The 858,305-nt window shown below is 36.8% G+C and overlaps 1 protein-coding gene, 2 long non-coding RNA genes, 3 other non-coding genes and 3 pseudogenes across 15 annotated transcripts; 5 read left to right on the top strand and 4 right to left on the bottom strand.

The window, feature by feature from the left end:
- Positions 1–3,836: 3,836 nt before the first annotated feature.
- ARHGAP24 (Rho GTPase activating protein 24) lies at positions 3,837–738,258 on the bottom strand. Of its 9 annotated transcripts, none has more exons than XM_025425632.3 (10): positions 738,213–738,258; positions 419,822–420,021; positions 278,055–278,142; positions 81,696–81,818; positions 60,248–60,455; positions 31,707–31,839; positions 28,349–28,422; positions 17,440–17,561; positions 7,824–8,901; positions 3,837–4,588 (listed from the first exon to the last, which is right to left on the bottom strand). In XM_025425632.3, exons 2-10 carry the CDS (start codon positions 419,999–420,001, stop codon positions 4,345–4,347), a joined length of 2,250 nt encoding a protein of 749 aa, XP_025281417.1. In that variant the 5' UTR covers positions 420,002–420,021; positions 738,213–738,258; the 3' UTR covers positions 3,837–4,344. The 9 variants fall into 9 exon arrangements, with proteins under 9 accessions (XP_025281417.1, XP_048960977.1, XP_025281409.1 ...); XM_049105020.1 differs by lacking the exon at positions 738,213–738,258 and adding an exon at positions 507,580–507,695; XM_025425624.3 differs by lacking the exon at positions 738,213–738,258 and adding an exon at positions 506,880–507,034.
- Positions 71,917–87,176, top strand: LOC112646019 (uncharacterized). 2 transcript variants are annotated; one of them, XR_003127434.3, is made up of 3 exons: positions 71,917–73,491; positions 79,842–79,973; positions 87,021–87,176. It is a non-coding gene; the product is annotated as an uncharacterized LOC112646019 (long non-coding RNA). The 2 variants fall into 2 exon arrangements; XR_003127440.3 differs by having other exon boundaries at positions 79,761–79,973.
- Positions 428,479–428,583, bottom strand: LOC112647476 (U6 spliceosomal RNA). Its single transcript, XR_003128340.1, has one exon. It is a non-coding gene; the product is annotated as a U6 spliceosomal RNA (small nuclear RNA).
- Positions 431,186–435,740, top strand: LOC112644314 (developmentally-regulated GTP-binding protein 1-like; annotated as a pseudogene).
- On the bottom strand, positions 480,584–480,690 carry LOC112647429 (U6 spliceosomal RNA). Its single transcript, XR_003128321.1, has one exon. It is a non-coding gene; the product is annotated as a U6 spliceosomal RNA (small nuclear RNA).
- On the top strand, positions 601,715–604,639 carry LOC112644322 (NADH dehydrogenase [ubiquinone] 1 alpha subcomplex subunit 1-like; annotated as a pseudogene).
- A 24,405-nt stretch (positions 738,259–762,663) lies between the features above and the next one.
- LOC118353106 (uncharacterized) lies at positions 762,664–813,825 on the bottom strand. The gene is made up of 4 exons (XR_004811363.1): positions 813,737–813,825; positions 802,727–802,791; positions 788,536–788,631; positions 762,664–763,061 (listed from the first exon to the last, which is right to left on the bottom strand). It is a non-coding gene; the product is annotated as an uncharacterized LOC118353106 (long non-coding RNA).
- LOC112647415 (U4 spliceosomal RNA) lies at positions 777,722–777,859 on the top strand. Its single transcript, XR_003128312.1, has one exon. It is a non-coding gene; the product is annotated as a U4 spliceosomal RNA (small nuclear RNA).
- Positions 788,842–789,280, top strand: LOC112647315 (60S ribosomal protein L32-like; annotated as a pseudogene).
- Positions 813,826–858,305: the final 44,480 nt, after the last annotated feature.

The following is an 858,305-nucleotide window of genomic DNA, read 5'->3' as shown; positions in this document are numbered from 1 at the left end:
GCTGGTGAACATGCTGGCCAAATTCTTGAGGCCAGAATTCTATTTTCTGGAAGCTGGAACACCCTTTGAACACTCAATAGAAACAGAATAGAAATAGAAATAGAAACGTTTGAGTGCTGACAGCTACCATTTACTGAACACTTACAATATATATTGTGCTAGTCACTTAACTTAGTCATTTCTCAAGACAAAATAAAACAAAAACCCAATGAGGAAAAGTATTATCCTACTTTACAGAAAAACAGATTGAGTCTTACAAACGTCATGTAACTTTTCTTAAATTCTTATAGCTACAAAGTGGTAGAACTGAGATTTGAATCTAGCTCTCTTTCCAAAAGCTTATGCATCATCATTTTCTGTGATGCTATTCTAAGTAGGATGCAGTTCTGCAGTGAAAGGAACACTGAGGTTTTTGGCTGGTACCACAGTCTTCAAATTCTCCTGGATTTCCAAGGGGAGATAATTATATTGATGATTTAAAGTATCCTACCTGGAAATGCCCTAATTTTTTTTTTTCATTTAGGGCTTAGCTTGTGAATAAATAAAAATAAATAGGAATGACATTATTTAAGTTTCCCTTCAAATTTTTAGTCATTTAATAACAAAATGACATATAGAAACTACATTTAAAAAGCATAGACTTCAGGGATCCCTAGGTGGCTCAGCAGTTAAGTGTCTGCCTTCAGCTCAGGGCGTGATCCTGGGGTCCCAGGATCAAGTCCCACATCTGGCTCCCTGCATGGAGCCTGTTTCTGCCTCTGCCTGTGCCTCTGCCTCTCTCTATCTCTGTGTCTCTCATGAATAAATAAATAAAATATTTTTTAAAAAGTATAGACTTCAATTGGCCTACTGTCATTCACAATTCTATTTTAAATGTTCTCTGAAGGATACCCAGCCATATGGCTTGGCTAGTGAAACCAACATTATAGACTCAACACTTGGAAGCAAATCCTTTCTCCTGAATGCATAGTTTAAGAATCATTCTAGTTACCTAAATAGTTTTATTTCTATTTATTTTTTTAAAGATTTTATTTATTCATGAGAGACACACACACAGAGAGAGAGAGGCAGAGACACAGGCAGAGGGAGAAGCAGGCTCCATGCAGGGAGCCTGACGTGGGACTGGATCCTGGGTCTCCAGAATCACACCCTGGGCTGAAGGCAGGGGCTAAACCTCTGAGTCATCTGGGCTGCCCTACCTAAATAGTTTTAAAGAAGCCTATAAGGATGTAGCAAATGAACTCTTGGTACTATCTACTTATTTCCAATTTGTTTTTATGTCAATTTGCAGTTGATATTTTCTAGGCATTTGGCGGATTAATAGAAGAACTAATAGAAACCCAGATGGACAAGCTACTCATGGTATCCATTGATCAAATGTTATCAACACTGAGATTGATAATTAAAATTAACGGCAGCATCCCTCATAAATCAAAGGCCAGATTTATGGCTAACTCTCCATGCTGGCACTCTATGGAATAAAAGGTAGAGATGGAGGGATTTGAGAACAATAGGACAACAATTCTACTCTCTTAGGTTTGGAAGCTCCATTTATTAATAGAGCTGTCAGTGGAGCTAAGTGATGGTCCCTGGGATAGTCACATTACATATCACTTTTAAGTATTACAAAATTCCTAATTGGTAGGAGTTATTACCTCCACTTTACAGAGGGAAAAACAAGATGCTCAGAGAAGTTAAGTGACTTGTCGTTGCTGTGCATCTTGCCTAAGGTATGTCGAGATGCATAGCTAGGTCTGTTTGGCTCTCTGTTTCCTGCTATTTCTATTCTACCATGCTGCTTCAAAAATGTTTCTTATTTTGGTGAAGAAAATAATCAGACGTGGAAAAGACTAAAAGCAATACACAAATTGGGAGCACAAGGTACTTAATTCTTAGTTGAGATCCTAGAAGCTTTATAGGGGAACTGATGTTTGATTTAGCTCTTAAAAAAATGGTAGGACTGTGCCAGATAGAAGGAAGGTAGTCAAGATGGACATGACAATAAAAGGTGGAAAGTTTCACAGGCATGAAATGGCACAGCAGGGGTGAGGGAAGTGGTAGGAGGTGAAAATAAAACTGTAGGTCACAGCCTTATCCACCGTGTTAAGGGCATATCCTGTGGGCAAGTGAGATTCTTCACATGATGGTAGTAAGGCCATGATATGGTCAGATGGGCAGCCTGGAAGGAATATCCTGCCAAAGGAGAGATGCTTTCCTCAAAGATGAAGAGCAACCGATCAAAGAGAATAGATTCAAAAGGCAAGGGTGAGTGGACTAGATATTACTTGCTGAGTGAATTTCAGAGTGAAGAAGAGTGGAGAGAAAACAAGAATGAACGTTTAGGGCATCCTTTTTGTACATTCGGGGCTGTGCTCAGCTCTCACACAATCTACACCTCAATGAACCTACATTAACAAGTCCATGAGAGGAGCATCTGTGTTAGTCCCAGTCTACATCAAAAAAAGTGATGCCTAGAAGTCTGAGCCACAGCTAGTGAATTGTGGAAAAATTGAATGCAGGCAAGTTGACTGTATGGCCTTCGATTTTTACTATTGCATCCTTCAACTTGGGATGAGTCCCAAGGTTTTCACTCACTAGGACAGGGACTGGAGAGAGATGGAAATGTATAAAGACCCATTGAGATCAACATTGCACATTTGAGTTTGACTTTTCTATTTGATACTCAGGTGGAAGTATCTGGTTAAAGAATCAGAAGAGAGTGAGAACAGGAAACTAAAGGTAAAGAAGGTATCATTATTACAGATAGTGGTTAAAACCCAGGGACCATGAACACAAGTGAATGGTGACAAGGCTGGATGTGGTAAAGACTATTCTCCTCTTTGAAATAAGACATAGAACCTTCTAAACACAATCCTATAAACTCAAGAAGTCTTTATTTCTAATCATGCCTTTTGTGACTTTTTTGTTCTAGTGTGAGAAGTATTTATTTGCCTGGCTTCTGAAGATCACTTGGAGTGTGAAGAGTTGTTATCCCCAAATTCCAGCTCCAGAGAGCCCTGGGTTCCTCTAGAAGGTCACAATTACTAATAGTCATACATTTGTCAAAACTGGACCTTTACACCTTCAAGTCTTAAAATTATTGTGAACAAATACATTTGCAACTGGGAAGAACAATATTGTAAAAATTAGAAGCAAAGTAGTTGTTCTTTCCAAACATGTCTCCTTCTCCTTCTGGTCTATCTGCTCCATCCCCTCCTCTTGCTACACTATCTTTGCCCACTGTCCTGTAGACAGAATCCCAGGTGCCAAACCAACAGAGGCCTGAGTGAGAGAAAAATGTCACTACTTGGCACATACTCTAGCTGTTTAACTGAGAGGGTTACGGTCTCACCAGATCACTGCCTGCATTGTAAAGTGTGTTCGCTGGGGGCATGGAGGAATGGTCTGAGCAGACTAGAGGTGTTCCTGTGGCACAGCATAACAAGTGGTGTTTTTCAACCTCCCAAGAGTGGGAAGAAGTTTTCTTGAAACCACCTAGCAGTTACAGGGACTAGATCCAGAAGGTCAGAGTAATTCATGGCATGACTCATTTTATGCTTTTACCACTTCCCCACCACCCCAAAGTGCATCCTGCACGGGAGACATGCATCTGTGCAACGGACCAGGCAGACAATAGGCTTTGAGAAGGGGGTTTTACAAAATCCAAAATTCTCTGTGTCCAGGCACCTCACAAAGAAAACCGAGCAGTGTCGAGGGAAAAACTTAAAGAGCAAATCAAAGGTTCCTGGTGATTCAATTGTATTTTATAAAACTATTTACATTTCTCTTTTTGGTCAATGGCGAGGTCTATTGGCACAAACAGCACAGCCACAAAGTATTGTTTTGATTTTAATAACTCATCTGATATATATTTATATATATTTATATATCTGCTTATCTTCGTTTCCTCAGCAAAAGGGGAAATAAAAATATTGATCTATAAAATAAGCTGATGATAACACAATGCCAAAAATAGCTTATGTTAAGTGCAAGGGGTGAAGCTTGGAAGCAAGCTAAATTGCAACAACATATTGATTTAACATTTTAAATACAAGACTTGCAATAAAATAATTCTTGAGATATGCTTCTCATTTTTTTAGCTTACTTTTTAAAAACTACTCTCTATACACATATCCAGTTGTAACACTTGACAGTAGCATTATGGGGCATGATATAACTTTGGTACACATTGCAGATATGGATGGATAATGTCTGTAAATGGTATTCCTTCACCAGTTAGAGCACTGTACAGCAGGTGACCAGCCACCTGATCCCATGTAATGTTTCCACCGGAACCCCAGAGCCCTTCCCAGATCCATTGGGAGACAACGGGAGGAAGCAGGCTCACTGGATCCATATTGTGTTTCCTCTCTCGGTTCTCCTAGGTTCCACTGTCAGCTCCCCAAACGTGGAAAAAAACTGCTCCATTTCTTTCTGAAGCATGTCATTTCTTTTCTCTGCATCTTCTTTTGCTCGCTCAGCGTTTCGCATTTTGATTTCTATCATTGTGAACTTTTTCCTTTCTTGATCCAGTTCATCGTGGAGGGTCATCATTTCTGTTTCCAAAGTCAAGTTTCGCTGTTCCAAGCTAGATGGGAGGGAGGGAATAAAAAAGAAAGTGATTTTATTCACTTGAAATGTGACAGGGACACAGATTTTCTGAACTCTGTCTCCACAATAGTTAGGAAATTGTAACGGGCCCTTTGGAACCAGTGAAGCAAGGTCTAATGGTTTAAAAGATGTATTTTTATTCATTCATTCATTGTATATGCTAGGATGATTTACTATCATTTTAACAAGAAGACCCCAAGACCTCACTTGGAAGCACTTAGATGGTATCTGATTGTGAATAAATGAATGTCAGCACAGAGAAGCCGGAGATTGATTATCAGGATGCACAGAATGGCAGATGTAGGAGGCAACCCAAAGCACAGGGCTTCCTGGACTCATTTCATGTGAAGCTGGCACCTGAAATGTGAAGCTTTATTAAAAGAAAGGGGAAAAGAAAGGGGAAAGTCTGGTAAAATGGGAAGGAAAGAGGACATCATATTTGCTATCAATCAAGGGAAAAATAATGATAGTGAAAATGTCATTGCTAGGTATTTCACAAGTCTCTTCTGCCAGAAAGTCACGAATCAAAAGTGGCAGAGCAATATTAGTATCCGGAAAAAGTAGGTTTCTGGCAAAAAAGTGATTATAATTAAAGATGACCATTACTTAATGACAAGAGGACTAGTTCATCAGGGAGATATAAACAATACTTTATTTTTATTTACCTAGTAGTCTAGCCTCAAAGTATTCAACATAAAATTTAACACAATTATAAGGAGAAATTGATAAATCTATAATAACATTAGGAGATTTTTCTTTCTCAGAAATTATAGATCTATCTGATAGAAATTAGGGGAAATGTAAAAGACTTGAACAACGTGATTAACAGACTTGATCTATTAGTCATATATAGAATCTCAAACCAGTAAAAAGAGAATAGTTTTAACCAGGCTAAATAATTGATATCATAGAAACAATTATTTCTGAGCACAAACAGTAAAGTTAGAAACTAATTTTGAGAGAGTAAAAGAACATGAAACTTACATGTTTAAAAGCTAAACAACATATATCAGTGATTGATAACTAAACAAAGTAAAATATTATCTATCACCTACCTATATCATCTATCTATGAATTTGTCTCTAACTTTAATATTTATGGGATGGAGTTTAAAAGAAATTGAAAGAGAAATGTATGCCTATAATTAGGAATGACCAAAATTTACTAGAACAAACAACCTCTCCTATTTCTGTGGTTTGGGCATGGGGCAGCTCCTCTGCCCCACTCTGCTGTGTATCTCCTCCTCTGGTGGTCAGGCAGGTAAGAACACTACAGTAAAAGGGCCCATTGAGATGACATTCTCCTGGGAAGTTCAATTATTTTATCAAGGTCTCTGAAATGTGCCACAGATTACAGAACATAAATAGGCCACCAATGTTCTCAGAAGTGAGTGTGTCCACCAGCAGCCATTCAGAACAGCTTTTTCCCCTCTGTTCATACAAGTACTAAGTTGAAAGTGCTATCTCTCGCTTGCCAGTGCTAAGTGCTAAGTTATCATCATGCATTGGCAGAAACTCCAGAGTTCTGGTAGCCAGTGGTTCCAAAAACCACACTTAGAAACAGAGTTACCTTATAAGCAGAGGACATTTCTTTTCTTCCATAAACCTCCTGTCACTTGGCATTATATAGAAAAATTCAAGCCAAGTGTCTGCTCAGGAAGGTTTACAAAAATGACTTTCTAAGAAAGTAATTTTTCAACCTAATGTATAAGTAGTACTTCAGTTTACTTGACCAAAGTTCTTGGAATATGTATCGTTTAGCCTGATAATTGACAAATGGGTGGGACACATAGTAAAATACGTTGGAGCCAACTTTATGTATAAGGAAGGAGCCCCGTGGCGTCTGGAGCCATGGCAGCAATTGAAGTAGGACAAAGAATGATGTCCTGTACTGTGAGGACCCTAGAACACCCATGAAGGAGGAGGGCCACCAAGTCACACAGCCTGACCCTGGCCGCTCCATGCTGAACTGAGCCTCGGGACGTCTCCTCCTGGAGAGTTAGTGTCCTTTCCCCTACACTAAGCTGAAGGGAGAACATAAAGACCATAGGTTTTAGAATTTCTGTAACCACGGTGAAAACGCGGGGGTGGGACTTCTGGTTTCTGGCCCAGGGTCCTGTTTGTGAGCCTTGGGCTCATTCTCCATATTCCCACCTCTCAAGTCCATGGGACATCTGAGAGTCAGGGCTGTGAACACAGGCCACCCGGCAAACACCCCTTATCCAGCCTAGGCAGCCTCCCTAGAGAAGCTGCTAAGCATACTTCCACCTTGGTCACCCTATGAGAAGATGTAAACTGATATAAATTAGGTTTTGGCATAATTCTTCCTTACAAATCACAGTTTTTGCTCCTTGTTTAGCCTACAGTTTCCCTTGTCCATATGAACACACGTCATGTTCACACCTTTCTCAAAACCTCCACGGACTCCAATCTCAGATAAAAGCCAGATTTACAATGATCCTCAAGGTCCTCTGTCACCTCGCTCTGTTCCCTCTCGGGGCCCCCCGCCCATCCCATCTCATGGCATTTCCACTTGCTCCTCTCCAGGTATCGCTCAGCTTCCTCTGTGACCACACGTGAATTTAGACCTCACCAAGGCATCTGACTCCACTTCCCTGCATTAGTCTTCTACTTAGCATCCGATCTACTTTACTTATTGCTCTGGTTCCATGAGGGCTGAGTTTTGGTCTGTTTTATTCACTGCTTGAACCCTCAAGGCCTGCAGCTGAGCTCAGCAGGCAGCAGACACCCTCTTAGCATTCAAAGATTAAAAGAATGAGAAAAAAAGATCTGGGGTTTTTTTTGACACCTTTTCTTCACCCTCATTTCATCCTCTTCGCACCAGTGAAAACAGGATCCTTACTTTCCATTTATCCCTGCCACTCTCTTTCCAGGCCTTAACAGAAACCCACATATCTAATTACAGAAGATAGCATTATTGAGCACTGATTCTGTGCCAGGGACAATGCTTAAGGATTTCTCACATGCTTTTAAGGTAACAACTACTCATATTTAAGATTTTCACAGTAAGAATCCAAAGCTCATAGAGAGCCTCCCCCATATCCCACAGCTTACAACTAAAGAGTGAATCCTGGACTTGAACTCGGGTCTGTGACTCTGGAGCCAGTTCGTTTAACCTCCTGTGCAGACGTGTCCCACAACAGGGGGTTGTTGCACCCTTTCTGGTAGTTAGGAGCTCCAGATTTTCCTCACCTTTTTATCCGGGACTCATACTCTATCTTCTGCTTGGTCATCTCCTGTTTTAGGCTGGACACTAAGCTGTGCAGTGCACTGTGGTTGCTGGTGTTGTTGCCCACAAATGTCTCACTGTTGTCACTGCTGCTGGTGGCACGACTACTCCGGCCTCCCACACTCCTCCGGTCGCTTTTGTTTTCATAGTCCCCAGGGTGGGAGAGGTCATCCTGCGGGGGCCCATCCAAAACAGGGTCCTCAAAATTACCCCCATAAAAGTCTTGCTCTGGGCAGGTGGTGGTGGAGGAACGGCAGGAGTTGGAATTCTCGGGGAGGGAGATTTCACAGGAGGAAGTGGACCAGGTGGCGCTGTCAACACTCTGCTTGTCATCAAGGTTCATCATGGAGAACTGCTGATGGACATTATCATAGGTGGAGAGCCTGTTGTGCTGGCCTGACTCTCCTGCTTGCTCTTTCTGCTTATTATCCCTCAGGGTCACGTAGCCATTAGGCAGCCAGCTCATGCTGCGACCGTTCAAGGGGTTCCCAAGTGTGTCGGGGTTCAAAATGCCCATTCGCACTGTTCCATTCTGTACACTGTGGGTGCCCATTTTGGTACCAGACCCCTTCAGCGAAGAGGTCCTTCTGGCCTGTAAGCTCCCATTGGGAGTGGTTTGGGTCTTCTCCAGACCTTCTGCATTACCGCTGCTGAAGGACCCATTGGTGACTATCCCACTGCCCTTGTTGAAAGCAGGATTCTTTTTGACCATGAGAGGGGGGCTCCTAGAGACATCCAGCTTATGAACGCTGTTCCTTGGGCTGTTGGTTTTACTCCCTGGTAGAGCTGTGGGGGATCCATTATCCACGCTGCTTCTCTGGGGAGACTCGGACTTTTCCCAAGAGCACTGCCTACCAGGACTATCCTTGGTATTATTGTTCTCCTTGTTCTGTAGCTGGCCCATGGTGGCTTTCTTCTGAATTTCATTGTTGTTGTTGCTCACTCCATCTTGGGGTTTGCCTTGTGGTTCTGTATCTTTAGGGAAGAGGCGATCATGTTTGCTAATCATTACTGACATCAACTGCTGGACCACCACAGTGCCTGTAATTGCGAAGAAAACACAGTTGTAGGAGTGAAATAGTTTTATTTCTCATTTTGAAAAAGACTCTTAAAGAACCACATTCAGATGAACATTAAGCATTACTGTCTGTACTGCTGAACTATATTCTTAATGATGACAATAGCAAAGCAAAAGAAGCTAAAAGTGCTTGAGCATTTACCATATATAATGAACTGTACGAAGCACTTTACTTTTGTTGGTTTAGCTGGATTTTAAAACAAATCTATGAATAGGTAGTTTATTATCATTGTATTGCAAATGTTAAATAACTTGACCAAGGTCACAAAGCCATTAAGGAGCAGAATCAGGGCTTGAAACGGGGTGAGCTAGTTCCAGAGAATAGGCTTTTAATCATTATACACCATTTCCTAGAAGTTTGAAATTTAATTGTGAGAAGTCTTAAGAGAAGGTCAATGTTATCTCTCATTTGACAATTGACTCAAACGATCAATATATTTTAGTGGCATTTCTTAGTAAAGCCCTATATGATCTCTGGTGGGTATATGGTCTGTCTTTCTAATGTTGCAAGATAATGAAGTTCCATATGACTTTTGTTCACTATTCAAAAGCTTTGAGGCATTTTAAGTAACATCAGCCAGAATGGTGTAATAAGGATCTCCAAAAATCCTCTTCTCCATAAGAGCAATTCACAAAAGTATTCTGAATCAACATTTGTAGGAATCTGGAAGTTAATTAAAGGCTCGATACAGTCTGGAAAATGTTTATTCAGGAAAAAAGGTTGACTCAGTAAGAACATCAAGCTCTGTGGTATTTTAACTTTGTCCTCATCCTATTCTCCCTAGCTTTGCAATAGCCTTAAAAACTAATATTCCACAATCGCAGTGGGAACTGGCAGCTTGGCAGTCCCTGCAATGGCCAGAACACAGTTGGAATTCCAAAACTCCATTCCCAGAATATTGCCATTGTTTGACCTGTTTGGTGGTTCTCTTGAAGACGCCCTCACAATGCATGTCCTTATTTGATCTGACTAGGAATTTGACCAGTGTGAAGAGCGTTTTTCTCAGGGGCGTTTGTCAGAAATAATGAGGGCTCTTTTGTTTAACACCATGGCTGCCAGAAGCAGCAGAATAACAGTTGGGACAGACAATAGGCTAACCACAAGCTTAAAAGATAAATCTGAGGAATGAGATTTCCATAGGGGGTTTTGAAAAGCTTGGATCTATCCCTGGGAGTTTAGAAGACTACACGCATGTTTAGGGTTACGTACATCCCTGCAGCTGTGTGCATGCTCAGGAAAGAACTAGTAAGTCCCTAGGCTCTCACCTCTGGCTGATTTTGAGGCTCTGTACAAGCAGAAACTGAAGGCTACTGCAGAGTTGCGAACTACCTACATGACTGTCAAAGATTTGCATACAGAGCCCCTTGGCAAAAAAAAAAAAAAAAAAAAAAAAAAAGGAAACTTATGAGCCGAGGCAATAGAAGGAAATCTTTGTCAATAATTAATTGACAACCAAGCAAACCAAGCATAAACTTCAGTGGCCACATTTGGTGAAGAATATAAACTTTATAGAATTAGTTCAGAAAAAGCACTAAACAAACAACAGCAAATCTGAAGAGGGAGAGGACCTGATATCCAAAGCCCTCACAGTATTTTACTACTAAAAATGTCCAGGGATGCCTGGGTGGCTCAGTGGTTTTAGCACCTGCCTTCGGCCCAGGGCACGATCCTGGAGTCCTAGGATCAAGTCCTGCATCGGGCTCCCTGTGTGGAGCCTGCTTCTAACCTCTGCCTATGTCTCTGCCTCTCTCTGTCTGTGTCTCTCATGAATAAATAAATAAAATCTTTTTAAAAATGTCCAGTTTTTCAATGAAAATTATGAGACATACAAAGAATAAAGACCTTATGGCCCATATGTAGGAAAAATACACTCTGAGGAAGCCCAGACAGGGCACTCACTAGATAAAGACTTTAAATTGGTTATTTTGAATGTGTTCTAATAACTAAAGGAAACCATATCTAAAGAGATCAGATGAAAATGAGAATACTGTCTTACCAAATAGAGATTATCAATAAAGATACAGAAAGCATATAAATGAACCAAATATTCTGGAGTTGAAAAGTATAATAACTGAAATGAACAAAAAATCAGGAGAGGGAATTAACAGCAGATATAAGCAGGCAAAAGAAAGAATTGCTATACCTGAAAATGAAAATGCAAAAGGATCTAAACCTAGACCCATCATAGTCAAGCTGTCTTAAACTAAAAAAAAAAAAAAAAAATCTTGAAAGTAGCAAGAGAGAACCAACCCATGTACAAAGGATCCTTAAGAAGATTAATAGCTGATTTCTCATAATTTCTCATTGCCAGAAGGTAATAGGATATGCAAAATGTTGAAAGACTGTCACACAAGAATTCTGTATCCAACAAATCTATATTCAAAATGGAGGGGAAGGGCAGCCCAGGTGGCTCGGTGGTTTAGCACCGCCTTCAGCCCAGGGCCTGATCCTGAAGATCCGGGATCGAGTCCCACATCGGGCTCCCTGCATGGAGAGTGCTTCTCCCTCTGCCTGTGTCTCTGCCTCTTTCTTTCTCTCTGTGTCTCTTATGAATAAATGAATAAAATCTTAAAAAAAAAAAAAAACGGAGGGGAAATAAAGATATTGCTAGATAAACAAAAACTGAGAGAATCTTTTACTACCAAACCTGCTCTATAAGAAACAGCAAAGCATTAGGCAGGGCATTTTAAACAATGAAAAGAACTTTGAGAAACAATAATTATCTTACACAGATGAAAATACTGTAATTTCCATTTGATTCTCATATTTTTTACTATGCACTGTAGAGTATGAATTAGAAATGAATACAAATTTCAGACAGTAAAATTAACAGACCATAATGGATGAAATAGCTGATTTATTATTAAAAGCAATAATTTATTTAAAAAAATCAATGGGTTTATCAATTTCAGCATATTAGCTGAAATCTCAAATATATTTTCACATATTCCTCACTGCCTTAGAAACTGAGTTCCTACCCCTTAAAATTGGCTGTCATTATTAACCAGCCTTCTCAATTAGTTTTCTAACTTGGAGCCCCTCCTCCCTCAATAGCCCAAGAAAATCTTTAAATATTCAGTTATTCATGTACCCATAATAAAACAGTATAGGCTAATACAAACATCAACCATTTTGCTTTGGCTTGAACTATACTGATCTGATGTGTTAACTGGGTTTATATGATCTTGCTAAAAGCTCTTAGGAATAATCTCCAATAAATAGACACAGCAAAACAACTTAAATTCTAGTTAATAAGTGTAGTTTCTATATAAAATACTTAAATTGAGATTTTGTGAACAAAATGATGAGAAGGGCTTTGACAATGCAGGTTTCTACCAAACAGCTACTATTTGAGTAGCTGTCAGAGAATAGAGGCCTGATATGTGGGGAGGTCATTCTTTCGCTTAAAGCAACACTTTGACAAAATCGGACTTGAGTATAATTCAAAATCAAATTTTGAATATGAAAAAATTGTGTTAAATCCATCTATGTCCTGCACACTTCTGTGATCATCCAAAACTTAGAGTATATTTAGATCAAGAATCTTCAGTGTGCCAGGTCTGATGTTGGTCAGTGTTGCTCAAACATTAATATTCATTCAAATTACCTGAATTCTGTTAAAATGTAGGTATTGTGGGGGGGGGGGGCATGAGATTTTACATTTCTAACCAGCTCCTTGATGACACTAGCAGTAACAGAAAAGTAGCATAAATATCACCTGGGAGTTTCAAAATTGCAGAACCTGCTGCAGACCTGAATCAGAGCTTGCATGTTAACAATATCTCCAGGTGATTCCTATGTATATTAGAGTTTGAGAAACACTATGTTAGGTGGAGATGTTTCACTTAAATCTTTTAAATTAAGCTTCTCAAAGGCTATAAGATAGGACTTGAAACTTTCCAGATGAGAAAACTGAGGTTCAGAGAGGGTAAGCTGTTTGCTCAAGGTCACATAGATGATAAATGACCAAGGTGAAATTTCACTTTGTCTTCTTCCTCCAAAGCATGCACTCATCCTATTATGTTTCAGCTGTTGGAATTTTAACTGTAGTAGTAACAAGTAAACTTGGGGTTATTCTAAATAAGAAAATAAATAAAAGACATCTATTTATTTGTGGAAGAAAAAGGACGCAATAAAATTAATGGTCTTATATATCTATCTTTTCTAGCTACCTCTGAATTTGTCATCCTATTTTCAGTGCATGGAGGAGTGAATGATTCTTTTTTTTTTTTTGAGTGAATGATTCTGATGAAAAGATTTTAGTACAGTTAAAATGGCTGTCAACACTCTCATTATGTACTGTTTGAAGACATGTGTACTTAGTCCTATTTTACTATTTGCTCATATGACAGACACACTTTCAAATATTAGCAGCCTCTATTATATATGACAGAGTGTCTAGTACTTTGGGAAAAATGGAGCTTTTCCCCATCACTGGAATATTAACATTTGAAGCATGAAGCATCACTGCTTCTCACTATAGCTGTGAACTATGTAGGGCATTTAATTAATTGAAGAGCGACATTCCCAAGGTCTCTATCATGAGTCTGTGAACAGTCATGCCAGTTACCTGCCATAATTATAGAGTGACTGTCACGGCCCTAGTGATCTAGAAATCTCTTTCTTCTACCTTGGGAGGCTTTGCTTTCATCTAGTTTCCAGAATAATAAATGGCAATAGTTCTTTCCTAGAAAGAAAGAAAGAAAGGGAATTTCTTTCCATTTTTATATCTTTTTAGGACAGACTAGCTTAGTAATGATCAAGTATGTATCACTATATACTCTCTTTTCCTTTTTATTTCCTCCTCTCTGTCATTCTCTTCCTTGGGTTACTAATGAAAAACATGAAGCCCAAATAATGAGGTCAGAATCACCAGCCCATTCTGAAGAGTCCGAGCAGATTCAGGAGTCCCACTGTGCTACATGATCCAGAAATTCTCTCTCGCTTGTACACTTCTATGAAGGTTGAATTTAAACCACATTATAGGCACTTCTTCATAAAAATTGGATAAGAATTCGATTTTGCTTTAAAGGAAAATTATGTAGGCACTTTAAAATACACTTACATATACACATATATGACAGCTCTCTGTGAAATGTAGTTTCAATTTGTATTTTTGCAATGAATAAACTTGTACATGTGTCATTTTGTATATGTGTAGATGTAAGTTATATCATGAATTTTGACAAATGACAGTCCTGGAAACATCTAATCATGATATAGACAATTCCCTTGTGCCTATTTGTAGCCAATTCCCTACCCCCATCTCCCAACCATGACAACCACTGATCTGCTTTCTAACACTATAGTTTTTCTGTTTCTAGAATTTCACATAAATGGAATTATACAATATGAAGTCTTTGTGTCTAGGCAGTATTCATTTAGCATAATACTTATGACATTTACCCATATTATTGGATGTATTAATAGTTCATTCTTTCTATTGCTGAGTAGTATTCCATTTTATGAACGTACCAAAAATTATCTGTTCACTGATTGATGGACACCTGGTCTGTTTTCAGATTGGGGTATTTTGAAATAAAGCTGATATGAACATTTGACTAAAAGTTTTGGGTGAATATTTGAACAGATAAGCAATTTTTCCAGTATCATTTGTTGAAATGACTATCACTTTCCCACCGAACTAACTTGGCACATACGTCAAAAACAAATGATGACATGTGTGGGTTTATTTCTGGATTCTGTTCTATGACATTGATCTATATGTCTATATTCATATCACACTGTCTTGATTACTGGTGACATTATATTGAGTCTTCAAGTAGTATATTTCAACTTTGTTTTTCCTCTTCATATTGTTTTGGCTATTCTACATAATTTTTATTTCCATGTAAGATTTATAATCAGATTGCCAATTTTTACAAATAAAATTTTTTCTGTGATATTTTTGGGAATTACATTGAGACTATAGGTAAACTTTAGGAAAAGTAATAGCTTATTGATTTTGGCTATTCTAATTGATGAACATAGTATATTTCCCTATTTACATAGTTTTTTTCATAAATGTTTAGTAGTTTTCAGGATATATGTCTTATTTATATTTTCTTAAATTTATCCATTTTTTATATTTTTAAGTTGCTCTAAAATTCTATTTTTAGTTCAATTTCTAATTATTCAATGTTAGTGTATAGAAATAAATGAATTTTTATGAATTGACATTATACCATGTGACCTTGATGAGTTCACTTATTAGTTATAGTAGCTTTCCTTGTAGATTCCCTAGAATTTTCTACATAAATTATCATGTTGTCTGTGAATAAACAGAGTTTTACAACTTCCTTTTCTAATCTGTTTGCCTTCAATTCCTTCTTAATATTTTGTTGCACTAGCTAGGATTTTTACTACAGATGAAGGGCCAAAAATAGGCAATCTTACCTTATGCCCAATCTTCGGGGGAAAGCATTCATCTTTCACCATTAAGTATAATATTATAACTACATTTTTTATAGACAACTTTTCTTAGGTTAAGTTCCTTTTATTTCTAATTTGCTAACAGTCTTTATCATGAATGGCATTAGATTTTGTAAAATACTTTTTTGTATCCATGGAGAAGATTTTTAAGAAAAATTTTTTTGTCTGTTAATATGGTGAATTACATTGATTTTTAAATGGCTAGCCAAGTTTTCCTTCCTGGGATTAAAACCCACTGGTGTTGGTTTATTATCCTTTTTATGTTACTGAAGTCAGGATATTAGGGCCAAAGATGTTAAAAAGATATCAAATAAAATAATTGTAAAATTAATATAATGCCCAGGAAATATATTTTATTGATAAAACTACACCGAAATTCAAGGAAGTGATTGATTAAAATGTCTGTGTAGTAAAATAGAATTTTAAGTGAGTGGAGCAGTAAGATGGAGGAACAGGACACAGCAATGGACTTTTGGGATGCCTAAAAAAGTTTTCTTTCTCTACCTAGGTGATGATTTCTAGAGTATTGTCTTCTTTTTTTCTTTTCAAAGATTGTATTTATTTATTTGTGAGAGACACACAGAAAGAGAGGCAGGACACAGGCAGAAGGAGAAGCAGACTCCCCACAGGGAGCCCGATGCAGACTCTATCCCAGGACCCCAGGATCACGCCCTGAACTGAAGGCAGACACTCAACCACTGAGCCACCCAGGCATTCCCTAGAGTATTTGTCTTATATAAATTCACTAAGATTTATATGTGTGCCTGTTATTGGTGGTTTTCCTTATCATATATATTCTAGTTCATAATAAAAGTTTTAGAAAACAATAGACTAAAGTATCTGTATGCTTCATATAGCTTCACATTTTACATTTCCTAATGTCTGCTAAACTCTTCCAAAAGAAATTACGTTTTCTGTACCAACTAACGTACTGCCCAAAATCTGATGTTCGGTTGATATCGCCCTAAATATCTGACAAGGAAATGAAGCTGAGCTGATGTAGGCAGACACTTAAAAAGCTTTCTTTCTGTCTCATATGACATAGAGGAATGAAAATATTAGAATTTTCAAGAAAGGAAGGTATCAGGAGTATATTTTGTTCTAAATAAGCTCAGAGTAAAACTAAAAATCATCTTTCTCTTTCCCCCTTCCTTACTAAATTCTTAAATGTTCAATTAGTCCATTTTTTTAAAAAAAGATTTTATTTATTTATTCATGAGAGACACATAGAGAGAGGCAGAGACATTGGCAGAGGGAGAAGCAGGCTCCCTGTGGGGAGGCCACTGTGGAACTCAATCCCAGGATCCTGGGATCATGCCCTGAGCCAAAGGCAGACAATCACTGAGCCACCCACGTATCCCAATTAGTCCAATTTTTAGAAAACAATGATAGTATTAATGGCCATAGGTAAAAAGGGCACTTAAGCAGTAAGGCCTGCTGGAAACAAATGGAAGTAGAAGTTCATTGTGGAAAAGAATTTGAGGCATTTTCTAATCTAGAAAACAATTCATGTTTCAAAACAGTTTATAAGCAGCATTATCTTACAGAGAACCATTTTTTCTACTTCTTGAAATCAGACAAATAAAACCAAAATTAATAAAAATATATTAGCTTAAAATAGTTACTTTTAAAACTTTCTGAAAATTGCATGAGGCTCAAAACGTGAACTAGATTTTTCTAGTTCTTTCATAGTACTTTACAGCTGATTTACTCTTGTAAGGCTACTGAGGAATCTTTTAGTAAATTATGTTTAGTAAACTCAAAAGAATGCCTGACTCCTAATGAGAAGAGTTTGTACTTAAAGAACTTAGGTCAATAAATGGAGTTACCACACAGATACGTATTTCCCTAGATTCCTCAGAAAAGAATACACTCTGATCAACCAAAAGACAGGTGATTAGGAGTGCCTGGCTGGCTCAGTCAATAGAGCATATGACTCTTGATCTGAAGGTTGTGAATTGGAGACCCACTTTTGGTATAGAGAATATAAATAAATTTTAGAAAAAACAAAACAAACAAAAGAGTTTATTGTTCTCTTCATGAAGGTACAGGTTAATAATTTACTTACCCTCCATGATAGTCAAAGGATCTTCCACTTTGGGGCGTAGGATATTAGGGCCAAAGACAGTGGCCAAGTTCTGCACACTCATTTTGTTAACTCCAGAATAGGACTGTACTTCATCCAAGAACCTGTTGGGTATAATAAGAACATGAACAAACAATGGGATCAAATTTGTCAGTGGAAGAAAGTGATTTATTGGGAAAATTATTAAATAGAATATGTTCAAATCCAATATGGAGACAAAAGTATTTAGAAATTCAAACATCTCTCAGTCACATGTCGGGAAAATATATTGTAAATGATTAAGAATCAGACTTGAGGGGATCATATCAAATATCATCTCTGGCCCTGGCTTAGTTTCACTTCCTGTGTCGATCACAGAAACAGGTGTATTTGGATAATATGAACATGAGATTCAAGAATGTGGATTTTCTTTCAATCCTTAAAACATTAAATTTATATGTACATTCTATTTGAGAACTATAAATAATATCATCTGGTACAACCCTTTATTTCAGAGAGGAGGAATCAACCCACCTTATTGAGTAATTTGTGAACTTCAAATTTATAGCCTATTAAAAAATGAATTCAAACATGGTTTAAATTAAAACCTTAGTTCACTGATAATGAAAAACTGGAACTTTTTTTTCAATTTATCAGGTGTTAAAGAATAAGAGATGTGAAACTGACTCCTCCCCCAAATAATTTTAGTAGGAGGGATTATTTTTATAGTTTTGCTGTCTTTTTTCATTCCCCATCCCCTCTTCATTTCTAGAATTCATGGCTTACTAATTGTACTGATGAGACAAAGAGGAAGTGATGAGAAATAAGAAAGAACTTATTATTTTTTCATTTGGTTTTATTTACTTATTTATTTTTGTTTCAAATTTTTATTTAAATTCTAGTTAGTTAACATACTGGAGTAGGATTTAGTGATTCATCATTTACATATAACACCCATTGCTGATCCCAACAAGTGCCATCCTTAATACCCATCACCATTTAGCCCATTCCCCTCCTCCACCTCCCCTCCATCAACCCTCGGTTTGTTCTCTACAGTTAAGAGTCTTCTATAGTTTGCTTCTCTCTCTCTCTCTCTCTCTCTCTCATTATTCCCCCTCTTCCCCTATGTTCATCTCTTTGACTTCTTAAATTCCACATATGAATGAAAACATATGGTATTTGTCTTTCTCTGACTGACTTATTTCACTTAGCATAGATGAATGGGTAAAGAATATATATATATATTCACATATACATATATTATATGAAGAATATAAATATTGTATAAAGTAAAGAATATATATATTATATTCATATATATAAAGAATATATATTACATTCACATATAACATATGTATATGTGAATATATATATAATGAATATATACATATATAATGGAATATTATTCAGCCATTAAAAAGAATGAAATCTTGCCATCTGCAACAATATGGATGAAGCTAGAGTGTATAATGTGAAGCAAAATGAGAGAACTCATGGTGATTTAAAATAATATATTTTATGTGTTTATATATTTCATTGTTCTAACTTATTAAATTCTCAAAGCAACTGTGTGAGGAAAATACTATGCTTATTTCCACTTTACAGGTAAGACATATGTGGCACCAGAGTGGTTAAGAATATTCTCCAAGGACACAGAGCTGAGATTTGAACCCAGATCATCTGACTCTAGAGTCTGAGTTCTTGACTATTCCCCTGTGACTTTGAAGAAAGGCATCTGTTCCACATATTAATTACTGTTAGATAGACCAAGCTATGATAGAACTGAAGGGCAAAAACTCATACCACCGTAATTTCTTATTTGAAATAGCTGAAACCAAAAGTCTGCTTAAATGTTCAAGAGAAGTAAAGTTCTCCTGTGGAGATAAAGACTATAATACAGTTCTCAAGGAAGTGCCTTCTCCTTTTTAAAGAGGCTATTCCCCTTTTTCATTCAACACAACAGCTTAAATTAGTTTAAAATCTTAGAACAGAACCCTGATGTATTAATGACCCTATGTTATCAGTGAGACTATTTCTTTTCATTTTTAAATTATGAAACCTAAGCTCATATTTGCTTCCTACTATCACCAGAAAAAGTTACAGTAGGAGATTCTTGAATTTCTACTCAATTACGGTTAACAGTGAGATCCACAGTGTCTGGCATAGTTCTCAGTCTGGTGAACATTTATCTAATCATGACACAACACAAAAAAACATATGCACATGATAATACCGTATTGAATTAAAAATTTGAATTACTTAAAAATAAACTGGGAAGCTTTCATTTAAGATATCTTACAGTGACTTACAGTGTCAATCATCATCTCTTTATTTAAATGTAATATGTTTCAATTTTATTTATCTGATGTCTTTATTCTTTAAGTTTTATTTACATTCCAGTTAGCTAATATACAGTGTATTATTAGTTTCAGGTGCACAATATAGTAATTCACCATTTCCATACCACATCCAGTACTCCTCACAACAAGTGTCCTCCTTAACACCTATCACCGATTTCACCCATCCCCTCACCCACCTCTCCTCTAGTAACCATCAGTTTGTTCTCTATAGTTAAGAGTCTGTTTCTTGGTTTGTTTCTCTCCCCCCCCCCATTATTGTTTGTTTTGTTTCTTAAATTCCACATAGAAATAAAATCATATGGTTTCTTAAACAGGTGCACAGACATGGCATATACTATCACAGGGCATAAGATAAATATGGTCATGAGTGAGGGCTCTGCCAGGCACAATTATTGGCCTAACAGAATTGAATAATAATGTCTTTTTAATGAATTGAGATAAGAGAGAAATAAAAAGAAAATAATATTTATCAATTTAAAATACAATTTAAATTTTAAAACAACTGTGTGAAACATGTTTTCAATACTCTTTTATCTGAGAGGACACTTACAGAGGCTAAGAAAATTGCATAAAGACACATAAAAAGTCAGTGATAGAAACTGGACTCCCAATCATTTAAAAATCAGGACAATGGATTATGTGCAAGATGGCAGAGGAGTAGGGGTCCTCAACTCATCCGATCCCACAAACTTATCTAGATAACTTTCAAAACATCCTGAACAGCTACTAATTCAACCTGAGATTTAAAGAGACAACAGCCAGGAACGCTACAGAGAGAAGGGTTTTCACTTCTAACAAGGTAGGAAGGTGAAAAAAAACACAAAAGAATAAAGTGGGAGAGGAGAACCGTGACTAGCAGGGCTGAAGCAGAGCAGCGAAAGCCTCTGAGGCAGGAAAGCCCAGTCCTGGAGAAGTGGAAACTTTACAAATCTGCACAGGAATTTTCCCTGATGGAAAGTGCTTAGCAGGGAAATTGGGCAGAATCACAGGAGGGATAGTGAAGCCTCAAGATTCCTGAAGTCACTATAAGAGGAGGGGCCCCTGGGGGAAAGGTCACTGCAAAATGCGGTCTGAAATTGGTAAAGGGTTGGAGGACAGCAACCCTTTGGGGGCATTTGGGAGAGGCCAGTCAGTTAGGTGGGTAGGCTCCGGAGTGGCCTTTACACTAAAGCCTGGCAATGGATGGAGGTGGCTTGTGCCCCATTCCCTCCAGGAGAGGTGGTCCCTGGGAGCACGGGTCCAGTGGCACAGGGCTCCAGATCCCAGGGCGTCCAAGTGGACAAAGCCAGCCATCCTGCTCTCCCCCTGGGACAGGCGGAAGCGGGGAGGGCACAGGAAAGTAAGAACCCTACTGCTGCTGGATTCCCCCAAGCTGTGCAGATCACCACAGCCACGCTGGCCCCCAGGAGAATCTAGACCAGTGTTGACAGGGAGACTGGCTACTGACTTGACTCCAGAGCTGGAAACCTGGCCGCTGCCAGTGTTGTTGTTCCTCCTTGTTTCACCATGTGCCTAGGAGAGGTGGGGCCACTAGGGAACACAGGCCTCACAAGTAGACACTCCCACCGAGCCCCCACCTGGCAGGAGACGGGGCATCTCTCCCTGGTACAGACACCTGAGAATCAGCACAGCAGACACTTTCCCCAGAAGACCAGCTAGAAGGACAGGGGAAAAGCAAGTTTATTGAAAAAGCAGGACTGGAAAGCTCCAGGACTGAGGGAAAATAGTATATTGAACTAGACGGTCCTTTTTTTTTTCCCATTACGACTCATTTTTATATCAGACTAAAAATTTCCAATATTTTTTTCTTTTCCCACCTTAAATACAATATTTTACCAACTCTTCATTTTTAAGTTTTTTTCCTTTTTGACTTTCATATTTCTACAATTACATACCTTAGATATATTTTTCACTTCTGGATTCTCTTCAATGTATTCAACTTAATTTTGGTAGATATATGAGATATGGGTATTTTGTTTTTGTTTTTGTTTTTCTGCTTCATTTTGTTTTACAATGGTGGAAGTTAGTACCTTCTAACACACAACCAAAATATACCCAGAACCAAGTGGAACACTGTGTTGGTTCGTTCTGTGAGATTATATTCTCTCTTTTCCTTCCCATTCTGTACCCCCTTTCTAATCTTGTTTATGTTTTTGTGGTCAGTGTTGGGGCTTTATATAAGGATTGGTGGTTTGTATAAATTTGGGATTGAGCATCTTCTAACATACAGAACTTAATGCACTCAGAACCAAGAGGATCACCTTGTAGGACCTCTCAAGTAGACTACATTCTCTGTCCACTACTACTTCCTCACCACCACCATCCCCTCCTTTTTTTTCTTTTCTTTAATTTTCTTTCTTTCTTTTTTTTTTTCTTTTTTCTTCTTCTTTGTTTTTGGTTTTTGGCTTTTTATTTTTACTACTTTGTTTTAAAATTTGTTTTTCACTTTAGTGGTCTTTTTGTTTTATTTTGTTCTATTCTTCTTTTCTTTTATTTTCTGATCTCTGACCTCTTCAGAATCATCAAGGGTGTATTTTACTTAGGTCATGGTTGATATTTTTGACTCAGCCTACTCATAGAGCCACTCTGCACTGGATAAAATGACTAGAAGGAAGAACTCACCACAAAAGAAAGAACCGGAAACAGTACTCTCTGCCACAGAGTTACAGAATTTGGATTTCAATACTATGTCAGAAACTCAATTCAGAAGTACAGTTATAAAGCTACTGGTGGCTCTGGAAAAATGCGTAAAGGACTCTAGAGACTTTGTTACTGCAGAATTGAGATCTAATCAGGCTGAAATTAAAAATAGATTAAATGAGATGCAATCCAAACTGGATGTTCTAATGGCAAGGGCTAATGAGGTGGAAGAGAGAGTGAGTGACATAGAAGACAAGTTATGGTAAGGAAGTAAGCTGATGAAAAAATAGAAAAACAATTAAGAGTCCATGAGGAAAGGCTTAGAGAAATAAATGATAGCCTGAGAAGGAAGAATATAATCTAACTGGGATTCCAGAAGAGGCTGAGAGAGAGGGGACCACAAAATATATTTGAAAAAATCAGCTGAGAACTTCCCAAATCTGGGGAAGGAAACAGGTATTCAGATCCAGGAGATAGAGAGGACACCCCAAAAAATCAATGAAAACTGTTCAACACCTCGACATTTCATAGTAAAACTTGCAAATTCCAAAGATAAAGAGAAAATTCTCAAAGCAGCACAAGACAAGAGATTCTTAACTTATATGGGGAGAAATATCAGATTAACAGTAGACCTCTTCACAGAGGCCTGGCAGGCCAGAAAGGGGGGGCATAACATAGTCAGGGTCCTAAATGAGAAGAACATGCAGCCAAGAGTACTTTACCCAGCAAGGCTCTCATTCAGAATAGAAGGAGAGATAAAGGGCTTCCAGGATAGGCAGAAACTGAAAGAATATGTGACCACCAAACTGGCCCTGCAAGAAATATTAAGGGGGACGCTGTAAAAGAAAGAGGGAGCCCAAAGAAATAATCCACAAAACAGGAACTGAATAGGTAATGTGAGGACACTAAATTCATATCTTTCAATAGTTACTTTGAATGTGAATGGGCTAAATGGTACCATCAAAAGACACAGGATATTGGACTGAATAAAAAAGCAAGACCCATCTATTTGCTGTCTATAAGAGACTTATGATAGACCTAAGGACACCGTCAGCCTGAAAATGAAGGGGTGGAGAACCATTTACCATTCAAATGGTTCTCAAAAGAAAGCTGGGGTAGGAATCCTCATATCAGATGAATTAAAGTTTATCCCAAAGACTGTAGTAAGAGATGAAGAGGGACACTATACCTTAAGGGGTCTATCCAACAAGAAGACCTAACAATCATGAATATTTATGCCCCTAGTGTGGGAGCAATCAAGTATATCAATCAATTAATAACTAGAGTAAAGAGATACTTAGGTAATAATACACTAAGAGTAGGAGACTTCAACACGGCACATTCAGCAAATGACAAATATTCTTATCACAACATCACCAAAGAAACAAGAACCTTAAATGATACACTGGACCAGATGGATTTCACAGATATATACAGAACTTTCCATCCTAATGCAACAGAATACACATTCTTCTCAAGTGCAAATGGAACTTTCTCCAGATTGGACCACATACTGGGTCACAAATCAGGTTTCAACCGATTCCCCTGCATAGTTTCAGATCACAATGCTTTGAAACTAGAACTCAATCAAGAAGAAATTTGGAAGAAACTCAAACACATGGAGGTTAAAGAGCATCTTACTAAAAGATGAATGGGTCAACCAGGAAATTAGAGAAGAATTAAAAAGATTCATAGAAACTAATGAAATGAAGATACAATTGTTCAAAATCTTTGGACACAGCAAAAGAAGTCCTAAGAGGGAAATACATCGCAATACAAGCATCTCTCAAAAAATTGGAAAAAAAAACTCAAATACACAAGCTAACCTTGCACCTAAAGGAATTGGAGAAAGAACAGCAAGTAAAGCCTACACCAAGCAGAAGAGAGATAATGATTTGAGCAGAACTCAATGAAATAGAGATCAGAACTGTAGAACAGTTCAACAAAACCAGGAGCTCGTTCTTTGAAAGAATTAATAAGATAGATAAACCCCTAGCCAGTCCTTATTAAAAATAAAGAGAAAGACTCAATAAAATTACGAATGAAAAGGGAGAGATTACAACCAATACCAAGGAAATACAAATGATTTTAAAAACGTATTATGAGCAGCTATATGCCAAAAAAATCAGGCAATCTAGAAGAAATGGATGCATTTCTGGAAACCCACAAATTGTCAAAACTGGAACAGAAAAAAATAGAAAACCTGAACAGGCCAATAACCAGGGAAGAAAGTGAAGCAGTTATCAAAAACCTCCCAAGATGCAAAAGTCCAGGGCCTGATGGCTTTCCAGGGGAATTCTACCAAATGTTTAAAGAAGAAATAATACCTATTTGGGACACTTCGGTGGCTAAGCAGTTTGACGCCTGCCTTCAGCCCAGGGGTGTGGTCCTGGAGTCACAGGATTGAGTCCCATATTGGGGTCCCAGTGTGGATCCTGCTTCTCCCTCTACCTGTGTCTCTGCCTGTGTCTCTCTGTGTCTCTCATGAATAAATAAATAAAATATTTTTTTTAATAATGCCTATTTTACTAAAGCTGTTTTGAAGGATAGAGAGGGAATACTTCCAAACTCGTTTTATGAGGCCAGCATTACCTTGATCCTAAAACCAGACAAAGACACCACCAAAAAAGAGAATTACAGACCAATATTCTTAATAAACATAGATGCAAAAATTCCCACCAAGATACTAGCCAATAGGATCCAACAGTACATTAAGAGGATTATGCACCATGACCAAGTGGGATTTATCCCCAGGATGCAAGGGTGGTTCAACACTGGTAAATAGTCAATGTGATACATCACATCAACAAGAGAAAAAACAAGAACTATATGATCCTCTCAATAGATGCAGAGAAAGCATTTGACAAAATACAGCATCCATTCCTGATCAAAACTCTTCATAGTGTAGGGATAGAGGGCACATTCCTCAATATCTCAAAAGTCATTTATGAAAAGCCCACACCGAATATCATTCTCTTCTTTTTTATTATTATTTTATTTATGATAGTCACACAGAGAGAGAGAGAGAGAGAGGCAGAGACACAGGCAGAGGGAGAAGCAGGCTCCATGCACCGGGAGCCCGATGTGGGATTCGATCCCGGGTCTCCAGGATAGCGCCCTGGGCCAAAGGCAGGTGCTAAACCGCTGCGCCACCCAGGGATACCTCATTCTCTCTCTTTTTTTTTAAAGATTTTATTTATTTATTCATATACACAGAGAGAGAGAGAGAGAGAGGCAGAGACACAGACAGAGGGAGGAGCAGGCTCCATTCAGGGAGCCCGATGTGGGACTCGATCCTGGGTCTCCAGGATCACACCCCAGGCTGCAGGTGGCGCCAAACTGCTGCACCACCAGGGCTGCCCCGAATATCATTCTCAATGGAGGAAAAACTAAAAGCCTTTTCCCTAAGATCAGGAACACGACAGGTATATCCACTCTCACCACTGTTATTCAACATAGTACTAGAAGTCCTAGCCTCAGCAATCAGGCAACAAAAAGCAATAAAAGGCATTCAAAATGGCAAAAAAGCCAAACCCCCACTCTTTGTAGAGGACATGATATTGTATGTAGAAAATCCAAAAGACTCCACCCCAAGATTGCTAGATCTCATACAGCAATTTGGCAGTGTGGCAGGATACAAAATCAACGCACGAAATCAGTGGCATTTCTATACACTAACAGTGATACAGAAGAAGGAGAAATTAAGGAATCAATCCCATTTACAATTGCACCCAAAAGCGTAAGATACCTAGGAATAAACCTAACCAAAGAGGTAAAGGATCTATACCCTAAAAACTACAGAACACTAATGAAAGAAATTGAGGAAGACACAAAGAAATGGAAAACTTTCCATGCTCGTGGATTGGAATGGAAGAATCAATATTATGAAAATGTCTATGCTACCCAGAGCAATGTACATGTTCAATTCAAGCCCTATCAAAATACCATGGACTTTCTTCATAGAGTTGGAACAAATCATCTTAAGATTTTTATGCAATCAGAACAGACCCCGAATAGCTAGAGGAACACTAAAAAGAAAACCAATGCCGGGGGCATCACAATGCTGGATTTCAAGCTGTATTACAGAGCTGTGATCATCAAGATAGTATGATACTGCACAAATAAACAGACACATAGATCAATGGAACAGAATAGAGAACCCAGAAATGGGCCCTCAACTCTATGGTCAACTCATCTTCTACAAAGCAGGAAAGAATATCCACTGGAAAAAGGACAGTTTATTCAATAAATGGTGCTGGGAAAATTGAGACAGCCACGTGCAGAAGAATGAAACTAGACCATTCTCTTAACACCATACACAAAGATCAACTCAAAATGGTTGAAAGATCTAACTGTGAGGCAAGAATCCATCAAAATCCCAGAGGAGAACACAGGCAACACCCTTTTTGAACTTGGCCACAGCAACTTTTTGCAAGATACATCTATAAAAAAAAAAAAAGATACATCTATGAAGGAAAGGGAAATAAAAGCAAAAATGAATTATTGGGACTTCATCAAGATAAGAAGCTTCTGCACAGCAAAAGAAACAGTCAACAAAACTAAAAGACAGCCTACAGAATGGGAGAAGATATTTGCAAATGACATATCAGATAAAGGGCTAGTATCCAAGATCTATAAAGAACTTATCAAACACAACACCCAAGAAACAAAATATCCAATCATGAAATGGGCAGAAGACATGAACAGAAATTTCACCAAAGAAGACATACACATGGCCAACAAGCACATGAGAAAATGTTCTGCATCACTTGTCATCAGGGAAATTCAAATCAAAACCACAATGAGATACCACCTCACAGCAGTGATAATGGGGAAAATTAGCAAGGCAGGAAACAACAAATATTGGAGAGGATGTGGAGAAACCCTTTTTTCCCTCTTGCACTGTTAGTGGGAATGCAAACTGGTGCAGACACTCTGGAAAACAGTGTGGAGGTTCCTCAAAAATTTAAAAGTAGAGCTACCCTATGGCCCAGCAATTGCACTACTGGGTATTTACCCCAAAGATACAGATGCAGTGAAATGCCAGGACACCTGCACCCCAATGTTGATAGCAGGAATGTCTACAATAGCCAAGCTGTGGAAGGAGCTATGATGTCCTTCGACAGATGAATGGATAAAGAAGATGTGGTCTATGTATACAATGGAATATTACTCAGCCATTAGAAAGGACGAATACCCATTATTTGCTTCGACGTGGATGGAACTGGAGGGTATTATTCTGAGTGAAGCAGTCAATCAGAGAAAGACAATCATAAGGTTTCACTTGTACGTGGAATATAAGAAATAGTGAAAAGGATATAATGGAATGGAGGGGAACTGAGTGGGAAAAATTAGAGAGGGAGACAAAGCATGAGAGACTCCTAATTCTGGGAAACAAAGGGTTGCTTGCGGAAGGGGAGATGGGTGGGGCATGGGGTAACTGGGTGATGGGCACTGAGGAGGGCACTTGATGGCATGAGCACTGGGTTATACTATATGTTGGTAAATTGAACTTAAATAAAAACAAACGTAAAAAAATAAAATAAAAATCAGCACATTTTATATAAAAAAGGAAAAAAAAACTATACTCTCATACAGGTCTTTTTCATGCCAAGGTAAATGCTCCTTCTCCAAACAAAGATACATGGCACATGTACAAACAACTTTGATGGAAGTTCAAAGCAACGTATCTTTAATATGTAGAAGTAAGAAAGACTCAGAAGAAACAAATTACAAAATCAAGCAATTTTAGTGCTCAAAGAAACCCTCAGATCATCTTGTCAAATCCTTTAATTTATAGAGGTCAAAACTAGAACTCAGAGCAGTTCAGTGACTTTATTCATTGTCAAAAGTTAGTATCAGGCTAAATATAATCTTGTTCTGTTTGGTTTTGTCTTTAGGGCAATTCTTACCTGCAAATATACTTTAGGAGGTTGTAATTGACCACTGGCAAACTCTTCACCTGCTTTGCTAATTCCTTAACACCCTGAGTAAAAAGAAATAGAGAACAAATGTTATCTAAGTGTTGGCCTTGGAATTAAAGCAAATAAAAAATAGGTATACAGGTTTTTTTTTTTTTTTTCATTAGTTTCACATAACATCAGTGAAGAATCCTGTCCTGAAACCTTGCCACTATTACAGAGGGCATTTCACAAATATTTTCAAAGATTTTTAAAAGTATTTCAAATATTTCCATAAGTACTATTTGTGGAAAAACAGATGTAAGGGAAGCCTTTTTAGCCTTTTTAGTGCTTGCTAACAGTTGATGAAAAGGGAGGATAGCCTCATTTATAATAAGGTTATTTGGGGGAAAAAAAGTAGCCTTAATGTAGTGAAGGTCTTTTCCGTTTCTGGCTGTGCTCAGAACAGACAAACACATGTCTACTGACAAACAGGTCTCTCAAGATGGGCCATGTCTAGGATACACTGGGTGGGATGGAGAATGAAAAGCCTGTTCTTCATGGACATTTTGCAAAGGGATTAATTGCTTGGGTTCTTCTCCTTGTAGACCTTCTAAAATGTAAATGGTCCCAGAAAAACTAATAGATAATGTAATCAAATTTGATTTGTTCTTCTTTCTGAAAAAGGCCAGATGGTAAATATTGCAAGCTTTCTGAGACATATGGTCTCTGTCTCAACTACTCAACTCTCCTGTTGTGGTACAAAAGCAACCACAGACAATATTACATAACAAAGTAAAACTTCATTTTAAAAATAGGCAGCGATTTCAACAAGAGTGCCAAGAAAATCCAGTGGAGGAAACAATAGTCTTTCCAACAAATGGTTCTGAGACAACTGGATAGCCATATGCCACAGGATGAAGTTGGACCTTTCCTCATATCATAAACCAAAATTAACTCAAAATGTATCTTAAAACTTAAATGTAAGAGCTAAAGTCACAAAAGTCTTAGAAGAAAATAAGGGAATAAATCCTGGTGAACTTGGTTAAAGACTTCTTAGATATGACATTAAGAGCATGAGTGACAAAAGAAAAATAGGTAAATTGGATTCACTGCAATTAAAAACTTTTCTGTTTTAAAGGACACCATCCAAAAACTGAAGAGACTTGGAGCACCTGGGTGGTTCAGTTGTTGAGTGTCTGATTCTTGATTTTGGCTCAAGTCATGGTCTCAGAGTCATGGGATCGAGTCCAGCATTGGGTTTTGCACTCAGCAAGGAGTCTGCTAAAAATTCTCTTTCCCCTTCTCTCTGCCCCTCCCCCACATGTGCACATGTGAGCAAGCTCTCTCTCACTATGAGCCAGTAAGTACATGGAAAAATGCTTAACATCATTAACCATCAGGTAAATGCAACTCATGCTCAATGAGATTTCACCTCACATATATTAGGATGCCTGTGGTAAAAAACAGAGATAAAAAGTGTTGGCAAAAATGTGCAGAAGTTGGAATCTGCACACATGGCTGGTGGGAATTTAAAATGACAGAACCTCTTTAGAAAACACAGAGTTACATATGGCTCAGCAATTCTGCCTCCTAGGTATATACTCAGGAGAAATGCAGATATATGTCCATGCCAAACTTTGCACATGGATATTCACAGGAGCATTAGTAATAATAGCCAAACAATGGAAACAAGGCACGGGTGCTACAACTGATAAATGGATGGATGGATGGATGGATGGATAGATAGATAGATAGATAGATAAATAAATAATAAATAAATAAATAAATAAATAAATAAATGGCATGAAATACTGGTATATGTGGAATAGTGTGAATAAACCTAAAAAACAGTGAAAGAAGCCAGTCACAGAAGACAATGTAATGAATGATTCCATTTATATGAAACAGCCAAAATAGGCAAGTCTATAGATCCAGAAAGTAGATTAGTAGCTGCCAAGAGCTGGGAAAGGGTAGGTGGGCCTGGGATATAAGTATGGGATTGGCTATAAGATGATGAAAATGTGCTGAATATTCTAAAATTAGATTTTGGTAGTGGTTGCACAAATCTTGAGAATGCAGTTGACCCTTGAGCAATGTGGGGGCTCGGGATGCCAATCCCCCCCAACTTGAAAATCCATGAATAACTTTTGTCTCCCTCAAAACTTAGTTACTAATAGCCTATCGTTGACTGGAAACCTTACTGATAACATAAACAGTTGATTAACAAATATTTTGTGTGTTTAATGCATTCTTTGCTGTACTCTTACAAAAAGGTAAGCTAGAGAAAAGAAAATATTAAGAAAATCATAGACAATAGCCAAACTGTGGAAGGAGCCTTGGTGTCCATCGAAAGATGAATGGATAAAGATGTGGTTTATGTATACAATGGAATATTACTCAGCCATTAGAAACGACAAATACCCACCACTTGCTTCAACGTGGATGGAACTGGAGGGTATTATGCTGAGTGAAGTAAGTCAACTGGAGAAGGACAAACATTATATGGTCCCTTTCATTTGGGGAATATAAATAATAGTGAAAGGGAACATAAGGGAAGGGAGAAGAAGTGTGTGGGAAATATCAGAAAGGGAGACAGAACATAAAGACTCCTAACTCTGGGAAACGAACTAGGGGTGGTGGAAGGGGAGGTGGGCAGGGGGTGGAGGTGTCTGGGTGACGGGCACTGAGGGGGGCACTTGATGGGATGAGCACTGGGTGTTATTCTGTATGTTGGCAAATTGAACACCAATAAAAAATAAATTTATTATAAAAAAAATAAAAAAATTTAAAAAATTAAAAAAGAAAGAAAATCATAGGGAAGAAAAAAATACATTTATAGTACCATATTGCAAAAAATCTATGTGTAAGTGAATCCATGTAGTTCAAATCCATGTTGTTTACGGGTCAACTATATACTAGACTGCACTCAATGTATACTTTAAATAGGTGATTATATAGTATATGAATTATATCTCAATAAAGCTGTTTTTTTGGTAGTTAAGATTTGGTAGGAGGTAATTTAGGTAATTTAGAGAGGAACACAATGAAAAGAGAATATGAAATAAGGCATTCACTTTGCTCATGGAATGTTTGGCCTAATGCAGCACATAATCGTTTAGAGGAACAAAGTAGGCAAGGAGTGCTCATTTCATTTATTGACCTGCATTTTTCTTTTTGATGAGTAGGGGATCAAAAATGGGACCTGAGCTGTGTGTGTAATATCTAAGTGTGCATAATGTCAATAAATACAATAGTGGAAAACAATCCAAGAATGAGACAAAAGGAAATTTACAAGTTAAAAACTAAGAACAATGACAAAAAAAAACAAATGAAGGCTTTTTTTTTAGAAATAGATGCATCCACTTACAGCTTCTTCTTCTTTGCTGAGCAGTTTGGCACAGGACAAAAAATCTTCATACTTTGCATAAGGAATGACCGGTTCTGGGAGTTCTCGGAGATAGAGTTTAAGAAGTGACGCCACTGTGTGTACATCTGTGTTGCTGTGGAGATAGAAGTGTGAAGATATTCTTCAGAGTAAATTTTATATTATCCTGTTTAGCTTTTCATCGAAAACACATTTAAGAGTCAGAATTCTATACGAACTGGCAATTAAATCAGTAAATTCAGCTTTTAAGAGGCACATACTTTCATTCTGCCTTTGAAATGTTACTACAGGTAGAGAAGAAAGGGATCTGGAAGGACTCTGGGAAGTTTCAGTGTGGTTTGAAATATTCAGAAGTTCAAGCACTTTTCTTTTGTCTGTACTTGATGTTAGGCCAAAGTGGTAACTTTGGAGAACAATGCCAAGATACCAGACTTTAAATGAAATATAATACAATTTACAAAAAATACGGAATCCACCTATGCGTGCATGCATGTATTCAATACGACAATTAATCAGTTCTGAATCCTAGCTTCATTTCTTATCCTTTAGAAGACATTGGTGATTGGTTACAGATATCAGAAACTTTGTACATGTTATAACTTTTTAAGCAGAACTGATTTTGAAGATGATTCTCAGCATGATTTCTCATCTAATATTCTAACATAGTTGGGAATCCTTAGAGTCTTCTAGAAAGAGAAGGAATGTACTACAAAAATAAACTATGAAAATACACCTGTCTTTTGTATAATGTGCAAAATTTATTTTTATTCCCTATTGACTACCAGAGTGACAGGATAATTTCTTCAAATATTAATTTACATTTTGTGCTCTCTATCTCTATGTTAATTCATGAAGATGGCTCACAGTAAAGACTACAAGAAGTGAATTTTGTTTGTTTGCTTATTTATTTAGTTATTATTTTGGGTGAGGAGGATAGAAGTGTGGCAAGGAGGAATTGGTGTGCAGGGAGTGAAAGGCCAATTGACCCTGAGAAGTGGAAGAGTGGTGGTGGACAAGGTCAGGGATACTGCAGGTATTGAGAATGAAAATCCCACTGTGCTGCATATCTCCAGGGAGGTAGACCTTGAGAGAGACAATATAGCTGAATTTTCTGCCTCAGTGAATAGTCTCTTGCCCCAAGGGTGATATGGAAGCAGTGTTGACATCACAAATCTACACAGGCTGGGACAATGGGCATCTTAGTTCTCAATTTTGGACTTAGGTTGATTTCATCAGCTATTTCCCACACGCCTACATCATATTGAACTATAGAAAACACAGTGGCTAGGACCCCAAATGGTTAAAAAAGATTATTGTAGCTGCTTGCAATTTATAATCTAGTGGGACAAGGAATATTAAGTAGATAATAACACACATATTGCAAAGTATGGTGAGTGGTAATAAGAAAAAGTGTTGGATGATACCTAATAACAAGAGAGAACAATTAGGGGTTGGAGGGCTTCTCTTAGGAAATGATGCACAGGCCAAGGTCTGAAGAGGTGTAATAATTAACCGAGTGAGAGCAGAAGCACAAAAGAAGGCATTCCTGATTAAAGCAAGGCAGGTAAACAGAGCCCAAAGTGGGAGGGAACATCCTGTCCTAAAGGAGGAAACAAAAAGCTAACGGAGAGCCAACTTCAGAGTGGGACTGGATGAGGTTTGCCTGTGGGCAGCATTCTCAAGAGCCTGGGACTCCACCCTCCTCCAAATTAGGGCAAAGGCTGAGCTTTTTCATTTCCATGTCAGTCAGTCAGAGCAGATGTTTTGTCAACCATTCTACAGATGTTAAAATGAGGGAGGTGATCTAATAGGGCCTGTCTTCAATTAATTTTGTTCTTTCATAATTATATTTATTCTTTTTTTCTTACAATTCTGAATTGATAGGCAGTATAGAAGTCAACTCAGAGGCTAGTAAGGAAAATAAAAATCACATCTCTGGGACACCTCGAAAACTGTGCCTGAACTCATTAATTCCTCAAATTGCTTTCTTTCTTTCTTTTTTAAGGATTTTATTTATTTATTCATGAGAGACACAGAGAGAGAGACAGAGAAACAGGCAGAGAGAGAAGCAGGCTGCATGCAGGGAGCCCGATGTGGGACTTGATCTTGGGACTCCAGGATCACATCCTGGGCGGAAGGCAGGGGCTCAACCGTTGAGCCACCCAGACGTCCCCTCAAATTACTTTCTACAAAAAATTTTTAAACTGATAGGTCTATCATAGTGTCAATATGTAAGACTAGTTTTTGTTTTGTTTTGTGTTTTGGAAAAAAAACACTGTATTTTATGCATATCAAAGCCCTTCTGTTTCCCTGGCTAAGTAGTGAAGCACCTGACCTTTGAAGGTACAATCATCAGCACTGACAAAACCACAACCCATAACTACGTTGGTTGTATTGTCTTCAAAGACAACGACCATTGTGTTAGAATTATAGTTAGGTATGGAGAATAATATAAAAAATAAAATATAAAATAAGTATAACTTCAAAACATGGAGTGTTGTCTACAATTTGTATGACCATATAGACAGAATATATAAACATATTTGTGAAAGAAGTGTAATAAGTAAATGGGGCAATAATGAGAAATGAGAAATAAGAAATTCAATGAAAAATCTGTTCTAGTGTTTCAATGACTGAAGTTCATCACATTGACTCCCCCTCACCACACTGTTTTTAAGGTAACTTGCTTGCTACACATATTATTTTGTGTTAGTCTTAACGAAGACTAAGGGGTAGTGCTTAGGGCGTGTGAACACTAGATGGCACCATTGCAAAGTTAGAGTAGTCAGAGGGTTCCAACGCTGTGAAGGGTGAAAAGGCTGCAGACTCATTTTTCATCCACCAGCAATTTTCTTAGCACCAGAGCTGCAGCAATGTTCCAAGAATAGAAATATTTGAGCTATGAATCAAGGTAAGAGACGTGGATGGTATGATGATTTTATTCCTTTCCTAAAGTGATACTTTACATTAGCTTTCTAGCATTATAGTACACACCCATACATGGTTAGTTATATAGAAACGATGAAAAAAACGACCAAATACTTTTCTGTGTTTTTTTTTTTTTTCCAAATAACAAAGGCTACTAAATATTTACTTGGAGGCTAAAACTTTTAAAAATACACTACTCTCTTTCTGGGGCTTTATTAAACTTAGGTTATTTGGTAGAAATAGAAACACCTACATTTTCCTGGCATTCTCATTTTTGGCTCTGTCCTTTTCCACTGAATGGAAGAAAACAATTACTTCTGGGAAGACCCCAGCATGTGTGCCAGTTCTTATTCACCTTAAGGCGCTCACAGTCCATCTGCCCTTCTTGCCAGAATGCCACCCTCTACAACGGGAAGTCTGGTGCTTGTCTGAAAAATCTCTTCGTATCCACTGTACAAAATGGGAGCCATCTGCATCACACTGTCCAGCCTATTTCTCACTGAAAACCCATGACTTTGACTAATTAATATTTGCTTACTATGGACAGCCAGATAAATACTAATATTGTATGGTAATTGCCCAATGCGCCTAGGGGAATGTGCCATCTTTGTCTCAGAGAAATATATTGTCAGTCTTTACCAAAGTGAAATGATAGGGTGCCTGGGTGGCTCAGTTAGTTGAGTGTCTGACTCTTGATCTCAGCTCTGGTCTTGATCTCAGGGTCATGAGTTCAAGCTCTGCATTGGGCTCCACATCAGGTATAGAGCCTACTTAAAAAAAAAAAAAGGTGAAATGACTGCATTGTGGCAAGTCAGTATACAATGGAGAATGAATGAATGAATGAATGAATGAATGAATGAAAATAGCAGCAGCAGCACACCTATATGTATCTCACTCTCTTGTCAGGCCCTCACAACAGTCCAGTGAGCAGGTCCTGTTACTAACCCTATTTTGGGTACTTGAACAAGAAACCAACCACCCTGGTATGAAATTCTTTCTGGTTAATCGCTAAGATATGAGTGGCTTTAAAGTCATGCTTTTTGGGTAGAAATTCAAGACTACTTGCAAATGTATAATCAATACACAAACCTCAGGTCTCTTTCACTCATCTGGTGGTAGAACCTGTTTTCAGAAATTAAGGTAAATAATCGTGCACATTCTAACCAGTGATGGCAAAGAGGGAAAGACAGGCCCCGGGATCCTGAGTAAAGGAGCCAGCAGAGCAGGAGATGCTTTGTATCATGTGTCCGTTAACTGATCAGCAGATAGGTTTTGCTTTCTTCTTATATTGCAATTGGACTTTACTTCTGAGTCCTGCTTCCTCATGTATAGTCTTTTTACCAACCTGACAGGGAGGATTTCATGAGCCTTTCGATGATCGACCTAATTTTATAATCTCACAGTGTGTGTCTTTGGTCATTCTGGAATCTTTCTATCAAAAACAGTTCTGGATACTTATGATGGGCTTGGCTTCATGCCACATGCTGGGTGAAACAGAAATGGACAACATAGGTCTTTTTGTCCCCCTTGGGTTTATCTCTAATCACCATCAATACTCTGCCATACCATACCAATACCTCATTTATTCTACTTCTTAACACTTCCTGTAAATTCTGCTATTAAGTCCTTGTCAGATGTGAGATCTTAAGAATGTGCTTTACAGTTCCTGGAAATTGCCTGTCCTACTTATAAACTATGTATAATATAGGCCTCTCACTGATCTGAACAGGGATAAAGAAGTCTGACAACAATCCTTCCTTGTTCATCTGCTATCTCCACCCCCTCCTTCCCTGATAAACAGACTCTCATACATGGATCAGTGCAAATGCCTCAGTAATTACAAGTGTAATAATAACACAGAGGCAAAAACCTTGAAACTTTTAAACCTCAAAATTAGAAATGGGATTTTTTTTTTTACTCTGGATGCTATGCACAGAACACAATATAATCTGTTGATTTCACTGAAGAGAATGAATTTCCAATGCACCCACACTGGAAATTATTAAGGATATTGTGAACTTATTTGCAACACACACACACACACACACAAGCACACACAGAGTAAGATGACCTAAGCTTCATTTGAAATTAAGAAAAAGTCATATCCATCAAACTCTAGGGAGAACATAGATGAGACTTAGGATATTCAGCCACACTACCATGATGCAGACTACTGTCAAACTTTCTTAAATAACATGTTGTTCTTTACACCCAATTCAAAGGCACAGAAAAGCAGATCTGAAGGTAGTACATAGTTCCAAACTAAACTACATGTTTGCAAGAAAAGTCTGGTTCTGTTCAAACTTATTTTTCTTATGTATCTGTCAAAACTGGTACACTTTGAACTGCAACTTGAATCTGGTTCTGTGTTGTTATGTGTCACCACTGGATTATACACAGCAAGAAGACAGTTTTACCTGTCTGGACTACACTGAATTAGTTCTTGTGCCAAATGAAGCTCTTAGTTTAAAGGTAATGAAGGCAGACAACTGCATGATGATCTCTACTATAGCCTGAGTTGTGTCCCCTCTCTCATTCACATGTTGAAGCTCTAACCTCTGATGTGATGGTATTGGGAGATGGAACCTTTGGGAGAGATAATTGGGGTTAGAAGGGCTCATGAGGATAGGACCCTGGTTTGATGAGACTGGTGCCCTTATAAGAAAGACTAGAGGGCTTGCTCCCCAGCCCCTTGCTCCCTTGTATATGCAAGGAGAAAAGGCTGTGTGAGCACAGGGTGAGAAGCCAAAAAGAGAGCCCTTATCAGAACCTGACCAAGCTGGCACCCTGATCTCAGACATCCAGGCTCCAGAGCTGTGAGAAAATAAGTTTCTGTTGGTTAAACCACCCGGTCTGTGGTATTTTGTCATGGCAGCCTGAGGTGACTAATATAAACTCCCAAATCTGTATCTCATGAGCTTACCTACAAAACCATGAATTAGTACTGTTAAAGTACTAGGTAATGAAATGTTAGCAGAAACTTAGAAATGTGCTTTCAGATAATGTGGATTTATGGAAATATTGTCAGATCAATGTGATAGAGAAAAAAGTGATCTTGGTTGCACACTAGAGTCTCATGAAAAGTTTTTCAAAATGCCAATGATTGGGTCCTATATATTCTGATATCATTGGTAGGGGCAGTGAGATTTTTAAAAAGCTCCTCAGATGATTCTTATGATTGAGAAACCTAAGTACAAAACATGTAAGCTCAACTATCACTTTTCTATGATAACTACAAAGTATACCTCTTTACACCAGACCTTTCTTTTTTAAAGTTTATCTATCTATCTATCTATCTATCTATCTATCTATCTATCTATCTATCTATCTATTTATGAGAGACACAGAAGGACAGAGGCAGACACACACACACACACAGAGGCAGAGACATAGGCAGAGAGAGAAGCAGGCTCCATGCAGGGAGCCTGATGTGGGACTCAATCCCAGGATTCCAGGATCATGCCCTGGGCCAAACGAAGGCTGGCGCTCAACCACTGAGCCACCCAGGCATCCCTACACCAGACCTTTCCATTGAATTTGTAGATGTTCTGTACATATTTTGAACTCCATGTAAACAAAGTTGGATAACAACAACAAAAAACCTTGCAATAAAATTATTCCTCCTTTGCCATTTTCTCAACCATGATGGCATCACCATTCACACAAATAAACAAGAAACTCAAGAAGTCAGCTTAAGTTTTGCTTTTCCTGAGACCCTAAATCTTAACAGTGGTTAGCTCAGACTGAGCTGCACATTGGAATCCCCTGGAAAGTTTTTAAAAATACTCATGACTGGATCCCATAAATTGTCATGTAAAACCTGCTCAAATGAAGTTCAAATCACTCACCTCCATTAATGTAATATAATGCTCACTGGTTTTTATGTTGCAAGTCTGTCTTCCTATACTCAGTTCCCTGAACATACACATATAAATGGTAATTGTTAGGAACAAATAAACATAAATGACAAGTAAATACCTTGTTGTATAGCTTTTGAATATTAGATTTGAGTGAAAGGGCAAATGTATAAGCATATGTAGATAAATATACATCACAAAGAAACAATATGCTTACTTTATAAAGTAGTCATTAGAGTTGTCATCCTTTAGTTAGTTTGAGCTAGAGAACATTGATTCACTTTATAAATAGCTAATATGTTGAAGTAAGTTAAAGTAAATCCCTACATTAAAGAAAGAAGATAAAATCTGACTTCCTCTGCTATAGTAACAAGATGAGTTTATTGGAGGGGAAAGGCTAGTGGGATTGACGCATTTATAAGGCTTGATGTAGAATAGTCACAAAAGTTTCCTTAAAGCAGTATTAGATCAATATAACTATTTTAACAGGTTACCTTGTACATTTATATGCATACACTTTCAAAAACAATAACAAAAAACTATAACCTTAAACTTCAGGTAGCAGGTAAATTCTGGAGGTCCAATGCACAGCATATTGAATATAGTCAACAATGCTATTTTATAAACTTCCAAGCTGCTAAGAGCCTTGATGTTAAAGGTTCCACCACAAAAAAAGAAATTATAGAAAAAAATATATAATTATGTGACTTGATAGGGGTGTTAGCTAACACTATGGTGGTGATCATATTGCAATACATAAATGTATCAGACCAACACATCATATACCTTAAACTTACACGATGGTATATGTCAATTATATCTCAATAAAAATAAATAATTTTAAAAGAACCTAAGTGTCATTGTTTACTTAATTAATCAACATGGCTATTAAAATGAATTAATATGTCCCTCCAACTCTGGCGATTTGGGACCTAAGTACCAATATTATATACAAATTTACCTTCGAAGCAATATTCAAATGCAGGTGATACAGTCTTGTACTATAGGTGACACATTAATATTGTCCAAACTCTTAACAGCCAAGTTATAAAAAATTTTTCCTATAGAAATTAAAGCTGAAGTTAATGAAGCCACAAAGATTTTTCTTATTAAACTGAGATCCTACTCATATCAATTATGCATATAATTGCTTAGAAAAAGGATTGACCTAAGAAATTATTTGAAAGTCACTAATGATAAAGAGATTAGGGGTTAGGGATAGTCTTTTTACAAACCACAGAGGTTCTATTTTTAGTGTGTGGGTATCTCTACATCCTATACATACACACATAACACACAGATACTGCATACATATAAATATATATTTCGTTCTTTGGAAATCTAGTAACGCATGAAGAAAACTAAGACTTTTCTTGATTGACTATACATGTTGGACTTTGTTCTCACTAATTAGTGCCAGCAGATCTTCACTGCATTTATGTATAATTGTTTCAGTAAAAAGCTCAAGACTTTAAAGTTCTACAGAGTATCTATAGTTGCCCTTAGATGAAGGAGACAGTTTGCTTGCTCAGCATTTGTAGTAAATATGAGCATTCTTAATCTAGGTTGGTAGTTATGCTGAAGTAATATCTATACATTAGCACTTTCTCTGGCTATTCTATGGAGCATAATTTCCTAAACTCACAAAGTATAAAATAAATGCCAAAATGTAAGAATGATTAAAAAGATTAGATTATTGTTGACTTAGATTACCTATTTTTAGGTGAGTATAAAGAGACTACTCACAGTAACAGATATAAAGAAAATTCACTTAGAGAAAATATAAAATTATACTAAACAAATAGCACTTACTATTTAATGAATTATGTGACTATATGAGGGAGGTGGGATAAGACATCTCTTGCTCACCTCACATTTCCTCTAGGAATGGCTCATAAATAAAAATAACTGGAAGAAATACTTTATATTATCTATTCGGATTTTGTAAGTGGTGAGCTTCCAGTTGTTGCTTAAATGGGATATGCTATCTTTCCCAACATTTGACTCCTGACATACAGACCCTGAGGCATTCTTTCAGAGAGAGTTTACATGACTCTACCAATTTCCATGTCTTTACATTAGTAAATGTATATATCTGAGACTTTATCACATAGCTCTTTCTTGTTTCAATTGTATCAAGGGCTTGAAGTGCTATGGGTTGTAATTTCAGTTTCATATAATCCTCAAGATTTTAGCAAATAGCTAATGAACCTGGCTTAGCTACAGTAGAGAAGTTACAGCTGCATTTAGTTACTTCACAATTTTATACTGTTTTGCTTACATGTTTTTCCCTTTACTAAACTCTGCAGAAGGAATTTCAGGAGAAACAAAAAAAAACGTGATCATCAAAATACATTCAACAATTTATTTTCTTCCTAGAGAGATTTCAGAATATGCAACCAGGGATTTCTCAGAAAAGTATTGTTGAGGTTCTGATTCGAGGGGGTATATTTATGCTAAAAATGTATTTTTAAATTTTCTTATTAGCATATAACACCTACATACATACTTCAATCTTTCTATTTTAAAATAAAAAATAAAACAGAGCCAAATATCACAATAATTTTCTAGCTAACAAAGACTAAATAGCAACTATATATATATATATATATATATATATATATATAATATATGTATATTTATTTATTTATTGGAGACACAGTAACAACACTGACTTTATTGCATATTGCCCATTTCCTTCCATAACTGCCAAACATTTGAAGAATTTTGATTATCTGATTCTGGGATAAACAATAAATCATGAAAAATTCTTTTCCAGAAAACTTATTTTTTTCTAGTAAAGTCAGTAAGGTAGAAAACAAAACCTTTGTGTCTTATAAAGGAGCAGATTAAATATAAGCCTGGTTTTACATAGTTGAATCTCTAACTAATAGTGCTAGAAGGAACTTGAAAGGATTTGCTGATATATCCAGATGAGTCTAATTCCCAAACCATCCAAGTCCATGCAAAACTCATTCCTTCTCTGAACACTTCAACAGTCTTTTGTTATAACACAAAAGCATTCTTAACATATAGGCTAAATGACATCATCCCAGATTATTTTTATGGATACATATATTGAGGGAGAGGACAAAAAGTTTTAAAAAATCCAGCTGCATATTTGTTGTGAGTCTCATATTAAAATCTGTCACACTTTTTGTTGGAAAGGATACTTTGCTCCCACAAACACAGAAATTTATCATATTAGCTCTGTTTTCTACTTGGACCATTTTAGGAGAAGTCAGTGTAAGTGGGAAGTATGGTGCATCCATATTCATGAGAGCATTTCTAGAGTACAAAACAAATAAAGGTACTGGACTTAATTTAGAGCTGTGACCCTTATGAAATTTTAAACCCATTCATGAGATTATGACTCTACATTGACACAGGTGGACATTTTGCTTCAGTGGACAAAAATGATATTCTGACAGAATTTTAGAAGTTGTTTTGAAACATGACAATTTTCAGGCTTCCTAAATTGTAAGCTATGAAAAGAAGCACAGGGTTTGTCTACTTACTGAGATATTAGAAATACTGGCATCCATTCATTCAATAAATATATTCAAATTGTACTTCTTATATCCATTTATTCAACTAAGGTTTGTTGAGCACCTACAGTGTGTCAGACATTTTTCTAGGTGTTAGGGATAAATAAGGTGATCGAGGTTCATAATTCTCCACTTTCTGTAAGATCTTATTCTATATGAGTGCTATTTTATGAATACAAAGTTTTAAATGAATATCCACAGTGACATCCTCATGGGTATGAAGATTCATGCTCTCATAGTATCACAGTTATTTATCTCAATCCTAAATAGATACTCCCAGAACATTATTATTGATTCTTCAGCAATTTTCAACCATTTCCTTATAATAAATTATCAGGATAATCAAAGAAATCAAACGTTTTAAAACCATAGGACTTCTAAAGGGCACATATAAATGATTCATAAGCACATAAAAAGATAAGCATTAGGGAAATGCAAATTAAGACAATGCTACCATTTCACACTCACTAGAATGGCTAGAATAAAATATTGGCACACTCATACATTGCCGGTAGAAATGTGAAATGATGCAGCCGCTTTGGAAAACAGTTTGGTAATTCCCCAAGTGTTAAACATAGCTATGACAAATCTCCTTCTGGGTATATCCCCAAGAGAAGTGAATGTGTATGTCCACACAAAAACTTGTACATGCATGTTCACACATTATTTATAAAAGCCAAAACATGGAAACAACAGAAATATCTGCCAACAGATAGATGGATAAATAAAATGCAGTGCATCCACAATATGAAATTCTATTCCTGAATGAAAAGCAACAAACTACTGATATATGTTACAATATGGACAAACCTCAAGAGCATTATGCTAAGTGAAAGAAGCTGGATACAAAAGACCATATATTGAATAATTCCATGTCCAGAAAATGGAAAATCTATAGAGACAGAAAGTGAAATAGTGGTTGTCTAGGGATGAGGGCTGCTGGAAATACCAAAGGCATAAGCGATGTTATTCAGGTGATGACAATATTCTAAATCTATATGTAGTAATGTCTGCATAACTTGGCAAATTTGTCAAAAATTACTGAATTCTACCCTTGCAGTGTGTCTGTCACATGATATGTAAAATATGACTCAATAAGTTTATTTCAGAAAAACACATCCCTTTAAGGGATGCACTTTCACCAAGCTCAGGCAAGAATATTTACAATCTGGGCAGCCCCGGTGGCCCAGCAGTTTAGTGCCACCTTCAGCCAAGGGCATGATCCTAGAGACCCGGGATCGAGTCCCACATCAGACTCCCTGCATGGAGCCTGCTTCTCCCTCTGCCTGTGTCTCTGCCTCTCTCTCTTTCTCTTATGAATAAATAAATAAATAAAATCTTTTAAAAAAGAATATTTACAATCTGATTTCTAAGACACATGCGAGCATCCATTTTCAGAATGTAAAACCTTGCAGGAATCTTATTTCTTTAAGTCGGAATTGCCATGGAGATTTCAAGACAGAAATGAAGATACCCTAGATTTAAAACACTGAAGACAAGAGTGTAGCGATAGAGGGAACATTCCTCAGCATCTTAAAAGCCATCTAGGAAAAGCCCACAGCAAATATCATTCTCAATGGGGAAACACTGGGAGCCTTTCCCCTAAGATCAGGAACAAGACAGGGATGTCCATTCTCACCACTGCTATTCAACATAGAACTAGAAGTCCTAGCCTCAGCAATCAGACAACAAAAAGAAATAAAAGGCATTCAAATTGGCAAAGAAGAAGTCAAACTCTCCCTCTTCACAGATGACATGATACTCTACATAGAAAACCCAAAAGACTCCACCCCAAGATTGCTAGAACTCACTCATACAGCAGTTTGGCAGTGTGGCAGGATACAAAATCAATGCCCAGAAGTCAGTGGCATTTCTATACACTAACAATGAGACTGAAGAAAGAGAAATTAAGGAGTCAATCCCATTTACAATTGCACCCAAAAGCATAAAATACCTAGGAATAAACCTAACCAAAGAGGTAAAGGATCTATATCCTAAAAACTACAGAACACTAATGAAAGAAATTGAGGAAGACACAAAGAGATGGAAAAATATTCCATCCTCATGGATTGGAAGAATTAATGTTGTGAAAATGTCAATGCTACCCAGGGCAATTTACACATTTAATGCAATCCCTACCAAAATACCATGGACTTTCTTCAGAGAGTTGGAACAAATTATCTTAAGATTTGTGTGGAATCAGAAAAGACCCCAAAAAGCCAGGGGAATATTACAAAAGAAAACCAGAGCTGGGGGCATCACAATGCCAGATTTCAGGTTGTACTATAAAGCTGTGGTCATCAAGACAGTGTGGTACTGGCACAAAAACAGACACATAGATCAATGGAACAGAATAGAGAATCCAGAAGTGGACCCTGAACTTTATGGTCAACTAATATTCGACAAAGGAGGAAAGACAATCCACTGGAAAAAAAGACAGTCTCTTCAATAAATGGTGCTGGGAAAACTGGACATCCACATGCAGAAGAATGAAACTGGACCATTCTCTTACACCATACACGAAGATTAAATGGTTGAAAGATCTAAATGTAAGACAAGAATCCAACAAAATCCTAGAGGAGAACCCTTTATGAACTTGGCCACAGTAACTTCTTGCAAGATACATCTATGAAGGCAAGAAAAACAAAAGCAAAAATGAACTATTGGGACTTAATCAAGATAAAAAGTTTCTGCACGGCAAAAGAAACAGTCAACAAAACTAAAAGACAACCTACAGAATGGGAGAAGATACTTGCAAATGACGTATCAGATAAAGGACTAGTATCCAAGATCTATAAAGAACTTATTAAACTCAACAGCAAAGAAACAAACAATCCAATCATGAAATGGGCAAAGGACATGAACAGACATCTCACAGAGGAAGACGTAGACATGGCCAACATGCACATGAGAAAATGCTCCGCATCACTTGCCATCAGGGAAATACAAATCAAAACCACAATGAGATACCACCTCACCCCAGTGAGAATGGGGAAAATTAACAAGACAGAAACAATAAATGTTGGAGAGGATGTGGAGAAAGGGGAACCCTCTTGCACTGTTGGTGGGAATGTGAATGGTGCAGCCACTCTGGAAAACTGTGTGGAGGTTCCTCAAAGAGTTCAAAATAGACCCAGCAATTGCACTGCTGGGGATTTACTCCAAAGATACAGATGCAATGAAACGCCGGGACACCTGCACCCCGATGTTTCTAGCAGCAATGTCCACAATAGCCAAACTGTGGAAGGAGCCTCGTGTCCATCGAAAGATGAATGGATAAAGATGTGGTTTATGTATACAATGGAATATTACTCAGCCATTAGAAATGACAAATACCCACCATTTGCTTTGACGTGGTTGGAACTGGAGGGTATTATGCTGAGTGAAATAAGTCAATCGGAGAAGGACAATCATTATATGGTCTCATTCATATGGGGAATATAAAAAATAGTGAAAGGGAATAAAGGGGAAAGGAGAAAAAATGAGTGGGAAATATCAGAGAGGGAGACAGAACATGAGAGACTCTGGGAAACGAACAAGGGGTGGTGGAAAGGGAGGTGGGCGGGGGGTTGGGGTGACTGGGTGACGGGCACTGAGGGGGGCACTTGATTGGATGAGCACTGGGTGTTATGGTATATGTTGGCAAATTCAACTCCAATAAAATAAATAAATAAAAATAAATAAAACAATGAAGAGTTGAGGTTCAAGCATATTATTACTTTTGCTTATCATATAAAATGTTAGAATCATCATCATCAACATCATGATACCTATGACAACGGCAATAACTGTGCTAAGTGCCCTCTTCCATTGTATCATTTCTTCTGGTGTTTTTGTTCCATTTTGGTTTATTTATTTGTTTAGTTTGTTTTTTTAATTAAACTTTTTATTTTATTTTAATTCCAGCATAGTTAATATGCATTTTGTTTTATTTTTAAGTGCATTAATACAACAACCCTGTGGGTTAAGCATTATTATTTTCATTTTACACTAGTAAGATGAGTAAACTAGGTGTTTTGAGAAGTAACTAGTCCCAGGTTGTTAACTTCGGTAGTAAATGGTGGGGCTGCCTGAACTCTTACTCTTACACTGCATCCTTGCAAATAAGTATATTAACACCAACTGATATGCCAAATACTGGGAAACTTCTTGTTAATTGACTATTTTTATTCATAACTCAATCTGGTTTCAGTGGAAGTGAGTTCCAAATTTACTCAAAGATAAATTTATTCACAATAATCAAAATGACTAAAATTAATAAGTCGGGAAATGACAGATGTTGGCGAGGATGTGGAGAAAGGGGAACCCTCCTACACTGTTGGTGGGAATGCAAACTGGTACAGCCAATCTGGAAAACAGTATGAAGTTTCCTTAAAAAGTTAAAAATAGAACCACTTAGGACCCAGCAATTGTACTAGTAGGCATTTATCCAAGGATACAAAAATAGCAATTCGAAGAGGTACATGCACCCTAATGTTTATAGCAGCAATGTCCACAATAGCAGAAATATGGAACAAGCCCACATGTCCATCAACTGATGAATGGATAAAGGTGCCTAGGTGGCTCAGTCGGTTAAATGTCTGCCTTCAGCTCAGGTCATGGTCTCAGGGTCCTGGAATCTAGTCCTGTTTTGGTCTCCCTGCTCAGTGGTGAGTCTGCTCTTTCCTCTTCTTCTGCCCCTCACCCCCAATCATGCTCTCTCTCTCTTGCTCTCAAATAAAATAAAATTAAATTAAAAATTAAAAATGTGATATATATATTCCCATATACATATATGTAGGAATATTACTCAGCAATCAAAAAGAATGAAATCTTGTCATTTGTTTTTTTTTTTTTTTTTTTAATTTTTATTTATTTATGATAGTCACACAGAGAGAGAGAGAGAGAGGCAGAGACACAGGCAGAGGGAGAAGCAGGCTCCATGCACCGAGAGCCCGACGTGGGATTTGATCCCGGGTCTCCAGGATCGCGCCCTGGGCCAAAGGCAGGCGCCAAACCGCTGCGCCACCCAGGGATCCAAATCTTGTCATTTGTAATGACATAGATGGAACTAGAAGATATTATGCTAAGTGAAATAAGTAGTCAGAGAAAGACAAATACCATATGATTTCACTCATATGTGGAATTTAAGAAACAAAAGAGAAAAACATAAGGGAAGGGAAGGAAAAATAAAATAAAAACAGAGAGAGAGGCAGACCATAAGAGATTCTTAACTACAGGGAATAAACTGATTGTTGCTAGAGAGGAAGTTGGGGGTGGGATGGACTAAATGGGTGATGGATATTAAGGAGGGCACTTGTGATGAGCCCTAGGTGTTATATGCAAGTGATGAATCACTAAATTCTACCCCTGAAACTAAAAATACACTATATGTTAACTAACTTGAATTTAAATAAAATTTAAAAAAGAGAAGAAGAAGTTAAAGAACAAAGATATATTGAAAGGAAAGTGAAACTCATGTCCTTGCCTTCCAATGCACAGGCTTTTTAGATACATCACCAAGAGAGTAAGCATAATGAAACATGACAGATTTCTAGCTAACAACCTGTACTCCATAAAATATTTAGTAAATATCCATTCATGTGAAGATTTTCCATATAAAAATATTTACCTTTAAAGCTCATTAATTTGTCAGACCCTGGTATGTTTACAAATGGATTTCATGGAACCCTAGTGAGTTACACTCATTGTTCAAATTAGATAAGAAGCCACGTGCTCCCGGAAGCGGGCCTGTCAGTGTTGCTGAAGAGTGATCTGAAGTGTAGGCTATTCCAAGTACAATGCCACACAGACAGAACACTATGTAACATCAAAACACACAACAGGAACGTTAGTCCTTTTCTTATTATCTTTCACCTCTTCTGATTATATCAAGTAGGAAGTACCAGTTGGAAATGAGAGCAGTGTTGAAGTGGTACTAATACTTGCCAATCTCTGTTTTTCTCAAATAAACAGAAGGCCCTAGGGCCGGACTTCGGAAAGCAGCTGATTCAGCTGGCATTTAACATGTCTTGTTGTCATTGCATTTATGATATAGTGACCTTGCAATTTACAATGAGTGGTGCTGGTTTTTCAACGAACAATAATGATATCAAGTTCCTTTTACAACAAGATTGATAAAACAATGAATAAATTTAAAGGAAAATCATGATGGTACTATGGGAATGACAGAAGTTTGGGATGTACTCTAAGGCAATGGTTATCAAATCTGGTCACACCATCATAATACCTAAGAACTGCATCAAAAAATAGGAAAGTTAAAAGTCACCACAGTTAAATAGTTGTTCAGGTCATTGCAGGGCTGACTCCTCTCCTAGCTTCAGAGAATCATGTAAGGTGCTAAAAACAGGTAACCAGTTTACCATCTACACATTCAGGGTTTGCCTTAGGCAAACTTCTGGGAGTCAGTTCTGCGCTTTTCCAACTCTTCACCTATCCGTATGCCCTCAAGCTACCTACCACTTGCTTTTTTCACTTTCCTCCATCAAATCCTACCCGTGGATCCTTTATTCACACTATGATACAGAGGCTCTGTAACCCTATAGGTTGCTACTGAACTCCTCAGTGTTTGATTTTTCACACGGATCAAAGCATAAAGGAGCAGGGAAGTTCTTTTTAGATTGTTCTAAAATTTCAGGCCCATTTCAGCAGGTAGGAAAGAACATATTTTACACATTAACTGTACACCTCAGAAAATAAGTTATTTTTCAGAGTAGCTTAAGACCAGCCTAGCTGAGTCGGAACTAACATGCTACTCTTCAACCTCAGTGAGGTTGATTTTCTCTCATTTCATATATGAGAAAACTGAGGCACGTCACTTCAAATGAGCATTTCTTCTTGCCCCACACTGCTGTACTCTATAGTGTGGCTGGTATTCTCCAAGTAATGATTTGAGAATCATGCACATAAGAATTACTTGAGGATTTGTTTGAAATTCAGATGCCTACGCATCCCCCAACTTTCTAAAATTGCAATGAGAGACAGTGGGGTGTGAGCATCTGAATCTTGAGACACCTTGCTGGGTCATTCTTACACAAACTAATGTTTAAGAATCTCTACTGTCTGTCCTGCTCTCCACTTTCACGTCCACTTTTTATAACTCAGCTCAGTGATATTCAAAGCTATATAGCTACTCAGAAGATAAAAATTGAAATATGTGTCTGGCTTTTCTGCCTTCTAAATTTTAGACTTAAAAAAAAATCTCTGTACAGTTGCAGTTGTTTTGCAATTCTAATTCTGTCACAAAAACAAATAAAAACCAAACAAGATGGTAGAAGAGGAGAAAGAGGGTCAAGGACAAAATGAACAGAGTACGTGGGAAGGTGTCAGGGGTAACTCGGACTATCTTACAGGATTCTTGGACAGAATTTGTAAAATCATTGACTTCTACAGCCTTCTGTCCTTGCCCTTATAAGGGTGTTGTGTTGTAAAGTGCATAGTTTTTTTGTTGCTGACAATGAAAGCTTTGATGGTGACGCCCACATGGTCATTCTTGACCTTGTCTTCCCAGGAATTCCAAAATGTATCTTCTTTAACAGCTGATGCCACCTGGAGCACTTTGGAAATGAAAGAACATTCCGCTTCTAATTTGATTTTACACATTCTGTATTTCATTTTTATCCCCTCAAAGTGGGGAAATTTAATATAAAATGTTATGATTTAATTTGTTTTCATTTCTGAGCAGATATAATAAAGAAAAGAATGGTTAGTAATTATTATATCTGTTGTTTTTTTACAGTTGACATAAATTGATAAAATACAAATTATTTCAGGTCAATGAAAATGTCCTTTCTCACAGAATTCACTTTGGTCGAGGAGTCTGTGGGAATATGTCATCCAACTGTAGGAACAAAAAGTCATGCATACATGAAAGTCTTAAACTTCAACCTCAGAACTAGAAAAATAGCATGAGATAATTAAAGAACAGAAAGTGCATGGTTTAATAAAAGCTAGTACATGTGCCTACCTCTCTAAATTTAAATAATGTATCTTCCAAATTTCTTCTTCTCAAACTATCTTTTTTCTCCCATAGGACAACATACTTCTTCTCATTCAAATATGAAATATTATTTTCCAAATGGACCCATAGCTCCAAAAGCACAGGCCAATTTTTGAATATAGATGGTTGTTAGCATAGGACTGTTGTGTACAAAAGATTGAAAATGACAGATGCAGAATTAGAAAGCAATGCACTGATATGATGATTTATTACACAGTCCTTGAAATTATGTTTGTGAAAGCTACTTAGTGACATGCAAGTTGTTCATGATATAATGTTAAGAACAGGAAAGATGTAAAAACTGTGTGATTCCAATACTTTGTATATATACACATCTGTATTTAGATATATCTGAATGTTTAAGTTTCTACATGTTTACTTTTTTATACATTACATATAGCAATAGCTTCCTAGGTTATCTACTTTTGAAATATTCCTCCTCCCTTCTTCTATTTTTCTATATTCTAAATTGTATACAAAATGTAATAATTTAAAATACGATCTTAATAATATTTAAATTAAATTTTAATAACACTTTATACTGTTATAATTTTAAGTTATTAAGAAAGTTCACTTTAAAAATCTAATTTTAGGGCTTCATATTGGAGCTTTAATAACAGTAGGCCTTAAAATTATAATTAGAGATTATCTTTGCAGAATTATTGTGAGAATTCCTCTCTACATTTTAACATACATGGAGATGAAAGCTACATCTTGTTGACTCTTCAGTGAGATATAAGCATTTTGAGGCTACACAGGAGAATACACTCATTCATTCTCGCTCTGTCTCATATTTCACAATGAAAAATTTCTATACTTTTCTTTACATCCTAATAAATATTGAAAACATCATACACAGTCTATATTTTAAACTTATACCTTTTAAAAATCAGTTTGATGGTGAACGTTGGTGAAACAAACTCTAACCAAATGTTCCAAGACAGTTTGTTTCCACTCCTGAAAACCAAAACCTGAGCTAGCTAGTACTTGGCCACGAGAAATTTCAAACTCAGACAATTAAATGAAAAAGCACATGGAACAGACTACGTGTTCTGAAAATAATCTTACTTTCCTTGGGAAATTATGGCTTATTTATTCTCCTACCAGTGTAGTTAACAATTATATTTTGCCACAAATATGTGACTCTGTTCTTTCTATTTCCCCGTTCATGGATCTGGAAGTCTTTTTTTTTTTTTTTTTTTTAATTTTTAATCAACAGAATTCAGGAATTCACATATGTGCCTCCCTATGACAGGACTCAAGCTTGACAATTTATTTATCAAAACAAGGATATTTAGATTGCCAGAATGTGATATTGTGATACAATAAGAAATATATTTTGTGGTTTTTTTTTTTTTCATGGCTCCTGGTCAGAGCTCCTAAAATCCTTCTAATTTTCTAAATGACAAAAGTAATAGAAATATCTTTTGTTATGGTATTTGGTTTTTATCCCTAGTTTCTGAGGTAGTTCTAGTGATGTAGGTGAAAGAAAAGTTCTCATTATTCTTAACAAACCCCTTTCAATCGCACCTGACTTTATGTTAATGAGGTGACTTTTGGAAAGCCCCTAAAATAGGAGGTGGGTGGTTACCAGAGGAAGGAAGCATGTGATTAGGATGTTGGAACTTTCAGCTTTACCCCTCTAATCTTTGGCGGGGGAGAGGGTACTAGAGATTCAGTTCAGTCACCAATGGCCAAAGATTTAATCAATCATGTTTATACAATGAAACCTCTATAAAAATTCCTAACTGAAGGGATTCCAAAAGCTTCTGGACTAGTGAACATATCCTCCTGCTGGGACGTGGCCTGCCTGGTGAGGTCCTGGAAGCTCTTCACGTTTCCCTATATCTGCCCTATGCATCTATTCCAATTGGTTACTTCTGAATTGTATCCTTTTATAATAAACTTGTAATCTGGTAAGTAAACTGTTTTCTTGAGTTGTGTTAGCTCTTCTAGCAAATTACGAAGCCCGAGGAGTTTCCGATTTATAACTGGTTGGCCAGAAGTATGTGACAACCTGTGACTTGCCATTGATCTCTGCAATTGGGGGGATGGGCAGTCTTGTGGAATCGAGCCCTTAACCTTCAGAGTCTGCACTAACTCTGGACAGTTAGTGTCAGAATTTAATCAAATTGTAGGACATCCATTTGGTGTTCACCAATAATTAGAGAATTGCTTGCTGTGGAAAACCTACACATTTGGTGTCAGAAATATTCTGTGGATAGAATAATAGAAAATATTACTTATCCTTTACAGAGTGACCATTTTTTAACATGTAAATAAAATTATTCCATTTACTTATTAAAAATGTTTCAATGTATCTCCTTTTCACTTAGAAGGAAAGTGAAATTCCTTATCACAATCTATGGGGCTACACAAGATCCATCTCTTCCACCTATCTCCCCAGACTGTACTCATCACTCACTGTATTCCAGCCACAATGTCCTTCTTTATGGTCTTCAAACAAGCTAAGCTGTGCCCATCTCAAGGCCTTTGTAGTTGATATTCTATTTTTAATTTTTTTTATTTATTTATTCATGAGAGACAGAGAGAGAAGAGAGAGAGAGAGGCAGAGACATAGGCAGAGGGAGAAGCAGGCTCCATGCAGGAAGCCCGATGTGGGACTCGATCCTGGGACTCCAGGATCATGCCCTGAGCCAAAGGCAGGTGCCAAACCGCTGAGCCACCCAGGCATCCCTGTACTTGATATTCTATCTACAATGTGCCTCTACCACATCTTAAATATGGCAAGTTTCTTCCCATCATTCAAGCTGAACCTAAAAGATATTCTCAGGGAGGAGATGTGTGTTTTCACCACTTCACTCACTAACATATTAGCATGTCATCCTTATCACTCTTTGAAATTATTTACATATTGACTGTTTATTGTTTATCTGTCTACCACTAGTAATGCAAACCCCAGAAGAGAACTGACCGTCTTTTGAACTTAGAACAGGTGTCTAAGTGTCTGAGACATACTAAACATCTAAAATTATTTGTTGAATGGATAAATGAGACAGATTATCTGCAAAGATGACTGTCAATAATTTCCCATTTGTATATATTCATGTCTCTCCTTCTACCAAGAAGTAGAACCAATTTTTAATCTCTTTTGATCTGAACTGGCCTTATGATTTACTTTGAACCAATAGTATTTAGTGGATATGATATTGTGCCAGTTCTGGGCCTAACCCTTCATAGGCCTTATGGCTTCCAATCTTAGTGTCTTTTGGTCCTGAGATACTGTGTATGAATAATTAGTTAAAGAGAGAAGCCTATAGGACATAAGACCCCAAAGAGAAAGAGACAGGCTCAACCCATCATCAGCCATTTCAGCTGGCCTAGCTTAGGCACCTCCCAAGAGGTAACTCTCTTGGATACATTAGATTATGGCAACTGATAGCAAGTCTTTGCCAAGCACTGTTCAAATGCAGAATCTGAAAGGGTTACTGTTGGTTTGGACTGGTTTACTATGCAGCAAGAGATACCGGAAGCAGTCACTGGAAGCAGAAATTGGGTGCTGCCACAAGAAAGCTCTAATGTATGGTGCTGGCTTTGTCCAGGCAGTGTCTGGACAGTCAGGAGGAGACTATCAGAACTGGAAAAACAATGAGAAAATTGCTATGAAAGCTTGAGAATGGTAAAATCTGATTAAGTAGTGGTTGGAAAAATTTGCAAGATTATAGGCTGCCGTAACTCAGAATATAAAAATGTTCCTGATGAAGCTAATTAGAAGCTGTTCAACTCTGAAGAAGAATTTAGAGAAACTATAGTGCTCCCAGGACATGTCTCCAGTTGGTGAAATCTTCTAAAAGTAAGAAATGGCCCTGGAGCAAACATAAAATCCAGGGTGCTGCCAGTCAAAAATGACCTGAAGGTAAAGACCAAATGATGGTGTGATTTAAGATTCCTCATTAAAACCTCTGAAAGACTTAAGGCAGCACCTTACAGATTCTCTCAGCAATACAAAAGGATTTAGAACGAATTTTAAGGTTGTTCCATAAAATCCTCATAGATCCCATATGGTAGGACCTAATATAAAGGGATTTATGGGTGTGATTTTGTTTCAGCAGGAGGATTATAATTTGACACTTCCAAGGTTTTTAAAGGAACTATGGCAACTTGGAATAAAAGGTACAATACCAGTTCAAAATGAAAAGAGTATTTAAGACCCCAACTTTCTATGAGCAGGAAGCAGACTGAGAAACTACTCAATTAGAAAAATGAGCCATTTCTTGTTGGGGGCAGGGAAGAAGTCTCACGGAGCAAAACAAGAGTCTAGAGAGTAGATCAAAGAGCAGAGAAGTACCAAAGGTTAGAGAACCAAGCCCTAACCTAGGTGTATTACCCAGCCACCTGCCCACCCCCAGAGGAGGGGTCCTGACAACACATATAGCAGGAGTTCAGAATCTATGGATGAGAATCTGTTCACAGTCTTCACAGAGTAACAGGTATTATCTCTTCTATCAAAAATGAGAAAACTAGTCAAAACAACTTTTTTAAAGCTATTGGACAATAGTGCAAAAATGTGACCCTTAAGAGTATGGAATCAAATGAGGTAAATCTTATGCTTTCTCCAGCCTTTGTGAATTGTCACTCACCAGAGTCTGGGACAGGGATCGGAACTCTAAAGAGAGAAGAGCAGTCTCCCCAAGGTAAAGAGACAGAGATTACAGTTTGGAAAGGTTGAAGCAGTTGTCATTTGTGATACAGACTACTAGAGAGGAGGGAGCTTTGCATAAAAGGACTTCTTGAAATCTACACATATGTCTTCTTAAGTCTTCATCTAAATACTAAGATGAGCCTGCAGAGGGAAACATCCTATGCGGCTAAACGCAGAACAGCTACCAGGGAAAGAACAACTATCAGGTTTAACAGAGTATATGAGAAACATGTTTAAAAGAGAGAAAATCAATGACACCAAAACTGGTTCTAAGGCTTAATGAAATTGATAACACATAAATAGACTAAGAAAAAAACGATGAAACATTCCCTAATATCAGAAGAGAAGGAGAGGACTTTCCTAAAAAGTCTACAGATATTACAAAAAAAGAATATTATAAACAACTTCATGATATTAAATTTGAAAAGTTACATGGAACGGGAAAATGTCATGAAAGAGACAAATTATCAAAACCGGCACAAGAAGCATTAGAAAAGCCATCTCCGAAAACTTCCCCATAAAGATAACTTTAGGGTTAAATGACATCACTGGTAAATTTTATCAAAGATTTATGGAGGAAATAGTACAAAATACACATACTCTTTCAGAAAACAAGGATAGACGGGACACTTGCTAACTAATAGGGGGGCCAGAATTTCTCTGATAACAAAACTAGTTGAAGATAGTATAAGAAATCCACAGGTCAGTACCCTTGATGAATGTAGGTCCCCAAATCCTTAAAAAGTTACCTGCAAGTCAAATACAGCAATATATAAAAAGTGTAATGCACCACAAGTCAATGTGGCTTATCCTCGCAAGGTAAAGTTGGTTTAACATTTGAAAATAGATTAATGTAATTCAGGACATTAACATCACAAAAGGGAAGAATCAGATAATTTCTGTAATAAAGTGCAGAAAGAAATGGATTTTATAAAATTTGAATCTCCTTATTAAGAATGTTTGAATCTCTTTATTAAGAATGTCGGCAAACTAGAAATAAAAGGACATTTCCTTATCTCATAAAGGTCATCTACAATAAACCTATAGCTACCTATTAAACCTATAGCTACCATTACACATCATAGTGAAAGACTGAAAAGCTCCCTCTACATACAAGAAAAGTATGTCCACTCACTACTATGATTCTATGGTTACCAAGTTCTTAGCAAGTACAAACAGGCGAAGGAAGGAAGGAAGGAAGGAAGGAAGGAAGGAAGAAGAAGAAGAAGAAGAAGAAGAAGAAGGAAGGAAGAAGAAGAAGAAGAAGAAGAAGAAGAAGAAGAAGAAGAGAAAGAAAGAAAGAAAGAAAGAAAGAAAGAAAGAAAGAAAGAAAGAAAGAAAGGAAGGAAGGAAAGGAAGGAAATGCAAGGCCTACATATTGAAAAGGAAGAGATCAAACTCTTGCTAGGTAAAGTCAACAAGATATGTACAAAGAAAATTCTAAGGGATCTACATAAGTCCTGCTAGCACCAATAAATGAACTTGCCAAGTTGGTAGGACAAAAGATCTATATACTAAAAAATCAATTGTGGGCTCCTGGGTGGCTCAGGAGGTTAAGCATCTACCAGGTCATGATCCCAGGGTCCTGGGATTGAGCCCTGCATTGGGCTCCCTGCTCTGTGGTGAGTCTGCTTCTCCCTCTGCCTCTGTCACTACCCCTCTTCCCCCGCTTGTGTTCTCTCTCTTTCAAATAAATAAATAAAATCTTTTAAAAAATCAATTGCATTTGGATAACCCAGCAGTGAGCAATAGGAAAATTAAATATTAAAAATAATACTATTTACAGGAACATCTATAAATATTAAAGATATTATTTATATGGAGCAAGATCTTAACATTGAAAAACACAAAACCTGATGGAAATGTAGAACGTTCTAATGAAATGGAGAGATGGGCTATGTTCATGAATTAGATTTCATATTTTTGAGATGTCAAAATTTTCTGGATTCAGTGAAATTTCAATCAAAATCCTAACAGACATTTTTGTACAACTTAAGCATATGCTAGATTTCTTCTTTTTTTTTTAATGGAGATGTAAATGACCTAGAATTGGCAAAACAATCTTAAGAACAAAGAGGATTTACTCCACTTGATTTCCAGACTTTAAACCTATAGTGATTTTCTCTAAAAATAGCCTCCTGCAAATCTTCTTTCTCTTTATGCGCTTACCCCTTTTTCCATCAAGTGGCAGAGTTTATTTCCCTTCTCCTCAAATGTAGGCTGGCCTGTCTTGTGACCTGCTTTGACCAATAGACTGCACCAGAATCACACTATAGTCTGGACCTGGCCCTCGTGAGGCTTACAAGCTGTCATTTTCATTTTCTTGGAACCCTGGGGTATCATGTCACCAAGTCTGAGTAATCTGCTAGAGATAAAGGCCATATGAAGAGTCGCTCTATTGGATGTGATATTTACAGAGAAAAAAAGAGAAAAGAGGGCATGAGGGAGGAGGAAGGAGGAGGAAGGAAGTGAGGGAAGGTGAGGGAGGGATGAGGAGGACAGGAGGAGGAGAGAGAGAGAGAAAGAAAGGCCCAAGCAGCCCCCAGCCATGTTAGCCATCTCAGACAAGGCTCTGGACATCTGAGTAAAAGCATCCTGGATCCTTCAGACCTAACTGATCTGGGTGAATCCACATCATGGGCAGGAGGAAGGGGTGCATCCTGGCCAACTCCTACCCAAAGTGCAGAACCACAAGCAATACCGGTTGTTATGACTTATGTCACAAAGTTTTGGGGTGGCATATTACACAAGTGTAGAAACCCTGAAACACTGAATGACTGGGCAAATGTATGACACTCTTTTCCTCGCAGGGTGCTAGCGGCGTTACTGTATTAATAGTGCTAACGCTGAAATACTCTCCGCAACTCTCTTCTATAGGTTTTCTAGTTGACAGGTAGCTTCTGTAATTACTCTTTAGAAATTAAAAGATAAGAAAATCTTTCCAGAGCATAAAATCACCAGGTAATTAAAAGATCTTTCAGAATAAATTTATGATTTTAAAAGTAATGGAATCACAATATGAAAAAAAGAAAGAAAAAATCATTCATCATTCATTATTCATTATCCCACGAAATCCGTGCTTATCTTTTGTTACCTTTCCTTCAGTCTGTGTGTGCATTAAAGTATTTCATACAAAAATAAATACTTCTTTATAAGTGGGATCATATTTTATATAAAGATTGCACAGTATTTTATTGTCAGCTAAGTTATTAAGAGCATGATTTGGAGATAATTGCTTACAGGGCATCTTTTCTTATAGGTATCCTAAAACTTATAAAATATCCTTCCATTCTTCACATCAGTGAGAATCTTGTTATAATAACCAAACTGTAAATACCTATAGCAAAATAATTTTTAATAAATATACTTTTCTATAATGTCATCTGCATATATATTAGGTCATATATAATATAAGAAAAGGCCATTGAAACTTATTAATGTCACATGAAGTTCATTGTAGAAGATGTTGTTTATCTCATTTTATGATATTTTATTATGAGGATCTCCCTGACAAATTTCATTCAATTTTGGAGCCAAAAAATTGCATTTCGTCTAGATAAACCATGTGTATATCCTGTGAATAGGTCTGAATTTTAACTACTTGTTTAAGTTTTCTTCAAAGTATAAAATAAGACATGGGGCTCCCCTGCCAAAGTATATCTGTATTCTTGAAATTTGCTTTCCAACTCTGGTTTTGAATTCATGTTTTTGTCTTCACATTTAATTTTTATCTTTCAGAGATAATTTAGGAATGCCTATAAACTGTTATACTTTCTGTTAACAGGTAGGATGTTAATCAATCAATTGCTCCTGTCTTATTTTTCCATTTATTATTTCTACTTATGACTGTATAATTAGCATATTTCCAAAAGTTTAATAATTGTATAACATTTTACTATATTAATGCACTATTATTTAATTAACATATTCTCCTGCTGGAGATAATAGATTGGTGTTATTTTTATTATTATTAAAATTATAATAAGCAACGTTGCACTTAAATTTTTTTCTACAGATCTGATTTTTTTCTAGGACTAGAATTTCCTGCTAAAACGTTTTTAAAATATATTACCAAATTTCTTTAGAAAGACTAAAATAATTTGCACTCTCACCATCAAGGTACCTAGCCTATATACCTTCTAGCACTGCGTATTACCATTATTCAAGATCTTGTTGATGTAACTAGTAGAAGGACATTAAATAATATAATATGCATTTCTTGGATTATTAGAAGTAGCCCATATTCCCAAAGGTGCTTCCTTTGTCTTATACTATGTATTCAAGTATCTACTTGTCTATCTGTTCCATAGATCTGTGTCTATCTATCTGTGTACTAATAATTCTATGCTTCCAAAGCAAAATGATACTTAGTATATAATTTTCAATTTTCAAGTAGTAAGAGTATTCTTAACCACAACGCTCAATACTGAGAATCTCTCCTGAGGAAATAAACTAAAAGTAGAAAATATTTATGTAAATGGATACCCTCTACAACATTATTTATAGTAGTGATAAAAATGATAACATAAATGTCCAAATTGTTGAAATGGTTATGAACAATATACTTGTAGAGTGTAATATTAGATATGAAAAATTATGCTTACAGAGGGTGCCAACCATCAAGTATTCAGCTAAAATATATTGTAATATTGGGGATATTTCAAATAGTAACATGAAAAATATCACTATGCTAAATTGATAATATCAGGATAAAAAAATTATTATTTTCTACTAAGTTAAAAAGAGTGAAGAGAAGGAGGTAATTTACAAAACATTACCATAAGTGTTTTACTCTTAATTAGCAGAGTTATGGATGCTTTATATGTTCTTCTGAAACTTCCATTATTTCCTGAATTCTATTATGCTATACTTCTCCTTGATTCTTTGTAAATCAATTCTAGATTAAGGTGAAGCTACATATTTAAAAATATAGTGCTTTTATAATTATTATTAAAAACAGTTACTTTAATTACATTGCCAATATCCCAATCTCTGCTTATTAATATTTGTAATATCTCTTAGCTGAAAGAATTAAAAAAAAACTGTGAACAAGAAAAGACTTTTCTGACGCAAAAGTTTAATATAGTGTTAATTTAGGACCAATGGAAAAGAATAAATAATATTTTAAGGGGGACAAAAGTATGGAGAAGAAAGATACCTAAAGTGCTAATTTTTAAAAAGATTTATTTATTTATTCATGAGACACACAGAGAGAGAGGCAGAGACATAGGCAGAGGGAGAAGCAGGCTCCTCACCAGGGAGCCTGATGAGGGACTCCATCTCCTTGATCCCCTGAGCCAAAGGCAGATGCTCAACCACTCAACTTCTGAGCCACCCAGGCGTCCCTAAAGTGTTAATTTTTTGACTCTATAAATTAATAAAAACAAACCATCTTTGTATGGCTTATATGATCCATATTCTAAACCATTATAACATCAGTTAAGGTTATATCATCTTAGTTCACTGCCTTCTTTCCGTTTAGTTTGGATTTCTCAGTGAAGGATGATTAGTAAACTCTTGAAATCTACCTGTCAAATGATGGCTTCTCTCCACAGTCAAAGGCATCCTGGAGCTCCTTCACTAGGTTAGCCTGGCCTGGCAGTCGGAAGAGACCCTCTTCTTTTAGCCCCCTTTGTCGGATAAAGTCCACACACTGCTCCACCAACATTGGAGCCAGACGGTTCCCATATCTCTTCTCATAACGGACAGTGTCTTCCAGTTTCTGTCCAAAAATGCCTGGAGAAATAAAGGATCACAATGAATTTGAGGAATTTATATCACCTCACTTTGTTACTTTTTAAAAAACTCAATATAAAGGAAAAACAAAGATTGAAATGCTGGCAAGTATTTAAGAACTTGTACTTCACATTTTTACAGAATCAAATCCATTGTACACAATTCTTCAAATGAAAAGACTTTGCCTTATACTGCCCTTTCCCCCTATAGTCCATATTCAGCCCCCAAACCAAACAGTAATATGAAGTTGGAGATATCCACTTCGATATAAGAAACACTGCAATAAATAAAATTTTATTTTTGAGTTTTCTTTTTCTTTAATTTTGAGTTTTCTTTTCTTTCTTTCTTTTTTCTTTTTCTTTCTTTTGGGAAAGGAATTGTATTGAGAAGCAGAATATCTGCAGAGAATGGTCAAACTCTACTTTTTGTTACAGCTGTAACTTTAAGTCCAATTTTCATTCAGTATAAATATTGTCCATTTATTTCTTTGTTCACCTTTTGTTTTCAAACAAGTGATGATGCCTTGATTATTTTGTTAATTTTTTATTTTCATTCCAGTGTAGTTAATATACAGTGTAATATTAGTTTCAGGTGTGCAATACAGTGATTCAACACTTCCAGTAACATCCAGTGCTCATCACATGTGCCCTCCTTGCCCTCCTTAATTGCCATCACCTATTTCCCCATTCCCCCACCCACCTTTCCTCTGGTAGCCATCAACTTGTTCTCTATAGTTAAGGGTCTGTTTCTTGGTTTCTCTCTCTCTCTCTTTTTTTCCCCTTTGTTCATTTGTTTTTGCTGATTTCTTCATTGAGTTATTTTCTTATTATTGAGTTTTGAGAGTTCTTTATAAATTCTAGGATCAGATATGATTTGCAAATACCACAAGTCTGTGGTTTGTTTTACCATTTTCTTAATGTCTTGCAAAGGAAAGTTCTAAATTTTGATAAAGATCCATTTATCATATTTTTTTCATGAATTATGCTTTCAGTGTCATATCTAAGAAATCAATCTAAAAAATTTTGCCTAATCCAAGGCCATGGACTTTTACCTACATTTCTTTAAAAAATTTATTCATAAAAAATTTATTCATTTAAGTTTGACATTTAGATCTACAATCCATTTTAAGATAGTTTTTTAATTACTTTTTTTAAACTAATTATTTTTTGTATATTTTTTCATTGGAATTCGATTTGCCAACATATAGCATAACACCCAGTGCTCATCTTGCCAAGTGCCCCACTCAGTGCCTGTCACCCAGTCACCCCATCCCCCTGCCCACCTCCCCTTCCACTAACCTTAGTTCATTTCCCAGTTAGGAGTCTCTCATGTTCTGTCACCCTCCCTGATATTTCCCACTCATTTTCTCTCCTTTCCCCTTTATTCCCTTTCACTATTTTTTATATTCCCCAGATGAATGAGACCATATAATGTTTGTCGTTCTCTGATTGACCTACTTCATTCAGCATAATACCCTCCATTTCCATCCACATCGAAGCAAATGGTGGGCATTTGTCGTTTCTAATGGCTGAGAAATATTCCATTGTATATATAGACCACATCTTCTTTCATCTTTTGATGGACACCGAGGCTCCTTCCACAGCTTGACTATTGTGACACTGCTGCTATAAACATTGAGGTGCAGGTGTCCTGCTGTTTCACTGCATCTGTATCTTTGGCTAAATATCCAGTAGTGCAATTGCTGGGTCATAGGGCAGTTCTATTTTTAACTCTTTTGAGGAACCTCCACACAGTTTTCCAGAGTGGCTGTACCAGTTCACATTCCCACCAACAGTGCAAGAGGGTTTCCCTTTCTCCACATCCTCTCCAACATTTGTGGTTTCCTGTCTTGTTAATTTTCCCCATTCTCACTGGTGTGGGGTGGTATCTCATTGTGGTTTTGATTTGTATTTTCCTAATTGATGCCATGATTATTATTTTTTTTTTTAAACTATGTTTCTTTTTTTTTTATTTTTATTTTTATTTTTTTAATTTTTATTTATTTATGATAGTCACAGAGATAGAGAGAGGCAGAGACATAGGCAGAGGGAGAAGCAGGCTCCATGCACCGGGAGCCTGACGTGGGATTCGATTCCGGGTCTCCAGGATCGCGCCCTGGGCCAAAGGCAGGCGCCAAACCGCTGCGCCACCCAGGGATCCCCGATGCCATGATTATAATCAAGGTGATAAAACCAGGTAAAAATGCCCAGAATTTTCATCAGAAATATTTCAGACAGAAATATTTCACCTTTTAAATTCCTAAACTACTGGGACACCTGGGTGGCTCAGAGGTTGAGCATCTGCCTTCAGCTCAGGGAGTGATCCCAGAGTCCCCGGATCGAGTCCCACATTAGGGTCCCTGCATGGAGCCTGCTTCTCCCTCTGCCTGTGTCTCTGCTATTCTCTCTCTGCGTCTGTCATGAATCAATAAATAAAATCTTTAAAAAAAAAAAAAACAAAAAAAACCTTAAACTACTAATTTATTTGAAAGGGAAAAATCTGAATTATGAAGCAGTGCATACCAAAACTGAGGAGGTGGAATCATGATGGTTTGCCCTGACAGACAGGAGGACATATTTTACCACATGTTGTCTAGAACTGCCAGCATATGATACTAATAAAAAGCAGGCCAATTTTGATCAGTTTTATTAGATTTTAAAATAACCACAAAGGGTAAATTTTTTCCTGTATGCATTTGGGTCTAAACATCCCTACTATTCACCCTTGAGGACCCACTGATTAAGAAACAACTCCTCTAGGCTGTTTGTAGTGGGTGTGACAGCTTCAAGGTTAAATTGTGCAGTTGGAGCACTCGTCATGCAGGCCCTGAGGGCCTGCAGTCACAGTGGAGTCACTGCTGTGCTCTCCGTAGCATCTGGAGCTGATGTTCTACTGATGATGAAGAGATGCCTGGGCTGGAAATGGAGTCCATGGTGGCTGCATGTAAGGGACTGGACCCTTTCAATATGCCAGCCCCAAAGGCAGCTTCAGGTAACAAGGAGGGCCCTAATTTTGTCTCGCCTATCACTAACAAGCAAATAGTGGGGTGTATCTATGAAAAGGACAAGAGTGCTATCATCTGGTTCTGGTTGCACAAACATGAGACCCAGCAGTGCCCTAACTGTGGAGTTCATTAAAAGCCAGTGCCCACCAGTTGGCCCACTGAGCCTTTACACTAACTTACTCAAAATGTGCTGTAAAGTGTCTTCTTTCCAATAAAGAGTAGCCATTGTACTGGCTTCTTCTATCAAGAAAAGAAAGAAAGAAAGAAAGAAAGAAAGAAAGAAAGAAAGAAAGAAAGAAAGAAAGAAAGAAAGAAAGAAAGAAAGAAAGAAAGAAAGAAAGAAAGAAAGAAAGAAAGAAAGAAAAGAAAAGAAGAAGAAAGAAAGGAAGGAAGGAAGGAAGAAGAAAGAGAGAGAGAGAGAGAGAGAGAGAGAGAGAAAGAAAGCAAGCCTCTAAAATATATTAATCAGGTGGTAGCTTGGCAAAAATGATCAACCTATGAGAAAAAAAGGTGGGGAAAGCCAAAGCAAATGTCACTCCAATGTACCCAGATGGGATGAGTATCACTAAATGGTTTTAACGGTATAATGGTTTCATAAAAGGGGATGAAAAATTAGTGTTGCATGTCAAAATTATGTGATACTCCAGAATACTTGGGGAATTATTTCAAAAACATTAGGTTAAGAACTTGACAATAAAAACACATGTTTTATCTCCCTATCTGTAAAATAATTTATGCATGGACTCAGCAATGCAAAACCATCACATTCTAAGCAATAAATATTACTACCAAAGAGAAAATTTTTAGCCTGGTAGAGACAATAAAACAACAACAAACCAAACTATTCAACACCTGATATCAAATCTGACATTAATGGAATTCATATATTTGTTTTGGGAAAAAATATTGAGTGAACTAATATTAATATTCAAATATATAGAAAGCAGCATTAGAAAATGGCATCTTCTAAGGGCAGAAAAATTAATTAATTTAAATTAATGTAGGTAACAGGCTACATTAGGCTTTGGAAGAAGCAGTTTCTCAATGGCATGTCAAACATTGCTGGAAAACTCAACAGACATTCATACCTTGTTTTCTCTTGTCATTTCCATTTTAAGGACTGAAAAATGGTTTATCTGCATTTCTTTCATTTAGAACTCATAGGACTTTATGACGTGGGCACCACTATTTTGCCAAGGAGACTGAAGCATAGAAAGGTTAAGTGACTTGCTGAATGTCACATAGCTAGTGAATGTTGGAGTCAAGATTTGTTGAAGGCTGTTGGATTTCAGAGCCACTCTGTATCTATTACACAATACTGTGTACTGCACACATGTCTGAAAAATGAGTTACTGAGGGAGAAACTTGCTGCCTGCTAGCTTTCTGACCTAATTTCTGCCATCATGCTAGGAGGAGTGATTTCTTCTGAGAAAATGCAAATTTGGAGGAAGGTCAGAAAAGAAAATAGAGAAGGAGAAAACTCTGAATATCTTGTGCCTCCTGTCCAAGGAAATAATTTCCTTTATGTAAAGAGCTATGCTTATTTAGCAATATAATATATAAAAGAGTTAAAGCACATAGACAAAAGATACACATGCTTAGATATTCTTATGGAAAATTAATAGTTTTCTGCTCTAAGTCTGGTCTTGCAAAGATTAGTGATTTTAATAAATGTATACTTTCCATTTTGTGGCATTGGAATAGAATGTCCCAAACATCTCTTACAATGGTAGATGTGAATTAATGTCCTATATGATCATGTTTTTTTGCATGTGAAAAGTTAGGGGAAAATTTTTTTACGCTGTTTTGTTTAGAATTTTGGTTGAGGAAGCAGTGAAACTTCAAATTTTAAGATTAACAAGAAAGAGCAAAGGTCATGAGCCTATTCTGGACTAGCAGCATGGGGAAAAGGACACATTGATTAGTAGATTATTAACAAGAACATACTCTGTGATGTGAGTCATGTAAACAGTTCTAGCTATGTCCATTTAAATTCCCAGGGAGGTTTCACACTCCCTGACAAAACCATCCCTGGAATTTCTGGGTGACAAATGTACATCATGTGTACTTCACCTTAAGTACAAATGTACATGGAAGTACACTGATGATGTCATAAAGCATCACCAAGGAGGTAACTTTTCACTGGATTGAGAAAGTAAATTACACAGGTGATTTTATTATACTTGTGGGAGGCTGTTCCAACGAAAGAGAGAGAGAGAGAGAGAGAGAGAGAGAGAGAGAGATCTAAATCTCCTTCAGGATTTGTGAGGTTCCTCCTTGATGTGTGATTTATACACTCAATAGCTAGAGGCAGACTGTGAAGTTAACTGAGTATGATCAGATAACTATTCATATTCCATTCATCTTAAATATGAATAAGCAAACACAAAACCAAACTGTTTTGGACTTCCTGTTCCTTGCAATTTATTCTTTTTGCTCCTTGGTTCCTGGTTAAGTATGGCTCTGGCTCCATTTCATTACTTTCTATCCTTTTGCCAACCTATTGCAATTTGGACTCTGCTACCGTCATTCTACTAAAAGAACTTTTTCTATAATCATTAACAACTTCCTACTTGACAAATCATTGAAAGCCAAATCTATTTTTTGTATTACTTCATGCCTCATTTCCTTTAAAACTGTCAATGTCCCTCTTCTTGACACTTCTCATGTGTTACATAGTTCTAGCCTTCCAGAATACTCTTATTGATCTCCTTCTTGACTGTGCTACTTACTTACTACACCCTTCTCATGAATTTGTTCGTTCTTAGGGTTCTGTCCTCAGCCCTATTTTTATGTTACTTAACACAATTTCTTTGCTTGACTACATTTAATCTCATTGTCTATCAAGTATTCTAAGATCTGTATCTTAATTTGGGCCACTCTTATGATCCTTGGTATTAGATTTCTAAGTACCCAATAGACCCCTCAACATGAATAGCTCAAAAACATCCTCAAACTCAGAATTTCTAAAACTAAATAATCTTGTCTTTAAAATCTGTTCTACTTCCTGTAATCCTGGATTTGGTTATCAGTTCCTATTATCCCCCTAAACACTGAAGTGCCATCTGAGAGTCAACCTAGATTCTTCCTTCCATCATGACCTTCATTTAGTGACCACATTGGTTCCTTTCAAACTCACTGTCACTATATTAGGCTAGATCCTCAATATTTCTTAAGTGATTTTTTGAAGAGCAGAGTATTTATTTCTAGCAAGTGCTGCCATAGTGATCTTCATAATATTTAAATTGGATCATGACATTCCTTTGCTTTATTTCTTCCAGTTGTGCCCACTGGCCAACTCTTTTTCATGGAATACAGAGTCTCCACAATCTGATCTCTGCCTCTTTATCTGCCATTCAATTGACAAATATTTAGGTGGCACCCACTGTGTCCCAGGCACTGTGTCATATCCACCCTCCTTTCTACTGCTTGCTCACAAACAACATGCTCTGTATCCATGCTGGACTATTAATGGCTTCCTAAATGCAATATGATTTATCCTATCTTCAGGCCTCCTTCAAGAAGGTAGGTTTTGCCATCATGGGTCAGCCTAGGGCAACTTACTCTGCAAGATTCAATTCATATCATCTCCTGTGTAAAGTCTTTACTAACATTCTCTCATCACTCCAGACCCAAAGCTTGATATGTTTCTTCTTTGGTTTCTTAGCATTGCTTTGTAATTATTGCCTATCTACCCTGGACTACTCTCTCTCACCAGTCACAAGATGATTGTACTTTTATAATCACTACAGTAAAATCATTATCTTGCATTTGTTATTATTATAAATGATATGGGATAACACCTGTAAAATATGTGTCTATCCAATAAACGTCAGAGAAGGGTAGGAAAATTTCTCAGGGTGCCACAGATATCAAGACTGAGCTGGAACTTGAGCCAAATATGAAGGACTCCACAGCTCATGCTCCACTCTACCACAGTGCCATGGTTGGAATGTCTGTCCCCCCACCTCCACTTCAACAATTCCTATGTTGAAAACCTAATGCCTAGTGATGGTATTAGGAGTTGGGGCCTTTGAGAGGGTGATGAGGTCATGAGGGTGGTGCCCTCCTGAATGGGATTAGTGCTTTGGTTAAAGGGCTCCAGAGAGCTTTCTCGCTCCTTCCTATTCTGTCACTTGAGAATACAACAGGAAATTGACAGTCTGCAACCCAGAGAAGGGCTCTCACCAGAACCCAACCATACCGGCCTGATCTCAGACTTCCAGCCTCCAGAACTATGAGAAATAAATTTCTGTTGTGTATAAGCTACATGGTCAAAGGTATTTTGTTACAGCAGCTTGAATGCACCAAGACAGAGACACAAACTCTCTTCCTTATGTCCCTGGAACTTAATACCCAAGTGGGTAAGTCTCAAATGCTCCATAAACATTTGTGGAATTAATGTGTGCATTGAAATAAAATGCTATGCTTCCTCAGTTGTGGAAATAAGTGAATAACCCCAATGTTAAATACTCATCGATAATCCCCAGGCTGTGACACTGATTTCTATAAACACTTGAAAACAAAAAAGTCTGTGGTATGCTGATGAAAAGCCAGAAGTTATACTGTTATAACTTCTTATAACAGTTAACTGTTATAAGTATAACCAAAAGTTATACTTTTTGGTTATTATTCAGATTTTCTGCTGTCAGTGATTTCTCGGAGTTCCTGTCCTCTTCCTCCTATAGATAACATGCTAAGCCATATAGAGAATCTGCTTTTACTTATCCTTCTGCTTATTGCACTCCTGCTAGCAGAATAAGTCTTGGTATCTCCAGGATTATAATAATTTTTAATTAAAAATGAACATTCACCCATATAAACTCATAGATTCATATAAACTGACAAATCAAATAAAAGACATTCAGCTTAGTACAGAACTAAGAAACAATGACAGCCAAAGTTTACTTCAATCTGTCACCAATGCTTTCTAAGCAACCAAAAAATCTTATATGAGTAAAAATCTTTTAATCCCAGGAGCTCTGAATCTATATAGCCAGTGAATGTCTGGTAGAATCTTGATTCTTTTTGTAGTCAGAGTGGAGAAGGAGGGAGAAAAAGAAAGTCTTAGATAAACTGAGAAGTGTAATTATGCCAGCATAGTGGTCTAGTGGCCTAGGCCCCAGACCAGCAGACACTATTGATGTTAGGTACCAAGCCATGCAATTTATATGCATTTTCTTATTTGACACAAGCATTCTTCAAGGACGTCTCCCTTCTACAAACTGATTCAGAGATGATAGGTGATCTGAGATCACACATCTAGAAAGTGGCAGATCTGGGATACAAACACTTGTCTATACAATTCTAAAAATCTTCCTTTTCTACTATGTTATATTAATTCAATTCAGACATTTTTTTCATAGGCATGCTGACCACTCTCTTAGGATAATATAGGAGAAAATGTCTAAATCTGATTTCTATCTAAATGATTAAATTTGATTTTACATAGTTCAGATGAATCCAGATAAGACCATAGTCGGTCTTTTGTTCAAGGGCTCCCCAGTTTTCATATATAATTTGTTGTAGTTCTTACCACAGAGTGACTATGTCTCTTTATCCTCAAGGGAATGTGTGAACTCATAGATTCAAGACAACCTATCTTGTTTGGTTATTCATCTCCAGAATCACCTGGTTATGTGTTCCATAAAATTTTGATATAATAATTTAATGAACTACTCATTTATAGCACCATTTAAAATTATATGCATTTGGATAGTAGCATTCTATTGAACAAATCTACTTCCATAAATCTGACTACAAAATACACAACATACAATAAAGAAAATGTTGGTTTTATTCAATCATGTCACAACCATCACAAAGGTAACCTATTTTTTTAAAGATTTTATTTACTCATTCATGACACACACACACACACACACACACACACATACACACAGAGGCAGAGAGAGAGGCAGAGGGAGAAGCAGATTCCATGCAAGAAGCCCGATGTGGGACTCGATCCCAGACCCCGGGATCACGCCTTGAGCCGAAGGCAGACACTCAACCACTGAGCCACCCAGGCGTCCCAAAGGTAATCTATTTTAACTCATTATTGCGTATGGACTAGTAGGAAAAGATATATAATGATACTGTACTTCACTGATTTGCAATAAACTTCGAATCCTTGATTCAATAGACCATTCTTCATCCTGGGAAGAAGTAGACAAATCTCTATCTATCTATCTCTATCTATCTATCTTTCACCACAAATGTATATGAAGTACTTTAAGATGGCTATAAAGATAAGGTGGCCAGGAGGCAGCATATAAGAAATATAAGGACTACACAGAAGGTTTGGGTGAACAGAGAAGACCTGATGAGAAATGAGAACCAATAATGCCTGGAAGGAAGCATAAAGTTTGAACAGAGCAGGGAAAGTGTCATAGAATAGTGGAAAAAAAGCAAAGAGGTGGAGTAGCACACATGTTTAGGGAGAAAGAGTGGGACAGTCTGGGGAACTGGGAGTTTATTCTCTAGTGAATAGATGGAACTGGTTAGAAGGCCTTGATAATTACTTGAAACAGTTAGGACTTCCTCTTGAGAGCAATAGGGACTCATAAAAATGTTTGAGCTGTGGGACACTTGAGAATACTATTTCAGAAATACCCATTGGTCAGTGCTTTACAAATGGCCTGTGTGTTGTAGGACTTTGTGAAGAACATTAGGGTGGAAACAAGTGAGGATGGATGCTGTCTTGAAGAGCTTCTTCTGAGGTTAAAATATGTTGTGCATGAAGCAAAAAAAAAAAAAAAAAAAAAAATTGGCATAGGGAGCTAAGGTGATAGAAACTGCAATGGATGCAATGGAGCTGGAAGTCTATAAAGAAAGAAGAATCAAGAGTGTACAGCTACTAACTGGTTACCATGTAGGGGAAAAGCTCTAGAGAATGAATGATGACTTATCTCTAAGAAGAGAGCAATTCAGAAAAACAAAACAAAACAAAACCCCAAAAAACAAAAAAACAGAAAAATTTTCTTCATTGTGTCCTGTGAGTATAACAACCCGAAATCAGCTAGCTGGCCTATTATGACTGGAAATTAACACTACCATTCAGGAACCTAAATAGTATGCACCTCCAGGTCATCAAAAGGCTGGTTATGCTTCACATATTATATATTAGTCTTACAGAGGTAAAAAAAATTACATATATATAGTTTCAAAATCAACAAGGTAAAAATACATTGTAATCATTCTCTCTCCAAAACATAAATCCAAAGCACTGCCTAAGAAATGTTTCTCAGCTCCTAGATTTTTAAAACTCCTGGGAAAGCATTTTCAGTGATCTGTATTAGCACCCAAACAAAGAAATGGAGCGATGAAAAGGACAGTAAAGGACCAAACGGATCTGGAAGAGAAAGCAACCCTGAGAAGTCATTTAGGGCCTGCTCAGCATGCAGGCTCCATTACCACCAGGCCTCTGGAAACTTTAAGTCAACTCCACACTTCATTCTGAGGGCATTTCTAAAGTGGCAAGTCTCCTCTTCTGTTGGCCTAGCCTTGACAACGGTAAAAAAAAAAGAAAAAAAAATATGTTTTAAATGTGGATCGGGAAAAGCAGATGCGTCAACATTCTTTGCTTCTGGGTGCTTTTCCATGAATCATGCACTCTTCCTTTTGCTTTCATTGAAAATGACTTAAGCCGATGCTCTGCAATAGGCTTGGTTGAGGAAGGCAGAAACGCAGAACCCAGTCCACTTCTTGAACTACTTGAGCACCCGGGAGATTAAACAAGGCACAAAAGAACACTCTCTTCTTAAGGTAGCATGGTTGGGGGGCCCAGGATGGAAAGAAAAGTCCATTCTTTTCAGTGCAGGCCCTTAAATAAAGATGTAAACACTCTGTGAGTCATGCCACAGCGGGCTCCAGCCATTAGGCTGCACACACAGAAGCAGCTTCTCTCCCAGAGCCTCACTGCACAACTGTAGTGTGCAGCCAGGGAATGAGGCAGCCTGGTGTGCCGCCAGCTCTGGCTGGAGGGCCAGAAAACCTACAACAGCTCCATGCTTCTGCTCCTCCTCTCCTTTATGGTTCTGCCAGAAGCCACAATATGGTTTTGTAAATTAGAAATCCGTTCATCCTTGAGTCCCGTGCTGAACATTCCTCAGATTACGAAGACTGCAAAGGACAGGACAAGAGTTTAAAAATAACCCACAGGAGTGATGATAGGTGGAAGCATTCCTGTGGGTGCCATTTGCCAGCCCATGGGAATTCTCCCTGCAGGCGCTGCCTTCCCACCCTGGTATTTAAGGAGAAAGGGAAGAGGGCACCACAAAGAGCAGTGTTAGGCAGGATTCTTGCAGATATGCTATGCTCCACTATTGGAGAGAAGGTGGAAAAGGTCAAAACCACCTTGCTCTGTGGTTCAAAGATACATTAATTGTCCCCAGAATATCTCATGCTACAAATGAGCACCAAAAGCCTGGAAAAGTAGACCTTCTCTGCCTGTTTGGATAAACTTGATTTAGTTGCTGAGGGCTGGAAGAGCTAGAAAGAGAGAAAGTCCTTTAAGCAATTACTCCATAGCTTTTTTCCAATTTCTATTGTTAGCAATTTCCCTGTCAAAGATGCAGGCTTAACAGTAACCACACATGTATCTCTCACTTAATTACCTTTGTGGATGAGAGAGGAATATAAATGAACACCTGTATTCTTTGCTAATAATATATGATAATGACTACAGGTAGATCTTAACTGCTCAGAGGGAAAGACTCAGAAGGAACAACGTTTAGTCTTAAAAAGTTCCTACTATATTTTACTTTATACATGTGGTTTTTTTTCTTTGTTTTCTTCTTTTTCTTTCTTTCTTTTCTTCTTCTTCTTTTTTTTTTTTTTGGTTAGTAAGTAGAAAGGGTTAATGAATAGATAGCAATCAAAAAAAAGGGAGAAAGAACCTTCGATGCTAGTCACATCTGCTCCTGATTAAATTATTAGCTCACTATGCATGACATTAAAATCATAACTACCTAGTTCCAATTTAAATAACCACTTCATTTAATTATCCCCATTTTAAAGCAAAATGACACTTGAAAATATTTTGATGCATACATGTTTTCTAAAAGCATTTTATTTTACCTAGCTGTACCCTTCCACTCCCCTTGCACGAATCAATTCTGAAATGCATAGCTCCTTTTATTGATCATAAATTGCTATATTTTCCCATTCCTTCCTCCTTACAGTTCGTATCTTTGGCCTCCGACAAGGCCACCTTTTGATACATCTGGAAAGTCAAGGTGACTCCTATTTCTAATCAGTGTTAGTCAATATGGTCAAAAGGCTCCTGAAAAGGGGTCACTACAGATAATCTAGTTATTAAAATTTTCTCAGCGGGGGAGGTGAGGCACAGGCAGCCAGAGCAAGACCAATGTGATGGGAATAGAGAACAAGGATTTGAGAGGGGCTGAGTGCAAGAAGCAATAACATGGCTGCTTGATTTGGGTCTGACAGCAGCCCCAGGTGGCGCCCCGGCCCCTCCTCCCCAAGGGCCAGGCCGGCTCGCCCGCTTTCCATCAGTCAAGGTGATCCCCATAGGACTCCCATTCTTTAAGCTCCACCTATCCAGCCCACTCACAGTCATCAACAGATCAATATGAACCTTGGAAAACAAATACAGACCAGCAGAGACACGCACAAATCCCTCCTGTACAGTTCTAAGCTCTTGGTTTTCAAAATCCCATTTTATCTGAACATAAACTGACCTTAAAACATCAGAAAATATATGAATATTCTTTTAGATGGACATTAACAGATCATCCACCTACCTTTCCGAAAACTAAAACACCGTTTGATTCTTCTGTATGTAGTTTTAGGAATGAAAGGAGTTGACGCTAGGGCACCTGAGGGGCGTCCCCCAGTCGTTCGGTCCTCAGGCATCATACAGGCCCCAAGTTCTGAACCAGTTTCAGGCTTCTTTTAAGACCTGCCTCTGCGCGATACCCCACAGCCACTCCTTCTCATGTTGATTTGTTAGGGTTGAAGTGCTGATTCCTAGAACTTGAAGGCTGTTATCCCCCAGCTCCTGGATCAGGGGTAAGTTACCACCTCTCATGGACTTCTTCTTCTTTTTCTTTTTTTTGGCAAAAACTTCCTTTTCTCTCCCCTATTCCAAGGAGTTTTAAGGTTTGGGTGTTTTGTTCTGTAAGTTTCTGCAGACATTCCAAAATGTCACAGCAAAAAAGAACTGCAGCAAGGCAAGCTGCATCTCCCATTCAAACAGCAGGAATTGCTTTAGCTTTCTTTCTTTCTTTCTTTCTTTCTTTCTTTCTTTCTTTCTTTCTTTCCTTCTTTCTTTCTTTCTTCTTTCTTTCTTTCTTTTTCTTTCTTTCTTCTTTCTTTCTTTCTTTCTTCTTTCTTTCTTTCCTTCCTTCTTCTTTCTTTCTTTTCTTTCTTTCTTTCTTTCTTCTTTTTCTTTCTTTCTTTCTTTCTTTTTCTTTCTTTCTTTCTTTTCTTTTTTTTTATTAAGAACGGTCTTCTCAGCTGGAACTGGGGGGTGCGGGGCTGAGATTCCTCTGGAAAGGTCAGCAAACAGCCGTGTGCAAGGGGGAAAAGGAACAATGACACAAGAGGCCCCTGAGGACTGCTTCAGGACCGTCCCTGCCGGCTCCTTTCATCTGAGGAAAGGGGGGAGCCAATAGTGGCACCTTCTCCAGAAAGCACTGCAGTGCATGATAGGTTCTGTTCAAAGGACTCCCCGGTTCCTTCCGAGGCACCCCTCAGCCTCTGATGCTCTCTGCGGGCTTCTCGCTCTTCCCTTCCGTCTTCGAACTCCCTCCCGGGGCTGCCGAGGAAGCTCCAGGTCAGGAGAGTCGGCGCCCGGGCCGCGGGGAGGCCGCTGTGCAGGGAGCCTCTCCTCCCGGTGCGGCCGCTCGGTTCGGCCCCGGTTCCCCAGGGCGGGCTGGGCGGGCGCGGGGGCGGGGGCGGCGGTACCGGCACCGGCACCGGCACCGGCACCGCGCTGGGCTGCTGCTGGCGGCTTCGCTGCCGCCGGGCACACGCAGCAGGTGCAGGCGCCGCAGAGAGCGGGCGCGCAGGGCTCCTCGCGGCTGGCGACCCCCTGCTCCCTCCTCTCACCTTGCGCCCGCCGCCGGCCCTTGTGCGAGCCGCTGCAGAGCTCCAGCAGCACCTACCCGACGCCGAGGGGGTGAACTTTTACCCCCACCCCCACCCCCACCCACTACCATCCCCCCTTCCTGCACGGACTCTCTCCCTATACAAGACTTTGCCCAGAGATCTATCTGGCAGCTCAATCTGTCCGTGGGTGCCGGCTCCAGTGTGCCTATCCCTTACACACGTGTGCCGACTTGTACACACATGTGTGTCTGTGAAGTAGAAAAAATATTCTCAATCTGGTAACAAAGCCCCCGCAGGTACAGCCACCATAAAAGAAGTCAGCTCAACTCACGGGTGTGTACCCATGCGTATTTGTACACATGCACCTAGTTCTCTACATCTCTGCTTACGGTTTGAAAACCAATCCTGTTTTCCACTTTCTCCTCTGCTCTTGCACGCACCCTCATGTCCACCTGCACTCTCGATCCCCCCTCGCTGAACAATTTACTCACTGGGTTAATCATTCATCCACCTGGCTGTTCCATGGGCAGATTCAGAATGCTAGTGCTTTAACCCCATCTGACCTCCAAGGTCTCGGGGTTCCTTCCGAGCGGGAGTGCTACAAAACCGTGAGGAATCCTGCAAGGGTACTCCCTTTCGAAACATCACTTCTCTGATTGGCATGCCCAGATAGGTAACAGTTTGTCACTGAAGGAATCATCAGTAGTGACTTCTGCCCTATGGTTCAAATTTTTGCCTTCACTGTCACAGCATGCTACTAGAAAAAAATAGGGAACCACAAGGTATTACTCATTATAAACAAGACAGTGACAATGCTGGACCCAGAGGCATCAGGCAGCTGAAGACCTTACTGACCTGAGCACTGGGATGGAGGGAACACATGTAATCACAGGACTTTGGAGCCAGAAAGAATCTCCGTTAAAACGGTTTTGTCTAATTTTCTTATTTTACAAACAAGCAAACTGAAAGTCTGGAGAGGGGGTCCTACTCCTTACCCAAGGCCACACAGCTGACTATGTCAGAGGTGAGAGACCACATTACCTCTTAATTAACCCTTGCTTGGCCACATGCCAGGTGTTCATCATGAGAATTATCCACATGAAGTATTTTTACTGCATCGATAGGTCTCTGGCTCAACTCTTTTTGGAAGGAGACAGAAATACAGGAAGAACCGATTTTGTTAGTCATTAAATTTAGGCAAAACGCTCAGATCTAATGAAAACTCTGTGGATTCACACTCTTCCCACACCCTTGGGCTTGGCACTTCCATACACATTGCTTCAAAAACAATTGAAAAGAATTAAAACAAGCAAACAAACAACCCAAACAGTGTAGGGGTGCCTGAGTGGCTCAGCTGGTTAAGCAACCAACTCCTGATTTCAGCTCAAGTCCTGATCTCGATCTCAGGGTCATTGGATCAAGCTCTGTATCAGACTGCCCGCTCAGTGAGGAGTCTGCTGGAGATTCTCTCTTCCTCTCTCCCTTTGCCTCTCCCCCTGCTTGTGCTCTCTCTCTCAAATTAATAAATAAATAAATAAATCTTTAAAAAAAAGTGTAAAAAAAAAAAAAAAGCAAAAATAAGTAAGCAAAACAAAACCACTGAGTTTTTCCAAAGCTAAATAAATGCTTTGACATCCTAAATTTCGGATTTGACTTTTAGACAGAAACCACGCCCCTCTCAACATTTTTTTTTTTAATTTTTATTTATTTATGATAGTCAGAGAGAGAGAGAGAGAGAGGCAGAGACACAGGCAGAGGGAGAAGCAGGCTCCATGCACCGGGAGCCCGACGTGGGATTCGATCCCAGGTCTCCAGGATCGCGCCCTGCGCCAAAGGCAGGCGCCAAACCGCTGTGCCACCCAGGGATCCCCCCTCTCAACATTTTTAATGGGGAAACAGCTGTTTACAAGTGGTTTTAAGCAGATAACACAAAGCTAAAGTATCTAGAGTCAATAGATACTTTTGTTATCAGGCTCGGTTAAGTGAACGCCTACTTCTTCCATTTCTATCGGTTCCCTTCCCTTATCTGATTATCTGTTGTAAGTTTGATTTCTTTAATAAAAAGAAAAAAAAAACAATTCCATAGCTCTACATTTTAAGATTTTCACATTACAGTTTTTCATTCCTAAGAGTTTGAAGAGCTTGGCAAGCTCCTCAGGTGTCTCCTACTTTTCATCAAATTGTTATTGTAATGGTAAAGGGGGAATATTTTACATGCATATGCAACCTGAGCTAGGATAAGCCTAGGTGTCTCATGATAAACTTTACTTTTTCAAAACGCAGGCTATGAAAGTGCAGTAGAGGTCATGAAATGCCCTTTCTGTAATAAACACATTTAAAATATATCCAAAGGTGCTATACAGAAATTATACATTAAGAAATTATACATCAGAGTGATATGCCACCTTCCAAGTGTCTTTGCAAATACCATTTAATCAATAACCACAACAATATTTAGGCACCAGGAAGGAGACTGGAGTCTAAGAGGTCTTTATTTAGGATTAACAGAGTCTTGGGTTCCATAACTAAGATAAAGAGGAGAAATGTATTTTCTTATGAAAGGCAATTACAGCAACTGAGGAATTTTTTTAACAGATTTTTTGAGATATAATTCACATATCATAGAATTCATCCATTTCATGTATATAAGTCAGTGACTTTTAGCATATCACAGATATATACAATCATCATCCTAGTCAATTTTAGAATATTTTCATCACCTCAAAAAGAAATTCAGTAACTTGGATTATCACCTATCCCCTCCAACATTCCCATCCCAACACTAAGTGACTGCTAATCTACTTTCTGTCTCTAGACCTTTCCTTGTTCCATACCATCATATGAACAGAATCATATGCTATGTAGCCTTTTGTGACTGTCTTTTTCCACTTAGCATAATGTTTTCAAGGTTTACTCTCATTGTAGCATGTATGAGTACCTCATTCTTTTTTATGGATGCATAATAATCCCTGGTGTGGATATACCACATCCTATTGACTCATTTGTCTATTGATGGACATTTGGGCATTTCTACTTTTTTGGCTATTAACAATAATGCTGCTATAAATATTCATGCACAAGTTTTTGTGTGGACATATGTTATTTCTCTTGGGTATGTATCTACCTAGGAGTGCAAATGCTGGTCAGATGATAACTCCGTGTTTAATTGATTGAAGAAATATATCAGATTCTTTTCCAAAGCAGCTGCTCCATTTGGCATTGTTTAGCAATGTAGGAGCATTTTGATTTTCCTACATCTCATCAATACTTGCTATTATTGGACTTTCTGACTCTAGCCATCCTAGTGGGTATCAAGTGGTACCTTATTGTGGTTTTGATTTGCATTTTCTGGATGACTAATGAAACTGAGCATTTCTCCATGTGCTTTTTGGCCATTTGCATGTTTTCCTTGGAGAAATATTTATTCAGATTCTTTGTTCATTTATCAGTTGGGTCAAAAAGAGTCAAATTTTTAATTTCCCTTCTATTACTGAATTGTAAGAGTTCATTATAAATTCCAGATACAAGTTCATTACTTAGATATATAATCTGGAAATACCTCTTCCCAATCTGTTGGTTGTAGTTTCACTTCCCACCATTGACAGTGTCAATTCAGGTGTTTTTGAATGATTTGAAAAACCATATTTATTTTAATTAGCATAATTAAAAAATTTTTGTTTTCATATGCTGAAGGATATACTACTAGTAATTGTGGGTTTTTCATTCCCACAGTAGCGGTAATGGATCACATTATTGTGCGAGAAAGTAGGAGGATGTCACAAACCAGAAGCCTTGAGTTTTCTTCCTAGTTCTGTTCCTCACAGTGTGATTGGCAATTGGCAAGTTAATCACCCTCCCTGGGTCTTAATGACCTAATATACAAAATGTGGGATGGAACTAAATCAGAGGTTTTAAAATATTCTTTATCAGTAGAAAGCATATTTTCAATGAAATGTTAAGTGTATTTCTAGTATATAAGATAATTAAAAGGATTTGTAGTTCTATAAATTTGTTTGAAACACAAATTTATAATATTTCTTTAAAATTCAATCAGTGACCAGAGAGGGTCCCAGATTATGGGTGACAATTGTGATCTTCTACAAATGTCAGCATTCAATTTGGTTCTATATTCCACATTTACTTTAAAAAATTGTATGGTTCAGTTGACTCACAAAGGATTTATTGCAAATGGAATATGTAGTTCAAAAGCTTCCCTTGCATTCTCATAATATTCTTTTTTTTTTTTAAATTTTTTAAGGTATTTATTTATTTATTTATTTATGATAGTCACAGAGAGAGAGAGAGGCAGAGACACAGGCAGAGGGAGAAGCAGGCCCCATGCACCGGGAGCCCGACGTGGGATTCGATCCCGGGTCTCCAGGATCGCGCCCTGGGCCAAAGGCAGGCGCCAAACCGCTGCGCCATCCAGGGATCCCTCTCATAATATTCTTTAATTAAATAAAAAGGGCAGAAAAATTTTTATTGGAGCATTGTTTCTATGGTAAGCATCCTAAGCTAAAATATATCTTTTTTAATTACAAGTAAATTTGAATCAAACATTTACAAAATCCCGGAAGCTCATTTCATAGGATAAAGTATAGTAATCCCTTCTTATCCACAGGAAATATGTTCTAAGACCCCCAGTGGATGCCTGAAACTGGGATTCAGTCCTGAATCTTATATATACTGTTTTTTCCTACAGATACACACTTATGATAAAGTTTAATAATAAAGCAAGCGCAGTGAGCAATCAACAAGAACTAATAATAAAATAGAATAATGACAATACACTGTAATAAAAATAATGTGAATGTGGCCTCTTTCTCTCAAAATATCTTGTAGTGTATTCACCCTTCTTGTGATGATGTGAGATGATAAAATGCCTATATGATGAGATGAAGTGAGCTGAATGACACAGGTATCGTGACATAATATTAGGCTTCTATTGACCTTCTGATGATAGGTCAGAAGGAGCATCATCTGCTTCTGGACCATAGTTGATTGTGAGTAACTGAAAACCTGCAGAAAGAGAAACCGCAGATGAGGAGGGACAACTGTACATCAACTTATCAACTAGCAAGGCTCCCTGCTAAGTTCATAAATTTGAAGATTTATATACAGCTCCTGTCTAGTCCCGCTGTGAGAACTTCTGGGACTCCTGGGCTGGTAGGACCTCTGTGCCTACTGATTTGATAGAGCTAATTGGACTTCAGTCATTTTTTTTTCAGAAAAGGACAGATGGAAGAGGAGGAAAGGGAGAAAATAGGACACTTTACGGAAATAATTCTGAACAAAAATACTTCCTTCAGGAGATACTAAGGATCCTCCTAAACTCAGAAGCCACAGAGATTTGGTAATGGGGGAAAGAGAGTCTTTAGAAGACACATCTTCAGACACCCCACAAACCCCTGGCTCTGGAGGTACCAGCAAAACTCCAGCAGGTGAGTATATGTCCCAAGGACAATCATGAGGGGCTCCTGGGTGGCTTAGGGATTGAGTGTCTGCCTTTGACTCAGGTTGTGATCTCAGGGTCCTGGGTTTGAGTCCCATACCAGGATCCTTGAGGAGTACCTGCTTCTCCCTCTGCCTATGTCTCTGCCTCTCTCTCTGGGTCTCTCATGAATAAATAAATAAAATCTTTTAAAAAATAAAAGAACAATCTCGAGCAAACTTTTGCTAATGTTGTAGATGGGATATCAGCCCACAGGCCTTTTCAAATGTTTGTCATAGTCATTTACTAGCCATTTTAGGATATAAATAGGGTCACTGTCTAAGTTGTCACCAAAACTAGGACACCATGAAAGTGAAAAGCAGCACTATGAAAAATTATCATCCTGGGACAGCAGTTTGAGGTGAACCAGACTGTCACCAGGCAAACTGGATGAAGAACCTCCTCCTTCCCCAGCAGAAGGCACTGCTAGAAAACAGACAATTTGCAAACCTGTATCATTTACCTGGTAAAACTTAACCTTCCAGCTTTTAAAGTATACCTTTGAAGTTATTCTAAAATGTAAAATGGTGAGTCAGCCTAGGCAGTATCTAATATATTAGGTGGAAAAAATTCACTTCTGAATTCAGGGTGCTGACAATAGACAAAAGAGAATATAAAGTAAATATTGGAATTATAATTGGTTTGCTAACTATGAATTTGATTTAATACAATTTATTTTAATTACATCAAAATAAAATAATTAGGCTTTACACTGGGAAATATGTGTTGGTTATAGGTAATTTTTTTTTAAGATTTTATTTATTTATTCATAGACACAGAGAGAGAGAGAGAGAGAGAGAGAGAGGCAGAGACACAGACAGAGGGAGAACCAGGATCCATGCAGGGAGCCCGATGTGGGACTCGATCCCGGGTCTCCAGGATCACACCCCAGACTGCAGGCGGCACCAAACCACTGCACCACCGGGGCTGCCCAGTTATAGGTAAATTTTTTGGAGTCCTTATCGTTTCCATTCCACTTACTGAGTTTTTGCTTTATACAATTTGTCTGTTTATGTCATATCTTTTTATTTAATAATCTTTGATAGACAAAGATCATGTTTTTTACCCCTTCTTCCTCCCTTTAGTTCTATTTACAGTGCCATTTAATTTATTTCTCACAGGGTGCATTCTCAAAACTACATTAACTAAGATTTTAAAAAATTTATTGAATCCACAAACACTTGCCTGATCACAAAGCATTTTGTTACTCTAGTCATCATCAGATTCTCATCTAGAGCTTTGCCATTCTTCTTTGATATCACTGATGATCTCAGGGCTAGGTTCCCCTCCAAAGATACTCTTCAAATTTTTTTTTGCCCCATATCCACATGGTCTTCACTAATCTACATTTATAGTACCATTCTTATGACTGACTATTTATTGTCAGTGAAATGGAAAAATCCAAAACAAACAAACAAAAAAAAACCATATCATCCCTTTTTTATAATTCAAGATAGTCATTTAAAAAGTTGGTTATTGATGATATTTGATTTAAATGAAACTTCTGGGAGTTACTCAGATATATGTCTTAATAATAACATAGAATAGTTTGCTATTTATTTTAACAGTCATCCATTTGAAATTAGGAGCTGATACTAACATCGGTTGAGAGGGTCAAGATGAATAGGTTTGGCCTACCTTTCTGTTCTTCCATAATTCTATATATACTCACCTCCTCCAAAAGGTCCCCATATGACTCGGCGGATGGACTTAACCCAGTCTTCCATATCATTCTGGGTGCTCGCCATAAGGAGATAGCTCTCATGGTTTGCTGTCATCCGATCTCGATCGCCTCCTGTAAGAAAGTAACACATGAGTGTGTGCTCAGCTGAAGATTCCCCATCAGCAGTGGGAGTCCCTGAGATGTACAATATGCCTACTCAATCAATTGGAAATATTTACCATGGTTTCAGAATGAAAAAAAATCTGCTTAAAAAGGAAAGGCTCTTATGTTTCCAGGAGAAAACTGGGAACAAATATTATTCCCCAAACAAAGCCTGCCTCTTTGTCCTAGCAACAACCCATAGGTCTGCATTAAGTAATAATCCAATCTATTCACAATGCGCTGCTGAATAAGGAGAAATAACAAAGTGAAATGAAAGGTGGAGAAGTAATCCACAGAGCCTGGATATACATTGGAAGCAAGTGCTGAGCAGTCTGAGTACTGCTTAACAGACACACAGTGGGTCCACCAGGACATCGTGGATGAGCAGCAGAGTTTTGTAAAGGGAAAAGAACCACAAGTAAAACTTTTGGCCCAGAGGTCCTCCTCCATTGCTCTGTCATGGAAGGGAAGCTTCTTCCTCTAGAATACACCTTCAGGGGAGCAAACAAAGAGAAGAGGAGAAGACATAAGCCTGGTCAGCAACAAGGCCAAATCAACGTCCTAGATGGCCCCTGCAACCAAAGCATGAGACTTAGGAAATACCAGCGGTGTCTCCATGCAAAAGCTTGATGGTTTCTCTCATTTTACCACCCTTCCAAAGAAGAACCCCTAAACTTTTAAACTTTTATAATCTCTAATATCAATTTTGAAGTGCTAGACTTCTGGTGCATGTGATTTAATTTCTTAGAAATATTTTATAGCACATTGACATTTCCCTGGTGACTTAAATTTCTCATTTATAAAATAGGCATAACCATATCGAACTTGAAAGAAGTCTTGAGGCATGGTTTTCCTTACTTTCTATTTTATGTCATTTATTTATTTATTTGAAACAGAGAGAGAGAGATGCAAGGGGTTGGGGGTGAGGGAGACATCAGAGGGAAAGGGACAAGCAAACTTCACTCTGACTGTGGAGCCCAACTTGGGGCTCAATCTCATGACCCTGAGATCATGACCTGAACCAAAATCAAGAGTTGGATGTTCAACCCACTGAGCCACCCAGGTGCCTCTGAAAGAGTATTTCTTTTATTATTATTTTTTTAGATTTTTAAAATTTATTCATAGAGACACACAGAGAGGCAGAGACACAGGCAGAGGGAGAAGCAGAAGACACATGCAGGGAGCCTGACATGGGACTCAATCCCAGGACTCCAGGATCACGTGCTGGGCTGAAGGCAGTGCTAAACCATTGAGCCACCCAGGCTTCCCTAAAGGAGTATTTCTGAAGACATGTATCAGCAACTATACTGCTTCAGTCTCTTTGAAAATAATTAGAATGTTGTTCACAAAAGGAATACTTAAGGAAATGAAACATTTAACTGAATTCTGATAATATTTGAATATTATACTAACTTCTGAGGTGCTTAAAATATCTATGAACATTTAAGTGTACACTTGCAGCCTTGGGTTGAATTATTTCATATTCAAGTGTTGTGTTTGAGACATTGTTGTTTGTTTTTAAGTGGATCTGAACACCTTCATAAGGAGCTTGCAGGCTCCAATTCACAACAGGCCCATCACTCACTATTCTTTCCCATCCAACTGAATACACACATAGCTGTGAAAGCTATAGGCATTTGAATCTGTGACCTCTAAATTTTATACAATAGCTCTAGGTTGAGAAATACAACTATCCTACCACTGAAGCAAATTTCTAGATCATGTGAAAGGTCAGAGAAGTGAAATAACTTTAACTCAATAGGATGAACAATTAGAATTGGTATTGTACATTTTAATGTATGAGAGAAGGAGGGGGGCTGAGGAACCACATCAAACTGATTTCTTAATGTTTTCAAAATTCTTGAATAAATAAAGCTAGCCTTCTCACTACTATAAAGAACATCTCACTGTTTGAGAAATAATGATCCCCTTACCCCTTAGGTCTATCCTTGGTCTATCATCACCATTAGCAACTTGTTTCTGAAAAAGCATAGATTCAGGAGTCAGAGAAAACCCAGTTGAAATCTTAATTTTACCTTGTATTAGCTGTTTGAATTCTGGGAAATTACATAATTTTTGGAAACTCAGTGTTTTTATTTTTATTTTTTTTAAAGATTTTATTTATTCATGAGAGACAGAGAGAGAGAGAGAGAGAGAGAGAGAGAGAGGCAGAGGCAGGCTCCATGCAGGGAACCTGACATGGGACTCATCCTAGGTCTCCAGGATCATGTCCTGGGCTGAAGGCAGCACTAAACCGCTGACCCACCCGGGCTGCCCAAACTCAGTGTTTTTAATCATGCTTTAGACATAATACTGATATAGTAAATTTTTGTGAGAATTTGATGAAATAAAGTAAAAATACTAGCCCTGTGTTAGGCTAAAGGAGAAATTCTGCAAATACTGATTCAGTCTCATTTAACTGTTTCCACACTTACAAGTGCAAAAAGAATATATTATATTTATTTTTTAAAATAATATTTTTTATAGAAATGCTACAGTTTATTTTTTAAAGATTTATTTATTTATTTGAGAGAGAGAGAACACTTGAGAGAGCATAGGCAGAGGGAGTGGCAGAGGAAGAGGGAGAAGCAGGCTTCCCCTGATCAGGGAGCCCAAGGCAGGGCTCCATCCCAGGATGCTGGGATCACAACCTGAGCCCAAGGCAGACACCCAATCGACTGAGACACCCAGGCTCCCCATATAATATCTAATTTGATCTCAGAGATATGTCTAGCAAGTGCTTGGGAACAATTAGTCAGTAGTATAGAATATATATATGGATTTATATTACAAATATATTTCTTTGATACTTAACAATGCATATTTAAACTGTATAACGTTTATGTATATAAATACGCCACATATTAATATGCATGAACACGGTCATATTACGTAGAAGTGGCAGAAAGAGCTAAATGACAAAGGAAGACATGCTTCATTTGGTGTAGCACAGTATTAACAATTTACTCTGTATCCTTATCCACTTATACCACAATGCTGGGCCAAAAAGAATTACCATTTTGAAATCAGAATATTTTAATTATTATCTTTGCCTAAGGGATACTTAGCAATTCAGACAGCAATATCCTGCTGTGTCACTCTCAGCCCAGGCAGAGACAGCCCTAGTAATGAGTGAGTGACAGCCGCTAGAGTGTGTTTCTGCCTGAAAGCAGGGAAAAAAAAAAAGAGAATGATAAGCACAACTGGCCATTATCCCCTGACTTTTCATTTGATTCTCTCTCTGCCAGTGGTGCAGTATGTCTGACCCTGAATCTCATTTAGACTGTCAATCACAGATATGAAATCCCATCTGTGAATTTCACCCATGGATATGGATCTTGATTCCTCAGTGTATTAACAAGAGAGAGGGAAATGATTTAAAAAAAAACTACCAGTCTCAGTGGAAATATAGAATCATTGCTATGAATGTGATTGAAACAATCGGAGACATTTATATAAACTTGAACTAGACACTCTACTAGAAACATGTGATTTCCACCTAGAGATGTTATCTGTTCTAATTCACAACCCCTTAGGTTCTGAGAGCTGGTACTTGGAATTGAAGTGGTTCAAAATCTACTAAATGTATGATCTGATAAATAAGTAAACTCATTATTGCCTTTCAACCATGTGAATCAAGTTTCACTCTCTTTGTTAATCCTTTACAGGGCTTAATGTTCCATTTAACTATTAATGGATCTAAAATTTTTTCAAAAGGTGAGATTTTAAAAAGTAGTCTCGAGATATAATTATCACTGGAGTGAGAGTGTTATAGTCATCTTCAATTCCTTTTTTTTTTCATCTTCAATTCCTATATGCATATATATTTGTGTGTATGTAATATATGATAGATATTAAAGCCAGTATATATTTTTCATTGTTAAATTCTGCTTGAAGACTAATACCGGTGCAGCTTTGTTTTTATTTTTTAATACTACTTTAGATTTGCAGGCATTTTTAAAAGACACAATGTTTCAGGAAATTGTATACATCTTTTAAATATTAGCATAGGTTGGTAGCAACGCTTTGGTGCTAGTGTTAATACTAATTAGTGTTAACACTAATAGTGTTAATACTTCACACTGCTAGTGTGACTTTAAGTGAGTAGGTCACATCATTCAATTTTACTTGTTTATGTAGAATTGAAAATATGTGTGCACTTTATTGGGATCTTCTGTATATTTGCATTTGATATAAATTTTTCTTTCCCAGAAATAATGTAGATTCTTAAATAAAATACTTGACACAATTTCTATAAAAATTGAAAGGTAGATTAAGAAAAGCTTAATGAATTTAATAGACTAAGAAAAAGCTTGATCTAAAATTAAAAGGTAGGTTAAAGAAATCTACAATAAAGTAAATGCACAGTTAATTTTAAAATGAGGTGCAATATCCATTAACCATACAGAAAGTTTGACTCCTTTAATAATTATAAAATAATAATTTAAGAGGTAAAAGTTTTGGTGTATAACTTTGCATAGAATTTTTAAAATTTTTATTTTTAAGTAACCTCTACACCTAACGTGGGGCTTGAACTTACAACCCCAAATCAAGAGATGCATGCTCAGCCGACTAGCCAGCCAGGTGTCTCTGCATAGAATTTTCCTAAATTTTAAGAGAAATATTGGAAAAGTTATGCCAAGATATACATGCTCATTGTTTAGAAAAATATGGAAAATGTTCCTTATGATGAAGCCACTAAAATAGGATTTTGAAGGATTACTTATTAATGTAAGTATTAATATGAGTTTTTGTGATACAAAGGAAATAAGCACATTTTTATGTGATATTATCTCAATTTTCATATAGGCAGAAAGATAAATAAGATACTAGATTGAAATACACAATAATGTTAACAATATTTAGATCTGAATGATAGGATTGGGAATTTCTTTGCTCTCCTTTTGTACCTTTCTGTATTTTCCAGATGCTCAACCATGTGTTGTTTCATGTAATATTCCAACATTTTATAATGTATTATTTTATATGGGGAAAAAAGCATTACTGAAAAGAGTAAAATGATTGGAATGATATGGTCATGAAAGCACTAACCCATAAAAAGTCAAGATGAGCTGGAAGATAATTGTCACTAACCTCACTCAGTGATGCTCAAGATTATTCACTTTGAATTCTCATTAATTTACCTATAACTTCACCTCTCTCTTTCCGCAGATACCGATCCCTAACTACATCGCCAAAGGAAGATTTGGGACAGGAGGCCACTCTGCTCAGAGTGCCAACTACATCATGTCACTAGGATTTTCTCAGTAAAAAAGAGACTACTACTACTATGTGCATTACCTTTCTTAATAAATATATTTAAAGAAATATTATTCTGATTTATTGTGTGGAAATTTCCAAAAATAGTTACCAATGTAAATTTTTGTAATTTTTCCCCTAGAAAAAAGGGGGATTTTACAAGTAATTTTACAATTTACTTGTAAATTGCCAAAATTATGAACTAAAAAGCAAAATAATTGCTCCGAATTTAAATGTGTGTCATTTTGAGTAAGTGAACTTTTAAAGATATACAGTAAATTATTTCTTTGCATTTAAATTTTAAAACTAGTTGTTCAAGGAAAACTGTGGTCATAGACATTTGGGTTTATTTCCAAGTACAGTTCATGGTACAGACCTGAGAACATTTCAGTGAATACCTCTGATACTGTTAATAATTTCAAGAGCAAAATGTTTCCTCATTCCTAATTGCAAATCAGGTCAAAACTAAACCTATTGTAGTATTTGTTTTCTATAGCTTACAGAAAAATATTTATATTCTAGTTAGAGTTATTAATTTTCATTCATATAACTGAAGATATTATTTTATTTTTTAAAAGCACTACTTACCTCAAAACTTTGGGTTTGGGTCTTTATTGGTAGTAGAACTCCAATGATAAATTGCAAGATATACAGTAAATTCTGAAGGGTATCAGTGGAAAATTACTGAGGAAAACATTTCCTCCCTTTCATGGAGCCTGATATTTGGAAAACCACCTAAGTTATGTGAAGTGCAAAGTACAGATCACAGGTTTCTATGGATACAACCACGTCTTAATAGATAACAAAAATAATAAAATAGCACATAATTTACAAAATAAGTCCAGAAAACAAATTGGTCTCACAGTCAATACCATATTTAGTTTTTGTTCATATTGTTTTGTATATTATAGAGACATTGTTATCTGAAAATTAAGAGTTTTGGTATGCTTTGGTAATCAAATTTTTTTCCAAGTATTTCTTCCTCAAAGGCTAATTTCAAAAGTATCAGAAGAGCAAAATTTCAATGCATGTTGTCAACAGAAAAGTTGTACAACTCTCTAATGAGATTTTGAATATTTTAAAACCCTATATCAGAAAATGAGAATTAAGGAACTAATAGCAATAATCATCATTTTGTTTGTAGTGTGTAGTCAATACCATACAACAAATACATCACCAATGCTATCCTCCATTATAATAAAATTAATGCTACATTTTCATTTCAAGGGTACTTTATAATACTGTTTTACATATTTCTTTTACCCCTTATGAGGTATAATCTCTTTGTAAGAATCCCCTTGCATTACACAGCTAACATGTTTAAGATGAAAGTAGCTACAAACATATACTTTTTAACCAATTATAGATCGATTGGTATTTATTATTTATGGTAGATTTCTTTTTTTTTTAAGATTTTATTTATTTATTCATGAGAGACAGAGAGAGAGAGAGAGAGGCAGAGACACAGGCAGAGGGAGAAGCAGGCTCCATGCAGGGAGCCAGATGTGGGACTCGATCCCGAGACCCCAGGATCATGCCCTGGGCCAAAGGCAGACGTTCATCTGCTGAGCCACCCAGGCGTCCCTATGGTAGATTTCTAATCATTAAGTTCAGAAATGATTTGCTCGAAGTCTCTCTATTCGGATACAGATATAGAGAGCAATGACATAAATAAACATCTTGAACTGTACAAGTTAGTTCCAACTTGCCTTTCCTCAAATTTCATTATAAAAAATGTCTAAAAAATGTGAATATGAGACCAAAAGTGCTGGCTGGATCAAACTGCAAAAAACAAATAGTACTTACAAGGAAGTACTAAAAACTGGTCAGTGAAGGACAATGAAGTCAGATTCACCAAGTTCAAATCAGTCATTGATTAGCTGTGAGATCCTGCATCTTTAACTGAGAGTGCTAAAAGCACCTGCCTCATGGTGTTATTGTGAATTAACTGAATGAAATACCTTGAATAGTGTTTGGGACATGGTTTGCTATGCTGTCATTTTTATTCCAAGTATAAAAATTTTGATCCTAAATTTTTCAATAATTTATATATAACTTGAACCCTTTAAAATGCAGAGAGCTAGCTTATTTTTGAACACATATTCTGAATACATCTATAAGGAAAAATCCTTTTATAGGAAAGTAACTATTGATTTATTTTTCAAGCAAATACTGATTTTCATATTGGTCATGTATTTATTTTTTGTTTTAAAGATTCTATTTATTCACTTGAGAGAGATAGAGAGAGAACTAGTGGGGGAAGGCAGGGACAGAGGGAGTGGGAGAAACAGGCTCCCCACTAAGCAAGGACCCTGAGTTGGGGCTCAATCCCCCAACTCTGAAATCATGACCTGAGCCAAAGGCAGATGCTTAACCAACTGAGCCACGCTAGCACCCTTTTATTGGTCTTTTTTTTTTTTTAAACTGTGATTTATTTACTTTAAAAAAATTAATGAAAAATTTAAAACCTCAAATAGGCATAGTTACATTTCCACTAATTTTTCACATTCTTGGACTCATTCTTTCAAAATACCTACTATTTGTGCTAGGTACATTAACTACAAAAATTATACAGTTCATCACAATTTGGGTATCTGTTTTCCAGATTTTCCTGAATCTGGAATAGAGTCTGAACTTAAGTCCAACAATGTATTTTGACTTATGTCAGGTCTTAGGAATCTAGGCACTTCCTTCGCAGCATCTAATTAAATTCTCACTGATATTCCCAAGAAATAGATATTTCCTTGGCAGAGCTGAGACATCTAGAGCTTATGTTGTCTTCTAATTTAGCTTGGCTAGTTTGGGAGATCAGTGAATTCAAAACTTTATTGGACCAATGGAGGAGGCAGGCAGGTAAAATAGCTGACATGTACATTTAGATCAGCGCTACTCCAGCAATGATGATACAGAGCAGTCACAAGGGAAAGCAAGTCTCGATGCAATAATCACCGATTTTTAGCAAATGGAATGCCATTTCAAAGAAATGTCAAAGAAGCAAGGCAGAGAGTTTGTCGGCTTGAGTAAAACTAAAATTAAAAGCACTGTTTTATTAGGAGGTCTCTTAATACACACCACAAATTATCTTTTTTTTTAAAGATTTTTATTTATTTATTCATGAGAGAGAGAGAGAGAGAGAGAGAGAGAGAGGCAGAGACACAGGGAGAGGGAGAAGCAGGCTCCATGCAGGGAGCCCGATGTGGGACTCGATCCTGGGTCTCCAGGATCACGCCCTGGGCCATAGGCAGGCACTAAACTGCTGAGCCACTCGGGCTGCCCACAAGTGATCTTTAGAATGTGGAGGAATATTGGAAAGTTTGGGGAAAACATTTTGGAGTCATAATTGAACTTAACAGCCCCCAAGAACATGTAAATAAACCCTCTAGTGTAGTGTTTCTCAAAGTGTGATGAAACTAGAGTGTATATGTCCAGAAAGGTAGGAAGGACTGGGTATTTGTGGGAAATGCAAATTCCTGGGCCCAAGCTCAGATCAATTGAATCAGAGACTGTGGTGGTGGGACCCAGAAATCTGTGCTTTAAGATGCCTGCCAGATGATTCTGATGTATCATAAAGTTTGAGAATCACTACTCTTGTAAGACAATTTTCTTTAATAGGCAGAGGCTATAAATCTTAGAATTCATGTACTTCAGCCACACTCATCCCATTAGCTTGTACCCATATCTTATTCTTTCAGTGACAGCCACTCAGCTCACAAAGTATTATGCTCTAAAGCTATGAATCATATCACTTTTCTAATTGCTTATTTGCATTGTTAATGATTAACACTGTGCAACTAGCCTTGCAAGGACATGTCATTTAAGTTGACATTACTGAATCTAGCAAATTTGTGAGCCTCATACATTAAAGATACCATACTTTTATCAGAGCAAATATTAGAGCATTTCTTTTTGTATCTGAATACAGATTTGTTATATCTCTTTCCCTGAAGTCCAGAGTTTGATGAATGATATAGAACACTGAATTTGGGAAGACATACCACTTTTGAAGATCTAGTTTATAAAGATGAAATCCATTTTAAAAATTCTCTCATATCCCACTCTTTTTATTGTTTTTGAATAATAGAAATCTGCAAGATTATTAACTGCAGGCTGATATACAGTTTGCAAGTTACTTTTATATCCCTTTTTCATTATTTTTTATAATAACCCTGGGAAGTAAAGCAGAGCATTAATTAATTTATCCAACATATATTTATTGAACATTTGTATTGTGCCAGTCACTATTCTAGGTTCTGATGATACAGCAGTGAACGAAACAAAGTTTGCAGTCCAGAGGTAAGGTCCAGAGATGCAGATGTGGAAGTCATCCATGCGACGATATTTAAAAACATGGGACTGAATGATGTACCTAGGGAATACTGTTGCTAGAATAGCGAAAATGAAGTTCAAGTGAGCTCCAATGTTTAGAGATTGAGAAAAGGAAGAGGAACCAGCAAAGGAGATTGAGAAAGTGCAACTAGTAAGGTTGGAAGAGAAACAAGAAAGTATGAGAAGAGAAAGTGATCAGGTGAGTCAAGTGCTATCGAGAGGTTAAAGTAAAATGATGATTGAGTGAGTACAGACCACCAGTTTAGGAAACATGGAGATCATTGAATTAGGCAACATGGGGATTATTGGTGTCCTTGGAGGATGGATCAGACCAGCACAAATAAAATCATCGTCAGAATGCTTTCATAAGATTATGGAAGAGAGAAAACAGAAACAGCCAGTATAACACTTCTATGCATTGTAGTATATAAAGGAGCAGAAAAATGGGGGTAGGGGGGTAGGGGTGAATAGGTAAGGGAGTTATGGGGCTAAGAGGATTTAAGATGAGAAATATTACAGAATACTATATATATTAGGAGTATTAGGGGTAGGAGAGGGAAAATTGATTAAGTAGAAGAGAGGAGGTTTATAGATGCCTCCATATTTCTTTAAAGCAATACTCGATTTTTCTCACTCTTCTCAATATCTTCAGTAAGTGGTGACAATTAATGTAATTGATTTGTCCCCAAAGTTTGCTACTTTAAAAGTATTTGAAACATCTAGAAGAGAATCATTGATAGAAAATGAGCTAGCATTGAGCAGATGTTTCTACACAGCTCTGCCCACAGGCAAAATAGGAAGGAATGGGGTTAAATTCATAAATCATTTTTTAAAGCTAAATTTTACTACCCCTACTTGAATGCAGTGTCTGGTATTTGTTCAATAGGAGATTTAATTTAATTGGGACATTTTCCTTTATACAGTATCTATTAGTTTTAACTGTCACAGATGCTAAGTATTCAATTTTACATAGTAGTTTTATAGAATGGGTTTTGGTATATACAAAAGAACTGGTATTTTAAAATAAAATGCTATGATAGATAGCTCAAAATCAAATTATTCCACTCAACGAGTGACAACTAGTAATCATAGTGTAAAATAATAGTGTAAAATTAAGAAAACTTAATAGTGTAAAATTAAGAAAACTCTTGATTTTGGTTTAAATTTGAATTTTTTTTCTCTTAAGCAACTAAAATTAACTTTATAATCAGGACAGCTTAACTGTCTAGTACTTCGTCTCTCACAGTTTATGTCTGGATTTGCGGGGTTTCATCAACTCTACTGTGTATGTTTGGAAGGGCAGGATGTAAAACTTGCCCTGGGGCTCTGGAATTTGAACCCAGCCTTCTAGCTAGCTTCACAGAGAACACATCTGTATAATGTGCCAAAAATGCTAAGAATTAGCATCTTAATGCTAAGAATGATGTTTCAAAACTATTATCACTTTCACTAGTCAGGATATTGTGAATATTTTCCTAACTTGCTTGATATAAACATTTCACAAACTATGGTTTCCTCAAGTGTAAGCTGTTTGCTCAAGAAATGTTGAAGAGGGATCCCTGGGTGGCGCAGCGGTTTGGCGCCTGCCTTTGGCCCAGGGCGCGATCCTGGAGACCCGGGATCGAATCCCACGTCGGGCTCCCGGTGCATGGAGCTTGCTTCTCCCTCTGCCTGTGTCTCTGCCTGTCTCTCTCACTGTGTGCCTATCATAAGTAAATAAATTAATTTAAAAAAATGTTGAAGAGTCTCTGTTCACTTTGTTAATTTCTCAACCTATGCCTGGAGTTGGGGGTCTCACCTAATTGTCTCATTCTAATTACAAATAATTCCAAGATCCCTACAGAGGGAATAGGGGCCAGAGTCACATGTTGTTCCCAAACTGACTGTGGACGTAGAAATTCCTATAAAGAATACTATGCTTTATCTGCTTCTTAATCCAAAATCCTTGTATACTAATTTAGAATGATTAACACTATCAGGATAAGTGACTTTTTTTTTTTTTTTTTTTTTTTTTAGATCTCATATTGGTGAAATGAACACATTTTAGGATGATTCCTTTTAAAATAAACACATAAATGCACAAACACAACTACACTGGGGCTAATGATAGAATATTTGGCTATTTCTTAAAACATGACTTCTTAAAAAAAACCAACAAACATGATTTCTTATTATAGGCAAGATTTCCTAATTCTGTCAGTCTTATATGTATCTTAAACATTCTTTAAAGAACTGGATTTCCTTCCAAATTTTCTGGAACTCAAAACTTTTACTACTTCTGATGGGTTACTCCATCAATTTTCAATATTATCAACATCACAAGCATACAATCAGGGTGAATGAGTCAGCAAAAATTATTATTAAAGGAGGGTGTAGTATTGCTTTAAATGCAAATTGGTTGGCAAAGAGATGGTTTAAAACCAAACAGGGTATGTGTGTGCAGAATCCAAGTAACACAACTGAGTTTTTGGACTTTTAAAGGAAAAATATTTATGAAATTTAAGTGTTAAGACATAATGGGCTGGTAAATACTCATTGTATGCTTGGGAAGATTTTGGCAGATCTCTATGTCTGCCTTGGAAGTGACAGTTGTACTTAGGAGAATTAAATATATTATTATGGTTTAAAATAGCTCAGGGATGCGACAACATGGATAGACTTAGAAGGTATAATGCTTAGTGAAATAAATCAGATTGAAAAAGACAAACACCATATGATTTCTCTAATATGCGAAATCTAAAAAACAAAATAAACGAATGAATGAACGAAGAAACAAAAAGCAGGATCAGATCTATAAATACAGAGAATAAACGGATGATTACCAGAGGGAAGGGGATGGAGGATGGGCAAAATGGATGAAGGGGAGTGGGAGGTTTCCCATTATGGAATGGGTAAGTCTTGGGAATAAAAGTCACAGCATAAAGAATATAGTCAATGTAATGGTAATAGTTCTGTTTGGTGACAGACAATAGCTACATTTGTGGAGAGCACAGCATAACATATAGAGATGGGGAATCACTGTGTTGTATACCTGAAACTGATGTAACACTGTGTGCCAAATATACCCAAATAAAACAATAAAGAGATAATAGGGTTGCCTGTGGCTCAATTGGTTGAGCATCTGCCTTCAGCTCAGGTCTTGATCCCAGGGATCAAGCCCTGCATCAAGCTGTTTCTTCCTCTCCTTCCTGCTTGTGTTAGAACACACTCTCTTTCACTATCTCTCTCTCTCAAATAAATAAAATCTTTAAAAATGTTAAAAAGAACAATCAATCAATCAATAAATAAATAAATAAAAGCTCAGGGATTTCTATTAGTGCATAAACATATTTAAATATATAGGGAAATCTAATGTGTCAAATTTATAAGCTAATTGAACTTTAACCAAAAACAACTAAAAGTTATTTTGTAATCACAAAATGGAACACGTGACTTTCTGGCACCTATTCCTTCTGTAAAGTCTTGGAGCTATATGTAATTAGAATGGGACAATTAGTTTTGACCTCTAATTCCAGATACAGGTTGAAGAACAATCATCATTATAATGATAATGATCATGATGAAAATTGGAACTGAAATTTAAGGCTCAGAAAACTCTAGCGTTCTATTTCTTTAATTAAAGGAGTATTATTTTAAGTACAAGTAGTATTGAGGAGTGTTTACCTAACAAATAAATCTCCACTTAAATGGTTAAAGAAAAACCCCACAACTTTAATGGACACAATTTTGATGCTCAGAAATACATCAAATTCATTATACTAAACCACTAACTCCTTTCTATTTACTCCAAATTAGAGTCAATCTTGTTAAATATTTCAGAATTATTACAGCAAGGTTTTCTTGGACTTTTTAAAAAGTTAATTTTATAATTTTGGATAATATTATGTAAGCAAATGAATGAAAATGTGAAATTCTCCCTTAAAACTATGACCCTTAATAATTATTTGCAAGCACTTGGAAACATAAATATGGAATCTTATGTATGAAAGTTACTTATAATAAATGAGAAACATCTTAAACATCATTGGGACGCCTGGGTGTCTCAGTGGTTGAGTGTCCATCTGCCTTTGGCTCAGAGTGTGATCTCAGGGTCCTGAGATGGAGTCCCACCTCTCAAAATAATCTTCAACTACTTCTATAATCTTTAAAAAAAAATGGTGACTATCCTTAGCAAAAAAGTATAACATCACTTAGGGCAACAAAAAGAAGTTCAAAGCTCTAACAGTTATCCACATGACAACCAACATGCTTAAAAGAAAAAGTCACCTAGCATTTATATGAATTTTAGGTAACTGAATCCAAATGAGAACTTTTTTAAATTAAAGAAAAACAAAGGCAAGTAAAAGCTCCTAGAAAAAGCTGTCAGATGTTTTACATTGTACTCACTTTTTTGTTATATAGTATCTTTCATATGTACTACAAATATATACTTCTTTAATTCCTAAAGCTCTAGTTTACTAGACACATGCAATAAGTTAAAATTTGATCCTGCCTGCTAACAGATTAATATTATGTGTCTCCTAATTTTAAATTTTAAATCTGCCAGAATCTGCAAGTCAATTCAACCCAGCATATTATCATTAATTAACATTTAATGAATGCCCAAAGATATATGCAGTAGTATTAAAAGTCAGTAAACCAACTGCTGTTTGGGGGCATGTAATATGATTCATACATAATTGCCAAACTAAATCTGGATAAACTCTGAATATAGATTGGCAAATTGATGGACATATTATATTGATAAACTAAAGGCAAGATTCCTAAAAAGCATTCAGTGAGAAATAATAGAATATGAAAAAAATATAATGTAAAAAGGGCACCAAAGAAGTAATGCTGTCTTTCCTGATCTATTCTGTAGGGGTGGGGCTACAGGGCCAGGGGCAATGGCATAAAATAAATGGACTGGCACATAAACGTACATTATATACACCAAGATAGAAAAAGAAAAAGAAAAACATATAAAGCCAGTTATTTACTGAAGAAGAATGTTTTGTAGGTGAAAGCAAGACTAAATCAAGGTCACTGGGTTTCTCTTCAGCAGAGTCCATAAACACCTCCAACTTAGTAAACTTGATAGCTTAGAGAACAGCAAAACCTGACCCTACTCAGAAAATCTGAAGAAAGCAGGAATGAACTAGTTATAATAGTTTTTAAGAGATGTTTCTTGAATAAATGGAGAATTGAAGAATTATATGACTACGTTCATTAAAAGTCATTACTTAGTGCTCTTTAATATGCACACAAGCTGGGCCTGAAATATATTGAAATTCATGTAGGGAAGACCTTTGGATGGTTTACAACATATTACAAAGTAATAAGTGAGCAAAGATGGAAATTATTCGGTACCAATAGTAGAGGCCAACAGAGAACAACCATAAAAGGGAAATAAATGATAGCATTGCTTACTATTATAAGTGATCTCCGTCCAAGATGTAAATTATCATATAACTTCAAGTTGGAAAATTATTTTGTTGATTTGTTTGTTTGCCTTTTTAATCTATAGTTTCTCAGCCTAATAACAAGTTATCACTTTGTAGCTGAAGTGATTATTTGGAAATAGTCTCTGAGTCTAATGAGAATGCTTCTAGGAACTACACATAATTATCGATACTTTTGATATATTATCTCATTTAATCAGTGCAAATAACCTCCGAGGTAGGAATTACTGTTCCTGTTTTAGAAAAGGTAAAACTAAACACCAGAAGTATTTTGTTCATTTCTCAACATGACATAGCTAATAAATGGCAGGGCTGGAGTTTGAACAGGTTTCAGTTTGACTCCAAAAGAAAACTTTTCTTTTTTCATTATTCAGGTTGTTTTTCAGAGTCATGTTATGCTTTATCATGACTCACCCTGTACACCCTGTGCATAACATTTCTGTCTTCCTTTCTTCATTGAGATCTTAAGGATCTTACCCAAAATTAGAAGGCTTGCTGACTCTCCAAGTAAAGTTGGTCCCTCCCTCCTCCCACCACACTCTTTGTGTATCTCTGGTATGGCACATACAACATTACTGGCCATTTAAAGTGGAGTTGCATCATATAGGCATTTGACTTTGTGCATTCAAATATATTATTATTATTATTATTATTATTATTATTATTATTATTATCTAAAAGAAAATAATCCCCATAGTAGTACAAGTTTTTAAGGATCAGGACAGGTTTCAATAAGAGATAATGTGCCAAATATCTTCCATGTTCCCCTTCAAATACACTCTCTGCCCTTCTCTACCCAGCTTCCTGCACAGGGAGACTAACTGGTATGGATGATGGCAGTGGGTTTTTAGCCGACAGCTTCCCATTGTGTTTGGCCAATAGGCAGCCATGGCAGGAGACAGGAGGGAGGAAGAAGTGTAAGATCAGGCTATTTATTTCCTTGATTTCCTAGCTCTGGGGTTGCCTTGAGTTAGTTCTGTATTTTGATCAAAAATCACTACTCCTCCTCCCTGGAAAACTTTTCACATGGTACTCTTTTTTCAGAGTTCTACTAAGACCTTTTTGCCATTGTCCCTTAGACCTCAGACTGGAAAAGCTCCTTCGCTATTACTAAACCCATGTTATTTCACTATTGTTCGGAATCTCCCTACATGCCACCCACACTTGTACAAGTAATACTGTGGTACAGAAACTTTCTTCAAATTACCCTAACTTGAGAGCGTTACTTTTTTCAGTTGGGACTGTAATTAATCCAGTTCAGGGTGGGTAACCGATTCATTTTAAACCCTTTAAATCACAACATTCTCCTCCTTTCTAAAAGTCTGATATGTGGTTAGTTCAGTGTAAAGGAAAAACAAAATAAACTTCCAATTAGTTTAATGCCACACCTACTTACATTTTATATAATTTCAGGACTATGAAGGCACTGTGAGGAGTACAAAAAGAATTTATGATATACTCTCTCCACCAGGGCATTTTGATCTTATTAAGGATACAAAGCATGAAATGAAGAAAATTATAAAGGAAGCCATGAACTGAACAGTCAGGTGCAATCATTTATGATCCAGAGAATAAGAGGTATCATTTATTTATTATGGCTCCCACATACTCTGGACTTCCGCCAGCCTGGATCTAAGCTCTAAGAAACTCCCCGGCCTCCACAAGAGCATTCTCTTTTGGTCCATTTCCCTGAGCCTTTTTTAGCTCTTCTTCTACAGTGCCATATTTTTTCCAGGTTCACTGCAGATAACTGCTCTATTATTAGAAAATCCCCGAGATAAATTTAATAGAAACAAGGCATCATTTTTTGGATGAGTTCATCTTGAGCAGTGCTACATGGCAGGCACCAAACTAGTTAAGAACCGTTGATCCAAAGATGATATAGTTATAATTGTTGTTTATAAGTGGCATGCCACCTGATAGGGGAAATTAACAAGTATATGCATCTCCAATTCCTAATTCCAATAAAAGTCAAAAGACTGTGGGTAAATACAAATGCTTATACTCACACAAACACACACATCTGTACATATAAACACACATACACTTAATATATACACATGTTCACACATGTGCACACCTTTGCTGGTAATTCTTAATCAGCCAGGAATTCATTTCCATATGAGCTTATAGAAAAGAGAAAATATATTATGTTGAAATCATCCAGGAAATCAGTTTCAAAAAGAGTAGAAAGTGTAGGGTCCTTGATAATTATCAAGATAATATTTCTTTTAATTGAATTCATCTGGATATATCTACTTGGGTTTCAGAAAGTGATTCAGGTGAGAAAAATATATTGAATGCTTCAATACATGTAAAATTTTAAATAAAATAAATTAGATATGAGTGGCTATCGATTTTTATGTTGGCTGCTATAGGAATAACAAATGATACAACATTGGCCACTGGGGGGCTTTCCCTTTTTCTTAGAACCTAGAAATATATTAACATTAGCAATATATTAACAACTATAGAGGTGCAAATTTGAAAATCTTTTTCAAAGATTTTGAAAATCTAATAAAGGAACTCAGATTTGGTCAAGGCTGAGTCTTTATTTCATAGTAAGTGTCTGAGCAAGCAAGATTTCTTATATATCAGATTTAATTTTCTATTCATTTTGTTTCTGTATGAAGATGAAAAAGATAAATTCCTTGCATGCATATCCAATCTCCATTTTCACCAATATTTACCCTCCTGTCAGAACTTTTAACCTTCTTCTTACCTAAAATAAAAATAATGAAAATGTCTCCGCAGTTCCTAAAGAATAGAATGAGGGAAATTTGCCTTGGATATGGACTTTGTTTATATATATGTAGGTCACAAATCTTTTTTTTTTTTAATTTTATTTATTTATTCATGAGAGACACAGAGAGAGAGGCAGAAACACAGGCACAGGGAGAAGCAGGCTCCCTGCAGGGAGCCCAATGTGGGACACGACCACTGGATTCTGGGATCACACCCTGAGCCAAAGGCAGACGCTGAGCCACCCCAGGTGTCCCTAGATCACAAATCTTATGTAGCTCAGCCACATCTCCTTTATTCCTCACTTCATGAAATTTAGGCTGTGAATCAATTATTGACTTCTGGTGATGTTGATAACTTTAATGCCCAATATTAAACACGAAAAAAAAATCTCAATGCAGGTAATGGTGAAACTTGAAGTTCTGTTACTTACTTACATGAAATATGGGGTCAGTATGATGATTTTTATTACACTGTAATCTTCCATAGATCTGAGTTTTCAGCTTACGTCAGTTTGTAGAGCCAAGATTAGAATGGCTCGGAATTTAGGCAGCACCAAAATAATCAGTAATCAAGGTAAATGCTATTTTAATAACATATTAAAAAAACAAATTCACATAAAAAATCCATAATAAGCAAAATATCAAAATAAAAACAGGATCACTATTACAGATTTTTTTTTGCAAGTTTCCAACATCACTATTATTGATCCTAGCCCTGTTAGTTTGGATATTGTCAACCCCAACTAGTACTTTCCTTCCAAGCCCCCATATCTGCCAAGTAAGCACATTCCCTGCCTTCCAGATGCCATGGTTGTCACCATTTATCTGTTATGAGAAACAGCAGAGAATGATATAAGCAACTTCCTTATATGAATAATGGGTTTTAGTACGCTGGACAAATCCATAATATGTACTTTGTATGCTACTAGTTGTTGCCATAATTCTGAAGTATTTGTGATAGATTTTCACTATCTTTCTTTTGTATGAAAAATGAAAAAAAAAAAAAACCTCTGTGTATCCTCTTTTTATTATAAGCATCCTGCATATAAAATAGCTTCTGGACTAAGCAATGTCTTTAGTCTTTAGCACTAGGTTAAATACAGCTTAGCAGTGACCTTGGTGTCAAGATGAAATAAGCCGATGACCTCATTTGAGCTTCTTCCTGGCAGATGTCCAAAGTACTAATTGGCACCCAGGTGACAGCATCATGCAACTGACCAAGGTGAATCAAATGTGAGAAGTAATCCATGTACACAATTTCAGATCATCTACATACTTGAAACCAGGCATATTGTTTTATTTTGCTTTGCTCCACTAAATATGAGGAGACTGACTGCTTCTGACAGTCCTGCTATCAATACAATTTAAGGTAAAATGCTCTTTGTATGTATTAAGGAATAAGGTGCAACAAAACACTAATGTACAACATAAGCTCAGGAAGAAGACTAATGTTCAATGGAAACCAAATGGAAGGGAATCTTCTCGCCACACAGAACACATGGAAGCATGGCTCTTCATTTAACATTTTTCAGGGAATTTCACTGAGTGAAGAGCACAGGGGTAATTTCCAAAAAGGAAGAAAGAATTAGAATAAGAGAGGATGGGGCAGACAAAGGAAGAAAATGGAGACAGGGTGGAAAGTGTGAATATAGATGTAGAATGTAAAACTCCATTATAACAACTTCTTTGGTTTTTATTATTCAAAAAAAAAAAAAACAGAAAATCTTTTCTATAAGTATAAAAGAATTTGAAGAAAATTTCTTTTACCCAAATGAAATAATGTTCATAAAGTGTCTAGTTTAGAGACTGGACCACATGATCTGATAAGATGTTGGTTAACAAATTACCCTCCCTCCTCTTCTTTTCTGGAAGGTAAAACTAATGACTCTGCCTTTCTTTTTTGATAATATTTCCCAAAGCTATGGAAGTGCTTCTTTTCTTAGAATTGTGACTGAATCTCTACCTTCAGACCCAGAACCTTTCTAGTATTTTTCCTATGGAAGAAAAATGTGAATTAAATATATTCCAATCCTCTTTGAGCATATTACATGACATGAAAAAAAAAATCAAGTAATCCATTTTCACAAAGTCTCTGTCCCTCCTGAATATAATTTTAGGCTTGGTTCTACAATTAAAGATAATAGTAACAATTAAGCATTTATAATTTCTTTTTTTTACCAGTCTATTTTTAAAGTCATGTGATATGAAAAGATCACTCACCAACAAAATGTATTTGCTTACAAATTTCAATTCAGCAATATGGTGACAAGAGCACTTTTAGTAGTTTAGTTTCAGAAAGCCACTATTCTTTTCAGGGAACTGTCACCTAAACCACTGAAATGAGGCATTTTTCTTTTTTCTTTTTTTAAATTTGCTTTCTTCCCAGTAATTTTATGCAATAAGAAAATAAATCATACAAAAGTAGTATGGATCTTCATGTTAGATGTCATGTTAGGTCATCAAAATATTCCATGTATAGGTCTCAACAAAGGTAAAATAACCCTCAATGGCCTTGAAAGTTGCACATTCTCAAAGCTGTCATAATGACATTGCATTAAAAGCAGCACTAATGTAAATAACAATTTAGATCTTGTCAAACTTCATTTAGTAAAATTACTCAAAAACATACTGGAGAAACTAGGTTTTAAGTTTTAGAAAGAGATAGCATGATGGAAATGTTATCCAGGATCAAATACACTGGAGAAACTACAGGTTAAACTCCATTAGACAAGGATTCTTCTCTGCAGGACTTCTCAGTCTTAAGTATTCAGAAATGCTCTAAAAAACTCCAGTAAAAGATAATAAGCAGAGGATTCTTTTCCAACTTGACTATGGAAACTTTTCTTCGCAAATCATCTCAAGGGATTTGTATTTCATGGGATATAGCTTTGCCTTTTAATGACAGTCACCATATTGTACTGATGTTTGGGGTGCACACAAAATCTGGAGAGAGTTGTAAACAATTGGGGTGCCTGGGCCATATTCAGATCAAGTGAATTAGAATCTCTGGGGATGCAGCCCAGAAATTCATGATTTTAATAAAGCTCCTGAAATAATTTTGATGTTTTAGACACTCTAGTACCATGGCTTGTGTAGGTGTGTGTTTTAAAGAATGCTTCAAACTAAACAGTTTTAAGTCTTGAAGTTGTCCATTGCATTTGTTTCTTCACATTACTAATGGTGGAAATTTTCAAGCGTATCTCTTATGTGGTAAATTTTTAATAACCTTTTGATTTACTGAACTAAGCCATCTAATATCACAACATTCTGGAAAAAAATACACCCAAATATGACTGCTATGCAATATCAGAAGCTTGAGGTGAACGAATTGTGAGATTTGTAATCAAAACAAGAATTAAAAGCCCATTTTAAATCATAGTAGCTCAGCTGCAGTAAAATCAAATTCTACATACATCAGTGCTCTTAACATTGCTACAGCGCCAGCAAAATCCAAAATTTTTATATTTTAGATGCTTTTGACCCAAGATCAAAGTGCTCAGTTAATTAGAAAAAAAAAAAAAAAATCTGACCTTGGGGCTGTCTTTCTCACGTGGAATACAAAAGTGCAAAAAGTTTCTAATTTAAGAAAAAAAATTAAACACAAAGTTTTTGATCTTTGCAATAAATCAGAGGAGATTTATTTTCAATAAAATTTCAATTACATCCTCAGGTGATTATTTCTAAGTATATAGGAAAAAAATCTGTTTACTGGAGAAAACTAACAAACCAACTGGGGTATGGTTTAACTCTTGACCAAAGTCCAGATCAGTTCAACTAAAAAATTTTAAGTTTTTATCAAATTTCAAAACTCTGGTCACATCTGATTGGTTTCGTTTGCATTCCATTCTAGAGAGTACTGAGGGGCTTTTTAAAAACAGATTTGTGAAAAAATAAAAAAAAAATAAAAAAATAAAAAAAAATAAAAAATAAAAACAGATTTGTGACCCAGCCCAAGGGGAGCATGTTACAAATAAAGACAACCCAGATTACCAGACCATGATTGCCAGAACATGGAGGTTTTATTTTCTTTTCTCAACCAACCTTAAAAATGAGTGGTCAGTTAAAGCTGCAAGGTTATCTGAGACAGGGAACTATGGTGTTGTATCAACCTACATTGGAATGTAGAAGTGTGAAGGCACAAACTAGATGCATTCAATGTAACCATTTGGAAATAAAGCTTCCTGGGAAAGAAAATATCATAATCTTTAAGTGAGACAGACCAGTAGGGTTCAGATGTTAACCCTGTGCGCTGTCTGAGTTTACAGAGATTTTAAGTATCTCCAGGAATCTCAACCACAAAATAAGCGTTACACATTAAATAGGTACTGAAGAATAGGGTTCAGTCAGTATAACCCAAAAGCCATTTATCATTTGGTAAATAGATTATCAACAGAATGACCCATCTCTTCTGGTTAGTAAGGCTACAATAAATATTTACTTCTTGTTTGGCAAATAAATTAGCTGTAAGTTGAACATTCTTGAAAGAGCAGAGCTACACTAAAGTTGTTATAGAAACCAGTAAGTTATTTGGCTTAATTACTTTCCCGTATATGTTCTCAAGTTGCTTGCTGAGTAAATGCATCTCTCAGGAAGGCAAACTATCACCTAACAAATGTCATTGATCCTAGTCAAGTTTTCAATATGCTACTATGTTTAGGATTCTAAAACACTATGTAAAAATCTGGTCACCTATCAAATGTTCAATTATGTCTACTATGTCCACTGCAACTAGTCTATTATGTGATAGGTAATTGGAACATGAAGAAGGAGATTTCTTATTGTTTCAAGGTTCTTATCAGCTACTTCTCAATTTTTGCTTCTTGGTTTTTCATAATGGATCCTGACAAGAAACAAATCACCACAGCTTTCTTACTACTTCTTTTTTAACATGAGGGGATAACAGCAAATGAAAGCAAAGGCAGGTCTCTGTGACATTAAAAAACAAAACACAACACGTTTGATTGGTGTGCAACTCGGATTGGTAAATCATTTATTTTTCCTTTTTTTTTTCTAATACATTTCTAGTGCCAAAAACAAATTAGAAAGTAAATTCCTTTGAGTTCAGTAATTTGCCCTGAAAAGATTCCTTTTACTCAAGAGAAAATAAGGTGACTCCACTCAGCAAGTTAAAGTATGCATCAGTAGTGAAAGGTTAACTTTGCCTTTAAGAATGTAGGCCTTGGTTCCAACTGAGAGGACATACTGTGAATGCAAACAAAAGACAAGAGTAATAGCTATTGTACCTTCCCTATATGCCAAGCATTGTGTTTGGCATTTTCACACATTTCATTTAATTCTCACAGTAACACTACAATGTAGATTTTATAAATATCTATTATAGGGATGAGATAACTGAGGTTTATAAATACTGAGTACTTGACTGACATCTGAGAGTCACTTGTCCCTGGGCAAGGCACTGGTATTCACTGTGCTCAACTTTTTCAGTGACAAAATGAGACTATTCTTCTTCATAGCTACATTGCTTTAAATAAGCAACAAGTTTCATGAAAAGGTCCACATAATCTTCATGGTGATGGTAATAATTATTAACAAGAACACACTCCAAGGGAGGTAGAAGCAACTTAATTTTGTTCAGACCAAATTTTACTCTGGCTTCTCTAACTCATCCACTCTGAATGCCATAAAGTCTCGCTTTATAATTCTTGCCCTGTTTGTGACCTTTCCTTCTTCCTTCTTAATCGCAAAAGTATGACCTGCTACCAGCTACTGTACTTCCACTCATAATTCCTCTCTCCTTAGCCAATTGTTTGGATGGTTTAATTTTTCTTGTTCCTAAAAATGTAATAGGTAATCCAGGGGAAAAAAAAGAGTTGCAGATATAGAAAATTTTGGAAATGTGTAATACTGTATCCCCCGCGAGAGATGCTCAATGTCACAATGTACATCAACATATTAAAAAATTGGTGAGGGCGCCTGGCTGGCTCAGTCAGTTAAGTATGTGACTCTAGCTTTTGGCTCAGGTCATGATCTCAGGATTGTGAGTTCGAGCTCAGTGTTAGGCTCTGTACCAGGTGTGAAGCCTGCTTGAGATTCTCTCTCTCTCCCTCTCTCTCTTCCCTCCTCATGCACTCTCTCTCTCTAAAAATAAATAAATAAATAAATAAATTAATTAATTAATTAATGGTATGCACTAGTATTTTCTAAACTTAAATGATCTGAAAACATTTATTGCCCTTTAATTATGGGCAAAGGATCGGAGGAACTCAGTTTCACAAATGCTAATATTCTGTATTATACATATATGAAAGGTTCAGATCTGCTGACACAAAAGAGTCTTACATTTCAGTAAGGCCATAACATATCCTCATGAATGTCACACCAAAACTGTCCACAAATGACTTGGTAGGAAGACATGTGTTTAAGTATTTCAATCATCATATTTTTGTATCAGCAAAACACCCTTGTATAGAAAGTTTAAAGTCATGTAGGAATTATTTTTGCTCCTCTTTTTTGAAGCAAAATTTACTGTACTTTCATAGGGGATAGCAACTTCTGTACCCTGAGTTCTCCCAAGAAGATAAACAATGTCAATGAGGCCAATAGGCTTACTCATGAAAGGTAAAAATGAAGTTATAGACGAAGTATTGCCAAATATGGTGAGAAGAAAAGAATAAGAGAGAGAAAAAAGAAACAGAACAATAAAGAGAAATGAAAGAAAGATAGATTGAATCTTGAGAATGGTTGTATGCCATCCAGAATAGACTAATTCTGAAGTATTTACTTGGAAGTTTATGGGTGAGGAGAATAACATATACCTCAACAAAGAAGTTCTGCAGTCTTGACATAATAAAAATGAATTTAGAAGAGAGTTTTTTTTTCACTAGCTTTTATCTCATCAATGCATTGGATAACAAACTTTTTCAATTTCCCTCTGTAAAACAGTTTATTGTTACTCATGGCACCCTAAATTTTGTGTCTAATTTCTTTCTTTTTCTTAAGATTTTATTTATTTATTCATGAGAGTCACTGAGAGAGACAGAGAAGCAGAGACAAAGGCAGGAGAAATAGGCTCCATACAGGGAGCTCAATGTGGGACTTGATCCCAGGACTCCAGGATCATGCCCTGAGCCAAAGGCAGGCGCGCTAAACCACTGAGCCACCCAGGCGTCCCAATGTCCAATTTTTTTAAATATGTCTGTTCAATTTCTACTTCCACCAGCTTGGTAAGATGTGTTTGTTGCCAAATCCATTTGTGTAAGTTACATTTGTTGCAAATGCCATTAAAAAGTCATTCAGTCAAAAACTTGCATAACTTGCTGTACACTAGCATTTCCTAAACTTATTTGTTCTGAAAACACTTAGAACCTTCCAATACCTATAGACAAATGGTCCAAGGAACCATTTCATAAATATTACCTTGTATACATACAATATTAAACATTCAAATGTCGATAAGGAAACAAAGTGAGATACTTTTATAAAAACTAGTTTAATGCTTTGCAATCAGAACTTATGTAAAATAAAATTACAGTTAAATTAAATGTGGACAAAACAACAATTGTTGATTTTAAAAAATAAAACCTTAGATGTCACTATTTGTAGACGGCATGATACTATATCTAGAAAACCCTAAAGACTGCACCAAAAACTATTAGAACTGAAAAAATAAAACCTATTAGAACTGATAAATGAATTCAGTAAATTTGCAGGATACACAATTGATATACAGAAATCTGTCGTGTTCCTATACACTAATAACAAAGTAATGAAAGAAATATTGAGAAAACAATCTCATTTACAATTGCACTAAAAAGAATAAAATACCTATAAGGTATTTTAGGCCTATACTGTGAAAGGCCTATACTGTGAAAACTATAAGATGTTGATTAAAGAAACTGAAGATGACACAAACAAATGGAAAGATTTACATGTTCATGGATTGGAAGAACTAACTTCGTTAAAATGTCCATACTACCCAAAGCAATTTACGGATTCAGTGAAATCCCTATTAAAATACCAATAGCATTTTTCATAGAACTAGAACAAATAATCCTAAAATTTGTATAGAACCACAAAAATCCTTGAATAGCTAAATCGCTCTTGAGAAAGAAAGCTGGAAGTATCAAAATCCCAGATTTCAAGATATACTCTAAAGCTATATTAATCAAAATAGTATGGTACTGGCACAAATAGATGCATGGAATAGGATAGAGAGCCCAGAAATAAATCTACATGTATATGATCAATTACTCTACAACAAAGGAGGAAATAATATGCGAACAGGGAAAAGACAGTCTTTTTAAATAAATAGTGTTAGGAAAATTGGATAGCTACAGGTAAAAGAATTAAACTGGACTACTTTCTTGCACCATACACAAAAATAAACTCAAAATGGATTAAAGACCTAAATGTGAGACCTGAAATCATAAAACTCCTAAAAGAAAACATAGGCAGTAATTTTTTGGACATCAGTCTTAGCAACATGTTTATGGATATATTGCCTTAGACAAGAGAAACAAAAGCAAAAATAAACTATTGGGACTACATCAAAATGAAAAGCTTTTTCACAGCAAAGGAAACCATCAACAAACCAAAAAGGCAACCTACTGATTGGGGGAAGATATCTGCAAATGATATATCCAATAAGGGGCTAATGTCCAAAATACATAAAAAACTGATATGACTTAACACCACACACACAAAAATACTCTCATTTAAAAAATGGGCAGAGGACCTGAATAGACATTTTTCCAAAGAAGACACACAAGTGGCTCACAGAGACATGGAAAGATGCTCAGCATCACTAATCACTAGAGAAATGAAAATCAAAACCACAATGAGATATTACCTTATGCCAATCAGAATGGTTAGTATCAAAACAACAAGAAATGACAAATACTAGTAAGGAGAAAAGGAAACCTTCACCGCTGATGGTGGGAATGTAAATTGGTACAACCACTATGGAAAGCAGTACAGAGGTTCCTCAAAAATTAAAAATAGAAATACCATATGATCCGGTAACTTCACTACTGGGCATTTACCAAAAGAAAATGAAAACTCTAATGCAGGGCAGCCTTGGTGGCGCAGCGGGTTTAGTACTGCCTGCAGCCTGGGGTGTGATCCTGGAGACCCGGGATCGAGTCCCATGTTGGGCTCCCTGCATGGAGCCTGCTTCTCCCTCTGCCTGTGTCTCTGCCTCTCTCTGTGTGTCTCTCATGAATAAATAAATAAAATCTTTAAAAAAAAACACTAATTAAAAAAGGTATTTGATTTATGTTCATCACAGCATTATTTACAATAGCCAAGTTATGGAAACAACCTGATTGTCCACCAATAAATAAATGCATAAAGATGTGGCATGGATATATACATAATGTAATATTATTCAGTCACAAAAAGGAATGAAATCTTTACCATTTGTGACAACATGGTTGGACCTAGATGGTATCATGCTAAGCGAAATAAATCAGAGAGAGACAAATACCATCTGATTTCATATATATATATATGGAATCTGAAAAACAAAGCAAATGATGGAACAAACTTATAAATATATAGAACAAACTGTTGGCTGCCAGAGGGGAATGGGCAAAATAGATTAAGAGGATTAAAAGGTACAAACTTCTAGTTATAAAATGAATAAGTCCTGGAGATATAAACTACAGTATAGGGAATACAGTCAACATTGTAATGTTATATGGTGACAGATGGTGATCATATATAGACATTCAAAGAACAGAGCTCAACAGATCTGACTTTAAAAACAAATCAAATAATCTAGGAGGATTCTGAGTTTAAGTTACTTTACAAATGTACTTTGTATAAATGAATCTGGAAATTATAAGCGATACATTATAGGTGCAACTTATACAAAGACAAAGAGAATACCAATTATTTGACTTCTATTCAAAAGAAAAGAACTTGATTTCACATCATAATTAACAAATGTGTTTATACTTAAATATTTTAAATTGATTTTTAAAAGTCTGTTTTATATGTATTATTTCACAGCTACCTGCTTTAACCATATTTTTAGGGGGACGAATTAATCGAACATCTACAGTTCAAATGTGGTAAAGGTGGCTGCATTGACATCGTACAAATTTATCTTGTGGGTACCTGTCTTTTTCCTAGAGGAAGCTGTCCTTTTCTGCTATTGCAAAAGAGAAACCAACAATGTGGAGCTCAAATATGAGTGGGATTTGGAAGATTGATTTTGTTCAATATAAAGGAATCAGGTCTGGAAGTCCAGCCTCAGCATTTCTGGGCCCCAGGAGAATCTCATGACTTTGTGGAGCAAAGAACATTCTTTCTTCTGTACAACAAAGGTATAAGCATTAAAAATGATCTGCAGGATAAGGGAAATTTAAATTCCTCACATTACTTAGTTTTGCATATAAGTATACATTAATTATGCTTGCCACAAACTCTATTCCTCCCAGACTTAGTCAGAATGATCAGCCAATGCTGCTGAATCCACCCTGAATAGTTAAGAGAATAAAATACACTGATAGAAAGGTAAACTGTTTATAAATATATCAACCAGCTGGTAGACATCATCAAATGGCCATTATAGACCACTATATTAAGTTTTCCATTCAATAATTTTGATGATTACTCCAGTTTTGCTTTGGACCATAGGTTGACCTGCATTAACATTTTAATATACACATCCTTCTTGTTCTTATAATTTATTATGGCAGCCATTTTAATATTGTAAAACTTAGTGAATATTACTGTGTGATCTTTATGATCTTAGTTATTCTGTGAATATCCTTATTACCTGAGGTTCATCACATTTTCAAAATAACATCTTGATGTATATGGACTACTTTTAAATTGTAATATATATTGCAAATGAAGATACATTCAGAGATGTTTTGCAATTTTGAACAGCATTGAAAGGAAGTTAGACTTTTAATTTACTGTTTGGTTTCAATTTAATTTTACCCAGGAGTTGACCAGATGATATCTCAAAGTATATTTTGTCTCCAGAACTTATTATTTTTGCCACATAATATTATTTTTGTCTTATTTCTTTATCACTGGATATTATCTTAAGAACCCTTCACCTAAAAAAAAAAAAAAAAAAAGAAAAAAAAAGAAAAACAAACCTTTGTATCTTGTTTTATCTTGTTGATTCTGTTCCTGCATAATAGTCAAATAAAAAGTAAAGAAATAGTGACCTCTCTAAGTATGTGAATAAAGCAAAGATAGGAAATGAAAAGTCCTACCAAATGGTGCCTGTAACATAGCCAAAGTCATTTACTGATTAACTGACCTTGTCCCAAATGCAAGGGAAGTAAAAACCTATTTTGGTTACCAATACACATAAAAAGTTTTATTCTTTTCTTATTCACATTCTATAAATGTATGCCAAGCTATCTATCGAATATGGAAATCCTTATTCCCTCTAAAGATTTTTTCTTCACAAAACTGGAGGTTCCCAAAGTGAAGCAAAGATTTTTAACTTTAAATACATTTACTGTATTTAAGAACATTACTTTAAATTACATTACATAACATTACATTACTTTAAAGCTTGTGCTTTAAAGAATTCCTGGAAAAGTTATCTAAATTTTTTAATGCAGGATTCAGCACAGTTACACACTAAGCCATTAAAACACGTATGCACGTATTAAATCCCAATCGTCTAACTAGAGTAACTCTTTTTTTTTTTTTTTTCTAATTTATTTATTTGAGAGAGAGCGAGCAAGAGCGTGTGAGCACAAGCAGGGGGAGCAGCAGGCAGAGGGAGAGGGAGAAGCAGACTCCTTGCTGAGCAGCAAGCCCAGTTCTGAGCTGGATTCCAGAACCCTGGGATCATAACCTGAGCTGAGGGCAGATGCTTAACCAACTGAGCCACCCAGGAGCCCCTTGGAGTAACTCTTTTACATCTTTCTGGATGTTTGTATTTTAAGAGAAGTGGCGAACCAACAACATCCCAACTAAAACATGTGAGTGGTAAATCATGATAGAGGAAATATATTGTATGCTGGCTCCCCCTCAACCGCCACCTCAACTCACAGTGAACACACCACACATAAACAAAACTTCCTTTCCCCCTCCTGAGCATTTCATTTGCTTCCTCGCTTCACTGTCTTGTTCTGCCTAACAATCTGACTGCTTCTTAGGTTGAAATAAAAAGCAGGAAACCTAGAAAAACATAGGAAGAAGAAGTGATGAGGAAATGTCATAAATAAAGAATGAGGAAGATAAATAAGAAAGAACAAACAAAAGAAATGGAGGGTGGGAGAGGAAGATTAAAGGAATAAGAAAGACAGTAAAATGAGAGCCATGGGGAGAGGGAAGAAGGGGAAAGAAAGCTACTTGCTTTAGTGTTAATATTGGTGATAATGTTAGTTTTTATAAAGGGACCCACAAAATGGAGGCCTCCCCAGTGGCCCAGCCTACATCATAAATCTAAACCTAAGTCAGCCTGCACTTACAGGAAATACCTCATGGTGGAGGAAATATGATACTAATCACAATTCTACAACGCAGCTTCAGCTAGCTTCCCTTACCCTAGAAGACCAGACCTGCCAGCCTTAGAGAATCCCTGACCTGGCCAGTTATGCTCTAGTTGCCCTTTGTGGTTTCTACTGTTCTAGAACACCTGCTCTTGCCCCAGATCCCTCAGGAATAATGTTCCACTGCTTGAGAGGCACTGCATTCCACTAATCCATGGATTGCTTGCCCTTGAATTAAAGGCATCAATTTCATTACTAAACTGTTTTAGTTGTTGCATCATTTGACATTTGTTAATCATCCTTTAAATTTCCTGTAAAAATTTTGTCTCCATTCGTTTAGCTATTTATATACTGGTAAGTTGTCTGACTTGTATTATAAAATCAGTCAATCATTTTTAAAATCGGGAAGAATAATAATACATAATTCCTTAACATTGGCCTATAGTCCGATGACTCAACCTGGTAATATCTTGGGGTCACATTTACCACTATGATCAATAATTTATGTTGGTGAAGGTAAGCCAGTACACATATATAGTCCTTAAATACATTCCAAATAGGGCGCCTGGGTGGCTTAGTCTGTTAAGTGTCTGCCTTCACCTCAGGTCATGATCCCAGGGGTCCTGGGATTGAGTCCTGCATCGGGCTCCCTGCTCAGTGAGGGGTCTGCTTATCCTTCTCTGCCTGCTACTCCCCCTGTTTGTGCTCACTCTCTGTCAAATAAATAAATAAAATCTTAAATAGAATAAAATAAATTCCAAATAAAGCATAGATTTAAAAAAAAACTAAACATGCAAAAAATCTATTTGTATGCAATATATAGAGCGACAGTTCCTCATATTTGTTTTTGGAATTAATATTTACTTGAAGTGGGTAGTGCCTTTCCCTGAAAACTGATCAGTGTCCACATTAGCCTTCAGACTGAGAGCCTGGTGGAGCTGGGATTGATTTCATGTGTCAGCTGACATTCTTTCAAGAAAGAATTCATCCTGTGGGAAGACAGATTGAGACAGCCATGTCTGTCCGGGACCATGGGAATGGATAACTGTTAATGGAGAGAAAGGGATCATGCAGTGTAGAGTACAATGCACTCAACTTGCAGTGTCCTCAGTGTGGTACATAAGCAACGCCTAAGGTGAAAGGGATTTGATAAAGACAGAATAAAATCTCCAACAGATTTTTAAACCAAATCTCATGAAAGGTTTTGAGAGTTCAAAGAAGTTCACTGGCCAGCACTCACAGGGTGTATTCATCCCCCCTCAATGGGGCATGTAAGGTCATGAAAAGCAGCAATCCAGACCAATCTATATTTGAGTTGAGAAACAAAAAGACATGGCATTTCAGTGACATTCAAAAGAGACCCTCAAAGCAGAAGCAGACAGTGACAATTACAACATTGGGATCTGAGAGCACAATTGAAAAGTACGAAATGCTGCTGGGCCTCTGAGCATCAGGAGAAGAGGAAGTAGTAAAGGGGCAAGATGTCTCAAGCTAGAGGAGCTTTAGCCCAAGGTGTCCCCAATGAACCAACAAGTAAATGAACGTGTGATGCTTTTTATGCAAATGAAACTTCAAGAAGAACAATCCAACATCCCATTCTGGATATATTCTACAAAGAAATTCTATGACAACACTGTCAGGAGGAGAGGAAACTAGAATTCCCAGCATGCAACTGGAGAAGTGTACAAAACAAATGTTTTCTTGGTAGGAGATGGCCACAAGAGAAATAGATGGAAGTTTCTTCAAGACTGAGGGAGAAAATTATTTTAAAAAGGACAATAACAAGCAAGTAATTAAAAACTAGCAGTAAACCTAAAAAAGGTAGCATTAACCTGACAATTGCATAATGGTGTCATAACCTAATGTCAACAAAATAAACCGTAGTAAATACTTCTGTTATATTTGTATCATTTTGTTAAAACTTACTAATTGGTTTAAATTTCCGTATTGTCAGGCAGGCAGCCTAGAAATAATAGCAAAATGCTAAGAAATAAGGTGCAAATAGTCCAGCTCTAAGCTTTTTGAGGCTGACTTGCTGATTGTTAGTCTTCCATATGCCACATAAGCTAAATTCCCATATAATACTCTTCAACCATACACTCTACCATTTGTATCTAGAATCATCTCTGATTTCAAAAATGGCACAGAGGTCAGGCTGGATAAATATTAGGAAATTATAAATATGAATTCTCCCATAAACACTGATTCAGACATCCCACATCAGTAGTTGCCAAACACACACACACACACACACACACACACACACACACACACCCCTCCCCTACAAAGAATTTTTCCCAGGAAAACAAACAAACAAACAAACAAACAAACAAAAAACCCAGCTGCTCAGAGTGCATGAGTTGAATTTCATGGTCATTTAGATGTCTCTTTCTGAGTGTCCTGCTGGCTGAAGCCCAGGTGATATTCTTTGGGATAAATGCCTTTAACATGAGAAACTAGTCAGAGCATGAATAAATTTCCATGGGCTGTGCCAGTTCTGGTTCTAAACTTGCCAATGTAAAATTCTCCATAGCAAACTATAGAAGCTGGAAGCAATAAATGAATAAATTGTGTCCTATGTTTTCATTCCTTTACCAATTCTGTTTTGTCTCCTGCCTGTAACTATTTTAGTGAATAATGTGGGGTTTGGTCATCAGCTGTCATTAAATCCCTAAGTGATTCAACTTTACCTAGATAAGCAAAATTTCCACTGTCAATCATGCTTTCTGATGTGGATGAACCTTGAGCCCTCAAAGACCAACAGAAGAATGCTGGTCATACAGGAAGAGAAAGAGAAGAGATTGAACTATACACATTTTCCATGAAACCTTTCCCTCACCTTTCTGGCTCTTGTTCCTCATCCTATTCTTTTGGTACATCACCTTCTTCCATCTTCTCTATAAATAGTGACCTCTTCTTGTATGAGTCTCTTTCTGATCTCATACTTAACTCTAAGAACCTGTGACGGTTCTTAATCTTTCATCTCCAACTCTCATGTAGATGAGAGATGTACTATATTGACTCCACACATAGAACATCTCCAAATCTCATTTGGAGATGATCGATATCACCCCAAATTTGCATCTCCTCTTGCCTTTCTTATTTTGTTTCGAAGTTACTCTAGTCCCATTGTATAACTCTTTAGTCTCCCTGCTGAGGTCCCAGACCTAATCAGTCACTTACTCCTGTTATCCTACCTCCAAAATCTCTCTCTAGTTCACCCCCCTCACCAAACAGACGCACCCGGCCCGAGTTCAGTCTGTCATTATCTCTCACCTAGATGACGACAACTGTCTCCTGGTGCTCCTATCTCTGATATCTCTCATCAGCAATTTCCCACCACGCTGACCCCATGCAGTCTTTAGGATAGACATTTGCGGGTGTGTACTTACTGGTGCCTGCCCACTTTGTTACAGGGATTTAGAAGTGAATGAAACAAAATTCCTGCCCTAATGGATTTTATGAGCTATTGTCAGAGATTTGATTTGACAACCTCTCTGATTAAAAAGCTTTGATAGCAATCCATCATCAGAGAATGACGTCCCTGTTCTAAAGGCACACAAAACCCTTAACAATCTGGCTTCAAAGACATTTCCAGTCCTCTTTTTGTTCGTTTGTTTATTTTTAACACCTTTTTTAATTGCATTTTATTTTATTTCATTTCATTTTTTATTTGAGTAGAGCCGACATACAATGTTATATTAGTTCCAGTCCTCTTTTCAACCCCAATCTCACTCTTCTTGCCCTGTGTTTCCAGGCCGACTACTCTAGCTGCCATTGCCTAAGCATGCTTCTATTTGTGTGTTTCCTCCTATGCCTCTTTATTTACTTGCATGACTTGTTAAAGCTTTAAGAGCTAGCTAGAAATTTTCACTTTCAGTGAAGTTTTCTCACTATCCTAGCCAGCCTGAATCGGTGTCTTCTCTGTGACTGTGCTTGTTCATGCCTCTAGCACTGTCCAAATGCACAGAATATTATCATTCTTTGCCACATACCTGTCTTCCCTACCAGGCTGTCAGTCCCTTACCTGCAGGAGAAATGATGTAGTCATCTCTGTACCTTGAGCCCCGACCAAAATTTCTGCCATGTAAAGAACTCAGTAAGGGTTTGTTTAATGACCAAAAGCAAAAACAAAAACAAAAGGGAAGAGGGGAAAAGGAAGAGAACAGTGACCACTGGAAAGTTAGGGGCAGTGAAGTCGTCAGGGAGGAAAGTACTGGTAATAAAATAGTTAACTACTTCTCTTTTGTACTCAGTAAATGCTAAGGATTAGGTGTCATTGTTAACGGATGGCTAAGAGGAAAGACACTGATTGTCCCCAACAGACCTGTCAAGAGTCTAATGGTTCATTCGCTTAGGTTGGCTTTTCATAACAGGGGAGCTCTCCTTTCCTACAACGCTGACACGCAGTGAGGAAGAAATTAGATATACATCATTTACAAGAAAATGAAAACTGTCAGACCCTTTTCAGCTCAGGGATTTAGGAAAGAAAGAAGAAGAAGAAAAGAAAAGGCAATAAAAAATGAATGAAACGGCAATAAAAGTCTTAGAGGGTCAGTACAAGATTCCACCAGGACACAGGTGATTTATATATGAATGAGGCATTTGGGGGGCTTAAGAAATATTGCACTGAGGCCGTTTTTGCTACTATACAGTGAAAAGGATAGAAATATCAGAAAGCATGGCATTATTCATCAAACAGGCCATTTCACTTCATGTGTAAACTTCAGGAGAATTCATGTGCAGTATCTTAACCAATCAGGTACTTTGTGTTTTCTCTTGGCATTCCATCCATTTTGCTCAGTAAACACTAGCAAACAAACAGCTAACTGGCCACTGAAAGAAGGTATGCAGTTATCAAACTACTCTGACATTTCAACCATGGAACCCTTGCATAGTATTCTATGCAGGTGTTTTATTTTCATTTTCATTTCCCATGAAATGAAATAATGATCCCTGGTAAATTACTGAGACTTCTCCTTAAGTACATTATTTCATCTAGAAAAAGCAACGTTAATTACAATTTTGCTAATTAGGAAAGTTTAGAAATTTGTAGTTCATCTGCACTTAGCATAAACAGGTGACACGTTGAATAAATATGATAATTCTGCCTCTTTATCTTGTAGTTTACTACCAGTGTAAACACTTTCTCAGTAGAAATGAGAAACGAATATCCAGCTACAGTATTACTCTATGTCCAGACAGAACTTACTTATTTTTTATTAAATTAAAAAAACTCTGGCATTTTTCTGGATGAATGGTATAAGATATCCATCCTCTTGAAACAATTACCTAGTAAGAAGTTTAAAAGACAGAGCTTTAATTTTTTTTTGATGGCTATAATAATTGCTGCTCAAAGCAATTAACTCAATGCAATAAAAATGCATCTGAAGCTATAAACATCACTTGTAAATATAAAAAATAGAACTCTTAAGTCCAAGTTCACTGAAATACACCCAAAAAAAGCTCAAATGAGGGCCTCAGAAGAAAGACCAAAAAAAGATTTATTTTATTTAGGGAGAGTGATTTTTCAAAAAAAAAAAAAAACATATATCAATTTTTATTTTTTAAAGATTTCTTTCTTTATTTTGGGGAGGAGAGGAAGTGAGAGGCGGAGAGAGAGAAAATCTCCAGCAGACTCCCCACTGAGCATGAAGCTCAAGAGGCCAGGACTCCATATGATGACCCTGAGACCAGGACCTGAGCTAAAATCAAGAGTCAGAGGCTTAATGGACTAAGCCACCCAGGTGCCCCATAAAAGCATATATCAAATTTTAAATTAAGAATAGGATAGATATCTTTTAAAAATATATGAAATCATAACCCATAGACTATCTTGTGTCTATATAAAAAAGAGGGGGTGAAAGGTAAGGGGAAGGAAGGTAGAGCCATACAACATAGGCCATTGGTTTACATGAAGAAGGTAGGGAGGGACTTGATGCTTCCTCTGGGCTCCAGTAAAACTGGTTATAGAGAAGGACTGTATCTCTCATAAAGCACCACTCAGACTTGTCAACGTGCATTATGCAATGCAGAGAAAATTATGATTCATATATGACCCAAGATACCCTCAGGTTATGAGAAAAAAGGTCAACAGTTTATGTATAATAAAACCTGTTACTGTCTCCTCAGTGGCCACCAAAAAAACTCCAGGTGTACAATAGATACACTGCCCATGAGCCACTCTTGTTTAAACATTATCTTACTTCAAAACTTATATGAACTACTGTCTTCATATCTCTGTGAGCATATGGGACTATTTCAACTGTTTTTTTTTAATATCTCTTGGGGAAAAAAATGGATGTGGTCTAGCCTCCATATTTTGGATTCTTTATGACATGATTTCAATTTATAATGTATTTGCCTATTTGGAAGCATGTAATTAATACCTACAAGGCTCTAGGAATATGTATCAATTTTAAAGTGCCATTCAGAAAATAAACCTCAAATTATTGTTTATTATTCCTTCTCCCTCAATCAGTTTGAGAAACATAAACTCAAGACTATCTTTTAGCAATGATTTTAGAAAAGACACACAATCTCAGTCTGGGATAATAGACTTAATATTTGTAGGATCATCTTCTGGGGCACTAATTATTCATCTATAAAGTGCTCACCTTTACATGTCATAAGAATGCTAATCTAGAGTCAGGATGATAACTAAAAATGGAAGTTTTCTTTTCCCTAACCATGGAGCAGTTAGTTCACTGCTGTGTATGAATCAGCTAAGCAACACAAGCTATAATTTCTCTTTTACTTAATAAAAATGTTTTATGATGGTTCTGTGAAACTTACTACATTGTGATGAATTATGTTGTCAGATAATGGGCATTGACAATCATTAAATTTTTGCTAAAAACGGCATTTGCTAAAGAGTATCTTTGGCCCTTAAATAATGAATTACTTAGGAGTTCAGCCACTGCTAAATTAAAAATAAATCTGAATTTAACCCCCTGAAGGTGTTTTGAAATAGCATAAGATGATTCAAAATTCTCTACAGCATTAGAGTAGTGACGCTGTGACTCTGATTAATATTTATCTTTAATTTGTTGGTCAAGTACAACAATGAAATTGATTACAACACCCTATTTCAAATTTCTCCAAGTCAGGGATTCTCGTTCTAGGCAGTGCATCAATTATCCAGCATTTCGCTCTCTTACTTAGGTAGAAAAGACAATTGATAAAATATTAACTGGCATAATTACCCTAACTCTAGCTTTAGACAATTAAAAGAGCACAGAGATTAAGAGAAATGACCACTCTAGTATCCATAACAATGCACCATTGTAGTTTTCTATATGGTTTTACACATGAGAGATTATCAAATATTTGGAAGCATGTGGAAGGGTTAGGAAAAACTACTGTTTCCTAAATATATTAGATAACTTAAAAATACATAAATAGCTATTAAAATTCATAGTACTATTATTTTACAATTTAAGTCATATAGTGTATCTTTTGTTAATATTTCAAATTCTTATATTTTAGAGACACTGAATAACCTAAATAATCATCCAAATGATTATTATAATAACTGAATAATCATCCAAAAAGATGATCTGGAAAATTCTAAAAATCCATTATTGCATTCTCTGAGAAAGTTACTAAAGTCCCCAAACCGGGTAGGAGTTAATAGTTATTTATAGGTTTCTATGGGAGAGGTACCATAAATCAGAATTTGTAAAAAACGGTCCTAAAGAGCACAATTAAAAAGGAGTACAAATAAAAACAAGTATTTTTAAAAACCTATAAATAGACACCAAGTTTGTAGAAGCAAATGTAAGCCTACAGTAGGCTGGCCATGTGGATTACAAAACTAAAGGCCGAGAGAGTTATATAGCACTTAACTTAAAACACTATAATTAAGACCATGTACGTAAAATTAAACTCTACCAAAGGAATCATAATAAATCTAACGTGTACCATAAAGAACCAAATCCTAAACTGTCTTCCTAAAATGTGTTGGCTAATAATGAATAAATCTGAACACTAAAGAAAGGCTATTTGCCTTAAATAAGAAAAGTACCCTCAAGCCTCATTTTTTTCCCTGTTTGCTTCTACATGGTAATTTCAGGCCTACTCTTGGGATTTCTTTGCATTTCTTGACAAACATAAAGAACTTATGTAATTTTACAATTTTCAAACCCATTTTCACTATATTTAATTGTGCACAAAGTAGCACTATTCTAGAGATTATATAAACAATTTATTTGCAATAGCAGTTAGTAGTAAACTGAAATAATAAGACTCTAAATAACAATTTTAGAGGCTGCAACAATCTCTCTCTGCACTCAAAAACTGTCAACTCTGTCCCCAAGATTTATCAAAGCTTCCAAATATTTCTAATAAGGAAAAAAGAAATCAACTGATTTTACCTTCCATATCCTTCTCGAAGAAAGTAAAATACTTCACAACTTGAAAATTTCAAATTCAATCTTCCATCATGATAGGTGTGTTTGTAAAAGTGGGTTAGTCTCTAGACCTCTAGAGAACAGCTAACCCAGACTGGGGGTTTGCTGACTTGACACTCCTCTCCTTTTATCAGCTAAGGGTGAGAGACTAGTGACCACACATAATACTTCTGTAACTCCCCCTTAACAAATGTTTAGAAAGCTTGTCTTGACAGAAACTGATTACAGGGATAAAAATCACACCCCCTTGTCCCCTCACAACAAAGGGTTCAACAATGAGAAGATTAAAAGACAGGCTTTGAAGTGGCTTACTGTCCTAGTGTCTTTAAAGTCAAAATAGGCACAACTGCTTTTTCTCTCATTAACTTTTCAGCATCTTTTTGTTTGAACGGATTGGAATCTTCTACAATCAGATAGTGCTTAAAAGGGATTTGTTTGAGAAAGTTTGAGCAAAATATCTTTGAGGAAGAGGTTACAGAAAATAAACTGGAATTGCCAATTCACTGAGTAATGATTGGAGAAGCTAAGAGTGTTAATAAAATGAATATTCAGTTTTGTGTTTTTATCATTATGACCTAACCTACATGTTGTCACTCAAGATTTAACCACTTTTTACTTTTTGGGAGAACAGGTGCTATAAACAAACCTTTCATATACTTGGCCTCAAAAAAACCCCACAAGTTTTAAGTGGACAAACATTTTCGTTGTTTAAACCTCTATTTTTTAAATAAAGAAATTGAGGCATAGAGTATTTTTCACTAAACATGCATGAAAAACTATAGGTCAACATGGAATAAAAGTAGAAAAAGCAGTTTTAGTATACTTAATAATCATTTAAGATCAAAATGCAGAAGAAAAGAAAGATTGCATGGATTCATAACTTGTGTTATATTTTCCTGATTTCTGTCTATTTTTATGCTTGGGTTTTTCACTGTGGCGATATTATTTCTCTAGAAACTCTTACCATTCTTGGCTCCCAGACCTAATATTGTCTTGGTTTCTTCATTTCTCCTAGTTCAGCTAGTTTCTTTGTCATTGGATCTCTTTGTTCATTTAATGATGTACTATTTCCCTTCACCTATATAACATCCCAACAACTGTACCCTAGAATCTGCACCAGAAAAACTAGGTGACTCTGGCCCATTGAGTAACCTCTGTTCTTTGCCTTTGGGTCTTTGCTCATGGCATTCCCACTAGTTGAAACAATCTTCTATCATAGTGTTATTTCAACCTTACTTGCATATTAGAATCACCAAAAAAGGAGAGAAAACCTACTATAACATATTTCATAAGCAATCCAGATGATCCAGTTGATTCCAATATTCAGACAAAGTTGAAAACCACAAAAGCCTATCAAAATTCTCTCCATCTCTTCAAACCCTGCTTATAAACTCTTAGCCATAGGTGGCCTTTCTGTCTTTTGAGGTTTCTCATCTTGCAAATTTCCAATGATTCTTACCAAGTTTTTGCAGGCAGGGTTCTCCAAGCCCTCAAATTCAACAATAAGTTTATGAAAGGACATGTGACAGTCCCATTCATTGCTTCGTCTTTAAATCTCTTTGTTTCCTATAACTATTCCTGCTGATTTGCTTGACCCAGACTATTTAAACATAGGGCAGATAGTATTTAAACATCCTCAGTGTCTTTCCTCACTAATTTGGGTCAGTCCAGCAAGGTCTTTCTCCCGCCTCCAGATGAGAGCTCCAGTGGGGGGCTTCATCTGCAGTGTGGGGTATCCTGCGCTGTGCAGTCCCAAGCTGTGTTTTGCACAACAGTCTGGGTTCTGGTCTGCTCTGGGCACATCTTGCTTTGGCTCCTGACTGATTCTCATTGGAGACTCTAGTTTTACTCCAGGACCTCATATCAATTGCTGGGATTTGGATAATCACCTACTGATTCTGGCATATCATTTGACTCTGGCATTCGCACTTTATATTCTCTGATGCTACATTTTGGCCATCTATTAGGAGCTCTACATTCTCTTGGAAAATCTTTGTGAAATACTTCCTGAACCCCATGACCATATAGACATTGCACTCTGATGGCCTCACAAAGTGAATGAATAAATCAATATATTAATTACCACAATGATAAAATGCAGTATTTCTAAGAATGTATGCGTACATATTCATCAAACACATTTGGAACATAATTATATTTTGTTAATTCCTCTACAATCCTTATTTAATTGTTTAAATTGTCTATGATTTTATCTTCATACAATGCCTAAATTTATTTTATCAACCTAGGTCCTTGATTTTGAGTCATTAATTTACCTTCTTTTGTAGTTCCCATTTCAACATAGTTCAAACTCATACCTCTCTCTTATTTACACTATTCAATAGTGACTTCAAGATCCAAGGAAATCTTGGATTTAGTATAGACCTCATTAGTAAGTGGGGACTGAGAATCACCATTTTAAAGTTTTACCAAACTTTTATTCATCCTTAGAAAATTGACAAACTAAATTATCATGTACAATTATTTAGATTATCACTTACATAGTACTCAGTAGGGTATTTTGAAAGGCTTCAAGTCTTTACATAAAAATAATTGTATAATTCCTTTGATTTCAGCCTAAAATTAAACTAATACTGCCAAAACTAACTATCCTGAATTATGTTTGAGGGGAAAGAAGTGAGCACTGAATTTTGCAACAATTTATTAAAGGGCCTTAAAATTTGTAGCCTTGGTCCAAGTTTACAACCTTTCATGTTTTCTAAGACTAAAAATAACCAAAGTATTCATGATTGCTAACTATGTTTAGCAGAATGAAGATTTAACTTCCCACTCATTACTGACATTAATGTGGGTTTTGGAGAGCGGTGGTCACTGTTGCAGAAGACCACCACATTTATGTGCTGTGTGCTAACATTTCTCATCACCCAAGTCTGGTTTTCACAGAATTAAAATGTTCAGCAAATTGGTTACATAAAAGAGATTTCAACTTAGCATAATGGTCATAGATGATTAAAAAAGAAACTATCTTGAGGAAGTAGGTGGGGGGGGAAGGGTAAATTAGGTAAAAAAAATTAAAGTACAAACTGCCTGTTATAAAATAAATAAGTCATGTAAATTAAAAGTACAGCATAGGGAATACAGTCAATAATGGAATAACATTGTGTGGTGACATATGGTAACTACATCAATCATGATGAGCACTGAGTAATGTATAGAATTGAATCACTATGTTTTACACCTGAAACGAATATAACATTGTATGTCAACTACATTTTAATACTAAAAATTGCAAAACAAAAAGAAACTGTCTTGTCAATGTTGTTTGTCCTTGGTAAAAAATGTACTATTCTGGTGAATGATGTTGATAATGTGGTAGACTACACATGTGTGGGGGTAGAAGCATAAGGGAAATCTCAACCCTTATGACAGTTTTGTAATATAAAACTGCCTTTAAAAAGTCTTAAAAAAATATATATATATAATTAGATTTTAAATTTAAATTTGTATTTATATTTAATATATATAAATATATATATATATTTATTTATTGACATGTAGGAAAAAATTAAAAGAAAAAAAGAAAAAGAAGCTACCAGGAGTTAGTACATATAGTGAAAGGAGAAATGAAGCTTATACACTAGCTTATAATAAACTGTTTCATATGGAGATTTTTGTGTCTGCCAAATGAGGAGCAAAGGGGCTGCAGTAGAGTGTTGGTTGCTATTGTATCAGCTACATCACAAGCCTGACAGTAGAGTTTCTATTGGAGAACCAGAATCCAGCGCTGCAGAGAAGCCCAGCGTACTTAGGACATTGACAACTATGGGTTTGTTTTCTCTGGTAGTAAGTCTGTGCTTGGTAATTTGAAGCCACAAGCATCATTGATTTGCATAGTTAAATTTGACCAATTTGACAATTCTTTGAAACCAAAATCTGTGAAATAATGTAGACTTAAGGAGATGAAAGAAAACTTATCCCAGAGATTAACATAAATCATGTAAAAATTCCTGGACAATCTGTTCTATGTCTACGGTTTCTTTTTTTCATGAATAAACAGCATGGTGAGGTTAATAATTATAAAGTAAATGAAATACATACAAATCTGCTGCCACAACAAATCATTTAATTTTATCATGCTCTTTTGCTATTTTGTTTACTATCCTCAGCACAGATAATATTGTACGTTATTTTTTCAATTGCCATTGCAATTGTAATTAATATTTATATTTGAAAAATATATTTTTTATTTTTGATGGTTTATAATTTCACAAGAAGGAAAACATAATTTAATCTATGAAATGATAATATGAATTTTAAGAAGATAAAAGCAACGCAAAATAATTACTGCATTGGAAGTCTACATTTTATTTTTACTAGCTGAAACTAGATGATGATTTTCCAATTTGATCTGTAAAGTGACACATAGGTAATACGTTGGTCAGGAATAAATTGTATTTCATTATATTTAATGAAAAAAATCACGAAGAGTAATATTCAGAATTAACATCATACAATTGAAATACACATGGAACATGATTTTACTGATTTTATTGTCTTGGAGAAAATGCATAGAACGAGATTACAATATTAAAATTTTCTGCAAGAAAAGCTAAGTAAAATACTTTCCTTATTTCTAGACACAGTATGTTCTTAAAAATATATACAAGTGCTCTATTTCTTAATGTTTTTTTTTTTTCTCAAGATAAAATTCCAAGACCCTTATTCAGCAACCATCCTTTGTAATACTTCAACAAGCATTGAAACTTTTGGTACTGTATTTGGTTGAATTGTTCAGTGGAGATTGAATGGCATGTCAGTTTTTCATTCCATACTTTTACACAGGGTCTTCAATGTTTTCACAAAAAATGGTATCTTATATCATAAAGCTTGGCCAAAGAAGAAAAACCCAAGGTTGTACAGAAAATGGCAATGCTATATTGGAAATAAGGCGGAGGGGGGGGGGACTTAAAAACTGATTTTTTATTAATCTCTTAAGGTATATAATTGGAGAAGCATCAAGAATAGTAAGATGCTCGATAATAACAAATACTTTGGACTTTTATGATGAAACGAATGGACTATGCAAGATCAGAAATGACAAGGCTTGCATATTTTTTCTAAGGTAAGATTAAAAAGCATAAATGACTTTTTTTTATATAAATAGAGCTTAATGCCACTTCAAAATTGGCTGAAAACATTATCTGAGTCTGGCTTTACTTTCATCTATTTACAAATACTAATTACTATTTATTTATTTTTATTTTTAAAAGATTATTCATTTCTCTGAGAGAGAGAGCACTGTGAGCAGGCCTGTGTGTGGAAGGGGCATGGCAGAGGGAGACAATCCCCAACCAGACTCCCCGCTGAGAGTGGAGCCTGAGGTAGGGCTCCATCCTCTGACCCATGAGCTCAGGACCTGAGCAGAAACCAAGAGTCCTGCACTCAACTGACTGAGCAACCCAGGTACTCCGGATTATTTATTAATAGGAATCTTACGCAGAAGTTTTCTGCTCAGTCTTAAGAGATGATGGAACTAATAGCAATTGATATTAATTATACCTTTAAAAAATTGGCTATCTCTTCTAAAGTATACATAAATGTGGGCTGTACAATTGTTGTGGCTACTTTTTTTTTTTTAAAGATTCTTTTTTTATAAATTTTTTTAAAGATTCTTTTTTTAAAATTTTTTTATTTTTTTTTATTTTTTTTATTTATGATAGTCACAGAGAGAGAGAGAGGCAGAGACACAGGCAGAGGGAGAAGCAGGCTCCATGCACCGGGAGCCCGACGTGGGACTCGATCCCGGGTCTCCAGGATCGCGCCCTGGGCCAAAGGCAGGCGCCAAACCGCTGCTCCACCCAGGGATCCCCTGTGGCTACTTTTTTAGGAATAACTGGACAGTCTTCTGAAATCTTTACCAGGGAGTATTCACCCCATTTTATTGCATACTGTGGTCACTTTTAACTCAGAAAGATGCAATTTGGTCTTTTAAAAAAATGCACAGCATCAAAGACACACATACAATATCTGTCTGTATATATGCATACTTGAAATTAAAGGGATAAAATAAACTTTTCTGAGTTTTTGCAGTCACTTGAAGTCACAGCCTGCTAGATACAGAAATAATCCAGCTAGATAATAAGATGCTATGTTTTCTTTCATTATGAAAGTATCTCATGTTCCATTTAATTTTTTAAAAGATGTTATTTATTAATTTGACAAAGAGAGAGAGAGAGAGAGAGAACACAAGCAGACAGATGGAGAGGGAGGAGCAGGCTCCTCACTGAGCAAGGAGCCCTACAAGGGACTCGATCCCAGGACTCTGGGATCATGACCTGAGCCGACGGCAGATGCTTAATCAACTGAGCCATCCAGGCACCCCATCCATGTTCCATTTTAATTAGCTACAAAACATAAGGCTATTTCTTAACCATTTTAACATCAAATAAAGAGTTTAAAATTCTGAGATATGTAGGGACGCCTGTGTGGCTCAGTCGATTGAGCGGCCGCCGACTCTATGTTTCAGCTCAGGTCATGATCTCAGGGTCGTGGGATTGAGGCACATTAGGCTCTGGATTCAGCACAGAGTCCGTTTAAGATTCTCTCCTTTTCCCCTTAACCCTACCCTTGCTTTCATTCTCTCTCTCTAAAATAAATAAATAAAATCCTTATAAAATAAAATTCTAAGGTACGCATTAATATTTAATTAAGTAATTATCAATTTCTAAAACTGTATTTTCTATATTTTATCTTATTTTCACAATCATGGGCCAAACTTTTACTAGCAAATGTAAATGTATTAAACCCCACATTGTTTGGGGACATTTAAGAAGTTTTCTTAATTTCTTAAACAACAAAATTATCTAACATAAATCTTTGTTAAACATAAAATGTTTTGCATAGTTTGCCTCTATTCCATTTCATTATATTTTAGATAGGATGAAATGTGCTATTATGTTCTTAAATTTTTATTTCAAAACGAATACCAATACTCATTACTCATTTTTACTTTTTCTATACCACCCTGCATTAAATTATATAGTTGGAAGGAAGCATACAAAATAACAACAAAAATCTACCTCAAGCTAACAGACTACAAATATTTCAAACACTTTTTAAAAAGATTTTATTTATTTATTCATGAGAGACACACAGAGAGAGGCAGAGACATAGGCAGAGGGAGAAGCAGGCTCCCTGTGGGGGGACCAATGTAAGACTCGATCCCAGGACCCTGGGATCATGCCCTGAGCTGAAGGCAGACACTCAACCACTGAGCCACCCAGGCATCCCTCAAACATTTTTTAATGAGCTACCATATACTGTAATACAGTTGTGAGAAAACAAAAAGATAGATGATGGAGAATTATAGAGAGCTAGATATAGTTGGAATAGACAAATAGCATCTATAATTAAAGACTTACATAAAAACTGACTCTAATAAGAGTACAGTAGTTGACAACGTATGTCAACTTAAAAAACAGGTCACCTTAGTCTGCTATCTTTTTATAGATGAAAAGAAAGGTCCAGTGAAGAATGATGGAATCAGACTGACCATGAACTGACAAAGACTCTCCTCAAACAAACTTTAGACAGGCTCCTCTGGACTTTCTTTTCAGCTACATCCTACTCTTAAGCTTCTTTGTTCATCTCTGCCTTGTCCAATTTTAGCAAGAATCTTCCTTAGTCAGTTTAGCCAGAATCCCCATCTCTGATAACTGATGGGGTTCTGCACCCTCCACCAACCCCCAGTAATGTCTGATCACCTGACCCGCCTTTATCAAGAATCCTATTAGGTTGGTTTAGCTAAAATTCCCCTTTACTCTTAATGTTTCCTCTTAGTAATTTTCTATCCACCAATCTCCCCTACCTCCACGCCTTCCTTGGCTATGTGTCTACTCTTCCTTGTTGCGTTCAGAATTGAGCCCAACCTCTTTCCCCTACTATAAAACCCCACTGCAGTGTTCTCCATATCTATCAGGATAGTCCCCCCAACTAAAATCTGCCTTACTATTCTTTAACAAGTACTACAAGTAATTTTTTTAACAAAAAACATACAGCTATCGTCTTACATACAGTACTAGAAGAACTTCTATAAACCATGCTTATTATGTATGGTTAAAAAGAAATACACTAACAGGAGGCCCTAGAGGAAATGCCACTGAAGCTCTAGGAACTTCATCACCTTCAAAGCCTATGGGGCTGAACATGGAAGAAAATACTCTAACTTGATTTTATATTATTTCCACAGAAGAAAGTAAAGAGATCTGATATTAGAAATGTTTAAAAAATGATGGACCCTGGCACTTTCACTTAGTGCATGGGTCAGATGGTCACTGAAGATGGAAACTCAGGGAGAGGAAGAGTTTCACAAGGCAAAGGAGCTGAAAGAAAGCAGAGATCTTACAGTTGCATTTGAGCTTTGAGTTTACTGAATACACTATAGCCTACGGGGACATGTTTCAATGAGGTAATGGATTAGAGCACTGATGTTGAGAAACTAATCCTCACGTGGAAATGGACAGGTGGCTTTAAAAGGTTCCTTCCAAGAGACCAAGGATTAAATGCAATGTTGATAATTCAAGCACAAGCCAACCCTATCAGGTAAGTTATAAGATGAAACAATCTAATAAGTCTGATGGGAAGTAGGCAAAAAAACTGTGAAAGTATTGCAAGGTTATTTATAACATAGAGATATACCTGCTCTTTTGGTTGATAAACCTTGCCCTGGGCGTATGTTGATCATAGGCACGTATACTCTGCCTTTGTGAGATAACTTCTGTCATGCTAACGGTCACCAAAACAATCCCTTTCATACAGTGTTAAAGATTATGAAAAACAATGCCACATATTAAATGTATCTCTTTCATTTAAATTATGATTTTTGTATTGTTCACAAATAAAGTTTTATTTTAAAAATACAATCCTCTGCTATATATTTCTTTGACATGAACTTCTTCACATGTGATTGTTAAAGAGAGGAATGATATTGACAGGACATAATGGTTGTTTTGGTTCATATGTGACTTTTCCCCAGAATGTTAGTGTTTTGAAGGAATCAGAGACAAGCTTTCTCACAATCAAAAGGAAAGCCTTGGCAACATTTGAAACCCTTAAGATTGGAGTTGAAAATTGATAGATGTCCCTTCTTCTAGTAGTGGCTTACTCAGGAATGTTAAAAACTGCTCAGTTTTCATTAGTGAAAGCTTCAAGAGCAGTTGCAGAAACTGTGTAAGACATGCCCCCCTCACTTAAAACAACGCATTAATGAGGAAACCTATGGCTGGGATAAGATTTTTAATTTTGATGAAAATGGTCTCTGTTAGAAGCAAGTACCCTTCCTTACATACATTTCAAAGGAAGAAGTACCCATCCAGGATTGAAGGCCGCAAAGAACTGACAAACAGGGGCCAATACTGAGGGTGATTTAATGGTGCTACTATTTGTGTGAAGATTGTTATCATTCTCATTTGTGCTGTTTTAGACTTGCTTCAAGCATTTGAAAGTTTCTCCTGATCTCTTTCTATTTCTATGAGAAAACTCAAGCCTTAATGTTTTTATCAAGCAATTCTGCAGGACACAGAATCTTTCAGGAATGCATACAGAACATAACAGAAGTGCCTAATTTAGTCACCTGATCTTAAAAAATATTTTTATGCAGGGATCCCTGGGTGGCACAGCAGTTTGGCGCCTGCCTTTGGCCCAGGGCGCGATCCTGGAGACCCGGGATCCAATCCCACATCGGGCTCCCGGTGCATGGAGCCTGCTTCTCCCTCTGCCTATGTCTCTGCCTCTCTCTCTCTCTCTGTGACTATCATAAATAAATAAATTTCAAAAAAAGTCATGCTAAAAAATATTTTTATGCATGTTTTATAATAAAAATACATTAATAAAAACATGTAACATAAGCAAACAAGTATATTTACATTGGACTGCATGAGCTGCCTATTTTACTTTATTTAATTGAGAGAGAGCACGATCAAAAATGTTTTGAAGGTGACTGGTCCAATCTATATTACCCTGTTTGGAAAGGAGTGAATCAAAGCAGATATCAGTTTCAGTGTGGAGAATAGAAGTGAGGAACTCTCAAGGAACAGGCCAGGCAACAGAAACACAAGATGGATACACTGAAAATAAAAAATGCATGATAGGATGTCTCATGAAATGTATGCCTGCAAATAAAAGCAAGCAGGCCTTTGTCATGTTGCAGATAAGAGTGGGATCACTCATTCTGAATATTCTGAACACCTGATGGCAACATTTATCACATGGTACTCGGTTAGTTTTTTCTAGCCTACACTCCTGTGTAAGCTCCTGAGATGGCATCATGTCTTATTCAGCTTTGTAAACCTCTGAACTTGGCCAAAGCTGCTACATAACAGATGACTGCATATATTCGCTGAATGAATAAAGTGATTTCTGAATAAAGATATATGCTATCTTGGAAAAAAATAGGGTAAAGATCAAGAAAGAAAGAAGAGAGTTAACATTTATCAAGTGGTCATAATGGGTGAGAAGGAGAGTCAGGTACTTTATTATTCTAAAATATTCTTACAGCTCTCCTATGCAGTACATATTCCCATTTATAAAAGGAAGCTGAAGCTAGGAAGTTAGTTTGTTTGCCCCAGATTGACACAGCTAGTAGGTCATGGGGCCAGAGTTTGCAATATGATCTGATCTGGGAGTCCATACTCTGGGCTCCTTCATATGACCAGGAAGGAGCAGGATCTCTTTTGAGGGTAGCTGCAATAATAAACCACAGCCTTTTCCTGCATAGTACTGTTGCCAGCCACAGGGTTCTTTGAAGTCCAGAATGTGAGCTATATAATGGCTATGACTTTCCAATCAGCAAAGAAAAATTGACCACTTATAATTTATCCCTTCTTTATACAGTAGCCTCCCCCCTTATCCACTGGGAATATGTTTCACAACTCCCAGCAGATGATTTTTTTTTTAAGATTTTATTTATTTACTCATGAGAGACACAGGCAGAGAGAGAAGCAGGCTCCATGCAGGGAGCCTGATGTGGGACTCAATCCGGGGTCTCCAGGATCACGCCCTGGACTGAAGGCAGGCGCTCAACTGCTGAGCCACCCAGGGATCCCATCCCAGCAGATGATTGAATGCAGTAATACTGAGCCCTAGATATACTATGTTTTTTCCTATACATACATAAGATAAAGTAGGACTTATAAATTAGGCACAACAAGAGATTAACAATAAAGAAGAGCAATTATAATAATATACTGCAATAAAATTTATGTGAATGTGGTTTCTCTTGCCCTCTCTCAAAATATCTTATTGTACTGGACTCACCCTTCTTCTTGTGATGCTGTGAAGTGATGTCTACATGATGAGCTGAAGTGAGATGAATGGCATAAGCATTGTGACATAGAATTAAGCTGCTTTTGACCTTGTGACCATACATCAGAAAGAGGATGGGCTTCCAGATCGCACTAAACCCAGGGTGACTAGAACCATGGAAAATAAAATCATGGATGTGGGGGCACTACTATAAGTTAAATACCAGTGGATTCATTTTAGTTTGTCTAAGATGTGTTTTAAGACAGAGTGATTTCTACATTAATGTGTTGATTGATTTTATCTCCATGGTGTAAAATGTAAGACTTAGGAAATTTGAATGCATTTGTGAAAGATGAAAAGTTTCAGAAGTTCAAGGTCACCAGTCTATAATCAAAACATAACCTATTAGATTAAAACAAACACTCATTCAGCTGGTTTGAAGTATGTGAGTCATGTGAGTAAATAATTCATGAATATTTTCACAGTTCTTCCTGTGGATATACTGGCAATTTAGACTTAATAAGTGGTGCACACTAGACCTCAGTTAAATGTCTAGTTTAAAGAGCAAATAAACTTTTTAAAATATTGGCTATAGTCATTATTTTTTAATGAAAACAATTTCTTCTTACCCTTGTCTTAGCATAATAATGTTATCCAATAATTAGGAGTCCTCAAGAGAGTATACCCCATGGATAATATAATGTATCTCTTTGTTGGTGAAAGGAAGGGTCAATGTGCTACCCCTGCTTTGTCCCTCAAGCAGAGGGGAAATAATTAGGAAACAAATGGAGCCTAAGCTTTGAGGACCTTCAACTGCATGGGCTGCTTCCAAGGTCCTGGATGGTCTATATCAATGTGCCTCACAATACCTGAAATTAAAATATTTTAGCTAAAATCTATTAAGTTCCTTCTTTCCATTTCAATTTACCAACTATCACACTTTCTTTTGGGTCAGCCAATGATGGAAGGGCTGACAGCATTTTTGGTGTCTGGAAAAGGGGAAGTTGTGTTGGGGATATAGCCAATTTAGGGTTAGTGGAATATGTATATATACATGTGTATAGTGATATGCAAAGTAGTTTAAAGAAAGGCTGAATTATATCTTTTCATTCTTTCTGTAAAAACTATTTTTTATTTGAAAATAGTTTTCAAATAAAGGGTGATTGATAAAGAGTACTCAGTCAATTAAGGTAGGAAAGAAGGTGGTGTTTGGGGCATTTTATAAATAACAAACTTGTTAGATTTCTGGATTTGTGATGCTTGTGGGCATTTGTCAGCTATCACGAATTTGTATTTTGTTGTGAATTATTTTTCATTCTAAAACAATAGTGGATTTCTTACTCATGATTTTGTATTCTTTGTCCTAAACACTCAGAAGGCATAAGCTTTAGGCTCCTCAAAACCTAGAACCCACCTATACTGTACTAAAGAGTAATGTGAATCATTTGTAGAAATTAAAAATCTAAGTCTGTGTAATAGATTAATACACATTGCCTAGAACAGATGAGAAAATCAGTACCTTTCCTCTCAACCAGGAATTACATAAGAGATTTGTATTCGAAGGAACGAATAAAAGGGAATAGCAAGTCTAATCTCATATCTACTTGATAATTCCTCCTCTTATTTCAACATTACCCTAGGCAGCACACAGAAGTACAATTGTGCCATTTAGTAGGTACTATTCAGTACAAGGAAACTGGAAGTAAACTCATGAAAAGTAAACAATAAAACAGAATATACTATCACCTTTAAAACAAAGCACGTATCACCTTTAAAACAAAGCAAGTATTATTCCTCCCTTGCCTCACCCAATCTCTCCTCCTAGATACATCTGAAAAATATTTTCCCTATACAAACTTAATACCATAAGAAAGGAACATAGTAAACTCATTAAATATTTAAATATCATCATACAATGTAAGTGGGTTTTATTTATTTATTTATTTATTTATTTATTTATTTATTTGTGGGCTTTAAATGAGCCCAGAGTTCTAGGTGAGACCTATAGGCGTCTATCACAATGTACAAAACACCTGCAATCTCTAAGCACTCCTATGTTCTTATCACCGTTAAATAGGTGAGTTCATGGATAAGAAAAATCTATACTAATTAGTAGAATTAAGTTTTGAAAAACTTAACCCCTAAGAGGTGAGGCAATAATGGACAATAAATTGCCATACACAGACAGACACAAATGACACCTTTGACACATGGGTGATGAAAAGTCAGCAAAGAATATTGGACTTACATTTCTTCCCAGAAAGCAGCATCAACAATTAAAATCAGTCTGCTTTACAGCCATACCAAATAAAATGAGTTCTACTGCTTTAATTTTATCTTTGAAAGAAAACACAGACACACACACACACACAGACACACACACAGACACACACACACACACACACACACATAAAAAGCCTTAACAATACAGGCAGGAAGTAGTTTCATATTTCTAAATACAACTGGTTGAGAACATTTAAGGTTAGGAAACAGGAAAACATAAATTATACAAAATAGATGATAACGGAAATAATAACTTTTTATTGCTCTCTTGTAACTAACATTACTGTTAATGATAATAATAACAGCTAACATTTACTAAGTGCTTTCTGTGTGTTGGGAACTTTGAGAAGAGCTCTACATGCATTCGTTTGATTCACACAATATCTTAGGTAACTACTATTGTTGTCATTCCCATTTTTCAGATGGTGAAATCAAGGCACAGAAATATTGAGACACTTGTCAAAGGCACAAAGCCACAGCGCTGGTAGGGCAGAGATTCAAATCCAGGCAATGTGGATGCACAGCCCAAGCTCTTCACTCTTATGCCATATGTATCACGAGCAGACCTTCAGGCCTGTTCTAAAGAATTCTAACTTTAAATATTCTGCCCTGAATCTTTAATAAAATGTTCCTTCAATAAAATGATATATGTCTCAACTGCAGCTTCAGACAACGGCATTCCCACAAATCCAAAGTAATCGTCTCCTTTAACAAGATGCTTCTGCTAATTCATAAAACGATTATGAAATTCATGGGAAAACAAAAGCTTTCCCTTTTCTTTATGCCAGTGTGAAAAATGTGCTTCCTTCTTTAGTTCCTTAGGTAGGTATCAGATTGGGAAGCTGAAAGTTTCTCAGCTGCACATGTTTCTTTCTTTTTTTTTTTTTTTTTTTTGGTCTTGTTGTGGTTTCTTCCCCAGAATAGGACTGTAGTAATTTAGAGAGTTAGATAATTATAGCAGACACCAGTCAAATGCAGCTGGAAGCATCATTGCCTAACAATACCTTGGGGTTAGAGTGAATGTAGGTGAAATGCCAGGAGTCCCCTGCAAAGAGTGACAGAACTAGCACAGTGGCATGATATTCTTGGAATGACAGGTGCTGAAGGCTGGATGTATCAATGATCATTCCCACTCCCATCCCCCACTTCCTTCCTGAGCTTTTCTAGAGACTTAGAAAGTAGAGCCTGGGAAGCCATGTACTAAAAAGAGAAAAAAATTGGCGGTTGTCCTTTTTATCCTCTCTCCCTGCCTTAAGGCTACAATAGCCATTCTGTATCCACAGGGAAAGGCTAGGAGAATCCCAGAGACATCAGTCCAGATGTTAAGGGCCACAGAAGCGCCATTAATAACCACCTACCTCTCATTTTCTTGTTAGTCAGAAATATAAACCCTTATTATTTTCAGCACTGTGGTCAAATGTTGTTTTATTTGCTGACAAATGCAATGCCAACAGACCTTAAGGGAAAGGAGAGATCTGTAGGGACCATTTGGATTGATAAAGGATCAGCCATAGGAGTAGATAGTAGTCAAAATAAAAAATAAGGGCATTTATCATCATAATAAATGAAAAATAAGGGCGTTTATCATCATAATTGTATTTAGAAAAAGTACCCTGGGAACATTTGGAAGATAAACAAAAATGAGAAGTTGCACTCTCTTTTAGAGTGATCAGATTATGTTTGAGTTAAAAAAAAAAACACTTAATTTTAGGATAGTTCAAGATGTACAGAAAAATTAGCACACAGAGTTTCTATATAACTACAACCTCATCCTATTTTCCTATTATTAATATCTTACATTAGTATTACATTAATGATACATTTGTCGTAACTAATGAACCAATATTGATACATTATTATTAACTAAAGCTCATACTTTATTCAGATTTCCTTAGTTTTCACCTGATTTTTTCTGTTCTGGATCCTATCCAGGATACCACATTACATCCAGTCATCCTATCTCTTTGGTCTCTTTTGGCTCATGATAGTTTCTCATACTTTCCTCATTTTTGATAACCTTGAGTTTTGAGATGTATTGGCTAGGTACTTTGTAGAAGGTCCCTCAGAATTTCTTTGATGTTTGAATCTTGATTAAACTGGAAGTATGGATTTTGAGGAGAAAGACCACAGAGGTGAAGTACTTGTCTCATCAAATCATAACAAGGGTATATATTATTAACATGACTCATCCCTGTTGTTGTTAATCTTGGTAAGTTGACTGAGGTAGTGTTTGTCAGGTTTCCCGTTTCTAAATTTATTATTTTTCTTTTTTATTTTAATCTTTCCTTTTCTTGTGTACTCCTTGTAAAGAAGCTACTAATCTTAGCCTATATTTAAGGAGTAGGGAGTTATGCTCCCCTTCCTTGAGGGCAAAGTATCTACATAAATTATTTTGAATTCTCCATCACAGATTTTTGTCTTTTCTCCTCTAATTTACACATGATATGTTCAATCATTTATTTATATCAGTAATAATTCAGATTTTTATATATAGTTTGGATTATAATCCAATACTACTTTCTTTATTTTGTTGTTCTAATTGTTTTAGCTTCATCTACTGGAAGCTCTATCAGTTGGCTGGTTTGTCTCTTTGATGTATCCCCATAATTGTGTTTTCATTTTTGTTTTAAGAGCATTTCCTTACTTTCTGGCACTGCAAAATGTTCTAGGCTCATTTCATAGATCTCCTGCCTGGGTCCCAGAATCAGCCATCTCTCCAAGGAGACCTAGTTCTGTGTTAGAGATAGTGTTAGAAATCAAGATCTGGGTGCTCAATATATGGCTGACTTTTTAAAAAATGTTTTTCAGAGTTTATCATTAAGTTCCTAAAATTAAATGTAAGTTCTTTTCAGCTTTACACAGCTCATATCCCTCACCCATATCTTACTACCTTAGTATCCACCCCAGTTTCACAATATCCTCAAATGATCACTGTATCCTTCTTTACCACAGTCAATGGGGGAAATGTAGATCCCCTAGAGTTCACATTTTCCAATTATAAGGCTAGCAAGATCAAAACATAATCACAACATAGAAACCAGCCTCAGCCTATCCATCTGAATGTTAATCATCATTTCTATGCTCATTCCAGGCTGTACACTTCCAGATTGAATATGACCTCTGGGGAGCGGTTATCTTTTGCTGCTATATATCATAATATCTGTTATATATAGAAAACTTTTAAAGAATTAAATATAGGACTTTTTAGATCACCTAGATCACTACTGCCTGATAATAATAGCACTGAGGACTGAGAGTTGAATATAAAAATAGGATTCTAAAAAAGAAGGGAAGCTGAAACTTCTAGGCACTGTTATGTTTCCATTTTTTTTCCTCTCAAAAAAAGCACAGAATAATTATTGAGTAAGCTAAACAGTCTATGCTATTTTGAGGAAAAGAAGATGTCCCATCAACAAATAAAAATATAAAAAGAAAATCATGTGTTTATTATTGTTTATTCCCAGATCAACTATAGTTCTGTCACCAACTCCCACTCCTGGCTGACTGAAAAGCCAAATATTTTCAACATTAGCTATTTGGCTAATGAACATACATCTGATGTTCTCTTAATTCTGACATTGGTTGTAAATTCAGTAAAGCCCAAGATAATGAAGTCCAAACTGCCATTATATGTGTTAAAGATTGAGCACACAGCATACAAATAGCAATGATATTTTAGAAAAAAATAGAGCTCTTAAATCAGCATTCAGATTTTTTTTAAGTGAAAAATGACTGCTATGTACCAGGTGCTTTACATAAACATAAATTATTTCATTTAATCCCCCCCATTTAGTCCTCCTATATCAATTTAAATTCCATTTAAAAATAAAAGTTAAGAGAGTTGTCCAAGCACCCATGAAGCATGCAGAAGAGTCCAGATTTATTTATTTTTTTTTTATTTTTTTTTAATTTTTATTTATTTATGATAGTCACACACACAGAGAGAGAGAGGCAGAGACACAGGCAGAGGGAGAAGCAGGCTCCATGCACCAGGAGCCTGACGTGGGAATCGATCCCGGGTCTCCAGGATCGCGCCCTGGGCCAAAGGCAGGCGCCAAACCGCTGCGCCACTTCTGACCAAAATTCACATACAGTATGAACCACTCATATGCAGTTATATCAGGATCCCAGCAGGAAACAGTACATGCAGATCAGAGTAGTCCACGGAGGGGTTAATAAAAAGACTATTCTCAAAAGTGTAGTAAGAAAACCACAAGGACACCACCCGAGACCGGGCACTGTAGAGTTGTACCATCTCCTGGAATGCAGCCAGTCAGAGGCAACCCGTCCTTCCTTACCACAATGAAGGAGTCAGACCAATAGACCTTCTCCCCTTATTCTCCTCCTTCAACTCTATACCTGGGTTAGGTCCTTTAGGGGCCAATTCTAACCAAAAGCCGTAGGAAAAGGCAGGTGTGAGGGTGCTCTTCTAGTAGGTCTGCTTACTACAGCAGAGAGCAGGATGGGAATGGTGGGCAGTGCATCAGGAGAGGCAAACAATAGCTCATCAAATACTGAAATTTCTCTATTAGTTTGAGCACAGAAACAACAGCGAATTTGCATGCGTTTAGTATGTTAATTATTTATTCTCTTGAAAATAAATTGAAAAGCAGTAGCAAAGACCTTTGAATTGAATCCTTCTAAAGATTTCTAAATTAGAAATGTACAAGGAATAGGTCATTGATAAATACAAATAATAATGGTTTAGGAACCTTTTAAAATTCAATAATCCATAATCTTTTGAATATATTAGGGATGTCTTCTACAAAAGAATCTAATCGGAAGTATTTTTTAATACAAATCATCTTAATTGAAATGGATAATCCCTTCTATATGTATATATTTTGATTTCAATACTTCAATTTCTAAAGTCAAGTACACAATTCTGAAAAATATACATAAAATATGACATATATTCTGCTCATGGATCGATTTATTAAAAGTGAACAAATGATTTCACCTCACCCGCCAACTCATGAAATCATAAGATTTACTTTGGCCATGATAATTCTTAGAAAACCATGGCAGCTTAAAAACCTTTTTATTCACAGAATGATGCCAAATACATAACACTGCAAAGAGATAAATAAGCATTCTAAAACTCATCCCAACAAGAAGGCCAACAAGGAAAAATGTTCTTCAAGAGCAACCAGCAAACTTCATCAAGTGATGTCTTCATCTATGTCACAGGAAATCTGAAGTGCCTCCTAATGAGTGTTGGATGGGAATTGGGACCATTTGTTCACAGGGCTGTGGCACCACATGAGGGAGGCAGGTATCTGCAGCATGTGGAACTTATTCTCTCAGAATGTCAGAGTTTATTCATTTCAAATGTATGTGCATTCTCAAGATGTTATTAGAAATGATCTATTTGAAGACATTTTATTTAAAATTTTCAGCCACAGCTCTATTCTTCTCATACATAAAAAGAAAATTCAAAGGAGAAAATTGCAAATTTGCCCTAACTGGTTTACATTTCTGTGCACTTCTTACTGCTCTGCTCGTATTCATTGCAAATGAGCCTGCCTCAGTAGATGTACTGCCTCCTTCCTCTTCATCCTCTCATTTACATTCCTTGCCCTCCCACCCCTGCCCAAGGTCATATTTTGTGTTTGTTCATCCAAAAAAATCTAATTTTCCTTCTTTTCAGAAAATTACCTGTTCATCCTAAGTTTGGCCTCAAGGTTTTTGTATAGATGTCTTTGCCAAATTAGAAGAGAATAAGTGTGTTTTTCTTATGATATAATAAATTAAAGATAAATCTCTACCAAGTTTTACATGGATAATTCAATTCCCCTACATAACTGTTCTGTTTTCTTTGGCAAGGCTATATTAAAAGTCTTGCTCAAAGTATCCTGACCATTCAGATTTTTATTCAGTTAGTAATAAGCTATTTCCTAACAATTGTATCCCCCAACCACCACACCGTATATACTTAATTTGACATTTCAGAGTTCCTATTTTGTTAATATTAAGAAAAATTTTTTAAATACATTGAAGTCCAAGTATATGTAAGGATACTTATCTAGAATGTTATAAAGGAAGGAAATATTATAAGGCAAATAATGATAAATAATATCATTAAGGAGTAGATAATAATCTGTGCCCAAAGAGTAACATTCATTCATTTAACTAATACCTACTGAACATCTATTATTGCCAGGTACCGTGCTAAGTGCTAGAAATACAAAGATGAACAGGCAGACCTCATCCTTGACCTCATTGCACTGACATTCCAGTGTTGGTGACAGAGATTTAAAAAAGAAGAAGAAGAAGAAGAAGAAGGAGAAGAGGAAGGAGGAAGGAGGAAGGAGGAAGGAGGAAGGAGGAAGGAGGAAGGAGGAAGGAGGAAGGAAGAAGGAAGAAGAAGAAAGAAGAAGAAGAAGAAGAAGAAGAAGAAGAAGAAGAAGAAGAAGAAGAAGAAGAAGAAGAAGGAGAAAACACTAATATTGTAGTAAGTGCTGTGAAGGACATAAATAGACTTTATGATAGAAAATAATGGGGTGGTAGTCTACATTATTTAGGGTAGTTAATAAAGGCCTCACTGAAATTTAAACTGAAATCAAAGAGAAGGAGCAGCCAGCCAAGAAAAATAGGATTACAGAGAAAAGAGGTGGCTCCAAACATAAAGGACCTAAATTTTAAAAATCCTAGCAGTGCACCTAGGAATCACAGAAGGCCAATGTGGCTAGAACACAATATGTCATGGGGAGAGTGGCCCAAGATGAGATTAGGGATGGACCTTGTCATGCTGAGCCTACAGGTCATGGAGAGGAATGTGGACCACTCCAAGAAGGAGATAGATAAGATATGATGTTGGTTTGTTTGTTGTTTTAATGGTTGTATTACAGGGAACACATCTGAATGGGACAGAGACATTTTAGGAGACTCCTGCAGTACTGCAAGTGATGGTAGCCTGTGATAGCAGCAAATATAAAGAAAAGTTGTAAGATGTGAAATATATTTTGGAAGTAGAACTAGATAGGACTGGAAATGAATTGAATGTGAGAAATGAGGGCAAATGGGACCCTGTCCAATACTAGATAGATGGGATTGCCACTGGCCAGCTAGGAAAGAGTGGGAAAGGAGCTGGTGATGGTAGAGGAGTGCATACAGTGCTGCATTTTGGGAAGTGTGTTTGAGATGCATACCAAACATGAGTTGCTGTCTGAGCTCTGTGTCTGATGGGAGAAGGTTGGGCAGGAATCTAGCAGAGGAGGTCAGCCCTGATGGGAAAGCTGAAGTTCTTGCTGGGTCTATAGAGGGGATGGGGACTTAGAGACTGAAAGAAGAATTATGGGTTAATCTTGCTGTGGAACAATGAATGAAAGGCTTAGCTGTAGCAGGGATTTATTGTTGGAGTACGTTGAAAGAAAAACGGAGAAATAAGAGAGACCTTTTAAATTCAAACTTATGATTTTTTGTTTTGTTTAATTTTAGGGAACCATCAAGGGTAACTGAGTAGAGATGTGGAGTAGGAAGTGTTGTGTGGGAACAGTATATTATTAAAATAACTATGACTATTCACATGTAATTTTTTTTTTATTCACATGTAATTTTTGAGGTTTGGGAAAACCTCAAGTCTGATGTGGGGATCTCTCAGGACATACTTCAGTAACTGTGTGAATGGATGGTTAAGATGGTGGGCACAGAAACAGAAAGGAAGAGAAGGATAAAGCACCGTAAAAAGAAAACATCAAAAATATTTGATGACTGAGACATAGTGTGTGTGTGTGGGGGGGGAGGGTAGTAAGAGGACATAATTTGGTAAATACTGCCTATAATTTTTTTCTTCCTTAACTATCTGGTACACACTGGAAATGTGCCTAAGCAGCTCACACCACGTGGGCTTTGCCTCACGCTTTGTTTCCTCGGGAATGGCAGGCACTCATCTTCAAAGCAATAAAGGGAGGCAACAGGACAAAACTCCTGATTGCTGGCCAAAGAAGTTCCAGCATAGAAAGAAAGACTGATGAAGGATAGGTGTCATGTCTGCAAAATCTGTACTTTGAGTAAGGAAACATGCACATGAAATGTGTTATAAAGCCCTACAGTATAGTGTTTAATCTTTTCCTGTTCTACTCCATATGAGGCCTCTTCTTATATGATGGGAAAGAGATGAGCACCAGTATATAAATATTGCAAAAGCACAAAATAAACAATCAGGGAAATATTGTCACTAGCAAGAGCTAGCTGAACAGCAAGGCCAATTAATAGTCGGTTTTAGGGGCACCTGGGTGGCTCATTGGTTGAGTCAGGGCTGATCAAGTTCAGGGCATGATCCTGGGGTCTGGGAGCGAGTCCTGCATGGTACTCCCCACAGAGAATCTGCTTCTCCCTCTGCCTATGTCTCTGCCTCTCCCTGTGTGTTTCTCATGAGTAAATAAAATCTTTAAAAAAAAATAGTTGGTCTTATGCTTACTTTTGGCATTCTTGTTCTTGTTAGGTTTTTAAGAGCATCTGGCCTTAGGCAATTCTTTCCCATTTTGTCGATGTTTTACCATCTACAAAAGGAAATCATCTAATCTAGTGAAGTGGGAGAGGACTGTATTGGAGTGTGTGTTTGTGTGTGTGTATATGTATATGTATGCAGAATAATATATATTCTTATAAGAGACTGAGGAAATTTAGAGGGATAATGATAGATATTAAATACTGATAAAATAGGTCTGAGCAAAACAATATTAAACCAATGGCTTCCTTCTAAAGCATTTTATTCAAAATATCAGTAAAGAAAGATTTGCTAATAACCAACCTGCTCAGAAAATATGAGTAGGAAGAGCGACTCTTGATTCATTTTAATAACAAATGAAAAGATAAGATGGATGCCAGCAATTGCCCTCCATAATGCCCGTTTTCATTCTCCCAGAGACTAACAAATTATTTTGTATTGCACCCAGGGTACAATATTAAATCCATGCCTAATCATTCATCACTTTATGGTTGTCCTGTCCTCAGGAACTTCAGTTATGTTTAATGCCTCCTTTTCTTTAGTAATTGGTACTTCATTCAAAGTGAAGTCATCTATTCTATGCCAGCCTTGGGTTTTGCAGAGGGGTGTGCAATAAAAGCCTCCAGCCCTTCCAGACTATTACGTTAGTGATTCTACCATAATGGATCCTATGGTCAATGGCTCAAGAGCTGTCCCTAAGAGGGCTGACAGGTTTAATGTTAAATCATAATGAAGAGATGTCACAAAAATATCATACGTGCTTAATATTTGGTCTTTGGTGAGACTGGCTCTGTAAATCGCAGTTCCCTCTTGGCATCTTCTGTGTTTTCTCTGGATCACATATCAATGTGCCCTCATGGGCACCATATTTCAACAAGTCACCCTGCTTCCTTTCACCTCTCTACACACTTGCTTCTTCCATTCCCCATAAATAGCACCTTGTCCTGTAATTCATCCTCCATGCCTCATTCATTCTAAATCTAAGCTTCTTGGCTCTGTTTCTGCCACATTAAAATACTTCCCATGGTGAGCTCATGTTTAAAAGAAAATCAATTGTTCTGATTCATCTGACATGAGCTTCTGGGTGTTTTTATAATTTATTGTTCACTCTCAGGTCAATACCTCTATGATACCATCATTAAATATTAAAGGCTGCTTAAGGGCATTATCCTTATAGAAAGCTTTGCCCCGTTAATATCAGGGAGCATGATACTCTCCTTCCTGGGAGAATGTTTGAATTTGTTTAAATTGCAAGCTTGAAAACTTGGGTTTGTTGCTTTGATATGGTAGTGAAGAACAAGCACTCCACCAGAGACTAAAAGATAACTAAGGGAACTTAAAAAAAAAAAAAAAAAAAAAAAAAGACCATCATTGTTTCTATCTCTTCCTGGTCTTCCTGGCCTGCTGGAAAAAAAAAAAAACAAAACTAACAACAACAACAAAAACTTGCCTCATTAGTGGTCTTAGGACCTTAAATGAAACGGGAAGCTAGAACTCCAGAACATAGTACGCTGGAAGAATCTGTCTGTAAAAACAGTCCAGGGACTGAAATCTATGAATCTACATCTGGAAAGTTCAGAGTATGTACTGCTGGCCCATAAAAACCTTATTTGCTACCACAATCCTAGCTTTTGCACAGGTCTGTGGAGATGGATGCTGGGACCTAGATCTCACATTAAATATCGGGGATCATGACCTGAGCCCAAGGTAGATGCTTAACGGACTGAGCCACCCAGGTGCACCCGGGACTTTTATTTTTTATCTGTCAAGATTCTCCATCAATATATCACCATTTTTCTATCTGTGCTCCCTAACATTCTTTTAGTAAATTTCTTTGAAGTTTTGATGTCAAAAGTTCATGAACTAATATCCAAAGGAATATCCAATCCTTAGTAACTCTGGTTGAAGGGCTGATTGTGTAGTGCATGAAGACCAAGCTGTTCTCAATTACGGCATAAAGCACAGCACATCATGTGTGTGTTGCATGTGTACGTGTGTGTGCATTCAGTGGGTATTAGATCTCCACTTCTCATTCTTTTCTCTTAATGGTAGCATATCAAACTATGTTTTAAGGATCATAAAAGGCCTGTAATAATATGTGAAAGAAAGGAGCTTTCCTTAAGATCTCAAAGCAAGCAGTAGCAGGAGAATATGAATTTTATGAATTGCTCAAATGTACTCGAGGCTCAATCTTTTTGATGTGAAAGCCTCTTCAGAATCTGGCATCTATTTATCCTTCTAGCTTCATTTATCCTTATTTTTACCAGACACACCCTTATTACTTGTTCCAGGTAAAGTGAACTCTTCCAGGTCTTTCCAGGCCCTCAGGTGACTTTGTCACTTCTGTTTCTACAGATGGTCTTCCTTCTGCCTAAAATGCCACCCTTTCTCATTCATTCCTGGTTAATTCCTTCTTTTCTATGGCACTGCTTTTTAGAAACGCCCTGCCCACAGAGGCAAAGTCAATTTGAGGAGCCATAATAGGCCAAATGATGTTTTATTTTAATATTTGCATGAATTACTGTGTTTTAATTTATTGAACACCCTCTGTTTGCATGGACACAGTTTAGTTATGCAAAGCATTTATTCATTTTCAGGCAAATACTACTGCTGTGAAGGGCAAGAAGAAGCAAACACATCACGTTACCATCAGGCACCGTTTATCTTACCTTCTCATTGAAAAAAGTGAGAAATTTCAAAATGAAATGGTAGAAAACATTATTATTATTTATACTGAAATGGCTTAAATGAATAGTGAAGTAGTGGGCAAAATATCTGAAGTTGAAAAAATAAGTTATACAAATGGCCAAAAAGCACATAAACACATAACTCAAAGTTATTAGTCATTAAAGAAATGCAAATTGAAACCATAATGAAATGCCACTAAGCACCCATTAGAATATTTTTTTAAAAAAGACTGACATTACCAAGTGGTGGCAAAGACGTTAAGCAAGTGGAACCTTCATATATACTGGTAGGAATACAAAATGGTATAAATCATTTGGAAAACAGTTGGCCAGTAGCTCATAAAGTTAAAAATACACTTAGAAAATTACTCAACCATTCTACTCCTAAGCTTCACTCAAAAGAAATCTAAACATATGTCCACAAAAAGAACCGAGCATGAATGTTCATAGGGACTTTATTCATAAGAACCCAAAATTCGATCAATGGTATTAAAAACTGATTTTATATGAGGGACAGTATAATCACTTCTAGAGGCAACTCCAAAGCCAGGCTGAGGAATAAGGAACTTCTGAGCATTCTGCTGAGAAACATCATGGGAGTCTCAGACTCTTCATGTAGACTAGTAGACTCCCCTAGACATGCTGATCCGATAGATCACTGTCATTCAAATATGAATCAGCATGTCTAGATTTAATTTCACAGTCTTTTTCTTATGTACCCATCATGTTTGGTTCCAACACTTCAGACTTAAGTTTTACATATTTAGGGAAGGAAAGAGTGCATTTGGAGTCTGAAGAACTTAGTTGGTCTTTTGGCCAAGAGTTTCTCACTTTCTTATGGATACACAGGTCACAGGTATTGGGACAATTTATATTGGAGTAGTAATTTAATACTAACCAACCTGCAGGGTTATTGTGTATTAGGATAGTAATTTAATACTAAACGAACCGTGGAGTTATTTTGACTATTAAATGAGATAATGCAGAGAAAATTTTTTTTTTTTAAATGGACAGAAGTCCATCAAAATTTGATATTAGCTCCTCAGGAGTGATAGTGGTAGGCTTCATCATAGGTCACTCAAAGTAAATGACACTGGTCACCAGGTACTACTTCTATAATAATAAACAAAGACAACATAAATCTAGGACCTTGAAAAGCATAGAAGTCTTATAAATAGTTTCTTGTTCTTAGGACAACTTCAAAACTTCAAAGTTACAAATGCTGTTGTTGCTGTTTTTCTCTTAGAAATGGTCGTGGAACTCATGACAGGCATGGTTTAATATCTAATTCCTATACTGTGAAGTCATCCCTGAAAATACCATTCCAAGTGGCAATACTCCAGGGATCAAGTGCATGCAAGATGTCTGAGCTCACTCACTGTCTCAGCAGGACACCAGTTCCACTTTAGACCTGTCCTGATGTAGCAGTCATTAAGCTGAGAGGCTTCTTGGCTTTCTCAGCTAAAGAAAATAAAAGAAAGAAAAAAGAGCAGGAAAAAAGTGGCTCTATGGAGGTTTAGAACTTGCCAGAAGGTGCTTTAGAGACAATATTTTATAACACCTTTAATTTATAAATATATGGAACAGAAAGGGAATGTTGAGAAAAGGGAAGAAATAACAGTTTTCACAAAACAAGGCTGACCAGTTTGCTACTCTTAGAATTTTGCTTCTCATCACTTTTTTTCCCCAGTGAATTTACAATGGCTAACATCACACCAACACCATTATCTTAAAAGGCTGTTGAGTCTAAATAGTATTTCTAAATCTTTAGTTTATGGGAAATTAATTTTCCAGTTTTTCAATTCTGCAAACTCAAAACCCCATTTGTCAGATATGCTTAAAATACTATTTTCTCTTGTTCCTGTGATCTCAATTCAAAGGGATAGGATTTCTGTAGTGGTCATTATTTCATACAATTGTCTTCCTTTTCCTTTCTTTTAAAGATTTTATTTATTTATTCATGGGAGAGAGAGAGAGAGAGAGATGCAGAGACACAGGCAGAGGGAGAAGCAGGCTCCATGCAGGGAGCCTGATGTGGGACTCGATCCCGGGACTCCAGGATCACGTCCTGGGCCAAAGGCAGGTGCTAAACCACTGAGCCACCCAGGGATCTCCAAATGTCTTCCTTTTCATACAGATAATTTAGAAACATGCACGTAAATATACAATTTGGCTACTTTGTATCTCACATGCAACAAGTTTATAAATCAGAGACAGTTCATGTCAGCCCATGTGTTTCTGATTTGGGAAAGAAATGGGCACAGCTGATTTACCTCACTGGAGATAGTGTGGTGAGCCCAGAGGAAGGTTACACAACACAGATTAGACTACTAGCTCTGCCATTTACAAACTATGCGATCGTGTATAACACAGCTAGACCATTGAGATGTCCTCAACAACAACAACAACTAACAACAAAACATTTTTCTACAGCACTGGGATACATGAAACTACTAAACCTACAGCTAGAAGGCTGGGTGATTTGGGTCCTCGGCAGTGTTACCCTCCAAACACCACCACATCCTGACCCCTGAACTCCAATGCAGTGAGTAAAAAAGATCATTGCATATTTAGCCAGTAAGGACCTACATGTGTACCCTAATCTTTGACCTTGCCTGCCTCTCAAACTTGATCTTACAGTTCCTTCAACAGGCCAGGTGTACTCCCACATCTGAACCCTATCCATCTGTGGTTTCCTCTGCTTGGACTGCTCATTACACAGCAGGCTTCTGCCCACATTTCACTGGAGAGGCTTGTCTTTTCCACCCTACATACAATAGCAGCCTGCTCCACCATTTTTTGGTTATCTCCTTTATTTAGCTCTATATCTTCTTGGATAGCCCTTATAGACTGCCATACTTTACACTTATTTTATTAAGCATTATTTAAACATATCATACATTGTAAATAGAGATCTTCTGTGTCTAGAATGCAAGATTATTGAAGACAAGGAGTCTGTAAGTTTAATTTCATTGCTATATCCCCAGCACTCAGTAGTGTTTATCATATAGTACAGATTAACAAATATTTGTTAAATGAATGAGAAAATAGATTATGTAAATTTTCTAGGGGTTAAAAAACAGGTGATGCTTTAATCCTTCTTAGTAGAAATTCATTGCAGGTCAATAAATAGTAAAATGTAGATACTGAAGTATTATATAGTTGTAGACATGTACTGATTAGATTTTTTTTAAGTGTTAAGTTTAAAAACTGCAGAAAGTTTTGGTAGAAATCTGATATCCAGAAATTCTCAACATAGTTTATAAAATGAATATGTCCTCAAAATTCTCCCTGTGGTTTCTAAAACCGGCTGGCATCCAAGATCTTTCAGAAAAATATATGAACTTAGATGTACTTTGACTGAATTATATTCTAGCCTTTGCAAGAGTTGGGCTATAAACTGGTGGTAAAATTATTGTAAATCTTGCTCTGATATCTTATTCTGCAATATAAATAATGAGATAGTTCTAAAGGCAGGTCTTTAGATTGGAGAGTAACATTCCATTTAACTATGTTTCAGAAATAAATCAAACTGTGCAAATTTGTTTCCTTATAGCTTTTCATAATTAAAAGGCCAGAAATCAATTTTTTCTGATACCCACAGCATGGTGATGAAAACTGTATTGGAATCCTGATAAATTATCTTTATCTAAGATAACAAGGTAGAGTGAAAGTTGGTTAATAGCCACATTGCGATGTTTGCGAATGACCCCATTACCATTAGGTGGAAATTAATTAATCGTTTAATAGTTATTCCAATAAGAAAAGTAGAGTGTTGACTTCAGAAAAGCACTTTCCTAATCCTAACGATTGACAGTAAGGTGATTTATGCTGTTATACCTGACTCATTTTACAGCAGTAGCAAAAGGTAAGATATTAATGTATTATCTCTTAACAAAAAAGCACCATTAATCAAAAATCCTGACATACAACTGTAAAATGCTGAGCTGCCCATCTTCTCACCACACAGACCACAGAGCAGATGGTGAAGACAAAGTGTGGAAAGGTAGATTTTTTTTTTTTATGTATTCTAGCAATGTCTACGACAACGCCATTAAAAATGAAAATAATAAACAGAACAGTGAAGAGATCATATTTTTTACTTTAAAAAGTATCATCATCAATAAATCTTTATATCCCACTTAGTAGCTAAATAAGCTTTTCTAATGACTCCAAAATTTTTGCTATTTAGAAAAAATGAGTCTTCATCTAGCCTTCCCAATACTCATCAATGGCAACTGTTACTCTTCTACTTAACTTTTCTTAACTCTATTAACATAGCCGGGGGCTTCCAATGCATAGTTTGGCATTTATTGTTTATTTAACTTAGAAGTTTGTATTGCTTCTTTTCCCTGAGTGAGATGGGTGCTGATGAGAAACACGGCTCTGTGTCTTAAGGATGTAGAAGCAAATTTGTTGAAAAGAGAGGGGATTTTTTTTTTCTTTTGAGAATAAGAGGGACAAAGAGAGAGAGCGAGAGAGAGAGCTTTGTGCAAGAGACAATGCAAAGGAACAGAGGAAGAGAGAGAATCTTAAGCAGACTCCCTCTGAGCACAGAGCCTGCACATGGGGCTCTATCTCATGACCCTAGGATTAGGATCTGAGCCAAAATCAGGAGTTGGACACCTAACCAACTGAGCCACCCAGGTGCCCCAAAAGGAGAGGGAATATTAAAGGTAGAGAAAAAAACCTGTTGAAGAACCCACTGTATTTAATTTCAAGGTATGTACACAAATATACAGTAATGTATTATATCAATGTATATAGTAATGCTTCCATAGTTTGAGAGTTAGACTTGAGTTAAATTGGGACTCTTCCACTTACTAGCCTTGTGACTTTAGCAAGCTGCTTAATCTCTACTGGTTTTAGTTTCTTAGTCTTTACAATGAAAATAAGACCAACAATCTCTAGGATCGTTGTAAATAAGATCCTCTAAAAATAATAAAAATGAATAAAATAAAATCCTCTAAGACATAACACAAGTATGTTCAAATCTGTGTGTATAATAAAGTTCTTGTATGCATAGTAAAATTTTTATATAGGTTGCATAAATTACACATAATTTAAGTGATATTTAGAATCATAATTATAATTGAAGTTACTTTGAGTGATAAAGATAATTTCTCTAAGAAAGTTAAAATGAAGTTTCCTTTATTGCCCAGATGCTGTTCAAAAAATTTGACTTGCCGAAGGAAAAAAATGTAGTGTTGACAGTGGCATATATTTTTCTCTTGCTGCAAGGTTAAAGTTAGAAGTGATAAATTCTATAAAATATAAAACAATCCAGGTGGAACTAATACAGACTACTATTTTCCAAACTATTAGTTAATGATATGGCTGTCAAGTTGTGACCATGCAACAGAACATTTGAAGGGACAAATTGGCCATTGGTTCCACTAACCCCATTCCAATCTCCAATAACCCCCTCCCACACAGATATCTGTACTCCCCCTAAATTCCTTAAGATTCACTATGGCTACCATCACTTCAACACATTACAATTACCAAAATTGAAATAAAAAAAATTTTTTTTGAGGTACAGCAATTACCTCATTACACTAATAAAACATTTCTAGACCTTGACCCAAGTAAATTATCTAAAACAAATTGCAAACTGTCATTGCAATTTATATGGGACACATTCAAACTAGTATTTAGGAAAAGTATAAAATATCCTTTTATCTACTCCTTTAGATAAATACAGGACTTAACTACTTTTTTAGTTACTAAAAAACTGTGTTTATGGTATGTGTATGTGCGTGTGAATTCCTAACAAGTGACAACACCATGGTATAGAAGGAAGATTAAAAATGTTTTTATCTCATCCCCTAATCTCAAAACATTACCACAAAGAAGCCTAAATTAACACAGTAATTTAGGGAAGATGTTGTATACATCCATTCAATAAATATTCATTAATGGCTTATAATATGATGCTAGGTACAGAGTCGTGGCCTAGAGATGCAATAGTGAACAAGGACAGCCAGGGTCTTTGCCTTTAACTAGCAGATTCTGCTGGAGAGATCTTAGGTCAGTCTTCAACCAGTAACTTTTTCTTTCTTATAAAGTCCTAAGTCCATTTTATAGTTTCCCTATTGTATCATTCTGTATTAACAGCTAGTTAATAATACTAAACTACTACTAATAGCAATGTCAATAAAGATAATGAATAATCTACAATATTCTAGGGAGAGGCTTATGTATTATGCATGTTATCTCATTTATTCTTTATCCAAAGAAAGTAAACAGTTAGGATCCATTTAAATGAAAAACATTTAAATGAAAAATTTAAATGAAAATTAAATGAAAAATTTAAAAATATGTCATCTGATTACTATATTTGAGGGTTCTTTGATTAGTACATTCTATTTAATTATTCTGCACTTAATTAAAATATGTCTGAGTGATAAAAGTTTCCTATATTTGGCTATAAAAAAGACATAGTTCAATGTACATTTTGTATAGACATCAGCTTCTGTATTATATTGTGAAAGAAATCAATAATATATAGTCAATGATTTTAGAATATGGTATTATGTAATCAATGGTCTACATTCCCCCCCAAATTTCTGATTTTTGTTTATTTTTCTATAAACAAATGGGTTTCTCATATATTTATAGTACTCTTTATTTTGGCAAAATTATATTTTTGCCATGGTAAAATATGATTTTATTGTAAATTGAGTAAATCAATAAAGTCAGTAAAATCAACTTATTTGTAATCTCTCAACTTCATACACCAAAGTACCTTCTCACACCCTTCTTAGAGATGAAGCCCTCATTCATTAGGCTTGAGTATAAGTGAAAGTGATTTGAAGACTAAATCTGTAACCGCAATATACTTTTAAGACAAATTAATCCCCCATCTCCATAACACACCTTAATGTGCTAAGGTCAATATATATATGATCTCATAAAATGGAACGTTTTGCTCTTTTTTTTAAAGGCCAGTGTCAATACTCACATCTCTTTGTTCCACCGTGCTCACAAAACATACACACATATGAACACATACATGCTTTCAAGCATATGCACACACGTGAGCACACACACATCTTATTCTCATTCTAGGAACACAAAACGATGCAGAAAAATTTTTATCCTGAGAACAATTAAATTTTACTCTAATTACAGTTGCCTATCTATTCCATCTACTAACACTGTAATAACTTCCATGTCATATTTAATTTGCACTGTTAATTCTACAGAACAAAGCATGCTAAAGAAATTTTCCTTCCAGAAAAAAAAAAAAAAAAAAAAAAAAAAAGAAATTTTCCTTCCAGTATTAATGAAAATCACATGAAAAATGTTGATTCATGAAGAAGGTTTAGCTTTGAATGAACAAACTTTCCATAAAATGTCTATCCATGAATATACACATTTATAGTTGTGAGAAATTATTTTAAAATATAGAGTTATTTTAAAGGAATCTTTTTTTTCTTATTTTTATTACACACCAACCTCTAAATTCAGATTTGTACTATAAGTTGGAATTATCAGTCAAGCATTATTGGTTAAACTTGATTAACTTATTAGCTAAGAAAAATGAGCATTATTTAGAGAACAATTAAAAACCACTATCTGTCTTCTGGTCTGCAATGGATGAGTCAAAAAATTTAAAGTTCAAAATTAGGAATCTACTAACAAATTTTTCTTTTCATGAGTTCTTTTTGCTTTTCCTGTTATTTGCATGTGAATTTGGATATTAGCGCTATCACGTATTAGCTGTTTAATCTGTCCTTACCTGTAAATCATGAATAATGATAGGACATGGAACTAGAACCCAGGTTTCCTGACAAATGGCCCAGTAGTAATTCTATTAATCTATTTTTACAGTATTAGACAGAGAAAATAAAAGAACTATCTGACTAATCCAGCATTTTAGTGGCAGTATCAACCTAAATAGAAAATCTTACTATACCACCATTCTAATCTTTTAAACACTTAGAGGGAGTCATAAAAATTCTGATAGTATCTTGTGTATTTGACTGAATAACAACAAATTTCTCACTTTCCAGGAGTTCATTTCCTATGGATACTTATAGGAAGAAAGTCTACAATACTTGTTAACCCTGTACGTACTAAATTATTTTCATACACTTAAAGTTTCTTACTCAGGTACATAATATTCATCCCATCTACAGTTTCGGAATAAGGAAAAAATATGAAGAGTTATAAAGGGAGAGAATAACAGAAATGAAAGACACAGACACTTTGGGGTAAATTATTGATGGGAAAAAACTAGAGGCCATTTACAGATAAGCATTTGTCGATCATACAATTTTTAAATATCTTAATGTAACACGTGATATTTCTTAATGTGAGATTTTTTTATTTTTAGTGCTAACTCCAACTGGTTAATGGTGAGTATATTCAGCATTATCAAGAGCTGTCAACAGTATGGTCTGGCTGAATTTGGAATCAGAATCCGTTTACTACCTGTGGGTTCTTGGCTGAGCTATTTGCCCTCCCTAAGTCTCAGTCTCCCACATGTGTGTACACCAGGGCTACTGATACCATCTGACCATTAAGTTGGGAGGGTCAAATGAGACAAGTTACACAATGCCCTTGGCACAGATAGAAGCTCAATCAACATGCTGTCCCTTACTCTTCCCCCAATGCCAGCTGGCTGGCAGATCACATTAAACGAAAAAGGAAGCTATGTTCTCCTTTTTCCAGACAGCTGGTAATCCAGACATCACAGGCCTTCTACAAACAATGTTGACTTATTTTTGCCACAGCTGATGTGTATATAATGTGCCTTGCCAGTTCTCCTTGTTGGGTTGAATTCATGACTTGTTTTTCTTTATTGCTCCTCACTTAATGGGACTAGATTAAGGTAAAGTAGCAGTTTTGTAATGTTTTATACATTTCATGGACCTGGAGGACTTCATTTATGTATGGTAATAATAACAATAGAAATGCTTCACATCGTTTAGTCCTCAAGACAGCCAGATGATATGCAAAATATTATTCCTTCCAATCTGTGGATGGGGCCACAGAGACAAAGGTTGAGTTACCTGCTGGGCAGATGATAGCAGAGACAGAACCAGAATTTGAATTCAGATGTCCTGACTCCAGAGCCTATCCTCTAACCTCACAGACGTGAGAGACCGGGATTTGTACCTATAGTGAACATGGACCTTAACTTTCCTCTACGTCCTACTGCACTCAACTGAAGGGCCAGGGTGGGGGGAAAGCACATCAAACACCCGAATAACATTAATTATGCATTTGTTTCAAAGAGAAACCCTGACATTTCCTCTGGAGGGGTACACATGCATCTCCTTTTTAATCACTCAAGTACAGTACGTATAGGATATATGTTCAACAGGCAACACACTTTTACATCTAAAAATATTCTACAGTTTCAGAGGCATATTCTTGCTCTTTTGTCTCTCTTTTACATAAGAGGAAAGGGCCACATAAGCAGGCTTGTGTGTAAAGGCTTAGAATAGTGCCTGGTACCTAGTGAGAACTGTGTTACTTACTGTTTTTGTTACTATTTTAATGTCATTATTATTATTTACAATTCAGAGGCTGCATAGCATAGTGTTTTAAGAGCCCAGATTCAGAAGCCAGATTGCATGGATTCAAGTTGATCTGCACTCTTTATGAGCTGAGACCTTGGGTAAATCATTTGACTTCTTCCATTTCCTCATCTATGACATGAAAATAATAGAACTGATCTCACTGGGTAGCAATAAGAATTACTGAGAACTGTTCCTGCCTTATACAAGCCGCACACATGTGTCAGACATTATGAGCACTATCATTTTCTTTCACTAGAGCAGTAGTTTTGTTTGTTCATTTGTTTTTGTTCGTTTTCAGTAGAAATTTTTCTTCAGATGCAATTGGATGGAGAAGGCTAATATACAAATTTTTGTATAGCATGGCAATATAAGTAAAGACGAATTTGTCTGAAATGCTGGTGAGAATGTCTTCCTCTTGCCCCCGTGCATACCCGAATACAGCACACCTTCAGCAAACGCATTTCATTCAGCAGTGTTATACAGGTCTAGGCACCAGCAGGGGGCTCTTGGGAAGACTATAAAATTGAACTGAGCAGGGTTGATTTAAGAGCTCCTGGCCTCTTGGGTCTCAAGGCCAACTGAGTTTGGGCCCAGACTCTGCTATTTGATAGTCGGGGAAGTAATTCCATCTCTCTAAAACTCAGCTGTTTCCTTTGCTGTAGAGTGGAAAGGATACTATGACCACTCCACAGAGTTGTATTTGGATAAATAAATGTCTAGTGTAATTATTTTTATCATTTCAATCGCATGCAGGCCCCAAAGCATTGATGTCCAAAGAATCCGAAAAGAGAATTCTTCCATCACCATTTCCTCCCTGAAGAGCTGATCTTGAAAAATGTGGAATCATATGAATTATTGTTACAGATGAAAATAACATCCTCGACTTTTGTCCATCTGTTAGAAATAGGAAATTTTGTGATGCACTATATTTGCTTAAAATAGGAGACATGAGTAGTTGATTTCAGAGTTTAAAAGTCTACCCTTACTTCCTCTTTTAAGTAAATAACATCATCTGGACACGTCAGAATTTGTGTTAAAAGGCACAGAGGCATCTTGAAACCTATGTATTTTAACCAACTTTATATCAATGTTGAAAGCGTATATTTATTTCAACAGAATTTAAAACAATAGCTTTAAGGGGCACCTCGCTGGCTCAGTGGTTGAGCCTTTGGCTCGGGTCATGATCCCAGGGTTCTGGGAGCGAGTCCTGCATGGTGCTCCCCGCAGGGAGCCTGCTTCTCCCTCTGCTTATGTTTCTGGGTCTCTCATGAATAAATATATAAAATCTTAAAAAAAAAAACAATAGCTTTTGAATATTTGTTTCCCATTCATATTAACCAGATATCTTTTGTCTTAAAGCTGCCATGAAATCAATTATAATAGAAAGTTCTGCAACACATTCTACTTCAGCAACACGAAGCACAAGGAAATAAAGAGACAAGCTAGAATGAATGAATCACTGGGAAAAAGATGAGAACTTCAAGATTCCTAGTCCCTTTCACATTAGAAACTCATTTCAGTAGCATTTTATAGGTCAAAAAGAAAGTTCCTCTTCATACATTTCATACCATTTTCAGACGCTAGCCCTCAGAGATAAACTTGAATTAGAATGAGTTTAAGCTCTCTTGCCTAATAATATGACCTGAAAGTGTGTTCAATAAGCAAACAAAATGTAAGTATAAGAAGATACTCAGAAAAAGTACAAGTGAGGCTGGTGCAAACAAACAAAAAAACCAGAATCTTATTCAGTTCACTTAATCCTCCTGGGCTGTTAAAAAAAAAAAAAAATTTCAGCAAAAGATCCACCTTTCTCCTAGAAGCTGTATTAATAGGAATCAACCCAACCTATTCCAAGAGCAAGGATTTATGAGTTTCAAGAGACTGCAATGTACTCTGTCTCTCTTTGACCAATTACCAGGAACATCAAATGTGAAAGAAGGTTTCTTTTTTATCTGGTCTTTGACCACAGATGATCCACTAAAAATTTTTAAAATATGTAGCCATTCAAATGAATTGACAGATATCTCCCCTATTCTTACTTCTATAATCGCACTTTCATGAGGGTATTTTTCATTCTAAGACACTAAAAATTTTTAATAGGTGTGTGGGCTCCACTGAACATAGAGAAATAGGTTCAATTGAATGAAAATATTCTCCTGAATAATTATTCTAGATTTAAGAACTATTTATAGGTAGGTCTAAAATGGAACTGAAGGAAATAAAACATATTCTGTGGTTCTTAAGTAGATACAAGGTAGCTACTTTAATGTCACCGTTTATATGGTCTTTGGAACACTTAAAGTGACCAAATCCTAGACACTAAAATCAAATAAAGCACCTAAAATAATCAGAGTTGTGTTAATAAATTGATAAATGCTGTCTAATTGCATAATTAGCATATCTCTCTATCTACTTCTAGCCTTCATCTATGGGACTTTCTAACATGGACAGTCTCCTTTTACCATGGGGACGTGACGACTTCAAAACAACTTAGAGGCCACTACCAAGAAGCTATGTTGCAATATGAAATAAAATTAATATTTAAATTTTGATTTATAAAATCTACATTTCAATAATGTTGGTCCATCACAAGTAGAGTGTTTATTTCTTAAAGATTTCACACTCGGGATCCCTGGGTGGCACAGCGGTTTAGCGCCTGCCTTTGGCCCAGGGTGCGATCCTGGAGACCCGGGATCGAATCCCACGTCAGGCTCCCTGGTGCATGGAGCCTGCTTCTTCCTCTGCCTGTGTCTCTGCCTGTCTCTCTCACTGTGTGCCTATCATAGATAAATAAAAAAAAATAAAAAAAATAAAAAAGATTTCACACTCCGTGGGCCTCCTTTCAATTTACAAAGCCAAAGCTATAACCATCACAGTCAATCCTGTTAAATATTTAAAGCCTTGTGGTGACAACAGTTGTGAATGAGAACATACCATATGAAACAAATAATATGGGATGACACATGGCACCACTGAAACAGGACAGGCCGTTTGCAATGCTACATGCACAGGGCCACTCTTGGGCCACTCTGTCACACCTTGCCTGGCTTCTGGGCTCAGTGTCCACTCTGAAGTATATCTCTTCTTCCTGGCTTTTAATAACATAAGCTCACTGCTTAAAAGAGAGATTTAAAATGCAATCCAGGAAAAATGATCCCTCATGTCCCTTGAGCAATTGTGAATTTGGAAGTTTTCTTTTTTAAGATTTTATTTATTTGAGAGAGAGAAAGAGAGAGAGGGAGAGCAGGGGGAGGGGCAAATGGAGAGGGAGAGTCTCAAGCGGACTCTGTGCTGAGGATGGAGCCCAACGCAGGGCTTAATCTCAGGACCCACAGATTATGTGCTGAACTGAAACCAAGAGTCAGATGCTTAACTGACTGAGCCACTCAGATGCCTCGGCCCTAGTTTTCTTAAATATTGTTTTCAGACTTTACTTGAGTTTATTCTGTCATGTGTTTTTTATTTTTGTTTCGTTCTCTTTTCTCCAACCTAATATAGGTCACTGAATTCTTAGCAGAGATACTTTATAGCTTTTAAGTTAACTCCATTTTACATCTTCTCCATCAACAGAGTGAAAATACTCTATTCTCGAAATTATTTTAGTCTTAAAAATTTTGGAATTATACCTGGACAAATGTAGGTTTAAAGCTCCATCTGCAGAGATAAAGGGATTCTATGTGAACATAAAGGCTGTTATCAGGGATTCAAGTTTGGATAAATAATATCAATTTAAAAAGTATGGACAGCTAGAAAGTTTCTATCCTCTGATATTCAAATTTTAATCAATAATACACTTCCCTCTTTGAGAAAGGTACTTGGAAGTAAGGACTACGTCAAGCAATACATATTTATAAATTGCTATTCTTCATGTGTAAGGTAATCCAAGCAATTATTGTGATTGAGTCTATCATGCTTTATTATGATTTCCCAAAGCAAGAGTAGTAGTTACCATGTTTAGTTCATTGTTGCTGTTATGTTTCCCCTTTCTGCTAGAAGTAAGCAGGAGTCAAACATTTACTACATGCCATTTAAGTTCATTAGTTGTTCATGGGAATGCCATGGACAATGTTCAGGTTGTGGCAACTGACCTATGATTTTATTAGAACTGCACAGAGACCAGAAAGACAACAGCAAATAAAAGTGAGGAGTACAGTTTGGCTGGACCCAAGAAGCAAAGAGAAGAGCAGAAACATCCAAGGTGTGTTTTCATGTGAATACAGGAGGCAACAGTTGCATGGCCAAGCTAAATAGAGTGGGAATCAAAGAAGGAGTGGGGGTAAGGAAAATGCTGATTTGGTTTATAACTCAAAGAAAATGTGCCAAAATATATCACTTGAGGAAGGTTACAATTCCAAAGAAAGAGGGGGACACATCTGCAGTAGTCATTCTTTGTTACAATAAAAGAGATTTTAAAAATACACTTTAAAGTAGTTATTTTGACTTTTTAATGAGATATTCGGAATGATTTACATGTCTCTCTTAAGAGGCAGTATCCACAGTGGGTATGCACAGGGCTCTCAAACTGGATCTGGAATTCTGACTCTAACAACAGTGACATGGCAGTGTCTGTGTGCCTCAATTCCCTCATCTACACAATTTCTTCATCTGCAATTTATAAGATTGTCGTGAGAATTAAATATATTCAAGTACACAAAGCACTCGGGAAAGTTGCTGGCACATAGTAAAAATACATGTTCATTATTCTGTCCTGACATTTTTCAAATTCAATAAAGAATGTTAGCAAAAAAAGACCATGGGGACAATTAAATCACAGCGCTAGTGAATTTTCCAAGTATGACTTTACTACTTAATAAATAGATAGAGCTAACAGATCAGAAATGCCCGTGCTTATCTAGGAATCTAATCAAGTATAGGTCTCAAGAGAAGATGGTACAAATGCTATCAAGAGTTCTCTAATTTTCAGTTGCAAAGGTTCATTCCCATATAGGGAAATTTATCTACAGTATTTTTCAGCATGGAAGTTTGAATGCAATCAGAATATGACTCATGGTGCATACTTACTGATATCCTAGATTTTAGACCAGTAGATTCCTCCAGAGTATATTTTAGTTCTGTGGACAATCATATGTCACCCGAGTCCCCATGCTCATGCTCCATCTTAGGAAGTCATATTTGTTCCCCTGCTATTATACTCATTTGCCCGGACAGTTAACTCTGCCTCCTTTATTTTAAAGTTTTATCTTTCCATTTGTCTTCATGTAACACAGACTCCATGACTACAACGTCTGGCTGAATTACACTTTTAGGGGTGCCAAGGACTATGGGACAGCCACGCAGAAGAAGTAAGTCTGGCAAGACTTTACATGTTTTTGATCACTTGGAAGATGATGCTATAAACTCAAATGTCTTTTTCCCGAGGCTAGGGGATAAAATTTTCTTTTTTTATTATTATTTTTTGCCTCAGTGGGCCTTATTTCAGGATTAAGTTATATGACTCAGGTAGCTGGATCAACTCATATTATAGACCAGTTTGGCAGAAAAGAAGCAATTTACATAAGCAAAATAAGTGTAGGAAAAAAAAAAATAGAGGGGCACCTGGGTGGCTCAGTTGGTTAAGTGTTTATCTTTGGCTCAGCTCATGATCCCAGGGTCCCAGATCAAGCCCCATGTCAGGCTTCCTGCTCAGTGGGGAGTCTGCTCCTCCTTCTCTTTTTGCCTGACCCTCCCCCTGCTTGTGCTCTCCCTCTTTCTCTCTCTGTCAAAGAAATAAATAAAATCTTTAAAAAAAAAAAAAGTAAGAAAGAAAAAGAAATAGAGCTATCCCTTCCTGCATATGATGATCTTCTGAGTTCACTCTCAAGGGATAATCTACAGTAAGAGAAATCAATGATAATTGAAATTTAATTCCTAAAACCAACCCAGATCAAGATTTCCTTTATAAACGAATGCTGTAGCTGTGTTGGAATAATGGCTTATACTTGCTGTGTGTACATACTAATGGGGCCTCTGCACATAAATGCTATTCTTTTTTGGTTTTCTTTCTTGCCATTTGAGAATGAGGCTTTCATTCTATGAGCTTACAACAGCTCTTTTCAAACTGGAATGCACAAACAAAACAGCTGGGGCTATAGGGAAAGATGCAGATTCTGACTTGGTAGGCCTAGGATGGAGCTTGTGGCTTGCATTCCTTGCAGGCTCTGAGGTGATAGTGATGCTGCCAGTCCATTGACCACACTATAAAGAGCACGGAGGTAAAGAAGCAGCCAGCCCTGCACTCTGAATTTTCCTAGGATCACTCTTGATTATCACCTTTCTTGAACCAAGGTTATAAATTGAATTGTGCCCCTCCCCAAAAGAGATAAATTGAAGTGCTACCCTCGAGTGTCTCAGAAGGTGGAAATCGGAAGGGTCTTTATGGGAATAATTAAGTTAAAATGAGATCAATAGAATATGTCCTAATCTAGTATGACTGGTATCCTTATTAAAAGGAGAAATTCGAGATAGAAACTTAACAGAAGGAAGATGTTGAAAAGAAATAGGGAGAAGACAGCTATCTATAAGCTAAGGAACGCCTGGGGCTCCTAGAAGCTAGGAAAGAAGCCTGGAACAGATTACTCCCTAGGGCCTTCAGATGGAGCACTGACCTGCCAACACCTTGATTTTAGACTTCTGGCTTCCAGAACTGTGAGAAAGTACATTTTTGTTGCTGAAACCACCCAGTTTGTGGAATTTTGTTACGACAGCCATAGGAAATTAATACAGCTACTGTATTCATGACTTTTCCCTGACACCTCTTCGGTCTCCTTTTCTCTGACACATACAGAAAATTTCAATGCACCACTAAACATTGTACAATGTGAGGAATGTGAGGCCAGCATCCCACACTCAGACAAGGTAACAGGAAGGGGTAGGTCATGTTTCTCAGCTCTGCCTAAGAGGAAAGTTCGGGCTAGTCCCATAGTTACTGCAGGTGTTAAACTTGAAACAGGTTAAACCCACTATTCATAGTATCTATTGTTTCATCCTCTTAGGAACCAACAAACTGGACTCTGAACACTCTCAAGGAACACATACTGAGATTTTTGTGAAATCTTGAAATTCTCAAATACTTCTATAACATATAATGTTCTTCAGAAAATGCAACGTAACTAAAAACGTGGAGTGGCCCCTTAGTACTTCTGTAAACAGAGACCTACAGTCGATTATAAAGGCACTAAAACAATTTTACAAATCACTTTTTTATTGTTACTGCTGTGTTTTATAGCACATATGGTGAACTCATTTTGACGAAGGTCACCAGTACTGCCAAAGCAGAACTCCATAATTTATCCAAAACCACTCTTGTCTATGAATTCCCACTTAATTCTACCTCTTCGCATCCTTTGCACTTCATTAGCAGCCCTCTCATTGCCTTTCTTTTCAGAGGCATTTTGCACAATGAAACAAAGTCTGTTTGTTTGTTTGTTTGTTTGTTTTGAAAACCGTATTGTGAGAGTTATTAAGCTGGCAAGGAATACAAGTAGAAAAACAGCCCACATAGACTTAAATGCAAAGCTGTAGGCAAGCAGGAGGCAAGCTAATCTCACTCACTAGCTAAGTGATGGGTGCATACAAATCAGTTTTATAACAACCAAGATTCAGATTCCTCAGCAAATTACTACAAGGCATTACAGACCTTGGCTTTTACTTTAAAATAGTAAAACAAAAACAAGCAAACAAAACATGCTTCCAAGATCCTTGAAAGTCAAGAATGTGAAGTTCTCAATTCTGATACTTGGCCGCTTCTGAATAAAATTCATCTTATTTTTTATACTCTTGGTTCCCAACTGGGGTGGTAATGCTATTTTGAGGGGAATTTGGAAAAACATAGGAGTGTATAAGTTTTCACAATAATGGAGAGAGAGTTATTGACATTTAATGGGCAGGGTCTGGGGAAACTAAGTAAAGCAAAGCAAGGAATGATAAATCTTTGCCCCTCAGCAAATGCTAAATGCTCTTCTTGTTGAGGTCCTCAACTCATTTTAACATTTCTTTAAGATTAATGGTCTTTCCAGTTTGGGCTCTGGGTTCACCTTTTGACTTCTATCAGACACCATGCTGACTTCATAGGTTGCTTTCTCTCTGATTTGACAGGTGTGTCATTCCTTTGCGTGTTCAAAGAACACTGGTTTCTCATTCTTTCCACGGTGATAAAGCACATACTATGTAACAAACATACCTGCTCTTGGTTTGTTGGCTCATTTGTTTGAGTATTATAGATAGATCTGACACACAGTGTTCTTCAGATAGAACATCTCAGAGATGTTTCAAAATATTCTTTCATACAACTGTCCATTTCGCTCCACCATTATTGTTTCTGTCTCATTCATCCCTTTAACTGTTCAGTCATCAAACATAAATAAGTGTGCCCTATGAGTAACTTACTGTGTCAGTCTCCATGGAAGGAGGCTACATGCAATGACTATCAGATCCCCTTTTTTGTGATAATCAGTTTTGCCCTGTTTTATCTCATTATTTTTTCCTGGATAAACTCTTCCAATTTTATCCTTCTCCCTAATTTAGAAAAAACTCCCTTCTCCACAAAGTCATGGCAGTCCTACTTGCTGAAATATCTCCATTTACAATCTATACTGATCAGCTTTTTGATGACTTCCTCTACTATCGACAAATCCACATATATAGTTTATCATTTTAACCTCAAAATATGTGATTTATATTAATAGTGCAGATGATGGAGACTTAAAAGGCTGAATAAGTTTCCCATGGTCAAACAACTTGTTCATGGATTTCAAAACCGTTCCAACCGCCCCAGTGCCTATGTTATTAACACATATAAACTATTCCTGGTAATTAAAATCACCTTCCTGTGACTGCCCGTGAACTTTATATGCCCTACTTTTAGATTTTAGCTAGACACATTTGGCCTTCATTCTCAGTCTCTTGACTAAATTCAATATGACTGTTTTAGAAACCTTCCAAGTTTCTATTAAAAATAAACCAAAAAAAAATACTTAAAAATTTTTCTAGATTTCTTAACCAATACATATCCACAAAGTAGAAGTTCCAAATATAACTAAGTAGTCTTCTGTGAATTTTCAATGCCTTCAGGCTTCTGAAGTGCTGTGGATTTGCCTTAATCTGTTGCAAAGGAACAGTGCACATCGCTCCAAATAGCCTGCCAGACTGAGAAACCTAGCGTGAATGACATAAGTGTTTCTTTTATCCAGGTCAGAGGATGGTGTGAGGCGGTATGAGAGGTCATGGAAAGGGAGGAATTACAGGGTAAATAAATAAACTAGAGGAACAGGAAGTGAAAAGGGGGAAAGAATCGACAGGCCCTAATGAGAAAGCTTTCCAGCAGAAGCCCTCCTGCTTCCCACCAAGCACGCACCCCTTCAATCAGTTCCGTCTACTCTGATAACAACTCCGAAGGGCCAGCACACAGCTGACGGTGTGTCATTCCCTTGTCACACCAATGGAAATCATAAATCCCAGAAACCTGCAGATACCAGAGAAAGTGATGCTACTTTGGGATCAAATGCCAGATTTGGGAGTCAGGAGAACTGAGAGTAAGAAATCAGTCTACAGTTTTTTCCTAACACTTGTCTGCCTCCAGGATAAAACATAATACATCAGCTCAGGAATAAAAAAAGAAATCAGATTTACATTTCTCTTTTTTTGTTAAAAGGATTTTATTTATTTATTCATGAGAGACAAGAGACAGAGAGAGAGAGAGAGAGAAAGTGGCACAGACTCAGGCAAAGGGAGAAGCAGGCTCCATGCCGGGAGCCCAACATGGGACTCAATCCTGGAACTGCAGGATCATGCCCTGGGCAGAACACAGGCGCTAAACCGCTGAGCCATCCAGGCATCCCCAGGTTTATATTTTTACCTTTGCTTTCTTTCACCTCAGAAACGGGGGCACCTGAATGACAGAGGATGGGGGGGCAGATGGTACAGAGAAAGGACCATGTTGACGCCTCCCTTTTGCCAAGTAATGACCATGATGGTCCCAAGGGACAGGATGCCCTTTCTACTCCTGCTTACAGCTGCTTAATGACTTGGTCGGTACAGCATCTACTCTGGGCAAGTGAGCACACCAAAGCCTTCTGCACCATACGTAATGCTTCATATTCTGCATCTAAATCTTTGGGTCATCTAGAATTTATTTGGGGGTAAAAGGATAAACATATTTTTCCTAAATGGCTATCTAGTTGCACCAATATTTGTCAATTCACTCATCCTTCCCCACTGTTTTGAAGTCCATATTTATTTCACACTAAATTCCTGTGAGGAATCCCATTAACTAGAATGGAGAAATTAAATAGGGAGTTTTTTTTTTTTTTAAATCAATTTCACTGAAAACACCATACACATGCTTTCTTCTTTCTTAAATGTTTAAAAATGGAAAGGAGAAATAGTGCAAGGGGGAAATGCCATAATTCTGAGGTTTGTCCTTCCTTGATTATGGACTATTTTTAGCACACTATATCTATTCTAATTTGATAAATTAATTATCCTACTCAACTATTAAAAGTTCTTTGATCCCTTTGTACATTGCTGATGACTTGAGGAACAGGGACATCAGGCATTACATTTGCCAGTTCGATTGAACCTGAATTGTTACTTAGTTTATGCATGTTCCACGTCACATTTTATATTTGCTTATACGGGCATGTTTTGTTACAGATGTTTTTAAATGATAGGAGATTCAGATTTTGTTTGAACGAAATAATCAACTATTTACTCCTTTTTTTCTGAATTTCATTATCATGAAAATCAGACTGGAAGCAGTCTAAACGGTTTTTTAAGGGATGTGAAGAACATTCTGCTGATAAGTTTAGTTGATTTAAACATTTAATTGTTCATTTAACAATTTTTATTAACTATTTTGTGCCAGAAGATGATCCCAGCCAAAGGTGAATGGTGAATATTGCAAAGACAAAGTTCTTTTAATGGTTCTAGTGTTAAAAAAAAAAAAAAAAGTTTTACCAGAACCCTAATATGGAAGCATTAATTGTTAGTCTCTAAATCAAATAAGATATAGCTGTGTCTGACAAGTAAAATGTACTTATTCAGTAAAGAGGATTCCGTTATTTTCAACCCTTTTGTTGTTTTAAAGCACGAAATTTAAAAAACAAACACAGTGAAACAAAAACATCTCTGGAATTCACTAGGAGGGTTGCCTGAATCCATAGGGAGCATTTGATGTCAAGAGATTGTTGTCTGCAGTGGACTAACCAGGTAAACACCATACCTGGCAAAATGATATTAAGTGATCTATTCTTGCTTGGGAGGAATTAAGTTGTATTAGTCACGCCTGCCTTTTTATTTTCTATATTTCTGATGCTTTGACATCTGGTGTCCTGCTGACCCTGGAGAGATTGCCCTTCCCATGCTTAGCTAATTTCTAAAGATAGGAAAAAAAGGCTTACCTAGGCACATACCTTTCATATGCAAATAAACCAATCCAGAGTCCAGATCCCAACCCCTTTATTGGCTCTCACAAGGCTGTCCCTCTGGGGCACTATCCATCCACCCTAACCACCTGTCAGGGCCAGGTACCCAGACAACTAGAGATAGTCCCTAATACCCCAAAGTCTGCTGAAAATATTCAAACTAGTCAATTCCAAACCTGCCTACCCTGCCTTGCCTGGTGCTTCCCCAAGTGCCCCTTGCCCCCATCCTGTGGCATGCTACACCTCCTCCTCTTGGGAACTGTGAATCACAAACTATCTATCCTTTCAATGACAATCATCTCCTGATCTATTGGTCTCACTATACATAAATAATAATAAAACCTGCATTTAAAAGCATAGATCTTGGGATGCCTGGGTGGCTCAGCAGTTGAGCATCTGCCTTCCGCTCAGGGTGTGGTCCCGGAGTCCTGGGATTGAGTCCCACATTGGGCTGCCTCGAGGAACCTGCTTCTCCCTCTGCCTATGTCTCTGCCTTTCTGTGTCTCTCATGAATAATTAAATAATATCTTTTTTAAAAAAAGATGTTTAACTTTAAAATTTTTTAAAAAAACATAGTTCTTTCATAAACTTATAAAGAAAACGAGATAGTTCTTATAGATACAAAATAATACCTCTCAACACACTGACGTGCTCTTTTAAGAGTTATCAGTCCAAAAAAAAAGAAAAAAAGAGTTATCAGTCCAGCGAAGCCCCATTCTACAAGAGAATAGGGAAGAGACTTCCTCCAGTGTTTTATAATTTAGCATCAAAATATTCAAGCCAGGTTGACCTTTAAAGTATCCTATCAGAAGAGAGCATATAAAAGTTTTTTTTTTTTATTTATTTTGTTATGTTGGAGTAGAATCTTGAACATTCCCTTAAGATCCAATATATCTGTCATAAGGGGACACCTGGGTGGCTCAGTGGTTACTGCCTTTGGCTCAAGGCATGATCCCGGAAACCAAACCAAACAACAAACAAAACAAACAAACAAACAAACAAACAAACAAAAGGCATGATCCTGGAGTCCCGGGATCGAGTCCCACATCAGGCTCCCTGCATGGAGCCTGCTTCTCCCTGTGCCTGTGTCTCTGCCTCTCTCTCTCTCTCTCTGTGTCTCTCATAAATAAATGAAATCTTTTAAAAAACAAAAACTTAATATGTTTATCATAGGAAACTTTGCAATGATTTCCTGTTGATGGCTTCTTGGCCATTAGAAATATTTGGAAGTTGTAAATACGCTGCTTAAAAGTGATTATTTGAACTACATATTGATGAGAATCATTTGGCTATTAGAATTTGATGAGTTTAACCGGTTATTAGCACTAAAAAATTACTTGGGGTTTATGGTAGAGAGTAGTTAATAGAGGGAATCTGGTAGACATTAGAATCAGATGTGAAGTCTGCCCTGGCAGAAATAATTTAAAGATTTTTAAAAAGCAGAAATTCCATGGCTTGTAAAATATGTACTTGAGATGAGTTACTTTGGAGGGTATTTCCTATGGTGACCAAGGATGACAGGCAGTCACAATTTGAATCCATTTTCTAATAACCAGACTGTACGTATTCTGTTTCCTTTGTAGATCACTGGATTCAAGACAAATAATGAGATTATCTTAAGCAGATTGTAGACAATGTTTATTGTCTCTCTCTCCAATGGAGAATCACTTGCCATATGCTCTTACTCAAGCTGCCAGGATCACAAAGTCTAGTGGCCCACTAAGGAGCTCGGTGACTGTCAGGATATTTTGTGGCCTCAGAGGATAATTATATCAGAGGAATAATCATAACACAAACCCTTCTTTCCAAGTTTTTTTTGTCCCCAAATAATGCAGGCTTACACTAAGGAATCTGGAAGTAAGAGTTACAAGTTGTGTGAGTGCCCATAACTTCATCTGAATGTACACTACCTGGGGAGGAGTTAATAGGCGGAATAGAACTTAATCACCTTAATGGGAAGGTAAAGAGACATTAGAAAAACTACTGATACCACTTTAAGTAAACCCCATGTACGACAAATCCCATTTAATCTCAATTTACCAAGAATCTTTGTGAAAGTGTAACTATGTTGGCACATGTAAAAAATAGTTGATAAAGGTTTCCAAGCCTAGTTACAGACTAGATGGGTAGAAACTAGTTACAGACTCGATGGGTAAGAATAGCTGAAATGCCAGGCACATTCCCTGCCTGGTAGCCATTCGTTCCCAACAACCACCTCATTTTCCTGCTCAGAATGGGCAGTAATCTTTTGATCTCAGGGGAGGTGAGTCTTTCCCCAGTCCCAGAGATAAATCATAATTTCTTTCTTGCCCCAGGTGAGGAGATTGAGTGTAGGTCTAAAGGAAGAAGTTTCAGTGATTAAAGACTTTGTAATTTTAAAGTCTAGAATAAAGTATAAAGCTGAAAGAAGGAAGAGAAAAAACAAGAACTTACTAAGCTAAATTTAAGTTTTTTATATTTTATATAGTTTTTAATGATCTATTTATTTATTCATGAGGGACACAGACAGAGAGAGAGAGAGAGGCAAAGACATAGGTAGGGGGAGAAGCAGGTTCCATGCAGACAGCCTGATGCGGGGCTCGATTCCGGATCCCGGGATCATAACCGGAGCCAAAGGCAAGTGCCCAACCGCTGAGCCACCCAGCCGTTCCTAAATTTAAGTTTTTTAAAGAAGTAAATGTGTTTCAGGGGCACCTGGGTGGCTCAATCGTCTGAAGGTCCGGCTCTTGGTTTCAGCTCAGGTCATGCATGATCTCAGGGTTGTGAGATCGAGGCCTGAGTCGGGCTCTATGCTGGGTGTAGGGACTGCTTCGGATTCTCTCTTTCGCCCTCTACTACCCTACTACCATCACACACACACACACACACACACACACACACACACCCATGCTCACTACTCTCTCTCTCTCTCTCTAAAGAAAAAAGAAGTAAATGTGCTTGACAGACTGGCATGGGCTTTGAGGTCAGTACCTATAATCTCTAAACCTTTTAAATCTCTTTTCATATTGCAGCAAGCTAGTTATCCAAAGAATAAATGCAGACAATATTTAAGGCTTCTTTTTTGGCTGCTTAGATTGATTATGTTTCATCAAATAGATGATGAAGTTTCTAGTCTTTTTGCATGGAAGATGATCATGTGTACACATGGACACCACATTTGAACACATTGGACTGTAATCATCATCGAGATGCAGGTACTGTCATCTTTACAAACCAGTGACAAGAAGCCCTCCATCACATATATTCAGAAATTAAGTCATGTTAAACTCCTAAAGAAGTAGTCAAATTTTAGATTATGGCAGTGGAAAAGCCAGGGTAGTGTAGGCTCTAATATGGAAAGGCCAGTCATCAACCTTCGTACACTTCAAATTCCATATCTGTCAAATGAAACTATCGCTGCTCTTAACTCACATAGGAAGTGTGACAGTGTTAGGTGTTTTCTGCTCACCATCCCACAGTGTCCAACACAGTCTGAAAGCAAGAAACTGACGAGAGCATCCAAAGAACTCAGCAGTCCATGTGCGTGTAACAACAGGTGACGTTCTAGTTTAGAATCCTAACTGACATAATGCAAAAGTGGGACAAATGATTTTGAGAGTGTGTATTAGTAAGCAAAGTGTTTTGCACAACTTTAATATTCATTGTGTTTTAATATAACTTACTATGCTTTATTAGTTTCAAAGAATCTATCCAAATGGAAACCAATCACATAAAATGTTTAAATTTGCATTTATTTTTTTTTTTTAATTCTAACTTTATCAAGCTTGGCAACAGAACTCAAGCGAATTAAGACAGATGAGTACATTCAGAGACAGGTTGACAACATGTTTTACTAAGAACTTTTGCTCTTGGATTCATTTCTGCTGACTCTGAATTTCCTTAAATATGCTATTGTTCTTTCACTAGACATAAAAATGTGAGCAGCTGATGTACTTTTCAGTATCCCCTCATAATTATTCCTTATCTAAATGCGTTATCTTTTCTTTCCTCGTAAAATTTTATAGCTTTTTGAATTTTTTTTGTTATTCTATTTATACAATGCCAAATTCCCATGTTTCCCTTTTCTAGAGCATGTGTTTCATAAATACCAATCTGAGTATTTATTTAGATACAACAATACAGAACATCTCCTTTATATTTTGTATAGGTTCAGTTAAGTAGCTAACATACAAAACAAGTGCAAGATTAAGGCCTGTCAGCTTACCCAGAGCGCATTTTGAATTCCTTTGTATTCCTAGTGAGTACACACTCCATGTCCCCGCATGCCTTCACAAGTGTACACTATAGCTGTACTGTCCCTGTGTACTCAAAACGTAAAGTTCAAAAATTCAAATATGCTGATAATGAAAGCCTTATAAGCTGGCTCGGTTAATTATATGTACATTAAAATATAGCACAGTATTATTTGGGTTTCTCTTGGTTCTCAAGCATTTTTTTTAATCGCACATGTGCACACATATGCACACACACACACACACACACACACGAATGGCCAAGCAAAAGTTTTCATTCTGACAAGCAAAACCCCAGAAACTCCCACGTTACTTTTATCACCAGATCAGAGCCCAAGGCACTCTGCTCACTGCAAAGTTTCAACTACTAAAATGTGGATAAAGCAAAAAATACACCACCGCAAGAACTCCAAAAATAGCAATTCAGATTTATGTCTGAAGCATTTTTCACATGCTCAGATCAGCACGAGAATTCTGTGTATGAACCGCTAGATCACTTGGCAGCAGCAATTAATGAAAAAAGCCAAGAAAACGGCACCAAACTGATCACATTTCAGTGTAAGAACAGCACTATGTCCAATCTGTTGCCACAATTTGGACACTGTGGAGAACTGACTATATAGGGATAGAAAGCAAGGGTATAAACACAACCACACGCAGTCTAGGTCCTAGCTTCGAGGTGATCTAAATATCCCCCAAATTATCAAACCCAATAAACAGCAGTACCTGGCAATTTGTCTCCAAATTAACGAGAAAGCACCCAGCTCTCACCTTGCACAAACATACACTTCAGTGGTCAGTGGCAAATGCAGGCAGCACTTGCAGGCTGGGAGACAGAGCAGCTGCGCTGTCCTGAGCCGCTTACAGCACATTGGAGCCGGCTCTGGCCCTAGTCTCCCCTCCGTTGGGTCGCTGCAGTTTCTCCCATGACTCCATCACCCAGGAATGGAAACCACTGCCCTCTCCCCAGCGCTAGTGGGCTCCCCAGCTACTGAGCTCAGGTGAAAACGCTGAGTCCTGCAAGGTCGCCACAAGGTGAACACGGGCCAAAAGAATATACGGGAATTGGAGGGACCACCAAGGGAAGACCCCAAACTCCAGACACTTTGCCTTTCAAGAGATTCTGAAGTCCATAAATCAGAGCTGCAACAATAGTCGGAGAAGCAGTAAATCTGAAAATCCCCCATTGGCACTGAGCCAATCTGCTAACCCAGCAGTACTCTGCAAACCCTAATCGCTCTCACTCTCTCAAACACACACACACACACACATGCACACGCACATGCACGCGCGCGTGCACACACACACATACAGATTTTAGTGCAGCCATTCTAAATTGCCCAGGCATACTTCTCAGGCCAAAAAGTTGTTGCATATCCTTTCCCGGTAACAAGGCTTAAAGAGGGGTCTTAGAAAATTATTTTCCAAAGTCAAAATAAAATAATTCTGTACAGGGCAAAATCATTTCTGGTCCATAAACAAATTCATTTTGGGGAAGTCTTGCTTTTTGCACACCTACTACAATTATGCAAACAGCCCCATGTGAAAAAAGATGGTAAAGATGTACACATTCAGAGCTGATTGGCAGAATCAATTAAAATTTCTCATAAAAATTCCTACCATCTTTTTCAAGATTAGTCTTGACATATGCACATTTTAATTTGGAGAGGTTTCAAGTAGGTTTTTCTTTCCTAAAATATAATTATTCTGTATGTATATGTTATAGACAGATACAAACATGTTTATAAATGTTTCCCTGGAGAGTCTCTCTGGGTGTCTATTTCTCATATTTTGGTTTTCCTATCAGAAGTGGAGAAGGAACAATTTTAAGCTTGCAAGCACATTTTGAAACATTATCTCGCCTGTGTATTTTTTCTTAGAGGTAAATAAATATTTACTGAAGTTTAGGTTGATTGCATTAACAGAATATAATTCTCCTTTACCACTTTCCTCTTCCGTCTGTCTCCAACCACCACCGTTCACCAGCCATAGGCATGCAAGCCAGCAACTCATTGAACCTCCGAGACATCGGTTTTGTAATCTATAAAATGGGGATCTGTTTCCACCGTTTGCTTTGTCTACCTCCTGGGATGATGTCAGGGTGAAATGGAAGAACGAGCAGGAGCAAGTGCTTTGTAAATCGTAGAGCACTGGGAAAACATGGACTTTCTGCATTTTGCTCCTTTCAATCTCCCATTAGGCCTGGGACTGGGGAATGACTCTCTGTGTCCTCAAGGAGGATTTCTTGGGCTTCATGGGAAAGTGTTTGTTTCAAGTGGTCTAAAAATAGAGTTCAAGATTTTATTGAACTGCTGTCTTACTTGTGGTGGGTCTTGATGGCAGCGACCATATGTCCAGAGTCAGTTAATTGTGAGTAACATGAGCTCCATCTGGTCTTTGAGGCAGAACGGGACCTGCTGAAACTCCGAGAGAAAATCCTCACGTGATGGCTGGTTTCACAGTTCACCTGGTGTCCTGGTGGACTCAACTGTTCAGGCCGGGGGAGGTGTCCAAAGGGATCAAAGAAGGGGAAAGGCTGGGGGGTGCCAGGCCAGACTCACTGCTAAATTCATTCAGGAACAAATGCTTCTGGGCATTCATGCTGATGGTCCACAATTATGTATGAGTTATTTAGAGATTAGGTGGTTGTGGGGTAGGGGGATCTGGGAGGGGAGATGAGTGGGAACCGGAAGGAACCGACAATGTGAGGGCCTGTCTGGAGATACACAGGGCTGCGAAGTTCATGGGTGGTGTCTTAGTTAATCTTCATAGTAATCTACAAGTTAGTCACTATTGTTCCCATTTCGTAGAGGAAATGAAACAGCCCTCAGAGGGGACAGACTGGTGAGTGGTGGAGCTCAAATGACAGTCAAGGTCACAGCATGGCCTGGAGTCCCATATTCAGAGTCAATTTGTTTACTTACAACTTTCTCAGAAAGAGAAAGGAAATAACATTTGGATTTTAAATAGTGGGGGTAGGGAAGGCAAGAATGCAAATTACCAAGAGAACTTCTTGAGGGTGTTTATTAGACAAGTTAACTTTATCATAAAGAGTGCAGAAATGTTTTGAAAAAACGGGGTGCCAGGGTGGCTCAGCAGGTGAAGTGTCTGCCTTCAGCTCAGGTCATGATCTCAGGGTCCTGGGATTGAGCCCCACATCATGGGGCTCCCAGCTCAGTGGGGAGTCTGCCTCTGCCACTCCCCCTGCTTGTTCTCTTTGTCAAGTAGATAAATAAAATCTTAAAATTTTTTTTTTAGAAAAACACATTTTGAGTTTTTAAATGATAAAACTGTCGCAGGATACAAGGAAAAAATTGTTAATATGTACCAATAGTTCTTTTTTTAAAAAAATTGGTTCTTTCGGTCTTCAAATTGACAACTCTCTCTGTAGCAGAATACCTCTCTGTTTTTCAACATACACTCAATGCATTATTGTATTTTAATTTGCTTAAATTACTAGACCCTGAGGAACGCCCACAAGAAAGCAAGGTAATCTCTGACCATTAAGCATAGCAGGAAAGACATTTTTTCAGCTGTAGTTTGGAGTATAGAAGACTCATAATTTTCAGTCTCCTGGGTCTGAGGATGTTAATAAAATGCCAGGTTCTTTCCACCAATTTTATTGGAAAGCCAGCAGCAGAGACTGAACTGCAGCCCTACATGACGTCTGTTTTAAAGTGGCATTCCCAGCTATAAAAGAAACTCTAAAATTGTATGTGCAAGCTAATTCATACCATACCCTCTATTCCTGCCTTCCATCTCTGTTTTCCCTATTTTCAAAATATTTTCTGAGGATGCCAGTGTCTAATTATACCTTGCCCCTGCTTGTAATATTCCCATCTGTGAAGTGCACCTTCCAAAATGCCTTCATAAAACCAGCCTTCTCCTTCTTCCCAAATCCAGCCTTAGGAAAAAAAGGATACATTCGGAAGTCTTGCGGATAGAATTATGTTGTCTTGGGTATTTTTATTAAAGACAGAAATGTAACTGGGCCCCTGACTAAGTTAGTAGTAAGTCAAAATAAATGATGGGGGGGGGGAATAAAAAAATTAATTAAAAACAATACTTTAATCTCAATTTTTCAAGTTCAATTCTGAATGAAAAAACTAAAACACAGCATTCTAAACTACCAGTCGACCCACATAAAAGAAGGCCAGGGACCTTCAGCTATTTGGTGTTCATTTCCTTGCTACTTTTGCCTACAATATATATTTTGGCACTCACCACAACCCACATGTTCTCATGGCATCATATTTAGCTGAAGAGGAAGTGAAATAAAAATAGTGGGTCTATTGGGAAGCTGATAATGACAAATACAACATATAGCAAAATAAAGGCTGTTTTCTCTCATTCCCAAACCCATTTTATTTCTGAATGAAGAAAGATGAACAACCAGTCAGAATTATTTTAAAATGAAAGATGGAAGACAGGAAGGAAAGAAGGAAGGAAGGAAGGAAGGAAGGAAGAAGGAAGGAAGGAAGGAAGGAAGGAAGGAAGGAAGGAAGGAAGGAGGGAAGGAGGGAAGGAAAGAAAGAAACAATTGCATTAAGCTTTCAATTATCTCTCAGGTCAGAAATAATAAAAATGAAAACAGTTTTTGGCACTTTCTTCAAATTATTATACTGCCCCATTAAGTATTTCATGTTTTGAACAATGCAACTAGCGTCTGCCTGGATGGAATTCCACAGCAAGAACTAACAACACACTTGGTCTCAATACTTTCTTTTCTTCTCTTGGATTTTGAGACCCTCGTTCAGAAGCATGTATAGAAAAGAAACGTGCATTGAAGTTCAAATGCATTGAAGAAAATTTTGGAAACATGGGTCACCATTACACAGAGGTGAATAAAGTAAATTAAGATGCTCTGGTTTTGTTTAGTTCTTATTGCCTTCCCTAGTGTAATGACATCATCCTGATGTGTCCAGTGGCAGTGGTCAACTTCATACTCTAGGTCTGGCCTGAAATCCTTAGAACCCTCCCCTTAGGGTGGAACTGGGTTCGTGGGGGAGCAGGATGGAGTTGTTTCTCATCTGCAACCAGAGAGAAAAAGCATTTTTCTAACACATTTTTTCCCTGCTGCTCCCTTCAATTTGATTCCTTTTCTTAGGCTTTTGAAACATCTCCACGTGATAATACTTATCAGCCATGGAGAACAAGTACTGTTAAAACATTAAAGGTCATTCAGGGAAAAATTTAGAGTAATCTGAAAAGTGTAAGTTTTTAGCATTCAAGCAGTTTTTGTGGATGCTTAAAGATAACAGATTTGACATCTCTTACTCCATACATAGTTAAAATCATGAAATTGAACGCTTCCTAAGAAGTCTCAATTTACTATATTTTAAATTTATTTTTATTTTTTCAGAGAGAGAGAGAGAATGTACATATGTGTGTATGCACACACTAATAGGTAGAGAGAGGCAGAAGGGGAGGGACAGAGACCATCTCAAACAGGCTCCACGCCCAGCAAGAGATAAAAAAAACTTATTTTTTATTGGATGGTAATTTTTCCTGGCTGCAAAAAGATGTACCTATTAATGCCTTTCTACTCTAAGATGAGAAGAATCACTGCCCTGGTTTTACTAAAGGCTTTCCTAGATACATTTAAGAGGTTTTTGAAAAAGAAATACTTAAGAGTATGCATAAAGGGGGAAAAATCCTGAATATTATTCCTTTGTGAACATAGGGCAAGGAGCTCCTGAGTGTTTATAGTTACTCTTATTTTTTACTTATACATTATTATTTACTAAATTCCCTCTGCCTTGCTTTTTATCCCTATGACTTAATATATTTTATAACTGAAAGTTTATACGTTTCAATCCTCTTCACCTATTTTGTCTAATCTCCCAGGCCTCTCCCCTCTGGCAACCACCAGTTAGTTCTCTGTATTTAACAATCTGTTTCTGCTTGTTTGTCTGTTTTGTTTTTTAGATTCCACATATAAGTGGAATCATACAGTATTTGTTTATCTCTGACTTGTTTCACTTAGCATTATACACTCTAGATCCATCTGTGCTGTTGCAAATGGCTATGTAATATTTTTTATGTCTATGTAATATCACAGGGTGTGTGTGTGTGTGTGTGTGTGTGTGTGTGTGTGATATAACTTCTTCTCTATCCATTCATTCATCTATTGGTGGATACTCAGGTTGCTTACTGTATCTTGGCTATTGTAAATAATGCTGCAATGAACACAGGGGTTCACGTGCCTTTTTGAATATGTGTTCTCATTTTCTTCAGATAAATACCCAGAAGTAAAATTGCTGAATCATAGAGTAGTTATACTTTTAACTTTCTCAGGAACCTCCATACACTTTTCCATAGTGGCTACTCCATTTTATATTCCCACCAAGAGTGCACACAATTTTCCTTTTCTCCACATCCTTGCTAACGCTTGTTATTTCTAGTCTTTTTTTCTAGCTATTCTGACAGATAATGAGGTGAGGTCTTATTGTGGTTTGATTTGCATTTCCCTGATGATGAGTGATATTGAACATCTTTTCATGTGTCTGTTGGCCATGTGGATGTCTTCTTTGGAAAACTGTCTATTCAGGTCCTCTGCTCATTTTTAATCAGATTGGTTTTTTGGTATTGAGTTGAATGAGTTCTTTATATATTTTGGATATTAACCCTTTCTCAGATACAACATTTGCAAATATTTCCTCCCAATAAATAGGCTGTTGTTTTTTTCATTTGTTGATGATTTCCTTCACTCTGCAGAAGCTTTTTATTTTGATATAGTCCCAATTGTTTATTTTTTCTTTTGTTTCCCTTGCCCAAGGAGAGAGATCCAAATAAATAAATAGATAGAAAAATAAATAAATAAATAAATAAATAAATAAATAAATAAATACTGCTAAGACCATTATCCAAGAGTTTACTGTCTATGTTTTCCTTTAGAAGTTTTGTGGTTTTAAGCTTTACATTTAGGTTTTTAATCCATTTCAGTTTAAGTTTGTGTCTGGTATAAGAAAGTGGTCCAGTTTCATTATTTTGCATATAGATGTCCAGGTTTCCCAATACCATTTATTGAAAAGATTGTCTTTCCCCCACTGTATATTCTCACCTTTGTTGTAGATTAATTGACCATATAAGTATGGGTCTATTTCTGGACAACCAGCCTATTCTATTGATCTATGTGCCTATTTTTGTGCCAGTACTATACTGTTTTGATTACTATAGCTTTATAGTACATCTTTAAATCAGGTATTATGATATTTCCAGCTTTGTTCTTTCTCAACAAATGCCATAGTGGAATAATGACTGAAATTTAGAGCACATTTAGGTAGGAGACTTCAGATATTTTATGTTATATTGGTTGAGTAAAGCATATTAGAAAATAGTGTGTGCAATGTTATCTGAATTTTGTGATATATATTTAATAATATAGAAAAATCTGAAAAAATTGTTTTACAGTGTTAATAGGTTTTATCTCTAGATACTGAGATTTTAGTAAGTTAATTTTCTTCCTGGTCTTCTTCCATTTTCTAATGTTTTACAAGGGCCATTACTACAATGTAGTAGAAAGATGGAAGGAAGGAAGGAAGGAAGGAAGGAAGGAAGGAAGGAAGGAAGGAAGGAAGGAAGACAGAAAGAAAGAAAAATAAAGAAAGAAAGAAAGAAAGAAAGAAAGAAAGAAAGAAAGAAGAAAGAAAGAAAGAAAGAAAGAAAGAAAGAAAGAAAGAAAGAAGAAAGAAAGAAGAAGGAAGGAAGGAAGGAAGGAAGGAAGGAAGGAAGGAAGGAAGGAAGGAAGGAAGGAAGGAAGGAAGGGAGAAAGAAAAAAACAAAGAAAGTTCGGGAATTATTTTTACAAATGTATTTCTGGATAAGGCTAATTCACCATGCTTATAATCTCTGCATGTGGAGATCTTCAATCTCCAGACCTTTTATGACCATTGCTCTCACCACTTGCATTAAACATATTCATGGACACACGGAAAAAAATTCTAGATATTTCAGTATTAAATATTAAAGAAAAATATAGAGCAGTTGGTCTCGCTCATGTTTAAAATAAAAAAGGTGACAGAGGGAAAGACAGGTATGTAAGTAACCTCAAATATAGAGAATGGATGTGGTACAAATATAAGTAGCATGATATAAACATTCATGACAATATAATTATAATTTTGGGGTAGATGCTTATTCAAAAAGCATAATGATGAACTAAGGTATATATACAACCAAAAAAATCTATTGTCTTCTAAGAAATGATTCTGACGTAGCACGTATTTTAGAGAGATCTCTTCTGTAATGTCAATACAAATTTCATTGAGGTGAGCAGGGCACCTGGGGGTTAGATTGCATTGATGATGGTACTTGGGCCTTACTTGCATTTTTGTTTATGTTCCATATATTTTTCTTACTTAGGAGCCAGTTGGTAGAGAACTCAGGATTATAAGAAAACAAACATCAGCCTGCTAATTAAAGGGCAGACTTTGGTCTTCAGTGTGGACAGAAGCCATAAGGCCAGTGAAGAATATTTGAACTTAGCCTAAAATTCATTCATCTGTTATTTGTTTGTGGAAATAACAGTTGAAGAGCTGGAGAAATAGCAAAACCAAATCCACATAAATTGAGCATTTTACCTTCCTTCCTTTCTTTCTTTCTTTCTTTCTTTCTTTCTTTCTTTCTTTCTTTCTTTCTTTCTTTTTCTTTCTTTCTTCTTTCTTTCTTTCTTTCTTTCTTTTTTTTTTTTTTTTTTTTTTTTTTAGCATTTTACTTTTCAATAGCTAAGTCATAGCCATATATTTTCCTTTTTAAATTTTGGTGGTAAGCTTGGCTACTTGCCAACTGAACAACTCTGGACACATCACTTCCCCTCCCTAAATCTAAATTTCCTTACCTGGCAAATGACATCTCAATCAGATACCAGATGCTGAAATGACATGTAAACAGAATCTGAGGAATTGTCATCATATGTTAAGCTGCTCTAAATTTTGCAAATTTGGTGTTATATTGATTTTCATTGAGTTTAAAATGAACTCCATAGCTTTTGCTGCTAGGCAAGTCTAAATAATAGCATAGTATAAAGGGATATTACCATCAGTTAATTCCAATATTTATGTAGAAAGCAAAATATAAAAGAATGATGCTGAAAAACTGATTAATAAGCATTTCCTTTGAAAAGCTGCACAACTTTTCAAACTGGTAAGAGTGGTTCTCAAAATATTTCTTCTGATAACTACTTTCCTCCACAAGTCCCATGACATTTCCCATTAAAACAACAAAAAATAATCTATATAATGCAAACAGTCTGTTGTGAAGAGGGCTATTATGATATCTTGAGAGAGAGGGCAAGTCTAAGAATGAACAAATGAGCACAGACAATGGTGGTGGTAATAAACATCTCTACCCACAACGGGGGACCAATAAATGTTGTTAACTGGCTATACTGAAGAAAACAGAAGACTTAACTGAGGAGGAAGAGGACTCTGCATAGGGAGGGAAGCTAAAAGTGGAGCCTTATTTCCCCTTGATGAAAATATGTATTCTAAGAAAGAGTTTTTACTTCCTTAAGAAAGCTCTGAATGTTATGGTTTCAATAATATTAGAAGCAAGGGGGGGGGGGTGTATTTAAGAGATCTGTTGACACCTAGCTGAAGTTCTTTTGATGGTAAATCCAATTACACCTTGCTGTGATCCTGAATATTAGAAAAATGAAAGTTTAGAGTAGAATCAACCTAGAAATTTGTCATGAATATTGGAGGCAGTGGAGATGGTAGGTGCCCTCCTTGCATAGTAAGTCTCTCTGTATAAGACTGTCTCCATTTATATTCACCAGCTACCAGATATCAAGTTCTGGGATAAACTATACCACTAGGATAAGTAATAATGGAAAAACATCTGCTAACATGAAGAGAAGTTTTAAAATTTGCATCATTTTAAAACTTTCATTAAAAATATTCTATAGCATCTGCAATTCAGCATCTTGGGACATATCTTTTGACCTACACTAGTTATATCTCTAGAGATCACTGCGGATGCTGCCATTTTTAATAGCCAATAAACTTCTCAAGAAAGACATAAAAATCACAGGATCTCAGCATTAGAAAAGATGCCAGTGGCCATGTAGCTTGAAGTCTTATCTTATTATGAGGTTAAATATATTCATGAACTAATATTTTATCCTGTTCACTACAGCAGAGTGTTAATGTGGGAAAAGAAGTATTCCAGGGGATCCCTGGGTGGCGCAGCGGTTTGGCGCCTGCCTTTGGCCCAGGGTGCGATCCTGGGGACCCGGGATCGAATCCCACGTCGGGCTCCTGGTGCATGGAGCCTGCTTCTCCCTCTGCCTGTGCCTCTGCCTCTCTCTCTCTCTGTGTGACTATCATAAATAAATAAAAAAAAAAAAAAAAAAAAAAAAGAAGTATTCCAAACTTTTCATTTAAATTATTAAAATTCTAAGTATTGATTAAGGGATCTTTGTACTCTCTTCTGTGTTAGTAATTTTAATAGCATTTAATTTCTTATGACAATACCTCAAATTTCCAATGAATATTTGCTATAATAATTTTATTGCTCTATAAAAGTAAAAAATGACAGTATAGAAACATTTTGTGTTTGGGGTGAGAGAATGAAATGTTAATGTTTAGCCAGCTTGTGGTCAAACAATTTAATATTTTCATTAGGACTATTTATACATTAAGAAAGTACAGTACCACTAGAATATGAGGCAAAAGAAGTTTGAGAACAAAAGATTTTCTCCGTAATACCTTTGAAAAATTAAATTGTGCAAAAGAAGCCAGAAAATGAAGAAACTAAGGCACACAAGAGCAAAGTTACTTGCCCAGATCAATCAGGTCTAGTAAGCAGGTGAACAAAACAGAAATGCAGGTCATCTGGCCCCAGAGTCCAGGCTGATAAGGACTGTGCAGCATTATGAAGCGTAGTGATGCATATGCCTGTACTTTGCTTTGATTGTGATCAAGAACAAAGTGGATAGCATGCTATTAGCACCATGGTCTTACAGGGCTCTAGTGTTACTCAAGATATTATCCCTGTTATTTCACATGTGAAAAAATTGAATCATATAAAAGGTAAGGTCATTTTTCAAAGTCACAGAGCTATTTTAAGCTGTAAATTAAAGACAAAGAAGATACAGTCTAACAAAGTTGGTAATTCATTTACATGAAAGGCAAAGCTGAAAATTTTAAAAAGAAAATTTCGGTAATAATGCTTACAATTTATTGAGCATTGGTTATATTCCAACTTTACATACATTTTTATTATCCTCCCAATATCCCTGAGGAATAGACTCATTTTATCTCATTTTGTAATCCTCATGTTACAGATGAGGAAAACTGAGTCTCAAAATTTTAAATGGCTTGCCCAAAATTACATACCTGGCAGGTGATGAATCAAGATTTAACTCCAAAGACTATATACTTTCAAAATATTTTTGGAGGACTGGAGTTGATATTTCAATGTCAGGAGTTGAATACAGGAAAATGAGAGAAAGAGAAATCTCATAGCTAGACACACATGTTCCCAGGTCTTTGCAGTCTATCTTTGCCATCTTCTCCTTCTGCCTCCACCCAGAACTAACCCACTTATACCACTTTTCACTCATCTGGTTTAAAAATTCCCAACTTTGTCATTCTATTAAAAGCTTCCTTTATCTTCTAAGACTGCCTCTCCAGGATGTTCTGTGAGCCAGAAACTGAATGCAATAATAAAAGATTTTATTAGAACTGATCATTGGAGGTCCTGTAGTAGATTCTATATTTCAAAAAGGGGGAGAGCTTCTTTAGCAAAGAATGGTTAATAAACTTCTACATGTATAAATATATTCAGTTGCACTGACACATTTTAAAAGTGACTAAGCCTTAAATGAAATAAGGCAATTCTGTCTTGTCTGAAGTACTTAATGAATAACATGAATAATGCATTTACCGACTAGGTCATTAACACCTTGATATATGAATCTCAATATAACTAGCTAGATGTGATTATTTCTTTTCTTAATTTTATATGATATCCTCATTCTCACCTCTATTCAAATGGAAGGGCTCACTTAGCTTTTGAATTTAAACTCCTGTCAACACCTAATACAGAAATCCAAAAAATGTCAATGATGTTTATAATTGGGAGAAGGAAGGAAAATGGTGACAGAGTAGGAGGGCCCTAGGCCCTCATCCCATGAATACAACTAGAACTATCAAATCATCCTAAATATCCTAGAAATTGACCTGAAGACTGGCAGAACAAACTCTACAGATAAAGGTAAGGAAGATGCCACATTGAAGAAGGTAGGAACTGTGAAGATAAGGCTTGAATGAGAAATGGATTGGGCCACTGCAGTAGGGAGGGAGCAACAGTAACCAAGAAGGATGAGAGACAGACTAGCATACCAGAGAGCAGACGGGGAAAAGGAATCCTCATTGAAACTGGCTTGGAAAGCAAGAAGGCCCAAATGTTATGAGTTCTTGCAGTCAGTGGGGCTTAAAGCCTGGAGTTTGAAAGGCCATTTGGTTTGGCTAGCATAGAGTCCATAGGCATTAGGGCTGCTCTTGAAGAAAAGGCAGACAAACAACTTGCAGATATACAGCATAGAAACAGCTATCTGAAGAGTGCCTGAAGCACACAGTGGGGAAGTTAGATGCTCATCTCAGAGTCTGTCCCAGAGAAGCCATGTTCATGGAAAGACACCTCTGGAAACAAAGGTACTAGCAGGTGCCATTTCCATCCTCAATCCCTTAGCATAAGCACAGGATCACTTGTAGGAACCAGCATGGTGCCAATATTTGCTACCCAAGCTGCTTATACAAGACCCACCCCACCCCCCACGCTCTGGTGGAACTACCCTTCCCAGTCATGCTTGCCTCAGTCCTAGTGCAGCAGGCTCCCCTTCCAGAAGACTGGTCATGACCCCTGCCAACATCGCATCTCCTGGTGAGGGGATTTTGCTATGCCTTGGTTCTGGTGGCAGTAGTGACAGGTCTCATGTCACAAGCAGACCAGAACACAACTAATTAAAATGTATCACATTCAGGCCAGGGACCAAACACTGTCCACAAGCAAAGAGAGCCTCTCTAGATGACTGGCCTGAAGGACAAAGCAGCCAGGACACCATGGTAGAGCAAATGCAACACACATTGGAAATACTCCTTGAAGTGGTAGGCCCTGGGAAACAGGGTACACTATACTGCAGGGTACTATAGGACCTCTTCTTCATAAAGGCATTACCCTCAAGAACAGGAGATGAAGCTGACTTTTCTAATACAGAGAAAGAGGCACAGAGACTTAGACAAAATAAGAAGACAGAGGATTTTGTCCCAGATGAAGGAACAGGACAAGGCCACAGTCAGAGATCTAAGTGAAAGAGATATAAGTAACATTCCTGATGGAGAATTGAAAAAAATCATCATAAGAATACTCACTGGACTTGAGTAAAGAGTGGAGGACATCAATAAGACCATTAACATGGAGATAAAGAGTAACATAGCAGAGATAAAGGGCTCAATAAACAAAATGAGAAACATAATTGATGGCATGAAGAGCAGCCTAGAGGAAGTAGAGGAATGAATTGATGCTCTAGAAGACAAAGTAATGAGAAGTAATCAAGCTGAACAAAAGAGAGAAAAAATAATGACAGAAAATGGAAATAGACTTAGAGGATTCAGTGATTCCATCAAACATAGTAGCATTCATACTATTGGAGTTCCAGAAGAAGAAGAAGAGCAAAAAAGAAGCAGAGAATTTATGTGGAGAAATAAAAGCTGAAAACAGATATCCAGATCCAGGAGGCACAGAGAACCCCCTAAAAAACAAGAAAAGCAGATCCACACCAAGATATATTGTAATAAAAATGGAAAAATATGGTGACAAAAAATATTAAAGGCACCAAAACAAAAGAAGACAATTATATTATATTATAGCTCCTAAGGTTATCAGCGGGTTTTTCAGCAAGTTTTCCAAGTCAGAATGGAGTGGATATATTCAAAGTGCTGAGTGGGAGCAACCACAAAAAACAACCACAAAACAAGTAACAAAATGGCAATACATACATACCTATCAAAAATTACTTTGAATGTATATTATCTAAATGCTCCAATCAAAAGATACAGGATAACAATGTAAAAAACAAGTCTCATCCATATGTTGACTATGAGAGACTCATTTCAGACATAAAGGAGAACTGAATGTGAAGGGATGGAGAACCATTTATCATGCAAATGGATGTCAAAGAAAGCTGCAGTGGCAATACTTATATTGAACAAAATAGACTTTAAAACAAAGACTAACAAGAGTCAAAGAAAGGCACTATATAATAACGCAGGGGACAATCCTTTGTTAGGATATAACAATTATAAATATAGCAAGAAGCTATAGCAATTATAAATATTTATGCACCCAATATGGGAGCACCCAAATACATAAGACAGTTAATAATAAACATAAAGAGAATAATTGATATTATAATAAGCATAGGGGACATTAATGCCTCACTTACATCAATGGACAGATCATCTAAATAGAACACCAGAAAGGAAACAATGGCTTTGAATGACACACTGAAACAGATGGATTTAAGATATATTCAGAACATTCCATCCTTAAACAGAAGAATTCTTTTCAAGGTCACATGCAATATTCTCCAGAATAGATCATACATAGGCCACGAAACAAGCTTCAACAATTTGAAAAAGATTGAAGTCATACCATGCATCTTTTTGGACAAAAATGTTATGAGATTATCAGTCAATGACAAGAAAAAAATGTAGAAAGACCACAAATACATGGAGGTTAAAAAACATGCTACTAAACAATGAATGGGTCAACCAAGGATCAAAGAAGAAATTTAAAAATGCATGGAAACAAATGAAAATGAAAACACAATGGTCCAAAATCTTTGGGAAACAACAAAAGCAGTTCTAAGAGGGAAGCATGTAGTAATACAGGCCTACCTCAAGAAGCTAGAAAAATCTCAAATAAACAACCTATGGCAGCCCAGGTGGCTCAGTGGTTTAGTGCCGCCTTTGGCCCAAGGTGTGATCCTGGAGACCCGGGATTGAGTCCCACGTCGGGCTCCCTGCATGGAGCCTGCTTCTCCCTCTGCCTGTCTCTGCCTCTCTCCCTCATGCTCTGTGTCTCTCATGAATAAATAAATAAAATCTTAAAAAAAAAAACAAAAAACCTAACCTGACACCTAAAGGAACTAGAAAGATAATAAACAAAACCTAAAAACAGAAGAAGGAAGGAAGTAATAAAGATGAGAGCATAAATGAAAGATACAGAAACAGATCAATGAAACCAGGAGCTGGTTCTTTGAAAAGGTAAATACAATTGATAAGTCTCTAGGCAGAGTCATCCAAAGAGGAAAGGGAGAGAAAGAGAGAGAGAGAGAGAAAGAGAGAGAGAACCCAAATAAGCAAAATCAAAAATGAAAAAGAGAAATAATAACCAATGCCACAGAAATACAATTGTAAGACAATATACAATTGTAAGAAAATAGTGTGAAAAATTATATGGCAACAAATTGGACAGCCTAGAAGAAATGGATAAATTCCTAGAAACATATAACCTACCAAAACTGAAGCTGGAAGAAATAGAATTTGAACAGATAATTTATCAACAATAAAATTAAATCAGTAATCAAACTCCCAACAAACAAAAGTCCAGGGCCTGACAACTTCGCAGGCTAATTCTACCAAACATTTATTTTATTTATTTATTTTTATTTTTTTAAGATTTTATTTATTTATTCATGAGAGACACAGACTGAGAGAGGCAGAGACACAGGCAGAGGGAGAAGCAGGCTCTACGGAGGGAGCCCGATGTGGGACTCGATCCCAGGTCTCCAGGATCACGCCCTGGGCCGAAGGCAGGCGCTAAATCGCTGAGCCACCCAGGGATCCCCTTATTTTATTTTTCTACCAAACGTTTAAAGAAGAGTTAATACCCATTCTTCTCATATTTCAAAAAAATAGAAGAGGAAGGAAAACTTCCAAATTCATTTTATGAAGCCAGCATTACTCTGGTAGCAAAACCAGATAAGGACACCGCAAAAGAAAGAAAACTAAAGACAATATCTCTGATGAACATAGATAAAAAATCCTCAGCAAAATACTAGCAAACAAAATCTAACAATGCATTAAAAAAAAATCATTCACCACAATCAAGTGGGATTTATACCTAGGATGAAAGGGTGAGTCAATATTCACAAATCAATCAATGTAATAGAATGATAGAAAGGATTAGAACTATAAGGCCATTACGATAGATGCAGAAAAAGCATATGACAAAGTATAACATCCACTCATGATAAAAACTCTCAGCAAAGAGGTTTTAAAGGTAACATACCTCAACATCATAAAGGCTATCTATGGAAAACCCACAGTGAATATCTTCCTAAATGAGGAACAACTGAGAACTTTCCCCCTTAGGTCAGGAATAAGGCAAGGATGTCCACACTTATCACCTTTATTCAACATAGTATTGGACATCCTAACCACAGCAATGAGACAACAAAAAGAAATAAAATGCATCCAAATCAGCAAGGAAGAAGTAAAACTTTCACTATTTGCAAATGACATGACACTATATATAGAAAACCCGAAAGCCTCTATCAAAGAACTGTTAGAACTAATAAATTCAGTAAAGCTGCAGGATGCAAAATCAATGTAAAGAAATATGCTACATTTCTATACACTGATAATGAAACAGTAGAAAGAGAAATCAAGAAAATAGTCCCATTGATAATTGCACCAAAAACAACAAGATACCTAGGAATAAACCTAAACAAAGAGATGAAAGACCTGTACTCTGAAAACTATAAAACACTTATGAAAGAAATTCAAGATGATACAGAGAAATGGAGAGTTATTCAATGCTTATAGACTGGAAGAACACATATTGTTAAAATGTCATACTACCCAAAACAGGCTACACATTGAAATGCAATCCCTAGCAAAATATGAACAGCATTTTTCATAGAACTAGAACAAACAATCCTAAAATATGTATGGACCACAAAGGACCCCCAATAGCCAAAGCAATCTTGAAAAAGCAAAGCAAAGCTGGAGACATCACTATTCCAGACTTAAGTTAGATTACAAAGCTATGGGGATCAAAACAGTATGGTGCTGGCACAAAAATATACATACAGATCTAATAGAACAGAATAGAAGACCCAGTAATGAACTCACAATTATGTTATTTAATCTTTGACAAAGTAGGTAAGAATATCTGATGGGAAAAGAGAGTCTCTTCAACAAATGGTGTTGGGAAAACTGAACAGCAACATGCAAAAGCATGAAAGTGAACCACTTTCTTTTAGCAGACACAGAAATAGACTAAAAAATCTGGCTTTGCTCCTGTTTGTCACTAAATTAATAGAATGTCCTTCTGTCCTAGACCTGTTAATTCTAGCATTGGTATTTCCCCAAAACTGTAACAGAGTTTTTTTTTTTTTTAATGATTTTCCACCCAAGCAGATATGGACATTTAGATTGCAGAACAAGAATGAAAAGTATCATTCAGAATCTCAAAACAAGACTGAGAAAGAGCTGCCTCACCAGGGCCAACTTCCTTTCATTCTAGATTCATAGTTCCCACTGTCAGGATGATTGATCTTGATCTTCCCTCTCTCTGACAACATTTAGGAATAAAACATTATAAACAGCAGCAGAGGGGAAATGGGATGGAGGAAATACCTTAGAATACCTAGAAAGCTAGCTTTCCACCCACCTCCCCCTGGAGAGGCCAAGAAACTCTGGAAACCAACAGCTCACCTTTTTTCCTTTTTTAACCTAAAGAAGCTGGAACTATACCTTCAGCCTGAGCAACTAAATGAGTATCTGAGAAAAGAAGGAGCCAGTGACTGAAGGATTCACAGTGAACCAATAAAGGGTAATGTAGCAGAATGGTTAAAGCAGTTGGAAGGAAGCTCAGAAAACTGCGATCAGAGAGGTGTAGAGTGACTTGCCAAAATACGGAGTTAGAATGGTGAGGCCTGAAAATGCCCATCAATCACCCCTAGGACTTTTTTCAACATTGAGAATCTTGCTTTATATTGATGCCTGCTACATAATGTTTTCAGAAGTATCACACTTAAATAAGCAGCACATTTTTGGAACAGGGAGACAAACACCAGAATGCTGAAACACCTGGTCTCTTATATTACAAGTTGAAACAACTATGTAAAATTGTCAACAAGTAAATAAATATATGTATTAAAGTGAGTTTGTTAGTAAGGAAACACTCTTTGGCTCCCAAAGAGAAAGATGGATCAAATTTGTGGTCATGAAGGCCCATGATGGGGAGGATGTGAAGTTGTTTGGGGGAAGGGTATGCAGTGGTGAGAGATAAAGAACAATGCATAGTGGATTAGAGACCAAAGTTGCTGTCCTCAAGGTCAGAAAAGTTCCTGAAATAGCGGGGCTTGAAGTGTCCCAGGGAGAGAAGAGAACCTGGAGGGGAATGGTGACACGACACAGCTCTGGGCCAGTCCCCAGACCTCTGGGGTTTCAAGGCTGGACAAAGGTGCAAAGCCCTCACTGACCTTGGCACAGAAGTCACAGAACCATCCACCAGCAGGGCACTATGTGGCTTGAGCATTGATCATTTCAGCCTAGTAGGAGTTAAAGACCTGGGTCCCATCTATGAAGTTTTTACACAGCCCCAGTTTAGAGGGTGGGAGAGATGATATGAGGAAGAACAACAATGGCTGAGACTGAATTTTTATTTCTTTCACATCCTGGTGACTTGAATTTCAGAGTTTAATTTAAGATAATTAGAGAAACAGTGTAACTGATTGGCACTGAATCAGTTAAGAAGGCTAACATTACACTGGTACGCCTATTTATACAATTTTACAAAACACAAAAGGATCTCCAACTTGAAGACACTAGTATTAGTTGGAGATATCTTTCTGACACTACGTGCCTTTGATTTTGTTAAAAAGGTAAATACAGTTGTTGTAAAACAATACCATGTAGGTCTTCTGTTAGGTTAAAAAGTGCATCACAAATGGTTTTCTTTACCATCTGAAAAATGCAAGTCATTATCCAGATTGATGTGAAGATGATTAGGATTGGGAAAAAGCCATATGCAGCGAAAGCTACCTATTTTGAGTCAGTCACTACTTTCTCTTAATTACCTAATTCTGGACTTATATCGTATTCCATTTTATACATGAAAAATTAAAACTAGTGATTATCCAAAAGAATTTATGAAAATAATAATAGTTAAATGAGAGATCTGGTGAAAAATCTTTATTTTATGACTCCCATTTGTGTACTTGTCTTATCACATATCAAGGGACTATGTAGCAACCTTATCTTGAATCCCTAACCTAGTCCCAATTAGGAAGAAAAAGTCACTCCCACGGAGAACAATTGTTACACAACTGAATATGTTATTTGCTTCCAGCATGTTAGGACTGTTCCCTAAAGCCTTCTCTCAAGTGTACTTAGAAGCGCAATGTATAATTTTTAGACCAGATAATTCATGATTATCAAACACTGTTGCCAAATACAAAATGGTTTCATTTATGAGCCTGCTACAAATAAGCTGCGGTGAACCTTATCTTTTTTGGGAGAAAACACTGTTTCTTTGCTAAGAAGTACATGAGAGAGTCCCGTGGACACACCTCTGAGAACCTACTTCAAGCCTTACCCTCTACTCCTCACCTTAGATCAGTGGAAGCCAAGACAGGTGACTTGCAACCCATTTAGTTTATCACTTCTTCTGGTCAGTAGTGAAATATATTCAGTTGGGAACCCATTAGACTAAACCAAATTGGAACGTGTTTAATTTTTAAATCCAAAGTTTATGTTTGCTGAGGAATCTTAAAGTCTGGACAAACGAAGCAGTTAAATGAGGTAAGCTGCTGGAATGAAGTGGAGGTGATGCTGCCTAAGAGACAATAAGGGTGCGCCTGAGGAAGAGATATTTAATCTGGGATCCATGGATACACCATGAATGGCCTTCAGAGAGTCTATGAAGCACTCCCTGAAATCATATCCAAAATTCCCTGGTTATGTACAAGTGAATTTTTCTAGGGAGACTATTCTGACTTTATATTAAATGTCCAAACAGGTTTGTTAAGAACATTCCTCAAGTGTTTGGACGCTGCTAGGTTCTGGCTGACCTCTTTTTGAAGCTCAAAGTTGATCAACATGACTCTTTGTGGAGCAAGCAAAATTAATGAGCGCTAATGGAGCATTAACACAAGGCCAAAAGAAAAATCTGAAGTTCAGGAAATTTACATTTTAATGCTGTGGCACACCTGAGGAAAGTATTTTGAATCATAAAGTCTTTGCTACTGACCCTTACACAGCAGGGGAGTCATTTGTGATCAAGACAAATTTAAATATAATCCCTTATCGACAGAGCTGAGAAGAAAATTCCGCATCTTTTTATTCCAGATGGTGCCATTTTATCAGAGCTTCACTCCTTGGTATGCTCAGTTAATTAAAGTCCTTACTGTTTGTTAATGGCAGATTTGTGCAGCAAAAATGACTCTAGAACAGATGTTGGCAAATTTGTCAAAGCAGCTGGATAGTCATCCTGACTGCTCTGAAGGACTATTCCATTTCACCCACAGTGAACTCTTGCAGGACTTAAACAGGACCTTTCCCTTTACTGGTTTTAAAAGAGAGGCCAGGGGAAGAAGGGATGGTGGTGGGAAGGGGAAGAACCACAGCAAGATCCTTGGTCCAATCCACCCATTTTTCAAGGAATGAAGGCATTCCAGCAGACAGTTTTAAATGCAAAAGTATCAGGATGATATATTTTTATGAGACTCTCCCTATTCGTCTCACCACAGGCTCCCTAATTAGCTTGCATTCGTGCTTGCTATAACCCTGCAACTCAAATAAACTTTTATCGTATATCTTTATTCTTATTTGGTCAGCATATATCCTCAACTAAGATGGCAGCCTAGTAAAACCAAAGATAAAAGGAAAGAGAAATGTTGAGAAGCCATTAACACAAAAGAACAACCGAAGCTATGGCAGATACCTTGTTCAGCCTCCAAAGCTCTATGGATCTTTGAACTAAAATTCGTAGAGGAGGAATTTTGAATATTGTCTGTCCTTTGGCAATTTCAGACCACTGTCTATCACTAAGGCCTGCAGGAGAAAAACCTAGAACAGACAGCTTTTATTAGAATAAAATAATAGGATTTGAAAAAATAGAAAGCTCTGCACAGATGTCCCATATTTTTGTAAAAAATTAATTAATTTAGCTTTTTCAGAAATCCATTGATTTGTGATATGATATGTAATAGTGAAACATCTTTCTCCAGCCTAGTAATTTGTTTGTATTTCTGAGCTGCCTACTCCAAATGTGTCTATGTGTCTGTGTCTGTGTGTATGTGTGTTTTAGTGTTTTAAATAAGCTAAATTCACTTAGGCACTGCTGGTAGCTCTCTTAGCTCTCTTAAGAGAGAAGACAATCTCCCTTCAGTTAAATCATAATGTGTTTTTTATTTTTTCATAAAAATCTTATTTTATACAAAATTTTATACCTAAATTCTGCATGGGATATTACATTTGAGTATATATTTATTGCAACTATTGATAGAAGTAGAGAACATTGTATAATACCTGCCATAAAGATGGGGAAGAGCTGCAGCAGAGAAACACTAAATTACTCACCCAAATTGTTGAGGCCAAACAACCAGACTTCCACTTGCTTCCATACCAACCTTTTTTATTATAAATTTCATCATCACAAGCTCTACAAAACTTTAAAGATTTTCCTAAATCTAACAGCATATGTATAGTCCTATTCCATAAAAATCCTATTTAAAGAATTTGTCTACTTATAAAAATAGCTTCTTGCTGTGATTGGAAACGGTGTGCTTATATTCATTGTAAATGAGAATGTTTCAAAACCATGAAGAGCCTCTCACTCTAATAAAGATAAGCAAAGAGCCATGGCACACACCTTTCAAAGTCCTTTTATATAACCCCCTGCCCTATGGTAGGGTGCATAGTAAATCACACAGAAAAGAGGTGTGAACTACCTTTTAAATAACCAATCCAAGTAAATGACAGAAGGGATATTGTGACTATAAATTTTGGAAACACAAGAAAGTCTCAACACTTTAAAAGGTTTGGAGGCAAATTAGGCTTCAAAATCATGAAACATAAGGGAAATATGCAAACACAAAGAGAAGGAGGAGGACAAAGAGGAGGAGGAGGGGGAGAAGGAGGAGGAGGAGTAGGAGAAAAAGGAGGAAGAGGGAGAGGGGAGGAAGAAGTGGAAGACTACAAGAGCAAAATGAGCATCACATCAAAGATATAAAAAAATATTCTAAGGTGTAGGTATCAGTGTTATCCTAGTTCCTTGGTAACCTGGTGCAAACGTCTCCTGACCTTCCTGTTTCACCTCAGCAATGGGGAGGAGGCCCTGCCAAGGACCCATCATAGTCAGCAAACAGTTAAGGAAATGTTACTAGCAGTTACACACACTTTTCTATAACTCTAGTATTTTCTGGTATTTAGAAATCTCTAGTCACAGAAAGCTCAACCTGTAGAAGGGGTAACTGTCTAACTATCCATGTACTCATATAAGCCTCAACCAAGCACGGAAGCAGACCCAGATGTATCACTTTGGTATTCTGAAGTTTACATGAATATAAAGCACAGTGCTGAGGACTACATGTTTCTACTCTGTGTCACACAACTACACCTTAATATATCATTTGTTTTTGCCTTCATCAAGTATTTCTAAATAATTATTATTGCTTTGTCAATGAGGAAACAGAAATTAATGAGTATTAAATAACTCCCATGAGCTTTGCTAAAGAGTCCGGAATTCCACAGCAAGTCAGTCTTAGAATTCCCTGATCCTTTGCATTTCAATACACTGCCTATTGAAAATAGGCATTTACAAATATTGATTTGCAATCAAAGTTACTTTTCAGGGGCACGAGGGTCCCACAGTCATTTAAGCACCTAACTCTTGGGTTTGGCTCAGATCATGATCTCAGAATCATGAGATCAAGCCCCAACTAGCTCAGGCTCAGCACAGAGTCTGCTTTAGACAGTCTCTCCCTCACTCCTTCTTCTTCTGCTCCCCCACCTCAACTTTCTCCCCAGCCCCCAACTCCACTCATGTGCCATTTGTAAGCACACTCTCTCAAATAAATATCCTAAATTCTTTTTTTTAAAGATTTATTTATTTATTTAGGGGGGCAGAGGGAGAGGGAGAAAGACAATCCTCAGGCTGACTCACCACTAAGTGCAGAGCTCCAACATAGGGTTCAGTCCCAGGACCCCCAGTTCATGACCTGAGTCAAAATCAAGAGTAGGCTATCCAACCAAGTGCGCCACCCAGGTGCCCCCCAAATAAATAAATAAATATTTTTAGAAATTACGTTTTAAACCATACATTAACTACTTTAAATCTATTTGTCTTGACTCCTTTCCTTTAATACTAGAGCATTGTTATTCTTTATTCAGCATTCATGCATGTCAATAATCATTAAGTTTGACTATTTCTCTAGACATGCACCTGTTGAACTATTAAGTTAAACTCTTTTCTGTTGTTGGAGAGGAGTCTCTGAAACATCACTTCTTAACTCAAAACTCTTTTTTAAAAAAGATTTTATTTATTCATGAAAGACACAGAGAGGGAGGCAGAGATATAAGCAGAGGGAGCCTGATATGGGACTCAATCCCAGGACCCCAGGATCAAGACCTGAGCCAAAGGCAGATGCTCAACCACTAGCCACCCAGGTTCCCCAACTCAAAACCCTTTCTAGCTTTAAAACTGATACAGGCAGTGGATGTGGAGGGAACTATCTTCTCTGAGACCCATTTACATAGGCAGTACCTATAAATGCTAAATTAATTAGTCTTTGCAACAATCCTTAAGAGAAGGCATTATGCAGTTCTTAGAGGCTAAGTAATTCAGTTAGGTATATGCAGCAACTAGTGCAAACCTTTGGAAACCAAGAAGTCAAATCTATCGATTATCATCCAAACATTGTCCATGAAAGGGGCCTAGTTAATGGATTTCATTTATTTCAATCTACCATCAAGTTCACCCCTATTCTGAATTTGGCTTAGTCTAATTATGACACACTTATGATGTTAAATGTCCATCCTTCATATTCCAGGATCACCAACTCACCTTCCAAACATCATTTGGCTTTTCTTAATTTCATAGAGAAAAGATAATGATTTCACTGATGAGAGTAATTCAGCTCATATAAAAATGGTATTGGAGTTCTGGTCTTCTCCATTCTCTTCAGCTTGGATAATGTGAATATACCAATAATACATGGACACACTAATAATGGGTTCACCGAATCTGGCTAATGTATTGTCAATGCAAATAATGCCTCTCTGATATAGATGACTCATTTCTAGCTGTTGTGTATACAAGCACATGGTTTGGTCTACAGAGAACAGTTATATAATTTTCAAAAATTTTTATAGTACAGAGAAATATAATAGCCCAAAGATACTCTTTGGTTATTCTTATTCTATTTAGAAGATCTCATAAGATACAACAATCTTTTACATGTTCCAAGGAAGACGCTGTAAATGTATTTCAATTTTTACTTGGAAACAAAATCTCCATAGCAGAGCAATTCATCTGCTATGTGGAAGAGAAGACTTACATTATACTTTAATTATATCAAAAATTTTAGATAATATTTAATTAATTATAGCTATACTTGAAACCTTTTGTCACGCTTTTACTTAATATAAAATCACACCAAGTTTGAAATATAATTACCAAAGGAATCTTACTAATCAGGAAGGCATTATAATAGGAATATAAGGAATAAGGAAGATAGGACTCAAGAGTAGAATATAGGTTTAGCAAATTTATCACCCAATTAATTATTTTTTATGGATTTTAAAATTGCTGTCCTTGAACAAAAAAAGGAAACAAAAAATCCCCAAAACCTATAAACCTATAAAACTGTAGATAGTTTAAAATGACTAATCGGGATCCCTGGGTGGCGCAGCAGTTTGGCGCCTGCCTTTGGCCCAGGGCGCGATCCTGGAGACCCGGGATCGAATCCCACATCGGGCTCCCGGTGCATGGAGCCTGCTTCTCCCTCTGCCTCTCTCTCTCTCTCTCTCTCTGTGACTATCATAAATAAATAAAAATTAAAATAAATAAAATAAAATAAAATGACTAATCATCAGTGACTGAGACGTAACCCCCCACAGGTCATCCATGATTCCTGTGTTCATCTTCAAGCTGAATGTTCTTTAGAAGTTTGTGTTATTTAGCACAAATACATTTGAACAACAACAACAAAAGTATACTTCATTTAAATAATTTCTTAATGTGACTTGCCTTTTTCTCTTCCTAAAAAATTTCAACTGAAAATACTAAGTGAACTAGAACTTTTCATCTTGTGAATGTCTAAGAAACAATCTATCTGTGGTATCATTTTCTTGCATAAAATTACAGGCATTAAAGTCTTGTAATTCCTGACACTGAAAGGAATTGAGAAGACCATGTGGTTACAAGCATTGTTTCAATATAACCTGTTTTTGTTGCTATGAAGCAGTAATTGCTCTAGCCTTTTGATGATGCTTCATGAAATAAATAAAATGTATATTCTGATAGTTGTTGCATCATTCAAAATAGTTTCTGTTTGAGCTTTTTTTCTTCTTCTCTTCCTCCTCTTCCTTCTGATCCCTTTCTTTGTCCTATAATGGTTCAAGATATTACTATTTTACCATTTAAGGCCTATTTACTGTGCATACCTGAGCAATGCTACTCCTGTACAGGAGCAAATTGCTGATCGGAGCTCAGTGGTCTGTCACCACTACAGTACTAATCTAGTACCACCTGGTTCCTTCCAAGTCTCCTTTTCCTTATTTGTATGTAGTTTTTGAAGTTGTTTTTGTTGTTTTTGCTTGGTTTGGTTTGCCTGATTTTACTGAAATATCTTTGGTCTTTAAGTAGTTTAAGCCCAGTTTTCTTTTTATTTCTTAAATATCCAAACTAATTATTAATTCTCTTCACAGTGAAGAAATCAGAAATTAAAAGGGAACTTACTTTCTTTTAGATTTTAAAGATTTAATTTATTTATTCATTAGAGACACACAGAGAGAGGCAGAGACACAGGCAGAGGGAGAAGCAGGCTCCAAGCACAGAGCCTGATGACCCCAGGATCATGACCTGAGCCAAAGGCAGATACTTAACCACTGAGCCACCCAGGCATCCAGGAACTTACTTTCAATTTCCTGATTCAGTAACAGAATTCCAGCCTCAATTTACTACTATTTTTAACTATTATTTTTTTAATGATTTATTTATTTCCTTGAGAGAGAGAGAGAACATGGAGGAGGGTAAGGACAGAGGGAGAGGGAGAGAGAGAGAGAAACTCAAACAGACTCCCCACTAAGTGTGGAGCCCGATGTAGGGCTGGATCTCATGACCCTGAAATCATGACCTGAAAACCAAGAGTAGGTCACTTTACTGACTGAGCCACCAGGTGCCCTTTAACTATTATTCCGAAATAACTTTACTTTTGCATAGAGGTTGCAAACAAGCTTCCCCTAAAGAGAACATCTTTGAAAACCATAGTACAATGATCAAAATCAGAAAACTAAGATTTGTACAATATTATGAACTAAACTGTAGACCTTAGTGGCATTTTGTCCATTTTTAGATGCACTCTTTTTGGTGGGAAGTGGTGTATAAAGTTCCATGAAATTTTATAATAGGTATTGATTTGTGGAACCACTATTAATCTGGATACAGACTGTTCCATAACTCCAAAGAAACTCCTTCATGCTATCCTTTTATTGTCACACTCCCTCTGCAACCTCAACTCCAGGCAACTACCCGTCAGTTCTCCATCACTATAATTTTGTCATTTCAAAAGTGTTATATAAAATGGAATCGTGCTGTGGGTAACCTTCTGAGATTGCTTTTTTCACTTACCATAATGCCTTTAGGGTCTACCCCATTTTTGTATACTATATATCAGTAGTTCACTCCTTTATATTGTTGAGTTGTAACAGATGGCATATAGATTCTGCTATTACCAAAAGAATATTTACTTATGTAAATATGGCCTCTCATCTTTTTAAAAAAATTTATATTTTACAGCTTTTTGATTCTGTTTTAACAGAAATCCTGAGTTCAAAATTTAACATTGGCATTGTTTTTTCCTTTAGTAGTAAACTTAGGGGATCTGACCAAAATCAGTCTAAATTTCAAACTCTAGACCCTTGTGAAAATGACTTTTTTTAAAAAATGAAGAAGCTCAAAATCAGTCTAAATTTCAAACTCTAGACCCTTGTGAAAATGACTTTTTTTAAAAAATGAAGAAGCTCAAGAGGACATGAGGCACATGTTTTAAGGCATGAAATAAATTTTGCAGTTTTACTTTCCAGTTATAATACCCCTATTTACTCAGAGCTGTTTTGGTCTGTCCAGCACCATATACCTTAGACCAGTATTACACTCAGATGAGGGTAAGTAGGGAAGCATAATGACAGATAAAGTTGAAAAAAATCACATCCTCAGACACATTGATCTTGGGATGGCATATGGCAAAAACTCAGCCTAATCAGAATCTGAGTCAACAAAATTCAATAATGGGATATTTGTTACAATACCAAGAAGAAAAACTTTTGCTGCTGAAATAATTGTACCACAACATGGAAGCAGTTAGTTTACAATGAAGCCAACTGAGAGAAAAGCAATACTGAGAAATAGGGGAAAAGCAAATCTTGCTGATATCATTTGAATCTTTGGATCTTGCCATATTTGTTCTAAATTAATCTTTTTTTCTATGCCAGCCAGCATCATGTTAAACTTTATCAGTAGAGGGCACCAGAGAAACACTGCAGAAGAAAATGGGCTTGGGGACTGCTGGGTGGCTCAGTGGTTGAGCACCTGCCTTAGGCTCAGGGTGCGATCCTGGAGTTCAGGGATCGAGTCCCACATCGGCCTCCCTGCATGGAGCCTGGTTCTCCCCCTGCCTGTGTCTCTGCCTCTCTCTCTCTCTTTCTGTATCTCTCATGAATAAATAAAATCTTAAAAAAAAAAAAAAAAGAAAGAAAAGAAAGAAAAGAAAAAGAAAATGGGCTTGCCTTCCTGGTTCCTGTGTGTTGGCTCCACAGGTTGCAGTACCTGCAGCTTCTCTAGCACCTGGTTCATTCCAGTGTACAATGGCTTCCTCAGCAACAAGCATGTGCAGTGCACACTGGCTCAAATATTCAGTGTCTCCTGTGAGTGAGTCACCTCTCCATGAATGTTCTCACATCCTAGAGGGCGCATTTCAGGCAAGTTCCATGGGGAGAATTTCCAGAAAGTTCTGCCAGCATAGCACCACAGATGGCTCAGCCATCCAGTGACCTAAGGCCATGCCTTGTTGGAAACAGCAAGGTCTAGTTCTCCATTTGGGGGTGGACTTTTCTGTGGGAACTCAATCGCACCCCTAGAAGTCATAGCTACTTCTTATATCTGCTATGCCTATATTCTTGAGACCTGTTTACTTCTTCCTAGCCAATCCTTGATACTCTAATCCCTTGTGATAATTAATAATACTTTATATTAAACTATCTCTATTTAAATTATTATACAGTTTCTATCTCTACTGATTAGACCCAGATTGATATGCCTGAAGGCTGAGCTACCCTTGGACTTGTCTCTTTTGTGATGTAATAAATTCCACTTTCTGCTGATGTTGGCTATATCTGGGTTTTTAGAACTGGCACTGGAAGAATTCTGATATAAATAAGATCCATAAAATTAATAAGAAGGTTAATAAAGACTAACTGATCTTAGAAAGCCCTATTTTTCTTAGTATTGACACTTCATTAATACTGACTCAAATCTAGGAAACGTTTTCTCAGCTACACAAGAATGATATTATAGCAGTTTTTTGGACTTTGAAATATGCTTTAAATTATTTTTAAAAACCCTATGAATAAGCTTCACAACTTTGAAGCTTTATTTTTGAAAGTCTTTATCTATTTATTTGAGAGAGAGAGAATGAGCAAGGCTGAGGGGCAGAGGGAGAGGGAGAAGCAGACTCCCCACTGAGCAGGGAGCCCACCATGGGACTCAATCTCAGGACCCTGGGATCATGACTTGGGCTGAAGGCAGATGCTTAATGACTGACCCACCCAGGTGCTTTCAATCAGGGCTTTAGTGTAAGGGACCAGTTTCATGCCACTCACCTCGCAACATGCAGTAGAGAACCCTTCTCTCAGGGAATTGATACTAATTACTCTCTGGTGATGATCAAGGTAACCAAGTAACCATTAAGTAAGTAGTGCACTTAAATTGATCCAGAGACTATGTAAGAAGAACATACGTGAATGGTAGAAGTAGATTTAATATAAGATATAGATACAGTAAGCTGAGTGTAGTTAAGCAAAGAAATACTGTAAGTTATTTTTACTTTTGGTTTTGTGTTTTTATTATCTCATGTGTGCACAGAAGTTGGTTCTTAGCTAATTTTTTCCACCATGCTATATTAATTGAAAACAGCTCTCCTATTTTTGGAATAGATGCCAATTGTGTAGTCAAATTAAAAACATAAAAATAGAGGTGCCTGGGCAGCTCAGTGGGTTAAGTATCCGATTCTTGATTTCAGCTCAGGTCATGATCTCAGGGTTGGGAGATCGAGCCCTATGTCAGGATCTGCGCTGGGCATGGAACCTGCTTAAGATCTTAAGATTCTCAATCTCTCTCTGTCTCTCTCTCAAAAAAAAAAAAAAAAAAAAAAAAGAGGAAAGTAACAAAATCTGGACAGTCCCTAAAAATTAAAATTATTCTCTGTGTGAGAAAATAGCATATAAATCCTGTCTGCAGAAATATAGGAAAAACCATAGTGATTTGGATATGAAAAATTAATCATTGTTGCCTATCTACCAGTATCCAATTAAGACAACAACAAATAGAAATATGCTAGTTAGAATTTGTCACTAAAGTCAGATCAAGGAGGCACCTGGGTGGCTCAGTAGTTGACCATCCACTGCCAACAAAAAGTGGGTGGGAGGAATCACCAAACTTTATGGGTCTCAGTCCTAACTTGTGTTTCTCTGACTGCTATCAAAGGGACAAGGACAATTATATGGCCAAAAGTTAATAACCTGTCATCTCCTTCAAAAATGGATATGGATCCAAAAGACTCTAAATTATTTGGATTAGAAGTCTGGCCACTGTAGTTTGGGATAGAACAGGGTTTGGAATATGACACAGATTTGAGGCTTTTGTGGTTAATGGGCAATTTTTAAGAAATGACTTGTGTTATGCCATTAATATCTCTGAGTTTTATAGATATTTTGAAACAATCTATTTTTCTTATCTCAACTTTTTGATGTTTTTAATGAAAGGTTAAATTGATAATTAAAATAAAATCTTGGGTACTTAAAATATGGCCTTTATTAGTCAGAAACTAAAGAATTGGAAACAGATTTCTATTCAATTGAAAACATGTTAACTTAGACTCATCATGATGCATGCAAGAAGAATCTTTTCGTTTCTGCTTCTGTTATTGCATTGTCTGTTTTTTTTTTTTCATCAAAGTCTACTTATACTAACAAGTTATATGAGGGAGATAGAAAAATAAAATGAGAAGTTCCAATAGAATTGGAGCCTGATGGGCACAATGGAAAAGAGACCCAGCCATCACTTACTAGACTTATTCTTTCTACTAGGAACTTTCCATGTGCTATTTCATTAGACTCCAAAACAGCCTTTTAACAATGACATTACTTTACAATAGAGAAAAAAAAGTGAATATCAGAAGAATCCACATTTATGACTCTAGCTCAAGCCCTAATTCATTGGAATCCACAACCCATGGTCTCTCAATAAGTTGTTCTGCCTTTCAGTGGGAGAAAGAGGAAGGGAAGAGGAAATTGAGCCATGATAGAGAACGATGAAGAAAAGCTCATTAGGTTATTTCCATACTTTCATGCTTCTCTGTATGAAATTCTATGTCAATGCATACTTAAATTCAGAGACAGACACCAATTTCAAAAATGTTGAAGTGTGGAAAACTTCAAAAAGCAGAATGGAGAAACATGATAATGAGAGGACACCCTACTGTTTACTTGGTAGGGCTTCCTTGCAAGTGGATGTTGTGTACTACCCATGAAAAAAGATCTGGCTAAGTATGTGATGTGAAATTCCTCTCCCCTGGTCCTTAGATCTCTCAGTATGCTCTCTGAGGGGGCTAACCCCACTGGTGCATTAGGGGAGACTCTATTTTATCAGTTGCAGAACAACATTTCACTAAGCCACTGGTGAAATGAAACAGAGGATCATACATAGTAATAGGCTCAGTGTTAATCACTTAAAAGATCACATTAAATAATATTTTTTATGATAGTCAAGATAATGTTTAAGTTAAAAAAATCTTCAATAAGATGTTGAAGATCCAACATTTTAAAAGCATAATTACACTTGGGTATTATTTTTTTCTCCCTTTGTACTTTATTCATTATGCCACTGGCTTCCTAACTAATACTATTTAAAAAAATACTGAAAATACCAGCAAAATAATCTTTAGTGGCATATGGTATCTCTTTTTCACTCTACCACTTTATTATTTCAATGGAATTCAGACAGCCTCCTGATAGATGTATATCACATTACAAAAGACTTACACAGCTACCTTCAGTAGACTCCAACAACTCCAAAAACAACAGAAATAGTAACAGGAAATTGATATTTCTGTTGAAAATAAAGAAAAAAGAATGATTTTCCCCTAAAGTTTGAAGAATGTATGGTTTTATTCCCTCTCTCTGATACACATTTAGATTATTTAATTAAACTGATAGACGTGCCTTTCCCCTTCAGCATGAGGAATGCTGTTCCCTAAAGAAAATGGCAAGAGCAATACGGTACCTCTTCTTACTCGTTACCTCATGCTGCTAAATAAATCACATTTTCTTCTCAGGTGAAGTCTCAATAAATGTCCTTCAAAATCTTATTATTTATACCCCTATCATGTTGCTATTCCTTTCCCTGTATTCGACATGCTTACAGTGGCTCATATACTCTTATAAAGAAGGCAAGGCACTGCTTCTTGAGTGTGTGTTTTGGGCAATACCTAGTGCAGCATGGACAGTGGATTAATATGGAAGAAAACACACTTAGACACTGTTCATTTCTTCTTTTCAAAGTATTCACAAGAGCATTCTATTTTTATGACAGGAAATAGCCTAATCTCATTCTATCACATATTTAATTTGAGATTAAAAAGAGTATATACAAACTAAGGGTCATAGCTTCAGAAGCCAAAACTTGTTTAAAAATAGATGTGATAGAAAAGAGCTTGCCAGGTACCATAAACAGAACTAAAAGAGAAAGGCCTACCTTATCTTTTATTTTGCAGGAAATAAGGTTTCAAACTTCTACTAATCCCATTTTCATTTATCTGGGCAATGTTTTGCAGGCTTGGGATCCTCACAGCCCTAGCATTTAAAAACCATGTCCCTGGGCCACCTGGGTGGCTCAGTTGGTTAAGCATCTGACTCTTGATTTTAGCGCAGGTCATGATCTCAGGTGGTGAGATGGAGCCCCGCATCAGGCTCCATGTTGGGAGAATGGAATCTGCTTAAGATTCTCTCTCTCCCTTTCCCTCTGCCCCTTGTCTGCCCACCCCATAAAAAAATAATAATAAATAAAACCATGTTCCTAAACCAAAGCACACATCTATCTCTAAGAAGCAATACTCTCAAGATCTAGGGATATAATACATGCTCAACTTGGTTTCCTTAAGAATTCCTCATCCTAGAAACTTATGGTAAACCAGCCATTAGAATGAATGCTGGCAGTTTCTTGATGTATACATTTCAGAAACACTTATAGTCAAACAATTGCATCAAACTTATTATCTAGACACAAAGTGCATATATGCTGTCCTACTTCATGTTCATTCAAGCAGAGAGTGCAGTGAATTGTGTATGCTACAACATTTAAGACCTCATACTAACACAAAATTTCATTCTTTAAAAATTTATCGGTGTTATATAACTGGGAACTAACTGCTTCTTTTATATCTGTCAACTCTCTATTTATCTTACCATCTCTAATTTATGGGGCGAGGAAAAATATTCCTCTATTTCTACAAGAATTTCTTTAACACAGAAAAACAATGAGTTTTCTCCTACTGTGATATTTTTTAGCCTAATTAAATAATGACAGAATTAAACAAATCCAAGTATTAGTTGATGGATGCAATTTGTTGATGTACTTCAGAGGTGCATAACAATGAGATCTGACAGGATGTCATACTGTACTATAATAAATCAACTTGATGATCTTGGATTTCTGACACAAGAAATACAGTAGCTCTTTGAGATCAGATATTTCCTAAGAAAATAAAGATAAACGGGGATGATGTTGGGAGGGAAGACATACCAGAAATGTCTCCTAGGTGCATAGCATTTTGGAATATAATCCATAAATTGTCATAATATCCCTCAAAATACTATTAAGCTGTGCACCCCACAGAGGGCTGGGCCAGAGTATATGATTTATCCTTTAATTAGTTCTAGCTTCTTTTAAGGGGAAAACCACAATTTTTATTTTTAAAAAGAGGCCTGTCTATATAGAAAATGTAACCAATGGCATACTCCCACAGATAAGCAAAGAGTAGTTTCTTGAAAGCTCATCTCTCATAACTGTGTCAAACATAGGGAAAAAAAAGAAAATATATAATTTTTTCACACCGTATCTCTTTTTTGATTGCTACAGAGCATTTTGTCCTTTTTTTTTTTTTTTTTTTTTTTACTCCAAAGAACATTTAGAGTCTGCTCCATTCTTGCCTTTGGTTTTATAGAATCCGGATAACAGGTAGAGAAAACTGAGAAAAATGAAGAAGAGAAACTGCTTGAAGTAGGAAGAGAGGATTTAAAAAAAGAGGAAAAGGAAAAGGAGGCACCATGGCTGAATTTCAGGGGGAAAAAAGGTTTTTAGAGGATTCAGACAAGTTTTGGGGGACAACTGAATGAAGAGAATTTTAAAATAATGTAATGAATCAGGAATCGGAATGTACTCTAACATACTCATACTACATTAGATTTTTTTTTTAATTACAATTATTGGGCAATGTATCTTTAAAGCAATCTATGCTACAAGTAGACCATTTGTGCCTTGGCTTTTATATAGGTCATGTATGATACTCTATTTTTCTTCCAAGTCCTTGATTTTAGGAGGATCTTCAGGACCAGTATATTCTGAATTCTCTTCATACTAATCACTATGCTTTATCTAAAAAATTGCTAAAAATTTAGATTTTTATTGGAGTATGGTATTTAATTTTCTCATATTTCTATTTTTAAATAAAAATTGTTTCAGGATCATTTGATTTAAAAAGTTTGAACTATTAAAAGGAAAAGCAGAATATACCATTCACTCCCATTTTCAATGTTCAGGTGTCATCATTGCCAGTTTTGTTGTATGTTGCTGTTATATATAACCATGAACATAATTTTAAATATATTTTTATTTCCTTAGTCTTCAGACCTGACTCTACAATTAAGCAAACACAGTTTTTTCCATCATGCTCACTCTAGAGCTCCCTTAAATTATATAATGCACAATCATATATTATTGACAACCTCCATCTCGGTAAATCCCCATATACTGTCAAAACACTTGAGGTGTTTCTTGCGTCTGTGTCTATATGTGTACTAGTCAGGAGAGACTAAATGTTGCTGCACTGATAATCAATTCCATAACACATTTTTTTTTTTTTCTGACTCATACTGTTGTCCACTCTGAGTCAGCAGGGGCCCCAGCTTGTCCAAGGACCTAATAATGTGCTTCCACCATCCCAGAGCAGTAGGAAGGGCATGTGATGATCTGGACAGTGGCACCTATAACTTTTACCTAGAAAAGAGAAACATCACTTTTGTTCATTTTTCACTGGTCAAAGTAAGTTATATGGCTATGACTAACTTCAGAAGAGGGGAATAATATAATTCCATTAAGTAACTAGAAAGTAGACAGCTGAAAATATTTGCTAAACATAATTCATGACTCAGGATTTTAACACATGTAATTTCTTTTCTGGGGTCACCTCTCAAATCCTAACCACTTCTGGTAGAGAGCAATATTTTATATTTTCGTCTTCTATCTTTACCATCAAATATGCCTTAATACTCGACATGTGTGTTACAGAGGCAGAATTTATAAAGCTAAAAAAAAGGCCATTATCAAAAAATTTTAAGAAGACTGCACAGATTCCCAAAATATGGACATTTAGTTTAGTTCTAATTCTGTTTGCTTTTTTTTTTTTTTAAAGACAATTTGCTTTATTCACTATTTCATAGAGTTCCTTCATTTCTGTGACTCCTTATTTCTTTGTTGGGTTAAAAAGTTAAGCACACAACAGAACAGGCTTAATATGCAGCACTAGGCTTGCTATTTGGTTCTTACAGACTTTAGCAATGACAAATGTTTACTGATTAGTAGTTAAATGCTTGATATATTTATTTTTAGAACAGGTTTTCATTTTTTCCAATCTAGTTCATGAAGAGCAAAATCATATGTGAAAAAGTCATACTAAACTTGGCTGAAAAGAAAAGGCTCTGACTACAGTGCCTGGAAGAATGCTTATTCATTATTCCCTAGCCCAGCATATTTCTCCATAGAGACAAGAGCATATACTGTGGCCATGGAAAATCTGGGGAAATACCATTTATGCTACATCAAACTTGATCCCACTCAGGCAACATAAATCTTTCCCATATGTGATGACTATTTGTTGCCCAGCCTCCAATACTAAAAGAGACACTGTAAATATCTCAAATACTTTTTAATTTCTACCAAGAGTCTGCAGCTGTCTGTATGCTTGCAGTCGAAAGAATGGTTCTCTAATAAACTAGAAAGAGAAATAATTCACTCTGGGAAGAGTAAAGAGATACAATCACATTTCAGGTATAAATTGGAGCAATTTTCATATCACAGAATAGATATAAATTTCAATAAAAATAAATTGTCCTTTAAAGTGTAGATTCAATAAAATTAAAGACAGTCAAAACACAATCTATCTTGAATTTGGCGTTATACTCTAAAACTTTCAATGTTTTGGCCCAGGATATTATTATAAGAACCATTTTCATAATGTGAAATCAAGGTATGTGGTGTGATTAGGAATAATTTGTACTGCTACATGGAGAGCTAAAGGCAGTTTGAGAGATGGCCAATGAACTGTTAGATTTCCTGAGACATTTAGATAACTTAAAGTAGGATTTCTCAAAATGTGGCTCATAGATAACTTGCATCATAATCACCTGGAATTTTTGTTAAAATACATATTCCAGGGGATCTCTGGTGGCTCAGCAGTTTGACACCTGCCTTTAGCCCGGGCATGATCCTGGAGTCCCGGGATCGAGTCCCAGGATCGAGTCCCACGTCGGGCTCCCTGCATGGAGCCTGTTTCTCCCTCTGCCTGTGTCTCTGCCTCTCTCTCACTGTGTCCCTCATGAATGGATAAATAAAATCTATAAAAAAAAAAACATATTCCAGGGCCCCATAACAGGTTCACTGAATCAGACAGTCTAAACATTGGCCCAGAAGTCTGCATTTTAACTTCTTCAAGTGATTTTTGTAACTGCTAAAAACATCTAAGTTCCTCAGATTTATTGAGGGAAAACCAGAAAAAAGAATGCTTAAAATCAGAACATGGGAAGACAATGAAATATCCTAACTTAGATCTTTTTTTTAATTAATTATTTATTTATTTATGATAGTCATACAGAGAGAGAGAGAGAGAGAGAGGCAGAGACACAGGCAGAGGGAGAAGCAGGCTCCATGCACCGGGAGCCTGACGTGGGATTCGATCCCGGGTCCCCAGGATCGCGCCCTGGGCCAAAGGCAGGCGCCAAACCGCTGCGCCACCCAGGGATCCCCCTAACTTAGATCTTAAAGCAAGGAGATGTGCAAACCTAGTGGTCTTTAGAAGAGAAAATATCACAACTGATGGCTTAATAGGACTTCTCAAGGTGATTTTAAAGAATCCTCCACATTGCATCTCAAGGAAGGGCAAACATAATCCTAATTCCCAGTTGACAGTCTCTATAGGAAATGAATTAAAATGGCTGGCACTAACTTCCCCACCCCTAAGACCTTTTGGTAGTTCACCATGGATATCAGAATAGGTCCAGAATTGGCATAGTCCTGCAGAATATCTAGCTTTCTATTATTGCTAATATTTGTAATTTGCTTCCCTCTACTGCTATTTGACTCTCAATACTAGCTTAGCCCTGCCCACACTTTCTAGGATTAGATTTTGGGTTCTTCTACTATAACCTGAGTTTTTGCCTCTTTGGTGTCTAAGTTCCGATCTAGTGTCTAATACCCAGTTGTGCAATAAGCCTGCATTTTGTTTTCCATTTCACTCTTAAAAAGGGTTTTATCCCTGAACTGCCACCAACCTGCTGACTGATTTCCCTGGGGACAAAAGCGTGTTTGACCTTCTTTGATTGCCTGACATCTCTCTGGCTGGCTGGATCTCATTTGCCACCTGATAGTACCCCTGATATGACTGATTCCCCAAATTACACCTCAATGTTGTTATGCCTGTGGGATGCCATGCGTGCCCTCCCAGAAAAGATTTTTGTTCAGAGCCTGCATTTGTATTTGCATGGAGTAACAATCTCTTGCCCCACTCATGTATACAAGTCAATTTCTGCATACCATCCCCTCTCTGTCTGCACACTGGGTAATAGGAAACTGGGCCATCCACAAGCAGTTGTCAAGGTTTGGCCAAGAGATTCCATAGATGTCCCAGAAGACCAGTGAAAACTTAAAGAGGCCATACTTTGGAAAATTCTCAAATCAGTCAGTGGAATTAAGAACTTTTCAGAACTTAGATTTTCATAAGGAAGTTCTTGGTGTGTCCAATTTTATAGCCTTTACTCTGAGTAAACTATAATTCCCTCAGAAAGCCAGTAAGTGATTTTTTTTTTTCCCTTTCTGTCCTTGATCTGTATGGAGCTCATAGACTTGGAGTAGATGTTACTTCTTGGGCAGCTTAGCTGTGCTTTAAGAATTTGGGTAAGGATCACTCATTACCAGTATAGGCTCACTTTATAAGGCACTTTTAGGATGGAAACAATCCTTCTGAGCAATTTACCAGTTTCTGTGTGTCACTTAAGGTAACATTGATTGGTAAGGGATCGTTTTATTTTGCTGTTTTTGTTGCTGTTGTTATAATTTAAACTTTAGATCCTGAAGATTAATGGAGTTAACTCTTTGAAACTCAAAAACTAGGGACACCTGGTGGCTCAGCGCTTAAGGTCTGCCTTTGGCTCAGGGTGTGATCCCAGACCCAGGATAGAGTCCTGCATTGGGCTCCCTGAAAGGAGCCTGCTTCTCCCTCTACCTATGTCTCTGCCTCTCTCTCTCTGTGTCTCTCATGAATAAATAAATAAGATCTTAAAAAAAAAAAGAAACTCAAAAACTGTTGCAAACAAAAATCTCTAAAGCGTTTTTCTTAATTATCCTTTTTCTGAAGCAGTATTTGTCCTAAAATTAATGAGATTTGAGAAAATGTTAAGGGGACAGACTGTGAATGAATTTCAAAATATTTCTTGAATTTCAGCACTGAATCCAAGCCTCCTCCATCATATATAGGGACTGCAGAAACTCTAATGGTGAAGAAGCTAAGACAAACACAGTTTCATAAAATACCTGAATGGTGAAATAAGTAAAGGTGTTCAAAAATAATAAAATAAGCACTCGAGTGACCATCTGCTTTAACATGAAATCTGAGTAAATATGAAGTAAATACCTAGGTAGAGCAAAAACCTGGAATATTTTAGCTGGGGTGGGGGGGAGGAAAAACTCCTTGCTCTTGCCTGTATTCTTATACTTTCCATTCCACTAACTAGATGGCTGGTGTGACAGGCTGGCTAATCCTTTAACATACCCTTGTGTGAGAACACCTCACACAGGATTTATGCCCCCTTGTAATAACAAAACTAGACAATATTGAGACCCTAAATTTGTCATCCAGTGTCAGGCATTGTGTTAAGTGCCAGTCATACAAACCTATAAGACAAAGTCTTTGTCCCAGTAGGTGATGGTGCAGCTGAGCTAGGGAAGTGGGCCAGGAGGCACAAAGTTCAAGCGCAAAGCCATCAGAGCCATAGAAGTCAGGGGATGGAAGTAAGGGTAGGGATGGAGTCAGGGAGAGCATCTCAAAAGAACTAATAACCTCTAAAAAAGACAAGACAAAGGAACACTCTAGTCTGAAAGGCCATCACGAGTGGCAAATGATACAAAGGTGAGACTGAAAAAAGGCAGAAGCCAGTGTTACATATGAGAAAGTGATAAACCTGCATGAAGGGAGGAGAACGTTCACTCTCAAAACCGTAGTTATCCCAAGCCACTTCCCCAATCTGTGTGTGTGTGTTCATAGAAATATTGTATTTCATATTTTAAAACTGCCACAAGCATAATGTTTACATATATGTGTATATATATACACATATATACATATTTATATATTTTTTTAAATGTACAAATATGTCTCTGACACAGAGATTTACTTTGCTTCAGAGAACACTGTGGAGCACTGGGAGTTGCACTTTCAGGATGATTCATAAATATTTCATTATTTTATTTGTGACACATGTCAGTAAATCCCATTTCAGAGCTGAGAAAGTTTAAAGTCAAACAGCATCTGGAAGGCTTTCTCCACCAAAAAGCAGCTCCTGAGAATGAAAAAGAGGGTGGATCTTTAATATACCCACTGGATTCCAACCATTCCTGCCTGACACTAAAAGATGGAGGGAGAAGGAAAGAGAACACTCAGATTTATTTCTATTGTGATTTTTAGACTATTCAATGCACTTAATATTCCAAGAAGTTGCCAGTATAACTGCAACGTACACATTCTTATAGAGGAAGCACCCTCTAGACTTGTTCTATGATCATTGATATGTCTCTTAGCCTAGTTTGGCCTGCTTTGGTCAGGCTTCATTACAATATCCTTAAGACCCCTTCCAACTCCCCTATTGTATAATTTAGGCAACTTCCATTCATACATAATTACTGAGTAGATTAAGGAAATGAAATAAACCACAGAACCTTTGATGCTAAGACAGAGCCAAAGTCCTCTGACAGAAATAGCTTAGTCTCTGGGGGAAAGCACTAGCGAAGACACTAGCAATAGCTTTAAAAAAAAACTGGTACTGGAGACAAGGGAAAATGGTCAGCGTATCTACCCAAAGTGGAAGGCATGTGTCGATTTGGAAAAACCTAAATCAATCTATTACTCCAGGAGAAAACTATAGTGAAATAATATTCCTGACAAACACCTGAATCCCCTTAGTCATTACTCTGAAGTATTTCCACTTAAATTTGATTATGTCATTGCAGGAATTCTTAAATTCATAGAAAGAGAAGCAATCTGCAAATGAGGCAGAGAGCCTGTTGTCAAAAACCTGGGACAGATTCCTGGCTACTCCACTTGTTTATTTTGTGACCATAAGGTTGTATCATAAAGAATAAAGAAAATCATATAGAATGTGATTTGAATCACATGTGTTTGATTCATGTATTTGAATGAAGAAAAATGTTCATTTGCATCAGGTAGTTTGCAGTTACAAAAAAAAAAGTTTTCGTTTTCTTGCTACTCTTTCTTTTTTGTTGTTTTTTGTTTTTTGTTTTTTTTCCTTCCAAGATTTTATTTAAATTCAAGTTAGTTAACATATAGTGCACAATTAGTTTTAGGAAGAGAATTTAGTGATTCATCACTTACATGTAACACTTAGTGCTCTTCATAAATGGCCTCCTTAATGCTCATCACCCATTTAGCCCATCCTCCCATCCACCTCCCCTCCAGCAAGAGAAAAGAATGGGCCAGAAGATGCCTTTGTCTCCAATTGAAATAAAACATCTACTTACTGTTTTACCATCATTTGCAATTGGGCTAAGGTAACTGGTATTATCTGGGTTAACTTTAGAGTAGCTTTCTTAAAAGAAAAAAATTTTGAACTCATAAAGAATAAATCAGTCTCTTTAAGATCAACTGGATTGCATTCTTAAGGCATATTTAGTATAAATCTAATAAAATGTACTCTTGTGAGTACTGGATAAAGGAATGCATGGAAAGAACACAGAGCACTCTAGTGCATATATGGGTTGGATATGTGTTAACCATTATTGGTACACTTCTTACACTTCTTTTAAGTGAGAAAACAGAGGTTTAGAAATGTTAAGTAACCTGCAAAGGATGATACATGTAAAATATGCCAGAGCTGAGCTATATATATATATATACACACACATATATTTCTTTAAATTGCCAACAGTGTAGAAGATGGACTGGAGTGGCAAAGGATTGGAGAGAGAGAAACCAGGATCAGGAAGAAGACAATGGGTTAAGAAGAGATAATTTAATTCTGAGCAAGATGGTCATGGAGATGAAAAACCAAACAAAACAAAGACTATAGTTTTTAAAATTCTATAATAACTGTCACCTGGTTGCACAGGAAGTGAGGAAGGAGATAAAAGATGAAGGGCCGTCTGGAGTGAGGGAATGATATGGAGTCTGAAGCACTAGAGTATCTGAAGCAGCCTGGTATGGGGCACTCTGACAAGCAGGGCAACCAAGGAAGGTTGTGTAGTCAAGCTGGGCCTGAAATCTAGCCCACTTACCCATCAAGCCAAAGCTCCTAATACAAGTGCTGTGCATCCAGAGAAAGGAAACCAGTATTATAACTTGTGCTAATTGTGAGTTACAAGAGGTCTTGCCTACCAGATCTCTAAACGGGGCTTTCAGCAAAAGCCTTGGTGTTAGATGCAATCTTCTGAGGGAAAAACTATAAAGGAAAGGGAATAAAACAAACCCAGACACCCAGAGCAAGGGGGTGGGAAGAAGACAGGGGCCCTCTAAAGAGAGTGAAGAAAAGAAAGGTGGAGCCATAGGCTAGTACAAGATCCTTAACACTAAAAGGTGGAAATATTTCAAGGACAGCATGGCAGTAAATGGTAAAAATGGCAAAAAGAGCAGAGCTGAGCAATGGCTAAAAAGCTCTGGCTTAACAGTTAATTCGGCCATCATTAGCAACCTCTGAGAGCTAATTTCAGTATTGTAGTCGAAATAAATGCCAACTGCAAAGAGTTTTAGAGTCAGAGGGAGGTGGGAAAGCAAAACAAAAAAAAAGAAGAAATTTTTCTTGGCATCAGGAAGAGAGCGCTTGGTTGAGAAAGTTGAGTGTTTGTTTGTTTAGTGTAGCAGAGGCCTGAACATGGGATGTGCACCGAGGAGAAGTTAAGGTGCAAGTAAAAGGACGTAATTTATAAAACAAGTTCTGGTTTCATCCTTATAAATATTTTGTTTAAAAGTTCCATAAACACTAGTGGCCCAGGAAATGCTTTAGCAAATACTCATTAACAAAGTGACAGCTATTTAAAAATGTTCCCATAGTTATTATATGTTTATCACCCCTTGTGTAATAAAGCCTTCTGGCCCGGAATCTGGAGTTCTTCCTTTAGTATGAGAACCCTTCTGTTCCCTGGAGATCTTCAGAGGATAGGGTACATGGTTGACCTCTTACTCAGACAGACGGAAATTATGTTTTCACCTTTAGCCCCAGAGTAAATGTATCATCCAGTCATTACTTCTGGATGATCACTGAAATTAGACTGAAAGCTGGAAGCCTGGGTTCTACATGAGCAATCTTTCTGCACTTCATTCCCCTATACTGCAGAGAGGATTTGAACTTGCAAATTTCTAAGTTATTACAATCCTAAAATAACCCAATGAGCAAAGGTCACATGTAAACGAATGCTTATTCTTACTTCATGTACAACAGAACACCCCAAAACAACATAGGTCCCCAACAACGGGGGAGCACATTCTGTTACATATAGTGTTGCCGTAGGATAGAATAGAATATCACGTTATTTTTTTTCCAAAGCATTCTGAATAATACAGAAAAAGTTCCTCATAAAATGTTACATGAAGAAAGGTGGAATGCAAATGTACAGTTTTAAGCTGATTTTGTAAAAGGAAAACCAAACAAAATATTGATGATATGTTATGTACACAGATATGGAAAGAAATCTAACAATAGGAATGAATCCACTGGAGAGTGGAATTGGTAATAAGAATTTATTTCTCCTTTTATATTGTCACTCTCTTCATAATCCTTACAATTGTTAGCTTTCTGGTGAGTTAGGGAGGACTTTCTATACCTCCAGGTTGCAGGAAGTTTGCTTTCCTTTCTATTGTTTTCGACTCTATTTATACTGTTTTCATGTGAGGAGATGGAGGACCTATGGATGCTGTCTTCCCTGCTGGACTCGCGCTGCGCTTCAGAGAAGGGCCACAGAACACATCTTTGTATTAGACACATTGAAAAGCAAGCAGGTTGGAGGGAGAAGCTAAAGCAAAATGGAAATTGCTCCTTAGAATCACTATTATTATTTTTGTTAGTTTGGAAAGGTATCATTATTTGCCTAGACTTACATAATCTTCTATTATTATTATTATTATTTTTAAAGATTTTATTTATTTATTTGAGAGAGAGAGAGAGAGAGAGAGAGGGAGAGCACAAATGGGGTGAGGGGAAGAGTGAGAAGCAGACCTCCTCCTGAGCAGGAAGCCCAATCCAGGGCTCAATCCTGATCCAGACACTTAACTGACTGAGTCACCCAGGTACCCCTACAACTTTCATAATCTTTAAAAACTACTTTTTTAAAATTTTAAGACCAAAATAATATTTGGCCTGCAAAACTGTCTTAGACTCAGCCACATTTATCTGTTCTTCTAATATCCTTCTATTTTCCCACTAATAATAATAATCACATAATATTAACAAAATTATATTAACATAATAATATTAAGTTTAAAAAGCAGCATCTGCTTGTAACAAATGTATTATAAATTCCACAATACCTTCAGCAAAATAAACAAAGAGTAGAGGAAAAAGGCTGACACCTTCATGTATTCCAACTCTGCTTTTTAAATTATCATTGGCTTTAGGCACCTATAGCAATTCATAGTTCTTTTTTTTTTTTTTTTTTAAGATTTTATTTATTTATCCATGAGAGACACAGCTAGAGAGAGAGGCAGAGACACAGGCAGAGGGAGAAACAGGCTCCGTGCAGGGAGCCTGACCTGGGACCTGATCCCGAGTCTCCAGGATCACGCCCTGGGCTGAAGGTGGCGCTAAACTGCTGAGCCACCCGGGCTGCCCGCAATTCATAGTTCTTAAATTACTGTTGGCTAACAGCAATTTTATAACTTATTATGAACTATGAAGTTTTTATGTTTTAGCATAACCCAACAGGAAACTACAGAACAAATATTCCAATAATAAAACATGAATTAAAATATAATGGTTTTAGTACTATTTTTTTTTTTTTTTTGCCAATTTAAGGATTGGAAGTTATATTCATTCAACAGACATTTTTTGCACGACTAAAATGAACAAAAAAGGATCTTAGTCTTTGACCACATCACCTCTTAAATTGTCCATGAGTACCAATTTAGGACATTAAGCAAAGGCCAACATATAAGAACATTTTTGCATCAGTTTGAGAGTCTTTCCTGGGATGTTGAAATTGAAAATGAACTAAATTCTGATTTTGATGAGAAGAAAGCAATTACCTCTTTCTCTGTTCAACAACTAAGGCAATTTTGATAGCTTCTCTCTCTTGTTCACAATCTACAGCATTGGACTTGACAGTTCCTTGTAATATGTACATTTGCTCACTGAATTTTAGTTCATGAGGGGCTATGTTCTGAGGCTTCTGGAGCAGTCTCACAAGGCTGTGTCAAGAAAGACCCTTAAAAAGCATCATCGGTGAACACTAACAGGCTTCTCTTTCCAGTTTTATAAAGCTCTTTTTAAATGGAAGTCTTCATTAGGGTATATTTATCACAGCACTGAGTTTTCAGGAATTTTAGGTTAGGTCTTGTGATAGTATAGTTCTCCTTGTAAAATACATATCCTTTCATATGTTAGATTTCCTCATTAGGTAAGCCTGTGAAAATTACACTTAGATTAAACTGAAAGAATCAATGAAATAAAAAAAAGTGGGGGAATCAATGAAATAAAAAAAAAGTGACACCTGGGTGGCTCAGAGATTGAGTGCTTGCCTTCGGCTCAGGGCGTGATCCCAGGGCCCTAGGATCAAGTCCGCATTGGACTCACCACAGGGAGCCTGCTTCTCCCTCTGCCTATGTCTCTGATTCTCTGTGTCTGTCATGAATAAATAAATAAAATCTTAAAAAAAAAAAAAAAAGTTTTACTGTATTGACTTAAATAACATATTTTCAATTTTAAAGAGTTATGTCTCAATTGGAATAACATTTTATTTTACAATAACTCATGTCATTTAACTGAAAGAGTGAGGGAGCAAAAAATAACTAAAATCTCTAGCTTTTAGACAATGCTTCTGAACTTAAGTGGACCCTAAATTCAATGTTGAAGGCAAAAGGCAGTCTGTTAACTCATTGTTTCAAACATAAAGAGTTTGTTATTTACACCACAAGATGTTTTAAGACCCAATAACAATTTCTACAGTGACTAGATGAAACTTGTATTTAAAAATTAGCATTAAGTAAAAAAGGCCTCTAAGACAAAAGTCCTCACACAGAATTTTAGGTAAAGCTCTATGGTCAGGTCATTAGCAATGGACTGCTTAAGGAATTTAGAATTGCCATGGACTCAGTTTATCACTTCGTGCTTTTGTCTAATACATCCAGTTTTAATTTTTTTCACGGGGTAAAGTGGGATTAGTTATCAAAATCACTGAGAAACCAGTGATTCATTTTGCCCTGCAATGTACAACATAAAAATACTGAAAGGTAAGAAAACATATATTCTGCTATACAATTCAGTGCTTCATAGTATTTTCAACTTAAACTGTAAGTGAGGATACAGTTAAACAAATCAAGACATTATTGACACAACTGAAAAATACATCTTTTCTCCTTAAAGCACAATCTCCACACAGAATAACTGCATGGACTAGATGATGAATGTATTCTTTTTCCTTTTCCACAACTCTTTCCTACAAAGCATGATTATGCTGTTTCCCAGCCATGCATGCATGTGAACATTTTATGTGTGAATGGAACTAAAATAAAATACTTTGTACTTAATATTAAATCTGCCCCTTGAGATGTGGTTAGTCACTGATTCCTTGACACACACCTCCAGTAACTTTATAAAAAGAAGAACAAACAACACTTTCTGTATCTGATGCAGTAATGCCTTACTTATCCCAGAGCCACTTCCATGGCAACTTCTACTACAGACCATAAGTAAGAACTTGGACACAAACCAAAAGTCTCCTGAGTACCTAAAATAGATGTCACCGTGTCTATGCACTTTGGCACGTGCACTTCGCTCACAAGAGAATCACTTGGGCCTTCAAATAAAGTTATTGCTTCTCATTCCTTCCACAATTTTTATAAGCGTTTTTTCCTTCTGGTTTTCTTGTGCACAGCATAAAAGAAATAAGATTATAAAAATGTGGCTGAGGTTGAAGGGCATTGTGAGAAGAACACAAAACGTCCACACCCATAAGAAGTCACAGTTCCATATGCACGCTGGACAGAGGAGGCAAAAAGTCCTATAAAAATAATATAATTTAAAAGAGCATAGTGATTATGTGACCTTATGACAGAAGAAGTAATAGCCTTACATACCACAGAATAGGCCCCCAATGTATCATTACATGATAGAATAATTCTATAGTCTATATCCATGATGAGAAGGCTGGGTAGTTCAGAGAATTTTAAATTGAATTTAGTTCCCTCCAGAGAGATATCAAAATATATACTGGATCTCAGAAAGTTAACTATCCAAAACTAAATTCTTTCTAAAATTTCTGGAGTTTTCAGTGGTAAACTTGTAAGCTTCACTTTTTAGGAAGTTCATAAATGTAGAGCTCCTTAGTTGTCTCATTACTTGTTTATCGACCAGCTATTAATATTATATATTAGCCAGCCAGGCCTCTGGGGAAAGAATGACAATTCAGATAATAGTGGTTCATTTCAGTCCACTCCACTGCCATTTTGGGCTATTCCCCTTCTGCTCTGAGAGCCTCCACAATTCAGTGATTGGAGATCTTGGAAATGTCCATTTAAGGTGGATGAGCTTAAAGAAGATAAACTTTATTAAGATACATATATATTTTTTTAATGAAAAAAATAAAATGTTTATTCTGCTATATGTTTTTATAGCAGAATAAAATATATATATATATTTAATGAAAAAAAAATATATTTTTAAAGGCTTGGGGCACCTGGGGTGGCTCAGTGGTTAAGAGTCTGCCTTTGGCTCAGGGTGTGATCCCAGGGTCTGGGATCAAGTCCCACATCAGGTTCCCCCAGGGAGCCTGCTTCTCCCTCTGCCTATGTCTCTTCTTCTCTCTCTCTCTGTCTCTAATGAATAAATAAATTAATATCTTAAAAAAAAAAGGCTTGCCAGAATTTTTAAAAATAAATGGAAATGAAGGGAAGGATTGGTTAAAATGAACAATTAACTGTAGAAGTAGATTAGAAGTAAAATCCTGATTCAAAATTGTGTGTTTTCCAGGTCAGATCTACCAAGCTGTGCTGAGGTCAAGGAGCCTTTCCCGAGTCAGTTTCAAGTGCCTGCAGTGGCCCGGTCTTGGTCCTCCGATCTGATTGGCTCTATAGTGGTTCTATACTTCAAATGGAAGACGAATAACCTATCCCTCCCCCTCATTCCAGAGCAGTCTGTACATTCCTTAATATTAAAGCATATCTTTCTTTATCCGACATGAACAACAAAACATAAAACCCACTCAAGACAAGATGCAACAAAGGACAAAGCTAAACTAAGCTTCAAAATAAAATAACAGCAACAATCATTAGGTTCCTCAAAACAAAACAAAACAAAACAAAACCAAACAAAATCCTAGTAACTTCAAATATCAACAGCCACAAACAATACAGCTAAAAACCTAAGGTATTTTAAAGAGTGTCTTTTCTCTCAATAGAGACAAGGTAGGGGGAAAGGTCAAATGACCACGAAATACTTGTGCCCGAAGCAAGGAAACCCTGAAGGAGATTTCACGAGTAAAAAACAGTACCTTATAAGTAACTGGGCTTGTCTACTCACAGCTGTTTCCAGTGCCGACTCTTGTTTAACTGTCTACTGCGTTCAGTTTAAAGTTAATTCTGTTGGCAAAAAAGTACAGAGCTTGTCTGGAAAATGCTGTTTGGACATAAACCATTCCTTTCAAAGCTGTAGTAGCTATATTTAAGTTTTCCTGTAGAGTGGGATATAAACCTTTCCTGCAGCTAATTTTCTTCCTCCTCCAGCCCCTCAGACTTAGTCAGTGTCCTCCTAGCCCATATATTGAAGAAAGAGACAGAGAGGGGAGGGGAGAAAAAAAAAAAAAAAAAAAAAAAAAACCAGGAACTATACCTTAAATAATGTAGTAGTTGAGCATTCAGAAAAAGACAAAAGAAGAAGAAGAAGAAGAAGAAGAAGAAGGAGGAGGAGGAGGAGGAGGAGGAGGAGGAGGAGGAGGAGGAGAAGAAGAGAACCACAGAAAGCGTATCAGGATCTTAAATATAATTTAAACCAATGCCCTCGTTTTATAGATGAGGAAACTGATACCCAGAGAAAATATGATTTGTACGAGGTGATTCACATAGCTAATTAATGCTGCAGCTAAGAATAGTTACCAGGTTGCACAACTCCGGATTCAATGCTCTTTCTACTACTCTAGTGTACCAGAAGGGAAATGATTTACCTTTTTCCTGTGTGTCTTTGGATAATACCAATATGAGTTGGCAAGGAACAAACAGTAACACAATTACAATGTGAGAACCATCTGTTCTCAGAGCAAAAATTTCACTCCACTTTAAAATCCTTAATACTAAGAGTTTGTCTATGATGCCCAGTTTCATGTATACCTAGGGAAGAATCTTATCCTTTGTTGATTTTCCATAGTAATTTTATGTCTCAGGAGTCACTAATTTTCAAGGGATGCTAACATCCCTGAGTCCTTATAGATGACTATGAGGGATGGTGTTGTGACTGGTGTTAGTCTTTAATATTTCTACCCAATATCAGTGATATTGAACTAGAAACACACGCACACACACACACACACACACACACAAAAGAACTAGAAACACACTACTATTACGACAGGTCCCTATTTCCAATATGTCAAGATTTATTTTTACCATATGTGTGAGTTTTTTTTTGTTATTAATACAAGAATACATACTGATGTAGTACATATTGATTACATATTTTGTCAGATAAAAGAGAAGCAGCGTAATAATTTTTATTTGGTGTCCTTCATGTAACATTTCCTACTTATATATAAAGAAATTATTTTTCCCTACTGAAGGAGTGATATTCTTATTATAATATTTTTTAAATTTTCCTAAAATGTATTCATTCATCCATTCATACACTTATTTAACAAATATTAATCGAACATTTATAAACCTACCTCATCCTTCTCTTGTGGAATGTAGTAACAAACAATAACTTTTTTAGATAAGTGTGTAAGTGTCAAAATCAAAGGGCTCACTTAAAAAATAAGGCCAATTTTCTATAACTACCTTTTTATCCATTCTGGAGTTTTCAGTGGTAAACTTGTAAGCTTCACTTTTTAGGAAGTTCATAAATGTAGAGCTCCTTAGTTGTCTCATTACTTGTTTATCGACCAGCTATAAATATTATATATTAGCCAGCCAGGCCACATTATAAGCATGTGCCCAAAATTAATTTACATTCTCTCCATTGAGTTGCCCACTCTCAACAACATTCATCCTAGGGTCAAATAAGTCAAAATATGAAATGGCCCAAATCAAAGTTTCTCTGGCCACTATTAATCTTTCTATGTGATCTGACTCCTAAAATACTAAAGGCAAATCTCCATTCCATGCTACAATTTAATGACACAATTAACAAATGCTCAGACCATTCAAAACCCATTTTCAAACTGTGACACATTCTTTCATTCAGAAATTCAGTTTGGTTTTGATATTGCCCATCTACTTTTAAAATGTTGCTGTATGTACTCTTGCCCTGGTCTTTGGAAGAAAATAGTGTAACTGTGACTAAATAATTATAAAAATGTATTTTTTTAAGTTACAATTCATTTTTCGAAAGATATTTTCCAAAATGTCGAGCAATTAATAGGTACTAAATCAATTTTCCAACCATGACAAATAAGTGACTGATTCAAAATACACCATAGTTGAGAAAGCAATCTTAAAAACCTTACTTTATACTTTTTGACACGATGGCAGGATCTGGTTCTCCTTCCATTCTCAGTTAATTTGGCCTAAGCTCTGCACAAATATAAATCCCAAAGACATCAACACTACATTTATATATAACGCTAATATGTCAAATATGATTAGAGCCTGACAGTCTGATACATGTTACTTGAGGTTACTAAAAGTATTCCTTATTTTTCTTTTACTTCTTTACTTTTAATTTGAACATTTTGCCTTTTGTCTGTTAGAAGGAACAGGAAGGAAATCTGAGTAAGCCTTGAAAGAGAGGTAAGGCTGTGAGGAGAGACACAGAGATTTAGATGGAATAAGTCAGGGTGATCCTGGGCTGTGGACTGGACTGCACAGAGGAAGGTGTAAGGAGAAGTCACATACAAGCAGGTTGTTTGGAACAGAGTGGGCTGAGCCACAGACAATAAATTATAGCTATCAAATGCAAAAACCAAAGTTTCTCAAAATAGGTTAAGCAAAGAGGGAACTAGCAATTTTGGTAACCAGTGCCAGCAACAGGAAATTGGTCCTCGAACTTACTTTGTAGTTCATGACACGGTTTGTTACTATCCATTGGAAGGGAAGCATGTGCTGTCAATGTGTGAATCCAATGCAATCTAAAATAACACAGTGACATAGAACCATTAAAAAAAAATGGCCCTCTATATTTAGGTCCCTTGGACATACTCCAGGTTGCCCTACTCTGGGCATGCTCTGGATTTTAGAATCCTAGCATAGTTTAGTGGAGACTAGTTACTGTGTTATGAAGCCTGGATGTGTGGAGTTGAATTTCACTGATGGGAGAGGTACTTACAGCAGAGGTGAAATCCAGGGCAGACTGTATTAACACAGGCAAGATAGTCGGAGTTCTCTTAACTCTTGATCTCCTCTCAGTTTTCAGGTTTACAGTAACACTAGAGGAAGGCTTTTATTAAAGAATCCCAGAGAGCTCTTTTGTGATAGCAATGAAGGGAAGTGACTGCATGAACAGCTACTGGATTATAATATTCTATGCTTGGGAGGAGATATCATACATGGGCATTTTTAATAGTCCCGGAGAACTCTGCACATAAAAATCTCAAGCATCAATTCTCTTCAATTGGAGCTCATGCTTACTTTGTTGCCCATCTCCTCTCAAAAGCCATTTTCCTCACACCAGCTAGGATAATTATTTCCTCGTTATACCATCTGACAATATCCCATGATTCTTCTGCTTCACACCTCCTAATGCTTTCTCATTATCCCATTTCATGCCCTCTAAATGTTTCCCATCATTCCCCTGCTTCATCCCTGCAATGGTTTCCCACCGCATGCAGTATAAACCCAAATGCCTAACGATGGCTTCCTAGGCCTCACATTCTTTCACCCCAGCTTATCTTTCCTACTGCTTTCCTAACCTGCTGTTTCAACTGCCCAGGATATTTTCCCCTCACATCTTTGCAGGATCACTGCTTAATCAGAACTCAAGACTCATTTCAAATGCTACTTCCCCAGATAAAAGATTTCCTGACCACTCTAGCTAATCATCTCCCCTGTCCCCTTATATACACACACTCTTTACCTCATTTTTTCTATTTTAATTTTTCTTCAAAGCATTTGCCACTCTCTAAAATTATCTTGGATTCCTTTTGTATTTATTTATTCATTCAGTTAGTTTAAATGTTTACTGTATATCCTCTAGAATGAGTTTTATAAACCAGAAATGTGTTGGAAGTCATAAGTAAGATCAGAAATATAATACTTAGGCTTTTTAAACTACATTTTCCCCAGCATTCAGAACAGCATCTACCAGAGTATGCATTTGACTAATATTTCTTGAATGAATAATTTTATTTGTTGCCTGGGTTACTATTCTTCAGTCAACAAGCATCTAACAGAAGTCCACAAGCATGAAGGCAAAGACTAATCTATTCCCTCAATTGACTGAACTCTTCAAGTCTCCCTGTGGCTCAAGCAACCAGGCATCTCAGGAAATAAGGAAAGAGCCCCTGCTGGGCTCTAGGAGGCTGCATCCACACGCAGCACCTCGAAACCCTTGAATTTTGTTAACACAAAGGCCAGCAAATACCCTTGAGCTGCTGGTAGGTCCGAAGAGCTTCCGGACATTTCTGTTTCCTGAACTCCACAGTAGTGGCCCTTATTGGAATAGCAGATATCCTAAAGCTAATTCTATCCTTTCCAGGTGGTTTTAAGAAACTGCTCCCAGCTGCCAACTCTTCAGAAGCAGGAGCTAAATCCTTGCATTCACAGCATATGTTTTCTAAATGAAAAAAAGAGACAGACTAAATAATTTTAGAGGAGTGAGCTCACAGATAATTTAATCTTCCATCTTGGTTCTCCTCCATGCTGATTCAGAGCTCTCCAGCGAGCTGTAAATTAGATTTCCTCTCCCATCTCATGTCCTACTGCTTCCTAATTACCTGTTCTAGTGAGTCAGCCTCTGTGGGTCCTGTGGCTCAGACATACTGTGGGGTAATATAACTAGGTCCAGACATATCAAAAAGGTGGCTATGTGACGGCAGGCAATGAGAGGGTGAATTTTTGTTTGGAAAAAAATGACTTTCCCCAAACACCACCTCAGGTGTCCCCCCTCCCAGAACACACCAAGGTAGAGGAATCTCTTGTCTGAACACTACTACAGCTTGATAGCAAATAACATCATTTAAAATATTTTTTGAAAAAAGTGCCCTTTCCTATGGTACTGATTACATATTAATCTAAGTACACTGTGGCATTCAGTTAGTAAATGAAAGCTACAAATATTGAATGATTGTCTTCTAGGGACAAGGCTCCATGCTAGGTAATGAGGTTTGTGTAATTATTCCCTGTGATCTTAGGTGGTAATATTTCTTTATCCAGAATACAAACTTCTCCTGGAAAATAAAGTGAAATTTCTTCTTTCTTCCCTTCTTTTCTTCCTTCCTTTCCTTCCTTCAATCTACCAAAGGCCATATTTATTGAGTCCAAATAATGTGCTGTGTTTTGGTATAAAGACAAAGACAAAATTCCATGTCAGGAAGCTTGCCCTTTGCAGGTGAGAGAAGTTTACAGACTGTTGGGAAGACTGGCACAACATCACAGGAGACCACGTCACAGCAGCGTGGAGTTGAGATGGGAAGTGAGCAAAGAAAGCATTTGTAAGAAGATGAAACCAAGGCACATTCTGAGTGCAGGAGAGGGAGAGGATTAAGATTCCAGGCAGGAGACAGTGTACACCAGGGTCCCTTCAAGTATTTCTATGGAGCTGGAGTGTAGAATGAAGGACATAGACTAACAGATGAAATATGCAGAAGAAAATATAGGCAAAAGGTTCTGGAATTTGTTTTGATCCTGAAGGCAATGAAGAACTGCTGAAAATTTTTAAACAGGTGATACTTTGTTTTAGGAATTCTAAGTGGAGAAAGAATTTAGGGATAGGTGGTCTTAAGGACTACTTAAGAGGACTACCTAAGAGGTTGTTTCTTTGTTCAAGGAAGACATTGTGATGGTCTGAAACTAGGCAATAGGGACAGAGAGATCCCAAAGAGAGGCACCAAGAGATATTTACATTTTCTCACAGGTAGGAAGATGTGGTAAAGCCAACATCACTTCTAAAACCTCTATGAAATCATTACAGAAAAATGTATCCAGTATTAGAACTGCATGGAAACGTAGTGGGTTCTCATTATCTAAGTAAGTGCTCCCCATTCACAGATGAGGAAATGGAAGGATCAAACTGGAAAGAATGATAGCAACATTTGAACTCATGTCCATCTGACTACAAAACCCATATTCTCTATATTAAGTTGGCTGGCCCTTTGAGATCATAAATTCTGGCCACCTCAAAGACTTAAAGAAGTTGTTTGGAATATAATCGGGCAGTATCTTAAGAGATTCCTTAGGCAAGACTGTTTGGGTTTTCCAGGTATGAACATGTTCTAATTGGAGATCCAACATGCAAACAATTGGATTTGTGTTGTTTCTATGGAACAATACATTTAGCTATCCTGCAAAGCACAAATCCTTCATCAAAGTCTTCTTGATGATTTAATTATTTTAAGCCAGGAAGATTTATTCACACTCTATATTAGGAGAGCCGGTTGAAACCAAAACGAAAGTGGACTTGGCAGACACTAATTCAATCAAGTCAAATACTGAGTTTTGAGTAGAATGGTGTTTGAAAGATAAATCAGTTTCAATGAATCTAGGAAGGCAGGAGCTACAACTCTTAAACTGAAACAGGAAGGGGCAGACATAGCTCAAACAGGAGCAATGTTAAGATTCGCCTTAAAGTTGGCATAGGAAAGTTCCTTCTCTAGCATATTCTACATTCACAATGGGTAATTATACAATTTAGCATCCAAACCTTGACTCTTTGAGATTAAAAGGAGACACTATTATTAATTGCAACAGGAGAGCAGATAAAAATCACGACTCTTATAGACAAACACAGATGTACATCACCTTACCTAGAGATTGGCATTAAACTTGACCTTTAGAAGATGATAGTATTAAAAATGAGGACATAAGTTTTAGAGTAACTGGCCCCTACAGGGAGGCAAGACAAGTAAAGTCAAGAATTCTTACTCAGGGACACCTAGGTAGCTCAGTGGTTCTCCCTCTGCCAACACCTCTGCCTCTCTCTCTGTCTATCATGAGTAAATACAATCTTAAAAAAATAATAATTCTTATACAAGGTGTTTGATAGATATACAGAGGTCAGGTCAATGGAACCATTTGGGATGTATTAATTAATTTAGTTCCATAGTTTATTTTATTAGAAAATGATACATAAAAATGAAAAATGACACTTCATTATAAGATAGTCACAGATAACAGGTATACAGTGTTTAGTTTCCTATATAACGTATTCACAGACATATCCCATAGAATATAAGTATGTTGGTCTAGATGAGTGCTCCTAGCTATTTTGGTTATTTAAAAATAAGCACAGACTTTATTTTTTCAATGTATTAACCATCAGTGAGTCAATACTAATAAACACCAAACTGAGTCAAATCTCAGTCCACTCTCCCGCCCCACTCCTGAATTCTTTCCGGAGTTGAGGACATCCTTCCTTACATGGCATGATTCCTTCCTAGGCTAGACAAAGGGAAGGATGGGCATAGCGTGGGAAGCAAACATTCCCAGGGACAGACAGGAGACATCAGCCAAAAGTAATTAGGATTTCAACCTTGGTTTTGTCAGCAACTAGTTGTGTGACCTTAGACAAAATACTTGACTCCACTGAGGCTTGGTTTTCTCCTATATAAAATGAAAGGATTTAGGAAGTTCTTTTGGATATGAAAGTTGACTATTCTCTGAGATAATTACGTTCCATATGTTTTAAATTTGCTTAATGTTTACTTATCTGTGAGGTCTGGGAAGATAACTGTGGCATCATAAAGAAATTAAAACAACTAGTTATCGATGAACCAATTGCAATGGTAGCAATAATAATGTCTTTTAAAGACTTCCAATATAAACATAGGCAGTGGGGAGACATTTCATTTTTTAGCATATAATAGGATGACTATTAAAAAATCTTGGAGGAAAAGTCATGAGATATAAAATGCCGAACTGCATTGTGCTCAAAAAAATTTTTTTATGATTTATTCATTTATTTATTTATCTATTTATTCATGAAAAACACAGCGAGAGAAGCAGAGACATAGACAGAGGGAGAAGCAGGCTCCTCACAGGAAGCCCGATGCGGGACTCGATCCCCGGACCTGGAATCACGCCCTGAGCCGAAGGCAGACGCTCAACTGCTGAGCCACCAAGGCATCCCATGCTTGATAATTTTTTAAATAATAAGTTTATTTGGGCTCCCAAAACACACAAAGGATCAAGCTTTCTGAGTTCATACCAAAAAAATTATTTCTCCCAGAAGTGTAAAGTGGCTTCCATACACTGTCATTTTTCACAAAATGAATGAATGAATCCACATTTACTATACAAGACTGTTGAAAATGAATAGATGAGGCACCTCCCTGGTCTGTAATCTTTGACAGGTCCCTAGATACAGAGATATGGTTCAGAAGATAATGAAAACAAATTGCCTATCAATCCTCTGCTGATAGACCTCTAACTTTAAAGCAACCAAATACAAGGAAACCAGACTTTTTCCTCATATTATTTTGATTATTTTTAAATGCAGAAAGTAATATACATTTCTTTATTAAAAAAAAAACCATAAGCAAAAAAAAAAGTCTGTAATGTAAAATTTTGGATTCTGACCCACTCAACCGTCTCCAATACTATTCTTTTTTTTCTTTTAAAGGAACACTTTTTTTTTAAGATTTTATTTATTTATTTATTCATACACACACACACACACACACACACAGAGGCAGAGACACAGGCAGAGGGAGAAGCAGGCTCCATGCAGGGAGCCTGACATGGGACTTGATCCTGGGTCTCCAGGATCACACCCCAGGCTGTAGGCAGCGCTAAACCGCTGCACCACAGGGGCTGCCCTCCAATACTATTAAGTATTAACCACTATCAACAATTCACTCTGCATCTATTCAGATTATCTCCCTCTCTCCACATACATGCATAATCTACACACATGTATATCCACAAATCTGGTTTTGAAAACCATTCTTCCTTTACTCCAATATTTGACACAGTTATTAAATTTATCTTTAAATAAGCAAGCAAGTATAAAAGTACAATGATAAATGTGTCTTCTTTTCCCATCATAAATTCTCTCATTTTCATCCTTAAGACTTATCTGTACAATATATCAGGTGCCTGAGAAAAGTAAGTGCAGTGATATCTTACTGGCAGTCAAGATGCTTATAGCAAAATGAGTACCTTATAAATGTTTACTGATTTGAATGAATGGATGAATCACACCAAAGACCATAATTCACCAATGTGGGAGAAGCTACCAGGACATAACCACATGTGAAGTGACATTAGCAATCTCCATTCCTCTTCGTATCAGGTGTCCAGAATTGCTTTTTTGAATGTCTTTTAATCATCGCTTTTGTGTGAGGATGCGTCTGTTTCAGACTTGAATACTGGATTTTTCATCATCGCTATATGGTCACAAAGCCATAAAAAAGTCTGACTTGAATAGATCCCCTCCTTCTTCATAAAGTGGTTTCTGCAGTATCTCCTTCATTATTTTAATCAACACTTTATTGGGTCCATTAATATCAATTGGTTTGTTGCATATACAGTGTCTGAGGTTAAGAGATGCCAGCATTTTTCCCATAGCCTTTCCAGAAACAAACAAACAAACAAACAAACAACTCCACTACTACAGGCAGCTTTTAGCTAGCACCAATTGAACTGTTAGGATAGTTACTGGCAGTTTTAGTTTATCCATAAGAATCCTTTTATTTTTCTTAGAAATTTTAGTCAATATAATGTTTATGTTTTCAGCCTGGAAACTACATGGATAATTCCCTGGTCTTGCAATGAACTTCAATTCTGATTTTTTTTTTTCACAATGAATCTATCATCAGCTATTTTAGAACTATCTTCCCTCGAGAGGCTGTGTACTTCATTTACACTGAATTTGCTGTGGAATGTTAGAGTGTTTCTACTCTTTAAACTTCATTTGTTATTGACAGGTAGGTGACATTTAAAGATATAAAAACAGATTAGATTGCCAGAAGAGAGAGTATAGTTAGAAAAGATGAACAAAGACAGGGATCTGTGTTCCCAATGAAAAGTTAGGAGGACTAGTAGTGTGTTTATAGTTTATAGTTTATTAGTTTATAAATATGTGAGTGAAACATACATGCCTTAGGTTATGCTGTTCAGTGAAAAATTTGGAGATGCTTGCTTTCACTCGGATGGATGCACACACAGAAATGATGGTGTAAAGATGGAAAGGCTATCATAAAGGCATGAGCCATCATTATGTTTTTGTAACTTTGTATTTGGCATGATTTCAAACTTACAGAAAGATTATGAGACTACCACAAACACAGTTCATATGCCCTCTACCTAGGTTTACCCACCTCCACCTATTAACCTATGTATATATACATGGTTTTTTTTCTGAATCACTGAGAATAAGGTGGAGACAGTGTATACCTTTATTAGCACACAGTTTTACTTCTCAGGAGTAAGGAGAGTTTCTTTTATAGCTTCAGTGTAATTCTCAAAATTATTAAATTTAACACTGATACAGTATTATTCATCTAACCAATCCACAGTCCATATTCAAATTTCTGAGTTGTCCCACTGTCCTTCGTAGCTATTATTTCTCCATTTCAGGATTGAATCCATAGTCACACATTGCATTTAGTGTCATTTTTCTATATTCTCTTTTAATCTGGAACATTTTCTCCATCTTTCTTTGTCTTTATTGATCTGAACTTTTTTGAGGATACAAGTAAATCATTTTTAGACTGTCTCCAGTTTAGATTTGCCTAATATTTCCTCATGACTAGATTTGAGTTATGCATTTTTAGCAGAAATGCCAAAGAAGTGATGCTATGTCCTCACTGCATCATATCTGGAGGCACACGATGTGAGACTGCCCTGATATTAATAAAGTTAACATGGATCCACTTTTTTTTATCATACTCTCACCTAGTAATGTTAGCATCCATGCAATTTTCTTTTTTTAAAATTTTTTTAAAGATTTTATTTATTTATTCATGATAGACATAGAGAGAGAGAGAGGCAGAGACACAGGCAGAGGGAGAGGCAGGCTCCATGACGGGAACCCGACGTGGGACTCGATCCCGGGACTCCAGGATCACGCCCTGGGCCAAAGGCAGGCGCTAAACCACTGAGCCACCCAGGGATCCCCTCCACGCAACTTTCTAACTCTTTCATTCCTCCTATATTTATTAGTTGGCATTCTATTGTAAGAAAGAGCTTTCCTATCACATCCATTTATTTATTTAGATTAATAAGTAATCCATGGATTTTTATTTTAATAAAGTAGTTTATTAAATTGCTTATTTATTATGTACTTCAATACTCAAGTAATTTCAAATTTGGTCAGTGGGAACTTTGCAGACTGGCTTCTCAGTCCTTTTGTTATGTCACCATCATTCTTTGAACACTTCCTTATTTCTGGTGCAGTAAGCTGTGTCAGGCTTCCCTAACTCAGACTTAAATCAGTCTTTCCACCTTGATTTATTTTAATGGAGAAAGGCATTTAGAAACCAAGTGTTGAACATTCATGACTGCTTCCAGACTCCCTTACCATGCAGATATAGGAAAACATATTTTTAAAATATATATGCACATATGCACATACACACAGAGACTCTTTTATTTTTCTGATCCTAAGTTTGGAGCTTTCACAGTGTGACTGGATTCTCCGGTCTAAAAATATGGGAGATTATCATTTATATTTCCTCCCATTTCCTTCCCATCTTCTCTTACAGTTTTATTATATATTAATACTCACAAAATAAGAATAAAGTTATATCTACTTTCTGTTCTATAACCCTATCTTTACCAGTTGTGTCATCTTAGTCCTAGTCCTATAGTTAAATTAATATAATGTCACTGTGAGAATTTTATCACACATTCTCATTCTCAAGTTTTTTATTTTGATTTATTTTTGGTTTTATTAAGTTCACATTTGAGTAATTTTTTTCAAGAAGGCATAGGATAACTGACAATATCCTCTTATTGCTACTTGCCTAGGTACATTATTATTCATATCCCTTTATTATCCTCACAACTTCCAGTTGTCTTCTGGCATTCAAAATTGCTGTGAAGAAATCTGAGATAGTCCTATTTTGTATTGTTTTCCCTTGTACGTAACTTGATTTTATCATCTTCATACCAGCAGAATTTTTCCTTTTCCCTTGATGCTAGGTAACAAACATATGATCAGATATCTTAATGTTTTACGTCAATTTGACGTGTACATTAAACCTGCAGATTCAGGTACTCTTTATTCTGCAGATTCGGGTACTCCTTTTATTCTACTTTTTTCTTTCATTATGTCTTTAAATATTTTTCCTAATCCATTTATTGGTTTTTGCACTTCAGGAATACTGATTATCTCCTCCTGTTTGTCACCTTTTTACTAATCATCCTTATTTCTGTATCTCTCCTCTGCTTTCACAATTATTTCAAGTATTTCTTTCCTTAATGCCAATGATCTCATCTACAGTTCTCTTTCTATCTTTCTTGATTCTAAGTTACTTATTCTAACTTACTTAAATTTTAAAGGTCTTTTCAAGTCCTCAACTGTCCTCCTCCACTCAGAAGCATTTTTTTGTTGTTGTCGATTATTTTGTTTTAGAGTTCATAACTATAGAATTCATGGTTGCTTTACGTAATGCATTTTTTTATAGCACTGAGAACTTATGGAGGGCTATAAATTTCTACCTTATCTTTATCTTATCATTAGATTTTTTTTCAATCTTTATTTGGCATGTTATTCTGATTTGTTTGTGTCTTTCTCTTTTTTTTTTTAAATTATTTTGTTCCTTTTGGTTATGATTTCACTATATAGCATGTTGCAGGTTGTCGTGCCAATTCATTTCACTTTGCAGAGAGTTAAGATAGCAGCCACAGCAAAACAGTCTTCCTTCTCTGAGACTGTGATGGTGAATCCCTTTGACACCCTCCCCACCTTGTAAGAACAGTTTATCTTTCCTTCAGAGCAAAGACAATGCTTCAAGAGTCGGTACATTTCTTTGGCTGTACTCTCAGAGTATCTCAAGACTTTCAAGTTCAGAGCAATTCCTCTCCTCAACAGGTACCTCCAAAGGCCACACTGTAAACAAACGTTAAAAATGTAAGCAGCAGGTGACTATCAAAAATAAATTTAAAAAAAAAATTAAAAAAAAAATGTAAGCAGCATAACATTGTATATACAAACATGCACTATGCTCTCCAATTCACACATCAGAGAAGCATCTGCCAGATAAAAACAATGATAACAATTTAACTCCTACCAAGAATCTCATAGTTTGGCAAGAACCTCTCTTTCTCTCTATAATCACATTTGGCATTTGTTAAAAATATCAGCTAGAAATAATTTACTGCTCCCTGGAATAAAATACAATACTGAAATTTGAGAAAAAAAAATTTTCTCTCTCATTGAATAACTTGCTCCTTTATAGCAATCTATATGCCAAAGAGCAGTTGTCATTTTTCTTCCTCCATCCCAGGCACTCAGATTGGTTTTGTTATTATTGTTGTTGAGGTGCTCTGTTCAAATATCCAGTCCTTTTGGTATATACAGAAAAGCCTTCTCCTTCTTCCACAGGAATGCCAGACACTGCTGTGGTCCCTGAACATGTAATAAAGGTGACGAAGCATTCACATGTGAATGTGGCGTGTGTATGTGTGTGTGTGTGTGTGTGTGTGTGTGTGTGCATCATGGCCACAAAACACACGTATAAAAATTCGTAAAAAAACACATATCCATATGGAAATGGAAAGTTGGAAGCACTGCAACCTGAAGAAACACAGAAATTCATTCAAAATCAAAACAATGAAATATTATTACCTAAAGACTTGATCTAGGAAGGCTAAACACACCATTTAGAACTATTTGTTAAACATTAAAATTGTGAGGAAGTCTTTGAATTTGAGAAGTAGGGGTGCCTGAGTGGCTCAGTCAGTTAAGCATCTGCCTTTGGGCTCAGGTCATGATCCCAGGGTCTTGGGATTGAGCCTCACATGGGGCTCCTTGCTCAGCAGGGACTCTACTTTTTCCTCTCTCTCTCTGTCTGCTGCTTCCCCTGCTTGTGCTCTTCCTCTCTCTCTCTCTCTTTCTCTCTCTCAAATAAATAAAATCTTAAAAATAAAAGAATTTGAGAAACAGAAAAAGGCAAGTGGACTCAGTGAAGTTTGCTTTGCATAAGTTAGAGCTAATGAATGCCATTAGCAATTTCTTGTCTGGTGGGAAGTGCTTGGTGTAAGTGGAGAATTTTGTAGTTCCTTTTATTTATGCTTTCATCCTGGGAGATTTTTGTTCTATTTTTCACATGCTGTGTTTCTTTGTTTGTGATCCTTGGTTACACAGAAACAAGTGCATATTCTGCAAGTAGACACAGGGCCATATATTGCCGTGCTTCTCTGTCTCTAACAAACATAAGATCACATGGGGATCTGCTTAAAAGTACAGATTCTGATTCTGGCCCTGGGGTGCAGATGAGGACCTGAGAAGTTGATTTTCTAACAAGTTCCCAGTTGGCTGCTGGTCTGAGGGTTATACTTTTGAGTGGCAAGGATCTGCACATTACTAATTTTGAAAGACTAGTTCATTTTAAGGACCTAGAGATACTGCAGGGGCCAAGGAGTAACAAGATCTTTCTTGTGTTAAAATGTATTGAAGAACTTGATGCCAATACAATAAATTCCAAACTCATCTTCCAATATTTTTATTATTATTCTCCCCTTCCCTATCTTTTTTCTTTTTTCTTTTCTTTTCTTTTTTTTCTTTTCTTTTCTTTTCTTTTCTTTTCTTTTCTTTTCCTTTTTTCTTTTTTCTTTCTTTTCTTTTCTTTCTTTCTTCTTTCTTTTTCTTTTATCTCTCTTTTTCTTCTTTTTCTTTCTTTCTCTTCCTTCCTTCCTTCCTTCCTTCCTTCCTTCCTTCCTTCCTTCCTTCCCTTCCCTTCCCTTCCCTTCCCTTCCTTTCCTTCCTTCCCTCCATCCCTCCCTCCTCCCTCGTCCTCTCTCTCTCTCTCTCTCTCTCTCTCTCTGTCTTTCTCTTTTTTTTTGGTCTCCACTAACTGCTCTGAGTCCCAGCCCCCACCCCTCTCTCTACTTCCTTCTTCTATATATAAAAGGATAGCTGAATCACAATATCCAGGATTAGGAAACAGGGATGTTATTTTGGTGATTTTTCCCTTCAAGGCTTTAAGAATTTTGCTTTTGCATTACCATTGTTGATGTTATGTTAGGCTGAAAATAGATTGCAAAGTACAAGAAATCTAATTCTTTTTTTTTTTTTTTTTTTTTTTAGAAATCTAATTCTTAATAGTAAAGAACAACAGATCAACATCTTTAATGTTTACACAAACTATAATCTGTAATTCACAAGGGTAGGAAAAAAAACCAGATTCATGGTAGCAAACAAACAAGGAAAAACAACTTCATGGTATTAGGTGTAAATTTATTTCTGCTCTGTTCTCAACTTTTCACTACCAAAAGAGCATGCTGTACATGAGATTTCATGTTTTTTAAGAGAATGGCCACTTATTTTTTAAAAAGCATATTTTCCATCTGAAAAAGCTGGTCCCTGTCTTTGAAATCTAAAACTGGACAAGTTTTTATGACAGACTTTCAATTTTTATGGTGAACAACCACATCATTCTTACTACCTATTCCCACTATCTTCCATAGTTATTTTTTTTTAATTTCTTTCCCTCTGAAATGGCAAACACATAAGTTTTTTACTTAATTATATTTTCTAAATATACCAGAAGCTTGCTAATAAAAAGAAAAAGCAGGTGCCCACAGTTCCTTATTTAAACTACTTTTGTGGTCAGGGCGCTAAGGAAATATGGGAACACTTCTCTAAGAATTTTATAACTCCTCCCCACCAAAAATCTTTTTATACATGTACCTTAGTAAATCTTTTAACCCATTTTTTTCTAACACTTATTTGCTAAATATTAATTATTCATTCTGAACCCACTTATGGGCTCTGAACTTAGTCCATGAATCAATCAAAACAAAAACTTCATAATTCCACTCACAAACTCACAAGCGTGTTCTAATACTCCACTCACTATACAATCCCATTCATACATCAAAACCAGAATTATTCTCAATTCAGTCTCACCAAATTAAGTTAAAAAGCACAGCTTTAAGCAATAGCTATCTTTCACTAAACTCTTCTTTACCCAGAATGTGTAAGATACTCAACTTAAGAATTGACTTTCATTTAAACATTAGCCCAGGGAATTACAACCTAAGGTTTGAGTCCTACATGAAGTCATTCCTTAAAAGGCTAAACAAACATTTCATTTGTACTGCAAGAAAGCAGATACAGATTAGACCTTTCAAAGATAACCAGCTATTTGGGCCGACAGGCAAAGATCTCCACGTCTTCCCTATGATAACATAGGTCTTTCACAGGGCAACAAATAAACGTACTTGGTTTATTTTGACACAAACACAAATAGAAGTAATAAAGCTTTCTGAATTGGAAACTACTGAACTGTGGAGCTCCATAATGAGAGATTCTTCAGAATTACAGTAACAGAAAAGGGGATGGACTCATGCTGTACCGAAATTGCTAATATGAAATGCCTTCATCTTTGTGAGCATTCAGAAAGTGTCCTCTCACTTAAAAAGCTTTGTGTTCATAGAAACAGAACAAAAATAAGAAAATGTCCCTGATTTCTCCTCTCTGTCAGCTGCTGGTACAAAACAATAACTTCGGGGCTAGAGAAAAGGAGAGGAATGTCCCTCTTGTTTCTATAAACAGCTTGACACTAACAAAATCTCAGATCTTGCTTCTCAATCAATACTCAGCTCCATGGTTAAAAGAGTTGCATCACACCACCATTTTGTCTGGTTAATGATATCAATAAAGGTTATCTCTACACAGAATGAAAAGGTCACTAATCAAATTGCAGTGACCCCATCACATTATTTTTGCTTGGGAATATGTTTCATTGATTGTTTAAGAATCTCTGCATAGATTCTCCTCCCTTCTGACGCACTGAGTATTGCAGAGGAGAATAACAATAAAATCTTGCCTCAGGGATGCCTGGGTGGCTCAGCAGTTTAGCACCTGCCTTCAGCCCAGGGTGTGATCCTGGAGACCTGGGATCGAGTCCCATGTCGGGCTCCCTGCATGGAGCCTGCTTCTCCCTCTGCCTGCGTCTCTGCCTCTCTCTCTCTCTGTGTCTCTCATGAATAAATAAAGTCTTAAAAAAAAATCTTGCCTCAGAAGAGCCCTCATTAGTTAGAAAAGTAGATCTCTTCAGCATCTCTCTTTATGATAACACATCTAAAATAATGTACGAGGAGGCACAGATTAAAGAAAAGCTGGACAAAAAGAAAATTCGGTGTAGAATATTTTTGGTGGTTAAAAAGAAAAGAAAAACTGTCAATAGATTTTTTCAAGAAACCACCAATGTTGTTAGTCAACTCCATGACATTCTGCCTGCCATATGACACTGAGTTCTATACTTTAAAAAACTTTTTTCTGCAAATCTATTTCCTCATGGATCTTAACATTTATTAGGAGAGACAGAAAATAAACACTTAGAAAATAAAGTATGGTATATACTCCGATACAAAAACTATAGGATGTTGACTTACGAATTTTACACACTATGGTAATGTAAATATCGATCCTGTTTATTGTTGCTTTTGCATTTTGTAAAGGCCCTGAGTGTGGAAGGCCTGGTAAGTTTGTGATGGCTTAGATGGTAATTTATTCATGTGTCACAGACTCCTGCCAATTTAGAGTGTCACCCGTTCAGCAGTATTTCAGGAGGGCAAAAGAGAAGTATTTAATACACGCTTTCACTTTAAAATAAAGAAATAAATGAACAAACAAACCAAGACTAAGTGATTAAATAATCCGGCTCCTCCTTCTGTCCCTTGAAGATGCTGGCCTCCTCTCTCTTCTTCCTGGATGATGGGTAGTTAGATATTGACCTCTCATCCCGGCCTCCTCCTTAGCTCCTCTCCTCCTCTCCCTGTTTGTGGGTGCACCCTGCCTAAGGGGCTCAGTTATCCCTGTGGCTCTTGGATGGATTTAATGGCTTTTCTGTAAGTTGCCAAACCAAAAAGTTTTAGCACCTGGAAAGTACATGAAACAGCTGTTTATGTAAGTGCCTCAGGCACCACAGTTAATCATTCTTGCAAATAATATTACATGGGATATAATTCTGCTTTCCTGCATGCAGTGTTTTTCCTAACATAAGAAAATGATGGCCTGACCCCACGGCAGAATGTCAGTGATTTATCACAAACAAGTACTACGCTGGATACTTATTCAGAGCTATAAGTGCATCAAATCATTCCACTTGGAATATTAGCTTCCTGCAACTATAAAATATCAGAATCTAGCAGTGTAAATATATTCAAAATACTAATAAAATGTCTGCCAGGTTCAAAATTGATACTTCAAAAATATTTTATTTTTTAAAAGATTTTATTTATTAGAGAGAGAAAACGAGACAGAGAGAGCATGAGTGGGGGAAGGGGCAGAGAAGCAGACTCCCCGCTGAGCAGGGAGCTCGAAGTGAGGCTGGACACCAGGACCTTGACCTGAGCCAAAGGCAGATGCTTAATGAACTGAGCCACTCAGGTGCCCTCAAAATATTGTATTTTAAATATTAGTAGGAAAACCAGTCATCCATGGGAAGATTTATGCTATTAGGTGATTAAATTTTAAACATACACTTTGAAAAAAAAATCCTCCCTACTCCATGTTTTATACCATGTCATCTTGGTTTGCCTTTTTTTTTTTTAAAAGCATTTTGGAATTTCCTGATCTTCACAGTTACAACCAATGATATGAAATCAATCTCTATTTTCGGCACATGGGAATTCTTCACCTAAGTGTAATAGGAATCGCTTCCCTCTCTTTTGGTGGGCCCACTATTGGCAGAGCTGGCTCTAATGGAAGCAGTAGAGCCTAAGTGGTAAAGTGTTGGCTTTGGGGTCAGACAGAACTGGACCCATCCCAGCTCATTTAGTCACGGGTTACATGACCCTTGGCTTTTTTTTTTTTTTTTTAACCTTTTGGCTCCCCTTACTTTTCTAATTCATAAAATAGACATAATAATCTATCCCACAGATTTGTTTGCAGGAATAGTTCAGATAAAATACATAAAGTACTTAGTATTGTTACCTACAAAAACCATAGCTTTATTAATAATAATATTTGCTAGTATATATCAGGCTTGGTACAGAGAAGGTTGAAAAAAGTGGAAGGCTGGCCAGAGGGCATCGTATTTTCTCTTTCAGATGCTATCCTATCCTTTCCTTCTCCCTCCCATAGAAAGAGAACCATGATTTTCTGGACATGAGACAAATGTTCACAGTCAAATATTAATGCATAAATTTAATTGCATACAATAGTTTTATATAAAAATAGGATCAACTTTCATAATGATATTGATAACTGCTCTATGCTGTCACTTGATATCTGACACTATTTTGAACAAATCATCCTTTCTTAAATAGTATTCTTTATTCATCCATAACCATATGGCATTTCAAATAGGAAACGGAGCTAAACAGAATACTGAAAGATGTGTCCACTGATGGGGTGTATTTATACTCACTAGCAATGCAATTTTACCATGGCCATTGGCCAACTGGCTCAGTTCTTGAAAAGACAATATAAAGGCTCTGAGACATAAACAGGAACTCTGGGGAAGAAACAAAATAGCACTGTTGATCATAATACAGCCGTTACTATGGACTCAGTTTTTCCTCTGCTACAAACACCTTAAATTAATTTGATGGTTCACTAAAAGTTACGCCCCTTCCAAGAAAAAGAGCCAGCATCCTGCAGGTTAAAACCTCTGGAATGCCGAAGTGAAAGAAGCCATCTCTGCTGCCTGCTTTTTTGGGTGTCTTCTGCTTCTGACACTCTCACCTTTATCATTTCTCACAGAGGGAACTCATGCCATCCGTGTGAGGCATATTTTTTGCCTAATCTGAAACTCTACCCGTTTCTCAGACCATATGCATTCTTTGTTTGACCCATGCATCGGGATCACATTGTTTTCTCTTCCTTGAAAAAAAATCCTCTGTCAGTCTACTCAGGTTTCTAAATATAATTTCTATTGGCCCACTTTTAACTCCTTTCTCTCAGTTTTATCTTTCCCCTTCTCATGATTGTAACTTCCAGCTTGGAGGAACAAAAAAAAAAAAAAAAGAGAGAGAGAGAGAATTCACTCATATAGACAAGAGGCCAACGGGGGGGAAAAAAAAAAAAAAGGCCAATGAAGATGGGCACAATGCTCCCAGGGAGGGATGCAGGTGATTGCTGAGGAGTTTTGGTGCAGATGAGATCAAAGAGGAGAACATTCTCAGCTACTCAGAGGTGTCAGTACACTGTGAGGCTAAAGAGAAATCATCACAAGGCTTGAAGAAATAACTCTAGAACTATCTTGGTGGCGGGGATAAGATTTGGTCTCCTGTTTCTTTAACGTTGCTAAAGCATGGAATAACAAGAGAGAATCAGATTAGCAAGAACTCCAGCTCTCTCTGAGCTGTTTGTGGTCTGAAGCCCTATTTGGGGAGGTAATTTCAGCTTCCACACACACCACCATGGAAGAACGAGAACTCATCCCTCCAAAAGTAATTAGACTAATGTTTCCCTCATTACCATGTCTTCATTTTTTCTGTTGACAGTGCCATGCCCACCGAGATCTCATTACTGTTGTTTTCATTTTTGTTCTAAATTATTGATAAGCTGTAGTAATGCTGATCCATGACTGAAATCAGGGATCAGGCACAGTCAGGGAGCTGAGAAATATTTTTTCAGAGAGCACCTGGAACATAAGATACACATTTGTCAAAACTGGAGAGCAGAAAAGGTACATAAAACATAGTTGGGCTGTTCAATTTGTGAATTACTTGGGGCCAGTCAGATCTCTTCTGAGTACAGTTTGTAAGAATCACTAATGTGATGGGTCTCCAACTCTTCCAAGCTCCGTCCTCCTTGGCTCTGGGGCCCTCTGCTCTTCCTGCATCTCATTCCAAGAGCAATTAGAGTCCAAACAATATCATGTGGCAATGATTTAATTGGCTTCAAATCTTGCTCCAAAGGTAAGTGTCGCAGGCATTTGGTCCTATTCCCTGTTTTTCCTGTTTGGAAGCAGATTACTCAAATAGCAAAAAGAAAATGTCATCTTTGTTGCCATATGGAGAGCTCAATGCTGCAGTTAAAGAAAAACTCAAACAGAAAATCCCAAGTTTCTTAGAAACCTGCATGCAAGGTCTCATTACAATATAAAAGAAAGTTACTTTCTATGAGTGAAACATTTACCAATAAGAAGTATAAAAACAAAATTCATAATTCAGTCATAAAATATTTTCAAAACTTTGATATATAATATGACAGCGATCGCAGGTTTAATTATCTCATTGTGACTGCTGAATTATATTTTATCAGTGTTACTGAATATTAAAAGAATGCAACTCTGAACCACTTAAATTTGACTTGACTTCAATTATCCCAAGGTTTAAGTGTGTTCATTGTTATTTAGGATTAAAATCAGATGTCTCCTCCTAAAAATAATCTTGTTATAAATAATTTAACAAATAAATTGAATTAATCATAGTAACATGTAACTCAGTAAATTCACTTTCTCCTCCTCCCCCAGAAAAAGGAAGAAGAAAAGTTTATTTTCCTTTAGCCGAATGAAGCCCCAGGCCCACAGCTCTCTGTAATGCTTTGGAACTCTCATTTTCCTCTTGTCTTTACCTCTTCATTGTCTTGCTCTCCAAGTCAACTGCTGAGCCTTGACAATGGAATTGGACTGTCTTTGGCTACATCCCAACTGATCCATGATTGTAACACACAGTTTTGGAGACAAAGCTCCTTCCTAATTCCAAGAACTGATGAAGCACATGTTAAAAGTCTCATGTTAATAACCAACTTCTTCCCTCCCTAATATCTGTCTCACTTAGCCCTTCGTCCCACTGTCACTAATACTGGCCCATGGCCCACAGACTCACTTCCTCGGATCTGGGCAATTTCACCTACTTCCTAACATGCCTTTGCCTTCGTCTTTGCCCCAGCCCTGCAGATAGAGAAACTGTCCTCAAGCCCAATTCTGATCATGGCAGATAACTGCCAAACTGATCAGAGAATAAATTTCAAACTTCTTAACATTCTGCGTGGAACATGTTATAAGCTGGGTTCAACCTCTATTGCAATATTACAGCCAGCAGTCCCTCTTTGCTAGCCAAGCAGATATCTACTAGCTATTCTGTTCCTTTTTGCTAGAATGTGATTCCCAGTACTTTGTAAAGATCCTACCTATATTTTGAGAATCTGTTCAAATGCCACTTTCCTCATCAAATCTTCCCTGATTCTTTGATTCTTTTGGCAGAAAGTACATTTCCCCCTTCTTTACAAAGTTCCCCTAACATTTGGTTATATCTTTTTCCTACAGTCCATATTAAATTCTTCCTCCTGAAATTGTTAGGGTGTAATTATCAATTGACCCTGTGAGACTGTAATGCAAGGTGTCCCCAGATGACACAGAAAACCTGGGATGGGGACTGATACCTCCTCAATAACATCCAGGTTAAAAGTAACATTCTACAACAGTATGTTATATTTATCCTCACTGAACAGCGGATAGAGAAATTTGGGGATTGACGTGCAATCTTTTTCGGTTAATTGTGATCTAAGTTGTGCAGTTCATGCCATCCTGTGGGATACCTTGAGAAGAGTATGGTCATAATAAAAAGGATAATAATAACTTTTATATTCAAGCCTCACTAGCAAAATTATGACAACTTCTGTACCCCAACCCTCTCCTTTCCTCAGAAGGGTCCTGGGGTGGCTCGTGCATCACTTTCCCTGACAGCCCTTAATGTTCTCTTCCTCAGACAGTAGTCTCTGCATTTCAGGCACACTGCGGTACCAATGACTCAAATCATCCTTCCCTTTTGTCTCCTGCTTGTCCTTGCCACCTTCCACAAAGATGCTGCTCCTCATGACATCTCATAAAATCATTCATTCCCCTTGTCAACCTGCTCACTTCCCTTCCTCCCTTGTGCCACATGCTCTGAGATGCTGGGCTCCCCACTCACAGCATAGAACCGCAAAACGGGATGTTCACAACCTTGTCCCAGTGTCCTCAGGGGACTGTCTTCAAAGACAGTGCGAAAGATATTCCTTTTTGCAAGCACACCACCCAGATGGAGCAGGGGACTTGGGCTCTTTATCCGCTGGTGAGAATACTTCCTCACCTGGCATCCCATGTTTCTGTGTCATCCCAGCTTGTTAGAGAGACCTAGTCATTGACTTTTATTTCTCACTGCAGGACTTGGGGCCTCCTCCCTCAACATCCACTCAGTTGTGGCTTGATTCTCAACATGGACACAGAGAGCAGTGCCCGTTAGGGACCCACCCTCTCCTGGGTACACAGCTGTCCCCAGGAGCATCGCTGAGGAACGTCCTGGAGCTGACAGATTTGTTCATTATAATAGCCAAGTTGTATTCCTCTTGTATTCAAGTTTTTGTGAGATAAACACACCCATATGAATAGGTTACTGGTGCCATACTATTTTTTTTTTTTTAACAGAAGTAACTATTCATTCCTTATTTAAAAAATGGTCAGGGGGCAGCCCCGGTGGCTCAGCGGTTTAGCGCTGCCTTCAGTCCAGGGTGTGATCCTGGAGACCAGGGATCGAGTCCCACATCGGGCTCCCTGCATGGAGCCTGCTTCTCCCTCTGCCTGTGTCTCTGCCTCTCTCTCTCTCCCTCTGTGTCTCTCATGAATAAATAAATAAATAATAAAATCTTTAAAAAAAAAAACGGTCAGGCTTTTTTTCAAAGTAGTACATAAAACAATCTAGCAAATGCCTTAAGAACTGGTTCCACTGACCCCTTGCTGCCCTCTAGTGAGTGTCTGGCATATCCCCCTGGGTTCCAATCCAGCTGAGTGTAAATCTGGAGGAGAGAGGTAGTCCCACCCAGATGTGCTATAATTGATTCATTCCAGGCTCAGAAAGGTCACCTGGCCTCCAGAGAAGAGCTGGATTCCAGGAAGCTTGTGCTACTCTTCTCACAAGACAAATAAATAAGAAAACACACAAAAATAACCTTGGGCATGCTGAAGATTACTCAAGGTCCCAGTAATACTCTGAAATGAATTTATCCCTGCGTCACTGCTATAGACTTAGAGCCAGTACAACTACTGAGGGATTCCTCCCTTCCCAGTTGTAATTCAAACCCCCTGGTCAACAAAATATTTTGGAACCATACTGCAATCCGGTAAACAGGTAGTGAGTTCTGGAGGTCAGCAAAATACAGTCAACTGCAGAAAATAAAATGCCTTGCCACAGCAAGCAAACAAACAAACCAACAAAAGGTGGCAAAGGGGTTGGCACTATCTGAAGTATGATTTATAAGAAATTTCTCTCCAAAAAGTATGAAGACATTCTGGACACAAAAGTTATTGAAGTCCTTGAAAAGTTTCAAGTCACTAGGACACCTGGGTGGGTCAGTGGTTGAGCACCTGCCTTTGCCCAGGGTGTGATCCTGGAGCCCCAGAATTGAGTTCCCTCCCTGCGGGGAGCCTGCTTCTCCCTCTGCCTATGTCTCTGCCTTTCTCTCTATATGTCTCATGAATAAATAAATAAAATATTTTTAAAAAGTTTCAAGTCACTGAAGAAAGAAAAGATACTAAGAAAAGAGCTTGTTCAGTACCTAGAAATATTTGTACAAGCTCCGCCCCCCTTCATTTTACTGAGAAACTCTGATTCTTATAATTTTTGGAAATGAGGAACTAGGCTCTGTAAGTCCTCTTCCAATGAGTATAAGTGAATACTAGTTACTAATATCCAAAATTCAATAATAAAAAAGTTTTGAGGGATCCCTGGGTGGCGCAGCGGTTTGGCGCCTGCCTTTGGCCCAGGGCGCGATCCTGGAGACCCGGGATCGAATCCCACATCGGGCTTCCGGTGCATGGAGCCTGCTTCTCCCTCTGCCTGTGTCTCTGCCTCTCTCTCTTTCTCTCTCTGTGACTATCATAAATAAATAAAAATTAAAAAAAAAAAAGTAAAAATCCATTCATAATTTCCTTAAAAAAAAAAAGTTTTGAAATTTCAACATTGTGGAGTCAGGCATAAAATATGAAAGCTTTAATTTTTAGAAGGTAAATTAGGTGTGGGTCATAATGTCCAATTCCTAAAAATACATCTTTTTCAATTAAACATACCCAGCTTTAAAACTTGCAACTATTTTTCATGGGACTTTTAGTTTAATTAGTTCATTTATTAACTTCCCAAGAAATAATTTCATGGCTATGGATATATTGTATCATCTCTTGGCTCCTGTCAACTCAAACAGCTCTGCATTCCTTAGTGTCTTAGCTTCTGCTTGAAGGAGCTATGAACAATACTCTACTCAGTGTTGACCAGTCATAACTGATACAAAATAATGGAAGCTTCCCAGAGCACTGGGTGTTCCGCCCCATAGGTCAGCAGCTAACATAGTGATGACACATGAAGGAATATGTTTACTTTCCCATTAAAGAAGGAAGAAAACATGCTACTCAATCGTTGAGGAATTCATGGTTGTGAAACCAACGTGTTGGTGTTATTATCTCATACGCTGTAACACTCAATACCACACAAGCTTTGGCGTGTCTACGTTAGGATGTCTGACATCATACGCGCTTAGAAATGCATTGCACTGAGATAAGGAATGGCCCTCTCCTGCACAATAAACTCTCACCCACCAAATTTAAAGGCTCTCACACGAGGTAAGCCAGTTAGTTAGCATAAAGTGAGAACTATCTCCATAAGTATGCTGAGATGGCAAAGCAGAAAAAAAAAAAAAAAAGGTTTTATTTCATGAGTCTAAGAAAATGCAAATCAATCTCACAGAAAACCGTAGTGGGAGAGTTGCCTCCCTGTGTTTTTCTGCCCAAATTTATGTCACACATTCCTTCATTCATTCGTTCCCGGCCTGCAGAGTGTTCGTGACCCAAAGACACGGTCTTTGTCCTCAAGAAACACACGGGACTTAAAATAGAGGCAATCCATACCAAGGCCTAACAACCAAATAGCATTTTATAGCTGTACACCTCCTTCTTGGGAGGTAGACAGAACAGGAATGATCACCCCAACTTTACAGACTTGTAAACAGAGGAACAAAAAAATTAAGTGGCTTGCTCAGTGTCACACGATTCACAAATGTTATGAGCCGGGACTAAATTCAGTCCTTCTGTTCTAAATTCAGCACTCTTTCCAGTATTTCTGGCTGCCTTCAGTAATTAACAGATTTAGAGCCTCTTACTAATTGCTCTTCCTTGTTTTTCTAAATTCTCGAGTCAAACCTAGACAGGTTCTTGCTCATGAGAACTGAAAATTCAATGTCTACCCAACTATGAAGTATTGAATTCTTTATTAATTAACAGAATTTAGAATGGGACCTTTATAATTGTATTGATTATATATATATATATATATATATATATATCTATATCTCCTTGGAGGACTTTTTCGATCTGAGCCTTTCTAGGAAATATGACGAAAATCTAAATATCACTGAAGTTATTCTGGTAAGGATAATCCATAAGGAAAATCTACTGTTTAAGATCGATGGAAGTTATAATTTAAAATTATAAGTCATAATGTTAATGAGAAACTCTCATTTTCTCATAAAATTAAGTGAAAGATATTGCTTAATAAGAAAGATATTGCTAAATAAGCATATTTCTAGGAAAACTATTGTTTGTTCAGAAGAATGATTGCTGATCTAAAATGAGCCAGAGAAGGGAACATTTCTCTTTTCAAAACCAATTTAAAAGACAAGTATTTGAGGAAGCCAACAGCTAATACATAGAGGGTTATTGTGGGAACCACAAATTGCCCTATTAAAATGTTGGCTTCCAAATATTATTCTGAAATGTATCAATTCAGAGGCTAGGATGACACCCTGACATTAAGAGAAAGGTTTTTTTTTTTTTTTTTTTTTAGTTTTTGAAGCAAAGGCAGGTTTTATTACAATTTGGTATGTGCATGAGGCTTTGAAATGAAAGCCCCATAAAATGACTACTTTACTATCTGAGAACCTTATGTAAGTATATATGTAAGCCACCCACCCCCCCCACAACTACCTTGTTGAAATCCTGTGGAAAATAGAGACATTCATAATGGTATCAAGCCTACTATGCCCATGAGCCAGAATAAAAAGAAAAACAGAAGAACAAAATAAAACCCTACAACTATCAGAACATTTTCCTACAATTAGAACAACTCAAATCTGTGTTTTTCATTCACGTTAACAAATATTCCACAAACAGAGTGCTTGGTATATGTTTTATTCTTGAGAAAAAAAAAAATCTGTGTTCTTCATTTTATTAAGGGCTTTCCAATCATTTGAACAAGAGCTTCAAAAAGACATCTTTCTCCTTACACCAGTGAGAAACAAGTGGAGGAAGATCCCTCATCTGTCCATTCTCCTGTCCTCTTATACCCACTTTTCCCAAATTAAACATCTACCAAATAACTGGAAAATCTCAGTTTTTAATCCTGAGAAGAATATTTTAATCAGTGCTGCCAAAATTTGCACTGTCTTATGCATAGCAATGTAATTTCTCTGCAATCCCAACATTCTGTCAGTGTTTTGTGCAAGTATCTCTCATGGCAGATCGATATTGAGAATTGTAAATCAAACGTAACAATTCTTTTTTTTTTTTAAGATTCTATCATCTATCTATCTATCTATCTATCTATCTATCTATCTATCTATCATCTATTTATTTATGAGAGAGAGAGAGAATGCACGAGTGGGGTGAGGGGCAGAGGGAGAAGCAGACTCCCCGCTGAGCAGGGAGCCTGATGTGGGGCTTGATCCTGAGACTCTGGGATCACGATCTGAGCTGAAGTCAGACGCTCAGTCAACTGAGCCACCCAGGCGCCCCAAAGGTAACAATTCTTTAGGGCTTCCTTGTGCTATGTGAGGTCTCAGACATGTTACATACATTTTCTTAACTAACACAGAAGAAACACTAGTTTTAGTGAGAGCTATTAACCCCATTTTACAGAAAAGTGATGCTTAGAGAAATGAAGCACTTTGATACTGAGTGCTAGTGTAAGGTTTTAAACTTGGACCTGGGCATGTGGGTGGCTCAGTGGTTGAGTGTCTGCCTTCAGCTCAGGTCATGATCCCAGGGTTCTGGGATCGAGTCCTGCATCAGCCTCCCGGTGGGGAGCCTGCTTCTCCCTATGCCTATGTCCCTGCCTCTGTGTGTGTGTGTCTCATGAATAAAGAAATAACATTTTAAAAATAAAAATAAAATAAATAAACTTGGGCCTGTGTTCCTCCAATTCCCACAGTGTCCACCATTCCAAAACATGTAAATACAGCGTCTCTCTTTTCTCATCTGTAAAAAAGTGATGGCCTTAATATTTAATACCAACTGATTACCACTGAATGCAAACCCGGTCAGAATCTGGAACAGTATTTGAATTTATTTGAATTTCTTGAGTTAACAAAGACAAGAACCACTGTGGCAGTTCAACATACGGAAATGATGCTATGTCAGAAAAACATGCCTCATGGGGTTGTGGTTGTTTTAGGAAAACATGCCCTGAGAAAAGATTGTGAAACAGGAGAGTCAAGCTTCTTGGTGGGCCAAACAAAGAGTGTTTTGCAAATGGTGGAGAGTAATGTGTGTTAGTCCTCTGTTCCCCAGTAACTGCACACACAGATTGGGCCTGAATGAGAACTTATCCAGACCCTGTGCTGCCCGACTTTGAGAGCGCTGTCTATGCCATGGAACACCTACTGGATGACTAAAACAGCTCAGTGCCTATCTCTGGGATGGATGTGGTTTCCAGATGCACGCTGATGCTTGTATGGTTACAGAGAGGAGCTCTCTCTTCCTTGCTATGTCTTTGCAGTATGGACTTACAGATAACTGAAATGAAGGAGGGAGGGAGAGGGGGAAGAAGAGAGAGATGAAGGAAGGAGGGTTTTGATTTATTAATCTAGGAAGAGCCACAGGGATGATTTCATTTATTTTTTAAGGTAGATATTATCTGTATTCATTATTTTAATCAAGTTAGAAAGGTTAAATGTCATCCTAGACCTAACCTGGAGTCCTAGGTCTATTTTCTTCTCTCCATTATTCAGCTAACTAATTCCTGCAACTCTAAAGGACTCTGGCTTTGGCACTAGAAAGAATCAAAAGGCAGTCTCCCAGGAACATTCCCAAATGGAAATGTGGGTCTAGTTAATAGGAAACAATGATTTTGTAGTGATAACAATCCATATGGTTTTCTCACATTATCCAGCAGAGCTTAGCATCCAAGATATTTTTCTCTGTTTCAACAGCTGTTAGAAATTAAAAACAAACAAAGTTGGGCTAAGAACCTTACTCTAGAAAGAGGGTGAGCAAGAGCCATTTTGGGACTAGATATCTCTGATGGTGCAAGGTAACGAGTGTCTCTCAATCTCCTGGGTCCCTAACCCTCCTGCTGGAGCACCTTGTCCTGCCTCTAGAACCACAGCTGCTGGATTAAAATTTCTTTGCCCAACTATGAAGACTTCCCAGTCATTCCATATAACAATAGTCTGATTTAGTTTATTAAAAACAAAAAAACAACAAAAAACTAGCACTTGTCATTACTTGATACTTCTACATTAACTGATACTTTTTATTTGTATTTTTTTAACTTTTCTTTTTGTTTTCTCCTACACAAAACAAGTTCTGGAAGAGTTGACACCTTAGCTTGTTTGATACAGTCTCCCTTGAGTCTAGAACAGGGCCAGGCACAGTACATGGAGGGATCGATGGATGGGTGTATGTCTGCGTGCATAAAAATGAGTGGGAATTCTAGCTATTGCTGCCAAGATCACAGACAGGAAGCTCTGACCTTATTTTTCTTAAAAAGAACACTATATTATGCTATGGTTAAAACTATATTTGTGGGGAACAGCTTTCAAACAACAATAAAAAAGGTGCATAGTTTGACAATCTGACAAGATTATATGAAAGTAGAACAGTCTTGAAAAAATCTTTGGTGTCTGGTGTCTATGACTTCTATAGTAATTAGCAATAATTTTTCAGACACAGTGAGTGAATCAGTTTTTATTTGCAACTTTTTCCTTTGGGCAAAGGATGGATTCCTCTGAGGCTATTAACAATGTTGTATAACAGAGTTGGCACAGGAAATGTTTTCTGAATTCCAAACAACTAGCAGGCAATGTTTGAATGAAAGCTTGGTAAACCAAAGACTGCTCATACAGCAAGAATTAAAGGAATTCCTAAATTTGATGTTTAAAAAATGACATAATGACAACCCGTTAGGTCTATATTGCTGCTATAAGTCACTCACCTGATGACCCTAGCTGGTGAGCTACAATCGAGCGTCTCATCCACTTTGGGCTAGAGTCCCATGCCCAGGAATTTGGATAGGAGCTGAGAAAAAGATATTTGATATCTCTGTGTGACTAGAGGTATAACCACATCTTTAAAGCTGTGGGGACCATATTCTGCTACATCGAAGGAGAGAAAGTCAGCCTGATATGAGAGAGAGGAATGATCTAGATGTGAGAACAGGACCAGAGAAAACTACTGCCTGGAAACTTTCAAGTTAAGTGTTTTTATTTATCCTGAGACTTAGTAGTAATTTTTCCCTTGAGTTCTTTAAAATAACCACTGAATTTTTATAATATTACCCTCCCTTTTATTTCAAGTAATATGAGTTGCATTCTGCTACTTTATAATTAATACCCTAATAGAGGCAGAAGTTGAACCCCCAGTCTCCCCATGGCCTACATATGCTCATAAACAAACTTATACAAATACTTAACTCTGAAAATAGTAATATAATAACAGTGAATACTATTCAGTTCTTATATAGTTACCATATAATTTCACAACTGAGGCATATGGAGTTTTGGCAACCTTCCCAAGCTCCCACAGTATGTGACAACACTGAGATTTGAACCCATCCTAATTCTGCTCTTATATACCAGGAAACATTGTCTTTCTGCAACCACATTTGCAGAATGTAAATGGTAAAACATATTTCTTTCTCTACAGATTTTGATTTCCATGTATGTCTTTTTGCAAAGCTTTCATATATTATGTCATATGACCACCAGTTTCTTACTGTCTCTCATATGCATTTACAATGAAAAAGATACCAACATTTCAGGGTGCCTAGGTGGCACAGTTGGCTGAGTTGTCTGACTATTTCAGCTCAGGTCATGCTCTCAGGGTTGTGAGTTGAGCCCCAAGTTGCGCTCTGTGCTGGCTGGGAGTCTTGAGATTCTCAGTCTCCCTCTCTCTCTTCCCCTTTCCCCATTCGTGTGCCTTCTCTAAGTAAATAAATAAAACTTTTAAAAGAAAAAAGTACCAACATTTCATTTAAACTCCAAAATGTTTGGCCTTGAAGCTTGTTTTGATCACATATTCTTCCTACTGTTTAGTTTTCATTATCAGGGACAACTGAGTTTAATGCTTCCTCTACTACAAGTAAAAAAATATGACCGTACAGCAGCTTCGCTGTTTTCAGTCATAAACACTTTTCCCAGGCCTTATATATTCCACTGTCCTTCTGGCATATCAGGCTACTTTCTTAATTCCAGCATGGCATCTGTATGTGAAAAGGAGATATGTATTGCTAACTGGACCACAGAATGAAAATGTTTCAAGAAATGCTGATACCATATTCATAGAAACAAGGATCGTGTAGCTCTTCCAGAGTATCTGACTTCTATAGGCAATCATCACACACAGAGGTAGCAGGTGGCCCAGGTTGCTTACTGCTATGACATACATCAAAGCCAAGTGCATTTGACCTCTTTGATCTAAGTTAGGGCTCATTTAAAACCAACTAGTCACTTACACACTTGGAGACAAGTGACTGTCTTTCAGGAGAACTGTAGAGGGCAGTATTGTTGTGTATTTTGTACATATTAGGAAACTATTTCCACACAGCCAAACACAGGCCCAAACAAAGATAAAGCTCTAGCTTAAGACTTTAATCAATTTTTTAATGATACGGGGCTTATAACTCTTATTTTAAAGTCACTCAAAAATTTCACATTAGAAGATCTACTCATTCATCCCCAAATCCTTATCATTCATTCACAGCTTCATTTTTTATCAACTCCCCTGTCTTAACGATTATATTTTTAAAAAATTAAATATTACTCTGTTTCACACTCTGAATATAAATGATAGTTGTTCATTTCGGGTCTATTTTAATGTCATGGTCTAGAGGGTTTTTGTTTTTGTTTCTTTGTTTGTTTTGTGCTTAGTACTTCTTTTTGCTCTACAGAAGTTCAAGTAATATCCCCCCAAGATTACCTTTCAAACAAGATTTTTTAAAAAGCTATGCTAGATATTTTATACTATGGAAATATTTTAATATTTAATATTGATGCTAAGAGAAAAGAGAAGCCAAAAAAATGAAAGAGCTTATATTAAAAAAGAGATTTACTCATGTTGCTCGAGGCATGTCTTTTAAAAGTGGAAAAAACTGTTCTTTATAATGCTGTTCATAATGATTTTAAGTGAAAGAAAGAAGTAGTTATTCTCAAGATATATTGGTACTGACTGGCATTGGGGTCCAAGCAATGATTTGGTCACACACAAATAAGGACTCTGATGTCCAGTCAAACAATCTTAGTGCCAATCCAATCCAAGCATGTTGCTAAGAGACACACACAGATACAAAATACAGCTCCTGCCCCCATCTGTTTGAATGGTTAGGGTATAAGATAAATGTAAAACAAAAACAAAAAAACAGGGCTCCCTGGGTGGCGCAGCGGTTTAGCGCCTGCCTTTGGCCCAGGGCGCAATCCTGGAGACCCGGGATCAAATCCCACGTCGGGCTCCCGGTGCATGGAGCCTGCTTCTCCCTCTGCCTATGTCTCTGCCTCTCTCTCTCTCTCTCTCTCTCTGTGACTATCATAAATAAATAAAAATTCAAAAAAAAAAACAAAAAAGAAAATTATGCAAAAGAGATATAACAATCCAATACAAGAAATATAGCAAAAAAATAATGTACCCTCTGTGATTCAGTGGTTCAAGGATTAGTTATTGTGAAGTTTACTAGAAGAAGATGTGGCCCAAAGAATGGGTAAGTTTATAGAGAAAAAAAAAACCGAGATGTACAACACCACATGGAGAGTCAGCTGTGTACTAAAATGGGAGGACAGCATATCGCAATTTCAGAATGAGTCCTTACATGACCATCCTTGACCAAATAGCATATTGCCAACCTAGAGTCTTCATTCCTGGAAATCAGGTCACCACATCACCTGTGAGTGAATTTTTTATTCTTTAGTTTACCCTCTCTTTCCCTCCTAAGAAAAAAACACAGTGGGATCATCACCTACATTTGCTATTTCTCACTACCACCCCTTCCCCATCCCAAGGAAGTCTGTCAACGTAGGAGAACAAAATCAAACAAACAAAATTACTCTTGATTTTAATTAAGTTAAATCAAAAGTACTCTTTACACGTAATGATGGTCATTTGCTGACATGCCTGTTTTCTTAGTCTCTTGGACTGGTAGTCTTCAAGGGAAGGGACTAGGATATGGAATCTAGTACCCAGCACTAAGCCGAGCCACCAGATAGAGCATTAGCATAACCTGCAGAGCTTGAAAACAGACCATTCCAGCCTCCAATCCATTAGTCCAATTGATGGCGACTCTCCCTTCAGTGGGCTCTTCCAGTGCTTTCTTTTGCACAAAGAACATTTTTCTAGTTACACACCTACTTCGGTACTCTGCAGCGAATCAGATTATAAATATCTTGAGTTTATGCCATTAAATGTTTTATCTATTTTTTTTTATATCTTCCATACTGTGTGGTAAATAAGCAAAACATGATAAATACTTGCCGGATTTATAGGATTCTCCTCCTTTCACCTCTCCCAGGCACCAACTTACCCATATATTAACAATGATAGCCTCTTTGAAAATAAAAGCACCTTGCTTTAACCTCACATCTATATTTGACATTGTTAAGAGTTAATAATGGAGGGTATTGAGAATAGATTAAGGACCAGGAGGCTTTTGAAAACGGAGGGCGTATTTAGACTTGTCTGGCTGTGTAATGGAGCCTTCCATATGGCATTCTGTACCACCTGGCTAATTCCCTCTAATGACTCAAATACCTATTAAGAATTCTCTGAAATAAGAGCTTAACGAAGGGCATTTACAGGAATACATTTATTTTTTAGGACTCAAGAACCATTACAAAAAAAGCCAAACTACATAATGGAAAATATCCCTGAACCAATATGAAAGATGATTCAACACAATCATGTCCCTTTTGTTACAAAGTTGTTCTGGAATCCTATCAGTCAGAAATGTCATAGCTACAAGCAACTAACTACATATAGAGGGCTTACTAGAATCTTGGTCAATCTGCTTCTCAGCCTCAGATGATCAGCCTTGAACTGTGCAGTAGTATTTAATAACTGCTAAGGGGATATTCTCATTAAATTTTCACACAAGGTACTAGTTTTTCACTCTCATTTAGGAAATTCTGTTCAGTAATTCGGTGATTTGGGCCTTATATCTTTCTCACACATATAAAGATGTGACAGAGATTAAAAACAGAATTCTAAGAATTCATAGATTCAGGGACCACGGGATTTGAAGTCAAACAAATAACCATTCCAGAAAACACAAGCCAGGCTCTCTCTGCCTCTCTGGGGTTGAAGCTTAATACCAAACATGTTTGAATTGTGGTGTTACCATAAAGTACTCTGGGGTCTTAGAAAATGAAAAGCATTTTTCAAGTGGAAAATGGCTTCTATTTTTTTCTATGAATATTTGGGAAAGGCTGACTTCATATATGATAATGAAAACCAACACAACAGAAACACTAGAAAAAAACACATTTACAAATGTATAGTTTCCTTAAAAAAGATGCTTTTAAAAAAAGCAAATAAATAAGATACTGAGGGTAAGGATGAAAATTAGTCACTGAGCAGTGATTCAGTAACTCTTAGGGCCAGCTATCACTAATAGTAGGATTCAAGAGCTAGAAAAAGCGCAAACATTTAAATAATCAAGCAGTTTTCAGCCTGGTTGTCATATTGCTGTGTTGTGAGCTATGCTGCAACCCAGCGGTAGCTAATGATAAAGTAGTGGCATTTTAAGAAATTTGCTCATTTATAATTAAAGTTGAATTAAGGTTACTTTCACTTGAATTTTGAGGTGCTTCCTCGAATGATAAAGCAAGAGGACGGATGATAGTCATTGCACTCTTGTGCTACCTCATGGACTGGTCAAATGGCCTGTGAGTCTTAGTGGAAAAAGAAGAAACTGAGAGCTGTTACTCCAGTGCAACACTAATGGTTTTCTTCTCCACGTGCTTGGTTTCCTTGACTCTTTCAAATACCTGAGTCCCTCCATCTTCGACTCGATTTCACCTCCAAAGTTCTAGACTTCTCTAGTCTCCTAAATGTCTTCTTAATGATGGTGACGTGTTCTACCTTCCATCTAGATTTGTGATTTTTTTCTACCCAAGTAACTATATACAGTCATTTAAAAACATGGTTTTCCTTTTGTTTTCAGTTTCTTCCCAGTGAATCTGAATTTCAGAAACATCTGTGATTACTCAGAGATTCAGATTCTCTCACTTGAACTCAGATCATGGGCCTTGATGACGCACCGAGGCTTCACAAAAGCCACAATTATTCAAGACTTTAGTCTCTTGGTCTCATGTAAACCATGAGGTTTACAACATTTTAAATCATTCCAGTGCCCTGAATAAAATTTCAAATATACTTAGCCAGGAAATATCTACATTCTAACAAGTTTAAACAATATTCTAAAGGTCACAAAAATGATTCTTTGTTGCCCATAAACTATCTGCAAAATGGCACTGAGATATAACAAAAGTTCAGATGTTGTCTTTGTGCCATAAGAAATGCATAAATTACCTCATGATATAAAAAAATAAAAACAATAATAGAAAATAAACATTAGATAACAGTGCATGCTTTAGAGTCATACAAATAGAAAACTGAACCTTGTCACAAAACTCAGTATCCACATCTATAAACTGTACCTAACCAATTGGTATGATTATGAAATTTATGTAACACTTAATTGCCGAGGTTAGACATCACAGTAATTCAATATACATTTCTATCTATACCTACATAGATTTATGTGTACGCACACACACTTTTCATTCTCTTTTTTTCTCCTACACTTACAGTGGCTTGGTAATTCTGGTATTTATTCAAGTCAGAAATTCTGGTTGCCTGTTCCACTAGTGAGCAAAATCAATCTCAAGCTTAGCTAGACAGACAGGCAGAGTTCATCAGTATTCCTTTTCTTTATTTTCTTCCTCCTTATACTCTCCTGGGCCCTCCCTCATTTTCTATCAGTTTCATGTTGCTCAACATGAGGGAGGCACCATCACTGTCTCAGCTCAATGACTGCCTCTCTCTCCTAGGAGAAAGCAGACTTTTGGGTCAGCTGCCAGCTTCCGCCTCAAAAGTCGAGGACAATTGCCCACTCTGTGCCTTGGTGATCACGTCCTGCCAAATGGTGGCAGATGGTGTCTTCCTTGTCTTCCATGGCCAGTCTGCTCCACTTCACTCGACTTTTCCACTCCCTCCCCCACTTCGGCAAACAGAACATAGACTTTTAAACCCAGTCATTTTTTCCATAATCCCCTTCAATGGAAAAGAGCTTTTAAAGGGCAGATTTTTTTTTTATTTGGGTTTGGTCTCTGAATTACATAATCAAACCACGTGGTGTTGTGTCTGCCGCCGTTTTAACATTCAACTACCACATAAAACATGAAGGAAGAGCACCAGGGCCTGAAGAAGAAGTTATCTCCTGGGGACCTTTCTTTTCTATCCACACTCGTGAAATGGTGCTGTAATTTTGTAAAACTATGCTTTGAAACAAATTCAGCTTCCCTCTCAACGTTTAGTCAGTTTCAATATTATTGCCTTTCCTCCAATCGTAAGGGAGGAAAAAAATAGCCCACATCTGGATAACTGAGGTAGTCCTTTACCACAATGCTGCTAACCACCTACCAGCTCGACATTCCTGCCTGTCTCTGAGACATGCACATGCCTAATTGAACCAAACTGAATCTATCTATCATCTATCATCTATCTATCCATCTACCTATACACACACATATATGTACACACAATAGACAATATATAAATAATAAACAAATATATATATATATATTTATTGAACCAAACTGAAAAAAAATATATAAAAGTCATAGTGAAAGAGTAAGGAGTTTAATGACATCCCTTTCAAACCATTTGCATTCAGAAGTATTTCTGAAAATGAAAACAAAATCCTGTGAATTTTCTAAACTCTCCGTTTTCTTTGAGTTATTTAATAAGAAATCATTATGGACCTTTTCAAGATGTCCCCATTTATTTCTAACAAAAACCACTCAAGCACCATCTTCAATATATTTGTGATATTGTTTCCTGTATTCTCTTGTGCCTAGAAGGATACCTATCCATCAGTCTGGTGTTGAAGGGACAACAATCTCCTATCCGAGTCTTGTCTTCTCAGCTTCTTCTGAAAGAATCACAAAGTGGGTTATGTGAAAGGTACCCGGGTTCTGTCATTTGAATACATGGTGACCTTGGGCAAGTGACTTCACCTTGAAGCTTAGTTCCTCTGTGAAATGAAGATATTAGCGGCAACTACCTTACAGCATGTTAATCGAAGATCCAGCATAATGAGCAGAATAAACACTTTCAAAAGTTAGTATTATTCTTTTATTCATAGGGAATCTGTGTTTCTGGGATAGGGTAGGGCTGGTAAGGGGCAATTTTAAGATAGTATTATATTTGAAAATATCTAACAGAAGATAATGGGAGGTGAGGTGGGGACCTGTTGCATAATAAACTAAGCCATGGGTAAAAAATATGCAAAGAATGAGATATTATTTTACCTAAGTGAAAGAAATAAGCACAAAGAAGGGAAAGATGATGAGAAAATACTCCTTCATATTTGATTGTTCGTTGAGTATGAACTATGAGCTGAGCACATAGAATATAATGGTGAATAAAACAGGTGAAAAAAGGGGTGCCTGGGTGATTTAATGGTTGAGTGTCTGCCTTTGGCTCAGGGCATGATCCTGGGGTCCTGGGATTGAGTCTCACATCGGACTCCCTGCAAGGAGCCTGCTTCTCCCTCTGCCTATGTCTCTGCCTCTCTTTTTGTGTCTCTCATGAATAAATAAATAAAATATTTTTTAAAATACAGGTAAAAAAAAAAGTTAAACATGTCATTAAATTCAGAACATAAAGTCCCGTGTCAGATATGAACAAGAGGACTAATCAAGAAATCGGATTGGAGATAACTACGTTTAATACGTGGGCTCCTCTGTGGAGAAGGCATTCAAATTGAGATCTGAATTAGAAGATATAGCCAGAAAAAAAAAAAAAAAAAAAAACATGAAGGCAAGGACATAAGGAGGGAGTCTAACATGCACACAAAAAGTCTTACATCTGACAAATCTGGGGGCTTTCATGAACTGTAAGGCAAGCCAGCATGGCTGGAGTGTGGTGAGCAAGGAGTTGCAGGTGGGAAGGGGAACCTGTAGGGCTGTAAGGCTGCACGTGGAGTCTGGATGATGTGTTAAATGTGATAGGAAGCCGTTGAAGCTTCGTATAGCCAGTGCCTTGGTTTAGCTAATTTTAAAATGATCTTTCTGGAATTCTGGAGGAAAATAGAGTCCAGAAATCCAGGAGGGAAATTATATGGCCTAGAACAAAAATGAGAACATGTTTATGGAGAGAAGAGGACAGAGTGGAGATATATTTTGGAAGCATCGTCAGCACCACTGGCTGATGGACTAGACTGTAAGGGAGAGGAAGACAGGGGATTGAAGGATCATTCCCTGAGTTATGGCAAGACCTGAGTTTTCCATTCAATTAAAATGCATATTTGCAACCTGGAGAAGGAAATATTGGAAGAGGTCTGGAGACACTCAGATTATTGAGACCCAGGGTGCAGGAGCAGGGGTAGGCAGGAGGGAAGAAGGGAGGGCAGAGCATAGCAGTTCTGGCCTGAAGCTAAGAAGGGGCAGTGGCCATATGAAGAAAAGCAGTCAACAGAGTAAGCCAGGTGAGGCATAGTCTCTAAATGCTCCTTTTATTTTCAACTTTTTAATAACATCAAAAGGCAATCCATGGTGATCCCAGGCTAGAGCTTGGGCATCTTCCCTGAGGCTAAAGTAGACAGCAGGCAGCAGAAAAGAGAATGACTGAAAATTAAAGAATGAGGCTTTTTAAGAAACATGCATGATCTTGTACTATCTGCAGCTGACTAAACCAGAAGGAGAAAACCTCATAACTTAAAAAAAAAAAGTGCCAAGACAATTGAATATTTGAAAAAGTACTCTTTTCAACATATGGTGCTAGAAGAATGGGATATCCACATTAAAAAAAAAAACTCAAAATGAATCATATACCTAAATGTAAGAGCTGAACTATAAAAAAAACAGAGGAATAAAATTTAATGATCATGGTCTGGGCAAAGTATTCTTAGACATGACACAAAGTCACCAAAGGAAAACTCAGATAAATTGGACTTCATAGAAATTGAAAACTTTTGTGCCTTAAAGATATCATCAAGAAAGTAAAAAATAAAAATAAACAAAAAAAGAAACAAAAAACCCCACATGGAATAGGAGAAAATACTTAGAAGTCATATGTCCAATAAGGAACTTGTATCCAGACCTCATAAAGAACTCTTACAACTCAACAACAAAAACAAATAACTCCATTGAGAAATAGGCAAAAGATTTGAACATTTATTTCTCCAAAGAAGATACATAAATGACCAAAAGTGCATAAAAAATACTCAATATGATTAGCCATTAGGGAAACAAATCAACCACAATGACATACCATTTCATCTCCACTAGGATGACTATAATAAAAAGGTAATAGCATTGGTGAGGATATGGAGAAGTAGAAACCCTTAAATATTGCTGATGGGAAGAAAGCATGCAGTCACTTTGGAAAACTGTTTGGCAGTCCCTCAAAATGTTAAACATATAATTATAATATTACCTAGCAATTCCACTCTTAGGTATATACCCAAAAGAATTGAAAATACATGTCCACACAAAATCTTGTACGTGAATCCCCATAGCAACATTATTCAAAATAGTCAGGAAGAGGGGAAAAAAATACCAAATGCCCACCAACAGAGGAAGAAATACATAAAAAAGTGATATGTTCATAAAATGTAATATTATTCATCCATAAAAAGGAATGAATGTACAATTCATGCTACCACATGGATAAATGTTAAAAAGGGCTAAGTGAAAGACCACATATCACATCACTCCATTTATATGAAATATCCAGAATAAGCATGTCAATATAGACAGTAGATTGACAGTTGTCTAATGCTTGGGGCTTGGAAGAAACGGGAAGTGAATGCTAATAGCCAGGAGATTTCTTTCTTGGGGTAATAAATGTGTTCTGAAATTGATTGTCATGATGGTTGCACAACTTTATGAATATATTAAAACCACTGAATTGTGCACTTCAAATGGATGAAGCATATGGTACGTGAATTATACCTGAATAAAGTTAATTTTATGTTGTTAAAACATAAAATCAATTTGTTCTTACAGAACAGTTAGGAAACCAGATGTTAAATAATGATATGTTTGCCCACACTGAAGCTAATATAACATAATACACTGCCTTTTAAGCAAGTCTTCAATTTTGTCACTTTACACTAATTTGCCCACTGTCAACGTGAATATATATTCAAGAAATATCATCTTCCATACTGAAATCTTCTCAGCAAGAGATGGTTGGCATAACAGTTTGGCACAACATCACGCTGTTGGATAAACACAATATCCTCATATTTCCTTCTTCCATATGGTATTTTAACTGCTTTTGGTCAGTTTCTTGAAATAACATTCCATCAAATTATTTATCAATGCATTTTTAATATTTATGTACAAGGCCTTAACAAATTACTGAAAAAAGGGCAAGGTTTCACCTGTACCTGTGCATCCTGCCTCCACATTGACACAGAAGAGCATCTTGGCAACTTGTGTATGTAGAGAGGATCAGGAAAGGAGGGTACCTAAACTTCTGTCTCCTGGGGACGCAGATGGAACCACTACAGTAATGGCCACTCAACAGGTGTGCCAGGGTGAGGCCCACAGCCTCTACAGTAGATGAGTAAGAGACAAAAACAATAAATAAACCCACTCAAATACTGCTGTGTAGGGTAAGCATTCCATCAAAGTCTAGCACAAACATCAAGCATTAATTTAGCAAGAAAAATTCGGAGATCAAATATGAAAATGATTACCTATGAACACAATTCTTAAAAGGATAGAAAATGTTCATCATTAAAATATAATTATAGTTAACCATAGATATCATGTTCCAGAGACCTAATAAGATCTCATAAATATTTTTACTAGAGGACAGAATTTAAATTTCTCTGATCATTTTCTAATTCTCATCTTAAATTAACTAACTTATTTGGATCTGAACTCTGTGTCATTCACTTGCTGGTTTTGTGATCTTGGAAAGTTCCTTAAACTTTGGAACCTAACTTTCTCATGTAAAAAAATATTTAACTCCTGAGAGTGGCAAGAATCAAATCAAATAATTCATATGAAGGACTTAATATTATAGTTAGCACATAGTAGTACAACAAATATTAATTATTGCTATGATTATTACATTGTCATTACTATACTACCCAATTCCAGTGGACTAGGATAACAGCAGTCTTGCTACTTAATTTCAGACTCACACTGATTTCTTTTTTTTTCTTTTTAAGATTTCATTTATTTATTCATGAAAGACACAGAGAGAGAGAGGCAGAGACACAGGCAGAGGGAGAAGCAGGCTCCATGCAGGGAGCTCGATGTGGGACTCGATCCTGGGACTCTAGGATCACGCCCTGGGCCAAAGGCAGGCGCTAAACCACTGAGTCCCTCAGGGATTCCCTCACCCTGATTTCTTTAAACATCAATTCATATCTAGAACAGAGCACTGGAGACAATAATTGCAAATCACACAAACAAACATGATAGAACATATCTTTTAATGGATTTAAATCTAAAATTTTAGGAATAGATGAAAGCTACCCACCACCCATCCCTTGGTTATAAAAAAACACTCTTAAATAGTCTGGAGCCTGCACGAATGGACAAAATCTGTGAAGCCTCAAAAAGCAAAATATTTTATGTGATCCACATTCTAGACCTCTAAATGTGGAAATAATGTGCTAGTTCTCCTACTGCAGTTCTAATCTCATCTAAAAATACAGACATTCACCTCTTGCTGAGGATTTTTTGTAATTTTTCCCATGTGAGATGGTGTCTATATAACGTATGCGACAGATATTGAGAAATGCCAAAAAGCGACAGCTTCATTGTTATTTTTATAAACTAGAAAATAATAACTTGATTTTGGAACATATTTTGAGTTCAAAAAGCCTTTATGAAAGTGGAGTATATTATTCATATTGTCTTTTTTTAAGATTTTATTTATTTATTCATGAGAGACACAGAGAGAGACAAAGAGAGACACAGGCAGAGGGAGAAGCAGGCTCCATGCAGGGAGCCCGACGTGGGACTCGATCCCGGGTCTCCAGGATCACGCCCTGGGCCGAAGGCGGCGCTAAACTGCTGAGCCACCTGGGCTGTCCATATTATTCATATTGTAAGGAGGCTTATTTATTTTAAATTTTGTTGAGATTCTAAGGGAAAAAAATTATTCCTTCCTTTGGTTTTGATTTTGCTGTTAAAGATAAAAATCTAATTTTATTAGGTAAATCTTAGGGTCCTATTTAAAAGTAATTTTCGATATTTATTTGGCCAAGGAATCCTAAAGATCCACGTTTTGCTGCAAGGGTATGACTCTAATTGCTAATTGCTTAGCAATAATCAAAGATATACTGTGCTTGCTAGAGATCCAGCCCAACTTGGCAGACAATTTATTCACACAGGGATCATCGTCCTGTGTAACAGAAGCCAAGCTGTTAAGTGTGAGCCATATTCTTTCTTTTTACTGTGAACCTTTTATTCCTACTCTTTCAGTTCGGTTTCTTTATATTGGTGGTGGTTGTCAAGATTCTGTGTTGTTTCATATTTTTAAATAAGTAACCTGAAGGTGAATATGAATTTGCAAATGCCATGGAAGCAAGAGGTGTAAAAGATCCAAATTCAAGTATTTGAAAAAGAGACCTCCTAATTATTTTGAGGAGCAAGGAGGTGGTAATACTGCACTTTGAAGGTGATAGTGTTTTCAGCTCCTGTTAACACTCTGGAGCCATTGTGCCTGGCTGCTTCCATGTAATTACACCAGTAACCAATAGAGGGAGCATACAACTCATCTGCTGCCTGGAGTTCCTATGCATGAGTAGCCCATCACCAGCTGTTCCATCCATAGCATCATTTATGCCCTTGAGGCTTTGTGTTCCTGACAACCAATGAAGAGGCACTGCGGGTTGCCAGCAAGTGCATGAGGAGGCACTCATTTCAAAGGAAGCAGCGATCAAATCCACTGGGGTTCACAGGTTAACAGCAATGGGCTGAGCCGAGTGGGTGAATTTAATGTTAAGGTCCCAGCTCATACTGACTGAGGAGAGGGTTCGTTTATGGCTCAGATCTGGCCTTTCAGCATTTAGAGAAGGGAGGGAATGCAACGGTGTAGGATAAATCCATTTTTTTTATACTAGCACTACAGATCATCCCATTCTTTTTCCACTGAGTCCTGTTACATGATTTAATTTTCACACATCACATCAGCTATGGGAGAAAATGATGGAGAATAATGTTAACTAACACTCATTTTGGATTCTAACATATTAGAAAGAAAGAGATGATCCTGAAAGAGAGCTGGGTTGATGACAGGTTAGACACATTGTGATGGTAGACCAGTGGAACTCATTTATATGGGCCTCCATGTTCACTTAAGTGACATTCATTTGCAGACATTCACATACATCGTCTCATCTGTTAGTTTCAAGATGTAATGTTCATTTCACTGATGAGGAAATAGATGCCATAGGAATTAGAGAACCTGCCTAAGAGATACAGTATGATCAGGATCCCATCTGCCCACCTGCTAGTTCTGTAAGTGCTGGGCTGCTTTATAAATGGACTTGATTCATGTTTCCATGTGTTCAGTGGAACTCCACTTCCAAGGAATGTTCACTGGGATGACAAACCATAGCTCCTCAAAAATGGAACCTTGGCATATAATATCTACCTCAGAGCTGATTCTTACTAAATGTTTAATAAACCAAATCAATCACTGAGTTTGAATTAGGTTATAGAATAAGTTTAACACTCAGGGCTTCTGATTTTCACCCCCAGTATCTACCCATTTCTAGATCACAGTAACTTCCTATGTCTCTCTCTCTACCTCTTCTTTCTCATGCTTCCTTCTTTACTTCCTCTCACCCTCCCTCCCTCCCTTCCTTCCGTCAACAAATATTTATTAAATGACTATGACATGTCAGGCACTTTGCAATGTGCTAGAAGTAAAAGGATGAGCAAAAGCAGAGTTCTAGCTGTCACTGCACTTTGCAATGTGCTAGAAGTAACAGGATGAGCAAAAGCAGAGTTCTAGCTGTCACTGAACTTACATTCTTGTGAGAGAGACAGACATTATTTATAAAAGAAAAATGCCAAGAAATATAGGTCATGGACCTTCAGTAGTCGGTTAAGATATAGGCTGGGAGGGAGAATCAAGTGTAGGTTTCTTTGAAGAGACAACACTTGAGGTACTGAGAGATGAGTAGGAGTTATCTTATGAATCTTGGAATGATGGAAAGGAATCTTTTTTTTTTTTAAAGAACGACATATATAAAGATTCTATAGCTAAAGTGTGGCACATTTGAAAAACTGAAAGAAAGCAAGTGTGGTTACAGTTCAGAGAGCAAGGGGGAGAAGAAAACACATTGGAACATTGGGTAGTCTATCTGGGGCCAGTAAGCTGTGATACGATTTTTTTAAACAGGAAGTGACTTGACTGAATTTCAATATCAAAAATGTACTCCATATACAGGAACTCTCTGCACTTTCTGCACATTTTCTCCAAAAACCTAAAACTGCTCTAAGAAATAAAGCCTCTTAAAAAATGTGTAGAATAGAGGGAGAGGCAGAATAAAGTCTGAGGACAAGCTAGGAAAATATCAGTTCTCCAAGACAAAGAGAACCAGGGACTGAACCAGGGACTGAACTCAAAGATGCCCAGAGGTTAAGGAGCTGAGGAGGAACAAGCTATGGTGACCAGAAGACGTGAGCAGTGAAGTAAGAAGGAAACCAAGAAAATGTAGTATCCTTGAAGCCCAGTGAAGAAGGTATATCAGGAAAGAGGAAGTGATCAGTGTGTGAAATGGCTTGGCTGGGCAATTATTATGAGGCCTGAAACAATCATTTAGAAAAATTAGAGGCCATTGATGACATAATATAAGGAAAAGTTTGGTGGAGCTAGGGGGGGTGGTGCATAAGTGGACTGAGGCAAAGACAAGAATTGGGGAGAGTATAGCATGGAGTATAGAACAGTTTTGTTGCAAAAAGAAGCAAAACATACAAATTAATGGATAATGAAAAGTTTGGTTAGGATGATTTTTTAAATCAGAGAATAATAACATGATTGTGTGGTCATATTTTTCAAAGTTTAGCATGCATAAGATTAATTTGCTTTTGTAAAAAAAATGTCAATTCCAAGGCTACTGCTTTAAGTGTATGGGCATGAAAAATATGGAAGACAAAACTACAAACAAGATGGAAACAGTACAATCAATAGATGATGGCTCTCTAAAAGGTTAGACTGGACGTAATTCTAAGACAGATGAAGGACAGGACTTAGGAAGGAAAAGGACAGTTCCTCTATTATAATATAGGGAAAGAGGATCAAATGCAGAAGTAACTGGTTTTGTATATAATTGATCCGTGAACAATGCGTGTTTCAACTGCATGGGTCCAGTTGTACGTTCTTTTTTTTTTCCATAAATATAGTACTGTAAATTTATTTTCTTTCTGATTTTCTTAGTAATATTTTATTTTCTCTAGTTTACTTTATCATATTCCTTTAACATACAAACTGTGTGTTACTCAAGTGTTTATGTTATTGGTAAGGCAGGTTTGGTCAACAATAGGCTATTAACAGTTAAGTTTGGGGGGAGTCAAAAGTTGTATGTGGATTTTTGGCTGCATGGGAGTCAGTGCCTCAAGCCCCAAGTTATTCAAAGGTCAACTGTATTTGATATCAGGAAATTGGGGGTGATTTCCATAAAATTAAGTTGGCAATAGGTTATCCATGGGAGAGAACAGCTGATCAAAAATAAAATACAAAATAAATAAACTCTTCAAATGATAATTGAAATGTATCAGTTATAACCGTATCAGAATGAGTTATTTGTCTTTCAAAGAGCCCATTATGACACATCATAGCCCCTAGATTAGAGTCAAGTAACCCTAAGTACAGATCTATCATTATCTCTGTGATTCCTGTAAGCAAGTGACACATCAGAAATAATGAGTCATGAGAAAGACAATGTGATTGGTGCTGAAAGAATGAACCCTATACCATGTCATGCCCCTGCACTAATTGTTTTCCAGAAGCCTTAATTGCCTGTCTGGGTACTCTTTGCTCCTCAACACCCTGAATGACAAGTTGGTAATTCACTACTGAAGACTTGAACAACTTGATAAGATCTATCAAGCACTCCTTTTGGCTTCCTCCTCCTGACTAGACACATTGCAGTAGTATTTAACACATTAGTACACCACTGTTAGAAAGGACTTATTCTCAAAGAAAATAAGCCTGACTTAAAAAACAAAAGATAATAGCAACACAGGGGAGCATGTCTAGTCTATTTATTTCATGCAAAATCCTAAAAACAAACCTAGAAGCAAAATTAAGAATTTTAATTTTTTTTTAGAGATTTATTTGGTCATGAAAGACAAGAGAGAGAGAGACAGAGACAGAGACAGAGGCACAGGCAGAGGGAGAAGCAGGCTCCAAGCAGGGACTCGATCCCAGGTCTCCAGGATCACGCCCTGGGCTGAAGGTGGCGCTAAACCACTGAGCCACCAGGGCTGCCCAAAATTAAGAATTTTAAATTCAAGGATAACTTATAGGAAAGTGTAGTTAGATATAAAATATTTGTTCTTTCTCTGAACAGCCTCCATTTCTATATCACTTGTTCTTAGCTAATACTTTGGTTGCTATATCACTCAGGATTTCCATTATTTATGAAAGGATTAAGTAGAATTCTGGATTGTGGCTTGATGTATAGCAATGTCTGAATTTTTGCTTCTTTCTTTGAGTAATGGGATGGGACTCAAGTAGTCTGTAATAAATATAACAAGAATTTGCCTCACAAAAGGAGAAGCTTCTGGAAGAACAGCAATGTTTTTCTTCTTCTTGTCCCTATTCTATTTTTATTTTTTATTTTTTTATTTATTCATGAGAGACACAGAAAGAGAGAGCAAGAGGCAGAGACACAGGCAGAGGGAGAAGCAGGCTCCATGCCAGGGAGCCAGACGTGGGACTCAATCCTGGGTCTCCAGGATCACGCCCTGGGCTGAAGATGGCACTAAACCACTAAGCCATCTGGGTTGCCCTCTTCTTGACCCTATTATGCACTGAGTTGTATTTCCCCAAAATTCATATGTTGAAGTCCCAAGCCCTAGTACCTCAGAGTCTGACCCTGTTTGGGGATGGGGTCTTATAGAGGCAAATAAATTAAAATGAGATCATGAGAGTAGACCCTAGTTCAAACTGACTACTGTCTTTATAGGAAAGGGAAATTTTAAGACACAGATGGATCCAGAGGAAAGACTCTGAGAAGATACAGGAAGAAGGCAGACAACTGATGCTTCAGAAGAAACCCACTTCTGCTAACACCTTCATCTTGGATATCTAGCCTCCATAGCTGTAAGAAAATAAATTTCTGTTGTTTAAGCCACCTAGTCTATGGTACTTTGTTAGACGGTCTCTGAAAACTAATAAGCACTTTTTCCTACCCACTCCTCTTTCTTGTCATAGACACAAAATGTTATTTTAAAAGCATGCTGATCAAGTAGGAGTTCATGGGAAACCTTTTTGTATGGGATCAGGGGATCCTTAAACCAATGCTACTTCGTAACAGTCTAGTGACTGTCCTCTAAAGTTGGTGAGGGCCATTAGACTCATAGCTGGTTGATGCACTTTGAATTAATGTAAAAGTTCAAATTTAGGTTTATTACTCTGATGTTTGAAATATAAGCACTTGATTAGCATTGAGTTCTATATTTTCACAAAATTAGCTGAATGCCTGTGTGAGGATAGCCTGGTATCTGAATGCTGCTAAGCTCCCTAAGAATCAGGACTTCTTTGAATTGGCACTGCAAACGAAACAGCCAAGTGGGTAGGTAGCTCCCCAGGACAGCCTGGATCAGTAGGACACACACATGAATCACACTGCATGTCCCCAGTACATCCCCTCTCTCTATTCCACAAGTACCCCTTTCTGGTCTCAAAACTTCCTTTATGCTTTGCCAATATTTCTTCAGCCTGAAATTCCTAACCCCAGAGTCATCTAATCAAAATCCTGTCATTTCTTTAAATTCTAACTGCAGACTCACCATATATCTAAAGCAAACAGTTTGGTATTTAGCAAAACAGTTAGCAAAGTGCCTGGAATGAACTGGGGTTTTATAATTCCTAGGTGGTTCTTCTGCTAAATTGCCAGTTTTCTTATTTAGGCTGTAGGGATGTCAGCAGGTTAGACCAGTATATTTCTGCAAGATCCAGGATATCTCAGGATTGCCATTTGGGCCCTTCTAGGCCTGATGTAATGGGGCTGTAAAGAAGAACAATTTTTAAGAAAGGCAGCATTTGAATAATGAACCAGGCAAATGAACCTAAAGATGAATAGACAAAGATAACATTTGTTTCAAAGCCAGGAAGTCCAACAGGCTCAAGGGTGCATGACTGGGTTGCAGATGATTCTTGAGATTTCACTTTTTGAAACATTCAGAACTACTTCAGCTCAGTTTTCTGTTAAGAAGAAGGAAGAGAAGGAGAAGAAGGGGGAGGAAGAAGAAGAGGAAGAGGGGAAGAAGAGGAGGGGGAGAAAAGGAAAGGAAAGGAAAAAGAAAAGAGAAAAGAAACAAAAAAAAAAAAAGAAGGAAAAGGAAAGTAAAAGAAAAGAATGAAAGAGCCTTCCCTGGTTTGCTGAGAGTTGGCACAGGGCATAGTGATATGCCAGTTTTACCCTCGCTGCAAGCTTAGTTCCCATCCCAAATTATCAGCAGATGTCTGCTGCACACTCATTTTCCTTCTGCTACACTCCTTTTCCTGTGAAGTATGTTTTCTCTTTCTCATTCCCATATCATTTCTAACATATTGGTTGTTCTATTGACTGGCCACTGGACTCACTCAGACACTCTTTCCCCAGCTAAGATACAGCTCCAAGAGGCCCTACCACAGGAAAAAAACAACCTGGAGAAACTCTCTTTTCATAGTAACAGGCACTGACACTTGTTAAGCACTTCACTACTTTCTTAACATGACTGGATTTCAAAGCCCTCTTCAATTATTGGATAAAAAAAGACAGGTAAACATACACAGCCCATGAATGCATAACTAAAACAATGTCACAAAGGAAAAGGAGGGAGGAAAATCACCTTTATGCCAGCTTGTTAATAAACAGCTGCTGCCACCCAAATACTAAAAGACACTATTGGTTTTAGTGTTAATGAAGGATGCAGTGCAAACTACTTTTCTTTTAAAGAGTACAAGTCTGTGAAATTCATGAACTTCTCTGGTCTCCAGTATCCTTCAGTGTAGAGAAAGCTATGATCAAGTTGAATAATTCAGAGCTGCAAGGCTTTTAAAATTTTGATTAATACAGTGCCATCATTCCATAGATAATAAAACTGAAGTCTAGTTTATTCATTAACTCAACAGACCTGCGTTGAGTATATACTATAGGACAACAGCCACTCTGCCAGGCACCAGCGATAGAATTCAAGAGCTTCAAATCTAATGAGGAAGAAAGAGAATACAGACAACATAAGATAAGAAATGTGAGTCCCAAGGAGAGATGAAGAAAATGCAGAGTACATTAACTGTTTAAACCTTTAATCTCATTTATTTGTCCTCTTTATTTTTCTCAACTCCTAGATATTTGGCTTCTATGGGATCTAGAAAATAAACCTATCCATATTCTTGTCCTGAATTGGTATAAGAAAGCTGTAGACTGTGGTGGTTTTGTGGACTCAGATGGATGTGAAACCTGGTTTCAGCATTTATTAGAAATGTGAATATACACTACTGCTTACCAGAAAGGAAATTGGTATCAATCACAAATGTGGTCACGTATTAAATGAGTCATTGTATATAAAGCCTGGCATGTTTCATATAAGGCCAGACACCTATTTCAGTAAACCTTAGCTGTAAATATGATAGCAGTGTTTCTCATTGCTGATGTTAAAGGAAACTTGGTGGGTTAGGGGTAGAGAGATGTTAATAAATGAGTGGTAAGAAAAATAAGCTACCCCTCTGAGAAAACGAGCTCATTAGTTCTCCCAGTAAGCAAAGTAGTGTCATTTTCCTTAAGATATTAAATTTTTAAGATGCTAGCGTACATTGTAAAACTGTGAGTTTAGAAGCCACTTTGAACTTGTTTGATCTTGCAAGGGATGCCTCCATTTTAGAATACTTATATCTCCCTGCACTTGTACAGACTAAACAAAACATGGTTTGGTTTGGTTTGGTTTGGTTTGGTTTGTGTTTGTTTTCATGCTAAGCATACCCATCTCCTATTATTGATATTCATTTCTTAAAAGTTACATAACAGAGTTCAGCTCTGGGCAGAATCTGGAGTTCTAAATGAGCTAAGACAGGGTTTAAACAGAGAATTTTGGTTTGGTCACTAAAAGTTTTTAGATTCATCATGATTGGGGGAGGGGAAGGTATTATTAAAAGATGACGCTTCTAAATAAAACTGTTGGCAAACCGCTCCTGAATCATGATTTTGAGGCTGTGGGTGATGCTATGGCCTGGGGAGACAGGCTGTCTCAGAGTTCTAATTCTGGCTCTGGTGGCACCAGTGGGGATTAGTGATTTATATTAGTATCTTCAGCTTCTTTTTCATAGGTTTGCTTTTTTTATCTAGCTACAGGATCCATAAGCTATGGCCCATGGGCCAAATCTGGTCTATCTATTTTTTATATGTTTTTAAGTGGTTGGAAAAAAATCAAAAGAAAAGTAATATTTCTTGCTATTTGAGCATTATATAAAATCCAAAATTTTGGTGTTCATTAATAAAGTTTTATTGGAACACAGTCAATACCCATTTGTTTACACTAGAATGGCAGAGTTGAGTAGTTACAATAGAGATGATCTGGCCTGCAAAACCTAAAATATTTATTCCCTGGTCCTTTCCAGAAAATCTTTGCTGACCTCTGATGTGGCATACAGAATGAATACTAGAATTAAATGGGGGATGGATGAACATTCTACCAATTCTGTAAAAGAGCACTCTTCAATAAACACTCTTCACAAGTGTGATCATAAGATCACACTCCAAATCGGTTCACAAATGTGCCAAATGCCTTCTGGTTGACATGGCAGCCACTAGAATTTCAAGGGATTACAAACATTTCAAAATGCCCTTTGTATCATTTTAATAGCCTCTTTCAAATGTATATTTTAAGGCATTTTAAGTAGGAAGGGAATTTTGAAGCAAATTTTTTTTAAATAAAAGAATACATAGTAGCAAAAACATGCTGATTTTCAAGGCATTTATTTAATTCATGTTCAGAATTACTGTGTATATATAATTATGTTTTCATACCATAAACAACTCCTACTCACATTCTCTAAATGATTTCCACACATTAACTAAGAAAAAAAATACAAGCTTCAAGGCTGCCTACAGACTTAGGCAGACAAAAAAAAAGAGACTGTCCTAGTTGCCTTTGGGTAACAAATATAATTGCATGGATTTCGCCTTACTGTACTAACACAAAAGGGGGGGGGGAGTTAAGATAAAGAGAGTGGCATAAATTAAATGCCTTAGCAGCATATTTAACTAATGATTAAGAAAATGACCAACTTTTATGCCTGTTTTTTGCTAGAATACTATTAAAATATCTCCACATTTTCACACAAAATAGACATCAAATACTGGTTTACATTTTTAAATGTCATTTAAATGACAGCAAATTAACATAACCAATGACTTTATTCATCCTAAGACGAATTGTAAATATAGACATGGGTGATAAACTATCATTGCAGGGGCCAAATAATTATCTCAAAAATCAAAAACTGGCCAAGCTTTCTTCTTTCTCATAGACACCCAGAGCTATCTCTCAGAACTATCTATTTTCATATGGCCTATTCCATAGTGCAGCTGCACTGACCATCTAAATTGGTTCAAGTTTTGGTAAATTAAAAATTGTACAGTCTCCAGACCCAGGAAATGTTCCGCCTAGAAAGAGTTCTTTTTATAAATGCATGAAATAGGTCTGGAGAGTTACATTATCATAGAACCAGTAGAGAAAACAACTAGACCAGGGGGATAAAAGTAAAAACTGATTAACTGTATACCATGTGATTACAAATAAGAGAAAAAAAATTTTTGTCACATTTATGCATGCATGTATACAGATGGAATAGATAGATGCATAGGAACATAGAGATAAATAGCTAAATATGGAGAAAAAGATAAATTGATAAATAGAAATTAATAAAGTCTCTGGACCCCAAATTTAAGCTATGGATCTTAATCTAGAGTCCACTATTGGGTTTCAGGGAATCTTTGAAATCCCCCAAATTGTTTGCAATTTCGTTAAGTATTTACATTTTTCTGACAAAATGATACACAATGCCGATTTTGGATTAAGTCCCCATGCTCCCTAACTTTTCACTTAGCTCATAAAAATGCTGAAATTTACAGAAGTGATACGCAATTGTCAGAGGGTACTGGAGATAATTAGCATAATAACAGCTAATGGCAGGATAGATGACACCTTCTCCTTTTGTGAAGGGCTTAATTTCATTTCCAGGCAGATGAAAATCACTTTGGATTACCCTTCAAAATTCCTCTCTTTTATTTTTTCATTTCCATAGCTGTCTCTTAATCTTTCATCTCCTTTTCTTCTGTGTTTACTTCCTTTCTTTTCCTGGAGGAGGGATGAAGATAAGAAAACCTCCCAGTTCTAGTTATTATTGATTTGGGGCACTGGGACGACATGGAGCTTTGAGAGTCTGGAATATTGGTAACTACCCTTGAAAATCATAATGAATCTTCCCTTGGAGAATACCTGTGCAGGTCAGTGTACTGCTTTCCAACATACGAGTAATATTAAGTGTGCTTGCTGGTGGCTAGATAGTGAGTGATAACTTGGCTAGCATGTGAAGGGAGTCTGTGAAGAAGCTGAGACAGTTTTAGCAAAGTGAGTTCCATAATAAGGAATGCTGAGCTCCAGCATGAAACAGTTTTCCATAGGAAAAAATTACAGATGCACATTCCTTCTGTGATATAGTTATTCGCATATAAGTAAGGCATCTGCAGGCAAGTGAGTTTTTCTCTCCAGTTTTTTACGACAGGATAGCTGTGACCTTAGAACATACGTTCAAAAGAACTGTAAGTGGGCACCTTTATCTAGTCCTATTTTTATGATAGGCTTAAACATAGAAATAATTGCAAATAAATGAGAAAATGTCTATTCTCACTTCAAGTGCCAAACTCTTAATACAAAAATATCTATTTCCCTTAGTAATAATAAAAATCTGCATGCTCATATTTCAGAAATCAGGCTCCAGCCTCTAACACTTCATATTTTTAAGCCAGAATCTATATAACTTCATTTTGATTTTCTGGAACTTTACCTTTGTAAAGATAAGTCAGTCACACACACACACACACACACACACACACACACACCACACACACACATGCATTCACTGATAGTGTCAGCTATTTGACCGTTGATTGAATTTATTGTGCTTCAGTTTCTTTACCTGGAAATGGAGACAACAGAGCTGGCCTCCTGGAGCTGTGATAATGATCAAATTAAATGATAGATACAAAGAGCCTGGAACATTGCCTGGGATACAGAAAGCTAGATACAAATAAAGCTATAGCTACTCTCATGGATTCCCTACTGCTCTGTCTAGATCCTAGAGGCTGGTATGTTGGCTACTGATGACTCACAGAAGCCTTCATGGAAATTGCTCTCCTTTGCAACAGGGAGCTGCTTCACCGGAGTTTATCTGTCTCCCCTTTCCCCATCACAGCTAGACTAGCTGATGCCAGGAAACCATGTCTGGTTCCTTTTAGAGTAGCTCTGAGGGGGATTCCAGCTCTGGGGCCCCTGCAGCATCAGCTGAGACCTCAATTGCAACTGTGCTGTGGGCCAGCTCCTCCTTATGCCTGATCCTGCTTTCCTTGCTTCTCGCAGATGAAATATCTCCAGAGGGCATTTCCCCCACTACATGGTTTAAAAATCTATCTATCTATCTATCTATCTATCTATCTATCTATCTATCATCTATCTATCCATCCATCTTATGTATCTATCTATCCATCTATCTATCTTCTATCTCCAGTATAATTAACATACAGTGCTATATTAGTTTCAAGTATATGATATAATGATTCAAAATTTTTATGCATGACTCAAGATAAGGTATTTTTAACCTCCTTCCCCTGTTTCACCCATTCCCCCATCCACCTGCACTCTGGCAACCATTTTCTTCTCTGTATTTAAGAGTATGTTTTTTTGTTGTTGTTGTTGTTCATTTGTTTGGCTTCTTTTTTTTGTATATTTTTTTATTGGAGTTTGATTTGCCAACATATAGTATAACACCCAGTGCTCATCCCGTCAAGTGTCCCCCTCAGTGTCCATCACCCAGTCACCCCATCCCTCCACCCTCCTCCCCTTCCACTAACCTTTGTTTGTTTCCCAGAGTTCGGAGTCTCTCACGTTCTGTCTCCCTCTCTGATATTTCCTACTCATTTTCGCTCCTTTCCCCTTTAATCCCTGTCACTACTCTTTATATTCCTCGAATGAATGAAACCGTGTAATGTTTGCCCTTCTCCGATTGACTTACTTCACTCAGCATAATACCCTCCAGTTCTATCCACGTTGAAGCAAACGGTGGGTATTCGTCATTTCTAATGGCTGAATAATATTCTCAAATTCTACATATGAGGGGAATCATATGGTATTTGCATTCCTCTGACAGGCTTGTTTCATTTAACCTTATACCCTCCAGATCCATCCATATTTTTGCAAATGGCAATTTCATTATTTTTTAAAAACAATATAAAATATACATACTATAATATTTTCTTTATCCATTCACCTGTTGATAGATACTTGAGTTGCTTCCACGTCCTGGCTCTTCTAAATAATACTAAATAATGTTGCAATAAACATAGGGATGCATATATCTTTTCAATCCACAATTCACCTTTTAACATCACTATCCATCAGAGAATGTTACTCCAGAATCCAATCAAAGAGCACAGACAAATACAGATAAAAAGTTGTCTTTCCATTACCCTGGAATTGCTGTTAAGATCAAAATCTGAAGAGAAAAACTACTAAAAACTCACCTTCTAAGTTGAAAACCACAATGGAAGTTGTACCTAGCCACTTCCCTTCAGGGCTTACAGAAAATGCATTTCAGAGAAAAAACCCAAACCCCATTTCTCTGCCCCTGACTATGACAAGAGGAAAATTAGGACAGAGAAAGTGCCTCTTGGAGAAAAGTTTTCAAAATAAACCCTATTTTTTTGAAGGGCAGGAAAAGACATTTTCTCAGCCATCAGAACAAGTCAGGAAAGCACAGGAGAGTTGCTGGTAAATTCTGAAGTATGCTAGAACTGTCACTTATACTTTCTCCAAGTTGAAGACTAACATGAATATTTGCAAGTCATTCAATCTGCAGGGCCTGAAGCTCATGCTTCATGGAGAAAAGGGAAAGATGACAGCATTGAAGGAAGCGGTAATAGCGAAAGAGCCTTTGTTATCCTGCCTTAGCAGACCAGGATATATGAGTTTCCTGGTAGCTGGATAAGCATAAAGAAAGCAGCTGGCCTTGGGGCCTTCTGATGGTATCCCATCTAACAGGACCATGACTACATTGGAAAATCCTACTATGTGAAGCAGATTTCCCATTCGAGGGATCCTGAATAATTCACAAATGTACTCTATGAGTGAATCAGCTTTTGGAGAGGGAGGTAATAACCAGTCAGTGTTAAGAGGCTAACCTCAGCAACAGCTTCTATGTAGACACACTTCTATCTTCTTCCATCTTTCTCTTGGTGGCATTATCAGAAAGGAAGGCAGAGAAATGGGACATAAAGAATTTCCCTCCACTTTAGCCACTAGAGCTACAAAGAGCACTTTGCTGCACCAGGGGATGGAGAGATCTTACACAGCAGGAAATAAGAGTTCAATACAACCAAGTTAGGAGTAGCTATCGCCAATAATAAAACCATTTCATATGATTGTGAGTCCTCCATAAACCCAGTAAACATGCACACTTCAATGAGTATTTATCCAGCACCTTGCATTTTACTACACCAGGTGTTAGAGACACCATGATGAAAAGAAAGAGGTAGCTCCTACCTATTATGGAATACACATTTCTTGTCTCCTTTTGCCAGCCTGCAGTCTCTGAATCTCTGTCTTCCCCCTCTGACAGACTATTCTTCAAAGAAAGTTAAGACATCATCATCCATTAATTACTCTGTTTAGTTCTTTTAAGCAGCACAAGGAAAATTTGCCCAGAACACATTTTGAGAAGCAAAGAGACTGACTGCATTTTCTTGAAATAAGTACTATATGTTAAATTCTGCCAACATTCCTTTCTCAACCACATTTCCCCAATGCTTAGCACTTGGCCATAAAAGTTCACTCCAGTCTACAATTTGGCATGCCTGACAGCAAAGTCTTCAAATTTGCCAATTTGGCTAAAATCCCCATTTTGAATAAGAGGTAGAGAAATAGGAAAAAAAAAAAAAACTGGAGCGAAATGCTATAAATCATGGAATTATTTAGAGACAATCCATTTCATGGGATAATAACAAGTCTGAAAGAAGCTAATCCTAAATTATGGTAGATTTGTTTTCAGATAGATTTTTTACAAAAATTTAAAACCTGCATAGAAATATACAAACAAATCTAAGTAATATACAAAGATCTGAGACTTTCAATTCTACTGAGAAATCTTTTTTTGTATTATTTACGCATAGCTAGTACTTAATTTCAGAGGACATTTCAGACTAAAGCAAAACAGAAATGACAACACAAAAACTCCTATCTACATAGCATATATGGATATATATATACACACATATATATAAAATTATAAAGAATTATATACTATAATATAATATCCTATAATACAAAGAATTATAAAGATATACAGCACCTATACCAACAAACTGTGTGTGTGTATATATATATATATATATATATATATGCACAAAGTACATATATATGTACACACTCATACACAAAGGTGTGTGTATATATAAGGTACTAGATTATTTGGCAAAGAGCTTTTGGGAGGCTTTTGTTAGTTTTGTTGAAATCAGTATTGGCAGGTGAGATTAAAGGATTTAATCCTACCCATTGATATACCTTGGGTAGTTGGGTTTGAGGTATTTGTACATAAGGACAAAATCATGTTAGATCTGCAAACATCATTTGTAGGATGAGTTTTCAAATGATTGAGAGAATTCCACAGACAAGGTCTATATAGAATAAGAATGTGTTCTTAGGATCTGCTGCCAGGCAGGACTACAGAAGGTTCTGTACAAGGCACTGACCACATTTCTGCAGTCCTTCCTGTTTACCACACTGTCTGAAAAATGAAAACACTCTTGCAGCTTTCCAGATTCCCTGTGTCAAACTATCACACAACTAGAATAATTAAAAAACATTATCTTATCATTCTCGTTTGCAAAGATGGATCAAGTGTACTTAGTAATCCTAATTTTGCAAAAATTGTCCAGAAATCATGTGATACATATCCCCACATTTTCATACAAGTACAGAAGTATTTGTCTGGAAATTCTATCTTAATGTGAGGTGCACACTAATAAAGACTCGATGACCAAGATTAATGGCACAAACACTGGATTTTCAATGTAGCCAGAGTGTTTTTCCAACTCTCTCTTTAAAGAAGTATTTGGCACAATTCTCTTGCCACTCCTTAAGGTAATTCAGAATTATAAAACCTAATTTGGAAGCTACTATATATTGTATTAATGATTCAGGAGGTATCTTTTCAAAGGAGCTATGGACATAATATGTTTATTTCCAGAATTACTGCAGCAAACCTAAATTTCCTTGAAGATATTTTTTTTTGAAAGGACAACCTTCAGATTTCACATCACACAGTCTTAAACTTCTTAGGCTTTGCTCATCAAAAGCCATTATGTCACATGCCCTGCACATGAAACGCATGCCCTAGAGCAACAATCTTAGAGGGGTAAGTTTGGGGGCTTGCTGGGCTTGAACACACAATTCTTTCTAGAACAATCTTGACAATATCCATCTATGTTATATCAGAACACCTTCACCAAAAGATGTAATCTCAACTCATTTAGCAGAAAGAATGACAGCACAGACCTTTCATATTATTGGAGATAAGGAGTCAAAGCTGTCAGTTTAATACCATGTTCACTGAAAAGCCAATAGGTACTAATGTTGCAAATAAATAGGGAAGGAAATTTCCTCTAGTGATACTTCAAAGACTTTGCAACATCTGGAATTTGGTTCCATACAGGGTATTCCACTAAAAAGTAAGTATAAAAAGATTTTAATAGGGCAAACAAGATTCAGGTTTCTTACAATGTGTTCTCCCTGGGGGAAAACAAATAATACAAGGCATCTGACTAACCTTTCTGCACTTCAGCTGCATTAATTAACATTTAGTCATGGATTCCATCATGAGCCAGATGAACTCAGTGCTACAGCTGTTTCCAGTGAGGGGGGGGAATATGCTTCCACATTTTAGATTCCCAGCATTTATAAATCTGGAAAAACTGTTTTATTGGCTGCCTTTGTGCCAGCATTATTGATATGCTTTACATTTTAGTCACCAAATAAATTCACATACATCCTAGACTGTGATTAAATCAGTGTCAGTATCGCATGAACTGGGTTAGCCAGAGCCAACGCTATAAAAGCCACGTTCCTAATCCTTTTCCGTACATCAAGGATTAAGGAAGGGCTAAAAAACAGATCAAAGAAGTAGATCATGGCCTTGAAAAAAATTATTGTTGAGTGAGTCAAATATTTAAGTGGAGATCAGGTACTTTGAGAGAGAAGGATGCAGATGACTAGGAAAAAAAAAAGGACAGATGTTGAAGAAATTTACCTACAGGATCTCATGGCTTGGCAGAGATGTCCTTCATGCTACAAGCCAAACATGTGGAAGTGGTTGGTTGGGAGCAAAGCTGAGTTACAGAACTGCATAGCTTGGCTAGTCGCTGAAAGAGGATTTTTGTTTTATTTTATTTTTAGAGCAAAGGTTCCTTTAAGATGCAGTCTGTGAAGAACTGTGACAGTGAATCAGCTGGGCAATGCATACCAACTATAGCACCTTGTACAATTTCTTTCTCTTTTTTTGCCAAATTTCATATCACAAGAGAACTATAAAACTGATTTTGTCTCTAATAGTCCCTTATAAATGCTATGTCATGACTCTGGTCAACTCTGGAATCTCATGAGGACAAATGGATATCCAGTAGTCATATGGCCATGTGTCTTTTATGTGTGTGTGTGTTCGATCATTTGTACTGGTGTACAAACCTGGAATAATAACCTTTGTAAATGCTAACCGAACTTGACACTTGCTTTTCCAAATTAATGGTCTTCACCACAACCCAAGAAGAATAAAGGTTGTGTGTCTTCACTTTTACCAACATGGAATGGCATTAAGTTAAACCAGAAAAATATCCTACCTGGAACTACTTCAAAGAGGAATTTTCCTGGGCTCTCTTCATTGCATGGATGTTCAAGGACTTTATTTCCAGGCAGAAAAATAGTACCCTGTGAACACAAATATCCCAAACATCAACATCATCATAAGGCAAATACTGAATATCATCATCATCATCAATGAATATCCGAAGTGTATTTGTCATCCAGGATACAGTAATATGCATCAGACTCATTTATATTCCCAACTAATCAAAAATCATGTAACAGAATCATATTCGTTCAACATTTAATAAGTATTTGTTGAGCAGCTGATGTGTATTACATCTTGGGTTCATTTTAAGCACCGATTTATTAAATGCATTCTGTGTGCCAAAATTTTTACTGAGCATTCTACCAACGTCATATTATATAATTGTTAGAATAGTCTAATGAGCTAGGTATTATTTTCCCCCACTTTACAGCTGTTCTCCAGGTTTTCCTTTTTTTCTGTTCAGTCTCCTCTGCTGGCTCTAAGTGTCCTTTAAATATTAAAGCGTTTTAAAGATGTATCTGTGATTCCTTCTCTTCTGAGTCTATGCTCTCTTCCTCCGAGCTTAATCATGCCTATGACTTCAATAACCAACTATAACCCAAATGAATATCAGATTAATATTTCTAACTCAGTATTCTCTGAGCTTTACACCTTTATATCCAAGAACTTATTGAATTTCCATCTGGATGTCTCAAAAGCATCTTAAAATAAATTTAGTCAAATTAAAAGTGCCCTTAATTTGGTCATATTTATGTATTGCCTGGCTTTGTGACTGGCATCTTCTTCCAATCAGTTGCAAAAGCCAAAAATGTAGGAGTCATTACCTCTAGTATATTTCTACTACCTACCACCACTTCCTAACACTTCCTAGTTCAAGTGACTATTATCTGTAATCTGGTATGGTTTTGCTGTGTTTTTCTATTTTTTTTTAAGATTTTATTCATTTATTTGAGAGAGAGAAAGAGAGAGAGAGAGAGAGAGAGAGAGCATGCACACACGAGTGGGGGAAAGGCAGAGGGAGATGCAGACTCCCCGTTGAGCAGGGAGTCCATCTAGCACAGGGCTCAATCCCAAGACACCCCCAAGATCATGACCTGAGCTGAATGAAGGAAGACACTTAACTGACTGAGCCACCCAGGTACCCCTGTGGTCTGGTATGTTTCAAATTCACTGAATTCCCTATAATACTCAAAAATCTTTCTTTTTTTTTAAAAAAAGATTTTATTTATTTATTCATGAGAGACACACACAGAGAGAGAGAGAGAGAGAGAGGCAGAGACATAGGCAGAGGGAGAAGCCTGCTTCATGCTCCCTGCATTCAGGGAGCCCAATCTGGACTCGATTCCGGAACTCTAGGATCACTACCTGGGCTGAAGGCAGGCACTAAACCGCTGAGCCACCCAGGTGATCCTCAAAATCTTTCAATCCACTTTTTTCCTTAATGTAGTCAAAGTATCTTCAGAAACAGAAATTTCACCTTGCAACTTTGTTGTTTAAAAATCTTCAATGCCTTTCATCTGCCCTAGGATCACCTAGGATCACGTTCTGAATGGTCTACTCCATCCACGTCTATAAGCTCATTTTTCTACTCTTATGCTTTTGATGCTTTCTATGGCTTTCTATAATCAAGCTGATAAATAAATAAATAGCATAAATTCTCTAAGTAGTATCATATTCCCATCTACCATAGGACTACAATCTTTCCTGGATTATTTTATAACCATTGATTGATTGATTAATCCAAAATATACTTGTGTAGCTTCCAGCAAATTTTCCTGCATTGATTTACCATTGTATGCAATTATGTTATTTGTAAAATTATTTTATTAATGTCTATCTCCATCATCAAACTCTAAGAGAGCAAGGATAACATGTGTTTTGCTCCATTGATTTACCACCAATGTCTAGTGTTTTGCCTGCCATAAGATTAATGGTAAAAATTGTTAAGTGAATAAGTACTGTGAATGCAGTAAAGCCAAAATTCAAAACCACGCATGTCAGATTTAAAAGCCCATGTTATTGTAAACCATATTATATAGTCCAGCTTTGCCAGCTTGAAAGCAATATTTAACTCAAGTGATATTGTACTCAATTTTCATCCTACTTGGTTTGGTACAGAAAATTATGATCATCAATTCTGTCCACTTCTAGGCTTAGAGAGATAAAGCATAATACTCCCTAAGTAAAATCCAAGGAATTATAGGTTAGACACACCCCTCTCCCTCCCTGCTTACAAGATGAAGTGTTGGAGGTACTGCTTTTGTTTTCCTCCTCCAGGAAGTATATTTTCCTATTTCTCATCACATCTAGTGTCTCTGGCCTATGGATCACATTTTGTTTTCTTGTATTTTCCAATCATTTAAAAAAAGTATTAAATATCTGAGAATATTCATCATAATTAAGACCTTTTTAATCTATAGGCTTGACATGGTTTCCATATAAAGTGATAGAATTAGTTGTTTCAATTAAAAGTTTATTTTACTTACTGAAATTATTTTGTGAAGTAATTAAAATTGTTCTAACACTTAGCTGAGTGTTAGAACATAGCATCTAACTTTCTAGACAGTTACAATATTCATTTATGCATGCATGTATGCTTGTATACTTGTATGTGTGCATGTATGGCTCCTGTTTACTTCTATGCCTTCAGGCTCTACTTCAGATCTTAATCTGTACATATATTGTAGAAGTTGAATTCAAGCCACCTTCCTGCATAAACAATTCTCCTGCATGAGCCATTCTCCTTCATGAAATCCCAAACTACTTCACTTGGTTATTAAAAAACAAAGTAGTGCTGCCATTTGTTGTCTTTTTCATACATGTGAAATAGCTACTTCTGGCTGAGATTTTTATTTTAATTTTCAAATTTGACATCTTACAGATTTTATATTTTGACTGTTTTCCAAATAAATTGTGAAGTCAGCATAATAGTTTAAATATCAGTAGACAATGGTTAGGGGAGGTTATGCTATAATTGACAAACATTTGCTGTGGTTTATCCTAGAAGTCATTCAGTGAGTAAAATAAAGCATTTAATTGAAACAGCTATCTTGATCACTTTGTATAGAAACCATATAAAGTCTATCACTGAGAGAAGTCTTGATAGTGAGTTATTTTCAAAGTATTCTGTAATTTTATATTGTTAGAAAATGTAGATAAAATTTAAAAGCCTGTAATTTACCCACCGCCATAGATAATTAATATTAGCCCTATACATCCTCCCATATTTGCATATGTTTATATATGTGTCTGCTAACACCTACAGTAATTTTTTAGAAAAGCAATCCAAATGAAGTCTAATTTATTATCTGTTTCAAAACTTAAAAAAATCACATATTGTTATGCCAATTTAGCAATCAACATCATTTTTTAAAAGATTTTATTTATTTGACAAAGAGAAAGAGAGCACACAAGCAGTGGGAGGGCCAGAGGCAGAGGGAGAAGCAGGCTCCAGCTAAGCAGGGAGCCCAACGTGGGGCTCCATCTCAGGCCCCTAGGATCACGCCCTGGAGCCAAAGGCAGAGCTTAACCGACTGGGCCACCCAGGAACCCCATAAAGAACATTTTCATGAATATCCATGAAGCTAAATCTTAGCTCCTCCTTAACCTATTCTGTAGGACAAATCCCTGAGAAACTAGTAGTCAAAAAGTATGCACCATTCATATGGGTTTGGTTACTTCTTCCAGAGCTGCCCTGAATCAACTAAGCAAACAGAGCTAATGAGCAAGTAAAATAAAAGTGCCCATATTACTGAGAGGTAGTTTGTTGAGACACTACCATATGTCAGATATTATTTCTAAAACTACTTCATCAGATGTGAAGCATGCGAAAGAAATAAACTCTTTACTCTCAATGCAAGAATAACATTAACACATGACTATACAAGAAAGGCTTACCTACAAGTATGTAGAAAAGCAAACAGATATAACAAAAGTGTGAGAAGACAGTGTCATTAGGGCAGTCTGACTAGTTAAGAAAAGTGATAAGAAAAACCGGTTTTCAAAGAAAGATTAGATTTTAAGATTTGGTAAGCTTGGGATAATCTTTCAGAATGGAGGAAATAACACATCAGCAAAAGCAAATAATTAGGGCCATGTGCGCAGAGCACGGTAAATAAGAGAATTTTTCCAGGGAGGAAAAATTAGGAAGTAAAGACTATTGGTGATGCTGAGGACACCTCATGGAAAGTCTAACCCTGGGCAAAGGATGCTGCATTTGACCTCTCAGTTAGTAACTGAGGACAAGGGCAAAACAGATGGAGATTTAGGATACCAGCCTCCTAGATGACTGTTACCATGAAGCAATTATTTTGTCATAGATGGCGACATCAAGACTTATAAAAAGGTATTGGCGTCAGAAATGGCATACATTTGCACCAGGGATGCATTACTGGAGACAAGATTTTTGGAAATATAAAAGAAACTGGGCACAGTTTAAGCACAGGGCATGAAGAAGGAAGAGTCAGAGATGACTTTGACTTTTCTGTGTATCTAGAAAGAAGGTGGTGCCTCTCTTATTTGAAATGGGGAATTGGGAAGAATTAAGGTCCATTGAGCCCATGTACTTGAGCCCAAAGTGTGATATTGTTTAATTTTCTGTTAGTAGCTAGGTAGGATGCTCTCTCTGTTTGCCCCGCCCCCTTTTTCCACCCATCACTTTATTCTGTAACTCAGGAGACTAATCTCTATAAATTTCATCAACCAGGCTCTCTTGACCTCTGACTTCAGGTTGGATTTGAGAGGTCATAGCAGAAAATAAGAAGGCCACAAGACAAGCAGACTGAGGTATTTATTAACTTGTCCTCCTCCAAGATAAGCTCCCTAGTTGCATTGGATACCTTAGTCCACATCTCCTAAATTTCAGGCTTCACCAGGTTCCAGTGGAACTAACAGGTCCCAGATATTTTCCCTATCTGTGGGTTTCTATGAACTGTTTCGACACTATAAATGGTTTCTTTATCATACACTCTACAATTACCCCCTTTTAAAGTGGAGCCGTCAATTTCTTGCTGGGATCTTGAGTGACAAAATAGTCCACTGCAAGTGTTCCTAGTTTTCTATGAAATGGCATATATTACCCCATAATGTTCAATATGCTTCACTGGAAATTTGGAGGATCATGGAGAAGAGGCTCAAGTATAAGAAGGAGATGTAACCTTTTATTTTTTTAATATTTATTTATTTTCATGAAAGACACACAGAGAGAGAGAGGCAGAGACACAGGCAGAGGGAGAAGCAGGCTCCCTGCTGGGAGCCTGATATGAGGACTCGATCCCAAGACCCCAGGACCACGACCTGAGCCAAAGGCAGATGCTCAACCACTGAGACACACAAGAGCCCCAAGATGTAACCTTTTGATCCAAGTTCAGTATCTAAGACAATAATTTAATGTCAATAACTAATCAGCACGTTCAGAATAGAATTATGCTTTTTAAAAATCCATTATAGAGAATATCTGTTTCTCAAGAATCTTTAAAACTTTAGAATGAGATAATATTAAACAAAATCTTTTTATAGTTTGAGAGCTAAGAGTCGGTAAAAGAAACATAGTTGAGAACCATGTTAGTGTCTCATTTCCAGCTTAAATTGCTATTAGAAAAGGAGCTCATCTCTAGTTACATTCAAATCACTGAGCCAAAACCATAAGATATTGGGGTAAAAGCAAGATGATGTTGAAAATAAGCACAGTAATCTTATTCTCTGGAATTTGGATTGAAAAAAAATGTACCACGTGTAGTACCTTTGTTAGTTTCTATGAACACAGTAATAAAAATTTTCTTCCAGCACTAACAATGACCATGAACATCAGAAGATACTTGGCAAAGTCTCAGCTTGACAGTATATATATGTATTTGTAATGCAACGAGACAGAGGTTGAAAAATGATATCAAGGGGAAATAACTATTATTCAACAGGTTTTTTTTGAATAACATAGGTTTATTTGATTTTTCTTTCTTTTGTAGCAAGTAATTTCATTAAGCCATTCAACAAATATTTATTAAACAACACTTGACATATAACAGGCCCTCTCCAGGCACAGAAGATATAATGGTGAGAAATTCCAACAATGTCTTTGCACTCCTGAATCTTAGGATCACGCAGGGAAGGTTGAAAATTGAAAAGAAAAAAACAAACACACAAACCTAAAATTGTACCCAGAAGCACTGTGGCCATATAATAATCTACCAATGACAATGAAGTTTCTGGTTAGGTAAATCTGCCCTGCAAGTCAATCTACTTTGTTTCAGATTCCCACACTACCACCAGTTAACTAGATGACTTCAGGCAGGAGAGTTATCCTTCTTTTTCCACAGGTTCTACATTCTTAACATGTGATTAAAAATATAACCTACTTCATAAAGTCACTATGAGCTAATATGGGTAGTTTGTAGAAAAATGTCTGATACATACTACTTTTTTAGCTGTTTTAATATGAAAAAAATATCTTTCTTATATCCCAGAAGCCTCAAAGATATTTTGGGGCCATATTTTGCAAATCCCCAAATAATGAGATAGTTCTAGTAAAAGTTAAATATATATCTGCTAATATTATCATCTAGTCCAGTAAGTAGGGAAGTAAACTAATTGGAATATTTTAAGTCTTTTTTTTTTTTTACTATCATGTTTGTAAGCCTAGAGTAATAAAACAAACAAACCTCTAATTAACAATTAATAGTATATAGCACAGCATAATGAAATTGATAATGATGATCGCTAACATTTCTTACCTATTACTTTGCTAAACTAATATGTACACCACTTATATCATTCATTTGCTCAATGACTGTGTGATGTAGGTATTTCTCATTTTATAGATGAGGACATGAAGCTCAGGGAGGCAAAGGGCCTGAGATGGTAAATTCCTAATACATATTTGAACAAAAAAAATGAATGAATAAATGAATACAAGCTCCTTTAAGGACTTTTTGATTAGTGAGCCCAGTTTATGTTCCTATTTCTAACCAATTACTGCTACTTATAACAGGTTGAAGAAGTTTTATAAAGAGTTTCTTCTTCGCCTCTGAAGTTAGTTACACCAATTCCTGGAATGCTGCTGGGGAGGAAAGTGAAGGAAGACTTGCAAATCCGTACAGTTTTAGAATCTACCAAAATAATTTTGAAATTACTTTGGGGGACACTGACCTAAGTATTATTATAAATTGCCTTATAGAGAAAATAGCACAGTATTCACAAAGCTGTCCACATTGTAGAATGTACTGTTTTTCCTCAAATAGATGTAATATTTCCAAACCATTATTTAAATTAACCATGACAAACATAATAACATGAGACTATTCTGTAGTTACTGAAAAAATAGAAATAAATTCTCTATATAGATGTCTCATGTTGCTACTTTATATTAACAGCAGATTTAGCACTTGAGAAGCATTGTCATTCTGGGTTCATTTTCATTTAAAGCAGCATTTGCATAATATTATTACACATGTTCAGATCCTTGGAGGCTAATTAATTGTGCATTAATTGTGATGGAGAGAAATATGTAATGTAATATGATACAATTCATTTAAAGGCTTTTAACTCTTTCTTCTCAGACACAAGGACCCGTGTGAAAACCCCCTAGGGACCAAGGTACATAAATTTATTCTCCAGTGGAGTCCTCCTGCATGAACATTCACCCTGGGAACATGGCCTTTACCATTCTAGCTACATTTAGATCACTCCTATTTGTCTACATGTTCTTGATTTATTGGAAAATGGAGACATTCCTTGACAACAGGAGGAAAACAGAAATATGGGAAAAGGAAGACATCATTATTCAAAATCAAAATTCCATAATCACACTCTCAAAATTGGTAGAGACCTTAGAAATGACCTCACTCATGTTTATCAAATATATGAATCCCTTTTCAATACTTTGATCGTCCAGAGTTTGGCCGAAATATCTCACTAATTTTCTTGTGGTGTTTCATGCCATTTTTGAAAGATTATAATTAAACGAAAAAAATCCAAATGTTGACACAAAATCCATTTCCTAACAATTTCTACCTGTGGAGTGAAATCCTCTTTTTTTTTTTTTTTCCCTCATCTTGAATCTTGTAGCTAATATCTACTGAGACTTATGTGCCAACATAAGTGCACATTGTAATCTTCTAAAATCCCTATGTGGAAGTACAATAATAACTGTCTATTTCACAGCAAGATTGTTGAGGCATAAATAGACTGAGTAGCATATGCAGTTGGTAAAGTGCAGAGATGCCACTTGACCCACCCTGAGTTCAAGCTCTACTTCCTTCATATGATGGAAAGCTACAATGCAATGTATTGGTTCATTTGCTTATTTGTTTTTTCATCAAATATATATTCAATATGTACTATGTGCTGAGGATCCTAAATGCTTAGGGGGGAGAAATAGAGATGTTAATAGCAGCTATCTTTGACTATTCGGGTCATAGATGATTTTTATTTTGCTCATTTTTTCCTATTTAAAAAATTGTTTAAAAGATTTTGTTTATTTATTCATGAGAGACACACAGAGAGAGAGAGAGAGAGAGAGAGAGAGAGAGAGAGAGAGAGGCAGAAACACAAGCAGAGGGAGAAGCAGACTCCATGCAGGGAGCCAGACTTGGGACTCCATCCTGGGACTCCAGGATCATGCCCTGGGCCAAAAGCATGAAGGCAGATGCTAAACCGCTGAGCCACCCAGGTATCCCAATTTTTTCCTATTTTTAAAATAACTTTAAAACATCGAGCACATTTTACTTCCATACCAATAAAAAAAATACAAGTATATTTTTAAAACAAAGGAAAATGACAGGAGAAGGCAAGGTTGGATAGGGGCATTGGGACCCTCAAGGTTAAATATCTGCTTTGCAGAAAGGACTGTGGAAGACCGTTCAAGAACATGATTAAATATAGTATAGTATTCTGAATATAGGCCACCTGAAGATAGCAAGTTCTACCTCCTGGAACCTGTAAATGTTATTTTATCAGAAAAAAAGGGTCTCTGTAGATGAAATTAAGAATCCTGACAGAGAATTATCCTGGATTATCTGGGTGGGCCTTAAACCCAATCACAAATCTCCTATTAAAAGAGGAAGATGTGATATGCCTGGCTGGTGTAGTCAGCTAAGCCTCAGACTCTTGGTTTCTGCTCAGGTCCTGATCTCAGGGTTATGAGATCGAGCCCAGCCTAGAGCTCAAGCCACTGAGATTGAGTTTGAGATTGAGACTGAGATTCTCACTGCCTTTTCCTCTGCAGCATCCTCCCACCTCTCTCAAATAAATAAACAATTTTTTTAAATAAAAGAGGCAGATATGATAATCACACAGAGGGGGGCAAGCAATGTGGAAATAGATCCAAAGACTGGAAGGACACAGTGACAAACTAAGAAATGCTGATAGTCACCAGAAGCTGGAAGACTCACTCCTAGAGCCTCTGAAAGAAGTCTGGCCCTGCATATTTACCTTGATTTCTAATTTTTTGGCTCCAGAACTGTGAGACAATACATTTCTATTGTTTCAAGACATCACATTTGTGGGAATCTGTTATAGCAAAGGAAACTAATATATATAAATTAATACATATAAAACATACTTTGAAGCAAAGCTTCCAATGATCCCTTCCTTGTAAGGAGCATGTAAAATGTTGAGGTTTTAAAAGAAGTCCACTGCTAATTCTCAAGTGTTGGAAGGGATGTTTAGCTTTTCATGAGCCAGTGATTTTGGGGGCAAGTCCACAGTGTACAAGGTCCTGAAATTAGACAGTAGCCAAAGAAAATCCCTCCTTACCCCACCCTCTATTCTCAATACGAGGAACTGATTAGCACCACATTCATGTCCTTGGAATCCCAGAACAGAGTATCTGTGGCAAGGTTAAGAGCCTTTATTTGGAGAGGACTGAGTTTAATTGCTAACCCTTCTCAATTAATTATTAGGACCTAGTCTTTGTATTTTATGTCCAAAATATATGCCATTTTGCAACGTTTATTATTTCTCAACCAGCAAAAGAAATGTCAACTGTTCAGAAGGTGATAAATGCGAAAGGTTTCAAATGACATCTATGGCAGTAGGAGAAAAAGGAAAGAAAAAAAAAAAGAATTCTTTTAGACTGTATGTCTCTACAAAACAGAAATATGAAGAGTAAAAACATAGCTATATAATATCTATTATGGGAAAATCTGGGACCCCTAAAAAGAAGGGTCCAAAAAGCCATTTTCAATGAACTAGAAAATTGATGGTAATTTCAATAGTCTCATTTAACCTGTTTTCTTGAATAACTAATAAACACGTTGTGTATTTAAAAATAAAGTGGAAAAAAACGTGGTTCAACCTTGCAAGAAACTGTGTAATAGGTAAACCTATAGTCTCAAAATACATTGAGATGCTGAATACAATGATTTTGCTAATTATTTTAACAACCAGGTATAATCGTTTTAAGTTAAATAACTTTCCATACATTTAAATTTTAAAATTGGGAAGTTTAATTGGAAGAAAAATGTCTTTAGTAGGACCAAGGCAACCTAGGATTTAATCAACTTGCTTTTGACACTGAACTTTAAAAAAAAATTCCTTTGATTTGTGGTGCACCTACTTTTCTTGACTTTCCCGTACTTCTTTGAACTACTTCAACATGATCCTTAAAATTTGGTGCTGAAATTGCACATGCAGTGTGATATTTACTTGTGTAAAGATACTATGTTTTTGCAAAATTACAAATGTTTGACAACATTTTCTATTAGTAAAGAAAGCACCACTCTCCAGGCGCCTAGGCGGCTCAGTTGGTGAAGCATCTGCCTTCCATTCAGGTTATGATCTCAGAGTGTCTGCCCTTGGCGTGATACCAGAGTTCGGGATCAAGTCCCTAATCGGGCTCCCCATGGAGAGCCTGCTTCTCCCTCTGCCTAGGTGTCTGCCACTCTCTCTATATCTCTCATGAATAAATAAATAAATAATCTTAAAAAAAATAAATAAAATAAGATGGTATGTTTAAAAGTGCCTGGGTGGCTACTTTAGAATGAATGTTCAAAGAAGTCCTGAGCAGGTATCATTTTAGTTGTGATCTAAATGCTAAGAAAAATTCATCGATGTGAAGATGAGAAGAAGGCGGGGTGCTCAGAACCTGCTTTATAAACTAAGTTTAAATGTTTCTATTTTTATTCTAAGTACAATGAGAAGCCATTGAAGGGTTTTGAGCACAGTATCACCCGATTTTTTTTATTTTTTTTATTGTAATTCTAATATAGTTAACATACAGTAGTTATATTAATTTCAGGTATACAATATAGTGATTCATCACTTCCATACATCACCCAATGCTTAAGATGACAAGCATACTCCTTAATCCCCATCACCTGTTTCTCTGATTTGCATTTTTAAAAGGACACTTTGATTACTGAATAGAAACTATACTGTAGAGATAAAGGAGTGGAAGCAGGAGGCCAGCCTAGTTCAGGATAAAGAAGATTGACAGCCCTTGAAAAGAAGAAAGGTGTTATTATTTAGATTATGTTTTGGGGGTAAACAGGAGTTGATAATGTGTTGGGCATGGGACTCAAGGAAACAGAGGAAACAAGCCTAGAATTGTGTCAATATTGGAGTACTCGGTGATCATGCATACATCTATCTTCCTCATACATATACCATGATGGGGAAGATAAAGTCGGGAAGAAATAGAAGTTGGGGGAAAATCAAGGGTTTGGTATAGGCCACATTAAGCTTGAAGTACCCATTACACATACAAGAAAATGACAAGTAAGAAGTTAGATACATGAGTCTCAAATCCCAGAGACAGATTCAAGCTGAAGATTTACTTTTGAGAGTCCTCTGACTGTAAACTGCATTTGAAGTCACAAAATTAAGTTAGGTAATCCAGGGAGAATATGTAGCCTGGTTAAGGGAGAAGGCCAAGAAAAGATCTCCAGAGCATGCCTAGATCTAGAGGGCCTACACTGGATTGCGGGCCAGGAGAAAGGCTGAGGAGGGGTCAGGGAAGGAGGAAGAGCAGGACAAGGAAAGCTGTGATAAGAAAGCATTTCAAGAAATGGTCATCATCTGTGTTAAATGTGTGCCCCAGTCAAGTGACAGCACAACTAGAACACTGACAAACAGAATTGGTCCAAAAGAAGATCTTGGTGACCTCGGCAGGAGCAATCTCAATGACGTGGTAGGAAAAAAAGCAAGTCTTATTCCAGTGGGCTGAAGAAAGAATCCATGACAGGAAGATGGGGACAGTAATTAGAGAACTTCTCCAAAATTTTCCATGTGACAGGGATCTATCTGATAAATGATTAGTAGCAGGATGAATGCAGGTACCAAGGTGTTTGTGTTTTGTCCTATTTTGTTTTAGGGGAGGATACAATAGAGTGTATTTATTTGCTGCGGCAATGATTCAGTAGAAATGGGAACAATACACCCAGAACCATTTACTGAGAAATCTATTCTTTCCCAACTGATCTTCCTATCTCTGCCAACTCTGTTATTAAATTACTTTTCATACATGTGACAATCTATGTTATTCTGTTCTCTTGGTCAATTTTTCTATCCTTACATGAATAATATACTAATTATTACATGAATTACACACTATATTAATTATTATGGCTCCATATTTGGTAAGGTAAGTCTTGTTTCATTCTCCTTCATCAGATATGTCCTAACTATTCTTGGCCCTGTGCACTTCCATATAAAGTTAAAACCTGTTCGTCAATACCTCCCTCCAAAATATCCTTTTAGGATATTTATTGGCACTGCATTGAATCCATAGATCAATTCTTTTCCTACAATATGAAACCTTTTATAATATTTTTGGAATCTTTACAGAATTAAGACTTCCAATCCATAAACATGTTACGTCTCTCCATTAATATACGTTTTTAAATGTCTCCACAAATAATTATAATGTGAATATTTTTGTATATATATGTGTAAATATACAGATCTATAATTTTATATATGCTATTATATATTATATATGCAGTGTATATATATATTGTATATGTTGATGCTCTTTAAAATGGCATTTAAAAATATGTTTTTGAACTGTTCACTGCTAGGGTATGAAAATGCATATTGTTTTTTTATACATCAATCTTATTAAACTCTTTTCTGTAACATATTTAAGGGTTTTCTAGGCATACATATTGTCTATAAATAATGGCTGTTGTGTATCTTCTTCTCCAATCCATAATTTCTTTCTTTTATCCTAAAGTTTGCTAACAAGCACCAACTAATAAAATGGTGAATTGAAGTAATGATAGCATATCTTAACTAAGTCCAGGTATTAAGAAGAATGCTTTCAATGTGCCATCATTATTAACTGTGATGACTGCTAGAGATTTTTAATAAGATACTCTTTATCACTTAATTTGCTAAGAATTACTTCGTTTTTTCAATATCATGAACAGAAGTTAAATTTTATTAAACATCTATAGAAATAATCAGATTTTTTTTCTCCTGTAACCTGTTACACTATTAATTAATTTTTAAACCTAAGTGAAGCAGGGCTGATACTGTATTTACACAACCATTGCATTTCCCTCCTGAGCACACTGCGAGGTTTAATTTCCCGGTTGCTCTCTTTTCTAGGTACTTTCTGACCAGTAGTAAATAGGCAAAAGTACTCCCAACCTTGGCTCTAAAACACGCTGTGTGACCTTCTCCTTTGTCTCTTCCCATTTGTATGGTTAAAAAATGGTGTCATTAAACTGCAAAGCTACAAATGACAAGTGCTTAATTCTAGACATAACTGTGAGTGGTATGTATGCATGTGTCTGGCTGTCTGTCTGAATCATTCTCTAGGAATATTCTGTCTCTAAAGGTTTGCAGAACACCGTCATCTTATGAGAACTTTGAAACCCTCAGGAAACCATATCAGAATGGGTACTACTTGAATTATTATTATTATTATTATTATTATTATTATTATTATTTGCTTGTTTTAAACTCTAACTTCTATATCTTAAATATACAACTCTGAGAAAACTATTATAAATATTTGTATCTCTGTTTCCTCATTTGTAAAATGGAGCTAAGAAAAGAACTATCCATGGAGGATTGTTTAGAGTTTTAAACAAAACAATACATGTGCAGTGTTTAGCAAAATACCTTATGCATAGTTAGAGGTCAGTAAATATTTGCAATAATTAGGATCATTTTATATCTAAGTCTAGTTAGGTAATTTGGGGGGTAGAGTTTTAACACTCAATAAATGTTATCTATTATTATTATTTATATCTACAACCTAATAGAACAATATATGTTGAAAAGCAATCACACACACAATATTACTCAAAATAGCATATGTTGAAGAATAAATGAAGTCTGAGCAATATACTTTTTGATACATACATGGGTTTTCAGGTAATCTTGCAAGGAGATTTCTTTGGCAAATTAGGAAATGAAAACCAGCAAGCCTCTGACCTAGAACTAAGCAGAATTCTAAACAATTTCCTCAGCTCACTCAGACTATTATGCTACCTATTAACAACAAGTAGATGGAGACTGGGGGGAAAAACCGGTTACTTCCTTTCCATTCTAAAAAAAAATAAAAAAAATTAAGTAATTTCTGACATAAATCAGTTGCTCTGTGTACATTTAGCATTCAGGGTGCAATAGTCATGCTGGCCTCCTTTTCATTCCAGGTTGAGATAATCCACCTTAATTTTTTTGTGCCAGAGACATCACGGACCTTATTTTTGGGTGGGATAATAAATGGTCCAATACTCTACTGTTAATTACGTCTTCTTTTTTTTTTTTCAAGAAAATATAGCTTGTGTGCTGCATATGTGTCCAAAGGGTAGAAACTATTTTTAACTACTTATATTTTTAATGAAAAATAAAAACCTGTAGGGGATCACTGTTGTTCATCCAGTTCTTTCTGAGGAAATCTAAAATCTAAGTATGAAGTCTAGTTGTATTCTATGATTATTATAACTAAGTAGTAATTAAGAATCTTACTGGAAATATTTTTCTCAACATAGAAAAAATAAAAGTTAAGCAGATAACAGTTATCTCTTAGATTGTCAAAGTAAAATATCAATTCCAAAAGCACAAGGAAGAGCTCTAAATTTCTCTGGGGAGAATAATAAAAAAATGCACAAACATCAACTATATTTTTTCATTTTCTTTACCTATAAGCATTGGTTAAAAAAAGTAACTTCTTAGCATAGTTGTATAGCAGTGGTAGGAGGAAATAAATCTGAATTTTAGAAATATAAACAAAAGGAGGTAGTCATATAGCTCAAAAATACATCTTTTTGAAGAGCACATGTTGCAGTGAAATATGTTTCATGTCTACTAGAAATCTGTTTTCACTAAATTTTTAAAATAAATTAATGATTGTTAGTCATAAAGAATATCGAACTAAAAGTGGACCCTATATGACCATTCTTCATTATGACAGATAAATTTTAATAAGATGAAATTTATGTTAGCATTTAACTAGAAGTTTTCACAGTATATTTAGTCATTTTTATTTAAAAATCAAGCAAAATATATTTTGCTAAATTATCTTTAAAATACGCCCAGTTCAACACATACGGTATTTAACAGATTTGGAGTTGAACAAGGAAAGAATTTTTCTAACGGAATTTTGAGAGGTAATCTGCCCCCTCAGCTGATTTTACATCTACATATCACACAATTGTAGAGCTGGGAAGTATTTTAAAGTTACCTAGTTCATTCTTCTACATACCTTGATTCCGTCTTCATTTATCTTCTGTTGAACATTCCAGTGAAAAGGCATTTACTACCTTCAGAGGAAGTTCATTCCATAATAGTAGCCTCTGGTCCTTTTCAAGGGCCACTTCATACTCAGCTGAAATTTGTCTTGGGAATTTCTGCTCCATTTCCACCCTCCTTCAAAATCACTGCCGGATAATGCCCTCCGGCTCTCAACATCTCTGAAGATAGTTACCATGCCCACATTACATCTCTCCTTCCTGTTCATTTTTGATCAACTGTTCAGAATCATAATGTCCAAACACCTCATCATCCAAACAGTCTGCTCTGAATCCAAACTTGTCTGTCACTCTAACTGTTAAAGCATGGTGCCTCAAACCCAGTACCTCACAAGAAATGCCACTGAGTAGAAGTTAAGAGCATGAGTTCTGGAGTTTGACCAACTTTTTTTTTTTTTTTTTTTTTTTGACCAACTTTTACATATAAGCTTGCTTCCTTGTTAGTACAATCTTGGGCAAATTTGTAAACTGCTCTGTGCCTCAGTGTCTCCATCTATAAGACATAGATCATACTAGCAATTGACTCATAGAACTATTGACAGCCTAACACAAAGCCTACCCATGGTAAGTACCTAAAAACCACTAATTTTTAGAAATGCTGCACTATATGCATCTATATCTGGGCAACGTAATTCAATCAAAAAGCTCTAAAATTTTGCCAATAGGTATTCTGAACCATTGTTGTTCCCAGTGAGTACATAACCACTTTTCATATGAATGTCTATATGTATGCAAATAATATATAAGCTTAAATAATTATTAATCTACATGTACAAATGCCTTTTTGTATGTTATACATATTCATATATATTCTTTGTTAAATTTTCTTGTTAGTTTGGGTTAAGAAACTAAATTTTGGGTTAAAGTACAGTATGTGTCATTGTGTAAATTTATATAGTTTACAAAGGATTTTTAAATATATCATCTTATTCATTTTTTCACTCTAATTTTTCCCCACTCAGAGTGAAAAAGAAAAATTAGAGAGAAAGCAAACCATGAGAGACTCCTAATTCTGGGGAAACAAACAAAGGGTTGCAGAAGGGGAGGTGACTGGGGGGATGGGGTAACTGGGTGATGGGCACTAAGGAGGGCACTTGATGGAATGAGCACTGAGTGTTATACTATATATTGGCAAATTGAATTTAAATTTAAAAAAATAAATAATTTTCACTTTTCACATTTAATGTCTTTTCTTTAGGACACATCTTACAGACAACAGGAGACCATAGTTTAAATTGTATTGTTTTATTCTTATGTTTTACATTTGGTGCGGTCTCACATTAATTAAAATATGGTTTAAATGTGAAGAATAGATATAGTCATCATAAGAAGCATCAAAATCTAAAGCAAACTCTTTAGAAAACTTCACTTTCAAAAAAAAAAAAAAGGAAACTTCACTTTCCTAAGTGACTGTAGTTTATTTAGATTAATCCATACATTTCAAACGTTTAACACTTATTGATAACCCCCTTTAATCAATCAAATTACCTCATGATGCTTTCTGACTATTCCTTTTTTAAGTTTTATCTTCTTGTTTAGGCTTTCAAAAATATTAACTAAGCCCTATTGTATGCCAAATATTTTTCTAGGTGTTGAAGATACAGTGCTTAAAAAAGAAATACAAAGTGACAAACACAAAAAGCACATTATTGTCTGTGTGTTTACTTGATAAGAAGGGAGAGACATAAAAATAAGTGGAATATAATGTCAGATATTAATTAAAATCTTGAAAAATACTTTTTCTTTAAAGATTTCATTTGTTCATTTGAGAGAGAGAACATGAAAGAGAGAGAGCATGAGCAAGGGGAGGGAGGGAGGGGGGAAACAGACTCCCTGCTTATCAGGGAGCCCAATGTGGGACCTGATCCCAGGACCCTAGGATCATGGGTCAGTTTAACTGACTGAGCCACCCAGATGCCCCTAAAGAATATTTTTAAACAATTGAGGATAAAGAACTGAGTCCATACATGCCTGTATACATAGTAAATGGACAATACATTCAGTACTTTGTGATGGTCCATTTGGCAAAAGTTACTTTTAATTGTTGCCCAACTTCCCCTATCACTGCTGCATTTTCTCTTATTTTTCTATTGGTCTCCATTCCATAGGTATTTCATAAAAGATCTTTTTCTCACAGCCACCAAAAAAATTTAATTCATAAGTAAAGGGTTAAGGAGCACCTGGGTAGCTCAGTGTTTGAGTGTCTGTCTTTGGCCCAGGTAGTGATCTCAGGGTCCTGAGATCAAATCCTGCATTAGACTCCCCACAGGGAGCCTGCTTCTCACTCTGCCTGTATCTCTTCCTCTTTCTCTTTCATAAATAAATAAATAAAATCTTTAAAAAAATAAGGGGTTTGATATTTACAATTTAACACATTCTCATATGCATTTTTACATGTATGCAAATATATACAATGGATCTACTCATAGTCACCCCCAAACTGGATATAACACAACTGCCCTCAGCAGAGGAATGGAGAAACAAGGGACCATGCCACCTTGCAATTGAGTACCATTCAAGCAATGAAAAGGGAGGGAAACAGAAAACAGAAAACAGCATGGGTGAATTTCAAGTGCATTTTATTTAATGAAAGAAGCCAGGCTCAAAGACCACATGCTGTAGATTGCATTTATATCATATTTGGAAAAGACAAAGTTACAGGGAGAAAAACATTATCAGTTGTTACCAGGGGCTGAGGGTGAGAAAAAAAAAAAAAGATTGAGAAGGGACACAGGGGAATTATTTGTGGGGTTATATAACTATTCTATACTTGATTGTGGTGGTGATTATGTAACTACATGTTAATTATACCTCAATAAACCTGACATTGAACAAATGCAGTGTCACTGCATTCAGTGGGGAGGGGTAGTGGGGATGTTGGAGGGTTTCCCATTGCTGCCAACTCAGTCAACCCCAAATAGTGCTTCATCCACACTCCTGTGTTCTGGCCTATGTGTAATCCACCCTGACCACCTGAAGACCTGGTCTTGAAGTATCCTCTCTACATGTCACTCCAGTCAGACTGATCTAGCCCTGATCCATGAAATAGTTTTGCAAATTTCTATCAGAAATCCCCAATTCCTGTTGTACTACTCGTTTTCTCATCTGAGTAATATGCTCCAAGGCAGGAGTTATGTGCATTATGCATTTTTGCAAGGTTCACAAGTTTTGCACAATCTCTATCACACTCCATGCAGAGAAAACAGTAGTATATTTCAGACAGTAGGTACTCAAAATATTTGTGGATTGAGTAAATTATTGAATAGATTAGTTTTTAAAAAGCACATGAATGAATTTCTTATAGAACTATGGCTCTTGGTGATCAGGCAAGCTTCATATTAATTATTCTATCTTAATTATTCTATACTGCCTTGATAGGATCTGTTTTTAACACAAATGAAAGATAAAATCTCCTTTCCAGCCTGATTTTTGCCAACAATGACCCAAATGTCTCATGTGTAATCTTGGTTGGATCTTTAGTTTGCTTTTACCCATTTTTCTCCTTCATCCCATAATATACAGGTTTCTCTTTTTTCTCCTTTCATGCATGTGACCTTTCCCTTCACATGGGTCTCACTGGCAGACCTGGTCTCACTGGATGGACCTCTGTCCATCCACAATCAACCTTACACAGAGCCAACAAAGGTCTCTTCCCTCACTGTTTTGAACATATCTTGTATTTTTCAGACCCAAATAATGGCCTCCAGGGATTCCTTACAAGAAGTTAAAATTTTGCTTATGCTTACTCACAGGTTAATTATTCAGTTTAAGGAAGCTGGGTGTGTGTGGCACTGAAGATACTAGAATGTCAATACACACATACAAAAACAGTCATATCACAGTAAGCCTCATCTACATTTTCAAAATAACGATATCTGAGGTTCAATGCTCAAAGTTGAGTAGAAATGATGCTGTAAATTAAACATAAACTTAATCTTAACAATCTAGTCGTGTATTCTGAAAACAACCTCAACTATATTATATCAAAATTCACAAACCCACAAGGCAAACAAAACAAACCAAATATAAACATTTATCTTTTTGTTTTTTGCATTACACTGGATAACTATTGATGATTCATGTAAGAAAAAAATTATCAAACTGAAAGACACTAATTATTTTCATTGTGCCTTAAGGATTATCTTTTCCGGGGCACCTGGGTAGGTCAGCGGTTGAGCGTCTGCCTTCGCTCAGGGCTAATCCTGGGGTCCTAGGATTGAGTCCCACATCGGGCTTCCTGCATGGAGCCTACTTCTCCCTCTGCCTATGTCTCTGCTTCTCTCTCTGTGTCGCTCATGAATAAATAACATCTTAAAAAAATTTATCTTTTTCTGTAATAAAGTCTATAAAAACACTAATATGCTAATGGATATTGAAGTGTTTCAGTTAAAAATCCATTTAAGAAATGCATGTCATTAAAATGGATATTAATACATTATTAATTATTAGTAAGGTTGACATATTTACTATGATGCCAAGAAGTAACCTGAAAAAATCATTTAAATGTATGCATTATTCTAATTTTAAGAAAGCTGCATCTGTGTAAATACAATGTGCATCTGTCTCTCTTAGCCAAAAAAAAAAAAAAAGAAAAAGAATAGATTTATTTATTTGTTTTTTAATTTTTTTTAAAGATTTAAAAATAATCTTTACCAGGACCCCGGGACCACACCCTGAGCAAAGGCAGACAGACTTTCAACCACTGAGCAACCCACATGCCCCAGAACAGAATTTTTAAAAAAGACTAGTTTTACTTCTCTCTTTCATTGTGCCTTTTCACCACAACATAAGAGTATACTTCCCTTTTTAATTTCCTTCTCTCCCCTCATCTTATTGATATGCTCTTATATAACAGTCACAAAAAGAGAAGCTTTATTCCATATGGGTGTGTATATTTTATACACGTAGATGCTATAACTAGAAAAAAAAGAGAAAAAGAGACGCACATATTTAAAGGCTTATTAGAGCAGGGTACAGATGAAATAACCTTTCAGAAGGAGGAATATGCACCATGGAGCTGATGGACTTCTTTAGACTGAGGAACTGGATCCAAATCTCTGGTTATTTTGTCCTCTCAGACAAGACATGAAGGATGTGTGATCTGACCACACTGCAGATGGTTTGGATGATCAGCTTTCAAAAGAGAATTTTATTAAATCCACTTACCACGTGTTTTCAGTCAGCTGGAGCCCTCATTTTATTATACAAATACATACACTACCCACATGTGTGTTCATGTCTCTAGATGGTTCTCGATGTCCCACACTCTACAGTTTGTGCTAATGTGAGAGTTTACAAGTTTCCTGAACATCTGTCAGGACCACCCAAGAAATTCTTCATCTTAAAAAGAGAAAAATAGCAATCAACTCAAGTCAGATCAGATAAGATATGAAAAACAAGAACAGACTTTTCCTTATATGATAGCTGTTCCCAATTCTTGATTTATTGATGTTCTTTATTTTACATAGGATGTAGTCAAGCACAAGTATAACTTTTTTGAAAGATTCAAACAACAAAAAGTACCTAGTGGCTATTAGGCAATGAATACAATAGATAGATATTGTGGTCATGAAAATAAAGGGGTTTCAAGTGTAGTGTGGCCATCTACAAGAAGAAATATAAGTAGCTGATGGAGTCAGAATTATCGGAAGTGGTTATTGTCTTAGCTCCTCTTTCTTTAAAACACCTATAATTATGCAAACAAACTAATAAAATATCCAAAAGGTATTCACCTTATTCCTTACAGCGAAATATTTCCTCCTCTTCAAGATCTACTTAATTTCCAGAAGAAGGGTGTAAAAAATTCTCAAGGAATAAATACTGCAAATTAAATGTCCATATAAAACAATTAGGAATAATCTAAAAACCATTTGAAATAATCAGAATGGAATATTTTATTTTTCTTTTGCCTGCTGGAAGAGAAACCATAAAATGGAAATGTTCACACAGGATACTTCTCAAAAACAATGAGACTGACTTTCCATTGTTTTCCTCAGGGATATCTTAAGCATACATGCATAGTTCACTTCAAATCAAACTGACAATAATAGAAGTGAGTTTTGAAATGAAATCAATATAAATTTGCATAAATGTTAAGGATAAAGGCTCAGACTTTTATCTGTAACTTGATATTCACATATTCAAGTACTTACTCTGTCTCCACCTAGATGTTTGACTAATGGACATCTTAAACTCAACATGACCAGAACTGAGCTCCTCATCTTACCCCCACTCACCATTGGCACCATCAACAAACCTGCTCTCCCTGTAATCCTTCCTATCTCAGTTGATGCTGAGTTTTTCTTTTAGTTTGTTCAGCCAAAAATCTTAAAGTTATCCTTTATTTCCCTCTTTCACACCCACACCCAGTACATGAGTAACTCTTGTCTTCAAAATATATCTACTCATTACTTCTACTGTATGATCTCTTAAGAAAGTAGAAATCATTGCTAGATTTGAATTTGTAAATCTTAATTGAATTTACACAATTTGTGTTTTGCTAAAATGATTAATGGTTGATAGATAAATATGTCCTTTTCATCTAGCTAACTTATTAGCTGTGCATTTATTCATTCAGTAATATATATTGAATGCCTACCATAGGCCAGGCACCATCTTAGGTACTTTGAATATATCAGTTAACAAAATAAAGATCTTTGTCCTAATGAATCTTTTTTTTTTTTTTTTGTCCTAATGAATCTTATATTTAGTTACAGGAGACAGACAATCAATAATAGATAAAATAAGCACATTATGTAGTATCTTGGAAGATGGTAATAATATGGAGAAAATTTTAAAAATAGAGTGATATCAGGAGTTACCAAAGTGTAAGATTACAGGATTAATTAGAGTGGTTTGGGTATGTCTCTTGGAAAAGTGAAATTTTCTGTGTCTCTAAAAAGAGGATTAACAAGGAAGTGCCCAGAATGAAGTGATGTATCCTGCCCTAGCCTCAAATTGAAACCTTTTTCCATACCAACCAAAAGATGAGTTAGAAAGGTAGAAAGCAAAAAAAAAGCAAAAAAAAAAAAAAAAAAAAAAAAAAAGAAAGGTAGAAAGCAAGGAATGGGTGAGGTGGGGAATGGAAAGAGGCAAACAAACAAACAAAAAATATTCACTTGTTATGGACTGATTATTTGTGTCCCATCAGAATTCATATGTTGAAACCCTAATCCCCAATGGGAAGGTATTTAGAGATAGGCTTTTGATAGGTAATCAAGTCATGATGGTGGGGCCCTGGTCTGTTGGAATTAGTGTCCTTATAAGAAGAGGCGCTAGAGAACTTGATCGTCCCTATCCATCCTTCCTCTTCTCTCTCTCTCCTTCTCTCTCTCTCTCTCTCTCTCTCTCTCTCTCCCCATGCTCTGAGAAAAGGCCAGTAAGAAGGTCACAGTCTGCAAACCAGGAAGGGAGCCTTACCAGAATCTGATTGTGCTGGTACCTGGATCTAGACTTACAGCCTCCAGAATCATAAGAAAATAAGTGTCAATCACCCAGTCAATGAGATTTTGTTATGGCAGCCCAAGTGAACTAAGATAACTCTACAGTGTTAAGTACTAAAACACTGAGAATGTAAGTCTATGAAGCTAGAAAAGACATTATATAGAGAAGTCACATTCAAGACATTTATAGCACCTTAGAAATGTTGAGACATTTAACATTCAATTAATCCCCAAAAAAACCTATTAATTTTCAAAAACTCTTTGGCATCTGCCTACTTCTCCGTCTTCTTCACATATATCCCTATAAGAGCCTCCTGCATGGTTTCCTAGCTACCCATCTTTCCTTGTCAGGCATCCATAAAGACAGAAATCCTACTAATTCTCTGTGTTCATCTGTTCTTCAAATGATTAAACATGAAGACTTTATCGAAAGAATTCAAGTTCCAGACTGATAAAGATGTTGACATATCTGTAAACCTGAAATAACTGAGTTTTCTTATAAATTGTCATAATGGGCAGAACCATGACAAAGTTTTAGTGAATGTACAGTAATGTAGACACTGCTGGCAACCTTCCCTTTCCACTTTTCTATTCCTCACTCGTACTCCCCTCAAACACATACCTCTTGCTTAATCTTGCTTTAAAAATAATAGTGTATGTTTGATTAAGAAAATATATTAATATTAAGACATAATTTTTTTGAAAGACTTAGCATTTCTACTAAATTGCCCATTCCTTTCACGGCTTCTTTCTCTATCAGCAAGGCGGGGGGGGGGGGTTCACAACAACTTGATAAATATTCTGTTTGACTCATTATTTCTATATGGTGCCCTTTCATATAAGTCAAGCAGGAACTCTGGAAACCCCTGCCTTAGCTTTGAGGATGATTTGCTAGATACTTTACTCACAATAAGCACAATCCAGTAGTGAGTTAAGTTGAAAGAGTTTGTTTGAGAAACAAAGTCCTTGCAGATATGATATCAGTGAACTCTTTCCAGCAAACAAAATTGCCATTTAATGCAAAATGCAAAAATGTATAAAAGGATAGCCAACTTAACTTAAAAATAACACAAAGTCCTATAGGCATTAAAAGTGGAAATGAGTATGTTAGTAACAGGAAGGACATAAACTGTGAATCCAAAATGATTCAGGTAAATCATCTGCTTATCACATTCTAAATAAGATTGATATTTTGGGGCTCCTGAATGGCTCAGTTGGTTAAGCATCTGACTCTTGATTTTTGCCCAGGTCACAATCTCAGCATTGTGAGATCAAGTCCTGAGTTCGACTCTGAACTGGGTATGGAGCCTGCTTAAGATTCTCTCTCTCCCTCTGCTCCCCCAACCCCACTAAAAAAATCAATTAAATAAATAAATAAATAAATAAATAAATAAATATTTCTTTGATATACATCCACCTTTTCCTTATTCTAATGGTAAAATATTATGTAAATTGATTTTCTTCCTATTACTTAGGTTACCAGTCTGAATGTTACACTCTAGTAAAAGCTGATGATGAAGCAGGAAGAAATGAATACATTCAATATGCATACTATTTTAGAAACTTAAATATGTGGCATTTTAGATCTCAGTTCAATAAAAATAAAAAGCTGTCGGTCCCTAAATAAGATCTGTCACTCACAACCTAATTCATATATTCTGAAAATTTAGTCCATCTCCAAATGTTACATTGTCTTTTATCTGTGTATGGTTAAATATAGATGAAGAGGAAACTGACCATTCCTCTGGTTGTCTTAAGTTATTTGTAACTTTGTCAATATATTTCTTTCAGGAAAATCAAGTTCTACTCAATCAGTGTATTTTCTCTATGGATCTGTATTTGCTTTTGAGTACCATATGCATTGGGGATGGGATGTAGGGACTAGCAAACACTGCATAATGTATTACACCAATTAATTTGCTCCCTTTCAGATAAACTGATTAAAGGGAAATTAAATGGATTACTCTAATGAATATTAACTAATAGGAGTTAATTTGAAAACATCAATCTCTAATTTTTTTGACTTCCTACTGTTATTGCCTTGCAAATGACTTAGGTGTGATTTACTTAGCTTCAGAATTTTAACATATTAATTTCAATATTTCAGGATCAATAACAATCAAATAGAGCACAAATCCTTCACTAATAACCACATGTGTTATGACAATGGAGTTTTAGCTCAAAATAGAAGGTTGACAGTTTATAAAGAGATACCTTAGACGAGAATTTTATTTTCCATCTATGGTACAACTGGGTATTCTGATTATACTAAGATAATACTATTCAGTGTTAAACCTCTTTCAAGTGGATAAAAGAACCAGAAAGTACAGAATAAGCTACAAACTACATATATAATATTCTGAGCTCACAGTACAGATAATGTCTGGGGGTCGAATTTTTCTACTAAAATCCCAAATAGAAACCTGTAGTTTGGGCTTAAAATACACCTCAGAGTATTAGGCATATCTTTTTTACTTTCACTTCATTACCTTTTTTACCTTCATTGTTGTTTCCCTAACTGAGGTAAATGTTGTAGTTGTATTTAATTCTTTACTTTTAATACCTTGTATGAAACTCGACCACTCAGTGTATGATAAATGGGGCTATTTCATTACTTGAGGAGATTTACTTAAGAATCATAACTGAATTATAATATTGACATGAAGATCCATCTATATATTAGGAAAGGAAAGACAACTCTAATATTTACACCTACTTGTCTAGCATACTCTTTTTTTGTAGTCTAAAGGCTAAAGCTGGGATCCCTGGGTGGCGCAGCAGTTTAGTGCCTGCCTTTGGCCCAGGGCGCGATCCTGGAGACCTGGGATCGAATCCCACGTCGGGCTCCCGGTGCATGGAGCCTGCTTCTCCCTCTGCCTATGTCTCTGCCTCTCTCTCTCTCTCTCTGTGACTATCATAAATAAATAAAATTTTAAAAAAATAAAAAAAATAAAGGCTAAAGCTAAACTGAAAAATGCATAGTTATGTATATGTAACTGTATTTATGCGTCTAAGTATTTGTTATGTAAAACACACACACAGGCAAGTAAGTACACATAGTGAGAGAGGAAGAAAGAGAAAGTCAGGGACAGATAGTTTCTTAAAGGCCAAGAAAACTTTTTCACCATGTATACAAACAGTACATTTTCTAGTCCTTTACAGATTACAAAAGTCAATACCAGTAGTTCTATCATCTTCAATAGTAATACAAATATTTTCATTCATGGTGAGACAGACAGATGAAGCTCCTGTTCTGCTGGCACTTACATTTGGTTGACAATAGACTCATTGAGGCCACTGTCAGCCTGACTCCAAACCCCCGTCTCCCTGTACCACCTGGTTGATGTCCAAGGCCCTCCTGCATTAACATCGCAGTGAATCTCTCCTGTTTGAGCAATCTTGTAGTTTCCCAAAACTTAAAGAAAAGCCATAGCTATGTATAAATAAACGGATAAATAAATCAATTACTGCATCAATCTAATGTGTTTCCCAAAGTAAGTAACCCCTAGGAAATATCAAAACTTCTTCCTACTAATTACTCCCGAAAAAAATTTTTTTTTTTTTTTTATTGGTGTTCAATTTACTAACATACAGAATAACACCCAGTGCCCGTCACCCATTCACTCCCACCCCCCGCCCTCCTCCCCTTCCACCACCCCCAGTTCGTTTCCCAGAGTTAGCAGTCTTTACGTTCTGTCTCCCTTTCTGATATTTCCCACACATTTCCTCTCCCTTCCCTTATCTTCCCTCTCACCATTATTCATATTCCCCAAATGAATGAGAACATATAATGTTTGTCCTTCTCCGACTGACCCACTTCACTCAGCATAATACCCTCCAGTTCCATCCACGTTGAAGCAAATGGTGGGTATTTGTCATTTCTAATAGCTGAGTAATATTCCATTGTATACATAAACCACATCTTCTTTATCCATTCATCTTTCGTTGGACACCGAGGCTCCTTCCACAGTTTGGCTATAGTGGCCATTGCTGCTAGAAACATCGGGGTGCAGGTGTCCCGGCGTTTCATTGCATTTGTATCTTTGGGGTAAATCCCCAACAGTGCAATTGCTAGGTCGTAGGGCAGGTATATTTTTAACTGTTTGAGGTACCTCCACACAGTTTTCCAGAGTGGCTGCACCAGTTCACATTCCCACCAACAGTGTAGGAGGGTTCCCTTTTCTCCGCATCCTCTCCAACATTTGTTGTTTCCTGCCTTGTTAATTTTCCCCATTCTCACTGGTGTGAGGTGGTATCTCATTGTAGTTTTGATTTGTATTTCCCTGATGGCAAGTGATGCAGAGCATTTTCTCATATGCATGTTGGCCATGTCTATGTCTTCCTCTGTGAGATTTCTGTTCATGTCTTTTGCCCATTTCATGATTGGATTGTTTGTTTTTTTGGTGTTGAGTTTAATAAGTTCTTTATAGATCTTGGAAACTAGCCCTTTATCTGATATGTCATTTGCAAATATCTTCTCCCATTCTGTAGGTTGTCTTTGAGTTTTGTTGACTGTATCCTTTGCTGTGCAAAAGCTTCTTATCTTGATGAAGTCCCAATAGTTCATTTTTGCTTTTGTTTCTTTTGCCTTCGTGGATGTATCTTGCAAGAAGTTACTATGGCCGAGTTCAAAAAGGGTGTTGCCTGTGTTCTTCTCTAGGATTTTGATGGAATCTTGTCTCACATTTAGATCTTTCATCCATTTTGAGTTTATCTTTGTGTATGGTGAAAGAGAGTGGTCTAGTTTCATTCTTCTGCATGTGGATGTCCAATTTTCCCAGCACCATTTATTGAAGAGACTGTCTTTCTTCCAATGGATAGTCTTTCCTCCTTTATCGAATATTAGTTGCCCATAAAATTCAGGGTCCACTTCTGGATTCTCTATTCTGTTCCACTGATCTATGTGTCTGTTTTTGTGCCAGTACCACACTGTCTTGATGACCACAGCTTTGTAGTACAACCTGAAATCTGGCATTGTGATGCCCCCAGATATGGTTTTCTTTTTTAAAATTCCCCTGGCTATTCGGGGTCTTTTCTGATTCCACACAAATCTTAAAATAATTTGTTCTAACTCTCTGAAGAAAGTCCATGGTATTTTGATAGGGATTGCATTAAACGTGTATATTGCCCTGGGTAACATTGACATTTTCACAATATTAATTCTGCCAATCCATGAGCATGGAATATTTTTCCATCTCTTTGTGTCTTCCTCAATTTCTTTCAGAAGTGTTCTATAGTTTTGAGGGTATAGATCCTTTACATCTTTGGTGAGGTTTATTATGAACAGCTATACGCCAATAAATTAGGCAATCTAGAAGAAATGGACGCATTCCTGGAAAGCCACAAACTACCAAAACTGGAACAGGAAGAAATAGAAAACCTGAACAGGCCAATAACCAGGGAGGAAATTGAAGCAGTCATCAAAAACCTCCCAAGACACAAGAGTCCAGGGCCAGATGGCTTCCCAGGAGAATTTTATCAAACGTTTAAAGAAGAAATCATACCTATTCTCCTAAAGCTGTTTGGAAAGATAGAAAGAGATGGAGTACTTCCAAATTCGTTCTATGAAGCCAGCATCACCTTAATTCCAAAGCCAGACAAAGACCCCGCCAAAAAGGAGAATTACAGACCAATATCCCTGATGAACATGGATGCAAAAATTCTCAACAAGATATTGGCCAATAGGATCCAACAGTACATTAAGAAAATTATTCACCATGACCAAGTAGGATTTATCCCTGGGACACAAGGCTGGTTCAACACCCGTAAAACAATCAATGTGATTCATCATATCAGCAAGAGAAAAACCAAGAACCATATGATCCTCTCATTGGATGCAGAGAAAGCATTTGACAAAATACAGCATCCATTCCTGATTAAAACTCTTCAGAGTGTAGGGATAGAGGGAACATTCCTCGACATCTTAAAAGCCATCTATGAAAAGCCCACAGCAAATATCATTCTCAATGGGGAAGCACTGGGAGCCTTTCCCCTAAGATCAGGAACAAGACAGGGATGTCCACTCTCACCACTGCTATTCAACATAGTACTGGAAGTCCTAGCCTCAGCAATCAGACAACAAAAAGACATTAAAGGCATTCAAATTGGCAAAGAAGAAGTCAAACTCTCTCTCTTCGCCGATGACATGATACTCTACATAGAAAACCCAAAAGTCTCCACCCCAAGATTGCTAGAACTCATACAGCAATTCGGTAGCGTGGCAGGATACAAAATCAATGCCCAGAAGTCAGTGGCATTTCTATACACTAACAATGAGACTGAAGAAAGAGAAATTAAGGAGTCAATCCCATTTACAATTGCACCCGAAAAAATTTTTAACTGAAATTATCAAACAATTCATCTATCTATCTGTCTGTCTGTCTTCCATCTAACTGGAGATTGGGAAGTTTTTCTAGGAGCTGATGAATATATGGTCCTTTCCCCCAATCCTATTTCTACATTGACAAAGGGTAACACCCGATAAAGATTCAAAAAAATTAATGGAAAAATTTCTACATCAGCTCAAGGGTTCTTTTGCCTACTTTCCAGTGGGAATCTCTCTGAAAATATTTGCAATGCCCACATCTGTTGGCCAAATGTCTGAAGCGGAGAAGACCAATTGACTAATATAATACAATAATTTTACTGAAAATCTTATCCTCTTCTTTTAAGTTACTCCCCACACCAGTGAAGCCTTATAGTTTAGGATACTGGGGTATAGAGGTACGTTCAAGTTGCTTGCACAAGTATCTTTGTACTTCACAAGTTAGGCCTTCCTTTTCAATAACCAACCAGGCTTTGGGATTTGTTTGATGTATGCAAGGCATTCTTCACAAAGAGAAATAGGAGAGGGCATCTCTCTCATTCATACACACTGCTCTACAGCCTATAAATACTGTTATAAAATATTCTGAGGGGCAGCCCCGGTGGCGCACGGCGGTTTAGCGCCACCTGTAGCCCAGGGCGTGATCCTGGAGACCCTGGATCGAGTCCCATGTCAGGCTCTCTGCGTGGAGCCTGCTTCTCCCTCTGCCTGTATCTCTGCCTCTCTCTGTGTGTGTGTCTCTATGAATAAATAAATAAAATCTTTAAAAAAATATTCTGAGTAAGCTTTCCGATATTAGACCTCTCTAGAAGTTAATTGGGGAGCTTTCATTAAGAATTGCATCAATACAAGCAGTCGTCAAGGGCTCAATCTTCCTGGCAAACAACTCTTTGCCATGACTTACTCCAAAAAAATATAAGTAAAGTTCCTAAGTTTATGTATGTTTGTTACCTAAAAACGGTTTGATAATAGAGCATATTTACTTCACACTCTGATTTTAATAAGTTTTCAGATTATAATCTATTTTTCTTTTTTAAAAATATTTAATTTCAGTTAGTTAATATGCATTGTAATATGTGTTTCCGGTATACAACACAGCCACACAACACCTCCATATAACATATGGTGCTTGTCACAACTGTACTCCTTAATCCCCATCACGTATTTAGCCCATCCCCCCACTCATTTCCCCTCTGGTAACCATCAGTTTGTTCTCTATATTAAGAGTCTGTTTCTTGGTTTGCTTCTCTCTCGCTCTCTTTCTCTTTGTTCTTTTGCTCATTTGTTTTGTTTCTTAAGCCAAATAAGTCAATCAAAGACAAATATCATATGATTTCACTCATATGTGGAATTTAAGAAACAAAACAAACGATAGCATATTTTTATCTACTAGATATTTTCTTTATTTCCTTTATTCCCTACTGACTTATTATTATTCCTTATACCATGTGTGGTATATGAAATATAAGTACAAATTATTTGACATTCTTCCCATCAAGACATGAAGTATTAGGCCTTTCCTTTAAATATAGGTGAGCTCTATGACTACTTTGAATCTGTGTCAATGTCTGTGCACAAGACAGTTTATTGGGACACTTTCTGGGAGCCCTGATCCTCTAGAAAAATCTACAACTACCCTGGGATGGCTCTGCTAGAGAATTCACGTATAGGTGCTCTAATCAACAGCCACAACAGGGCTCCACTGTCTGCACCAAGGTGAGCGAAGCTGTCCCAAACCCATAAACCAGCTCATCGACCAATGAATACTATCTAGTGACCTCAGTTGCTGCCAACTGCAGCAAAAGAATTATTTAGCCAAACTCTGCCCAAATTTCTGACCCATGAAATCATGAGATACAGTAAAATGTTATTTTTAAGCCTCTAAGTTTGGGAATAGTTTACCATATAGTGATAGATAATAGAAACATAAAACAGTACCTGGAATCCAGCTGCAAATATAGCAAAACTAGCATATACAGCATTGACTTTTGGACCAGAAACCAGGGAGAAGCACAAAATGAAATGAGACCTGGGTTTCTCTCAATCTTCTACAGCACAGGAAGCAAGCTGAGAAAGCCATTCAGTTTCAAGCACAATGCCATTTCTCATGTCACAGAATAAATGATTCAGAGAGCATAAATTTTTTTAGATACTACACCATATAGGATTTATTCTCTGAATATAATCAAAATTAAAAAAATAAATGCAATATGTTTTATCACTAATCATCAGGGAAGTAGAAATCACAGCCATAATGAGCTATCACCTCCTATCACCTCATACCTATCTGGATGGCCATTATTTTAAAAAAAGAAAAAATAATAACAAGGGTTAGAAAGGATGTGGAGAAACTGGAACCCTTGTACACTGTTGATAGAAATGAAAATGGCATAGTTACTATAGAAAATAGTGTGCAGGTTCTTAAAAGATTAAAAATAGAACTACCGTATGATCCAGATATCACACAAAAGGGTTTAAAAGAGGATCTCAGAGATATAATTGCACTCATATGTTCACTGAAGCATTAGTTATAATAACCAAGAGGTGAAAACAATCTAAATGTCCTTTGATGAATAAATGGATTTTAAAAATGTGGTACATACACACAATTTGATATTATTCAACCTTAAAAAAGGAGATTCTATCATATGCTACAACATGGATGGATCATGAGGACATTATGGTAAGTGAAATAAGCCAGTCACAGAAGTACAAATACTGTGTGATTCAACCTATATGAGGTATCCAAAGTAATCAAACTCATAGAAGCAGAGAGTAGAATGGTCATTTCCAGAGGTTGTGGGGAGGTGAAATGGGGAGTTGCTATTTAATGTGTATAGAGTTTCAGGCTATGCAAAATGAGAAAGTTCTAGAGATCAACCATACAACATTGTACATATAGTTAACAATAATGTACACTTAAAAACTTGTTGAGAGTAGATCTGATGTTACATGTTTTTTTTTTTTAAATCAAATTAAAATATATTTAACAACATGGGGGGCCTGGATGGCTCAGTGTTTGAGCATCTGTCTTTGGCTCAGTTCCTGATCCCGGGATCCTGGGATTGAGTCCTGCATCAGGCTCCTATGTCTCTGCCTGTCTCTGTGTCTCTCATGAATAAATAAATAAAATCTAAAAAATATGCATATTTAACAATGCAACGTCTTTTAATATTACAAAGTACAACAACTTCAAAATATTTTAAAATAATTCAGGATACCTAATCCAATAGAAGCCAAATTAGCTCAAATGCTTTTTTTTTTTTTTTTAAGTAGTCTCCATACCCAGCATGGAGCCCAACTTGGGGTTTGAAATCATGACCCTTAGATCAAGACCTGAGCTGAGATCAAGAGTTGGATGCTTAACTGATTGAGCCACCCAGGTGCCCCACTCAAATACTTTTTTTAATAAGTAAGTGAGTTAAGAATTAAATGAGCAATTAAAAGATCAAATGATTGAAAGATCATTGTATAGGTTTTGTATAGACCCATCTATAAAATGAGGTTTTAAGAACAGTTTTCTCTGTATCAATAACCTTCATTGGCAGGGATAGAATTTCATCATTCCATAACATTACAATGTGTGGGAGAATCTATGTAAACATGTGTTGACAGATGTGAAAATTTTTCACGGAACTAATATAGGCTCCCTCCCCTGTCATTCTCCTCAACATACCCAAACTTATAAGAACTTTTTATTATTATCAAGACTCATTGCCTCCTATTACCTCAATCTCTCTCTCTTTCTCTTTCTCTCTCTCCCTCTCTCCCTCTGTGTGTGTATGTGTGTGAGACCTCCTCCCGCCCCCCCCCCAAAATTGAGGGAGATAAGAATTGGTAATGAAATCAGGGAAAGTGATAGATTTGGCTCATCCAATCTTTGAACCTTAATCTAAGGATCAGCATAGATACAGAAACCTATAATTTTCCCTCATTTCTTAGAATGTAGCAGGCAGAAAAGGGAGAGAGATGGTTTCTGGCAATGGGATGGAAGATTCATAACCAAATACTCATTATATGTCTTTAAAAGTGCTTAATATATTGGATAAGTCTGAGATGCACTGGTTGCATTGATGACAAACAGGAGTAGGGACACGGCTTCCTGAAGGAGTAGTTTTCGAGGGAGAAAGTTCTCTTTGCCCTGTCTCCTTTGCCCAAAGTCCAATACTGTTAAGATAACGTAGTTTTCATAGTGCCTGCTTCGTAAGGTCTACCAAGAAGAGGTCAATATGCTGTGCAAGCAAGGTTCAAAGAACCACATAAAGTGGTGGGAATATTTTTCTTTTGATTATTCACCTCCACCCCTGAACTTCTGTATTCCTTGAAAGGCAACTTCTTTAATTCTGCTTCTGGAGACCAAACTGATGATTCTGCATTTCCAAAGCATCTCTAGCATCCCTCTTCTTGCTTTTTTCCCAAAATAATGCAGGTCACTCTGCATCATGACCATGTGAGAAAGTCACTGGAGCTTGCAGAGTCAGGATGGCTGCCTTGGATTTTCCTCAGCTTATCCTATACGGTACATAGAATGAAGCCTCATTGCCTCTGCTTAGTGTAAACGCAGAAGTCTGAGGCAATGCAAACCACTCTCTATTTTCATTGAAATTAGATATTAAGCCTTCCGGTAATACAGTAAGTTAGGATGCTGCTTTTTGTAAAGTAGGCTCCATGACCAATGCAGAGCCCAGTGTGTAGCCCAACATCAGGCTTGAACTCACAACCCTAATATCAAAACCTGAGCTGAGATCAAGACTCAGGCCCTCAACCAACCAAGCCACCCAGGCACCCCAGCATACTATTTTATTATTTTCTTTCTTTTTTTTTTTTTTTTTAAGATTTTACTTATCTATTTGATATATAGAAAGAAAGCATAAGCAGGGGGAGTGGGAGAGGGAGAAGTAGTCTCTCTGCTCAGCAGGGAGGGCTGCGGGGGATTGTGGGGGCTAAATCCCAGGACCCCAGGATCATGACCTAAGCTGAAGGCAGATGCCTAACTGACTGAGCCACCCAGGTGCCCCTCCCAGCATACTATTTTCAAATTAAAGCACTATTGGGCTGTGAGGACACACAATATAAAAGTAATCAGGAATACTTGTCTATCTGTGGCTAAATTACATTTATGTCTACTTTTGTTTTTAATGCAGTGGCAGGGGACTGCTGGTATTGGTACTTAGGGGTCACTATCCAACTCAGCTGGGTGACTGCTTCCTAGAACAGATGCTCTTTTAGAGCAGAGTGTATGTAACATGTTGGTTAAGAAAGAGCCCAGATTTTGAGTCACACAGATTGATTTGAATTGGGCTCTATACTATTTCTTGACCTTGGGCAAATGTCTTAACTTTTTCCTAGTTTCTCTATCTAAAAATGAGGATAATAGCAGTACCTACATTCTAGGAGTGCTTTAAGGACTTATAATACATGTTCCATATAAATCATCCTGAACAGCACCCAACACATACTAAGTACTCAATAAATCTTAGCTACAATCTTTAGTTTATTTTTCCCTACCTTTCTATAAGAAAACATTTTGTTATTGAGAGTACCATTTACATGTAAATAAAGGCATGAATGTAAGACACATATTAACAAGGCTGATCTACAACCAACTTCTCCCTACCTTGAACAATTCCATTTCCTCCATGAGGATCATGTAAGGACTGTTACCCTGTTGTTATTTTGCAGAAGAAATATGAATACACAGATTTTTCCGAATTGCTGCGTTTAAGTTTCATACATATAAATTCTTTGGCGTCTTTCCTAGAAAAATTGGGCACTCTCTGGGGTGAGCTTGTGATTTCCAGATGCATTCAGAGAGCTCAATGCAGCTGTTATCTCCTACTGACCAGCCACAACTGGCTCCAATGTTCCAAACAGGATATAGCCCTTGGGAGGGGAGAGGATTGATGAATGTCATATGAGTTAGCAAAGGCTTTCTTGAACTTACATCATGTTTAATTGTATCAAATGCTGTTCATTATGTGGTTAGGTTTGTGGTGTTTCTTGGAGAAAGGAACAAGGAGAAAAATTGTTGGCATCTGAAAGAAAACCAGAAATCTCTGTTCATTGGGGACCTCAAATTAGACTTGAGTCATAGGATTGTCAAGTTGCTCATGCTAGAGTCAGCTGGGCTGAATGGCTTCTTATAGCACAATACACACATTCTTATATAATCTCATTGTTTCATTTTTTTTTTTAATGGGGTTAGATATTCTCAGAAAGCAAGATTTGGGAAGAGTTAGGATAGAATTTAGTTTCAAATCTTAACATTATACTAGGAGTTTTTCTATATATTTGAAGGCTGTCCCATTGAATTTAGAGAAGTTCTGTGGTAACTCTTATATAAAAGGACTGGTGGGGGATCCCTGGGTGGTGCAGCGGTTTGGCGCCTGCTTTTGGCCCAGGGCGTGATCCTGGAGACCCGGGATCGAGTCCCACGTCGGGCTCCCAGTGCATGGAGCCTGCTTCTCCCTCTGCCTGTGTCTCTGCCTCTCTCTCTCTCTCTCTCTCTCTCTGTATGACTATCATAAATAAATTTTTAAAAAATTAAAAAAAAATAAAAGCACTGGTGTATTCCTGCAAGACCCACTCCTGGATGCCAGGATGATCCTTTAAACAAGATATGCTGTAAAAGTCCTCCCTATGGTATTTGCCACCTTATTTTTAGGAAATCATCAGGCAAATATAAAGAGGAAGAAGTATCCTCATTTTTGTTAGAGGAGACTGCTAAGCTTGTGAAATCCAAAATGTAAGCCCTAACTCATGAAATATACAGTCTTATATCCACCCATACAAATGGAGAATAATAATGCAAATGGGCTTGACTTCAGAATACTTCAATTTTTACTTCACCTCTGCCACTTACTACCTGTATAACTCTGGGTTAGTCACTTAACCCATTTGAATATCAGTTCACTCTGAAACATGTAAAAACAACATTTACTTATCAAGTTCAAATACTATTGAGTACATAGGGCTCCCTGCGTTGTGATGCAGAAGCCATAGACCCCATCCCCACGAGCTCACAGTCTCGTACCATCAAACTCTGAATGAGAGAAGATACATAAAACTTCTCTGGTATGTTTTTGACTCTCAGCATTAATTGGTCTCAACTTAGTAATACCTTTCCAAATCTGCAGTTTACTTTGGCAGTATGGCATTTAATGAAAGATTGATTATGTACTGGGTGGTAGGCATAGCTTTTTAACAACCTTTCTGACTGCCTTTCAGTTTCAGCTAATTAGACATTGGGCCTTGGATAGGCATAGAAAGAGAATAGAGGCAGCCATGGGAAGATATATTTCATAACAAAATATTTTTTTAAATGAGAGTTGGGGTGCCTGGGTAGCTCAGTCTGTTATGCACCTGACTCTTGGTTTTGGCTTAGATCATGATCTCAGGGTCATGGGATCGGGCCTCATGGTGGGCTCAGTGCTCAGCATGGAGTCTGCTAGAGGTTTTCTCCCTCTCCTTCCTCCTCTGCTCCTCTCCTAGCTTGTGCAGTCTCTCTAATAAATAAATAAAACTTTTAAAAAATAAAATAAAATTAGAGCTGTTCAAGGATAGAAAGGGCAACTATTAGATGCCAGTTGTTTCTCATCAATGAGTCTGTTTAATCAGTCCAGAGAGTTTAGGTAATGCTCATGTTAATGAGATGTAGTAGTATCAGAGACAGTTGTGACTGGATGATACAGGTATTAATGAGGCACTTTTCCTGAACTTCCTCACTGGCTCATGACCATGCCACATTTGGGCCACTAGGAGGACATTTTCATCTCCTTGGAGAGGAGTAGTGTCAGAGAGGTAAAACTTCAAATGAGTAGTAGTAAAGCACAAAAACCTCCGACCAAAAATATGACAGAAAGTCCAATTGGGCAGAACCAACATATTTCCTCTTATCTGCTCTTTATTCCCCTTTCAGCTACACTTAAACAAAACAAAACAAAGCAGAAGAATAAAAACTAGGACCTCTAATGGGAGAGAAGAATTGAAGGAGAGAAGGAGGGACAGACCCAGTGAGATTCTCAGAGAGCAAGGACCCTGTGTTCTAATATCCTTGTGCTTAGGCTCAAGGTCACTTTTTCTGGAAAGCACGTAATAAGGTTTCACATGCCATCCCAGGATGGTGCATATCTGTTGAGTATGTGACTCCACTGAGTATAGGGAGGAACAGTTAAATATTCATATGTCTCAAAAGGAAGCACTAGGAGTTAGGTGAAAATGGACAGTGCTTGATATGTGGGTGAATAAGAGAAAATCTCTGAACCGAGGGCCAGACACCAGTAAGACCCAGGACAATATCTTAACAGATATAAGTATGCAGAGGGAGTTTTTATAAAGAAATGATTCCTATTGTGGTGGATGCCAACAGGGTCTGGATACCTGTCCAGATGCCATAGTGCTGTGTACTCCCTAGAATATAGTACACATTCTGGAGATAAGAAGGGAAAGAAAAAAATCCTGTCTCAATTGATTGGAAATCTAAAAACAGCTAAGAATTGTGTGAATTATGTTTTGATTATCAGTCAGAATAAGAATTTAGAATTCAGATTAATAGACAAAATCAATTAGGTAAAAATGTAGTTACATTTAATTTTATTCTGAGTTTGTAATCTCAGAAATTTATATGGTCTAATTTTACAATTCTTTTCCACCCTGAATATCTAGAATTACAGACAGAAGCCTAAGCTTTTGTTTTAGTTGTATTTCTCCAACTGCCTTTATTATTTGACTCTTGTTTTAATGTCCTTGTTTGTGCCTTTTATTATATGTCATTTTAAAATTCTTTCTGAAAGTTCTATAAATAAAAATAAAATTGGGCACTGGACCCAAGATCTCTGGCTGATTATGTTGAGCCTGGATATTGGTTTTCACATGAAAATCTTAAAAGATAGCCCACCAAATTAAAAAGCAACATATGATACTAACACATGGTTGGCTCATATTTGTTTTTCTGACATTAGCTAAAAAGTATATTCCTGACTTAAACAGACTGTGTGTACCCATGGCATCACTTGTTGGCTAGTAAACCTGGACTTTATTCCTTTTGAGGGACCACTATTAAAAGAGATGAAAAGAGGGGCACCCTGCTGGCTCGGTGGTTGAGAGTCTGCCTTTGGGGTCCTGGGATCAAGCCCGCATCAGGCTCCCCATGGGGAGGCTGCTTCTCCCTCTGCCTAAGTCTCTGCCTCTCTGTGTGTCTCTCATGAATAAATAAATAAAATCTAAAAAAAAAAAAAGAAATGAAAAGATGAACAGGATTTTATCAGTGAAATATTATCGGAGGACTCACAACAGTTTGTGCTTAAAAACTCACTTCACCATGAACAGCAGCAGTGGCAGGCAGCCGCAGAAGGAATGGATGCATCCTCAGTGACCTGCCAGGTCCAAAAGCTAGCTGGGAAATACATTCTGCATGTGAAATAGGCTAATTAAGTTCATTGTTCACTGGCTGTCACCCTAAGGGACTGCAAGGAGGTACAGGCAGTGTGCCTAACCAGGTTGGGTGGCAAACTTGAAACCCCTCCACCCCTTGAATATGCATATGAAGTGTGGACTGTCCCCCAAGGTCAGGAGTACAAGATAAATCTCTGTGTGCAATCATGCTAACATAAAAATAAAGGATTAAAATCTCATTAAGATGTTGTGAGGGGGATGAAGAGAGAAGACCAGAGCAGAAGGCAACGCAATGCCCTGCATGTGTCTTTTGCTAATGACCTTTATTTCATCAAAGCTCCTTGATTCGAAGATATGGATGCTGCTTATTGTAAAAAGCCTGCACAAAAGCACCATTTTGCCCCCACGTGAGTGCTCTGCTCTGCCTCAGTAAAAGAACTTCCACTCTATGAGGCTGAAGCCTCCCCTCTAACGTCAAGGAGGCAGTGGCTCTCCATGTGTTTCTTCTATGTGCTGCCATTTTTCAAGACCCCCTGGCACCTGCATCTTGTAATGACACTGCATAGGAAATTTGAAAACCCTTTCCTTAGCATAGTATTTTACTTCAAAACAACTACCCCTTTTGACAGAATTAAAGGGCAATATGTTTAGGGAACGAGATGACATTGCTCTGACAGCCTCAGCAAGACTTCTAGAGATAAAGAGGCATGCCTGCCCCGCTCAGGCACTACACCGTCTCATCTTACTCCTAACCCTGCTCTTTGCTCTCCCCACCTCCAGACCTAGTGCATGTGCTGTATGTTCCAACAATGGATCCTCGAGAGCCAAAAGGCCACCAGATAACAGTAGGAGAACCAATGCAAACATTTAGGTTTCTTGACCTCTTGTCCAGTGCTTTTTTTTCCCCACTTCACTGGGTCCTGACACTGTTCATTCAACACTTTTAACTCTGCCTGCAACTCCCAAACTCCAAGCACCAATCAAGCTGCAGATATAAATGTGAATTCTAGGGGAGCTTGCCTAACAGTTGTTGTTGCATTCTAATAAAAAGATCACTATTGCTCCATTTAGAGGATTTTTGCAAAACGATCTCTCAGAGTTCCTGGAATATGAAAGGCAGAAGCAAAGCAAAATGTCAACATTAATTTGATATGGCTTTTTGTTGAATGCAAAATGGTTCATTAAAACCTTAAACAGGTGGCAGGCTTGGCAGCCCACTGTGTGTACGCTATGGACAGATTTATTATGCCTTTCATTTTAAAATATTTATGCAGAAACAGCCTCAGTGAGATAAATTATCTTGTTCACAAGAGCATTCTGTTCGAGGCTGCTATGATAACTGCCATATCAATCAAATTATGCAATGAAAACTTACCATCAATTTTATAATCATCATCAATTATTTGTAACTTAGGAAACTCTTTTCATTACTTCTCCATTTTAATTTTGGGGTCTTCCAGGCACCTTTTATCTAATGGTGGGAGATACAGCCACAACATGGAGACTGTATGCAGGATGTCACTGCAGTTTCTGAGGGTCAGAGTGGGAGGCTGCTATGCATTGCAAAGCAAACATCATTATGTGTGAGTAGCATTGGCTCTACTCATCCTGTATGATGAGTCTGGGTAGACAGGAGCATGTAAACAACAGAGGCATGTTCCAACATTAGGGCGGGTTTGCTTCATCATATGAGGTGAGCCACAAGCCAATTCAAGTTCAGCATAATGTCAAGTGAAGCAGAATATATGCTTCAGACTCATTACTGAGTCCTTCAATAATTGCAATAACTCCATAGGCTCACTGCCATCACTTATCCAGGAGCTGGAAGTTTCTACTAGCAGCATCTGCCATTTGGCAAAGGTTAGTCTCATCAACTTTAAATATTACAGGACATTTTCTCTTGAAGAATATCCAGATATGGTTCTCCCACAATCCTGTCTGTCGTAGAACTTCCTAGATTGTTTCAGTTCATGCGGCGTCTGGAGTTTCACGTGTATTAATGAAGGCAACATTCTGGAAGCTACTTTCTGATCATCCTGACCTGCTAAGGTCGCTTCCCACAACTGCTAGATGCATACCAAATCTCCCTGTAAGCACACTTGCCTACAGAAAACACCCAGAGAGGACCAGTAAGGGGAGGTGATACAACTTGGCATTTCTTACCCAGACTCTCGCCTCACTTCCATTAGGAAAACCCTGATTATATTCACTACTGTCTTAGCTGAGTACTTCAAGGGCAAGGACAGCTTGGTTTTTCAACTGGCCTCTGATGTAGAGTTGCCCTCATCTTTCTGCTCCGTGCAGCTTTTCAGTCTTTACTTCTGCCAAGGAAGGAGGCTTACCAATCTTTCCTTCTTTTCTTTCCCTCACCAGAATTGCTCTCTCCTCCTCTACCGTGAAGCACATCATGTACCTTTTCTCAAAGCAATGCTCAAGAAGAACCTCCATGAAGACTTCTCAGCCTAACTCTCTCATGACAAATTGTTATGACTGCCCTCTTGGCACCTGTGAGTAACCACGCAGTTCTAATTGGCAAGATGCACATTTTTGGATGTGGCTATTTTTGGCTTTTTGTCCCCATCAACTATTAGGAATTCTCAAACAGCAACAAAAAGCCTACCTCAAGGCAGATCCTTCAGGTCAATTTGAGATGGTTATAAGAGTGCTGGAATGTGAGTAATTACTTCAAGGTTTCTGAGATGAATCCTCATTTATCCTGGAGAGCCAATACTCTGCACACTGACACACTTTAAACAACAGTGAGAGGTGCCATTAGCCCATTGATTTTCACTATGAAACTGTCAGAAGAACATGGGGCTTGAAGTCAGAAAAACTGAGTTCTAATCCCTGCCATCTTCTTCCCTTAGGAGTTGTGCAATTGTAAGTCCTCTGTGGTCTTAGATGTGACTCAGCTTTCTCATCTATAAAATGTGCAAAATGGCATTGGCTGTGGCAACCTTCAAGGGAGGCTGACTTACGCAAGGTATATATACATTTGTTTAGTAAAGTAGTATTATTATAAAGCTATAGTATTATTATTACAAGCACATATTTGTCAAAGAGATTTTGTATTATTCTTGGATAAGTGATAAAATGACACAATTCATGTAATCTTCTTTAAGAAGTGAGTACAAATGGTCTGAATTTTAATACTACTAGGTGCTTTCAGCAAGACTAGTTGCATTTGCCTACTTAATCCCTTTTAATTAGGCTGACAGTAAGATTAATGAGATCTACCATTTCTGCTAGAGCATGGTTCATAAAAGTGTGATCACTGTTCCACAGTACCAACAGCATCTAGGAATAGTAAGAGAAATGCACATTTGGGGGCTTTACACTACACCTACTGAATCAGCTTTCCAGACAGTTCTGATGAATGCTAAAGATTGAGAGCCATGGCTTGATCAGTAGACTGGGGTTTTAGTCCAGATGCCGGTAACTTGGTGGGTAGGCTTGGAGCCCAGGATAAGACATCATGAAATTCTGGGCATTCACAATAACAGCAGCAGACCACCTCAGATTTTCAGTCAGTGCAGACTTCTGAATGTTATGATGTTATGATTTCCATTAAATATAAACTGTGCAACAAAGTATAGTTTTTTTTTTCTTTAGAGAGAATGTGAGTAAGGGAGGGAGGGAAGGAGAGAGTGATAATCTTAAGCAGGGTCCATACTGGCAGCCGATGCGGAGCTCGATTCCTGAGATCATGACCTGAACTGAAATCAAGAGTCAGTGCTCGACTGACTGAGCCACCCAGGTGTCCTCAACAAAGTATGATTTTTATAAACCTTTCTAAGTCTTTTCTACATGAGTAAATTAGAATTTTTAAAGTGCATTTCCAGGCCAGGAAACCAGATTTGGGGATTCTAAATATACAGAATATGCAGTTGTAAGGGCAAAGACTCTGACTTTAAGTGACTAAGTGCACTAGACCAAGTTGAGTCATCAATTCCCAGAATGACTCAAGGCAGGTCAGCCTCTCAATGCTTAGACGTCCCCACTGGTAAATGCAATAGTTGTGTTAAAATGTTCTCTAAGCACTTTTCCCGCTCTCCTTTGTCTAACCTGGAGACTACTTCTTTCTCTTTCACACCTATCCTGAAAATCGCATTCTTAGAATAGAACAGGAGGCCAGAGAGAAACACTGGCTGAGAAGCAGAGGAGGGAGAACAAGGACACAGGAAAGTCTCATCTCCCATACCATGAAGTCATTAAAAGAAAATCATAAAAAGTAACTAAAATCCATCTCTAAAATGAATATGAAACAGTACCAAATTTTAAGAATTATACAATAAACTGTGTTCACCCTTTAAAAGGAAGCTGCCTATAGGTGTGTGGGAATGCCTCTAGGGCTTTCTGTACAGTTACAAAGGGGGATGAAGAAATGTCCCAAATAAGGACAGCACATGGGCAAGTCTGCAACAGGGGAATCTTTGAACTCAGGCCACTAACAGGAGGTAGATATGAAACAAAAGGAAGGGCAGAGGGCAACACAGCTGCTACACCCTGCACATGTTCCTTGTATAATAAGCTCATTTTTATCTTAATAGAGGAAAACCTTTTCTCCAGCTTGTTCTGTCAAAATATGCCATGGCCACTGACTAGCTTCCTAAGGGTAAAACTCACACTCCTCTAAGTCCAGAAAGAAGAAGTGAACTGAATGTTTACAAATGCCCTTAGAGAAATGATGACATAAATTCAATGTTTTAGTAAAGATGGCATGCTATTACATCATTATGGTTGCAGAACATCAAACAACCAGACCTAATGAAAATAAACACCCAGCAGGGAAAATATTTAATTATACAAAGAGGAGCAGCTAGCCTCTGAATGCTAGAATTCAGTATTTTCCATTTCCACTTTCCAAATGTTATTAAATAACGTTGTTTATTTTTTTCTCATTCTGATGGACACTGAGCAGCAAATATTTCCTTGCCCTGGAGAAATCCACAAAGCCATTTCTTCCTGGACCATCAGGGCCCAACTGGAACCAGGGGTCTGCCTTTCTCACTTGTTTGACTCCAAAACTCACTGCTACCACGGATGGGTCAGCTGACTCGAGAGCCAAGATTTGCCAGCTGATACAGAGCAATAATCAAGCTGGCCATGGGAAACATTGTACTTGAACTCATTGCCAAAAGCAGTCTCTGCAACTCCAACCATGGGTGGGGTGGGTGGAATGGGTGGGGGAGGATACTCAAAATAGTCCCTCCCATTTGGTGTCTCCGTTGTGACATTTATGTATAAACCATGCCATGACTAAAACAAAGTTATGAAGTCCCAGTTACAAAGTCCCAGCTGAGAAACCATTTGCACACTTCCATAGGAAAGTCAGACTAAAAGGAAGTGCAAGTTAAAAGGAAATTCACAAAGAGAGAGCTTAGTAGCCAGAAATTGAAAGAGCTCATCTTGCCACAATATGGCTTAATTCAACATCTCCTCTCTCTAGTTCATCCCAGGCTCCACTCATATTTATGCCCAGTGATCTTTCTCTTTATGCACTAGGCTAGGTATTTTTAAGAGAAATTCAATCCACATGGTTTCCGATTCATTTATATACATAAAACACATCAGAATAATAGCAGAATGGCTCCTGATGGGCAAAAAGTTTTCTTAGCCTGCTTCCTCATTAGGAATGGAAAACTGTGTTGTGTGCTTATTAACTCGTTCATCTTTCCATAGGTTAAAGTTTTACTACAAAGCTTGGGCACCAAAAGGATGGAATATGTTCCAAGTCGGTAACTCTGCTCCTTAAATGGGGAAAAGCATTTATCTCTGATCCTGGGTCTTTTGAGGTGTCTTGGCTCTTTCTCAAGAGACTTTTCTATATATGTTCAGAGGTAGATTTGCAGCACATTCCCCCTTTTAATAGAGGCAGTAGCAGGTACTCATTTTTTAGCTAGGCAATCCTAGTCTCCAACTATCATTTCCCAACCGTAGAAGTCAATGTAAGAAAAGTTCTACAGAAAGTTCCCCTTTCAATTGCATAAATATACAGTTAACCCTTGAACAATATGGGGGTTCAGGATGCTGATCCCCCATGCAGTAAAAAATCTGCAAATAATTTTTGACTCCCCTAAACTTAACCAGTAATAGCTTACTGTTGATCAGAAGCCTTAGCAACAATGTAAAGCCGATTAACATGTCTTTTGTGTTCTATGTGTTATATACTGTATTCTTACAATAAAGTAAGCTAGAGAAAAGAAATTGTTATTAAGAAAATCATAAAACATATTTATAGTACTGTCCTGTATTTATAAAAAAAAAACCCATATGTAAATGTACCTGTGTGGTTCTAATCCCTGTTGTTCAAGGGTCAACTGTACTAGAGCATGTACAAAGCATTTTGGAGAACTTCAGAAGAAACAGAAGTGCCCTCTTAACAGAAATGGATGCCCTGTACTTCCAGCTCCAACATAAAAGCCTGCAGCAAAAGCCTCTTTATTCATATTCAGTTCCCTCATCCACAAACTTCATTGAATCACTTCTATTCACTTACACATTCATTAGTTTACTCATACTTTGATTTGGCAAATGTTTATTTCACTGCCTACTTAGAGCCAAGTTATTGGAATATGGAATATTGTTTTTGATTTCTTAGGAGAGGCAAACTAATATAATAATTTTTATAATTGACCAATGGACTAAGTATGGTAGGAATACAGGAAACAGATCACTTAATTTTTGCTGAGAAGGGCAGAAAGACTCAGAGAAATCAAAGCTAGAAAGACAGGTAGGATGATTCAAGGAAAGGGCAGTCTCATCAAAGGTAACACCAAGTGCAAAGGCACAAAGGCATAAAAGAAAAATGTGTTCCCCATTCTAAAGGGAGTTCAGAATTGATGAAGCAAAATATAAGTGTCGTCTGAGAATGTCTAAGATGGGAGCTAATAATGAAGGGCTGTGTATGCCATACAAAATAATTTAGATTTTATCTTGTAAAATGATTGTTAATTGAGTATGACCTAGAGATTCTTTTTCCAACACTCACCTGGGCCCTAACCCAAGAGTATCCAATTTTGTCAGTTTGGGATGAAGCCTCTCATCTATATTTTCATAAACATCCATAGATCATGTTGCCTGTTCCTGCTTTAGAACTGCTTTAGGCTCCTAGGAACCACTGAAGAATTGAGAGTATGGAAAAGCCATAATGAGCTTGAGTGCTGGTAGGTCCCTTCCTGAGGAATACGAAGGAAATTCTGCAAGGGAGGGAGTGGCTTCCGAGGCAAAGAGAATTTCAGGCAAGAATGAACGAAGTCCTGAGGACATGGCAGGAAGCAAGGTAAGTAGATTTAAGAGAAATGATGGGCATTAGATTACTAGAAATTGGTGACCTAAAACTACATTCTCCTTGGTGACACCATTCCCCAAGAAAGGAGACATGGGATGGAGGAAAGAAAGTGAATTCGACTTCTCATCTGCTTGGGTTCGGAATGTAAATTAAATAGGAGACCAAGAAGATATTAATTGAATATTTCCTTACTGCTTCTTCTTCTTTTGCAATGCTGGTAATTTGGGAGTGTTTTTTTTTTTTTTTCTTTTTATGAGAAACACAGAGAAAGAGAGAGAGAGACAGAGACAGAGACAGGCAGAGACACAGGCAGAGGGAGAAGCAGGGTCCATCCAGGGAGCCCAACATGGACTTGATTCCAGGTCTCCAGGATCATGCCCTAGGCTGAAGGTGGCACTAAACCGCTGAGCTACCAGGGCCACCCATGGGAGTGGTTTTATTTGAATTGGCTAACATAGCACTTATTAAGAATTCCCAATTCCAAACACCATGGGCAAGTTGCAATTCTAACAACTTATGTCAAATAAACGTCAACTAGAATCACTCTGTCCTCTTCTAAAGATTGGGATTAAATATTAAGGAGGCATCTTCAGATAATTTTCCCCAATCCTCTTCCCTCTCTGCTGGGATCACTTGAGCACTATAGTCTGTATTCAGCTGCTTGATGCAGCCAAACAGAGAAGCTTATTGGAAAAAAAAGGGGGGTGCTGAGTTACAGAATATTCAAGTAGGAGAAATTATTCCTGGGATAGAATCAGAGTTTGCAAGCCTCCCCATCCCAACCCAGATAAAAATTACTTTCCACAGCTTCATATCCATTCTCTTCTCCTACTTTTCCTGGCGCCCCTCCAAGCATCAGTGTTCTGGGGATCTGTCCTGAGGCCCCAATAAAGTATGTTGACATATTTTCCTATACAGTTGAAGAACCTAGTTCACCAAAACATTGAATTTATTTTTCTTGAATTACTGAAGATATCTACATATTTGATTGTTTTTCATTATAATGTCCTCATTTGCAGAAGTAGATGCATTAAAATATTTTTCTATCATTATCTCCTACAGACAGTTTGGGCCACTAAAATACACAATTTGATTGCAACTACTCATGTATTATACAGAAAAACCTGTGTTCTATCTGTTTGAAAGTACAGGGCTAATACAGGTTACTTTTCAAAATCTTTTTAGATTGTATATTTGTATGTTTGCAGTGTTGGTGACTTGCAGTGTTTTTATTTGTATTGGCTAACATAGAATTAAGATTTCACAATTTCAAACACCAAGGGCAAGCTGCAGTTCTAACAATTTATGTCAAGTAAATTACATACATATACACAGGTAAATGCTGATTTTACATACATTATATACAGACAAACATACACACATATATATTTTTTTATTGGTGGTCTTTTCTTTCTTTTCATTTATTATTGGGTTGTCTGTCTTATCAAGTTGTAAAAGTTCCTTATATATTTTGGATATAGAATTGTTTCTCAGATATGTGTCCTGCCAATATTTTGTCCCCATTTATGGTTTGGTTTATTTTCTTAACTGTGATTTTCAAGGAGCAAAGGTTTTTAATTTTGATGGAATCCCACTTTTAAATATTTCATTCTTTGTACTCCTTGTGTACTTTCTTAAAAAAAAAATCTTTGTCTTATCCAGGGTCACAAGATCTCCTGTTTACTTCTACAAGTCTTACAGTTTTGCATTTTGGTGGTCTTTTCTTTTTTATAACAGCACTTCCTCCTGCCAACACTGTCTCTGTAACTTCTCTTTCCAACTTCCTCTTCTCATATAATGTCTAGCAAAAGGTAAAGTGTGATCAGGATGGGTCTGTTCACCTCGAAGCATCCCCCATTCTCCAAATAATGTGTGCTATGAATTTCTAACAAGATGTGTTACTGTAATATGTTGACCCTATGGCCCTAAAACTTAAGTCCAGCTTACAGGGTAGTGAAATATCACATGAGAGCCAGACTTCCTCAATTAAATAAAATCATGTTGTCTCTCTAGATAACCTACCTTGGCAGTGAAGACTGAATTCTGAAGCAATTTCATGCAAGGAAGCAAAAATAACAGGTAGATTTTGAAGGCTTGATGTTCCTGGATTTTGTGCACCCAACCACGAGTAGGAAGCCCAGTCATTGAGCCAATACCTGGGACCACCAAGCATTCCAGAGTAAATCCTGTTACTTGGTGATAAAACGGCAGCTCAGAGAGTCAATGAAAGGCAGAATATACACGGGAATGTTAAAGATTCTACCACTACACGTAAAATCTAAGTTTATCCACCTTCAGCGTTAGTTCAGACCTTAGGTCACATCACCCACAACTTTCCCCTTGATTACTTCACCAGCCTAATTGCCTTCACTTGGTATTTGCCCCTTCTCTCTTTCTTCCAGAACTAGAGCCAGAGTAATCCTTCTGACAGGCCTAGCCAACACTTCAGTTTACAGCTTAAGCCCTCAAACCCAGTTTCTCTGGATCAAGGTCCAACTCTAACATGGATTGGTTCTTGGGCCCATGATGCAGGACCACCTTCCTACGCTCACAGCTTTGTTTCATGAGGCTTTTCCCCCTAAGCAGACACAGCAAGATTTTCAAAATTCCAGGCTCTTTGCAAGGACAGTCATCTCTTCTCTGTTTCCAGGTAACCTCAATTCACCTTTTGATCAGATTAGAGGTTATTTCTTCCGGGAAGATGCCATTAGCCCCTTCTACGTGCTACTACAGTAAACCGTACTTGCCTGTATTTATGTAGCGCTTTGCAAATGCACTATGATTGTCTACCAGCTCCCCCGCTTTCTTTCATTTTCTCCATCAGTTCCTTGTGGGTAGAATATTTTAGTTTCTTAGCAACTCCTGGAGCTAGCTCACTGCCCACACATAGTAAGTTCTCAGTCACTAGTTGTGGAATAGAATGAATGAATGAATGAATGAATGAGTGGTATAAAACTATATACCATGTTCTGTATTGCTTTAGTGGCCTTTGATATGATGAGACAGAAAGTCACAAATTATAATTCTAGTGGAAGTCTGTGAACAAAGAGATTGGTGTAAATTAACTAAAGTACTGAGGAGAAAATGAATCAAGTGTACTTTAATAAGAAATGTATTATACTTTGAATCCTATTTCTTTTTATTATCATGATGTCAAGGAGTGTCACAAAACTGAAGAGACCATCCCAACCATCATTTAAATAATACTTAAGATGTGTAATTTTTTTCTTTTTTTTTCTCCTTATTTTGAGAGAGAGAGAGAGCGCGCGCACGGGGTGGGGATGAAGGGGAGGAGGGAGAGAGAGAATCCTAAACAGGCTCCATGCTTAATGCAGAGCTTAATGTGGGGCTTGATCTCAAAACACTGAGATCATGACCTGAGCCAAAATCAAGAGTCGGATGCTTAACCAACTGAGCCACTCAGGTGCCCCATAATTTTTTTTCATTTTTAAAATAACTTTATGATTTATGTTACTCAACCACTTCAGAAAAGCTTTGCATTAATCTATTTATCTATTTATTTATTATAATTTAAATTCAATTTAATTAACATATAGTGTATTATTAGTTTCAGGGGTAACATTTAGTGATTCATCAGTTGCATATAACACCCAGTGCTCATTACATCAAGTGCCTTCCTTAATGCCCATCACGCAGTTACCCATTCCCCCATTCTCCCACCCACCACCCCTCCAGCAATTCTCAGTTTGTTTCCTAGAGTTCAGCATCTCTTACAGTGTAGCTCCTTCTCAATATTCATCTTATTTTATTTTTCCTTCCTTTCCCCATGTTCATCTATTTTGTGTCTTAAATAACACATGAGTAAAATCATATGGTATTTGTCTTTCTCTGACTGACTTATTTCACTTAGCATAAAACCCTCTAGTTCCATTGAAGTCATTGTAAATAGTAAGATTTCATTTTTTTGTCGGCTAAGTAATATTCCATTGTATATAGATACACATCTTCTTTATCCATTCATCTGTTGATGGACAAGTGGGCTCTTTTCATATTTTGCTATTGTGGACATTGCTGCTATAAACATTGAGGTGCATGTGCCCCTTTGAATCATTATGTTTGTAGAGCAATTGCTGGGTCATAGCTTAGCTCTACTTTCAGCTTTCTGAGGAAACTCTACACTGTTTTCCAGAAGGCTACACCAGTTTGCACTCCCCTTTTGTACTCACAACAGTGTAAGAAGGATCCCCTTTCTCCCTAACCTCACCAACATCTGTTTGGTATCTCACTGTAGTTTTGATTTATATTTCCCTAATGCTGAGTGATGTTGAGTATCTTTTCATGTACTCACTCAAAGTGAGACTTTGACTTCTGTTGGCCATATGGAGGTCTTCTTTGGAAAAATGTTGTTAATGTCTTCTGCCCATTTCTTGACTGGATTTTTTGTTTTGGAGGTGTTGAATTTGATAAGATCTTTATAGATTTTGGATACTAGCCCTTTATGTGATAAGACATTTGCAAATATTTTCTCCCATTCCATAGGTTGCCTTTTAGCTTTGTCAACTATTTCCCTTGCTGTGCAAAAGCTTTTTATCTTAATGAAGTCCCAGTATTTCATTTTAGCTTTTGTTTCCCTGGCCTTTGAAGACATGTCTAGCAAGAAGTTGCTATGGACAAGGTCAAAGAGGCTGCTGCCTGTATTCTTTTTTAAGATTTTGATGGATTCCTGTCTCATATTTAGGTTTTTCATCTATTTTGAATTTATTTTTGTGTATGGTGTAAGAAAGCGGTCCAGTTTTATTCTTCTGCATGTGGCTGTCCAATTTTTCTAACACCATTTGTTGAAGGGACTGTCTTTTTTCCATTGGATAGTCTTTCCCGCTTTGTTGAAGATGAGTTGACCATAGAGTTGAGGGTCCATTTTTGGTCTCCATTCTGTTCCATTGATCTATGTCTGTTTTTGTGCCAGAACCATACTGTCTTGATAATTTCAGCTTGGTAATACAGCTTGAAGTCTGGAATTGTGATGCCACCAGCTTTGGTTTTCTTTTTCAACATTCCTTTGGCTATTTGAGGTCTTTTCTGATTCTATACAAATTTTAGAATTGTTTGTTTCAGCTCTGTGAAAAATGTTGATAGTATTTTGATAGGGATTGCATTGAATGGTCGAGGTAGTATAGAAATATGTTAGTATAGACAATATTTGTTCTTCTAATCCATGAGCATGGAATGTTTGTACATTTCTTTGTGTCTTTTTCAATTTCTTTTGTAAGTGATCTGTAGTTTTTAGAGTACAGATCCTCTACTTACTTGGTTAGGTATTATTTCTAGAATAAACCTATTTTATGGTTTTTGGTGCAATTGTAAATGGGATTGAGTCCCTGATGTCTTTTTCTTCTGCCTCATTGTTGTGTATAGAAATGCAGCTTACTTCTGTGCATTGATTTTATATCCTGGCACTTTGCTGAATTCCTGCGTAAGCTCTAGCAATTTTTGAGTAGAGTCTTTTGGGTTTTCCACATAGGGTATCATGTCATCTATGAAGAGTGAGACTTTGACTTCTTCTTTGCTGATTTGAATGCCTTTTATTTCTTTTTGTTGTCTCACTGCTGAGGCTAGGACTTCCAGTACTATGTTGAACAAGAGTGGCAAAAATGGACCTTCCTGTCATGTTCCTGACCTTAAAGGAAAAGCTCTCAGTGTTTCTCCATTGAGGATGATACTCACTGTGGGTTTTTCATATATGGCTTTTATGATATTGAGGTACATTCCCTCTATCCCTACACTGAAGAGAGTTTTTATCAAGAAAGGATGCTGTATTTTGTCAAACGCTTTTTATGCATCTATTGAGAGGATCATATGGTTCTTGTTCTTTCTTTTATCAATGTGGTGTATCACTTTGATTGATTTGGGAATGCTGAACCACCCCTACAGCCCAGTAATAAATCTCACTTGTCCATAATGAGTAATCCTTTTAATGTACCTTTGCATCCTATTGATTAATATCTTGGTGAGAATTTTTATATCCATGTTCATCTGGGATATTAGCCTATAATTCTCCTTTTTGGTGAGATCTTTGTCTGGTTTTGGGATCAAGGCAACACTGGCCTCATAGAATGAATTTGGAAGTTTTCCTTCCATTCCTATTTTTTGAAACAGCTTCAGAAGAATAGGTATGAATTCTTCTTTAAATATTTGGTAGAATTCTGCTGGGAGGCCATCTAGCTCTGGACTCTTGTTTGTTGGGAGATTTTTGATTACTGCTTTAATTTCTTTGGTGGTTATGGGCCTGTTCAGGTATTCTATTTCTTCCTGTTTCAGTTTTGGTAGTTTATATGTTTCTAAGAATGCATCCATTTCTATTAGATTGCCTAATTTGTTGGCATATAATTGCTCATGATATTCTCTTATAATTGTATTTCCTTGGTGTTAGTTATGATCTCTCCTCTATTATTTTATTTATTTTCTCTTTTCTTTTTGATAAAATCCCTGGCTAGGGGTTAACTGATCTTACTAATTCTTTCAAAGAACCAGCTCCTAGTTTCATGGATCTAGTCTATTGTTTTGTGTTTATATATCATTGATTTCTGCTCTAATCTTTATTATTTCTCTTCTCCTGCTGGACTTAGGCTTTATTTGCTTTGTCCAGTTCCTTTAGGTGTAAAGTTAGGCTGTATATTTGAGACTTTATTTGTTTCTTAAGAAAGGCCTGTATTGCTATATACTTCTCTCTTAGGACCACCTTTGCTGCATCCCAATGGTACCAAATTGTCATGTTTTCATTTGATTTATTTCCATTTTTTTTAATTCTTCTTTAATTTCCTGGTAAACTAATTCATTCTTTAGTAGGATGCTCTTCAACCTCCATGTATTTGTTTCTTCTAAATTTCCTCTTGTGATTGAATTTGTTTTAAAGCATTTTGGTGTGAAAATATGCATGAGATAATCTCCAGTCTTTTTGTACTAATTGAGACCTGATTTGTGAACCAGTATGTAATCTATTCTGGGAAATGTTACATATACACTCAAGAAGAATGTGTGTTCGGTTGCTTTAAGTGAATTGCTCTGAATATATCTCTGAAGTTCATCTGCTCCAGTGTGTCATTTGAAGCCTTTGTTTTGTTGTTAATTTTCTGTGTTGATTCCTGTTTTGTTGTCCATTGCTGTGAGTGGGTGTTAAAGTCCCCCACTACTATTGTATTATTATCAATGTATTTAATTTTGTTATTAATTGGTTTATACATTTGGCTGCTCTCAAGTTAGGGCCATAAATATTTACAATTATTAGATCTTGTTGGATAGACCCATTTATTAAGATATGATGTCCTTTTTCATCTCTTATTACAGTTTTTGGTTTAAAATCTAGTTTTATGTAAGGATTTCTATTTCAGCTTTATTTTGATATCCATTAGCATGTTAATTGTTCTCCAGCCCCTCATTTTTTATCTGGAGGCATCTCTGGGTCTAAAATGAGTCTCTTATAGAGAGCAAATTGATGGATCTTGTTTTTTTTATACAATCTGATACCCTATGTCTTTTGATTGGAGCATTTAGTCCATTTGCATTCAGAGTAATTATTGAAAGAAATGAAGTTAGTCTCATTGTATTACCTATAAAGTCACTGTTCCTATAAATTGTCTTTGTTACTTTCTGGTCCTTGCTACTTTTAGGCTCTCTTTCTGCTCAAAGGATCCCCTTTCATATTTCTCATAGGGCTGTTTAAGTGTTCACATATTCCTTTAGTTTTTATTTGTCCTAGAAACTCTTTATTTCTCTTTCTATTATGAATGACAGCCTTGCCATATAAACTATTCTTAGCTGCATGTTTTTCCCATTTAGCATATTGAATATATCATGCCAGTCCTTTCTGGCTTTCTAGGTCTCTATGGACAGGTCTGCTGCCAGCCTATGTTCCTATCCTTGGTAGGTTAAGGACCTCTTGTCCCAAACTGCTTTCAGGACTTTCTCTTTATCTCTGAAATTTGCAAACTTCACTTTTACATGTCAAGGTATTGACCTATTTTTATTGATTTTGCAAAATGTTCTCTGTGCCTCCTGGACTTGAATGCCTAGTTTCTTCCCCAATTTAGAGAAGTTCTGAGCTATATTTTCTTCAAATAAACCTTTTGCCCCCCCCCCTCACTTCATTTTCTGGGACCCCTATTATCCAGATATTATTTTGCTTTGTGGTATCACTGATTTCTCCAACTCTCCCTTCTTTATCCAGTAGTTGTTTTTCTCTCTTTTTCTAAGCTTCCTTATTTTCTATCATTTTGTATTCCCTATCACTGACTCTATCTTCTGCCTCATTTGTCCTTACTATTGGAGCCTCCACTTTTGACTATCCTGTTGGGATTGTACCTCTCTTAGCAGGAGGCTGGGTTCAGTGTAAGTGACTCCCGATTATACCATGTGATGCTATTTTACCCGCTGAAGGATTTCAACACCAATGGGGGGGATTATAATGGTGGCACCCTGATCTCTAGCCCCAGAGCTGAACATTCACACTCCCTCACTCTTCCGTGAGCGCTTACAGAAAAGCAATCACTCTCATCTCCCTGGTTTCCATCCAAACTTGTATTCATTTTTAAAAAAGATTTTAAAAATTAATTAATTAAAGAGAGAGAGAGTGCACACACACAAGCTGCGGGGGGCACAGAAGAAGAGGGAGAAGCAGACGCCCTGCTGACTGGGAGCCGGACTCAGGGCTAAATCCCAGGACCCTAGGATCATGACTTGAGCCAAAGGCAGACGCTTACCTGATTGAGCCACCCAGAAGCACCATCCCCCCCTCCTTTAAAAAAGATTTTATTTATTTATTAGAGAGGGAGAGAGAGAGTGACTGAGAATTCTTATCTCAGGCTCACAACTCAGTTTCCAGCCTCCAAACTACACATACACCTCTGGTGCAAATCCATGCTGTTCCTCCCAGAGGGAAGGATGGAAGTTTCCCTGCATTTCTGCCTTTTGGCCCCTGCCTGGAGAGCAGTCTCACAACTCTATAGCAGTTCACAATTTATGGCAACACGGAGCAGACAGGTCATGCCTAGAATAGCCTTTTCCAACCGGTTTCCCTGCTCTGATGCCTGGGAACTCTGCCACACTCCAGTGTCCTGGTTGTCCTGTGACCCCAAGGATCCTGAGACCACACTGTCCCACCTGGGATTAAGCCCTGCTTCACCACTTGAACACCTTTAAGCCAGGGACATCTCCCACTGTAGCCAACTTCTAGAAGTTCTGATTTTGCTGCATATAATACTTTGTTGTAGCCTCCTTAAGCAAGCTCCCTCCCCTCTTCCGTATCTTCTGATACACCTCTTACCTTCCAAGAAGTGGTTGCTTTTCTACTTGGAGAATTGTAGCAATTATATTCTCGGATCTCTGATTGATTTCGTAGGTGTTCAGAATGATATGATAACTAGCCTGATTTCAGGGACCAGATGAAATTAGGGTCACCTACTCCTCCGCCATCTTACTCCTCCCTCCTCTGTAGTTCTTAATTTATTTACCCTACAACAGATAATATTTACATGTTCCAAACTCTTCAACTTCAATTTAAGTCTATTTATTTTTCTTTGTTTCTAGACACATATGAGAAAAAAAGAGATTAAACAATGGTTGGAAAACTCAAGAGAATCAGACAGCAAGCCAACAGGTAAGAATCTCTTTCCATCTTTCTAGTAAACTTTTAACTGCCTTTTTATGGTAATTGGAATTTTTTTTTTTTTTTTTTTTTTTTTTTTTTGGTAATTGGATTCTTTAGGACTCTGGATACAGAAACACACAACTAGCTTGCTGATGTGCAATTCAGTAAGATAATTAATGGATGTTAAGGGAAGAATAGAAAATGAATGGCAAATTAGGCAGAATCTGTATATTTAATAAATAAAATCAAACTTTCATGTACCTTGTAGTTTCTGAAAATTTGCAAGTCTAAAGAAATAAAACAAAGGAGGACCATATGATGACTTAATAAGCAAGCTGTAATGGATTAATTAAAGTTATGGGTTATTGTCTTTTGACTACTAGAGAAAAATTTAATCCATAAGAGACTAGAAATTGGGTTGCTCTGCTCTCTCCTTGAATCTTCAGAAAGATTCAGTCTCTACTGAATTTTAGTAAACTATTTCTTTGCTTATTCTTAACTTGTCACAACCTGTATTTTGTATTTTTTATATTACCCACTCGCTATATTCAGTTTTAAAAAGATGTGCTCATGCAACAATTTTGTTATAAAACATGTTTAAAGCAAAATCGGTGCATGTTCTTAAAGGCTTTTCTAGGTTTGTAGCATGCATCAATCATCTTTGTAATGTTTCTGATCAAATGTCTGAGTTTAGGTATTTTAATAAGAAATAAGAAAATAGAAGCCACATGCATCATAGTATTTGTCTATGACCGTTTCTATTTCTGAAGTCTTAAAAAAAGTGGTGTAAGTGAAGATGAACCAAAACTCTCAAAATATCAAATGGACTAGAAACTGAAACTCTATAAATAACACAGAGGATTATGTCTACCAACAGCTTTCTAAAAAGTCCCCATGTACAGATTTGCTTTTCAATAAATTCACTGAGTCTCACCATTTCACAATTTGCAGCCTTGGACATCTGGGTTATTGAAACCAGTAGCTGTGAATTAATCATTCTGGCTGTTTTGTTATGTTTACATGGGGGATGGTGTTTTGAAGCTAATTTAACACAATATTTCAAGAGAAGATTTGACATTTGGAAACAAAAAGTGGGAAATATTGAGCAGTGTTAACTAAAGGGTGAGACTGAATTAAATCACTAGCCTCTACATTTTCCTTGCTTTGTGGCTGGTGGAGAAGGTCTAAGGTATTTACTGATTAGCTTCTTCCCCTAGAAAAAAGAACGCATGTCAGGAAAGAGGGAGATAGACAGTCACAACTTAAAAGCTAATTAAGAAATTCAATTTTAGGTATTCAACTGCAAAGTTGAAAGACTTTCAAATCTTAGATTAAGCATCTTCCATTTTTTCCAGATAACCTATCAAGCTTGGCTGACAAGTAATAAGGCCAACTTCCCCTAGCAACAAGTCATACTGCCCTTGTGGCTGCTTGTTCAGCTGCAAGCATTCTGGGTTTCAGAGGAAAAGGAAGCTATTTTAAAGGACTAATAGGTGAAAAGAAACCAGTTATTTTTGGGGATGGCCTTAAATGGATATCTTCTAAGCTATCAGAAATGCTGCTTGGAGAAATGTGCGGTATTAGCCCCGGATCCAAAATAAAGCCTGTAAAAGGGGGAGGATCCCTTTTTACATAATCTCTCATTTTCCAGTCTCCTTAGAATGAAAATTTCCCCTTCATAAAAATCAGACTGAGCCAAAGGATAGAACTATAATGTATTAAGAAAAACATTAATTATAACTTTTGTACTTTAGCTATAAAATGTTTTTATCAACATGATAACAGAGAATTTTCTAAGATGAGAATTACATTATTTCAAATAGAGTACTAGAACCAGCAGGGAGAAAAGTATATAGCCACTATATTCATGTTTTTCTATACATTTGAAATATTGGAACCTGTGTTCAGCCTTGGAGACATGGGCAGAGCTGGGGCACTATTTCAATGCCACAGGAATTTAATTTAAAAAGGAACCATTTAAATATAATTTAAAAATAGATAAACTATAATCTCATTTTTACTTGATAACATTGTAATACGGAAATTGGTCTCTTGAAAATCTAACAGGTACCTGAAAGAGACAGAATTCCTTGATTTCACTTTCCTAAACTACTCCACTAGCAGCCTCCTGATTCTGTTCCTGGCAAATCCATCTTTCCAGTTGCTCAGGCCAAAAACCTTAGTCCAGTTTCTCAACATTATTGACCTTTGGGCCCAGTAATCTTTTGTTGGAGACAGCGGTCCTGTGCATCACAGGTCAGGTAGCATCTTGCCTCCATCCAGTAGCTACATATAGCATCCTCCCCAGTTGTGACAACCCATTATGTCTCCAGACATGCCATAAAATCATCCCCAGTTGAGAACCATTGCCTTAGAGGCATGACTGACCTGGATCTCTCTCACATCCCACATAAATTTCCTAGCAAATCCTATTGGCTCTGCTTCAAAACGCTGACGATACAGGTACTTCGCACACCTCCACTGACCCTGCCTTGATCCAAAGCTGCCGACATTCAAATCCCAGACTATTTCAAGGGCCTCCTAACCTGTTCCCGTCCTTCCACCCTTGGCCACTTCATTCTATTTTGAACACACTAGGCAGACAAATACTATTAAAATACTATAAACTTCTCTTCCACAAAAACTTCCAATGGTTTTCTACCTCACCAAGAGTAAAAGCCAAAGTCCTTAAAATGGCTTTTCTGATGTCATCTCATTGTATTCCAATCACCTCCTTGTTCTTCCTGCTGTACTTCAGATCAGATTCTGCCTCAGGGCCTTTGTACCTGCTGTATCCTCTGTGGGGTAGACTCACACTCTTGAGTCTTTGTTCCAATGTCATGCCCTCAGTGAGGCATGACAAATGGATTTAAAATGGGACTTCTGTCCAGCCCCCACTCTCCCTTTCCCTGCTTTACTTTTCTCCAAAGTACCTATTATCTCACTATATCATTTATTTATTTTATTGTCTAGTTTTACCCTCTAGGTTGTATGCTCCATGATAAGAGCACTTTCTGTCTACTTTTCACTAATTTATCCTCAGGGCCAAGAACAGTTCCTGGCATATAACTGAAGGGCTCTCAGTCAAAATATATTGAATAAATAGCCTCTCTAGGATAACTATTGGATGTTCTCAAAGGGACTTTCTGGGATTTTCAAAACCATTTATTTACATTTGGTTATTCAATTTGGAGAATTAAAATGTAACAATTTTCTTTGTAATTATTATATTTAAAAATTTTTGAAGCTGTTTTGAGATCTCAGAATAACTTTTCTTACAGTGTTCCTGAATTTGGCAAGCAAGGAGATGACATGAATTATTCCCTTCACACTTACAGAAGTCCGAGGAAATGTTTTTGGGTTTCCTCATGCTTATCGGTTAAAATCAAACAAATCTTCAGCAAAAATTATTTGGTCAAAATTGAACCTTATTATTTCTTAACACAATTTCTAGAGCCACAGAATCCCTTCATTACTTCATTCAATCTACATCAATGTTTAAAACTCAATGATCTATGTGCAAAGAGTAATGCTTGATTTTGCCAAGTAATTCATGTTATAATTTAAGAAATCCAACAACTTCATTTTCTTCTATGAAGCTTTTTCCCTTTTGTTGTCTTGGATGACCTCAGCTGATAGCAATGCTACTGATACTTACCCACCTTGGGACCATTTCTTTTCCTGTTTTTCTTTGGCTAAATCAAAATAACTGCTCAGAAAAAATATCTTCAATTGTTGGAAGGTTGAAAGCACTTGAGAACAGTTCAATTTTTCACGTCGTTTGTTTATGAGGGAATGTATTTATTTTAATTAGTTTTACTCCTAATTTCCCTTAGTGAGTGTCAAATATGAGAGGCTAGAGGGCTTGCATTTCTCTGCTTACCTCAGTGGTAGGGCGAGCCTGTCTTTCCCACGTGTGCTTGCCAACACTATACTCCCTGAGCCTGTTAAAAGGAACTCTAAGACGTGGCCAACTACAGAGAAAAAAATGGCTTCAAAGATTCTCCATGGCCCATATTTATGACTAAACTGTGTGAGAACATGCTAATATTACTATATAGATGGTGCTGGAAAAATTCATCTAAATGTTCTTGTGTTATACCAATTCATTCTCACATTAATGAGATACTTTTACATTCAGACTATCCATGCAATGCAGGTATTTATCCAGTGCTTATCGTGGGCTTAAGTCTGTATCAGAGTGGCACTTCACTATAGTAATTTGGTGTCTAAATAATATTTATAAAAATGCTTCTACTTTCTTTCATGAACAACAGGTGATAACGGGTTTTCACTAGACAGTGACCACTTGAACTGTTTTACTTATCAAAAACGAATTGTATGAACAACTTATACAAGGTAGTGGAGAGGTAAAGAGTGTGCTTCTTATTTTGTCAGTGGCAAAATGAAAGTTTTGACAAATTGACCAATGAGAAAGTGATTATAAATAGAGACCAATTGGAGCTGTGATACTTTGCAAAACCACTTTCATAGTTATCATCTATCCCTGAAGTACTCCTCCTTGGCCCACCAACCAAGAATACAGTCCCTCTTGAAAATGCCTCAAGGGGAAAGTCATTAATTTGTCTAACAAAGGACAGCAGGCTGACAGGAAGTTTTCTAAAGATTTCTCTGCTTTGACCATTTTCCCATATTTCCCATATTTCTTTAGAAACCTATTGAAAATTTCATTGCTGGCTAGATGTTAAAGATTCACTGTTAATTTTCAGCATACAAGTTTTGAGAAGGAAGAGTTAAAAGAGAAAGAAGGCATTTCTCTTTTCCTTGAAGAACTCCTTGAATCTTATGGAATTCAAAAGGGAGAGTGAAGTAGGCCACTTAGAATGCATTACCTTCACTCCAAAGATTTCAGTATGCCTGACAGCACTTTATTAAAATACAATCTTGAATAAGTTCCAAGAAATTCTTCTCTCAATTGTACAGTGGGACATAATTTGAGGCTTGGAAAGATGGAGAAATTTAGCCAGAGCCCAGAAAAAAGATGACAATGTTAAGGAGAAAACAAATTCAGCAATGTTTACATCTAAAAACAAAGAATAAAATAAAAAACAAGACAAAAATTCTTTGTTTTATTCGATAGAAAATTATTCTAAAACACCACTAAATGTTAGATTTATATTATTCAGAGCCTTTTTGATTTTGACCCTATTTTGTACTATTCTACATGACTTGCTGTAAACTTTTTCACCAACCTATATATAATCCAGCCAAGAATAAGTGTTAATGAATTATGAAAGGAGAAAGGCTTTTATAAATATTATTGCTGTTAATTGGCCAGTATTGTGTGAAAGTTGGATGGCAGCTATGGGTAAGTATGGCCATAGGCCATGATTAGCATGTTTGTATTAAAAAAAAAAAAAAAAAAAAAACTGGGGTTTTGCTCAGTTGGTTAAGTGGCCAACTCTCCATTTCCACTCAGATCATGATCTCAGTGTCATGATCTCAGGTCAGTGAGATTGAGCCCAATGACAGGGCCCATGCTTAGTGGGGAGTCTGCTTCAGAGTCTCTCTCCCTCTCCCTTTGCTTCCCACCACTCCAGTGTGCATGCGCTCTCTCTCTCTCTCTCTCAAAATTAAATCTTTTTTAAAAAGCTGATTAGTTAAACATAAGCTTTCTTAAATCATTCATCTGAGACAAACTGATCACAAAATATTGCTGATCTTTCTGTTGTGTTATGTGTTGAAGGATTTTTATGCTACAACATTTCAGGGAAAATGAAAAATTCTCACTTTCTCAAGTGTCATTTAAATTTTTAATTATAGTTTCAAATTCAGTGGTTACACAAATTGTTTCTTGTTCTTATTTCCTAACAGACAGTGTTTTTAAATTCATTTCAGAACTGTCTCTACAGAATATTAAGTAGTTTTGGGTTTATGGTCATCATCTCCTCTTACTCTAGTAAGTAATTCATAAAGTATGCTTTGACCCAAGAATATAGGATTATAACAGTTGATGCAGGTTGTAATAGCTGCAGGCAAATTCTAAAACTGCAATTTGCAACTCAAATTCATCCAGCAGTTATGGAAAGAGCATATTTTTTTTTTCTATTGGAAAGCTACTCAATAATAGGTGACTTCTCATTAGCTGCTGAGTGAAATTGCTTTATTTTATCCTGATAAAAATTTCAAATATTTTTTTCAAGTGCACATTACACTTATTCTTTCAAGGCATTGTCTAACCAACCTTCCATTTTAAAGCTTCGATCTCTAAGATCAAGAGTTATGCATAAGGGGATGCCTGGGTGGCTCAGTGGTTGAGTGTCTGCCTTTGGCTCAGGTCATGATCCTGGGGACCTGGGATCAAGTCCTGCATCGGGTTTCCTGCAAGGGAGCCTGCTTCTCTCTCTGCCTGTGTCTCTGCCTCTCTGTGTCTCTCATGAATAAATAAATTAAATATTTTAAAACAAAAGAGTTATGCATAAGAATTTCCCTTGGCACTTATTAGACTGAATAAGTTATTAAAATAAATACAAATTAAAATGTCATATTTGACTCATGTCATATAAAAGTTACTTTGCTGTATCAAATCCCTAAAGGACATTACTCAATAACAATGCTAAAATAATATGATTGCATAATAAAGCTGATAAAATGTCCATCAGATACAAGAATATTCATGGAAAATACTTTACTAATTGTGAGGGCATTTATCACCCTATGTCCCTGGGCATAGATAGCTCTTGCAATCTGACTGTAAGTAACCTAGTTTTGAATACCATGTTGTAGCAAAGAATGTTCAGAAGCCCACATAGGCCTAAAAAAGCTGCCAGAAAAGTTTTATGTTATTAATGAAAAATAACCAAAATATAAGAAATATTTTAAGAATAATCATTGTTAATTGAATGACAGACTCTTTCATGCCAATAAGTGGCAGAAAAAATTAAAAACAGAGTATCATATGAAACTACAGTTCATCTTCTATATATTCAGCTTAGTTAGTACTTACTCTGTATAAATTATAACATACAAAACCTTCCCTATATTCAAAATTAATGTGTCCTAGTCTTCAGTTACTAATTCTAAAGTAACATACAAAATACATGTATACATGTACCCATTCACATAAACTACAGAATACCTGTTGCCATGAATCTGACTATATAATAATATACATTTTAAAATGTCAATAGCTATGATAAGGATTTTTGGCCACATGCCTCCCTGTCCTCCTACTCCCATTCTGTAGAATATAGATTTCCATCAGCTATGCAAATAGTCTCAGATTTTCTGTTTTCAAAGAAAACATTCAAAAATGTTTATTTTTATTCATGAATCCACTAATTTAAAAAGTATACATAGTATAAAAAAAGTCATAGTATATAGTATGCAAGAGGCCAGGATATAAATCCTATCTCTATTAACTACTAGCTTTTCCATCATGGTCACGGTTTCCTCATACGTAAAGTAGAGTAATAACGTCTACATTATAGGATTATTTTGACTATCCACAAAAAATATATATGTTAAAATACACATTTTCTCACATATAATCTAGTACTAAAATGTTACCTCTACTTCCATATAATTATGAATAACAATAAAATAAAAGCTGAGGGAATGTGTATATATAAATTGCATCTAGGATAGCAGTGTTCAATAGAATGTTTTGTCATGGTGGAAATAGTCTATAATCTCTACTGTTCAATAGAGTAGTCACTAAGCATATGTGGCTATTGAGTATTTGAAATATAGAGAATGCAACTAGAGAAACTGAATTCTTAATTTTCTTTTATTTAAATTATGTTTAAATAACCATCTATAGTTAATAGTTACTGTATTGGACAGTGTAAATCTAGAGCACCTACACTTACTCAAAGTACTTTCATCTTGTTTAGCTTTTCTAAGTTTTTCTACCACATTATACATAAAGGGATTTCTCTAGGCCCCTGCATCAAATTGTCATAATTAATATAGAAAATCCTCCAATGATTCTATCATTATTCGTGTGCAGAAAATATAAAATGACTTTTCAACTGACAACAGTGATGGGTTCCTTGTTTTACTCTTCTGTGTAATCCAAGGCCACACATTTGAACACAGAAATCTTTCATTGTATATTATTATTTTTTGGTTGGAAATTTTATCAGATTCCCCTCTGCCTTTGGATATAATTTAGCCTTGTCTTGAAGTCACAGATTCATCATTATGAATATAATTTTGCAGAAAAACATTTTACTATTATATGTTTATATCTCAAGAGCTCTTAGTATCTTGAGGCAAAATTAATATTCAAAATTAATATTCAAAACAAATCAACATAAAAACAAAAAGTAACAAAGAAAACAAATTTATACCCCAATCTAAAGCAAAAAATAAACAAACAAAAATTCTGGTTACAATCATCACATAAGGACTTTCAAAGTTCCTCCCTCCATTATCCAACCAATCAAGACAGACTAACTTTGCAACAATTGCCTTATGTAATGGAAGTGCACCAAACACACCACCTCTACTTGGCCTTCTCAAAATCTATAGTTTTTGTATCTTCAAACAGTGGCACATCTACTCTTACATTTGTGTTACATTATTGTTTGAAGGAAAGGAAATTTATCCTCCATATCTTAGGAACTGGTGCTAGACTAACACAGCAAGTTCTGACTACAAAACTTAAAAATTTTCCCTCTTCATTTTCATCATCATTAAATACTTCTGCAAATATGAGAATTTTCATTGGGCTTTAAAAAAATGTTTGCCTTGATAAAAAAAATTCTAAACATAAAATGAGAATGCTAATATTAATGACCTTGAAAACCCTAATTTATATTCTAGTGATGGATCAACTTCTCGTGGATTTCTTTAGAAAATACAATTTCATGTTCTGAATTACATCCCATTTGATAGGCTGAATCAATAAAGTAATGTTATGGGATAATAAGATAGTACAACTATCCCTGATTAGTAACTCTGTTCCATTATGTGGAGTACTATCACTATCATTTTTGTTAAATTGACATTTCACTAAAGATATCACAGGGTAAACATGTCAAAAGTCATCTAATCACTTATTATTATTAAATAACAAATAAATGTAGAACACATTGAAAAATCTCTAATATGGGCATTGGTCATTAAATTTTTTCATTGTAGTATAGCATGTAACATAAACCATGTTTTGCTTTAACACTAAAAAAAACTTGTCAAAGTTGAAGTGAGAAAGCAAAACAATAGGCCAGTTTCATCAGCATTTTGAAATTCTCAGATTATAAACTATGCCCAGAAATGAGCTTTTGAGAGAGATATTAAATTGTTCACTATTCAATATTTTTTAACAATTTTCACATCTCTAAGCCCATCTGTTAATACTATGTCTAATTTTGAAAGATCAAAAGCATGTTTTTAAAAATCAGGTCTGGTTTAGTCAATGATATTTTTTATTACTCTTAGAGAAATAACTAATAGTGGAAGATGCTTAATGTAATTAAAGATATGACCTCGAGAGAATATATATGCATGCAGTCACCAAAATTATTAAATTATATAGAGATGATGTAAGACCATTTATGATTTATTAAGTGAAAATACGAAAATTTAAGTATGGGTATACTCTGTTTTCAGTTCTGAAAACTACTTTGGGATAAAGGCTAGAATGGAAAATTTAAAAATGAAAATCTGGTATCAAGAATTTTTCAAACTTTAAACATCATTTTTATAATTATAAAAAATAAACTGAATCACAAATTGCATGCCTTCTTCACGTAGGTGAAGGCAAAGGAAAAATTTGGAAAAACGTAGGTGTTTTCCCGATTCCTCTGTGGCCCTCAAATCTCATCTCTATTTCAGTCCATCAGTAAGTCCTGTCATTCCTACTACAAAAACTTTCACAAAACAGTCCACATTTTCTACCCCTGGACTGATGAATTCGTCACGTTACTTATCTTCTCCTAAGGTGATATTAAGTCTAGCTCACGTGAGAACTCAGAACCTCCAAAGAACCCCCACACTACGACCACCACCAATAGGTATAAGAACTCCAACCCCATGACCACCACCAATGGGTATCTCCTGACTGGGGCCCTTGCTCAGGAGTTCATTTTCCTCAAAACTATAGGCCCTGCACTCAGTGATCTATTTGTTCATGGAAGTCTTCTTTAATAAGAATTACCATTCTCTATATTTAGGCACGCTGTATGTCACTGATACAAGGGAACAGTGTCTGCATTTGCACCATCTTCGAATGTTATTAGTTTTTGTATTGTTTTTAAATCTGTGGACAAAAGAGGATTTTCTTCCTCCTTTCACTCTCTTGGGTTCATGACAGGAAGGGTGATGCTGCTCCATCTGCTTCCACCTCTTTCTGTTCTGTAACCGAGTCTGCTAAAAGCATCAGCTTAATCTGTCACTTACAGCAGGTGAAATTCATTGCAAGGTTCTCATACATCCCCAAATAGGTTAACAAACCTTTGTGTTACAGTGTCTAGTTTGGAATTGCTATATAGTCCCAATGACCATTTCCCAGCATAAAGCTTGAGTAGGGTGAGCTAGGTTTTCAATTGTCACGCTTCAAAGAACCATGTTATTCTAGAACCTTATACTTATTTAGATCCTCTGAGTGAGTTGATAACTTCATAACTATTTGCTAAAGTCCAATTTGCACTTAAGTAAGGAGCTTGATCTAGAAACATGTATGTTGATTAGCAGAAATGGCCTCCTTAAGGTGAACACTTCCAAAGGTTCCTAATTGTTCTCACTGTTCCCCTTCTCAGTTAAAAACCTACTTCCTTCATGGAGTCTTTTCTAACACAGAATTTACCTTCTTAGTTCCATTTTTAGTATTTAGAATGTAGAGACTACCTCTTATTCATTGTTGTATGTCCATAATGCATTGTGTGTATTAACAATAATGATTATCATATTACAGTAGTATGACAATAGCAAAGGCTTATCTAGATAGGGCTTACCATAGGGGCCAGACAGGCACTGTTCTAAGTGTTTGACATACATTAAATCATTGAGTGATGTAAGGATTAGTCAGATCAATCCAATAAGAGAGGCACTCTTTTTTTTCCCCCAAGATAGGCATTCTTATTATCCCCATTTTATACATGAGAAAACTAGAAGCTCAAGATTGTTGGTCAAGTTTTCACCAAGCTGTTGGTGAAACTAGCTGTCAAACACAAGTAGTCTGCTGTTAACAACAATGCTAAATACATAGCCGCTATTGAAAAATACAAGAACCAAATAATTGGTCATTTCTTTGGGTAATGCTTTTGTCTTCTGATGGTTTTACATAAAAATTGCTGAGCCAATTTTTCAAAGTTTGCCTAAGTGCGTCCTAGCTTGCTTTGGTGATGGTGACACTAAATAACCGATAAGTAGTATTTACTATTCTGCTAAATGGTTCACTTCTAAAATCTACCATCTTTTGCTTCATTAATAACAATATATCTCACAGCACAACATTTCAGGAAAAACATGGAATCTTTTATCCCAAATCACTGCTGATAGCATTACAGAAAGACCATATACTTCTAATATTTGCACTATATATCTGAGCAGTATCATGTCATTGATTGTGTAAGAAACATGGGGGTTGGGGAGCCTGGGTGGCTTAGTCAGTTAAGCGTCCACTCTTGGTTTTGACTCGGGTCATGATCTCAGGGTGGTGGATCAAGCCCTGCAATGGGGCGCTGCACTCAGTGTGGAGTCTGCCGGAGATTATCTCCTACTCCCTCTCCCTCTGCTCCTCCCTCTGCTCCTGTGCTCTCACTCTCTCCCCACTGTCTCTCTCTAAAATAAATAAAATCTTAATTCAAGAAAGAAAGAAACATAGGTGTTAGTCCAGTGGAAAGACTATAACATATGGACTTGAAAACTGGATTTTTTTCCTTTTTTCTCCATTTTCTCCATTGTTACTCATATGAACTTCTATGACTGTCTTTCTATCTTTACTCAGTTTTCTTAACTATAAAAAGAGGAAGACAATGCCTAACATTTAAAGACAGCATGAACTCCAAGGAGTATCAAAGAAATATAAGGAAATTATTGATTAAATAATAACATCAGGGCTACTGATCAGGGCAAGACACCACACAGTGCCAGAAGACAGTCCACACATACTCTACAACTTCTCTAATGAATGATGAAGGAAGACAGATAAATAGCTTCTGTCAGGATATTTGCTCTAGTTTTGTTAAACTGGTCTTGTTCATAATTACGGAATATTGAATTTTGAGAATAAGTCTCAATAACCAGCTTTATGGATCAGACATGTCTATGACAGATCATGATGCAAGTCAATGATTTCTTAACTCTGAGTTAAAGCAATCTGGATACCAAGCAAAAAAAGAATACTTTACATTATATTAAATCCCAGGAAGAAAACCAAGTCATAAAGAAAGGAAGCTGTGGCATAATGAAATAAGTCCTAGACTCGGAGTCAGAATAGATCGTTTGATTTCTGGTTGTCTCACTTATAGCTGTGAGAACTTAATCTAAAAACTGAACACCTCTGAGACTGTTTCCTTATCTCTAAAATGCTCCTATAAACCCCCACAGGACTGGGATGAATATTAAATATGATAGTGAATTTTAAAACAAAATACCGTTCATATGCTAACTGAGACCACCAAGACTAGGGGGAACTGGCTGCTGAACTAAGCCATTCTGTGACTACAGAATTTTCTTGTTCTCAAAACAGGTAGGGTGCCATTCATGGGTTAGATATTTAGTAAACACTGTGGAATTAAAGTGTCTCACATAAAAGATTTTTTCCATGATATCTTTCACACAATTACCTAGTTCATTCATAGCCATTTTTAGCATTTTACTTTCAGAAATAAAACATTATCATTTTTTCCATAGCCCAGAGTTCTGAGTGCACAAATGTGATCCAATTGTAAACTCATTTTAGGAAGGTTAATTTCTAATTGGCAATGTTTTTAAATGCAAAATTATAATATGTTCTACTTTAGGACATTTTAACCAACTATATTGTTAAAATACCAACATGCTTTATACAAAGAAATTAAGTGGCAGACATTGGGAAGTTCCCCAAGGACACAATAATTAGGTTCTAAGAGGATAAGGCTGACTACATTTACAGAAAGAAGAAAACTAATTTTTTAAATAATTAAAATATATCAAACCAGCAAAAATTTCATAAGCTGAGACATATATATATTAAATTTTCTAGTTCATAAATCACAAGCTATATCCTGACTGAAAATCTTCCTATGAAAAATTCAGAGGACACAAACACTAGTTTTTATAATGCATTTGGATTCAGGATTTATAATAATAAATGGTAATGTTACATCTTTGGTTTGATTGCTTTAAGGGGTCTACTCTGTCATTGGTTTTGGGTGGGGTGAATCTAATTTATCTATTTGCAAAACTCCAATGTATAACATATATTTAAATATCCCTGTCACCTGTGTTCTCAAAGAATACAAACTGCAATTCTTTTTATCTGTCATTTTTTCCCCATTTGTTCTTAAACTGGTTTAAGTAGCAATATGCCCATGCACCTCAAACTCAGTGCAAAATATATTAAATTCATAAGTATGATTAAATATCAAAGAATAATATGCATTAGACAGTAAGATGCCAGAATAGCAGAGAGAAAGGTACCTCAGCCAGGACTCTTCAGCAGGACCTCTGCAAGACAACTGACAAAACTTTATCTACCCCTTATCTAATATGGCATGGGATCAAGAGCTTCTACCTTTAGAATAACCAGGTTAAGGTTTTATATCTGGAGATAATCTGTAAATGCATACATATCACCTAGGGGTAGGTATGGACAAGTCCCATGAAGCATATTAGCTGACTACATTAGCTGACCTACCGAGGGGCATGTATGCTCTCATTAAATAAAAAAAAATCAGTGATGGTCACTTTTCTTAAGCATTAGTGATAGAGCAGTGAACAAAAATAGAAGAAAATATCTTCCTTCATAGAGTTTACATTTCAGTTAGAGAAAAGAGGTATGAAATAAATAAATAAATAAATAAATAAATAAATAAATAAATAAATAAATAAATAAATAAATAAATAAAATGTATAGTAGGTCAGATGGTGATAAGTCCCATGGACAAATATAAAGCAGAAATGGTCAGAGTGTGGTTTCAGGGAGAGGACTGTAATTTTCAAAAGGCTGGTCTGATCAGGTTCACTGAGAAGATGACATCTGAGCAAAGATCACTGATATTTGAAACCTAGGTCAGGGCATCACCATGACACTACCACCACCGACACGGCAGGGGCAGCACTTTTTCATCATCAACTATGTAGTTATGATTAACACTCAGTTCTACATCCATTATTGCATTTTATTCTTTGAGGTAAGTAGCCTTTCCTATTAATTTCATATGTGAAAATAATAAAGTGACAAGTATTTAAATAACTTGTTCAATATCACTCACTTATGAGTAGTAAAGATTGGATGTCACCTCCAGGTGGTTTGGTTCTCAAATTTGCGCACTTAATTCTATACTATGGTGACTGTGGGGGTGGGTCATCACAGCTGGATGTCTCAGAACTCAAGGCACCAAGCTCAGCTGAGGGAGACCAAAAAATAAAAGGCAGAAAAATAATGGATAATTTTGCTCAATTTGCTGTTTTACTATGATTTCGTCATATTTGGTTTCACAAATGTATCACAGTAACTACGTAGAGCATTATTAAATGTAAATGTATTTCATAAAATGTTAATTATAATAATTAAATCCAATTTTGCTATTTCCTTTTACTCTGCACACCTAACCTTGGGCCCTTGGACTTAACTGGATTGTCAGTCCTCCCACTTTATTTAAAAAATGTCCTGCAAATGTAAACTTGTAGCTGTAATCTTACTATCACATGATTTCTTCCCAATTCCTCATTTTCAGTTAAAATTCATCTCTGTCCCCTTTATACTCTAATCCAACTGTTTGCCTTATCAGATTTTTATCTGATAAGCCAGTCTATCTCTTGATTAAAGTATGAATATTTACATGGCAGGTACAGTGTCTTTCTCAACCTTGTTTGCCACATAAATCTGAATACAAAGCTTTACTAATGGTATATTTCAAACAAATTCAAACAAACATTGACTGAATTGAAATCAAATTACACATAGAACAACCACTCTCATTTCCTCAGCTAGACTCTAAGCTGCACTACACCATAGCCAGATTACTGTCTACTTGATCCCCTTATATTTTTGCAGAAACATAAAGACAGATAAATAAGAGACTTCAAAAAATTCACAATATTTAAAAATTATAAACTAGTCAAATAGTGGCATGTACATACAGTTTATACACTGAATGCTTATGTATACATAGTTATTTAATCCTAAAATAGTGAATCTTTGTAAAAGAACTTTTGAAGTAAAGATAAATATAGATTGTGACTCTAAGTTACACTAGTGTAAGAAATAATGGTACAGACTTCTTTCAAACTAATAGCATCAAAAGGGATGTAAAACTAAACAAAAGGTAGGTATTTGTGGCATAACATTTTCTGACATTTCAATGACTGCATAAGCTAAATGGAAACCTTTAAAAATATCTGTTTAATAAGAGAGAACATTATAGTTTTCTATTATAGAAATAACTAAAAATTAGGACATTCTTCTGTAATACAGATTCATAATGTATTTTGAAATCTCCATAGAATTAAGCTAATAATCTCAAAGCCATTTAAAATCTTATAGAGAGGCTTCAAAAAGCTCTCAGCTGGGTTATCAATTTCTTCTTGTGGACATCAAAATTCACAGTATGAAAAATTCGTATTAAAAATACTTATAAAATTTTTATAAAAATTTTCCCTCCAACTCATGCTTCTTTTTCAGGGTTGAAATGCAGCTTACAAAGTAAGGGCATTTAGTGCAAGACAGCATTATGCAGGGTGATACCCATTTCCCAGGGTAAAGCAGCTAAATACCTGGTTTTTAAAAGTCAGTTTGACCTTACACAAAGACTACATTCATACTCAGAGAGGATTCTCCAGCATTAGGGTAAATATTCATATTTTCTATCTATGGTACAGTTTCTTTATAACCAAAAACTGTTCTCCACTATTTCTCCTGATTATCATACAGACTCTCTCATTCTTTTTGCCCACAAAGTAATAATATAAATATTGCATGCAATCAAGATTTTTAAAAAATCAGAGGGCACCTGGGTGGCTCAGTGGTTGTGTCTGCCTTCTGCTCAGGTCATGATTTTGGGGTCCTGGGATCAAGTCCCACATCATGCTCCCTGCAGGGAGCCTGCTTCTCCCTCTGCCTGTGTCTCTGCCTCTCCCTCCATCTCTCATGAATAAATAAATAATAAATAAATAAATAAAATCTTTAAAAACAAAATCAGAGCCTAAAGAAAAGTAGGACCAAATTCTATTAACCAAATCATCCTATTTTTCCCAGAAGTTTAAGATATAAATTGGTGTTGGAATTAAATGCGCCAATGACCAAAACATGAAAATAATTTTGTTATATAGAGATTGTCTTTAACGTATTTTTAAAAATGATGGACTTACTCTTTGTTATTAAGCTGTCTGGAATTTTTATCTTAAGCTACCAACAGAAAGAAAACATACAAATAAGCATACAAATAAGCAGATGTCTACTGATCATAACCAGAATTTATCCAAGAGAAATCTGCTTAAATGTAACTTATTTTCTAGGCTAGTCTTACTTTCAATGATCAGATTTTTTAAAAAGTAACAGATCACTTTCATGATTATCATTATAAGATCTTATCTTACAAAAAGTGTAGGAAATGAGTAGCTCTTTTCTCTTGCCACCATCTATAGTTTGCAAGCACATGAGTTTCTATTTATCAAACTGAACAGTGACAATTTAATAAGATTCTGCTAGATCTCACAAAGTCCATATATAATTGTCAATGTAGACTAAAATGAATGCCACACACAGGTCTGTGGCATTCCTTTAAAGAAAAGTTAACTACAAAAGAGCAAAAGTAAGTTTTCATATATATTATTCAAACGCTTACCCTGTTTATCTGTGAGATGCCATATACATGTCATCATCATTAATTAGTATTTGTTGAAGTTCCATGTTATCCTTGCAATCCCAACAATTATTTTAATACCAAATAAGGGTTAACATAAGAATAAATTCTATCAGTTTAGTCTCTCTAAATTATCTAGAGAATAAATATCCTACAGAAATGAGTTAGGCATTTCATAAGTATCTGTAAGATAATATGCCATCATCATCATCATTATCAGAGGATTATAGGCTTTTAGAGACAGTAGAGGTCTTAAGTGTAATCTGGTACTATTTTGTTTTCAAATACCGGCAGAGTAATTAAATGATTCTTAACCCCATGACACCAGTTAGTGATGAAGTCAGAAGAAGATTTCAATCTTAAACCTAATATGATATTCTTTCAATTAGGAACAAAGCTACCTCTCCAAGGTAGTAATTTTACTAATATCTGATGATTATATATTGGTTCCTATGTGCCAAGCTCTGTCCTAAGCTTTTTATTGATTTAATCTTCATAAGAGGCCATGAGAGAGGTACTCTTAAGCTTTGCCATGTCATAGATGGGGAAATCAAGATAGCAAAGTTTAAGTCACTTGCCTTTCACATAACTAGTAAGATACTGAGCTGTTTTGTTTGGATCCAGGAATGATGGCTCCAGAGCCCTTGCTCTCAATCAAGATATACTATTGCATGTATTTTATAAATAGACAACATTCTCCTCATGGGCTGCACCAAGAGTAAAGTTGACAAGTATCATCTTTGACTTAGACTAATATCTAACTTCTAATCTACGATTTAAAATTTAATTAAAGGTAGTTAAAGCAGCCTTTCAGCTAAGCTTTCCCAAAATTACTTGGGAGGTTCAAACCCATAGTTGTCATTGCCACTTTGCACATACCCCTACATATAACAATGTGAGTTTACGTTGGTTAATTCATTCACTGTCCTTTCCTACAACAAATATTTACTGAGAGCCTACTATCAACCAGATGCTCTTCTAAGAATAAAATGAAAATCTCTGCTCTTAGAAACTTGTGCTCTTGTGGGAAAGACAGGCCACACAGAGTAACTATGATAAAAGTAAATGCTATCGTATATTAGAAGTTGATAAATACTATAGATGATAACAAGAAAACAAATATATATACATATTAAGGAATGTAGACCTAGGTTAAAAGGTATTTGAGGTGTGAAGGAGAGGGCAGTTTGCAATTTTAAGTAGTGTCATCCAGATAAACCTTTTTGAGAAAGTGATATTTGAGCAAAGACATAATGAAGGAAAAGAATTAATCATGAAACTATCTGGAAGAAAGGCATGTGAGGAAGAAGGAAGAACAACTACAAAAGCCACAGGTATGATTGTGACTGGGGTTTTGGTCCCAGGCTGAGGAGACTGATCAAGGGAGAAAGAAATGGGCCAGAGAGATACCCAAGAGCCAGATGGTGAAGGGTCTTGAGGCCCCTGGAAGGGCTCTGGCTTCTGTTCTAAGTAACACAAAGAGTACTGCAAAGTTTTAAGCAAACGAGTGACATGACCTGACTTATTATGTTTTAGAAAATCACTCTGGCTGTTATGTTAAAAATACACTGTGACAACACAAACAGAAAGAGGGAGATAAGTGAAGGGGATTTGGGAATAATTTAGGTGAGAAATGATAGTGGCTCAGCACAGATAGTAGCGGGCAAAGTTGTAAAAACTTATAAAGTATTGGATATATTTTAAATATATTTAACAGATATAAGAGGATGAGAAGAGCCAAGTGTGACTCCACAAAGTTTTTGGTCTGAACAACCAGAAAAGAAGGAACAGTCATTAACAATATTGAGGAAGGCTGTGGATGAGGCAGATTTAAGGGCAAGTGCAGTAATTCCATTTGGACCATGCTAAGTTTAAGATATATATTAGTCATTGAGTAGACTGTGGGAAGTAGTTGAATAAATGAGTCTAGAAGCTCAGGAGAAAGGAATGGACTAGAAATAGATATTTGGGAGTCATCATCACATCTACAGAAGTAAAATCATGAGCCTAGAATACAGTATATACAGGGAGTAAACAGAGAATAAAAAAGTACTAAAGACTGATTTGGAAGGCTCTCAAGCATTATATAGCTAAGGGGTCAAATAAGGACAAAAAGAATTAGCCAAGAGGACTGAAAAGCTAATGAGATAGAAGGAAACCAAGAGCCTGTGGGACAGAAATGCCAAGTGAAGAAAATTTATCAACTACGTCAAATTCTGCTCTCAGTTTTAGTAATGTGGACAAGTAAAATTGACCCCTGGACTTAGCATCATAGAGAACTGAGCACCTTGATCATTAGTGAAATGACAATAGGTGGAGGTGAGAAAAGCTAGCTTTTAGTACTAAGTATTTTATTCTAATTATTCTCAGTATTGATTTCACTTACATTACTCCTTATAAGTTTGGGGGCTTATGGGGAAGAGGTCATACCTTATTTAGTTTGATATTCTTCAGGATTGATAAACAGTTTCTGAATATCAACTGTTCAAGAATTTTTTGTGTGTCAGTGGATGAATATCTATATGTAAGACATATAAAAATATAGTTCTATTTTTGGTGGAACTTAACTATATAGTTGAAAGGAAAAAAAATCTGGTTAAAACCAAAATTGTTATAAATGTTCAGAGGAAATAGTGCTCATTGGGTATTTACCCCAAAGATACAAATGTAATGATCTGAGAGGGCACTTGAACACCAATGTTTATAGCAGCAATGTCCACAATAACCAAACTATAGAAAGAGTCCAGATGTCCATCGACAGATGAATGAATAAAGAAGATGTTGTATATACACACAATGGAATATTACTCAGCCATTAAAAAATGAAATCTTGCCATTTGCAATGACATGGGTGGCACTAGAAGATATTATGCTAACTGAAATACGTCAATCAGAGAAAGACGGTTATATGATCTCATACGTGGAATTTATTTATTTTTATTATTTTTAAAGATTTTATTTATTTATTCATGAGAGACACAGAGAGAGAGGGGCAGAGACACAGAGAAAGAGAGGCAGAGACACAGGCAGAGGAAGAAGTAGGCTCCATGCAGGGAGCGCGATCTAGAACCCGATCCTGGGACTCCAGGATCACACCCTGAGCCGAAGGCAGATGCTCAACTGCTGAGCCACCCAGGCGCCCCTCATATGTGGAATTTAAGAAAAAAAACAGAGGATCATAGGGGAAGAGAGGAAAAAATAAAACAAGACAAAACCATAAAGGGAAACAAACCTTGCTGAAGGGGCAGGAGGTGAGGGATTGGAGTAACAGGGTGATAGACATTAAGGAGAGCATTTGATGTAATGAGCACTGAATGTTATATAAGACTGATGAATCACTGACCTCTACCTCTGAAACCAATAATACATTATATGTTAATTAATTTAATTTAAATAAAAAATTAAAAACAATAATAGTTTAAAAAAAAAGGAAGGACTGCCCATTGAGTGCTAGGTGACCAATTAAAGAAGTAGTAAGATTTCAGTTGGAGTTTAGAGAAGTGTGTCAATGTGTATATGAGCCCTATTTACTCCCTGAGATGATTTGCATTGTCACTTTGCTTGTAATAGTGATACTTCCCAAAAGAAGAAGAGGAAGAAGGCGGAGGGGGAAGGGGAGTAGAGAAGGAAAGGGGGAGGGGATGGAGAGGAGAAATAGGCATTATCAGCTTATTTTGCTAAAAGTTGGATTCTTTTTATTATTATTATTTGAGAGAGAGAGAGAGAGAGAGCATGAGCAGGAGGGGGGAAAGGGAGAGGAAGAGAGACTCTTAAGCAGAGGCCAGGCCTAATCCCAGGACCCTGAGAGCAAGACCTGAGTAGAAACCAAGAGTCGATGCTTAACCAACATCACCACCCAGGTTCCCCTAAAATTTGGATTCTTAAGTCAAGTGAAATGCAGCCTGGGATATAGCAGGAATCAAAAGCTAAGTAATAACTGACGTTACTTCTTTTAGCTCAACAACGAGTTATGGAATACATTATGAACTGAATTGTGTCCTTCTACCCCCCAAAATTCTTTTTTAAGCCCCAGTACCTCAGAACATGACTGCAGTTGGAAAGAGACTCTTCACAGACTCTTCACAGAGGTTATTCAGTTAAAAGAAGGTGGGTCCTAATCCAGTATGACTGGTATCCTTATACAAATAAGAAATACGCCCATAGATACATACAGAGGGAAACCAGTGTGAAAACACAGGGAGCTGATGACCAGCTACAAGCCAAGGAGAGAGGTCTGGAACAACTTTCTCTCACAAAACCTCAGAAGGAACCAACTCTGTTGACACTTGGATCTCAGACTTTTAGGCTGCTGAACTTTGAGAAAATAAATGAGTGTTGTTTTAGCTGCAGAGTCTGTTGAGCTTTGTTATGGTAGCCCTAGAAAACTAATACAGAATATAAAGCTAAAATGGCACATCTTTTGCATTCATCTGCAAGAGAATGCTGTAAAAATAGAAAGGAAGATTCCCCAAGAGCATGGAATGCAAACCAAGAAATGACTGAGTTTTGTCTGAGTTTGCAGTAACTTCTCCATGTGAGTGCTATGTTCTTGATTTACTTTTTATCTTTCCATATAAGCAAAAATTGTTTCTATAATTCAATCAATATTAAGAATTTTTAAATGATCTCTCAATTCGTATAAGCTACTCTGTGGCACCATTTGTGCCAGATAATCAAATGCTGACTATATTTATGCAAATGAAAAAAGAAATACATTTAAAGAGAGAGTTAATATAAAAGGAGATGACAATTACAATTGTAAATAATCATTACTCTTTTACTGAGCTGAAGAAAGAATTAGTAATAAGTAGATTATAACTTCTCTGAGGACTATGAAACCTTGAATTGTCTTAGAATTAGTACGAGCACAAAAAATGTCTGTTAAATAAACATAAAAGTGTATCATGCAAATCTTACAGTCAACATTAAAATCTTGAGGTAGAATGCTTTAAACTGTAGGTTTTATTACTAATTAGGGATGACAAGGGTTACAGATCAGGAGATGATTGCCATTGAAAAGACATTTTGTTATACTCACAGATCCCAAAGGAAGAGGCATGTCATGCCACCTGTGGGGCTAGGCGGAGATACATGGGGTAGCATCAGTACTAGTCAGAAGGCAGATGGGATGGGATGGGAGGAGTGAGGAGAAATGTGGGCAAAAGCCTCTATTATGGTTTCCATGGTAAGGATTAGGGAAGGCAGGATAAGCAGGCTTAGAATTAGCTAGTTCAAATAATTTTTATGGGCTCTGAGGTATAAAGGCTATCAGCAAGCAGTCCTCGGGTAATTAGGTAAGTGCATAGTGGCTCTCAGAATGTAAGAGTCCAATAGGAGATATGCTCAGGACGGTGATTCTGGATTGGGTTGTTGGCATTTCAAAGGGGTGCTCTAGGGCAAGTCCTCTACTAACTTTAGGAATTGGCTAATCTTAGGAAGAGCTCACCATCCCTCATCAGCAACGTCCCTAATGTCAAAGAATCAAAAGACAGAAAATATAAAAAGATATAGTTAATACATAGGAGTTGCTTTATTTCTTAGTAATTTGCCATTTTGTTAGTAAGAACACACTGAACAATATTTGAGACTTTTTTCAGCCTCTCTTCATAACATATTAGTCCAGTCTTACTTTCGACATTGATGTTAAAACGCAGCTACACACACACACACACACACACACACACACACAAAACGCAGCTACAATTAAATCCCTATAAATCTTGGTAAATCTTTCCTAATTTTACAACTCCTTAATGAAAACAATGGCTATTTTTTTCCTTTTCTTGGAAATTATTTATTTCAGTAAACAGATGTGTAGAAATAATATGACTCCTTTTTAATGAAGGTTATTTTCGTACACAAAAAAAAGTATAAAAAGTCATTACAGAAAGAATGAGTTTCTTAAGGTTATCAATTCTTCATTGATTCAAACGATATAGTAGCAATTGTTTTCCTGAATTATACTATGTAAATGTCTTGGAGCCAACTTTGAGAGTTTCTTATCTCTTTAGGTTTATTGAAAACTGAACACAGTTTAAAAAATCTTATTTTCCTTCTCCATATCCTATTCTCCTCTGGTCTTTGCCTGGATTTAGGGTGGCTGCCTTTGCTTCTATGTCTTCTGGATGACTTTTTTTTGTGTGTCCAATGTAATACTCAGGATAACACTAGCCATATGGAGATAGGCTCTGAAAATGCACTGAGATTCTAGAATATACTGAAGTAAAAACAAAACAAAACAAAACCAACAAACAAAAAAACAGTACTGAATTTTCAGTAGTCAATCTCTCCTAAAGCTGCAGAGTGAGAAATAGGCTATACCCAAGATTGTGATTAAAAATAACAGTGGTTATGTCTGACTCTCAATTCCATAGGATACATTCTCCTTTTCTGGGTGACCTCAGGAGAAGCTTAGGAACATTCAATAAGAACAGAAGTGTATGGCATCGAATCAATCAAATATATCACCATTCCATTAGATATATATTAGAAGCAACTACCTAAAAAATATTTTACCTTCCTTCTTCAGCTTCATGTCCTTACAGAATAACAGAAGGCCATGAGTAAGGAGTAGAAAGGAGATTCTGAAATTTAGCACCATTAGAGTATGTCAGTGACTCAAGTCAATGCCCAGTGAAATGAGCCAACAGCATTAGGTTCTTATCTTAAATTCATTAGTGTTTTTATTATTAGTCTCTCCTTAAGGGAATTACTTATCTTAACAATTTTAATTTTTTTTATTTTTTTTTATTTATGATAGTCACAGAGAGAGAGAGAGGCAGAGACACAGGCAGAGTGAGAAGCAGGCTCCATGCACCGGGAGCCCGATGTGGGATTCGATCCCGGGTCTCCAGGATCGCGCCCTGGGCCAAAGGCAGGCGCCAAACCGCTGCGCCACCCAGGGATCCCAACAATTTTATTTAAAGAAGAGGGGGTCACCTGGGTGGCTTCGTGGTTGAGTGTCTGCCTTTGGCTCAGGGCATGATTCTAGGGTCCTGAGCTCGAGTCCCACATTAGGCTCCCTGCATGGAGCCTGCCTCTTTGTGTATCTCTCATAAATAAATAAATAAATAAAATCTTAAAAAAATTTAAGAAAAAAGAGGGGTTTTAGTTTTTTTTTATAATAATTTTTTTTATTGGTGTTCAATTTGCCAACATACAGAATAACACCCAGTGCTCATCCCGTCAAGTGCCCCCCTCAGTGCCCGTCACCCATTCACCCCCACCCCCCGCCCTCCTCCCCTTCCACCACCCCTAGTTTGTTTCCCAGAGTTAGGAGTCTTTATGTTCTGTCTCCCTTTCTGATATTTCCCACATATTTCTTCTCCCTTCCCTTATATTCCCTTTCACTATTATTTATATTCCCCAAATGAATGAGAACATACAATGTTTGTCCTTCTCCGATTGACTTACTTCACTCAGCCATTAGAAATGACAAATACCCACCATTTGCTTCAACGTGGATGGAACTGGAGGGTATTATGCTGAGTGAAGAAAGAGGGGTTTTAGTAATAAATATCAAATAGGCAGAGGATATCCCATCTGACCATGACACCTACTCTAGTAATGAAATGTAAATTGTTGGGGATCCCTGGGTGGCTCAGCGGTTTAGCCCCTGCCTTTGGCCCAGGGCATGATCCTGGAGTCCCAGAACAAGTCCCACATCAGGCTCCCCGCATGGAGTCTGTTTCTTCCTCTGCCTGTGTCTCTGCTCTCGCTCTCTCTTTCTCTGTGTGTGTGTGTGTGTGTGTGTCATGAATAAATAAAAAAAATCTTTAAAAAAAAGAAAATTGTCATTTAAGTTAAAACTCAAGCTTCAGAAGACTCCTCATTGATCCAGTTTGATGCAGTACCTTACACATTGTGGGAGCACACATGCACATATGCACACACATGCACACATGCTTACACACACAAATGAAATTAAAATTGATGTTATTGCTAGAAGGGAAGAAAAAAGGGCAAGAATGCACAGTCCTGTATTGCCAAATTGAACAGTCTTGGAGTTTTCTTCAGGTTTAAAACAAGCTGCTATTACTTATGGAATTTGTCTTCCCATAACCATGAGAGGGTTTTGGAGAAGTCACATGTCAGTTGAAGAATGCATCCCTTTAGTTTTTCAAGTGGTGCCAAAAGGTGTTAGGAAAGAAGAATATTAAATTGCAACAGGCTCTTCTCTAAATTCGTTGGAACAGCTGAACTAAAACCACTAAGTCGAGCAGAATCTGATTCCTCAGAAGAAGTTGTATCATATAACATGGACGAGTCTAGTAAGGATCATTAAAAGTGGTATTTAGATCTAAAATAAAGTACCAGAAGACTAGCACAAAATTATTCCTCTGGTTAAATCACTCACTGCTGCAGCTCTTCCATCAAGGCTAAGCTTGAGTTCTGAACATACAAGCAAGACCATTAGGACTGATAAGAAGCAGGTGGAGATGAGACAAGTTCCTAGGAAGCTGTGCCATGCTCCTGGCCTGCCCTGGTACTGATTCTTAAGGTAGAGACTGGGACAGCAGTGTGTTGCTACTGAGGTGGTGTGTGGTGTAGGTGAAGCTCCTGCTCAGAAGATGATGCAAAGCCAGTGTAGATTTTAAATATTTTATTAATTTATTTGAGAGAGAAAGAGAGAGCATGAGTGCACACGCCTGAATAGCACAAAGGGGGTCTGAGCAGAGGGGGAGGGAGAGGAACAAACAGACTATGCCCAACGCAGAGCTTGATCCCATGACCCTGAGATCGTGACCTGAGCCCCAAAACCAAGAGTCAGACATTTAACTCACTGCACCACCTAGGTGCCCCAGGGGAGTGTAGATCTTAGATAAAGCCTCATAAGAATGCAAATCACAGTCCTAGGTCTTAGTGTTGGCCCTCTATGTTAATACATGTTCCTATTTTAATGAACAACCTCAAATATCTCTTTGATCTAAATCAGTACTGCCCAATAGAAACATGATGTGACCCAAATATTTAACTTAACATTATCTAGTAGCTACATCAATAAAAGCAACAAGAAACAGGTGAAATCTATTTTAATTGTGCATTTTATTTAATAGATCTAAAATATTCTTGTTTTAACATGAATATGTGTTGAAAGGGTTAATGAGATATTTTACACTCTTTTTTCAATAGAAAGTTTTTGAAATTGAGTGTCTTAGAGCACATCTCAATTCACATTAGCCACATTTCAAGGCCTCAATAGCCACATGTGGTTAGTGGTTACCATGTACAGCTATTGACAACATATACCTAGATGCTGGAGTCTATTATTGAGGGACATTTTGAAGGCTAATGTATGTTTAAAAAGGAAAAATCTGTAAAGCTGAACGATTACTTAGTGGCATATCAATTAACTTAAATCTTTTACTCTTCATGATCCCCAAAATTATTTGTTGCCGAAATTTGGAGTTGTAGAGACTAGAAAGTGGATGTGAAAATCTTGTATTATACTCTTGGCTCTAACCTTAGCTCAGACCAGTTTGTTTGTTAGTGGATCTAAACTATGGTTATAGTTACCCCTCCACTATCCATGGATTTGATCCAGGGAAACCTATTCCACTTTCAAACACCTTATGAGTATGTATTGATACACCCTTAGAACTAAAGAAAAAATACACTGACTTCTAGATAACACTGGCTCTATATGCAACTCAAGCATTCAGTTACCGTAAGCTTGTACATTTTTCTAGTTGAACTGGCTCCAGACTCAATATTGTTTACACATTTATTTATGCAGGAAAACTATTACATGTCCATGAATGTGACATTTTGGGGGCATTCTAAAGAAATTCATTCGTTCATTCAAAAAATTAATTCAAAATACTTACCATGTGTGTAGATAATGAAGCACTGAGGGCAAAACCATAGGGGTTTGGATCATGCCACAAAGACCTTATGCTTTGGTTTGCAGAAAGATGTACATAAATTTAGTGTATATAATTAGTGCAAAAAGTGACATAAGAGGGAGAAATTAATTGGCCTTGATTTATCAGGAGACTTCATGGAGAAATTTAAACTCACAGTGGGTCACAAGGATGCCTGGGTTTGGATCGAAAACTCCAGATTGAGGAAAAAGTTTCAACGGAGGAATGGAATTGAGTAGGTGGGGATAAGAAAAGCCTCATTTAATTGGCAATTTTGTGTGAAGGAATAATAATGATGACTAGTGCTGATTATATAACACTAGTATATATTATATAATATAGAATAATGAGGATGTAAGAATGAGAACACTGAAGCAAAGAGGTTTAATAACTAAGATCTATAGAGCTGGAAGATATATGTTGAGTTTGGGTTGGACACTTTGAAATCAGATTAACAGCAAAACATTCGAGTTTCAGGGCACTGTAGTGTTAGAACATCTATACACGGTTGAGACTGAAATATCTTAGGAATGAAGTTTATGTTATTAATTTACTGTAGGAAAGGATCTAAAGAGATGAATAGTGAAGCTAAGGTCTATTTCCTGGGAAATACCCACAGTTGGAAAAAGAACTTGAGGAAAGAAGAGAGAGAGATGGTCCATGAGAAAACAAGGAAAGTGCAATATGGTGGAAGCCAAAGAAGGAAGAGTGATGAAAAATCACATCAAATGGTATATGAAGATAAAGAGGAATAAAGTCAGAAAAACCCATGGGATTCATTTAGAAGGAAAGAGACATTCAACCAAAGTGGAAGAGGTTCTCAGTGAAATAAAGGAGACATTGAGTATAAGCCCTTAGTCTGACAATTTTGGTCTGGTGCAACAAAGGAGAGAAGTATAACAAAAGGTTAAAATATATCAACACCTCTGAAAGTCTTCATTCACTGACTAGGCCACCAGATAGTTGAGTGGTTGGGATGGATGTGTTAGTAAGGTCTTCTGAGCTACTTCCTTAAGCGTAAAAAGGAGGATGAAATGGATGAAATGGATGAAAAGATAAAAAGCTAGAAATCAGTGAAATCAATGAAAAGAGGAAATTTCATGTTGCCTTTGGAGAAAGCATACTTTTTAAACTAGAGAAATCATCTGCCAAAGTGAAGAACAAATAAGCGGGCTTAGGAATTTAAAGGTGAAGATTACTTGAAAAAGACCTGATAATGTCTGTATGGAACAAATTAAATGAACTAAATGAATAAAATTGTTGTCAAATATTGGGAAAGATTTGGTTGTAGTCTGACACCATGTTTTCTTAATGGGTAAAGTCTTCACCGTTCTCCATTTTCCCCAATAAAATTTTGAACCCAGAGGTATAGATATGGAAGAAGAAACTGGTGATTTATAAGGACCTTGGTTAAAAAGTAGTTCATGAAAAAAAAAAAGAAAAGTAGTTCATGTACTCTAAGACAGTATATGAAAAAAAAATCATATACTGGTCTAGGTAGCAGAAATAAATAGCTAACAACCATAGATGTTTTGAAATATTTATTTTTAAATTAATACAGATGAGATTTCCACCTGATCAGAAGATGAGTTCATTTAAGAATTCAGGCACTTTTTTTTTTTTATCGAGCCTTAGGGATAAATAAGGTTTGAGTTATATTCATTTGAATTGTAAGAGAAGAAAATATCTTTTTCAAGGAGAGTAGACAAGAGTCAAAGGCTAGTAATAATTCTGAGTATCTCAAGGGTCTGTCACTGAAAAGGTCTTTTGGCCAATGCATCCAAGCCTCAGATACAGGACAAAGAGCAATGAAAAAGAATAAAGCTTTGAAGAATTGCCATTAGTGGTAGTTTCTTTGAGGATGTGTGTATCTTATGAATACAGGTCAAGAAATACCCATGGGTATCAGCACATAACAATTATATCTGTTCTAAAAACATATCTTGAACTATTTATTTACAATTGTAATTAAAAGGAAAAAAAATCTAAAGTCTTAATCTAAAATTGCATTCTAATTTCCTGGATCTTAGTGAGAAGGGGAATAAGGTAAAAAGGTAAGATAGCCAAAGGCTGTAAATATCTCTGTTAGAAGAACTTCTTGGTGAGAAATTATATATTTTAGGTAAGGCAAAATAAACTGAGAGGTCAGTTCAAGGAGCAATCTGCATTAAAATTTTAGGATTTGCAGATGCCTAGAGTTATAAGAAAGTGCCCAATTTAAATATATGAAAGCACAGTTCTATCCTAATAGAAAATATTGAATAAACAGTGATTACAGAAAGACTAAATTGCATGCTAATTTGTCAAAGTAATTTATCCTGGGTAACTTTCTAAACATTCCAAAATAATCCAAGAGAGAGCAAAATATCATAGAAAGCATGTCTTTCCTATGTGTGTAATTTATAGTTAGGTTGACAAATAACCAAAAAGATACACATCAAGAGGAAAAGAGACTCACAGAGGCAGCCAAAGAAATGCCAGACAGTGAGAAAAGCAAAGAAAAACAGACAGCCATTCAGATGAGCTGTTAATAGAGAAGTGCCAAGATTTCCATATGGGCAGTGTGGTAACACTATATGTAGACATATACTAAGCATTTTAATAGCCAGGTTTCACTAGGAGCTCAAAACAGTAGAGGCTAGACAACAGTGGGCTCATTATTAATTTTCCCTTGAGCCAAACACACATATAAAAGAAAGCAAAAATGCTATCTATTGGAACAAAACCAAAAGGAAAAATTTTTAATGAGCCCAATATATTATAAGTAAATGATACTGTTCCTAGGGTAATTAGTGTCCTAGAACACCTGTTACCAGGGAAAACAAAATCTAATTTTATCTCCTGATATTCAAAAATATTTATAAATCTGCAAATGACACCCTCAAGCCATGAAGAAATATACAGCACAGGGTAATTGCAATTGCAAAACTAAATGGAGCTTGGAGAGTCAAGCATTTTATCAGACATTGACATTAGACATTAATTTGCTATTAATTAATGCAGACATGGCAGCTGGACTGCATACCTGTTTACAGAAAATCAAATCCTAAATCTTCATTGTATATATGTTATATAAAAGGCTTTAAAACACAATGAGACCACAGGAATATTTCATTTTGTATTTTAACAATCTACCTTAGTTTCTGTTACTATATAAAATTCAGTGAGATGTAATCCTGAGGTCTTCTACTAAGAGGCCACAAGAAAATGCCTCCTGCCCCAAGCAGCTGTATTCTTTCACCAGTTATGTGACATACAGCTTAGGACAAGAAAAAGTTTCTCTCTAGAAGGCCAGCCTTTCTTTACTCGTGGAAAAACTGCTAATCAGTCTCCCAATATGTATTTTCTTATTCTTTTAAACAGTAATATAAGCCAAATTTTTATATGGGCGCATGGCTATACAATAGATCAGAGAGCAGATGGTGAAAAACAAAAATAAATGAATCACAAGCTGATAAAGTTCAGGAAAGAAATGGAAGAAGAAACAAGTTAAGAACACCAGAAAACAAACAAAAAACAAACAAACAAAAAGATTTACCCCAAAGATACAGATGCAATGAAACGCCGGGACACCTGCACCCCAATGTTTATAGCAGCAATGTTCACAATAGCCAAACTGTGGAAGGAGCCTCGGTGTCCATCGAAAGATGAATGGATAAAGATGTGGTTTATGTATACAATGGAATATTCCTCAGCCATTAGAAACGACAAATACCCACCATTTGCTTCAGTGTGGATGGAACTGGAGGGTATTATGCTGAGTGAAGTAAGTCAATCGGAGAAGGACAAATATTATATGTTCTCATTCATTTGGGGAATATAAATAATAGTGAAAGGGAATAGAAGGGAAGGGAGAAGAAATGGGTAGGAAATATCAGAAAGGGAGACAGAACATAAAGACTCCTAACTCTGGGAAACGAACTAGGGGTGGTGGAAGGGGAGGAGGGCAGGGGGTGGTGGTGAATGGGTGACGGGTACTGAGGGGGGCACTTGACGGGATGAGCACTGGGTGTTATTCTGTATGTTGGCAAATTGAATACCAATAAAAAATAAATTTATTATAAAAAAAAAAACACCAGAAAACTAAAGACAAAATTAGAGCAAACTAAATTATAAGACACTGGTACACTGGAAAAGATGAGAAAAAATTTAAAAAGAAAGAGTTAAAATGGGTTTTATAAAACAGATACACTGTATATATACAAAATCAGACGAAGACAGAAAATATTAGAATATAAATTAATTTTTTAGAATAAAAGGAAGAACTGGTTCAATGGGTAAAAAAGACACACTGTATACCAAAACCATTTCACAGTGAGATGTCTGCTAGTTACATTATTGTTAGGTAAAGAAAAAATTCTTTGGGTGGCCACACACTATGATCAAATCACTTTTAAGCAGCTAAAATTCAGTCTGATCTTAGTTTTCTCTACCACAATATTCAGCATTAGAAAGTAGTAGGAAAAAATGGCAGCAAAATCTCAAAGAATAAGGTATGATCCAATAATTTTCCACTCAGTTTTGAACAAGCAAATCTAAGAAATATTGCTATGAGCTCATCTTGAAGAAGTGACATGAGTAATAATTTTTGCCAAACAGGAAAGAATGGGAAACTATAGCAAAATGAATAGAAGTGAATATTGAATCTATTTAACTAAAACACTTGGGGATAAGGGTTATAAAACATTTATAAATGTTATATATCCTGACAATATAATTAACAAAATAGGCAAGAAAAAAATTTAAGACAGAGGTTTGGAAAAAATTTTAAATGTTATTTTTTCTTACAACTAGTTGAAAAGTTGTATTACTTAAATGTGATTAATTAGAGACATTTCAGCTTATTTAATAACACATATAAAGTAAGAAATATAACACTGTCAACTAAATTGAGTGTGGAGAAGGAAGGGTACTGAAAGAAATATGCTAACATAATCATTCCTCTTTCTAGAGAGTAAACAGATATTTGCACAAAATATACACAACAGAGGATTATATACAAATTTCAAGTTTAAAGATATCTTCACATGTAAAAGTAAGAATTTCCATATTATCAGAACACATTCAAAACAAAGGAAACATGAACCCAAAACAAAATATTGAAAAAAAATATCCTATACAAACTAAAAGCATGATGTAAAAGGACACAACAAAATTCTCATATCAATCATACCAACATATTATAAGGCTAAACTCAACTACTATATATATACATATATAAAACTAACAAATTGGAAAACAAAGTGAAACCCAATTATATGTTGAATTCAAAAGATGAAGTTAAAATACACACACACACACACACACAAAATCAACTACATAAGGCCCTCATTATATTCCAGAAAAGTAGAATAAGCATAGATAGAATTTTCTTATAAACATCTAATAAAACTAGAAATGAACAAGACAATGAGAAAGAGGAGCTAAAAAAATGGAAAATCAAAAACAAATTAACTTTACCTTCAAAAACACGAGCCAAAGATAAAACCAAAATGGAAATTTTAGAATATATAGAAAAATATTAGTATTAGAATAATTACTTAGCAAAACTCCTGGGGTGATACCTGGTAGAGCCCAAGAAGAGTATTCCTACTTTAAATATTCCTATTAAGCTACAAAAGCAAATAAACAATTACATATAAAGAACCTTGAAAAAGAACAACAAAAGCTCAGGGAAAGCCAGATTGAGAAAATGATAAAAACACAAGTTGAGATAAATAAAACAGCAAAATAAAAGAATAATGAAAATATTAGAAATCACTATTGAAAACATCAATAAAACAAAAAAAAACATTAACACAATAAAGTTTTTTTAAAAAGATTCATGTTAAGTTATTTAGCTCAACTCTTTGAAAATGCATTTTAAAACCTGGATGAAATTATTAGTATTTTAGATACTATAACTTATTAAATATGACCAGAAAAAATAGAAAATCTAGACAAATCAATTTACATGGAAAATATGAAGGATGCTGTCAGAATGCTACCCTTGTACAAACGGCACATCATGGTTATACAAGTAGTTCTCCCAAGTTGGAGCAGTGGTTCCATCACCTGGAGAGCTTATTAAAACACAGATTAGTGACCCTAACACCCAAGATTCTAATTCAGTATTTCTGGGATGAAGCCATGAATTTGTACTTCAAACAAGCTTCTAGATCAGTGGTTCTCAGCAGGTGGAGCTTTTGCTCACCAGGGGACATCTGTCAATGTTTGGAGACATTTGTTCCTGTAGTCACCATGTAGGAGGGTGCTAATGACAAGGCAGCTAGAAGCCAGGGATGCTGCTATCTTACGTGCACAGCAGAGTCCCCACTGCAAAGAATAACCTGAAATGTTCATGGTCCTGACATTCTAAGTATTGCTAATTCTGTTGGTCTCTAAAACCACACTTCGAGTAGCACTACTCTAGAACAAGAATAGATAAACTTTCTCTAGAGAATCAGATAGCAAATATTTTAGGCATTGTGGTTCTCAGTCTCTGTCACATGTTCCTTATTTTTGTAACCCTTTAAAATATAAAATCTATTCTTAGCTCATAGTCCTTACCAAAACTGATCCTTCTTTTTTTTTTTTTTTTAACTGATCCTTCTGTGAATAACAGGTACACAAATTTTTTGTGGGATATAAATACAGAGAATATAAATTCTTCCATAATGTGAGAAAATACATCTTTCTTAGTCTTAAAAATAATCATCAAAATTAATTATAAATTCTAGCAGGCCATTAACATCAGGCTCACACACACAAAAAAGGATCTTCACTGCCATCACTATGTTTTCACACTTTCTAGTGATGATAGCCCATACAATTATATGAAAGAAATAAATTATTCTTCTAAAGGTCAACAAGCAGAAGTAATAACGGAAACAAGCTGGATGATCACCATATCTGTTGTTTTGCTTTTCTAGGGCACTGTATAAACTAAATCTCCCCAATAGGCAAGTCGTATATTTGAGTTCTACAGGTAGAACATGGACAGAAATGAGGTGGACTCATTCTAAGTCTGTTTAACAAAAACATTTCCAAGTTATCCTGGTTTTTTCTTCGCACATCTGCCAACTGGCTACAGAAAATCCAATGCAGAATTCTGAGGGGTTGGCAAATTATGGTTCATGGGCCAAATCTGGCCTACTGCCTAGGTTGTAAATTCATTTTTATTGCACAGCCATGCTTAAACATTTACGTATTGTCTATGGCTGCTTTCAAGCTACAACTGTTGAGTAGTTGCAAGATAAACCGTATGCTCAGCAAAACTTAAAATATTCACTGTCTGGCCCTAGGTGAAAATAAATTTTGACAACCATTGTATTAAGAAGACAGAAACAGAAGATAGAAGATACCTATATCCCTGAATTACTCTTTGGGTATAGAAGATCACTCCACTTCATCATACTGCATTGGAACATAATGCAAAATAAAATCTTAGTAAGTCACTGAGATTTATTGCTTATTTAGAAGCTAGCTAGTTTTAACTATGTTGGAAAGGTAAAATCATGAGCAGATATGATTGGTTACCTACAATATCCAAGGGAACAAACTGAAAATTTATGGGAAGTGAGAAGGCAGCTGGATGCAAAATTAATTAAAAGAATCCATACTATATATGTGTGTGTGTGTGTGTGTACATATATATACACACATACATACAATCACCAGTAACGGTTTGAAGAACTCTCCTCCATAAACATGCAGCAGAAGCAAGACATACCTACATTAAATTGACCTGAAATGTAGAAAATGTACTTGAATAATGTTTGAAAACATTACTTGGAGATACCAAAAGGAACTAGGACATATCATATCTTGATTAAAATTATAAATATCATATATATATATCTATTTTCACTAAGTTATTTCAAAATATTAACTTATTTCCAATAAAAAAAGTCATGGGATTTTTTTCCCCAACTAGACAAGTTTATTCCATTCCTTATATATACAGAAATAACAACATGCAAAAGTAACTAGGATATAGACATTATAACATACCAAAATATGTGCCAGGTGGATCAATGAAGTTAAAGTGAAAAGTAAAACATAAAAGTACTAGAAGAAACCATGGGAAATTGTTTTAATAATCTCAGAGTGTGGAAGACCTTCCCAAGTATGATGCAAAATCCATAACCTATTCTAAAAGAAGACATGATTGAAAATTTCAGTGCTATAAATTACACCAATATCTGTCTCTTCCTTTCATATATACATGTGGACATACACACACACCCTCATACACATATATAACATCTATATACAATATAACATATATATACATATATAACATATATACATAACATGTAACACACATATATAATATATATGTGTGTATGTGGGAACGTATTTCATATATACATTGGAGATACACACATCCATACACATATACACACATATACACACATATATATACAATATATGTGTGTATATGTGTATGTGGGATAGTATTAGCACTGTCAAATGTAAAGAAATATATTAAAATATTTTCTCACCAATCAGACTACCAAAAATAAAAAAAGAAAGTTTTCGAACACACAATGTTGGAGAGTGTGAATAAAAAAATACTTTTATATATTGCTAGTGGTGGTATCAATTGACAAAATTCCCATAGGTGATGATTTGCAAATATTTACCATAATTAAAAATCACTTTCCATGCTTACGAATCTATCTTATTGAGAAGTTACATATGCCAAATGTTGCGTATTATTTATAATAGCAAAAGGTTGGAAACAATCAAAATGCCCATCAATAGAGGACTGATTAGATAAATTGGAGTATATCCATATAATATAATTCTATGTAGCAGCTATGAAAATGATGAAGTCATTGTATGTGTGTGCATGCATACATATAAACAAACTCAAAGACATATTTTTATCAGAAAGAAAAAAATAAAGACTAAAATCTATAGTTTGCTGCATCTATAATAAAAAAGAGGAAAATTACTTGTGTGTGTCTGTGTGTGCATTAAATATCTCTGGAAAAATATATAAGGAAGTAGTAACTAAGGTTGTCTCTAAGTGGGCAACTGGATGACTGAGGAACACAGAGGAGGGAAATATTTCACCCTATGCTGTTTTGAACATTCAAATTTTTACTTTACAAATGCTAAATATGGGGGGCGCTTGTGTGGCTCAGTTGGTTAAGCATCTGAATCTTAATTTCAGCTCAGGTCATGATCTCAGGGTGGTGAGATCGAGACCCAAGTTGGGCTCCATGCTAGGTGTAGAGCCTCCTTAGGATTCTCTTTTCTCTCCCCTCCCTCCATTCCCCCACCCTGCTCATGCTCTCTCTCTCTGTCTCTGTGTCTCTCTCTCAAAAAAAAAAAAAGTTAAACATATCTGTATATCCATATGTACATATATCTATATAAATTTATATCTGGATATACAGATATACTTAACATTTAGATATATCTAACACATAGCTATACAAAAATATATTTAAAATAAATATAAGTAAATTGCTGTGTTTAACAGAGATATATAAATACATGAAAACTGTTATGCTTTCCCCTGTCTCAATGGTATGTAAATAAAGGCAAAGGTTTACTTCTTTGAATTTGAGATTTAGAGAAAAACACTCAATTTATTTCCAGAAAGGAGTAAAAATACAAATAGGCAAAGGAGGGAGCCTTTGCAAAACTGGAAATAGAGGAAATAATACCCCAAAAAGTGACTGAATGCCTTCTATATCTATTTTTCTAGGCCTTATAATTTATACAAACTCATGACCAAGAAAAGAATTGGAGCTAATAGTACTTAGAGACTTCAAACATTAGAAATATCTAAAATATTATAAATAAAAGACTCATAATAAGAAGTCATGACAAAATGTTAAGATTAATGGTTTCTTTCAAAGGTCAGACATTGCAAAAACAAAAAAAAACTTCCAGCGAAGTAGAATCCACCAATTCTTTGCAACACATATCTTTACATAACTGCCGGTCAGCCATTCTGATCATAATATTAACTGCTTAGAAATTTCAGGAAAGCTGTTGCTAAGAAAACTTCAAATCTTTTATTTGAAATATGCCTCTCAGCTGCTGGATTAATATAGTTTTGTGCCTTTGGTTTCCCTGGAAAATGATATGAGGAACTCAATGATGCAGAAAAGGCATAAAAGTTTCTCTTCCTTTAAAGGTACCAGTTTGTGGTTATTAAAACTCTGAATTCTCCATGAGTCTGATCTGCTTTGAGGCACATAATTTTTTAAAAATATACATCTCTCCAGTATCAGAGAAACACATATACACAAATAAACTAGATTTTGTCCAAAATCAGGCAAGGACATTGTTTTGGAATTGACACTCTAATAATTATTTTTCCAAGATATATAATATAAACAATACTTTCAATGAGCATATATTTTTGTATATTTACATGCATTTTTTTAAAAAAGCTTTTTGGGCCTTTATATTGTAATTTTTTTAAAGATTTTATTTATTCACGACAGACACACACAGAGAGAGAGGCAGAGACACAGGCAGAGGGAGAAGCAGGCTCCATGCAGGGAGCCTGACGTGGGACTCGATCCTGGGTCTCGATTCTTGGTCTCCAGGATCATACCCCAGGCTGAAGGCGGCGCCAAACCGCTGGGCCATCGGGGCTGCCTGCATGTTTACATGAATTAAAAATACTTAGTAACTAATGAAATAGACCTCATCAATTGACTAAAATTTTCACTAATTCATGTGAGATTTCCCACATTAATTATTAATTAGCAATTAATACTAGAAGGTATAATCACATTCTGTTCTCTGCAAGGTTACATTTGCTTAAAAATTTCATAATTACAACATAGTTCATTCTAACCCACATGTTTAATATTCTCAACTAATAATTGTGTTAAAATAACACCTAGTAATTTTAAGAATGATATGAGCAATGGCATATCTCAAGCCAACTCTGAACTTTGGAAAAGATTCAAGATATGCAAACCAAGGAAGCAAAACGGTCCCTGGGGGGCTTTAGTTACTTCTGTTCAGGTAAACTGTATATTAAATTTTGTTTGTCATTGCTGCATATGAAGGAAATCTCTCAGTGACCATTATTTTTTGCACTAACCATTCATAAAATTAATTTTAATCTTCATTTTAAGAAGAGTTTCAATACGGATGAAAAAATATTACAGAGGGACGCCAGGTGGCTCAGTAGTTGAGTGTCTGCCTTCAGCTCAGGGCATGATCCCGGGGTCCTGGGATTGAGTCCCACATCGGGCTCCCCATGGGGAGCCTGCTTCTCCTTCTGCCTATGTCTCTGCCTCTCTCATGAATAAATAAATAAAATCTTTAAAATAAAATATATATATTACAGAGTAAAATCAATAAAAAGCAATAAAACTGAGGGAAACAGGAAATGAGGGAAGAAAAACAAAATGAAATACAAAAAGTTGAGAGTGTTTATAAAACAAATGTACACCTGATATAAAGGATTTTTTTAATGACAGTGAAGAGAAATTTTTTCTATGGGTAATCTTGAGAATAAAATGGAAATACGAAACATAACAACCTTACAATAAATACAATAAGTTCGTTTTCACAGACCTTTATCTTATAATGTTTCTACATATAGGCACAGTACATCAAGTCAAATTACATTTTAATAAAAACAATGCTGAGATAGGGAAGGAGGGCCATCTATTAATCAGTATCTTTGTGACTTTTTGATGGCCTCATTTAATCACAAGATCAATGAGCAATTTTTAATAATGACAGAATTATATAGGATGTTCTCAAAAGAAGTTAATGTGACATTTAAGTGTTTTAAAAAATGGGAAATTCACCCTGGAGCATTACATAATGGAAAGTAATGGATCAAATGTGTATGATTTGTTCTGTGTTTGGCGCTTAGGCTCGGGATCAGTTCACATGCCCTCTGGCTCCCTGTTGGCCCAGAATGGATGGCTCTGAGAAAATGAGGGCTACTCTGGAAGTAATGTAGTTCAGCCTCTTACAGCTGAACAGAATAAAGCTGGTCAACATTGGGTCATGGTTGAGGGAGTATGGATATAAATGGTTTGACTCGGGAACATTACTTAACCTAGAAAGTCCTCATGGCAGTAGTTTGTCCTATAGTTATTGGTCTCCTTATATAAAGTTGTTTGCCTCCTTTTTCAAAAGATAGAATGAAGCATGTTCAGCTGCTCTGCATTTCAATCAATAAAATATGTCTGCCTTTGCAAAATAAATTGGTGAACTGAAGACTGAAACAGACTTTTCCCTAATTTTTTCCTACCTTATCCCACTTCACCCCTGTCTTCCACATATAGGCTTTCATCTTCTCTCTGGTTTCTTTCTTTCTACTTCCATCTATCACACAGTTATGAGGTGGCTTGCATGGAATTTCCTCATTCATTTTTTTCCTCCTTTTTTTTTTTTCCAAAAGAATATGAAGAGATACTCCTCATCATTTCTAGAATTTCTGTTAAGTGTCTCTGATTTTCTGTGTACTTTTCCCCTAAGATTTATCTATTTTAGAGAGAGAGAGAGAGAGCACAAGAGGGAGGGGCAGAGGAAGATGGAGAGAGAATTTCAAGCAGACTCCACTAGAGTGCAGAGCCACTCGACAGGCTCAATCTCAGGATACTGAGATCCTGACCTAATACAAAACCAAGAGTCAGAAGCTTAACCGGCTGTACCACCCTTTCCTGTATACTTCTTTGCTTCCTAGTAAAATATTTCATTGGAGTAAAAATAAATTATGTAATTTTCAAAATCCATAGTGAAAGTGAATACCTTTTTTAAAAATTTCCCAACAATCTTTATTCCCAGTGGCTTTTTAATTTTCCCAAACATCAGAATTTTAATATTGAGTCTGATGTTTTTATATTCAATGGTTACCACAGGAACTAATCCAAAAGTGCGATATAGTTCAGGCCACTTGAGTTTGGATCTCATTTTTTCATGGCAAAAATAGGTATATAGGTATCTTCTGATCATGTACTAGGTTACATAGGATTCATACTGTTCAGAAATACTGTGGCACATGAAATAGATCACAAAGGCCTCTACGTATTACAATATGTTAAATTACCTCCTCCACAAAACAAGTGAAACGATATGCCAATGACCTATACTTGATCTAATCAAACATCTGATTAATTGTGAGTACTCCATGCTCCAGTTCTATTAGCATCTGTACTTGTGCTTCCTTGCTTGTATTATATTTTCTCCCTCTGGAATAACTAAACTTTGCCTTTCCTATCAAAATCATGCCATTCCCCCTCTGAAATTTTGTGATCAAAATATTTGGAGTAATGGCACTCTTTGGAACTACATAGTTTTATCAGCGATTCTTTTACAAGAAATCACAAATGGCCTTCCTTTCTTTTTCTCTGCTTACCTCCATTCTTATTTCCATTATCATATTATAATCCTTTTGAGGAAGGGATTCATTACTAATTCCTGTTTTTCCTAAGAATGCTTAACACCATGCCTATATTATCAGGTCCTTCAATTCTTGGTGAGTGAGTGAAGATTTCCAGTGTCCATATAAATCATGTAACAATTCCAACAAATTATTATTTAACATGGCAAAAATCATTGGGCTGGGCTTGTCACAGTCATTTAGATGCAAACTAATCAATGATAAGAAATATGGTTAAGGATTTAAAATACCACTTTTTTCCAATACCTTTCCTTCCTTTCGGACAAATATTATACGAACAAATATTCATAAAAAATTTAAGAGTCAATAAATATAAAGCTTAAATTAACCATTGCAAAGGAAATCACTTTTCAGGCTGTATAAAAGATACATGGGTATATCTAAGGCAATTCCTCTAAACGTGATCCCAAACTCCCTCCCCTCATAAGCACTGAATATTTATAAATATTTGTTACAATTTAACTTTTACAACTTTAAAAGGTAGGTATCCTTTTCCCTATATTACTGTTAAAGAACTTAAATCCAGAGATATTACATAGATGCCCAAAGTCACATAACTAGTCAGTAGTAGTAGTGAGATGCACCTCCTTAGCTTCCATCGCTTTACTTCAGTAGAATAAAGAAGACATTTGGGGGCCTAAGATTATTTTGTTTTCTTCCAGGAGATTGTATATATTATTGTGTGTGCGCGCGCGCATGTGTGTGTGTGTGTGTGTGAGAGAGAGAGAGAGAGAGAGCGCGCAAAAGTGGGGGATGGAGGGCCAGAAGGAAAGGAAAAGAATCACAAACAGGCTCCATGCCTCACAGAGGCCAATGTGAGGCTCAATCTCACCACCCTGAGATCATGACCTGAGCTGAAACCAAGAGTCAGATGCTAAACCAACTGAGCCACCCAGGCACCTCCTGGAAGACTGTATTTTGAATAAAGATTGCAGAGTTCTTTACCACTTTGCCTCAGTTTCATCAATATAATCTGGTTATACGTTCTGCCACTGAAGTTTTCTAAAGGAAAAAAAAATATATGCTTAGAAACATAAGAAGAAAACAAAAATTCAGACTTCTTATTCTTATTTTAAGTTTGGTCCAGTTGTCTTTTCCATTTTCACTTTTTTTTTTTTTTTTTGCCTCAAATGGATGATGCTGTTTTATCTCCTCTGCTTCTCACAAGAAAGGCAGGATAAAGTGATTCGGAAGAACACACAGAAAATACTGATAATTCCATGGCCATATGTGTCTAAATTTTTACACTGGGATATTCTAATGGAAGTCATATGGTTTGGGGAAGAAAGAGCATATATCTGAAGACCTAATGATCTGGATTCAATTCCTGACTTTGTTACTCTTTAAGTTAATTAGTTTACTCTTCTGAGTCTTAGTTTTCTTGTTGGTGAAATGGAGATAACAATATGCATCTCATGATGGAGACAAGAGAATTATGTGAAGTTTTATATGTAAAGTACCTACTGCAGTATCTAGCCCATAGGAGGCAATTAATAAGTTTTTTCTTACTTCTTGTGAGCAATTACATTATTTTTCTTAATTCTTTACTCTTTTTTCTTTCCCATCCAAGTCTGATTACCCTTCCTGCTTTTTGACCTTAGGATTTAATAATGGGATGTTACAGAAGTGATACAAACAGACACTTGAATTATTGAATTTTCTCTTCTGAAATGACCAAGAAAATGTTAAGCACCAAGTAATCCATAGTCCAGGGAAGAGAAAAGGCATGTGGAGCAAATCTGGATTCCACCTGCAGTTTATAATCCAGCCTAGCCAAACCCAGCCTCAAGCAGCCAGTCTCCAACTGTGAAAATCCAATGTGAAAGTAATGATTAATGACTGTTATCAAACACTGAGCCTCATTATAGTTTGTTATGTATTATTGTGGCAATAGATAAGTGATAAAGAAAGTGGCACCTAGAATTAAGGTACTAATGGGCCAAAAGCCTAGTATATGTAGCACTGACTTTCACATCAGGTGGTGAGTGACAAGAAGCTATAGTAGGAAGCTAGAAAAATAGGGAACCATTTCAGGTAGTAGTAAAATGTTTGGTAAAAATGTCTGTGATAACTTGGAGACAGAAAATATATTTAATACACTCATAAACCTAGGCAAGCAGATTTCCAGCTAGAATATCAAAAGAATGCATGAGCTTCTGGCACATATATTTGCCATGGTGCTTCAAGAAATAGATAAGCTCAGCAAATAGCTGACTGGTTTGCAAACAGAATTGAAAGGACATATAGTGAGCCCAGGAATGCTGGGTTCTGTATAGGACAGGAAAATAAAAGTTTCTCATTTCTACCCTTGTCAGTCAGTAAAACATCATACAATTAAGGTATGACCTGGGGCAAAAATCAAACCAAAAATACATGTGAATATCTATCATAGTACATGACACTTGGAGGCATTCAATAAGTTTAAGATCTCTTAAATTATAACAGGACTGGTTTCATGCACTGGAACATTATAAAGCAGTCAAAATTAATGAACTAAATAGTGAATATATCAACATGGATAAAATTTTAAAATAATAAAGCTGAATGATAAAAACAAGCTATGAAGGGAGGTATGGACTATGATGGGACTTATTAAACTTTTAATATGAACCTAGAGTATGTTTTTATGGATACACATGTATACAAAAATATGCAAAAGCATACATGGATATTAAGCACACTAACTTTAGGAGGATAGTTAAGTCTAACATGAAAAGGAGAGGAAAAGCTAAGGATTTCCCTGTATTGTAACATTTTATTCCTTTACAAAAATGCTGTCTGAAAAAACCTGGCAAAATGTTAATTTTATTAAATGTAGGTGGTGCATACATGGCTATCTTTTAATTTGTCTTACTTTTCTGATATCTGAAATCTTTCATAATTAAAACTAAAAATAATATTCAAATAAAAGTAATAAAAGCATTCATATAAGTATACAGCTCCAAACTAGTTCTTCATACATGAAAAAAATAAGATACTATTTAAAGACTTGCCCATCTTTACTTGGATCGTTTTGCTATATATACCTTGATCTTAAAATGCAATTTTCACAATCCCAGGATAGGGTCTAGAAATTAGCATATTGTCTCTTGCATCGTGTGTATGTGTGTGTGTGTGTGTGTGTGTGCAATGAAAAAGAACTCAATTATCTATATATTTGCCTGAGTAGTCACCAAAGAAAAAATATATAATCCTAATTACTGCACGTTATTTTTTAAGGGTAACTTGCCACTGCATGCAATCAATTATAACACTGATACTATACCAGAACCTGAAGAAAAGTACAGGTCAAGTAGGGGATTATAATTAAATATCGGAATGAAGAGAGAAACAATGTGTCTGACCCACTAAGCCAGCTGAGAGTTTAAAAACAAGCAAGTTGTTGTGTTCACCTGTCTCCTGCATAACTGGTCAAGTTTCAACAAGTGGACACCACATATTTTCATTAAACATTTCATCAGAAATCTCATTCTGCATTTTCTGAGACTCATGCGCCTGCAGTGTTCTCCTGAAGAAAGAACATTTTGAGGAAGAGATCAGATCACAGAAGGAGAGGGAGGTGGCGGGGATGGGGACCACCAGGAAACAGCTCAGGTAATAACCAAGTTTTATAGGGCAAATGAATAAATCCAAACACCTCTATAAATTGAAGAATATGTTTTTAAAAGAGCTGAAAATAATTTATAAAGCCCTAAAAATGCAGTTTTTAAGGCCATTTTCCTTAGGTGGCTAATTGTCCTGGCATCCAGTGGAGATGCATGCTTATTATTACACAAGGACTTTAATCTATCCAACATGACAGCAAGTGTGTTTCATGCATAATAGTTTATGCACACAAGAACTTTAGACAAATTTTCTTTTTATTTGGGAATTTATCTTTCAAGTCCCTACATTTACAAAGTCACAATGAAGAATTTGATTACGTAAAACATTCACTTAGATGGACCTATAAGATTAGTTCCCATTCATTATTATCTCCAGCTTACCATACGGCAGTAGCACATAGCTGCAATTATGATTATTCTACATTAGAAGAGATACTCTTAGTTGTATAACTGTATTTTTAAGTCCTAATAAAATGTATCCACTTAATATTTATTACAAAATTGAGTCCTTTAAAATGGATTCACTTTTTCTATTTCCAATTTTCATTAATAAGGAGCATCCTTTGTCTTAGTATTGTTATAATTTTTAGATGACTAAATTGATGCCAAAAGGCAGTCCTTCTCAATTTTTCTTATACCCACAGAACACCACACCACCAAGTTTGGACAAATCCAGGTCTCACTGGTTTCAAATTTCACGCTTTCACCCACTATGCAGCCTTAAGTCCGCAAGGGAAAATAAGAGCCACCATATTTGAGGCACGGCTATATGGGGCTGTGGAGACAGGGTGACAGAGTCAGTAAAAGAGTCTGGGTGAATGGGAATGGAAACCCTGGGGACTACTAACAAACACAAGACCTTGGAAAATGGGAACATCCGTTCACCATGGTAGCAAGAATCACTACCCATGAGAAAAAAGTACTCCACTTCTTTCCTAAGAGGCTGGAAACCAATTTGAGAGATTGATTTGGATATTGTTTCAATTCAACTTCCCCTGCCTCAGAATCTTTGCATCTGATCTATTTCTGTGGCTGATAATGAGCGAAATCCACTAAAATATATCGGTTTGGCTCAATAATCCCTGGGTGCTTTTTAAGGAATACATGCCTAAGAGCAGAGCATTCTGTTACCCTTCCAATTCAACACACCACTGCAAACTGTTGGACCTGAGCAATAACTTGACTCAGATTTGGTCCTTGCCCTCAAGATGCTCATACAGATAAACAACGTTCATTAAATCGTCTTATGCCCCAACCACTAAGAGGTCTAGAAATATCCATTGTGAAATGGCTAGAAATAGGGTAAGCTACTGCAGATTAGATGCAGTTTGATGACGTTTATATTGAAAGTGTCACAGTGCTAAGCAATGAAGAATCTCTTTTTTCAGTTCACAACCCAATCGTAAACTTGGTCATCCCGCAAAAACAGGTGTTGGGGCACCATCCTCATTGTTGTAACTGGAGTGACAGTGAGAGAAAACACACACCCAACAAGAAGCACTCATGTGAGAAGAGAAGTGAAGACACTCTCAGATTAATTTCTTTTTTTAAGTACGAGTTCATACTTTGTAGAACATGTTAAAAGGGAAATAAAGTTGCTTTAGAAGTTTATGCATATTGAACTAACAGTGAACTTGGGACATTCATAGAAGCAGTGACAAACAGTCTTGAACCAAAGTAATACTCCTGTTACAGAAGATTGTGGGCATAGAGAGGAGGCAGGGTCAACTGGACTGACATAACACAAATGCTCTGGGTTAGAACAGAAATAATGTCATTGTTCCCATTGGCTAATGGTGGTCACAAACTCAGCTGATAGCAGCACCCAGCATATGCTAGTGATTTTATTCAGTCTATGTTTAACAAAACGGAAAATTGTGTAGGGTTTCATTCCAGAGTGAGGACTTCGTCAGTTCCTAATTAAGTAATAGCAAATATTATTCTAGCACTTATTATATGCTAAGCACTTTTCTAAGCATTTTATATGAATGATTTCTTTTCATTTTTACAATATATTTATATTCATAACACCCCACACTGGAACTAAACCAATGATCCGTTATTAAGAGAATGAATAAACATTTTGTGATATATTCTTACAAAATTATTTATAGTCATTATAAATTATTCAGCCCTAAAAACAGAATGAACAGTTCACTCAAATCAAAACATATGGCTCTCAAAGACACTACTTTGAGAAAAAGAGATAGACATCAAAGTAAACATTGTGACTTATTTCATTTTTATGAAGTTCTGCAACTACCCAACTAATGGACATTAATAGAAATTAAAACAGAGGCTACGCTACATGTGGTGAGGTGGATGTATAAATAATTTATTTAATCATCACAACAATCCTTTGCTGTAGGTAATATTATTTTCAGTCTATAGATGGGAAATCTGAACCACAAAAAGGTGAAGTAAGAGGTTGAAGGTCACATGGGTGGTAGGTGGAAGAGCCAGGGTTCCAAGTAAGCAGTAGGGCTCCAGAGTCCATCTAAAGAAGATCCTCAGGTTTGATTATATGAATGAATCCATATCAAAGAATATTTAGTGGGTTCTGTCAACCAGGTGCTATAGTGAGCATATGGCTACAGAGATGAATACTACTGTGTACATGTTTGTATGTAACTAAAAAAACAAAAGAGATCTCACAGATGAGGCTATATACATGACATGAGTGCAGGGCACAAAGGAAGTGGCCAGCACATTATAAACTGTTTGGCTATTGCCCTAACTATAGCACTCAATTTTGTTGCTTCTGTCGACAAAAATAGGGAAATATTAAGCGATTATCATATCTTTAAAAATTCCTTATTAATATGTCTTATCTATGTCCTAAAACATTACACATTACAACAGCCTACCCTACCCTCCCTCCCTCTACTGTTCTCTGCCTTCCTGTCTCCTTCCTTCCTTTCTCTTTTTTTCCTGCCTTTCTTCCTGCTAAAATTCAGTTCATATTTTTTGAGTATACACTAGAACAATGCATTTTCTGCTCATTCATTATTAACAATGCAATAGAATCTGCTAATGACAGAAAAAAAAAGACCTTGTATAGAAGACATCTTTAAATAGAGTTTAGAAATTTTCATCCCATTCTTAGCTTCCCCCCTACCCTGGCACATTTTATAGCTTCCTTTACAGAACTGCAGTCCCATCGACAGTAAGAGGCACACCTGTATAAACAGCAAGCCCCAGAGCTTTGAGTTGGTCTGCAGCCAGCACCAGACATCATGCACTCTCAGATTCCATCTTGCTCGAGCCCCATCAACACCTGAGAGAAAGCACAAGACTGGAGGAGCAAATCCTGAGAAACTTGGCGCAGTGTGGCCACAGCTCCAATACTGGGGCTAAGGAGGAAGTGTCAAAATTAATGTTTGATGGTCTTTGAAAACTTTTTTTTCCTTCCTTGGAATTTAAAATTCATCTCAGAGTGGCTTTATTGTATGTGACTAGAAACAAATCTACAGAGAGATATCTAGGAGAAATTAAAATGAACAAAATTTACTAAAGATCTTAGGGGAGGAATACAGAGACCACACGTGTATGACATTGTTTAGTGATATTTGCTGACCTGAAACCAGTGAACTGTTGGATGGTGTGGATTCTTTTCTCTTTTCCTTTTTTCTTTTCTTTCCTTTTTTTTTTTTTTTGCCATTTCTTACTTTTTTTGGAGAATCTTTGTGAATAAAATGAAGGAGACTTAAAGGTGCTTTGATGCAAAGTATACAGATATCTATTGGGAATGTTGTAATCTGTATTTCATTAGCTCCATTTAGGCAGAATGGAAACTGTCTGACCATTCTGACCCTGACAGAGATTTTATTTTACTCATGCTCATCTATTTATGTCTTCTCCATCTCCAAAAGGAGAATTCCTTTAGGCAGAGGGAAGTGAACTCAGGTCCTCTCTACCAAAGGCAAACAGAACTTCACAGACCAAGCTGCACGCTGTTGAAGATCCCTTTCTGGGGACGCCTGAGTGGCTAAGCGGTTGAGTGTCTGCCTTTGGCTCAGGGCGTGATCCTGGGGTTGTGGGATCAAGTCCCTCATCCGGCTCCCTGCATGGAGCCTGCTTCTCCCTCTGCCTATGCCTCTGCCTCTCTCTCTCTGTGTCTCTCATGAATAAATAAATAAATAAATAATCTTTAAAAAAAAGAAGAAGATCCCCTTCTGTGTTTGTGAAGCACTTTCCCATAGTTTCTCTAACAAACCAAGGAAGGAAACAAGGCATTTAGCATTTCAATCTCTCATATCCTCCAAGACTTTCTCAAATGTCTTATCAGTCTTTCTTTGGCAACTCTTTATAAAAACAGTGATCGTCTTCTTCCACCATTCCCTCTGGCCCTTCCTATCCCCTTGCTGATTTAACTTTTCATTGAAGCATTTAACTCCATCTGGCATTTTACATATTTATGTATTTATAGATTGTCAGTCTCTGTCTACTAGAATGAGAAGAGCGACTTTGTTTTATTCACTGGTCAACCCTAGGGCTTGGAATAGTGCCTGTCAGAATTTGTCAATGTGTGTTGAATGAATGAATGAATGAATGAATGAGTGAATATAAGGGCTCAGAAGAATGTGATTTGCTCAAGTTATAAAATTAATTGGTGGCAGCCTCTGGACTTCACCTTTGATCTTGGAAATCTATATCTTAAGCTCTTTCTGTAGAAATTCTAAGTGCCCATTTGTGGCCTGATGCTATGCTCCAAAGAGTGAAGATATTTAGTACATAGTATGTTCTCAGTAAATTTTGTTGCATCTGAATCTGAATAACTAAGAATGCTACCCACCACAAAAATGTTATGATTTCCCATGTGCCTAAAAATCTTTGAAAGAATTCCAGTGGGAGGAGTAGAAATACAGATGGCTCCTGAGGTGGTTCCAAGGAGAATAAGAAAATGAGGTCAGGATTGTAAATAACTTATTATTCCTGAAGGACTTTATTGAGATCCCCTTAATCACTGGATATCTTTATCCCTATTTCCCCACTAATGTTTTCAGAGTGAAGTGTATTTTTGTTGTTGTTGAACTTATTGCATCCTCTTTGTGGACATTTAGAAATGGACAGAAAAACACAGAAGAATGGATGCATGGATGCAATTTCACTGTTCAGAAATATAACTATAACATCCCCATAAGAATATAAGATCCTCCAGGACACGTGGGTGGCTCAGCGGTTTAGCACCTGCCTTCGGTCCAGGGCATGATCCTGAAGTCCCAGGATCGAGTCCCACATTGGGTTCCCTGCATGGAGCCTGCTTCTCTCTCTGCCTGTGTCTTGGCCTCTCTCTCTGTGGGTCTCTCAGGAATAAATAAATAAAATCTTTTAAAAAAGAAGTAAAAAAATAATATAAGATCCCCATATCTTTTCATTTTCGCCATATGCTATATATTTTTTAAAATTCAGATTTTAATGTACATACTATTCCATACACCCTTTTTAGAAACTTAATAATGAATCATAAGCATATTCCATTTCATTGAGTATTCTTACAACATGTGTTTAAATGACTACATATAGCTTTTTTTTGTATGAATGCAATATAATTTATTTAGCCATTCCCATATTTGTAGATATTTTATTGTTCCTATTTGCTGTTATAAAGCCATGAAAGTAACATGCAAATAAATATTTATAAACTTCTCTGATTAAAAATAAATCCCGGGATCCCTGGGTGGTGCAGCGGTTTGGCTCCTGCCTTTGGCCCAGGGCGTGATCCCGGAGACCCAGGATCGAATCTCACATCGGGCTCCCGGTGCATGGAGCCTGCTTCTCCCTCTGCCTGTGTCTCTGCCTCTCTCTCTCTCTCTCTCTGTGACTATCATAAATAAATAAAAATTAAAAAAAAAATAAATCCCATTTTGTAGAATTGATGGTCAAAGAATACAAACACTTTAAGTTTTTGAGGTATGTTGTGGACTTTACACCTGGGAAGGTTATTTTAGGTTAAACTCGTTTAACAATATATTTCCCGGAAGTTTTGCCAATAGTTGATGACTAAAAATATATTTTCCAATTTGATAGGCAAAAAAATCTCTATATGGCTTTATTTTATGACAAAAATAATATGTGTTCATCATCACAGAAAATATTAAAATCTGGACATAAAAAAGAATAAAATAAAAATCATCCATATCCTAACATGTGCAAACAAACACTGCTAACACTTCAGCATAAATATTTTCAGCTTTGGTTCTTTGTGTGTATGTATGAATGGGCACAGCCATATATCTAAATAAAATCAAAACTTTAAAGTGGGATGACACATATATCTTTATAACTCAAAATGTCATACACATTATCTCCTTCTTATTAGTTATTCACCTATAAGGACATTTTAATGGCTACTTAGTGTTCTAAGATACAAATAGCATTTATCTCACCAAGTCCCCTATTACTGGTTATGAACATTAATTCCAGTCATATCATTTCAAGCTTGTTTAGCATCAATAAAGGTATTTTCATATTTATTAACAATGGGTAATTTGTCAGTGACTTGTCTCATCTGGATCTTTTAAGATTTTTTTTTCAAAAGATACAGCCATAGTTTTCTTTCAAGTATTGGATCGCTGGAAATTTCTATGGCAGGCAAGAGAAACAACAGGCCAAGGATGCACTTCCCACTTTGACATGCAGAAGAGAACATCATTGTTGTCACCCCAGTTCAAAGCATCTCATTCAAGTCTAATGAGTCATCTAAGTCTGCTGGAGGAAAACAGGAAATCTCAAGTCCCAGTCCAATTTTGACATCATCTGCTTTTGTAGTCTAAGGCAACATCTTGTTCTGCAGATAGCATTCTGCCCAATGGATGTGATATTTAATGAGCCGCCTTACCAGGATTTGCAAAGATGCATACCCCTTTTTAGCAGTTCTCAGAATACTGGGAAAGGTGAATGAGTCTCCTTTTTTTGCGCAGGTGGCAACTTAAACAATAGTAAGAGATGCCTGTAAGCTTTGATTTTGAAGATGGAAATTATATGGATACCTAATTGATTCAGAGGGTGTAGTCCATTACCTTCTAGTAACATAACTAATTACCTGACTGCAAAACTTGTCCTGTTGCAATGCTCTGTTTCTCACTGCAGAATCATGAGTCATTTGATCACACTAGCTACAGATCTCCCCTTCATAATCACATACCACCATCTAATCCATCCTCAGATACCCTTAACTTACATTCTTTGCATGACCAGGAGTCAATCCACTTCTTTCATCTCAACTCTTGCCTCTTTGATTTAACCCTCCTCCCACATTTCCAGGCCTCTTCTTGGAATCTTTCTGAATCTTCTCTAGCCTCCTTAGAGACACTTCTCCATCTGTAAGCAGTGTGAGCTTTAGAATATGGAAACCCTACACTTTGTCATGACAGTCTTCCATTATTGTTTTCTAAACTCATCTCACATCATTTTACCCCTCATTCTGTCCCTGCTCTATAGGTTTGCTTCTAGTTACTCCCACCACAACACTTTCTCATATACTATTCCTTCTGCTTGAACAGTCCACCACCATTACAACTGTCCCCCTGCTATCCTATCTTCATAGGTTATATCCTATTCATTAAGACTTGAATCTAAATATCATTTCCTTAATAAAATACATTATTGACTTCTCAGTTTAGGTGATATTCCCTAATTAAGTGTTTTCACAGCCTCAGGAACTTTTCTTTTCCTAGCACAGCTACAATTTTACATGCATTCACTTACATCTATCAGCACATCAAATTAAAAGCCCCATTAGGGCAGACACATTAATGAACATCTAGTGTATTATCATAAATGTATTCCCAGCACATAGCACATGCCAGAACACATGAAGAAATCAAAATCTAAACATGAAATGAAGGAATGAATGAGTGAATAGGTCTTCTTCTCCCTTTACTTATGCTGAGTTTTCTAGCATATGACATCCATACTGTACTACCCATAACTATTTTCATCTAAATTTGATCAGCTATGAAGTGAAAAAACTAATGATATTCTGATGATTTTAAAAGTCTTAACTAATTTCCTTTCTCTTACTTAGAAACACACATAATATGTATGTATTATAAATAAAAATATTCAGTATTCAAATGGACTTAATAAGGGTCCTTTGGAAAACATAAGGAACATTTTTTATACCTAAAATATTTTTAAAAGATAAAGTTAATAAGTTATTATATGGGGGAATATGTCAAGGATGATAAACGAGATGTGCCTATGCTACAATGGTCAGGAGAGGACAGGAGACTGAAAGAACAGTCCCTTACACAGATGCATTTCCAAGGTGGGCAACCATTGCCATATGTTTTTTCAGGCCTTCCAATAAATGGTTTTATCAAAGACACTTTATTATGTGTACTTTATTATTCTACAAATTAATAGAGGACAAAAGACTTTGTTAATTACGTAAAACTTTAACTTTCAGTTTCTTCTGAAAATGGAAAATGATAGTTTGCTTACAATGGTTAAGCAACTTTTTCCCCCACAGTGCCATGAGGTATAACAATATAAGTGCCCTGGTGCATTTAGAAAACAACATCTTTGCTCACAAATGTCACTGATGGTGGGTTTTTATGCGCTTGAGATATAAAATAATTCCTAATATATTAGACATTAAAATAGGGCAACTTGATGCAGTGAGGTAATGATTAATCAAAGATATTTTTTTCAATGTCATTACAAAACACTGTAAGATTTCTCTCTATCTAATATTATGGGACCTAAGATGAAAGTCTCTCTTATCAAGGAGTGAGGAATTTAAAATAGGATTTGAAGAGAAAATCAGAACTTGCCATGACAGGAAGAGAGATAATATCTGATTCCCCAAATCAGCTGAATTAAAAATCCCACTGAGAATTTAGCATGACAACATACAACATAATTTTGTTTTTTTTTTTTTTTGTTTTTTTTTTTACAACATAATTTTGAACTTACTTGGGCATCATTTTTCTATTTGCTATCATTTATAAATTCTTAATTTTTAATAAAGTTAGTAAAATAATTCTAATATAAACAAATATGTAAATTACATGCATTGAAAGATGGTACTGTGATGAACAGGGAAGGGGTAAGAAATATTATTAAATTTTTGTGTGATAATGAGTCTACTGAGCACCAGAAACATATCCACTGCTTCCTTCCAAATAGGATTATGCATTCTTGATTTGTACAGTTGCCTGAATAAAACAAAATAGGTAGTAGAGAAACAATTAATTATGCTATGAGTTTTGAAGTTACTTTCCCCCTACTGCAACCTAAAGTTTCCCTTAAACCTTTGTGTTTTGACAGAAAAGTCAAGCCTCATTATAAACTGTGTGGTCATTTGCTTCATCATATCTTGCCCTGGAAATTGTGTGTGATACAATTTATTTTTTCCTTCAAATGCTATTTCCTTTCTCATGTTCAATGCAGAATTTTATCTGTACCATGGTTTACTCTGATCAATATAAAAGACTATATTCTGGAAATAGGAACGTAAACACTCTACTGAAAGCTCTCTTACACAAAAAAACTCTGGCTATCTTCCCCCACTCTTACTTAGAAATGCTTGGCTTTCCAACCTGAACTATAGATTCAATGCAATCCCAATAAAAATTCCAGTAAGTTATTCAGTGGATGGCTACAAATTCTATGAATATCTACAAAGTGATTCTAAAGAAGTTTATATTGAGGGGCAGAAGGCCCAGGATAGCCAACACAATATTGAAGGAAAGAACAAAGTTGGAAGACTGACACTACATGACTTGAAGACTTACTCTAAAGCTATGGTAATAAAAAAAGTATGGAATTGACAAAAGAATAGACAAATAGATCAATGGAACAGAATACAGAGCGCAGAAATAGACCTCCATGAATATCGTCAACTGATCTTTGACCAAGAACCAAAGGCAATACAATGGATCAACAAATGATGATAGAACAACTGGATATCTACATGGAAAAAACAATAAGAACCTAAACATAGACCTTACAATCGTCACACAAAATAACTCAAAATGGATCAGAGACCTAAATGTAAAAGTCGAAGATCTAAAATTCCTAAAAGATAACATAGAATAAAACCTAGATGACCTTGTGTATGGTGATGTATTTTTAGATATAAACAAGCCCAAGAACATAATCCAAGAAAGAAATAACTGATAAACTAGACTTCACAAAATTAAAAACTTCTGATTTGCAAAAGATAGTGTCAAGAAAATTAGAAGACAAGTCACAGACCAGTAGGAAATATTTACAAAAGACACATGTGATAAAGGACTGCTATCCAAAATATGCAAAGAACTCTAAAAGCTCAACCATAAGAAAATAAACAATCTAATTTAAAAATGGTCCGAAGACCTTAAAAACAGCTCACTAAAGAAGATACATAAATAGCCAACAAACATATGAAAAGATGCTCTCCATCATGTGTTATCAGGGAAATGCAAAGTAAAACAACAATGAGATACCACTGCACACATAGTAAAATGGCCAAAATCTGGAACACTGACAGCACCAAATGCTGGCCAGAGCATAGAACAACAGGAAATAAAAAAAAAAAAAGAACAACAGGAAATCTCATACATTCCTGCTGGGAATGCAAAATGGTGTTCATTTTGGAAGATAGTTGGACATTTTCTTACAAAACTAAAGATACTCTTTTCACATGATCCAGCAATCATTCTCTTTGGTATTTACCCAAAGGGGTTGAAACATGTCCATACAAAAATCTGCACATTATATTTATAGCATCTTTAATCATAATTGCCAAAACTTGGAAGCAACCAAGATGCCCTTCAATCGGTGAGTGGATAAATAAACTATGGTACATGCAGACAATGGAATACTACTCAGCACTAATAACCAAATGCTCCCTGCATGGAGCCTGCTTCTCCCTCTGCCTGTGGCTCTGCCTCTCTCTCTCTCTCCCTCTTTCTCTCTGTGTGTGTGTCTCATGAATAAATAAATAAAATCTTAAAAAAAGAGCTATCAAGCTGTGAAAAAAACATGGAGGAAACTTAAATGTATATTATTAAGTAAAAGCAGTCAATTTGAAAAAGCTACATACTCTATGATATTAATGACATGACTTCTGGAAAAGGTACAACTACAGAGACAGTAGAAAGAGCAGTGGTTACCAGAGTTGGGAGCAGGGAGAGATGAGTAGGCAACACTGAAAGGGGGTTTTAGTGCAGTGAAAATAATCTATATGAAATTATAATGATAGATACACATCATCAAATATTTGTCCAAACCCACAGAATGTACACCAGCAAGAGTGAACACTAAAGTCAACTATGGACTTTGGGTAATAAAGATGTGTCCATTACATTCATCCTTGGTAACAAATTATAATTCTGCTGAGTGATGTTGATCATGGAGGAGGCTATGCATGTGTGGAGGCAAGAGGTATATGAGAAATCTCTACATCTTTCTTTCAATTTTGTTGCCAACCTAAAACTGCTCTAAAAAAATAAAAATTCTTTAAAAAAAAAGAAAGAAAGAAAAGCCCTGGGGCTTTGTAGGGTGCTAACTGAATTCTGTTCTCCCTCCTTCCTATGCAAAAAATAGTTCTGTCCAATCACTGCAGTTGAACCCTTTTTGCTTCCTATGAACTTTCTATGTTCTCATGTTGGGAAATTGAATTCATGTGTTAATATTTTGTTGCCAGCAAAGGAGAGTCTTACTGAAAATGTGTGTTCTTTCTTGATTTCTGTGAATTAGCAGGTTTAAAGGATGTGTAAACCCTTTTAGGAGCTTTTCCAAACGGACACAAGGAAATTATTATTTCCATTTCTATTCTCCTTCTTGATAAAATATTCAATACAAATTAACATGTTCCACATTGAAAAGGCCAGAATTCAGTATTCAACGCCTCAAAACCTAGATACTTTAAACATCACTATTTGCGTGAAAATAAGTCTTTAGGGCTTCTCAACTAAGGGCATTTGACAATGTCTGGGGACATCTTTGGTTGTCACGACTTGGGAGGTGTTACTGACATGTAATTGGCAGAAACCAAGGATGCTCCCAAATACCCTACAATGCACAGAACATTGAATTTGTCCATTGTATGTGACAAAGAATTGTCCAGCCTCTCATGTCAATAGTGCTGAGGTGGGAAACCCTGCTTTAACACAAAGTGAGTTAAAGGAGAGGTTCAAATAGAATAGGTTGCTGCATATAATACTGGGCAAATAGTTATCTACTAAATGGGCTTTTATATACTATAATACTGAAGTTTATTTCCAAGTGGCCATTCAGGCATTTATTTATCTAACAAATATTTATTGAGCATTTGTTATGCATCAATAATTATATGAGTTCCTAGAGATCTAATACTGAACGGAACATAAGAGAATACGATTTCACTTCACCAGAAGTTACATTTCAGTTGAGAAGTAGAATACAAATTAAAAATATAATTGTAATGAATAGCATAAAGGGAAAAAAAACAAAAGAGGTTCTTATAGAACATTTAGAAATAATCAGAAATGAATAGAATAAAAATGCTCAATATGCCATAATATTATTGACTTGTTTGGACAAAATGAATACATTATTTTGTGCTGTAAGAGCCACCACCCTAAGAGCATATTCAGATTTTATCCATTACTTACCAATGATCTTGCTGAGGAAGAAAGCCTGATTTGAGCATCCATTTCTTACACTGTTTTGTAAAAGATGACCAGAATGCAAAACTAGAAAGGATTTTCAAGGCATGCATCAATTTGAATACATTACCCTGGGAATATTTTTTAAAAAGGTTTTGTGGGAGTTGCTAATAGAGTTGACTAAGTATAGCATGCTACATGTCCCTTATATGAAAAGCATATTGAGGGAAGCCACATAATGAAGGTGAAGCAACACAAGTGAGTAGCTCATCACAGAAATGCCTGAATTGTGAAAATATATCATCACATTTGATCTAAAATACTCAGTGGGGTTTTAGCCATCCAAAAGAAAGTAAATGACTTCTTTAAGACAATTTAATGCAAAACTATTCTATACCAAAATTTCAATGTGCTGTGCCTTCTAGACCTTTTTCTTCAGTAGACAAAGGCCCATCTCCTGTCTTCTCCTCTGGAGTACACAATTGCCTTCTTATATTCTTTGTTCCTTTTTTGCTCTTCTGAAACTCATTTTCTACATAGTAGCTACAGTGATTTTTTTTAACATAAATCAGATACCCCTCTTAAACTCTTTAATACATCCTTCCTACATGCTAGAAAAATAAAGGTCCTTAATATTCTTAACAAGGGATTAGATTATATTTTATGGCCCCCGTCTATAGCTCCTGACTCTTCTGTCCCTACTTATCACATGACCCTGCTACAGTCACAGTGATTTCTTTACTGTGTCTGAAACAGATCATGCTTTTCCCAACTCAGGGCCTTTGCACCATTAAGTCCCCTTCTCCTACCCTGGACCTCTCTACCCAAAGGAAATCTGCTACCCTATCCCCTAATTCTCTATTTCATTAAACTGGTTTCTTTTTTCTCTTTATAACACTTAACGCAGTTTATAACTGTGTATTTATTTTTAGTTATATATTTATTATTTGTGTTCCCAAATAAAATATTAGCTTCATGAGGTTGAAGCCATGCTACTTCATCTTCTATTTTAGTGTCAGCATCTAACAGGCTGTTTGGTATACAGTAAGGATTAAATATATATTAGATGAATGAACAAATAGTGTAAAATGAATTCATTTGTTTAAGAAACAGTTACCCTTGCACACCACAATTTTTAAAACATCCACAATTACTATAGTCATAGAGTTTATGAAGGGCACTTTATAAAATACTAAATATAAATAGTAGAGTCATTTTCACATATGCTCAAATTTTACATGTAGGAATTGCATATATATAATACAAACTAAAATTTCACAAATTAATTTCATTTTTCATTGAGTTTTAAAATATTGATTTATTTATTTTAGAGAGAGAGAGCAGAGGAGAAAGGCAGAGGGAGTGGGAGAGAGAGAATCTCCAGCAAACTTCCGACTGAGCCAAGAGCCTGACACAGAACTGGATTCCACAACTCTGAGATCATGACCCGAGCCAAAATCAAGAGTCAGACACCTAGTCAAGTGAACCACCCAGGCATCCCTCAAGCATTAATTTTAAAAGCAATTCATATAAACTCTTAGAGGAAAAAGTTTCCTTTCAATAAAATCACAAGGTGCAAGGTTATTACATCAACATCACCAAAGTGCAGTTATTATAACACATCCATTAGGAGGGGGTCACCTGGGTAAACAAGTCCAGTGGAAGTTTTCTACCCAATAATCCTCTAAGGTGAGGAGACTTCTTTTCTATAGACCTTTTATGTACAGAATGATTTTCTGGCATTATTTACTGATTCTTTTTATTTTTCCAGAGAAGATATACAGTATAGTGGGGAAAGAAGGGGAAGTTTAAGAGCAGCTGAGCTCTGTTTCCAGTTTGGCCATTTCCAAGCTCTTGGGCAGGCTGTTCAACACAATAAGACCCCAACATCCTCACTTGGTAATGAGATGTATACCCTCATATGTTTTAATACCCTATGCCAGCATCCTCTTCTAAACATCTCTCCAGAGTAAGACAGCTAATCACCTCCTCTTTTAATTCCTCCTTCCCATCACTGCTAGCAGCATGTTAGACTGTTTAGACTTGTGTAATCTAATATGGTAGCCATTAGCCATACATGGCTATTGAAAACTTGAAGCATGGCTAGTTAAATTAAGGTGTACTGTGAGTATAAAAGCCACATAAATTTTGAAGATAGTACAAAAAGAAAATGTAAAATATCTCAATGATTTTTATATTCATAACATGTAGAAATTATAACATTTGGATACATTAGGTTAAGTAAAATATATTATGAAATTAATTTCATCTGTTCATTTTATTCCTTTTAATTATGTTCCTAGAAAATTTTAAATTACTTATGCGGCTTGCATTTGTGACCTGCATTATAATTCTACTGAACAGCCTGATAGTTTCTTTAGCTTGTAATTCTTTGCCTTGGGAAATGTTGTAAAAATTTTTTACTAAAATTCCGTCAAACTTGAATATCGAAGTTCTATAAATCTATGATCATATAACCAAATGGGATTATTATTATGGATCATCATTAACACTATATGACATCCAGCACTAACAGTTCAACTCCTTGATTGATACCCTTCATTTTATTCTTTTTAAATAGCAGTTTTAAGCACCAATAATCTCAAGGAATCATCAAACATTAGTATAATGGTGAAATACTGAGAAATATCAAATTATAGTTTGGCAAAGATATTAAATATGCACACACATACACACAAAAATACATTCTCTTATTCTTTTAACTCTGCCATTAAACACCTATGGGGTTTGAGACAAGATATTCACTATTCTGAGCCTCAGGTTTTCTTATAAATGAAGTGATGGATAGCGTTAGGAGAAAGGAAAATTAGTCACCATAATTCTGATATATCTAAAATATAAAATGAATCGTTGAAATGAGTAAAATTATAGAATATGAAGATAGTTCCATATTTGGACCTAATAAATTCACCCTTGTAATATCTTTAGACCTTTTATCCATTTGATAACTGGACAGATCATAGCTCAAATTTTACCTCTTTTAAATAAGAAAATAAATGAATCTCTAAAATTAAAAAATTGGGGTGCCTGGGTGGTTCAGTCAGTTTGGCCTCTGGCTTTTGATTTTGGCCCAGGTCATAATCTCAGGGTTGTGAGATTGAGCTCCAAGTCAGGTTCCAAACTCAATGCAGTCTTATTGTCCCTCTCCCTCTGCTCCTCCCTCTGCTTTACTCTATCTCTCTCTCAAATAAATAAATAAAGTCTTTTTTAAAAATAAAATAAGTAAGATAAAACAGAAAGGGAGACAAAACATAATAGACTTAACTATACGGAACCAACTTAGGGTTGCTGGAGGGGAGATGGGTGGGGAGATAGGGTAACTGGGTGATGGGCATTAAGGAGAGCACTTGATGTAATGAGCACTGGGTGTTATATGAAACTGATGAAGTACTAAATTCTACCCCTGAAACTAATAATACACTATATTTTAACTAAATTGAATTTAAATTAAAAATTTAAAAATAAAAGATTAATTGATATCAAATTCATCTTTAGAGAAGTCATAAAGCTTCTATCATGTTTTCCTTATAATGTGGCTGCACAATAAACAAAAATTCTTGTGATATATAAAACTTTAATATATCCATCCCTTAGGAGAGCTAGAAATCATTCTCCAAGTTAAAATAAAGATGAAAGTTACATTTGATAATCTCCCAGTGTCATTTCTGTCATCACAATACTATCATCTGTCATAACTATGGCTTCACAAGTCTTCAGATATCTTCACTGATATTTTAATTGTGAAATTGCTTAATTTCATGTTACATCCAACTTACTGTAGGCTCAAGGGATAAAATATTCTGAAAGTTGATTTTGTTTATTAAGATTCTCTACTTTTTGGCGCACCTGGGTGGCTCAGTTGGTCAAGCATCCGACTCTTGGTTTCAGCTCAGGTCACGGATCTCAGGGCTATGAGATTCAGCCCAACATCCAGTTCTACACTCAAAGCCTGAAGACTTCCTGAGATTCTTCCCTTCTCTCGCCTTCATCCACTGTTCCTCCCCTAACATGTGCTCTCTCTTTCTCAAATAAATAAATAAAATCTTAAAAAAAAAAAAAAAAAAAGATTCTCTACTTTTCAATCTGTTGAGGCAACCATTCCAAATGGAAATTATCAAGATATTTTTGATAAGTTATTTTATATATATACTTTTATTAAGCAAACATTTACTTAATGTCTCCCATATATCAGTGTCTACACAGAGAAAATATTTAGTCACTGCCCAAAAGAATATAATTTTATAGTTTCAAAGAGACTCCATGTAAAATAGCTTATAAGATCTTAGTGGAAGCCATGTGACTGAAGATAAAGAACCAAAAACACAACAAAATTGGGAAATAGGTAGTTTTTTTTCTTTACTCCTTACCCCTTTGGGCAATCCCCAACTTCTACTGTTTTTACTCTCTCAGTACCACTTCACTGTCCTCCAAGAAGGGCTTGGTTTTCTCAAAACATTTGTTTTTTTTTCAAGTGATTTCTTCATAATTTCTTAACTCATATTACTCTCAATATTAATTAAGTTCTATGTTCTAGGCAGTGGGATCACATAAGTAAGACTCTGACTTCCCTTACAAAGTTCATATTCTAATTAATAACTATATTTAAAGCAAGGAACTCTTAAAGATCAAAGAAGTAAGTACTGAGTTGTGAGCTTTGGGGCATACTGTATGATGTGAGGTGATATTTGATGGAAAGGAAAACCTGTCTTTCTTTTAATGAAGAAAAGAAAATCAACAACGTTGTCTTTTGTTCTGATGACAAATTCATACCAATAAAATCTTGTATCTTAAGACAAAGTTTAAAAAATATTTCCAAAGCATGATTTTTAATATGTAATTTATTCATTAAAGTAACATATCTACAGAAAATAGAAATTCAAATACTAGGGGGTTACAATAAAAAATGAAATTGTTGCTTTAAAAAACAGTATTTTGCAGTTCCAGGGTGAATATACTGTATGAATATGTGGGTCCACTATTAGTTAAATACGTGCATTTTTTTAAAAAAAATGATTATATATATATATTTATTTTATGTATTTTAAAAGTAAATTTATTTCACAAGATACTTGGACTTAAATATTATGATACCTAGTCCGCATCAAAAAATGGACATTTTGAATACTGTTGAATCGTAATGGTTAACATTAAATTACATTCCACACTCCTAATTATAGTTAAAAAAAATTCTAGCTATTAAGCCATAAAATCTCTTTTTTTTTTTTTCTCTTTAGAATCCCTAGGGCTTATGCTAGGTAAGCTGAACTGTTTAATGTATAAACATTATGAGATTCCTATTTCAGTAGAATATTCAAGATTCCAGCCCCTTGGAATTTCCATTTTCTATTTTAGAAAAACTGGTCTTAACATTGAAAGAGAATAAGATTATGAGAAGAAAAGTGCATATAAGATTTTAACTGCCTTTCTCATAGCTACAGCCATCTTTAGTTAAAGCAAAAAAGAATTCCTTGAATCCCTGAAGAAAATTCCATATCTCTTCTCTTTTCTTAGTTCATCTGGCACTTACCTAGACACCACTGGGGAAAACAATATTTTCTATGGAAGACAAAGCAAAAACTGGGAAATGCCCACTCATTAGTTGCTTTTAAATCGCTATACTTTGAGGCTCAGGATCTTGACTGTTGGTCTTTTTCACCACCCACTCTCTATTTGCTATTTGACCTTCAATGCTGACACAAGTCTCGCTCCATTCCCAAAAGCTCAAGACTGCAGGCATAAAAGAATGAGAATCCTTGAGACAAAACTGAACTCATGAGCATGTATCACAGGTTTCTTTAAGGAAAATTTAAGCACATTCCCAGGCATTATTTGGTTTCTACTTGTCATATCCCATTCTTTCTCTACTAGGTTAGCAGTGCTGCCTGAGCAGGGCATTATAAACTATTTCTGTCAATCCTTTTGTCTTACAATTATGAAAACTAAAACCAATATAAGTCACTTATATTTGACTACTCTTTTTCTCACATGCATTTCTAAGAACTGTGGAAAATTTTTTGGAAAAAAATGAGTGTTTATGTTAAATTTTAAGTAATTGTATCTTTAGGTCTATTTAAATGTACATTAGTAATTTTGATAAAAGTTGTAGGGAGTGTCCAGTAGTAAAATGGGGTCTATTGCAAAGTATGTTCTTCTGAAGGGCAAGCATGGCAGATGACAGATACTCAATGAGTGTTTATCTTAATTAAAGAAAGAAGGAAAGAAGAAAGGAGTGGAGGGAGAGAGAGGGGGAGGGAGGGAGGAAGAAAGGGAAGACTGAAGTTTTTCCAAAACAAATTAATATCTCATTTATATTAAACAGTAATTTTCAAAACATTAGCATCCTTGTGCTACCAATTCACACTGCCTGGCAATCAGACATCAAACTTTGCTTTAAGAAAGTATTCTCTTTTCCTTCCTAAAAAGGGGATAATCTAAATTAACATGCAAAATACACATCACTGTAATTTGTATAAAGTATGGCATAGTACGGAAATTTGCAGCAATGGTTCTAAAAATATAAGATTTAATTTCTGGACTTACAAATAAGAGGGAAACATTTGTGAAGTGAAAATCTACATTCTATTTTTTTTTTCGCTCTTGGCTATACTTTGAAAGCATTTTAACATATAGGATTAGTATATAACATGCATATATCTATCAAAATATTTTGACCATAGATGTCTCAAAACTAAAAGCCCTCAAAAAAAGCACTAATTGCAAATTTGCATCTCAAAATTCACACAGTGTTCTTTTCTTTTGCTGTAAGAATAAAGTACCTTTGTTGTAAGTTTAACAAAGGCAACCTGTTGAATTGGTTGCCCTGAAGCATACCCAGCCTCCATTCTAACCAACTAGGTTGCTCCAGCCAAAGATATGTCTCTAACTAAATCCAAAGAGGAATTTTTAGTCTCAAAAGAGAATCAAAGACAATGATTGCTTGATAGGAGAACCGAAGGAACAAAAGATTTATATATCTCTGGCTAGGATTAGTCAGAGGTATAGAAGGTGTTACCAGGAGCCACGTTCACTACCTAGTAAGTCTTCAGACATGCCCAAACTGGCCATTATCATGATTATACAATTAAAAAATGTTGAAATATTAAAGTAAAAAATAAAACTTCCTTTCCCTACTCAAGCTTACCAGTGCTGCAATGCCCTGTCCCCTGGCTTTTGTGTATGCATGCTGTAAGTTGAAAATAATATATGGAATATTAATAAAAGATGTATTTCAAGAGTTATTAAAATTTCAAGCTAGAAGAAATATTAGATATTCTCTAATGCAATTCTTTCTTTCTTTTCTTTCTTTTCTTTCTTTCTTTCTTTCTTTCTTTCTTTCTTTCTTTCTTTCTTTTTAAGATAAGAAAATGAGCCTGTGAAGTCATTAACAGTTCAGATTTTAAGTGGCAGAAGTTAGGACTAAAATATAGGTCCTCTGATCTCTGCTAGACCTTAGTTCCATCTGTTATCAAACATAATTCACCTCCATGCAAATGCCTGTAGAAGTTTTACTCTGCAGAGCTAAAAAGGAGATGGTCGAGTTTATTGACCTCTATCCATCATACACCATTGGTTCTGAGGTCCAATGTGATTTCTTTTATAGAGTAGCTTCTCCTGCAAGCTTCACCTTGCTGGTGACTTATCTCTAAGAATATCACCAGATGTCCTGTGGAGAAGAGAGGACTTATCATGCTTCCTCATTTTAAATCACAATTAAATTAGAAACTTTAAGGGCAGAAAAAGAGATCAAGAATTCAGGGTACAAAGACTTCAGCGATCATTCTCTTTACATTCCCTCCCCTGCATCTTAGAAGTTTTGCCTTAACAATAAAATATAAAGGCTAACATTCTTAAAACTTTAGGCAAAAAAGATATAGTTTATTTTAACCCTCTATAGTTTATCTTAAATTACTAATTTAAAACAATCCCAAGTATAAAAGTAAAGAGTCATCACTTTGAAAAATTGTGTATATGTACTATTCCATACAATTTTTCATAACCATACACTTCAGAGAATCTTATGTTCATGTTGAATGTGAGTTTATGATACTTCTTTAGTTAATAGATGTATTTTGTGCCAGATACTGTGGCTATGTGAGAAGATCTTTGGACTCAAAGGTTAGATAAGAAAGATAATAGCAATCCTCTGTGGCAAATGCTACCAGATACTCAGAGGACTCAGAATTCACAAGAGGAAGCTACTAATTTCCACCTTCATGCCCTGGCAGATAATAATGAAGATGGAAATCATGGACAGGCAGAGTGACATGAAACATGTTTTTATTTTCTCTTAAAAAATAAAAGCTTTTACATTAAAAGATAGCACATGGCATTTAGCAAGCAGGAAGCATTATTAATATAGTATTAAAAAGCAATAGAGAGCTTCTGTGGAGAGTCTGATCATGTGTGTACATAGTCACTGGTCCATGGAGAAAGCCACACTGGTTGGCTGAAACCATCTCCAAGATCAAGGCAGGGACAATGAGAAATCCCTAGCTAATGAAGTTAACAGTACAGGCCTATTTTTGCTGTGTGTGCTCTTCCCTTGGGCCAGAATGTCCTTTCCTCTTCTTCTATGACTGACTCTGATTTTCCACTGCCCTTACCACCACTGCCATGTCATTATTGTCTGTGTAGGTATCTATTCATTTCCTTTATACCACTTTATTATGTTATTACTATGTTTTAAATGGCTGTCTCCCTCATTATAACTTAGCTTCACAAATGCAGTGATTTATTTTATAATCAAGTACCTATAATCCAGGTATACTATTGCATGTATACATCCATTCATGAAATACAGAGGGAAGGAAGGATAGAAAGAAGAAACTGGAAAGGAAATGAAAAGTCCTATCCTAGCAAGTGGATGGATTCAATTGTACTTATTTCATCTGTTAACATGCTGCTTGCTTAGACTATTTGTCAGATTTGACCAATGTATATGTATGTCTAAAGGAAAAACTTTCTCATTGACTCTTAATATAAATATTTTTATGGTATTAAGATAATGTATTAATATATAACTCAAAGAAATATATAAATCTATGCTAAGCAAACTTAAAAAAACTAAGCTAAAACCACTAACATACTTATATAATTAATATAATTTAATTGTGAACATCAGTGTTACCTACTAGATGATGTTATTCTTAAGAATTAATTACCACTCACATGAATTAGGTACTGATTAGCACAGGGAGCATGTGATGCCCCAATCTGCCTACCACTTATCTCTGTCCCAACAACTAAGAAACCTTTCTTAAGACAGCACCACATAGTACCATCATCTGGCCTTCACTTTTAGGGAATGCAACATTCTCTGCATTAAACATATCTCTGTTCTTTTATTGGGTCAATTAAGGAATACTACCTGGAGCCAATGGGATTATAAAAACAGCTATTGAAAACATGAGGCAGCCCTTGATTATATAATAGTTACACAGATTTTTAAAATTATTATGAATATTTTAACAATTCTGTTTGGAAGTTTATCCATTTCCCATTTTAAGAAACAGGCACATCTGAATTATGGTCTAAATCTCTGGCTTTAGTGCTGGCAGCAAAAGACCTAAATTTGAAACTCTGCTCAAAAACATGAGCTATGTAAATCTAAGACATTTTCAGTTCTATTGAGCATGAGAACCCCTATTTACAAAATTGCAATCTTCTCTGATCCTCAGTTTCTTCTTCTTTAAGATGATAAACTTAGAACAGTTGATATTCAAGCACCATTTTGTATGAGACATATGGATTGGCATGCCACTTAAAATGGTATTATGATAGTATTAGGCAGAGATTGTAGAAATATCTGAAACTTTCTTTCAATGAAACATCTGTCACCATGAGACAAAGGCACTGAAGCAAGGCAAAAATATTTTATTATTGGCTCAGGCTTTGGTCCAAAAGTCCTATATAGATCTCTGATAAAATAATGTTGACAAAAGAAGACTCCTTTTCCCTACAGAGGGTGAGTGTAAGTGGTCTTGAACTATGATGTCTTATTTCCTCTCATTTTACTCAAAAGCCCAAATGTAAGTCTTGTCCTGCCACTGGGATGTAATACCTCATCCTAGAAACAGATCTGAAAGAGTGAGAGCAAGAATGAGAGAAAGGTGACTGAGAGACAGAGAGAAAGAAAGAACTAGGTAATGTCCCAAAGCAAGAGGATTTCTACTGAGATCATGAGAGAGGTGCAAAAACCCTAGAACAGTTGTTGGAGGTGGGATGGAGAAAAGGAGTACAAGCAAGGCAGAGAGACTCAGAGATACAAAAAAATGATGCAGAAAATCAAAGAGATTCAGGGAGTCATAAGGTGTTCCTCTAATGAGATCAAGTATTTTATACATTGTCAAGAACAAACCAGCTGCAAGGGTAAAGAGGTAATTGGCCCTTTTTCCTTCTGGATAGTAGTCCCCTGAGAACTAAAGGGGGAATGGGGACTCATGTCTAGGCATGCACCAGATTGGCCTTTTAAACTTGTTATTGTGAACCATTACTATCACAGTGGCCAGTGGAAAAGCCCCCAAGTGTGACCTGTCAAGGTAGAACTTCTCCTTGGAGATGGAGTAAGGATAATGGAAGGAAAGCTGAACATCTTTCATCTACTCAATTCCATTAAATTACAAAAATTAACTTCATTCCTTGCCAGAAATGATTAAATCTATTCTCCAACAACATCCTATCAGCAGGTGTTCAAGTCCCATAGTCTTGGGTCTTCTAAAGTCATAGTCCTGGAATAGATACATAATTTAATAGAGGACCTTTACTGTGAATCCTTCTAAGTTCCTCTCTAGGACTTCAGTCACCAGAGGAACATTCCAGATTTGCTTCCATAGAAATCCATAAAAATGAAAGACAGAAGGTGGGATTGATAGGCCAGCACATGCTATACTCAGTTTCCTGTCACATGTCCAAGAGGATACTCTATAGTGAATTTCCTATTAGCCATTCCCATGCTATGTATAGGAATTCAGTAGATAATCATCAGCCACTGCTATGTATCACGTGTTTCTTGTGTTAGAATGCATCCCATCTGCTTTTTTCAATGAAATCCTCTTCATTGTATGAGTTTGTAAAGAGAGCCAGAGTTAAAGCACAGGTTTATTAGGGGGTATTGATGAATCAGAGCAGTATAATGTGGGAACCGCCTCCAGATGTCTGCAGAGCTAACAGAGATTCATTTCATGAATGACTATGAAAACTTTGTATCAGATGTAGGTACATGGGTTTTAGCAAGCCATGCATCCCATCTTGGATACATGTTATTTGAGCATATCTCCCAAACAACCAAGTATTGCCTACAGAAGGCCAACACTTCCTCTCCTAGGACTTCTCAGACAAAATTATGAGTTATTAACATAATTCTTGAGACTCAGAGTATGCCTCTAAATTGGCATCATTATTTCTTTTTTTAAATATTTATTTATTTATTATTTATTATTTATGATAGATTATAGATTTGTGATAGATTTATGATAGATTTTATATATATATATGATATATATTATGATAGAGAGAGAGAGAGGCAGAGACACAGGAGGAGGGAGAAGCAGGCTTCATGCCAGGAGCCTGACATGGGACTCAATCCCGGGATCATGCCCTGGGCCAAAGGCAGGCGCTAAACCACTAAGCCACACAGAGATACCCTGGCATCATTATTTCAAAAATTACAGGATTCCTCAGCAAAGATCTAGGCAAGTTATATTCCCATTTATTAAAGTAAGTATCCATTTCTTTTTTTTCTCTCTCTCACATTTGAAAAATATGTGTACTCAACAACCTCTAGACACTAGATCCTGCCTACCTCCTCAGACATTTTTTGGCCTTCTTCTACTATTTTCTTCACTGTTCTGCCTGGTTTTGTCAAACAGGAAGTTAAATGACTATCAACTGTGTGTGGAATGCCATATAATGCAACTCCTGATGGACAGGATCACACAACTCCTGTTTCTCAATCTAGACTATGAGAGGAGAAAACTGGTCGGAAACAAAAATGCAATTTTCAGTGAACGTAGCTCATCAGAGACATATAGACCTAAAGAGACAACAAATTTTGCTGCTAAAAATTATTTCTATAATCAAAACAAATTATATGATTAAAAATAACTTAATTAAAATATGTTGAAAGTTTTAATTCAGACTATTACCTGAGATCCATAAGTATTTTGAAGTTTTTAAATTTTCCCCAGGAATATTAAGATGTGTTATAAGAATTGAAAAATTAATCTGATATTTACATTGACCCCATTATAAAGGTTTTGGATAGTGACACAAAGAATTTCACAGACACTACTTTGAAAAATGACTTAATTGATAAAATTTCAAGCAGTAAACAACAGTCTGATGAATGATATATGCATATTTTAAAAATTCAGCCAACTTGTCTATTTCACAAGTTTTACATATCATAATTTCAGAAGAAAAGGGCATCAGAGGGGGCAAACTCATTTGAATCTTAAAAACATTCCCAAGTATGTTTAAAAGTCAAAAAGAGAAACAATATTTTATTTTATTTTTTTTAATATAAATTTTATTTATTTATTCATGAGAGACACACAGAGAGAGGCAGAGACACAGGCAGAGGGAAAAGCAAGCTCCGTGCAGGGAGCCTGACTTGGGACTTGATCCCAGGTCTCCAGGATCATGCCCTAGGCTGAAGACGGCACTAAATCGCTGAGCCACCGGGGCTGCCCAAGAAACAATATTTTAAATAGGTACTATCGCTTTAACACAATTGCATGTGAAATGACACTTTAAAGAGGAAGTTTTAAAAACACTGAGAATTTTAGATAAGTAATTGTGTCACTATCTGTGATGACTAAAACTGCCTTCACCAAAGGTCTTTGCCCAAGTATGCCAAATGCAGACTAAGAGAACATTTGGAACATTTGTGAAATCTTTGTATAGTTTGAAAGTGGAATTCCTGCTTATATCCTCCTAGGATATTCTAAAGATAAATTACCCATTTCCAAAATAACTGTGAATATTACAATGTGTATTTTATAGGCAAATATAATGACTTCAGAAATAATTTAAAATATTAGCTTACTGGAAGAATTATGAGCTTACGTTTTTGTTTTTGTTTTTTTAATGCCCTGGGCCGAAGGCAGCCTCTAAACCACTCAGCCACCCAGAGATTCCCGAGAGTTTACTTTTTAGAAAGCAGTAGCATTTGTGTGGCTAAGCAAAATTTCTAGAAACCCAAAGCTGAGAAGTGACTCTGAAACCATCAGTTTCATGTCTTCCTTTCACAGAGGAAGTATGGGGAAAAGTGATTAATTGAAGGTAACATACCTCACCAATGGAAGAATAAAGTCCATGAGAACCCTGGGGTTTTATAAAAGACAAAAATTGACAAGATGTTGAAAGTCTCCTTTAAAATTCCAGAGAAAATCTAAGTATTAAATCTAAGCATTTAAAACAAAACAAACAAAACAAAACATCTAGGAAAAATATTCAGCATAGATGCAGGAATTTGGCTCTGGAAAGCTGTCTGAAAATGTTTTAGAGTCTTACTGCTGATGTTTCCTGCCTGCCTTTCCCATAGGAGGTTCTGAATGATAAATAACAGAGTTAACTTAGCATTATGTTGTCTTATTTAAATAATCAGTGCATGCTGCAAGCAAGGCAGGGGATTATTGCACATTCAACCCACATACAGGTCAGTGAGCTCACATCTACAGATTCAGTTCTTTATTCTAATAACCTTGTTTCTCAAGACAGGCCACAAAGGACATCAAGTAGTAGGTGTGCATCAATTTATCCAAAACATGGTTTTAACTGCAATGAGGGATGCTATACTATTTAAGCATTGTGACCCTGTACTTAGAAAATATATTTAAGTCAGAACCCAGGTTCACAAAAATTAGCTGAGAATTATGCTAATACATGGATTGGATTCTGTTAATCTCTTCTATGACTATGACACAAACAGGAACAAGGAGTTAGAAGAGAAAAATACTTTATCTTGAGTCAAAATATATGAAGTGCTTATTATGATACATTTTAGTAGTTTAATATGTTAAGATATTAAAAATTATATTTGCCTAGCTAGAAAAATTAGGCATAAAAAGAAATAAGAGGCACTCAAATGGGATAGGAAGAAGTAAAACAATCACTGTATGGAGAGGACATGATACTAAATATAGAAAACCCTAAAGACACACACAAAAAAACTGTTAGAACTAATAAAAAAATCAGTAAAGTTTTAGGATACAAAAGCAATATACTATGTCTCTATATACTAATAATGAAATTTATTATGTTTCTATATAATAATGAAATTATTTGTTATGTTTCTATATACTAATAAATGAAATATCAGAAAGAAAAATTAAGGAAATAATCCTATCAATATATATGACCTCTGTGTTTATTGCAGCATTATTTACAAGAGCCAAATTATAGAAGCAGCCCAAGTGTCCATCGACTGATGGTGGATAAAGATGTGGCATATACACATAATGGAATATTGTTTGGCCATAAAGAAGTATGAAATCTTGCCATTTACAATAACATGGTTGGAGATAGTATAGTGTTAAGCAAAACAAATTAGTCAGAGAAAGATAAATATCATATGATTTCACTCATATGTGGAATTTAAGAAACAAAATATAAGAACAAAGGGGAAGAAAGGGATAAACCAAAATCTACAGTCTTAACTGTAAAGAACAATCAGGTGGCTACCAGAGGGGAAGTGAGTGGGAGGATGAGTGAAATAGATGAAGGGAATTAAGAGTACATGTATTATGATGAGCACTGTGCAATGTGTAGAATTGTTGAATCACGATGTTGTACACCTGAAACTAATAAAACACTGTATGTTAACTAACTGGAATTAGTATTTAAAAATTTAGTAAATAAAAAAATATCAATCCATTTATATTTGTATCAAAAAGAAAAAAACTACCTAGGAATAAATTTAACCAAGGAGGTGAATGACCTGGGAAAACTACAAAGATCCACTCTATTAAACGCAATCTTTATAAAAATTCCAATGACATTTTTCACAGAAATAAAATAAACAATACTTAAAATTTGTGTGGAACCACAAAAGACCCCACATAGTCAATGCAATCCTAGGAAAGAAAAACAAAGCTAGAGGCACCTCAAACCTGATTTCCAACTCTATCACAAACCTATTGTAATCAAAACAGTATGGTACTGGCATAAAAATAACCAGTAGATAAATATCAGACAATAAAGAATTCAGAAATAAACTCACATTTATATGATCAATTAATTTACGACAAAGGAGCCAAGAATACACAATGCGAAAGGCCAGTTTTTTCAATAAATGATGTTGGGAAAACTGGACATGCAAAAGAATGTAACTGGACCATTGTCTCACACCGCTCACAAAAATTAACCCGAAGTGGATTAAAGACTTGAACATGAGACCTGAAATGATAAAACTTCTAGAATAAAGTATAGACAGTAAGCTCTATGACAAAGGTCTTGGATCTGACACCAAAAGCAAAAGCAACAAAAGCAAAAATAACAAGTGAGACTACATCAAACAAAAAAGTTTTTGTACAGCAAAAGAAACAATCAACAAAATGAAAAAGCAACCTACTCAATGGGAGAAAATATCTTAAAATCATATATCTGGGGCAGCCCAAGTGGCTCAGCGGATTGGCACCATCTTCAGCCCAGGGTGTGATCCTGGAGACCCAGGATTGAGTCCCAGGTCGGGCTCCCTGCATGGAGCCTGCTTCTCCCTCTGCCTGCTTCTTCCTCTGCCTGTGTCTCCGCCTCTCTCTCTCTCTCTCTCTCTCTCTGTGTGTCTCATGAATAAATAAACAAAATCTTCAAAAATATATATATATATCTGATAAGGGGTTAATATCCAACATTTATAAAGGATGCATACAACTCAATAATGGAAAGAGAGAGAAACAGAAACAAACAAAAGCCATTCTATCTAAAAAAATGGGTAGAAGGTCTGAATAGACATTTTTCCAAAAACTTACAGAAAACAGATACATGGAAAGATGCTCAACATCATTAATCATCAGTACTTGCAAATCAAAACCACAATTATATATCACCTCACACATGTCAGAATGGCTATTATCAAAAGACAAAAGATAACAAGTGTTGGTGAACATGTAGAGAAAAGGAGACCTTTGTGTACTGTTGGTGGGGATGCAAACTGATGCAGCCGCTCTGAAAAACAGTACAGAGGCTCCCCAACAAATTAAAAATAGAACTACCATGTGATCCAGATATCCACTTCTAGATATTTATCAGAAGAAAACAAAAACATTAACTCAAAAAGATATATGCACCTTCATGTTCATTGCAACAATATTTATAATAGCCAAGACGTGGAAAAAAATCATCAGTGGATGAATGGATAAAGAAAACATGATAGATACAGATAGATAGAGATAGAGATCATGTAAACTCAACAGTGTGTTATTCAGCCATACCAAAAGAATAAAAGTTGGTCATTTGCAACAACATGGATGGATGTCAAAGGTATTATGTTAAGTGAAATAAGTCAGATAGAGACAGAATAACACTGTATGATCTCACTAAAACAACAACAAAAAATAAGCTCATAAATACAAAGACCAGAGTGGTGGCTACCAGAGGTTGGGGGTGGAGGGGTGGAAGAAATGAGTAAAAAGGGTCCAGAGTTACAAACTTCCCCCAAAAAATAATTTTTGTATATGGCAAGGTACTTGACTCATAAATGGAATAGAATATTGTTTCAAGTTCATAATCATAAGAAGCCAGACACATGAAGGATTTTAACTATCTCCAGAATTCTTAATTAATAAGGGAATACTAGTCCCACTTATCTGGGAGGGAAACAAGTACGTACATTTGATTTATTTTTTAAAATTTTTTTTATTATTTATTTATGATAGTCATACAGAGAGAGAGAGAGAGGGGCAGAGACACAGGCAGAGGGAGAAGCAGGCTCCATGCACCGGGAGCCCGATGTGGGATTCGATCCCGGGTCTCCAGGATCATGGCCTGGGCCAAAGGCAGGTGCTAAACAGCCGCGCCACCCAGGGATCCCTATACATTTGATTTATAAGCTGTAACTTAAAAATTGCAAAAATACGATATAGGCTTTTTATAATAGGGTGTTGAGTAGTAATTATCCTGTTGTCCTAGACTGATTTCTGGAACCTAAAACCAAAAATAAAGAGATGCTAAGTGCCTTGATTTTTCTTTTTTCTTTTTTCTTTTTTTTTTTTTTTTTTTTTTAGAGAGAGCGAGAAAACAAGCTGGGGAGAGGCAGAAGGAAGAGGAGAGAGATAATCTTAAGCAGCTCTCACGCTCAGCATGGAGCCCAAGGCAGGGCTAGATTTCATGACCCTGAGATCATGACCTGAGCTAAAATCAAGAGTCAGATGCTTAACCAATAGAGTCACCCAGGAACCCATTAATGCCATTATGTTCTAACAGATAGAATAAGAAAGAAAGAATATAATCTGATCTAATCAGGACACCTGGGTGGCTCAGTCAGTTAAGCATCTGCCTTTGGCTCAGGTCATGATCCTGGAGTCCTGGGGTCAAGCCCCACATGGGCTCCCTGCTCACTGGGAAGCCTGCTTCTCCCTCTCCGTTTGCCTGCTGCTCCCCTTGCTTGTGCGCTCTCTCTCTCTCTCTCTCTCTCTCTCAAATAGTGGTCAGCACCACTACCTGTCTTCTTCCTACTTAAGGAAAGAAGTATGGGGAGGAATGCCATAAACCCCTCAAGGCAAGAGAAAGAACTCCAGGAGAATTTTGAGCAACTGGGGAGGATGGCGGCTTGTTCCTCACTTGTAATGTGCTTAGGCTATTCTGAACCTATCCCTGAGTACAGGGCAAAAGAAATGCAGAGTAGAGAAAATTTTGTGAAAATGTAAGGGAGCCTGCAGTACTAATTTGTCATGTCAGCTATGCTTGAATTTCCAGGAGTTCAAGTTCAACTAGGGAAGGTGGGACACCAGATAATGAGATCCCAGTAGCAAGAAGCTGTGGGCATCCTGCCCACTCTGAGAGCTGGAGGGTGAAAAAGGAGGACAAGATATTGCCCCATCTCCAGCACCGTGGGTAGTCAAGATCTTTATAAAGAACCATGAATTTAGCCAGAGAAACAAGACCAATCACTGCAGTCCCCACAGAACAATAGGTTCTTAGAGATGCATTTGTCTTTGCTCTCCTCTTCCTCTCCCAGTCCTCATACTAGAGGCCTCAGAAAGAAGGAGAGAGTATCCCGTTCACGGCTCTCTCCAAGCATAGACAAACATTCCCTCTCTCTCTGTCTCTCTCCCCTCTTCCACCCATTTCTTGCTGCTGGAGGGAGAAAAGAAGAACACAGGCACACTGTGCTTCCTCCCTACTTGGAGTATACCCTCGAGACTGGTAAATGCTGAGATGGAGTGTGGAGGGAGGCAGATGAGATTAAATCCAAGCCTGAGGCTTCCATTTTAAATTACAATGAAATTTAATCACTGAAAATGATGGGTATAGGGGGGTGCCTGGGAGGCATCTGACTCTTGGTTTTGGCTCGAGTTGTGATTTCAGGATTGTGAGACTGAGCTCCAAATGGGGATCTAAGCTCAATGCAGACTCTCCTTCTCCACCTGCCCCTCCCCTACATGCTCTGTCTCTTTCTAAAATAAATACATTATAAAAAATGATTGGCAAAAGGTTAAACATGAAGTTATCATATAAATCATCAATTTCACTTCTAAGTACATTAACTAAGAGAAATGAAAACATACATTCACACATAAACTTGTACATGAGAATCCACAGCGGCATTATTTATAACAGCCTCAAAGTGGAAACAATCCAAATGTCCATCAATGTATAAGAATGAATAAACAAAATGTGGCATATTGATACAATGGAATATTATTCAGCCATATAAAGAAGTGAAGTATTGGGATCCCTGGGTGGCGCAGCGGTTTGGCGCCTGCCTTTGGCCCAGGGCGCGATCCTGGAGACCCGGGATCGAATCCCACATCGGGCTCCCAGTGCATGGAGCCTGCTTCTCCCTCTGCCTGTGTCTCTGCCTCTCTCTCTCTCTCTCTCTGTAACTATCATAAATAAATAAAAAAAAAAATTAAAAAAAAAAAGAAGTGAAGTATTGATACATGCTAGACATGGATGAACCTTGAAAATATTATGCTAAGGGAAGGAAGCCAAAATTCAGAAAGTACGCATACCAATTCATGTATTGCTTCCTTGTAAAAGCAGTCAAACATTTTGTAAAGTATAATTTATGTAGTTTACAATTGATAAACAGTCACTGAATGAATGAACATATGGTAATAGTGCTAGGAAAATAGAGAGCAGCTGGATCTAGGCAAGATCAAGGTAAAGAAGAAAGGACTGGAAGATTGAGTGCCCAAGAGAAACTTTTTAAAAAATCATTTTAAAAAAAGAAAATCACTAGCAACTGCCTATGAAACACTTCATATCAGGGGAAGGAAAAAGTAACCTTTGAAAATAGATTACTCTAAGCACTAAAAATGTAAATGTTTAAGTCACATTTTCACCTTTCATTTTCCTCCCATAAAGTCTTTTTTCCACTAAATGGATAATGGAAATATGCCTAGGTTCATGCTAATGAGATAATCCATATATAGACTATCTGGTTCCATATATTGAACTGTATCACAAATACAGAAGCCCTCAGTCAAAAATATGATTAAATGTTAGATGCAGAACTCAAGGGATTTAACTCCAGTAATTCTCTTTCAAACTGGTGTTGAGGAATAACTGCTGTACATAAGACAAGAAAACCAGGGCTGCTGCTCTCTGGGGTGGTCCAGTTCTCAAAGAAAATCCTTCAAGTCTCCTTTGCTGTCATCATCATCCTTTTGATAAGCTCTGAAGGAGCCCCATAAGTAATTTAAACAAAAAGAAAAGACTGAAGACAAAGGTGAGCATTGTACTTTAGGAATCTTTTCGTGTGAGTTCAGTAGTTTGATAGCATAGGTCACCAGCAGAAACAAGTTATCTTCTGCTTTGAAGTTAGCATTACTTACTTGGGGAGATCATCTATTATTTTCTTCATTATTCAAGTAATAAGGTATATATTACAGATCCTGACTTCTAAACTGCCATGTCAGGGTATCCTGATAGACAAAGACAATAAAATTGATGATGGTGATGATGATACTAACAACAATACTTAATATTTACTGAGAGCTTAATATATATAGTCAGGTACTGTATAAGTATTCTGGAAATAAACAGTATTCTAGAAACATCATTTCAGGTATGCTAACAACTACTCTGTGAGATAGGTATTCTTACTTACATTTAACTGACGAGTAATTTAATCAAGTAAGTAAAAAGAAATCTACCCAAGGCTTATAGAGAGTGATGGAGTCTAATTTGACCCTACCAAGTCTGACTCAAGAACCTGTATACAAAATAATCGGGTTCAGCTGCTTTCCAGGGAAATGCCCATACTATACAAAAACAATTCTAGAGAAAATTATTAGGATGAAATCTTATAACTGTGTTCCCACTGACTACCATGTCCCACCCATCAATCTCTATGTTGTCTTTGTTTTTTTTTGTTTGTTTGTTTTTGTTTTTTCTAGATCTTATATACTTATTTATTTGAGAGAGAAAGAGACAAGCAGACTCCATGCTGAGTGCACAGCCCACTGCGGGCTTGATCCCAAGACTCTGAGATCATGACCTGAGCCAAAATCAAGAGTTGGATGCTTAACAGATGGAGCCACCTAGGTGCCCCATCAATTTCTACATTTGTGCAAGATATTGTCTGCTGCTCTTCATCCCAGATGCCCTCTCCAGCAGCAACAGATTTTCTCAATTCTTCCTACTGCAGTCAAAAGTGAGCCGATGGGCATGCCCATAATTCATGCTTAAGTACTAATGTATGATAGAAGGTCAAGTATTTAGCTGTAGTATAGTTGCTTTTCCATCATTTTCCCAGAGATTATGTCATAATACAAAATAGCCAATTATAGATGTTCCAGACAGAATCGCAGAGCTTTCAGAGGAAGACTTTCTAGTTATGTGGGTTTTTTGGATTCCTTTACAATGAGCTACACCTAGAATGAGCCTTATGGTCACTGCTTAGCTCTAAAACCAATAAACCAAGGAAAACAGGTACATAAAAGCAGGGAAAACATAAGTTCTTAGGATAAGATCTGCAATCCTTGACACAGCTTCCTTGTCTGTACATACTTCCCCAAATTCATCTCTCCACACTCTTTGCCTTTTCTTAATTGACCATTACATATTTCCCAACAATCTCCCAAAAGGCTATAGCCTACACCTTTTATTATGTCACATTACTACCCCGACAGCTTATTAGCTGTATCACCTTTCTATTCCCAATTAAATATATATTCTTTTGGGATGCCTGAGTGGCTCAATGGTTGAGTGTCTGCTCAGGGTGTGATCCCAGAGTCCTGGAACCAAGTCCTGCATCAGGCTCCCTGTAGGGAGGCTGCTTCTCCCTCTGCTTGTGTCTCTGCCTCTCTCTGAGTGTCTCTCATGAATAAATAAATAAGGAAAAATAAATAGATAGATGATAGATAGATAGATAGATAGATAGATAGATAGATAGATAGATATTCTTTTGAAAAACTCTTCCTGAGTCTTGAAGTGGTGATAGTGTCCCTCTTTTGGTCTCCAATGGCAAAATAGATATTATATTGTTTGGTAACTGAAATAATTTGTAACAGTACTAGAATTTAACACTGGATTCATGATGCTTAGTCTCATTTTATCACCTGTGGCAGAGTCCATTAAGTCTTTCTCAATACCCATGTTGTCCTCTGCTCCCAGGATAAAGCTGGGCTACATGTTCAGCCCCTTTTGCAGTTGGGTTTGGTTCTGTGACTCAGTTCTAGCTAATGAAATGTGAACAGAAGTAGTAAGAGCCACTACCACAGCTGGTCCATCCAAACCTTCTATGCAATACTCCCTTTTACATCCTCCTATTTGATCAGAAAAGGAATGACCGACCCTATGGTGAATTTGGAAGCCAAACGTTAAAATTACAAAATCTCTGGCAGCCTGGGTTTCTAAACATTTGTTTGCAGCAGACGAGAAGATCCCCCTCACTTACCTGGAATTCCTTTGGACTTTCACCTGAGAAAGAAATAAAGCTGCTTCTTTTTAAATTCTTTTTTTTTTTTTTTTTTTTTCCCAGAGAAGGGGGAGTCCATTTGTTATAGAATTGGTTATATCACCTTGATATTTCCTAGAAACTAGCATAATAACTACAGGTGCATTAGAAATTTGTAAGTATGTGCTGAATTTTTAAAAAATCAAATAAATGCATGAGTAGCATGAATATCTTAAATTCTATTTCATCATGCTAATATAAAAACAGCTAACATGCATTTTATGCTTACTAAGTGCCACCGCTAAGATCATTTACATAAATTACTTAACCTAATCCTCTTAACAATGTTATGAGATAGGTACTATTATTATCTCATTGCACAGATTAGTAAATTGAAGTTTAAACCAGCTTACTCACTACTCAATATATCATAATTAGCATCTGGCGGATCAAGATTCAATCCAAACAATCTGACTCAAAGTCTGTATTTTTAACCACTCTGAAATGGCTGTGTAGAAGTAAGCTATCAAAAAAAAAAAAAAAAAACTTCTTCAACTAAAAGCAGAATAAAATAATATTTTAGAGTAATAACACTGCTTCTTGATATAATTATTTCTAGGAATGAGCTAAGATTTCCCCCCAAATTGATGATGATACACAATACCATTTTATGTGTCTTTTTAAAGGCCAAGAGATTTAGTTACCACTCAGAAAGTCAGTTTTAGATTTAAGGAGGAGATCCAAGTTTCAAGGTTCCTAATATTACCTTAAGCATTTAATTGGGGTTTTGTCTTCTTCTAGTTCATATATTTTAACAAACAGCAAATGCCTTAGAGATTTCTTGATTTCATTAACTCACAAGTCTCATTAAATATATAAAATTAGAGCTTACTCTTAAATTAGTAATCAATTTTTGCACAATTAGAGGTAAACCCTCAGGTCATAATTCATTCAAAATCACTTTATTCTTTAAGTTAAGAAAATTCAGTGTTATCTAATATAGTGTCATCTTCATCATGTCCAGAAAAAAATCCTCTCCACACAATCAGATCAATTTCTCTGTTTTAGAAAATCTACACTAGTTTAATTGGGTTGGTATCTGTTTGGATTTTAGTCATTTTATCAGGAGTCTCAGGCTGGTTTCTAAAAATCACTGCTTTCCAGTGTCAAATTCTAGTACCCAAGGTATGTAAATATACAAGTATCATCAAACTTGAAACTTTGCTATTATTTAGGTAATAATATATGTCATGATAGAAGTGAAACAGATGGTTTCAAAAAAGCACTAGAATTTCTCACTGGATTCATTTGCAAAATCTACACAACTACTTTATATTTAGAATAACTATAATGATCATACTTTATCTCTGACTCAGCTGCTTCCCTCATGTTACAATACCCACAGTTAAGGTCACAGTCATTTGTCATGATCATTAATGAAAGACGGCCAAACAGATACTGTCACAACTCAGTGTAAATCTGTTTTAAAACCTCTCTAAATAGCAATTCAAAGGTGCTAGGGGTGTTCAGTGTTGATGGAAGAACTTCTCTTTTTCATAGATTCTTCAAACAGTATAATTTTAACTTTTTTTCCATATATAAGAGGAAGGGAGACAGAACATGAGAGACTCCTAACTCTGGGAAATGAACTAGGGGTGGGGGAAGGGGAGGTGGGCGGGGGGGGGGGTGACTGGGTGACGGGCACTAAGGGAGGCACTTGACGGGATGAGCACTGGGTGTTATTCTATATGTTGGCAAATTGAACACCAACAAAAAATAAATTTACAAAAAAAAAAAACAGATAAAAAAAGAAAAAATATTACCTAAAATCTGGAAAAATATAGTACTTATAACATGTCTATAATAATCATGGGTATATTAATTTATTTTTTAATTGGCTATATGCAACATTTTTTGTGTTTTATTGTTGTTTTTGGAAACAACCAAAATCAACCAAACAACCAAAAATCCTTTATTTTTTAGGAATAACATTTTTGTAAGTAATCTCTACACCCAATGTGGACCAAATGTGCAACCTCAAGATCAAGAGTTGCATGCTCTATTGACTGAGCCATCTCAACTTTATTTTTTAAATCTATTCTGAATAAAATCTGTATTTGCGTAAGTGCAGACACTGTAGAAAATGATCTGGGAGCAAGTTTTGGCCTAAATGAACTAAAGTTTCTTTCATTTTAAAATTACAGGATATAAATAATTTTAGCTTGATTTATTTTAAATGTAAAATTTTAAATATTTTAAGGCATACTTCTAATGTATTGCCCAAGGAACTCTGATTAAGGGCTGAAAGTCTTATTTACAAACCAGGCACTATCTCTAGAGAGAGAAGAACTTATGGGTGTTTTTGCCTTCTGCTCAAAAAGAAAAGAAAAGTGGCAGTGAGACTTTCTAAGATCTCAAACTTGTGCAGGTTGTAGAATATTTAGAAGGCAAGGTGCGATTTGAATAAGAACATCAGACACCAATGGTAGGTTCAAATAATTAAATGTTTAATGCACTAAATTGGATCTATTAAGTTCTAGTAGAGATAAAAGTTGATGGTACAGATAAAAGAAAAATCTAACTGAAAAAAAAATTGTATTCATTAACAGAAGTTTGCAACATATTAGGTATTACAGACTGAATTGTGATTCCCCAAAATTCACATATTGAAGTCCTACCCCTCACCCCCATGTGGAGATAATTCAAGTTAAATGAGGTCTTAAGGGGAGGGCCTGGACCTAATCCATCTCTTGTCCTTACAAGAGAAGAGATATCAGAGCTCTCTTATGCTCCTCTACACAAAGCAGCAGGCATGTGAGGACACAGAGGGAGAGCAGCTGTCTGCAACCCAGGAAGAGAAGCTTCACCAGAGACCAACCTTGATCTTGGGTCTTCCAGCCTCCAGAGCTATGAGGAAATACGTTTTTGTTGTTTAAGCCACCCAGGATATGGCATTTTGTGATGGCAACCCAAGCAGACTTATACATTTTTTTAAAATGGCTGCCATTATTCCTTTCTAATAGATTAATGTAGTTTTGCAACTTGAGTAACTACAGGTGTTCTAGAAATAGCTTCCCATCGTGTACCAGAATAAGTGTCTCAAACAACATATGCATCCCTTCATATTGAGGCCCCACATATCACTTAAACCCCATTTCTTGTCATTTCACTCCCCTCACAAAATGGAGCTATCTATTGATGTCTATTTTACCACTCTCTGGCTTTCCTCTGCTCTCAATTTCTTTCTCAGTTTAACTACCTGGAAAACTGCCTCCAACCTTCAGGGTAAGGTTCATCTCTTGGTTTATGCCACCTTCCGCAACTCTCCTACACAGAATCATCACTCAATCCTTGGCATTAATTGTATCTGTGTTTTTAAAGTGCCCAGTGCTCTCTCTCTCTCTCTCTCTCTCTCTCTCAAATAAATGAATAAAATCTCTAACCAAAAAATAAAAATAAAAATAAAGTGCCCAGTGCTTACATTATTAACTGTCCCAACTATAGTTTTGCTCATTTCTTTCCCCCAACAGATGTGTAGTTTTTAATAACAAGAATAATACAGAGTTTGACTCTCTTTATTGAGTTGAGGAGAAAATCAGTAAAAGTTTTACTAAAATAAATTGAAAACCTTTTTCTAGAACAGGAGAAACACATTTCAAAGGTGTTAATACTCTCCTTTTAGAAATGCCTTCTAAGAGAGAGAAAAACAAATCCAGATTAAGTTTATTGAATATTTTTAGCTGGTTAGGAATACTTAAAAGGGTGATTTTTTCATTTCATTAGTGACTTTCCCTCCAGTAATAATGAAATAGCCTCATCAAAATAAATGAAGGCCAAGGGCATTCTTACGCTTGAAAGCACCAATGCTGAAAATAAATAAGTAAGAAGTAGTTCTGATTGAAAACAAATCTAAAGTTAAGGATTTGTGAGCAAGTGAAAAGCAAAACTGAGGGAACATTGGATCAAGAGCAAGGGAATCTGGCTTTTAGTTTCTCATCTGCCAGTCATTAACAATATCCTATGGCCAGTACACACCTACATTCAACATTCACGCATGTGCATGCGCGCGCACACACACACACACACACACACAAATTCATCTGTAAAAGGAAGGGATTTATAATAACTAAATTTTTTCCAGTTTTAACATTTTTCAAGATGTTCAATTGTTCTTCATTGAGGTGATTCTTTAAAAAGATTTACTTAATGTGATTTAAACTTTGTGGTTATGAAGTAATTATGATTTAATATACCAAGTTATGTTTTCAGTTATGACTTTAATAAATGAGGTTGAGAATAGTCAATACTACTTCCAGCACCTGGTACTGGCCCTGCCCTTCCTGGCTATAGATACCTTCTATTGACTCACTCACTAACTCATGCAAAAATACACTTCAGAACTTACAATGTGCCAGGCATCTACCTACCTTCACTTAAAAAAGCTACTTTTTTTTTTTTTTTTTTAAGTAGACTCCACATCGAGCCTGAAGCACAACGTGGGGCTTAAATTCACGACCCTGAGATCAAGACCTGAGCAGAAATCAAGAGCTGGGCGCTTACCTGACTGAGCCACCCAGATGCCCCAGAAACTACTTTTAAGTAAGGAATTGCCCATTCACAGGCAAATATGTGGTCCTTAAAATTACTAAGTGCCCTCTAAAACAGAAACTGAGTTTTTAATCTGATTCTTTGTGCGTGCATTTGAACGTTAGTGTAAAAGATTAAAGTTAAAAAGCACAATGTTAAGATTCTTGGTGCTTGAACTGCGAAAGACAATATAAGGGACGCCTGGGTGGCTTAGTAGTTGAGCATCTGCCTTTGGCTCAGGTTGTGATCCCAGAATCCTGGGATCAAGTTCGCATTGGGCCCCCCAGGGGGAGCCTGCTTCTCCCTCTGCCTATATCTCTGCCTCTTTCTCTATGTCTCTCATGAATAAATAAATAAAATCTTTTAAAAAAAGATATTATAAAAAATAATAATAATTCAAAGTTATTCAACCTCGATTTTTTAAGGGGAGGAAGGGCAGAGGGAGAGGGAGAGAGAGAATCTTAAGGAGGTTCTATGCCTAATGCAGAGCCCAACACGGGGCTCAATCTCACAATCCTGAGATCAGAACCTGAGCTGATATTAAGAGTCCAACACTTAACTGACTGAGCCACTGAGGTGCCCCTACCCTAAATTTTGACTGCTTCATTAACAAATGATATTTGGAAACTTTTGAAACTTTTGGGGGGGGAAATAACAGCATCCTATCTTTGGTTTAAGAATTAGTAATTTCTTGACAATATAACTCTATTTTGCTAATATTAATTATTATAAGTTTAGAAACACTGGTAATATAATGATATCAAAATACAACTTGTCTTAGAAACATTACTAATTAAAGGGATTTTTATTTTGAGGCAATTTTCACTTGAATTAATCAGAAAATTTTGCATTTTCTTATTTATATGTCAATTTGTTAACAAAATAACTACATTGTAGTTATCTGAAAACCATCTGTAACTATATAAACCTTCTGAGAAACTACACAGAAAAATTACATAGCATAGCCAAGGCCGTATAATAATATTCTCTTTGAACAGCTTAGGGCAGAGTTTCTCAAACTGGGGATTCCTGTGCATATTCTCTGACATCTGCAAGTTTCAGATTTTAGAAACATTGAGCTGGGGCCTGATCCACTCTATCCCACGTTCCTCACTAGAAAATACACTAAGTTCACCAAAGAGTCAGAACATTTGTTTGATCTTCTTTCACATCTTCACTCACTCAGTTCCTGAATCCTCTGCTCTCCTTATCCTCCATTTAGGTCCTAGATCCTACCTAATTAATAATTTAAAATTGTATCCATTCTGGCCAAACGATGCCAGAAGAAGTTTCCATGAGATAAAACACTGGATCTTACTCATACTTCCATTTTATTCCATGTGTTTCTCCATATCAAAGCCCCCATACTGGCTCCTCCATATTCTGTTTTCTCAGAATCCCGATCCCTTTATCTGAGTTTGATAAAAATGATTTTACATTTAAGATAATACCATAATGTAATCTATAGTATAAAATAAGTATAATGAGAAAAGAACCTAGAGCATAGGATAAGAGGCAAAAGATTCTACTGCTTTGCCTCTAATGTCCATAAATCTTTGTCACATTGCTTCTTATCATTAAACCACAATTTCTCCATCTGTAATGCTAATCCCCATCTCAACTGGTTTGCTATGACAAATGCAATAATTGGTATGGACATGCACTATAACTATCATGATACCAACAATATGGGATATTCTCATTAATTTATTTATGAGGTCTTTGGCTAAGGATATATGAGGTCAGACTTATCTGGAAGCAAATCGTGGCACCATTGTCTAATTTGGAGTAATGCATATTATCCCTGAACCTTGGTTTCTTCATGCATACATGAGGATAATCCTACCTCATAGGACTATTTTGAGCATTTCATAAGATAATATATATAAGCTCTTAGTCTAATGCCTGGCTTTGGTAAATAAATGCTTAAAACATAGCAGCAATTTCAAAAAATATTTATAGGATGTGCCTTTGTTGCTATTTTTTTAAATAATTCAACTAGACAAATGAGAACTTTGTGGAATTATAATGTCTGAGAATGTACAATACTAAGCAGAGCCCTGATCTAAATTCTTAATTAAGTTCTTGAACTTTAACACAAGGGAAATAGCCTCAAAAACATACTGTCAGGAATGTTTCTGTCATTTAACCTATAATGTTTCTTCTTTCATTTATATATCCTATGGCTAGAGATGAAGGGAAAACACACAGAGGATACCCCAGGTTGCATCTCCCTCCATCAATTGATGATCACAGCTAAGAAAGCCTGTTGTAGCTACAGGAAGAACTAGAGATTTTTCCTCTCTCTCATTGTAACCTAGAGACTCGTGGCCGAGAAAATGATAAGTAAATAAGCAAATATAAGACCACTGAGGAACGACAAAAGACAAAAAATGATTCCCAGAAGAGTGTATTGTGTCTGCTAGTTGGATGTATCAATGTTGTTCCATTTAGCACTATATCCATATTTTATTATGTGAGTTAAGGTGGAAGGAAGCCCCCAGAGAACTGATGCTGAGGGCGTCTCAAAAATTACTGAAAGCTGTGTTTATAGTTTTCCTTCAAATCTGCTGGCAATGGACTTCTGAGTAAAGGAAAGATGTTTTGGCTATGATATATATCTTCTAGCAGTCGTCCATTAAAATTTCTCGTAAAGCATGCATGCCTGAGGGACTCAGACATTCTGTTCCAGCTTAGTAAAAGTCAAAATTAATATCAGACAAGTATAATTTGCCTCTTGGCCTCAATTAGCAAGTCCATCATCTTGAACCAAAGTAAACAATGAGAAAAAGTGTGAAAGATGCCAATAAGCTGAAGGAGACCAGGGGAATGGAGTCGATCTCAGACTCCATCAGTTTTCTAGCAAACCCTTCTAACTTTTGGATTGCTTGTGACCTTAAGCTTTTTATTTTCTCTAACTTACCAAAGGCTTTGTTTCATCTTCATCTTTGAAATAATAGAGCTGATCACCCTTGAGCACAAACCAGCGAGTATGCCAAGTCTTGACAAAGCCTCCTTGCTTCCTCAGCCACCCACACTTCATGGCATTGTTCCGCCCTTGACCTTGCTGGGGGTAGTCGGTGGAGTCATTGTTCTCCTCCATTATCAAGCTGATGAACTTTCCTATTTAGGAGAGAAGAGGAAAAAAAGAGAGAGAGAGAGAATAAGGTACTCTGGCATATTCAATTCCCTCCTAAATCACTTCTGTCCCTTAAAAAAAGTAGGAAGAGTGAAAAATGCATATCCACTTACTTGCCAAATTTCTAGAGGCAAACCAGAGACCTGACAACAATATGCCTGGAAAAAACTTGGAGAAAGCTTGTTGTGTCTTCCTTTAAGGAGCTAGTCAGCTGGGTGATAATATTCCTTTCTTCCTAAGTAGAACTAAAGAATGGGAAAGTTCTAAAGATAATGTGTTAAGAAGCAATTTTTGAAAATAAACTCAAACCACCAACAAAAACATAATTCTCATGATAAGGGGCCTCTGTCTGCTGGTGTGCACTGACTGGGTCCTGTATGTGCAGGCCTGTGATTATCTGAGCAAACACTAGCCTGACACATGTTAAAGTTTAAAGGGACTATTTTTAAAACCTCAGTGGAAGACATTTGTTTTACATATGTGAAAATTTCTCCAAATGTATCTACTCCCCATTCTCCCAAAGTATTCCTTTTAGAGTTTCTTTGGCTGGTAAGGAATTATTGCAGCTGAAAAAGTCTAGGAAAACAAAAGACCAAAAAAAAAAAAAAAAAAAAAACCCAAACCCAAACCAAAAATGCCCTGCTTGGCCTGGAGTGAGTGGTGCCCTTCAGCTGCTCTAGGAAGAGGATTTCAAGGGTATGTGTGAAGGGGTATAAGTTCATACACACTATACATAGCAAGAAAAGGAGTTTATCATGGAAAAAATATTAATCAACAGGTAAAAAGTTAAAATACCACAGTAACAATAGATGAGGTGGCTTTCCGGAAGAGCCAGGGACCAGTGGGTAAGAATAAAAGATATTTTCCTGTCCCAAAGGCTTCCAGAAAATGCTTGCTAATGTTTTTTTCAGCACTTTTCCAGGAATTGAAAAGTTCAGTCTTTACCCTGTGTCTTGGAGGTCTTGGAGGAGGATATAAGAATACATGTTAATTAACAAGACATAGAATATTCCTGTTTGGCATATTAGTGCACAAAGCTCTGGTTTTTTTTCTGCTTTGATCTCAGAAAACAAGCTGCCCTTATGTCTAGTCTTTATTTTCACCACTATTTTTTCACTTAATTTGTATGTACACAATCTTAGTTATATTCCATGAAATTTCCATTGTCGGCCTCCACATTTCTTCCATAAAGGGAGGTTCGAACCCTCCACTTTGGGCCTCGTTTCTTTGAATGTAGTCCTGCCATTCCATCTGCAGGGATGAAGCAGAACTTTCATTCTAATTCTTCTTATTTGGATCTTTTCAACCATCTTAGTAGTTTTGCCTCTTCTACTGGCATGCATTGCAGGTTTTCTCCATCCCTGCTTTCAGGCTCCAAGTAGGTCACTTGACTACCATCTGTCTCATGCAGTATCCACTTTTCCCTTTCTTGTCCTGAAATATCCTCCTCATTAACAGGCCCTCATCTCTATAAAACATCTCAAAACTTCCTCTGCTCTACAGGGCATTCCCATGAGAGTAGCCACTTAGTGCAGGAAACATTCTCTCATCGTGTGTGTGCATGTGTGTGTACAGACTGGATCATGCCTGTGCTTCAAGTTTGTTATGCCCTTAGGGCAGGCAATTATCAACTTTTGTCTTTCACAGTACTTGACCTAAAGTAAAAAGAGCCAAGTAAATCTCATTCTAAAAGAACAATAAATGCTGTAACATAATTTAGATAATAAGTATGCTTATTCAGAGCCCTCTAAATCATCTTTTTTGGCTTCTTGGTATTTAAATTGTTCAAATCTATACAACTTGAGATGTCACCATTGCTTATTTATTCTTTGACCAAATACTTGAACTTCTAAAGTTGAGTAAGACATTAAAGCAAACATTTCAACATATGCACACACATCCAGACATACACAAAAATCTCTAATTCATTATACAACAACAAATTCCTTCTCTAGGACTCTTCTTTTTTTCTTTCCTCTCACATTAATATTTTTTATTAAATTTGAAAAATCCCCTCCAAAATGCTTCAAGGTAATGGGAAACCTAACCATCAATAATAATAAAAAAAAAAAATACAAGTGCCTAGTTTTGCCTTTGTCTACCATTAATACCTTAGCAAAAAATGTGCACACGAACATGATGCATGATTCTCCTTGTCTATCTTCCAGAAAGCCAGTGAAATCAATGGCAGCTATAATGAACTCCTGGCTATAATGCCTATATTTTCCTGATTCCAGAATATATCAGATAGTATTTTAATAGTACTAGTTGTAAAAATTCAGTAAAACAGGAATGAAAACAGAGTGTATCATATCCCTAAGAGAAAATAATAGTAAAATTAAGTTTTACTAACGTAACCATGATTTTTATAGAGGAGGTTTTTTTAAAATATTTTATTTATTTATTAGAGAGAAAGCATCAGCAGAGGGGAGGGGTAAAAGGAGAGGGGAAGCAGACTCCCTGCTGAGCAGAGAGCCTGATGTAAGTCTGGATCTGGGACCCCTCCCAGGATCCGGGAATCATAATCTGAGCCATAGGCAGCCACTTAACTGACTGAGCCACCCAGATGCCCCCAGAGCAGTTTTGATATTTCTACAGAAATTAGATGGTTCAATTTCTAAATCTTCATCTTTAAAACAAGGATTCTGGGTTGAATCATTTCTAACTACGGACCCAGAAAAATTTTAGCACTCTGAAATCTACCATCTCTGTAATTTCATAAAAATAAAGACCCTAGGTAATATCAACACCTAGGACAATGCTGACATATGGTGAAGCTCAATCAATGTTTGATGAATTCATAAATTTTGTAATAGGTTTGGTGTTAGATATCTAAAAATGAACATAACACTCTCTGAAACCTAATCCTGCCCCAAACCTGATCTTAGTAAATGGTACCATGATATACCCATGGTGGGGGAGGGGGCAGTAGAAAGAAAAGAGAAAAAAAAGAAAAGTGATCATTTTTGATTCCTGACCCTCCTCATACTGATTATCAGAAGATTATATACCTCTCAAAAATATTTCAGATCCATTCAATTGGCTCCATCTCCACCAAGACCCTGTGATCCAAGCCATTGTCTTTGACTGGAGGATGCTAACAGCCCTCTGACTGGTCTCATTCCTTCCATTTTTAACTACAGACACAAACACATGCTCACACATACTTCATTTACCACAAAAAAGCCAAAGTGAGCTTTTAAATTTTTAAATCAGATGATTTCCTACTTTTTACATTTTAATTGGCTCCCATTGTGCTTATTTTAAAAACTTGAGTCTTAACCATGACCTGTAAGACTCTGAATCATCTGGCATCTGTTTACAGGTTAACCTAATCTCATACCACCCCCACCTGATTTCTCCCACTTCAACATACACGTGCATGTGTGTGCAAACACACGCAAACACACACACACACACACACACACACACACGCTCTGATGCAAGCAACCACACCAGCTTCCTTTCAGTTCTGGAAACACCCAAGCCCCAACATGCCTTGAATCTTGTTACTTGCTGATCTCTGTTTAGGCCACCCCGCAATTGCTCTTTAGATACCCAGCCCCTTCTCATTCTTTAAGTCTCAGCCTAAAATCCACTCATTCCAATAAACACTAACTAATCACCTAGTGAATTAGTTCCCCTGTTGCTATTCTCCATCACTGAACTCTGACCTCTGTCTTCCTGAAACTTGACTAAATTGTTATTTCTTTAGCTTTTTACTGCCAATTATCCTTCCAGGAGACCATAAACTTCACAAGGTCAAGGACTTGCTTTTCCTCACTACAGTGTACCCAGTGCTTTTAAGAATGCTTATTTGGTATTCAGGAAATAATTGTTGAATCAGTGAATAGGCTATGTGACAACCACAATAGAATTCCTACAATATCTTGAACTTTTTAAATTGCATTTAATGCCATAAAGAAGATTGTACACTTTAAGAACCTGATCTTTTTCCTTTAACATAAAAGACTTCAATTAGTATGAACATTGTACTTAAACACAATGTCAAAATCATCAAACCTAAATGAACCTGAAACTGCCTTTCAAGAAAAAATACAACACTCAGAATTTACACATTTTAGCCTTGGCAGGAAATACATGTAATCAATTATGGTTTAGCATGAAGAAAAATACAGATTACTCAAATTCTCAGAGAATGATTTAACTGAATTTCCACTGGGAAAGTACTTTCACCATGGTCAGGATATGGCAGCTAGGTAGTACAGGAGATTACAAAATAGAACCATCAACTTAAGTGTTTAGCAAATCAACATAACAATGACAACACAACAATAACATAAATAAATGGTTACTCTAAACTAAAACAAAAACAGAATTGAGAAGTTAACTGGTGTCCTCCTATCAATCTTAGGAAAAAGCCTTAGCAATGACTACTGTGCCATGCTAGGGTTTAAAAAGTTCTCATCATTTGATGGGCTGGTAGCTTTGAATTATTTTCCAGGGGTGGAAACTGGTTCATGTATCCTTCTTGCAATCATATAGGTTTAGGTTAACAGTATTACATGATGCAATAAGAGGTAAATTCATGCTCCTAGCAGAATTTTCTAAAAGTCAAACAGCCACATGCATAAGTATTTATGTACATGACTTCACGTCAACAGGAAATAAATAAGCAACCACAAAAACAAAACAGTTATAGATAGAATGCCATATGCCATAGAGTTGCAATAGGTGTGAATTTACCTACATGACTACAAATGTTCAGCAAACCCAAGAGAAAAATGAAGGATGGAGCTAGAGAGAAAGAGAAGGGAGAGAGAACTTCAATAGCATGACAATTACACCACAAAGCCTCTAGTACATTCAGTGAACACCTAAGTAGGACAAGTGGGAGGTACATTCTTGCAGCCAGGGTTGTTCCCTGGGCCTCTGGAAGCCCTGTGGGAGGAGGGGGGATACAGGGGGCAGGAGTCTCTCACTGTGCAAATATGATCCCAGAGTTCCAGAGTACACATCATTTCACACCACACGACCCCTCAACACAAACAGCTACTCCAGTTGATGGGTCAAAAAACAGTGATTTGTTCTATTGCTAGGGGAGAAAACAAAAATAAAACTGGCAGATTTGGTACAATGCTGCAATCTGGGAGAGACTTATGTAACTTTCAAGAGTAATTTTGTTCACATCAAATCGCCACCTTTGGGGTTGACATTAGAACCTTATTCCTTTGCAAAATGAACGTGATCGCACTGTATACCATATATAACTACAGATAGTCAATATTTATCAAATTCTAACCTTATTTTTTTCAAAAGCTGTTTTGTAGCTGTTGCTAACATGCTGGTTTGTCAAGCAGTAGTATATATTATTGCACTATATGTCTAAATGCCAGCTTATAACCTTTCTATAGCTAACGGTTGACACAACAAAAACATACGCACAGAAAGAAATAGTGCATATAGGAGTGCATGCATATGCACGTGCATGTGTGTGTACGTGTGCATGTATGTGGTGGGTATGGGTATATATGCATGTTGTACATTTTCCCTAGTGAAGAAAATCCTGACAGGCAAAATATTTATTGATATTTTCCCCCTCATTTTTAAAATACTAAGTTCCATGCTACTACAAGACACGTAAGTATATGCCTGCAGATCTGATATTCTTTGCTGAAGCGAAAAAATAAATAAATAAAAGAACTCTGCCACAGGATGCTCACTGAACAATCTGATCATGGAATATGTCGCAGTCAATCTATAAAGCTATAGGTTTATGTTTATTATTTCCCAGAGCATTTCTTCAATAACTGCAATTGCTTACCTGATTTAAAACTTAAGACTCTTTTTAATATTCTGTTAAAGTAATTTCAGACTTGACATTTCTCTCTGTCTTCCTCTGGCTCTGCCTTTTCTCTCCATGAAAAGGCACAAGGAAAGGCTATATGAGCACACAGCAAAAATAAATAAATAAATAAATAAATAAATAAATAAAATAAATAAATAAATAAAATAAAATAAAATAATAAAATAAAATAAAATAAAATAAAATAAAATAAAATAAAATAAATAAGTGGTCTTCTGCAAGCCAAGAAAGAACCTTACCAGAACCTGACCACTCTGGTACCTCTATCTCAGACTTCAGCCTCCAGAATAGGGAGAAAATAAATTTCTGTGTTTAAGCCACCCAGTCTATGGTACTTTTTTATGGCAGCCAGAGCAAATTAAGACAATGTATATTTACAAAAAATATATAAGAAAAACTTTGGGATCTCTGGGTGGCGCAGCAGTTTGGCGCCTGCCTTTGGCCCAGGGCGCGATCCTGGAGACCCAGGATCGAATCCCACATCGGGCTCCCGGTGCATGGAGCCTGCTTCTCCCTCTGCCTGTGTCTCTGCCTCTCTCTCTTTCTCTCTCTGTGACTATCATAAATAAATAAAAATTAAAAAAAAAAAGTTTTAAGAAAAACTTTGAAGAATTAAATCTTAGTAGCTTGTGGTAAGGTAACTGCTAAAAGAGACAACTATTGAGTGAAATATAATTCAATCTCTATCCCTCATTCTCCAGCATACCACCTCCCCCCTCAAAGAATGAATCAAATTGTGGTGCCTACAAGGGAATCAGTATTGTAAGTCCGAGAATGCAGAGGATCTAGTGTAGATAGTTTTAGCTCCAAGAAAAATTCGAGGAACCTAAATCCGTTTTTATAAAGCAATTCCTTCAAGTACTTCAAAAGGACCTTGAATTTTCACAAATGGTAGTTCTCACTGCATGGACTTCATTGTTCACCTTTATTTATCCTTCGGTTTTACAGCCTCTACAAAGGCTTGCCTGGAGCCACTGCCATCCTCAAATGGACATTTCCCTTCCATGAGTCCCCACATTACTGGGAATAATCTTTTTTTTTTTTTTTTTTTTTGGGAATAATCTTTATCACATGTGGGTCATATCCTTCCTACTTTTCAGTCTTTTACATCATAACTCATTGTGGATATGGGCTCCCTGAAACCGCCCCCCTCCCAGACTAATAGCATATCTGAATCCTCAAAGGTTTGTTAAATAAATGTAAATAAATGAAGGAATGTATGAGTGAACAAAAATGTGGGTCTTTGGGGAATAACAGAATTGGCTTCAAGACTCCACAGAGTACAGTGCAAAAATCCTCAAGCAGTTCATGTTACTAAACACCAATACTAAAGACTTGAATCCAAATTCTCCCACCTAACTCTAACCCTTTACTTTTAGTAGTTTAATGCTAACCTGAACTTCAGAAACTATTGAGCAAAGAAAACTTCCATTTGTCTCACCAGATGTTACCCTCAATCATAATTTGAATTAAAAATAAACAGCTCTTCTTAAAACTCAAGAGTTTACATGTGAAGAAAACAGGAATTGAATAAAGTGCAATAGGTTATGAATATGAAGTTTAAAACAGTCACCAGAAGAACACACCTGGGGGAAGTTTAACAGTTATAATTTTATAAATGTGCAGTTATTTTCCTGAGGAAACATGAAATATCTTATTACTTGATTCATTTGAAATTAAATTGCCCAAACATCAGAGAAGAGACTATACTAGGAAAATTATGTATATGCTGGGTTTCAAACAAGAATATCAATCTACATTTTATATTTGAAGCTTCGATATTTCCATAACCGTTTGGTGAGAAATCAAAATGATTTAATAAGATGAACCATTTTAAAAAACCCTTTTAAGTATTTTTTTTTCTTTTGTATGTTTAATGTCTCATTGTTTGGAGAAAGAATCTGCTTACCCTTAAGGAGGTTTTAAATTAGATAGAGAGAAAAGGTTTTTAATACGTACTCAGATGCGTTCCCCACCACTGTTGAGGGATAAGTGAAAAAAAAGAATCATTAGAATTCCCAAAGCTGATAACCTGAGTAGGAACAAATACTTTACTATCAATGGGATTAAGAGAGAAGTGAGAGAGATACATGGCAACCTTACAGATGCTCTTCAGGCTCACAGCAGACATTATTAATTAATCACAGTCCTCTTTCCTGTGGAACCTAAGATTGCCCCCAGATGCCTTCTCAATACAACACTGTAGACAGTCACAACCAATCAATCATTTATGAAAAGGAGAGGGAGACTCTTTGTTACTTCAATTCTATAAATAAACCAAGAACCGAAGGTATTCCTCTAATATAAAATCGAAATTCAGGTGCTTTACAAATGAAAATGATGCTCAAAATGGTAAAAGAAGAAAAAGTCAACTTCTCCATCCTTCCTCCTTTTTTAACTGAAATATCATTGACATAACATTATATTAGTCTTAGGTGTACAATGTAATGATTCAATATTTGTATATACTGCAAAATGACCACACTAAGTCCAGTTAACATCCGTCATCATGCACAGTTACAAAATTTTTTTCTTGTAATAATCCACTGTTCTAGCTATGTTCAAATAGCCAATGCAGTATTATTAACTATGGTCACTGTGCTGCATATTACAGAAAAATATGGAACACGTTATGAACTTGCATGTCTATCTTTGCACAGGAACCATGCTATCCTCTCTGTATTGCTCCAATTTTAGTATATGTACTGCTGAAGCAAACGCTGAAGTCAGCTCTTCTTAAAGGAAGGAAATAAGAGCTCACTGAGAGCTTTTTTTTTTCACTGAGACCTTTAAGACAGCAACTACCATTGTATCATATGGCCACAAAGAAGAAAGAAAACAGATTTTAAGTAGGGAAAACTCCTATTTTTAATAGGAGTTGGATGTTCCTATTTTATAATAATCCAATTTATGACTAGATCCTTAAAAATAGGATCAGAAAAAAGTGGGATCAGAAAGCTGATTTTATAAACATTTTCATTTTTAAGCTTCTGTGTGTCCCTTCCCTCCCTCCCTCATTGCTCATCAGTAAAACTTTGTTTTGAAAAGCTGTGTCAAGGAACAAAGATGTTATCCACACCTAACTCTGAAAAGTAATGGATTTATAATATCCAAAGGATAGAGGAGCAATGGCAGCAATGAAAGAGGGCTTTTGTATACAATGGGAAGAGTGGAGAGAGCCAAGTTGAACAAAGTGGAATGTCAAGCAGGATAGTCAGGGTTGGGGTGGGGGCGTGGCGCAGGGTACCTTTTCAGCTGGGTCCTCTCCACAATAGGGAAATCACCTCCAGGTTTATCATTTACAGAGCTCCTCCATCTCTGTCCCCTGATGGTCATCTTTCTAAGCTTAGATTAAAGCCTATATGAAATACTGCTTTTAATGCAAGTTTCCTTTAGTGAGTCAAACCAAGGAAAATCAGATATCTTGTCAATTACATTATCATTTCAAGGCTCTTTAGGGAGTCAGCTTTTTATTCAACCTCACTTCAAAGAAAATGCTTTACAGGTAGGTAACTTTTACCTCTGAAACTAATAGTGCATTATATGTTAATTAATTGAATTTTTAAAAATTAAAAATTAAAATTAAAATTAAAAAACCAAGTAGGTAACTTTGGCTGAGATAGTTATTCGTCTACAATGAAACCTCAAGTTTTCTTCAAATGGAAGCCTTGAGGTACTTAATGATTTCCAATAAGGACTGCTTCTTCTTTGTCAATTAATCCTGTGTGGTGAACATCATCAACCTTGTTTTATAAGCTCTAGAAAATTACTAGGCACTCTGAGTATATAAATCTTGTTCTAATCACTGAACCACAGTTGCTGTCCCAATGTTTTATTATATTGAGGTACTGACAACACAATTTTTTCATTAGAATTTAAAGAAAGTGGAGGGATGCCACATGAAAAAATATCTAACTGCTACTCTATTCAGAATCATTCATATTATGATAAACTTTGATGTGTTAAACTTTGATCTTGGATGAGGTATAATTATTCTCAGATAATCTGAACACATTTTATTCCTCAAAATATCTAATTAATTTGCACTCTAGTTTTAGATAAGCTGAATTGAAACTCAGCGTTACTGCCTCTGAATATATTTAATTAGCAGTTCAGTGAAAGATAACTAAATTCTAAACATTAAAAAAAGAAAAAAAAAACTTTTTTTTTTCTTTTTTTAATATGAAGCTTGACAAGACATATATGTTATTTGGAATTCCCTGAAACCTGTTTTTGGGAAACTGTCCCTCCCTCATGCCATGTTGTTTCAGTTTATAGTACCATCCCACTGCCATAGGGTAGGCCTGGATGTGATTATGCAGGGTTCTTGAGCTCCTCTCAAAGTGACCAGCCCAGGAAGTGTGCATGTGACTGAAGCAGTGCTGGAGTCTTTCTCCAAGACAAAGGCCCTGGAAGCATGAGCATCAAAGGCTGACAGAGTTCATCTCTCCTGCCCCATTCAGAAAAGCTGTCTGCAAAATGAAGCTATGCAGAGATAAACAGATGTGAGTGAAGAATAGAGAGAGACTAAAAATATCCATCCTAGTTCTAGTTCCTGAAGTCCTGGCCTTTGTGTATTTTCCTTAGGACCAATGAGATATATGTCTTATTCTTCCCAGTAAGGTGAACAAACAAATTCCTCTTTACTTAATATAGTTTGAATTGGATTTATTCATTTGCCACCCAAAAAAGACATTATTAATACCAAGGAAAAACACTTAATGAGAATATTTCTGGGAAAAAAATTATTTAAAATAATAAAAATCAGGTTTGCAACATATAAAGATTTCCCTATAGAGTATCATACAGGAAAATTAATTCAAGATAGATATTAGACCTAAATATAAAACTAAACTTCTAGAAGAAAACATACGTGAATAAATTTACTACCTGGGGAAAGAAAGTGAGTTTTTAAAAAGGATACAGAAAGCAATAACCATAAAAATTTATAATTTTGATTTTATTAAAAGAATAAACATATGCTTGTCAAAAGACATTATTAAGAAAATGAATAGGCAAGCCAGACACCGTCAGAAAATACCTGCAAAACATTGGTCTGTACCGAAAGACCTACATCTCTAATATACAAAGGATTCCTACAATAATAATAATAAAAAGACAAAGAAATTAAAAATGGCAAGAAAATTAAATAGGTATTTCATGAAAGAAGATATACAAATGTTTAATAATGTCATTAAAAAGTCCCAGCACCATTAGGCATCAGAGAAATGTGTATTAAAATCACAATGAGGTACCATTAAACAAGTATTCATATGCTTAAGTTAAAAACAGACTGAACAACACCAAATGTTGGTGAGGATATGGAGCAACTGGAGCAATTTTCATACATTACTGATAAAAAGATAAGTGGTGCAACTACTTTGATAAAAGGTTGGCAATTTCTCATAAAATTACACATAGTGCTATCTCTGACTAAGCAAATCCGATTGTAGATGTTTAACCAAGAGAAATAGAATTCATATGTTCATAAAAATATCTGTAAAAAGCATTCACAGGAATTTTATTTATAAATTTGCCCCAACCAGAAATAACCCAAATGACGCCCATCAACAAACTGTGGATAGCCGCAGTTATAACCACTGCTTAGCAATAACAAGAATCCAACTATACATATACATATCAACATAGATGAATTCCATAGCCATTATAATGAGCGAAAGAGGTCAGATACAAGAAATTACACTTCATGATTCCATTCATAAGAAGCTTTAGAAGAAGCCAAATCAGTCTACAGTGACAGAAATCAGAAAAATGGGTACTCTTGAGGGGGTAGATATTGACAAGGAAGGGGTACAGGGGACTTTCTAAGGTAATGAAAATGTCTTATATCTTGATGAGACATGAGTTACATGGGTGTAGACATTCATCTAAATTCATGAACTGTCACCAGAGATTTGTACATGATTTATGTCATTCTAATAACTTTTATTCAAAAAACTGGAAAATACTGAATTCTAGTTAACAGGTTTGCTTTCTGCTATGGTATGGGTTAGCAATTATGAAATTACCTTCTGTGTATTTCAAGTTGCACAAATAAATATATATGTTGAACATAATGGGAAACCAGATTTCTCACTTTTTGAAGAGAAAGTTACAAATATGGAAATGGGAAGAAAATAATATATCCTGTGGTTTGAAATCAGAATTAAAGATATTAGTATGGACTCACAGTTTTTATTTCTTAATAAAAATTGTATATATTTAGGTGTATAGTATGATGATCTATATACATATACATAGTGAAACGATAACTACAATCAAGCTAATTAACATATCTCCTCACACGGTTACCATTTCTTGTGTGTGATGAGAATATCTTAAATTCACTCTCAGCAAATTTCTAGTTTCTGATAAAATATTATTAACTATAGTCATCATGCTGTACATCAGATCTCTAGGCTTATTCATTGTATGTAACTGCAACTCTGCACCCTTTGACCAGGATCTCATGGTTCTAAATAGATAGATGTAAATATATAGAAATACACAGACATATTTACTGCTGTTTGCTGAGAGGGTCTACAAGTAATAATATACCAATAGCAATGAATGAGTACATTTAGTGTCCAGATCTTGACTTCCAAATGCCATTTACTTTGAAATAAAAAGTTGATTCCAGGGCTTGGCCAAAAAAATAATAAGATGATCCTAGAATAAAATTGCCAGAAAGTAAGAAAATACTCAGGTATGATGGGAAAATGGCAAGAGGACACAGAAGCTAGTTTACAATGGTTTTCACTGGCCAAATATAGGACAATTTAAGCATCAAAATAAGCAATAGTAACAGATGATGCCTGTAGAATAAAACAAGAATACATGGAGGCACCTGGATGGCTCAGTTGGTTGAGTCTGCCTTCATTTCAGGTCATGATCTCAGGGTCCTGGGATTGAGCCCCATATTGGGCTTAGCAGGTAGTCTGTTTCTCCCTCTCCCTCAGTCATTTCCCCCTGCTTGTACTTGCTCTATCTCTTTCTCAAATAAATAATTTAAAAAATCTTGTTTTTTTATAATAAGTTCTATTGATATGATACATAGATGACAGGTAGATAGACATAAAGATAAACAAATAAACAAATAGAAGAAGTGAGAAATCTTTTTATTCAGTGGAATGTCAATAAATATGGAAGCAATAATAAAGTTACAAGTTATCAATGGATGCAAAAGTTACTGGGAAAGTTTGTTGGGGAAGGAACACGACTAACAAAACTAAAAGGCAATTGACAGAATGGGAGGAGATATTTGCAAATGACACATCAGATATAGGACTAGTGTACAGAATCTATAAAGAACTCATCAAAATCGGGACGCCTGGGTGGCTCAGCAGTTGAGCCTCTGCCTTTGGCCCAGGGCGTGATCCTGGAGTCCCAGGATCGAATCTCACATCAGGCTCCCTGCGTGGAACCTGCTTCTCTCTCTGCCTATGTCTCTGCCTCTCTTTTTCTCTCTCTGTCTCTCATGAATAAATAACTAAAATCTTAAAAAAGAAAACTCATCAAAACCCAAAAAATAAATAATCCAGTTAAGAAATGGGCAGAAGACATGAATAGACATTTCTCCAAAGAAGACATACAAATGGTCTCTTCAACTGATGAGTGGATAAATAAGCTGTGGTATATACATACAATGAAATATTATTCAGCCATTTGCAATGAAGAATGAAATCTTGCCATTTGCAATGATGTGGATGGAACTACAAAGTATTAAGCTAAGTGAAATAAGTCAGCCAGAGAAGGAAAAATACTATGTGATTTCACTCCAATGTGGAATTAAAGAAGCAAAACAGATGAACATAGGGGAAGGAAAGGAAAGTAAAATAAGATAAAAATAGGGAAGGAGGCAAACCATGAGAGACACTTAACTACAGAAAACAAACTGAGGCTTGCTGGAGGGGAGGAAGGTGAAGGGATGCAGTAAATAGGTGATGGGCTTTAAGGAGGGCATGTGTTGGGATGAGCACTGGATGTTATATAGATAAGAGATGAATTACTAAATTCTACTCCTGAAACCAATATGACATTGTATGTTAACTAACTTGATTTAAATTAAAAAAAAAAAAAAAAAGAAAGAAAAAGGTAAGAGAGACTGTTCCACATAAAGGTACATTAAAGAGACATGACTAAAAACTAAACACAAGCCTTGACCCTGCCTGGATCCTGACCAGAAAAAAAGATTTTTAGAAAGGGGGCATTATACATTCTCATTAAGAGAATACTGGAAGTTCTGGTCACAACAATGAGACAAGAAAAACAACTGGTAAAGAAGTTAAGCTGTCACTATTTGCAGATGACATGATACTATAAATAGAAAATCCTAAAGTTCCCACTGAAAAACTACTAGAATAAATAAATGAAATTAATAACTACAAATCAGAAATGCTTCTGTGCACTAATAATGAAATAGGAAAAAACAATAATGAAATAGGAGAAAGAGAAATTAAGGTTGGCAAGTCTGCTGACCGTTGTGAGAGGGAAGATAATCTGTGTGGAGGCCACTAGGCCCAATCCATGACTCACCCCCCCCCCGCCCCCCGGGCAGCACATTAGCCAAAACTGCAGAGATTAAAGCCAAAATGGCTCAAATTCAAAAGAATAAGACCACAGGACACCACCTAAGGCTACTTAAGGCTTGCCTTGCTAAGCCACATAGATCCCTGGGTGGAGCAGCGGTTTAGTGCCTGCCTTTGGCCCAGGGCGCAATCCTGGAGACCCGGGATGGAATCCCACGTCAGGCTCCCAGTGCATGGAGCCTGCTTCTCCCTCTGCCTGTGTTTCTGCCTCTCTCTCTCTCTGTCTCTGTGTGTGACTATCGTAAATAAATAAATAAATAAATAAAAATTTAAAAAAAAAAAAAGACACATAGAGAACTCATTACCCCAAAAGGTAGTGGTAGTTGTGAGGCAGGAGAAGGTTTCGATATGGCCAAGAGAGGGGATGCTCGAATTGGGTTTGTGGGTTTTCCATTGGTGGAAGTCAACACTGCTTAGTAACCTGGTGGTGGGGTATATTCTGAAGTGGCAGCCTGACCACTGTGCTCCGTGCCATCAGATACAAAGGTGACAAGACCTAGCTCCTGGATCTTCCAGGTATCATTGAGAGTATCAAGAATGGGAAAGTTAGAGGTCGCTGAGTCACTGCAGTGGCCTGAACATGTAATTTGATCCTGATTGTTCTGGATGTCCTGAAACCCTTGGCATAAAAAGATCATTGAAAATGACCTGGAAGTCTTTGGTATTTGCTTGAACAGTAAATCCTTCAACATTTATCCCCCCAAGAGGAAGGATAAAGGAGGCATTGATCTCACTCACGGCCACTTGCCCCAAGAGTGAGTTGGATACTGAAACTGTGAAGAGCACTCTGGCCTGAATACAAAATTAACAATTCTGACGTGACTCTGAGTAGTGATGGCACAGCAGATGACTTCATTGACATAGTGTAAAGAAATAGAGTTAACAAAAGAAACAGAGTTTATATCCCTTATATCTATGTGTTGAATAAGAATGATTAGATCTCCATCAAGAAATTGGATATCATCTATAATGTGCCTCACTTTGTACCCATTTCTACCCATCACTGTTAGAATTTTGATGACCTATTGGAAAAGATCTGGCACTATCTGAAACTAGTGAGAATTCATACCAAACCCAAAGGCCAGCTGCCAGATTAGACATCCCAGTGGTCTTGCCTTATTCCAGGACCACAAGTGGAGAATTTCTGCATGAAGATTCACAATAATCTTATCAAAAAATTTAAATACACTCTCTAGTCTAGGGTCTGTCTGTGAAACACAATCCTCAAAGAGTGGGTAAAGACCGTATGTTGGAGGACAAGGATGTCATTCAGATTGCAAAGAAGTGAAACCTTTCCCTCTGCCCATCTTCTGGGCCAACTACAGCAGCTTTCTCCATGAGCAAGCACTCAACCTTAACACCCTTCTGGCTTTGGCAGCCAGTAGATAAGGATTCACGGGAGGGAGATGAGGTCACCCAAACGGGAACTTTAGTTGTCTTAACTTGATGTCACCTTATAAATTCAACTTCATAAAGGACTTGGTAGGCCAGTAGGCCAGTCAGCTATGTGTAAAAGAGAGAGAGAGAGAATGGGAGAGAGAGAGAAAAAATTTAAATTCCATTTACAATTAAACCAATAAGAATAAAAAACCTAGGAAGAAACTTAGTCAAAGTGGTGAAATATTTGTACTCTGAAAACTATAAAACAGTGATAAAGAAAATTGAAGATGACACAAACAGATGGAAAGATACTCCATGCTCATGGACTGGAAGAATTAATGTTGTTAAAATGTCCACACTAACCAACATAATCTATAGATTCAAAGCAATCCCTATCAAAGTACCAACAGCATTTTTCACAGAACTAGAAAAAATAATTCTAAAATTTCTATAGAACTACAAAAGACCCCAAATAGTCAAAGCAATCTTGAGAAAAACAAAACAAAACAAAACACCCCAAAGCTTGAGGTATTAAAATTCCAGATTTCGAGATATACTAAAAAAACTATAGTAATCAAAACAGTATGGTACTGGCATGAAAATAGATACATAGATCAATGGAACAGAATAAAGAGTCCAGAAATAAACCCATGCTTACATGGTCAATTAATCTATGACAAAGAAGGCAAGAATATACAATGGAGAAGATGATAGTCTCTTCAATAAACGGTGCCAGTAAAATCAGACAGCTACATGTACAAACATGAAATTGAATCATGTTCTAACTCCATACACAAAAGTAAACTCAAAATGGATTAAAGACCTAAATGTGAGACTTGAAACCATAAAAAACCCCAGAACAGAACACAGGTAGTAATTTCTCTGACATCAGCCATAGCAACATTTTTCTAGATGTATCCTAAGGCAAGGGAAACAAAACTAAAAATAAACCATTGGGACTACATCGAAATAAAAATCTTTTGCATAGCAAAAGAAACCATGAATAAAACAAACAAGCAATCTACTTAATTAAAGAAGATACTTATAAATGATATATCTGATAAAGGGTTAATACCCAAAATATATAAAGAACTTCTACAACTCAACACCAAAAAAAAAAACAATCAAATTTAAAAATGAGCTGAGGACCTAAAAATTGACACTTTTCCAAAGAAGACACATACAGATGGCCAACAGACACATGAAAAAATGATCACCATCGCTAATCATCAAGGAAATGCAAATCAAAACCACAATGAGCAATCACTTCACACCTGTCAGAATGGTTAAGATAAAAAAGACAATAAATATAAGTATTGGTGAAGATGTGGAGAAAAAGAAACCCTCATATACTGTTGATAGGATGTAAATTGGTACAGCCACTGTGAAAGACAGTATGGAATTAAAAATAGAAACACCGTATCATCCAATAATTCCACTACTGGGCATTTACCCAAACAAAACAGAAACACTAATTCAGAAAGATATATTTATGTTTATTGTAGCAGTATTTACAATAGCCATGAGAGGGAAGCAACCTAAGTGTTCATAGATAGACAAATGGGTAAGGTAGATGTAGTATGTATGTATCAATGAATACTATACAGACATTAAAAAGGATGAGAGTGTGCCATTTGCAACAACATGGATGGACCTAATGGGTGTTATGCTAAGTGAATAAGTTATACTGAGAAAGAAATACCATATGATTTCACTCATATGTGGAATCTAAAATTTTTTCTAAAAAAACAGAATCAGACCTATAAACTATAGGGGACAAACTGATGGTTGCCAGAAGGGAAAAGGGTAGTGGGATTGGCAAAATAGAGAAAAGGGCATGAGAGATACAGGCTTCCAGTCATGGAATGAATAAGTCATGGGAATAAAAGGCACAGCATAGAGAATATAGTCAATGATACTGTAATAGTGCTGTATGGTGACAGATGACAGCTACACATAATGGTGAGCACATAACAACATACAGAGACGTTGAATCCCTATGTTGTATCCCTGAAACTAATGTACCACTGTGTGAAAACTATATTCAAATTTTAAAAAATTAAAGAAAGGAAGCACTAATAGAAAAACTGATAAAATTTAAATATTAACTGGATTAGAATATTCTATCAATGTGAAATTTCCTCATTTCAATCATTGATAATTGCAGTTATGAGATAATTGCCGTTTGGTCTTAGGAAATGCACACTCAAGCATTTATAAATTGACAAGATGTCCCAGATTTATTTTCAAAAAATTTAAAAAATCATAGATAGAAATATAGATGGAATGTTAAAGCAAATGGAACAGAATGTGAACAGGTGGTGAATCTGAGTAAAGTGTGTTTAGGAGTTCCTAGTACTATTCTTGTAACTTTTCTACAAGTGCGAAAGCATATCAAAATAAAAATTATACAACATATATAACTTACTATAAGAAGACACAAAGGAGAAGCAAATTCTGTTCTTCACTGGACTACCTCCGGCCAGTTTCAAGTATTGCTATTATAATTGAAAGGGCACTACACTAAAAGTGGTTTTGGAATTAGTTACCTGACCCTGAGAAGGTCATTTGATTTTCTTGGCCTCAGTCCTCTGATCCCCAAGAACACTATTTGATATCTAAAATTTCTGTTAATTCTAAAATATCATGATTCTCCAAAACGGTCTTTTATAACATTGCACTTTCAGAAGTGACAAGATTGTAGAAAAACTTTTCTAGTTCATTTATAGTTAATACTTCTAAAGATAAAAGGGCAAAAAATAGAGGTCCTATTTTATTCCTGGCCCTTTATTGAATTGCTGTGCTATTTTAGCATTGTGTCATTTTATTTGAAAATGCCACACCCTAATTTGAAGCCTATAAAAAACATTAACTATCACTGAAAATCTGTATGTAACATTTCCTTTACTCTTTATTTTTTTTCAAGATTTTATTTATTTATTTGAGAGAGCGCACGTATGCAGTTGTGAGCAGGGAGAGAGGCAAAGGGTGAGAAGAACAAGCAGATTCTTTGCTGGGCACAAAGCAGGATGGGGCAGATGCGCCGGGGCAGGAGTTGGATCTCATAATCCTGAGATCATGACCTGAGCTGAAATCAAGAATAGGCCCCTTAACTGACTGAGCCACACAGGCACCCTACATTCTCTTTGCTTTAAAGAGAAGTATGATTACATGTTTAATAAAGGATATATAGGGTTCACATATGCTCAGATCACTATTTAAGATATATATATATATATATATAAACTTATATATACATTATATATATAAAACTTATATACACACACATATATGTATGTGTAAGTGTGTGTATATGTTTTAATCCTTACAACCCTGTAAAGTAAATACAATTATGATTTTCACTTTACAGATGGGAAAGCTAAGGTATTGGAAGGTACCTACAGTCCTACTGCTGATAAGTGGCTGTTTAAAAACAACCATGCATTTGAACCAGGCAGTGTGGCTGTAGAGACTTCTGTTCTTAACCACCACTCTAAATTGCTTCTCAAATATTACATAATAAATAAATTCAAAAATTCCATGAGAAAAAGTGATCTGAGTAATAAAACTATTCTTTATGCCAAAATCAAATACCTAGAGTCTATCAATCTAGATATGCCTATATGGAGGGATATATCCATGACCACTAAGGACATATGTATATGTATGACTATTAAGGACATATTTTTATGACTACAAATATATATATGTATGTATATATATGTGTATGTATATATATATGTATATATATATGTATGTCTTGGAAAATAAGACTATGTATAATAACACTGACTGATATGTGTGTGTGTGTGTGTGTGTACTACTAATATATTCTTATCTTGATATTTATACACATATATTTCAAGTTTTTACTTTTGAAATTCTAATACTTGGCAGACCCTTCCATGTGAGACTTTTGCCACATTGACTTGCTGCTCTTTCCCCTTCAGCAGCTTGAAAGCAGTCAGGTGGAAGAGCGCAGAAGCTGCTCTTTGTCCATTCTTCACAGAGGCCAGCAAATAAAGCCCCACCGTGCTGCAGCACACTTGATATTCTCAACCCAGGGGAAAAAAAAGAATAAGGCTCATATGCTTAGTCCTTTATGAAGAGAAAATTAGCAGTGAAAGTGACAAATTCCTTTTTGCCTTTTAAAAAGGAACCATAGAGCACAGTGTCACTTTAGTTGGAAAAGTACAAAGTTATTAACTCATAAGAATGTTCTTAGAACCTGACCAACACATATGCTCTCATTCCAGGTGCCAACAGCTGTAGTCACGTGGTTAGCTCAGTTAGGTCTCCCTAGACACTGGAAAATTACTCATGTGAATCCCAAGCTTACCTTTCGTAGGGAGAAAAATGGGGGATTAGGAGAAAAAATAAAGGTGAACAACTGTTAAGCATGCTTTTAGGTGGTAATGGTATTATTTGAGAGGAAGAAAAGATAGGAAGTTATGGCAACCATTAAGAATTGGGTTCCATCATATTTTGACTCTTCTAACATATAACCTTGCAAATAATTATCATCATTAATATTTATACATAGGGCTTTTCATAAATCCCATATAATCCATGCAATTTCATATAATCTTGACAAGCAAAACTCTTAAGAAGTATGGCTGATGTCCTTGCTACATATAGGATCCAAGAGGCTAAGGTGGCTTGCTCAAGCCATAACCTAGTAAGTGTCTGAGCAGTTATTATTTTACTCTGGATTGTGGAGATTTTTTTTGCTTCCCCCCCACACACACATTTAACTATATTGCTGCATACTTACACCATTCACCTTATACAGACCACCACCTTTATTACTAGAATTCCTAAAAAATGAAGCAACAAAGTAGTAACGGAACAAAGTGTAGGTACTTAAATATTTATTATATCATGGCTTAGCATGGTTATAAAAATGCAAAAGGCAGCATTAACAGACCCTTGAGGAAATACTCTAATAGTATTTACTTCTCATAGATCTGCTTTAGGATTTCAAGAATTTAAACATAAAATGAAAACATCACATAAAGGGTCCCATAAAAATTCAAGCATTAGCACAACTTAAATTACAATCTTAGAGCAAAAGAAACATGAAACAAATTGAAGGATTGTAGAAAATTCTGCTCTCCAACATGGTTATGAAATAAAATGTCTAAGTTAATCAAATATGAAGTCCAGTTATATCCTCTTTTTAAATACTATCTTATATAACATGAATAAATGGCCAATTTCCAATTAATGAAGAAAAAATAATCATACTTGTTAATGAAACCATTGTAAATACAAATCTGGCTTGCTTTGAGATGCAGAAGCCATTCTCATAACGCTTTAAGGTCATTTATCAGGATTTTTATCATTAACACAATGCTAAATAATTCAGTCAGTCATCGTTTTCTCTTTCCTGGCTATACCAACAGTTGTGGTATCATTCATCCTTCTCCCCTACTAAAACACTCTTTTTTCCTATCCCCCTCTTTCCCTGTCTCCTAACTAGCTTTGTTCTGCTCTCCCCACCCTGCCTTTGCCTCACATCTAGATGATGACTTCATTCTAACCCCCAATTTCATGCTTCTAAGAGCCCTTCTCTCAGTGTCCCAGCCAAACTGATCACTCCAAATATGTATTTTATATGGTCCACAACCTTCACCATCTGACAACTGCAAAGCACACCTGTTTACATTTAGCTCATTTCATAATAACCTAACTCAGTTTACTTTCCCAATTTATCGTTCATTACTCCCCTCAACAAATGTCCTATGAAGCAGTCCACCCAAAATTGCATACTAAATTTAACCCAAACACACAATGCTTAGTCTTACCTCTTTTGGAACTTACGATAACTAAAATCATCATCATCATTATCGACATCAACAGCCAACACATATATTACTTAGTTTGTACCAATGTCACAGGTGCTTTATACATTTGAACTCACATAATCCTCACAATAACCTTGTGAAGTAGATGCTATTATTACTACCTTCATTTTACTGAAGGTCTAAAGCTGTCAAGTAACACGCAAGGTCACACAGCTAGTAAACAGTAAAGGTGGAATTCAAACCAGGCAGTTTGGTTTCAGATTCTATACTCAACCACTATATGTATGCCTCTCAATTACCAATTAATTCAATGGACTCAGTAACATAATTAGGTATTAACTATTTTACATATGTTACTTTTATCCCTTTAGTAAATTATAAAATCATACTAAATGTTTTATTTCTTTTAGAGGCCCCTTAATATCAGATACACAGTTAGCCTGAAACAAATATTTCTAAGGAAGATCATTTTATTCAAAGAATAAATACTATGAAAGCTAAATATTCAAGAATTATAATTAATTGAAGTATATAGAATTAAGCTTCCTCTCACCAGTCAAAGTCTTCTGAAGCAGGACTTGCCCACAGTAAAAGCACTAAAAAGATGTAGAATAGGATGTGGGCTTGATAGGAGCTGTTTCTATATCAGAGGGGCTGCAGGAGAGCTGTTGGTTTGGGGGACCAATCAGAGATTCAGAGCCTTTGAAGCTATAGTTGCCAAACAAGTACACTTATTTAGATAGTAGACTGTAAATCTATAAAAATAGCAGCATTTCCTAAAGATGATCTTACTATCTGCGTAAGATTGGGAAAACATAAATAACCCATATTAGTTAAATTATTGTTCATTTATTAAGTATGGGGGAGGGTGGACAGTGTCCCCACTAATGCCTCAAAACATTATAGTGCCATTAGAGACTGATCATGCGGATGACCTGAAGAGGAGTTAAGTTTCCAGGATGCTTAAACATAGAAGAGTCACCTCTCTCATTTTCAAACGAAGCACAGAACTTTTTAAAAGAAAAATCTCTTATTCATGGAAGTATATATATAAAATTTCAAGACTAGAAATTTGAATAAACTCTGATTTCTTTTTAACAGGGCACTAGGTCAGGCCTTCTATACTTTAACAAAGAGAAGAGACTCATTCTTCAATGTCCACCTCAAATGTCAACTCATCTGTAGAGTTTTCTTTTGCATAATTAATCACTCCTTCTGTATTGTAAGAGCATTTTATAAATATCTCTATTGGATTACATGGTATAATAACTACTACTTAGAAAATATGCTGATCTTGACTTCTAGACTGTTACCAACCCAAGTGTACATCAACAAGTGACCACAAACCAATTTGAGATAATCATGCCATTAGTACAACTCAGCAATAAAAGGAACTAATTATTAATTTGTGAAACAACATGGATAGTGTTCAAAAACATTCTTTAGCTAAGCTAAAGAAACCAGGTACAAAAGAATATATGCTGTTGTCAAGAATTATGAAAGGCTTGAGATTGCATACAGTGTGTGAGCTTACAAGTTTCATGTTTGCAGGCACAAGACATGAGACTACTGGGTGAGAGACAAATGACTTTATTACTCACAGCAATAGGATTAGCCAGAGTATCACACTTGCACAGTAAGTTGTGTTACAGGAGAAGAATGTGGGAACTTTGGAAATTTGAATCTATTACAATGGGTAGCAAGCCTGCCTGACCTGTGCCCCACAGGGGCACATTATCTTTAGTACACTAGACAATAACAAACATGCCCTTTTCTCAGGAGGGAACGTAACTTCTAGCTTCCAACTTTACACACTATACAAACACCTTAGGGAAAACAGTCCTGAACAAAAGCAGTCATTACCTCTACTAACAGAAATGCAGAATTGTGAGAGTCATGGAGCATTGTCTCCTACTAACTATATGCTTTCATTCATAAAGCATTTCTGAATAGGCAACATTAGTCTATGGTGGGAAAAAAGTCAGAACAGCCATTGTTTGGAGCCAGAGGTGACTATGACTATATAGGATTATAAGGGAAATTTCTAGGGTAAAGGGGATGTTATATATCTTATATAAGGTGATGGTTACTTGGATATATATGTCAAACTCATTAAACTGTACACATAAAAGTATATGTAAACTATATGTAAATTATGTATGTATAGTTTAGGTATCTAAATTATTCCAAAATAAAACTAACATAAAAAGAAAAATATACTGGGACACCTGGGTGGCTCAGCAGTTGGGCATCTGCCTTCGGTTTAGGGTGTGATCCTGGAGTTCTAGGATCAAGTCCTGCATCGGGCTCCCTGCATGGAGCCTGCTTCTCCCTCTGCCTGTGTCTGCCTCTCTCTGTGTCTCTCATAAATAAATAAATAAAATCTTAAAAAAAAAAGAAATATGCTGATCATATCTTCTAGACTGCTATCATCTACAAGGCAAGGACTGTGTCTTATTGATTATTTTGCTGATTACTGAGAAGCAATTAGCCATGTATTCTTAGTAGGTGCTCATAAAATTTGGTTGCATTGAATTATTGGTATTGTTTAAAATGGCCTCAAAGTTATATATAAACCTAATGATAATCAAATATTAAAAACCACTAATAAATATGCAAAGAATAAAGAGAAAGAGATTAAAATATTACTAAAGAAAATCAGCAAAACACAAAAGGGAAAAAGACAAGAAAGGATCAGAGAAAATCTTCAGAAATAACCACAAAACAATAATAAAATGACAATAGTTACACACGAATAAAAAACGACCCACTGGGGAGACTGGATGGCTCAGTGGTTGTGTGTCTGTCTGCCTTTGCCTCAGGGCATGATCCCAGGGTTCAGGGATTGAGTCCCCCACAGGGCTCCCTGTGGGGAGCCTGCTTTTCCCTCTGCCTATGTCTCTCTTTCTCTTTCTCTGTATCTCTCATGAATAAATAAATAAAATCTTAAAAAAAAAAAACCCACAAGATCCATCTATATGCTGCCTATAAGAGACCCATTTAAGACCTAAAGACACATGCAGATTTTAAGTGAAGGGATGGAAAAGCATCTGTTGTGCAAATGCATATCAAAAGAAAGCCAGAGTAGTAATACTTATATTGGACAAAATAGACATTAAAGCAAAGACTATAACCAGAGACAAAGGACACTATATATAAAAAGGGGGATGATCCAACAAGAAGATATAACAAATGTAAATATTTGTGCATCCAACACAGAAGCATCCAAATACATGAAATGGTTAATAACAAACATAAAAAAACTGTTCAATAATGTAATAATTATAGAGGACTTTAACCCCCAACTTAAATCAATGGACTGATCCTCTAAACAGAACATCAAAAGCGAAACAATGGCTTTAAATGAACACTGGAACAGATGGATTTAACAGATATATTCAGCACATTTCATACTAAAACAGAAAAATATTCATTCTCTCAAGTGCACATGGAACATTTTCCATAATAGATTACACAGTAGCCCACAAAATAAACCTCAAATAATTCAAGAAGATCAAAATGATAACTTGCATATTTTTTTTTACCACAACGCTAGGAAACCAGAAGTCAACCACAAGGAAAAACCTGGAAAGACCACAAATACATGGAAGTTAAATAACATGCTACTAAACAATGAATGGGTCAACCAGCAAATCCAAGAAGAAATAAAAAAGGACATGGAAACAAATGAAAATAAAAACATAACATTCCAAAACCTCTAGGATGCAGCAAAAAACTATTCTAAGAGAAAAGTTTATAGCCATACAGGCCTATGTCAAGAAGCAAGAAAAATATCAAATAAACTACTTAACCTTGGACCTAAAGGAGCTAGAAAAAGAACAGTAAGTGAAACCTAAAACCAGAAGAAAAAAGGAATTAATAAAGATTAGAGCAGAAATAAATGATGTAGAAACTAAGAAAAAACAATAAAGTGGATCAATGAAACCAGAAGCTGGTTCTTTGAAAAAAATCAATAAAATTAACAAACCTCTAGCCAGACTTATCAAGAAAAAAGAGAAAGGACTCAAACAAAATCACAAATGAGAGAGGAGAAATAGCAACAAACACCATAGAAATATAAACAATCACAAGAGAATATTATGAAAAACTATATGCCAACAAATTGCACAACTTGGAAGAAATGGCTAAGTTCCTAGAAACATATGAACTACCAAAACTGAAACAGGAATAAACAGAATACTTGAGTAGACCCATAACCAGCAAAGAAATTGAATCAGTAATCAAAAAACTCCCAATAAACAAAAGTGCAGGGCCAGATGGCTTCAGAGGCAAATTCTACCAAGCATTTAAAAAAGAATTAATACCTATTCTCAAAATATTCCAAAAAATAGAAACAGAAGGAAAAATTTCAAATTCATTCTATGAAGCCAGCATTACCCTCATTCCAAACCGAAGACTCCATTGAAAAAGAGAACTACAGGCCGATATCCCTGATGACCATTAAGTGCAAAAATTCTCAATAAACACTAGTAAAACCAAGTCCAAAATACATTTAAAAAAATCATTCACTACAATCAAGTGGGATTTATTGCTGGGTTGCAGGGTGGTTCAATATTTGCAAATCAATCAACATGATACACCACATTAATAACAGACAGCATAAGAACCACATGATCATTTCAATAGATGAAGAAAAAGCATTTGACAAAGTACAATATCCATTCATGATAAAAAAAGAAAACCTTCAACAAAGTAGGGCTAGAGAGAACATATGTCAACATAATAAAGGTCACATACCAAAAACCCATAGCTAATCTCACCTCAATGGGGACAAACTGAGGGCTTTTCTTTAACATTAGGAATAAGGGATGTCAATTCTCAACACTGTTATTTAACATAGTACTGGAATTCCTAGCCACAGTAATCAGACAACATAAAGAAATAAAGGGCATCCAAACTGTCAAAGAAGCGAAGTTTTCACTATTTGCAAATAACATAATATTATACATAGAAAACCCAAAAGACTCCACCAAAAAACTACTAGAACTGATACACAAATTCATAGGATACAAAGTCAACAAACAGAAATCTGTTGCATTTCTACACTCCAATAATGAAGCAGCAGAAAAGGAAATTAAGGAATCAATCCCATTTAAAATTGCACCAAAAACTATAAGATACCTAGGAATAAATGTAACCAAAAAGGTGAAAGCCCCATACTCTGAAAACTATGAAACACCGATGAAAGAAATTGACGATGACACAGAAAAATGGAAAGACATGCCATGCCTATGGATTGGAAGAACATATATTTTAAAAATGTCTATACTACGCAAAACAATCTACACATTTAATGCAATCTGTATCAAAACGCCACTAGCATTTTTCACAGAGCTAGAACAAACAATCCTAAAATTTATATGGAACCACAAAGACCCCAAATAGCCAAAGGAACCTTGAAAAAGAAAAGTAAAGCTAGAGGCATCACAATTTTGGACTTCAAATAATATTACAAAGCTGTATGGATCAAAACAGTATGGGACTGGCACAAAAATAGAAATATAGATCAATAGAAAAGAATAGAAAGTCCGGAAATAAACCCACAACTATATGGCCAATAAATCTTCAACAAAACAGGAAAGAATATCCAATGGGAAAAAAGTCTCTTCAACAAATGATGTTGAGAAAACTTGACAGTGACCTGCAAAAGAATGAAGCTGGACCACTTTCTTAAGCCACACACAAAAATAAATTCAAAATGGATTAATGACCCAAATGTGAGATAGGAAACTATAAAAAATCCTGAAGACACAGGCAGCAACCCCTTTGACATCGGCTATAACAACTTCCTTCTAGCTATGTCTCCTGAGGCAAGGGAAACAAAAGGAAACATAAACTACTGGGACTACATCAAAATAAAAAGCTTCTGCATGGTGAAGGAAACATTCAACAAAACTAAAATGCAACCTGCAGAACAGGAAAAGATATTTGCAATTGATATTTGCAATTGATGTATCCAGTAAAGGGCTAACATCCAAAATATATATGGAACTTCTAAAACTCAACACCAAAAAACAAATAATCCAATTTAAAAATGTCTGAAGTGATGAACGGACAGTTCTCCAAAGAAGACATACAGATAGCCAGCAGGCACACGGAAAGATGTTCATTATCACTTACCATCAGGAAAATGCAAATCAAAATTACAATGAGATATCACTTCACTCCTGCCAAAATGTCTAAAATCAACAACACAAGAAACAAAAGGAGTTGGCAAGGGTGTGGGAAAAAAAGGAATCTTCTTGCACTATTGGTGGGAATGCAAACTAGTATAGCCACTCTGGAAAACAATATAGAGGTTCCTCAAAAAGTTAAAAATAATTTACCTTACAATCCAGTATTTGGGTATTTGCTGGGTATTTGCCCAAAAAAAAAAAAATACCAAAACACTGTATCAAAGGATACATGTACTCCTATGTTTATAGCTGCATTATTTACAATAGCCAAGATATGGAAACAGCCCAACTGTCCATCAACTGATGAATGCATAAAGAAAATGTGGCATATGTACATACAATGGAATATTATTCAGCCTTAAAAAAAATGAGATCTTGCCATTTGAAACAACATAGAGCTAGAGAGGTAATGCTAAGTGAAGTAAGTTAGTCAGAGAAAGACAAATACCATATGATTTCACTCATGTGGAATTTAAGAAACAAAAAAAAACAAAGGGGAAAAATAGGAGACAGACAGACAGATAGACAGACAAAGCAAGAAATAGACTTTTAATTATAGAATACAATCAGATGGTTACCAGAGGGGAAAGGGGGAGGGGGAGGAGTTAAATAGGTGATGAGGGTTAAGGAACACACTTGTGATGAGCACTGGGTGATATACAGAACTGTTAAATCGCTATATTGTATACCTGAAACTAATCCAACACTGTTTGTTAACTAACTGGAATTAGAATAAAAAAAAAAAAAATGGACCTCTAAGCATTCTTTCTTGTCCTTAGTTGATGTAAAATACCATTACACTTGAATTTTAAAAATACCATTTGATTGTTTGTTTATAAATATTTATACATAAGAATATCAAGGAGCCATTACAAATTTGTATTTTAAAAAATACATGCTCTAAATATTACCTTATTTTGATACAGATCAATTTTAATAATGTAGTGAGTTGTTTAAAACCATGAAAATTTGGGGGTGCTGGGTGATTCAGTCGGTTAAGCATCTGACTCTTAATTTTGGCTCAGGTTGTGATCTCAGGATCATGAGACTGAACCCCGTGTCGAGGGGGTGGGGTGGGGGGGGTCTACACTCAGCAGGGAGTCTCCTTAAGATTCTTTCCCTTTTCCTCTGCTCTCCGCTCTACACTGCTCATGCCCAGGCCTCTATCTTTCATATAAATAAATAAATCTTTTTAAAAAATGAAAATTTGTGCTAATCTTAATAAGCTTATTTGAAAAAGCATTATTTTCTAAACCTGGCTGACTAGCTCCTTTAGAAATAAGATACTTTTCACACAAATCCTCAAAATGAATATAATAGAAAATTTTTGGAAATTTGAGAGTTGTAAAGATTCTTTCTTTCACCTAACTAATTTAAGTTTGGTTAAAATATATGATGTCTGTTAGATGGTAATTTAGGCTAGCAAAGCCTGAGGAGCAACAGTTATAGCTGTAGTTTCCATTTATAAAGGAATTTTAAAACCCTTTCTTTTTAGTATATACTTTAAAGTGGTTTTTTCTAATTTATTTTATAAATTATGACTATGTAATTTTTCAAAGAATATTTAATGTTGGTTAAGTAATTCCCTCAACTCACATTAAAATATTCTTTGAGAAAGTAAGAAGATCTAAATAAAGCTATAAAATGGTTTGCCATCATAATATATATTAAATTATAAGTAAAAAAATTTGTCTTCCTTTTACACTTTTATCATGTTACACTTTATTTTTTTCTAGTAAAAGCATGGAAAAAAGGAAAGTAATTCCCACATATACTAAATGAAACATACAGGAAACCATTGTATTTTCATTCCTAACAAAAATACTGTGTTATGTTTGTAGCTCTGATATGTAGATAAACCAAATATTTTTGTTTCAGGTCTTAGAGACTGTGCCAACATCTATATTCAGGGATATTTTCTCATTTTGTAGGTAAATTCTCATATTCCATGCTAAATTTACCATTTATACAACCCTCTAATTATCCACAAATTCAACGATTGTGTAGATTGGGGAAAGTGGAAGCAAAACTCTTTGCAAAAGCCATCAGGATTCAAATCTCATTAATAATGTAAATTAAATTGAAAAGCCAATATTTATAAAATTTATATTTCATCACTGCATAATAAAATCAACTTTCCATTATAAACACAGAGGCTATTTCATGACTATGACTTTGTTTGCTGAAAAAGTAGAATCAGACCTACAAATACAGAGAAAACAACTGATGGTTACCAGAGGGGAGTGGGTGAGAGATGTGTAAATGGGTAAAGGGGAGAAGGAGATACAGATTTCCAGTTATGAAAGAATAAGCACAGGAATAAAAGATGCAGCATAGAGAATATGGTCAGTGATATTGCAATAGCAATGTCTGGTGATAGAAGGTAGCTACACTTGTAAGCACAGCATAATATACAGAATTGAATCCCTGTTGTCACCTGAAGCTAACTGACATGTGTGTCAACTCTACTAAAAAGAATTTTTTTTAATTTGAATATTTCTAACAACTAAATTGGTCTAACCATTTCTGTACTTATGCCATGTTCTCACAAGACTTTGTTCAGTCATGGTAGCTAGGATATCAAGTAATAAACATGACATCTCATGCCATAAATATAATCATCTGCCCCCCAACTCCTTGATTAGGTTGATCCATACCAAATTGCTGATGTTTGATAGATTCAACTGGCAAAAAATGGTAATTTCATCTGACTGAACATAATATAAAGTTAAAAACACTAAAATGAAAATGATCAACATTGAACGCTGTGTACTCAAAATACACTGTTCCTACAGTAGCCTTTTAAAGGCAAGTTTATGTGCTCAGAGGAGATTGCAATTTCCTACTTTCTTTCTTGAGCCCTGATAATAAAACCATTGGGCAAATATTTCAGATCCAAGTGTCTATATTACCTCTGTTTCCTAGCAGAGGTAGGAAGTTCAAGGAAGGAGAAACCCACAAGAATGCTACTGCGTTTGTCCCCCTCAGTTCTTAAGAGTTACCAGGTTAAAACATAAATTGCTTTTTCTGAAAGCAGCACAACTGAGTTTTATTTTTCTTTTGCTCAGATTGCTTAATTTATTTCCCAGGTGTATATCTTCCATAAATTATCATGTCACGTTTCAGACTTGGCACACATATCTATACCTCGAAAGGAGAAGTTAGTGGGAGAAAAAAAAACCCTAATACCAAAATACAAGTGAAATGTTATTAAATGATTTTAGTACTTTTGAATAACTATTTTTAAGCTTCTTAATTCCCCAAAGGTAAATAAATCTCTAGGGGTACAAGTTCAACAATTCAAACATTTTCCCTCAGTGATATGTTGACTACTACTGGCTAGGGAATATCACAATTTGTAGCAAAATATGTTTAGTGACACCAAGAGTTAATTACAATCCTCAAGAAAGTTTTCTACACTAGTAGATGCCAAAAGTAAACATGGGAAAAAGAAGTGTTAAACATTCAAATAAGCAATACTTTTTCTATATACTAGAACCCACCTTACCCTACAGAATACTTTCAATATTTAGCAGGAAGAAGATTATTTTTCCCTACAGGAATCTCTCAGGCCTATATGGATTTTTACACTTGAATTGTTTTTTGCTCACATTCTTTCACACTAAAGTCTTATATTTCCATGACTCAAAATAGACACCTTCTGCCCTAGACCAGAGTTAATAATCAAAAGAGGAAAAGGAAGAATGTTGGAATATGAATAGCACCATGAAGGCACAAGAAGGGAGACCTTGCATCAACAGTCAATGTATTTTTCTCTAATTGTGTTTTAGGTCTGATCCTTATCTTACAAACCAGATGGAAAACTTCTCATGGTTAAGGATTGTATCTTATAATCAATCCCCTCCTGAAAAAAAAAAAAAAATCCCCTCCTGTATAGACAGAACTGAATATGGAGGGGGTTACTCATGTGGTAAGCATGAGTGTGCTTGTCCAATGATTGAAATGTAAATAATAAAGATATTATAAAAATAGCAACGAAATATGGAGTATCTAACATACAATATTACTTGGTAAAAATGATTTTCCTTCTCTGGATTAATTTTTTCTTGAGTAAATTGGAGAAGAAAAATTAGGTTCTTACTCACAAAATATGCTTAGAATATCATAGCCTCCTATATTGAGCATAGTAAGAATGTAGTTAATTCTTTTTTTTTTCAATTTTATTTATTTATTCATGACAGACACAGAGAGAGAGAGAGAGAGAGAGGCAGAGACACAGGCAGAGGGAGAAGCAGGCTCCATCATCGGGCAGGGAGCCCGACGTGGGACTAGATCCCAGGTCTCCAGGATCACACACCAGGCTGAAGGTGGTGCTAAACCGCTGGGCCACTGGTGCTGCCCAATTTTTTTTTTAAGTTTTTATTTATTTATTCATAACAGATACAGAAAGAGAGGCAGAGACATAGGCAGAAGGAGAAACAGACTTCCTGCAGGGAGCTTGATGCGGAACTCAATCCCAGGACCCCAAGATCACGACCTGAGCCAAAGGCAGATGCTCAACTACTGAGCCACCCAGGTGCCCCAGAATGAAGCTAGTTCTTGAATATTCATATTTGATAATTCACTGTATAAAATAGCATATGACCTAAAATGTTCATAAGATATATTTTTACTACAAATTTTTAAATATTTGCACACACATCATTGTATGTCTTGTGGACTTTAAGTTATAAAAAGGCACTATCCTTCAAATCACATCCAAGTTAAGATATTAATTGTAATTTATCATTGACAGTTTTAACAAAAGGCAACTCTTCCTCACTATTCCTCATCTTTCTTTAAGATCTATAGTTAATTTAAGCTCATAAAATTTATCTAAGCTCTTCCATTATAAAGAAATATTGTTTGTCATAGTTGTCATAGATACTATTACTTTTTTAGCAAAATAGCTATAATTGTTGGCATCCAAACACTAAATGTCCTTCTGATCAAAGGCTCCCACATCTTTTGTTTACCAGTTGAATCACTGAAACAGCAATCTGTTATAATTAGGTAGATATGTGAGTAAGTAATAAAAAGGTATTTAGAACAGACTTGAAAACTAAATATGAGGAACCACTCAAAAATAATTGCTATCCTAGAATATTTTCAGTGATCTGTAATTAAATGGAGAAATGAAGCCATAATTTAGAGGTATAGGACTTTTAAACTGCCTAAGGGACTGGAAGACATATTCATGGACACACACACATACATAATATGCACACGCACAAAACACACCCCATCACTGAAGTTTGTGTAAACTCCATCTTGGCATCTTTTTTGAGGAGGAGGTGTGGTGGGAGGTTTGAAGAATCTTATGGACAATAGGAAAAGCTCTGTGATTCAGATGTGAAAACATTTAGCTTTGGAACTGATTATTCACCATAACCAAACGCATCCCTTCTGTGTTCTAATGGGTTCCTTTATTTTAATCATCACTAGAATTGTCAAATTAGGTAATCATGGGACTCATTTCTGTCTCTAAATCTCCTCTGAGCACTTCCTTTCATATCATTGTGCTACTAATAACATGGTAACTGCTAACTTCTACATGCTTTAGTATTTACCATATATCTGATACGCACATTTCAATTAGTGATGTTACATGTATCGAATTGAATGTGCGCTCTTCATACAGAAAACAATATTTTGTGCTTGACTTGCAATAGTTAAGAACGATTTTGGATATGATGATTTTTTTACTTCAGCTTTTTTTTTTTACTTCCTTCTCTTTAACAAAGAGTTATAATTTATTTACCATCTATTAAAAGCTATAATGATATAAATGTATTTTTGCAAATAATGCACCTTTCACCTCTAAACATTACATGAAAAATCAAGCAGTATCCAAATTTGAGGCATTTTATAATTATATTTTGCAACTGAGCTTAAGGAAATTACATATTTGGAATCTGAATTGGACTATGTGTGTTCCACACACTTCAACTCCTTGCCTTTTTTTTTTTTTTTTTTAAGATTTTATTTATTTATTCATGAGAGACACTGAGAGAGAGGCAGAGACACAGGCAGATGGAGAAGCAGGCTCCCTGTGGGGAGCCCAATGCAATGGATCCCAGGATCCCAGGATCACGCCCTGAGCCAAAAAGCTCACCACTGAGCCACCCAGGCATCCCTCAACCCCTTGTCTGGGAGACATTTAGATCCATTTAATTAAAAAACACAGATTTAGGGAGGTTACTATCTTTGACTCATAAATATGGCCAACATAAGCCCAGCAGATTTTAGGTAGATCTGTTTTAGCTGGAGGGAGAGCAATCAAGTCTCCCTATTCAGTCACTTTGATCTACTGCCCTGAGGCCATTGCTAGTGATTTTGATTAGCTTAGAAAAGTAGGGAAGTCAAACAATTGGATCTCACTGATGTTACATATGTCTGAAATTGGTAACTGAAGGCTTTGTACAAATTGTCTTATGCGAAGTTAATCACTGAAATATATGAGGAGTAGCCACTGTACTCTACTTCAGTACTCAGCTGATTTTGGGTTTTAAAACTTGTCACTAATTCTCCCTTACCACCCTTCTTTTAACCCTGACATATTTCCATTCCTTCGTCTTCTCCAAATGCCTTCTCTCTTAAACAATAGGCGAATACCCTCTACCCATAACTAGGCAAATCTGTCATTGCATAGGCTCCTTTAGTTATTTCCAATCACATTCCTTCTGCTAGAGGAGGGGGCAAGAGGGCAGACCTTAATGGTCCCAAAGACAGACCTTGGTAGGAATCCCAGCCCACCCACGTCCTAGTTCTGCAAACTTAAAGAAGTTATTTATTATAGGTTATTATTCAGAACGTTAGGATTAAGCTATTCGTTTTTCATGACTTAAAGAAGTTATCTTTAAAAACCAAATTTGCTGATTATTGTGTGATTTACACGAAACAGGATGTACCAAAAGCTGAATGTATAACAAAGTCACTCAAAAATCCTCACTTTTCTTTTCTCTGGTGTCTTTTTCAAGTTATCCCAAATTATTTACCTTTCACTATGAGTAATGCTTTTCATTTCTATATCTAATTATATATATTATATAAATTATTTATATATGTATACACACACAGTGCCCTGACTTATGATAGTTTGACAACATTAATGCAAATGCAATACACGTTCAGTGGAAACTATACTTTGAATTTTGAATCTTTCCCAGGCTAGCAATATGCAGTACAATACTTTTGTGATGCTGGGCAGCAGCAGTGAGTCTCAGCTCCCATTCAGCCACACAATCATGAGGATGAACCACCAATACACTTACAATGACTGTATCTGTACAATCATTCTGTCTTTCACTTTCAGTATAGTATTCAACAAATTACATGAACTATTCAAAACTTTACTATCAAATAGGCTTTGTGTTAGATAATTTTGCCAACTGTAGCCTAATCTAAGTGTTCTGAGAATGCTTAAGGTAGGCTAGGCTAAGCTATGATGTTCCATAGGTTAGAAGTATTAAATGTATTTTTGGTTTACAATATTTTCAACTTATGATGAGTGTACACACACACACACACACACACACACACATCTCCTATATCTAACCTCCACTGCAGTGTTAGCTGGTTCACATACTTCCTTAGACTAGTTCCACGTGCACCAGATCATTCCATTCCCACATCCCCTGGTTCAGGACTTGCAGATTTCTTATTCCCTAATGATTGAGCTCTCCTGAGCTCTCATGTACATTGTCAGCCAAGCTCGGTGCTATATTGGAAAAAAGTGTCTTAACTAAAGTTCTAATGTTCTGTATGATACATCCTCTGTCTTCTTGGAAGTGAATAACTTAACATTTAAAATCTTTCTAAAAAAATAAAAAAATAAAAAAAAATAAAAAAATAAAATCTTTCTAAGTTTTAAACTAATTATTATCATAATGTATTCTAGTATATTTAGTAGAGTTTTATTGCATTTAAATATGTACTGATGTGATATTTACAATAGTATTTATCATCACATAACAATCATATCCAAAATAACACAGATTTGCTAATAACATCTTTACTAGTTTTTTTTTGTATTGACACCTGAGACAGACGCTGAGAAATATATTTTAGACTATATAAATAGCACCCTAAAATATAAAAGTACATTCCAACTTCAGTTGTGAGGGAGGATACCCTTTCCTCTATGCTGTAAATCATGCAGAATGCTTTAGCCTATAAAGGTGAGTAAATACTACAAACTATATATTCAAAGATATGAAACAGAAAAGAGTTCATTTGAGAGAATATTGCCATTCAAAATTTGATTCTTGAATGCATATAAAATAAAATAAACTATTGATACAATGCAACTTGACTGACAGAATAATATAAATTTAAGGTCAAAAGTAAAAATAATTAAAAGAAAAATGTAGGAAAAACATTAAACGCATTTCACCAAACCATGGTTGGAAACCAGGAATTTCGTTATGGACAAAATTAACAACAAAAAACAGTAACGTGGAAAGGATTAAAATGCCCCCTCCCTCAAGACAGTGCCCAAAAGTATATATGAATTATTTTTTGATTAATAGGAAACATTTCATTTGAAGATGAATATCATAAGCCCCTACAAAAACATAACTAGTAGCTACTTCTCTTTCTAAATTCTCCACTAAATACCCTAGTTGTATATTTTTGTCTCACACTGTCTCCTGGAACATTTTATTTAGGCTTTTGTAATCTGTCATATATGGAAAGCAAAAGACACAGCCATGGCCTTGAAGGTGACTTTGTGCCAAGTGTTGCCCTGTGGTTTTAGCAGAGTTTTCTCTCCCAAGTCAGTGCCTTTTGTTGACAGAATTGGTTTTTGCCTATTGAGAGCTGCCACTGCTCAGTGACCAGAACAAAGTCAGGAACTCAGAAGCTTTCCATCACTGACAGAAAGCCGTGGACAATATAAAAATAGTATCACTATACACTAAGGATTTGTTGAGGCTTCTTAGAAGTGACAGGATTAGAATGGTCATGGCACAAAGTGCATTTTCATGCAACAAGACTGTGAAATAGCAAAACCTCATGGAAAATAATAAGCCACCAGGAATAACTGTTGTCAGATGCTAACTGATGTTCAAGTGTTTATGGTGTAATCACAGAATTCATATTTTCTTCTGTCAAAAATAATAGAATATTATATTTGATATTAAATATTATACAGTCTCACATGAGAGAACTAAATTCTGTAGGGTCAAATTACATATAAAGAATAATGTTTGTATAATACCAAATTTATTCTCCAATTGTACCATGTACTGTCTATCTGAAGAAAGTTATGCAGACATGATTATAATGTTCAAAAATTAATAATACAATCCTCATGATAAGTGTTTGTTTTAATTATTAATCATTTGCCATCCACAGCCCTCACCGCTAGAGGATCATTCCTTGTTTTTCTCTGTCCTGATAAGAAATTCCTTCCTAAAACCCTCTTCATTTCGACCACATCTAGGGTTAATGTTATTTTTCCACAAGGACCCTTAGTAAAACACTATCATTCATAAAGAGACAAAATAAGAACAAATGAAATGTCCTACTACATACTTCTAAATTTTTAGATAACAATTAATTTCACACTATGAGTACCTGAAAACAGTGGTGCCCATCCGTCATCTCCATTATCACCTCATAACTGAGTTGCTACCATAGCATAAACACTTGTGCTCTGCATTTTTACTATACAGACAGCATATCCTAATGAGCTGTGCAAGACTTAGGACTCTGCAGGCCATAAGTGTTAATTACAAAAAGAACTATGAGAATTGCTCACTGATACAGCATGCTGTAGAAGGGGATAAAACTGGAAATAAGAAACCTGGAGATAGAGTCCCAGCATCGGTCTTTTTTAGCTTATACAAGTGATCATGCACAAATCAGCTTACTAAGCTTTTGTTTCTTCACTTGTTAAATGGAGTTAATAAAAACTCATTTTATAGGATTGTTGTGAGGATAAAAACAGGCCTTGAATCTGAGTGTTTTATGAAAAAGCAAAATAATAGGCTTAGCGTAGTAATAAGTTTATCTTATACTTAAAGCAAAGATAGTATAAATCCCGTATCAAGGATTAATAAAGCATAAATAAGTTGTAAGGCCAGTAATAAAATACTAGGTCTTGAGATGCTTCTTTTTTCACACAATAATGATCTTAAAATCAAAATGGTTTGGAGAAGCTGCCAGTTATTCCTGGAAGGTCACTGGTGAGGAATATACTGTTCATCCTTTCAATGCACTCACTCATGTCAGTCAAAGTCCTGTGCTTAGAGAACTTACGTTCTTCTATACTGCTTATTTATTCATTCATTAAACAAATATCCACTGAGGATCTTTTATGTTCCAGCCACTCTTCTTAAGTTTTGGGGATACAGTAGTAAACAATATATACCACTGATGTATCTTGGCAACAACAATGCCAACTCTCAGAATTTGATGTGGATTTCTTTAGTTGAAATATTCCTTTTTGTTCCTGTATTTTTTAACCTGTATGTCAAGCCAACTGCTGGACTATGGGCTTTACTCAGAGAGTCAACACATCAGGTCCCATTGATATGCTCAACATTTATACTATAAAAAAGAACGGGCAGAGTTTTACACAGAAAGTGAAACCAACCATCTGGCCCACATAATTAGTGCTGCTGGAAAATTATGGAATACTACCAAACTACATAAAAGCTATTCTTAAAGCCCCATATCACTTTGATTATGGAATAAAAGCCCTGAACACTGTGCAAATGAAAAAACTAAAACCTAAATTTATTTACTCATTAATTATTTCTTTGGACAAAAATTCTTAAGTGTCTACTCTCTCAGTCTTTAGAATGAGTGTCCTACAGATTCCCGTATAATTAAATACATAAAATAATACCACTCGTGAAGAGAATCTAGACTTGCTGAGTGATTTCTTTTTTTTTTTTAAAGATTTTATGTATTTATTCATGAGAGGCACAGATTGAGAGAGAGAGAGAGACAGAGAGAGAGAGAGAGAGGCAGAGACACAGGCAGAGGGAGAAGCAGGCTCCATGTAGGGAGCCCAAGGTGGGATTTGAGGCCCAGTCTCCAAGATCACACCCTAGGCTGAAGGTGGCGCTAAACCACTGAGCCACTGGGGCTGCCCTGCTGAGTGATTTCTGACTGTTTTCTTATACTAAGGAATGTTAAAGAATGTCTATTTGGGGAACTAAGATATTATACATGGATCGATTAGTAAAGCTGGTATATTTCTCGATAAAGTACTATTGGGGTGCTTACTGGAAAATCACAAACCAGAAATACATTCTAAGTATCTTCTGTCCTACAAAATGAGGGTTTTGAAAAGGTACAGTAGAGAGGGCTGATGTGTTCCTAGAGACTTCCAAAGTGATAAGCCAGCTGAACTAGTGAAGGGGGTAAAGAAGATATTCTTAACGAAAGTTAAGTATCACAGTGAAATAGTCCAGACCCAATATTCACATAGGAGAAGTTCTGATAATAAGGTGGTACTACACTGTAAAGATGAACGGTTTATCATGATTCTCATTCATTTGGAAAATCAAGTATACATTTGTTAGAACTTCATAGGCTTCATACCTAATGCTCTTCTACTATTTTTAGACACACTAGAGCCCTACATTTTTGATAAAAATAAAAAGTGGCTTAGAAATGTTCACTTGTTAGCTAGGCCTGAAAGAGTATATGGCACTTTGTTTTTTAGATTAAGAAACAGTTCACTTTGTAAAACAATTGGAAGGTAATTCTTTCACCATAGATTCATATTTTCACAATAAATAAGAATGAGGTCCATTTTTTTCATACATTCAACAAATATTAATTGAACACAACTCTAGCTGTTAGCATTGTGAATATAATAAGAATAGACTTAAATTAACCAACTCTCAAAAGAAACAAAATAAAGTGGAGATTATTTTTTAAAAAACAGGAAATACAAATCAAAACTATAATGAGATATTACCTCACACCTGCCAGAATGGCTAAAATTAGCAACACAGGAAACAGCAGGTGTTGGCTAGGATGCAGAGAAAGGGAAACCCTCTTACACTGTTGGTGGGAGGGAATACAGACTGGTGCAGTCACTCTGGAAAACAGCATGGAGGTTCCTCAAAAACTTAAAATTAGAATCACACTATAAGCCAGCAATTTCACTACTAGATGTTTACCCAAAGGATACAAAAATACTGATACAAAGGGACATATTCACCCCAATGTTTATAGCAGCATTATCAACAATAGCCAAATTATGGAAAGAGCCCAAATGTCCATTGACTGATGAAAGGATAAAGGAGATGTGATATATACACACACATAGATATTATGTGATATATGATATATTTATACACATATACATACACACACTTCTATATATATATATATACACATATACATAATGGAATATTACTCAGCCATTAAAAAGAATGAAAATTTTCCATTTGCAACGATGTGGGTGGAACTAAAGTATATATTATGCTAAATGAAATAAGTCAGCCAGAGAAAGATAAATACCATATGATTTCACTTATATGTGAAATTTAAGAAAGAAAACAAATGAACATAGGAGTAAAAAAAGAGAGAGACAAAGCCTAAGACAGACTTTTAACTATGAAGAACAAACTGAGAGTTTGTTTGAAGGCAAGGTGGATGGGAGGATGGGCTAAATGGGTGATGGTATTAAGAGGGGCATTTGGGATGAACACTGGGTGTTATATGTAAGTGATGAATCACTAAATTCTACCCCTGAAACTAATACTACACTATATGTTAACTAGCAAATTTAAATAAAACAAATTTAAATAACTAACAAATTTAAATAAAAACTTGAAACAAACAAAAAAATAGCACCAACATTCATAAGACTAACTACAGAAATGAAGAAATTAGCTTCATGGTCCACCAGATGGTACATCAGGTTTTATTTGGCAGAAATTTTCCAAATGTGATACTCAAGATACTAATAAGTCAATAAAATAATTTGGAAGAAAATACTCCTAGCATATCTGCAAGAGATATATGTGTTCCTTGAAGAAGGCTGGTAAAAAACTGATATCATTGAGATGAAACCTGAGCAAACTGATATTTTGGATGCATGACTCAGGAAAATTACTTTTTTAGTGTCTATTAGTCATCATTTAGGACAGTTGTTCTCAATTAGAGTGATCTCCCCCTACTCCACAGAAAATGTTTGAAAACACCAAAAGATGTTTTTGGTTAGCACAACTGGTGATAGAGTATCTATTGTTATCTAGGGGGTAGAGCCCAGAGATACTACTAAACACCCTAGATGTCAGGTCATTGACCTACAGGTCAGCCCCCCATAACAAAGAAATCTCTGACCAAAAATGTCAATAATTCAGAGACTGAGAAACCCTCCTAGAATAAAAATGTTTTAAATTTTTTTTAATTTTTATATATTTATGATAGTCACAGAGAGAGAGAGAGAGAGAGAGAGAGAGAGAGAGGCAGAGAGAGAAGCAGGCTCCATGCACCAGGAGCCCGATGTGGGATTCGATCCCGGGTCTCCAGGATCGCGCCCTGGGCCAAAGGCAGGCGCCAAACCACTGCGCCACCCAGGGATCCCCCCTCCTAGAATACCTAAATGATGATGAAAAGCAAAGAAAGAGTGATCCAAAGAATTTCAAGCCAGATGAACTTGCATACATCCTCTGACAGGTTTCACCTGTATTTTGTTCTGAATCACCAATAATCTTATTTTTAAAATCAAAGTATTAAACCAAGTCAACCGAGGCTTTTCACTTTTCAAAATCCAGTTAAAAACAGGTGTTTCATTTAGTTAGATTTAGTAGTATGCCATAAAATTATTCATCACAAGGTACTTGCCAAAATCTACACTTTGATTTATGACTAGTACGTCTAGAACACTGTAGTTCATGGTCTCTTCTTTTTTTTTTTTTTTTTAAGATTTTATTTATTTATTCATGATAGTCACACAGAGAGAGAGAGAGAGACAGAGAGGCAGAGACACAGGCAGAGGGAGAAGCAGGCTCCATGCAGGGAGCCTGACGTGGGATTCGATCCCGGGTCTCCAGGATCGTGCCCTGGGCCAAAGGCAGGCGCCAAACCGCTGCGCCACCCAGGGATCCCTCATGGTCTCTTCTTAAGAGCAAATTTGAGTTCCAAAAGAATCACTGATGACAACAAAAGTATTTTACACTTATGTGAACACAACCTTTAAAATATGTGTACCTATGATGTACTACAATGACTACTACATGATATGTTCAAGAAGGATTTTGTCATAGCTGAAGACTAGTCAAGTTACTATTATATGTTTGATTCAGAAGATCAAGACTTGTCTCTATCTTTCATAGTATTGAATAGACAAGTATCAATTGAATATTATTACAAGTATAATCAATTCAAATGAACAGTTCTTTATTACTGCCTATATAGAGAGTGTGGCCTAGATACAATTCATGTCCAATTACAATCTAGAACTCATGCATATGCAAAAAAACATACAAACAATATTCATCTGCTTGAATTTTGTTTAACAAACACATAGTCTCACAAGGCACTGTCATAAGAGCTTTGAAAATATTAACTCATTTAATCTTTATGTCAATCCTATAAATTAGATCCTATTATAATTCCTATATTTATAGATGAGGGAACTCAGGTACACAGAGGTTAATTCTAGCACTCGTGCCATCCACATTATTGTTACACTTATCAACTGATCTTCTACTCTGTACCAATCTTTCTCCTTCCAATCCATATCCTACACCGATGCCAGAGCCATTTTTCGGTAACATATCTACTCATTAATTTCTCTGCTTTAAAATCTCCAGGGGCCCCAGATTTCTTATGGGATTGTTATGTTTAAAAATAAGCAATAGTAATTTTAGCAATAATAGCTAATATTTTTTCTGCTTTCTGTGGATAAAGCCCTATATTAAGTACTTTACAGGTATTATCTTGCTCAAACCCAGCTGTTATGGTACAGAATACAGGGTTTGCCACAATCTGACTCATGTGTACACCTTTTTCCATGCTTCACTGCCTTTGTATAGATTGATTCCTTCCCTTAGTGACTGTCTCCTCTTTCTGGCACTGTCCTACTCATCAGCTTCCCCAGAGATAGGCATTCTATTCTCTGTGTTCATAATGCACCTCGAATATACACTGCACTGACCATGTCACATTATAGTCTATTGTTCATACATGTTTTCTTTATCAGTGTTTAAGAAACACATTCCAGATTTATTTATGTTCCTGACATATAACAGGTACTAAACAAACTTATTGAATATATGTCTCAGGAAATCAGAGAAAGAAATTGGGTGTTTATTGTCAATGTTGAGCAGCCAGAAAATCCATATCTACTTCTCTGATCAAATCAAAAGATTTTGTGCATGAGGTGAAATTTCAGGAGTCACTTAAAAGATGGAAGAAAACAGTATTTGGCAGGTTTGAGAGAGAGAGAATTTCTGTTTTCAAAGTGATGCTTGGGAAACAGTATATGAATGAGTGTACAAAAGAAAGTTTTAAGTTATTCTCTCTTAGATTAAAAGAGAACTAAAGTATATGAAGGAATGAGTGAAATAGTTTAACACACTCAGATAAAATTTTCCATATGCAAAACAAAGTTCTCTGATGGAATGGACGATAGAGTAACATTTACAAAGAGTGGCTTCAAGTTGGATATTTACCGTATCTGAACTCTGATAACACTCTTATGTAAAACTTATGGCTCAGAACCTTTAGTTTTGCCTCTTGATTATTAATATGCATTTCTTATCCTCCCAAATAGGAAATAATGCCCTGTTCATCATAATACCCTGCACTCTATCTAGTGCAGTGTTTGCACATAATTAATGTCCAAAATGGGTTTGCTAATTGAATAGAAATCACAAGTGAAGCTAGCAGAAAATATGTTGGAGCTATACTGAATGTCAAAAATACAAAATTACTTTGTATTCTAAATTATAATGAATTATTAATAAGATACGGTCTCAGAAAAGACATTAATGTTCCTTGAAACTATTCTCACTTCAACTTTCCCTATAATAATATAATTTAATATTTCTATCACACTTTTCTCTGGAGTTCCTCAATGCTATTCCATTGGTCTATCCCACATCTCCCGAGAAAATCAAATGTGTTAGATATTGCTGACCTATAATAGACGAAGCAGTGAGTGAACTTCAATCATGAATCAAATTACTATTTGAACTACTAAGAAATAAGTTACATAAAAAATATACAGATCATGTGTAATATTCCTAAAGGTAAAATGTTAACACAACATAATGGGATTGGTCCATAAGTATGTATCTAATATAAATAAGTTACACATTATTTATCTTTTTTTTTTTTAGATTTTATTTATTCATTCATGAGAGACACAGAGAGAGAGAGAGGCAGAGACACAGGCAGAGGGAGAAGCAGGCTCCATGCAGGGAGCCCCTCGTGGGACTTGATCCCAGGTCTCCAGGATCACACCCTGGGCTGAAGGCGGCTCTAAACTACTGAGCCACTCGGGCTGCCCCACATTATTTATCTTTAAAGATGACAAGAGAATATTTTCCCCATGTGTATATTCTCCATAAGACACTCATAAATTTATTACTGACACTCAATTGTGCAATAGGAATAAGAGTGGTATTTGCTTTCAAAATTTCAGTAACCATCTCCAGTAGAATCCTCAGTATTCTCCAGTAGAATCAGATAAAAGTGAGTTCTTAGACAACAATCAGGAAAAATCCCATGAGTTGTCTCCTCTTTTCATATAAGTAGAATCCCTGTGGTCTTCAATAGTGGCTTCAAGACAGTCCCTGTATCACTAATATCTAACACTTAAAAATCATTAAGGTTTTCCCAGGCTCCTTTTTTTTTTTTTTTATCTTAAATCTAATTTTAAGAAAGCTATACTGAGATATGTGTGTGCGGGGGGGAAACTTTTAAAATATATTTCATGCTCTGTCCCTCAATTAGTATCCCTCAATTCATGTCCATCAAAACAAAATCTGAATTCATTAGCTCTATTTCAAAGGAAAGAAATGCAACAAAAGGATTAAAAGCATGCACCTCCAAGAACAGGCATCCTAGTAGGGGAGGGGTAATAAAAGTTCCTACAAAAAAACCCTGATTTTATTTTTCTAAGATAAAAGAGAAGGCAAAATAAAAGGGTGACTCTAAGAAAACAGGAATACAGGGAACATCCACTATCACTCTCTGGGAACTCCAAGCTGTGGCTCATTATAGGCAATCTCCATGGCTTATGCACTAACAGTAAACTATCTGCTGTGATGCTGTTTTCTAAGAATAGTGACAAGTCTGTACTGAAGCAGCCACAGTATATTACCTGTGGATTAGTATGTAATCTCCAAGAGAATAACTATGGTGATTAAATTTAATGAGCCAAAAACTAGCTAAGACCTAAGACAGGACAGGACACACAGCAGGTGCACAATAACAAGTATAGTTTATTTATATAATATTTTTGGCTCAAATAGCAGTATGTGCTAAAGATTTAGCCATGTCTTTTTTTCTGAGAAATTAATGTCTTTCCATACTTACTTTAATTTTTTAAGAAAATTCATCAAAATTGTGTACGCTTTTTTTTTTTTTTTTTAATAGAATGGTTAAAACTGTCCCTGGTTTTCTGAGATGAGTCCTAGTGGAGAGAATAAAGAAAGTTTGAATCAAATATTAAGATATCTATAAGGTGAGGTAGAAGAGGTCTGAAAAGGATTTAAATGCATTACATGAGCCACAAGCATAAGCTGTATGTTTTTTAAAATACTAATAATATATGGACATATAAAACCATTAACAAAAATATAGCTATAGGAAAAAGTCCAGTTAGATCTTGATTATAAATATGAGTGCTGTTTGGTATTAGAAGTCATAATTTGAATTTTAATAAAATAATGGGTATAGTAGAAACCAAGTAGAAACCAAGTTAAACTAGGCTACACTGTAGTTAAAAGGTGGAGATCATTTGGTATCCTCCATCACAAAATAGGAGTGTAAAGCCACTCCATTTCACAAGAAACCCAAAGACAACCAAAATAAATCAACAGCATTGGGCAATCAATAAGCTATCTCCTAATTTTACCTTCTTTTTATGCCTATGACATTTACTGGATTTTAGTCTGCAAGCACAAATTTTGTGTTTATAAGATATTATATCTATATTACAGAAACTTAGAACTTTCTCACTAAAAGCATCATCTATGCCACCACCTATGATGATTCAGGTTCCTCACTACACAGAGGCATGATGAAGAGAGAAAGGGGAGGTGAAATCTACCCCATGTTCTGCGCATGCAACCCAGTATGGGCTATGTCTTTCTGAAGTATGAGAATAACTTTTTCTACTTCATATAAAGGTGCCATATGAATTTGTGGTAGCCCTGTGCATTTCTATGAATTCAAAAATGGGCACTTTGTCATAGTAATTCCATTATATGCTTTGGACTGGGCCATTTTGGGATTTAAATCTGAATATTATCTCTTAGTATAGGTGTGGCCTTATCCAAATTATTCAACCCCTCTAACCCATCTTCTACATGTAAAATAAGAATAGTATCATCTACTGTGCAGGGCTTCTGTGAGAACTGCAGATCTAAAATGTCCAGAAGACATCATTTTATGTTCAGATGCTCAATATATGCTTGACACTACTACTAACTCCACAATTCTGTGATAGAAACTTTATTTAACTAAATTAAATTCCTATCTCTTATGGTTAAATCTACAGTGTGTATTCAATGTTTACTAATAAACATAGTAAACATAGTAAACATTGTCTACTAATGTAGACTAATAGTAGAGGAAACATTAAAGAATAATATTTATGCCAAGATTATGGTTATTAAGTACAGAATGTTTAAGATTAGCCAGGTGTTTGGTAAAAAGATGGCGCATCCCAAGATTCTGATTCAAGGGTCCAGAATGAGGGTCAGGATCCTGCAGTAGAATTTTCCAGGAAAATCTGACATATGTAAACCACACTTTGCAAAACTATGCTACATCTAGAGAAGATTGTTACCTTCAATTTAGTCTGTAATGAGAGAGAAATTATCTAATCTCCAAAAGACTGTCTAGATATACAAATGAAAATCATGGGCACAGAATTGAGTTGTTCACCACCACATCTATATGAAAATGGCCAACCTCTTTAAGTATCAATTCCATCTCAGCACAATTATGTCAAGAGTACAGATTATGGGGGCAACAAAAAATATATTTATTGACTTGACTATTTCTATGAAATTAAATTCCAACATAAGGAAGTAAGTAGAATCAAATTCTTTAAATACTTCATTTCATTTCCTTACCAATAAACTTTCCTCCAGAGAGGAGAAAAATGATCTTTCTTTTTGCCAACTCACTTTTAAGGCATTTACTTATTTGTAAGCTAACTGACCCTTATTGCTAACTATATTTACATATTATGGGTGATAATTCCACTTAGAAATTTAACATGCTCCTTTAAACATGCTAAAAACCTCTCAAATGACATTTTCAACTTTATGCCTTCAAATTGTTCCTAATTACACAATTATCTTTAGCTAAGTGTAAAATTTTGGTAATTATGTCATTTTCCCACCATTGACCCTTAAGGTAAGGAAAAAAGCATTTCTGAAGTGTTTTGTATAATGTTTTTGTAAAGCCAGTTTGGAATCCTAAAAGATAAAGAGAGTACATCTCCTAGACTAGATAGAGAGGAAATAATACTTTGATTTCAGCTTGGCTTGGAAAGTCACCACCTCCGAAGGCAAATTGTGCCGGCAATATTTACCCATACATCATCTCCCATAAATCTCAAATCTGAATACTATTATGACAGTGGCTAAGATAAGGGGTCTTAGGAGGTATCATTCCTTATTCCCAGTCTTCACTTTATTGCTATATTGTATATATTGGACAGGAACTTCACAGACATGAGCTCAGTGAATCCCACAAAGCGTATTGCTGAGAGCCTAAGCACCCATCATGTTACATAATCACAGTAAAGCACAGATCCTAAATTCCTTATATAATGCACACGATCTGGAAAGGCCCTGAATACCTTCATCCCTCAATACCTTCATGTTAACAGCTGCAGAGCAATTAATGACTTAACTAGTAGTGTTGGCCATATTTGCATTATGAATTGAAGAAGGGAAAAGAAAAGAATAAAGTTTAGCATCATTAGGAAAAGTCTCATTATGTTAATGAGGTTATCAATGGTACAAATAACATTTATATTTATTTAAGAAATGCTTATGTTTATTTCCTCCAGAGCGGCTACCTCAGTCATATTTTGATTAAGGCATGTCTAAAATTGATTTACGTTCTTTGAGATATAGCAACGGATGGCAATGAGGAGGTGCTCTGGGGCATATACGGTTGTAGGTCACAACCCTAAATTATTTTTAAATGGGAAATCTGGAGTCCCACACAGTATTCTGTTGAGTGTTTTAGTTCTTGGAAAATTTAAGGGACTTAATACATTATTTTCATTTTAGAGTTAACGGTGGAATTAGATGACACATGGGGAAGTGTTAGACATGTAATAAGCATCCTAAAATAGCAGAGGCCTTCCTTACTGTCAGAGAAAAGAATGTGGTCTCCATTTTTGCATGAGCCTTTGTTCTCAATACTAAATAGCTAACATTATCTGAATACATCAGATACCATTCTACCATGTCAAAGACTGGCAGAGCCACCTGGATGTGAGTCAGTCACCAAAGGGCCAAATGACCAGCCCATCTGGTATGTGGTCATGTGACAAGTAGGCTATTTACATACACACATCAGAAAGATATAAACACAGCCAATTATATGAATATGCAGGGAAAAAGGCAAGCCAGGACAAAGTGAGACAATAGTTCTACAGTGCGTCTAAACTGACCCAAAGGAAAAAGCCAAATTATGCATTTGTACAACTCCCTTACTTTGTATCATGTGGACAAATAGAGACAGGACAACAGGACTGCCCAATGTACTGAAACAGGCAAGAGTTTTGGAGCTAAGAATCTGAATTCAAGTCCTGACTCCACCAAGTTATGAGTTGTAAGACTGTAGGTATATTGCTTAAGCTATTTGAGCAGTCTCTACTCATGAAAAGGTGGAAAAGCATCATCTACCTAGTTAGGTTGTTGGGATGTTTACAGATAATCTTTATGAAATACCCAGAACAGTACCTGACCAAACAAGAATGTGTGCTTACCTGGAAACATAATATAGAAAGAACAGCATAAGTAGCAATAACAACACATTGCCTGTATATATTATCGCCATGACTTTTTTTTTTAATTTTTTATTTATTTATGATAGTCACACACAGAGAGAGAGAGAGAGAGAGGGGCAGAGACACAGGCAGAGGGAGAAGCAGGCTCCATGCACCGAGAGCCCGACGTGGGATTCGATCCCGGGTCTCCAGGATCGCGCCCTGGGCCAAAGGCAGGCGCCAAACCGCTGCGCCACCCAGGGATCCCTCGCCATGACTTTCATTGCTGCTGCTGCTGCTGCTGCTACCACTACTACTACTATCACTAACACTAACACCAACTCCTATACAATATTATGTATGTTGTGAAAATACTGATTTGTAGCATGGTAGGTATTCGCTATCTTGATGTTTCATCAATTGAGTTTGCCACCTAAACCAAAAGACAAAAGCAAAACAATACTCAGAGCTGTGTGATTGAACTGGACTAAATTTACAGCGTTTACTTTATTAATGTGCCGTTTAATTAATGTGCCATTCAGTCTTCATGATGGTCTTGAATAAATCAAAGGTCAATTAAGAACCTTATTTTTCTTTATCAGGCATAGTCTATATTCAGATACTAGTAAGACAGGTGCCTAGCCTTTTTCTGTTCATTTTATGACGTTTTAATTGAATATTTTCCAGAACAATTCACACAAACCATATTTTTCTAGAATCCAAACACAAACTGATTTGAATACCAGCACTGTTATACACTAAGATACATATAGTTTCCTATTTTCTTTAAACTTCTCAGAAAATTCCACGATATAAGGCACCAAACATTTCAATGCTTTAAGAAAGGAGAGCTAAATGACTTGATAGCTTTAGCTTTTCCAGTGACATTCTGATACAAACCATTTCTTCCAAAGAGCAGCTTGCCATTAACCTTGGTTAGTGTCCTTGGTTGTCACTAATACATGATAATTCTATCAGCCTCTTACATGGGTCAGAATGAGATAGTTTCTGTGGAGTTTCTTGTGAGACTCATGAAAAATCATGAATTCATGGAGAAAAATAATCCTAAGAGCATTTTAAATATGTAAAGATTAGTTAAAATGAGTATCAACTAGTTTTATTAACTGAATAGATAGCGTATTAGAATCAACAGTAGGTTGAGATGCTAAAAGAGGGAAAGGAGTGGAAATATCACTAAGAAGAGTATACAATCTGAGGATGAAGCACAACAAGAAGGTGTTGTTGCAAGATTTCCAGTTGGGATGCTGCTTGCATTTCCAAGGGAATGGCGATAGAGGATGTGAAGTAGAGGGTGGTAGTTAGTACATGAGTGTGGCTATTTCAGGATGGAGGGAGTAAAAAGGGGAGGGAGCATTAGATACATACATACAAACATACAAACATACATACTACCATTTCAAGTTGTTCTTAAGACCATCTGCCAGCATCTTGCCCTCCATTTACCTGACACGCACCATCTGCCATCATGTAACTTTCAATGACTTGTCTTCATATTAGAGGCCGCTAAAGGTTAGTACTGAGGAGGGAGATTAAATGAACAGCATTTTTCCTTAAGAGTGAAACAATGTTATTTTGAGAATCAATATATTGAGGCCATTGTTAAAGAGCTTGAGAAAAAGACCATTTAAGCAGGCACGTTATGACCAAATAATATTTAAATTATAATTTGGCATAGTTTTTCTTAGCCAACTTCACTGCCCTCAAATGCTCCTCTAATCCTTGCCCTACTCCTCCAACACACTCTATACTTAAGTAATCATCATCTACCTGAGTGCTTCCTAAGTACACCACACATTTTCACCAACTCCTTGGGCAAATCATTAACCATGCCTAATAGCCTCTCTTCCCCATATTTGCCCATCCAACTCCAATTAATGCTAATTCACATCTGCATCTGCAAGATTTCCTGCAATGTGCATTCTACATGTTCAGCTGATTTTCCTCTGACTTGACACCGGTAGAATCAGGCACTGCATTGATAAGAGAGACATAAATGAGTTCAATACCTTATAGGTAAGAGAAAAGACAAGAGGTATTTTAGTATAAATTAGAAGACAGAATGTGGAGAAATACCTAGGAAAATTTCTCCCCCTCCCTTATCATTGCCTCCATTTGCAAATATTTGTTATTGATTGAGGACCTTGGTACTACATTAGGCATTGTTGAAAACTGTGAGATAGAATTGGTTTTCTTGGAAGGAACATTATCTATGCTCACCCTCTTAGTTATGGAGCTTTCTATGTCAAATGAAATCAAACTAGACAAGGTGACCAGTTTTGACATTTGTTGTATACTCTGAAAAAAGGTACTGTGATCTGAGAAATTCATCAGTGCCTCTAGTGACTTATCCACATCCCTCCTCCAACACCTGGACACTCAGATTTATAAAACATTTGAAAAGTCCCTGACAACCTTTTCACCTTTTGCATCACAAAACTACATAAATCTTGTGTGTTTTCCTACACTGAATGTGGAAATTAAACCTCTTTTTAATATAGTATCTGTCTTGCTTGACTGGTTTATGGTGAGAAAGAAGGCCAAATATGTTTTTGAAGCAATAACTCAACAAGTACAAAGGACAAGTGTGCAAATAGCTTCATCTTACTAAGTAAGCATGTTTTTAAATCCTCATAAAATATAATGTCATACCTCATCAAAGTTGTTAAAAATTGGGGAGGGTGGCAATATTTAGGCGGCTAGAAAAGGTATAAAAGTGACTTGCAAAAGCCATCATCTCCACAAAAACATTTTTGCACGATGGAATGTGGAAAATGATGTAGGAGAACACTCGACAACAAACCACAGACAGGGAAGGCTTTAAAGACAAAGAGCTGTCTTTTATTTCACTTTTATAATCAACAAGACTAAGAGACTGCCAGTCCCAGTGAAGAATTCAGTGCAGGGAAGGGTGACAAAGCACCCAACACATGACCATATATTGCTTTGATCCTGATGTCAACTGATGAGAACTATATTCCTAAAAAAAAAAAAAAGAAAAAAAAAAGAAAAAACAAAACAAAACAAAATTCTTCTAATGCCTAGAAGGATCTAATCATTGCTTTGGAAACCCTTCAGGGCTAACTCAGTTGCTCTGAGAAAGGCAATTAAAATAATGAACTTTAAATTATGATTTGATTGAGATCTGTGTACATCTTATTTCTCCAACAAAATTAGAAACTATGTCACCTACTTCCAACCTCTTGTTAACAATAATTAATAACTAAAATAATTAATTTTCTGATTTACTTGGCAAACAGTAAAAGAAATCTAGGTATGACACTGTATCAGGTGTCATGAGAAAGAAAATAGCCATGTGGGGAGGGTCAGACAGTCCTGGGCTCGAAATCTACCTTGGGTAAAGAGCATAACCTCTCCAAGCTTCTGTTTCCTCCCTGGGAAAGTGGGATAATAAGCAAGTTAAAAAATAAGTTTATAGAACAATGGCACTCAGCTGGCATTCAGTCCCTATTGATAAATGGCACTAAAAGGGAATTGAGTAAATCATGGTACTTATTCCCAAAGAACTTAAAATCTAGGAAGCCATATAAAACAGGTGACAAATAATTTTTATAAAACGTCATCTCACTGGTACCCCTAAGAACAAAGTCATTCTTCACAGCCAATTTTCCTGGTTGGCTAAGGATTTTACACTTCTAAGCATTTTTTTAAAAAATTATTTAAGTTCAAAGTGTTTCTATTAATATCTTATATATTTGTTTGCTTTTCCCCATGATAACCTAAACATCATTTAATTTTCATAACTCTGCAATCACATTATGAACATCAGCGTAGGGCACTTTACTAAGTGGGAACTTTGCTAGGTTTATTTGCTCTATCTTCAATGGCCTTAAATTGTTCTAATTTTGAGGATTTCTGTGTGATATTTTTAGAAAGTCTCTTGTCCTTTCATCAGATGTAACTTCTAAAGCTGTAAGAGTTTGCGTCTATAATATCGCTCTGTCTCCTAATTTACTGCTTCAAATCTACAGTAGTCCAGGGATGGAAATCACTAGCAAGTCAAAACTGCTTTTACATTTTCTATAAACATTATGTATTCATTAAAAATTAAAAATACATATCAACCTTTAAATTTGAAGTTATTTCAGAAGTCACTAAGCAGAGTCATAGGTTTTCAACCCAAAGTTTAAAATATCAGCCTCATAACATACCAAAAAACATTAAAAACGAAATAAACTGAGCACTGCAGTAAACATGATTGATGAAGGATTAATGTCTTTATATACAAGTTCATATAAATCAACAAGAAGACAATGAAATAAAAGGCAATATGTAAAGCAAGTCACAAAGAAGACATGATAATTAGTGAATGTACATACATATGAGAAAATGTCTAACCTTTTTAATGATCTAAGAAGTATATATATCAGCCTCTAGCGACTAAAGTAACAATTTTAAAAAATATTTTAAATGAAAAAATGTTTTTAACTTTGTGAGAGTTGTGCATCTGTGTTCTGTTTTAAAAGGCAATTTGGCAATCAACATAAGGAATCATTAAAAAGTCCACCGTTACATAATATTTGGAAAGGCAAAGATAACATAATAATAACATTTACTGTTAAAATTGGAAGGAAGATACTAGTAGTCCAAAAATAAGGGATAGGTGACAGAAATTACGTTTCTTGAGTTAAATACAGTTATGTGGCGGTGGATTAACTAACCATGTTAAATATACAGGTTTAAATATGCTCTGAAGTCTCCTCTATGTATAAAACAGTGAGATATTGGTATGTATTGACAGACTAACAGAATAAAAGAGAAAATTCAGAAATGGATGCAAGCACCATGGAAACTTATTACATGATAAAAGTGTCATCTCAAATCACTGGAGAAAAGGATGGACTTTTTAAAAAATGAGGTTGAGTAAAGGGTAGCCATCTAGAAAAACACAAAGGGGAATCCTACCTCACACCATATATCACAATTAACTCTAAATGACTTAAACATCTAAATGTTAAACAAAAACAAACAAAAAACATACAAGTACTAGAAGAAAGCACAGATACACAGGAAGCCTTTCTAGTTATGATCCAAATTCAATAAAATTTGATAAATAATATAAAATTATAGAAAAAAGTCACATAACTTTTCAAAAAAGCAAAGTCAAGACTAATGACGAAACATTTGCAATGTGTACCACAAAAAATAAATCTTCAATTTGTCACTTTAATATGTAAAAGCTCTTAGAAATTGAGAAATAAAAAAACAATTTTAAATGCCAATAGAAAAAAACATACAGGGGATCCCTGGGTGGCTCAGCGGTTTAGCGCCTGCCTTCAGCCCAGGGCGTGATCCTGGGGTCTCGGGATCGAGTCCCACATCTGGCTCCTGCATGGAGCCTGCTTCTCCCTCTGCCTGTGTCTCTGCTTCTCTCTCTCTCTCTCTCTCTCTCTCTCTCTCTCTATCCCTATGTCTCTCATGAATAAATAAATCAAATCTTAAAAAAAAGAAAAAAATGTACAAAATATAAAGTTGACCCCCAAAAAAGGTATACAAATTTCCCAGCCCATAAAAATAAAAAAAGATGGAATTCTCAAAGTAGAAAAATTCAAAGTATAACTATACCTACTAGATTTTTTAAAATGTTAATATTTGACAGCATACTCTGTTGGTAAGGCTGAGTAGAAAAAGGTATTGTTACATATTAATGTGAAAGGTACAATATTTTGTAACTTTATGGATAATATAGTAATACCTAAAAAACTATGTGCACTTACTCTTAACCAAGCAATACTACTTCTTGAATTTTACCTTAAAGATCCACCTCTAAAATTAAAAAACAACATACATTCATGGTTTACTTAGAAAAATAATAATTTTGCAATAATGATAATAATTTCAAATGATACTTTTGTAATATAAAAAACAGAAATAGCCTAAATGCTATTGAAAAAACTTCTGATACTTCAACACAATGAAATTATATGAAGCTATAAAATCAAACAAACAAAACAAGGAAAAGTTCTGAGAACTGCTAATAAGGGTGATTTACAGGCAACACTGTCAAGTGAAAACAACAAAATATAGAACAATATATATACCAAGCATTTTGTGTAAAAAAAAAAATAAGGAAGAATAAGAATATACATATCTCAGGGGCACCTAGGTGGCTTAGTCAGTTGAGCATCCTACTCTTGATTTTTGGCTCAAGTCATGATCTCAGGGTCATGAAATCAAGCCCAGCATGGAGACTGCTTGGGATTCTCTCCCTCTCTCTCTCTCTCTCTCTCTCTCTCTCATCTTCTGTCCCTCCTCAACACCCCTCTCTCTCTCCCCCAAAAAAGAAATATACGTATCTTAGTTTACTCATCCCTTTTTGCATAGTTTTGACTTTTAAACTATGTAAAAGATTTACCATTCATAAAACAAAATTAAATTAAAAAGAATTTTAAAAAATAGTGTCCCTCTGCTTAGAGGAGTTCTTGAATCATAAGAGATGCTATGCTTACCCATATAGGGCAAACTGAAAGTTCTGAATTATAAAGCCTTAGGCTGGAGCTTCCTATGGGAGTTAATTCTGAAGAATTTTAGCCCTCTCAGAGGGCCCCACATGACTGGGACCCAGCTGCCCAGAGCCATCACCTTCTCCATAAGCAGCCTTCATTGACTTTTTTCCTCGTGTCTGATTTCACTTCTTTAACATGCTTCCTTGGATCACTTCCCTGAAGTAATTTTTATTCAAATCTTTGTTTCATGTCTGCTCTGGGAACACCCAAACCAAGAAGGGTTATATTACTTTTAATTCGAAAATTTAAGTCACAAGAGTTATCATTTTATCATGAATTTAAAATAATTCCATATATTAATGCAAAGATAACACATGATCCAATGGGCCAACTGATCATTAAGAATTGTGGTCAATAAGACACTGGAAAGGAATTTAGGTAAATTTAATTAGGGCTTCCTTCCTCTACACTGTTAACACTTTTCCCTGCCAGTCCGGATTCAAAGGGTTACCGTATCTGCAAGTGGCTGGAACCTGAGTAGAAATTCCTGTGTGTCTGTGTGTCTGCTTCCCCTGTGGGCTAAGTGAGCCTCATACATAAGCCTGTTCCTCAGAGCCCCAGAAGCTCCAGGAAGGAGAGTCTGAGTTCTCTAGGCCCTTGAGTGTGGAAAACTGAAAGGCAAAGAGAGCAGGGAGCTTTATTCAGGAACATTAGCAGGAGAATAAAAGCCAATTACCTTCCTCCACACTGAGCAGCTGTATAGGGCAAAATCCACTTTCTTGCCTTTTCTCATTTCTAAAGTCTGCCTACATTCCTACGCTCATGATTCTCTTCTGTCTTACAAGCTTGCGATGGCAGGTAGAGTCTTTCTCCTGTCACATCACTCTAATACTCACTCTTCTCCCTTCTTTTTTTCATATTTGAAGGACATTTGTGATGACATTGGAACCTTCTGGATAATCCAAGATAATCCCTTTAATTTAAACCTAATTCCATCTGCAAATTGAATTCCCCTTTGCCAACTAACCTAACCTATCCACAGATTTTAGGGTGAACAGCCAATCGGGAGGTCACTATTCTGCCTACAGTAAATGGTGTGTATTTTTTAACTCTGACATTTTCTAGTTGGTTAATTGCTGATTTCCAGGAATGCTACTATTTTATGTATATTAATCTTGAATCTGAGAACATGCCAAACTCATGTATAAATTGTTCTAATGACATAGCCGATGTCTCTCTTGGATTTTCTACTTAGTTTCATTATTTGTAATTTTTTTCTTAGAAAATTATCTACTTCATCTAAAATTTCAGGTTATTGCTACAATATGGCCATACTACTCTCCTTTGAACTGTAAATCCCTTTTGTATCTGTAGTTTCAAGGTGTTTTCCTTCCAGTGCTATTGATTTGTGCTATCTTCCTTTTTTTCTTACTCACATCTACACATGGCAATTTCTCATGCAGCTGCCTACAGATAGTTTTGTGTCACTGACAAATCCTCCTGTAAGAAAGGAGATTATAAGGTATTTGAGAGAGGAGCGAAAGGTCAAAGCACCTGAATGAGGCTGCTTCTCTTGGTAGACAGAGATGATGCGAGGAACTTAGAAAAGACGAGTGTTTAGTGATTTGAATAAATATCCGCAGAACAGTCTATCAGAATGGCTCTCTATAAGTTAGCCTCTATGAATATGGAAAGAATGCTATAATACCTTTGTTACCCATCTAACTCCATAATTTATCTTGCATTTTCAGACTCTCATAAATATTTAATAAAGTGTTACTGACATGGGAATTGGAGACATATAAATCTATTTATGTAATAGCTCTAAGACTCACTTGTGACTGACACTTTGCATAAGCAAAGCAATAGATAAAATTATATATGATAGTTAATGTACTGCTTGCAAAAGGCAGTCCGACAATCTCATTCTTAAACTCATTAAGAAATAAATGGATTACCTATAACAGAATGGCTGGGGATATGATTAGTAGCTGAATATGGAAAAGGTGAGCGATGTGACAAAGAATTAACACGGGAAAAGAAAAGGTATACCCAATGTGTGCAGTATCATGTGGAAAGGAAGGAATTTGCACCATCACAGAATAAAAGTTGCAGAAATTACATGGAAACAGACTACTCCACAAAGACTGTCAATAAATCTCATGAGGAACTAATTTCCCCAGATAGAAACAGGATTTCAGGTCTTTTATAAGAGAACAGATTGCAGGTAAAGGCAACGTAAACACATTAGAACCTCTGTCACGACAACAAGCAGGTAGAAGAAGTGAAATGAGGACACCACAGCTATGACTTAGATCAAACCTTTCACAAAAATCCCAAAATTATAAACAAATCAGAATTAGGCAGTCTGAAGAGCAGAGAAGAGAACCCATCATAAGGAGGGAAAAAATCCTGGGAAAAAAAACCAAAGCAGCAGGTAAGAAAACATTTCACAACGTCAGATGCATTGAGCACTTATTATTTTAATACCCAAACATCACCTATTCTTTCAAGAAATTCTCCTCCAGCCACGTGGCTCTGGTGTTAGCTGATTATGACTGAGTCCCACCTGGCTGGCTAGACTGTCTGTATTCTACTGAGCAAAGCTAATCAGAGTCTGTTGAGACTGACCAAGTTGGTGCTAGAACTCTCCCATTTGTCTGGCTATAGCAATGTGAACAAGGTCTTCCCACAGAAGGTTTCCTCGCTAGTGGAGAACTCAGAGAAAAAGAGCCTTCATGCTGAGAGGAAAAAGATAAATGTAGAATCCCAACAGTGAGATTCTAGATCTAGTCAGCCCTAATGTGAGCTCTACACCAGCCCCTCCTAACGATTTGCTTATATGAACTGATAAATTCCTCTCTGTTAAAACTATTTCAAATTGGTTTTCTGTCTTCAAAGACTCATGACCAAGAGACCAACTACACACATGCAGTCAAGAAAACACACACACACACACACACAACACACACACACAAAAAAAACCTTTACAAAGAAAAAGGAAGTGAATCTGAGAGTATTTAGGCAGCTGGACAGGAGAACTGAAAACTTGAGCAGAAGAAAGTGTGTCTCCTTAAATGTGGTATGCTACGATTATTTCACATTGCTTTTGTAAGTGGATTAAAAATTATGGTTAGCTGACCAGTAAGGGCATATTAGTAGTCCCAGGGGCCAAAACGAACACTGGAGGAAGAACCTCCATGTGGCTGACACGGTGGCAACAGGGAAAAGATTTATGCTTCCTCTGGAGCCTGATCACACCCAGGCTTATTTCCTCTTCACTTGAAGTGTCCATTTGAGGTTTGGCAGCTCCTTCTGAACTGACAGAACCTAATAAATTTCTTTCCCAACTCTCTTTTGGAATTAGGTGGCAACTTCCTTGTAGAATCACCTCTTGATTGAGACATTCCTGCAAATAAATTAAGGTCTAGTAGCTATTACTTCTACCCTTCTGTTTGTAGAGCAGGAGGTGACACGACAGGACTGAGAGAAGTGCCAAAGATCCACGGGGCACAGACAAAGCCAAATTAATCTAAGGAGCAGGAAATGTAATCTATGGCCAAATATTGGATGAGACGGTCCACACAGCTAACCTGGAAAACACACTCAAACCCTTTTTCAGTACTCTGTCCTCTGGAGTGTGAACAATTGACAGAGTACTGATTCCCCCTACCCTTTTAAAATTGATTTCTAATTAACAGTGTTATCTTAGTTTCAGGTATATAGTATAATGATTGAACATTTCTCTACATTACTCTGGGCTCATCAGAGTAAGTGTACTCTTAATCCCCTTTATATTTTACCCATCCCTTCCATCCACCTTCCCTCTGGCAACCACCAGTTTGTTCCCTGTATTTAAGAGTCTGGTTTTTTGTTTTTTTTTTTTTGTCTCTTTTTTCCTTTGTTTGTTCATTTGCTTTGTTTCTTAAATTCCAAAAGTATGAGTAAAATTATATGGTATTTTTCTTTCTCTAACTTATTTCATTTAGCATTATATCCTCTAGGTCCATCTATGCTGTCCCAAATGTTAAGACCCTATTCTTTTTTATGAATGAGTAATATCCCATTACATAGATGGATGGATGGATAGATTTAAAGACAGATATATAGATATAGATATCTCACAACCTTAAGCATCCATCCATCTATGAATGGACACTTTGGTTGCATCCATATCTCGGTTATTATAAACAATGTTGCAATAAAATAGGGGTGCATATATCTTTTCAAATTAGTGTTTTTGTTTTTTGGGTAAATATCCAGTAGTGGAATTACTGGATGACAGAGTACTGATTTTAATTAGCCTCTAACTCATTTGAACCTCTTTGTGACAACGGAAAGTAATTTAACCTCTCTCTGCCCCTCTTTCTTCTGGATCAAAACATGGCTCGTCATTATCATACAATGTCTAATAATCTTAGCTTTGTATTTGTTACATGTAAATTAAATAGCTTTTTACCTTTTAAAAAAATTATGACAGGTCATAGAGAAATCTGATCAGGATTCAGGTACCTTGGACTTCATTTCATTAGTAATGACCTTGAGTACTAAATTATCCTAGGAATATCCTACATTTCCAAACAATTCCAAAAGACATGGTAAATGAAATAATTCCTTAGAATCCAGGTAGCAAACCTTTACTAAAATATAGTAACCTCGGGACACCTGGGTGGCTCAGCAGCTGAGCATCTGCCTTTGGCCCAGGGCATGATCCGGGGATCCAGGATCGAGTCCCACATCAGGCTCCCCACGGGGAGTCTGCTTCTCCCTCTGCCTGTGTTTCTGTCTCTCTCTCTCGCTGTGTCTCTCAAGAATAAATAAATAAAAATCTTCAAAAATAAAAAAAATATATAGTAACCTCAACCACTCTGTAGTTGAGTATTCTCTTACAGCATTTTCAACATCAGTACACAAATTATAACGGCCCTAAGTGACTGAAATTTAACATGTAATGAGCAACTACAGTGAACCAGGTACTAAGCATGGTGACCCCAGCAATAAAAATAACAACCTATATAATAACTAGGATAATGACTAATATGACTTGTACTTAGTATGTGGCAGGCATTTTACTAAGCATTATTTCTCTCTCTTTAAAAAAAAATATGGAATGCTTCATGAATTTGTGTGTCATCCTTGCACAGATGTCATGCTAATCTTCTCTGTAGCATTCCAATTTTAGTATATGTGCTGCTGAAGCAAGCACTAAGCATTATCTCATTTAACCCTTTTAGCACTATGAGGTAGGATCTATAATTATTTACGTGTTACAATTGAGGCTCAGTGAGGTTAAGTAATTTGCCAAAGGTCACATGGTTAATTGGTGGAGAACTGAGACCAGAACCCACACTTCCTATTCTGGGTGAAACTGCATTCCCCACAAGAAAGATCTTTTGAAGATCTGCCTTGGAATAGACCTTGTTTGGAAAAACAGTTATTGCAGATATAATTAGTTAAGAGAAGGTCTACCTGAAGTAGGGTGGCCCCCAACCCAGTATGACTGGCGTCCTTGTAAGAAAATGAACACGAATACAGAGACACACAGCAAAATGAAAGATAACAATGAAGACAGAGCTTGGAGTGATGTAGCTGCAAACCAAAGAAAGCCAAAGACTTCCAGCAAACTACCAGAAGCAGAAAGATCCAAAGGTGGATTTCCCTACAGGTGTCAGAGGGTGCATGGCCCTGCTGACACCTTGATTTCAGACTTCTAGTCTAGAACTAGGAGAAAATACATTTCTGGGTTTTGCAACTACCTAGTTTGTGGTACTTTGTTACAGCAGCATTAAAAATCTAATAGACTTCTTTGCAGATGACATGATACTGTACATAGAGAACCCAAAAGACTCCACCCCAAGATTGCTAGAACTCATACAGCAATTCGGCAGTGTGGCAGGATACAAAATCAATGCCCAGAAATCAGCAGCATTTCTATACACTAACAATGAGACTGAAGAAAGAGAAATTAAGGAGTCAATCCCATTTACAATTGCACCCAAAAGTAGACCTGCCCTACGATACCTAGGAATAAACCTAACCAAAGAGGTAAAGAATCTATACCCTAAAAACTACAGAACACTAATGAAAGAAATTGAGGAAGACACAAAGAGATGGAAAAATATTCTATCCTCATGGATTGGAAGAATTAATATTGTGAAAATGTCAATGCTACCCAGGGCAATTTACACATTTAATGCAATCCCTATCAAAATACCATGGACTTTCTTCAGAGAGTTGGAGCAAATCATCTTAAGATTTGTGTGGAATCAGAAAAGACCCTGAATAGCCAGGGGAACATTGAGGAAGAAAATCAGAGCCAGGGGCATCACAATGCCAGATTTCAGGTTGTACTACAAAGCTGTGGTCATCAAGACAGTGTGGTACTGGCACAAAAAACAGACACATAGACCAATGGAACAGAATAGAGAATCCAAAAATGGCACCTCAACTCTATAGTCAACTAATATTCAACAAAGCAGGAAAGACTATCCACTGGAAAAAGGACAGTCTCTTCAATGAATGGTGCTGGGAAAATTGGACGGCCACGTGCAGAAGAATGAAACTAAACCATTCTCTTACACCAGACACAAAGATAAACTCAAAATGGATGAAAGATCTAAATGTGAGACAAGAATCCATCAAAATCCTAGAGGAGAACACAGGCAACACCCTTTTTGAACTTGGCCAAAGCAACTTCTTGCAAGATACATCTATGAAGGCAAGGGAAACAAAAGCAAAAATGAATTATTGGGACTTAATCAAGATAAAAAGCTTCTGCACAGCAAAAGAAACAGTCAACAAAACTAACAGACAACCTACAGAATGGGAGAAGATATTTGCAAATGATATATCAGATAAAGGGCTAGTATCGAAGATCTATAAAGAACTTATTAAACTCAACAGCAAAGAGACAACCAATCCAATCATGAAATGAGTAAAAGACATGAACAGAAATCTCACAGAGGAAGACATAGACATGGCCAACAAGCACATGAGAAAATGCTCTGCATCACTTGCCATCAGGGAAATACAAATCAAAACCACAATGAGATACCACCTCACACCAGTGAGAATGGGGAAAATGAACAAGACAGGAAACAAAACATGTTGGAGAAGATGTGGAGAAAGGGGAACCCTCTTGCACTGTTGGTGGGAATGTGAACTGGTGCAGCCACTCTGGAAAACTGTGTGGAGGTTCCTCAAAGAGTTAAAAATAGACCTGCCCTACGACCCAGCAATTGCACTGTCGGGGATTTACCCCAAAGATACAGATGCAAAAAAAAAAATGCAAAAAAAATGCAAAAAAAAAAAAAAAAAGATACAGATGCAGTGAAACGCTGAAACACCTGCACCCCGATGTTTCTAGCAGCAATGTCCACAATAGCCAAACTGTGGAAGGAGCCTCTGTGTCCATCGGAAGATGAATGGATAAAGAAGATGTGGTTTATGTATACAATGGAATATTACTCAGCCATTAGAAACGACAAATACCTACCATTTGCTTTGACATAATAAAACTAGGGGGTATTATGCTGAGTGAAGTAAGTCAATCAGAGTAGGACACACATTATATGGTCTCATTCATTTGGGGAATATAAAAAATAGTGAAAGGGAATAAAGGGGAAAGGAGAAAAAAATGAGTGGGAAATATCAGAAAGGGAGACAGAACGTGAGAGACTCCTAACTCTGAGAAACGAACTAGGGGTGGTAGAAAGGGAGGTGGGCAGGGGTGGGGGTGACTGGATGACGGGCACTGAGGGGGGCACTTGATGGGATGAGCACTGGGTGTTATTCTATATGTTGGCCTATTGGACACCAACAAAAAATAAATTTATTTTAAAAATGAGTGGGAAATATCAGAGAGGGGTGACAGAACATGAGAGATTCCTAACTCTGGGAAACGAACAAGGGGTAGTGGAAAGGAAGGTGGGTGGGGGGTTGGGGTGACTGGATGATGGGCACTGGGGGGCACTTGACAGGATGAGCACTGGGTGGTATGCTATATGTTGGCAAATTGAACTCTAATAAAAAAATTAAAAAAAAATAAATCTCAGGTGGAAAAAAAGAAGACTAATGGAATGCTTAACTCTAATGCCTTCAGCATGCCATGTATTTTTTTTTTTTTTTTTTTAGCATGCCATGTCTTATTACCACATCAGCTTAAAGTCTCTCCTGGATGATAAAAGAAATATTCAATTACATGAAAAATAGATATAATTTTTCAGTTTTATTAAATTCTAATTACACAAAGATCCACATAAGAGATCTTTTTTTTTAAATCAGAGTTCCTATTCTCTGCCTCACCTGTGGTAAACATAATTTTTGTAGTTATTTTAAAATATTTTATAAAATAGCCTTTTAAATGATGGAAATGGCCAACATTTATCCTAAAGCAATTTTCATCTTTAAAAAAGGAGTCATTGTATTTTGTGGGTGGCCATTCAACTGTTTTATTTAAATTACCACACTCTAGGAACTCATCTGGAAGAAACAAACACATAGTAGAAAGGACAAACAAGACAAGCTCACATGATACATGAGCCTATGCAGCCAACAATTTACTAGACCACAGACATGGATTTTGCTGCAAAGGAAAGAACAGGTAGAGAGAATACAGACTCAGGGAATAGAGGAAAGATACAGTGAGGATACCTTATCTTGAAAGTGATAGAGAAAGAAAGACCAGGAAAAGCAGGTTCAGGTGAGCAGAGGAAATAGAATGAAGGTAAAGATAGGAGGGAAAGCCTGTGGAGAACCTGGAAGGAGATTAGATGGGGGGTAGAGGTTGGGGGGAAAGAGAAAGAGGGGAGAAAAGAGATGAGGCAGGAGGGTCAGTAAAGGAGAAAAAAACTATCTGAATTGTGTGAAGGTGTGAGATTCTTTGTCTTTCTGTTTACTGATATGCATGGCAGACATTTTCTTCAGGGTCCCAGTGGCTGCTTCAACAGAATGAAATGAGACATCCCATGACACTTTCTCATAATGGTAAGTAACCATCAAAAACTCAAAGGAGGAAAATACTCTTATAAAGTGTCTTCTTTTTTTTTTTTTTTCAATCTTGGCAAAGTCTGTTTTCTGAAACAAAAGAGCAGTGTATATCCCCATCGTGTTGTTGAAGAGTCCCTTTTAAGAGCCGCCACATCACATGCAATACTTGATCACCATTAAAGCCCAAGTTTTCTAGTGCCAAGAGCCAAGTGTGTTGTGGTTTGATCTTTGAGAAATATTTCTGGATAGTAAAGATCAAGGGCCATAAATTTGGAGGCACATCTTGTCACCATTCTGTTTGTGCTGTTACAACATGATATTTATTAGGAGCAGAGCTTCTCCAGTAAAGGGCATAATTACAACAGCCCATACTACACAAGTAGCATTTTTTAATGTATCTTATTTAATTTTTAAGTATATATAATTATAAATGTATTTATTATGTACCATAAATATAAATATATATATGATATAAAATTACATGAAAAGATAGGGGGTTCAAAGTAAAATTCTCCTTTAATAAATTCAAACCAGGAAAAGCATCGTGAAAAAACGAAAGGAAAGTCAGCAGCATTAAAGTTGCAGATCTTGAAGCAGGTTTTTATTATGCTTTAAGAATAAACATTCTGCTAGTTTAGAGCACATGAGCATTTCCAAATACCTAAATAAAGGAAGAGTATCTCAAAGAGAAAGTGTTCTTCAAGTACTGCTTCAACTTTCAGTGCTAGAAAATGTTTCTATATTTAATATATTGATAAATGTCTCCTCTTTCTGCAACACATCACATATGTTTTTAATGTGTGCATGTCTTTTTATAATCTAGGCATCCCTTTTTTCTCATACTTTGGGGTTTTTAATTCAATTAAGCAATAGCCAGTTAAAACATGCAGATGAAAGCTAATACTAGGAAGTAGAATTTGATAAATGATAAAAATCACTTATATAGCTAGAATTCTCTAACATTGTAGACAATGGGGTGATCACCCATTGCAGGAACAGACTAGAGGAAGGTTTCATGCAAAGATAGGATGGGACCCAGGGCTGACCAGTCTCACCGAAGGAGAGAGGAGGGAATTCCAGGCAGGGAAAGGCCTAGAGAAGGACAGACTATTGGAATGTGGGTGGAGGAAGTGGAAAGACCAGCCTGTGGGGAAGAACACATGGAGAAAGAAAGTTGACTAGGTCAGTTATGACTGGAAAGTCCCCGCAAGAAGTGGCCAGTGGAGCCTCGTGGGAGAGGAAAGATAGGAAGAAAGCAGTGGTTGACTGAACTGGCTCCAATATGAAAAATGAATTTCACTGCAGCAAAAGCAAAATGCAGATATATTAAACCGTTGCGCAAAACAGCAATGACCCAGGCAGCAGATGGTGACAGCCTGGGGAAGACTGACAGTGGTGAAAATGGAAGGAAGGAGTATTACGCAAGATGATTGCTCAGAGCTTGGAGACAGGATGCTGCAGTTTTATCTGTAGGACCTGCATCGTGCTTCTCATTGGCTAGTGGTGACAAAACTCTTCTTAAGCCTTTTAGCCTTAGGTCAGGCAGTGACTCTCAATGCTTAAGAGTCCGGCAGAGAAACGCTCTTTTTCTCCCCCAGCTTTACTGAGGTAAAATTGACAAATAAAATTATAAGATAGAGAAAGTGTACATCACAGAGAAATACTCTTTGAAAGCTATAATTGAAGAATGGAAGATCACTCCTACAGCCTTCAAAACAAACCACTCAATTCTGCAAATATCTCTCTTGAGATGGCATCTTTTTTTTTTAATTAGAATTTTTAATGCATTCTTTTCATAGTAACCTTGCCCTTGCTGCCCTCAAATTATTTTCCTTGGGTATATTTGAATCAGGATTTCAGGAAAGATACTTTATGTTTCCCCAACCCGCTTTGCATAAGCAGAACCACACGAGCAATGTGAAGGTATATTTTAAATGAAATATGCTTTCTATACAGTGGAAAACTCAATCCTGAGGCTATACATCTGGAAACTTCAAAACTCTGAATCAATTCTAATGACCAAAGAATACGTATAAAAAAGTTTTTTTTTTTTTGGGGGGGGGGGTGGCGCCTGGGTGGCTCAGTCAGTTAAGCATCTGCCTTTGGCTCAGGTCATGATCTCAGGGTCCTAGGATACAGCCCCATGTCAGGCTCTCTGCTCATCGTGGAGTCTGCTTCTTCCTCTCCCTCTGCCTCCTGCTCCACCTACTTGTACTCTCTCACTCTCTGTCAAAATAATAAATTATTTTTTTAAACTGTTTTTTAATTAAAAAATAAAAATAGTTTTTTTTAATATTACTGAAAAATCAAAAGAGATTTGAACATATTCATGCACTTATATACATGAACTCTATTCGTAAGCAAAGATGCAAAGCTTCTCAAAGTTTAACCAGGGTTTAAACACTTTTCTAATGAGAGGGCTACCTGCATTCTCAGGTAGGTGGAAAATAGAAATATAGAAGTAGCAAGACTGGGGCCTCCCATTCATTGTTTAATTTGATTAACAAATTGATTCATTTATTAAACAACTATTCATTCATTGACTATCCTTTTCTATGCATTATGACAATTACAAAGATGAATAAGAACCTGTCCCTGGGTGAATAATAGTGAAGTCTAGGATTTAATAGTACATTGCAGTTTACCAAGTCCTTTCTCTTAACATGTGAAGATCTCTTCAGAAGAAGTTGGGAACCACTTCCATTTTTTTAGATCAGAAAGTAGAACCATAATAGTCTTCTGCAACTCATATCTCTTATGCTCATACCCACCACTGTTTCTTGGGCTATTCTCTTTCTTCCAATGAGAATTCTCTCACGTATTCATTCAGACATTAATGCTATTCATAAATATAACTGAATACCCACCATGTGCCAGCCACCAAAGGCTTTGGGATAGGTAAGGTGAAATAAATAGAATCATTGTCTTCAAGGAATTCATATCCCAGTGAGTAAAAAGGCAAGTAAAAGTTATAGGGAAGTGATCAATGGCCCAAAAGAAAGCCCAGTGGGCCAATGAGCAAATCTCCAGGGGCTCTCTCTCGAGGGCCATGCAAATCTGACCATCCAAGTTCAAGAAGCATCTTCACCCTATAGCCTTCACTTTAGAAACCCTCAGTTCACATTTGTTTGGTTTTCCCCTAAATTTCCAAACAATTAGAATCTACAATTTAGTCCTTTAATATATATTTCCTTTTATATCTCCACCTTTTATTTTTTTTTAAGATGTATTTATTTATTTGAGATAGTGTGTGTGTGAATAGGGGGTAGGGCAAAGGGACAAAGTAAGACAGAAACTGAGCCAAATAGCTGCTTAACTAACTGAGCCACACAGGTGCCCTGGTTATTAATCTGTATTCTTAGAGGGTAGTCAAACTATTTTCTAAGGACATAAAATTATTTACTGTCATCACCTAATATATGTTTATTCTCTATTGGAGTCATGGCATTAAAATGAATACCATGGAACACTAGACTTCTCAGTACCTAATACTATGGAAATATGGGACTGTCATCAACATCTGAATCAGTGTTGTCCCACATAAATATAATGAAAGCCATGTATAGAATTTCTACTGTCTACATTTTAGAAGAAAAAGAAAAAGAAACAGGTGACATTAATTTTAATAATGTATTTAAACCCAATGTATCCAAAAATTTATCATTTCAACATGTAAGCAATATTAAAAACATTAGTGAGATATTTTATATTCTTTTTACTAAGTCTTAGAAATCCAGTGTATATTACAGCACATCTCAATTTGCAGGCTGAATTTTTATCAGAAATACGTGATTGGTATTAGGAATGAAATTTAAAATTTACAGTTTAAAAAGTAGATTTCCAGAAACCTAGTTATTCCCCCCAAAATACTTAATTATTAGTTTTTTAAGACGTTATTTATTTATTCATGAGAGACACACAGAGAGAGGCAGACACAGGCAGAGGGAGAAGCAAGCTCCCTGCGGGAAGCCTGATACAGGACTCAATCCCAGGACCCTGTGATCACCACCTGAGCCAAAAGCAGACGTTCAACCACTGAGCCACCCAGGCGTCCCTTAATTATTTTTAGTAATTACAAAAATATGTTTTGAAATTTAACTATAAGTTAATTAAGTGAAATAAAATTGGAAACAAATTAAAAACTCAGTTCCTCAGTTGTACTAGCACCAAAAGCTGTGGCTACCATACTAAACAGCGCAGACCTAGATCAATCTCTATCCACATTTCTTCTTCAACAATGTGTAAAACATATGCTTATTTCTCTTATTTTGGTTTGTACTTTGTTATTTAATGGGACTCTCCTTTAAGAGGTGATAATGGGAGATGATCATAGTAGCTAAGCAAAGGAAGGGCCAATCCTGGGTCCAGTCAAGGGTACAAGCTAAGTGGGAGCTCTCTTCATCTGGACCCCTTGAGAATGCACCTTAACTTTTTGTGTTTTTGTATATTTGACCTTGAGTCTTTACCATAGGCAGGAGGAAAAGAAGGAATGAAAGAATGATAAAGGCTTTCTAGGCTCCCAGGTACTTCTTCCCCACATAAGGCCATGTGACCTCTTAGAGGTCTCTTTCATTTACTCAGAATGTAGATAAGTGCTTATTAGTTATATATGTCTGTACTTTTTTTTCATAAAAGGACCATAGTTAGGGGAAGACATTTTAGCACATATTTTAAAACTTCTGTGTACACAAACTCATGTGAGAAATTTGTTAGAATGTCGAGTCCAAAGCCCTATTTCCAAAGATTCTAATTTTGCCCTAGGCTTTCAAGGAGAAAGACTCTCTCTCTTTGCTCTCTTCATTCTCTTATGGCCAGGATAGTCTATCAGACCTATGGATTTCCCTTCTTGGGGAAGTGGATTCTCATTCCCTAAATGGTTCAGCATGAGGCTCAGCCCAGACACATGGCACAGTTTTCTTCCTTTTCCCATTAGGAAAACTGAAAAATTCAGAATACCAAAGTAAGAAGGTCATAGAGAAAATAACATCACAACCCCTTTGGCTGTTTAGTGTTGGGTTAAAGGAGCAAGGTCGTGTCTGTGAAACCTGAGTGAGACCTGGCCCAGATCACCAGGGTACAAGCCACATGGAAATCTAGTCTGAAAAGCCAAGCCAGGTAGTCAAGATGGCCATTATTTTACTGTGTCCTTAGTTCCCCTGTAGTAGGTATCTGGATGGGATTCAAAATCTTAGTCACCTTTGACACATTAACACTGATTCTTTGCAAACAAGTATTTTGTTTCCTCACAAAAATCTCCTTGTTCCTGTCACCAAAGAAAAGAAAATAAACTATTAGCCTGCCTCATGGCTTATACATTTATTTTACTTGGATAAAAGGAAGTACTGCACACTTTTCATTAACCAACTTAAGAGAAAAAGGAACTCAACCATAACTACTTCTTGTTTAGATTAGAAATTTAAAAGATGGAAAAGGGACTGGAATGCTGGGGGAGACCCAAGTGTATGGCAAAGCTACGATGTGTACAGAGATTGCTACAACAGTATAACTAAAAACTTGGGGACTCAGTATTGCATTGCTTAATTTGACATGGTGGAACTGCTTTTGCAAATACACATTTTTAATGCTGACAATTAATAGCAGTGGACAACAACACATTTTGCATGTATGTAATTATTTCAAAGTGACTTCTCTCTTCCAATTAGTCTTTATAAGATCTCTGAGACATAAATGTTCTTTTCTAGAATTTAATACCCAAAGAAGTTATTTCCCCAAACTTGCTCTTATGACTGACAGAGCTGAGGCACAAAACTGTATTTTTAGGCTTCACGAAAGCACATGATTTCATGCCCTAATCGGGCTATTCAGAAACGGATGGGGCAAAATGAGATGTAGTCACTAACATCTGTGACTAATAAGCTCAGCTGGGTAGGGTCTTTCCAACCTCCTTCTCTCTAACCTCCTTCCATTAATTAGTCACCAAGTTTAGTCCTTTTAACCCTTTCATATCTCTTCACTCCTTTCCTCCTTCTTCATCAGCAGTGTCTAAATTCATCCCAAACTCCTGAACATTTACCAAATGTCTCCTAATATTCTGATCACAGCATTGTTTCTTTGCACATGGGTTTACCTCGGCCTGAGATGACTTCCTTCCTTCCTTGTCCACTTCTGAACTTTAGAAAAGAACTTAATTCCTTCATCGTCTATCCATAAATCTCATCTCTATTTTGTAGGTAAGACTTTTCCCAGAAGGGATAAACTTTCACCAAAGACACTGGTTATAACAATTTCCCTAAAGATTTTCAACTTGTGACCACCAACATATGGGTGGCTAATGTCTATAGCTAGGAATCTGCAAAACTCACAGGAAAATGTGATGAACCATGAAGCACCTAAGGCTGTGCTTTTTTATTATTACAATTAAATATACCCTGGAGCTTAAGTATGCTTGTCTTCACATTGTTGCATGGCCATTTTTATTTATATGTTGTTGAACTTGAAACCTGTCCGATATGACATCAAATACACTTATGGTCAAAAGGTGATCAACAAATCATGCAAAAGATTATAATCTTCTCAAAAGCCAGAGGGGAAATAGACTTCTTTAAGGAAGGAGTTCTTTAGGTTATGAAAAGTAAACAAATAAACATTCCCACCATACCAAAGATTCCCATGCACAAATCAACAGTGGTTGTGATGGTCCTATTTCTGCTGCTTGATGGCCCTGTCACTGGTGATACTCACAAGCTGTTCTTGTTTTACAACTGCCAAGCCAGAAAGGCACATGCAACCAAAAGCTTTCCTAGATTCCTGCAGACAAAAGATGATGATACCGTATCAATGAGTCTCTTATTTACCCTCAGTAAATAAACACCTGTGGTCTCTTCCTTTTCATGGTTCTCAGTAACTTTCAACATGCACACTCCGTTAGCCAGGAAGTTACAAAAATGTTGGCATTTGTATAAAAGAAAACAGAACTCTGTAACCACTGAGTGTGACTAATGGTGGAAAATGCATTCACTAAAACAAAGAGTTCACTATCTATTTAAAATGAAAGATCAAAATCTCACAACAAGAATAACAGTAGCCTAACAACTTCATACGTTCCCCAGGGTTTGGAAGCTACCAAATCAAAACGAGATGCAAATATATATAAAATAAGCAGTACTATTAAAGGATTAAAATTGTCTTTCTCTATCCAAGAGAAATAACGCTGACACTCGTGAATTACAGCTAAGGAGAGAAACCCGAGTACCGAGTCACTATTATTCCTCTATCTGAGCATCCAAAAATGCTTGTAACACCTCTCATGTTATACGGCACTAAATTCAGACACACTATTGAAAATAGACATTCTGATAGAAGTCAATTTGCCCTCATACTTGATAATTCCAGATTATGGAGTTCCAGATTATTAAGTTTATCACAATAAACTTTTTCTGGACTCAACTGCTACTTGATTTGGGCTATTTCTCCTCTTTTTAGCATTTCCCATCAACCCCTCTGGTCCTTCTAGCTCCCTTCCCTCTTCCTGAAGCCCAAAAACAAAGCAGGGAAAGAGACTGTGATACACTGCAATTTCCAAGTCTCATCTTTTGGAAAAACAAAACAGCTTGTCAGGTTGGAGTATCTACTTTTGGCTTAGGTCTCTCCTTATCTTGAGGCTTCTCATGAAACTTTATCTCATCATAGTCAGAAAAGTCTATTTTCTATTGTTTCATTTCATATGTGAGAGACTTAAATCAATATGAAAGATATTAGGATAGTAAAAAGCATATAGTAATGTTGTATCATTTACTCTTTTTTCCTTAAGTTTCTGTTTTCATTACAGTATAGCTAACATACAGTGTTATGTATGTTTCAGGTGTACAACAATGATTTCATTCAATACTCTGGTGCTCACAACAAGAGAACTCCCTAATCCCCAGCATCTATTTCACCCATCCCCTCCACCCACTTCCCCTCTGGTATCCATCAGTTTATTCTCTAGAATACCAGTCTGTTTCTTGGTTTCTCTCTCTCTCTTTTTTTCTTTTAAAGCAAGACATGGAACTTGCAAGAGGTAAGGGATGTTGATACGGGGCTGTCATCTGCTCAATACAATTTTGAATTCATTAGAATTCAGAGCATGAAGCAGCTGAAACTTCTAAGGGAACCTAAGGTTCATTGTTCTGAAATGGCATTATGGATGCTCAGAGGAGTTAAAGGCTGTCATGACAAGACAGAATCTTTGGTCTTCTGGTCAACAATGCACTCTGGCCAGTGTTTTCCTTAAGCCAAGAAGCAAAGGTAGATTTATAACCAAAGTATAGATGAAAAATTTTGCTTCCAAGACCCCAGTAAGACTTAATCCACTCAGAATACCTCTCAGGACCTTTGCCCAGCATCACTGCTCTCTTCAGTCTAGTTTCTAGGCAGCCATGTGGGTGTGAACAGACTCTAGGAGTCCTGGTGATTTCTAGATAACACCTGAACTGAAATAAAGCCTGGTTGACTTATTAATATTAAATGAGGAAGAAAGTCACAGAACAGTAAGTGGTAATTAATAGCAGGAGAGACATGTTTCCATTACCATTTTTTGTAGTCATAATTTATGAATCTGATATTTATAGTTAAACACAAAAAAAATAGAAGAAACAAGAGGAACAGAACTGTTATTTTCCTAAAGTCTTGCTTTGAATGGAAGAAATATACCATACTAATCATCAGTAAGCTAAAAAATAAACAATTATAATCTCAAAAGCCATTAATTATGAAAACATTAGCAACTTAAAATTAGTCTAAGAAAGCATTTTTATGTAATAAAGCCCAAGACATTTAATATCATGCACAATTTAGTCAAAACTTTGAAGAGAATAAAGCAAGATAATAGGATAATTGATCAACCCAGAATACCAAGTCTTGCACTAACTCATAAATACCACTCATAAATGAAAAAATAAAAGTCAATCATGCTTGAATATCAGAAAAGCGTTAAAATAAACAAACCTATTAACAAAAGGTAAACTGCAGTCTGCAGAAAGAAGCATTTGTGTTGGCCTAAAAACATAAAGATTAAAATATCTGAGACTCAAAATTCTATCAGACGGTCTCTACGGGGAAAAAATTCATTAATAAGTTATATAATAATGAGGAATTTTATGATATAATTCATACGAGTTCTGCTTTTAAAAAAAATTGTTTTCAAACAAGCTGTAGACTCGTTTGTGGCCGTTTATTCACCATAAACAGAGGGCTACACTCAGGCCACAGAGGCAAACATACGGTTCTAATAGGAGTTGGGGCTGCCAGGTTAAGAACTCACCCCAAACTGCCAAACATCCTATGAATTGTTTACTACAGTTCTTAATCGTCAAAAAATAATAGGGCTTCCCTGCCTCTGATTAAAATCAACCACCACACAGAATTCAGTCTCTCCGAAAGCAGGCAGGTAGATTCCTATGTGAATGCATTCTACAGAGAATTCTCTGGAAACTGCACAGTGGAATAGCAGGAAGTTGTAAGGTAAGGAACCACCGACTCAAAACAAAAACCCAGCTAATACCTTTGTTTCAAATCAAAGCCAAGATTTAAGATAAAAATTTAATTTGGCCCATTGGAAATAAGTTACCAGGGGCATTTGCTGCTTATCCCCAAGTCTGTAAACACAGCCCTAATTATTCTGGTTACAGTTTATGGGTCAACATTGGTATCAGGGATCAATCTCCAGTCCCTTAAGCAGTCACAGGATCTGTTCCCTGACAACCTTGACAAATGGCAGCACCAGCTCTAATGCAGCATATCCCAGACTCCGAGGAAACATCACCAGCAATTTCAGTCCATTCCCCCTTAGCCTCACATGTGTATTTACTTCTCTCTCTCTCTTTACACCTCTCCTCCATCCCCACCCCCTCCTGGATCAGGGTAATATGACCTTTACATATCATTTACTCTTTCTGAATTATTTTAGCATTTCACGTTAATAATACAGCTCATTAATGGTACCATCCGCTAATTGCTTGGCATTTTCACAAAATAGTTCGATACAATTTTATTTCATAGCTCTAAGACATGAACAAAATCTTTATTGCATCAAACACACAGAAAACAGCAGCATAAAGTATGCCACTATTATTATTCCTATACATCTGTCCAGAGAGGGTTATTTGCTAACCAAACAAGAACTACCCCTCACAAGCCACTAATGTGCTTGAAAATAAATACATCAGAAGCAAAGTCCCAGATGTAATACCACTGAGCCACATGCAGACATGTGAAGGAAGTCTAAGCATGTAGCAGTCTCTCTTTTGAGATACAGCAGTAACCCCCACTTTCCTGAGATCGCATCCTACACTCTTCAGAACTACCTGCAAAGCTGCATGGGGCAGCATGTTCTGGCATCCCATGGCTCCATGGCAAAGATCTCACCTGCTCCCATTGAAAAGGCTGTCTCAACCAGCTGAGCCATGTGCTACACAGCCAACTGGCTCTATTTGTCCTTCCCTGTTTCAGAAAGGAGTCCCTCAGAGCCATCAAGCCCCAGTCCCAGACTCATGTCAGGGAAGCTAAGGATACTCCCTGGAATGTTCCACAAATTAAACAGTAGAGGATGGGACCGCAAACAGAGAGATAATAAAAGCAGGCACAGAAAGAAGGCTCCCTGTTTCTCAGCCTTACACAGCAGTTGCCAGGAACGGAAGCCTCTTCCCCCCACCATTTGCTCACCTTCAGTGATTATTTGACTCTGTAAGGCAGCGCTTAAAGAGATTAACCAGTTTTTGTTGTTGTTGTTAATTCTTGTTTTTGATTTCTGCAGGAAATCCTTTAACTATTTAATATCATCAGGCTTACTTCATGGTTTCTCAAAAATATGAACAGCATAATATAAGAGAAGAATGTATAGCAGTAGTATGGTTTGAAGACTGAATTGAATGAAAATCTACAGTGTGTTGAGAAAACATTCATATTAGGTGGATTCAACATAATTAATATTATTACAATGAATTTGTTTTAAAATGTAACTAAAACCAGAAAATAGTATAAATTACACCTTGATTTTAATATGCTATATTTTTCAGCTGCCTTTAGGGTTAATCTAGGCTCAGCAAAAATACTTTTTAAAATTGTAGTTACAGGGGCACCTGGTGGCTCAAGGGTTGAGTGTCTGCCTTTGGCTCAGGTTATGATCCCGCATCAGGCTCTCCACAGGGAGCCTGTTTGTCCCTTGCCTATGTCTCTGCCTCTCTGTCTCTCGAGAATAAATAAATAAAATTAAAAAAAAAAAAAAAACAAACTGTAGTTACAGATTCACTTGTACTTTTCTCAGCCACAATTCCTCACCTAAACAACCAAACACCAAACACCCATGAGTGACTGTTTTCTCTATTTTGCCAGATGGTACACTAGTAAGTACCCTTCTAGTTGCAGAGAAGAGGAGGTGATTCATTGTATGCATTGGCTGCCTTAGGCTAGCATTTGCAGTTAGTTGTCTCCAGGACCCAAAGTGTGGAAGGCCTCTGAGGAATAGGGCAGTGTGGTAGGAAAATCAGTCACCAAAACTCCAGAGCCTCATCTGCCTTGTCCAGACTGAATTGGGAGGCAAACCACACAAATCACCTACATCACTCTGAACTCACTTTCCATATTGAGTTTGAAGTAAAATGGTTATAGCTATTTTCTAAGTGGGCCTTTGTCCAAAAAATTCATTCTGAGGGGAATGTAACATTAATTGTGGAGGCCTAGCATGGATGATGAACATGAAAGATTACCAAAAAGATTTTTTTTTAATTCTGTAATTTCAACCTTCCCCTGAAGTCTACATTTTTACCAAATTTATAGGAAAAGGGAAGTTACACATTTCAACTTCCCTTCCCTTTCCCTCTTTTCTTACAGGTATTAAGTCCCAGATTCGCCAAAGGGAGGGAAAGTAGGGGTTCCCTTTCATTCCTGGAAAATAACAGGTTGGCTTTGGTTTGCTAGACAACAGTTTTATCCATCCAACATAGTCACAGTTCTAAGAGCTGAATATAAGCAATAGTTTAAAAGTATACAGATCGCATTAAAAAACCAAGGACTTGACAAGCAAAGGAGATAAAATAGATGAAATAATTTTAATAAACTGATCCTGTGATTTAAGTACTTCCAAAGCAAAGTTCACATTAAATTTGAAAACGTTACCAAAGTTCTTGAGGCTGCCCTGGAAAAGTCACTCTTGCTAAATGGATTCCATCCTTAATCTGACCTGGAATATGGCAAAGTCAACCCAACTACAGAAGAAGTCAGACAGGGAACCAGAAGTCCTAATGTCACTCACCAACATATAGAGAACTGTTAGGCAGGTGGTATTTCTCAACATAGAGAATCAAATCTATGCATTTATTGCCTTAATCAGAACATTTATTTGGACAAGAGAAATGTCTACTTATATTGAATGGAAACTTCTATAAGCCATTTCATTAAAAATATGGCTGTCAGGAGGAACTTCACACCCAAAAAACTATTCTTAGTATGTTTTTAAGTTATATTTGCACACCGTACTACAAAGCTGAGGTTTTTCCTGCCTTTCTTACTGCATAGTCAATATATAGTGGAGGGAGCTGGAGGCACTCTTTCCCATGCATCGTAAACACCTGTTGTCATCTAAGAATAGATATTGTTTTGCATTTGTGTTACTGAAACCGCAAAAAGTATACAAAATTTCATTTCCAATTTCCCAGAAGACTTTATAAAATATGGAGTTAAAACTAGTCCTTTAACTTCATTTGCTAGTTCCTAATGGGAACGTTCTTGCAATTCAGGGAGGGAAGCTTCTTTGTAGTGAGGGACTATCACACACATTACAAGACATGTGGCACTTTTGGCCTCTGGGCACTAAATACCAGTTCACTCAACCTTTGTGATGACCAAGAACACCCTCATGCATTTTCAAATGCCACCTAACGAGTGGTATTACCCATGCCCCCAAACCCACAGTTGATGAAAACTAGCCCAGTGGTACATGAAATTTATCAAGGAAAGGTCAAGCTAAACTTTGTCACATAATTTATAAGGCTTCCAATCCTCACTCCTCTATAAAGTCAAACATCTGCTTTTTGGGACCTGTTAATATATGTACACATAGCCATACGTAGCCATATCCTTACCAGAATTGCTCAAAAGGAACACATGACCATATAGTGACAGAAACTTTTTCAAGGCTGGAACAATCTTAGAAAGTATTTATTCCAATCCTCTTATTTTACAGAGAAGGAGACTAAAGTCCAGAAAAGCTACATGATTTGCCTGAGTTCATAGATGCTAATTAATACCAGAAGTAGGATCCAGCCCACAACCTCCCCTCTTTCTTCCGCTCCCACTCTTCTCTAACCACAGAACACAAAGCAGGAAAGGATCTTTGGAAATACTTCTTAAGCTACCATTAAATATGAAATTTCACCTGTGGTGAGCCAGAAAGTAGACTTTCGTTTTCCCTGACACTTTTGTCTCGAAAAATACTTTCACACATCACTAAAAACTTTTTAAATGCTAATAATAGGGACCCACTGAAAAGCTACTTTTTAAAAAATCCAGGGGAAAAAATGTTTAAAGAAATTTTTAAAAATCCAAAGGAATATTTATTTTTTTAATGTCAAAGAAAGTCCTCAAGTCTTTTCTAGTGAATTTGGATGCTGTGTTTCAAAGAGTATATTCTTAAGTCTTACAGTACACACACCCTCCAACCCAAAAGCAAATATAACAGTAAATTACATTAAACACAATAATGAATAAAGACTGGTCAAGCCAATAGCATCCACTCTCTCTTACCAGTAACATGGCATTCAATAAATAAATATCTTAAACTATTTCACTCTTTCCTTTGAGGAGAAAACATTCCAGTATAAAAATTACTATCATTTTCATTTTTACCCAAAGGATTTTTTTATCATCAGTATTAGTTTTACATTAACTAGATTGTCAATGTCTTCTTGTCTGCATGTGCTTTTCAAAATAAATATCTCAATTAGTAAAATATTGAGTGCAGTTTTTTATGAGCTCTTAATTCCTAACTTTGCAGCTGTTCAGGCATCTGGACTATTATCATTAAACTGTTTCAAATTGAACACAACTTAGATATTCAAGGCTCAGGGCTACTCAAAAGAATTTTACCTTTTAATCTTGTAGTGCTAGAAGAAAGTATGGTTATCTAACTACTTAGTGTCCTTCTACATACAAACTAATTGATGTCCGTGGGACTCAGCCACCTACACTGTGAGCAGACAGCATAGAAAAAATTGAGGAAAACAAGTCCTATAACACGGGATGGCATTCTGTGGAAAATTTAAATCCCTAGCCAGTATAATACAACAGGTACTCTTAGCTATTCTTAAATAATTTACATATAGCCTTATCTAATTTTTTCATGAATTCCAAATACCACTTTTGAATACAGAATCATCCTTCATCACCTAGAGGGCTTGTTAAAACACACATGAATGGGCACAGGTGGGGCTCCGTAATTGGCAGTTCTAATAAGTTCCCAGGTGAAACTGATGCTACTGGCTCCCGGGCCACACTTTGAAAAATGCTGCTTTAAAGGATTTTTTACAATACTTTTTTGGCAGTTAGTAAACAGAAATGTATTTTTTTCACTTGTACCCAGTGTGCAAGATGCACCTACACACAACACAAAACAGAAATCAAAACATATGAAACTCTTACTTTTAATTTTTTTTTTTTGAAACTCTACTTATAACGAATCCTGATTTTTCCCCCATTCCATTCCATCCTTTTCTATTCCTTTTCATTTAAAAAGAAACATTGGTCATGAACCACTAATTTGATTTTATGAACACTGATAGATCAAAATCCACAGTTTGAAAAATACTGCTCAGGACTCCCATGTTCATCATTTAATTTGATAATAGCAACTGTTAACATGCATTGATACCAGGTGCCAGATACCCTCCCAGTCTCTTTACAAGTGTTGCTCACTTCATAAATTAAAAACCCATAATAACGTTATTAAGGGGCTATTATTAAATGCCCATATCCATAGAGTGGAAATCTCTGGTTCAAGGAGATGATGCAACCTGCCGAAGCTCACAAAGTTGGTGCGTTTTCAGAGCCATGTTGGAACAGAGAACGAATTCCAGAGCATAATGGCAAAGATCTCTCCTTCAGAGTGAGATATTTTCATTTTGAAACCCAGTTCTACTCTTTAGTTGTGTGATTCTGGTAAGTTCCTAAGCCTCTCCAAGTTTCAGTTTTCCCATCTATAAAAGAGAAATAATAACAGGGCCTCCTCGAGTGGCAGCCGTGAGAATTAAAGGGGATGATGACCTACCACAAGTGGTTGGCATGACTATACATAGTAAGGCTCCAATAATTGTTATCTATTATCAGACAGAGACCACATTCTCAGTTGCCACACCATACAGAGCCTCCCTTCCCTTGGCTTCTAGTCCCAGTGTTGTCTCTGGATTGGCCTTTTCTCTATTCCTTGGCTTCTGAGGATATCAGGTTATCCTAGGACCTTGCTACTGTCCTTCTCCCATCCATCCTCTCTGGCAGCTTCACCTGTTGTGCAAAAGTTCTCAGAACTCCTCATGCACATAATTCCTTGTGGTTTCCACCTGTCTCTAGGAACCAAAAACCAAGGCTCTGCCATGGAATCTGCCACCTTGAACCTAACAGCAAAAATACAGAAAAGTTCTTTTTTTCCGTGATGAAATAAGTTGTTACCAAAAGATGAAGTCTTTAATCAGCAAATCACAATTGTGAGAAGGCTGAGTCCTTTTGGATACCCCGTAGATGCCTTTATATAAAATCATCAACACCGCATTGACTATTTTACAATTACAATTGAATCTTTATGAGGTTTGAATACCAAATGAAACTCTGAAGGTGCTACTCATATGGCTATTTCTAGATTTATGAAATGAAGTTGCAACAAGATAACATCAGGCTCTTTTGACTTCTCTGGCTCATCTTTTCTTTCTAGAAGTTCTTTCATGTGAGAAATTTTTAAACCATCATGTGGGAAACATGTTTGAATGAATGAAACACTAAAAGGTGACCCTTTGGTCTTCTTTGGAGGATGGAGCAGTCTCTTCTGTATCTTCACAAACAGGAGATGCATTTCAACACAGGCCCTGTAGTGAATGTCCCTCCTTGAGAAAGACTGGCTTGGAAATCACTTCCCCTTTGCTCACTTCACTTTTGTGTGACCAGTGAGTACTACCACCACTAACTCAACTTTTCTCCCCTTCTCATTTGCTCCCTCCAAGAAAATCATCCTTTCATGCTGTATTTCAGCTTTCTTAAATTGGGCCTCCAGTCCTCTGACCAAGGACCACTTGCTCCTTCTCATTCCTCCACCTCCACCTCTTGCTCACAGAGTTCCTGGGGTTTATGTCCCACATATGGGAATTAAGTAATAGGGATAGATCAGTGAAACCCCATGGATCATACCTTTTCTATTTACTTCTCACCAGAAAATAGTCTGGTCAGGCTGATCGTAAATTGATTCAGTTACCAGTCTAAAAGGTTTCTGGAATCTCTTTCCTCACAGGAGAACCTTAATAGTGGCAACTCCCCCCAGGGACCTCAACTCATCAGCACAAGATACTGTCACCTGAAAAAGCCATAAGAACGTACCAAGGCGAGTTAATGGAGATCATGTTGAGAACAAGGTCCGTAGTCCGTACTGTACATCAAACTCCTAAAACACACAGACTTTTAATACTTTAAAATTAAGAATAGAAAAGGACAAAGAGGAAGATGATATAGTAAAAATAGCAGGCTATCTGGACTTAGATAGATATGATTTGGGTTCTTGACTCTCTCCCTTCTATGTTCCCTTAGGTGAGCTTCTTTATCTCTCTAAGCCTAAACATTCTCAGGTAATGGGGATAATAATATCTGAAATAAATAGAACAGATATTACTGCTAGAACTACTAATCACTTCTAATTACTTCTAGAACTATAAGTCATATATGTAAAAACAACTCGTGGAGTGTTTGGTACTTAGTAGGTACTTAATTCATTAGAGTGATTATCACTATGAGAGTCTGTGAGACTCAAAGAAAGAAAAAAAATTCAGGACAATTTCCCCCAGGAAGTTGGAAAACTTACTTTGTTTTCTGAAAACCCAATGTGGGGGGCAACCACAATTACATAGGGATAAGCCTCAATTTATTGATAGATTTAATTTGTAACAAAAAGAATGTTTTCTGTTTCTCAGAAATCTCCGAGGGAACTCTTGTATACACTTGTGATACATGTACTGAAGAAACACACATGTATGGCCTTAAATATTGATTTTCAAAATTATTCAGACATGATTCCTCCTCTAAGCTTTTCAAGAAATGTAACATTTGGGGCAAGTCTATTTTATCCAGGGAGTACAAAAACAGTACCTAGAATGTTTCTAGGAACCACGCACACACACATACACACACACACACACACACACACACACAAGATCTGGAAAAATTATTGGCTCTAAAATACTAAACTGAAGTTACAAAATAGAGACTTATAAATACTTAACTACACATCTAAAAAAGGGTGAAACATATACAAAATGAAGGTAATTCAATGTATTTCCATAATGGATTTGAGTTAACTTAGTTAAAAGGTATAGGTATGATAGGTGAATAAAAGAATGCCAACTGTTACTTGTAGCCTTGTCTAGGTCTTCTTGTAAGCATCAAATTTAGTTCTGAGTTTCTTGTGTGACAAATCCAAATGAGAAACATGGTTATTTCTTAGTCTCTTTTCTTTTAACAAAAGAAACAACACTAGTTAATCATAAGAGACACAGTTTTTAAAGTAGTAAAAGCAAAAATGAATTTACAGAGATCTTTATGCAAAGAATATTGAAATACATAACAAAAAGTGCCAAGGTATTTTGCATGCCACCTCTTTTATGTTGACTCGGTAAAATCCAGAGCACTACATTATAGCCTAGCATGATGAAGACAATGTAACAAAAAGGTGTTGTAATATGAGTGGGATAGGTAAGCTTCTGGTCATATAATTTGATAAAAATAGAGAGCATGGAAGATTTAGGAAACTGAGTAGACTATTACTCTTAAATATCAATGCTTGCTCTTCTACTCTTCTCAAAGATATTATATAAGGAACAATTTGAGCTTAAGGTCCCTGACTGGTGACTAAAACACAAGCATTATGCATTCTTAATTGACAAACCATGAGCTAAACAGTACAGGTAGGCAAGTGACAGAGGTATTACTGCCTGAACATGAAACAAGTCCATTTGTATATTGGTTCAATGGAGAATAACCTTCTACATGACAGGCAGCAGAAATAACTGTAGAGTAAGACAAAGTTTTTCAGGAAGAAACTCTGGATTTGCCTAAGTGCTCAAATGAGATGAAAAGTAAATCAATAGGGGCACCTGGGTGGCTCAGTTAGTTAGGCATCTGCCTTCAGCTCAGGTCATGATCCCAGGGTCCTAGGATCAAGCCCCACATTAGCTCCCACTAAGTGAGGAGCCTGCTTATCCCTCTCCCCCTCGCTCATTATTTCTGTCACTATCTCTCTCTCTCTCTCTCTCAAATAAATACATAAAATCTTTTTAAAAATTAATATAATAAAAAATCAGTAACATGAAAACAGATGCCCCTCTGAATTTCCTCCTCTCCATCCACCTCCACATTCTCCTTTAATTAAATCCAACTTCCTCCAAGCACTAGCACTCAAGATAATTATTAAATAGGCAAAATTAGTATTTCTATTTTGTTTGATTAATTAAAATGATTGCCCATCCACAGGCAGCAGAGTCTCCAAATTTAATTCCATTATTACTCCTCACAGCCAAACCCAGGACCTCCCACTGGGATTTGATAAATTAAAGACTTTATAGTATAATATAAAAAACAATTGTGAAAAACGCATATCTATTAAAACTGTTTCCATTATCTTTAAACTCAAGTATATTTTGTGGTTTTTCAAAAGAAAAAGATGATTCCATAGTAGTTTTTTTGCTTTGCTTTTGCTTTATAATTTCAAAAGCACAGATTTTATCTATCATAGGAATTAAACAGGCATGTGTGGGTTGATCTAGGAAGCGAATTATATTTCGTAGCATTGTCACTTTTGGAAAATGAAGTGAATTGCAGTCCACTGGTACTTTATTCATTTATAACTTTACTTGCCCATTTATTAAGGAAACAATTACACGTATCTATTATACGTTTCAGACACTGGGCTGGGCACTAGGATACAGAAGCTCCTCCACCCCCAAGATAACTGTTAAGGAACTCATTGTAGTTGGTTGGTAGTAACATTTAATAATAAAAATTATTAAAAAATAATTATTCAAAGTATGTTCAAAACACCATGGAAACAGACAAGAAGAAATGGTTTATCTTTCCTACATAGAATTGGGTAAATTCTCCCAAAGTTCCAGTTGAAATGGGTCACCAAGAATCAAGTGGGACTTTCCAGGCAAAGGGAATTCCTGGAGAATGGAAATCCATGAGCAAAAATTCTGAAGTGTGAACAATGAGGAGTCCTTGTGCAGGAAGAAGAAACTAAAAAGTAAGGGCTTTGAAAAGCTTCTAGTCACTATACTAAAGAGTTTAGAGTTAATGTTGTGAGTTATTGGGACCCTGGGATCCATCATCAAAGGTTTTAGAACAAGGGATTGACACAATTAGATCTGTCCTTTTTATAAATTGTAGCAATGCCACAGTCCAATGTAGATGCTGCTTAAAAGCTCACATGTACACAATAACTTCTGAAAACTGAACATTCCTTGAATCAGAACAATCCCCCCACTTTCAAATGTGCTTTGCCTTAGCCACTAAAGCCATCATAATCTTATAAAATTTGAGCTCAAGTAACAAAGACAGGCGGGTCACCATTTCAAGACTCAATCTGAGCCTTGAACTCTTCACATGAAGAGCATTAACTTCATGGCAAAGTTGACTATTTACAATTTTATTTTTTAATGCTCTTCTCCAGCTGGGAGAAATGTTAATCCTCTGGCCACTGATTTAAGAGTAAAACAAGCACCTTCGGATTTTAAATCCTGTATGCTTTTCTTCTCAGGAACATGTGACCATTATAGAATACACGCCTCAGGTTCTTGTTATAGTCAACCTCCTCCATACCCACGTGTGAATAATTGAGGGGCTGTGCCTTCCACTGGCTCTATCCACCTTCTCCATATGGTTTTTCCAAAGCACTTACCTTTACCAAAAATTGACACGTGGCAGAAAGAAGGGATCAGTATTATATAAGCTCAACTCATCAGGAAAGAACACTTCACGACTAGCTGAAAAATACCACGGGGAAATAACTACAGGTAGCTAGGTGACCCCACAGCTCTGCAAACCCTAAAAACAGAAACAAAAGGCCTGGTCTGGATTTTGCAGCAGTTCTGCCTGCTTTTAGCCCTATGAAGCCAACCCGGGCATTAATAAGCCAAAAAGAAAACATACTTGAATGGGCCAGAAAGTTACAACAAAACTACTAAGGCACTATTGGTAAACATCAAGTAGGCTTTGGCCAAGACAGCAAAGTAATCAGACTCAAACCACTTATTACCACCTGTTGCACATTCCTTCCCCTTCCTGCCCTTCCCTTACCCCCCCACCCTCCATCCTAGAGAGTTTAGGAGCACACAGTAAATAAAGCTCTGACCAGTAAAAATTCTCAGGGCTTTGGCCATTGCCATACCAAGCAAAATCAGAAAGCAACCCACTGGAGATTAAGCCCAGAATGCTTTTCTCTTTTACACTTAAACCTACACTCTTGTCTAGAAGGGTACAGTGCTATTTGTTTTTTGTTGTTGTTGTTGTTTTGTTTTGTTTTCCTCGAGAACTTAGTTTTTCCTCACTTACTATCAGGTTGTGTTTTCAAATGGTTCAAATTCACCAGCAGAAACAGCACAAAAGAACATTCTTACTCAGAAACCATCCACCTCTCAATTCCAAATCCCTGCGATTAGGTAATAAAACAAAATAATACAGTTGGAAGCCAAAGACAGACTGAGTTTCAACAGCTTTTCAGATGTAGAAAAAAATTACAGGTTCTCCTTCCTTTTTCTCACACTAGTTGTGTATTCCTTACACATACCTCAAACTAAATTCCAAATCTAAAAAACTCCTCGTTTATCCCTTATTCCTACTTAAGGTCTTCCACAAAGTACATACCTCCTTGGAGTGGAAGGGGAATGTTATTTATTTTAAAGTTTTGCCAATATCTCAGTCCTCCAGGATGTCTACAGTGAATTCTCTGACAACACAGTAATGGATCTAAAGAACAGATTCCTTGACTCGCTACCTGAAGGTCAGGCACTCCAGAAATACAAGAAGGGGAATTGTATTGTTGGGCTCCCTTAGAAATTGAAAATGTCCCCCCAGAGAAGAGGAAGTATTAAGAAATATAAAAGGGAGAGCGAGATCTTAGCAAGTCTGATGTGGCTTTATACTTGTCTTCTGGTTTTTTCTAATCTATTAATTCTCTGTGTTTTATGATGCCCAGCTTAATACCAACATCCATTCTTGCCCTTAAGGGTTGGCTTTGAGTTCTAATTAGAATCAGGGGACAGACTGTGCTTAATCGGTCTGTCCATCTTCTTCTCAATAATTGCGTAAATCTCTTAACTGTACTGTAAACATCCCCAGACTTCAATTAATTTGCCTTCCTTAGTAGACACGGTAACACACATTGTTTTACTTACGCGTAAGCAAGCCCCTTACTACTTTTATATCCCAAATACCCAATATGATTTATGCATTTCCTCTTTTTAGAAAGAGATGAAGTGATGATGTCTTGCCAAGGTTTAAAAAAAAAAAAAAAAAAGGAGAGAGTAACAAAAACTATGATGGAAACACAAATACTCTGGAGATTATCTTTTATTTCAAATGAATTAAACAGACACAGACTACACGGGGAGTCCGGGCTCCCTAGTACCAGTGGATACCGAAAACCTAATAGCTGCAAGAAATCTTACTCTTAGAGTAGTATCTCCCCTTCTATTTGAGGACTTAGAAAAGAAACACTGTCCAGACTATTTCTTTTAAGGACAACAAATTACCTATTCATACCCAGGAGAGGATGGATAACGCCTTCAAAAAGTCACTCCTTAAAAAAATCTAAACATGATCTTCAGGGTGGCTCGAAATTCACCAGATTCCCTATCATTTTGCGCTTGCGGTGAAAGAATTCGTCATTGGTACCTACCTCTGCGTGCCTGCTGTCTAGGGGAATCCTCCAAGGCAGTAGCGGCCACAGACAGAGAAGGGGGGTGCGGGGGGGAGGGATGGAATGGAGGTGAGATGACCTGCACACTTTCTATTAATCCATCTACGTTTCGGGCCAGAAGCACGAACTACCGCCCCCGGCCGGGCCCGGGACTCCGGGTGCTCCCCGCAGCTGTGCCGCAGCCCCCGCGCCCCCGCGCCCCCGCGCGCGCCCCCCGCCCCCCGCCCCCCGCGCCCCGCGCCCTCACCTACCCGGGCCCGGGCACACGGGCGCTCCACGGACGCGGGCCGGCGGCTGCTCCGAGCGCAGAGGCTCCCAGGACGAGCCGAGGGAAAAGGAAAAGCAAAGGCGGGGGCAGGGCCGGCCGCTGTACTTCCCGCAACAAGGGGAAGTGTCGCGCCCCGTGCCCCCGGGCGCTCCGCAGCTGTGGCTCGGGGGGAGCGGGGCGGGGGCGGCCGCGGGGCTTTCCCCGCCGCCCTGCGCGCCGCGATCCCCCCGGGGCCTCGGAGACCCTCGGCGCCCCGCCCGCTGCCCCCGGAGCGCGGCCGAGTTGCCACATGCGCTTGAGAAATCCTAGCAGTTGCGCAAAGAGCCGCAGAAGTTAGAGAGAGGGATTGTGCGAACGTGCGAGTGCGCAGCGCAGGAGGCTGGAGCCACTGAGCGGGGCCGACCGCAGGCGCAGCCCGGGTTCAGGATTTCATCTGGCAACTGGCAGCTCCCGAGGACTCGAGCCGCGCTGCTGGGGAGGCGGGAGGAGCCCGCGAGCCGCCGCCGGGGTTCCTCGGAGCCTGGGCCGCAGCTGACATCCCTGGTTCCTTACTCGGGAGCCCCGACCCGGGGCTGTGGGCGCCGAGCAGGAGGGAAGCCTGCACTTCTCCGGCCCACCCGCCCGCACAGGTTGCACTCGCTTCCCGGCTCCCTCTGAATAATCTCGTTCCCCATCAGAATTACCTGGCTCATTAAACCCGCACCCCTAGAGGCGCTTATTTGGATGGATGCCCTCAGCTCCTTAGAGAAATGCAAAGCACACGCACTCCCTTATCACGAGCTTGGAGAGCTCTCAGAATCGCCCGGGACGGAAGAAGGGACAGAGTGGTCACATCTTGGCTGATGCAACCCCCTCTCTTCCCGCCACCACCAAAACCGCCTGTTCCGAATCCAGATCGTACGATCAGTCACCTGGAAAGCCAACTAACTCCATTATTTCAAAGAGCTTTAAGAACATCTCTGCTTTAGATCGCTTTAAAACCATCACTGGATTTTTTTTTTAATTTTTATTTATTTATGATAGTCACACACACAGAGAGAGAGGCAGAGACACAGGCAGAGGGAGAAGCAGGCTCCATGCACTGGGAGCCCGACGTGGGACTTCGATCCCAGGTCTCCAGGATCGCGCCCTGGGCCAAAGGCAGGCGCCAAACCGCTGCGCCACCCAGGGATCCCCATCACTGGATTTCTTTAAGACGCAATATGAGTGTTCTCATTAGGAATCTCCAGTGATATGGAAGAGGAGCACACGTGCAAATTTAGAAACAGCAAAAATAAAAACCCATGTAGACACTTCTTTTTTCCTCTTTTATCTTCTTTCTTGGAGTCTTTCTTCCTGGTCATCCGCACCATCCCAACCCGATGCCCCGCTACAAAGCTGATTTTCTGGCTGAGGAATTCTCAGCCCTTTAATGAATCGAATTAACTTCTGCAGGGGGAATCATCTCTCCTTTGGCATTTCCTTTTTAAAAAGGGGGGGGGGGGGGTTGGAGGGGACGCTGAGTGGCTCAGTGGTTGAGAGTCTGCCTTTGGCTTGGGCCTTGATGCCGGGGTTCCAGGGATCAAGTCCCGAGTTGGGTTCCCATGGGGAGCCTGCTCCTCCCTCTGCCTACGTGCCTACCTCTCTGTCCCTCATGAGTAAAATAATTCAATCCTTAAAACTAAACAAATACAATAAAATGTGTGTGGAATCCCTAACCAGAAGCTTATTTATTTAGTTTATTTTCTAATTGGTAGGACTAAATGACCTTTATCAACCCACATGGCTTTATGTGTTCCAGCTCCACCCTGGCAGGTAAATGCCAACGGGCAGTTTTAAATGAAAGCCAGAAAACAATGAAATTAACCAAAACGAAATCTGCACACATTCGATGCACTCAAAAGCCTCAGGAAGACAAGTGTCAATAAGTATGATTCAAGATGGTGACATTTAAAAAAGGCAAGGAAACGATCACATCAGTAACCTATTTCAGGATCTAACAATTATTACCCCAAGCAATTTAGACTCAAGACAATACGAAATTAAACTCAGGGTGGTTACTGGGTAGTCCCTGATCCAAAGGTTAAGAGATGCCTCTGGACACAGCCTTGTAACCAGACCTTGCCCTTCACATCTCCTGATTTCTGTCCTTACGCTTTCCATTTGATATTGCTTCATTGACATGCGTGATGTATGTGATTGTCTTAAGCTGGACAATACAACTGAAAGATAGGAAGATTTTTCACTTGAGGATTAAGCATGGGGGAGGTATACCTACCAAAGCCCCTGGCTTTCCCTCTCACTTCTCTGCAGAAAGACAAGGATCAACATATTCCTTTTCTAGAAGCCCCTGAGAGACATAGCAGATTTCTTTGTTACAACAGAGTATAACCCGAATTAGAAAATGCTTGGTTGTTCATTAGACTGTTATTCCTCTCTTAGTTCTGGATTAATTGGGACTGGGAGACATGCCTCATACTGCTTGTAGCAACCGTAAAGGAGAAATAAACTCTTAAACAGAGATGTGCAAGACTCTAACCAAAGGAGCATGTTGGTGTTATTGATCCAGACTCCAGGGCAAAGATGGCATCTATCATTCGATTCCCAGAGCATCTAGGGAGAACTTACCCAGGGCATTACGTAAAGCTGAATTTTAGCAGTCAACTCAATACTGAGTTAAAAGCATGCTTGAGATACACTTCACAAAACCTGCAAATGCTTCAGGAGTGCGGGCTAACTTTCCTGAAGATTCCTAAGTCATAGACACCCTCAGAAGAAAGGTTTATGAAAGTTGGTATAAAAGACAGGCAGGGTTGGAGGGACCTTAGATTTACAAGAGAGAAGTTTAGTGCTTCCAAGACTAAGGGGATTTTAGGGACCTAGAAATGCAATAGGAAGGAAAGAAAGAGGAAGAGGAGGAGAGAAAGAAGATAATAGCCTCACTACATTTGGACAAGTTTGAGTATCAGTATTGCCAGAGTCAAGGATAAAAGAGCATCCATAGACAAAGCCCCCTGGATGCTGTTTCTGTCAGGCCACTTTGATTGGAATTTAGTTAAAGGAATCTCAACCAGAATTTGTACAATCGCTTTGTCTAATGTTTCAAGCACCTAAGTCAAAGGAGACTAGTAAACACATGGGGGTGGGAAGGTAACCTAAGAGATGCAAATTTCCAGTTTGAATTTTTTTTAAAAACCACATATATGAAAAAAAATAAAAAATAAAAACCACATATATGAATTAAAAATATGTTTTTCCTGAAAGTGTTCATATTCCTTGCCAGATTCTTTGAAGACCTCAGCATAGAGTAATGTATTGTCATGTTACCCACTTGCCTGTTAATGTCAGATTCTGGGACTCTTTAGTTATGTTTTCTTTTGGGAACACATACATTCCTAAGAGGGCAAAAAACATAGTAACAAAACTGAATAGTCAACAACTGCCAAAATCCTAACATTTCCTTCAGGCTCTCACCAACAATGCAGAATTTGTGTGGGTATACTGGAACATGCCAGGATCTGATTTCAGTATTAAGATAGAGGCTGTGCTTTAAAACACATCTATTTCAAAATGCCTGGTTTAGTTTTGTTCTCTCTTTGTATTTCCTGGAAGAAGTTCCCTTTTGAGAACACCAGCTTTTGTCTTAACTAAGTAAGGAGGGGATATGATTTGAGGGAGTTTCATGCCTACTATTCCCAAAACCATGATTCAGGAAAAGGGGACATATTACTACTATTAAAAAAAAAATCCAGTGAAATCCTTGTAAGAAAGATAATAAAGAAGAGAAAGTATAAAAGAGAGAAGGGCTACTATGGTGTCAGTCCTTCCCGACTCTCTAATTTCATCACAGGCCTGTTGTCAGTCAAGGGCTTTTTTTTTTTTTTTTTTTTTTTTTTTTTTAAGATTTATTTATTTATTTTAGAGAGAAAGAGAGAGAGAGAGTGACAGGGGTGCAAAGGGAGAGTATCTTCAAGCAATCCCTGCTGAGTACGGAGCTGGTGTAGGGCATGGGGCTCCAACCCATGACCTGTGAGGTCATGAAACCATTACTTGAGCCTAAACCAAGAGGCCAACACATAACTGACTGAGCCACCGAGGCGCCCTAGTCAAGGACTTGAAAAATGAAGCATGTTATGTGCCTGTTGAGATTCTGGGGAAGCATAGTATCAACCATCACTATACTCTTATTGAATTAGCATATTTTGGTGGTAGCCTGTGTCACACTCCATCGCCCCCTAGACTCCTGAATTAAATCATACCCCCCCTCAAAAAAAACCCCAAAACCAAAAACCTATGATTAAATTTATTTTCAAGATAGTGTTTGTTGTTTTTTTTTTGCTTAATTACAAAATTAATATATGTTAACTCGTGAAAATATTAACTACAAAGAAGCATAAAAAGAAGAAATTAAAAATTGCCATGATATCACCATTCAGGGATAAGTATTATTAACTTTTTTAATATGTCTAAGTGACTCTTCACCTCTTTGTGCATAACTACCTTATATAATAGTTTGAATCATATTACCAACAAAAGTAAGGCTTTTTTTGCCTGGGCCCCAAATTCATGAGCCTATACTCATGAGTGAGTAGAGAAAGGAGAGAGGGTGTGGTGAGCTGACATGTGAATGACAGGAAAAGATAGGCTACCTTAAAGAAATTGTGAGTCAGCAAGCACAGGGAAACTCTAGAATAGTGAGAGATTTAGAAATGGCCAATGAAAGTATAAAGCAGGAGATTTTTCTGGGAGCTGATGGAGGGGGTGGGATTCTGTATATCTTGGAAGGGACAGTTTAGTTCTCTAACAGAATCCAGTAAACTTCTGAGTCTCGGTCTAAACAGCATCCAAGAAAACCATTTTAATTGGAAACTGAGATTTGAATTTGGGATAATTAGCTCCCCAATATTTGGGAAACTACCAAACAAACTTTCTAGGAAATCAATAAAAATAATGTGATTTTTGGAAGATTCTCAAAATAAACCAGGAGAATATTCCAAGAAGATAATGACCAAAGGGCAGTTCAAGATATGGGCTATTAGGAAAAACACTAATTTGAAAGAACATATGCACCCCTATGTTTATCGCAGCATTATTTACAATAGCCAAGATACAGAAGCAGCCAAGTGTCCAATGATAGATGAATGAAGAAATATGGCATATATATATACATATATATATAATGAGTATTATTCAGCCATAAAAAAGAATGAAATTTTGCCATTTGCAACAACGTGGATGGATCTAGAGAGTATAATACTAAGTGAAATAAGTCAGTCAGAGAAAGACAAATACCATATGATTTCACTCATATGTGGAATATGAGAAACAAAACAAGGCAGCCCAGGTGGCTCAGCAGTTTAGCGCTGCCTTCAGCCCAAGGCCTGATCCTGGAGACCCGGGATCGAGTCCCACGTCAGGCTCCCTGCATGGAGCCTGCTTCTCCCTCTGCCTGTGTCTCTGCCTCTCTCTCTCTCTCTCTCTCTCTCATGAATAAATAAATAAAACCAAAAAAAAAAAAAATAAAGAAAAGAAAAAGAAACAAAACGAATGAACAAAGGGGGGGATAAGAGACAAACTAAGAAATATATTCTTAACTATAGAGAACAAACTGATGGTTACCAGAGGAGAGTTGGGGGGGAGGGGTTGCTGGGTGAAATAGGTGCTGAGGGTTAAAGAGTACACTTGTCATGATGAGCACTCATCACGTATAGAATTGTTGAATCACATATTATATACCTGAAACTAATGTAACACTGTGTGTTAACTACACTGGAATTAAAATGAACATTTCTTAAAGATATGAGCTATTGAGCAGACAAAAAAAGACTATAAAGTTATTATCTTCTCCATTTATTTTCTTGTCTCAAATTTCTCAACTTTTTCAAAGCTTAAAAGCATTAGTAGCAAGCAAGTCTATGAGGGCTTAATTTGCAAGAGCAGAGAAGTTAGGCTGGCAATAAGGTGGTCTAAAGTGGGGTTGAGGCTGAGGAGGACAAATGTGGGGTTTCTGAATGCTGGCTTTCTCCATTCATCATAGATGCTTCAGTGGAGGACTTTCTGCCTGGCTTGCTTTATTCATGAACAGAGAGACCAGTAAAAGAAACTGGCAAGTGGCTCTAGTGGAAATCATCTCATGAAATGTAAATTGAATGCAAGCCTCAACCCAAGATACTGATGCATTTTCAAGGAAGAAGGATGCTTCTGAAAGGGATATCACATGAGTCCCTTCAAAGGTCCTCTGACTCAAACTTGGAGAAAATGGTTCCCAATTCCTCAAAAAAGGGGATTTCAAAACCAAATAAACAATGACAGATAATGTGATCACCCTTTAGGGAGACCAGTAAAATAGTTTTAAGATCAGCTTAGAAAACGCATCTCCTGTCTCATTTGGGAGCAAGGGGTACTCAGCATCTCTACAAGCAATCTGCAGCTACAGCAGGATTAAACCTAACTAGGCCATCCACATCAACTCTGGGGCAGACTAAAGCCACTAGGTAAGAGATTGGCACAGAGATATGTGGTGGGAAGATATCAATACCTCCCAAGCAGAAGATGTAAGATGCCCATATCATATGAGGGGTAGGTAAGAGGCTCAGTGGGGATGGAGACTTCCACTGATTCTACTGGGTGGAAACTCAGAACCTAAAGACTAAAGCCTAGGCCTTAACCAGTACATAAAAGTTCATTATTAATATGAATTTTATTCATATCCCTACCTATGTCCTTTTAAACTGCTGTGTATACTACAGTACTATACAAGGAATTAGAAGTGCAGTGTAGTTAAACACAATTTTGGAAACTTTTTAAGAAAGACAATATTGGGAGAAATGAGCAAATTTGAGGAAGTAGCTAATGGCTATGTACATGGGTGGCTCCTTTACACAGGTCAAAAATATCTGACACCTCCCAAATGTAAGGACTGTGCAAAAGGCAAAGTCAATTCAGGTGTAATCTGTTCCTTCATGAAATTTATATTCAACCACTAAGAATGACTGAATTAAAAAGGTTTAGAGTAAATTTGTCCTTTTCCCTCTAAGGTAATGCAGAAATAATGCTACAATATATAAATTTTCCTCAGTTAATATCTAGCCTCTGAAAGTTGTTGGCATCATCTTCAGAGACAGACAAAAGATTTAACCCTTCATGTGGTAATGTTGTATCATTGCTTTAGACAGATGCTAGCCTTGATTTTAACCAACATGTAAAGACATTTTGACATTTTATCTTTATGCTCATTTGTTTTTTTAAATTTTTAAAATGCATTGCTTTATAGACCAGAAGACAATGAATATATTTAATGTGAAAATTGTCCAGGTACTTACCTTACCACGTGAGTTTTTTTTAGCATACCTTGCACAGAATCTCTGATTTTGAGTTGTATAAAAATAGAAAAAATACTATTTATAAATAAATGACAGAAATTTAGTGATGGTATCAAATTTTCTGAAAATCAGCTTGAAAACACTGAAATATTTTCTGGATTGAGCATTATACTGGGAAAGCCTAAGACATCAACAAAGTCTTTTCATTTTAATCTCTAGCTTTAATTGCTTATGAAGTTCTTATGAAGTGATTCAAAAGTAACTTTTTCTCCCATCTCTCCTCTCCTTTTGGAGGATCACAGTACCAATGTACATTTCATTAAGACTTTTGTAAAAATTAATATTATAAGACAAATATTTAAGAGTAAGCTACTGCCACGTGTAAAATGACTTATTAATTCTTCATGATGTCCCTCATTGTATTTTGGACACAAAGATAATTTTAATTTAGAATTTTTTAGATGAAGGATTTATGTTAACATTTCAATGGAAAGAAGATTATAGCAATATTGTTCTTTAATTTTATTAATGAAAGATGTCAACTTTAGAACTGAAATGCTTATCTAAATTAGCCTTGTCTACATGTAGTTCCTTTTAATAGATGATCATATTCCGAGAGTATTTGGCAGACAAAATGATACATTTTATTTTTACTTTTTAAGGCAAGAGAGAGTGTGAGGGGTTGGCGGGGGGGGCAGAAGGAGAGGGAAAGAGAATCTTAAGCAGGCTCCATGCAGAGCACAGAATATGATGGGCTCAATCTCAGGATCCTGAGATCTTGACCTGAGCTAAAATCAAGAGTCAGTCACTTAACTGACTGAGCCACCCAGATGCCCCATCAAGGAAAATGATTTCTAAACATGATGTCCAATAAGACAAAAATTCTATGCTCTTAATGTGAATGCAATTAATTGATCCATGTTAGACTCATCTTGACATTGTAATCACTACTTACGTTTCTGAAATACACAACTTTGTAATACATATATTATATGAACAAGCCCATTAATAGTAAATTTGCATCGGCTTTTTGTCAAGCTAAGATTAGTGACTTTATGATTGCATTTTTTATTTAATAGACACACAGGGATCACCTACAAAAATAGCCCTTTCCAGGGCAAAATACACTGTGCTCAAATGTAAACTAATAGTCCATGAACACACAGCTTTGTAACAACCTATGCCACCGTGACAAATTTGTATAATAACTTCTTATTAGGCTACTAATGAGCCTTAATAAGTCAACCTATAGATATTTATCAGAACTTTGTGTGGTTTTTGAGCAATCATGAGGCTTTAAAATAAAAAATAAACTATTTAGTTAAAAGGCTGCAATAAGAAGATATCTACATGGAGCAATGTTTACTAACATCATTTGTCACTCTGGAGTCCATAACATCAAGATTTACTTACTCTATAAAGAGCCTTAGTTATTCATAATATGAAGTCTCAATATTCGCAGAATCAGGGGCAAAAAAATCAATATCCAGCCTCATCCTTTCTTTAACTTTATTTTGTTCCAATTACAAAAACAAATCTATAAGGTAGATATTTTTACTATATTCTAAGAAAAACATCCTCATGTAAAGAGCAAATAGGTGTCAGATGTGTTGATATCTACAACATGGTAATTCATTCTCTTTTTTCCCAACTTCCTGCTCATATTGACTTATCAAGGAGTTGCCAAAACATGAGGTCCTACCTTTCTCCAGATTTCTAATACCAACAGCCCAATCCTGAGAGAGGAAAAGGATGAATAAAATACAGTCGTGTTGTCTGAGAATTAAAAAATCATAGACTCAAACAAGAACTCACTAATATTTCCCTTAGGTATGCAGAGTTGTAACTTATAAAATGAAAATTACTACTGAAATCATAGAGTTTCATTATACCTTTGATTAATCAATAGGATACTAAACAACTTCTTATGTGCGAGAAGACTCTTAAATATTTTGACATGAAAAAAGTTCCCAATCATTGAGAAAAGATTGGAGACTTTTGCCTTAGACTCTTCCCTCTCCTTTAGCGTTACTAGTGTTTTTTAAGGGTAGAAGAGCGGTGTAGAGAAGAATAATATACATTGACTATAAATACTCTTCTCAAATAGCACACACAGTTCACCACAAAGCAGTCAGGGCCACAGCTATTTCTAGAGTCCACAGTCTAAATTTCCTGCTACTTACAGTTTTACCAATGGGATATAAAAGAGCTGTGCACAAAAGATTCCATATGAAAACAGTGAGCTGAGTTCAAAATAACTTAATTATTATTGCTACTTTGAAAGGAGCTCATTAAAATGTCTGTCATGAGTCTATCTAGATGGCACCATTATAGTGCAATTTTAATTAACTTGATCATCATTTTTAACAATGTTAATAAACAAGCTGTGCTACAACCTTATCTTAACCTTGGATCTTTCAACATAGAATTCAGAGATTTAAAACCTTTCTTTCTTTTTCTTAATTGCTATTGTGACACTGAACAAATTACAGTATTAAAATTGACTAATTCCTATTAGCATCAATTAGTCCTTCATTAGACATCTTCATTATATTTATGTTCCAAGAGGATTTCAACTGCCCTCCTGCCTGACCATTGGTTTCATATCACAGCACACAAAGGCTCTTGCAAAAACAATGTTTATATTGGTGTTTGTGTATTATAAGTACAGAGGTTCAAACATTTTACAATATACTCATGAACCTGTCAAGCATTTGAGATCCTTTGGAGATAATGAGGGTGTTTAAAATTGGAAGTGCTCAAAGCTCATAGTTCAACATACAATGCAACCTGAATTACTATTAATATTATGATTCCACATATACCAGAATCTAAATAGGTGTTTTACCCAATGAAATTGTAAAGGGTGGGGCAAAGAAGCTGGAACAATATACTGGGAAACTATCATCAATGCTAAACAACTTCTTAGAAACTCCCAACTGGCAAACTGGCACACCTATTCTATAAGAACCATGGATTTTGCCCAGAGATACTCATTTTTTTGTTAGTCTTTGGCACCAGTTGTTTCAATGATCTATTCTTCACTTGACCATTGACATCCTACCATTTTATGTATAGTAATGGATTCTAATAATAGATTCTTTCTTGTTTGGTTCTTGTTAATTGTCATTCTGTTCACCAGAGATTTGTTAGATGTCCCCCCTCTATCTTCTCGTTTATCTCATAGGTGTGTCCTCTCCAGCTGGGAGTTAATAGTGTTATGACAGTATTTCACAGAATTGTTTTGAACACAAAGCGAATTACTGTATATGAACTGAAAACCACAGTGCCTGACACAGGAAACACATTTAACAAATGGAGGCTCTTATTATTCCTACCATTCAGCTTTGGACATCTTCCATCAAGCCTCTACTACATTAACCTACAGGAAACACCCACCTCATTCATTCCCCAAATGCTTTCTGAGACTTTGAGCTTCATGAGTCCCCAATATACAACATTATAGAACCAAAGTGGCCAATACATTCAGTATGAACATTTGTGGCAAATACTGGAAAAAGACAAAGGTTTCAAAAACAAAAATCAGGAAGATGTTCTTCGGAAAGCTGACCAATTGAGTCAGGTATCAGTTATATCTGACCCAAGAAAACATGATGCTGCCCAATTTTCCAATTAGGTAGTTCTTAATATATATACCACTACCTTATGCACAACTTTTTAATTTCAATAGCTGTCTAGCCAAATGGCTAATTGAATTTCTGATCCTATCCTTGGAATTCCTCTACTTTCCTTTTTTATCTTTTTTCCACTACTCATCTCTGTTTTACACAGCAGTCCAAAAATAACCCAGGGTAGGCTTACAGAGCTAAGGAAAGACCGCTGAAAATAAAGAGGAAATGGGAGAGCAGTTCTCTCCCTCACAGGCTTTGCCCTATCTCCTCTTGTGCCTCTCCCAAAGGTGTCCCACCTTCACATTGGAATGCCTATATTGACTTCTGAAACAGAATGTCTGGGATGGATTTTCTTATGAAAACTGACTCTATCTTTTCTCCTAAATGAAGATGAGTCTTCACTCAGCCTATTATGGGCCTCAATTCTGGTGTGAGCGATGGGACAGGATATAATTCCCAACCCAATCATCTAATTTTGGAGGTGGGTCCCACCAATGTAGGTCTAGAGCACAAGTTCTTTCCTGAGAGCAAATGGTGAAAGGACCAGAACCAGACCTGAAAAGGTGATTTTTTTTTCCTTGACTGCTTCCTATTTTTGCTAACAACAACAACAACAACAACAACAACAACAAAACAATAACAAAAATTTATTTACTAACTTCAGAGACAGGGGATAAGGACTCAAATTACAGAGACTCTATTTTATCACAGTCCCTGGGGGAGCAGAGAAATCCTCGCTGAAAGAAAAAGCTACTACCAATTACAAAGAAAAGGAAAATATCAAGATAAAGCAGGAAAATAAGGCAGGAAGCAAGCCTGAATTGAAGAAGTGACCCACTGAAGGTTTTCATCCGCCTCTCTTCTAGGTCCTCCTCATCATCCAGTACAGACACTGGAAGAGATCTCAACTCCCCTACTTAGTAGCCATGTGAATGGGATAACAGGAAGCAATTTACCCTGGTACCACACACTTACAACAGCAGGTAACATGTTCCTAATAACTTTGACTGAAATGTGGATATATTTTTCACCTAAATATTATGCACATGGCAGATCAGAACATATTAGTGTGATAGAATTACACTGATGTGATGAGATACTATCTTTGAAATACTAACCAATGTATTTTTACTTGTAGTATTCTTTTCTCCCCTGTACCTTCAATCTATGAATTCATTTGCCTCAGGCAAGGGATGGCAGAAGGAAAACAATGAAAACAGCACAACCAAAAATAAGTTCAAAAGTATATGACTCAGGTTAATGGTAAAACTCATGTAAATGGCAATAGACCTGGAGAGAATCCATTGTGTTTTAGTGACAGCTTCTTAACTCTAATCTAGAAAGAATTTCCCGGTGTGGAAAACTAGAGACAAAGGAGATGCAGTGAGAGAGAGGGTGAGAGGCAAAGGAATGACACACAGAAACACACAGAGACTTGGCAAAATCATTCTCCTGAAATCTCCAAACATGCACCCAAGTGACCATGTCTACTACTTCCACCCAGATATTGCATGGGAACTGAGGCCATGAGGTCCATTTATACTTCGGTAAACTATGTATATTATGTACTCTGAAAAGCTGTTAGTTTCTCCTTTTGATAGCCCATCACTCTCTATCCATCCAGCAGAAAAACTGGCCATCTGTAGGAGGAAATAGCCTCCAGAACATATACACCATCATGTTTCAGGTATCTTAATGGGTAAAATTATACATTGTGGTCATGCTTAGGAGTTTTATCTCCATTCTGAGTTCCTACTTCATTCTAAGATACTGAAGGGTCAAAGAAAGAAATTAGTGTGACCAAATTTGTATGCAGAGGAGGGGCCATGTAAAGAATGAAGGGTTTGATAAGACAGGATATGGGTTAGTAATATTTATTAAACACATATTTTGGTCTAAGAGTTCATGCTAGACCTTTTGTATATATTGTCTCACTTGATTCTTTAACCAACTGTGTGGAGTCTAGAAGAAATTGACATTCAGAAATATTAAGTGGCATGTCTTAACCTAGAGAGTAGACAAACAGTTCTGGGGCAAGAACCAAAGTCTGTCTAATGCCCAGTTATTTTCCCTCTAATCCATGTTCTTTTCCAACTCCCCAAAACCTAATTTAAGAACAGGCACATCGCAACCTCGTCACAAATAAGGGTTTGGCTGCCAGGGACACCAAACATGCTATACTTCATTTCTATTTTCAAAAGAAATCCCTTAAGCACTATTCTTCATTCCAATAATAATCCAATCAGTAATGTGTTCTTAAATAATAATCAGTCTTCTCATCAAGCACATATCATCTCAAGATTTTTGAAACAGGTATATAAAGACTGAAATAAACATGACGAATCTGATAAAGCACTATAGAGAAAACTAAGCAATGCAGCTACAACCACAGAGAGAGACTGGATTTTACAAGGATATCCTTGAAAAGGACACAACAATTACAGACAATTCTTTTTTTTAATAATAAATTTATTTTTTATTGGTGTTCAATTTGCCAACATACAGAATAACACCCAGTGCTCATCCCATCAAGTGCCCCCCTCAGTGCCCGTCACCCATTCACCCCCACCCCCCGCCCTCCTCCCCTTCCACTACCCCTAGTTCATTTCCCAGAGTTAGGAGTCTTTATGTTCTCAGACAGACAATTCTTAAATCATCAGACAGTCATCTGAAAAGCAGTTTACTCTTTATATTCATAAGTGGCAGCAGATTAAAGACTTCAAGACCAAGAAGTAGTTTCTGTGTGAACAAGAAAGGAAGGCAGCAGGTGAGTCGAAATTCAAGGAGGCAAACATCCAAAACCAGAAGGTGGCAAGAGGCTCAAAGTCCATGCAAACAATAAGCACCCAGGAGATCTTTACAAGTTGACTGGGCAGCTAGATAGGTATAGTCAAAGGACCAAGAAAGGGTCAACAGCCAAGGGGCACTGGACATTGTAGGAGTGAATAATGAGTAGAAAAATAGATGCCCAGCATCTTATGAGGAAAATGCTCTCAGAAAGAGAGAGTTGTCACTTTCACCTTCACTCTGAAATTCTCAGTGTGAGCCTAAAAACGGTTGTCTGGAAATTGAGTCCTTGAGAGTAGAAGACCATTATGGTAGAGATATGTCCTGACCAGAATTGAAGCAATGACCATGCAGCCTATAAGGGAGTATGGCTTAGTAGATATTTTATTGCAAATAGCCAATAAAAGAGTTGTCAGTGAAGGCTAGACTACCTGTCACAATATTCCAGCTTCATTGTCTGCATATGCAAACTTCAATAAATAGACATTAACACTGTACATTGCATATTTGTGTGATTAATTCTAGGATGATCCAAGTCTTTTATTTAAAGTTATTTGAAGAGGCAAGACTGAAAACCTAATCCAGAAGGCAATAAAGTATTACTTAATGCTCACTGCCTTTAAATCAGTTGTGAAGTAGGCAAAATCTATAGAGAAATTTGAAATGCATTTCCCTTTCTGTCATAGACATGCTTAGGAGGCTTAAAGTAAAGAATAGGCTTGATTTCATCAGTTGTCTATTCTTCAATGGAGAATGTTGTTCACTTGTTGAGTTCCAGAATACTGGAAAACAAGATGGTCTCCATGGCCAACAGGTAGGGAGGGAGTCAGAAGGAGAGACAAGTAAAGCTGCATATGGTTCTTGTTCCAACCCCAAGAAAGTTCAATGATCAATGTTGCTCTAGGGTGTGAAAGATTTTGGTTTAGATTATGTCTTTTTTCCTTTTGCTGGCATTCTTAGGATTGGAAGACTACTCTATTGCTGGAGCCCATAAGAGCAAATTTCCTTGAACTGCGATGTGTTATTCATGACTTGCAACTCCCTTGACATGTACTTGTTCTGCAAAACTCCCTGCTTTCTCCTCTTATCATATACCCCACCGCCACTGACAAACCATGCAGTAAGGTGTGAGGTTTTGTTGTTATTGTTTGTTAACATCTTGTTACCTACTACTTAATAATATTTTTCGGAATGAAAAGCTGTATCCACTGTACTAAAGTCAATATGAAGAGATTTTTGTTATACGATTAGCCTGGAGGAAGTGGGGGCATGATACAGAATAAAGTAGCAGAGGCAATACACAAGAAGACAACTCCAACAAGAAAATGTCAGAGTCTGACTGAATTGTAGTCCCCTCTATCAGGGCTTCTCCTCCTGGGATCTTTTCTCTACTCACATGCTGGATCAGAGCAGCATGTGTATTGTACAAAATGGCCAGTCCATTCCCACAAATGTATAACATTTATATCAATGATACTGAATAAATAAGCCCCTTAAGGCCAATAGCACTGACATACATACATGTCCTATAATGTCTGTCCAAATGCCTACCACAGTTACGAACACACAATTGGCTCTAACAATTTTTGGGCTGATTGAATCATGCATGAGTGTATCAGACACTATAAATGGCGAAAAGGGTATACAGTTCTTGTGACACTCCACAAAATAGACGGGACCTAAAAAGTTAATGGCATACCATAGCGGGTAGGGTGGTCAAAAAATGGCAGGACAGAAATGCAGGTAGGACTAGGTCACTAAGTGTTCTAGCTGGTGACCTTTAATAGGAGGGAAGGACCAAAGCTAAACACTCATTTTTTCCTAGGTAATTAAAAGAGTCCTTGCATCCTAGGGCGAAAGGCCATTTGGAACAATACAAGCTTCAAAGTTCAGAAGTCCTGGGCCCAAAAGTTAGATGGTGGAAAAGCCAGGGATGGGTAAAACAACAACACAGGATCACACAGGATAGAAGAGCCAGCTTGAGATCATACTAGGCATGTAAGACTGCTGGAAATTTGGCAAAGCCAGAGCACAAGTTGAGCAATGAGAAGAAAGGAAAGAGTCAGAAGCCAGTAGGGAGTAAACAATGTCAATGAGGCAGAGTGAAATCATTATTTTTGTGAGATCTTAATAATAAATGCAAAGTTTTTGGTGACTAAGATGTTTTGATATGACAATCTAGACATTTTCCTATTTTCTAAGGTGATCATAGATTCCCAGAGACTAGCCTCAAGTTAAGTTTTGACAGTTCCCTAAGAACCATTTCAGCTCTGGTAGAAAACACTTTTGTCCACCTCCTCAGCCCCTATTTCCCTGTGTTTATTCCTGCTGTGTCTCTGCTTTTACATCTAACACCAATGACCAGCCTAGGGAGGGTAGGGGGTGGGAGGCTAGGAATATAACATTCAACTCTTTAGGATTCTGTGTCAAGAAACAGTTACAATCACTTGAAAATCTAGAATCATTCTTTTCCTCAAATGATGGCCTTGAAATTCTGCTATTAGTTTATTGGTTCCTGACTATGTTAAAAACTCATTACTTGAAATACATAGCATGTCCTTAAATTTACTTCATTAAAGTCTATATTATCATGAAAAATATAGAAATTTAGTCCTATCTCCTATTACAAATGAATTATATGTACTTTTCTTTTGTCTTTTTCTTCTTTTTACATGTTCATTCTCTGTTCACATGTTTTTTTCTTTTATGTCAAAAAGCATACACTTCTCTCTCTTTCTCAACCCATTTGCATTACTCTGAACAAGAAATTTTATGGATAAGGGGTGTGGGGAAGAGAAGGCTGCAGAGTTCAAAAACTTAGATAAGGTCACTCTCATCCTAAAATAAAATATATAGGAATACAAAAAAAAAAAAAGTACTACCATCAAAGTAAAGGATCATGGTTGGTAACATCTATTTTAAATAATCAAGCCACAGATATGATTTTCTAAATAATAGAGATTGAAAATTCCACATGTATTCACTCTTTTCCTTATCAGCCATATTGATGAGCATATAAGGCTGGAGCTGTGTGTTCAGTTGCCTGTGAGGAGCAGTGTCTAAATGCAGATCCTCAATCCAGCCTGAACAATTGTTCAGGGCCGCAAAGACCACAACTGATCACATTAAAATGAAACAGAACCAAGTTTCAAAATATATTAATGACAAAATATTCTGGAACAAATATTAAAGATCTAATAAATAAAATTCCAAACACTTAGAAATGCCACATGAAATTAATAAAATGAGGAATTCTAGGTAATCACTGAACTTCATAGCGTTCAGTGTCAGCTAACATGAAAGTTGCTATATAGGAAAGAAAGAATATTTTTTAAAAAAAGTTCTCTTTTAGGAAAACTAATATCAAAAACAGTTTAACACTCCACTTTGAAATTAACTTTTTAGTATCTGGGTAAACAGAGGAGTGGAATATTTGTAATCAGAGAAAAAAGAAATGTATTTCATAAAATCAATACTCTGTGATGGTTGGAATTGACAAAGCCATGATGGCTTTGACTTTGAAATTGATTTAATCTTTCTGCCATTTGTTTCCCACATCCCTTGTTAATAACAGCAAATAGTGAGACTGAGCTGATGCTATTTTGAACTTTCGGGGTTTCTACTACTGTTAGTCAGTCACTCTTGGATTCACTATCATTCACATCTTCCTCCTTTACTTTGCTTACAATCACTATCTGGGAATGCATACATATACAGAGAGTGAGACAGAGAAAGAGTGAAATTTCCTTCCAAGGTGAGAAACCAGTATGTGGAAAACAACCAAAAGCATTCGCTCTGTTTGGAGAACCCTGACGTTTAGAAAGAATAGTGCTTCATTACTTACAAAGAGAGACCTGTGCAGTGGTGTTTCTCTTCTGCCAGAATCCTCTGGTATTTCCATTTACCTGTTCAACAGAGGGAAGGTCTGGGAAGCCAGCATCTCTGAAAAAGTGCTTCTTTCATCTCCTAGATCAAGAGCATTGGACTTCTGAATATATCTCACACTATAGCTCTGAAATGAGTATACCCTGTTCGTTCCTTTCTAAATGGAGCAGTGTACTGATCTGAGGAAAATCACAGAACATGGGAAGCGATCCAAGATTATAAAGTAAGTATGTTTGCAAGAGTGGAATTTCAGTTTTCTCTCAGGCCTATAAGTTAAATACTAGTAATTTGGGGATTCGTTCAAAATACATGGATAGGAACCCTCTTCAACCAAGTGTTATGGGTGAATACTGATACCCTCTCAGTAATGTTAAGTGAGAGAAATGTCCTATTCTCTACTTCCTTGGAGATCTCAAGATCATCACCCAGATTTAAAAAATAAACAGAAAAGGGGCATGAGAGCCTATATTATGTTCTTGATCACTTACTAAGAGCTTTACTAAATATTACTTAACATTCAGTATTTACCTGAATATTTCTCAACCTACAGGAGATTAGAAGTGGCAAGCTCAAATGTGTGACCAAAGGGGAAGGAAGGAGGGATAAATCAATTCAGGAAAGTTTGAGCAAAGCTATTTGGGGGGATGATAAAAAAACAATAGAAACAACATCTCTGGGCCTTACTTTATTATTATGACTAAACAAATAGAACCTATGCTCACTAGTCATACTGTACTGGATATTGTATTTATAATGTTATGAAGATAGACATCCAAAAATATCTAATATTTTCCTTTAAGAAATCAGAAAGCTTTCCTTATAATGGATAAAATAGACAGGAATGGGGAGAAATAAGCCCTCAGTATTTGGAAAATGATCTGATGTTAAGTATAAAATACTGATAAATGGGATATCACTAAATCGCATGAGGGCAATATTTGCTCTGTCATGCCCTCTTTCCTTGTTGAAATCCTGAACAAGCAATATCTCTGTATCTTTGGTTTCCTCATCCTAAAATTATGAAATTAGAATACTCAGTTTCCTTTTAGCTCTTAGACGTTTCAGTGACATCATTTTATTTCTTATAGCAATTTCATTATAAAATTACTTCTTAATGCACTGCAACTTTGAGCAGAACAGATTGGGTAAAGTCTAGGACAAAAACCCACCTAAGCCTTACAGTAATGCTGTTGCTCTGTGGAAGATTCTACTGTTTCTTTTTTTTTTTTTAAGATTTATTTAGTTATTTATTTATTCATGAGATACACAGAGAAAGGGAGAAAGAGGCAGAGACACAGGCAGAGGGAGAAGCAGGCTCCATGCAGGGAGCCTGATGCGGGACTCGATCCAGGGTCTCCAGGATGACGCCCTGGGCTGAAGGCAGGAGCCAAACTGCTGAGCAACCCAAGGATTCCCGCCCCCCTTTTTTAGGATTTATTTATTTATTTATTCATGAGCTACACAGAGAGAGGGAGAGAGAGGCAGAGACACAGGCAGAGGGAGAAGCAGACTCCATGCAGGGAGCCCGACGGATTCTACTGTTTCAACTGGAATTGCTAGTCAAATAATTATCTGTCATGAAATCTATATAAACAGCCTAAAATCACCTCAAAAGATATATATAAGTTTATCAAGGAACGGGACAATAAAAAAAAACAGCTTTTATTATATAAGCCTTAAAAACAACTATTGAACGAGATAGCAGAAAGCAAAACCCATTTTAAGAAAGAAAGAGAGAAATGAAGAAGTTGTGTCTCGGGATTCCATGGTATAACCTAAGTGTTAAGTTCGGGGATCCATTAGTTCTTTTTTCTCAGAAGGAGGAAGAAATGAATGCATTTGTCTGATAAATGAAGTCAGGAGTGGTAAGTTATATAGTTCTTAACAAAGTTCTGTGGCAGAACCAGTTGTTCTTGTGTGCTACTATGACCCCAAAATATTCAGATGATTTTTCTTAAGAATGAAAGTTTGCCCCATCTAGAAGGCTCGAGCTTAAAATTTTAAAACAGCAAGAAGAAAAATCATCCAAGAAAAATGTCAGTGGAGAACTTAAAAATAAAGTGAGTATATTGATATTACTCAGTGAAATAAGGACAATTTTACAAATATGAATGATGTAGGTTAGATCTGAATGACAAGCAGACGTTTTCTCTCAAAAGGTAGTAGAGAGTTGGAATTTGTATAATAAAAGGAACTTTACTTGACAAGAAATACTGAACAGAGCTAAAAAACTTTTAAATATGTTCAAATGATCAGGTTCCATAGACACAAGCAAAAAGGTAGAAGGAAAGTCACCCACTTGAGGACACCCAAAAACCCCATCTACTGCTGGGGTTGATGCAAGAAGATACTTTGGACAGATGTAAAGATATTTGGACAGATGAATATGAAGACAGAAGAAATATGAGAAGAAAATGAAATCCGAGAATCTAAAATTATCATAGATGGAAGAGAAGAGCAGATATAGGAAAATTTGAGTCAAGACAATTGATAAAGAAAGCTCAATTTTAACTATTAAGATGGGTCTCTTGCTTGAGAAGCCAAGTCTCTAAAAGGGGAATCAGAAAAGGAGAGAAAAGTCCTCTGTCTGACTAATACAGAATGTCTGTTATGATTGCCTGAATGATAAAAGGTTGGTCTGGAAGACATTATGTTTTTACAGCTCTGTTCCCAACTCCTTCTGAAAACAATTTTCTGTCTATACTGCTATTAACCCATCTCCTCTCTTTAGCAATAGAAAGGAGATGGAGCACAGCTGTGCAAGGTATTAGGTCCTTCCAGGAACATTTTGGAAGAGGAAGGCTGGGATCTCTCCTCTAATGGATGCTGAACTGTGTATCACAAGATCAGCACACCTGGAGGTGTGTAATGCATTTATAAAACCAGAATGATACACCCCTGTGATGTTTATAGCAAAAATCTGTTCCTACTGAGATCAGGAAAACCCTGACAACTGATTGTTCATGCATCGTGGTCTTTTATATTTCCCCTTTCTAGATGCTGACAGTCACATCTCCAGCCTGCTGCAGCTTCAAATTTTACCCAATGGAACGGGTGTGTCACCACAAGAAACACCAATCCAATGACAGTAAACATTCAAGCTCAAGGTTATGCCAGTTTTTATCAGGATGGATGATGAAATAAAAACAAATAGCAATATATTAAGACTGCAACCTGGAGTGATTCTGACTGCAGGAATAAATATTGGGGGCATGATAAAATTTTAACATGTAATATTGACAGATAAAAGAATGTTAGAGAACTCAAGAAAATTAAGTTATAAGAATGTCATCTGATCTGTATTTCAGAATTCCCAGGCCCTTTGCTCAGCTATCTGCATGCACTATCCAAAGGGCAGTTGTTCAACTATCTGTCAGGGTTCATCCTGAAAAGACACTGGAAAAGTGAGAACATGAGCAGAGGATTTTGTGCAGCACTTTTTTCCTAGATAGATTAGTGAGAAAAAAAAAGGGTTGCTGACTTAGCATTCTCTGGGATTCTAACAATATCCCCTTGATCCTGGAGGCCACATTAGCTCGTTTTGGAATTTACCTAACAAGAAAGCAAATTTTCTTTTCTAAAATAGATGAGGCCAGTAGGCCCGTAGACTCTTTGATCCATGAATTCTTTTGCTCCAGGGAGAGCCCTTAGATTCTTGTTACATTTCCCTATATGACTCCCTGTGCTCTTCTAAACCCAGCTCTACCCCGTACAGCTTGAATCTTGGTTATTTGAACACTCCACTTGCTTGGCCAAGGCATAGTAAACACACCTCAAACTTAACCCTCTCCTGCAAACATCCCCCCACCTCCTGCCCTTCTGCCTTTTAAAAAATTCAAATTGGAGTGTATGTACTGTGTTCCCCTAGGTTTTTTCTCTAAAATTTCTCAGTCTCACAGACAAGTAGATACATGAGAGGTAATCTTTACCAGGCTCCTGGACATGATGAGACATAGCCTAAATATCATGGTAAACAACCCAGTTCAGTCTCCAGCTAAAGCTTCTGCTGCACTTAACATTTTAGTAAAGTTTATGTATTATTTACACAGCATCAGACACATTACTACTTGAAGCCCTGGCCTCAACAAAAATAGGCTACGGTCCAGTTTGGTTGGACTGTACCTCCCAGGAGCTACAGTTATCTTCCAGAATGATAGTAATCTCTCAAAAAACTTACCATTAATTTTAATTTAAATGACTTTTAAAATTTATATATGTTAGGTAACAAAACAGAACTCACGTTGAAACAATATTTTCTTTCTTTCTCAGTGACTGACATTTATTTAGTACATATAGTTTACCAGGCTGTAGGTTGAGCATTTTACCAGATTTTATCATGTAATCCTTCCAACAACACCATGAGGTACCAGTATTATCCCAGAAGATCAGTCTGAGGCTCGGCCTGGTTAAGCTATAAGGTCACTGTTGTTCATTGTAAAAGGTTTAGAAACTCTCACAGGGGAAAAAAAAGAAAAATGGAATTTACCCCAAATCATACCTTCCACACTCAACCGCTGTGAACACTTTGATGTATTTATATGGCTAAAAAATATACATTTATAGGATCAACTTGCCATATAGTTTTTTACTTAATATATTTGGTTCACATCATTTTTACTTACTGGTATTACACTCTATAGCTCCACTATGATATATTTACAGTAGCTTGTTGTTGGATGTTTAGGATATTCATAAAGGTATCAAAGTTCCAAAGAGGAGGAGCCTATGTCCCAGTTCTAAATGTACTTGAAAATGTGTGTCTTTGATAGGAGATTTCCCCGCATAACTCGATGTGGTACCTTGGTCAAGTCATTAAGCCATTTGAAGTCTGTTTTCTCATCTGTAAAAGGAAATGATTACTTACTCCTCTCAATTGTCCAAAGGATTAGAGATAATCCCTAACTGAGTGTCTGACGGAGCCTGTGCTCACCAAGCTGTCCTCATCAGTAACACCATGTGCACTTTCACTGACCTCACCTCTCTGGGGCTGCAAGGGGGTTTAATTAGCTGATCTCTGTGAAATGCTTAGCTTATTACTAGACACTAAGACTGCAATTTTAAGTTCCTGCTCAAAGACTAGAAATCATCTACTCTAGTCTCGTGCTATTGAAGGAAAACTTGGAAAGATTGATCCATGGGGATACAGGCAGAATCAGGTCTTCTAACCCCTCTCTAGCCATGCCCCCACTGATACCGTCCTGCCTCTTGTGGCTGCAGGAATCGGTGGTGAACCGCTGACCACCTTCCGCTAGTGGCCTGCTGATGTATTGGCTTGAGCATCTGCAGGGCTGTGATGCACTGGAGTATGTGTCACAAGTCACATGGTGCCTAAACACTTAAAAGAGCAATATTTTCAAATGAATCATGAATAGTAAGTAATACGGTAAATTAAAGAGTATTCCTCTTGTTAAGATTCCCAATCTTTTATTCCACTATGATATACTTTTTTCATGAGAAGGAAACGAGCTAAACTGTGCACTGGGGTTATAGCTATTCTATGTCACCTGGATGTCCCATCTGTGGGATAGTGCTTGGCATGTTAAACTCATCAGTCACATGAGTCAGGAAGAGGAAAGGTAGATAGCCACTAGGTGGGAGCACTGGACTGAGGCAAACCACATGTTTATCACCAAATAGCTTTATTCTATTCCATGACCAGAGACCTTGCCTATCTGGCCAGTCCCAGCTTTTTTTCAAGACAGCACCAAGGTGACTATGTAGAAACTAGCAACAAACTAACGTAAATCTACTACCCATAAAAGAAATTCCAAGGAGCCTGTGGCTTATCATAGAGTTGTGTTCCTAGATGAAGGGCAGCATATTTATGTCTGTATTTCTGAACTCAAAATATCTTTAGTTAGTTGGCACTTTACTAATTTTTAATTAAACATTTGCTTATGTGAAAACATTTTTAATGGAAAATAGTGCAAACTTCAAATGATTGAGTAGAAGAAGATAATGGTTTTCAGACAGCTGCAAGATGATAGAGAGGAGGAAGTGAAATAAGTAGGTGTTTATTTTTGCAAATTGGGGATCTTTCTGGTATTGAGATTTGAGGATTAAAAAAAATGACCAAATACCACTATTCTCACGATACAGACCAGTCATTTTCATTGGTAAAGATACTTGCTGATGACAGAAAAATGATGGATTTTCCAAACCCTCCTTTGATTAGACAGCAGACTGGAGTTTATAAGGATGGCAGTCTGCAGCATAGAGAAGTGAAAAACACCCTGACTCACACCTGCAGTTTGTTTCGTGTAACCCCGGAAGAAAGTTCCAGCACAATTTAATGAAATCATGTCCCATGCTAGAAGAATGTGTTTGCAAGGCTGATGAAAATCTGATGGGCATTCTGCCTGGAAGATTGTAAGGAAATGAAAAAATGTTTTCCACTAAGATTATCAAATCAACAAGCCTGAGCTTTGGTTCACAGAGGACAAATCTACAGAATATTGACACGATCAGTAATTTGTACATGATCACATTAAATCAATTATCTTTCAGGATAAATAACTCAGAATCACAGTAAACTCTCAATTTTGAAAATAAAGAAGAAAAACACTGTCTTTGTGTGGCACCAGTCTAAACCAAATCCCTACCTCTTGGGTACCTTCTTCTTCCTCTAACTCAAGGATAAACCAGGAATAAACTATATGCTACTAATAGTCCTTCTCTGTCATCATTCCATTACCTGGCGCCATTTATTTATTCATGTTTTTAGTATAGATTTCTTGAATCAATGCTGCAATAGGAATACACAAAAATATTAACATTTTGTACACGTCCTCAAAGTTTGTAGTCTTACCTCCTTAGAAATTACTCCTGCTCTTCAAATATCCTTCTTAAATATATTTTGTTCTCAGACAACCAAGTGTTTCTCTCTAAAGCATCCCTTATTTACATAAGACTATATTTGTGAAGGATGATGGTACATCACAGCTACTAAAACCTAGTAGGATCGCTTCTCAGCCTTTTGGCTAAGATCAAGTGTAAAACCTAGTTAGGTGCTCAATAAATATCTGTCTCTTCTCCTTGATAGCCAAGATGTCAACCTAAAATGTGATCCATTCAAAGGATATTTTCATATTACTAAAGACTCTTAAATACCTAAAGGGATGAAATTATTAACATAAATGGCAAATGAGGAGAATAATACTAGGGTCAGGAGGTCAAATGTTGGATTAATTGCAGTGGGTGTCCTTCCCAGGCCTCTTTTACCACCAGTGCATACACTCCAATCTAACTGTTATGGTGCACAGCTGTCCCTCTTCTCCAGGGAATTGCCTTCATCCCAAATCTGATTGTCATTGGGGTACAAATGGCTGCTCCCCTTGCCTCAGGTAGGACAAACTCTGTGGTGTCGTTGAGGCTTCTGAGCTCCCCATGGTATCACACTGAGGTTGGAGTTCTCTTGAGGATACATCATTGCTTAGCTTCTGGGAAAGCTGCCTTCCCTCATTCCCTTTCTCCTGCTAGCATTCCCTCAATAAATCACATGCATTCAAATTCCTATCTCATATCCTGCTTCCAAGGAACTTGATGCAAGACACTTCCTCAAGTGATCCTTTGTAGCCAGTAACCTACAGGGCATGTTCTTGTTTCTCTAAAATCAGCAAAAACAAAAACAAAAACAAAATAATAATATGCCTAAGTCTTGAGCAAGATCATCAAATTGCTTAACAAATCCAAGATATTCATTGTTAAAATATTTACCTGGTAACCAAAATGTCAACCTCATAATAAAGCAAATTTATGGTGTTTAATGTCTAAATAAATGGTAAAAAGAATCTTTTTTCATATTAGCAGTATCATAAAATTGTTTCCATTACTTAACCTGAGAGAAATAATAAGTAAGCCAGGACTTATTTGAAAAGTAAGTAAAGCAAAAAGTAACAATAGTAGTATAAACCTTTGCTTTATAGACATTATGAAATTTTATGCACCAAAACTAAAACATAGGCAAGGCTTAGCAATGCTTACCAAGGGATATAGAAGTCTTCTGTCATGTTGTCTCATCATCATTAGTTTTATAGACTCAAGTTATTTCCATTGATTTTCACAATGACCACAGGAGATAGAAAATTCAGATACTTTGTAAATCATATGGTGTATTGAAATCCAAATAATCTCAACTCTGGTCACCCATAGGAATCACCAAAAGGAGCTTCTGAAAAAAAATTGGAGGTCTAAACCCCATGCCAAGCTCTTTAAACCCAAGCCTGGGGGAAGGAGGGAACCTCGGGAATCGTATGTTAACGCTTTTGGATGATTCTAAGTGTCACCAAATTGAGAAGTACAAAATTATGTGGCCAAATCTTTTCAGCTACTGAGTCCTGAACCCCAGTTTCTTTAGCCCCATCAGACTTCCTTCCAGTCATTCCATTTCACTGGAAGTTCTGAATTTCAACTGGAATTTAGAGAAAAGAATGTGAAGTAGGACTGTTTGCATTCTACTGGAAGGCAAAAGACAGATGATAGAGAGATCGACAGATCAAAATAAAATCAAAACAGCTTTGGCTTTGAATGGATTTTCACAGAACAGGTTGAGATGGGTAAACTACTTGGGGATGTGTAAATGAGATTTCCTTTTCAAACATAAATGGATTTAGAGAAGCTGCTCAGCGAAGCATAACCAAGGTTTGGTTGTTCCCTCAACTGTTTATGAAACATAATGCTTGAGTTTATTTAGCCTAAAATATGTCCTCATCAACACAAGCTGTGAAGAAGCATTAAAGTCTCAGAAGATAACAGGACAACAGAGAAGAATGTCTAGTAATTGACAAAGAATTATCTCACTGGTAGGATCAACAATTAGATATCTGACCTTTTTTCCTGTAAAATAATATTTTCTTGAAGTTATATTTATATTGAGTTTAGTTTATAGAGACATTTTACTAATCACTTAGAAGTCAATGGTGAGGAATTGGGTGTGTAAAACATGGTTTTTAAAGCTGTTTGTAGAGAGTTGTGCATGTTCTATTAGCCATAGCGAATGTGCGTCTGGTCAGAGAGAGAGAAAATGGAAGAGTCTTAAATTGTACTCTGAGGACTTGAGCAAATACTGAACTCCAGCATCCTATTTGACTTTTACAGGGCCAGTTCCCTCCTAGTAGAACCCGGCTTCATCTCAAGCCTGGTTGAATGGAGTGCTGAGATCCAACTAATGCCTACTACTCAGCAATACTCTAGATCAGGGTTTCTTAAACATTTTGTGTTGTGGACTCCTTGACAGTATGGGAAAGCCTGTAGACTCCTCAGATCCCTCAGGATGGTAAAGAAAACCAATCATACTGAAAAGCCATTCTAGCTCAAAGTTCTCACCATGAAAAATCACTCCTAAAAATATAACCATGGGGTTATTTGGCACTGGAAATCACTGCAGTCTAGATGTTTTCTTAGATTTATGATGCTTTGAGCTCTTTATGTGAACTACTGGAGCTTCAAAGATGTAAGGCAGCCTTCAGGTTGACTCAGATATTTCCTGCCCTGGGTTCCAGAGAACTGCAGATTCTTAGCATATCCCAAAGGCATGCAGCTTCCATGCAGCTAGCCATCAGAGGCTGGGTTGGGTCATACTGTGATTTGCATTCAAGGAATTGATCAATTTAGAGATTTTTTTACTTCAATGATGTGGCTTATATGATAAAGAGGAGGACCAGGCTCTTTGATTTTAAAAAGTTGCATTTAAGACAGAACTTGATACTTCATATTTCCTTTCTCTTATGGATATGGATTTCATTGTTTTGGTGCCTTCTGTCACTATTAAAAAAAACAGGAACAAAAACATTGGTTGTTAATTAGACTGCTAGACCCCTATGATTTAAATCCTCACTTGGCATCATAAATTTTTATTAACATGCTATGTATTTGTCTTTTTTGTTATGTATTGTGCCCAGAAGTCATTCTCACCCAGGCATGTAAACTGTGAAAAAAATTTCTTAAATAATTTTAGGAAAGAGTCGTAAAGGAGAAAGTGCTTTTCACTTTTTGGGGTGAAAAGTATAATTTTATCTTCTCACTGAAGTTCACTGAATATTTAATAATCATCTATTGCACTAATAACACTTTTTCTCAAAACATTAATTGAGCAAATGCTTTTTTGTCAGGAAATGAAATAGCTATAATCTTTTAGAAAGAGAAAGTTCAAGTCTGTAAAACATTTAAGGAAGCAGCTTCTTAAGTTATTTGCCTATTAGTCACTGCCTGTACATTCTCCCCAGCCAACACAAGACCAAAATTACCAGAATAATGCTGCTGAAACTTACCACGAACCAAATGATATAAGGTAAAGGTAGTATTTGCAGTAATGAAAAAGGCTGTGTGCTTTGCAACCACAGTTGATGGTTTATGGCAAGTTTGGGATCTTCATGCTTATGGGAAGAAATTTTAGGCTGTCAAAAAATATCAATAAAAGCCTTCATCTCATCTTTATTAATGGTAATCAAACTTAACCTTAAGGCTTTGTTCCATGAAAACTACTTCTGCCTTGTAAGTTTCTCTTTGATGGGAGCCCTGCTTCTCAGAAAAAGGAAACAGCTGGCCAAGCTGGTAGTCCATGTTCTGACTTTAATTGTGTATTAGATAGGGCAAAGTTTGAGCTCCTATAACAAAGAGACCCCATGGCTTAAAAAAAGGAGATGTTTTAGTCTCTTCCATGGAGCAGTTCATCTGGTCCAGGAATATAGGGCAGCTCCACTCCACAAGGCTCTCTTCAGGAATCCAGACTGGAAAAGCAACTCTGGTATCCTTAACACATAGCTTCCAAGTATAGGATGGCGGTCGTCACCATGCTCAAGATGACTCGAGGTTGGAGGAACTCAGAGGAGTGCAGCTACAGTGTTTTAAGGACAGCCCTGAAAGGGAGCACACTCACTTCTGCTCATATTTCCTTGGGAGACATTGCCATTTGTCCATGCTAAGGGGAGATAAGGAATCTTAAGCTCTAGCTCAGTAAGTGCCCAGCCAAAACTCCATTAATAAGGAAAATAGATGTGCAAGACAAATGTTAGACTACCACCAGCCAGATCTGCATATCTATTTAAATTTTCTGTTCTCACTTTATAAAAGACACACAACTACCTTTTATCAAATATGATAAGTCATCCTGGCAATAGGTCACAATTTTCCCATTTGTAGGATTTAAATGAGGTGGGCATGTATGTAATTTATGTATTTAGTGTTTAGACTCTTGAAAAAAAAAGTCTTCTATTATGGCAATTTATGTGTAAAATATAAGGAGAATTTTAGACTTTTATTTTTGCCATATGTTCATAAATGTTACCACATTTTCAAATTTATATTCTCAATAATTATACAGTTATGAGAAGATTGGGCCTGTAGAATTATATGTATAAAATGTTTTAAATTCTGCAAAAAAAGTATTAACCACAACCATCTATGAAGTCTATACTGCATTCTAGAGTTTGGATTAGGTTCTTTACGTATATTATTAAACTTTAAAAGCTATACCTTAAAAAGCAGGTACAAATCAGTTCATTTAGCAGATCAGAATACTTAGGGGCAGAGAGTTGAAATAATTTGGCCAAGTTCCTCCATAGTAGAGTAGGGATTTGAAACCAGAGCTGTCTGATCCTGAAATACTTTCTATTCATCATCTCACTTAATCCTTATAACAATCCTTTGAAGTAGGAAGCTAGTCCTGCCTCATTTAATACAGTAGATCAGGAAGGTTAAATAACTTGCCAAATAAGACAGTAAGTAATGAAGTAAGAATTTCTAATTCTAAAAATCTATGATCTTGGAACAATTTGGTGAATTAAAGTCACATTGTATTTATAATCAACAGATCTGTCCAATCAACAGAACAGGTATCACCTCCATGTGGGTGATCTTGGACAAGCCACCTAATTTCCTGATATCCCAAGAATGATAATAAATATCTTCAAAGTGCAGTTGTGATAACTAAACATATTTACATTAACTACATACAAGGAACCTAATACAGTAGGTGCTCACTCTTGAATTTTCAGCCCTTTCTCCCTGCATTTGAATTTAGATATGGCTTTAGAAAGACTCTATGTCCACATTTAGAAATAGAAACCCAGAATGGAAAATGGAGCTCTTCAAAGTAATAATATTAATTAATAGGCCTTGGGATTTCATTAAATTATAATGATGAAGGAGTAGTCACTTTGAAGCCAAGTACAAGAAAGCATTTTTTCACATATCAAATTTAGTGGGTGCAAAATATAACTGTCACTTACTTTTGGCTCAAGGAAAAAGCTAGGGACAAATAGAAGCCATCAAACACCACCTCCTGTCCTAATCAGTCTTTTGGCCTCTTTATGATTAATCTTTACATTTAGTAAAACTCAGAAGCTTAAGGAATTCCCTCTCTAATTCCTCTCTTACTTATTAATGCAATTTATATACTAGATTTGCTTATCTCTGAAGTTATTTTCTTTATGCTGTTGAGTCCTAGGATTTCAGGATAACAGTCATTCTAATGTCATACAACGTGAGTGGTGAAGCTAATAATAATGATTAGTGGTCACAGTAGTGGCTATTATTTATTTATTTAACAGTTTTGCTGGTAGATTTTGTCTATTAGTTCTGTAATGTGCAACAACCCTATTAGGTAGGTACCCTTATTATCTCTATTTGCATAAAATGAAAGCATAGGGAGGGGATGCCAGGGTGGCTCAGCAGTAGAGAGTTCCGGAATCAAGTCCCACGTCGGGCTTTCTGCATGGAGCCTGCTTCTCCCTTTGCCTGTGTCTCTGCCTCTCTCTCTGTGTCTCTCATGAATAAATAAATAAAATATTTTTTACAAAAAAGAAAAGAAAGCATAGGGAGATTAACAAATTTGTCCACGGTCCCACTCTTGGTAGGAAGATTTCAGTCCGACACCAATTTACCTGACAACCATTCCACTATTGTGTTCTCTGGGAGCTAAAGTAGTCCTGCTTTTGGAAGAGGAAAAGACTTCAGTGGGTTCCAGTACACTTTTTCAAGTATTCCTTTCTGGTAGAGAATTATCATCACTATATTCTTGTAAAAGTTCTTTGATTGGAGAGTCAAATTGATATATTTGTAAAATCTTCTTTAAGATGTCATAAATATCTGACTTAAATATTTATGTCTAAATACATTTAACTCTCCTCTTTTTTATGATGTAATACAGTTAAAATTGAACTTCATTTCTCTTTGCTGTTGCCAAATCATGACTGTTAAGAATAGCATCTCCCATATGTTATAGTAAACGGGCTTGGCTTGACAGTGATGAATCTATGAATTCTGACAGTTTTAGATAGTAAATATTAATTATTACACAAGCAGTTCCTTGCAACTGATTAACTATAAAGCAATTTAATTTTAATAATGCATAAATAATATGTTTTAGAGAACAAAAACAAAAACCACAGATCAAAGGGTTTTTATTTACCTCCTTTTCTAATCAAAGATATTCATGACTTATAGAAATCATATCAGAATCAGATTTTTAGTTTTCTGATGATTTGCCTTAGGCCTTATGGCAACTCCATCTTCTCTCAGCTGGGCAGCACATTGGTCTCAGATTCAAAAGACAAACAGAGGATCCTGCACCGCTGGCCGGACAGATGGCCTTTCAGACTGGGCTTGCCACACGGTGGAGATGAAAGGGGCACTTCCTTTCCCTATGAGTTCAGGCTTAGTCATTAACACTCTCTGTCTTGTAACCTGAGGCCTCTAAAAGCCCCCACAAGTTTCTAAATCTAGACAACTCTGCTTTGAGTTGTGCCCAAGTCCTACATCCAAAGTCACTTTTACTTTTATGTAAAAGAGAGTGGAAAAATTGGATCAAAAGGCTCCACCTGTACCCTAATACATTTGTGGTCCTGTGTCACTTGAACTTGGAAAATCGTCTCTTAGAGAAGATGACTGCATATGACTTCCCAAATGTCATTGTGAAGGAAGTTTGAAAGTTTCCAGGAGCTCTAAGATGGTATCTTGTCAGTGCCTAATGCCTTCACTGATTGCAACTGCATCGGGAACTTTTTAAATTGATACCATAGTTTGAGGTGTGTATTGGTTTGCAAGTCAAGAGAAGACAGAAATAATTATTTTAGGATATCAAAGTATTTGTCTACCTCCTTAGCTTGCCTTATTTTCTTCATAGCATTCATCACCTGAAATGATGCTAAATAGCAAGTTACTTGCTGTACTGTCTACCTCACCTACGAAGAGGTAAATTACATGATGGCAAGGACTTCATCTGCTTGGTTGACTGCTGTATTCCCAGGGCCCATGGTAGTGTTTCTTGCATGATAGACACCTGGTTAGAATAAATGAATGTGAGTATTCTTCATGTATGAATATGTGCACAGCATCTGCCACACAAATGGTTATTCAACATCCAAGATTAACAGGAATGAGTTGCAAAAACGAAGCATGAATAGTTAAAGAGCTAGGGTCCATAAATTCACTGGGGGATTCAAAGTTGCTGTCATCATGGAGAGAGCTTTGGCTGTGACAGCTGCACCATTAGTGCCCTCAACATCAAACATCAGGAAACTAGAGGAAAATGTTGGCTCCTTGGCCCTGGGCATTGCAGCTCCAGAAGGGCAATATAGTGGTATATCTTAGTCCATATCAGTGGTATATCTGCCACTTTGGGCATCAGTAGTAAGCCCGCATCACCATGATGAGCAAAGCAAGTTAGATAGAAAACAAAAGGCATTGATTCTAAATTTCCAACTCTGACTCGAGATTTCTCTTAGATTAACCTGGAAGGAATCAAGACAATTTAGAGTTCCTTCAGAGCATGTAGGTCAGTGTCATAGGAATATGACTTAGCATTATTACTATTATTATTATTATTATTATTATTATTTTCTATCCTTATAACTGCCAAAAGCACACTGATTATATTTTGTTTTTAAAATGGTGTATGGGGAGAGATATTAAAGGCTGAGTAAGCAGAAATTACTCCAAGGGGAGAAGAGAACCAAGTGCAGCCAAGGAGTAATCTTTCTTTGTAAGAGCAGGTGTCACAATCCAGCAAAAGAGAGAAGAAGAAGGATGGTGACCTTCAGTAAACTGGTACCAGGAGCCACAGCTAAGTATCTATTAGGTAGAGCACAGCTCTGGAATGATCCATGACATTCTCAGGAGGGCACCCAAGTGGCAAAATTTGGCTGCTGTTGCAGAGATCACTGAAAAACTAGGAAGAGGCAGAGAAGTCTCCTGCCAGAATGGAGTAAGGAAAATAAAAAATGAAAGATAAGATCTGAGCAGGTGGGGGGATGCAGATCACATAAAGCCAGAGGATTTTAGACCATTAAAAATTTAGGATTTGGGGATCCCTAGGTGGCTCAGCAGTTTAGCAGCCTGCCTTCAGCCCAGGGCCTGATGTGATCCTGGAGTCCCAGGATCGAGTCCCACATCGAGCTCCCTGCATGGAGCCTACTTCTCCCTCTGCCTGTGGCTCTGCCCTCTCTCTCTATCTCTTCTCTCTCTCTCTCTCTCTCTCTCTCTCTCGCGCACGCGAGCACTCGAATAAATAAAATCTTAAAAAAAATAAAAAATAAAAGAATCACAAAGACTGCCAAGGAGGGGCAAGAGTGAAAGTAGAGAGCAGTAGCAGTCTACAGTGAGAGTTCAATTTCTGAAAATATTTTAAAGATAGAGAAAACAAAACTTGTTAATGTTTTAGTCGTGTAGTGCAAAAGAGATAGTATAGAGCATGACACCAAAGCTTTTGGCCTGAATAACTGGAAGGATGGAGCTGCCATTTGCTGTGACAGGGAAAGGCACAAGAAGAGCAAATTTGGGCATAAAAATGAACAGTTCCTATTTGGCAGGCCTACCCGATATCCAAGCAGAAATGCCAGTTGATACTTGTGACACATGAATCTGAAATTCAAGGAGTGGTCTGAGCTAGAGGGATCACCATATAGCTAGGATTTAAAGCCAAGGACTGGATGAAATCACCTTGGAGGTAAGTGAAGATGAAGAAGTTGCCCCATGACTGAGCCACAAGAATGCTAACATATAGAGGTCAGAAAGATAAGGAATATCCAAAGAAGGCTGAAAAGAAACAGCCAGAAAGTAGAAGGAGAACTTATAATATAATTAGATAAATAATATGTGTTCAAATAAGGAGATAGAAGAAGGAAGGGGAGAAAGAAGGAAGAAGAAAAGAAGGAGGAAGGAAGGAAAAACTAGCTCTTTAGGTAGTAGGACAGTAGGCATTTTCTTTTACTTCCTTGTGTTTTTTAAATTTATATTTCTTTTGTTTTTCAAGCTTCCCATAGATAATTTTTTTAAAAGGATTTTTATTATAAAATTAAAGAATACATTGGTTTGAGGTGCCTGGATGGTGTGGTCGGTTGGGTGCCAGATTCTTGGTTTCCGCTCTGGTCATGGTCTCAGAGTCATGGGGTTGTGGGATAGATGCCCCCATCTGACTCCATGCTCAGCAGGGAATCTTCATAGGATTCGCTCACCTCCTCTGCCCTTCACCCACTCGTGCACTCTCTCTCTCTCCCTCTCTCTTTCCCTCTAAAAATAGATAGATAGATCTTTTTAAAAAAATACATTGGTTTTAAGTATTTTAAGTGCTATAACAGATGAAAATTGGGACTTCTCTTGGCTTGATTGTGATTGTCTCAAACATGTTAAAGTATACATTACATTTCTGGAAAAGAACATGAATGAAGAGACTAAGGGAGAAATCATGGTTCCTTAGAGAAGCACCAAAAGAACTCCCCCAGATAGACAAGGCATGCCTTCCATTCCTTCCACTTAAATCCATTTTCTTACTGGGCTTTTTCACAAACTTGGACTAAACTTCAACTTTCAACAAAACTATAGAAATTTTGCTGGGCTTTTTGTTTAAAATGTTTCACTAGAGACTCCACAAGGTCAATAGGATGAAGGTGTTCAATTTGAGCTGTGGCTCATGGTCAACTAAAGTTAGTCTGTTGTCATTAGCCTGGTCGAAAACAGCTTTTTGTGTTTATGAATTTATTTTGCAAAGGATCAGAAACTATACCCTTTTAAGTTGCCTCAGGGCACAGATAAACATAAAACTCCACTAATTAAAATAGTAAACTACCTAGATAGTAAATAAAGAGCTGGTAATTATACTAATTGTTATATATAGGCAACTAAGAAATCCGAATCTCTGAGCTGACCTGATCAGGACAAAAGTACAAATTTTTAAAATGTTTTACTGTAGCTTCCCAAAGACTGTTTTGGAAGAGGCATGAAAATATGGGAAGAAATAGGAGTGTATTATATGACCAGAGGTTCAATCCATTTCCAGACAGAAATCTGTAGAGTAATGTGGACTCTCTAGACAACAGATACTGTCAGAGTTTCCTTGAACCTGCAAATCCTTGAACTGCCAGAGCAATTCTGGGTAATATGGGATAATAAGTGTGAGGCTTGCTTGAGGGATCTGGGCTACAGATAGATTGAGAATTATCAGACTATAGATGGTATGTGAAACTGGATATTACCTACTAAGTCCGTGGGAAAGATGAGTCTAGAAGACAGGAGGGGGAATAGGTGGGAAATGGGAGGTGCAAAAGAGAGCACAAATGAAAGAATCTCCCAGAAACTAATGGGATTGCTGTAACGAAGATTCAGATGATGTCTGTTCACATTAAACTCCAAAAATAATTAATCAGATTCTCTAAATCAACCTATTTATTTTCAGAATGATAGTACCAAATGTAACAGCATCTTTTAAAAATAATCTGCAGCTTAACTGAATTTATTCTTTACATCACTTTGAATATATCGAAGACCATGTTAATGTTCACAGCAGGCAAAACTCTGAGAAGTTCAAGAAAAATCTTCTGTTCATGTTCCGAATAAACAACACTAATTGCTGAATATATTTGCCTCAAAGACTGGTCCTGGAATATAGCAAAGTTAGTGTTAATTATACATGTAATTTTTCCACTTGGCAAATAAGCTTGTATACTGGCATCCCTATTTTTCCCACCAGAGATCCAAACTCAGTCATTGCTCCCCTCTATGGCTAATAACTAACATTTAGTCTTATGAAGTAAAGCACAAGGGTCAGAACAAGAAATGAATTCTTACATGTTTTTTATTTACTTTTGTAAGTCCTTAGTCAATTTTTGTGTCTTATTTTTATAGTGTTGATAAAACAGAAATCTATGTCTAAAAAACTGTTTGTTCTCCAATGCTGTTTGGGAATTTATTTCCCTGTTGATTTCTCTTTTTCTTTTTTCTCCCACTGGCATTCAATGGCTTACAAATTATTGTCAATTTTAGTTTCAAAACAGCTGCTCTTCATCTTTCTCCTTTTTATCCCCACTGCTTCGACCTTATTTTTTAATGCACTTTTATTTCAGTTGTATAATTCATAAACAATAAAATTCTCAGATCCTAAGTATAAAGCTTGGTGAGTTTTGATATATGTAAACCTCTGAGTAATCTCTACCCAAATCAAAATAGAGCACATTTCTATCATTCCCTCATGCCCCTTTCCAGGTAAACTCAGCCCCAGCCTCATTCTTGAAGCATCCACTATTCTGACTGTCCTTACCATAGCATAGCTTAACCTATGCTGGTACTTCAAATGAATGGAATCATATGGTGTTTATTTCTTTTTGTCTGATTTCTTTCATTTGGCATAATGTTTTGAGGTTCATCCGTTCTGCTAATACTAGAAATTTGTTCCTTTATATTGCTAAATAATGTTCCACTGTATGAATATACCACACTTTGTTTATCTAATCTCCTGTTGGTGAGTATTTAGACTGAATTTGGAGCTATGATAAACAAGTGCTATGAGCATTTCTGTATAAGTCTTTTTGTGGATATGTGTTTTTACTTCTCTTGGGTAAATACCTAGCAGTTAAAGTGCTCATCCATAACCTCATTTAAGTCCTCATCGGTTGCTAATCTGGATCAGAGAAACTCTGTCCTATAGGATGTCCCCATTTCAGTCTTCTGCCACCCTATGGTAGATGGAATAATGGCCTCTTAAAGCTGTCCATATCCTACACCCGTGAATGTGTTTGTTACCTGGAAGGACAAAAGGCACTTTGCAGATGTGATTAAATTGAGTGTCTTGAGATGGGGAGATTATCTTGGATTATCTGGGTGTGTCCAATACAATCATAAGTGTCCTTATGAAAGGGAGGCAGGAGGATCAGAGAGAAAGTAAAACATCTGAAGGTACTACATTGCTGACTTTGAAGATGGAGAAAGAGGCTATGAGTTGAGAAATGCAAGCAGCCTCTAGAAGCTGGAAAATGCATGAGACCCAATTCTCTCCTAGAGCCTCTAGAAGGAATACTGTCCTGTCAACACTTTGACTTTAGGGTTTCTGACTCCAAAACTATAAGGCAATACATTTGTATTGCTTTAAAATTACTAATATCATGGCAATCTGTTACAGCAGCCATGGAAAACGAATTCACATTCCTCAAACCCTTCTTATTTATTTATTATCTCTGCCATCAGAAAGATCATTTTGACTTGAAAACTTGATTTTCTTATTTCCTTGCTTATTTTTTTCTTCAGGATTAAATCAAAACTCTGGCATATTGCATAAAGCTCCTTAGTGTCGGCCCCTACCTCTCTATCCAGATTCACTGACCACCACTTTCTCTAAGATACTCTGCCCCCTATTGAGCATGTTGTTCTTGATTCCACAACATTCTACACTCTGTCCAGAATCTCTGACTTCTGCCCCAATAGTTTTGCCCTTGATTATTTAGCAAACAAAATATTCATTCATAATGTTTTAAATCTATCACTACCTCTTCTGCAAAGCCTTCCTGACTTTTTCATTTAGGGCCTCTCTTTGCAGAGCCCATAGAATCTCTACTATGACATTTTCATAATATATTACAATTGCTTCCTTGAAAAATCTGCCTCCAAGAAGTGTATGAAATAACTAATAAAAAAACCCCACAAAAACAAACAAACAAAAAGAAATATATGAACTTCTTGAGGGCAAGGATCATGTCTTTCCAATGGAATATTCCCACTACCTAGTAAATAGTAAGTATTCAATCAGAGTTAATGAATAAATAAATGACTAAATAATTAAATATCCCTATAATCACAATGCTAATACAATTTTCCAGTTAACATTTATATACATTTTTATCATCTTATATCTTGCCAATATTCTTATTTATCATTTTGTGTTCCTTTAAGAGATTCTTACATATTTAAAGGCAATTTTTATTGTTTTAACAATCAATAAAATGTTCACAAAAGAGATTTCTCTTTTTATGGAAAAAAATGTACATTCTTAAAGTGCTTTGGACTACACACTTAAAATAAAACAATTCTCAAATGAAAAATACACCAATATATGATTATTTTCACAGTACTCTTACACATACACATCTTGTTTCTTAATCTACAAGCTTAATCTAATTTACTCTATAATCACAGATGTTCATTTAACATCCCTCGGGAGTTTGTTCTGAGTGAAGGATACTTCTAGTTCTAATGATAATTTTGATTCCTCACCTGGGGACAAGTAAAACTACATAGCCCCAAAGTTGACATGATGAAACTCTTCAGCCTAAGATAAAGTTCAGACATAGCCCTCCTCTCAAGCCTGGGTTAAGAAATGCCATCTATAAGGGGTAGGCCCATGTATGTCATGCTGAGTATACACACAGCACCAAAATACAGTGCCTGAAACTCAAATATTTGTTGACTTACTAAATGAAAGAATTCTATCAGATGCCTGGAAGCAAGATTGGAAAGAGTTCTGAAGTTACTTAGGCTAGAACTCAAAATGGCACAATGACTAAAATGCTCATTTTTAGGTCTTTACTACCCCATAAACCTCTCTAAGCAGGATTTTCTCCCTGGCAGTCACCACCTTCTATTATTTCTTTATTTCCTGCGTTATATGAAAATCCCAACAAAATTCATTATTTCTATCCACAGTGAATAGCCTCTTTCTATCTTTGCCTCCAAGTACCACTGTGATAGTTAACTCCTGCTATTTTAAAACAAGGATTACAGAAAAATACCAAAAGAAAGTGAAATGGATCAAGGAGAGTGAAAAAGGAAAATATGTCCTCGTTGATTGCCAATCCCAGCTCCCAGTCAGTTGAGCCAAGCAAACAAAGGCTTATTTGGTTCTTCCATCTCCGCCTGCCTGCTCTGATCTCCCACAGACCCAGGCAGTGTAAAGAGGCTCCAGTTGTTCCAAAGTTCTCTCTCTGCCATCTGCAGATCCCAACTGTGTGTTACATAAATGCTCTCGGTGATTTCTCCCAGAGTAATTCCTACTCACTCTGCTGCATGTATCACCTGCTGTTGCTCATGGTTGGCTCTTTCTCTTGGGACTATCCTGTTATTTCTCTATCTGCAGCTGGGCTTCCTCCAAGAATGATGAGTGCCTGGAGAGAAGTTGGGAGGACACCAGGAAAATGGACCCCAGAAAGCAGAATCCTCCCAGTGGCACTTGAAGGCAGAGAACTACAGAGAGAGAGTAGAACTACAGGTTCCCAGACTGACATGTCATTTGGACTTCTCACCACCAAACACCTGAAAGGCCCCCTCATGGAGTTTTGTGTTATTTCTAATAATCCCATGTTGGATATCTCGTGGGAGACCTTGTTATACTCTGCTCTCCTTTTTTGGTGCATACAAAACAATGCATTCCTTTCAGAGCAGTAAATCCTTTTTTAAGTACTTTTAAATCAGTTATTAAGGGATGCACTTGGAAGATATTTAACAAATAACTTCTCAAAGGAGGTAACCAAAACAAAAAAGAGAAAAGACAAAAAAGTGGCACATAGTTTGTAAATTTTAATTAGCACCCAAATGAGCATCTGTTTATGGCTGAGACTCAGCCAAGTCACCTGTTCTAGGCCACGTTTGGCATGGCAAACAGGTTAGGATATCTTAATAGCAGAGGGTACTGACAGCTTTAGTTTATCCTCCACTCTCCACAGTAAATCTCTTAATGTCACAACACAGCATAGAGCACCATATGTACCCCCTCACTGATAAACTGCTTTACCTGAAGGCATTTTAATAAACAATACAAAATGAATGATGATGATTAAAATTCATTAAACAAATAAGGGTGCTGTCTAGAGCTTTACATTTGGCTGAGCATCCCTATGGACTGGGGCTGCACTGGACACCTCAGAACATACCAAAGATACTGCTCCCAACCCTCCAAGATGATTACCTTATAATTCATTATTCCTATAATGAAGAAACAATGGTAGGTTCCTCCCTACCTTTTCCATGGGGACAGGGTTTCATGAATATTAACAAAATAAAATGCATTTCCTTCTTTCTGTGTCAAAAAATAATCCTTAAAATAGAATTTTCTAGGTCACATTTCTCATTTAAACTCTCCCAGTACCTAAGACTTTTGAGAAAGAGATTCCAAAGATTATGCACTTGCCAAATTTGGCTATCTCTAGGTGGCCACAACTTACTCAGTTTCTCAAATCCTGGAATCTTCAGTTTCATGACCCATTTCTCATTTAACCTCTCTGAAATCTGGAAGCCAAAAGCAGACACAGAGCCAGATCTTATTATAAAAGCTTCCTTGCTTTGTCCAAAAAGTTGGAAAAGACTCACATATGAAGAATGTGTTCACAGAGAAAACAACTGCCCTTTGCTCAGGACTACAATCCTCCTACCACCCACATCACTCCAATCCTTCTTCTCTCCTGGCCAGATCTGCAACTGACCAGAGGGAATGAGCCCTGGGCTGCTCCAAGCAGAGTCCTCAGCACCCCAAAAACATAACCTGCCTCAAGCTCTTCTCCCTCATAACCCAACTATCATATTTCTGGCTTACAGAAATTAAAATATATATATATGTTGTTTTTTATTGGATCCATCCCTTTTCTTACTTATAACTTCTTCTGGGAGTGACCCACTTAAAATATAAATCAAAGGATTATTTTGCTTAAAACCAATAGCTTCCAAGTGTATCTAGAATAATATCCAAACTACTTCCCACAGACCATATTAAAGGATCTCTCCCCTTTCTATCTCCAACCACGGCCTCCCTACTAGCTTACATGCACATGTGTACGCACACACCATACATGCACACATGCACACACATAAAGCCCTTATGTCACTGGCTCCTTCCATCTTTCAGATCTTAGCTCCTCAACATCACTACTCAGAGAAAACTATGGTATGCAGAATGATGACCTCCTCCGGAAGATGTCTACATCTAAATCCCTGGTTTAGGTTACACGGTAAAGAAGAAGTAGGACTGTTAGATAGATTAAAATAGATAAAGATTGTTACTTAACTGACTTAAAATAAAGATATTATCCATTAGGGAATTGCAAATCAAAGCCATAATGAAATAGCACCTCACATCACAAGAAATACACATTGTTGGTAAAGATGTGACTAGGGAACCCTTGTGCACTCTTGGTGGGATGTAAATTGATGTAGCCCCTCTGGAAAATAGTATGGAGGTCGCTCAAAAAGTTAAAAATAGAGCTACCATATGATCTAGTCATTACACTACTGGGTATTTTCCCAAAGGAAACAAAAGCACTAGTTTGAAAAGATACATACACCCCTATGTTTTTTGCAGCACTATTTACAACCATGAGTGTCCATTGATAGATGAATGGATAAAGAAGACATGATATATAGATATAGATATAACAGAATATTACTTGGCCATAAAAAAGAACAAAATCTTGCCATTCGCAACAACATGGATGGACCTAGTAGGTATTATGCTAAGTGAAATAAGTTAGAAAAAGGAAAATACCATGTTTTCACTTATATGTGGAATCTAAAAAAGCAAACAAAGAAACAGAAACAGACTCATAAACACAAAGAATAGATTGATAGGGAGGAAGATGGGGAGCCAAGTAGGTAAAGGGGATTAAGAGGTACAAATTCCGATTATAAGATGAATAAGTCAGAGAGACAAAAAATACAGCAGTAAGGAACACGGTCAATAATATTATAATAACACTAATGGTGACAGATGGTAAATACATTCACCATGGCGAACATTGCATAATGTATAAGAACTGCCAAATCGCTGTGTTGTACACCTGAAACTAAAATAATATTGTATTGCTACTGTGCTTCAATAATAAAAAAATTAAGATATTATGCTGAATTATCCTAGTATTCTCAATGTAATCCCATAAGTTTTTAAAAGTGGAAGAGGAAGATAGGACTACAGAGGAGAAAGCAAGAGAGATGGCAATGTAAGAAGGACAAGGCATCTTCAAAGATGGAAGAAAAGGGCCATGAGTCAAGAAATGTTATTGCCTGGAAGTAAAAAACAGCAAGAAAATTTCCCCTAAGGCCTCCAAAAAGAATGCAGCCCTGCTGACACTTTGATTTTAGCTGAGTGAGACTCATTTTATACTTCTGGACAACTGAACTGTAAGGTAATAACTTTGTGGTGTTTTAATTAAGCCTCTATATTTGGGGTCACTTGTTACAGCAGCAGTAAGAAACTGATACATACCCCTCCTCTGAGTATTCCACTAATAAAGCCATTCCCTGTTATTCACTGGATTTATTCAACTAATATTTTATTATTGCAGTTTCTATGTGTCAAATACTGTTTTTGCTTCTGTAGATAGATTTAGTGAACAAAATAGACAGAAATGTCTTCCTTCATTTTGCTTACAATCTAATATATAAGCCCCATATTTTTTTTTATCACAACGTGAGGTTTTCATGTAATATTTTGCATCCTTTTTGGATTTTTACTGTGGGATTTTTTTGATTGAGTTTCCCATGTGAGTTACCATCTCTCATTACTATGCAAATCCAATAGTGTCTGATACATAGTGTTCAATAAATACATTTTTGAATAAATAAGTAAATGACTCAGATAATGAAGGATTTCTGACAGCACATGTTCCCCAGAATTTCCTCTTCTCACTATTTATTTCTTTGGCTTCCTTTTGTTCCTGTGCACTTATTAATCAAAGACCCACGAAACAGCCATGAGAATCCTAGCAGTAACACTGCCTAGGTCAGTTAAGGCTGCTATGTCAAGAATACCATAGACTGGGTGGCTTAAATAATAGAAATTTATTTCCCACAATTCTGGAGGCCAAAAAGTCTAAGGTCAAAACAGCAACAGATCTGATGTTTGGTAAGAGCCCTCTTTCTGGTTGGTAGATGACCCATTTTCTCATTGTATTTTCACATGGCTGAGAAAAAGACAGACGGTCTCTATCCTGTCTCTTCTTTAAGGGCATTAAATGCATTCATAAGGGCTTTACCCTCCTGATTTAGTTATCCCCCAAAGGTCCCACCTCCAAATACTATCACATGGGGGATTTAGGCTTTACAATATGAAATAGGAGGGGGTTATAAACATTCTGTCCATAGCAATGGCTATTTGGTGTGTTTTATCCTCATGCATTAAATGGCTGTGATAAATGCTGTTTCATTCTTTAATCAAGTCTGACATTTCCCTAAACTAATGACTCTGAGAGGGAAGAAACCATATCTTATTCCCTAATTGTCTGTAACATTCTTTACCTGATTGTTAAATGCCTGGAAGATTCTATGTCTGATTGTTAAATGAAGGCATGAACAAAGAATATATCTGTACTTCGGATGACAGATGTTTGTAAATCAAAGCTTTATTTGGGAAATATTTTGGTTTCTCTCTGCTCAGAGGATGCATAGCAAAATATTGACTTGCTATAATTAGCAAGACTGTGCAACAAGGTAAGTAGAGACTTGCCCAGCAGTGATTGGTGATTTTATATTAGAGGTGGGGGGCGGGAGGTGACTGCATGGAGTGTTTTTCCATATTTATGGAAAGGGAACAGTAACTGAGTCAAGTTATTTATTGAGCAGTTAATGCCTTGCCCCCTTTAGGGTGGCAGTATCCTACCATCTAGAAAATAGTTATTTACTGAGTCGATGTCATGGGAAATCTTCTTACTGGTCTGTGGAATATCTCAACACTGGCGCCAGGGACACTTAGGTAGGAAAGGGACTAAAGGCATTCATAGTTAAAGGGGAGGGAACCATGATCAAGGACACAGGCAAAACATTAGCAAAAGACAGAGATGAAACAGGATTGTAATGCCTCTTGGTTTAAAAATCCCTCAAAGAGATCAAAAATAGATTCCTTCTTATAAATGAATGTCATATGAGGATATATTCAAGAATAATTGCTTTAAAATGAAAATCAGTTGTTTTCACACATGGAAAGTATATTTTTAGTCTTTTCAAATCTTTCACATATTTACTTTTCATTTTAAAGACTGGAATAATATAAACATGACTGTAAAGGAAGTTTGAGTATTTAGTGGGTTATTGTTTTCTTTTATGAAACTTCCTCAGTTTATTCCTAGTCTATTTTTAGAAGCTATTCCTTTAGTTTCTCCATTCATTTAGGTTAGAAATTTAAAAAACCTTCAACTTGTAATCATTTTTTTCTCTATTAGAAAACTATTTAAGCTATCTCAGATATTAACATAGGCACACTAATTATAATAAAAATCTTAAATTTATTTTTTTCCATACTCCTTTATCCTAGCACTTGAACTTTCACACCATAATTTGATGATTACAGTAGGATTGCAATGCCTCCTCTGTCAGGTTAAATATACAATACTTTGAAATCTTTAGCCAAAGTAAATAAAACTTAAGGTGCAAAGTAAATTTAATTTTTTAGGAGTGAAGACTATTCTTAGTCTGTGACATGATGGATTAAATACTAGATTCAAGAAGTGTGGCTTTTATTTAGCAGACTTGGTGCTTTGTGTCAATGCCAAATAAAGGATGATAGTTGATGTCTAAAGACACTTATTCTCCAAGATGCTAAACTATGAGGATATCCATTCTCTCTTACCTTACACCATCCCATTTAAGCTCTTGGTTTTGAAGACACTTTGGGCAATAGTTTGGAGATAAATTTAGCTTTAGACTTCTCTATTAAGAAAAATCTGCCATTGCTAAAGAGTGTGGCAGTGAATAGTGGTGATTGCAGGGAACAAAGGGAATGATTACTCAGTATAGCAGGTCATGTTAGTGCTCACATTGCTGAGTGATAAAGAGATGTTTTGACAAAAGAGAATGATAAAGATCCTGTGTGGTCTAGTCACAGATACCTCAGGTACACTGTCTGGAGAATGAATTGATCCAAAGTCCTTCATGTCTAAGAAAGCCCTTCTCAACTTTAAGATCACATTTTTTTAAATGTTATTGCTTTGCTGACTACATATTTACAGGGATATGTGTATAAAAATATTAAATATATATCTTTAATATTTAATTTAAGAATATTAAAATTTTTTTGGCATTTGTGTGTAAGGAATACTAGAATCTGGAAGCTGATGGTTATACAAATCAAAGAGATGCTGTAGGGAATAATGAGTTTATAGTGTACAAGAGCTCAGATGACTAATGCAAGGGATTAATGATGCCAAGGTCGCTGGCCCCACCCCTACAGAGCCATTTAGTGTCACACAGAGGAAGAGTTTGCTAATTAAGGAACCTTGGGCCTGATATTGAAATGTCTGCTGTTAGTCACAAATGAGACAGCATGAACATTTTAATGAGTCCCATAATCCCACTGGAAAAACAATTCAAGTGCATTATTGAAAATCAATAGCATTATTTTTCTGACTGTATACAAAAGAAGAGTCACTGCTTTAAATGGAAAGCATAAACAAGCCAACCAAGCTCACCATATGAGGCAGTAACGAATTTAAATACAAAATTCTTAAAGTGTGGTTTTGAATCTGCTACAACATTATTATTAGCTAGATATCATTGGACAAGATATCTTAGAATTTTCTGTCTTAATTTCTCCATATAATACCCCTGGTCTGACACACACACACACACACACACACACACACACAAAGAGGGGGTTGTCAGGTATAAAGATGCTTTATATAAAAATACTTACCATATAATAGGTTCTCAATTAAAGGAGCCGTGTTGTTGTCACGTCTCCTCCACTAGGCAGAAGTCCATGAGCAAAGAGACCTTTTAATCATCCCTTATTTACCTGTACCAGTCAACCCAGTTCAGTTCAAATCAATGTATGTTTGTTGAGTCCTTATTCTTTTTTTTTTTTTTTGAGTCCTTATTCTAAGGTAAGTTTAGCCTCATGTACTAAGGATATAAAGACAGATATAACAAAAGACAGGAGGCATGCCTCAGGGAGTTCACACTAGCAAATATTCACAGAGTTTATACTAAACACTTGTAAACACTGGTTGAATTAATAGATGAATAATGATAAACAGACAATGAATGACTGTTGTCATGTCATTTCTGCCCATCTAATGATATATCTCTCCTTCTGTACTGAAACACAAACCACAAAATATTTATGTTCTTTGTCATTAATACTTCTAGCTATACAACTAAATTAATCAGCTGGTGAATGCTACTAATGATTTAAGATGCAACATAAATGATCTTTGTTGTGTTTCATCCACTCCAAAATGACCATAATGACAAGTTCATAAACTACGTGAGGAAAGTCAAGACAGGGATTTGCAATGGAGGGAGTTTACTTTGCCCAAAGAATATTGAAAAGTTTTATTTAACCCTTCTATTTCCGACATCAAACTAAAGAAAGAACTAACATGAATTCTGAATTATTGATTTCAAAAGCACACTGAGCAAAGTTTTTTTTGCAACAGATACTATTCTAATAGCTGGATGTGGATCTAATTTTTAATAGATCACTTCATAAGGAAAACAAGCAACAAAAGAATTTTATAAAATCTAGAAAAGTAAGAATAAATTATAATCGCTAAAATGTTTTGCTATTTATCTTTGTTCTTTTCTCCATATTCAGCGACATTTTGTATAATTCTAATCAAATTGCATTTAAAATATGGATTCTGGTTTTTTAAAATGTCATAGTTGTTTTAGATGCTCTATTTTCTTCTGACCACATATTATATATCATCCATCCCATCCCAGTTAAACCTTCAACTTGGTCATTGCAGGAACCATGGTCTTTTCTTGACCTTACTTTAATGGCATGATGGATTGATCCAGAGGAAGGAACCAGAGCTGGATCAAAGGGGTTTTCATGAGAATCTGGATTTGATACCAAAAGAGATAATCAGACTAGTTTCTTTCTGTTGGTTAAAGTTATAGAGTCTTAAAAACCAATCTGAAAAGAATCTGTGACATACATATGTGGGCATATATACACATGTATGCACAGAGAGATCAATTGATAGATACACATACTCATATTCTGATTTTACAACCAAAACAAGATCTCCTCAGAGAAGTTCCACTTGTTTCCCAGGCTCAGCCTTGATCCTGTCCTCAGGCTCCATTTGTTATATCACCTTAGGGTAAATTAAGCTATTTGCTTAATCCAACTTGGGTTCTGTCCCTTGTAATCAAACAAGTTCCACTACAACATTCTATCAGTGCTTTCCTATTTAAAACATGGAAGGATCAAATTTAAGTAAGAAAAAAAATTCAATCATAGAACAGAAGGCTAAATAAAAAATAACTGTCAAAGCAACCAAGACATCCTTCAACAGGTGTAACGATAAACTATGGTACATCCATATGATAGATTATCTGGCAATAAAACTATGAGCTGTTGAACCACAAAAAGACAGAAGGAACCTTAAACGCCTGTTACTAAGTGAAAGAAGTCAATCTGAGAAGGCTCCACACTGTATAATTCCAACTACATGACAACGTAGAAAAGGGAAAGTGATGGACACAGTAAACAGATCAGTGGTTGCCAGGAGTCTGCAAGGGGGAGGGATGAGGGGCAGAACACAGACGACTTTTGGGACAGGGGAAGTACTCTCTGTGAAACTATAATGGTGGACATCTGTCATCACACATTTGTCAAACCCCAGAGAATGTGTAACACAGAGTGAACTCCAATGACTTTATTCATAGTAATGTATCAATATTGGCTCATCAAATATGTAACATATATACCATACCCCACACTAATGCAAGATGTTAATAAGAGGAGAAATTTAGGGTCTGGGTTAGGGGGGTTACAGAAACTCTTCACACCTTGCACTCATTTTTTTTGTAAACTGCTGAAAAAAAAGGTGTTTTTTTTTTTTTCACCTTCAAATCTATGACCCTCTGGGAGCAAATTTTCAAAGACCATTTAATATGTTTCCAACGCCGAAAATTTTCAGTATCGCGCATGGTCAGCTCCTTGAGGACAGGTTAGTGTCTTGCAAAGTTGCATAATTTGCTTATAATCTAAGACAGCATTTATATGTGGGAGGTACCCAATAAATATTTGATAGATAGCAGATGTATGAATGAATATTATACTGTCAATAAGCTGATGCATAACCTTCAATGATTAAAAATTGAAATAAGTTTTCCAATTAACTCTTGGTTTCTCTTCATCTATAAACCATTCACATGGCAAGTATAATATTTCTCATATGTCTAAAAATATAACTCAACTTAAGTTAGCTTTCAAGTTGCAATTATGGTTGAAGAACAAAAAAGCAAAGAAACAAACATAATGTTTCCAATTTGAGAGAGCTCACTTTCTCTTTAATTTAAAATTCAGTCTCCTGGGGCAAATACCCAGTTAAATTCCAGGTTGTCTTTTAATTTCCTTACTCCCTAAGGTAATTTAAATCATTAAGGGCTCACATCCTGTGAGGGAGACTGGGGTCTGGGTGCTGGCCTTTGCCCTCATTGGACTACACTGAGGTTTAGCTGCCCTCACCTCCAGCCATGGCAGCCAGACTGTCCCCTCTGCATTGGCACCACTAGCTTTGGCAGGGCGTCTAACTGGTAAGTGTGTACCACTATGATCTCTTTTCAACCTCAAGCTACCTCCTGGCTAAAAAGCCAGGCCTACCTGCCAGCCTACCTTATACCTTTCTGGCATGCAAAGGAACTTCAGGTGAATTTCTGCTCTTCTTGTAAGGTTTGGGCCCTGTGACATCAACTGCAATTTTATTTTCCATCCCCTTAAGCCCTTAGGCCTAAGACATTTGTGGTGGCTCTTCCCTCTGTCTGGAGTGCTCTTTTCTAAGAAATCCATGTAGCCATTCATCTTTCGATGGACACCGAGGCAAATTGAACATCAATAAAAAATAAATTTATAAAAAAATAGTAATAAAAAGAAAAAGAAAAAAGAAATCCATGTAGCTCTTGTGGTTCTTTTATAAAATCTTGCCTTTCAATAAGCCAATCCTGATCATCCTTTATATTTTTACATACTCCTGCACTCTTGATTCCCCTTACTATTTTTTCACACTATTTTTCACATAGTAGTTGTCACCTTTTAAGATAGTTTCACTATTTGTTAATTGTTATGGTCTCTGTCCACCTCCCATGCCCAGTATAAACTTTATAATAATACAGAATCTTTTTTCCTCTTTCTCTAGGATAGAGCAAATGCTTGATAAATATGTTTTTAATAAATACATTTCTGGCCTTTTATTTTTTATTTTTTTTAAAGATTTTATTTATCTATTCATGAGAGAGAGAGAGAGAGAGAGAGAGAGAGGCAGAGATACAGGCAGAGGGAGAAGCAGGCTCCACGCAGGGAAGCCCGACATGGGACTAGATCCCGGGTCCCCAGGACCGTGCCCTGGGCGGAAGACTGCGCCAAACCACTGAGCCACCTAGGCTGCCCCCATTTCTGGCCTTTTAAGTAAAACTTGTCCTCCATGCAATATAGAATGATTCTGTCAATGCAAACCACATAGAACAATGACTGTCCCCATCATTCACACGTGTTCTATACACTCCACCCTGTCCTACTTCCCTACTCGCCTGTTGTTTCCCTCTTACTTATCCCAACCTCTCTGATCTCAGGCCATATTCTCATGTTCAAGATCCGTCTTTGATCTTCCTTTTTCACTGGGTGACCTCTCTGTACTCACCCCTCCAGTTTATCTGTCTTGCCTTTCCTTAAATTGTTCTTTAAAGTGTCTTAGATGTCTTAGGCATGTTTTTCCGCCAGTTCTCACAATGGAACTTCTTCTACTCTACCTCCTACTCTCCAGCTCCCTGTTCAGACAGGAGAGTTGGCAACTGACACCATGAGATGAACACATTGCTTAGGGAGACATGATAGAATGAGATAAGTTCTGTGTATGGAACCCTGGAAAACACTACTGTTTAAGAGATAGAAAGAGTGGAATAAGTGGGCAGAGACTCTAAATACAAAAAATAGGGACATAAAGAACTCTTGGAAGCAAATGGGAAAAACATTTCATGAAGATAGTGACCATATTAGTACCAAAGCTGAAATACAGTCAGGTAAGTTAGATCTGAAAAACTTCCATTGGTTTGGGAAATTAAGTAGGACATTGGGTTCTCAGTAGGATCGGTTTCTGTGGAATTGAGGAAAGGTGGAGCCTAGGTATAGGCTAGGCTATGAGTTGAGACATAAGGGATAAAGATGCTGTTTCCCCAGCCCCCTACCAGACTTTTATGAGTGAGCCCATCTGAGACCAGAGAACTGCTCAACGAACCCAACCTAGATCACCCACCTACAGACTCAGAAGCTAAATTAATAGTATTATTTTAAGTCACTGAATTTTGAGTGGATTTGCAGCAAAATTGATCTATAAGCAAGGCTTGACCATGTATAAAAATGGATACAAGGTTGTTCAAGAAGAGAAAGAGCCTGCAAATTTGGAAATGAGAAGATAATAAAGTAAGGCACATAAGGGAGTGTGAAAGACTCGGATTCCAAGCAAATGTGGAGGAATAGATATAGATGAAATGAGTTAATAGATGAGAGGACAGGAGACTGAGGTAGAGAATCCAGGGCTTGAAGACTCACACTCATAGCCTAGAGATGAATCAGAGGCTTGAGGGGATTGGTGAAGCTTTGATTGATTCCCTCTTAAATAATGCTGTTACCAAGAGACTCTATGTCCAACAACACTTCTTTAATCACCATACTCTTCCTTCACCATACATTTCTGAGTTAGGGAGCAATGAATACCAAACCTCATTTAAATCACTACTTCCTAGGTAGTTTTGCAACAATTCTGCAAATTCTTTGAAATAAATAAGCAGGGAGATGACATCCATCACTGGAATTCAGACAATTAGGGTACCTCTTCTTATAATAATCAAAGATTAAATAGTCAAAGATTAAACTACATGCCACATGACCATTATTCAAAGTTGAAATAAAATGCTTCAAATGAATCTGATTTAATGAAATACTAAGAAATAAAAATTATTTTTATTTGGAAAAATGAGGTGTATGAACTCAATTACATCTCTCTAAAATTCATATGTTGAAGCCTTAACCCCCAGTACCCCAGAAGGTGACTGTATTTGGAGATAGAAACTTTAAAAGGGTGATTAACTTAAAATAGAGTCATGAGAGTAGTTTGGTCCACTATGACTAATGTCCTTAAAAGAATGGAAGATTAATACAGGCAATACAGACAGAGGGATAAACAGGTAAGGACACAGGGGGAAGGCAGCCATCTGAAAACCAACAAGAGAGGCCTCAGAAGAAACCAGCCAAGCTGACACCTTGATCTTGGACTTCCAGCATCCAGAATTGTGATAAAATAAATTTCTGTTATGTAAGTCACTCAGTCTGTGTTATTGTGTTACGCAAATAACACAATAACACATGTATTAGCAAAGTAATACATGAGGATCTTCTCTATTAAAAGTAGATCAAGGAAACAAAGGTTAGGTTTTATAAACATCCATCAAGAGGAATGTCAGAAATTTTGATTGGTGAGTGAGAGAATGAAGCCATAAACTGGAGAAGATAGACTGGGATGGTGCTAGTAATAACCCATCATGGTAAAGGTCTAACATCCAATGGTAGCAATCAGTAATCCAGTAGGAGATATCTTATGTGTGACCAAAAGACTCACTTTAGTGATAAGAAGGTCCATGAAATGTAGGGAGCCTCAGATTATGGGCAGGGACAAACATGGGATAAAGCTGAGAGTCAGGTGGATGGGGTCCTATTTATGATACTAAATGCATAAAGTGGAGTATATCTCTCTGCAGGTAAGGAGAAGAGTCTAGTTCCTGGGCAAAAGACAATTTGAAAAGCTAGAGAATAACAGAGTTCCAATCAAGCTAACCAGTATGATGGGAGGTAGACAAATCCTATAGCGAAACCAAAAGGCTCAGCCACAAGTTTGATCACTGGGCCAACAGCGTTGTGCCCACTGAAAAGTGGCTATGGGAAGGCAGTCACTTGTGGGCAGAAGAGGGCTGGTTGACCTGGCTGGAGCGTGGCTAACTCTATCGCCCCACCTGGTGGCAGAAGCGGGGAATAGTTAACAAACGGCCTGCGTTTGCCCGGGCTGCCCCAGGAATTGCGTTGAGTGGAGCCTGCCAGTGTCAGATGTCAAAGCCTTTTACTAAAAAGACTGTAATAATGTCTGCTGGAGGGACACAGACACGGCATAAAAGCAGCACGGTGCTCTGAAATGAAGAATTTCATTAGATTCTCCAAATTGTCCTTCTTACATCCTAAAAAAGGATTTAAAATGTTACTCCACATTTCTGCATTCTTAATGCTCAGGTATCTAAAGTAAGAGAACTCAGACTATATTTCCAAATCAATGTGTCAGACACTACTTGGGACTGAATAGACCATTTAATCATTTTGTGTGTGTGAGGACAAAGAAGAGATTGTTCAAATAAAGCTCTCTTGCTTTTTCTCTAAAGCTCATCTCAATATAGGGACACTTATAAAAGACATATAAATCCTATTTCCAGAAGCCTTTTATTGAGATTTTGCAGAGGTAACCTCAACACATCTCTTTATATGTGTTCATTATTATTTATAAACCTCATACAAAACTGAGTTCAAAAAGAAAAATGATATTCTAGATATATTAGCCAGAGTTCTCCTATGAAAATGCTAATACATAATGCCAGAAATCTCAATGGCTAACAGCAGACATTTTTTTTCTCTCTTGTGAGGCTTTAGCTTGATGAGGATGGGGCTGCTTTAGGCTATGGGTCAAGTTCAGTTTTAAGTCTGCTCCACAGGCCTTCTCTTGTCCTGGAACAAGTGGCTTCCCAGAGCACTGTCTTCTCATCTAGGTGGCATAAAGAAAAGAAGCCACACCTATCCATGCAAACATATTTGGAACCTCAGTTTCTGCAACATCTGCTAACATTTCATCAGCCAAAAAGTCACATCACATCACCAAACCCAAAGTCTGTGGGGAGGAGATATATACTCCACCTACTCGACTGGGAGGTAATGCAAAGGCCATAAATGTATGGTCCTACTACAGGATAAGAGTGAGGTTGGCAAACAATAATCCACTCTACCAGAACAGTGTAGTCAGTAGGTGTAGTTGTGGAATCTTCTAGAGTACTGGAGAATAGTAATGATTCTCCTGCCTTGCTGCTCCATGTTTCTGGGAACTTTGGCAATACGTGACTTCTACAAACATAGATTTATACCTGCTAGCTAATTCTGTCTTCATAATGGGGTATATGATTCATCAAGGGGAACATGTCTGAAGTCTTCGTCTTTGAGATGATTGAACTATAATATAAAAGTATTCCTTTGGCTTTTATTAAGAGTTTTTATTGAGTTAATAAAAGTAATCACATATGTCAGCTAGGCAGTTAAAACATCACCAGCTCGCCAACATAACATAACAGAAATTCACAAAACTGTCTTTAAGGACTCTTACCATATGGTAGGTCATAGTGAAATTTTGCTTTGATCATCAAGGAAGAGATCCCAGACATAGAAGTAGTAGCATAGCAAAGACTCTAAGGCTTGGACAGAAGAGACAAGCCTTTGTGCACAGATACAGTGTTGTGCCCTTCCTAGTTTATAACTAGGCTCTGAGTTCCTTCAAAATTAAGGTCCCCCACTAGTTTCAGGAGGAGTGACCACTGAAATTTGTAGAAGAAGTAGGAGATATCAGAGCATGGTGTCTACTCACTTGTTATCATCGCCAGTAGATATTCTTTGCCTCACGAGTTGCTTGGTCTCATTGTTAAGTAATGTGAAAGCACCTTGACTTATGTCTGGATAGTAGTTCTCATTGTCAGTCTTCCCACCCACCTGTACAAATTCCCTAAACCAAGTCATTTGAAACAAGGCTACCTTTCAGTGAGAGATTAACGAAAATTAAGGTAGCAGAATATATTAGGAAAAATAAGGAAAATAAAGACCAAAAAATGCTACAAGCTACTTAAGATTCTAGAGGTTAGGGATTTTTTCCACTGTTTTCATTTGAATACCTAGTAGTATTGTAACAGGACAATAGAGACACTTGCATTCCACAGCAACCTGAGTTTTCCAGTAATCCAAATTCTGATGCTACATAAATGTCAGCTCAATATTACTGATTTCATTCTTCTGAGAATGTGTTACCATTTTTATTTCTTCGTAGTTCTTATAATTGTATAATGTAGAGACGTCGGGATAATTCCATAGAGTTTTAGAACGATAAAATCCTACCTCACTGAAGGCCACTTAACAGATTTATCCATCAAAACATACAGTTGGACAAAAATAAGCAATTCAAAATATCTGTCTTTCCTATTCTCCCTGAGAATCCTGAGTCCTAAGCAGCCTAGACAAACGGGAGTTGAAGTGTAAACATCATTATGACTCTTAGATGTTGACTTTCAGGAATACCAAACTCCACTGTAACTAAGAAACTTCTGAAGACTTACTACATTTACGAAAATACCAGAGAAAAGGACCTCCATTTTTTTTTTCACTCCACATAAATACAGCAGGACCTGCCTAGGGCAGAGGTAGGGAACTCTTGCAGAGGGGCCCCTGACTCCAAGGCCTGAATGAGCCAAACTGTGCAAGAGAGGGGGATGCCTCTTCCTCCCTTTGGATTGCTTTTCCCTCTTCCTTGACATCATTCCCTCTGCACGCAATCTCCATTACCCTACCTGCATTTCTCTTTTCTTCTGCCAGTCCTCTAAGAGCAAGAGTCGGGCCCGCTGAGATTTGTGCAATATGCTCCTGTCTAAGGGGCAGGTGCCTCGATGCTCCATAGTGCAGGGAATAGCATCACAGTGTGAAAGTGGGCTAGGCAGAGGCAGTGACAGTCCCTGAACCATGCATCATGAGCACAGGGCATCTCACAGTAGGCAAAGTCCTCTGCTATTAGAGAGCTTGGCTGGCAGCTGTCTAGCCTTATTTAAGCTTTTAAATCACCTTTGCTGTTGCTGCTGCTGCTGCTGTTCACTTGATTGTTCGGTTTTAATCTCAGAAATTGAGCAGGGCAGGTTTTCTGAAATAAAATTGGAGCTAAAAATATTTCTCGAGTTTCCTTCCATTGCATGGGTTGCACTTTCATATTTTCTACTTCCTATAATCAAAGGGAAGAATAATGATTGCTAACATTTACGGAGGGCTTATTTTGAGGCACTGTCCTTAGTCTATATGTGGACTACCTCATTCTGTTCTCACAAAAGCTGCATAAATTAGATGCCATTATTAGCCATGCATCTAGATTAAACAGCTGGCAACTGGAGGTGGCCAGGATTGCAACCAGGCGTTAGACGCAGGAGCTGGCATCCTTGAGGTATACCCATAAGGAATGGCTACAGCCACTATAGCTATTTCCAATTCAATGGGGAGCTCATCTTTTGAAGCACTTCAAGTTTGATTCCTTGGGCTTCAGAGAAGCAGTGGATCTCTTTTCTGACATCCCAGCACCTACCACGAAACAACACTATAACCCTAGCAACACCTTCTGAATTAAAAACAACCAAGGATGATCCTTTCTGTCATTAGCATCATTAATCTGATCCTGAATTGGCCCAGTAAGTGTACTCAAAATAATGCTCGGCCATTTCTTTCATTGGCAAAGAACAGATTTACCCCTGTGCTCATCACATCGTCATCTGCATTTCCTCTCCCACAGTTGATCTATCAAACAACTCATTTGTAACTTATCCTCATCTAACAGACTAAATTTAGCTGGTCTCAGACAAATGCATAAAATGCTTTCAAGATTTCCAAGTTTCAACAACTGACAAAGAGCTAATGTTTTGGCCATGCAACATGTCCTTACCTAATGCAGAGACCAAGAGCCCTTCCATAGATGTTTTATTGTCATGCATAAAATTTAAAATTCACTAGCCAGCTCTGGCTTTTTAGACTGCATAGTATCTCTTTTTGCAAATTAGGGCTGTGTCCCTTCTAAAAGGAAATCTGTAATTTAGAAATAGAGCCTTTGAAAGTAGTGCCAGGTTAAAAAGAAAAAATCCAAGATAAATAGCAGGTGTTGATGGCTCATGCTGAATAGTCCTTAATTGCAAATAGCACGTGCAAGAGAATAAATCAGTTTAACTCAAGCCATTCTAAACTCAAAATACATAAACAAAATGGAGGAATTTATGCACTTCATTTTTTTTCTAGAATCTGCATTTTGCTTTCTCCCACTGACAATTTTTATTCTTACAAAAAAAGAAAAGGTCACAGAAAAAAAAAATAATACCTTTGCAAAGATAACCCTTCCAGTTGGGAAATTTATCCTATTCCTATCCATCTCCTTTGAGACTCAACTCTTTCAAGTATACCAGTATCTTCTACAATACCTCCTTCTCTACTAGATCCCATTTTTTTCAACTAATTTGAGCATATCTAGATTTCCTCATTTGTTTAAAAAAATAAAACTATTTTACAGTGCTTTCTCTTAAATTTATTAGAAAAGAACTCTATTCTTGGGGCCTCCTCTTCTATTCATTCTTTATTCACTCATTTATTCATCCATTCATCAATCCAATCATTAATTCAATAAATATTTACTAAGCTTCTATTATACATAAAGTATTATGTTAAGTGCTGTTGGAAAACATATACATAATTATATATAATTATGTCTGTGTTTATCCCATCATCTATTTGCCACAAAAAATAAATTAAAACTAAATCAGTATGATTTTCAATCATCAATAGCATGTAACTTCTTCTAGAGATCTGCATTTTTAAAAAATTTTATTTATTTATTTATTCATGAGAGACACAGAGAGCGAGTGAGAGAGAGAGAAAGGCAGAGACACAGGCAGAGACAGAAGCAGGTTCCATGCAGGGAGCCCGACACGGACTCGATCCGGGGTCTCCAGGATCACGCCCTGGGCTGGAGGGAGATCTGCGTGTTTTAAGGCTGTTCAATGCTATGCTCTGACTTCTAATGGTGAAATTTCAGGCACAGGAAAGAAGATCTATCTGGCATTGCTCTAAGTACTTTTTATGGATTAACTCATTTAGTCCTCATAACCAATTATGGGTAGGTAGTAGAGTCCTCTCCACTTCATCAGATAAAAACATATAGGCTAAGAAATGTTAAACAATTTGCTTAGTGTTGAACAACTGGCAAAGGGTAGAGGAAGCCAGGCTCCAGAACCCACAAACTGTCTCACTAAGATTTTCTGAAGTGTTGGTTGATCAGTTGCCCCATTGTTGAAGATATGAAGTTATCAAATAATTAACAAATTATTTTAACAAATAATTTATTTAACAAATTATTTATTTAACAAATAATTCTTAAGTGTCTACGATGTGCCACTTACTATAGATGGAGTGACAAGTAAAAGAGATATCATGCCTGCCCACATGGAACTCATAATGTCAGCCAGTGTGCACAGAAGAAAATCTTGTCAAAGATGTGGATTCCCAGATTCATCCTGGAGAGTCCAGTTTAGTTGGTCTTTAGCAGGGCTCAGGATTCTGCATTTCTAACAAACCCACCAAGTACCTGATACTAATGGTCTGATGCCAACACTTTACAGAGTACTTGGTCAACCACTGGTTTTGTAATGTGTGCTGCTAGGTTGAAATGGGACCACATATGTACATTAAAACTCAATACTACTTATTGGGAATTCAAAATATAGGTCCCATGCTAAACAGTGGACTCATTGAGGGCAGAAGGAGTATTCGAGTAGCACTTAAGAAATACAGTTTATCTACTGGGCATAAACTCCTAAAAAACGACCATTTAGGAGTTGAGAATGATCAAACCCCCTTTCCAGAGCAAATGCCTTGTGCTGTTCCCATAAAAGGTGTCCCCTAGTTAGTCCCTCTCAAGGCCATGCAGGGCAGTGACACACTGTAGAGCAGAATGACTAAGAATCAAGGAAATCTGAGTACAATGAGAGACAAGGAACCCGAAATTCCAGCTCTCAGGGGTAGCTCCCAATTTCATTCTTCACATTTTTGAGCCCCTGCCTGTTCCCTTTGCGTGCATACGGAAAGTGTATGTATCATTCACTGAACAATAAAATCTTAACATATATTTATATTCAACACTACTACACATTACAATTATAATCCTTATGCAGTCTAACATATACACTATCCAACAGAAATATTAAAAATTAATGCCCTGCACTACTAATTACACACTCCTATCAAGAACAGAGCATCCCTAGAAGCATCAGAAGACATGAGTTCTAGGCCTAACTAGCCATACAGCTTCTGAAATTCACTTAATTGTTAGGCTATCCAGTTCTTCTGTAATATGAAAAGCTGGTCAAGGTGACCTATAATAGTACTTTCCAATTTCTGTTCATAACTATAGATGAAATGTTAAATTAATTTAGTGATTCAAGAATAGAAGAGACAATAAGTGCTTCCCTATGGTAAGTATATGTATTATTATTAGTGCGTGTATGTGGGTGCCTAAAACTCTTGTTTCAGATATACCTATGGAGATACTGAGTCATGACATAAAATATCTTTCTTATTGTGGGTTTTTGTCAACACAATTGGAAAGCCACTAATTTAGAAGATCCCCTCTAGCCCCCAAGTTCTCTAATTCTGTGACTTCACCTCACCTGCTAATGACCTTGCAAATCACCACACAATGCTAACTAATCCAAATTTGTCCCTGCTTTGTTTGCTACAGTGTCAAGTACCAGATGTGTCCATTATCAGCATATTTTGAAGAATATTTATGCTTCCAGAACATTACTGCCCAATCTCCTGTGGCCTCCTCTTCTCTTGTGAGCTGATTCTGGTATTTTCCATTGACCAATAGAGCTAAAGTAACTAGATTCCATAGATTACAGCCATATTCTCTAAAATGATAGATATGAAATAATCATTACACCCCCCACTCCTATAGAATGAGAAAAAAAAGCCCACCTGAGACATACCTCAGAAAATTGACAATTATGTAATTAAGCCATGATGCTTGCAGGAGCCAAAAATAGAGAATACAATAAAACTCGTATAAACAAAACCCTGGAGAAGCTATTAACAGAGGTTTCCCATGCTCTTACTCCTCAAATCCTTCACACCCATTCCAAGAATTCTGTTTCACCTATTTTAACTCCTGCTTAAGTGTAATTAAGTAAGGCACATTATTTTATAATTTAAGATGTATTCTATATCCTTTAATGACAGTGATGTTTTGATACTCTCCCCCAATACCCATGCTTCCCTTTCATTTCTTCTTTTAAAAGTGTATCAGAATCACCTGAAGGATGATTTTCAGTTATACCTGTCCCCTACACATTCTAAGAATCAGAGTGTAAATGCTAACTTTTTCATATATAAAGGCCATCCCAGTTGAGTTGGGTAAACTGGAATATTTTAGTTATGTGACATCTTTGCATCATATTCCTCCCGCACCATATCTAATTGTATCAGCTGTTTTGGTGATCACACACAGGTGTTGGGGATCTCCCAAACTGTGATTGCATGTAAACATATCTAGCAAACCGGGGACATAGGCAAAGAGGGACTAGTAGAAGTCAAATTTCAGGTAAGGTCAGTAGGGACTTACAAAAGAATTAATCTTGAGGTGTCTGGGTAGCTCAGTCGGCTGAGAGTCCAACTCTTGATTTCAGCTCAGGTCTTGATCTCAGGATTGTGCATTCAGGCTCTTTGGTTGTTTTGTTTTGTTTTGTTTTGTTTTGTTTGAATTAATCTCAAGGGGAAATATGGAAAGGTTGAGAAGAATTTGCACAGAGTTTGAGAGTCAGTGAGGAGATGTGGTTCCAGATACACACCTAATACTGGAACCTCTCTCCACCTAGATTCTGGGTGGATTTGTATACACCCAAAAAAGAAAAAGGTCAATATTGTTAATTAAGGAAATTCTTCACTAAACTTCTAACATCTTAAGGTCTAAGCTACCTTCCTAAGAAATCCCCATAATCAATCATATTTTAGAGGGAGGATGCCATTCCCATGACCAGTCTGTGGTGGCAGAACTGGAAAAGATGAGAGCACTGTGACCCAGACATCAGCCTGGCTGCCCACGCTGGCAGTGGGTCCTGTGCAGCAGAGGTGAGGGTTACAGCACTGTCTCGCAACCACAGCAGTGAATATTCGCCTCTAGCTCAGATGGTACCAGTGATTACAGATCCCTGGGCTTGGCAATAGAAGCAAGGGTAGTAGTGTTATTGAATCCTAAGTCAGTGGCATATACTGTGTGTCTCTGCATTAGAGACGAACCACAGAATAGGCAGGACTAATTTGGGGGTAGAAGGGAAATGGCTTTGAAGAATCTCAGATATATTTGGGGAGAACTTTGCAGGCCTGCATGCCTGGTATCCAGTGCAAACTCTTATCCAGTAAAATTTAGATTCAACCACTATCAGAGTATTATCACAAACTAGTGAGGGCTATAGGTATTTGTATTATACACAAAGACAAGTAACTTCATTTTAAACAATTCCAACCGAAATCACTAAAGCCATTTCTGAAACAAGAACATTAAACATTCATGGTTATCTCTGCAGGCAAAGTAATTGCAAAGAAACATCACCTTTACTCCCAGAAATAATTATTAAGAACAATAACAGTAGAGTGGCTCATCGGTTAGGTGATATTTACCCATCATTTGCAAGATAGACTGCATCACGCGAAGTGCTGTGAGAGGAACAGAAACTTGCCTGCTAGGTTTGGATGCTCAATATTCTCTCCTGGTCTATCGGAGTTAAATTTCTCCAAGAGTACATAGCACAGAAGTTTGTAGTAAATTCACCAAAAACTGGAATTTTCTCTATGCTTAAAAGAGTTGGAAATAATTACCTCAATAAGCTTTCCTGGGAGCTTTAAAAAAATAAGCAAAACTAGCATTGATTAATCTTGAAACACACTTACCTTGTGAACCTCAAAATGAATTTAATTTCCCGGTTTTTGTAAAATATCAACTCCAGATTTAGCCCTTCTTTCAATGGAATGTATTGAATCCAGCACTGCCTCAGGCATTTGGAAATTGCGCTAAGCATTTCTGTGGATAAAAACAGGGCTGAAAGGCACCACTTAGTTCTCCATGAATATAAGAGTCTGACTGAGAAAGTAAATTATACACAATGAAACAAATCAAGATTATAATTTCCAGAATACTCCTTTGCTCTTTCTGTGGACGATCCATGAGATCCTATAAACACTTCATTTTCACACAGTATCATATGAGTAAGCATTCTCAAAAGAATTATTTTATATACTCAGGAACATAAAAAGGATGAATAGGTGATTGATATAAACAGTGTCTGTGATGGATGGTGAATCTTTTTTGGACAAATCCTTCAACATGTGTTGATTTCCATAGTTCAAATTCTGTAATATGGCCATGATCTTGTTGAAGACCATATAGCATACAAAATAAATGGAGCAAAATTTATTCATAGGAAAAACAAAGAAGTGAGAAATTGGGTAATCTTTATTAAAATAAATCTCAGTACAACTGCTGTAAGTAGCTTGTAAGTAATCAAGCTTGTAAGTAACCAAGAACGGGTGGATAATGTCAGCTTTATATATACTGCTATGGGCAGGGTGTTATAAAACGCAATCTGTTGTCAATTTTTTTAAAGATTTTATTTATTTATTCATGAGAATACACAGAGAGGAGAGAGAGAGAGGCAGAGACACAGACAGAGGGAGAAGCAGGCTCCATGCAGGGAGCTCCACGTGGGACTCGATCCCGGGTCTCCAGGATCACACTCTGGGCTGAGGGTGGCGCTAAACCGCTGAGCCACCCAGGCTGCCCATCAGTTGTCAAATTTAAAAAATAAGGGCACCTGGGTGGCTCAGTGGTTGAGCATCTGCCTTTGGCTCAGGGCATGATCCCAGGGCCCTGGGATCAAGTCTTGCCTCAGGCTCCCCAGAGGAAGCCTGCTTCTCCGTCTGCCTTCCTCTCTGCCTCTCTCTCTGTGTCTCTCATGAATAAATACATAAATAATCTTTAAAAATTAATTAATTACTTAATTAAAAATAAAATAACCTTTTACCAAGTAATTGGTTTGCTTCCCAGGAAATTTCAAACTAGTAGAACCTCTGAATTAGGAGAAAAAATTTAAGTTCTCTATTTTAAACATCTGTCTAAAAATCAAAATCCCTATATACTGTTCTAGCAAATGTTCATCTATTCAGCCTCTGGTGAGATCCCAGTATGGAGAATTTGCTGGTTCCAAGGACATAGGTGGACATGTAGTTGCCTCCTTCCGTTTGTGTGACCATAGGCAATAAGAATACTACTTGTACATATTTATCATCTTTATTTAATTCACTGTTATATTTCACTTAAAGAAGTATTGTATATTTCATCTCATTTATGATAGCATTTGTTATAAGATAGCCTGTAGGTTGTTGTTCATCTTCATCCAAGAGCATTACTAGATGATACTCCTTACACACATAAATAAGATAGTATTTTTTCCCATGTTATCCTTAATATTTGGCTTTTGAAAGATTTCTAGGCATAAAAGATATTGTCTAAAGTGCAGACTACGTATTACCATGACATTAAAGGTATTGCGTCATGCTCATCACAATAAGTGTACTCTTAACCCCCTTTGTGTAACAGGTTATGGAGAAAAAGGAACCCTCGTGCACTGTTGGTGGGAATGTAAACTGGTGCAACTACCGTGGAAAACAATATGGAAGTTCCTTTAAAAATTAAAAATCGAATTGCCATATGATCCAGCAATTCCACTACCGGGTATTTACCCAAAGTATTATATTATTTTTAGGGGCACCTGGGTGGCTCAGTCAGTTAAGCATCTGACTCTTGATTTCAGCTCGGGTCATGATCTCAGGGTTATGAGACTGAGGCTCCATCAGGCTCCACGCTGAGCATGGAGACTGCTTAAGATTCTCTCTCTCCCTCTCCCTCTGCTTCCTACCTCAATTTCTGTCTCTCCCTCTCTCTCTTTCCCTCTCTAAAAAATATAATAGTGAAATAAAAACCATATATATTATTTTTAGATTTAAGCAGGGGGCTGAGCTCCAGGTGCACTAGAGGACAGCAGAGGTACTTCAGGGCCGGATGAGCTAGAGGAGCCCAATGACATCCATTTCTGCAGACATACAGAACTGCTGCCAGATGTGGGGAACCAAGAAACACTGACCAATAACCTGAAGCTCTGAGAGAAGAACAAACTAGTATCAGGATGGCTGAGGTCAAACTGAGGAGCAGAAAGTTGGAGTGAGGAGTACACCAAAGTGCAGAGTAGGTAGGGGTAGATGAGCATATATAAAAAAGCCTTGTGTTAACCGGAGTTTAAGATGAGAAGAATGTTCCTCCAGCTGTAATGTAAGCTTCTTGAGTCTTGAGCATAAAAACTATGCCTGTATGTCTGTATGTCTATAATAAGCATTGCTGTGACATAAATATATATAGAGACACATATATACAGATATAGACATACATATAAACATAGTGAAAGACATATATAATCATTAGCACCCATCAGAATGGTCATTCAATTAATGTTTGACAAAGAACAAATGATTTATAGCAATGGTTTACTTGGGAACAAGACATCGACCTCTAGTCTTCTTCCACTTAATTTTAGTTATGTAGCAAATCCTGTATGCAACCAACATCTCTACTATCTAGAGAACTTCCTTAATGTCCCTTCACCATAGATTATTTTCACCTATTCTAGAACTTCTAGAAGAAACACTGTATTATCTTTTTTAAGAGGCCTCACCTATAGAGAATCCAGCAGGAGACTAGATCTTGAAATATTGTTTCAATATAACAGGTCAATGACCAATCTTTGGTAATAGCTTTTCATAATTTCTGGTCTACCTGGAACATCATGAGAGTTTAATAACTGTGCATGGCTAAATAAGTGAATAAATGATATTTAATGTTTTCCCAGACTCTAAAAACCTGCATCTTCAAGGTCAATGCTTCAACCAAGCATTTCTTTCTCTCTGGAACTTTGTTGGTTTTACAATATTCCTCTTTTAAGGAGAGAAAATCTGGGAAACAAATCAAAAAATAGATTTAACTTGTCCCGTTATGTGTTAAATCACTCTAAATGAGTAAATGTGTAACACATTTGAAAATTTCAGAATGATTACAATTTCTAAAGAACAATTACCTACACATTATTTTAATGGGGGCCAGTAATACCATCACATATATAAAATCAAGCTAGCCAATTTCATTGTATTCCAGATGCACTTCATTCGCCCATTATTTCTGGGATCAAGGTTGACAGGTAATATTAACAGTAATAGTAACAATAAATAGTTTCAGCATCTAACATTTATCAAGCACTTATCATTACCAAGCAATATGCCAAGGGCTTACACATGTTAACAGTGTGACCTTGGGCAAGTGACTCAAGTTCTTTGTTTGAAAATGTACCTTCCCCCTAGGTTTATAATAAGGATTATTGAGGATATCTACATGCGTGCCCGGCACAGAAGGAGAGCTCTGCAAATATTAGCTCCTATTAGCATCAGGTTGTAACTAAAACAACAATGCATGCAGAGACTGATGAACTCTCCAGGGGGGTAACTGCCATTTAAGTGAGGGGATCAGGATTCTAACCTGTCTCTCTGACTCTGAATTCTTACGTTTACTCTAAAAGACTGCTTGCCTGGAATGACAAAACATACCTCACAGGTCAAACAGAAATTCTATGCATTATTTCTCTAAATAGATCAATGAATTGTTCTTTATCAAAATATTTGCCATTTTACAATGGAGCGCTAGGATGGACTCCAAGAGTCTAGTCAAGCAACTTTGTGCATACTTTCCAGCAATCAGTGAACCAAAGATAGCAACATTTTCTTATCTTCTTGCTGGGAAGTACTCCTATGAAACCCAGCTGGAGACTAATTTAGCTGCATGCATGAACCAAGTTAGTCAACAGCTTTATTTGATTCAAAATCTACCAGGAGCTGTCCTTTCCGAGCTGTTTTACATAGCAAGGATATCCAAATGTTTCTGTCCTCTAAATTCTGGAGAGATTTCTTTGGGTATCTCTTTAAATATAGCACAAATTTCACAGATTATTCACCTTTAACTTAGAAAGCTTGAACTTGATAGTATGGAAATTTGTACTGACGGTCTTCTCTTTGCCCCTCACAGCCATTCCCACCTTTTTCCACTCTGGGACGCTGACCTGCATGGGTTGTGCAAGAGACCACTTTGCCCTCTAGCTTCTAGGAAGGCAGCACTAGCATCCGGAGGAGGCAACAGCAGGGTCAAAAGGAGAAAGGAAGAGAACATCAGGCTTCTATGCATTTCTCTCCTTCCAAATGGGTCACTTCAGGTTGGCTGTATCTTTTTCCTTTCACCAGGCAAGTTCTCTCTCTGCAGTTTCCTTAGCCTGGGAGCAGTAATGACTCTCTGATGTCACGACCCCTTTTCCTCACTCTCCCTTGTTCCTTTACATAAGTTGAGTCCACACCTTTGCAAACAGTCCCTTTATTAAACTTTCCTTACTATCGAACCTTGATTGATACAGGTGACTGCATGACACATCTGTATCTGGTCTGTATCAACTACAGCAGAATTTTCCAAAGAATGTTCTTGGGACAGAAATAAAAACTTTCCCAATGCTAAAGTAGACTGGGTTAAGCAAAATTAAAGGGGTTCTCTAGAATCTCACATTTTTTTTATATATAAATGTTCACTGAGATTCTCCAAGAGGAGGAAATTAGGAGCAGCATTTCCTACGTCTAATTGTTTCCCCCAGAGCATCTTCTAAGACTACAAAAACAAGAATCATGACTCTGAAGATCAAAGCAGGACTATAGAAAAGTAGTGGTGAGTAGTAAAGGAGGTGGTGATGCAGAAGGGTTTGCTGGGAGCCGAAGAGGTTGGATGTCCACAGGCTCCTGTCCTGTGCTAGTTGAAGTGCCCCAAGTAGGACACAGGCAAGGTATTAGGGTAGACTGAGCCATGCTTGCCAGCACAGCAAACGACCTCTGGCTGCTGGATTCAGCTAATTGGTATTTCTTCCACCTCCTCCCTAGCGAGGATTTCTGTAACTGGCTGTTACTTCTCATCACAGTCTCTCACGACAATTCATTGCTTTCTTTTCTCTTCTGGTCACATTGCATTTGCAATGAGACTAGACAGTTGTCTTTCTGAGACAAACTAGTGTGTGGATATTTCAAAATATTCTTTCACCAGTCTTTTTCACTGTTTACCCTGTTATTTTTCCAGGGCCTCTGAGCTTTGGTGCCAATAAGCACTGTTATTGTAATTATTAGCCGAAGAAATAATGCTTTTTCCCTGTAGCCATTAAATGTTCCCAAATATATTATAGGCTATTTTCATTGTTTTGGGTTATTAGCCCTTTTGTTTATTTTCATGTCCATTGCTGGTTTGAAGAGTGAATAGTCCCAGATGTCTGAAAAGTCAGATAACCACCCAATTGGACATGCTATTTTTTTTTCTCAGTCTGTTGGACTCATTGAGTTCATATTGCTAGTATACAGCTCTTCTTTAAAGTATGTTTGCACTCCAATTTGTTCTTGAATAGCACTATTCTCTGCATTCAATGGTATATTTCACCATTCTTAGATAAATACATCATTTACAAAGGACATACAACTTTACAGCCTGAAACCTAGACATAGCAAATGACTCCCCTTGATTCTTGCCTCTCATAACTCCCATAGCTACAAAGTCTTAACCTCAAAAAACTGGATTGAATCTACACTTATGATACAGGACTAGTCCTAGACTAAAATGCCAGTGATGCAGCAACAAAGCAGGTTTGCTGACCCCCCACTAATCCTGAACACCCCTTGGCATTTTATTCTTGCCTTATTTCTCCTGAGAGGCTGCCTCCTCCTGTGATTGTGATGACTAAGCCTCTGCCCCACAGACAAGTATAAAGTAATGCCTGACATTGGCGATATGTCTTAGAGTGAGTAGTGACAACTGTGAGGGTTTAAGAGTCCAGTGGCTTGGGATTAAGTCTCTGTTTCCCCTCAAGTGCTAAATTTCTGTGCCCGGTTTCCTCATTTGCCTCACGGAGCTAAGTAATAGTTTCTACCTCACGGGCTTGCAGTGAGGCTTAAATTGACACACCATAATGGCTCATTAAGTGTTTATTATTACCTTAGGTTCTTTGAGACCAGGGTACTACCTTTTTTCTCCAGTTATATCAGTCAAAATCTCAGTAGGAAACAGAATGCAGCTCAAAATATTCAAGAGACTTGAATGAAGTTCAACCACTAGAGGGATGGGCACAGTCAAGAGTATGACCCAGGGATTCTGAGGGACCTGAAAAGTAGTAATAGTGGGAAGCCATTACCATCTGGTCTTGAAACACTGGATTCCATTCAGAACCAGAGTTGTGAAGGAGAAGTTGCTTGAGAGGACCTGGGGCTGTACTTGGCAGAAGGATGGAGTCACTGGCAGAAACATGGCACAAGCAAGGCATGGGAAAGAATCCTCTACCTGGCTCTCTTCCACACCTTTTATCACTACTGGCCTTCCCCAAGGAAAGGCCAGCTGGCAAGGGACTCTCGGTAATTACATCTACAGGCACAGGCCTCTAGTGGCAGATAGTGAGGGTAAAGACAGGAAATGGATCTAAGGGCAAGGCCAGGCAGAAAACAACGTAAGGCAGCTAGTCCTTCAGGTGTTTTTCTTCTAATCCAGTTCTCTAGCCACAAAACGACCACACTCGCTGATGTTCAGCTACTTCTTTCAATTCTATGTTCCAGAACTGGGGCCTGGGATCTCCAGAGCCTGACTATCCTAGTTAGGCTTTCCTCTAGGGGGCTCTTGATCCTCAAGCTTCGGTTCCAATAGAGTATTTCTGCATAACTGTTATTTCTGAGAGTCTTAGTGGCCAGTTTCTGCACAAGTGATCAGGTCAGCTATAAAACAGATCCAAAGTGATTACTGAACCAACAGACTAACCATTTTCCTCTCTGTTGATTCTGGTCATAAGTACAAGGTGATAGTGTGGCCAGGGTACTGGAAAGGGGAGTAAAAGTAGATGCTAAGAAATGAAAAGTAGAAAATTGAGACAATTCTCTCTGAGTCCCCTGCATTTCCATAAGTCTTAAAAATTCTTCCCTGTAGACTATATTTTTAAGGATGTTTGTATAATAAGCAGACTTGGGAGATAGAGATAGTGCTTTCCTCCAAGGCAGAGGGCTGCCTTGGCTGTCAGTCTGTTCCCTAAGGTCAGTGCTCCTCTGTTGTAAGTCAATCCACTGTGTGTATTGCGGTGTCATTGGCCTCTTTACATCTCCTTGTGGGAACTGGGACTCAGGAAACAGCACAAAAATGCTGGTTATCTGTCTGCAAGAACTGGCTGTAACAAACTGTCCTCTCTAAAGTCTTAGACTTTAGTCTAAGTCTAAAAAAAAAATACAAAATATTTTCACTTAAATTGTATAAAATTTCATATGAAATCTATTGAGAAATAATACATCAGCTTTATACACTGCAGCATTTCTGTTAGGTTGAGAGTTATCCCCATCCCTGAAACACACACACGCAGACACATGCACCACCTAAAGCCATATACAACCACATACATAGTCCATGAAACTAGATTTTACCCTGGATTTATTTATTTTAGGATACAATATCTGCTTAAAAGACAAGGTAACCTCAAAGGGTAGCAGCAGTGATAGCATATCTCAGCAAAATTTCCCTAGCTTTGAGAAGCCCTGACTGGAAAGATAAGCTACAAGTGTCAGATGAATGCAGAGAATGGTCTCATTGTATCCAAGAAATGTAATTCTTACTCTGCTACCATTCTTTTATTCTTCCAATTCACATCACCATTTTAGAAGCACTTTTAAGTCAAATCAGCACTCTGTACCTTAAGGAAATATTTACTATTGAAGGGGTTTCTGATTCTTGAACCACAATCAGATTCACCAAAGCTTCATCCTGATTTAGAGTAGTGGTTCCCGTGGGTGTGGCAAGAAAGAAGATCCCCTTAGCTTCAGCTTTCCAGGTAACCCCATTTCCTACCCCCCCCCCCCCCGCCCCCGGCCCCACTCACCCTTTTGTGAAGGAAATTAGTCCAGAGACATGACTGAGTTTTAGGCAAGTCTCCAGTTCCCCCCAAACTGAGCCACCAGCAGAAATTCTGCAATTTATAATTCACTCATTTGCAGTAAGCATTGCCTGCTGCCTATATTCTTTTTATAAAATCACCACAAATGCATAAATGTTTCCATCTCTAAGAAAAATAGCCTAATAACTCTATACATACAACTTTTCCTATGGCTACACAAAAGAGATAGGAGGGAGATTATAAAGATATGAATGTATAAATGAAGAAAAGAAACAAGTGTGCTGAAGACTGAGGCCATCTTTGAAATCCAAATGGCACATTCCTTGCCATTGTCCCCGTGGAGGTCCTAGTCAAGAAAGCAGTGCGATGTAAGGAAAACAGTGAAGGCTTTGGCTCTGGCGTTAGGTGACACCGGCTCCCAATCCTAGTTTTCCTCTTACCAACTGTGTGACCTTAAGATACATACTCCATCTGGGCTCTAGTTTTCTGATCCATAAAAAAGAAATCTTTTTTTTTTTTTAATTACCTGCCATGAAAGATTACTGAAAGCATAAAGTGACATAATATATCACCCACAGAACATAGCATTCTGTGGGTTGATCGCTGTCATTTTTTTTTTTTACCATTATTATCATTAACCATGACATTATATTGGCCAGGAAACAATCAGTAGACATTGGTGTCCCCAAATTAAATCAGATTTAAGTGTTGTGTTTGACTACATAAACAGACATATTGTTTACACATGGGTGTTGATTCTCAAATGGGGAGAAGCAACAATGAAGGAAATTCCTCAGTGTCTATATAGATACTGAAGAGAAGAGGAATGTATGTGCATGTATTTTGCAAAAAGCATGTTAATAAACCTATTATTTGAAATTAAAGTATGACAAAATTCCCAAAAATAAAATAAAAATAAAGCATGACAAAATTATCTTAGAGGTTGACAGCTTGAAGAAGATAAAGAAACTGTAGAAATAGCATAGGTTAGAAATGGTAACTTAGAGAACACATATGAGTCTCAGAAATGGAAATGACAAGAGACTCATTTCCACTATCTTTGTAGATACAAAATTCCCTTCTTTTTCCGTGCTGAATTTCCTCCTTTAACTAAACAACTAGTTCGATTATCCACTCATCAAGCTTAAAGAAAATACACATTTATTAGGTTCAAAATTATATACAATTTCTAGGTGGAGAGGTCACCTCTAGGTCCAACCCTCCTGGAAAATGCTGGTTCATGTCCTCCCATATGGATCCATCACCCAGCCTACTTCATGTAAATTGTTCAGGCCTGACTGTAATTTTTCTCAGGCCACAAATAACCATGAGAGACTGCAAGACTTAATGGAAGACCGTTGTTATGTGTGGGAGAAAAGGTGGTTAATTTCAAAGCCAGACTCACAAGATTTAGGCCAGTTAGTGTCTCAGGAAGGAACTTTTTAGGAAAGAAGATTCTGTTTGTTCTTCTTTATATCATTTAAATGTTAGTATGAATAAAACAGATGTCTTCAAAGCAGTGTCAGCTTAAACATAAATGTGAAATTAGTCATTTGTCAAGCAGATTCAAATATTTCTCTGATGGGCTGCAAGACTGTGATTTTTGAGTACTAATTCCTGTTTTAATACATTTCTAGTGGCTCTCGAATTAGCTTTTCAGCCAAGCATCAGGGACTATTTTTGGATCATTAGACTATTAATTCTAAGCACAAAAAAAATTCCTATGAGAGAATGGATAAAGAATTTGTCCTTTAAGTTACACAAAGAAGCAAAAATTCCCTCCAGGAAATTAATACTCTAATTATAAACTTTCTGGTTGAGAAGGTCTTGAAAAGCTTTGTCTCCTCTATGAAGTCAAAAGTCTTTGGTTTGGCTTCACTTAATTTTTCCCATTCAGAACATATGGGAATATTCCCAAAACATCAGAGCAGCTGGTGCTTTCAAAATCAGAAAAACTCTTCTTTCTAATGCTACTTACATTATAGAAAAAGAAACCCACACTGCTGGCAAAACAGCTGTTCTTATTTCTGAAGGACATGGCAATGGCTAAGGCAACATGTTTTCCTACTTAAATTACAGCTTTGGAAAAGAGAGAGATCAATCATTGTTTATAAATTTAGTTGTAGTAACATCAATTCCCTTCTTTCAGCTTAGCCCACTTAAAATGTTTCCAAATATTGGGAGGATTATCACATAGCCCAAATGCTCACATTTTGACTGACTTTCTCAGTTTACACTTGAAAAAATGATATCTTACAGTAAATACAGTTTTTTCTGGAAGTTACTATGCACTGCATTTTCTCCCAATATCTACAGTTGTACATACAAGGCACCAAGAAACGTTCTCTTGACATTTAGCTTTTCTGCACAAAGTTAACAAACTTTCCTGTGAAAAATGTTCACAATTCAAAATGGGATCTATGGTAGAGTCCTCCCACCTTTTTTTGAGTATAAATATATACTTCTTAACAGAGATGAGTAAAGATTTAAAGGAAAATTGTTTGCCTGGATTAAAAAAAAAGGCATAACAAAAGCTTGACAAATATTTGATTAATGAAATATTTAAAGATTCAAGAACAAAGAATCTATGTGGTAAGTCTCCATCTCTGGCAAGACCAAAGCAACACAAATTAGATGTTGTCATCTAACTGATATGATCTATAGAGCACAAAAAAGTTTGCTGCTGCTTAGTAAGTTCCTAAGTTAGATTTCTTAGTTTTTAGCTTAGCAACAAAATGGAAGTTATTTTCTTTGTTGAGCCAAGTTACCTCGCAGTGAAAATAACTAATGATTTTTAAGCTCTTACTATACACTAGAAATGGAGCTCAATGCTTTCCAGACATGATTAACTTTAACCTTTGTGTTACGCATATGGAGTTGGTAAAATTATTTCATTTTAGAAATGAGAAAGTGAACTTAGAGAGCTTTATACTGTCTCTCTTTTATCTTAAAATTCTTTGGTATGAACAGTGTGATATATATCGTTTTATACATCATTGTATTTTATTCTCTAGAGTAGTTACTCACATCTGAAGTACCTAGTTGGGACAATACTCCAGGGCTGATGAGCACTTTGAAAGACTAATCAAAAACAATAATTCAGAGGCCGGGACTCTAAATTCTTCATTTATCTTTGAACAAAATCTGATATTTGTTAATTAGCATAATAGAAGATACCAACACTTACGAAAGGTTTGAAGAAACCAAATTGGTTTAGGTCCATTCACAAGACTGGTAACACAACTGGCTCAAAATGGCATAACTGGGATTTGAACAAGAGTTTTTCTGATTCAAAGACCCTCACTTTGTTTGAACCACTATTATTAATCCCTCTAACCTTATCTTTCACAAACTTACACAGCATAGCAGTTTAGATGAAAGCTTGGTTGTTACGTGAATGATATACAAGAAAAGTAAGGAGATAAAGGGAAAGGCAAGAATGCACCTCCCACAACTGTCACACCACTGACCTCACTACACAATTCTTTATCGTGGTGAATCAAAGTCCTAGCCCCTTCTCTGTTCTCCTACTGGCATCTGTATTAGTTTGCTAGGGCTGCCATAACAAAATACTGAAGACCCGTGTGGCTTAAACAACAGAAATTTATTTCCTCACAGTTCTGGAGACTGAAAGTGCAAGATCAAGATGTCAGCAGGGCTGGTTTCTCCTGAGGCTTCTCTCTATGATTTGCAGATGGTAACCTTCTCACTGTATGCTCGCATAGCATTTTCTCTGTGACATGCCCCGTGACTCTTGTGTCCTAATATCCTCTGGCTACATAGACACCAGTCATATTGGATTAGAGTCCACTACAAGGGCCCCATTTTAACTTAATTGCCTCTTAAAGGCCCTATATCCAAATATAGTCCCATTCTGAGGTACTAAGGGTTAGGGTTTCCACATAGGAATTTGAGGCAGACACAATTCAGTCCACAATAACATAATAAATCTCTAAGTCCAGGACATCCTGCTCTCCCTCCTTCTCCACTGGCATCATTGTTCCCTTGCTGTAGGTCCTCAACATGTCCTGCCTGCTCAGCATAACAGTCTCTTCTGTCCTGTCTCACATGCATCCAATGTGTTCTTTATACCAGTGCCCTGCTGACAATTCTTGGCCAAGCCTCATTTTTTGAGACTGTGCCTCCAATATATATGTAGATATATGAATATGCTTAAGATTTTCATTGATACATTAAATATTTCTACATTCTAATCTAATTCTTCATTTAACAGAACAATACATGCAATTCTTTTTATTACTTCTCAGCTACAAAGGTTGAGAACCACTGTAAAAGGAAATCTGTACCCAGATCCCACAGAAAACTGCCATGTCACTTATAAGAATGTGCTAAGAGATGGTTAAATCTAATCTTCAAGAATTAGAGATCACTCTCCTCAGTTACAAAAAGCCTGGAATTCATCTGGAGTTTGGAGAGAGTCATGGAGCTCCTCCACCTTCCTGGAGTCTGGTTCCCTGTCTCCCAAGGCAAGTGAGAGGTCCTTAAGGATACCAGTCTAAGAGCTGGTTAGGAGTTGTAGGTGTTAGGAGTTTCAGGAACTTAAGAACTACCATGAGATGCCAAAGTTAGATCACCCCATGGTAGGAGAGAAAAGAAAGAGTGTGTGTATCAATATGTGTGTGTGTGTGTGTGTGTGTTATACAAAGAAGGAGAAAGATAGTGTGTTAGAGTGAGCTGGAGAGAAGGACTGCCCTAAGAGGGTCCTGCATTTCCCTTATGATGGAGGTGACAGTGAATATACAAATGGCCCAGGGCAGAGGAAACTGACCTAAAGATATCCTGAAAGGATCTCCACCCAAAAGCACTAGAGTAACGCAATAAAGGAGTGGATTTCTAGGAGTCTGAAGGGTAAAGGAGAGTAGAGCAAGGGGCCTGCTGAGGGAAAAGAGAGAGGTATTCTTGGGTGGTAGGAATTGCAGTTGTAGGTCCTGAAAGGATGAAACTCCAATAAAACATGAAAAGCACATCATGCCAGTGAGTCTATCTCCCAGCCCCCAAATGCCCAAAGTCAGATCACAAGGGCATTCACCATGCCTCCACCTGTGATCCACTCCAATCCTGGAGATGAAGAGAGGAAAGAAGAGAAGATCAAGGACAGAACAAGAAAGAAGCTTATGCTTTCCAGCTTCCTACCCTGAAGAAGACCCAATCTTGGGGAGAGGAAAGCTTGAACAATGAAGGTATTGTTTTTTTATTATCGTGGGGATTTGGCATTTTAACTGATAAACTGATACTATACTTACCCCTAAAAGTAACCAGAAAAGCAATGAGACCTGTGTAAAATTTCATCCAGTCGCAGGAAAGGAATAGTTCACGCAATGGGTTAAAAGTGAGAGAAAGAATAAAGCTTCTTTCTGATTCATCCCACTAAAATGAGCACATTCTAATGGTTTTATTATTTTGAAGATACATAAAAAGCATAAATATAAGCTTTAGTATTTCCTTCTCAGTTGATCCAACCTCCGAGGCCACTGGCCCACTATGTGGTTGGTTTTCTGGGCTAAGCTGATCAAATTACTGTCCACCTTAAAATCCTAGATGTGTTCCCCTTGCCTGTGGTAAGAATCTGACTTTTTGATGAGACAGAAAGGCTCTGTATGCTTTTCAGGCCTCCCTGCCTACCCAGTTGCTCTTGAGGTTTACCAAAATACATGCAGTTCCATTACACATGACACGAAAGAAGACATCCTTCTGCATCTCTATTCATATCATTCCACTGATTTTCTCTTCTTTTTCTCATTCAATGATCAATTTTTTATTAAAACTTCAGATGGTAGCTTCTCCAGCTTCTCTGCTTACCCTTTGCACACCCACTGTGCTTCATCAGAGTGGTATTTGGTCAAATTTCTCTCATGGTTCTGCATATATCCTTCTTCAATAGCAGATATATAAGTATTATTATTATTATTATTATTATTACTCTTCATTCATCTACCTTCCCCATGAGATTGCAAATTCCTGGCAATAGGATTTGTTCTTGTTCATTGTCACGTCTCCAGATTCATGAGCAGAACCTGGCTTTACTAGATCCCTAACATAACTATTGAATGAAATCTCCAAGGATAAAAATTGGACTATAATCATTTCTCCTTCTACCACAGCTTCTACTACAAAGTTCTTCAGTTTCTATTGCAAAGATAAGCAGTATGGGGTTTTTGGCTTGTTTGTTTGGGTTTTCCCCATTTCATAATTTTTCAAAAGACTGAATAGAGTATTAGTTTTTTGTGGATCTCAATACATGTATGATGATTGTTCTGAATCTAAGTTAATAGAATTCAGTCACTGAAATATACCAAAGAATTATTTATATGATCTAGAAGAGCCAATGTTTTATTGCCTCTGAACTCCTAAATCTAGGCATGTTACACATAAGGTGACTAAACTTTACAAAGGATTTCTTTTTTGATCTTTGTTTCAGTTAATTTTTTTAACTCCTAAGGGAAAAAAAGGCTCCTTTTGATACCTAATTATCAGCACCTTTTAAAACAAATTTTACCCAGGAAGATAGCATTGAGGACAAAGCTTTATTTGGCAAGACACTGTCCTGGGGTGGTTTATTTTAAGCCCTGATATGATATGAACAAGTGGTTATTCATATAAGCATTGATCAATATGCTTTTGCTCCTGACAACACCAAAGCACCAGCTTCCCACCCTTTTCCTCAGCCTCCTTCCACATGCGAGTTCCTGACAACTTATTACAAAGGCCTACTGTGGTATTATTTCAGTCTTTGTACAGATATATTGAGCATGGGCTTTGTTGTTCAATGAATGGAAGTCATATCACTTCAAAGCATTTATAGGTTGTCTTAGCAATTTATTTAGGGTCAGGAGGTCATTTTTAGGCTATCAATGATAAAACTGAAAAGAAAAGTAAATTTTATTAACAAGGACTTGATCAAGTCAAACATCTCATAGGGAAAAGAGTGGGTTGGAATAAATGACCTTAAGATGCTTAACTTCTCTCTAAAGATAGGGGCTCTGGGATATTTCTCATGAGAACCAGATTTCTTTTTCATCAATCAAATACATATCATTAAATGTCAGCTTTCAAAAATTAATAAATTTCATTCATCCTACTACCATCATAAGTAACAAAAAGAGGCATATAATAATATATTACATGTAATATATCATATGTTAATGTGTAATAATTAAATGAGCAAAAAATTTTAATTGTATACTTAATGATTGTCAAAGTATGATGAGAGGATCCTTTTAAAACATAGTTGTCCAAAATAAGAATTTTTTAACATAGTATCAAGGTGGCCAACAGACACATGAAAAGATGCTCAACATCACTCATGAGGAAAATCCAAATCAAAACTACAATAAGATATCACCTTATACAAGTCAGAATGGCTAAAATCAAAAACACAAGAAACAACAAGTGTTGGCAAGGATGTGGAGAAAAAAGAATCACTGTGCACTGTTGGTGGGAATGCAAGCTGGTGCAGCCACTGTAGAAAACACTATGGCATTTCCTCAAAAAATTAAAAATAGAACCCAACTGTATGATCCAGTAATTTCACTACTGGATATTTACCCAAAGTATTTAAGAACACTAATTTTGAAAAGATATATGCATCTCTATGTTTAATGTAGCATTATTTATAATAACCAAATTATGGAAGCAGCTCAGGCATCTATCCATAGATGAATGGATAAAGAAGGTATACATATATATACTATATATCACACCATTCAATTACATATATATATTCCATTTATATTATATTACATATAATACATATTACATATATATTCCATTATATATTACATACACATATATTACATATATAATATATATTTTATATATATACCATTCCATCGTGTATAAAATATATGTGTGTATACATATATATGGAATATATGTATATGTGTGTGTGTTTATATATATATGTATATAAAATGGACAATTACTCAGCCATAGAAACAGATGCCATTTGCAACAACATGGATGGAGCTAGAGAATATAATGCTAAGTGAAATCAGTCAATCAGAGAAAGACAAATACCCTATCATTTCACTCAAATGTGGAATTTAGAAGTGAAACAAATAAAAGAGACAAACCAAGAAACAGACTCTTAAGTATAAAGAACAAACTGATGGTTATCAGTGGGACATGGGTATAAAGTGAAATAAGTAAAGGGGATTAAGAGTACACTCATTATGATAAGCAGTAATGTACAGAATTGTTGAATCATTATATTGTACACCTGAAACTAATATAATACCTTATGTTAACTATACTGGAATTAAATTTTTAATTTTTTTTAAATTTTAAAAACTTAAAATTAAAAAATATATATAAAGCATCAAGAGACTTAGAAATACTGATATTCTTTGACCTAACAATTGCACATATAGAATCTGGGCTAATGGAAAAAATATTTATTTACAACTATGTTCATTACAATGTTATTTACAATATTTTTAAAAATAGAAAGTGATTAAATAAGCTACGGTACAAGCATAGGATATAATATTCAGTTACTAATGTTTTGAAAAGTAATAAACAGGGCACTTGGGTAGCTCAGTTGCTTAAGCATCCTACTCTTGATTTTGGTTCAGGTCATGATCTCAGGGTTGTGAAATCAAACTCCACATCAGGCTCTACACTGGGCGTGGAGGCTGCTTGAAATTCTCTCTCTCTCCCTGTCCCTCGCCGTCTGCCCCTTCTCCCCCACACTCTCTCTCTCTCTAAAATAAATAAGTAAACAAACAAATAAGTAAGTAAGTAATAAACAGGAATAACTCAATGGACACCATATGCCAAGTACCACTTTAAGTGTTTTGCATCTATGGACTTACTTAATCCTTATAACAGCCCTATTAGGTCTGAACCATTGTCATTCCCCATTTTATAGGTTAGTAAACTGAGACAAAGTAAGGTTAGCCAGCCCACAATAACACAGATTGTCAGAGGTAGAGCTGAATTTTAGACTCAGAACTTAGATTTCCTGGCTATATTATCTACACATTTAGCCACCATACCTATATATCAGTTTGCTAGAACTGCCATAAAACAGTACCACAAACTGGATGGCTTAAACAGTAATGCCTTAGAGTACTTGAGACTTGAAGTCCAAAATCAAAATGGTGGCAGAGTTGGTTTCTTCTGATACTGAGGGATAATGTGTCCATATCTCTCCCCTACCTTCTGATGGTTTGCTGCAATATTTGGTATCTCTTGGCTTGTAGAAGCTTCAGCCTGACCCCTGTCTTCATCTTCACATGGCATTCTCTTTAGGTATGTACCTGCCCAAATTCCCTTTTTTATATAAAGACACCAGTCATATTGAATGAGGGGCCCATCCTACTCCTGTATGCCTTCACCTTAACTATACATCTACAAGGACACATTCTATTTCCAAATAAGGTCACATTCTAAGGTTGGTGTGTTGGGGGGATTTAAAACTAAGAATTTGGTAGAATATTGTTCAACCCATAACACCATCATTTCCAATCATATTAATATTCACACAATAAAATGGTAAGTGAATAAAAGTGGGAAATAAGAATCTATATTTACTGTCATCCCAGTTTAAAAATACACATACTAGGAGGAAGGGCATCATAGTTCTTACGTTTTTAATCCTCAATTGTATTCACAAAACGTAATTGATACTATTTAATCATTTAAAATGCAGTAATGACATAAGCACATCAGAAAAGAAGTAGAAATATTTTTCTAAATTTAATAAGTTTATTTATATTGGGTGGCCTTAAAGAGCTATGTTAGTGGTTTAAGTATTCAGGTCAGGACTACATCATGGGCTAAAATATTAACTTCAGTGTCAATCTTCCGTACTCTATATTTTTTAAACACCATGTTTGGGTTCCATGTTCTTCCTCTCATCTTATTTTCTCCACTCTTCAAAGAATAAAAACTTGCTGCTGTGTGGCCTCAGCATATCGTCTGAAAGGACTCTTGAGATATGACTCAAACAATCAAACAGTTTACATCTCTTACACTTGAGATGTAAAAAGTCTCCAAAGTGGGGTGAATGTACCCAAAGTGTTGTGCAAGATGGATGCACCCATTTAGGATGGGAGAACAATATAAAGATTTCTCTTAGTATTTAGGTACTGATATTAATGCTTGGGTTGACACTTTGACCTCATTCAGTTTACATTCAAGTGTGTACAAGTCAGGTATGGTGCTTGGTATCCTCTGTAAAGAGTGGGACAGTCACAGACAGAAGAGTGGGCAATTTGTTTCCTAGGGCTACCATAACAATTACCACAAAGTTGGTGGTTTAAAAGAACAGGAATGTATTCTTTCACAGTTCTGGAGTCCAAAATCAAGATGTCAAGGTATATCCAGGAGAGATTCCTTCCTTACCTCTTTTACCTCCTGGTGGAATTCTTGACGAGAAATTCTTGACATTCTTTGGCTTGTAGACACATTACTCCACTCTGAGCTTCTGACTTCCCGTGGCCTTCTTTCTATCTCTTTTCTGTCTCATAAAATGCCCAATATTGAATTTATGGCTCACCTAATCCAACTTGATCTCAACTCCAGATCCTTATCCTAATTCCACCTACAAAGACCCTTATCTGTGGTTCTGGGTGGACATATATTGGCGGTGGGAGAATCACTATTTAACGCACTATATGGCCTTATATTGCTTCTTACTTTCAGAGTAATGAAACACCTTCCAGCATGCATGTAAATGGTTAGGTGGATTTATAGACAGTTTTAATCAAGCAAATCTTCACAAATTGACAAGTGAGTCAAAATTCTTCAGGTCAAAAAACAACATATTTAACATAGTAAGAATCAGGCAAGCCCAAGAGAAAAACAAGAAAATAGAAAGCCTGATACTTCTTTCATCCTTTACATGAACTATCAGCCCTAGAAACTGCAATGACGTAATCATACCTAACAAGAAATAGACCAAAATCTCTAAAATTTTCAAGAAGTTTATTTGAAATATGGATTTACAGCTACTACTATTAACAATAGTATAACACTCTCATATAGTGTTCTTTGAGATTTTCTCTAATGATGGTATGAAGTTAACACAATTTTTAAGGGATATTAAAATTAAACATTCAGAGCATAAAGACACAGATCCATAATTTTTTCAGTCATGTTTAAAAGTCACCTTTATTCTTTTTACTTGGTAGAAATTAGCTGAATGAACACACACACACACACACACACACACAAGTGTGCTCACAGGCACATGCAATATGAAGACAAAATAATATGCCTTCCTATATGAGTAAATAGTACTTTTGAAAGCTATACAGAACATGCATCTGAAGACTGGAAGAAACAAGAACTAAGACAACAATCTATACATGGTAATATGTTTTCTCTAAAGTTTGATGGAAGTATAGATATTTTTAATATGAGTTAATATACTGTTCTTACTAGATTCTATTTCAAAAATAAAATACATCAAAACTAACCTTTTGAAAAAAACTAACTTTCTGTACACTGTAAAATTACAAATGTATCATAAAAGATATTGTTGACAGAAAGTTCTTTAATTTTTTAAAAAACTAGTGGTTTTCTCCCATTAAATTTACATAACATTAATGAAAACTATTTTGGCTGACATAAAGAAAAGATTATGAGGGAAAATTACAGAGATAGGGTCACATTTTTAATCCATTCACTTCATTTTACACAAGCAAGCAATGCCAGCAAAATAAAAGCAAGAAGTATACAAAGTACTCCAGGAAGTCATTGATGCAATTCATTTGTAAAAAGACCTTTAAAATACAATGGAGTTCTTTAAAAAAATTTTTTACTTAAATTCAATTTAGTTAACATATACTGTATTATTAGTTTGAGGCAGAATTCAATGATTCATCAGTTGCATACAACACCTAGTGCGCATTCCATCAAGTCCCCTCCTTAATGCTCATAATGCAGTTAACCCATCCCCTTCACCCACCTCCCCCCTATCCCCCAGCAAGCCTCGGTTTGTTCCCTAAGTTAAGAGTCTCTTATGGTTTGCCTCCCTCTCTGTTTTCATCTTTTATTTTTCCTTCTCTTCTCCTATGTTCATCTGTTTTGTTTCTTAAATTCCACATACGAGTGAAATCATATGGTATTTGTCTTCCTGTGACTGACTTACTTCGTTAAGCATAATACCCTCTAGTTCCGTCCACATTGTTGCAAATGGCAAGATTTCATTCTTTTTGATGGCTGAGTAATATACCACTGTATAGATGAATGGATAAAGAATATGTGGTATGTGTATACACACACACATATACACACACACACACACACACACACAACGGAGTTCTTACAATACCTCAGCAATGAGATAGGGAGTGAGCAAGAGAATCTGTGGCACAGCACAGAGATATATTTGTTATCTTGCATCAAAGTCTTGAAAGAGTTGTTGAATGAAAGATAGATGGTACATTTTTCTGTTAAAAGAAGACAAAGGTCCTAAATTTGTTAACCTTTCCCATGGACATGTAGCGCTTGGTAGCATGCCACCTAGCAGATAATTTCAGAAAATAATGATAACTATGTATTATCTGTTCCCTCAAGGTAAAGATGAAGTTTTAATAATGAGCAGTAAAAATAGACATTTTGAAGAGGTGTTTAAATAACTGTTTTAAATGTTTCTACATTTATATGCATTTGTTATAAAAGAGTAATATAATGTAACTTGTATGACTTACAAAAATTCATATATGCACACTTTAAAGACTTGGGAACATTCTATAAAATACCTGATCAGTACTCCTCAAATCTGTCAATATCATCAAAACCAAGGAAAGTCTTAAAGAAAAGGAAAATTAAGTGTCACACTCTGGAGAGCCTAAGGAGTCATGTCCTATTTCTGAACAGAAAAGGGACATTAGATAAAAACAAAGGAAATCTAAAGGAAGGGTGAACTGTATATATAATAACACATCAACACTGGTTCATTAGTTGTGACAAATGTACCATATAGTATAAGAATGATAACTATAGGGAAACTGGGAGTGGGCCACATAGGAATTCAGTATATTCTCTTTGCAACATTTCTGTAATCCAAACTCTTCTAAAATTAAAATTGAAGTTTATTTAAAAAAACATAAGAATTTTCTAACCTGTTTATTAGTTTTCTAAAAAAGGGCTACGGTGGATCTTGGACTCCAATGTTAAATATATAAAAATGCAGCATTCCCCACGTAATTTTAGAGAAAGTTTAACAATTCATATCAAGGAATTTACTAACTTGAATAAAAACATTTGCATGACTAGTATCTAGGATGAAAATGAAAGTCATGATTTAGTAAATACAACTAACATGGCATTCCTCCCATTTGCCTCTGGATAGCTCTCTGAGGTATCTCTAACCTATGACAGAAATTAAGAACAAATATTCAAATAAAGTGAACCAGGTCTTTGAATCTGTATGAAAAATTGTAATCCAAAGGTTTAAAAATAATACAATATACACTAAATTATTATGATGTTAGTGAGAGGAAAGGCTCTCTATAATCATTCCCTGAACAAATAGCAGATAAAAAGTTGTATATAATAATCATTATATTTGATTTGCATCACATCCACCTTCATTTCTATCTCTGTATATATTGTAGAATACATATATATTACTGAGCTCCTCCAAAATCACTGATTAAAAAAGCAAAAATTTTATTACTGTGCATACATTATATATTCAGTCTTAATTATTGATTTTTAATAAAAACTAAAATTATTTCATTCTAAGCAAGGCAAAGCACAGGTGAAAAGGCAAATTTGCTCTAAAAAGACCCACTCCTCCGGCAGCCCGGGTGGCTCAGCGGTTTAGCGCCGCCTTCAGCCCAGGGCATGATCCTGGAGACCCGGGATTAAGTCCCATGTCGGGCTCCCTGCATGGAGCCTGCTTCTCCCTCTGCCTGTGTCTCGGCCTCTCTCTCTCTGTGTGTCTCTCGTGAATAAATAAATAAAATCTTAAAAAAAAATAAAAAAACATAAAAAGACCCACTCCAGAGCACAACAGAAATGCTGACAGTGTCTGTGTTCTAGTCTCCCCCAGCATCCACAAGTATCTCCCCCTCTGAGATGTATGACTTCTGAGAAGGAAGACCACATGAGTTTTTATCCTAAGTGAGACACTTTGGAAAGTGTAAGTAGACTCTATTAATAACAATACCTGGATAATAGGTGTAAACTAGGCTTGTCTCAAACAAACTTACTTTGAGCTAAAATGGCTTAGAAGTCACACATGAAGGCTATCAAGTCAGACCCACCAGGATTCAAATTCAAGCTTGATGCTTAACTAATTCTATAACCTTGGCCCACTTAATTCCATGTAACTCAGTTCTATAAAATGGGAATAATACGGATGCCTGGGTGGCTCAGTCAGTTAAGTATCTGACTTGTGATTCTGGCTCAGGTCATGATCTCATGGTTGCTAGACCTCTCTACATTTATAAAATTATTGATGGCAAAAATATTTTATGTAATTATATCTATTAATATGTACTGTGTTAGAAATTAAAATAGAAATTTTTAAAATATTTTTCCATCCAATTAAAGAATAAGACCTATTAAATGTCAACATTACATATTTTGTGTAAAAAATAACTGTTTTCCAAAACAAAACAAACAAAAGAAAATAGAAGCGTGGCATTGTTTTTGCAAATCTCTTTAACAGCTGGCTAAAGAGAAGATTGCTGGATCTCATATCTGCTTCTACATTCAATCTACTGTGATTTTACATGTCATGCAGCTTCTGGCAAACGTTGTATATTCATGAGAGAATGAGAATAAAAAGGAAAGTAACATCTTAGCAATATTATGAAAATAGTTTTTAACCCATGGGCCTGCAGAAAGTGTCTTGGGCACCTTAGCGTCCATTGGACCACACTTTGGAAACAATGGAATGAATGTCTGTGTATGGCTGGATGTAGGACAAAATCAAAATTAAAATCACTGGAGGAGAGAAGTTTAAAAAATAGAGAGTCTGGAGTATTAGAAATTGCCAGTAATTACAGTAGAAATTGTGTGGAGAGAATGGCAGTCTACCAAGAACTAAAAATCTTTAAAGTATGAATGGAGATAAAGCAGAAAAAGGGTAAGCCCTCCTGGATGACAACAGAAATAGGTAGTGACTTGTATTGTCTTCCTTTGGAAGTTATTAAATTTAAACAAACCTACTAAGAGGAAGTGTTCAGCTAAGTAAAAATAAGAAAACTCATTAATTTGACTATTTATGGAGCATTAAATATGACAGTGCCAAAAAAGATCTAAGGATTAAAATGTTTTTGATTCTCTCCTTGCTGTGATTTCTGTGCATTTATATTTAATTGATAGTTATTAATTTCAATGTCTATATTGCTGGCAGAACTAGATAACTCTAGCTAGCCATGGTTTTCATTTTCTTGACACTCTATAAATCTCCTACTATGGTACAACAGGCCAATAAAATAAGCACTGCATTCCTTCAAGAAACAGTCAATAGTTATAAAATCTAGACAGTGATTGACATGTCTGGTTTTATTCTCTGCCAGCTATTAGTAGCAAAGGTCAAAGAAGAACTATAAGTCAACTAAAACTTCAAATGAGCTTACATCTCTCTTTTTCAGACAAATGAGACCCATGCTCCCAGGAATGTGCAGCTCAGAAATCAAAACGACACATTTGGCTGAGCTACAGGAATAGAAAATTGGGAATTTCAAGTAGACCTAAATGCCACACTTAGGAAGGTTTTAAAATAAATCACATCTAAATCCCGAAACCTAAATTAAAAGTCAATTACTCTTCTTCAGTTTTGGCATTTCTTAAAAAAAAAAAAAATTTAGGGCAGAAGAAGGAATAATAGGGGATTAGGTGAAGAGAACAGAATCCAGGGACCTCCTGATTTCACCAACAAAAACTTTATTTAACAGAATAGAAATGATTTGTCAAGGCGACGTTCACATTCCCAGAGTAATTAATTTTCATTCCCATCATTGAGCATGAGGAATTAGAAAGTACATGAAGCACAGTTATAAATGTTCCCAGGTGAAAAATAAGAAGCACTTGACAGTATTGGTATTATTTAACGCTCACTGGGCATGAGAAATGGGCCAGGCATTATCTAGAACAAGGCAGCAATGTGCCATAAAGTCCTGCAAACTGCGATGGTGAGCCGAAGCCCTTCTGTTTGATCAGAGATACTACCTGTCAATCTGGAGTAAATAGCAATTTAAATTCTGGCCACTGTTTGGGAATGCTTTGTTACACTATTTCAATGACTAGCTACTGCCATAAAGCAAACTCAGCAACGGCTTAATTGATTATGCGCCTATTAAGGACACCTTCACTTTGATCCATGATACCTGCATTCTGTGTGCTGAAAGAAGGAGAAGGACTCAAGTCACAATTTACAAATTTATAAGCCAATGTACCACCTCTTCTTCCCTGCCCCAACCTGCAGCATTTTGAAGTAATGTAAAAAAGGTGTTTTATTAAGAGAAGTTGCAGAAAAGGAGGCTGATGCATTAATGTTTGTGGGTGAAGAAAGCAAAGGACATATACCCGTATTCAATTCCCATCCCTTACATTCTTATCTGTACTGCAGAGGTGCCATGAAATCTTGGCTCTTTTTTCCTTGGCAAAATCAAGAATAGCATCTAGAGCATTATGTGCTCCTTGTTTCTGTACAACAAGACTCAGTAAATGGGAGAATGGTGAGGCGTGGCTTAGAGAACTGAGCATAAGGAAAATCAAATGATCAAGCACTAAAACCTTAAAAGAAATAATGGACTTAAATATCACTATAGGGGCTGCCTGGGTGGCTCAGTGGTTGAGTGTCTGCCTTTGGCTCAAGTCATGATCCCGAGGTCCTGGGATCGAGTCCTGCATCAGGATCCCCGCAGAGAGCCTGCTTCTCCCTCTGCCTGTGTCTCTGCCTCTCTCTGCGTGTCTCTCATGAAGAAATAAATAAAATCAAATAAATAAATAAGTAAGCAAATATCACTATAGCCAGTATCATAAATCATAATCTTAATCAAGGAAACAGAGAACAATGGCATCCTCTTCAGATTCCTTTCTAGGATTCCAGAGAAACACAGAGAATGCCAGATGTGTCATTTCTGTATAATCATGGGATCACCAGACAGGAAGCAGAGAATTTTCTTTCACTTCTGATACTTCTTTCCCGAGAACTAACATATTTTATCTACAGCATGGATATGCGGCGCCCTGGCACAATTGAGACACCTTCTAAACAGGGCTCCAAAAGGAGCAAACTGAAAGCCTTGTCCAGTATGCTCTTTTCAGGCTGTAATACATTCTTGATGTAAATGTCTAATATCATTTTCCACTTTATTCCTCTTAAGATGAAGTTTTACAATTAAAGATTCACTCTAAGAAGGTTCTGTACTATTTTGTTAAAATGGCCACCCACTGATAATACATTTACAATGCGGCCCTATTTGCATTACCTTCACCACTGTTTTGATAGGCATCTATGGAACCATTTTCATACGTACATAGATTTTCAGTAATGTTCCATCCCATTTAATGTGTGTTTGTGTCAAATGATCGTTAATGATTGTGCATCCCCAAGGTCAATTTATTTCATTTAAGTCAAGTTCAAAATTATACGGATTCAGTTCAGACTCTGATAAAAAATGATGGTATTTTAGATGATGTTATTAATTAATAACCTAGCCCAACTTTCATTTTTTTTCAGGGAAGTAGATAATATACTATGTCAACATGGACGAAAAAAGTGATGACAAGGGAAGTAATAGAGTGTAGGAAAAGATAAATACCAAAGACAATCACTCCAAGCAAATTCTCTCATCTAGAGAAGTTATCCTGTGTTTAAACAAGTGATGTGTTTTGAAAATGAATTGTTTGATGTTACAGTTAAGAAAGGGGATAAGGCGGAAAGTAATTCAGCTGTAGTCAGCCAGAATGTTTTTGTGTCTGGAAAGCTCTCAACATGGCATCAATAATGAGTTTTGTGGCTTTTTGAAATTTTTTCAAAGTATATTCATATCTATTATGTCATTCTCATCACTACCTTATAAAGTCAGTATAACAAATACATTCATTACATTTGATAAAAGAAATTGAGACCATGATTTGTCTAGAGTTGTACCTAAGTCAAAATCAACTGAGAACTTAGCTTTCCTGATCCCTTGATGTGAGAGTTTGAGGTAAGGTCATTTCCAGACCCCTATCAATGTGAGGAACAATGTGTTCAGTATTCCAAGGCAGGATCTCTCAAATTCAACACTATTGACATTTTGGGCAGGATGATTCCTTATAGGAGATGGAGGGTGCTCTCTTGTGCATTGCAAGATTTACCAGCATTCCTGTCTTCTACCCACTAGATGGGAGTAGCACCTCCCTCCTAGGAGTGACAACCAAAAAAGCTTCCAGGCATTGCCAAATGTCCCCTTGGAGGGGGTGGGGAGCAAAACTATCCCAAGTCAAGAACCACTGATCTAGGGACAACTTCAAAGAAGTCACACACACACACACACACACACACACACACACACACACAAAGTCACATGACTCCCCAGGTCTCAGTAGCCAGGAAGAGAATTGTGAAGACTTTTACCATTTAGAGCTATAAAAAGTGGTCTGCACAATTGCTTTTAGTCATCATGCAGTTTCTAGAGCAGCAATCTTTCATCCTTTTCCGTTGGTGTCAGGAACAAGGAATTCAAGCTCATTACTATAAGGTTGTTGGTACCCTAACAGTCCTCACCCATATGACCTTGTTGGGGAGGGGCATCTTCTTACATCTTGGGAGTGCTGAATGATGGGTCTAGCAAGCTGCACATCAAAACTGGGGCTGTCGTGTGTGATCATAGAGGTTGCACCTTTAACAAGATCACCTCGCTGAGATTGCAGATGAGGACTAAAAAGACAAGTAGTCAGAATCACCTAAATAGGCACAACGTTTTTAATTATTATTGAAAGGATGCGTGTTCCATACAGAGATTTTTAAATGGTCAGTACTTAGTATTATTTCAGAATTCATGTCAGGGTAAGGGGAAGTGGTAGTACTTCTACATAGAATAAGATAACCAACTCTTTAAAAAATTATTATTGAAATTAAAATTATACTCAACCTCAATTTAAAAATAATGACAATTATATATTCCTTTAAAAAATTCCTTCATGTTTTAGGTCTGTGTTTCATTCAATGCTGTAGGTAGAAATCCAGATATTTTTATACATGGTCAATCAAGCCTGATTTTAAAATGTTTTTTCTGGGATGCCTGGGTGGCTCAGCAGTTAAGCGTGTCTGCCTTCGGCCCAGGGCGTGATTCTGGGGTCCCAGGACCGAGTCCCACATCGGGTTCCTTGCATGGAGCCTGCTTCTCCCTCTGCCTCTGCCTATGTTTCTGCCTCTCTCTTTCTGTGTGTCTCATGAATAAAATCTTTTTTAAAAAAGTCTTTCTTAAGGTCTTCTCTGTAGTCAACAAGCAAGAATGAGCTCTCATAAGATGTATGCTCCCTGTTTTTTAACAAGGCAAGACCTTAGGAACCAACTGACAGAAAAACTCATTCCTTAAGCAACATCAGTGGCTCTCTGATTCTTTGTAATACTGCCCAATAAAGTAATTCCTAACAACTGTCTCTGCAACTCAGGATTTTATTCATCTTGCTTCTCCCTGCCACTTCCACCATGAATGGCAGTGTTTGCTATATAGGGGGAAGGGTTCTTCTAATTTCAAGAAAATTCTTGACATCTTCCTAAAAATTTAAGGGAAGATAGAAATCAAGAATCTCTATATTTCTTTTAACTCTTAGTTCATTTGCTTATTTGTAAATGGCCAGAGACAAAGGTATTTACTAATCTGAATGAAAAGAAAACATGCAGGACCTTAGGAGTTCAATCAAAGACTTTGGGGGTATCAACAAAACAATATCTCTGTCTCTGCACAGCCCCCAGAAATACAATCAATCTGCAGATGTCTCCCTTCTCATCGAGGACTTCCAAATGGCTGTTTTTCTGTTTCTTCATGCAGACATTCACCACACTATTTACTTATTTATTCATTTATTCTTATCTGGGTGAAGCAGATTCTGCTAATTGCCCATGCAATATTCACTCTCCACTTTTCCTCAGAAAGAGAATCCCAATTTTGTTTGGTGTGGCTAAAAAAATCAGCTGAAAGACATTTCCCAGCTCCCCTGAAGTAAAAATTACCATATGAATAAGTTCTGGCTAATGAGATCTAATCAAAAGTTGTGGGGTAGGACTTTCAGAAAAGCATTTTAAGACAGAAGAGGGGTCTCCTGCTTCTTAAAGTTCCAATCGCAAACTTGGGCAATCGGTGACCTTGAGGATAGAAGACACTCTTAAGGATAATAGGCAGACACAAAGTTAAAGCCTAGGTTCCTATGCAGAAGAAACCATATCAGTTCCCCACTGCTAAACTTTTATACATTTTCTATTATATGCAGCTAAACCTAATCATAACTAATAGCAAGATATCACCAGGGAAAGAAGGCACACATAACCATAAAGTACGGTTAAAACACAACTACAACTCTTCAAAGATGTCAAAGGCATGAAAAACAAAATAAGACAAAGAAGCCACCACATTTCAAGGAGAGTAAAGAGACCTGGCAATTAATGTAATGTGGCTTCCTGTTTGAACTCTGCAACAGAAAAGGACATTCATGGAGCACCTAGGGGGCTCAGTCAGTTAAATATCTGCCTTCAGCTCAGGTCATGATCTCAGAGTCCTGAGATTGAGCCCTGTGTCGTGTGTGTGTGTGTGTGTGTGTGTGGGGGGGGGGGGGGGCGGCGAGGAGTCCCCTGCTCAGTGAGGAGTCTGCTTTTCCCTTTCCCTCTGCCCCTCCCCACCACGTGTGCTCTCTCCTGCCCCCAGCACTTTTTCTCTCTCAAATAAATAAATAAGATCTTAAAAAAAAAAAAGAAAAGGACATTCATAGGAAAACTAATGAAATCCAAACAAAGTCTATAGTTTAGTTGATAATAGTATTACATCTATATTAATGTTTTAGTTTTGACAAATGTTAGGCAATTGGTCATATGAGATATTAACACTGAGAAGGTTGGATGAAGGATATATGCAAACTCTCTGTATCTATACAACTTTTCTATAAATCTAAAATCATTCCAAAATTAAAAGGTTTTAAAAAACATGTAATTTATAGTCAAGTCTCAATTATGAGAAGTATGTTAGTAGGCTGACAGGCCAAACACAATTTACAAGAGCAATGACAGTGCTGGGAAAAGGAACAATCAAGAAGCTGGATGGCCCTAGTCCAAAGGCGACAGAGTAAAAGTAGGACCTTTACTTATTTAGCATCCTTCTCTATAATCCTCCCTCCCCCGAGCCCAGCCACAAGATTTGCCTGCTTTTCTCCAGAACCAAGAAAACTGCATCCTAGCCCCCTGATTCACCTTGTTTAACATGTGTCTCTTTTCACTAAATTGTACACTTTCTGAGTATAGGATCATTTCTGATTCCATTTTGGCATCCTTAGGTCCTAATTCTTATCCTGACACATTATCAGCACTCCATTGATGTTTATTTATTTATTTTTTAAATTTTTATTTATTTATGATAGTCACAGAGAGAGAGAGAGAGGCAGAGACTCAGGCAGAGGGAGAAGCAGGCTCCATGCACCGGGAGCCCGATGTGGGACTCAATCCCGGGTCTCCAGGATCGCGCCCTGGGCCAAAGGCAGGCACCAAACTGCTGCGCCACTCAGGGATCCCTCCATTGATGTTTAGTGAAAAAAATAAGAGAATGGCTTGTACTTTTCTATTAGATGAGAGAAAGTTAAATCATAGGTTTCTGACTTTGTTTTCCTCTTAATATAGTTTGAACCCTCTGATTTCATCATTATCCTTGAGTTTCTGTTTAGTGAAAAAATAAATAACGGCTTATATTTTTCTATTAGATGAGGAAAAATAGTGACAAGAAGAATTCATTAATTTATATGTTTCTGACTTTGTTTCCCTCTTAATATAGTCTGAACCCTCTGATTTCATCATTTTCCTTGAGTTTCTCTATACCTGTTCTCCTTTTATTGTTCTTTCCCTTACAAACCTCAGCTCTAGACAAATCTAAATATTCAATCTATTTCATATTCATGTTCTTAAGTACTAGTGAGACTATAATTCTACAATGATAAATAGATGATGAACTCAATTTTTGAAGCAATTGTTGCTTAGATGCCTTTTATCAGTAGCAGCAAAACAGATATTCTATTAACTCGTGGCATTCCAACTCCAGTCATTATTAACTATATTTGATATTTCTACCTGGAGTGCCCTTGCACATCTGAGCTTTATCCAGTCTTCTTGGCCTTAGGAGTCAGCATAGCCCTCCCAACCTCAAAGAACTTTGCTTGACTCCTCCATCCTTAAGCGATTTGCCTCTGGATTCTCAGACAGACTATGAATACATTTATCATAACACTTTCCCCAGTGTTCTATAATTTATTTATATTTTAACTTCCACAATAGAATGTAAGGCTCTTGAAGGCAATGATTTTGTATTGCTAATACCTAACACAGTGTCTAGTACATGTGTACTCAATGAATAGTCTTTTCTTTCTTTAAGATTTTGCTTATTTGAGAGAGAGAGAGAGAGCACAAGCAGGATAAGGGGCATGAGGGAGAAGCTAACTTCTTGCTGAGCAGGGAGCCTGACGTGGGACTCGATCGCAGGACCCCAGGATCATGACCTGAGCTGAAGGTAGATGCTTAACCGACTGAGCCACCCAGGTGCCCCTCAATAAATATTCTTAGGAAGATAGAAATATGAAAGGAAAGAATGAAGGGTGAATGGCAAGAAGGAAGTGAGGGAAGGAAGAGGGCATTATGAAGGCACCTGGAAAATTTCTCAGAAGACAGATTCAGACAAACTTTTTTAAAAGCATAGCCCAATCACATCTACCTCTCAATTTGCCTCCAAACTTCCCATCCACACGTGCCCTTCCTGTCACACCACCATTGCTATAGTCCCCATTTCTCCCCTGCTATGCTTCAAAGAACAATGTGCCAAAGGATGTGAATGTGTAGGAAATAAAGAAAATCTAAAATCTAGATGCCTTGTGTGCCTGCTTCCAACACACCTGTAGTGATATGTCATCTTCACTGAACTCTTTTTAGTTTGCCTCACTATGTCTTTCTCTAGGAATCAGGTACTAATTTCCTGGGATGATGCCAGAGGTTAATTTTAGTGATGCTTCATTGCTATGTCTAAAATTATCACTCATTGATCCCCAACCAGAATACACCCCATAGGCTTGAGTGACTTGACTCTTTTCCATCAATTTAATCATGACACCATGAGAGATTTTAAGGAGTGGCTTTTATGATTGTATAACTTATGGGTCTTAGTATAGGATTGGTAGAGGCAAAACCTGCCAGGTTCCAATGTGTCCAGTCTTTCTCTTTCACACAATCTTCCAGTAGTTATATGCAAATAAAGCTCCTGATAACTAGGTCATCAGCTCTTCCAACAACATAGGACAGATGTTCTCAAGCTCAGACCCTTGTCTTCGTGCCCTCATTCTATACAGAGCTTAGGAAGAGGTATAAATTGACAAACACTTTTATAAAGGTTTCCTTGGTAAAGAGGTGCTTGCAGTTTTTATGTCAGAATAAAAGGTGAAAGTAAAAGCCTTTGAATTACTATAGCTACAACTCATTTTAGAGGGTGCAGTTCATTGTTAGCTTATTTATGTTGAAGAAACACACAAATTCATTTTGACTAAAACTCAGTTTGCATGCATTTTGCATTTCCTTATAGGAAAAAAGTTATTGATAGACACAATAATAATACAGTTGGTTATTCAATTAATAGTCATCTTGCTGTGGAAGATTTAACTTTAATCATGATTTAAACTTCTTTTTGTTATGCTATCAATCATATTCTATATTGCCTCCTCATTGAACTTAAGATGATGGTAGACATGCAAGTAAAGTTTTTCTGTTAATAATTGTAATGAAAAATTAGAAAACAGCAAAAGGACATTGCCAGAAAAATGGATTTAGAAGCCTTTTATAGAAGTGATAATTGAGCAAAAGGATTGATTATAAATAGTAGGAGGACAGGGCCTTGAAAACTCGCTATTGACAGAAAAAAAAAAAAAAAAAAAGAGTGAAAAGCCAGGAACAGAGAAAGTCACCACTCATGGAAGATTTCTGGAAAACAAGGCAATTCATTGTTATTGAGGCCAAAAGTGTCTTCTTTTCCAAGTATCCTTAGTGCTTGCCACAATAAGTTCTCTGTAAATGTTATCTATTATTTGTGTGTGTGTGTGTGTGTGTGTGTGTGTGTGTGTGTGTGTAGTTAAGTTCTCTGGAAATATTTGGTGACTGAATAAGCAACAAGATGTTAAATTAGATATTACAGCTGAAACACATTCCAAATTTAAGTACTATTAACCGATAAAAATTAAGATTTATAATGCTAAAACACAATAGTTTACTTCTCCCTTTCATAAAATCTAACGTGTATTCTTGATCAGTTTCTCTCTTCTAAGTGTTGCTCAAGAACTCAAACTCTTTTTATCTCATGGCTCTGCCATCCTCAACATCTGTCTTCCAAGAAGTTGGAACATCTACCTGTGTTTATCTACATAAAGCTTCCAAAATAAGAAATTGGCAGAATTCATCCCCCCTCACATTCTACTCACAAGAACCAATACCCTGAACCCACTTAAATATAAGAGTAGCTGAAAAATATAACCCCTCTTAGACAACTACAGTATAAGAGAGTAAAAGTTTTTTGTGAGATGATTAATCACCTCTGAAATGAGTTAAGAGTTTGGTTGTTTGTACAATCATTCAGGTTAGACAAATTAGCTTGATTTAAAGTATCATCAGAGAGACAAAAGAGATGCTATAGCTTCAAACAAAGACTTGAATGATAACTACATTCTAGGACCAGTCATACCAATTAAATGGCATAAATTAAATAATTCCTAGTCTTATCTTGTTAGTGGAGTAAAAAAAATCTGTGTCTTGACCCTGATAGATATTACCAATAAAAGTGAAATAAATTCTTCATCTTTTGAAGGAGAATTTAGACAACAATTTCAGTTCAGCCTTTAAGCTGCTTTAAGTGGCTGGTGCTTCCAGTTGGGTGGAAATATTTGCCCTGAGGCGGAAGGATGGAGTGAGAAAGAGGTACTTACTTCTACAATTAAAACATACGGCAGAACGAAGTTGTGAGAAATGGAGTACTATAGCATAAGTAATTGGCCTTCAGCTTTTGATTGCTAAGGTATTTATTTCAAAAGTCATTTATTTTGAATAAACATATTTCCAATTGATTGACACAGCTACTAGGAAAACAACCAGATAAAGAACTAGGCTACCCACACCTATGAAATTGCCCTTTCAGAAAACCTTGGACAATCTAGATAAAAAATTATATCAAAACAAAAGAAAATAAAAACACAACATATCAAATATCATGAGATGCAGCAACAACAGTTCTGACAGGAAAATTTATAGCAAAAATGTATGTATTAATAAATTAGAATAACACCAAATAAACAACCTAACTTTACACCACGAGGAACCAGAGAAAGAAGAACAAATTTTTTTTTAAGATTTTATTTATTCATGAGAGACATAGAAAGAGGCAGAGACACAGGCAGAGAGAGAAGCAGGCTCCACGCAGGAAGCCCGATGTGGGACTCGATCCTGGGACTCTAGGATCACGCCCTGGGCCGAAGGCAGGTGCTCAACTGCTGAGCCACCTGGGCATCCCAAGAAGAATAAATTAAACCCAGACTTACCAGGACAAGGAAATAATAAGGATCAAAGTGAATACGACTGAAATAGAGACCAGAAAAACAAGAGAAAAATTAAAGAGCTGGTTTTTTAACAAATTTACCAAATTTTTAAACAAATTTAACAAAATTAAGAGCTGGGTTGTTTTTTTTTTTTTTAAGATAAGCAAAGTTGACAAACATTTAGCTAGACTAAGAAAAAAAAAGAGAAGACTCAAAAAAATTATAAATGAAAAGGAGACATTCCAACTGATACTACAGTAACATATAGCATCATAAGAGAGACTATGAACAAGTTTAAGCCAACAAGTTGGCTTCTACAGAGAAGTAACATGCCTAATAGAGAATTTAAAGGAACAGTCATAAGGATACTAATTGGACTTGAGAAAAGAATAGAAGACATCAGTGAGTCAGTGAGACTCTTACCACAGGGGAAAAAAAGAGATAAAAAATAATCAGAGATGAAGAATGCAACAAACAAAATTTGAAACAGGCTTCATGTAATGAAAACAGGCTGGAAGAATCAGAGGAACAAATTAAAGATAAAAATAATGGAAAGACAAAATAATGGAAAATAATGAAGCTGAACAAAAAAGAAAAGAATTGTGCAATGTAAGAATAGACTTAGGAAACTCAGTGACTCCATCAAGCATAAAAACATTCATATTATAGGAGTCCCAGAAGAAGAAGAGAGAGAAAAGAGGGAAGAAAATTTATTTCAAGAAATAAAAGCAGAAAACTTCCTGCTATCTAATAAGGAAACAGACATTCAGATCCAGGATGTACAGAGAACTCCCATCAAAATCAACAAAAACGGGCAAACACCAAGACATATTATAATTAAATTTGCAAAATACAGCGATAAAGAAAAAAATCTTAAAAACAGCAAGACAAAAGAAGTCCTTAAAGAGGTGCCTGGGTGGCTCAGTCAGTTGGGTGTCTGATTTTTAAGTTTGGCTCAGGTCATGATCTCAGGGTCCAGGGACTGAGCCCCACATTGGGCTCCATGGTCAGCAGGGAATATGTTTCTCTCTCCCTCTGCCCCTTCTCGTGCTTTAGTTCTCTCACTCTCTCTCTCTTTCTCTAAAATAATAATAATAATAATAACAACAACAACAACAACAATAAATACATCTTAACAAAAGAAGAAAAAAGAAATCCTTACAAAGGAAAACCCATGAGGTTAGCTGGAGACTTCTCAACAGAAACTTGGCAAGCCAGAAAGGAGTGGTATAATAAATTCAAAGTGCTTTAGGGGAAAAATCTGCAGCCAAGAATACTCTGACGAAGCTATCATTCAGAATAGAAGGAGAGACAAAGAGTTTCCCAGGCAAACAAAAACTAAAGGAGTTCATGACTAAACCAGCCCAGCAAGAAATATTAAAGGAGACTCTAAGTGCAAAGGAGAGACCAAAACTACAAAGACAAGAAAGGATCAGAGAAAGTCTCCAGATGTAATGACAAAACAAGTAATAAAATGGCAATACATACATATGTATCAATAATTATTTTGAATGTAAATGGACTAAATATTCTAATCAAAAGACACAGAGTGTCAGAATGGATAAAAAGAAATAAGACCCATTTATATTCTGTCTACCAGAGACCCTTTTTAGACCTACAGACACTTGCAGATTGAAAGGGAAGGATTGGAGAAATATTTATCACCCAAATGGACATAAATAAAACCTGGAATAGCAATATTTATGTCAAACAAAGTAGACTTTAAAACAAAGATTGTAAAAAGAACCAAAAAGGGTATTATATAATCATAATGGGGATAATCAAACAAGAAGACATAACAATTGTAAATATTTATACCCATCATGGGAACACCCAAATATATAAAACAATTAACAACAAATATAAATTTGATTGATAATTGATAATAACACAATATTAGTAGGGGACTTTATCATCCCACTTACATCAATGGCAAATCGTCTACACAGAAAATAAACAAGTAAACAATGGCTTTGAATAAGGACCAGTTGGACTTCTCAGCTATATCCAGAACATTCCATTCTAAAACAACAGAATACATATTATTTTCAAAGGCATATGAAACATCCTCCAGAATAGGTCACATATTAGGTCACAAAACTGGTCCCAACAAATACAAAAATATGAATTCAAAGAGATACATGCACCTCCATGTTTATAGCAGCATGATCTACAATAGCCAAATTATGGAAAAAGCTCAAGTATCCAACAACTAAATGAATGGATAAAGAAGAGGTGATATATATATATATATATATATATATATATATATATATTACTCAGCTATAAAAAAGAATTAAATCATGCCATTTGCAATGACATGGATAAAGCTAGAGAGTATTGTACAAAGTGAAATAGGTTAATCAGAGAAAGACAAATATCGTATGACATCACTCATATGTGGAACTTAAGAAGCAAAACAAACCAGCACAAGAAAAAAAGGAAGAGAGAGAGGCAAAACAAGAAACAGATTCTTAACCATAGAGAACAAACTGATGGCTACCAGAGGGGAGGTGGCTGTGATGATGGATTATATACATGATGTTTAAGGAGTGTATTTGTCGTGATGAGCACAGGGTGACGTATGGAAGTGTTATTCCTATATTGTACACCTTAAACTAATCTAACATTGTACATTAACTAACTGGAATTAAAATAAAAACTTTTTAAAAAAAATACAGAAATCAATTACATTCATTTATACTAATGATGAAGCATCTTAAAGAGAAATAAAGAAAACCATCCCGTTCACAATAGCTTCAAAAACAACAAAATACTTATGAATAAATTTAACCAAGGAATGAAAGACCTGTACAAGAAAACTACAAAACTTTGCTGAAAGAAATCAAAAATGACACAAACAAATGGAAACACATCCCATTTCCAAGGATCAGAAGAATTAATATTTTTTAAATGACCATATTATCCAAAGCCATCTACAGATTCGGCACAATACTTATCAAAATACCAAAGGCATTCGTCATAGAAATAAAAGAAACAGTACCAACTGGGTCTCCTTTAGGTCCTGGCAACGGCAGTGTAATATGGTTCAAGATTCTGCCTGAGATCAAAGTCACAGCTGTGTGCTCGGTCATCTCTGGCACAGCCACTGCACACATCCACAGTTCAGCAATGGGGGCAAGAAAAAAACAGTTGCCTATTATCCATATCAGTGGGGTTTGATGCAAAGGGATAGGCCTATCTCTGGAATTAATCATTACTGTGTATCACAGGGGTTAGAGAATATCAATTAAGGAAGCCTTTTTCTGATTGATGAAGAATAACTTCATTATGTTCATCTACCCCTTCTAACAGGTTATGCAGTGTATTAATGTAGCACATAATAAAAACAACAAAGTAGCAAAATAAATAAAGAAGTAATCCTAAAATTTGTGTGAAACCTTAAATCCTGAGAAAAAAAGCACAAAGCCAGAGGTATTATGCTCTCCAGATTCGAACTATACTAGAAAGCCATAGTAATAAAAACAGTAGCACAAAAATAAAAACATTGGCCAATGGAATGGAATAGAGATCCCAGAATTAAACCCTGGCATATATGGTCAACTAATATTCAACAAGAGAGCCAAGAATACCCAATGAGGAAAGGATAGTCTCTTCAACAAATGGTACTGAGAAAACTGGAGAAACACATGCAGAACAATGATTGGACCCCTATCTCACCTCATTCATAAGAATGGATTCAAAATGGATCAAAGACTTAAACATATGACCTACTACCATAAAACTCCTAAAAGAGAACATAAGAAAGAAGATCATCAATACTGATTTTGACAATCATTTTGGGGGGTATGAAACCAGAAACACAAACAACAGAAGAAAAAAATCAACAAGAGAAACTATATCAAGCTCAAAGGGTTGGCAAAGAAAAGCAAAACAAAACAAAACAAAACAAAAACAAAAACCCATACACACGCACACAAAAACAACTAACAAAGTGAAAAGAAACCTACAGACTGGGAGAAAATTTTGCAAACCATGTATCAAGTAAGAGATTTATATCCAAAATATATAAAGAACTCAGTTAATTCAATAACAAAGGAACAGACAACTCAATTAAAAAATGAGCAGAAGAACTAAATATTTCTCTAAAGAGGACGCCAAGGGATCCCTGGGTGGCGCAGCGGTTTGGCGCCTGCCTTTGGCCCAGGGCGCGATCTTGGAGATCCAGGATCGAATCCCACGTCGGGCTCCCAGTGCATGGAGCCTGCTTCTCCCTCTGCCTGTGTCTCTGCCTCTCTCTCTCTCTCTCTCTCTCTGTGACTATCATAAATAAATAAAAAAAATTTTTTTAAATAAAAAAAAATAAAGAGGACACCGAGATGGCCAACAGACACATGAAAAATGCTCAGCATCACTAATCATCAGGGAAACGCAAATCAAAACCACAGTGAGATATCATCTCACACCTGTTAGAATGGCTATCATCAAGAAGACAAGAGATTTGTGCTGGCAAGGATGTAGTGAAGGGGAATAGTTACACATTATTGGTTAAATGTAAATTGCTCCAACCACTATGGAAAACTATATGGAGGTTCCTCAAAAAAACTAAAATAAGAAATGCCATATGATTCAGCAATTCCACACCTGCCTAAAGGAAATAAAAACAAGATTTTGACAAAATATATGCACTTCCATGATCATTGTAGTATTATTCACAATAGCCAAGCTATGGAAACAACCTAAATGCCCATCAATAGAATAATGGATTTAAAAAAAAAGTGCATGGGGTGCCTAGGTGGCTCGTTCAGTTAAGCACCTGCCTTTGGTTCAGATCATGATCTCAGGGTCCTAGGATGCAGCCCCACATGGCTCAGCAGGGAGTCAGCTTCTTCCTACTCCCTTGCCCCCCATCCTGCTCATGCTCTCTCTTGCTCTCTCCCTATCAAATAAATAAATACAATCTTTTTTTAAAATGTGGTATATATGTACAATGGATATTATTCAGCCACGAGAATGGATGATAACCTCCCATTCGCATCAACAGGGATAGGCCTTAAGCACATTATGCTTAGTGAGATAGGCAGATAGAAACATAAGTAGTGTATGATATCACTTACATATGGAATCTTAAAAAGCTACATCTGTGAAAAAACAGAGTAAAATGGCAGGTGGGGGACAAGAGTGATGTGTAAATGTTAAACTTGTAATGAGTAGTAAGTAAAGCATAGAGATCTAATGCACAGTATGATAAATGAGACAATAATATTATGTAATAATTATGTAATGTGATAAATTTCACTACATCAGCAATCATACTACAATATATAAATATATCAAAGTAGGAAAAAAATATCATTGTAAAACCCTCCCTAGCATTCACCTTTTCTAGGTAAATTTCCTAAGCAGTTTCTCTAAATAGAGTTACCCATGGTCATCTGTCTTTATTTTTACATACACAAAATATAAAATATGATCTAATTTACCTTTCATCATAATTTCTGTCTGACAGTGACCAACGTTGCTGGTCAATATTTAAAATCCCAATGCTGGACAGCCCGAGTGGCTCAGTGGTTTAGCACCGCCTTCAGCCCAGGGCCTGATCTTGGAGACCCAGGATCGGGTCCCACATCGGGCTCCCTGCATGGAGCCTGCTTCTCCCTCTGCCTGTGACTCTGCCTCTCTCTCTGTGTGTGTGTCTCTCATGAATAAATAAATAAAATCTTTAAAAAAAGAAAAGAAAAGAAAAGAAAAGAAAAAAGAAATCCCAATGCTGGGACACGTGGGTAGCTAAACATCTGTCTTTGGCTCAGAGCATGATCCCAGGGCTCAGGGGTCGAGTCCTACATCAGGCTCCCTGCAAGGAGTTTGCTTCTCCCTCAACCTGTGTCTCTGCCTCTATCTGTGTGTTTCTCATGAATAAATAAATAAAATCCTTAAAAAAAAAAAGAAAGAAATGAAACCCCAATGCTTAGAGAATATCTTGCTTTCTCTGTGCTGAGAAAAGAACAGAGTGGCTGCTGATTTTACAATTTGCCCTACTAGATTTTTTCAGCTACTGTAATAGATGAGTTAAAATGTAGTTGTATCTTTTTACTCTTTTTATTCATTTGCCCTACTATGCTATAGGGCAATACCTTCTGACTTTTGGATTTCAAAGAGCCCTGAAATTTTCCCCCAAAATTTGCAAAACCAACATTTTTCCAATTTACTTTGGACCAGTGGAACCCTTATTACTGACAGATACTGGTTTCCGTCCAGCACTAGGGGTCACTGTTCCAGGGATCAATGTTAAAACTACAGCTATCCTGAGCATGCGATAAACTTGAAGACATCCTGGGAATAAGGCCTCAGTCTTACTAAAATCAAAAAAAAAAAAAATCCAAAACTGCTCATGAACCCAGAGACTCGATATCCTTTTGAGCCTTTGATCTCAAAAGACAGCTAACATTAACAAACTGGCAAACTGTAAATTTTAGTGCTTCTTATAACTTGTACCATCCTCTCAGCAGGATTCTCTCGTCCTTCAATTCCCAGGAGGCCCCAGACATATTGGTAAAAAAGGAAAATATCAAATAATACTTCGGGGAGACAGATATTCTGGGACATTTGGAAGCCAGAGGCAGACTTATTTTCGAGAGACACTCAGGCATCAACTCCATTTTCCACCCCAGTGAGCATTGCTAGTTCTGAGTTTGTTTCATGAACTAGGAGAACCTGATGTATTTAAATAATTCCTAAACAGGAACACATGGATTATTTGTGTCATTAATGAGATATAAACTTAAACAGAAAAACAATAGGGAAGTAGCAATAATTCAGCCTCTTTCCCCACACTAGCAGGATCCTAACAGTCCAGGAACGTCACAAGTATAAAGATTCTAGGAGCAAGAGAAAATCTTACTAAAAATACTGTTGTTTCTGCTTTGTGTAATTACCTCACTTCCTTTAATTCTATATCCTTGGCAGCAATTAGAGACATAGAGAGATGGAGAGAGAGACAGAGACACACACAGAGAGAGAGAGAGAGAGAGAGAGAGAGAGAGAAAGAAAGAAAGAAAGAGAGATTTCCTTGCCATTCCATAACCCAATTTGCTACACTGCACATAACACCTCTTTAGCTATAAACTGACTGTTACATTTGTTGGCAAGTCACCAAGTTCCACAGCCATTCTCCAAAACACATGGGAAACATAATTTCTACCATTTATGGACCCACCATACAGGTGTTCAGAATGCTGCTTATTTCCAGCAGAAAAATTGATAATGTGGAATTACATCATCTAATTAATTATAATCTAATCTCAACAAACCCATTAATTCCACATGTGCATAACTCCTCACTTCCACTTTAGCCTGAGGGCTGGGAAGAAGTAAAACGAACACTATTGCTGAGCTCAGGTTTCTGTGACCCGACAGCATAATGACAAGAGTCACGTGACTAAATTACCCTGTATCTATACCCCTATACACTATGCAATTTGAACAGAAAATAGCCAGCAAAATATAGTAACTATATTTGCAGATGATAAGAAAATGTAATGTCCTTAACACAATGTCCCTAGTACATGCAATCATTTTAACTATTCTACGTATGAGAAAGCACATTGTATAGAGTTTGTGAAATATAAAATGTGAAGTGTTATGTTTATTTAAATCTGTGACAGTTAAATTAAGCACTCTTGGTTTTGTGGCTCCTTTTAGAAACATTTATTTAAAATGATCCTTTCTTAATTTTTTAGCATAATAGGAATTGGAAGAGTGTCATACAAGGTAATAATGAAAAGGAAGACTCTATGTGGTACAAAATCTGTAAAAGAAACTTGCTGAGTCAAGGGAGATGAAACAATGATGAACAGAAAGGAAGTGGAGTTAAATTACATTGTTGAGCCATGCACCAGGCACTGAACTCAGTGCCTTCTAAGTTTTTTCATTTTATCCTCAAAAATACTATGATTTTCTTATTATCATTCACATTGTCATAGTTGATGAAATGGATTCAAGGAGCCGAAGTCACTTGTCCATGTTCACTCAGTTGGTAAGTGGTAGAGTGGGGTTTTGAAGCCAAATGTTACAGTGCATACTTGCCTTATTCTAGAGAATTCTGGGAATTTGAGAACCACACTCGATATCACTGGATTTCCTCCTTGATTCTATCCAGCTCTCCAAATTGCTTCTGAGTGCATCTGAAGAAACACATCTTGGATAAACATTTCTTTGATGCTCTCAGGCTCCAGTTTTCTCTTCCCTGTGCGAAATACTGTGGTATTTACTCCACCATTTACACATCCTATAGCATATGCTACCTAGTTTGCCAGTCAACTTCTACACATGACTTATCTTCTGGATTAAATTATTTACGCACAGGCAGAGATCATCTATTAAAGATCTTTGAGTTCTGTATTGTGCAGGAATGTATAATAAATGTCCTCCCTCCACCAACTTTGGACAATTAATGGTTGCTGCCTAGAGTGCCATGTTGAAAAATTTGCACAGCCTCTTTCCTGTCTCAGTAAAAAACAATCCTTCGACTGATTAGTGATGGTGCTGTTGAGTATGATTGAAGAATGGGAGAAACAAGCGGTAGAGGAGGGGCAGACTATGATAGCACTTATGCATGTTTGCTAAATCTTCCATAGTACTCCAAAGAGAAATTTGTACATTTTAGATTTCTGATTTCAGTGAAACACTCAGATAAATGAAAATAATTTGTCTAAAATTTATACCAAAATTATAAACCATTAATAAAGTGATTTTTTTAAGTTTGTTTAAACATGCAGAACAAATGATGCTTTTTCAGTTCATTTATAGCAAACTCCTATCCACAAATAATCCCTGTGACTGACTCCCTAGCCAGTGAGGGGAAAAATTAACTAATTCTCCAATCCAGATTCCAGCTACAGACTTAGGATTAAATCCATACCGGGTTTGTTTTCTCTGAATAAAAATTTTCAGTGTTTCCAATATTCTCCCCCTTTCACTAACTTCCCCTCTAAGGAATCTGCATGAGTAAAGAAAAGTAGAGTGTGCAACACAGATGCTTTTGTGGGCATTGTGGTACCCTTGGCATTGGTAGAAATAACTTCATGCTAATCCTTAAACATATGCTCCCTGCTGTCCACTGTTCTAAAGCACTATGGCCTTGGTTGACCTTGCCACTCTGAATCCTGCTGGCCTCTTCTGCTGCAGTTTACAGTTGGTAATTCATGATTCAATTCTTTAGATCTAGAAGCACCCATAGGGAACATCAGCCATCTAACCACCACCCAACCCACTCAATCTGCTTTCAGTTCTTGATGACTACAACTTCTAAGTGCATTGCTCTTGAGTTTCTTAAATTTAACCAGCCCCTGAGTTTAATCCCTACCAAGGCCTCAAAAGGAAATTAGGACACACTCCTAAATGCTTTGATATCTTCTTTTCTTCCCAATCTTCTTCGTGCAAATACCTGGACCACCCTTGTAGAGAAAGATTTCTTTTCTATTTCCCTTATGTCATATATCCTTATATCAGAGAAGGCTTATCATAGAAGGAAGGAGTATCCTTTTTACACTGTTGGAAAAAATTATGAATAGAGTCCTTCAAACCTAGTTTTAATATGCTAACAAGGATATAAAAGAATTTGGAAAACCCTTTTTCAAGGCTATGGTAGAATTTAAAAGCCTAACATGTAACATAACTTTATTTTGCATGTCAAAAGGTTAATTATTAAGTAGGTCTTTCTCTTTGTTATTCTATGTTATCAGTTCCTAATACAGTCCCAGGTGATGTCTACCCCTGAGGAACTAGGGCAAAGGTCTTATATTCAAAAAGGCAGAAGAGAAAAGCACATTAATACTTTTCAAACTATATTCTCATTATACTTCAATGTCAGTAATATACAAAATAACTAGTGGTTGGTGTATCCTGATGAACAGAGGCCAAAGTTAATATTCTGACTCCTTAAAAGACAAATTTACTTCAATAGTTTGATTACAGACTAAAAATCTAACTTCAAGCTAGTCACGAAAGGGAACAGACATATGGGTAAGTTTTACAAGTTGTCATCATAATTAAAATCATAATTGTAAAATATAAGACCTCATAATGTTGATCTTTAGTGTCATCTTTATATTTGATTGAATCAATTTAATATTTGATATTCTGAACCCATTAAAATAATATGGCAGTATTTCTCTTTTGGGGCATACCAGCCTCAGTTCTCCTCCCCACTCCTAACTTAGGCTTACTGCTAAAATTATATAAAATTTAGCTGCATGAATCTAAATACATTGGATATTTTCCTGGTTGTTATTCATGTACTGTTTCAGAAGGTATTCAAATAATCTAACTAGATTAAAACATATATATGAGCCGAAGACTCCTTTATCATCTTATAAATAATATCTGGATCTTAAGTAAACAAATAGCCAGCTTTTAAGAGATCTCACTCATGTTTCTAAGCCTTGTCATTTGACCAAACTGGTTTTGGATTCAGTGAGTGTGCAACTGATGAATGCATGCCTATTTGTGGCCTCTTTCAAATAAGAAGGGACATATTGCCCCTCAACTAGAAAAAATACCCAGTGCTTTATTCATTCATGCAGTGTTTCATTCACTTTATCCAAAGAGTGCAGGATCAGACATTGTATTTAACTCAATTGCTTCTAAACAACAAAAAGTAGGACACTGAATTCTGCCTCTGACCATGATAGAGTAAAAGGAAAAAGACTTATCCCTTCTCAGTAAACAACTAGAAAAATGGACAAAATAGATTCAAAAACTGTGTTCAGACATTAGACAACAGGCATCATATAAAATGTTAATCTTTGCAAAGAGGGAAACAAGTGAGGTGGCCCCTACAATCTTCCCAACTTTGTACCCCCAGGCACTATCCAAGCCATGGTACAGGGAGGAGGATCCTAAGCAAAGCAGAGATGGCTCCCTGAGTTAGGAAGACAGAGATCTGTGTGCAGTGAAGATGAGTAGCTGGAATTTGAAGGGCAGAATTCTAGAGAGGAAAGCGCCACAAAGCTAGAGCTCCAGAAAAACACATAGAGGCTTCCTCTATCCTTGGTGAATACAAAGTCATGAGGATTAACTAGAATCCCACAAGTCAGGACCTGGCAGCTAAGACTTAAACAAGAGCACATATGGGACTAGGCGACATTTGAGTTTTGGCTAGCCAAAGAGTCGTGTCCTTCTTGAATATCTGGGGATTGAGAAAATCTAGAAAGGAAATACTTTAGTAGTAGGTCTAAATTAAGCACAGATTAAAAGCTATTCTAAATTCAAAAGCCAGTACTACTACAATAATTTTTTTTGAAAATACACATTACTAAAAAACTCCAGATTATTACTTCTCATGAACATAGATTAAAACCTCTTAAAATATATGCAAATAAATTATAATAATAAAAACATTAGAAGGATAAAATCATGACTAAATGGAGTTAATCCCAGGAGTTTGGGTTAACATTAGAAAATCAGGGGTGCCTGGGTAGCTCAATCGGTTAAGCATCTACCTTTGGCTCAAGTCATGATCTCAGAGTCCTGGGATTGAACCCCTGTGTCTGGCTCCCTGCTCAGTGGGCCATCTGCTTCTCCCTCTCCCTTTGCCTCCCCACCCCCACATGTGTGTGCTCTCTCTCTCTCTCAAGTAAATAAATAAAATCCAAAAAGAATTGAGAAGAAAAGAAAATCAATCGATGTGACTAAATATATTGACAAGATATATATAGATATAGATAGAGATAGAGATACAACTTAATTGGAAACCAGGCAAATGTAAATGACCAATAAGCATCTGAAAATATGCTCAATATTATGAAATGCCAATTAAAATACAGTAAGATGTCACTACATATTAAAATGACTAACAAAATTTTTGACAATTGCAAATACTGTGAAGGATGTGGAGCAAGTGGAATGCTCACATACTTCTCAATACATAAAATGTTATAATTACTTTAGAAAATAATTTGGCAGTTTCTCTCAATATTAAACAAACACTTACTAGATGATATAACAATTCTACTCATAGATATTCACCCAGGAAAAATGAAATCTTATGTCCACACAAAGAATTATACATGCATATTCACAGCAGGTTTATTTGTAACAGTAAAATTGAAATGATCCAAATATCCATCAATAAGTGAATGGACAAACATTTTTTTGGCATATCCATAAAACTGAATACTACCCAACAATAATAACAAGTTAATGATTCACACACAGGTGAGTCTCAAAAACATGCTTATAAAAGAAGTTAGACAAAAGAGTATGCATTCTATGTTTCCATTTAAAGTTAATTCTAGAAAAGGCAAATCCAATCTATAGTGACTAGTTATCAGTGGTTGACTAAAACTGAAGGTAGGAGTTTGATTGAAAAGGTACATGAGATATGTTATGATGAGCACTGGGTATTACATGTAAGTGATGAACCACTAAATTCTACTTCTGAAACCAGTATTATACTACATGTTAACTAACTAGAGGTTTTTTTTAACTAACTAAAGTTTAAATAACTTTTTTTTAAGTTGTGTGAGAGAATGCTTTAGAGTGATAAAAAAATGTCCTCCATGTTGATTTTGGTAGTGGTTACATAAGTGTATGTATTTTTCAACTCTCCTAACCATGAACTTAAAATTTTATTTTATTTTAGATTAAAATTAGTAGATTTTATTCATATTCAGTATTCAAACCATGAGATATTTGTTCAACCTTGAATATATACCCTCCTAGTCTATAACAGAAGTCTATTCATGGCACTACTATTTTTTTTCAAATCTTTGCTGCGTGAACTCTCTAAGTATTCAGGTGCTATCTTCCAATAGGATCACCAGCTTCTAGACTGCTTTGAAACTGCCTTAGAATAAGTAACATCAAATGAGAGACACAGACAGATTAGAAAAAGACCTGAAATATAGTTATAACCTTTCACTGCATAGCTATGGGAAAAGAACTACTCAGGCTACAATAAAGGACAGTGATTGGCCATAAGTAAAACTCAGAAAAATGGAGACAGAATGAAAATATAAGTCTAACTCCCTACCTACTTACTCTTGAAATAAACCAAACTTATAACTTCATCTTGGAAAAGAAGTTTCTAGGACTCCTATTGACCACAGATTGCTAGGACCAAATGATGCATGTAGAAGTGTTTTAGAAGAGCAGTCACTAGGAAGAAGACAAATTAACATCTCTCTTGCATTAGAGTTCTAAGAGATTTGGTAAGGGTAGATTTAATAGTACTTTCCTCGTCTAGAAAAAGAAAGCAAATATTTTAAAGCTAAAAAGTAGAAAATGTCTTTCAAATGTATCTGAACTTACCTAGCATACCCCCTTTTTTAAGAGAGAGAGAGGAATGGATGCTTAATTGACTGAGCCACGCAAGCACCCCTTAATTAATATGATCTTAAATGAGCTTTTTAAAATCCAATCTGAAAAAAAAAACAACCCTATTATTCTCTTTGGCAATTTAAATATGAGAAACAATGTACTGAAACACGAATGTATATCTTAAATGCCTGAAAGGCATCATAGGGAAAATGACAGTTAATTTTCTATAGCTAGAGTTTTCTTTCCATAACATAAATTCTTATGTGATTAAAAAAAAAAAAAACTTCTGCGATCCTTTCATTGCATATAGGATAAGCTCCCCAAAATCCCTTGTCTGACAATACATGGTCATTTACACCCAACCTCACCCTACCTTACCAGCCACATCTTCAATTACCTTCCCAATCTCTGCCTTCCCTAAAAAGTAAGCTAATCCTCATTTCACAAATATTCAGTGTTCACTCCATCTCTAACCTTTATACATATTCTGCCTTTTTTTTTAACCTATTCTTGACGTACATCATCCTATAAGGTCCAGCTCAAATGCTGTCTCTCCTTGTAAAGCCTAGGTCAGCTCTCTGTTTCTCCGGGTCCTGGTCAGTGATCTTACACAATACATCACAAAACACTGTTAATTTTGTATGCTAGCCTCCCAGACTGTATTAGAAGATACTTTTTCCAGAGTCAGAACTATATATAGTCCTTTAATTCTTGTTAGTTTGCTTGTTAATTATCACATTTTCCATTCCTTGTATGGTCGTTGTAAATAGTGGGAATGATAAAGTCTAATACATCAAATTTTATGGGTCTTCAATTCATTTATGTTTGTTTTGAGTGTAAGTATTGTGTTGTGGTTTCTTTTCCTTCCCTGACCTCAATTATTTCTTCTGAATATGGTGTTTTTCAGGACTGATAAAATACAATTGATTCCTCAGAACTTCTGAGGTAGAAAAACTCCCTTGCTTGCAAAATAGTGATCAAGATTGGTTTATATCATCACTGCTAAGGAAAACTCAAAGTGCGTATACATTTGAGAGAGTGTCAATATAATTTAAAGGCAATGTATTATGTAGGAAAAGCTAAGTATTCAAGATCTCTTAGGCTTTTCCTAATGCCTCACACTTACAGCATATATTTCCCCACAGATTCTGTCCATATCTTCCTAAAAGGTATATTTGTATTTTTATTGTAGATCTAAATGATTATAAATTCCAAAACCCAAAAGTGGAAACCACCACTTCAGAAATTCAAGATGGAATTTAATTTCAAAATCTCTTAAATCTATTTCCAACACTGTTGTTGGACTCATTATAACTTGTTCTCTGATATTAGTTCTCTGCATATTATCCAAATAAACGAAGCTGATTTAGTTACTTGATTTAGTCAAATAATCAAATAATCAGTTAAAAAATAATCACATTAGATATCAGCCCATAAAATCTCTGGCCCCCAAGATATTTAAATTATTATTTCATTGTCAAAGACATATCCTAATGCCTATAGGCCAAACCTTAGCTCTCAGTGACTGCGAAAATGTAAAGCTTGAGCACCATCCATTGAGCCTCTTCTGTGTCAGTTTCTTCTTAGATATAATGATGGGCCTAGAGAACTTTATCCAGGAGATATAACCTGATAGGAGAGAGCTAAGTTACAACCCAAAATCATACCTTGCATTTTAATTCCAAAACTAAAGAAAAAGTCTTTTTAATAGCATGTGGAAGTTGTAGGTCATCACACCCAAGTCTTTTTTCCAATAGAGAAGATTCTCATGGTTCTCTCACTTTATTATTTTATTTATAAATAGCTACATAGCACTAACTATAGGCAATGTTTTAAGTAATTTACAAAGAGGGGATCCCTGGGTGGCTCAGCTGTGTAACAACTGCCTTCGACCCAGGGCATGATCCTGGAGTCCCAGGTTGGAGTCCCGCGTGGAGCCTGCTTCTCCCTCTGCCCGTGTCTCTGCCTCTCTCTCTCTCTGTCTCTCTCTGTCTCTCATGAATAAATAAATAAAATCTTTTTTAAAAAGGTAATTTACAAATATTAACTCATCCACTACTCATGAAAAATCCTGTGAATAGGGACTAGTAGTAGTGCTAATTTACAGATGAATGCAAGGCTAAGTTTGTTACCCAAAAACTTGAAACTAATAAGCGACCGAACCAGGATTTGAATTCAAGCAGTCTGGCTGTATGATCTATAATGTGAACCTTTTTTTCAACTCTGCCTCTGTGTCACAGTTCCCAGACATCTAGGAGCAAAGCCAAGATATCTTGATGGCTCCCTTCACAGTTCCCATGAGTGAGAAGAATTAGCTTACCACTAATGACTATCTATGAGTTGGTAAAAAAGTCAAAATTGATGTTACGTGGCTGCTACACTCTTATAGAAAGGTCTTTTTTTCTTTTAAGTGAGGATACATATCCAGCTTTCTCAATTCTTTATACATTAGAGTAGCCTATAAGAAGACAGTGATAATTTCAATCCCATAAAATTGACACAAACAACTGATTCTTTAAGTTACACTTCTAAGGGGCAGCCCAGGTGGCTCAGCAGTTTAGCACCTGCCTCCAGCCCAGGGCATGATCCTGGAGACCGGGGATTGAGTCCCATGTCGGGCTCCCTGCAGCGAGCCTGCTTCTCCCTCTGCCTGTGTCTCTCCCTCTCTCTGTGTGTGTCTTTCATGAATAAATAAATAAAATCTTAAAAAAAAAAGTTACACTTCTAAGAATGCAAATGTCTTCTCTCAGTAATTTCTTAAGTTTTAAATTCACGGATATTTTGAGCTATCACTGACCTCTATTTCTGATGCAAATGACCTTCTTCCTTTTGAATATTATCACATAAATTATTCAAAAACAATCCTTTTACCTTCCATATATTATTTAACATCAAAGAGTTTAGGAACTAAAACTTCTTAAAAAATTACCTGTCTTAAAAATCAGAGCCACTTGCAGCCTTCTAAAATCCAGAGATGTCTGAAACTTTTAAATGGGTTTAGTACAACAAAATAAGATGGGCAAGGTGGGTGAATGAGAGAAGAGCTGTGCCCAATTTGATGGGGCTGGACTTCCCAAAAATAATCAGTGGTTATTACCTGAGCCTCTGGGAACTGAACTGCCCACATCTATAGGAAGACTTGTAAAGAACCATGCCTTGCAATTTATCTCCAAGCTGCATATTCAGACATTTCTAAAAATAAGTAAAGTCAGTGAGACAATAATGGTGTTGGGTTGCAGTAGTCTTCAGATTCCAAAAAGAAGAACTGATGAGTCAAGAAGTCTCTCAGGACAGGTGAGAAGAGTTAACAGTTTGGTTTCTGGAGGCCAGAAGATTTCAGAGGATTAGGAGAATTTTTATTCTTGATTCCTCTAACTACACCTTGACTCACAGAATGGGGTGGAAACACAAGTGGAAGATTTGGCCAAGGAAAAAAAAGTATTTCTAAGAATAATTATCTAAAATGATATTTGTCTAATAGCATATAGTGGTAACAAAACTTATAAATACAAATATACATGACAAATTTTATGTTTATGTGTACATGGTATTAGAAGTGCATGGGTACACATGTACATACCTGCACACATGTTCATGCAAATGTGACAACATCACATACTCTTGAAAAAAATGATGGCAGCTCTCAAATAGATGGAGGGCTACTAATGGGGGGGATCAGACATGTAGTTCTACAGAGTAGAACTTGCATTCTAGAACTAGCATTCAAGAGTTGGAATTAATGGAAACAAGTCTCGCCCTCTGCAAAGACAAAAAGCTTATAAAATATTGAGCATAATTTCCTCTCCTACAGTTTTCCCTGAAAACTTGCCATTACCTCTACTACAGTTTTCCTTTTTATGGCACGTCTACTAACCTTTTTGTTATTCCTCATGCTTGAACTTCCTAGAAACTAATTTGGCAAAGAGAAAAAGAATTTTTGTTCAGTTTCTACAGCTAACACAAATGTATTATAAATAATAAAGGAGAGTTGAAACAAAGGTCTGATTGATTTTTATAGCATTTTTATAAGGGCATTATATGAAAGTATTTAGTGAATAGTCATCTTTTCCTTCGAGGAAGTATAAAACAATGTATGTCACAAGTATTTAATAAGCTTTCTAATAATGATGTCCTTCATTTTTTGGCAGCCACTACCAAGGTAAGATTTTTGTAAATAACCAAGAATAATGCCTCCAACCAGTCCCCTGAGGAAAGAAACAAGAATATTATAGCTGCCAACAGCCACCTTCTCTAACCATTGAACTATAATAAAAACACAGATAGGCTTACAATAACATGTACAGCCCCACCATTCTGGAGAAGCAAAAAGAGGTAAACATATTTCCAGGTGACAAAAAACTCTAAATAACAGACAGCATCCTTGATCTTCTCTCCTGTATGTTTAGGATACAAATACCTTCTATTACGTGGGAAAACATAATTGCAAAAGCACTGATTTGTATCTGGTTTACCTTAGGTGAAACCAAGGTTTTTTCCTAGGAAATATGTGAAAAGGAATATAAAGAAGACCCACTGACACACTATGTATCACAATTTGAGGCCCCCTGGATTTGATCCAGTTCATCTCAGTGGACCACATTCCCCTCTGTGGCCTGAGAGAGTTATAGTAGCCTTCAAATAAATTTACTTTCATCCCATATGTCTTTCCACACTAGATGAATCAGAGAGCAAAACTTTTGTTTGTCACCTGACTTTCCTTAGACTCTGAAAAAGATTTCCTATTTGAAAGACCAATATTTCAGGTCTCCAGACCCATGGCACAATTGTTTACAGGTATTAAAGCATAGAAACGGGCTGTTCACTTCCTCACAATTAACTGTTACTCATTTCAGGCTGGGTTATCCAGTTAGGCAGAGCAAATGTAAATAGCAGCCACACCAGCATTTCATGAACATAAACCATTTCTGCCCCTCAGCACATGCTTTAATACCTCACAGAACTAATGCTTCATGAAAAACAGCTTGACAAACACTAGTTTAGTCATTACATGCACAGACACATACATCCACACTTGCACACACACACATCTCTAAATAGTACCAATGAAATACCTAATATATGGAAGTCTAATGACATTTTAGGAACACGCAAATCCTTCTAGTAACAGATGCTAAATCATAAAGACAAGGTAGAAAGTTGTAATAAATGTGTGTCAAACCTGAATAATAAATATTTGCTAGAATGGCTTAAAATATTCATACTCCTTGAGCCAGTAAGTCTAAAATTGGCCTTCAGGAGAAAATTCAAAGTTCAGAAAAATATTTATGCCTCTCCAATTTTTTATTGCAGTGCTATTTATATTTCCAAAAAACTAGAAGCAACATAAATATCTAACAATAGGGGAATCAAATAAACTGTGATCTATACATTTATTCAGAGTATAACTCAGTGATAAAAAATTATAATGTGGGAAGATTTTTATGATATAATGTTTGATGAAAGGGCCAGCAGATTCCAGAACTGTTCAGACAGTATAATTTCAATGCATAAGATATATGCCCATAGAAAAAAGCTAAGCAGAAACGTACAAAATATTAAAGTATTTATTTCTAAAGAATGCATGAATGCTATTCTCTTTATACATTCTAGTATCAACAAAATTTCCCACAAATGACATATATTGTTGTGATTCACAGGAAATAATAAATGTCTCTTCCTCATGAAGCTGTCAATAACTATTTCCTGGAGAAATCGCTCTCTACCTTTTTATCTTACAGCATATTGCTTCTCTGGTGACATTTTAACAAAATTTAATTGGTAATTATAGGAATGAGAGAAAAGAAAGTTAAACTGAAGAATGCGACCTCCTCAAACACCTTTCTTCTAAAGGGAGTTTTGATAGTCATGACAACTCTGTGGTAACTTGACCGTTTAGGAGGAGAAATTTTCCCCCAGGGCAGTGAAAGGCAATTCCAGTTTTTATCTCTTGGGATTTTTGGTTTCCTCTCACCTCCTTCAAGATGTCAATCAAGTTCCTGATAAACTTGGTAAAACTGAATCTAAAGCAGACCATTATTTGTTTACCTTGCCAGCTCTGAGAATGTGAGCCTCTCTGGGAATTAAGGGCAAAGTGGTTGCTAGGCACTCAGATGTGTGACTTCATTAACTACACTTTATACAAGGCTAGAAATCAAGCCTAGAAAGGACAAATAAGCATCCAAATCACAGCCTCTCTTCAGTCAGCATAAAAGGGTTTGGGTTTGTTTGTTTTTTCCTCAACTGAGGAGGAGGAGAAAAACTTCCTTACAGCAATTTGGATAAGTATACATTTACAAAAAACACAACAATTAAGACATATGTTGAAGGCTTCCCCAATTGCCACTATTTCTTCTCTCTAATCCTCTCACAAACCAAAATGTGATTGTTGTACGATTGTACGTATGTGTTTGAAATTAAGAATTAAGAACAACCTATTAAAAAGCTCATCTTTTGTGGCTTCTCCAATTCCCAAAATGTTCATTTTATTTATTTTTATTTATTTATGACAGTCACACACACACACACACACAGAAAGAGGGAGAGAGAGGCAGAGACACAGGCAGAGGGAGAAGCAGGCTCCATGCACCGGGAGCCCGACATGGGATTCGATCCCAGGTCTCCAGGATCGCGCCCTGGGCCAAAGGCGGGCGCCAAACCACTGCGCCACCCAGGGATCCCCAAAAATGTTCATTTTAAAAACTGCTTGTGAACGTAGGAAACAGAAAAAAAGATATGTGAGCCATGGATCACACTCACAAATGGGAGAGACAACCAAATTCCTCATTTTGTCAAAGAACAGCACAAGCCTCACTTCTAAATGCGTGTATCTCTCCAGCATCTGCTTCTTCCACGCCTTCTTTCATGCTTTTTCCACTAGATAACTGGTCTTATCAAATGTGAGTGACCAGTGGGCAACTGGTCTTGTTCAAGATGGTGATACAGGAAGACTCTGAACTCAACTCTTCCACCAAATTACACCTATTAATAGAACCATTCCTCCTGAAGAAGAAGTGAGGGCTGACTGAACAGCTACTGAACAACCAAAGGCAGAGAGAATTCCAAGAAACAGCAGGAGAGACAGAGACATGGGAACAAACGAGACCTCCACCCCCCACAGTGCAAACAGCCGTGGGGAGACATAGTAATGAAGGATGAGGAACAGATTCTTCTGTCCTTAGGCTCAGAAAAATGGCCACAGTTTAAGAGAGTAACCAGTATATAAAAGAGAAAACACTAGAACTCTGAGAAGCAGCAGAGGAGCTATGGGAAAGCTCTCCAGGTCAGAGAAACTGGAGAACAGCAGAGTCTATGTTCCCACCCCACCTTAAAAGCCTAGACCAGAGCAGGATCCAGATACCGTGAGAGGTGGGTCGGATCATCCCAGGGAGCTCCTGACTTCAGGGAATCCAAGGTCCTGAAGTTCATACCAGTCTCAGTTGTGCTCAGGAGCTCTTTTCCTATCCACATCAAAAGGCCAGAGCAGAACGGGGTCCAGCTCACAGTGGACTTGCAACCTCAGCAAGCCCAGCATCCACAAACCCACACAAACCACCCTGTGATGCTGGGGCACAGAAAATAAGCCAAGGCTTCTCTGAGGTTTTTGTTTATTTGTTGTTGACTGTTTTATTTTATTTTATTTGACCTTTTAAAATGTATCTTGTCTTGTTTTGCTTTTTTTTCTTTTGGGTTTTGTTATTTTCTTTCTTGTTCTCCTTTTATTCTTTTTCTTCCTTTTTTAAATTTTTTTCCTTTTTATTATTCATTTTTTGTTATTCTCTCTATAAAAACCATAGTAATTTTTTTAAAGATTTCATTTATTTATTCATGAGAGAAACAGAGAGAGAGACAGAGAGGCAGAGACATAGGCAGAGGGAGAAGCAGGCTCCCCACAGGGAGCCCAATGTGGGACTCAATCCCAGGACCCTGGGAACACGACCTGAGCCAAAGGCATATGCTCAACCACTGACCCACTGAGCCGTCCCAAAACCATGGTATAAAGTAGTAATTAGCATATACCCCACAGATCCAGCCAGCTAGCAAAAGTCACAAAGCACACATAGTCTGCATAGGGGTCACCAACATGAGACCACTCCTTCAACTTTAGAAGTAGCCATTTTGCCATTGAAACAAACACAGCCAAGTAAAATGAGGAAATAGAAGAATATCCAAAAGAAATAAAAAGGAAGATAAAAGAAAATAACTTCAGTAAAAAAAATTAAATGAAACAGAAATAAACAGTAAGCCAGATAAAGAATTTAAAGTAACGATCATAAAGATACTCACTGTGCTGGATAAAAGAATGGAAGAATTCAGTGAGACCTTCAATAAAGAGATAGAAAATATTAAAAAGAATCTATGAGAACTGAAGAAAACAATAACTAAAATAAAAACACACTATAGAAAATCAACAGTAGATTAGAGGATGCAGAAAATATATCTGGAGAGCAGGATAATGGAAAGCACACAAGCTGAACAGCAAAATAGAAAAGAATTTTTTTTAATGAAGATAGATTAAGAGATCTCTTAGAAAACATCAAGTGAAAAAATATTCATATTTAAGGCTCTCAGAAAAAGAGAGAAAAGTGTAGAAAATTTATTTGAAAAGATAACTAAAAACTTACCTAACCTAGGGAGGGAAATGGACATCCAAGTCCAAGAAATTCAGAGAGTTCCAAACAAGATGAACCCAAAGAGATCCATACCATGGCACATAATAATTAAGATATCAAAGGTTAAAGATAAAGATAGAATCTTTTTTTAAAAGATTTTAGTTATTTATTTGAGAGTGAGAGAGAGAGAGCATGAGAGAGAGAAAACACAAGCAGGGGGGAAGGGCAGAGGGAAAAGCACACTCCCTGACAAGTAGGGAGCCCAATGTGGGACTCAATCCCAGGACCCCAGGATTATGACCTGAGCTGAAGGCAGAGGCCTGACTGACTGAGTCAGCCAGGCACCCTAAGGAGAGAATCCTAAAAGTAGCAAGACCAGAAGCAATAAGTTACTTACAAGGGAAAACCTATAAGACTAATAGCTGATTTTTCAGTAGAAACTTTGCAACCAGAAGAAAGTGGCATGATATACTCAAAGTCCTGAAAGGAAAAACCTTCAAGCAAAGATTACTCTACTTACTCTACCCAGCAAGGTTATTATTCAGGCTTAATGGAGAGATAATTTCCCAGACAAACAAAAGATAAAGGAGTTTATCACTAATAATTTACTTATAATAATATAATAGTAATATAATATATATATAATATATATAAAGATTTTTTCTCTTTTTCTGTTTTTTTAGAATGTTTGAACAAATGACCATCAAATTAATATGGACTGCTATTTATTTACAGTGTTAAATATGAACCTCATGTAACCAAAATCCCATACCAATGGTAGCTATACAAAAAATAAAACCAAACAAAATACTATATATACTCATCAATCACAAGGAAAGAGAGCAAGAGATGAGCAAAGAACTACAAAAAACAAATAAAAAATAAGTATATATCTATCAATAATTTAAATGTAAATGGCCTAAATGCTCCAATCAAAAGACACAGAGTGGCAAAATGGATAAAAATCTAAGACCCATCAATATGCTGCCTACAAGAGACTCATCTCAGACCAAAAGATATATACAGAATGAAAGTGAAGGGATTGAAAAACATTCACCATACAAATGGAAGTGAAAAAAAAAAAAAAAGCCGGGTAGCAAAACTTATACCAGACAAAATAGACTGTAACAAGAGACAAAGAAGGGCAATATATAATGATATAAGGATCAATCCAACAGGAGGATATAACAATTGTAAATATCTACACATCCAACACTAAAATACCTAAATACATAAAGCAAATATTAACAGGCATAAAGAGAGAAATTGATGGTAATGCAATAATAGTAGGTGACTTTAACACTCCATTTACATCAATGGATAGATAATACAGATAAAATCAATAGGGAAATATTTTTGAAGGACATATTGGACAAGATGGACATAACAGATATATACAGAACATTCCATCAAAAAACAACAGAACACACATTCTTTTTCAAATGCACATGGAACATTCTTCAGAATAGGTAACATATTAGGCCATAAAACAAGCCTTAGTAAATTTAAGATTGAATTCATACCATGCATCTCTTTCTGACTACAACAGTATGATACTAGAAGTAAATCATAAGAAAAAAAATGAAAAAAATAGAGAGATACAAACACATGGAGACTAAACAACATGATGCTAAAAAACCAGTGAGTCAATGAAGCAATCAAAGAAAGAATTAAAAAATACATGGAGACAAATGAAAATGAAGTAATCCAATATTTCACCTAAAGGAATGAGGAAATAGAAGAACAAATAAAGCCCAAGGTGAGTGGAAGAAAGGAAATAATAATGATCGAAGCAGAAATAAATTACATAGAGACTAAAAAGCAACAGAAAAAAAATCAATGAAACCAGGAGCTGGTCTTTGAAAAGATAACCAAAACTGACAAACTCTTAGTTAGACTCATTAAGAAAAATAGAGAAAGAACCCAAATAAATAAAATCACAAATCAGAGAGAAGTAACAACTGATACCACAAAAATAAGAAGAATTATAAGAGTATACTATGAAAAATTATATGTCAACAAACAGGACAACCTAGAAGAAATGGATAAATTCCTAAAACATACAATTTTCCAAAACTAAACCAGGAATAAATAGAAAATCTGAATAGATCAATTACAAGTAATGAAATTTAATCAGTAATCAAAAACTACCAAAAAATAGAAGTCCAGGAACAGATGGATTCACAAGTAAATTCCACCAGACATTTAAAGACTTAATACCTATTCTCCTCAAACTATTCCAAAAAATAGAAGGAAAGCTTCCAAATATATTCTGAAAGGTCAGCATTATGCTGATACCCAAACTAGACAAAGATACAAAACAAACAAACAAACAAAACTATAGGCCTATATCCCTGATGAACATAGATGCAAAAATCCTCAACAAAATATTAGCCAACTGAACACAACAGTATATTTAAAAGATCTTTCAAGGTGATCATGTGGAATATATTCCTGGGATGCAAGGATGGCTTAATATTTTCAAATTAATCAAAGTCATACAGCACATCAACAAAACAATGAGTAAAAATCATATTATCACCTCAACAGAGGGGGAAAAAAAGCATCTGACAAGATTCAACATCCATTCACAATAAAAACCCTCAACAAAACAAGGTGAGAAAGACCATACCTCAACATAATAAAGGCCACATATAAAAACCCACAGTTAATACTATCAGTGAGAGCTTTCCCCCCTAAGGTTAGGAACAAGACAAGAATGTCCACTCTTGCCACCTAGGAATAAATTAACCAAAGAGGTAAAAGATTTGTACACTGAAAACCTCAAACAGTGATGAAAGAAATTGAAGATGACAAACAAATGGAAAAATATTCCATGCTCATGGAATGGAAGAATTAATATTGTCAAAATGTCCATATTTCCCAAAGCAATCTACAGATTCAGTGCAATTCCTATCAAGTACCAACATCATTTTTCACAAAACTAGAATAAATAATACTAAAATTTTATTGGAACAACAGAAGACTGTGGATAGCCAAATCAGTCCTGAAAAAGAAGAGCACAGCTAAAGCTATCACAATCCCAGATTTCAAGATAAACTACAAAGCTATAGAAATCAAAATAGTAGGTACTGACATAAAAGTGGAGACACAGATGAAATGAACAGAATAGGGACCCCATAAATAAACCCTCATTTATAAGGCCAGTTCATCTATGACAAAGGAGGCAAAAATATACAATGGGGAAAAACAGTCTTTTCTTTTTTTTTCTTTTTTTTTTTTCAGAAAACTTCCCTTTATTTATTTATTTATTTATTTTAATTTATTTTTTATTGGTGTTCAATTTACTAACATACTGAATAATCCCCAGTGCCCGTCACCCATTCACTCCCAACCCCCGCCCTCCTCCCCTTCTACCACCCCTAGTTCGTTTCCCAGAGTTAGCAGTCTTTACGTTCTGTCTCCCTTTCTGATATTTCCCACACATTTCTTCTCCCTTCCCTTATATTCCCTTTCACTATTATTTATATTCCCCAAATGAATGAGAACATATAATGTTTGTCCTTCTCCGACTGACTGCATCACTGGCCATCAGGGAAATACAAATCAAAACCACAATGAGATACCACCTCACACCAGTGAGAATGGGGAAAATTAACAAGGCAGGAAACAACACATGTTGGAGAGGATGCGGAGAAAAGGAAACCCTCTTACACTGTTGGTGGGAATGTGAACTGGTGCAGCCACTCTGGAAAACTGTGTGGAGGTTCCTCAAAGAGTTAAAAATAGACCTGCCCTACGACCCAGCAATTGCACTGTTGGGGATTTACCCCAAAGATACAAATGCAATGAAACGCCGGGACACCTGCACCCCGATGTTTATAGCAGCAATGGCCACGATAGAAAACAGTCTTTTCAATAAATGGTGCTAGGAATACTGAAGAGCTACATGCAAAAGAATGAAAATGGGCTACTTTCTTACACCATACACAAACTCAAAGGGATTAAAGACCTAAATGTGAGATCTGAAATCAGAAAAATCCTGGAAGAGAACACAGCCAGTAATTTCTTTGACATCATCCATAGCAACATTTTTCTATATATTTTAACTAAGGCAAGAGAAACAAAATAAAAAAATAAACTATTGGAAATACATCAAAATAAAAAGCTTTTGCACAGCAAAGGAAACCATCAACAGAACATAAAGGCAACCCATTGAATAGGAGAATATATTTGTGAATGACATATCTGATAAGGATTAAAATCCAAAATATTATAAAGAACTCATACAACTCAAGATCAGAAAAAAACAATCTGATTTTTTAATTCTTTTTTTAAGATTTTATTTATTTATTCATGAGAGACACACAGAGAGAGGCAGAGACACAGGCAGAGGCAGAAGCAGTCTCCATGCGGGAAGCCCGATGTGGGACTCGATCCCAGAACTCCAGGATCATGTCCTGAGCCAAAGGCAGACACTCAAATGCTGAGCCACCCAGGTGTCCCAAACAATCTGATTTTTAAAAAATGGACAAAAGCCTTGAACAGACAGTTTTCCAAAGAGTATATATGGATTACCAACAGACACATGAAAAGATGTTGAATTGATCATCAGAGAAATGTCCATCAAAATCACAATGAGATATTGCTTCATATATATTTAAGTGGCTAAAATCAAGAAAACAAGAAACAGTAAATGTTGGCAAGGATGTAGAGGAAAAGGAATCTTTGTGCACTGTTGGTAGGAACATAAATTGGTACAGCCACTGCGGGAAATAGCACAGAGTTTCCTCAAAAAATTAAAAATAGAAATAGCGTATGATGCCACAATTCCACCTTTGGGCATTTACCCAGGGAAAATGAAAATGGTAACTTGAAAAGCTATACACACCCTTATGTCTATAGCAGCATTTATAATATCCAAGACATGAAAGTAACCTAAGCATCCATCAATAGAAAAATGGATAAAGAAAATGTGGTATATATACACTATGGAATATAATACGACCATAAAAAGGGTAAGATCATACCATTTGAAACAATATAGATAGACCTAAGGGGGCATTATGCTAAGTGAAATAAGTCAAACTGAAAAAGAATATATCATATGATTCCACTCATAAATTTGAATCTTAAATAAAATAAATAAACAAAAGGCAGAAGCAGAATTATAAACAGATAATAAACTGATGGTTGCCAGAGGGGTCAAGGGTCAGGCAAAATGGGTGAAGGCTGAATAGAAGATACAGGACTCCAGTTATAGAATAAATAAGTCATAGGAATAAAATACAAAGCATAAGGAATATAGTCAGTGATATTGCAATAGCATTGTATGGCGACAGATGGCAGGTACACTGGTGGTCAGCATGGTATAAGGTAAAACTTGTCAAATCACTAAGCTCTACACCTAAAACTAATGTTACATTGTGTGTCAACTCCACCCAGATTTTTTTAAAAAGTGAGTAATAAACAGGAATTCATCTACGACCTCTATACAAAAGCTTCAAAATTGAAGAGAGACATGAAAAATTCATAGAGATGGAGAGTTTAGACAAACCATTCAGTAATTTTTAAATAATTTAAAGTATTTTAAAATAAAAGTATAAAATCCCTTTAAAATGAAAATTGAGCTGATGGTGCTCAAAAATACGGAAAAAAGAGTTAGGGATGAAAAAGTATCACACACACACACACAAAAATATCACACAAAATAAAATAGCAATTAAAAAGATGATTGATAAGAGAGATAAAGTGATCCGGTGTATAAACAGTGTTCAAATGTACAAACGAAACAAGTAGAATAGAGAAGAAAATTCAAAAGTATCACAGAAGAAAACATTAAAATAAAAATTGAAACTGAATATTGAAATGGCTTACCACATATCAAGAAAAAAAATGTAGACAATACCAAAATTAGGATAGGTCCCTGGGAAATTTGATATAAAAATCTGATGCAGGGACACGTGGGTGGCTCAGGGTTGAGCATCTGCCTTTGGCTCAGGGTGTGACCCTGAGGACCAGGATCGAGACCCACATCAGACTCCCCCACATGAGGAAGCTTGCTTCTCCTTCAGCCTCTGTCTCTGCCTCTCTCTCTGTGTGTGTCTCTCTCTCTGTATCTCTCATGAATAAATAAATAAAATCTTTAAAAATTTTTAATGCCAAATGAGCAACATCATATATTTATATATGATATATTTAGGAAAAGTTTTAAAATTTACAAGGATTAAAAAACAAATCATAAAGGATATTGGAAGAAAGGCAAGGTACACACAAGCCTAAGCAAGAAGAAGAAAATGTGAACTTGCCAATTAATTTCTTCACTTTTATGGTACTATCTAAAGTGGAAACATGTAATTAAGTATCAACAAACAAAAGTATAAATGAGTACCCTTTCTTTTTCTTTAGCTTTAGGGAGATATTTAAAGACCCAATCAATCTCTCTTGTCCTAGAGAAACATTCATCTGAAGCCCTTTGCTTCAGATAATTCAGCAATTCCTTTTTGTTTCAGAGAATTAACTTTGGTTCAGGGTGTTATCCTGGGGTCCCAAGATCGAGTCCCACATCAGCTCCCTGCGTGGAGCCTGCTTCTCCCTCTGCCTCTGTCTCTGCCTCTCTTGTTAAATGTAATTAAAGTTCAATTTAATGCTTAAAAATGGAATGTATAGTGTAATCCATTTATTTTTCTAAAATTATCTCTAAAAATATATCTGCATATATGGATAAAGAGAGGTTTGAAATGATGTTATTAAATTTGGATTTTTTTGGTTGTGACATTTGAGCATTTTTTCTTACTTTACTTTCTTCTTTATACTTTTCTATACAGCTTGAATTTTTAAAGGGAATAATTTTTATGAAAATAACAATTATGTATTAACAAATACATAATAATTTAAAATGCTTTCTCTAGGAAAAATAATTTGCATGAAAAAAATAAAAAATAAAATAAAAAATAAATAATTTGCATGTATTTAATGTGTCCAGCATGAGGGTCCCATCATTCTCTGCTGACAGGTATCATGATTGCAGGCAGTAACTAAACTGAGGACTCTATACCAAGAACATCACTCTAAGAATCACATCAGATGAAAGGCAGCACAGGAAATTCAGGTCTATACCTTTACACCTATCAATGCAAGGATTAAAAACATTACCTACATCAGTGCTTTTTATTTTGACCCTTTTTAGTGACTCATACAATACTTTGAGGTACAATGGATCATTTTTGTTCCTTTAACGATTTCTATTCAGAGAATTAAAGCTGTCCTTGACATTTAACCTATACTTACAGCAAAAGAGTTACAACATAAATTAGAAAATCATGAGTTGTATGAGTTGATTTCTGATGAGTGCCACTATCTTATGGTTACAATTATGGTGCATCAAACAGACATTCTTTTCTTAATCTTTTAGCAATCTTATGGTTGAGAAGCTCACAATTCTAGCTAAGATGGGGGAAGCCTTCTAAATGAGCTCCTGCTTTTCATCCCTATTCTTGTCCCCAAACCCCTAACCCCATTTATCCTTTATGTGTATGCCATTCCAGAATAAGCTTTCTAAAAGTCAATCCTGTTTACCTCCATTAATAAAATTCTTTAATAAATACCCATCACCTTTACTATAAGATCAAAACCTACTATGTCATAGAAGGTTCTGATTCCTGCCTCCTTTTATAAGTGAGTTTTATAGGGGGTGAATGTCTCCAAGTTTTCTTGAGGAAGGATTTTTTTCTTAAGCAGAGGACTAGAATTTCTCCACCTTTTACTCAATCCAGTCCTGTGGAGGTAGAAATCTGATTAATAAATTTTGGAAGAACAAACTAGAATGTACGTGGTAAGCATCATCCTTCCTCTAGGTTGTAAGCTGCACACGAAGAGAATGATTTCTGCTCCTCTTCCAAGTCTCTGTCTGCCCTGGTCCTGTGCTTTTTTCATTAGGCCAGGAAATCTCATCTGTCTGGGCTTCAAAATTATTGAGTACATTTGACTACTAAACTTAAAGCCATTTGCTCAATCTAGCTTCTATCGCTAAAAAAATTAAATAAATAAATAAATAAATAAATAAATAAATAAATAAATAAATAAATAAATAATTTTTAAAAGCCTGTATTTCCTCTACTTTTCTTTCTTTTTACTTTTCAACTTTTTCACAATCCTGGTAGGGGAGTAGAGTACTCTTTACCAAATGCCTCCCCAAAGGCCCCAGTGCAAGCTTGCCTTTCACTGAGGACTTAAACTTGCCAAATACTATACCGGTGCATTCTCTAACATGGGTTATGTCATATAGTCATCACAGTCTCCACCTCTCCACAGCCTCTGCCATGTGGCTCTTGGCTCCTCAACTCTCCTCACCACCCCACATCCTCAAGCTCCATATTATAGGGAAGGAAAGATTCCCTATTCTGATTTGTAAAATAATAGGATGGAAATTTCAAGAAAACCAAGAGATCGAACTGGTAAAGTGTTTCATATATGCTAACTTTCCTATGGAAAGGTAAAGTTCAAACAATACTTGGTTATCGTATACACTCTCTTGAACTTTCTGCCCACTTAAGGGAAATGGTTCTGTGCCCAGAAGCTGTTTCTAGCTTGATGATTAAGGATTAGATGATAAAAAGGACATTTCTATAGCTAAGCTATCTCTGGGGAATTTTTAATCTAGAGTTCCTGTTTCAAACCAAAAGAGCATGTTGAATCTTTTGTTATTTAACCTGGAGTATGATTTTTGTGCCTTGCTAAAAAATGAATTAGATACTCCACCATGATAAAATGCCTCTAGACCTCGACCTGTATGGAAAGATAACATTCTATGTTTCTTTTGAACTGTTTTTGCAAAGGACCTAATCTCTCCCTAAACAAACTGGAGAAACATACTTATCAAAAAGCAAGGCAGTGGGATTCCTAAAGAATTTCATAAAAGGATTTACTTATTGTGTGTTATCCCTTAATGTACATTAGGAGACATATTATAGGAAAGGGAAAAGTTATGTCAGTCTACCTTGTTTAAGAATAATTGCCCTCTTCCATTATTATCCTTTATTCCCATAAAATAAATGTCATTGCATCATTACACAGTCAAGGCCTGAAGGTTCAGTTCTTGGTGGGAATTCTCCAATATCTCATATAACACCATATTGCTGTTTTATCTGATTCTTAGTCCTATTTTTTTTTCTATTCTGTTTCTGATATAGAATTGATGACAAAAAATTACTCCTATTAGTTCTTGGAAACAAATGTCATTAAAGTATTTATAGAGCAATCATCATAGATTCAAGTAAGAATAAAGTTAAAGATGTTTTTTGTCTATTTCATACTTTTAAGCAATATTGAGTATAAACATAAATGATACAGAAAGGAGGAATAAGAAAACCACATATGCATATCTTAACATGTTAAAATTTTTATTAATAATCTAAAATTTTTAGATAAGTGCCAGAATTTTTAAAAATTGAGTAAAAGCTCCAAATAAAAGGCTTATATTTAACGACCCTATTAAATTGTATCACAGACTTGGAACGTTGTATTCTTATTTCATTAATTTTTAAAAAAATATTAGAGAGGAAATTGATAGGTATAGCAGCCAGCTACGTAAGTTCTAACTTGTAATAAGTGAGACAGACCTCTTGCAAGAAAATACAGCTTCAAAATCAGATCAAGGGACACCTGGGTGGCTCAGCGGTTGACTGTGTGCCTTCTGCTCAGGGCATAATCCCTGAGTCCCAGGATCGAGTCCCACGTCAGGCTCCCTGCATGGAGCCTGCTCCCTCTGCCTGTGTCTCTGCCTCTCTCTCTCTCTCTGTGTCTCTCATGAATAAATAAATAAAATCTTTTAAAAAATTAAATCAACATCCCATTTTAGCTAATTTTTTCCATTGAAAATGAAATTAGTAGTGTCAGCCAGCATGTTGTTATTTCATGTTGTTAGTAGTAGACAGTGCTACTTTCTGAAGGTAGAATGTCTGTCAGTAGCACCAAAATGGAGCCTAACCTATTAGGTTAGCCATTGAGTCAGGAACTGAAGAGATCTTTTATTTCTTCAAGAAGAAACTATATCTCTCTAGTAAGTACAATTTATTAGCTAACAAAATTTATTAGCTAACAAATTAGCTAATTTATTAGCTAACAAAAGTAATCAGATACATCTTTCTTAGCTTTAGTCCAATTCCTGGGAAGTTTAATGTAAAACCAAAACTTAGTGTTTAATTACATGCCCACAACCATTGCTTTTGCAGAAATGAGCTTCTACGCTAGACAGAAACAATACATATGAAACATAACCAAACCCATTACCTAAGTCACCTCAATCAATGGCCAGGACTGCAGCAGCAAGCCACAATGGCAGAACTATCAATCTCTCAATGTGGCTGAATAAGCACCAAATAGACCACATCCCAAGCAAAGCAAATCCATGACATTTAGATCAGCACTACACTCAACGGCTGGGCAAAAACAGTGTTTTGATTATACTAACACTTAACCTATTTGGTATGAACTGTAATTTGTGCTAAAACTATGCATGATACTGTGTTGCAAATAACACATCCATATGGTGAATTTAAATTTCTGAGGCTGGAATGAAAAGTTTGAGGTTTCTTTTCATTCTTGGTATTGATCTAATGTCAACCTCCCTGGGTTTATTTCCTGCCAAAATGCGGCAAAATATTGGACAGGTTAGGAAGATGATGTTTTTCAAACATTGAGCTTCACAGAGAAAAGGTTCTATTAAAAAATCCAAGTAACAGTATTGCTGTTTGTAATGCATCATAATACATTCAGGAAATAATATTCCCTGAAATTAAGGGAAGTCTGTCTGAATTGGATCATAAAAATAGTTTACAAAGCATTCTCTAATAAACCCTTGAATGTTTCTGAGTACATTGTCCATAAACAATACCAAAATTTAAAAAATATTAATTTACTCTTACAAGTAATGACTTGTCTTCATAGGCAGTGAATTTATGTTCAGCTTTTTACTCTCATAGGTATGGAAAGAAAAGAACTCAGTTGTCCTGTTCTCATTCTTTAAAAAAAAAAAAAAGACTTTAGTTTTTTATGAGAGAGAGAGAAAGAGCATGAGCAGGAGGGGATGGGTAGAGGCAGAGAGCAAGAAGCAGACTCCCTGCTGAGAAGGGAGCCCAACACAGGGCTCAATCCCAGGACCCCAGAATCATGACCTGAACCAAAGACAGACACTTAACCAAGGCACCCTGTCCTGTTTTTACTTTTGATTCTTTCTGCTTTCATTTTCAAGTTTGAAGAAGAACATCTTCTGCTTAAATGTTAGAGACACATATTTGTATTTCATGACATGCTATTGCAACATTCTAATTCACCCATTTATTTACTCAAAAAACAATTTTTGTTACTGGGCACCTGCTCTTTGCCAGGCAATGCCCTGTTATCTGTAAGGTGTGTTCAAAATGCTTTAGAAACTACAGAATAATCAGATGGGGCAACCAAAACTTCACTGGCAATATGTACGCTTGTACTTTTTTACACATTTCTTTACTTATTGAGTTGAGAAGCACAAATTTCCAGGAAGGGCCAGAAATGCATTTGCACAATGTTGTTAATCAAATACTTCCTTTTTGTGCTTACAGAACTGAATACTTACCTTGGCGATTAAGAAGCCTAAGTGGTAGCCTCTGTAATTCGATTCCAAGGCCCATTCCACATTAAGAATAATACCTTTCTCTCATATGGATAAACAGCTAATTAAACAGCCGGCCTACAAGACATGTCGTATCAAGTACACAAGTACCGTCAACTATAAGCACAATGGCGGAAGGCTTTTGCCTCTAGAAAACAAATCACAGCCAGTATAAGATTATTATAAACTCTATTGGATTGGTTCAACACATTCCCATGTGTCAGCTACTCTTCCAGGGATCATGTATACAACTTTGACCAAAACAAAGGTCTCTGTCCTCATGGAGCCCCAATAATTCCAATAATTGATAGCACAAAAGTAAATTAGAAAGTTGACAGCTGTGTATGAATGTGTAATCTTTCCTTACAACTTATATTAAAAGAATTTTCTCTTGATAGGCAAATACCTTTAGTTTCTATTTGTTTATTCACTTATTCGTTCTACAAAAATTCACCAAATTAAGATCCAGGCACTATGCTGGGATTTACAGTTGAAACATAAACATAGATATAAATTCTAAGAAATTTTTATCCTTTCTAGGTTACCTTGAATTTCCAAATTCAACTGGAGTAATGAAAATCTGATTTGATATTCTATTTCTGGAGTAATTAGGCCTGTCAACCAGTAACAAACTTCTTGGAGGTCCCAAAATATTATTGCCCATTTTTTTCAAAAATCACCTTGAATTTTTTGGAACCACCAAGATGGTAACCAACAATAGTGAATTCCAGGGCAAAAGGCCCCCCATGGGTTTATTTCATAGTGTTCTGGTGGAAATGAAAGACCTACATCTATAAAACAAAACAACAGCAATAAAAACTCTGTTTTTGATATTGCATAATGAAATAAGATATTTTCAAGCTGGAAATTTGGCCCCTCTGACTCTTTGGTGTTGCTCAAGAATGGGCCTTGGACAGAGCCAAATTTTGATTACTGTTTTCCAGCCTTTAGCAATCACTTATTAATCAATTTTTTGAAGCTCTATTCCTTGGGTCTGGCTATTAGGGAAGAATATGTTGATTGAAATTACTGGGCAAGCAATGTAAGAAATGATCTGCTCTATGTGGAATACAGAAGAAAAAAACAGCAGGTGTCAATGTGTATGTGACAGGCTGTTTTCTAAATAAAACATAAAATACTTTTATGGCCATCGCCAAGAGGAGAGAAGTAGCTGATGAAAATCATTTGTTCCAACACAAGGGCCTGGGGAATAATATTCTTTAGATGAAAAACATTGCTGACTTTCTTCCCATTAGCAATGGGAAAATCTTGCTGTAAAGAATACAGCATCAAGAGTCCTGATATGATAAAACACATTTCCAGCTAACGGTTAGAAGTCTAGTAAGGAGGCAAAATACACCAACTTCAAAAATAAATTTTAATTCAGTCTCAATACCTTTTTATTATAGCATTTTATTTCCTGAAATTTTTTTTAAACTTTTATTTATTTATGATAGTCACACAGAGAGAGAGAGAGAGAGAGAGAGAGAGAGAGAGAGAGAGAGAGGCGGAGACATAGGCAGAGGGAGAAGCAGGCTCCATGCACCGGGAGCCCGATATGGGATTCGATCCGGGGTCTCCAGGATCGCGCCCTGGGCCAAAGGCAGGCGCTAAACCGCTGCGCCACCCAGGGATCCCCTGAAATTTAATTCAATAAAGAAACTCTTTATTCACAGAGAAATAATAAAGAAATCTTACATATAGTCACAAATACTGCATTTTCTGATAAAATATATTATTAATAAAATCTGTTTTATTTGTTTCAAAGGATACTTCTTCCTGAGTTGATATTCATGCAAAGTGTGACTGTACATTGGATTGATCCAATCCAATGCCTTCATCGTAAAAGCAAGGAAACAGATAACTGGAAAGGCTAAATATTTTCTCAAAGTCACAAAATGAATTTCTACAACTGAAACTAGAAGGTAAGTCTACAGAACATGAATCCATAGTTTTTACTACTGAAAATAATAAGCTCAAAAGAGGTTTTTTATTTAGTGTTGCTTTGTGCCTATAGCCAGCAGGTGATGGCAACTAATTATAATTTTTACATATTCTAATTTGTACATCATTAACATTAAATTACATTGTAGATATGAACGGTAATTCCAGATATACAAAATAAAATGAATACCAACTCATTAAATCTTCATCCCTACTGTTTTAAATATAATTGCCTACACACCTATGAAAATATGGAATATATCATTTTAACACAAAACAAAAATGTGAGGATCCTGATAATTAATAGTAAGAATGGGATCAGTTACCTACTGTTTATAATTCAGAGACACGAATCTTAGAGGCTTGCATGATGGAATGTAGTCAATATAAATAGTTATAAGCTGTAATCAAGGTTAGAGGAGAAAAATCAATATAACAGTTTCCAAAATTAGGGAAACTAATATTAGTCTTATAACTAAGTCACTTCTATAGCCCAGAAATAAATTATTAGTGAAGTACACAAAACATTTTCAGGGATAAAACTGTGCAGAATGCAATAATAGAACAGAATTTCCTCTGAAGTAGTAGCAACTAATAAAAAATGAAAAGAACAAACTGTAGCTTGAGCAAGTTTGTATGGCACTCAAATCCATTCTCTTTGTTCATAAAAACGTGCTCCCCATGCTTGAGGGTAAATTATTTAGGGAGTTCTTGGTCTATTTGGGGAGACAAATATGTTTGAAATAACAACTAATATTTCCCACTTTTCCAGTATCTCTTACTCTCCCCTCATTTGTGTAATAATTTGATCTCGCAGCATGCAAGGTCAAGAAAAAACAAATTACTATAGAAAAAAATAAATATTTTAAGTTTCAAAAGCCTAACTTCTGAGGGAATTCAGGGCAAAGAAGAAACTAGATGAATTAGACCTAAATTTCCTGCCTCTGTGACAGAATAAAAATGTCTCAGAACTGGAAGAAGAGAAATTAATTAAACAGGAAAGGAGGAAGTACTTATAAGAGAAGATACATTGGTAGAGCCTAAGATAGTGTAACCAGGACTCAAGGGATCTTACTGCAAGAAGAATGAGTACTCAGAGGCCATCTTGCTTCCAGTGCAGTTCCAATTTATGTCATCTTATTCTGTAATATATGTGGTATCCTCAAAGGGCAGCTGCATCCCATTGTGATGGTTTTGAACTTCACAATTCTAAAGAGTTACTATTCACATAGATACTGACATGAATGGCACCCTCTGGAGTCGTGCCACCATATAAAACAACTCTAAGAAGCTTTGTGGAGCCAAGGTAGCCCTTGAAGACTGCCCAGTCCCTATCCATGGTACACGGCTTATGTTGAGAAGTCATGTTATCTATCCTTCCTGCTAGTGTCTGGTGAGCTTCTTTGATGGCTGTCAGCACTTCACGCACTGACCATCAAATAGGCTAGCAGTGCCCTAAATATTTGGTCCACCATCCAACCTCCTCTCCATTCAGTATACGAGGAAACATACAAGTTACAAAATTCTGTAATACCATTCCAGAAAGAAGAACAAAGGCTTGAAATGCCTGTGTTGGTGATGAAGGATCAGGGAGATTTTTAAGAACTGTCATCTAAGTTGAGTTTTGAACCTTGGCGAAGTTTTGCAGCTTGCTGATAGTTTACTACAATAACAGTAACAATAACAATAACAATTATTATGTCTTTTTAAGTGCCAAGCATTGTTCTAAATTCTTTGGAAAATAAGAGTATAGGATAACGAAATATCATTTAAAATAAAAATATGCATATTGATTAAAAATGAAGTCTTTGGGACCAGGTTGCCTGTATCTCAGCATCCACTTTGTAATAGTTCTGAAATCCTGGGCAAATCTCTTATCTTCTATGTGCTTCAGTTTTCTCATCTGTAAAATGTAGCAGCATAAAAAAGATGCAAATCAAACTTCTAGTGATGAAAACTACTATTCTGAGGTGAAAAATACACTAGGTTGGAATAAACAATGAATTGGACATTATATAAGAAAAGAATACTGAACTTGAAGACATAGCACTAGAAACTACCAAAAATGAATCAGAAAGAAAAAAAATACCAAAAACAAATGAACAGAGCATCAGTGAGCTATGAGACAGCCTATGAAGTATATAAACTAATTGCAAGCAGAAGTCTTCAAAGAAGGGTGGGGACAGAAGCTATAAATGAACCAATGACTTAAAAATGTACAAATTTGATAAACATAAGCCCAGAGATCCAAGAATCTCTATTAACCCCAAACACAAGAAACAAACAAAAATATTTTTGAGGCACATCAAAATCACTGAAAATAGTGACAAAGACAAAAATTTTAAAAGCAGAGAAAGAAAGCACCCAACATGTACAAAGGAACAAAAATGAGAATGACTATAGGTTTCTCATTAGAAATAATGCAAGTTAGAAGACCGTGGAATGGTGTCTTTAAAGTACTGTTAAATTGAAATGAAAATATCTTTAAAATTGAAGGGGTGGTGCACCTGGGTGGTTTACCGGTTGAGCATCTGCCTTAGGCTTGGATCCTGATCCTGGGGTCCTGGGATCGAGTCCCACATCGGGCTCCCTGCGGGGAGCCTGCTTCTCCCTCTGCCTATGTCTCTGACTCTCTCTGTGTGTCTCATGAATAAATAAATAAAATCTTTTTAAAAAACTGAAGGGGTAATAAATGTTTCTTCCTTAGGTCAGAAACAGGCAAGCATGACCACTGTCGCTAGTGCTATTGAACTAGTATTGTATTAGAAGTATTTATATTAGAAGTGTTAAGCTGAAGAGAAAAAAAAAAGAAGTGCTAGGCTATGTGATAAGGTGAGAAAAACAAAATCTGAGGACTTAGATTTGGGAGTTTTTTTTTTTAATTTTTATTTATTTATGATAGTCACACAGAGAGAGAGAGAGAGAGAGAGAGAGAGAGAGGCAGAGACACAGGCAGAGGGAGAAGCAGGCTCCATGCAGGGAGCCTGACGTGGGATTCGATCCCGGGTCTCCAGGATCGCGCCCTGGGCCAAAGGCAGGTGCCAAACCGCTGCGCCACCCAGGGATCCCAGATTTGGGAGTTTCAAAAATTGTACAAAGCCACAGTAATCAAGATAGGGTAATAATGGGAACAAAACAATGAACTCTTCTCGTTACTTCACCCACCCTTAAAAATTAACTCAAAAGGTGCTATAGACTTAAATGTAAAACCTAAATTTAAAAAATTCTAGAAGAGGGATCCCTGGGTGGCGCAGTGGTTTAGCGCCTGCCTTTGGCCCAGGGCGTGATCCTGGAGACCCGGGATCGAATCCCACGTCGGGCTCCCAGTGCATGGAGCCTGCTTCTCCCTCTGCCTGTGTCTCTGCCTCTCTCTCTCACTGTGTGCCTATCATAAATAAATAAAATAAAATATTAAAAAAAAAAAAAATTCTAGAAGAAAATATAGGAGATAATACCTGTGACCTTGAATTAAGCAAAGAGTTCTAAGATACAATACTTACAGCACAATCCACAATAATTTTTTTAAAAAAATTGATAAATTAGACCTCATCAAAATTAAAATGTCTGCTCTTTGAAAGATACTATAAAGAGAATGAGAACATAACCACTGACTGAGAAATTATTTGCACATAGAATATACTTGCTAATCACATATCAGATAAAGGACTTGTATCTAGAATATATAAAGACTTCTCAAAGCCCAATACAAAAACAACTTGAATTAATTAATTAATTAAAGCAATAGTTTGAACAGACATGTCACCAAGGAAGAGATACAAATGGCAAATAAGCATATAAAAGGATAGTCAATGTCATGTCATTGGAAAAATTAAAATTAAAAATACAATGAGATACCATGACACACCTATTAAAATTATTAAAACTAAAACACTGAACATATCAGGAGTTGTCAAGATGTGCAACTAGAACTCTCATATACTGCTGGTAGGAATGTAAAATGCTACCATTGCTTAGAATAACAGTTGGCAGCCTCTTAAAAAACTAAATACATACCTATCATTTGACTAATCCATCCTACTGGGGGATCCCTGGGTGGCTCAGGTGGTTTAGTGCCTGCCTCTGGCCCAGGGCATGATGCTGGAGACCCAGGATCGAGTCCCACATCAGGCTGCTGCACGGAGCCTGCTTCTCCCTCTGCCTGTGTCTCTGCCTCTCTCTCTCTCTCTGTGTCTGTCATGATAAATAAATAAAATCTTTAAAAAAAATCCATCCTACTCCTTGTATTTACCCAAGAAAATGAAAGATGTCAGTACGAAGACTTGAAAATAATTGTTCATAGAAAATTTATTTGTAGGAGCTAAAAACTAGAACCCAAACAACTGTAAATAAGTTAATGACCAAATTGTAGTACATTTATACAATGGACTACTTACACAGCAGGAAAAAGTATGAACTGGGACGCCTGGGTGGCTCAGTGGTTAAGCATCTGCCTTCGGCTCAGGGTATGATCCTAGAGTGCCAGGATCAAGTCTCACGTCAGGCTCCCTGCATGGAGCCTGCTTCTCCCTCTGCCTATGTCTCTCCTCTGTGTGTGTGTGTGTGTATGTGTGTGTGTGGATGTGTGATGAATAAATAAAATGTTTAAGAAAAAAAAGGTATGAACCACTGATACATGTGGCAACAGGGATGAACTCTGAAATAATCCTGCTGAGTTAAAGCCACATGAAAAAAATATATACACTGTATGCTCCATTTCTGTATAATTTTTGAAAATGCCAACCAGTTTATAGTGCCAGAAAACAAATTAGCAATCGGGTTTAGACCAGGAAAGACAAAAGGGAGGAAAAACCAAGGGGCTTTAAAGAGACTTCTAGGGATGACAGATGTGCTCATTATCTTGATTGTAGTGATGGTCTCACTGTTTATGTCAAACTTATCAAATTGTGCATTTTAAATATGTGGAACTTATTGTGTGTCAATTATACCTCAGTACAGCAGGTTTCAAAAAGTAAGAATATATAGCACCACCAAGATGACCCAGAAAGGCACAGTAGAGACAGATTTCTGCTTCTCGGGAAACACAATATTTTTTTTCCATTCGTAAACTAGAGGCCCTCAACCATTCTACATACATGGCAACTATGTAAGGAGACACACAAATACACACGATTTTCTTCTTGAATCCCCTAGTTGCCAGTAGGTAATATAATGCTGGGATAAGCATACTGAGCCTTCTTTAAATACAAAGACTTATTCTTTTTTCTCATGTTAGCTCACTGAAAATTCAATACAGGCTACCGGATCTGACCTGTCATTCATTCTGCTGCTATTATGGGAATTCTCAGGCCACTGAGGCTACAGAGGACAAAGATGCCAACCATTTACATATCATATCAAGCATGTGATGACAGAATTGCTGGGCAACTTTAATTTTTCATCCCACATGTACTCCAAAGGTGCAGTTAGAAAAGGAAAGTGCCTTTAATGTGTTCTGTGGGAAATATACATGATGGAACATTCCAGAAATTCCCTAATTTAGAATAAATACATAATCTGGACAGAGAGTCAGAAAAATTATAGTGGTGTTGCCTCTGGGGAACAGAAATGAGAATAAAAGAAAGATTCACATTTGGGTGAACCTTTACATGCCTGGAAGTTGATGCCATGTGTGCAAAATACATTTTCAAGAGAAAAATAAACAATAAAAAATTTTAAATGAAGCACAGCTCTGCCACTGGGATTGCTGTCCCTGGGTCAATCCCAAAGAATGGGTCTGGTACTAGCATTTCCCTCTTCAGATCAATATAGTTCTTTTTTTTTTCATCTTAATTTAAGTTTTTATTATTTTTTTTAAATTTACTGCTGCTTCTACGAATTTTTTTTTTGACATGTTAAATTGGTGTACCACTTGCAAGGATACTTGGGGGATGGTAGCTGATAATCCTCTAATTACAAATGGGGGTGAGATATAAATTATTAATATTCAGTGTGATTCCTCACCCCCAGGCTATAGAAGCTGTGGAAACAAAGGTTAATCCAATAGATTGTTTTTTCATCTATAACTTAAGGGCTGTCTTTATCCTTGTGTGTAGTTGTAGCTAATTTACATTCATTTGGCATCTTTTGAAAATGTTCATTACATACTGCATTAATGTTAACTGCTTTCCATAGAGAAAGAAAATTTGTTATCCATCCTCAGACATGTCACTGAAAGATATTTTTCACTATCACTTAGTAACTTTGCATTCTATTAGAAAAGCTTCCAAAATGTTAGCAGGCATCCATCATCAGATCAAATACCTTTTACTTTCAGTTTTTCATATGTACAACTGAAGAATAGAATAAATGGTCTTTATTCTATTATCTTCCGATAAACTCTACTAGAGAAAAAACTGCTAATACTTAAGAAAACCTAATTAAAGATTTTACACATGTTCAAGCACCCACAGGAAAAGCAACATCTGTCCTTAATCATTTTTTTAAAGAGGAAAGAAAGAAAAAAGAAATTAAAAGAACATAGAAGAAGTATGTATAATTATTCTTTACAAATCTGTATAAACCCAGGTTATACTTAATAATGATATAATCTCCTATACAATATCTGTAAGTGCTTTTAAACAATAATATATTTTTAACAATAATGTATGCTTCTCTTTACTGTATCATCAGAGGAACCTTAGTATAAAAATTAAATGGGTCAACGGCTGAAGTTCTAAGAGCAATTATTGTGCCAAATCTATCACCAATTATTCTCAGACATTTCTGGCTTTAAAACCAGACTTCATCACTGACTAACTCTGTATATTTGAACAAGAAACATCACATCTATATCACTAGCACCTATGAGCTCACTTTTCTCATCTATAAAATAGGACAGTAACCCATGCATTATATAGACTTACTAAAAGGTTTAAATTAGATGATATATGTAAAATGCTTGGTATATGGTAGGTATTCAACTCATGTTCTTATTTTAAGATTAATTAAACTTGAAGTGATATAAACCTCTTAGAATTAGATACTTCTTCTTATCTGTTAAATATACATCATTTTCTTGACAAGAGACTAGTCTTCTCAATTACATAGGTGTTTATTCTTTTTTTTTTTTTTTTTTTTTTTTATGATAGTTACAGAGAGAGAGAGAGGGAGGCAGAGACACAGGCAGAGGGAGAAGCAGGCTCCATGCACCGGGAGCCTGACGTGGGATTCGATCCCGGGTCTACAGGATCCCGCCCTGGGCCAAAGGCAGACGCCAAACCGCTGCGCCACCCAGGGATCCCACATAGGTGTTTATTCTTAAGTGATATTATTATCTGTAATTATTATTCTTATAATGATAACAGAACTAACTTCACACAGTTATGAGAATTTCATGAAGACACGTATGTGAACTTTTTTACATATCAAAAGGTTACCAAATATATTTTATGAAACTAAATATTACATAATATGAATTCTCATAACCCTGAAAAATCATAGGGGGATACAAGTTTATTTTTCTTTCTAAATTATGAGCTTAATGATGAAGAAGTGGATTTAATCAAATAATCTCTAGAATTTAGTACTGTGTCTAGCCCATAATAAATATTCAATCGCAAAGAATGTTTAATTGATTATAAATAAGAAATACTTTTTTTGAGGAATACTTTAAGTGAGATGATTTTCAATACATTTTATGTCATAGAAATATTCTTAAGGGGTATTTATTTAGACTAAGGATCAGCTCATGTTCTTGCCTTACCCTTCAGAATTATGAGCAGCAGACCCAACTCAGCCAGTATTTTAAAAAGTAAAAGAAAGAAATAAAAAAAGAAAGAAAAACTTCTGCTATTGGTTCAATCTTAACAAATGTATTTGGCTTAATGGGTCATTACTAGATCACACATATATGTTTCTATAGATTTGCATTCCATAACTTGGGTCTTACACATTCTATTATTGGAAACAGTGATTTCAGAACATCAACCTCATAAATATATATATTAATATATATTATTTATTATTATTTATATATTATATATAATATATTATTTATATATATAAATACATATATTTCTGAGAAGCAGTTCCATATCAACTACATAATATGATTGTGTATGTTTAAAAACAATCTTTAAGTTATGTTATCACTTAGATATTATAAAACTTCTAAGACCCAGAAAACCACTCACAATCATTTGAACACACTGAGACACTAAAGGAATAATTTCAGAGAATCAGGCTGAAAAGCGGCATGCTGGCCACCCAGAGATCTTAGCATCTTGGTGAAAAAAAGACCCAAAAACCTAACCAAAATACCTTTGTTATAATGATATTCTCCAACCAACTCTACTAAAACATATCCCATAATCAAAAACATACCTTATGAATATTCTACACACACAAAAAGGCATAGATATTCACCAACCTTAAACAATTGTAATTATACCACTTTTGATCCAACAAATTTTTACTAAGTACTTATTAGGTACCAAGCTTTGGAGATCCTAGGTTAGAAAGACGTACCACTGTCCCCCAAAGAATCCACTTCTACTGGCTAAAGCTGTAAGACATGTAAACAGGTCATTGTGGTAGCAAGTGATCTATGCTTTGATGAGGCAGATAGTAGACTGGATAAGAAGGGCACCTGCTCTGTGCATAGGCTTGAGGAAGTCTTTCTCTTTTAAGTTTTTTATTTCAGTTCCAGTAGAGTTAACATACAGTGTTGTATTAGTTTCAGATACACAATATGATGGTTCAACAATTCTATATGTTACTCAGTGCTCATCATGATGAGTGTACTCTTCATCCCCATCACCTATTTCACCCAGCCCCCCATGCACCTCCCCTCTGGTGACTATCAGCTTGTCTCTATAGTTAAGAGTCTTTTTCTTGGTTTCTCTCTCTTTCTCTCTTTTCCCCTTTGTTCCTTTGTTTTGTTTCTGAAATTCCACATATGAGTGAAATCATATGATATTTGTCTTTCTCTGTCTGACTTATTTCACTTAGCATTGTACTCTCTAGCTCCACCTCACACCTGTCAGATGGGCTAAAATCAAAAACACAAGACACAAGTATAAAGTGAGAATGTGGAGAAAAAGGAACCCTAGTGCACTGCTGGTGGGAATGCCAACTCGTGCAGCCACTCTGGAAAACAGTATGAAGGTGCCTCAAAAAGTTAAAAATAGAACTACCTTGTGATCCAGGAATTGCACTACTGGGTATTTACCCCTAAAACACAATTCAAAGGGATATATGCACCCCTATGTTTATTGCAGCATTATTTACAATAAGCATGAGGAAGACCTTAGGGACAAAATAATGTCTCAATTGTGTCTTAAAGGATACGAAGAAAGAGTCATCTAGGCAGACACCCCTAGATCCCCATCTGAATAAAGATCTGGGCACTGGATGAAATGCTAAAAAGCTATTTGAAAATCTGCCTTGTTGATATTAGTAAGGATGCCTTAAAATGAAGCACAATTTCTATGGACTCTGACAGGCTATTCCCTTACCAACTTAAAAGTGTAAATATGAGCTGCTATAATATTGAGTGAAAATGTCACCACATACAATTCAATCTTCATTAATCCAAAATTGTCAGGTAGCATATTTCCAGAAGCTGTATCAGCAACCACCAACAACCAATATAGGCAAGCAAATTAGAAGATTTACTTCATGAAGAGAAAGCTTGGCATGTGTTAACTAAGGAAAGAGTATGCATCCAAATGAACTCATTAACAAGAGCCTAGCAGCTGCCAGATTACTGCTAAGAAATGAAGAGCCTATTGAAATGTAAGCCACAAGAATGTTCCCCCAAAATATTTTAAAACACATCAGTTGGCATTGCTTCATTTAAAAGAATAATACTTCCCTCAATATAGGAACTTCCCATATTAAAACAGAGGTCCAGTCTTATAATTACTGCTTTTTACATTCACTAGGTTGAGCTTTATATATTGTATGTACTAGATGTATTTTAGAGTCAGAGCACCAACCTTGTAAGTGACCAAATTGATCCAAGTGTTTTAACATCCCATAGGCATAGATGCCATGTTTATTAGATAAAGCATCATGTCCTTAGGATAAAATCTGAGGTTTTCCCACATCTCTAATAAATAATCATTGACACTTACTATTGAATTTCAATCTAAAATGATAGATAGATAGATAGATAGATAGATAGATAGATAGATAGATATGCAGTGCTCCCAATTATCAATGAATATTGGAAGATTCTCCTTTACCTAAAAATCATACTCTTTAAAGTGGTCATTTCCTTTTAGACAACCTGATCAATAAACAGATCCTAAAGTCGCCTCGTTATATTTTATAATGTAATATAATTTTAATTATATTCTGAACACTTTTTGCCATAAAATTTGTATGTTTTTCTTCAATCTAAGAGTATTCATTATTTGCTACCATGCAGGAAAATAAATTTAACCACAAAATCCAATATTGCTTTAAGTTTATCATCCCAATATGCTTTCATATTAATTGTTTGAGGTATCATAAAAATAATTTATGTTCACATTGCCCTGCACTGAAGAATATATTATAAACAAAAAATTTCATGGAAAGGTTAGGCATATTGTGAAAAATTAGCCTTTAAGCTAAATTATGTCTGCAAGCTTAAGAGATATATGTTCATCATAGCTTGACATTTTATAGAGCTCAGAACTCACTATCCAAAGATCTCTATAAGTCATGTTTTTGGCCTCTATTATGCCTAGGAACAAAACTTTTAATGACATATTCCTTATGTTAAAAAGAAAGATGTGTTTCTGATTGTGATAGAACCAGGTAAAATATTTCCATTCATGTAATTTATGAGCATTCACTTTGCTGCCTATATCTTCAAATGAATGTATCAAGCTTCCAGATATATATATGCTGCAACAAGACCACAATTTCTCTTTTCTTTGCACCCTGCAGTGCAATGGTGTGCAATTAGCAAATGATCTATAATCATTAAGGGTTTGTTAGCTAAATTTTTCTAATTTAAAAGTAAGCCTATAATCAGTCTCATGAGGTGTCAAATGCTAGGCAGGAATATAATGCACTCAAGAAAGAGTTATCCAGAAGTTACTCTCGTCACCCTTCCAGAACTTCATCTTAATACCTGTATCTCTATTAAATATATAATGGAATAGGGACATTTATGGATTTACCTCTCTGACACAAGGCTATTGGAGGGTTACCGTGAAGGTTCACAGGACCCTGATTTGCAATTTTCCTACAGTACAAATTTAATTTCTCTGAAACTGTTGCAGATGTTCTGAGAGCTGAGCTCTGAATTACAGCTGTTTTATTTTAAGCTAATCATCCTTGAATTACTTTCTTTGGAAGTATTGTGATTTGAGAATTTCAGACAAACCTTAGGATCCATCCCTCATATGTATCTCCGGCCTCATTTCTTGTCACCCTTATATTTCATAAGGGGCACTTTGAAAGGTTAGTTTCCCACTAGGTTTAACCAGGTACCTATCTTCTGTGTTCCATTGTTCCATGAGCATATTTGCTATTTGCCAAAGATTTCGGGGACAAGAAAACCCAGATCCTCAAAGTTCACATCTTTTCCCTCTAGATCTTGAGTATTTTTTTAAAGTAGGTTCCACACCCAGCATGAAACCCAACATGGGGCTTGAACTCACAACCTTGACTGAGAACAAGACCTGAACTGAGATCAAGAGTCAGACACTTAACCAACTGAGCCACCCAGGCACCCCTTCAGCTCTTTTTACTATTTATTCTCTTCAAGATACTCTACCTAAAACTTCATGATCCTAGTAGTTTCGATAACACCAGAAGAAACCTTCTCTTCCAGAAAAATTGAGTAGCAGGGGATGGATTTGGATTTTAAATTTAAATTTAAATTTCTACAAACTTTAAATGGAAAAATATGTGAAATGACAATTCTCAACCTATGAACGTCAGACTATATCTGTTTCATTTAACAGGTGATTTTTAAGAGACGGGAAACACAGTGAGCCCTATGATTGCCTCAGCTTAGTGCCTAGAGACTAGTCCTACAGGTCATGATGATTCAGGCAGGGTGAACATATGCCTGATGATTCATAAGAGATGATACTGGGAATTCAAGGAAGCCAAGGCAACTAGAGTTCAGAGAGAACAGAGCTGCAAAAACAGAGAACCAAGAGCTGAGGAGCATCTTCCTCATGTCTTTGGCTAAATACTGATCAGAGCATAAGTGTGAGGAATCTACCCAAGGCCAAGGAAAGAAACATCCAAAATGATTAAGGGAGCGGGGGGAATGTCAGAGTTCACACAGAGCCACGAAGAGTTCCTGGTCACACGAGACAGAACTGAGAACCTCATAAGTCACAGGGCCTTGATTATAGTATTTAGAAGAGTTTTGCCTTAATGCTGAGCGGGGCGGGGGTGGGGGTGGGTGGGAGGGAATTGCTCCAGAACACATGTTGGTCTCATTCTACCTGACAATTTAAGAGTAAGGCTCAAAAGGAACCAACGGTTTCCAAGTAACTTAACTGTGCCCCAGTAATTTCAGGAATACAAAAATATCCAACGAGAGCAAGGTAAAATTCATAATGCAAGCATCCAATAAAAAATTAGCAAGCATGTAAAGAAACAATTTCACCCATACATAGAAAAAAGTTGATCAGTTGGAATTGACCTAGAAATTATACAAATGATAGAAATAGCAAAGACAATAAAACAGTTTTAACTGCATTCCATATGCTCAAGAAGTTAGAAGAACTTAGCATGTTAATTGGAGACATGGAAGATATAAAAATATACTCAAATCAAACTTCTAGAGATGAAAACTACCATGCTTGCAAAGTATAGAAATCACTTTAATGTAAAGACACATATATATTAAAAATAAAAGGGCCAATAACTTCAGAAGAAATTAACACATTTTTCATTTTTGCAAAATTATTTTGCCCTGGGACACCTGGGTGACTCAGTCAGTTAAGCATCTGACTTCAGCTCAGGTCATAATCTCAGGGTCCTGGAATCAAGTCCCGTATCAGGCTCTGTGCTTAGCAGAGAGCCTGCTTGTCCCTTTGCCTCTCCCCCAAGTAGGGCTCTCCCCTCTCTCTGTCTTTCTCTCTCTCTCTCTCTCTCTCTCTCTCAGATAAATAAAATTGTTAAAAAATTTTTTCGCCCTGCCTGGCCAAAAAATAATTTTGTAAAAAGCATGTATCTCTTCAAAATTTCACCAAATTGTATGTTTTTGCTTTACTATGTCTCATTGATTTTCAAGATTTCAAAAACAAGAAAACAATACAGGCAAATTCATCACCTCTAATCCTAGTTTTCTTTTCTTTGTGATAGATTAGCAAATTAGGCATCTGTTTGCATCCTATGAAAATTTTCTACAAGAGAATTCAATGGAACTAAGAAACCTATTATCTATTCAGAAGTATATACCTAGTGCAACATTTTGGCAGATGCTTTGCAAACTGAATAGACACAAGCAAGTCAATTTCCCTTTATTATCCATAAACATTGTATAAAACTAGGCATTTCAGTGTTTACCTATCTTGATTTATCATTTTTATGCAAATTATACTTATTTGCATAATTCTAAACTACTCAATTACAAATTAAGTAAGCAAAATATTATAAAGAAAAACATAATTAATAATCTTTCCAACAAAAGTATTCAAGCTTATAACAAAGATGTTGTAAGAAAGGAATACTCTATTTTGTCAAATAATGATTTACAAAGATTTAGGATTACAGATAGACATAGTACTATAATTTAGAAGAATAAACATAATTACATACAATTTCTAGACTACTTTAAAATTTGTTTCTTTAGGTTTTTAGCTCTAAACAAAATGCTTTGCAGAGAATAGTTTAAATATTTTCTCACTAAATATCACAATCTTTTTTTTTTAAATATCACAATCTTAAGATGCTCGAAGACTTTAAAATAGAGGAACTAAGATACTAATAGACTAAGCACTTTGTCCAAAGTCCCCTGAAGAATTAGTTCACTCATTCATTCATTCATTCATTTAAACATTTATTAAAGCCTATTGCATACAAGCCACTCTGCTAAGTACTAGAATGACATAATCAAATAAAAAATAATCCTTCCCTTAGATACTGACACCTGCTGTGAACTGAATTTTTATGCCTTCCCAAAATTTATATGTTGAAATCTCATTCCTCATTGTGATAGTACTTGGAAACACCCATTTTACCACCTGTCTCTGAATTTGACTATTTTTTTCTTTTAATTGTAATTCCAGTGTAGTGTACACCTGATATTAAACAACACTGTATGTTAGGTATTTTTCTTTTCTAAGTATTTCATGTAAATGGAATCATGACACATTTCTGCTCCCTTCTCATTTCTTTTTGTGTATAATTGATAGATACTTTCTTTGTGGTTATGACAGGGATTACATATAACATCCTAAAACTATAACAATAATCTTAATAGATAACAATTCAACTTTAATCACATACAAAATCTCTATTTCTATATAGCTCCACTCACTCACCACTTTAGATTATTGGTGCACAAGTTACATGTTCATACATTGTGTATCCATTAACATAGATAATTATTTATGCATTTGTCTTTTAAATCCTGCCGAAAATAAAAAGCAGATTATAAACCAAAATTACTGTAACATTGAGTTTTATGTTTATACATGCAGTAACCCTTTGCTGGAAATCTTTATATCTTCATATGGCTTCAAGTTGCTGTGTAGTGTCCTCTAACATTACTTGTAAGGCATAGCATATCTAGTGGTAATGAATATCCTCAGCTTTTATTTACCTGAGAATCTTTTAGTTTCTCCCTCATTTTTGAAGGATAGCTTTGCCAGACAAAGAATTCTCAGTTGAAATTATTTTCTTTCAGCCTTTGAAGTAAATCCTCTATTTTCTGTCCTGTAAGATTTCTGCTAAGAAATTGACTTTTACTATATTGAGGATCCTTGTGTGTGATGAGTTGCTTCTCTCTTCCTGCCTTAAACATTCTCTCTTTGTCTTTGTCTTTTGACAGTTTGATTATAATGTGTCTCGGTGTGGGTCTCTTTAGGTTTATCCTACCTAGAGGTCATTGTAGATTTGTAGATGCATATCTTTGTCCAATTTGGAAAGTCTGCAGACACTATTTCTCAAATAATCTCTCTGCTCCTTCCTCTCTTTTTCCCTTGATTCAATTAATAGTGTCTCTCTCACAAATCCCTAATGTTCCATTCACTATTCTTCCACCTATTTTCTTTCTGTTCTTCTGACTCAATACTTTCAATTGTCCTGTCTTCAAGTTCACTAATTCTTTCTTCTGCCTACTCAAATATGATGCTGAACCTCTGCATTTAAATTTTTGACTCAATTATACTATTTTTCAGATTCAGAATTTGTTTGGTTCCTTTTCATAACTCCTACTTCTTTGTTGATATTTTATTTTGTTCATATATTGTTTTCCTGATTTCAAGTAGTTCTTTGTCCATGTTTTCTGTTAGCTCTTTGAGCATATTTAAGACAGGTATTTTTAAAGTATCTGTCTAGCACAATGTCATCCTCAGGGATGGTTTCTGCCAATTTATGGTGTTTCTTTAATGAACAGTGTTTTTCTGTTCTTTTGTATGCCTTGCGATTTTTGTTGTTGGAAAGTAGGCTTTTGAAAAAAACAGACACCTCTGTTAGTCTTTGCAAATGGCAGTCTGTGCCAGAGAAGTCCTTCAAGTAGGACTTGCTCTCAGCCTTAAGATCCAGCTCAGGTCTTTTGTAAACATGCATCTTACTTGGGCCTGGGTGTGATATCTCAATTCTCTTGTATTTATGGATGATTTTGAGTTTCTTAATTTCCCAAAGAGCCCAATCCCAGTTGCTCTTCAAGGCCACAGATAGTCTGCTATATGGCCCTACCTATAACCTTTTGTCCCAAGAGTCTGCACATCTGTTGTCTCTTTGCAGCTTTCACTACCCATACCCATGCTGTTTTCCACCTGAGATCCACATTAAGAGAAACAAAGACCAATCCTTCATGCAGCTCTCAAACAGGTAAGGATGTTGCAAATAAGGTTTGCTCTGCTCCCTGCAGTTCAAGATAGGCATCATGGACTGAATATTTATGTTCCTACTAAAAGTTAGAAGTTGAAGACTTAACCCCTCACTGTGATGGCATTTGGAGGTGGGACTTTGGGGAGGTAATTAGAGTTAGATGAGATCATGAAGATGGGGCTTTTACGAAGGGATTAGTGCTCTTATAAGAGACATCAGAGAACTTGCTCTTTCTCTTCTATATGTGGATACAAAAAAAAAAGGCATATATCTGCAAGAAATGAGTCCTTAGTAGAACCTGACCATGCTGCCACATTGGTCTCAGACTTCTAGCCTTCATAACTGTGAGAAAATAAACTTCTGCTGTTGAAGCCACACAATCTATGATATTTTGTCATGGAAGCCTGAACATGTTAACATAACACAACTGGGCTGCCACAGCCTCCAGACCAATTTCATATCATGCCAAGAATGGGCTGGGACAAGGTTGAGTAAAAATGCCACAAAATTTCCTACCATTTTGTGATTTTTATTGATTGGACACTCACTTGGTTTCTATAGACCTCTGACTATGTTCTGAGTCTGGAAATTTCTAGTTGTTTATTGATATTCCCATGAGGGAACAAGGACCAGGAGTTTCCTAGCCTGCCATGCTGCTGACATCCAGCCTCAAATCTTTTTAAATCAAACTTTATTTAATCATCACTATTACTTTATGTAGATAGTCAAAAGATATTCATTAAATTAAATACTTATAATAAGCAGGATACACCATTTTGTTTCTAAATCTTTTATCAGGTCATGATAGCTATTAAATATACCATCTCACTCTTTTGGAAGAGTCATTTACTATTACTAGATTAACTGTTATTAATAAACTTTGTAATTTTATAATTAGTTCTTAACAAGTTCAATTATAAATCACTCAGAGCCATTTGTTTGAAAAATAGAATCAATGCACAATAACTAGCATTCTTATTTCTTTCCCTTTATTTTACGGTCTTGGAATTTTCTGATTTTCTCTCAGAGATTTATAATTACCCTCTGCTAGCAGACTCCCTCTGTTTATTTTGTTGCTTTTTAATGTCCCCCACTGGTATTGCAATTTGAGCCTTATTTTAATTAACTACTATATGTTTCCTAAATTAGGATGTAATTCAACTTGAATAATGGAGATTGTTACCTAGAATCATAAACATATTTATACTGATCATGACTTTAGAGATCATATAGATCAATTCCTTCATTATCCAGATGTGGACATGTCAGACCTGATTAATGTTATTCAGCTAGCTAGTCCTAAAGTCATAACATGACAAGCCCCTTTACTGATAGTTTCATGTACTTTTTATTATTTCAAACTTTCTTTTATCTGTTCTGCCAACTACTCTGATAAAAACTGAATTGAACTATATAGTATGGTCATTTCCAGGGTGATATTAAAAATGTTTAACAACTAGAATGGCTGGGGCAGAGTTCTGAAGAATAGCCTTATGGTTCCAGATCCTAATCCTTCAGATGTACAGGGTAGAGGTGAGCCCAGGGGGTAGGGGAGGGGGAACGAGATGGTGAGGAATAGAGAACACCTATCTGGATCAGAGCAGTGGCTATCTTCCAACTAATATGAATGACAGCAGAACTAGGTCAAACTGGCTTAATGTAAAAATCAGCTCATTCTCTGACTTTATCTTTGTGACTCTGATGCTTCCAGGATAATTTTCCAAACCCTAGAACATATTTGGATAAATCTAATCTTTTCTATAAAACTGTAAAGTGATTTGCCTAGGAACACTTCCTGCTTTATGAAGCTGATGGGCAAACTGGTTGCTAGGCAACAACTAATTTATTCTGGCAACAACAAAAATGAACAGGTCACCTTTTTTTTTTTTTCAACAAAAAACAAAGCCTTAGATCTGTAGAGAACTGACCAAAACCAGGTCTGTAGGGTCTCATTGGAGTCTCTTATGAACACTGCCCATAATTAGATAACTAAGACTCATTCTTATTCAAGGATACAAAGGAAAAACAGCAGGAGAGCTTATCACATCATAAATGATGAGAGAAACAACATTCCAACAAACCTACAAAAGATGGGCAGTTTAAATCACCTTATTTTCCAATACTTTGCATTTCAATAGCTACACATTAGTAATACTATACTATTCAAAATGGGATACAGAGCGCTATACCAAGAGTTATGTTTCCACAGGATAAATAAAACACATATTTCTTAAGCATCAATTATATTTAGTGGTAGGAAAATTCTTAAATTTATTTCTAGATCAGAATAAACATAAATATATCATTGAAGAGAATCCCAAATCACACAATATTTTAAAGCAAACATGAGACATAAATTTTATAATTAGCGATTGGCAGTTTGTATTACACCTCAGCCTTCGACTCTTTAGAGATGGGGGCCTACTCCTTGCCTATTCTCTATCCTGGATTGTTTCAGTTATTTATTGCTATATAAAAACCATGCTAGGGATGCCTGGGTGGCTCAGCGTTTTAGCGCCTGCCTTCCACCCAGGGTGTGATCCTGGAATCCCAGGATAAAGTCCCACATTGGGCTCCCTGCATGGAGCCTGCTCCTCCCTCTGCCTGTGTCTCTGCCCCTCTCTCTCTCTCTTCTCTCTCTGTCTCTCAAGAATAAATAAATAAAATATTTTTTAAAAAAGAACCATGCTAAAATGTAGCAGCTTAAAATAATGACTTATTACTTCTCACAACTCTATGGGTTGTCAATCTCACTAATTCTTTTAGCCTCACTTGTGATCTCTCATGTAGGGGCAGTCATATGATGGCTCAACTGGAGCTAGAGAGAGGGCCCAGAATGGCTTCACTCACACATGGCAGTTGTGTGCTACTTGTCTACTTGGAAGCCTCCATTCTCCTGCAATTTGGCTTCTCATTCCCCAATAGGCTAGTCTAGGGTTCTTCACAGGATGGTGATTTCAATGTCCCAATGAGGTAAAAATAAAAGCTATAAGACCTCTTAGGTTTAAGCTCTAGAACTTGCACTAGGTCACTTGTGCCACATTCTATTAGACAAAGTAAATCACAAGACCAGTGCAGATTCAAGGGGCATAGAAATAGATTCCACATCTTGCTTTAAGGAACAGACAAGTCACAGGCAGAGATATATGGATACTAGAGTTGTGATTTATTGTGGTCACTATTCGAAAATCTACCATGAGGTGTTTTAGTCAATTGGGCAGACTCTAGTGAACTGAGTAATACCCACTTTACAAGTCTTTAGGAAGGCAAATCATTCACTTCAGTGAAAAGAATGCCAATTATTGGCATGAAATATGTCTTAAAGCCTTTCTATATTTTTATTTTGGGAGGTAAGGCCAACAGAAGAAAGGTTTATGTAACCTAATATTATCTTTAATAAAGGCAAAGTCAGAAATAATGCAAGTAGTTGCTAAGCTGCTCCTTGAAGTGAATATAAGTGAAAGTCAGAAGCCCCAAGTCTAATAAATACTAAATCAGAAAGGACCACACCATGACGGGTGGAACTCTCCAAGATTATGAACCATGGAAACCTTCCAATATATGCTATTCTTGTATCCTTTGTTCTCCAAATTAACTAAAAGTATATATGAGTGTGTGTGTGTGTGTGTGTGTGAGAGTGTGTGTGTAGACATATATATCTGTATAGACAGATAGAAATGTGTACATATATTATACAAGTAGGTATGCGTATCCAAAGAGATCACTATCCATTAATAATCAGGCTTATCATTTATCATCTTATGCTCTGGTGCCTCTGTTATCATTCTTCCTCATAATTCTGACTAAAGAAAAGAGAAAAGCACAGACAGTCAGACTGTGCCCTAAAAGGAAACCTATAAGACAAACTTCAATAAGGGCTCGGGGTCAGCTAAAGCTTACTATAGTTTTCCTGCTTTTTTCTCACCAGTTCCCCTTTCCTGCTTCTCAGCAGCAGCTACATCACCACAGAAATCTGATCTAAAGCATTCCAAGGACTAGGTAGTAACTGTGAAAGCTTCATTACTGGCTATTGAATTCAATCTATTAGCTTTAAGGAAAACAAAACAAAACAAAACAAAACCAAAAACAGAATAAACAATGCCAATTGAAAAGGACCAGAGAGAAAGATTTACACAGGAAAATTCATTACTAAGAATATACACATTTAGTGGGGCGCCTGGGTGGCTCAGTTAAGCATCTGCCTTTGGCTCAGATCCTGATCCTGAAGTCCAGGGATTGAGCCCCGTATTGGGCTCCCTGCTCAGTGGAGAATCTGCTTCTCCTGCTTGTGCTTGTATTCTCTCTCTCTCTCTCTCTTTCTCTCTCTCTCTCTCTCTCTCTCTCTTTCTCCCTCTCTCTCAGATAAATAAAATCTTTTGGGGCACCCAGGTGGCCCATACAGTTAAGCGTCTGAATGTCTCAGGTCATGATCACAGGGTCATGGGATCGAGCCCTACATTGGGCTCTGCTCAGTGGGGAGCCTGCTTCTTTCTCTCCTGTTCCCCCTTCTTGTTCTCTCTTTCTCTCTCTCTCAAATAAATATATAAAATCTTAAATAAATAAAACCTTTAAACACACACACACACACACACACACACACACACATACATTTAGCAATATGGATGTCAATGGGAACCATCAACACAAAAAGAACATATCTTTCTAACCCTAAGACCTTACAAGCCTTCATCCCATATACAGTTTAAGACTTTCAAAAAAAAAAAAAGACTTTCCATACTACAGCACTGAAATCTATAAATACAAAATCAGTAGAAGCCCATTTGTTCTCACTATTACTCCAGGAAATCTGGGATATCATGATGTCAGTTTGACTACTTCTTTGTATTTGAGAAACGTGTTTTCCTATTATTCTTCCTATGTAATTAATATGATAAAAGGTGATGAAACAAGAAAAACTACTAACCTCTGAAATAAATCACTTTGTCTTTTGACATTGCAGTTTTATTTAGTCACAACATTTAAGCAACTTGAATATTTCATTGTAATAGCCCTCAAAATGGCATGTGAGAATTGATTGACACAATTAAGTTATACATGGATCATAAAACAGAAAATCACTTAACATGGGAACTGCATACATACATACAGAAAATGAAAGCTAAGAAACAGTTGATACCCCTAAGTAGTTGTCAAAGTCAAACTGGTTCCTAACCTCCACATCCATTCGCCTCTCCCCAGTGTGAATCAACTAATTTCGTCTTATAAAATCAATTCCAACCCCAGTGTCTAAAACCAATTCAAGTGAGAGCCACAGTCCCACGGTTTGGGATAAGCATCATATCTCTCTTGATGAAATACACTAGAATGGTCATAAGGATGCACTTCTTACTCATTCAACCACAGAGAAAGAAAGCAAAGTGACCAAGAGTCTTAGCTGTTGTGCTCTGAAATCCACTGCCACATTGACACCAAGGCCACACTTTCTCACAGGTCCCTCCAAACCAATGCCTGAGCACAGCAGGCATATTGGGGCAGGTACCGTCTTGGGAGAAATAGGAGGTGTCTTATGGTTGACACTGCCTTGAGAATTCCCAAACAGCCTGGTGGAGTCTTCATCAAACTTGAAGGTCTTGCATGGCAGACCAAGGCACTTCTACCCGGCCCTCTCCCCCTTTCCTCTGCAGGGTAAGATTTACATCTAATGGTCACCCCAGACTTTCATTGTTCCCTCCCCCATTGTCTCCCACACAGCCATTTCCTCTAATAAAGTTCTTGAACTTTCAATTATGCTTTGACAACTGTCTCTGAGAGGTCACGAACTAGCACATGCTCCATAGATGTGAAATAGAGTCCTACTTTCTCTCAATTCCTAATTAATTTCCTTTCATAAGTGGTCATATGAATCTCAATTCTTATATTTAAACTTCTGTCTTGGTCTTTTGTTGTGAGTTTGCAGGTGTTAACCCACCATTCAATGTGCCGATAATACCTGGGGCCTTTATGTCCAAGTACAGGCTTTCCAGACACGCTGTTTGCTAGCCTCATCTTCAATCGAAATACAGCTCCCTCTCCACACAACTCCCTCTGATTGAACCAAATCCTCTTCTTACAACAATATGCTACTTCATGTAATATTCCCTCTACCAATCGACTATGACCAGAGATTACTGAAATCCTTGCCTGTTCTGCTTGATCACCAGATTGATTCCTCTAACCAGGGACCCTGATAGATCATCAACTACCTTGGTGCTCATCAAACTTCACTGAGGCGATCTAGTAGTTCTGAATCCTGCTCTACCCACATGTCTCACCAGATCTAAGGATATGACAGTAAATATTCAGCTAACAATCTTAAATTCAGCATTCATTGGCTAAATATAAAACACTTGGGACACCCAGGTGGCTCAGCAGTTAAGCGTCTGCCTTTGGCTCAGGGCGTGATCCTGGAGCCCCCGGATCGAGTCCCACGTCGGTCTCCCTGCATGGAGCCTGCTTCTCTCTCTGCCTGTGTCTCTGCCTCTTTCTCTCTCTCTCTCTGTCTCTCTCATGAATAAATAAATAAAATCTTTTTTAAAAATTTTTAAATAAATAAATATAAAACACTTATCTAAAAATAAACAAGAAGGGGTGCCTGGGTGGCTCAGTCAGTTAAGCATCACTGTCCCAGAGTCCTGGGATGGAGCCCCACATTGGGCTCCCCGCTCAGTGGGGAACCTACTTCTCCTGCTTTGAATGCTTGTGTTCTCTCCCTGCCAAATAATAAAATCTTTTAAAAATATAAAGTTAAACTAAACAAGAAGCATCACAAAACAGAGCGAATATACCTCCTTAGAAGGAAACGTGTGTAAAGAGGAAATCAAAGCTACTGAACATGTGCACTCACTGAATGAAAACAAATGGCTTTAAGGGCCTGAAATATACTATATTTGAGGACATGATTTCTTAGGTTTCCTTCTATCAGTTTGTGTAAGTGTAAAATTTAGATTTACTCATCACAGAGCAATCATTAAAGTAACATGAAATAGGAGTTTGCTTCTTATAAAATATTGGACAGTAACACTCTTTTTACTCAACCATTGCTAAATTGAACTGGATCACATGTGAACAAAACATGACCTATTGACTGATTCTTACCCAGGACATTTTTTTATCCAGTCTTTGGTCCCATCAAGGAAAGCAATGGTGCTTTTGCCTGGGGAAAATATCACATTATTACTAACATTGCCTTTCTGAATCAATGACGGGTTTTCATGTTAATAATAATGCTGCCCAGGGATCCCTGGGTGGCGCAGCAGTTTAGCACCTGCCTTTGGCCCAGGGCGCGATCCTGGGGACCCGGGATCGAATCCCACATCGGGCTCCCAGTGCATGGAGCCTGCTTCTCCCTCTGCCTGTGTCTCTGCCTCTCTCGCTCTCTCTGTGTGACTATCATAAATAAATAAAAATTTAAAAAAAAAGATTAAAAAAAATAATAATAATGCTGCCCATCTGCCACACGGTAGGGCAGGGGAAGGGAATTTGTTGCTTGATGGGCAATTTTATGAAAAAAGTCACACATCTTTGGAAGCTATAATTTAAGAATATGGTGATAGTCTTAAAACCTTAGCTATCCATAAATGTTGGATAAAAACACTCATGAAAGAGAGCTACTTGCTCAAGTTCCCTACCTAGCATATCATGTGTGCGCTGTAATGACTGGCCTATAATATGCCAAATACAAGCAAAGACACGAGGAATCTATGGAAACCATTTTTTAAAAATACTATAGTTCTACTTATAAATATCATCACATGTTTCCTATCATGTTATACTAGCTGGAGTAGTGTAGTGTCTGAGCAGATCTCTGGATGATTTCAAACTGATTAACAACTAAACTTTTACTAGGAGTGGGAATCTATCTCCACACTTAAATTCTTCTTGACAGCTCTTTACAATACTTTTTTGTTCACTATTTTCTGGGGTAGACTTTAACAACTGTCAGCTATTTCTTTATTTTTCCAGGAGACAGCTTTTTTTTTTTTCTCTATGAAGAGAATTTCTTTTGGCCCACAACTTCAAACAGAAGACAGCCTCCCACTATTTCATAGTTGAGCAAAGAATTAAACATTCCTGGGGAGAGAAAAACTGAGCAGGGCTGGGAATGAAATCATGAACACACCACAAAATAAAACAAACTAACTAAAACTACTTTTATCTAAATGATTACAAAAGAACTTGGATCTATATAGAGAGAAAGACTTAAGACACAAAAATAAAGAAAAGATCTTTGAATTTTTGGTAAATAAAAAGCTTGTGGGACAACTAAATATTGTACAAGATAAACTTCATTAGAGAGTCAAGATTATGAAAAACAAGACTACAAAACAGTCATAGACCAGAGGAGGCAAGCAAAACATAACAACTAAGTAGACTGAGACATCCAAATAAACTTTGTGGAGTTCAGTTAATAGTAATAACATACCAATGTTAATCTCCTAGTCTTGACAAATGTACCACAGTTGTGTAAAATACTAACGTTAGAGAAAGCTATGTGAAGGGTGTGTGGGAACTTCTGTGTTATATTTGCAACTTCACTGTAAATATAAAATTATTCCAAAATAAAAGGCTTAAACAAAATCATAAGATTGTCAACAATTTTATTTTCACACAAGAGACAGAGGACCCTTTGAAATCATATGTTAGATGATGGATAAGTGACAATCCTGTGCTTAGGAGTTGTACTTTACATATTTTGAAGCAAATCTTTTGTTTCCATTACTACTTTTTTTTAAAACAGTATTTCCTAATTTTTAAGTAAGCTTAGAATTAGATTTCACTATGATGGCCACTGTTTCAAAGAGCCCTGATGAAAGAAGATAGGTATACAGGGAGATCCAGCTTTGGCATTCTTATCACAGTATTTTACATTGTGTAACAAAAATGGGATTTTCCCAAAATGTTTGTTTTATATCAATAGCCTATCCCTCTTTATTAATGAAAAGGAGACACAACAGAAATGTTTCAGCAAGAGCATAAAACTGAAAGGGCTCAGTCGGTTGAGTGGCCAATGCTTGATCTCCGCTCAAGTCATGATCTCAAGGTCATGAGACAAAGCCCCATTTTGGGCTCCACACTCAGTGCAGAGTCTCCTTGAGATTCTCTCTCCCTCTCCTTCTGCCACCCCCCCTACTCATTTGCTCCCTCTCTAAGAAATAAATCTTTAACAAAAGAAAGAGTAAGACTAAAGATGCAAGAGTTCACTGAATAAAAGGAATTCTTTTATATTTTCATTCCTCAGTTCATGTTCCAAAATAAAATGGAAGCAGAAAATCTCATCCATTACAGGGCAGCTCTCAACAAATGGCAACAGTTTCCTCAATCAATGTCTAATGAAGCATGGGTACACTTTATCTGAAGCAGACTTCTGTGAATGGATGGCTTTTCCTCAAAATCATAAATAACAGGGATCCCTGGGTGGCGCAGCGGTTTGGCGCCTGCCTTTGGCCCAGGGTGCGATCCTGGAGTCCTGGGATCGAATCCCACATCGGGCTCCTGGTGCTTGGAGCCTGCTTCTCCCTCTGCCTGTGTCTCTGCCTCTCTCTTTCTCTCCGTGTGACTATCATGAATAAATAAATTTAAAAAAAAATCATAAATAACATCATCATTATGCCTTTTCCTTAAATCTATCTACATCTTTTTAAAGATTTTATTTATTTATTAATGAGAGCCACAGAGACAGAGAGAGGCAGAGACACAGGCAGAGGCAGAAGCAGGCTCCATGCAGGGAGCCCGATGTGGGACTCAATCCCAGGTCTCCAGCATCAGGCCCTGGGCTGAAGGCTGCACTAAACCGCAGAGCCACCGGGGCTGCCCAAAACTATCTAGATTTTTAAGTGGAATTTACCACAGTGATTTTGAGGAATATTTTTTAGAAAACCCTCTGCCCATTACCATTTGAATAAGGAACCATGGAAGAAAAGCAGTGCTTTCAGATTAGTTAATATAATAATGCACTGCTCCTGCTTCTGGGAGCCTAAGACAAATAAGCACTCTTTAAAACATTGGTTTTCAATGTCCTATGGCCTCAGAATACTCTCTCTTCAGTCAATACTTATTCAGAAGCCTAATACCACAGTGTTTGTAAAGTCTAGAAGCAGAGAGGAATATAATGTCACCAAAGACATCCCAAATCTATAAAGAAATAAATGTTTCCAAATATTGTGGATATCCTGTATTTGAAAAACTAATAAATTTGTAGATGTTTTCGTTAAAATAAGGATGCAAGATCCCGGGGCATGGGTGGTCAGCAGTTGAGCGTCTGTCTTTGATTCAGGGCAGTGATCCCAAGGTCCTAAGACCCAGTCCCACATCGGGCTCCCTGTTGAGGAACCTGCTTCTCCTTCTGTCTATGTCTCTATCTTTCTCTGTGTATCTCTCATAAATAAATGAAATCTTAAAAAAAAAAAAAAAGATGAGAGATCCCACATATTTGTGCTCAGTACGTCCAGCTTAAGACTAAGAACAAAACAGCCACAGAACAAAGTTTGGAAACTAATATTCACTAATATTTTAATCACATATTTACTTTTTACTCTCCCCTCCACATCAGATTCCATATTTTAAAACATAGTATGTACCAAAGCAAATTGTACTAAGTAACAATTAACATATTTTCCCATTTTTATTATGCAAAAACATAATCAACTAAATATGCAGTAAGATATTCCCAAAATACAGTCAGCATATGTGATCTATATGAGATCATCTGTGTTACCAAAGGAATTAAAATGTATCTCCAGTCAAAAGTAAACTATGGTTCAGCCTTGCAGGGAGGTATGCTGTTTCAGGTAAACATTTTTAATTATAAATAGCTGTTTAATGAATACTGTTATTTTTATGGATACCTAAAAACCCAGGACTCAAGTTTGAGAATCAGTGCTTTAGCGACAGACACTAACAGACTGCCAGTAGTTGTTCAATTAAGATGAGTTGGTTAATAATTTGATGTCAACTAAATATTTTTGGCCTAGGTCTGCATACCATCACCATGAATGAACTAAGACAAGTTTATGGTATAGGGGTGAAAAGCCTACAAAGATGAAGAAAGAATGATTGGTTAGTAAGGATAAATTCAAAGAGTATCAAAGAAGTTTGGCTCCAGGGGTACCTGGGTGGCTCAGTGGTTGAGAGTCTGCCTTTGGCTCAGGTCGTGATTCTGGGGTCCTGGGATCAAGTCCCACATCAGGCTCCCTGCAGGGAGCCTGCTTCTCCCTCTGCCTATGTCTCTGCCTCTATCTCTGTGTCTCTCATGAATAAATAAATAAAATCTTAAAAAACATAGAAGTTTGGCTCCTACATTAGGGTAGACAGTCATATATGTTTTATGTCTAAAAGAGAAGGTATGGTTAATGGAGGGCATTAGGGGGCACTGAGAAGGATGCTAGAGAACCATTCTAGTACCAAAGGAAGACACCTTTGTTGTTCAAATAGGATTCACTAGGTGAAGTGTCACACTAATTTACTCAGTTTCTTAAATATCTTTTTTCCCAACATGTGAAAGAAATGAGGAACTGAAATAGTGATATTTGCAAAGCAATTATTTTACAATAGTTCTTGAATTTTAAGGAGAATTCAATATGAATTCAGTAGGAATTTTGACTAGATCATGTGACCATTCTACCTAGAAGAGATATATCATCATGAAGTAAAATCAATGTTATCATGTTTGCTTATTCAAATAGCCTTATTTTTTCATGTAAAGTTTCACCTTATCCTTTAGAATAAGAAAGAACACAAAAATTTAGCTATGGGAGTCAAACACATTGTCAGAAGACATTGATATCTTAAGGAATTAACATCATGGACAGTAGCACTCTTCATACATAATTGTTGACTATGTTAAGGAAGGCTACTCAATACTCTATTTTTGTAGTAAATAATCAGCTTTTATTATTCACAATGGATCTTTACACCCCAACTCTCCTAGCCTTGTGCTATAAGGGATTTAGCAGCATCTTCAAGAACAGTTTAAACACAATCAGGGTTTTCTAAGACCAGACTCCCTGGGACCAGGGCATTATGGTGGCTGGATCCAAGAAAACTAGGTCTCTGTGTAAGGACTATAAGACAGAGGAACGCTGGCTGAGAGTAAGCAGAATCAGGGGTATAAGATAAGGTCATAATAAATCTCTTTAATGTGCAACTTGACATGTTCTGGACCACCAAATCCTGGGGTCTAAGGTGGAACATTTCTCATAGACATATCCACATAATGATAGCAATTGTCACCCCTTCCTCAGCCCCATATAATCCTTGCTTTAGGGCTCCTATATACAGTGTGACTTATTCTAAACCAATCTCTACAACTACAGAACAGTCCATTTAATTAAGAGAAATAAACAATTCCTTCAGAAGAGTTTTCTTACTCAGGTTCAATAGAGGATTTATATATGTATATCTATCTCATAAATTCAAGTTTCCAGGGTTAGTGTGGCACTGGGATTTCCATGAAGTTTTGCTTTTACTGAAATCCACTATAGGCTTCATGGGTGCCTAAAGTGGGTAAAAGTCCCCGGATTACTTGTATACCTATATCTCCCCTAGATTTCATGGTTTAATTCAGGAAACCATGACTTGAAGACTGCCAGATTCACAAGGAGGTTAATTGTCCCAGTTTTCCATGACCTGTGGGGAGACAATCATTCTGGATTTGACTACAGAAAGACCACATCAGAAATGCACGTATCAAAAGTCCACTGCCCATTTTTAGAGTATTTCAATTGCCATTGATACAATTCAGTCTTGTAGCTTCCCACCAATTTACATCTGCCAAGAAGGCAAATTCCAATGTGTATGCTATGCAATTATTCAAAAGCAACCCAAGCACTAAATCCTCAGAAACCTTTAGCAAGAGTGAAATAAGTCAATCAGAGAAGGACAAACATTATATGTTCTCATTCATTTGGGGAATATAAAAAATAGTGAAAGGGAATAAAGGGGAAAGGAAAAAATGAGTGGGAAATATCAGAAAGGGAGACAGAACATGAAAGACTCCTAACTCTGGGAAACGAATTAGGGGTGGTGGAAGGGGAGGTGGGCAGGGGGTGGAGGTGTCTGGGTGACGGGCACTGAGGTGGGCACTTGACGGGATGAACACTGGGTGTTATTCTATATGTTGGCAAATTGAACACCAATAAAAAATTAATTTATTAAAAAATAAATAAAAATAAAAATAAAAATAAAAAAGAAACCTTTAGCAAAGTAAGCAATACATCCACTTGCACATGTGTGTGCATGCACATGCACAAATAGAAGTAAAAATAGGAAGTGGAGAAGCCTGAGGAAAAAAACAACACAAGGGATCCCTGGGTGGCGCAGCGGTTTAGCCCCTGCCTTTGGCCCAGGGCGCGATCCTGGAGACCCGGGATCGAATCCCACATCGGGCTCCTGGTGCATGGAGCCTGCTTCTCCCTCTGCCTGTGTCTCTGCCTCTCTCTCTTTCTCTCTCTCTCTGTATGACTATCATAAATAAATAAAAATTAAAAAAAAAAAAAAACACAAAACCAAATTATGATAAAATGTATACAGTCTAGTCCATAATTTTGTCTTATACCTAGAACAACTGGAAAATTGCTTCCTTACTGACACAAAAACAGTATGTTATTTAGCTACCTTATTAGTTTTCATTATTGTTGTTATTGCCTTTTGGGTGTACTCTCTCCATTCCACTTAATTTACCAGTTATTATGGATATCACTGTTGATCCACAAAGCTGACTAAAATCAGCCTGAGTTTCAAGCATTTTTATTATGCAATCTGACAAATTGATACTGCCATTGTCTCCAGAGAACTACCTGGTGTTACCTGTATAACTTGACTGGAGAAGCAGCAAGGACAAGCCATATCTGCACCATCTATGGGCATTCACCACATATGCACTGGGATTCCTTTGAAGACAACTTTATAAGGCACTTAGCATTTTCTTTATGTCCCTGTGTGGTAGTCCCCAGTGAACTTTCAGGGCAGCCTGTTACCACCTGCCTCAGTCTTAGCATTTACGGGGTAGAAAGGAAATGACTATTCCAAATACGGATTTTTCTCATCTGCTGCTTGAAGAATGAGGCACAGAGCAATTTCGCTCAGCCCTGAAAGTCTGTGTATCTACAGTGAGAAGCTCTAGGTCAAAACCAAGTATTCACTGGGGCGCCTAGGGGGCTAAGTCAGTTAAGCATCCGACTCTTAATTTCAGTTCAGGTCATGATTGCAGGGTCATGAGATCAAACCCACATCCAATGCCATGCTCAGCATGGAGTCTGCTTGAGATCTTCTCCCTCTGCTCCCCTCCCTGCTTGCACTCTCACACTCTCTCTCTCAAAATAATAATAAATAATAATAATAATAAACACAAAGCCAAGTATTTGTTATTTGTTAACCAGGAAAAAGAGTAAAAGAAAGAATAGCAACAAACAAAACAATTCCACATTATACACAATGAACATCTTTAAATATAAGGCATAATTACAATTGTATTCATTCATTAGATGTTTATTTAATACCTACTATTTGCAAAGCACTAAGGAAGACACTAGGGAATATAAAGGTATTTAATGTGCTGTCTCTCTCTTTAGAGAGTTTATAACAAATAGGAATTATAAAATTAAAGCCATTACAACCCATAAGCAGGGACTGGATATGATAAATATCAGGTACATGAAAAGTGCAATGTATAAAAATTGCCTTTTCCCAAATGTGTGACAAAAAACTCCCAGGTGAGTGGGAACAATGCCAAGTAAAAAGAAGATAGAGCCTGAAGGGAGGAAAAGTGTAGTTCTGACTACGAGGAATTCATGGAGGCAGAGGAAGGATAAACGCCTGGACAGAATTAGATAGCTCAAAGGCAAGGAAAGCAACTAACAATATTAAAGTTTTAGTTGAGTGCTACAGGTTATGTGCATTATTCCTAAGATATACGTTTTAAATGATGGAGTAAAGTAGAGATGCAATAATAGGAGGCAATTGCTATAATGAATTTATAACCTAGAAGTTTGGCCAAGATGGAAATAGAAAGATCAGGGAAGAAAGATAGCCTTGCTTAAGAATGAAGACCAGAGGGGAGTCTGGGTGGCTCAGTAGTTGAGCATCTGCCTTTGGCTCAGGTAGTGATTCCCAGGGTCCTGGAATTGAGTTCCACATCAGGCTTTCACGGGGAGCCTGCTTCTCCCTCTGCCTGTGTCTCTGCCTTTCTCTGTGTGTCTCTCATGAATAAATAAATAAAATCTCTTTAAAAAAAAAAAAAAGAAAGGAGACCAGAAAGAAACCTAGGGAGTTGTTGAAAGAATATTTGACGTAAGAGGGAATCAAGGAAGCAACAGATGAAATTGAGCAAGGACCAAAAAATCTCTAGACAATAGACTGGCTGCTGTATCTGGTATTGGGGTCAGGGCAAGTAATCGCAGAGTGATGTCTTAGAAGTGCATGGCCTCTCCTTTAAGCAAAGGGAGACAACTATTTCCATAGTCTGTTGGGTCTCAAGATAAAGGTTCTAAATGCATTCCTCTGATACTCTCTAATTTGCTGGAAGAAGGGAAAGTGGCACATTCAGAATAGCAAGAATGGGGACATGCTAGGGCAAGAGGAAGGCTTGATTCTGGGAGTGTGGAGGAGGAAGAAATTGCTTCCAATTGTTAGAATCATGAAGGTTGTGAGTTTAGGGAGCACGTGAGCTGGACATGAACCATTTAGTTAGACTGCAGTACATAAAGGGGGAAATGGCAGCAGGTAAACTTAGGACTATTGAGGAGTAAATGGGGAGTTTAATTTGACTACAGCGGAGACTATATTTGGGAAAGGAGAATTGTAGGAAACTAGAAAGGGAGGTCATATTATAGAAACTATTGCCTTTCTCTTTCATTTATTGAAAACTTACCAAGTGCTAAGAATTTACATACACGAACTCATTTACTTTTCACAATAAGAACAAGAAGCTGTTATGATTGTGCCTGCTTTCCAAAAGCACAAAATGAACCTCAGAGAAAGTATATAACTCACCCCAGGTAAGCCATCTAGTAAGAACTCAGCTCAGAAACAAATTCAAGAAAAGAACCTAATCAAGGAAAAGAGCTTAAAATCTGTTGCAACTTTCCAAGAAAGAGATCATTGAGGAGGGCTTAAATTAATAATGCTCAGAGGTTTGTCTGGGAGACTTGGCAGAGGTAGAAAGAATATGGCCTGGTGACTGATTATGTGAAGGAATTAAGAAGGGAAACAAAGGAATATACAGGAGAAACAATAGCCAAATAAAACCAACATTATCAAATCTTATTGCACTGTGTGCTTGCGTGTTTATTTGCACACGTAAATACACAATTCTGCAAATAAACATAGAGAGTGCCATTTAGTAAGGGGAAAAAGTGGAACTTGGTCTTTATAGAAGGAGAATCTTTGCTCCATGGATCGAGCTTTACATGTTTTGTCTCTAGAAATAAATACAGTAATAAAAGTCTATTACACTCTTAGTCTATAACATAGACGGGAGTTCTGCCCTCATTGCTAACAATACTGTAAAGTTCCACCAACCTAAGCAGTATAATATAAACTGAGAAACAGGGAATTGTCTCTTAAAGAAATCTACAGGTTAACAATTTTCTTCTGTGCTTTTACTTGTGCTTGCTTCCATAAAATGGAAAGTAAATAAAATAAACTACCAAGTCATAGTTATATCTGAGGCAATGTAAGCTGGTTGACAGGGGCACCAAGAGGATGGGAGCTATTATCTCATTGTCATGTAAATTCAATACCTATGAGGCTTGGGAGCTTGAAAATTTGGTGAGCTACTAGATATACATAAAATATTTGTGACACAAACTAATAAACAAATTAGCAATTTAACAGTTTTGACCATATGGTCATTGACATACCCAAATGTACCAGGCTTTATAGCAATTAACTGAAACTCTAAACTAAGAATGCAATAACACATATGAATGAGGGGAAGATCACATCTATCTATATGGATATATGTGTTTTATAAGCAGAGTTGCAGATATCAAAATGTTGTGATTTACTGTGTCCTGAAAAGTCATGTGACTCAAATAGCTCCCCTACTGACCCACTAACCACTAATATATTTTTTCCTTACTGGATTTTTTGTTGGTTTATCTTATATTTAAGCTCATTTAAGGAAATAATTTAAATAAAGCAGATGTTCATTGCACTAGAAGTTCTAAGGGAAATAACCAATGCATTCTGATAGGGTATAAAAACATTTTAGTTATGAGAATATCTCTGAGGGAGAGGCCTCTGAGCTAAGACCTAGAAAATAGGCCAGAGGCTATCACGTGCAGAAATGAGGGGAATGTATTGTAGGCAAAAGGAACATCAGGCTTCCCATGTGAAGGAATGAAAGAAGGCCTTGAACACAGAATGCTTAGTGGAGGTCTGGGGCTAAGAATGGAAAGATAGCTCTTGAATATATCATGAAGGGCCTGCGTGACCAATAACTGCTAGTATTGCCTTCTCCCTGGCTTGAATTTCAACTTGAAGCCAAGTCTTTGGGGCATAACATTTCCCTAAGTCTTTTGCTTGCTTTCAAACTTTTCAAACTCCAGTGCCTCTGCTCAGCCTCTGAATCTTACCAGATCTCCCAGTGTGACCCCAATACCTCACACCTTGTGCTAAATTACTTATAGTCATCCCAACATCACCACCTCCCTCTTTTAAAATTTTCTTTGACCACAGAGAGAAAGCTAGTCACCTTGGATAAATAATTTTGGGGTCACTGTTTCAGCCTGAGTGGCTAAAAGTGTTTCTACCAGTTTCCTTAGTTCACTTGGAATGCAGACTCAACACTGGCCTACATCAAGTGAAATTAAGATGGTAGAATTTCTTTTTATAGTACACAGGAAGAAGTCCAACAGCTTAGGGGATTAGGGAGGGGAGTTATTACCTATGACCTCACCACCTACTAACATGTCCCAATGAGGATCTAAGAAACATTTCCTTCACGAAGATGTTGACTGACCCATTTAAGCCATACATTTCTTCTCAAACTCTACTCCTTTGACGGCTGTGACACTATATCCTCCTGATTATTCCTTTCCAGTACTTCATGATTATCCCTCCTCCTCCACTGAGCCATAATATTGCTGTTCCCAGGGTCTATTCCTGGTTCTTTTCTTCTCACTCTACTTGTCTCCGTATATTATCCATTCACATAGTTTCCCCTACAAAGCACACACTGTTGATTCCCAAGCAATGTTTCTGCCTCGTATCTCTCCACCTCCAGACCCATATATCCTTCTGCTATTAAGTTAATCTATTTCATAAGTCAATCGGAGAAGGACAAACATTATATGGTCTCATTCATTTGGGGAATATAAAAAATAGTGAAAGGGAATAAAGGGGAAAGGAGAAAAAATGAGTGGGGAATTTCAGAAAGGGAGACAGAACATAGAGACTCCTAACTCTGGTAAACTAACTAGGGGTGGTAGAAAGGGAGGTGGGCGGGATGTGGGGGTGACTGAGTGACTTGCACTGAGGGGGGCACTTGATAGGATGAGCACTGGGTGTTATTCTATATGTTGGCAAATTGCCAATAATAAAAATAAAAAATAAATTTATAAAAATAAAGTTAATCTATTTCAGTACTTCTCAGATATTTCATGCCAGAAACCAAGCCCTTTATATTCTCAAAAAATCATTAAGAATCCCAAAGAGCTCCTATTTATGCAGGTTGTATTGATAGATATTTACCACACCAGAGATTAAAAATGAGATATCTTTGAAATATTTATTATCTTAAATATTAATTTAGTCTTTTAATATTAAAGACAATATTGATTCATTCAAAAATAATAATTATAAATCCATTATAGGTTGCATAAATAATGTTTTTATTTTTAAAAACTATACTCTTCAGAATAAAAATAGTGAGAATGACACTTTTATTTTTTGCATATATTTTTAAGATTTGTTTATTTACTTCAGAGAGAGAGAGAATGAGGGGGAGGGGCAGAGGGAGGGGGACAGAGAAACTCAAGCAGACTCCCTGCTGAGCGCAGAGCCCAATGTGGGGCTTGATCTCATGACCCTGAGATCAGACCTGAGCCAAAATGAAGTGTTTGGCACCTAACCTACCACACTACCCAGGAACCCCCTGTTTTGCACATTTGTTAATGTCTTACTGAAGAGAAGACAGTTGGATTCTCACATTTGCTTCTTTCAGTTTGCCTGTGTTATGTTATTGTTTCGGTTGAAATATGTGAAATTCAGCCTTGCACAGACAACTAGTTAAAAACTGGAGTATTTGGACAGTTCCTTTAGATAATTGTGAATATATGTCTTTAATACTACACCAAAACTCAAAAGGTATTAGGTTCTTAAAAGTAAGTTGCAATGTGAAATTTAAAATATTAATAATAGGAGATGCCTGGGTGGCTCAGTGGTTGAGCATCTGCCTTTGGCTCAGGGTGTGATCCCAGACCCCAGAATCGAGTCCCACATTGGGCTCTCTGTGGGGAGCCTGCTTCTCCCTCTGCCTATATCTCTGACTCTCTCTCTGTATCTCTCATGAATAAATAAATAAATAAATCATTAAAAATAGCTAAATGAGGGATCCCTGGGTGGCACAGCGGTTTAGCACCTGCCTTTGGCCCAGGGCGCGATCCTGGAGACCCAGGATCAAATCCCACTTCGGGCTCCCTGCATGGAGCCTGCTTCTCCCTCTGCCTATGTCTCTGCCTCTCTCTCTCTCTCTGTGTGACTATCATAAATAAATAAAATTTAAAAAAAGACCTATAAAAAAATAACTACATGAATATCAATAATAAGTTTTCATAATTTCAATTTATATTAAAATCCATTGCTCTCAGAATGTAGAAAGCTAGAAAGTCACTCCCACCTTAACAATGAGAGACTAAGTCAGATAAAGCATAAAATCAAAACTGTTTTGATCCCATTAGATAGCTAAGTGCACAAGACAACCAAATAACCTGAATTTTAAGTTAAAATTAGTTTCTCTAAGACCAACTACAGAAAGTATCTTACTTGTATCAGAGCATGCATGGGAAAAAGAGGTGGTCACTATTCAGATGTATAAAAAGAAATCAACTAAAAATTTTGAATTGATTATCAAGGGTCAATTGTGGACTATCATGTTTTTCTAGAATAGCTAGAGGAGACACAGGCATATTTGCACTCACTTGAGAGCTCTTTTCCTTGGACTTCCTCTAAGTGTTCACATGAAAGAATGGAACAAGACAGGAGACCAGGAAGAACCTACCTCAATGGTACAGAACTATAGAGGGTGGTCAACTGCTACTGGGGGAAAAGATGTGAACTCTTGTTTGCTTCCCAGGACTCTTTTTTTACTGAGAAGCAAAAGCCTTAAACTGCTAGAGATGGGGTAGTAACCACTGTAACTTCCAGAGAACAGACAATGACCCACTGCATTTGAGTGAAGGGTAGAAAGAAAAGCTATTTTCCCTGGGAGGGGCAGGAAGCCACCCTGGTTCAGGAACCTAAGCATATACAGAATACAGAAGTCTACTATTGCTAGGGTGAAGGGAGAAACTCCCAGTCAAGATGAGACATAGATACAAGGAGTTTGTGTGCCACAGGGAAAAAGGGGCAGGAATGCCAAAAAAGGCCTACCTCCATAGGCAGCCCGGGTGGCTCAGTGGTTTAGCGCTGACTCCGGCTCAGGGCCTGATCCTGGAGACCCAGGATCGAGTCTCACCTCAGGCTCCCTGCATGGAGCCTGCTTCTCCGTCTGCCCTCTCTCTCTCTCTCATAAATAAATAAAATCCTTAAAAAAAAAAAAGAAAGGCCCACCTCCAAGATTCAAGTATGCAATCCCTTCATAAGACTGACACTGAACTAGGATGATGGAGAACTTCATTGCCACCATAACAAACCTAGTGCTGGAACACTGAGAGATCCCTTCTGTGGTGCAGACATGCAAGGACATCTGAAAGCTGAAGGTAGAACACAAACCCAGGAAAATCTGCTGGCAGCCTAGCTCCCAGACTAACCTGAAGGCAAAAGTGCCCCAAACCAGGGAAATTTGAAGGCTGTGGTGCCCTGAAGATAACAAAGCAATTGCAAAACACCAAACCCAAACCAACTCCTTACTAAAGGGAATCAAGCCCCTACATGAAGTTCTGTGAAAAAGTGCTTATTTTCTTGCAAAAATACTATTTATCTCAATCTTTACTGTTCTATGTCCAGCATTTAACACACACACACACAAAACCCACAAGACATGCAAAAAGAGAAAACAATTCCTTTCCAAAAGATAAAAGAAAAACAATTTATTTTCAAAAGTTAAAACAAGTAACAGAATAAGAATCTGATGAACCACTATACAAGAGACTTTAAAATAACTATGGTAAATATGCTAAACAATCCAATAAAATGGTAAACAACATGTGCAAATATATAAGCTCCAGCAGAAATGGAAACTATAGGAATCAATTGGAAATATTTGAATTTATTTAAAAAACACAATATCAGAGATAATTCTATTGAGAGGCTCATCAGTATACTTGACAGAGCTCATAAAAAAATCAATGAACTGAAAATCTATATCTTGCACAATTTTGTAAACATTACAGATTGGTCATTTAAAAATATTGGTTCACTTAGTTATACAGATCTACCATGTGTTGGCACATTTTATTACACAATAGTTTTTCTTACTACACTTTTAGTGTTATCACCAATCTCATTAGAAAAACCTTTAAGAGTTGGGAAACCATCAGGCTGATGATGATAAATACAAGCTTTCTAAAATTCTTATTTTTGCCTGATAGCTTAAATTTTATCACTAGCATCAAATACTATCTGTTATTCTTCTCCAGATAACAGTTCATTCATTTGCAAGAACATAACAGCCAAAGACTCAATTCTGAATAAACACAGCTTTTCTGTCAGTTTTACTTTTAAATAAAAATGACATTCTGTGAAAACAAGTGGTTAGTTCAGCTCATAACTCAAAGACAAGTTACTATCCTCCAGACAAATTTTGTAATTCACTGTGCATATTTCCCATTTCACCAAGTGGAGTATAAAAAGATATGCACTTTACATATTTCTAAGGAGTAACTCCTGTCTATAAAATACTAAAAAGAGCATTCTGAGGAAAAAGAAATATTTTAACAATTGAACTGTACACAAAATTTTTAGAGCCAGAAGTATACAGGTTTACATAAGTTGGTTTCCTTTTAAGTAATTTGAACTAACCTTTGCCATCATATCACAATAATATTTTTTTAAGATTTTATTTATTTATTTATTTGAGAGAGAGAGCACACACAAGATGGAAGGGGTAGAGAGGGAGGGAGAAAGAATCTGAAGCAGACTCCACACCGAGCATGACCTAATAAGATGCTGAAGTCTGCCTCTCTTTTCAGCATTGTTAATGTTCTTGAGAGCACCTACCAGAATATTCAAGCACACCTTATAGTGGCACAGAAAGATGGCAGAAAAGAGGAATAATATCTTAATGTTATTAAGAAAATGATTTTGACTTCATTGACCCTTTGAAAGGGTCTTAGAGACTCCAGGCATTGAGAGATCATATTTTGAAAATCACTGATCTATCCCAATATTTCATAATACCTCAAGCTCAAACTGTACATTTCTTGGTTGAAAATCCTTCCCCTAGAAAGGAGAGAAAATGAGTAGGAAATATCAGAGAGGGTGACAGAATATGAGAGACTCCTAAGTCTGGGAAATGAACAAGGGGTTTGTGGAAGGGGATGTGGGTGGGGGGATGGCGGGATGGGCACTGAGAGGGGCACTTGACAGGTTGAGCACTGGGTGTTATACTATATGTTGGCAAATCGAACTCCAATAAAAAAATATACAAAAAAAACAAAAAAGAAAATCCTTCCCCTAAAATTCAGTAATCCTCCTACATTTCCCACTTTGAATAATTGTACCATAATCTAGTTATTCATCAAAGTCTAGAAATAACGCCAGAAATAACACTAGAAAATAATCTCTTTTGTCTTCCACTAACACCTATATTCACCCTGTCAACTTCTCTCAGTAAAGTAGCTTGCATCTATTTCATCTATCACCCCACTACACCTTTCCACTTTTATTGTACCAAGGAACTTCCATATAATCTCTTGTCTACATTACTACAGTCTACTAATAATTAACCCTTCTTCCAGTCTTACCCCACCCCACCCCCCAGTATCAACTTTCTACACTGCCATTTTTTTTTAAGATTGTATTTATTTATTCAGGAGAGACACAGAGACAGAGGCAGAAACACAGGTAGAGGGAGAAGCAGGCTTCATGCAGGGAGCCTGATGTGGGACTCGATCCCGGGTCTCTCCAGGATCAGGCCCTGGGCTGAAGGTGGCACTAAACCGCTGAGCCACCCGGGCTGCCCTCCACACTGCTATTAAAGTGATCCTTCTGAAATTCCAATCATTTTCTCCAGCCAATTTTGCCTTGACAAACACAATAGAATGATACATAAAGTCCTGCCTGACTGATGCCTGCTTACCTTTATAATTTAATCTTTAACTCACCTGCACACACATATATACTACATTCCAACCACAGGATATTTCATTAAATCTCTGATACATTCCTATTTATTTTTAAAACTCATGCATATCCTTACCCAAACAAAAATGATTATGTATCCTTAAAGATCTGAAGGAGAAGAAGAAACCAGTCATGAGACAAAGACTTTTTCCATGGGGAAGAAGAGCCTTCCCAGTGGAACAGGTAAAAGGAAAGAACATGTGCAAAGGCACAATGGAATGCCCAAAATGTTAGTACTGGAAATTAGGCTGGAAGAGGTGATGACCTTAGAACCATGTTATTTCAGGATTTTGTTACATGTGGTTATATTTTTGGTAATAGTTTTTCATTAATGTTATGTACAATTCTTAATAAGGTTTACCTTAATGGAGAGGCACTCAGGAGTGCCTTAATTTCATTTTTAAAAATAATAAGAATGCAGAACATCATATTATACTGATCTACCTTTTTATAAATGGTTATTTTTAAAAAGAAGATTTAGGGGGTGGCGCCTGGGTGGCTCAGTTGTTTAAATATCTGACTCTTGGTTTCAGCTCACATCATAATCTCAGGTTCCTGAGATGAGCCTCAAAACCTACTCCAACCTGCTCCATACTTAGTGAGGAGTCTCCTACTCTTCCTCTGCCCCGCTCCCTCCCACCACCACTCACTTGTTTGCTCATTCTCTCTCTCTCTCTCAAATAAAAATAAATCTTTTTTAAAAGTAATTTTAAATTTTTTAAATAAATAAATAAATAGGAAATCTGGATAAGTTTCTAATGAGTTTTTTTTAATGTCCTCATTTTGACTAGAATTAAACCACATATACTACTATAGATCTAAGTAAAACAGACACTTCAGTACAATTCACCAGAAAAAAAGAATTTTTTTTATCTGCACAGAAAAGAAACATCTATTTAAAAAGTGCCAAAGTGTCCTCCTTACTCTGTGCTGTCTTCACTTTTAAGGACAATGGAATCCATTTGCATTTCTTTAAGCAAATTCTGCTGTTCCCTTGTCTGTGGTTAATGAATGTGCCAGAGAATCCGACTGTCAGCTTTTTTTTTTTTTTTAACCACTATGAAGTAATAGCCAGGCATTTATTTTATTACATTTACAGTGAATTCCTCTATAAAAGTCCTATATGATGGGATACTGGATTCTATTATCCTTCATACTGTTAACCAGAAAGACTGATTATACTTTTGCATATAATCAAAACATTGATAATTATTGCTAATAATAGGATCCCTGATGTGCTGTATCTTGAAATACATAAATAATCCGAATCAAAGGGAGGTTATATTTTAGCCCTTCTTGAAATATAGAGCTTAATGGGGCACCTGGGTGGCTCAGTCAAACATCGGCCTTCGGCTCAGGTCATGATCCCAGAGTCCTGGGATCAAGCCCTGCATCAGGCTCCCTGTTCAGTGGGGAGTTTGCTTCTCCCTCTGATCCTCTCCTGTTTTCGCTCTCTCTCTCAAATAAATAAATAAAATCTTTAAAATAAAATAAAATATAGAGCTGATCATGTCTTTGCCCTACTTAAGCACCTTTTTATTCTAATCCATTGCTTATAGTGAATTGAGTATTCCATCTACTGATTATAAAATTAGAAAGTTTGTATTCATCTTATAGAGTAAATGTTTTTTTAGGGCGAGTGAAAAAAAGGAGAATACATCCATAATTACTCATGTTAGAACATAAGACATTGAGGATCTTGGCTTTGGTGATACAAAAGCTTCAGAAGAAGAGGAGAGTTGTGTTGTTTTTTGTTTTTGTTTTTAAGAGAAAGAAAGATATTTGTTTCTTGGTTGATTGGCTTCAGATTTTTGTTGGTTTCTGGTTTTGTTTTGGGGGGTTTTTTGGTTGTGGTTGTTTTTGCTTGCTTACTTGCTTACTCCCAAAATGAAATTGCAAAAAGGAGAGAAGGGAAAAAAAGAAAGAAGAGGCGGTAGGGTAAGAAAGCCTGAGATGAGAAGTTTCATAGTGGCAAAGCAAATGGTGGATATTTTTTAAATAACATCTATGTTGACAATTAAAATCATGTGTGTCATAGTGATGTAAACCCTTTCTCGGGTCACCTGGGTGGCTCCACAGTTGGGCGTCTGCCTTCGGGTCAGGGCATGATCCTGGGGTCCTGGGATGGAGTCCCACATTGGGCTCCCTGCATGGAGCCTGTTTCTCTTTCTGCCTATGCCTCTGCCTCTCTCTGTGTGTCTCTCATGAATAAATAAATAAAATCTTAAAAAAAAAAAAATAGGGCAGCCCGGGTGGCTCAGCGTTTTAACGCTACCTTCAGCCCAGGGCCTGATCCTAGAGACCAGGGATCAAGTCCCATATTGGGCTCCCTGCATGGAGCCTGCTTCTCCCTCTGCCTGTGTCTCTGCCTCTCTCTCTCTCTCTCTCTCTCTCTCTCTCTGTGTGTGTGTGTCTCATGAATAAATAAGCAAAATCTTTAAAAAATAATAATAAAATAAAATAATTAAATAAATAAACCCCTTCTCTGACTCCTTCATGAAATTCTCAGTAAATGCCATTTGCTAATTAACGTATCATGGGGGGTAAGACTGAAGAAATGCAAACTTCATGTGTAGGTCACTATTAGATATCATGTTCTCAGAATCAGGAGGAGGTAAAAAGTCATTGCGGTATAAGATCCCTGAAAAATAGCATAAATCTAAGTATGACCTTTGTCTTTGCACAAGCCATAATTTTAGTAGGCTTTAGATCCAGGTATACTTATTTGGTCCTGAACTTCAACTTAACCACTTACTAGCTATGTTGCCTTGGGTAAGCAAGCTCATTTCTCAGAGTCCTCATTTTCTTATCTGTAACATAAACCTAGTGACAGTGCCCCATTATGTACCTTGCACTTAGTAAGCACCCATTATGTTAGTTACATAAAGTTTAAATTGCTTAGCAAATGGATTTGCTAAGAGCTAGGGCTCTTGAAGAGCTAGTGCTACCATGAAAAATATAAACACTTTATTAAGGAAGCATTTTTTGAAATCACATGAAATTTCTTTGAAAATTACATGTGTCTTGTGTTATAAAGCAGTCCCTTCGTGACTCTCACTACCACACAGAAGGGACTGTGATGTTCCAAGGATTTCTTCCTCTCAATCCCTGCTGCCTTCACTGACTGCCCCAGGCTGGCCACTCAGAGAAATTTGTAAAGCATTACAGAAACAGCTGGAACAAAGTGCTAAAGCAACCCTCATTGAATGCTGAGTTAGTAAATTGGGCCCAGGGGCCACCAAAGCATACAGCTGCCACCATAAGGCTGGGATCAGGCCTACAGCAAGGTTGGTGTTCACCCAACCTGATATGAGATGGAAAAACAGGGCCAGGGGCCAAATGATCCTTATTATGCCCCTGATTATGCCAGGATAAGGGCTGGTTTCCCAGGGCAGGCAGTTTATAAACTCACAACTAAGTTTCCTCTCCTGGAGTCTGATGTCTGGTGCTATTAGATCTGTGTGCTGACCCAAAGCGCAAGGAGACACGGGTGCTGCTCCTATTACTATTCCTATCTTTGTGTCTATCAATCAACACTGTTCCAAAGAATTTGAGATGCGCATATGTACTGCCTAGCGATTTTCCATTGCCTTTTAGGTAAGGGCTCAAGGGAGTCCTCCACTCTTTGGATTTTTTTTCTGTAATATTAGTTCTAGCATTAATTGAGCATTCCATCTGCTTATCAGAAAGAGGAGAGCACAAGAGGAAGGCATAAAGAGAGGAAATATGAAGTTGGTGGCTGACAGCTTACTGGACAGTTTTGCACAGTAGACTGTCTGATAGAATTAAATTCAGAAGCAAAAGTAAATGCCATTTTCCAATTACTAGCCATGAGCTTTTGTTTTCACTGAACCACTTCCACCTCCTGCATGTCTTCTCTCAATGGTCTTGTCTAAAGACATGATTATTACTTTAATTAGCTCCTTTTTTCCTATTTCATTAAGATAATCCATTTTATTTTATTTTTTTTAAGATAATCCATTTTAGCAATACATGGCTAATCATTTCTTTTCATAATGTTGCTAAGAGAAAGTGTTGAAAAGTTTTAGAAGTTCACATATAAATGTCAACAACACCCAAAACCCAAAAACAATCAGAGAAAGCCTGACTAGTAAAGGTGAGAGTATTTGCAAGGGTTCTAGATTATGCCCCATGTGGCTCTATTTATAAACATGAAAAGAATTTCCCACCCCTAAGAAAGTAATAACTGCAGGTAGACTGCACATACTTTAGGACATAAAGAATCCTAAGAGGGATGTACAAGCAAAGTAAAAGAGCACTGGCTGAGATCTGAGAGCATCTATGCAAATTAAAAGGGACTGGGGAGAAACAGAAATAATAGGCTATTGGAGCTTAACTCATTAATTGATACTTCTGTTTTACCAAGAAGATAGCTTCTCTTAACCCCTGGGAGTCAAGTGTTATATCTGAGGCTAGAGGTATAAGGCTCCTAAATAAACATTTTCACATGCCTTGACTTTGAGTTTTTCCATGTATTCTTCCTTAATACCCAAAGCCCTGGATGAATCACTGACGAGGCACAGTAAGGTTAATGTGAATATTATGGCAGTAACACCATCCTTTCCTTTTGCTTCTTCAGGGTCAGATGGAGTTCCTGGCTAATAATAGGTTTATAAGTTTTTTTTTAATTTTATTTATTTATTCATAGAGACACAGAGAGAGAATGAGAGGCAGAGACACAGGCAGAGGGAGAAGCAGGCTCCATGCAGACAGTCTGACGTGGGACTCGATCCAGGGTCTCCAGGATCACGCCCCGGGCTGCAGGCAGCACTAAACCGCTGCGCCACGGGGGCTGCCCCGGTTTATAAGTTTATGCCAAAGAAGAACTAACATAGGCAAATAATTCTGAAAATTCAATGTAATTCCCAAAAGACTCTGAGCATTTGAACTTTTCAGGTGTAGCCCAAGGAGGTAGGTCTGTCACAACGTAGGCCAAATGATGACCCTAAAGTGGATCTTTGTGGAAACTCTAGAAAAAATTATCTTCAAAATACATGATACAGATGACCTAAAATAACTCTGGACATTCCTAAAGTAAATCAGATTTGATCTCAAGGCTTACAGAGAAAGGATCTAGTTTTTTATCCTGAGTTCTCTTCGGTGCCATAGTTTCACAAGGCATTCTACTGGAAAGACAGTCTTTACCCAACTTTTCTTCTTTCCACCCTCCCTCCTCCTCCCCATATGTTCCCCCTCAAGAATCTATTGACAGTTTGCCATTTATAGTAAACAATGATAACATGAATGTGTAAGATAATGTGTGAAGGGCCATTTCTTTTCAGTATATTTCATGAGATCACCTCCCACAAGCCTCACAAATATCAAGATTTCTCCAAAGTCTTGGTTCTTCTTTAGCACCAAAGCTTTAGTATCCGCATATAGACTGATGATTTCCAATCTACATCTTCAGCTCAGAACACTCCATTGGCTTCAGGCACATACATTCAATTTTAGAGTGGATATGCCATTGCCACTTTTACCTGAACATGTCCAAAATAAAACATCATCTGTCCCCAAAAGCCTGGGGTTTTTTCTGCATTTCCTTTCTTACAGATTAACATCACCGACCTATTTATTCACCCTGGCACATAGAAGAAATACCAGAGACATCACCCTCACGTCTCTTTAAATTGTTTCTCCTCTACTCCTACCATCACTGCCTAAATTGAAGTCCGCATCTCTTTTTTTCCTGGATATTGCAATAGTGTCATAATTTAGTTGGCCTTCCCTCAGTCTGGCCTGCTTCCACTGCTCCTCCTAATTGCTGCCAGAATGATGTTCCTAACTAGAAATATCATTTCTCACCTCTGCTTGAAAACCATTTTGTAAATCCCTGTAATTTTCATAGTCAAGTTCAAAATTCTTCATTTACATGCAAAGAAACCCCTTCATGATAGGTACCTACCTACTCCAACCTCTCCCATCACTCCTTCACATTCTTCTTCCCTTTAGGCCCACACCTCAGTGGATTTATAATTCTTTAAACAGATACATCTCCAGGATACCTGGATGTCCCAGTCAGTTAAGCATCTGCCTTTGGCTTAGGTCATGATCTGAGGTTCTGAGTTCAAGTCCTTCATCGGGCACTCTACTCCATGCAGAGTCTGCTTTTCCATTTGAGAGTGCTTTAATGGGGAATGCTCCCGGGCGAGGTTCCGTGACTCGGAGGGGCTGGAGTCAGGGAAGTCACACCCAGGCAAACCGCAGGGGGGTCTATAAAGAGTTTTAGGCGGGAAGATGGGGGCAAGGTGGCATTCTGAATAGGGCAAGGGTTACAGGTCTTTGTAAGCTAAGTTAGGGTAGGGCGGCAAGGCGGCCTTATTGGGAGGCTGCTGGCCTGGGGTCGCCGTTTTGAGGTCCCCAGTCTCGCCAACCCAACAATTATGTTGAAGTCCTTCTGTACTCCAGAAGTTAATGACTATCCCTAATGGTTGCTAATAAGTTGACTTAAAGGGCACTAAAATCCAAACATGAAATGAATTTCACTATAAATTGGTGGCAGGAACAGAAATTCATATTGCACCTTAAAAGTTAACCATACAGTGGGTATATGGGAACCCTGTACTTTCTGCTCAATTTTTCTCTGAACCTAAAATTGCTTTAAAAAATAAAGGCTGTCAAAAAAAAAAAAAAGAAAAGAAAAAAAGAAAAGAAAGAAAAGAAAGGAAAGAAAGAAAAAGAAAAGAAAGAAAAGAAAGAAAAGAAAAGAAAAGAAAAGAAAAGAAAAGAAAAGAAAAGGCCTGACCATATATTAAGTTTTCACTTTGTCAAAATGCTACTTTGTATGGTGAAGAAAATGTTCTCCAGCATGCAAACAACAGGCTGGCTAAACTATAATAATTCAATTCTACCTTTCCTTTTGAGGTCTTTACATGCTTACCTTCTGTTTTCTAATTTATAAGGAAAAACAAAAAGTTTCAAAACCACCTCTTTCAAGAATAGGCAAGTTTTCTTATTCCAGATCAGTACAACTTCATTTCCAAACAAGAGCACCCCAAAATCAACAAAAGAAACAAATGGCTGGGCCTCTGAGACAGCACATCCATAGAGTTCTTCCAATGCTTCTCACTGTCGAAGCAAGGTAACCTGGTATCAGAATGAAAAATAGGCACCTGGCCCACAGCAGTGAAGTTCCTCAAAGCCTTCTTCAATGAATCTTTTTGGAGCATGAAAATTCTCAGGCAATTTACTGACCACCTTACTGTCTACCTTTGAGAGAGAGGTGTATATGTGTGTATATGTGTGTGCGTGCGTGTGTCTGGTAGAAAGGGTACAGTTATCTACGAGATGATCAGAAAAAATTCACACTATTGGGGAAACCTGGAGTATCCATTCTTGATCATTCTATGTGACCTGTAATGTCACGGGTGACAACGAATTCTCTTGGATGTTATCCTTTTTCAAGTAACTCAGAGAAGGAGAAATGAACTGGGAGAGGAATCAGGACAGCAATATGTTCTGGTGTGAAACCAGTTTTCCTCTGGTTAGGAAAGGAGGTTTCTCCAAAGGTGTTCAGAGAAAAGGTACTCTCAAGAAAGTGTTGTGCCCAAGATCACGAATCCGAGAAACCACCAAGGAGCCGACACCGATGCAAACACACGAGGGTTTATTTACAAGCTCGAGCCTGGGTCCAAGTACACCCGACGCAGCAGAGCAGAGACTTGGACCCCGAGACAAGGAGGCTTAGCAACTTTATAGGGGCCAGTGGCCAATGGGATACACAGAAAGTTGCACAGTCATGCTGGTCTGCTGAGCCGGATTTCTGATTAGGGTGTGCCCTCGTCTTTGATTAGGGCGGGGAAGTGCCCTAAGTAATAAGCAGGTCAGCACAAGGCGGGTGCAGCCCAAAATAGAGTCAGTCCTGCTCCGCTTGTCCAGGGGTAGGGGATTTTGTTCAATTTCCTGGGTCCCACGGAAAGAACTTAATAGGCAGGAGCAATGGAGAAAGGCTCCCTCTGAAATACTGGATATCTTAGATTGCTCATCTTTGACCATTAAAAAGTCCTCTTTTATAATATAGCTTCCGCTTTCTACTATCTACATGGAATTCAATATAGTTACCCAAATCTTGACTGAGTAAAGTAATAAACCATAGAGCTTGATGGGATATTGGCATAGAGCATCAAGGGCTTGTCTTTCCAAGGGAACCTTCAGGAGAAAGAAGCAACTCACTGAAGGGACTACGTCTAGACATGCCAGAGGGGACCAGCAGAGAAGGAAGAGGTGGCCCACCTAGGAATCAGAAGCTCCAAGAAATGGGACCTCATTCCAGTGAGTAATAGTCTGTCAAAAGTTCAGGACACAGTGAGACCCTCCACCTACCCATCCTTTGGCCACAGGAAGTATCAAAATATTGTAAAGCCAAGGCATGATTTTCAGCTCAGATTCTGACATGAAAATGACAACATGAACTGAAAGGGAGCATAATAAAGTCCTGCTCTTTGTGCCCGCCCTCCAAGGAGAATACAGCTGACCCTGAGAACATACACACAGGAGGGAGCCTTGAGGTCAGAAAGGGGGAGGCAAGGCCAGGCACGCCGACCACAGCTGTTCCTCTGCAGACAAACAGAGCCATCAGCCAGGATTGTCAGAACGGATTAGAGAGAAGTGTGGTATTTTATGGAAATCATTAAGTTAAGATTTTGTACGTGAGGGGAACGTGGTGTAAAATAAGGGAATAGGGGTAGTTAACCCTAATACAAGAATACAGCCATGGAGAAACTATCCTCTCAGTTGCCACCGATCTCTTTTTTTATAAATAACAGAACCCCAGTTTTAGCTAAAACTAAACTAAACATTTCCTAGCCATCATTACAGCAGGCAGTTGTCATGTGACTAACTCTAGAGAATAAGGTACTAAGTGTTGAGTGGGAGTTCTAGGAAGGCTGATTAAAAGCAGCTGCCTCCTTTGGAAGGAAAGTCCCTGTTACCATTCCTTTTTCCTTCCTCTTTCTGTAATATGGACATGATCACTGGTGCATCAAAACCCTTCTATGACTATGGAGTGACCTTGAAGGTGGAAGCACAGGCTAAGCTCATGGAGAAGCAGAAGTTGTGAAGAAGTCTGAGTTCCTAGTGACTACGGAAGCACCAAATCCACCTTGTATTATCTCTGGATTCATATTGCAATAAAAATAAATAAATAAACTGTTATTTAAGTAACTGTTATTTTAGGTGTTCTGTAGTATTCAGCTACATCTATCCTAAATGATACGATGACAATCCCAGCACAGAACTTCTGCACAGTAATGCATTACTGTCATATATCAGCATCATTGGACAGAGTGGAGGAAAGGAAGAGTGCAGACATAAAAGGAAGCCGTTAACTTGGGTGTATTTTGCTGTTAGTGAGAAGTTTAGTCACTGTCAACAAATCCTTTTGTCACCTTCATAAAGTATGGAGATAAGGAAACTCACCAGCACTTACAGAAACTGGGGTTTTGGGGCACCTGAGTGGCTCAGTGGTTGAGCATCTGTCTTCAGCTCAGGGAGTGATCCTGGGGTTCTGAGATCTCCCTCTGCCTATGTCTCTGCCTCTCTCTCTCTCTCTCTGTGCCTCTTACAAACATATAAATAAAATCTAAAAAAAAAAAAAAAGACATTCCCATAAGAAAGAAAGAAAGAAAGAAAGAAAGAAAGAAAGAAAGAAAGAAAGAAAGAAACTTTGACTTTGCCTCTCTTATACTATCAAGTGTCTAGCACCTGGAGTGAGTAACAGAGACCAGCAGCACTCATAGAACACTGACATTTACAGACTTGCTCCTGAGTGTGACGCAAGCTACTCAAGTGCCACAGACAACAATACACAATACGATGTATAAAGTGTAGCCTCTGACTTACATTTAATGACGATTTATTGGGCATCTACTGATCTACTATTGCATGAGTCTTAAACCAGGTCCTAGAGGCAGAGAGGTTGATAAGACATATGCCCTGCCCTCAAGGAACTTACTGTTTAGAAAGGGACAAAGACAAGTGTCATGAAAGGGAAAAATCTTAGAATTCATAAGAAGCAAACTGATTCAACCACAAGAGAGTAAGAAAATGCTTCTCACAAAGCATTACAAAAATGCACATTAGCTGTCCAGCCAAAGATAAGTAGAGGTAGTGTGGAGACTACCCAGGCAAGGAAAGTCATGTGCAAATGGAGGGAGATTCGAGAGAGAAAGGTACATTTAGGGAGTAACTGGTTTGTTAAATGAGCTGCATCTGATGGGATACAAACAGGATATATTCTTTTTCTCTGATCACTGGGTCCATCACACCCCTCTAACTCTTGCCTGTACCCAGTCCCTTAATGCCATCCTGGGCCAATCCTATAACCTTTCAGTCATTTTCAGCTTTACAGATAGTTTCAATTTCAGGTATTAAAAATTCCAAAGTCATGAAAATCAAGACTTCGGTCTCATAGCTTCCTACAACACCCACACACTGACCACTTCAATACTTCTCTCTCCAGGCCCAGCTTCTCCCTTCAACTTCAACTGCCCGCATCACATCTGCACTCCAGTGTCTCTCAGCCATCTCAGAATTAAGCTGTCCCAATCTGCTCCTCCTCTAGTAGAGCCCTTCTCAGGTAATAAGAAATTCATCTCTCATTGCTCAGGTTAAATGCCATGCTAATCTGCCCTGACTCTCATACCCCACGTCCAACCCTCGGCAAACCTGGCTATCTTTATTGCTTGGCAAACATTTATCATCTCTCCCACTCTGAACTCCCTCCCCACGTGTCTTCTTCCCTTCCCTACTTAATTCATTTTTTTCCCATAGCCAAATATCATCTTCTACATATTTAGTTTATTTTTACTGTTCAAATTTGGTCCTTCTCCTCTATTAGATTGTACAGTCTGTAAAAGAAATTCTATGTTTTGTTCCCTTAGGTATTATTCCCTATGTCTAGAACAGTGGTGGGTATACCATAAGTGCCCAATGAATGTTTATGGAAGGCATGAGTTAAGCACATGCCATTCACGCTTTCTCTCCTCTCCCCAGCTCGAGCCTCCCAGAGCTGCAGTCTGGGAGCTGGGTCTGCTTCTTGACTCTTCCTGTTCTATCTCCTCCACATGCCTGCAAGCCTCCCCAAGGAAGGAAGGAAGAAAAAGGGGAGGAGGGATTAGAAGACATGGGGCAGAGGTCTTATCTAGCAGATGGGAATGAAGTTCTCTCTTAGCTGACTCCAGCTGGGTTTCAGGCCCTCAGTTATGGAGAATATTCTAATACTGGTTGTTTCATGATATGCTAGGATGTTCCTTAGAGATTGTCCCTGGTGTCCACAGGACCTCTGCACTGCATCTGTTCCAAACAGAGAGCACACTCTCCCCACTGATTTTTTTTTTTAAGATTTATTTATTTGAGGGAGAGTGACAGAGAAACCCAAGCAGACTCTGCTGAGTGCAGAGCCCCGTGCAGGGCTTGATCCCGTGACCCTGAGATCACAACCTGAGCTAAAAGAGTTGGATGCTCAACCCATGGCACCATCCAGGCGCTCCATCCCTCCACTGATTTTTGGCAAATTCCCCCAGGGAGTTTATAAATGACCTCCCTCCATGACATGCACTTGGACCATGGGAAGCTCCCACATCCTTGCCCTGAAAAATCTTTCTTCTATGAACTGTCACCTGGTCCACTTTATATTGTTACTCCTGTCAGCCTCCTGCCATTCAAATTCATCAGGGGGATGCAATTACAAGGTTCAGTGTTCATATGTTTCCAATCCCCAAGGAAGAATTCTTTCAACTCTCTGCTCCAGTACACACTAGAGTGCAAGCTAGCAATGCCATGGTACAGTAAATAGACAGCAAGGTTTTAAGATATGGTTCCCTCTTTTAGACACCTCCAGTATCTGATACTCTTAATGACTTCTTGCATGTCCTGGGAAAGAGGATGTAGTCCCTCTGATTTCCATAGACAGAGGGGGGAAGTACTATAGCATCATCTAGCACAAGTAATTTTCCTACTTTACAACAAACTGTTTTTTGAATTTCTGATTTTTTTCTTGTAGAGGCTAGAGATGGGTATGCAAAATGATAAACACAAACTCACAGTTATCTTTTTGAAAGTTCCCTATAAATGTCTAGCAGCTCTCTTTAGAAACTGTAGATACCTATTGCCTCCTACCCTTAACTTTGAGGCTTTAGCAGAACTTCTAAGATAACAGGAGAAGTTCCATTACACACTCACCAACTTAGGCAATATCTGTGTTCATCTCAGTATAGCAAGAGCTTAGAGTGGAATGTGGACAGAATTCCACATTAAATGATGTAGGGGCATCAAAGGAGTTTGTGTACCATGCTAAAAATATTGTAATTTATTTTTAAAGCATTTCAAAACCGGGATACCCGGTGGCTCAGTCAGTTAAGTGCTGACTCTCCATTTTGGCTCAGGTCATGATTTCAGGGTCCCGGGACTGAGCCCTGAGTTGGACTCCATGCTCAGTGGGGAGTTTGCTTAAAGATTCTCTATCTTCCTCTCCCATCTCCCTGCTCACATACTCTCTGTCTCTCTCTAAAATAAATAAATAAATAAATCTTTTTAAAAAATAAAGTATTTCAAAACCATTGAAAAATTTTAAGCAGGAAAGCAAAAAGGTCACATTTGCATTTTAGCAAACATTCCAGCTGCATGAAGAGAACCGATTAAACGTGAACAGTGATGGAACCCAACCAGTTGTAGAAAGCTGTAGCAGTATCTAGGCAAGAGATGATGACATTTTAAGTGAAGGAACAATGTCAAAAAATGGTAGAGGACAGAGAGATTGAGATGACACAAGATTTTGTGTTTACATGTTGAGGAGGTAGATGGGAAAGTCACAAATGATGCCCAGGTTGTGCTTGAACACCTGTTTGGATGATTTTCCATCATTCATCCTGGAATAGGAAAAGATTTGGTGTGAAATATGGTGAATTCAAATTATGATCACACTAGCAATATGACAGGTAAATGACATGTGGCAAAGAAATGGCACAGTCCCCAGTGCCACAGAAGTTCAAAGGTAGACTTATTAATTAGGTCTTATGTGGGCAGATGTGTCCTTGGGAGAAACAGAGATTTGTCTTGGCCTTCTAAAATCAGAAAAGAGGTTAATAAAAAAAAAAGTGATAACATTAAAAGTAGGGGAAAGAAATGAGCTAAGTCATTGAAGCCACAGAGAACCCCCATGTCATGGAACTGCTACCATACACATTGGTGGAGAACATGATATTTGGTGAATTTAGCAGAAGTTAGCTAAGATCAGGCCTTTAAAAGCAGATGTATTCAGAATATACAAAATACTGAGAAAAAGCAATAAAGAACCTATCCTCTCTCCTCTGGGTTGTAATTCAACATGAATAGCATGTGGAGGTATACTGCACTTTGCCTTACTCTCCCCTTAAAAATAAGGCAAGCTTCTTTTTCCTATCTGGCAGGTTAATAATGTCTATTACAAGGAAGGACATCAGCACACATTTAAGTAGGAGCAACCTACTAATTGGGAAAGGCTTTAAGTCTTTTAAAAAATACTCATGCCCAACTAATCTGCCATTATTCTTGAAAGGGAGGGAGGGAGAGAGGGAGAGAAGGAAAGAGAGAAAGAGGGAGGGAGGAATGAAGTAAGGAAGAAGCAAACAAGTGAATAAATAAGCATGTGGAAAAGTAGATAATCTCTAATTTGGATTACTTAGAAATCTTTGACAGCATTGCTTAATGAAGTATGCTTCGAGAATTTAAATTAATGTAAATTTGTGGTACAAAAGATACTTTATCAGGAATGGAGAATTGGTTCAATGTCAGGGAAAAGGGACAGTGGAAATGAGCATCTGTCTCTGTCTCTCTATCTCTCTGTCTCTCTCTCTCTCTCAGTATTGAGCACCAATTCTGTTCCATATCTGTTAATATGAATTAACATATATTCATTTAACTTCATCAATCCAAGAACTCTCCTGAAAGAAATGTTATTATTTACCACTACTATGATGAGAAATCTGAATGTTGAAGACAAAAAAAATAAAAATAAGAAATCTCTGATTAAACCTTGGAAGCATCACATTAGCTTTATAAATCAAGTAGAACTTTTATGAGAAAGTAGTTCATAAAAATCACTTGTAAATCTGAAATTATGATCTGTGAAGTCTGTGGGATGGTTTTACCAAAGAATGGTATATAGAAGATAATGTTACTTCTCCAAATTCAATCTGAATCTCTTTGATTTCTGTACAAAGAACATTAACCTATAAAGCACTGACTTTTTAAAAAGATAACCCACCTAAGAATCAGAGTATGGCACTATGAGCAGAAACATTTTATTGCCTTTTCCACTTTGAACTTGTCACTAATTTAACTAAAAGTAAGGTTTTTTTTTGAAAAATCGTATTGGCTATCTCCAGTGCCTTTTAATGTTTTTTCACACTGCCAAGCAATGCTTTCAGTAGGAATCCATATCATTCCATCAACATAGTACAATGAGGTAAGCAGTGGAAGTCTATTATAGCTATCTAAAAAGAAAAAAGCAGTGCTCTGATATAATACTGACATAGTAACCCCAGTGAATCTAATTTCTTGAGACAATTCAATTTCTCAATTGGTATGAGACCCAAATAACACTAAGAGTTTGTTGACAATCCAAGTTTTTAATATTTTTTATCTAAAGGTCCCTGCAGAGCATTCCTGCTAATGGAGCTAATCAAGCTTCTCAGGCTACAGTGATAGCCTGCGACATGTGGACAGCACCATGGTTTTGCCTACTGCCTCCATTTCATGTGAGCTCAGTGAAAATAGCAATAACAGCTAAGACCACATAAACCAGAGTTCTAGGAAAACCAGTTGTACAAATACCACAATATATTCAGCATTTCTGGTCTCATCATATATATATATTTTTGCTAAATAAACTTAGTCAACCCACTCACTTAACCACATTGGACCACATCTTGCCAACTTAAAAAACATAGATATTTAATACTAGTACATGATATTTCACAAGAACTGAAAATCCTGTTTTAAAGAAATTCCCAAACATCTAGAAGAAACCTTTATCAAAAAAGCATAGAAAGAATATCACATGGCTTCCAATTGCTATTAAAGGACAGGTTTTATATGATGGCTCAAAATGTATTCAAATCCAAATACAATAACAACAACAATAAAATAATAAAAACAATGGGAGGTTTCAGACAGTAAATAAGTATATTAGATAGCACTCCATCTTCCTTGTTTTTATCCCTTATAGAAAAGCCTCTTCTAAGCTACTTTCAAGGAATAAGGCTATCACCCAAGGTCCAAAAACTTCATACTAAAAAAATCCTGTTAGCCCTAAAAAGAGAATTATTTTTACTAGGTGAGCATCCAAAAAAGAAGTAAATTGTTATATCCAGGCTCTCTGCTCTGTGTTTCTTCTCTCCGAGCCAATGTGATTCACACATTTATGCACCCAGATACCGCCATATATGCTTCTTCTTTTAACTTTTCTGATGCTATTAACCTAAACCAATTTTATTTTAAATGAGGCTATACATTATGCCCTTTGTTTATTCTATTTAATCTCTCCCCACCCCCATCCTGAAAAAGTCATCCATTGGGGGGTTGGGCATGGGCTGGGGGGTGAGGTGGGGATGAATCCCAACCTGACAGAGGCACAAGGCCATCGCCAGTCTCACACACTCAGCAGTAGCCCTGCTTGCCACTACCCCCTCTCTATTACAGTGAGCATAGCCACAGGCCAGGCAGGGTAAGTGAAGACCATCACAAGACACAAAGCACTTTCATAGCCATTACATTGCTTCAGCCTCAAAGCAAATCCACAAAGTCCATAAGTCAGTAGTTTATATGTTACATTCCCATTTTACACAAGAAAAAGTACTCAAGGAGCTTGCTCAAGTACTGATTACTAGTAATCAGTGAATTGAGGCGCTCTCACACAAATTTAGTGCTCTTCTACCAAATTACAATGCTTCCCTAAACCATGTTACAAAAGAAAGGATCTCAGCCAGGGATATGGAGAAGTGGACTTGGGGACTGACCCTACGTGGAGGTTGAGGGAGAGAGATGAAACAAATCATTCAAATTTTTTTTTCACGTAAGTCATTTCCCTTTAACCGAAATGGAGAAAGCCAAAAGAAGAGCAGTTTTATTGATAGCATGAGAAATACATTGTACATCTGATTGATAGAGACTTCTATTATTTTGATTTACTGCTGTTAATAACAACATTCAATCAATATGTCTATGTTCATATATTATATATACACATATGCGGGATTTTCTGGTTATATATAATGAATTTCTAGAAATAAAACGTAGGTTTATAGTGTATTAGAAATACATTAAGGCTTTTGACATATGATGCCAAATTGACTCCTTAAAATAATATAATCACAGTTCTACTAGCAATGCATAAGGATCAATACTACCTACTATCATTTTATCAATTTATAAATAGAAAATGGAATTTTTTGTTTACTTGGAGTTTCTTTGATCACTCTGAAGATTGAACGTTTTTTTACTTATTTTTAATCAAATTGCAATTTTTTGTGTGTGTTTGCACAAAGTATTCATATCTTCAGTATTTTTATACTAGTAGGGTATTACTCTGTTAAATTATAGGCTCTCTTCATATACTTAGGATAATAATTCTTTGTTCAACACCATCCAAAAGAAACAATGTGAGATGATTATGTGTAGGTATTCCTATACCTGAAAATATATATAGTCGTCAGCTTTTTCTTCCATATATTCATCTTTTGTGTATGTATCTTTGAAGCTACTTCTAATCAATAGAAATATTTTCTAGAAAACAATTCATTCCATGGAAAGAATTCCTAATAGTACTAAAGAGAGAACTTCATAGATATGTCTTTACAACTGAAGAAACATAAAGGTGTATAAACACGTATAAGATCATATAGCTAGCAAGTTACAGAACCTATGTTTTTGTCACTGCTAGAAATAAATTATAATTTCCAAGAATTCCTTCCTTATCTAAAGAGACTGAACATTCTCAATCTTCCTACAGAACTAGAATAACTCTGTAATTATTTTCATGTCTCGCCTAGAGAAGTTCACTTTGTTTAAATTTGACATCCATGCTTGTTAAGAGCAGACCCCTAAAATGTCTTAATTTGCAAGTTTTTAGAACAAGAAGCTACATGTGTAAATGATTTAAATATGGGATACACTTTTAATGTGGCATCCATTTGTGAAATTACAGTATAAAGAAACATATGTGCCAACTGTCCCTGTTAAAATGAGAGAACATGAAACAGGAAAATATCCTTTAAATACTGAGAAATCTGGCAAAGATTCCTAGTGAGTCATAGACAACTGGGTGTGAATACTGCCAATGATTCATAAATGGTAAGGCTCAGGAGTATAATGCCAGATGGATAAATAAGTGGAAAGAAGAAAAACTGGCAGATCATAAATGATAACTATGTTCAAGAGATGGAATCTTGCCCCAGAATTAAGGATTGGTAGATAGTATACATAACATTTGGAGGAATCATCTCTTGAGATATGTACCATAGGAGAAATTATATCAGTGAAAACTTAAGGGTAGGTATTAAAGCACACAGAATAACTGAAGGTTAAAAATGAAATCCCCATAAAAGTAAAGCTGTATAAGAACCTCTCTCAAGAAAACATTTTCCACCATATAAGTCAATGGTAGCTAAGGACTTCCTTTAAAAAAGAGAGAGAGAGAATTCATAACATAAACATAATGCTGTTTTAGAAACACAACATAAACACAAGAGCACTGGGTTTATTTTAATGAGCTACTTTTATATACTACAAATGAGTTAAGTGGATACCAGTGGAAAAATTTGAGTCTGAGGGCCCCAAAATTTGAGTTTATGTAGTGCTTCTAAGTAGGGTCAAACATAACTTACTAAAAGCCAAGAAACGCAAGAGGTTTTTCAAAGATAGTATCTATCATCATGAATGGTTATCACACAATCTAAAGAAAATACTCATCAACAGCTAGCCACTCTATTCCAATTTTTTAATGTGTGAGAGAATAGATAAGGAAATGACTAATTTTTTTAGTTTTGAGAAGAAATTAATATGCCTAGTATCATCTTACTAACTCTGAAACATAAAATAAATTCATGGAATAATAAACTTTCTTATTTCCGCAGGTAATATTATAAACTGCTAGATTTAAGGAAATTTTCCTGACAAATCAAAAGCCAAGTTTAAAAAAAGGGGGGGGGGGTGCAGCCCCAGTAGCTTAGCGGTTTAGCACCACCTTCAGCCCAGGGCCTGATCCTGGAGACCCGGGATCGAGTCCCACGTCAGGCTCCCTACATGGAGCCTGCTTCTCCTTCTGCCTGTCTCTCTCTCTCTCTCTCTCTCTCTCTCTCTCTTTGTGTCTCTAATAAATAAATAAAATCTTTAAAAAAAAAAACAAACCAGTGCTATCACTTGTTTACACTAGAAACTTAGTTCGTGAAGACACAGGTTCTTTTCTACCTTGACATTCCAGTGTAGCTGGGACTGTCTCTGACAGAGTTGGCATTCAATTAATGTTTACTAAATAAGGAATTAAATTCTTTTCAATAGAGCCAATGATTTTACATCATCTAGAAAAATATGCTAATAACTATTCCAGCTTAGTTTCCTAAGGCACTTTCACAAACACGGCTCAGTTTTCACTGAAATATGACATGTCACCCCCAAATCCATATTTAATGCAAGACTTTATTTGTGAGCATCTAGTAAAAACTTCCTTGTATCAAGCACTCTTATGAGTCTAGGAAATTAGAAATGAAAGACTTTGATGGGATTTAGGTAGTTCCTGCTTCCAGAGCCCACCTTCTAATGTGGATGACAATAAGAAGACAAAAAAGGAAGAGAAGAGGAAAAGAAGAAAAAGGAGAGGGGAACCTGGATGGCTCAGTGGTTGAGTGTCTGCCTTGGGCCCAGGGTGTGATCCCGGGGTCCTGGGATGGAGTCCCACATCAAGCTCCCTGCAGGGAGCCTGCTTCCTGCTCTGCCTATGTCTCTGCCTCTCTGTGTGTGTCTCTCACGAATAAATAAAATATTTAAAAAGAGAAGAAGAAGAATCATGTACTATTCCAAGCTCTGTTTTCAATGTCTTAAATCATTTAATCATTGAAATCATGAGATAGATTATCATAATTCTATTGTAATGATGAACAGACTGAAGGAAAGAGCTTAAGCAACTTGCCCAAAAATTGGTAACAGTAAAATTAAGCCCAGTGATTTCTACCGTCAGAGCCCAGGTGCTTAACCATTCTGCTACACTGTTTCTCAAACCCCTGAACAAATATTATGAAGAGTATGGTATGTGCAATGGGCAAGGCACTGGGTGCTTAAAAGCATAAAAAAGCACCCTAATCTGAACTGAGTGATCAAGGAAGGCCTCCTGAAGAAGGTGGTATCTGCCCTTAACCCGGAAAAGCGCATCAGGTTTGCCAACCAGAGGATGGAGAAAGAAGAATACACAGTAGAAAAAGCAAAGCTTCTAAGGAGAAAATCAGGCAATGTCTCCCTTTTTCCTTGACATCCACAAAAATATAGAAATATCATATTCCCTCTAATTCAAGACACTACCAATTGTATACTGCATCTAGATTTTTCACTGTAAAATGTGGGAAAATGTGCATCTTTGAATAAATGACATGTAACATGCATGCCTCTGTTAACAATGAAAGCTCACAGAACCAGGGGAACCTTCTGCCCTTAGAGTCTACCTGTTAGGTTCCAGCTTTGTGGATAAAGAGAAAGTTTTCAATGGAAAGCCTGTTATGTTTCATTTGTGTATTTTGCTTACTTAATTGTACTCATCTTTGTTTTAAAATGACCTGAGGAAGTTTATTAAAAATATCTACCACATAATATTTTCTAAAAATAATAAGAGCTAAAATGAAGACTTTTTAAAAGTAAGAAACAAATTGGGCTCTGAGGTTAATGATTGATCCAGAAAGAGAAACACAATTTGTTATTCAACACACAGTTTTCCTTACTTGAAAACAAATAGTTACCGTCAAGAAGCAAAATATCCCCCCCTACTAAGCCTTGGAAAGAGTTTCTCCTCTGAATTCTTATGAAGAATACATCTTGATAAAAAGTGAAATCTGAATGGTATTTCTTAAAACATCTTTCAGCACAGACTAATAGTATACTACCAACTGCGATTTACTAAGAGCAATTCAAGAAGAGGATAAAACAATTCACTCTAAAATACACACCACTCTGACAATCTGGCTTAATTCAGGGATAAACTCTCATGCCTCAAATGGGGAATGGATGGATTGGATATCACTCATGTAATCCTGTGTCTAAAAAGATGGCTAGTCTCAACTTCCAAAAAGCGTTGTGTGGCAGCAAAATCAAGAAAATACTCTGACAAGTACCTGGGCTGCAGCTATTGTATTTTTCCAATGAGCTCAATGAGCTAAAAGCTTAACAGCATTCTGTTAATATGGAGAAGCTTAATCATAACATATGTATAAATAAGGGTCTCTTAGAATATTCAGCCACTAAGAGTATGGCATAAGACACTAACTTAGTGTGGCATAGGTCCCAGTAGCCCCCTACTAAGCCAGATCTTAACCCTTAACTTAATGAGTAGTATGGATAACTCTGGGATGAGTTGCTAGGTCACAGGGGCAGCTAGGGCAGCAGGCAGGCACTCGAGAGTTTAGAAGCAGTGGCTATATACTATCATGCATGGAAGTGCTCAAGGTTTTAACAACCACTCTCCCTGTACTAGCAATATGCTGCTGAATTTCAGTACGCAGAATTAGTAAATTCCACTTTTGTAAGATTTGAGAACAGATAACAAAAAACATAATAAACTACAAATATAAATTAAGATCATTCTTTTTCATTAATCATTTGCTTTTTCTCTGCAGCAATCCTAATCATTTTGCGACTCCTTTGTTTCCCCCTCTATACATAGAATTCCTCTGATACTCCTTATTCCATCTCTTGATGACCCTCAAAATAATATTTGAAGAGATATTAAAGAGAAGTCAGTTAAGATTATATTCCAGGGACGTCTGAGTGGTTCAGTGGTTGAGTGTCTGCCTTTGGCTCAGGTCATGATCCCAGAATCCTGGGATGGAGTCCTGCATCAGACTCCCAGCCTGCTTCTCCCTCTGCCTGTCTCTGCCTTTCTCTGCGTGTCTCTCATGAATAAATAAATAAAATCTTAAAAAGAAAGACTATATTGCAGCCCAAAAAAGAAGATGTAGACAATAATATTTTAAGAGATATTAAAGGGAAGTCGGTTAATATATTGCAGCCCAGAAAAGATGTATGGTCATTTTGATTTGTTAGCTGTATTTTAAGCTGTGTATCTGCAGGGGGAAGCATAAGGCTTGGCAGAGAAGAGCTAGGGAAGTGTTTTGAGCTCAACTGATGTTCTGGAGGACACACAAGAGGGTATTAGAAAACCAAGAAAAAAAATATTTTAAAAAATTAAACACAGACTTTGGGATCTATGGGAAAATATCAAGCAGATTAATGTGGAGGTAATTTTACTTTCAGAAAGAAGAAATAAGACAAAATAAATAATTGATCATGCAACTGAATGATATGGATGGACTAAAGTCCATTATCTTGCTATTTCTTTTCCATTTGTTCCATCTGTTCTTTCCTTTTTCTTCTTTTCCTGTTTTCTTTTGGACTAAGAAAGCACAGGGACTTTTTCCCATTTTATCTTCTCTCTTGGCTTTTTAGCTTTGCTTCTTTGTTATTTAGTTGGTTGCTTTAGAAATCACAATATTAATTTTTAACTTAACACAACCATATGCCTTTTCATATAAAGTGAAAGAAAACTTCAACGATAAACTTTCATTAATCCTAATTAAAATGGTCAAAAGGTTTGTACAGACACTTTACAGAAGTTATATCAATAGGTAATAGGTACAGTAAAATGTGCTGAGTGGTATTAGTCACCGGGGAAATGCAAAGTAAAAACATAATGAAACATCACTGCACATCCACTAGAATAGGAGAAAAAATTAAAGGTTTTCCATGCCAAATGTGGAACAATTGTGGAACACCCAGAATCCTCATATTTGCTCATGGGAATATAAAACAGACAATAATTTTGGAAAATTATTTAGCAATTTCTTGTAACACCGAACATATTCCCACCCTATGACCCAGTAATTCCACTTCTAAGTATTTACCAGTAGAATAAAAATATGCAACCACAAAAAAGACCTGTACAAGATTGTTCTCAGTAGTTTCATTCATAATACAAACCTAAAATATTCTGTATCTTGATAATAATGTGACTATAATAAAGTATGCATTTGTCAAAATCATTAAACTTAAAATTTCATCAAATTTTATTTTTCAAATAAAAAAATGAACTGATAATAAAGATAATAGTTTTAAAAGATGTGCATATTTTTACTCCCACTTAGAAGCAAGTGAGCCATGCTAAACCCAGAAACAAAGGTTTATTAAATGCCTATATCAAAAAATGCCATTTTTTTTGATTTGGAGATTCTTTACCTATCCCAGAGTTCAACTACATTTACTTTTTCTACTCTCAATTACTGAATTCTATCTTTGTTCTAAATATGAATGAATTCAAACATAGTCAAAACTCTCAGGTCAATTTGTAACCACATCAACAAAGCACAGCGTAAGAATCCACATCTAAACATCACATGAAGATAAAGTAGAAAAGTGGCCTTCACAACCCACTATAGGTAAACTAATACTCAATCTTGAACCCCTGTAACATGAGGAAATGAAGTGTCCCTTAGCCATAGGTTATTTAATTTGCAATGGGAAAGAATAAGATCAGGACAGTGAACTTAATAGTGTTTTACACCTGAGCAATGATACAATAACCTTTGATAAGGTTATCAAAGGGTTTTTGTCCACCAAGATAATCTGGTACTTTGCTTATTGTCTAATTACAAAACCCTGTATAAGGCAAGAGGCATTAATATTCTCCTCTGCTACTCCTGTTAATTTTTCCAGCGTCATCAGAGCTCAGGAATTCTGTTGTGAGCATCTTGATGAATGTGATTAGCAAGAGCAATAATATAATTTTTCTATTCTAGAGGTGCAATTATGATCAGAAGCAGGGGTTTCGTTTCCAATACTAATACTTTCCTACCTTGGACATCTTGCTAGACTATTTTTTTCTCTGGCTGTTGATATTTGTACCACATCTTTAACATAAAGAAATGATGAAGAATGTCTTTTTTTCAATAAGCAGATAAATAACAAATAGGATCTTCCCTAATTTTTAAAATCTATAAGCTATCTATGTTGTAGAAAGCAGCCCTGAGCCATCGCCCCCGCTTCCCACCCTGTCTTGTTGCAATAAAATAATTGATTCTACTTAGGAAATGCTTCGTAGCTAATGAACACAAAGCAAAAAATATTCTCTGCAGTCCTAAACCCTGTATCTTTAAAAATCATCTTAAAAGCGTCCAAAAATTAATATTAATAAGAAATATTGCACATTCTAAGAAGGTGCCTAATGAGCGGAATGTCACCTAAAAAGGCTGGCAACTGCCAACAAAAGATTTCCAAGTTGGTTGTTTTCTATGTTAAGTTTATTGAAGGCATAAACTGTGCCGATTACTTGAATCTGTGACCACAAATGAGAATAATCAGGTTCTCAGAATTGTACCAGAATAACAAAGATCTCAGATACTAAAATGACAATTTAACCAAATCAGAACCTTCTTCCCTACAACCAAGCAAATAACAATACAAATTATCATAAGTTTCTCTACCAGGCATAGATTCAAAAGAAGGGGAGTTAGTTGAAAGATTCAGCTCTCAAGTGAAAGATTTGCCACCATCATTTCTTCATGAATTCATTTAGTGAATTTAGTGGCTGCTCATTATATGCCAGTCAACAAAAAATGTACAGTTCCTGCTCTCGTGAGGTTTAAGAGACACATGCCTACTTGGCTAAGCCACTGGATACTGCTTAGATGGGCCCTGTCAACAGGTGTTCTTCTAATTGTCCTACCTCAGTGCATCCAAGACCCATCACTGTCTCACACGCTCCATGCTGAGCATAAAATCACTGATAAATCCATAAAATTCTCTCCCCAGTTACAATTTCATCCGCCACTTTCTCCTATAAATGACTCTGTCCACTTCATCTTTCTTGGTGTTTTCTTTGTTCCTTTACCCATTTATATATTTGCTCTTATAATGACATTTATTATATCTGGACTTGATTAGCTTAACTCTCAGAAGACAAGCTGAATTTCTAAGTTTGGAAGGTAATTCATTAGATTCACCACATCCTGGCACCAAGAACAAAGTTCAGTTTTCCACCTTATATGAATTAACCATATATTTGTGTTTTATTTCATCATTATCTTTATCAACATTACATTGACAAACATTAGACTACAGATTCCATTTTTTAATTTAAAAAAAGGCAGATTTATCTTTTCAAGGTTTAAACTATATACCACCTGGCATAGTTCAGTTACAAAAGAACATTCATTCTTGGGTGATAGCTTCATTCTGAATCCTCTCTCTGCTTGCTTGCAAGGTCACAGCAGGAAGCTGAATATCACTGAATCTGAAAACAGCTTCCATGTTAAGGGGCCTATAGCATGCATGAAGAGTCTTGAAATCATCTCTTCTTGAATAATATTACTTAGTTATGGTTGGAAACTTTCATGCACTACTTATCAAATAGTGTTCATATGGGCAGGCATTTATATTGTGCAACCTAATCACTACTGCTGGTTTGACGGCTCGGCAGACAGAGGTAATACACCTATAATCACAGCCTGATTGCACTACCCTTCATTGCCTTCACAGCAGCACTCTGCACCAATTCATCATTTCCCTTTCAAAAGAAGGTCTTTGCTGCTTTGTTTTGATAGGATCTTGAAAGTCTGGATATTTTCCAACAGATCAGGAGTGGAGATTTGAATTATCCTTTTGATAATAAATGACAGGACCAGTCTCACAATATAAAAGAGCTTTTCTTCTGGAAAGAATTGTGCTTCCTCTCCATATTCGAAAAATTAATGTTCCTTTCTCCAAATCTAATTCTTCAACTATATATTAAAGGAAAGGCACTGGAAAGTCAGATTAGGAAAGTTGTTTTCATCTGTGATCAGATACCTTAGGGATTTCTTAAAGTCTTTCTAGGAATAGGAAAGGAGGAATCTGTGGGGCAGGGGTTGGGGGGAGAAAGGAGGAATTAATGGGTTTCACTGGGCTTGGTTCCAGCCTCCAATTCCACCCATATCCCCACTTCAACCAGAACAGCTTTGACTTCAGGGGCATATTCATCTTGAAATGATGAGGCTAAGCTTCAAAGACCCTCACTTGCAAAGACTCTTCCAAGACCTCAAGCAACTTGTTCACATGGTGATAGGTTTTGTAAAACTTGAAAAAGTAGGGAAAAAATGATAATTAATTAAGGCCTCTATCTCTTTTCATTCTTACTTCCCCTGGTGTTAAGTGGCAGTTAAGAAGTTATTAGTTAGGGAGTTATATACAGTTAAGGAGGAATCTGGGGATAGGTTTTGTTTAGGTATAGCAAGATATATGTCTATGCTTCAAACCACCCCTGTGCGTGTTTAAGTTATTGCTAGTTATCCTAGTGTAGGGATATTTCCAGGAATATTCCCATCACTCTATGGTGCCAATTCACCTAGCATCATGATACGAAGTTGTAAAGCCAAAGATGCTACAGTGATATGAACATGTCCTACAGAAAGCACCAAAGTTTGAAATATACAAAGCCAGAAATTTTTACATTGTATAAAATGTAATCTTCCATCAAAAGACATGTAAAAACAGAAGTGGGCTCTTCTTACCTATGCTTAGTCTACATAGGCTCTACACTTGTAGAGAGAGGCAGGGAGGGAGAGAGACAATCAATCAATCAATCTATAGATACAAAATCAGATAGGGATATTTCTATAAAAAATAAAGCAAGGATGAATAGGAGGGTTGAACTTTTTAAGTAGGATGATGTGAAAAATAAGGGTACCATTCCCTCCAGTTTCATAACAGTGATATGGAGTATGCCAAGCATCAATATTTATTAAGTGCAATGGGTTAGGCACTACTTAGACACAACTGTGAACTATGTACGAATAATCCTTGTTCTAATGGAGCTTCCAGAGGGTTATACAGCCGTAAAGAAGCAATTGTAATTAGATGCATCATCTACTATGGTGGCAGACTGTTTAAGGAACCACTCATTTGACTTAAAGGATAATGAGACTCTTCCTCATAGAAAAAATTTAATGCCAAAATCTAAAAGATACGTAGGAGTTATGAAAAATGAAGTGAAAGGGAGGAAGGAGACCACTTCAAGTGTAATGAACAGGAATGCAAATGGCCAGAGGCTGGAGAGAGAATACATCCTGTGCAGAGAACAGAAAATGGCTCAGTAAAAAGTATAAGACAAAAATGAGATTAAAGAGAAAAGCAGGCTCCATTCAGAACAAAAGTTCATAAACTACAGAAAGGAATTTAGACTTCTAAAGGTTTTCAGCAGGGACAGACAAGGATAAAATCCTAAGAATCATATTTTGTATTGTTATTATTTCAGTATAGTTGGCATATAATGTTATATTAGTTTTAGGTGCACAACATAGTGATTCAACAATTCTTTATGCTATACAGTGTTCCCCACGATAAATGTAGTTACTGTCACCATACATTATTATAATATTACTGACTACATTTCTTACACTGTATTTTTAATCTCCATGACTTATTTATTTTGTAAATAAAATAAAAGTTGTGCCTCTTAATCCCTTTCATCTATTTCATGCATCCCCCCACCAATGTCCCCTCTGGCAACTCCTAGTTTGTTCTCTGTATTTATGAGTCTGTTTCTGCTTTTGCTTTATTTGTTTGTTTGTTTTGGTTTTTCTTAGATTCCACATATAAGTTAAATCACACAGAATTTGTCTTTCTTTGACTTATTTTACTCAGCATTATACCCTCTAGGTCTGTGTTGTTACAAATACCAAGAGATTACTTTTTATGGCTGAGTAATAGTCTACTATAAATATATGTAAATATATATTCCACTATCTATATATGTATATTTGGGTAAATAATAATATATAATATTATATATATTATAATAATATATATCCATATATTTTTGGGTAAATACACAGTAGTGGAGCTATGGGATCATATAGTAGTTTTATTTTTAATAGGAAGACAATAATATATAAGAATTATAATTTTTAAAGAAATTACCCTGGCTGGATTTCATGTGGAAGAACGAGTAGAAGAATGCAATAACAGAGGGAAAGACATCAGGAGATTATTGTCATTATCTAGCAGAAAAAATAATGATGACAAAAAGTTAGGAAGTGACAGGTAAGATTCGTAGAAGTAATAAATTTGACAGATACTTAGGAAATAGAAATCAATGGTGATACCTGAAGTGAGAAGGTAAATCGAGAATAATAATAATTTATTTATAAATAAATAATAAAGGTCCAGATTCCTGGCTTGAGTAACTGCCTGGTATTTGTTGTGGTCCAAATTATTTAGCCCCCTAAATTCATATGCTTTAAGTTCTAACTCTCAGTACCTCAGAATGGGCTATCTCTGAAGATAAGGCCTTTAATGAGGCAAGTAAGTTAAAATGAGGTCATTAGTGTGGGCTCTAATCTCATATGACTGGTGACCTTCTAAGAAGAGATGAGGGCAGACACTCAGAAAGGAAAGACCATGTAAAGATAAAGGAAGAAGATGGCCATTTACAAGCCAATGAGAGATGCTTCAGAAGAGCCAACTCTACCAACACCTTGATCTTGGACTACTATACTCCAGAACTGTGAGAAAAAATGAGTGTCTGTTGCTTAATGCACTCACTCTGTGGTGCTTTGTTATGGGCAGCCCTAACAAAACTATAGTAGGGCAGTCTGGGTGGCTCAGCGGTTTAAGCACCTGCCTTCCGCCCAGGGCATGATCCTGGAGTCCCATGATCGAGTCCCATGATCGAGTCCCATGATCGAGTCCCATGATCGAGTCCCATGATCGAGTCCCACGTCAGGTCCCCTGCATGGAGCCTGCCTCTCTCTCTCTCTCTCTCTCTCTCTATCATGAATAAATAAAATCTTTAAAAAAAAAAAAACTATAGTACCCTTCATTGAGAAAGAGGAGAAGCAACTTTGGGATAGAGGAGATGATGGGATATTTTTGGAGAAATTGGCTTTTAAGTCTCTGTGAAACATCAGGAAGAATTTGTCTCTGATGAAATTGGAGCCCCTGCAGAAGCAAAATTAGAACAATGATGGCATACTTCCATCATGTAGAATACTCTTGATTTCCATGAATAACAGCTTCTTTTGAAAGCTAGTTCACAAGGTTACAAGCCATACCAGAAAATAAACTCCTTTTAAGAATCATCTAAAGCAATGGAGGAATGTGCATCCCAAAACTGAATGTAGTAATCTATAAAAGATAGGAATAGAAGCCATGAGGTAAAAACAGAGAGTAAAAAAAAGAAATAAAACTAGAAAAACTTTCATGCTAGAAGTGAAAATTCAAGCCATTGAAATAAATACTTCAAAGGGATATATTGAAGAGTTGACCAGATACAGCTGGGGGGAAAAACGTAAACTGAAATGGATTTAAAATAATTACCCAGAATACAAAACAGGACAAGCTGATAAGAAGTATCAGAGACTATCTGAGTGACATGGATTATAAAATGAGTAATTCTAAGATATGTATAATAGGAATCCCAATAAAGAGAAAATAAACAATGGCAAAAATCATTTTTAAAGAAACAACTGATTTTTTTTCTGAATAAAAGAAAGACAAGAACTATTCTCAGACTGGTTAGGTTTACCAGCCCCAACTGGGATAAATCTAAATCTATATCTAGTGAAATGTAGAACATCACATATAAAGAGTATATCTTACAAAATATCCAGAGAAAATATAAATTATCTACAAAGGAACAACTATATTGACAGCAAATTGTAAGTAATGATACTTGCCAGAAGACAACTTCAAAGTTCTGAGGAAAAATTATTAATCTATATTCAGCTGAACTATCATTGACAGGTAAGAGTAAAATTACTGTCCTGCACAATAAGACTGAAATATTTGCCACTTTGCTGAAATAACTAAGTATGGAATGCAGTAATAAGAAAATTAACCCAAGAAGAAAGGCTTGGGATGCAAGAACCAAGAGTAAAGAAACTGCTAAATATGGGGCGCTTGGGTGGTTCAGTCAGTCAAGTGTCTGCCTTCAGCTCAGGTCATGATCCCAGGGTCTTGGGATCTAGCCTTGCATCAGGCTCCCTGCTCAGCAAGGAGTCTGTTCTTCCTCTTCCTCTGCACTCTCACTTTTGCTCTCTCTCAAATAAACAAAATCTTTGTAAAAAAAAAAAAAAAAAAAGAATGAAACTGCTAAATATGATGGATTTTTAAACATTAATTGTTAAAAGAGTAATAATAATCACTGATTAGAGGGGATCAGAAAACGAGATACAATTAAAATCGGCAATAATGAATGATAGCACTGAAGCTGAAAGACGGAAGGTCAGAGTTAAAGCATTTAATTTCCTTACCTTGGGAGAAAGCTCAAGCTCTTAATCCACTTCCTTACTTGCTAAGTGTTACAAAGTAAGAATAATCACTAACATAAGAGAAATTGACTGCATGAATTTCCAACCAAGAAATCAGTAGGAAAGGCTTCATCTGTAGAAGCTGCAGTCAGCATTTAACTTGGGTTCTACAACTAACCTGCAGAAATTCCCTCTGACACTGCCTGCGGGTTGTAGAGCTCTATGTAGCAGCCCTACACCGCTGCATCCAATTTACAACCTCAAATCTTAATTTCATCAATGCTTTTTAAAATCCTAAATAAAAACAGACAAAAAGAAAAAAATCTTTTTAACAATCTATTTCTTTTCCCTAATGACCACCCTAATGTAATCAATGATAAATGGCATAGTCAAAAGATGGATAGTGCAGATTACATGAAAATGAAAGAGAAGAACATGAAAATTCCCCAAAGTGAGTAATATGATCAAGAACTGATTGTACTGGGATCCCTGGGTGGCGCAGCGGTCTGGCGCCTGCCTTTGGCCCAGGGCGTGATCCTGGAGACCCGGGATCGAATCCCACGTCGGGCTCCCGGTGCATGGAGCCTGCTTCTCCCTCTGCCTGTGTCTCTGCCTCTCTCTGTGACTATCATAAATAAATAAAATTTAAAAAAAAAAAGAACTGATTGTACTATTTATTGTCATTTCTTGACAGCCATCATAGATATTGTGGTCTTCATTTCATGAATGACTCAACTAAGGTAAAACAAGATCACATAATTTTCCTGCTGTAGAACCAGAAACTTCATAATCTCTAGATCAGAGTCGTGATCTCTAAATTTATAATCTAGTTTTATATCTTGAGCATAGCCTCAATTATAAGATCTAAAAACACTTATTCATTCTTTCATTGCTGTGAATTTTTAAATTCAAATACTTCTATTTCAAGTGTTGGATTACTTCTAGTATTCCTATTTATTTATTTATTTATTTATTTATTTGTAAATGCTTATTTTTGCTGTCAGGTTATCCAGCTTCAGAAGGAACCCTAGAGTTAATTTAGCAAAAACTTTACATATTCTAAAGAAAACAAACCAAGCTAATCTTTGACTTATTCTTGCATACTTCAATTCTTTTTTTAAATTGCGACCCCAGATTGGCTATGTAATTACTGGGAGGCATAAGGAATTTTCAGCATTCCATTTTATTTTTTCTTTTTACTCCTCAAGAGGACAAAAGGAAAATTAAAACTAGCTAAAACCAGTGTTCTAAAGACTTCCAAAAACTCTCTACCACATTACGAAACAAATAACCTTATTCTGACCTCTTTACAAATGGCTGAACACAGCTCTCTAGCAGAACTCACTTAATCAAAGGCAGACATGTAATCATATTAAAAAAATGAAAGAACCATTTCCTTACAACTTTCACCTGAACTTTTTAGAGTCAAAAAATATTCTTTGTCATTTGATATATCAATCAATATGGATAGGACTTTGGTCAAACATTAAGACATTTATGAGATAGCCTCAGAAACTCTTTTAAAGAACCTTGATAGTATATTATATTTTAATTGCCTGTTTTTTTTGTCTGAATCCGTTAGGTTCCAAGTTTCTCACCATTAGCTCTCAAAGACTTAACACAAAGTCTGGCACATAGATGTTCAAGAAATTAATTGTGTGTGTAAGACACAGTCTAGTCATGGTTTATAATTTAGTGATGAGTTTCACTTCTCCATTTATTTATGAGCCTAAAACTCTGATTATTAACTGTTATAATTCAACAAGCACTTCTGTTGTTTTATAGGAACAATGGAAATAATGAAACATTAAACAGATATGTTTTAATGTACTGAAAAATAACAAAGAAATGGGACTGAAATTTGGCAAACATGAAGTGCTATTCCTATTAAAGGTAATTGAATATTCCATTCAGCTAGAAATATTCAAAAATATAATACTTAAATGAAGCAACACAGAAAGTATCTGCTGAAATAAAAGGGAACACAATGGTTGCTGCCAAATATCCGTGAAGAAAATTCAAATATTTTTCATCCATTTTCTTAAACCCTTAAGTGATTTTTTTTAATTTATTTTTTATTGGTGTTTAATTTGCTACCCTTAAGTGATTTGATTTGACCTTTCAACCCAAATATTCATGCTAAATATTAAATTTTTTAAAGATTTTATTTATTTATTCATAGAGACACAGAGAGAGAGAGAGGCAGAGACATAGGCAGAGGGAGAAGCAGGCTCCACGCAGGGAGCCGGAGGTGGGACTCGATCCACGGTCTCCAGGATCACACCCCAGGCTGCAGGCGGCGCCAAACCGCTGCGCCACTGGGGCTGCCCCTAAATATTAAATTTAAATGATTTAAATCTCTTCAGTGATCAATATTTTTCCTAATGCTTTATTATTCATGTCATTTTATTTTATTTTTTAAAGATTTTATTTATTTGAGAGAGAGAGAGCAAGCATAAGAGAGAGCATGATCAGCAGGGAGGGGCACAAGAAGGAGAAACAGATTTCCCACTAAGCAGGGAGACTGACATGGGTTTCAAATCCCAGGACCCCAGGAAAATGACCTAAGCCAAAGGCAGACACTTAACCCACTGAGCCACCCAAAAGTCATTTTATATGTCATAAAAGGTGAATCAAGTGACACAAAGCCTAAAATTTGAACTATGAAATTGGATAATCTTGGGTATTTTTCCAAAATTTGAACCGAATCAATGTCAAAACAGATTGCATTCTTCATTTATAAGTTTTTCTGACCCTTAAGATTCAAAACTTATAATCTATTTCTCTTAAAATAGGAATAAATTGCTTATAATTCCATAAAGTCAGAAGAGAAACTATTATATGACTGGGTTTTTTCTATTAAATTACTTAACTGTTTTGAGCATATTTAATTATAAAATAAATTCCTAGCAAATAAAGTTGGGGAAAAATGATTAAGTCTAGAAATTTCAGCTTCCATAACAGAATAGAAACTTCATAAATGGACCCACAACTATATGGTAAACTAGTCTTTGACAAAGAAGGAAAGAATATCCGATGGAAAAAAGACAGTCTCATCAACAAATAGTGTTGAGAAAATTGGAGAGCACCATGCAGAAGAATGAAACTGAATCACTTTCTTACACCATACACAAAAATAAATTCAAAACAGATGAAAGACCTAAGTGTGAGATAGAAAACCATCAAAATCCTAGAGGAGAACACAAGCAGCAGCCTACTTGAACTCGGCCACAACTTCTTACTAGACATATACCACCAGAGACAAGAGAAAAGCAAAAATCACTATTGGGACTTGATCAAGATAAAAAGCTTCTGCACAGTGAAGGAAACAATCAACAAAACTAAAAGGCAGGCTTCGGAATAGAAGACAATATTTGAAAATGATCTATCTGATAAAGGGTTGGTATACAAAATCTATAAGGAACTTATCAACTCCCAAAAACCAAATAATCCAGTCAAAAATAGGCAGAAGACATGAACAGACATTTTTCCAAAGAAGACATCCAGATAATTAACAGACACATGAAAAGATGCTCAACATTACTCATCATCAAAGAAATACAAATCAAAACCACAGTGAGATACCACCTCACACTTGTCAGCATGGCTAAAATTAACAACATAGGAAACAACAGACTTTGGGAAGGATGTGCAGAAAGGGAAATCCTTTTATACTGTTGGTGAGAATAGAAACTTGTGCAATAAATCTGGAAAATAGCATGGAGGTTCCTCAAAAATTTAAAAATAGAACTACCGTATGACCCAGCAATTGCACTAAGTGTTTACCCAAAGGATACAAAATACTGATTTGCAGGGGCACATGGACCCCAATGTTTATAGCAGCACTATCATCAATAATCAAACTATGGAAAGAGCCCAAATGTCCATTGACTGTTGAATGGATAAAGAAGAGGTGGCATATATATATATATATATATATATACACACAGATATATATACACACACAATGGAATATTACTCAGCCATCAAAATGAATGAAATCTTACCAATTGCAATGACATGGATGGAACTAGAGGGTATTATGCTAAGCAAAATAAGTAAGAGAAAGACAAACCATATGATTGAATGTGACCCACATTCACTTATATGTGGAATTTAAGAAACAAAACAGACAAACATAGGGAAGAGGGGGGGAAAAGAAAAAAAGAGAGAGAGGGAAACAAACCATAAGAAACTCTGAAAAATAGAGAACAAACTGCGGGTCAATGTTAGGAAGTGAGTGGGGATGGGTTACATAGATGATAGGTATTAAGGAGGGCACTGGTTATACTGAGCACTAGGTGTTGTACATAAGTGATGAATCACTGAATTCTACTCCTGAAACCAATACCACACTATATGTTAACGAACAAGTTATTAATTTAAATAAATATTTGAGAAGAAAAATAAATAATCATGCTGAATTTAAAAAAAAAACATTTCAGCTTTCATAAAAAACTAACATCAGTAAATCTGATTAGGTTTTGCCTGAGGTTTCTTACTCGGAGAAGGTTACATTTGTAAAATACTTATAGAAAACCCAATCTATCAAAATATATATCATAACTCATTATGTTCTCGTGATAATAACTTTGATCAAAAGTATATGTGAAATTATTAAAGAAAAAGTTATATTTTTTCCAAATAAATAATATATTCAATCATAAATTGTGTACATCAAGAGTTGGTGGTGACTGGACTTATGCTATTACATTATATGTGGCCCATCCCCATTGTACTTTAAAATGTGGAGAATACTGTGATTCATTAAATGATTATTTTCTCTTATAATCAAAAAATATACAGTAGAGATTAAACCAGAAGGTAAAGAACTTACTTTGCTTTTCTTCAAAACAGTATAAAAGTCTTTCATTCAACAGTGCCTATGTATTCCATAATGTCTTATGGAACATAAGCAGCCTAATGGAATCTCATGCAAACATAACTCTTATGGTTTATATGGTTTATTTATTTATTTTTGTATATTTTGTTTTGTGGTTTATATGTTTATTGATGTGTTTCTGTGTGTGCATCTGTATGTGTGTCTATCTGGATATTCCTACACTGGATGTGCTCTTTTATATTGAACTTAGAAAAAAAGGTGACAAATATAAGCAAATATTAAGTATAACCAAAGGGCATGATAAAAATCAGAATTTTTCTTTAAAAACTGAAAATTACTCAGTAAATGATGTTGGAAAAACTACATATCCACATGTTAAAAAAAAAAAAAGGAACACTGACCTTATACCATATACAAAAATTGGCTCAAAATTAATCAAAGAATTAAAAGTAAGAAATGAAATTTTGAAACTTTGAGAAGAAAAAGTGGAAAACTTCATGGCATTGGATTTGACAATGATTTATTGGAGATGTCACCAAAAGCACAGGCAACAAAAGAAAAAAAAATGAATTTCATCCAAATTATAAATTTTCATGCATCAAAGGATCAGATTAACAGAGTGAGAAGACAGCCTACAGAATTAAGAAAATATGTGCAAATCAGGTATTTGATAGGTTAACATCCAGAATATATGAAGAATTCCTACAACTCAACAACAGCAACAACAAAAGCCCAATTTGAAAATGTGCAAATGACTTAAATAAATAGACATTTCTCCAAAGAAGATACACAAGTAGGCAAAAAAGCACATGACAAAGTGTTCAGCAGCACTTCAACGGTTTTGCAAATCAAAACCAAAATGAGATAATGACTTCACACCCATTAGGATAGCTATTATCAAACACCAAAAAACAAACAAACAAACAAAAAAAACAGAAAATAACAAGTGTTGGCAAGGATGTGCAGAAATTGGAAGCTTGTGCATTGCTGATAAGAATGTAAAATGGTGCAGCCAGTGTGGAAAATGATACGATCATTCCTCAAAAAAATAAAAATAGAATTTCCATATAATCCACAATTCACATCTAAATATAAACTCAAAAGAACTGAAAGCAGGCTCAAATAGATATTTATACACCCATATTCACTGCAGAATTGTTCACAATAGCCAAAAGGTGAAAGCAACCCAAAGGTCTATTGCTAGATGAATACATAAACAAAATGGGGTATATTCAGCCTTTAAAAAGGAAGAAAATTCTGGGGATCCCTGGGTGGCTCAGCAGTTTAGTGCCTGCCTTTGGCCCAGGGTGCAATCCTGGAGACCCGGGATCGAATCCCACGTCGAGCTCCCCGTGCATGGAGCCTGCTTCTCCCTCCTCCTGTGTCTCTGCCTCTTTCTCTCTATGTCTATCATGAATAAATAAATAAATCTAAAAAAAAAAAATTAAAAAGAAATAAAAAGGAAGAAAATTCTGACACATGCGACAACATGCGTGAACCTAGAAGACATTATGTTAAGTGAGATAAACCAGCCATAAAAGAACAAATATTCTATGGTTACACTTATGTGACATACCTAGAGTAATCAGATTTATAAAGACTGAAATTAGAGGGGTGGTTGTAGGGTTGGAGAGGTATGGAGGTGGGGGGTTAGAAGGGGGAGGGGGGAATGGGGAGCTAATGTGAAATGGATACAGAGTTTCAGTTGAGGAAGATGAAAAAGTTCTGTAAATGGTTGGTGATACTTATTGCACAATATACTTAATGAATATACTTAATGCCACAGAATTGTACACTTAAACATGTACAGTAAAGATGGTAAATTTTATATTATGAATATTTAACCACAATTTTTTAAATTAAAACTTTTTAACCCATAGCAAAATTCTATCTACAGCATTTTTAAGTCATGGATTTTCATTTTTGCTTTCAGATCTGATACCACTAGAGCTATGACAAGGAACAAATCCATTCCTCTATCCCTCTGCAAACTATGAAATAGTCCTAATCTGAAAAACTGTTTAAAATAAAGGAAGCTTAAATCTGCAGTCCTGGGACACACTCTCCCACAGAAGTTTTCACCCGTCCTTCAAAGTTTTAAAATCCTGCACACTATTCACCACCTCACTGTATACATCCTGTTGCCATCTTTCCCTTAAAATGGAACAATTTCATTTGTAGTGGGTGAAGAACTTTCCTTCTTCTAAGAAATTGCATTAGCAGCCTCATAGCCTCTGTCCTTACTTTGATGTGGCACAGATTCAAATAGGCCTGGAGCCTACAAAGCTAGGCCTAGCTTATTGCAGCAATAATCTCATCAACCTCGCTTCCACCATGCTTGGCCTTTAGTTCTTCCAACAAACTCCTAGCCATCTCCTGAATGTACATGAAGCTGAAAACATTCAACTTTGATGCTGATCCTCTAGCTTCACAACCAAAAGTTTTCAATTCTGGCAGTCACTCTTCCTACTATCACTGGCATAGGTCCAGCCCTTTTCACAGAGAACAGATGATCACTTCTTGCTCTTTCTGATTGCTTCTCCTGTGAAATGATTCTTCCTCTATGCTGTATTTACACATAACAGTTACCTTTTATTTTTTGCCACTTTCAATCTTTACCATTTATCCCTATTCTTACAAGTAGTTACACAGCCAATATGACAAACTTAAATGCCATTAAATGCCAGCCAGGTACAGGCATTTAAAATGAATAGGCCATATATAAAAGAGACTGCAGGAGTTTTATAGCAAAATCTTTAGGTAAATGTTCAACTAAAAAAGACACAAATTGAGTAAAAAGAAAAAGAAAAACACTGAGTTGACAAAATAAAACAGTTTGTAGTCCAAGGGCCACCAATTTATGACTAATATAGGAAATAGTAAAACATAGCCAAAACAAAAATGACTATAGACCATTACTAAAACTATTTGTTGATGGTGAGAAGAATGAAAATAGTTTGCTCTGGACATAGCTCTGTTCATAACTGTGGAAGTTCTAAACTGACTATAAATAAAAAATCATTGGAATAACATCATCACCACAGGACAATTAGTTAAAAAAAAAAAAACTTTGGTAACTGCAGAAAGGTGGTAAATATGTAGACCAGCAATATTTTTTTTATATTTCTTAGCCTAATTTTATTATAAGCTGAATAATATATTTGTCTAGACACATGTATATTCATGGTCTTTGACTTTCATTTTAATCAGACAGAGAAGAAAGCAAATATGACTTCATTTAAGGGCTTGGATTCCTTGGAGACATTCATTATAAACAACATTACAGAGAAGAAAAAGAAATTCATATATTGCATTTGCAAGCATCCACTAAGTTGAAATCCTTTGCAATATGGCAGGTTAAAACTACAGAATATAATTTCTAAGTAGGGAATATAATTAAAACTGGGTTAACAGTTCCTTATAGTTAAGAGGCACTCCGTGCTCTTCACTAATATGATGAAATCAATGATAGATACCAAAAAATAAAAATAAAAAAAAACCTTTCCAAAGTGTGTTTAAATGCAAATTTGCCATCTGCTTTGCAGAGTTTGTTGAGCAATAGGTTGAATACGTTGAGAAAATCTTGTTGAAAAAGGTACATAAGGTGATCTTGTAAATGAGGAAGAAGTGCAGCAAAGGTGGGCACCTGCAGGAAGGTCAGCTTTGGGATAGGGTCTTTGGAAAGGAAATGACTATATACTTTGAGTTAAACCTGCTCTGCTTTGTTTTATTGCTTTTATTTATGTGTGTGCTTGTTTCTTCCCGTTTTTCACTTCAATAATATGTATGTTGTGTAAGATATGTGTAATGTCTAGTTATCCACTCATAAATCCCAAATGATCAGTTAGTTTTTTCCTCTTTATGAAAATTTCCACGCTCCCTAGACTGAGAGCTTGCAACACAATCCGAATTCAAGGAGTATGCCTGAATTTACAAATAAATAAATGTTCAAATCCAAGAACATGTGGAAATAATAACTACCCCCAATTTTTGAAATGATTCCAGTTTTTTTAAAAAAAGAAAAGAACTGCCAGTGTACTAATAAATATTCCACAAAACTGAAGGTCTAATTATAAAGCATAATCTATTACATAAGCATTTCTACTAAAATATTATTTACCCCTCTTATATCAAAATTACAAAACAATAATTGAGAATATCATAGATCTAATACTTCCAATTATTTTTTAATATCAGGATTATGACCTTCATTTAAAACATGCTCATTTGTCAGGTATATATTGGACCCTATGAAAATGCGGCTATCTACACAGTATGATTCCACAATGATATCAGAAAAGCCACATGGAATCACTAACCTACATATCTTCCACAACACCTGAAACTCTCACGTTGCCCTCAACTCCTGGGTTTGTTTTGCTCCTGAGAGGGGACTTGTAGAATATGATATTACAGGATTGTAGCAAAGCTTGTATACATAGCCTCTTTGATCAGAGGAGCTAGCTACACCCTGGGAGAAGGGCATGGAACAAGTAGCTTTTGATGATGAGAGTGTGGGTGCAAGAACTGAAACCACCCAGAGTTGGGTATATCAGATGACCACGCGATAATACAGTGAGACAGAAGCCATGAACTAAGCTTAAAAACCTTACAATTTTGCCCCTCCTGCATATGGATACTATAGCACACAACCTCCTCCTCTCACTACTAATAAGCATGTTTTTTTTTTAAGATTTTATTTATTTATTCATGAGAGGCAGAGACACAAGCAGAGGGAGAAGCAGGCTCCCTATGGGGAGCCTGATGTGGGACTTGATCTCGGGACTCCAGGATCATGGCCTGAGCTGAAGGCAGATGCTCAACTGCTGAGCCACCCAGGAATCCCATAAGCATGGTTTTTAATTCAAGGTAGGCACTTAGTACAAGTCTGTGGGTGTTTTTATTAAAGGCTCTATACATAGGATACAAAATGAATCATTAGATTTACCCACTTATGTTGCACTCTTAAAAACTCAAACACCCTTCAGTGAAGTCCAAGCTGAGAAAAAAAAAAAGTCGTTAATATAAGAAATTTAAAACCAAATTAACATCACCTTTAAGAATTCAGGTTTCTTACTTGTTTTGTTAGAAATGACCTTATACTCAGAAATACCAATTTAGCAGTATACATTTCACACAATCCAATGACACATTTCTCTTTAAGTTTGAGGGGAAAAAAACTAAATATTGACTTCTGGAACACAGAAGATAATCATTCGTTTTATGACATAGGTGACACTATTGCCCCATGTAGCAATTAAATATGGATCTTCTGCTGTTTTTCTGGCAATGGTAACAATTTGTACAAAGTTACACATACACTGTCAGCTGTACTCTCCTGTAGCCAACAGTCTATATTTACAATATCATGCTAGTAATTGAGGATAAAAGAAACAGTCTGTGATTATGTACCCTGGGGACATAAAATCAATACCGTTTGATTTATTTACAAGTGTCTGTCAGTGCTCAGAGAAGCTGTGGCTACTTGTGTGACCCTCTCCAACTGTGATAGCTGAAACAAATAATACATATGGTACAGATGGGCAAGACTAAGAAGTGAAGTCTTCTAAATTTACCAAAAAAAAGAGAGAGAGAGAGAGATTGAGATAATGAATTAATGGCAAACTATGAAGGGTAATGCTGTGTTATTTTTGCAGTCCCTTCTTCAACCCAAATGGATTGTTTTTTATTAAAAAACATAAAACATTGTATTGTTAGATTTGTTTTAAGTACAGTAGCTGCCTTGTTTATATCTCTTTGTCAAGTAGACAAGTAAAAGGAACTGACACGACTAACAGAGCCATCTATCTATCTTCCTTGTCTATCTAGAAAGAAAGAGAGTTAATCCACATGATTTCTGTTCCCTGTCTGGGTGTTTACCACAATGAAAAACAGCACAGAAATCTCTAACCACAGTCTATAATACACTAGCAAACATTAAAAGTCAAGGCATGAAATCCTTTGGGTAAAAGGTTCAGGTAATTTAATTACCAAAGATAAAAAGATTTAAAAAAAAAAAGATACCAAAGATAAAAATGAATCACTCAGGAACTTCAATGTCACCTATCCATCCAGTGCAAACATGTTTTTCATCTTGCCTATTTACAGAATGACTTAGACCCTCTAAAGAAAAATATTTGAAAATACATTTTCAACAAAACTGGTTTCAAAAAATACTGACTTTTTTTTTTATTCTAAGAGGATTGTCTTATGGGAATGAGAGGAAGAAACTCTCGAGTCAAAGGCAGTGTTCCAGAATGCCTTCACACACAGAATATTATTCTTGCACATACATTGAACATAGCTCACACAGCACTGCTACTGAAGTAGGTGTGAGCTGAGTGTGCCAGACAAATTTCAGGCCTCCTGGCTTCAAATGGAGAACAAAGTATCTCCTCCTTTTCCCCAGAGGTCATCTGATATGTGGATCATGAGAAATAACTATTCTAACCAGCAGAAGCATCTCTAGGAAAAGCAATATGCTTTTTTGGTGTCTAACATCCGTATCATCAACATTCAAAGCTTATTATAGAATCAGTGTTCTAATACCTGATTTTATGTATGTGTATTCTGCTGTTGCCGAACAAAGTGTTCTATAAATGCCAATTAGATCCTGTTAGTTGATGCTATCGTTGAGTTCTTTCATATCTCTGATGACCTTCTCTCCCATAGTCTCTATCAATTATTGCCAGAGGGAAGTAGTCACCAACCACAATGGTGAAGTGGCCTATTTCCCCTTTCAGTTCTGTCCTCTTTTATTCTACTTAATTTGCCATTCTATTGTTTGTTTGCTACATCTTTTTGTGGATAGACTCTCAGTTCCTAATAATTTTCTTTGCTCTGAGGTCTATTCTAACTGATACTAATGCAGCCATTCCCGCTTTCCTTTGATTAACATTTTTCATGATGTATCTTTTCTCATTCTTTTACTTCCAGCCTTCCTATTCATATATATAAAGTGTTTATTCCCTATATTGTATATCTGAAGTGAAACAGCATATCTATATGTCATTTGTCATTTTTGACCCATTTTCACTAATCTCTCTTTTAATTGGTATATTTAAATCATTTACATTTACCATAATTACTGATATCTTAAGGAGTCAGTCTACCATTTTATTTGTTATTGACAGTTTTCCCTGGTTTTTATTTCTCTGCTCCCTTTTTCATAAATTTCGGTTGGTTATTCCAACATTTTTTTAGAATTCTATTCTGATCTATCCATATTGTTTTTGAGCGTATTTTTTTATATATGTTTTTTACTGGTTTCTCTAAATACTTCTGTTTATGCATAACTTTCCACTGTCTACTGGTGTTATTTTATCTGTTCAAGTAAAGTATAGAAACTTTACCCATATTTACATTCCTTTGTTTCTATTTTATTTTTATTTTAAATATTTTAAACTATTTTAAATCATTTTAAATATTTATTATTTTATTATATTTTATTTAATTATTTTAAGTATTTCCTCTACACATATTCAGCATATCAGATAGTGTTATAACTTTTGCCTCAATCATAAACATAGGGCAGCCCTGGTGGCTCAGAGGTTTAGCGCCGCCTTTGGCCCAGGGCGTGATCCTGGAGACCGGGATCAAGTCCCACATCGGGCTCCCTGCATGGAGCCTGCTTCTCCCTCTGCCTGTCTCTCTCTCTCTCTCTCTCTCTCTCTCTATTTCTCTCTCTCTGTCTCATGAATAAATAAATAAAATATTTTTTAAAAATCATAAACATAATTTAGAAAACACAAAAGGACAGTCTATTGTACTTAGCAATATTCTTGCTTATCATGATCTTCTATGGTTCCTTCTTTTATCTTTTCCTTTCTCCTTAGAAAACTTCTTTAAGCCATTCTTTTAAGGTAGACCTGCTGGTGACAAATTCTGTTAGTTTGCTTTCATTTGAGAATATCTTGATTTCCTCTTCACAGGGATTTTTTTTCTAAGTATAAAATCTTGGGCTGAAATTTCTTTCCTTTCACCACTTGAAAAATATAATGCCACTTCCTTTGGCCTCTGGTTTGTGGTAACAGATCCACTATCATCTGAATTGTTGTGTTGTTTTTTTCCCCCATATAGATAAGGTGTTATTTTACTTTGGCTGCTTTCATGATTATTCATTCCCTTTAGTTTTCAGAAGTTTAATTATGATGTATCTTGGGAGTAGATTTCTTTGGTTGTATGCTTTTTGGGATTCACTCAGCTTTCTGAATCAATAGGTCTATGTCTTTTGCTAAATTTAGCAAGTTTTAGCTGTGATTTCTTTGGGTACTCTTTCAAGCCCACCCTCTTTCTGCTCTCCTTCTGTGACTCTAAAGATATAAATGTTGGAACTTTTGTTAGAGTCACACAGATATCTGAGGCTCAGTTTCTTTGTTTGATTGATTGACTGCTGGGGGTTTTTTGCCCAGTCTCTCTATTGTTCAGATTATGTACTATCTTCAGTTCTGTCTTCCAGTTCACTGATTCATTCCTCTGTCCCCTCCATTCTGATGTTGAGCCCATCCATTGCGTTGAGTTTTGTTTTGTTTTGTTCAGTTATTGTGGTTTTCAGTTCCAAAATTTCCATTTGGTTCTTCTTTATATCTTCTATTTTTTTGCTGAGGTTTTCTGTATTTTTCATTTGTTTCAAATGTGTTGAAACACATTTTAATTGTTTGTTGAAATATTCTTGTCATAGTAGCTTTGTCAGATAATTCAAACATCTCTGTCATCTCAGTATTAGCATCTATTGATTGCCTTCTTTCATTTAGTTTGAGATCTTCTTGGCTCTTAATATGCTGACTTTTTTTTATTTAAATCTGAATATTTTCATAATGTTACAAAACTCTGAATCTTATTTAAACCCTCCACTTTAGCAGGCTTGTTTGGGTGGGGGAGCACTGCCTTACTACTGCCAGGTGGAGACAGACAACCAAGTGCCTCACTCAGCATTCACTGACATTAAGGGGGAGGAGGAAGGCTCCTCATTACTGCTAGGCAAGGTGGGAGTTCCAGCATCCCATATGGTCTACGTTGGCACTGAAGTGGAGGTTGCCTCATTACCTCTGGGTGATGAGAAAAGTCCTGACTTCACTAGTCCTTCTCTGATATGGCCCCAGAGGAGGAAAAAGGGACACTTATTTGCTGTCAGATGGGAGTGGAAGTCCAATGCATCCCCACATAGGATGCATATTATTTTTAAATTATTATTATTATTATTACATTATTTTAAATTTATTAAAATATTTATTTTAATATTATTTTTAAATTATTATTAATTATTATTTTTAAAAACCAATGTTGGGGACACCTGAGGTGGCTCAGTAGTTGAGCATCTGCCTCCAGCTCAGGGTATAATCCCAGAGTCCTGGGATTAAGTCCTTTATCGGGCCCCCCATGGGGAGATTATCCCTCTGCCTCTGTCTCTGTGTCTCTCATGAATAAAATAAATAAAATCTTTAAAAAAAATGTTACATTCATTGTCATCCAAGTTCACTGGGAGTTTTTTTAAGGATAATATTTATTGTTTGAAAATTGAAGCCTGAATGAAAAGGATCAATTCAGGACAAGGTCATAATTAAGTTTCAAAGTCATATAAGTCTATCAGGTTATTTTTCTTCATAAAAAAAAACACACATTAATAGCATCCCATTTCTAATGGGATGAATAATTTCAGCAGTTATATGCAACCTCTTCAGGAATCTGGCCCCACATACCATTGCAATCTCATATCCTACCATTTTTCTACACGTTCTCTATATAGCCTCAAGGGCATTTATCAAAATTATTCTCAAAATATTATTTTTCTTACTATATTTCATGTGATCTAAGATGCCCTCAATTATAAGGCACTGCATTATTTTCTACAAACTAAGAAAGAAAAATACCATTACATTTGTATAATACTATCAATTTCAAGATTTATCTTAATTTCAGAAGTATTGAAATATGAAAAAATACTGGCTTAAAAATTAATGAAATGTGATAATCATTGAGTAGATACAAAAAAACAATTTCTAAAATGTGTGTAAGGTATATAGTTATGAAGAATAACAACAATGTGAATTGAACTTTACTGTGATCTCTATCCACACATTCCTGCCATATTTCATTCTCCTTTCCTCATTTTGGAGGGAACATTAATTTGAATTTTTAAAAATCACCTCCTGCTTTTCTTATCATTTTACCACATATGTTTGTACCTCTAAGCAATGTCACTTGTTATCATATTTTGAGCTTTACACAAATGTGTTCTTTCAGTACTCCAAAATCTACATTTTTTACTTCATATAACCTTCCAGAGATTTATCCATACTGGCACTATAACTCATTCATTTTTACTGCTGTAGTGTTCTATTATGTACAGTTGACCCTTGAACAACACACATTTGAACTGCATGGGGACACTTATACACAGATTTTTTTTTCAATAAATATATACAGAACTGTAAGTGTATTTTTTCTTCCTTATGATTTTTCTTATAACATTTTCGTTCTCTAGTCTACTTTAAGAATACAGCATATTATACATATAAGCATACAAAGTATGTGTTAATCCACTGTTCATGTTATCAAGTCTTCCAGTTAACAACAAGCTATTAGTAGATAAGTTTTGGGAGAGTCAAAAATTTCAACTGTGTGAGAGGTTGGAGCCCCTAACCCATCCACCGCTCCCCCCCCCATTGTTCAAGGGTCAAGTGTACATTTACCACAAAGCTTCTATCTATCCTGTTACTGCTGATGTGCTAATAACAAACATTTGGTGTTTGCTTTGTGTCTATGTGCCATTACAAACATGCTGCCACAAATACCTTTCTCCTTGTCTCCTGGAGCACATGTTAAGAGTTATCCTGGGTAATATACCCAGGAGTGAAATTGTTGTGTCTGAACTAGGGTTGAACCAATAAAATTTTAGAAGATTTTAAGTAGAAAGCTCTTTTCCAAAGTGTTTGTAACAAAGTACCCTCCCAGAAGCAGCATGTAAATATGTCCTTGAGTTCCAACTTTCACTGTTCACTTAGTTTTAAGGTACCTAATTTCCCATACTTAAAAACAATAGTTCAGCCCCCAGCCATCTCTTCAAAAAGTCTGTAATATAGAACTTAAAGGAAAATATTTTGGAGGCAGACTACTTGAGATTGCTATGATAATTAGATCAGTCAACACATATAATGTGTTTCGACTGGTACATTGGAGGAACTCCTGGGTGGCTCAGTGGTTGAGCACCTGCCTTTGGCTCAGGGCATGATCCCGGGGTTTTGGGACCAAGTCCCACATTGGGGTCCCAATGGGGAGCCTGCTTCTCCCTCTGCCTATGTGTCTGCCTCTCTCTGTCTCTCATGAATTAGTAAATAAAATCTACAAAAAAAAAAAAAAAAGACTGGTACTTTGGACATAATAAGCAAATAATTATTAGGTATCACTAATGATAATTAGTGTTCATTAATTACCTAATTAGGTAATTAGGTATAAATATTAGAGATACCTAACAATTATTGATGTTGTTATATTGAATTACTTATAGAATCCCCCCAAAAAAATAAATAAAACAAAAAAAATAAATAAAAATTAAAAAATTAAATTAAATTAAAAAAAAAAAAAAGAATCCCAAAAACACTTAGGTTGTAGACTACTGTATTGGTGTATCTGTACACATTGCTTCCTTATACTGAGATATCCTTTCCTCCATCCTCCATCTGAACCTCCTCCATTCTTCAAGAGCAATTCAGTAAGTCACACTTAGATACATACAGAGTTGATCATCTTCATGAGGGCTACCACAGCCTCTGACACATGACCGATCACATTCATAACAATCATTCACTCATTTCCTGTCTCCCTTCCTGCAATTTCAGTTATCTTGCAGACATAACTTTTTGTGTTTATTCCTTATTTCCTCATTTTTAGTAGCCCCTCAGTAAATGTTTGATAAATAAATAAGTAGATTAATGAATAATTATGAACAATTCTAATGTCAATGGGACCTACCTACAAACATTTATTTAGCTTTGCTAAATAAACTGGGATAATTTCAACTGGGATAGAAAGAGTTAAAATGTACATTCCACCTGTTCTCCTAACGAATCTTATTAAAGGAATTCTATGGGGTTGGTTTTTTTTTTTTTTTAACATCCTAGAAGACTCTTTAAATGTGACCTTTTTATCTGTTGGTAACCATAATAACCTTTTCTCCAGTCAACTTTGTAAATTACTGTTCCCTTTATTTTCTTCTTCTATGAGAATGTCACCCCATAAAACAACTGACAAGAAAATGTCCAGAGCATTGGAGCACAAATTCATTTTATGGATCTACTTTCTCCTGCTTTAGCCTTTAAGCTAATTAAAGATTTATATTATATATTATATATTATATATTATATATTATATTCTATATATTAAATTTAATAAATATATTAATATATATTACATATATATGACAACACTTTGTTTCTTTTTCCTTTAGATTTAGAATGAAGAGATAATTGGCTGCTAGAATGTTGATACATACCTGCCAACCTTATGCAAACAATAAATGAAGTCCACTGTCTATTAATAGGACTGGCTTCTGCTACTTCTCCATCTGGTCTTACTGTGAACAGCTTCCTTTTTTCTTTTTTCTTTTTTTTTAGATTTTATTTATTTAATCATGAGAGACACAGAGAGACATAGGCAGACATAGGCAGAGGGAGAAACAGGCTCCCTGAGGAGAGCCTGATAAGGGACTCAATCCCTGAGCCAAAGGCCGACTCTCAACCACTGAGCCACCCAGGTACCCCATGAACAGCTTTCATTCACATAGCATAGCTCCAATTACTGGACTGTTACATTTTATGATGTATCAAGTCTTCCTCCCTAGTATTGCTACCCAAATGGCCTGTTTTAACACCGTAATTAGGCACTTCAAAGCAATTTTTCTCCTAATTGTGACTAAGTCCTTTAACTCTCCTGACCTGACATAGAACTAAACTTACCTGGTTGACTGGTGCTTAAATGTAGCATCTAGCATTGAACACGCTACTGTAGATATGATCTGAAAAGTTTACTGTGGATTTCACTTATGCATCTATTTAATTTACAAACATGTACTACATCTTTGTTTTATTGTATATTTGTATTAATGCACCTTAAGAGTATATTTGGGAGGTAGCTATGTCATACTATTAACAGACACCAAGTTTTTTTCATACAAATTTATTTTTATTAAATTTCATCTCTTTAATTTTGTACCACCATTGCCAATTCAATAATATAATTTTTATTCATATTATTTTATATAAAAGAATTGTTATTCCACTTTGAGTCACCTAAAAATGTATTGACACGAAGTTCTTTAAGGGAATGTCTTGATAGTATCATTTGTGTGCTCAGAGCTTACCACAATGTCTGGTAACAATAAGTATTCAATATAAACTAAGTGAATTCATTCTTTTAAAAATGCATATTCTTTAGTATTAAAGTCAGTTAAAAGCAAAGTTCCATTTACTTTCCTTAAATATCTTTTTCCCTATTTTTCTGCCTCATAAAATGATATAACCATCTTTAATGTTATCCAAATGTTAAACCTGGGAGTCACTTTGGATTGCAGCTTTTTTTTTTCACTGCCAATATCTAATCATTCATTCACCAACTCTTCAACCACAATGTTGATTGCATCACTCCTGCCCTTTCTATTCTAATGAGAGATGCTATTTCAGTCCTTTATTAAGAAGAGTGACATTAATAGCTTTTATTGCTAATGAGACATGTGTCTCGTGATATTATATAATCCTCATTATGAATTATGTCTTGACTTACTGAAAGTATGCTATTTACAGAATATTCCCTTTTCCAGAGAAGCTATCACATCAGCAAGTACATTTGCTCAAACAGCTGCACTTAGCAGCAGGAAACACACATGCCATCACAACAGTGAACTGCCAGCAATCTACTGATAGTTTTCTATGTTCAGGGGAGAAGTCAAGAGAATTGCATATAAATACTCAAAATGTTTATACTTGTTTACATACATACCAAATATCACATCTATTCTACATTCATTAACTGAGAACCAACTGGGCCAGGCTGTATGCTGTTTGCAAAGATGAATGAGACACAAATCTTTTTTTTTAATAAATTATTTTTTTATTGGTGCTCAATTTACCAACATACAGAATAACACCCAGTGCTCATCCCGTCAAGTGTCCCCCTCAGTGCCCGTCACCCACTCACCCCCACCCCTCACCCTCCACCCCTAGTTCGTTTCCCAGAGTTAGGAGTCTTTATGTTCTGTCTCCCTTTCTGATATTTCCCACTCATTTCTTCTCCCTTCCCTTATATTCCCTTTCACTATTATTTATATTCCCCAAATGAATGAGACCATATAATGTTTGTCCTTCTCCGATTGACTTACTTCACTCAGCATAATACCCTCCAGGTCCATCCACGTTGAAGCAAATGGTGGGTATTTGTCGTTTCTAATGGCTGAGGAATATTCCATTGTATACATAGACCACATCTTCTTTATCCATTCATCTTTCGATGGACACCAGGGTTCCTTCCACAGTTTGGCTATTGTGGACATTGCTGCTAGAAACATCGGGGTGCAGGTGTCCTGGCATTTCATTGCATCTGAATCTTTGGGGTAAATCCCCAGCAGTGCAATTGCTGGGTCGTAGGGCAGGTCTATTTTGAGCTCTTTGAGGAACCTCCACACAGTTTTCCAGAGTGGCTGCACCAGTTCACATTCCTACCAACAGTGTAAGAGGGTTCCCTTTTCTCCGCATCCTCTCCAACATTTGTGGTTTCCTGCCTTGTTAATTTTCCCCATTCTCACTGGTGTGAGGTGGGATCTCATTGTGGTTTTGATTTGTATTTCCCTGATGGCAAGTGATGCAGAGCATTTTCTCATGTGGATGTTGGCCATGTCTATGTAAGACACAAATCTTGACCTCAAATTCAGAGTCTCGGAAGATGGACAGATATGGAAATAACAAATATCCAACATTAGATACCAATGGTACAGAGCATAAAAAATATCTTCCAATTTCTGGGACCTTTGTGAATAACATTTTAGAAAAAGGTACAGGAATGCAATTAATATTCATCATGTTCCTCTTCCATGTCAGGCTTTCTGCTATAAGTTTGTTCATATTGTTTTATATGTATAGGAAATCTATGAATAACTAATGCTAAAATTTTCTTGGCAAATAAGAAAATAAGGCTAATGCCTTTTGACAAGAAAAACTGCAAACACAGAATCAATGACTTCCAATCGAGATGAAACAGCAAGATATACCACCTCTGCTCTGAACACATAGCAATGATGGATAAAATATGGAAAGATAAATCTAAAGAGAGAGCTAGAACAAGATAAATACCTCTGTTTTAACCTGGCCTCCCATGAAAGCATAGCCTTGGGCAAAGACTTACTACTTTATTAGGTAGTACAATCCCATAGAGCAGAAATGAAGGAAAAGAAGAATGAGACAATGAAGAAGGAAAAACCAATTCAAGGTGCTAAGAATGACTGATTGATCATCTCCTAAGACTGTCCTCTGAGAGGCTATATAAATGACTTTTCAGTCCATGGAAGAAAGGAAGATTTTATTGACAGGGTCCCATCTCTTATTGGTTAAAACTTTGCCACACAAGTCTTTAACTCTCTCCCAAACTCCCTCACATACATACACACACACTTCCAGGTTGTACATGTTTGGGGCCATAGTATCACCTGCCTGTCTTCAATCAGGAGCAAAGATGATGGAAATGAGAGAGTACATGGTAAGTGCTATTTAGCCACACCTTTGTGAAGGTTGTTTGGCTTTTCCAAAGAGAGCTGGTCAATGTAGCAGTGCCTGTGGCAAAAATGAATGGCCGAGAGTACCAAAGACAAGTTATGACAAGAAGACTGGAGGTGTCCATGCCTAACAGGTGTCTAATTATAATTTTTATAGACTTGAAATGCAAAGTAGTGAGTAGAACTAAAGTTATGGTCTACTGGGCTTGGACCTGGAGCAGAGAGTGACCAGCATCATACATGATAATGATAATCACAAAATACAGGATGGTGTTTATCCCCAGGGAAAGGGAGAGAAAAGGGAAACAGAAAGAAGTTGGCAGAGATTCAACAGTCACCATCATGTTTTTAAAAAATGTATTCAAAAGAGCTCTAAGGGAAGAATGACAAAATACTACACTTGTGTAAAACTGAGTGTTGGATACACAGATAATTTCTATATTCTCTTAACTTTTATATATTTGAAGGATAGCTTAATTATAAAATTCAAGAAATTAAATTATATATGATGATTAAAATGGTACTGATCATGTTAACAATACTAATTATTTCTGTTTGGAATGTGTGTAAGTATTTGAGTCCATAAGTGATGTATTTTAGTTGATGATATTCCCCTGTAGTTTTGTTTTGTGGAAAAAAAAATCAGTATAATTTCAAGAGTTATTTCTTAAAAAAATTAAAATTAAAATTAAAAAAAGAGGTATTTCTTATTGACATACACCAAAGGAATTAGGATACCTTTTTGTAGTACATCTCAAGCTTGAGTCATGCTTTAAGATGTCCCTAAAAATTTGAGAGGCTTCTGGCTGGTTCAGTCAGAAGAGCATGTGACTTTTGATCTCAGGATCGTGAATGTAAAGATCACTAAAATAAATAAAATAACCTTTATTTTTTAAAAGATTTTATTTATTTATTCATGAGACACACACACACACACACACACACACAGGCAGAGGGAGAGGGAGAAGCAGGCTCCATGCAGGGAGCCTGACGTAGGACTCGATCCCAGGTCTCCTGGATCATACCCTGGATTGAAGGCGGCGCTAAACCGCTGAGCCACCCGGGCTGCCCAATAAATAACCTTTAAGAAAAAGGAGGGGGTAGTTTAAAAAGGTGGTTTGTGTAGATCCTATTGTCCAGTCCCTCTATTTTTACCTAGATTGTATGTGGTTTGTCCTATTTATTCATGAATTTATTTAGTTCAGAAACAAAATGAGAACCTAGAACATCAACTCCAAGTCTTTGCTTTAGTATTTATATTGAAAGAGTGCATCTTCATTTATATCTCTCCAAAGTGCTTTGATGTCATTCTATTTGGAAGCAGAAGTACAAGTGTGCAACAAATCCTCGAATCTTATACTTTCTCACTTCCATGCTTTACTCTTAAATCTATGGAGAACCATCTTTTTCCTTTCTCTCTCAACTATGCACTTCGAAAAGAAGTTGTCAGCTTTGCTTACCAACTAAAGAGCAATGAAATGTTTGAACACTACTGCTGAACAGAACTCCTAGTATATAATGACCATTTAATCTGACCAATCTCCTCTGGACAGCCTAAATCAGATTATCTTTCTCAGTAGAATACTCATGACACTTCCCCTATACTGGACAAATCAATCCCACTGATCTCTTCGGGCTTTCTCAGCTAATCCTTGACCAGGTCTGAGGAAGGATTACTTTAAGCCTCTTTGACAACACAGAAAACCAGAACTGTAAATATAATTAGTGACTTCTTTCTACATTTTCTAGGAGACATTTCCTGCTTTAGGAGACTGGATGCTAGGAGCAAGCAAAGGAGGAGGGAAGAACAGAGAAAGAGGGAAAAGAGACATGATGAAGGAAAAAGTCTGAGTCCTATTGCAGTGACTTGCAAGAGCTTTGCAAAAGCAGTAGGAGCAGTGTCACATCTGGATTATTTGGCACTGAGACGAGAGCATTTCCCCTACTTTATATAACAAAATTATTTTCAGTAATAATCGTGAAATAGAATGAGTAACGGCCAGAAAAGATAAAAAGACAGCCAACTTTTCTTTTTATTAAATTTTGTGAATATATAATCATGCCAGTTTAAGTGAATTTTAATAAAACTAAAATGTCTACACCTACTAAATCACACTGATGCAATGTTTTATTTCCTTGATTAGTTTTTAGTTTTAAAGTAAATTACAAATACAAAAAGAGCAAATTTCAATTTAAAAGACATTATTTGAATTCAATAAAATATGTCATGTAAGAACTAAAATTTGCACTTGCCAAACAAAAATATCACATCTCTCACTCCACACTATTTTAGCGTTTAAACGTTAAACACAAATAAAACCTCCAAATCATCACACAGAGTGACAAAATTTAATTTAAGTTCTAGTTCATAATCTTTACACTTGTTGTGCCATCATTGTTTGTTTCCAATCTATTGTTAAATGCAGGAATATGTATTTTCACAGAGGTTGGAGACAAGCCATGCCCCAAGCAAGCCAGAAAAAAAGCCAAACCTTTACAAGGAAACTCTGGAAACAAGAGATGTAGCTAATTCCACATATGTTGGAGGCCAACTTTGTTATATATATATTTCAGCTGGATGGTCTCTGAGAACATTCTTGAACTAATTAGGTAGCCCCTGGAGTAGGTAGGTATGAGTGGTACTGGTAGAGAGATTGGGTACTTAGAAAAATGTTCAAAGACATATATTCTTTTGCGTAAGGTGAATATCCTTTACAGGGTAGCTTTTAACTTTGGATGCACATTGAAATCACCTGGGAATCTTTAAAAACTACTGATGCCTAGGATCCACCAAGTGATTCTGATTTCATTGTTGGAGGTGCAGACAGGCCATAGGAAATGTTAACCATCTCCTCTCCTCGACTCTAATGTGCCACCATGATTAAGAACCATTGCTTTAGAAAACTGCTTCTCTTGTCCTCAGCTTTTAAGTGGCAGCTCCAAAATTTCTCTTTAGAAGAAACTTGGATGAAGCAGGCTGGTGAAAGCCAAGCAACTTAGAAACCTGTCCTGAAGCGGCGTCTGCTTATCAACTTCCTACATGGTACTGAGGTTACATTATTTGGAGATGATTAAGGGTGTTATTTCAATTGGTGAGAAACGACTCCTGACACCCTGTAGAGAAATTGGACTCAAGCAGACCTTGTCTTGAATTATGATGATGGGGCGGCCATTGCAGTGCACTACTCAGTTCTCCCTGCAGAGAATCCACTCATAGTATCACAGTTGACTGGCAGCTTCTTGCTGCTCACACCTTTGGAGCTCATGGTGTCCATGCTTCCTTTAGGTTGCTCCCAGACAGTGGTGGAATATGGCAAGAATACCAGAACTGGGCCATTTCTCCCCAACGCCGGACTCTTCTAATGGGCATCTTTGGTTCTGGGACGCCCTGACTCACTGACCTGGATGAGACTTTCTCAAAACTCCATGCATTTTAAGGCTTTTCTTACCAAGACCGCCTTCCTTTTCTCTCCTTTCCCGCGTGTCAGACTGGTATCATCATCTGAAGATCCTCCTGCTCCCTCCCTTTATCTGTCATAGCAGTTCCCTCAATAAACCTCTTGCAAGTCGAATCTCATCTTTGTGTTCACACAACAGAGAACCCAAACTGATGCCTGACTCTAACACCACTCAATATGGAACAGCTAATGACCTTCCATGAGCTTCAGTTTCTTCCTCTGTTAAAATAGTGAGCAAAAGGGGCACCTGGGTGGCTCAGTGGGTTAAGCGCCCAATTCTTGATTTCAACTCAGATCATGATCTCAGTGTCCTGAAACTGAGCCCCAAATCAGCTCTGAACGGGTTGTGGAGCCTGCTTAGGATTCTCTCTCCCTCTCCCTCTGCCCCTCCCCTGTGTGCATGCGCTCTTTCTCAAAACAAAAAAAAAAGTATAAACAAGTATAAACTATAAGAGATAGTGTGATGACGAGATAAGATATATTATCAGTGAACAAGGTAGCCAACTTCCTGGAACACAGAAGGAAGTTAGTAACTATTAATATCTCTTTTCAGCTTTTATGAACAAGTAATATATTTCCCTCACATCATTGAACATTTTGTTCTATAATTTATGTTTTATGCACTGTGGTTGTGCATAGGGTATGGCACATGATGAATGGGATAAGAGGTATACAAAAGTAAAGGAGTTTCTAAAAAAAAAGATAAGTATCTGAGGTGATGGATGTACTAATTAACTAGATGCGAGGAATCCTTTTGCAATGTATACATATATAAAAGTATATACTTTAAATATCTTATAATTTTATTTGTCAATTACACCTCAATAAAGTTTAAAACAAGAGGCTTCTAAAGACAAGTAAAACAATAAATATCATAGTAAAGGCATATACCAGATACATATTAGTCACCTGGCCTGAGATGGATGCACAAAACAAAAAACAGAATCATGGGGAAAATGTTTTTTTTCCTTATGTACATTTCATCTATGTATTTATCAAATATCATATATGGAAGTTTTTGACTGCCAAACTTCCTCTCAAATTCAGAGCATGGAAAAACAAGGATGCATGACTGCCATCAATCAATATCTCTGAGGCTAAAGACAACTGTAGGTTTCTGTCTGGTTTCAAAGGTATATATCTGCAAGAAATTGTTCACAGTCCATGTAAACCCAAACTGGCTTGCTTCCCACAGAAACTAGCCAGCAAACAGCAATCTTGCAATAAACTAACAGCACTGTCAAAAAAAGTTTGGGAGGTGGGGGGAAGGACAAGAAATACAGAATTATATTACTTGGTGCTCCAAAATATAAATAAAAATGAAAAACTGAATTTTAAATCTAGTCATTTCTGCTGGAACACAACATTTGCATTCCTTAAAATGTCCATGCTATGCAAAATCACACAATAAAAACTATAGAGCTTATGAAAAAGTAGAGTTAGGGACACAACACTCAGAGATTTCATCCGTGACATGTTTTTTAAGAAGGTAGGATCCTAATAAAAGATGGTAGCACAGTTTAATACATGTGAAATGGTTATGAAATACATAAATATGCAATAAATACAGCACTTTACCTTGAAACAGACCTGAAGTTTGCAGAAGGGTTGCAGCTTGTGTGTTGTGAAATGATGGAAGGATTATCTGAAATAGATCTGAAAGCTCCAACCCCAGACATGGGTAGGTGTGGCTTATGTTACACCTGGGGAACAAGGTAACAGATAGTTGGAGGGAGGGTGGTGTATGTGTGCGCTTGCATGAATTCCTGTGCATCTGGGTTTGGCTGGCTGCAGCTGAATGCTTTCACCTAGTGTTTCTAACAAACAAAACTGTGCACAAGCAAAGACAAAATTTGTATCATGAAACATTCAAAGTTCCCTAATATGTCACTTGTCTTGGAACAATTTCATGTTTTCAAAACAAGCTCCTCAATAGCAGAAGTTAGTGTACATTGAAAGTTCTATAAAGAATTTTTTTCTATTGAAAGGAGTGTTTCATTGGACATTAGATAATACATCACTGAACCAAACTTTCACATGAAATGACAAAATGATAGGTGTTAATTAGTCCTCTGGATAAAATCTCTATGTATAACTAATATATGTAAAAGAAGGACCTAGATAAGGACCTTTTGTAATATTGTTTTATCATTTTTTAAGAAGCTATTACTAATCAAATAATTTCCTTACATGATAGAGAAAAAAGCAAATAAAAGAGGGGGGTTAATTCCTTTCAGGTTCCAAAATGTACATATCTTTTTTTCTTCATATCTGGAGTTGATGTTACTAACATGTTTTTATAACCAGGTTTTCATCTTTGTGAGGTCTCGTGCACTGGTGGCTTTCATTTCACCTGAAACTAGGCAAGCATGAGCTTCTGGCACCAGCCATTAAGAGAACCAAATTATCTTCTGGTCCCACTTGCCTATTCATTAATTTGGTAACCATAAACTCTAAGATTTAGATCATTTACCCCTTCAAGGCTCCTGTGCCTTCAAGAGGGAATGGAACTAGATTTTAAAGTACCTACCAAAATTCTTATGATAGGCACAGTAGACTTCAAATTGCAATCCATTTACGCAGAGTGTAATAGCTAAAATTTTATCTTCATATGGTATATATCTCAAGTCTGCCAAAAGCTTTCACAACTATTACCTCATTTAACTTAATATAATTACATCTCCCTATATCAATGTGTACTGTGAATCATTTTCCTATTCATTCCATTTTTTTTTCCATTTGTGTTACTTGAAACCTTTCCAACCTACTTTTGGAAAACCAGACTTAACCAAGCAGTTCCAGAAATGTGTTACATTGAGTATTTGAAGAGATCAGTTACAGCTAACATATGTAAAGCACCTGCAGAAACCTTCTGCAGCAGAATTGAAATTGATGAGGCATCAGTTGAGCCATTCAACTGTTGAGCTTCTCAATTACTTAGTCTTTTGTGTTTGTTTGGTTTGGGTTTTTCATTCTGGAGAGTGAAACTGGTTTCAAGAACAGGTTATCAAAGGAGGCCACAGGGGAGTAATCCAATCAAGTCCTGTTAAGGGGGAGTAGAACCTTTCTCCTCTCCTGCTTTCCATGAGGAGAGACTTGTCCAAAATACCTACAGCTTCTTGTGCATGAAGCAGAATAAGTTACCTGATTAGTGAGTTCCAGAAAAGAATTGGATAGGAGTGGCTCAGCTCCTTCTGCCTGCCTCTCCCTTGTGACCTAGCTGACAACAGAGCATAGGCATTCACTTCTGTTACTCCAAATCCCATGGTTTAGAGGGCAGACTTTGCCTCTGCCCACACTTTGGAAGTACAAATCAAGGGAGGGTTAGGATATGGTGTCCTATACCCAGAATATTCAGAAATAGAATATTGCATGGTATGCAGTTTAGAGAGTAAAAATAACATTGAACCTTGAGGCACTGGGTGGGATCAGACTGTGTCAGTTGTTGATTTTTGTGGTTGCACCATGCAAGTGGTTTTCACAGTTGTGTGGTGTGCTTATAATCAGTGTAGCCTGAGTAGCAGCTCTGGATTTTGGACTTTAAAGAGATCAGTCACCATGGGATTTTGCATTTGGTGGGAAACTGAAGCTTTTGGTGGCTTGTCCACAGGTGTGTGGCTATTTTTATACTGTGAAAGGCTCTTTTTACATAGTCAGGGCTCCCCAGACCTTAAATAAAATCCCATGGGCCACACAGACCTCCAGAAGCTAGCTAGCTGCTATAGCATGACCTTGAACCACCTAGTGTGTGTGGACAACAGGTCAAACAGTTTTTGTTGATATTACTATGTTTCCCAACCATATATGTAGGCATTGTCTTTAAGTGCACAGTGTCTACCTTTTATGAGTGCTTTTGAAGCACATGTGTTTGAGGGCTTAACTTTAAATTTTTTGTGCCACATAACATTTTCTTGAAGAACACAAAAAGGCACCTGTCCTCACAAAACCCCTCCAAAGATACAAGCTTCAAGAAATAGAAAGCAAAGAGTGAGTTCAGAAATCTGAAGATGTTTCGCCAGCTGGAATAAGGATGAAGAACAGAAAGAAACTTTCTCTAGGTGAGAGTCCTTAGCGCTAAGCAATTTCATAGCAAGATCAATGGAATCACCCACCTTTGCACAGAGAGTGGTGGCCTGTCACTAGACAAAAATCCACACAAAATCACCATTAGGATGCCCCCAAATGGAAGGCCCAAAGGCATGCCAAATAAGAATGTAGAAACGCTTGCAAATTCTGTAGCTTGCCCAGCATGTCTCAAATATCCTTTCCAAGAGTAGCAAATAGTTCACAGATGGATTTTCTCTCAAGATCCAGTAATTCTCAAGGGCCAAAGGTAATATATTTTATACATGAATTCTCCCAATTGAATTCAAGTTTCCAAGTCACGCATTCTAGAAACCTGGCCCAGATGGAATGGCATCCTGATCAGATTAAAATCAAGAAACAGTCTACCCTGTTCTCAGATCTCATTGAGCCTCTTCTAGAATCTTTAACATCACTAGATACTGAGTCTGGAGAACACAATTTTCCCTGGAAAAATTCATCTAAGGGCTAGAGATTTTTTTTTTTCTAAATTTGGTGGGAATGGGGCCAGTGTTGTAATAATCTCATGAGCCCCTTTTTTAAAAAAATTAGGTACATCAGAAACTTGGCAATGAATTAATGCAGTTTCTGAATTTATAAAGGAACTACACCCATTCCATGAGAAATAATCCAGGCTGCAGCTGCTAAAGGAAACCCATCCTCTCCAGCCATCAAGAAATCTTTGTTGAAGTTGATGAGAATCAGAAATTGGCAAGGATGATTTTTTTTTTCACTGATTTCTTTGAAACCACCAAGGTAAAATAATTTGGTTCTGGGTTTTAATTCATTTCTATCATTTAAATTTGAACCTTGATTTTTGATGAGGAATTTAAAAATGGGCAGAGATTTATATTTAAATTTAGGATGTCTAGTTTTCTTGGCATATTATTATTGGAATAGCTCCATGTGGTCATTTGATATCATTGCAAAATCTCTAATAAGCCTGGACATGTGGGTAACAATTTGGATTGGGAATAGAAAGGGGAGAGACTGTTTAGCTTTAGTACAGACTGACCTTCTTAGACCCTGCTAGGGGAATAAGATGTCCCTCTTACCAGTGTCCCAAGCAGATTCACAGAAAGTCAGAGACCAGTGAGGGCAACAGCCTCACAGAGCAGGCTGTGTTGGTAGACTGTAGATTTTCTCCTGCAGGACAAAAGTACAGATCCTGCTTCTGCAGGCTTGATAGTTAAGTTCCATAAGGTAAGAAAACAGATCCCTGAAGAGTATTTTGAGTTTTGGGGGGTGGGGACATTCACTCCTCCCCTAGGAAAAACTTAATGGGGTTTTTCTAAGGTTTCTTGCCCAGAAAGTTAGAGTCAGCTGATTGATGAGTTTGGGGGAGGAACTAGCCAGCTGTCACTCAGCCGCTTTCCCCACATCCTCAAGGGAGCCAGCTGTACTGATAGAGTATGTGCTCTCCACCCTGCCTTTAGGAGGAGTTTGGTATTAAGGGACTACTGTCATCAATTCCCCAAGTCATATTCTCCAATAGTAATTTTATCAGTCCTAAGGTTAAAGCAGTATTTTGACCTCTTTGATGTCTGTCTATCTTACCCCATACATATGGGTCAGATTGAAGTATCTGTATATAGATATAGATATAGATATAGATATACTATTATCTGAGGTATGGAAACCAAGGCTGTCACTTATTGGGCTTCTTTAAGGATGTACAAGGGAAAACAATGGGGCTCCCTGACAATAGTCAGTCCAGTGAGTTATAAAGGGATGGCTACCTCCAGAGTTTCAGAGCCACAGAGTTATACCAATGGAAGCTACTGAAAAACCTTAGTCCCCTTAAGTTCCCAAATGAGAAAATCTGAGTGTAAAATAAGAGTTTCAAGGACAGCATTTCTAATTTCACAACCACTCTGGTTTTAAGTCTGTAAAAGGGATCCCATGGAATTATTTGAGCATCTAAGTTTAAGAGACCAAGAATTCAATGTGCCTTAAACCAGGAGTTGGGGCACATAAAAAGTTATGAAGCAAGCAAAAGCAAAAGCACAACTGTGGGGTGTTGGCAGTGACGCTTGTATATGACATGAGAAGATAAACTACCTTTTCTACTTCCCTCATCATCACACCTTTAGCATCTGCTGTCAGGCTGAAGCATAGATATGGTCATCTGCAAGATAGCCAATGGATAGACAAGAAGCTGGAATGAATGAAAGAAAGAAAGAAAGAAAGAAAGAAAGAAAGAAAGAAAGAAAGAAAGAAAGAAAGAAAGAAAAAGAAAAAAAGAAAGAAGAAAAGAAAAGAAAAAAGAAAAGAAAAGAAAAAAAGAAAAGAAAAGAAAAGAAAAGAAAAAAAGAAAAGAAAAGAAAAGAAAAGAAAGAAAAAACCCCCAAAGAATGGAAAAACAAGCAGGGTATTTTTCTAATAGTGTTCAATTAATTTAGTAAAACCAATTTTGATGACCATATTGTCACAGACCATGGCAACAGTTCTCTTGGCCTTTATAGTTTTATGGTATTTTTTTATATGTTGCTCCTAACAATCCTCTGATACAAACTTAAGTCAACGCTATTCTTTCTTACAAAAAAAAAAAAAAAAGTCAAAAACAAAATAAAACAAAAATCCAGCAAAGCTTAGTTATGTCCATGGTTTATTCAATGTACAGCCATTAGTCACAACTAGAAATGGCACATCAGAATCAGAGGGCTTAAAACCAGCTTCCTTCTAATTGAACACTATTTCCTGTAATCCATGCGTTCATACAGCTGGAAAATTAAAACGAAGATATTTTTCTGAGTAAAAACTCAGCCCAGACTTGACAATTACCTTTCTGATATCCAGAGAAAGGTACATTAGAGTTTCTTTACTCTTCGAATATGAACAATGAGATAATCCCATTCCATTTTATTCCTATCTTCAAATAAACTTGAGTGAAAAGACATGATCTACGTTAATGAAGAAGACAAAAACAATTTTTTTCATATTTTAGTGCCATCCAATTGTTCCCAGTCTCAAATTCTTTGTACAGGGTTTGAACTATGGGACTGAAAGTATCTCAATGGTGAATAATAATAATCAGAGCCTCCTGACTTCTCCCCCACTGCCACCGATAACTATCTAACCCAACATAAGATCTAAACAAGCTAAAGAAGCTGCATTAACACAAAAAATTAAAATGGGATAAGACTGAGCTCTTGACTGATATAACCTGTTGAAGTCATAACGAAGAGTATGTGTGCAGAGTGCTTGCACACACACACACACACACACACACCATGAGCCAGTTCCCTATGTTTTGTTTAATCAAGACCAGCCCAGACTGTTGAATAGTTTCCTTGACTAAGAGGAGCTCAGAAGACCTGATGAGCTGGGCTCTTCTGGATAATTTTGTCTGAAAGTTTTTAGTTGTTCCTTTCACTCACGCAAGTCAAATCAAAAACCCTTCTTTCCACTCCTATTTCAGAAGTAATAAGTAGTAGGAAAATACCCCTCAGAAAGATAACTCTTCTATTGGGGATCAAGAATGTATACACTGAAAACCCCCAATTTTTGTATAGTTCACTTCTATTTGAGAAATAGAATTATTTTAGGTCTCCCCCCTCTATTTCTTCCTCTCATCCAATGACTGACAATCTTCTTCCATCTCTATCATAACCTCATGGCTGGCTAAAAGGACAATAGTTAATCTGCAGAAATCTTCTGACTAAACCCTGTGCTGACTGTGTTTTGTCCTTAGATAACTGACTCCACAAGAGATGCACTTGCTACTGGATATGAACTATAGACTAAGGCTGTTATTCATAATTGAAGCTGACACTTCCTACAACCTGTCACCAACATAACATTACCTTTCAACCCAGAGTAATGAAAATGAGGGTCGCGCACTTAGCTTCTCTGCACCTCACCCACCTGAATATATTTGCGACCTTTGGATCCCTGAAATATTATTTGTCAGAGGGCAAAAATAATACAAGAAGATCTTCACCAATCCTCATAATAAAAACTACCAAGGACAGAAGAAAATCATTCTACCAAACTTAAAGCAACAGATGCCTAATCAAAACACAACACATATATTAAAGCCAGCTTTTCTCTCAGAAAAAAGTCATACAGCCTCCCTATTTTGTTTGGTAAGAAATATTCACAGTTTTACCATACAGAATTGGCATAAAGCTTTACTTAAAGAAAAGACTAATATTTTATCTGAATCAACTTTTGTGGCTTACCAAAACTATTGCTATTTACTTCCGACACAAACGAAAAATGAATAAATTGTATCCGGATACTCACAGCAGAGAGCTCAGGTCTGGCCCCTAACATCAGACGTGGCCGCTGCAGACTGAACGCTACTGTTGGGAGGTGCTTTTATTTTCCTAACAAAGTAGCACCCTCTAGTGGCTTTTCAAAATTATTAAGAAGTACAAGCCAAGCATGTGACATAATCTGTTTACTATACAATTACGCAATGTCAAAACACTCAGGTAAGAACAAAAGCTCACTCTGGGCATTACGGGAAGCAACTCACCCTATGTGCTCTCTAGGGATGGTGGCTTTGAACAGAAAAGATGTTTAAACATCATTCCTATTTCATTTTTATAGTGTGTCTCAGAAAAATATATCTTTCCCTGGTAATAGTTTATTATTCTATTAAAATTATTATCGTTATCCCCATTATCATTCGTACCACCATTGTTATTAATATTAATTAAAAAGTTGCCATTTACTGAGTATTTATCATATACCAGAAAATGTATTCTTTATTTTCCTAATTATACCTCATTTAAAACTCACTATAAACATACCCTAGGTTTATGCTTATCCTGTTGTTATGGATGAAATAATTGAGGCCTAAACATGTAATATAAGTTAGTAAAGTCAACTACCTGAGTGGAAGTAAAGAAAAACTGAAAATCAAAGCCATCTTTCTATGTTTGCAAAAACTCCTACAATCCTGATTTCAAGAAATCATCAGTAGCTTTCACACGTATCCATGTCATGAAAGTGTAAGTTTAAGGGGTTTACTCAATAACAATGAAAATAAAAGTGAAAGTTTGTGCAAAATTCTTTAAGTTCATGTTGAAATACCAACATTTCCCATGGTTTATAAAAGTCAAATATCAGTTCTTGGATGGCAAAGCAATAATCTCTAGAGAGCCAATATATTTCCTCATGTTTCAGTGCATGCATTACAAAAGGACCCAATCCTTTTTCAGTCATAATATTTTACAAAATCAGAGAGGTACATTTATTCAGTGAGGCATTCAACAAAACATTTAGTGAATGCCTGTAATATTACGTCTCGATCTGATAGTCAAAGAACCAAGATCATTGTGCTAAGCAAGTTGCTGTGTGAATATCAAGAATTTTCAGGAAAGAACACCTATAAACTAAGAATTTTTTCATGGCACCAAGATTTATATATTCCATCTTAAATGTCATGTGTCTGATCCCCAGGAGATAAAACTCTTTTTGGTATTTATTATGTAAGGCTTGAAGGAACTCAGAGGAGCAAACAGGAAAGAATGTTTATGTTTATTATGCATCTCCTGGGTTTTCATTAGTAGTCTATGCCTTTCCCATATATCATGTCAGGCAATACTAACTGTTCTTCAAACTTATTTCCTCTCTTCTCAAGCAGAGTTGACTGCACCCCCAGGCTACACTGTACTTAGTGTGACCATGCAACTAGATTCTAACCATTGGAACGTGAGCAGAAGCAATATGTACCATTTCCAAGCCTATCTTACGAAAATCTTCCGCTTGAGATCCTCCATGTTTCTTTGTCCTTCTGGATAACTGGAGTGGAAATAGTTCCTAGGAAACCTGGAACACCATGCATTGCAGATAGCAAAGCTATAAGATGGAAGGAAGGAGACTGAATTTTTTAATCAATGCTTGGAGAAAAAACATCTGATAGTCAGAATCATCCATTTTGCAGTTTATGTGAATAAGAAATAAACTTCTATAAATTTTGAGTCATTATACATGTTTCCATTTGATTGTTGGTTACAGCAGTTAGCCTTATATTAACACGATTATTTAATCTCCACAGAAAAGTTAATAATTTTAGGTAGGTTTATCCTCATTTTATAGATGGATAAACTAAGGTTCAGTTTAATAACTAGCCCAAGTATTGACAACTAATAAAATTAAACCTGAATCAAAACTCCATCTCCCTAACTCCAAAACATGTACTCTTTCCTCTGTGTTACACTAACAGCCCATCTACCTGCCTTTTAACAGTAATGAAACTACCGTTTGCATTACTCAGCTTAGTTATATGCTGACAGTAGCCCTGAAAATGGCCCTGAAAATCTGACATTTTTACAATAATAATGTCACTTGCCACTTCCTGCTGAATGCCTTCTTCATCCAGGAATCCAGGCCCTTACTTTGATCTCACATCAGAGGAAAAAGAATAATGATAAAACTACATGATGGCTCATTAATGTTACTCCACAAACATTCCATTGGTAGCAAGTCAATTAACCTAATCTGATATCAATTGAATCAAGAAGTATAGCCCTTAGAAAGAGAAGGGTAAAAAAATAATAATAATAACTAGAAGAATGTATTCTACCATAGCCTCACTCTTGAAAACTAAAAGTTAAGAGAAATGTTAAGAGAATGTTATGCAAAGAGAAAAGAAATTGTAACCAAATTATGAAAAAAGAGAAAAAGAACCAAAATATCAATGAGATGATTTACTCTCCTTGATCACCACTTGAAAAAAAGTAATAAAGCTACAAATTTAATTAAAATATATGAGTCAATCCAACTTGCACATCTGAACAAAAATTAGATTTTGAAATCTTCTCAGGGACTATATTAAACTCACAAAGACACACACACACACTTAGATATTTTAAACTATGGATTGAAGAACAACTTATGTCCTCACAGAGAAATATTACTGAGTGCAAAGAACAAGCAAGCCAAATATATGTTTACCAAGTAATAAAAATGGGGAAAAAAAGAAAAGAAAAAGGAAACAGAAGTTAGGGTGGGGACAATGAGAAAAACTGCACAATTTTGCTTATAAAACCATAGACAAGGAAGTCACGGTGCAGTTCTAGCAGGTGACATTCCCTATTCATTTGTCTCATAGCCCTACCTATATTTTAAAGGAAACTACTTTTTAAAAGTATGATTAAGCTGTCTCAAGTTATTAGTGTCTTAGTGTATTAAGTCAAACATATTGATCCAAATATTTCATCTCAAATATTTGATCCAATTTTCAGCCAATAAATGACCAAACATTGTCTAACTCTGATGAACTCACCTCTGTTGCCTCATAAAACAAATTAGCCTGAGCATCTCTATCTTTTCTGAAATTATCTTGTACATTCTAGTCTCATTGAATATTTGATAAATGGATGATTGAATGAATTGAATGGAAATTCTATACTCCCCAGCATGATTTCACTTATGTATTTAATACCTAGGAAGTTCTATAGTAAGACTCAATGTTATGCTATTCCTTAAATCGAATAAAGAAAATCAAGATGACATAAGTATTATGAAAATAGTAGTGAGCCAGAACTAAACATTAACTTCTAAGAGGAAAAAAATTAGAAATAAATCAACAATATAATGGACAAAATAGTCAAATTTAGCAATCATCTGCAGAACATCTTTGAATTTAGTGTAATGGTATTTTTTTTAATCTTTTTTTTAATTTTTATTTATTTATGATAGTCACAGAGAGAGAAGGAGAGAGAGGCAGAGACAAGCAGAGGGAGAAGCAGGCTCCATGCACCGGGAGCCCGATGTGGGATTCGATCCCGGGTCTCCAGGATCACGCCCTGGGCCAAAGGCAGGCGCCAAACCGCTGCGCCACCCAGGGATCCCAGTGTAATGGTATTTTTAATGTTGGTATTTGCCATTGGACAGAAGGTCTATGAGGGCAAGACATCCATGGCTGTTTTAGTTGGTGTATCCTTAGAACTTAGTGTAGAAGCTACCAATAAAGCAGTTAGTAAGTACTTGCTGGGATGAATGAATATTAAAATGGCTCTATGATTAGGGCACCAGGGTGACTCGGTTAAGTGTCTAACTCTTGGTTTTGCTTAGGTCATGATCTCAGGATGGTGAGATTGAGCCCCACACAGGGCTCCACACTCAGTGTGGAGTCTGCTTGAGAGTCTCTGCTTCTTTCTTTCCCTCTCCCTCTGTCCCTCCCATTTGTGTAAGCATGCACTCTCTCTTTCAATAAATAAATAAATAAATAAATAAATAAATAAATAAATAAATAAATAAACTCCTTAGGAAATTTTTAAAAATTAGATGGCTTGATGATTGATTATTTCACATAAATTATCTTTGTTAATCTTCAGAACACCCTGGGGTTCGGTTTATCACTGTCAATTCTGCCAATGAGGGAAATAAGACTAGAGGCGTAAGATGTGTTGCCCAAGTTCTTATAACTACCAAGAAGCAGAATCAAAGGGAAAATCATTAGTAGGTAAATACGTAATTTATTCTGCCCAGAATAAGTGCTTGATAATTCGATGAAAGCAGTTTCCTGGGTTAGTTAAATTGGAGGGCAGGATCGAGGACAAAAAAAAATAGATTTATTTACAAAAAATGGATCAAATATTCGTGGGTTTTTCCAAGATAAACAAGAGAAACTAACATGAAGTAGAATGAATGGCATGTGAGATTATAAACATATTTATCAGAACTAAGAATGTATATTATGAATAAAGGCAGCAGACAGAGAGATAATGCCAGACAGAGGTCCTGATATTGGGAATAAAAGAATTGAATTTCTCTGTAGAAATACAAACTTCATAATGAAAGATATTTCTTAAGCCTACCAAGCACTTCTTGTGCCAGAAATGTCATATGTATAAGCCAATTGCAACACATTCTGCAATGACAAGATTAGACCTTTTAATTCTCATGTGTCTAGGTTTCTGATTTTTCCATTGTATTACGTAATTTCTCTGTTTTGTGTGTAAGTTCTTGCATATATTAGTCAAGATGAGGGCTTGATAGTTGCCTCAAAATGATATGATAAATAAAATGAGAAGGAAAAAGATAAAATAGTTGCCTTGCCTTTACTATACAAGCTGTTTTACAAATTATTGAAATAATCCATAAAATAATGTTCTTTATGGATAAATTCTAGCTAATAAATACAAGTGGAATGATAGAATTAGAGTGTAACCCTTTTGCAACACTAATGAAATAATGAATCTGGGCAAAAGCTGCTAAAATCAGTAGGTGAAGGGCAGTTGGTGAAGTTAAAATGAATGGATCAGCTGACAACATCTGAACTCACTGATCAATTACCACAAAAAAAAATGACAACCAGATATCATGAGCCTTTTCATGTGATTCAAGAAGAAATACATTATACCACTAGTCAAGTGGTCTTGCCACAAAAGAAAACATGAGTCTGATTAAGCCTCCAAGCCTACCTGCTCTTTCACAGAAAATCCAGGAGTTGAAAGGAACACAGTAAATGACACCTCCTGGAATGCAATCGGCTACAACCAGGATGTAGGAAATTCTAAAAAAAGTGACCTATTTTCTTCAACAAGTAAAGGGCAAGTGAAAAAAGAAGGAAAAAAAAACACAAGTTATTTAGAAGTCTTGATGTGCTCCTTAAGCATAAAAAAAGATATACCACAGGGATCCCTGTGTGGCTCAGCACTTTAGCACCTGCCTTCGGCCCGGGGTGTGATCCTGGGGTCCCAGGATTGAGTCCCACATCGGGCTCCCTGCATGGAGCCTGTTTCTCCCTCCCTCTCATTCTCTCTCTCTCTCTCTCTTTCTCTGTGTGTGTCTCTCATGAATAGATAAAAATAAAATCTTAAAAAAAAAAAAAGATATACCATGCATTGTGGACCTTTTTTGGGACCTGATTCAAATAATACCAGCTGTATACAGACATTTATGAGATAATCAGGGAATTTGGATACTGAGTGGACATTTAGTGATATTAAGAAATTGTTGTTAATTTGGGGAATGTAATGATACTAAAATAGTCCTCACTTTTTTACAGTGCACACTAAATTCTGACATAAAGTAGTAGGCTATCTCAAGTTTGCTTCAACATAATCCAATAGGGGAAGAGGAATATAAAAATTATAGTTGAAATAAAATTGATCATATGCTGGTAATTCTTGGAGCTGAAGAATCAGTTTTTTACATTATCTCTCTTCTGTTTTTATTTTAAATTTTCCATAATGAATGATACAGATCATCTGATAGAGTATATAAAGAACCTCAGATCTCCTTATCATAAAATGAAATTTCAAGGCATTGTAAGGAGCACTGTAGTAAATGGTTAAGTTCCAATACCTAGAAATCTAGACTTAGACTCATGCACGCTATGACTGGAAGAGCAAAAGAAATTTCTTTCTGGAGTAATGTTTCATAACATTGTTAAAGTTTTTCTTGTCTTGGATACATTGGTTGATTCTGGTCTTGTCTGAACCTTGTCTTCCAGCTGAAAAGCTTCCACTTGTGCTGGGGTTGGGAGTAGAGAAGCAGCCAGTCTCTCTGCCACAAACCCACGACCTGTCGTCACCCACAACTCTGCACATTAGTAGGAAACTAAACACTGTAAATCCATGGCAACCACCTTGGTGCTGTCCAGACTTGCAGGAAGCTCTGGGAAACGTGTGTTAATAAGGGATATGGTGAGTCACTACAAACCTGGCAGTGTTCCACACTGTCCACCTCACCCAATTCTTCTGCACCTAGTTCCAGTGACTTCAACGGGATCAATACAGAGATAAAGATACCCTGATAATTTGGCCTCTTTTTTCCCCAAAAAATGCATGTTTTGGTATGGCTGGCAATGTGCTTTAGCTGAAAAACTTTTTTTCTTCTTTCGGGAAAGGCAGTGGTGCACCTGTTCACATTCTTCATCTGCAGTAGAGAGTATCAGGGAGAAATGGTCAGCCAGTGTGGCAGCTGAGTTAGTCAGGGCTTCTTTTTGTGCAGTCCTCAGAATGGAAACTTTTATCTGGCAAATACTTGAAAACTATATAGAGTGGCAAACAGCCTCTGAGAGACTAGTAATTCAGATATCAGGAAATAAGATAATATGGCATGTCATACAATTAAAAAGGAAATCATAAGAAATTGGTGGTTTTGAATCAAGTATGTTGAAAATCTGGAGAACACCTGCCAAATTCAAGAATTCTTAAGTTGAAAAAAAAAAAGAATTCTTAAGTTGGCAGCCAAATAGAAGAGGAAAACGTCACAAAGAAAAAAAAGCTGAAATTTATTCCTCTGGTTATATGTTAAGTGGTGTTTTTTTCTGGTAGAAACACTTACAAAATAGTATTGATGAGTTTTTTGGGGGAAAATATTGTGTTACTTTCTAGTATATTATAATTCATCTTATATGTGATATTTGGATTTTTCAAAGACAAAGTCATACTAAGATGGAGCCAGACCACTACTAAATAATAAAAATACATTTAGAAATCTAAATATACGACTACTTTCTCTTAATATATACCTTTAAAATAGCATTAAGCCTCTATAAGGAACTGCCTTTAAAAATTAATTAATTCCACAGGAGGACTACAATGGCTGCTGGACTCCACCGGTCAAGGCACAGACCTCTAAAACTCCAGTCTTTGAGCTCCACTGGTTGTAAAAACTCACAATGATTAGCTCCTCTTGTCTTCCCAGGTGATGGTGTTGGGGAAGTGTTTTTCTTGTGTGCTTCCTTGTGTACTGCTTTCTCACTCACTCTATCTTCCTCTGCCTCCTTCTCTCCTCTCTCTGCCTCTCTCCTCTCTCTGGATCAGGTCCCCCTCCCCTCTGAAGCACCTATGATCTTTTTCTCCCCCAAATTACCCCCCACACCTCCTACCTTCCATGATGTGGCCTCTTCTCTCCCTCTAGTTGTGCAGTTTGTTCTCTCAGTTATCAGATCGATTTCTTGGGTGTTCAGCATAATTTGATTGTTATCCAGCTACATTCGAGGGATGAGGCAAGCATAAGATCCTCCTAATATGTTGCCATCTTAGCAAAGCAGGAAAAAGTATCCAGCAGGAAAAAAGCCTCCTCAACAAACAATGTTGGGAAAACTGAACAGCAATATGCAGAAAAATGAAACTGGACCACTTTCTTGCACCATACACAAAAATAAATTCAAAATGGATGAAAGACCTAAATGTGAGACAGGAATCCATCAAAATCCTAGATGAGAACACAAGCAACAACCTCTCTGATGTAGACTGGAGTAACTTCTTACTAGACTTGTCTCCTGAGGCAAGAGAAACAAAAGCAAAAATGAACTACTGGGACTTCATCAAGATAAAAAGCTTCTGCACAGCAAAAGAAACATCAATAAAACTAAAAGGCAACCTACAGAATGGAAGAAGATATTTGCAAGTGACATATCTGATAAAGGGTTAGTATCCAAGATCTATAAAGAACTTATCAAACTCAACACCCAAAAAACCAATAATCTAGTTAAGAAATGAGCAGAAGACATGAATAGACATTTCTCCAAAAAAGACATCCAGATAATTAACAGACACATGAAAAGATGCTCAACATCACTCATCATCAGGGAAAAACAAATCAAAACTACAATGAGATGCCACCTCACCTCTATCAGAATGGCTATAATTAACAACTAAGGAAATGAGAGACATTGTTTCTCATGCGTAGAAAGAGGAACCCTCTTACACCGTTGGTGGGAATGTAAACCGGTGTAGCCATTCTGGAGAATAGTATGGAGGTTCCTTAAAAAGGTTAAAAATAGAACTACTCCATCATCCAACAATTGTACTACTAGGTATTTACCCAAAGAATACAAAAATACTGATTTGGCGCATGCACCCCACTGTTTATAGCAGCAATGTCCACAATAGCCAAAATATGGAAAGAGCCCAGATATCCATTGATCGATGAATGGATAAAGAAGATGTGGTATCTATACATACAATGGAGTATTACCCAGCCATTGAAAAGAATGAAATCTTGCCATTTGCAATGATGTAGATGGAGCTAGAATGTATTATGCAAAGTGAAATAAGTCAGTCAGAGAAAGACAAATACAATATGATTTCACTCATATGTGGAATTTAAGAAATGAAACAGATGAACTCAGAGGTTAAAAAAAAGAGAGAAGCAAACCATAAAACAGAATCTTAAGTATAAAGAACAAACAATTGCTGGAGGGGAGATGAGCAGGGAGGAGGACAGGTTAAATGAGTGATGGGTATTAAGGAGGGCACTTGTGATCAGCACTGGGTGTTACATGTTAGTGATGAATCACAAAATTCTACTCCTGAAATCAGTACTACACTATATGTTAACTAACTAGAATTTAAATTAACAAAACAAGAGAATTCCTAAGACACAATTGGAAATTGAAATTTACTATCAAACCCTAGAAACTACAATTTACCTGATTCTGGAAGAATAGTATCTCAAATGGAAAATTTGGCCAGGAAGTTAGAAAGTAATGTAGAACAAGTTCTTTCTGTTTTTTTTTTTTTCTTATATAAGATTTATTTATTTATTTGAGAGAGAGCACATAAGCAAGCAAGGGGGAGAGAGAGAAGAAGAGGGAGAGAATCTCAAGCAAACTTCTTGCTGAGCTCAGAGTCCTTCCCCAGGGCTTCCCCATGACCCTGACCCTGAGATCATGACCTGAGCCAAAACCAAGGGTCAGACACTTAACAGACTGAGCCACACAGGTGTACCTGCGGAACAAGCTCTATACTGATAGTCAAGGGACTGGTCTCTAGCCCTGGTTCAGCTGCATATTGGCATGAGACTAGGCTAGCCAATTAGCATTTAGGACCCTCCATTCTGTTGCATTTAAGATCAGGGATTTGTACTTTCTGCTTCCAAATGTTGTATGATTTAATAAATCAAAAACATTGTAAAACTGGAGAATACCAGTTTAAAAAATTTCAGAGTAGAAAGATGACCATCTAAAAACATAAATGGATTATCCATTACAAGATTTTTGAAAGAAACTAATTGCTAGATTGGGACATTATATTTGATGTGAAGTTTCCCAGGGAGAATAATTTTTTGAGAAAGAACAAATTCATCAGCAAAAACAACCTTATTCCTGGAAATAAATTTAAATAGGAATTATTTCATCTCCTGCCTACAGTAGAGTGTCTGGCTAACATTGTAAAAATTTGTCATTTAATCAATTATGGCTTCATAAATGGCACAGAAATGTCACTCAAATGCAGGCTTCAGTTACAAACACTCTCCATAAAGATAGAGCAAAACATAAAGGGATACTAGGATGAGACACTATGGCTTAGAAATGCTGTTCCCTGATGACTTCACCAAAGAATAGAAAGAACTCCTTCTCAAATATCAGATGTCTTAAAAGAATTTTATGCAAAGCAGCTTTGTAGTCAGCATGAATTGTTTCCTCTAACTTCATTTGTATTGCTTCTAGGCTGTGATGTTAGCTGAGTTTCAAAACACATGCATGAGATATCAGAGAAATAGAGATAAAGTATTCATTTTGTTGTGGAAAATGGACTAGCCTGATTGGTATTTTGCCTACCTAAGACGCTAACCTGCTCTGTATGTACAGCCATAGACACCTTTCCAGTTGAGCTAATTAAACAAGGATTGGAAAACTTTCCAAACACCCACACATGTTAATTGCATAGTGCAGAGCGCCTACACATGTAAAAACGTATAGGGATCTTTTCATTTTAGGGATATAACCCTTGATCTATGAAATTTATTTTTGCCCTTTCCAACTATCATTTATATTTGGACTTTGTGTCTTTTGTCATATTGATTTATTTTTATCTTTTTTTTTTAAGATGTAGTTATTTATTTATGATAGACATAGAGAGAGAAAGAGAGGCGCAGAGACACAGGAGGAGGGAGAAGCAGGCTCCATGCAGGGAGCCCGACATGGGACTGATCCCGGGTCTCCAGGATCGCACCCTGGGCCAAAGGCAGGCGCCAAACAGCTGAGCCACCCAGGGGTCCCCTATTTTTATCTTTGTATGATGAAATAGATCATCCTTTTCCTTTATGCTCCTAGGTTTCTGTCTCATTTTCTGCCATATTTCCTATAATCTTTAATATTTTCTTTTTTTAAATTTTGATCTATTTGGAATTTATTTTAATGAATGATGTAAGGAAGGGATCTAATTTTGCTTTCTTCCAGACAGATTGCCAATAGGGACAGCATCTTGATTCCATAAACCTGGTTTGGGATTTTATTTTAATTTTTTTTTTTTTATGATAGTCGCACAGAGAGAGAGAGAGAGAAAGAGAGAGGCAGAGACACAGGCAGAGGGAGAAGCAGGCTCCATGCACCGGGAGCCCGACGTGGGATTCGATCCTGGGTCTCCAGGATCGCACCCTGGGCCAAAGGCAGGCGCTAAACCACTGCGCCACCCAGGGATCCCCATGGGATTTTATTTTACATATAAGTAAGGACATATGCAACTGAATGTTCTTTATTTTTTTTTTATTTGGTGTTAAGTTTTTCCCTAGGATAATTACTGGCCAAGACATCCAGGTGCTCCTTGAAACTTAGACAATAAAATTATGTCACAACCTTAAATAATGATAATTATCTTTGTGCTTATTATAATCTAAGATCCTTAAAGACAGAACCCATACCTTATCCATTCTATCTCACACCATGATTCATGGACAACTTTGCATATAATCAGGTATTCAATAATACTTATTTAAATCAACACTATGATAGTAGAACATGTATCAAATTCATCCAAGAGACTTGAGGATATTTTGTTTGGTTGGTTTGGGGTGGGTTGTTTTTTTTTTTTTTTTTTAAGATTGCATCTATTTACTTAACAGAGAGAGAGAGCACAAGCAGGGTGGGAGCAGCAGGCAGAGGAAGAGGGAAAAGCAGACTCCCTGCTGAGCCGGGAGCCCAAAGTGGGGCCAGGACCCTGAGATCATAACCTGAGCTGAAGGCAGATGCTTAACCTACTGAGCCATCCAGGCACCCCAAGACTCAAGGGTATTTTGAAAAGAGGCTCAAGCACAACTGTCACCATTGAAAACTCATTTTGAGGGATGTGATAACATGTCTGCCAACTGCAACTAACAAGAAAATTGCCATAGCTTTAGTATGATTACAGTATTTGAAGGAAGGAGGTGACGACATAATTGATCATGATAGCAAACTAGGAGATAGCTAATTGTTACAAATACTGTTGATTATATACAGGAAAGCCCCTTCTTCCTTGATAGCAAGTCAGACTTTTGTTTGGGGCTTTATTCTTATGCAAGAAAGTTAATTCTCCCAGGTGAATTATGACTGTTGTCATAAATTATGACATGTTGTTAGTGATTGGTCCAGGCATGGACATGGGACCCAATTCTGGTTGATGAGACCTACAGGCAAATCTACTGAAGGATTTCTCAGAAAGGTTTTTTTTTTTTTTTTTTTTTTTTAAGATTTAATTTATTTAGTCACGAAAGATACAGAGAGAGGCAGAGACATAGGTGGAGGGAGAAGTAGGCTCCCCACAGGGAGCCTGTTGTAGGACTCGATCCCAGGATCCAGGGATCATGCAGTGAGCCAAAGGCAGAGGCTCCACCACTGAGCCACCCAGGTGTCCTGAAAAGTTTTTCTCTGATAATAACATGGAATGCAAGAGATGAGACCCTCTTCTCTTTCGGTAGTTGTTTTTGATCTGTCTTGCAAAAGATCTGGGGTCCTTAAGGACATTATTGTACCACTAAATCAGCCAACCCAGGAACTCCCTCTAATTCCAGACTTACTAGTACATGGAGAATTATTTTTTTTAAGATTAATTTATTTATTCATGAGAGACACAGACTGAGAGAAAAGCAGAGACACAGGCAGAGGGAGAAGCAGGCTCCCTGGGGGGAGCCTGATGTGGGACTCGATCCCGGATTCTGGGATCACAACCTGAGCAGAAGGCAGGCGCCTAACGCTGAGCCACCCAGGCATCCCTACATGGGGAATTAAACGCCTTATGTTTAAGTAGGATACTTGTAGTTGGATTTTCTTTACTTACACTTGAAAACATCGTAACTGCTACACACCAAGCAGTGAATAAAAGCACAGATTTTAGATCAAAGCCCAGCTTCCTAACCACTACTTTTTATTTTGAAATGGAAATGAACTTTTACATAGTTTCTTCTATCTTGTTTTGTTCTATGCAACTGAAACTAATCTCAATTGCGTTTGTTAATCAATGAAATAGATAATTACTGGCAGGAAAAGGATAATATGAAACACGGTATTTTTATTTAGAAAGAGTTGAAGTTTTTCTCCAATCTGTAAAATAAGGGCCAAGAACCTTTCTTTGATTACAGAATCAATGACTGGAGTTCCACATCAATATTATGGGTGACCATATAATTTACCATCAAAGTAAGAGTTTTGAGAGTGACAGAGTTACTAAAGTAATTAAAATCTTATAATTTTTTGAAATGTTTACTTATGGACTGACAAATGGTTTGATTTAAAAGCTAATCTTGGGCACCTGGGTGGCTCAGTTGGTTAAGTGCCTGCCTTCAGCTCAGGTCATGATCTAAGGTTCCCAGGATCAAGCCCCACATGGGGCTTCCTGCTTAGCCGGGAGTCTGCTTCTCTCTCTCTCTCTCTCTCTCTCTTTCTCCTTCTGCCCTCATCGATCATTCTTTCTTTCCCTCTCTCTCAAATAAATCAATAAAATATTTTTTAAAAACTATTCCTAATTAAAATTCCTGCTAAAAGAAGTATGCACATATATATTAAAATGAATGCTTAAAAATCTTTATATTGATTACATGAACACTTTAAAATAAGCAGAATAATTAAATAGTCTCGATATGCATTCACATACTTTAATCATATCAGTCTAATCTTGGGTCACTAGACTTCTAACTGATGTAGTTTTTCTAATATGCTTTAACTGGTTTTTGGCTATTGTTCTTATTTTCCCCCCTACAAAATTGCCCACAATCATTTTGAAAGTAGCATTTTATAGTTGATAAATTTTAAAATGTTGACACCTTCAATGAACTTTTCTGGGTAGCATAACATTTTTTAAATAAGAAAATATTCTTGCTATAGACAGTAATTTTTTTACTTAGAAATCTATAAATATTTCAACCCAATATTTTCAGAGCATTGCCTTTTCACCTACTTCAGGACACCTTTCTTCATTAAATACTTTTTATAAGACATAGCTTGTCTAGTGAGCCATCTCTGCTTACTGCATATGCATCTCACACACCAGAGAAGGGGTCACAGCAGAAGCTCCCAGTATCAAATAGAAGTCTAACCCATTCAGACTTACTTTAACACAAGAATTAATGATGCCACTTGGTTTCAGAAAAAGGGACTAAATTGGGTGTGAGATGCTGGATCTCCACCCATAAAACAAGCAGTTCCAGATAAGCCTACCTATGATGCAATGTCTATGATTGCAGTTTGAGGTTTTCTAAGCAGAATAAAAAGTTAAATATTTTAAGTATCTGAATTTATGATTTTTTCACAATTCCCAAATTGTATCTTTTTTTTAGATTTTTATTAAATTCAGGGATCCCTGGGTGGCGCAGCAGTTTGGCGCCTGCCTTTGGCCCAGGGCGCGATCCTGGAGACCCGGGATCGAATCCCACGTCGGGCTCCCGGTGCATGGAGCCTGCTTCTCCCTCTGCCTGTGTCTCTGCCTCTCTCTCTCTCTCTGTGACTATCATGAATAAATAAATAAAATCTTTAAAAAAAAATAAATTAAATAAATTCAATTTAGTTTACATACAGTGTACTATTAGCTTCAGGGATAACATTTAGTGATTCATCAGTTGCAAAGAATACCCAGTGCTCATCACATCATGTACCCTTCTTAATGCCCATCACCCAGTTACCCCAACCCTCCACACACCTCCCCTCCAGCAGCCCTCAGTTTGTTTCCTAGAGTTAAGAGTCTCTTATGGTTTGCTTCCCTCTTTGTTATTTTTATCAGCAGCTGAGCATCTACCTTGGACTGAGGACATGATCCCGGAGTCTGGGATCAAGTCCAGCATCAGGCTCCTCACAGGGAGCCTCTGCCTATGTCTCTGCCTCTCTCTCTCTCTGTGTCTCTCATGAATAAATGAATAAAATCTTCAAAAAAAAAAGTTCAGTTTTCATAGGAACAACCACTATCTTATTACACTCTTGTAGATTTTCCTAATTTTAAAGCATGGAATTTAAAAACATAAGTTTAACCAGCATAAGCATGTTTGAGACCAAATGCAATTACTCTTATTAGTCACCATTGTAGAATCAGAATAGCATAACCCCCCTGGGCCATGTGGGTGGCACTGTTGGTTAAGTGTCTGACTCCTGGTTTTGCCTGAGGTCCCAATCTCAGGGTTGTGGGATTGAGCCCTGCATTGGGCTCTGCACTCAGTGTGGAGTCTGCTTAACACTCCCTTGCCCTCACCCCTCACCCTCCATGTGAGCTCTCTCTCTATCTCTCTCTCAAATAAATAAATCTTTAAAGAGAGAGAGAGAGAATAGCATACATAACCCCTCTCCTTGCAATAGGAAATATCAAGTCAGAAATATAAATCTCTCCTTTAAGAAGAGAATTGGCTTTGAGGAAAATTATAAAGCAATTACTGGATTGCTTTTGAGGAGTAGTGAAACAAATTGCCCCGGAATATCCACTGTACCTTGTGATGTATAAAACTTCATACGTGTTAGGCTAAGACCAAAGGTTCTGATAGAGATTATGCTTTGCTATATGTTGCTGAGTCTCATACTCCTAATATTTCCTGACACTGAATACCTAAGAAGACAAAAGTCTTCAAATATGTGTATTTTATTTTAAAATACAAATCTTAGACTGCCTGAGTGACATAGTCAGTTCTCAGACTCTTGGTTTCAGGTCAGGTCTGATCTTAGGATCATGAGATGGAGCCCTGCATTGGGCTCCATGCTCAGTATGGAGTCTGCTTATGTTTCTCTCTCCCTGTCCCTCTGCTCCTCCCCACTGCACGTTCTTTCTCTCTCTAAAATAAACAAAATAAATCTTTAAAAAAAAAAAAAAAAAAGAAAAAGTAGAGGCACCTGGGTGGCTCAGTCAGTTAAGCATCTGCCTTTAGCTCAAGTCATGATCCCAAACTCTGGGATGGAGTCCTGCATTGGGCTCCCTCTCAGTGGGGAGTCTGCTTCTCCCTCTTGTGCTCTCCTTCTCTCACTCACTCTCAAATTAAGTAAATAAAATCTTTTTTTAAAAAAAAAGAAAGAAAAAATAAATAAAATAAAACAAATTCTAAGTTCTAGTCTTATATATATTTTAAGTTTTGAAAAATTATGGAAATTGTATGCACACAACAGCATGACCAGTAAGGAAAAAAGGGAACAGAACTTTTGCTCACAACTTAAAATGAGAATAAATTTTCAGTGAAACTAGGTATTGTTTTAAATTTCTTCCTTTCTGAGCTATCCTGAGTCTTCTATTTTCCAATAATATAGAAATTCAATGTAATATCCACAAGTCCATACTGATATGAACACACTATTGAATAAATAAGAGAGAACAGACAAATCTCTCAGAAGAATTCCAAATAATTTATAGAGTTACTCTGCCTTCAAAGAAATAGAGTATAACTCCCCACTACTTAAGTGTAGGCTACACATACTGACTTTTTGCAAAGAGAACAGTATAGGAAGGAGGGGGGGCAGGTAGGTAACTTTATAGGAAACCTGACAAATACTACCTTATCCATGTAATCAAGGTCAACATCAACAGTGATAAATCATGTTGTTAGTAAGTACTCTTGGTATGATGTAATAAAAATGGCACTTTACCTCCAAAAAAAAAATAATAATCTCAGTCTAATCTTTATGTAAAACAGTTTGGAAAAGTTTCAATTTTCAATGACAACAAAGTTACCTTAATAATAATCTCCTCGAAGTTTTAAAAGACCATCCAACAGACAGATCAGTTTATGATTCAGGACACACACATGTCTAATTTAGACTGTCTTTTCTGAATTATAAAGTTATTTTCTTCAGGATTGGAGCCAATTATTCTGGACAGATTCTAAACATTGTAGCAAGAGAGCGTCTCATAAGGACATGTTCCATATTAATGACAGACCACATCAAGAGGGGTGTGTGTGCTGGAGGGCAGAGATGTATTGAATAACACCTTCTACTAACTTCTAGATGGAAACGTCCTTAGAATAAATAAAATAAGAAGGGATTAATTCTAGTGAAGATCTATACTTCTATTAATCTTCTCATTCAAGCCATGTGACAAAAGATCAAGATCAAGATAGCAAGGCCTAAGACTTTTTTGAGACTCATTATAAGCCACTTGGAATTTTGCTATTGTTTTCTGCTTTTTTTCTGGGGAAAAATAGTAAAAACGAGCAGTGCTTTCACAGATAGAGGTGAAATGGTGGTGATAGTGGTATAGAAGATGCTTGCTAATGATAACAGAGAACAACAGTATAAAACCACTAATAATATAATTTAGTAAAGAACCTATCTGTCCCAACATAGCTATGCATTTAGCATCTCATATAATACAACAATTTGTGAATAAAACACTATTCCCAACTTAATTATGAAAAAAAAATTAATAAACTGCAAGTTTAATTGTTAAAAGCCAAACTAAACATAAGTGACTTCAATGTCTGGGCCTTCTCCACTATATGGTACTGCCTCTGAAGAATATGAATTTATTTCTGGTATATCAGTAATTCATGTGTGAATGATTAGCATACCTGCATTAAAATGCATTGACTAGTTGTTGGAAAAAGATTGGAGAAATGTATTCTTTTTATGTGAGCCAGGTGGCCTCAATGCTAACTCTTGGATAACAACTAAAAATACAATTGTTAACCCACTCTCACTTCCTCATTTTTTTTTTTAATCTGGAAGTCATGGAAGAAAAGTGAACTGAAATTTCAGAGACAAAGAATCTTCTCATATCAGCTATATTGCCATAGCCAGACAAGAACATTGATGATCAAGATCTTTGCCTTTGATCCCCAACCCTGGGGATGTCCTTAAGAACACTGACAGGCTTATGGAAGATACTTTCACTTGAGACTTCATGGTTATCAAGGAACAGACATGGTCAGAAATAATTAGATCTAGGACAGTAGTCACTGCAGTAAGCATGATGAGCTTTTCACTATTTCAGAGGCAAGTAGGAGAGCTAAAGTAGAGGGTACTAGAATCAGTGATTGAGTACAAGTTCTGCCTGGACTGAGTGATATGAAATGAGGGGTCAGCCTGAGAAAAAAGAATCACCAACTAGAAAGAAACTTGAAAAAAAATTACACAAACACATGTAGAGAAAATCCCAAGTTACCTGATGCTCATGGGGAACTGGGCTAAGAGATACAATAGCTAGAAACTTTGAGTGTCATATATCATCAATTAAATTTGTGCAAGAGAAATACTTTCTATTTCTCAGTGTTCTGTTTTTCAAATATGTCGCACACACTGCAATTGGTATTCTTCTTATCCTTACAAAAATAGGTAAATAACTTAAAAAGAAGCTCTTCAGACTGCTTCAAATTACAGGCATCGAGAAATTCCCTTATTGAACATTGCATCTTTGGACAAGATATGTGGCAGCCTTTGTAATTTCATGGAATTCATGAAGAGGCTCTAAAATGTAAACTGTGCTTTGGTTGTCATAGCAAATTTGAATTCAACGCTAGTGTATTATATCCAGGGGTAGCATGACAGTCACCATCCTAAGACCTTGTTGTGAACAATTCCAAGAACAAGAAACTGCAGCTTTGTTTTCATGTTAACAGAAGGGAATTAAAAAGCACCAACTGTAAAGATTCTGTCCTGATAATACGTGGAATATTTATGAAAGCCGTTCTAAAAATAAAAGAGTATCAAAACAAACAAAAATGAATAACTTATGTGAGATTGCCCATCCCCAGCCTAAGAAACTTTTGAGAGAAAATTGTGCTTATGTGTCATATCTTTATATTAATTTTCTAAAAATAACTGAGGATGCTGAGAGATTATATTGAGTAGCACCACTGACTTTAATAATTATAGTAATAATAGAAAACATTTATTGTCCTTAACACATATAGGTTAAGTCAGTTGTTTAAGATCTTACAGCTGTCAACTGACAGAATCAGGATCCAACACCACATAGTTAGGTTCCAGAATTTGGGGTCTTAATAAATACTGTGCTGGTTCTAGAAGAATGGGACTAACTCTGAATGTCAGGAAATGAAAAGTGTTCTAGGACTTCCTCTCAGGTATTCTGTGGCTGGATTCCTATTTTTTTGTAAGAAAACACTACTGATTTTTTTAAACTAATCTCTAGGCCCAACATGGGCTTGAACTCATGACCCCAAGATCAAGAGCCACATGCTCTTACTGAATGAGCCACGCAGGCATCCCAAGGAAATCCTACTGATTTTTTTTTTTTTTCCTACTGATTTTAAATGTGGAGCTGTCAAATATCCCCTGAAATATTCAGACTGATTTTAAGGATCTCATGGGGAAGGACAAGGGTGAAGAAAAGAGTCACTCTTTGGGAGAACAAGCATTATCTACTGGACTTTTTAGCCTAACTTTTGGTACCTCATGATAAGGTAGAAGCAAATTAATATAAGGTAGATATTATCAAAACAGATTCATGGGATTTGAATAGCTTGCAGCCTAATCTGGTCCAATAGTATAGTATCTGAGGCTAAATTCTATTCAGCCCCTATTTCAAGCACACCTGAGAGGTCCATTCTGTATTTTCTTTGGCAATACACAAGGTTAAGTATGTCAGAATTGACAAAATCACACAGTAGACTAACATGCGATCCAAAAAATAAAAAAAATAACATAAGATCCACAAGATGAATGTCTTGGGCAAAGAATGTTTGATATCTTGCCTGATATCCCTTCATATGCTGACATCCCCTGGAATTTTCCCCTGAGGTGGATGATGGCTAATAAATCTGAACAGAAGGCAGGAAACAAAATACCTGCTGGCCAAGGCACAATTATTCAAATGCTTCACCTTCTCTTCCCTTCTCAAATTTGGATACCAAGCATTTCTATCTCATCTTCAACCAGATGAATTCTAAAGACTCAGAATGATGACATTCTTTTTTTTTTTTTTAGATTTTATTTATTTATTCATGAGAGACACAGAGAAAGAGGACAGAGGCATAGGCAGAGGGAGAAGCAGGCTCCCCGTGGGGAACCCAATGCAGGACTTGATCCTAAGACCCTGGGATCATGACCTGAGCCAAAAGCAGATGCTCAACCACAGAGTCATCCAGGTGCCCTGATGATGACATTCTGAACCTTTGTGGGAAGAAAGCAGCGATGACATACAAGAGAAAAATCCTCTTTATTTTTTGATAAATGTAATTACATATGATAAATCATTTTCAAAGCTGTACCTGTTACAAATATTTCTCATTTGAAAATTAAGTATGTGTGGAAGAGAAGTTAAGATGTCAAAGAAGTAGGGGGACCCTGGGTTTTCCTAGTCTCTAGAACACAGTGGTATTGAGGTCAGATCAATTGGAACATCCAGGAAATTGATCTGAGGGTTGGAAGTAGGATCTCTAAGGTTGGAGGGAGATGGCTTTTCAGGTGCAAGGTGTGTGGAAGTGAATTGGGGGAGAGAAATGCTGCCTTGCCTTGGAAGGGAGGGAAGCCTTCCTATGGGGAGAGAAAAGGAAGAGAGGAAGAAAGGGGTTGAGAGAGTGTGGCATCAGGTCACACGAGAAGAAAACCTCTCTGACCACAAACTGGAGAGCCAGTAGGGGCTACAACTAAGTGGCACAGGTTTTTTGCTAACGATGAGTGGAACTCGAGCTCTGAGGTTTTGGCAGTGTGCAACTTTCACGGGAGTGCACCTGCAGCATGTGCTCCTGGAGATAAGGAAGGGCTCTGGTCCAGGAACACACACAAAGTGGTGTAGGGATCCCCTGTATCACAACGGGAAACTTCATTCCCTTTCCTCTAGAACACTTGAAAGAGGGTCAATACCCTCTTCAAGGACAATAGACCCTGCAGGCACCAACAAACAGCTTTTCATCCACAGGGGACAAAGGTGCATGCTGAGGGTGGATAACAGTGGTCACTGCTTTTCAAGGTGACATATCATAGATTCCACACACCTCACAGGCAGGGCACTGACAAAGGGCACACTAATCAAAGTGCAGGGAGGCTCTAATCTGGAGGAGGGAGTGGATCTGAGTGGTGCTGGCTGATTTAAGATTTGAAGTTTTGAATCTCAGCCCTGTGCCAAAGATAAAACGTGGGAGAGCTAGGTGTCTGGAGTGCTGAAGGCCCTTGCTTCTCTATGAGGTCTTCCTGAACAGCGAGGGGGTGTGAGATCCCTTGACCCGGACAAGAGAGTGGGGTGTCACCATTTTATCCTTGCTACTGACATGGTGGGACATCAGAGAGCCACACAGCAGCCCCCAGTGGAGATGGGAGCTGCTTATGTCAAACCCCCAAACCCCAACCCCGTAGCCCATGCTTGACAAGTGCTTTTTTTTTACTGGGGCAGGATTGACTCAGAGTCAGCCCAGGGGGCTTCTCCCCAGGAAAAACAACACAGGCAGCCCGTCCTAGGCACCAAGTCTACTGATCTTACAGTGCTTCAGAATGCCCCCTCAGTTCTGCTGGAAATAGAACCAGGCGGTATTTTCTCCTTTTTCTTCTTCTTCTCCTCCTCCTCCTCCTCCTTCTTCGTCTTCTTCTTTCCTCCCTTTGGAATTAGGCTTATAGTTTATATTCCTTTGTTTTTTGGCTTGTTTGGGTTTTTTTCATTTCCTTCCCCCCCCCTTTTTTGGGGGGGATCAGTCTTTTCTTTCTCTTTTTTTTTCCTTTCTTTTTCTTTGGAATCAGACTTATAGTTTTCTTGATTGGGTGTTGGGTTGGTTTTTTTTTTTTCTATTCATTTTCCTTTTCCCCTTTTTTTATGGAGAAGGCTTTTTTTTCTCCCTCTTTTAAAAAACCTTTTCCTTTCTTTCCCTTTTTTCCAGGCTTTTTTCAACACACAAATCAAACCATTACTAGATAAAGGTCCAAGTGCTCCCCACTGAAAGCGAGGAAGAACTCTGCAGAGGACAGATAAGTGTGAAAGAGCACTAAAATCCAACAGCAGAGTGTACACAGTATCCACGAGAATACACTTTCTGTAGCACCAGGCCCTGCACAATGTATGACTTCTTTTGAATATAGCATTTTGCTGTGGTGCAGGAAACATAATAAGCTTTCATAACATGTAAAAGACAGAAACTTACCCAAAATGACAAGACAGAGAATTCTCCCCAAAAGAAAGGTCAGGAGGAGATCAAGACCAGGGACTTGCTAAAAACAGAAATAAGCAATATATCTGAACAAGAGTTTAGAGTTTATATACAGTCATAAGACGACTAGCTGGACTTGAAAAAAGCATAGAAGACACCAGAGAATCCTTTGCTGCAGAGACAAAAGACCTAAAAACTACTGAGGCTGAAAAAAAAAAACTGTTATAACTGTAATGCAAAATAAACTGGATATAATCACAATGAGGCCTGAAGAAGCAGAAGAGAGAACATGTGAAATAGAAGATAAAATTATGGGAAAAAATGAAGCTGAAAAGAGGGAAAGAAAACTATTAGATCATGAAGGTAGACTTAGGGAACCCAGCGATTCCATAAAGCGAAATAATATCCATATCATAGGAGCCAGAAGGAGAAGACAGAGAAAGGGGCAGAAAGGGGTTTATCTGAACAAATCACAGCTGAGAACTTCCCTCATCTGGAGAAGGAAACAGGCATTCAAGTCCAAGAGGCCAGAGAACTACCCATAAAATCAACAAAAACAGAGCAACACCAGGACATATCAGAGTAAAACTTGCAAAATACAAAGGTAAAGATAATTCTGAAAGCAGCTAGGGGGGAAGGTCCTTAACCTATAAGGGTAGACACATAAGGTTAGCAACACACCTAGCCATAGAGACCCGGTAGGCCAGGGAAGAGGGGTAACTGGGGGATGGACATTCAGGAGGGCACGCGATGTAATGAGCACTGGGTGTCATGTGCAACTGATGAATCACTGAATCCTACCCCTAAAACTAATAATACACTATATGTTAACTAACTTGAATTTAAATAAAATCTAAAAAATAAAATGTGTGTGTATATACATATATATATATACATATGAGAGAATTTTTTCCCTTTGAGAAGTTAGTTTAAGGTATAGTTTCAGTTTATATGAGGTATAGATCTACTAATCTATGCAGTTCTTGAAGAAACAAGTGAAGAGATTGTCAACACTCAAAAGGTTCCATATCACACCTTTGTGACATTCTTTAACACACTTTATCTAAGTTAGGTAACTCAGAGCCCTCAAGAATCATTCCTTTGCCAGCTAATTATCCTTCTGCTTTCACAATAATTTCTTTAAATGTAGCCAATCAGGGACACCTGGGTAGCTTAGTGGTTGAGCGTCTGCCTTTGGCTCAGGGCATGATCCTGGGGTCCTGGGATCGAGTTTTCCAACAGGCTTCCTTCAGGGAGCCTGCTTCTCCCTCTACCTATGTCTCTGCCTCTCTCTGTGTGTCTCTCATGAATTTAAAAAAAAAAAAAAAGTAGCCAATCAAGGTTTGGACCTGCGCTCCCCCTGCCCCCGCTTTTTTTTAAGATTATTTATTTATTTATTCATGAGAGGCAGAGAGACAAGCAGGCTCCATGCAGGGAGCCTGACATGGGACTCAATCCTGGGTCTCCAGGATCATGCCCTGGGCTGAAGTTGGCGCTAAACCGCTGAGCCACCTGGGTTGCCCCTACCCTCCCTTTTAAAATCCCTTTTAAAAATAGAGGTATCCAAACACTGCAAAAGTAAAACCTAAAAGCTGTGTTCTTTTTGTGGAGAAAAACATCACAATGGAGAGAGAAAGAAATCCTCTTTGTCCTTTTAAAGGACCTATATTCCTCACTGGCCCCTAACAGGAAATCCTCTCTGATAGAAAAGACATCTGTCGTGCTGTACTGAAAGACACAGCAGAAGTAAAAGGGCCAGTGCAGAGGACAGGAGTACAGACAGGCTCCTGGCCTTGCAGGCTAAGGGAGCCAAAGAGTTGTCAAAAGCAAGATTTTTAGATCAAACAAAGAAACCAATCCAAATTGAAATCTCGTATTATGAATTTAGTTCAGGACAAGTCATTCTTCTTTTCTCTGATAATTTTGCTAATAAACCATGTTTTCTCCACCTTTTATTTCAGCTCATCTTCTGGACACTCAGTGAAATTTAATTTTGTTTGATTTGGCTCATCATCCTCTCCTGCCTTCATTCTTTGGCATACTGTCTGTCATCAAAATGCACAGCCTCCCCCCTCCCGTCCCCACAGCTCTGGGCCATCCATAGGTGTTCTGGCAGGGTGCAACTTATTTATGCTCTGGGACTGAGTTCCTTGGAGCACCACAAACAAAATGCAGGTATCATAAAAATAAAACCTTACGAAGTGTGACTGTAAGTTAATGCTTAAGTATTGGCCATGTAATTAGAATATCTGCACAGCCTCTCAAGATTTGTGCTTTAGTTTGTTATTACTTTTTTACACACACACACACACACACACAGCTTTAGTAGGGAGTAAATGACAAATAACTTTGCATGAGTTTAAGGTATGTGATGTGATGATTTGATGTATGTGTATATTGTGAAATCATTGCCATCATAAGGCTAGTGAATACAAGATCTGCGCTTTTGAATGCATTTATTCTGTCAGATTTGCTTTTAACGTTATTCAGATTAACATATATACACCTCATTTACTGATATGCCAGTCAATCACTGTCATCATTAAGAGACGATGTACTCAGTACTGTATATAGTAACTGTGAAGTCTAACCATGTAAGTAAAAAACTGATAAATAACAAACAAGATCTTGTTAGAGCTCAGCCTCAGTGGTAAGAAAGGCTGTTAACATTTGGATTCAACTCAAGAGGTGAAATCAGACCACTTGTCACGAGCGTGCAGCCATCAGGCATGAGACATTGCACATTTAACGAGGAGACAGGCTTGGGGGACAGCGCTTACGGAGGACTTAAGAGAAGGTCATTACAAGACGGTCTCAGTTACAGAGATGAAAGCAGCAGTGTAAACTCAGGCAGGAATCAGAGCTGAAGGCTGAACAGGTCATCAAAGGGACAAGGAGACAGAATGCAGGAGGCATCCTGAGTTCCTGTGATATAAACAACCAGCTGTTAGGGAACTTAATACATCAGAACTAATTAAGGAACACAGCAGAGCATTTTTAGGTGGCTAGCTCTTTAGTATCCCACATGTTCCAATAATTTACCTGAATGGGAAGACCTGACCTCACGATGGATACGACCATATAAGAGCCTTCCATGGATAGGGAATTCTGGAGGCCCTAAGAGTCTCGGTGTGTGCCCGCTGAAGTTAAGCAGCAAGTCTACCTGGTACAAACATACCCACTAAGGTCACACCTTCAGCTAAGTAATTTCTGACACATATGATTTTAAATTAAAAGGAAAAAAAAAGGGAAAAAAACAATCAGGTGACAGTGATTGTAATAATATTTTTATATAACTATATATCCAAAAAGCATCACTTAAACACACAATCAATACTAAAAAATTAGATATTTTGCCTTTATTTCATGCTAAGTCTTAAAATCCTGGGTGCATTTACATTTATGGCCTGTATCATTTGGACTAGCCACATTGCAATGCTTAATAGCTACATGTGTTGGTAGCTACCACACTGGACAGTGCAGAGCTGAACTATGACTCAAATATGTCCAAGATAGTCTTCAAATGATATGTTTAAAAAAAAAAAAACAAAAATGGGGGCACCTGTGTGTCTCAGTAGTTGAGTGTCTGCCTTTGGCTCAGGTCATAATCCCAGGGTCCTGGGAATGAGACCCACATAGGCTCCCAGAAGGAGCCTGCTTCTCCCTCTGCCTACGTCTCTGCCTCTCTCTGTGTGTTTTTCATGAATAAATAAATATAATCTTGAAAAATAATGGCAACTATCACTAGGAAATCACCTTACAATCTAATGAATGTTTTCATATTTTATCTGCTAAAATCCAAAACAATAACCTATGCGGTTGTATGACACTTACTATTATCTCTAGCTGACAAATTAGAGAATAATTTTAGATCTTTATAAGATCACAACCCTAGTAATAAACTTGAACCCAAGTCTTCTTCTATCCAGAAATTAGGTACCTCAGGGAGATTAAATGAATTGCCAAAGGCTAGCCAGCATGTTAGTTACAGAACATGAATTAAAATCTGAGCCGTTTACTCCCAAACCAATGCTCTCACCACTGCAACAACACTGCAGATGCCCTCGGACTTATCTATACAATTCTCAAGACTCCTTTTCCCTACGTTGATCTGAAAGTCAATGCTAATCACATTACTATTGGGTGGCCCAATGGGTTAAGCACTTGCTTTCTGCTCAGGTCATGATCCCAGAATCCCGGGATCCAGCTCATAGGGCTCCCTGCTCAACAGGGAGTCTGTTTTATCCCTCTCCCTCTACCCATCTCCCTGCTCTCTTTCCCCCTTCCCCATAAATAAATAAATCTTAAAAAAACACATATACAGAAAGATAGGTATACATACTTTGATTAAGCAAATAATTTCCTTTAATAAAAGATTAAATTGAGGGGCACGTGGGTGGCTCAATCAGTTAAGCCTCTGCCTTTGAGTTAAAAAAAAAAAAAAAAAGCCTCTGCCTTTGTCTTGGGTCACGATCCCAGGGTCCTAGGATCAAGCCCCACATCAGGCTCCCTACTCAGTGGGAAGCCTGCTTCTCCTTTTCTCTCTGCCTGCTGCTCTCCCTCTACTTGTGCTCTCTCTCTCTGTCCAATAAATAAAATCTTAAAAAAAAGTTAAATTGATTATTAATTCTGTGTATTTTAGTGATATAATGGGAGTTCCTATATTTATGTTGAACAAATTAGTTTTCCAGATGTAAAGGTCACTCATTTCAATAGTTGGATTTTCTGACTTTTCCCAAATATCAGAGCAATGCATGTGAAAATAAGAAATAATAAATTGTAATGTTACAATTACAATATATCACAGGAAAAGCAAGAAAGAATTCTCTTGGGAAAGTCAATAAATAGGCACCTTAATTAAATATTACGGTTGTATTACCATGTAGGCAATTTTTTTTAATTTGGAAAGGGGAAAAAATCTCTAAAGACAGTTTATTTTCTAAAGATGATTTTACTCAACAAGTACCAAATAATTAAATTTACAATGATATATGCTCATCCAAACATTCTTAAATGTGGAGAAGGCCACCATCTGCTCTCCACAGCGTTTGGAATAAGAAGGCTATTTAGTAATCATAAGGACCAAGGGCTTCCAGCCATATGCTGCCAGGATCCCCTGTTGTTGAGAGGCAGGCTGATGACTCTAGAACTGACTCCTCCATGAGTCACGAAAGACCTGATATGATTAATAAAATCAATAGTTTGGGAGGATGCTCACATTGTTACACATACATTCACTGAGTCTTTCAATAAACAGACCTCTAAAGGAAATTTTTTTAAAACATATATCAATAATTAGTACTAAGGATATTATTCTCTTAGAGCATTAAGTCAAGCATGTTTTTATAAGCCAAGGTTTTTTTAAAGATTTATTTATTTTATTTGATAGAGAGTAGGGGAAAGGGGCAGAAAGTCTTAAGCAGACTCTATGCGGAGTGCAGAGCCCCACTTGGGACTTGATCTCAGAATCCTGAGATCACAACCTGAGCCAAAACCAAGAGTCAGAGGCTTACCCAACTGCTCCACCCAGGCGCCCTTTTCCTAGGCAAAGTTTATTACAGCTCAGGCAATATCCAATTTCATAAAGCCATTGGCCACATATTATGTGAAACGAACTGGAGTAGATTCCTTATGCAGATGTTATACAGGACCAAATTTAAATTAAAATCATAGCCCTTAGGAATTTAGAGTATAATTGAGAATTGAATGCATGATAAGCAGTAATACACACCACTTTTTTTTATCCTGAAAATATTCTGTCACATTTTAATCAACTAAAAGCATTATGCCTTTTTCTTCCCCCACCTGATTGATAGCTTAACTGAGTGCAGAATCCCAGACTGGAAATAATTTCAACCAGAATTTTGAATATGTCATTCCATTATCTTCTGGTACTCAGGATTGCTCATGAGAAAACGTGTACAGTTTTGAACACTGGTCAGTTTTCTTCTTCCTTGGAAGCTTTTGGGAGTTTCTCTTTGTCAATTTTCTGGAATTTCATGATGATGTGCCACAGTGTGGATCCTTTTCTCATCCTTTGTTCTGTGCTCCCTCAGCGGGTCCTATCAGTCTGTCAATTCATACCTTTCAGATATGGTATGTTTTCCTGATAATTCTCCCCACCTTTTATTCACTTCTGTTTTCTCTGTTCTCTTTATTTATTCCATTATCTCAATAGAGGATCTCTTGAACTTCTTTTCTAATTCTCTTATAATTTCTCAGCTTTTTCATCTCTTTGTTTTACTCATAAAGTTTCCTCAAATATATCTTTTAACGATTCTATTAAATGTTTAATTTCTGGTCCTAAATTTTTCATTTCCAAGAAATTTACTTTGTTTACTCACTGTGATCCAATAGTTCTTATTTCAAAGAATTATAGCTTATTTGGTGGCCTTTTTTGTTTCATTTATAAAATATGTTTTCTCATCTACTTAGGGATATTAATTACAGTTTTCATTATTTTACTTTGTTCTTTGCATTTTTCATCTACTCTAATGTTCTTTATTTCTACAGATTTGGTTTGGCTTTCAAAAGAATCTGGCTCAAAGATCTATGGATCCTTGATTGCCGACTTTAAGAATGAGGCACTGAAAAACTGAGTAGATGCTGTACGTGTAGATGGGACTTGACTGCTTCACTGATGTGGATCTGATGGTGTCATCCCACTGGACCCCTAATTGTCCACATCTGTAGACATTTAGATGTAAATTTCAAGAGATGAATCCTCCAGTTCTTACCTAAGAGTCTGTCAGTATCATGAGCACTCACTTAGGAAATGAGGAAAAGGGGATTCCATGGCACAATATGAAATTTTAATTTAATATCTTTGTTTTCTACATGCTTCTCCTGCTTTCAGTTGTGCTCCAGTCCAGAGTCTTCTTGGTTTAACTTCTCTGGAAATTAGACCTCTAGTCTTCTATGAGCATGCAGAAGGCACTCAGCAAACAGTGGAAGGGGATCAGAAGACCTACACTGCTTTTATACAGACATTTGACCAATCCTTATATTTTTGGCACAACTTGTACCACCTCCCTCTTTTCAGAGGTACCTGCAATTCCTAAGCCTAGTTTTCCAGAGCTCTAAAGCAGACTTGGGTGACCTCTGTGTTTCTCTCACTGCTAGCTTGAGTTTCAGATTCCTCGCCCTAAGTTACTCTTACTATGTATATATAAATTATATATTTATAATATATTATATATAATAAAGATGGCCTTAATGTTCTTGGCCCATTTGTTCTATTAAAACTACTAAAATAGGGCAGAAATAGAGCTGCACCAGTCGTCAGACCCAGGCCCTAACAGAGGGGCTGCATCCATATCCTACCTCTTGGACATTCACTGCAGGTGCCCTGAGCTCCTGAGTAAACAATCCAACCACCCTGCAGAAGAAGTAATATGGTAAGACCCTGACTGAGACTTCATAGAGAGAGAAAGAGATCCAGGTGAACTTAGACTCTAGCTCCCTACTCAGATGCATGAGTAAAGCCATCCTGGATACTCCAAATCAGTATTTTTGGATACTGCCAAAAAAATAGTCCCCAGGGTTCATAGTCAATGCCACTCAAAATGGAAGAATCACCCAATTGAACCCTGTCCAAATTTTTGACCATAAAAATTGTAGAGTAGAGGGGCACCTGGGTGGCTTAGTCAGCTAAGTGTCTGCCTTCAGCTCAGGTCATGATCCTGGGGTCCTGAAATGGAGCCTTGCTCCATGGGGGGGCCTGCTTCTCCCTCTCCCTCTGCCTCTGCCTGACGTTCCCCCTGCTTGTGCTGGCACTCTCTCTCTCTGTCTCTCTCTCTGTCTCTCTCTCAGTCAAATAGATAAAATATTTTTTTAATTGTAGGTATGATAAAATATTTGTTTTAATCCATTAACTTTTAAGATAGTTAATTATGTAGCCATAGATTACCAGAACAATCTGTTTTTCCCTTCCAAATTGTGTGGTATTTTTCTCTTCTCCTAGTGTTTTTGTCCTTGAGGCTTATGACTTTTTTTTTTTATCTCTATGTTGTCATTTGAGAGAGCTTTCAGTGGCAGTGATAGAGAATGCATATACTGTCCACCATGCTTAATGAGAAGTCCCCTCATTTATTCTTTAATTTCTTTTATATTCTTAAGTATGATTTATTTTTTAATATATTTCATTGTCAGGTTTCTGTTAGATTTTCAAAACACAAGTGGAAAATTCTCATGGCATAATCTATCTCTTCCATTAATTATACCTCCACAAACCAAAGTCATTCTGATAAAACAATTACATTCCCTCTGCTCTACCAACACATTTATGATATAAAGATTGAGCCATATTTCTAACAAAATTTAGCATTCATTATTTTTGCCGGAAAAGCCAATGACAGATAACAGCAATGGATTTAATGCCACATGTCAACTCATTTTATAGAACTAAAGAGACTGTCCTTTTTTAAAATCTAGTTAAGGAAGTGTCTAACCTCATCTTTTAGTCCTATTCCTGACAAGATCCACAAGGACTTGGTAAGAACTGGATCAAATTAATGCTTTCTGGCAATGCATTAGCAGCCAGCAAGTTCACTCATTAGTGTGTGAAATAAACCCAGCATTTCAGAAAGATAGAGGTGCCATTTGAGAAGAGAACATATTAGTGCTTCATCCCAATCTCTCCTACACTGTAGCCTAAGTTGTAGCACATGATCTTCTTCAGAAATATGGCATTAAGTAGGAGTATAACCAATAAGAGGTGCTCTGATATTTCCTGAGAAGTCAGCATTCTACTGACGTATGGCTAAACAGCCATTACAGTGATTTAAGGATTTATATGAATTGGTGACTCCTGCTACTATAAGCCTGATTATAACAGAGAATTAAGGAGTGGGGGAAGAAGAAGGAAGGATAACCCTAGATATGTCTGTATTCCAAAGTGAGTCCTCAATCGACATTAGTTTCCTGACACTTTCTTTTGTCCCCCTGTGGAACTATCCGATGAACACAGTATATGGAGCCAATTCAAGAGAAGGGGAAAAAACAGGGATTCTGGAGAATGGGCTGTACAGTGTGTGCTGTAGTCAGGTACTTCTCAGGCTAATGTGCATACAAATCAATGAGTACATTGTTAAAATGCAGATTCTAATTCAGTAGGTCTCAATAGCACTGAAATTCTGCATTACTAATAAGATCCAAAATTATGCCAAGGCTTCTGGTCCACAGAACACACTTTGAGAAGACTATAATCAGATGTTTACATATCTCTCTTCTGTCATTACATTTCAAACCTTATCCTCATCAACAAAATTCAGAAAAGATTTTACCAAAGGTGTAGGGCAAAAGAGTACAGCATAGCAACTTAAAAATCAGGCATGTATATATCCCTAAATACCTCATTCTTTTAATGGGGTTTTTTTGAGCTTTATACAAAAATGTTATCAACTATAATCTTCTGACACCTGCTTCTTTTCATCACGTTTCTAAAATTTATCCATACAGTTGCAGCTTCAACAATAATGATATTCTCATTCTTAACTGGGTGGTATGTTCACAAGTGTTCATTTTACTGCTATGCTTCAAAATTAAACATCATTATATTTCTCTTATATGTATTAAGTACTACATTCTAAAAACATCTCAGCTAAATATTTGACATCTCTGTTCTTAAAGTTCACACAGCCATTAACACGGCCAACAGCATCCAACCTCTGAGCATCCACTCCATGGAGCCCAAAGGCCACATCACTTAACTCCAGCTCCCCTCCTTCTGTCCTTTCATTTGTTTTCCTCTCATTGAAGCTCTTAACCCTTCAATCCCTATTACTGATTTTTCTACATGTCTTACTCAACATTAACTTGTGACAGACAGTTGCAATGTCTCACAGCTTTATTTAATAATACAATATTCCTGCTCATATAAAATCCAGAACTGAAGCCCCTGGCCAGGAAATCTTCTGGGCAGCCCTTCCAAGTGCTCAATTCAGGGCTCGAGATATTTCCATTGTGTTTTCTGTCCTATCAAAAGCCTTCCTTTACTGCTGTGGGGTTAGGGGGAAAGAGCAAGGAAGATTGCACAAGGGCTTTTTATGGCCTGGAAGTGGCGTATATCACTTCCACTCACCTTCCATTGCAAGAGCTCAGTTACACAGTCCACCTGGACACAAAGGGATACTGGGAAATAGAGGTCTTCCTGTATGCTTTGGAGAAAAATAAAATAGCTTTATAAACTAAAAAAAAAAAAAAAAAAGAACTTATCCATTCTCCCTGCCACCATACACAGTGCCTTAAGAACCAAATTCTCGTTAACATTCATGAAATGAATGGGCATGGGTAGTCCCTTACCTATGTAGAGGGATATAATCTGACTGCATATACCTGGTTCCTTGAGCAACTGCTAAATATTCTGAAACTCCATTTTCTTTTATTGGTTAAAAAAATGTTCCTATATAATTGAAAATCAATAAAATATTCATTGAGAACTACATTAGGACCTTTGGGTAATACAAAAAGTAAATTAGGGTCACTGTTCTCTGAAGGCTGATAATCCAGTTAAGGGAAAAAATATGCTATCTGTGCAATAATACAGAATCTAAATATGAATTCTAAAATAATACAAGACCAAATGATTGTTGCCAAATGATTATTGCAAACTCTAAGGAATATAAATATAAAATACTTGTGATAAGCAAGTAGTAAATTATGGTTGGGGAAATTTGGAATCATTTGAAAAAATAGATGATTGATTGATGATAGATAATTACATAGATAAGTAGATAGGTAGAATAAAACCTCTTCTCCAAGAGGTATAAGACACTCTTATGCACAGAAAATTACAAATAGATAGAATTTAATGTATTTTATTAGCTTGACCTATGCTGCAATAGGCCCATTTATCCCATGGCTCAGTTCCAAGTATAGTTTATGCCCCAGTAAAAATAAGATACTATAATGTTCTACTCTAACTGTTATGCTTCCATTTTATATTAAAAATTCCCTTGATAATAAGGAAACAGGCAGGTACACTTATCCCACAGGGCTTCTAAATTCAGTAGACAACATCCTGTATTGCCCTTAAAATTAATCACACCCCAGAGTGCCTCAAAATGAACTTTAGCAAATAATGCAACTGTGATAAAATTTGCATATCAGATTTACAATGTATTCAAGGCTTCTATTTTCCCCCATCTCAGCACTTCTCTGCTAAATGAAATTGCACATATCTGGTAAGAGCAAAGGTGAAGTGCACTGCAAGAAATGTCAACCTTTCTAAAAGAAGCATATATGTGACTTGTGCTCTGGACCCACAGTATCAATGTTTAAGCAGATGGTAAAGCTGCATTTAGATTTGCAGTTGTGCTTTGGGGTAGGACACACAGGTAATCTAGCAAATAAGATCTTCTCGTACTGGCAGTTTCATAACAGAAGTGGAGCTGTTTAGAATTATTAAAGGGAAAAGTTGTGGCTCACATTTATTAGTATATGAAATACACCTAACATTTCAAAATGACAGAGGTGCCATTCCAACCACTCCTGTACCCCAATCGAAGTTGTAACACATAATCCTCTTCAAGAGCATGGCATTCAGTAAGAGTGTAACCAATAACAAGTGCTCCAAGTGATATTATCCTAGAAGTCAGCATGTTACTGATGTATGACCAAATAGCAAGTACAGGAATTTAGAGATTATATGAGTCATGTAAATTCATGTATATGAATATGAATTCTAATACATCAGCACTAGCCAAAGGAAAAATCCAAAGGGATTCCCACCATAAACTTTCATTCACCTGTCCCATCCTCATGACAAACTCTTCTCTCCTGCCTCTACTACAAACACCTGCACCCCCAATGTTTATAGCAGCAATGTTCACAATAGCCAAACTATGGAAAGAGCCATTGATAGAAGAATTGTTAAAGAAGATGTGGTAAATATATACAATGGAATATTACTCAGCCATCAGAAAGGATGAAATCTTGCCATTTACATTGATGTGGTTGAAACTGGAGGGTATTATGCTGAGTGAAATAAGTCAATTAAAGAAAGACAATTATCATATGGTTTCACTCTTATGTGAAACTTTATAAGAAACAGTGCAGAAATCATAGGGGAAGGGAGGGAAACTGAATGGGAAAAAAATCACAGAGGGAGACACACTATGAGAGACTCTTAAATAAGAAACAAATTGAGAGTTGCCAAAGGGAGGGTAGGTGGGGGAGATGGGGTAACCGGGCATTAAGGATGACAGGTGATGTGATGAGCACTGGGTTTCATATGCAACTGATAAACTACTGAACTCTACATCTGAAACTAATGATGTACTATATGTTAGCTAATTGAATTTAAATCAATAAAAATACAAAAAGTAATAATATTAAATAAATAAATAGTAAATTCACGTAAAGTACATGCACTCATCAAATTATATCACAAAAAGAGACTATCTTATAATTAACACATAGATCATTCAAACAAAATAAAGAACCCAAAATGGATCCTTATAAATATGTTTAACTGATTTTTGACAAAGTTACAAAATGGTTCAATGAAAGCAGAATACCCTTTTCAACAAATGATGATGAGGCAATTGTACATCCATAGGCAAAAAAATAAACCTTTATTTAAAACTTACGTGATGTACAAAAATTAACTCAAAATAGATGATGGACTTAAATATAAAACCTGAAACTGCCAAACTATTAGGGAAAAAATACAGCAGAGAAATCCTTTGGAATCTAGAGCTAGGAAGAATTCTTCGATTGGCACCGAAAGCAAAAGCCATAAGATGAGAAACTGATAAATTGGACCTCATCAAAATTTAAATTTTTGTTCTGTGAAAGCCCATACAAAGAGGATATACAGATGGCAAATGAGCACATGAAAAGATGTTCAACATCACTATCCATTAGAGAAATACAAGGTAAGACCACAGCGTAATTTCAGTACACACCTATCAGAATGGCTAAAACAAAAAAGTGACACCACCAGTGGCTGGCATAGTTATCTATGTTTAAAAACTGGGTCACTCATATATAGCTGGTGAAATCATAAAATGATATAGCTATTCTAGAAAACAGCTTGGCAGTTTCTTATAAAACCAAACACTCAACTCCTATACAATCCAAAAACTGTACTCCTGGGGCTTTATCCCAGAGAAAGGAGAATTTACATCCACACAAAAACCTGTACATGAATGCACCCAGCAGCTTTAACCATAATAGCCTAAAACTGGCATCTGTCCAAATGCCCTTCAACAGGTGAAAGTTTAAACAAATTGCAGTACATCCATATCATGGGATACTACAGCAATTTAAAAAAGGAGACAAAACTACTCATACACACAACAATCTGGATGAATCTCGAGAGAATTACACTGTGTGAAAAAAGCCAATTTGAAATCCAACTATGACATGTATGGCTCCAACTACATAACATTCTGGAAAAAGCAGAACTATGGCAACAGTAAAAGGGTCCATGGTCATAGGGGTTGAGGGGAGGAAGGATGGAACAGGAAGAGAGCACAGAGGATTTTTAAGACAGTGAAACTATTTTGTGGGATAATGTAATGGTAGATATATATCATTTTACATTTGTGAAAACCTACAGAATGTACAACACCAAAAGTGAACCTGATATAAAATATCTAGGGATCCCTGGGTGGCGTAGTGGTTTGGCGCCTGCCTTTGGCCCAGGGCGTGATCCTGGAGACCCGGGATCGAATCCCACATCGGGCCCCTGGTGTATGGAGCCTGCTTCTCCCTCTGCCTATGTCTCTGCCCCCACCCCCTGTGACTATCATAAATAAATAAAAATTTTAAAAATAAAATAAAATATCTAAACTATGGACTAAGGGTGATAATGATGTGTCAGTGCAGATTCATCTATTGTAATATACATACTATTCTGGATGGGGAAGCTATGCATGGGTTAAAGCAGGAGTATATGGGAACTCTCTGGACTTTCTGCTCCACTTTGCTGCGAACCTAAAACTGCTCTAAAAAATAAAGTCCATTAAAAAAAAAAGTTACCTCAGGCATGACTATATTTATTGACAATAAGAAACAGATTAGTGGTTGTTTAAGGAAACGTGGGAGCAGAAGAAAAGTAGATGTGGGTATAAAAGGGTAACACAGGAGAGCCTTGTGATATCGGACCTGTTCGGTATCTTGACTATGGTGGTGGATACGTGAACCTATAAGATGATAAAACTGCATAGAACTTAATATACACACATACATACAATACACACACATAAATGCATGTGTGAGAGTAGAAGTAAAACTGGAGAAATAGGAATAGGTGGATTGCATCCATGTTAATATCCTGGTTGTTTTTACACAACAGTTGTTACCATTGGAGAAAACCAAGCACAGGGTACAAGAGATCACTTTGTATTATACATTACAATAGTATGTGAATTATAATTATTTCAATTTTCTTTTTTTTCTTTTTTTTTTAATTATTTCAATTTTAAAGCTGAACGTCCTCTCCAGCAAGTTTTAATGATGTCATAGAAACTTGCCATACCCTGCTTAATTTTGCTATTTATAGCCAATGTTCACTCTTCAGCTATGCTCATCAGCAAATAAATATGCCATGCTTCCTCTCTTTAAGAATTGAAAGCTAGCCTAGCCTTAGAAATTGCCCAGTGTACTGGCATTGGGGGCTTGTCTCACCCTGCCTGCGAGGCTGTGCAGCCCTACCTTCCAGAGATTAAAGGAACCACAGTCCACACAGAGTTAGGCTCTGACAGTGTTTGGTAGCTCACAGGCTTTGTTGATGTCACTGAAACATCTGTGAAAATGATCTGCTCAACTGGGTTAAAACAGCAACTTACTGGCCCAGGGAAAAGAAATGTATGCCATGGAAAATTATATTATAAAGATGTAGCCAGCCACCAACAAAAATATTATGGCACAAGGCAGGGGCCAATGAGAATTGGAAAGACCTGCAAAGAGAATTTCTTCCTCTTCAGAAACCATAAGGGGACACTTCTGGCATTCTCTCTAAAGAGAATCAAACAAGATGCCTGTAAGCTTATCACTGCTCAAAACTTAATTTCATTTTGAACCCTGAAATCGCATCTACTGTATAAAGTGTAAAATGTAAAGACTGCGTTGGGTTCCAACTGATACCATCTGATAAGAAACATCGATTTTGATACCAAGAGAAGGGAAATGTTAATTAAACAAAGAAACATCAGAGTCAGAATATTGAAAGACCACATACTGAGCAAGGGAGGAAAGCAGACTGGGAGACTCGCTTACTCTTTGCTTTTATTTATTTATTTATTTATTTTTACTCTTTGCTTTTATTTTTTTTTTTCTCTTTTGCCTTTCCTTTCTCTTCTACTTGTCCTCCACCTCTTCTCCTTATTGTTTGTTTTGTTTCATTTTTTACGATTCTGCACTCAACCTGATCTCCTAGCATCTATTTAAGTGACTCATTTTCAGGCTTCCAATATGTCTAAATTTTTCTGACAAATTTGGGAAAAGGGGTGGAGGAAGAAATATAGAAATATATTTGCATTCGGGACTGACAAGCAAGTCCCTCAGGAAAGAATGCATCCAAAGAATATAAATAACTTGGCCAGATAACATTAGTCATCAGGAAAGAGAAAGCAAAGTATTTATCATAGACCATCTATCCTGGCCCATTAACCCAATCCAAGTTAGGTTTAAATCAGTATATATATGATCTTCTCACTAAAACCTAAATAAGCCATCTAAACCAAGCAGCACCAGTTTAGTATCCACATGACAAAACAAAACTCAACATGAGAGAGAGACATCCTCCCACATCTGTGGGAGGGGGGCCGAGTGTGGCTGAGTGCCCATGTTTCACTGAGGTCCCACATAGGAGACTGCTTGCGTTAGGACATCCAAGAGCAGCATTGACACTGGGTGGTGGTACCCAATGGCCATGCCTAGTGGAAGCTGTGGACACCAGAAGCAGCTAGGAAAAGCTTTACATAGCAGCTAAAAAGACATCTTTGTGAGATCACATATACATTTCTGGCCCCGCAGATGTCCAGAAATCTATAGAAGAGATGCAAGGGGTAATGGAAGAATGAAATAGTAAGCGGTAAAAAATCCAGGGGGGGAAAAAAAACCCCAAGCACACAATTTACTGTGATTAATATAAGTACACTTTTACCCTTAAGTTGGTATAGCTCAGGGAAATGCAAGTTTCATGTACATATAGTATACTTCCATTTAACAAAGAAAGTACTCAGTTGGAATAAATTAACATTTGGTCTCCTCCCAGATCTACCTAGGTAGACCCTATGTTTGTCTTTTGATTCTTTATATAGCTAGCCAAATATAATGCTCTCCAATGACATGTTTTTTTAAAAAACATTGTATTTATTTATTAGAGAGCGAGTGAGCCTGAGAGCAGGGGGGAGGGGTGAAGGTAGAGGGAGAAGCCGACATCCCGCTGAGCAGGGAGCCCGACACAGAGGCTCCTGTGTTCCATCCTAGAACCCTGAGATGATAATCTGAGCTGAAGGCAGATGCTTAACCAACTGATCCACCCTGTGACCCTTCCAATGACAAGTTTCTGGAGGTTTCACCAGCATATAAATACTCGTAAATAAAAATTTCAAAATGTGATTTCATGTATACAAGTGATTGATTGTCAGCAATGAATTAGATGCAGCATAAAACATACTATCAACTGCCCAATAGATGTGATCTTTTACCTCTGAGCAAGCTACCTATCACATATATTCCAAGACATAAAATAAGCTCTTCATGAAGGAACATCCAGGTCATACTTACAACACCTTCCAATCTGTTATGTAATTTTACTAAATATCTAATAAATTCTTTCTTCCTAAATGGAAAATTCCATGGCCACCTTTGGTCATTATTTCCACATCTAAACTTCACTCTCTCAATAATATTCCTTAAGGGCAGCCCGGGTGGCTCAGCAGTTTAGCACTGCCTTTGGCCCAGGGCGTGATCCTGGAGACCCGGGATTGAGTCCCATGTCAGGCTCCCTGCATGGAGCCTGCTTCTCCCTCTGCCTGTGTTTCTGCTTCTCTCTCCCTCTGTGTCTCTCATGAATAAATAAATAAAATCTTTTAAAAAAATAATATTCCTTAAACATCAGTCCCTTCTTTGTTCTATTGCATGCCCTCTTGCTTTTGAACTATTATATCCTTGAACACTTTCCTTTCATATACATTTTCTGTCTTCCAAACTTGATTCACATTCGTCATGTTCACCTTTCATTTCACTCTCAAGAATGAGCACTGACCTTATATTTTTAGTCTCCACAAGGATCTATGACCTAAAGATCTTTTATCATCATGGCTGTCTTTATTGATGCTTCATTACCATTCCTGTCATATAAGGTTCAGAATCATGCACAAAGCTCGAACCAAGTAGGGTGGATTTCTGGTCCTTTGAAATGCTTTTTATAATGATGTGAACTTGAGTTCCATTAGCTTTCCTGAATATTAAGATCTACTGCTCTCATTTTGTTTCATCTCACCTATAACTCTTGTTACTAATATGCCCTTTAAAAATGTTATTTTAATATATATTTTTTGCAAGCCTTGACCTAATTCTTTTCTCCATTTTTCTAAAATTTTTCTGTGTGGTTTCTAATACAACATACAAGCTTCATGCAGTGGCAGTATCACAGCCAATGAGGTTTATCTGAGGTGCGATTACTGCTAACTGAAAACTTTTCCAATATGATGTACAAGTGCAATGACAAATATTTTCTTTAGTACAAAAATCAATACAGTAATTGTGTTCTTCTAATTAAATCAATTTACATGAATGTTTTATCTCACCAAAATACAACTTAATGGTCTTCTACATGATATTTGTCATAAAAGGAAAGGAAGCCAGGTGAAAGAGGAGCATAGAATTATTCCTGGTACTTAAAGAGGAATCTAAGAACATATATTACTGATTCTGGACTAGTTGAGTCAGCTCTAAATGAAGAGCAAATTTTGTGGATTTGGAAATATTCACATGACTTGAGAGTATTCACAAAAACACAAAATTTTCAACTAACAATAATCTAAAAACTCATAAAGTTTATATTTTCTTTATCAGCTTTAGTTTTTGATATTTTGATAGACTTCATTTTAGTTTTTCTTTTATTTTACAATTCTGAGAATTAGGTAGTGAAAAAAATGCCCAAGCACAAATTGTTCAAGGTGGCCTACAAGTTGATTATACAAACTGGAATGAGAAGTCAAAGCAGCCATGTTTACACTGCAGATAATCTTTTGACTTATTACTTTAGAACAGTCAGAAATTTTACTTTCCTTGTTTCACTGAAGTTACAGGAAAAATGACAATTAATGAACTCTGTGATGTGCCATCTTCTTTTTCCTTCCTCATCAATTTCCCTGAAACTGGGTGCCTGGGTGGCTCAATAGTTGAGTCTCTGCCTCTGGCTCAGGTTGTGATTTGTGATCACAAGGTCCTGGGATGGAGTCCCACATCAGGTTCCCCGTCAGGAGCCTGCTTCTCCCTCTGCCTGTGTCTCTGCCTCTCTTTCTTTGTGTTCTCTCATGAATAAATAGATACGGTCTTTAAATTAAAAAAAAAGGAGGGGCAGCCCGGCTGGCCCAGCGGTTTAGCTCTGCCTTCAGCCCAGGGCTGATCCTGGAGACCCAGGATCAAGTCCCACATCAGGCTCCCTGCATGGAGCCTGCTTCTCCCTCTGCCTCTCTCTCTCTCTCTCTCTCTCTCTGTGTGTGTCTCTCATGGATGGATGGATAGATAGATAGATAGATAGATAGATAGATAGATAGATAGATAAATAAATAAATAAATAAATAAATAAATAAATTCTCTGAAACTAACATGCTTAAACTTATCTATTACATTCACATGTTATCTGCAGTGTCCAGAGCAGAGGAAAACTGTCCCAGAAAATAGAAATAGGGCACCAGTATAGGTAAAATAAGAATAAATCAGCAAATGGTCAAATTATCCATCTCCCTGCTTGCTTTCTTTTGTATATATTTACCTTTTTCACTCACACTTCCCACCCCAAACTGTCTATGTAAGGAGGTTCCTACAGAGGTGTCCCTCTGTTCAATGGAAGCCACGTCTGCCATCCCGGGAAACTTTGTGCTAGATTCTAGAAGTGAGAATTGGAAGAAAGAAAGCATGTCTTATTCACATTTTTTACCTCTGCAGGTAGCAAAATAATTGCCACATAATCATAATCAGTACTTAATTAATGATTCCATGTCCCAGTTAATCAATCTGTTATAACACTACCTACTTCATCGAGATACATAAATATTAAATGAGCTGATATTTGTAAACATCTTAAAATAGTGGCTGGCAGATGGTAAGGATTACATAAATGTTTTTAAAAAGTTGTCTTCTGGGCTATTACCATTAGTTGCTTAATTCTGAAGAATTTACTATTTGTTATAGGCAAAAAATGGTGGGCTACTTCTCTGAAAACATTCCATGCTAGATATAATATTTTAATTGGTAAAGCCTATCAAGACCACATAATACTAAAGTTCTCTTTGCCATCCTCCTCTCCCTGTTCATACTCACAAAAAAATTTTAGAGTAATAGTTCCTCTCAAAATCTGGAAATGTTCTTTAAAGCAAATTGTTTCTCCTTGCCAAATGGAGGAGGCTTTGGCCTCTGGCAATACAGAGAACAAGATATCCTGACAAATCCTTCCAGACAAAACACTAATGTGAGATGACTTGGAATAAAGAAGAAAGATTCGGGGATCCCTGGGTGGTGCAGCGGTTTGGCGCCTGCCTTCGGCCCAGGGCGCGATCCTGGCAGACCCGGGATCGAATCCCACATCGGGCTCTTGGTGCATGGAGTCTGCTTCTCCCTCTCCTTCTGCCTGTCTCTCTCTCTCTCTCTCTCTCTCTCTCTCTGTGACTATCCTAAATAAAAAAAAAAAAAAAATTTAAAAAAAAAAAAAAAAAGAAAGAAGAAAGATTCTTTAAGTAAATAGCTAAAAATATGAACAGTAAAAGAGGTCCTCAGAGGCCACAGAATCAAGAAGAAGTAGGAGTCCATGTGATAAACAGATACTCAATGGACTCCTGCCCTGAAGGCATGTGCTGACGCCTGGAACCTAGAGCCTTCCATCTTAAGGCTACATTGAATGGATTAGACAGAAATTTGCCACAAGATAGCAACACTTATAAAGCTAGAGAAAATATGACTGTTTAGTAATGCTTCAGGGATACTGAGATAGTAAAATAAAGTCCCAACTCTCAAGAGTCTCAAGATCCCGAGGACACACATATAGAAATCAGCACAGGCAGCACAGTAGTATAGCTATAATGTCTTAGAAATATGTACAAAGTACCACAAGAATCAAGACAAAGGAGTGGGAAGCTTACTGGAGAAGTCAGTTAGGGCTTCCCATCCCAGAGAGACTGATACAAGCTGATTAAACAAAGCAGATAAAAAAAAAAAAAAAAAAAGAAGCAGATAAAATGAAGAGATGTAACACAGAGGAACAGAGATCTACAGCTAGTCTGAAGAAAAGCAAGGAATTCAGTATGACCGGAGCACATGACCCACGTGGGGAAATGATCCAACCCAGGGCAGTAGCAAACAGTATGGAGAGGAGAAACGGTTCCAGCAATATTGAAGAAGCATACAGAAATGAGTGGCTCACAGAGAAGTAGGAAGAAGGTGGAATGCAGGATTGCTCACATGTAGACTGCAGTGGCATTACCTGAATCAGAGATCAGAAAAGCGGGTTATGCAGCAGTTGTGTCTGAATCGGCAAATGTTTCAACTGAGGATCATTTGTATATGCTTGGTTAACCTTATCAAAAATAATCTTGAATTGCAAATCTTATCAAAGATAGACTTGAATTGCAGTGAGCACTGTGGAGGACTTTTAACCTAGATAAGCTTATCTATTTATGAGGGGTCCCAGAGAAAAAGGGGTCTCAGCCAAGCACTCGCCATAAGGGGTAGAGGGAAAAGTACTTTCCCTTCTCTATAGTTTCGGTTGACCAGCATGAGACCTGCTGGGGCACCCCACTTGCTCCAGAGCCTGCAGACAGGATCCTGGGAAAACTGGCAGAAGCCAGAAAGGGGTAAGAATTCTTATCCACCTTAGCTCTCCCAGATCTCTGTCTGTAGTGCCTGGTTGGGGGAGGAAAGCAAAATTTTACATTTTTCCTTTTCAAATTCATACTGGCAGGCGAAAAACATTAAGAATTGGATCTTTCAATTGTGACTTGTGAATTTCCTTTCAGGGCCCCACTGGTTGTTGATCCTTACTCTCCCATGGACAGCTATTGCCTTCTTGTTGTCTCATTTTGTGTCCTAAGAACTTGGCTTGGCAGCCATCAGGCTGAAGCCTCAAAATATGGTCAAACAGAAATGCAGGTTTCATCCCCTTTGGCTGGACAGCAATGTGGGCCGTACTCCACTTGCTGCTAGGATCCTACCACCATTGCCCACTCTCAGGGCAATTGTCTCAGTCTGTCATTTGGTTATCTTTGGGAATGGCTCCATTCTTGTATCTTTTGTACCCTCTCTGTGGATGCCACTTGAGTCCAAGGGGTTGTTCAAATACTGACAGGAGTGTTTACTATTGTTAGCTGAAGCCTGACAGAATATTTGAAAACAATTTTTGTGCTTTTGGTTTTTGTTTGAAGTAACTCTATGGTCGGAGGTGGCCACATTGGAAGCTGATATTCAGAGCCTGATAGGAATTTCCGTCTTCCCTAAGCTAAAATGAAACTATGTACCCAGCAGCAATCATCCTGAAACCTTTGTGGAAGGATTTATTAAAACATTCCAAGACACACAATTCTAAATCTAGAATATAGGGATCTTTCCATTTACACCATAGTTAAAAATCTTCTCCATAATACAAAGAAGCAAACTGAGGACAATATAGTTGGATGGGTGGTAGGTCAGCCTCTAGATACCCTTCAGTTTGCAATTCAGTTCTTTGAGGAACCACAAACAACCGCATTTGTCTTACAAATTTAATCTTTATGGGAATAGAAAATGACTCTAGAAACAACTCAAAATCTACCTATCCCGTTTACCAATCCCAAACCTCCCCCTATTCATTTCAAAAGGCCCAAGGGAACTAACTGTAAAAAATCTAGACTTAGGGAACAAAAATCATTTTGGTGGGACTTGTATTCTTTCTCTGTGCTTTTTGAGATGGAAGTATTCTACTAGTTTGCCCTAGAAACCAAGGAAATTCTTACGAGAAGGAGAAAAAAGGAAAAGGAAGGTTATTTTAGTGACAAGACCTGTAAAAAGTCTTAAAATTCTCTTGCACAAATATTAGTAAAAAATCTTTAGCCATCTGTCATCTGAGTGGATAACCTTAACTTATCCCATCTGCCAGAAACACAATTTGGATCCAACTGTTCTTTTACAAAAAAAAAAAAAGAAAGAAAGAAAGAGTATTGCATTATTGGAGCTGTCTCATGGCTAAAACTTTAAAATAAAAGCTATATCTGTCTGCTTTTGTCTGTATGTTTACATATGTCTGTGTGTATGTTATAAACATGTGATTTTTTTCTACCTCCAGATGGTATAGCCAAAATTAATTTGTAAGACCTCTATCTACTTGGCTTATATACAAATAAGTATTTATATAAATCAAGCCTATTCTCAGAAACATGGAAATTAATCCAAATATTTTCCAATTTCATTTGAAGATAATTTTCAATAAAAATATTTTTTAAGGTGGTTTAACTTTGTGAGCTTAATTTTAAAAGGCATATTACCAGCATTAATAATACATTTATTCTACCTAGGTTTACTAAAAGTCAAATAAGCTTATTATCTCTGTTACAGACTTTGTCAACAAGAGAAATAATTTAAAATAACGGTTAGCTGTTTAATGTCTCATAAAATTTTCATGACTAATCTAAACATAATTATTAAGAACAAGTGAATTAGATATATGGAATTAAGATAAAAGTATATAAATGAACTTTCCAATGATAATCATGTTTTTTGGTGTGTTAACTTAAAAAGTTCCCATAATTTTTTTGGTAACTTGAAACTTTAATGTTATACTGAGATAAGTTAAATGATGGGTATTCATTAAATACCTAGATCATTTCCAAATAAGATAAAATACTGAAACATTAGTTATTGAATGCCAATGTATCTACTTTTGGCTTCTCATTACAAAGGAACTAAAAATATGGGGCTCAATCAATTAACGTGTCTTGTCTTACATGGAATAATTTGTGAAAGAATGTAATTCTAGAAATTATGAAAGGTATTTATAAATTTGCCAATTCAGAGAATCCTAGTGTAACAGACATCCACAATTGCTTACTTCTTAGTTTTCACCAGGAATAAAGGATTCTAGGAGCACCTGGGTGGCTCAGTCAGTTAAGCATCTGACTTCAGCTCAGGTCCTGGTTCATCTCAGGGTCCTGGGATAGAGCCCTCAGTGGGGAGCCTGCTTCTCCCTTTCCTCTCCACTTATGCTCTCTCTTGCTATCTTTGTCTCTCTCTCAAATAAATAAAAATAAATTCTTAAAAAAAAGGAAATAAAGGATTCTAAGGGTAAGGAATTCTAATTAACACATATAATTAAAACTACTTAGAAATAACAAGATTGGAAGAAAACAATGTGTATGAAAAGTAGGTAAGAAAAATAAAATGAATCATTGCTCCAGAATGAGAAAGAAAAAAAAAAAAAACTACAATAAATGTGAATGGATATAAATAGTTGTAGAAGTTTTGTTGGGAAAAAAATTTTACATGTAGTCAAGGTGGCTAAGAGTAGAATGGATTTATTTAAGGTTCTAAAATGAGTTTTAATATCAAAAGTACATCAGTGCAAATTTGATTCTCTCTCTGTTAGAAAGACAGTTTTGTTTTTTTATTATTATTATTATTGGTCTGCTCTTGATAAGAGATTGTGAAAGGTTTTTGTGTTCTTTTACTTTTTGAATAATCTGTGTGAAAAGCAAAGATGTTGTCTTACCAAAATAACTTACTATGCTTCACATTGCCTTTATCAGGTCTTTAATCACTTAAAGAAACCCAGTCCTCCCAATATTAAGAGCTAAGTTTTGTTCACAACTCTGTAACCTTCTGTATTTGCCTTTAAAATCTTCTCTTAAAAATAAATAAATAAATAAATAAATAAATAAATAAATAAATAAATAAAATCTTCTCTTGTTGGGGCACCTGGGTAGTTCAGTAGTTGAGCGTCTGCCTTTGGCTCAGGTCATGATCCCAGGGTTGTAGGATCTAGCCCTGTGTCAGGCTGTCTGCTCAGCAGAAAGTCTGCTTCTCTCTCTGCCTCTGCTTCCCCTCCCCTGATCATGCTCTCTCTCTCTCTCTCTCTCTCTCAAATAAATAAAAATAATATTTAAATGTAGTCCTTTTGACTTCAAAGTAACTTTGAGATTTCCCTGAGAATCCCTGAAAAATCTCAAAGGATTTATCTCTTATTTTGTATAGGAGAAATACTAAATTAATTAGGTTTATTTGTCATGTTAAATTACATGAGAAGCATTGCCAAATAAGTGATGATAAACCTTATTAGGTATGGGTGCATGTTATTGAAAATAACTATGCTAAAAAATTGTAAGAAATTCCTAAAAGTCTGATATACCCTGATATAAGGTTAACAGTAGTATTTCCAGGTATTATCTTAAAATGTTATACATCACAGAAATAACCAAATTTCCTTGTCAGTTCCCTTATAATGAACTTTTATTTTATTTTATTTTATGATAGTCACAGACAGAGAGAGAGAGAGAGAGGCAGAGACACAGGCAGAGGGAGGAGCAGGCTCCATGCACCGGGAGCCCGACGTGGGATTCGATCCCGGGTCTCCAGGATCGCGCCCTGGGCCAAAGGCAGGCGCCAAACCACTGCACCACCCAGGGATCCCTATAATGAACTCTTATATGGATCTTTAACCCTGGGCATTTTAAAATCTTTTGTCATTTACAGACAGTTATTGTTTTATCCTGCCATTTTTTTTTTAAAGATTTTATTTACTTATTTGACAGAGAGAGAGAGATCATGTGAGAGCACACAAGCAGATGGACCAGCAGAGGGAGAAGGAGAAGAAGGCTTCCCACCAAGTAGGAGAGAAATAGCAACCCAACAGAAGTCTTCACATTCTGGCCCTTGTTGTTCATGATGGTAAGATAGCCCTTCACTATGTTTTAGCTAGGCAAGGAGATGTCTCTGCTATGGTCAGCAGCACTTGCTGCACTTAGATTAACATTTCTGGGGAAGTTGAGACTCAGCTACATAAGATCACTGAACAAGCTAGTTGGCTTAAGAAAGTGACTCCTTCAAAAGGGTTTTCCTTTGGCTTATTTGAGTCTGATTGATTTGGGTCTTGTGGACCATGACTATAAAGTACACTCCATACATTGGGAATGATCTTGCTCATAATAATCATAGGGCACCGTATTCTCTCAAAAACTTTAAATGCATGTTCACAGCTGCTAACCACCCACAAATGACCTCCCTAAGAATAGAACATTGTAAAAGGGGAAAAAAGAGAATGACCAACTTAAATAGTGTGAACCCAACAGTGTGTGACCTGTGAATGACAAAGAGATTTAGCAAAAACTGCAAGAACTCCAGAGCAGTAACTGATAATAGTGCTAAATGCCTTAGATTTTTTTTATCAAGTCTCTCAGACTAAGAGTCTGATCAAAAGTGGGGAATTGTTTTTTAAAAAGGACAACAGACCCGAAATAGAATTGTTCATGCTAAGCTTCATATCACCATACTAAGACTTAATTACAGTTCTGGCTCTGAAATGAGATTTTAACTCAGTCGATCAGGAATCACCTGATCAGGGACACCTGGGTGGCTCAGCAGTTGAGACTGCCTTCAGTCCAGGTTGTGGTTCTGGTAGTCCCAGAATCGAGTCCCACATCAGACTCCCTGCCTGGAGCCTGATTCTCCCTCTGCCTGTGTCTCTGCCTATCTCTCTCTCTCTCTCTCTCTCTCTCTAATAAATAAATAAAATCTTAAAAAAAAAAAAAAAAAGGAGTCACCTGATCAGCACTAGTTAGGTAATCTGCCTGAGAGACCTTTGCCATCCCCTAAAGGAGAGTAACCTTGCAATAACCAATCCGTTTTTTTTGTTTTGTTTTGTTTTGTTTTGGTCTACTATAACTTGTTCCTACTCCCTTCTGCTTACAAGTCTTTCATTTTGTAAAGCTCCTTGGGGTTTCTCTCTATTGGCTGGATTCCACGCTGCTCAATTTAAATCAATTTTTGCTCAAATAAACACTTAAAAATTTTCATATGCTTCAGTTGATCTCTTCACTGAAACATATACACCACCACCACCTCGAGGCTGGAGCTTTAAGTCTATGGTGCCTTGGTTCTTCTATTTCTGTCCCCAGCTCTTCATGGGAGTCACCTACTCCATGGCGACGGGTGGTACCATTTTCCCCCTTGTTGATGCTTCCAGTGCGGTTCCCCACCACTAGTTAATGTTCTCCCCACTTTTCCCACCTCATGTGCCCATTTCCTGCTCAGATCTTGAGTAATAGGACCTGTATGAAAATGCACTTCATCTGTATGAAATGCGTTCATTAGAACGAAACAAAGCTGAAGTCGTTCTGTTCACCAATGGGCATGGTTTGTTTCTTGATTACCCAGGGTACAGAAAGAACTCAAATTTCTGACCCCAAGGGATGAGACATAGAAGAGGCATGTTTTGATGAATGTGCAAGTGATTTGATGATGACTTTGTTGGGTGCCCACAGTAGTTAGCATGGAGCAGCTGAGGATAGTAAGAAGAGCAGCAGCTGGGAGAAGGGACTTCCCAAAAGTAAATGGCAAAGTAGAGAGAACCATCTATTTTGATTCCCACAAGATACCAAAGAGAAGAATTAATCCACACTCCAAAAAAAAAAAAAAAATTCCCCCACTCCACAGTTTTGCCTGGGGCTAACTTTATTGATCCCTTAATAGCCCTTAATTTTTTTTAAGATAGATTGATTGATTGATTGACTGATTGATTGATTGAAGTGAGAGAGAGAATACAAGGGTGGGGGGTTGCAGAGGGAGAAGCAGACCCCCTGCTGAGCAGAGAGCCCTATGTAGGACTCCATCCCAGGACCCTGAGATCATGACCTGAGCCGAAAGCAAATGCTTAACCAACTGAAGCACCCAGGTGTGCCCCCTTTCTAATTTTTTAACTCAGTATCCAATGACTTCGATTAATAAAATTTGTTGCTTTTTTTAAATGATTTTTCTTCAACTAAGAGCTTAATGCTTTCTTTGTTTCTTTTATTATATGTATTTCATAAGTAAAGATCCAAACAAAATTCACATTCTCCCTAGTGAGAATTTCCCAGATTAATATGCCTACATACAAAAGTAAGCTAGGGTACAGGTATAGAGCAGCTATTACACTTACTACCTGAGAACACTAATGTTTTTCAACTTGCATCTCATGCCATCTAGTGTTCTAATTTGGTTTTACAACTTGACACTACCAACAATTATGATTGCAGCTCTAAAAAACACAACTTCAAATTTCCAGTTTCCTGTTTAATGATTCTTTTTTTTTTCTTTTTTTTTTTTCCTGTTTAATGATCCTAAGGGAATTTCTCACATTATACCATCATGCAGTAAAAGCCTTCCAAAGAATGGTACTATATGGATACCTGGGTTTTCTTTAGAGTCAAAGCTAATTAAAAATACATATTAAAATAAAACATTTTTCTTATGATTCTATCAACCTCTATTCTTCTCTTCATGTAAGAACAAGAGCCATTCAAGTAAACTGAAAGTAAACTTGTTTGAAATCAGCATTACAAATGTCTTTGACCTTTCTCTACCAGAGTTTTCTTCCTATCAAACTGTTATCAGCCCCCTTTCATGTAATAAATTACAAAAAAAAAAAAAAATCTGATTCTTTAATGGAGAGATAGAGAATAAAAGCCAAAGCCCACTTTTCTTTCTCCATGTATAGCAACAGTTTTTGAAACTCAACAAACAATTTTGTGCAATGTAATGTTCTAGCTTAATGAATCCATGGGGAAAAATTGACAAAATCTCTGCCTTTATGTTATTAGTTATATTCTTGAATACTCTAAGCATTACAGACTTGTATAGTTGGAAGACATCTTAGAGATTAGTTAATCCCATCTAGTTGTTTCATTTGTAATTCATTACTTACAAATAGGAAACACAAATTCAACTGGCAAAAACAGAAATGCACAAAAGCCTATCTTTGAGCATTTACAGTATCTTGAGTTTATAGCAAAGTTACACTTCTAACCATATCTGGTCCTTATTACATAAGAATAAACCCAGAGTTTGGACTCCAAGCCACAGATTTGCAATTCTCATCCCTGCCTTGTACTGGTCCCATCCATATTGGACCCCTGCCTGCCACCATCCTATGCTCTTCCCAATGAATCTATCCACTTTTCTAATCTGTCCTCAGCACTTACGTTTTATGCTGAAAACCAACCTGCTTGAGTAGGGCCAGGATGCCTCAATGATTCCGGCTAGTCCTCCTTTAGTTGTGGGGTCGGATTCTGCTTCATATGAGGCTTTAGAAGGCTTCCTGATGAGAAGAAAGAATTCCTGTAATTCCTGTTTGAATAATACTGACCTACTCAGCTATTGAATTCACTTACCAGATCCTGGTAGTGATACTCCACAAACCACACTGTGCCTTGAATTTTCCTCATCAGGACCAACCATTGCACTTAGAGCAATAACATCGACTCCATTTAATTTTCCAATGGCCCCCTCTCTTCCTCGGCGCCACCTGCGGAGGTGGCAGCCATCGATTGCTGGGCATCATGGCTGCCCTCAGACCTCCAGTGAAGCCCAAGATTGTTAAAAAGAGGACCAAGAAGTTCATCCGCAACCAGTCAGATCCATATGTCAAAATTAAGCACAACTGGTGGAAACCCAGAGGCATTGACAATAGGGTAGGCAGAAGATTCAAGGGCCAGATCTTGATGCCCAACACTGGTTACAGGAGCAACAAGAAAACAAAGCACATGCTGCCCAATGGCTTCCAGAAGTTCCTAGTCCACAACATCAAGGAGCTTGAGGTGCTGCTGATGTGCAACAAATCTTAATGTGTAGAGATTGCTCACAATGTATCTTCCAAAAACTGCAAAGCCATTATGGAAAGAGCAGCCCAGCTGGCCATCAGAGTCACCAATCCCAATGCCAGGCTGCATAGAGAAGAAAATGAATAGACAGCTTATGTGCATGTCATATTTGTGTTAATAAAACCATAAAACTACCAAAAAACATAAATAAAAAATAATTTTCCAATGGCTTTCCAGTGTAATTAGGGTTCATTTGTATTATGAGATTTGCAAGGTATCAGCGCATAGGTGGTAACAGAAGTTAGGACAGTGGACACCATAGTCCCAGGATACAATGTACAGAATAGGAAGAGAAAATGTTCGGTATCTCTTTGAGTGCCCATCGTTCTCCCATTTTCAGGCCACGTGTTTCAGAAAAAGATATAAACAAAATCCCAATTCCAGGAGTGGGTATGTGATCCAGGTCTGGTAATTCCAAGCCCTCCCTTCTCTTGGCCATAGTGATTGACTCAAGGATGATCACAGAACCCAAGCAAGCCAGTAGAGTATACCTCAGACATCTACAAAGTTATCAGAAAACAGACATTCTCTGTTCCCCAGGATTGTTAGCTATAATGATAATGTAAGCCTAGAATGGTCAGTGATCAACTTTGCCACCACATGGGGCCCACAGTATGGAGAAATACAGTGCAGACGATTCTACTGACAATATTAGAGCCTATGAATCAGGCCCACTGTTAGCATTCTTGTTATTGCTTAGATTGGTCTGAGTTGGGTTTTGGTTCCTAGTAACTGAGTATAGAACCTCAATTAGCACCCATATTGTTGCTGTTGCATATGAAAAACAAGTACCAATAAAATAAATAACATATGAATGGCCAAATAAGTATAAAGAAAAACAAGGAAGCTAAAGAAAGCTAACAAAAATGACATACGGTTATGAAATATAGGATGGATCAGAAAGGTCATATGGTATGAAGATGAAGAAAAATTACTGGATTTGATAATGAGAAAATAACAGCTTACTTCTGAGGTAAAAGAGCTGTGGAGATGAGGCAGTAGGAAGGAGGGCTAACAGAAAGATTAAGAAAGCATAAATTGGAGCACCTGGGTGGCACAGTCCTTAAGTATCTGTCTGCCTTTGGCTCAGGTCATGATCCCAGAGTCCTGGGATCAAGCCCCATGTCAGGCTCCCTGCTCAGTGGGGAGTATGCTTATCCCTCTCTTCCCTGTTCCTGCCCTCTCTCTCTCAAATAAATAAATAAAAATCTTTTTTAAAAAAAAAATTAAATATAATTTGTGGTGCCTGGGTGGCTCAGTAAGTTAAATGTCTGACTCTTGATTTTGGCTCAGGTCACGATCCCAGGATCCAGCCCCAAGTCAGCCTCCACAGTCAGCGGGGAATCCACTTAAGATTCTCTTCCTCTCCCTGGGCCCCTCCCCCAATTAGTGCATTCTTTCTCTTTGTCTCTCTCTCTCTCTAAAACAAATGAATAAATCTTTTTTAAAAAATTAAATACAATTTGAAGTTTAAATAAAAAACACAGAGAACATGAGGGAATTTACATCTAAGAGGGCTTGTATTTTCAGTGGATAACTCAGAAAATATTCTACTAATCAAACAGCATGTTGGGTGTGAAGTAATTCACAAATACACAGGTTTGATGCATTGATCATGGATAGTGAAAGAGGCAACAAAAGAGAAAGTCATTAGAGACGATGAAAAGAACATAATTGCAGGTCCTTAAATTCAAAAGAAATATTCTAATGAATAAAAACCCATTAGAGCAAAATCTAATTTCTTGCATAAGAATGAAAGGGAGAGCAGATTGTGAAGACATAGAACAGCTGAGCATACAAACAGGGGCAGAACCAACATTCAAAAATAATTAGCACAAAATTCATCCATGTTCACTCAAAAAGTTGGCATAAAGAGCCTACTATATACTAAACACTGTTTTAGGCAGCCAGAGATTCCGTAGAAAACCAACTAGAGGGATGCCTGGGTGGCTCAGTGGTTGAGTGTCTGCCTTTGTCTCAGGGCGTGATCCTGGAGTCCTGGGATCGAGTCCCACATTGGGCTCCCCATAGGGAGCCTGCTTCTCCCTCTGCCTATGTTTCTGTTTCTCTCTATGTCTCTCATGAATAAATAAATAAAATCTAAGAAAAAGAAAGAAAGAAGAAAAGAAAGAAAGAAAGAAAGAAAGAAAGAAAGAAGAAAGAAAGAAAAAAGAAAGAAAAAAAGAAAAAGAGAGAGAGAGAGAAAGAAAGAAAGAAAGAAAGAAAGAAAGAAAGAAAGAAAGAAAGAAAGAAAAGGTCGCCAGAGCCCAGGTCATGAAGAGCCTTGTAGGTGAGAAATACGGCTTTCACTCTCTATATCATATGGAAGGTACCAAACAGGGAAAGGCATAGTACCACCCATAAGTCAAAAAGATTGAGTTTCTATGTGTATGTGGAGGCAGGAGATAATATGGAAAATCTCTGTACCTTCCACTCAATTTTGCTATGAACCTAAAACTTTTTTTCTAAAATTTTATTTATTCATGAGATACAAAGAGAGAGAGGCAGAGACATAGGCAGAAGGAGAAGCAGGCTTCCTGTGAGGAGCCCAATGTGGGACTCTATCCCAAGACTCTGGGCTCATGACCTGAGCCGAAGGCATATGCTCAACCACTGAGCCACCCAGGTGCCCCTGGACCTAAAACTTTTGAAAAGCCTATTTTTTAAAAAGTACCTAAGATATAAAATAAAATAAAGTCAGAAAATTAACATCCTAAAAAACAAAAACAGGAATGGATTTTCCTGGTTACAGTGTGAAGCAAGGAGACCAATTAGGAGATTGCTACAGAAATTGAGGCAGAGATGGAGGTTTAATATATAGATGTGAATCCAGGCAGTAGGCAGGAATGGGATACATAAATTATCACCACATAGATGATATTTAAAACCATGAGACTGGGGGTGCCTGGGTGGTTCAGTTGATTAAGCATCTGCCTTTGGCCCAGGTCATGATCTCTGGGTCCTGGGATCAAGCCCTGCGTCTAAATAAAACTCTTTTTAAAATAAAATAAAATTAAATTAAAATAAAATAAAATAAAATAAAATACAATAAACCATGAGACTGGATGAGACAGTGGAGAGAGAGAGAGAGAAGGTCCAAAGCCTGGGATAGGGTAGCCAACATCTCAGAAGAAACCCTCTAAGAAAAACACACTTGTAAGTAACAAGGATTAAACAAAGATGGGGAGGTGGGGAGGGAATGCAAAAGGAATTAGAATGACTCTTGAGTCCTTTGTTTTCAATTAGTAAGTCTCTAGAGACAACTAGCAGTTGACTTTATACATTATAGTAATCATATTATCACTGACAGAAAACCATCGGGGATTTGTCTATGACAGCAGTTATAAAAGTTCAAATGAATTATATGACAAGAACTGAGGTATAATTGACTTATGCCAACTACGCCATTAACAACAGTTCTTTGCAGTTGCTTCTCTGTATTTGTTTTAAAAGTCCTCTTTCACACCTCCAACTATTATTCACTAATAATAATAGTTGGAGGTGTATACTAATAGTATAGTATACTAATATATTAGCAATACTAATAGTACTGACGGGTACTCATTATATATCATTATCACTGATGTGGAAACTTAAATGAATCCACTGCCCTTAGAAATAATGGACTTTTGGGGGATCCCTGGGTGGCTCAGTGGTTTAGCGACTGCCTTCAGCCCAGGGCATGATCCTGGAGTCCCGGGATCGAGTCCCACATCAGGCTCCCTGCATGGAGCCTGCTTCTCCCTCTGCCTCTCTCTTTCTCTTTCTCTTCCTCTCTCTCTCTCTCTCTCTCTCTCTCTCTCTCTCTCTCGCGCGCGCGCGCACTCTCTCTGTCTCTCATGAATAAATAAATAAAATCTTTTAAAAAAAGAAAGAAAGAATGGGCTTTTCAAAATAATTTCATGGTATAAATAGATAACTAATACCCTTCACACTTAGCACAATTCAAAACAGCTAAGAGGTGGAATCAACCCAAATGTCCATTGACAGATGAATGAATAAATAAAACATGGTATATACTTACAACTAAATATTATGCAGTCTTAAAAAAATAAGAAAATCTTGTCACATGCTTCAAAATGGAAAAACCTTGAGGGCATTATGCGAAGCCAAATAAGCCAGTCACAAAAGAACAAACATTGTATAATTCTACTCACATGAAGTATCTCAAGTAGTCAAAATTATATAAACAGGAAGTAGAAAGTTGGTTGCCAAAGGCTGGGAACAAGGAAGAGGAAAAATTAGTGCATGGTAGGTACACGGTTTCAGATTTGCAAAATGAAAACATTCCAGAGATCTTTTGCACAGTGATGTAAACGAATATACTTACTACTAAACTGCACACTTAAAAAGATGGTAAATCTAACATTATGTATTTTTGCAATAATAAAAAATAATAATAGTCCCCTTCAAACTGGCATCAGTTCTTACAATAAAGCAAGACTACAGATTTCCTTGCTTTCAATCTTGACAGGTAAATTTTTTTCATCCATCGAGCCCTCTATTAGTCTAATCAGGCTGCTGTAATAAAATACCACTCATCGGGTGGCTAAAACAAACAAATTTATTTCCCACAGTTCTGGAGACTAGGCAGTTTGAGATCGAAGTTCCAGGGCATTTGGTTCCTGATGAGATCTCTCTGAATTGCAAAGAGCCACCTTCTCACTAAGTCCTCACATGGCAGAGAGACGGGGGAGAATGAGCTTTCCCATGTCTCCTCTAGTAAGGACACTAATCCTATTGGATCTAGGCCCCAACCCTATGACCTCATTTAACCCTAATAACTTCTTTACCCCAAATACAGTCAATAATTTGTTATCATCTCCCCTATGGACTTCTACCTCTCTTTGATGAAACTGGCTAGTCTTTCCTCTTAAAAAAAAAAAAAAGATTTTACTTATTCACAAGAGACTCACTGAGAAAGACGCAGAGACATAGGCAGAGGGAGAAGCAGGCTCCCTGCGGGGAGCTGGATGCAGAACTTGATCCCAGGACCCCAGGATCACAACCTCAGCCGAAGGCAGAGGCTCAACCACTGAGCCACCCCAGCGTCCCTGGCTAATCTTTTCAATAAAACTTTTAAAGAAGTTATAATGAATGGCTATTTCACAGTCATATTTTGCGTTTTCTCTGGTCTACCCACTGAACTTTGAATAAACAACAAATGGACAGTGTATAAAAGAAAAAGGAACTCATGAAACTTGACCTGTGTAAAAGGACCTTGATAAAAAGGATCAGTCTTCTTTACCACTGTTACAATGCCATGCCTAGTGCTATCTATCCACACACACGTCCACACATGTATTTATTTATGATATCAATTAAGGAGTGAAAAAAATGAAGAAGATACTGATAACTGATTCAGACTAGTAACTCACTAATTAGATGATTTACCTGTGACAGTTCAAAATTCAACTATGATATGGCATCACAATTATAGGACCATATTTTATGAAGGTTTTACCTGTTGACTTCATTTGCTTCTATATTATACTTTTACTTTGTTCTAAAATGTGCCCATGACATATCAAAGATGAACAACATGGTGGATTGGGGCTGAAAAACTTCAGATGATGAAAGATTATTTACAAATATGGCAGTTTCCCAATGGTTCAGAGTGTTGAAATGCCCCATGTTCCTAGGAAACTCTTAGCACCACAAGAATGAAAGCACTAATCTGTGACACAATTATTAACTCATTTAACCCTCACAACAACCCTTTGAGGTAGGTTCTATTACTTAGGTAATAGCTACTGATATTTATTATATTTGAAATTAAAACTGAGAATTTCATAAAGCTCTCATTTTAAAATGATAGCTTTAAGACATTCGTGTAAAAATTAATAAACTTAAAAAATATAAATACAAGGGCACCTAGGTGGCTCAGTTTGATGAACATCTGCTTTGGGATCAGGTCATGATCCTGGTCCTTGGATCCACCCATGTCAGGGCTCTCCGCTCAGCGGGGAGCCTGCTTCTCCCTCTCTTTCTGCTCCTCCCCCTGCTCTCTCTCTCTCTCTCTCTCAAATAAATAAAATCTTTTACAAAAATAACAAATAAGTAAATATAAACACAAGTTACATATATTATATGAAAATAACTGCATTTCCAAAAAAACAACAAAAAAACGTAGTAAGGCAAGTGCCATTGTTTCACATTTTTACAAATCTCTGTAGTGGATGACACAAAGTTTTACCACCACTGCTTTGTATCACTTCAAATGACCAGTGCAAATGTCAACATGGTGAAAAAGGTAAATAGCATTTTAGTGTTATCACGAAAACAGTTTTGACCTCATAGATCCCTAAAAAGATTGAGGGGAAGCCCAGGAGCCTATAGACCACACTTTGCGAACCACTGCTCTATTTTTCCTGTATGTTACAATTACATTTTCCTAAATGATTGTTTCCTCCTGGTTGATTGTTCTCCATCACCTACAGCACAGAACTCCAACTTCTGAGCCAGCCTCTATAGGATACATCATTCTGCGACATCAGTCTACCTTTTCAATGACACCTCCCCAAATCCCTCTATAGTCACCAAACCCTACTCTAGAAGCAGGTCTGATCTATACCCTGGATTCCCATTTTCCTCTCATGTTAATATTGCACTACTATTTCCTTATGGGAAACATCCCACCCCTTCCTCACTGGCCATAAAATCATAGCCAGCTGAAGAGCACCTTCCTCAGTAATGGCGCCCCCCTGACTATTCCCATCCACAGTAATTTGTTCCTCCTATACACTCAGCATTTATTTTCCACATCATTCTTTCAGCACTTTCTGCACTGTTTTTGTTGAAGATATCCTTTGGGGTTCTTTTTCACAAATTAGTCACAATTTTATAAGCCAATGCCTTGGCTCCTCAGTTCCCTCAGGGGTGAGACTGTGTGTAACAAACCTTTGTACCTACCACAATGGGAAGTACATAGGTCCCAAAATAGATTTTGGGTGAAAAGTTGTGGTTGCCCCAGTTAGCCTACTGAGAGCCAACTCCTGACAGTCCTCAAGAAATAATTTGCTATCTAATAATCATCAATGAATATCTTTTACAGAATGTCAAAATAGAAAAAAAATGGAACATAAATTTCAGCTACAATGATGTAGACTCCTCTAATATGGTCCCTGGGACTACACTCTATGAGACAAACATTTCTTAAAAACTGTAAGCTTGACAAAGAACACGCACTTGTTAGTACAATACCCAATGGCCACTGCTCTTGATGACAATTCCTATTGTCCCAGCACAGTGGGGGAAAATAAAAAGACTAATTAGTGCTGATTGTGGTTTGTGTGCTCTTGACTACAGATCTTCTTGCTAACTGGATGTCTAAAAAGTGCTGCTGCTGGGTATATGCTGACAGCTTCCACTCTGTCTGAAGGTTTATTATAGAAGAAACAAAGAAAAGGATGCTCCAAGCTACTAAGTGCTGAAAATGTTTAGTCTCTTGCTCTCTAGGCAACAAGATTACACAGTATATTAAGCAAATTCTATTGAGAAGCCTTGAATGCTTTGAGGTTCTCATCATGGCTATTACAGTGAACACTGGAAGTGTGTTTTTGAGTCATCAAAAAATGATTTTATAAGCCTAGACTATTAGGTGAGCAATTAAGACAGAGATAAATATTCTCCTGGCTGATTTTAGTTTCTCATAAATTAGCATTAGAAAATCACCATGTCAAAGGTTTGTAACCTCCATGTGAGGTCTACCCTGAAGTATCAAGTGAGTGAGCAAGATTAAGTATACAGAAGGCTTGAATGGGTATTGGAGGTAATAGGAGGAAAAGTATTGAGACAAACCTGAAGATGAAACCTTTACATCTGTCTGAATGTAAATTGATTTTTCTGATAAAGCATATACTCACACCCATATCCTCTTTTGTATAGCTACTATGAAACAGACAGAGATTGAGATGTCAGCAAATCTTTACCTAGGCTTTCAGTCTTATGTGTAAAAAGCTTCTTACACAGAATTGAGTCTGGCCCATTTCTTTATATAATGATCAATTCCTAAGGATGGATTGTCCAATTAAATAAAGATATCCCATTTAAATATATTCATTTATCTGTTAAAGACATACTTTTAAAAGGTTAATATTTTATAAATCTTAAGGAAATTATATTAATCTGCAAATAAGCCTAAAAGAGCCTCAGAGATTATTTACTCCAAATCATGTGATTTCATAAAGGGAAAACCAGAAGTTCAAAGAGGCTATGATTTTCCAAAGCCCTACAGGTAATTATAAATAGAGGTAGGACTAAAACCCAGGCTCATGGTTCTTGGTCCAGGACTCTCCAGCACACTGTCTCTTTCATATCACACCTGCATAATCACATATGCCTGGGGTGATGGTTATTACAAATGTCAGTATTTATTAACCACATTCTCAGTATTTCGTAAATGAATACAAATTTCAAAAATCTGACAACTGCAAAATGAGGAAATATCTTTCCTCTTTAACATAGTGCTACCTAAATTAGACTAAATTGGAAGAAATATTTGTCTGAATTAATAAAAGTCTGAATTAAAGTATTTTGTTTATAACATATGTCATCCCACACAGCATTTGGGGCTGTTTATGGAAGTATAACTGCTAAATACGAATAAAAATTTATCATCAGAACCACAAAGAAAAAAAGGTTGGAAGAAACAATTACAGACTCTAGAGATCTGGAGGAGGAGGGTGTGAAAGAGTTAGAGTATTTATCATGATGAATTTCTGACTATTGTTCAACTATCAATTTGATGAAAAGCTGCCTGACTAGCAAAATGGAAAGAGAAACATGGTCAGTTACAATTTGACATTAAGCACTTGGATAAAATACCATAATTCTCCAGGGAAAGTAAACATTTCCTACATCTCATGCTAAAATTAATTTCTCACATGGATCATATATCTCATCTACACCAATGAACAGCTAAGGCTATCTGTAAGTTTGTAATTTTCATAGCAATTAGTATAATTAGATTGAGTTTGTAATATTAGCAAATACCACATATATAAATCTAAAAACGAGTGTTTCTCAATATATTGTTGAGGTACCAGCATCATCAGAACCATGTGTTTGTCAAAAATGCATATTTCTAAGTGTATACCTAAATCTAAAGAATCTGAATTTCTATGGGGTGTCTGGGTGGCTCAGTCAGTTAAGCAGCTGCCTTCAGCTCGGGTCATGATCTTAGGGTCCTGATATCAAGCTATCAAGCCTCATGTCACGTCCTCTGCTCAGGGTAGAGTCTGCTCCTGCCTCTCCCTCTGTGATCTCTCTAGCTCTTACTCTCTCTCAAATAAATAAATGAAATCTTAAAAAAAAAAAAAAAATCCCAAGTGGGATTAAGAATCTACATTTAACAAGTTCCAAAGTTGTTTCAAATGTACTCTAAAGTTTAAGAATCACTGACCTAAAACATTAAAGCTTTGATGAGCAACTCTCATTCTATAGGGATTCATGGAAAATTCCCACATGACACATGGCTACTATCTAATTCCAAATGCAACTTTCATGTCATTAAAAATACAGGAATCTGAAATCAACCATTGGTCAGAATTTCCCAATTGGAAAAAACAGATTACCACTATAGTTCAACAATAACTCTATCAACAGGGTTTGGGGGAATCTCTGGGTGGCTCAGCGGTTTAGCACCTGCCTTCAGCCCAGGGCGTGATCCTGGAGTCCCAGGATCGAGTCCCACATGGGGCTCCCTGCATGGAGCCTGCTTCTCCCTCTGCCTTTGTCTCTGCCTTTCTCTGTGTGTGTGTGTGTGTGTGTGTGTGTGTGTGTCTCATAAATAAATAAATAAAGTCTTAAAAAACAAAAACAGGGGTTTGGGAAAGTGTGTCAAGTAGATCATTCTAGGCTATAGAATGTAACCTTATAAAAGCAGCAATTTTGCTCAGTTGACTGCTACCCCCCCCCCCCACCCCATGCCTAGAACAGGGCTGGGCTCATGGGAGACACTCAGTAAATATTTGTTCATTCATTCTTTGCCAAGGACCCAGTCAATAAGTATTCAAGGTTATTGAACATATATTTTAGCAATCAATTCCCTTTTAGAAAATGTTCATTTTCCTTTTAGGAAATTCTAGCACTGTCATATGAAGGCAAAATAGAATCCCTTAAAGTGACAATTTTTTCTAGTTGAGAACAGAGTAGAGAAATGAACGTTAAAGCAATGACTAATAATGATTTGTAATTAGCATTTTAAGGTCATATGCATAACAAGTAGATTTTTCTAATTTTATCATTATAATGTTTACATTAAAATTGATTCTAAAACAATGTGTTGCCTTAAATAAATACCTCACTATGGTCTTGTTTTCGTCTAACTTTTTATAGCTACTACAAAGGTCAAATTACAAGAGATCTTAGGGGTGAATGGTGACACAAATATAGCGCATATAAATTACTGAGGATTTTTTCTCATAGTTTCTCCTTTATGTCACAACAAAATAATGCTAAATTAGATGCCTAAGGTTTGTTATAAAACCCCCTTACAAAATAATGATAACTGCTGATATTAATGTTTCTATCATTTAGTTGAAAAGTATTTTGTTTTCCTGTGGAGATAAAATTAAAACCCCTCAGTTAAAGCAAGAAATTAAAGCAATAAATAAACCATGATACCATTTTATGGCATAAAAATTTCAAGCAAATTCTAAAAGATACTGTTGCCATGTACTAAGGGCAACATGTCTTCTTCCACATCTAAACATCACAACTAAAATACTCTGCCGGTCACATAAGGAAATAAAAATAGAATCATTCACAGGAGTATACACTGCTGTTAAGTGTAATCCTGAATGATTATAATGTTTATAATCTGATCGCTGGACTTAACTCCAATTTACATCTTAAAACACACTGGTTATGGCCACAGCAATACAAGCAGTTCCATCAGGCTAACAGACATATAAATATGGGATCAATCAAGGACAAAACAATTATCACTGAAATCACAAATAGAAAGAAAATGTCAGCTGCTCATGAAACCAAGTGAGGTAGAGTAACAAGTAATGACCAACAAAAATGGGTAACATCCCAAAAAGGTCCATCTCAATAACTGTAGACTTTATCAATCTGATATTAGCCCTGATGTATGATAATAAACAATTAACACAATTTTCTAAGATTTAGGACTATTTTGAAAATAGTTGTTACAAGATGTACTAACTGCTGTTAGTGCCGATGAATCTTGGCCAACACGCTGAGTTCTGGGATTTAGTAAAATAAATATGAAAAGCATTGCTCTAGTTCCCTTGCATAGCTATAACAAGTGAAAAATAATCTCTAAAGTAGGTTCAGAATTGAGTATTTATCACCTTTAAGAAAACAGTCAAAACTTTTACAGACTTGTATTTTCATCCAGAGGTTTGTTTTCCAACAACAGATTATTGAAATGTGTTAAGGTTTTAAGAATTAAAATAGGGGTGCCTGGGTGGCTCAGTGGTTGAACATCTGCCTTTGGCTCAGGTCATGATCCCAGGATCCTGGGATCAAGCCCCACATCAGGCTTCCTGCATGGAGCCTGCTTCTCCCTCTGCCTATGTCTCTGCCTCTCTCTGTGTGTCTCTCATGAATAAATAAATAAAATCTTAAAAAAAAAAAAAGGCAAAAACCCAACTTAAATGTCACCTCCTGAATAAATCCTGAAAGCTTTTAACAGTGAACTACAGTGACCTACACATTTTGTTCAAACACATACAAGAACATTAACTACTTTTATTGTGACTTATTTCCTATAGGTCATGTCACTAGACTCTTGAGTTCTCCGAAGATGGAGATCTCTCTGATTCATTCTGCTATCTTTCATGCCAATCACAGGTGGTGGGACAAGACAGATTGTCAATACATATTTGATGAATAAAATGTCCCTCATTAGTAGGTGAGAGGTAGAAAAGCCTTGTAACCACCGAGTTGTTTAATGCAAATATGTTTCCAAATTACGTCTGGGTAGACAATGAGTGAATAGTTAAAAACTATATTTTCATTAGTTTTTGAGACATACTTTCTACAACCTTGTTTTCTCAACCTATTTGCTCTACCATTGATTTAAGACCAGTCTAGAAGAATTCTACTCCTAAACTATGACATATTGCCAATTTCTATCATCCAAATTCATGAAGTATGGGTATTTCTAAAGGGAAAAAAGATACTAAAAATCGGAATGCCAAAAAAAAAAAAAAAACATAAGTAGCTATTTTCCTTTAATAATCAGAATAATCCGATTTAACAACCTATTCAATACATTTTATCCTGTCACTATGGAAATATACTTGAATAATCTTGCTCAAGCAAAAACTCCAATGTCATGAAAATAAATTTTTACAAAGAGTTTAAAAAGCAGATGTTTTTAAAATTCCAAACATTAGTGTATATCTTTTACAAAGTTTTAACAAAACATACCAAAAAGCAAAAACAAAAAAAAAAACAAACCCATACCAAGTAAAACTTCCATTAAAAGGAAGGAACAAAAAAAAAAAAAAAAAGGAAGGAACAAATAGTTATCACTGCCCTCTTGTCCTCATTCATCTCTCCTAGCCTTAGGAAAAGATGCATTCTCATGGAAATTACACACGTTTTCAAAAACTACAAAGCAATGACACAGTAACAAGATAAAAAAAGTTTCTCTTCTCTACTGAAATCAAAAGGCAGTTGATTTCCTATACTTCCATGATGTTTTTCTACCTAAGATCATTGCTCTGATAATTTCAACAATAACAACAGTATTAATAATGTTTCAAGAGGTGATATTCTTTCTGGAGATTGTTTTTATTATAGGGTTTCCCCACACCAAGAGCAGCAAATGATCTCTCCACCATCCCTGAAACAATCACAGTTTAGGAACCAGCCAACGAGTACCAGAGAGGGCTCACACGGAATTGGTAGGCTTCATTTGGCCCTCATAGTTACTTTTGTGACAGTAGATGTTCAAACAGGAAGAAAGAACAACCACCAAACCCATGAAGTCCACAGGAAAAGAGAAAATACTCAGTGATTCCTGAGTGTGTGTGTGTCTAAAAGCAGTAGCCACCAGGCCTGGTAGAGGCCTGGCAGAGGGGTTTCTTTGAGGGCAGAGTGAAAGGTCAACGTGATTGGCATAAACTAGCAAAATTCAACCGAGGGGAGAATGGGAATAAGGAACCCACCCACCCCCTGGAATTAATTAGAGTAGATATAGTATCCTGTCTCCAGTTGAAGAACTGGTTGTGGTCAACCCACCTGCTGATTCTTCTCCCCTCCCCTTTGGAAGGCTGTGAAAGCAGCCAATCAGGAGCAGTTACAAGAGACACCCACTTCCACTGCCAATCAATTGTTTGTCAGCGTGAGAACCGCCCCCTCGCTCCTGACTTTTCACTCAGGGTTAATAACTGATGATTATTTGGTCGCTGGTGAGTCCTTTAATTGCTACCTCCTCCTTCTCTTTCGTATTTGCATTTCAACTGCCTTCCCCCAACACTGAAATGGCTCATGGCTTCGTTTGCCTGACGTTGTGTAGATACAGGTACTTCTTCATAGTCAGTCACTACTTACCATCTGTGTCTTCCTTCAAGGAAGGAAGGGTGCCTGGGTAATGTCCTCCTCTTCTGACAGATGCTCTAAAAATAATCGGGCGATTTTTTCTTTATAAGCATGAGTGCTTATAATACCTACATGTAAAATATATACAAAGGTGTGTGTGTGTGTGTGTGTGTGCGTGTGTCTGCCTGCAATCTGATCATATGTGCCTTTTCTTTCAAGCTGTTTGGTTGGGGATCATTCAGCTTGAAATGGTTTTACAAACAGCATAGTCTCATTTTGACTAAAGACGATAATGTTAGTTCCATCTGTAAAGGAAGCTCTTAAACTGCAGCATATTTATATATTGAGCCTTGATAGCTGGGAAAGTCAAAGTGTGGGCTTCACCAACAAATGTGATTTGCCAAGTACTTTCACAATATTTGAGACACTAAATCAGGCACTTCCTTCAGCCAGAAAAATGGCAGTCTTTTCCCTTATCGGGTTTATATTCTAACAGATATCACCATCTGCTATTTATTCTTTATTTTGAACATGGTATCACAGAGACACAACAAGTTTTAATGAATTTGTAAGATTTTAGAGTTAACTTATTCCATCCAGGGAGCTAGGAAATTTTTAGAGAAAAAGAGATATCTAAAAATTCACTTATATTGGAAGACATTCTCTTGCTTACACTGGTGAATAAGAGCACAGACTCTAAAAGATCGTCTGAGTTCAAATCTTACCTAGCTCTACCACTTGATAGTTGTGGTAGCATCCTACGTAACTCTTGATTTCCTCATCCACAAAGTGAAATAATAGCTGTCACTACTTCTCAGGGTCATGGTTAAGAGTTAAATGAGTGAATACATACAAAGACCCAGATTTATAATAAATACCCTGTGAACATTAATCATTATCCATGTGCTGGGAAACCAACCAAAAGGTATATCTTCTTTTTTATTAATAGCATCTAAATCTTAAGTTCAAGTCTACATTTCTACCATTTCTATATATTTATATACATGTTTAATTATAGTTGCAAGCCTAATGTAAGTATGCGTACAGCAACATTTCCTTAGTACCTATCATGTGTATCTTTACCTACTCCAACACAGCTTCCTATCCAATATCCAATCCCCACTTTTTCTTACCAGCCTAATCCTTTTTATTTTGGCAACAGCAATATGCCCAGCTGAAAGAAAGAGGACATATTTCCTAGACTCCTATTCAGAGGAGGGGTTCATGTGACACCATTCTGGCCAATGAGATATAGTGGAAGTTTTTGGTCAAGACTGAGAAATAGGGATCCCTGGGTGGCGCAGCGGTTTGGCGCCTGCCTTTGGCCCAGGGCGCGATCCTGGAGACCCAGGATCGAATCCCACGTCAGGCTCCCGGTGCATGGAGCCTGCTTCTCCCTCTGCCTGTGTCTCTGCTTCTCTCTCTCTCTCTCTCTCTGTGACTATCATAAATAAAAAAAAAAAAAAGACTGAGAAATATCCTTAAAGGGAGACAAATCACTCTCATGTAAAGTTTGCTTGTATTCATCTCCTTTTTCCCATCTGGAGAGCAGATGCAGTAGCTGGAGCTTCAGCACCCATGAGGTGACCATAGTAAAAGGCACACTCCAAAGCTGACTTAAAAAATGGAGAGAAAGAGCCTTGGTCATGATTTCATAGATATGGCACACAGCTCTGAACTACCTCTCTTTCAAGCAACTTCTCATTAGGTAGTAAAAGATAAACTTTTATCCTATTTATATTGAAATCAATGCTTGAACAATACCAGGGGGTTAGGGGCACCAACCCTATTCCTATTGTTGTTCATGGATCAATGGTACTCTTATTTGGCTTTTCTATACATTCAGCCAAACTTGTATCCCTGATGTATATCCACTGATATAAGTGGGTATAATTGTCCCCATTCACAGATAAAGTTAGGGGACATCATGGGATGGCACATCCTGGAGATGACAAAACTATATTTAGAAACTAGGCAGCCTGAGTCTTAATTACACACTGTATGTCTCTCAAAAGAATACCAATATGATTAGATATGGGAACCAAAATTTGACTTTTTCTCCTATCTGTACAAGCCCTTTTCTTGATTCAACATTCATTCCTTTGCACCATTAACAACCACTTAATCCACTAAGTGCCAAGCACAATGTGTCAGGCACTGGACATACCACTAGGAAAAAGCAGACAAGACCACTCTCCTCATAGAGCCTACATCTGTGGGGGTATAAAGATAAGAACACACACAACTACTGTACTGTAAGCCCCGGCACATGGGTGATACAAGGCTCTGCAAGAGAACAAAGGAGGCCACCTAACCGGGCCAATTTTCTCTCCCTCCATGAAACTATTCTGTTGCTGATGTGCAGGAATAATTCTGTAATGGCCAACAACTATTCTTGAATAGTCTCAGAGATGATTTTCCACCCAAGGGGAGGAGGGCAGGCTGAACTACTTTCCCCTTGCACCATCTTGACTTGACACTGGGTTCCCAAGGCTTTTTCCAGACTAACTAGGCATTCATTCTTTCTCTTACTTATAATTGTTCTTATTCTCAACATGCAGAGGTAAGAAATGTCTCCCTATTCTCCCACACATGCATTAAATGGACTATTACTCTGTTACAGGCTAGTCCTACCCATGTCTGTCCACAAGCTCTGCTCTTGCCAGCACTCAGAAGGACATCCTTTCCATCTGTTTTGTCACAGAGCGCTCACCACTGTGCTTGCCTTTGTTCACTCTTATCACTCCTGGACAGCATGGCAATTAAAATGGGACAATGAGGGCACCTGGGTAGGGCTCAGTGGTTGACCATTTGCTTTTGGCTCAGGGCGTGATCCCGGGGTCCTGGGGTCGAGTTCCACATTGGGAGCCTGCTTCTCCCTCTGCCTGTGTCTCTGCCTCTTTCTGTGTCTCTCATGAATAAATAAATATAATATTTTCATAAAATAAAATAAATAAAAATAAAATGGGACAATGAGGACCTTCCTTTTAAATCTCCAGTGTCACATCCAAGTAAAATAATTCCTTTCTCCGAATCATAAAGCCTGAGCTTTTCTTCTGACTCCATCTCCAGCTTCGTCTATGGTTCACATACTTAATTTGTAAAGACCTCCTCCACTTGTTAATCATCACATTGAGAAAACAAGTAAAATGATACATTAGTCTCTTTTGTTCTCACCCTCCATGTCCTTCTTTCTCAAGAGAGCAATCTATTTCACGAGATTCTAAAAACAAAGGCAGGGATGCCTGGATGGCTCAGCGGTTGAGCAGCTGCCTTCGGCTCAGAGCCTGATCCTGGAGTCCTGGGATCAAGTCCCACATCGGGCTCCCTGCATGGAGCCTGCTTCTCCCTCTGCCTATGTCTCTGCCTCTCTCTCTGTGTGTGTCTTTCATGAATAAATAAATAAAATCTTTAAAAAATAAAAGAAAAATAAAAGCAAAGGCAGAATGACGTTGTTAAAACCTCTACTTGTGTTTTGATCTTTTTTATCAGTTAATTATCCACTCACCATTTGCCCTGTGAGTATGAAGCGTGAAAACCTGGAACACCATAGGAACATCAAGCCCTACCTATTTCATTTCTACCAATGATAAGAGGTACTGTGGAGTCTCTTGACAAACCTAAAAGCAAGGTCAGTGTCCAGACAATAGAGACCACACAGATAACAACAATGAAAAAAAACAAATATGTATTTATTTCACTTGTCCTTGGTGGATTAAAAGCATGGCACAGTCTATATTTGTTGCCTGAATAATGGCCCCTTTTGCCTTTCAGCTTTTTGCATCAATGGACTTCTATGGCTACCTCACCTCTTAACACATTACCTCTGGTCATTCCATTTGTCACTATAATTATGTGACTCAAAGGGTAATAATCTGGTGAAACAAGGACTGTGAGTTCTCATCCTGACTAAGCCAAGAACTTCTCTTTTGATCTTGTAGGAGTTACCCAAGCTCCCCATTCTCATCATGAGAATGGCAGTAAAAATAACCTACCTCACAGGTTTGTGTAAAAACAGGTAGATTTTTCAAATTATTATAAAACACTTCATAAACAAAGGACTTTGAGGCAGCATTATCATTCTCAGACTCCTGATGCATTTCCAATTACAGAATGAGTCAGTTACTAATTAATTATTACCAGAGCACTGGTCCCCTTCCCATCAAGTACAGCCACAGGGCAGAAGAGTGTCAAGATAAACTATGCATTGGAACATTGCTCTCACAACTTTGGATATCAAAAGATGCCATCAGATCTTTCCATTGTTACAAAAAGCACAGGAGCTCTTTGCATCTCCATACAAAACTGAACATAGGGAAGCTTGAGAGAGGGGAGTCAAAGATGAACACATTGGTTTCCATCATTTATCCCTGCCACATTGGAGAAGAATCAGCAATGAGCATGAAATCGAGGCTGCCAGCTTCCAGTCTACTCATCTGCGCTGAGTATCTGACAGAAGCAAGGTTTAGTGTGTTGGACAGAAAATGCAGATTCCAATTGCAAAGTTGTGCTCAACAGAACCCTGGTTGGCTAACCCTTTTGAATCTCATTTTCCCTTTTCAGCATTCCTGGTTCATCCATGACTCTGATTAGATTTTTGGACACTATAGTTCTTGTTTGGCTCCTGGTGCTGGGCCTTTAACTTGGTCCCAGAACTTCAGGAGACATTTCCACTTATTTATGGTGAATATTTACATTTATTCAAGGCAAAAGAAAATGGAGGCCATTAACCCTGCTGGAACACTCCATTTTTTTCTGTGGTTTCTGCCTCAATGTTTCCTGTTTCTTCTGTCCCTGACCACTTCTGTGAACTCCGTCTGCTTCTCTCTTGGTTCATCATCTCTTCAGATTCTCCAGTAAGAGTTTAGGGTAGGATGAACAGATTAGGAGCAATGGAGGACAAATGCCAAGCTCATATGCCCTTGCTTCCATACTTGTCCACCCTCTGCCTTCATACTTTCCCCATGAAGCCACAGGTAAAGATATATTAGTGCTCTGCTTCACAGTATTCCTGTAAGGCTTAAGAACATGTTATATTTAAAGCATTTAGAGCAATGCCTGACATTTATTAGGTACTTAGTAAATATTAGCTATTCATAGTAGCTGAAATATGGAAAGTTGCCTAACAATTGTTATTAGTGGGACAATAGTCATTTCTCTTCTTGTGGCTACCATAGGGCCCAAGTCTCTAAGAAGTTGCATTATTGATATTTTTATTACATTTCAAGAAAGTTTTTTTTTTTACAATTGTATGCGATACATCCCATTTCTACTAAACAAACTCAAAAAAGTATAAAAGGCACATACACAAATTATTTCAGAGTAAATATATTCCCTTGATACATTTTTCAAATCTTTGATTTGGAAAATACAGATGAAAAATGAGGAAGCTTTTTAAGGGAAAAGTTCTCATATCTGAACTATATATAGCAGACTATGGAAAGTAGAAAGTATGGGGATAAGGGTGTTACTTGAAGTAGATCTCCTTGGGAAAGTATTATTTTAGAAAAAAAAAAAAAAAAAAAAAAAACCAAAGAAACCAGCTGAACATCTGAGAGAAAACAACTCTAGAGAAATAACAATTGAAAAAAGCCACTTAAAGAGAAAGATGCCTGGTATGTTGGGAGGACATCCAGAAGGCCAGCCAGCATGGCTTTTTTCGTGGAATAGAATGGGAAGGTAGAAGAGTGGGTGGGTCATGGTGGTCATAGAGGCCTGAGTGCTAAGGGCCTCAGAGACTATTGTAAGGACTCTGGGCCCTAGATATATTTGAAAGCAGAACCAAAAGATCTCTTAATGAATTGGGTATAAGCTACTAAGGCAAAATGAAGTCAAAGATAATTTCAAGAATTTTGGCCTGAGTAACTAACCCTGAGGACAGAATTGCCATCAACCTAAATGGGAAGGCTATGGGTAAAGGACAGGGGATTAGTAGTAATTCAGGCTTTAACATGATGATTTTTAGATGTCCAATAGACATCCAAATGAAGATGTATTGTAGAATGTTGTATATATGAATCTGGAGTTCAGAAGAAAAGTCTGGACTTAGGAACCATGGGCATGATATTAGATGACAGCATTGGGTGAGTATAGAAAAAAAAAAAAAAAAGAGGGAAGCCCTGGTGGCTCAGTGGTTTAGTGCCGCCTTCAGCCCAGGGCCTGATCCTGGAGACCCGGAATCGAGTCCCACATCAGGCTCACTGCATAGAGCCTGCTTCTCTCTCTGCCTGTGTCTCTGCCCCTCTCTCTCTCTCAGGAATAAATAAAATACATTAAAAAAAAAGAAAGAAAAGAAAGAAAGAAAGAAAGAAAGAAAGAAAGAAAGAAAGAAAGAAAGGAAGGAAGGAAGGAAGGAAGGAAGGAAGGAAGGAAGAAAAAGAAAGAAAGAAAGAAAGAAAGAAAGAAGAAAGAAAGAAAGAAGAAAGAAAGAAAGAAAGAAAGAAAGAAAAAAAAAAAAAGAAGATAAAGGAATGAAACCACAGTTAATATCATCCTTAATGGGGAAAAACTGAAAGCTTTTTCTACCCAGTCAGGAAGAAGACAGGAATGTCCACTCTCACCATTACTATTTAATATAATATTAGAAGTCTTAGCCTCAGCAATCAGACAACAAAAAGAATAAAAGGCATCCAAATTGGCAAAGAAGAAGTCAAACTTTCACTATTTTCAGATGACATGATACTTTATGTAGAAAACCAAAAAGACTGCACCAAAAAAAATTGCTAGTACTAATACATGAATTCAGCAACATTGCAGGATATAAAATCAACATACAGAAATCTGTTGCATTTCTATACACCAATAATGAAGTAGCAGAAAAAGAAATAAAGGAATCAATCTCATTTACAATGGCACCAAAAATAATAAGGTACTCAAGAATAAGTCTCCCAAAATGGTGAAAGGTCTATACTCTGGAAACTATAGAAAACTGATGAAAGAAATTAAAGAGGACACAAAGAAATGGAAAAAAATCCCATGCTCATGGATTGGAAGAACAAACATTGTTAAAATATTTATACTACCCAAAGCAATTTATACATTTAATGCAATTCTTATCAAAATACTACAAGAATTTTTCGCAGAGCTAGAACAAACAATCCTAAAATATGTATGGAACCACAAAAGACCTCAAATAGCTTAAAGAAATCCTGAAAAAGAAAAGCAAAGCTGGAGGCATCATGATTCTGGACTTCAAGCTCTATTACAAAGTTGTAGTGATCAAGACAGAATGGAACTGACACAAAAATAGACACATAGATCAATAGAACAAAATAGAAAACCCAGAAATGGACCCACAACTGTATAGTCAACTAATCGTCAACAAAGCAGGAAAGAATATCCATGGAAAAAGACAGTCTCTTCAACAAATGGTGTTGGGAAAACTGGAGAGCAACATGTGGAAGAATGAAACTGGACTATTTTCTTGCACCATACACAAAAATGAATTCAAAATGGATGAAAGATCTAAATGTGAGACAGGAAACCATGAAAATACTAGGGAAGAACACGGGCAGCTACCTCTCTGACCTCAGCCAGAGTGAATTCTTCCTAGACATGTTGCCAGGGACTAGGGAAACAAAAGTAAAAATGAACTATTGGGACTTCATCAAGATAAAAGACTTCTGCATAGCAAAGGAAATAATCAACAAAACTAAAAGACAGCCTATGGAAGGGGAAAAGATATTTGCAAATGACATAGCTGATGAACGGTTAGTATTCAAAATCTATAATGGACTTGACAAATTCAATACCCAAAAAAAATCAAAAAATCCAGTCAAAGAAATGGGCAGAAGACATGAATAGGCATTTTCCCAAAGAAGACATCCAGATGGCCAACAGACACATGAAAAGATTCTCAACATCACTTACCATCAGGTAAATACAAATAAAAACCACAATGAAATACCACCTCACACCTGTCAGAATAGCTAAAATTAACAACACAAGAAACAACAGAAGTTGACAAAGATGTGGAGAAAGGGAAACCTTTTGCACTATTGGTGGTAATGCAAACTGGTGCAGCCACTCTGGAAAATAGTGTGGAGGTTCCTCCAGTAGTTAAAAATAGAACTACCCTATGACCCACCAATTGCACTATGAAGTATTTACCCAAGGAATACAAAAATACAAATTTGAAGGGATGCATGCACCCCAATGTATATAGAAGTATTATCAACAATAGCCAAATTATGGAAAGAGCCCATTGATGAATGGATAAAGAAGAGATGGTATATATACCTAATGGAATATTACTCCTCCGTCAAAAAGAATGAAATATTGCTATTAGCAACAATGTGGATGGAGTTAGAGGGTATTATGCTAAGCCACAGATTTCACTTATCTGTGGAATTCAAGAAACAAAACAAATGAACATATGGGAAGGTAAAAAAAAAAGAGAGAGGGGGAAGCAAACCATAAGATACTATCAATGATAGAGAAAAAACAAAGGGTCAATGGAGGGAAGTAGGTAGGAGATGGGCTAAATAGGGGGTGGGTATTAAAGAGGGCATTTGTTATGATGAGCACTGGCTATTATTTATACGTGATGAATCACTAAATTCTACTCCTAAAACCAATATTACAATATATGTTAACTAGAATTTAAATAAAAAATGTAAAAAAAAAGAAATTAAAATTATGGAATTAAGACTAATGACAACGTCTAGTATATAGCCATGAGAATAAGGGGCTACACTAGGCTGGAGACAAGTTCATTAAAGAAGAGTTCAAGGAACTAACAGGTCAGGATGTTAGAAGGATTCTTTGTGTCCGTATTAAAATTAGCAAGAATTATGAGTATATTACAGAAAGCAAAAATGAGCCACAAGTAAAACCATAGAAAATAAGGGAAAAAGCCTGGAGAATCAGTCAATGATGGCAATAACAGGGGACAATGACAGATATAATATGACAGCATGAGAATCAATGTTGAGAGGCCATAGGTAGGAGAAAAGGAGAATGGTCTAGAAACAGCAATAAGGTGCAAGGAGAAGACCTTCTTCAGTCTCAGGCCCAATGGTGAGAAAGCTATGGAAAAAAAAAAAAAAAAAAACAGCCATCATTTGAGACAGATGTTAGGAAAGCAGAAACTTCAGGAGGGAGCCAGGTTTCTTTTAGAGCAAGATGAAGAGAATATTCAAAGAATAGGCTGAGGAACAGGAGTCTTACTTCCAATAGAACTCAAATTCCAAAGGGTGCTGTGGAAGAATTTTAGAAGTTGGATAAAGGCAGGGAAAGGAACAGAACGGGAGTATATGGAATGCAATGGGAATTAGAGTGCGGGAGAGGAGAGGTGACCTGGATGTCTGGAGACTCCTTTGGAGGCTGAAATAAATAGACATAAGTGGGATAATAAAGTAGTCCAGGGAGATATGATGCAGATGCTGCTGATACCCTATATTAATAGGTAGGGGGAATGGATTTCTAGGGCTTCCTAACAATGAGAATAAAAAGTTAGAAGTAAAATGGTCCTAATCTAATATTCTTCTCTTAGCTTCTGTTAGGGAAGGAGCAGTTTTATTATAAGCCTATGTGCCCCATCTCAACCCCTATCAATGGACTCAAGGATTTTGGCGTAGTTACCACACCACACTGTACCTGTTCTCTCTCCTCCCCTCCATGACTTGATTATCTAACCAAACTAATGACTTGAATAAAGAGAATTTTGAGAGAGTTGGAAAACAATGTCATGGCAGGCTAGTGAGGGTAAAAGTTCAGACCAGATAGAGCAGTCTTGTGTATCCTGCAATCCACTGTGACTATGCACTTAACTTAGTGGTAGGATGAGTCCCAACTTATCCTTCTCTATAAAGTCTCTGATATCACTTACATTTTTCTCAAGACACATAAATTCCACTCTACTTATTATTTCCCTAAAATAACCATAAGAATGCAATTCTGGTGTATATCTTGCCCTTTAAAATATATGTATATTTATGTGTGTTATTAATTACAGCTGATGCAATAATTAAATTTTCAGCTAAAAATCTCCAATATAAATGACATTATGCTCTATTCTATTGATAGTAATAATACACTTTGAAGATATAAAAAGCTGACAAGCAATCAACCTATAATCTCCAAAAAGAGAATTCCCCTACTTATGAATGAAAAGTTATCTAATCAGTTATTTACTTAGTCTTATTCAAGATCAATAAGTTGATTTAAAAAAAATCCTAACATACTCAGTTTGAGCTAAATTCTCTAAATGTGCTCACATTCCACTGATTAACTTTTTTTTTTTTTTTTTTTTTTATTATAGTCACAGAGAGAGAGCGATGCAGAGACACAGGCAGAGGGAGAAGCAGGCTCCATGCACCGGGAGCCCGATGTGGGATTCGATCCCGGGTCTCCAGGATCGCGCCCTGGCCCAAAGGCAGGTGCCAAACCGCTGCGCCACCCAGGGATCCCCACTGATTAACTTCTTAAAGGTAAATTGTTAATATAGGCCTGACCAGATAGGCAAAAATGTAACTTATGCTCCAAAACATAATTTGGGGTCATCTCATCCTTATTCCATGCTTCAAATATCACCTATATTCTGATCCTGATTCACCTATTCTCCCAACTACCAATCATAACAGGAGGTTAAGCAAAAGTATTGATCTCTTCTCTGAATGCATATATTCATCTACTAAGAAGAAAATGACATGGGGGCATGTATCAGTCAGGTTACTCATAGATACAAAACAGTACCCCAAAATGAGTATCAAAAAGAGCTTAAGACAGATAATTTGGGATGCCTGGGTGGCTCAGGGGTTGAGCCCCTCCCTTTGGCCCAAGACATGATCCTGGAGTCCCGGAATTGAGTCCCACATCGGGCTCCCTGCATGGAGCCTGCTTCTCTCTGCCTGTGTCTCTCATGAGTAAATAAATAAAATATTTTTTAAAAGAGACACAGATAATTTACACTGGTGTGGTCAGTGTTAGGAGGAATCCAATCAGAAATAAGGAGCCACCCTGAGTCTAGGAACAGTGAGAAGCAACTACTATCCCTAGGTGTGTAAGGGCAAGAATACTCACTAAGCTTTATTCATACTTGTTAAGCCTAGTAGGAGCTGTGATTCTCTGTAGAGAAATTCAACCACTGCCCATACATGGCTCAGCAGGGGGGTTTCCATAGGAATAAACAGCGCAATTTTACCTTCCTCCCACCTTCTATTATGAGGCCTTCCATTGTTTAAACACAACTACTGGGAGCCAGAGGGGTGAGGGTGGGGGCTTATTTTTGTAGTCCATAAAACCACCCTCCTGGGGCATACCTCAGGATGAAGGGTGGAAAGTGCATCCAGAGAGACAAATGGAGAATATCCAGCATAGGAGCCAACACAATGAGCCAGAAATAGCAGGCATAGAAAACAAAGATCTTAAAACTAGCAAAGGAGAATAGAGACCTCTAAGAGGGAGGCCTCTAAGGAAAAGGGGATGGGGAGAGAATTCAATACAATCTATGGTATGGATGAGGGCTTGAAAAACTCAAGGCTGCATGTATTTCTGCTTAATTATGCAAGTAAATAAAGAGATAAAACAACACAAGAGAAAAAGAAACAAAAAAAAGCTATAGGAGAAAGGCAGCTTAAATTTGAAGTTAACAAAAACACAGCATGAGTTTGAGTAAACGACAAAAAAATTCTACTGGGATTATTGTTTTTTGGATGACACCAAATCCTCACTGTAAACTTACAGTGCATTATTTGGTTCACTAAGCAATTTTTTAACAGCTTGGAATATCATAAATGCTATTTGTTGGCCTCCAACGTTAAGAATTTATCTCTATGTGGCAACGGCCTGCCACCAGAACACAGGTGTTGTGAAAACCACCGCTAAACCTAAACCAAAATGGGAAAGGAAAAGACTCACATCAACATGGTAATCATTGGACATGTAGATTCAGGCGTCTATCGCTACTGGCCATCCGATCTACAAATGTGGTGGGATCAACAAAAGAACTATCAAAAGATTTGAGAAGGAGGCTGCTGAGAAGGGAAAAGGCTCCTTCAAGTAGCCTGGGTCTTGGATGAACTGAAAGCTGAACGTGAACGTGGTATCACCATTGATATCTCCCTGTGGAAATTCGAGACCAGCAAGTATTATGTGACCATCATTGATGCCCCAGGACACAGAGACTTTATCAAAAACATGATTACAGGCACATCTCAGGCTGACTGTGCTGTCCTGATTGTGCTGCTGGTGTTGGTGAATCTGAAGCAGGTATCTCCAAGAATGGGCAGACCCGTGAGCGTGCCCTTCTGGCTTACACACTGGGAGTAAAACAATGAATTGTTGGTGCTAACGAAATGGATTCCACTGAACCACCCCACAGCCAGATAAGATATGAGGAAATCGTTAAGGAAGTCAGCTCCTACATTAAGCAAATTGGCTACAACCCGGACACAGTAGCATTTGTGCCAATTTCTGGTTGGAATGGTGACAACATGCTGGAGCCAAGTGCTAACATGCCTTGGTTCAAGGGATGGAAAGTCACCCGTAAAGATGGGAACGCCAGTGGAACCGCACTGCTTGGAGCTCTGGATTGCATCCTGCCACCAACTGGTCCAACTGATAAGCCCTTGCGTTTGCCTCTCTGGATGTCTTCAAAATTGGTGGTATTGGTACTGTCCCAGTGGGTCCAGTGGAGACTGGTGTTCTTAAGCCTGGCATGGTGGTCACCTCTGCTCCGGTCAATGTTACAACTGAAGTAAAGTCTGTTGAAATGCACCATGAAGCTTTGAGTGAGGCTCTTCCTGGAGACAATGTGGGCTTCAATGTCTAGAACGTATCTGTCAAAGATGTTCGTCGTGGCAAGGTGGCTGGTGACAGCAAAAATGACCCACCCATGGAAGAGGCTGGCTTCATGGCTCAGGTGATTATACTGAACCATCCAGGCCAAATCAGTGCTGATATGCACCTGTGCTGGGTTGTCACACAGCTCACATTGCTTGCAAGTTTGCTGAACTGAAGGAGAAGATAGATCGTCATTCTGGAAAAAAGCTGGAAGATGGTCCCAAGTTCTTGAAATCTGGGGATGCTGCCATTGTTGATATGGTTCCTGGCAAACCTATGTGTGTTGAGAGCTTCTCTGACTGTCCTCCTCTGGGCCGTTTTGCTGTTTGTGACATGAGACAGACGGTTGCTGTGGGTGTCATCAAAGCAGTGGACAAGAAGGCAGCTGGAGCTGGCAAAGTCACCAAGTCTGCCCAGAAAGCTCAGAAGGCTAAATGGATATTATCCCCAATACCTGCCACCCCAGACTTAATCAGTGGTGGAGGCACAGTCTCAGAACTGTTTGTGTCAATTGGCCATTTAATAGTAAAAGACTGGTTAATGAGAACAATGCTTTGTAAAACCTTCAGAAGGAAAGGAGAATGTTTTGTGGACCATTTGTTTGTGTGTGTGTGTGTGTGTGTGTGTGTGTGTGGCAGTTTTAAGTTATTAGTTTTTATTTTTTTATTTTTATTTTTTAAAGATTTTATTTATTTATTCATTAGAGACACACACACACAGAGGCAGAGGCAGAGACATAGGCAGAGGGAGAAGCAGGCTCCATGCAGGGAGCCCGATGTGGGACTCGATCCCAGGACTCTAGGATCACGCCCTGGGTCAAAGGCAGGTGCTAAACCTGCTGAGCCACCCAGGGATCCCAAGTTATTAGTTTTTAAAATCAGTACTTTTTAATGGAAACAACTTGACCAAAAATCTGTCACAGAATTTTGAGACCCATTAAAACAAAAGTTTAACGAGAAACCTGTGTCTTCTTTTGGTCAACACTGTAACCTTGTATAGTATTCAGGTAAAAGATCTGAGTTGCACAGAACCTATTTCTGGTGTTTAAAAATACTGAAACTGAAATTTGGGTTCACTGTTTTCCTGGGTGGAAACTTCAGGTTTTCCACCCTGTTTAAGGGAAAGAAACTATTTAAAGACATAGTAAAAACAATGCTATGGGAAAGGGAGGGGGGGTCTGTTGGTGCAATACAATTTCTCTTAGAACAGATAAGCAGAGTAACACCATAAGATAGTTTATAACAGGTTAAATTCTGTAATATCAAATCCAGTGTATTGTGTATAAAATTTGTATTCTATCACTAGGGAGTAAACTTGTTGATACAAAAAAAAAAAGAATTTATCTCTGTGATTCATTCTAGTTTGTAGATTAGAATGTAAATTTTATCAAATTTAAAGGGGGGGCAGAGGAGGGAGTGAGAGAGAATCTTAAGAGATCTGAAGATCTCTAATATCTCATTATCCTAATAGCCTCTGAGATCATGACCTGAGCTGAAATCAAGAGTCAGACACTTAACCAACTGGGGCACCCAGAAAGCTCAGTCGAAGTAAGACTCTTCATCTTGGGGCTATGAGTTCAAGCCCCATGGGTACAGAGATTACAATCAATCAATCAATCAATACAAACTTTTTAAAAGTTAAAATTAGGGCACCTGGGTGGCTCAGTGGTTGAGTGTCTGCCTTTGGCTCAGATTGTAATCTCAGGGTCCTGGGATCGAGTACTGCATCAGACTCCCCAGAAGGAGTCTGCTTCTCCCTCTACCTGTGTCTCTACCTTTCTCTGTGTGTCATAAATAAATAAATAAATAAATAAATAAATAAATAAATAAATAAAACAAAAAAGTTAAAACCCTTAAAAAATTAAAAATAAAAGCAATTAAGAAAATAGAAGCAGAGCTGATACATATAGGGAGACAAAAATGGTGCAAAAATGTGGAGCAAAGGAGGAAAGTGATAATGTTCTCACCTTACAAAGTTATTGACAAAAAATATTTATATGTTTTCTTTAGGTGCTAGAATAAGAAATAGGGATTAAGTATGTAACTTGAAGTTACGGGGTGACCAGTGGAGGAACTTAGAGAGATATTAGTTTCAAGGGGAGAAGGAAGGGATGAGAGAAGGGAGAAAGGAACAGAAGTGATGTGGATAGTACAAAAATATACTAAGTCATCATTTATCTTAGAACAGCCAAAAAGAAATCAGAAAAATTAAAATGAAAAATAATTTAAAATAGTAAAAGCAGGAGCAGTTGGCTGGCTCAGCTGGAGGAGCATTAGACTCTTGATCTTGGGGTCATGAGTTCCAGTGCCACACTAGTTGTGGAGATTACTTAAAAATAAAAATCTTATTTAAAAAAAAATTTAGGGCAGCCCCGGTGGCACAGCGGTTTAGCGCCGCCTGCAGCCCAGGGCGTGATCCTGGAGTCCTGGGATTGAGTCCCGCATCAGGCTCTCTGCATGGAGCCTGCTTCTTCCTCTGCCTGTGTCTCTGCCTCTCTCTTTGTGTCTCTATGAATAAATAAAAATCTTTTTTAAAAATTTTAAAAATGATAAAAACAAAGAATAATAAGTATTGCTTCCAGAGAATGGCATTAGATCTGTGGAGGCATAGAAAAAACGATTATATCAGCCAGACTCCAATCAGGAGAAACACCCCAGTAATTTGAAGCTGGGAAGTTAAAATTGCTACTAACTATAACATAGGGTTGAAGTATCAAAAGATTGACCAGTAGGAACTAAAGAGAAGTCTGAAGAATACAGGCCTAACAGAGAAGAAGAGCAGCAGCTGCTGTGGCTAGGACTGAGCTAGGATACTTAGGGGAAGTGCATGCCACAGAGCTGAGATCCAGACCTGGCACGAGAGGGCACAGCTGTTCTCACTGGACCACAGAGGAGTCACTGCGGTGCCATGCCATGGAATTTTCTGGAAATCCATCATCTGGAGCTGGCTGGAAATCCACCCTCTGGGATGCCAGAAAAGCCATTCATAGGCAAGTCATTTACAGAGAGACATCAAATCTAGCAACTTGCTGCAAAGCTGCCAGAAGAGACATCCTAGGAAGCTGTGGGCCACTGCCTGGTGGAGACGCTGTGCCCTCTGCCGGAGCCCAGAGCTGGGGAAGGCTGCATCTGCTTTTAGCTCTGGCCCTGACAGGAGCCATCCGATCTGCGGGAGCGGATTGAAGGAACACACAGGAATCAGTAAGAGAACTCTCTTCCTCTTCAGGTGCCCTTCCAGCACCCTCTAATGTGAAAGCTTAATGTTGTCCTTGCTGCAAAGGGGAAAATGCTCAGAGGATCCAGGCCTATTAAGGCAGAGCAGGCATTGAGGGTGGACTTGGAAATGAGAGGCAATAAATTGATAACTGCTGCACTATAATCATGATTTTTCTTTATACAGACGATTTGATGTTTTTAACCAGCTGTATGTTTTATTTTGATAAAATTTTATTTTCTAAAATCCTGTATCTGTAATGCAATTTCTTGATTCTCAGGCCTGCCTATAGAATACTTGCTTTTAGATGTCCCATAATATGTAGATTCATATATGAGCCATCCTCTTCCACTGCTCCCCTCCAGAAATCCTGTTCCTGCTTCTCCTCCTGTCTCCCTCAGTCTCACCTGGGAGCCCTAAGTCAGAAAAACAGGAGTTAATTTAGACACCCCCTACAGAGTCACACTGTCCCTCATACACAAATACACTCACTCCCTATATTCAGTTTGTCACTAAGTAAAAGCATTCAATGTTCCTTATCTTTCTAAATTGTTCCCCTTTGCTTTACTACTACCTTACTTCAGGTCCTCATTATCCTAATAGCCTTTTAATGGTCTCTCATCACTCCCCAACGCAGCAATCCATATTTCACACTGCGACCCACCAGAGCAGGGGCTTTACTAAATTTAAATCTTATACTATCTCTCAATGGTCCCTGAAATCCCTGGGCTTGGAACACAAAGCCCTCCAGAATCTGGCTACTTGTCCAGCCTCACTCTCAACATAACCTTATGCTCCAATCACAGCAAATTTCAGGCATTTCTCCAACAGAACAAGCTGCTATACATAGGAATCATATAATGCAATCAATTAATTATAAAACCTACTTTGTATTGTATAAACTACTATTGGTTATAGGTCAGTCTCTACTGGGAATTAATAGCTCACCAGTAGAGGGAGAAAAAAAAAAAAAACTCATGCAGACAAAACACATTAACACTACTTTGATCACATGTCCAGATGCTCTGCCAACATTTTCCTTTGGACCTGTAATCCTGGGCTCTCTTCATTACCTTTGGCACCTGTGATAAATGGGAGTCCTGATACATCAGGACTCAGCAGAGGCTGCATGGACCAGAGGGTAAAGGAGAAAATGTTTAGTTTTGATTTTTCTTATTTTGCTTTTTTGTTGTTGCTGTTTGTAATACAAAAAATAAAAAAACAAGCCTATAACAATAGAAATATCTTTATCATTGAAATTTCTGCAGAAGAGGGGATCCCTGGGTGGCTCAGGGCTTGAGTGCCTGTCTTTAGCTCAGGTTGTGATGGGGTCCCACATCGGGCTCTCTGCATGGAGCCTGCTTCTCCCTCTGCCTATGTCTCTGCCTCTCTCTCTCTCTCTCTCTCTGTGTATCTTTCATGAATATATAATAAAATAAAATATTTTTTTAAAAAAAGAAAAAAATTTCTGCAGAAGAAAACAAACTTCCACTAAAATCTAGGATCTTCCCTGTCTCTCCATTGAAGTGTACAATGTGTTATAATGTGACTTTTTAATAATAGGAAGTTTCTTAGGAAGGCAGCCAGACTGTTTCCTCTGTCAGGCTAATGTCTGCTGGTCCTCCCTGGTTTAACAAAAAGTATCATCACCTTGGGAAAGATATTTCTGATTCTTTCAGCCTAAATCCAGTGTTCTTTATCCCTGATGCCATGGCACTCTAGTCATATTTCTCCTATTGAACTTAGCACTCTATGTTCCAATCGTTTATTCAATGCTCTTTCTCTCCTGCCTGTTTAAAGTGGGAACTTGAGAGCAGAAGCCTTCCTTCACTGTGTATCAATGTGGCCTTAAGTGGTGCTTTATGCACAATATGTTCACAAAACATATTTGTTAAAAAGAAGTGACTAAGGGACGCCTGGGTGGCTCAGCGGTTGAGCGTCTGCCTTCAACTCATCAGACTCCCTGCAAGGAGCCTGCTTCTCCCTCTGCCTGTGTCTCTGCCTCTCTCTCTCTCTCTCTATGTCTCTCATGAATAAATAAATAAAATTTAAAAAAAAAAAAGAAGTGATTGATTGTATGATGGCTATTAACTGATTGTACAATCGCTATTCTTACCTATTTGCAAATTGTAAATGGTTCGGGATCCCCTTTTGAAAATTTTCTCAAGGGTTTCAAATTTCTAAGCTATAAGAATTTTCTCACAGCATTTGCTACTGTAACTCACATGCAAACTGGGACACCATATTGTGGAAAATTCCATTTATTTCCCATCCAGGGAGCTGGACTATACTTAAACCATTATCCATCCTACCTAATAAAAAGGGTTAGCTGGCATTGTCCCCTAATATCTGATTTTCTTGCCAAACTGGAAGACATTTAGAAATCAATAACTCACAAAACATGCTAATAGCTTCAAATAAGCTTTTTTAGAACTGTACCATTAGTGAAAGTCCTTGGATGACATATACTCTAACCAGCCTCTCCCACACACATCAAACATTAAATCACCAACAGTGTATACTTATTTATTCATTTGTGTACTCATGATTCATACTCCAACTTCCTTAAAATAATGTTGTAAGAGTGATTAGCTAGGAACATCACTAATACCTATATTTTGGGGATCTTATGATTCACGGGCGTGCTGATAGTAGCTTGGGTCTAAATTAGTAGCTTAGTTTTACATATGCTTTCCCTGGGCTTGTATCAGCAATTTTTCCAGATCAGTTTATAGATCAGCAATATTGTGATATCACATAGCTGTGTGCAGAAAGTATGGAGTGATGCCACGTGAGTTTGTGTGTACAGAAAAAGAAGAGAATTCATTTAATGCTGTCCTATATGAACAAATGATTAGGAAGAGAATTCAAGAGCAAAACATATTAGAGAGAGTAATTTTACTTTTTGAAAATCAATAGCTCTAGCAAACTGCACATTTAAAATGAATCCATTATCTTGTATATAAATTATGCCACGATAACTTGAAAAAAAATCCATATCTGTGGTGACTGAAAGTAGATTAGCAGGTTGATTGGGCTAGGGAGGTAAGGATGTTACACAGGGGCATGCTCTTTATCTTGACTGTGGCTGGTGATTATTCAGGTGCATATATTGCCAAATCTTACCAATGTAAAAACGGGTTTATTTAATTTTATGTAAATCATAATTCAATAAAGTTGAGTAAAAAAAATCAATGGCTAAGCAAAGCAAAATTCTTTTCTTATTCAAGCCACGCTAAGTTGCTATTTTAAAGATTTATAATAAATTAACAGTAAATACCATATCTTTATGGTGACTTCGCTTTGTCTGAGAGCTCACAGACAAAAATTACTCACGGAGATCTCATTAAATGCGTAACATCATAAAATTTCTTTCCCTATGAAGAGAAATTATTAATTTTCAATAATGTAACATGAGTGAATTATGCATGTATATTAAAATGTTTATAACTCTACATATATATGTATATATAACAGCTTACCATCTAGTTGTGAGTCCTGTTCTAAAAGAAATGCAAATAGTAAATAAACTTGTGAATTCACAAATATAGTTCACCCTGTGTTATATTTAGGTGGAGAAATTGTCACTTCAAAATGGAAGATTTTGACAGTAACCATCATCAATTACATGCTATCTAAAGCACATACCCTCACAGGTAATAGTGGAATTCTGTAATTGCTAGGTATGCATGGCACATTATTAGGAACACCTCTCATGCATGGCCTTCTAACACCTTTTGGTTTTTGTTGTTTGTTTTTTTAAAGATTTTATTTATTTGAGAGAGAGAGAGAGAGACAGAGACAGACATAGTGACAGAGAGCACGAGTTGGGGACGAGAGGGAGGGAGAAGCAGGCTCCCTGCTCAGTTCGATCCCAGGACCCTGAGATTATGACCTGAGCCTAAGGCAGATGCTTAACCAACTGAATCACCCAGGCGCCCCTCCTAACACCTTCTGAATAACTTCTACATTTTATAAGTTTCTCCACTGTGAGCTTTACCTTCCCAAGAGAAAATCCATAAAACCCATTCCCCCTTCCCCATCCTAGGCAACCAGGATGCAAGCAGATAACCTCGGTTCCAGCAGCAGGTGCATGCATATGAGGTTTCAATTCACGGTGTGAGGGAACAGGCGAAGTGTTGAACATCTATTTTCCTGGTACAAGTGGCAGCTGAGGATCTTGCTTTAAAGGAGTAGTAGCAGAAGTTGCAATAAAGTCAAGTTCTTAGTATCAACAGCAATTTGAGAGAAGTCCAGTTCCTGGCATCAGAAAGCTGGGTTGTGGTGGTAGTAACAGTAACAATTCCCACATAGGCAAGTCCTGCAGCATGCTTCTAGGTTCTGGATGTAGTTCCTGGTAATTTGACCTGATGACAAGGATTCTGTGAGCTACCTGATTTTCTCCACTAATTTTTTTGTTAGCTTACATGAGCTGGAATGGATTTTGTTTGCCCTTTGATCAGTATGCACACCTTATACAGAAGCTTGATAAGGAAGGAGTACTCTCATTGTCGGAAGCTTCCTAGAAAATTAAGACCATATAGAGAAAATTCTATTCCAATTTATTCCAAAAAGTCAATTTTAGTACAGTGGCCACAGAGTAGAAGTGATCTCACAAGCTCTTCCAAGGAGATATCTGCCCTATCTCTATGTGGGCAGTCTTAGTGTTTATTTATTAGGTTAGGTTCTCTTTATTGGTAGATTATCCCAGTACTCTGGGGCACACACTGAACCCCAATGCTATGTGTAATGATTATAAATTGTGTCGTTCATGACTTGCCTGCTTCTACTCTCTCTCTTTCTCTCTGTGTGATCCCATCAAGGCTCAGAATTTTAAATATTATCTATACACTGATTACTCCCTAATTTCTATCCAGTGTGAACTGTCCTCTGAAGTTCAGACTCCTATGCAATTGCCTATCTGCTATCTCCAGTTGGATGCCTAATAGTTAACTAAAATTTAACCTGGCCATTTCTTAGATATGACACTAAAAGCAAAAGTGTCTAAAGAAGAAAATAAATTAGGCTATACCAAAATTTAAAATGTTCATCCTGCAAACAATACCATCATGAAAGTGAAAATCCAGTCCAAAAAAAGGAAAAAACATTTGCAAATCATTATCTGACAAAGGCTTTATATCTGAAAGCAGTACAACTCAACAATAAAAGGAACAAATAATCCAACTTAAAAATGGGCAAAAGATGTAAAGAGACATGTCCCCAAAGATATACAAATGGGCAATAAGCACATGAAAAGATGCTCAACATCATTAATACTTAGGAAAATGCAGACTTAAGCCATAATGAGATACCACTTTATAACCCACTAGGGTGGCTACAATGAAAAAAAGACAACAACAGAGATTGACATAGATGTAGTGGAACTGGAACCTTTATACATTGTTGATGGGAATGTGAAATGGTGTGACCACTTTCAAAAATAGTTTGGCAGTTCCTCAAAATAGACATAGAGTTACTACATAACCTAGCAATTCCAGTCTTGGTTATATTCTGAAGAGAAATGAAAATATATGTCCAAACAAAAATTTATACACGTTCATAGCAGCATTAATCATAATAGCCAAAATGTAGAAACAAATGTTCAGGGACTTCTGGGTGACTCAGCGATTAAGCATTTGCCTTCAACTCCAGGCGTGATCCTGGGGTTCTGGGATTGAGCCCCACATCGAGTTCCCTGCATGGAGCCTGCTTCTTCCTCTGTCTGTGTCTCTGCCTCTTTCTTTCACTCTCTATGTATGTGTGTCTCTCTCTTTCTGTGTTTATTAAATAAATAAAATATTTAAAAAGAAACAAATGTTCATAAGCTGATGAATGAATAAGCTAAGTGCAGTGTATCTCTATGGTGGAATATTATTTAGCACTAAAAAGGATTAAAGTCCTGACGGATAAGATTAAGTTAAATAAAAGAATGCACCCATAAAAGACTACATGTTGGAGCATTCCTTAACATGAAATTCCAAGACTGGAGAAATCTATAGAAACAGAAAGTAGGTTAGTGGTTGCCTAGGGCCAGGAAAATAGATACAGGTTTCTTTTTGAAGTGATAAAATATTCTAAACTTAGATTGTGATGGTGATTGCCCGGCTCTGTGAATATACTAAAAAATCCTTGAATTGAACACTTTAAAAGTGTGAATTTTATGGTATGTGAATCATATCTTGGTATCAATGTTAAAACAAAACAAAACCTAACAGGGCTAAAACTAAACTTTGAAGTTCTTACTCCCTCAAACCCAAGCCTCTTTCTCTCTCAATTTTATCCTCTATTTTTGTCTAAGCCAAAAGCATAGAAGTCATCCTTAATTCTTTACACATTCCCTACAACCAATCTATCTACAAATCTACTTGTCATTACCTCAAAATAGATCCCAATTCGACAACTTCACTCCTTCCCAGCTCTTATCCACGTCACCATCATTTGTGTTCCAGTGAAAATGTGTTCTAACTGGTGTTTCAGCTTCTATATTTACCTCTCTCTGTTTCCTTATTATAGCTAGCCGACTTTTTTTAAAACTGTGAATCAGCTTCTGCACAGCAAAGGAAACAATCAACAAAACCAAAAGGCAGCCTATGGAAGGGTAAAAGATATTTACAAATGGCATAGCTGATAAAGGGTTAGTATCCAAAATCTATAAAGGATTTATCAAACTCAATACCCAAAAAATAAATAATCCTGTTAAGAAATAGGCAGAAAGCATAAATAGACATTTCTTCAAAGAAGACATCCAGATGGGCAACAGATACATGAAAATCATCAGGGAATCATCAGGGAAATGCAAATCAAACTACAATGAGATACCACCCTCACACCTGTCAGAATGGTTAAAATTAATAACACAGGAAACAGTAGATGTTGGCAAGGATACAGAGAAAGGGGAACCCTCTTGCACTGTTGGTGGGAATGCAAACTGGTGCAGCCACTCTAGAAAACAGTATGGAGGTGCCTCATTCATAAAAAACTCAAAAACAGAACTACCCTATGACCCAACAATTGCACTACTAGGTATTTACCCAAAGAATACAAAAATACAGATTCGAAGGGGTGCATGCACCCTAATGTTTACAGCAGCATTATCAACAATAGCCAAGTTGTGGAACAGGCCCATTGACTGATGAATGGATAAAGAAGAGGTGGTATATATTACTCGGCCATCAAAAAGAATGAAGTCTTGCTATTAGCAATGATGTGGATGGAGCTAGATGGTATTATGCTAAGTGAAATAAGGAAAGAAAAAAGAGAGAGAGGCAAAACATAAAAGAGACTCAACTGTAGAGAACAAACTGAAGGTTGCTAGAGGGGAGGTGCACAGGAAGATGAACTAAATCTCCTTTCCAAAGCCCACCAGTCCCTACAGAATCTGTCTGCCTTCATCAGCAAGTTCAGTACATGCCCTCTGAATTGCCCTCCTCTTCTTTATGTACAGCAGATTGGCTTCTGCCTCATGACCTTTGTGCTTAACTATTCCTTCAGATTCTCGTGACTAATCCTCATCATCATTCCAGTCTCAGGCTCAAAAGCCACTCCCTCAGAGGGCCTCAAAGTAACTCTATGTTGTTATCCTGCTTTATTTTCTTAATAGGACTTATAATTATCTGAGATTAACTCAGTAATTTCTGTTACTTATTATGGTAAAGAAATACATAAATTTTACTATCTTAACAATTTTTAAGTGAATATACAGTAGTGTTAACTACATGTACATTGTTGCACAGTAGATCTCTAGAATGTTTTCATCTTGGGAAACTGAAACTCTATATTCATTGAATAACAACTTCCCTTTCCCCCTTTCCCCAGCCCCTGGCAACCACCATTCTACTTCATGTTTATATGAATTTGCTTAACCTAGTTGCCTCATATAAGTGGAATCATGCAGTATTTGTCTTACTGTGATTGATTTATTTCACTTAGCATAATGTCCTCAAGGTTCTTCCGTTTTATAGCATATTATCAAATTCCCTTCTTTAAAAAAAAAAGGATTTTATTTATTTATTCATGAGAGACACAGAGAGAGAGGCAGAGACACAGGCAGAGGGAGAAGCAGGCTCCATGCAGGGAGCCCAATGTGGGATTAGATCCCAGGACTCTGGGTTCGCGCCCTGAGCCAAAGGCAGATGCTCAACCACTGAGCCACCCAGGCATCCCAAATTCCCTTCCTTTTTAAGGCTGAATGATATTTTGTTACGTATATATACCAAATGTTGTTTATTTCTTTATTGATCTGGTTTTTATCTGTTCCCCCACTAGATTACAATGTACAAGTTTACAAGCTTCATGAGAGCAGAGACACTGTCTCCTTGTCCACTGCTATATCCCCTGCACATAGAACAGTTAAAGGAAGGTCCATAGAGATGCCAAGACGGAAGCTGAAACTTGGAGCAAATGATTAAATAGAGGAAGCAGTAGTCCCCAAGAACAAAGAGCAAGATTGTTGACAAAGATGTCTGAATGAATATGGCCTGTTTGTGGCACAAAGAGATGTGTATGATTAAATAATAGAGATTAGTGGAAAATAATTTGATACAGGTAATTACAACTCTCCTGATCTGGAATATTAGTTTGAATTTCTAGATTTTATCCTGGAGACAATAAAACAATGAAGTTCTGCAGACAAATGCATTAGTAAATACCATTTACTAAGCATCTGGTATATGCTATAGGCTCTCGCATACATTAATTCATTTAAAACTTACAATCCTACAACAACCCTACTATTACCTTTATTTCTCTGAAGAATATTTTAGGTAAGCATTTAATTAGTAAGGACAATTCAGATGAGAGCAAAAAGAGTACAAGTCTTTATTTAACTTTCATTTTTAAGAACTTAATTTTTCAAAGAGAAATGACTAAGACAAGGTAACAGACTGAGACTGTGAACAGAGAAAGAAACAGAAGGAAAAATTATTGCAAAATTTATTACCAGGGTGTCAGTTGATTGGGAGAGGGCAAGGCTGGTTGGTGGAAGAGAGGAAAATTTTGTTTTGTTTTGTTTTTAAAGATTTTATGTATTTATTCATAGAGACACAGCTAGAGAGAGAGGCAGAGACACAGGCAGAGGGAGAAGCAGGCTCCATGCAGGGAGCCTGACGTGGGACTTGATCCAGGATCTTCAGGATCATGCCCTGGGCTGCAGGCGGCGCTAAACCTCTGAGCCACCAGGGCTGCCCAAGAGGAAAATTTTGGCAGAACATTTTTTTTTTTTTAATTTAATTTTTAAAAATATTTATTTATTTGAGAGAGAGAGAGAGAGCACAAATTTGAGAAGGAGAGAGAGGGAGAGAGAGGAAGAAAGAGGCTCTCGGGCAGCCCAAGGGGCTCAGCGGTTTAGGGCCGCCTGCAGCCCAGGGCGTGATCCTGGAGACCCTGGATCGAGCCCCACGTCAGGCTCTCTGCATGGAGCCTGCTTCTCCCTCTGCCTGTGTCTCTGCCTCTCTCTCTGTCTCTATGAATAAATAAATAAAATCTTAAAAAAAAAAAAAAAGAGGCTCTCTCCTGAGCAGGGAGCCAGACCTTGATCCCAGGACCCCAGGATCATGACCTGAGACAAAGGCAGACACAATCAAAGGAGCCACCCAGGTGCCTCTTGGCAGAATATCTAAATAAAGGAGCTTATAGATATGCAAAATATGTGGCAAAAAAAAATGTACTCACAAAAGATCAAAGCTGGAGACAGAGAATTTGAGTATTTTTCCCTACAGAATGGTGAGATTTTAAAACTGAATTAATGACTTAACAGCATTAAAATGTTACCTTCTTCTTGTTTGATTTTCCTAACAAAAGCAAACTCCACCATATTCGTAAGGATTCTACAAAATTCTCCCCAAGTGAGGTTTAACTTTAGGCACAGCCTTCAAAGCTGACTGGCCTGAGATACCCAGAGAGGAGGGAATTCATAGAGTGAGATCACATAATCACAGAGGAAGTAGGAGAAGGATAGTGCGGGTATAAACTATTGCTTTACAAAGCCAGGCTCTCCCACTCGCCCTGAGATTACTTTTAAATTTCCCAAACCAAACAATGCAGAGATGTTCAGGTATCCCACAAGCCATTCTGTGACTGAAACCTTCAATGATATTTCAAAGACTTCAGACCCTGAAGTCTTTTAAAAAGAGTTATCTTTTATTGTCTTGATCTTCATTATTTTTCTTCATTGAGTCTTTTTTATGTCTGCTACCACTGGGACAGTGTTTCATGCTTGCGTTCACATCCAGTTAAATGCTAATTATTCTTCAACAGCATATTTCTGATTTTCTTCCCTAAATTATTATAGTACTGCATTAGGGAATGTGAGATTTCAAGCAAGCTGTCAAAAGGCTTAGCAGCACTGGATAAAGATAAAGAACAAGTTTTGTTGAATTTGGCTTCCCATTGGGTTTTTCCAAAGTTAAACTTTGAGTGTTATGTGAATATATTTGAATACATTGAACTTTCAATATTTGTTACCTATTTATCATTTACTGGTATAATCAGTGTGAGTGTGTACATACACACACATAATGTACGCCTGTCTTTCACTCTTTTATTAATTTATTCAACATTTCTTGACTCTCTGTGCACTAGGCACTGTATTAAATGTTATTCCAGAAACTTTGATCTTCCTTATGTTATTATCTAATTTAGAGTTAATCATTCTCCAATATTCCAATATGTTTTCTTCCCAAAACTAGTTTTGCTACTAAAAATAAGAATATTAAGACATTAATCCATGTTTGATTCTTAATGATGTTCTATTAAAATTTTGTCTTGCCAGAGTTGATTTCCCACTTCTCTTCAGTTTATATATACATATATTTAAAGATTTTATTTATTCATGATAGACACACAGAGAGGGGCAGAGACACAGGCAGAGGGAAAAGCAGGCTCCTCACAAGGAGCCCGGTGCAGGACTCGACCCCAGGACCGGGATCACGCCCTGAGCCAAAGGCAGATGCTCAACCGCTGAGCCACCCAGGCGTCCCTTCCCTTCAGTTTAATAAGCACTTACTATATGCCAGGTACAGTACAGCACTTAGGGCAGACAAATTTCGAAGTGTGGGGTATTCAACAGCTGAAAGCAACACTAATCCAACCAAGTATACACGTAGGCCAAATTACAAGTTGGCCCCAATCTATTTTTTCAGCCACATCTTTATTTTTCTACACACTCAGGGATCTCTATTTCAGCCACGTAGAACTATTTCCCAAATTGAGTTCATAGTAGACTTGAAGCTTTAGATCTTATATTCAAACTCTAAAGGGACAAGATCTTTAAATCTTATATTTAAGATTCTCCCCATTTCTTTTACTTTTTTTGTTTTTGTTTTTGTTTTTCTTTCTGTTTTTTAAGTAAGCTTTACACCCAAGGTAGGGCTTGAACTCATGATCCTGAGATCAAGAACTCATGATCTACTGACTGAGCAGCCAGGGCCCATTTATTTCTAATTCAAATTAAATGAAAGGTAATATCTAAGACCTATCATGTATTCCAGAAAAAAACATATGGAGAAATCACAGAATGGTAATTCTGTATGGACATTTAAACAGGAAAATTGTAGAAATTTCTTCTCAGCAGGGGAAAAAATAAAAATTTTAATTATTTTTCACAAGTCTGGTCTCCAAATAGTATCATACTTTCAAAGAGTTCTGATGAATACCATATAATTGTGATGCAAATATTTGGGAGGACATTTGTCCAGCATAATATTTTTGTAACAGAACCAAATATTTAAACTAGAAAAATTATACTATACTAATCTATGTATGTAATAGAGGCAGAATAGGATAGCAAATAGGAAGGCTGGCTCGGAGTATGACGGTCCTGAGAAAGAATCTCAGGCATTACTTATTAGCTGAATGACCTCCAAAATCTTAACATCTCAAAGTCCCAGTTTCCTAATCTTTAAAAGTTAGACATACAATAGTCAGGAAAATTAAACAGGAGTGTAATAGGATGTATAGCACATTCAAACTATTCCATAAATGTTACCAAATGTTTTATTTTTGTACCTTCACTGAGAGAATTTAAGTTTAATCGAGTTAACAGGAAATCTTGCTTTCAGGGAGAATATTCCTTAAAAATGAGCACTGTCGAGTGTTTAGCTTTAGGGAAGGAATGGAACAATGATGTCAATATTGAGCAAGAGAGACTTGTCTTCTTCTCTCTAAAATAGGATATATTAAAACCTCATATATTGGGATTTTAAGCTTTTCATTAGGTATACTTGACATGCCACATTTTATCTCTGGATATAATTGTACTTTTTTTTTTTTTTTTTTTTTTGCCAGATTTGCCCTGGGTAGAGGAAAGGAACTCAAGTATAAGTCTTATATTACTTTGAGGGTGTTTGTGTTACATTTCAGTGTTTACTGTGTTTATCTGTGCTGAGTGCTGTTATTCAGACTACATCTAGAGTAAAGAATGCTAGCCTCTAATGAAAGAACCTTCTTGGCATACCTGGGTAGCTCAGGGAATTAAGCATCTGCCTTCAGGTCATGGTCCTGGGTTGGAGCCCTGCATGGGGCTCTGTACTCAGCAGGGAGTCTGTTTTTCCCTCTCCCTCTGTCCCCCCCCCCCCCCCGCCCTGACTTCATGCTCTATCTTTCTCTTCTTTCAAATAAATAAATAAAATCTTAAAAAAAAAAATAAGAAGAACTTTCTCTTTACCTTTTTGCCCCACCCTACTCCCTCTCCCCCCATCAGATTGCAGGTTTACGGATTGGTCCATCACTGAGGATGAAACTTCTACTAACCCCATATGCTTTTTCATCCCATTTTGTTGAATTAGTAGAGTAAAAGTCAATACTCTGGTTTGAGTTTGGAGGTAGAAATAGATAGAATGGGCTTACTTTAAGTCTACTTTAGTATACCTGGTATAATAGCCTCTTAAACACTAAAAAATATTGATTGAATGGATGCCATTAAAATGGCATCATGGTAATCTTTGCTAAAACATATAAATACTCATTTCTGCCTTAATTAACCTCTCCCCAGAATGTCATATGGGAGGTATATACACATGTGTATGATAAATCAAGACAAGGTCACACTTTACTAGTGCCTGAGTCCTGTCACAAACTCCCAAAATAAGCCCCAATTTTCTAGATTGGACAAAGTAACAAACTTGTCTCTACTAGATAGGCCTAAGGAGCTCTGATTTGGAAGTTTTGCTTTGTTATTTCTACTCCAAAGCCAAGTTTAAACCTCAGATCTTACTTTGTCAATGCTATACAGAAAGCCAGAGAAGGGAAGATGAGAGCATGCTGTCCCATCTACCCCCTCCTAAAACAGCTTGGATAATATCCTGATGAATCCCGTTCAACACCTTCCCTCACTGGAATGGAGTAGAGAAGGGTAGGGAAGGCAAGTGGGAACTGGGAGATGTAGAAAATATTCCCGGGAACTCTGGGTGGCTCTGTATTCTGAGCACATATGAATTAATTTTAATGTGCTTATGATCACTTCATTTATCAGAAAAAAAAAAAAAAAAACAGAGAAAGATCACTATCTCTATATAATCCTAAAACAGATAGCAAACTCAACGCTCCAGGACTATTGATGTTAAGTATCAGTAAAAATAAAGTCAACTTGCTAGAGTAAAGAACTCACTAAAACCTTTCTATACCCACAATCATAATAAGTTCATGACTTATTACTGTACATTCCATAGTCCACCATGTTGGAAATGACTTGGCAGTTAATTGACAGCCTTTTCCAAAGCAAAGAATAGTATGGTTAGTGGGAAAAAGTGAATACAATATTTCCCTTTAAAGAGAAGAGGGGACACTTGGGTGGCTCAGTGGATTAAGTGTCTGGCTTCAGCTCAGGTCATGATCCCAGGGTCCTGGAATTAATTGAGCCCTGCATGGGGCTCCCTGCTCAGCGAGGGTATGCTTCTCCTTCTGCCTCTGTGCTCTATCTCAAGTAAAGAAACAAAATAAAATCTTTGAAAATAAATACAGAGAAGACAAGCCAGTTCATATCTATCATAGATGTTTCCGGCAATCATTATTTTTGCTATACATAAAACCTAGGCTAGGTAATCATTAACTGGTCAAATGTGAATTCCTTTTCCAAATACCTTTGTGTGCCTTTATAATACAACCTTCCTATACCTAACACTTCACTTAAAAACGAACATAAAGCTTAATAAAGCTTTTCTTCTCATCATGTAACATTTTCTCACAAATGATATTCCAAAATTCTGACACTCTGATCTGATAATTGATACTTTCTTAAAGAAATGACAAGAACCAGTATGATATTGATCTGTTCAACTAAAGAATTACAGATGGTAAAAATTAATCTTACTGACTGAAATGGGAAGACCAAGCAGGAAGATTTCAGTGAAACCCATACATTTTTGGAAATCAGTAGCTATTAAGTTGTTTCTGAAGAGAACCCAGATCTTCATCAGTAGAATTACATTAAAACAAAAGTAACTGGGCAGCCCAGGTGGCTCAGCGATTTAGCGCCACCTTGGGCCCAGGGCGTGATCCTGGAGGCCTGGGACCCAGCCCCGCATCAGGCTCCGTTCAGGGAGCCTGCTTCTCCCTCTGCCTGTGTCTCTGCCTCTCTCTCTCACTCTCTCTCAAGAATAAATAAATAAATATAAACAAATAAACAAAAGTAACTTTTGAAAAGGAGTAGAAACATGAACAAAAATAATAAGTGCATATGGGAGAGGAGTTAATGTCCATTTCAGAGCAGGGGTAAGGATAAATGGAATGTGTGTGAAGTTGCATTTTAAGTTCCAAGCAGCTGTTAATTATCTACCTTTCCCATTAGACATGCACAATTAAAGTTTTTTGAATGAATGATTGCTAGCTAACTAAATAATCAGTTAAAATAAATGCTTAGTGAACCAAGGAAATGAAAATAAGAAGGTACTGCACTGCAGAATGATTTCTGTGACTCAACCAATTTTCTCTTTTCCTATGATAGGTAAGATTATGATTCCCATTCTAACTGATTTTCAGCACAGCTCTCCTGACAACATTACTTTTATGCTCATAATATGCCCTAATGCAAGTAAGTCAGAAGAGTCAAAATGCTATAATAATACTTTCCATTGATCAGATGGATGAAGTTCATTGTCTCAATTATTTAAGTCAGCATAGCAACACCTCTATTTGGAGTATTTGTCACTTGAAGATCTCAAGGTACTTTATAAAACTTTAGTGGGATGTATCTCCTCTCCACTTCAAATGGTAAGAAGCAGGGCACACTTAATTTTAACGAAAATTTTACAATGGAAAAACACCTTTGCTCTGAATTTAACACATTAGAATGCAGTTGCCCCTAGTACTTCAAGTTAGTATTAAATGAAACATTGAAGAGAATGAAAAAATTTTCTTTGGAAGATACAACAATGCATTCTTTCCCCTGAAGAGTATACTTCAGAGAATAACAGAAAGAACACTTTCTAAAAAAATCTTGTGAAGCTTTGCGGCAGTTAAGGGCAAGAGCAGATCTGGATTTAGATGGCAGGACCAACCCTTACTAACTGTGTGATTTGGACAAGTTACTTAACTTTGTAGGTCTCACTTTCCTTTTCTATACAATGAAGATGGTAGCAGTAATTCCTTCATAAGGTCAACATAAGGATTAAAGTGTGTAAACCGAGTAACACAGTGTCTGGCACATGGTAAGCATTCAATATGCTGTACACGTCAGCAGCAGCTCTAAGCACCTCTAACCAGTGCTATTTAACTTTATGTGTCAGCTTCAAGGCTATTTTTGGATAAGATTATCATTTAAGTCAGTGAACTGTGAGTAAACAGATTGCCCTCAATTGGCTTCATCTAATCTAAATAGAACAAAAAGACCCACTGCTCCAAGCAAGAAGGAATTCTCCAGCAGATTGCTTTTGGACTTGATCTGCACAGTCAGGTCTCCTGGGTCTTTATCCTGCTAGCCTTTGGACAAGAACTGGGACTTTCATGAGTCTCTGTCTATTGGCCCATACTGCAGATTTGGACTTACCAGCTTCCATAATTATGTGAGCAAATCTTCATAATAAATATCTTTCTGTGTATAGACACTTTTTATTGTTTCTGTATCTCTGGAGAACATTGACAAATATAATTAAACAAGCTTGAGAATCTAAATCATAAAATAGGTTCGATGGTAAAAAAAAAAAAATCGTCACTTAGAATATAAGATCCTTGAAGGTAAGGATCAACATTCAAATATTGACCATGCAACAAATATCCAGTAAATACTCAAAGAGTAAATTAACCAATCAGTGAATTTTATCACAACCATGTAAATACTGTGCCATTTTTTTAACTGTGTGCGAACTGATAACATACATTCGGCAGAACCTTAGGATTATCATGTTAAAAAGGTGTCGATGAAGATGTGGTCAAATCACCAGCGATGCCAGATGGCTGATAGAGAATATGAGCTGCCACAAATGACATCCTAGGGAACAAAATGTCCCAAAGGAAATAGAAAACTAGGGAATGGATGTATCACATCTGCCGTTGTCATGGATACTGTTCATCTTATCTGTGTCAACTTGGAAACTGAAAGCACTACAGAATAGAGGGCTAGCTGTCTAATTGAGGCCTCATCTGTTACTAGCCAAGTCCAACAGAGGCATCCTTAATGTTTAATGAGTACTCCAAGTATAGTTGGCCTCTTGCAAATTCTGCAAAATTTACACAGTTTCTATTCTTTTGTCCAGTTGTTCTCTACTCTGAGGGGTCGTTAGAATTGTTTGGAGAATGTTAAAAAATATCCTGGATAGCATTCCCATCTCCAGATATTCTGAGTTGGTGGTAAAGGGTAGTTTTAAAAGATCCCCGGGAGATACTAATATTATGCATCTAGGGTTAAGAACTGTGGCTCTGGGCTCCTACAGTCTAAGTAAGTCACAGAAACACATGTAACATACACACACATCAACCCTTTCACATATTAATATTCTTCATAGTCCTTCACATCTCCAACTCAAATATTCAGAGAATAATAAGCCATGACAATTATATCTTAATGCTTGGGTTTTTTTTTTTTTTTTTTGGTCTTAATGCTTGTGATATTATATGTATTTGATCCTCATCCATGATTCCTGCCTCCCAGCTTCTAAAACTTTTGGAATTTCGTGTGACTGAGCAATAAAGGTGTCTCTTGTTATTTTAATGCTATGACCTTTGGAAAGCCCTTAGGGTAAGGATAGGGGGGGTTGGTTGCCTGGAGAACCAACCAGATGATTAGAGAATAGGAAAGTTCAGTCCCAGCCAGTCCCTCCCATCCCTCATCCTCTGCCCTACTAGGAGAGAGGGGATTGGATTTGAATCAGCCAGTGGCCAATAACTTAGTCAATCAGGACTAGGTAATGAAGGCTCATTAAAAATCCAAAAGGCCGGTTTAGAGAGCTTCCAAGATGGTTTTCATCTGACTGTTGATTCATATCCTTTATCATATCCTTTAGTAATCTGGTAAACTAGGTGTTTTCCTGGAGCTCCGTGAGCCACTCCAGCAAATTAATCGAACCTAAACAGGAAGTCCTTGAAACCTCCAATTTGCAGCCAGTGGTAATGAATGATGAGGGAGTAGAAGGCCAGCTGAGGACAAAGCACAAGTGGACACCCCCACAAGTCCCTCCCCATGGGATATGTGTGACATTTCTCCAGGAAACTTCCAACTATTTTAATGATAATGTTTTGCTAAAGAGAAAAACAACCTTAGCTTGACAATAGCAAGGCCTCCAGGATCCTGTGAGTCTCAGCGTATGAAAGTGCTTTTGGACATCTCACTTTTTCCTTACCTCCCCCAACTCCCTATTATATATATTCAGTCACCACTCACAATCCCAGGGCAGCAGCTCTTTCTGCCCATGGCTATTGTCCTTTAATAAAATCAACCTTTTGCACCAAAGACAGGTCAAAAATTCTTTCTGGGCTGTGCCTCCAGACCTCACCAACATTCCAGAACTACATCAGTAATAGCCTAGAGCTTGCAGCTATCATCTACACACCCTGCTGGTGTCCAAGAACTGCTGGTGTTTGGGGGAGAGGGTTCCCCTCATGTTGGAATTATCTGAGAATCCCAATTTACTGCTTGAAGTCTCTATCTTCCAATTAGGGGAATGCTTCGCTTTCAAAGTCTATCAAGGTAGGGACATAGGCAAGTGAAAGGTAGCTGGTTTTATAATTGACAAGCCTGAGAGAAGTCATTTGAAGCTAATGGTTAAATCAATGGTTGTGTTAACCTGTGTGTTTTAAAACAATCACATAAAAATCAAAAGACTAATACAAGACAGAGACAAATTCAGTTGATAAATTAACTGAAAATAAACTCATTTGTGAACATATATTTATAATTTAAAGCTCTGCAACATCTACATTTGTAGGGATTCACTAGAGTTACAATGATTTTGGAGAAAATCATCTCATTTAGAAGTTTTAAGTTTAATTTGTGGAACAAGGCATCTAGTGTCCAATAAAAATACTATTTAGAAAATTTATATGTATATATTTAATGATTTGTTTGCTATGTATTCTTTTTTAATTTAAATTCAATTAATAAACATATAGTGTATTATTACTTTCAGAGGTAGAGTTCAGTGATTCATCAGTCTTATCTAATACCCATTGTTCATTACATCACTCAGTTACCCCATCCCCCAACCCACCTGCTTGCTATGTATTCTATCCTAAAGGGATTGCTTGCTTGTGATCAGTTTGGTAAACCCATAACAAGTAGAATAGTACTTCTTAGTTTTATTTATTTTCACTTTTCAGAAACAAATGACAGTGAATAATTCCATTTCTAAGTATATATCCAAAATAATTAAAAATAGGGGTTCAGATATTTGTATACCCATATTCATAGCAGCATTATTTATAATAACCAAAAAGTAGAAGCAACCAAATAGCTATTGATAGATGAATGTGGAATAGAACACAATGTGTTATATACATACAATGAAATATTATTCAGCCTTTAAAAAAAGAAAATTCTAATACTACAACATGGATGAACCTTATGCTAAAGATGACATTATGCTAAGTAAAATAAGGCACTCACCAAAAAGAAAATAAATAAATAAAGCTTGCATTATTCCACTTATAAGAGGTACTTAGAATAATTAAATTCATAGAGATGTAAAGAATGTCTGGTTACCAGGGATGGGGCAGAAAAGAATGGGGAGCTGTTGCCCAGTGGATATAGTTTCAATATTGCAAGATGCAAGGTGTTCTAGATATGGATGGTGATGATGGTTGCACAGTAATGTGACTATATTTAATGACACTGAACTGTATACTTAAAAATGGTTGATAAATTTTGTTATGTGTATTTCACCATAATTAAAAATAAAAACACCAAAATCAGTTGATGTAGGAAACAAAGGCAAAAGAAAAATTAAATTTCCTTACTACTTACAGCCCACTGACGAGTTCTTGAAACAGGCAGAGTGACATTCATTCCTCTAGGAACTCCACTGCTTTGAGGTTAATGCTTTGCTAAGGGCAAAAGGCAATCTTAGCCTGACTTCCAGGATCCTGTAAATCTACTTTAACATATAAAAATTCTTTGGAAACTTGCTTTATCTCTAACCCCCAAGATATGTGTTGTCAATCATCCCGCAAACATATGACCCACCGATACACATCTGCGGAGTCTCATGACTGAGACTTTGTTTTTACTAAGCAGTAACGAATGACATTTTCCTAACAATGGCTGGCCCCCTCAATATCCTGGAAACCTTGTTTTCAAAATACCTTGGAGGCGTATGCTATCCCTAACCCCCTTCCAACCTGAAAGTATATAATGCACAATTCCTCGGACCCCACTGCAGCTCTTTCTGCCCAAGGGTCCTGTCCCCATGCTTTAATAAAACTACCTTTTTGCACCAAAGAAGTCTCAAGCATTCGTTCTTGGTTGTTGACTCTGAACCCCAATATCTTTCCTACATTATGACTCATTTATTTTGCTCATGAACCTGCAATTTGAGGAAGGCTGGATGTAGATGGTACCATCCTCTTCCCATGGTGTCAACTAGGGCCATTCAACTGTACCTAAAAGATCCACTTCTGATGGGTTACTCACATGGCTGATATATTGGTGCTGCTGTTGGCTGGGAGCCCATTCTAAATTATTGAAAAAAAGAGAGGGGCCTTCCTTCTCCACATGGGCCTTTCTATGAGTCTTCTTAGTGGCATAACATGTTGGTTTGTTTCCTAGAGCAAGTATTCAAAGAGATAGAAAATGGATGCTAACAATCTCTCGAGATTCTAAAATAGTACAAAGTTACTTCCATTGCATTTCATTGATTAAGCAAACAAACAAACAAAATTTCACCTAGATAAAAAAGGAGATATAGACCTCACCTTTGTATAGGAGAAATTGTCAAAGAATTTATAGCCATCTTTAATTTACTACACCAACTAGCCTAGTTTTTTCTTTCTGTATTCTAGAACTCCCCTTCCCTACAAACCCATAGCTTCTGCTTGTAACTCAGATTGTCCTGGTTTTTCATAGACTTAAATCTAATCTCTCATACATGGCTACAAATTTGTGTCAAGGGTTTCTCTCTATGCATCCTCAGCCTCAAACCCAATATTAATAATCTGATTCTTTCTTTTCTCAATTCATGCTAATGGGAGTGAGAATGTGGTTGGTCCAAATCATCATTTCACGGTAAGTCATGTATGTCATAGGTTACAGACCGATCTATGCATTGGCTGCCATTAGATCAAGTGCTCCTAATGCCATGCCAATAGCCAAAGGAGCAGAGTCATAAAATATAAGACATGGATGGTTGATTATCTTTTTTATACATGCTGTATAAATGTATACATGCTTTTATACATGCTGAATATAAAGTGAGGGATATAGGTGAGGGATATAGGTAGAGAGAGGGATATAGGTAGAGTAGTATATAGGTCATGAATGCAGCAAGCACTGTAATTCATTTTCCTAGAATAAAGTGAACCCCTTAGTGGCTCTAAAAATACTTACCACTGCTTCCCAGGTCATTAAGGTATGGAAGATAGAACTGGCTTATTTCTTATCTCTTTTATACTTTCTTCCAAAAAAAAATGCATGTGGTTTTCCTATAACATTTTATTTTCCCCTTAAGACTACCCTTAAGATCCACTTAACACTGCTTCCTCTGAATAAAATTCATAGTTGATTTTCCCTGGACTCTGCAGTTTACACAAGATTAATTCTTTTTATTCACATTAGCAGTGAACAAATAGCAATACAGAGGTGATTATTTCTTCCTGGTTGACAAAGACTCTCTCCTTGATCAAATTTCAGTTAGGCTCTCCTAAACCCATTTGGGCTTCAACCTTGGGCTTCACTGTCCACACTTGTTGGGACTGAATTGTCCAGTTCATTAAGAATCCTAGCAAGTCAGTTTAGTAAGAATATTCCTTATGCCTGATGTTTCCTCTTAGTAATTTTTTTAAAAGATTTATTTATTTATTTGGCAAGGTCATAGGGCAGAGAGAGAGAGAGAATCTCAAGCAGACTCCACACTGATGGGGAGCCTGATGTGGGGCTCAATCTCATGACCCTGATATCACCACCTGAGCAGAAATGAAGAGTCAGATGCTTAACCAAATGAGTCACCAAGGCGCCCCACCTCTTAGTGATTTTCTATACACTGATTCCCACTCTGCTTCTTGGTAATAAATCCCCCAATTGTCATTATTGCATTCAGAATTGAGCCCAGTTCCACACCAAGATCTCTTCTTCCCTATCACAATGATTCCTGAATAAAATCTGTTTTTTTGGGGGGTTGGGGGCAGCCCGGGTGGCTCAGTGGTTTAGTGCCACCTTCAGCCCAGGGTGTGATCCTGGAGACCTGGGATCGCGTCCCATGTCGTGCTCCCTGCATGGAGTCTGCTTCTCCCTCTACCTGTGTGTCTGCCTCTCTCTCTCTCTCTCTGTGTCTCTCATGAATAAATAAATAAAATCTTAAAAAAAAATCTGTTTTTACACTCAAGCTTGAGTTTTTCTTTAACATGGTTTATTATTTGACTTTATGCATCACATTGTATTTCTCACTTTCATCTTTACCTATTCTCTCTTAGAGGATTTAATCTGCACAAAAGAACTTTGACAGAAGGTTTAAAGAGAGAGAAATCCTTAACAAGGGAAATGTTTTCTCATATAGCTGAGATTCAGAAAACTAAGAAACTTCAAAAAGTAGAGGGCAGACCAGAGAGTAGAAAAATGGGTGAAGGCATCAAAAAAGAGTCACATTAATAAGTGTTCATCAAATATAATATGTGCGTGTTTAGCACAAACCTAATTTGGTTGAAAGCAGCAACAAATCCCAACTAAATCAACTGTTTCCAGATTTTGAAGAATGTAAAAAGGTGTAGTGATCCTTATTTTTCCCATGCTACTCCCCGCTTTCCCCTCATGATGCAGAAGAATGAGTTTCCAAAGCATCCACACTACCCCTTTCTCCATTTTCCCCACTGAAACCAGAGTGATCTTTTTAGAATTCATTAGACTATGTCTCTCCTCTCTTTAGAACTTCTCAGTGGCTTTCAACCACAATTAGAATAAAAGACAAGATCACCCATGATCTGGCTCTTGCTTATTTCTCTCTCTCCAATCTGATTTTGTACCATTCACTCCCTTAATCCAGCTGTATCATTACTTTCTTGGATTTTTGTACCTCTTGTTTTCCTTATTTTTTTAAATCAGATCTTTAATGCCATTTTCTCAAGAAACTTCCTCTGGCATCCCATCAAAGTTATCAGAGTCATTCTCTATACCATGCTCCCTAGTGTTTTTACAGGACTTACCGCTATTAGAGTTACCATATATTTGTACGTTCCTTTGTTACCTTCACCTATTAGCTCCATAACAGTCAAGACTATTATTAGTATTACTAGTTACCAGATCATTACCCAGCATGCCATTTTCTTTTTTTTTTAAGATTTTATTTATTTATTCATGAGAGAGAGAGAGAGAGAGAGGCAGAGACACAGGCAGAGGGAGAACCAGGCTCCATGCAGGAAGCCTGACGTGGGACTTGATCCCGGGTCTCCAGGATCACACCCTGGACTGAAGGCGGCACCTAACCGTTGAGCCATCCGGGCTGCCCAAGCATGCCATTTTCTTATAAAATATTTGGTGAATGTATGAATGATGAAAGCCTTCTTTCACAAACATCAAGCTTTTCATTGGAAAGCTCTTTCCCTCACATGCATAAATCCCTAGCAACACAATACAGCAATGCTAATAAGTCTTTCCTGTCCTCCAGTGTGTTTTTAAGTTACAATATAGAAACCATCATAAAAACAGCTAAAGAGAGACTGATCCTTACCAATACTGATGTTTAGGTTTAACTTAAACATCCCTATAACTAACTTATGTCTTAATGCAACTGAATTCAGATATTCACCTTTTGCTATTTGTTATTGTGCCTAGATTTATCAATATTAGTTTCAAAGATTAAGATATAAATTTACCTGTATAAAGTGGCCCACCTACATGGAATAGAAATGAAAATTCAAACATGTATATCGTCAAGTAAACTAATTTAAAATAATTTTTTAAATGAAAGCAATATAGGGAATACACTAAGCATAGCAATGATGTGTTATTCTTTTTTTTTTTTTAATTTTTATTTATTTATGATAGTCACACACAGAGAGAGAGAGAGAGGCAGAGACACAGGCAGAGGGAGAAGCAGGCTCCATGCACCGAGAGCCCGATGTGGGATTCGATCCCGGGTCTCCAGGATCGCGCCCTGGGCCAAAGGCAGGCGCCAAACCGCTGCGCCACCCAGGGATCCCCTGATGTGTTATTCTAAAAAGACTTGAACACCAAAATGATGTATTTGATATTAATAACCAGTTCCCAGAGAATTTAGAAACTTGAATTAATAGTATTCTTTTAGAAAAGTCCAAGGATCTATAACTAAAGAAACAAAATCATTAGGAAGCCAGCAAATAAAGGAGAAACCATGAGGATTAGAAAGATTTCCTAAGCAATATCTTCAAAATTCCTAATTTATGAGGTAGACCCAGTAAGGGATAAGTCAAGGAAATAAGCAAAATGTGACCTATACATCTTATATAATGTTATTTATTTATTTATTTATTTATTTTTAAAGATTTTATGTATTTATTCATGAAAGATACAGAAAGAGAGAGAGAGGCAGAGGGAGAAGTATGTTCCATGCAGGGAGCCCCATGTGGGACTTAATTCCGGGACTCCAGGATCACACCCTGAGCCAAAGCCAGACGCTCAACTGCTGAGACACCCAGGCGTCCCTCTATAATGATATTTAAAATGCCATCTAGCAGGGGCACCTGGTGGCTCAGTGGTTGAGCATCTGCCTTTGACTTGGGGTGTGATCCTGGGGTCCTGCATCAGGTTACCTGCTGGGCACTTGCTTCTCCCTCTGCCTATGTCTCTGCCTCTCTGTGTCTCTTATGAATAAATAAATAAAATCTTTTTAAAAATAAATAAATAAGGGGATCCCTGGGTGGCTCAGTGGTTTAGCACCTGCCTTCAGCCCAGGGTGTGATCCTGGAGACCCGGGATTGAATCCTGCGTCAGGCTCCCTGCATGGAGCCTGCTTCTCCCTCTGCCTGTGTCTCTGCCTCTCTCTCTCTCTCCTCTATGTATATTCTCATGAATAAATAAATAAAATCATAAATAAATAAATAAATAAATAAATAAATAAATAAATAAATAAAATAAACAAAATTAAATGCAGGCTGACAGGAATGGAGGAATGGTAGAATTTTAATATACTCTGAAACTTCGTAAGTATAACATCAAATCATGCCAGCCTATTTCTTGCATAAGTTTTTATTATGTTCATGAAAAAGCAATCCATTCTATTTCATGTCCAAAAGGATGACCTGCATGTTTTACATAATAATCTAATCTTCCCTACAGGAGAGAAGACGAATAAAAATCAGCACAGAGCATCTGTTCCCAACATTTGGAAGTCAAGGCTTGTAGCAATGCTCAGTTGATTACTGCTGAGCTACAGTAGTGGCATGTGCATCCATCTTTCTGATGAAATACATTTCAAAATCAAGCTTCCACAGTTAGTAGAAAAATGGTAAAAACAACATGTGCAGGTATAAATATAAATAATAAACATAAATTTCAATGTTAGTAGTAACCTTACTTTGGGGGAGAAAGTAACAACTACAATTGAGATTCTAAAGTATGTGAATTTCTATCTCTCTGTTCTGATGAATTCCAAAATCAAAATTTCATAGTTAATAAAAATTGGTAAAATCAATATGTGCAGGTATAAATATAACTCCAACACTAGTAATCTTAGCTTGGGAGAGATATTAGCAACAGGTACAATCTCATTACTATGGTTTATGAGGTCAAGAAAAGTTATCTTCCTAGATTTCTAAATATATAGTCTATTATCTCTTAGAAAATCACAACAAGCTGGCCCCTGAGATGTAACAGATCAAAACATGAAGGCACAAATGTCCAAGCTAGTCAGGCTATTTAGTTACTACATGGTAACAAATTTCTCCAGGCTACAGAAAGTGATCAAATATACATGAATCTAAGGAGATGATCTAAGATAGTTTTATTCTGTAGTTTTATTCTGTAGATCTCAAGTTGTACAAGAACAGGTCCAATTTGCCACCATCTTTCAGGTTCTCTATTTTGATCCAGGTTCAGACTCTTTTTCCACCTATATTTACTGAATACTTATTAAGTTTGAGGCACAGTAGAACACTGCCCTCATGGAGCTTACATTCCACTGAGGGAGAGACAGACAGTAAATAAGTCTATTATGTGGTATATTACATCCACATTCAATGAGTAGGAGAAGAAATCAGATTAAAGAAATAGGAGAAAGGCTACAAGGGATTTAAAAAAAAAGCAATTTAAAATAAAGTGGTTGTAAACAGCTTCATTGAGAAAGTGATATTTGCGAATACCTAACATCATACAGAATCCAGCTGTGTGAATATTGGGAGAAGCTTGGTCCAGCCAGTGTTAGATGCATCTTTGGACTATTCTAGAAACAGCAAGGAGGACAGTGTAATCAGATAGAAGAAGACAGTATAAGGAGGAGAGTTCAGAGAGATTGTAGGGACCAGATTGTGTGGGCTTTTGGTGTCCAATGCTGAACTTCGTTGAATAATTCGGAAGGTTTTAAACAGAAAATTGATATAAAAAGTATTAAAACTTGCAACTCGCCTCCCATACCCACAGACATTTGAGGTGTGTCTTACCCTCTACAATTCTATTCCACAGTAAGTATCATCATCTTACATATGGTATTTGAAATTACATATTATGTTTATTACTTATTGTCTGTCTCCCCTGGTTACAATTTAATCGCCACAAAAACAGGACTTTCCTCTTCTTCTTCTTCTTTTTTTTTTTTTTTATCGTGTTTGGTAATGTATTCCAAGTGCCTGACACACAGTAGACATTCAATAAGTAAATATTTGTAGAATGAATGATGTGACTTTTATTTTATTAGGTTATTCTGAAGCAAAGCCGAAGAGATAGGGAGGAACCAGAGGAACTAAAAAAATCAACAGCTAAACACCCCAAAAACAGAGCAGAAATACCAGATGCCACAGGGTAAGCCCGGGTTGCTTAACAAGGTTTAATATTGTAACAAAAGGGCCATCAAACAATTACACTTTCTGCAGTATGAGACCGGAGTGCTGCATTTTCATGACCTCAAATGAGGAATAGCTACCAATGAGGCCACAAAGTAGGCAGGCAAAGGTCAGGCGCTAAAACGCCTTGTATTCAGGGGTACAAAGTTTAGAATTTATCCTGTAGGTCTGGCTATGAAGTAGGATTAACTAGATACGATGGCAAATTAGATTTGGCAAGAGGAGAAAGCCTTGACCTCCAAATTTCTGTTCTGGGAACAGATTATATGCGCTGCACTAGGTTAATAGTTGTGGAGGGGGGAGGGCAAGATGAACTGAAATTCATCCCTAACCATCAGAAGGAAAAGTACGCCCAGGCTTAAAACCTTGGTGCTGTTTCTGACCCAATCCAACATTATAAAATACCTACATAAATAGCACATCTGCCTTCCAGGGGCTTGTTCCCTTAGCACAATATTAATGGGATGCTGTTAATAATGATAACACACTAAATGTTCAAAGATAGGGGCACCTGGGTGGTTGAGCATCTGCCTTTGGCTCAGGTCATGATCCCAGGGTCCTGGGATTGAGTCCCCCATCAGGCTCCCCGCCGGGGGCCTGCTTCTCCCTCTGCCTGTGTCTCTGCCTCTGTCTGTGCGTTGCTTATGAATAAATAAATAAAATCTTTTTTAAAATGCTCAAGATAAACTGAGGTACATTACAGTATTGAAGAGTGTATTTGAGCATACCTCCACTCAAACTGAACCCTTAGCACCAAACTGAAAGTGGTGAGCAGCACTCCATCAAGTGCAGCCAGAGCAGAGGTAGAAGCAAAGCAAGGAAATTATTTGATTGGCTAGAGCTTAGGCAGTTCCTGGTTGGGAAAATCTAGTTGGTTGGCTGTTTGGTCCTCCTGAGGTTTTGATTTCTCAGCCTTGAGACATGAATAGGCATGGACTCTGGCTTAGCTTTTTTTGCTTTGATTACATAGGCTGCCAACGCATTAGAGCCAGCTTGGTCTAAGGGCTAACCTGTTTCATAACTGTAACACTATCATTTCCCAAAGCTTATTTTGGAGTCATGATAATAGGAAGAATTGGAATTCTTCATGTTGAGAAATTGACAAAAGGAAATAGTAAGGAAAGATGATTTTAGATGAGGTGAGACTATCTATAATTGAGAGTCTGCAAACAAATCATTATTCCCTAAAAAGATATATTTTATACCCTCATAAAATCTTCTAGAAAAAACTTTATTACTTTGCTCTAGTGTTTCTCCCAGTCTGCTCTTATAGAACATCACAATTGTGAGAGCTATGCTATGCTGCTCACATGGGATAATGGTGCTGATATTTTTATATATTTTAAATTTGTGGTGCCGATAAAGAATTTATTGTGGAGGCTGGAAGTCTAATACATGATTATATTACATCAGGGGCAGAAATACTCCTGAAGTTGCAAAGTGTTACTGCTATTTTTAAAATGTTTTTTCTATAACTTAATCCTTATCTATACCAATTGTGGTTTTTTTTGTCTTGCTCTTTCTTTGCCAAAAACATAGCATGCCATCTCAGTTGAGAGGCTCAAATTATCATCTTTGTTACAGGGTTCATGCAGATTATGCAAAACAATGTCTGTGTTTTGTGCATATGCTATTCAGGTTTGAAGCATTCTCATTATGTCTCATTTTTGGAGAGTATTCCCCTCTATATGTTGAACAAATCCAGGTACAAATGCTACATTGATATCTAATTTTTTTTGTGAGAGAGAGAGAGAGAGAGATAGAGAAAGCATGCGTAGGGTGGGGAGGGAGAGAGAGAGAATCTTATACAGGCTCCAGGCCCCACTTGTACCCCATGGGCTTGATCTCACAACCCTGGGATCATAACCTGAGCTGAAATCAAGCGTCAGATGCTTAACCAACTGAGGCACCCAGGTGACCCAATATCTAATTTCAATACACACGGCCCAGGGTAAATGGGTGGCTTAGTCAGGGTCAAGTCCTAATTGAACTCAGGTCATGATCTCATAGGTCATGAGATGGATTACTATTCCCCCCACCCCCCACAGAGCCCTGCATGGGGCACCACAACTCAGTGGGGAATCTGCTTCTACCTGTCCATCCTCCTCTGCCCCTTCCCCCACCTACATGGGTGTGCATACATGTGCTCTCGCTCACCCTCTCTAAAATAAATAAGTAAATCTAAAAAAAAAAAAACCTTAAAAAAATACATATACCTTCTTCCAATTCTCCTTATTCCTTAATCTCACATTGAGGATTATAAAAGCAAACTAGATTAAAATTTACAAATACTCAATGCATTAATGTTTTTAATGAGTCCATAAAATGCAAAGCCTATAATTTTCCATGTGATGATTTTTCAACTGCTCTGTAATGGTAAGTTCTGCCTGAGGTTCTCATGGGAGTGATATCCAGAAACAGACAAACTGGCGTGCCAAAGGATAGTGTGGCTACCAAATACCAATTTTTATAACTTTCTGTCAAATTCTAAAAAATGCTACTCATTGGGGCACCTGGGTGACTCAGTTAAGCATCTGCCTTTGGTTCAGGTCATGATCCCAGAACTATCTTTCTTTAATTGAGCCCCACATCAGGCGCCCTGTTCAGCAAGGAGTCTGCTTCTCCCTCTCCCTCTGTTGTTCCCCCTGCTTGTGCATCCACTCTCTCTCTCTCAAATAAATAAAATCTTTTCATAAAAATGTTATTCATTTTTAGGAAAAAATAAAAAGAAAACATGTTCACTGTAGAAAGTTCAGAAAATACAGATTAATAGAGGAAAATAAAAATCAACCATAATACTACCGTCTAGAGATATTCATTGTGTTTCAGGATTTCTTTTCCTTCTGTGCCCATGGTTCTTGGTCATGCCACTTTGAAGAATGAAGAGGTAAATCAAGCAGAGTGGTGGGCAGCAAAGCGAGGTTTATTGAGAGATAGTACAAAGCTCCCTAATAGGGAGGGAACCCAAGAGGGTTGTTACCAGAGTCTCTAAGTCTAGGGGTATTTATGGGCTTTGTTGGTGGGCTGTTTTAATCATATTATCTTTTCAAGCCAGTGCTTGACCCTCCATGCACCTGTCACCCAATCAAGTTTTTGTCCACGTGCTCATCTACCCATTAAGCAGTTGTTCATGTGGGAAAGGGTGGAGGGCTCCTTACAGGGTGGTGTAAAATCCTTTTAAGGGTGGTTTCCTCCTAAGACAGGGGCCTCTTGTCCCTGCCTACCTTTCTTGCAACTGTATTTCATTAATTGTTTTTAGTAATACAAACTTTTTTCTATCATTTGTCTTTTTGAAAAGAGGCATCATACTGTATGTATAAAACCTACTTGTTTTATTTTTTAGGTAAAAATATATGATTTTTTTTGAGATCATTGAGCTGCAAGAAACAAAATATTCAAAGAATTTTTTTTCCCGACTCCCCCTCTCAAAGAATTTTAGAACAAAAGAAGAACTAATAGACAGAACATGAAGATGTACATTCAGTTCAGACTGCATGTGCATCAACTTAAAACCTTAAATCCCAGTATAATATGACTAGTCTCTGCACATCTTGATTCAAAATATTGAAAGAAAATATATTTGAGATTATTTCTCATACAAACAGCAATGATTACTACAGTAGTATTACTTGATGTAAATGAAACTTATTAACTAAGCCTACCCCTTAAGTAGGGACTAAAATTTAATTGTAAAATAACGATGAGCTAGATGAGTATCTCTAATATTTCTCTTTTTTAAAATTATTGCAAAATAATTAACATACAATGTTACATTAGCTTCAGATATACAACATATTGATTTGACAATTCTACACATGATTCAATGCTCACCACAATAAGTATAGTCATTATCTGTCCCCATACAATGTTATTACAGTATTATTGACTGTGTTTCCCATGTTATACTTTTCATCACTGTGCCTTATTTATTTTGCAACTGGAAGTGTATACCTCTTAATCCTCTTTATCTTTGTCCACCTCCCCACTCACCTCCTCTCTGGCAACAGCCAGTTTTTTCTCTGTATTTAAGAGTTGTTTTTTGTTTGTTCATTTGTTTTGTTTTTAGATTCGTATGTAAGTAAAATTATATGGCATTTGTCTTTCTCTGTCTGACTTCTTTCACTCCATATCATACCTCTAGGTCCATTGATGCTGTCACAAATGGCAAGATCCCATTCTTTTTTATGGTTGAATAATATTCCAGTATGTAATATAATGTATGTATATGTGGTGTATATGTCTGTGTAAATATATATTTATTTAGGTCTTTAATCCACTTTGAGTTTCAAACATTTCTACTATAGCACTGAACTATTTATCTTGTCTTGTATTTTATATATATATATATATATATATATATATATATATATATATAGAAGAAGATATATATATTTCTTTATCCATTCATCTATTGATGAACACTTGGATTGCTTCCATATCTTGGCTATTGTAAATAATGCTAAAAAAACATAAGGGTGCATATTATCTTTTCAAGTCAGTGCTTGCATTTTCTTTGGGTAAATACTCAGTAGTGGAATCACTAGATCATAGAGTAATTCTATTTTTAATTTTTTGAGGAACCTCCATGCTATTTTCCAGAGTGGCTGCACCAATTAACCTTTCCACCAACAGTGCATGAATGTTTGCTTTTCTTCACATCTTGGCCAACATTTGTTATTTCTTGTCTTTTGGATACTAGCCATTCTGACTGCTATGAGGTGATAACTCATTCTGGCTTTGATTTTCATTTCCCTAATGATTAGTGATGTTGAGCATCTTTTCATGTGTCTATTGGCCATCTATATGCCTTCTTTGGAAAACTATTCAGATCCTCTGCTCATTTTATAATTGAACTGTTTGGGTTTATTTTTGTTTCTGTTTTTGTTTTTTGGTGTTGAGTTATATAAGTGTTCTATATATTTTGGATATTGATCCCTTCTCCAGTATATCATTTGCAAATATCTTTTGTCATTCAGTGGGTTGCCTTTTTGTTTTGTTGGTTGTTTCCTTTGCTGTGCAAAAGCTTTCTATTTTAGTGTAGTTACAAAATTTATTTTTGCTTTTGTTTCCCTTGCCTGAGGAGACATATCCATAAGTGTGTTGCTAAAGACAATGTCCAAGATATTACTGCCTACATTTTCTTTTAGGAGTTTTATGGTTTCAGGTCTCTCACATTTAGGTCTTTAATCCATTTTGAATTCAAACATTTCTACTATAGCACTGAACTACTTTTGTTGTCTTCAAATATTCAGTATATCATTTTAAGGGCAATAGAGTATTCCTTCACAATAATGCATAGTAATCTATTTAAAAGGAACACCTGGGGGATCCCTGGGTGGCTCAGCAATTTAGCGCCTGCCAAAAAAAAAAAAAAATTTAGCGCCTGCCTTTGACCCACGGTGCGAACCTGGAGTCCCGGGATGAGTCCCACATTGGGCTCCCTGCATGGAGCCTGCTTCTCCCTCTGCCTGTGTCTCTGCCTCTCTCTCTCTCTCTCTCTCTCTCTCTCTCTCTCTCTCTCTCTCTATGTTTATCGTGAATAAATAAATAAATAAATCTTTTTAAAAAATAAAAAAATAAAAGGAACACCTGGGTGGCTCAGTTGGTTAAGTGTTTGACTTGTTTCAGCACAGGTCATGATCTTGCAGTTGGCTTCATGCTCATCTCAGAGTCTGCCTGAGATTCTTTCCCTCCCCCTTTGCCCCTCTCCCTCTCTCTTATTTTCTCTCTCAAAAATAAATAAACAAATAACATCTTACTTATCTAGTCTTTCTATATATTACTATAGATAGTCTAACTATATATAGTCTCTCCCTTTCTTTTTGCTCCTCCCTCCATCATGCATTGTGTTGATTCCAATTTCTACAATTATACAAAAAGCTGTGATACTTGCAGGTAAATCTTTGGGACCAGTCATAATTTTTAAAGTTAAATTTTTAGAATGAAATTACTGAGTCATAAGTATGGAAGAGATTACTAGGTGTTCACAAAATCTGTTTTTTCATCCTTCTTACACATGGCTGACAAACTAATCTATATTCCTTGGAGATTAGTATATAACTACATATAACTACATTTTCACCATATAAATATATTTTCACTAATAGCATATGAGTGGAAAATGACATGTGCTAGGTTGGGTCTTGACAACATTGGACATGCCTCTTCCATATTTTTCCCCCTTTCTTCCACCAGGAAGTTGGATATAGTGGTGACCTAGTCTTTACCACACACATGATGACAATGCCTTACATTTGTGGCAGTCTTTCTACTAACTCATGAATGATTCCATGGAACAGAAAGAAGTATATGTCTTTCTTATTCAAGTCATTGCATTGTAAAGCCTTTTTGTTACAGAGGAGAGAATAGTTTTAAGGTTTCTTATGTGATTTGTTAGATTGCTGTCCGGAAAGCTTACACCAATTGCTTTCCCTCCAGTATGAATGTTCTGTTTTTCTATAACCTAATCCATAATGGGCAATCATTTTTTAATCTTTACTTCTTGTAATTTGAAAATCGTTGTGAAATTCAAATATCTTTCCAAATTTTCTGACCATTTGTGGTTTCTCATTTGTAGAGTTTTACTTCCTGTCCCTTATCCGTATTTCTACCCTAGGTTTTTAAGAGCTTTTTATACAAAGTTGTGAACTACATAAAACAAGAGAAGCAAAACATAGATATATATGTTGAACTAGAAGATAGCACATGAGGGATTTATTATGCTATTGTCTCTATTTACAGATATGTTTAAAGTTTTCTATAATAAAAGTTCAAATTTTCTATAATAAGAAGTTAGCTCTGTCTACTGAAAATGTCTAAGCAATGACCATACCTAGTGACAGATGGTGAGCTCTCTAGATATCATTCGTCAGTAAAAGAAAGTAGGGATCCTTATAAAAACGGCCAGATCCCAGTTCAGATCAGGAAATTTATAAGAAAAGCCTTAGACATCTTGTGGTGACAAAAGACAAAGCGGCCATCAAACTATAAAATAGAGTTTTGTCAAAAGGATATAAGATCCTGCTTGGTCAAAGATGGAATAATTTGAGCATAAAAACAATAATTTCAATTCATTAAAAATAATTTTATAAAAATGCATAAGTGATAATGATATTCCAACAGAGAGAGAGAGCCAAAAACAAAAAAAATTAACAAGAAATCATTGGAGTTAGTTAGAGCACTGACTCATTACTTTGAAAATGGCAATTTGTGAGAAAGAAATCAGCTTTTATCACATCAATTCTGTGTAAAATATTTAAAATAGTCCTCACTGATAAAGGAAAGTTACTTAGAGAAAAATTCCAGAAAATAACTGTAAAAGAATTGATGGACTAAGAAAAATTCATTAGGAGAAAAATTGATAGGAAACCATAACGGGGATCCCTGGGTGGCGCAGCAGTTTGGTGCCTGCCTTTGGTCCAGGGCGCGATCCTGGAGACCCAGGATCGAATCCCACGTCGGGCTCCCGGTGCATGGAGCCTGCTTCTCCCTCTGCCTGTGTCTCTGCCTCTCTCTCTCTCTCTCTCTCTGTGTGACTATCATAAATGAATAAAAAAAAAAAAAAAAAAGTATTACAGGAAACCATAACAAAGGAGGATTGATTTGCCATCACCAAAAACCAGTGACTAAACTTAAGCAACAATAAAAGTTGGGCAGCCATATATCATGTGCCTTCAGATACGGTGCAATATGGAGTATACATCACACATAGTCTTGCAAATAAATAAATAAATCTGAATATTTTAAGAAAAGATTTAGTTATAAAAAAATATTTAGTTATTTATTTGAGAGAGCGAGAGCATGAGCAGGGGGTAGCAGCACAGGCAGAGGGAGAAGCAGACTCCTTGCTGAGCAGACAGATGCAGGACTCAATCCTAGCACCTGGGGAGCATGACCTGAGGTAAAGGCAGACACGTAGCCAGCTGAGCCATCCAGGTGCCCCAATAAATCTGAATCTAATTAGAACTTCCAAGCCAAATTCTAGCTTAAGAAATATAGGAGCTAGAGGTGCCTGGGTGGCTCAGACAGTTAAGCTCTTAATCTCAACTCAGGTCTTAATCTCAGGGTCATGAGTTAAGCCTTGCATTGGGGTTCCATGCTGGGTGTAGAGACCACTTAAAAAAATACAAAAATATAAAAATATACATATATGGCCCCTCTAGGGGCTAGAGGACAAGTTAAATAATACCACAAGGAACCAGGCAAATGGGTCATTTCTCAAGACTCAAGACAAGTGACCCAGTTTCTCCAATAAATCAATGGCAAGTTAAAAAAAAAAGAAGGTGAGACTTTTAGATTAAAATAGAGCAATAATGTATTAAGTGTGAATCTTATATGCATCTCTAATCTAACAAACCAACCATGAAAAGGGAGTTTGGATGCAATTAGAAAACTGAAATATGAACTGTATATTAAATGGTATTAAGAAAATATGTTGAGTTTTATATAATGTTGACAGTTTGTATTGGAAAGAAACAAATTCAAAAAAAAAAAAAAAAAGGAAAGAAACAAATTCTTATTTTTTAGTGGTACATATTAAAGTATGTATAGGTAAAACAACCCACTGTCAGGAATTTATCTTAAACGGAGCACAGAAAAAGATGGAGAAGAGAAAGAATAAACCAGTAGATAAAAGAAGGTTGGTGAATAATGACAATTGTCCAATCTGACAACGGAAATATGGTTCAATATTTAACTGTCTCTGCTTTGAGGTGACTTGGAAAAGAATAGTCTTTTTTCCTCACCTCATACCTAACCTTGGTCTTTTGAAGTTTCATAGAAGTAACAAAGTGCTTAATATAGCTCAATTCTCCACCAAATAGGGTGGATATTAGGATTTCTTAATGCCAAGAACTTCCAACATTGTAGAATTAGAGACCTCTCAGGACAAAGGACAAAGAGTTCGACCTCACTTGGTAACATTCCTTCCACCTCCCTACACTTTATCAGGTAGAGTTTAAAGTATTTTGTGATGACAGTAATGGGGGAAGGTAGGAGAATTGCCTATCTAATTACATAGTGAATTTTCTATAATTAGATAGCAGACAGGAAAAACATGAACTACCTCCATTTTGACCTAAGTCTGCACTTTCTGATTAAGTTCTTCTTCCCAGCTTATTTCTTGACTCAGCTAAAAGACGCTATAGGCAAACCATCCCTTAATGGGAACCAAAACTACCCCTTAAGCAATAAGCACTGCTCTTATTAATGAGCCAGCAAGACCTCAGGTGATAGATTCCAAGGCAATGATCAACCTGACCTTTACTTCCCACCTGCACAAACTCACCCACCTTTGCCTCATATTCTTATATAAAGCTGAGAGGATTTCAGCACTTTTTACAGTCTTTGAGAGACTAGTCTACTGTCTTCCCAGTGGTGGCTTCAGAGAATTAAATTCCTTTCTTGTTTCACCATCACTTGTCACTCTGCTTTTGGATTTTGTTTTTTTGTTTTGTTTTGTTTTGTTTTGTTTTTGTTTTTTATTTATTTATTTATTTTTTATTTTATTTTTTTATTTTTTATTTTATTTTATTTATTTTATTTTTTTTTTAGCTTTTGGATTTTGTTACCAGCGAGTGGCTGAACCTGGTCTGTTTGGGACCCCCGAGGCCAGATCCTCTTGTACCCCTGCACTCCAGTTACAGACAGACAATTATAAGGAATTTGCTCATGTGATTTGGGAGGCTAAGAAGCTCCAAAATCTTCAGTCAGCAAGCTGTAAACCCAGGAGAGCTGGTGGTATATGATAATCCAAGAGCAGAAGACCAGTATTGTAGCACAGGCAGTCTGAATTTTGTCATCATGTTAGATATTTTGTGTTAAAATGGCTTGCAAATCATTAGCCAACATCTCAAGGGAAAATATACACTTCATGTGATATTCATGAATAATGACAGTGGATATAAATCTATATTTTAAATAGTATCCTTGATTGTCAAAATATTTTTTGGCTAACTGCTCTCCAGATCATTATTTTGTCTTATAATATGGCTGATAAAAATTTACATTATGGGGATGCATGAGTGGCTCAGTTGATTGGGACTGGCTCAGGTCATAATCCTGGGTTCCTGGGATTGAGCCCCACATTGGGTTCCCTGTGCAGGCTGGCAGGGAGCCTGCATCTCCCTCTCCTCTGCTTGTGCTCTCTCTCTCTCTCTTTCAAATAAGTAAGTAAAAATTTTTTAAAAATCTTACATTATGAATAAGGGAAGTGACAGTTCTGCCATTTTGTAATTTACTTACTTAAGCATTGTTCATCTTTATTCCAATGTTCATCTTTTTTTACAGGAATCTCTGTATGTCATTTCTTTATTTTGTGGGGATGATTTAGTTAAAATGGGTCATCTAAGCCATAAATCCTCTCAAATGGGCACATGCAAGTTACTCTGTGACATGATGAACTGAGAGTAAATACACAAGAGAGGGGCCCCTGTGAAGTCATCTGCATGTGGAGCTTCTACACTTCCATCCAAACATGTCCCATATCCAGAGTGCCAGAGAGCATGACCATTTAAAATGCAGACTGTTCAGCATGCAACAGTCAGTATATTAATATTGGTAAAATTTAACTTCTATGTTTTTTAAGATTTTAATTAATTAATTAATTAATTTATTCATGAGAGAGAGAGCAGGCATGCATGAGTAGAGGGAGGGGTAGATGGGGAGGGAGAGGGAAAGAATACCAAACAGACTCTCCCCAGAGGTGGCTGGCAACAGGGGCAAGAGGCCTTGCTTGATCTCACCACCCAGATATCATGGACCTGAACCAAAACCAAAACCAAAACCAAGAATTAAGTGCTCAACTAACTGAGCCACCTAGGTGCCCCAGTATCTTATTTTTATATTTAAAATATAGACAGGATCATTGTTTCTCACATCTAGTGGATTTGGGGTATAATAACCTTTATTCTATTTTTTTTAGAGGCCACTGGGGAGCCCATGAGACTTTAGATTAAAAAGAAAAACTAAAAAACTCAGGAAAGTTGCTTAACGTCTCTGAGTTTCATTTCATTCATCTGTAAGATGGCAATTATAATAATAATACCATGCTGACAGATTTACTATGAATATTAAATTGAGCATTATGTACAAAGTACAGTATAAAACACTATATAATTGTTGATTAATACTAACAAACATTTTAGTGGGAGTTATAAGCCTGCAGGGTATTGAGACATAAGATGAGTAAAAGAACTGTGTGAGGCAATCTGCATAATGCTTTTTGTATAAAAGTTTAACTGTTTTTAAGATTTTTTAGAAAGTTGACATTAAGATGTTCTATTATTATAATAAAACTGGGGAGGGGGGAAGTTGCCCTGATATTATAATATCAGGGAATGCTCAAAACTGACAACGAATTTCTCAAAGAAAGTTACTATTACATTCATATAAAATATGTATAGGAATAAAATAATAAGTAAAAATACCATCCCTGTCTACAATTTTAAATATCTCCTGGTTTGAGAACTATGAGTGTAGATGGACTATCTTTAATCATTCTTAATTCCATTAACTCAGCTTAAGTCAATTTAAGAAATTATTTATACAGGTTACAACGAAGTTAAGTTTAAAGTGTGAAATAATTAAAACAATAATTTGATAATCTTATTTTTCATGTACATTGTCCACAAATAACCATATTTAATATAGATGATTCCGAAGTTTATTTTATTTTTTTAAAGATTTTATGTATTTATTCATGAGAGACACAGAGAGAGAGAGAGAGAGAGAGAGAGAGGCAGAGACACAGACAGAGGGAGAAGCAGAAAAGCAGGCTCTGTGCAGGGAGCTCCATGCAGGACTTGATCCCGGGACTCCAGATCACGCCCTTGGCTGAAAGCAGGCGCTGAGCCACCCATGGATCCCTGGAAGTTTATTTTTTTATTACTACTGTTCTCCTAGTATCTCTTAGAGATTTTTTTTCCATTGTCTAAAAAATTAGCTCTCATCCTTAAATAGATTACTACCAAGTGTTTATTTTTGGTACGATTTTCTACTCAGAATTTTAGTCCCTCATCTTAAACTATGTGTAAGATATTTATATTCATATATTTCTCAATCTCCTTAAAATTAAAATTTCTAACACCCATTTCCAGTGGCTTCCTTCTCCCAACATGGCACCAGGCTCCTCTTTTACTGGCATTGGAACTAAAGATGTTTCTGTGATCCTGACTCTGAAGTTGAAAGTCATCTTTCATATGGTTCTTGTTGGCTCTCTAAATCCAAACATAGGGATCCCTGGGTGGCGCAGCTGTTTGGCGCCTGCCTTTGGCCCAGGGCGCGATCCTGGAGACCCAGGATCGAATCCCACATCGGCCTCCCAGTGCATGGAGCCTGCTTCTCCCTCTGCCTGTGTCTCTGCCTCTCTCTCTCTCTCTCTATCATAAATAAATAAAAATTAAAAAAAAAATTAAAAAAAAAACATTTAAATCCAAACATAACAAGACTCCTGATGATTCTTCCTTCAAAACATTTATTCCATCATCCCAACCTTGCTACTCTGGTGCTAACATTCTAGTTCAGGCCTTACCTTTCTTTATAGTTAATTCTCTACTCTCACCCTCCAATCCCCCACCCTTTCTAATTTAGTCCTTCTGGCATTCTGCACATAGATTAATCTTCCTGAAGCATTGTTTGTTTTCCTGTGACATTTTTCTGTTACAATTAGGTCAAAATTCTTACAATCTATAGAATAAAGACCCAAACTCCTAAATCTGGCCTTCATTCTAGTAGTCAAATTTGAACACATTTGACCAGGATTCCTAGCATACATATTACACCTCTCAAACAAGGTAGGGAGATGTCTTTGTTGTAAATATTCTTTGCTTTTTTCCCCCCGCCTCTCTCTATTTTTTTCACATCATAAACCAATAGAAATGCCTTTTCTTCTCCTCTGTTCCCAGCTCTTCCATTCACAGCTACTCATTTATTTATTAATCAAATATATACTGAGCATCACCAATGGTCCAGACTCTATATGAGTAGAGGTGAACAA

This window comes from Canis lupus, chromosome 32, assembly GCF_003254725.2.
Source record: "Canis lupus dingo isolate Sandy chromosome 32, ASM325472v2, whole genome shotgun sequence".
In the NCBI taxonomy this organism is placed as follows: Eukaryota; Metazoa; Chordata; class Mammalia; order Carnivora; family Canidae; genus Canis; species Canis lupus.
Note: the sequence above shows the minus strand (reverse complement) of the source record. Positions and strands in the feature narration are given on the sequence as shown.

Bases quoted from the DNA above. Each gene is read 5' to 3' on its own strand.
- ARHGAP24 (XM_025425632.3), bottom strand. From the start codon at position 420,001: ATGGAGGAGAACAATGACTCCACCGACTACCCCCAGCAAGGTCAAGGG. The intron at 81,819-278,054 runs GTAGGATATTTT...ACTTTCTTACAG, and splicing joins CCTCTTTGAAGTAGTTCCAG to GAGGCGATCGAGATCGGATG. The intron at 8,902-17,439 runs GTAAGTAAATTA...TCGCAATTACAG, and splicing joins TCCTTTGACTATCATGGAGG to GCACTGTGGTGGTCCAGCAG.